Raw genomic sequence first — 1,104,435 nt, 5'->3', positions numbered from 1 at the left:
GGTTTCACTGTGTTGGCCAGGCTGGTCTTGAACTCCTGACCTCGTGATCTGCCCGCCTTGGCCTCCTGTAGTGCTGGAATTACGGGTGTGAGCCACTGCACCCAGCCCTCAATGGCCTCTTCTTTAAAATGGGTATGATAAAGGCAGGCACAGTGGCCCATGCCTGTAATCCTGGTGTTTTGGGAGGCCGAGGCAGGAGTATCGCTTGAGCCCAGGAGTTCAAGACCAGCCTGGGCAACATAGTGAGACTCCATCTCTACAAAAAAATTTAAAAATTAGCCTGGCATGGTGGCTCGTGCCTGTAGTCCTACCTGCTCAGGAGGCTGGGGTGGGAGGATTGCACTGAGCCTGGGAATTTGAGGCTTCAGTGAGCTAGGATCACGCCACTGCACTCCAGCCTGGGTAACAGAGCAAGACCCTGTCTCTAAGTAAACTCTGAAGCTGTTTAGTTTGAGTTTGCATGCTCTGTTCTCTTGGCATAGCAAATGGCTTTTTGTTAGGCACAAGGACACGTCCAGATAGTGGCTTTCTCCCTTGTGGGACAGCCTCTTCTGGCCCCAAGGACACTGTTCTCTCCTCAGGACTTCCCTGAAAGCACCCCTATCCTGAGCCTCTGGGCCTTTCCTGCAGAGTTTTCTTATCATCCATCCCTCCCTAGGGAGGAATGCAGCAGGGCATGGGCATGGGCATGGGGTTTAGACACACATAACACTCTGTAATCCCCCACTCAGTGTCTGTTCCAACTAGATCTAAACTCTGCAAGGTCACAGACCTGTTTGTCTTGTTCCCCTATGTCTCTCATATAGTGAGCTCAGAGTAAGTGCTCAACCAGGTCTGGTGGAATGAGGAACCAGATGTGTGCATGGCCTGGAGGGCAGATAGGTCACCGAGAGCGATGCCTGTGTATGGGGGAGGAAGTGATAAGGCATTCACAGCCCGGCTATAGCAAAGGTGTGTGTGTCCTGTGGGAGAAGGCACAGTTCGGGCAAAGGCTTGTCAGGGGAGGTGATGCCTGAGCTGGTCCTAAGGACAAGGACCAGGTAGGCAAAGGACAAGGAGGCTTCAAAGTTCTGTTTGAGGAGCAGCCAGGTTGGGAGATGACGCTGGTGTGGGCAGTAGGAAGTGGGATCAGAGGTGAGGCAGGGCCTTGTAGGCCTGTACAAAGTTTGGGTTTTATTCTAAATGCAAGGAAAAGCTGCTCAAAGGTTCTAGACCTGCACTGTCCGATAGAACTTTCCAGTACCATGGGCATGTTCTGTAATCTGTGCTGCACAATGTGGCAGCCACGAGCTGCCCCATGTGATTACTGAGCATCTGAAACGTGGCTGGGGCAGCTGAAGAACTGAATGTTTGGTTTCGTGTTAGTGAGTTTCAATGGCCACCGTGGCTGCTGTATTCAACCGCACAGGAAGCGGGGTGACTTGCTGGGGTCTGTTGCATGGAAGGTTGGGCGTGGGAGGTGGGAGCAGGGGGAGTGGTTGGGGACTGTGGCAATTGTTCATGAGGAAGGCATTGGTGACCCAGAATAGGGCAGAAGCAAGGTACCCCAGAGAAGGGGTTAGATTTCAGGAGCATTCTGGAAGTAAAACTCATGGGACTTGTAGATGGAGTGGGTGTGGGGAATGAGGGATGTTGGGGTGATCAGACCCAACACCAGGCCATGGGGGCGACAAAGTCTGGCGGAGTCAAAGGAGTGAGAAAAGGCAAGAGAGAAAGTGGGACCAGGGGGCCAACGCTAGTATAGAGGCTGCAAAGGCCTCCAGCCCTAGGAGCCTATGCTATTTATTGGTGATCAAACAAAGAAACAGGTGGTGAGGATGTGGGGGTTGAAAGGAAGCGGTGTATCAAGCAAATGAGCTACAGCTGTGACAGTTTAGCATTTTCTTTGAAACATATGGCTACTTGAGATAATGAGAGTGCTAGAAGGAAGGAGCCAGCAAGTCTAGCAGACATGCAAGCCCTGCCTCAGCTTCTCTCCCAACACCCAGCTTTTCCCCAACAGAGGGAGGCCAGCTCATGGGGATGACTTTGGGATGGTGACTGCAACAGGCAAGCAGAGGTGCCTGCACAGGGCTTCAGGTCCGCATAGCCCATCCATGAGCAGGCATCAGGCAGAGGGTGACCCTGTTGCACCAAGGAGCAATGAAGACCTCAGAGAGAAAGTGGAGTGTTGCCAGTGAATTGCTGTTGTTTGTTGCCACGGGGCTGGAGACTCTCCCCCTGCCTGCGTGAGGCTGGGTGGAGAAGGGACAGTTACTGGACTAGGGGGGAAGTAGAGGCAGAGGGACTGAGAAGGGACTGGCCAGGGAGATGATGGGGACCCTGGAGTCTGAGCGGAGAAGACTCAGTGAAGAAGGCAGAGCCTCATGCTGATAGCTGCTGTTCCCTCAGTGGGAAGGATGCTAGCTGAGTCTGGCATCATGAGGCCGGCAGGGCAGAGGTGGGCCCTGGAGCTTGGCTGCAGAAGCTGGAGGCTGGATGGGCCCTGAGCGCTACCCCAGGAGCCTTCTGAGGCGTTCAGCAGGAGGACGGGGCTTCACCAAGGGCTCCACAGCTGTCTATGAGCAGTGGGTGACATTTATTTTCTAAATCATCATGCTTTTCTAAATTCTTCATAATAAAACGCCTATCTATGGCTCACGCCTGTAATCCCAGCACTTTGGGAGACTAGGCGGGCGGGTCACTTGAGGTCCCAGGAGTTTAAGATCAGACTGGCCAATATGGTGAAACCCTGTCTCTACCAAAAATATAAAAATTAGCTGGGCATGGTGACTCCAGAGGCGGAGGCTGGAGAATTGCTTGGATCCAGTAGGCGGAGGTTGCAGTGAGGGGAGATTACGCCACTGCACTCCAGCCTGGGTGATGGAGTGAGACTCTGTCTCAAGAAAAAACAAACAAACAAGCCAACCCACCTATCTTTTGTAATTTAAAAAAAAATAGATTTTTTGCCAAGTGCCGTGGCTGATGCCTATAATCCCAGCACTTTGGGAGGCCGAGGCGGGCAGATCATGAGGTCAGGATATCGAGACCATTCTGGCTAACGCGGTGAAACCCCGACTCTACTAAAAATACAAAAAAAAATTAGCCGGGTGTGGTGGTGGGCGTCTGTAGTCCCAGCTACTCGGAGGCTGAGGCAGGAGAATGGCGTGAACCCAGGAGGCGGAGCTTGTAGTGAGCCAAGATTGCGCCACTGCACTCCAGCCTGGGTGACAGAGCGAGACTCTGTCTGAAAAAAAAAAAAATTTTTTTTTTACAATCTTTTTTTTTTTTTTTTGAGACGGAGTTTTGCTCTTGTTGCCCAGGCTGCAGTGCAATGGCGTGATCTCAGCTCACCACAACCTCCGCTTCCCAGTTCAAGCAATTCTCCTGCCTCAGCCTCCCGAGTAGCTGGGATTACAGGCATGCACCACCATTCCTGGCTAATTTTGTATTTTTAGTAGAAACGGGGTTTCTCCATGCTGGTCAGGCTGGTTGCGAACTCCCAACCTCAGGGGATCCACCTGCCTCAGCCTCCCAAAGTACTGGGATTACAGGCGTGAGCCACCACACTCAGCTTTTTTTTTTTTTTACAACTTTATTGAAGTATAATTGAAGTGTCATAAACTGCGCATAAGGAGTGCGATTTCATGAGTTTTGACATCTGTGTATACTTTGAAGCCATCGCCACAATTAGATAACAAGTATTTCCAGCATCCCCAATCCATATTATGTTTTTAAATCTCAAAACTAAAATATAACAGAGAAGTGGGGTTTTTGGTGATGTTCCCCCTCAATTTCCCTTGTTCTCTGAGTGTGGTTACATGATTCTATTATTTATTTATTTACTTATATATTTTTTGAGATGGGGGTCTCGCTCTGTGACCCATGCTGGAGTGCATTATTGCAATCCTAGCTCACTGCAGCCTCAGACACCTGGGCTCAAGTGATCCTCCTAACTCAGCTTCCCGAAGTGCTGGGATTACAGGCGTGAGCCACAGCGCCCAGCCTAGAAGTAATTTTAAAATCAAAACACACACACACACCGTCACACACCCTCAGCAGCAGCCCAAGTGGTTCCTAGGCCCCAAGCAAAAGTTCCAGCACACCCCTCCCGGAGGCCACCCTTTCCCTTTACTGGAAGAACAGGCTGGGACCCAACCGCCCCCTCTGCTGGAGACAATGCAGAACTTCTCATGCCTCAAAGCCCTGGGGATGGAAAGCATGCAGGTGTCAGTCAACAGATGAAAGAATAGAGGCCGGGCACAGTGGCTCACACCTGTAATCCCAGCACTTTGGGAGGCCGAGGAGGGTGGATCATTTTAGGTCAGGAGTTCAAGACCAGCCTGACCAACATGGCGAAACCCTGTCTCTACTAAAAATATGAAAAAATTAGCCTGGTGTGGTGGCATGCCTGTAGTCCCAGCTACTCAGGAGGCTGAGGCAAGAGAATCGCTGGAACCCAGGAGATGGAGGTTTGCAGTGAGCCAAGATCGCGCCGCTGCACTCCAGCCTAGGTGACGGAGCGAGACTCCGTCTCAAAATAAATAAATAATAAAGGAGAAGAAGTTTGAGACCAGCCTGGGCACCATAGTGAGACCCCATCTCTAAAAAAAAAAAAAAAAAAAACCCAAAAATAAAAAAATTACCTGAGCATTGTGGCATGTGTCTGTAGTCCCAGCTACTCTGGAGGCTGAGGTGGAAGGATTGCTTGAGCCAGGGAGGTTGAAGTTTTAGTGAGCTATGATCATACCCCTGCACTCCAGCCTGGGCAACAGAGTGAGACCCTGTCTCAAATTAAATAAATAAATGAAAAGAAGGCCAGGCACAGTGGCTGACGCCTGTAATCTCAGAACTTTGGGAGGCCGAGGCGGGCGGATCACAAGGTCAGGAGATCGAGACCATCCTGGCTAACATGGTGAAACCCCATCTCTGCTAAAAATACAAAAAATTAGCTGGGCATGGTGGCAGGCACCTGTAGTCCCAGCTATTTGGGAGGCTGAGGCAGGAGAATGGCGTGAACCTGGAAGGCGGAGCTTGCAGTGAGCGGAGATCGCACCACTGCACTCCAGCCTGGGTGACAGAGCGAGACTCCGTCTCAAAAAAAAAAGAAAGAAAGAAAGAAAGAAACTGTGGTACATCCAGACAATGGAATATTAATCAGCACTAAAAAGAAAGGAGCTGACAAGCCATGGAAAAACATGGAGGAAACTTAAATGCCTATTACCATATGAAAGACACTATTCTGAAAAGGCTACATACTGTATGATTCCAAATATATGACATTCTTTTTTTTTTTTAGATGCAGTCTCGTTCTGTACCCCAGGCTGGAGTGCAGTGGCGCGATCTCAGCTCACTGCAAGCTCCGCCTCCTGGGTTCATGCCATTCTCCTGCCTCAGCCTCCCGAGTAGCTGGGACTACAGGCACCTGCCACCACACCCAGCTAATTTTTTGTATTTTTAGTAGAGATGGGGTTTCACCGTGTTAGCCAGGATGGTCTCGATCTCCTGACCTCACAATCCACCCTGCCTCGGCCTCCCAAAGTGCTGGGATTAAAGGTGTGAGCCACCATGCCCAGTCTTTTTTTTTTTTTTGAGACGGAGTCTCGCTCTGTCGCCCAGGCTGGAGTGCAGTGGCGCGATCTCGGCTCACTGCAAGCTCCGCCTCCTGGGTTCACACCATTTCCTGCCTCAGCCTCCCAAGTAGCTGGGACTACAGGCACCCACTACCGCGCCTGGCTAATTTTTTGTATTTTTTTAGTAGAGATGGGGTTTCACTGTGGTCTTGATCTCCTGACCTTGTGATCTGCCCGCCTCGGCCTCCCAAAGTGCTGGGATTACAGGCTGAGCCACTGCACCTGGCCTTTTTTTTTTTTTTTGAGACAGAATCTCGCTCTGTCACCCAGGCTGGAGTACAATGGTGCGATCTTGGCTCACAGCAACCTCCACCTCCCGGATTCAAGCAGTTCTCCCACCTCAGCCTCCCAAGTAGCTGGGACTATACACACACCATCACTATAGGCAGAGATTGCAGTGAGCCATGATAGTGCCACTGCACTCCAGAGGGGCAACAGAACCAGACCCTGTCTGAAAAAGACAAAAATGAAATATTGTACTGATAAATGCTACAACATGGATGAGCCTTGAAAACATTATGCTAAGTGAAAGAAGCAGTCACAAAAGGCCACATATTGTATGATTCCATTTGTATGTCTTATTCTTACAGAATCAGTTTATGATGGCAATTGTTTTAACAGATGGATATAAAATGCATTGAGGAAGGGTGCTTTTAACAATTTTTGTTTCTTCTTCCTGGTAACCAGGTGCTTGAGGACTGGCCTGGCAGATAGGAAGCTGACTACAGATATGTGCCACCGATCCTGGCTTCCACTTTTTCACTGTTGTCAATAACATTGCTTGTTTTTTTTTTTTTTTTTGAGACAGAGTTTTGCTCTTGTTGCCCAGGCTGGAGTGCAATGGCAAGATCTCAGCTCACCGCAATCTCTACCTCCCAGTTTCAAGCGATTGTCTTGCCTCAGCCTCCCGAGTAGCTGAGATTACAGGCACGTGCCACCACGCCTGGCTAATTTTGTATTTTTAGTAGAGACGGGGTTTCACCATGTTGATCAGGCTGGTCTCAAACTCCTGACCTCAGGTGATCCACCCCCACTGCCTCTCAAGGTGCTGGGATTACAGGCATGAGCCACCGCGCTCAGCATGAATAATATTACTTGAATGTGTATGTACATGTATACAATGGACTGAATGTTTGTGTCCCCCAAAATTTGTATGTTGAAATTCTAGCTGGGCATTGTGGTACACACTTGTAGTTCCAGCTACTCCAGAGGCTGAGGTGGGAGGGTTGCTTGAATCTAGGAGTTCTGGGCTTTAGTGCACTATGCCTGTCAGGTGTCTGCACTAAGTTCAGCATCAGTATGATGACCTCCTGGGTCATCAATATGATGACCATCAGGTTTCCTAAGGAGAAGTGAACCTGCCCAGGTAGAAAGTGTAGGCCAGGCGCAGTGGCTCACGCCTGTAATCCCAGCACTTTGGGAGGCCTCAGTGGGTGGATCATGAGGTCAGGAGATTGAGACCATCCTGGCCAACATGGTGAAACCTTGTCTCTACTAAAAATACAAAAATTGGCTGGGCGTGGTGGTGCACGCCTGTAGTCCCAGCTACTCAGGAGGCTGAGGCAGGAGGATCGCTTGAACCCGGGAGGCAGAGGCCGCAGTGAGCCAAGATTGCACTACTGCACTCCAGCCTGGGGACAGAGTGAGACTCCACCTTGAAAAAAAAAGAAGAAAAAAGAAAGTGCAACAGGCTAAAACTTCTGTGCCAATCAGTAGTGGGATTGTCCCTATGAATAGCCACAGCACGCCAGCCTGGGGAACATAGTCAGACCCCATCTCTAAGTGGGAAATATGTAGGTATATATATATATATATGAAATTCTAACCCTCAATGTGCCTGGGAGGTAGTTAAGTCCTGGGTGGAGTCCTCGTGAATGGGATTAGTGGCCTTATTTATTTATTTATTTTGAGGTGGAGTCTCGCTCTGTCACCAGGCTGGAGTGCAGTGGCATGATCTCAGCTCACTGCAACCTCCGACTCCTGGGTTCAAGCAATTCTTCTGCCTCAGCTTCCCAAGTAGCTGGGACTACAGGTGCTCACCACCACGCCCGGCTAATTTTTTTTTTTTTCACCATGTTGCCCAAGCTTCTCTCAAACTCCTGAGCTCAGGCAGTCTCTCCGCCTCGGCCTGCCAAAGTGCTAGGATTACAGGTGTGAGCCACTGTGCCTGGCTGAGATTAGTGGCCTTTTAAAGGAACCCTGAAGAGCGCTCTCAAATTCTTTTTGCTATGTGAGGATACAGTGAGAATTCTACAGTTTGTGACCTAGAAAAGGGCCCTTGCCAGAATCCAACTGTGTTGGCACCCTGATCTGGAACTTCCAGCCTCTGGGACTGTCAGAAATAAATTTCTGTTGTTTTAAAAGCCACCTAGACTATGGCAGGCTCCCACTAAGGCAATGTACTTGTTTGAGTCTGCTTTCAGTTCTTTGGAGGATATACCTAGGAACGGTATATTTCTGGGCCATGTCATGTGACAATTCTATGTTTTACTTTTTGGGGAACTGCACAGGTGGCTTTTTCTTTTTTTGCTTTTTTTTTTTTTTTTTTTTTTTTAAAGGGTCTTGTTCAGTTGCTTAGGAGGGAGTGCAGTGGCACAATCTCAGCTCTCTGCAGTCTCAAGCTTCTGGGCCCAAGCGATCCTTCCACCTCAGCCCCACAAGTAGCCGGGACTACAGGCACACACCACCATGCCCAGCTAATTTTTATAGTTTTTGTAGAGACAGTTTTGCCATGTTGCCCTGTTCTTGAATTCCTGAGCTCAAGCGATCCGCCCACCTCCACCTCCCAAAGTGCCAGAATTACAGGTGTGCACCACCGCACCCAGCCAAGGTACCTTTTTCTAATTCACCCAAAGGCCCCTTGTGGGTGGGTGCAATGGCTCTGCTCATGAGGGTCACACAGTCTTCAGGGGTCGTATCCAACCAGCCCTCACCAGGGGGCCAGCCTGGAACTGAGGTCCTTCAGCGTGATTTCTTTCCACCTCCCCAGCCATTACCCCAACAAGAGGCAGGGAAAGGGGCTCAGAGAGTGACCTCCCCAAGTCACATAGCAATAACTGGGGGCCCAGACTTGAGCCCAACCTCCTGAGTCACAATCAGTACCATCAGGCAAGACATTGTAGATGGCTGGGCTTTCTGCCCTCAGATCTGCCTGAGCCCGAATTAAAAGCCTGCGTGAGCTTTTATTCTTTCTTGCTCCTTTTCCGTGCTGTCTCCACCCCTGTCCCCACCCACTTGGGAGGCTGGAGGCCAGAGGAGGGCTCCCTTCAAGTGGGATGTGGCCATGTGACCACCATCCATCATCTGTCATCCATCATCTGTCATCTGTCAACCATAGGGAGCTGGGGGCAAGATCAGAAAACTGGGCCATCAATACAGCTGTCCTTTATCCCTGCCCCCAGCCAGAGTGCGGAGCAAAGATCTGAGGGCCATCTTTGTCCAGTGAGAAACAAGCCCTTGTGGAGCTGCTGGTCCCAGGTTCCGAGTGACTGGGGCTGTGAACCTTCTCTTCCAGACTTGGGCCCCTCCTCAGGAACTCCACTGCCTTCTGCAGAATCAATTATTGATGAGGTCCCTGCAGTCAGGAGAATCCCAGCGGAGTCTCCTGGCCACCATTGGCAGCCTTCACAGGAGGCGAAATTGCTGGGACAAGATGAGCTCGTTCCCGAAGACAGGGCCAGTGAGTTGTTCCAGGTTGTGGCTTCCAGTGAGCAGAGGCCTAGTGTACCCTCAGGCTAGGGGTGCCAACCACCTGTCAGGGAAGAGGGAGCCCAGACCTGGTGTGCCTCCCAGACCACCCACCATGTATCCCAGGAGACAAGGGGTGAGCCTGCTGACAGTGCCCAGGGACAGGAGTCCCATGCCTGCTCCCTCACCTTCCTGGGGCCCAGGCTCAGACACTGGTTGGTGGCCCTGAATACTGAGGGGGTGCCTGGACAAAGGGGCGGAGGCCAGGAAGGGTCTGTGCTGCCTGGAAGGAGCATGTGACAGTCACACCTCCTGGCTGCTCATCAGTTTCCTTCAGGGGAAGGCTGACATATGGGAGATGACATTGGTAGGCCACAGCAGATGGCAGAGGAGCCTGGGAACTGCTGGGAGGGCATCGCATCTCACAGAGTGCCTGAAGCAGCAGGTGTCTGTGTGTGTGTGTGGCGGGGGGCGGTGCCCAGGGTCCACCCAGTCTCCAGGAGCCGCTTCTCCCTCAGGAGAGGAGGGGTCCCTCTCTGTGCTGTGAGTTTCTTCCTCTGAAACCCCCCATATGCCTTCTCTCATCCCTGTCCTGGGCTCCCTTGGTTGCTGTGTCCCTCTGCAGTCCCCTCCAAGCCTGGGATTCCTTGGCTACCTGCCAGCATCCCCAGGGGCCCAGGACTTCAAGAGCTGGAGGGAGCTGCCTCCCAGTCTAGCCCTGCCTGTGTGGACCCAGGGCTTATGCCCCATGCCAAGCCTGGCTCACCTGTGAAAATGGGGTCGGGCTGGCATCTGCCGTGTGGGCTGTGGGAGGAGTGAATGGGAGAATGCAAAGGGCTGGGCCAGAAAGGGGGCTCCAGGAAAGCTGAATGCATGAACAAGTAAGAATTAGTGCAGCCTGGGCAACACAGTAAGACCCTATCTCTGTGAAATTAAAAAAAAATTAAAAATTAGCTGGGCATGCTGGCTCATTCCTGTAGTCCCAACAACTTGAGAGGCTGGGGTGGGGGGATTGCTTGATGATGGAAAGTTGCACTGAGCTATGATCACGCCATTGCACTCCAGCCTGGGTAACAATGCGAGACCCCATCTCAAAAAAAATGAGAATTAGTCAATGAAGCCAGGTGCAGTAGTGCACCTGTAGTCCCAGCTATTCAGAAGGCTGAGACAGGAGGATTGCTTGAGACCGGGAGTTTGAGGCCAGCCCAGGCAACACAGCGAGACCCTGGCTGTGTTGCCTTAAAAAAAAAAAAAAATTAAATTAAAAAAAGAGTTAATGAATGAGTGAACGTGTCAATTTAACCGATCCTCTGTCCATTTCAGTATTCAGTTACCTAGATTGTAGGTGACCTGAGTTCTCCTGGGTTAAGATGCCCTGCATCCCTCCAGAGAGTGAGGTTTGTCTGACAGTGGTCCATCCCATCCCCCAGGCTGAAATGTGAGTCGAATGGATCCTGCTGGCCTCCTCTCCACTCCAGAGGCCTGCAGCAGGGCTGGGAGGAGGGGGAGGCAGGCAGGCACCCAGGGGACAGGGTTGAAAGACGCTGAGAGCAACTGCCTTGCTCCGGTCCCTGTGGAGCCTCTGTCAACCATGGCTGCTGGGCTGGGAAGGACAGAATCATAGACTCACATTGTGAGGGTGCAGGGAGTGGCAGTGAAGGGGAAGGCTCAGCTGGGGGACCCTGAGGAGGGCTGAGCTTGGTTGGGGCCATGCGAATAAACTCCTTTTGGGGTTCGACCCTGGGTGGCAGTGTGCTGGGGCAACTGACTGAGAGACATTGAGCCCCAGGGGTGAGGGCACCTGGAGCAGATTCCCACTGGGATTAGACTCCAAGTGGGGTTGGCAGCAGAGGCAGGGGAGGGACCAGGAGTTCAGAGGAGGAGGAGGTGCTCAGGTGTGTCCCATCTTTTCAGCTGTCTGCACCTCAGTCTCCCCACCTGTCAGGCGGGGACAGGGCGGGGGTGGTAGTGAGCCCACAGCATTGCTGTGGTTAAACGAGCTTCCAGAGCACCTCACTGCATACGGGGCTGGCACAAAGAGCGTGCTCCATAAATGTGGCCTCTTGCTACTCCCCCAGGAGGCACCCCACTCCTGGATGACTTCTGCTTTGGGGAACAGTGGGTCAGAATTTCCACTGCAAGTGGGTTCCAGTGGGTGGTGGGTGGTGGTGCCTGCTGGGGTCAGGGGTGACCTGGGCTCTGGCCTCGCCCTCTTGGGATCCAAGGTGTAGAGCACCAGTTAACAACATCGTGTGAGGCTGCACTGTGAGACTAGCCGTGCACTCATTCCAAGGCTTACTTAGTAGGCTGGTGCTGGGGATGCAGCAGTGAACAAGGCAGACCACCAAGGCCACCAGGACGGTAAGGGAATTGTAAAGAGACCAGGATAGGGATCAAGGGCAACCTGACCCAGCTGGAGAGGCTAAAGCAGGCTTTCTTGAGGAAGCACCTCTATGCTGAGTTCATTGGCAAAGGTCAGGGTAAGGAGCTGTTGCTTAGGGAGAAAGCCCTTGCTTTGCCTCAGGACAAAAAAGGAGCAGACATTGGGACACAGCCCTTCATCTTCTCACTCTCTCCCTTAGTTCCCTATATTGCACCCCACCCCCCCATATTGGCCCCCAATGCATCAGACCTCCAGTTCTTCACACCCTTATGAAATCCCCTCCCACACTGACTCTGGACTTTGGACATTTGGCCAAAATGCCCCATTTTGGCCAAATATAGCAAGTGTGATGTAAACAGAGGCTTGATAAGCACTTACACATTGGGGCTTGTCTCTGGAAACACTCCTTTTTTTTTTTTTTTTTTTAAGACAGAGTCTCACTCCGTCACCCAGGCTGGAATGCAGTGGCAAGATCTCGGCTCACTGCAACTTCCACCTCCCAGGTTCAAGTGATTCTCCTGCCTCAGCCTCCCAAGTAGCTGGGACTACAGGTGCGTGCCACCATGCCTGGCTAATTTTTTGTATTTTTAGTAGAGACAGGGTTTCACCATGTTAGCCAGGATGGTCTCTATCTCCTGACCTCGTGATCTGCCCGCCTTGGCCTCCCAAAGTGCTGGGATTACAGGCATGAGCCACTGTGCCCGGCCTGGAAACAGTCCTTTTTAGAAACCAGCCACCACACTGTGAGGAAGCCCAAGCTGCCATGTGGCAAGGCCCTGCCAAGCATTCAGGTAGAGCCACACCACCTGCCACTCATATGAGGGAGGCCATTTTGGACTCTGGGAGAGTCATCCTAGTGGCCCAGCTATCAAGCAGGGAGCAGAAGAATAGCTGGTCAAATCATAGAATCATGAGAAATAATACATGCTTGTTGCTTTAAGCAATGAAGTTTTGGAGTGATTTGTTACATAGTACTAAATAGCACAAACATTTTTCTGCCCGAAGTCCAATTCTTTCCTGTGCCCAGAGCCTCTCTAGCTGGCATGAAGTGTCCTTCCCGAGACCTGTTCAGTTCTGCCCTGAAACTTTCTGTGGCTGGCTCCTACCAAGCTCTTCCCAAGATCAGAACATATCCTCCAGCCCCAAACCGCCTTCACTGGCTGATGCCCTGTGAGGGTCTCTGGGTCAGACAGGACTGGGGTTTGCAAGTGAGGGATGAGGCACAACTGTCCCTGGCCACCAAGGACAGCCAAGCACAGGATTGTTCCCCAGGCAGGTCTAAGTTTCGTGTGGTGGCATCTGGGTCAGAGTGCAATCTGTCTGCTGGGAACATGGTCTTGTTTGAGCAACCTTCTTGCTTCCCTGCCTTCTTTACACATCTATTGAGCACCTACTGTGGGCTCTTCCTCCCAGAGGTGCTAGGGGAGACAGTAGAGGTGATGAGGTCACTGTCCTGGCTCTTGGGGTTACACAGATGGGTGGGGGAGAAAGCCCAGATGTGACCAATCACACTCAAGGTATCAAGTGCTGCGAGAGCTGTGGGGGTGTCCACAAAGGCCTCTCTGGGAGTGGGGGTGTCCCAGCCGTTGGGCACAGAAGAGGGGTCTGGCATCTGCAGACTGCATTGTGACCAGGGATGAAACTGGAGCACAGGGGCCTGTGGGGGTGGGGTGGGCTGGGTGGTAAGGAGCCTCGAAAGCCAGAGCGAGAGCACCCTGGGACCTAGCCCTGGGGAGCCAGGAAGTGACAGGAGAGGACCTGCTTCAGGTACGTGTCTCCAGCAGAAGAGACAGGTGAACGGAAGGACACACAGATGGACAGAGAGCAGGAAAGGGACCAGGGAAACAGGGAAGAGGAAAAAGGCGTTTCAGCAGCACTTGGATGCGGTCACTGTGGTCATTGCCACACCTTGGCTGCAGGGGGCTGCTTGCCTGGGCCCACAGGACCAGACCAACAGAAAGTGCCTCTGCCCAGGAAACTTACTGCCCGATGCTGGGAATGAAGGAAATGTCTTCATTAAATCATCAAAGTGAGGGTGCGCAAACCACCCTGAAGCAATTCTGACCGAGAAGATGCTGCATCAACTTGGGGTGGGGGGACAACTGAGCCCCTTGTGTTTCCGTGGCGACCTTACTCTTCTGTCCTCCCAGGCCAAATATCAAAGTTCGAGAGGCCACAACTGTGTCAGTCAGGGTGTGTGGGAATCAGCTGGCACATTGCAGGAGGTAATATGAGGACGATTTAATCAAGGACCATTTACAGAGGTGGGGGTGTATGTGAGGCAGTACAGCTGTAGCTCAGAAGCTGGTAACAGCTGGACACCACACCCACCCCCGCAAACATATCCTGGAGGCCCGAAGGGGCAAGGGAAGGGAGCTGTGGAGAACGACAGTCCACCATGGGCAGGTTCTCCTGTCCTGTGAAGCTTATGCCCAGCAAACCTGGTCTTCCTAATGGACCCCAATGCTGTCTGCCCGACCACAGGCTGCACTTAGTGGACCAGGCTGGGGGCCACAGTCGGGAGAAGGGCCTTCCTGAGTACGCAAAGCTATAACTACAAGAATGGCCACTGCAGCACCATTGGCAAGAGCTAAAAGCTGGACAAGCCGGATGGCCCGCGGATGGGGAGGGTCAAATGAACTACAATCCATCCACATGAAGGAAAACTGGGCGCTGCTACAGGAAGGAGGCTCCTTGTGTGCCATCAGGGAGAGGGCTTGGCGCCAGCTCCCTAGGAAGGCAGGCTGCCAGGCAGTATGTCCAGAAGGAGCTCACTCTGGTGAAAACAACAACCAAGCCATCAACACTGGCTGTGCAGGCAAAGGTGCAGAGTCCAGAAGGAACAGTACTGACTGTTAGCAGAGCTAACAGTCTTTCCTGCTCTCTGTCCATCTGTGTGTCCTTCCATTCATCCGTCTCTTCTGCTGGAGACACTTCAGGGGCGCAGCTAATGTGGGGGGGGGGGCTTTCACCTTGTATTTTATATGCTTTGTACTGTCTTTGTTCACACTAAACATACAACCCCTTTAAAAGTCATTTATGGAGGCCGGATGCGGTGGCTCAGGCCTGTAATCCCAGCACTTTGGGAGGCTGAGGCGGGCAGATCACGAGGTCAGATCATCGAGACCATCCTGGCTAACACGGTGAAACCTCTCTCTACTAAAAATATAAAAAATTAGCCCGGCATGGTCACACGTGCCTGTAGTCCCAGCTACTCGGGAGGCTGAGGCAGGAGAATGGTATGAACCCGGAAGGGGAAGCTTGCAGTGAGCCAAGATCGTGCCATTGCACTCCAGCCTGGGTGACAGAGACTCCATCCCGCCGCCCAAAAGAAAACATAAAAATGAATAAAATCATTTACGGCCGGGCATGGTGGCTCACCCTTGTAATCCCAGCACTTTGGGAGGCCGAGATGGGCAGGTCACCTGAGATCAGGAGTCCGAGAGCAGCCTGACCAACATGGAGAAACCCCATCTCTACTAAAAATACAAAATTAGCCAGGCATGGTGGTGCATGCCTGTAATCCCAGCTACTTGGGAGGCTGAGGCAGGAGAATCGCTTCAACCTGGGAGGCAGAGGTTGCAGTGAGCCGAGATTACGCCATTGCACTCCAGCCTGGGCAACAAGGGTGAAACTCCATCTCAAAAAAAAAAAAAAGTCATTTATATAAAAAAGTACAAAAAATATGTTGAAGGGGGAATGAATAGAAAAAGATGCCAGTGTTCTTCCCTAACTGGCATTTGGCAATTGCTGAGCTGAACATTTACAGGGCAGCTGCAGTGTGCCAGGCCCTAGGAGAACAGTACTGATCAGAAGGCTGCCTGCAAGGTGCTCGCCATCTACGGGAAGCAACAGCACGAGATGGGTGGGATGAGTGGGCATAGCCAGGTGACAGGAGCCTGGGGCTGTGGGGCTGGTTCATAGCAGTGAGAAAACCCTGTGGATGAGCATACTGGGCAGAGAGGCTGGGGAATGTGTGGGGTATTTCTGTCTGCTCTGCATGTGCAGGAGGCGGTGTTGGAGACAGGAACATGCTAGACTTGGCAGGGCCTCTGAAGTCCTCTAAAGGTGCATGGACACCATTACAAAGGTCCTAAGAGATGTATAGGCCAATGAGAGAGGGATGAAGAGGCAGCAGTGGGCACAGGCCCAGCATGAGTGCCAGAGGAGGGCAGTGCCATGTTCAAGGGCTGCAGAGTGAGTTACCCTAGGACAGCTGTGCAGTCTGCCTCCCGCAGCACACAGGTAAATGCACTGTCCAGGTGGGCCAGAAAGGCCTGAGTGGTTGTTCTGCACATCCTGGCCCACGGACCAGGAGGGCAGGACCTAGGGATCTCAGAGGTGCCAGAGATAACCCTTCAGCCAGAACAGGTCTAAGAGACATTTTGTCCATTGTTCTCCAGAGGTGCTGGTCTGCCCAGGAACCTTGAGCATCCGTGTCAGAAGGACAGTGAGGCCTGAAGCTCTGAGACCCAGAACCATAAGTCCTGCTGACAACAGAAAACTCCCAGGGGGAATGGCAGGTGGCCTCTCCTTCAGGTGCTGACTTTGACAAGTCCAGGTTGCCTGGAACACTGTGACGGATCCTGGGGACACATCCAAGATCGCTGGGAAAGAGTGCAGGGTTGACTGCTGATGTGGGCCATGGCCGAGTGTTATAGACCGACGCAGGAGTTTGCAGTTCTGAGGCCTCTTGAGGCCAAAGGTGACTGTCTGATGACCCTGCAAATGGACTGGCCTTTTATGGGATCACCACAGTGCCTGCACTGGCCCGGTGGTGTGGGGCTCCCAGGCAGCCAGTGGGGGCCTTTTCTAGCGCCCAACCTGCAACGGAGAAGTGACTGTGCCCTGGAGCTGAGCCCGGTGGGTGGGTGGAGGGACTGGAACATGGGCCTACAGCTTGAGGGCAACATGCTGCAGAGCTTGGGCTCCAGTCTCTGCACCACAGTCACGGAAATTCCTGTCCGTGTGTGTGCAGGGAGCAGAGGCCTTCCACGCAGACCCCAGTTAGCAGCAGCCCAGGCTGGAGGGCCTCTTGCTCTCCTGGGTCTCAGGCGGACTCCCTTCCATTTCTGTAAGGAGGGGAGAAGTAATTTAGCATCAACCAAGAATCCTGTAGCTGACACTGGGCAGGGGATACCAGCCCTGACAGTCAGAGCTGTGAGCTGAAGCTTCTGGGCCTGCTGTTCAAGGCCTGAATGGCCTGACACAAGCCAAGAGAGGGCATTCCAGGCACTGGAACAGAGAGGGCAAAGGTGCAGACTGGGAGAGCCGGGGCCAGGACACATCTGCAGAGCCTGGGACGCCCAGCCTGGGCTATGAGGACCTCATGGATGCCCATGTGTCAGGAGAACAGGGAGGGCTAGGGAGGGTGTCTGACCTGGCAGGTGGAATCAGGGGGGCTACAGGCCTGAGGCTGCAGTGACACCCCGAGAGGAGGGTCAAAGGACAGGAGAGGGCCACAAGTTCAGGAAATGGCAAGGTCTCAGGTGACGAGGATGGCGCATGTGGATTTTAGGCCTCCAGCCTACTCCCCAGCCCAACCCAGTCACACCTATACTCACGGATTAGGTCTCCATCGCCGACCTGGAGCCGGGCACTGCTCTGCCTCTCCAGGTCCTGCAGCACCGACTGCTCGAATGCCAGGGCGGCTACGCGGCTGAAGAATGCCTTCACGTTCTCGCCTGTGGGCCAAGACAGCCGGGACCTCATCAGTGTTTCTCCTTGCCCCTTAATGCATCTGGGTGTGAAAGCCAGGCCAGCCCACCCTCAGGTTGGCACGTAGCCCTTTCTAGAGCACCCTGACAGTAACAATGACCCCAGGAGGGCACAGCCCCACCCACTCACACAGGCAGCACAGTGCCAGGGGCAGGGTCCACTGGCCTGGCCTCCCACCTGGCTCCAGCCTCCCCACTCCCACCCCACTGCCTGCTTGGGCCACTCCCTCAAACTTCTGAGCCTTTGCTTCCCAGCATCTACTCTTCCAATCAGATGCTACTATGGCCCAAGTGTTGGAAGATGTGGAACTCAGGACAGATGTGTGCCTGCCCTCCTGTCACTTTCCATACCTGTCCGGTGGGGCTGTGAGGATTGATTTGCTGTCAGCCCCCACATGGAGCCTTTATGCATCCTCCTCCAGGTAGAGGTGGCTGCCCATCAGAGAGCGGGCCAGTTTCCAGCCCTTAACACGCACACTGCCCTTGTGCAGCCAGCAACCTGCACAACCGCATAGGGCAGTCCTGCTTGGTCCATAGTGAGCTGTCGGTGAACTCACTGTTACTCTGATAAAGGAGGAAGGGTTCTCACAGAGCAGTTCTCACTGTTGGGAAGGAGCAGTGGAAGGCACTGCCAGTTGTTTGCGCTGGGCTGAAAGTGGTGCTTCTACTTGTGACGCCAACCCTTAGTGCTCACCCAGTCTCCGACTAGATATCTGCTGTCCCCTCTTACACAGGGTAAAGACTACTGGGCCCAATTCCTGAGTCCCCAGAGCCTTGGGGGCCTATTGTGTGCCAGGCCCTGCGTATGACTTCATTTCATCCCCCAACAACCTGTGTTTGCCATCTGCTCTTTGTGTCTTTGGATTTTCTGTTTTCCTCAGTAAATACACCTGGCTTTTGTAATTTAAAACGTTTTTTCACAGAAAAGGGAGATGGATGGCATCACCTGCTTCCCAGATGAGATGGAGGCTCAAAGATGCTGGGCATCTTGCCTTGGGCTGGGGGCCCAGTATGGCCAGGGGTAGACCCGGTGGGGAGTGAGTTCAGTGAGAGCTGGGGTCTTTGAGCCACAGTGATACTGGGAAGGGATGGGAGCCCCTGTCACTGGGCCCTTCTCTATGCCAGGTGATGTCACATGCCTGGCATTTCAGGGCCAGAGGCAGGATAGTGCAGTGGTTACAGGTGAGGGTGTGTTTGGATCCTGGCCCTGCCACCCTGTGGCCCTGGAAGTTACTTCACAGGACTAAAATGGAACCTGCCTCATGAGTAGTTATGGGGTTGCCTTGGAGAACAGGCCAGCACGGCATGACACAGGGTGGGGGTCACTATTCCCCCATCCATGGGGCAGGCCTCCCAGCTTCCTTCTAGAGATGACGCAGCTCCTCTTAGGCAATGAAAGTGCTGCCAGGCACCAGCACAGCAGGGCTGTGATGCCACTGTGCACCAGGGCCACAGAGGGAACAGACGACTGGCTACAGAGGGAAACACCGCATGGCAGGCCCCACGGGACTGGCCCAAGAGCAGGGCTCTGCCCCACCATGGTGACAGCCCTGGCCCACTCACCAGTCTTGGCCGACACCGACCAGTACTCGGCCTGCATCTCCCTGGCCAGGTGCACAGCGTCTGCTTCGGCCTGCTCACACGCGGCCCCTGACTGGGAGAAATGGCCCTTGTTGACCCAGCGTCCCGGCTCTCCTGCAGGGAGGCCCAGGGGGATAGGCAGCTGCCTGCTTCCCACTGTGCTGCCTCCCTCCCTCCCCATGGCTCCTCCAATGAGGGCTGTAAGGGGAGGCGTTTTCCCAAGGGCCACCCAGACCACCAGTGCCACTCTGCTCACCAGAAGGTCCTTCTTGGTTCCCACGAGGAAGATGAAGCAGGAGCCTGCCTCGTTCTCCCTCAGAGCATCCTCCAACCACTGCCTGGAGTGTAAGGAGAGAGGCTGAGAGATTCACCCATCCTCCCACCCCAAACAGGGGGCCGAGGGCACACTTGGGACCTCACCAGGGCTGAAGTGCTGGGCTGGGAGGGACAAGGAGGGCTTCCTGGCCCACACTGGCTGAGCAGGATGCTGCACCTCTAGCCGGAAGGGCGTTGGCTGGACCCAAAGGGGTGGGAATACCAGAGCACTGGCTGGAGGTGGTGAAGACCCCTCCTGGCCCCACCTCTGGCCTCTCCCGGTGAGACCTTGCATGAGCCCTGCACGTTTATCAACTAGAACTATCAACCCCGCCTCCCTCACGGGGTTTGGAAGTTGCTGGGTGTGAATGCCCCAGACCAAGGTAAGGTGAGAGGGCTTTGCTCTAGTAGCTGGCCGATTCCCAGCAGAAGTAGGATAGCCTCTTGAATGGGTCACATTGCCAATTCTCTCTTCTCAAGACTGCAAGTGCCAAATTCATGTCACTTCAAAGACTGGCTATACAGTTTTCAGGGCCCACAGTGAACTGAACACGTGGGGCACCTCATTCAAAAAGTATCCGGACTTGCAACATGGCAAAGGCAGTGTATTAAAGCAGGTTGGGGCCCCTCTGAGCACGTGCCTGGGGGTGGCTATGCTGGGCTCACACTCATGTGCTGGCTCCTCCAGAATAAATGGGGACAAATCTCGAGGGATAAAGGCAGTTGGACAGTAAGTAGTCCGTGGGCAGCTGGTTCTGACAAGGGGCCCTGGTCACTCACACCCACCATGGGGTCAGGGTCCACTGGCCAGGGTCTGGGAGCCCTTCCAGGCAGCTTCCTGAGCCCAGGGAGACTGCAGGGGCCAGAGAGCCCAGACTTACCTGGTATGCTCCAGGGTCTGCACGTCAGTGAGGTCAAAGGCCGTGATGATCACTAGACACCCGGAAAAAGCCAACAGCCAATCAGTGCCAGGCGAGGCGAGCAAGGGGGCTCCCCAGGAGGTGCCCAGCTCCCAAGGAACTGCCAGGGCAGCCCCCCAACCAGGCACTCAGCACCGGAACCTCCTACAATGAAGGCTGAGGAGGAAACACCCCATGGCTGTCCCCCACCGGGACCCTCCAGCCTGCACCCAGCAGCCCAGCCTCAGTGTGGGATCCAGGGAGGCAGGACAAGGTAGGCGTGGAGCGAGCGCATGGGCTTTAGCGTCAGACACCCTCTGCCACTTACGGCTAAGGGAGCTCAGGTGAGAGCCTTAACTGCTGAGAGCCTCAGTTTTCCCACCTGTAAAATGGTGAGGACGAGACCTGTAGCTCTCAGGGTTGCTGTGAGGATTAAACAAGAGCAGCTGTTTTAAAAAGCTGTTAGTCGGCCAGGCGCTGTGGCTCATGCCTGTAATTCCAGCACTTTGGGAGGCTGAGGCGGGTGGATCACAAAGTCAGGAGATCAAGACCATCCTGGCTAACACAGTGAAGCCCCGTCTCTACTAAAAATACACAAAAAATAAAAATTAGCCGGGCGTGGTAGCAGGCACCTGCAGTCCCAGCTACTCGGGAGGCTGAGGGAGGAGAATGTTGTGAATGCGGGAGGCGGAGCTTGCAGTGAGCCGAGATTGCGCCACTGCACTCCAGTTTGGGCTACAAAGCGAGACTCCGGCTCAAAAAAAAAAAAAACCTGTTAGTCCAGGGCCAACTTTCATTTCAACCAACAGCAGCTACAGCAGTGATGGTTAGCAACAACCTGCTTTAGCGAAACAACTTCCGGGGAGCCAGGTGGGCAGAAAACCGGGAGATGCAGCCTGGGCCCTCAGCTCCTCTCATCACTGGCCGCACCCTGGTCCTGTTGGGGTCCTGAGGGGAGCCCTATGTGGAGAACATTCCAGGCAAATGCTCTCTACTGCCCCCAGGGGTGTGACCAGGGCCTGACAGGGGCTTCCTCTGCACCTTGGCTGAAGGCTACAGGGAGACCCACGCCCCTCCCAAGGCAGATGGGAAGAGAAAGGAAGGGGGAATCTGAGGAAAGGGATGACGGCAGCCAGGCTGCCATATGGAGAGGTGGGCCAGGCGCCTCGCACCTCTTATTCCCAGGGGAGAAGCATCCTTTCAAGGAGAGGCCCGAAGAGGCGAAGGGTGCAGGAGGCCATGCGACCAGGGCAGAGCTGGAGCTCCAACCCACGGCTGAGGGCTGACTGGTTTGTTTCCTATTTTTGCTTCTTTTAAGTCTAAAAGAAAATGTTGTAACTTTTTCACCACTACCGAGTAGACATAACGGTGCCTTATAATTTGAGTCTGGTTTTGGATACTTTTGAGGTTCTCTCACATCTCCCACTGAAATCCATTTCTGTCTTCTTCCTGGGAAGGTGGGGTAGGCATCCGGAGCTTATGCTGCCGCCCCCTGCTGACGGTGAGCCCTGCCCAGCACCACCTGGCTGCCCTTGGCCATGGAAGTGGTGAGCATCCGGCCCTGCTGGCCCCCACCTGGGACCTCCCAGTCCTCCCGTGGTCCCCCTTTCACTCCTACTCCCTGGCCCAGCCCCCTCTGCTAAGACAGGACAAGCCTCCTCCGACCTCCCCCTGGAGTCCAGTGCTGCCCTTCTCTGAGCCTCTGGAAAAGCACTTTCATCTCTGAGCATCTTTATGAGCTGAAACTGGGGCTGAGACTTAAAGCCAGTACCCACTACCACAGGGTCCTTAAAGGGTGTGATCGCCAAAGTCAGCCAGTGCCTGGGGATGAAGGCAGCTTCCCTGTTCCCAAGCAGTGGCCTGGTGTTTTCTCAGTGGGTCTTGGAGGACAAAAAACTGGTGCCTGTGCAGAGAACTCGGGATTCCCACTGTGGAGCCCGGCAGGGACCCCGCTGCTGCATGCAGTTGAGCCGCGACGTGGCATGTTGCTCACCCTGGGCGCCCCGGTAGTAGGCAGATGCGATGCACTTGAACTTTTCCTGCCCAGCTGTGTCCCAGCTGTGAGGTGGGTGAGAAAGAAAGGGAAATGGTGTCAGGCTACACAATCACAGTGTCTTGAGCCAACAGCCTACGGGACCATGGGTGGGAGACCCTAAGGGCCTGTGCCAGCTGCATGGGCTTCAGGAAGTGCCTGTTGTGAGCCAGATGTCCCTACCCCCAGCTCCTTATGATCTCTTCCTAGGGTGTCCCCAGTGGACTTCTCTCATTCCTAGTGGATGGGGGTGTGTGGCATTAGTTGTTCTGCTGCCTGGATGGATGGAGTTGCAGCTCACTCCCTTCTGACTGAGACATTAAAATGGAACATACGGCCCAAGACATGACTCGCTCTGAAGATGTAGCAGTCCACTTGTAGAGAAGGCTCTGTGAATGGCACTGGGGCTCCAGGCTGGGCCTACAGCAGTGGCTCTGCCACTTGGTTGGGTGATGGGTGTGACTGGGTCATTGCTTCACCTTCCACACTGCAGGTCCCAAAGTAGGGGTTGGGGATACCTAACACTGGAGCAATAGGTGGGTCTCAGCAGTTAGCTCCAGCTCTCTGGAGCACAGTAGTGAGAAGAAATTAGAAGCGAAGCCCTGGCTCCATGGAAAAGAGTACAACAATCGATTAATGATGTCTGCCATGGGCACAGTCTAGAAGAGGGGAAAGAGCACCTACTGAGATCTACCTGCCCTGGCTTAGAACAAGGCAGGTAGTCACTATGCAGGGCTGAGTCGGAAAATTGTTCCCCAATCCATCGCTTTTTGAGGTCAACTGATCAAAATTGAACTTTTCTCAGTAAACTGCAAAGTAGACAAGTCACAAACAAGACATCTATGGTCTGATTTTTTTCTTTTTTTTTTGAGGTGGAGTTTCGCTCTTATTGCCCAGGCTAGAGTGTAATGGCATGATCTTGGCTCACTGTAACCTCTGCCTCCCAGGTTCAAGCGATTCTCCTGCCTCAGCCTCCCAAGTAGCTTGGATTACAGGCATGCACCACTGTGCCTGGCTAATTTTGTATTTTTAGTAGAGATGGGGTTTCTCCATGTTGGTCAGGCTGGTCTCGAACTCCTGACCTCAGATGATCCACCCGCCCTGGCCTCCCAAAGTGCTGGGATTACAGGCGTGAGCCACCATGCCCGGTCATGGTCTGAATTTTTTTCAAGTGATCCAGTATGACACAGAAGTTTGGGCTTCATTCTTTCATTAATTCATTCATATTTTCTTTCATTTCTGAAGACTCTGGGGGAGGAGCTGGTGGTGGTGGCCTAGAGATGAGCCCGTAGGGAGGCTGGCAAAGGCCTCAATGTAAGACAATGAAAGGCTGAGCCAAGACAGTGTCCCTGTTCTGTCCAGGGCCCTCTAATGAGATATGGCCTGTGGTCACACGGGTGAGCCCAGCCCCCAGCCAGTCTTTCCCGGCTCCACCTCAGCTACCCCCACCGGCCCTTTGCTCTTCTCAGCTCTCTGGATCCCTCAGTCCTGCAGCCCTGCATTCTCCCAGCCTCCTTTGCTCTTGACTGGCCTGTACTCTCCCTTTGGCAAGATTTGTTATCCTCCATCTCCAGGGCTTTGCTGGGGCTGTGGAAGTCCTGAGAGAAGGGGGCACTATCTCGACAGAGTTAGGAGCTGACATCCACAGGATCTGAAGGCTCAGTCCAGGCAGGGCATGGAGGATTGAGGAACGAACTCAGGCACCAGGAAGGAGCTTGGTGAATGCCAGCAGGCAAGTGGAGAGGAGGGGGGTGGGGCTAGCCACGTAGGGGAGCATGGAAGGGTCTCACAGGAGAGTAAAGGTGAGGGCCCGAGCCCAGGCAGGCCTGCAGCATTCTCCAGGTGCCGGGGCAGAGGGAAGCTACCCAGCTGGGGTGGGAGAGGGTAAGGGGTGGGAGAGTGGCCCTGGGCCACTCAGATGGAAGGCAGAGGGAAGGGGTAAGGCCAGTGGAGGCCATGGTGAGTCAGACTCCCAGGGCCTAGCAAGGAAGACAAACAGAAGTGGGCCGGGTACGGTGGCTCACACCTGTAATCCCAGCACTTTGGGAGGCTGAAGCGGGTGGAGCACTTGAGGTCAGGAGTTCGAGATCAGCATGGCCAACATAGTAAAACCCCATCTCTACTAAAAATACAAAAATAAATTAGCTGGGTGTGGGGGCACACAGCTGTTGTCCCACTTGGGAGGCTGAGGCAGGTGATTCGCTTGAAGTGGAGGTTGCAGTGAGCTGAGATTGCGCCACTGCACTCCAGCCTGGGCGACAAGAGCAAGACTCTGTCTCAAAAAAAAAAAAAAAAAAAAAGACAGAAGTGGAAGGAAAGTGAGGCAGGGGAGAGGGAGTGAAGGCTGCAGTGTGAGGAGGAAGACGAGTGCCTCAGACCTGAGGAAGGATGTGGGTGCTGTGTACTCCATCTCAGCCCTCCTTGCCCAAGCCTGGCATGCAGGGACTGGATTTGACCCCATTTTACAGGTGGGAACAGAGGCTCAGAGCTCAGCAGCAACCTGCGGGAGGCCACCCTGCTGGCCTGGTGAGTGGGATCACAGGAGGCCTAGGTCAGGGAGGGACTGGAGCCAGGGCCTCGAGAGGAGCGGGGTGGGCATTGGGGAGGTCATGGGCAGGTGGGCAGGTCAGGCTGTGAGCACCTTCCCCAGAGCCAATGACCAAAATGAGACAACTTTAGGACTGACAGAGCATGTGGGGGCTCTGGGAGCCAGGAAGCTAAGTGTCACACAACACCCCCAGGCTCTGCTTGTCTAGACCAGTCCTCCTTGACATGGACACAGTGAAGGAGCTCCCCAAATCCTTTCTCAGGTGCCTGTAGGAAGCCGCCCACGAGCCATGGGGGAACCAGCAACTTACATCTGGAGGCTATAGGGAATCCCAGCAATCTCAAAGCGCTCAATTTCAAAGTCCACCCCAATGGTGGCCTTGTAGTCTCGATCAAAAACATTCTTGCAAAACCTGTGGGGGATGAGGAAGTCGTCACAGGGGTGTACTCACAGAAATGTGCCCGGAAGCTTCACTTGTAACACTGCAAGTCTTTAGGCAAATAAGGTCCACTTCCCATCAGGAAGCAATGGTCCACGCAGGCCACGGGTGGGCAGGGCAGCCAGCAAGGACAATGTGGGGAAAGGGAGGCTGCAGGAGCTCGGAAGGCAAGCTGTGAGTTAGAAACTGAGCGAAACTGAGCAGCCATTTGCAGGGAGGGCAGTGGAGAGGAGAGCCCGTGGCCCCAGGGGGACAGTCTGACAAGCACCAGGCTCCTGGGATGCCACACTTTCTGCCCAGCCCTGCCATCTCCCCGATTTCTTGCACCCCCTCTTATCCGGCTCCCAGCAGGCTGAGGCCCAGCAGTTCCTGGAAGCCACACGGTTTCTGCTATGTTGATATTATCTGGGCCACCCAGGCAAAGGTATGACAACCTGGTGCTGGGGGAGGTGGCCAAAGGGGCAGAGGAAGCCTTGTACCTGTGGATGAGGCTGGTCTTCCCCACGTAGAGATCGCCAACCACCACCACCTTGGAGAGTTTGAGCCTGTGAGAAATATGGCTGTGTTGCCGTCGGGCATGCCTTCCACGGTGTCTTCAGACACTCACAGCCCCTTCCTTCCCTGAGCTCTCTGCTGGTGAGACACCCCTCACTCCTGGACACAGGATGGGCCACCCTGCTGAGACACTGTGTTCCCCCTTCACAGTCCCCAGAGGGGAGACAGGAGAGGCTGGGGACTCTGCTGCCCCTAGAGCTGCACCCCTCACCATATTTGGCCAAAGTCCCCATCCTGAGAATTAGGAATGGGCATAACAAGAGGCCGAGTCACAGGTGGAGGGGCAGAGGCAGGAGGCCAGGGTGTGGCTGTGGTAACCAACCAACAGCCGTGGGCACGTCTATGCTGTCCGGGAGCTGTGCTGAGGGTGCAGACACAGGGTCCACGTGCAGGGAGACCCTGGCAAAAGGGACGGGCAGCCCCTCACCCTCCTATGCACCCCCGGGGCTGTGCGCCGATGTGGGCTCCGGCCTCTTGCAAGCAGGCACTCCCTGACCATGACACCACCGTGCCCTGCTCACTTAGAGATCTGTAAGGGTCCGACAGGCCAAGGGGCACACCCCGAACAGGGCTGAGGCTCTATGCATCCGGGCTGTGGCTTGAGGCAAATCGGCTCTGAGGTTCTTGGGCTCTCTGTGGGTCACTGTTCCCCAAGAGCAGCCGCCACCCTCACCCTCTGTGTGTCCTACACTCTGTGCAGAGGCGTTTCTCGGACTGTTTATTATTTTTTTAGAGACAGGGTCTCGCTGTGTTGCCCAGGCTAGTAGTCTCAAACTCCTCGGCTCGAGTGATCCTCCCACCTCAGCCTCCTGAGTAACTAGGACTACAGGTGCCATTGTCCCAGCTTCCTGGGACTGTTGACAACACTTTAAGAGTTTTTGCAGCTCATCCCCAAGGAGCCAAATGGTCACAGCAACCAACCTGGGTAAATATCTGACAGGCACTTCCTCTGCCTGCAGACAGCAAGAGGGCACCATTGTGTCACCTGGTGACCTGGGCTGCAGGTCACCTTGCCAGGTCCGTGAGAGCAGGGATTGTGTCTACCCTGCTCCCAGAAGGCCCTTTCGTTCTGACTCCATTTCTCCTATGAATGAGTAAAGGTGTTGACAAGGTCTTACAGCAGGTACCCTCTGATCCTCAGTTTCCCCACCTCCAGTGTTGCCATAAGGGATCAGGGAGATCATCTGTGTGAAGCACCTGATATGGCACCAGCATTCCCCAACAGATGCCATTACTCTCATCCCACCACCATGGCCACTTCGGCTATTCTGATCTCAGCTCTGCCTCACCCACTCAGTGCAGTTTGGGAACCTCTAGCTGCGCTCTCTGGCAGCCTCATCGCACCTCTGTGACCCCTGTGAGCTCAGCCAACTCCCTGAGCAGACTATGAGCTCCTTAGGAAGAGGAGCAAAAGCAGGCCCTTGTACCTATTTGTTAAAAGAAGGAATGACTGTTTCACAATCCCTGTGCCGGTGGTGGCAGGAGCTGCCGCGGCAGGAAGAGGACAGACACAGCCCTCGCCCTCTTGGGCTAGGTCTAGTGAGGAATCCAGCCTGCAATTCTGTGAGATAAGTTCTTGGGGGCACAAGAGCACCCAGGAGGGGTACCCTCCCCAGTCCAGGGGCAAGGGTAGGGGGGGGTCAGAGAAGGCTCCCAGAGGACTTGACACGCTGAGACCTGAAGGGGAAGGGGAAGGGGAAGCGAGGGGATTAGGAAAGACATTCCAGACAGAGGAAATGAACTTGTACCAAGACCTGAGGCTGAAAAATCACCTGCGTGACTTAGAAGAGGGAAAGTTGTTCCATATGGCAGGTGTGTTAACTGAAGCCAGATGAAAACCCCAGTCATCTGGCCGGGCACGGTGGCTCACACCTGTAATCCCAGCACTTTGGGAGGCCGAGGCAGGCTGATCACGAGGTCAGGAGATCGAGACCATCCTGGCTAACATGGTGAAACCCCGTCTCTACTAAAAATACAAAAAATTAGCCGGGTGTGGTGGCGGGCGCCTGTAGTCCCCGCTACTCGGGAGGCTGAGGCAGAAGAATGGCATGAACCCGGGAGGCAGAGCTTGCAGTGAGCTGAGATCGCACCACTGCACTCCAGCCTGGGCGACAGAGCGAGACTCTGTCTCAAAAAAAAAAAAAAAAGAAACAAAAAAAGAAAACCCCAGTCATCTTCAGGCCTGTACAGGGCTGCACCAGCCTCATGTGTGTGTTTCATTTGTTCATTCTTTCACATGTGCTTCATGCACTCATTCCTTCTTGCCACCTGCTCCCCCATCCCACACCCTGCAGGCTCACCCGACAGTCCCCGTGTTCCTGCGTTGGCAGGCAGCGCTGACCTGCCTGTGGAAGTGCTCCCTGAGCTGCAAACAGGCTTCCGGCGTGTACCACTGCAAAGAGACAGACAGACGGACACATCATCCTGCAAAGCTGTGGCTCCGCCCTCGTAGCCAAGCAGTGAGGGGAGATGATCTTCCCAGCCTTCCTTCCTAGGCCTCACAGCTGGCAGCCTCATTAGCTTTCCCTGACCCATCTGTCATGTGTATCCTCTATTTCCTCAGCCTTGAGGCTCTGGGGCCTTGTGAGTCCAGAGGGGCGAGCCCAGGCAGGGACTTGGAGATCTGTGTCTCACCTGGGGCCGCAGTCCCCTTGCTGCATGCATGTGACAGGCCTCTGTGTGCTCTGGGCCTCAACCCTCTCAGGGCGAGACGAGTGGAGCTCTTTTGGTGCCAAGATCCTCCAAGATCCAATTAGCCAGGTGCAGTAGTACATGCCTGTGGTCCTAGATACTGAGGAGGCTGAGGTGGAAGGATTGCTTCAGCTCAAGAGACAGAGGCTGCAGTGAGCTATGATCATGCCACTGCACTCCAACTTGGGTGACAGAGTGAGACCCTGTCTCTAATCCATACCTTCTATGAATCTCTGATGACATTTTGTTTTAAAAACATGCATACATGTGCCTGGAAAATGTCCTAGGAGGCGCTTTCTGCTGTCCACGTTTCTTGGAAGGCAGACCTGAGCAGTGGTTTAAGAGCATGGGCCTCAGGGTCAGAAAAAACTGCATGTACCCCACCCACCCTCACCTGGTCTGTAATTAGAAAAAAATGAGATTAAACAAACTAAAGATGACCATTATTTTTTGCCATTGGATTGGCCCAGGCTAAATACAGAATGTGGCAAGGATGTGGGGAGAAGGACACCATTGAGGCTGTTGGTGTGATCTGTGTATGGCAAGGGTCCCGCCCCCCACCCCCCACCCCTGCACAGCCACAGCCACCTGCTCTGTCCCTCTGAACACTGCTTGGATCCACAGCTCCCCTCCCTCAGCCCCAGTGTCTCAACCATGGATTCGGGCTCTGCCTGGCCCATCTGCCCTCTCAGTTCCAGCTGTGATTGAGGCAGCAGGGATGGTGAAAGGAGACTGGCAAAGGGCAAGTTACAGAAACTTATTGAGCTCCAGTTTCCTTAAATGTTAAACAGGGATGCTCATAATAGCACCTTTTCCTGTGGTCGTTGGAGGAGTAACTGAATAATGCAGGTGAGCAGCTTAGCCTGATAGTCTACTTTCCTGCAGAAGAGCAGCAGCTACCATGAACAAGCTGGCTGCTTCTTTCTGTCGGCTTCCATGACAGCTTTAAGCTGGGGACTGGCCCAGACACAATGGTCATAACAGGATGGCTGGAAGACTGTGATAATGAAGGCTGCAGGGTAAGAAGTGTGAGCTGATTTCAGAGACAGGGAAACTGAGGCACATGGCATAAAGGGAAGGACTTGCCTGGCAAGCAGTCTGAAGACCCTGCTCAACCTGACTGAATTTCTCAGGGCCCTGGGGTGCAGGATGAACTTGACCAGCAGTGGCCTTGATCCCTGACTATTATGGGCAGGAGGGGAGAATGCCACCTGTGAAACCAGGATGGATTCCCTAAGCTGCTTCCCTGGGGTAGGGTGCTCTGGAGCCAGACACGGCCAGGTCAAATTCCAGAGGTACCAGGAGCAGCTGTGTGATGTCAGGCAACCCTCCTTAACTCTGATCCTCGCCGTCTGCTCTGCCAATGAGGTTCTTCATCTCATGATACCTGGACTGTTTTGTGCCAATCACACTTTCCTTCCTTTTGACTCAAGAAAGACCAGTCTCTGTCATCCCTAGTTACCACTGTCAAGCTCTGCAGAGAGAATAATTGCCTGAGCCTCTGTTGAGATGGAAAACCCATGGGGAACTGTCCACAGGTCTGAGACACAAGGCTTTCTCTGTAGGTGTGTGAAGAAAGAACTTAGGGAGGAAGGTAAAGAAGGGGGAAGGAGGAATGGCCACATACTCCAAATACCCAGGACCTGTCTAGAGTCACCTCCTCCTCACCAGCCTGGCCACAGAATCCAAGATGCAAAAGGCCATTCCATGGAGAGGATCTCTCCCTCTGCACCTGTCCGAAGCCACAGAGGCAACCACTGAGAGTAGGGGCTTATATATCCTGCCAGAAATTATTTTCTGCATATATAAACAAACAGACATTTCTCCCTCTCCTTGTTTTCACACACCAGAGTGTGCTGCACACACTCTACTGCACTCTGTTCCATGCCCTGCATTTTTACTTAACGGTTTACTTTGGCTCTCATTGCATGTCAGCTCCTGAAGAGGTTGCCTCATTCTTCCTCATGTCTGTGCCAGGAAGCATTACTTGTTTAACCAGTCTCCTCTCCGAGGATGTTTACGCTGTATCTTATCTTCTATTCTTACAAACTGCTCCAACCTCTATCCTTATGCACGTTGTAAACCCATGCCAGAATATCTGCCAAGTAAATTCCTAGAAATGGAATAGCAAGGCCAGTTGTGGTGGCTCACACCTATAATCCCAGTGCTTTGAGAGGCCCGGGTGGGAGGATTGCTTGAGGCCAGGGGTTCAAGACCAGCCTGGGCAACATAGCAAGACTTCGTCTCTATTAAAAAAAATTAAAAATTAGCCAGGCATGGTAGCACATGCCTGTGGTCCTAGCTACTCCGGGAGGCTGAGGCAGAAGGATTGCTTCAGCCCAGGAGTTAGAGGAGTGAATTATGATGGCACCATTGCACTCCAGCCTGGGTGACAGAGCAAGACCCTGTCTCTAAAAAAAAAGAAAAAAGAAACAGAATGGCTGGATCTTAGAGGGCAGGGTCATCTTCCATATTGGTAAATATTGTCCACTGCCCCCTATGGAGGTTGTACTCAATTTGTATTCCCTGCTGCAATTAATATTGGATTTTAATACAGACACAAGAGAGCTGTGAGTTTTCAAGCTCACAGAGGCAGAATGGCAAGAGGAGAGAGCCCTGGATTTGGGGTCATGGAACTGGAATGCTGCTTTGATAACAACAACGATAATGAGAACAACAGCAACTATGACTGCAGGGGAGCTCCTGCATACCATGAGCCAGGCACCCAATATGAGAGGAATTACCTCCATGTAACAGTGGCTCTGAGAGGTTGAGCAATTTGCCCACAGCCACACAGCTTAATGACAGAATCAGAATGAAGGATTCACATCAAGGACTGTCTGGCTGCAAAATCCTAGCCCTTATAACCTCCAGGCCACATTGCTGCCCAGTGTCACCATTAACTTGCAGTCCCACCTTGGGCAGTCAGTGGCCAGTCTCCCAGCTCCTCAAGGTAAATCTGACAATGGACAGACCTCCTTGATTCACCTGCTTTACTTCTAGGCATGAGTGTAGAGTGGGGAGAGCTGATGTGGCTGCAGGGCCAGGAGAGCACTGCAGACGTAATGACTCTCTACCTTAGGGAAGCTGGCGATGACACGGTCGCGGCTCACAGGGGGCCCCAAAGGTGTCAGGGAGGACCTCATTCTTCCACAGTCCTGTGGACCCAACCAGGAGAAAGACAGTTAAGGAGCTGTGCAAATACCTGGGGATTCACCCATGAGTTTCCACCTAACTTTTCATCAGATCCAGGCTGGGTGCAGTGGCTCATGCCTGTAATCCCAGCACTTTGGGAGGCCAAGGTGGGAGGATCACTTGGGCCCAGGAGGTTGAGACCAGCCTGGGCAACAAAGTGAAACCTCAGTCTCTAAGAAAAAAAAAAAAAAAAAAAAAAAATTAGCAGGGCATGGTGGCCTGTGCCTGCAGTCCCAGCTACTTGGGAGGAAGGTGGGAGGAATGCTTGAGCCTGGGAGGTCAAGGCTGCAGTGAACCGTGAAGGTGCCACTGCACTCCAGCCTGGGTGATAGAGTAAGACCTTGTCTCAAGAATTATAAATAAAACCAGATCCAGGCTTCCCTCTCTGTCAGGAATATGGGGCAGAGGCCATTTCTCTCAATCTGCATACAGCAGGCAGCATGGTATGGGGGAACCAGGCCTGCCCCACCCTGCCTGGGAGTCAGAAGACCTGGGTCTCCCCTTGACAGGTGTCTACCAAGGAGGAGCTCCCCTCTGAGCTTACCTTACTGGGCTGTGAGGCATGGCACAGCTCAGGCAGTGGAAGTAGAGTGGGGAGGGGTCTCCTGCTCCTAGTCTGCAAAGGACGAAGGCTCTAGGTGGGCCTGGGGGCCTTAACTTTCAGCCAACTAGGCCTTTTCCCTGAAAACCCTCACTTCACCAGGCCTCTGACTCCTCGAGCCTCCTCAACAGCCCCTCTGTCTCCTTTTTCTGTCCGGACTCCTCTCCAGGCTGGGCTGGGGTGGTCCTGGCGGAGTCCGGTTGTCTTCCCGCATCTGACCTGGCTCTCCTCCACAACCAGCATGGGCCTGGCCCAGAGTTTGCGCTCCGGAAATGAGGACGCCCCGGGGCCGCAGGCCGCTTTCAAGTTATAGGGGCGGGAAGTGGGCGCGGACGCTGTGCCCTCGCGGCCCTGGCCTCGGGATGTGCCAGCACGGGGTTGGGTGACCGGGAGGGTCGGACAGAGTGGGCGAGCTGACTCACCAGCGATGGCTGTGAAAGCTGGGGCTCCGCGCGGCCTGGTCCGCCTGAGCCAGAGGCGGCGATCACCATGGCAACGAGAGCCACGCGGGACCTGCGGGCTACACGAATCGTCGACGTCGTGGGCGGGGTCTGCGTTGGACTGGCAGCGGCGCGTCCAAGCATCCAGCTTGCACCGGCGATCACCATAGCAACGAGAACCTGCCTGGAGTCTGGGCGGGGCTGGCAGCAGAGAGACTCCTGGACACCCTGGAGAGCCGGAGATCACCATGACAACAAGGGCGGTGCTGAATGGGTGGGCGGTGGGCGGGGCTATGGAGGCCCGGGGGCGGAGCCTGAGCTCTGGGTGGGGCTGACCGTGGAGAGATTCGCGCAGGTTCTGGTGATCAGCTCGGCTGGGAGAGGTGGGGCGGTTATGGCATAAGAGCTCCTGATGTAGTATTGATGTTTAATTGGAGTCAAGCACCCTGCAGCTGCAAGAGATAGACCTGCCTACCATCTACTGACCTTAGTCTGCATAGTTCTGAATCCAGTGCTGTCTGAATATCATATGCCTGGCTTCTAGAGCTCACAGTACAAAATTAATTTCCTTAATAAAAAGCTGACCTGAGTCAGTGATTTCCTCTGAACTAGTTTCGGTTTGGAAAGTTAGCTGTTTTGGGCTAGATGGCCTCTTGTGGCCCTTATAAAACCGTGGAACCAGCTTCGAAGTCCGGGGTTCAGTTTGAGAACCTACTTAATTCAGCTCCTTAACTTTTCTGCATCACAATATGGAAGCCTTCGTACACAGATCTAACTCAGTCATCTTCAATTCAAAGCTAAGTGTGCTGGAGGCTGATGTTTGATGTCTTTTTTTTTTTAAAGAGATGGAGTCTTGCTATGTTGCCCAGGCTGGACTCGAACTCCGAGGCTCAAGGAATCCTCCCGCCTCAGCCTCCCCAGTCCTTGGGACTACAGGCAAGGGCCACCACACCTGGCTCTGTTTAATGTCTTTTAGTGAGTTTCACTAAGGTTGAGGCTTAGGGGGTGAACTTAGGTGAGTTGTTCCACCTTCCGCACCTCAGTTTACTCAACTATAAAATAAAGGCAACTATCTATTTCAATGGATCACCTGAGATGGTGAAAGTGCTTTTATACTGTAAAGCTTGATTCAAGTCCATTAACTATTCATTTGTCCTACATGTACTGAAAGCTTCCTGGTATATGCCTAGCACTGGGGAGACAAGGAAAGAGAACGGGACATGGTGTCCACCCTCAGGGAAATTGGAGTCCACTGCGGGAAGCAGAGAAGTAAATAGAGAATTAGGGGAAGGGAGTGTGCCAATGGGATTTAGGAGAAGGGAAGATTAAGCTGTGGGGTCACTTACTAATTTGGATTTGGGGATTTGGCAGGAGCTAGAGATCACCCTGAACTCCTCCTTTAGCTGTTTTTTTTTTTTTTTTTTTTTTTTTGAGATGGAGTCTCACTCTGTCACCCAGGCTGGAGTGCAGTAGCGTGATCTCGGCTCACTGCAATCTCCGCCTCCCGGCTCAAGCGATTCTCCTGCCTCAGCCTCCCGAGTAGCTGGGACCACAGGTGCGCACCAACCATGCTTGGCTAATTTTTAAATTTTTTTAGTAGAGATGGGGTTTTGCCATGTGTGCCAGGCTGGTTTTGAACTCCTGGCCTCATGTGATCCGCCCGCCTTGGCTTCCCAAAGTGTTGGAATTACAGGCGTAAGCCACCACACCTGGCCCCAATCCTCCTTTAGCTCTTAAGTGGGCTCTTTGCCTAGATCTAGAAACCAAACTGACACTGGGCAGATTAGCAAGAGAAAAGCATACAGGTGTTATTAGTTTAACATGCACATGGGGATCTTTACCAGAGTGAAGTCTAGAGAAGTGGCCAAAGCAAGATGCTTTTATACTTTTTAGACAAAGGATGACAAATTTGAGAAGAAATGGCAGGACAAAGGGGATCTGGCTAGGGGCAGTAAATTCTAGGGGATTCACTAGGAGATAATATGAGGGGCATAAACTTAGTGGAAGACAGGGTTAAGTATATTTATTCAGGTCCATTGCAGTCCCCAATTCTTAGTCTCAGGTGACAAGGGCTATTTTCTTGCCCTGGTACAGTGAGGGTACCGCTCCTAGAGGAATCTTTATGGCTTGCTGAATGCAGAAAGAAGCATATCTGTTTGCCTTTTCTTGTATCTTTTTTTAAAAATTATATTTATTTATTTATTTATTTATTTTAGAGTTGAGGTCTCACTCTGTCACCCAGGCTGGCGTGCAGTAGTGTGATCATATCTCACTGTAACCTCAAACTCTTGGGCTCAAGCAACCCTCCCCCTTCAGCCTCCCAAAGTGCCGGGATTACAGGTATGAGCCACTGCACCTGGCCCAGTTAGCCCTTTCTGAGGCCACTATTTTTCCAATGTTGTCCACTCAAAATGGTCAATATACCAATCCAGCATATTTTGGGATGGCCCATACTTCACTCCTGCAGGGAGAAGGAAGGTTTCATGGAAGAAGTGTTCACCAAGTTGCATCCTGAAGGATAAAGAGGTAATAATTAGTGTTACAGAGCGCTCAGGCTTCATGAGCGAGGTGGCATTTGAGGGGTTAAGAGAGAGTCTGGCATGGCTGGAGGAGGCCATCACCCAGGGACTGGAGCACTAGGCTAGGAGTTTGGACTCAGCCCTGAGACTAGTGGGGAGCCATGGAGGGTTTTATGCAGGTGGTGGCTGGGTCTGGCTTGCTTTTGAGAACAGCTACGCTGGCCAGCAGTGTGTTGGGTCCACTGCAGAGGCTAACCTTTGTCATTACCAGGCGGTCAGCCTGAAGAGCAAGGGGCATGGGCAGGGCTAGGCAGTCCTGAGGTCAGGCCTATGTAATTTGGGGGAAACCGGCTGAGCGCAGTGGCTCACGCCTGTAATCCTAGCATTTTGGGAGGCCGAGGCGGGTGGATCATCTGAGGTCAGGAGTTCGAGACCAGCCTGGCCAACATGGCGAAACCCTGTCTCTACTAAAAATACAAAAATTAGCCGGGTGTGATAGCGGCCGCCTATAATCCCAGCTACTTGGGAGTCTTAGGCAGGAGAATCACTTGCACCCAGGTTGGGGGGGGGTGGCGCGGAGTGGAGTGGAGGTTGCAGTGAGTCAAGATCGCGCCACTGCACTCCAGCCTGCGTGAAAGAGCGAAACTCCGTCAAAAAAAAAAAAATTGGGAGAAACGACTGAACTTCTCTGAGGTTCTTGTCTCTAAACTAGATGTTACCACCTTATGAATTTACTCTGAGGATCAGAGGCGTGCAAAGTACCCAGTACAGAGAAGGGCGTAAATAAGTCACTTCCTTTCCCTTCTGTACTTTGAACAAAGCTGAGCTGCCTTTGGTCTCCACAGCAACCCTGTAAATGATTGTTCCCGCTTTGCAGCCGGCCGCAGCCTTGGGCTGTTTGCGCCTGCGCAGTGGGTGCTGAGTATGTCGACCGCGGCGACGCGGACGCTGCTGGAGTCGCCTGGCAACGATGTCGCCTGGCAACTGAATAGGTTGGCCACTGGCGCGGGCTACTGGAAGCAGAAAGGGCTGCGGAGGCAGGTGAGGCGGCGGTGGTGGGCTAGGGGCCCGGGGACAGGGGGGCCCAGTGACCCACCCAGTCCCATTCACACGGGGTCGTGTCCCCACACTCAAAATCACGGTCTTTCGTCTCCGGCCGGACTCTCCCAGCCCACGCCGCTTAGAAGAAGGCAGGCCCCTGTCTCCAGCACCCACCGTTCCTGTGAGGGGAGCTCAACTCAAACATGGCCACGTCCCTCCCAGTCCGGCCCCCACTTCTACCGTTGTCATCTGGTGTCCCGCGTGAGCATCTGGCTTACCTTTTACTGGAGTAGATTCCTACAGGCCTGTGGCCTGTCCATTCTACTAACCATGATAATAACCGTAATAATAACCACAGGCAACATATCTGAAGCCCTGGTATGCCAGGCTTACGTGTATTCGTTAATATGACAACTCTGGGAGGCAGGGAAGGAGGTACTGTTATCATCTCCCCTTTGAAGCTGCAGAAAGACACAGATAGAGGAAGTAACTTGCCAAGGTCACCCAGGCCTGAATCTGGAGCCAGTTCTTAACTACTAACCTACACTGCCCATAGTTGCTGAAAGTGTGTGTGTGTGTCTGCAATAAAAGTTAATCACTTTTTTTTTTTTTTTTTTTTTGAGACGGAGTCTTGCTTTGTCGCCAGGCTGGAGTGCAGTGGCGCGATCTTGGCTTACTGGAACCTCCGCCTCCCTGATTCAAGCGATTCTCCTGCCTCAGCCTCCCGAGTAGCTGGGACTACAGGCATGCGCCATCACGCCCAGCTAATTTTTGTATTTTTAGTAGAGACGGGGTTTCACCATGTTGGCCAGGATGGTCTCGATCTCTTGACCTTGTGATCCGCCTGCCTCGGGCCTCCCAGAGTGCTGGGATTACAGGCGTGAGCCACTGCGCGTGGCCATAAATCACCTTTTAACATTAATTCCTTTTCATGGATGTGTCAGAAGCATCTGAATATGGGTTCCTGGCAGTGAATGAGCTAGACCCAGATTTGAACACTGGCTTCTAATCTTACCAGTTTCATGGCCTCCAGTAAGCTCCTTGGCCAGAACCTCAGTTTCCTCATTTGTAAAATGTGGATAATACCAGCCCCCTCCTTATGAGGTAGCTGAATTGGATACTACTTATTGCTGGCACAAGGTAAGCACTAAACAGAGTGACCAACTTGGAGTTTGCTTGTTTGGTTTGTTTTGTCCTTTAATGCCTTTGACTGAAGATCCAGATGAAAGTATCAGTGGTTTCTTCTGTGAAGCACTATTGTGTGGGAGGGCTCTGGAGTTTGCAGTTTGGGCTGCTACTTACCTTCACTGGGACTTTGAGCAAATCTCTTCATTGCTCTCAGCCTCAGTTTGCTCATCTGTAAAATGAAAGTAAAAATACCCATTTGCCTGCCCTCACAGTTTGGAGGATCAAATGAGAAGTAGCTTTTAAATCATAATAGAAATAATGACAGCTTTTTGGTCTCTTTTAGTGAGTGGTTTCTGCAGAGCTTCATTTGGAAAGGCCTCTGTAGTTGGGGAAAGATGGCCCATTCCCATAACTCCTTGGAGCTTCCCATTAACATCAATGCCACCCAGATTACCACTGCCTATGGCCATCGGGCCCTGCCCAAGCTGAAGGAGGAACTGCAGTCAGAGGACCTCCAGACAAGGCAGAAAGCCCTCATGGCCCTGTGTGACCTCATGCATGACCCCGAGTGTATCTACAAGGCCATGAACATAGGTGAGCGTGACACAGCACAGGTGACCATGACTGGGGTCCTAGCATGGCTTCAGGCACTGGGTAGAACTTCAGTAATAAGGGTTGCTATTGTTTGAGCCTGACTCCAGGGCAGTTCCACTACAGGTGCGGTGCCCGGGTTCTTTTTAAAAAATATTTATTTATTGAGGGAGGGTCTTACCATCTCCCAGACTAGAGTGCAGTGGCAGAATCATAGCTCACTGTAACCTTGAAATCTTGGGCTCAAGAGATCCTCCTGCTTCAGCTTCCTGAGTAACTAGGACTACAAGTACCACCATGGCTGACTAATTTATTATTATTATTTTTTTATAAACAAGATCTTGCTGTGTTGCCCAGGCTGTTCTTGAACTCTTGGCCTCAGTTGATTCTCCCAGGTCAGCCTCCAAAGTTTTGGGATTATATGTGTGAGCCATCACACCCAGCCTGGATTATCTTAATCCTTAGAAAGGCCACCTACAGGGGAGAGTCCATTCTCAACCCACAGATAAGAAAAGCATGGTTCAGAGAAGGATTGTAAGTCTAGGGTTGCCCAATAAATAAATAAAGCTAGATTTTTATTTATTTATTTATTTATTTATTTATTTTTTGAGATGGCATCTCGCTCTCTTGCCCAGGCTGGAGTGCAATGGCACGATCTTGGCTCACTGAAACCTCCACCTCTTGGGTTCAAGTGATTCTCCTGCCTCAGCCTCCTGAGTAGCTGGGACTACAGGCACCTGCCATCATGCCTGGCTAATATTTTGTATTTTTGTAGAGATGGGGTTTCACCATGTTGGCCAGGCTGGTCTTGAACTCCTGACCTCAGGTGATCCACTTGCCTTGGCCTCCCAAAGTGCTGGGATTACAGGCATAAGCCACCATGCCTGGCCAAAGCTGTATTTTTATTTGCTAAATCTGGCATCCCTAGGTGTAACCCACTCAAAGTCATACGACTAGTTTGACACAGGGTTATAATTTGACCCCATATCTCTCCTGAGGTCAAAGAAATGGCAAAGGCCATTTTCTTAACCTCATGACAGACTTTGTGAGAAGTCACTGGTAGGAAGTGTGCAGGGAGAATCACAAGGAGGGTTGGATGAGACATGAGCCTCTTCAGTGACCCTGAAATGCTGCATAACCAACATGATTCCCCAGTGCCCCAAAGCAGCAGAAACTCTGGTACATTCCTGCCCCAACTGGCCCACTTATTGACTTCTGGGTTGGTTGGTTTCTGAGACTGGCAAACATTCAAGGGTTGGTCGGTTTGTTTGTTTTTTGTAGGCTGTATGGAGAACCTGAAAGCTTTGCTGAAGGATAGCAACAGTATGGTGCGCATAAAGACCACCGAGGTGCTCTACATCACGGCGAGCCATAGCGTGGGCAGGTGGGATGCTGTTCTGGAAACCAGTGTGACGCTTGCGAGCCGCACTTCTCCCCTGGGTGGATGCCCTTGAGCTGCTTAGAGTGCTCTGGAGTTTTGTCTGCAGCACCAGTTTTTGGAGGGGCTTCTATTTAGCCAGAGCAGGACTCTTTGTGGGGTGGTTTTGGTTGCCTCTGTGTGGATCTTACGGGGCCCTCTGTTCCAGACTGATTTTTATTTATTTTATGTTAGTTCCAAGCTCTGAGCGTGCTCTCTCTCTCTCTCTCTCTTTCTTTTCTTTCTTTTTTGAGACAGTCTCTCACTCTGTCACCCAGGCTGGAGTACGGTGACACGATCTCAGCTCACTGCAGCCTCTGCCTCTCTGGGTTCAAGCAATTCTTGTGCCTCAGCCTCCTGAATAGCTGGGACTACAGGCATGTGTCATCAGGCTCAGCTAATTTTTGTATTTTTGGTAGAGACTGGTTTCACCACGTTGGCCAGCCTGGTTTCAAATTCCTGGCCTCAAGTGATCTGCCTGCCTCGGCCTCCTAAAATGCTGGGATTACAGGCATGAGCCACTGCACCTAGCTGAGCTTCCGACTTTCAAGGTGGGAAGAAAGTTCAGATCTTACCTCTGCAACAATTTTGCCACTTCTTAGCTTTTTACAGAGAGCCCAGTTCCCCAACCCAGATCCCCACAGGGCCTGTGGCTTTGGCTCCTGTCCCTGTGAGGGTGTTAAAATAACATCCTCAAAGTGTGTATCTGGTCTGGTGGCCTCACTTCCTGTTCATGATGGCTGAGTTCTTGGTTTCTGGCACCTGGAAGTGTCCTTTTCCTGTGTAAGCACAGCTTCACTTTTTACACTTAAAAAAAATTTTATAGAGTATTTTAGTTAGGTGTTGGGGCAACAGGGTGAGGGTGGTTGGAGGTGCTTTCCCACATCAGCTGGGTTCACCCTCTTGACTGGCGATCAGTAGTTTTACTTTGTATTAGAAACAAAACCCCAGTGTTACAGCTGTTTTAGAATTTTTCTAGCAGGTTTTCCAGTTTTCACTGGAACCTCTCCCCACCAGCCCCCGTCACCACCCCCCAAAAAAACAGAACCCCACATCACAAACACCCCCAAGCCCTGGCCCAGGTCTTTCAGATAAAGGGGGCCACTGCCCAGTGTGCACAGGCCCAGAAGGAAGAAAAGACAAGAAAGGCAAGGTGCTGACTGCCTTGGGGGTTGTTTGGTGTAAACAGGCAGCTATTCAGAGAGGCTTCAAATCGGTTCAGGATTTGAAGGGAAAAAAAACAGCAGGAAAGGTGACTTGACTCCTGTGTGCCCCTAACCTTTACTTAGAGCCCATCAAGCTCTAAGTAGCTGCCCTGAACTGCCCAGGTTGAAACTCTTCTGCCTCTTCTACCCACAGAAGTAGTGACAGAAAGGGGGAATGAGGATAGCAGCCCTGGGCTTGGCATCTTGTCACCTTGAGGAGTTAATTTGCATGACATCCCACTGACAAGAGAGCTTCCTGGCAGCCTGTTCCCTGCCCTCTTGCTTGCCTCTGGTGAGGAGGCACACAGGCCAACGTGGTGAAACCAGTCTCTACTAAAAATACAAAAATTAGCTGAGCATGATGACACATGCCTGTAGTCCCAGCTACTCAGGAGGCTGAGGCACAAGAATTGCTTGAGCCCAGAGAGGCAGAGGCTGCAGGGCATCTCATAAAACCCAAAGTCACTCAGCCCTGCCAGTCCCCAAGCTCTCGCTGCCTTGGTGGCTGATCCTGTGTGTAGCCCTGGCCCTGTGTGAACCGTGTATGTGTGTGTGGAGGTGGTGCCATGGCGAGCACCCTAATTCACATGCTTTGTACCAAGAAGGGCAGGCTGGCACTGCAGACAGACCAGTGAAGTAGGGACACAAGCCCCAGCCTTTTGGGGGGCCCACTCTTTCCTGCTCTGTGATCTGGGCAACACTCCTAATCCCAGCCTCACTCTGCAGATCTTAGATGACCCAGGCAAGGTGCTTTAAAAGGTTAGGGGCACACAGGAGTCAAGTCACCTTTCTTGCTGTTTTTTTCCCCCCTACTTTTCTGGACCTGATGTGGACATTAGGTAGTAATCCCCAGTTAGGGGGGACAGATGCTGAGAGGACAGTTCCCTGAAGCCTGAGCAATTATCAGGTTAGCGCAAAAGTAATTGCAGTTTTGCAATTAAAAGTAGTGGTAAAAACCGCAATTACTTTTGCATCAACCTACTTATAATGAATGGTAGTAAGGATTTGTTTAGCAGCACCTAGAGTGCCTAAGCCAGGGGTCCTGGCTGTGCCCACATTAGCAAGGCAGGAAGACATGGTGAAGTGACCATCCCTGACCAAGGATCTGATAACGGCCTGGCCCGTGCACTCCTTCAGCGTTCTCAGAAATGTGGCCAACTTCTAAATTTCCCTTGAGGTCAGTGGTGATCTTATAACCAATGTCAATAGCTTTCAGAGCCCATCAAGCTCTAAGTAGCTGCCCTGAACTGCCCAGGTTAAAACTCTTCTGCCTCTTCTACCCACAGAAGTAGTGACAGGAAGGGGGAATGAGGATAGCAGCCCTGGGCTTGGCATCTTGTCACCTTGAGGAGTTAATTTGCATGACATCTCACTGACAAGAGAGCTTCCTGGCAGCCTGTTCCCTGCCCTCTTGCTTGCCTCTGGTGAGGAAGCACACAGGCAAACGCAACTGACTATCAAAGCATGAGAGACATGGAGTGGGTGACTAGACACTGACCAAGGAGGCCCCCGTGGTCAGGGAAGACCCCTGCAACTTGTGTGTCCCACGGTGACTTTCTTTTTCCAGACGATTCAAAACACACCATAAGTGAAAATAAATAAATAAATAAAATAAATAAAATTTATTTTTATTTATAATAAATGCCACAATGGCACAGCTGGTTGGGCACTTCCTGTGGGCACTTGGCTGAGGGGTTTGCACATGCATTCTCATTCATTCCTGAACCGAGCCCTCAGAGACGTGACCTCAGAAGGCCTCTTTCAGATGCATTCAGGCCCAGCAGTCAGTTAGTTGGTTAATCAAAAGAAATGATTAAGCAAGGAACCGAAGAAATGGTTTCCTTTAAATTGTTCATTTTAACCCAAAACACAAATGATAAGGCATTCATCAATCCCCATGTGGGACCCAGGCTTTTTGTCAGATATGAGACCACTGGTTGGTGTTTCCTATCATATTTTTTTTGCTTAAACCATACTCATAACATCGTCTGATTTGCAGCTTTGGTTTTTTTAAAGTAGAGCAAGAACTCAAAGACATTAATGAAATAACCTGTATGCAAAACCCTTCTAGAATCTTTTTATTTATTAATTTATATTTATTTATTTATTTATTTACTTATTTGAGACAGAGTCTCGCTCTGTCATCCAGGCTGGAGCGCAGTTGTGCGTTCTTGGCTCACTGCAAGCTCCGCCTCCCGGGTTCACACCATTCTCCTGCCTCAGCCTCCAAAGTAGCTGGGACTACAGGCGCCCGCCACCACACCCGGCTAATTTTTTTTTTTTTTGTATTTTTAGTACAGGCGGGGTTTCACTGTGTTAGCCAGGATGGTCTCGATCTCCTGACCTAGTGATCCGCCCACCTTGGCCTTCCAAAGTGCTGGGATTACAGGCGTGAGCCACCGCGCCTGGCCTAGAATCTTTTTATTTTTTAAGAGACAAGGTCTAGCTCTGTCATCCATGCTGGAGTTTAGTGGCATGATCCTAGCTCACTGTAGCCTTAAACTCCTAGGCTCAAACGATCCTCCCACCTTAGCCTACTGAGTAGGTGGGAACACAGGCACACACCACCATGCCTGGCTAACTTTTAACATTTTAGTAGGGACTGGGTCTCACCATGTTGCCCAGGCTGGTCTTGAACTCCTGGCCCAAATGATTCTACCACCTTAGTCTCCCAAAGCACTGGGATTAGGTGTGAGCTATCTAGAATCTTTTACAATCATCTCTTTTTTTGGTCTTTTTAAAGACAGTCTCATTCTGTCACCCAGGCTGGAGGGCAGTGGTGCAGTTGCAGGTCACTGCAACCTCTGCTTCCTGGGCTCAAGTGATCTTGTGCCTCAGCCTTCTGAGTAGCTGGGATTACAGGCATGTGCCACCAAGCCTGGTTGATTTTTTGTATTTTTAGTAGAGACGGGGTTTTGCCATGTTGGCCAGGCTGGTCTCGAACTCCTGACCTCAAGTCATCTATCCGCCTAGGTCTCCTAAGGTGCTGGGATTACAAGTGTGAGCCACTGCGCCCAGCCAATCATCTCCTTTTTTTTTTTTTTTTTTTGTTGGGGTTTGGGGCTCAATTTTGAGTCCTTCCAAAGCATTCAACTTTTTCTTATAAGCAAATTTGAAAAAGAAAATCCTCTTCTCATCTAATTGGCTTGCCTAATATTTACTGAACTTATATAATGATAACAACAAGCATAACTGGTGTACATAGATGTGGAGGCAAGGGAGACCAGAAGAACAAGGGGCCAAGGTGGGCTGGGCCTGCTGAGCTCGCTCCCCTGGAGGTTCAGGTGAGATGGATCATGCACCTGTAGCCTTTGTCTGCTCCCACAAAGCCAGAGGAATGTGGTCTACCCCAGATAGCATGGATCAGACTCCAGCAGGGACCCTGACTCTTCTAATTTGAGCCTCTCAGGGCATGGTCTCACTTATGTCACTGTCCACCCTCCCTTCCCTAGATACGCCTTTCTAGAGCACGACATCGTCCTTGCCCTGTCCTTCCTGCTGAATGACCCCAGCCCAGTCTGCCGGGGGAACCTGTACAAGGCTTACATGCAGCTGGTCCAGGTGCCTAGAGGTAGGCTTGCGTCCTGCACACAGATCTGTCGGGCACTCAAGTTGTCCATGGGTCTCCTCTCCAGGTCACATATGTACCAGGGTGTAGATCGTCCACTTTTTATTAAATTACAACATACATATTAGAAAAGCACATATCCGCTGGGTGTGGTGGCTCACACCTGTAATCCCAGCACTTCGGGAGGCCGAGGCAGGCAGATCACGAGGTCAGGAGTTCGACACCAGCCTGGCCAATATGGTGAAACCCTGTCTCTACTAAAAATACAAAAATTAGCTGGGCATGGTGGTGGGCACCTGTAATCCCAGCTACTTGGGAGGGTGAGGCAGAAGAATCGCTTGAACCTGGGAGGCAGAGGTTGCAGTGAGCCAAGATTGCACCATTGCACTCTAGCCTGGGCGACAGTTCAAGACTCTGTCTTAAGACAAAAAAAAAAAAAAAAAAAAAGAAAAAGAAAGAAAAAAGAAAAGCACATATCCTAAATGAACATTTGGTCAAGTTGTTTTCAGTGAACATGTGGTGTAACTGCCACCCCAATCAAGACATGTAGAGAGTATTTACCACCTCTCCAGAAACTTCCCACATGCCCATACTGGGTATTACCCTTACCAATGATAAATGGTATCTTCAATTTATAAGACCATAGATGATGCCCCTTTTAAAACTTTACATAAATGGAAACATCCAGCTTGTAATATCTTGCTTGTAGCTACTTTTGCTTAACGTTTTATTTCTGAGATTTATGTGTAGGATGTATTACTGATTTTTGCTTGTTTATGCTGGAGTATGGTATTTACACTATGTGAGTATACAACAGTTTACTTACCCATTCGGTTGCTGACGGACATCTGAATTGTTTCTAGCTTATGGCTACCAAGAATAGAGTGGCTATGAACACCCTTATAAATGTCTTTTGATGGACATGTATATGCATTTATTTTGAAACATACCTAAGAAGAGAATGGCTGGCCTGGGTAAGATTATGTTCAGCTTTTAGAAGGTACTACCCAATGGTTTTCTAAAATACTTGCATCTGCACATGCCATGTCTCAGCTACCCAAGAGGCTAAAGCAGGTGTATTGCTTGAGCCTAGGAGTTCTAGGCTGTAGTGCCCTACGCCAGTCGGGTGTCCGCACTGTTTGGCATCAATATGGCGACCTCCCGAGATGGGGGGACCACCAGATTGCCTAAGGAGGGGTGAACCAGCCCAGATCAGAAACAAAGCAGGTCAAAACTCCTGTGCCGATCAGTAATGGGACTGCACCTATGAATAACCACTGCACTCCAGCCTGAGCAACATAGCAAGATCCTGTCTCTAAAAAAAATGAATAAAATACTTGTACCAATTTATACTTCCACTAGCAGTATATGAGAGTTCCAGGTGATTTATATCCTCATTAATCATAGATTTTTTTCTGTCTTTTTATTTTAGCTATTTTGGTGGGTGTGTAGTAGTATCTCATTTTGGTTTTAATTTATATTTCCCTGATGATTAAAAGGGGATGTCCTGTAAATGTTTTCTTTTGTGAAATACCATAGCACACATTTAAGGGATAAAGAAGGCCCGTCCCAGAGGCAATGTTGCGTACAGTTCCTGTCCCACTGGCCCTGCTGACTAGATGGGGAGTCCGGGGTAACAGCTACCTGATACCACGGCTCGAGAGTTAAGATTTATGGCAGATTGATACCTGCCTGGTCGCATGATGCAATGAGTATTTTTAGACGAGGGAATCATTTCAAGGGCCATGATAGGAGGCCTTGAAGGGGATACCTTAGCTCAAGGTGGACAAACAGATATTGTAGCCCAGGAGTCAGATGAACCTGGGTTCCCTCTGCCCTTCCCCTCACTCCCCGTGTGCCCTGGACAGGTTATTTCCCATGTCTAAAGTACCTGCCTCAGAGGCCAGAAATGAGGTTGAAGTGGAAACACTGGCCTGGTGTATAGCTCAGCGTCCTGCCCAAGGATGGAGTGCAAACATTCAAGGCCAGGCGTGAGCATTCCCTGGGTTAAGGCTCAGAGAGAAATGACTACGGGATCAGGTGCAGATAGGCAGGCCCAACAGAGCAGAGCCTGTGAGGGTCTAGGATTGTTGCTTGGCTCCTGAAGCACATCTTCTTCCAGCTGATCTGGCCTGGGAGTTGAGCACACTAGGCCTGTGGTTTTTTAAAAACACCACCATGCCCCTGGTCCTCTCCCAGGCCACCAGGAGCAGTCTCTGGGGGTGGGGCCCTGCACACATATTTCTGAAAATGCACCTTGAATGACAGTCATGCGTGCCCCAGGGTTGAGAGCCCCTGGGGTATTAGGGTGATCCACGGGGGACCAGTGCTGGGTTGAGCTAAAGTAATGCCCTGTGCTCACCATGCAGGAACCTGAGGAATAAGCGAGGGTCTTGTCCCCTCATTCTTGGAGTGTGGAGACAGGGGACTTGCTGCTCTCAACCAGTCCTCTTACAATGATTGTGACCTATTTAAAGCATTCAGAGAAGTACAGAGATGGTGATAAGGAACATTGGATACCACCAGCCAGCTTTGCCAAATCTTTACATTCTATATCCATATTTTATACTTGCTTGAAATTTTTATTTGAAGAAATCATAGGTACAGTCCAAGCACCCTGTGAACCTCCCCCCACCCAGAGCACTCTTCCTCCTGCCTTTCCTTGAGCTACTAATAATCTGGTGACTGTGTCCCCAAAATGCATATCTTTATATTTTACCACAGATATAATTACATATGGACGATATATAATCTTGTTTTGCATGTTTTAAAACTATGTAAGTGGATCTCGCTGTATGTATCCCTCTGTTACTTCCAAAACCTTAAAAAACCTAAATAACATTAGAGATTTATAGAAATTTTGAGATGAATCCATGTTGCGCCACTGGCTGTATTTCATTCATTTCCATCACTGCACACTGTTCCGGTGTTTGAATGTATCACGATACACTCACCCATCCCAGGCTGGCAGGCTTGTTGGTTGTTTGTACTCCTGTACTGCAGAAGGACTGTGCCATGGCTGTTCCTGCCCAGGGCTTCCTGGTACCCTGGAAGGAGAGTCCCCTAGAGCATCTGCCAGGGAGGGCATCGCTGGGCCAGGGAGAATGCATTTGCCTTCAGCTTTGCTGGATATTGCAGCTGCTTCCAGCCCAGCCTCTGGCTTCCAGAGAGCCCGGGGCATATCCCAGCCTGATGGATGTGCTATGGTGTTTCACTGTGATATGGCTTTACTGTCCCTGTCCTGGTGAGAGGAAACATCTTCCCTCTGCCTGACACCTCGTCAGATTCCTCTCCTGCCCAGTGCCTCTGGAGAGAGTGTGTTCATTCTGTTGCCGAGTTGTTTTTCCATTTCTTATTGATTTGAAGGAGTGTGTAATTTATCCTGGATTCCAACCCTTTGTCGGTTACCTACATTGCAAATATCATTTCAAACCAGGCTGTTTTCTTGGCTTCTCACTGTGCCTTTGTTGATTCACTGGTGCAGCAGTCTTTCTTTCTTTCTTTCTTTTTCTTTCTTTCTTTCTTTCTTTTTCTTTCTTTCTTTCTTTCTTTTTCTTTCTTTCTTTCTCTTTTCTTTTTCTTTTTTTTTTTTTGAGACAGAGTCTCACTCTGTCGCCCAGGCTGGAGTGCACTGGCGCAGTCTCAGCTCACTGCAACCTCCATCTCCCGGGTTCAAGTGATTCTCCTGCCTCAGCCTCCCGAGTAGCTGGGACTACAGGCGTGTGCCACCATGCCCAGCTAATTTTTGTATTTTTGGTAGAGACGGGGTTTCACTATGTTGACCAGGCTGGTCTTGAACTCCTGACCTCACGATCCTCCTGCCTCGGCCTCCCAAAGTGCTGGGATTACAGGCGTGAGCCACCACGCCCAGCCTTAGCAGTTTTTCATTTGAATAATGTAGTCAATTTCATGATTTTTTTTCCTCTGGCCTTTTTTTTTTTTTGAGTGCCATGTAAGATAATCTTTCTTTACCCTGACTCATGAAGATATTCTGCCATATTTTCTTCTAAAATGTACGAGTTTGCTTTTCCCCATCTCCTCCCCTTGTCTTTTTCTGCAGTCCACAAACACTGGATGCACCATTAGGAGTAGGGGGCTGTGGTACTGACAAGCTCACGAACAGAAGCCTCAGTGAGGGTCAGGGTGGGGAGCCTCAGCCCTTCATCGCGGGGTTTACTGAGTGCTGCTCATGATCTGTGAAGGGCCCAGAAGGGAGGCCTGGGACACCGGGTATGCAGGGGACAGTTGGACAATGAGCAGAGGGAGGAAGGGAAGGAGGCAATGTGGCAGACGCCCAGGAGATCTGTTCTGAGGGTACACTGAGTGTCGTGGCCTCTGGATTAGCGAGTGTGACTGTGCCCCAGGTGGTGTCCTTCATGGGCCTCCGGGTGGGGGGGCCTGGGGGTGGCGAGGGCATCTATTTCAGTGGCTCTGTTCTTACCAGCGTGTGACCTTGGGCAGTACCATCACCTGTGGGAACGTGGGTGTCACCTGTGTGGCTTAGCTGGGACAGTCTCTGAGCAGGGCTTAGCTGGCTCCCAGTGAATGCTGGTGGCCATTGGTATGGTTTCCTATCAGTGGCCACACTGGAAGGCCGTTTTCACCATGGCACCCTCTGCACCTGGCAGGGCGCCTGGCATGTGGCTAGCGCTCAACAAATATTGGCTGTTTAGTAGGTTTTATGTCATACTTTAAAGGATCAATTGCTGGTTGTCTTCTTGCTACAGTTCACTTACCTGCTTGCTCATTCCTTCATTCATTTGACAGTATGTGTTGGGCCCCTGTTTTGTTCTGGCCAGCGTTCCTCAGTTTCTTCCCCTGTGTCATGGGTGTCTGTGGGAGAGTGGTTTCAGAATCCTTGCTCTGGCCAAGTCTGACTTGCATGATTTCCCAGAGTAACCAGGAGGGGGCACCCCAGGACTGAGGATTGTCCCAAGTGGGCCCTGGCCCTGCAGGGGCCCTGGGCCCAAGCTGCTGCGCTCACCCACACGCATTCCTCTAAGTTCCTTCCAGGCTGGCTACTCATGCGCCGTGGTGGTGCCGTGTCAGGAGAGGAGAAACTAGGATTGTAGAGACAGATGTCACACACAGGCTGCCAGCCCAGGCTCCCTGCCTGCTGGGCCCTGAGTGATGCACAGGGTCTGCTTCTGCTCCCCAGCCCGATGAGAGGGGGAGGCCTGGCAGGCCAGGAACCAAGAGGCCAGAGTGTCCCTATCGGTGACCATCTTTCCTGCTAAGTCCAGGAATGGGGTAGAACCCCATGAGAAAACAGGTTTCATTTTTGTGGGAGAGAGAGTTCTGTGGCTGAAATTGACAATTCTTCTCTAACCAGATTTTGGGGTGCAGTTGAACAGCTCAGGGTCCCCCGGAAGTATCCCTCTACCATCCCACTTGTCCTGACTGGGCACACCTGTGAGTCTGTTCTGGCCCTGCCTCCAGTCTCCCTCTCCTTGTGCCAGGCTCTGAGACCCCAGCCCAGCTTTAGTAGCAGCCTGTTCTGACCCTGACTCCACACGTGTGCAGCCTGGGGGTGGAGATGGATGACCCTCCCAGCCCGGGGGAGAGCACCAGCCCGAGAAGAGGAGGGAGGCAGCAAGGATGCGCCTGGGCCCTGCCTCTGGAAATTGGCTCCGTGACCTTGGAAAGGAGAACTGGGCTTGGGAAGGGGAGGGTGCCGCGGGTGAAATGTCTGGATGCAGTTTGATCCAAGTCATTTGGGGGTTCAGGGGACATCCCTGGAGTCATAGCATCTAAGCTAGGGAGAAATCTGGGGGTCTACAGCTATACCACCCAGAATGCACCCAATGTCATCTGAACCCCAGGTACGTGGGCTGCTGGAGAAGCAAAGTAGGTGCTCCCACTGCAGTGAGCCGTATGTCTCATTCCAGGCTAGTGGCCTTGGGCAGGCCACCACTGCACCCTGTCCCTCTTCAGCAGCCACCCGTGGACACCCAGCTTCCTTCGATGGACCCAGAGCAGCCCCCTCCTCCTCCTCCCCTTGATGCCACAGGGTGAGGGGTGGAGGCCAGCTGCCCTAGAGGAGCAGGCCCTTTTCTGTCTTGCCTGCCCTCAGGGCAGGGTGCACCAGAACCCCAGGCACATCCTCAGCCTGACAGTCTTTGGTGGGTAGTTGTACCCCATTCCTGGACTTTGCAGGAATGATGGTCACTGATAGGGACACTCTGGCCTCTTGGTTCCCGGCCTGACAGGCATCCCCATCTCGTCAGGCTTATCTGGGTGAGGTGAGCTCATCCAGGGCTAGGTCTAGCCTCAGTGTTGCCTCAAGTCCTCATGGTGCAGTGCAGCCCTTCCTGGCACTGTCCCCTGAGCCAGATGGACCATTTGTTCTGGACGGCTGATGTTGGAAGTAGGGTGCCAGGGCCTGTTGCCACTGTGGGGATCTGGGGAATGTGGACAGAGTAAAGCCCCTCAGGTCCTGGCCTGGTGGGGTCACATTGTGTGATGCTGATAAGTCATCGCCTCTCCTGGTCTCTGCTTCCACTTCTGTAGAATGGAATCAAGCATCTTGGCCTCCCATGAGTGTGCCCCCCAGTGAGCAGTCACTGAGGAGAGCTGGGATTATCGTGACCACTGTTGTTGACCCATTGTACCACCAGGGTGACCACATGGGCTATAGGTGAGGATGGCAATATCCCACAGGGAGCCACATGATGGTGGGTCCTGGGAAAGGAGGCTGGGGCTGCGTGAAGTAGGACAAGGTGGGATTAGTCACCTGCAGTGGGCAGGGCTGGCCCAGCCATCCCCAGGTCCTCCCCTTCAGGCACCCTGCCACCTACTCTAGCCTCCTCTCACCAGCAACCTTGGTGAGTCCTGGTGCTTACCTCCCGTTGGCTAAGACTCCTGGACCATCCCAGCTCAGCATGTGCCTTCTCCATGGGGCATTGTTTGGAGGAATGAGGTGGGTCAGAGGCGCTGGCCTTGAGCTGCTCAATGGAGTTTCCAACACCCCTTCCCACTCAACCCTGGAGCCCTGGCAGATGGAATGCAGGGAAGGAGGAGACTTCCAAGAAGCCGCCCAGGTGACTTTGAGCTGTGAGGATGGGGAAGGACATGCTAGGCAAAGGAATCATTGGGGGCAAGAGCGGAACAAGGCAGGCTCAGGAGGAGAACCAGTGCAGGTGAACTGCAGGGGAGGACGGGGCCAGAGAGGTGGACAGTGCCTGAGGTTTCTCTGCAGCCTATGGGGGAACTGGAGACTCCTGACTAGGTTCTGGGAACCGGGAGAAACCTCCCTCCAGGGAAGGCCTCCTCTGATCTTTGCACACATTAGGAAGGGAGGCTCAATCCCTTTCTCCCTTTAGCCATGTATTTTTAGATTAAAGATGCTCACGGCGAAATTACTGCTCTTTTCACAGTTGGCATTAAAAGCACAAAATAAGTCTCAACGATTTTAAGTCACACGTTATTTCTTCAGAAACAAAAGCCCCTCTGGGTTCTGGCTGTTTGGTGACATAGGAAGGTGTGAAGGGAGTCCCTGCGTGGGCTTAGGAGTAGGGATGGGGCGGTGACAGCACCAGGGCTGCGTGTGTATCTGCGCATGTGTGCATGTGCTTGTGTGCATGCATGCGTGTGTGTGCCTGCCGACCCCCCACTTTGCTTGAGGTCCTGCTTTGAGGAGGAGGCTGCAGGGTGGTTCTGTGCTGCTCCCTGTAGGCTTCCATCCTGTGCAGGTGCCAAGCCAGGCAAGGACTCCAGCAGGAGGAAAGATCAGCATCTCTGCTCCTCCAGTGGGAGCAACAGCTCCCTGGCCTGGTGAATCCTGGCTTGACTGCTCCCTGACCTCAGGCACCCTTCCTCATCTGTAAAATGGGCACCTCTGGCAACCTGCCGAGGTGGGGTGTTACATAAAATCATTAGTAAGGAGCCCGGCTCCGTGTCTGGTTCGCAGCAGGCCCTCGGTGAATGCACTCCGTTGACTTCTGATCGGCACCTCGGTGAATGCACTTCGTTGACTTCTGATCGGCACTTTTCCACTATATCCAGATACCTCTAACCACACAAGCCAGTCAGCAAGCACTGCATGCTCAGGGACCCCTCCTCCCCAAAACCCTACAAGGTTTGCCCTACACTACTGGGGGCACAGGAACCCTCCAGGCCCTCAGGGCACCTCTTCCACTCTGCAGGATGACTCTGACCTTGGCTGAGGTGTCCACATGGTGGGAGGGGTCCAGGGTATGGCACAGCCTGCGTCAGTGTTGGGTGGGGTCTTGGGGGCAGCGGGAGGGGCAGGAGTCATCATCACCCCCAAACCTCCACACCAGGACTGCATGGACCTGGCAGGTTTCCCCTCTTTGCAGTTTCTTTCCTCTCGTGATGTTTATTCGTGATGTTCATTGCAAAATGACTCTACCTAAATGTGTGGAGGTATAGGGGTGGGGTTTGGAATATGGGACCTCAGAATGGAGGTGTCCCCGGCTGCCCTCCCAGATGGCACCAAGTCCAGCCACAGGTCAGCTACACACATAGGACACTGGGACAATGCTGGGCTCCATTCAGGGTATTTTATTTTCTTAAAGTAGACAACCTTTGACTTTCATCCAATCACCAGCTTCTCTTTCCCCCGTACATCTCTTCACGTCCTTGGCTGTGATTCTGCACACTGACCTCGGACACACAGCTACTGCACGGAGAGAGGGAGGGAGATCTGGCAAGGGCTCCGGCAGTGCCTCTCCTCTCCATGGTGCAGTTCGTATTTACACACGGCCCTTGGCGAACATCCTTTCAACGCAGTTGCCCATAGGCCCTGGGACAGGAAGGCCCAGATCAGGGTCCCAGCAGGGCCTCCCTCAGGCCACAACGCTGGCTGTGCCTTCACAGGAGTCAGAGCATTTCCAGCCAGTCTCAGGCGCGGGGCATGCTGGGACCAGGGGCGCCACCCCTTGCTCCCCTTCCTTCACTCAGCAAAGCCACAAATAATTTACTCTTTAAATACCAAGACACTTAGCTATTGTTCATTTGCTCCCAGGTGAAAGAACCTTCTTTAAATATGTCGTGTTTATTTTCTTAAATAAAAACAAAGCAGAAAACCCCACCATTAACAAGAGGACACTGCAGAGGCTTATGTACAACATGTGTCCCGCGAGGCTGGCGCAGGACTGCCACTCACTCCAAAATTTCTTTGGAGCAGAGAGACAGAATCGTCCAGATAACAACTTTTACACTCAGCAAGCCAGACACAAAAAAGACCACCTGAAAAAAAATATGTTTTGAAAATCTGCATTTAAAAAAGAATACTCAACTGCATTTGAAATTTTCTGGATTTTTTTTCTGCGAAACACCACGAGATTTGGCCAAAAAAAAAAAAAAACCAAAAAACAAAAAACAAAAAAGAATGTCAGAGAAGGAAAACCAGGTTTTGATTTATAAAACATCAGACTAGTAGAAGAAAAGCTGGAATCCCAGCTGGCCTAGTTTGAAATAAATCGTGCCACTCGTTTTGTTGTATTGGTTTTTGCTGCATATTTTGAAGCTGTTTTTTAAAAAGAGCTGTGAGTGGCTGGAGGTCTGGTTAGTGCTGTCACCCGGCTCCTAAGGTCCCGGGTCCAGAATGAAAGTGGTGCTGAGCAGCTGTGTGCAGGCCAGCAGGGAAGGTGCACAGACCCTGCACTGGTCCTCCCTCTTGGTCAGCGGCAAGGTCCCTAGGCCAGAGCTCGGGCAGCGAGCTGGCCCTCCTCCAGGCAACAGGGGTGCAGTTGGCCTACCTTGCCTCAGCCCTGCTGCCTATCCCTAACAATCCAATGCAGACCCCCAAGTGGAGTGGGGCCAACTCAGGAAGGCAAAGTGAAGGGGCAGGTTGGGCTTGTAGTGACCTTGTGACAGCTTCTCAAGTCTTCAAGAGACCTCGACATTTTAGAGGATTTTGCCATCTCCAGATGTGTGTGTGTGCATGTGTGTGTGTCTATCTACCTAGCAATCTATCCGTAAATATTTATGTTTGCAGAAATGTGGGGCCAAGGAGGCAGAGGCCAAGGGGTGGGGGACATTCTTTAGGCCCCCTGTTTTCTGCCCCTGGATTGGGCCTCTCTAGCACGCGCTGGGGCATGACACCCCGTGGGTTTCACCATAGGCAGGCGGGCCCCGGGCCCGGCTCCTCAGCAAAGGCCAATGTACTTGAGATTGTTCTGTATGATGACGTCTGTCACCGCGTCGAAGACAAACTGGATGTTACTGGTGTCGGTGGCGCAGGTGAAGTGGGAGTAGATCTCCTTGGTCTCCTTGTTGCGGTTCAGGTCTTCGAACTGCCGCTGGATGTAGACAGCGGCCTCCTCGTACGTGTTCTGGCCCTTGTACTCGGGAAAGCAGATGGTGAGCGGGATGCGGCGGATCTTCTCTGCCAGCAGGTCCTTCTTGTTCAGGAAGAGGATGAGTGAGGTGTTGATGAACCAGTTGTTGTTGCAGATGGAGTCAAAGAGGCGCAAGCTCTCTGCCATCCGACTCTGGGGAAAGGAAAGTACTGGCGTTAATCAGGCCCGCAGCAGGCAGAGACAGACCCTAGACCTGCAGCCCTGCCAGAGGAAGCCTTTGCTAGGGTCTCCAGCCCAAGACTGGTCCCTGCAATGGCACCTCCTTCTGCTGGGGAAGCCCAGGTTAAATGTCTTCACCCACCTCCCACAGAAATAGCCGGCAGCACCCTCCTTGCCAGTGGCAAGTGCTTGGAAGATGTTCTCTTGCCCCTTTTGGGTCTCTCCTCTGGGTGCCAGTGATCTCAACGTATAGCTTTGGGGCTACAGATGTGCCAAGCACAGCCTCCTAAACCGCTGGGCACCTCCAGCTCCGAGGACCCCCCCATCTTCCCACTGCCCATCCACAGGCTGCCCCACACCTGTACAAGGAAGGCCATCTTCTGCAGGAGCCCCCGTCACATCACAGCTCCCTCAATGCAGGCGCTGGCAGCCTTGTGCCCTATCTGGGTTCTGGCCCAGTCCTTCAAAATTCTGATCCTTCCATGTGGTACCATCGGACACTAGGAAGTCTGTGAGGGAGCAGCCTTCACTTCTGTAACCAAAGTCTCCAGTTCCTGAGAGCTGGGAAGGAAACACCAGCCAGAGGCCAGGCTCCTCCCCTGCCCTCCAGCTGTGGGCACTCCCACCAGCTGCTGTGGGGCATCTGGCACCGCCTCTCTGCCGAGGCAGGACCCTGGCATCCTGGACAGAGCTCTCAGTACATGCAGAGGACAGGAGTGTGGTGGCCCAGGAAGAGGCAGTGACCACAACGGAGTGTGGCGCCTGTCCGCTCCTCAATTCTCTTCTGAGAACCTTCGATGTGTTATAGCCAGGGGTCTGGGCTTTTAAGAAGCATGATGCTCTTGTCTGACTCCCCAGTTCACCACTTCCCTGCAAAATGAATAAATTCTAACTTCTAAAAGGAGGAACTACCTGGAATTTGCTGCTGGCAAAAGCTACCCCTGCTTCTAAGATAAACTCAATGAGCAAAATATCAAAAATCTGGAACCAATCTGGCTTAGATCTGATGCTTTGGATTTAAGAACTTTTCTGGCCAGGCGCCGTGGCTCACGCCTGTAATCCCAGCACTTTAGGAGGCTGAGGCAGGTGGATCACAAGGTCAGGAGTTCAAGACCAGCCTGGCCAACATAGTGAAACTTCATCTCTACTAAAAATAAAACAACAACAACAAAATTAGCTGGGCATGGTGGCAGACACCTGTAATCCCAGCTCCTTGGGAGGCTGGGGCAGGAGAATCACTTGAACCCGGGAGGTGGAGGTTGCAGTGAGCCGAGATCATGCCACTGCACTCCAGTCTGGGCGACGCAGCGAGACTCTGTCTCAAAAAAAAAAAAAAAAAAAAAAGGAACTTTTCTGACTAGACTACATCACCAGTGACCGTGGTAATGCAAGTGGTAACTGCAGCTGGTGGTGATGACTCAGGCACGAAGCAACAGCATCACCAATGACTGCAGTGACAATGACGCTGGTAACCACAGCTGGACATGAGCTGCCAGTCTGTTCTCACATCTGCCCACTCCTGTTTTACAGATGAAGAAACTGAGGCTCAGAGAGGCAGGATATGTGCTCCAAGCCCCACAACCAGGTGCTCTGGCTTGCTGCTCCTGCAGGGTGGGCCCAAAGGAGGCTGCCTGAGGGCAGGGGTGCCCAGGAGGATGCTGCATAGAAACCCTGCTCTCCAGAGCCCCTGAATTCTCTGAGGAACAGCTCTGGCAGCATCTGTGCAGAGAAAGGAAGGACACCCAGAGGTACCTGTCATTACCCTGGAACCCTGCACTCCACCTGGAAGACTATTTTTACAAACCAATCTTGCTCTTTCTTTAGAATGAGCTTCGGAATAACAGGAGTCCTGAAGAGTGAGCAGCCTCAGGTCTGGGGATGGGGGGTGCTGGCCTTTCTGCAGAGACAAGCAACACACAAGATCTCATCCCCAGCAGAGCAGAGAAGAGCCAGCGCCTCCGCAGTGAACCTGGCTGCACGTTCCCAAATGTGAGATAAGTGGTGGTCTAGGAATGTCACATTCTGCTGAGGGAGTAATTAGCTCTAATGGATTCCTGGAAGCCACATCATAGAGCACTGTGGTAACAGAGCTGTCGTTTCTCATAGAAATGATGCTGTAATTGGGGGCTATGCTTCTGACCCCAAATTTTGCATCAGTTAAATAACAGATATGACCATTAGCACGTATTATTAATTTACTGAGCAAACACTTGCTGAGCACGCCCTGAGTCCACATCAGCTCTCATGCCAGGTGATGGAGCTTGAGGTGGGAGTCCTGGGGCTGCAGGAATAGAGCCAGGCAGGGATGGCAGGGTCCTTTTGGGGTAGGGGGCTTCCTCCGGGGTTGGGAAGGGCGTGATCTGGCCACCAGCAGGGTATGGACCTGGGGGTTCAAGGGTGAGGGGACAAGCACAGAGTGGGTGCTAGGCCTGGGTCTGCCTCTCTGAGCCCTGATGGGTCACTTGGGGATGACAGTTGAGATGGTTTTAATACCCAGCTTAGCCCATCACCTCCTGGGCAGGCAGTGGAATTTAGGTAAGAGGAGGAGCAGGAGGGCCACCTCACTGATGCGGAAACAGTTCACGTGTACTGGTCATCTGAAGCCTCAGATCTAAACCAGACTGGTCCTCTGCAGGGCACCTGTGTGTGGGGAGAGCTCAGCTGGCAGCAGTGGGAGGGGCCGATAGACCACGTGGACCCCCTCTCTCCAAGGCCAAGGCAGCCACTCTTCTTGTCCAACGCCACGAAACACTCCTGACTGTGGCCCCCGTGAGTCCTGGGGTGAGTCAAGCTGTCCCAATGCACTAGGAGCCCCTTCCATGGTGTCTAAACTGCTTCCCTGCTGATGCCTCTCAGTGGACCTTGGGGACCCTGGACACCTCTTTGAGCCTCCTGTTCCTGACTTAGAGGTCATGGAAACTCAGGTACTTATCTCACAAGGCAGCTGGAGGTGGGCACGGTGCCTCACAGTACACTCTTACCAGGATTCCGCCACTGTGGCAGCCTCATCAGGACAGACAAACATCTCCCGAGTGTGGGCCCTTCCCTCAGCTCAGGCCCCTGCTCGTGCCCAGGACTCCCCTTGCTTTGCAGGCATTTCAGGCTCAGGCTTCCTGGTTTCCTCTATTCCTTGAGACAAACCATGGGAACCACACTGACTAATATTTAGTGGGCACCGAGGAGATGATGGGCCTCAAATAATAACAAAATCTCTGTGTAGACGCCTGGTTTCCTGGTCTCGTTTCTTGGCTGGGCCCTGTCTGGCAGGAGTCAGGAAAGCCTGCAGGAGGCACCAACCACATACCTCACTTCCGGGCTCAGACAGGAAGCTTCAGAGCGTGGGAAGCACCTGAGCTTGCCGCCTCACTCCATCCCAGCGTCCCTGACGCAGGCTGAGCCTTCACTGCACATAGGCTCCACCCTAGTAGGAGGTGAAGCTTAGGAGATGGTGGGTGCCCATCCTGTAATCTTTATAGAACAGGAAGGCTATAAAGAAGGTCAGAGGGCCCAGCATGGGACAGTGTGGTGCTGATGGACCAGCAAGTGAGGCAGGAGCTGCATCGTGGGTTTGTTCCTAGACCAGAGGGCTGCAGCTCTCAGAGATGGGGGACAAGACAGAGGGGGAGGCTGAAGAACCACAGACGGTTACAAAGTCAGGACCCTGACCAGCTGAAGTTGATGAGAGGAGGCCAAACCTAGAGAAGAGCCTCATATTTGGGTCTGAAAGATCAACTGCAGAGGAGGCAGTGGGGAAAGGTGTTGCCAGGCCAGAAGCCCAGTCTTGTCCTCTGACCTAGTGCCCAGCCTGGCCCCCGGTGCTTGCCTGGTGACCTCGGAAGCCTGTGTCACAGCGGTGCCTGCACTCTTGCAGCCTGGAGTGCAGACAGGTGGGCAAAGCGGCATCCTGACACTCAAATCACCACCACTGAAAACAGAGCCGTCTATTTGAGGCTGTAGCTCTGGAAACTGTGACTCAAGCATGCATATGGGAAGCAAGAAGCCCCAGCATGCCTTCTCCTGGCCTCCAGGGCCTGGCCTCACAGCCCTCTGACCTGTCCATGCTCTGCTCACCCTGCAAAACATGACTGGCTGTGCCTCCTGCACCCATCTGGCCTTTGTGGGCTCCCCTGGGTCCTCCTGCCCTTGGTGGATGTGGCTCTGTTTTCCTTCCTGGCCTGTCCTGGCCTGCATGGGGTTTTGCCCTCCCTGGCCTGGCAGGGTTAAACATTGTCCTGGTGCAGCCCACCTGTCGGCCACTGGGGTAGAGCTGGATGCAGCTTTGAAGTCATGTGGCCCTGCCCCATGGTAGTGCATCACCCCCTTGTCCTGCAGTGACTTCCTCCATCAGCCTGACAGACCCTGGATTCAGAGGAGCTGCCTCTGCCAACCATGACCCCATGGCAAGGGGGAGGGCTCCTCACTTCACATATGGGGCCCAAGGCCTCAAGAGGGGCTGACTCCCCAGGGTGCAGTTGAGAGCCTGGTATTTTCCAACTGCCACAGTGTCCTCTTCTGGCAAGAAGCCCTCCTTGCCTTCACCTCTATGGCTGCCAAGGCAGCCGCGGGGGGCGGGGCAGGGAAGAGGGAGGCAGAAACACACCACCATTCACTGCTGTGATGCCAGCCCAGGGCTCCAGTGCCCATCCCGCTCTCTCCAGGGCCTGCTTACCAGCAAGATGGCGCCTTCTAGGAGGCTGGGGTTTGTCTGCACATTTATTTATATAAATAACACGGAGCAGACAGTTCCTGTGAGAAGCTTGTGCAATGGTGGGAATCTCACTGCTTGGCGTCGGGGAATGGTGAGGTGATTTGTAACCAGGCCTTCAGCCACCAGGCAGCTGGATGCAGTCCCTGGGGTGGTGTGGAAGTCATTTCCTGGCCATTTGTGAGAAGAGAGCTCCTGCTCAGACAGGTCCAAATAGACTTGCCATTGTGGAAGGGACTCTGCCCCAGGCCGTGGCTTTCTCACTACAGCAGGGGAGCTGACAGCCCATCCCTAAGGGGCTTCCAGCTTGCTGGCCTGCGGGTCTGGGGTATTTCCCCTGAACGTGGCTGCCAGACTGCTGGCCAGACCAGGTCCGGCACCTGGAAGGACATTACCAGGTCAGCGGCCAGGGCAAGGTGGGGAGTGGAGAGGAGCCTGCGCCTGGTTAGTTGTGGGGGTGGTGAGGCCTCTCACTCCTGATTCTCCACCAAGGTTCTCCTGGTGACATAAAGGGGCAGATGTCCCTGGCCATGAACACAGGGTCTGGGGTTTACTCACTGCCGGTGCATGCTGCACTTTGGACAAGTCATTTCCTTTCTCTGGGCCTCAGTTTCCTCATCTGTACAATGCTGGGACTGTTGTGAGAAGGCACAAAGGTGCTGACATGGGAAGAACCCCAAGCTGCTGGGCCTTGCCCTGTGGCTACCACTGGCACCCCAGTGGGCCCTCTCCACGCCACACCCACTGTGATTCGCCTTGGCACTGGGACGTCCTCTCACCTGCGAGGTCTCATCGGAAGACCTGCTTCCCTCTGTCCCAGCATGAGGCAGCTGAGGGAAGGCTACCCAAATGCAGGGCCAGCTCAGCAGGACGGAGTGGGAGAGGTCTCGATGCTGCAGACGGGGATTCAGCCAGCAACACTTCTTTGCTGGCCACAGGGCCCAGGTCAGCCTGGCTCTTTGGGAGGCTCCTGTGGCCCCTTAGCCCGGAGATGCAGTGGCCGATGTGATGAATGGTGGATGTGTTTCCATCCCGCCTGCAGCCACCTGGACCTTACTTAAAACATACCGTGTCAGCACCTCTGGCTCAGCCCCTCTCTCATTCCCCATCAGGCCAGTCTCCTTACAGTCGGTCCCTCTGTTTGTGGGGCACAGAACAGCCCCAAGTACCAGGCTCTTCCAGTTACCAATGTTCCCGGGTAACAGGTCTGGCCCTCAGTGCTGGGTCATGGGAGGGCTGCCTTTGGTTTCCTGCATCCCAGCTGGATGGGACCTGACATGGACACTGGAGTCTGGCTCCTGTACTTTGGAGCTGAGGCGCACAGATCCCCCAGCAGGTGCACGCATATTCCAGCATCAGCCTCCTGCTGGTCTGAGAGCTCATGGGCCTGCGGTGGGAGAGGGAACAGAGGCATCCTCCAGGCTTCCTCATCTCAGCCAGGGGCCTGTCCCCCTCCCAGGTGTGGCATATTTGCATTTTAAGAGGCCTCTGGACTGGGGGCCTGTTTTTGGAGTTAGCATCCCTTTGTCACAGCCTAAACACCTCCCCACACCCCACTCCTTCCCCATCAGGCACTCACGGCTTTCCAGCTAATGACATCCAAGGCAGCTGTGTGGGACAAGCGCCTGGGCTGGGGGTGGGGAGGTGAGAGGCTCATCCAGGGCCTCACACGTTCTGACCCCCAGTCCATTACACCCTGCCTTGACAGACATCCACAGTGCTGAGTACCACAGCCCATCCTGCACTGTAGTTGCAGCTCCCTGAGGAGCCCAGAGTGGGGCATCCTTCCTGTCCCTGCCTCACAGGCCACCACAGGTGTCCTGCTAAGACCATGGTCCTGCATGTGGTAGCTCAGTGACTACCCAGGGACCAGGGACTGGGCCGGGTGGGAGGGACACTGGCCTGCTCTGAAGCGCTCTCCCTCCTGCACTGCAAATGTCCTCAGGTGCCCTGTCACAGGCGCGTAGCCACGTCATCCCCTCACTGCACTTCTGGGCCCCTCAGGCAGACAGGCCAGCCCTTCATGACCCAGGTGTCTTTTTCCCTCTGCACCCGCAGCCCCACCTCCAAGTCACTCCTCGTTCCCACAACTCACTGTGCCTCGAGTAGGCCAGTGGCCCCCAGAAGGCCCCTCAGCCCCTCACCTGGCAGCCTGTTGCCCTGTGCCCCTCAGTGAGGAGACGGAGGTCATGGCAGCTTCACAAAGCAAGGCTTACCCAAGCAAACGCACACACAGACGTGGTCCTGGGCACGTGGTGAGCACATGACAGAGGCTGGCACGTGTTTGACTGTTTTGTTGTTTGCTGTGGGACCCCAGCGGCCTCAGGGCCCATCTGGCACATGCGCGGCACCTTCCTGGTGTGCTTGGCCTGGCCCAGGCCCTCAGCCAACCGCACTGCCTTGTCATCTTCACACAGGGCCCAGGGGGTAGGGGGATCAGGGTGGTGATTATGACCACCACCCTCCCCTTGCACAGATGAAGGAATGAGTAACTCTGCTAGGAAAACTTGAACAGAATTTCCTGAAGTGAGCAATCATGTACTGTGCTTCAAATAAACTGAGGTTTAGAAAATAAACTGAAAAAGACCCAGTCAAAATGGCTCAAACATGAGCCCTGGCCCCCAACTTCAGGTGGGGCCCCTCCATTTGCAGGGGTGGCCAGCAGTGCTCAGGGCCTCATGCCTGCTTCACGCATCTTCTGCCTTAGGGGTCACCGAGGCATCACTGAGGTGTGGGAGGCCACCCTGCAGGGTCACCCCACCTTCCTGTTCTAGGAAGGGGTATGTTCTGGGCCTCCTCCTCGCTCCCCTCTGGGCAACCCGAGACCCCCTCCAGGAGGCCAGATGCACTCCCAGATTCCCATGTCAGCTCCCAGCAGGTAGGCAGTCCTCAGGGACACTGGTCTTGTCCAACCCCTTCCCAAACCCTGACCCTTGCACACACCCCAGAGATGGTGGGACCGTCACCTCCCTACTCTGGATCCACGCAGCCCCAAATCACACTGGTTTGGGGGCAACCACATGCAAACACCTACTCAGGCTGAACATACACCATCAGCTCAGAGCCTTGTCACATACCTCAGCCAGGTGAGGGGCCCCCGGACTGTGTTGTGTTGGGGAATAGGTGGGTGATGCCAGTGTGATATGGCCACATGGCTGGGGAAGGCTCTGTACTGACCCATCTGGTCTCCCTGTCCACTCACTCTCCACTAGGTCCCTTACTCCACAGGACCCCATGCAGTTTGCTGTGGCCACAGCACAGAGCAAGGCCAGCTGGCCCAACTAGGGGCCTCAAACCTCACATAAAATGCACGTGACATTAAGGTTTCAGCTCTTCCTGGAACCAGCATCATCCCTGGGACACAGATGACCTGGAACCCCCAGCCCTGCCAGCTTCTGAGATGCCTTCATGGCAGTCCCCATTGCCCTCTCCCCTTCCTCGCCTCCCTGGGCAGAGGCTCTCCAGGTGCTCTTGTGTGAGGGATGGAGGCAAGCAGACAGCCTTGCTCTCAACATGGTGGGTGAGGACAGGCAGGAGGGAATGCTGGAGCCGGTATGGCAGCTGCGAAGTGGCCAATGCAGGCCCAACCTCCTGCTCTGCCAGCTGTTCTGAACCTGTACCCCCTCCAAAAAAATAACCACACACACACAGAATATGTAAGCATACTTCCCTTGTGAGGGGGCTGAGGGCTGATGTGGGATACACATGGACAGCTTAGTCCCCACACCCAGGCACAAGTGACTGTGAGCAGCTGGCACTGCTGCAGATAGTGCTGGCCAGCTACAACTCTGACAGGTGACACACCACAGGAATGCAGGGGGCGAGGGGTGATACAGGAGCAGGACGTTTTGACTGGACCTCTGGGGGCTGAGGGGAAGGGAAGGCATTGCAGGAGGGGCTGGCAGAGGCACAGAGGCATGGGGATGCAGCCACATTGCTGGGAAGGGTGGGGCCGGGGCCGGTCTGTCCCACCCTGGGCCTCAGTTTCCTCATCTGTAGAGTAAGTCCTCAGTTCTGTTACAGACTGAGAAGCTCAAGTCAGCCCACTGTAGAAAAGCTGGGAGTGTTCATCCGAACCGTGAATTCAGCTTTTTCACGCCGAGAGCAGAGCTGTGGGGCTGGGTTGTGGACATGAATGCGCTCCATTCACCATGGACAGGCCAGCCCTGCGGCCACCCAGCCTGCAGCTGAGCCACCAGGCCTGACCAGGGCCACCGAGTACCAGGCTCTGAGGGCAGCGCCCTGACTAAGGGGCCGAGGCAGAGGTTTCATACAGAGATGAGCTTCATGCTGTCACCTTTCACAAAGTACTGGCCAAGCCTCTCACCCCTCTGGGCCTCCCTTTGTGGTGGAAGCTTGGGGACACCTTGGTGGGGCTGCCTGTCTGCTGGGCAGGGTGTGGCTGGAGGGACATGGGGCACTGCTGACACAGTGACCAACATGCCTCCATCGGTAGCGGGTGCCTGCCCATCTCCATTTCCCAGAGCTCTGTGTGACAGGCCTGGTGGGCAGGAGCCTCTGCAACCTGCCTGGGCCATCCTGAGTGCTGCCGAGGGGGTCTGGGACACAGGCATTCCCAGACTTCTCTAGTGGGGAGAGGGCGAGTGGGCCCCACCATCTGATGATGCGCCGAGGTCCTGGCAGGTGTACCGAGTGGAGGGGCCTGTGATGTTGGCCCCCTGTGTGGAACAGGGAAGGCACCAGAGGAAATCCACTCCAAGGATGGTATCAGTTGCAAAGGAAATAGCTTATTCGCTTGCAACCCCGTTCCTCCCCAGCCAGTCCTGGAATCCTCATCAGGAATTCCTGAGTTCACTTCCCTTTTGGGGAAGCTTGTAGGTGCAAGCTCTTGGCCTACATCTACCCTCAGGCCAAAGGGGTATGGGCAGGAGGCTATCGGAGACAGCTCAAGGTGGTGGCAGCAGCTGGGAGCCAGTGTGTGAGGGGTTGATGGGACTATGAAACAGGGAGGCGGTGCTGGCCAGAGTGCTGGGGTGGGAGCCGGGGTAAGATCTGTGGGAGAGAAGGATGCTGGGACCAGCAGGGCCTTGCCTGGGCACAGGGCCAGGTGGCGCTGGGGCCCCAGCTGTTGTAAAGATGCAGTTTAGCCAACGTCAGACCACTCAGCTGTCTTCCCAGGGGAGTTGCAGCCACAGCAGGCACCAAGTCCAGCCAGCTGTCTAACATGTGTCTTCCTGGCCAGGGTCAGCCGCAGGGGCAGGGTGCTAGCCTGGAGGTGAGCCCTGTGAGGTTCCAGGCAGAGGGGGCTGCTATGCTCAGAGCAGGTCCCCTTCTTCTGGTAAAATGGGCCACGTCAGACCTGAAAGCTGGATGTTCCTATCAGAACGCTCCCTGCTCCTGGTCTCTTGGCTGGTGTTCCATGGCACAGCACAGCATGGGGTAGCTCTGCCCAGCTGGAGCTGTGGGGTCCCCAGACCAGGCCCCTGCCTTCCTGATGGGTCCACACTGGCCACCTTGCTCCCTGCAGCCAGGTCCCTATCCCCACTGAGGGTCTTCTGTGCTTCAGGATCTGACCTTGGTGTCTGTCTCTGGCTTCTCCTGGCCAGGCTCCCCATTGCAGCCAGTCTACAGGTCGCAGCTGCACCGTGCTCACCTTGAGCACTTGCCATTCCCACCCTGCTGGTGTTTGTCCGATGCTCCATTTCTCAGGAAGTGGCCCTGTCCTTGCTGGAGAAGGGGGTCTCCCTGCCACAGTCCCACCCTGACTCCACCAGGAGCTCAGCCCAGCCTCCTGCTAAGTGTCCATCTCGCCCTCCTGCCGTGGCCACAGACCTGCTGTGTCCAGGGCTGTCATACCCCTGGTTGTGGTCATCTGGCCTCCTGGCTGCACCCTGGCATGCTCCCCGCACCTCTTCAACCATGTACCTGGTGGAAGGCATTGCCACTGACCAGGTCCCTGGACCTCCCACGGTCTTGGGAGGCAAAGAGCAAACGGCCTGGTGAGCACTGGGCCCTAGAGCCTGGTGTGCTTGGGGCGGGGCCGAAGGATGCCTCTTCTGCTTCCTCCAGAGAACCCCAGGCAGGGCCTGGGGCTGTGGCAGCTGGGGAAGCAGAAGGGCCCCTCAGAAACCAGAAATGCAGCTAGGAACCTCTTTCTTGGTGCTGGGAGAGAAGTGAGGCCCGGAGGTCAGGCAGCCCTCCTTTGGGCTGCGGGGTGAAGACAGGAGGCTGAGGGTGCCTGTGTTCTGGCCCTCCTGGTCCCTGCATGAATGCCAGGGGCAGTGCCTGTCCTTTCCTGGTTACCCCCAAGGCTCCAGTCTTGCTGTGGATGAGACTAAGGCTGCAAGGGACAGAGGACTGGTCTAAGGATGGGAACCTGGGCACCAGGCTCCCTGGCTTCTCAGCACATGCTCCTAGTGACACGCTCTGTGATCAGACCCCTCTGGTTTGGAAATAAGGAGCACCTTGGTTTCAGACAGCCCACTGCCCACTGCCACCGGGATCTGAGGACTGTCAGGGACCAGGGCTGTCACAAACAGGGTTAAGTCCAAAGGGGCTTGCCCTGTGGAGCCTGGCCGCTTGCCCACGACCCTGCTGGCTCCCTGAGGAAGGGGCCTGGGAGGTACTGGCTGTCTTGTGTTCTGAAACCTAATTCTCCCACCAAACTGCGGTGAGACCCTGGGCATGTCACTTCTGCTCTGGGCCGCAGCTCCTGCCTCAGTAAAATAAGCTGTTTGTCCAAGATGGTCACTGGGTTCTACTAAAGTGACCTTGGGGGACCCTGGAGTGCTTTGGTGTCTCTGGTGCAGCTGGCAATGGCCTGAGCCTCACCTTTCTGGCATCACCACTGACCTCAGAGAAGACTGCCTTGGCATCTCCGTTTCCAGAGGCCCCAACACATCACATGCGGATGGGGCCCTGTCCCAAGCACTTGAGACTTTTCTGGGCCTCTTTGCCGCTAGGCAGAACCGAGTCCAGTGCGCTTGCCTCTCTCCCCTGGCCTGGGCTTGGAGATTTGTGGCCGTACCCCCTGCTCGGTACACAGCCAGCCACGTCACAGGAGAGCCTCTCTGGCTCTGCCACTCTCCACCTTCTCTGTCCTCAGGAGCTTAGGATGCATGACAGGTAATGGGACTGGGAGACAAAGGGGCAGACAGACAAAAACCAGGCAGACAGTGAGGCCACTCCCCGGCAGAGGCTCAGTGTGAGAGCAGGTGGAGGAGGCATGAGTCATTCCTGCTCACGCTCACAGGGAAGGCGCGCAGGCCTCCCAGCAAATGATGATCGCCTGCTGGAATCCCAGTGCTATCCTGCCCCCTCCCTCATTCGAAGTGGCTCTGAGGCAGCGCCCCTGTGCTTGGTTCACCCAGCACCTAGATGGAATCGTCGCTGACCCCAAGTGGACAAGAGGACAGACAACATGGTGCAGCTGCCCAAAGAAAGATGGTGGGCAGGGAGGCCTGAGTTGCCCCGTGTGCTCGCCAGCCTCAGAGTGTGGTGGGCCCTTGGGTCCTTCCCAACACTGAGCTCTCAGGAGTCAATGACAACAGCTGCCTCCCAGGCCAGCTGCTTCCTCCCTCTGCTGAGCTTGGCATGAACTCTCTGCAGACACACTGCTGTTTCCAAGACAACCAGGGTGGACACCCTCACCCTCAGAGTCTCACACCACAGCAGACCAGTGGCAGGTGAAGCTGCTGACCCTTGAGCTGGGGCAGGTGCCCACAGGGGCACACAGCCTGGTTGGCCAAACACTGTCTACTGCCCATCTGCTCAGGTGGTGGGAGAGGGTCTCTGGTAGCGAGGGTACCCTGCTCTCCCTCTGTCTCTTTAAGGACCTGCCTTGCTGTGCCCTGAGAGACAGGGCAGTGGGCAGGGGAGAGGGGAGGACCTCTGGTGACCTGTTTCTGGCTGGAGCACCATGGGTGGGGTGGGCCTCCTGGTGGGAGGGCCCCAGAATGTGGCTCGCTCTTGTCACCCTGTGGCCTCGTCAGTCTGGACTTCCTCTTGTGTGGGGGCTGCCGTGATGCCCTCCAGTTCTGTTCACCTCCGAGAAGTGACTGTGAGAGGCTCCTGGGCTCACGAGGCTCAAAACATTTCCATTCTAGATGTGGAAAGTGGTGCTCAGAGGGGTTACCTGGCTTGCCTAGGCCCCTTTGCCTGGCCCACTACCCTTGCCCCAAGGAAAGCACCAGACAGCCCGAACCACCCCTCAGGCCTGGTCATCCTCCCACTGCTACTAGCCTCAGGAAATGGGGAGGTGTCTGGGGACAGAGCTGGATGACCAGGGTCACTTACAGTCCAATCTGGTTAGTGCTTCCCTCTTCCTCCCGCAAACCTCAATGCTACCTTGACAGATTGGAGAATTGGATTGAGGGTTAATGACTCAGTGAGCTCCTGTCTGTCCCTGGAGCCAGTCTGCGGGGACAGCACAGGTCACATGGTGCTGACGGCCAGTCTCAGGAACTGAGAGGTGGGGGGCTGGTACCTGCTCAACTGCTGGGTCCTGCCTCCCAGCAGAAGGCCTGCCTGTGCTCTGAGCCTTCTCTTGCAGGGCAACCACCACTCCCACAGCTTCCAGGGCTGGGGCAGCTGTTTCCACTCCTCTAGCCTGGCCTTTAACACTGAACCCTGCTGCCCCCGTGGTTCTGTGAGCATCTGAGATGCTGAGGGAGACAGGCTTGGCCCTGCCTGCATGGAGGGCTCTGTTCCAGCTTGAACACCTCAGCTCCTGGCACCCATTCTCTGCCACTCCATGGCTCTCAACTCCACACTGCTTCATCCTCCTGGCCCAGCCACAGGCCTCCCAAGTGTAGGCCCTGGGTACCCATGCTCTGGGGTCCCCTTGGTCTTGAGACCCTCACTTGGCTCAGCACCCACCCCTCTCCTGTCTGACTCCCTTTCTCCCAGGCTCACTTCAGATTCAGGACTCCCAAAAAGACCTGAGAGGAGCAGCAGCTGATCCCTTAACAAGGCAGGGTGCAATCCTAAAGGGTGGGGGCAGAGCTCGGGGTCATGGGAGGGCAGGCCCACCCCGGCCTCTGGATGCCAGCAGGGCTGGCTCCGTGGCTTTGGTGGGGCTGCCCTCGGCTCTGCTGCCAGGCTCACTTGGGCTGCCTTGGTTCTCCTTGAACTCTACCTTACCCCAGAGGCTCGGGTCCTGGTAGCTGTGAGACAGCAGTTATTCTGGGTGACAGTGAAGTGTGTCACAAGAGAAACGTGGTCAATAGGTCTTCCAAGGAGGCTGGAGCTATCTCCCACCCAGGCACTGTCCAGGCCTCATGAAGACACTGCTCTTCCCAAGATGACACATCGGATATGGAGCTGAGCTTCAGGCCTAGCCTCCCCTGGAAGCCTCCATGTCTTCCTAGCACCTTTCCTCTGGACCCCCACTGGTCACCCTCAGACAATTCCTAAGCTCCTGTAGCATGCACAGCATGTCTCCTGCCTCGAAGGACAGAGAAGAGCATGGCAAAACCCTGACTTCAGAGTACTGAGTCCCCAAATAGGGACACCACCTCTCCAGCAGGCAGAGGATGCTAACACTTGGGGTGGCCAGCACCAGGCTGTGCCAGCCAGAGAGCAGGTGGAGCTGACTCCTGCCTGGGAAGAAAGGTCCTAGGCCATGACACAGCCTATGAGGCAGGAAGCTGGGGCCCTGGGACATTGCATGCAGGGTCCAGTTTTGGGCTATGGCTCTGAGTTCTGCCCCATGAGGGCACCTCCTGGACAATCTCCTTCCCATTCTACCATGGTCATGTCTCCTCAGGATCCATCTACCTGCTTCTGCTCTGGGGTTGCCCCCTGTGCAAACCCTCCAGTGCCTTCCATGGCAGGCTGTGTAATCCAGGCCTCTCCCGGCTGTCTCCTGACTCCTGCTTCTGTCTCTGTCACCTCGAGGCCTTTGCTGTGCTACCCTGCATGGGCTGCTCTTTTGGGTTTGTGTAGCTGGTCAGCTATCAGACTCCTTCACTTGAAGTAAGACCTAGTCACAACCCCAACCCTTTTAATTTGCTGCACAGCTTTTAGCACCATTGGCCCCTGTTCTCATTGCCCATGGCCTGCCTATGAGCAGTGCTGTCTGCTTGGGGACCGCTCTCCCCTGCTCTGCCCAGCACGGGGTGGATGGCAGGCAAGGCCAGATGGCACATGCTGCAGGCGTTTGGTGTGGCAGCTGTGTACAGGGGCAGGGGTTGGGATTGCCTGGCTGCTCCCCACCTGTGTGCCCCTGGCCCCACCCTTCTGCACAGATGCACCTGCTCCTGGCCCACAGATGGGCTGGATCAGGGCGGGGGGCACAGGCCTAACACCCAGACCCACCACTTCTGTGGAGGCCTAGGGTGTGGCTGGGGTGGGTGATGGGCACCTATAGGAGGCTTTGAAGGGACTCGGGCTGGGCCTTCCTCCCCCGCAGCAGGCCTTGCCCTGGGCTGGCCCTCCAGTGACAGCTGGCCTGTGTCCTTCCTCACTGTGGCTTCGTCGGTCAATGGGTCAATCTGGCAGAACAGACTGAAGAGGCATTTGATAAGCAGGTGCTCTTCCGGCTTTAAAACGATCAGGAACTATCTGATCCTGTATTCTGGCGAATGAAAATGTGGGTTTTATTTTCACACCCTGTGGCCAAGCCCCTGGGGTTCTGTGTGCAGAGGCCCAGGACCCGACTCCACTGTTGCGCTCCCTTGGTGGGTTCCGGTGCTTCTTGCTGGAACACTGTGCTTGGGACCCCTGCTCCTGCCCCAGCTTCTGCTCCCTACACCCCAGCTGCTGCCACCTGCAGACAGAGGCCCCCAGTTCACAGGACTTGCCTGGCTGAAGTGGAGACTCTCGAGTGGCACAGGAGGATTGACAACCTGGGGTGGCCACAACTCCTGTCCACAGACACTCTCAGGCCCTGGGTTTTCATGAGGCCCTCGACTTTTCCCTGGGGATAAGAAAGGCCACCGCTCCTGCCCACCCGCACAGGGCTGCTCAGCTGCCCATGTAGGCAGCTCAGGAGGGCACGGGCAGCTTGGGAGGGGCCCATTTTACAGAGTACTCAGGCCTGTAGGTCCCAGGCCAGCGACAGATGGGGCTCCTCTGGGATGGGGGCCAGGGCAGGGGTGTGTTCCAGCCGAGTCCAGAAGTCAGAGCCTCTGCTTGCCGGTGGCCCCCTCCCCCCTGCAACTATGCCTGGTGACAACTGTAGTGCTCATAGTAACAGCACCAGCCAAGCCTGGCACTTCAAACAGCAAGGGCTGTTTAAACAAGATAACAGGCTGCCGCTAAAGCCCTAGCTCAGGCCCTAATGGCCTGAAAAGCCCTTGCTCTGAACCTGCCAGAAACAGCTGAGCGTGCTGCTCCCTGCCTTCCGCAGCAGTTCGGCTTTGCCACCTTGCCTGGGCAGTCCTGTCTGCCCTCCCTGGTTTCTCTGTGTGTGCAGTGTGGAGGGGGTGGGGTGACCCTAGTAATGGCAAGGGTGGCTGCTTCCCAGCCCTGCCCATTCCCCTGGGCAGCAGCGGGATGTCCAGGTCAGAAGGTCCCCACTTTGCCACAGGGACAACTTTTCCTGAAACCCGAGTTTCCTCATCTGTGTGGTGGGGAGCCCCTTCGGGCTGGGAGGCTTAGAGGTTGTGCATGCAGTGCACCAGCATGCCCTGCGCCAGGCTCTGCCAACCGCTCACGTCTCTGGGCCTTCCATTTCCACTATTCTGTTGTCAGCCAGCACATACATGTTATCCTACAGCCTGAGCCTTCAGAGTACTTCCAGAACTGCCCTACCTCCTCACTAGCCAGGGGAGGGGCAGGAGCTCAGGAGCTGTGCTGCTGGGCCAGTCTTCACCTGGGCAGTCCAGATGGACACAGGTCCACATGACTACCCTGGGCCACAGCCAGGCCAGGGCCCCACCCACAGTGCCAGGGCCCAGTGTGAGATGGAGACGGTGCTGTACACAGAGCACTTTCTCATGCCTCAGCTGGGCTTCACCCACTGGGCAGAGCTCTCCCAGAAGTCTGTGTGCAGCCTCCAGGATGTTGGCACCCCTGTCCAGCCCTGCAGGTGGGTGGCTGCTGTTCTCCAGCACAGGCCCAAGGCGCCACCCCCCTTACCCTCATGTCACTCTGTTTTGCCTTTTGCTCTCACCAGATCTCAACCATCACTGACTTGCAGGGTCTTAGGTCCAAATGGGACCCTCTGTATTCCCACAGGTGTTGGTCAAAGTTGCTGAGGAGGCAGAGCCCCAGGGTAAGTGTGATATGTGGCGGGAGTCACGTGACTGGAGGTGGTGCCTTAACAATGCTCAAAGACTCCCAGTCCTAGGACAGAAAATTCCAAGATGGTGGGAGCATTTGCTCCGAAAGGGCCTGGAGCTCCTGTGTCCTGCTCCCTGGTTTCACACCCAGACCCAGAAAGGGAGGCCGTGGGCACCCTCAGCATCTGGGTCCCACCTGCTCTCACCTTGACCCCATATGCTCTCCTGCCCAACTGGGAGGACTGGCCTCTTCCAAAGCCCCAGTCCACTTCTGTTTCAGCTGAGAACTGTCTCCTATTTGTTTTTGTGTTAAATCTTGCTGCTTTTAAGTAACCTGCACCCCTGCTCCCCACCAGCCAGTGTCAGTCGCTGAAGGGAAATTAACAAACAGCATGACACAGGTGTGTTGTAGATTGGAAGCTGTCAACACAGACACAGGCCTGGCCAGGAGCTTGCACGCCATCACCATGCGAAGAAAGCACAGTGTGAGAAACCCCTCCTAGTTTCAGCTCCAGAGGATCCCCAGGAACCCAAGGTCGACACCCTTGCCTGGTTTGCCTTTGCTTTGTTCAGCAAGGTGGGTGCACTCTGCACTCCTAGCCGCTGGCACTGCAGCCTCAGACCCACACCTGTAGGCTCAAGGGCTTGTGAACCCCTCTGTAGCAGGCTCAGGCTCTTTCCTGGGAGGGACATGAGAAACTGGGGGTAGTGGGGAGAGATCCCAGTGGGGAACCTCTGCCTATGGCCAAAAAGATGGTTTTCAAAAATATTCATCCTTTAAAAAAACATATTTGGGTTGTTACTGCTTGAGCTGGGTGGCCCTGTGGGGCAGGACCTTGCCCATAGTCACTCCTCCAGCTGAGCCAAGTTGCCTTCGAGGCTCTGGGCCCCCTTGGTCAGGATGCTGCTGTGCTTCTCCCGTGGTCACCACAGGCCAGGAAAAGGTGTGTGGGGCTGTGGCCCTGGCCGGCCTGGGCTGGGAACCTTAGGATACAAGGCCCAGGGCCCCCAGTCGACTCTGGTTTCATTATTAATGAAATTAGAGAAAGTACCTGAGCTGAGGACATGTCCACCACGAGGTATGATGAAGCAGGGATTAGGGTGAGCTGCAGCCAGGCTCCTGGGCTGGCTTAAGCTTGTCCACTATCCAGACGGGAGCCACATGCAGAGAGAAGAAACACCTTTCACTCTGCCCTGGCCAACACTGGGTGTCCCCCCTGAGATGCCCAGGGCCATGCACCCTAGCTGACTGTCATTCCAATCCCTCCAGAAACTAGACTGAGCCAGTGGGGCCTCAGGTGAAGAGGGCTATGCATCCGGTCAGCACACAGCCTTGCTGCTGCATCCTGTCCTCACTGCTTGTCTTGTTCATGGCCAGTCACAGGACTCCCCTGAGTGGCAGATCCCCCCATCTACACTGGTTACTAGGGATCCCCAAGTCAGCAAGGCCCCCAGCACTCTTAGCCTCCACCTTGGAGTCTGTTCTAGATAGTGGAAAATTGTTTTTCAGTTACTGGATTATACAAATCCCTTAAAACAATAGTAATCTGTGTCTTAAAACCCAGAGCTGTTCTCATGTGTGTGTACTGAGCAGAGCTAATGCGCTCAGGAAATTAATTACCCACTGGCCTGGGCAAGCCTAGCGGATGCAGGTTGAGGGGATGTGGGGTGGGAAGCAGCTCTGCCCTGAAGCTCTTGGAACAGTTCAGACAGGGTATCATTGTGAGCATCCAGCCTGATCACAAGGCAGAGCAGGAGGTGTATAAACTGGGAGGGACACAGTCCTGGGGCTGAACCCTGGCTCCGTCATCACAGGGCGCTCAGGCAGCGACACCCACCCTGGGCCACACTGGGGACTGGACACTGTGCCTGCGACCTTGCCCTGCCTGCTTAGACCTTACACCGCCTGGTCCTCCGTCATCCTGCTGCAGGGCACTGTGCATAGCTCTGTGCTCTCCATGGCCCCCGACAGCCCCCTCAGTCCTGCCTTTGTTGACTGTCCCCACTGCTCCCCCACAGCCTTGACTGGATTCTGCAAGGTCCAGATCAGATCACCACCCCCACGTTCATCCCAATCTGTGCAGGCCTGCTCCCAACGTCTAGGCCCCCTTCTGTCCTGCAAATGTTGGTATTTGGGACAGAGGAGGCACCCGTTCCTGGCTTCTCTGCACCTAGAAAACTGTTTCCTAGGGCAGGCTCAGGGCCAGTCACAGAGAGCATGCGGCCAGCATTTGTAGGCACTGGGGAAGCCAGCCTGAGGCCAGCCCTGGCTACACGGGTCCTCCAGGGCCTGCTTGATGCCATCCCCAGCTGACCTGAGGGAGGAAGGGATAGGACTGCCTCTGTCCCTAGACTGTGAGTTTGTCAGGCCCAGGGCCCACACATACTGGGTGAACAAGGACTGCTTCCTGCAAGGATGCCACAGGGCTTGTTCTCAGATGGAGAACATCAGATGGCCCCCAGCTTGTGGTCTCATGTTAGCCAATGCAAGGTTGCTCTCTGTGGAGTAGGATTCTCTTAAATCTGCTGAGGAAGAGCGGGAGGGAGGCAGGCAAGTGAAGAGCCGCTCTGGCAAATTCCCTTTCTCCAGCGGGGTAAACACGAACAGATGCAACCCATGCGGCCACAGGGTCAGAGCTGGGAGTCACTGGGGAAGCACAGTGGGAGACTGACAGGCAAGGACACTGTCAGGTTCTTCAGTAAGATGGCAGCAGCGGATCAATCCTGCCATACACCAGTGACTGAGCCTGGCTGGCAGACTCTCCCCGCCATGCTTGGGAGTCACTGGCTGTGGTGCACTGGTAAAGGTCTAACAACTGGCATGGAGGCAGGGGCTGGGGAGGAGAAGAACTGTTTTGTAGCATTTGCCAATTCCTGGGGTGTGATTACTCCCACCTGGCTGCTTTGAAGCCACAAATATAATGTCAAACAGCTCACAAACATCCTGAAAATTGAAAAATTAGCTCTTGTGAGCCAGTATGAGCCAGCTCTAGCCCCTCACTGCCCTGGCATGCAGAGAGGGAGGCTCTGCCACCACTAGCCCTGGGTCTCAGCACTCTCCTCTGCAGGAAGCAGCCCTGCCTGGCATGGTGCTGAAGAGAACTCTCTTGTTCTCTCCTCCCTCCTCCCTCAAGGCTTACCAGCACTAGGGCAAGAGACTGACTCCTGCCTTCCCATAAAGGAGGCCCCAGCAGAGCCCACGCTGGCTGACCTGTTGTGGCAGGAGCACTTGTCTGAGAGATCTGAGGAACACCATGGGCATCCCCATGGAGGTTCTGCCAAGGCACCTGACAACGTCATCATGGTGGAAGAGACAGAGTGATGGGGTTGGTGTCCTGGCTGCTGCACTGCTGTGTTCAGTGACAGCCTGTGCCCTGGGAATGGCCTCTAGTGACACAGCAGGAGGTGACCATCATGGAGGGGTGGCTGATGCACTGAACGACAGAGCCACCAGGTTCACGATGATGAGGAGTTGGGGGCCAAAGGAAAAGGCCCTGCAGGCAGAGCAGGTGTGGGGGCAGCCCAAGCAGCAGGGCTTGAGCCCAGGGCCCTGCCGCCTCTTGCCTTGTGGCTGACCTCTGACCAAGGACCTACCCAGGGCAAGGAGCCACTGCACAAGGCGGGCTAAGAAATGGCCCCACCCTTGGAAGCTCCCAGTGTGACAGGAAAGGAGAAGCTGCTTTTGACAGGGGCCTTGTGGCTGCATCCTCCCTGGGAGCAGAGGAAGGAAGGAGCTAACCCAAGGACTGAAGTGCTAGCAAGGGCCTCAAATAGGTGCCAGGACATGCTGCCTTCTCCACCCCTCCCTGCTCATCCCCCTCCCATCTTGGGCTTGAGCCAGCACCCCATGGGGTCACGCATAAAGCCTGGGACCCTAGGCGAGCAGATACCCATCATTCACTGAGCACTGGCCACAGGCTCAGAGCGGTGAAGGCCCACTGAGGTGGCCGCAGCCCCAGTTAAGGCTGAGTGCTGGGCAATGAGGCAAGGGAACTTGGATGCGGGGAGCCGGTGCTGAAGGGATGGCAGGGGCTGTTCACAAGTGTTGGTGGGGCCTCTAGGCCACGGGTGGCCCAGCTATAGGTGTGTGCCCAGCCCTCTTGAGGCTGGCCCCATCGCTCCAGTGCTCGGGAAGGATAACAGGCCATAGAGAGGAAGCCAGGCCAAGCTTAGAGAGGGATGCGGGCTGGGGATATCATGTGGCCAGCTGAGCCCTGCTCCCAATTCCATGCTTGCCATGCGAGGTGCCATCAGGGTGCTGCTGTGGGCTTGGTCCTCTGTGTCTCCCACCCCTGTGGAGCCTCTCAAGCTGCACTGCCATGGGGGCTGTCCAGTCCTTGGGAGCCCAGTGTGCCAGCCTGGCCCTGCCTCTGGATCTGGTCAGGAGGCTCTGCTGTTCCAGGGTCATGATAACTTGTGGATGCTGCAGACAAACTGCATGTGGCCCTGGCACATTGCAAGATCAGAAGAACTGCTTGGGAGACCTGTGTGTGTCGGGAAAAGGGCGGCAGGCCTTCTGGCTTGGAGCTATGCCCTTGACCAGGTCAGGAACAGGAGGCAGAGTGAGGCCATGTTCTGCTAGGGCTCCCTGTGGTCCTGCCACTGACTAGGCCAGGAGACAAGGGGACGAGAGGAGTGTCAACCTTCACAGCCACTCACCTCTCCCAAGCCCAGGTGTCACTGTCCTCCACTCTCCTGAGGGGAGGCTGGCTACACAGCAGCTCCAAGGGTGGAACCCAGTCTATACCCCCAAGGCCCTTGCTGGAGAACCCCAGCACCCACAGGATGTGGGACCAGTATGGTGAAGAGGGGGGCCACTGGAATTCCCAGGGGCCAGTGCCAGGACCCTCCCTGAGAGCCAGAGTCTCAGCCCTGCGGTATGTGAAGGAACCTCTCTGAGGCTCAGTTTCCTCATCTGCAAAGCCGGCTGGTTAAGAACACTAAAGGATATATAAGGTCCCTTCTCAATCTAAGCCCTGGTATGCTGGGGAGAGGGTATCATCTGTGTCTGGCTATTGCCCATTTGTAATTCCCTCCTTGGGCAAATATAACCAGCTCTGTCATCAATAGGTATAAGCCTGTCTTACTGGAAACACCTTGTTTCACCCACAACACGCCATTTTATGGCACAAATGTTTAAACTCCATTTTTAAAGCACTAAAACAAGCACCCTTTTTGGGCTAAATGATAAACCACAGTGCTAGGGTGGCAGGAACACGCTGTGTTCACAGGACGGCCTTGGGCAGCCCCTCCTCAGGGTACTGCACACACTCCTGTTATGGACCAGCACCCATAGGGTCTCCTTGGGAAGGGCTGAGTGTCCCAGCTGCTCTGCACCCAGAAGCCAGGGCTCTGGAGCTCCAGCTCTTCCCAAGCCTACCGCCTCCCGCCCGCTCCACAAAGTCTGCAGAGCACCCACTGTGTGCCAGGCCCTCTGCTCAGAGCACAGGCTGTGCCAGGTGGGTGTGGACCTGCCCTCATGGTGTGCTGAGGCTGCTGACCTGCCCTGGAGTGGGGAGGGGTTCCTCAGGAAGCCAATGGCCCCAGGACAAGGGACCACTATCCAGGGCCAGGCAGAGACCACCTGCCTGGAGGCTGGCTGCTCAAGCACTTGCCACCTGCAGAACTTGCCCCACAAAAGGCATGTTCTTATGTCCCCTGTCCCCTGGATACCCTCACTGATAACATGTTGACCAGCTGTCTCTCAGATAAGTGGCAGAGACACCAGGCCTCCCATGGTGAACCCTGCTGTGACCCAGCCTGCCTGTGGGGCCCAAGTGACTACTGTGGGTCCTAGATGAAAGCACAATGGGGACACTGCTGGGAACTGCTGCCTGCCAGCTCTAGAAAGACAGGGCAGGTGTCCCTGGTAGCAGAGGCTTTGTGGAAATGAAGCTGTGGCTGGGCTGGTGTGACTGCCTCCTCCTTGTCCCCCAGTTCCCTGTGCTGCTGGGAGAGTTGTGCTCACCCTCATACTTGGCCCCAGCCTGAGCCTTGCGCCTGCACAGCAGGTCCATCACAGGTGCAAAACAGACCCGCCGCAGGGCTGGGAATGCTGACAGCTCCGTCGGGAAATGGGCAGTGAGCTCCCTGTGGGTTTCCACATGAGAACATTTGATGCTTTACAACTAGACCTTTTAATCTTGCCTTCTGAAGGATCCCACACCATTTGGTGGCCGGCAGAGTCCATTAGCTGATCCGCAAGGGCAGAGGTTGGGCAACAAGTGCCCACCTACCCCCTCAGGTGCCTCCAGTGGGGCCGAGTGAAGACCCAGGCTCTGCTGGTCACAGCCACCTGTGTCTGTCCCTCAGTGTGGGCTGGTAGGTGCCAGCTTCTCCACTTTGCCTTTCCCTCCTAGGGCAGCAGAGTGACTGTCTTTGCTGACTGACCCTTGTGTGAATGTACTAAAGACGAGGGGCAGAGCCTCTGCCATGGCTCTGGCTAAGTGGGAGGCCCGTGGTGGGTCCTGTGACACATGGCCTCTCAGGAGCTGTCCTTGTGGACTTGAGGGCTGGGGGCCCGCCAGTGCCAGCTGTGTGCCTGAGCCTCAGTGCCTCGATCTGTGACAAAAATAACAGGCGCTGCTGCCCCACAGGATCATTCAGGGGACAGGTGCGCCAGAAAAACCCCCTTGTGTTGCTGGGCTGTGTTCAGGCCTCCTGTGCTGCCTGAGGAAGCCCCAGCTGGGTATTGGGCTTGGGGGCACCGGGGTGCCTGACACACCTGCAGGACTTGGCCCTAGTCAGGGCAAGGTTCTGCCAATTCCTTCGGACGAGGGTGGGAACCGTGGCCATGGAGGGGCGTGGCTCCCCATGTGGCTCGCTGCCATGCTCCACAGACACCCGGAAATCTGCCTTCCCTGCTCTGAGGTGCTGCCCTGCACTCACTGCAGCCCTCACACCCGGGAGCCCAGAGACACTGACGTTCTCCTTGGCAACGTGCTGACGCAGAAGCCAGCGGGTGGGCCGGGGGGCTGTGGCTCCTTCGCCAGGCGTGGGGGTGGGGAGGCACTGCCAGCATCAGGGAAGATGAGGCCTTGGAAGCTGAGCACGGAAGGAGAGCTATGGAGGAGCCGTGTCCAGAGCCCTGGCACTGGGCCCCAAGGTTCATTTGGCTTTTGTGAAAACGAGCATGGCCTGTTCTTGGCTGCCTTGCCTTTGACAGGGCCCAGGGAGGCCAGTTCAGCACGTTCCAAAAGGAGAGAGCAGAGAGTGGCAGCCCTGTGCCAGCCCGTGCCAGCACTGGCTCTGGCCCTGGCCCGGCTGGAGACGGGCTGTCCTCACTGCCGGCACCACTCTGGGGGCCAGCTCACCTCTGGGGCCAGCCCAGCCTGCGGGAGGAATCGCGGGAGGGGATTGTCTTTCCTCTGCAGCCTGTTTGTTTTCCATCTCCAGATATTACTGGTAGAGCATGAAAGGTCAGAATCATTTGGAATCCAGTGAATTTCCAGCCTCGCTTGGGTTTCTCATCAAGAATTTCCTTTTCTGGTGAACAACCACTTCCCCAGGCCTGCAGAAACCAGGGTGATGGTGGTGGGTGTGCCAGCCTGGCTGCCAGCCCCTCCCTTTAGAAAGTGCCCTGAATGCCTGGAACCTCACAGGGATCCCTGAGGCCAGGCCAGTGGCTGCTGTCCCTGCCCATGGCTGCCCACCATGCCTCTCCCCAGGGACAGGCCTGGGAGAGGGAAAGCTAGAGATGTGAGGCCCCACAGGGGCCACCCAGCCCATCTAGGGCCTGCCCCGAGGAGCTCACTCACACATCACTAGATGGAGGAGTAAGCAGGTGCCGGGCTAGGTCAGAAAAGGCCTCCCAGGAGGCGCCACTTGGGATGAGACCTGGAGGATAAGGGCAGGGGTACGAGAGGCAGGGATCAGGATCATTACAAGCTTAAGGCTGGACAGAGCAGTACTGCTGGAGCAAAACAAGCTGACCACGGCTGGAGCAGAAGGAGAGGAGAGAGAGGCAGCAAGGTGGCAGGCACAGGCCAGGCAGAGCCAAGAGGGCTGCAGGCAGGCAAAGGCCTAGGCTTGGGCCCATCTGTGAAGACACCTGGGTCATCTCCTCACTGACAAGTTCAGAAAGCAAACATGACAGCCAAAGCCCTCCATGAAAAACTGGACTAACTCAAGACCCAGGTATCCTGCCTCCTGTGTCCAGCACACCTGTGGGCACGGCCTGTCAAAGGATGCAACTGGGAGCCAGGCCTGGCGCCTGGGGAATTTGCCATGCCTGCCACTGAGTTGATGGATGAGGCCAGTGGCGCAAGCCCGTGTGACTGGCAGACCCACCATGGCACTGTCCCAAGGGTCTGGCCTGAGCACCTCACTTTGCCTTGTAGCTTCTCAGCCCCAAGCCCTCTGCCCACAGCCATGCCTCATCAAGGGAGCCTGACCTCACTCATCTGCTGAGATGTCCCCTCTGCCCAGAACCACACATGGGGCTGAACTTGTGGCAACCACAGGGTAAGGGGCCAGAACCCTGGAGAGCACACAGATACACACTGGGAACAGGGTGGACGCAGCTGCCTGCGTACACACCTGCCTGCCCGTCTGTCATTCGTTTCCCCCAGGCACACCATCAACACCTAGGCACAGTTCCAGGGAGACCCCTGATGCGAGGAGGGGAGGGAGGCAAGCCCGCCTCCCCAGCTGCCTGATGAAAGCCAAAGATCCTCTCTCTCAGAACACTCAGGCTCCTAGCACCATGGCCACTGCCTGGAGCTGTCCAGGTTCCCTGGCTGGGGCACAGGTCCAAAGCTAGAACCATTGTTGCTCTCGGCTGAACCTAAAGAATAAAGCTTGCCTTAGGACTGGGTGAAGCAAGGAGTGACCTCGGAGGCCAGTGTTCCCAAGTGGGGAGGCTGAGCCCTTGTCTCCCAGCATCACCCTCCCCTAGCCCCAGGGTACCCACAACTTCGTGACTCCTTATTTGCCCCCACTCCCCCATCCCCAGGGTCAAAGGCCTCTCTCTTAAGGGCAGACTTGAAATCTGTGCTCAGGGAATCCTGCTGGGCAAGACAGCCCCTCCCTTGCCTGCCACGGCCTCCATCGCTGCCACTCCTGGCTGTGGCCCCCTTCGTGTGCTAGACCTTCTGTCTTGGCTGGGCCTCAGCACACTGCCCTGCTGCTTCGCCCGGCTCCCCACCCTCTCCAGCAACTCCACTCTCAAGCCCCCACTGCTTCGCACTGGGTCCAGGTCTCCCTCGGGCTGCGCCCATACCACTGTGAAAGAATCCCAACACCTGCTTTTACGTCGTCCCCTTTCCACCAGGACCTGGGATTATCCCTTCTAAACAGCTCTTAACCCCATCTCTGCCAGATTTGCAGACTCAAGATGGGGTTGCAGGGGTGGCTGCTGTTCCTGGACCTATATGCTGGTAGGAGACTGGTGCTGGCAGGAGCTTCATGGATTTGCCAAACTATCACATGGATTGATCATGGATGCCCGGCGGAGCCTCACACTCTCTTGCCCTGTGGCCTCCACACCCTGAGTACTTCAGGCATGGGACATGACACCTGCACTCCACACCCTGTTCCCTCTGCCCCCACCTTGCTGGAGCTGCCTCAGTTATCGTGCAGCAGGGCCAGGCCTGCGCCTGGTTCCCTTTCTGGCTGCAGACTGTCCTGGACCTCGCGAGTCCTCTTGCTTCCAGGAACCCACGACAGCAGGAACAAGCAGAGGAAAACCCCCGGCCCCACTTACTGTCTGGTTATCCTCGTAGAGTTTCAGGTCGTAGCCGCTGAGCTCCACACAGAAGATGATGGCTGTGACGCCCTCGAAGCAGTGGATCCACTTTTTGCGCTCTGACCTCTGCCCCCCCACGTCCACCATCTTGAAGGTGAGCTCCTTGAAGGTGAACTTGTTCTCCACAATGCCCGTGGTCATGTCCCGGGAGCGCAGGATGTCCTCGACAGTGGGGATATAGTCAGCTGCGGCGATGCGCTCCAGGTCGTTCAGGTAGTAGGCCGCGTTGTCCTCCAGGTGGTACTCGCTGGAGCGGCTGAAGCAGGCCTGTGCCCCTGGGTCGGCCCAGAGCCGTCGCATGACACCCAGCAGCTCGGGTGTGATCTCGCCCTTGCTCTCAGCGGGGCCCGTCAGCGCAAAGAGCTGCACAGCGTCGTAGGCGCGGTCGGGGTTGTGGAAGTCGATCCTGAGGGCGGCCAGGGCCCGGATGATGCGGGTCAGCGAGTCGATGGCGTTGTAGATGATGAGGGGCTTGTACTCCTTGCAGGCCTCCAGGTTGAAGCCGCCGCTGTGGATGATCTTCATCTGTTTGACGATGGTGCTCTTGCCCGAGTTGCTGGTGCCCAGCAGGAGCAGCTTGATTTCGCGGCGTTGCCGCTGGCTCTCTGAGCGCAGGTGGCGGTCAATTCTCCGGGACCGCCGGGCTGCTTCTTTTTCCTCTGAGCTTTGCCGACATCCCATGGTCTGGCAGCAGCGGGCCCAGACAAGGAGCACGGGATGGGGCACCTCTCCCTCTTGCCACAGGGGACACTGAGACCAGGCAGACAAGAGCCCAGCTGCCCTGGAGGCACTCAGTGCCAGCAGGGGGGTGAGGCCGAGCCACACTGCAGCCCCTGCCCCAGCGCCTCTTCTCCAGCCGGCATGGCGCTCTGTGCAGCGGGCGGTGGCCGCCCCTCCCCACTAGTGACACTCCACCTCCCTAGTTGGCAAAGTGGCCTGATTTGCCGTAGTCATTCCCTGTCCTCGGCGACGGTGGGAAGCCGTCCGCTTGTGTTTGCCTCGGCTGCTGCCGTCTGGTTGCTGGTTGCTGTGGCGATGTTGCTGAGTGGCTGGAGGGTTGGAGGGCCGGTCGCTGGTGTGCTCCCTGCAGCCCCCCGCCTCCGGCTCCCACTGTGCATCCAGCCCTTCACCTGCCAAACACAGAGAAAAGCGTGAGCCTCCTCCCCGCAGCCCCACCTCAGGCTGGACAGTGAAAGGGAGCTCTTCTGAAAGCAAAGCAGCAGAGACTGGCCTTGGAAAATGAGCCGGCAACAATCCATCCAACCCCTCTCCTCCATGGGGCGCTGTAGGGTCCACACCATGGTGTAACACATATGTCTGCTGTTGCCTGGACAGTCCACCTGAAGCCAGGTGCATGAGGGAGAGAAGGGTGTGTGCGAGGCCTCTGCCCACCCAGCCCCCATGCTGGACTCACTTCTACCGCATCCAGTTAGGATTCAATAAGGTCACCCTGTTGTGATGCCCCCTGGGGCCCTTCTCCCAGACAGCACTGATAGAGCTCAGCCTTGCCCTGTTTTACACGGGTGGCCAGGCCTCGGCCCAGCCCTGGGATAACTGAGCGCCTCCCTGACTCTCATTACCCCCGCAGGAGCTGGGTCACTTCTGATCACAGGGAGGAAAAGCACCAGGAGGGAGACCTGGCCCCTGCTTTCCCTTGAGGGCACTCTGATGGGCCAGCCCAGGAGCCAGCAGAGAGGCAGGGACCAGAGCAAGGTGGAGGCTTCAGGCTGTGGGAGCACCGTGAGGTGCCTAAGCACAGTGGGCAGGGGCTGCCTCACTCCTGCAGAAGGAGGTAGAGGGGGGCTTGGGCTGAGACCAAGGAGCTGGGGGCTGCACGTGGTGCTGCGGGGAAATCCACCTGGGAGACCAGATGTCACAGTGGCTCCCAAGGGTAGTAGTAATCACCGAGGCCAGGGCAAGGCAGGGTGGCCTAGAGGCCTCAGGCAGAATCTTTCACCAACCCCGCGAGTCAGGGCCTCCCCATCCACCTTTCCTGCCAGCAGGGAGGGGCACACCCTAGGATGCCCCTGTGACTTTGCCGGGTGCTTAGGCCAGGCCTCCCCACACGAGGGGCAGCTCAAAGCTCAGGCTTCTTCCCCGGCTGTGAGCCCAGGGTGGCACCAGGCCCCACCCAACTCGCACGCACCTCTCTTGCTCCTTCCCTGACCTCTGTCCCTGTCCGGAGACCCACGCAGCCTCCCCATCCTGCCACAGGCAGCATTTGCCCCTTTAATACCACCCATCAACTCTGTGACAGGCCCTGGGGTGGGAAGGCCCGAGGCAGAGAGACCCCAACAGCCAAGGCCCCACCCTCAACTCCTGGGTGTGACCAGCATCTGAAACTCAACCTGCTAAACCCTCAGCAAATGGCACTTCATCCTCCCAGCAGCCATCCGTGCCCCTCACTGTCCCTTGCCCCTCACAGACCTTGACCACTAGTCCTGGCGATCCTGCTTTGAAGCAGGCCCCTGGTGGGCTGTCCTCTCCCTGGGCAGAGGTTCTGGTCTCTCCTGGCAGTGGTGGTGGCCTCTCACACCTGCTCCCTAGCCCTGCCAGCTTCTGACAGCCAGAGGCTCTAATGCCGCCTCTTTCCCTTGGTCAAATCCTGATGTTACCCCCACCACTCTCAGGGTGGTCTCATCCTTCATGCCTTGCTTGCCTCTCCCAGGTTGTGTGGCCTCTGGCGACTTACTCCCATCTCAGAGCCTGTCCCTCACTGGCCACAGGTATCTGTGAAGAGTAAAGCATCCAGCACAAGCCTGGTCCTCAGAGAGTGACAGCCAGTAGCAGTCACTGCCCTGCTGTGCTTGTCGCTGTGAGTGTCACCTTGCCCTCTGTCCTCCTCCTCCATAGCAGCCCTCAGCTAATGTGTGACCTACATGACCTTGGGTGCTGCCGTCGCCCCTACCCCCAGCCAGAGTGCTGGTGAGGAGGGCCCGTCCTGGCCTCGTTCCCCACTGGGAACAGAGCAGTGCCCAGTGCACAGTGGGTGTTCAGTAAGCACTGGTTGGTGGAAGGAGGGAGGGAGGGAAGGAATCAATGGAGAGGCTGAGGAACTTTCCCGCTTCACCAGGCAGCCACCGATGAGAAGTGCACCAGGGAACGCCCTAGAAACATCTCTGCCAAGAGGGCAGTGATTAAACAGTCACTCAGCCCAATCCCAGTGAGGCTGAAAATTACATCTGAGAATGGAAGCCTCGAGATGACCCTCCCACTCCAGCACACAGTGGGCAAAACATCTGCTTAAAGATGACATGTACATGATATGTGTAATATGCACACGAACCATGAGCACATGGAGGATGGAGACCCTGTGGCTGCTCCCTTGTCCCTGCTGACGACCTGACAGCCCCTTAGGTGTGGAAAGGTGTCCAAAGCCCTCAGCCCACTGCCTGGGGACCCAGGGTTCTCCCTACCAGCACCATCATTCCAGCAGGAAGCCAACATGCTCCTTTCAGAAGGCAGTGTCCAACCCAGTGGGAGGTGTCCTCTGTTGTCATGACTGTTCTTCTCAATTCCGCGTTTGAAAATCTGAGGTACAGCCAGGCACCCCTTCTGTCCCCAGTGGTGGGCAGAGAAGCTGCTCTGTCCAAGGATGTGTGATTTGTGCTTTGGGATGTATGTGCTCCCTGGCTCCAAGGCTGGGGAATCAGGAGAGCAGGTTGGGGACACCGGGCTGGCAGCCTGGGCCCTGAACTGCTGTTGTCTGGAAGCCTGGAGCTAAGGGCTGCCCATGCAGTCTTTGATCAGTGTGCGCCGGCAACGACAGGGCAATGTGCAAGGAAAGGGGAAACTGAGGCCAGGTAGCAATCACATGCATCAGGGCCAAGTCTGTCACCTGCATGGGGCAGTGACGAACAGTCACAACCAAGGGGAGGTCCCCTGCTTGAGGACCCTCATCTTTCAGATCACCTGAAGCAGAAGGCCCCACCCAGAATTCTCCCTGCGGCTCTGTGGGGCTCTGTTGTGTTTGGGGGTATGAGCGCCCTGTGCAGGGGCACCACGCATGGGACAGGGCTGTGCATGGATGTAAGGAAGCCTTGCGTTGGGAGCCTGGCTGTGGTCCAAATGGGACCTTATGACAGTCCCACCTATTCTGAGGCTTGACTTCCTGGCTCTTACACAAGGCTCTAGCCAGCCCTCTCTCTGAGTCTAACCCGGGCTTTACTGGACATGCTAGGACTCCCCAAGTCCCAGGATGGAACCTGATGATGGTTGGCCAAGAGACAAAGGCCAAGAGTTGGATGACCACATTGTTCCCTGGCCCAGAAACCACTGATGGGTCACTGGAGCTCAACACCCAGGACCCCCCACCACAGTGCCTCTGGGCATGGCTAGAAATACCAGAGGAATGGGCCAGGAAAAGAGTGTGCCAGGCAGAGGAGGAACATGCTGTAAGGCCCTGCGGTGTGTGGGGATGTGTGTTAGGGATGAAGCGGACAAACCATCCCTAACACACAGGGGAACTGAAGGAAGGTCAGAGTGGCTGGACTGAGGGAGAGGAGGAGACAGGTACCAGGCAAGAGGAAGGGGCAGGGCTCACCAGAAGTCCAACTGAGCCCTTGGTCTTCACTGAAGAGAAACAGGACGCCACTGAAAGGTTTTAAGCCATGTGTGTACCTGCATGTTTGTGGCGGTATGTGGTGCCTGTGTGCAGGTCCATTGCGGTGCGTGTGTGTGTATGCAGGTCCATTGTGGTGTGTGTGCGTGTAAGCATAGGTGCCAGTGTGTATGCAGGTCCATTGCGGTGTGTATGCGTGTATGCATAGGTGCCTGTGTGTGTGCAAATCCACTGCGGTGCGTGTGCATGTATGCATAGGTGCCTGTATGTATGCAGGTCCATTGTGGTATGTATGCGTGTATGCATAGGTGCCTGTGTGTGTGCAAATCCACTGCGGTGCGTGTGCGTGTATGTGTAGCTCCCTGTGTGTGTGTAGGTCTATTGCGGTGTGTGTGCATGTATGCATAGGTCCCTGTGTGTGTGCAGGTCCATTGCGGTGTGTGTGTGTGTATGCATAGGTCCCTGTGTGTGTGCAGATCCATTGTGGTATGTGTGCATGTATGCATAGGTGCCTATGTGTATGCAGGTCCATTGCGGTATGTGTGCGTGTATGCATAGGTCCCTGTTTGTGTCCGTGAGAGTGCAGGTGCATGGATGTGTCTGTGTCTGGTTGCTTGTATGCCAGTGTGTGCATATGTCTGTTCACGTGCATGCGCAGATCCATGTACATGTCTGTGAGCAGGTCCATGTACACATCTTTGGGTGTGCATGCACAGGTCCATGCCTCTGTCTGCATGTGGTTGTGCGTGTGTGCAGCTGCATGTGTACTGGTGCATGTGGGCATCTGCATGTGGTTGCATGTGGCATCCTGGGAGCAGAGATGCCCTGGAGAGGAGGAACCAGCTGTGGTGTGGAGCTAGGCTGAGGCGACTGGGGCAGAAGGGAGATGGGTCAGGGGCTCTCCAGCATCCCACACTTACTTGCTAAACCATGGCTTTGATTCTGGCACTTGGGCTGGGGCTGCTGAATGAGGCAGATGAAGATCTATTCCCTATTTTTGCTCAGGTGGGAGGGCAGGAGTCAGACTACAGGCAGTAAATAAGCAGCAAGTGGCAGAAGGTGCCCAGTGCTACAGTGGAAATGGAGCTCCAGGTGGGCAGGGTTGGGGGTGGCGCATGCGGGCTGCAAGTCAGCAAAGGTGGGTGGGGCTGGCCTCCTGATAGGTAAGAGATGAGTATGAACAGGTGGTGAAGGAGGGAGGCAAGCAGGCATCAGGGATGAGGGAACCATCGGCACAAAGGCCCTGAAGTGGGAGCATGCCTGACCAGTCTGAGGGGCAGGAAGGAGGCCATGTGGCTGGTGCCAAGAGGGTAGGAGGTCACTTAAGGGCGAGTCAGGAGCCAGCCAGGGTTTGGGTGAGAAGTGCCATGACCTGCCCTGTGTGACCAGCATCCCTCTGGCTGCTGCGCTGAAGCCAGACCAGAGGAGGCTCCTGGATGCAAACGTCCAGGTGATAAAAGGGGAGCAACACGGGTGAGGGCTGGGGGAAGTGGATGCAGTGAGGCTCTGCAAGATGTGTGAGCTGTATGCTGCACAGTGCCTGGTGATGGGAGTGGCGGCTGGGTGGGAACAGGGAGACGATCAGGGAACTCCAGGGACCAGCCAGTAGGCTGAAGCAGGGGCTGCTCTTGGAGAGGGGACATATTAGGAGAAAGTGGCAGGTACTGGGAAAGGGGGACTGTCAGCTGTCCCTGTGGTACAGGACCCTGCTGTGCTTATGGCCAGGGCTCAGTACAGATGAGTGGACTGTATCAGTGAACACCAGCTAGTATCCAGTCCCTGGCCCCCGCCCCCAGCAGATGTGTAGTGTTTGCAGCATGAAGGGTGTGGCAAATTCACCAGGAGGTCGCTTAGGACTTAGTGCGACATAGGGCCAGGCACCAGGCTCGACACGCTGGCAGCCAGAGGCCAAGAAGCCCTAGTGGGCTGTGCTCAGGCCAGAGTCTGCACCTGCCTGCCTCCTCCCCAGCAGCCTCAGGAAACTAGCATCTCTTGGCTGTAGGCTCTTAAGGAGCTCCATCCTGGTCCTTGACTCACCTACCCAAAGATTCCTAAGGCACGATCTCCAAGCCCTGAGCCCACTCAGGAACCCTCTGCTGAGAGCCGCTTGCTTCCTGTGGTTTCGGGACAGATCCTTCAGCCCACACATGGATATCCCCCTCAAGACCCTCCCTTCTCACCCACCGTCCAGCAGGCCCGGCCTGCCCTCATCACCCTCCTTCCAGACGTGGCCCTCTCAAGTCTGTTCCTGTAACAGATGTTGAGTGATAGCCCTGAGTCAGGATGGGGACATGGTCATGGAGGGAAAGTGCTGCCACCTCTCTTGGGACCTTTGCATCCTGGATGCCCTCCACTCTAGGAACCACTTCCCTCCCCAGGCACAATCCCTGGAGGCTCAGCCTGCTGCTAGGCATAGAGCTGGGGCAACATAATACCCATGGCCACACCCACCATAGCCTGAGCTCGCCAGGACCACACCAGGCCATGGGAGCCAGCCTGCCCTGCCCGTAACCTCCAGGCTGTCCCCAAAGCTTTGCTCAAGGCCTCCTCCACAACAGCCAGCACAGCACAGAGTCAGTGCCCCCGGCTGAGGCAGAAGAAGACAGCCCACAGCCAAGGTCACCGAAGGTCTCACTGCCCAAGCCGGCTAAGCCAGGGGTGGGAAGACTTATCAGCTTATAGACCAGCTCCCTCATCACTGTGCCTGACTTCCTCAGAGACGGCAGTCCAGCCCCTCACTCTCCAGGTCCCTAGCTACCTGCCTCCCTCCCTCCTCACCTCCCAGGAAAGCCTGCCCCATGCTGAGCTTGGGCGACGGAAAGAGTGAGCCAAGACGAAGTGATGGTTCAACACACAGACCCTGCCCCCAGGGAGATAGTTTAGGCTTGTTGAGGAGACGGAACTGTACCCAGACTGTGACTGGGGGAGAGGCACAGGCAGTCATGCCTGAGGCCCAATAGAGGCCACTCAGATGGCCACCTTTGCTGGTAACAGAAGCTAGGACCCCAAGAGGTGGCAGGCAGCCCAGGCCACAGGGCCAGCAAGGGAGAGCAAGGCCACACCCCTAATGCCCGATGGGCTCCCAGCCCTCCCCAGATACCTACCACACACCCTGAACCTGCAGGACTCTCTAGCCTCAATGTGGGGACCAGTGGTGTCCACTGTCCCAGGCTTGGGGTGGCAACAGGAGTCATGGAACCCATTTCAGACCAACAAGTCCTTTCCACCCTACCGGAGCTGACCCCAGGGCTGCCTGCGCCTACCTGCCACTCACCCTGTCCTGGAGTCTCCTGTGGAGGCTGAGCTGCCTGGCATGCCCCAAGCGGGGCTATGACTCAGCACTGCCCCACCCCCATCCCGACCCCAGTTTGCTGAGACGCCTTTTATCCAGGCAGCCGCGGCTCCTGTACCTGCCAGCTCCACCTTGGCACCCAGCAGCTGGTCTGGGGAGGGAGGAGGCCCGCGCACTGACAGATCTCCAGGCTCACTGATGCCTGTGACCACAGGCCCTTCCTCACACAAGGATGTGGGGCAGAGTGGGTAAGGCTCCAACCCCAAGCCAGCCCACAGCTCAGAGCATGCAGGGACCAGCAGGAGGAAATGCACTGGGGTACCCTGAACCCACATTTTGGGCATGTAGACGGTTCATATAACTCAGATCACTTGACTTGCTGCGTGAGTATGGGAACCTGCAGGCCAAGCTTGAAACCGCCTTTACAAAATTATGACTGAGACAGTGAAAGAGATTTAACTGACTCCATCTTGCTTCTAACTTCCAAGTTGTCCTTGTTCATTCCTGGGTGTAGGCTGAACTAACCTGGAGAGAAACTTAGTTTATAGTTTAAACAAAGACGGTAACAGCCCTTTCCCAAAGCAGACCTCCTTCTTGCCTGGGCACCAGACTGCCTTTGTAGGACTCACATTAGCCACAAGATTAGAAATTATGGTTTAGGAGTCATGTAGCTGAAGGCTAAAGATTCTGACCCTCCCTAAACTACTCCTAAGATTAGTGCTGGAGATATTTTGCAGCCCCTGCACTTGATGGATCAGCTGGCCCCACCCAGATCAATAAACTGGCTCATCTGATCTTGTGGCCCCCACCCAGAAACTGACTGAGCAGGAACAGACTGAACAAGAAGACAGTTTCAATTCCCTATGATTTCATCTCTGACCAATCAGCACTCCTGGCTCACTGGCTACCCCCCATCCACCAAGTTATCCTTAAAAACTTTGCTTCCTGAATGCTCCAGGAGACTGATTTGAGTAATAATAACACTCCGGTCTCCTGCACAGCCGGCTCTTCATAAATTACTCTTTCTCTATTGCAATTCTCGTCTTGAAGAATCGGCTCTGTCTAGGCAGCGGGCAAGGTGAACCCCTTGGGCGGTTATAAGCTCAATTGAGGCATTTTTGTCTTATTTTAACTGTCACCCAGCTGCAGTGCACCATCACAGTTCACTGCAGCCTCAACCCCCCGGGTTCCAGTGATCCTCCCACCTCAGCCTCGAGTAGCTGGGACTGCAGGCACGCGCCACCACGCCCAGCTAATCTTTTTAATTTTGGAGAAATGGGGGTCTCACTATGTTGCTCAGACTGGTCTCGAACTCCTGGGCTCAAGCAATCCTCCTGCCTCAGCCTCCCAAAGTGCTGGGGTTATAGGTGTGAGCCACCATGCTCATTCTATCATCTCTTAAAGAGTGGGTGCTGCCCCCAACTCTGGAGCCGCCGTCCCTACATCAGCTCCCACCATGATACTATTTTAGAAACCGAAGGTCTGGAAAAGCCTGTGCCTGTGGCCATTGCAGATTACCAGGTTTCCTCCTCGCAGAATGAGGAAGCACTTTCCACTGCCCTTTTATGCCTGACTTATCGGAGCCACGTTTGCTTCCAGCTGACAAGCTGCACACTCCCTGTCCTGCCCCAGCCATGTGTCCCATCATGGGTTTCCCAGGGCCTGGCCTGGACCTGTAGGGGCCTCCTCGGTGGCAGCTCTCTGTTGCTGAGGAGCCAGGTGTCCTTTGTGTTGCCCAGTTCTTCTGTCCCACTGCCTTCAATCCTGTCATGCTGGCCCCACCCAGTGGGAAGTGGGCTCCACAGATGCTGCAGCCCCATGACTGCATTTCCCCTCTCTCCAGTGGTCTGGTCATGGTCCAGTGTCCTCACAGGCTCTTCATGGAGCCATTTCCACACCTCTTCATGGGAGGTCAGGGGCAACTGTGGGCTGGGCCCCGGGGAGGGTCTGTCTCAGGGAAGCTGGGCATGGTGGGGTCAGGGAGGGGACTCTGGGTCCCAGCTGTGGCTCTGCTGTGCTTTCCTCAACTATAGTGTGCCTGCTCGGGTGGCTGAGGCCACTGGGAGGAGAGGAAGGTGCCCAGGGAACCTAGGTCCAGAGGCCCGTGGCTGGAGACATGCAGGGGACAGCTGCACCTCTGTGCCACCCTGTCTGCTGCCACTGCTGGGCCGAGTGCTTTGCTCACACACGTCATCTCATGCTAAAAGCAGGCCTGGGAGGTGGCCTCGGCTTTACGGCTGTAGAAATCAAAGCGCAAAGATGGAGGTGATTTCCCGGGGTGGCCTGGCTGGGAGTCTGCAGGCCTCTGCTCCCACCAAGCCCTCCGACTGGGCCCCACGGGACTGCAGCCTGCCTAACCTGGCCACATCTGGGTATCACTTGCTGTTTTTACTCAGCATTTTTCTTTAAATTGACTGCCTTTTTTACTTAAAAAATGTACTTCATAATGACTTCATAGTCCTACTTTCAGTGGAAAGCCAGGGTCACCCGCCGTAGACAGAAGTAATCTAAATACAAAACAGTGTAGAGGAACCGCTTCTGCCACTAGCCAGGGGCGGGACCCTGCCGAGGGGCCCGGCAAGGCCACTGGCTGTTGCTTAAACAGCGGGGATTAACGCCTGCTGGAGGGTGTGAGAGCCACGTTGGCACCAAACTGGGATTTTCTCCTTGAAGGAGAAGGATTGAGAGAGAAACAAAAAGGATTACCTTCCTCTGGGGAAGGGTTAGTGCCACTCACAGCTGTGGCCTTAGGCCACCTCCTAGGGTTCGATGGTGTTGCAGCCCCCTGCTCTGTCCCCACTGCCCGTGCCTCCTGAGGACACAAGTGGGGTACATGGGGAACCAGGGCCAGAGGCCCTCTCTGCTGGGACAAGCTGGGACAACCAGGGCAGAGGCACTGGTACTGGTGTTGAAGGGATGGAGGCTGTTGGGCTGTGGTATAAACACTGCACCCCTTGTCCTCAGGCTGGAGCCCATCTCTTATCTCAGCAAAGTGGGTCACCCTCTCCCTGGCTCAGTTCCATTTGTCTGCTCAGCAGAGCATCCTCCACTGCTTCTCCCGTTGCTCCTAAATCACCCAGCACGTGCGCCCAGGCCTGAGGCCTTCCACCCTCAGATCTGTATGGGCAACTGATCAGTCACTCAACCTGCTATGATCAATACTTTGCTCTCCCAGAATCCAGCCCCACTGTGTGTGGCCCTGCTTGGGGACAGGGGGACATGGTGGGGAACAAGCTGAGTCTGTGTGTCAAGGAGCTTGTATTCTCGCTGGGGAGATGGTGAGCACATAAGGCAGCCAGGCCATTTCAAATAAAGCTCAGCACCATGGAGAAGAGGACACAGAGAAAAATGTAGAATGGCAGCAGTGAGGAATCGCTGAGGACATCAAGGGGTGGGGTGATTCCCAGAGCTGACCCCACAGATGCAGCAGACGGGCTTAGCCTGGGGAGAAGCTGCCTGGAAACCATGTCCACCTATCTGAGGTGGGGGTTCCAGCCTGAGAGCTACCTCCAGAAAACTCAGGGGCTCCAGATGAGGCTCCCCACCTAGTGGCAGGTGGCCCCAGGGGACCCAGGACAGGATGGGGGTTGGTATGGCCTCCTGGAGCAGCACTTCTGCATCATAACCTCCAGTGTGCAATGGCACCTGGACGTGCGATGTCACCTGGACATGCGATGGTAGGGTGACCACAAAACCGCAGACAGTGCGTCCTCTGGCAAGTGAGCCAGGGTTGGTGTCCACGCCCACACTCATCTGGGAAAGCAGGGACCTGACTTCCCTGCCTTCCCAGCACGACACTGTCTGTGGCATCCCCACTGAATGGCTCCCTGTCCAGCTCCCCACTGGGCCTTGGGGTAGTGAAGGGCGGGGCTGCAGCTCTCAAGGCTGCATTACATCATGGGCCACAAAGCGCAGGTGCTTAGGACCAGGTGGGGATGAAGGCAAAAATGAGCAAGGATATGTTCACATCCAGTGCTCAGGGCTTCCCCATGCTGCTTCATCCTGGCCAGTGTGGCTGTCTGCAAGAAGGCCTGATGGTTTAAGGCTTTTGATACAACACCTACAGATGCTCCTTGACTTAGGATGGGGTTATGTCCTGATAAACCCATCCTAAGTTGAAAATGTGTTGACTTCCCCCAACCTGCTGAACCTCACAGCTTAGCCTAGCCTACCTTAAATGTGCTCAGAACACTTACATTAGCCTGCAGGTAGACAAAAGAATCTAACCCGTATCTTGTGGAATTTACTGAATACTGTACTGACAGGGAAAATCAGAATGAATGGTTGTATGAGTACTCAAAGTAGGGCTTCTACTCAATGTTTATTGCTTTTGCACCATAACTTGAAAAACTGCAAGTCAAACCATCCTAAGTTGGGGACTGCTTGTATTTTTGGACTAAAAAGCCACATCTTCCGGGGAAGATAAAAACCCCACTTGCCTTAATGCCAGTGACACTGGACATGGGTAGGGACAAGCTACCCTCCCAGGAACTGCCCTCTGGGGAAAGATCGCCTGCATAGCTCACCCCTCCCTCCTTGTTAACTCCACAAGAAGCAAGGTTCCTGCCTCTCCGGCTGCACCTCCCACCCACCACACCCACAGTGCCCTGTTCCACCCCACCTGGCTGAAAACACAGCCCTGTGAAGCCCAGGGAGAACCTCCTTCCCTGATGAGGACCCCTGACTACTGCAGCATCAGGATCCCTGGAACCCCAGTGGACTCAGTCTGGGCCTGTCACCTGGCCCGCGTGACCCTGAACAGGTGTGGTGTGCCGCTGGTTCGGCAGTGGGACTGGACCTCCCCTGGGGAAGAAATGGAAGGGATGCCCCACAAACCGGTCCTTTTTCAGCCTCAGGGCTGCCGGCTCCTCCTGCAGGCACCTTCCCTGACCACATCTGGCCCATATCCCCTCCTCCCACCTTCGCCTCCAATGGCTTGTGTGTGGTTTCCCCAGGGTACCCACCGCAGGTTGGTCTGGGCTCCTGCTCTGCCCTCCCTCCCCCAGGCACCAGCTCTGCTTCCCTCGAAGCAGGTGCTCTGTGAAAGATTCGCAGAACAGATGGATGGATAGATGGAGGAACACCAAAAAATATTTGTACAGAGCTCGGAAGCTTCCCCAGCACTCCCTTTTGAGAGCATTACCTAAAATGACCTTTCCCAGCAGCCTGCAAAGGGGTCACCCTGCAGTCCACAGGCCTCAGGACCTGAGGTCGCTGCTGACCCATGGCCTGCTCCTGGAGCCCGTGATATCCCTGGGACTCTGTGGGCCAGCTCTACTGGATTCCCCTGGGACCCCTCTGCCTGGGTCTACCCTCCCCTACTACCCCCAATACCCCAGGCCTCCCACAGCCCTCTTGCTTCTGCTTTCCACAAATATTTCTCAAATGTGCATCACACCTGCCCCTCTCCGAGCTGCAGGCTAGCCCCTAAGGACCCCTCCTTTGGTATGGTTTCCAGTTCCTTCTGTCTGTGTGGAGAGTCCTCTTCCTGAAACTTCTCCTGCCCACCCTCCTCCTTCACTCTCCCAACTCCCCTGGAGCCTCCTGCCTGGTCTCCCAGTCTCCCACGTGCCCTTTCCCATCCCAGCCAGCTCACGCCCCATCTTAATATGATCTTGACCACTTCACACCTTATTGAATTAAAATGGGAGTTTCTGGGGGCAAGGTTTGGGGGGAAGACACTGTGGACTCTGCACACCCCAGGCTGAGAGCCCAGCTAGCCTCAGCTCTGTGAAACCAGCATCTCCTGGTCCTCAGGCCCATCCTCCATGTCCTCTTATGCTAGAAAACCTCACACTTCCCTGCAGGTTGTCCCTGGACTCTTCCGCTTGGGTGGGCTGGGGCCCCAAGGGCCTTGTGAATCCTAGTCCTGGGGAAAGAGGGGCTTCCAGGCTGGCCTGCCATGGGAGTTCTGCAGTGTCATCAAGCAGCCTCCTCCTCATACTTGGCCCCTGTGGCCTTGGCTCTGTTGTAGACTCCTGGTTTACAACCTTTCCAAGTATTATGGAATGATCCTCCACATGCAAAACAAAAATAAACAAAAAAACACAACGAGGCCGGGTGCGGTGGCTCATGCCTGTAATCCCAGCACTTTGGGAGGCTGAGGCAGGTGGATCACGAAGTCAGTTCAAGACCAGCCTGGCCAACATGGTGAAACCCTGTCTCTACTAAAGATACAAAAAAAAAAAAAAGAAAAGAAAAAAAGCCAGGTGTGGTGGTGTGCGCCTGTAATCCCAGCTACTTTCGAGGCTGAGACAGGAGCTTGAACCTGGGAGGCGGAGGTTGCAGTGAGCCGAGATCGCGCCATTACACTCCAGCCTGGTCAACAGGGCGAGACTCAAAACAAATAAACAAACAAACAAAAACAAAAAAACACAACGAAAAAGACCAACCTGCAGATTCCGACATTATTACACATATATTTCTGGGGTGTTTTTTTTTTTTTTTTTTTTTTGAGGTGGAGTGTTGCTCTGTCGCCCAGGCTGGAGTGCAGCGGCACGATCTCGGCTCACTGCAAGCTCCGCGTCCTGGGTTCATGCCATTCTCCTGCCTCAGCCTCCTAAGTAGCTAGGCCTACAGGTGCCCGCCACCACACCCGGCTAATTTTTTGTATTTTTAGTAGAGACGAGGTTTCACTGTGTTAGCCAGGATGGTCTCGATCTCCTGACCTCGTGATCCGCCCGCCTCGGCCCCCCAAAGTGCTGGGATTACAGGCGTGAGCCACCGCGCCTGGCCTTTTTTTTTTTTTTTTTTTTTGAGATGGAATCTCACTCTGTTGCCCAGGCTGGAATGCAGTGGCACGATCTCGGCTCACTGCAACTTCCGTCTGCTGGGTTCAAGTGATTCTCCTGCCTCAGCCTCCCAAGTAGCTGGGATTACAGGTGTCCGCCACCATGGCTGGCTAATTTTTGTATTTTTAGTAGAGACGGGGTTTTGCCATGTTGGCCACATTGGTCCCAAACTCCTGACCTCAAATGATCCACCTGCGTCTCCTTCCCAAAGTGCTGGGATTACAGGCATGAACCTGATTGGCCTATAACATATTGGCCTATAACCTGATTGGCCTATAACATATATTTCTAATAACTGTTGATGGCAAAAATTGCAATCACACCTGAGACTGCTGGCTGGCTGATCTACTGAAAAGTGAATTAAAGCAGGAAGACCTAAGAAATGACACACGTGTACTTTATTTTCACTTAACTCAGATAAACATACATTCATATATCTGTCAATTTTCAGAGACACAAACTCTTCCTAAATCAGAGTTTCCGGTTCTGGGGTTATGCCACTTCTTGCTTAAACCACAGCACACCTTGCGTGACATCTCGTTTACTTTTTCCAACACAAGTGAGGTGGCAAAGGACCCGGAATCTGAACTTTAGGCTGTTATACTCCTTGTCCCCAAACTCGTGGTTGGCTTGCCCACACCAAACCTAACCACGGCTTTTACTGAGGCTTTCCAAAGCAACCACTTTCATTTCCACAGAAGCCCTCTATACAGTCACAGCCCATCAGTTTACACAGTATTCCAGGCTGTGATTACAATGAGTACAACTGGCACAAATAGGTTTGGGACAATCACAACGGACTCAAAGGGATACATGTGGAAGGGCAAGGGGGTTCTAGAGAGTGCCCGCTGCCCTGGAGGGCCCACCCTGTACTGACACAAGCCAGCATGCTTTACAGTGAGAAGGGAGAGCACCCATTAATCCAGTGAGTGCTGATGACAGAGGTAAAAAGGGTTTTTGCGCGCCAAGATTTCCTCAAGGCTTGTAAATGACTCTGCATTTCATTTATCACAATAGCTTTTGCAGTGTTTGAAAAATGAGAGCATACGCACATGCAAGACATCACTGATTCATGGCTTGGGGACATGTGACTCCGTGTTTGTGGGCTCTTTGCAGCCACTCCACAGTAACCAGGGCCCAGGCCACTGGGTTGGCTTCTCTACACTCTCCCCACAACCTGCCTGATGGGCCTTGCACCTGCAGATCCGCAACGGGTCTCACCTTAGAAACAGGTCCTCCTTTCTTTGCCTCCTCAAAGCTCTCTGCCTATCCTGAAGCCATAGTCCGAGCAGACGGGAGGAAGGACTACGGTTAGTGAACACAGTGTCCCCATCCTACAGACAACCCCAGGCTCTGCCCCGGCTGGGCCTCCCAGTGTCCTTCTGCTAAAGGAAGGGGAGATGAGATGACCGGGGAGATGAGATGAACAGGGAGGCCCTTCCCTGTAACCCTGTGCTGTCCTGGCTCTGGACACCCTCAGCCACCTGTCCTGTCTTTTGGCCCACAGCCACCACGGCTGACCAGACAAAGGGTGATAGTGTCGCCTGAGGAACACTGACTCAGGAGGAAATCAAGCCAGATATTTCTCTGGGCCAGGAGTAAATAAATAAATCAATATGCAAAGGTTCCGCCTATGGAGGAGAGGGTGGCCATGACAGCAGAGAAGAAGTGGGGCCTTCATTAAGAGCCAAATCAAAGAGGTTGCTGCCTTGGAGAGAGCCGTAGCCCCAGGCTCCTGGCTCCCCAGTTTCCCCAGGGAAGGAAACTGCTGACTCCATCAAATCCCTCACTTGAGTGGGGAATCTGATTTCACCTTCTGGGTCTTTGAGGCCCTGCAACCTCCTGCCCTCTGCCTCCATGTGTGGCATCCCACAATCCCATCCCCTACCTTGGGGACCTAGGGGCATGAGTGGTGTCCACTACATGCCCAACACGCCTTCCCTGCGTCCCTTTCCTTGAGAACTGAGGCTGGCACCACAGGTTGTGGCTGGACCCAGCCAGCCTCAGGGGAACCCTTAATTGCCCTGACTGTCCAGAATTCTACCACTCGCTCCCGCTAGCCAGCCCCAGCCTCTCATCTGTTTTGCAGCAGTATGACTTCTCTGGTCTTGCTGTCTCCAGCCCCCTGTGCCCTGTGCTCCACCAGCAGCCAGGGGCATCCTTGTAAAAATGAGGCAGAGTATGTCTCACTTGTGCTTGAAACCTTCTCATGCTTGCTCCCGACGCTTGCTTGACATGGGCAGACCCCGAGTCAAAGTCCAGCCAGGGCACCAGGGCTGTGCAATGCCTGGCCTCTCTGACTCCCACGCCCATGCTCCCCCTCCCCCACTCCTGCCACGCTACCTCTAGCTGCCTCTCTAGCACCATCCCTCACTCTTAACTCAGGGCCTGTGCACTGGCTGTTCCTTCCTCCTGGAAAACTCTTTGTCCAGAAAGCCAAGTGGACTTGGCTTCCGCGCCCTCTCCCCATCCAATGGCTCAGATGTCCCTTCCTTAGGAGGCCTCCCTGCCCATCCTATTTACGATGGAAAATGACCCCCATATTCGCACACAGCCACACCACGTGTGCTGCCTTGCCCCAAGCATGGTCCCTTTCTAGCACACTATATAATTTACTTAGAGTGTTTATCGCCCACCTCTTTCCCACTGTGCCATAGGGCAGGGACTGTTGGTCTATTTGTTCATTGATATATCCCATGTGCCCACAAGGACCTAGCACCAAGCAGGTGCCAATAAATCAATCCCAGGCCCTTGTAGTGACTGAGTGAGGAATCGGTCAACGTGGCTCATGGAGGGGATAGTTGGGGACTTCTGGGAGGTCTTCTGGAAAGGCCCGTGGCCTTCCCTGGGTGGACATGGGGAGACGCAGAGCCCCCTCCCACCTGGACTTGGCTGATCCTGATGCTGCCCCACTACTAAGCCCCCAGGCCCGGGAGCCAGGATGTCCCTTCATCTTGTAAGCCCTTTGGGGCTGGGCTTCTGTTGCTACCCCTGCAAGTGTGCTCCCACCCCACATACGTTGCATGGCCCCTCAGCCCCCTTAGAAGCCCTGGCCCTCACCCTTGGCCTTCTTCCTGTGCCAGTGATGGGGATAATCCCCCAAACCCTGGCCCACCCAGAGCCTGGGGCTGCAGCCCATTCCCTGTGGTCCCTGGGGACCGCAGTGGCCACACCCTCCACACCTCCTCTATCCATTCCACACCATCCTGGGAGGAGGGAGAGCCCCAGAACAGCCAGCGTGGCAAGACAAACACACTGGAGACTGAGGCCAAGCACTCCAGGAGCCGCGACAGAGATGGGGGTGTCAGTGTGGCCAGGAGACTCCTTGGAGGAGGTGGGCAGTGTTGGGGGGACAAGGGCAGCCCCACCAGTGCCTCTGTGTCCCAGCCATGGGGTGGGGCAAGGCTGGGCATGGCTGTGCTTGCGTGCGTGGTGTTATCATAGAGGAAATCAATGCCTGGCACTGGCCCAGTGTTTAAGGGAAATGAATAGATTTTGGCCGAGGACAAAGAGAGTTTGATTAATCAGAAATTGGATAATGGAGGCAACACTCTAATTATTTTTCTTCCCAGCATTTCATCGAGAAATATGTTTGCACAGCATATCAGAGGTAACTGAGCGGGTGAGGGGGTGACCATGCTGGAGGAAAGCCCAGCTCGGAGACAGGCCACCCGCACCCGCCCTCACCAGCAGGGGTCCTGGTAGCCACTCTACAGGGCCACAGGAAGCAAGAGGGCTGGGTGGGGCTGGCCTGAGGCCACATGCAGCTGGGGCAGCTAAGGCCAGAGAGGACAGGCCATGCAGAGCTGGGCAGGAGGAGGCATGAGGGCCAAGCCCTCATGGTGGAGTTGCTCCTCCCCTGGCCTGGCCACAGTTAGGGGTAGGGCCACTAGTGTGGGGGTACAAGAGGAGTAGGGGTGAGGTACCACCAGTTCATAGGGGGTCAGGGCCTGCTGGGGTCAGGGTGAAGGCTGTAGGTGCCAAGTTCTCCCACCCATAGTCCGAAGGGTCTTCAGAAGGCCCCTCTTGGCAGCTTGGAAGGTTTTCCCAGCTTTGCCTCTGGGGAAGCCTGATTAGCGGCTCCATAGCCAAGGTCAGACAGGACCACCGGGCCCCACAAACACAGAGCCTGGTACTTTACATGCCTCAGCCCTCCTTAGTCACCTTGCCCCCTCCTCCCTTGCTGACCCCACTCCTGCAATACCTGGAGCTGAAACCACACGGTTTAGCACCTTGTTTCCGTGGCCATCCAGCCTCCCAATTCCAAGAAGGCTTCTAGGGGCTCCTTGCTGGAACAGAGATCAACATCAGGCGTACATCCAAGAGGAGACTCCCGGCCTTGTAGAGTGGTTGAGTCTCTACCACTCATTCACTTATTCATTCTTCAGTGTACAGAAAGAGGCTGCCATGAACGAAGCATGGGGTTGGACCCTGAGATCACTACAGGGAGTGAGGCATCAAATGAGAGAAGAGACAGTCAGCAAGCAATGACCTGAGCTGCTCATGGGACTCAGGAAGACGGAGGCCAGTCCTTCCCAATAAGGGGTTAGCATCAGTGTCACTAAGGAAGGGGCATGTAAGGAGAGATAGGGTGGGTTAAAGCTGCTAGATAGGAGGGGGTACAGTGGTGAGGTTCACCAGTCACTGGCAAGCTCATCTAAATCCTGCCTCCCGTGCCCGCTGCAGACATCACTAATCGACCATGACTCTTTCCCTCTGGGCTGTAGCACAGCCTTAGAATCCTCTTCAGCACAGCATGCTTTGGACGGCCACTCCAGAGTTGAGATAAGGAAGGAAACTATCTGTACACTTGACCCAGCCCAGAGCTTCCAACTCAAAGGCAAGGAAACCAAGGCCCAGAGAGTGGAAAGCATTCGCAGGGTCACCATCACAGGCAGAGCTGGACTTCTACCCAGGCCTGGTGCCTTCCCCTGCCCTGAGCTCCTCTGCTGGCCTGAGAGGCCACTCCTTGATCTTGGGGCACAGGGGCCACCTGGAAAGGCCACTCTACCATCATCATGTTCCTTTGCTACCTTCAGGGTCTTGGCTCATCCCCTTAGGACAGTTTTCCATAGACATGCCTCTGAAGGTCATCACTCTGTGAATCCCCGTGTCTGACAAAGGCCCCACTGAGTCACATTGCATCACTGAGTGGCCCGGCATCAGCCCGAGGCATCTGTCCACCTGCCTCTGGCTTGAGAGTAACCCACAGTTGGGCCTGACGGGGCCCAGCTGGTAGCATCCACCTGAGGGTGGTTTGTGTTTGGTGGCCAAACCTGAGGCCCAGAGACACATCTCTGGGGACCCAAAGGTACAACCTCTTAGGAGCAGAGGGTTGAGCTGGAGCAGGGGTTCTGCAGCGCACGAGCACACAGCCCAGCCCTAGGGCGAAAGGGGCTGGACAGGGCCACTGAGGCATGACTGTCTGTGAATATTCAGTCCCTCCACAGCGACTCCCTGGGTGGCGATTCTCAATGGTGACTCCGCAACGTCCCTGCCCTCATGGAGCTTACACAAACACATACGATGAATGAATCAAATAGGGAGCAGGTCACGCTGTGGCGAGTGCTAAGGGGAAAAAAATAGCAGCAGGAAAGGACATAGGAAACATGGTCAGGAACATGGCGCTGTTCTACACAGAGGCCCCACCAGCCCTGTCTGGAGCAGGGCCACAGCCTAAGAGCCAGCCCTCACTGCCATGCCAGCCTCCAGCACAGCCTCCTCCTCAGCCACCCTTCCTATGACCAACCAGGGTGAGAGGGACCATGCTGCCCAGATGCGGGGCTGCCCAGACCTACTAAGGCACTGGGCACATGAGGTCCACTCTCCACACCTCAGAGGACCTTGGCCTCCATGACTCACAGGGGCAGACCTCACAAAGGAGCAGACCTCACAGGGGCAGACCTCACAAAGGGACCTCTGTCCTGGCAGCTCTCCATCCCAGGGGCCAAGGGTCTCCTGAAAGGTTTGCTCTAACCACGGCCCCCCATGGCCATGAGAGGCCTGGCTGAGCCCTCAGGGACGGGGTGTGTTTCTGGTTGGAGGCTGCTAGAAGGAACACCCCCGGGCTTGACACTATGTGTAAGGCCCCTCCCTGCACTGTGGCTTTTAACAGTCTCGCTTCTTAGCACTTTTTGATGGATTCTCCAGGGACGTCTCTAAAAGAGAGTTATACCTTAATTTAGAAGCAAATAACTCAAAACTCTGTGATGTGGCAGGTTCCTTTGGAAAAGAGATGAACGCAAAGAAGCCATTGCTGTGTGAAGCTGTGGCCATGTAGGTCCAGGGCCTGCTGATGGGACCATCTAAACCTCAACCTCGAGATGTGCCTCCTGCTGCCTCTTGCCCAAGGGTCCACAGACCAAGGGGCAAGAAGCAAGACATTTAGTGAAGAATTGCAGCAGGCAATTTCCTGCTGCAGTTTTCACTTTGGGTTCCCTGGGCCATGAAGCCAAGGTGAGGCTCACAGGCTGGGTGTGACTGACTCCAGCGGCCCTGAAAGTCCAACGCAACCCACCCGCCCACTCAGGGAAGGGAGGAGAAATGCTGTGGGGAGTGGGCAGCAGGCAGGTTGCCGGCCCACCCTCCAGGCCTTCCTTCTCCACAGGGGCCACTACATCCCCAATATTATCCTTGAGGTCCCTGTGACCAGCCAGCTTCCTGGGCACTCACTTGGGCATCCATACAGTTTTAATGCTCTGCTGTTGCTGTTTTGGAATGCATAATTTTAGTTTTACTTTTGTAGAGACAGGCTCTTACATGTTGCTCAGGCTGGTCTCAAACTCCTGACTTCAAGTGATCCTCCTACCTCAGTCTCCCATAGTATAGGATTACAGGTGTGGGCCATCATGTCAGGCCCTTAATAATTTTCAAATAGGGGGCCCCCAAAATCATGTGGCCAGCTGTGCCTGCATTGCTCAGTCCCTGGGCATGCCCTGCCTGCTTGACACAGGGGACCTGCTCTCTGGGACCCGCTCTTCTCCAGCCTCCCGAGGCGCCACTGTGACTGTGCTTCCACCTCACTTGCCCGTCAATCCTCAATCTCTCTTTCTCGATGCTTCTCAACTCATCCTCCCCACAGTGGAGGCCCAGGGGCCCAGCTCAGCCTCTTCTGATCCTACCTACCCTTGATCCCTAAGTGACCTCACGTGGTCCCCGGCCTCCCACACACCTCAGTGCCAGGGGCTCCAGGTTGCCACCTCCAGCCTTGCTCTCCCTCTGGCCACATGTGCCCATCAATGGCTCTCCAGGTCTCAGACCCACCTCCTAATTCCCCACCTCTCCAGAATGGGTTTTTCTGTATCTTGCTTCTCAGCCAATACCAGCTCCATCTTTCTACTGGTTCAGACCAAAACTGCAGCTGTCCTTTAAAAGCTGCAGCTTTAAAAAACAAATCTCCCACCTGCATTTCTCAGGGCCTCCAGAGCTCCCACCCCTGGGTCAGCAGCCTCTCTGCCTGGAATGTTGCAATAGCCCCTCATGGCCCCCAGCCTTACCCCACCCTAGCCTATTTTCCCACCTCAGCAGAGAGATCTTTTCAAAGTGTAGATTAGCTCCTCCTGAGAGGGCAGCTCCAGTCTCTTCTCTGCTCCAACCCTGCCAAGGTCTTCCTGCCTCATTGGGGCCCACTGAGTCCTGCAGGACCTGGCCCTGACACCCCACCCACACTCCTGCACCAGGTTCCAGCCACTCTGGTGGGGCCTCCAGGGGCCAGGGAGTGTCTGCTCAGCGCCTTTGCACCTGCTGTCTCTCCCCTGCTCAGCCACACCACTCACCCAGCACTTCTCCATGGCACTGTGTCAGCCCCCCACCCTCATCTCGTGTCCCCCACCTTCTGCTTTAGTGTTCTCCACAGTGCAGCACTTAGTTACACGTGTTACTGTCAACCCCTGCCCGTCTGGTGTGAGCACTGTGAGTGGATGCTATGTCCCTGCTGTACCCCTGCACCTGGCACAGTGCCTGGCATGCAGCAGGCGCTGGTAAATGTTAGCTGAACAAATGAATGGATGAATCGCGTGAGGTTCTGCTCCTCCAGCTCAGTCCAGAGGGCTGATGTCTCCTCCTATGTGCTCTAGGATCTGTCAAGCGGTCCCTGTTGGTTCAATCCTGAGAAGCGCCTCCCCTGGCGGTGTTCGCACGAAAGGGCCAAAATGTGTGGCAGGGGCTGGTGTGGGGACAGGGCGGGGCACTCTTGGCTTTGGGTATGGATGAGGATAATGAGGTTCAGAGAAAAAGGGGCTGGACCTAGGATGGTGGGGCCAGGGCCTGACTCCAGGTCTTCTGCCACCTAGACTGGAATTCTCACCTCACCACCCCGGGGCCACAACAGTCTGGGTGCTCCCACGTCCCTCTTCATTCTGCCCAGGCCGCAGCATAGCCTCTGCTCTGGGATTCTGCCTGGGGCTGACCCTTGGCATCTGCACTGACGCCTCTGTTCATTTCGCTTTGTGCTCCTTCCAGCCAAGCACAGTGCTCACAGGTGCTCAGAGGCTTGGGTACCCCAGGTTTCCTTGCTGGAGGGTTCGGGAGAGCAGTGTGCTGACCTGCCTCCTCCAGTGTGCCCGTGCACCTGCCATGGTCAGCAGCAGTGAGAGTGCCTTTGCCGCCACACACCGTCTTAAGTATTCTGAGGCTAGCGTGGGACAGACAGCACAGGGCTGCCTTCCTTGCCTCCAGGGGAGGAAGCCGCACACATGTGTTCGCACACAAGATGACTAAATTCAGCATTCCTGAATTGCTATATTCAGCATTCCTGTCCCACTGGCCTCTCTGCGGGGGCCCTGGGCAGCCCTTCTGAAGTCAATCCAGTTACCTGCAAATTCCTGGAATTGTTCTAGAAGCTCCTGAGGGCCAGACTGAGACCCCACCCATACTCCTGCACCAGGTTCCGGCCACTCTGGTGGGGCCTCCAGGTCTCTGAGGTTCCTCCTGAGACTCTAGAAAACAAAAGGACTGAGAGGCTGGGGACAGAGGGAAGAATCCATTCCCTGTGTCCCAAACCCACAGTCACATGCCAGGTCCCTCCAACAGTCCAGGCGACAGGCACAGAGCGCAGCAGCTCACCCTGCTCAGCACAGACTGCACACCCCACGAGGGCAGGCCCTGTTCTCGCTGCATCAACCTGGGCCTTGGCCAAAGCCAAGTGTGTGTTGGGTGGGGAGGGTAGGCACACTACAAAGATGAGTAACAAACAGCCCCTTCAGAGGGAGAGCAAAAACATCCCCAGAAATGAGGGAGCTGACTTAGGGGGGAAAGTGACACCAATTTCCGAGGGGGAGAAATTATGTCTTATTCACCTCCTGTCTCAGAAAATCAACGTCAGTTAGAGGAACACACAGGAAGACTTTTAAACCAGATGCCAGCATCTCCTCATTCCTAGAGAATGAGGCTTGCTCAAGGCGCATATTTTATCCAAGCACCGCAGGCCATCCACACCCCCACTGCACCCCGTAGATGGATGCTCCCAGGCTGCCACGATTACTGCTCTCAAACATCCACATCCCAGAGGCAGAGTCACTAGCTAAGCATCATCCCCGAAACAGGCAACTCAATCCTAACAAGGGGGTTGCCTGGGTGGTTACCCAGTGCCCTGGCTGTGCCCGAGGGAGAAGTGCCTGGAAGCACAGTCTCAGACTGCAAGGAGCCTTCCCCAGTCTTTAAAGCTAGCTCTTCTCCAGGCCCACCCCAGCTCATGGGGTCATGGAACTGCTTCACTTTTACAGATGAGGAAGCCGTGGTCTCCACCATAGCCACAGTTAACCAGCAGTGGGGTCATTCCACTTCCCAGCTCCCTCAGCCCCGTGCAGCCCCCACCGGCCTTTCCCGCCATACCTCCTCCTACTCCCCAGGCATGCTGAGTGCTCCCATCAGATCTAACTGCCCAAGTGCCTCGGTCTATTCTCTCCTCTCTGCCCACAATGCCCAGCTTAGCTGTGCCCATGTCCTTCAAGCTCCAGTTCAAATGTCATGTTGCCCACGAGCTCACCTGACCCCCCAGCCCAGGACACCACTCTGAGGTCCCTCCCGAGGCCCTTGCACCTGCACTCAAGCTGGGTTGGTCGAGTAGAGACGTTTTCTCCTATGCGGTGGTCAATCAGTCCTGGGAGGGCAGGCCCAGTCCACTCCCACCCGGTGCACCCCAGCGCCAAGGCTCTGGGGGAGTGACCACTCAATAAATATTTGCTTAATTGAATTTGGCCAAGGAGCCTTCTCCAGAGAGCTCAATCCCCAGGGCAGGGAAATCACTTGGGCAGAAAGGAGCCGGTCAGGGGCTCAGCTGTCTCCCCAAGCAAGACAGACCTCTCTACCAGGCGGGTCCCTCCACCCCAACACGGACTACGCGGAACGCTGGTCTCGCTTGGCATCATCCTCTTGTCTCAGTTAACAGGAGCCCCCATTCTCGGCCTAGGCCGAATCCTGCCATCATCACCCAGGAAGGCTCAGCACCGCCCTAAAGGCAGAGCCCCCTCGGATCGCCCGCAGGATACGGAGCGCCAGCCCTGAGGCCCTCACTCCCCTCCCCCAAACACCCCCACCGCCTTTTAAGGGAAAAAATATTGAGCCGGGAACGTATTACAATCGCAGCAGGTCGATACTCATCTCTTCCTCTAAATGCCTGTGAGGAACCTGCTCGCTGCGAGAGCAGTGACCGAGAACTGCTAGCTGTCCGTCTGCGGGCCCAGGTCCTCGGGCCCAGGCCTCTGGGGCCCTCTCCTCGGTTTCAGGCAAGGCCCTGCATCGGCTCCGGCCGCCCCTCCCTGATCCTCCCCCTAGGGAGACCCGCCTCAGCGCCGCTCCCGCAGCTCGCCTGGCCCGCCCGGGCTCCGCATCAGCCGCTGCTTGGGGGCGCCCGGCGGCCCCGCGCGGCATCCCCGGCGCCCTCTGTCCACCCTCCCGGGTCCTCAGCCGCCCCCTCCCGCGGGGTCATCGGCTTGGCGGCGCATCCCTCCCCCAGCACCTGCCCGACCAGAGGCCGCCCCCTGCCCACCTCGCAGGCGTCCCCGCCCTTGGTGTCCCCCACCCCTGAGGGGCATCCCTGACGCTGCGTCCTGGCGGATCCGGGGCACAAAGGCCTGGGAAGAGTCCCAAGTGGGGGCAAGGTGGATGCCCCGGCCGTGCCCCCGACCCCTGAGGCTCAGCGGCGCGCGGCCGGCCGCGGGTCGGCTCACTCACCTCCGGGCCGCAGCACAGAGCATCTGCCGAGCTGCTCCGGGCAGGGCGGGGCGGGGCGGGGCGGCGAGCGCGGGGCCGCGGCGCCCTCGTTCCGTACGACGCGGGCGGCGGCGCCCACGCGGGGACGTGACCGGACCGCGGGCGGCGCACACGCTCCGGCCGGCCTGGTTCCCTCCGCCCGCCCTCCCGCGCCGCCCGCCGCCAGTCCGCGGGTCCGCCCGCCCCGCGCCGCGCCGCCGCCGGCAGGGGGCGGAGCCGCGAGCGCAGCCCGTTGCCAGGCCAACCGCGGGCGGGGGGGCGCCGCGCGCCCGCCGGGCACCACGCGCCGGGCACCTCCGCCCCGCCACGAGCGCCGGCCCTCTGTCCATTGGGCACAGGCAGCTGACGGACGGGCCAGTAGCCCAATGGGGACGGACAGGGGCGGGGTCGCAGCTCCGCGCGCGCCGCAGTCCCGCAAGCGCTCCCCGTGCCGGCGTTCCACCGACTCCGCTGCGCTGAGGCCTGGTAGCCGAGCCCCGGGGGCCACCTCTGGCAGCTCGGGAAACCAAGCCTGAGCCCAGCCATGGTCCTGGCCCTCTTTACTGCAGCCAGTCCCGGCTCGCCTTCTCTCCACTCGGGTTCAAACCCATTTCGGCCTCTTGTGAGCTCTACGTCCTTGGGCAACCGACTGACCTCTCCCAGCCTTTCTGTTTGCAAAGTGGGGCTAGTGGCACCTGCTTTCCTGGATTGTCTCACCAATCCTTCAGAACGTGTGAAAGGCCTATGCAAACCCTAACGATTTACACCGGTGAGGTTTGTGCAGCGATGGGAGGGGGCATTAGTCATCTCTGCCGCCGCCCCCCCCCCCACCCCGCCACCGCCCAGTGTCTAGGGGCTCTTTGGCGTCCCTGGCAATCCTGGCACACGGAAGGGTGGCCTTGGGAGGGAAGGAAGGGAGAAGGACCGAGGAGCTGGCCCCCAGCCCAGACAAGCGTGAGAGAGCCAGTTCAGTTAAGGCCACTGATTGGCGCTTTTGGGAAGCTGGTGGAAAGCATCAGACCCTCAGCAAAACGCAGCTGAACCCAGGCTGCAAAATTCTGTTTTCAATTTCAAAGCCTATCTGTGGACCTCAGGGCCAGGAGTCCCTCAGTTCCATGCTTAAAAGACTCTCAAACCAGAGGGCCAAGACATGAATGCTCCTGTCTCTCTTCTCCATCTTTGTAAATCTGAAGCTTTGTGTATCCTAGAGCATCCCTGACAAAGTGCAAATGCCTTCCCAGCTAACGCGTTCCTTATCACCTTACACCTTTGTAAGGTGTGGATCATGCCATTCTTTGAGCAGCAGCCCTGAACCTGACCATGGCAGAGGTCCGTGGAGCGGTCTCTCCATCATAGCTCTGTGGTGGAGAGGCAGGGGCATGTGCCTGGCTTTGCCAGCTGGACACTGTGGCGTCTCAGCATCATCCCATAACCTCCCTAGGAATGTTTCCTCTTCTGTGAGATGGAGACCATTGCGTTACGTACCTGCAGGGTCATGGGCCACCTGTGAGGGTGCTGCCTCAACTGTCAGGAACAGGACATATATTTGTTATGGGCATCATGGAGGCGAACTTAGTGCTCACTGGAATGTGTCCAGTGAGGACCAAGGGAATTCAGCCAATGGCTGAGGGGCTACCCTTTGTGCTTGCCTTCCACACCACCAGGCTGTGTCAGGCTGGACCTCTTGCCAGGAGGACCACACAGAGACCAGCAGCTGTGCTACCTGGCTGAGCCTCTGTTTCCTCTTCTGTCAAAAGGGAATGTAACAGACTGTGGTCAGAGGGTGGCTCTGAGGGTTAATGTATATAGGAAATGCATATTAGCATGTCCTGGGATAGCCAGAGGCTGTTTCCACTGCAGAGTCTGGGGGTCAGAGTTGAATTGTTTGCAGAGGTAAGCCCACATGCAACAGTGAGATGGCCCTTTCCAGTGGTCCAGAGCAGAGGCTAGCCTGCGGAGGGGTCCACTGGGGCTGGCTGACACCTCCCTGACTTGACCTCAAAGTAAGAGAGGGACATCTCACCTGGCATCAAACCAATATTGTATTCATGCAGCAGTCACTTACAGATAGCCTCCTCCACCAGGGTATAGTTGTAGGCACAGTTCTAGGATTCAGACCGGCCCTTTTCTGGCAGACCCTCTGCCTGTAGGGCAGGGGCAGAAAGCAAACAACGATTGGGCCTTACAGTCATGTGAGGCTATCTGAGGAGACCCACTGGGGCTCTGGGGGCATGTGGAGTGGGGGAGCATTGGGCATTGGGCCAGCTTCCCAAAGGAAGAGATGCTTGGAATGAGGCCATAGCGGGCGTGGAGGTGGCCAGTGACATAGGGTGGGAGGGAAGTGAGTTCCAAGGCGGGGACGGTGCAGGACATAAAGGAGCACGAGGCCAGGAAGAACCCAGAGAAGACCAGTGTGGCTGGGGCCAGGGTCATTGCCCATGCACAGATGCCAGCTCGGGGCAGTAGGATCAGGGACGTTGGCCTAAGAACTGCTAGAGAGTTTTAACGTTAGTCTTTTAAATTTGAGAAGGAGGAGGAGAAGTTTTTAATTGCCTGTTTACAGTAGGTGTGGTCCCACAGACAATGTGAGTTGTCCTACTGGAGATAATAAAATAACAAAAACATCAGTTAGTCCAGAGGAAGTGAGAGTGAGCACAGAAGTCAGTCTGTGAGGCTGAGTTCAGTGCACGGTCTGCTGTGGCTGTGAGATGGCAGGGAGACCAACAGCATGTTAGGAGACAGTGGCGGGGCATTATCAGGACCCAGGGAGATGAGAGAAGGGGAGAGGGTGGGGACCACTGGAGGAAGAGATGGTGCTTACCAAAAAGATGGAGGAGCAGTTGGGGAGGTGGTCAGGAACCAGAGAATGGAGGGTACCAGAGGCACGGGAAGAGAGCATGTGGTGAAGGAAGAAGCTGTTAACCATGCTCCCAGCTACCGGGGAGCCGAGAAAGCTGAGGACAGAGAAGCACCCCTTGGAGCAAAGGCAGGCCCCGTGGGCCAGGAGTTCAGGGCACAGGGCCACGCAAGGCTAAAGCTGGACAGGTGGGTCACCTGCGGCAAGGTGGGCCCCAGATGCCATGTGTGGATGTGCAGTCCCCTAACAGGAAAGGGTGTGGCTGCGACCAGAACCTGGGTGCTGGTGCTCTGTCCTGAGCCCTCATTGGCTGGGAGACAACAGCTGGGGCTTTGCAGTAGCCAGAGGAAGGGGGCCATGGTGGTGACTGAGCCCACTCAGCACCTCCCCAACCCAGCAGGCACAGCTGGCTGAGGAGTGGCCCCTCAACATGGTGTCAGCACCCGCCCTGCCCCACCACAAAGAAAATGACCCAGCCTCCACCACTGGGGCTCCACACCATGGACATCCGTGACCCCTCAATCCCATTGGATCTCTTTGGCTCATCAACCACTGAACCCATCCTAGCCCCTACATATCAGCCAGGCCAGATCGGGGACTCCCCACAAACACATACATTTGAGCCCTGCTGTTCTGGGCTCTCCTCCACATCCATGAGAACCAGCTTCCCTGGGGCCTCCCTTTGTGCACCTCCAGAGCCCCTAGGACCCTGGAATTCCTGGTCTACACACATGTCAACCTGTTCTGTAGTGACCTGTCCCCAGCTGACTATTCCACTAGTTTTCCCACTTCCCGGGGGTGGGGTGGGCATATGTTGCTTGTCTCTAAACCATGGATGGCCCAGAGCCTGGCCTGCTCTGGTGCCACCCCATCTGGCTGATTCTCTGTGCCCCACCTGTCCTACCTCTTCTGCAACCACCCCCCACCCCCAGCGGACGCTCAGGCTGCCGCCCAGTTGGGTGGATTTCCCCGATTGTTTCCCTGGGGTCTGTGTGCCCCACCCCCACTTGAGCAAGCCATCGCAGATCTGGGTTAGTTATAAATAGCCAGGCCCGAGACTCTTCTTTTAGCTGAAAAGAAGCAAAGTGAACGAGCAGAAAGGCACACCCGGCACGCGTTTTATTTTTAATCTTCTCCCTCTGTCTCAAAATGAACCCCGGTCCCCGTGCTAAGCATTTCTAGGAGCAGAAGTACAAGACAAATGCCTGAGAAACAAAACCCAAGGAGCTGAGGGCCCCGCCTGGCTTTGCCACCATCTGCTGTGTGACCTTGGGTATTCAATTTGCCTCTCTGGGCCTCAGTTTCCTCACCAAGGAGAGGTGGGTAATGGAGGCGATCACCTTGAATGTTGACTTTTCTGACCTCAACTCCTTCTATATTCCTCCCCTAACTTGTGCCCATCCTGACTCAGCAATGACACCTGTCCCAGGGATTTCCTGGGAAGCTCAGATAGGTGAGACGAGGCTACAATCTAGCCCTGATTTGAAAATTAACAACTTCCTTACCCCCAGGTCTTTGCTCGTGTCCCCATCCCAGAACTTTGTCCTTCCATCTGCCAGCAAAATTAACAGTAGGTCAAATTGTCACCTCCCTGCTGTGAGCTGGAAGAGGGCCGTCCAGGTCACCACTGAGTTGAATCTATAGCCAGGAGTGGGTAGGGAGACCGTGGGCAGAACCTGAGGGGAAGCAGAGCGGGAGCAGGAGGCCAGGTGTGTGGTATGGGCAAAGCAGGGAGCTGCGCGCGAGAGAGGATCAGGCCTCGGGAGGGGTGGTGGGGCGGGGGGGTTTCTGCACTGATGGGATCTGCAGGGCTTGGGCTGTGCAGCGTTTGTCTTGTATCCTATTCCTCAGCCTCCAGCAGGCCCTTGCTTGTAGCTGGGACTCAGTGTTGGTGGAATTCAGGAGAGTCTTGCCACCCTAGGCCCAGATGTTCTGGGCACACAGGGACAGACCCTTACATGGATGAAGAAATCCACAGCACGTGGAACACGTTTTCATCCACAACCCAGGTAGGCCCGTTTCAGTGATAAGGAAACTAGACTCAGAGAGGTTAAGTAACTTGTCCAAGGTCACACAGATTGGAAAGGATATGTTTTAAATGAGACCTAGGCTTTTTTTTTTTTTTTTTTTTTTTTGCAATCTGTGCATATTAAATAAAAAAGGCCAACACAGTAGAAGCAACAGGAACCCACTTTTCCTGGGTGGTCAGAGCCCTGAGAACAAACAGGGCAGATCTAGCTGCTCCATCTGATACCACAGTGAGAAGCTGGCCAGGGGCACTGGGAGCCACCTGACACCAGAGGACCTGGGGGATGGGGCATGGAGAGCTGCTGGACATTATGAGACATGGGGAGGGGGGGGGCGGTAAGAGCCACTCAGCACCCTGCTCCGCCTTTCTACCCCATCACCCTGGGCACCTGCTGTTTGATGTCCTCAGGGAGTTGGGGAAGAAGGCTGGGGTGATGTCTTCAAAGAGGAAATCCCTGGTACTAATTGGCACTTGGAGACCTTTAGGCTAATCAACCTGTTTATTTCTCTCTCTAGAGTAAATTAGAGGGTTTAGCTGGGGAGGGCAGAAGAAAGAGGTGTCTGCTGGTGGCCACCTCCCTGGGGGCTGTAGATGGCTTTGCAGTAGGCAGTGGGCTGCAGGGCAGTGGCGAGGGCAGCCGCTTGCCGTAGGGAAGGGCACTGTGCACATTCCCTGTGCTTCTCATCTCAGTGACTCAGGAGGGCTGTTCTGCCCACCGTCCTGGGCTCAGGATGCCACTCGTGCTGGGTTCTCTAGGCAACCACATGCTGACATTCCTCAGGAGGGAAGGGAGCTGGGAGGAGCCAGGTGGGGCCTGTTTATGGGGGAGCCTTGCCTCATTGTGCTTCTCCCAGTACCTGCACCCCAGCTGTGCCATGTGGAGCCCCCTTCCCACAGAGCCCCAGGTCCCATGAAGACCAGAGCCTATGGCTTCCTGTCACCTTTAGTTGGGGCACAGCTCTTTTTGGTGTGTGTGACACTGGCCTACACTCTAGGTCTTCTGTCTCAGAGTCAAACCCAAGCTCTTCTCAAGGGCTGGTCAGACCAGTGTGGGGTCTCCAGCAGCTTTGAAATATTTTGGTGGATGGGAAGCGGGGGCTTGGCTGGCTCCCCAACTCTGGGGCAGGGGGAGGGAAGAGTGGAGGTCTCCTGGTGTGCCTGGGCCCTGCAGGAGTGAGCTGTCAGCTCTCCGAGGGGTGGCTACTGCCTCTCCGGCTGCTGTGCGCTTGCTATGGTAGATGCCCCCTGAGACACAGGCAACAAAAGACTGGTCCTTCCTGGGTTCTCTGAGCCTCCGCCCTTAGCCCCTGACATGGCTGTCACTGCAGCTGCCTGCTGGTCGCTCAGGCCCCTGGCCAGGCGGGACGTGTGTGTGGGGGTGGCACTTGCAAGTCCTTTTGTCAAACCCACCCACTGGCTCTGCAAGACCCTCCTTGAGCCCTGCAGGCCAACTGGCATGGGTGGGTGGGTGTGTGGCCAGCCCGCCCTCAGTGCCCTTTCCTGCCTTGTAGGGGCCCAAGAGATCATCAGCAAAGGTCTGATTTCCTCACTGGTATGGAAGCTGCAGGTGGAGGTGGAGGAGGAGGAGTTCCAGGAGTTCATCCTGGACACACTGGTCCTCTGCCTGCAGGAGGATGCCACCGAGGCCCTGGGCAGCAATGTGGTGCTTGTCCTGAAGCAGAAGCTCCTCAGCGCCAACCAGAACATCCGCAGCAAGGCCGCCCGTGCGCTCCTTAATGTCAGGTGAGGCCTGGCCTAGGCTGGGTTTCTACCAAGGCTGGGAGAAGGCACCTGAGCTGGACTGGTCCAGAGCTCAAGGGCGGCCACCCTGGGCCTGCTTCCCCTTGCCTGCTTGTGCCCAGGGGCAGGAGGGAGCTGGGACGGAGGATGACCTTCTCCCCTAGGGTGACCACCATCCCGTTGGCCTGGGAGTGTACTGTATCCCAGGAAACCCCTCAGCCTGGACAAAGCCAGATGATTGTGCACCCCCTCCCCATGAGGAAGGCCAGCACAGGAGATGCACTGGTGATGATCATGACACCCAGCGGTCACTGAGTGCCTCCTGTGTGCCAGGCGTTGTCTACAAACCTCACATTTAGGCAACCCTCCAGGGAGGTGATGTCTGCCTTCACAGGTGAGAAAAGGAAGTAGTGTCTTGTGTCTCACACCAGGTCACACAGGATCACAGTCTACATCCTGGCCTGGAAACTGAGGGAGCCCAAAGCCTCAAAGCTGCAGGGGGCAGGGTGCGGTGTGTGTTCTCACACTGGGCCCCTTTTCACGAGGACAGGCTGGTCACCGAACCCCAGAGTCTCTGCCTTAGCTGTGGCTATGTCTCTTTAGTGGAGGCCCTCTTGCCTTCCCTAAGTCCTGGCTTCTCTTCTGAGAGTCTCACTAGAGGCTCAGGCCAGTATTTCTGCAAGTGGGGCCCCTGACCCAAGCCCCCAGGAGGTTTGTGAAAATGCAGATTCCTGGGCCCTGTCCCAGCCCCATCATTCTTAGGTCTGCTCAGAGGTCCCCTTTCTGTGGGACCATGAGAGTGGCTTTCCAGGAGAGAGCTCTCTCTCTGAAACTGTAACCTCCCTGCTGTCCCCTGTCCTCCCATGTCCACTGTGACCACCATCCCTGCCGTTACTTTGTGTGTCATCCCCGAGGGGAGCTCCTGAGGACAGGGCTTTCCTCTGTTTGCTGCCCTAAACCCAGGGTTTGCAGCGGGGGAGCTTTGGCTCCCAGTTGAGAATTATCTGGCCCTAAAGAACACTGAGCTGGAGAAACCCTGCTCTTGTCCCCACTCTTGTAAACAAATCGGGGAATCCCTGCATCGCTCTTGTCTCAGTGTCTTGCTGTGTGAACGAATCGGGGAATCCCTGCATGTGGGGCCCAGGACTCTGCATCTTTGATCATGGGCTTCGGGGTCGAGGCCCACTGCCCTGAAAGGCTCCCAGTGTCACAGCTACTGGCTGGCCAACCTCATTTCCCAATCTGTGTTCCCAGGGAACACCTGTATCTTTGAGGTCATTAAGAGCTCTACAAAAACGAGGGTTCTTTGGTGGCTACATTTGGGAAAGGTTGATTAAACTAAGTGACACAGGGGTCTTTGCACTGTGGCATTCCTGTGGGGCTTGTGAACAGTGTTTCCTGGCCCAGGGAGCCCTTTCTTTTTAGGGGACAGAATTGACCCTCTCTCAGGAAACTTTTGGGGAGTCCATCATCCTCATTTCCACAACTTCATTCAGTGCCAGAGTAAATGGCCTAAAAGTCACCTGGTCTGAGTCCTTAGCTGCAGTTGCCCAGTGCCCGGCAGCTGCTGCTGTTGGGGGCAGCTTGGCCCATCACTGTCAGCTCTGGCTCGTAGGCAAAGTCAAAACAGGTCTCCCTGTGGTTGACACCCCTGGGTCCTGCTGTTCCCCATTTTGGGGCCACGGAGAACATGACCTATTTCTTTTCTGTGTGCTGGCTCAGAATGAGGCCCTGTCACCCCGTGGTCTTCACTGGCAGTGGGCCGCGTTGACACCAATGCTCCTCTGCAGCCCAGCATCCCTGCCATGACCAGTCCTGGATCATGGGGACCAGTCCTGGGACTACCTGGGGTAGCCCCCACACAATTATTTCTTTTGTGTCTCCCTGGGGCACTCCTGGGCCTTGCGCCTCTTCTCCCTTCCAAGCAGAGCCCCTCTCTGTTCCCTCTCTGCCCCAGCATATCTCGAGAGGGCAAGAAACAGGTGTGTCATTTTGACGTCATCCCCATCCTGGTCCATCTGCTGAAAGACCCAGTGGAGCATGTGAAGTCTAACGCTGCCGGTGCCCTGATGTTCGCCACAGTGATCACTGAAGGTGAGGCGGTGGGGGGTGCCGCAGGGAGGGAGACCCCAGCAGGCTAGCATCCGTGATGAGCTTTCTGTACTCAGGGGCTGGGTATCGTCCCCCAAACTCCACACTTTGCAACAACAACAACAAAAACCCTCCCCTTGGCCTATCACTGATGTCCTTTCAAGGTTGGGTCCAAGGCCCAGCCCTCCCTCTTCTCCCCAGCACAGTGGCCCCTCACCAGTCACTCACATTAGGACCTCTGTGCCTTCGCACCAGTCTGTTCCCTGGGCCTGGAATTCCCGCCTCCCACCCAGGCCCCTCGTGAGCTGTGACTCAAGGGTTGATTAGTTTGCCATCCATGATTCTGTTACCCTGAGGTCTAAGCAAACCCTGGAGCCCTTGACTCTATGGTGTTTATTCATCCTAATTATTTTTCTTAAACTGGAGGAGGGGGCAAATTCAGAATTATCTCCCCCGAGCCCCCCACCTTGGGACTCCCAGCCAGTCAGGCTTCCCCTCTAAGTCACCCAACCCTGGGCTCATGGAAGAACCCTGGGCTGTTTCCACACCTGGCAGACTGGGGCGTGGCACTCCCAGGACCCCTGAAAGCATTTGACTTTCCCTCTGGCCCCTACACACCCACCAGCCTGGGGCCCTGTGCTTCCTTTGAGTTCCACGGAGGACCATCTGGGCTTGGATTTGCAATCAGCCTCCCAAAGACAGGTCCTCCCAGGCCCTGCACACCTGACCCTAATGCTGCTTGAGGTATGCAGATGGGAGAGGTTGGGGCTTTCTTGGAGTCCACAGCCCCTCCTTTTACTGGTGTAGTCAGGATGCTGACTGCACGGTGGCAGGGGCTCCCCCTGCGTGTTTATCTTGGGGCAGCCTCAGCCCAGTGTCCTTCTCGGTCCAGGCTTTCTGTAGGAGTGCTTGGAGGGCCACAGGGCTCGAGACACAAGAGGCTGAGACCCAGGGAGATGAGGCCACTTATTCCCAAGCTGGCACTCCAGCTGAGGGTCCTGAAGCCCCTGCCACGTGCCAGGCCCTGGGAGGCAGTGATGAGGGATGTGGAGGAGAAGCCCAGCATGGGTGGGGCAAACACAGGGGACAAGTCGCCTCTGGGAAGGGCTTGGGATCAATCCCAAGGACAATGGGAGTTGGCAGGGCCCAGGCTGAGAGGTTCTACCAGCAAAGGGGAGAGTCCGCTGGGCACTGCAGGAGCATAGGGCCGGCAAGGACAGCAGGAAGGGGCAGCGAAGGGTTGAGGAGGGCATCTCTCAGGAACCATGTGTGTTTTGTGCAGAGTAGGTGCTCAAGAAATATTGGCAACATATATGAACTATTGGGTTTACTTTTTTTTTTTTTTTTTTGAGATGGAGTCTCGCTCTGTCGCCCAGGCTGGAGTGCAGTGGCACCATCTTGGCTCACTGCAAGCTCCGCCTCCCAGGTTCACGCATTCTCCTGCCTCAGCCTCCTGAGTAGCTGGGACTACAGGCGCCCGCCACCATGCCCGGCTAATTTTTTGTATTTTTAGGAGAGACGGGGTTTCACTGTGTTAGCCAGGATGGTCACAATCTCCTGACCTCGTGATCCACCCGCCTCGGCCTCCCAAAGTGCTGGGATTACAGGCGTGAGCCACCGCGCCCAGCTGGGCTTACTTTTTTTAAAGAGCCAGTGTCTCAGTGTGTCACCCAGGCTAGAGTACGATGTCACGATCACTGCAGCCTCAAACTCCCAGGCTCTAGTGATCCTCCCCGCTCAGTCTCCTGAGTAGCTGGGACTGTAGGCACCTGTCACTACATCTGGATAATTTTTAAATTTTTGTAGAGATGGAATCTCATTATGTTGCCCAGGCTGGTCTTGAACTCCTGGGCAGGATACGAGGGTGGATGGAGAGGAGCCAGTTGAGGCCGGAAAGGCAGGAGATGAAGAGGCCAGGCCCAGGCCGGACTCAGCGAAGGTGCAAGAGCCCTGAGGGTGAGGGCATGTTGGTGGGGCATAAACCAGGCATAAACCCCTTGAGACTGCACAAGGAGGAGGGTCAGGAGAGGGCTAGGGTGAGTGGGGGTGAGAAGAGGGCCCCTTGGGCTGTTTGGAACACCTTGTGTTGGTGGCCTGCAGGGAAGTATGCGGCCCTGGAGGCACAAGCCATCAGCCCGCTCCTGGAGCTGCTGCACTCCCCCATGACCATAGCGCGCCTGAATGCCACCAAGGCCCTTACCATGCTGGCAGAGGCCCCCGAGGGCCGCAAGGCCCTGCAGACGCACGTGCCCACTTTCCGTGCCATGGAGGTGGAGACTTACGAAAAGCCTCAAGTGGCCGAAGCCTTACAGCGGGCAGCCCGGATTGCCATCAGTGTCATCGAGTTCAAACCCTGAGCCCTTCATTCACCTCTGTGAGTGAATAAATGTGCTAAGTCTCTTTATCTCGGGTCCGAATGGCACTTTCTGTTCCTGGAGCACAGTCACATCTTCTCTTGCTCTCCTGCCAAAGGGGAAATGCGAGGCCCAGAAGCACCGGGTCTGGGTGGCACAGGCTGAACCCAGTGCGGGGGATGGGTGGGAGGTGGCCTTGGAGTTGTGCTCTCTCTCCTGGGGCCAAGAGTTCCCCTCAGGAGGTAGAGAGTAGGGCTGAGCCCTCCAGAGACAAAGGCTGGGGGCAGGGACTTGGGCTGGGGAAGGAAGGAACCCAGATGCGCCAGGCACCACCCAGGTTTCAGAAGATCCAGTGATTGACCCCTGGGGTGTGGCTGGGTGTAGCTCTGCTCAGCCAGGTCTGTCCCTTCCCCACCCTGGGTGATGGGAAGGAAGGTGATAGGTGAAACCCCATGCAGGTTCTTCGTGGAGAAGGTGACTCAGTCATAGAGCCTCCCCCAGGGATGAGTGCTCAGGACAGGGGTAGATTCTGGTTTCCTCGTTAACGTCTTACCCCAAACAGCCGCATTCTTCTCCAAAGCAAGGAAGTCACTCAAGCACGCCCCCAGGTTGGCCTGAAGCCCATCCCACCCTCCATTCTCTCCCTTTGGGTGTATGTGGCCCCGAGGGCAGCCCTCTTCTGCCTGTGCCTTCATCTGGGCTCCTTCCCTGCAGTGAAGGTGACAAGCAGGCTGGGAGCTTAGACAAGGAGAGAGAGGTGGGCTGAGAGGTGGAGGAGGGGAGAAGCCCAGCTGCAGGGGGCTATGGGGCATGGGGCTGAGGTTGGGGAGTGACTGGGAGAGCTCCTTAATCTCCTCCTACTCTTCTCTGCATGGTCTGGTGAGGCAATGGTTCTCCTCGTTTCGGGGGAGAAGCAGCCTGTCCTGGCCTCTGTTGGAGGAGCTGCTGGAGCAGAACTCAGCTTCCGGGCTGGGCCCTTTCATCTGGGTCTGAGCTGGAGCCTTACTCTTTCTCCAGGAGCTTTCTGAGGCTCTCTCTCTCTCTCGAAGGTTTCCCTCATTCACATCACCCCTTGGCAGTCATATTTCCTGTGAGGTGCCCACTCCTCCCAGAATAAACCTTTCAGCAAAGCCAGAATCTCAAAGGGAGCCCCTTCTTGCAGTCCTTTCAGTGAGCCCCAGGGGCCCTCACTTTCCCAGAAGAAACACAGGGAAGTTATTGTCCTTGGAATCACAGGATGAATCCAAGTAGGGCCTCTTGTTGTGGAAGGGACGGGCAGCTGGGCCCAGCTGGGGTTTCAGGTTCATCCCCATTTTCAAAAAAGCTGCCCCTAAGAGGGCCGGGTGCAGTGGCTCATTCCTGTAATTCCAGCACTTTGGGAGGCTGAGGCGGGCAGATCACTCAAGGCCAGGAGTTCAAGACCAGCCTGGCCAACATGACAAAACCCCCTCTCTACTAAAAATACAAAAATTAGCTGGACATGATGGTGCACGCCTGTATTCCCAGCTACTTGGGAGACTGAAGCACGAGAATCACTTAAGCCTAGGAGGTGGAGGTTGCAGTGAGCTGAGATCATGCCACTGCACTCCAGCCTGGGTGACAGAGTGAGACTCTGTCTCAAAATAAAACTTTAAAAAAGGCCCCCTAAGAGGAAACCTTTTCTCCTTCAGGAAACATTTCCTCATGTCCATTTCCTCATGTCCCAGTCCTGCCTTAACACAGCAGGCTGACTCTACCCCTTCCACAGGCTCTGGCCAAGATAATCAAACTCCCTGCTGCAAGACCCTGTGCTCTTGGTCTCCTCTGTAGAACCCTCTTTCTTTACATGGCTAGTGGTGCTGATGCTTCTCATGCCTCTGTTCTAGGCTCTCTCTTCTCCCACTTTCCCTGTGCAATCTCATCCGCCTGGCTTTGGGCTTTCTCTACCAGGTTCCCTTCTGAGCTGGGCCTGATCTCTCTCCCCTGTCTCCCCCAGATCTGGGGACTCCAGCCCCAGCCTCTCTCCTGAGTTCTGGATTCTTATGTTCAACTTAACATCTACCCTTAAATGTCTCCAGGCAAGAATTAATACCAATCTTTCACAAACTGTTCCAAAAAATAGAAGAGGAAGAAATATCTCCCAACTCATTCTATGAGTGTAATACTACCCTGATACCAAAACCAAAGATATCAGCTGGGCACAATGGCTCATGCCTGTCATTCCAATGTCTCTACAAAAAACACAAAAATTAGCCTGGTGTGGTGGTGCGTGCCTGTAGTCCCAGCTACTTGGGAGGCTGAAGCAGGAGAATCACCTGAGCATGGGAGGTCAAGGCTGCAGTGACCTGAGATCACACTACTGCACACCAGCCAAACAAACAAAAACCACTCAAAGATATCAAAAGAAAACTGCAGACCAATATTTGTTATGATTATAGAAACAGAAACACAACCAAATATTAGCAAACCAAATTCAGCAGCATATAAAAAGCATTATACAGCACGACCAGCTGGGATTTACCCCAGGAATGCAAGGTTGGTTTAGCATATGAAAATCAATTAATGTAATATAACATATAGGTAGAATAAAGGACAAAAGTCACATAATCATCTTAATAGATGCAGAAAAAGCATTCCACAAAGTTCAACACCCATTCATGATGAAAAACAAACTCTCAGAAAACTAGGAAAAGAGGGTAGTTTCCTCAACATAATAAAGAACATCTGCAAAAACTCAGCTGACATTATATTTAATAGCAAAACCTGATTGCTTTCCCCTGCTATCAGAAACAAGACCTCTCTATACAGCATTGTACTGGAGGTTCTAGTTAGGCAGTTAGGCAAGAAAAAGAAAGAGCATACAGATTGCAAATAAAGGTAAATTCTGTATTCACAGATTACATGATTTTGTATAAGAAAACTCCCAAGGAAGTACACTTAAAAATGATTGGAACTAATGAATAAGTTCAACATGGTTGCAGGATACAAAATCAATATACAAAAATTAATTGTATTCCCAAATACTAGCAATGAACCATCCAAAAACAAAATTGAGAAAACAGTTTCATTTACAATAACATCAAAAAGAATAAAATACTCAGAAATAAATTTAGCAAAAGGAGTGCGAGATTTGTACACTGAAAACAGAATAGTGTTGAAAGATGTTAAAGACTTAAATATATGGAAAGACATCCCATGTTCATGGATTAGAAGACTTAATATTATCAAGATGGCAATAAACATCTTCATGCAGCTCAAATTCTACATATCAGAAATGAGTTCATCTTTTCCCCATACCTGCACTTACTCTTCATTCACCTTCATTGAATGAAGCAGGTGCCCCCTTCATTCACCTGCTCCAGCCAGAGAGTCATCCCTGGCCCCTCCTTCCAAAGGTCTCCACCTCTTTACCTCTCTGCCACCAACTTGCCTGCTTTGCTCTAGCAGTGTCCTGGTGGGTGTTCCTGTCTCACTTTTATCTTCCCAGCAGCAGGAAGCAAATCTGATCCTATCACTTCCTTGCCTACACTTCCAGGGATGTAGGCCCCCAAAGCATACAAGGCCTGCTGGTCAGGCTTCCGACTCTCTCCCTCCCACTGTTCTCCATGCACATGCCATATCTCAGCATCCTCAAACATACCTTGTACTCTTGCTGCATGTCTTCTCACACATGTCCCTTCTGTTATCCATCCAACTGATTCCCCCTTTCCCTGACTCTGAGGCTAGATGGAGGTTTCTGCTGGATTCTCTTGCAGTGCACACACTGCATCCTGTGAAATGTGGCTAATTCTTGTCCCTCCACAAGGGTGGTTCTGTGGCTTGAATATGATAATGCACTTACCCTGGGCTTGCCTGAAGACAGCAGGACACATGAAATGCTGGCTATTGCTGTGATTGCTTATTTTCCACCATACACCATATACTCCAGAGAGAAGTTCCCATGTGCTTTGTTCACGGTTATTTTCTTCGAGCTCGACATGGTGGCTGGCACATATTAGGCACTCAAAAGTGTCAGCTGAAGGATTAGAGAAAGGATGAGGGCTGATCATGTGAATATACCTTCAGAGCGTGATTCTCATGATGAAATAACTTCAAGGCACCTGGAACTTTTCCTAAAGACACAAATCATTTATTTTGGACTGGGAAGAAGAAAAGGGAAGGAGAGGTTTAGGGAACCCCTATGGAAACACGGCTGAGGAGTGTCCTCTATCTGATAGCTCAAGTGGATCTAACCTATGGGGCCAACTCCCAAGAATGTCATGATGCCAGGCAGGCTGTGAGTGTGACTGGGGAGAGCTGGCCTGGAGGGAGTTTCTTCTTAATCTGCCCTCAAGGGATGCAGCACAGCAGAAGCTAAACAGAGTTGAGTGGTGGGGAGGCCTGTTCTATAAAAGCAGAGCCTGCCTCAGTCCCACTGAGGTTCAGGCAGGGGCCAAAGCTTCCATCCCTGGCACCTGTTTCCCCATGGCCTGTGTGGTCATCAGTGCTGGAGAGCACCTATAGGTGAGATTCCCTTGCAGGGGTGGGGTGGGGCTTCCACAACTCGGCATCTTGGCCAGCAGGGACATACCTTGGAAAATAATGAGAGAACCAAGCAATGGAAGTTGGGTACATGAAAGAATTGGTGACAGTGAAGTAAACACAAGCAAAAATTCCAAATATATATAGAGATGAAAAGCCAAAATTAAATTTAAAGTGAAAGTGTTTATGCAGTGCAGCCATTTGGAGAAAATGACTCATTTTGTAAAGGAACAGATGTTCTCATTTGCATACTTTCTGTAATGGCGAATGGACTTTGCTCTGTCCTGCCACACGGCATGTGTGTGCTGCTGCTGGTAGCCCTTGATGCATGACACCAAGGGAACATTTTTATTAATGTAATCCTTGGCCCCAGGCCCATGGGTCTCCCAGTAGGAAACGCTTTGTCCCTGTTCATGATGATCCTGGAGAAGCAGCAGCTCTGCCTCCTCCTGGACGGCCCCAGCCCAGCTGCTTCAGGCAAAGTAGATGACGCCAAGGACCTTGAGTGTGATCAGGATGATCCCACTGATGCCCACAACTCTCCTCCAGTAGGGATTGTCTGACATGTTGCCCCACTCTGTACCTTCTGTCTTCTCAGCAACCTCTACTTTCTCAGTTGCGTCTCCCAGGGCCAGCACCTTTGCACTTTGCAACATGTCACCATGCTCTACCTCCTCTGTTGCCTTTGCTGGGGCCACTTTGGGGCCCTCCTGACTCCAGCCCACAGAACATGTCCCAGATCATCCAGGTGCAGCTCTTGGTCTCCTTGCCTACATCTAGAACAGAGGGAATAGGCAAAGGTCAGGAGGCAGGCAGGCCATGGCACAGGAGGGAAGCCTGTGTAGGGACTCACAACATCTCAGCCTCCACGAGTCCAGTGTGAAGACCCATGGGCTTACTCTTAATAAGAAAGAACTGACCTTAGCATGCCCAGATCCCTGTAACTGGCCGGCGGAGGTGGTGTTACAAGAACTTGACCCTCCCTGGGGTGCTGCAGTAATTGCTCACCCTTCTCTGTCCCTATGGGTCTAGGGCAGATGGTCCCTGATCCTCTGAACATTTCACCTCTACGCTCCAAACACTGCTCTTTGGAGGACAGAGGAAGCCCTTTGAGTCATGGAAATAGGCACCATTCTCTTTGGCAATCTCTTGGGGAGTGTCTTCTCGAGGCAACTCCCAGTTTCACTGCACTTGGCCCACAGTAAGGCTGTCCTGGGGCCCTTGAAGGCACATTTTTGGTGCTGTCCAGGAGGAGAGCCTAGAAATCACAGGAAGGTTGCCATTCACTTCTCTAGGCCAAACTAGGGGAAACACCTAACTGAGGGGCTTGAACATCACCCAGATGTCCATGCAGCGCTGGCCTGTCCCCTGGGGCCTGCTTACCTGGCTTAGCACCATGGTCAGCTCCTGGGAATCATTCCCTCCTGGAAGATGAGACGACCCTGTGTTCATTCAGATCAGGCTCCCAGCAGTGTGCATTGTGACGTCTTCTGGGTGTCATCCTGCTGGGCAGCCTCCATGCCAGTGTCTCCTGTGTTCCCACCCCTGCAGCAGAGGCTGAGGAGGAAGCAGAAATGAAGGAACTCATCAGACAGGGACAGAGGAGCCTCTGTTACAAGGGGAGGGGCAGGAACACAGATAGCCTATGCTGGGACTGAGAAGTCCTGAGGACCACATCCTTGCCTCTATTCTCAAATGCCCATTAATTATACCATTATCAGCCTCTGGGACCTAAGAGGTGTGGGAGCCAGTCTGGAAAAAGCAGCTGGTCATTCAACCCCACAGCCCAAAGGCACAAATGCCATCCCACACAGCAGTTAAATGAAGTTTAACCTACAGTTGCCTCCTTACATATTTTAACGTTGTCTTAAAAGTTTCTCTACATAATGAACTATAACCTAAATGGAGGTGTAAACAGACTGTAACTTACTCTTGTGCCAACCACTGAGTTTTGTCCAGTTAAAGGGGGCCAATTGTTCAAACCATGTTCAAATAAGGCAAATGCTAGGCTGTACCCAACCTGGCCATTTCTTTACCTCACTTTTGTTTTCTGTATGCCACTTTCTTTTTTCTGTCCATAAATCTTCTTCCACCATGTGGTTGTACTGGAGTCTCCCTGAGCCTATTCTGGCTCAGGAGGCTGCCTGATTCATGAATTGTTCTTTGCTCAATTAAACTCTGTTAAATTTAATTTGTTTTTAATTTATTTTTAATTTTTTTATTTCCATAGGTTATTGGGGAACAGGTGGTGTTTGGTTATATGAGTAAGTTCTTTAGCGGTGATTTGTGAGATTTTAGTGCACCCATCACCTGAGCAGTATACACTGCACTCAATTTGTAGTCTTTTTTCCCTCATCCCCTTCCCACCCTTTCCCGCAGAATCCCCAAAGTCCATTGTGTCATTCTTATGCATTTGCATCCTCATAGTTTAGCTCCACTTATGAGTGAGAACATACAATTTTGGTTTTCCATTCCTGAGTTACTTCACTTAGAATAACAGTCTCCATTCTCATCCATGTTGCTGCGAATGCCATTAATTCATTCCTTTTTTATGGCTGAGTAGTATTGCATTGTATGTATATACCACAGTTTCTTTATCCACTCATTGATGGGCATTTGGGTTGGTTCCACATTTTTGCAGTTGCGAATTGTGCTGCTATAAACATGCATGTACAAATATCTTCTTTGTATAATGGCTGATTTTTCTCTGGGTACATACCCAGTAGTGGGATTGCTGGATCAAATGGTAGTTCTACTTTTAGTTCTTTAAGGAATCTCCACACTGTTTTCCATAGTGGCTGTACTAGTTTACATTCCCACCAGCAGTGTAGAAGTGTTCCCTGTTCACTGCATCCACACCAACATATATTATTTTTTGATTTTTTTTATTACAGCCATTCTTGCAGGAGTAAGGTGGTATCACATTGTGGTTTTGATTTTCATTTCCCTGATCATAGTGATGTTGAGCATTTTTTCATGTGTTTGTTGGCCATTTGTGTATCTTCTTTTGAGAATTTTCTATTCATGTCCTTAGCCCACTTTTTGATGGGATTGTGTTTTCTTGTTAATTTGTTTGAGTTTGCTGTAGATTCTGGATACTTGTTCTTTGTCAGATGTATAGATTGTGAAGATTTTCTCCCACTCTGTGAGTTGTCTCTTTACTCTGCTGACTGTTGCTTTTGCTGTGCAAAAGCTCTTTAGTTTAATTAAGTCCCAGCTATTTATCTTTGTTTTTATTGAATTTGCTTTTGGGTTCTTGGTCATGAAATCCTTGCCTAAGCCAAGGTGTAGAAGGGGTTTTCTGATTTTATCTTCTAGAATTTTTACAGTTTCAGGTCTTAGATTTAAGTCCTTGATCCATCTTGAGTTGATTTTTGTGTAAGGTGAGAGATGAGAATCCAGTTTCATCTTCCTACATGTGGCTTGCCAATTATCCCAGCACCATTAGTTGAATAGGGTGTCCTTTTCCCACTTTATGTATTTGTTTGCTTTGTCAAAGATAAGTATTTGGGTTTATTTCTGGGTTTTCTATTCTTTTCCATTGTTCTGTGTGCCTATTTTTATACCAGTGCCATGCTGTTTTGGTGACTGTGACCTTATAGTATAGTTTGAAATCAGGTAATGTGATGCCTCCAGACTTGTCCTTTTTGCTTAGTCTTGCTTTGGCTATGTGGGCTCTTTTTTTGTTTCATATGAGTCTTAGGATTGTTTTTTCTAGTTCTGTGAAGAATGATGCTAGTATTTTGATGGGAATTTCATTGAATTTGTAGATTGCTTTTGGCAGTATGGTCATTTTCACAATATTGATTCTACCCATCCATGAGCATGGAATGTGTTTCCATTTGTGTCATCTATGATTTCTTTCAGCACTGTTTTGTAGTTTTCCTTGTAGAGGTCTTTTACATTCTTGGTTAGGTATATTCCTAAGTATTTCATTTGTTTGCAGCTATTGTAAAATGGGTTGAGTTCTTGATCTGATTTTCAGCTTGGTTGCTGTTGGTATAGAGGAGAGCTACTGATTTGTGTGCATTAATTTTGTATCCAGAAACTTTGTTAAATTCTTTTTTCAGTTCTAGGAGCTTTTTGGAGGAGTCTTTAGGGTTTTCTAGGTATACAGTCATATCATCAGCAAACAGTGACAGTTTGACTTCCTCTTTACTGATGTGGATGCCCTTTATTTCTTTCTCTCATCTGATTGCTGTGGCTAGGACTCCCAGTACTATGTTAAAGGGAAGTGGTGAGAGTGGCATCCTTGTCTTGTTCCAGTTCTCAGAGGGAATGTTTTCAACTTTTCCCCATTCAGTATTATGCTGGCTGTGGGTTTGTCAGAGATGGCTTTTATTACATTGAGGCATGTCCCTTGCATGCCGATTTTGCTGAGAGTTTTAATCATAAAGGGATACTAGATTTTGTTGAATGCTTTTTCTGCATCTATTGAGATAATCATGTGATTTTTGTTTTTAACTCTGTTTATGTGGTGTATCACATTTATTCACTTGCGTATGTTAAATCATCCCTGCATCCCTGGTATGAAGCCCACTTGATCATGGTGAATTATCTTTTTGAAATGTCATTGGATTCAGTTAGCTAGTATTTTGTTAAGGATTTTTGCATCTATGTTCATCAGGGATGTTGGTCTGTAGTTTTCTTTTTTGGTTACATTCTTTCTTGGTTTTGGTATTAGGGTGATACTGGATTCATAGAATGATTTAGGGAGGATTCTCTCTTTATCTATCTTGTGGAATAGTGTCAATAGGATGGTACCAACTCTTCTTTGAATGTCTGATAGAATTCAGCTGTGAATCCATCTGGCCCTGGACTTTTTTTGGTTGGTAATTTTTAAATTACCATTTCAGTCTCGCTGTTGTTATTGGTCTGCTCATGCTATCTAATTCTTCCTGATTTAAGCTAAGAGGGTTGTATCATTCCAGGAATTTATCCATCTCCTCTAGGTTTTCTAGTTTATGCATGTAAAGGTGTTCATAGTAGCCTTGAATGATCTTTTGTATTTCTGTGGTGTCAGTTGTAATTTCTCCCATTTCGTTTCTAATTGAGCTTATTTGGATTTTCTCTCTTCTTTTCTTGGTTAATCTTGCTAATGGTCTATCAATTTTATTTATCTTTTCAAAGAACCAGCTTTTTTATTTATCTTTTGAATATTTTTGTTTCAATTTTATTTAGTTCTGCTCTGATCTTGGTTATTTCCTTTCTTCTGCTGGGTTTGGGTTTGGTTTTTTCTTGTTTCTGTAGTTCCTGTGGTGTGACCTTAGATTGTCTGTGCTCTTTCAGATTTTTCAATATAGACATTTAGGGCTATGAATTTTCCTCTTAGCAGTGCCTTTGCTGTATCCCGGAGGTTTTGATAGGTTGTTCACTGTTGTCATTCAGTTCAAAGAATTTTTAAATTTCCACCTTGATTTCATTGTTGACCCAATGATCATTCAAGGGCAGGTTATTTAATTTCCATGTATTTGCATGGTTTTGAAGGTTCCGTTGGGAGTTGATTTCCAGTTTTATTCCACTGTGGTCCGAGAGAGTGCTTGATATAATTTCAGTTTTCTTAAAGTTATTGAGGCTTGTTTTGTGGCCTATCATATGGTCTATCTTGAAGAAAATTTCATGTGCTGATGAATAGAATGTATATTCTGTGGTTGTTGGGTAGAATGTTCTGTAAATATCTGTTGAGTCCATTTGTTCCAGGGTATAGTTTAAATCTATTGTTTCTTTATTGGCTTTCTGTCTTGATGACCTGTCTAGTGCTGTTAGTGGAATATGGAAGCCCCCCACTATTATTATGTTGCTGTCTGTCTCATTTCTTAGGTCTGGTAGTAATTGTTTTATAAATTTGGGACCTCCAGTATTAGGTGCACATGTATTTAGGATTGTAATATTTTCCTGTTGAATAAGGCCTTTTATCATTATATAATGTCTCTCTTTGTGTTTTTAAACTGCTGTTGCTTTAAAGTTTGTTTTGTCTGATACGAGAATAGCTGCTCCTGCTTGCTTTTGGTGTCCATTTGCATGGAATGTCTTTTTCCACCCCTTTATCTTAAGTTTATGTGAATCCTTATGTGTTAGGTGAGTCTCTTGAAAGCCACAGATAGTTTGTTGGTGAATTCTTACCCATTCTGTGATTCTGTATCTTTTAAATGGAGCATTTAGGCCATTTAAATTCAACATTAGTTTTGAGATGTGAGGTACTATTCCATTCATTGTGCTATTTGTTGCCTGCATACCTTGGTTTTTTGCTTTTTATTTGTATTTTTGTTTTATAGGTCCTATGAGATTTATACTTTAAAGAGGTTTTATTTTGATGTGTTTCCAGGATTTGTTTCAAGATATAGAGCTCCTTTTAGCAGTTCTTGTAGGGCTGGCTTGGTAGTGGCAAATTCTCTCAGCATTTGTTTGTCTGAAAAAGACGGTCTTTCCTTCATTTATGAAGCTTAGTTTCGCTGACACCTTTTTCAGGCAGATTGGGGATTTCTTGGTTTGGATCCACTGCTGATGAGCTAGTGTGATTTTTTGGGGGGTGTTAAAGAACTTGTTTTGTCATATTACCAGAGTTGCTTTTCTGGTTCCTTCTCATTTGGGTAGGCTCTGTCAGAGGGAAGGTCTAGTGGTCAAGGCTGTTGTTCAGATTCTTTTATCCCACGAAGTGTTACCTTGATGTAGTACTCTCCCCCTTTTCCTAGGGATGTGATTTCCTGAGAGCCATACTGTAGTGATTCTTGTCTCCCTTCAGGATCTAGCCACCCAGCAGGTCTACCAGGTTCCTGTCTAGTACTGGAGGTTGTCTGCACAGAGTTCTGTGATGTGAACCATCTGTGGGTCTCTTATTGTGGATACCAGCACCTGCTCCGGTGGAGGTGCCAGTGGGGCGATATGGACTCTGTGAGGGTCCTTAGTTTTGGTTGTTTAATGCACTATTTTTGTGCTGATTGGCCTCCTGCTGGGAGGTGACACTTTCAAGACAGCATCAGCTGTGGTAGTATGGGGAGGATCAGGTGGTAGGTGGGGCCGTGGGGCCTTAGAACTCCAAAGCGTATATGCCCTTTGTCTTCAGCTACCAGGGTGGGTAGGGAAGGACCATCAGGCGAGGGCAGGGCTAGGCATGTCTGAGCTCAGACTCTCTTTGGGCAGATCTTGCTACGGCTGCTGTGGGGGATGGGAGTGAGGTTCCCAGGTCAATGGAGTTATGCTCCTAGGAGAATTGTAGCTGCCTTTGCTGTATCATGCAGGTTGTCAGAGAAGTGGGGGAAAGCTGGAAGTCACAGGCCTCACCCAGCTCCCATGAAACCCAGAAGGCTGGTCTCACTCTCACCGTGCCCCACCCCACAACAGCACTGAGTCTGTTTCCAGGCAGTCTGTGAGCAGGGCCAAGAACTTTCCCCAGGCTACCAGCCCCCAGCTGCGAAAGCAAGTAGGGCTTTTAGGCTTCCCTGTCTGTGGAGTCTGCACACTGGATTGACGCCCTCCCCTGAGTTCTGGCCAGGAGACTTCCTGTTTGGTTGGAATTGTTGCAAAGTTCAGCTGGAGGTTTCCTTCTCTCTGTGGCCTTTTCCCAGTTCCTCTGGCAGCCCTCTCCAGGTAACCCTGTGAGACAAGTCAGAAATGGCTTCGCTGGGAACCCAGAGAGCCCACAGAGCTTTTCCCACTGCTTCCCCTACCCCTGTATTTCCCTCGGCTCTCTAAATTGACTCAGCTCCAGGTATTGTCAGAATCTTCTCCTGTGATCTAGACTTCAGGTTCCCCAGTGAGGGTGTGTATTCAGGGCCAGATAATCTCCCTTTCTCACTCCCACAGTTTGGGCACTCACGGTAATTGGGGTGTCTCCCAGGTCCTGCAGGAGCAATCCACTTCCTTAAGAGGGTCTGTGGGTTCTCTTGGCTTTCCTGAATTATTCTTGCAGTAGTTCTAGAGACTCCACATGCTGCTCTGGTCCGTTTGAGTGAAAGCTGCTATCTAGTTCTGCCTCCTGTCTGCCTTGATCCTCAGGGAAAAAAAACCATAAACTCTGTTAAATTTAATTTGGCTAAGGTTTTTCTTTTAACAGATGGTGTCAGAAGTGGGATCCGAGCTAGAACTTCTAGTAACCCCCAAAGTGCCAAGTGAGCAAGCAAGTTACCCACTGTGCCTGTTGTTTCCATTGCTCTCTCACAGCAACTGGGGATCTTGGTAAGTTCTCCCTCAGATTCTGAGGCTCCACAGATTTGCTCAGAGATTTGAGCTCTCTGAGTTTGTTTGAGCAAATTTTTGATCAACACTGGGTTTGGAAGTTCTGACAGAAACTGAACTGAGTCTACAATTGGATTGTATCTGATAATTAACTGGCTTGGATACAGTTAGGGGCCTCTTTTGTCTGACTGGGTCAGAAAGAAACCAGTAGCAGATGGCAATATTGCAGGGGGTGTAAACTTTGGCTTTTGGAAGTCCACAGGGATTTTTGTGTTTTCTACTTCCTTTGTTTCTTTTTTCCTGTACACTTAGGTATGGAAAAAAATCACTGACATAGTTGCTTGAGGGGACCTGAGAGCCAAAGTCAATATTTGAGGTAAAAATGGGATCCTTTATTTCTTTCTTTTTCTTTTTTTTTTTTTTTTGAGACGGAGTCTCGCTGTGTCTCCCAGGTTGGAGTGCAGTGGCGCGATCTCGGCTCACTGCAAGCTCCGCCTCCCGGGTTCACGCCATTCTCCTGCCTCAGCCTCCCAAGTAGCTGGGACTACAGGCGCCCGCCAACACGCCCGGCTAATTTTTTGTATTTTTAGTAGAAACGGGGTTTCACCGTGTTAGCCAAGATGGTCTCGATCTCCTGACCTCGTGATCCGCCCGTCTCGGCCTCCCAAAGTGCTAGGATTACAGGCATGAGCCACCGCGCCAGGCCGGGATCCTTTATTTCTAAAGAGCTGAGTACCTTCTGGCTAATATGTGTATCAGTATTAGGCCCTAGAGGGTGCTAGTAGTAGCAAAGGCTTACAGAAATGGCATTTTTTTTTTTTTTTTTTTGCTAGACAGAGTCTCGCTTTGTCGCCCAGGCTGGAGTGCAGTAGTGCAATCTCGGCTCACTGCAAGCTCCGCCTCCCAGGTTCACGTCATTCTTCTGCCTCAGCCTCCCAAGTAGCTGGGACTACAGAAATGGCAAAATCTTACTAAAGATAATTTAAAGTTACAGTGAAATGTTCCAAATGAACAACCCTGCACTTGAAGAAGTGCATTTGAAAATGAGGTCTCCCAATATAGTCTCATCTAGGGATGTCTATTGATATGCAGAAGCTTCTAAAAAGATTGCAATATTTTTATTTAAAGACTTTAAAAAAGGCAAATAAAAAGCTTAAGTTACTAATAGATAAGAAAAATTAAATCTGCTAACCTTTTGGCTTAGTTGCTATGCTGCCCCAAAGGTGAAATGAAAGATATCCTAGATAAAGTATTTATAAAAGGTAGACCCTCAGTTAAAATAGCCTTGCTTCTTTTTCAGATCTATTCATGCTAAGTCCAGGCATACAGAATGCTCTCTTTGCCCTATTCCTTAAGAGGCTCCACCCTGAATTTAGTAATTTTAGCTAAGAAACAGTAGATAAGTTAAAAAGAACACCAACTGAACTAAAATACACCTTTCTGGAATTGAAGTGGCAATCTTAAAAGCCTTTTGTAAAAGAAATTTACATCTATAAAGGAAACCTCCATTTGTAAGGGAGTCTGCCTATGTACATTGGAAACTCTTGCCGTTGTTTTAAATTTACATAATAAGTCATGCCTTTGCTTAAGGTGCTTTTCTGGCCACTTTATCTTGATCAACTTTCACTTATGTACCATTTTTTCCCTTGATTTGAGCAAATGATGATACAATATTTATGCCTAAAATCTTAGCTCTGTGCTTATGAAATATAATTTTTTTTGTTTCATGTAAGAGCTGTCCCTTTAGAAATGCAAATTTGTTGCCTAGTTAACAATTGCTTAGGGCAGTGAAACAGATAACTGGAAGATTTATAGTCTGTATGGGGGAAAGAAAAACTATTTGAAATCTGGCAAATAAAAATCCTTTATGGAAGCTGTAAGATCTGCCTTGTGTGTTTGTATGTCTATATGTGTTATGTGTATGTGATAATATTTGATAAATAAAGCTGGTTTATTTTTGGCGAAATAGGAATGAGTTCACAATTATCAGTTAAATATAATTAGATACCTGCTTGACTTGACTGTGAACTTCTGTTTTTTTGGTTTAGAGCCTCTGGATTCAGGGATGTGAATAAGTGTCCATGATGAGGTCTGGAGACATGTTCTCAGTTCCTAGACCAGCAGCTACAAGTCAGAATCAAGCCAGATATGACCCTTCTTCCCTGCTTTCCCTACTTGCCTACTGGCTATTTTGGAAAGGGGTTGGATCCTCTAGGCACAGTCTTTACAGCTGTCTTCTGTCCTGGCCTCTACACCTGGTATGTAAATTCAGGACTCAGACAGGCCCTGACCTTCATAGTCCTCCTTGGTACTACATGGTTACTTGAGACCCCAGATGACCTGGGGAAGATGTTATGAGAGCCACAGAAGTTCGTGCCATTTGCAGTGGGGAGGAGCCTGGCCCCTCCTCTTCCTGGGTGGTACCTGGGATTCAGTTTGTGAGGTGGGAAGCACACTAGCAGAACTCTGGCTTTGTGGAGAATCCCTGTTTATCTTTTTTCCTTTTCACTCAATAAACCCTGCCATCCTCATCCTTCAAATTGTCTATGAGCCTAATTTTTTTGTGGCCGTGTGACAAGGACCCCCATCTTTAGCTGAACTAAGAGTTCTACAACATTAGGGATGGTACTTGGGTTATAGTTTCAAAATTCTTTTTAGTAATTAAAAATCTTAATGTCATGTTATGCCAAAGTAACAGATAATCACAAAATGTCTGAGTCATTTATAACTTAAAATACTGAAATATTAATTATTATTATTATTTTTTGAGAGAGTCTCACTCTGTCACCCAGGCCGGAGTGCAATGGTGTGGTCTTGGCTCACTGCAACCTCTGCCTACTGGGTTCAAGCAATTCTCCCTCCTCAGCCTCCTGAGTAGCTGGGATTTCAGGCACTCACCACCATGCCTGGCTAATTTTTGTATTTTTAGTAGAGACAGGATTTCACTATGTTGGCCAGGCTGGTCTTAAACTCCTGACCTTGTAATCTGCCTGCCTCGGCCTCCCAAAGTGTTGGGATTACAGGCGTGAGCCACCTTGCCCGACCTGAAATATTAATTATTAAACAAGAGTTTAAGCCTATATACCTTGACATTTTTATTAACATGGTATAGAAAAGCCAAACATATTTAGATCTGTTAATAAACAGTAATTTGAAGAAACATCTTTCTAAAAAATTATAATTTTTTCTACAAATACTAATATAAAACAGTTCAAAATTACTTTTTGGTTGGAGTGGTTTTCACTAGAAATTAGGGTTATTAAGAGTTAAAATTATAGTTAATATATGTAATTAAAAATACTAGATATGAGAGAAACAATTCTGTATAAAGAGTATCTAAACAAAAGTAAGTTATGCCTTGATTAGGAAGTTTTAAAGGCATAAAAATGTGTTTGTTAAAAATTTTTAGTTTGAAGTTACTAAAGATTTCAAATTGAGGAGTAAAAAACAGATAAAACCAGATAAACATAGAAAGTTGGGGAGAAAACGTAAAGCAAAAGGCTTATGAAAATCTTGTGTAGTTAAAAATGACAGATTTGATAAATTTTTATAAGATTTTATAAAAATTAGCTTTAGTGTTGATAATACACTAATACAAAAGTAAAATTTGGTTTTCTCTTTTGAACAAAAATATTGTGTAGTATCAATAAGGCATAGTAAAATATTTATGTTCATCTTTTAAGTAAACAGCAAAAAGGAAAAAAAGAGAGAAGAGAAGAGACAGATTCTATCTCATGGGGTCTTTCTCAGGTCTCTTGACTGTTTGGAAAACTGAGTATCCTCTATCAAAGAGTGTAGGTTTTGGGTTTAAAAAAATCTTTTAATTATCACTTTGGCTAAATAAATGACTATTATTTTATGGTAGCCTGTGATCTTATTTGGTTACATGTTTTAAACCTTTGACATATTTTACAGGCTTCCCAAAATCAAATTTCACCTTCAAAATTAAGTATTTTTTATCTTTAACTTTTGGATGATTAAAAAAGGCTCCTGAAGCATCCAAAAGAAAGATAAATAGAATTATTTGACATGTTAAACTACATGGGAGGCATTGTCAAATAAGAAATAATGTTTAACCTTCTTCAAGTTATATTTTAGTGACTATGTTATTAATATATATTCCAAGATTATATGGCATTTATAGAATTCTAATGTTTGGGTATATGCTATCAGTCACAATTATGGTTATTACGTTAAATTATTATAAGCCACAGAAATAACCAAATTTCCTTGTAAATTGTCTCTTTAACTATGACCATTTAAAGTTATTTCCACAGTTAATTGCTTAATTCTGATGCAGTTTCTGAAAACTTCACAAGCACACAAAGTCTTAGAATATGGTGTCTTTAAGGAGTTTCATGAAGGGATGAAAAGGACCCTGACAAACACTCTCGAATACAGGTTTCTGATAACTTTCAGATCAAATCATTTGGACTGGGTAAGAATTCCTGAACTCTAATAAAGAGACTGACTGGTTTATAAAACTGCTACCCAAGCAGGAAAAAAATTGAATACCAAGAAGGTACTTTGCCAGATTTTTATGCTAAATCAATGAATTGTTTAGATACGCAGTTCAAATGAATTCCATGGTCCAGGTCAAATTACCTATGATAACCTATCAGTTATCAGTGCTATGCACCTACATTGGAGAAACAGCTGGTATGTAAGAGGACGTAAGTTCAGTGTTAAGTGTGGACTCATGGAGAACCTGGATGCCCACCTCATCCTTCCTGAGTCCTTAAAGCTTTTGTTATTAAAAGCTTTGCATTCCATGACTAATCGTGAAAGAGATAAAATGATTCAAATTAAATATATATATGTGTATGTGGTGACTGTTCTAAATTGCTAAAATAGTTTATGACCAATATTTAGTTTGTCAAACCCACATTCCTGGAAAGATAATCAAAACTTCAGGTACATTTTTGCTACATAGAGAGTCATTTAAATTTTTATAGAGGGATTTCATTCCATTGTCATTTCCAGTGCATGTTTTCTGGTCGTATAAAAACTTTTTGTGCATGCAAGAGGGCTGATATAACAGTAGGTCATTATGCCAAAGTGTATTTTCAGGTAAAGAAAGCTTTTCATGGTCCACTGACAGGACAATCAACACCTTCACAATCTAGAACCTGAAGATTGAATTTTCTGAGAAAATTGGAGAAAGACTGCACTTGCCATCCACACTACAGCAAAACTTCCAGATCTTGAATCTTGGGTTTTTAATCTCACAACTCATAAGGGCCCCTCCACACTCTTGGAACTGTACATCCATTGGAAACCTTAGGTAAAGCTAACCAGGGAAGTTTCTCCCCAGAAGTAGACAGCATCCTTGATGTGGACAGCTTTTTTCCAAGATCATGAATCAAGACTTCTCTGCTAACATGAGACTCTTATCTTTCAATTTTTTCCTTGCTTATGCCTCTGCAAACAATAGGAGTGAAAAGGGGGTCTTTTGTGTGCACGCATGGGGTATACTTTTAAATGAAGAATTTTACAGCTAGCCTTATACATGGACAAACTTATGTCTTGATAGATGGAAGATAAAAGGCCAATGTAGGTAAGAAATTTTAGTGGCACGTGTGTTGCTTCATAAGCAGTCAGAAACAGAATATTCATTCACTCCTCTTAACCTATTGATGCATCACATGCTAAAGAGAACATTTCCATGATCCTTCATTCTTCTAGATGGGCATCATTTCTTAGGACTCTTTTTCCAAGGTTTGGAGTAAATGAGGCAATGATTAGAAATGTATCCCTGGTGATAGGCTCTACAGCAGATTCTATTGTAAAGGCCATGGTTACACAGCAGGCTTGAAATTATCTTTTGAAGGCCAGGTGCAGTGGCTCATGCCTGTAATCCCAACACTTTGGGAGGCCAAGGCAGGCAGATCACCTGATATCAGGTTGAGACCAGCCTGGCCAACGTGGTGAAACCCTGCCTCAACTAAAAATACAAAAAATTAGCTGGGCATGGTGGTGGGCGCCTATAATCCCAGCTACTCAGGAGGCTGAGGCAGGAGAATCGCTTGAAACCGGGAGGTGGAGGTTGCAGTGAGCTGAGATCACACCACTGCACTCCAGCCTGGGTGACAGAGCAAGACTCCATCTCAGTCAATCAGTCAATCAATCAATCAATCAGTAAATAAATTCTCTTGTGAAAGTTATGCTAAATAACAGAATTTCTCTAGATTATTTACTGGCTAAACAGAGAAGTATCTCTGCAGTTGGTGGCACTTCTTGTTTCCTGTGGAGAAATAAATCAGGTATTATAGAGATTTGGTTGTAAGAAATGAATGAACGGGCTGCTTGGTTAAAGCGAGTAGACTCTTCATCTAGCTCATTCTTTGATCTATTTGGTTTTAGGTGGTTTGGTTTATGGGGACCCTGGCTAAGGAGCATACTCCAAACTCGTGTATTATCCTCTTGATAGTCATAATAGTAGCCTCACTGGTGCACTGTATTCTCTCAAAAGTTTTAAATATTTGCTTGCAGCCATCTCTAGAATTTCAGATGGTGTCTCTTCAACTGGAATGACAAGAGCTCAAATAAATGTATGACCATGAGGGCACTGTAACCTATGAATGATGTGTTGAGACTGGAAACCCAAAATGATGGTAACTGAGAGTGGTGCTAAGGCTGTAAGTTTTGGTCAGACTCTCACCTATGTGAGAATGTGACCAAAAGGGAGGAATTCTTAAACGAGATTATGAAAGACCATTGTTTTGGACTGAGCTCCTGTACTAACCCCAACAGATCAGATCAAACCAAAATGGAGTCACTTATGGTAAACTTGATATAATCAAATTAAGACTTTAAGGATACAAAGATATCCTAGAACAGACCAGGTTTTGCTTTTCTTCTGTAAACTGGACATTCCAGCATGAGGAGGTACTCTCTACTCTAACCCTTACACAAAAATAACCTGATGTCCTTGTTCTCGCCTTACAAAATCCACTCTTCTGCTATTTCCGTAGGTTTTGAGACCAAATAAGTATGTTTACAATGGCGATAGTGACATCAATGACTACAGTTTTGGTCAGTCTATCAAAATTGAGAGCATGACCGAAAGAGGGGAATCATTACATCAAATTTAGTCTAAAGCTTCCTCCTAACATATTTTTAAGTTTGCCCTCATAGTTTCCCTGTACATAGTGAACTATAACTTAAATGGAGGTATAAACAGACTGTAACCTACTCTGGTGCGGATCAGTGAGTTTTGGCCAATCAAAGAGGGCCAACTGTTCAAACCATGTTCAAATAAGGCAAATGCTGGGCTGTAACCAATCCGGCTATTTCTATGCCTCACTTTTGTTTTCTGTGTCACTTTCCTTTCTCTGTCCATAAATCTTCTTCCATCAAGTGGCTGCACTGGAGTTTCTCTAAATCTACTCTGGCTCAGAAGGCTGCCTGATTCACAAATCATTCTTTGCTCAATTAAAGTCTGTTAAATTTAATTTGGCTGAGGGTTTTTTTGTTTTTTTTTTAACAGAGTCTTGCTCTGTTGTCCAGGCTGGAGTGCGGTGGCATGATCTCAGCTCACTGCAACCTCTGCCTGCTGGGTTCAAGTGATTCTCCTGCCTCAGCCTCCCGAATAGCTGGGACTACAGGCGCATGCCACCACGCCCGGCTAATATTTTGTGTTTTTAGTAGAGACGGGGTTTCACTGTGTTAGCCAGGATGGTCTCCATCTTCTGACCTCGTGATCCACCCACCTCAGCCTCCCAAAGTGCTGGGATTACAGGCATGAGCCACCGCGCCTGACATTGTTTTTCTTTTTAAACATAGCCAAGGCTGGATGATGGCAGCAGGACAGCCAGTGTGGCTTGGAGCCCACACTGTGGAGGGAGCCTGCTGTGTTGAGACCCCAGCTCTACACTGATTGTTTATCTATTGGACCTGGGGCAAATTGATTAACTGCTCAGTGCCTCAGTTTCCCTAGCTCTAAAATCGGGGTAGTAATCATGCCTGTCACATATAGGTATACTTCTGACAGTTCCTGGTGCATCCTACTGAGAACAAGTGCCTTGTACATTGTGGGTACCCAGGAAGCCAGTTTACCCCCTCTCAGAAGAGAGCCATCAGCAGGCACTGAGGGAGCCTGGAGCCCTGCATCCTGCAGGTGCCTTGAGTCCTATGCCCAGGAGAAGCTGCTCCCTCACCCCACAGCAGTCTACAGAGCACCCACCCTGGCCAGGTGTACACTTCCCTGTGCAGGTGTCAGGAGGGAGCCATTGACTCTCTGGGCTCTGACTTTCTCTGGCAGGACTATAGGGAACCTAGAACCCAGCCTTCTCCCAGCCAGGCCCTCCCCTCCCTCCCGCAAACTCACAGCCTCCTCATCACTGTCTGCCTCAGATTCAGGACTAATCTCATTATGTCCTTTATCCCTGTTTGCGTCAGGGGCTGCAAGAAGCTCAGGTCACCCTCCCCCTATGGCCCTGAACACTCCTTTTCTGACCCCATCTGCTGAAACCTTTCTTTCAAGCCTTCTGGAGGCCCCAGGGTCTCAGCCTGTTCCTGGAACATCCTCTCCCTTCTCGCTCGGACTGAAACCTAGCTCTCCCCAAGACCTGCTTCCCCACTCTGGGCGTCCTCCTATGTGGGACTGCTTTCCTCCCTCACTGTCCCTCATACCCTCACTGGAGTCGAACAGGTCCTTACAGACCATCTCCTTCACCCGTTCTGAGGAGCCCTCTGGTTCCAAATCCCTGCACAGGCTCTGTAACCCAATTCCTCCACCCTCCCCAACACCACACCACCAGATTGCTCCTGTGGGGCACAACGTGGTCTCCATGTATAGGAACCCAACTACCAGTCATCAGGCCTCATCTTTCTTCAGCCATCAGCATTTCCCTCAGTGGATCCTCACCACCTCCCCCTCCCTAAAACATTTCCAGGAAACAAAGTACTTCTGCTTTTCTGCCCCTGCACTGTCTCTTCCACTTCCCATGGGGTGGCCCTCGCACCCCTTGTGTTTCCCTTATATGCACCTCTGGGAGCCTACCAGTGCATTTTCTGTCCTCTCCCATGCCCGTCCCACCAGCCCAGATGGTTCCACCTGGCTGTCTCATAGGTGCCTCCACTTGCCCTGAACACCCCCATGAGGTGTCTCAGGACAAGTGAATGCCTGGGCCCCTGCCTGGAGGGACATTTCTGAGGGTGCAGAGTGTGGGGCCAAGGGGTGCTGAGTACTGCACACAGGACTTTGGAACCTCCTCTCATCTGGCTGTGCTGCGGGGATGCGGATTCTGCTCCCCTGTGTCTCTGCATCCTGATCTACCGTTTCCTCTTGGCTGATGCATAAACTCCAACACAGCTGGTGGAGCCATGGAGGGAGGAGAGGGGTGTGTCACCACCTGGGACCCTGCCACGAAGACCACAGCTGGACACCAGGATCTCAAAGGACAGAAAAGAGATCTGGTTGTTAGACTCCAACACAAGATGGAATGTGGATGGGAAAGTGTAGGAATCAGGACCCTGGAGTTTGTTCTGGCTCTGGCACCCTGTGGTGTGTGACCTTGGCAAAGGGTGACACACTGCTCTGGGGCTCAGTGTCCCTCAGCTGTGAGGCAGGAGTTGGAGGCAATAAGCTCAGAGCTCTTTCCCCGTCTGAGGGTGCAGGAATGTGAACCTCTTCATATGGGGAGCAGCTGCCCATCACGCTGGGGTCTACTTCTGATGGTGGTGCTGGGAGAAGCTCTGTCATGTGGATGCACAGGACAGGGCAGCCCCAGAGCTGCTTTCATTCCAGGGCCCTCTATGGGCATCAGAGACGGTGCTAGCTCAGTCCAGAAGAGCCAGCACCTGGGCCTAGGGCCTAGTTCAGCTGCACCTTTGCGGACCCTAAGGGGGGCACTCCCTTTCCCTCCTGGTCTGTCATTTTTTCCTCTTCCTAAAAACATATCTGGGAACTTGGGGAAGTAACAAAACCCAGCTGATTGTTGTGGTTTTGTTTTGTTTTAAGGGCTGGGATCAGGAGAGTAGATACATTGGAACCTGTTACCCCAGCCTCAGTGGAGGGTATTTGAAGCTCTGGCCCACACTCTCTCCTGCTAAACCATGGCAGGGATGTTTAGGAGCTCTGCTGGGCTGTGCTGCCTCCCCAGCCTGAGCCCCACCTCTCAGACTAGAATTCTGGGACTCAGATTCTGCTGTGTTGATGACAGAGACTCAGCTTAGCCTTTAATTGCTTCCTGGTGATGCCATATGTGCACATTTTGCCTTCTCAAGGACACAATCAGCTTCCTGTGGATGAGGTCACTGGAAGAGCCAGGGCCAAGGGCTGCACAGTGCCTGTGGGCTTCTGAGCTTGCGTTGAGTTGGGGACAGAGTCATCCTTCCCTGACAGTGGTGAGCAGAGGTGCCATGCACAGTGGACCAGGGCCTGGCACGTTGTCACTGACCCATAAACACTCATTTTTATCTTCCTCTCCCCTTCCTCTTTCAGCAGCTACTTTCTTTTTTCTTTTCTTTTCTTTTCTTTTTTTTTTTTTGAGACAGAATCTCAGTCTGTCACCCAGTCTGGAGTGCCGTGGCGCAATCTCAGCTCACTGCAACCTCCGCCTCCCGGGTTCAAGCGATTCTCCTGCCTCAGCCTCCCGAGTAGCTGGGACTACAGGCACGTGCCACCATGCACAGCTAATTTTTTTTGTATTTTTAGTAGACACAGGGTTTCACCATGTTAGCTAGGATGGTCTCGATCTCCTGACCTCGTGATCTGCCCACCTTGGCCTCCCAAAGTGCTGGGATTACAGGCGTGAGCCACCGCGCCTGGCTTCAGCAGCTACTTTCTTTGTGTTCTCTAGAGCCAGGCAGGTAGGAAACACTCAAAAAATGTGTGGCTGACTAAACAAGAAGTGAGCAACATCAAGAAGTTGAGAGTAAGAGAACAGCAGAAAAGAATGCAGAAAACGGATAAGACCCTGAGCAACAGGAAATAGAAAGTCACCCACCCCCAGCTTCTCAAAGTGCCAGGAGCAGGGAAGTCTCCCATGTGTGTCACTGATGCAGGTGGCAATCACGTGGGGTGTGAGCAGCCAGCTCCTTTCCCCATGTGCTTTGCCCCTCTTCCAGCAGGGCTGTGTGTGCAAGAGAGGAATGAACCAAATGGAAAATGCTGAGCAGAAAAATGGGGTGGCCAGAGGGAAAATCCCCACGATGGAGCTGGGGGACCCTGGGGCTTGCAGTCTTCCAAGTGCCAGTTTTTATCCAGACCCTGGGTGAAGTTGGTAGAAAGGTACAGGTCTTCTGTCCCCAGTCCCTTCTGCGGTCCTCCCTGAACTTCAGACCCTGTTGGTTGCTGGCTGAACCCTCAGGACCCTCTCTCCTGCTGCTTTCTGTTGGGGCCAAGTCCCTGTCCTGCTAAGTTGGCAAAGTGGGTGACTTTGTTACCGATGGAAGGGATCCGAGTTACCCCAAGTTACTGGTGGCCTATCCATATGGGTCTGTAGCAACTTCAGTCTTTGCCTTCTCAGAAGAAAGGATTTAACTAAGAGACATAAAGCAGAAAGAGAGACTGAGGCAAGTTCCAGAACAGGAGTGGAAGTTTATTTTAAAAGGCCTTAGAACAGGAAAGAAAGGAAGGGGTGCTTGGAAGAGACCCAGGAGGACATGTGAAGGTTAAAGAGAGAAGGTCAAGTGCCCCATTTAACCATGATCCTAGGACTTTTATGAGCTCGCCTCTTTCCCATGGTTCTGCCCTTCAGGCGGGCTTTCCGCATGCCCAGTGCTTTCCTTAGCCTTTGGAATTGAGCATGCGCACTGTGTTTAGGGAGTTATATGCATGCCCGTCTGAGGCTTTCTTTCTTTTTCCAGTGGCGTGTGCCCCCGGAACATCATACTTCACCATTTTTGTCTCCTAACTTGCATGCCCAGGAAGTTGCTTCTCCCTGGGGCCTGCATTCAATTAACATTTTGCTGTTAACAGGTGTGGAACATCAGGAAATGGCCTCTCTCTGGTGCTGTTGCGTTATCATTTTTAGAGAGGCAATGTGATAACTGCTGAACCATCACCTGACATTTCTAGTGGGTAGGGGAGAGCCCTCTCCTGCCCTGTTCACACTTATCTAAACTTATAACAACCTGGTGGAGCCAGCATGAGTTCTGGAGCCAGGTTGGGGCCCAGGCCTGACACTTAGTAGTTTTGTTACCTTGGAGAAATTACTTAATTTCTCTGAACCCAGACTTTGTAATAAATATTCAAAACAGGGGTGACTGACACCTGCCTCCTGGGAGGTAAGAAATGGCTCATGAGGAGAAGGCTGTAGGCAGCTGCTCACAACACCACCCCTCCCCCTTGCCATTGGCTTAATTCCCCCTGGGTGGGTAGCAGCTGGGATTGCCCTGATTGCATTAATGCATACTGAGGTTGGTGAACTTAATACTTCCAAAGAAAATTTGCATTTTAAAAGCCAAACTTCTCTATCTAAATGAACACCTAATTGACAGATCACTGCAGAGCATTAGGTGAGTTCAGCTTTGTTTCATTAAGCCGGGCCCTTCCAGGTTTACCCTCCTATTTCTAATTCACTCCAGGGCCACCCCCAGCCCTCCTCTTTCCAAAGAGAATGCAGGAATTCCCCTATTTTTTTTTTTTGAGATGGAGTTTCGCTCCTGTTGCCCAGGCTGGAGTGCAATGGCGTGATCTCGGCCCACCGCAATCTCTGCCTCCCAGGTTCAAGTGATTCTCCTGCCTCAGCCTCCCGAGTAGCTGGGATTACAGGCAGGCACCACCACACCTGGCTACTTTTGTATTTTTAGTAGAGATGGGGTTTCTCCATGTTAGCCAGGCTGATCTCGAACTCCTGACCTCAGGTGATCCGCCTGCCTCGGCCTTCCAAAGTGCTATTAGGGTCCACCCCAGAGCACCCTACCTAGTAGCAATTACTTGTTTATCAGGAGTTGGGTCTGTGAGTAAGGAGATCCCTAGCATGCTGAGACTGACCAGGAGCAGCATCAAGATGAAGTGGAGACAGTGCTGTAAGCTGCAGATGAGCAAAGGGCCGTTGCTGTTCTCCATGCAGCTCGAGGGGCTATAGGCCCGATGGACCCCCAATTGAAAGAAGCCAATCACCATCCCATAAGTCAGCCCCCAGAAGGCACCCTACCAAAGAGGAGCCCACCGGAGTCACCTGGCAGGAAGGTGGGTGATGAGACAAACCATTTTCATCCTTGCTCCCCTGACTAGCTGAGTTCCAAATGTGTCCTAAATAACAGTTTTCCATCTGTCTATGTGGCACCTTCATCTCTCTGGTTGCTTAAGGTAAAACATCCTCTGGGAGCCATCCCTGGTTCCTTTCTATTCTGCCCTGCCACTGATCCATTGGTAAATCCTGTTGCTAGGCAGAGGATCCACAGGAACCATTGCTGGAGATGGGCAGAAGCCAAATTGGCATGCTCTCTGAAGCAGGGCAGGAGGGAGGGCTTGGAGAGTTCTCTAATCCAGGAAAGTATGTGCAATGTGCCCGCAACTTCAGACCATGGGTAGCAGGAGAGCCACTGACTGGATCCTCCAGTTTTCTGTGGTGATAGGTTCCAATACCCTGAGGCTGGCATCCCAGGTGGGAGGCAGAGTCCCATTACTGCCTGCCCTCTTGCTCATGCCCTTCCAAGGGAGAGCAAAGAGAGGCAGCTCTGGCATCCCTGAAGCCTAGTGCTCTCCTTCCACATGCATGGTGCTAAGCTAAGTCCTGTTAAGTTGGGTGGTGCAGGGAGCACTGGCAGGTTGGTTTAGAGGACTGAACTCAAGGGAGGAAGCGCTGGCCAGGTGGAGGAGTAAAAAGATATTTCTGGCAAAGAAAACAGTCTCTGCCAATGAAGAAAGGCCAGAGAAGGTACACAACAATTCAGTAATCAGCACTGTGAGCGTTTGGAGTGGCTGGGACCTAGGGCTGTGCATGCAGAGAGTGAGGCCAGAGAGGCAGGCAGGACCAGATCACAGAGCCTCCGGTGCTGTGCTTTTGCGATGCCCAGCTATGCAGTGCTGTTAGGGGAAACAAGATTTAATACAAGACTCAAAAATAAAAAGAAAGAAAATATCTGACAAGCTACACTTTCAGTCTTATTGATAAAATATCGAGCCATTAGTTGGGATCTTTGGTGTTAAGTGTGGCTGAAAGAGATGGTCAAATAATTACCTCCTCATTGCAGGGAAGGTGGAAGGAGCCCACTGCTATGCATCCCCTGTGGGCATGAAATCTCTAAGCATGACACGTCCGTGTACAGAGGCCACAGAATAATATTTTCCTACAGCCAAATTGTGTGAGAGAGAACCATTTACAATTTTGCATAATCTATGGCATGGCTAAAAGCAGATTACACTACAAAGGGAGGAAAACAAATAAGAGCTCTCTGCCTCCATGAGCAAGAAGGAGCTTGGATCAACCCTGGCCTGGAGACAATCATGTCTCAGAAAGCAAATGATGCCAGGGTGTAAACCCATGAGGTGAAATAGACCCTTCTAGGGCAACACTTGCAAAGACAACTACAATGTGAAGGCAACCCATCACCCTGGTCCATGCGGTGGCCATGCCAACACCCACCTGCTCAATGACTCTCTTGCAAAACATGGTGTTGATGAAAAGGGTCAAACTCTGCAAAATATTTGAAAAGATTTATTCTGAACCAAATATGCGTGACCAATGGCTCATGACACAGCCCCAGGAGATCCTGAGAACATGTGCCCAAGGTGGTGGGGCTACAGCTTGGTCTTATATATTTTAGGGGGACATAAGATATCAATCCATATATGTAAGATGTACATTGGTTCAGTTCAAAAAAGTGGGACAACTCAAAGCAGGGAAGGTGGAGGGGCTCCAGGTCATAGGTGGATTAAAGATTTCCTGATTGGCAATTGGTTAAAGAGTTATTACCTAAAGACCTAGAATCAATAGAAAGGAATGTCTGGGTTAAAATAAGGGATTGTGGTGACCAAGGTTTTGTCATGTAGATGAAGACTTCAGAGCTCTTATCAGACCGAAAAGGTGCCAGACTCTTAGTTAATTCTCTTGGGTCACAGAAAAGACCTGGCAAGGGAAGGGGACTTTCTACAGAATGTAGATTTCCCTCAGAAGAGACAGCTTTGCAGGGCCATTTCAAAATATGTCAAAGAAGCATGTTTGGGGCTAAAATACTTTATTTCAGGGCCTGCCATCTGTCATGTGATGCTATACTAGAGTCAGCCAGGAATTTGATGTCTTATTGCTACAAGAAGTCTGTATTGTCAGTCTTAAGATCTCTGTTTTAATGTTAATGCTGGTTAGTTATGCTTGAATTCCAAAAAGAGGAGGGTATAATGAAGCATGTCTGACCTCTACTTCCCACCATGGCCTGAACTAGCTTTTCAGGTTTACTTTGGAATGCCCTTGGTTAAGAGGGGTGTCCATCAGTAAGTTGTAGGGCTTAGAATTTTATTTTTGGTTTACATTCTCCTGCTTCTGGCCAAGATTTCCCAGAGAAAACAGCAAGCCACCAAACTTTTCTTTCGTCCCACAGCATTGCTGGGGTGGTGTGGCTGCCTGCCATGGGTCCCTTCTGTCTCTAAGTGGGACTCCTACAGCCAAGAGACTCAGAGCTAAAAGACATAATTTAAATGTTCTGAGCCAGACAGGAATAAAGGTGGACAGGCATTCATCAACCCTTAACATTCTTTTTCTTTTTCTTTTTTTGTTTTTTTGAGACAGAGTCTTGCTGTGTCGCTCAGGCTGGAGTGCAGTGGCACAATCTCGGCTCACTGCAAGCTCCGCCTCCCAGGTTCACGCCATTCTCCTGCCTCAGCCTCCTGAGTAGCTGGGACTACAGGCGCCCGCCACCACGCCCGGCTAATTTTTTGTATTTTTAGTAGAGGCGGGGTTTCACCGTGCTAGCCAGGATGATCTCGATCTCCTGACCTCGTGATCTGCCCACCTCGGCCTCCCAAAGTGCTGGGATTACAGGCATGAGCCACCGTGCCCGGCATAGGCTGTTGATCCATTTTAAATGACTTTTTGTGCATAGTGTGAAGTAGGGTTTCAGAGTCTTTCTTTCCCATGTGGAAATCGGTGCACCATTCTCCTGCCTCGGCTTCCCAAGTACCTGGGACTACAGGCACCCACCACCACGCCCTGCTAATTTTTTTTTGTATTTTTAGTAGAGACAGGGTTTCACGGTGTTAGCCAGGCTGGTCTTGATCTCCTGACCTTGTGATCTGCCTGCCTCGGCCTCCCAAAGTGCTGGGATTACAGGCGTGAGCCACTGCGCCCAGCCAGGTGCTTGTATAGTTTTAGCAGCAGGGCATTGGCAGTGAAAAACACATCGGGCCCAGCAGGATCTCAAATGAGGGAGATTCACAGGCTTTGTCAAATTGTCTCTAGCCTTCAGAATACCATAATTCTGGTTTTCTCAGAAGAAGTAAAGCTATGTGAGCTAAATAACAATAATTTGACCATCAAAAAAGAATTTGTGTGTCAGAACAGAAAAATAACCCTCTTCCATTAGAATGCCAACTAAAAACATCATAAAGAAAATCATAACCTTGTTTGTCTTTAGAGGACTGTTATAGCCAAGAAATAATTCATGATTTAATCTGTGCTCAGAAACAAAGGTCAGGGCTGCAATCTAGTAACAGGTGTGTGAATAGTTTTCCTTTTGAAACATAATTTTTCTCTCTCTAGCCCTGTTTTTCCACTAAAGAGAAATCATGGCAAGGCCAATTTGTGTGTAAGTTAAGCTTTAGGCTTATACTTGGCCTAATTATGTGCATAAAGTTCAACAAGAATTGATTGGCCACATAGGCTCTTTTCAAGTTGGCTTTGCTGGGACTCCTAAAAATATATTATTTAGTCAAAGCCTTGGTAAAATAACCAGTGTCTCCAATTGTGTCCTCTTAACCGAACTTATGCAAACAAGTATATTGCCATAAAATAAGGATACTCATGAATAGTTACCGAATTTAGGGGAACTCAGGTAGCAAGAAAGGTAAATTCTGTTCATAAAAGTATACTTCACAATCAGAGTAGCAGCCTTCCAAATAGGATGTCAGTTGTTCACCTAGGAACGGCCATCCGCAAACTAAGCAGCTCTTTGTCAGTCAGGGAAGAGCTATTTATCAAGCACTGTAGAATCTAGCAGCTCCTCATGCAGTGTTAATCCTAAGGGGGAAAAGAAGCTCCCTGCTTGCAAGTATCTTCTCCTTGCATTTTCCAGGAAGCAAGATCTTACATAAACCATTTGTTTTCTCATGGAACTCTTTTGGGCATCATTATTTCCATTACTGCAGGGATAGCTTCAGGTCCTTTATATTTTTACGTTCTTGTTCTAGGAACATTTCTTCTCTATTCGAGACCATTTTATCTTCCCTGGTGAGAGTGAATCTGGGTTTCCAGCAGGGGGCTGGGTGAAGGGCCTCAGGCCCTTTTGTCAATCATTATCGTAATTTGCCTCAACATTGCCCCAGGCAATGTCAGCTCTCTCATTTTAACTCTGTGTCTTTTGATTTTTCTTCAATTTCTCCAATCTGGAGCAAATGCAGAAAGCAGAAAACTAAAAACTGGTGTCGGGCTTTATAATGTTGGGGACCAGCAGGGGCTCCCTTTAGTCAATAATTTGACAATCAGAAGAGAACTTGTGTGTCAGAACAGAAAAAGAAACCTATTCCATTAGGGCATCAACTAAAAACATCAGGAAGGGAATTGTAACCTGGTTTGTCTTTAGAGGACTATTATAGCCAAGCTATATATAATAGCCACTATCAAAGCTATTATAACCTTTGAGAGTGTTGTAAAGACCTTTGTTTTAACCCCATCAATTTTCATTTTATTTCATTTCTTAATAACCACTCATCTTAGAAGAGTCTTTTGACTCCCATTTGCCTTTCCTATTTTTCTTTTAAGCCTAATGTTTTATTAGCATATGCAAGACCCATGAAGAACAGCAAATTTGTTCTGCAGAAGTAATGTCACTTAGTCAGAGGCATTTGAAGTGGAGTGACTCCATCTTGCAGAGGGGCTGGGTAAAATAAGGCTGAGACCAGCCAGGTGCGGTGGCTCACGCCTGTAATCCCAGCACTTTGGGAGGTCGAGGTGGGCAGATTACCTGAGGTCAGGAGTTCAAGACCAGCCTGGCCAACATGGTGAAACCCTGTCTCTACTAAAAAATACAAAAATTAGCCGGGCTTGGTGGTGGGTGCCTGTAATCCCTGCTACTCAGGAGGCTGAGGCAGAGAAAATCGCTTGAACCCGGGAGGTGGAGTTTGCAGACAGCCAAGATTGTGCCACTGCCCTGCAGCCTGGGCAACAGAGGAAGATTCCATCTCAAAAAAAAGAAAAGAAAAGAAAAAGGACTGAGACCTACTGGGCTGCATTCCCAGGAGGTTAAGGAATTCTAAGTCACAGGATGAGATGGGAGGTTGGCATAAAATACAGGTCACAAAGACCTTGCTAATAAAAAACAGGTTGTGGCTGGGTGTGGTGGCTCACACCTGTAATCCTAGCACTTTGGGAGGCCGAGGTGGGCAGATCACGAGGTCAGGAGATCAAGACCATCCTGGCTAACACGGTGAAACCCCGTCTCTACTGAAAAATAGAAAAAATTAGCCGGGTATGGTGGCAGGCACCTGTAGTCCCAGCTACTCGGGAGGCTGAGGCAGCAGAATGGCGTGAACCGAGGAGGCAGAGCTTGCAGTGAGCCGAGATGGTGCCACTGCACTCTAACCTGGGTGACAGAACAAGACTCCATCTAAAAAAAAAAAAATAAAAAAAATAAAAAAAAATAAATAAAAAACAGGTTGTGGTTAAAAAAAAAAAAAAAAAAAAAGCCAACCAAACCCCACTGAAACCAATATGGCAACAGAAGTGACCTCTGGTCATCCTCACTGCTCATTATATGCTAATTATAATGCATTAGAATGCTAAAAGACACTCCCATCAGTGCCATGACAGTTTACAAATGCCATGGCAACATCAGGAAGATACCCTATATGGTCTAAAAGTGGGAGGAACCCTCAGTTCCAGGAATTGCCCACCCCTTTCCCAGAAAACTCATGAATAATCCATCTCTTATTAATCATATAAGTGAGAAATAAGTTTGCTTATGGAGTAGCCATTTTTTTGTTTCTTTACTTTCTTAATAAACTTGCTTTCACTTTATGTACTTGCCCCAAATTCTTTCTTGCATGAGGTCTAAGAACCCTCTCTTGGAGTCTAGATTGGGACCCCTTTCTGGTTACAACCTGGGGTGTCCATGTGGAAGGGACCCCCTTAACTACAGCATTTACCATAACTTGGGTAATAGCCATATTCAGTGGGTGAATATCCTGGTCATGATAAAGCCAGTCCTAGATGGCTTGTATAGAAAGCATATCAGCTATTTCATCTGGGGTGCTCCACTTGGCATTTTATAGGGAAAGTTAGGAAATGCCCTTCTCAGGGTAAACAGATCTTACATGGGCATTTATCCAGTTCACTAGGCTGGCCATTTGCTCAGGAATAACCTCCTGGGCATTTGGATCACATATACTCAGCCGCAATTGTTTAATAGTGAACTATGGGTCCTGCATCAACCCAGAGATGCTCTTTCATTCTGTAGCATTTAAAATTAAAGATACTGTCCTTAAAGTAGTTATTCTTACAGTCCATTTTAGCAAAGGTTTCCCAGGAAGCTGATGATATCAATCTACCAAATGGTACAATTTCTTTATATTATACCCTCTTATTTTAATAGTTACTTGGTTTTGCCCTTCCCCTACATTGACTACCTTCTTGGTAATTACATACCTCAGAGGTACCTTTTGTCACCCTGGCTTAATGTTTCCATTTGTGGGTAGCTTTTGATATGGGAGTGCTGGGAAGGGAAGAGCGTGGTCCCTTTAAATGAAAAGGGAAAGGGAAGTGCTGGGTGGAGGAGGGTGTGGTCCCTGGCTGGGGCTCAACACACATGGACCTAGGTGAGGACAGGCACTCCTGCCTTTGCACCCAAATGTTGCATTTCCCAAGACCACCCTGGCCTGCCATGTCCCCATCGTGGGCCTATAAAAACCCAAGACCCTAGCAGGCAAACACACAGGCAGCCAGACATTGAGAGGAGCACATCACCGGAAGAAGACACAAGCAGCTGGATGGCAAGAGGACGTCGAGGGAGCACGCTGGTGGAAGAGCACGCTGGTGGAAGAGCACGCTGGCAGATGCCAGCTTGCTGGCAGGCCATGACCAGCAGAACAATGCGGAGTTTGGCTGGAGCAGTTGGAGGAGAGCTGGGGCTGCTGAGTGGCCCAACTACAGGGGAAAACCATCTCCCTTCTGGATCCTCCATCAGTGGAGAGCTACCTCCACTCGGTAAAACCTTGCACCCATTATCCAAGCCCACGTGTGATCTGATTCTTCCGGTATACTAAGGCAAGAACCCAGGATACAGAAAGCCCTCTGTCCTTGTGACAAGGTAGAGGGTCTAATTGAGAGGGTTTACACAAGCCGCCTATAGGCCGCAAACTTGTAACAGAGCACCCTGTAACACACGCCCACTGGGGCTTCAGCTGTAAACATTCACCCCTAGACACTGCTGTGGGGTGGGAGCCCCACAGGCTGCCCGTCTGTATGCTCCCCTAGAGGTTTGAGCAGTGGGGCACTGAAGAAATGAGCCACGCCCTCATTGCATGCCCTGAGAAGGGGACAAGGGAACCTTTCGCCTTTCACTTTGAGGCTAGTGGCCTGAGCTGAGAGAGACCCACATCTGAGCTTGGGCCAGTCTTAAGGCCCAACCCAGCACTCTCTTTTGTTTTCATCTCAGCTATTACAGATAACAATAACCAAGGGATTAAATATTTTCCTTCTTCCTTATTAATTTGCATTTTCTTTATTTTTAAAAATTCTATCACTTATTTTGTGGTTATAGCTTGTATTTCCTTATGCATCCAGTGAACCAACTTCCTGGGAGCATGATCCGTCTTTAAATTCTACTGCTAACTTTTAGTAACTGAATGCAGCCCAGCTGCAGCTCCTTAAGATGGGTGACCACATCCATTCTCCACCCTTTCTTTTATTTTTCTCTTTATCCATTTAGTCTGTATAATTTTTTCTTTATTTTAGGCCATGCATAGTGGCTCATGCCTGTAATCCCAGCACTTTGGGAGGCCGAGGCGGGTGGATCACTTGAGGTCAGGAGTTTGAGACCAGCTTGGCAAACATGGTGAAACCACACCTCTACTAAGAATACAAAAATTAGTCAGATGTGGTGATGTGTACCTGTAGTCCCAGATACTTGGGAGGTTGAGGCAGGGGAATCGCTTGAACCCGGGAGGTGGAGGTTGCAGTGAGCCGAGATGGCACCACTGCACTCCAGCCTGGGCAACAGAGTGAAACAATTTTTTAAAAATTTTATTTTAAAGTGACCCTTAAATGGTCTCTAAACTAGAAAAAAATACATTTTCTTTAGCAAAACCATATCCTCATGTTTTTACATCCTCACCAAAAACATATCTTATTCTCCAACTATTCTAATTTTTAGTAATCCAAATTCCCAGTGGAAAATCCAGGATTACTTAATTTAACATAACATGACTTTAAATTTCTTAAGAACTGGAGACAATTTTGAGCTTCAATTTGCCAAGTTAATCTTACCAAAGATTACTAAAATCATGTGAAGTAAAAGGCATCTGAGCTACCGTCTGTTAGTCGACAAGCACTTACTTTTCTTTAAGCCAATTCTTTTTTTTTCTTTTCTTTTTTTTTTTTTGAGATGGAGTCTCACTCTGTTGCTCAGGCTGGAGTGCAGTGGCCTGACCTTGGCTCACTGCAACCTTTGCTTCTCAGATTCAAGTGATTCTCCTGCCTCAGCCTCCTGAATAGCTGGGACTACAGGCATGCGCCCCACACCAGACTGATTTTTGTATTTTTAGTAGAGATGGGGTTTCACCATGTTGGCCAGACTGGTCTTGAACTCCTGACCTCAAGTGATCCACCCGCCTCGGCCTCCCAAAGTGCTGGGATTACAGACCTAAGCCACTGTGCCTGGCCTCTTTAAGCCAACTGATTAGAGCTCTTTTATATAGTTTGGTAGTAAAACATCACTTCCACATGGCACATATAAACATGTAGACATAACAGACATACAGACAGTGGCAGATCCTGTAAGATTTGCCTGTTTTCAAAAATCCTCTCCCTTACTTTAGACTATTAATAAAAAAAGTTATAGGAGCACACACACAGGAGCTGACAAAAGTTACCATCCCAGGCTTTCTCAAAGAAAGAAAGAGCTGAAGCAGCAGGGGTACAGCAGAAGTTGAACTTCTGAGATACCAACTTGAAAAATTTCAAAAAGAAAGAGATTATGGAATTTAAAAATTAAAACCTTTTTGCAATTTCATTAAGTCAATATTTCAGTGGGTTCCTGCTGGTGCCTTAGCTTCAGATTTGGGCAACTCTTTTGGGGGCTCTGAGGCCCGATGTTGGGTGCCAATTATTGTTGATAAAAAGAGTCAGACTCTGTAAAATATTTGAAGATATTTATTCTGAGCCAAGTATGAGTGACCAATGGCCTGTGACACTGCCCCAGGATATCTTGAGAACATGTGCCCAAGGTGGTCAAGCCACAGCTTGGTCTTATACATTTTAGGGAGACATAAGACATTAATTAATATGTGTAAGATGTACATTGGTTTAGTCCAGCAAGGTGGGACAACTCAAAGCAGGAAAGGTGGAGGGGCTTCCAGGTCATAGGCAGATTCAAAGATTTCCTGATTGGCAATTGGTTAAAAGAGTTATTATCTAAAGACCTGGAATCAATAGAAAAGAATGTCTGGGTTCAGATAAAGGGTTGTGGAGACCAAGGTTTTATCACGCAGGTGAAGCCTCCAGGTAGCAGGCTTCAGAGCTCTTATCAGACCAAAAAACATGCCAGGCTCTTATATAATTTTCTCCTGGATCAAAGGAAAGACCTGTGAAGAAAAGGGAATTCTCTACAGAATTCAGATTTCCCCCATGAGAGACAGCTTTGCAGGGTCATTTCAAAATATGTCAAATAAATATATTTTGGGGATAAAATACTTTGGTTTGTCTCAGGGCCTGCTATCCATCATGTGATGCTATACTAGTGTCAGGCTGGAATCTAGTGTCTTATTGCTACAAAAAATCTACACTGTTAATCTTTTTTTTTTTTTTTTTGAGATGGAGTCTCACTCTGTTGCCCAGGCTGGAGTGCAGTGGCGTGATCTCAGCTCACTGCAACCTCTGCCTCCCAGGTTCAAACGATTCTCCTGCTTCAGCCTCCCAAGTAGCTGGGATTACAGGCACACACCACCATGCCTGGCTAATTTTTGTATTTTTAGTAGAGACGGGGTTTCACCATGTTGGCCAGGCTGATCTTGAACTCCTGACCTCAGGTGATCCACCCACTTCGGCCTCCCAAAGTGCTGGGATTACAGGCATGAGCCACCATGCCCTGCCAATCTTAAAAATCTCTTTTAATGATAATGCTGGTCAGTTGTGCATGAATTCCAAAGACAGGATGATATAATGAGGTATGTCCCACCTTTCCCCCACCCCCACCACTTCCCATAATAGCCTGAACTAGTTTTTCAGCTTTACTTTGGAATGCCCTTGGCTGGCTGGGGGGTCCATCAGTCAGTTGGAGGGCTTAACATTTTAGTTTGGTTTATAACAGCAAGCAGGGAGACTACCATAGTGGGTGGCATCAGGTAACTCCTAAATGCCTGCACGTGTGCAAACAATTGTTCTCTTTAACTCATCTCCATAATAGGGATGCAACGGGGAAACAAGTAAGACTGTAAGAAAAAAACAGTAAATTGAACCAACAGTCAATGACAATTTGGTGAGTTTTTTCTTCTTGACAATAAAATATCTACAAACCATAAGCTATTAATTTAGTTATTCCGTAGTTTAAATTCAGATGCCCATTTTAAGTGTGGGAGCAGAGGAGACAGCCATATGCTTAAACACAAACGAGTCTTACTGAGCTACATAGAAAAACACTTCAACTTCTGAACAAATAAAACCAAGTGTCTGTTTGCCTGTTACTGGATAATGGATGAATTTTCAGCAAATTTGGAGGGTACGTTTGGGGCAGTCAGGCTTAAAACACATAATACATGGCAAATATTAATTTCTTGAGGGGTAATATATTTAAAAATTTCAGAGAGATAAGTATAGCACATGATATAAAAGATTTCAACAAATTAAGTTCATATATGTATTTTATTAAATTTTGCTGAAAATTTTAAAGAACTGACTAGAGGCTACAAATGCTCAGTACTTTTTAAAATTTTTTTAAATTTTTATTTAATTTTATTTTTTTAGAGACGAGTCTTGCTCTGTCGCCCAGGCTGGAATGTGGTGGTGCGATCTTGGCTCACTGCAAGCTCTGCCTCTGGGGTTCACGCCATTCTCCTGCCTCAGCCTCCCGAGTAGGTGGGATTACAGGTGCCCACCACCACGCCTGGCTAATTTTTGTATTTTTAGTGGAGACGGGGTTTCACTGTGTTAGCCAGGATGGTCTCAATCTCCTAACCTCATGATCCACCCGCCTCGGCCTCCCAAAGTGCTGGGATTACAGGTGTGAGCCACTGTGCCCAGCCAATGCTCAGTATTTTTTCTAAGTAAATAATGTTCTAATGTGTATCCATGTATAAAATTACACTAGATCAAATGTCACTCCAAAGATGAATAAAACTTAGTTCTATGTCAACAAGGGCTGAAAAATTATAATTTGGAGAGAGTGAATGAAGCTAGAAAGGACTAATTCATTGACAGTCAAAGAAGAGGCAAGGATGTGAGTTCCTACTCCAAGAATGATGGAGTATCTGGCAGTGGACTGACCTTGCCACAGATGACAATGATGAACTCTGAGCCAAATGCAAAAGCAACTTGAAGACACTGAAGAGCCACCCAAAGCAGGAAGAAATGGGATAGGACTCAATCCTTGAAAGAAAGGAACCACACTAGGTGATAGCTGCATTTACACAGATTTTCTCCTGGGTGCCTTCCCTAGTCTTCATGGTGTGGGGTGGCCAGAAGTTGGACAAAAAGCCCCACTCTTGCTGAGTTGAGGAGATGGAGGAGAGGTTGGGGATTTAGAGTGGTTGAAAATTTAAGGGGAAAATTTCAGAAGGGAGGGAGCCACAGAGTGCAGGGGTCCAAATCTGCATGGATACTCCCCTTCAACCCTTGGCTGATGCCTGAACTGTGCATGTGTGTGAGAATCTCCAAAGATTCCACCAACAAGCCACCACTGGAAGGCAGGAAAAGCGAAGCAAAGATTTCAGCCACTGCTTACAGCAAAGGAGACAGAAATCGGAGTTGGAGTCTCATCAAGTTAGAGGGACTGTGTAACCACCACAGGCCTGTCATTGAAACTTCAGAAAGATCATGCTTTTGGAGTAGAGACTGTACCCCAGGACTAAGAACTTGCCTAAGGACTAAGAGCAAAACGGAAAGGACCCACCCCAACAAAGCCTAAAACCAGACTTCCACAAGTTTAAGGTGATCAGCTAGTAATTTACCTGAATGCTAGAACAAAAGCCAGAGGAACATGATGCAGAGTCTCTACAACATGTTAGCCACTATGTCCAGCATACATAAAACTTACTAGGCATGTGAAGAAATAAGAAAATGTGACCCATAGTTTAGACAAAAAGCAATCAATAGAAACTGACCCCAAGTTTACCTAGATAGCAAGTAGCCTTTTTTGAGCCTCTGGCTCCTCATCTGCAAAGGTATCAGTAAAATTCAAAAGACTGAAATCGCCTAGAGTATGTTATTGAATCACAGTGGAAGTAAATTAGAAATTGAGATTTATAACTTTAAGGAGTTATAGTAAAAAATAAGAATGGTTTTAAACCAATTATCTTAATTTCCACTTAAAAAGCCAGAAAAAAGAACAGTGCAGTAAATCCAAAGCAAATAGAAAAAGGAAATCATAAAGAACAGCAACCAGTAGGAAAAAGACAGATGAAAATGGTTATTTTGAAGTCCTTGTCTGCTAATATCACCTGTGGGTCTACCTCTCCCTTTCTCTTGTCCCTCCTTTCCTCCCTCTCTTTCTCTCTGTTTCTCTGTCTGTCTAAATATAGTGGTGAGAGGGGGACACTGTTACTATTCCTCTCTAGTTTCTTCATTAAGAATAATGTAGGCTTTTAGGGTGATATAGATGTTCTTCCAATTCACTGCGTGACCCAAAGCAAGTCATGTAACCTCAACAAGCCTTTCAGTGATGCCAGCCAGGTTTCAGAAAAGCAAACAGATTACTTGTTTATGCACTAATGTATGAGCAATTCACAACCTCACTCCTTTAGCCATGATGGGGGTGTTATTTCAGAGTATTTGGGGCTCTAACATCTTGGAGACCCAGGGAGCTATTTTTTTTTTTCTTTTGAGACAGAGTCTCGCTCTGTCACCCAGGCTGGAGTGCAGTGGCATGATCTCGGCTCACTGCAATCTCCACCTCCTGCCATTCTCCTGCCTCAGCCTCCCGAGTAGCTGGGACCATAGGCGCCCGCCACCACGCCCAGCTAATTTTTTGTATTTTTAGTAGAGACGGGGTTTCACCGTGTTAGCCAGGATGGTCTTGATCTCCTGACCTTGTGATCCACCTGCCTCGGCCTCCTGAAGTGCTGGGATTACAGGTGTAAGCCACTGCACCCGGCCCTGCCAGGGAGCTATTTCTTAACCAGTGAGGAAGCACCACCTAGAGACCTAACAAAGGGCTGCCTGACAGCTGAAGACCAAACCCGGGAACATGGAAACAGAGCGCTCCTCTCTGTTAAAACTGGAAAGGAATTTGTATTTAAAAATAGGCATATCTCAGGGGCAGATTAAAAGATGAGTTAGGGTTAGAGATGTCTCCTGCACATTACTTAGCAATAGAAAGTGTTCTACACTTTGACCTTGTCGAAAGCACGGCAGCAAATTCCTCCCATGGAAGTTGCCTGCTCTGCCCCTGTGGCTTCACCCATCAGAGTATGTCAAAAAATAACAGATGCTTGTAAGGCTGTGGAGAAAAAGGAATGGTTATACACTGTTGGTGAGAGTGTAAATTAGTTCAACCATTGTGGAAAGCAGTGTGGCAACTTTCTCAAAGACCTAAAACCCAAACTACCATTTGACCCAACAATCCCATTACTGGGTATATACCCAAAGGAATATGAATCATTCTGCCATAAAGACACATGCATTTGTATGTTCACTGCAGCAGTATTCACAATAGCAAAGACTTGGAATCGACCTAAATGCCCATCAATGGTAGACTGAATAAAGAAAATGCAACATATATACATCATGGAATACTATTCAGCCATAAAAAAGAATGAGATCATGTCCTTTGCAGGAACAGGGATGGAGCTGGAGGCCATTATCCTCAGCAAACTATTACAGTAACAGAAAACCAAATACTCATGTTCTCACTAATAAGTGGGAGATAAATGATGAGAACACATGGACGCATAGAAGAAACAACAGGCACTGGGGCCTACTTGAGGGTGGAGGGTGGGAGGAGAGAGAGGATTGGGAAAAATAACTAATGGGTACTAGGCTTAATGTCTGGGTGTTAATAATCTGTACCACAAACCCATGTGACATGAGTTTACCTGTATAACAAACCCGCACATGTACCCCTAAATTTAAAATAAAAGTTAATAAATAAATAAAATTATTTATGCCTGAGATTCACTGTGATTTCTTTTTAAAAATTAAAAAAGTTTTCTATTTTTAATTTTTGTGGGTACATAATAGGTATATATATTTATGGGGTACAAGAGATGTTTTGATACAGGCATGCAGTGTGAGATGAACACATCATGGAGAAAGGGGTATTCATCCCTTCAGACATATATCCTTTGTGTTACAAACAATCCAAATACATGCTTGTAGTTATTTTAAAATGTACTATCAAGTTGCTCTGTGATTTCTGATGATTTTTGCTCTTTCAAAAATTATGAACATTTTCAGCCACTTTCTCTTCAAATATTGCTTCTCTTTCCTTTTCTTCTGGAACTCCACTGACATGTATTTTGATACTCATTTAGTCTTCCATGTCACTTTGTTTCTCTTTTACACTTACACTTTTTGTGTGTGTTCTGGGGAGTTTGTTCAGTTATATCTTCCAGGTTGCTAATTTTTTTCCTTCAGCTGTGTGTAATCTGCTATTTAATCAGTTACTGAATTTGACATTTCAATAAATCTATTTTCCACTTTTAGAGGTTTGAGTTTTCAAGTCTGACTGATCTTGTCTGACAAAATTTTGTTAATATTTTCAGTTCCACTTTTATTTCTTGTGTTTAGTATCTAACACTTCAATTTTCTGACATTTGAAGGTAACTGATTGTACTGATTCTTCCTCATGGTAGTTTCATTCTTCCATGTCTTCTAATTTTGGGTTGAGGGCTTAACTTGAGCAGCAATTTATTTATGGGAATCATGCAAGATTTTGGTTGAGGGCTGTCTTCATCTGTTCCTGCTACTATAACAAAATACCTTATAATAAGTAATTTATAAACAATAGAAATTATTTCTCACAGTTCTGGAGGCTGGAAGGTCCAAGATTAAAATGTCAGTAGATTCAGTGTCTGGTGAGGGCCCAATCTCTGCTTCCATGATGGTGCCTTGAAGACAGTTTCCTCACATGGTGGAAGGGACAGGAGGGAAAAAAGGGCCTTGCTAGTTCCATCCAGCATTTTTATAAGACAGTAGTACCATCCATGAGGATAGAGCCCTCACGGCCTAAATACCTCCTAAAGGCCCTGCCTCCTACTCCTGATGCATTGAAGATTAAGTTTCAATGTAAATTTTGGAAGGGACGTAAGCATTCCAATTACAGCAAGCTTGCATCCCTGCAGACAGAATTTGCCATTATCCCTGCCAGGCCAGAGTATAACAAATTTTAGATTATTATTATTATTATTATTATTATTATTAATTTGAAATGGAGTCTTGCTCCGTTGCCTAGGCTGAAGTGCAATGGCGTGATCTCGGATCACTGCAACCTTCGCCTCCCGAGTTCAAGTGATTCTCCTGCCTCAGCCTCCCGAGTAGCTGGGACTACAGGCGTGTGCCGCCACACCCAGATAATTTTTCTATTTTTAGTAGAGACGGGCTTTCACCATGTTGGCCAGGATGGTCTCGATCTCTTGACCTTGTGATCCGCCCGCATCGGTCTCCCAAAGTACTTGGATTACAGGCGTGAGCCATCACACCCGGCCAAATTTTAGATGATTTTATGTTTACTTGTTCACATGGGGTTTACCATAAGGTTAAATTTAAAAAAACCCAAATATATAGGACAGCAGGCTCACCATTATGAATTCTCAGAGAAGACTTTTTTCCATCTCCTGGAGCCCAGGTTAAGGCACTTTTTTTTCTATTGTTATTTCTCTTTGCTAGTGGCCAGATTTTCTCCTAGCCCGCTGAGACCTTTCAAAAATTCAAGTTCTTCACGCTTGTAATCCCAGAAATTTGGGAGATGGAAGTGTCAGGATCACTTGAGCCCAGGAGTTTGAGACCAGCCTGAGCAACATATGAGACCCCAATGTCTGCAAAAAAAAAAAAAAAAAAAAGTTTACCCAGGTGTAATGGTGTGCAGTTGTAGTTCCAGCTACTTGGGAGGCTGAGGTGGGAGGATTGCTTGAACCTGGGGGTTCGAGGCTGCAGTGAGCCCTTTAGGCCAAGGCACTCCAGCCCTGGGTGACAGAGTGAGACTCTCCCAAAAAAACAAAACAAAACAAAAAAGGCCAGGCGTGGTGGCTCTCGCCAGTAGTCCCAGCACTTTGGGAGGCTGAGGTGGGCGGATCACTAGCTCAGGAGATCGAGACCATCCTGGCTAACACGGTGAAACCCCATCTCTACTAAAACTACAAAAAATTAGCCGGGTGTAGTGGCGGACGCCTGTAGTCCCAGTTACTCGGGAGGCTGAGGCAGGAGAATGGCATGAACCTGGGAGGTGGAGAATGGCATGAACCTGGGAGGTGGAGCTTGCAGTGAGCAGAGATCGAGCCACTGCACTCCAGCCTGGGCAACAGAGCGAGACTCCGTCTCAAAAAATAAAATAAAAAAATAAATATAAAAAAAAGAATCCAAGTTCTACTGGAGGGCTTACTCTTCACCACTCACTCATGAATGTTTGGCCCTTCTCCTTTCTCACTTGGCCACTCAAATCTAAGACTTTGGAAACCAAGCTTGGTAAATGCCACCAGTGCACCCTTAGCATCACTGTCAGCCTAGCTCTCTTGATTTCAGTTATTTCTTTGTTTTCAGCCTTTGGAGATTTTCTTCCTTTCTGATGAGCTCCTCTGTGACTATTAAAAGATGTTTCTCTATTTCGCCCAGCATTCCTAGGTGTTTTATTGGGAGGTAGTTCAGGAAGTTCACTTATTGTCAGACATGAAGTCTCAGAGGCAACTTTTCCAGTTATGGTTATAGAAGAAATGAAAAAGAAAAACATAGAAAGTTTTTAAAAATTTTCTAGGTAAAGTAGCACAATAAAAACACAACAAATAGATGGGAAAGAATACAAACAAATAAAAAAGACAACGACATTATAGAGAATACCCACGTATTGTGCTCCAGATCTCATCTTGTTTCTCGCTCTTCTACTCAGTACATTTTCACAATCCATAGGGTGCATTTAGCCTATTGTTTGTACCGCTGCATAACACTCCAAAATGTTTCCGCCTCATGTCATCTACCCACTTTACAGTAATGGACACAATCAACATTTGATGAATGTCTCACACATATTCTCTTATGAACGTCTGTGAGGATGTTTTAGGTAGATTCTGGGGAACATCATTGCTAGGTAATGGAGTACAATATATATAATTTTATTAAATCCTCCCAGATTGCCCCCTAGAATAGACAGCTGCAGTCTAGACCTTCTCCAGAACTGCACGAGGGTCCCTAAACATCCGCATCCTCAATGCTTGGTGTTACAGACCTTTCTCATTTTTGCCAGGTGCATTGTGGCTTCAAATCGCATTTCCCTGATACCTCTGAGTTATGTGCTTGTTAGAAGTTACGCTTGTTTGAAATTCCTTTTTCTTTTTTTTGAAACGGAGTCTCGCTCTGTTGCCCAGGCTGCAGTGCAATGGCGTGATCTCGGCTCACTGCATCCTCCGCCTCCCAGGTTCAAGTGATTCTCCTACCTCAGCCTCCCGAGTAGTTGGGATTACAGACACCCGCCACCACACCCGGCTAATTTTTTGTGTTTTTAGTAGAGATAGGGTTTCACCATGCTGGTCAGGCTGGTCTCAAACTCCTGACCTTGTGCTCCACACGCCTCGTCCTTTTTCTGTAAATTGTCATCATCTTTTGTTCACATTTCTATTGGAGCTCATTTTTCTTGTTGATTTTACTATTAGTGTATTGTCCATTATAAACATTTCTGAGAATCTTCCCTAATCTGTCATCTGACAACTTTGTTTATAGTGTTCTTTGTTAAAAAGTTCTCACTGACTGAGCATGGTGGCTCCTGCCAGTAATTCCAGCACTTTGGGAGGCTGAGATTTGCTGCACGCCAGGAGTTTGAGACTAGCCTGGGCAACATAGCAAGATGCCATCTCTACAAAAAAAAATGTTTAAAATAGCCGGGCCTGGTTGTGAGCACCTGCGGTTTCAGTGAGAGGTGACAGTGTGCTGGCAGCCCTCCCACCCCTTGGTCGCTCTGGGCGCCTCCTCGGCCTTGGCGCCCACTCTGGCCGCGCTTGAGGAGCCCTTCAGCCCGCCGCTGCACTGTGGGAGCCCCTTTCTGGGCTGGCCAAGGCCGAAGCCGGCTCCCTCAGCTTGCGGGGAGGTGTGGAGGGAGAGGCGCGGGCGGGAACCGGGGCTGCGCGCGTGCTTGCGGGCCAGTACGGCTTCCGGGTGGGCGTGGGCTGGGCGGGCACCGCACTCCCAGCGGCCCGCCGGCAGGCCCCCCCGGCCCTGGGCAGTGAGGGGCTTAGCACTTGGGCCAGCAGCGGCTGTGCTCGATTTCTCGCTTGGCCTTAGCTGCCTCCCCGCGGGGCAGGGCTCGGGACCTGCAGCCCGCCATGCCTGAGCCTCCCCCGCCCCCCGCCGCCGTGGGCTCCTGCGCTGCCCAAGCCTCCCGGACGAGCACCGCCCCCTGCTCCACCGCGCCCAGTCCCATGGACCTCCCAAGGGCTGAGGAGTGCGGGCCCCCAGCGCAGGACTGGCAGGCAGCTCCACCTGCAGCCCCGGCGCGGGATCCACTGGGTGAAGACAGCTGGGCTCCTGAGCCTGGTGGGGACTTGGGGAATCTTCATGTCTAGCTAAGGGATTGCGAATACCCCAATCAGCACCCTGTGTCTAGCTCAGGGTTTGTGAATGCACCAATGGGCACTCTGTATCTAGTTAATTTGGTGGGGACTTGGAGAACCTTTATGTCTAGCTAAGGGATTGTGAATGCACCAATTGGCACTCTGTATCTAACTCAAGGTTTGTAAATGCACCAATCAGCACTCTGTGTCTAGCTCAGGGTTTGTAAATACACCAATGGACACTCTGTATCTAGCTAAGCTAGTGGGGATGTGGAGAATTTTGTGTCTAGCTCAGGGGTTGTAAACGCACCAGTCAGCAACCTGTCAAAACGGACCAATCAGCTCTCTGTAAAATAGACCAATCGGCTCTCTGTAAAATGGACTAATCAGCAGGATGTGGGTGGGGCCAGATAAGAGAATAAAAGCAGGCTGCCCCAGCCAGTAGCAGCAACCCGCTGCGGTCCCCTTCCACTCTGTGGGAGCTTTGCTCTTTAGCTCTTTGCAATAAATCTCGTTACTGCTTACTCTTTGGGTCCACATTGCCTTTATGAGCTGTGACACTCACCGCGAAGGTCTGCAGCTTCACTCCTGAAGCCAGCGAGACCACGAACCCAGCCGGAGGAACAACAACTCCAGACGTGCCACCTTAAGAGCTGTAACGCTCACCGCCAAGGTCTGCAGCTTCACTCCTGAGCCAGCGAGACCACGAACCCACCAGAAGAAAGAAACTCCTAACGCATCTGAACATCAGAAGGAACAAACTGCGGACACGCCACTTTTAAGAACTGTAACACTCGCTGCGAGGGTCCACAGCTTCATTCTTGAAGTCAGTGAGACCAAGAACCCACCAATTCCGGACACATCAGGTACTTGGGAGACTGAGGTGGGAGGATTGCTAGCCGGGGAGTTTGAGGCTGCAGTGAGCTGTGATTACACCACTGTACTCCAGCCTGGGTGACAGAGTGAGAGCTTGTCTCAGGAAAAAAAGGCCTTATATGTAACGTGATAAACTGATATGATTACTTCCCTCGCTGTCTCAAAAATATTCTCCAACATTCCTTTCTTTTGTAGTTTTCCTTGTCACACTAAGTCGTTAATTCATCTGAAGGCCACGTTTGTTTAAGTGTTAGGGAGACATGAGATTTTGTTACTCCAAAAGTAAGCTGGTTTTTCCAGCATCATCAAAGAGTTAGCCTCTCCCTCATTGACTTGTTGAGCCCGCTTGAATATATATTAAATTTCGGTTTGGCTAACATGGTGAAACCCCATCTCTACTAAAAATACAAAATTAGCCTGGTGTGTAGTGGTGCACGCCTGTAGTTCCAGCTAATTGGGAAGCTGAGGCAGGAGAATCGCTTCAACCCAGGAGGCACAGGTTGCAGTGAGCTGAGATTGCGTTATTGCACTTCAGCCTGGGCAACAAGAGCAAAACTCCGTCTTGGAAAAAAAAAAATTTCAGTAAACGCAGGAGTCTCTCTCTCAGCTCTTTATTCTGGTCCATGAGTCTACGTGTCAGTTCATGGTAATTTTTTTTTTTTTTTTTTTTTTTTTTTTGAGAGAGAGTCTTGCTCTGTCGCCCAGGCTGGAGTGCAGTGGCGCGATCTTGGCTCACTGCAACCTCCACCTCCCGGGTTCATGCCATTCTCCTGCCTCAGCCTCCTGAGTAGCTGGGACTACAGGCGCCTGCGACCACGCCCTGTTAATTTTTTATATTTTTAGTAGAGACGGGGTTTCACCGTGTTAGCCAGGATGGTCTCGATCTCCTGACCTCATGATCTGCCCGCCTCGGCCTCCCAAAGTGCTGGGATTACAGGGGTGAGCCACTGTGCCCAGCCCACATTTTATCTTTTATATCATACTTTTACTGTACCTTTTTTAGGTTTAGCTACACAAATACTTACCATTGTGTTAGAATTGCCTATAATATTCAGTACAATAACATGTCGTACAGGTTTGCAGCCTAGGACGAATAGGCTACACCCTCTAGGTTTGTGTAAGCATACTCTATGATGGTGGCACATCAAAGAAATTGCCTAATGACACATTTCTCAGAATGTGTCCTGGCTGTTTAGTGATGCATGAATCTACTTAATGCATCAGACAGTGATTTGCATAGGGAGTACCATGGTTCCGGTTCTTCAGAAGTTTTGGATGTAGGGAGTATGATTATTTATGTGAAACACTCAATAAACAATTAGGTTATGTGTTTAAATATGTTGACTTGTGTGGTAGTGATGTGAGCTCCAGAGAAGAGAGCTGTGTTGATGGATTAATGGTGGAATTATATCTTTAGGGGTGGATCTTCTGTTGACCTTGGTGGATAGATTTAATTGAGTGGTGAAAAAGGTGGCCTTCTAACTAGAGAAGAAGAACACTGATGACGGCCCAGAAGTGAGGAGGAGTGTGGTGTACCAAAGCACTAGAGTTTGTCATTTCCACTCCCATGCTTTGACTCGTCTTTCTCCTGAAGTGAGCAGAAACATCTTCCCCAACTTTCAGCATGACTTTCAACAATGCTGTTGCGTTGTGTTTGGGCTTCAGTCTCCTTGATACAGAAGGGCTGGGCTCCCAGCTAAACCCCACCCTGAATCCTGGAACTGTGGCCCTAAGTGAAACAGCTTACTTACCCCGTTTTTCCACCCAAATGTTGCCTTTTTGGCCTGCCCCGCCCCTATCTTGTGCCCCAAAAAGACTTCAGCCGGCAGAGCAACAGAAGCAGCTGAGCGGCAATCAGAGAAGCAACTGAGCATCAGAGGCTGTGGACAGATGCAGCTAACTTCAGATGGTGCAGCTTTGTGGAGAGGGGCCTGGCTGGAGATGGCTGGGCTTCAGGGAAAGATCCCCTTCCCATCATCCCCTTCCCTTTCCAGCCTCCGTTTCTGCTGAGAGCCACCCACCACCCAATAAGTTCCTCCACATGCATCACCTTTCAAATGGTTCATGTGACCTGATTCTTCCTGGACATTGGACAAGAACCCAGGTGCTGAGAGGGCAGGGGCTGCCACCCTGACCCTCCACCAAGCCAGTTGGCACTTGGCTGTTTCCAGACATAAGAGCTGAAAGAGCATTGGTTGTAACATGCTTGGACGACGCTGCTGGGCCCGCACAGAACCTGCTCCTAGCCGAGAGGAGTGATTGGCGGTTCCAGCATTTGTTCATTCTGGTTCCTGCACGCTCCCGCTTGCATGCTGTCTCCTGTGAGGAGTGGCCAACGCCGGGCTGAGTGAAATGAGCCACTCCAGTTTCTGCCCATGAAGGGGATCAAGAGAACTATCCCATCTCATCTGAAGGCTTGTCCTGGATACGTCAGACAAGTGAGTACATGACGAAATGTCTCTTTTGGGTGAAAAGAATGTTGGCTCTGTGGCTGTTTTCCTTCACGGTGGTCAAACTGTCATATGGGATGGGAATAAGGTCCTGGGGAACCAAAGGCATCTGACTGAGGCCACTCCTCAGTGTTGCTGGAAGGCCCCAAGACTAAACTCCATCCATGACTGCCCTAACAGGCGTCGGCCCAAATCTGCAGACTTTGCTGTGATATCTTTGTATCTTTTCTTCTTTAATGGCTGCAAATGGTTTCTATCTCTTTCTTTCTTTCCTTTTTTTTTTTTTTGAGACGGAGTCTTGCTCTTGTCCCCCAGGCTGGAGTGCGTGGTGCAATCTTGGCTCACTGCAACCTCCGCCTCCCAGGTTCAAGTGATTCTCCTGCCTCAGCCTTCTGAGTAGCTGGGACTACAGGCACCCACCACCATACCTGGCTAATATTTGTATTTTTACTAGAGATGGGGTTTCACCATGTTGGCCAGGCTGGTCTCGAACTCCTGACCTCAGGTGATCTGCCCACCTCGGCCTCCCAAAGTGCTGGGATTGCAGGCGTGAGCCACCGTGCCTGACTGGCTTCTATCTATCTCATAAAGAGTTTTGCTACAAACTGCAGAGATGTTAGGTAGAATGAGTGTTTGGCCTAGCCATTAGATATGGAATTCAGAACAATGTGATTCCCGTTTTTTCTTAGAGGTGCCATCCCCACACTCACCCCAACAGCCACAGGCAGGCATGGTGTGTGGTGGTTCCTCTGCTCACCCCCTCCCCTCCCTGCTTAGGGGCCTGGGCGTGTCTGCTGCATGCATGTGCCATGTTCAAGGGCTAAGCGAGGCAGCAATGAGCTGCGCACACCTCCCAGTCCCCAGGGAAGCCTCGGGTTAGGGGTCCCATGTAGCCAGATGGCTGGCACCTCCCACTTGGCTGGAAAAAGGATGGGAAAGTGATCTTTTCCTAAAGCCTAACCGTTTCTGGTCAGACCCTTCTCCAAAACTGCACTGTCTGAAATTAGCTGTGTTTTTCTATAGTCTCTGACGCTCAGTTGCTTGTCTGCCACTCAGCCGCTTATACCTTGACACTCAGCTGTTTGTGTTGCTCTGCCTCTGAAGTTTTTTATGGGCACAGGATAGGGGTGGAGCAGGCCAAAAAGGCAACATTTGGGTGGAAAAACAGGGTCAGCTGTTTTCACTTAGAGCTGTGGTTCCAGGGTTAAGGTTGGGGTTTAGCCGAGAGCCCAGTCCTTCTGTATCATCCTCATCTGTGAGACAAAGATGCTGATGGCCCAGGCAGCTCTAGAGCCAAAGGTTCCACCATGGTACCCAGTCGTCTTGTTTTACTTCCCAAAGCCTATTAACATGACTGATCCCCAAAGCATAATGCCAGCATTCAAGATGCTGGTATAAACCACAGCTATCAAACCACCTGAACAGGCAGAGAGAAAGCAAGCCACATTTGACTCACTCTTCTGAAAGTTACTCCCACATCAAGTACTCTGTATACTCCCCACCACACCCCCAGTTCTCCACATTCAGGCGCTTGATCTCTTTAATTCAGTGAGTGACTTATGCTTAGTTTTAGTCCATCCTGTTTTCTCTCTTTAATGTCCTTCATGATCTCTTGTTGGATTCTTATCTTGCCCTTCTGTGTCACAATTTCCTAATTTCCCTTTAATTCCCTTTCTGAAAAATTTTTATCATTATTTTTTAAGACAGGGTGGAGTGCAATGGCATGATCATAGCTCACTGCAGCCTGGATCTCCCAGGCTCAAGCAATCTTCCCACAGCCTCCTGAGTAGCTGGGACTACAGGTGTGTGTCACCACACCCGGCTAATTTTAAAAATGTTTGTAGAGACAGAGTTTGCCATGGTGCCCACACTGGTCTCAAACTCCTGAGCTCAAAGGATCCTCCTGCCTCAGCCTCCTGAAGTGCTGGGATTATAGGCATGAGCCACTGCACCTGACCTGGAAGCAACAGTTAACAGCCAGCAGAGCTCCCCCGGCCCAGCTGTGACAACCCAGAATGCCTCCAAACATTACCAAGTGCCCTCTGGGAAGAAAAATCCAATTCCCACTCCTCTGCACTGTGAACCACTGATTTGAGGGCATTCTGTGCCTCACTTTGATTCTTTCCCCTTGGTCTCTGGTGAACTGCCAGGGACACACCCAGCATCTGAGATTTGCACTGTTGCTGGAAAGAAGGAGTGGTGAGAGCTTCCACTCTCAAAACCTAGGCAGTAGCTGCCTAGGACAGAACTGCCCCTACAAAAGATTCCATCTGATCAGGCCTGACCAGGTGGCCCATGGCTGCTGCCTCCCCATCATTTGTCTTCTGTGCTCCCAGTCTTTTACCTGGTGGCCTGCAGTGTCCCTCCCCACCGCAGACATAATCGCTGTTGTCCCTGTCAGACCCCTGGGAGGGACCCAGCCAGCCCAAGCTGATTTCTAGTGGGAGGACACTACTTAGGCCCCCCGTCTCTGTTCTTTTCATTGTTCAGTCTCCTCAGGCCTTAGCAATGTCATTTACAGACTTAGGGTAAGTGCAAAAGCTGGAGACTGCTGCTTCAATGTCTACAAACTCTATAAAGAGTTTTTCTACAAACTGCAGAGATGTTAGGTAGAATGACATCTCTGTCATTCACAGAGATAGACTTCTCTATCATTAGGTAGAATGACTTCTCTGTCATCCACTAAGTAGAGTGTGCCAACGTAAGTACTTGTGTGGTTAGAGTAGCCTCACCTGAGATGGTATGAATGCCAGCAATTTTCAGCGAGATTGTGATCAGTTAAACACCCATTTCCTAAACTATCTTCATGAACACGGCAGAAGAGCAAACCTCCAACTGAAATGAATACGGAGTCAGCAGGCTGCACTTTTCACTTCCAACTGAATCCACAGTGATTCCACAAAGACACTGACCTTAGAAGCCATCTACCAGAGGTGGTATCTGAATAGCACTACATCACCAGTGGACACTGGGTAAGGTTCATCCAAGTTTTGTTGAGCATAGGCTTGTGCCCCATGAGTTCAGCCAAGGTTAGTACTTTTAGGGCTTGAGTTAACCCCATTCCTCCAGTGGCACAACTTAGCCTCTTCCGCTCTGGAGCTTCAGAGAGGGAATTAGTTCAGAGAGTTAGTTGTTTTTACAGTTCCACCACTGGAAAAAGGGAACGGGAATGACTTCTCAGGGATCAGCAAACTTTTCCTGTAAAGGCAAGTTTGCTGGTCACATACCATCTCTGTTTTTTTTTTTTTTTTTTTTTTTACAACCTTTTAAAACTATAAAAATCATTCTTAGCTCCAGAGCTGCACAAAGCCCATCATTAGCCAGATTGGCCTGCTGACCGGATTTGTTGACCCCTGGCTTAGTTGACATTGATTTTGAAACATCTGCACATCATTTAACTGGATAACCCCTTGCTTTGTTATTCTGATCTCCAAAGCCAGGGATAAAATGGACAGATTCATCTATCCATTTATTCACTAACTGCTTACTGAGTGCCAACCATGTCATAGACACTCAGCAGTGTTCAGAAGACACAAGTTACCAAAACTCAGTTGCCATCCTCAAGAGTTTAATGGAGACAAACCACAAAATAGGCATTTTCTGTGCAGTGTGATAAGTGCCACTATTCCAGTTATTCAAAAAACATTTATGAAGCACCTTATGTGCTAAACATGTTCTCAGTACAGGGGGAAGGTAATGCAGTGAACAAGGCAGGAGGCCCTTGGTCTCAGGAAGCTTGCACTGAAGTGGAGAAGCCAGATAAGCAAGCAAATAAATTGCTTTCACATGGTGGCAGGCATTTCCCAGAAAATAAAAACAGCAGTGAAGCTGGGTGCAGTGGTGCACACCTATAATCACAGCTTCTTGGGAGGCTCAGGAGGGGGATTGCTTGAGCCCAGGAGTTCAAGTTCAAGTGTTCCTGGACCAAAACGAGGGTCAGGCTGCTCACTCTCGTGGCCCAATAATGAGATGCAGATGAACTGGGAAAGAAGAGTTTTTTATTTATGTAACTGGTTACAGGGAGAAGGCCTGGAAATTATCAAAATTTGGACTAACTCAAAATTACAGTTTTCTAGAACTTATGTGCCTTCTAAGCTATATGTCTACGTGTAAGTGTGCATTTATCTAAAGGCATAAGTGACTAACTTCTATTCTGTAACTGAGATCTGAGTCCTGAAGACCTTCCTCTGGAGCCTTAGTAAATTTTCTTAATCTAAATGAGCCCAGGTGCTGGGGCGATTACCCTTATCTTGTCTCCTGCTAAATCATGGAGGTTTGATGAGTTCTTGCAGACCTCCAATAAACTTGTTTGTGGAGACCTGGGGAGTTTCTTCAGACCCCCAGTGAAACTTGCTTAATTCTAAATGGGTCCTTTTAAGAAGTCCTTTTTTATCTCATCATGCTTCAAGGCCCAGGAAAGGCCTGGACAAAACTCTTGGTGAGCCTTTGTTACATTCCAGCATTTGTATTAGAGCACTGGCTCTATCAGCTTTTAATATTTAACTTAACCACTCAGTCAGTGCTGAAACAGTTGTTACAGAGGCCTGCGTTAGTGAGACCTGGCCTGCCACAGCAGTGAATGATGATCACATTTATGAATAGCCACTGCACTCCAGCCTGGGCAACATAGCAAGACCCTGTCTCTAATTAAAGACAAAAACCAAGACCTGAGTAATGGAGTAGAGATGGATTGGGTGCATCCTTGGAAGGCCCCTTCAAGGAAGTGCTATTTTTCTTTCAAGGAATGATACAAGGAGTCAGCCATGCAAGATCTGAGGGAAGAACAATCCAGACACAGTACAGAGCAAGTCTAAAGGGTTTTGATTTGGAATAAGCTTGCTGGACTTGAGAATCAATGAAGCAAGCAGTGTGACTAGAGCACAGTGTGTAACCAGTAGGAAATAAGGAGATCCATTTAGAAAGGTAGACTGGGGCTTCAGCAGGACAGCCTTTAAAAGCCAGAACAAGTTAAAGTTTTGTACAGGTGGTGAAAATTCCTGGATTCTTTTAAGCACATGACCTACTGGTATGAGATGGGTAAGCCCAAGGTTCCTGGGAATACAGAGGAGGGACCTGTAACCTAGGCTTGGGAGGTAAAGAAGATGCTTCTTTTATTTTTTGTGAATGTTGAGTCATTTTTTTCTACTCTGGCTTCACAACAAAGGCCAACAAGTAATTTAGAGGACTCAGAGTAAATCGCTGGGACAAATCCAGCATAATCTTGAGTCCTGCCTCTTGCTTTTTTTTCTTGGTTCTGTTTCTTGGGCTAGATTTTACACAACTCACTGGTATCTTATTGAAGATATAGAGGAATAAATACAGAATGGAGAGAAGGATCTCACTCTGATAGCTACCAAACCTATTCTTGAAATATTCTGGCACTGTCACCACCTGTACAAGCAATGAGACAAGTCACCATCAACAGTGAGTGCTGAAGAGGCAGACCCAGGGGGATGAGTCTTGCTCACAAGTTCTGGTTGTTAGAGACATGGCTGATTCTGGGAGTAGCCCAAGAATTCAAGATGGGGAGTCACTGCCTCTGGCATCTGTTAAGATGGGAGAAATAAGAAAGGAGAATAAACACCACTGTCTCCCCGGAGTTTGGAATCCAGCTTCTTGTGCAATATTTGATGCAGAAGAAAATCCAGCTGAGAATGGTAATGATGACAAATCCCTTTTATGGAATAATCATACAGCAAAATCAAGTGCTTAATCACATAGTACAAAGATAGCCAGTGTTCAAGAGAGACAGGTCCTGACTACACAGCTCTGTGACTTGTCCTGTGCCAACACTGCCGGTGTGCACGCTGGTGTCCCATACAATCCTGCTCTATCTCAGGCTGTGCACACCAAGAGGACAAGAGCCATGCCCTTTTTGTTCACTATATTCCTGGACCATAGCTCAGTGCCTGGCTCATGGTAGGTGAATAGATACTAATGAATATTGTTCCACTTTCTATCCTGACTATTCTCATATGTTCTTGTCCACTGACCTCAAACATGTCTATTTTAAGTTCTATCTCAAATTCTACCTGCTTTATCAAGACTTACCTGGGGATTTCACAAGAACCATATGCCCTCTTCTTCTAAATACCTGTAGCTTTTATTATTTTCGCCTTTGATTTGGCTCTAAATCGTAGATGGCTCACTTTTTTAGCAAGGTCCCAAGCTTCCCAAGCTGTTTCACACTTACTACTTATATCTTTGCTAGGGCTGCCATAACAAAGTAAACTGTTCATTCTGCACTGCCTTGCCTTTTCTGCAGAAACCTCAATAAAGGCAGTATCCCAACCCTTCCCTTTGTCTTTTTCCTCCTGACCACCTGATGTCTTTCCCATGTGGCCCTGCATGGCATGCCATACCTCCTGTCTCTAGAACCTGTGAGTATAATAAACTTTTTTTTTTTTTTTTTTTTCTGAGCTTATATGTCTCCTCCTTTGGCTGCACCCAACCCATCTGACCAGCTCATAAAGAATACAAAATAGAGTGTGTAGTGGTATCTTATTTATTTACTTAGTTTAGAAATGGTGTCTTGTTCTGTTGCTGCAACTGGCCTTGAGCTCTTGGGCTCAATCAGTCCTCCCACCTTGGCCTCCCAAGTAGCTGGGACTATAGGCGCGTGACACCATGCCCAGCTTGGTATCTTATTTGAATTAGCATTTCCCTAATGATTAATAACCTTTTAATTATTTGCCATCTGTATATATCTTTTGGTTAAACATCTGTTCAAACCTTCTTGTTAACTGAGTTACAAGTTTTAAATATGTACAGATTCTGGATATAAGTGTTTTATTGTAAATATGTTTTACAAATATTTTATTTTTTTTATTATATTTTAAGTTCTAGGGTGCATGTGCACAACGTGCAGGTTTGTTACATATGTATACATGTGCCATGTTGGTGTGCTGCACCCATTAATTTGTCATTTATATTAGGTTTATCTCCTAATGCTATCCCTCCCCCCTCCCCCCACCCCATGACAGGCCGCGGTGTGTGATGATCCCCTTTCTGTGTCCAAGTGTTCTCATCGTTCAATTCCCACCTATGAGTGAGAACATGCAGTGTTTGGTTTTCTGTCCTTGAGATAGTTTGCTCAGAATGATGGTTTCCAGCTTCATCCATGTCCCTACAAAGGACATGAACTCATCTTTTTAATGACTGCATAGTATTCCATGGTGTATATGTGCCATATTTTCTTAATCCAGTCTACCCTTGATGGGCATTTGGGTTCGTTCCAAGTCTTTGCTATTGTGAATACTGCCACAATAAACATACATGTGCATGTGTCTTCATAGCAGCATGATTTATAATCCTTTGGGTATATACCCAGTAATGGGATGGCTGAGTCAAATGGTATTTCTAGTTCTAGATCCTTGAGGAATAGCCACACTGTCTTCCACAATGGTTGAACTGGTTTACAGTCCCACCAACAGTGTAAAAGTGTTCCTATTTCTCCACATCCTCTCCAGCACCTGTTGTTTCCTGACTTTTTTTTTTTTAATACTTTAAGTTTTAGGGTACATGTGCACAATGTGCAGGTTAGTTACATATGTATACATGTGACATGCTGGTGCGCTGTACCCACTAACTCGTCATCTAGCATTAGGTATATCTCTCAATGCTATCCCTCCCCCTCCCCCCACCCCACAACAGTCCCCAGAGGTTTAATGATTGCCATTCTAACTGGTGTGAGATGGTATCTCATCGTGGTTTTGATTTTCATTTCTCCGATGGCCAGTGATGATGAGCATTTTTTCATGTGTCTTTTGGCTGCATAAATGTCTTCTTTTGAGAAGTGTCTGTTCATATCCTTCGCCCACTTTTTGATGGGGGTTGTTTGATTTTTTCTTGTAAATTTGTTTAAGTTCTTTGTAGATTCTGGACATTAGCCCTTTGTCAGATGGGTAGATTGCAAAAATCTTCTCCCGTTCTGTAGGTTGTCTATGCACTCTGAGGATAGTTTCTTTTGCTGTGCAGAAGCTCTTTAGTTTAACTAGATCCCATTTGTCAATTTTGGCTTTCGTTGCCATTGCTTTTGGTGTTTTAAACATGAAGTCTTTGCCCATGCCTATGTCCTGAATGGTATTGCCTAGGTTTTCTTCTAGGGTTTTTATGGTTTTAGGTCTGACATTTAAGTCTTTAATCCATCTTGAATTAATTTTTGTTTTACAAATATTTTCTCCCAGTCTCTAGCTAGACTAGTTTTACTTTTTTCTTTTATTTTTAATTGACACATAATAATTGTATATATTTATGGGATACAGAATAATATTTTAATACATGTATACAATATGGAATGATAAAATAGAGGCAATTAGCATATTGATCACCTTGAACATATAATATTTCTTTGTGTTGTGAACATTCAAAATTCTCTTCTCTAGCTTCTCAAACATATACACTAATTACTTTTAACTATCTTTACCTTATAGTGCTACAGAACACTAGAACTTATTCCTCCCATCAGCTGTGTAACTTCAGATTGTTAACCAACCTCTATCTTCTCCAGACCGCCCACTCTTCCCATTTATATCAGCTCAATTTTTAAAATTCCCGTATAGAAATGAGAACATGTGATATGTATTTTTCTGTTTCTGACTTATTTCTCTTAGTATAATTTCCTCCAGGATCATCCATGTTGCTGGGAATGAAAAGACTTTATTCTTTTTTTTTTTTTTTGGCTGGATAGTATTCCAGTGTGTAAATATACCACATTTAAAAAATCCATTCATTTTTTGATAGACATTTAGGCTGATTCATTATCTTGGCTATTGTGAACAGCCCTGCAGTAAAATGGGTGTGCAGATGTACGTATGTCTTCAACATACTGCTTTCCTTCTGTTTGGGTAAATACCCAGTAGCAAAACTGCTGGATTATGTGATATTTCTATTTTTAGTTTTTTGAGAAACTTTCATACTGTTTTCTGTAATGGCTGTACTGATTTACATTCCTACCAATAGTGTATAAGAGTTCCCTCTTCTCCATTTCTTCACTAGCATTTGCTAGTGTCTTTTTGATAATTGCCATTCTAACTGGGGTGAGATGTGGTTTCGATTTGCATTTCCCTGAGTATTAGTGATGTTGAAGATTTTTAGTATACTTTTGACCATTTAAATGTCTTCTTTTGAGAAATGTGTACTCAGATACTTTGCTAATCTTAAAATTGGATTATTTGGGGTTTTTGCTGTTGAGTTGTTTGAGTTCCTTGTGTATTCTGGATATTAGTCCTTTGTTGGATGAATAGTTGGCAAATATTTTCACCCATTTAACTGGCTGTCTCTTTACTCTGCTGATTGTTTACTTTTCTGTGCAGAAGCTTATAAGTTTGATATAGTCCCATTTGTCCATTTTTGTTTTTGTTGCCTGTGCTTTACCCATAAAATAAAGTTTTACCTATTAAATCTTACCTATAAAATTGCTTATTTGTATAAATTTATGAGGTACAAGTGTAACTTTGTTACATGAATAGATTGCATAGTGGCGAAGTTACTCATAAAATCTTGGTCTAGACCAATGTCCTGAAGCAGTTCTCCTATATTTTCTTCTAGTTTTATAGTTTCAGGTCTTACATTTAAATCTTTAATACATTTTGAGTTGCTTTTCATATATGGTGAGAGATAAGGATCTAGTTTTATTCTTCTGCATATGGATATCCAGTTTTTCCAGCACCACTAATTGAAGAGGGTGTTGTCTCTCTAATGTATGTTGTTGATGCCTTTGTTAAAGATCAGTAGGCTGTAAATATGTGAATGTATTTCTGGGTTCTCTATTCTGTTCCATTGGTGTATGTGTCTATTTTTATACTAATATGATGCTGTTTGGGTTACTATAGCTTTTTAGTATATTTTAAAGTCATAGCTTTTTAGTATATTTTAAAGTCAGGTAGAGTGATGCCTTCAGTTTTGTCCTTTGTTCTCAGTATTTCTTTAGTTACACAAAGTCTTTGGTTCGATGCAAATTTTATCATTTTTTTTCTATTTCTGTAAAGAATGTTGGTATTCTGATAGGACTTACTTTTAATCTGTAGATTGCTTTGAGTAGTATGGTCATTTTAACAATATTCTTTAAAATCCATGATCATGGGATATCTTTACATTTTTTGGTGTCCTCTTCAATTTCTTTCATTAGCATTTTGTAGTTTTCATTGTAGATATAGTTTATCTCCTTGATTAAATGTCGTCTTTGGTATTTTATGTTTTTGGTAGCTATTCTATGTGGAATTAATTTCTTGATTTCTTTTTCAGCTAGTTCATTGTTGGTGTATAGAAATGCTACTGATTTTTGTATGTTAATTTTATATCCTGAACATCACTGAATTTATCAGTTCCAATGTTACCAGTGGCAGAGGTCCGAGTTACCCTGAGTTACCAGCAGCCTATCCATAAGGGTCCATAGCAACTTCAATTCTTGCCACCTCAGAAGAAAGAATTCCACTGAGGGGCATAAAGCAGAAAAAGAGACCAAGGCAAATGCCAGTGCGTAAATGGAGGTTTATTCAAAAAGGCCTTAGAACGGGAAATAAAGGAAAGTGCGCTTGGAAGAGGGCCCTTAAAGGTTAAAGGGAGAAGGTCAAGTGCTCTGTTTAACTGTGATCCTAGGACTTTTATAAGTTCACGTCTTTCCCATGATTCTTCCCTTAAAGTGGGCTTTCCGTGTACCCAGTGCTTTCCTTACCCTTTGGAATTGAGCTTGCACAGTATGTTTAGGGGGTTATACACATGCCCATCTGAGGCTTTCTTCCCTCTTCTGTTGTAGTGTGCCCCTGGAAGATCATACTTCACCATTTTTACTCTTAACATGCATGCCCAGAAAGTTGCTTACCCTGGGGTCTGCATTCAATTAACATTTTGATGTTAACAGGTGTGGATCATCAGCAAATGGCCTCTCCCTGGCGCTGCTGAATTATCATTTTTAGAGAAGCAATGTGACAATTGCTGAACCATCACCCAGCATTCCCAGCATTTCTAGTGGGTGTGGGGGGAGAGCCCTCTCCTCTCCCACTCATGCCTAACTACCTGTACCCTAAGAGATTTTTGGTGGAATCTTTAGGTATATATATATGTGTATATATGTACATATACATATGAACATGATCATGTTGTCTGCAAAAAGGGACAATTTGCCTTCCTCTTTTCCAAATTGGATGTCCTATATTCCTTTCTCTTGCCTAATTACTCTGGCTAGGACTTCTAGTACTATGTTGAATAAGATCAGTGAAAGTAGGCTTCCTTTTCTTCCAGATCTTAGAGGAAAGGCTTTTAGCTTTTCCTCATACAGTATAAACTTTTGTGGGTTTGTCATGTAAGTTTTTATTATGGAGGGATGTTGAAATTTATCAAATACTTTTTCTGCATCTATTGAGATGATCATATAGATTTTGTCCTTCATTCTGTTGATGGGATGTATCACATTTATTGATTTGTGCATGTTGAACAACCCTTGCATTCCTGAGATAAATCCTGCTCTATTATGGTGTATTTTTTGATGTGTTGTTGGATTCAGCTTGCTATTATTTTATTGAGGATTCTTGTATCTCATGAGGGATATTGGCCTGCAGTTGTTTTTGTTTTTTTTTTTTTTTAAATTGTGTCTCTGTCTGGTTTTGGTACCAGACAGAGTACTGACACTCTGGCCAGAGTATGCTGGCCTCACATAATGAGTTGGGAAGAATTCCTTCCTCTTCAATGTTTTGGAATAGTTTGAGGAGAACTGGTGTTAGTCCTTCTTGGGAATTTTGGTAGAATTCAGCAGTGAAGACACCCAGTCCTCAGATTTGATGGTAGAGTTTTTATTACTGATTGATATGGTTTGGGTTTGTGTCCCTGCTCAAATCTCATATCAAATTGTAATCCCCAGTGTTGGAGGAGGGACCTGGTGAGAGGTGATTGGATCATGGGGGTGGATTTCCCCCTTGTTGTTCTCATGATAGTGAGTGAATTTTCACAAGATCTGGTTGTTTAAAAGTGTGTAGTGCCTCCCCCTTCAGTCTCTCTTCCTCCTTCTCTGGCCATGTAAGACATACTTGCTTCCTCTTCACCTTCTGCCTAAGTTTCCAGTGGCTTTCCCAGTCATGCTTTTTGTACAGTCTGTGGAACTGTGAGTCAAGTAAACCTCTTTTATTTATAAATCACCCATTATTGGGTAGTTTTTTATAGCAGTGCAAGAATGGACTAATAGAGAAAACTAGTACCAGAGAAGTGGGGGATTCCTATAAAAATACCTGAAAATGTGGAAGTGACTTTGGAATTGGGTAATGGGCAGAGTGTGGGGGGCTCAAAGGAAGACAGGTGAGGGCAAGTTTAGAACTTCCTAGAGACTTGTTAAATTGTTGTGACCGAAATGCTGATGGTGATATGGATAATAAAGTCTGGGTTGAGGAGGTCTCAGGTGGAGATGAGGAACTTATTGAGAAATGGAGCCAAGGCCACTTTTGTTATGTGTGAGTAAAGAGATAATCTGAAACTGGAACTTATATTCAAAAGGGAAGCAGAGTGTAATAGTTTGGAAAATTTGCATCCTGGCCATGTGGTAGAAAAGAAAAACCCATTTTCTGGGAGGAATTCAAACCGGCTGCAGAAATTTGCATATGTAAAGAGGAACCAAATGTTGATAACCAAGATAATTGGGAAAATACCTGGAAGGCATTTTAGAGACCTTTGTGGCAGCTGTCCCATCACATGCCTGGAGGCCTAGAAGGGAAGAATGGGTTTGTGGGCCAGGCCCAGGAACCTGTTGTTTTGTGCAGCCTTGAGGCACTGCTCCCTGCCTCCCAGATGCTCCACCTCCAGCCATGGCTAAAAGAGCACCAGACACATCTTGGGTCACTACTCCTGAGGGTGCAAACCATAATCCTTGGTGGCTTCCACATGGTGTTAAACCTGTAAGTGCACAGAGGGCAAGAGTTGAGGCTTGGGAGCCTCCACCTAGATCTTAGAGGATGTATGGAAATGCCTGGATGTCCAGGCAGAAGTCTGCTGCAGGAGTAGAACCCTCATGGAGAAACTCTATTAGGACAACGCTGAAGGGAAATCTGGGGTTGGACCCCCCCACACAGAGTCCCCACTGGGGCACTGCCTAGTGGAGCTGTGAAAATTGGGTCATAGTCCATCAGACCCCAGAATGGTAGATCTACCAACAGCTTGTACCGTGCACCTGGAAAAGCCACAGGCACTTAATGCCAGCCTGGAAAGCAGCTGTGGGGCTGTACCCCACAGAGACACAGGGGTGGAGCTGCTCAAGGCCTTGGGATCCCACCCCTTGTGTGAGCATGGCCTGTATGTTAGAGTCATAAGAGATTATTTTGGAGCTTTAGGATTTAATGACTGCCCTGCTGGGTTTTGGACTGGCATGGGGCTTGTAGCCTTTGTTTTGCCTAATTTCTCTCTTTTGGAATGGGAGTATTTAGCCACTGCCTGTACCCTCATTGTATCTTGGAAGTAACGAACTAATTTTGATTTTACAAGCTCATAGGAAGAAGGGAATTGCCTTGTCTCAGATGAGACTTAGGACTGTGGACTTTTGAGTTAATGCTGGAATGACTTAAGACTTTGGGAGACTGTTGCAAAGGCATGATTGTATTTTGCAATGTGAGAAGGACATGAGGTTTGGGAGGGGAGGGGGCAAAATGATATGGTTTGGCTTTGCGTCCTCAATCAAATGTCATGTTGAATTGTAATCCCCAATGTTGGAGGAGGGACCAGTGGGAGTTGATTGGATCATGGAGGTGGACTTACCCTTGTTGTTCTTGTAATAGTGAGTTTTTGTGAGGTCTGGTTGTTTAAAAGTATGTAGCACGTCCTCCTTTACTCTCTCTTCCTTCTCTGGCCATGTAAGACATGCCTGCTTCCCCGTTGCCTTCTTCCATAATTTTAAGTTTCCTGAAGCCTCCCCAGCTATGCTTCCTGTACATCCTTGAAACTGTGAGTCAAATAAATTTCTTTATAAAGTACCCAGTCTCCAGTAGTTTTTTATAGCAATGTGAGAACAGACTAATGCACTGATCCAATCTCATTACTCACTGTTGCTCTGTTCAGGTTTTCTTTCTTCCTGGTTCAATCTTGGTAGGTTATATGTGTCCAGGAATTTATCCATTTCCTCTAGGTTTTCTAATTTGTTGGCATATAGTTGTTCATAATAACCTCTAAAGACCCTTTGTATTTTTGTGGTATCAGAAAATTACCATAGAATGGTAATGTCTCCTTTTTGTTTCTGATTTTATCTATTTGAGTCTTCTGTATTTTCAGTCTAGCTAATGGTTTGTAAATTTTGTCTTTTCAGAAAACCAACTTTTCCTTTTGTTGATCTTTTTTTTTTTTTGAGACTAGGTCTCACTCCAATGCCCAGGCTGGTGTGCAGTGGTGTAATGTCTGCTCACTGCAAACTCCACCTGCTGGGTTCAAGTGATTCTCCTGCCTCAGCCTCCTGAGTAGTTGGGATTACAGGTGCCCACCACCACATCCAGCTAATTTTTATATTTTTAGTAGAGACAGTGTTCACCATTTTGGACAGGCTGGTCTTGAACTCCTGACCTCAAGTGATCTGCCTGCCTCGGCTTCCCAAAGTGCTGAGATTACAGGCAGGAGCCACTGTGCCTGGCCCTTTCGTATTTTTGTGTTTTGATTTCAGTTAGTTCTACTGTGATCTTTATTCTTTCTTTCCTTCTTCTAATTCTGGGTTTGGTTTGGTCTTGCTTTCTAGTTCCTTGAGGTGGATCTTTAGGTTGTTTATTTAAAATATTTCTATGTTTTTGATATAGGTGCAGAAAGATTGCTATAAGCTTCCCTTGTAACACTGCTTTTGCTCTGTCTCATAGATTTTGGTATGTTGTGTTTTATTTTCACTTGTTTCAAGAATTTTTTTGATTTGCTTCTAATTTCTTCCGTGACCTAATGGTTGTTCTGGAGCATGTTATTTAATTTTCATGTATTTGTACAGTCTCCACAGTTCCTCTCATTATTGATTGCTAGTTTAATTCCATTTTGGTCTGAGAAGATAGGTAATATAATTTCAATTTTAAAATCCTTGGTGAGATTTGTTTTGTGGCTTAACATATGATACATCCTGGAGAATGTTCCATGTCCTGATGAGACAAATGATATTCTTTAGCTGTTGGATAAAATTTTCTGTAAATGTCTGTGAGGCCCATTTGGTCTGTAGACCAGATTAAGTGCAATTTTTCTGTTGATTTTCTTTCTAGATGACCTGTCCAGCACCAAAATTGGGGCGTGAAAGTCCACAGCAATTATTGTATGGGCTCTATCTCTCCTCTTCAGCTCTAGTAATATTTGCTTTTTATATCTGGGTTCACTAGTATTGAGTACATGTGTATTTATAATCATTATATCCTTTTGCTGAGTTAATCTCTTTGTCATTATATAGTGACTTTTTTGTATCTATGCTCTTTTACTTGAAGTCTACTTTGTCTTACATCAGCATAGCTATTCAACCAGTCTATATCTTTTAATGGGGGTATTTAAACTATTTACATTCAAGTTTATTACTGTTAGGTGAGAACTTACTCCTGTCATTTTATTAATTAATTTCTGATTGTTTTGTATATCCTTTGTTTCTTTCTTCCTCTCTTATTGTTTATCTTTGAGATCTAGTGGTTTTATATAGTGGTAAAATTTGATTCCTTTTTCTCATTTGTCTATCTGCTCTGAGTCAGTTTTTTAGTTTTGAGTGTTTTCATGATGGTAAATATTGTCCTTTTGCTTCCAGAGGTAGAAACTTCTTACTTCTTGTAGAACTAGTCTACTGGTGATGAATTTCCTTAGTTTTTGCTTGTCTGGGGAAGACTTTATTTCTCCTTCATTTCTGAAGGATAGCTTTGCTGGGTGTTGTGTTCTTGGCTAGCAATTTTGTTCCTTTCCACAGTTTGAATATATCATTCCATTCTTTCCTGGCCTGGAAGATTTCTTCTGAGAAATCTGCTTTTAGTCTGATGAGTAGTCCCTTATATGTGACTTGACACTTTTGTTGTTTTTAGAATTCTCTCTTTGTCTTTGACTTTTGACAGTTTGATTATAATGTACCTTGGAGAGTACCTTTCTGAGTTGAATCTATTTGGGAATTTTTTGAGCTGTCTCTATCTGGCTGTTTATATCTCTTCTAAAACTTAGGAAGTTTTCAGGCATTATTTTATTAAATAGGTTTTCTATGACTTTCCCATTTCTTCTCTTTCTGGAACTCCCAAAATTTGAGTATTCTTTCACTTAGTGGTGTTCCATGTGTCATGTAGGCTTTTATAAATCTTTTTTCTTTGGTTTATTTCAAATGACTTCTCCTCAAGTTTAGAAATTCTTCTGCTTGGTCTAGTTTATTGTTAAAGGTCTCAGTTACATTTTTTATTTCATTCATTGAATTCTTCAGTTTCAGAATTTCTGCTTAGTTCTTTTAAAAATATCTATCTCTTTATTGAATTTATCATTCAGATTATAAATTGTTTTCCTGATTTCTTCAAATTGCTTGTGTTCTCTTATATCTCACTCAGTTTCCTTAAGAACATTAGCTTGAATCCATTTTCAGGCACTTCATAGATTTCTTTTTCTTGGGGTATGTTACCGAAGAGTTACTGTGTTCCTTTGGAGGTGTCATGATTCCTTGGTTTTTTGTTTCTTGGGTCCTATGTTGAAATGTGTGCATCTGGTGCAATGGTTGCTTCTTCCAGTTTTGTGAAGTAGCTTTCATAGGGAAAGACTTTTCCTATACCTGTATCTATAGTGTTGGTTGGGTAGGATCCTTTGGCTTTGGTTTTGGGTGGGTGCCATAGTGTAAACTCCTTATGATTTATTCAGCTATAAGCAACATCAGTGGTGTCTTCAAGTCCCTCAAGTGGCTTATGTTGTTTTTGAAGGCTGTGGTGAGGCTTTGCTGAAAATGAGGATGCTTGTCCTCAGGCTCCTAAGTGACAGGCTTCCTGATGGCTCACCTGGGTGGTGGCAGTGATGGACTGGCACTTGGGCCCCTGTGCAGTCTGTGTTGGTGCTGATGATGGTGGCAGGGGAGCCCTGGGCAAGTTGGTCCTTAGTTCTCAGGTCCCACAGTGGAGTGGAGTGTGCAGGCACTGGTGGTAGTGGTGGCAGGCCCCAGGTGACTTTTTATTTTCTTAATAATATCACGTAGTAAAAGTTTAAGTTTTGATGAAGTCCAAAATATCAATTTCTTTTTCTATGGTTTGTGCCTATCTAAAAAACCATTACTTATTCAATCGCCTTGATTTTAAAAAACATTTTTACTGAATGTAGAATTATTGATTTACAGTGTTTTCTTTCCTTTTGCATTTGCATATGTCATTCTAATGTTTTTTGACCTCCAGTTTCTGATGAGGTGTCAACCATTAAGTGTGTCATTATTCCCTTGTATGTACATTATTTTTCTTTTACTGCTTTCAAAACTTTTTTTTTTTTTTGCTTTCAGCAGCTTCACTATTATGTACCTAAGTGTGGTTTTCTTTGTGTTTATTCTACTTGGTGTTTTGTAAGCTTCTCAGATCTGTAAAGTAACATATTCTGCCATACTTGGTAAGTTTTCAGTCATTTTCTCAAGAAAATTTTTTCTTATCCTTCTATTCTTTTTCTGTGACTCCAATGACATGTATGTTGGACTGCTTGATATTCTATCACAGATCTCTGAGGCTTTGCTTCTTTTTCTTCAATTTTTTCCTTGTTCTTGGGTAATTCTTATGATATTTAAATTCACTAGTTTTCTGTCACCTTAAATCTGCTGTTGAAATTCTGTAAATTTTCCATTTTAGTTACTAGCTTTTCAACTCTAAATTTTCCATTTGGTTCTTGTCTATAGTTTTAACTTATCTGTTAACAGGACCTATTTGTTCATTCATTAATATCACATTTTCCTTTACTTTTGGGACATATTTATAATAGCAGTTTTGAAGTCTTTGTTCATTAAATTAACATCTGAGCCTAGAGTCAGTTTCTGTTTATTGCCTTTTCTCTCCCGGAGTGTGGGTTACATTTATTTCCCCATGTCTTTGTATGTCTAGTACTTTTTGGCAGAAAACTGGCTATCATATGTAATACAATGTAGCAGTCTGTTTTGCTTTTCTGGGGCTTGCTGTTTCTTGTTTTAGTAGGCAATTAACTTTACTGGACTCAAAACTGCAAAATGTTTTATGCCATCCCGCATACCCACTCTGTAATGTGCAGCCGCTGATGTTTTTGCTTGTTTTTTTTTTTTTGTTTTTTTTTTTCTTAATCAGCTTCCAGCTGCTGCTAATTTAGTCTGGCTTTCTGGAGGTTTCTCATGTACCTGTGTAATTTGGCAGTCAGCCAAAAATCTGAACAAAATGTATACTCTGATTTGGGGGCTCACTCTCTCTTTGGTTCCTTTGTTTTTGGAGCTCCCACATACATTTCCAGTTGCTTTACTAGTCCTTAGTTTTGTCCTTTGACCCCTGAAACCAGTAAAACTTCCGATTTCTACTGCCTACATTGTGTGAGTTGAAGAATGTACTCAGTTGAAAGCACAATTAACTCACAAATCTTACCAGGTGCAGTTGTGTCTTTCCAGAATAGATCTCATTCTAGTTTCTGCTTTTTTCTAACTGGTATCCCTGGGGTCTCATGCATGCATATGTGCTTAGTTGTCAGCCAGGGGTTTGAGATTTTTATGTCTTATTTTAAATCCTTCTCTATCTCGAGGACATAAAGATACTCTATACTTTCTTATAAAAGTTAAAAATGTTTGCCTTTTATGTTCAGGTTTTAAATCAATCTAAAAGTATTTTTGTATACAGTAGGAATCTAATTTTTTTTATCCATATGATAGTCAATTGGCCCTCCTTTCTTCAGTTACCTGCAGTGCATCAATGTCATCAGTAAAGTGTCCATATATGTGGTGTTTCTGGGCTTTTCCCCTCTTCCACTTATCAGTGTTTATCCCTGTGTCAAAGTCACACAGTATTAATTATTACAACTTTATAGTGTCTTAATATTTAGTAGGGCAAGTCTTTTTATTTGATAAGAGTATCTTTGCTATTCTTTTACTTTTACTCTTCTGCATATATTTTAGAATCAGCCTGTCAAATTCCTCAAAAGACTGTTTGGATAAATTTGGAATTACATTCAATATAGATCAATTTGGGAATAACCAACAGTTTTGGGATATTGAGTCTTCATTCATTAACATAGCTTTTCTCTTCATTTATTTAGGTCTTATTTTTTCATAGAGCTTTAAAAGGTTTACTATAAAATCTTTAAGAGGTAAACTCTTGAATAAGGTCCAGAGTTAAATAGTGGAGAGTTACAGGTGTCTGTTTGCCCCAAACAGACTGATGGTATTTCAGCCATCTCAGGATTTGGGGAAGTCAGCACAAGGATCAAAAGACTGAGAAAGTTTAACTTCTCCTCTAGGATGTTTTTAGTACACACATTATATTTATAAGGAAACATATTGTAAATAATAGAGTGATAATGGCCACTTACCTGAGCCTTATTATAAACAGAAACAAATATCCAACCAATGCCATAGAGTAGAAGTACAGCCTGAAACCAAGAAGAAAAAGAGCAATTAAATCAGGATCTCATCTAGGCCAAGCTTGAAAAGGAAGCTTATTTCCTGTTTGTCTTCTGCCTAATGAATGTGTCATTACTGGGGACCTTACCAATAAAGGTGCTTGGATACATTTTCCAGCACAGAAACTTAATTTGCAGGAACATGATCTTTACTTGTAAAAGGATACATTCTTAATTCGGGGTGGTTATTTGAGCTGATTTTCAAGGCATTTATTTTTAATTTATTTGTCAGATGGGAATAAAGGTGGTTTATAATTAAATTTAAGATAGTTTAAAAAAAGAAAGAAAAATAACCATTCAGGGAAGAGGGAAATAAACTATACTAACATTCCATACCATTGAAATTAAATAAGTTTGGCTCTGATTTTCTTTACAAAGAAGGAATAAGATGAGTTAAATATGTGAAGAAAGAAGATACTTGAAAATTCTGAGACCAGGCAGCTGGTTCTCACAGAACCCTGTGATGATCACCAAAGCCCCAGGTTCCTCCAGCCCCTGGAGTTCAGAAATTTTCTCTGTAAAGCTTGCCTCCCACTGGGTCAAGAGGAACCAGAGTACCTTTGGACTCATCAGGACACTTGTGCTTAAGTGGTTATTTCCTGATGTACCCAATGAGGTCTTGTGCCCTCCATCTATTAACTTCCTTCTTACCTTCTCCTGGGAATCCTCATTCCTAGCTTAGCTTCTAGCTGTAGGAAGATCTCGAAGTGCCCAGAGTGCTCTTCGCAGAGACGCCTCTTCAAGCTCCAGGCCTACCATGTAGGTGATCTGACTCCCTGTGCTGGAGTTTGTCACCTGGAGATTTATAGCCAGCAAGGTGCCCCTCCCAACGTTGGAGTGTGGTGTCCAAGTCTAAGGTTGCTTCCTAGTCACATGAGGACGTGACCCAGGAAATCCAATTTAGAGGCTTGATGTGGGGTTTTACCTGGCCCCAGGCTTGGGGCTGTTTTTCCTTGCTGCCCACATGTAGACTTCTAGCAGATCTTCAGCCCACAGGCTTTCTTGGAAGGAGCGGCATCCTGCAGATGTTCCACCCACCTTCAGAGCCTGCCACCCAGGCCCTCAGAACTGAGCCACATTTGTCATTCCAGTGCCATCAGAGCAGACTGGTCTGGTTATGAGAGAAAATGGCCCTGTTGCTCTGTATTGAGGGAGGTACATTCTTACATCTTCTCACCCCCTCACCAGGAACTGAGGATTTGGGATGAGATATGGTAAAATGTGTAGATAACTCCAAAGATGTAAAGACGGCTTGTGAAACCATTTTGAATGAACCGACTGGTTTTCTGTGGCTCCCACCAAACCTGGCCAAGCTCAGCTTCTAAAGCAGGAACTAGTACTGTCTCTGTGCCTGATCCACAGCATACAAGTTAGGAAAGAATGAAGATGGCATTCTTGGACCTCACTGTGACTGCTGAATTGGGTGGGAACCTTTCTGGAAGAGGCAGATGGGGGTCAAACCACTGCCCAATTCCAGGAAGGGGCCACAGGTAGATCTCAACAACTGCAGCAAGACCACTAAATGACTTGGGAAACTTAAAACCAAGTGGCTCATGGAGAAAACAAATTTGACTTACAAAAGGGATTACATAGGAATAATGTTTGGACTTGATTTCCCCACCTCATAATCAAGAAGGAAAATTTGCACCTGCTTCTAGTCAGGCCTTCATATCTAAAGCTTGGGAGGCTGTCTTCCAGCAGCCTCCACAGCCTTGGGCTCCCACCAGCTTCTCTGCATTTGGTCTGTTGATTATGTTGAAACAATGTGTATGGAAACTATGGAAAGTATAACACAATCTTACTAAGATGACTACCAGGTACCAAAACAAACAAACCCCAGAAAATTCTGAGGGGTAAATGGCGGTGAAGGCCAGGGCTTCTTACTAGGTTTTGACTGCAGAAGTATTCTTTATTTTTTTATAGTCTGAGAAAAAAGGTGAGACTCAGAAAGGATGGAGCTTTCTGATTTATTTCTAAAATGTCAAACGGTTTATACAGAGATAGGTTAATTACCAAAGAATTATAAAATCATTTATAATTTAGGAGAATAAATTCTATTTCCTATAACAAAGATATGCCACAATTTTTTTAAAATTACATTTTAAGTTCGAGGGTACATGTGCACAACGTGCAGGTTTGTTACATATGTATACATGTGCCGTGTTGGTTTGCTGCACCTATTAACTCATCATTTACATTAGGCATTTCTCCTAATGCTATCCCTCCCCCAGCCTCCCACCCCATGACAGGCCCCGGTGTGTGATGTTCCCCAACCTGTGTCCAAGTGTTCTCATTCTTCAGTTCCCACCTATGAGTGAGAACATGTGGTGTTTGTTTTTCTGTCCTTGTGATAGTTTGCTCAGAATGATGGTTTCCAGCTTCATCCATGTCCCTGCAAAGAACATGAACTCATCCTTTTTTATGAAGATATGCCACAAATTAAATAAATAATCAAATATTTATATGGTTAAAACCTGGTACTCCTGGGAGATTAATCAGAAGATTTGTAGTTACTAGTTGAATATCTCAAGGAGACTGGCTGAGCCCATTCTCAGTATGTACTGCAAAGGGCAGAATATATACATACAGATATATATGTGTGTATATATATATGTGTGTGTGTGTGTCTCTATATACACACACACACATATATATATACACACATATACATATATATCTTCATATGTATTTAATGTTAATATGGTTCCTTCCTTCCCCTCTCCCTCTTTCCCTCTCTTCCTCTCTCCCTTTCTTTCTTTGTTTCTCTTTCTCTCTCTCTTTCTCTTTCTCCTCCTTCTCCTTCTCCTCTCTTTCTCCTTCTCTTTCTCTTCTTACAGAGTTTCGCTCTTGTTGCCCAGGCTGGAGTGCAATGGTGCAATCTCAGCTCACTGCAACCTCTGCCTCCCGGGTTCAAGCGATTCTCCTGCCTCAGCCTCCCAAGTAGCTGGGATTACAGGCAGGCGCCACCATGCCTGGCTAAATATGATCTTTTCTTAACCTATCTACTAACAGTTCTTTCTTCACTGCATTCCTATTTCCTTGGAATGTAAACATTCTCTCTCCATTAATTTACTAAGTAGAATGAAAATCAGCAGAATCCTTTTGACAAGTCAAAGACTTGGCTTCTTTCCTCTATGACTTCACAAGAATTCTTTTATATTTACTCAAAGTTGAAAGCAAGTTTTTATGTTTATATAGTTTTATTTGGATAATGATAAAGATGGAGGTTTGTTGCTGCAAATAATATTACTTACATTCCACTTACCAGCCCCAATAGCAATTCCTGAAGATGCGTCTATCCCAGCTATGTCCATAATATGGCTACTGCCAATATTCAAGGCCAAAAGAGATATACCTATCTGAAAATCAAAAGAGGACTACATATCAGAACTTTTAGTCTAACTCAAAGAATTAATGCTCACAAATGCACATTCTCACTGAATTTCACATTTTCTCAAAAGGAATTATTCCCTGGGCAGAATTCCCATTAATGTTTCTTCCATATAATCTCTGACCATGAATTAGAAGCCAGGCAACAAGGAAGGAAGTGAAAAAAGTAGAATAACTGTGCTGCTGCTGCTCTTCACGTGCTCCACTGATATACAGGTTGGGCGTCCTATATCTGAAAATCTGAAATCTGAAATGCTCCAAAATCTGAAACTTTTTGAGCACTAACATGAGGAAATACTCATTAGAACGTTTTTGGATTTTGGGTTTTTTAATTTGGGATGCTCAACTGAGGTAGGAGGTGGGACTGGACTCCAGAGGCTGGGCTCAGACACTGGACCAGATTGAGGACTAGCTAAAACAGGGCCAGGGTGGAAGCAGCTTTCCAATCAGACACACCCACCAGTGTGCCATGTCAATTTACCACCGCCATGGCAACACCGGGGAGTTACCGCCCCTTTCTATGGCAATGACCTGAAAACCCAAGAGTTACTAACCCTTCTCTAGAACTTTTTACATAAACTGTCCTTTAATCTGCATGTTATTAAAAGTGGGTATAAATGTGACTGCAAAACTGCCCTCAACTGCTCCTCTCTGCCTATGGGGTATCCCTGCTTTGCAAGAGCAGTACGGAGCTGTAACACTGCCTCTTCAATAAAACTGTTTTCTTCTACCTCTGGCTTGCCCTTGGATTCTTTCCTGGGCAAAGCCAAGAGCCTTCATGGGCCAGGCCCCTGTTTGGGGCTTGCCTGTCCTATATCACAACTAGTATTATAATGCAAATATCCCAAAATCTGAGAACATCTAAAATGTGAAGCACTTCTGGTCTCAAGCACTTTGGAGAATGGATACTAAACTTGTACTTGCAATTCCCTAATGCAGAAATATTTGTAGGAGTGTAATTTGTTTGAAATACTGTAATTTAAAAATTTAACAATCTAACAGACATCTAGGATTAAGAGACTGGTTAGAATACTGTTGTACATGAATATGATGAAATATAACATAGCATACAAAAATAATAGGGTAGCTTAAGTCATAAAAATAAGGTAAACAATAAATATAATCTCATTAAAATTTTATCTATGTCTATTACACTTGTGCACATATGTTTATATTTGCCTGGGAGTAATTCTACCAGTGGATATAACAATATTTCTGGGGGCTGGAATTATTGGTTATAGAGATGGAGTAGGGAGGAAATTTCAAATTCTATGCTTGGGCTGTAACTTTTTTTTTTTTTTTAACGAATCAACACCTGTTACTTTCAAAATAAAAACTCCTAGAAGCATTTACAATGAATAAAATACCTCCTAAACCAGTAATAACTTTTGAATGGAGTGGAGGTAACCACTGCAATAGAAACCAAAACCTCACTATTATGCTGCTGACATGAGACACATTTAAACCCAAATTATCAAGAGAGGCTGAAAACAACAAAGTCCTTTAGGTAAATGAAAACAAAAATAAAACAGCATCGATGATATTAATATGAAATAAAGTAGCATTCACAATCAAAGCAGGCAAGGTGTGGTGGCTCACGCCTATAGTCCCGGCACTTTGGGAGGCTGAGGTGTGTGGGTTGCTTGAGCCCAGAAGTTTGTGACCAGCCAGGGCAACATAGTGAGACCCTGTCTCTTAAAAAAAAAATACAAAAATTAGCTGAGCATGGTGGCATGCACCTGTGGTCTCAGCTACTTGGAAGGCTGAGGTGGGAGGATCAATTGAAGCCGTTGTCAAGGCTGTGGTGAGCCATGGTTGTGCCACTGCATGCTAGCCTGGGCAGCAGAGAGATCTTGGGAAAAAAAAAAAAACCCAAAAGCATTAAAGAAAACAGTTTTTCAAAATAAATATAAAAGGTAAAATGTACTAATAAGACAGTTGGGAACATACATGCTTTAAACATCTTTTTTTTTTTGACAGTTATGAAATGTATGTTTATTCTGAAACTTCTAACTAGTTGTACAATTGACCCATGATAAATTACCAGATTAATTTCACTTTATTTCTTCAGACCTGGGATTTTTCGATCACTTCAGATTTGGGATCTTCAAATTTGAAGTTGGGAAATGTATTCATGTCTGTTTTACCAAACATTTGCTTGAACTTAAAAAGCTCCCTCTCCAGCTCTTGCTGATACTCTGGACCAGTATCAACAGGTCCTCCAGATGTCTGTCACTTCGATTTGTATTCTCTAATCTTGTCCACAAGAGTTTCTGTATAGGATCAAGTTCCTTATTAAATGCCACTGCTGTAACACTGATGTTCCTCCACAAATGGACTGAGACTGCTGACAGAATGACAGAGGAGAAGCTGAAGAGCCTCTGAAGAGTCATGCTGATTCTATGTTACTTGCACTTGGTCCTGAGCTGCCAAAGCCACCACCGCCACCAGTCTACTTCCTAAACATCTTAGCAGTGACAAATATAAAGCAAAAAAATCTAGAAGAGGCAAATAAGTGCTTGAGTAATGGTTATTTTTACTGTTAATGTTGACTGTATCAGAATAGTGAAAACTTACTTATAGTCTAAATTGCCCAGTAATGCAGTGAATAAATAATGAAATATCTATATGATATAGTACCACGCAACTGCATATAAAGTATCTCTATCTGTGTTTATATAGACTTAGAAATATATTCTTATTACATTATTAAATGAAAAGGTAGAGTAAAAAGTCATTCATGGTTGGGTGCGGTGGCTCATGCCTGTAATCCCAGTACTTTGGGAGGCTGAGGCGAGTGGATCATTTGAGGTCAGGAGTTTGAGACCAGCCTGGCCAACATGGTAAAACCCCATCTCTACTAAAAATACAAAAATTAGCTGGGCATGGTAGAGGGCACATGTAATCCCGGGAGATGGGAGTTATAGTGAGCTGTGATTGCGCCATTGCACTCCAGCCTGTGTGACACAGCAAGACTCCATTTTTAAAAAAAGTCATTATTAATTTCATATGCATTAGGGTCCATTGCCAACTATAGGTGAGGTACCGTTGTAGGTGTTTTTTGTTTTTTGTTTTTTTTTGAGATGGAGTTTTGCTCTTGTTGCACAGGCTGGAGTGCAATGGTGCGATCTCGGCTCACTGCAACCTCCGCCTCCTGGGTTCAAGTGATTCTCCTGCCTCAGCCTCCTGAGTAGCTGGGATTACAGGCATGCACCACCACGCCCAGCTAATTTTGTATTTTTAGTAGAGACGGGGTTTCTCCATGTTGATCAGGCTCGTCTCAAACTCCCGACCTCTGGTGATCCACCTGCCTCGGCCTTCCAAAGTGCTGGGATTACAGGCGTGAGCCACTGCCCCTGGCCCATTGTAGGTGTTAAGGACACATTAGTGAGTGAAATAGACAAAAATCCCATCCCTGCCCTCATGAGGCCAACATGCTTTTGGAAAGAAGACAAACAACACAATAAATTAGAGGATGATTTTATAGCATAACAGACATCAATAAGCACTATATAGCAAAGAAAGGTGGGGAAGTGGCCAGGAACCCTGAGTAACAGGGCGGTCGGGGCTGACTGCATAGGAGAGAGCCAAGGGAGACCAGAAGAGGTGAGGGGAGGGACCTGTGGGGATATCCAGAGAGAGCATCCAGGCACAGGCCCTGAAGTGGAAGCATGGCAGAAACATTGAAGGATGCTGACTAGAGCTGGGGACAGGCATCCTGAGAGGGAAGGAGGTGCAGATCCCCTGCAGCGTGATGTAGGCCATTGTAAGCAACTGGGCTTTCACTCTTGGTGATGGAGAGGCGCTGGAGGGCTCTGAGCCGGAAAGTGCCATTGTGTGCCTTGAGTTAGAATAGGCTCCTTTAGCTGCTTTGTGGAGTCTTCATGCAGAGAAGCTAGGGTGGGAGCAGGGAACCCAAAGAGGCTGTTTTAACTGAGATGAGAGATGACGGCAGCATGGCCCTGGGGGTAGAGTTGGTGAGAATTGGTCAGGTTCCAAGTATCTTCTAGATCGAGCACAGGATTTTCTGATGGATTGCATGTTGGGTATGAGAGAAAAAGAAGAGCCTATGCTGACGCAAAGTTTGCCAACCTGAGCAAGCAGGAGGAGGCTGCTGTGAATGAGATGGGGAGACTACGGGAGAAGAGGATTTACAGAGGAAAACCCAGAGTTCCCTTTGTAGCATGTTCAGGGAGAGAGCCCTGAGAGGCCTTTCCAGGGCAGGTGTCAAGCAAGCAGCCAGACAACATAAGTCTGGAGTTCAAGGAGAGATCTGGCCTACGGATGTAAATTTGGGGGTTGTTAGCCTCCAATTAGCATTTAAAGCTAGGAGGTGGGATGAGATTGCCAAGTGAGGAGTGCAATTGGAGAAGAGAGGTCAGGGTCAAATCCCTGGGGACCTCCAGTATGAAGAAGCTGGGGAGATGGGAAAGAACAAGGCAGGGAGTTGAGCAGGGGCTGGTGAAGCAGGGGAAGGAGAGGGCGATGGCCTGGGAGCCAGGTGACCATGTAGGGAGGGTGGAGTCTGAGGGTTGCAGACATCACAGCTAAGCCAGGCAAGATGGGGGCTCAGAATTGAATGCAAAAATAAGCAGTGTGCTGGTCGCTGGGGTCCCTGACCAGAGCTATTGACACTCATCAGATGTGTGCTGATTGAAGAAAAATACAAGTGCAGAAAGAGTAGTAAAATTATTCTTTGGTTTTAATTTCCTTTAATAACACCATAATATGTTTTGTTCGTAAAGCAATTAATGTAATAATGAAAAAAATAAGTCATAGTACAGAAATTAATAAATCATAATGTATATAAACATTGGGAGGTTAAAGCATGTTCAGGACTTCTGAAAATCCTTACAGCTGTCGCAGTTATACAAGGTCACACAGGTAGCAGATTTCCTCTTTTCTGGATACAGAAAATACAACTTTAAGGCCAAAGAGTGGCTCAGACAAAAGACTGGGAGCCTCACAGCCTAGGAATAGAAATGAATCGCTAGACTCCTCTGCCAAAAAAGAAATGAAGGTAGGAGGCCCATTACAAACATCTTTTTGCCGTGTCAATCTCTCTAAGTTGGGTTTACAAAGGAAGAAAACCAAAACATCATTCAGAGAGTTAACACCAGGAAAAAAGATTCCCCCCAGTCTCCAAGATAACCAAGGCAAGGCTATTTCTTTTAGGTTGTTTGATTCAGCAGAGTTAATGATTGCACTTATTTCTTCCCTTGGAATAAGGTACTTTTCTCCTCCTGAGGCAAGACTTCTCTCTATCAAGTGTTACCCCAATGTGAGAAACTGAGGACATTCAATAAATTATTCAACAAAGGCCTGGTTCTCACACAATTCTCTAAATATTCCTTACACTCCTAGGTGGGAAATGCATACATATTTTTACATAGTAAGTTATAAAGCAGTCCTGGCTCAAACTTGGCATGGGTCCCCACATCCTCCTCCTCCCCAGGGCACCCCCACCACCACCCACATCATAGATACAGTGCGGGCAGCTGCCTCCACTGCCATGGGGTTTTTGAGTCATTCTTGGACAGAATAACTTTGCATAATCAATAAGTTAAACACACAACAAAAAATGTTTCTAGCCCTCTCAGCCTGCCTCATGCTGTTCCACACCTCCGTTCTTTGGCATATGCTGTTCTCTCTGCCCTGAATGCCCTCTCACTTAATCTACCTGGCAAACACTGATTTCATCTCCACATCCTGCTCAAATAACCCCACTTCAGTAAGATCCTGCCTATCTTGCAATACGTACTCCCTCCACCCAGCAAGCCCTTGGTTCCTTTTCACCCATCCCTGGCCCACGCACCTCCTATTAGACATATTGTCCAGCGATGTAATTACTGTAATTAGTTGAATATGTGTCTAATTCTCATTCTGGATTGTGTGCTTACAGAAGACAGGGCTATTTCCTATCTATGTTGTGGAACCTACAACACAGCCTTGTCCACACTGGGCACTTATTATATAATTACTGAACTAAACTGGAGTTGAATGCACACATTTAGGTAAACTACTTGAAAGTTAAGGAAACTACTAATTAAATAACATTCTTGATTTAGCAACTTCACATTATTTTGGGGATTAGACATCTAAATCGAAGTAACAGACAAGCTTACACATACCTTCCAAAGTGGATGCAAGGCCTGCTCACTGGCAACCATGATAGATTTTGGCCAGCCAGGAAGAAGTTTCCTATGGTTCCATGATTGCTCATCATTACAGCCTAAAAACAAAACCAAAAAGTCACAATGGAATACAAGATACCAGACTGCTCCAAAGACACAGATCTCTCAAATCGATGACCTTCAGTTGTTCCCAAGTCCATTCCTCCCTTCTTTTTAGGAATGGAACCTGCTACCCTCTAAGTTAGAGGAGGGCCCGTGGAGACTACAGTCCCTTTCAGCTATGAAACTGCAAGACTAAATCATTTCTCCTCGTGTGAAAATAAGATTGCCTCTCCCCCCCGCACCCAAATAGTTAAGCAGTACCATGGTTTCCAGCAGGGTCAGGGAGAGAAGTGGTTTAGTGAATGTATGCATCAATCAGGACTAGCAAAGCTTAATAGATGCCTTGCTTCTTCCAAAAGGACAGTCACATTGCTGTTGCTATAGTGTCCTTCTAATTAACCCAAGTGCTCTCTACTCAGGGTCCCCAGCCCTGATCCCCAGACCAGGTAGGCCAAAAGGCAATATTAGAGATTTCCCTAATTCCCTGGGCCTAGCATGACCTAAGGATGACAACTTGTTGGTAGAAATACTTTCCATGCAACAAGTGAACTTATTACTGCCACCAGCAGTATCTGCATTTTACAGCCAGTTTCTTCACATCAGAGAGGCTTAAACCAGAACACCTGAATCACATTAAGTTAATCTTACTTCATCCATTCAGTAAGTATTTGAGGGCCTACTATGTGTATAGTTGACCTTTCTTATAGAAGGTATCAATGGTAGGTAGGTAGAAGGGCATTAGAACTTTGAAAGAAATTTATAAAATGTTCTCAGATGAAGAAAGTCACCCTCTTTTCATTAAAAAACAAAACAACAAAAAACAAGCCAGACGAAGAGATTCCAGAAAGAAGATGGCTTTAACCACGTCTCTGACTCTTTCTTTCTCCCTGTTCCCTTTCTGGAATAATACAACAGTCACAATAGCCAGACTTGGGTAGGGGAGCGGAAGATATATTTAATACTTTCTCAAAGATCTCTGGGCCAAAATTGATAAAGAGAAACAAAAAGTGTATGTTTCCCCTACCTTAATCTCCTGTAAGAACCAGGGCATCAGCAACAAAGATCAAGGCTTCTCGGTTTCCTGTGGGAGCCCAGCAGGCAGAAGCTTACACATGCTTTCAGAAAGGAGTTTTCATCTGTGCAAATGTGGACATTTCAATTCAGTGGGAAAAGACTGATTTGCTCAATAACTGGAATAAAATAAAGCTAGACTTTTCCTATCTCATCATACAAAAAGGTGAATTCTAGATATTCTAGAAATGTAAACATTAAAAAACATAAAAATGTTAGAACATTTAGAATAATATTTGTATAGTCTTGAAGTGGGAAAAACATTCTAAGCAAGCTAGGAAATCTAGAAGGTAGAAAGGAAAAGAGAATGCTGACATTTAAAAGTGAACAAAAATTCAAATGAGAAAAAGCCACCAACAGCAGAGTCTAGACCATTGGTGATTTTCCACCATCCCCTGAGGGGGACATATGGCAACCTCCGGAACATGTTTGGTTGTCACAACTGAGTAGGGGCCAGGGATACTTCTAAGCATGCTTGTGAGGACAGATGCCTCACAACAAGGAATTATTTGGCCCCAAATGTCAGTAGTGCTGAGATTGAGGAACACTGGTCTAGACAACTGGTACTTTGGAAAAATCATTAGTGAAATGACAGGTTGACAAAAGTAAAGTCAAACAACCCAATTCAAAAATGGCCAAATAAACTGGCTATTCACAGAAGACGAAAAACAACAGAGAAACTCATGAGAAGATGCTCAACCTCATAGTGAAATGGCTACATTGTTTGGGCTATATACCCTGGGGTTTGTTGTCTCTCACTGAGAAAGAATTCAGGATATGAACATGTCTGAGTGGGTTAAGGAGTGGAAAGTTTAATGAAAGAGAGAGGAGAGCAGCTCCTTGCAAGAGAGACATCCAAAAAGGGGGAGGTGGCCAACCACAGCAGATTTTATAGGCAGGCTGGAGAAGGTGGTGTCTGATTTACATAGGGATCACAGAATGGTTCAGTCAGGTATGACATTCACATAGCATGCAGGGAAGCCTGGTTGTCTCACCCTGATCTTATTATGCAAATAGGTTTCCTGGTTGATCAGTGTCATATTGTCTGCTCTATCTGCCTAAGTGATTTCTTCTTACCTCCTATATCACTCCCCCCTCTGGAGTGTTAACCCTAATTGCTGTTGGAGAAATTGGATGATGACTCTTTCTGGCTACTTCCTGCTGAAAGGGGCCATTATGTGGGGAGCAGCAGCTAGGACTCCTCCTGGGTTGATCTAAGGGTCCTTGGAAGAAAGATGTGTCCATGTGTGGTTTGATCTGCAGCATCATTTGGAGTTTGATTGCTGTCAGTCATTCCAGTGGGTTGTGATACTGGTTTCCTTCCACCAGATGCTGCTGAAACATTAATATAAAAGTAACATTCTTTTTAGAATAAGTGGCATTGAATTTGGGTGGCTACAGTAACTTCAATGTTAACCTTGGCTAAATCTTTCCTGCAATTATTAATCCCCTCATGACTTCCACAGACCATCTAAGACATGCTTAAACTTTCTGACTTGTCCTAAAGACCCTTCTTTTTAAACAACCAACTCTTCATTTAAGGACAAGTATTTACCATCCTTTTAATCCTTTCATTACTTCCATGATCCATCTACAACATGCTTGAAGCTAGTGACTTGTCCTTAACATCCATGTTTTAAACAACCAAGTATTCTCTTTGAGACAAGTATTTACCATACAAGATCATTTCTTCTTCTTCTTTTTTTTTTTTTTGAGACAGGGTCTCACTCTGTCACCCAGGCTGGAGTGCAGTGGCGCGATCTTGTCTCACTGCAAGCTCTGCCTCCTGGGTTCACGCTATTCTCCTGCCTCAGCTTCCTGAGTACCTGGGACTACAGGCGCCCGCCGCCATGCCCGGCTGTAAGACTAGGATTTAATGACAAATGTTGGTAAGCTTTGGAGCATAATCTTTTTCTCTCCAGTTCTCACTTCACAAATGATTATAGGACTGTGTTGTTTGTAGAATAAACTTCAGTCTTATACTTGGCCTGATCATTTGCATAAAGTGCAGCAACAATGGTTATCTCTACATAGGCCTTTTGGATTGACTTTGATGGAACTCTATTTCACAAGGAATCTTAAATAGGATCCCTTAGAGCTGAGCCCAGCCATGGGTTCATCTCCTCAAATACCTGTGAGCTCCTGAACCTGTTAGAAAGTGACATTCTTTACTGACCACAGGTCAGAAACCCTGTACATGGACTGTGTAGACAAGGTATGAGGCCAGTCTTCCCCAAGGGGCTTTTATTGGCTCTGCAGGTCAAGATTGACTCCTTAAAGGGAAGCATACCTGTCCAGTCAAAGCCTTGATAAAATAGCCAGTTTTTCCAATTGTGTCCTGTTGCAAAAAAAAAAATGGATTTATATTGCATTGATCTAAACAACTATATTGCCATATGTTAAGAATACTCACAGATAGTTTCCACATTCTAGAGGAACTAGACAGAAACAAACATCTTCCAAATTTTGTTCACAGCAGCATACCTTACTCAATTAATAAAGGCCACAAATAGTTCAAAACAAGCTTCCTTGACTCTGAAAAACAAAACAAGGATCAGGAATATTCCAAGCAAAAGTCAAAAACATTGCTTTAACTTTCTGAGGGCAGGCCATTTAGTTAACTCTTGTTTTGCTTGACATTTGTAAACATTTCAGTTTTTCATGAGCCTTGTATGTTCTTTCTCTATTCCAATGTTACAATCTTCAAAGCTATTAAAAACCTGCATTTGAGAACATGTGTTAAAGTCTTTAATATAGCTTGATTATAAACCATCTTTTGAGAAGGAACAAAGCAAGACAACAATTGTCCGTGAATGACAAAATTTCCAGGGTAGTTACAGTTAAAAACATGACTGATGAAGTTCAGTTATCTCCATGGTTTACAATAACTTTACCATTAATTATGATTGATAGCATATACTCAGAAGGTAGAATTTTAGAAATCCCATACAATTTTGGAACATATATTAGTATTCACCAAAATATAACTTAAAGAGAATTGGACATCATTTGGCAATTTCGTGTGACTAAACAGGTCAAACAATCCTGTTCATCTCTTTTCTGAATGTTTCAGGGGCCCTCTGAACCATCCAGAATGCCAGGCATCAGGAAAGACAATTTTGAAACTTGAAGTTTGATTTTGGAATGCCTGTTAAGTGTTAGAGGTTTAAAACACTTGATGTTACAAAATAGAATTCCACATTACCGTAAATTACTTATTTTGCCAAAATGATGACTCAAAAAGCAAAAACCTTTCATTAGCCTTTACTACTGCATGGAAATCCTGTTCAAAGCCAAAATCTTCCCTTGCATTAGTTTATTAATGTTAAACCCCAATTTCTAATGAAACCTCATAGACAATTCCATCTAATCTTAACCAATTTAACCATGAGGTGAAATCTATAGAAACCTTTTATAACCCCTTTTGCTAAAGGGAAGATGATTGTCTTAAGACAGCTTTGCTGTGCTTTTATTTCAATGTTCAATCTGTGAAAAGACTATAAAATACCATTTTGAATTTAGTTAATGTTTACACATTTTTTTGCAAGATTAATTTTTACAATCTTCCACAACTTACTTAAACCTTTACCTTTATCATCAAATTTAAGATAATCCCTTATCCCTAGGCAAAATTTACATTTCTATGCTTTCTTGTAATCTTTTACTAAAAGACATACTTTACTGTTTTTATACACTTTGCAGATAAAACTGTTTAGTCATCTCAAATACATGTTGCGCTGTTAACTCTTAGCAATTTTTACATTGGTGAAAAACCTGGTTAGTAAGTGATTGTAATTATTTACCAGGTGTGGAACCTAGGACCCAGATAGAAGTGCAGATAAGGTTTGACTCTTTCTAGTATCTAACTCTACGTGTCCAAGGCCTTACCTATCTGTAAAGCAACCAGTAATACAACCTTGGAAGATTTAGCAAACCTAGTGTCTAAGTTGTATGATTTAGACCACCTATTTGAATTTTGATGACACTTGCATTTTACCAATAATCCTTAAGACTATTTTTATTTCTTAAAGATTAAAGTCATATGAACTAAAAAATATTTGACTTAAGTGCCTATTTTTCTTTAAGCCAATCAATTAGAGCTCTTTTTATAGACATTACACACAACACATTTATAGCGACCACAAACAGAAGATTCAACACTTGTACGATTTTTGTATTTGCCAATTTCCTAATTGGATTACTTGCTTCAGGGTGGAGCCCTTGGAGGAACAGTGCCAGGAAGGCATGCATTTCTAGGGCAAAATAAGCAAGCACAGCTGAAGGCAAAGGCAGATCCTCAAAATTAAGGGTGCCATTTTATTCTGGATCTTGGATCCCCAAAAGGAGGGAGATTCTATGGGAGAAGACAGTGTGCAGTGCCTCTACTATGCATTTCATTGCAAGGCAACCCAAAGACAATTGGCTTATTTTGTAATCAGCCCATTTCCCACAGGAGCCTCATCTCTCAGTGGGGGGTGGGGATATTTCCATATCTTTCAGGTGGCCAATAACATGCTTCTCTGATTTATAACTACTATTAGCCATCCCTTAAAGTGTTTTCCTTACCTGGTTATTAGACACCAAAGGTCTCTGTAATGTGCAGTAATTTGATGCCCCTCAAACTTAAAACTGTCGGATAACACAATGCAAAATAGTACAGAGCCTTTGATTTTGAGAGGGAACTATCTGCTTTTAATTCCTGGGGTTTTATGAGGAAAACAGAGGGTTTTTTCCCCCCAAAATGGAGTCTGTGGTCTCTGTTTTTCCCAAGGAATCCCATGTTACCAAAAGTTATCTTAGGGCCTCTTGTGCATGTATTAAAAGTGTCAAGACAAAGAATGGAGAAAAATAATTCAGTTGATGGAGAAAAAAACCCTTTCCCCAGAAAAATTTAAGAAGAGAAAAATATAAAGGTCTTTTAAATATACCTATAACTTGAATATCCACTTTTAATTAAACTGAGTGTTCTTTAAGAAAATTCTTTTAATTCTTTTGTTACTCAACTTTAGCCATGCCAAGGAGTTAAAATTTTTGGTTTTTGAACTTTACAAAAATTAACCTCACAGTTGAAGCCAACAAGCCTTAATTAGGTTATGACTTAACTGCGAGTGTACGAAGTATTTTTAAGGGGGTGATAAGCGCTTTTGAAACTGTCTTTAAAAAATTGTTACTGAGACAGTAGAAGAGATCTGACCCAACCAACTTCATTTTGTTTCCAGCCCCCAAGCTGTCCTTGCCCATCCCTGGGTGTAGGCTGAACCAACTTTGGGAGGGGCCTGGTTCACAGTTTGTAGTCCAAAACAAAGATGATAACAGTCCTTTCCTAAGATATACTTCCCTCTTGTTTGGGGACCAGACCAAAAAACTAGCCACAAGACTGGAAACCGTGGCTCAGGAGTCATACAGCTGGAAGCTACAAGATTTTTGACCCTTCCTTAACTGCTCTCAAGATCAGTGCTTAAGATATTTTATAAACATTACCCTTGATGGATCAGCTGGCACCACCCAGATTGACAAACTGGCTTACCTGATTTTGTGGCCCTCACCCAGGAATTGACTTAGCATAAGAAGACAGCCACCATTGTAAAATGGCAGAGACTAAAACAAAGTACTGCCACGTGGTTACAGGTCATGTTCCCAAGGACATGAAACAAGATGGTGGCCTGTAACCAAGTTTGTTACTGATTATTTTGTTTGGCTTGCTTGAACAGCAGGCTTTTGGTTTCCTATGTCTGTAACCTAACCTAAAGTACCCTTTCTTTTGACAGAACCATACAGAAAAACACACAAAGCACACCAGATTGGCTACAGCTTAAGACCAAACTCACAAATCCTTTTTCATTAGTTAAAACTTTACAGAGAATATAAACAATGATCCTTATTGTCCCTTTTACTGGTTTGCACAGGGAGAGAGGAGCCAAAAGTCTGACTGGTAAGAAATTTTTACTCTGCTAGCATGTCAGGCTTCTGGGTTCTCTTCCCCTTAGCTCAACTCTAAGCCAATCATTTTAAGGTTTGGAAAATTGACTTTTCCCAGGTTGGAAGAACATTATAAAAGAAGATAGAAGCCATTTTAAACTGTGAAAGAAGGTCAAATACCACAGAAAATTCTGGGGTTCCAATTAGACTTGTCAAGAAGTATTGCTTTCCTTCTTATTGACAATGGTGTTTTCCCTATTTCTTCACTTTCCCTATTTTCTCTTTTTCATTTTTGCCTGTTATAGGAGACATATTGCTCATCTCCAAAATTCTCTGCCACCTGCAGAGTTACCTGTTTTTCAGCCACAGTTAGGGTTTGCCTTAGCAGCAGCATAACATCCCTCTGTGAGAAGTCAAGTACCTGAGTTAAATTTTGGAAAGCTTCTATATACCTATCAGGGTCATTAGAAAATTGGCCTAAGTCTCCCTTTACCTGTCTAAGGTCCTGCAATGAGAAGGGAACTTGAACCCTAGTGGCATCACCTCCATTGGGCATTTCCTGTAGGGGTAAGAGTGAAGGTGGGGGAGTGGGAAATTTTGGAGATGGTGGAGGTGGAAGAGCTGGTGGCATGGTTGGAGGTGGCCCCAGATAAGTGAGACTGGAAGCCATACTAATTGGAGACAGAATAGGTGCCTTAAGAGAACATAAGGACCAAATGGCCATTTTTGCTGCTGATGGGACAGTACCGAGACTGAAATTCGGTTTTGGAGGATATTTTACTCCTAATTGTTGACAGCAGATTTTTCCCATTTACAGAAGTAGCATGAAGCCTGGTTTCTAGTAGAGAGGCATAAAAAGGGGAGAGAATTGGAAAGTGAGGCTGTTTCGGTGAAGGACCGACAAAGTGCCTCGTGGAGAGGATCCCTATTCCACTAGGTGGCACAGTGGACCTTGAAAGGCCATATACTCTCCAGACCAAGGGCAGAGTGACTTTGACATGCCATGTGCTCTCCAGACCAAGGGCAGAGAGAGACCTGGAAATGCCATGTGCTCTCCAGACCAAGGGCAGAGAGAGATGCTCACTGTGTGTGGGGGGACCCTCTGTTCATAGAAAATCACAGAGTTGCCTTCCCTTGAGCTATATCCCTGGTTAGTACGACATTCCCTGATCTTGTCAAACATGATTACTTCCCTGAACTGTAAAACTTTCCACACACTGAGCACACAGAGAGGATAGAGACATAGCGACTATAGATAGGAAAAGGAGGAAAATTTTGCAACAAGATAGCTGCGGATCCTTTACTAACACCCAGATGGGCTGTCAGAAGCTGGGTTAGTCCAGAAACCTTTGAATAACACCAGGGTGTGCCCTGGTCAGAAACTTTTAGTTGCTCCAGGACTTCTGGCCTCACACGATAGTTAGGTTCTCCATGAAAGGAAACTTGTTCAAAGCATGGCCAATGAACCCAATGACCTGTGAGTATTGGGGGATTTTCCATATTCTCCCCAGTAAGCCTGACATCTGAGTCTTTAAGAAGGGTAGCCATGATAATCATATTTTTAAATGGCTGATGTATACGTGTTATTGATTTAATTTGATTTTAAAATGGAGGCTGAGAGCCTCAGAATGAAAGGACAGATTTTGAGGTTCACTCCATACTTACCACTCCAATGATTGTACCTTCTGTTCTGATCCCAATCCCAGATGAGAACCCCCAACTGAAATGGCTACATTTTCTGGGGTATATACCCTCGGTTTTGTTGTTTCACACCAAGAAAGAATCGAGTACATGGACACATGTGGGTAGGTTAAGGAGTGGAAAGTTTAATAGGAGAAAGGAGAGAGAAGAGAAGCTCCTTGTGAGAGAGAGATGTCTGAAAAGCGGGAGATAGTGGACCGCAGCAGATTTTATAAGTAGGCTGGAGAAGGTGGTGTCTGGTTTACATAAGGCTCACAGATTGGTTCAATCAGGTATGATGTGTACATAGCATTGCATAATAAGTAATCTTATGCAACTGAGCTTACCAGTTGCCCGGTGCCATCTTGTCTGCTCTTTACTGTTCACATGGCTGACAAAGTGAAGGGAATATGGAGCTGTCGTCTTGAACATGTCTAGTCCCTAGTTCCTGCCAGTATTCACCTGTGCAAGCTCCCATCTTGCTTATCTATGGCTGCAGCTTGAATTTACAGGCTGTTCTTTGTAAGAAAATAATTTGGGGCTGCTTTTTATTAATGAGAAAAGCCTTACCAAGGAGTTCCATACCCTTACTATCTGCCTAAGTGATTTCTTCTTAACTCCTGTATCAATAGCATTTGGGAAGAGCAAATGAAAGCTACGAGACATCACTGCTTTCCCATCAGATTGGCACATGCACAAATTAAACAAGCAGCTGTCAAGGCTGGGGAGAGCTTGGGGAAAAGGGCATGCTCATATGCTGCCAGTGTGAAATGCAGATGTCAACAACCTTTGGGGATTGCCATTTAGCGATAGCTATTAAAATGTAAAGTAAACATGTCCTTCTGACTCTGCAATTTCAATTTTGGGAATCCACACCACACAAATGAAAAGCACCAACACAGTAAACAAACAAACCTGGCAACAATCTAAGTGTCAATTAATAGGGAAGAGCTGAATAGTACACGTTTGTATGACGACCATGTAGCTGATTAAAACATGAGCTAGGTCTGTATCTATTGTATTGTATCTATTGTACCTTAGGACTCTAATATATTAAGTTAAAAATCAAGCTGCAGAGTAATGTGTTTGATATAATCCTACTTTTTGTGAAGACAATGCAAAAATTCTACATATGCGTTCGTATGTTTACATAAGCACTGAGAAAGGGGAGGAAGCTCATGCCTGTAATCCAGAATTTTAGGGGAGCTAAGGCAGGAAAATCACTTGAGTCCAGGAGTTTGAGACTAAACTGGGTAACGTGGTAATACCCGTTTCTACAAAAAATTAAACAAGTATTAGCCAGACGTTATGACATGCACCAGTAGTCCCAACTACTTGGGGGAGCTGACATGGGAGGATCACCTGAGCCCAGGAATTCAAGGCTGCAGTGAGCCGAAATCATGTTATTGCACACTACACTCCAGCCTGGGCAAGAGAGAAAAGACTCTGTAAAAAAAAAAAAAAAAAAAAAAAGAGAGAGAGAGAAAGACAAGACAAAAGGAAGGGGAGGAAAGATACACAGCTTCTGTGTATCTTCAGAAAGATAGGAATGGATGGGGGAAGAACAGTAACTTATTCTTTAAGGTTTTATGCATTTTTCAGTTCTTACAATGAGCATGCAAAACTTTTATAGTTAACAATATATGATTCTTTTTTTTTTTTTTTTAAACAATGTATGATTCTTAAAAAGAACCAGGGGAAAGATAATCTAAAGAAGGAAAGGAATCAGAGCTTTCTGGATCTGCATGCATGTTTTATGACTTCCAGAAAGGAAGGAGCAACAAGTGTCCTCTGGAAGTGACCAGATGTCTCACTCATCCTTTGCCTTTGGCCAGACATAGACCCAACGTGTGACCAAGACAAAGCTTTGTGTGGGCTTCCTAATTCAATAACAGCACTAAGGGAAAGATCCCCAAACAGGTGCTCAATCTTCAGAGCCCCTGCCCAGGCCACCCAGAAGGATGCTTCTAATAACTGAGGACAATTTAAAAAATTATTTGAATGATCTGGATAAAAATCTCAGATATAAAGGAGTCCCTTTACATTTGGAATAAAGGGCCTGTATATTCTCTTCTGATACAAATGTCTCTTAAAAGAAAGGAGTCCACAGCTCCATTGCTGCAGCTGCCCACTAGAAGCGCAGTGACGCATAAGCCCTCAAGATTGCCCAAAGATTATACTTCAAAGGGCCACATGTCCCACTGTAAGAAGCTGTGACCCAATAAACACCCCAAAGTAAGGTCACACGGGCATGCAGTCTTCAGCTGAGTAGGGGCCACCCAAAATAAAAACTCCACCATTGGTTAGCAATTAGTGGCATTGTTTTGGTGGCATTGTCACCAGCCACTCCTGCTTGGTGAGGCAGGCCAGGCAGAGGCCTCTAATGGTTAATAGCTCAGCTTAGGGGACATAAGTGACACCAACCTAAACTTTCATACTCCCTTGACCTTCCAGTGGAACATAGGCTGTATCTGGCCCTGGATAGTGTGGTTAAGGGACATCTTTTTTTTTTTTTTTTTTTTCCAGATTTCAATAGCTTTAGGGGTATAAGTGGTTTTTGGTTATATGGATGATCTTTTTAATTTTTTTATTATACTTTAAGTTCTAGGGTACATGTGCACAGCGTGCAGGTTTGTTACATAGGTATACATGTGTCATGTTGGTTTGCTGCACCCATTAACTTGTCATTTACCATAGGTATTTCTCCTAATGCTATCCCTCCCCCAGCCCCCCGTCCCCAACAGGCCCTGGTGTGTGATGTTTCCCACCCTGTGTCCATGTGTTCTCATTGTTCAACTCCCACCTATGAGTGAGAATATGTGGTGTTTGGTTTTGGTTTTCTGTCATTGTGATAGTTTTCTTGGAATGATGGTTTCCAGCTTCATCCATGTCCCTGCAAAAGACATGAACTTATCCTTTTTTATGCTGCATAGTATTCCATGATGTATATGTGCCACATTTTCTTAATCCAGTCTATCATTGATGGGTTGGTTCCAAGTCTTTGCTATTGTCAATAGTGCCGCAATAAACATACGTGTGCGTGTGTCTTTATTGTAGCATGATTTATAATCCTTTGGGTATATACCCAGTAATGGGATCACTGGGTCAAATGGTATTTCTAGTTCTAGATCCTTGAGAAATAGCCACACTTTCTTAAGACCCACAATGGTTGAACTAATTTACACTCCCACCAATAGTGTAAAAGTGTTCCTATTTCTCCACATCTTCTCCAGCATCTGTTGTTTCCTGACTTTTTAATGATTGCCATTCTAACTGGTGTGAGATAGTATCTCATTGTGGTTTTGATTTGCACTTCTCTGATGACCAGTGATGATGAGCATTTTTGCATATGTCTATTGGCTGCATAAATGTCTTCTTTTGAAAAGTGTCTGTTCATATCCTTTGCCCACTGTTTGATGGGTTGTTTGTTTTTTTCATGTAAATTTGTTTAAGTTCTTTGTAGATTCTGGATATTAGCCCTTTGTTAGATGGGTAGATTGCAAAAATTTTCTCCCATTCTGTAGGTTGCCTGTTCACTCTGATGATAGTTTCTTCTGCTGTGCAGAAGCTCTTTAGTTTAATTAGATCCCATTTGTCTATTTTGGCTTTTGTTGCAATTGCTTTTGGTGTTTTAGTCATGAAGTCCTTGCCCGTGCCTATGTCCTGAATGGCATTGCCTAGGTTTCCTTCTAGGGTTTTTATGGTGTTAGGTCTTACATTTAAGTCTTTAATCCATCTTGAGTTAATTTTTGTATACGGTAGAAGGAAGGGATCCAGTTTCAGCTTTCTACGTATGGCTAGCCAGTTTTCCCAGCACCATTTTAAAAAATAGGGAATCCTTTCCCCCTTTCTTGTTTTTGTCAGGTTTATCAAAATCAGATGGTTGTAGATGTGTGGTATTATTTCTGAGGCCTCTGTTCTGTTCTATAGGTCTATGTATCTGTTTTGGTACCAGTACCATGCTGTTTTGGTTACCGTAGCCTTATATAGTTTGAAGTCAGGTAGCACGATGCCTCCAGCTTTGTTCTTTTTGCTTAGGATTGTCTTGGATATGCAGGCTCTGTTTTGGTTCCATATGAACTTTAAAATAGTTTTTTCTAATTCTGTGAAGAAAGTCAGTGGTAGCTTGATGGGGATAGCACTGAATCTATAAATTACCTTGGGCAGTATGGCCATTTTCACGATATTGATTCTTCCTATCCATGAGCATGGAATGTTTTTCCATTTTTTTGTGTCCTCTTTTATTTCATTGAGCAGTGGTTTGTAGTTCTCCTTGAAGAGGTCCTGCATATCCCTTGTGGGTTGGATTCCTAGGTATTTTATTCTCTTTGTAGTAATTGTGAATGGGCGTTCACTCATGATTTGGCTATTATTGGTGTATAGGAATGCTTGTGATTTTTGCACATTGATTTTGTATCCTGAAACTTTGCTGAAGTTGCTTATCAGCTTAAGGAGATTTTAGGCTGAGATGATGGGGTTTTCTAAATATACAATCATGTCATCTGCAGAGACAATTTGACTTCCTCTTCTCCTAATTGAATACCCTTTATTTCTTTCTCTTGCCTGATTGCCCTGGCCAGAACTTCCAACACTAAGTTGAATATGAGTCTGAGAGAGGGCATCCTTGTTTTGTGCCAGTTTTCAAAGGGAATGCTTCCAGTTTTTGGCCATTCAGTATGGTATTGGCTGTGGGTTTGTCATAAATAGCTCTTATTATTTTGAGATACGTCTCATCAGTACCTAGTTTGTTGAGAGTTTTTAGCATGAAGTGCTGTTGAGTTTTGTCGAAGGCCTTTTCTGCATCTATTGAGATAATCATGTGATTTTTGTCGTTGGCTCTGTTTATGTGATGGATTATGTTTATTGATTTGCATACATTGAACCAGCCTTGCATCCCAGTGATGAAGCCAATTTGATCATGGTGGATAAGATTTTGATGTGCTGCTGGATTCAGTTTGCCAGTATTTTATTGAGGATTTTTGCATCGATGTTCATCAGGGATATTAGCCTAAAATTCTGTTTTTTTGTTGTGTCTCTGCTAGGCTTTGGTATCAGGATGATGCTGGCCTCATAAAATGAGTTAGGGAGGATTCCCTCTTTTTCTATTGATTGAAATAGTTTCAGAAGGAATGGTACCAGCTCTTCTTTGTACCTCTGGTAGAATTTGGCTGTGAATCCATCTGGTCCTGGACTTTTTTTGGTTGGTAGGCTATTAATTACTGCTTCAATTTCAGACCCTGTTATTGGTCTATTCAGAGATTCAACTTCTTCCTGGTTTACTCTTGGGAGGGTGTATATGTCTAGGAATTTATCCACTTCGTCTAGATTTTCTAGTTTATTTGCCTACAGGTGTTTATGTATTCTCTGATGGTAGTTTGTATTACTGTGGGATCGGTGGTCATATCCCCTTTATCTTTTTTATTACATCTATCTGATCCTTCTCTCTTTTCTTCTTTATCAGTCTTGCTAGTTGTCTATTTTGTTGATCTTTTCAAAAAGCCAGCTCCTGGACTCATTGATTTTTTGAAGGGTTTTTGTGTCTCTATCTCCTTCAGTTCTGCTCTTAGTTATTTCTTGCCTTCTGCTAGCTTTTGAATTTGTTCGCTCTTGCTTCTCTAGTTCTTTTAATTGTAATGTTAGGGTGTTGATTGATTTTAGATCTTTCCTGCTTTCTCTTGTGGGCATTTAGTGCTATAAATTTCCCTCTACACACTGCTTTAAATGTGTCCCAGAGATTCTGGTACATTGTGTCTTTGTTCTCATTGGTTTCCAAGAACATCTTTATTTCTGCCTTCATTTTGTTATTTACCTGGCAGTCATTCAGGAGCAGATTGTTCAGTTTCCATGTATTTGTGCAGTTTTGGGTGAGTTTATTAATCTTGAGTTCTAATTTGATTGCACTGTGGTCTGACAGACAGTTTTTTGTGATTTCTGTTCTTTTACATTTGCTGAGGAGTGTTTTACTTCCCAATTATGTGGTCAATTTTAGAGTAAGTGAGATGTGGTGCTGAGAAGAATGTATATGCTGTTGATTTGGGGTGTAGAGTTCTGTAGATGTCTATTAGGTCTGCTTGGTCCAGAGCTGAGTTCAAGTCCTGGATACCCTTGTTAACTTTCTGTCTCATTGATCTGTCTAATACTAAGAGTTGGGTGTTAAAGTCTCCCATTATTATTGTGTGGGAGTCTAAATCTCTTTGTAGGTCTCTAAGGACTTGCTTTATGAATCTGGGTGATCGTGTATTGGGTGCATATATATTTAGGATAGTTAGCTCTTCTGTTGAATTGATCCCTTTACCATTATGTAGTGGCTTTCTTTGTCTCTTTTGATCTTTGTTGGTTTAAAGTCTGTTTTATCAGAGACTAGTATTGCAACCCTTGCTTTTTTAATTTTTTAAATTTTTCCTTTGCTTGGTAGATCTTCCTCTATCCCTTTATTTTGAACCTATGTGCATCTTTGCACATGAGTTGGGCCTCCTGAATACAGCACACCAATGGGTCTTGACTCTTTATCCAGTTTGCCAGTCTGTGTCTTTTAATTGGGGCATTTGGCCCATTTACATTTAAGGTTAATATTGTTATGTTTGAATTTGATCTTGTCATTATGTTGCTAGCTGGTTATTTTGCCTGTTAATTGATGCAGTTTCTTCATACCATTGATGGTCTTTACCAGTTGGCATGTTTTTGCAGTGGCTGGTACTGGTTGTTCCTTTCCATGTTTAATGCTTCTTCCAGGACTCTTGTAAGGCAGGCCTGGTGGTGACAAAATCTCTCAGCATTTGCTTGTCTGTAAAGGATTTTATTTCTTCTTCACTTATGAAGCTTAGTTTGACTGGATATGAGAGTCTGGGTTGAAAATTCTTTTGTTTAAGCATGTTGAATATTGGCCCCCACTCTCTTCTGGCTCATAGGGTTTCTGCTGAGAGATCCACTGTTAGTCTGATGAGCTTCCCTGTGGGTAACCCGACCTTTCTCTCTGGCTTCCCTTACCATTTTTCCTTCATTTTAACCTTGGTGAATCTGACAATTATGTGTCTTGGGGTTGCTCTTCCCGAGGATATCTTTGTGGCATTCTCTGCCAACAGCTTGAACCATGCACCTGGAGAAGCCACAGACACTCAATGCCAGCCCAGGAAAGCAGCCAGGAGGGAGGATCAAAGCCACAGGGGTGGAGCCTCCCATGACTGTGGGAACCCACCTCTTGCATCAGCATGACCTGGATGTGAGACATGGAGTCAAAGATCATTTTGGAGCTTTAAGATTTGACTGGCCCACTGGATTTTGGACTTGCTTGGGGCCTGCAGCTCCTTTGTGTTGGTCAATTTCTCCCGTTTGGAATGGCTGTATTTTCCCAATACCTATACTCCCATTGTATCTAAGAATTAACTAAGTTGATTTTGATTTTACATGCTCATAAGCAGAAGGGTTTGCCTTGTCTCAGATGAGGCTTTGGACTGTGGACTTTTGAGTTAATGCTGAAATGAGTTAAGACTTTGGGAGGCTGTTGGGAAGGCATGATTGGTTTTGAAAAGTGAGGACATGAGATTTGGGAGGTGCTAGGGGCAGAATGATATGATTTGGCTGTGTCCCCATCCAAATCTCATCTTGAATTGTAGTTCCCACAATTCCCATGCATCATGTGAGGGACCTGGTGGGAGGTAATTGAATCATGGGGACGGATATTTCCCATGCTGTTCTCATTATAGTGAATAAGCCTCATAAGATCTGATGGTTTTTAAAGAAGTTTCCCCTTTCACTTGACTCTCATTCTCTCTTGGCCTGCCACCATGTGAGAAAGATGTGGCTTTGCTCTTCTTTGCCTTCTGCCATGATTTTGAGGCCTCCCCAGCCATGTGGAACAGTGAGTCAATTAAACCTCTTTTCTTTATAAATTACTCCATCTTGGGTATGTCTTTATTAGCAGTGCAAGAACAGTCTAGTACACCAGAACTGTTCTATGATAAATGCTAAAGGGAGTACTTTAATCAGAAAGAAAATGACATCAATGAACAATAAGAAATCATTTGAAGGTACAAAACTCACTATTACAGAAAGTACACAGAAAATTAAGCATATTACAACACTCTAACTGTGGTGTACAACTCTTTAGAAAGACTAAACAATGAACAAACAAAAAATAACTGCAACTTTTCAAGGCATAGACAGTACAATAAGATATATACAGAAACAACAAAAGTAAAAAAGCAGGAGGACAAAGTTAAGGTGTACAGTCTTCATTAGTTTTCTTTTTGTTTGTTTGTTTATGCAGTGTTAACTTGTTATCAGCCTAAAAAAATGGGTAAGAAGATAGTATTTTCAAGCCTCATAGTAACCTTAAACCAAAGAACCACAATGGATACACAAAAAATAGAAAGCAAGAACCTAAATTGTGTCACCAGAGAAAATCACCTTCACTAAAAGGAAGACAAGAAGGAAAGAAGGAAGAGATCATGAAACAACCAGAAAACAAATAACAAAATGGCAGGAGTAAGTTCTTATCAATAATAACATCAAATGTAAATGGACTAAACTCTCCAAACAAAATAGAGTGGCTGAATGGATTAAAAAGGATGCAATAATCTGTTGCCTACAAGAAACATACTTAACCTATAAGTAGACTGAAAATAAAGGGATGGAAAAAATATTCCATGCCAATGGAAACAAACCAAAAATCAGGAATAGCTACACTTATATCAGACAAAATGGATTTTAAAACAATAACTCTAAGAGACACAAAGGTCACTATATAATGATAAAGGGGCAATTCAGCAAGAGGATATAACATACATATATACCCAACACTGGAGCACCTAGATATATATAGCAAATATTATTAGAGCTAAAGAGAGAAATAGGTTCCAATAAAATAATAGCTGGAGACTTCAACACCCCACTTTCAGCACTGGACAGATATTCCAGACAAAAAGCAACAAACATTGGACTTAATCTGCACTATAGTCCAAATGGACCTAATAGACATTTACTGAACATTTCATCCAATAGCTGCAGAATATACATTCTTTTCCTAAGCACATGGATCATTATCAAAATAGACCATATGTTAGGTCAGAAAACAAGTCTTAAATCATTAAAAAAATTGGAATAATATCAAGATATAATATTTTCTCTTATCACAATGGAATGAAACTAGAAATCAATAATAGCAATTTTGGAAACAATATAAATATGTGTAAATTACCAATATGCTCCTGAATGACCAATGGGTCAATAAAGACATTAAGAAGGAAATTAAAAAATTTCTTGAGACAAATGATAAACACAACATACCAAATTCTATGAGATATGGCAAAAGTAGTACTAAGAGGGAAGTTTATAGCTGTAAGTGCCTATGTCAAAAAAAGAAAAAATATTCAAATAAATATTCAAATAAATCTTTAAGATGCAGCTTAAAGAATTGGAAAAGCAAGAGAAAATGAAACCCCATATTAGTAGAGGGAATGAAATGATAAAGATTAAAGGAGAGATAAATGTAATTGAAATGAAGAAAACAATACAAAAGATCAATGAAACAAAAAGTTGTTTTTAAAAAAAATTAAGCAAAATTGACAAAACTTTAGTCACATTAAGAAAAAATAAAATTAGAGATAAAAAAGGAGACATTACTACTGATACTGCAGAAATTAAAAGGATCACTAGTGGCTACTATGAACAATCATATGCCAATAAATTGGAAAAATCTAGAAGAAATGGACAAATTCCTAGACACATGCAACCTACCAAGATTGAACCATGAGGAAATTTAAAACTTGAACAGACCAATAACAAGTAATGAGATTGAAGCCATAATAAAAATTCTCCCAGTAAAGAAAAGCCCAAGACCCGATGACTTCATTGATGAATTCTACCAGATGTTTAAAGAAGAACTAATATCAATTCTACTCAAACTACTCTAAAATATAGAGGAGGGAATACTTTCAAATTCATTCTACGAGGCTGGCATTACCCTGATGAAGTCAGACAAAGATACATTGAAAAAAACAAAACAAAACTACAGACCAATATCTTTGATGAAATTGATGCAAAAATTCTCAACAAAATAGTAGCAACCAAAATTCAACAAAAGATCATTCATCATGACCAAGAGGGATTTATTCCTGGCATGCAAAGATAGTTCAACATGTACAAATTAGTCAATGTGATAGATCTTGTCAACAGAATGAAGGAAAAAAAAATACAATCATTTTAACTGATACTGAGAAAGCATTTGATAAAGTTCAGCATGCCTTCATGATAAAAACCCTTGAAAAACTAGGTATAGAAGAAACACATTTCAACATAATGAAAGCCATATGTGACAGACCCATGGTCAGCGTCAAACTGAATAGGGAAAAACTGAAAACCTTTCCTCTAAGATTTGGAATATGACAAAGATGCCTACTTTCACCACTGTTATTTGATACATTACTGGAAGTCCTAGCTAGAGTAATTAGGCAAGAGAAAGAAATAACAGGCATTCAAATAGGAAAGGAAGGAGTCCAATTATCCTTGTTTATAGATGATCTTATATTCAGAAGAACCTAAAGACTCCACAAAAAACTATTAGAACTGACAAATTCAGTAAAGTTGCAGAATGCAAAATCAATGTACAAAAATCAGTAGCATTTCTGTATGTCAACAGTGAACAATCTGAAAAGAAATAAAAAAGTAATCCTATTTACAATAGCCACAAATATAATACCTAGGAATTAACCAAAGAAGTCAATGATCTCTGCAGTGAAAACTATAAAACACTGATGAAAGAAATTGAAGAGAACACCAAAAAATGGAAAAATATTCAATTTTCATAGGTTGGAAGAATCAATATTGTTAAGATATTCATATTGCCTAAAGCAATCTACAGAGTCAATGCAATTCCTATCAAAATACCAATGACATTCTTCATAGAAATAGAAATAACAATTTAAAAATGTATATGGAACCACAAAAGGCTCTAAATAGTCAAAACTATCCTAAGCAAAAAGAACAAAATTTAGGAATCTCATTACCTGGCTTTAAATTATACTGTAGAGCTATATAAAACAAAACAGCATGGTTCTGGCATAAAAACAGACAGATAGACCAATGAAACAGAATGGGCAACCCAGAAGCAAATCCACACACCTACAGTGAAATTATTTTCAGCAAAGGTGCCGAGAACATACACTGGGGAAAAGATAATCTCTTCAATAAATGGTGTTGGGAAAATTGGATATCCATATGCAGAAGAATAAAACTAGACCCATATCTATCACTATATACAAAATCAAAATGGATTAAAGACTTAAATCTAAGATCTCAAACTATGAAACTACTACAAGAAAACATTGAAGAAACTCTCCAGAACACTGGTCTGGGCAAGAATTTATTGAGTAATACCCTGCAAGCACAGACAACCAAAGCAAAAATGGACAAATGGAACCAGAGTAAGTTAAAAATCTGTACAGCAAAGGAAACAATGAGCAAAGTGAAGGATAACCCACAGAATGGGAGAAAATGTTTGCAAACTACCCATCTGACAAGAGATTCATAACCAGAATGTACAAGGAGCTCAAACGACTCTATAGGAAAATATCTAATAATGCAATCCAAAAATGGGCAAAATATTTGAATTGACATTTCTCAAAAGAAGACATACAAATAGCAAACAGGCATATGAAAAGGTGCTCAACATCATTGATCATCAGAGAAATGCAGATCAAAACTCCAATGAGATATCATCTCATCCCAGTTAAAATGGCTTATATCCAAAAGACAGGCAATAACAAATGCTGGAGAGGATATGGAGAAAAGGGGACCCTTGTACACTGTTGGTGGGAATGTAAATTAGTACAACCACCATGGAGAACAGTTTGGAGTTTCCTCAAAAAACTAAAAATAGAGCTACCATATGATCCAGCAATCCCACTGCTGGATATATACCCAAAAGTAAGGAAATCAGTATATTGAAGAGATATCTGCACTCCCATGTTTGCTGCAGCACTGCTCACAATAGCCAAAATCTGGAAGCAACCTAAATGTTCATCAGCAGATGAACGGATAAAGAAAATGTGGTACATATACACAATGGAGTACTATTCAGCCATAAGAATTAATGAGATCCTGTCATTTGCAACAACATGGATGGAACTCGAGGTCATTGTGCTAAGTGAAATAAGCCAGGCACAGAAAGGCAAACACATGTTCTCACTTATTTATGGGATCTAAAAATCGAAGCAATTGAACACATGAAGATAGAGAGTAGAAGGATGGTTACCAGAGGATGAGATGGGGGTGGGAAGGGGAGAGGGAGGTGGGGATGGTTAATGGGTACAAAAAAGTAGTTAAAAAGAATGAATATGAATAAATTTGACAGCACAACAGAGCGACTATAGTCAATAATAATTTAATTATACATTTAAAAATAACTAAAAGAGTGTAATTGAATTGTTTGTGACAGAAAGAATAAATTCTTCAGGGGGATGGATACCCAATTTTACAAGATGTGATTATTACACATTGCAAGCCTGTGTGAAAACATCTCATGTATCCCATAAGTATATACACCTGCCTAGGTACCCACCCAAATTAAAATTAAAAATTAAAAAATATTTTATTGCTAAAAATAATACAATAATAAAAGCAATGCAGTATAACAACTATTTACAGATAATTTACATGTATTAGGTATTATAAGTAATCTAGAGATGATTTAAAGTATATGGGAGAATGTGCTTAAGTTATATGCAAATACTACATTATTTTATATAAGGCACTAGAGCATCCTTAGATTTTGGTATCCTTGGGTGGTCCTGGAACTGATCTCCCAGTATCTGTACTTAATTTCTCCTCTCTAGCCTCTGTGATATTGTTGTATGTTTTACTTTACATTTGTTATAAATGTTAAATTTTAATTTATGAATGTCATTATTTCTCCTTTAAATAGTTTAATATTCTTTAAAGAGGTTTAAATAATTAGGAACAAGTCTGTATATTTATCCATATAGTTTCCATTTTTGGCACCCTTCATTATTCCTTTGTGTAGACCCAGATTTCCATGCGACGTCATTTTCTTTTTGCTTGAAGACTTTCTTTAAAAATTCTTATAGTGAAAATTCAATGATACATTCAGCTTTTGTACGTCTAAAAAATCTCAGCCTTCTTTTTCAAAAGATATTTGTGCTAGGTAAATAATTCTAGGATGAACTTTTTTCCTTTAAATTCTTTAAAGATATTGTTCCACTCTCTTCTAACTTGCATTGTGTCTTTCATTTTTTATTTTGTTGAGACAGGGTCTCACTCTGTTGCTAAGGCTGGAGTGCAGTGATGTGATTATAGCTCAGTGCAGCCTCTAACTCCTGGGCTCAAGTGATCCTCCTGCCTTAGCTTCCTGAGTGGCTAGGATTACAGTGATGCACCATCACACCAGCTAATTAAAAAAAAATTTTTTTTTGTAGAGACAGGGTCTCGCTATGTTGCCCAGGTTGGTCTTGAACTCCTGGCCTCAAGTGATCCTCTCATCTCGGCCTCCCAAAGTGGTGGGATTACTGGCATGAGCCACTGTGCCTGGCCACTTGCATTGTTTTTCTGAGAAATCTGCTGTCATCCTTTTCTTTGTTCTTCTGCATATAATGTATTTTTTTTCTTCTGGCCACTTAAAATTTTCTCTTAGATGAGTTGGTTTAAGAAATTTGATGATCATAGTGTGACTTGGTATGGTTTTCTTCATGTTTTTGTGATTATGGTTGGTTGAACTTTTTTAATCCATAGGTATACAGTTTTCATCACATTAAGAAAATTTTCTGTCATTATTTTTTCAAATCCCCCCTTCTTTTTCAGAGACTTTAACCACATATATATTTTACCACTGGCATTTATCTCACAGGTCACTGATGTTCTCTTTATTTTTTTAGTCCTTTAACCCTCTGATAATTTTGTATAATTTCTACTGCTCTGCCTTCAAGTTCACTAATCTTTTCTTCTGCAGTTTCTAATCTGTCATTAATTCCATCTAGAGTATTTTTCATCACATTGTTTTCTATAAGTTTAATTTGGTTTTAGAAAAAACCTTCTGTGCATTTGCCAAAAATGTTTAATCCTTCCTCTAGTTCCTTATATATATGGAATAGTATTATAATAACTGCTTTAATGACCTTATCTATTTATTACCTATGTCAATTTTGGATCAGCTTTGACTGGCTGATATTTTCCTAACTATGGATCATATTCTTCCACTTCTTTGCCTGCATGTTAATTTGTAGTTGAATGCTAGACATTGTGAATTTTATCTTTGCAGGTGCTTGATATTTTTGTATTCTTAAGTTGTGTTCTGGTACACAGTTAAATTATTTTGAAACAGTTTAATCTATCCCCAGCTTTCTTTTAACATTTTTACATGAGACCACAACAGCATTAAGTCTATGGTTAATTTTGTCCACAGATCAGGAAGACTCCTCTGAGTACTCTACCTGATGCTTAATGAATTATGAGATTTTCTGTACTTGTTGATGAGGTCAGGCATTATTTTCAGCCCTGAATTTTCTCTCGGGATTGTTCTGTTCAATGCTTTTGGGTAGTCTTTTTCTTGGCCTCAGGTACATTCCTCATATGCATACACTGATCACTACTCAGTATAATACTTACACTCTCGTATTTGCAGAGTTCTCTTTCTGTTAAGCTCCCTCCTCTTTGGTACTCTGCCCTATGAACTCCAGCGGCCTGGGATCCCAAGCAGCTCTGTTTCTTCAACTCGGGGAGGCCAGTGGGCTGTGGTTACGTTCTCTCCTCCTTGAGCCTCAGACTGGAAACTCTCCATGCAGTAATCTGGGGCAATCGTGGGGCTCATCTTATTCATTTCTCATCTCTTATAAACCACTATCTTTCATTGCCTGATGTCCAGTGACTTAAATATTTTGTGTTGTTTTTAAAATTATTCCAGGCCTAAAAATAAATCCAGCTCCTGTTACTCCATGTTGACCAGAATGTATAATTGTTATTGCTGTTTTTTTTCTTTAAAAAACACCTTTATTGAGATGACTGATCCAATTAAACTGAGGCTCATTTGCAGGGATAGTTTTTGAGGTCAGTGTTTGAGGTTTGCTTTGACCTCAAGAGGTCTGTTTTTAGCCGTGTCTTTTCCTGGTTCTCTCTGATAAACTAGCTGGCCTATGGTCTAGTTTATGTCACTAATGAACTTACCAGTTTCCTCTCAATTGCTTTTTGCCCAAGCTTCATTGTTTTGAAAGTCCCCTTAATGTTGAACTTCGTACTCATTTGCAAATAAAGTCAGTTCATTCGGGAAGGGCTTTAGAGCTCTCTATGTCCTGCCTTTCCTCTTGGGGAAATGTTTCAGGAGTTTTTGGCTATGGCTCTGGGGCTGGGTGGGGACAGTGGTAGGTAGCTACTTTCTGAGTGACACCCCAGCTTTAGGAGGTGGGTGCTTATTGGAGGGTCTGTTGTATTCCCAGCTTGCTTCTCATAGCGTGGAACCTCTACTTTACAAATGAGCTGGTTGATGGTGCCGGTATTCTCAGTGTGTTGCACCCAAGGCAGGGCTTTTGTCCCACAAGTAGGGGCTGAGCAAAAGAAGAGAGCCTCAATCGATTACTACGATCACCTGGAATTTAGTCTCTGCAACAGGTAGCTGGGGTGGGAAGAAAAATGCTGATGGATTTTCCTTCTTGGGAAAATACCATAGCCCTTGACTGGGAGCTGGGTGGAGACAGTGCTGTGTCTTTGGCTGCACCCACCTGGAGTGGAGTTTCTGTCACATTTTGCTGGCAGTGGGAGGAATGGAGCAGGTTGTGGTTGAAATGCCACAGACCCTCCCATTTCTTGCCAGGTTTTAATAGATGTTCTTGAATTACATGTTTTTTAATTTGCTGTATGCCCTAAGGCCATTTCTAGAGACTTTAAATAAATACATATATCTTAAACATTTTATACACACACACAATTGCCCGTTCTGGAAGTGGAAGTCCCCCGTCTCCACCACCCAGGAGGTTTTCAACACTCTAGATGTGGATGCCCAGCTGACCGCTCACTCTGCCTCCCACTGCAGGAAGACTCAAGGATAGATGCCCCAGTGAGTCAACCCTCCTAGCTTCTTTTCAAATTCAAACAATTTTTTCTCTAGCCACACCTTGGTTCATAGGCTAAAACCCTTGTTACTTGGATTTGACTTTTTTGAGAATTTTTGGAGCGTGCACAGTCTTGTTGAACCCTAATGCAACCAAGTAGTTGTGTAGTTCTCTTCTAGGGTCAGATTCACTCTCATCAGATAATGTGTGGACCCGGGAAACAAATTATCTGTACATGCTGGCCCTCTCCCTGCATTTCCGCCACCTGGTGGGCAATTTTTACATGGACTACCTTGAATCTGGATTATATTTGGTGGTCTCTGGCACCCTCCGGTGATAAGATATTTTAGCCCTGTGTTTTGTGGTAGTTTGACCGTATTTCATTTTTGATGAGGTGATTTTTGACCTGTATAACTGCTTTACAAGGAAACACACTTGGAGCTTGTTCACTGAGGGGCTGGAATAGTCAACCTGCATCCATGTCCACAGGCTGTTGGCTGGCATTTCTCCGGTGGTGAGTCTGGTTTAGCCTCATTGTGAGAACATGCAAGGTGTGTGCATCCCTGGGTCTCTAGTTTAGTGTTCCTTCCAGGTCTCGGGCACCTATCTCAGCAGATCTTGGTGGCAATCATGAAGGATATCCTGGGGACATCACAACATAGTCCTCTCCCAGTTTTGCTGGCCAGCAGTGAAAAGACTGAGAGGCTGCTTTCGGGTCTTGTTTTTACAACTAGACCTTCAAAAGACATAAAGCATCTGTGTCCCTGCTTTGTAAGGTTCCAATCACCTCAGATCTTTTTCTTCATCCCCATGAGCAGTGGGGGGTCACGTTAACAATTTGGATCCAGTTATTCTCAGCAGCTAATGTCCTTCCAGCAGAGAGGGCGGACACTGGGACTGTCCCATCGTCGATGTTCCTCCAGCTCAGCCGTCTTCTGGCTGCCGGACCAGATTGTCTGACTTTGTTACCCAAGGGCTGAAAGGCTTATTGTCCCTGTGGCCACTCGGAAGCTTATGATCTTTGACTCCTGAGCTGTATTCTGTCATCCATTTAGCATAATATAGCGATCAGTCCAAGGACTCCAGTTCCTTATTTTACTTGTGAAGGATCATTTAGAAAAAAAATTCAACCTCCTTAGCAGTAGTTTGTCCTGGAATGTTGGTTTTATTAATAATTACTGTGGGTTACACCTCCTCTGCCTTCTCACCTTCTTTGAGGTTTCCCACATGAAAACCCCTAACACTGATTGAGGGATGGTCAGATTTTTAAAAATGTGACATTGGGGTTTTGAGGACCAGCATTCACGTCCATCCTGTATGAGGCCATCCTTGAAGTCAGAAGTTTTCCACTCTGAACCATCATTAGAGGAGTCATCGCTATGGTGACATGATGGTTTTCTCTCTTTCCATGAACTTGGAGATGGGGAAGTATTTGAACAGATAGAGAGCTGAGTGTCCAACCTCACTCTGGTCATATGACGTCTCTAGGGGAGCAAAGGCTAAAGGAAAATTGGTTTCCTCCTTGCTGTGCAATGCACTAGCTTTTGGACACATGGCTGTCCTGTCACTTTTTACTGGAGCTAGGCCCGAGGCATTTGCAGGAGTGTATTTATTTGGCCCCAAGCTGTGACACGTTCTGGGTCCACCGGAAATTCTTGATTTCTTTTATACGCTGCTGGGCGGGCTTCTCTAGGGTACTTATTCTAGGAATAAATCTCACGAATCTTTGTGGGCTTTGTAGTCCACATTGCTCCTTGGAGAGGAGAGAGCCTCTGCATCCATTCTTTGCTCACCCACCACCCCCGAAGTGGCCATTCCAAAGAAAGCTGCCTGTGTTCTCACTGGCTGATATCTATCCCCATTTTAACCTGATTTAGATGGGGCTGACCAGCATTTATGGTCTGGTCACAACGCTTGCCTTCTGCAGTTCCCTGTGGCAGCTGACTGTCTGCATTCTGCAAGATGAATGCCTGAAGGCTTCATTTGACTTCATTTGATTGAAGGTCTATCATAGTAGCAGTTCGGAGATGACCTTCCTTTCCATGCCATCTTTTGATGCTGAGATATTGTGTCAATCAGGGTAGACTCAGGAGGCAAACCACACCAGTAATTTGAACAGGGATTTTTTCAGAGCTGTTAAACTATAAAGAGTGGTGAGCTCATGAAAAGGATAAAGCAGGACTGTACAACGTTCATGAGTAGCAGATTCAGAAAGCAGCTACCGACTCACGCGGAGTGAGTGAAGGAACTAAGAGCTTGAGAATGGGACCCCAGGCAAGGCTGAGATTCAGACTTTTCCAGGAGAGCATGGTTTTGCTGTGAGCTGTAGCCTGCCAGAGGCCAAGACGCTTGCCAGAGAGTGTGAGCAGAAGCTGGTCCATGGAAGGGCCTATCATTGCCCAGGGGCATGTGGGTGGGCTGGTGCAGGTCTGGAGGATCAGCCCCAGGGTGGAAAGGTGATTGCCTGAGGATGCAGTAGGAGCTTGTCTGTAGAAGCAGCAGCCAGGGACTTTATATTTGCACAGATAATCTTTTCACACATTGCCCTTTTAGGGATCTGGAAAGTGGAGTCCTGGGCTAAACAGATGCCTTCTTTAACAGTTCACTATGGAAGCTGGATGTGGTGGCTCATGCCTGTAATCCCAGCACTTTGGGAGGCCAAGGTGGGAGGATTCCTTGAGGCCAGGAGTTCGAGACCAGCTTAGGCAAATAATGAGATTCCCCATCTCTACAAAAAATACAAAAATTAGCTAAGTGTGGTGGTGTGTGCATGTAGTCCCGGCTACTCAGGAGGCTGAGGCAGGAGGATCACTTGAGCCCAGGAGTCTGAGATTGCAGGGAGCTATGGATGCACTGCTGCGCTCTAGCCTGGGTGATACAGGGAGACCCTGTCTCAAGAAAAGGAATACACTATGGAAAAGGAGGTGAACGTTCAGTGGTCAGCAGCCTGTTGCTGCCATAGGGGGTTTTAGTGGCCAAAGGCTAAGTGTAATGGCTTTGCTATTGCAGGGGCCACCCTCACTTCCCCACCTATCCTACCATAGGCTGAGATATTTAGGCCACTGAGATTCTGCACACAAGTCTTACACACAGAATCAGAAGGAAATTGACCAAAGAAAGGCCCTGAGATGGTTGTCCAAATTCCAGGAGGAAGCACTCATGGTGAACCAGTGCTCTGGTCACACTAGCTGAGTAACTCTTGTTCTAGGAGTGCTGTGGTGACTGCTTTGGGTTGAGGGACCCTTCTGATAATTCTCAACCAGGGGGAAGGCAAGGGGTCTGCAGGCAGGCAGTGGGAATGACTGCTGTACGAGGTCACTGCTGATTCCGACACCAGGAGCCATGCCACTCTACCCCAGCTGCCACAGGAAGGGAGACCTGCAGGCTGCCCATATAGGAACTCCCCAGGCATTAAGTTTTTGCTGGAGTTGATGGGTCCCAGGGTTGGTTGAGGAAGAGGACAGAAACCTTTCGTGGGGGTGCTGGTGGGAGAAGAGGGGTGTTTCTTGTTTTCCCATACTCTAGGCCCTTCTCTGCATGGTCTGGGATTTGCTTGACTTTGCCACCAGATGTCGCTGTCTACTTGTACAGAAGCACGGGGAGGCGACTACAGCCTGCCCAGAACTGAGAATTAAGAAACAGGGTTGCAAAAAGCCCAGTGGTGTCCCGCAACCGGCTTGCACCAGCTCAGGAGAGCTGATGATTAAGAGCATCTCTTCCCAACTCTGTGTTCAGTGGGGCACCTTGGTAGCTTGAAATCAGCCATGGTGGGATTATTTATACCATGGAAATGGGCAAATGCTGCAAATTAGGACTCCCACCGCCCTTGCTACTCTGTTAGTTGTTAAACTTTTCCCAGCACACCAGTGGGCACAGTGACCATTTAATGACAAGGATTGGGAAACTAAGGCTCAGGCAGTTTATTGAATTAGTCACATAACTGGAAAAGAACTCTGTGTGTGAAGCACTGTGTTAGAGAAAACAAGAGTGAACAAGTCCTTTTCGTCTGCCCAGTCACAGGAGGGAGACTCAATATCTAACTGCAGTGGAGAACCGCCCTGGTATCTGGCCCACGCATGCTGCCTGCCTGGGTTAGTTGAGAGCTGTAAAGGAGGGTTGTAGTAAGAGCTGCGTGGTGCAAATGGAAAAGCCTGCTGATATCAAGTGTGGTAAAGAGTTAGAGAAACAGAACCCACACATTGCTGGTGGGGTGTAAATTCATCAGCCACATTAGAGGGCAGTAAAACTGAAAATGTGCATTCCTCCTGATCCAGCAGTCCTGCCTCTGGGTATTATCTGGAAGATCTTATTTGCTAATTCCTGCATTACTTGTGGTAGCAAAAAGCTGGAAACAGCCTAAATGCTGTTTAGTCGTTATATATATATATATATATATATATATATATATATATATATATATATAAATGTATCACTATATATGTAGTGGTACATATCTATAAAGAGCCTAAATGTGTAATATATAGATGTGCCACACTATCTATTTATAGTGTGTAGAAAGTATATATAGTATATATATACTATATATATTTTATATATAGTATATATATACTATATATATTTTATATATAGTATATATATACTATATAAAATATATATAGTATATATATACTATATATATTTTATATATAGTATATATATACTATATATATTTTATATATAGTATATATATACTATATATATTTTATATATAGTATATATATACTATATATATTTTATATATAGTATATATATACTATATATATTTTATATATAGTATATATATACTATATATATTTTATATATAGTATATATACTATATATATTTTATATATAGTATATATATACTATATATATTTTATATATAGTATATATATGTAGTGATACATATACATATATACACACACATATATATATATGGCCTAAAAGCCTAATATATAAATGTACACTATATATATATGGCTCCTGTGCGGAATAAAAAGAAAGGACAGCAGGGAAACAGGAAAGCACCTTCTCGCCGCGGTGGCCTCGCAGCTTCCCCCAGGTGCTCTCTTGGCAAAGCCTAACATTGCAGCGGCGGGCGAAGGAGGGCGCTGTTTACCAGCCGGCTTCCTAGAGCCTGCGAGAAAGGGGCAATTTGCAGCTAGAACATTCCGCTGATAACTGGCAGAGTTCGCCCGCTTTCCTACTTAGCTTCCGTATTTATCTTTCTACACACATTTGAACTTCTGAGGAACCAAAAAACAACTCTGTTTCCGTCTAATAAGAAGCAGTTATCCTTTATATGAACGAAATTCTCACCCTCTCCTCCAAGCGAGATGCAGGCTCCCAAGAGCCATTGCATCCACAGCTAACTATATTAGTTTATCTTCATCTTTAGTCACAATTTCACTGAATACTCTGCTAACAACTCATAATAAGAAATGGTTAATAACTCCAAATACATACATATACCACACATGACAAGCAAAGTAAAAAAATGTGCTTTTTTACTTGGTCATGAATAGAATTACCAGATAAAATATAGGATGTCCAAACAGTGAATGCATTTTTAAGCATAAATATGTCCCCAATATTGCATAGGACATACAAATAGTACTTTTAGTAATACTATTTGTTGTTTATCTGAAGTTACTATCTCACTGGACGTCTGTATTTTCGTTTACTAAACCTGGTAAACCCTACTTATGAGCCACAGATGCAATCTGTGACTTCTTTTGTCCACTACCCATTTGATATTTCCCTGTTCCACAGCTAGAACCTCACCTGGTTACAGATCTTTACCTGGTGGGAAGATCTAAACCTTCATTCTTGAAGGGTCTGAGTAGGCAGAAGTACTAAGATGATGAGTACTCGGGGTTCTAGGTGAAGTCCTTCTTGCCCCCACTATGTGACACAGCAGCCCAATTTCCCCTCGTTAGCACCAATCAGTCCTTCCAGTAAAGTTGCCCCCGTTTCTGATTGTTAGTTCCAACTCAATGGAGCCATTGTGGTGTCCCCTGGGAGAGGCATTATATTCTTGGGAACTAAGATCTTCAAAGCAGCAGAGCTCAAATGTTCGGATAGCAAGCAAACCTTATTTGAGCGTATTAGGAGGATTATTTGTGGAAGAAGCCACTCTCACTTCTATCCATCTATTCTCAGACCCATGTACTGTGGCTCCTGGGGAGACTGTGTGTATTAACCATGCTCTTTTATTTTCTGTTTTCTGATGATCTGACATCTGGGGCCTTGCTGACCCTGGGGCACTGCCCCTTGCAGGGTTAGCTAATTCTTAGAGATGGCAAACAGCGAGCCTTTCTTGTGCAAACCAACCAATCCAGAACCCATACCCTGAAGCACTTTTTTTTTTTTTTTTTTTTTGAGACAGAGTCTCGCTCTGTCGCCCAGGCTGGAGTGCAGTGGCACGATCTTGGCTCACTGCAAGCTCCGCCTCCTGGGTTCACGCCATTCTCCTGTCTCAGCCTCCTGAGTAGCTGGGACTACAGGCGCCCGCCACCATGCCCAGCTAATTTTTTGTATTTTTAGTAGAGACGGGGTTTCACCATGTTAGCCAGGATGGTCTCGATCTCCTGACCTTGTGATCCACCCGCCTCGGCCTCCCAGAGTGCTGGGATTACAGGTGTGAGCCACCGCGCCCGGCCCTGAAGCACTTTCTTTACTGGGCTCTCACAGGCTGGGCTGCTATCCACCTGCCCTCATCACTCCAAGACCAGGTACCAGACAAGTAGGTATCTAGTTGTTCCTGTGCTCCAGAGCCCACCAAAATTATTCAAACTAGCCAATCCTAAACTTGCTTACCTTGCCTCCCCTGTTTCTTCCCAGTGGAAACCCCAATAGAGGTTCTTGCCTGTTTTCTCCCCCTCCCCTCTGCCTCCTGACCAATGCTGGTGCTTCTCTGTGTGGCCCTGTGTGGCGTGGTTTGTTCCCTTTTCTTGAGATCTGTGAGTATAACAAATCTTTTCTTTATACCAGTCATTTCCTTGTCTGCATGTCTTACCATACCTGATTTAAAAATATCCCAGGCACCGTTAAAACACCGTCACTTGATGGTCTTGAGTCAAAGCATAGACTGTACCCTTAAGATAGGACCTCCATATTTCAGGGTGCCATCTCTCATGTCGTGCCACAACTGAGTCTTCATTAAGTCACTCCACTTTTAATCTGACCATGCCTGGGCATGGGTAGGTAGTAAGAGCAGTTAATTCCATGCTGCATTTCCTTTGCAGTGGAATCAGTTCCCTGATTAGACACAGCACTGTGGGGGATGACACGATGGTGGCCAGGGATCGCAGGAGTCCAAGGTTGGTGATGCTGGAAGAAGCATTACAAGCAGGGATGGCAAATCCATATCCAGAATTTGTGCCCCTTCCATGGTAGAAGAGATCAATGGAATTAATCTGCCAGCAGGAGGCTGGCTGGTCCCCGACATTAATGATATATGAGGGTCTTGGTGTTGGTCTCTGCCCTTGACAGATTGGCCACTTTTGTCAGTGGTAGCCAGGTCAACCTTAGGAAGAGGGAGATTTTCTGCCTTAGGTCATTTAGTGTTATTATAACAAAATAACCAAGGCTGGGTAATTTATAATAAAAGCCATTTATTTGGCTTATGATTCTGGTGGCTGGAAGGTCCAAGGTTGGGCAGCTACATCTGGTCAGGACCTCAAGCTTTTTCAGCTGATGGCAGAAGATGGAAGGGGAGCAGGCAAAGTGACCATATGGAGAGAGAGGAAGCAAGAGAGAGAAACTAAGGAAGCCAGACTCTCTTATTTAACAACTTGCTCTCGAGGGAAGTAAGCCATTCCTGTGAGACCAATAACTCACTCCCAGGAAAGGCATTAATCTATTCACAATGGATCTGCTCCCATGACCCAAATATCTCCCATGAAGTCCCACCTCCCAACATTGCCACAACGGGGACTGAATTTCAACATGCATTTTGGAGGGGAAAAACCACATCCAAGCCATAGCAGCCATGCGCATGAGGTAATGCACAGCCTCTACGCGTGCCACCATGACTGTCCCCTCTGTCCACGAGCCCACTGGGCAAATACTGGGATGGCTGGGGAATGAGGTTGACTGACATCTATGGAATGTGTCATTTTGTCCACCTGATTATCGAGGCCTCTTCTGCAGAGAGTGTTCATGTGCCATGTGGTCAGCATTCATATGCAATGCTGGTGTCTGCTCATAGTGTCCATAATGAGGGGCCCATCCCTATGCCTCTTCCCACCCTTCCTTGTCATTAATTTTCAAATCTGATCATTGATCCTTCTGAGTCCCTGACCAACCAGCCAAACCTCTAGCAACTCCTCATGAGTCACCATCATCTGTGTTATTTGCCATCTCTCAATCCAGACCAAGTTGCCAGCGAAATACCCCCATCAATCTCCAGCCCCTGGGCAAGCCAACCTTCCCTGTGTCATTCAGGGCAGCTCGAGTGGTGCAGTAGTGCTGCAGCTGGTCACCTTCAGGGATCAGCAGCACATTGTGCATACCCAGCTGTAATCAAGCTCATGTGTTTTCTTCCTCAGTCAGTTGGTCCCGAGGAACAGCCCAGGAAGCCTTAGGCTGGATGGAGTCTGAGGAGCAGGTGTTGAGGGATCTGAGCCACCTGCTCATGACACTTGCTTGTCCCTTCTGGGCCTGACTGAGCCTGGGCTCTTATAGGCAGTTTCCTCTGGTGATTGATTGCTGCTTTGGCTGCGTGGGTCAGGGCACCCAGGTCACGGTGGGAAGCTCAGGCTGGGTGCTTGCCTGGTGTCCTACGGGTAGGCATTCAGTTTCCACCAAGGCCCAGTGGTGAGCGGAAGCTGTTTCTCAGAGGAAGCAGAGTCACCTGCAGAAGAGGGTGCAGACTTGCTCCCACGTCCTAGAGGTCTGCATGGTGATTCTTCTGCTGCTTGCCAGATGCTCCATGTGGCACCCCCAGTCTCTCCACAGACACTGGATTTCACTGAATGTGCCAGATTATAAGGTCCAAGTGGAAGAGACACCTGCACTGGAGCTTAGGCTTGCTGCAGAGACTTCTCATTGTCTGTTCCCATTCAGCACTGGCCACCTTGTGTGTGACTTGGGAGATGCGTCCACGTGGCCCACTCCACTGAGGCACATCTTGCCTCCAGCCATAAAGGCCCACCAGGCTTTGTGTTCATGGCTGGTGGTGTGACTTGCAGCCACTCATCTTTCACAGGCTGCACATCTGTGGCCATAGTGATTGTCCCGTGAGTTCTGGTTGTTAAAAAGGCTCAATCATGTGACTTTGGTGGAGGAACTCTGATTGGGTCCTGTAATGGGTGTCTTGCCTTCTTCAGGCCCCAAAGCCAACTCTCTGTCTCTCTCAATCTATCTTGCTCTCTCTCTCTCTTTCTCTCCCTCTATCTTTCTATCTTTACCTTCCTCTCTCCCTCCCTCCTTTCCTCTCTCGCTCTCTTTCTTCTTTTCTTTTTTCTCTCTTTTCTGTTGCCCAGGCTGGAGTGCATTGGGTGTGATCATAGCTCACTGCAGCTTTGAACTCTTGGGTTCAGCTGATCCTCCTGCCTCAGCCTCCCAAGCAGCTGAGACTACAAGTGCATGGCTAATTTAAAGAAAAAATTGTTTTAATAGAGAAGTGGGTCTCACTTTGTTGCCAGGGCTGGTCTGAAACTCCTGGCCTCAAGTAATTCTCGCTCCTCATCCTCCCAAAGTGGTGGGATTACAGGTGTGAGCCACCCGACCCACATCTGGCCCAACCCTCCCTTTTCTTCAACCTTTTCCCCTGTGTGATTGTGACTCCATCCCTCTGGGCTCAGCCTAATGTGGATGCTGGCCTGTGTATCTCTGGGTGATCTGCAGTGTATGTGAGGTCAGCCCCCAGTGCTTAAGGACTAGGGGAGGGGACAGGCTCTGTCTCTGATCCAAAAGGAAGGGAAGGGGTGACCAGTGCTGAGCCCATATCCTGTGCCCAGTAACATGACAGGCCATTCACCTACATGTTCATTTAATCCTCAAATCAACAAAACATGGTACATATGAACTTGAAGTAGCCATTACCCTGAAAGCTGTTACATATCTTTCCAAATATCCCTGGTGGAAATGATTGGACCTGAAATTGGACCAAGGTATGACCCAAATCCCATGGTCTCCTCCCTCTGTAACAGCTGCAGCAGGGCCAGGGCAGGGGCAGAGGGGATGCCCATGCTTGGCAAGGAGGTGGGAAAATCAGGCTGAGAGTGGACACAAGGGAAGTCCTCAGGACTCCAGGCAGGAGACAGAGCAGGGACCTGGCTGCTGAGGGCCAGGACAGGTCTGCCCACAGCCCCAACTTCCTGATGCTGTGCTGTCCCCAGCATGGACTCCTCACCCCATACTCAGGTGGGGAGACCCTTACACCAGAGGCCTTGGACCTGGTTCCTGCTGCATCTCCCCAGAGTTCTGCCAAGTGTGTTCTTCTTGCTGGAATTTTTGGTTGGTTCTTGAGCTGTGCTTGCTCAGGAATCTCCATTGTCCCTGGCCTGGCAGGATAGGGGTGGGGGTGATCATCTGCCTGTCCTAGGCCCGAGGCCTGCACCACCCCACCCCTGGTTGCCCTGAGGAAGGCCAGTAGGCCTCAGCCCTGGTCTTGGTCATCAGGAATAGGCCTCTCTGCATCTCCTGGGATTCTGGTCTCGACCTCCTCCTTCTTTGGATGGCTTCATGTACGGGGTGAGGCCCTGCTCTGCCAGAGCTGTTTGCCTCCATGAGGGAAGCCAGCCAATGCGGAGATGAAGACAGGGTGGAGAGAATCCCAGAGAAACAGGGCTGGGCCTCCGGGTTCAGGCGGCTCTGAGTGCCCGTCTGGATTTCCAGTTATGCAAGGCAATAACTCCCTCTTTGTCTGAGGCCATTTGAGTCATGTTTCTGGGACCTGCAGGATGGCTCTCTGACATGGTCTATAACAGATGTTACATGTGTGCTCTGGAAGCATGGGGGAGGGGCGCCCGGCAGTGCTGCCCCTGCCTCAGATACTGTGCAGAAAAGGCCAAGAAATCCCATCACAGAGATGTGACTAAACTGTTGGAAATGCAAGGAGAACAGACACAACTCTTGCATAATATAAGGGCACGTTTCAGAAATGATGCATGAAGAAAGCCTTTTAGAGAAGAGCTCCTATTTCCAGAATGGTGGGCTAAGATAGAGAATGGCTAAAAAGATACCATGAAATTTCAACTCCAAGGAAGATTGGTATAGTTATGTTGACATCAAATTTTAAAACTTTATGGCCAAGAAGCATTACCTGAAATAACTTGAAGAAGATATCAGAAGATTAGAAGACTTAATCGACTTGAGCTAATGGACTTATCTATGGAACATGGCATCCAGAGTTATGGGATGTATATTCTCTTCAAGCAGAAAAGGACTGGCCAGGCGCGGTGACTCATGCCTGCAATCTCAGCACTTTTGGAGGCCGAGGCAGATGGATCACCTGAGGTTGGGAGTTCAAGACCAGCCTGACCAACATGGAGAAACCCTGTCTCTACTAAAAATACAAAAAAAATTAGCCGGGCATGGTGGCACATGCCTGTAATCTTAGCTACTCAGGAGGCTGAGGCAGGAGAATCGCTTGAACCTGGGAGGCGGAGCTTGCAGTGAGCTGAGATAGTGCCACTGCATTCTAGCCTGGGCAACAGAGTGAGACTCCGTCTCAAAAAAACAAGAAAAGAAAAAAAAAGAAAAGGACCATGGGCAGAAATTGACTACTGTGGTCTGAATTCTTGTGTTCCCAGAATTCATATGTTGAAACCTAATGTGATGGTGTTAGGGAAGTGGGGCCATTGGGAGGCAACTAGGTCATGAGGCCAGGGGCCTTATGAATGGGATTAGTGCCCTTATAAAAGAAGCCTCAGAGAGCTGCCTGGTCCCTTCCATCTTATAAGGACACAGCAAGAAGGCACCCTCTGTGAACCAAGAAACAGGTCCTCACCAGACACTGAACCTGCTGGTGCCTTGATCTGGGACTTCTCAGCCTCCAGAACTATGAAAAATAAATTTCTGTTGTTTATGAGCCACCCATTTTATGGGATTTTGTTATAACAGCCCAAATGGACTAAGACATGGACCGTACGTGGGGCTGTAAAACAAGCCTAAACAAATTTCAAAGGACCAAAACATTCCACATATGTTCTGTAAGCAAAATACTAGAAATCAGTCACAAAAATATAACTAGAACATCCTCATATGCTTGGAAATGAGGAAATATGTTCCCAGTGATTTAGAGAGATTCTCAAATTGGAAATTAGGTCACATTTTGAACTAAGCAATAATGAAATCATTACATGAAAACCTTGTGAGATACAGCTAATGTACATAGAGGGAAATTGATTACTTTAAAATATGTATAGAAATTTTATAGAAAATAAGCTGAAAAAGAATGAGCTATGCATAGATCTCAGAAAAATGCAGTAAAATAATCTTGAAAAGTTGAAGGAAATAAGAAAGGGAAGAACAAGTATTAAAGAAGTAGATCATATATTCAGTGGGATGATGCAGCAAGAAAGTGGCAGTTAGTTCCTTTACAATATTACAGAAATTGAAACTGATTCGGTGAATTTATCAAGAACAGAAGAAAGGACTGGGTGCGGCGGCTCATGTCTGTAATTCCAGCACTTTGGGAGGCTGAGGTGGGCGGATCACTTGAGATCAGGAGTTCAAGACCAGCGTGACCAACATGGCGAAACCCTGTCTCTACTAAAAATACAAAAAATAAGCCAGGTGTGGTGGCACTCGCCTGTAATCCCAGCTACTCAGGAGGCTGAGGCAGGAGACTCACTTGAACCAGGGAGGCAGAGGTTGCAGTGAGCCAAGATTGCACCACTGCACTTCAGCCTACGTGACAGAGCGAGACTCTATATAAAAACAAAACAAAACAAAAACAGAAGAAAGAAGGCACAAATCACCCATATCGAGTGTAAACAGGGCTGGGGGCGGGGTTTGTTTTATAGATGTGGAATACCTAAAATGGGTAATAGAGTCAATTTTAACAACATTATGCCAGTACTTTGAGATGAAATGAGAGTATTCTTAGAAAAATCTAATCAAACACATATATTTGACTCAAGAAGAAGTAGAAAATCTCAGTTCTTCTAAGGGTATTGAATACATAGTGACAAATATTCCCACAAACAAAACTGGGTTAGGCAGGGTGCGGTGGCTCATGCCTGTAATTCCAGCACTTTGGGAGGCCGAGGTGGGTGGATTACTTGAGGTCAGGGGTTTGTGACCAGCCTGGCCAACACAATGAAACCTCTTCTCTACTAAAAATACAAAAATTAGCTGAGTGTGGTTGCACGAGCCTGTAATCCCAGCTACTCCAGAGGCTGAGGCAGGAGAATCACTTGAGCCCAGGAGGTGGAGGTTGCAGTGAGCTGAGATGGCGCTACTGCACTCCAGCCTGGGCCAAAGAGCGAGACTCTGTCTCAAAACAAACAAAAACAACCCCAAAACTGGCTCAGAGAGATTCACTGGTAGGAAATTCCAACCTTACACAAGATCCTCCAGAGAATAAAACAATTCTGAAGAATAAACGATGCCTTAATCACAGTAGTGCCACATATAGTGCTGGCTAGTACATAATGGACAAGTCTGGTCCATGCATTCCAAGGATGCAAAATCGGCTTGACATTAGAAGAATGACAAATTGCAATATTAAAAGAGAAAAAAATCACAATAAAAGATGCAGAAAAAACATTGAATAAAATCTGAAGAATGATTTTCAGAAACCACTTACCATATGAGAAATGTAAAATAACTTCCTTAATCTGGTGAGAGACTCCTGCAAGGAACCTACAGCAGGCATCGTGTTTAATAGTGAACTGTATATAAACATGCTTTGTGACAAGACAAGGATGCCCATCATCTTCCCTTCTGTGGCACATTGTACTGAATACCAGCAGGGAGAGTAAGGTGAAAGAAAAAAATGAAAGGTATAGGAATTGAGAAGATGGCAACAAAATTGTCACCATTCACAGATGACATGTTTAAGTGTGCAGCAAATCCTACAGACTGCACAGATACACTTTTAGAACTATGAGAAAGTGTAGCAAATTTACCAGATCTGATTTCAAATATATAAGCCTATTATTTAATATATTTTTGTACATCAGCAGATGAATGGAAAATAATATTAAAGAGGGATACAATTTACAATCACATTAAAAATATCAGTTGGACTGGGCACAGTGGCTCACACCTGTAATCCCAGCACTTTGGCAGGCTGAGGCGGGTGGATTGTTTGAGCCCAGGAGTTTGAGACCAGCCTGGAAAACATAGCAAGACTCTGTCTCTACCAAAAAAATTTCAAATTAAAAATTAGCCAGGCATGGTGGTGCATGCCTGTAGTCCCAGCTACTCAGGAGGCTGAGGTGGGAGGATCACTTGAGCTCAGGAATTTGAGGCAGCAGTGAGCCAAAACTGTGCCACTGCACTCCAGCCTGGGTGACAGAGCCAGACCCTGTCTCTAAACAAAACCGAAACAAACACCTCCCCCGACCCGCTCCCTGCAAACACTCACAACAAGTGTATATCAGTAAACTAGGGGTTCATCTACAGAGATGTCCAAGCTGTTTATGGGGAAAATTGTACAACTTTCTTGAGAATTATTAAAGTATACTAATGGGAAAGACAGAGGATATTCATGGATTGAAAGGTGTCAATTCTTCCCAAACTGGTTAGTAAACTATCCATTCATTCAACATGCAAAATTCCTGTACATTTTTAGGGGTATAGAAGAGTAGCTGATTCTAGGGAAGAGAAGCTCAGATCTTCTTGACAGAGAGGAGCACCCTCCTCCTTCCTGGTCACCTGGGCAACTTCAAGGTCATGACCAGAGGGAACCTGGGCCCCTCTATCGCCCGCCCAGAATTCTCCCTCTCCTTCCCCAAGCCCAGAAGCCGGCCACGCTGTTCCCAATGGAGGGAGCATTTCCTCTACCATGGACACAGCCCAGGCTCAGCTTCTGCTCTGGGGCACAGAGGGGAGGGGCTCTGAGGGCGGGAATCCTGTGGAGGGGCACAGCTCCCTGTGCTTTCCGGGGGTCGCACTACCCAACCTGGTGGCCCCCTCTTGCCCTGCAATCCCATCCCGGCTCCGGTGGCCCACTTCACCCTCCTCGGCCACCAAGGGTCTCTGTCCCCATGCTAGCAGTGCTGGGAAGGGCCCCAGTCTGTGCAGACTCAAAAGAGTAGGGACCAGGACTGCAACCTCTGAATAAAACCATGGGGAAACTGAGGCTCAGGGAGGCCAAGGTCAACGAGGCAGGAGCAGAATGGGCATCAGGGTGGCAGGGTCTGGTGACCTTCGAGTGACGCCCGGCGGGCTGGGCCTCGCCCTTGGGCTTTACCTGGTTCTCATTTGGTGCCAGATGTCTGTGCTCTCTGGGGATAGGAACATCCCAATCGTCCACAGTTCCAAGGCAGGGTGTGGTTGTGGGGCATGAGATGGTGGCCCTGCTGGGCTGTGCATTAGTCCGGCTGCTCTGGGGAGAGCTCAGTTCATAGTAAACCCAAATATAGACGTGTGTCCCTCCAGTTACAGGGTGAGTGTGTGTCCTTGGGAGGCATGATGTATGCATGGGGACATGCAGGGGCTCACTGGCCTGTGTTTGTGAATGAAGAACCCAGACAGCCCAGATGTCCATCCACTGGGGATGGGCTGGGACCAGCGTCTATTTGTACGTTGAATCATGGAGCTCTGTCTTGTTTATCTAGTTGCATCTCCTAGTACTAGAGATATACACGCAGCAAGTTAGAAGGAGCGTGACAGGTTCCACATGATGTTGTTCAGGTGCATTTGAAAACTGAGAACAAATGCAAACTGCTCAGCATGGTCTGTAAGGCCCCAAGGAACCCCCACCCCCGCCTGCAACCCAGCTCCCTCTACCCCTCCTCTCTTCTTGGATCTGGCCACATGGCCTCCTTGCCGTTTCTGCAGTTTGTCAGCAGAGTCCCACCCCAAGGCCTTCGCACTTGCTGTTTCTGCCGCCAGGAGCGCTCCTCCCCAGGCACCTCCACAACTGGCTGGTCCCCTCATTCACTCAGGGGTGTCCCTTCCTGACCATCCAGCTAAACCAGCAGTTGTCACAGTCTCCCGTTTGACCCTGTCTTTTTCGTAAAGAACTCATCACATCACAAATGACAGCATCACGTGGTGTTTGTTCCAGGCCTATGTCACCCAATGGCACTTGGTTCCAGGGCTTGGCCCCCGAGGCCACCACTGGGTCCCCTGGGCATAAAGCCACATCCAGAGCTGTTGAATGGCTGCATGTGGAGTGAGCAGCACTGGGTTTCTCTCAGGGAAAAGGGGGAGGGAAACGGAGGGGAATCTAACCTGATCAGTTGTATTTTCCTTTCAGTAAAAGCCTGTGATAGTTGACAGCAGGCCAGCATTTGTTACTGCTGTGTGTCAATGTTCTTGGCATTTCTGTGTTTTCCTAAAGCCCAGGCAGGCCCTCCCCTCCTATACCCCGTCCCACCTGGCACAGAGGAGAGCCGTTTCTGGGACTCTCTGGCCTGGAAATTCCTCTCCCCCAAGATGTCTTCTTCCCTCCCGGGGGACCGTGCACCCTGTGTATGTGACAGGTGGGTGTACAAGGGCCCCCAAATCCTCTGCTCCAGCCCCTCCCTTGGGAGAGGGCCCAGCCTCTGGGCTCTGACAGGGCCTCAGGAGCTGGAGTTATTCGGAATCTGGGTACCCGGACCATTGGTGGCGGGTGGAGGGGAGGGCTGTTCCACTTTCCTGATGAGGGACCTTGGCCAGGTCACATCCCTCTCTGTGAAAGGAGATAATGATCTTGCCAGACTCGTGCATCCTGGGATTTCCAGATGAAGACTCCTGGGGGTTGTGACTGATAAGACAGAGACCTTCTAGAGAAGGGACAACAGTGGCCACTAGAGGGCCCTATCAACTCTGGCTCTGGCCAGTGCATGTGAGTGTGTGTGAATGAGTATGAATGTGTGTGGATAAATGTGTGAGCATGAATGGGTGTGTAAGTGTGACTGTGTGTGTGTGTGTGTGTGGATGTGTGTATGTGTGGAGCCCCTTGTACAGGCACAGTTAGGATATGTCAGCCAAGGATGCAGCTGGGACGCCTTCACGTGGTGACATCCCTGTTCAGGTGACACTGTGCAGTGCACGGTTACCACATGGCTGGACTCCTGAACACTCAGCCATCCTGCTCTGGGGCAATCTTCCTATAGCCCCGAGCTCCCTGCCCCAAGAGTGGTCCTGAGGCTCCTTGGTCTGGGGGTGGGCACAGGACAGTGGAGTCACTCTGGCTCTAGCGCTGGAAGGAGGGGAGGCAGGAGGGGATGGCTGCTCTGCTCAGACCCTGCGTATCCCTCACATTTGATAAACTGGGCTGGGATGTTTAGTGTTGAGCAAGCTTCTGCCACGCATGCCCTGAGGAAGGAACATGGGCAGGGCCTGTGTGAACTGCACTGGGGCCCCCTATCCAGAGAGGAACCCCGGGGCCGGGTAGACTGGGGTGGGGGTGCCAGCTCTCTAACCTCCCCAAAGACCCAAGGGCTCCTCTGCTCAGAGTGGTCAATGTGGAGTCTTGGGGTGCTGGAGCCCAGCACCCTTTGCAGCCTCTGGGTGCTGGTCATGGGGCTGGATCCCAGCTAAGAGGGGACCTCATCAGGGCCAAGTGTGTGTGACAGCACCCTGTGGGGGAGCACTGGGCCTTAAGACTGGCAGCCAGGCTCACAGCTGGACCCATGACAAGTCCTTTGTCCCCTCTGGGCCTCAGTTTTTCTGTGTGGCTGAGTGGTGAGGTCCATTCTCTAAGACTCTTTTGGTGTCCCTCAGACCCCCCTGCCTCCTGGGGCAGCTGGGCTGGGCACCTGGGACCCATGAGGGGCTGACAGCCCAGGATCTGAGACCTGGGCCAGTGCAGAGCTGGGGGCACCAGGCCCTGCTGCTGGAGGTGCTGGGCTGAAGATCCCCCCAGCCTCCCACAGCAAGGGCAGCCACCCCAGGAGGGCCAGGCTGGGGACTGAAGCCTTGGGAACTAAGGAGCTAGGGATTATCTGATGCAGGAGGGACCAAATCTCCTTCCTGGGCTCTGAAGGTGGAGACAGTGGCCACCAACAGGGCTTCTCCAGCCATCCCTCAGCCCCACATGTGCACACCTCACAGACTCCAGCCCACAGACCCCTGACCTGGAGTAGCTCTCCCAGCCCCCACTTGCAGCCCTCCTGCCTCCCTAGATCCCCAGAGCAGCCAGAGGCTGAACTCATAGCCCTGAGCCTTCTCCTCCAATGGTGGTGTCAGTAGCAGTGGGGGTGGTTGGTGCTGCCAGAGAGAGACACAGAGCAGCCACGGTGGAGGCTGCGGAGGTGGAGGAGTCTGAGGCCTCCCTGAGGAGGGAGCTTAGGGCCTGGTTCAGGTCACCTCACAGTGGATGCTCTGGGGAGTTTGGAGGAGGCCCTGGGGGCCCCTCTATCTCCCCTATTCTCAGTGTAGAGCTGGGGTCAGGTGGGGCAGGTGGGAGCCCAGTTCCTGTGGATGCCTCTCCTTCCACACCCTCATGAGTCCCTTTCGTGGATGCAGGGGGGCCTCTTTGGGCACTCAGCAGGGCAGTTCAGGCTCTCTTTTCTGGAAGTCAGTCTGGGACATGCGTCCAAGGCCTTAGGCATGACCTTTGATCTTTGCAGAGAGGGTCAACCCCAAGTCAGTCACTGGATCCTTGCACAGAGGTGGGGGCGAGGTGCTTTGGCTGTGTCCTGCTCAGAACAGTGAACGACCTGAGCAAAGCAGCCTAATTGTCCAGCTGACTTGGGAAGAGGCTGCCTCAGTGTTGTTGGAGCTGCTTGTTCCCAGTGTGATGCGCACCCAGGTTTATCCACACCTGCATGGATATGTTGTTAAGTGACAACAGTAGAGAATCTTTGTCAGTCTGTCTATTCCTCCTCCTCCTCCTCCTTCTTCCCTTCGTCTTCTTCTTCCTCCTCCTCCTCTTCTTCTTCTTCCTTCTTTCCTCCTCCTCCTTCTTCTCCTTCTCCATCATCATCATCTATCTGCTATGTGAAATGCAAGGCTGAGTCTGGAATTCCAGATACAACCAGTACAGATCTCCAGGCTGCACTGGAAACTTTCTCTTTATACTCTTTTCTTCTTTAATTAGGAAAGAATTCACTATGTTTGAAAAACAAAGTGAAATGATGTGTTGTACAATGACAGGCCCTGGACAAACTGTCACACTGGACTCCAATTGGGTGTTTCTGATGCCCTGCTCCTGGGCAAAACTGCCCATGTGTCAGTGGCAGCAGAGTGGACAGCTGAGTGATGGGACCTCCACACAGTGGGCTTCTAGTCAGCAGTGAAATGAGTAATTCATCAACATCAATATCAAAGAGACAGTGTTGAGAAAGAAGCAAACCATGGAAAATACACACGGTCTTCTTCAATCCGTATGAAGTTCAAAAGCAGTACAAGCTGAAAAACCGTTTGTTGAAGGGCACACACAGGAGGTCAAACTTTAAGGAAAAGGAAAGAGATGATGAATTCCGTGGTTCCTGATGTCTTGGCAGTATTCCTAGCCCAGGAGGCTAATAGATGTGAAACTCACATCATGTGGAATTCACCATTTTAAAGTGTACAGTTCAGTGGCATTTAGTACATTCACGATGTTGTGCAATCATCACTCCTATTATTACTTTGTAAACTTTACAAATTCATCGTATTTATTTATTTAATGGTTGTTACAGTTTGCAACTAAAATAGAAGGAAATACATCAAAATATTAGCAGTGGCTCTTCTGGGTGAAGTACAAGGGGCAAATTGTTTTCTCCTGTTTGTTTTTCTGTACACGTTGTTTACTGTGTCACATTGTTTACTGTGAATAGTTACTATTTGAAACTAAAGATCAAGGGCGATAAACTGTATTTTAAGAGGAAGTCAGAAAACAAACAAGGTGGCCCTCTCGTATGCTGTGCTGACACCTGTGTCCCTGTAGCCTCAACTACGCCTGTTGCCCCCACCTGCGCCTGAAGTTTGAGGTCGCTGGTGGCACCTCTGTGCCAGGGGGCCCTGGAACCTCTCCTAGGATGGTCCCAGAGAAAGGAGAGAGATCTGCTTCCTGGAATCTCGGCTCTAGATGCTTTGGTCAACTCCATGTCATCTGTGTTTGATAAGCTTGATTTCCATTTGTTTTGGCCCCTCTTTTAGTGTGCTTTTTATTAGCAGAAACTCACGAACTAGAGAACTGCAGGTCCCCCAGGGGAGTGGGTTGAGATGTTTTTGACGTGAGCCACCTCTTTCTCCCACAGTTTTGTTATTAAAACCCCATTTTAACAACCTTGAAAGACAGGTTTTAAAAGAAAGTTGCAATTTTCTTACAATTCTACTGCTTGATTCAAACAGTAGGCCCTGTGGTTCCCTTTCCCCATCCTGGTGGTGTTTGATTCAAACAGTAGGCCCTGTGGTTCCCTTTCCCCATCCTGGTGGTGTTCTCCCTGCCCCTGCCTCTCACCAGTGTATGCTATTCCCAGGTTGCAGTAATCCTATCTCAGGTCTGGCATTCCAAGGCAGGCTCCTGCTCCTGGGTGGGGAGGGGCCTCCATGCTGGGTTGAATGTCTGTGCTTTGCTGTCCCCTGACCCACAGAGTGCCCTTGGACAGGACATAGGTCTCAGTTTCCTAAGTGAGAGTCCTGGATTAGATGGACTGTGGTTAACCCTTTATGTGTCATGGCCTCTTTCTGTATAAAGCCACAGATCTTTCCCTGCAATGAGCATTTATACAGACACTTTTCAGGGTTTTGTGAACCCATGAGCTGGACATCCTAGAGCCCTCCTTCAATCCCATGGCCTCTAGGGTACCCTGCTCTGGAAAGGCAAGACTGGGCCTCTTTTTTGGGACCCCGGAGGGCAGACCTTGGGTTTCATCGTGGCACCCCTGCTGGGTGATGTGCCCAGGGCTTTCCACGATGATCCCACTGAATCCTCACATAGCCCTGAGGGGAAGCTGCCACCATCATCACCTCCACATCACAGAGGAGTACACAGGCAGGACAGTCACACTTGGACAAGTGGTGGAGCCAGGACACAAACCCAGGTCTGTCTGGACTCTAAGCTTAGGCTGTTACCGTGAACTGTGATCCAACCATCGGGAGAGTCAGCCCAATGACCTTCAAGTTCCCTCCAATGCTAAGGTCACACCTGAGAAGCTTGCTAGGGTTTCTAAAGCATCTTCGTGCACATATGTCCTTCCAGGGTTCTTCCCAGCAGTTTGTGAGATGGGCAGGGCAGATGAAGGGAAAAGGCTTCAAGACATTAAGGAAAGGGCACAAGATCACACCCGAGTCAGGATCAGAGCAGGAATTGGAATCCAATCTCTACACAGAGTTGCCAGATACCAATCTGTGCTTCTCATGGTTAGAATTTACCTACTTATCCAACTATTCACCCATCCATTTACCCATCCAACTACCCACCCACACATGTACCCACCAGTCCACGCATTCATCTATCCACCCATCCACTCACCCACCCAACTATCCCCTCATCCATTCACCTGCCAATCCACCCATCAATCACTCACCCATCTATACATCCATCCACCTACCCCTTTCTCCCTCCCTCCTTCTTTCCCTCCCTCCCTTTCTTTCCTCATTCAGACTGTTTATTGAGAGCCTTGAAGGTCAGGCACTTGGATGGCTGCTGGGGAGATGAAGCTTGAAGATGTGTGAACGGGCTGCTCCTCTTGGAGACATCATCTTTTCCCTCATCAGTGAGGGTTCTGGAAGGGGAATGTGGGTTGGGAGGCAGGCAGGATGGAGAGGTGGCTGTTGAGTTCCTGCCCTTTGGGTTTTGGGTCACAGTACTAGACTCTTAGAATTGGGTTAAAAACTTGTATTATTTTTTCTAAGGAGAAGCTGGAAAGTGAACAAGTAAGATAGGGCGTCTGGCTCCTTGCTGTGTATAGAACAGATACCTAGCAATGACCATAGGTGCAGAGTTTATTTATGTAGAGACTTTTTGAATATAAGAAAAGAAATGACAAATATATATGAGTTACTATATAATGAATATAAGTATAATTAAAATAAACCAACTATAGGTAGTGCAGGGTGAGTTTCCAATAATAAATTCTAACCAACTTCCATCATTCATGGAACCAGATATTCTATTCAGGAATTAATATGCATTCTCCCATACATTTCCTATTATACACATGGGAGGTAGCTACTCATATTAAATCAATATCAAATAGATGGGAACATGAGGAGAGAGATTAGTTACCAAGGTAAATTGTCATCTCTCAGTGGCAGAGAAACTTGTCAACCGAGGTCTTCCTAGAAATATGCTCTGATCTACCATACAATTCTTCCTGCCTGAGGAACTGGTAAAAACTCTCCAAGTCCATCCTGGCTTCCTTCTTTCCTTCCCAACTTCTGCTCATTCTGACCTGACCTTGTCCCAAGCTGCTGTATGGCTTTTATTGCTCTTTGCAGAAATCGCTTAAACTTTTTGTTTGCAGTTGCTCCCTCCTCTGTGTTTAACTGTATTTTAAGGGGGGGTTCATTTTCCAATCCTCTTTGCTAAATGTCGGCTGCTAGGTACTCATCCCCCCTGGAATGCCCTCTCTTTCCATTTTTATGACTCAGCAACTTTCCCTGGGCTTCCTGCCTCTGAGCTGGCTGGAGCTGTGAGACAATTTCGGGCTTTGGGCAGCACCTAAGACATACAGGATGCGAATCCATGTTAGGATCGTAGTGACCTCTTCCATATAATCCCCCATTGTACTACTCCTCAAGAGAGAACGCTCTGTCTTCTCATCAGTGTAATCTCAAACCCTGCACCCTGACTGTTGTGGGTGTAGCAGACACACAAGAAATATTTGCTGAATGTTAAGTGAATTGGAATAAACATGTTGATTTAAGTGACAAAACCTTCTATTTTTCATAATAATAAATGTATAATTATTGTCAAAAAATGAAAAGAGTTAGATGTACAAAATGAAAACCAATATTACCTAGTTTACCCCCGCAGCCGGTAGCCCCGGGGAATAGATGTGGATATGGATGTGTGTCTAGGTACGGATAAAAATGCAGGGATTCATGCACACACAGGTCACGTCTTGTCTGGTGGCCTCTTTGGGATAATATGTTCAAGGATTTTCAGATGCCATTCGCATCATCGAATACAGCATTTTTATAGGATCTTACATCTTAAATTGGTTTAATGTTTTGTTCTCCGATTATAAAATCTGGAAACAGGAAAAATTAAATAAGAATACAAAGCAAGTCTGTGATCCTGCACTGCCCAAGAGGCCCTGTTAGCGCGTTGGTATGGCGCCTTCCAGATCTTTCTCTGCATGAAATCATGTGCTTATCACAAAGATGGGAACTTCTTTCCTCACTTCTTCTTGCCCTGTTGTGAACATCTGTCTATGGCCCTTCTCCAAGGCCATCTGGGGATGTGGATGTGAGGCTGGCATCTGCTCTCGGGCTCTTTTCTGTCACGTTTTGCTGTTAGCTCCCTGGCTAACATCCACATGCACTGGCCCTCTGGCATCTCCATGATAAATTCTTATGAGCAGGATTTCTGGGTCAAAAGAGAGTGCATTCCCAGGCTGTGGAGACAGGGGACACGTTCAGGAGGGCCTAAAAGGCTGTACCGTGTCTCAGCCTTGAGGCCTCTCAGAATCGCCAGCTTGGGAAGTTAGGAGGCCTGTGGTTGCTCATCACTCCCTCACCAACTCGTTCTGCCCAGGGAAGGTCCTGGGGTGGGGGCATCAGAGCCCTGTCCTGGCCACCCCCCTCCCTGGGGTCCTGCTGACAATCAGGGCCACTGCTGGCTGGTTCTGAGATGCCTTCTGGTGGACCCTGGGACCCAGGATGGAGCTCAGGGTGTGGGGAGGCAGCCAGGGGGCAGCATCAGGCCCAGGGGCTGGACTAGGAGGGGGTGGGGTGGGGCACGGGCTCTACTGCCCCCACCTGTGAGCTGCACAAACATCCAGCAGCAGCCCTGAAACTGCCCCATGCTCCTCCTGGGCCACACCTGGGCCTGTTTGTCACTCATCCCATGCCCGGGTGGCCATGGGCTCAGTTTCTCTTCCTCTTATTTTTCTCCTTTTGTCACTCTGAGTTCTGGTTTCAGCCAACTTGGGGTTAAATTTAGCCTGGGGATTTCCAGGGGTGGCCAGCTGCAGGCAGGGCCACCAGAGCTGGGAAAGCGAATCCCCTACCCCCATCCCTTGGCCTGGCCCCCACCCTACTCCCATCTCAGGCCTCCCTGGCCAACCCCTTCACCCAGGAATCTGCTGGTTTCCTGAATGGCTGGCACTCGGGGTCCCTGACCCAGTTCCTCCTTGACCAGAGGGAAGGCTGGGCCCAGGAAGGCAAAGGCATTTGCCCAGGTTCACACAGTGTCACCCGCAGGCCCAGGCAAGAGCAATGACTGAGGGTAGGTGAGGGTCCCCATAGGCCAGGCACAGCTTAGGCATCATCTCAATCCGCAAACCTACCTTGTGGGGAGGGACTCTTATCACCCCCTTGGGCAGATGAGGAAACTGAGGGCTACAGAAGAGAAGCAAATTGCTCAAGGTCAAGGGTTGATGAGGGCTGAGCATGGTGGGGGGGACCCCTTCTCTGTCTGACACTGAGGTCTGGGCTCCCAGGGCAGATGCCCCTTTGGGAAGAACAGTGCTCTGGGCTCCCACAGGCCTTTGCAGCCACCCTCCTTCCTTGTATCTCCCAAGGCACAGGGAAGGAATGGCCATCAGGGCCTGTAGCCCTAACTCTCATCCATGCTGCTTTCAGGCCTCTTTTCTGCACCCCTGAAATGGGGCTGGAGCTGTGGAATGGTGGAGGAAGTGAACAATCTGGTCTCTGGCAGAGGGCAGTGGTCCACACAGCCACCCTCCATACAGGTCTTCTCCACGCAGGCTCCTCCACATGGGTCCCACCACACAGCGCCCTCCACATGGGCCCCTCCACACAGGTCCCCTCCACACAGGCCCCCTCCACACAGACACCCTCCAACAGGTCCCCTCCACATGGGCCCCTCCACACAGGGGCGCCTATGTGAGCTCGGGCAGGTCCCTTTCTCTCCTGGTCTGTTTCTCCATTTGTCAGATGGGAGGCCCTGGGCTGGAAGTCAGGACACCACAGAGCTGGCTCTGGCTTTTTGGGATCTAACTGCTCTGAGCCTCAGTTTTCCTACCTGTGAAATGGGACCATGATTCTGGCTGTGGCCTCACAGAATCCCTGAGTGGCTCAGGTGGATAACATCTGTCCACGTGTTTTATAAATGGTACGGGACAATAAGGCCACTCAATAGCGTCTCAACACAGGATGCAGCTACCTGTAGAGTTGCAGATCTGGTCAGACCTGAGGTTTAGGGCCTCTACTCTCAGCCTTGCTCTCTCTGGGCCCTGCCCCTGCCCCTCTGCAGAGCTCTGGGGCTTGGGACACTCTGGTCCACTGGCCTGGACCAGCATGAATGTTCATGGCCTTGGTCCACCATCCAAACCAGAGAACTGTGCACCCTGCAGGGCCCTGCCTTGGGCCTGGCTCCCAGCATCCTCTGCTCATTCCCTCTCCTCCACCAGGTGGTCACTACCTGTGTCCTATTCAGGGCCCAGACCTCTTTTCTCCCTTGTTCCCTGCCCCCATGGAAGCCTGGTCCATCTTGGAGCCCATCCATGTGGCACAGACTCCAAGGACTTCCTGGGTATTAAGTAGGGTGGCAGGCCAGGTGACATGGGGGACAGAGTATGGGGCCTTTGAGGTGAGCTTTCAGGGTGCTTCCATGAGGGCCCTTGTGCACTACTGTGGCCCTGTGGGAAGAAGGGATGCTGTGGTCACTCCTATACCTTTGCTCACACTCACCCCTAACACACCCATCCTCTCTCTGCCCTTCAGTCCTTGATCCAGCTCCTAGGCCTGTTTGAGGTTGCTGCTGCCACCAGGCCACCTTTGCTGACCACATGGAATCCCCAGTATCTCCTGCCCCTTGTCTTCTTCAAGGAGGTCTCATCTGCAATCTGAGCTCTGGGCTGGGTGGGGACGAGTACTCCCCCTTGCTTGCTTCACTTCAGGAACTGGCCTGGGTGGCTGGCATCCTGTGCATGTTGAGGGGACGATGGTGGGGGATGCCAGCGGATGAGCTGATTGAAGATGGTGCTGGGTCTAGGGCCACCCTGCTCAGCCTCATGGGTGGGCCTGTGGGGAGGAAGTCAGAGGTGGGGGCACTCATCCCTGGCCTGCCCACCCTACACTTCGCATCTCATGTGTCAGGTGACATGTGCAATGGCTGTGTGTGGCGGGCCTGGCTCCTGGCTTTCCTGGGCCAAGGGAGCTCCAGGCTGGTGTCCTCTAAGAATGAGCTGGTGAAGTCCCACAGGTGGATGGGATTTGCCGTCTGCAGGGGTGAACCCAGGCCCTGAGGCTGGGTACTTGGTCTCCTCCCATACTCTCATCAGAACCTGGAGCCCTGGAATATCCTGGGAGCCTTTCCTCCACATGGAGAAAGACAGGGAGGTCTGTAACGGGGGCAGTGGGTAGGATCTGGTCATCGGACAGGGGGCATTAAGCCTCACCACAGTGGCCTGTTCCTCACACCTGTCAACCTCTCTTTGACCTCAGCATCTAGACCCAGCATGGGGAAGACTGGACAGGGAATGGGGCACCCCAGGGCCACAGCCCCCTCCTCCCATGAGAAGGCACACTCCAGGTCTCACCTGGGGGTGGGCTGGGGCAGTCCTGCCTTGCCTGGGACACCATGTGTCAAGAGCCCTGCACAGGCCAGGCCTCGGGGCTTGTGGAAGGATGAGTGTGTGTGTGTGTGTGTGTGTGTGTGTGTGCATGTTCAGATATATGGATGGACAGACACACAAACAAGTGACTGACCAGTCTGAGGTCCTGTCCACTGGGTAGGGACCCCGGAAGTCCTCTTGGCAGCTATGCTTCCAGGAGCTTCATTACTGCCTCAGGCTCTGGGCTCCCAGGGAAGCTCTTGGAAGGGTTCTTGTTTCCCTTCCCATCCCCTTACTTGGCCCAGCTCCCTTGAAGGGTCCAAGACCTGGGGGCAGCAGGTGGAGTGTGATCAGCAGGGTCCCATGTCCAGCCCTGGCCAGCCCTGCCCACCCCAGGCCCCTCTGAGCTCCAAGTGTCTGGCTGTGCCCCCCAATTGGGCACAGCTCTGAATCTGGCATTTAGAACGGTTCCTGGGGAGCTGTGAGGAGGGGGTAGGGCCTGCATGAATAGAAGCTTCTGGAGCAGAAGGTGCTACTTCTGATCATTGATTGACCATGATCTCCAGACCCTGTCTAACTCAAGCCTGGGCACGGGGCTTGGGTGTCTTGGTGCTGGGACACAGGACCATTCTCCAGCTGGGCTGGTGGAAGCTTTGGAAACTGAATCGCCCCCCTGCCTCCCACCCTGGGGAGAAGGAGGCACCTGCTGCCAGGGCTGAGGCTTGGTGGGGTTTCCCAGCTATTTCGGGCCTCAGGCACTCTTGGTTTCACCAGGCCAGCTGCACTGGGGTGAAGGTTCCAGGGCCGGTGGGGAGCCCAGCATGGGCAGGGGGCTGGCCTGAGGCTGTCTGGGGCTGGAACAGCCCAAGGATGAAAACAACCAACGGCAGAGACAAACAAAACATCTATTTTCCATCTGATTGTCCCTCCCCCCACCCAGAGAGTCAGTTTCCATTATTATCAACCCAGCTGCACAGAGGGGAAACTGAGGCTGAGCTTGAGCCACTAACTCCAGCCACAGGGGCCTGGCGCTAGTCAGGGCTCCTCAGTCGCTGGCTGCCTCCAGCCCCTGGGACGTCACCCCCCGTGAGACCCCAGCCAGGTGCTCCCTACTCCCCATCCTCTGCCCTATTTCTCCCCAGCACAAATCCCGCCTCCTACATGACATTGTTCCTTGTCTGTTGAGTTGATTTCCCTCTCACCCAAACATGAGCTCTCTGAACCTGGCTGTGCCTGCCTTAACCCTGCTGGGTTTCCAGGAGCAGCAGGTCCTCAGAAGAGAGCTGAACGTGTGACTTCGCTCTGGGCAGCCCCTGAGAAGGGGGCTTACTTACCTGGCCGGTCTGGGGTCTCACCTTCTTCAGCTACTCTGCCCAGCAGCCCCTGGGGACCAGCACCCCTTCCTTCTGGGAGCTGCTCTCTGCTGCCCAGACCTTTGCAAACTTTCTGTCCCCTGTGGGAGCCCAGGCCAAGTCTGACCACCACTTCCCATCCTCCTCCCCAGACAGGTCAGGAGAGGATGTGTCTAGGGGTCTGAGTGGGAGGCTCCCCTTTGGCCTGAAACTATGAAGATGAGGCCCCTTTCTCCTCTATCATCTCCATAGTCAGAAAGCCCCAACATGTCCCTGCACAGGCTGGGAACTGGGTGGGCAGGGAGGGCCCATCCTAGTGACACTTGTGAGGGGTCCAGGCTTTGGTGCCTGGCACGGCAACTGGCACATTGGATGCTCAGTGGACATCAGACCTGATGTGAGAAGCAGGAGGGACCCGTGGCCAGATCAAGGGTGTTGGTGTTGCTATAGGAAGAGAGGGTCACCATGAAGCATGGCCTGTATGGAAAGGGGCACACTGCGGGTGCCCTGGTGGGTCGTCCTGGCTGTGGGCTACTCTTTCCTGGAGCTGACACGGGGGCTCTGTGTTGCCAGCCACAGAAGTCACCCAGCCCCTCCCTGGCTCCTGTCCCAAAGCCAGGAGGCATTCTCCCTGCTGCCTGTGGTCTCCCCAGGAACTAGGGCTGCCCAGAGGAGCTGTCCCTTGCTGGTCTCTGGACGTGGTGTGCTGTTGCTGAGTGGGAGATGGTATTAAGGCCACCCCCAGTTCTGTTGTGAGCTGGGCCTGAGTGAGCTGATTCCTAGGGGCTCCAGGCAGGGGACCAGGAATGTCATGGTGACTGCCTGGATGTGGCCCCTAGTGAGGCTCTCCTGGCCCCTGGCCCACATTGTAATGTCCAGCACTGCTTACCACAGTGCTAGGTGGCTGGGCTTGGCTCCCTCCCCCTCATTATTAGCCATTATGAAGAACGTCATTCAGTCATTTAGCAAACAGTTACTCTGAGCTTGGGCAACCAAAATTTGTTGTTTAAACTGGGATGTTCCTGGGAGTGGAAGGGGCACTATTAATAACTTCACGAGTCTCTCTGATAGATGTGAGTGGGGGTCCTGGAGGCAGCCCTGGCCTGGGTCTCTGGGCAGAGCCCACCATTACTGCTACAATGGGCCAGGCATGGCCAGGCCTGGGTCCCGAGCTGAGGCTGGGTACACACTGGCACCTGGGAAACTGCAGCTGATTGGTGGCCAGTGGTCTGGGGACCTGGATGGGGCTAGGGTCACCAGGGGCTGGACACTGCTCTAGCATCCACCTCAGCTTCCAGAGTCAGTGACACAAACTGGGAATGTCCTGGAAAATGCAGGATGCAGGTCATCCCCCTCCCCTCAGACCTTCCCCAGCCCACGTGTTTCCTGGGGAGACCACCCTTGTGAAATTACTGGCCAAACAGGGTCAGGTTTGATGTGGTCCCAAGTGACCAAGTGACAAAGACTGACCCTGATCCTGATCCTACTGCCCCTGCTGATGTCACTGTGTTGACATTTCCGTGGCCCATCTGCAATCTTCAAGATGACCATGTAGGAGAGCAGTTTCCCCAGATCACCCCAGAAAGAGGGAGTCCTCATGCTTGGGTCGTTACAAGAGGTACGGGTGCCTTTTGAGGTGTTTGCATAACTAAGCATTTTGGGAAAAGACCTAGTCTTCCCGGCCTCTGTTGCTGCCAGCTGGGGATGCTTCTGAATCCCCGAGGGAACTGGAACATCTCACGTGTGGCGCAGGGGATCCTGGGCAGATTTGGGGTCATTTTTCCTTCACGTCTCATTCAGCACAGGGAAGAGGACCAGTGTCAAGTCATGACACACGACTCTTTCAGAGCCGTAGAAGCTGGTCCTTAGGTCAGGGATGGAGCCCAGGGTGTGGGGTCAACATCAAGGACTTGTGTCCTGCAGGCGGGGTGCGTGGGGAATCCAGAACCTGGCCCCGGTGTGACAGAGACTCTGGAGAAGAGGATGACATGTCGGGAGGGAGGGGCAACATCCTCAGCATTGTGCTGTGTCATTAGCAGTGGGCATTGCGAGTGGATGGTGATTATTTCCTCTATGTCCCCAAAATTCGCATGTTCTAGTTGGCTGGAAACTTGATTTTGGACCTTTGTGTTGAGGAATGGGGGCTTGCCTGGGATCTGGTGGCCTCGTTATGGGGCATCTGAGCTGGTTTGCTTGTTCCCAGGTGAGTGTCGATGTCCCCCTTCCTGCCCCTGGATTCAGTGAATATGGGGGTTGAAGGGTAATGGTGCCTTTGTCCAGGCCTGGCTGGGGACACTCTCTTGGTGGCTTTGCAGGCCCCACAGGAGGCTGGGCCTGATGGGAGAGTCACCCACTCAGTTCATAGTAGCTCCCAGTCCTTTCCTCCCGCAGGGCCCTGAGCAGCCACCTCCCCTCTCCTCCAGCAGGGCCCCTGCACCCCCTCCCGGGCTATTCTGGGCTCTGGCTTTGCTGTAGAGGAAGCCACAGGGCCCCTCCCTGATCTGACTCAGAACACCTCCCTCAGCCCAGGCTGCAGCTAAGCAGGGCCAGGGCCAGGACGAGTTCCTCTCACCCCATCCCCCACTGTGACACTCTTCCCTGTACCTTGAGGGGTTCCCCCAGCACAGACCAACCCTCCTTCCGTGTCATGAGGCCATCACTCGTGAGGGGCTGGCCCCGGTCTGAGCTAGACACAGTGGCATGTGAAGACAGGCGTGGGCTAAGGCCCAACTCGGCTACTCCTGAACTGGGTGGAGCCTGGGCAGCGCTGGTGCATCCATCATGGTTCACGTCCCCTCTGTGAGGTGGGCAATGGCAGCTTTAGGCCTCAGGGTCACTGTGAGGGTCAGTGAGGGACTGTGATGTTCCCTCTGTGGCCCAAGGATCACAGCTGGGGCTCTCTCAGATGGTTCTTTCAGTTAAATCTTTTCCTGAGTGTGGGGAGATGCTCCTGCTGCCCCAGACACTCCCTGGGCAGAGTGCCAACCTTGGAGACTTGACAGGGTGGGGGCAGTGGTGTCTCCATGTCGTTCTCCAAGCTTGTGAGCTCCTCTAGGGCAGGTGGTCCTGGGCTGCATTCACCAGCCCCTGGCCCACAGCTGAGAGTTTGTTGAATGAATGAATGAGTGAGTCTGAACAAATGAATGGATGAATGAATGAATGAATGAAAAGCCCTTAGGGCTGAGGAGTCATGAAAAGAGGCTGGGCATGGGTCAGCCAGTAACCTACTGTGTGACCCTAGGTGGGTCATCACCCCTCCCATCGGAGCCTCAGTCCTCTCATCTGTGAAATGGGCACATGAACACCTGTCCTGGCTCTGCTTTGTAGACTCAGAGGGCACCCCCATGGCTCCCCTCCTGCCTGCCTCTTTCACCCACTGAGTCAACAGAGAATGAGGAGCCCAGGTCTCCCCATCCCACAGAGCCACAAGGGGGTTCATGCACTCAGCACCATCTCTTGGCCTTGCCCAGGCACGGCCTCAGGAGGGAAGGGTGGCCTAGGTCAGGGGCCTGGACACCCACTGTGCTGCCCTGAACACCTGCAGGACCTGGGCAGGCTCAGCCTCCTCTGCACGCCTTAGGGAAGGGGCTGGCTCTGGGTTGACCTTGGATCAGAGTCCCAGTGCCCACCATCTGTGCAGCCCCAGGCAGCTGTGGGACTCGGGCAGGCTGCTGGTCTCCGAATCTCTGTCTCCTCATCTGTAAGGTGTGCAGGACTTGGACACGTGCCTCCTGGGGTGGTTTGGGATCCCATGACATAGAGAGGACGGACGCCAGTGCAGGGTTTCCCTGGAAGTGGCCCTGGGCCAGGTGTCAGGTGAGGTAGCATCTTCAGCAGAGCCGGGAGCAGTTCCACTGTCGAGCAGTGGCCATCGAGGGGCTCAGTGATACCCAGCCCAGCACCTGGCTGAACATCGGAGGATGTGAGGGGCGCAGCCCCTGCTTTTGGGCTCCCTTGGTGCCCCAGATCCATGCTGGGCAGGGCGGCACCAGGAGAGCGTGGTCAGCAGCCCTGGGCGGCCATCAAGCCTGAGGTACCACCGGGCTGAGGGCTGGGGCCGGGGAAGGAGCAAGGAACCCTTTTACATTCCGGTAGTTCATGAGTCACACAGTGAAAGAAAGAGTCACCAAGGGTGCCAGCTGCCGGTGGCCCTGATGGGGCAGCAGCAGAACAAAGTGGGAGGGGACCATAGAGGAGAGGACCTTGGCCGGGGGGCGGGGGTGGGTGGGTGGGTGAGGGGCTTCAAGATGATGAGAATGATGTGAGTTGCCAAGCCCATCCTGAGGTCAACAGAAGGAGGACAGTGAGGGGACCATTGGATTGAGCCACGTGCAGGCCACTGGGGCTGTGATGGGGTGGTGGTGAGACTGCTGGGCTTGAGGCAGGAAGGGAGGGGACCGTGGAGGCCAGGAGCCCTTGATTACCACTTGTAAAAGGCAGGAGAGAGGGAGGTGGCAGCCAGAGGAAGGCAACATCCACATTTTATTACTTCTTCCTGGCAGGATCACATTTGTGCTCCTAAGGTGACCATCAGGAGGGTCTCTGGCCCTTCATACTGAGATGTTGAGGCAGAGAGACTGTGGTCCAGGTTCTCTCCAGGAAGAGCCCACTATTACTGCTGCAGTGGGCCGGGCAGGACTAGGCCTGGGTCCCAAGCCCAGGCTGGGCACATATGGGTGCTTGGGAAACCATAGTTGATTGGTGGCCAGTGGCCTAGTACCTGGATGGGGCCGGGGTCACCATGGGCTGGTCACTGCTCCAGCCCCAGCATCAACCCCAGCTCCCAGAGTCAGTGGGGAAGGGGACTGGACTGGGGTCCGATTACAGTGACCACAGGGAAATGGGTGCGGGGAGCAGGGGAGGTTCGGGTGGTGGGTGGAAGAGGACCACGTGCTCCCATCCTGACAGCCCGGAGCCTGCCTGTGCCTGGGGCGGCCGCTCTCTCGAAGGGCATGCGTCTGTCTTGGGGACTGAGGGTCTCTGAAGTCAGGTCGCCTCTTGCTCGAAAGCCCTCTGCCACCTTGCTCTTGACTTTAGCAACTCCTCACAGGGCAGCACGTATTATCCGGGAGGAAATGGAAACCCTGGGAGGTTCTCTGGTGGGGGAAGGGAGGAGCGGAGGTAGACTAAGAGGGGGTCAGCAGGGGGAGAAGGGGGAACCAGCCCAGAGTTCTCCAGGGACGGGTGTGTGTTGTCCTAGCCTGTGCCCTGGGAGTGACACCAGGTGAGTTGAGATTTCAGTACCCAGCATTTTTGTGACTGAAGTAAAGAAAATTCTGATTTGGCCCTTGCCTGCTTGTACAAGTTAACTGCTTGCTTTTTGCCCAGCATCCCTTGTTCACACAATGTGATCATAAGCTGCAGATGTCCTGTTTCTTTGTCAAGAAGGAGGAGGAGATAACTTCAGAGTCACAAAAGTATTTTGCAGGAGTGAATGCCTTTAGGGACGTAGAGACCAGCTGCTGTCGCCCGCAAGTCTAGTTGCTTAAGATGTTACCTGAGACGGAATAAACACAGACTTTTCCCCTGAAATGCCACCTCCCTCACTCCTTAGCCACATAAAAACTCCCTGCTTCATCCTTTTGTTAACATGGAGTGGAGGAATTTGCTTTCTTGTCTTCTTACTTTAGCCAAATGAAGTAAATCTTTTTCTATCTCCAAGCACTTGTGTCAGTTTTTGACCTCCGCTGCATATCAGGTACACGAACCTGAATCTGGGGTTCTACAAAGAGTTTCACATGTCACCACTCAGCCCCCCTCGAACACCTACTGTGCTTGGTGCTGGGCCCCGAGAGGACCGGGGTTCCTCTTTCCCACAGCCCCAGACCCAGAGCCCCATGTGCTCTTCCCTTGGGAGAGCAGTCCCTGACTGAAGATGTCAGGAATTTTTGGATGTTGAGGGAGCAACTGGGACCAGGAATGGAGGGGATTGGGCTTGGGGAGCCACCTGCCAGGGACTGACTCTCCTGGAGGTGGGGGACACCGTAAGCCCTGGATCCAGAACCAGGACTGAGATGGGGTCTCTAGGAAAAGGGGACTCTCATGGTCCCTCCCTCCGAGTGCCCTGACCCTGATATTTGACCCGGAGGAAGGAGAAGGGGCATGAGGAATCTGGCTACTCCAACCTGAGGCCCTTGTCCCCTTCCATCCCTTGTTGGTCCAATAATTCTGTCACTTGAATCCCGGGTCCCGGGATCTGAGCTCTCCAGGGAGGAAGCTGGATGAAGTGGGTGGGCGTGGCTAGGTGGGCTGAGGGCAGCCAGGCACCTGGGGTCCAGAGCTGAGATCTGCAGTTGGGTGGACCAGGTTTGAATCCCTACTGTGGCCTGTGGCAGGTCACTCAGGCTCTCTGGGCTGTGATGTCACCATCCTAGGGTGAGGATCACAATAGGATCTTCCTCCAAGGGTGATTTGGCCTGGAGGGCATTTAGTCTCAGGGGGCCTGCTGGAAGACAGTGCCCTAGAGCTGTGGCTAAACTCCCAGTGCCTTCCTGGAACCCCAGGAGGAGAAGGGGCCACAAGAGACCAGGGATACGGAGGGCTGGGGCTGGGCTGGGACGGCCCCCCAGGAGTGGCTCAGCCTGGACTGGGCAGGGCATGGAGAAAGGGAGAGGAACTCGGGAAAGGGGCTGTGGTCGGCTAAATTAGGCCCCGTGGGGACAGTCATGTCCCAATCCTGGACCTGTGTATGTGTCATGTGTGGTCACAGGGACTTTGCAGATGTCATGTCAATTAGGAGCCTGAGGTGGGAAATGCTCCTGGGTTATCCAGGTGGGTCCAAGCTGGGGTCTTTATCAAAGAAAGAGGGAGGCAGGAGGGTCAGAGTGAGAGGACGAGATGTGGGGATGGAGGGAGACAGAGGGAGAGAGAGAGAAGGAAGAGAGGGAGAGAAGAAGGTAGGGAGGGAGAGAAGAGCAAGAGAGAGATTTTAAGATGCTGAGCTCAGGCTCTGAAGTTGGAGGAAGGGGCCAGGAGCTGAGGTTGTCCTCTAGAAGCTGGAAAAGCCCTGGAAACGAATTCTCACCAGAGTCCCCAGAAGGAGCCGGCCCTGCTGGGACCCTGATTTTAGCCCCCAAGGACTCATTTTGGACTTCTGACCTCCAGACCTGGGAGAGAATCAGTGTGTGATGTTTTAAGGCACTAAATTAGGGGTCATTTGTGATAACAGCCAGCAGCCACAGGAAAGTCAAACAGGAGCCGTGGGAGAGACTCCCCAGGATGCCACAAGGGCCCCTCCCAGGCCCCACCCACAGTGACCCAGGCCTGACCCCTGCAGGTGCCCCCACTCTACAGAGGAGGGGCCATGCAGGAGGGGCTGGGTGGGGCTGGGTCGTGTTCTCTTCCCCCACCCCTTCCTCTCAGAGAGCAGTTGGAGCCCCAGACTCAGGGAACCTCACAGAGAAAGTCCTGATGAGGGACCTGGTTTTCCAGTGAAGGCCCGGGATCCAATGGAGAAGTGTTCCCAAAAATGATGTTCCCAAAGATGGCCAGTGACTTTCTGTTCACACACTTGAGAGAATCACCATGTCTAAGGGCTGCCAGATAGTTACCTGTGCGTGTGTCAAGGTTCACATCGCATTACTACCGAGGCCTTGGATAGAACATGTTCCCACTTTTAGTTGTGACGAGATGACTGGCCCCAGCATTGAAAACACCACCTTCCCTTCAGCAAAGGGTTTGTTTAAATTTACAGAAATGGTGAAGTGCCTATTACCCTCCTTGCACTGGTTCCTAGGGAGTTCAGAGCCTATCTTTTGCAAGTGTCCGAGCCTCCTGTAAGCCTTTCGTGTGAGTTTCCTTCCTGGCTTCCTCTCATTCCTCTTAAGTGTCTGAACCTGCTGTCAGGTGAGGAATCGAGGTGGGTCCCTCATTGAACAGCTTGAGAAGTCAGTGGTGCTGGAGTGTCCTGGACAGTCTGGCTCTCAGGGATGACAGGGAGGGGGTGAGGGTGGGTGGGAGCTGAGCTGGGCACAGAGGGAGGAGGGCATTCTGGGGGCAAGGGCCAGGGGCAAAGAGGCTCCAGGCTTGGAGCAGGGTTTTCAGGCTGGGAAAAGAGATGGTGGGTGAAGGGTCTCTGTTAGGGCAGAGATAGAGGGTGTAACTGGAGTCCCAGCCAGAGACAACTCCATCCAGGCAGGAGGCAGGGAGGTGGGGGGCTATGCTTTGAGGAGAAGGGGGAGGAATGAAAGGGCAGAGGGACTGGTGTTCAGTGATCAGACTTCTCCTATCCGGGCCTATTTCACCAGGAGACACCCCGGGAGGCTATGAGCCTCTCCCTCAGGGCCACTTTCTCACTGGGTGCCAGGATTCCCCCACCCAACACTGAGAACCCAGGGGAGGCCTCAAATTATGTGTGAGATAAGAAAAGAAGAGAGGGAGCAGGATTTCTCGTTGACGATGAGGATATTTATTGAGAAGGGCTGGATGACTTGGGATGGGGAGAGAGACCCCTCCCCTGGGAACCTGCAGCTCCAGGCCCCTGTGGGTGGGGTGAGGGTCGGGGGCCTAAGAGCATTCTGCAGGGGCCACTGTCTTCTCCACGGTGCTCCCTTCATGCGTGACCTGGCAGCTGTAGCTTCTGTGGGACTTCCACTGCTCGGGCGTCAGGCTCAGGTAGCTGCTGGCCGCGTACTTGTTGTTGCTTTGTTTGGAGGGTTTGGTGGTCTCCACTCCCGCCTTGACGGGGCTGCCATCTGCCTTCCAGGCCACTGTCACGGCTCCCGGGTAGAAGTCACTTACGAGACACACCAGTGTGGCCTTGTTGGCTTGAAGCTCCTCAGAGGAGGGTGGGAACAGAGTGACCGAGGGGGCAGCCTTGGGCTGACCTGCGGGGTGGATGAGGGGCAGGGGGTCAGAGTCCTGGTGTCCACCTGGGGAGCCCCTGACCTCAGTCTTGAAGTGGGTATGGGACTAAGGCCCCGGGCAGGGACCTCAGGCCGGACCCTTGCTGGACTGAGGTCAGGTCAGCGGTGAGTGGAGACACTCGCTGTCAGATGGGAGTTCCCCCCACTCTTGGGGGTCACAGACCCCCTCTTGGATCTGTCTCTTTTTCATATGTTCCATCACCTATAGACCCCCACCGGTGCTGGCTCCACACTGGATGGGATGGAGTCCAGGACCACATCTCACCCTGGGTATTTGTCTATCTTGGGGGTGTCTGTCTGAACACCTCCTACCAGTTCCCCTTGTTCTCATCTCTTCATGCAGGGCAGCTGTTGGTCCTGGGTTCAGGCTCTTCTCTCTCACAGGGAGTGGGTTTCTTACCCACACATCTCCCTGGCGCCATCATTGCAGCCCCCACCCCACCTCCCTGCAGAGACCCCTCTGAGCTGCCTGGTGAGACAGGGTGTCAGTCCTGGGGGCTGGATTCCAGTAGATCAAAGGCCTCCATTTGAGGCATTTTTTTTTACTCCCTGAGCTGAACGTGGAGCTTTGTCTGTTCAAAAGAGTCTCCATGTCGTGAGAAGTTATATGGGGGAGCTGACTCTCCAGTGGGTTTTCCCTGACAAACAGGCACCCATCCCAGTCACCGTCCCTACCAGAAGTCCTTGTCCTGGGCATCTGCTCTGGGGTCTTCCTCCAGTGGAGGAATTGGTAAGCATCCACGTTTAGGGCCTGAGTTTTCTGAGACCCACCACGCTGTCTGTGGTGTCCTGCCTGTCTTGGGGGATGGCGTGTGACCCAGCGCTGTGGGGCCACCTTCTCACGGAATATTCTTCCTCTATCTTTGTCCTCCTGCCATTTCCTCCCCCATCTCTCCAAGTCCTCAGTCAGAGGCCTCCTGTCACTGTGTTTAATGCAGCCTCATAACTGGGACCCACAGAGGACAGAATCACAGAAGAGGACAGGACCCCAGGAGAGGATGGGTTACAACACTGACCCAGGAGCCCAGGCAAGGAGGGGCAAAGATTCCAGACATCCAGACAGGCTTAGACCTTAGCCTTCGACAGACAGGAAAGGGAAAAACTCCCCGTGTTTAACTTGGGATCTCAAAGAGGAGAGAAGCGGGGAAACTTACCGAGGACGGTCAGCTGGGTGCCTCCTCCGAACACAGCACACAGTGACACAGCCCCACACGCAAACCCCTCCTGACACACCCGACCCGTTCCCCGCTGCAGCTGCTCGGGCGCCCAGGTCCAGTGGCCCTGTCATGAAGCAGGTCTGGCCGATAGGAGGGTGAGGGGGATGGCCCCTCCATGCATGGATGCACACTTTACTGGAAGTTAGGGATCCCTTCACCCCCAGAGGGAGAGGGGAGAGGGAGGAGGCATGTCTGCACATCACATCTGGGTCCCCTGCTACTCTCTGTCCTGGAGGAAGCCATGTGTCCCGGCTCAGCTCCTTTGGAGACTGTCACCATGGAAGAAGTGAGAAGCCTGTTTATGCCACAGGGAAGGTGGAGCTGGTCCCCTATGGAGATCCGAGTTCCCTGGGAGGGTCCTGGATGCCCAGCACAGCCCCTAGTGGGATGCCCATGTGGTAATGATTCTAAATAGCACAGGAGAGTGTGTGTGTATGTATTTGCATGCAGGCATGTTTGTTTGTGAATACCTGTGTGCCTATGAGGTGTTCATGTGTGTTTATGTTTGTGAACATGTATGTATGTGTGTTTGTCTCATAGCCCAGGCCCCCCATCCTGTGCTACCTCCTGGGACAATCATCAACCCGGTTCTTGGATCCCACATACAGCTCTTAAAAAGACCAATTGGTTTACAGGCACGTCTATGGCACCACTCTGGAATCTCATGATTGACTTTGACCTCCCCAGCCCCACTGACCATCCGTGGATAACTGGACATTAGGTACTTGAGGTGTGGTCAGTTTTGGGCTGGTTACTTAGGGGTGAGAGAGAGTAGAGTTGACCCTTATCCCCCAGGGGACTTGGACACTGGTGACACATGTGGGACCAGGGGTACCCAGCTGGCCTGTGGGGTGAGTGACCTGGGTCCGGAGGGTCAGGGTCCAGTCTGTGCCTGCTTCAGAGATAGATGTGGGGGTAGACAGCAGGGTCCTGGGAGTCAGGAACAGGGTGGGCCCTTAAGGAGTAGGGGAGACCAAGGGCCCATGGACTGGAGAGGCTCCTTCCGCCTGAGAAGGAGGGACCCCTTGAGAGAAGGAGGCTGTCCAGGGGTGAGGCCTGATGATCCATGGAGGGTACTCGTTCTTCTGGGCCATGGGGAACCAAGGAGCGGTCGCCCCAGGCCGCTGGAGGTGGACATGTCCACACAAACACAGCACGTATGGGAAAGGGGCAATCCTGGGGCCTGCTGCCCAAGGCTCTGTTCTGGAATATTCTCTGGGCCTTTCTAGGTGATGGTGGAACTACCCCTCCAAAACAATCCAGACTTCATTCCCACAAGGCTAAAAGAATTTTGTTTATCTTGCAAGTTGGACCAATTTAGGGTAGAAAATGTATAAACAGAAACAAAACACAAAACCCAGGGTTTTTGGTTGACTGAGGATATTTATTGAGGGTTTATTGAGTATAGGAAGAAGGGCTGGATGACTTGGGTTGGGGAGAGAGACCCCCTCCCCTGGGATCCTGCAGCTCCAGGCCCCTGTGGGTGGGGTGAGGGTCGGGGGCCTAAGAGCATTCTGCAGGGGCCACTGTCTTCTCCACGGTGCTCCCTTCATGCGTGACCTGGCAACTGTAGCTTCTGTGGGACTTCCACTGCTCAGGTGTCAGGCTCAGGTAGCTGCTGGCCGCGTACTTGTTGTTGCTCTGTTTGGAGGGTGTGGTGGTCTCCACTCCCGCCTTGACGGGGCTGCCATCTGCCTTCCAGGCCACTGTCACAGCTCCCGGGTAGAAGTCACTGATCAGGCACACCAGTGTGGCCTTGTTGGCTTGGAGCTCCTCAGAGGAGGGTGGGAACAGAGTGACCGAGGGGGCAGCCTTGGGCTGACCTGCGGGGTGGATGAGGGGCAGGGGGTCAGAGTCCTGGTGTCCACCTGGGGAGCCCCTGGCCTCAGTTTTCAGGTGGGTGAAGGACTAAGGCCCAGGATAGGGACCTCAGGCCGGGCCCTTGCTGTACTGAGGTCAACTTGGCAGTGGCAGGGACGCTTACCTCCTGATGGGAAACTCCTCAGCATCTGAGGACTGAGGAGAATCAGGCCTCTTCTTCTCCAGCCTCCTCTCCAGATTCTCCCCTCCTTATCAGCCAGCTCTCACCTCACGTATGCTCCCCGATGCTGGCTGGGTTCAGCCCTGGGCCCTCGTCTTTCCTTGGGGGACATCTCTGTCTGAACATCCCCTGCCAGGTCCCTTCTCTGGGTCTGTTCACGAGGGCATCTGTGTCCTGTTTTTAGGTTCTCCTCCCTTTTGACAAGTGAATTTCTTCCCCACATATCCCCCGGCACCATCATTGCAGTCTCTGTCCCACTTTCCCACAGAGGCCCCTTGGTGGGGAGGGGATGTCAGTCCTGGGAGCCGGGTCCTGGGAGTCCAGGAGATGGAGGGCTTGCATGTGAGGTATATTTTCTGTTCTGAGCCTGGCGCTGTGTCTGCTCTATGGGGTCTCCCTGTCATTGGGAGATCTGGCTGTCCTAGGACAAATGTTTGTCCTGACAGGTCCCTGTCACCTGCGCCCACCAGGAGTGCCTCCCTCAGCATCTGCTTTGGGGGTCTCTCTTTTTGAGTGGGATGGGGAGGCTCTAACCTTGGACTGAGTGTCCTGAGAACCACCCTGTCCATGGCAGCCTGCCTGTCCTGGGGGAGGAGGAGGGACCCAGCACCCTGGGGCCACCTCACAGGACATTCTTCCTCCATCCTTGTCCCCCTTCATTTCCCCAAGTCCCCAGTCAAAGGCCTCCCTTCTTGGTGTTTAAAGCAGCCCCATAGTTGGGACCCAGAACCCAACTGTGTTTTTCCAGCATCCTTCCCCTGTCCCAGTGGCCCTGGTGCCCCAGCCTGAGCCCCTGCTCTGCTGGTCTTTGGGGACTGGAGACTCTGTGCGAGGGAGCAGAACATCCCAGAGCCCAGGGGAGAATGCCCCCTGAGTGACAGCGGCAGGTTCAGGCCTGAGCAGGAAGCATTATGAGGTCACTGGGATCTTCCCATCATGCCTCACCAGGTGCCTAAGAAGGGACAGGCTGGAGGAATTTGGGGCCAGGAAAAAAGGCAATGGTGGCAGACCCCAGAGAGATTGAGACCTCTGCCCTAGAGAGAACAGAAAGGACAGAAATGTCTCCCCAGATCTCACCCTAGACCCAAAAGAATAGAAAAGGGGACTCACCGAGGACGGTCACCTTGGTGCCACTGCCGAACACATTACACTGTGATATAACCCTGCACACAAACCCTCCTGATACACCCGACCCAGGCCACCCCCCCCACCCCCTGCAGCTGCTCACAAGGCCCAGGGTCCAGCCCCCTTTTCTCATGGGTGGGTGAGCCATGGGTGGGGTGAAGGGGGTCACCTTCTACTGACCTGAATATCACTTTCATGGGGGCTTAGGGTTTCATCCACCTCAGTCATGGGAAGGGTTGACAGGTCTGTGTGTGGAATTGTCTCCCAGGTAATTGCATTTCTGAGGAGTTGGGTGGCCTGGATCAGCTGGTGTCAGGAATGCCAGGGAGGAAGGGGAGGTGAGCGGCTGGGTGACGCCACTGACATGGTGCAGCTGGGACCTCTTTGAGAAGTTGGGAATGGTGGGGAGGGTCCTTGATGCCCCCCACATCCTCAGCACTGAAGGTTATGGTGGGATGGGCTTGGAATGGGAATTGGGGGTTGTGGGAAGAATGACGTTGACCACAGGGACACAGACCCCACTGCAAGGCCTGAGCTCCAGCATCCTTGGCCCAGCTGTCCTGAAGGAGCAGCTCACAGATCACTGCCCAAGTCCGCCTCCTGAGCCCATGGGGACAGCTTCCTACCTATAGGCCGTGTGTGCTGGATTAGAGCTGCAATGGCCCAGAGGAGAGCTTCTCAAGGGAGGTCATAGGCCTCACTGGCAGTGTGGTTTCCTCCAGGAGCTCTACGTGTGGGGGATCTCTGCTGTCCACTTCAGCTCCCCCGGCTTACACACACACCCACATGTGTGTGCTCTGCAGTCCCCTACATGCACGGGTGACCCACACAGCCTGTGCTCTGGAGTGTCACAAGCACGGGGGGCACCCACAGTGGATGGGCACGTGCAGTATGGGGCCTGGACACACACAGCCTGGACCTGCATCCTGGTCTGGGCCCATCACCTGAAGAGCTCACACCTGGGACACACCCCTGGCACCATGCAGTCCCCAACAGTATTCCCCACAGCAAGCGCCTCCCCTGACTGCTGAGATGTGGCCTGCTGCTCCCTGATCAGAATCCCGTCCACATCTTCTCCTGTCTCCCTCTTGGCCTGGAGAGAAAACCCTGCCCCACCCTCCCATATCCAGGGGCGACCCCCTAGTCCCAAAGCCTGGAGACAGCAGGTCTCAGCTTTGCTTTGCTCATGTCCTGACCTGGGCCTGACTGCAGCCCCTTCTACCTTCCTGATCCTCCCAGAAGGATGCCCAACATGGACATGTGTGTTTATGTGCATTGTGTGTGTGTACACATGTGTGTGTATTATAGCTCAGATCCCATGCTGAGTTCTTCAGAAGAAGAATCAGCGTCACCCAAGCTCCTGGCATAACCCCAGAATCTGACTTTGAACTCACCAGTCAATTGACAACTTGTGCACAGCAGGACATTAGGCATTCATAATGGCGTCAGTGAGGAGCAGAGCCGACCCTTGTCCCCTAGGAATGTTGAATACAGCTGGGGCATCCGGTGACACGTGGGATGAGAGGCACCCAGAGGGGGATGTGGGGTGAGTGACCAGGGTCCAGGGGGTAAGCATCCCATCAGTGATTATTATAGGGAGGGCCTGTGGGGGCGGAGGGCAGGGTCCCTGGGATGACGGGAACAGAGTGTGCCCATGGAGAAGGGGAGATGCTCTAGGCTTTGATGAGGGGAAATACAGGTGGGGTGACCACATGGCCTTGGAGGGGGATGGACAAACACCTTGAGAGAGGGATGGCATCTGGACAGTGAGGGCCGAGGACAACAAGGAAGGGAGCTGAGATGTTCTCCCGGGGCCATAGGGATGTAAGGAGGGTGTGTCCCCGGGCAGCCAGAGGTGGACGTGCTCACAGGGCAGCAGGAAGCACATCAGAGACGTAGGTAAGAATGAAGATGCCTGGGTCCTTCTGAAGACTATTTCCTTGTTCTGGAACATTCTATGGGGATAAGGTGATGGAAAAAGTATGGCTCAGAGAAACATGAGGATGGTCCCAGGCTGCATTGTCACAAGTCCAAAGGATTCTGTTGATCTTTGGAGATAAAAAAATTTAGGATGGAAAGTGGATAAACAAAAATGAGCAGACAGTATGTTTTCTGATTGACAAGGAGGATATTTATTGAGGGTTTATTGGGTGTCGGCAGAAGGACTGGATGACTTGGGGTGGGAGGGAACACCTCTGCCCTGGGATCCTGCAGCTCCAGGCCCCTGTGGGTGGGGTGAGGGTCGGGGGCCTAAGAACATTCTGCATGGGCCATTGTCTTCTCCATGGTACTTTCTTTGTGCGTGACCTGGCAGCTGTAGCTTCTGTGGGACTTCCACTGCTCGGGCGTCAGGCTCAGGTAGCTGCTGGCCGCATAGTTGTTGTTGCTCTGTGTGGAGGGTGTGGTTGTCTCTATGCCCTTGGTGACTGGGGTGCCATTTTCCTTCTATGGCTCCTGGGTAGAAGTCATTTATGAGACACACCAGCATGGCCTTGTTGGCTTGGAGCTCCTCAGAGGAGGGCGGGAACAGAGTGACCAAGGGGGTGGCCTTGAGCGGACCTGCAGAATGGATGAGGGGCAGGAGGTCAGAGTCCTGGTGTCCACCTGGGGAGCCCCTGACCTCAGTGCATGAGGAGTGTTCAGGCCCCCCAGTACCAGTGCAGGACCTCTCAGATGTGGTCCACACTGTCTCAGAAGGGTGTGACATCATGTTCCTAAAAGAACTCTGTCAGTCAGAAAACCTCTGAGCTTGGCCCCTGCCCATCGCCTGTTTGGAAATCTTCCAAGGACTTGGGCTTTTGTATAGACAGTGGACCTTCAATTGCCTGGCACTGCCTCACCCTGTCATCCTGACGTGGTCCGGCTCTGGCTGTGTTCTCTGAGCTCTGTGAGCCTCTTGTTAGATTCACTCTGGAAACTTTTCTCACCTGACACAGCTGCTCTGGGTTGGGGGAGAGTGGGTCTCTCATGTAAGAGCTCTGTTTGTACCCACATCCGTCTCTCCTGGATCTTCTGCAGTGGAGTCTGGGCCTTTGCTCACCCAAGTCCCACTGTCTGTCTGTCCTGGGCTCTTTGTCTGTGGAGTCTGTGTTAGAGTCTCTCTGTGTTTAGGGCCAATCTACAGTTTTTCTGCCTTGGGATATGCCTGTCGGTGAACTCAGGGGTTCCTGCTTCTAGGGGTGCCTCCCACAGAGACCCATCAGCCACCTCCCTGAATGCCATGGCCTTTCGTGACACTTCACCTGGCTCCTTCATGTCCAGAGCCTTCCCGTCCCTCCTGACAGGGCTTCATGGGTCCCAGGCCAGCTCAGGGCTCTCTCCCTGGGAGCCCACAGAAACCTGGAGAGGCCCCTGCACCTCCTACCTTGTTCCTAGCCTGGATCCAGAGTCCCACAGTCCAGGGGACTGGGCCCTGAGACTCTGAGTTTTCATTCCCCTGTCTTGGCTCTGAGGGTTTCAGGTCCTTCTAAAGTCCACCAGGTGGTCACTCCTTTGAGCCCCTTGTTCCCTCTCCCTCATGAGATGGGGCCTCAGTTTCCCTTGCACAAAGTTCATTAGACAGAAGCCCAGGTGGGGGAGGACAGAACTGAGCAAGTTTTAGGGAAGCAGCCTGGCTCTGGCAGACAGACAGACAGATGAGTCTCAGTAGGTCATCCAGTCTAGTGCCCTACATCTGAGGTCAGAGGTGAAGGGGTCTTGGTGACCCACTGAGGTAAGAGTCTAAACAGGGAGGGGAGAGGTCCTTGACCAGGGCCTAGGCTCCAGAGAGAAAGCATCACCACAGGTCAACACAAGATACAGAAAAGAACAAAAGCAGCAGAAAATTTCCCAGTACCTTAGGGAGACCAGGGAAGGAGGGGGAAAAGACTCACCTAGGACGGTCAGCTCGGTCCCCTCACCAAACACCCAATGCTGTGACACAGGCTCATACAAAAACCCTCTCTGGATGCCTCTACCCCCAACCCCCGCTGCAGCTGTGATGGAGGAAGCTGAGGCCACAGCCCCTGGTGGCATCTGCTCATGAGGGAGTTCACACGGCTGCCACACTCACCCCCACAGAGAGAAGGGGACAGGTGACATCCTGTGACCAGCAGGATCCCTAGAAATCCTGGTTCCTGGAGGACAGTGGATTTGGTTTTCCCACCAACCATCATGCAGCCATGGGGATGAGTTTATTGGAGGGCATTGTGTCACTCGGAGTGAACTCCCATGGTCAGGGATAAGTGGTCTCCCTGGTGGAGCTGACTCGACACTGACTGCTTGGTGACGCCCTGGGGTGATGCAGAGAGTGCCCTCTCCCTCCAGGAAGAAGCTGGTTACCCTGGAGTGCAGTGTCTTGGGAAGCTTCCCATGAACCTATCTGTGACTCCAGGAGCCTCAGCCCAGCCTTCCCTGGGCTTGTCCTAGTTGGGATGGGCCTGGCCAGTGAGGCCTGGCTGGTCCCCACTGGAAATGCCAGCCCCATCCTCCAGGGTAAAATGGAAGGATCTCCTGCACCCCTCAACCTGGTCTCATTTTGGTGGGTGAGGTGGGGTAGTGGCTGCCACTGCCTTATTCAAATGTGAGGGACATAAAGGAGCTCCCGAGTGTGGTCTCCAAATATCACCTTCTGCTAAGGGAGATGAGGTCAGTGCGGGATCCCAGGCCTGGGGCAGGAAAGGGACATCATGAGACAGAACCTCTCATCCTCCGAGAAATCAGGAGCCACGGAAGCTCCTGAGGCAATGGGAGAAAATCAGATGCCACCTGAGGAGGCGCCCAGTGGGTAAATGTTTATGTTTTGTAGCCGCATTGTCATTGCAATTCAGTATAACTGCAGTGGAGCCCGCATGTCAGATGTCCTCACACGCTAGAGCTCACTCTGATACTACATTGTGCTGTGCGCCCTGGAGGATGGCTGGGCACCAGATCATCAGTTATCAAAGTGGTGAACAAAAGGGAAGAATGTACATTTTTTCTTCTTCCCAAAGCACGAAGCACACTCCTGAGCGCACAGTGCAGCTGCTGTGCCCTCCCTTCTGGAAGCCCTCATGAGAAGGAGGTGGACCGAAGTCTTGACCATCTGCCTTCCTTCTCATCTGAGGCGCGAAGTTATTGATCATCAAATGCAGCTAATGTCACTGAAAGAATGACAACACAACATGGGTGGCTTTGCTGGAAGTAGCCACGTGTCCTGGGAAGCGATTTTGCCAATGTCCAGCCTGAACCCCCTTGAGCCTCTTGATGCTAGAAACATTTTTCAGGAAAAGAGAGGTTGAGGGAAGCACTGGGTTCCTGCTCAGGGAGGTGGCGCCTGCATCCCGACTGTGGGAGGTCCCGGGACCAGCTCTCTGCTCCTGCAGCTCCTGCCTTGCCAGGGAAAGCTAGAGCAATTTGGGAGACACCTGCAGATGGAATGGGTCTAAAAACACATTCACCAATGATAACATCAAGTATTTAATCCACATAGAAATGAAATTAAACCACAAATACGCAACAGCACCACAAAGTCGACAAAAATAGACACAATGATATTCACAAGACATTTGATAAGACTCTCATTAACTATTTTTGATGTCAAGAAATCCTTGATATTCTCTCCAGTTAAGTGTGTGATGACTAGCATTTGCTTCACACCCTTGCTTGAAGGAGTAGTTTAGTTATTCTGCTGTGGGTGGGTCCGCATTATCTGAAAATGGATGATGCTGCGGACAGGCTGATGGGAACCTTGGAGTCATTACTATTCTTCTGTCTCCCTATTTTTGTGTTCAGAGATCTTCATCATAAAAATGTACAACTTATAGAGAGGGTGAAGCTTGGGGCAGTGTCTCCCATGGGCTTGAATTTTCATAGCTGTGAAATGGGTCAAACAGAGGCTGAGGGACTCTGGGCACCTGAAATTCAATTCAGCTCACGGCTGTGATTTGGGGCAGGGGTGGCTGGGACTGAGCTCCAGAGGGGCCCCTCTCTTTCTGTATCATTGTGGAAAAAGCCCCCAGGCCTTGCAGCTCTGTCCCTGTCCTGGCTGGCCACCCAGCAGCTGCTGCCATGTCCCTGATGAACCAGAAACAGTGAGGGTCCCAGCCCGGGCACTATGGATTAACCGAGCCTGCCAAGGCCTTCAAGGGACCAAATTGCCCACTGTCAGGGACCCTGGGATGAGGGTGTCTCTGAGTGAGGCTGCCGGTGCACCATGGTGCAGGGGGTGAGGGGACGGAACAACGTGAGTGACAGAGGGAGTGGGGCCTGGTGGGATGGGGGTGTTTGGGGCAGTTGAGATCCCGTGAAAGCCTGACTTTGCCTATAGATAGCCCCTAGGTCATGTTCACCCTGTGCTGACCTTGCGTGACCCAGCCTTGACTCTAGTCCAGAATGAGACTCTGACACAGACTCTCCCCGACAACCATGGGATGCCCGTTCTGTGCCTGGGATGGTGTCTTTGCTCATTTGTCTCAGTCCACAGGAGTCCTCCCCTCACACGAGCTGACCATCACAGGCTCAGCCACACACCAAGCACATACTCACTCCACCCCAGAGCCTGACTTTAGAATTGGGAACTTCATGGTTGAGATCTCAGCCACATGCTGGTTAACTTTGAACCTCACCCTAAGCCCATCTGATCATAACTGATCACCCGTGTGCCCCAGCCTCACCCCACTTTCCAGAGCTAGTGACGTGAACACCAGTATCTTGCAGAGCATCCTAGGGCTCACTAAGTTGGCTGGGATGGTGAGCAGGATTCTGGACTTCCTGTTTCCCTATTGCAGGACTTGTAAGTGTCTTTACTTAGCCACCCTGTATTGTGAAAATCTGTGAAATTCACCTGTGAGTTTCCGTTCCCAGACCTTTCCACAAGTTCCTGGTGATGGCACCACCATGGACTTCTCACCCGATAAACTGGGCACCTGGATTTTCCTCATCCTCGCTTAGAATTCAAGGAGGTTGCAAATTAAATATGAGATAAGAAATGAAGACGGACAGCAGGATTTCTGGTTGACAATGAGGATATTTATTGAGGGTTTACTGGGTGCGGGGAGAAGGGCTGGATGACTTGGAGTGGGAGGGGAGACACATGCCCTGATCCTGCAGCTCTAGGCCCCCATGGGTAGGTGAGGGTCGGGGACCTAAGAACATTCTGCAGGGGCCACTGTCTTCTCCACAGTGTTCCTTTCATGCGTGACCTGGCAGCTGTAGAGGTTGTGGGACTTCCACTGTCGAGTGCCAGTCTTAGGTAGCTGCTGGCCGCATACTTGTTGCTCTGTTTGGAGGGTGTGGTGGTCTCCACACCCTGGGTGATGGTGATGCCATCTATCTTCCAGGCCACTGTCATGGCTCTCGGGTAGAAGTCACTCATGAGACACACCAGTGTGGCCTTGTCTTGGAGCTCCCTGCCTCTGGGGTCAGAGGAGATGAAGGTGTCTCAGTGACCAGCTGAGGCATACAGGGGTCTGAATAGGGAGGAGAGAGATCAGCCTCCCAGGACCGAGGTCCCAAAGGAAACCCTGACCACAGGCTGTGGCAAGTCACAGACAAAGATCGAAATCAGAATAAAATTGTCACCAACTTGGCAGGGAAAGAAAGGGAAGAAGAGACTCATCTAAAATGATCAGCTGGGTTCCTCCACCAAATACAAAATGCGGCGACACAGGTTCATACAAAAACTCTTCCCTGGGGCCCCTAACTCCCCCTCCCCATCCCCCACCTGAAGCTATGGTGCAGGAAGCCAGACCACTGCCCCTGGAAGGCATTTGCTCAGCAGAGTCCACACACCTGCCTGCCCTTCTCAAGCTGAGATGGGACAGTCGACCAAGCGTATGCAGTAATGGGACGTCTGGAAATGGAGAGGCCTGAGGAGGTTGGTGTCTGGATCAGGTTTTCCAGGTGACTGTGACCCAGGAATGGGAATGAGCTCCTTGGAGGGCATTTGCTTCACGAAGGAGTGAAGTGACATGGAAGGGGACAGGGATTCTCTATAGGGTTGTTGTAACCCTGATCTCTTGGTGTGACTACAGGGTAAGAGCAGGAGGCGTCCTCAGGTGTCCCCAGTGAGTGCCTTAGAGGAGGGGCAGCTTGCCCCAGAGTCAGCAGTCATGGGAAGCTCCAACGTGACCACAACCACAACTCCAGGGGGTCTCATTTCCGTCCTCCTTGTGTTGTCTTAGTTTGGGATGGGTCTCACTAAGTTCTAGTATGAAATGCCAGCCTCAACCTCCAGGGAGAAGTTGGAAGCAAGCCCCTGTTACCCTTTCAGAGTCTTGTCTCATTTCTGGGTATGTCTGGAGTGTCTGACTCAAAAGGGCTGTGTGAGAAGCACCCCAAGTGTGGTCACTAAATCCCACCTCCCAGTTACGGGGACTAGTCCACTTGGGGTTAATGGGCAATTCCAGGCACAAGGCAGGAGAAAGATGTGCCCAGGACAGATTGTGAACAGAGAGCGGAAAGCCATCGAGGTCTCCTGGGTTCCTTCAGGAGGATCCTTGGGCCACCAGAGGAGGCACCGAGTGGGCCACGGTGGGTCATTGTCATCATCAATAAAATAGAACCATGGTGGACTCAAGTGAGTCACATACAGTAACATAACTTTGAGCTCACCATGAAATAATTGTTCATCTTCACGAGATGGCAGGCAACATGGTCATCATTATTAAGATGCTAAATGAAAGGAAAGACTCAACATGTCTATGCTATTTCTTACTGAAATAAGAATCACACTCCCAGAGGAGCAAAGAACATATGAGGGCACACCTTTTACAGACAGTCAGTAGAAGGAAAAGGTGGTCGAACTGAAATGCAGTCACCTTGCATCCATATACCATCTAATGGCACTGGATACAAAGTGTGAAGCCCAGCTAACGTCACAAATAGATGACCCCACATGGGAGCCCAGTAGCCAAGCGGTCTTGCTGAAAAGTCACACTGAGCCTTGTTAAACCTTTCTGGCCAAGAACCAATTTTCAGGAAACGCAGAAGCAGAGAGGAGCGCTTGTTTCCAGCTTGGGGAGGCCACAGGCTGTATCCTGACCATGGGAAGGTCCTGGGACCAACCCCCAGCTCCTGTAGCTCCTGCCTTGCAAGGAAATTAAAAATCAATGAGGAAGATACCTGCAGACAGAACAGGTCTAAAAACACAGTCACCAGTCACAATTTCAAACCATATTGAATCCTCATAGAAATGAAATGGAAAACCACAGAATAACAACAACACAAACACAGGTCTAGTGAAAGAAGCATAGGATATTTGTGAAGTATTTGATGGGAAACATTCTTTTTTTGATATGAAAGAATTAGATATTTATATTTAGGTTTGTAAGAATGTAGTTTTTTTGGGGGGTCCATATTTTTAGAGACACAAATGGAATATTTAGACTAATGGACATGATGTCTACAATTTGCTTCAAACAACTGTGTAAAAGAGGTTACTTGATTGTGGGTGGGTCAACATGAGCTGTATTATCCTCCTGTTTTTTTATTTTCTTGCTGTCAGTTTCCGTAATATCTTACAAGGCAGTAATTAGAGAGATTAGTCTTGGGACAGCACCGGGGGACATCCAGAGGGGATCCTACCCAGCAGGGCCATTGAGAAGGTGGAGATCAAAGCGGTCCTCTTTGCTATAGGGGTCTCAGCGTTCACATCTATGAAATGGGGCCAGACAGGGTAGTGGGAATCAGGACCCTTAAGTTTCCTTCTAACTTGTAGGTTGTGACTTGAGGCAGGGGTTCTATGATTAGGCTCCAAGAGGAACCCCTTCTCTGCCCCACTATGGCCCTAGAGTTCTCTGCCCTTGCAGGCTCTGTCTCAGGCCTGGCCTGGCCACCCAGCAGCTCTGGTGAAGGCACCTGCCACACCGCTGATGTGCTGGAGGCACCAAGAAGGGGCCTGACAGTGCCCAAGACTGATGAGGAGGGCTGGGAAGTGCATCTCCCAAGGCCACCTCACTCGCTGTCAGGGACCCTGGGATGATTGTGTCTCTGACATCAGGGTGTAGGTGCACATGGAGGGGCTGAACCACATGATTGAGGGAGGGAGTAGGCCCTGGTGGGGAGGGGTCTAAGGTAGCTGAGTCCCATGAAAGCTTGACCTGCCTGTAGCCCTTAAGTCACACTTACCCTGCCCTGACCTAGTGTGACCTGGCCCTGATTCTTGGGCGAGTATGATTTTGACACAGCCTCCATCAGACAACCAATGGATGCCGATTCTATGCTTGGGATGGTGCCTTTCTCATTTGACCCAGTCCACGTGAGTCCTACCCTCACACAGGCTGGCCATCATGGCTCCAGCCATAACCATAATCTAACTCTACTGCGTCCCCTGACTTTAGAATTCGAGACTCTTCATTGTTGAGATCTCAGCCCTATGCTGTCTTTCTGACCTGGCCAGTGTTAACCCTGAGCCTGACCCATTTGATCACAATGAATCATCTGTGTGCCTCAGCCTCAGCCCATGTCCCAGCAGTAGTGACATGAACACCAGTGTCTTGAAGAGCACTCTAGGGCTAAGTGGGTTGGGACACTGAATAGAATTCTTGACTTGTAAGGTTATGTAACATGAACTGTTTTCCAACTGCAGGACTTGTCAGCATCTTTCATAGCTAACGTACATTGTGAAAGTGTAAACTACACTGAAGGGTTCCATTTTCCAGCCTTTTTCATGTCTCCCTGGTGATGGCACAATCACGTAATGTTGTAATGTAATGTAAGGTGATGGCACCTAGTAAATGGTCTCCTAACTGGGTATCATGGATGGGACAGGGAAGTTCAACCCTGTTCCTGCTCTGATCTTGGCCCGGGCTCAAGGGTTTTCTGTCTCTAGCCCAAAGCAGGGGGTCCTGGGACACTCCTCGTTTCTCCCCGATGCCCTGCTCAGGGCCACCACTCTGTCCTCACTAGGCTCCACATCCTTCCCAGGTGGGCAAGAACTGCATTTCAGGGACAACTCTGCAGGGACAACTTTCTGCTCTGGAACATGGTTCCCACTGGCACAGGGAGCTCACCCGGTTTCCTGGCAGGTTGGGTGGGGTGTGGGATGACAGGGACATGGGATCTCACCTGAAACTGCCTCCTGTCCCAGAGCAGTGACCCGTCAGCACAGGCACATGACCAGACACAGACGGCACATTGGAAACTGGGTTTTAAATGATCAGGTCTTTATTGAGAAGTAAAATTGAGGAGGGTGTGGGACTGGTCTGAGCTGAGGCCAGGCTGGAGGCTCAGGGGTATGGTGGAGAGTTGGGGAAAGGGTGACTGGAAGAGGAAGGACCTTCCAGAGAGATGACTCGGGGAGGCTGTAAGCCTCCTCCCTTGGGTGACTTTCCCACTGGTTGCAGAATTCCCTCCACTGTAAACTGAGAACCCAGGGAAGGTTAGGAATTATATGTGAGAAAAGAAAAAATGAGATAAAACAAGATTTCTGATTGACAATGAGAATATTTATTGAGGGTTTATTGAGTGCAGGGAGAAGGGCTTGATGCCTTGGGGTGGGAGGAGAGACCCCTCCCCTGGGATCCTGCAGCTCTAGTCTCCCGTGGGGGGTGTGAGGGTTGAGAACCTATGAACATTCTGTAGGGGCCACTGTCTTCTCCACGGTGCTCCCTTCATGCGTGACCTGGCAGCTGTAGCTTTTGTGGGACTTCCACTGCTCGGGCGTCAGGCTCAGGTAGCTGCTGGCCGCGTACTTGTTGTTGCTTTGTTTGGAGGGTGTGGTGGTCTCCACTCCCGCCTTGACGGGGCTGCCATCTGCCTTCCAGGCCACTGTCACGGCTCCCGGGTAGAAGTCACTTATGAGACACACCAGTGTGGCCTTGTTGGCTTGAAGCTCCTCAGAGGAGGGCGGGAACAGAGTGACCGAGGGGGCAGCCTTGGGCTGACCTGCGGGGTGGATGAGGGGCAGGGGGTCAGAGTCCTGGTGTCCACCTGGGGAGCCCCTGACCTCAGTATATGATGAGGTGTTGGGGTGCCCTTGTTCAGGGGCTCTGCGTCCGAGAGTCTATGCCATGCGGAAGGATCAGGGTGTTTTCCACCGTGTCCTGATCTGCACTGGAGCTGTTTTGTCTTAGACACCTGACCACCTGTCCTGAGATCTCTCAGGGCCTTGGCCCCCCACACCGACATCTGACCCTCAGCGCCCTGACGCTGTCCCCTCCTGCCATCCTGACAGATAAAGAGAGCTCTGTGTCTCTCCTGCACAGTGAACTCTGGGGTTACTTTTCTGGCCTGGCTCCTCAGCTCTGTGGGATGCTGGGGCCTTTTGGTCCCTCAGGCTGTTCCAGCCAAATGTGTGTTCTGGAGCCCGTGTATGGGTCAAGGGCCTGGGGGGATTGGAGAGCCTGTTTGCTGTCCTGGGCTTTCTCTTATTCCATGGAGTCTTTTCTGGCATCCACCCCACGTCTCGGCTACCTGGTCATAGCAGTGGGGCTTTCACGCAGTGGACTCTGCCCCTCTGATCACCCTGGGCACAGGGGATATGTTCGAAGAGACCCAGGAGCCCACCCTTCCCTCACATCCACTCCTTTTGTGACCCTTCCCCTGGCTTTCTGGTGTCCAGAGTCTGCTTCTCCCTTCTCCCTCCTGATGGGGTTTCCTGAGTCTCAGGCTGACTCAGGGCTCAGTCCCTGGCAGCCCCCAGACACCCAGGGCAGCCCCTCCACCTCCTACCTCATTCTGGGTCTGGATTCTGGTTCTGGGTCCCAGCTCTGTGATTCCTGAGCATCAGCCCCGAGGGCACTGGGTCCTTCTAAAGTCTCCCAGGAGGTGCCTCCCTCAGACCCCTTGTTCCCAATTCCCCAGGAGATGGAACCCAAGTAACCCAAGGGCAAAGCTGTTCCGACAAGAACCCAGACTGAGGAGGCCAGAACAGAACAAGGCTTAGAGACCCAGCCTGCGCCTGTCAGACAGACAGAGAGACAGAGAGAGAGAGAGAGAGAGACAGACAGACAGACAGACAGACAGACAGACAGACGAGGCTCAGTAGGTCATTCTATCTAGTCCCCTGCCCCTGCGGTCAGAGGTGAAGTGGTTGTAGTGACCTGCTGAGGCAGGCAAGGGTCTGAACAGGGAGGGCAGAGGTCCTTGCTCAGGCCTGGGATGCAGGGAGAAAGGCTGACCACAAGTTGAGACAAGATACAGAAACAAACAAAAACAGCAGAAATTGTCCCAAGAGTGGGGAAGGAGAGGGGAGAAGAGACTCACCTAGGACGGTCAGCTTGGTCCCTCCGCCGAACACCCAACACTGTGACACAGGCTCATACAAAAACCCTCCCTGGGACGCCCCTAGCCCCAGCCCCCACTGCAGCTGTGAAGGAGGAAGCTGGGGCCAGTGGCCCTGGTGGCATCTGCTCATGAGGGAGTCCACATGGCCCCCACACTCAACCCACAGAGAGAGGGGACCGGTGACATCCTGTGACCCACAGCAGGATCCCTGGAAATCCAGGCTTCTGGAGGACACTGGGATCTTGAATTTGTTTTTTGCACCAACCATCACTCAGGCCCAGGATTGAATTTATTAGAGGGCACTAGTGTTGCTAAGGAGTGAATTTCCACAGATGGGATAGGTGGTCTCTTCTCTGCAAAGTTGAACCAACCCGTGGTTCAACTTTGGTAACACCATGGGGTGGTGCAGGAGGTGCTCCTCTCCTCCCATGGAGAGGCTGATTGCCCTAGAGTGCAGTGTTCTGGGAACCTTGGTGGGTTTCAGCCCCACCTTCTGGAGTAGTTCTAGTTGGATAGGCCTGGTCAGTGAGGCCTGGCTGGTCCCAATATGAAATGCCAGTCACATCTGTTAGGGTAACCTTGGGAGCATCCCTGCACCCCTGAATCTGGCCTCATGTTGGGCGGGACAGCTAGGGTGGAGGCTGCTGTTGTCTTTTTCAAATGGTGGACATGAGGGAGCCTCCAGAATGTGGTCTCCAAATACCACCTCTCACTAAGAGAAGGGAGATCAGTGGGGGATCCCAGGCCTGGGGCAGGAAAGACACATAAGACAAATAAGAAAGGAACATGATAAGACAGAACCTCTTATCCTCTGAGTAATCAGGAGCCATTTAATCCCCTGGGGCCATGTGAGGAAGTCTAAAGCCACTTGGGGAGACTCCCCCTGGGAAAATATTCATCATTGGTGGCCACCTGTCATCATCAATTAAATATAATGACAGTGGCTTCAAAAGCATTAGATGGCTTGAATCCTAGAGTTCACCATGAGAGAAGACATGAATTGTTCACCCTGGAAGGATGGCTGGGCCCTGGATCATCTGTGTGCAAAGGGGCTCCTTCCTAGAGCATGAAGCACACTCCTGGGTGAACAGAGCCCAGCTGCAGACCTCTGACATCACAGACACTCTGCAGCACTCATGAGAAGGAGGTGAACTGAAGCCTCAACCCTCTGCCTTCCTTCCCTTCTGAGAGATGTAGCTATTGACCATCCTATGCAGCTAACATTACTACAAGAGTGGCAATCTGACATGGGTGACTCTGCTGGTAGCAGCCCCCTGTCCTTGCAAGCTATTTTGAAATGTCCAATCTGAATCAAGTTAATCCCCTTCATGCTAGAATCATTTTCCAGGAAAATAAAAGCTGAGGGAAGCCCTAGGTTCCTGCTCCAGGAGGCGTGGCTATATAGCAGCCAGGGGAAGGTCTCCAGACAGCTCTCAGCTCCTGCAGCTCCTGCCTTGCCGGGAGGCTCTAGAGCAATTGAGGAAATATTCACCAGTGACAACCAGCCTGATGGCACATGCACCTATCACCATTTGATGTCATATTGCTCCTCATATAAACTTCAACCCCCAAATACCAACAGCACCAACATGTAACTAAGCCAAAGCACTTCTGGTGTTTCTGATGCATTTGAGGAGACCCTGCTTATTTCTCGATATTAGGGAATTAGTGATAATTTCTATTTAGGTTTGGTAGTGATATTATAGTTATTTTAAGGTCCATGTCATTCCAGGACAGTAATGGAGTACTTACAGCTGAACAGATCTGATGTCTTGTATTTCTTTCTAAATGTTGTGTAAGGGAGAATTTATTTTGCTGTGGGTGGGTCGGCATCATCTGTGAATTGCTTATTTTGAGTGCTGGGTGATGAGAACATGGGACACTGTTATTTTTCTGTTTCCTTATTTATATGTTCAGAGTTCTTCATAATATAAACTTATGACACAGGTCAGTCTTTGGACAGCTGCTGGGTGTGAAGTAGACCTTGGCCTTGTACCCTGCAGGCCTACGGAACTGGCCCTTCTTGGGTGGTCTTAGTTTTCTCATTTGTGAAATGGGCTTAGACAGGGACTGTGGCCACTAGAACCTTTTAGCCTTCTTCTAATTCAGAGTCTGGGATTTGGATCAGGGGTGGCTGTGATCAAGCACCAAGGGGCCATTTCTCTGCCTCATTGTGACTGCAGAGCTTCCTGTCTTTGCGGGCTCTGTCCCTGGCCTGTCGGGACCACCCAGCAGCTCTGGTGAACTCAGCTGCCACATTCCTGATGTGCTGGAGGCAGAGACAGGGAGTCTAAGTTTGCGTGGGCAGTAAGAACACACAGTCATCCAGGGCCTCCATAGAGGTTTGGGTAGGAAGGCTCCACCACTGTGACCAAGGGAGGGAGAAGGTCCCAGTGGGCAGGAGGGTTTGGGGGAGCTGAGTGTTCATGGATGCCTGACCTTGCCTGTAGCCCTCTGTCTGCATTCACACAGCCCTGACCCAGCCTGGCCCAGCTCCAACTCTTGTCATGAATTTGACACGGCCTCCTTCACTCCTCGAGCCTGACCCTGAGCCTGTAGCCATCTTATCATACACCCATAACATCTTTGTTCTTAAATCTCACTTTATGTTTCATAAACTACTTCCATGACATACTAGTATCTTGCAGAATATTATGGGGCTTTTAGAGGTGCCAGATGGATAAATGTGACTTTACATAAGCTAAGCTTTACCATAGGAAATTATTTCCCTAGTAGAGAACTTTTCATTGCCTTTACTTGGCTAACGTGCATTGTCAAGTCTAGGAAATGCACCTGTATGTTTCATTCTCCAAGGCTTCTCAGGACATCCTGGTGGCAGCACAAGTATGGACTCCTTTCCTGCTAAACGGTCTCGTGTGGAATGGGGATTTTCAACTGTGTTCCTGCTGAGACCATGACATTGACTCATAGGTGCTCTTCACCCTTACTTCTGCCTCTAGCCCACATCTGGGCTCCCCAGAGACCCCTTCACTTCTCCTGATTTCCCTCTCCGGACTGTCATGCATCCTGATGCTGGGCCATGGTATTTCCCAGTTTGGCAAGAGCTACAGCCCACCAGATGCTTGCAGGACAATATGAAGCTCTGGATCATGGATTCCCCTGACACAGAGAGCTCACCAGAGTCACTGGCTTGTTGCATAGGGTCAGGGATGCCATGGCAGGGACCTGGCATCTGACCAAGAGCGGACCTATCCCCTGTCCCGGACCAGCAACTCTTTAGCCCAGAGACCGGAGCAGACACAGAAGGCATGCGAGAAGTGCCGTGTGATGCGTGGTTAGGTTTCTATTGAAAGGCAGAATCTAGGAGAGTGTGACACCCCCCTGGTCCCAGCCAGGCCAGGCTGGTGGCTCAGGGGTACAGTGGAGAGCTGAGGAAGGGGTGTCTGGGTGAGGAAGGCCTTACCTGCAGAGATGCCCAGGGAACTGAGAACCCCTTCACATAGGCAACTTTCCCACTGGGTTCAGGGTTCTTTCCACCCCAAATTGAGAACCCAGGAAAGGCTAGGAATTATATGTGAGAAAAGAAAAAATGAGATAAAACAAGATTTCTGATTGACAATGAGAATATTTATTGAGGGTTTATTGAGTGCAGGGAGAAGGGCTTGATGCCTTGGGGTGGGAGGAGAGACCCCTCCCCTGGGATCCTGCAGCTCTAGTCTCCCGTGGAGGGGGTGTGAGGGTTGAGAACCTATGAACATTCTGTAGGGGCCACTGTCTTCTCCACGGTGCTCCCTTCATGCGTGACCTGGCAGCTGTAGCTTTTGTGGGACTTCCACTGCTCGGGCGTCAGGCTCAGGTAGCTGCTGGCCGCGTACTTGTTGTTGCTTTGTTTGGAGGGTGTGGTTGTCTCCACTCCCGCCTTGACGGGGCTGCTATCTGCCTTCCAGGCCACTGTCACGGCTCCCGGGTAGAAGTCACTTATGAGACACACCAGTGTGGCCTTGTTGGCTTGAAGCTCCTCAGAGGAGGGCGGGAACAGAGTGACCGAGGGGGCAGCCTTGGGCTGACCTGCGGGGTGGATGAGGGGCAGGGGGTCAGAGTCCTGGTGTCCACCTGGGGAGCCCCTGACCTCAGTATATGATGAGGTGTTGGGGTGCCCTTGTTCAGGGGCTCTGTGTCCGAAGGTCTATGCCAGGCAGAGGGGTCAGGGTGTTTTCCACTATGTCCTGATCTGCACCGGGAGCTGTTTTACCTTAGACACCTGACCACCTGTCCTGAGATCTCTCAGGGCCTTGGCCCCCCACACCGACATCTGACCCTCAGCGCCCTGACCCTGTCCCCTCCTGCCATCCTGACAGATAAAGAGAGCTCTGTGTCTCTCCTGCACAGCGAACTCTGGGGTTACTTTTCTGGCCTGGCTCCTCAGCTCTGTGGGATACTGGGGCCTTTTGGTCCCTCAGGCTTTTCCAGCCAAATGTGTGTTCTGGAGCCTGCGTATGGGTCAAGGGCCTGGGGGGATCGGAGAGCCTGTCTGCTGTCCTGGGCTTTCTCTTATTCCATGGAGTCTTTTCTGGCATCCACCCCACATCCCGGCTACCTGGTCATAGCAATGGGGCTTTCACGCAGTGGACTCTGCCCCTCTGATCACCCTGGGCACAGGGGATATGTTCTGAAGAGACCCAGGAGCCCGCCCTTCCCTCACATCTACTCGTTTGGTGACCCTTTCCATGGCTTTCTGGTGTCCAGAGTCTGCTTCTCCCTTCTCCCTCCTGACGGGGTTTCCTGAGTCTCAGGCTGACTCAGGGCTCAGTCCCTGGCAGCCCCCAGACACCCAGGGCAGCCCCTCCACCTCCTACCTCATTCTGGGTCTGGATTCTGGTTCTGGGTCCCAGCTCTGTGATTCCTGAGCATCAGCCCCGAGGGCACTGGGTCCTTCTAAAGTCTCCCAGGAGGTGCCTCCCTCAGACCCCTTGTTCCCAATTCCCCAGGAGATGGAACCCAAGTAACCCAAGGGCAAAGCTGTTCCGACAAGAACCCAGACTGAGGAGGCCAGAACAGAACAAGGCTTAGAGACCCAGCCTGCGCCTGTCAGACAGACAGAGAGACAGAGAGAGAGAGAGAGAGAGACAGACAGACAGACAGACAGACAGACAGACAGACGAGGCTCAGTAGGTCATTCTATCTAGTCCCCTGCCCCTGCGGTCAGAGGTGAAGTGGTTGTAGTGACCTGCTGAGGCAGGCAAGGGTCTGAACAGGGAGGGCAGAGGTCCTTGCTCAGGCCTGGGATGCAGGGAGAAAGGCTGACCACAAGTTGAGACAAGATACAGAAACAAACAAAAACAGCAGAAATTGTCCCAAGAGTGGGGAAGGAGAGGGGAGAAGAGACTCACCTAGGACGGTCAGCTTGGTCCCTCCGCCGAATACCACACACCGTGACACAGGCTCATACAAAAACCCTCCCTGGGACGCCCCTAGCCCCAGCCCCCACTGCAGCTGTGAAGGAGGAAGCTGGGGCCAGTGGCCCTGGTGGCATCTGCTCATGAGGGAGTCCACATGGCCCCCACACTCAACCCACAAAGAGAAGGGGACCGGTGACATCCTGTGACTCACAGCAGGATCCCTGGAAATCCAGGCTTCTGGAGGACACTGGGATCTTGAATTTGTTTTTTGCACCAACCATCACTCAGGCCCAGGATTGAATTTATTAGGGAGCATCAGTATCGCTAAGGAGTGAATTTCCACAGATGGGATAGGTGGTCTCTTCTCTGCAAAGTTGAACCAACCCATGGTTCAACTTTTGGTAACACCATGGGGTGGTGCAGAGGGTGCCCCTCTCCTCCCATGGAGAGGCTGATTGCCCTAGAGTGCAGTGTTCTGGGAACCTTGGTGGGTTTCAGCCCCACCTTCTGGAGTAGTTCTAGTTGGATAGGCCTGGTCAGTGAGGCCTGGCTGGTCCCAATATGAAATGCCAGTCACATCTGTTAGGGTAACCTTGGGAGCATCCCTGCACCCCTGAATCTGGCCTCATGTTGGGTGGTTCAGCTGGGGTGGTGGCTGCCGTTGTCTTTTTCAAATGGGGGACATGAGGGAGCCTCCAGAATGTGGTCTCCAAATACCACCTCTCACTAAGGGAAGGGAGATCAGTGGGGGATCCCAGGCCTGGGGCAGGAAAGACACATAAGACAAATAAGAAAAGAACATGATAAGACAGAACCTCTTATCCTCTGAGTAATCAGGAGCCATTTAATCCCCTGGGGCCATGTGAGGAAGTCTAAAGCCACTTGGGGAGACTCCCCCTGGGAAAATATTCATCATTGGTGGCCACCTGTCATCATCAATTAAATATAATGACAGTGGCTTCAAAAGCATTAGATGGCTTGAATCCTAGAGTTCACCGTGAGAGAAGACATTAATTATTCACCCTGGAAGGATGGCTGGGCCCTGGATCATCTGTGTGCAAAGGGGCTCCTTCCTAGAGCATGAAGCACACTCCTGGGTGAACAGAGCCCAGCTGCAGACCTCTGAATTCACAGATGCTCTGCAGCACTCATGAGAAGGAGGTGAACTGAAGCCTCAACCCTCTGCCTTCCTTCCCTTCTGAGGGATGTAGCTATTGACCATCCTATGCAGCTAACATTACTACAAGAGTGAGAATCTGACATGGGTGACCTCGCTGTTAGCAGCTCCCTGTCCTTGGAAGCTATTTTGCAATGTCTAGTCTGAATCCAGTTAAGTCCCTCCATGCTAGAACCATTTTGCAGGGAAAAAAAAAGAAGTAGATGATAGCCCTGGGTTCTTGTTTTGGGAGGTGTGGCTGTATTCCAACTGTGGGAAGGTCCCCGGACAGCTCTCAACTCCTGCAGCTCCTGCCTTGCCAGGCAGCACTAGAGCAACTTAGGAGATATTCACCAGTGACAACCAGCCTGACAGCACATGCGCCCATCACCATTTGATGCCTTATTGAATTCTGAAATAAACCACCAAAAACCCCAAAATAACCACAGCACCAACACTTAACTAAGTCAATACGCTTCTGGCATTTGTGAGGGATTTGAGGAGCCCGTGATTATTTCTTGATATTAGGGAATTAGTGATAATTTCTATTTAGGTTTGGTAATAATATTGCAGTTATTTTTAAGCCCATATCTTTCCAGTATAGAAATGGGATATTTACAGCTGAAAAGATGTGATGTCTGGTATTGTGTAATGGAGGGGTTATTCTGCTATGGGTGGGTCAGTAATGTCTGTGAATTGCTTATTTGGGGGGCTGGGTGATGGGAACTTGGGGGCATTATTATTTCTCTGTCTCCTTATGTATGTGTTCAAAGTTTTCCTTAATGGAAACTTATAACACAGTGAAAGGAGGTTAGGCAGCTGCTGGGGTTGGCCTTGTACCCAGCAGGACTATGGATCTGGCCCTTGGTCATCTCAGTTTTCCCCTCCATGAAATGGGCTCAGACAGGTGCTGTGGCAACTAGAACCCTCAAGCCTCCTTCTAATGAGAGGCTGGGATTTGAATCAGGGGTGGCTGTGATCAAGCTCTAAGGGGCTCTTTCTTTGCCTCATTGTGACTGCAGAGATTCCTGTCTTTGCAGGCTCTGTCCCTGGCCTGTTGGGATCACCCAGAAGCTCTGGTGAAGGCAGCTGCTACGTCTCTGATGTGCTGGAGGCAGAGACAGGGGGTCTGAGAGTACCCAGGCACTGAGGACTCTCCAAGACAGCTGGGGTCTCCACACCCAGGAGGCTGACATCATCTGCTGTCAGAGACACTGGAATGAGTGTCTCTGAGATGAGGCAGCAGGTGTACATGGGATGGGGTGGGGAGGCTGCGCCACCATGAGCTATGGAGGGAGAGGGTGCTCTGCGGGCAGGAGGGTTTGTGGGATCTGACTCCTAGTGGAGGCCAGGCCTTGCCTGGAGCCGTCAGCCCACATTCACTCAGCTCTTATCCAGTCTGACCCAGCCCTGAATCTCATCCTGAATTCAACTCTGATTAGCCTCCCCCAGGCAATCAATAGATGCAGAGTTTGAGCTTGGATTGGTGACTTCTCATTTTCCCAATTTCCCCACATCCTCCTGCTCCGGCAGACTGACCATCATCAAGCTCCAGCCACAAACCAATCAGAAATTAACTCTACCTGGGCCTGACTTAGTGGTCCACACCCTTCATGCTTGACATCCAGCCCCACGCTAGTGTTAACTTTGAGCCTGATCCCCAACCCACAGCCATGTGATCATATACCCGTAACATCATGTGCATCAACCTCACCCCATATTCCACAAACTAGTTCCAGGAAACGCTGGTATCTTTCAGAGTGTTTTGGGTCTTCTGAAGGTGAAGAAGGAGATCAACATGCTTTTGGATATGCTGTGGCTCATCATATTAAACTGGTTCCCTAGTGCAGGACTTGTCAGTATGTTTACTTAGCCAATGTGCATTGTACAAGTCTTAGAAAGACACTTGCATGTTTCCTTTCCCAATGTTTTTACAAGTTCCCAGTGGCAGCACAGTTATTTATCCCTCACCCAGTAAACACTCTCCTGACTGGTTCCTCGTATGCAATGGGGAATTTCACCTTCTGTTCCTGCTGAGACCATGGCCTTGAGTCAAGGGTGTCCTTTTTCCATTATTGCTGCCTCTAGCCCTCATCTGGTCTCCGGGGACCCCCTTCATTTCTCCTGAATCTCCCCACAGGGTGCCAGCAAACCTCTCACTGGGCCCCTGTCCCTTCCCAGGTGGGCAAGGACTGCAGGACAATTTTGTGCCTTGGATTGCAGTTCCCACTGGCACAGGGAGCTCACCCGGTTCCCTGGCAGGTTGGGTGGGGTGTGGGATGACGGAGACATGGGATCTCACCTGGAACTGCCCCCTGTCCCTGAGCAGCGACCCTTCAGCCCAGACACATGACCAGACAGAGACTGCACATTAGAAATGCTGGGTTTTACATGATCAGGTATTTATTGAGAAGTAAAATTTAGGAGGGTGTGGGACTGGTCTGAACTGATGCCAGACTGGTGGCTCAGGGGTACAGTGGAGAGTTGGAGAAGGGGTGACTGGGAGAGGAAGGACCCTCTGGGGAGATGACTCAGGGAGGCTGTGAGCCTCCTCCCTTGGGTGATTTTCACACTGGGTGCAGAATTCCCTGTACCCCACACTGAGAACCCCGGGGAGGCTAGCAATTTATGTGAGAAAAGAAAAAAGGAGATAAAACAAGATTTCTGGTTGTCAATGAGGATATTTATTAGGGTTTCCTGAGTGCAGGGAGAAGGGCTGGATGACTTGGGATGGGGAGAGAGACCCCTCCCCTGGGATCCTGCAGCTCCAGGCTCCCGTGGGTGGGGTGAGAGTTGGGAACCTATGAACATTCTGTAGGGGCCACTGTCTTCTCCACGGTGCTCCCTTCATGCGTGACCTGGCAGCTGTAGCTTCTGTGGGACTTCCACTGCTCAGGCGTCAGGCTCAGGTAGCTGCTGGCCGCGTACTTGTTGTTGCTCTGTTTGGAGGGTGTGGTGGTCTCCACTCCCGCCTTGACGGGGCTGCCATCTGCCTTCCAGGCCACTGTCACAGCTCCCGGGTAGAAGTCACTGATCAGACACACTAGTGTGGCCTTGTTGGCTTGAAGCTCCTCAGAGGAGGGCGGGAACAGAGTGACTGTGGGGTTGGCCTTGGGCTGACCTGTGTGGACAGGGAAGGGGGTGAGAGAGGGCAGACAGAACACCGGGGTGTTGTGGAGCCCCTCTCTCTGTCTAAAGTCTCTGGGAAGGTTCACAGTGTGGCCATCCGGTCCACCCAGGGTTCTCTCCTCTTCTTTCCCCATCCTTTCCACTCATGCCCTGTGGAGAGCAGACAGCTCTGTGCCTTCCTAGGAGCCCTCCCAAGTCACCTTTCGCAGGTGTCCTGGCCCAGCCCCTCTCCTCTACAGCCTCAATTTCTCCATATACCCAGGGCAGGCTGTGTTCCTTCTTCTCTGATCTCTGGAGTCTGAGTTTAGAATCTGGCCTTGACCCCTGGATCCCTCATTTCCATCCCTATACCCCCCTCCATCACCCACTTTATTCTTCCAGGACCTAGAGCCTCCTCCGTGAACTGTGGGTCCCCTGCTCATCCTGTAGGACTGTCCTGGCAGGCAGTGTGTGGGGAGACCCAAGCCTGCTTTGAACTGGAGCTTCCTATCCCTCACAGGCACCGGGCTCTGCCCCAGCCCAGCCCACTCGGCTCTCCTGGCAAGGAGTGGGCTCCACCTAGACAAGCCTCAGGGCTCCTCTGAGGCTCTGAGATGCTTCCTGTCTCCACAAGCCCGACCACAGAACCCTTCACCTCAGCTGTTCCTGGGGCTGCTCCCACAGACTATGAGACTCAGCAGCCCCCAGGCCCACCCCAGCAGCCTCTGATGACCCCAAACTTCACCTGGTAGCCATGGAGTTCTCTGCACCCCTCATTCACTCCTCTCTGGTCATTTCCTAAGTCTAACATGCCCTTTGAGGAAGGCAGGAGGCCGATCCGTGAACAGAGAGACACTGGGCCCCAGAGGTGACAGGGCTCCAGGGACAGACACATCTCTGCCCTAAGAGACTGTCTCCTTTCTGGTGACTGTCCTGGGAGGGTTGGATTCTGGCACCTCACCCAGTCTCACCTGTCCCTCTGTGTCCCCATGTCCTCATGACCCAGCACAGGCCACAGAGCTGCAGCCTAGACCCACAGCCCTCTCTGTGCCCTCCATTGGTCTCCCCTTGGGGTGACCTCTGTGTCACCAGGCCGTGTGGCCCTCCCAGGCTGGATTGGCATCCAGTCCTCAGCCTAGACCCTCAGCTGTTCTTGGGGCTGCTCCCCTAGACTATGAGACTCAGCAGCTCCCAGGCCCACCCCAGCAGCCTCTGTCCTTGACCCCAGGAGTCACTGGGCAATGTCCCTAAGGACACTGCAGGGCCCCTCATCAGAACCAGCCTCTGTCCCTCACTCAGACATCTGCCCTGGAAGAGAGGAGGAGCCCTGACCCTGCCCAATCCCAGCTCAGGCCCCGGGACCAGGCTGCATCCAGCTGTTGGAGCCTGAAGGCGGCTGCTCCCACTGTGGAGGCCCTTCCTGCCGGTTACCCGGAGACTAATGCACCTCCTCCAGGCCCCATGGAGAAAGGTAAGGGTCAGTGCTTAAGGCTGGGAGGACAGAGGGGAGGAAGCCCCAGAGAGAGAAAACAGATTTTCCAGGGACAGCAGAGGGTGAGACAGGCTGGGAAAGGTTGAGAGCCACTTACCTAGGACGGTGACCTTGGTCCCAGTTCCGAAGACATAACACAGTGACTGAGGCTCAGACCAAAACCCCCGGGGCCAGCACCTGGGGTCTGCTCTCTGGGGGCTGGGCTGGAGCAGGAGCCTGCTGGGCATGACGGGCACAGGGTTGCAGTGGGCGGGGCTGGGACCTAGACATGAGGCAGGGGGGTGGCCAGCCCCCTAGAGGTGTCCCTGTGCCTGTCTCCTGTCCAAGGCAAGTGCCACCACACACAGCCTTGGAGTCACCCCAGTGTGTGTCTTTCCTCTCTGAGGCTGTCGGTGCTGATGACAACACTGGGACCCATAGGTCCCAGTAGCTCCCTGAGTGACACATCCCCTCCTGTGCAGTGTGGCAGAGGAGTGCTGAGTTGGCTTGGACCTGTCCAACCTCGTCTGGCCTCATTTAAAGGGCCTCTGAGTCCCCCACACAAGTGTCCCCAGTGAAGCCAGGCTGGCTTTCTCCCTGGATTGAGAGCACTGGGTCATTCCTGACTCAAGTGGAGATTCCTCTGCTTTCTACCTATGGAGACGCGGTTCAGTCCCACTTAGTGCATGAAGCTTTTTCTGATCTCTGAGATCATTCTGTCTACCCATCCATCCAATTGTCCATCCAGCTATTCATCTGTTCATCTGTTTGTCCATCAATCTATCATCCATCCATCCATCCGTCCATCCATGCATCTGTCCACTCATTCATCCGACAACAGCTCCCAAGCACCCATCTGTGTCAGGTACTGTATTTATGCTGGGACATGGCAGGATCCCCTGGCTCTCAGCCTCATCTCTCCCTCAGATCTCTCTGGTTAAGGCCAACAGTCCTTTGCCCCAGTTCAGTCTGCAGTTCTTCCCCATCCCCTTATGTCTCTGCAAGAAGGTTTTCTTTCTAGTCACTCTCCCCTCCTTGGTGTCTGAGACTGCCCCCTCTCCTCCTCCTTGGCTTCCCTTTCTACCAGGCCCATGCCCAACTGCTGACTCCCAGATCCCCACCCTGGGTTCTGCTCTCTGTATTCTCCTAATTTTCTCTGCATCTGACCCTCATTGTGCACACTCACAACTGTCCAGGGGTCTTAGATCCCTATTTCCAGCCCTTACCTCTCTTCTTGGCTCCAGATTCACATATATTCTGCCTCCTCAACCTATGTCTGCTTGGATGCCCTGTAGACACCTCCAACTCAACAGATCACAACTAAACTTATTTCTGTATAACTTGCTCCTCCACAGAGTCCTCACTTCAGCAAGTTACTCTTCAAGCCAGAGGCCTGGGGACATCGCAGAATGCCTTCCCCTCATTGTATTGCCCTCTGTCCTAGACATGCTAGCATGACACAAGATACTATTAACATCCTACAGAGAAAAAGAAAAACACCCAGGTCACACTCTAAGAGTTTATGATGGCAACAATCCTCAGGTTTTTCCAAATCTGATTTTATTCCCCAAGGCAATTTATTCACATTGGAAGATACCCATTGTGACGGGGCCAGCAACTTTCATCTTAGCAGCAGCTTGTATTTAATACATTTGTATTTAAGACATGTGCAGAAGATTTTTGAAACAGAATTTAATATAATAGTAATATAAATTCAACACTTGTTTCTCATATGAAGAAAGCAAACATTTAGCCTTTTATTAAGTTACTGAAGAAAATTTTCTTAACTCAGTGAAGAATATCTCCCCAAATTTACAGCAACCTTCATATTTAAAGGCAAAACATTTAAAGAATCAGAAACAAGGCAAGGTTGTCTAGTCTCACTTTTATTATTCAGCATATTGTATAGATTCCAGCCAATGAAATGACATAAAAGGGGGAGAGAAGGAGGTATATATATTACAGAAAAAGAGAGAAAATTGTTCTTGGCAAATGGTGTGATAGTTAACTAAACACACACACACACACACACACACACACACACACACACAGAGAATCAGCTGAAGAACTGCTGGAATTAATACAAGAGTTAAAGTGTCTGGATACAAGAGCAACATACAAAAGTTAATAGGGTTCCTTGCTATAGAAACAGTAATCATTTACGATATAAAATTGTGAAAAAATTTATAACTTCAATAAAATTATATTTACAAACCCTTTATAAATAAAAAACAAAGTGTGCAAGATTTGCATGAATAAAATATTAAACCACTTCTCTGAGTGAATGGAGAGTACATCATGTCTCTGAACAAAAACACTGAGCATTATAAAGATAGCAGTTCTCAAATTAATCCCATATTCTGTGATATTACCACATAACACAAGAATGATTTTTGAAAATTAGAGAACCAATTCTGCAGTCCAACTCTAAGAATGACAGATAATAGATATGACTATTTTGAGAAAAAGTAACAATGACAGGTTCTTTCCCTACCAGTTACTGAACATACCATAAAGCTAAAATAATCAAAACAGGGTGGGCGCAGGAATAGCTCAATAAACCAAGAGAACCACAGAAAGAATGTAATAAATCAGTAATGTAGTAGTTGAGAAAAGTTGCATTTATATTCAACAAATGTGTGATGATTGGCTTTCCTATTTGGAAAAGAAGGTCTTATTCCTACATCCACAAAAATAAACTCCAGGGGAAGTAAAGAAAAAAAAATAAAACACCAATACACCAAAAGTACCAGAATAAAACAGAAAAATGACTTTATAATATTGAAATAAAGACAACTTCCTACACATGGTGGAGGTCACAGAAACCATAAAGAAAAGATTAAACCAGTTCGACACATAAAAATTTACCACAGTTTTATGGTGGGAGACCCCATAAACAAAAGACCCGTAAAACAGACCAGGGAAAAATATTTACAATACATACACTAAACAAGTGGTTAAAATCCCAAATATATCCCAATATGTTATTGATATATAAAAAGATGAAAGCAACTGAATGGAAAGGCGGGCAACATGATGACCAGTTAATTCACAGATGAAATAAAACCAATAAATAAAAATATAAAGAATAATTTCACCACTAATAAAATACACAATAAAACCATAAACACATTCAATTTTTTGCTCATCAGATGGGCAGAATATAAAAAGATCAACAATTTTGCATTATTGGTAAGAATGTAGGAGCAAAGGCACTACCATTCACCGGAGTGAGTGGACACAGACTTTTGGAAACACTACCTATAAGATTTCAAAAGTACATTCTTTCTGATCCAGCAATTCCACTTTTAGGCATCTATCCTGGGGAGATATATAAGTGCACTTTGTATACATACACACACACACACACACACACACACACACAAATTTCCACTGCAGCATCATTTGTCATTTAGATTTTTTAGTGGAAATAAATTCTGGCTCATCTAAACTTTGCTTATAACACAAAGTTTATAAGCAGTGAATGTGGTTAATCCATATGGACTGATACAGAAAGTGTCAATAATAGATTAAAAGTTGGTAATATGCAGAATATGGCTCTTACTTTTGCAAAATAAAATCCCAACACCAACTGTGTGTGTGTGTGTGTGTTTTCAGGGACACACACACACACAGGAAAAGTTCTGGAAGTATATTGACCAACCTGACAGTGGCTATCTCTGGGAAGAAGTGGGAGATGGTAAGCAGAAGCACTTGCTTTTACTTTATATACTTCTCTGCTTAATCTTTTTTTTTTGGCAAGAAAAAAGAGTAATGTACAAAAGTCATTACATTTTGTAATATACTCATTACAAAAAGAGTAATGCACATGAGTACATTACTGTTGTATTAAAAATTATATTAGAAGAAATGTCTCTTTTTGTGAACAACTTCACAAAACCAGAAAATTATAAAGCCACATTAAAATTAGGTGAAATCCCATCAGCCAGCCAGACACACCATTGACATTTTTCTATATTTTCTGACAGGTTTTTGAAAATGCATATATACTTTAAAAACACAGTTGGGTCAGGTGCAGTGGCTCATGCCTGTAATTCCAGCACATGGGAAACTGAGGCAGAAAGATTGCTTGAGCTTAGGAATTTGAGACAGGCCCGAGCAATATAGCGAGGCTCTGTCTCTAAAATAATAATAATCCTAATCAAAATTAGCCAGGCGTAGTGGCCTGCAACTGTAGTCCTAGCTACTCAGGAGGCTGAGGCTGGAGGATCTTTTGAGCCCTGGAGGTTGAGGCTGCAGTGAGCTGTGGCCCCACCACTGTACTCCAGCCTGAGCAACAGATCAAGACTGTTTCAAAACGAAAACAACAACAATCCCCCAAATACAATTGTGTTTTTTCACACCCTTTCTGGTAGATATTTGGATTATTTCCAGTTTTCTCCCATCACTAATAATGCTGAGCTAACCACCCTTGTTATAAAGATTTGGTTACAGCTTTGATTATTCCCCCTACCAACCCTTAGGATAAATTCCTAGAAGTGGAATTGCCCAGTTTAGATAAACACACTTTGTTTTTTGACTCACCGCCTGTTGCTAAAATGGTTACACATTTTCAATGCCCATAGACAGTCCCCGAGCGTGTCTGCTCCCCTCTGCTCAGCCCTCACTTCAACTTCATGCTCCCATTTCATAGGATACTGGGCCCCTGGGTGCTCTGAATCTGAGTGTCCTCCCCATCCCCAAGGCACGGCTTCCTCCAGGATCCCCACCTACCCTGGACCTGGCCGTCATCCCCTCTCCTCCCTCCTCTAATCGGGCGTCGCATCAGCCTCCAATCCGGTGCTGATTTTTCCAAAAACACAAATCTGACTCTGATAATCAATCTACCTAAATCCATCCAAGGACTCGTCCTGGACTGGGAATGGTGCACGGACCCTATGGTCTTCCTGCCTCCCCTTCCCAGTCACCCAGGAGCTCCCAGCCTCATCCTGTGCTCTCCTCTCCTCTGATGCTGCTCTGTCTTTTGGGGCACCCATCACCAGCCAGTGCCCCTCGATCTGTGAGACCAGCCTGGGCATCATCCCAGAGGGAGATCCCCTCTCCCTTTATTGCTCCAAACATGGGCCGTGGGCCTGTTCCAATGACTGGACAGCTCCCCTCGGTTCATCCCACCCTCCCTGTGTCCTTGAGCCTGGCCCCAGTAAGCATTTATGTGCAAGTCGGTGAACAGACAGCCTTGGGGGAGACCAAACCAAGCCCTTGCTGCCTTCTCCAGGGAGTGGCCCCTGCCCTCACTGGGCAGGAGGCACATGGGCAGAGAGGAGGAGGGGGAGGAACAGGCCTGGGCACCCTGTGGGGACAGTGGCCACCACCCCCTGTGGATGTCCTGTCCCTGCCTCTGTTCCTTCCCTACCCAGAGGACTAGGACTAGGTGATTGAGGCACTGACCCTGGTGAAAATTTAAGTGGCGCCAGAAAACTCAGAAATCAAGAAAAATAATATCGTAATATGATATTAAAAACAATAATTCAAACAAATCTGTGATGGACAAAATATCAACCCATTACTTAAAGCCAGTGTCAGCCCAGGCCCCTCTTAGGGGTTAACCTTCCTCCTCACTCCTCTGGCTTGTCTCCCCTTGGTCACCCTTTCTCAGCTCTGCTGCAGGACCCCCACATCCCCTGGAATCTCTTGCCCCTTACCTGCCCCACAGGCTCCGCAGGCTGGATTGGCTGCTTCCAACTGAGGCTCCAGGGTCTGGGTCCCCGCTTTGCAGTGCAACCATTGGGCGCAGCAGGCCATGGGCGACCATGGCCAGATCCAGCAGCAGCAGGGGCCAGCGCTGCCTGGGACCAGGGCCCAGCTCCTCAGGGGTCTCACAACCCACTTGGCCTGTCTTGGGTCTCATTGGCCTTCAGGGTCAGGGGCACCTCTGGCCCGACTTGCAGCATGGGCTCCCTGGAGGACGGTGCCCTGGTCCCTCTCGCCAGCAGGGCTGTTACAGTACACCCCAGTCCATTGGCTCTGTCCTCTCCCTGGACTGGCTCTGGTCCCTGTCCCTAGCCCAGGCCCTTCCAGGGTCCATGGCTGTCACCCCTGGGGATCTCTCCCAGAGGGGCATCTACCAACTGCCCTGAAGCGGTCACAATCCAGGGCTCAACTGCCTCCCACCACAGCCGCCTGCCTGGCCCCGCCCCTGGGTGGTGCACACCTGACCCACTTCCCTTCCCCATTTCCCAAAGGGCAGCCTGGGTCTGTGGAGCATCTCCCTAGGGCCTAGAGAGCTGCCCAGCAGGAGTCCCCAAGGGCTTGAGCTCAGGGGGTTGGGGCTGGGGCTGGAGCTGTGGCTTCTTTTCTGATCAGTCTTCCAGGCTGGGTGCCTGTACACTGCACTCCAGCCAGTTGGGACCAGCCCTTTCTTGGCTGGGTTGGTTAAGCCTGGCTGGCTATCCTGTGGCCCTTTCCTGAGTCAGGCAAGAGCCCTGCAGGGAGTGATTCTATATCCTTCAGGCAAGGAAGAGTGGTGAAGTCATAAATGTGGAGTCTATCTAGACCTAGGTTACCTCTGGGCCTCAGTTTCCTTATCTGTAAAATGGGGAGAGTTCCTCTGCAGCATGAAGCTTATGAGAGTTAAAGAAACCATGTGTTTGCTAAGCACTCAGTGGGTGTTGAATAAATTCTGGTTCTTTTTTTGTTCTTCTCTTACTTTGGGATTCACAACTACTTGTGGGGTGTCCTTGGGGCAAGTGTCCCTGTTTTACAGGTGAGAAAATTACCATCCAGAGAAGATGAATGCAGGGTCCAATATCATTCCTTAAGTAGGGAGCAAGCTGCGCTAGGATCTAGGAAGGGGCTCGTCCCCTGTATTTCTATTTGTCTGTCCACCTGGAATACTCGTGCCTGGCTCCATTTGGCAGTGGTGGAGGAGGAGAGGGCTGGCAGGTGCCTTAAGTTTGGGTCCTTTTTGACTATGATATGGGAATATGATGCATAATACAATAATAATGCATTACATTATTATTGCTTTACAAGCACTAATCCTGGGAGCTAAGATTATCTACTGTCCTCCACATTTGAAGATGAGGAAATGCTGCTCAGGCTGATTCCCTACTTTTTTAATATCACAGGGCCAAGAGGCAGTAGGTCTGGAGTCGGAATCTGAGGCCTGGTCCTTGCATGACACTAGGGCATGCTTTGCTGATGATGACATGGCTCTCTGGGTCTAGGTGGTAACACACTGCTTGGTGCATGGGAAAACCCAGAGCTTGGCACAAAGGAGTGGCTCAATTAAACATGGACTAAATCTGGTTGAATAAACCTCTCTTGCTTCATGTGGCCCCTTGTGTCATTTGCACTCCTTTACGCCCCATTCACCGCTCCCATCTTTTCTGTTGCCCTGAGAGCCTAGTATAAAAATGTTTGAGGAGATCTTCAGGACCCCATACTCTGGTGAGAAAGGCCCCTGCTCTGCCACCTTACATTACAGAACTGCAATGAGGGTCTGTCCTCTTGCTTTCCAGTTTCTTTTTCTGCCACAAAATCTAAAAATATCTGCTCAAGTTCAGATCTGCAGCCCTCTAGGACTCTCAATGTTTTGTTTTAGCAACTCTCAGAGGAGCCTCCTAGGACTTCCTAAAGTGAATTTCCTGGGAGGCTCCTTTGAGAATTGCTTGGTTCACATTTTGTGTCAGATACTCCTTAATTTCCTTGATACATTTGGTGACAATCAAGCCAGACATTTTTGTGAGCTATGGTAACAGACAAATAGCCTGAGACTTCATTTCATTGATAAAGTTGATGGTTGTTGGGAGACAGTGGTCTACTATGGATCTCTGCATTTCTGCATGTCTCTCGGGCAAAGGCACTGATTGTGGATTATCTTTTCAAGAGTGTTTGTAGAGTGAACAACCTCGGAAGGTACAGAGAATGCCTCTCTTTGGAGCAAAACACAGATATATGCTTACTGTCAAGTATGAAATATTTGGGATCCCTGAGCTCTGGCATGCAGATGTCACCTGGCCCTCTTTGCATCACCTTGTGGAACTGGTGCAAGACAATGCTGATACCTTGGCAACTACTATTGCTGTGAAAAACAGATTATTCGTTGTCTCTGACCCAGGAGTCTTGTATCTTCTGCCAGCATCCATGGCACTGTGGCAGGCTTACTTTTTAGTCTGCAAATAGGATGAAGTCTCAGACTCTTAACAGTTCTTGAAGGTGATGATAATGAGGAGGAGGAGGAAGAAAGAGATGAAGTTGAGGATGGTGATCATGACTTAATGGTTCGACTCATTGAATCGGTTTTCAAAGATCTCCAGGCTGGATCTTTATACACATTGCTTGGGTAACTTTTGAGGACCAGGTGCTGGGGGCTGGATTATACAAATAATCACCACACATCCCTGTCCTTCAAGATAGGCAAGGCACTGAGCAGTAATGGGGTGTAGGTGCCCTAACAGACATCATTCAGGGCACAAGGGAGGGCCTTGGGAAACCCTGGTCCAGCACAGCTTCTCCACTGGGGAGCTTGGCCTATTCCTGCCTCTGATCTTGGGCTCCTTGGATGTTCGGGGCTGGGGCAGGGTCTGCCCTGGGAGTCTAGGCTGAAGCTGCTCCCTTCCAGCCCCTCTGTGGGTATGACACTCACCCACTGCTCAGGACCCAGAAGCTGTGGTTCCTTTCAGGGACAGTCCCAGGTCTTGGGGATAAAAAGGGGCTGTCCCTAAATGTAGCATCCCCAGCTGCTGCCCCTACCCCCACCCTTGCACCTGCCGTGGCCTCTGGATAGACATCGTCACCACAGACCACATCCTCCCATGGTGGCTGCAGTCGGAAATCCGAGTCTGTCTGGGGACCCTGGAGGACTGGACTAGGCCTCCCCAGCAGGTGCAGCTGCAGCTCTGGCCACCAGGCCTACCCCCTGCCCTGAGATGTGCAAGGGCTGGATCCAGGCCTGGGCAGAAGCAGCCAAGTCCAGCTGTCCTGTTTGGCAGACCCCCTGCTGAGGGTCTGTGGTGCCTCTGCAGAGCTCTCTGGGTCCCGCCCTGGCCCTTCTCTCCCAAAGCAGAGGGGTGTACCCCATCCAGTTGCTTCTGCCCTGCTCCATGTCTGAGGGTATCCCCCACCTTGGCCTTCTGCTGGTCAGTCCCCTGCCCAGTCTCCATCCCCCAGGTCCCAGAAACTCCACCTGCAGGCACTGCAGACTCCTCTCCCCCAGGTCCAGGGGTCCCCAGCTCCCCACTCCCCACTATCCCTAAATTCAAGCTGGCTGGTCTTTCTTGTCTCATCTTGAGCTTCTCACTCTTGGGATCTGGGGGAGTCTGAGGCACAGGATGACAAAGTATTGGCTGGGGATATGACAAAGGTTCTGGATCTCTGAGTCCCCAGAGTTAGAAGCTGGCTCTGCAGCTCCTGATCCCCCTCTGAGGAGTCCTCAGGAACCCCAAAGACCCCAGCTCCTCTGGTGATCCTGGGTTGCAGCCTCCACCCCAGCTCTCCTCCAGGAAATGGAAGAGATCCCTGCTCCCTTTGTAGATGTCACAGAGTGGACTTGCCAACCTGGCAGGGAGGTCTTCTAGCTCCTTCTACCAATGTGGAAACACAGTCTCAGAGAGGGAGAGTTTCTTGCCCGAGGCACACAGCGACTTGGTGTGAAGACTGTGTCTTGGGACTTACTAATAGCAATCAAAGACCTGGAGGACCAGCCTTTTTGGACATAAGGTGGAGCCAGCCTGGAACTGGAGGGTGGAGTTTTGGGAAGTTTCTGTTCTTTAACCTCCACCAGCTGCCTGGAGTGCAGCTGTAAGGGGAGAGTCCAGTAGGGGGCAGAAGAGACCAGCAGTAGAGGAAGCCTGAGGCGGAACTGGCTGGAGCTCTTCAGAAGAGAAAGGCCAAGACCCAGGGGAGGGCTCTGGTGGCCGGGCAGAAGGCGGTGCAGGGGCCTGACTCTGGTTTTGCATCCCTGTGGGTACTCACTCACCTGTGGGACTGTGGGTAGGACCAAGAACGAAACCACTGAGGTGAGTGAGTCAGATCCTGAAATTTTGTTCATTGTGGGTTGGGCATTAATTTTGATTTTTGAAAATATTGCATTAAGTATTATTTATCTGGGTCACCAGGTTTTTGGATGCTCCTTTAACTTTTGCATTCAAGGTGAGTGATGGCTGTCACTTGGAACTCCAGGAAACCAGTCTCTGGAGACATGCACATAGAGGCTATATATCTGACATACAATCGTAGAGCCGAGTCTCGGCTTGAGAATATCATACCTCTAGCAGTGAAGGAGCCAACTGTCCCACTCAACACTGTGTCCCCAGTCACCTGGCTTGGCACCTGGCACATAGTGGGTCCTCCGTGAATATTTCTTGACCAAATGAATAAATGGACCAGGATTCAACACCAGGCCTCTTTGACCAGAACCTCTTCCATCTACACCCAGGGACCTCCAGCTTGGGAAGACCCTCAGGGTTGGACTCACTCACACCTCAGAGGACCACCAGCTCTTCCCTCTGCCACCTCCTAGGGAAGGGGCTACAGAGCATCAACTCACTGTGACATCACCTACCCCTGATACAGGCCCCGAGGCCCGAAATCTAGGTGACACTTAGAACCTCCTCTGTCTAGGACTCTCTCCCCTGCCTGGTACAAGTACTCCTCCAGGCACATCAACCACTGGTGTCTGGAGAGGTGAATCTCTGTTTTTGTTGTCCCTGAAGTCATTTTTCACAACTGGAAACATCTTCTGTCTGGACCGAGCAATAAGACCCCTGAAGCCACTCTGACCCCCGCTTAAGGGGTCCCTAGGAACCTTGAAGACCCCAGCTCCTCTGATGATCCTGGGTTGCAGCCTCCACCCCAGCTCTCCTCCAGGAAATAGGAGAGGTTCCTGCTCCCTCTGTAGATGTCACGGACTGGCCCACCTGGCAGGGGGTCTTCCCACTACTGATGAGGAAACAGAGGCTCAGAGAGAGAGAGAGAGAGAGAGAGTTCCAGGGCCCTTACCGCAGCCCTGGAAAATGCCTGTCGCTGCTTCCAGTGGGCAGACTAGGAAGCTGAGGCCCAGGGAGTTTAGAAGCAACCCTAGTGGGAGTGAATGGGCCAGGGGAACTAGGATTCCAGACTCCCAGCCTGGATGTTGGAGTTGGCCAAGGAGATACAGCCAAGTGGGCTTGAAGGCCAGCTTGAAGGCCATATGCCCAACAGCTTAGGTCACTGTGGGCTGGTTTCCCACCCGTCATCTCTGAGGGTGATTGGGATCTCTACAAATATGAGACACAGGGACTGGCCTGGTTCTGTAGGGAAGGTTCTGCAGCTGGTGGGACGGAAGCTTCTGCCCAAGTCTCTGGGCCTGGGCTGCTCTGCAGAGGCTGGGCATGGAGCAGGGGGAGGAGCCAGGGTGAGCACAGAGGGGGCCTTGGGGCAGGGAGGAGACAGGAGATGAGGAAGCAATGATGGTTCTGGGGAGTGGAGGGGAAGCCCCAGTAGAGGGAGGAGGAGCCTGGAGATGCTGCTGGGAAGGACTGGATCAGACTTCCATCCCACTAACCTCTGCCCAGCCCAAGCAGCAGGTAGCCCTGGGAGGCCAGTTCCCCATGACTGCCCCCTAACACCGCTTGGGGGACCCTCATGTGGTCATTTCCATCACAAGAGGAATGACCCCTGTGGGACTGGGCCAACTGAGCCCGCATCTCTCATCTCTGCTTATGGATTTGTTTGTGTCTAGGGATTTAATAAACTCCTTTCTCTTCCGTTATCACTTTTCAGCCTGCAATGAATGTTTGTGCTGAGGACGGAGACCAGCTGTGTCAATGTTAACTGCTGGTTCCAGGATACTCTTTCCCAGGTGGATGAGGGTGAAAACAATAAAGAATGTCACTCATTGCTTCAGGGAATTCCTGAAAACCAATTATCCAGGTAAGTGTTCTGCTCAAGAGAGCACACAGTTCTCACCTATGTAAATTGCTCACTTATCCAATAAATATTTACTGATCAAGACTTGATTCAAGACCTTCCCTTCTCTGTGTCCACCAGGCTGTGCTATGATGTCACAGATGGGCCCCAATTCTAGTAGGTTCCTTCCTTGTAAGACCTGCCTTTAACTGCTCACGTGCATATACTGAAACCTCATAAACACTTTCCATTGCCCTGTGCCTTCCGAGACACTAAAATGATTCCACCCTAGGACTAGTCTCCCTTGATACTAATAGAGTTGGTGCTACTTAGATATCAGGGTTTCTGGGGTCTTTTGGGAGCTGGCATTTGATCATCAAAATGACCAGCTCAGTTTATTCTGGGATAAGCTGAACCTAGAGGTGGGCAGGAACTTGCTCCCGTCTCTCAGGAATGTAAGGGCAGGGATAGGACTGGAAACTTCCATTCCACATGGAAGGCTCCCTCCTGCTCAGTGTGACAGGGCAGGAGAGAGGGAAGGGTCTTATGAGCCAGGCCGAGGTGGCTGGTTTCTGTCTCACTTCCGCATCTGCCTGTGTCACTGTGTGCAGTGCTGCTGTCCCACGCCTGACAGTAGTAGTCAGCCTCATCCATAGCCTGGGTCCCGCTGATGGTCAGAGTGGCTGTGTTCCCAGAGCTGGAGCCAGAGAATCGCTCAGGGATCCCTGAGGGCCGCTTGCTATCTTGATAGATGACCAGCACAGGGGACTGGCCTGACTTCTGCTGATACCAGTAAGCATATTTATCCCCCAATTTATCTCCAGAGCAGGTGATGCTGGCTGTCTGTCCTGGGGACACTGACACTGAGGGTGGCTGAGTCAGCTCATAGGAGGCCACGGAACCTACAGGAGAGAAAAAGGGAGAGAAAAGGCTTGAAACTGAGGAGCCGAACTCCAAGTAAATCTTCCTAGGTGCCTGGCCTGGACACAGATCCAGGGATGAAAGAGCCCTAAGGCAGTGTGAGCACATGAGCACTGTGTGGGGGGATTTCAGCCCCCCCCAGCCCATCCACCTGCAGCAGGGTCATGAGCATCCTGCCCACCACAGGCAGGGCCCTGCTGAGCTCAGAGTCAGGGCCAGGCTGGACCCAGAGCCCTGGGACTGGACGAGTGGCTAGGACCCTAGGGGCAGCACCTGCGCAGTAAGCAAGGACGCCGAGGAAGAGAGGGATCCATGCCATGGCTGAGGCACCTCCAATGCTGCTTCCTGAGGCCCAGGCTGGGCAGGTTCTTCCAGGGCTCTCTTATCCCCTTGCTGGAAAGAGCGGCCCGTGATGCAAATCAGCAGTCAGGGGCTGCTGCAGGAGGAGCTGTGTGGTTTCCAGAGAAGGGCTCAGCCCCAAGGGACAGAGAGAGAGGGGGCCCCTAAAGACCCACCCTCAGCACACAGAATTCTCATTCTCCTTCTGGTCCCATCATCTGGGTTGACGTCGTCACTGTAGGTTGTGTTATGGCCTCACTCCTGAGCTGATCTGGCCATGCAGAACTCTGAGAGGAATTCTATGTGCGTTTTGCAGGTAGTATGATGTCCTGCCCATGTGGCCATTCCTTGTCCTGCGTGGAGATGGCCAGGGACTGACTTACAATGGCGACTGAGGGATTATTCTGAGATTTAAGGTACTTCCTCTGTTGGATACTGGCTCAGAATAACTTGGGTAATTGAGGACTCCAGGGGTGTCCTGTCCTTAAATATTTTGTGGCAAAGTCCAGAAGTTAGGTGTGGTTCTAGCTCCCCCTCTGGAGGGCACCTTTCAACCCAATGCAGTGACCCTCATGACCCCACTCTACAGGTGACACCGTAAGGCTGGCACACGTGCAGGCACCTGCCATTGCTTCTGAGTGGTGCTTTCCACAATCAAACTTCACCCTTGTCGTGTGCACACGGAGTGTTGAAAGACTCAGGAGATGCTGTAAGTTCCTGGCCTTGGCTGTGAGCTCCTAGGGTAGGGCACAGGTGCTGTGCCTATGTACCCCCAGTATGTGGTCATGGTCAGGTACAGCTTAGATGCTGAAAGAAAACTTTGCTGTGTAGCAGAATGAGGGGGCTCTCAGAGCAAACAGGAGGGTGATGAAACACATGTGCCCACAGGGGAGGATGGCATTTGTGACAATGACAGCGTTTCAGCACAGAAGAGTGGGCCAGTGTGTAGGGGGAAGCAAAGTGTCTGCACCTGTGTCAAATATGCAACATTGGCCAGAGACAAAGCTGAGAAACACAAAGCCTGGAGAATTTGTACTCAATGTTAAGGATGATGCTGTAGAAAAACGACACCTTTCTAGATCTCAGGTTGTGGTCACTGACCCTCCCTGCATGTCAGCATCTCCTTGTCACCCAGGTCTACCCTATCTCCAAGTGACTTTGCCAGGTGACTCTGTTCTGTCCCCTGGTGGCTGCTCCATACTGGCTGCTGGAGGCTCAAGGGCCTCCTGGGTCCGGGTGTATAATTAAAATCTTCTGTTCAGGTCCCTGATTCCCTGGTCTGCAGACTGCTGGTGCCAATGGAGGAAATTTTTCTCTTCTCTTTGTGACTCATGCCTGCCTCAATACCAGGTGCGAGGGGTGCAGATTACTCATGACAATATGAACATGAATATTTGGAAGAGGAGGAGGAAGGTCCATCTGAGGCTGCCTGCACATGTGTCTGGGCGGTGGCTGGTCATGGGAGTAATACCAGGGCTTGGCATGCAGGGCGGGGATCACAGGACTCAGGGACTGGCTCTTACTGGTCCCCGCTGTGGATGCAGGGCCAGCGTACAGTGGTGACTCCTGCACCAAAGTCAGAGACAGAAGAACATCCACCCAACAAATGTTAATCCAGACCCACTGTGGTCTGGGACACGTTCCATGAGGGGAATTCGGCAGGAACAAGACACAGCCTTCTTGAAGTGAGTTGTTCATCGTGCTGGTTTGGCTGTGCAGGAAAACTGGGTTTGCAGACCCAGCAGACAGTCCCTGTCACCTTCCACCTGAGCACTGTCTTCTATATTCACTGAAAAGACTGGTGCCTGTGATTCCCAGGTCCTGCTCAGCTGGGATTGACCATGTGGCTGAGGCCTGATCAGTGGGATGTGAGATCAGTGGGTGAAATTCTTCTTAGGAAAGCTTTGCTCTTGTGAAAGAGCACTAGATTCATGAGGCCCTTTTCTCCTTGAATATGGGAGTGATAGCTGGAGCCGCAGCAGCCACCCTGAGGTCACACATCAGCGGGGATGAAGATAAAGCCAATATCATAGGGATGGTGGGACAAAAAGTGAGAAAGACCCTGGTGTCTTCTTGAAAGTGGTGGGTACTATTGCAGGGAGAAATACGCCCTTAGCTGTTTGTGTCTGTTTTTTATGTGTGATTCTGTGGTAAAAAAGCATCCATTACCAATTAAGTAAATAGTTAACACCAATCAATTAATAAAATTAATAATAGGCAAAGATTCCTATAGTTGTAAATGCTATGGGGATAATTAAAAAGATTTAGGCAGAAAATAACAGACAGGTTGTATTATAAGAGCCTGGGGACATCTTAATGGGGAAGTGTCTCTGGAACTGCTGTCAGGACTGATAGAGAAAAATGAGTCCTGGGATCTGTGTTGGAAACAGTGGAGTCAGGCCCCTGTGGAAAGAGTCTGGCATGTGTGAGGACCTGAGAGGTCAGCGGCAAACCTGAAAGGGGTCCTGGATTCAGGCCATTTTGGCTAATTGTGCCATTTTAATAAATTAGTAATTTGGGAGCAGGAGTCATGTGTGGTCAGGTGTGGTGAAGGGAAATTTACAGGTAATTAATCAAGTTCTTTGGCAGCTGCTTAGCACATATAGGGGCTTCCAGGATGGTGCTGCTGGGGCAGTGACAGGAGAGTCCCCGGTGGGTTGAGCCCAGCCCACTGATCCCTCCCTAGTTCACCTGGGGCTGAAGACACTCAGGGGAGTGGTTCCTGGTTTCTTACCTCCACCTGGTGCCCACCATGCTGCTCTGTGGGGACCCCCACTGCTGTCTGTGTCTCTTGTCCTGGGCTCGCTGTCTTGAATTCCATGTGGGTGACCAGCACTGCTTTCCCTAAAATTCTACAGATATAGGACCTAGGAACACAAAATCTGCAAACTGCACTTAACACAAAAGGGAAGGGGCTGAGATGGGGAGGAACAATTCCAAGGTCACTTGGCAAGGAGAGAGAAAAGGAAGACGAGAAATGCCCTGGACCTGTAACAGTAAGTCTTCTTAGTGTCCTGGGACCAGCCTGCCAGGGAGGGCATGGGAAAATCCTCAGACCAAATTCTCAGCCCAAATCCCTCCCTATGGAGACGGCATCTCAGTCAGCTCTTTTAGCTGCCTGTAGGGGGCGCGCCTGCCACACTCTGGGTTGAAAGGGAGAGAAAAGACGGTTGATTCCCAGCGCAGGAACCAAGCTGTCTAGAGACATTTTCTTTTTTTTTTTAAATTTTTTATTATTATACTTTAAGTTTTAGGGTACATGTGCACAATGTGCAGGTTAGTTACATATGTATACATGTGCCATGCTGGTGCGCTGCACCCACTAACTCGTCATCTAGCATTAGATATATCTCCCAATGCTATCCCTCGCCCCTCCCCCCACCCCACAACAGTCCCCAGAGTGTGATGTTCCCCTTCCTGTGTCCATGTGTTCTCATTGTTCAATTCCCACCTATGAGTGAGAATATGCGGTGTTTGGTTTTTTGTTCTTGCGATAGTTTACTGAGAATGATGATTTCCAATTTCATCCATGTCCCTACAAAGGACATGAACTCATCATTTTTTATGGCTGCATAGTATTCCATGGTGTATATGTGCCACATTTTCTTAATCCAGTCTATCATTGTTGGACATTTGGGTTGGTTCCAAGTCTTTGCTATTGTGAATAATGCCACAATAAACATACATGTGCATGTGTCTTTACAGCAGCATGATTTATAGTCCTTTGGGTATATACCCAGTAATGGGATGGCTGGGTCAAATGGTATTTCCAGTTCTAGATCCCTGAGGAATCGCCACACTGACTTCCACAATGGTTGAACTAGTTTACAGTCCCTCCAACAGTGTAAAAGTGTTCCTATTTCTCCACATCCTGTCCAGCACCTGTTGTTTCCTGACTTTTTAATGATTGCCATTCTAACTGGTGTGAGATGGTATCTCATTGTGGTTTTGATTTGCATTTCTCTGATGGCCAGTGCTGGTGAGCATTTTTTTCATGTGTTTTTTGGCTGCATAAATGTCTTCTTTTGAGAAGTGGCCAGCATATAAACAGAACCAAAGACAAAAACCACATGATTATCGCAATAGATGCAGAAAAGGCCTTTGACAAAATTCAACAACGCTTCATGCTAAAAACTCTCAATAAATTAGGTATTGATGGGACGTATCTCAAAATAATAAGAGCTATCTACAACAAACCCACAGCCAATATCATACTGAATGGGCAAAAACTGGAAGCATTCCCTTTGAAAACTGGCACAAGACAGGGATGCCCTCTCTCACCACTCCTATTCAATATAGTGTTGGAAGTTCTGGCCAGGGCAATCAGGCAGGAGAAAGAAATAAAGGGTATTCAATTAGGAAAAGAGGAAGTCAAATTGTCCCTGTTTGCAGACGACATGATTGTATATCTAGCAAACCCCATTGTCTCAGCCCAAAATCTCCTTAAGCTGATAAGCAACTTCAGCAAAGTCTCAGGATACATCAATGTACAAAAATCACAAGCATTCTTATACACCAACAACAGACAAAGAGCCAAATCATGAGTGAACTCCCATTCACAACTGCTTCAAAGAGAATAAAATACCTAGGAATCTAACTTACAAGGGATGTGAAGGACCTCTTCAAGGAGAACTACAAACCTTCCTGTAGTCCCAGAAACTCAGTAGGCTGAGCTGGAAGGATCTTCTTGCTCTTTATTTTATATTTGTCCCATATGTTCGTTAGTTTTCTTTCCCTTTTGCTGTCTCCTTTTTTGATTGATTTTTTAAATTATCTTTTTATTTCCTTGCTGGGTTAAGTGATAGTTAATTTTAAGTGTTAGATTGGGTAGGCTATGCGCCAGATTGATTTTATCAAATACCAGTATAGGAGTTGACGTGAAGATAACTTTCAGATGTGATGAACATTTTAATTAGTAAACTTTGTATAACCACATTTCTCTTCACAATGTGGGTGGCACTCTTTAGTGAGCTGAGTGTTTTTAGAACAAATGTGGAGGTTTCCTGAAGTGCTGCCTTGCTACATTTGGATTCAGGACTGCAACATCAACTCTTACTTGAATTTCCAGCCTTCAGCCTGACCAACATATTTCATCCTTGTCAGCTACCACAAATATATGATCCAATTCCTCAAAATTAGTTTCTCTCATGTTCGTTTTCTCTCACCATATACACACATATATATATACTCTACACATATGTATATATATACACACATATATATACTCTACACATATGTATATATATACACACACATATATACTATACACATATGTATATATATACACACATATATATACTATACACATATGTATATACACATATATACTATACACATATGTATATATATACACACACGTATAACATACATGCATATCTGATTTATGTTGTTTCTGTGGAGAATCCTAATACAGCTTACTAGTCATAATTCTTTTTTAAAAAAGTTTAATGTTTACTTTAGGCTTTGTGATACATATATCACTTATCAAAATCTGTCTTCAAATGTGATTATGTATTCAAATGGAGTTGCATTATCTGATATTTGTGTGAATTCATATTTCAATTTGGTATGATTTTCCCCCTGTCTAGGGGTGTCTTTTGTCATTTCTAATGACAAGAGTGATAGTAATCAATTCTGTAAGTTTTTATATGTCTGAAAACATTATATTTATCCTCCACTTTTGAAAGTTATTATTGTTGGATAAAGAATTTAAGGTTGACAGCTGTTTTCTTTCAGTATTTTAAAATTATTGCTCCACTGTCTTCTTGCTTACATTGCTTCTAATGAGAAATGTACTCTTAGAATCATACTTTTAAGTGGCTCTTCATCACCAGATTTTACTAATTTGACTATTATGTCATTTGGAATCATTTGCTTCATGATTCCTGTGCTTCAGTTTTGTTGAACTTCTTGGTTATACCAGTTTTTGGTTTTTACCAAATGTGGAGCACATTTGACTATTATTTATTCAAATATTCTTTTCTACCCACCCATACCTTTTACATTCCATGGATGTGAATTATACATACTTAGGTTGTTGTATTAAAATTTTTTTTTTCTTTTTGAGGCCAGGTGCAGCGGCTCACCCCTGTAATCTCAACACTTTGGGAGGCTGAGGCTGGAGGATTGCTTGAGTCCAGGAGTTCGAGACAAGCCTAGGTAACATAAGGAGACCCAGTCTCTCCAAAAAAACCAAAAATTAGCTGGGCATGGTGGTGCACACCAGTATTCGCAGCTACTTGGGAGGCTGAGCTGGGAGGATCACTTGGGCCTGGGAAGTCAAGGCTGCAGTGATCCATGATTGCTCCACTGCACTCCAGCCTGAATGACAGATTGAGACCCTATATTAGAGACAGGAACTTGCTCTGTTGCCCAGGCTGCAGTCCAGTGGCATGATCATAGCTCACTCACTGCAGTCTTGAATTTCTGGGCTCTACCAATCTTACTGCCTCAGGTTTATAAGTAGGTACGACTACAGGTGCAAGCCACGAAGCCCAGTTAATTTTTAAGTTTTTTTTTTTTTTTAATTGTAGAGCTATGTTGCCTAGTCTGGTCTTGAATTCCTAGTCTTAAAAGATCCTTCGTCCTAGACCTCCCAAAGTGCTGGGATTATAGGTGTGAACCATTACTCCTAGTCAACCTCAGGCTGTTTGAAGTTGTCCTATAACTCACCTTCATTTTCTTTATGAATATCCGATAATGCTTTCTTCATTTTTGTCATTGTTTTTTCTTTATGTGCTGCATTTTGAATATTTTCTAGTGCTACATTATCAAGTTTGCTAATCTTTTGTTTTACATCATCTAATCTGTTGTTAATCACATCCAGTATGTTTTTAAAGTGACAGACATTGCAATTATTAGCTGTACACAAGCTCAATTAGTCCTTTTTTGGTTATTCTGTGCTTCTACTTAACATGTTCAATCATTCCTCTACTTCATGAAAAATTGGAACATGATGATAATAATAGTTGTGTATCCACCCCTGATTTACCATCTAATGAACCTGCCTGGAGGACTGGAGGGAAGGGCAGCCTGGGGGTCTCAAATCTGAATGAACTGGGCCAGACCTGCTGATGGCTGTGACCACAGTCCTCTTGGGGTTGAAGGGAGAGAAGGACATAGATGGGAAGGGGTTTGCATCTCACTTCACTGTATGCTGTGTCACTGTGAGATGAGAAGCAGTGCTGTTCCGAGCGACAGTAATAGCCTTGTTTCCATCCTGTGCCCCATTAATAATCAAGGTGGCCATGTCCTCTGATATGCAGTCAGAGAATTGCTCAGGAATCACTGAGGGCCAGTTGCTGTCACCATAGATTACCAGCACAGGGACCTGACCTGGCTTCTGCTGGTACGAGTTTGTATCAGAGTCACCTATGCTATCTCCCTGGCAGATGATCCTGGCCGTACGTCCCAAAGCCACAGACACTGCAGGCAGCTGAGTCAGCTCAGAGGAGGCCACACAGCCTGCAAGAGGAGACAGGAGACGTGAGACTGAGAATTAGGGTCTCATTCCCATAGCCCCACACCCTGCGTCACTCCCTGCACTGAGCTCAAGGTCAGGGCCAGGCTGACCCCTGGTTCCATGGGGCTTATTCCCTGGGAGGAAGCACCTATGCAGAGAGTCAGGAGGGTGAGCAGGGGAGGGTCCAGGCCATGGTGGAGATGCCCCAGAGCTCTGCCTCTGATTCCACAACTAGACAGTGGGTTTCCAGGACTCTTATCACAGAAAGGGAAGGCTCTTCATGGAAATCAACTTCTCTTCCTGCTGTGGCCTTGTTGGGTGGCTCCTTGGTGAGCAGAGAAGGACAAGGGCTTAATTGAGTGTATAAAAATATGCCCTGTCTCCATGTCTGTACCCAGTGTCCTCAGACACTCTCTGGTGTTGAGTGAGGAAGTGCTGCCCACACCATATGCACACACACACTTCATGTCTTAGGTATTCATAGGTGTAGGCAAGAACTCAGACATCTTCTCTGTTGATGTGAATATCCATGGGGAAGGAAGTTCCAACATAAATCCTTCTTGACGTGTTCTCATCATGGACCTTAAAGATTCTTAGGCTCTCACAGCCCTGTCTTGATCATCCAGCAGCTGGTCTGGGTAATGGAGTTGAGTTGATCTTGAACAGGAGATTGTAGGAACAGGGGACATGCTGGGGGAGGTCAGAATTCCATGATGAGTCTCAGTGAAATTGCTCCTAGCATCTTGGAGATTGTAGTTTTTATATTTTAAAAAATGTAAAAATTGAACTCTCATAAATGATGGATGACAGGTCAAGATCCATGTCCTTTCCTGGGGCAGAGCCTGGTAATGGAGCACAGGGCACAATGAGACACTGGGACACGGTCATCTCATCCTAGCCACTCTCTCAAGGTCCTTTTCCTGCCTGGGCTGCTCTGGTCTCTCCCAGCATGGTCCCCACAGGCTGTTGTGGAGGAAACAGAAAGATGAGTTTTCAAAATGGCCTCAGTCATGGCCTGCATCTGCTTCTGCCTAGGGGTGTCTTGGAGGGAGGGAGTCAGAGGTCTCAGAGTACTGGAGAGGAACCCAGGGCTGTTGACTCTGAGTCCCTGAGGAGAAAGGGGAGGTGGGAGGTTTTGGCCTCACTTCCCCTTCGTCTGTGTCACTGTGGCTCAACCGACCTGGCCATCAATCGTGTGGCTCTCTCCACAGTGATACTCAGCCTCATCGTCAGACTGGAGGTTGGAGATGGTGAGGTAGCGGTCAGCCCCAGAACTGGAGCCCATGAAGCGATCGGGGATCCCGTCCCCCTTGCTGTGGCTGCCATCACTCTTAACCTCCATTATATACTGGGGGGACCTCCCTGGTCTCTGTTGATACCATTCGATGGTGTAGGTGCTGTGCTCACTGCTTAGGGTGCAAGTGAGCTTGACCGAGGCTCCCAGGGAGGCAGATGCAGACGGGGGCTGAGTCAGCACAGGCAGAGCACAGAGACCTGTAAACAGAATGTCATGAATGATGCTGAATGCACAGAAGAACTGGAAGGAATGCCCCTGAGGACTGGTGCTCATGGGAAAATAGCAGTGAAAACATTTCCCTGAATTCCCTGGGATGTTCTGACCTGTGGAGAAAATGAAGGGCAGTAGGTAGAAGGAGACCCAGGCCATGGTTGGAGGGACTTCCAAGAGCTCTATTCAAGACTGCCCAGTGGAACCTGGACACTATGAGCTCCTGTCTTATCCTCTTCTTGAAGCTCAAGAAGGGAGGAGCTTTGAATGCAAATCTGCTCTCCACTTTCCAGCATGTCTGTCTGAGCTACTGTCTGAGCTCTGAGTCTGAGGGCTTCATATTGGCAATTTCTCAAGGTCAGAAGAAGGGCCAGGTGGGTGTCATGAGTGGAGCATGAATTTTACCCAATAGAAGGGGCCTCAGAGGAAGCATCAGTCATGCCCTTTGTGCTTGAGCCCTACCAGGGAAGTCATTAGGGTCCTCAAAACAAGGCCCTCTAGTGCACACAGGAGGAACGTCATCCTCCACGAGCTCAAGCAGAATGACTCCTTTGAGACATTAATACGTGCCAGGCCCTTTGGAGAGTGTTTTACAGGCACCACCTCAACCACACATTCACAGTAGCCCCACAGCAAGCATACGCTTAAGACACGACCTCTCCTTTAGTTTATTGATGGGAGAACCAACATCAGGAGGTTACAAGATTTATCAAATCCTCCCAGAGAGTAGTGAGTGGAGTCAGGATTTCACCCATACTCAGAGCCTGACCTTACAGCTCCTCCCTGCCCTGCCTCCTACCCCATGCCTCCTCATCTTCTCTTCCCTCATCCAGGACCCTGAACCCACTTATCACAGCCCTGCATTTTTTAATCAGGTGCACTGTCCTCCAAGTCCTTGGGACAAAGGTGTGGATGCTCCCTCTGCTGCCTTCACGGCAAGTAACAAAAGAGCGTGTGTTAGCAGTGACACTGGGGACATCCAGATGTGTGGTCATGCTCCTCATGCCAGGCTCCTCTCCAGACAAGTTAGGATCAGGATTCCATTTCTAACAAGGTGAAGGGTATTGAATTTGGACAACTGTCACGTTAGATACTGAAGCATTTTATCTTTAATAAATACGAGTGGCAGGAGAATATTTCCTACCTAATATCTTAGAGACATGTATTGCTTTTCCAACCTAGAACTACTAAGGATGTGATGAAATGAATTCATTAACAAGACACTGGTTCATTAGAAATAGAAATAATGTGTGAAGCCCAAGGTGTCCATGGGTACAGACAGATGCCTCCACACATTGCACCTTGGAGTTTGGTGTAAAGAGATAACTGAGATAAGATGAGGTCACATGACACCAATATGCCTGCTCCTGTACTTGGCTGAGCATGTCACTGCAGCTCCTCCAAGCCCTTCTCAACCAATGCTTCCACTCCTCCTGTCACTTGACTGGAGGTTGGACATGGTTGGTGGTGTGGAGACCTCAGAGTCTCCACATTGGTTCCTGCTGGCCACTCAGGCAGGTCAGTTCTGACACCCTTGCTTGTGGGTCCAGATACAGCATTGGATGTAACTTGCTAAGACCACTCTGGGAAAATACACCTTCATAAAAATGATTGATGCTTGTGAGTTAGGCAAAAATAGCCCTTTGTGAAGAATAGCAACACACTCACCTTCAATACTATATTCCTCATGATCAGCCCCCTTTCATCTAGATCTACATATAAACAATAACTTCCTACTTTGAGTTGGTTTTATTTTAAGAATCTTCCCACAGAAAGGGATCCTTGGAGCACAATTCACAGGGACCATTGCCATTCATTCCACTGACCAATAGAAAAAAATGCCTTTGATGGCTCAGATTTATCTTCGAACTGGAAGTTATAGTCAATGTCTTTGAGAAGGGAAGAAGTGTGAAACACATTGTAAAAATTCCCTGGTTTCTGAGAGCCCGCCATATTTCTACTTTGGTTGGAAAATGGAACAGCCATTCTTCCCTAAGGAGGCCTTCTGGGTCATAGGACTCTCCATTGCCCCAAGATGGTTCTAAGTAAGTACTGCAGGGGCTGTGATCCAAATGGACCATCATTCATGTGGATCTGCTCTGTCCAATATAGCAACCATGAGTCCCAGGGAGCTTCTGAGTCCTTAAAATGTGGGTAGTTCAAGTTAAGATGTGATGTGGGGGTAAAACACACCAGATTTCAAAAAGGTTGTGGGAAAATAACATAAAATATCTCAATATTTTTATGTTGATTACATATTGAAATAATATTTGGGTAAGCTCAGTTAAAGAAAATATAGTATGAAAGTTGCTTCCACCCGTTCTTTATTACTTTTAAAATGTGGCTACTGAAAAATTTTAAAGGCATTGAAATTATATTCCTAGTAGACTCCTCAGCACCAGAGAATTCCTACTGCATTGGAAATCACTGCAAGTATGAGTTACTTGATTCAAAAAGTACAGAGAACTTTCTGGAGTCTTAGGGAGATGCCAGTGCTTTACCTTAAATTAGCACAGTGACAGGCCCACAGGCTGTTGTTAAAGAACAGGGTCTCTGGGACTGGAAGACTCAGGTTCTGCTCCTGGGTCAGGCACTTTCTAGTTCTGACATCGGGCAAAGTCCTTTTCCTTTCTTTGCCTTAGCTTTCCCATGTGTCAAAATCTGTATCACAGATTCTCCAACTGGAAATGGAGAGATAATGACAATATTTGGCTCATGGAGTAGTTCGTATTGAGTGATTTAATAAATATGAGTTGTTTTGAAGAGTGCTTGATATGTATTAAACACATAAGAATGAATAATTAAACATTATTCCTTCTCCTATTTCTACCCTAATCATTATCCTTATTCTTATGATAGTACAAAGGTAGTAAAGATAGAAGCAGATAATTTAGGAGAACAGAAAAGTTTTGAGTTGGGACATTTGACACAACCCTTCCTTGCAACACTAAATGCACATGTACACATATGTACACACATACACACATGCACAGTCTACATGGCTCACACACGGCACAAATTGTGCCCAACCTTGCAGCCTACTGTCCTGTTTAGTAGGCTTTCTGTTGCAGGGACCAAGACTGGTTCTCAGAGACATCACTAGGATGTGTCCTAGTAGGACTACAGCAAAATCCCTTTGTTGTGTCCAGGCGCTGTGATGCATGTTACTCCCCCAGTTGCTTCTCTAGAGCTGGCCTGGCTTGTGACTTCCTGGTTCTATGAGAAGGCACCCAGTTCCACAGAAACTGTCAAGATGATCTGCACAAATTTGGCAATCAGTTTGTGATCTGTGACTGTTCACAGTAGGCAGTGTAGAGGCCTGAATGGGCAGGTGAGGATTGCTGGTCAATAGGGCAGTGCTGGTGCCACCGAGGAGAAGAGGCCCTGGGAGCAGAAAGCAGGGGCACCTCACACTATTTACTCCAGGTTATTCCATTGAGGCACAAGGGGGTGTTTAATGGGCTCTTATGATGCAAAGTTCATAGCAGAGCTGAGCTAGGCTTAGGACAACCAAAAACTGTCCCTGGGGGAGAGAAACTGATAAGCTTAGTGTCCCAGGAAGACTTGGTCAGGGAGGCAGCTGCACTGAGCCCCGTGCACTGAAGAAGGGGTCTTGCCTCACTTACAGCCCGGCTGGGAGCCCATGGGAGAAACTCTTACCCACATATCAGAGATTTGCTCACTCTGGTGATGGTCAGAGAGCATGGGTGAATCCTGGACATTCAGGGAATATTGTCAGCTGGTGGCTAATATAACTCGTAACCCACCGTGGTTTGATTCTCTGGAACCAGCATGGGCGTCTACTTGGGATGATTGGGAAGGTGAAGGAGTCCTTCTTTAAAAAGCAGAAGATGATGTCTCCCATGTCAGCATGCAAAGGATGAGAAGGACAGCCAGAAAACATGTCCCTCAAGGTGGATGAGAGAGACGTCATTTTTCAGAGGGCCTGGGGTCCTTCTGGGCTGTCAGGTAATGCCCCACCTGAGAGGTTGGTGGTGCACATCCCACCTGCAGAGCCCCAAGGAGAGGCCTGAGTCATGGCAGACACACTGTTAGGAATTTGAATTTCAGGCCCCTCAAATTTGTATAATGAAGTCCTCACTGCCAGGACCTCAGAGTGGGATTTTATATTTAAATAGGGTGATTACAGTTGAAATTAGTTAAGAAGAGGTCATACTGCAGCAGAGTACGTACCCAATCCAACACGACTCATGTCCTTATAAAAAGGGGAAACTGTGACACAGACACGCACATGAGGAATACTCCATTTGAATGTGAGGCAGAGATTGGGGTGATTTACCTCCATGGCAGGGAACAGCAAACACCTCCGCAGCCAGAAGAAGCTGGGAGAGGCATGGAACAGATTCTCCAGTGCTCAGAAGGAGCCAACCCTGTAGATACCTTCATCTTAGATTCTAACATCATCTGCAGAATAGTGAGAAAATACATTTGTGTTCTTTGAGCCATAGGGCTGTGCTACTTTGCTATGGCAGCCCTGGCAAAATAATACAGACACCCCTAGGATCTCTGTGTTCAGGGCACCTCCAGTAGGGCTGGGCTCCTTGTAGATGCTTTGGTCTCTGTTATCCACAATCCCCTGGTGAGGAGCCTTCCCATCCTGTGTTTTTTTTCCTCTAAAGTGTCTGAATTTTTTTTTCAAGGAGCCTGTTGCAGCCCTCTAGGCAGCAAACAGTGTCTCCAGTGACCTTAGACCCATCTCTCCAATATCTTCCCCCTCTGGGTGCTGCTGGAATCTCTAACCAGACTCAGAAGCCACTCTCCAGCTCCTGCCGGTCAGTGGAAGAATGAGGCCCTGGGCAGGGAGAGATGGCCAAAGATCCCTGGGCCAGAAAACCTTAAACACCCTTCAGATGAGCTCAGCTGTCCCTTCCCACCCGCTTACTACATCACTCTCCCGTGGATGAAGTTGTAGTCCCTGGTTCTGCAAACCCTTCTGCTTTCCTCTCTGGTTGACGTCACATTGAAACAGTTTCTGAGACATTGGAAAAGATGGCAGTAAAATGCCCAGGGATGCTCTCCTCAGTTCCTAGAACTCGATTTTAAGTCACTAAGTCTTTCTTGTCCCTAAACTTCTCAAACTCTCTGCACTGCAGTTTCTCCATCTGAGGTCCAATTTTCATGAATGACATCAGCAATAATTGCTGCCAACTCATGAGCAGCTAGGGTGTGTCAGGCTCTGTGTTAAACACTTTGTAAATATGATCATTAAACTCCTGCAGTATTTTTAGGAAAGAACTTGCTTTCTGTTTCCAATTGATTTCTGCACACACCGGCTCATCTTCACCTTCTGTCAGGAGTGGAAGCAGTTTGAGGTCTTCACTGGATGCAGATGCCCACTGTTGAACTTTACAGACATCAGAAGCACGACCCAAATAAACCTTTGCTTCTTTACAAATTACCCAACTTCAGATATTCCTTTTTAGCAAAAGGGACTGAGACACATTAGTGGAGGAGAAATAGGTCACTTATGCTTCTCAGAAGGTGCGTTATGTAGGTGAGTTTCAGCCGTGCATGAGTGAGGAGGGTGCATAGGAGCTAAGCCACCCAAAGTGTGTTCCTTGGAGGACCAGCATCAATCAACCTCAACTGGAGGCTATTTGCCATGGAGAATCTGGGGCCCCATTCAAACCTGCAAAGACTGCATCTGCAGCTTAACCAAACCCTATATGGTTTTTGTGTACCCATTGAAATTTCATATGCTCTGGGCTTAGCCACAATGGAAAATCTCACTTCCTCTGCTTTTGACAGCAAGGTCTTGTCTCCCTGATGTGCTTCCTAGGCCACCTGGGTTTTGTGGTTGACTGTCCTGCCCTCATTTAACTGAGCTTGATTCAGGTGCTACATGCTGTCATGATGCACAAGAAAGTTTTAAGAACAGATGTTTTTACAGTCCACGTGGGTGGTATGTTGGGAGGAGACAATGCCCCAGTGAGTTGTCGAGAGAGAAACAGATGGTTCATGTCATTTGCCTTGTTTCCATTCAGCTCCAGTTATTCTGGACTTTGTTTATTTCTCAGACCTATTGAGCCATCTTCTGTGTTCAAGCGTCTATGAGTTTTTAAGTGAAACTTTTTCTGTGTGTAACTCACCTCCTTATCCAACACCTACCTAAATCCTAGTTATCCTTTCAGATGTCTGTACTTATCACTTGCCGAGGAAGTGGTCTCTGACCACCAAGTCTCTGACACCAAATTACAATCTTTTAGCATTTATGGCTAAGTATATTCATGGTTGGACATGACATGTCCAGTTTGCATGAAGTAGCACCCCATCCAATAGCACCACAAATTGTGCCTTTTATGATGCTTTAACAGGAATGGGAAAACAACAGGAAGTCATGTCTGCTTACATGAAAACATTTGATGTGACTGTTGAAATAATCATGTGGTTTTATTCTTTATTTTAATATGGAGCATTAAAATAATTAGTTTCCATAGGTTAAGAATCCCTTGAATTTTGGGGATGAATACAAGTTAGTTATGGTGTTTAATCCTTTTTATATTTTGCTAGTATTTTGTTGAAGGGTGGTTGTTTTGCATCTGTTTTCATAGAGGCTGTTGTGCTCCAGTTCACTTTTCATGTCTTTTGTTTTTGTTATCAGCATACTTCTGGCCTCATAGAATGAGCTGCTCATGTTCCCCTTTCTTATATTTTTGGAAGGGTTTATGAATAATTATTATTAATTCCTTAAACAGTTCATAGTATTCATCAATGAAACCCTTCATGCCTGGGCCGTTCTTTGTGGGAGGTTTCAATGACTAATTTAAACTTTTGTTATAGTGTTAATCAGACTTTCTATACCTCCTTGAACCAGTTTAGTAGTTTTTATGTTTTTAGGGATTTTTTTCTTTTCATCTAATTTTTGGTATGCAGCTTTTCACAGTGTTCTTATATAATACCTTTTATATTTCAATATCAGTGTTCAGAGGATGATATCATTGTTTATTCCTTCCATATCTCATGCTGGAAGATGAACTCCACTGTAGGAGGTGAGCCTAGTAGGAGGTGTTTGGGTCATGAGGGCTGACCCTTCATGATTGGCTTGCTGCTGTCCTCATAATAACGAATGAATTCTAACCATTAGTTTAAACAAGATCTGGTTGTTTAAAAGAGTGTGGCACTTCCCCACTCTTCTCTCTCTTTCTCTTTCTTTCTTTTTTTCTTTCTCCTTTTCTTTCTTTCTCTCTCTTTCTTTCTTCTTTCACTCTCTCTCTCTCCCTCCTTCCTTCCTCCCTCCCTCTCTCCTTCCCTGCCTCTCTCCCCCCCTCCCTCTCTCCCTCCCTGTCTCGTCTCGTCTCTTCTCTTCTCTCTCTCTTTCTTTCTTTCTCTCTCTCTCTTCCTTCCTTCCTCTTCCTTTTGTTTTGCTTCTTTCCTTTCCTTTTTTGCTTCTTTCCTTCTTTCTTTCTTCCCTCCTTCCCTCTCTTCCTTTCCTTTCTCTCTTTCTTCTTTTTGTTTCTCTTGCCATGTGACATGCCTGGTTTCACTTTACCTTCCACCATTTTTGTAAGCTTCCTAAGGGCCTGACCAGAAGTAGATGCTGGCACCATACTTCCTATACAGCCTGCAGAACAGTGATCCAATTAAACCTCTTTTCCTTATACATTACCCAGCCTCAGGTACATCTTTATAGCAGTGCTATAAAGGTGCTATAAAAATGCAAGAATGAAAGAACACAGAAAATTGGTACCAAAAGTAGATTGTTGATGTAAGGATAATGCAAATGTGAAAGCAGCTTTGGAACTGGGTAAAAAGTACAGGTTTGAAGAGCTTAGAGGGCTCAGAAGAAGACAGACAGATGAGGGAAAGTTTGGAGCTTCCTGGGGACTGGTCAGCTGGTTGTGACCAAGATGCTGATAGAGATACGGACAGTGAAGTCCAGGCTGATGAGGTCTCAGATGGAATGAGGTAGTTATTGGGAACTGGAGCAAAGTTCACCCTTGTGATGCCTTAGTAAAAAGCTTGGCTGAATTCTTTTCATGCCCTAGAGATCTGTGGAAGTTTGAAATTTAATTACTGCACCATTGGGTTTAGGACTTGTCTGGGGCCTGTTCTTTTGGTTGTTTTCTCCCTTTTGGAATGGTAATGTTTACCCAAGGCCTGTACCACCATTGCATCTTAGGTGTAAATAACTTGTTTAGATTCTACAGGCTCATAGGTGACAGGAGGTTAGTCTCAGATGAGACTTAGGATGTTAAACTTGATGCTGGAACAACTTAGAACTTTGGGGGATTATTGAGAAGGGATTATTGCATTTTGCAATGTGAGAAAGGCATGAGATTTGGTGGGCCAGGGGTGGAATTATATACTTTTAATATTTGTCCCATCCAAATCTTATGTTGAAATGTAGCTGCCAGTGTTGAGGTGGGCCTAGTGGGAGGTGTTTGGGTCATGGGGCCACGTGGATCCTTCGTGAATAAATTGGTGCTGCCCTCATGACAATGAGTTGTTGCTCCCAGTTCATGTGAGACTGGTTGTTTAAAAGAGTGTGGCACTTTCCACCTCTCTCTCTCCTACTCTCACCATGTGACATGCCTGCTCCTCATTCACATTCCACCATAATTGTAAGCTTCTTGAGTCCCTCACCAGCAGCAGATACTGGCACCAGATTTCCTGTAGAGCCTGCATAACCATGAGCCAATTAAACCTCTTTTCTTTATGAATTACCCAAGCTCAGGTACTTCTTTATAGCAATACAAGAGTGAAGTAACACAAAGAATATACTTTATAGATTTTCTATTTTTTTAAGGTACTCATTTTTTTTTGCAGGTTCTACCCTGGAGAGTGTTCCATATGCACTTGAGATTATTATATATTCTGCTGTGTTGGATGGACTGTTCTATAGTTGTCTATTAAGTCTAGTTGTTTTGTAATGTAATTTAAGTCTTTTATATCTATGTTTATTTACCATTTCTATATGTTTTTATGTAGTTACTATATTTGATGTTTTTGTTTTCTTTATTCAGAGTCACATCTTTAGTATGATTTTCTATCTGAGAAGTGTTCTTTATTATTTTCTATAGTGTGTGTCTGCAGGTCATGAATAGTGCAAGTATATTTATGGTTAAAACCATTTTATTTTGCCTTCCCTTCTGAAAGATATTTTCACTGAGTAAAGAATTCAGAATTGACAGTTTTTTTTAATTTAAAGAACATGTTTTACTGGTACATTATAATTGTATATGTTTATGGGGTACACGTGCTATTTTGATGCATGAATACAGTATGTAAGGATCGAATCAGTGTTTAGGATATCCATCACCTTGAGCGTTTGTCATTTCTATATGTTGGGAATATTTTAAATCTTCTATATATTTTGAAATGTACAATAAATTATGTTAACTATGTTCACTCTGCTGTGTGATATACAACAATAGACCTTATTGCTTTTATGTAACCATATGTTTGTGCCCATTGACCAACTACCCCTCATCCCCACAACCCCTAACCCTTCCCAGCCTCTCTGGTAACTATTAATCTACACTATACCTCCATGAGATCAACTTTTTTTAGCTCCCACATGAGAGAGAACACGTGACATTTGTTTTTCTGTGCCTGGCTAATTTCACTTAACATAATGACCTCCAGTTCCGTCATGTTGCTGCAAAGGATAAGATTTCATTCTTTTGTTTATGACTGGAAAGTATTTCATCGTGTATACATGCCACATTTTCCTTATGCATTCATCTGTTGATGAAAACAGGTTGATTCTGTAGCTTTGCTATTATGAATAGTGCTGCAATAAATGTGGGAGTGCAGGAATTCCTTAGATATACTGACATTTTTTCCTGTGATTAAATACCCAGTAGTGGGATTATTGCATTGTATGATGATGGTCTATTTTTAGTGTTTCTGAAACACTATCATGTTTTTCATAATGGCCGTATTAATTTACAATTTACCTTCTCACCAACAGTATATAACAGTGTATAAGAGTTCCTTTACACTGCGTTCTTGCCAGAATGTGTTATGTTTTGTCTTTTTGATAATAGTCACTCTAGCTGGGGTGAGATGATGTCTCATTGTGATTTTGATTCGCATTGCCCTGATGATTAGTGATGTTGAGCATTTTAAAAAATACACCCTTTGGCCATTTGTATGTTTCTTTTGAGGGATGTCTATTCAAATTCTTTGACCTCTTTTTAATGGTATTATTTGGCATTTTTTTTTTTTTTTGCTGTTGAATTGTTTTGCTTTCTTGTCTTATTGTCTTATTCTATATGTGAATCCATTGCCAGATGAACAGTTTGTAAATATTTTCTCCTGTTCTACAAGTTGTCTCTTTACTTTGCTTATTGTTTTCTTTGCTGTGCAGAAACTTTTAGTTTAATGTAGCTCCACTGGTCTATGTTTGTTTTTGTCGCCTGTGCTTTTGAAAGCTTAGGTATAAAATCTTTGTCTACACATAAGTCCAGAAGCATTTTCCCTATTTTCCCTGTGTTTTCTTCTAGTAGTTTAATAGTGTCAAGTTTTACATATAAGTCTTTAATCCAGTTTGAATTCACTTTTGTATGTGGTGAGAGATCGAGGTCTATTTTAATTCTTGTGCCTGTAAATGTCCAATTTTCTCAGCAGCACCAAGAAGGCTGTCTTTTAACCAATGTACGTTATTGGTGCCTTTGGCAAAAACCAGTTGTCTGTGAATACATGGATTATTTCTGTGTTTCCTATTCTGTTACACTGGTCTGTGTCTGTTTTATACTATAAAACAGTATAGTATAATTTGGGTTACTATATCCTCGTAGCATATTTTGAAAACAAGTAGTGTGACACCTGCAGCTTTATTCTTTTTGCTCACTATTGCTTTGGCTATTCAGTGTCTTTTGTAATTCCATACAAATTTCAAGATTGATTTTTTTTTCTATTTTTGTGAAGAATGACATTGGTGTTTTGATAGGGATTACACTGAATATGTACAATGCTGTGCGCAGTAAGTTTTAAAAAGTTTTACGAATGTACCTCCACTGCCTTCTTGCTTGTATTGTTTCTAATGGAAAAGCTGCTCTCATCATTATGGTGTTCACCTGCATCAAACATGTCTTTTCTCTCTGGCTGCTTTTAAGAGCATTTCTCCATCACAGTTTTTTTTGTTTTTGTTTTTGTTTTTGTTTTTTTTGCAATTTGATTATGGCAGGTGTTGATGTTTTCTTTATGTGTGTGTTTTTTTGTGTATATGATGTCTGTGTGTTTGTGTTTGTGTGTGGGTGTCTGGGTTTTGTTAAACTATGTGAAATCATAAGTTTATAGTTTTCACCAAATTTTGCACGTTTTTCATTATTTCTTTAAGTGGTTTTTGTACCGTCCCTCTCCCTCCACCAATCTTGTCTCCTTTAGTTCATTTAATTATACCATTAAGGCTCCTTGAAGATATCGTAAAACTCATTGATGCTCAGTATAATATTTTATCTTCTCTTTTTTGGTGTTTCATTTTGAAGAGCTTCATTGTTATATCTTCAGGTTCAGTAATCTATTATTTTGCGGGAGCTAATCTACAATTATTCTCAGACATTTTTTTTTTTTGAGACAGGGTGTTATTCTATCACCCAAGCCAAAGTTCAGCGGCATGATCACAGGTCACTGCCATCCTGACCTACAGAGCTCAAGCAATTCTTCCACCACTTCCTAAGTAGCTAGGACCATGGGTGTGCACCACGCATCTATCTGATTTTGTTATTTTTTTTGTAGAGACAGGGTCTCCCTGTGTCACCCAGGCTGCTCAAACTCCTGGGCTCAAATAATCCTTCTACCATGATCTCCCAAAATGCTGAGATTACAGGCATTAGCCACCATGCCTGGCCCTTATTTATTTATTTATTTATTTATTTTTATCGCAGACATTTTAGAGGTAATTTCTGTAAGTTCAACTTTGATCTTTTTATGTCTACCGTGTCTCCACTTAACATGTTCAATCAATCCCGTACCCTCTTGAGCAAGTGGAAGATAGTTATAAGTATTGCTTTTGTATTCTTCCTACAAAGTCTATCATCTGTGCAACTTCAGGGAGACTTTGGACTGATGAACTTTTCTGCTTTTTATAGCATGTATTTTCTTGCTTCTTGCAAGGAAATCTGATAGGTGCTAGACATTTTGAGTTTTTCCTTGTTGGATTTAGAATATACTTGCACTTCTCTGTCTATTTGGTCTTTTATTCTTGGATTTAGTATAATTACTCGGAAACTTGGTACTTTTTAAAACTTGCTTTTTAACTTACTTAGTTGAGACCAGACCAGCCTATTGTCTAGGCTGACATTTTCCCCAGGACTGAGGCAAAGCTGTTCCGAGGATTCGACCTCATGCCCCTTAACTCAGGCCTTTCCTCTGTGACTGTAGGAACAAGCAGGATTCATATTTTGTGTTTGTGTGTGTGTGTGTGTGTGTGTGTGTGTGTGTGTGTGTGTGTGTATGAGAGAGAGAGAGAGAAAGAATGCTCTGTGGAGTGTTCCCGCAAGTGTCTTTGGACGGTTGTTTGTCTGAAAATGGAGTTTCCGTCCACACATGTGCTGCTTGATGCTTATTAATATTTGAAGACTCCAGAGTTCTCTCTTTGTACAACTTGCTTTTCTTTGATACTCTTCTCTCTATATTGTTTTCTTGTTGTTTAGTTTTTAATTTTTGGGTTTCTTGGAAAGTTACTCTGAGAGGTTGAATTCCATGCAGTAGGGTTCGGGTATATAGTCCCAGAAAATAAGTGTGGGAGGCTCTTCTGGGAATGTGTTACAATTGAGCACTCAGCAGGAGGCACTTCAAGGTCATCCTGAATTAAAGCATGGCTTTGGAATCTAGGCATCAGGCAATCATTGCTCCCAAACCACATTATGGAGGGGGCACATCCTTGGAAGACACAGTACTCTGCACTCAATGGCATTTTCTGGTGAGAAAAAGCTGTGAGAAGCCAAGGATTCCCTGTGGCCTTGGGTAGATAGTGGGTAAATGACCCCTGATGTCACAGTTGCCATTACGATGGACTTCTCTGTTCACGACATCATGATGCCATGACAGCTGTGATCAAAGGTCTCAGTTAAAGAATGAGGAGTACAGGGGACTAATCCAGGGCATTTTGGACCAGAGAGCTACCTTAGGTTTGGTCATTAAACAAAAGGAAATCCAGGCAACATGATTACTCAATGGTTATCTTGCTGTGACTGTCCTACCAGTCAGGTCATCTTAAGCCAATTCATACCCAGCTAAACAACACCAGGACAGCTTCGTTTTCAGCCCCAAATTTTCTCCTGACCCACCCTCTGTAGAGCCTGCCTGGATGACTAGAGTGAAAGGTGCCTGGGGGTCACACATCCAGCTGAGCTGGGCTAACCCTGCTCACGACTTTGTCCACAGTACTCCTGGGGCTTAAGAAAGAGAGTGATACAGATGGTGATGGGGTTTGTGCCTCACTTCCCTATCTGTCTGTGTCACTATGAATGTGTTTTTATCTCCAGAAAAACAAAAATAGCCTCGTCTTCAACGTGAGCCCCAGTAACGGTCAGTGTGGCTGTTCCCCCTGAGCAGGAGCCAGAGAATCGCTCAGTGATCTCTGAGCACAGCTTTCTATCATTGTATACAATGAGATTAGGGGTTTGGACTGACTTTTGTTGGTACCAGTGTGCATAATAGCTTTCTAAGTCCTCTCCATGGCAGGTGATCCTGGCCATCTGTCCCAAAGCCACAGACACTTCAGACAGCTGAGTCAGCTTAGAAAAGGCCACAAAACCTGCAAGCGAGGACAGGAGAGGTGAGTCTGAAGATGAGGGTCTCATTCTCAGAGTGCCATACCCTGCATCACTGCCGTGATGAGCTGAAAGTCAGGGACAGGCTGTTCCCTGGTGCTGTGGGGGTTGAGCCCTGGGAAGCATCACCTGTGCAGAGAGTGAGCAGGGTGAGCAGGAAAGGAGTCCAGGCCATGGTGGAGTTGCTTCAGAGTTCTGCCTCTGAGCGCACACCTGAGAAGGGGGTCTCTAGGTCTCTCTTATCGTAAGAAGGGGAGACTCACCATGCAAACCTACTTCCTTATCTTGTTATCTAGTTAGGTGTCTCTCCACTGAGGGGTGGATGCAGATCTCTTCTCCATTTCCCAGTGCGTCTTTCTGAGCTCCTATGTGGGCCCTGAGCCTGAGGGTTTGGTGTGGCAATTTCCCAAGTTCAGAAGATGGGACACATGGCTGTCATGAGTAGAGAGTGGACTTTACCCAATAGGATGGGCACCATAAAAGCATCTTCACCAGAGTGTGGTGGATACAGAGTTGAGTGAGATGTGGTTTCTGGAAACTCCCCCTAATAACATCTGTCCAGATTGGTCTGCACACAGTGGGAGATTCAGATGCATTTAGGATGAGGATGTTCCTGAAAACAGCAGGGACTGCACCAGTCAGGGAGCTCATTGTCACTCTCCCATAATTTAAAAAGCTAGGAAGAGTTGCACCCACTCAGGGACCACAACACACAAGCAAAAGGAAGCTGTCCCTGTCCTGGATGAGAAACCACAGAGCAGGTTTCCTTTGGATTTCACGGTGGGAAAAGAGAGTTGCTGAGGAAGAAGAATTCTCAAGGCTGTGTTTCAGGAAGCCCGTTGCACTGGGTGAGGAAACATCTTCAGAGCAAAAAGGGAGCCTGAGAGCCCAGGGCAGGTTTTCGTCTCAGTTTCCCAAGAACTTGGACCACTGTAGTTAAGTGGCACTGCTTGTATATGAGCAGCACTAATAATCAGCCTCGTCCTCAGCCTGGAGTCCAGAGATGGTCATGGAGGCCGTATTGCTAGACTTGGAGCCAGAGAAACGATCAGGGACCCCTGAGGGCCGAGTATTGACATTGTAGATCGTGGGTTTGGGGACTGTGCCTGGGTGCCATTGGTACCAGGAGACATAGTCATAACTCCCAACATCACTGCTGGTTCCAGTGCAGGAGATGGTGACTGACTGTCCAGGAGACCCGGACACGGAGGGAGGCTGAATCAGGGCAGACTGGGCCCAAGAGCCTGGAAAGAGGGAGAAACACACGCTAGTGAGTCAGTGCTGGTCCCAGGTGAGCCTGAGGAGCAGGAGACCAAGGATCAGCCCAAGGGTCCCCGAGGCCCCTTCCCTGGAGGTGTCACCTGTGCCCTGAGTGAGGAGGGTGAGGGGGAGCAGAGCCCAGGCCATGGTGGAGACGTCTCCAGAGCGCTGCCTCCTGAGACCCCAGCACTGGGCCTGCCCCCAGCCTTGTCTTACCCTGATGCCTCAGAGGAGGGCGGGGCCTCCATGCAAATCTGCATCTTAAGCTCCTCTTCTTAGCCCACCCTCACCTGGGCCTGGGCTCATAGACTTCTGTTTCCTTGGACAGTGGGGCTCAGCCGGGGGGATTGAAACTCCTTGACTTGGATTTCCTGAGACTCAGCCCATGACAGTGCCTGGGAAATGGAGCCAGCCTTGGGGGTCCCTGTCCTTCCTGTCCTGTGGTTCACGGTTGGTCCTGGCTGTGGGGTCCCAGGATTTCCCTTCCCTTCTTTGTGGGAGAAGTGTCAGAACAGGGCCCAGAGTGGCTGGGAGACACCCCAGCTCTCCCCTCCCCAGGACCACAGGCCCCACAGGGACCCTTCAGTCCCCTTCAGCCCCCTTCAGCCCTTCTAGGGTGCCTCAGGTCGGCTAATTCCTCCCCCTCTGTGTCTGCAGAGGCCTGAAGCTGCTGCTTGGATAAACCTGGGGTTCATTTATTGGCCCTTGTAGAAATGCATTTATGGGGGCATGACAGATTTAGGACACCAGAATGCCTCTGTCTCTTTTGGGGGACTTAGGAGGAAGGAGCTCCTAGGACCCACCCAGGGTGAAGCCCAGCAGGGACCTCCCAGGTCCAGGCATGCACCACCCCCGCCCCCTGGTGGCCTCAGAGGGAGGGTCCTGAGGCCCAGGAGCCTCCCCTGAGTCATAGCTGACAGCCCCTGCCCTGTCCCTCCTGCCTTTTGGTTCCCTTCGCAGCTCAATCCCAGGCCCCTGGTCCCTTCTTATCCCCTCCAGACTCCCCCGACCCAGGGTGGAGGGCATCTCCCACACCAGAGCTCCAGATGCTCCTCTTGGCACCTGTTTGCTTTTCCCAGAGGAGTGTCCCACAGGGTTGGTGTCCTTGAGGCAGCTCTGGCTCAGGCTGAGGAAACCGCACACATGAAATAAATCCACCCCCAGCAGGCAGGTGGGACAGGAACATGGAATGAGGAGAAAACCAACTGGCTCCTCAAAATGTTGACAGAAAAAGTGTGACATGGAGGAGGCGGTGCTCACAAGAGCTGTGACCAGCCTCATGGGAAGCAGGGTAGGGAGGTGTCCCAGGGCCAGAGGAGCTGAGGAAAGGTGCCTGGGGTTAGAATTGGGTCAGGCCTAGCACCAGGGACCCCTCCTCAGGGCGCATGCATCCCTCACACTGTGACCCGGGACTTGCCTTAGTCCTGCCCTTTAGTGCACATTGAGTCCCCCTCAGCCCAGAGCCGGGCGCCTCCCTGAGGTGAAGCCTCCCCACACAGACAGCGGCTGACCCCATGTGTTCCTCAGAAACTCCTGGGTTTGGGGTAAAGACTCCAATCACGGCGACTTCTCTCTGTCAGAATAGAAACGTAAACGTTCCCTCAGGAGATGGACTGGGGGTTCTGCGGTGTGAGTGCTGGGCGGGAGGGGGGACTGTTTTGTGTCACTGTCCCTGTTAGAAGACAGAGATTTCTAACAGCACAGGAGAGGGGGGCCCGAGTGAAGGGTGGGCTCAGGGGCTCGGGTGAGAAAGTGTGTGGTGTGGGGAGGTGACAGCTTTGCATTTGAGACTACTGTTTCTGTGTGTGTTATTTAGATATTTATGTGCTATGTTGCTATATGAATAGTTATAAGAAAATAATGTTTCCATTTGAGATAGCACTAAAATGGAATTAGGTCAATGACCTGCTGAAATATCAGTGATGTTGATTGTGGAGCCGGTGGCCTGGATCAAAGCCCTGAGAACACTCCAGGAGCCCAGGCACTTCCTGCAAAAAGGAAATATGTGATCTTCAGGACACGCTACCTTGTCCTCTCTTCCATGTTCCGTTAGCACCAGAAGCAAACCAGAGCCTGGCCAATGCTGCCGAAGTCTCCTACCTCATTGAAACTCGCCTGGATATGTGCGTCCACACAGGGGAACAGACACAGACATCAGAAGCACTTGTTGCATCTATCCTCACTGCAGCCCAAGCAGGAATGGAAAGTGGCAAGATTCTCTTTTGAATCATGTTTTTTTCAAAGGTTTAGTTTTCCTTGAAATTCAAAAATCTTGTCTTTTAAAACATGAGGGCTTTCAGAGATGGGTTCACTGGTTCATGTTATGGGAAATGTCTCCAGAGGGACTGGTTGCTGTACCTATCTGCACTTTCGAAAGTCACTAATTTAGTGTCAGGTATGTTTGTAGAGCACAGGCTCTAATACAGTATATGTGGAAGGGTGCGTTCTGTAACCAAGAGAGAAAATGGGAGAAAATGGGAAAGTCCTTCAATTCCCTTCACCTCTAATTCACATGGTCCGGATTGACAAGGTGCACACAGATGAGGCCATGGGCAGCTGAGACTGAGGGCTGGAGACCCCACCTTTAGAGCCACAGGTTCCTTCATCTTCCTGTTCTACCAGCAGACCTTGTCCTCTTATGTACATCAGGGGCCGGGCATCCTCAATACCATCTGTCCCTCTATGAGACTCAGTGCCCAGCAGCTAGGAACCACCTTCCCATTCAGGGTCGAGTCTGCAGTGGACTCAGCAGTGCACAAGGTCCTACCAAGCACAGGATCAGAGTCAGCAGTGCAGAGCCTGGCCTGTGGGCACAGTGTGCACAGCCCCACTGCACACCCAGCATGGCCCTACTGTGTGGAAATGGTCCTGCTGTCAACAATGAGCATTGTTTTTTCTTGGGGAACTTTTTGCAAAACCTTCCACAAGTCTCTCATGACAAGTGATCTTGGCTCACTTGTCATGCTGGCTCCAGACAGCTGAGAACAGAATATGAGCAGAGGAATCTTGAGGACTCTGCCTGGAAATAAATTAACAGCTACAATAGGCATTCCTGCACAACTGGGGAAGTGTGAGCTTGGACTGGAGAGAAGAGCATTGCTTATTATTGAGAGAGAGAGAGCAGGGGAGAGAGGCCAAAAGAGCACAAGGGGATCAGTTGCTGCTATAGCGAGAGGGGAAATGGTGCTTGCTACACTATTCTTTGATTGGTATCCATTGAACAATTTCAAAATTAAACTAGGTTTACTTTCCTCCAGAGTGTGCAGTATTTTTATTATGGCAAAATGAACAGTTTTTAAACCATTTCAATCATTTGTAAGTGTGCATTCAGCAACAGTAAGTACATTCAGAATGCTTTGCAACCACCACCACTTTCCATCCCCAGAGCTTTTCCACCACTCCACACAAACACTGTGGGCCCTTTAGACAGTGACTTTAGAAACTTTGGAGCTTGGGAACAAATTGAGGAGTGTGTGGTCTGAAGGAAGTTTCCTGTAAGGATCCAAGGAGTGTCTGCACCAATCTCCCCAGTTTCTTCAGAATCTCAGGACAGTGAGGAGGAGACACCTCATCTAGGAAACCAGATGACACACAGCCCCTGTGCCTCCTCTGGGCTGGTTTGTCCCAAAGAGAAGAGAAATTCCAGTAGGACTGCACCCTCTGAGACAGCGTTCTCCTCTCCTGGAGGACTTGTAGTTATAGTTGAGGCCCTTGTGTTCGGTTTACTGAAATGATTCCTACAATTGTTGAATGGATCCTGGAAGATGGAAGTGGATTTCTACAGACGCAGTCAGATGGTAGTTCCATCCGCGATTGCTGTGCCAGATGAAGACCCTGATAGAACACACCACCATGCATGGCTACAGGTGCACAGCAGGCACCATCAATGCAGAAACTCATTCTATTCCTCTCAGAACAGGATCAGAAACGGTGTGAATACAAGGAGTAGACAGCAGTATAGGTTTATACTTTTATTTTTTCAACTTCATTAACTCTCCCTTCTTTTTCATGATATTGTCATAGGGGCTTTGACCATCTGAACACCCAGGAGAACCTCCTAGGGCTCTATTCTGTATTTGGATCAGATGTGCATGAGGGGGCCCTGTCTATTGGAAGCTTTGGTGAGAGCCATGCATTCCTGAGAGTGGGAAACAAACCCTAAGACCATTCATCCTGTGTAGTAGCTGAAATGTTTAGGATTGAGTTCTCTGGAGCAGCTTAGTATCTCTCACAAAATAAAGAGCACGTTATTAGATCTTACAATTCCCACCAGAAAGAAACACAAAGCTTTAAGGTCATTCTGGTGTCTAGAGGCAGCATATTTAACCCTTGGGGATGTGGCTCCAACTCATATATCAGGAGCCATGAACATCACCCACTGTTTTGGAGCCCAGAGCAGGGAGGTTCTGCACCAGGTTCAGGCAGGGGTATGAGTGTCCTGCTGTTGGGACCACAGAATCCAGCAGACTCTACCATAGTCATGGAATTGGTGATAGGAATGGAAGAATTTATGATAAGAACTGAAAACTCATGTTTACGCAATCTCTCATGGGAAAATCCCATGAGATTTTCCCAATGGGATTCCAATCCCATGGGATTTGGAACAATTCCATGCCATCCACAAGACAGAATTATTTTCATTTGGAAAACAACTCTCCCCATGTGCTCTTGTTCCCTGGTAGATACAGGACAGCATCGGACATTCAGTGACCAAGCAGCCAGAACTGCCAGATTCCCCCGTCGTGTGCTCAGACAGACCCCAGCAGCGATCCCTGGTGAGACAGATGTGACACAGCTAGGATGGAGCAGGAGCAGGGCCCCAGAGCTGAGTAACCTGTGGGTGGTCCACAGCCAAGTTTGCATCTCTCTTGCTCTAGCACCGCTCCCTGGGTTTACACTTACGTTGTGTGGGTAGCAGTCCCTCTGCTCAGCTGATGGAGCAAAAATTTCCAGAGTAGCCTAGGAATGAACTGGATCACCATGAAGTAGAGCACAGCTGCGCTATATGGGTCTACTAAGGGGTGGCATTAAGAGACAATGGAGAGGGGACATCTTTCCTGCACCAGGGCATGGCACCTGGTCATTCATTTTGTGAGGAAAGGTGAGTGGCCGGATGCCAGGGCAGATATGGGCTTAGGGCAGTGGGAAATGACTTGGGCAGGTGTTCCAGGGACTGCAAGAGAAAAATTTGGAAATGGGGGAAGTGGAGTATCGGCAGAAGCCTGTGGGTGGTCTTTGGGCATGGGCACCACACAGAAGAAACTTTGAATCATAGGTTAATAGCCCATAGAGTGTCCATGATGGACACAGTGCCAAACACCCAAGTGGTCAGAAAGAAGAGATCAGGGGTGGTCAGCCACTCTGTCAGGTGACATGTGCCCCGCAGCATGGGTGTCCACTCGTAGGCTCTGAGAGTGTGTGGGTCGACCTTAACGTGGAGTCTAGGTGGACCCCACAGCGTCCGCTCCAGCTTACACTGTTTTGAATATAAGGCTGCCAGGAGATTCAGGAACTTAAGTGCTAGGGAAGTTCTGAGGACTAACCTAGGACGTCTGGGCCAAGGGGTGACCCAGGCTTCACCATATGGAACTCACATCCTTTACCACTAGATGAAAGATACGCTTTGTGTGTCCTTTCATCCAGGCCCTCTTTCACCAGCTTTATCCTGGGTTAGAAAACCCCAAAACAGCCTGTCCACACAGCCTCAAATCTGCTCCTAACCCACTGTCTGCAGAACCTGCCTGAAGGGCTGGCATGTGGAAACCCAGGTCTTTTGCCACTACGTGCATGGGCCACTCTGTCTGCCCGTCCATTCAGGCTCTCTTTTACCAGCTTTATCCTTGGCCAGAAAAACCCCAGGATAGCCTGTCACACAGCCTCAAATCTCTTCTTAACTCACCCTCTTCACAACCTGCCTGGAGGGCTGGAGGGAAGAGCAGCCTGGGGGTCACAGAACTGGGTGAACTGGACCAGCCCTGCTCATGGCTTTGTCCACAGCCATCCTGGGGCTGGAGAAAGAGGGTGACACAGATTGGGAAGGGGTTTGTGTCTCACTTCCTAATCTGCCTGTGTCACTGTGGGCTCATCACTGTTTCTTTTGTACCTGTGACAGTAATAGTCAGCCTCGTCCTCAGTCTGAGCCCTGCTGATGGTCAGGGTGGCCATGTTCCTTGAGCTGGACTCAGAAAATCAGAAATTCCTGAGGGCCGCTTGCTGCCTTCATATATCACCAGTATGGGCCTGGTCTGGCTTCTGCCAGAACCAGTAAACATACTCATCTTTGAGGTTATCTGAAGAGCAGGTGATCATGGCTGACTGTCCTGGTGACACTGACACTGAGGGTGGCTGTGTAAGCTCATAGGAGCTTGCAAGAGAGGACAGGAGAGGAGGCTTGTAAATGATGAATCTGTTCCCAGGGGGTCCCACCCTGAGGTTGTGCCTGGGATGAACTCATGTTTGGGCAGGCCCAGCTCAGGATCCTATGGGTTCTGAGCCTGAAGGAAGGGCTTGGGGGCAGCACCTGGGCAGAGAGTGAGGAGGGGGAGCAGGAGAGGGATCCAGGCCATGGTGAGACACCCAGAGCTCTGCCTCCTGAACCCACAGCACAGCTGGGCTCACCAGCTCTCTCTTATTGCCTCTCAGGCCATTTGAGGCAGTGAGTGTTTGATGCAAATCGGCATCCTCTGGGACTCCTCACTGAAGGATGTCACTCAAACCAGCTGTGTGGGAAGCACAGCAGACTGAGGAAGAAGAGGGTCCCAGCTCACTTTATCTGCTTCTCTGTTCAGAAGATCAGACTCCATCCTTGAAGGCCTGTGATCACAGTCACCTCCTGGAGTTTGGCCACATGACCACTGTTTTATACCATCCTGGCCTGTGCTGTGTCCTAGGCCAGGCTCAGCAGGGCTGTGGACCTTCCAGGTGCCTGGCCATGGGGCTGAGCTGGGCCGTGCTGAGAGATCATCAATGACACCTGACTCAGAAGCAGGTGGGCCAGGAACCCATCATCTTCCTCCTCCAAGTCAGCTCTGGGTTCCCCAGACTCACTTGGTCCTGTCCTGGTAGTTTAATTAGAGTGTGGTTCTGTGTCTTTAGGATACTTATATCCTAAACTTGATTTCCATTACCATGGTTTGGTCCTTTGAGCAGCCACAACTCATGTGGATTCATTACACAGTCTAGTCTCATTTCTCACCTGAGTTGCTCCTTGTTTGACACCCCCCATCTCTCTAATAGACTAGAAATTGCCATCCTCTGCTCTTTGATTCTTTATTTTTTCCCATCAATGTTTCATATAAATGTGTAAAAACCACCAGAAACCCAGACCTGACTGACAAACTAACTTTAGGTTATTTGGTCTCTGTGAAGTTTCCAGCGTCATGGTCTCTGAACACCCATGAGCTGTGGAGGGTGGGGGATCCCTGGTCCCTCCAGCCAGACAGATCTTGTCACTGAGCCCAGGATGGTCCCATGGTCAGAGCTGTGGCCTGAGGCAGGTGAACATTCCCTTCCCTCTGGAGAGCATCTCCGCAAGGAGGCTGGGAATGCCCCATCCAGGGACCAGGATCCCAAATATCCCACGCCACCCACCTGAGAATCCCCTGAGCATAGGAGCTGCCTCTGAGTCAGAGTCGGCCTGGAGCTGGAAGGAGAGGGAGAGGGAGGGGGTGGTAGGGTGTCTCTGGAAGTGCCAAGTATAGAGGGCTCAGCTCCCCAGGACGCTGCTGGACACGGAGGAATGAGACCCTTAGAATGGCAGGAGGCTCAGGCAACCATCCTGGGTGAAGGGCTTGAGCCCCGGGAGCCCTGTCCCCTCACACTGTTCCCCCTCCTAGAGCACCTTGACCTCGGAGCATCTCTTAGGGAATCCTAGCCCTATGGGAGCTGCCCAGGCTGACACCAGGGCCCAGGTGCCTCCAGTTGTGTTTCCCAGCTGAGGCCGTCACTGTGCCTGGGCTCCTGTCAGTATCCTGGGTGATGCTGTGTGTCTGACCCTCAGAATATGAACAGTGCAGCCCCAGGTGACAGGAGGGACTATACCAAACTTCCAAAGTGAGGACTGATCCCTTGAACACCTGTTGACCACCCCCCACAAAGGCTGGCCTCCCTCATAGGTTCCTCCTGGGCAGCCCCAGCCTCTCTTCTGGCTGCAGCTCTGCTGTCCTCTGCTGGTGGAAAAGACAGAGCCCAGGCACTTGCCTTCTCCAGGTGATCCCAGAGCACCTGTCACCTGGGAGGATGCGGACCAGGGAGTCCAGCCTCCGTCTGTGCCACATGTGAACCCCTCTGCCTTCATGGTTCAGCACAGAGAGGTGGCATATATACTTGCAGGAAGGTGGGGCAGGTGCAGTTCTTGTAACTGAGTCTCAGGTTGAAGTGCTTTTCTCTGTTTCATGGTTTTTGATCACAGAATGGAGAGTGCAGGATAAACTGTAGCTCTTCTGTGAAAAACAGTTCCAGAGAAATGCAGTCATACCCTACGTGCACTCCTGCTTCCCATGTATACTGAAAACAAGACTGATTCCGTAACCCCAATTAAGTACAGCTGCACTGTCATTGGAAATACCGGATTTCTGCCACTAAACCTCAGTTGTGTACTTAAACCATCACCAACATCACTGTCATTATAATTTTTCTATTACCATTATTTTCATTTCCTAATGCTGATCCATGCTTGTGGTGGGAGGTAGCACTAGCCTTTTTTGTTTTAATGAAATTTAAGACTTCTTGGACAATATTGAATAGCAGCTGTGAAAGCAGGAGTCCTTGTTTTGCTTCTGATCTTAGTGGGGAGGCTTTCACTCTTTCACCATTTACTGTGAGATTCACTGTGGATTTTGATAAAGGCCCTTCTTTAATCAATTTGTGCAGGTTTCCTTCTGTTCCTAGTTTGCTAAGTGTTTTTGTCTTGAAAGTGGATGAATTTTGTCAAATGCTTTTTCTGCATCTTCTGAGATCATATGCTTTTTCTTGTCACTCTATTGATATTGTTTATTACATTCATTCATTCGCTTATGTAGAACCATCTTTGCAATTGGGGGATAAATCCCGCTTTTTCATTCCACATATTCTCTTTAATGTGTAGTTAGACTTGGTTTTCTCTTATTTAATTTAGGAATTTTAGATGCTTATTCTTCAGGAGTATTAGCCAATAGTTCTCTGTATTATAGTATCCTTGTTTGTCTTTGCTGTCAGGCTAATGTTGGCCTCTAGAATGTGCTAGGCAGTGTTCCCTCCTCATCTATTTTTGGAAGAGATTGAGCATGATTGGTATTCCTCCTTAAATCTCTAGTAGAATTACCAGTGAGGACATCTGGCTCTGGGCTTTTCTTTTTAGAGAAATTGTCAATTGCCGACTTAATCTATTTCTTATGTTGATTTTTTATTTCTTCTTCAGTTAGATTGGTAATTTGTATTTTTCTATGAATTTGTCAATTTCTTCTAGATTTGACATACAGTTGCTTATGGTGTTCTTATAATCATTTTAATTCCCATAACGTTGGTTGTATTATCCCAAATTTCTTATTTTTGTTATTCGTGTCTTCTCTCTTATGGTTTTAGTTGGTTTGCCTAACAGCTTGTTAATTTTCTTCTTCTTATCCAAGTAGGAACTTTTTATGCCATTTATATTCTTTATAGTTTTTTTCTCATCTATTTCTTTAATCGCTGGTCTAATGATTCTTATTTCTTTCCTTCTGTGGACTTCGGTTTAAGTTTGCTTTTCTCTTCCTTGTTCCATGAGCTGTAAAGTTGAGTTGTTGATTAGAAAGAGGAGGAAAAGAGAGCATTGTTTCGTCTAAAATGAAGGTGTGCTGAGAAGAATGAACACAGGCCTTGCTCTTTCCCCCATTTACTGCATTTACTTCATTCTTAGTCGTATTTCTCCACACCTATATTATCCTCATCAAACCTAACTGTAAAGTCCTCAGGTTCAGCCATTTCTCTGAGTTTTCATTTCCTTGTTAAAGCTCCCATGCCAAGTAAAAATTATATTTAATAAATGTGCATGAGTTTATTTCTTAATCTGTCTTGTGTGATAGGGACTGCTGGCCAATAAATCTAAGTTGAGTAGAAGGAAATATTGTTCCTCCCCTACCCAAACTTCATTTCATGGTGGTTTTAGATGACTCCCGTATGACTTCAAGTTTTAAAAAACTGTTGAGAATTGTTTTATGGCCTAAAATAGCGTCCATTCTGGAGAGTGTTCCATGTGCTCTTGAGTAGATGTGTATTCTGCTTTTGTTTTGTGCAGTATTTTGTACGTATCTGTTAGGTCTAGCTGGATTATAGTGTTCAATAGCTGCATTTTCTATTAATCTTTTGTTCATATGTTCTATTCTTTTTTAAAGTGGGGTACTGAAGTCTCCAATTTATATTATAGATCTCTCTAGCTTTTATTTTAAATGTGTCTTCCTTCACGTATTTTGAAGTGCTATTGCTTGGTGCATACGTGTGTATAACTATTATATTTTCTTGATTAATTGACCATTTTATCAATAAGGAATACCCTTTTTTCTCACTTACAACTATAATTCACTTAACGTCAATATTGCATCATGTCACGACAGCCACACCAGTTCTTTTGTTACTATTTACTCAACCTATTTGTGTCTTTGGGTCTAAATTGATTCTCCATAAACACCATGTAGATAGATCATGGATTCTACTTTTTTTTTTACTTTTAAAAATTTCATTTTGTTATTTTGCTTCAAGTGGTGAATCTAATCCATTTATATTTAAAGTAATCACTGATAACGAAGAAATTCTGTCATTTTGCTGTTTGTTTTCTACATATCTTTTATCTTTTTGTTGTTGTTGTTCCTAAATTACCCCAATAATTGTTTCCCATGTGTTCTATTAATTTTTTTCTGGGTCCATTTTGATTCCTTCTTCATTTTCCTTCCCTTATACACTCAATTTAGTTTTTACTAGTTATCATTGGAGTAACGATTGATGTTTTAAAATTGTTAGGATTGCTACGAACTTAGTCTCAATAATATCCATTAATTCTGTTCCTATCCAGTTCCATTTCCTCTCCTTCTAGACCTTGTTAATGTCACAAATAACATCTTTAAACATTTTGTGCCTATGTACATGACTTTATAATTATTGATTTTTTTCCATATATCTCATAAATAACATGGAAAACACAGCAGCTCCATACCAACAATACAACAGCACTAGCTTTATATTTACAAGAGATCTTTAATTCTTCACATGTATTCAAATTATGTAGTGTCTTTTCTCAGACTTAAGGACTTCCTGTAGTGTTTCTGGTAGGGCAGATCTACCAGGTCTACTAAATTTTGCTTATCTGTGATTATCTTATTTTATTTTTTATTTTAGAAGATTTGTTTGACTAAATGCAGAATTGGTAGATAATATATTTTTATAAATCACTTTATAGATTATTGTGCTGCATTTTGGACTGTTTTGTTTCTGATCAAAGACCAAATGTTAATTTCATGAGAATCTACTGTTTGTGATGAGTCTCTTTCTCTTGTTGCTTTCAATATTTTTCTTTTGTATTTGGTTTTTGGTGGTTTGAGCATATTGTGCCTCACTGTGAGTCTGTGTCAGGTTAACCTGATGAAGGCCACTGAGCTCCTTGAAAGTATAGATTCATATCTTTCATCAATTTTGGAAGTTTCTAGCCATTATTTTTACATGTATTTTATACTTTCTTTTTTCTCTTCCTTCTGAGTCTCCCACAATGCGTATATTGATATGCTTGACGATGTCCCATGTATCTCTTAGGCTCTGCTCATTTTATTTATTCTTTTAAAATTTATGCTCATTCTGTGTAATTACAACAATGTATCTTTAAGTTTACTGATTATTTTTCTGCCTGCCTCAAACTGCTGCTGAACTTATCTGGTGAAATTTTGATTTTAGCTATTGAACTTCTCAGTTCTAGAAAATCTGCTTGGGTTCTTTTATTATAACTTCTTTTTCTTTATTGATAGTTCTCACTTGTTCTAACATTATTCTTCCAGTTTTGTTTGGTTGTTACATGGTTTTCTTGAATTTTTGAACATATGTAAATGGTTATTTGAAGTATTTGTGTCATTTGTCCAATGCCTCTGCTTCCTTGTGAATACATTCAGTTCATTAAAGCTTTTCCTGTAAATGGGTCATGCTTCCTTTTAACTTTGTCTGCTTTTTAAGTTTTTGTTGAAATCTGTGTATTTTGAATGTGTGATGTTGTAACTCTCAAAATCAGATTGTCTCCCTACTCCTTCTTGGCTGATGTTGCTGCTCAAGGGTGCAGTTATTCGTTTGTGTAGTTGACTTTTCCAAAATAATTTTGCAAGGACTTTGTTATCAGAGTGATCCATAAAGTTTCTGTTCAGTTACTTCTATGGGCAAAAATTAACCTGACAGAGATTTTCTTATGCCTGTTTCTTTCTTCATCAGTACTTGCCTGGATGCTGCGAATGTGGGACTAGATTTCCTCATTTTATTATGGTTAATTCTGATGGTTCTTACCCTTCAGTAGTTATTTCACAGAAAGGACAATTTCCTGGAATTTCCTACTCCATCATCTTTCATAATGCCACTGTGAGATCAGGTACTTTTGTCTCTTTTGTTCACCAATACATCTCAAGTACCCAAACAGTATCTGGGACAGTTCATTGAATTGGTTTCAATTCATGTTTGTTCAGTGTGTAAGTAAACATAATGAACTGCTAACAGTTTTTGTTTCTTTCCCATGAGGTTGGCCTTGTGGTAGCAATGTTATACATATGCAATCACCTTGCTTTTCATTTTCATGCTTTATTCAACATACATTTTCTCAAAATTTCTGGACATATTAGCCCAGATTTGTTTTTTATTTTTTAATTTTTTTAAATTTTTAAATTTTTTTTTGAGACAGAGTCTCACTGTGTCGCCCAGGCTGGAGTGCAGTGGCACGATCTCAGCTCACTGCAAGCTCTGCCTCCTGGGTTCATGCCATTCTCCTGCCTCAGCCTCCCGAGTAGCTGGGACTACAGGTGCCTGCCACCACGCCCGGCTAATTTTTTTTTTTTTTTTTTTGTATTTTTAGTAGAGACGGGATTTCACTGTGTTAGCCAGGATGGTCTCGATCTCCTGACCTCATGATCCACCCGCCTCAGCCTCCCAAAGTGCTGGGATTACAGGCGTGAGCCACTGTGCCCGGCCTCCAAATTCGTTTTTTAAAACTTCATTTACATACACCTAACCAGTGGAGGCACCTCACGTGATCATTCAGTGCTCTCATGGTATCACCAACTGTGGCTTGAACTCTGCCTTTTCTTCCTAGATTAGTCTTGGGAAATCATAAAAGGCCTTTTGTCAGAAGAATAAAGTATTTAGACCCATGAAAATTTCCTCTCTCAAAAAATCAATTGGAAATTCTAAAATTAGTGTTAAATCATTCCAGTAGCTCCCTGACATTGATCCACACAACAACTACACAGAAATTCAATCGAGATACAGACTTGAATGGTCAGCCAATTTATCTTTTTTTTTTTTTTTTTTGAGAGAAGTCCTGCTCTTATCCACCAGGTTTGAGTGCAATGGCTTTATCTAGGCTCACCGCAACCTCTGCCTCCTGGGTTCAAACGATTCTCCTGCCTCTGCCTCCCAAGTAGCTGGGATTAAGGCACCTGCCACCATGCCTGGCTAATTTTTGTATTTTTTTTTTAGTAGAGACGGGGTTTCACCATGTTGGCCAGGCTGGTCTCGAACTCCTGACCTCAGATGACCTGCTTGCCTCGGCCTCCCAAATAGCCAATTTATCCTAATTAAATTTGTAGAAAACTACACCCGCAATGGCAGAATACCCATTACACTTTCAAACATTAGAGCAGAATACCCATTATGCTTTTAAATACATTTAGCACATTTTTAAATGATTTTAAAATAATCTGTGTTCTAGGTTACAAATCAAATCTTAGTGAATTTCAATGGGTGAATATCATAGAAGGTATTATTTAGTGCCGAAATAACTAATTAAATTGGATTAATACCTGATGAACTATGGGAAATCTTCAATTATTTGAGCAGGAAAGACCGCAACTAAGTCATCCATGAGCTAAAGAAAAAAGACAACATAAATTAGAAGATACTGAACCTTTAAAAAACAAAAAGACAACATATCAAAACTTAAGAAATACAGCTTAAATCAGTGCTTTGAAAAATCTATTGCATTTAAATGCTTAATGTTGGAAAGAAGAAAGATCTAAAATGAATTCTCTAAGCTTGTAACTCATAAATTTAAGCAAAAGGTGAGCATTTAAATTCAAAGCAAAAAAGAAAAGTTAATAAAAAGATCAGAGCCAAATATTAATGAAATAGCAAACAAAAACAATAGACAACCTCTAAAAAACAAAACTTGGCTCTTCAAAAAGATAAATACAATCTATTGATTTTACTTCTAGGTAGACTAACTAGGAAAACATGAAAGAGGACACAAAGTACTCAAACTATCATGAAAGAGTGTCATGACTACCAACCTTATAAAAGTTAAAATGGTTAGGGAAATTATTACAAGCAATTAATGCCAAAAGTATAAATGACTTAAGTGGAAAAATTCCTTAAAAGACATAAATGATCAAAACTGACTCAGGAAGAAATGGAAAATCCAAATAGATCTATGGTACTTGAAGGTATTTAACTGGCAATTAAAAGTCTTCCTGCTAAGAAAAGCTCACCCAGTTTTAAATGGTAAATTTCTATCAAATATTTAATTAAGAAATGATACCAATCCTACAAGAACTTCTTCAGATTATACAGCAGGGGAAACATTTTTCTACTTACTCTTTAAGGCCTGCATTACTCCAATACCAAAGCCAAAGTCATGACAAGAAAAGAAAGTTATAGACCTATGCCCACCATGAACATGGACAAAAACTCATCAATAATGTATCAATCAACATTCTGATGCAGGAGCTGCCCCATGCAAGTGGGGCCCTTGTGGCTTCAATTCCCTCATTCTCTTTTCACCTACCTCTTGAGGGTGACCCTTAGTAACCTTGATTTAACATTTGTGTGCCCTGTTTTCTTGCAACTCTGGTACTGGGATCTAGGCATTAGAGGCTGAAGAGAGGTAAGAGTGTTGGTGGAGGTGAGGCATATTTCTTAACTATGTGTTAATCCCTGTGAATTCACTTTGTACTGCTTTGTGGAGCAAACCAGGGGTTGGGAAGATTGTCCTTGATTTGTATTTGGCTTTTTGTGGTTTTAAAATTTCAAGTAGGTTTATTCTAGGTAGCATATATAGTTGAGTCTTGCTGCAAATTTCAATTTGACAATATTTTAGTTGTGGTATTTAGACCATTTACAATTAATGTGATTAGTAATATAATCCTACTGAAATATACCTTCTTGCTCCTCATTTTTTATTCATCTCATATGTTTGTTATTTTTTCCCTTCTATTGTTTCCTTTTCTGATTTATTTTTAGAAATATTTTAAAAATTTTCTTTCTGGCTTAAATGATGGTTAATTTTAAGTGTCAGATAGGCTAGGATATGGGCCAGGTTGATTTTGTCAAACACCGGTATAGGAGTTAACATGAAGATACTTTTCAGATGTGATGAACATTTTAATTAGTTGACCTTGTATAAGCAGATTGCTCTGCACAATGTAGGTGGGACTCATTAGTGAGTTGAAGGTATTTAGAACACATATGGAGATTTCCTGATGTGTGCTTGCTAAATTTGCATGCATGACCGCAACATTAACTCTTACTTGAATTTCCAGACTTCAGCATGCCCAACAGATTTAATCCTTGTCAGCCACTACAATCATATGATCCACTTCCTCAAAATACATTTATTTCACTCTTTTTTCTCTCAATACACACACACATACACACACACACACACACACACACACACACACACACATGCACGCATATCTTATTGATATTGTTTCTGTGGAGAATCCTAATACAGGTTACTACTAGTCATAATTCTTTTTTGTTAAAAGGGTTTATTTTAATAATTACTTCAGGGTTAATGGTACATATATAACTTACCAAAATCTGTCTTCCAGTGTGATTAGATATTCATACAGGGTATAAGACCATTATAACATGTTCTTCACTCCTCTCTGCTTTTGTGCTGTTTGTCACATAATTTAATTTTGTTTTCACGATAAATCACAGTGATTTTTTTTACTAATTTTCCTTTGAACAGTTATCTTTCATAGATGTTAACATAATACAGGGGTTTCTATAGGTATCCATGTCATTGCCCTATCTGAAGTTTTCATTTCTTCGTGTGAATTTACTTTTCAACTGGGTATGATTTTCCTTCTGTCTATGGATGTCCGTTACCATTTCTAATGCCAAAAGTGATAGTGATCAATTCTGTAAGTTTTTATGTGTCTGAAAACATTTTATTTACCCTCCGCTCTTGAATGTTATTTCTGTTAGATAAATAACAGAAGGTTCACAAGTTTTTCCTTTCAGCATTTTCGAAATATTGTTCCACTGTGCCTTGCATTACTTCTAATGAGAGATGTGCTCTTGGAATTAAACTTTAAAGTGGGTATTCATTACTAGATTTTATAATTTGATTATGATGTGTTTTGGAGTTGTTTTCTTCATGTTTCCTGTGCTTGAGTTTTGTTGACCTTCTTGGATATACCAATTTTTGGTTTTCACCAAATGTGGAACATATTTGGCCATTATTTATTCAAATATATTTTCTACTGACCCTCCACCTCATCTTTTCTATTCCATGGATGTCAATTATACATACTTTAGGTTGTTGTATTTAAATATTTCTTCACATCAGGTGGTGTGGCTTATGCTTATAATCCCAAACTTTGGGGGGCTGAGTCGGGAGGATTGCTCGAGCCCAGGAGTTTGTGACCAGCCTGGGCAACATAGGGAGAACCCCATCTCTACAAAAAATACAAAGAATTAACCAGGCATGTGATGCATGCCTCTAGTCCCAGAAACTTTGGGAGGCTTAGCTGGGAGGCTCTCTTGGGCCTGGGAAGTCAAGGCTGCAGTGAGCTGTAATTGCACCATGGCACTCCAGCCTGAACCACAGAGTGAGACCCAGGAACTTGCTCTGTGGCCCAGGTGAGAGTGCAGTGGCATGATCGTACCTCACTCACTGCCATCTTGAATTCTCTCAAGCAATCTTCCTGTCTCAGGCTCCTAAGTAGGTAGGACTACAGCTGCAGGCTATGATGCCTAGTTAATTTGCTTTAAACAAAAATCTGTAGAGATGAAGTCTCGTTATGTTGTCTAGTCTGGTCTTGAGCTTCTAGTCTCAAAAGGATTCTCCCTCCGAGACCTCCCAAAGTGCTAGGATTACAGGTGTGAGCCACCACTCCCAGCCAACCTCAGGTTGTTTGAAGTTGTCCTATAACTCACTCTTCATTTTTTCTATAAATATACTATAACACTCTCTTCATTTTCATCATTATTTTTTCTTTATGTGCTGCATTTTGAATATTTTCTAGTGCTACATTATTGAGTTTGCTAATCTTTTGTGTTGCATCATCTGTCGTTAATCACATCCAGTATGTTTTTAATGTCTCAGATGCTGTAATTATTAGCAGTACAAGCTCAATTAGTCCTTTTTTTGGTATTCTATACTTCCACTTAATATGTCAATCATTCCTCTACTTCTTGAAAAACTGGAATATAATTCTAATGATCCATTGTGTATCCACTCTTAATTTACACTCTGCTGAGCCTGCCTGGGAGGCTGGAGGGAAGGGCAGCCTGGGGGTGTCAAATCTGAGTGAACTGGGCCAGACCTGTTTATAGCTCTGACCACCGTCCTCCTGAGGTTGGAGGGAGAGGGTGACATAGGTGGGAAAGGGTTTGCGTCTCACTTTCCTGTCTGCCTGTGTCACTGTGAGATGAGTATCAGTGCTGTCTCATGATTGACAGTAATAGTCAGCCTTGTTTCCAGCCTGGGCCCCATTGATTATCAGGGTGGCCACGTTCTCTGATATGGAGTCAGAGAGTTGTTCAGAAATCACTGAGTGTCAGTTGCTGTCACCATAGATTACCAGCAAAGGGACCTGTCCTAGCTTCTGCTGATACAAAAGTTTGCATAAGAGTCTTCTATGCTGTCTCCCTGGTGGGTGATCCTGGCCCTCTGTCCCAAAGCCACAGACACTGCAGGCAACTGAGTCCTCTCAGAGGAAGCCACTGAGCCTACAAGAGAGGACAGGAGAGGTGAGTCTGAAGATGAGGGTCTCATTCTCAGAGCCCCACACACTGTGTCACTCCCTGTGCTGAGCTGAAGGTCAGGGCCAGGCTGATCCCCAGTCTTATGGGGCTGAGCCCTGGGAGGCAGAACCTGTGCCGACAGTGGGAAGGGTGAGTAGAGGAGAGGGATTCAGGTCATGGTTGAGATGCATCAGAGTTCTGCCTCTGAGTTCACAGCTAGACAGTGGACTTCCTGGGCCCTCATCACAAAAAGAGAAGTCTCTTCATAGAAACCTGCTTCTCTTCCTGTTGTGGCCTTGTTGGGTGACTCCTTGGTGAGCATAGAAGGACAGGGCTTAATAGAGAGTGTAAAAATGTGCCCTATCTCCAGGTCTGTATCCAGTTTCCTCACACTCTCCCTAGTATTGAGTGAGGAAGTGCTGCCCGCACCATATGCACACACACACCTCAGTTCATGTCTCAGGTATTCACAGAGGTAGGCAAGAACTGTCATCTTCTCTATTGATGTGACTATCCACGGAAAAGGAAGCTCCAATGTAAATCCATCGAGGACCCTGAAGATTCTTTAGCTCTCAAAGACCTGTCTTGACCATCTAGCATCTGGTCTGGGTAGCAGGGTTGGGTTGATTTCGAAGCAGGAGATTGTAGGAACAGGGGCCATGCTGGTGTTTGAGAGGCCAGAATTCCATGATGAAACTCAGTGAAATTGCTCAGCCATCTCTCAGATTTATTTTTTATTTATCTGTGTATTTTTTTTGAGATGGAGTCTCACTCTGTCGCCCAGGCTGGAGTGCAGTGATGCGATCTCGGCTCACTGCAATCTCTGCCTCCCGGGTTCACGCCATTCTCTTGCCTCAGCCTCCCGAGTAGCTGGGACTAAAGGCACCTGCCATCACGCCCGGCTAATTTTTTGTATTTTTAGTAGAGACGGGGTTTCACGGTGTCAGGATGGTCTCAATCTCCTGACCTTGTGATCTGCCCACCTCGGCCTCCCAACGTGTTGGGATTACAGGCGTGAGCCATCGTGCCCAGCGATAATATTATTTTTATATTAAAAATGGGAGAAAATCGGCCAGGTGCGGTGGCTCACACCTGTAATACCAACATTTTGAGAGGCCGAGGGGAGCAGATCACAAAGTCAGGAGATCGAGACCATCCTGGCTAACACAGTGAAACCCTGTCTCTACTAAAAATACAAAAAAATTAGCCGGGTGTGGTAGTGGGCACCTGTGGTCCCAGCTACTCAGGAGGCTGAGGCAGGAGAATGGTGTGAACTCGGGAGGTGGAGCTTGCAGTGAGCAGAGATCATGCCACTGCACTCCAGCCTGGGCGACAGCAAGACTCTGTCAAAAAAAAGAAAAAAAAAAAAAAGGAGAAAATCTTCAAGATCTATGTCTATGCAAAGAATTCTTAGACTTCACCAAGTACACAAGTCATGAAATAAAAGATGATAAATTGAACCTTAACAAAACCATCAATTTTTGCTCTGCAAAAATCTCTCTTGAGAGGATGTGAATAGAAGCTACAGACTGGCATTAAGTATTTGCCAATCACATATCCAGTAAAGGAATAGTATAAAAAATGCATAAAGAACAATGAAAACCGGCCGAGTGCATTGGCTCATGCTTATAATTCTAACAACTTGGGAGGCTGAGCAGGGAGGATTGCTTGAGCCTAAGGAGTTCATGGCCAGCCTGGGCAAATAGGGAGATCTTGTCTCTACACAGAAAATTCTGTAAACGATTAGTGAGGCAGTGTGTGCGCGTGTTGTCCCAGCTACTTGGGAGGCTGAGGCAAGAGGATTGCTTGAGTCAGGAAAGTCCAAGCTACAGTGAGCTGTGATTGCATCACTCCACTCCAGGCTGAATGACAAAGTAAAATCCTGTCTCAAAAAAACAAAACACACAACACTGAATACCAGTTAAGAGCAAAACAGAAGACAATCTAATTAGAAAATGTGCAAAGGGCACAAATGTGATCAAAGAGGACATACACATGGTAAACAAGCACAGGACAAGGTGATCATCATTAACAATCAGAGAAATGAAATTTAAAAAAATGGAATATCACTACACACCTATCACAATGGTTACCTAAAAAAATGAGTAAAAACACACAATTCCCAAAGAAGCAGAGAAATTTGATCATTCCTTCATTACTGGCCAGAAAAAAATGGTACATTCACTTTAGGAAACAGTTTGTCAGCTTCTCAGAAAACTAAAGACCTAATGAGTGTATGACACAGCAATTATAATATTGGACCTTCATTTCAAAGAAATGAATACTTTTGTTCACAAGAAACATACAAACCAATGTTCGTAGCACCCTCAGGTGTAGTAGCTCCAAACTGAAAACAATCCAGATACCCTTCGGTGGGTGAGTAATTCATCAGGTTTTGTTAAACTAATACCAAGAGATACTGCTCAGCAATTGAAAGGAACTGACTATTGATACACACACCTTTCCAATGACTTTATAGGGAATGATGCTAAGTAAAAAATTCCAACCCCAAAGTCTGTCTACTACAATAGGGTTGTATTTGTATCACATTTTTGCAAGACAAAATTTTAGGAATAGGGCACCAATCAGTGGTTGCCAGGGTTGGGCAAGGGAGGGACCTGGGTGGGAGGAGGTAGATATTATCAAAGGGAAACACCAGGAAATGTTGTGATGGACCTGGTTTGTGTCTTGATTGTAGTGGTGGATACCTGTGCTGATACATGTTGGGAAATCACACCGAATGGAATGCATAGACACACATGCATGCATATAAACTCATACAAATACATGAGTAAATGTGAACCTGAGAAACCTGAATTTTAAAAATGCAAAGATTTGATTAAATATTTCACCAAAGAAGACATACAAAGGACAGATAAGTACCTGAAAAGATACTTAGCATAATAAGTCATTAAAGAAATAAAAGTTAAAAACATAATTAGACATCGCTACAGCTCTATCTGAAAGACTTTAAACAAAAACTGACAATATCAAGTGCTAACGAGGATGCACACACATTGAACTCTCATAAATGGGGGATGACAGGTCAAGATCCATGTCCTTTCCTGGGGCAGAGCCCGGTAAGGGAGCACAGGGCACAGTGAGACACTGGGACACGGTCATCTCAGCCTGGCCACTCTCTCAGGGTCCTTCTGCCTGGGCTGCTCTGGTCTCTCCCAGTATGGTCCGCACAGACTGGTGTGGAGGAAACAGAATGATGAGTTGTCAAACTGGCCTAAATCATGGCCTGCATCTGCCTCTGCCTAGGGGTGTCTTTGCAGGAGGAGAGTCAGAAGTCTCAGGGACCTGGAAGGGGACATGGGACTGCTGACTCTGAGTCCCTGAGGAGAATGGGGAGGTGGGAGGTTTTGGCCTCACTTTCCCTTTGTCTGTGTCACTGTGTGTGGCTCACTCACCCATCCTGGCCATCAATCTTGTGGCTCTCTCCATAGTGATACTCAGCCTCGTCCTCAGACTGGAGGTTGGACATGGTGAGGGAGCAGTCAGCCCCACAGCTGGAGCCCGAGAAGCAATTGGGGATCCTGTCCTCCTTTCTGTGGCTGCCATCGCTGTGAACCTTCATTACATACTAGGGGGACCTCCCTGGTCTCTGTTGATACCATTTGATGGTGTGGGTACTGTGCTCACTGCTCAGGGTGCAGGTGAGCTTGACTGAGGCTCCCAGTGAGGCAGATGCAGACGGGGGCTGAGTTAGCACAGCCAGAGCACAGAGATGTGGAAACATAGAATTTCATGAATGATGCCGAATGCTCGGGAGAACTGGAAAGAATGCCCCTGAGGACTGGAGCTTGTGGAGAAATAGCGGTGAAGGGGTTTCCCTGAATTCCCTGGATGTTCTGACCTGTGGAGAAAATGAAGGGCAGGAGGTAGAAGGAGACCCAGACCGTGGTGGTAGGGACTTCCAAGAGCTCTGCTTGAGGCTGCCCTGTGGAACCTGGTTACAAGCACCTCTTGTGTTACCCTCTTCTTGAAGCTTGTTGGGAGGAGCTTCGAATGTCAATTTGCTCTCCACTTCCCAGCATGTTTATCTGAGCTCCTGTCTGAGCCGTTAGCCTGGAGACTTCATCTTGGCAATTTCTCATGTTCAGAAGAAGGACCAGGTGGGTGTCACAAGTACAGAATAAATTTTACACAATAGAAGGGGCCTCAAAAAAGCATCAGTCATTCCCTTTGCACTTGAGCACTACCAGGGGACTTAGAGTCCCAAACCAAGGCCCACAGTCCCTTCTAGGGCTCAGAGGTAGAAAGCCATCCTCCATGTACCACTAGTTCTTTAGATATCTATGCTGTATATTGTTTTAGACATTAGTTGAGATGATACCATGTATAATTTGAGATAACGCTAAAGGCATGATAGGTTAATGACCTACTCAGAAATCCGTGAGGTTGATTGTGTGGATCCAGTACCCTGGATTCTTTCCCTTGAGATCCTGTTAAGAGGTCCCCTGAGAACACTCCAGGAGCCCAGGGACTTCCAGCAAGAAGTAAAACTCTCATCTTCAGGAGGGGCCACCTTGTCCTCTGTTCCATGTTCTGTTCACAACCGTAGCAAACTCAAAGTCCCACCAATGCTGGGTGGGGGTTCCCCAATCTTCTTTAAAACTTTTCTAGATGTGTGCACCCACACTAGAGGACAAAACACAGCAACCAGCACTTAGTAAATCTGTCCTCACTGCAGCCCAAGCAGCAGAGACAAGGTTCCCTTTTGAAGTGCAGTTTTCTGAAGGACTTAAGTTTTCTTTTAAACAGAAAAATCTTGTTTATTAGAATGCAGGGCCTTGCAGAGATGTGTTCACTGGTTCATGTGATGTGAAATGTATCCAGAGGGACTGTTTCCTGCCCCCACCTCCCTCTCAAAAGTCACTAATGTACATGCCAGGCATGTTTGTGGGGCACAAGCTCTAATCAAGTATATGTGGAAGGGCGTGTTACATAACCAAGGGAGAAGATGGGAACAAATGAATGCTTCTTAAGGAAGGTTTTCAGTCGATTATTTTCCTGGGAATGAGTCGTGCTTTCTTGTGACTTTGTATGCTGTGCAAATTTTTGTTGAGATCTGAGTATTTTGAATATTGTGATGTTGTTAACTCCCAGGATCAGATTATCAGATTATGCCCCTTGGCTGATATTGTGCAGTTGTTCATCTGAGGGGTGCAGTTGTTTATTTGTGTTGTGACTTTTCCTGAATATTTTCGCAAGGACTACCTTTCTTGTCAGAGTGATCCACGAAATTTCTGTTCAGTTATCTCTGTGGTCAGAGATCTATCTGACAGAGACTTCCTTAAGCCTGTCTCTTTCTTCTTCAGCTCTTCCCTGGATGCTGCAAATATGGGATGAGATACCATAGTTTTATTAGAGTGAATGCTGATGGTTCTTGCCACTTCAATAGTTATTTCACAGGAGGGACCATTTCTTGGAGCTTCTTACTTCACCATCTTCCATGAGGCCACCCGGAGAACAGGTATTTTTTTTTTTTTTGTCTTGTTTGCCAGCACATCTCAAGGACCTATTCAGTATCTGGGACCTTTCAGTGAATTTGTTTCAATACATATTCATTGAATGTGTAAGAAAATAGAATTGAATTAATAACACTTGTTGTTCATTTCCCATGCGGCAGGCCCATCATGGTAGCAATGTTGTACATGTGCAATTAACTTTTTTGATTTTCATATTTTATTCAAGGTACATGCTTCAAATTTTTTCATGGATATTTTAGCCCAACTGTGTGATTTTAAAAAATAAAAAAACCAGCCAGGTGCGGTGGCTCACGCCTGTAATCCCAGCACTTTGGGAGGCCCAGGTGGGCGGATCACGAGATCAGGAGATCGAGACCATCCTGGCTAACACGGCGAAACCCCGTCTCTACTAAAAAATACAAAAAATTAGCCGGGCGTGGTGGCGGGCGCCTGTAGTCCCAGCTACTCAGGAGGCTGAGGCAGGAGAATGGCGTGAACCCGGGAGGCAGAGCTTGCAGTGAGCCGAGATAGCGCCACTGCACTCCAGCCTGGGTGACAGAGCGAGACTCTGTCTAAAAAAAAAAAAAATAAAAAATAAATAAATAAATATAAACCACTCTAACTACATTAGCCTAACCTCTGGAGGCACATCACATGATCACTCACTGTTCCCGTGGTATCTACAAGTGTGAGTTTAACTCTGCCTTCTTCCCTTGATTAGTATTTGGAAATCATAGAAGACATTTTGTGAGGAGAATAAATTATTTAGATCCATGATTTTAAAAATGATCTCTCTCAAAATAATCATTGGGAAATTCTACAGTTTGTGTTGTTCATTTCAATAGCTCTGTCTCAGAGATCTACAAAATAACTACACAGAAATCTAGTAAGAATATAGATTTGAACCATTTGCCAAGTTATCTTAATTATAATAAATTTGTAGAAAACTGCACCCACAACAGCAGAATACATGTTATCTTTTCAAATACATATGGAACATTTTTCATGATAGTTCATAGTTTAGGCTATAAATCAAATATTGATAAATTTGAAAGGATGAAAATCATAGAAGATATAATTTAATACAGAATTAACTAATTAACTTGAATTAATACCGGAAGAACCATGGGAAATCTTCAATTATTTGAAAGTGAAAGAACAGACTGTTAAGTAATCCATGAATCAAAGAAAAATCACAACATAAATTAGAAGATACTGAACTTTTTTAAACATAAAAACACAACATATTAAAATTTAAGGAATGCGGCTAAGTCTGCTTTGAAGAAAAACTATGGCATTAAATGCTTAGTATTGGAAAGAAGAAAGAATTAAAGAAAATAATCTAAGCTTCTACCTCATAAACCTAAAAAAGGTGAACATTCAAATTCTAAGCGAATAGAGGGTAATAATAGGGATCACAGCCAAACATTCATGAAATAGAAAATAGGAAAACAATAGAAAACCTCAAAAAAAAAAAACACTTGGCTCTTCAAAAAGATTAATAAAATCAATAGATTTTTGTCTTTAGGTAAAGTGACCATGATAAAAAAAGAAAAAAAAAACACAAGTTGCCAAAACCATGGCTAAAATAATGACGTCACTATTGACACTAAAAGGGTGAGAATGGTTATAGGGAATATTATGAACAGTAAATGCCAAAATTATAGATAAATGAAGTAAAATTTCTGGAAAGACATAAATTATGAAAATTGACTCATGAATACATAGAAAATCTGAATAAGTCTATGACACTTAAAGATATTAAAGAAGCAATTTAAAATCTCCGTGCTAAGAAAAGCCCACCTATACCCAAATAGCTTCGCTGGTATCACATTTTTATGGAAGAAAGCATACCAACCCTACCTGAACTCCTTTAGAATATAGATGATAATACCTGCCTTTTAATTGTGGTATTTAGACCATTTATAGTTAATGTGATTAGGAATATACTTTGTTAAAATATATCATCTTGCTTTTTTTTTCTATTTGTCTTATATGTTCATTGTTCCTCTTTCCTTTTTCTCTCTTTTGAAATTTATTTTTAAAAATTGGTTTTCTTTAGCTCCTGGCTTAAGTGGTGGTTAATTTTAAGTGTCAGATTGGCTAAGACATGGTACCAGGTTGATTTCGTTAAGCACCAGTGTAGACATTGTCATGAAGATATTTTTGAAATGTGATAAATATTCAAACCAGTAGACTTTGTATAAGCATATTGAAATAGCCTCATTGTCTGGGGTGAATACTCAAAGTTCATTGTCTCAGGGCCATGGAAAACTAGGACATGGTCTTACAACAAATGAGGTTGACAGCAGAAGTTTAATAGGTGAAAGAAAGATAATAGCTCTCTGCTGCAGAGAGGGGACCCAGAAAAATGGGTTGCCGGATCTGCAGTGAAATGTAGGGAATTTTATAGACAAGCTGGTGAGGAGGCAGTACCTGATCTACATAAGGTGGGTGTCAAAGACTGGTTAGACCAGGTGTGCTGCTTGCACAGGGCATGAAAAACTGATTAGGACTAGGTGTACCATTTGCATAGGGTGCACATTTCTGGCCAACCCTGCCCTAATCTTTTATTACGCAGGTGGGTTATCTGCCTGAGCTGCTCCATGTTGCCCATTTCTCTATTGCTATACACATGGTAACAAAAAAAGGGAAGATGGAGCCTCCATGTTGGACATGGCTGACCCCCAAGTAGTACTTTTCTATTGGCATAGCCGCTGGCATTGCCCCATGCAAGCTTCCAGCTTGCTTATCTATGTTTGCAGCACGATTTTTTCAGGCTGCTCTTTGTTATAAAAGAAATGATTTTTAGGGCTGCTTTTTGTTAGATGAGAAGCTCTGCTGAGGACCCTGTCACCCTCACTATCTGCCTAAATAATTTCTATCTCCTGTATCAATACTACTTTCCACAATGTGTGTGAGTCTCATTAATGAGTTCAAGGTTTTTAGAATAAATGCTGAAGTTTCCCAGTGATTGACATTAATGATCAGCCTTGTTCTTGGCATGAGCTCTGCTAGTGGTCAGGGTGGACACTTTCCTTGATTTGGAGCCAGTGTGCATAATAACAACTTATGCTGTCTTGGGGAAACATTAGCTTCTTGCAGAATTTGAACTCAGGATGGCAATATCAACTCTTACCTAAATTTCCAGCCTATAGCCTGCCCAACAGATTTTGTCCATCAGCCACCACTATTGTATGAACCAGCTTCTTAAAATAAGTTTCTGTCTGTCTCTCTCACCATATAGATACATTATACATATATATTCATATCCATACATATCCTATTAATTTTTGGTGGACAAGTCTAATATAGCTTACTAGCCATAATTCTTTTTTGTTGAGGGTTTTATTTTAATGGTTGTTTTAGGGTATACAGTAAATACATAACTTACCAAAATCTACCTTCAGGTGCTATTATATATTCACATATAGTACAAAACCATTATTACATGTTCTTCACCCACCTTCGCTTTTCTGCTTTGTCATATAGTTTGCTTTTATTTTTATTACAAATCATAATGTATTCTTATTAATTTTTCTCTGAACAGTTCTCTTTATAGACGTTACTGTTCTTTTTATAGACATTACCTAATACAGAGGTTTCTAATTGATCCAGGTAGCTACCATATCTGATTTTTCATTACTTTGTGTCAAGCCACATTTCAATGTAGGATTATTTTCTTTCTGTTTAGGGGTGTCCTTTATCATTTCTAATAGCGAGAGTCTAATGGTGATCAATTCCGTAGGATTTCACATGTCTGAAAAAGTCTTATTTTGCCTCCAGTTTTGAAAGATGTTTCTGGTGGATAAAGAATTCAAGGTTGTTGGATTTTGCATGTTATTATTTTTAAGACATTGCTTCACTATCTTCTTGCTTGCATTGCTCCTAATGAGAAATCTGCTCTTTGTAGTTTTGTCCCTAAATGACTACTTTTCATCACTAGATTTTATTAATTTGATTATGATGTGTTTTGGAGTTGTTTTCTTTGTGTTTCCTATGCTTAAGTTTTATTGAGCTTCTGGGTTATATCAGTTTATGGTTTTCACCAAATGTGGAACATATTTTGTCATTATTCATTCAAATATTTTTTCTTTTCATTCTTACCCCATCTTCTATTCTGAGGACTTCAATTACACATATATTAGCCTGTCTGAAGTTCTCTTACATCTCATTGATGCTGTTTATTTTTATCGTTATTTTTTGCTATGTGTTTCATTTTGAATAGTTTCTAGTGTTACACTATACAGTTTGCTAATCTTTTATTTTGCAACATCTAACTTGTCTATCTCACCCAGTGTATTTTTAACCATACTTACAGTTAAAATTTTCTTTTGTGTTGGTATTGTTTTCACTTAATATATTCAATCATTCCTCTACTTCTTAAACAAAAGGAACGTAATCATATTTGTTTGTGTATTTACTGGTGATTCACTCTCTGCAGAGCCTGCCTGTAGGGCTGGAGGGAAGGGCAGCATGGGAGTCTCAGATCCAGGTTAAACTCTGCTATTTTGCCTTTTTTTTTTTTTTTTTAGACGAACCCTTGCTCTGTTGCCCAGGCTGGGGTGCAGTGGTGCGATCTCGGCTCACTGCAACCTCCATCTCCCAGATTCAAGTGATTCTCCTGGCTCAGCCTTCTGAGTAGCTGGGATTACAGGCATGCACCACCACACCTGGCTAATTTTTGCATTTTTAGTAGAGACAGGGTTTCACCATGTTGGTCAGGCTGGTCTAGAGCTCCTGACCTCAAGTGATTGGCCCACCTCGGCCTCCCAAAGTGCTGGGATTACAGGGGTGAGCCACCATGCCTGGCCTCTGTTTTGCCTTTTAGTTTGCCTGCTTGAGCCCACTCACCCAAGGCCTGAGATCTTATCAGAAAGCTGCTGATCACCAGCTTCAGGTATTTTCTATCTACTGGGAGTCCGCCTTTCCTTGGTGCCGGCTGTGACTAATTATTAATTCACAGAGACAGTTTAACAACTACCTGACCATCATCTGATGCTTGCGTGACATTCCTGGGGCAGGGGGTCTCCTGCCCTGTCACGTCTGCCTAGTTATCTACTGTAACATCTCCTTGGCTTGCAAATCACTCCCTTCTTCTGTGTCCTCACGTGATCTTTCCTCTGCACGCTCATCTATGGTGTCTCATTTCTGTGTGCTCAAATTTCTTCATCTTCAGAGGACACCTGTCAGATGGAAAAGAACCCATCCTACTGGCTTCATTTTCACTTAATCACCCCATTAAAGACCCTATGTTCCAATTCATTCATGCACTGTGATTAGAGCTTCATTGTATGAATTCTCGGGGCACACTTCAGCCAATAACCCTCCACACTATGGACTCTAAAACTCATGTCTTTCTCAACTGTGAAACACATTCACCTCAGCCCAACATCCCAAATCATTGACTAGATCAGCACCAACTCTAAGATCCATCTCATTTATTTATCATCCAAATGAAGTGCAGGTGACTCCTTGTGTGATTCATCCTGAGGGTGGAAACGATAACAGCTTTTGGGAGTTTCACCTCCTTTCTCCTGTTATCTTCTGGTATCAAGAAAAGTAAACTCCCTCTTTATTTGCTAAGACTGAAAGAAAAGAGCAAGTCAGCATCAGCAACATTTGTGAGTTAGATGTGGGGGAAATCACATCCATGCATTCTTTGAAATAATTTAAAGTAATAATTTAAATGCTAATAAAATTGAATTTTGTAATCATTAGCAGCGGGTTATGTCTGGGTGTCAAATGGTGTTTTGAAAAGAGCCATATGTTGACAAAGAGTCAAACTGTGTAAAATATTTTAAGATATTTATCCTGAGCCAAATATCAGTGACCATGACTGGTGACACAACCCTCAGGAGACCCTGAGAGCTTGTGCTCAAGGAGGTTGGGGCACAGCTTGGTTTTATATATTTTAGGGAGACAAGATATATCAATTATATACATTCAAGATATACATTGGTTCAGTCCAGAAAGGCAGGATAAGTCAAAACAAGAGGGTGATGGGAGGCAGGGTTGTGGGGCCTTCTGGATTATAGATAGGTTTTAAATTTTTCTGATAGCAGTTGGTTGAAAGTATTAATAAAAGAATGTCTGGGTTATAATAAGTTGTGGAGACCAAAGTTTTATCATGCAGAGGAAGCCTCCAGGTAGCAGGCTTCAGAGAGAATAGATTGTAAATGTTTCTTATCAGACTTAAGATTTGTATTGATGTTAAGTGCAGGTTGGCTTTTCCTGAATTCCAAAAAGGAAAAGGGCTTAATGAGACATGTCTGACACCCCTTTTCTGCCATGGCCTGAACCAGTCTTTCAGATTAACTTTGGAGTGCCCCGACCAAGAGAAGAGAGTCCACTCAGATGGTGGGGTTGTTGGGGGAGCATTGGAATTTTATTTTTGGTTTACATGTAGTTGGCAAAGAAAATAAAACAAAAAATACCAAAAGCAGAATATGTCTGAGTTAACTAAGATAAATAATAGACAGAAATGGGATAATCCAAACAAAATTAATCTCTTGTGTGCATATTAAACTACTAATTCCAATTTTAGCATTGACAATCAACATTTTGATGTGCAAATAAAGAAATCTCTCAATAGTTATGAAAAAAGCAGTTGTTTCCTACTTAATGTTACAGTTCCTTTCTGGGTAAGGGTGTTTGACAGTGGAAAAGAAGGGTGTTCAATGAGATGTTTCCTTATGTCTAAGAAAAAAGGGAAAAAAATTTCATTTAGAGAAAATGATAATTTCCAGCATAAGACATTATGACTATCAAGTTCCTGTTCTGTTCCTGGCAATTTGTTGTAGGGCCTTAACAGCTTAAAATCTCAAGCTTCCATATTTCATTGCTACATTCTGAGTTTTAAAATCTACATGCTTTATGTAAATTTGCAACACATTTAAACCTTAAACTTCATTTATTTATTTATAATCCCCAGAACTTCAAAGATCATGCATGTTTTTGGTTTCAGCTACAATGCTGATTTTATGATGTTTTTCTCTGAGCCTGTACTGGTTTATTTCTGAGTTGGTGCAAGCTTCCCTGACCATTTGCTGCTCCCGGTACCTCTGATTTTCCACCGAGGGTCAGTCTATTTCTGATATACTAAAGCTTTCTGAAAACTCAGAGCAAATGGATGAGATGAAAAACATGAGACTGTGACACAGGGCTGTCCTGGGAAGACCCAAGATCCAATTAAATAGATGATACAAGTATGTTCTTATCCAAAAGCCTCAGGCCACTATAGGAGGTAAAATACAGTGTCCTTCAAATAGAGATCTCCACCTAGAACATATGCTGGTGGAATTCTCAAACTTCAAATTACCCTACAAATCAGGGACCGTTAAACCACATCCTGTGGGCCATCCCTGTCCTGCCACCTGTTTTTCCATGGCCCCAGAGCTGAGAGTGGTTTTTATAGGTCTAAATGGTTACACTATAAATGGTGCTAAAAATACCTACATAATATCCTCAAAGTTGACTCTTGGGAACCACAGACCAAAATCCTTCTTATCTGGACATTTAAGAAAATGTTTACCAAATTATAAAAATAAATAGCACTGAAGTATTAGAGAAAATGCTCAACTTCAAGCAGAACAGGAGAAATCAAAACTAAAGAAAGATAACATTTTTAAATCTGCTAGGTTGAAAAACATTTAAACTTTCCCCAGTGTACTCTGTTTGAATATTTATGGCTGACATTGGGAATTTGTAGATAACCCCTCTAGAGGAGAATCTGAGGACAGTGAGTGAAAATTACAAGCACACACATCCTTTTGACTCAGCAATTTGACTTCTAGAAATTTATTCTATGGTCATGTCTACATATAAACTCAAAGGAGTCTACATAAGAATGTTCGCTGCAGTGTTATTTATAAGATCAAAATAGTGATAATAACCATTAAAAGTGAGTTGGCTAAAATTCTACCATAGAATACTCTACAACCTTTGAATGAATGGGGCAGTGCTCTATGCCTAGGATGTCTCAGCAAAGAATAAAAAATAGTGCATGCATGGGATGGTCTTTTACATGGAGGACAAGGACAGGGACCTTCACTCCACTCTCTCCTTTATCCTTGAGATGATCTACATCTGCCAAAGAGGTTAGGAACTGCGGAAGTCTCCTAGCCAGAGGGAGGCTTCCACAGCTCCTAACCTCTTTGGCAGATGTAGCCTGAATGCACCTGGCCTGACAGCTTGGCTGCAACCTCGTGATTAACCAGGAGCGAGAATGACCAAACTAAGCTACTCCCAATTCTAGGTGCATCCAAGTCACAAGGTCATAGACATGTGTTCTCTTAATGTGCTAAGTTTTGTGAGTGTTTTTTATGCATCAATAGACAATACACTTTGGTTTTTGAAATAAATTTTAGTGTTTATATTTCAGGTACGCAACATGATGTTATATAGTAGTTACTTTGTAAATATATATAGTAAACTAGTTACTTTGTTTTAAATATAATCTGTATAATCGAAGTTTAAGGAGCCTAAACTATATATGATAATAGCTGTATTTAACAACTGGCTCAGAAAATTTAAATATTGGACCCAGCTAATGTCTGAATGTGTTCTAAATCAATTCTCACCATTAGATTATTAGGGATTCCAGGTACAAAAGTATTGACAGCCATGAAAATTAGAAATGCTCGATGTCCATGAGGAAGGGAGGCGGACTCAGGTTAACTCTTTCCTGTGGAGCCATTTTGGAATCCCCCATCCTATGGGGAGACCGTCCACTTGTGAGGAGTTTCCAGGACAGGGCCTCAGCGATGTGAGGGGAGGAGAATTCTGCGAGAGCACTGAGCCTGTCACTCAAAATCTCCCCAGCTCAGCAACCTGAGGAATTTCGGCAAAGAGCAGGAGCAATAAAAAGAAAAACAGCAGCATCCTCTTTGTTCTTAATCCCTCAAAAACATCTTCAAGTCTTCTCAAAGTGGTCACTGCTTCAGGACCCAGGTGCAGGGGAATAGACCAGCTAGGAAGGCCATCTTCATTAGAGCGTGGTGGACACAGAGTGGAACAAGATGCAATTCCTGGAAACTGGAAGCCACCCCCCTGATGGCTTCTGTCCAGATTGATCTGCACAGTGTGACAGATGGGGGATGCATTTAGAATGAGGATGTTCCTGAAAACAGGAGGGACTGCACCAAGCAGTAAACTCCTTGTCCCTACGTCCGTGCATTGAAGAGCTAGGAATAGTTGCACGTTAAGGGACCAGAGCACACAAGCAAAAGGAAGCTGCCACAGTCCTGAACGAGAAACCACAGAGCAGGTTTCCTTTTAGACCTCATGGTGGGAAAGGAGAGGAGCTGAGAGAGGAGAATTGTCAAGGCCATCCTGCAGGAAACCCTTGTACAGCGTGAGGAAGCATCTGCAGAGCAAGAAGGGGGCCTGAGAGCCCAGGGCAGGTTTTGATCTTACTTCCTCATTGACTTAAAACACTGTGGAAATTGTTGCTGCCTGCATATGAGCTGCAGTAATAATCAGCCTCATCCTCAGCCTGGAGCCCAGAGACGGTCAGGGAGGCCGTGTTGCCAGACTTGGAGCCAGAGAAGCGATCAGGGACCCCTGAGGGCCGCTTACTGACCTCATAAATCATGAGTTTGGGGGCTTTGCCTGGGTGCTGTTGGTACCAGGAGACATAGTTATAACCCCCAATGTCACTGCTGGTTCCAGTGCAGGAGATGGTGACTGACTGTCCAGGAGACCTGGACGCGGAGGGAGGCTGAGTCAGGGCAGACTGAGCCCAGGACCCTGGAAAGGGAGAAACACAGTCTAGTGAGTCAGTGCTGGGCCCAGGTGAGCCTGAGGAGCAGAAGACCAAGGATCAGCCCAGAGGTCCCTTTGGCCCCTTCCCTGGAGGCATCACCTGTGCCCTGAGTGAGGAGGGTGAGGAGGAGCAGAGCCCAGGCCATGGTGGTGACGTCCTGAGAGAGCTGCCTCCTGAGACCCCAGCACTGGGCCTGCCCCCAGCCCTGTCTTATCCCCTCTGCCTCAGAGAAGGGCGGGACCTCCATGCAAATCTGCATCCTGAGCTCCTCTTCTCACCCCACCCTCACTTGGGCCTGGGCTTAGAGACTTCTGCTTCCCTTGACAGCGGGGCTCAGCCAAGGAGACTAAAGTCCCTGATTGTCTATTCTGATGACAGGAAGTTGATTTTTTTTGCGTGTGATTTGCTCAGGAGAGAAAAATCTGCTGAAGCCCCTCACGTGAGTGAGCTCCTGGCCCTCAGTGTCTCTGCTGTGTGGTGCCTGTGTCTCTGTGACCCTCCAGGCCTGGGCACACCTCGAAGTAACCTCTTTCTGGCCCTCATTGCCAGGTTCTCTCTATTCTCAGGAAATGGGGCTGCCCAACCCCACTGGAAGCCTCTGCTGGGTGGCGTTGGTCCCTGGTCTGCCCAGCGGCAGCCTCGTCCCATCCCCACTCCCATGCTTTGTCCTGAAGCATCTGCACCATCAAATCCCTGGAGCACATCAGCCACCCCAGGCAGTGCACCCACATCCACACGGGCACATGTGGGTGGGACCCTGTGAAGGGAACAAGGAGCACCAACCAGGGCCACAGTCCTGAGCCTGAGTCCGCTGCTCCCAATCCTGCCCCTCCCACTCATGAGCAGGTGACTTGTCCTTCCCAGCCTCTGGTTCTCAGCCTGATAAATGGAGACCACAGAGTCCGTTCTGCATACAGGTGATCCATGGGGATATGAGCCAGCAGGGAAAAGGGAAAGTTTGCTAACAGGCCTTTCTGTGTGCACCAGAGTGACGTTTATTGTGAATGTTTCATTTATTGAAAGATTTATTTCCATTTTACTGTGATTTATGTGTCAGGTCACAGAGACGCATGTTTCCTGCTTTCTTACTTTCCCCCATCTGAGCACATCCTCAGGACAACCTAAAGCTGACCTCTCTCAACCCTTCGACACTGAAGACACACAGACATTCAATAAATACATTTTTATTTTTTCCTCCAAATGCTTTTAATCTTTCTTCATCTTTCCCCATTGCCTATGATGCAACTCTTTTAATGTTCCATATTAAAATAACTATTAAGGGATTCAGGTTCTATTTAAATATTGTAACATACACTATCCTGTCTTCCCATCTAGATTGAGCTATAAAACCATGACAAGTGCATGGAACAGCTATTTGAGCACCAGGAAAGGAAATGGTACACAGCAGTTTGGGATGGCCCCAGCAGATGAAATACAACAGAGTCAGTGTGAGACTGCTGGATTTCCTCACTGTGCCCTGGCTGGGACTCCACACAGCCCCAAACCTGAAGGGGCACAAGCCTGAAAACAAAAAGAAGTCCAGAAAGCCCTCTTGTTCAGGATCGAACCTGGGAAAGAAAACTTATTTGGCTCAAAGTGAAGGCTCAGTCACCTGCACAAGCAGGTGGTTCACACCTGTGTTCTCATCTCTCTTATACCAGCGCCTCTCCCTGGGTTCACACTGATGTCCTATGGATGAAGACAGGGCTTCCTGCACCAGGTCACTCCACAGCCCCTGTAACCTGAAGCCCTGCAGACCAGCCTTGTTCAATCACAATGTGATGTGAGCCTCATGGGAATCCCACTGTCTAGTCATCGCATTATAAATACAAAGAGAAGAAGTCAATGAGTTTAAATAATATATTTTATTTACCTAGCATATCAAAAAGAGTATCATTTTCATATATAATCTAAGTACAATTATTTATGATATATATCATATACTTTGCATGGCTATTTTTATTATTTTTTGAAGAATCTTTATGTGGAGATTGTGTGGCTGATGGAGATGTGAATGGGTTTCCTGTTGACAAGGGTGGGTTGTGGTGGCTTTTTAAGTGTCAACTTTGATAGGCTGGAGGAGGGGTGGAAAGAATTTTTTACACAGGATGTGGAGGGTGGAGGTAGGCAGTGTCCATACTTAAGCTCACCCTGTGGGTGCATCTGTGGTCCCTGCATGGGGTGAGGCTGCTCCTCCTGCCCCAGGTTTCCCTGCAGGGAGATCTGACTCCAACTCTCTCTCAGAACCCAGAGCACCTGGCGAGTCAGGCTCCCTTCTCATTCCATACAAATGCAAGAAACACTCAGATCTCATTGGGCGTGTGGATACTCACAGTGCTAATTTAGGAATAAACAGGTGCTTTCCAGCATACAGTGGCCTCCTGAAGTCCCACATGGCCCATGTTGGGGATGGCTGGTGATCTTAATTGGGTTCCCTGGAAGCAGACTCTGAGATGAGGAATTGCATGCACAGAGGATGTGAAAGGAGGTGAGGGAGGCAACCCTGGGCAGGAGACCCTGACCCTCATTGAGGTCTCAAGTCTTTCCTACAGAGAGCTGTGGAGCTGGGAGGATTTTCAGGTCTTCCTATATTGAGGCAGAGTCGAGAACTCGGCCTCAGGCAGTCATGAAATCTAACCTCACTGAGAAAGGGCATAGACCTGGAGGAGTCTGTTTTCTGCACCGAACAGCACTTTCCAGTGAGGACACAGCTCTGACCTGCCAGAAGCTCCCAGTAGTGCTTAGTGGGTAAGCTCAGAACAGGGGATCTGGGCAGATCCCACAGTGTCTACTCCATTGGTGTTTCTCTAAAGAGTGACAGGCTACCACAGGAGCCTGAGCTGGGCAGTTCTGGGGACTGATCTAGGACATTTGGGGCAAGGACTGGCCTGTCACCACCTATGGAAATCCAGAGACAACTGTGGATGTCTACCTCAGTCTGATCTTCCATGCAGGCCCTATTTTCCCAAGTCACAGCTGAGTCACCAAAACACCAGTCCATCCTGATCACATCACCCTAAATGAACTACTGATGCACTTTCTGCAGACCCCGCCTGAAGGACTGGAGGGAGGGACAGGCTGGGGGCAGAGATTAAAGAGAATTTAACCAGATCTGCGTAAGGCTTTGTTCATAGTCCTCCTTGAATTAGAGAAAGAGGGTGACATAGATGGCGAAAGGGTTTGTGTCTCACTTCCTCATCTGCCTGTGTTACTGTGTGCAGTGCTGCTGTCCCACACCTGACAGTAATAGTCAGCCTCATCCCCGGCTTGGGCTCTGCTGATGGTCAGGGTGGCCGTGTTCCCCGAGTTGGAGCCAGAGAATCACTCAGGGATCCCAGAGGGCCGGTTGCTATCCCTATAGATGACCAGCACAGGGGCCTGGCCTGGCTTCTGCTGGTACCAGTGCACATTTTTACTTCCAATGTTGTTTCCCCCACAGGTAATCCTGGCCGTCTGTCCCAGGGCCACTGACACTGAGAGTGGCTGAGTCAGCTCATAGGAGGCCACAGAACCTGCAAGAAAAGGGGAGAGAACAGAATAGACTTGAAACTGAGAGGCTCAACCCAACAATGCCTTCCCACCTGCCTGGCCTGAGTTTCAGGAATAGAAGTGTCCTCAGGGGACCATGAGCACAGAAGAACAGTGTGGGGGGATTTCACCTCCAGCAGCCCCTCCCCCTGCAGCAGGATCATGAGCATCCTGCACACCACAGGCAGGGCCCTGCTGAGATCACTGTCAGGCCAGGCTGGACCCAGAGCCTTGGAGCTGGGTAGGTGGCTGGGACACTGGGGGCAGCACCTGTAAAGTGAGCAAGGAGGCTCAGAAGGAGAGCGGTCCAGGCCATGGCTGCGGCACCCCCGATGCTGCTTCCTGAGGCCCAGGCTGGGCAGGTTCCTTCCAGCCCTCTCTTATCCCCTTGCTGAAGAGAGCAGCCTGTGATGCAAATCAGCAGAGTCAAGGGCTGCTACTGGAGGAGCTTTGTGGTTTCCAGAGAAGGGCTTAGCCCCAAAGGATGCAGAGAGGGGGAGGAGTGGCCTTGCACTCTCACCCTCAGCCTACAGGATCTCCTTTACAAACTGGTTCCACAGTCTCTGCAGATATCTCCACACCACGCTGTGCTCAACCCGACTCCTGGGCTCACTTGGTCATGGTAGAGCTCATAAGTGACTTTGGGTGTTTTTCCTAGGATACATGAAGCCCTTCCTATGTGATTGTCCCTAACTGTTGCAGGAGGTGGCCATAGAGTCACAGTGGTGATGGGGAAATTATCTGGGGTCCCCAGTCCCCTCCTCCATTCCATTCTGGCTCAGGAGGGAGGTGGTGAATTTTGGTCTAGGCCCCTAGATGTATCCTGATCATGAATAATTTGTGCCAGAGAGGAGATTTTGGGTGTAGGCCTAAATCCGTTTTTGAAGACACTTTCCAGAACCTAATGCAAGGACCCTCTATCCACACTCTACAGGTGACAGCACGTGCCTTGGATAGGTACAGACCCCACCCCAGGGCACAGCTCCTCAGTGCTAGAGAAGAATAAAATTTCTTGGTTGCCAAGTGCACATGGAGTGTTGGAAGATCCATGGGATGCGGTAAGTTTCTTCGTTGGCTGTGAGCTCCAGGGCAGGTCGTAGATGCTGTGCCTCAGTGTCCCCAGGGTGCTGTGAGGACCAAGGACAGATAAGGAGGTCAAGAAAATGTTTGCTCCATGAGAGAATGAGAGGGGTCAGCAAACTGCAAGACCCCTGGAAGTGAATGTTTATTATGACTAAGTTGTCTTCAGTTGCTGGGGAAAACAAATCAAGGAATTAAAAACTTAATTAAGTCAACAGAAGGTTAATGAGCAACTATTTTGTGCCTCACAAGGAAATCGAGACCTGTGATTTGGCAGCATTCCCAGGAGACAGATGGGAAAGCCCAGGGACAGTGGAGATGGGGAGCAGCCAGGGAAGGAGAAGCTGCTGTGTCTACAGGACAGGGGCTCCCAGAGCAAAGGGCAGGGAGGGGGACACGTGTCACCTCAGGAAGGACACTGTGCGTGACAGGAACAGCATTTTAGCACAACTGGGTGTGTGAGGAGAGGGTGTGTGGGGAAGTCAAGTGCTTGGACCTTTTTCAGGGAAATAGGAGCATCTACAAGAGCTGAAGATAAAACTTGATGCTAGAATTTTTACATCAGTGTCAAGGACAACACTCTAGAAAAAGAAGGACCTGTTTTCCCTCCAGGTGTCAGGTCATGGTCACTGACCCTCCCTGCATGTCAGCATCTCCCTGATGCCCAGGTCCACCCCATCCCGAGGTGGCTTTCCCAGGCGACTCTTTGCTGCCCCCCTGGTGGCTGCTCCATACTGACTGCTGGAGGCTCATGGGCCTCCTGGGTCCGGGCATAGGAACAGAACCTACTGCTCAGGTCCCTGATGCCTTGATCCGTGGACTGCTGGCCCCTGGGGAGGAATTCCTCTTCTCTGTGTGGCCCCTGCCTGACTCAAGACCAGGTAAAAGGGGCTCAGCTTACCCATAAAAATACAAAAAATACAGAAACAATGAAAGTAAACCCCATCATATTGGAGAAGAGTAACCTGGAACAGGAGTGCGAGGGGAAGAGTCTGCTGTGTGTGGGGATCTGAGAGGACAGCGGCAACTTGAGGAGATCTGGGACCCAGACCAGTCCCTGTCTGATTTGATATTGTCTTGTAAGTGAGGAGCTGGGGGCAGGTGTGTGGTGCGTCAGGTGTGCGGAGGGAAATTTCTTGCTTATGCTCAGCAATCTGGGAGGGGCTGAGCGCACACACTCCCTGTTGGTCTCCAGGATGCAGTCGCTGAGGCTGGGACTGATTCGACACAAGTGGGCTCAGCCCCCTCACTTGTTCCTGCTTACCTGGGGCTGAAGCCACTTAGAGTGGTGGTTAATCCGCCTCCACACTTCTCTCCCGGTGTCCATCATGCAGCCATGGGGAAATTAAGCTACTGTTACTTCCACTGATCCTGGGTCACCACCAATGCACCAGCACAAGCAGGTTGACTGTTTTCTGGAAAGTTCTCTGGCAATTTTCCTTTTGTTTCAGTCATGCAGAGCTGACTGATGGGGCACCTGCCTTTCAGAGGATACCTGTTCGCTACCAGGCTCTTACTCTAGAGGAAGACAGAGCCCTTGGCATAGCTGGGGTGTCTGCTGTGCCTGTGGGTAGGTAGGTGTTTGTAGAGAACAGGTTTTCTTGAATGTCACCATGCTTCACAGCACCTCCACACCATGGTATCACTAGGTCCTCAGTGATCCTGTGATTCCTCCTGCTCTGGGCAAAACCTTCTGCTACTAATTAACTTGCTTCCTCAGGCTGTTCCCGCAAAGTCACTTTGTGAACCTGAGTTTATTCCTCAGTTTGTTTTGAGTTAATAGCTATTAAGTCTCACTCACCTTCACCTGTGTAATGGCTGATTGGCAGTGAAGGGCTTCCTCTTACAGAGCACCTGCTGAGTGCTAGTGGCTGGGTGGTGGAGATGCGGCACTGGAAATTCCATCTGCAGAATGAACAGCTCCTTCAAGTTCCAAATCCATCTATAGACATTGGCCACATACACGTCAGTGCATAAGGTCATCATCAGCTGCTATCTTTCCTCCATCAACTCAGTCCCCAAAAGTCATAATGCCCTTCCCTTTGATGGTCAAAACATAAAATGGACTCAACACTGAAACGAGGTTCTACTGCACACAATGAACATGATCCAACTGTGCACCAGGAACTTGAGTTCTTGAGTTTTCTTGTGGAACTTTTTGCAAAATGTTTCATAAGCCTCGGCTTCCAAGGAATACTGTTGGATCAGAGAGACATGGCAACCAAATGTGAGCATGGGAAACTTCAGGGTCCTGAAAGGCAAGGAAATTAAGCAACTATAAGAATCATTCTTGTGCAGCTGGAGAATATGATTATGGTCTGCATAGAAGAGTGCTATTAATATTCTCACTTGTGGTAGAGAGAGAGAAACAAAAAGACGACTATGGCAGAGTGTCCACAGTTACCCCATCTAGGAAGAGGATGTGTATATATATACGCTTGTGACAGTAATCTGTTAACTTTGATGTATACGCATGATTTCACCAAAAAGCAGTTGTACTCTTAAAGAAGGAAACAAAAAGACTAAGAGATTCTAAGTGAGAAAAGAAAGCCCAGTGAACCTGGCCTAGGGCCTGGGATGAGAGATCCCTCCTGGAAGAGGGTGCCAGCCTCACCTAGCAGGACCTGCCCCCTGTGCCTGCAGACCCGGGATATGGAGCAGAGGGGCAAGTCCTGCACTTGGCACCAAGGACTTCTTAGTGAGCTCCTCAGAAAGCAGCCCAGAGCCCAGAGATAAAATCCAAGCTCTCAGGGAGCTGGAGGCACACCTAGTCAGGTCAGACAGGTCCTGGGAATTTGGGGACTGGGAAAGGTCAGTGTTCCCTGAAGACAGTCCCCAGGTGGAACCAAAGGTTGGGTCTGCACTTCCTCTGCAGTTTCTGTGAAATGTCAGGACAGGAAGGCTCCTGGGGCCCACAGGGGTTGGGTCTCCTGTCCTCCTCAGGCCTCAGGTGCCCCATTACAATGTGGGGTCAACTCATCTAGGAAATCAGAGGAGACACGGCTTCCACTAAGCTGTTTCTACGCAAGGAAAAGACGAATTCCAGTAGGATTGCACCCTGTGAAACAGCTCTCTCCTTCCCTGTGTGACATGTAATTACACATGGAGCCATGTGACACTATATGGATTCCTGAAGTTCTCATGTATTCTACAAACCTGTAAAAGGTCCTTGCAGCTTCAACGAGCTTCCCCCTGTACAGGTTTTATTGAACGCATGTAGGCCCTGAGAGTATGGAAAAGCTGTTACGAATCTCCGGCCCTGCAGGGGCCAGGTTAGGACCAGAGAGGACACCTGATTCTGAGGCCTGACCTACAGCTGCTCAGAGGGCAGGTAAGAATGAGAGGCAGGCCGAGGTGGGACAGTTTGTTGCAAGTCCCCATCTGTCTTTGTCACTGTGAGTCCCTGCCAGCTGCCCCCACTGTCACAATCTGAGGCACAGTAATAGTCAGCTTTGTCCCTGGCCTGGGCACTGCTGATGGTCAGGGTGGCCATGTTCGCTAGTTTGTGGCCTAAAAATTAAGCAGAGGTCTCTGAGGGCTGGTCGATGTTATACTAGAGGACCGACATTGAGGCCTGGCTTGGCTTCTGCTTGTTCCAAAATGCGTGTTTATTCCGAGGTTATCTCCAGAGCATATGATCATGGTCATCTGTCCCAGGGCTACCGACACTGAGGGGAGCTGTCCCTGCATGTAGGAGGCCCAGGGCTGTGCAGACAGGAGGGTAGAGAGGGGTTGATGACAGAGACCCATTCCCAGAAGGTCCCAACACCCAGGCTGTGCCTGGTCTGAACTCAGGGTTTGGGCTGGCCATTTACGGAGCAATTTATTGAGTGGTTTAATGGAAGGTCTTTCACTCTAAGTAAAATGTCTCTTAAAACATTTCCACACTATTGTCTTATAAAATTTCCACAATAGAAATAACTAATGTTTCCTGTTCTCAATATAAAAATAGATTTCTCTTAGTGGTGCTAAAACTGAATTGGATACCAAGATGTGGTTGACAGGACCCCAGGGTAGGCAGGGGCCAAGTAGTGGCATTTTAGTGCCTAAGACACTGTGGCTTGGTTACACTAATGCATAGCTGAGCCAACAAGGCATCAGAATAATCAGACAAGATCATGGATGTGGTCTAGGTGGTCCCAGTGACCCTAGACCTGAGGTAGGCGAGCAACCTCCCCATTGTTATTTTTCTAAATGAGCAGAAAGCTCCATTAGAGGAAGACCGGGGGGGCTCCTGGGCCTCAACAGGGGCTCTTTGTGACTGTGGCCACAGAGCTCACCATGGGACACAAGCTGCCAATGAGCTGGGTGTTATCTGACCCCCAGTCCGAGGTGGCCATTTACAGCGGCCTCCCCATCACATGGCTGGGCTGTACCTGAGACCTGATGGATCAGGTCACAAGGACAAATAAGTTGCATGAAGAGGTGGCCAGATAGACACGGGCTGACTCCTGCCCCATGGCCGTCCTCTCACCTTACAGCCTGGGCCTCCTGAGGGGCTCCCTGGGACCAGCTGCCTAGGAGGAGGCACTTAGACTGGGGTTACAGAAGTTTCTGCAGGACATGCAGCCATCCCTGCTGTGGACAGTGCTATTATCCCATCTGGCCTCTGGGCTTCCCTGAACAGCAGTGGTGGAGGAACACTCTCCTTCAGGCAGAACTTAGAGCAGTGTACCTGGTTCATGTCATCTGCAAAGGGAGACGGGCAGAGGTTCCTAGTTCATGGGCTGTGACTCAGGGACTTGGAAGATGATCAAGGATGTTCAGGGACACAGGAAATACAATCAGAATATTGATCACAACTATGTCTGAGGGAGAGATGTGTGAGCAAGCAGAAAGCATGAGAATATTTATCTCCTATGTGAATATTTTGTAAAGTCTGACATGAGAAGGAACTGATTTTGCTAAACAGGTTGGTAGGATGGGTGGCTCTCTGGACACCTGGCAGTCTGCCCCAACCACTGCCATCATTGCCCAACTGGCTCAATAACAAATGCCCTATGGTTGCAGAAAAGGAGGCTGTCCATGGACTCATCAAAGTGGACTACCACTCACTAGAGCTGACCTGGCTGTAGCTACTGCTGAGTGACCGTCTGCCAACAGTGAAGACCAACAGGAAGATCCCTATAGGATGCCTGGTTGATATTAATTTCATTAAAGCTGTTCCTTCATGGCAGGGACAGCTCTTTGCTCTTGCCAGAATACACACTTAGTATAGACAGGGATTTGCTTTCTTTGACTGCAGTGCTTCTGCCAAACCTTTTATCTCTGGATTACAGAATGCTTCACCCACCATGATGGTATTCCACAGGGGGCTTTGACCAAGGAACTCATATCACAGCAAATAAACAGCAACCATGGGCCCATCCTCATGGCATTCAAGTGTCTTACCATCTTCACCAATGTGGCATCTGGCTTATATGAATGGCTTAGTGTCTGCTTGAAGACTCAGTTACTATGGCAGCAGGATGGCAAAAACATGTAGGGTTGGGCAATGTCTTTGAGGATGGGGCATGCGCTGTACAGCAGTGCCCAATATGCAGTACTATTTCTCCCACAGTCAGGATCCATGAGTCCAGGAATCAATGAATAAATTGTAGTGGCTCCACTCAAAAACGTCCTTAGTGATCCATGAGCAAAATTTAATGTCCTCCCCCACGACCTTGGGCTCTGTGAGTCTAGAGTCTTAGTTGCACTGGAGAAATGCTTCTTCCAAGAGATAAAACAACGACTGCATTGAACTGAGAGCTGAAAGTTTCTCCTGTCGCTCTGGGCTTTTCATGCCTGCATGGATGTCCCACTGTGTCTGTCTTTCCACTCATACTCTGCATTCACAACTCAAACCGTGGGCAAGGAAACACAGGGCAGTCTGGCCCTGCCAGGCCCAAATCCACTCCTGACTCATTCCTGCAAAGTCTGCCTAGAGGAGTGGAGGGAAAAGCAGCTTAAGGATCTCCTAACCAGGTGAACTCTGCCAGACCTGCTTATGGGTTGGTCCACAGCGGTCCTGGGGCTGGAGGGAGAGGGTAAAATAGATGAAGAAGGGGTTTGTGTCTCACTTCCCCATCTGCCAGTGTCACTGTGCTATGATTACCGCTGCTGTCTGTTGAGTAACAGTAGTAATCAGCTTCATCCTCCACCTGGGCCCCACTGATAGTCAAGGTGGCCATTGTCCCTGAGCTGGAGCCAGAGAATCTCTCAGGGATCCCAGAGGGTCGTTTGCTGTCCTCATAGATGATCAGCACAGGTGCCTGGCCTGACTTCTGCTGGTACCAATAAGCATATTGTTTTGGCAATGCATCTCCAGAGCAGGTGATCCTGGCCGTTTGTCCTGGGGACACTGACACCGAGGGTGGCTGTGTCAGCTCATAGGAGGCCTCAGAGACTGCAAGGAAAACAGGAGAGGGGGCTTGAAGATCAAGAGCCCATTCCCAGGGGTCCTACCCTAAGACTGTGTCTGGGCTTTGCACTGGGTTCAGGGCAGGGCCAACTTGGGGTCTATGGGGACTGAGCCTGGGGCAGGGCCTGGGAGCAGCACCTGTGCAGAAAGTGAGGAGGGGGAGCAGGAGAGGGGTCCAGGCCATGGTGAGACACCCAGAGCTCTGCCTCCTGAGCCCACAGCACAGCTGGGCTCCCCAGGCCTCTCTTATTCCTTCCCAGGCCCTATGGGGCAGTAAGTGCTTGGTGTTCATGCAAATTTCTATCCTCTGGGACTCCTCATTGAAAGATGTCACTCAAACTAGCTGTGGGGGCAGCACAGGTGACTGAAGAAGGAGTTGGGTCTTTGGTCAGAAAATTAGCCTCGACCTCTGAGGCCTGTGATCACAGTCACCTTCCTGGGGACTGGCCATATGACCACTGTCCCAAACCTCTCTGACCTGTGGTCTGTCCTGGGCCAGGCTCAGCAGGGCTGTGGGCCTTCTAGAAACCTGGCTTGGGGCTGAGTTTGGCCCTGCTGAGAGATCATTGATGAAACCTGACTCAGCAGCAGGTGGACCAAGAACCCACCATATTCCCCCTCCTTCATCTCCTTTCTGGGTCCCCCAGCATTACTTAGTCCCATCCTGGTCATTTCATCTAAATAATGTACTGTGTCGTCAGGATACTTGTTAATTATTTCAGTAGAAGTAGGTGGTTCATTTACGCAACCACACACCCTTGTGGCATCATCTGGACGTCTGCTCTCATTTCAGCCATGATGCCGCTCCTTTTAGGCCATCCCCCATCCCCGCATAGATCAGCCATTGCCATCCTCAGCTCTTCCATTATTTATTTATTTTTTCCTATGAGTATTTTGTGTAAACTTGTAAAAGGCCACAGAAAAGCATCGGGGTTCTCAGTCCAGTGTGTTTTTCTGGTGCTTTTTACAAGTTTACATGAAATATTGATGGGAAATTCAACTTTAGGCCCCGTGGTCTCTGCAAATATCCCAGGGACACAGCCTTTGCATAGAGTGTGAGCTCTGGATGGTGGGTGGTCCCTGGTCTCTGCAATGCAGCAGACTCTGTCACTGAGCCAAGGACAGCCTCGTGGTCAGAGCTCTGGCCTGAATCAGGTGAGAATCCCCTTCCCTCTGGAGAGCATCTCCTCTAGGAGGCCGGGGATGCCCCACCCAGGAACCGGGGCCCTGAATGTGCCGCCCCACCCACCTGAGACTCCCCTGCGCACAGGAGCTGCCCCCTGAGTCAGAGTCAGCCTCGAGCTGGAAGGAGAGGCAGAGGGAGGAGGGGTCAGGCGTCCCTGGAAGTGCCCGGGACAGGGTTCAGCTCCCCAGGACACTGCTGGAGAGGGAGGGGCGAGGCCCTGAGTGGCAGGACGCTCAGACGGCCATCCTGGGTGAAGGACTTGAGCCCTGGGAGCCCCATCCTCTCATACTGGGCCCCCTCCTAGAGCAACTCAACCTTGGGGCATCTTCCAGGGAATTCCAGCACTGTGGGAGCTGCCCAGGCTGACATCTGGGCCCAGGTGCCTCCAGCTGCATTTCCCAGGTGAGGCTCTCATTGTGCCCCGGCTCCTTTCAGTGTCCTGGGTGATGCTGTTTGAGTCTGACCCTCAGAACATGGTCGCTGTAACCAGAAGCCATAGGATGGACTGTCCTGACTTCCATTCCTAGGACTGAACCTTGGACACCTGTAGACCTCCCAGGGCTGCCTACCCCTTAGGCTCCACCTGGGCAGCCCCAGCCTCTGGCTGCTCCTGGCTGCCCCTCTGCTGCCCCCTGCTGGTGGACAAGACTGAGCTTAGGAGAGCTTTTCTCCTCCGGGTGACCCCACAGCACCTGTCATCTGGGAGGGTGGGGACAAAGGAGTCCAGCCTCACTTTGAGCCAGTGTGATCCACTGTGGTTTTCTCATGTCAGCACAGAAAGGTCGTGTATATGGTTTCAGGAAGGTGGGCAGGTGCAATTCCCATAATGGAGTCTTGTGCTGAAATGTTGTTCTTTGGTCCATGATTTTTGATTGCGGGCTGGAGAGTGCAGGGTAAGCTGTAGCTCTTCTGTGATAAACATAAAAGTCCAGAGAAATGCAGCGACACCTCATGGGGACCCTCAATTCCTAAATATATGGGAACTAAGACTGGTGCCCCCATTTTATAAGAAAAGCTGCATTGAATTTGGGAACACCTGATGTTTCTATCACTAAACCTTAGTTGTGTACTTAAGTCATTATCATCATCATCGCCATCTTCTTCTATGACTGTTATTTTTATTTCATCACACACTGTTCACAATTTGTGGTGGGAGGATTTCTACACTATCCTTGTCTGTTGTTTTGAGAAAATTGCGAGTATCTTGCTAATACATCTGGGAACATGCTTTCCCATACTCCAGAAAAATGCCCCCAGAGATGGACAGGACCCGACCAACCTGTGTCCACCCTCTGAGATTCACTTATTCCATCTTTAACTAACAGGTTCTTTTTGTGTCTTTTTGGATTTTTTTTCTTTTTTTAGAAAAGAATTTCTTAACTGCAGTATAAGCCTCCCAGTTTTAAAGATAAAATTGAGGCCAAGAGAACTAATGCCCAGGATAACAAAGAAAAGTTGTGGCAAGTCCAGTTGTTCCTGTACCTTGAAACTTGGTTCAATGTGTTTATTCACTTTGTTAGTTTTTCTGTGCATGTATTCTTTGGGATATTGTACATTTAGAATCGGGTTCTGTGCAAATAGGGATGATTTTACTCCTTCATTTCCATTCTAGATACCTATTATTTCTTTCTTTGCCTAACAGCTTTGACTAAAACTTCTGTACAAAGTCAAATAGTAATTGTGGAGGCAGGAGTCCTTGTTTCGTCCCTGATCTTAGTAGGGAAGCTTTAACTCTTCCACCATTTAATGTGATGTACACTGTAGCTTTGGGTAAAGGTCCTTTATTAGTTTGTAGAAGTTTCCTTCTATTCCGAGTTTGCTGAGTGTTTTTTCTTTATTTTAAATCAGGAAAATGTGGTGAATTTTGTGAAACACTTTTTCCGCATCTACTCAGATGATCATACACTTTTTCTGTCACTCTGTTAATATATATTACTTTGATTCATGTTCTTATGTAGAACCATCTTTGAAATCCTTTATTCCCCTTAACTTAACGTTGGATTTGGTTTGCTTTTATTTTGTTGAGGATTTTTGCATGCTCATTCTTAAGGAATATTAGCCTTTAGTTTAGGTTTTTTTTAAATACTATCCTTGTTTGCCTTTGGTGTCAGGCTAATGCTAGGGTCTTCGAATGTGCCGGGAAGTACTTCCTCCTAATCTGTTGTGGGAAGAGATTGATTATGGTTGATATCAATTCCTTTTTAAATTTAGCAGAATTACCAGTGAGGCCATCTGGTTTTGAGTTTTTATTTTTTGGGAAGTTTCCATTGCTGATTTACATCCCTTATTTTCTATATTTCTGTTGATTTTTTTTCTCTTTTTTCTTGAGTCAGATTGGCAATCTGTGTTTACTATGAATTTGTCCATATCTTCTAAGATTTGGCATACAATTGCTTGTGTGTTCTTCTATTATAATTTAAATTTCCATAAGCTTTGTACTATTGTCCCAAATTTCTGATTTTACTTATTTGTGTCTCTTCTCTTATTATCTTTTTTTTTTTTTTTTTTTTTTGGAGATGGAGTCTTGCTCTGTTGCCCAGGCTGGAGTGCAGTGGTGTGATCTCTGCTCACTGCAAGCTCCGCCTCCTAGGTCCATGCCATTCTCCTGCCTCAGCCTCCCGAGTAGCTGGGACTACAGGCACCCACCACCATGCCCAGCTAATTTTTTTTTTTTTTTGTATTTTTAGTAGAGACGGGGTTTCACCGTGTTAGCCAGGATGGTCTCGATCTCTTAACCTCATGATCCACCCGCCTCAGCCTCCCAAAGTGCTGGGATTACAGGCGTGAGCCACCATGCCCGGCCTAGGTGGTCAGTAAAAGTGGAGAAGTGAGTCTCCAAGTTATATTATAGATCTACATTTTTTTTTTTCAAATTGGTCTTCCTTTATGTACTTTGAAGTGCTATCCCTTGGTGCATAATTATTCTGTCTTCTTGACTAGTTGGTTATTTCATCAGTTATAACGCCTTTCTTTGTCTCTTGTAAGCATTTTTAACTTGAAACCTATATTGTCTGAAATTGCTTTAGCTACCCCAACTCTCCTTTTGTTACTATTTACACTTTTCCTTTTGTATTTGGCTTTTGATGCTTTGATCAGAATGTGTCTCACTGCAGACTTCAGTTTAACTTGCTTGGAGTTTATTGAGCTCCTCAAAAGTATAGATTCTAATCTTTCATCAAACTTAGAAGTTTTGAGCTATTTTTCTTTATGTATTTTATTTTTCCTTTCCTATTTTTCTTCTCTTTCTGAAACTCCCATAAAGCAATATTGATATGCTTGATGTTGTCTCATATGTCTCTTAGGCTTTGTTCATTTCTTTTTTTTTTTTCTTTTTTATTGATCATTCTTGGGTGTTTCTCGCAGAGGGGGATTTGGCAGGGTCACAGGAAAATAGTGGAGGGAAGGTCAGCAGATAAACAAGTGAACAAAGTTCTCTGGTTTTCCTAGGCAGAGGACCCTGCGGCCTTCCGCAGTGTTTGTGTCCCTGGGTACTTGAGATTAGGGAGTGGTGATGACTCTTAACGAACATGCTGCCTTCAAGCATCTGTTTAACAAAGCACATCTTGCACCGCCCTTAATCCATTCAACCCTGAGTGGATACAGCACATGTTTCAGAGAGCACAGGGTTGGGGGTAAGGTCACAGATCAACAGGATCCCAAGGCAGAAGAATTTTTCTTAGTACAGAACAAAATGAAAAGTCTCCCATGTCTACCTCTTTCTACACAGACACAGCAACCATCCGACTTCTCAATCTTTTCCCCACCTTTCCCCCCTTTCTATTCCACAAAACCGCCATTGTCTTCATGGCCCGTTCTCAATGAGCTGTTGAGTACACCTCCCAGATGGGGTGGTGGCCGGGCAGAGGAGCTCCTCACTTCCCAGTAGGGGCGGCCGGGCAGAAGCGCCCCTCACCTCCCGGACGGGGAGGCTGGCCGGGCGGGGGGCTGACCCCCTACCTCCCTCCCGGACAGGGCGGCTGGCCGGGCGGGGGGCTGACCCCCCACCTCCCTCCCAGACAGGGCGGCTGGCCGGGCAGAGGGGCTCCTCACTTCCCGGTAGGGGCGGCCGGGCAGAGGCGCCCCTCACCTCCCGGACAGGGCGGCTGGCCGGGCGGGGGGCTGACCCCCCCACCTCCCTCCCGGACGGGGCGGCTGGCCGGGCGGGGGGCTGACCCCCCCACCTCCCTCCCGGACAGGGCGGCTGGCCGGGCGGGGGGCTGACCCCCCCACCTCCCTCCCGGACGGGGCGGCTGGCCGGGCGGGGGGCTGACCCCCCCACCTCCCTCCCGGACGGGGCGGCTGGCCGGGCAGAGGGGCTCCTCACTTCCCAGAAGGGGCGGCCGGGCAGAGGCGCCCCTCACCTCCCGGACGGGGCGGCTGGCCAGGCGGGGGGCTAACCCCCCCACCTCCCTCCCGGACGGGGCGGCTGGCCGGGCCGGGGGCTGACCCCCCCACCTCCCTCCCAGACAGAGCGGCTGGCCGGGCAGAGGGGCTCCTCACTTCCCAGTAGGGGCGGCCGGGCAGAGGCGCCCCCCCACCTCCTGGACAGGGCGGCTGGCCGGGCAGGGGGCTGATCCCCCCACCTCCCTCCCGGACGGGGCGGCTGGCCAGGCGGGGGGCTGATCCCCCCACCTCCCTCCCGGACGGGGCGGCTGGCCGGGCGGGGGGCTGACCCCCCCACCTCCCTCCCGGACGGGGCGGCTGGCCGGGCAGAGGGGCTCCTCACTTCCCAGTAGGGGCGGCCGGGCAGAGGCACCCCTCGCCTCCCGGACGGGGTGGCTGGCCAGGCGGGGGGCTGACCCCCCCACCTCCCTCCCGGACGAGGCGGCTGGCCGGGCAGAGGGGCTCCTCACTTCCCGGTAGGGGCGGCCGGGCAGAGGCGCCCCTCACCTCCCGGACGGGGCGGCTGGCCGGGCGGGGGGCTGACCCCCCCACCTCCCTCCCGGATGAGGAGGGAGGACGCTCCTCACTTCTCAGACGGGGTGGCTGCCGGGCGGAGGGGCTCCTCACTTCTCAGACGGGGCGGTTGCCAGGCAGAGGGTCTCCTCACTTCTCAGACAGGGCGGCCGGGCAGAGACACTCCTCACATCCCGGACGGGGCAGCAGGGCAGAGGTGCTCCCCACATCTCAGACGATGGGCGGCCGGGCAGAGACGCTCCTCACATCCCGGACGGGGCGGCAGGGCAGAGGTGCTCCCCACATCTCAGACGATGGGCGGCCGGGCAGAGACGCTCCTCACTTCCCAGATGTGATGGCGGCCGGGAAGAGGCGCTCCTCACTTCCTACATGGGATGGCGGCCGAGCAGAGATGCTCCTCACTTTCCAGACTGGGCAGCCAGGCAGAGGGGCTCCTCACATCCCAGACGATGGGCGGTCAGGCGGAGACGCTCCTCACTTCCCAGACGGGGTGGCTGCCAGGCAGAGGCTGCAATCTCGGCACTTAGGGAGGCCAAGGCAGGCGGCTGGGAGGTGGTTGTAGCGAGCCGAGATCACGCCACTGCACTCCAGCCTGGGCGCCATTGAGCACTGAGTTAACGAGACTCTGTCTGCAATCCCGGCACCTCGGGAGGCCGAGGCTGGCAGATCACTCGCGGTTAGGAGCTGGAGACCAGCCCAGCCGACACATCGAAACCCCGTCTCCACCAAAAAAATACGAAAACCAGTCAGGCGTGGCGGCGCACGCCTGCATTCGCAGGCACTCGGCAGGCTGAGGCAGGAGAATCGGGCAGGGAGGTTGCAGTGAGCTGAGATGGCAGCAGTACCGTCCAGCTTCGGCTCGGCATCAGAGGGAGACCGTGGAAAGAGGGGAGAGGGGAGAGGGGAGAGGGGGGAGAGGGGAGAGGGGAGAGGGGGGAGGGGGGAGGGGAGAGGGGGGAGGGGGGAGGGGAGAGGGGAGAGGGGAGAGGGAGCTCTATCTACCACACAGTCCGGCTTTGTTCATTTCATTTATTCTTTTCTAAAAAAATTTATGCTCATCCTGTGGAATTTCAATGATGTATCTTCAAGTTCACCAATTATTCTTCTGTCTGCTCACACCACTACTTAACTCCTCCGGTGAGATTTTGATTTCAGCTATTGAACTTTGCAGTTTCAGTATTTCTGCTTGGTTCCTTTATAAAACTTGTCATTATTGATATTTCATGCTTGTTCAAACATCATTTCCCTGCTTTCCTTTAGTTCTGTTTCCATGGAGTCCTTTTGCTTTTTGAGCATATACGGGCAGTTCATTTGAAGTGTTTGTGTAGCACGTGCAATGCCTGTGCTTCCTGAGGAATGCATTCAGTTGATTTATTTCTTTCCTTTTAGTGGGTCTTGCTTTCTTTTACGTTTGTCTGCTTTGTAAACTTTTCTTGAGATCTGGGTATTTTGGATGTTATGATATTGTCACTCTCGAAATCAGATTGTCTCTCTTCTCTGCCTTGGCCGATGTTGCTTGCTGAAAGGTGCTGTTATTCAATTGCGTAGTGACATTTCCAAAATATTTTGGTAAGGACCAGCTTCCTTGTCAGAGTGATCCATGCAGTTTCTGTTCAATTATTTCCATGGCCAGAAATTGACCTGACAGGGATTATTTTATGTCTCTCTCTTCATCGGCACATCCCTGAATACTGCAAATGTGGGACAAGATTCTGTTGTTTTATGAGAGTTAATTTCATGACTCTTGCCACTTCAAGTAATTTCACAGGAGGGACCGTTTGCTGGAGCTTCGTACTCCACCATCTTCCATGATGCCACTCTGAGAGCAGATATTCTTGTCTTTTTTGTGCACCAATAAATCTCCGTCACCTAAACAGTATATGAGACAGTTCAGTGAATTGGTTTAAATTCATATTTGTTTAATGTGTAAGTAAATGTAATTGAATTTATAATACTTTTTATCCATTTCCCATGAGTCAGGTGCTGTGATAGCAATGTTTTACATATGCAGTTACCTTTCTTTTAATTTTCATATTTTATTCAATGTGTATGTCTTCAAATTTGTTCATGGATGTCTTAGTCAGATTTATGATTTTTAAAAGCCAAAATATAATGTCTCGCTAAATCCACTGAACCAGTGGAGAGACATCATGTGGTCACCCACTGCTCCCGTGGCATCCATGAGTGTGGCTTTAACTCTGCCTTTTTTTTTCTTCCTTGATTAGTATTGGAAAATCATGGGTGACCTTTTGTCAGGAGAATAAAGTATTAAGAACCATGACTGGAAATTTGCCTCTCTCAAAAGAAGCAATAGGAAATTTTACAGTTAGTGTTGTTCATTTCAGTAGCTCTCTCTCACAGACCTACAAAATAAATACACAAAAAAAACCGTAAGAATATATATTTGAACTATTAGCCAACTTAGGCTAATTGAATTTGTAGAAAACTACACCCACAACAGCAGAATAAACGTTGCTATTTCAAATACACAGGGAACATTTTTCATGATACTTCCTATTCTAGGCCACAAAACAAATATTAACAAATTTGAAAAGATGAAGCTCATGCAAGGTATGATTTAATGCAGAATTAACTAATTAAATGGAATTGATACATGATGAACTGTGGTAAATCTTCAATTTTTTGGAAATGAAAGAAGATAAAACTACATATTTCATAAGTCAAAGAAAAAAATCACAACAAGATTAGAAAATACTGAACTTTTAAAACACAAAAACAAATGTATTAAAATTTAAAAAATAGATGTAAGTAAGTAGTTTTAAATAAATCTATTGGATTGAATGTTTGGCAGTGGCAAATGAGATTACTCATCACAATGTGGTGGGCCTCATTCATGAGTAGAAAGTGTATAGAGCAGGCCAGGCCTGGTGGCTCACACCTGTAATCCCAGCACTTTGGGAGGCCAAGGAGGCAGGAGGATCACTTGAGGCCAGGAGTTGGAGACCAGCCTGGTCATCATGGAGAAACCCGGTCTCTACTAAAAATACAAAAATTAGGTGGATGTGATGGTGCACACCTGTAATCCCAGCTACCTGGGAGGATGAGGCACAAGAATCACTTGAAGCTGGGAGGTGGCGATTGCAGTGAGCTGAGATCACACCACTGTAACCCAGCCTGGGTGACAGAGTGAGACTCTGTCTCACAAAAAAAAGAAAAAAAAAAGAAAGTGTCTAGGTGTTTAGAGCAAACAGTGAGGATTTCTTAAGTCCTGTATTGCTGAATTCAGGCTCAGGACTGCAACATCAACTCTTACCTGAATTTCCAGCCTTCAGCCTGCCCAAGAGATTTTTATCCTTGTCAGACATGACAATCCTATGAACCAATTTCTTCTTTTAAGTTTCTCTCTCTCTCTCGATATACTCACATACGTGCAAGTGTATATACACATATGTATGTTATACACACATATATATCTTATCAATTTTGTTTCTGTGGATAACCCTAATATAGCTTATTAGCTCTAATTCTTTTTTGATCAAAAGGTTTGATTTAGTGACTACTTTAGGGTTTATGTACATAGAGATCTTATGAAAATCTACCTGCAGTTGTTACACATTCCCATATGAGACCTTGATAACACGTTCTTCACCCACCACAGCTTTTGTGCTCTCTTTGTCATATAATTTGCTTTTATTTTCATTATAAATCACAATGTATTTTATTAATGTATCTTTGATCAGTGAACTGTATTTTATTGGCATTAACATAATACAGAGGTTTTCACAAGTATCTATGTAGTTACTGTATCTGATATTTAATTTTTTTATTTCCTTTTTTTTTAAATAGAGACATTCTTAATATGTTGCCCAGGCTGGACTGCAGTGGTATGATCATACCTCACATCAGCCTCAAACTCCTGTGCTCAAGCAATACTCCTGCCTCAGTCTCCCAAAGTGCTGAAATGACAGACATGAGCCACTGGGCCCAGCCTGATGTTTTCACTTTTTTGTGTAAATTCACATTTCAATGTGACATCACTCTCCTTCTGTCTAGAAATATCCTTTACCCTTCTAATAGCAACAGTCTGGTGGTGAACAATTCTGTGAGTTTTTAAATGTCAGCAAAACTTTCATTTATTCACCATTTTTGAAAAATATTGCATGAAGGGGAATGTGGGGAAAGGTGAATTTTAAAAATAGACCAAGATTTGATTAAGCTTTTCACCAAAGAAATATACAGATAACAAGCACCTGAAAAGATGCTCAGCCTGATGTTTCTAAGAAAATACAAGTTAAAAAATTGGTAAGAATCGCTACAGATCTATTAGAGTGACTTTAAACAAAAACTGACAATAATATTGAGTGTTAATGAGGATGCACGCAACTATAGTTCTCATAAATGGCTGGGGACATGTCAAGATCCATGTTGCCTCCTCAGGCAGAGCCCCATGACAGTCCCCTGAGGCAGGGCGCAGGGTGCAATGGCACTCACTGGATGCAGTCATCTCAGCCCGACCCCTCTCTCAGGGCCCTTTTCCTGCCTGGGCTGTTCTGGTCTCTCCCAGTGTAGTCCCCACAGGCTGGTGTGGTGGAAACAGAATGATGAGTTATCAAAATGGCCTCAATCATGGCCTGCATCTGCCTCTGCCTAAGGGTGTCTTGAGGGAGGACATCTGGGATGATGAAATTTGAAAGGGGGAGAGTCAACATTCTCAGGGTCAATGGAGATGACATAGGGCTTCTCACTCTCAGTCCTTGAAGAGGAAGGGGAGGGGGTATGTTTTGGCCTCACTTCTTTGTCTGTGTCACTGTGGCTCACCCATCCTCACCATCAAACATGTGGCTCTCTCCACAGTGATACTCGGCCTCATCCTCAGATTGGAGGTTGAAGATAATTAAGTAGCATTCACCCCAGGGCTGGAGCCCAATAAGTGACTGGGGATCCTGTTCCCCTTGCTGTCACTGCCATCACTCTTAACCTCCATTAGACACTGGGGGGACCTCCTTGGTCTCTGTTGATACCATTCAAATGGTGTAGGTGCTGTGCTCACTGCTCAGGGTGCAGGTGACCTTGGCTGAGGCTCACAGCCAGGCAGATGCAGATGGGGGCTGGGTCAGCACAGACAGAGCACAGAGACCTGGAAACATAGAATTTCATGAATGATACTGAATGCACAGGAGAACTGGAAAGAATGCCACTGAGGACCAGTGCTAGGGGGGAAATAGCAGTGAAAGGGTTTCCCTGAATTCCCTGGATGCTCCAACCTGTGGAGAAAATGAAGGGCAGGAGGTAGAAGGAGACACGGGCCGTGGTGGGAGGCACTTCCGAGAGCTCTAATCGAGGCTGCCCAGTGGAGCCTGGACACAACCAGCTCCTATCTTATCCTCTTCTTGAAGCTCAAGAAGGAAGGAGCATTGAATCCAAATCTGTTCTCTATTCCCAAGCGTGTCTGTCTGAGCTCATAGCTGAGCCCTGGAGCTGATGGCCTCAGGGTAGTCATTTCTCAAAGGCAGGAGAAGGGCCAAGTGGGTGTCAGGAGTGGAGAGTGGATTGTACTAAAAAAGACTGGACCTGAAAGGAAACATCAGTCACACCCTTTGCACGTGAGCTCTACTGGGGGACTTGGAGTTATTAGCATCCCCAAACCATACACCCACAGTGCCTCCTGCTGTCCACAGGAGGAATGCCATCCTCCATGTATCACTAGATTATGCAAAACAACTACTTATGAGACCTTAATATATTCAGAGTCTTTGGTGAGTGTTTTATAGGCACAACCGTGACTGGATATTTATAATAACCCTTCCTCAGCCCTATGCTTACGGCATAACCTCTCCTCAAGTTTGCTGATGACAGAACCAACATTGAAAGATTACACAATGACAGAAGTGAGTGGAGTCAAGATTCTATGCAGGAGATGCACCTCAGAGCCTGAACTTCAGCTTCTTCCTGCCCTGCTTCCTTTCTTCCCATGAGTCTCCTTCTCCCACCTCATCCCAGGACCCCGGACCCCTCTGATCACAACCCTCTCTTCTTTAATCAGGTGCACTGTCTTTGATGGGTTCTGTGGACAGAGGTAGGGACACTTCGTCTGTTCATCCCATGACAGATAACAAAAAAGCACATGTCAGCAGTGACACTGGGACATCCAGACGTCTGCTTGGCTCCTTGTGCCAGTCATATCCCCAGAAAAATTTGGGATCAGGATTTTATTTCTAAGAAGACCAAGGCTGTTGAATTAGGACAGCTGTAACACTAGATACTGAAGTCTTTTAATTTAATAAACATAATTGACAAGAAAGTATTCCTTAATTAATATTCTAAGTATATGTATTAGTTTTCAGACCTAGGACTGCTGAGGCTGTGATGAAAGTAATTCAATCACAACATGATGGTGCATTATAAATAGAAAGGATGTGTGAAGTCCTGCGATGATCTCGGAGACAGACAGAAGTCTCTATGTGCTGATTTCCTGGAGTTTGGTCTAAAGAGACAACTGAGATAAGATGAGGCCACAGGTCACCAATACGCCCGCTCCTGTACCTGGCTGAGCACATCACTCGCAGTTCCTCCACACGCTTACCAACCTAAGAATCCACTCCTCCTGTCACTGGGCATCTCAGGGTCTCCTCCCAGGACCCTGCCGGCCACTCATGCAGGCCAGTTCCGACGCCTTTTCTTGTGGGTCCTGATGCAGCATTGGATGTAACTTGCTAAGACTATCCTGGGAGATGGACACATCACCAGAATGTGTTCCAGGAGAACTACAGCAAAACCACTTTGTCTTGTCCAGATTCGCTGTGATGCACATGACTCTCCCAGTTGCATCTCTAGAACTGGCCTTGTTTGTAAATTCCTGATTCTGGGAAGAAGCACCCAGTTCTGCAGAAACTGTCAAGGTGATCTGCCCAAAGTGAACAATCAGTTTGTGACCTGTGACCGTGCACAGTGGGCAGTGTGGAGGTTGAGATGGGCATGGGGGGACTGCCAGTCAATAGGGCAGGTCTTGTGCCACTGAGGGGAAGAGACCCTGGGGAGAGAGAGCAGGGGCATCTCCCACTGTTTTCCTGTGAGTCAGTCCACTGAGGCACAAAAGCGAGTTGAATAAGATCTTAAGATGCAAAGACCACAGCAGAGCTGGGGCTCAGGACAGTCAGGACCTGCAGCTTTAGGAGAGAAGCTGATAAGCCTAGTGTCCCAGGGAGACTGTCAGGGAGGCAGCTGCATTTAGCCCCACCCACTGGAGAAAGATTCTTGATTCCATGAATCAAGAATTTCCAGCCTGGCTGGGAGCCCATGGAAGCAACTCTTATCCATGTGTCAGAGATTTGCTCACTCTGGTGATGGCCAGAGAGCATGGGTGGATCCTGGATATTCAGGGAATACTGACAGCTGGCCCATGACAGAGACAATGTTACAAATTTACATTGTAGCCCCCCCCCGCCGAATTGATATTGAAGTCCTCAGCCCCAGAACCTCAAAATGGGATCTTATGTGGGAATAGGGTGGTTACAGATGTAATGGGTTAACATGACATCATACTGAAGTAGAGTGGGCTCCCAATCCAACAGGAGTGGTGTTGTTATAAAAGGGGGAAATGGCTGAATGCAGTGGCTCATGCCTGTGATCCCAGCACTTTGGGAGGCTGAGGCAGGTGGATCACCTGAAGTCAGGAGTTCGAGACCAACCTGGCCAACCTGATGAAACCCCATCTCTACTAAAAATATGAAAATTAGCTGAAGGTGGTGGCGGGCGTCTGTAATCCCAGCTACTTGGGAGGCTGAGGCAGGAGAACCACTTGAACCTGGGAGGCAGAGGTTGCAGTGAGCCAAGATCATGCCACTGCACTCCAGCCTGGATGACAGAGCGAGACTCCATCTCAAAACAAAACAAAACAACACACAAAAAAACAAAAACAACAACAACAAAAACAATGAGGAAACATGGTCAGAGACACACATAGGGAAAATGCCATATGAACATGGAGGCAGAGATTGGGGTATTCACCTATAATTCAGGGAACAGCCCATCCTTCCAGAAGCACCTGAAGCCAGGGAGATGCACAGAACAGGCCCTCGCTCAGCCTCAGAAGAAACCAACCCTGCCAACACCTTGATCTGAGATTCTAACATCACCTACAGATTAGTGGAGAAGACATTTCTTTTCTCTGAGCATCCAGTCTGTGCTACTTTATTATGGTAACCCTGGCAAAATAACACAGACGCCCCTAGGAACGCTGTGTTCAGGGAGCCTCCTGTAGGGCTGGGCTCTTTGCAGATGCTTTGGCTTCCATCATCACAATCCTTTGGGGAGGGGCCTCCCTGTCCCATGTTTTCCTCCCATACAGTGCCCAAATTTCCTCTCAAGGAGCCTGTCCCAACCCCACAGGCAGCAAATAGTGTCTCCTGTGACCCTAGACACCTCCCTCCCATGTCTGCCCCCTTGTTGTCCTGGCGGGATTTCTGATCAGACTCACAGGCGTCTCTCAAGGTTGTGGCTGTCAGCTGAGGAATGCGGCCCTGGGCAGGGAGGGATGGCCCAGGACCATGGGGCCAGAAAGCCCTGAACACCCTTCAGATGAGCTCAGCAGCCTCTCCCCACCTGGCTGGCTACACCTCCTCCTCATGGATGAAGTTGCAATCCTTGGTTCTATGAACTCCCCCACTTTCCTCCCTGGCTGACTTGGCCTGAAAACAGCTTCTGAGACATGGGGGGAGTTGGCAGGAGAACACCTGGGGATGCTTGCCTCAGCTCCTGGGCCTCTATTTTAAATCATTTTAATCTCTCTTATTTCGAACAATCTAAAACCCTCGGCACTGCCTTTCCTCCATCTGCGGTCTAATTTTCATGAGCAAGGTCAGTAATAATTGCTGTCAACTAAGGAGCACTTGAATATGTTACGCCCTGTATTAAGCACTTTATGAATATGACTCAATTACATCCCTGCAGCTTTGTTAGGAAAAAAAGCTTGCTTTCTCTCTCCCAGTGATCTCTGCACAGACCGACTTCCCTTCGCCTTCTATCATGAGTGGAGACAGCCTGAGGCCCTCACTAAATGCAGATACCCAATCTTGATCTTTCCAGCCATCAGAAGCAAGACCCCAATAAACCCTTTTTTTTCTTTACAAACTATCCAGCTTCAGGTATTCCTTTATAGCAACACGAAAGGTACTAAGACACCAGGAGGGGAGGGAGAGATCACCTGTGCTTCTCAGGTTTCTTCGTTAGGTGAGTCTTACCGGTGCCTGTGTGAGGAGGGTGAATAGGAGCTAAGTCACTCAAAATGTCCTTGGAGGACCAGCAGCATCAGCCTCACCTGGAAGCTGCTAGACATGGAGAATCTGGGGCCATACCCAGACATGCTGAGGGTACAGCTGTATGTTAACCAGAACCCTCAGGGGATTTGTGTGCCCAATGAAATTCCAGAAGCTGTGGTTTAAACCACAATGGAAAGTCTCACTTTCTCTGCTTTTGACAACACACCCTTGTCTTCTACAAGCCCTTCTAAGAACACCTGGGTTTGGTGCTTAACTGTCCTGGTCTCATCAAACTGAGCTTGATTCCAGTGCTGGACTCTCTAGTGATGTGCAAGAAATGTTTTAAGAGCAGACAATTTTAAAATCCACATGAATGGTATGCTGGGAAAGGGACAAGATCCCAGTGAGATGTTCGGAGAGAAATAGATGGTTCATATCTTGTTCTCACTCAGCTCCCATTAGTATGGAATTTCCTTATTTCTCAGACATATGATCTCTGTGTTTCAGCCTCCATCTGTTTTTCTCTTTGACTGGAACGTTTCCTGTGTGTGACCTCACTGCTCACACAATACCTGCCTAAATTCTAATCATCTGGAGTCAGATACCTGTACTCCAGACTTGTCAAGGAAGAGGTTTCTGGCCACCAGAATATTTGAAAATACAAAATTGTAACCTTTTAGCATTTATCAGTAAGTAACCGAAGAGTTGGGTATGGGATATTCAGATATTTTGCATGGAACAACATCCCCTCTAACTTCTGTACCACAAATCTTATCATGCGTGATGCTCTAACAAGACTAGAAAAAACAACCAACGAAAATGTTTCCTTGAAAGAAAACATTTGAGCTGACTGTTGAGACAGTCATGTGATTTTTTCTTCTATTTTCTCCTCATCGTCACTGGTGTTTGTTAGGTTTTTTCTTGAGACGGAGTCTCGCTCTGTCGCCCAGGCTGGAGTGCAGTGGTGCAATCTTGGCTCACTGCAAGCTCCGCCTCCCGGGTTCATGCCATTCTTCTGCCTCAGCCTCCCGAGTAGCTGGGACCACAGGTGCCCGCCACCATGCCCAGCTAATTTTTTGTATTTTTAGTAGAGATGGGGTTTCACCATGTTAGCCAGGATGGTCTCGATCTCCTGACCTCTTGATCCGCCCACCTTGGCCTCCCAAACTGCTGGGATTACAGGCGTGAGCCACCACGCCTAGCCTTGTTATGTTTTGATGATAGCCATTCCAGCAGCGGTGAGATGATATCTCATTTGGGTTTTAATTAGCATTTCCCTGATTATTAGTCAGCTTAAGCATTTTTTCACATACCTGTTTGCCATTTGTATGTCTTCTTTAGAGAAAACTCTATTCAGGTCCTTTGCCCACTTTTTTTTTTTTAAATGCTAATCGGTTATTTTAGAGCCTTGTCCTCTTTTCTTACACTGGATATTATGCCTTTTCAGATGAACAGGACATTAGGACCTATTCATGTGAATACTTTCTCCCATTCTAAGAGTGTCTTCAATCTGTTGTTTGCTTTGCAGAAACATTTTAGTTGAATAAACTCCCATTTGTCTATTTTTATTTTTGTTGTCTGTTCTTTTGAAGTCTTAGTCATAAAAATTTTTGTGTATCCCAAGGTCATGAAGAATTTTATCTATGTTCCCTTCTAGTTGTTTTATAGCTTCAGATCTTATACTTAGGTTTGTAATCCTTGTTGGGCTGATTTTTTATTTGGAGAGAGATGGGGTCTAGTTTCATTGTTCTGCATGTGGATGTCCACTTTTCTCAGCACTGCCTGGAAGGAGAAATGTCCAGATATGCGATTTTATACTGATTCATAGGCTGTAGCCAATGGTTTGGTTGGATGATCAGGGACTTGGAAGAAGCATGATTGGAAAATTGATGACAAAGAAATTTGGGGAAGAGCTATGTGGATGGATCCCTCTGAGTGATCAAAAACTGTGAAGATATTTGTATCCCATGTGAGTGCTCACCAATGGGTGACCTCAGCAGAGAAGGAGTTTAATAATCAAGTAAATAGGATAATCAAGTAAATCAGTGATAGAATCTGCCAGGCTGATATAAAAATTATTAACCCAGGCTAATAAAAATTTGCATTCACAGAAGTGAGACACCAGAAATGAGTGTGCAGAGGAAAGACCATGTGAGGACACAGCAAGGAGTCAGCAACCTGCAAGCCAAGGAGAGAGGCCTTAGGGGAAACCAAACCTATAAACACCTTTATCTTGGCTCTCCAGCTTCAGAACTGTGAGAAAATAAGTGTCTACTCTTAGGCCAGCAGGTCTTTGGCATCTGCAGGATTCCTCAAAGATCTGTTTGGGGAAAACATGTAACCTCCCAATACTAGTTTTCTAGTAAAGATCGGGCCTTGAGCATAGGGCTTTGCATCATCCTATTCCGTATTATGAAAGTCTTCTTGAGGTCCCGCTTGTAAAACAATAACCAATGCATCTGGCGTATATTAAGGGCTTATGCGTAGTCATTCTGAGTGATTTGGTGATTTATGGGAAATGGCATTCCTTCCATTGCAGGGATGCAGGGATGTTTGCTGCACTGTTATTTAAGATCAAAGTTGTGGCAATAACCTTTAGAATGTAGTTGGCTAAAATCCTTCCATGCAAAGTGCACACCCAGTGGCACGGCTCAAAGTTCTGTCCACGGAGAAGATTTCCCTTCCCCGCTGTTCTTCAGGGATGTTCTAGAAAGGGGCTTTAGTGCTACAGCTGTCCACTTTCAGGTGGTGCCTGCATATCTTGCAGAACCATCTGTGATCCAGGCCCTAGTCTTCTCTTCCTCTGTCAACTGATCATAGGGAACTCCCCATGAGGCCATCGGTGCAGGCTGGGGGAGAGAAAGCAGGGGGGAGGAGTGGAGACCATGGGCATTTGAGGCACTTCTTCATGTAATTTTCTTGTGCCTTCAGGGCCTACTCGAGCCTGATGATGTATATACCACTTCCATTTGATGATGGAATGCTGCTGTGCATGACCCATTTTATGGCTAGATTGATCAGAAAGAACCCAGTTCATGACAGGCAGTTCAGGTTCCATGGTGACTTTATGACTCATAGTCAAATGTTCAGTTACCACCAAAGCCCAGTAACAGGCCAACAGCTGTCTCCCAAAAGCAGAGTAGTTATCTGTAGAGGATGGCAGGGCCTTGCTCCAAAATCCTGGAGGACCGCACTGTGATTCACCTATGGGAGCTTGCCAAAGGCTCCAAACAGCATTGCTATCTGCCACTGACACCTCAAGCACCATTGGATCTGCTGGGTTATATGGCCCAAGTGGCAGAGCAGTTTGCACAGCAGCCTGGACCTGTTGTAGAGCTTTCTCTTCTGGAACCCACTCAAAACTGGCAGCCTTTTGGGTCATTCAATAAATGGGCCAGAGTAACACAACCAAATGAGGAATGTGTTGCTTCCAAAATCCAAATAGGCCCACTAGGCGTTGCGCCTCTTTCTGGGTTGTAGGAGGAGCCAAATGCAGGAACTTACCCTTTACCTTAGAAGGAATATCTCAACAGGCCCCACACCACTGGGCCCGTAGAAATTTTACTGAGGTAGAAGGTCCCTGAATTTTAGTCAGATTTATTTCAAATTCTCTGGCATGCAAATGTCTCACCGATAAGTCCATTGTGTTTGTGAATTCTTGCTCACTGAATCCAATCCAATAATGTCATCAATGTAATGGACCAGTGTGCTATCTTGCAGAAGTGAAAAGTGATCAAGATGTCTTTGAATAAGATTATGACACAAAGGGCTGGGCATGGTGGCTCAGGTCTGTAATCCCAGCACTTTGGGAGGCAGAAGCGTTCAGATCATGAGGTCAAGAGATTGGGACCATCCTGGCCAACATGGTGAAACCCCGTCTCTACTAAAAATACAAAAATTAGCTGGGCGTGGTGGTGCGCGCGTGTAGCCCCAGCTACTGAGGAGGTTGAGGCAGGAGAATTGCTTGAATCCAGGAGGCGGAGGTTGCAGTGAGCTGAGATTGCACCACTGCACTCCAGCCTGGTGACAGAGCGAGACTCTGTCTCAAAAGAAAAAAAAAAAAACAAGATTATGACACAAAGCTGGAGAGTTGATAAATCTCTGAGGTAGGACAGTAAAGGTATATTGCTGGCTTTGCCAGTTGAAGGCAAATTGCTTCTGGTGGGCCTAATGGACCGGAATGGAGATAAAGGCATTTGCCAAGTCAATGGCTGCATACCAGCTACCAGGAGATGTGTTAATTTGATCGAGCAATGAAACCACATCTGGTACAGCAGCTGCAATTGAAGTCACCATTTGGTTAAGCTTATGGTAATCCACTGTCACTCTCCAAGATCCATCTGTCTTCCGCACAGGCCAACTGGGAGAGTTGAACAGGGATGTGGTGCTGATCACCACCTCTGTGTCTTTCAAGTCCTTGATGGTGGCACTAATCTCTGCAATCCCTCCAGGGATATGACACTGTTTTTGATTTACTATTTTTCTAGGTAGGAGAAGCTCTACTGGCTTCCATTTCCCTTTCCCACCATAGTAGCCCTCACCCTGCCAGAACTGGCCTGACACCTGTTTTTGTGTGGCCCAGAGCTGACAGTGGTTTTATCATTTTAAATGGTTACTTTATAAATGGTGCTGTAAGTACCTATGTAATATCCCCAAAGTTGATTCTTGGGCCACAAAGACTAAAATACTTCATTTTAAAATTTATGTTTATTTTCTTTAATGTAATAGAGATGAGGATTCACTATGTTGCCCAGGCTAATCTCGAACTCCTGGGCTCGAGCAATTTACGTGTCTAAGCCTTCCAAACTGCTGGGATTACAGGCATGAGCCACTGTGCCTTGCCACAAAGACTAAAATTCTTCTTACCTGGATATTCAAGAAAAAGTTTACCAAATACTAAAAAAATAAAGAGTACTGAACTATTTGTGAAAAGGCCCAACCTTAAGCAGAATGGGAGACTCAAAAATAAAACTGTAACAAGATAACATTTTTCAGTCTGGTAGGTTGGCAAAAATTTACACTTCCAACAATGTACTCTGAACAAATACTTATGGTTGGCATTGTAAGTTGGTAGAACCTCTCTGGAGGGGAATCTGACAACAATGGGTGAAAATTACACACACACATCTTTCTGACCCACAATTTCACTTTTAGAAATGTATCCTATGGTCATATTCACACAGGAACTCAAAGGAGGCTGCATAGGGATGTTCACTGCACTGTTATTTAAGATCGAAGTTGTGGCGATAACTATTAGAATGTAGTTGCTAAAATTCTTTTTTTTTTTTTTTTTTTTTTGAGATGGAGTCTTGCTCTGTCGCCCAGGCTGGAGTGCAGTGACGAATCTTGGCTCCCTGCAAGCTCCGCCTCCCGGGTTCATGCCATTCTCCTGCCTCAGCCTTCCAAGTAGCTGGGACTACAGGTGCCCGCCACCGTGCCCGGTTAATTTTTTGTATTTTTAATAGAGATGGGGTTTCACTGTATTAGTCAGGATGGTCTCGATCTCCTGACCTCATGATCTGCCAGCCTTGGCCTCCCAAAGTGCTGGGATTACAGGTGTGAGCCACTGCGCCCAGCCATATTGGGCTAAAATTCTACCCACAGTGTGGGAGATGGTGATACATGTAGGGTGAAGACATCTCTGAAAAAAAAGCAGTGACTGCACCAATCAGGCAGCTGCTTGTCACTGTCCCTGCATTTGAAGAGCTGGGAAGAGCTGCACATTCAGGGACCACAGCACACAAGCACCAGGAAGCTGTCCCTGTCCTGGATGAGAAACCACAGGGCAGGTTTCCTGTTGGATTTCATGGTGGGAAAGGAGAGGAGCTGAGAGAGAAGAATTCTCAAGGCCGTGCTGCAGGAAACCCCTTGCACAGGGTGAGGAAGCATCTTCAGAGCAAAAGGGAGCCTGAGAGCCCAGGGTGGGTTTTGGTCTCAGTTCCCCAGGAACTTGGACCACTGTGGAAACTGTAGCTGCCTGCATATGAGCAGCAGTAATAATCAGCCTCATCCTCAGCCTGGAGCCCAGAGATGGTCAGGGAGGCCGTGTTGCCAGACTTGGAGCCAGAGAAGCGATCAGGGACCCCTGAGGGCCGCTTACTGACATCATAAATCATGAGTTTGGGGGCTGTGCCTGGGTGCTGTTGGTACCAGGAGACATAGTTATAACCACCAACATCACTGCTGGTTCCAGTGCAGGAGATGGTGACTGACTGTCCAGGAGACCCGGACACGGAGGGAGGCTGAGTCAGGGCAGACTGAGCCCAGGATCCTGGAAAGAGGGAGAAACACAGTCTAGTGAGTCAGTGCTGGGCCCAGGTGAGCCTGAGGAGCAGAAGACCAAGGATCAGCCCAGAGACCCCTGTGACCCTTTCCCTGGAGGCGTCACCTGTGCCCTGAGTGAGGAGGCTGAGGAGGAGCAGAGCCCAGGCCATGGTGGAGACGTCCCGAGAGTGCTGCCTCCTGAGACCCCAGCACTGGGCCTGCCCCCAGCCCTGTCTTATCCCCTCTGCCTCAGAGGAGGGTGGGGCCTCCATGCAAATCTCCACCCTGAGCTCCTCTCCTCACCCCACCCTCACCTGGGCTGGGCTCAGAGACTTCTGCTTCCCTGGACAGTGGGGCTCAGCTGAGGAGATAAAAAGTTCTTGTCTTTTCTGATGGCATGATCTTAATTTTTTTGTACCTGATTTGCTCAGGAGAGAAAGTTCTGCTGACATCCTTACCTGAGTGAGCTCCTGGCCCTCAGTGTCTCTGCTGTGTGGTGCCTGTGTCTTTGTGACCCTCCAGGCCTGGGCACACCCTGCAGTGCCCTCTGCTTGGCACCCACCTCCAGGCTGTCTCTACTGCCAGGAAATGGGGCTGCCCACCCCGTGGAAACCTCTGCTGGGTGGCGTTGGTCCCTGGTCTCCCCAGCTGCAGCCTCATCCCATCCCCACCCCCAAGCTTTGTGCTGAAGCATCTGCAGCATCGAATCCCTGGAGCACATCAGCCACCCCAGGCAGTGCACCCACATCCACACAGGCACATGTGGGAGGGATCCTGTGGAGGGAACACAGAGCACCGACCAGGGCCGCAGTCCTGAGCCCGAGTCCACTGCTCCCAATCCTGCCCTTCCCACTCACAAGCAGGTGACTTGTCCTTCCCAGCCTCTAGTTCTCAGCCTGAGAAATGGGGACCACAGAGTCCGCTCTGCACACAGGTGATCCATGGGGATATGAGCCAGCAGGACAAAGGGAAAGTTTGCTAACAGGCCTTTCTGTGTGCACCAGAGTGACGTTTATTGTGAATGTTTCATTTATTGAAAGATTTATTTCCATTTTACTGTGATTTATGTGTCAGGTCACAGAGCCGCGTGTTTCCTGCTTTCTTGCTTTCCCTCATCTGAGCACATCCAACCTAAAGCTGACCTCTCTCAACCCTGCAACACTGAAGACACACAGACATTCGATAAATACATTTTTTTCAAAATACTTTTAATCTCTTTTCATCTTTCCCTATAGCCTGTAAAAAATTCTTTTAATGTTTCATATTAAAATAAATGTTAATGGAATCAGCTTCCATTTAAATATTATAACATACACTGTCCTGTCTTCCCACCTAGATTCATCTCTGAAACCATGACAAGTGAATGGAGCAGTTATTTGAGCACCAGGAAAGGAAATGGTACACAGCAGTTTGGGATGGCCCCAGCAGATGAAATATAACAGAGTCAGTGTGAGACTCCTGGATTTCCTCACTGTCCTCTGGCTGGGACTCCAGACAGCCCCAAACCTGAAGGGGCACAAATCTGAAAACAAAAAGAAGTCCAGAAAGCCCTCTTGTTCAGGATTGAAGATAGGAAAAGAAACTTCTTTGGCTCAAAGTGAAGGCTCAGTCCCCTGCACAAGCAGGTGGTTCGCACCTGTGTTCTCATCTCTCATACCAGCGCCTCTCCCTGGGTTCACACTGATGTCCTATTGATGGAGACGGGGTTTCCTGCACCAGGTCACTCCACAGCCCCTGTAACCTGAAGCCGTGCAGACCAGCCTTGTTCAATCACAATATGATGTGAGCCTCATGGGAATCCCACTGTCTAGTCATCGCATTATAAATACAAAGAGAAGAAGTCAATGAGTTTAAATAATATATTTTATTTACCTAGCATATCAAAAAGTATCATTTTCATATATAATCTAGGTACAATTATTTATGATATATATCATATACTTTGCATGGCTAGTGTTATTATTTTTTGAAGAATCTTGGAGATTGTGTGGCTGATGGAGATGTGAATGGGTTTCCTGTTGACAAGGGTGGGGTGTGGTGGCTTTTTAAGTGTCAACTTTGATAGGCTGAAGGAGGGGTGGAAAGAATGATTTTTTCTACAGGGCACGGAGGGTGGAGGTGGGCAGTGTCCATCCTGCAGCTCACCCTGTGGGCAGTGTCCATCCTGCAGCTCACCCTGTGGGTGCATCTGTGGTCCCTGCATGGGGTGAGGCTGCTCCTCCTGCCCCGGGTTTCCCTGCAGGGAGATCTGACTCCAACTCTCCCTCAGAACCCAGAGCACCTGGCGAGTCAGGCTCCCTTTCCATTCCATACAAATGCAAGAAACACTCAGATCTCATTGGGCATTTGGATACTCACAGTGCTAATTTAGGAATAAATGGGCGCTTTCCAGTGTGCAGTGGCCTCCTGAGGTCCCGCATGGCCCATGTTGGGGATGGCTGGTGATCTTAATTTGGGTTCCCTGGAAGCAGACTCTGAGATGAGGAATTCATGCACAGAGGATGTGAGGGAGGCAACACTGGGCAGAAAGAGACCCTGACGCACATTGAGGTCTCAGTCTTTCCTACAGGGAGCTGTGGAGCTGGGAGGATTTTCAGTTCCTCCTATATTGAGGCAGAGTCTTGAGAACTTGGCCTCAGGCAGTCATGAAACCTAATCTTGCTGAGGAAGGGCATAAACCTGGAGGAGGCGGTTTTCTGCGCTGAGCCACACTTCCCAGGGAAGGCGCAGCTCTCAGCTGCCACAAGCTCCCAGCAGTGCTGGGTGGGTGAGCTCAGAAGAAAGAATCTGGGCAGATCCTACAGTGTCCACTCCACTGGTTTTTCTGTAGAGAATGACTTGAGCCTGAGCTGGGCAGTTCTGGGGACTGATCCAGGATATTCAGGCCAAGGACTGGCTTGTCATGACCAATGGAAATCCAGAGCCCAGCTGATGGATGTCTACCTCAGTCTGATGATTCAATCAGGCCCTATTTCCCTAAGTCACAGCTGAGTCCTCAAACCCCAAAACATCCTGGTCACCTAAGTCCTAAATCCACTCTTGACGCCCCCTCTTCAGAGTCTGCCTGGAGGGCTGGAGGGACTCAGATCCAGGGGGTCTCAGACCCAGGTGAACTGGGCCAGCCCAGTTCATGAATTTGTCCACAGTCTTCCTGGCTGGAGGAAATGTCCCATCCTGGTCATTTCATCTAAATGATGGATTGTGTCATTAGGACACTTGTTAAGTATTTCAGTGAGAATAGTTGAGTCATTTAAGGAACCACTCACCCATGTGGAGTCATCAGGACGTCTGGTCTCATTTCACCCATGGGGCTGATACTTCTAGGCCATCCCCATCCCCACAGTAGACCAGCCATTGCCATCCTCAGCTCTGCCATTGTTTATTTTTCCAATCAATATTTTATGTAAACTTGTAAAAAGCAGCAAAATAGCACCAGAGTTCTCAGCCCAGTGTGGTTTTCTTGTGCTTTTTGCAAGTTGACATGAAATATTGATGGGAAACTCAACTTTAAGCCCCATGGTCACTGTAAGCATCCCAGGGACACAGCCTTTGGACAGGGTGTGGGGTCTGCAGGGTGGGTGGTCCTTGGTTCCTGCAATGAGGTGTATCCTGTCCCTGAGCCAAGGACAGCCTCGTGGCCAGAGCTCTGGCCTGAGGCAGGTGAGAATCCCCTTCCCTGTGGAGAGCATCTCCTCAAGGAGGCTGGAAATGCCACATCCTGGAGCCAGGGTCCTGAGTGCACCACCCCACCCACCTGAGACTCCCCTGAGCACAGGAGCTGCCCCCTGAGTCAGAGTCCGCCTGGAGCTGGAAGGAAAGGCAGAGGGAGAAGGGGTGGGGGGGAGAGGTCTCTGGAAGTGCCCAGGACTGAGGGCTCAGCTCCCCAGAATGCTGCTGATCAGAGAGGGACAAGACCATGAGAGCGGCAGGAGGCTCAGGCAGCAATACTAGGTGAAGGGCTCGGGCCCTGGAAACCCTGTCCTCTCACACTGTGGCCCCCTCCTAGAGCACCTCGACCTCGGGGAGTCTCCCAGGGAATCCCAGCCCTGTGGAAGCTCCCCAGGCTGACACCGGGGCCCAGGCGCCTCCAGCTGCATTTCCCAGGTGAGGCTCTCACTGTCCCTGGGCTCCTGTCAGTGTCCTGAGTGACGCTGCATGAGTCTCACAGTCAGGACGGAGTTACTGCAGCCCGAGGGGATAGGATGCACTTTACTGGACTTCCAAATTGAGGACTGATCCTTGGACACCTTTTGAGCCTTCATGGCTGGACTCCCTCTTAGGCTCCTTCTGGGTAGCCTCAGCCTCTCTTCTGTCTGCAGCTGTGCTGCCCCCTGCTGGTGGGGAAGACAGAGCCCAGGAGCTTCCCTCCTCCAAGTGACCCCAGAACGCCTGTCACCTGTGAGGGTAAGGACTATTGAGTCCAGCCTCAGTCTGTGCCATATGTGAACCCCTCAGGCTCAGCACAGAGAGGTGGCATATATGGTTGCAGGGAGGTGGGGCAGACGCAATTCTTATAATTGAGTCTCAGGTTGAAATGCTCTTCTCTGTTCCGTGGTTTTTGATCACAGAATGGAGAGTGCAGGATAAACTGTAGCTCTTCTGTGAAAAACGTAAGTTCAGAGAAATGCGGTCATATCCGCATGCACTCCTGCTTCCCGTGTGTTTTGAAAACAAGATTTTTTTTCTCACCCCAGTAAGAACAGCTGCACTGTAATTGGGAGCACTTGATGTTTCTGCCACTAAACTTCAGTTGTGTATTTGAACCATCATCACATTCATTGTCATTGTGTTTTTTCTATTACTCATAAGAACAAGAAGATTAAGGTAGGAAATTATGACCATAACTAGGTGGGACCTTTCAGTGTTCAAACCACAAACAAGAAACTCAATAGCATTTCCTGCAACTGTTGTTTTATTAGTATTGTTTTATTTTTCATTATAACCTTAAATATTTATCAAAAAGTTAACATTTCAGTGATTAAAAATAAGATACTTTTCTTTTACAAGGTTTTGATCATTTTTACATATTTGATTTGGAACTCTGCTTCTTATTGCTAGAAGGCCTTTCCTTCTCCATAGGAATAATCAAAATTAGTTTTAATCAACATTAGGCCCCTGTTGGATCACAGGCCCTAAGTGGATTCCCAGGCTCCAGGTGCACATCAGGCACAGGTGTACAAGCAGACACTAGGTGGACTTACCTGTGTACAGGTAAGGAGCTGACCTGGGGGGAGGGTGAGCAGCCAGCAGCCCAGGGGGTTCTGAGTAGGTTTTGAAGGAAGGAGCCGAGGGTACGGAACCTTAAAGAAGTGACTTCACTTCCTCGGTGATGGACTCTAACAGAACTTAGAACTCTGGTAATCAGGCACCCACATCCTAGGGACAGACCCGCAGCCAGCTCCCTTGGTGGGAGATGCTCAGGAGAGCAAGATGTTCTCATGCTGCATTCCCACATCTCGAGTCTCCTGCTTCAGGAGGGCCCAGAGCGAGAGCCTTTTCCCACAATGCTGACGCAGGCTCATCTATTGGGATTCACTCAGGATGGTGGCAGAAATATTAAAGGGAAATATTAGGGAAAGTTACAGGGAATAGTCACAAACCTTTTGGAAGGCGGAAAGGTTACATAGCTTGTAATAATTGAACAGGCTGAAGGCAGCTGCTTCTTATCTTAGAGCATTAGCTCATAGGGTAAATGCTAGGGACAATAGAGGCTTCCCCAGTTAAGTCTGTTTACCCTACTTCCATTAACTAGCCTTTGAGCCAGATAGTCCTCTTGGGGAGGAGGGGGGAGGTAGACCCGGGAAATTGCCCCCAGTGGTATTTACTTTAAACCATGGTACCTGAGCTTTAATCATTGGTAGAACTACTCTCTTAACCATGTTAATTATCCACAAGAGTATTTACTCAAAGCTTCCGTTGTAAATTCTATACTAAATAAATGCCTGCAGTGCGAGCTATTCACGGCCAGCTGCAGTGACAAACCTCTCTTGGTGTGCAGGCAGTGGGACACTCAGCAGGACTGGCAAAGCAGAATAACTCTGTGTCAGTGTACGTTTTATTCATCCGTCATTTGGGTCAGGGTCTGTGGGCGGATCCCCGCAGCTAATGCCCTCTTGTGAGGGGCAATACCTCACTCATCTCTCACTCCAGGCGCCTCTGGCCATTTGGGCAAAGGCGCCCCCAAGTACCACAGGGCAGCCCAGGGCAGGCCCTACCAGGCCAGGCCCCACCGGTGATCCCATCGGGGCCACATCTGCACATTGTTCTTGTCCAGCTGGAGCCTCTGGAGTTCATTGAGGCACAGGCACACGGTGAGGTGGCCTATAGTCTATGAGCCTTTGCAGGGGCAGTGTTTTCGGGCTGGAATACCTTACATTCAGCGAGGTTGATTCTGTGTGTGAAAATTCCAGTGGAAAGTGACTGACGTTGGTGAGTCTTTCTTCTTTTTCATCTCCTGTTCCATGTGCGGCAACACAGGAACTTCCAGCGCCAGCTGATGAGCCAGTGCCAGCACCAGGGGAAGACCCCCCTTCAGGGACAGAACTGGAGCTATCAGCAGCTCCAGATCCCTCCTGCCCCTGTCCTGGTCCTGCCAAAGACCAGCCCATTGAGGAGCTACCTGACATCATGAGATCTGCTCTAGCCACTGGCCTCAGCCCTGGAGCTGAAAGCATGGCTGGAGCAAGAGGTGGAAGAGAGGGGGTGGCCAGCATGGCCCCAGCCCGCATCTCCCACGCTGGGCTCAGTCCTGGGCACAGTGGGAGACATGGAGGTAGAGACCCGGGTATATGGCCTGCGCTCCTCTGACTCACCAGAGAGAGGCTTCTCTCATTCGGCAGAGCTGCAGCCCTGCGGCCGAAGGGCCTGCTGCTGCTCCTGCTGGGGTTGTTTGCCTGCCTGCAAGAGGCGCTGGGGGGCAGGAAAAGAAACCTGGGAGGAGGGGATCCAGCAGCTCCTCCTGCTCCCAGAGGCGGCTTCTTCCTCCAGCCTTGGAGGTCTGCCCTCAACTGGGCTTCTGGGCTGTTTGTCCCTGAGATGCTGCCCAGGACAGGCTCTTCTTGACAGGTGAGCAGGGGTGTGGAGGCCAGGGGGCATCTCCAAAGGGTATCAAAACCGAAGCTTCAAAACTCAGCACTTGTGCCCCCAAATCGCCATGCCATGCCACCACCTGCCCTAGAATTCATCCATAGTGTTAAAATTATAAGTTTCTACAATAACATTTAAATAAAGTTTGACTTTTTGAAAGTTCGTGCCTTCTTTAACTCCCTAATGTTGTCAGATGTTGTTTTAGAGGCTATTCTGAAAATGTCTGATAGTTGTGTATCTTTGCCGTGGTTGTTTGTGTGATTGAATTACCATCTAATCAACTGTTACTGGAAACCTTTCAGGTACGGCTTTTAGAAGACCTTGACCTACTGTTGCTTGTTTTTACTCTCTGGTTTATTGTGGAAAGAGGGATCATGTCAGTCCATTCCTCCAGCAGATCAATCACCTGTTGCCATCAAAGATTTGGCATCAGAGTTTCAAAAATTACGTGTACAAGTTGATATGTTGGTACTGTAGCCAATCTGGGTGCCAAAAGATGCACTGCACTAGGTAGCAGAGAAACAAATTCATTTCTCATGCTTCTGGAGATGGTAAAATCCAAGGTCAACTCGTCAGCAGGTTTCGTGTCTGATGAGGGCTTCCTTCCTTGTTCATAGACTGCCATCTTTTTACTGTGTCCTCACATGACAGAAGAGATGAGGGAGCTCTCAGCAGTCCCTTTGATAGGGACACTGATCCCATTCATACAGTCCCTGCTTTCATGATCTAATCACCTTCCAAGGCCTCACCTCCAAATCCCATCATATAGGGAATTAGATTTTAACACATGAATTTGAGGGGACCATAAGATTTGGTCTATAGCATCAGGTCACTCTGAGCCCTTTGCACTCACAAGAAATCTCTAATCTTCTATAAGTATTTGTTGGTCCCTGCTGGGTTTAGGGAAATCTTTAATTGCAGCTCTGATTCAGCTCTGCCCAAGCTTAAATTCTACATTTGCCCACAAATCTTGTTCATGGGACAGAGGGACTTTAGTGGCAACTGACCATTTGGAGTTTTAGGAGAATCGATGGAGAAGGGCTTGGGATCTGGATGAGCAGAAGTGGAGGGAGGAGAGGAGGAAGGTACAGAAGGAGAGAGAGCAGAATGTGAAAAGGGAAGAGGACCTCTAGATAACAAGAGAGCAACTCTGGTCAACTAGGTAATTCTGGTCAACTAGAGGGCAAGGAGGGTAATTTTCCTTGGATTCTAAACTCAGATCCCATATCACATCAGCACCACGTGAGGAATACATTTTTTCAATGCATATTCCTGGGTTCCAGAAATTTTCATTTCATAAATCTGGAGTTATGCTAATTCATCTGTATTTATCATAAGAATTTTGGATAATTCTGATAAAATTAGACAACAAAGCAGAGCTTGACAACCACTCGTTTGGGATGTGTATCTGGAAGACATTTGATTATATGAAATAATCACAGAAAACTGAGGAGGAATCGTTTATTTAAAAATGCTTGCATATAATTCAGTTCTTCCTATGTGTGTAGTTTGACCACATAGTTGGTCTCTACAATACCAAGATAGTAAATATGTAGAAAGTCTTTTAAAAATCAAGTAGACAGAAGAAAGGAGTTGGATAGAAAAGCAAACTGACAATAATCTGGTAAGAAGAGAAGAGAAGGGGGAGGAAGTAGCGTGTTTTTGTACATTATTTGATGACATCTAAATTATAAGCTCAAAGGGTGTTTGTAAGAAAGTCAATAATACAAGTTTTCAGAGCGTAGAGAGTGTAGTGGCAACACTGATTTGCTGGGAAAGAGAAGTGTACTCTGTCTTGCTGGGTTTTGTTGAACAGGGTAAGAAAAAGGGTCATTGTTTAAAGAGTGTTTGTTTTATTGGTGCTGAATTATTTTACCTCATACCTAGTTGAAAATAAAAGGGCTATAAAGTGCTTAGGTTGAACACAAAGTCCTCTGCTATCAGTAACATCTTAAGGAGCTGCATTGGAGGAGGGACAAGGGGCAATGGTGGAGTGGATGGCTCTTTGCTTATGTATTAAACCAAATAAGGTGGCATATATTTTATTAAGAAATCTGTTAAAATGAAATAAAACTCAGGTTCATGTTCTTAATAGGCACACTGTTTGCTATGGCAGCAAGAGCAAAAGCCTTAGGTACCAAAAATGTACATTAACTGCAAACATTTTCATATAAACAAAACAATGTGAGAATCTTTATATGACAGTAACTCCTATGCCCAAAATATTTTTAACTGAGATTGAAATCATTTTCTACATAACAAATGTTATCACTGTATTCGGAGATGATATATTATTTATATATAGATACTATAACTTATTTAAGTTATTCATTATTTATTCAACAAATAATTCTGTGGAATGTACAAAACACTGGTTTTGGCACTGAACGTAGAATTGATATAAAATATAATATTTTTTCTAAGTGGCTGATTAAAAATACAAAACATTTGTTAAATAGAGGATGTACTAATGAAAACAGGCGGAGACTGACTTGCTAATAAAAAAGTCAGGAAACCCAGTGGGATTATTTTTAATAATAATCAATATTTTAATACAGAGCTCTTGTTTTTTCTCATGGAAATATATTACAATATGGATTTTCTGGTGTTTGGTATCTGAATATTTAAGTATAACAGGTATGGTGAGTTTTCCAAAGATATTTTACCAGCTTACTTGCCCATCAGTGACTCGTAAGCTATCACGTGGAATCACATCCTCTCCAACAACCTCTAGTACACACTTTACAAGTGTGTCCATTAAATGTGTGTGGGTTTTGCAGGTGATTATTTTGTTATCGAAAGATAATAGGATACCTAGCTTTAAAAAGCGAGGCATGCAGAGGCACATGTTTAGAGTGTGTCCGGACCCCAGAATTAAAACTAATCCAATTTGTGCCTCCCCTGTTCAATAAAAAGTTTCCTTAAGAACCCAGAGATCAGGCATTCCTTTGAGAAACCACTCCAATATGGTTTCTCACCTACTCATTCCAAGAAAATTGCTCTTATCAAAGCACAAATGGTATCCATATTGTTAAATGATGAATTGAAGTGTAATTCCTCAGCCTTTGCTTAATTTATGTATTAGCAGCATTTAATGCAGTTGATCTCTCCCTCTTTTTTTCAAAACTTTCTTTGATAGAATTCTAGAACACTTAACCTACTTTCCTCTTGACATTTTTGATAATTATACCTAGTACTTTTTGCTGGTTTCTTCTCATCTTTGCTAATTTTCTTTTTCTTTTCTTTTCTTTTTTTGTTTGAGACCAAGTTTTGCTCTGGTTGCCCAGGCTGGAGAGCAATGATTCGATCTCGACTCACTGCAACCTCCACCTCCTGGGTTCAAGCAATTCTCTTGCCTCAGCCTCCTGAGTATTACAGGCATGCGCCACCATGCCTGGCTAATTTTGTATTTTTAGTAGAGATGAGGTGTCTCCATGTTGGTCAGGCTGGCCTTGAACTCCCAACCCCAGGTGATCTGCCCAACTTGGCCTCCCAAAGTGCTGGAATTACAGGCCTGAGCCACCATGCCCAGCCTACTACTTTTTAGGTAGTAGATAACCACTAGGCTCGGGACTTTTATCTTTCTTATCTTTGCTTTCTTACTAATTTTTGTGTCATTCATTTCCTGATATTTTATATGATACCATAACACTAGACTACACACAATACTGTCTGACTTCTCCACTTGGATGTGGTTTAGGAATCTCAAAATTAATAAGTCTACGTGGAGCCACTGACACTCCCCAAAACTGCTCTTCCCCATTCTGTTTAATGGCACCTCCCATTTTATAGTTTCTCAGCTCTATATTCTTGGTGTCCCCACTTAATTCTCTCTGTCTCTGCAGCTCTGTCATTGTCTGTCTGTATCTGTCTTGTTCTAATTCTCTCTCTTTCTCTCTCTCTATCACACACACACACACGCACACACAGATTTTCAGATCTGACATGTATGAAAATCCTGCCAGCTTTACCTTTAAAGTGAACTCATTCCAAATGGTATTTGCAAATTCACCTTCCCACCCTCACAACTTGGTGACTATAGTACTTCCCTCCCAAGGCCAAAGCTCTACTGCAGAGATTTCTTGAGGAAATAATGAGAACTACTGTACATTCTTATTTCAGGGGCCCTCAAAATACAGGCTAGCCATATTCTGTATGAATATAAGCTCCTATCATCGCCCTATTTTTCAATCCAGTCTCCACACAGCAAGCACAGGAAGCAATTAGAATTCCAAGCCATATCACAACACTCCTGTTTTAAAGTCCCTGATTAATTACTTCTTTTTTCCTCATTAGAATTTAAGTTTAACGAAGCTGGGCAACTTTGTATACTTTACCACTGACCTATCTTCAGAGCTGGAGGTCAGTTGGTGCAAGGTAAATGATCAGTAAATATTTTCAAACAGCAGAATCAATTATAAATAGTTTTATTTCTTTGAGTATACATTTAGACTTAAAAATGAAGAAAATAGATTGGTCAAAGAATTCTGTTTTGATATTATTATCCATTGATTAGATTATCTAAGTATAAATTTCACTGTGGGGAGCTGTAAGCATTTTCTAAATTTTAAAATAAAAGGCAAAGAATTTAAGTGTCTGCTCCTTTTATTTAAGGAATAAAAAGAGACAAGCTTATTTTTTTATTTTTTATTTTTTGATAGAGTCTCACTCTATTGCCAGGCTGGAGTGCAGTGGTGCGATCTCGGCTCACTGCAGCCTCCACCTCCTGGGTTCAAGCGATTCTCCTGCTTCACCCTCCCCAGTAGCTGGGATTACAGGTGCCCGCCACCATGCCCAGCTAATTTTTGTATTTTTAGTGGAGACGGGGTTTCACCATGTTGGCCAGGATGGTCTCGATCTCCTGACCTCATGATCCGCGCCCCCCTCGGCCTCCCAAAGTGCTGGGATTACAGGCGTGAGCCACCACGCCCAGCCAAGCTGATCTTTTAAAATACATTTTATATATGTAAACAATCTAAATTTAATTTTCTCTCTTTATCCCTGAATATTTTTTAAAGGTATTCATGTCCTCACTTTTAAAATCCACTTCAATGATAACATCTTAAAAGATATTTGCAGCCGGGCACGGTGGCTCACGCCTGTAATCCCAGCACTTTGGGAGGCCGAGGCGGGTGGATCACGAGGTCAGGAGTTCGAGACCATCCTGGCTAACACGGTGAAACCCTGTTTCTACTAAAAATACAAAAAATTAGCCGGGCGTGGTGGTGGGCTCCAGCCGGGGCGACAGAGCGAGACTCCGTCTCAAAAAAAAAAAAAAAAAAAAAGATATTTGCAACTTCCTTAAGAATGTCTTGGTGTTCCACTGAACAGCTTGCCAAATAATACATTAGCAGTACAACTTCCTCATAATGCTTTAATTTGTTTGATTAAATTTATAAATTTCCTACTCTCAACTCGTAATTTCTTTCAAATATAATACATTCTACTTGACCTTTGTGAGGTTTTCATACCATATATTTATTATTGAAATGGTTTTGATATCTGAATCAGAAGTTTATAATTGTATTGTTGGTTAGACTGTTCTGTAAATTTTTTTTTTGGTTCTGTTGCTTATTGATTACAAAGTGTCTCTGCTACTGAAAAGCTTGAAATATTTTTTCTTTTTTTCTTTCTTTCCCCTTGCTTCTTTCCTTCATTTCTCCTTCCCTTTCTTTTCTCCTTCTTTTTTTCCTTCCTTCCTTCCTTCTTTCTTTTTCTTTCTTTCTCTCTCTCTCCCCCCTCCCTCTCCCTCCTCCACCCCTCCCCCTCCCCCTCTGTCTTCCTCTTCCCCTTCCCCTTTCCCTTCCCTCTTCCCTTCCCTTCTCTCCTTCTTTTTCTTTCTTTCATCAGATTTTGCTCTGTTGTCCAGGCTGGAATGCAGTAGTGCTAACAGCTCACTTAAATTATTTTTTAAGCAGATATTTATCTAACTTACATTAACCAAATTTCTTTTCAATGTAACCAACATTTCTTTTAAGTGAACAATTAAATATTTACCACGTTTTAGCTTCAACAGTTTACCTTCTGTAGCCTCAACTTCTCCGGCTCCAGCAATCCTCCCATCTTAGCCTCTCGAGTAGCTGGGATTGTGGGTGGTGCCACCATGCCTGGCCAATTTTTGAAATTTTTTGTAGAGATGGGGTTTCGCCATATTGCACAGGCTGGTCTTGAGCTCAGGTGATCTTCCCACCTCGGCCTCCCAAAGTGCAGGGATTCTAGGCATGAGCCACCATGCCCAGGCAAAAGGTTGAAACATTTTCTAAATTTAAAAACAAAGTGCATGACATTTAAATACCTATTCCTTAAAATTTGGAAGACATGTTAACACCATATAAACCCAGAGCATGTATTTTTAGATTAGTAATGTGTAGATAGTTTCCATTTCTTCTAAAAGTAAAACAATACATATTTTGTATTAAGATAATTTTTGATAAAAGAAGGTAAATATTTAATTTTTCACATAAAAGAAATGTGATTACTTTGAAAAGAAATTTGATTAAGGTAAGTTATATGAATTTCTGTTTAAAAAATAATTTGAGAAAAATAATCCCAAAAAGCAGCGGTCATGGCATTTTTTTGAGAGAGAGGAAATTTATCTTGTTCTTTCTGTGATAACAAATGTGTATGGATCATGATTATTCTATAGGGACATAGATTACAAGATAGCATAAAATTTTATTTTAAAAACAAAGACAACTTTTTGGTACATGTATTAAATGTAAGAGAACAAACAAGCAGCATAAAAAATGAAATCATGCTCATTTTGGGGGGATATTGTGGGATACAAACAAGTGGAGAGAGCAGTTTGACAAATAAAATTCTCATCCTGGCTTGGTGTGGGCAGAACCTCACAGTCTGAGAACAACCCCAGTATGTGGTATTGTTAGGGCATGGCCCCTCCTCATAAAAACTGCTCTCATTTAGTGAGAATTGAAGTAAAAAAATACTGTTAACCTCAACACAGAATGATTGGTTCACCAATTGTGTTATCATTCTATAATGTTTAAAACCAGAATAATTTCAAATTAGATGTGAAATAAGTCCCTTAGAGAAACAAATTCCAAGATACAACCCCCTATCTATCTATATCTATATCTATATCATCTATATCTATATCATCTATATCTATATCATCTATATCTATATCTATATCATCTATATCTGTTAGGCCATTTTTGTATTGCAAAAAGCAAGGGCATTCTTCTAAGCCTTCTAAACTTTATAGGATCACACAAACATTGACACAATGGTGATAGACACAGATAGAAGTTAATATTATTTGGAAAACAGTTTCATTTCTAGTGTGATGAACAAACAATTAAGGTGTTGGTGGTCTTAGGCATTATTTCCCAGTAGGGCCCATATTTTTGCATGTGAAAAATAGTTACTAAAGGGAGAGCAAAGAGAGCACTCTCATTGTTCCCAGAGAATTGGACTAGATAAATATGAAGTCGCATATCTTCATCAGCGTTTGTATTTTTTGTCTTTTTGATCATAGCCATTCCAGCTAGGGTGAGATTGTATCTCACTGGGGTTTTGATTTTAATTCCCTCACTGATTAGTGATGTTGAACATTTTTCTCATATGCCTGTTGGCCATTTGTATGTCTTCTATTGAGAAAAGTCTATTCAAATTCTTGGCCCACTATTTAATGGTATTATTAATTTTTTTTGTTGTTGATGAGTTATTTCAGTTTTTAACTTTTCTTATACTGAATATTAGGTCCTTGTCAGGTGAGTAGTTTGCAAATATTTTCTCTCATTCTACACATTGTCTTTACTCTGTTGATTGTTTCCTTTGCTTTTCAGGAGCTTTGTAGTTTAATGATGTCCCATATCTCTATTATTTGTTGTTGCCTCTTGGCCATACAACTTTTATCTAGACCAATGTCCTAAAGAATTGTTCTTCCCCAATGTTCTCTAAGTTCCCTTCTAGTAGTTTTATAGTCTGGGTCTTATATTTGAGTCTTTAATCCATTTTTAGTTGATTTTTTATATGGAGGGGGATAAGTGTCTAGTTTCATTGTTCTGTACATGGGTATCCAGTTTTCTCAGAACCATTTATTGAAAATTGTGCCATTTTCTCAGTGTATGTTCTTGGCATCTTTGTTGAAAATCGATTGGCTCTATATGATAGATGGGTTTATTTCTGGGTTGTCTATTCTGTGATATTGGTCTCAGTGTCTGATTGCCAATACCTTCCTGTTTTGGTTACTATAGTTTGTAGTATATTTTAATTCTAGTAGTGTGATATCTTTAGCTGTGTTCATTTTGCTCAGTATTGCTTTGGCTATTCAGGATCTTTCTTGGTTTTATACCAATTTTAGAGGTTTTTTAAAATTTCTGTGAATAATGTCATTGGTATTTTGAAAGGAATTGCATTGAGTTTGTAGATTGCTTTGGGTAGTAAGTTTTTTCATTTAATATTTTCTAAATATAACTCCACTGACTCTGGCTTGCATTACTTCTAATAAGAAATCAGCTATTATCTGGGGATGGTTAATGGGTTAAAATGGTTTTTATATATTTTAATGATTACATTGCAGATGGTGCTGTCAGTACCTACATAGTATCCCCAAAGTTGACTCCTGTGTGGCAAAGACTAAAATACTTCTTATTTATACATTTAAGAAAAAGTTTACCGAATTTTAAAAAGTAATGAGCACTGAAACATTTGAGCAAATGCTCAACTTCAAGCACAATAGGAGAAATCAAAAATAAAAGTGTAACAAGGTAACTTTTTTATATCTGATAGGTTGGCAAAAATTTGCACTTTCACCAATGAATTCCAATCAATATTTAGGGCTGGCATTGTAAACTGGTGAAACATGTGAAAACAATGGGTAAACATTACAAATGCGCATCCTTTTGACCCAGTAATTCCACTTCTGAAAATTTATCCTATGATCATATGCCCACAATAACTCAAAGGAGTCGGCATAAGGATGCTTGCTGCAGTGTTATTTGTAAGATCAAAATCATGGTGTTAACCATTAGAGGTTGCATGGCTAAAATTCTACTGCGGAATACTCTACAGCCTTAGAATGAATGGGCAGTGCTCTATGCCTAGGATGTTGCAGGAAAGAATAAGAAATGGTGCATGTATGGAATGGTCTTTGACATGGGGGACCAGGACAGGCACCTTACACTTCACTCTCTCCTTTTCCGCTGAGTTTTCCAATCAGCCAAACAGGTTAGGGACAGTGGAAGCCCCTCAGGCTGGGCCTGGCCACCTGCTCTGGCCTCTGAATGCAGCCTGGCCTGACAGCTTGGCTGCGACTTCATGACCAACCCAGGGCCAGAACCACAAAACTAAGCCACTCTCAATTCCAGATGCACCGAAGTGACAAGATCACAAACACGTGTTCTCTTAATATGCTAACTATTAGGGAGCAATTTTTATGCAACAATAGACAATAAATACAATTTGGTTTTTGAAATATAGTTTCTTGTGGATATTTCAAGTAACAACATGTTGATATAGGTAGGATACACATATAGTAAAATGATTACATTGTTTTAAATAAAATCCATTTAATCAAAGTTTATGAAGCCTAAACTACATGTAATCATGGCTATGTTTACCAATTGACTCATAAAATTTAAATGTTGGATGAAACTAATGTTTGAATATGTATGAAATTCACTCTCACCTTTAGTAGATTAATGAAGATTTCAGCTATGGTAGTATTGATGCCCATGGAAATTACAAATGCTGGATGTCAATGAGGAGGAAGGAATGAACTCAGGTTAACTCTTCCCTGTGGAGCCATTTTGGAAGCTCCCATCCTATAGGGAGACCATCCACTTTTGGAGAGTTTCCAGGACAGGACCTCAGCGATGTGAGAGAGGGGGATTTTGAGAGAATACTGAGTCTGTCACTCAAAATCTCCCCAGCTCAGCAACCTGAGGTATTGAGGCAAAGAAGAGGAACAAAAATAAGAAAAACGCAGCCAGGTGTGGTGGCGCACGTGTGTATTCCCACCACTTCGGAGGCCAAGGCGGGTGGATCACCTGAGGTCAGGAGTTCAAGACCAGCCTGGCCAACATGACGAAACCCCGTTTCTACCAAATATACAAAAATTAGCCAGGCATGGCGGTGGGCACCTGTAATCCCAGCTACTGAGGAGTCTAAGGCAGGGAGAATTGCTTGAACCTGGGAAGCTGAAGTTACGGTGAGCCAAGATTGTGCCACTGCACTCCAGCCTGGTGACAGAGCGAGACTCTGTCTCAAAATAATAATAATAATAATAATAATAATAATAATGAAAAACAACAGCTTCCTCTGGTTCTTAATCCCTCAAAAACATGCTCAGCTCTCACAGTGGTCACTGCTTCAGGACAGAGGTACAGAGGAATAGCCCAGCCAGGAGGGCCATCTTCACGAGAGCGTAGTGGACACAGAGTTGACTAAGGTGCAATTTCTTGAAACTCCCTGTAATGACTTCTGTGCAGATTGGTCTGCACAGTGTGGGAGATGAGGATGCATTTAGGGTGAGGGCGCCCCTAAAAACAGCAATGACTTCATGAGTCAGGCAGCTTTTCTCACTATGTGCCTGCATTTGAAGAGCTAGGAAGAGTTGCACATTCATGGACCACAACACACAAGCAACAGGAAGCTGTCACTGTCCTGGATGAGAAACCACAGAGCAGGTTTCCTTTTGGACTTCCTGGTGAGAAAGGAGAGGAGCTGAGAGAGGGGAAATTCTCAAGGTGGTGCTGCAAGAAGCCCCTTGCACAGGGTGAGGAAGCATCTTCAGAACAAGAGAGAGGCTGAGAGCCCAGGGCAGGTTTGGGTCTCAATTCCCCATGAACCTGGACCACTGTGGAAAGTGCCACCTCTCCTATGTGAGCTGCAGTAATAATCAGCCTCATCCTCAGCCTGGAACCCAGAGATGGTCATGGAGGCTGTGTTTCCAGACTTGGAGCCAGAGAAGCCATCAGGGACCCCTGAGGCCTGAATACTGACACCATAAATCATGGGTCTGAGAACTGTGTCACCCATTGTTTTGGGGCCAAGAGCAGAAAGGCTCTGCAGCAGGTGCAGGCGGGGGTGTGAGTGTCCTGCTATTGGGCCAGAGAAACTGCAGACCCTATCATAATAGAGGAACTGGACGAAGGAACTGAAACCTTCTGCTTAAGGCAAACCTCAACAGGAGAATCCTACTGTAGACCCATGGGATTTAGCAACAAGTCTATGTCATGTGCAGTAGATTATTATTTACCTTTTGAAAACAGCCTCTTCTATGTTCCTGGGCTTTGTTACAACCAGAACCACATGAGACAGCAGTGGCCACGCAGCCAGACCTGCCAGATCCCCTCAGTCATGACCTCAGGCAGGGCAAGAAATGATCCACATTGAGATGGAGGTGGCACACGTAGGATGGAGCAGGAGCAGGGCTCAAGGGCACTGTATTCCACAGAAGCAGGCTGTCCTCTCCATTGTTCCAGCGCCTCTTCCTGGGTTCACACTTCCATCGTCTGGTGGAGATGGGGCTGCCTGCACCAGGTTACTCAACAGCACCTGTCACCTGAAAGAGTCCTGACCAGCTCTGTCCCATAGCAGTATGACATGATCCTCCTGTGACCCCTAGTGTCTGGTCACCACATTAAATATAAAAATATAAGACAAATAAAATTGGATAAATAGTATATTTTATTTATGTCAGTAAAGCAAAATACTATCATTTTCACATGTTAACATGAAATTATTTATGAGATGAATTACATAGATTTTCATGGCTATTGTTACTGTTATTTTTCTGGAGATCAATGATTTGGGTTGGGGTTGTAGAAAGGGGTGACATTTGGAGAAGATGTGGAAGGCGGAGATGGGCAGTGTCCATCCTGCAGCTCACCCTGTGGGTGCATCTGTGGTCCCTGCGTGGGGCGAGGATGCTCTGCCTGCCCCAGGTTTCCCTGCAGGGAGATCTGACTCCAACTATCCCTCTACCTAGAGCATGTCAGGCTCCCTTTTCATTCCATAAAAAGTCAAGGAACCATCAGATTGGGCATTTGAACATGTACTCTGAAAATTTAGGACAGAAACCAGAATTTTCAGTGGATAGTGGACCCCTTGGGTCGCTGATAGCCCATGTTGGGGACAGCTGGCCATCTTAGATGGGGTTCACTGGAAGGTGACTGCAATGATTTCCATGCACAGAAGATTTGGAAGAGAGTGAGGGAGGCAACACTGGGCAGAAGGAGGCCCTGACTCATAATGGGGTTGCCACTGAGGCCTCAGGTGTCCGTCCACACAGGGAGCTCTGGAGCTGGGAGGCCCTTCATTCAGTGGCATCTTAAATTGAGTCAGGGACTTGAGATCTTGGTTGATTAAACCGAAACCCTCTGAGAAAGGACATAAACTTGAGGAAGCTTTCTGCAACCAACAGCGCTTCCCACTGTGGGCACAGCTCTGAGCTGCTGGGCTTCTCAGCAGTGCTAGGTGGGTCACATTGAAGAGGGGATCTGGGCAGACTTCACAGTGTCCCCTCCTCTGGTTTGGTCTGTTGGGAATCACAGACTGCCACACAGCCTGGGGGCCAGGACCTCAGCAGGGTTGGTTCTGGGGACTGAGCCAGATAGCTGGTCTAAGGACTGGCCTCATCCCCACCCCATTACCATCCAGGGGTAAGACAGAGGACAGAGGTTGCTTCTGTCTGTCTTTCCACCCAGGCCCTCATTCTCTAACTCACACAACAGCCCCAAGTCATTAGATGATTCTGGTCCTTCCAGGCCATGTGTATGCCTGATGTGTGCTCTATAGAGACTCCTGGAGGGGGATGGAGGGAAGGGCGGCCTGGGAGGCTCAGATCCAGGTGAACCGGACCAGATTCACTCATGGCTCTATCCATAGGCCTCCCGGGGCTGGAGCAAGAGGGTGACCGAGGCTGGGAGGGTGTTTTTGTCTCACTTCCCCATCTGCCTGTGTCACCGTGGGATGATCACTACTACTGTCCCACACCTGACAGTAATAGTCGGCCTCATCCCCGGCTTCGACCCTGCTGATGGTCAGGGTGGCGGTGTTCCCTGAGTTGGAGCCAGAGAATCGCTCAGGGATCCCTGAGGGCCGGTTGCTATCGCTATAGATGACCAGCACAGGGTCCTGGCCTGGCTTTTGCTGGTACCAGTGCACAGCTTTACTTCCAATGTTGTTTCCCCTACAGGTGATCCTGGCCGTCTGTGCTGTGGCCACTGACACTGAGTGTGGCTGAGTCAGTTCATAGGAGGTTGCAGAGCCTGCAAAGATTAAAAAAAAAAAAAAAAGGAGAGGTTGGCTTTTAGGTAAAAGATCCGTATGAAATCCCCTGCCCTGCTGTCCTGGACAAGCTTCAGAGAGTCTGTGAACCCTCAGGGTATCCCCTGCAATCAGCCCCAGGCCCAGTGGCCCATGGACTTTCCCTCTGCATGGAGCCTTTGAACTGAAAACCCAGTACTCTCTCCTGGCAGGTGCAGCCCCTCAGGCTCTCACAAGCCTCTGAGCAGAGTTTGAGGGGACTTCAGCCCTGCCAGCCCCTCGCCCTACAGCAGGGTCATGAGCATCCTGCCCACCACAGGCAGGGCCCTCCTGAGCTCACAGTCATGGCCACACTGGACCCAGAGCAGGCCCCACCCCAGGGCACAGCCCCTCAGTGCTAGAGGAGAATGCAATTCTTGGTTGCCAAGTGCACACAGAGTTTTGGAAGATCCATGGGATGTGATAAGTTTCTACTTGGCTGTGAGTTCTAATGCCAGGTCATAGGTGCTGTGCCTCAGTATCCCCAGGGTGCTGTCAGGGCCAGGGACACATCAGGAGGTGAAGGAAATGTTGGCTTTGTGAGAGAATGAGAGGGGGCTGCAAACTCCAAGACCCTGGAGGTGAATGTTTATTATAACTAAGTTGTCTTCACTTGCTGGGAAAATATATCAATGGATAAAAACTTAAGTCAACAAAAGATTAAGGAGCAAGTATTTTGTGCCTCATAAGGAAATCAAGAGCTGTGATTTGGCAGGTTCCCCAGGACAGTGTTGGGAAAGACTGGGGACAGTGGATGTGGAGGAGTGGCCAGGGAAGGAGAAGCCCCTGTGTCTGCAGGACGAGCTACCAGAGAAAAGGGCAGGGAGGTGGGACATGTGTGACTACAGAATGGAATGGCGTGTGTGACAGTGAGATGGGGGCCAGGGCAATGAGAAGAGGCAAATTGTCTGAATCTGTATCAGAAAAATAAGCACCATTTCCAAGAGTCAAATCTGAGAGACAGGAGGTCAGAATAATTTAAACATCAGTGTCAATGACAAATATTCTAAGAAAAGAGGAACCTCTTTCCCTCCAGGTCTCAGGTCATGGTCACTGACCCTCCCTGCATGTCAGCATCTCCCTGATGCCCAGCTCCACCCCTTTCCAGGGATTTTTGCCAGGTTACTCTCTGCTGCCCCCAGGTGGCCACTCTACACTGTCAGCTGGAGGCTCAGGGGCCTCCTGGGTTCAGGTGTAGCTTCAGAATCTGCTGCTCAGGTCCCTGATTCCTTGATTCATGGACTGTTGACTTCAGAGAAGAAATTTCTCTTCTGTTTGTGGCCCCTTCCTGCCTCAAACCTGGGCACGGGTGCTCAGATTCCTGATGGAAATACAAACACTCACGTGGAGAAGGAGGTGACAGTGCCCTCCTGAGGCTCCCTGCACGTCTCTCTGTGTTGGGTGGTCCTGAAGGGGGACTGGAGCTTGGTACTGAGAGATGCAGGACTCGGGGTGGCTTTGACTGGTTCTGGATACAAATACGGGGCCAATGTGCATTGGTGGTGACTCCTGCAATACAACAGAGACAGAAGCTCATTCACCCAACAAATATTCACCCTGACCCACTCTGTCCTGGCAAGAATGCATTTTAGGAATTCAGCATGAGGAAGACACAGTCCTTGCTCTGAGGAGTTTCCTGTCCTGTTGCTGGATCAGTGCAGTAGGCAGATTGGGTTTACAGACCCAGCAGATACTCCCTACCACCTTCTACCTGTGTGTCATCCCCTCTATTTACTTGAAAGTCAGGCAAATTTCCAGTTTCTTCCAGCCAGCAGTGACCATGTAGCCCAGCGTTGGTCCATAGGATGTAAGAGTCAGATGGCTGAGATTCTTCTCAGGAAACTTTTCCTCTTATGAAGGAAGGACTAGATTGGGTTTGTGCTTTGCTTTTTCTCTTGAACTTGGGTGTGATAGCTGGAGCTGCAGCAGCCATGCTGAGGTCTTACATCAACAACAATGAAAACAAAGTCAACATCGCATTGAAAGGGAATGGAGAGGTAGAAATATTTGAGCTTCCTATGGAACTGGAGAGCATCTGGAAAACAACCACCAAGCACGTGCAGACTTATTTTTGTGGAAGAAAATTGGAAGCTCCCTGGTTCCTGCCACATGTGTTCTTGTAGTGAAAAAGCATTTCTGACTGATAATGCAATGATTAATAGAAATAAATCAGTCAAAAGATAACGATAGAAAAAATAAACGTGTAATTGTAAGCTCTATGCAGCTAATCATTGAAAGTTCTGACAGAAGCTGACTGGCTGGCTGCTGTAGCTTCAGTGATTGGAGAAGGCCTCCCTGAAGAAGAGTCTGTGGAGTTCCTTTGAGGAAGGAGTGAAGAGACAAGTGATGGAAGCGTGTGCAGGGAGCTGTGTCTGTGCCCTGCGGAGAAGGGTCTTGGGTGTGTGAGGATCTGAAAGGACAGTGGGAAGCCTGAAGGGGATCTGGGATGTAAACCAGTTCAGGTCAGATGTGACATTTGCCCATAAGTGAAGAATTTGGGGACAGGCAGGATGTGTAGTGTGTGAAATTCACAGGTAATAAATTAGGTGATCTGGGGCAGCATAGCAAACAAAATCACTCTTGACCTCCAGGAAGATGCTACTGTGTGGGGACAGGTGTGGCTTGCAGTAGCCCTACTGCGTGGAAACAGTCCTGCTGCCAACAGTGAACACTGACATCCTGGGGGCTACTTTTTACAAAATTCTTCACAAGTCTTGTCAAAGGATCCTGGTTTAGAAATGCTGGCTGGAGACAGTTGACAATCAAATATGAGCATGAGAAATTTGAGTATTCTTCCCGGCAACAAATTAGCAGATCCAACAGACATTCCTGCAGCACTGGAAATGTGTGACCTTGGACCAGACAGGATATCATTGTTAATTAGAGAAAGAGAGAGAGAGAGAAAGTTGAGTTGTGGCATATAGAACAGAGAAAACGGTGCTTAGTACACAATTCTTTGACCAGGTTCCAGCCCTTCCCTAGTTCACCTGGCCCTACGGACACTCAGCGAGTGGTTCCTGGTCCCTCCCCTCTACCCGATGCCCACCATGCAGCCCTGTGGGGACCTAGCCTGCTGCCTGTGCGTCTGGTCCTTAGCCAGCTTTCTGGGGCCCCATGTGGGTGACCCAGCACTGCTTTCCCTGAAGTTCTAGAGATTTGCTGACCCAGGAGCAGAGAATTCAGGGAGTGCACTTGACAAGGAAAGGAAGGGCCTGTGAGAGGGACTGACAATTCCAAGGTCACTGGGGAAGGAAGAAAGAAGAGCGAGATCAGAGAAGTTTTAGACCCGTAATGATGAGCTCTTCTGAGTGTCCTGCGACCAGCTTGGGCTTGGGGAGGGGACATGGGAAAATCCTGAGACAAATTTTTGAGGCCCTGATGCAAACAGCTTCCCCTCGTCAGTTCCTCCAGCTGCCTGTGGGGAGCGCTGCTCTACCTCGACGTGGAGCCAGTCAGGGTCTGGGAGGGCAGCCAACTCCATGCACTCATTGGCTGATTGCAGCCCAAAGTAAAAGACTCCAGATTTTAATCAAACATTGGCCTTTAATGATCTTTTAACCTGACAAAATTTTTAATACAATGTTTTAGGTTTAGGAATCCCCCCATAAAAATGATCTAAGTTAATGTTCAATTAGCTCAACTTACAAGTTGAAGATATATTACTACAATGGTATTTCTCAGTGCTTTTTTGAGCAGAGTATCATTTTCTTTTCTGTTTTTTTTTCCATTTCCACGAGTTATGGCCATGAATACAAGCCATGAGCATTGATACAGGAAGCCTGTGCTTTTCCTATTCAATACATCCCACACCTGACATGCTTACCTTATGTAAGTGTCCTACAGTGAATTTTGAAAAACATCGGCTGAAGCAATAGCCAGAGAAATGTCACCTACGGTGTGATTTTACCCAAGAGTCACACAAAGTATTTTCTCATGGAGCAAATAGATGATGCTCACATGCAGGTGACCCTGCACAGGTGTGACTGAGTCATTCCGGGTCAGATGTGAGCTGAGCACGTTTCCTTCCCACTGACCAAGGTGGCTTCTGCCCTGCTCACCCCTGGGAGAAGCTCCCTCTCTACTCCTGGCTCTTCATGCCGGGAAGATGCTCTTCCTTTTGGGAATGCAGAGCTCAGGCTGTCACGGGAGAATGAGAAGACCTTGTCTGTGGGCTTTGAACTTCCCGGAATCACAGGTCTTTGTTCTTCTCTGAAAGCAAAATTATCAGGGAGCAGAATATCAGAGTAAGGGCCCCTTACCTGCCCCAGGTTGTACTGAAAAGACTTTCCTAGTGCACATCTCCCAGGAGGTCTCCAGGAGCCTGAGACTGGCTGAGTCAGTCCTCACTGAGGCCCAAGCAGCAGGGAAATGTGTGATGCTTCCCTCTTGTATTGTGGTTTATCCAAAGATTGAGTTTTCTTTTAAATCCCAAAATCCTGTCACTTGAAATTTGGAGCCTTGCAGAGATGTGTTCACTGCTTCAAGTGGTGGAAAGTCTCCAGATGGACGAGTTCCTGCATCCGTCTGCACTTTCAAAAGTCTCTAATTTAGAGCTCAGGCATGTTTGTAGAGCAGAAGCTCTAATAAAGTAGGTGTGTAAGAGTGTGTTAGATAAACAAGGGAGATGGTGAGAGAGAACATGAAAGCTTCCCAATCCCCTTCACCTCTAACCCCCGTGGTCCACATCTCCCAGGAACATACAGATGAGAAGGGCATGGACAGCAGAGACAGAGGGCTGGAAATTCCATGTTTAGAGCCACAGGTTTCTTCAGCTTCCTGTTCCACCAGCAGATCTAATCCCCTTATGCTCATCAGAGATAAGGTGTCCTCAGCCACCTTCTGTCTCTCTGTGTGACTCAGTGTCCAGCAGCTATGAATGACCTTTTTCTTGAGAATCAAATTCAGATGTAGACCCAGCAGTGGACACGGCCCTCCCAAGCACAGGGATCAGAGTCAGCAGCACAGAATCTGCCCCGTGAGCACAGTGTGCACGGCTCCACTGCACACCCAGCATAGCCCTACTGCGTGGAAACAGTCCTGCTGCCAACAGTGAACACTGTCATCTTGGGGGGTACTTTTTACAAAATTCTTCACAAGTCTTGTCAAAGGATCCTGGTTTAGAAATGTTGGCTGGAGACAGTTGACAATCAAATATGAGCATGAGAAGTTTGAGTATTCTTCCTGGCAACAAATTAGCAGATTCAACAGACATTCCTGCAACACTGGAAATGTGTGACCTTGGACCAGACGGGATATCATTGTTAATTAGAGAAAGAAAGAGAGAGAGAAAGTTGAGTTGTAGCATGTAGAACAGAGAAAATGGTGCATAGTACACAATTCTTTCCATTTTTAACAGTTGTATGATTTCAAAATTAAACTAGTATTACTTTGCTTCCTGAGCATGCAATATTTTTATTATGGTAAAATAAACATAACAAAATGTTTCATCCTTTTAATCATTTTAAGTGTGTAATTAAGCGGCAGTAAGTACAGTAAAAATGTTGTGCAAACATCACCACTATCCAACCCCAGAGCTTTTTCATCAGCCCACACAGAACCTCTCTGTCTATTAGACAGCTATTTAGAAACTTTGGGCATTGTAGACAAAATGACGAGTGTGTGATAAAAAGAAAATCCCAAGGATGAACCAAAGAGGGTGTTTGCACTTCACCCCCAGCTTCTGTGGAATCTCAGTGCAGTAGGGGGTGTGCCTCATCCAGGAACCCAGATGAGACGCAGCCCTTGGGGCCTTTTCTGGACTGTTTTTTCCCAAGGAGCAGAGGAATTTCAACAGGATTGTGGCCTCTGAAACAGCTCTCTCCTCTCCTGCAGTACGTGTGATTACTTCTGGGATCCTCACTTTCAGTTTACGGGACTGATCTCTACAATAGTTGAATGATCCTGGAAGATGAATTTGGATTTGTACAGACCCAGATGGGCAATAGTGGCATTAGCAATATCTGTCCCAGATGGGGATCTCTGGGAACAGAATGCTATGGCTGCAGGTGCACAGTTACATCACTGAAGCAGATACTGAGGTCTTGTCTATTGTCCTCAGAGAATAGGATCAGAATCAGTGTGCATTCATGTGGAATGGACGACAGTATACATTCACACTTTTTCTGCCCAGCTTCATTAGCTCTCCCTTCCCTATCATGATATCATCACGGGGGGCTCAGACCATCTGGATATCATAGTTCAATCACATGTACATGATGGGCACGGCCTATTGGAAGCTTTTGTGAGATCCATATACTTTTGAGAGTGGGAAATAAACTAAGATGTTTCCTCCTCCATATTAACTGAAATTGGAACTTTAGTTGTCTGGAGCAGCTGAGAGTCTCCTACAAAATAAACAACATGTTATGGCCGAGCGCGGTGGCTCACACCTGTAATCCCAGCACTTTGGGAGGCCGAAGCGGGCAGATCACGAGGTCAGGAGATCAAGACCATCCTGGCTAACACAGTGAAAACTCGTCTCTACTAAAATAAAAAAATACAAAAAAATTAGCCGGGCACGGTGGCGCGTGCCTGTAGTCCCAGCCACTAGGGAGGCTGAGGCAGGAGAACGGTGTGAATCTGGGGGTGGAGCTTGCAGTGAGCCAAGATCGGGCCACTGCACTCCAGCCTGGGCTACAGAGTGAGACTCCATCTGAAAAAAAAAAAAAAAAAAAAAAGATGTTATTATATCCTTCAATTCTCCCCAGGAAGAAAGAGACACAAGGCCTATAAGGTCTAGGAGTAGCATATTTTACTACTGGGGATGTGACTCCAATCCATGTATCAGGAGCCATAAATGTCACCCATTGTTTTCCAGGCCCAGAGCAGGGAGGATCTGCAGCAGGTGCAGGCAGGGTTGTGTGTCCTGCTGTTGGGGCCAGAGAATCCAGCAGACTCCACCACGGGAAATAAAACCTCCTGCACATGGCAAACCCCACTGGAGAATCCCAATGTAGACTCCCTGGGTTTTTGGAAGAAGACCATGTCATGTGCAGTAGAGTGTTACTCCCCTTTCTAAAAGCAGCTCCTTTTGTCTTCCTGGGCCCTGGGAGAGACAGGATAACACTGGACATCAAGCGACCATGTTGCCAGAAATGCGAGTTCCCCCCAGTTGTGAGCTCAGGCAGGCCAGCAGTGGTCTCTGGTGAGATGGATGTGACACATCTAGGTTAGAGCAGGGTCAGGGCTCCAGGACTCAGTCACCTGCATAAACAGCTGGTCCACACCCATATTCTTATTTCTCTTCCACCAGTGCCTCTCCCTGGCTTCACACGTATGTCCTATGGGTGGAGATGAGGCTTGCTGAAGCAGGTTACTCCAAAGCACCTGTCATGTGAAGGGGTAAGACCAGACCAACATTGTACAATCACAACATGATGTGAGTCTTATGTGAATCCTACTGTCTAGTCACCATACTAGACATAAAAAATAAAAAGGCAAACTAGGTTCAATAATATACTTTATTTAACACAAAGTGTGAAAAATAATATTTACACATGCACACAATCTAAAATTATTTATGAGATCTTTTATAGACGTTTTCATAGCTACTATTATTACTATTTATGTGCATGAAAATCTATTACTACTACTATTACCATTAATATTTTGTTACTATTATTTTATTATTATTATTATTATTTTGTTACTATTATTATTTTGGGGAGATTCTTTATGTTGAGATTGTGTGGTTGATGGAGGTTTGAAGGAGTCTGATTGACAAGGATGAGCTGTACTGGCTTCGTAAGTGTCAACTTTGATAAGCTGAAGGAGGGGTGAAAGAGTGATTGTTTGTGCAGGATGTGCAGGGTGGAGGTGGGCAGCATCCATCCTACAGCTGCCCCCGTGGGAGCATCTCTGGTCCCTGCATGGAGTGAGGCTGCTCCCTTTTCCGTGGAATCCTTGCAGGAAGATCTGACTCCACCTCTCCTTCAGGACTCAGAGCACCTGCCATTTCAGGCTCCCTTTTCATTTTATAAGAATATAAGGATCTCTCAGAAATAGTTGGGCATTTGGATGCTCACAATGGAAATTTAGGAAATTCGCGGGTGCATTCCAGTGTATAGTGCCCACCTCAGGTCTATGGTGGCTCATTTTGGTGACAGCTGGCCATCTTAGTTTGGGTTCCCTGGAAGTAGACTCTGAGATAAAGATTTTCATGCACGGAGAACCTGAAAGGAGTGAGAGAGGCATCACCCACCAGAAGGAGACCCTGATGCATCATAGGATGGCAACTGAGGCCTCAGGCATCCACGAAGGGAGGTCTGGAGCTGGAAGACCTTTCAGTGTCATCCGCTATTAGGGCAGGGCCTTGGGTTCTTGGCTCAGGCAGTCATCAAACCAAAACTCTCAAAACTGGGCCTAAATATGAGAAAGGAAGTTTTCTGGAAACAATAGCACTTTCCTGTGAGGGCATAGCTCTAAGCTTCTAGAAGCTCCCAGCATTTGAGGGTGGGTGAGCTCGGAAAAGCACATCTAGGCAGATGCCACAGTGTCCCCTCCTCTGCTTTTCCTGTTCAAAATCCCAGGCTGCCATGGAAGCCTGGAAGCTCAGGTGTTGAGCTGAGCTGGGCATTTTTGGGGACTGATGTAAGATATTTGGAAGGCGTGACCCAATCACCATCGTATGGAAATCTAAGGCCAAGTGATTGTTCTCTACATCTCTCTCATCTTCCATCCCATTCTTATTTCCCCAAGTCACTCCAGGGGCCTGAAAACACAAGTAAATTCTGATTATAGCAGCCCTAAATCCACTCCTGCTCTACCCTCTGCAGCGCCAACCTGTAGGGCTGAACAAAAGGATGGTCTGGAGGTCTCATATCCAGTAGAACTTGGCCAGACCTGCTCATGGCTTGGCCCACAGTCATCCTGGTGCTGGAGGAAAAGATGAGACAGATGAAAAATGGATTTGTGTCTCACTTCCCCATCTGCCTGTGTCACTGTGAGATTGTTCTAATCACCAGAAAAACAGTAATAGTCAGCCCCGCCTTTGGTCAGGACCCTGCTAATGGTCAGGGCGGTTGTGTTCCCTGAGGTGGACCCAGAGAATCGCTCAGGGATTCCAGAGGGCCGCTCACCATCTTTATATATCACCAGCACAGGGGCCTGGCCTGGCTTTTGCGGGTACCAGTCAGCATAATTATCCCTCAGTACATCTCCAGAGCAGCTGATCCTGGCTGTCTGTCCTGGGGACACTGACACCGCGGGTGGCTGTGTCAGCTCATAGGAGGCCACAGAGCCTGCAGGAGAGGAAAGGAGAGGGGGCTTGAAGATAACAAACACATTTCCAGTGGTGTCACCCTGAGGCTATGCCTAGGCTGAGCTCAGGGTTCAGGGCAGGACCAGCTCAGGATCCTGTAAGAGCTGAGCCTAAGGCAGGGTTGGGGGCATCACCTTTGTAGAGGGTGAGGAAGGAGAGGCAGAGAGGGGGTCCAGGCCATGGTAAGACACCCAGAGCTCTGCCTCCTGAGCCCAAAGCACAGGTGGGCTCCCCAGGCCTCGCTTCTTTCCTCTCAGGCCTAGTGGGGCAGTGCATGTTTGGTGTTTACACAAATTTACTTCTCCTGGACTCCTCTTGGTGGGATGTCACTCAACCCAGATCTGGGGGATACAATTCAGCCAAGAACTCTCTACCCTGCAGACCCCAAAACTCATGTATTTTTCACTTGTAAAACACATTCACCCCATCCCAATAACCCAAATCCTGAACTAACTCAGCACCACTCTAAGACCAAACTCTCATTTGCGTATCATCCAACTGAAGTATGGGTGATTCTCCAGGGTGATTCATCCTGAGGATTTAAAGAATAACAGCTTTGGGGCTTCACCTCCTCTCTCCTGTTGTCATCTGGGTGTTTAGGAATGTCAAATTTCCCACTTTATTTGCTAAGATTAGAAGAGAAGAGCGAGTAAGCACCAGCAACATCTGTGAGGTATATGTGGGGAAATCACATCTGTCCACTCTTGAACTAACTTACCTAAGTTAAATACCCATTAATTGAATTTATTAATCAGTAGCCATAGGATATGTGGGGAAATCACATCTGTCCACTCTTGAACTAACTTACCTAAGTTAAATACCCATTAATTGAATTTATTAATCAGTAGCCATAGGATATCTTTGCCAGTGTTTAGAAAAAACAGAACTGATACAGAAAACAGAAAAAATATCACAAGTTAAATTGTTCTAAGAGAAGAGTATGTTCTTATTAAGAAAGAAAATTCACAAAAATAGTCTAAAGAAAATTCATCTCATATGCATATTAAAATACTATTTCCAATGTTAACGTTAAGCATCCACATTTTGATGTGCAAATAGAGACTCTCCAATGGTTATACAAAGTGCATTATTTTTTCTATTTGATATTGACATTTTGTTTAGGTTCCCTTGTAGGGTGAGGGTGATCTTGACTGTAGGGAAGAAGGATGTTCCATGGGAGGTTTCCTTACACACACACACACACACACACACACACACACACACATAAAATGATAATTTGCAGCAGAAACATATTTCCACCAAAAAGATCCTGTTCTTTTCCTGGCAGCTTGGCTTGGGGTCTTTATAGTTTTAACATCTCAAGCTCTCTTCCTTATCCCATTGTTAAATTCTGTTCTAGAATTTTCATGGATTATAAAAACATTCAATACATTTAAAACTTAAACTATTTGCTTATTTGTCATTCTCAGAACCTCCATGTTCTCTTCTGTTTTTGGCTTCAGTCAAATGCTGATATTAGGAACCTTCTCTCTGAGCCTGCCCTGGATATTCCAGCTTTGGTACAAGCTATCTTGCCCACATGCCCATCCCTCTCCCTCAGACTTTTGCCTTAGGAGGAGTCTATTCCTGATAAATTAAAGCTCTCCCAAAACTCGGAGCAAGCAATGCAGATAAATGTTATGTGATTGTGACACAGGGTTGTCTTAAACCCATGATCCAATCAAATAGATGATGTGAGCATGTTCTTATCCAAGGAAAGACCTCAGCCGAATACAGGAGGTGAAATACAGTGACCCTCACAGAGAGATCCCCACCTAGATCATATGCTGGTGGAATTTTCAACATTCAGATAACCCTACAAACCAGGGACTGTTCAACCACATCCTGTGGCCATCCCTGGCCTGACACCTGTTTTTGTATGGCCTAGAGCTGACAGTGGCTTTTATCATTCTAAATGGTTACATTGTAAATGATGCTATACATACCTATGGAATATCCCCAAAGTTGATTCTTGAGCCACAAAGACTAAAATACTTCCTTTTAAAATTTATTTTTATGTTCTTTAATTTAATAGAGATGAGAGTTCATTGTGTGGCCCGGACTAATCTCAACTCCTGGGAGCAAGCAATTGACCCATCCTACTCTTCCAAAGTGCTTGGGATTACAGGCGTGAGCCACTGTGCCTGCCCACAAAGACTAAAATTCTTCTTATCTGGATATTTAAGAAAAAGTTTCCCAAATCCTAAAAAAGAAAAAGTACTGAACTATTTCTGAAAAGGCCCAAACTTAATCAGAATAGGAGACTCAAAAATAAAACCGTAACAAGGTAACATTTTTGAGTCTGGTAGGTTGGCAAAAATTTCCACTTTCAACAATGTACTCTGAACAAGTACTTCCGGCTGGCATTGAAAATTGGTAGAATCCCTCTGGAGGGGAATCTGACAACAATGGGTGAAAATTACACACACACAATCTTTCTGACCCACAATTTCACTTTTAGAAATGAATCCTGTGGTCATATTCACACAGGAACTCAAAGGAGGCTGCGTAGGGATGTTCGCTGCACTGTTATTTAAGATCAAAGTTGTGGCGATAACCATTAGAATGTAGTTGCTAAAATTCTACCCACAGTGTAGGGGATGGTGATGCATGTAGGGTGAAGACATCCCTGAAAAAAGCAGTGACTGCACCAATCAGGCAGCTCCTTGTCACTGTGCCTGCATTTGAAGAGCTGGGAAGAGTTGCACATTCAGGGACCACGGCACACAAGCACCAGGAAGCTGTCCCTGTCCTGGATGGGAAACCACAGGGCGGGTTTCCTTTTGGAATTCATGGTGGAAAGGGAAGGAGCTGAGAGAGAAGAATTCTCAAGGCTGCACTGCAGGAAGCCGCTTGCACTGGGTGAGGAAGCATCTTCAGAGCAAGGAGGGGGCCTGAGAGCCCAGGGCAGGTTTTGGTCTCAGTTCCCCAGGAACTTGGACCACTGTGGAAAGTGCTGCTGCTTGTATATGAGCTGCAGTAATAATCAGCCTAGTCCTCAGCCTGGAGCCCAGAGATGGTCAGGGAGGCCGTGTTGCCAGACTTGGAGCCAGAGAAGCGATTAGAAACCCCTGAGGGCCGCTTATTGACCTCATAAATCATGAGTTTGGGGGCTTTGCCTGGGTGCTGTTGGTACCAGGAGACAGCGTTATAACCACCAACATCACTGCTGGTTCCAGTGCAGGAGATGGTGATCGACTGTCCAGGAGACCCAGACACGGAGGCAGGCTGAGTTAGGGCAGACTGGGCCCAGGACCCTGGAAAGAGGGAGAAACACATGCCAGTAAGTCAGTGCTGGGCCCAGGTGAGCCTGAGGAGCAGGAGTTAAGGATCAGCCCAGAGGTCCCCAAGACCCCTTCCCTGGAGGTGTCACCTGTGCCCTGAGTGAGGAGGGTGAGGAGGAGCAGAGCCCAGGCCATGGTGGAGACGTCCCGAGAGCGCTGCCTCCTGAGACCCCAGCACTGGGCCTGCCCCCAGCCCTATCTTATCCCCTCTGCCACAGAGGAGGGTGGGGCCTCCATGCAAATCTCCACCTTGAGCTCCTCTCTTCACCCCACCCTCACCTGGGCCTGGACTCAGAGGCTTCTGCTTCCCTGGATAGTGGAGCTCAGCTGAGATTAAAGTCCTTGTTTATCTATTCTGATGGCAGGATCTTAATTTTTTTGTACCTGATTTGCTCAGGAGAAAGATCTGCTGAATCCCTTACCCAAGTGATCTTCTGGCCCTCAGTGTCTCTGCTGTGTGGTACCTGTGTCTCTGTGACCCTCCAGGCCTGGGCACACCCTGCAGTGCCCTCTGCTTGGCACACACCTCCAGGCTGTCCCTACTGTCAGGAAATGGGGCAGCCCGCCCCGTGGAAACCTCTGCTGGGTGGCATTGGTCCCTGGTCTCCCCAGCTGCAGCCTTGTCCCATCCCCACCCCCAAGCTTTGTGCTGAAGCATCTGCAGCATCGAATCCCTGGAGCACATCAGCCACCCCAGGCAGTGCACCCACATCCACACGGGGCACATGTGGGAGGGACCCTGTGGGGGGAACAAGGAGCACCGACCAGGGCCGCAGTCCTGAGCCCGAGTCCACTGCTCCCAATCCTGCCCTTCCCACTTACAAGCAGGTGACTTGTCCTTCCCAGCCTCTGGTTCTCAGCCTGAGAAATGGGGACCACAGAGTCCACTCTGCACACAGGTGATCCATGGGGATATGAGCCAACAGGGGAAAGGGAAAGTTTGTTAACAGGCATTTCTGTGTGCACCAGAGTGATATTTATTGTGAGTGTTTGATTTATTGAATGATTTACTTCCATTTTACTATGATTTATGTGTCAGGTCACAGAGATGTGTGTTTCATGCTTTCTTGCTTTCCCCCAATGGAGTACATCCTCAGGACAACCTAAAGCTGACCGCTGTCAACCCTGCGACACTGAAGACACACAGACATTCGAGAAATACAATTTTGGTTTTTTCCTCAAAATTATTTTAATATCTTTTCCTCCTTCCCCATTGCCTATGACAAATTTTTTTAATGATTCATATTAAAAAAATATTAATGGATTTAAGTTCCTTTTAAATATAATAACATACATTATCCTGTCTTCCCACCTAGAGTCATCTCTGAAACCATGACAAGTGCATAGAGCAGCTATTTGAGCACCAGGAAAGGAAATGGTAAGCAGCAGTTTGGGATGGCCCCAGCAGATGAAATACAACAGAGTCGGTGTGAGACTTCTGGATTTCCTCAGTGTCCCCTGGCTGGGATCCAGACAGCCTCAGGCCTGGAGGGGCACAAACCTGAAAACACAAAGAAGTCCGGAAAGTCCTCTTGTTCAGGATTGAAGATAGGAAAAGAAGCTTGTTTGGCTCAAAGTGAAGGCTCAGTCCCCTGCACAAGCAGGTGGTTCACACCTGTGTTCTCATCTGTCTTATACCAGCGCCTCTCCCTGGGTTCACACCGATGTCCTATGGATGGAGACGGGGCTTCCTGCACCAGGTCACTCCACAGCCCCTGTAACCTGAAGCTGTGCAGACCAGCCCTGTTCGTTCACAATATTATGTGAGCCTCATGGGAATCTGAATGTCTGGTCATCGCATTAAAAATACAAAGGGAAGAAGTAAACGAGTTAAATAATTTACTTTATTTACCTAGCATATCAAAAATAGTATCACTTTCATATGTAATCTAAGTACAATTATTTGAGACATCTTATATATACTTTGCATGGCTAGTGTTATTATTTTTTGAAGAATCTTTATGTGGAGATTGTGTGGCTGATGGAGATGTGAATGGGTTTCCTGTTGACAAGGGTGGGCTGTGGTGGCTTTTTAAGTGTCAACTTTGATAGGCTGAAGGAGGGGTGGAAAGAATGATTTTTTGCACAGAATGTGGAGGGTGGAGGTGGGCAGTGTCCATCCTGCAGCTCACCCTGTGGGTGCATCTGTGGTCCCTGCATGGGGTGAGGCTGCTCCTCCTGCCCCAGGTTTCCCTGCAGGGAGATCTGACTCCAACTCTCCCTCAGACCCCAGAGCGCCTGGCATGCCAGGGCCCTTTTCATTCCATACAAATGCAAGAAACACTCAGATCTCATTGGGCATTTGCAAACTCACAATGATCATTAGGAATAAACTGGTGCTTTCCAGTATACTGTGGCCTCCTGAGATTCCTGATGGCTCACGTTGGGGATGACTGGTTATGTTATTTTGGGATGCCTGGAAGCAGACTCTGAGTTGGAGCTTTGCTTTCACAGCAGGTATGAAACTAAGTGAGGGAGGCAACACCGGGCACAAGGACACTCTGACCCACATTGAGTCTTCTGCCATCCCAATAAGGAGCTGTGAAGCTGGGAGGATTTTCTGTTTCTCCCATATTGAAAGGGAGTCTTGAGAGCTTCACCTCAGGCAGTTATGAAACCAAACCTTGCTAAGAAGGGGCATAAACCTGGAGGAGACAGTTTTCTCTGCTGACAGCCCTTCTCAGTGAGGGCACAGCTCTGAGCTACCAGAGCTACCAGCAGTGCTGGGTGGGTGAGCTCAGAAGAGGGAATATGGGTGGATCCCACAGTGTCCACTCCACTGGTTTTCCTGAAGAGAATGGCAGGATGCCACGGGAACCTGAGCTGGGCAGTTCTGGAAACTGACTCAGGATATTCAGCCCAAGGACTAGCCTTCACCCCCTATGGAAATCCAGAGCCCAACTAAGCATGTCGACCTTGGCCTGATCTTCCAACCAGGCCCTACTTCCCCAAATCACAACTGAGTCCCCCACACCTCAATATATCCCGGTCATCTCAGCCCTAAATTCACTCCTGATGCCCCCTCTGCAGAGCCTGCCTGGAGGGCCTGTGGAAAGGGCAGCCTGGGAGTCTCAGATCCAGGTTAACTGGGCAACACACACTCATGGCTTTGTCCACTGTCTTCCTGGGCTGGAGGACAAGAGTGACACCAATGGAAGAGGGTTTTGTGTTTTGCTCCTTCATCTCCCTGTGTCACTGTGGGATGAGGAGTGCTAATGTCTCACATCTTACAGTAATAGCCTTGTCCCCACCCTGGGTCCTGTTGATGGTCAGGGTGGCCACGTTCCCCAAGTTGGAGCCAGAGAATCTCTCAGAGATCCCTGAAGGTGGCCTGCCATCCCCATAGATGACCCACACACGGGCCTGGCTGGCTTCTGCTGGTACCATTGAGCACTTTTACTTCCAATACGGCTTTCCCCACAGGTGATCCTGGTCATCTGTCCTGGGGCCACTGACACTGAGGGTGACTGTGTCAGCTCATAGGTGACAGAGCCTGCAAGGAAAGAAAAGGGGACAGAAAAAACTTGAAACTGAGGGTCTCAACCCAAGGATATCTTGCTACTTGCCAGGGCTGGAGTGAGCCCCAGGAATAAAGGTGCCCTCAGAGCACCCATGAGCACAGGAGCACAGAGTGGGAGCTTTTCAGCCCAACCAGCCCCTCCCCCTGCAGCAGGGTCGTGAGCATCCTGCCCACCACACACAGGGCTCTGCTGAGCTCAGACTGATGGCCAGGCTGAACCTGGAGGCCTGGGGCTGGGCAGGTGGGTGAGACCCTGGGGGCAGCACCTGTACAGTGAGTCAGGAGACCAAGGAAAAGAGGGTGAAGTGCCTCCAATACTGCTTCTCAAGTCTGAGGCTGGGCAGGCTCCTCCCAGGTCTCTCTTAACCCCTTGTTGGAGAGAACGGCCCGTGATGCCAATCAGCAGAGTCAGGGGCTGCTTCTGGAGAAGCCTTGTGGTTTCCAGAAGGACTCAGCCCCAAGGGACCCAAAGAGGTTAGGGATGGCCTTGCCCTCCCACCCTTTGCCCACAGGATCTCCTTTATGAATTGATTCCGTATTCTCTGCACACATCCCCACATCACACTGTGCTCAGCCTCACTCCTGGGCTCACTTGGTCACAGCAGAGCTCAGAGGTGACTTTGTCTGTATTTCCAAAGGAATATGAAGTCCCTCCTATGGGATGGGTTTTGACCTAGTCTGGGAGGTGACCATAGAGTCATGCTGGTAACTGTGGAATTATCTGGGGTCCCCAGTCCCCTCCTCCATTCTATCTTGGCTCTGGAGGGAGGTATTTCATTTTGGTCTAGGCCTCTAATGTGTCCTGATCATAAATATTTTATGTTAGAGAGGAGATTTCTGGTGTAGTCTAAATCTATTTTTAGACGGTACTTTCCAGAACCCAGTGAAGGTTCCCTCTTCGTCTCCACTGTACAGGTGATAATGCACACCTTGGACAGGTGCGGGTCCCACCACAGCCCACAGCCTCTGAGTGATAGAGGTCAATGAAATTCCTTATTTGCCAAGTGCGCACAGAGTGTTGGAAGATCCAGGAGATGCTGGAAGTTTCTGCCTTGGCTGTGAGCTTCTAGGTAGGTCATTGCTGCTGCGCCTCAGTATCTCCAGGATGCTGTCAGGACCAGGGACAGATGAGGAGGTGAAGGAAATGTTTGCTCCATGAGAGAATGAGAGGGGGCTGCAAACTCCAAGATCCCCAGAAGTGAATGTTTATTATAAATATGATGTCTCCAGTTGCTGGGGAAAATGTATCAATGAATAAGAACTTAAGTCAACTAAAGGTTAATGAGCAACTATTTTGTGACTCACCAGGAAATCAAGAGCTGTGATTTGGCAGCTTCCCCAGGAGAGAGTCGGGAAAGACCAGGGACAGTGGATGTGGAGGGGCAGCTAGGAAGTTAGAAGCCACTATGTCTGCAGGACAGGGGCTCCCAGATCAAATGGGAGTAGGGGGATACCTGTGACCTCAGAGAGGACACTGCACATGAGGGGGATGCAGTTTTAGCACAACTGGGTGTGGAGGAAGGGGCGTCATGAGAAGTCAAGTGCCTGGATCTGTGGCAGACAAAGAGTCAGCATGCAAAAGAGCTGAAGACAAAATGTGATTCTAGAATTTTTACATCAGTGTCAAGGACAATACTCTAGGACAATAAAGAACCTTTCCCTCTAAATCTGAGGTGGTGGTCACTGGCTCTTACTGCATGTCAGCATCTCCCTATCACCCAGGCCTGCCCCATCCCCAGGTGGCTTTGCCAGTTGATTCTCTGCTTCCCCCTGGTGGCTGCTCCACACTGTCGGCTGGGGGCTCAGGGACTTCCGGGGTCTAGGTGTGGATTCAGAACCTGCTGCTCAGGTCCTTGATGCCCTGATCTGTGGACTGCTGGTGCCAGGGGAGGAACACCTCTTCTCTGTGTGGCCCCTGCCTGACTCAAGACCAGGTACAAGGGGCTCAGCTTACCCAAGAAAATGCAAATATATATATATAGAGAGAGAAACAGTGAAACAAACCCCAATCATATTGGAGAACAGTAACTTGTAAACCTGTAACAGGCATTGTGAGGGGAAGAGCTGGCTCAACACCCTGCAGTGAAGAGTCTGCTCTGTGTGGGGACTGGAAAGGATAGCGGAAACCTGAGGGATCTGGGACCCAGATCAGTCCATGTCTGATGTGATATCACCTTGTAAATGAAGAGCTGGAGGCAGATGTGTTGTGCAGTCGGGTGTAAGGTGGAGAATTTCCTGTTTATGCTCAGGCGATCTGTGAGGGGCTGGGCACACACACCCCCTCGTGGTCCACAGGATGCAGTTGCTGATGCTGGGACTGGTTAGATACAGGTGGGCTCAGATAGGCCCTTCAACTGTCCCTGTTTGCCTGGGGCTGAAGCCACTCAGGGGTGGTGGCTAACCTGTCTCAGCCGTCCTCCCAGTGCTCACCTTGCAGCCGTAAGGAAATTAAGCTTCTGTCTCTTCCATTGATACTGGGTGATGCTCAATGCACCCAGCACAAACAGGTTGACTGTTTTCTGGAATGTTCTCTGGGAGCTCCCCATTTAACTCAGCCATGCAGAGCAGATGACACGGCATCCCTTTCAGGGGCCACCTGATTGTTCCCAGGCTCTTACTCCAGAGGAAGACAAAGCCCTTGGCATAGCTGGGGTGTCTCCTGTGCCGGTGGGTAGGTGTTTGCAGAGAACAGGTTTCCTTGAATGTCACCACGCTTCCCAGCATTTTAACATGTGACAGCAATGCATCAGTAACATATTTTGGCTCATGAATCTGGATAGAGAAGCAGCTGTTTGCCAGGTTATTACACAAAAACCTTTGTGCAACATTTGCTGTGCCTTCCATGTGCTGACTCATCACATGTGGCAGCGTGGTCTTTCCCATGCTTCTTCCTGCTCCTGGTTCAGGCCTTGTTCCTTCCACACCAGGGCATCCCTACGTCCTCAGCAACCCTGTATTGTTCCTGCTCTGGGCAAAGCCTTCAGCGAATAACTAACCTGCTTCCTCAGTCTGTTCCCTCAAAGTCACTTTGTGAAGCTGAATTTCTACCTCGGTTTACTGTGAGTCAGTGGCTGTTAAAAGTCATCCTCTCCTTCACCTGTGTAATGGCTGTGATTGGCAGTGAAGGTCTTCTTACAGAGCACCTGCTGAATGCTAGTGGCTGGGTGCTGGAGATTCAGTACTGGAAATTCCATCTGCAGAATAAACAGTTCCCTCAACTTCTAAATCCATCAATAGGTACTGCCCACACACACATTGGTGGGTAGGGCCATCATCAGCTGCTATCTTCCCTCTATCAACTCAGTGCCCAAAAGTCGTAACACCCTTCCCCTTGATAGTGAAAACATCAAATGGACCCATCACTTGAGCAAGGTCCTACTGCACACAATGAACCTGGTCCAACTGTGCACCAGAGACTTGAGCTTTTCTTGTGGAACTTTTGTTGGGTTCCAAGGAATACTGTTTGAAAAATGTTGGATCAGAGAGAAATAACATCCAATTGTCTGCATGAAAACTTAAGGGTCCTGGCTGGTAAGGAAACTAAACAACCATAAGAGACATTCGTGTGCAACTGGGAAACATGACCACGGTCTGCATAAAAGAGAGCTGTTAGTATCCTCACTTGTGATAATGAGAGAGACAGAGACCCCAGTATGGCCTTGTCCACAGTTGTCCCAACCAGAAACAGTATATATATATATATATATATATATATATATATATATATATATATATATATATATATATATATATATATGCTGATGGTAATAATCTGTAAACTTCAGTGTGTACACATGATTTCATGATTAAACCAGTTGTACTTTTTTTTTAAGGTGGCATGGACCCAAAGAGTGAGCAGCAGCGAGATTTTTTGTGAAGAGTGAAATAACAAAGCTTCTACAATGTGGAAGGGGACCCGAGCAGGTCACCCTAAACCAGTTGTACTTTTAAAGAAGGAAATAAAAAGACTGAGACATCCTAGTGAGAAAAGAAAGCCCAATAAATGTGGCCCTAGAGACTGGAATCAGACATCTCTCCTGGAAAAGGGCATCACCCTCACCCAGCAGGACCCTCCCTTCACACCTGCATCCCTGGGACATGCAGCAGAGGGGCAGGTCCTGGGCCTGGCATCAAGGGTTTCTTAGTGAGCTCCTCAGAAAGCAGCCCAGAGCCCAAAGATAAACTCCAAACTATCAGGGCGCTGGGGGCACATCCAATCAGGCCTGACCTACCTGGGGAAGGTGATGGGACTTTGGGGGCCATGGGAGGTCAGTGTGCCCCAAACACAGTGCCCAGGTGGGACCAAAGGTAGTGTCTGTGCTTCGTCTTCAGTTTCTGAGAAATATCAGCACAGAAAGGGCCCTGAGGCCAAAAGGGGCTGGGTCTCCAGTCCTTGTCAGGCCTCAGGCAACCTATTAGAATGTGGGGGTCAACTCATCTGGAAACCAGAGGAGACACAGCCCCTGGGGCTTCCACCGAGCTGGTTTTACCCAAGGAAAGGAGAAATTCTGCAGGACTGTGCCCTCTGCGACAGCTCTGTCCTCCCCCTGCATGACGTATGATTACATCTGGGGCCATGTGCTATCGTGTGGATTCCTAAACTATTCATGTGCACCACAAACCTGACAAAGGTCCCGGCAGCTCTGACCACCTTCACCCTGTCCACTTCTCATTGGACACATGCAGGCCCTGAGAGGATGGAGAAGCTGCTCAGAACCTCCAGCCCCGCAGGGGCCAGGTTAAGACCAGAGAGGACACCTGACCCTGAGGCCTGACCTACAGCTGCTCAGAGGGCAGGTGAGAATGAGAGTCAGGCCGAGGTGGGACAGTACTGTGACTAGTCCCCATCTCTCTGTGTTACTATGAGTCCCTGCCAGCTGTTCCCACTGTTATTATCTGCAGCTCAGCAATAGTCAGCCTTGTCGTGGGCCTGGGCCCCACTAATGGTCATGATGGCCATGTTCCTTGATTTGGAGCCTAAGAATTGGGCAGAGGTCCCTGAGGGTCACTTGCTGTTATACCAGATTATAAGCACCGAGGCCTGGCCTGGCATCTGCTGGTTCCTAAGTGTATGTTTATCCTGAGTTTATCTCCAGAGCATGTGATCATGGTTGTCAGTCTCAGGGCCACCAAGACTGAGAGCAGCTGTCTCTGTATGTAGGAGGCACAGGCTGAGAAGAGAGGAGAGCAGAGGAGAGGAGAGGAGAGGAGAGCAGAGGAGAGGAGAGGAGAGGAGAGGAGAGGAGAGGAGAGGAGAGGAGAGGAGAGGAGAGAGGGCTTGAGCATGAAAGGCCCCTTTACAGAAGGTCCCAACCAAGAGCTGAAGTCAAGGTTTGGGAGGCCAATTACAGTGTCATATATTGAGTGGTTTAATGGAGGGTCTTTCACCCTTTGTAAAATGTCTTTTAAAATATTTTCACATTACTGCCTTATAAATTTTTCACAGTTGAAATAATGTTTCCTCTCTCAATATAAAAATACATTTTTCTCAGTGTTGCTGAAACCTTAACTGGGTAGCAAGATGTGGTTGAGGGGATCCCAGGGTAGGTGGGGACCAAGGATTGGCATTTTATGGCCAATGACACTGTGGTTTGGTTGCCATAATGCGTAGCTGAGCCAACAAGGAATCAAAATAATCAGACAAGATCGCGGGTGTGGTCTAGGTGGTCCTAGTGTCCCAGACCGGAAGCACTTGAGCAGCCCCCGCCCTACTTATTTTGTTTTGAATGAGCAGAAAGCACCATTTGAGAAAGACTGCGAGGGCTCCTGAGCCTTGGCAGAGGCTCTGTGTGATTGTGGCCACAGAGCTCACCACGAGACTCAAGTTGCTGATATGCTGGATTTGGTCTGAACCACAGTCCTGGGTGGCCATTTCCAGCAGCTCCCCAATCACGTGGCAGGGATGTATTTGTGACTTGAGGGATTAGGTTACAAGGGCCAAGTGAGTTGCGTGAAGAGTTGGCCAAATAGACATGACCCAAGCCCTGCACCATGCCTTCCTCTCACCCTACAGCCTTGGCCTCCTGAGGGGCTCCCTGACATCAGCTGCCTAGTAGGAGGCACTTAGGCTGGGGTTACAGAGTTTTCTGCAGGACATGCATCCACCACTGGTGTGGATGGTGCTAGTACTCCACCTGGCCTCTGAGAATCCCCGAACAGCAGTGTTGGAAGAACATTCTCCTTAAAGCAGAATTTTAAGCAGTGTAATTGGCTCATGTCACCTGCAAAGAGATGGGCAGAGGTTCCTAATTCATGGGCTGTGACTCAGGGTCCTGGAATATGGTCAAGGATGTTCAGGGACTTGGGAGAGATACGACAGGAATACTGATCACAAATATGTCAGGGGGAGAGATGTGTAAGTAGACCTCCTCCAGTGGGCAAAAAGCATGAGAATTTTTTTCCATGTATAAATACTCACCAAGTCTGATGTGAAAATGAAGTGATTTTGCTAATCAGGTGAGTAGGGTGACCTGTTCTATGGACACCAGGCAGCCTCCCTCAACCACTCCTGTCATTGTCTAACAGACTCCAAAAAAATGTGGCCATGGTGGCAGGGATAGAGGCTGATAATGGGCTCATCAATGTGAATTTCCACTAACTGGAGCTGGCCTGGCTGAAGCCACTGCTGGGTGACCATCTGTCAACATCAGAGACCAACACAGGCATCCCTATAGGATGACCTTCTCTGTGGAAAACAGCCAGGGGCCTGCTTGATATTAATTTCATTAGAGTTCTTCCATCATGGGAGAGACAGTTCTTTTTCCTTACTAGAATTCACATTTACTCTACAGAGGATTGGCTTTTGTTGACAGCAGTGCTTCTGCCAAAACTGTTGTCTCTGGATTACAGAATGACGCACCCATCATGATGGTATTCCACAGGAGGTTCTGACCAAGGAATTCATTTCACCGCAAATAAAGGTATATGGGCCTTTTCTCCTGGCATTCAAGATTCTTACTCTTGTCCCCAACATTCTGAGACATGTGGCTTATATGAATGGTTTAATGACTGCATGGAGACACCATTACTGCACCAGGCAAGTGGCAAGTATGTGTAGGGTTGGGCAATGTCTTTCAGGATGGGGCATGTGCTGTGCATCAGTGCCCAATAGATGGTGCTGTTTCTCCCATGCTCAGGATCCATGAATCCAGAATCAAGGAGTAAATTGTAGTGGCTCCACTCAAAAATGCCTTTAGTGATCCATCAGCAAAAATTTGACATTCTCTCCTCCCGACCTCAGGCTCTGTGGGTCTAGAGGTCTTAGACGCACTGGAGGAATGTTTTCTCAGAGGATACAACAATGACTGCACTGAACTGAGACCTGAGAGTTCCCCACGTCCCTCTGGACATGCCTGCATGGATGTCTCCATGTGTCTGTCTTTCCAGTCAGACCCTCCATCAACAACTCAAACCCCAGGCAAAGAAACACAGGACTGCCGGGCCTGCCAGGCACAAATCCACTCCAGACTGACTCTTTTGCAGCGCCTGCCTGGAGGGCTGGAGGGAAGGGCAGCCTGGGGGTTCAGATTTGGGTGAATTGGGCCAAGCCTGCTCATGGCTTTGTCCACAGTCCTCCTGGGGCAGGGGGAAGAGGATGAAATAGAGGGGGAGGGGTTGATGTCTCACTTCCCTGTCTGCTTGTGTCACTGTGGGATAAGTACCACTGCTGTCTGCTGATTGACAGTAATAGTCAGCCTCGTCTTCTGCCTGGACTCCACTGATGGTCAACGTGACTATTGTCCCTGAGCTGGAGCCAGAGAATCGCTCAGGGATCCCTGAGGGCCTCTCGCTGTCTTTATATATCACCAGCACAGGGGCCTGGCCTGGCTTCTGCTGGTACCAATAAGCATATTTTTTTGGCAATGCTTCTCCAGAGCAGGTGATCCTGGCCGTCTGTCCTAGGGACACTGACACTGAGGGTGGCTGTGTAAGCTCATAGGAGGCCTCAGAGCCTGCAAGGAAGAACAAGAGAGGGGGCTTGAAGACAAAGGACCCATTTCCAGGAGTCCCACCCAGAGGCTGTGTCTGGGCTTTGCTCAGGATTCAGGGCAGGCTCAACTTGGGATCTGTGGGGACTGAGCCTGGGGAAGGGCCTGGGGTCAGCAACTGTGCAGAGAGTGAGGAGGGGGAGCAGGAGAGGGATCCAGGCCATGGTGAGATTCCCAGAGCTGTGCCTCCTGGACCCACAGAACAGCTAGGCTCCCCAGGCCTCTCTTATTCCCTCTCAGGCTTTTGGGGGCAGTCAGCGTTAAGCGTTTATGCAAATTTACATCCTCTGTGACTCTTCCTGGAGAGATGTCACCCAAACCAGCTGTGAGGGCAGCACAGGCAACAGGAAGAACAAGCAGGGTCTCTGGTTAGAAAATCAGCTGCAGCCTTCAAGCCCTGTGATCACAGACCTTTGTGGGAATTAACCTCATGACCACCGTCCCAAACCTCGCTGACCTGGGGTCTGTCCTGGGCCAGGCTCAGCAGAGCTGTGAACCTTCCAGGAGGTTGGCCATGGGGCTGAGCTGGGCCCTGCTGAGAGTTCATCGATGACACCTGACTCAGCAGCAGGTGGCCCAGGGACCCATGATCTTCCTCCTCCTGGTCCCTCAGACTCAGTCCCCTCTTGTTCATTTCATCTCAATGCTGTGCTGTGTCATTGGGACACTTGCTAATTATTCAGTGGGAATAGTTGGGTCATTTAAGCAACCACACACCCCTGTGGAGTCAACAGGGCCTCTGGTCTCATTTCAGCCATGGTGCTGCTCCTGCTACATCACCCCTCATTGCCACAAGAGATTAGCAATCAGCACCGTCAACTTGTCTGTTATTTATTCATGTTTTTCTCACCAATATTTTATGTAAACTTGCAAAAAGCAGCAGAAAACCACACTGGACTGAGAATCTAACTTTAGGTCCATGGTCTCTGTAAGGGTCCCAGGGTCATGGTCTCTGCACAGCATGTGAGCTCCAGAGGGTGGGTGGTCCCTGGTTACTCCAGCCAGGTCCCTGCTCAGTGTCCTGTCACTGAGCGTGGACAGCACCATGGTCAGAGCTGTGGCCTGAGGCAGGTGAGAAGCCCTGTCCCTCTGAAGAGTGTCTCCTGAAGGAGGCTGGGGATGCCCATCCAGGGCCAGGGTCCCAAATGCCCCGCCACATCCACCCGAGACTCACCTGAGCACAGGAGCTGCCCCCTGAGTCAGAGTCCGCCTGGAGCTGGAAGGAAAGGCAGAGGGAGGAGGGGTCGGGTGTATCTGGAAGTGCCCAGGACAGAGGGCTCAGCTCCCCAGGACACTGCTGGACCAGGAGGGATGACACCCTGAGAGTGGCAGGAGGCTCAGGCCACCATCCTGGGTGAAGAACCCGGGCCCTGGGAGCCCCATCACCTCACACTGTACCCCCTCCTAGAGCACCTCGACCTTGGGACGCCTCCCAGGGATTCCCCTTCCTGAGGAAGCTGCCCAAGCTCACATCTGGGCCCAGCCTTGTCCAGCTGCATTTCCCAGGTGAGGCCTTCACTGTGCCAGGCTTCTGTCAGTGTCCTGGGGTGACACCGTGTGTCTGACCCTCAGAGCGTGGTCACTGAAGCCTGAGGGGATAGGATGAACTGCACTCACTTTCAGTCTGAAGACAGATTCTTGGACACCTGTTGAACCCCAGGCTGGCCTTCTCTTTGCCCCCGCTGGGCAGCCCCAGCCTCTCTCCTGAAAGCTCCTGGCTGCAGCTCTGCTGCCCCCAGCTGGTGGAGGAGACTCAGCCCATCACCGCATGTTTCTGGTTCTGCAGCTTAGCTGTGAGCTAACATCACCACCGTCGGCACCATTAATTTCTTGTTTGTCTTTATTTCATTCCATACTTCTCAGAGTTTGTGCTGAGAGGATTTCTACACTACCCTAGTCTGTCTTCCTGATTAAACTGGGACTCTCCTGCTTATTCTCAGCTGGGGACTGCTGTTCCCACCATACAGAAAGCAAGCTCTTTTTGAGTCCCTTTCTTGGAATCCCTGCAGAGGAAAGACAAGAAGTTTTGTCTGAAGCCCATTAAGTGACATCCCCTCATCAGGCTTTAATTCACATGACTTTCATTGTTTTTCTATCTTTTAATTTTGAATGAGGAAAGAGCTTCTTCAGTTCAGTATAAGGCTCCTCACTTCACAGCAGGTAACACTGAGGCCAAAAGAGACTAAGTGGCTCAGGAGAACAGAGAGCAGCGGGGGCAAGTCCAGGAGCTGACCCAGGTGTCCTGAGTTCTGAAACTGGGCCCGTTGGGGTGGTGCTTAACCAGGATGGGGAGGGAGGGGGCATGAGGGCCAGGCAGGCAGTAGGGCTGTGTCCCATGGACACACTGCCAATCCCCATCATGGCCTGCCCATCCTGAGAAGCCCACTTCAGCCCGCAGAAGGTGGGGGCTGTACTCCAGGCTAGAGCTGGAGAATCTATGGGGATTGGGGGCTGCTTTGAATGCAGCGCCTGGCCTGGCTCCTGCTGGTTCTCTCTGCACTGTTGCCTGCTGCACTCTCTCCTGAGCAGGTGGGGGACAGGTGTCTCATGGCCAACTCTACTGGGGGTAGCTGAGTCTAAGAGACCACAGAGGCTGCAGGATAAGGAGACTTTAGGGCTCATTCTCAGGGTCCCATCTCCTGAAATATCACCTGGGCTGAGCTCAGGGTCAGGACTAGGATTAGGGTCCTGTGGGGGCTTAGCCTGGGACAGCATCTGTGCAAAGAGTAAGGAGAGGTAGCAAGTGAGGGGTCGAGGCCATGGGGAGACATCCCAGAGCTTTGTTTCTGGAACCCATAGCTGAGCCTCGTTTCCTCAGGCCTTCTCCATACTCTCAAAAGTCCCCACCAAAATGCTCCCTCCATCGCGCTGGACTGCAGAGAACTTGGCAGACTTCAGTGTGGGCTTCAGGGTTTGGTTCATGTGGAATTCTTCTTTTCATATCTCATATGAGAGTGATTGTCGCTGCTTATTTGAACAATCTTGAAGGAATGACAGGAATCCCAACGGACTTCATGTCGGGACACAAGTCAGGAATCTCAGGAGGGTTTTGATATTACTTCCGTATCACATAGGATGTTTGGGACAGCAATAATGATCAGTCTCACTGCTGGGATCCCAGGGAGTCTCAAAGAAGCTCACTTGCCAGACTTGGAGCCTGAGAATCAATCTTATGTCTCTTAGTTTTAATCTATGACCCCATACCTCAGCTGTGTGGGTCTCTACTCTGTTTCTGGTGGAACCAGGAGACACAATTGTTAATCTTCTGACCAAGCAGAAAGTCCCTGTTAGCAACAAAATTTCATAAAAAGAGAATGAAATGTAACCATTAAATAGTAAATGTCTTAGTCTGTTTGTGTAGCGATAACAAAACACCTAAGATTGGGCAATTTTCAAACAATACAAATGTGGAATGTTGAATACCCCCAATACTGCTGTTGATTCAGCAAAACAGATGATGACTGCCAGGTGTCCATGAAGTGGAGGGAGACTGAGTCAGAGCAGTCAGGACCCCAGTCATGAGGGGAGGGACAAATGTGGAGATGAGAAAGTGCGTGGCCAAACCTCAGGGTGCTATGGCTTTGATCTTTGTCACCTCCAAATCTCATGTTGAAATTGGATCCCCAGTGTTGGAGGTGGGAACTAATGGGAGCTTTTAGGGTGATGGGAGTGGATCTCTCATGAATAGATTAATGTCCTCACTTGGGGTGAGTGAATTCCCACTGTTTACGAAAGAGCTGGTTATTTAAAAGAGCCTGGCATCTTTGTCTTCTCTCTTGCTTCCTCTCCCCCATTGACCTCTGCCTACACTGGCTCCCCTTCACCTTTCACCATGACTAGAAGCAGCCTGAGGTCTTCAACAAGAGCAGATGCCATATCTTGAACTCTGTGGCCATTGGAATTGTGAGCCAAATAAACCTTTTATTTTCTCTATAAATTACCCAGCCTTGGGTACTTCTTTGTTGTAACAGAAAAGGATCTAAGACACAAGGGGAGGAGTGAGAAGTGACCTGTGCTTCTAGAATATGCTCTCCTTGTGTGAGTCTTACCTGTGGCTTGAGTGAGGTGGGTGAATAAGAGTTCAGCCATTCAAAGTGTGGTCCTGGGAGGACCAGCAGCAGCAGCCTCACCTGGGAGTTGCTGGATACAGAGAATTTGGGGCCACATCCAGAACTGCTGAGGCTGCATCTGCATTTTACTGAGACCCCTCAGGGGACTTGTGTGTCCACTGAAATTTAAGAATCTCTGGTCTAAGCCACAGTGGAAAATCTCACTTCCTCTACTTTTGACAACAAGCCCTTGTTCCACCAAGTCCTTCTGAGGCCACCTGGGTCTGGAGCTTAACAGCCCTGGACTCATCAAACTCAGCTTGATTCACATGCTTGACCCTGTCATGATGTGCAAAAAATAATTTAAGAACGGGCATTTTTACAATTCACATGGGTGGTGTGTTGGGGAGGAGACAATATTTTAGTGAGATGTCCAGAGTGAAATACATGGTTCATGCCGTTTTTCTTGTTCTCACTCAGCTCCAGTGAGTCTGGACTTTCTTTATTTCTCAGACATATTATGTTCTCTTCTGTGTTCCAACCTCCATGTGTTTTTCTCTTTGAAAGCTTTCCTGTGTATATCCCTATTCTTCACCCAATACCTGCGTAAATGCTAACTATCCTTTCACATCCCCATACTCATCACTTGTCAAGGAAGTTGTCTCTGACCACCAGAACATTTGGAAATGCAGAGTTGTAATCTTTTAGCATTTAACAGTAAGAATCCATGTAGTTTGGTATGGGATAGTGAGATTCTCTGCATGTAATAACATTTTCTACAGTATTGGCACCACTAGTCTTATCTTTTATGATGCTCTAGCAAGACTAGAAAAACAGCAAATGGTAATGTTTCCTTACATGAAAACATTTGATGTGACTGCTGAGATGACCATGTGGTTTTGTCTTCTATTTTTGCTATATCATCACCAGCATTTGTTATTTTTTTGTCTTCTTAATGATAGCCGTCCTAGCTGGGATGAGATGATATCTCATGGAGGTTTTGATTTGCATACCCCGGTGATTAGGGATATTGGGCATTTTTTTATTAACCTATTGGCCTTTTGTATGTCTTTGACTGTGAAAAGTCTATTCATATCATTTTTACACTTTTTAATGCTATTATTTGTTTTCTATTCTGATGAGTTATTTCAGCTCCTTGTCTTATTTTCTTATACTGGATCTTAGGTCCTTTAGAGTTGAATTGTTTGCAAATATTTTCTCTCATTCTACAAGTTGTCTTCACTCTGTTGATTTTTTCCTTTGTTTTCAGAAGATTTTTAGTTTAATGAAGTCCCATATGTCTAGTTTTTGTTGTTGCCTGTGTTTTTGAAGTCTTAGCTATGACATTTTTGTCTAGACCAATGTTCTGAAGAACTTTCCCTATGTCCTCTATGTTCCCTCCTAGTTGTTTTATAGTTTTGGGTCTTATACTTGGGGTTTTTAATAGATTTTGAGTTGATTGTTGTATACGGAGAGAGACAAGGGTCTAGTTTCATTCTTCTGTATATGGGTATCCACTTTCTCAGCACCATTTATTGAAAAGTGCACCCTTTTCTCAATGTATGTTCTTGGAATTTATGCTGAAAATCAGTTGGCTGTAAATACATGAATTTATTTTGGTGTGTTCTATACAATTTTATTAGTCTCAATGTCTGATTTTATGCCAATACCATTGATCCTGTTTTGGTTACCATAATTTGTAGTATATTTTGATTCAGATAATGTGATATATTCAGCTTGGGGTTTTTTGTTTGGTATTGCTTGGCTATTCAGGGGCTTTTGTGGTTCCATGCCAGTTACAGAATTTTTTTTCTACTTCTGTGAATGTCATTGGTATTTTGATAGAGATTTGATAGGAGACTATATTTTAATGAGATATCCAGAGAGAAATTCATGGTTTGGAGATGGGTTTGGGTAGTACGTTTTTTCTTTTAATATTTTATAAATATAGCTCCACATGCGAGCTTCCTGCTCGCATGACTTCTAAGAAGAAATCTGCTCTTATTTGTGGACACTTAATGGGTAAATAAAATAGAAAGAATGAATAAGACCTACTATTTGATAGCACATCAGAGTTACGTCAATACTATTTGATAGCACACCGATAACAACTTAATTGTACAATTTAAAATACCTAAAATAGTGTAATTGAGTAGTTTGTAACACAAAGGATAAATGCTTGAGGGGATGGATACCCAATTCTCCATGATGTTACTGTTTCACATTGCATGCCTGTATCAAAATATCTCATGTATTCCACAAATACATATATCTACTATGTTCCCCCAGATGTTGAAGAAAATTTTACAAAGAAAAAGAAATCTGTTCTGCTTATGTTGTTCGCCTGTACCTACCATGTCTTTACTCTCTGGCTACTTTTAAAAGTATGTCTTTATCATAGTTTTTTTAGCAATATCATTATGATGAGTGTTGGTGTTGTATTATTTGCGTGTGTGTGTGTGTGTGTGTGTGTAACTTGTTAAGATTTTTGGAGTAGTAGGTTTCTAGCTTTCAACAAATTTGGGAAATTTTGGCCATGATTCCTTTAAACGGCTTTTCTACCTTTCCTCTCCCCTCACCAATGTTATCTCCTTTCATGCCTTTAATTATACCAAGTAAGTCAGCTTGAAGATGTCCTGAAATTCACTGGTGCTCTCTTCACTTTTTTTGTGCTTCATCTTGAATAGCTTCCATTGCCATGTCTTCAAGTTCACTCATCTATTCTTTCACAGCACCTAACCTGCAATCAGTCTCATTCAGTGCATTTTCTCAATGCAGGTATTTAGGGACCATTTCTAAAAGTTAAACTTGGATTTTTCTTCATGCCTTCCATTTCTTCGCTTAACACCTTCAATCAATCCTCCATCCTCAGGAGCAAGGAGAAGAGTTATAAGAATTGCTCCAAAATTTTTGCATACAAGGTCTATCATGTGTGCAATTTTATTGCTACTTTGGATTGATTCATTTTTCTCTGTGTTAGAGCATATATTTTCTTTTTTCCTTGCAGGAAATGTTGATTGAATGCCAATCATTGTGAATTTTTCTTTGTTGAATTTATAATTCTTTTACATTTTCTTCTCTATTTTCGTCTTTTATTTTTGGATTCAGTAAAGTTACTTGGAAACTGTCTTAACTTTTCTCAGTTTGCTTCTACACTTTCTTAGTTGAGAGCAGAGTAGCCCTATGTCTAGGGCGACATTTTCCCCAATACTGAGCCGAAGCTCTTCTGATGAGTCCACCTCATGCCCCATAACTCAGGCCTTTCCTCTGTGACTGGAATGTATGTGTGTGTGTGTGTGTGCACGCACACACTCTTTGGAGTGTTCCCTCAAGTGTCTTTCTCTTTCAGAGGGAGTTTCTTTACACACAAGTGCTCTTCAGTGCATGAATATTTGCAGACTTCAGAGTTCTCTCCTTGCGCAACTCTCTCTCTCCTCTTCAATACTCTTCCCTCTAGACTGTTTTTTGTTTGTTTGTTTGTTTTTAATTTTTGAGTTCCCTGCAATCCTACTCTGAGAGGGAGGATTCCATGCAGTAGGGTTTCAGGATACATTCTCAGGAAAGAAGTGTGGCGTGTGTGACTGGGAATGTTTTACAATTGAGTGTTCAGCTAGAAGGCACTTCAATTTGATATTCAGGGTCTTAAATTAAAGCATGACTTTCAGATTAAGGCATCAGGGAGTCACTGCCCATGAAACACATTTTGAAATGGGCAATTCTTTGAGCAAAGCTATTCTCTGTACTGCATGGCATTTTCTGGTGGGGAAGAGCTGTGAGAAGCCAGGGCCTCCCTGAAGCCCTGGGTGGATGGTGGGTACATAAGTCCTGAAATGGGAATCTGAAGGATGTCACAGTGCACACTATGAAAGGCTTCCATGTTCAGAACATCAGGATGCACAAAGCTGGGGCTTGAGGGTCTCAGTTAAACATGGGCAGTTCAGAGAAATAATCCAGGGTATTTGGGCCACAGAGTAGAGTCACTGTCTTGGGTTCGGTCAACACACAGGAGGAAATTCAGGGACCATGAGCACTCAGTAGCTGTCTCCCTCTTACTGTCCTTCCACTCAGGTCATCTTGAGCCAAGGTACATCCATTCCAAATAACAGCAGGACAGTCTGGTTCTGCCAGCCCCAAATCCTATCCTAACCTACTCTCTGCAGTCTGCCGGGAGGGCTGGAGGGAAGGGCAGCCTGGAGGGCTTCGATCCAGGTGACCCGGGCCAGCCCTGCTCAGTCCTGCTATGTCTGTGATACAGACAGTGAAGGTCTTTAGATCTCACTTTCCAATCTGTCTGTGTCACTGTGAGATGAGTACCACTGTTGTCCCATGAGTGACGGTAATAGCTTCATGTTCAACCTGAGCCCCAGTGATGGTCAGGGTGGCTGTGTTCCTGACTTGGAGCCAGAGAATTGGTCTGGGATCCCTGAGGGCTGGTTGTTGTTACCATGTATGACCTGCACAGGCATCTGGCAGGGTTCTGCTGGTACCAGTTTGTACCATGGCTTCTTAGGTTTTCTCCCTGGCAGGTTACCCTTGCTGACTGTCCACAGACACTGCTGGCTCTGGAGTCAGCTTACGGGAGGCCACAGAGCCTACAAGAGAGGACAGGAGAGGTAATTATGAGGATGAGGGTCATTCCCAGACCCCACACTCTCCATCATTCCCTGTGCTGAGCTGAAGTTCAGGTCCAGGCTGATCTCTGGTCCTTTGGGGGCTGAGCCCTGGGAGGCAGTTCAGAGAGTGAGGAGGGTGAGCAGGGGAGGGGTCCAGGCCACGGTGGAGATGCTCCAGAGCTCTATCTCTGAGCCCACAACGGGGAGGGACCTTCAGCCCTCTCTTATCATAGGAAGGAGAGGCTCTTCATGCAAATCTACTTTTTTATTCTTGTATCCTTGTTGGGTGGGCTCCCTGATGAGCAGTGAATGCAAATCTACTCCGCATTCCCCAGTGTTCCTGTCCCAGCTCCCATCTGAGCCCTGAGCCTTCGCCCTTCATACTGACAATTTGCCAAGGTCAGAAGAAGGACCAGATGGGTGTCAGGAGTGGAGAGTAAATTTTACCCAATAGAAGGGGCCTGGGAGGAAGCATCTGTGATGCTCTTCGCACTTGAGCACTACCAGGGGACTTGGTGTCTTTCTGAGTCCTCAAACCAAGGTCCACAGTGCCTCCTCTGCCCACAGGAACAATGCCATTCTCTATGTATCACTAGAAAATTCAGAATAACCACTTCTGAGGCCACAGTGTATGCCAGATACATTGCTGAGTGTTTTACAAGCATGACCTCAAGAAGATTTGCATCATATGGAATAGGAGGATGAGCAGCCCTATGCTCAAGACCCAATCTTTATTATGGAATTAATATTGGGAGGTTAATGATTCTTCCCCAAGTCCCCAGACAGCAGTGAGTGGAGTCAGGATGGCACCCAAGAGATGCACCTCAGAGCCTGAACTTCCAGCCCCTCCCTGCCCCGCCTCCTGCACCATCCTCCGTCTCCTCCTTCTCTGGCACCCAAGGTCTTTGGGGTCCCTTTTATTTTCATTTGCTAGTGCTACCTTAATGAGATACCAAAGACCTGCTGGCCTAAAGAGCAGACACTTATTTTCTCACAGTTCTGAAGCTGGGGAGTCAAGATAAAGGTGTTGGTGGGTTTGGTTTTCCCTGAGGCCTCTCTCCTCGGCTTGCAGGTGGCTACCTCCTTGCTGTGTCATCACATGGTTTTTCCTCCGCATGCTCATCTCTAGTGTCTCATTTCTATGTGTGCAAATTTTCTCTTCTCAGAACACCAGTCAGATTGGAGAAGAACCCACCTTCATGACCTCATTTTCACTTAATCACCTCTGTAAAGGCTGTCTCCAAATTCAGTCACACGCTGTGCATTAGAACTTCATTGTATAATTCTGGGGGACACAATTCAGCCAAGAGCTCTCCAACCTACGGACACAAAAACTCATAGTTTTTGACTTGTAAAGCACATTCACTCCATCCCAACAACCCAAATCCTGAACTAACTCAGCACCAACTCTAAGACCAAACTCTCATTTACATATAATCCAACTCAAGTGTGGATGGGAGATTCACCATGAGGGTTTAAGGATAACAGCTTTAGGGGGGTTTCACCTCCTCTCCCGTTGTCATCTGGGTGTTCAGAAAAATCCGATTTCCCACTTTGTTTGCAGAGGTTGGAAGAGATGAACAAGTCAGCATCAGCAACATCTGTGAGGTATATGTGGGGAAATCACATCTGTCCACTCTTGAAATAATTTAAATAATCTAAATATCCATAAATTGAATTTAATAATCATTAACCGTGGAATAACTTTGCCACTGTTTGAAAAAAAAACAGAGCTGATACAGATAATAGAGCAAAAGATAACACAAGTTAAATTGTTTTAAGAACAGAGTATGTCCCTATTAAGAAAGATAAATCACAGACAGAAATGGTATAGTCAAAAGAAATTCATCACTTATGCATATTAAACTACTATTTCCAATGTTACCATTAAGCATCCTCATTTTGATGTGCAAATAAAGACTCTCCTAATGGTTATACAAAGTGCATTATTTTTTCTATTTGATATTGAGGTTCCCTTGTGGGGTGAGGGTGATCTTGACTGTAGGAAAGAAGAATGTTCCATGGGATGTTTCCTTATACCTAAAAACCAATTTCATACGAAAGGTAATTTGCAGCAGAAATCTATTTCCACTAAAAAGGTCCTGTTCTTTTCCTGGCAACTTGCCTTGTGGTCTTTATAGTTTAACATCTCAAGCTGTCTTCCTTATCCCATTGTTAAATTCCGTTCTAGAATTTTCATGGAGTATAAGAATATTCAATACATTTAAAATTTAAACTGTTTATTTACTTATTATTCTCAGAACGTCCATGTTCTCTTCTGGTTTTGGCTTCAGTCAAATGCTGATATTAGGACCCTTCTCTCTGAGCCTGCCCTGGATATTCCAGCTTTGGTAGAAGCTTTCTTGACCCCTTGCGCATCCATATCCCTCAGACTTTTCCCTTAGGAGGAGTCTATTCCTGATATATTAAAGCTCTCCCAAAACTCAGAACAAGCAATGCAGATAAAAGTTATGTGATTGTGACACAGGGTTGTCTTGGGCAAACCCATGAGCCCATCAAATAGATGATGTGAGCATGTTCTTATCCAAGGAAAGACCTCAGCCGAATACAGGAGGTGAAATACAGTGACCCTCACAGAGAGATCCCCACCTAGATCATATGCTGGTGGAATTTTCAACATTCAGATAACTCTGCAAACCAGGGACCGTTCAACCACATCCTGTGGCCACTCCTGGCCTGACTACTGTTTTTGCATGGCCCAGAGATAACAGTGATTTTTATCACTTTAAATGGTTACATTGTAAATGATGCTATAAGTACCTATGGAATATCCCTAAAGTTGATTCTTGGGCCACAAAGACTAAAATAATTCTTTTTAAAATTTATTTTTATTTGCATTAATTTAATAGAGATGAGGGTTTGCTGTGTGGCCCAGACTAATCTCAAACTCCTGGGAACAAGCAATTCACCTGTCTTACTCTTTCAAAGTGCTTGGGATTACAGGTGTGAGCCACCGTGCCTGCCCACAAACACTAAAATTCTCCTTATCTGGATATTTTTTATAAAGTTTACCAAATCCTAAAAAAAGTACTGAACTATTTCTGAAAAGGCCAAAATGTAAGCAGAACAGGAGACTCAAAAACAAAACTGTAACAAGGTAACATTTTTCTGTCTGATAAGTTGGCAAAAATTTCCACTTTCAACAATGTACTCTGGACAAGTACTTCCGGCTGGCATTGAAAATTGGTAGAATCCCTCTGGAGGGGAATCTGACAACAATGGGTGAAAATTACACACACACAGTCTTTCTGACCCGCAATTTCACTTTTAGAAATGAATCCTGTGGTCATATTCACACAGGAACTCAAAGGAGGCTGCGTAGGGATGTTCGCTGCACTGTTATTTAAGATCAAAGTTGTGGCGATAACCATTAGACTGTAGTTGCTAAGATTCTACCCACAGTGTAGGGGATGGTGATGCATGTAGGGTGAAGACATCCCTGAAAAAAGCAGTGACTGCACCAATCAGGCAGCTCCTTGTCACTGTCCCTGCATTTGAAGAGCTAAGAAGAGTTGCACATTCAGGGACCACGGCACACAAGCATCAGGAAGCTGTCCCTGTCCTGGATGAGAAACCACAGAGCGGGTTTCCTTTTGGAATTCATGGTGGAAAGGGAAGGAGCTGAGAGAGAAGAATTCTCAAGGCCGCACTGCAGGAAGCCGCTTGCACTGGGTGAGGAAGCATCTTCAGAGCAAGGAGGGGGCCTGAGAGCCCAGGGCAGGTTTTGGTCTCAGTTCCCCAGGAACTTGGACCACTGTGGAAAGTGCTGCTGCTTGTATATGAGCTGCAGTAATAATCAGCCTCGTCCTCAGCCTGGAGCCCAGAGATGGTCAGGGAGGCCGTGTTGCCAGACTTGGAGCCAGAGAAGCGATTAGAAACCCCTGAAGGCCGCTTACTGACCTCATAAATCATGAGTTTGGGGGCTTTGCCTGGGTGCTGTTGGTACCAGGAGACATAGTTATAACCACCAACGTCACTGCTGGTTCCAGTGCAGGAGATGGTGATCGACTGTCCAGGAGACCCAGACACGGAGGCAGGCTGAGTCAGGGCAGACTGGGCCCAGGACCCTGGAAAGAGGGAGACACACATGCCAGTGAGTCAGTGCTGGGCCCCGGTGAGCCTGAGGAGCAGGAGTTAAGGATCAGCCCAGAGGTCCCCGAAGCCCCTTCCCTGGAGGCCTCACCTGTGCCCTGAGTGAGGAGGGTGAGGAGCAGCAGAGCCCAGGCCATGGTGGAGACGTCCCGAGAGCGCTGCCTCCTGAGACCCCAGCACTGGGCCTGACCCCAGCCCTGTCTTATCCCCTCTGCCAAAGAAGAGGGTGGGGCCTGCATGCAAATCTCCACCTTGAGCTCCTCTCTTCACCCCACCCTCACCTGGGCCTGGGCTCAGAGGCTTCTGCTTCCCTGGATAGTGGAGCTCAGCTGAGATTAAAGTCCTTGTTTGTCTATTCTGATGGCAGGATCTTAATTTTTTTGTACCTGATTTGCTCAGGAGAAAGATCTGCTGAAGTCCCTTACCTGAGTGATCTTCTGGCCCTCAGTGTCTCTGCTGTGTGGTGCCTGTGTCTCTGTGACCCTCCAGGCCTGGGCACACCCTGCAGTGCCCTCTGCTTGGCACACACCTCCAGGCTGTCCCTACTGTCAGGAAATGGGGCAGCCCGCCCCGTGGAAACCTCTGCTAGGTGGTGTTGGTCCTGAGGACCGCAGTCCTGAGACCGAGTCCACTGCTCCCAATCCTGCCCCTCCCACTCACAAGCAGGTGACTTGTCCTTCCCAGCCTCTGGTTCTCAGCCTGAGAAATGGGGACCACAGAGTCCACTCTGCACACAGGTGATCCATGGGGATATGAGCCAACAGGGGAAAGGGAAAGTTTGTTAACAGGCATTTCTGTGTGCACCAGAGTGATATTTATTGTGAGTGTTTGATTTATTGAATGATTTACTTCCATTTTACTATGATTTATGTGTCAGGTCACAGAGATGTGTGTTTCATGCTTTCTTGCTTTCCCCCAATGGAGTACATCCTCAGGACAACCTAAAGCTGACCGCTGTCAACCCTGCGACACTGAAGACACACAGACATTCGAGAAATACAATTTTGGTTTTTTCCTCAAAATTATTTTAATATCTTTTCCTCCTTCCCCATTGCCTATGACAAATTTTTTTAATGATTCATATTAAAATAAATATTAATGGATTTAAGTTCCTTTTAAATATAATAACATACATTATCCTGTCTTCCCACCTAGAGTCATCTCTGAAACCATGACAAGTGCATAGAGCAGCTATTTGAGCACCAGGAAAGGAAATGGTACGCAGCAGTTTTGGATGGCCCCAGCAGATGAATACAACAGAGTCGTTGTGAGACTTCTGGATTTCCTCAGTGTCCCCTGGCTGGGATCCAGACAGCCTCAGGCCTGGAGGGGCACAAACCTGAAAACAAAAAGAAGTCCGGAAAGTCCTCTTGTTCAGGATTGAAGATAGGAAAAGAAGCTTGTTTGGCTCAAAGTGAAGGCTCAGTCCCCTGCACAAGCAGGTGGTTCACACCTGTGTTCTCATCTGTCTTATACCAGCTCCTCTCCCTGGGTTCACACCGATGTCCTATGGATGGAGACGGGACTTCCTGCACCAGGTCACTCCACAGCCCCTGTAACCTGAAGCTGTGCAGACCAGCCCTGTTCGTTCACAATATTATGTGAGCCTCATGGGAATCTGAATGTCTAGTCATCGCATTAAAAATACAAAGGGAAGAAGTAAACGAGTTAAATAATTTACTTTATTTACCTAGCATATCAAAAATAGTATCACTTTCATATGTAGTCTAAGTACAATTATTTGAGACATCTTATATATACTTTGCATGGCTAGTGTTATTATTTTTTGAAGAATCTTTATGTGGAGATTGTGTGGCTGATGGAGATGTGAATGGGTTTCCTGTTGACAAGAGTGGGCTGTGGTGGCTTTTTAAGTGTCAACTTTGATAGGCTGGAGGAGGGGTGGAAAGAATGATTTTTTGCACAGAATGTGGAGGGTGGAGGTGGGCAGTGTCCATCCTGCAGCTCACCCTGCGGGTGCATCTGTGGTCCCTGCATGGGGTGAGGCTGCTCCTCCTGCCCCGGGTTTCCCTGCAGGGAGGTCTGACTCCAACTCTCCCTCAGACCCCAGAGCGCCTGGCATGCCAGGGCCCTTTTCATTCCATACAAATGCAAGAAACACTCAGATCTCATTGGGCATTTGCAAACTCACAATGATCATTAGGAATAAACTGGTGCTTTCCGGTATACTGTGGCCTCCTGAGATTCCTGATGGCTCACGTTGGGGATGACTGGTTATGTTATTTTGGGATGCCTGGAAGCAGACTCTGAGTTGGAGCTTTGCTTTCACAGCAGGTGTGAAACTAAGTGAGGGAGGCAACACCGGGCACAAGGACACTCTGACCCACATTGAGTCTTCTACCATCCCAATAAGGAGCTGTGAAGCTGGGAGGATTTTCTGTTTCTCCCATATTGAAAGGGAGTCTTGAGAGCTTCACCTCAGGCAGTTATGAAACCAAACCTTGCTAAGAAGGGGCATAAACCTGGAGGAGACAGTTTTCTCTGCTGACAGCCCTTCTCAGTGAGGGCACAGCTCTGAGCTGCCAGAGCTACCAGCAGTGCTGGGTGGGTGAGCTCAGAAGAGGGAATATGGGTGGATCCCACAGTGTCCACTCCACTGGTTTTCCTGAAGAGAATGGCAGGATGCCATGGGAGCCTGAGCTGGGCAGTTCTGGAAACTGACTCTGGATATTCAGCCCAAGGACTGGCCTTCATCCCCTATGGAAATCTAGAGCCCAACTAAGCATGTCGACCTTGGCCTGATCTTCCAACCAGGCCCCACTTCCCCAAATCACAACTGAATCCTCCACACCTCAATATATCCCGGTCATCTCAGCCCTAAATTCACTCCTGATGCCCCCTCTGCAGAGCCTGCCTGGAGGGCCTGTGGAAAGGGCAGCCTGGGGGTCTCAGATCCAGGTTAACTGGGCAACACACACTCATGGCTTTGTCCACTGTCTTCCTGGGCTGGAGGACAAGAGTGACACCAATGGAAGAGGGTTTTGTGTTTTGCTCCTTCATCTCCCTGTGTCACTGTGGGATGAGGAGTGCTAATGTCCCACATCTTACAGTAATAGCCTTGTCCCCACCCTGGGTCCTGTTGATGGTCAGGGTGGCCACGTTCCCCAAGTTGGAGCCAGAGAATCTCTCAGAGATCCCTGAAGGTGGCCTGCCACCCCCATAGATGACCCACACACGGGCCTGGCTGGCTTCTGCTGGTACCATTGAGCACTTTTACTTCCAATACGGCTTTCCCCACAGGTGATCCTGGTCATCTGTCCTGGGGCCACTGACACTGAGGGTGACTGTGTCAGCTCATAGGTGACAGAGCCTGCAAGGAAAGAAAAGGGGACAGAAAAAACTTGAAACTGAGGGTCTCAACCCAAGGATATCTTGCTACTTGCCAGGGCTGGAGTGAGCCCCAGGAATAAAGGTGCCTTCAGAGCACCCATGAACACAGGAGCACAGAGTGGGGGCTTTTCAGCCCAACCAGCCCCTCCCCCTGCAGCAGGGTCGTGAGCATCCTGCCCACCACACACAGGGCCCTGCTGAGCTCAGACTGAGGGCCAGGCTGAACCTAAAGGCCTGGGGCTGGGCAGGTGGGTGAGACCCTGGGGGCAGCACCTGTACAGTGAGTCAGGAGACCAAGGAAAAGAGGGTGAAGTGCCTCCAATGCTGCTTCTCAAGTCTGAGGCTGGGCAGGCTCCTCCCAGGTCTCTCAACCCCTTGTTGGAGAGAACGGTCCATGATGCCAGTCAGCAGAGTCAGGGGCTGCTGCTGGAGGAGCCTTGTGATTTCGAGAAGGGCACAGCCCCAAGGGACCCAAAGAGGTTAGGGGTGACCTTGCCCTCCCACCCTTTGCCCACAAGATCTCCTTTATGATTCCGTATTCTCTGCACACATCCCCACATCACACTGTGCTCAGCCTCACTCCTGGGCTCCCTTGGTCACGGCAGAGCTCAGAGGTGACTTTGTCTGTATTTCCAAAGGAATATGAAGTCCCTCCTATGGGATGGGTTTTGACCTAGTCTGGGAGGTGACCATAGAGTCATGCTGGTAACTGTGGAATTATCTGGGGTCCCCGGTCCCCTCCTCCATTCTATCTTGGCTCTGGAGGGAGGTATTTCATTTTGGTCTAGGCCTCTAATGTGTCCTGATCATAAATATTTTATGTTAGAGAGGAGATTTCTGGTGTAGGTCTAAATCTATTTTTAGACGGTACTTTCCAGAACCCAGTGAAGGTTCCCTCTTCGTCTCCACTGTACAGGTGATAACGCACACCTTGGACAGGTGCGGGTCCCACCACAGCCCACAGCCTCTGAGTGATAGAGGTCAATGAAATTCCTTATTTGCCAAGTGCGCACAGAGAGTTGGAAGATCCAGGAGATGCTGGAAGTTTCTGCCTTGGCTGTGAGCTTCTAGGTAGGTCATTGCTGCTGCGCCTCAGTATCTCCAGGATGCTGTCAGGACCAGGGACAGATGAGGAGGTGAAGGAAATGTTTGCTCCATGAGAGAATGAGAGGGGGCTGCAAACTCCAAGATCCCCAGAAGTGAATGTTTATTATAAATATGATGTCTCCAGTTGCTGGGGAAAATGTATCAATGAATAAGAACTTAAGTCAACTAAAGGTTAATGAGCAACTATTTTGTGACTCACCAGGAAATCAAGAGCTGTGATTTGGCAGCTTCCCCAGGAGAGAGTCGGGAAAGACCAGGGACAATGAAAGTGGAGGAGCAGCTAGGAAGTTAGAAGCCACTATGTCTGCAGGACAGGGGCTCCCTGATCAAATGGGAGTAGGGGGATACCTGTGACCTCAGAGAGGACACTGCACATGAGGGGGATGCAGTTTTAGTACAACTGGGTGTGGAGGAGGGGGCGTCGTGAGAAGTCAAGTGCCTGGATCTGTGGCAGACAAAGAGTCAGCATGCAAAAGAGCTGAAGACAAAATGTGATTCTAGAATTTTTACATCAGTGTCAAGGACAATACTCTAGGACAATAAAGAACCTTTCCCTCTAAATCTGAGGTGGTGGTCACTGGCTCTTACTGCATGTCAGCATCTCCCTATCACCCAAGCCTGCCCCATCCCCAGGTGGCTTTGCCAGTTGATTCTCTGCTTCCCCCTGGTGGCTGCTCCACACTGTCGGCTGGGAGCTCAGGGACTTCCGGGGTCTAGGTGTGGATTCAGAACCTGCTGCTCAGGTCCTTGATGCCCTGATCTGTGGACTGCTGGTGCCAGGGGAGGAAGTCCTCTCCTCTGTGTGGCCCCTGCCTGACTCAAGACCAGGTACAAGGGGCTCCGCTTACCCAAGAAAATGCAAATATATATATATAGAGAGAGAAACAGTGAAACAAACCCCAATCATATTGGAGAACAGTAACTTGTAAACCTGTAACAGGCATTGTGAGGGGAAGAGCTGGCTCAACACCCTGCAGTGAAGAGTCTGCTCTGTGTAGGGACTGGAAAGGATAGCGGAAACCTGAGGGATCTGGGACCCAGATCAGTCCCTGTCTGATGTGATATCACCTTGTAAATGAAGAGCTGGAGGCAGATGTGTTGTGCAGTCGGGTGTAAGGTGGAGAATTTTCTGTTTATGCTCAGGCGATCTGTGAGGGGCTGGGCACACACACCCCCTCGTGGTCCACAGGATGCAGTTGCTGATGCTGGGACTGGTTAGATACAGGTGGGCTCAGATAGGCCCTTCACCTGTCCCTGTTTGCCTGGGGCTAAAGCCACTCAGGGGTGGTGGCTAACCTGCCTCAGCCGTCCTCCCAGTGCTCACCTTGCAGCCGTAAGGAAATTAAGCTTCTGTCTCTTCCATTGATCCTGGGTCATGCTCAATGCACCCAGCACAAACAGGTTGACTGTTTTCTGGAATGTTCTCTGGGAGCTCCCCATTTAACTCAGCCATGCAGAGCAGATGACGCGGCACCCCTTTCAGGGGCCACCTGATTGTTCCCAGGCTCTTACTCCAGAGGAAGACAAAGCCCTTGGCATAGCTGGGGTGTCTCCTGTGCCGGTGGGTAGGTGTTTGCAGAGAACAGGTTTCCTTGAATGTCACCACGCTTCCCAGCATTTTAACATGTGACAGCAATGCATCAGTAACATTTTTTGGCTCATGAATCTGGATAGAGAAGCAGCTGTTTGCCAGGTTATTACACAAAAACCTTTGCGCAACATTTGCTGTGCCTTCCATGTGCTGACTCATCACATGTGGCAGTGTGGTCTTTCCCATGCTTCTTCCTGCTCCTGGTTCAGGCCTTGTTCCTTCCACACCAGGGCATCCCTACGTCCTCAGCAAACCTGTATTGTTCCTGCTCTGGGCAAAGCCTTCAGCAAATAATTAACCTGCTTCCTCAGTCTGTTCCCTCAAAGTTACTTTGTGAAGCTGAGTTTCTACCTCAGTTTACTGTGAGTCAGTGGCTGTTAAAAGTCATCCTCTCCTTCACCTGTGTAATGGCTGTGATTGGCAGTGAAGGTCTTCTTACAGAGCACCTGCTGAATGCTAGTGGCTGGGTGCTGGAGATTCAGTACTGGAAATTCCATCTGCAGAATAAATAGTTCCCTCAACTTCTAAATCCATCAATAGGTACTGCCCACACACACATTGGTGGGCAGGGCCGTCATCAGCTGCCATCTTCCCTCTATCAACTCAGTGCCCAAAAGTCGTAACACCCTTCCCCTTGATAGTGAAAACATCAAATGGACCCATCACTTGAGCAAGGTCCTACTGCACACAATGAACCTGGTCCAACTGTGCACCAGAGACTTGAGCTTTTCTTGTGGAACTTTTGTTGGGTTCCAAGGAATACTGTTTGAAAAATGTTGGATCAGAGAGAAATAACATCCAATTGTCTGCATGAAAACTTAAGGGTCTTGGCTGGTAAGGAAACTAAACAACCGTAAGAGACATTCATGTGCAACTGGGAAACATGACCACGGTCTGCATAAAAGAGAGCTGTTAGTATCCTCACTTGTGATAACGAGAGAGACAGAGACCCCAGTATGGCCTTGTCCACAGTTGTCCCATCCAGAAACAGTATATATATATATGCTGATGGCAATAATCTGTAAACTTCAGTGTGTACACATGATTTCATGATTAAACCAGTTGTACTTTTTTTTAAAGGTGGCATGGACCCAAAGAGTGAGCAGCAGCGAGATTTTTTGTGAAGAGTGAAATAACAAAGCTTCTACAATGTGGAAGGGGACCCGAGCAGGTCACCCTAAACCAGTTGTACTTTTAAAGAAGGAAATAAAAAGACTGAGACATCCTAGTGAGAAAAGAAAGCCCAATAAATGTGGCCCTAGAGACTGGAATCAGACATCTCTCCTGGAAAAGGGCATCACCCTCACCCAGCAGGACCCTCCCTTCACACCTGCAGCCCTGGCACATGCAGCAGAGGGGCAGGTCCTGGGCCTGGCATCAAGGGTTTCTTAGTGAGCTCCTCAGAAAGCAGCCCAGAGCCCAAAGATAAACTCCAAACTATCAGGGTGCTGGGGGCACATCCAGTCAGGCCTGACCTACCTGGGGAAGGTGATGGGACTTTGGGGGCCATGGGAGGTCAGTGTGCTCCAAACACAGTCCCCAGGTGGGACCAAAGGTAGTGTCTGTGCTTCCTCTTCAGTTTCTGAGAAATATCAGCACAGAAAGGGCCCTGAGGCCAAAAGGGGCTGGGTCTCCAGTCCTTGTCAGGCATCAGGCAACCTATTAGAATGTGGGGGTCAACTCATCTGGAAACCAGAGGAGACACAGCCCCTGGGGCTTCCACTGAGCTGGTTTTACCCAAGGAAAGGAGAAATTCTGCAGGACTGTGCCCTCTGCGACAGCTCTCTCCTCCCCTGCAAGACGTATGATTACAACTGGGACCATGTGCTTTTGTGTGGATTCCTAAACTGTTCATGTGCACCACAAACCTGACAAAGGTCCCGGCAGCTCTGACCACCTTCACCCTGTCCACTTCTCATTGGACACATGCAGGCCCTGAGAGGATGGAGAAGCTGTTCAAAACCTCCAGCCCCGCAGGGGCTAGGTTAAGACCAGAGAGGACACCTGACCCTAAGGCCTGACCTACAGCTGCTCAGAGGGCAGGTGAGAATGAGAGGCAGGCCGAGGTGGGACAGTACTGTGGCTAGTCCCTATCTCTCTGTGTTACTATGGGTCCCTGCCAGCTGCTCCCACTGTTATTATCTGCAGTACAGTAATAGTCAGCCTTGTCACGGGCCTGGGCCCCACTAATGGTCATGGTGGCCATGTTTCTTGATTTGGAGCCTAAGAATTGGGCAGAGGTCCCTGAGGGTCACTTGCTGTTATACCAAATTACAAGCACCGAGGCCTGGCCTGGCATCTGCTGGTTCCTAAGTGTATGTTCATCCTGAGTTTATCTCCAGAGCATGTGATCATGGTTGTCAGTCTCAGGGCCACCAAGACTGAGAGCAGCTGTCTCTGTATGTAGGAGGCACAGGCTGAGAGGAGAGGAGAGCACAGGAGAGGAGAGGAGAGGAGACGAGAGGAGAGGAGAGGAGAGGAGAGGAGAGGAGAGAGGGCTTGAGCATGAAAGGCCCCTTTACAGAAGGTCCCAACCAAGAGCTGAAGTCAAGGTTTGGGAGGCCAATTACAGTGTCATATATTGAGTGGTTTAATGGAGGGTCTTTCACCCTTTGTAAAATGTCTTTTAAAATATTTTCACATTACTGCCTTATAAATTTTTCACAGTTGAAATAATGTTTCCTCTCTCAATATAAAAATACATTTTTCTCAGTGTTGCTGAAACCTTAACTGGGTAGCAAGATGTGGTTGAGGGGATCCCAGGGTAGGTGGGGACCAAGGATTGGCATTTTATGGCCAATGACACTGTGGTTTGGTTGCCATAATGCGTAGCTGAGCCAACAAGGAATCAAAATAATCAGACAAGATCGCGGGTGTGGTCTAGGTGGTCCTAGTGTCCCAGACCGGAAGCACTTGAGCAGCCCCCGCCCTACTTATTTTGTTTTGAATGAGCAGAAAGCACCATTTGAGAAAGACTGCGAGGGCTCCTGAGCCTTGGCAGAGGCTCTGTGTGATTGTGGCCACAGAGCTCACCACGAGACTCAAGTTGCTGATATGCTGGATTTGGTCTGAACCACAGTCCTGGGTGGCCATTTCCAGCAGCTCCCCAATCACGTGGCAGGGATGTATTTGTGACTTGAGGGATTAGGTTACAAGGGCCAAGTAAGTTGCGTGAAGAGTTGGCTAAATAGACATGACCCAAGCCCTGCACCATGCCTTCCTCTCACCCTACAGCCTTGGCCTCCTGAGGGGCTCCCTGACATCAGCCGCCTAGTAGGAGGCACTTAGGCTGGGGTTACAGAGTTTTCTGCAGGACATGCATCCACCACTGGTGTGGACGGTGCTAGTACTCCACCTGGCCTCTGAGAATCCCTGAACAGCAGTGTTGGAGGAACATTCTCATTAAAGTAGAATTTTAAGCAGTAAAATTGGCTCATGTCACCTGCAAAGAGATGCGCAGAGGTTCCTAATTCATGGGCTGTGACTCAGGGTCCTGGAATATGGTCAAGGATGTTCAGGGACTTGGGAGAGATACGACAGGAATACTGATCACAAATATGTCAGGGGGAGAGATGTGTAAGTAGACCTCCTCCAGTGGGCAAAAAGCATGAGAATTTTTTTCCATGTATAAATACTCACCAAGTCTGATGTGAAAATGAAGTGATTTTGCTAATCAGGTGAGTAGGGTGACCTGTTCTATGGACACCAGGCAGCCTCCCTCAACCGCTCCGGTCATTGTCCAACAGACTCCAAAAAAATGTGGCCATGGTGGCAGGGATAGAGGCTGATAATGGGCCCATCAATGTGAATTTCCACTAACTGGAGCTGGCCTGGCTGAAGCCACTGCTGGGTGACCATCTGTCAACATCAGAGACCAACACAGGCATCCCTATAGGATGACCTTCTCTGTGGAAAACAGCCAGGGGCCTGCTTGATATTAATTTCATTAGAGTTCTTCCATCATGGGAGAGACAGTTCTTTTTCCTTACTAGAATTCACATTTACTCTACAGAGGATTGGCTTTTGTTGACAGCAGTGCTTCTGCCAAAACTGTTGTCTCTGGATTACAGAATGATGCACCCATCATGATGGTATTCCACAGGAGGTTCTGACCAAGGAATTCATTTCACCGCAAATAAAGGGCTATGGGCCTTTGCTCCTGGCATTCAAGATTCTTACTCTTGTCCCCAACATTCTGAGACATGTGGCTTATATGAATGGTTTAATGACTGCTTGGAGACACCATTACTGCACCAGGCAAGTGGCAAGTATGTGTAGGGTTGGGCAATGTCTTCCAGGATGGGGCATGTGCTGTGCATCAGTGCCCAATAGATGGTGCTGTTTCTCCCACAGTCAGGATCCATGAGTCCAGAATCAAGGAGTAAATTGTAGTGGCTCCACTCAAAAATGCCTTTAGTGATCCATCAGCAAAAATTTGACATTCTCTCCTCCCGACCTCAGGCTCTGTGGGTCTAGAGGTCTTAGACGCACTGGAGGAATGCTTCCCCAGAGGATACAAGAATGACTGCACTGAACTGAGACCTGAGAGTTCCCCACGTCCCTCTGGACATGCCTGCATGGATGTCTCCCTGTGTCTGTCTTTCCAGTCAGACCCTCCATCAACAACTCAAACCCCAGGCAAAGAAACACAGGACAGCCTGGCCTGCCAGGCACAAATCCACTCCAGACTGACTCTTTTGCAGCGCCTGCCTGGAGGGCTGGAGGGAAGGGCAGCCTGGGGGTTCAGATTTGGGTGAATTGGGCCAAGCCTGCTCATGGCTTTGTCCACAGTCCTCCTGGGGCAGGAGGAAGAGGATGAAATAGAGGGGGAGGGGTTTATGTCTCACTTCCCTGTCTGCTTGTGTCACTGTGGGATAAGTGCCACTGCTGTCTGCTGATAGACAGTAATAGTCAGCCTCGTCTTCTGCCTGGACTCCACTGATGGTCAACGTGACTATTGTCCCTGAGCTGGAGCCAGAGAATCGCTCAGGGATCCCTGAGGGCCTCTCGCTGTCTTTATATATCACCAGCACAGGGGCCTGGCCTGGCTTCTGCTGGTACCAATAAGCATAATTTTTTGGCAATTCTTCTCCAGAGCAGGTGATCCTGGCCGTCTGTCCTGGGGACACTGACACCGAGGGTGGCTGTGTCAGCTCATAGGAGGCCTCAGAGCCTGCAAGAAAGAACAAGAGAGGGCGCTTGAAGACAAAGGACCCATTTCCAGGAGTCCCACCCAGAGGCTGTGTCTGGGCTTTGCTCAGGATTCAGGGCAGGCTCAACTTGGGATCTGTGGGGACTGAGCCTGGGGAAGGGCCTGGGGTCAGCACCTGTGCAGAGAGTGAGTAAGGGGAGCAGGAGAGGGATCCAGGCCATGGTGAGATTCCCAGAGCTGTGCCTCCTGGACCCACAGAACAGCTGGGCTCCCCAGGCCTCTCTTATTCCCTCTCAGGCTTTTGGGGGCAGTCAGTGTTAAGCGTTTACGCAAATTTACATCCTCTGCGACTCCTCCTGGAGAGATGTCACTCAAACCAGCCGTGAGGGCAGCACAGGCAACAAGAGGAACAAGCAGGGTCTCTGGTTAGAAAATCAGCTGCAGCCTTCAAGCCCTGTGATCACAGACCTTTGTGGGAATTAACCTCATGACCACTGTCCCAAACCTCGCTGACCTGGGGTCTGTCCTGGGCCAGGCTCAGCAGAGCTGTGAACCTTCCAGGAGGTTGGCCATGGGGCTGAGCTGGGCCCTGCTCATAGTTCATCGATGACACCTGACTCAGCAGCAGGTGGCCCAGGGACCCACGATCTTCCTCCTCCTGGTCCCTCAGACTCAGTCCCCTCTTGTTCATTTCATCTCAATGCTGTGCTGTGTCATTGGGACACTTGCTAATTGTTCAGTGGGAATATTTGGGTCATTTAAGCAACCACACACCCCTGTGGAGTCAACAGGGCCTCTGGTCTCATTTCAGCCATGGTGCTGCTCCTGCTACATCACCCCTCATTGCCACAAGAGATTAGCAATCAGCACCGTCAACTTGTCTGTTATTTATTCATGTTTTTCTCATCAATATTTTATGTAAACTTGCAAAAAGCAGCAGAAAACCACACTGGACTGAGAATCTAACGTTAGGTCCATGGTCTCTGTAAGGGTCCCAGGGTCATGGTCTCTGCACAGCATGTGAGCTCCAGAGGGTGGGTGGTCCCTGGTTACTCCAGCCAAGTCCCTGCTCAGTGTCCTGTCACTGAGCGTGGACAGCACCATGGTCAGAGCTGTGGCCTGAGGCAGGTGAGAAGCCCTGTCCCTCTGAAGAGTGTCTCCTGAAGGAGGCTGGGGATGCCCATCCAGGGCCAGGGTCCCAAATGCCCCGCCACATCCACCCGAGACTCACCTGAGCACAGGAGCTGCCCCCTGAGTCAGAGTCCGCCTGGAGCTGGAAGGAAAGGCAGAGGGAGGAGGGGTCGGGTGTATCTGGAAGTGCCCAGGACAGAGGGCTCAGCTCCCCAGGACACTGCTGGACCAGGAGGGATGACACCCTGAGAGTGGCAGGAGGCTCAGGCCACCATCCTGGGTGAAGAACCCGGGCCCTGGGAGCCCCATCACCTCACACTGTACCCCCTCCTAGAGCACCTCGACCTTGGGACGCCTCCCAGGGATTCCCCTTCCTGAGGAAGCTGCCCAAGCTCACATCTGGGCCCAGCCTTGTCCAGCTGCATTTCCCAGGTGAGGCCTTCACTGTGCCAGGCTTCTGTCAGTGTCCTGGGGTGACACCGTGTGTCTGACCCTCAGAGCGTGGTCACTGAAGCCTGAGGGGATAGGATGAACTGCACTCACTTTCAGTCTGAAGACAGATTCTTGGACACCTGTTGAACCCCAGGCTGGCCTTCTCTTTGCCCCCGCTGGGCAGCCCCAGCCTCTCTCCTGAAAGCTCCTGGCTGCAGCTCTGCTGCCCCAGCTGGTGGAGGAGACTCAGCCCATCACCGCATGTTTCTGGTTCTGCAGCTTAGCTGTGAGCTAACATCACCACCGTCGGCACCATTAATTTCTTGTTTGTCTTTATTTCATTCCATACTTCTCAGAGTTCGTGCTGAGAGGATTTCTACACTACCCTAGTCTGTCTTCCTGATTAAACTGGGACTCTCCTGCTTATTCTCAGCTGGGGACTGCTGTTCCCACCATACAGAAAGCAAGCTCTTTTTGAGTCCCTTTCTTGGAATCCCTGCAGAGGAAAGACAAGAAGTTTTGTCTGAAGCCCATTAAGTGACATCCCCTCATCAGGCTTTAATTCACATGACTTTCATTGTTTTTCTATCTTTTAATTTTGAATGAGGAAAGAGCTTCTTCAGTTCAGTATAAGGCTCCTCACTTCACAGCAGGTAACACTGAGGCCAAAAGAGACTAAGTGGCTCAGGAGAACAGAGAGCAGCGGGGGCAAGTCCAGGAGCTGACCCAGGTGTCCTGAGTTCTGAAACTGGGCCCGTTGGGGTGGTGCTTAACCAGGATGGGGAGGGAGGGGGCATGAGGGCCAGGCAGGCAGTAGGGCTGTGTCCCATGGACACACTGCCAATCCCCATCATGGCCTGCCCATCCTGAGAAGCCCACTTCAGCCCGCAGAAGGTGGGGGCTGTACTCCAGGCTAGAGCTGGAGAATCTATGGGGATTGGGGGCTGCTTTGAATGCAGCGCCTGGCCTGGCTCCTGCTGGTTCTCTCTGCACTGTTGCCTGCTGCACTCTCTCCTGAGCAGGTGGGGGACAGGTGTCTCCTGGCCAACTCTACTGGGGGTAGCTGAGTCTAAGAGACCACAGAGGCTGCAGGATAAGGAGACTTTAGGGCTCATTCTCAGGGTCCCATCTCCTGAAATATCACCTGGGCTGAGCTCAGGGTCAGGACTAGGATTAGGGTCCTGTGGGGGCTTAGCCTGGGACAGCATCTGTGCAAAGAGTAAGGAGAGGTAGCAAGTGAGGGGTCGAGGCCATGGGGAGACATCCCAGAGCTTTGTTTCTGGAACCCATAGCTGAGCCTCGTTTCCTCAGGCCTTCTCCATACTCTCAAAAGTCCCAACCAAAATGCTCCCTCCATCGCACTGGACTGCAGAGAACTTGGCAGACTTCAGTGTGGGCTTCAGGGTTTGGTTCATGTGGAATTTTTCTTTTCATATCTCATATGAGAGTGATTGTCGCTGCTTATTCGAACAATCTTGAAGGAATGACAGGAATCCCAACAGACTTCATGTCACGACACAAGTCAGGAATCTCAGGAGGGTTTTGATATTACTTCCCTATCACATAGGATGTTTGGGACAGCAATAATGATCAGTCTCACTGCTGAGATACCAGGGAGTCTCAAAGAAGCTCACTTGCCAGACTTGGAGCCTGAGAATCAATCTTATGTCTCTTAGTTTTAATCAATGACCCCATACCTCAGCTGTGTGGGTCTCTACTCTGTTTCTGGTGGAACCAGGAGACACAATTGTTAATCTTCTGACCAAGCAGAAAGTCCCTGTTAGCAACAAAATTTCATAAAAAGAGAATGAAATGTAACCATTAAATAGTAAATGTCTTAGTCTGTTTGTGTAGCGATAACAAAACACCTAAGATTGGGCAATTTTCAAACAATACAAATGTGGAATGTTGAATACCCCCAATACTGCTGTTGATTCAGCAAAACAGATGATGACCGACTGCCAGGTGTCCATGAAGTGGAGGGAGACTGAGTCAGAGCAGTCAGGACCCCAGTCATAAGGGGAGGGACAAATGTGGAGATGAGCAAGTGCGTGGCCAAACCTCAGGGTGCTATGGCTTTGATCTTTGTCGCCTCCAAATCTCATGTTGAAATTGGATCCCCAGTGTTGGAGGTGGGAACTAATGGGAGCTTTTACGGTGATGGGAGTGGATCTCTCATGAATAGATTAATGTCCTCACTTGGGGTGAGTGAATTCCCACTGTTTCCGAAAGAGCTGGTTATTTAAAAGAGCCTAGCATCTTCCTCTTCTCTCTTGCTTCCTCTCCCCCATTGACCTCTGCCTACACTGGCTCCCCTTCACCTTTCACCATGACTAGAAGCAGCCTGAGGTCTTCAACAAGAGCAGATGCCATATCTTGAACTCTGTGGCCATTGGAATTGTGAGCCAAATAAACCTTTTTTCTCTATAAATTACCCAGCCTTGGGTACTTCTTTGTTGTAACAGAAAAGGATCTAAGACACAAGGGGAGGAGTGAGAAGTGACCTGTGCTTCTAGAATATGCTCTCCTTGTGTGAGTCTTACCTGTGGCTTGAGTGAGGTGGGTGAATAAGAGTTCAGCCACTCAAAGTGTGGTCCTGGGAGGACCAGCAGCAGCAGCCTCACCTGGGAGTTGCTGGATACAGAGAATTTGGGGCCACATCCAGAACTGCTGAGGCTGCATCTACAGCTTACCGAGACCCCTCAGGGGACTTGTGTGTCCACTGAAATTTAAGAATCTCTTGTCTAAGCCACAATGGAAAAATCTCACTTCCTCTACTTTTGACAACAAGCCCTTGTTCCACCAAGTCCTTCTGAGGCCACCTGGGTGTGGACTCATCAAACAGCCCTGGACTCATCAAACTCAGCTTGATTCACATGCTTGACCCTGTCATGATGTGCAAAAAATAATTTAAGAACGGGCATTTTTACAATTCCCATCGGTGGTGTGTTGGGGGGGAGACAATATTTTAATGAGATATCCAGAGTGAAATACATGGTTCATGCCGTTTTTCTTGTTCTCACTCGGCTCCAGTGAGTCTGGACTTTCTTTATTTCTCAGACATATTATGTTCTCTTCTGTGTTCCAACCTCCATGTGTTTCTCTCTTTGAAAGCTTTCCTGTGTATATCCCTATTCTTCACCCAATACCTGCGTAAATGCTAACTATCCTTTCACATCCCCATACTCATCACTTGTCAAGGAAGTTGTCTCTGACCACCAGAACATTTGGAAATGCAGAGTTGTAATCTTTTAGCATTTAACAGTAAGAATCCATGTAGTTTGGTATGGGATAGTGAGATTCTCTGCATGTAATAACATTTTCTACAGTATTGGCACCACTAGTCTTATCTTTTATGATGCTCTAGCAAGACTAGAAAAACAGCAAATGGTAATGTTTCCTTACATGAAAACATTTGATGTGACTGCTGAGATGACCATGTGGTTTTGTCTTCTATTTTTGCTATATCATCACCAGCATTTGTTATTTTTTTGTCTTCTTAATGATAGCCGTCCTAGCTGGGATGAGATGATATCTCATGGAGGTTTTGATTTGCATACCCCGGTGATTAGGGATATTGGGCATTTTTTTATTAACCTATTGGCCTTTTGTATGTCTTTGACTGTGAAAAGTCTATTCATATCATTTGTACACTTTTTAATGCTATTATTTCTTTTTCTATTCTGATGAGTTATTTCAGCTCCTTGTCTTATTTTCTTATACTGGATCTTAGGTCCTTTAGAGTTGAATTGTTTGCAAATATTTTCTCTCATTCTACAAGTTGTCTTCACTCTGTTGATTTTTTCCTTTGCTTTTCAGAAGATTTTTAGTTTAATGAAGTCCCATATGTCTAGTTTTTGTTGTTGCCTGTGTTTTTGAAGTCTTAGCTATGAAATTTTTGTCTAGACAAATGTTCTGAAGAACTTTCCCTATGTCCTCTATGTTCCCTCCTAGTTGTTTTATAGTTTTGGGTCTTATACTTGGGGTTTTTAATAGATTTTGAGTTGATTGTTGTATACGGAGAGAGACAAGGGTCTAGTTTCATTCTTCTGTATATGGGTATCCACTTTCTCAGCACCATTTATTGAAAAGTGTGCCCTTTTCTCAATGTATGTTCTTGGAATTTATGCTGAAAATCAGTTGGCTGTAAATACATGAATTTATTTTGGTGTGTTCTACACAATTTTATTAGTCTCAATGTCTGATTTTATGCCAATACCATTGATCCTGTTTTGGTTACCATAATTTGTAGTATATTTTGATTCAGATAATGTGATATATTCAGCTTGGGGTTTTTTGTTTGGTATTGCTTGGCTATTCAGGGGCTTTTGTGGTTCCATGCCAGTTACAGAATTTTTTTTCTACTTCTGTGAATGTCATTGGTATTTTGATAGAGATTTGATAGGAGACTATATTTTAATGAGATATCCAGAGAGAAATTCATGGTCTGGAGATGGGTTTGGGTAGTACGTTTTTTCTTTTAATATTTTATAAATATAGCTCCACATGCGAGCTTCCTGCTCGCATGACTTCTAAGAAGAAATCTGCTCTTATTTGAGGATACTTAATGGGTAAATAAAATAGAAAGAATGAATAAGACCTACTATTTGATAGCGCATCAGAGTTACGTCAATACTATTTGATAGCACATCGATAACAACTTAATTGTACAATTTAAAATACCTAAAATAGTGTAATTGAGTAGTTTGTAACACAAAGGATAAATGCTTGAGGGGATGGATACCCAATTCTCCATGATGTTACTGTTTCACATTGCATGCCTGTATCAAAATATCTCATGTATTCCACAAATACATATATCTACTATGTTCCCCCAGATGTTGAAGAAAATTTTACAAAGAAAAAGAAATCTGTTCTGCTTATGTTGTTCGCCTGTACCTACCATGTCTTTACTCTCTGGCTACTTTTAAAAGTATGTCTTTATCATAGTTTTTTTAGCAATATCATTATGATGAGTGTTGGTGTTGTATTATTTGCGTGTGTGTGTGTGTGTGTGTGTGTAACTTGTTAAGATTTTTGGAGTAGTAGGTTTCTAGCTTTCAACAAATTTGGGAAATTTTGGCCATGATTCCTTTAAACGGCTTTTCTACCTTTCCTCTCCCCTCACCAATGTTATCTCCTTTCATGCCTTTAATTATACCAAGTAAGTCAGCTTGAAGATGTCCTGAAATTCACTGGTGCTCTCTTCACTTTTTTTGTGCTTCATCTTGAATAGCTTCCATTGCCATGTCTTCAAGTTCACTCATCTATTCTTTCACAGCACCTAACCTGCAATCAGTCTCATTCAGTGCATTTTCTCAATGCAGGTATTTAGGGACCATTTCTAAAAGTTAAACTTGGATTTTTCTTCATGCCTTCCATTTCTTCGCTTAACACCTTCAATCAATCCTCCATCCTCAGGAGCAAGGAGAAGAGTTATAAGAATTGCTCCAAAATTTTTGCATACAAGGTCTATCATGTGTGCAATTTTATTGCTACTTTGGATTGATTCATTTTTCTCTGTGTTAGAGCATATATTTTCTTTTTTCCTTGCAGGAAATGTTGATTGAATGCCAATCATTGTGAATTTTTCTTTGTTGAATTTATAATTCTTTTACATTTTCTTCTCTATTTTCGTCTTTTATTTTTGGATTCAGTAAAGTTACTTGGAAACTGTCTTAACTTTTCTCAGTTTGCTTCTACACTTTCTTAGTTGAGAGCAGAGTAGCCCTATGTCTAGGGCGACATTTTCCCCAATACTGAGCCGAAGCTCTTCTGATGAGTCCACCTCATGCCCCATAACTCAGGCCTTTCCTCTGTGACTGGAATGTATGTGTGTGTGTGTGTGTGCACGCACACACTCTTTGGAGTGTTCCCTCAAGTGTCTTTCTCTTTCAGAGGGAGTTTCTTTACACACAAGTGCTCTTCAGTGCATGAATATTTGCAGACTTCAGAGTTCTCTCCTTGCGCAACTCTCTCTCTCCTCTTCAATACTCTTCCCTCTAGACTGTTTTTTGTTTGTTTGTTTGTTTTTAATTTTTGAGTTCCCTGCAATCCTACTCTGAGAGGGAGGATTCCATGCAGTAGGGTTTCAGGATACATTCTCAGGAAAGAAGTGTGGCGTGTGTGACTGGGAATGTTTTACAATTGAGTGTTCAGCTAGAAGGCACTTCAATTTGATATTCAGGGTCTTAAATTACAGCATGACTTTCAGATTAAGGCATCAGGGAGTCACTGCCCATGAAACACATTTTGAAATGGGCAATTCTTTGAGCAAAGCTATTCTCTGTACTGCATGGCATTTTCTGGTGGGGAAGAGCTGTGAGAAGCCAGGGCCTCCCTGAAGCCCTGGGTGGATGGTGGGTACATAAGTCCTGAAATGGGAATCTGAAGGATGTCACAGTGCACACTATGAAAGGCTTCCATGTTCAGAACATCAGGATGCACAAAGCTGGGGCTTGAGGGTCTCAGTTAAACATGGGCAGTTCAGAGAAATAATCCAGGGTATTTGGGCCACAGAGTAGAGTCACTGTCTTGGGTTCGGTCAACACACAGGAGGAAATTCAGGGACCATGAGCACTCAGTAGCTGTCTCCCTCTTACTGTCCTTCCACTCAGGTCATCTTGAGCCAAGGTACATCCATTCCAAATAACAGCAGGACAGTCTGGTTCTGCCAGCCCCAAATCCTATCCTAACCTACTCTCTGCAGTCTGCCGGGAGGGCTGGAGGGAAGGGCAGCCTGGAGGGCTTCGATCCAGGTGACCCGGGCCAGCCCTGCTCAGTCCTGCTATGTCTGTGATACAGACAGTGAAGGTCTTTAGATCTCACTTTCCAATCTGTCTGTGTCACTGTGAGATGAGTACCACTGTTGTCCCATGAGTGACGGTAATAGCTTCATGTTCAACCTGAGCCCCAGTGATGGTCAGGGTGGCTGTGTTCCTGACTTGGAGCCAGAGAATTGGTCTGGGATCCCTGAGGGCTGGTTGTTGTTACCATGTATGACCTGCACAGGCATCTGGCAGGGTTCTGCTGGTACCAGTTTGTACCATGGCTTCTTAGGTTTTCTCCCTGGCAGGTTACCCTTGCTGACTGTCCACAGACACTGCTGGCTCTGGAGTCAGCTTACGGGAGGCCACAGAGCCTACAAGAGAGGACAGGAGAGGTAATTATGAGGATGAGGGTCATTCCCAGACCCCACACTCTCCATCATTCCCTGTGCTGAGCTGAAGTTCAGGTCCAGGCTGATCTCTGGTCCTTTGGGGGCTGAGCCCTGGGAGGCAGTTCAGAGAGTGAGGAGGGTGAGCAGGGGAGGGGTCCAGGCCACGGTGGAGATGCTCCAGAGCTCTATCTCTGAGCCCACAACGGGGAGGGACCTTCAGCCCTCTCTTATCATAGGAAGGAGAGGCTCTTCATGCAAATCTACTTTTTTATTCTTGTATCCTTGTTGGGTGGGCTCCCTGATGAGCAGTGAATGCAAATCTACTCCGCATTCCCCAGTGTTCCTGTCCCAGCTCCCATCTGAGCCCTGAGCCTTCGCCCTTCATACTGACAATTTGCCAAGGTCAGAAGAAGGACCAGATGGGTGTCAGGAGTGGAGAGTAAATTTTACCCAATAGAAGGGGCCTGGGAGGAAGCATCTGTGATGCTCTTCGCACTTGAGCACTACCAGGGGACTTGGTGTCTTTCTGAGTCCTCAAACCAAGGTCCACAGTGCCTCCTCTGCCCACAGGAACAATGCCATTCTCTATGTATCACTAGAAAATTCAGAATAACCACTTCTGAGGCCACAGTGTATGCCAGATACATTGCTGAGTGTTTTACAAGCATGACCTCAAGAAGATTTGCATCATATGGAATAGGAGGATGAGCAGCCCTATGCTCAAGACCCAATCTTTATTATGGAATTAATATTGGGAGGTTAATGATTCTTCCCCAAGTCCCCAGACAGCAGTGAGTGGAGTCAGGATGGCACCCAAGAGATGCACCTCAGAGCCTGAACTTCCAGCCCCTCCCTGCCCCGCCTCCTGCACCATCCTCCGTCTCCTCCTTCTCTGGCACCCAAGGTCTTTGGGGTCCCTTTTATTTTCATTTGCTAGTGCTACCTTAATGAGATACCAAAGACCTGCTGGCCTAAAGAGCAGACACTTATTTTCTCACAGTTCTGAAGCTGGGGAGTCAAGATAAAGGTGTTGGTGGGTTTGGTTTTCCCTGAGGCCTCTCTCCTCGGCTTGCAGGTGGCTACCTCCTTGCTGTGTCATCACATGGTTTTTCCTCCGCATGCTCATCTCTAGTGTCTCATTTCTATGTGTGCAAATTTTCTCTTCTCAGAACACCAGTCAGATTGGAGAAGAACCCACCTTCATGACCTCATTTTCACTTAATCACCTCTGTAAAGGCTGTCTCCAAATTCAGTCACACGCTGTGCATTAGAACTTCATTGTATAATTCTGGGGGACACAATTCAGCCAAGAGCTCTCCAACCTACGGACACAAAAACTCATAGTTTTTGACTTGTAAAGCACATTCACTCCATCCCAACAACCCAAATCCTGAACTAACTCAGCACCAACTCTAAGACCAAACTCTCATTTACATATAATCCAACTCAAGTGTGGATGGGAGATTCACCATGAGGGTTTAAGGATAACAGCTTTAGGGGGGTTTCACCTCCTCTCCCGTTGTCATCTGGGTGTTCAGAAAAATCCGATTTCCCACTTTGTTTGCAGAGGTTGGAAGAGATGAACAAGTCAGCATCAGCAACATCTGTGAGGTATATGTGGGGAAATCACATCTGTCCACTCTTGAAATAATTTAAATAATCTAAATATCCATAAATTGAATTTAATAATCATTAACCGTGGAATAACTTTGCCACTGTTTGAAAAAAAAACAGAGCTGATACAGATAATAGAGCAAAAGATAACACAAGTTAAATTGTTTTAAGAACAGAGTATGTCCCTATTAAGAAAGATAAATCACAGACAGAAATGGTATAGTCAAAAGAAATTCATCACTTATGCATATTAAACTACTATTTCCAATGTTACCATTAAGCATCCTCATTTTGATGTGCAAATAAAGACTCTCCTAATGGTTATACAAAGTGCATTATTTTTTCTATTTGATATTGAGGTTCCCTTGTGGGGTGAGGGTGATCTTGACTGTAGGAAAGAAGAATGTTCCATGGGATGTTTCCTTATACCTAAAAACCAATTTCATACGAAAGGTAATTTGCAGCAGAAATCTATTTCCACTAAAAAGGTCCTGTTCTTTTCCTGGCAACTTGCCTTGTGGTCTTTATAGTTTAACATCTCAAGCTGTCTTCCTTATCCCATTGTTAAATTCCGTTCTAGAATTTTCATGGAGTATAAGAATATTCAATACATTTAAAATTTAAACTGTTTATTTACTTATTATTCTCAGAACGTCCATGTTCTCTTCTGGTTTTGGCTTCAGTCAAATGCTGATATTAGGACCCTTCTCTCTGAGCCTGCCCTGGATATTCCAGCTTTGGTAGAAGCTTTCTTGACCCCTTGCGCATCCATATCCCTCAGACTTTTCCCTTAGGAGGAGTCTATTCCTGATATATTAAAGCTCTCCCAAAACTCAGAACAAGCAATGCAGATAAAAGTTATGTGATTGTGACACAGGGTTGTCTTGGGCAAACCCATGAGCCCATCAAATAGATGATGTGAGCATGTTCTTATCCAAGGAAAGACCTCAGCCGAATACAGGAGGTGAAATACAGTGACCCTCACAGAGAGATCCCCACCTAGATCATATGCTGGTGGAATTTTCAACATTCAGATAACTCTGCAAACCAGGGACCGTTCAACCACATCCTGTGGCCACTCCTGGCCTGACTACTGTTTTTGCATGGCCCAGAGATAACAGTGATTTTTATCACTTTAAATGGTTACATTGTAAATGATGCTATAAGTACCTATGGAATATCCCTAAAGTTGATTCTTGGGCCACAAAGACTAAAATAATTCTTTTTAAAATTTATTTTTATTTGCATTAATTTAATAGAGATGAGGGTTTGCTGTGTGGCCCAGACTAATCTCAAACTCCTGGGAACAAGCAATTCACCTGTCTTACTCTTTCAAAGTGCTTGGGATTACAGGTGTGAGCCACTGTGCCTGCCCACAAACACTAAAATTCTCCTTATCTGGATATTTTTTATAAAGTTTACCAAATCCTAAAAAAAGTACTGAACTATTTCTGAAAAGGCCAAAATGTAAGCAGAACAGGAGACTCAAAAACAAAACTGTAACAAGGTAACATTTTTCTGTCTGATAAGTTGGCAAAAATTTCCACTTTCAACAATGTACTCTGAACAAGTACTTCCGGCTGGCATTGAAAATTGGTAGAATCCCTCTGGAGGGGAATCTGACAACAATGGGTGAAAATTACACACACACAGTCTTTCTGACCCGCAATTTCACTTTTAGAAATGAATCCTGTGGTCATATTCACACAGGAACTCAAAGGAGGCTGCGTAGGGATGTTCGCTGCACTGTTATTTAAGATCAAAGTTGTGGCGATAACCATTAGACTGTAGTTGCTAAGATTCTACCCACAGTGTAGGGGATGGTGATGCATGTAGGGTGAAGACATCCCTGAAAAAAGCAGTGACTGCAGCAATCAGGCAGCTCCTTGTCACTGTCCCTGCATTTGAAGAGCTAAGAAGAGTTGCACATTCAGGGACCACGGCACACAAGCATCAGGAAGCTGTCCCTGTCCTGGATGAGAAACCACAGAGCGGGTTTCCTTTTGGAATTCATGGTGGAAAGGGAAGGAGCTGAGAGAGAAGAATTCTCAAGGCCGCACTGCAGGAAGCCGCTTGCACTGGGTGAGGAAGCATCTTCAGAGCAAGGAGGGGGCCTGAGAGCCCAGGGCAGGTTTTGGTCTCAGTTCCCCAGGAACTTGGACCACTGTGGAAAGTGCTGCTGCTTGTATATGAGCTGCAGTAATAATCAGCCTCGTCCTCAGCCTGGAGCCCAGAGATGGTCAGGGAGGCCGTGTTGCCAGACTTGGAGCCAGAGAAGCGATTAGAAACCCCTGAAGGCCGCTTACTGACCTCATAAATCATGAGTTTGGGGGCTTTGCCTGGGTGCTGTTGGTACCAGGAGACATAGTTATAACCACCAACGTCACTGCTGGTTCCAGTGCAGGAGATGGTGATCGACTGTCCAGGAGACCCAGACACGGAGGCAGGCTGAGTCAGGGCAGACTGGGCCCAGGACCCTGGAAAGAGGGAGACACACATGCCAGTGAGTCAGTGCTGGGCCCCGGTGAGCCTGAGGAGCAGGAGTTAAGGATCAGCCCAGAGGTCCCCGAAGCCCCTTCCCTGGAGGCCTCACCTGTGCCCTGAGTGAGGAGGGTGAGGAGCAGCAGAGCCCAGGCCATGGTGGAGACGTCCCGAGAGCGCTGCCTCCTGAGACCCCAGCACTGGGCCTGACCCCAGCCCTGTCTTATCCCCTCTGCCAAAGAAGAGGGTGGGGCCTGCATGCAAATCTCCACCTTGAGCTCCTCTCTTCACCCCACCCTCACCTGGGCCTGGGCTCAGAGGCTTCTGCTTCCCTGGATAGTGGAGCTCAGCTGAGATTAAAGTCCTTGTTTGTCTATTCTGATGGCAGGATCTTAATTTTTTTGTACCTGATTTGCTCAGGAGAAAGATCTGCTGAAGTCCCTTACCTGAGTGATCTTCTGGCCCTCAGTGTCTCTGCTGTGTGGTGCCTGTGTCTCTGTGACCCTCCAGGCCTGGGCACACCCTGCAGTGCCCTCTGCTTGGCACCCACCTCCAGGCTGTCCCTACTGTCAGGAAATGGGGCAGCCCGCCCCGTGGAAACCTCTGCTAGGTGGTGTTGGTCCTGAGGACCGCAGTCCTGAGACCGAGTCCACTGCTCCCAATCCTGCCCCTCCCACTCACAAGCAGGTGACTTGTCCTTCCCAGCCTCTGGTTCTCAGCCTGAGAAATGGGGACCACAGAGTCCACTCTGCACACAGGTGATCCATGGGGATATGAGCCAACAGGGGAAAGGGAAAGTTTGTTAACAGGCATTTCTGTGTGCACCAGAGTGATATTTATTGAGTGTTTGATTTATTGAATGATTTACTTCCATTTTACTATGATTTATGTGTCAGGTCACAGAGATGTGTGTTTCATGCTTTCTTGCTTTCCCCCAATGGAGTACATCCTCAGGACAACCTAAAGCTGACCGCTGTCAACCCTGCGACACTGAAGACACACAGACATTCGAGAAATACAATTTTGGTTTTTTCCTCAAAATTATTTTAATATCTTTTCCTCCTTCCCCATTGCCTATGACAAATTTTTTTAATGATTCATATTAAAATAAATATTAATGGATTTAAGTTCCTTTTAAATATAATAACATACATTATCCTGTCTTCCCACCTAGAGTCATCTCTGAAACCATGACAAGTGCATAGAGCAGCTATTTGAGCACCAGGAAAGGAAATGGTACGCAGCAGTTTTGGATGGCCCCAGCAGATGAATACAACAGAGTCGTTGTGAGACTTCTGGATTTCCTCAGTGTCCCCTGGCTGGGATCCAGACAGCCTCAGGCCTGGAGGGGCACAAACCTGAAAACAAAAAGAAGTCCGGAAAGTCCTCTTGTTCAGGATTGAAGATAGGAAAAGAAGCTTGTTTGGCTCAAAGTGAAGGCTCAGTCCCCTGCACAAGCAGGTGGTTCACACCTGTGTTCTCATCTGTCTTATACCAGCTCCTCTCCCTGGGTTCACACCGATGTCCTATGGATGGAGACGGGACTTCCTGCACCAGGTCACTCCACAGCCCCTGTAACCTGAAGCTGTGCAGACCAGCCCTGTTCGTTCACAATATTATGTGAGCCTCATGGGAATCTGAATGTCTAGTCATCGCATTAAAAATACAAAGGGAAGAAGTAAACGAGTTAAATAATTTACTTTATTTACCTAGCATATCAAAAATAGTATCACTTTCATATGTAATCTAAGTACAATTATTTGAGACATCTTATATATACTTTGCATGGCTAGTGTTATTATTTTTTGAAGAATCTTTATGTGGAGATTGTGTGGCTGATGGAGATGTGAATGGGTTTCCTGTTGACAAGGGTGGGCTGTGGTGGCTTTTTAAGTGTCAACTTTGATAGGCTGGAGGAGGGGTGGAAAGAATGATTTTTTGCACAGAATGTGGAGGGTGGAGGTGGGCAGTGTCCATCCTGCAGCTCACCCTGCGGGTGCATCTGTGGTCCCTGCATGGGGTGATGCTGCTCCTCCTGCCCTGGGTTTCCCTGCAGGGAGGTCTGACTCCAACTCTCCCTCAGACCCCAGAGCGCCTGGCATGCCAGGGCCCTTTTCATTCCATACAAATGCAAGAAACACTCAGATCTCATTGGGCATTTGCAAACTCACAATGATCATTAGGAATAAACTGGTGCTTTCCGGTATACTGTGGCCTCCTGAGATTCCTGATGGCTCACGTTGGGGATGACTGGTTATGTTATTTTGGGATGCCTGGAAGCAGACTCTGAGTTGGAGCTTTGCTTTCACAGCAGGTGTGAAACTAAGTGAGGGAGGCAACACCGGGCACAAGGACACTCTGACCCACATTGAGTCTTCTACCATCCCAATAAGGAGCTGTGAAGCTGGGAGGATTTTCTGTTTCTCCCATATTGAAAGGGAGTCTTGAGAGCTTCACCTCAGGCAGTTATGAAACCAAACCTTGCTAAGAAGGGGCATAAACCTGGAGGAGACAGTTTTCTCTGCTGACAGCCCTTCTCAGTGAGGGCACAGCTCTGAGCTGCCAGAGCTACCAGCAGTGCTGGGTGGGTGAGCTCAGAAGAGGGAATATGGGTGGATCCCACAGTGTCCACTCCACTGGTTTTCCTGAAGAGAATGGCAGGATGCCATGGGAGCCTGAGCTGGGCAGTTCTGGAAACTGACTCAGGATATTCAGCCCAAGGACTGGCCTTCATCCCCTATGGAAATCTAGAGCCCAACTAAGCATGTCGACCTTGGCCTGATCTTCCAACCAGGCCCCACTTCCCCAAATCACAACTGAATCCTCCACACCTCAATATATCCTGGTCATCTCAGCCCTAAATTCACTCCTGATGCCCCCTCTGCAGAGCCTGCCTGGAGGGCCTGTGGAAAGGGCAGCCTGGGGGTCTCAGATCCAGGTTAACTGGGCAACACACACTCATGGCTTTGTCCACTGTCTTCCTGGGCTGGAGGACAAGAGTGACACCAATGGAAGAGGGTTTTGTGTTTTGCTCCTTCATCTCCCTGTGTCACTGTGGGATGAGGAGTGCTAATGTCCCACATCTTACAGTAATAGCCTTGTCCCCACCCTGGGTCCTGTTGATGGTCAGGGTGGCCACGTTCCCCAAGTTGGAGCCAGAGAATCTCTCAGAGATCCCTGAAGGTGGCCTGCCACCCCCATAGATGACCCACACACGGGCCTGGCTGGCTTCTGCTGGTACCATTGAGCACTTTTACTTCCAATACTGCTTTCCCCACAGGTGATCCTGGTCATCTGTCCTGGGGCCACTGACACTGAGGGTGACTGTGTCAGCTCATAGGTGACAGAGCCTGCAAGGAAAGAAAAGGGGACAGAAAAAACTTGAAACTGAGGGTCTCAACCCAAGGATATCTTGCTACTTGCCAGGGCTGGAGTGAGCCCCAGGAATAAAGGTGCCTTCAGAGCACCCATGAACACAGGAGCACAGAGTGGGGGCTTTTCAGCCCAACCAGCCCCTCCCCCTGCAGCAGGGTCGTGAGCATCCTGCCCACCACACACAGGGCCCTGCTGAGCTCAGACTGAGGGCCAGGCTGAACCTAAAGGCCTGGGGCTGGGCAGGTGGGTGAGACCCTGGGGGCAGCACCTGTACAGTGAGTCAGGAGACCAAGGAAAAGAGGGTGAAGTGCCTCCAATGCTGCTTCTCAAGTCTGAGGGTGGGCAGGCTCCTCCCAGGTCTCTCAACCCCTTGTTGGAGAGAACGGTCCATGATGCCAGTCAGCAGAGTCAGGGGCTGCTGCTGGAGGAGCCTTGTGATTTCGAGAAGGGCACAGCCCCAAGGGACCCAAAGAGGTTAGGGGTGACCTTGCCTTCCCACCCTTTGCCCACAAGATCTCCTTTATGATTCCGTATTCTCTGCACACATCCCCACATCACACTGTGCTCAGCCTCACTCCTGGGCTCCCTTGGTCACGGCAGAGCTCAGAGGTGACTTTGTCTGTATTTCCAAAGGAATATGAAGTCCCTCCTATGGGATGGGTTTTGACCTAGTCTGGGAGGTGACCATAGAGTCATGCTGGTAACTGTGGAATTATCTGGGGTCCCCGGTCCCCTCCTCCATTCTATCTTGGCTCTGGAGGGAGGTATTTCATTTTGGTCTAGGCCTCTAATGTGTCCTGATCATAAATATTTTATGTTAGAGAGGAGATTTCTGGTGTAGGTCTAAATCTATTTTTAGACGGTACTTTCCAGAACCCAGTGCAGGTTCCCTCTTCGTCTCCACTGTACAGGTGATAACGCACACCTTGAACAGGTGCGGGTCCCACCACAGCCCACAGCCTCTGAGTGATAGAGGTCAATGAAATTCCTTATTTGCCAAGTGCGCACAGAGAGTTGGAAGATCCAGGAGATGCTGGAAGTTTCTGCCTTGGCTGTGAGCTTCTAGGTAGGTCATTGCTGCTGCGCCTCAGTATCTCCAGGATGCTGTCAGGACCAGGGACAGATGAGGAGGTGAAGGAAATGTTTGCTCCATGAGAGAATGAGAGGGGGCTGCAAACTCCAAGATCCCCAGAAGTGAATGTTTATTATAAATATGATGTCTCCAGTTGCTGGGGAAAATGTATCAATGAATAAGAACTTAAGTCAACTAAAGGTTAATGAGCAACTATTTTGTGACTCAGCAGGAAATCAAGAGCTGTGATTTGGCAGCTTCCCCAGGAGAGAGTCGGGAAAGACCAGGGACAATGAAAGTGGAGGAGCAGCTAGGAAGTTAGAAGCCACTATGTCTGCAGGACAGGGGCTCCCTGATCAAATGGGAGTAGGGGGATACCTGTGACCTCAGAGAGGACACTGCACATGAGGGGGATGCAGTTTTAGTACAACTGGGTGTGGAGGAGGGGGCGTCGTGAGAAGTCAAGTGCCTGGATCTGTGGCAGACAAAGAGTCAGCATGCAAAAGAGCTGAAGACAAAATGTGATTCTAGAATTTTTACATCAGTGTCAAGGACAATACTCTAGGACAATAAAGACCCTTTCCCTCTAAATCTGAGGTGGTGGTCACTGGCTCTTACTGCATGTCAGCATCTCCCTATCACCCAAGCCTGCCCCATCCCCAGGTGGCTTTGCCAGTTGATTCTCTGCTTCCCCCTGGTGGCTGCTCCACACTGTCGGCTGGGAGCTCAGGGACTTCCGGGGTCTAGGTGTGGATTCAGAACCTGCTGCTCAGGTCCTTGATGCCCTGATCTGTGGACTGCTGGTGCCAGGGGAGGAAGTCCTCTCCTCTGTGTGGCCCCTGCCTGACTCAAGACCAGGTACAAGGGGCTCCGCTTACCCAAGAAAATGCAAATATATATATATAGAGAGAGAAACAGTGAAACAAACCCCAATCATATTGGAGAACAGTAACTTGTAAACCTGTAACAGGCATTGTGAGGGGAAGAGCTGGCTCAACACCCTGCAGTGAAGAGTCTGCTCTGTGTGGGGACTGGAAAGGATAGCGGAAACCTGAGGGATCTGGGACCCAGATCAGTCCCTGTCTGATGTGATATCACCTTGTAAATGAAGAGCTGGAGGCAGATGTGTTGTGCAGTCGGGTGTAAGGTGGAGAATTTTCTGTTTATGCTCAGGCGATCTGTGAGGGGCTGGGCACACACACCCCCTCGTGGTCCACAGGATGCAGTTGCTGATGCTGGGACTGGTTAGATACAGGTGGGCTCAGATAGGCCCTTCACCTGTCCCTGTTTGCCTGGGGCTGAAGCCACTCAGGGGTGGTGGCTAACCTGCCTCAGCCGTCCTCCCAGTGCTCACCTTGCAGCCGTAAGGAAATTAAGCTTCTGTCTCTTCCATTGATCCTGGGTCATGCTCAATGCACCCAGCACAAACAGGTTGACTGTTTTCTGGAATGTTCTCTGGGAGCTCCCCATTTAACTCAGCCATGCAGAGCAGATGACGCGGCACCCCTTTCAGGGGCCACCTGATTGTTCCCAGGCTCTTACTCCAGAGGAAGACAAAGCCCTTGGCATAGCTGGGGTGTCTCCTGTGCCGGTGGGTAGGTGTTTGCAGAGAACAGGTTTCCTTGAATGTCACCACGCTTCCCAGCATTTTAACATGTGACAGCAATGCATCAGTAACATTTTTTGGCTCATGAATCTGGATAGAGAAGCAGCTGTTTGCCAGGTTATTACACAAAAACCTTTGCGCAACATTTGCTGTGCCTTCCATGTGCTGACTCATCACATGTGGCAGTGTGGTCTTTCCCATGCTTCTTCCTGCTCCTGGTTCAGGCCTTGTTCCTTCCACACCAGGGCATCCCTACGTCCTCAGCAAACCTGTATTGTTCCTGCTCTGGGCAAAGCCTTCAGCAAATAATTAACCTGCTTCCTCAGTCTGTTCCCTCAAAGTTACTTTGTGAAGCTGAGTTTCTACCTCAGTTTACTGTGAGTCAGTGGCTGTTAAAAGTCATCCTCTCCTTCACCTGTGTAATGGCTGTGATTGGCAGTGAAGGTCTTCTTACAGAGCACCTGCTGAATGCTAGTGGCTGGGTGCTGGAGATTCAGTACTGGAAATTCCATCTGCAGAATAAATAGTTCCCTCAACTTCTAAATCCATCAATAGGTACTGCCCACACACACATTGGTGGGCAGGGCCGTCATCAGCTGCCATCTTCCCTCTATCAACTCAGTGCCCAAAAGTCGTAACACCCTTCCCCTTGATAGTGAAAACATCAAATGGACCCATCACTTGAGCAAGGTCCTACTGCACACAATGAACCTGGTCCAACTGTGCACCAGAGACTTGAGCTTTTCTTGTGGAACTTTTGTTGGGTTCCAAGGAATACTGTTTGAAAAATGTTGGATCAGAGAGAAATAACATCCAATTGTCTGCATGAAAACTTAAGGGTCTTGGCTGGTAAGGAAACTAAACAACCGTAAGAGACATTCATGTGCAACTGGGAAACATGACCACGGTCTGCATAAAAGAGAGCTGTTAGTATCCTCACTTGTGATAACGAGAGAGACAGAGACCCCAGTATGGCCTTGTCCACAGTTGTCCCATCCAGAAACAGTATATATATATATGCTGATGGCAATAATCTGTAAACTTCAGTGTGTACACATGATTTCATGATTAAACCAGTTGTACTTTTTTTTAAAGGTGGCATGGACCCAAAGAGTGAGCAGCAGCGAGATTTTTTGTGAAGAGTGAAATAACAAAGCTTCTACAATGTGGAAGGGGACCCGAGCAGGTCACCCTAAACCAGTTGTACTTTTAAAGAAGGAAATAAAAAGACTGAGACATCCTAGTGAGAAAAGAAAGCCCAATAAATGTGGCCCTAGAGACTGGAATCAGACATCTCTCCTGGAAAAGGGCATCACCCTCACCCAGCAGGACCCTCCCTTCACACCTGCAGCCCTGGGACATGCAGCAGAGGGGCAGGTCCTGGGCCTGGCATCAAGGGTTTCTTAGTGAGCTCCTCAGAAAGCAGCCCAGAGCCCAAAGATAAACTCCAAACTATCAGGGTGCTGGGGGCACATCCAGTCAGGCCTGACCTACCTGGGGAAGGTGATGGGACTTTGGGGGCCATGGGAGGTCAGTGTGCTCCAAACACAGTCCCCAGGTGGGACCAAAGGTAGTGTCTGTGCTTCCTCTTCAGTTTCTGAGAAATATCAGCACAGAAAGGGCCCTGAGGCCAAAAGGGGCTGGGTCTCCAGTCCTTGTCAGGCCTCAGGCAACCTATTAGAATGTGGGGGTCAACTCATCTGGAAACCAGAGGAGACACAGCCCCTGGGGCTTCCACTGAGCTGGTTTTACCCAAGGAAAGGAGAAATTCTGCAGGACTGTGCCCTCTGCGACAGCTCTCTCCTCCCCTGCAAGACGTATGATTACAACTGGGACCATGTGCTTTTGTGTGGATTCCTAAACTGTTCATGTGCACCACAAACCTGACAAAGGTCCCGGCAGCTCTGACCACCTTCACCCTGTCCACTTCTCATTGGACACATGCAGGCCCTGAGAGGATGGAGAAGCTGTTCAAAACCTCCAGCCCCGCAGGGGCTAGGTTAAGACCAGAGAGGACACCTGACCCTGAGGCCTGACCTACAGCTGCTCAGAGGGCAGGTGAGAATGAGAGGCAGGCCGAGGTGGGACAGTACTGTGGCTAGTCCCTATCTCTCTGTGTTACTATGGGTCCCTGCCAGCTGCTCCCACTGTTATTATCTGCAGTACAGTAATAGTCAGCCTTGTCACGGGCCTGGGCCCCACTAATGGTCATGGTGGCCATGTTTCTTGATTTGGAGCCTAAGAATTGGGCAGAGGTCCCTGAGGGTCACTTGCTGTTATACCAAATTACAAGCACCGAGGCCTGGCCTGGCATCTGCTGGTTCCTAAGTGTATGTCCATCCTGAGTTTATCTCCAGAGCATGTGATCATGGTTGTCAGTCTCAGGGCCACCAAGACTGAGAGCAGCTGTCTCTGTATGTAGGAGGCACAGGCTGAGAGTAGAGGAGAGCACAGGAGAGGAGAGGAGAGGAGACGAGAGGAGAGGAGAGGAGAGGAGAGGAGAGGAGAGGAGAGGAGAGGAGAGGAGAGAGGGCTTGAGCATGAAAGGCCCCTTTACAGAAGGTCCCAACCAAGAGCTGAAGTCAAGGTTTGGGAGGCCAATTACAGTGTCATATATTGAGTGGTTTAATGGAGGGTCTTTCACCCTTTGTAAAATGTCTTTTAAAATATTTTCACATTACTGCCTTATAAATTTTTCACAGTTGAAATAATGTTTCCTCTCTCAATATAAAAATACATTTTTCTCAGTGTTGCTGAAACCTTAACTGGGTAGCAAGATGTGGTTGAGGGGATCCCAGGGTAGGTGGGGACCAAGGATTGGCATTTTATGGCCAATGACACTGTGGTTTGGTTGCCATAATGCGTAGCTGAGCCAACAAGGAATCAAAATAATCAGACAAGATCGCGGGTGTGGTCTAGGTGGTCCTAGTGTCCCAGACCGGAAGCACTTGAGCAGCCCCCGCCCTACTTATTTTGTTTTGAATGAGCAGAAAGCACCATTTGAGAAAGACTGCGAGGGCTCCTGAGCCTTGGCAGAGGCTCTGTGTGATTGTGGCCACAGAGCTCACCGCGAGACTCAAGTTGCTGATATGCTGGATTTGGTCTGAACCACAGTCCTGGGTGGCCATTTCCAGCAGCTCCCCAATCACGTGGCAGGGATGTATTTGTGACTTGAGGGATTAGGTTACAAGGGCCAAGTAAGTTGCGTGAAGAGTTGGCTAAATAGACATGACCCAAGCCCTGCACCATGCCTTCCTCTCACCCTACAGCCTTGGCCTCCTGAGGGGCTCCCTGACATCAGCCGCCTAGTAGGAGGCACTTAGGCTGGGGTTACAGAGTTTTTGGCAGGACATGCATCCACCACTGGTGTGGACGGTGCTAGTACTCCACCTGGCCTCTGAGAATCCCTGAACAGCAGTGTTGGAGGAACATTCTCATTAAAGTAGAATTTTAAGCAGTAAAATTGGCTCATGTCACCTGCAAAGAGATGCGCAGAGGTTCCTAATTCATGGGCTGTGACTCAGGGTCCTGGAATATGGTCAAGGATGTTCAGGGACTTGGGAGAGATACGACAGGAATACTGATCACAAATATGTCAGGGGGAGAGATGTGTAAGTAGACCTCCTCCAGTGGGCAAAAAGCATGAGAATTTTTTTCCATGTATAAATACTCACCAAGTCTGATGTGAAAATGAAGTGATTTTGCTAATCAGGTGAGTAGGGTGACCTGTTCTATGGACACCAGGCAGCCTCCCTCAACCGCTCCGGTCATTGTCCAACAGACTCCAAAAAAATGTGGCCATGGTGGCAGGGATAGAGGCTGATAATGGGCCCATCAATGTGAATTTCCACTAACTGGAGCTGGCCTGGCTGAAGCCACTGCTGGGTGACCATCTGTCAACATCAGAGACCAACACAGGCATCCCTATAGGATGACCTTCTCTGTGGAAAACAGCCAGGGGCCTGCTTGATATTAATTTCATTAGAGTTCTTCCATCATGGGAGAGACAGTTCTTTTTCCTTACTAGAATTCACATTTACTCTACAGAGGATTGGCTTTTGTTGACAGCAGTGCTTCTGCCAAAACTGTTGTCTCTGGATTACAGAATGATGCACCCATCATGATGGTATTCCACAGGAGGTTCTGACCAAGGAATTCATTTCACCGCAAATAAAGGGCTATGGGCCTTTTCTCCTGGCATTCAAGATTCTTACTCTTGTCCCCAACATTCTGAGACATGTGGCTTATATGAATGGTTTAATGACTGCTTGGAGACACCATTACTGCACCAGGCAAGTGGCAAGTATGTGTAGGGTTGGGCAATGTCTTCCAGGATGGGGCATGTGCTGTGCATCAGTGCCCAATAGATGGTGCTGTTTCTCCCACAGTCAGGATCCATGAGTCCAGAATCAAGGAGTAAATTGTAGTGGCTCCACTCAAAAATGCCTTTAGTGATCCATCAGCAAAAATTTGACATTCTCTCCTCCCGACCTCAGGCTCTGTGGGTCTAGAGGTCTTAGACGCACTGGAGGAATGCTTCCCCAGAGGATACAAGAATGACTGCACTGAACTGAGACCTGAGAGTTCCCCACGTCCCTCTGGACATGCCTGCATGGATGTCTCCCTGTGTCTGTCTTTCCAGTCAGACCCTCCATCAACAACTCAAACCCCAGGCAAAGAAACACAGGACAGCCTGGCCTGCCAGGCACAAATCCACTCCAGACTGACTCTTTTGCAGCGCCTGCCTGGAGGGCTGGAGGGAAGGGCAGCCTGGGGGTTCAGATTTGGGTGAATTGGGCCAAGCCTGCTCATGGCTTTGTCCACAGTCCTCCTGGGGCAGGAGGAAGAGGATGAAATAGAGGGGGAGGGGTTTATGTCTCACTTCCCTGTCTGCTTGTGTCACTGTGGGATAAGTGCCACTGCTGTCTGCTGATAGACAGTAATAGTCAGCCTCGTCTTCTGCCTGGACTCCACTGATGGTCAACGTGACTATTGTCCCTGAGCTGGAGCCAGAGAATCGCTCAGGGATCCCTGAGGGCCTCTCGCTGTCTTTATATATCACCAGCACAGGGGCCTGGCCTGGCTTCTGCTGGTACCAATAAGCATAATTTTTTGGCAATTCTTCTCCAGAGCAGGTGATCCTGGCCGTCTGTCCTGGGGACACTGACACCGAGGGTGGCTGTGTCAGCTCATAGGAGGCCTCAGAGCCTGCAAGAAAGAACAAGAGAGGGCGCTTGAAGACAAAGGACCCATTTCCAGGAGTCCCACCCAGAGGCTGTGTCTGGGCTTTGCTCAGGATTCAGGGCAGGCTCAACTTGGGATCTGTGGGGACTGAGCCTGGGGAAGGGCCTGGGGTCAGCACCTGTGCAGAGAGTGAGTAAGGGGAGCAGGAGAGGGATCCAGGCCATGGTGAGATTCCCAGAGCTGTGCCTCCTGGACCCACAGAACAGCTGGGCTCCCCAGGCCTCTCTTATTCCCTCTCAGGCTTTTGGGGGCAGTCAGTGTTAAGCGTTTACGCAAATTTACATCCTCTGCGACTCCTCCTGGAGAGATGTCACTCAAACCAGCCATGAGGGCAGCACAGGCAACAAGAGGAACAAGCAGGGTCTCTGGTTAGAAAATCAGCTGCAGCCTTCAAGCCCTGTGATCACAGACCTTTGTGGGAATTAACCTCATGACCACTGTCCCAAACCTCGCTGACCTGGGGTCTGTCCTGGGCCAGGCTCAGCAGAGCTGTGAACCTTCCAGGAGGTTGGCCATGGGGCTGAGCTGGGCCCTGCTCAGAGTTCATCGATGACACCTGACTCAGCAGCAGGTGGCCCAGGGACCCACGATCTTCCTCCTCCTGGTCCCTCAGACTCAGTCCCCTCTTGTTCATTTCATCTCAATGCTGTGCTGTGTCATTGGGACACTTGCTAATTGTTCAGTGGGAATATTTGGGTCATTTAAGCAACCACACACCCCTGTGGAGTCAACAGGGCCTCTGGTCTCATTTCAGCCATGGTGCTGCTCCTGCTACATCACCCCTCATTGCCACAAGAGATTAGCAATCAGCACCGTCAACTTGTCTGTTATTTATTCATGTTTTTCTCATCAATATTTTATGTAAACTTGCAAAAAGCAGCAGAAAACCACACTGGACTGAGAATCTAACGTTAGGTCCATGGTCTCTGTAAGGGTCCCAGGGTCATGGTCTCTGCACAGCATGTGAGCTCCAGAGGGTGGGTGGTCCCTGGTTACTCCAGCCAGGTCCCTGCTCAGTGTCCTGTCACTGAGCGTGGACAGCACCATGGTCAGAGCTGTGGCCTGAGGCAGGTGAGAAGCCCTGTCCCTCTGAAGAGTGTCTCCTGAAGGAGGCTGGGGATGCCCATCCAGGGCCAGGGTCCCAAATGCCCCGCCACATCCACCCGAGACTCACCTGAGCACAGGAGCTGCCCCCTGAGTCAGAGTCCGCCTGGAGCTGGAAGGAAAGGCAGAGGGAGGAGGGGTCGGGTGTATCTGGAAGTGCCCAGGACAGAGGGCTCAGCTCCCCAGGACACTGCTGGACCAGGAGGGATGACACCCTGAGAGTGGCAGGAGGCTCAGGCCACCATCCTGGGTGAAGAACCCGGGCCCTGGGAGCCCCATCACCTCACACTGTACCCCCTCCTAGAGCACCTCGACCTTGGGACGCCTCCCAGGGATTCCCCTTCCTGAGGAAGCTGCCCAAGCTCACATCTGGGCCCAGCCTTGTCCAGCTGCATTTCCCAGGTGAGGCCTTCACTGTGCCAGGCTTCTGTCAGTGTCCTGGGGTGACACCGTGTGTCTGACCCTCAGAGCGTGGTCACTGAAGCCTGAGGGGATAGGATGAACTGCACTCACTTTCAGTCTGAAGACAGATTCTTGGACACCTGTTGAACCCCAGGCTGGCCTTCTCTTTGCCCCCGCTGGGCAGCCCCAGCCTCTCTCCTGAGAGCTCCTGGCTGCAGCTCTGCTGCCCCAGCTGGTGGAGGAGACTCAGCCCATCACCGCATGTTTCTGGTTCTGCAGCTTAGCTGTGAGCTAACATCACCACCGTCGGCACCATTAATTTCTTGTTTGTCTTTATTTCATTCCATACTTCTCAGAGTTCGTGCTGAGAGGATTTCTACACTACCCTAGTCTGTCTTCCTGATTAAACTGGGACTCTCCTGCTTATTCTCAGCTGGGGACTGCTGTTCCCACCATACAGAAAGCAAGCTCTTTTTGAGTCCCTTTCTTGGAATCCCTGCAGAGGAAAGACAAGAAGTTTTGTCTGAAGCCCATTAAGTGACATCCCCTCATCAGGCTTTAATTCACATGACTTTCATTGTTTTTCTATCTTTTAATTTTGAATGAGGAAAGAGCTTCTTCAGTTCAGTATAAGGCTCCTCACTTCACAGCAGGTAACACTGAGGCCAAAAGAGACTAAGTGGCTCAGGAGAACAGAGAGCAGTGGGGGCAAGTCCAGGAGCTGACCCAGGTGTCCTGAGTTCTGAAACTGGGCCCGTTGGGGTGGTGCTTAACCAGGATGGGGAGGGAGGGGGCATGAGGGCCAGGCAGGCAGTAGGGCTGTGTCCCATGGACACACTGCCAATCCCCATCATGGCCTGCCCATCCTGAGAAGCCCACTTCAGCCCGCAGAAGGTGGGGGCTGTACTCCAGGCTAGAGCTGGAGAATCTATGGGGATTGGGGGCTGCTTTGAATGCAGCGCCTGGCCTGGCTCCTGCTGGTTCTCTCTGCACTGTTGCCTGCTGCACTCTCTCCTGAGCAGGTGGGGGACAGGTGTCTCATGGCCAACTCTACTGGGGGTAGCTGAGTCTAAGAGACCACAGAGGCTGCAGGATAAGGAGACTTTAGGGCTCATTCTCAGGGTCCCATCTCCTGAAATATCACCTGGGCTGAGCTCAGGGTCAGGACTAGGATTAGGGTCCTGTGGGGGCTTAGCCTGGGACAGCATCTGTGCAAAGAGTAAGGAGAGGTAGCAAGTGAGGGGTCGAGGCCATGGGGAGACATCCCAGAGCTTTGTTTCTGGAACCCATAGCTGAGCCTCGTTTCCTCAGGCCTTCTCCATACTCTCAAAAGTCCCCACCAAAATGCTCCCTCCATCGCGCTGGACTGCAGAGAACTTGGCAGACTTCAGTGTGGGCTTCAGGGTTTGGTTCATGTGGAATTCTTCTTTTCATATCTCATATGAGAGTGATTGTCGCTGCTTATTTGAACAATCTTGAAGGAATGACAGGAATCCCAACGGACTTCATGTCGGGACACAAGTCAGGAATCTCAGGAGGGTTTTGATATTACTTCCGTATCACATAGGATGTTTGGGACAGCAATAATGATCAGTCTCACTGCTGGGATCCCAGGGAGTCTCAAAGAAGCTCACTTGCCAGACTTGGAGCCTGAGAATCAATCTTATGTCTCTTAGTTTTAATCTATGACCCCATACCTCAGCTGTGTGGGTCTCTACTCTGTTTCTGGTGGAACCAGGAGACACAATTGTTAATCTTCTGACCAAGCAGAAAGTCCCTGTTAGCAACAAAATTTCATAAAAAGAGAATGAAATGTAACCATTAAATAGTAAATGTCTTAGTCTGTTTGTGTAGCGATAACAAAACACCTAAGATTGGGCAATTTTCAAACAATACAAATGTGGAATGTTGAATACCCCCAATACTGCTGTTGATTCAGCAAAACAGATGATGACTGCCAGGTGTCCATGAAGTGGAGGGAGACTGAGTCAGAGCAGTCAGGACCCCAGTCATGAGGGGAGGGACAAATGTGGAGATGAGAAAGTGCGTGGCCAAACCTCAGGGTGCTATGGCTTTGATCTTTGTCACCTCCAAATCTCATGTTGAAATTGGATCCCCAGTGTTGGAGGTGGGAACTAATGGGAGCTTTTAGGGTGATGGGAGTGGATCTCTCATGAATAGATTAATGTCCTCACTTGGGGTGAGTGAATTCCCACTGTTTACGAAAGAGCTGGTTATTTAAAAGAGCCTGGCATCTTTGTCTTCTCTCTTGCTTCCTCTCCCCCATTGACCTCTGCCTACACTGGCTCCCCTTCACCTTTCACCATGACTAGAAGCAGCCTGAGGTCTTCAACAAGAGCAGATGCCATATCTTGAACTCTGTGGCCATTGGAATTGTGAGCCAAATAAACCTTTTATTTTCTCTATAAATTACCCAGCCTTGGGTACTTCTTTGTTGTAACAGAAAAGGATCTAAGACACAAGGGGAGGAGTGAGAAGTGACCTGTGCTTCTAGAATATGCTCTCCTTGTGTGAGTCTTACCTGTGGCTTGAGTGAGGTGGGTGAATAAGAGCTAAGCCATTCAAAGTGTGGTCCTGGGAGGACCAGCAGCAGCAGCCTCACCTGGGAGTTGCTGGATACAGAGAATTTGGGGCCACATCCAGAACTGCTGAGGCTGCATCTGCATTTTACCGAGACCCCTCAGGGGACTTGTGTGTCCACTGAAATTTAAGAATCTCTGGTCTAAGCCACAGTGGAAAATCTCACTTCCTCTACTTTTGACAACAAGCCCTTGTTCCACCAAGTCCTTCTGAGGCCACCTGGGTCTGGAGCTTAACAGCCCTGGACTCATCAAACTCAGCTTGATTCACATGCTTGACCCTGTCATGATGTGCAAAAAATAATTTAAGAACGGGCATTTTTACAATTCCCATCGGTGGTGTGTTGGGGGGGAGACAATATTTTAATGAGATATCCAGAGTGAAATACATGGTTCATGCCGTTTTTCTTGTTCTCACTCGGCTCCAGTGAGTCTGGACTTTCTTTATTTCTCAGACATATTATGTTCTCTTCTGTGTTCCAACCTCCATGTGTTTCTCTCTTTGAAAGCTTTCCTGTGTATATCACTATTCTTCACCCAATACCTGCGTAAATGCTAACTATCCTTTCACGTCACCGTACTCATCACTTGTCAAGGAAGTGGTCTCTGACCACCAGAACATTTGGAAATGCAGAGTTGTAATCTTTTAGCATTTAACAGTAAGAATCCATGTAGTTTGGTATGGGATAGTGAGATTCTCTGCATGTAATAACATTTTCTACAGTATTGGCACCACTAGTCTTATCTTTTATGGTGCTCTAGCAAGACTAGAAAAACAGCAAATGGTAATGTTTCCTTACATGAAAACATTTGATGTGACTGCTGAGATGACCATGTGGTTTTGTCTTCTATTTTTGCTACATCGTCACCAGCATTTGTTATTTTTTTCTCTTCTTAATGATAGCTGTCCTAGCTGGGATGAGATGATATCTCATGGAGGTTTTGATTTGCATACCCCGGTGATTAGGGATATTGGGCATTTTTTTATTAACCTATTGGCCTTTTGTATGTCTTTGACTGTGAAAAGTCTATTCATATCATTTGTACACTTTTTAATGCTATTATTTCTTTTTCTATTCTGATGAGTTATTTCAGCTCCTTGTCTTATTTTCTTATACTGGATCTTAGGTCCTTTAGAGTTGAATTGTTTGCAAATATTTTCTCTCATTCTACAAGTTGTCTTCACTCTGTTGATTTTTTCCTTTGCTTTTCAGAAGATTTTTAGTTTAATGAAGTCCCATATGTCTAGTTTTTGTTGTTGCCTGTGTTTTTGAAGTCTTAGCTATGAAATTTTTGTCTAGACAAATGTTCTGAAGAACTTTCCCTATGTCCTCTATGTTCCCTCCTAGTTGTTTTATAGTTTTGGGTCTTATACTTGGGGTTTTTAATAGATTTTGAGTTGATTGTTGTATATGGAGAGAGACAAGGGTCTAGTTTCATTCTTCTGTATATGGGTATCCACTTTCTCAGCACCATTTATTGAAAAGTGTGCCCTTTTCTCAATGTATGTTCTTGGAATTTATGCTGAAAATCAGTTGGCTGTAAATACATGAATTTATTTTGGTGTGTTCTACACAATTTTATTAGTCTCAATGTCTGATTTTATGCCAATACCATTGATCCTGTTTTGGTTACCATAATTTGTAGTATATTTTGATTCAGATAATGTGATATATTCAGCTTGGGGTTTTTTGTTTGGTATTGCTTGGCTATTCAGGGGCTTTTGTGGTTCCATGCCAGTTACAGAATTTTTTTTCTACTTCTGTGAATGTCATTGGTATTTTGATAGAGATTTGATAGGAGACTATATTTTAATGAGATATCCAGAGAGAAATTCATGGTCTGGAGATGGGTTTGGGTAGTACGTTTTTTCTTTTAATATTTTATAAATATAGCTCCACATGCGAGCTTCCTGCTCGCATGACTTCTAAGAAGAAATCTGCTCTTATTTGAGGATACTTAATGGGTAAATAAAATAGAAAGAATGAATAAGACCTACTATTTGATAGCGCATCAGAGTTACGTCAATACTATTTGATAGCACATCGATAACAACTTAATTGTACAATTTAAAATACCTAAAATAGTGTAATTGAGTAGTTTGTAACACAAAGGATAAATGCTTGAGGGGATGGATACCCAATTCTCCATGATGTTACTGTTTCACATTGCATGCCTGTATCAAAATATCTCATGTATTCCACAAATACATATATCTACTATGTTCCCCCAGATGTTGAAGAAAATTTTACAAAGAAAAAGAAATCTGTTCTGCTTATGTTGTTCGCCTGTACCTACCATGTCTTTACTCTCTGGCTACTTTTAAAAGTATGTCTTTATCATAGTTTTTTTAGCAATATCATTATGATGAGTGTTGGTGTTGTATTATTTGCGTGTGTGTGTGTGTGTGTGTGTGTAACTTGTTAAGATTTTTGGAGTAGTAGGTTTCTAGCTTTCAACAAATTTGGGAAATTTTGGCCATGATTCCTTTAAACGGCTTTTCTACCTTTCCTCTCCCCTCACCAATGTTATCTCCTTTCATGCCTTTAATTATACCAAGTAAGTCAGCTTGAAGATGTCCTGAAATTCACTGGTGCTCTCTTCACTTTTTTTGTGCTTCATCTTGAATAGCTTCCATTGCCATGTCTTCAAGTTCACTCATCTATTCTTTCACAGCACCTAACCTGCAATCAGTCTCATTCAGTGCATTTTCTCAATGCAGGTATTTAGGGACCATTTCTAAAAGTTAAACTTGGATTTTTCTTCATGCCTTCCATTTCTTCGCTTAACACCTTCAATCAATCCTCCATCCTCAGGAGCAAGGAGAAGAGTTATAAGAATTGCTCCAAAATTTTTGCATACAAGGTCTATCATGTGTGCAATTTTATTGCTACTTTGGATTGATTCATTTTTCTCTGTGTTAGAGCATATATTTTCTTTTTTCCTTGCAGGAAATGTTGATTGAATGCCAATCATTGTGAATTTTTCTTTGTTGAATTTATAATTCTTTTACATTTTCTTCTCTATTTTCGTCTTTTATTTTTGGATTCAGTAAAGTTACTTGGAAACTGTCTTAACTTTTCTCAGTTTGCTTCTACACTTTCTTAGTTGAGAGCAGAGTAGCCCTATGTCTAGGGCGACATTTTCCCCAATACTGAGCCGAAGCTCTTCTGATGAGTCCACCTCATGCCCCATAACTCAGGCCTTTCCTCTGTGACTGGAATGTATGTGTGTGTGTGTGTGTGCGTGCGCTCTTTGGAGTGTTCCCTCAAGTGTCTTTCTCTTTCAGACGGAGTTTCTTTACACACAAGTGCTCTTCAGTGCATGAATATTTGCAGACTTCAGAGTTCTCTCCTTGCGCAACTCTCTCTCTCCTCTTCAATACTCTTCCCTCTAGACTGTTTTTTGTTTGTTTGTTTGTTTTTAATTTTTGAGTTCCCTGCAATCCTACTCTGAGAGGGAGGATTCCATGCAGTAGGGTTTCAGGATACATTCTCAGGAAAGAAGTGTGGCGTGTGTGACTGGGAATGTTTTACAATTGAGTGTTCAGCTAGAAGGCACTTCAATTTGATATTCAGGGTCTTAAATTAAAGCATGACTTTCAGATTAAGGCATCAGGGAGTCACTGCCCATGAAACACATTTTGAAATGGGCAATTCTTTGAGCAAAGCTATTCTCTGTACTGCATGGCATTTTCTGGTGGGGAAGAGCTGTGAGAAGCCAGGGCCTCCCTGAAGCCCTGGGTGGATGGTGGGTGCATAAGTCCTGAAATGGGAATCTGAAGGATGTCACAGTGCACACTATGAAAGGCTTCCATGTTCAGAACATCAGGATGCACAAAGCTGGGGCTTGAGGGTCTCAGTTAAACATGGGCAGTTCAGAGAAATAATCCAGGGTATTTGGGCCACAGAGTAGAGTCACTGTCTTGGGTTCGGTCAACACACAGGAGGAAATTCAGGGACCATGAGCACTCAGTAGCTGTCTCCCTCTTACTGTCCTTCCACTCAGGTCATCTTGAGCCAAGGTACATCCATTCCAAATAACAGCAGGACAGTCTGGTTCTGCCAGCCCCAAATCCTATCCTAACCTACTCTCTGCAGTCTGCCGGGAGGGCTGGAGGGAAGGGCAGCCTGGAGGGCTTCGATCCAGGTGACCCGGGCCAGCCCTGCTCAGTCCTGCTATGTCTGTGATACAGACAGTGAAGGTCTTTAGATCTCACTTTCCAATCTGTCTGTGTCACTGTGAGATGAGTACCACTGTTGTCCCATGAGTGACGGTAATAGCTTCATGTTCAACCTGAGCCCCAGTGATGGTCAGGGTGGCTGTGTTCCTGACTTGGAGCCAGAGAATTGGTCTGGGATCCCTGAGGGCTGGTTGTTGTTACCATGTATGACCTGCACAGGCATCTGGCAGGGTTCTGCTGGTACCAGTTTGTACCATGGCTTCTTAGGTTTTCTCCCTGGCAGGTTACCCTTGCTGACTGTCCACAGACACTGCTGGCTCTGGAGTCAGCTTACGGGAGGCCACAGAGCCTACAAGAGAGGACAGGAGAGGTAATTATGAGGATGAGGGTCATTCCCAGACCCCACACTCTCCATCATTCCCTGTGCTGAGCTGAAGTTCAGGTCCAGGCTGATCTCTGGTCCTTTGGGGGCTGAGCCCTGGGAGGCAGTTCAGAGAGTGAGGAGGGTGAGCAGGGGAGGGGTCCAGGCCACGGTGGAGATGCTCCAGAGCTCTATCTCTGAGCCCACAACGGGGAGGGACCTTCAGCCCTCTCTTATCATAGGAAGGAGAGGCTCTTCATGCAAATCTACTTTTTTATTCTTGTATCCTTGTTGGGTGGGCTCCCTGATGAGCAGTGAATGCAAATCTACTCCGCATTCCCCAGTGTTCCTGTCCCAGCTCCCATCTGAGCCCTGAGCCTTCGCCCTTCATACTGACAATTTGCCAAGGTCAGAAGAAGGACCAGATGGGTGTCAGGAGTGGAGAGTAAATTTTACCCAATAGAAGGGGCCTGGGAGGAAGCATCTGTGATGCTCTTCGCACTTGAGCACTACCAGGGGACTTGGTGTCTTTCTGAGTCCTCAAACCAAGGTCCACAGTGCCTCCTCTGCCCACAGGAACAATGCCATTCTCTATGTATCACTAGAAAATTCAGAATAACCACTTCTGAGGCCACAGTGTATGCCAGATACATTGCTGAGTGTTTTACAAGCATGACCTCAAGAAGATTTGCATCATATGGAATAGGAGGATGAGCAGCCCTATGCTCAAGACCCAATCTTTATTATGGAATTAATATTGGGAGGTTAATGATTCTTCCCCAAGTCCCCAGACAGCAGTGAGTGGAGTCAGGATGGCACCCAAGAGATGCACCTCAGAGCCTGAACTTCCAGCCCCTCCCTGCCCCGCCTCCTGCACCATCCTCCGTCTCCTCCTTCTCTGGCACCCAAGGTCTTTGGGGTCCCTTTTATTTTCATTTGCTAGTGCTACCTTAATGAGATACCAAAGACCTGCTGGCCTAAAGAGCAGACACTTATTTTCTCACAGTTCTGAAGCTGGGGAGTCAAGATAAAGGTGTTGGTGGGTTTGGTTTTCCCTGAGGCCTCTCTCCTCGGCTTGCAGGTGGCTACCTCCTTGCTGTGTCATCACATGGTTTTTCCTCCGCATGCTCATCTCTAGTGTCTCATTTCTATGTGTGCAAATTTTCTCTTCTCAGAACACCAGTCAGATTGGAGAAGAACCCACCTTCATGACCTCATTTTCACTTAATCACCTCTGTAAAGGCTGTCTCCAAATTCAGTCACACGCTGTGCATTAGAACTTCATTGTATAATTCTGGGGGACACAATTCAGCCAAGAGCTCTCCAACCTACGGACACAAAAACTCATAGTTTTTGACTTGTAAAGCACATTCACTCCATCCCAACAACCCAAATCCTGAACTAACTCAGCACCAACTCTAAGACCAAACTCTCATTTACATATAATCCAACTCAAGTGTGGATGGGAGATTCACCATGAGGGTTTAAGGATAACAGCTTTAGGGGGGTTTCACCTCCTCTCCCGTTGTCATCTGGGTGTTCAGAAAAATCCGATTTCCCACTTTGTTTGCAGAGGTTGGAAGAGATGAACAAGTCAGCATCAGCAACATCTGTGAGGTATATGTGGGGAAATCACATCTGTCCACTCTTGAAATAATTTAAATAATCTAAATATCCATAAATTGAATTTAATAATCATTAACCGTGGAATAACTTTGCCACTGTTTGAAAAAAAAACAGAGCTGATACAGATAATAGAGCAAAAGATAACACAAGTTAAATTGTTTTAAGAACAGAGTATGTCCCTATTAAGAAAGATAAATCACAGACAGAAATGGTATAGTCAAAAGAAATTCATCACTTATGCATATTAAACTACTATTTCCAATGTTACCATTAAGCATCCTCATTTTGATGTGCAAATAAAGACTCTCCTAATGGTTATACAAAGTGCATTATTTTTTCTATTTGATATTGAGGTTCCCTTGTGGGGTGAGGGTGATCTTGACTGTAGGAAAGAAGAATGTTCCATGGGATGTTTCCTTATACCTAAAAACCAATTTCATACGAAAGGTAATTTGCAGCAGAAATCTATTTCCACTAAAAAGGTCCTGTTCTTTTCCTGGCAACTTGCCTTGTGGTCTTTATAGTTTAACATCTCAAGCTGTCTTCCTTATCCCATTGTTAAATTCCGTTCTAGAATTTTCATGGAGTATAAGAATATTCAATACATTTAAAATTTAAACTGTTTATTTACTTATTATTCTCAGAACGTCCATGTTCTCTTCTGGTTTTGGCTTCAGTCAAATGCTGATATTAGGACCCTTCTCTCTGAGCCTGCCCTGGATATTCCAGCTTTGGTAGAAGCTTTCTTGACCCCTTGCGCATCCATATCCCTCAGACTTTTCCCTTAGGAGGAGTCTATTCCTGATATATTAAAGCTCTCCCAAAACTCAGAACAAGCAATGCAGATAAAAGTTATGTGATTGTGACACAGGGTTGTCTTGGGCAAACCCATGAGCCCATCAAATAGATGATGTGAGCATGTTCTTATCCAAGGAAAGACCTCAGCCGAATACAGGAGGTGAAATACAGTGACCCTCACAGAGAGATCCCCACCTAGATCATATGCTGGTGGAATTTTCAACATTCAGATAACTCTGCAAACCAGGGACCGTTCAACCACATCCTGTGGCCACTCCTGGCCTGACTACTGTTTTTGCATGGCCCAGAGATAACAGTGATTTTTATCACTTTAAATGGTTACATTGTAAATGATGCTATAAGTACCTATGGAATATCCCTAAAGTTGATTCTTGGGCCACAAAGACTAAAATAATTCTTTTTAAAATTTATTTTTATTTGCATTAATTTAATAGAGATGAGGGTTTGCTGTGTGGCCCAGACTAATCTCAAACTCCTGGGAACAAGCAATTCACCTGTCTTACTCTTTCAAAGTGCTTGGGATTACAGGTGTGAGCCACCGTGCCTGCCCACAAACACTAAAATTCTCCTTATCTGGATATTTTTTATAAAGTTTACCAAATCCTAAAAAAAGTACTGAACTATTTCTGAAAAGGCCAAAATGTAAGCAGAACAGGAGACTCAAAAACAAAACTGTAACAAGGTAACATTTTTCTGTCTGATAAGTTGGCAAAAATTTCCACTTTCAACAATGTACTCTGGACAAGTACTTCCGGCTGGCATTGAAAATTGGTAGAATCCCTCTGGAGGGGAATCTGACAACAATGGGTGAAAATTACACACACACAGTCTTTCTGACCCGCAATTTCACTTTTAGAAATGAATCCTGTGGTCATATTCACACAGGAACTCAAAGGAGGCTGCGTAGGGATGTTCGCTGCACTGTTATTTAAGATCAAAGTTGTGGCGATAACCATTAGACTGTAGTTGCTAAGATTCTACCCACAGTGTAGGGGATGGTGATGCATGTAGGGTGAAGACATCCCTGAAAAAAGCAGTGACTGCACCAATCAGGCAGCTCCTTGTCACTGTCCCTGCATTTGAAGAGCTAAGAAGAGTTGCACATTCAGGGACCATGGCACACAAGCATCAGGAAGCTGTCCCTGTCCTGGATGAGAAACCACAGAGGGGGTTTCCTTTTGGAATTTATGGTGGAAAGGGAAGGAGCTGAGAGAGAAGAATTCTCAAGGCCGCACTGCAGGAAGCCGCTTGCACTGGGTGAGGAAGCATCTTCAGAGCAAGGAGGGGGCCTGAGAGCCCAGGGCAGGTTTTGGTCTCAGTTCCCCAGGAACTTGGACCTCTGTGGAAAGTGCTGCTGCTTGTATATGAGCTGCAGTAATAATCAGCCTCGTCCTCAGCCTGGAGCCCAGAGATGGTCAGGGAGGCCGTGTTGCCAGACTTGGACCCAGAGAAGCGATCAGGGACCCCTGAGGGCCGCTTACTGACCTCATAAATCATGAGTTTGGGGGCTTTGCCTGGGGGCTGTTGGTCCCAGGAGACACGGTTATAGCTACCAACGTCACTGCTGGTTCCAGTGCAGGAGATGGTGACTGACTGTCCAGGAGACCCGGACACGGAGGGAGGCTGAGTCAGGGCAGATTGAGCCCAGGATCCTGGAAAAAGGAAGAAACACACTTTAGTAAGTCAGTGCTGGGCCCAGGTGAGCCTGAGGAGCAGGAGTTAAGGATCAGCCCAGAGGTCCCAGAAGCCCCTTCCCTGGAGGCCTCACCTGTGCCCTGAGTGAGGAGGGTGAGGAGGAGCAGAGCCCAGGCCATGGTGGAGATATTCCGAGAGAGCTGCCTCCTGAGACCCCAGCACTGGGCCTGACCCCAGCCCTGTCTTATCCCCTCTGCCAAAGAGGAGGGCGGGGCCTTTATGCAAATCTGCACCCTGAGCTCCTCTCCTCACTCCACCCTCACCTGGGCCTGGGCTCAGAGACTTCTTCTTCCCTGGACAGCGGGGCTCAGCCGAGGAGATTAAAGTCCCTGTTTGTCTATTCTGATGGCAGGATCTTAATTTTTTTGTACCTGATTTGCTCAGGAGAGAAAGATCTGCTGACATCCCTTACCTGAGTGAGCTCCTGGCCCTCAGTGTCTCTGCTGTGTGGTGCCTGTGTCTCTGTGGCCCTCCAGGCCTGGGCACATGGCACAGTGCCCTCTGCTTGGCACCCACCTCTAGGCTGTCTCTACTGTCAGGAAATGGGGCTACCCACCCCGTGGAAACCTCTGCTGGGCATCATTGGTCCCTGGTCTCCACAGCTGCAGCCTCGTCCCATCCCTACTCCCTACCTTTGGTGCTGAAGCATCTGCCGCATCGAATCCCTGGAGCACATCAGCCACCCCAGGCAGTGCACCCACATCCACACGGGCACATGTGGGAGGGACCCTGTGGAGGGAACAAGGAGCACTGACCAGGGCCAGAGTCCTGAGCCCGAGTCTGCTGCTCCCAATCCCGCCCTTCCCACTCATGAGCAGGCCACTTGTCCTTCCCAGCCTCTAGTTCTCAGCCTGAGAAATGGGGACCAGAGAGTCCACTCTGCACACAGGTGATCCATGGGGATATGAGCCAGCAGGTCAAAGGGAAAGTTTGTTACCAGGCCTTTCTGTGTGCATCAGAGTGATATTTATTGTGAATGTTTGAATTATTGAAAGATTTATTTCCATTACTGTGATTTATCTGTCAGGTCACAGAGACACGTTTCCTGCTTTCTCGCTTTTTCCCATCTGAGCACATCCTCAGGGCAACCTAAAGCTGGCTGCTCTCAACCCTGCGACACTGAAGACACACAGACATTTGATAAATACATTTTTATTTTTTCCTCAAAATAACTTGAATATCTTTTCCTCTTTCCTCGTTGCTTATGACAAAATTCTTTTAATGTTTCATATTAAAATAAATATTAATGGATTCAGCTTCCATTTAAATATTATAACATACAACTGTCCTGTCTTCCCACCTAGATTCATCTCTGAAACCATGACAAGGGCATGGAGCAGCTATTTGAGCACCAGGAAAGGAAATGGTACACAGCAGTTTGGGATGGCCCCAGCAGATGAAATAGAACAGTCAGTGTGAGACTCCTGGATTTCCTCAGTGTCCCCTGGCTGGGATCCAGACAGCCCCAAACCTGAAGGGGCACAAGCCTGAAAACAAAAAGAAGTCCAGAAGGCCCTCTTGTTCAGGATTGAACCTGGGAAAGAAAACTTTGGCTCCAAGTGAAGGCTCAGTCCCCTGCACAAGCAGGTGGTTCACACCTGTGTTCTCATCTCTCTCATACCAGCGCCTCTCCCTGGGTTCACACTGATGTCCTATGGAAGGAGATGGGGCTTCCTGCACCAGGTCACTCCACAGCCCCTGTAACCTGAAGCCCTGCAGACCAGCCTTGTTCAATCACAATATGATGTGAGCCTCATGGGAATCCCACTGTCTAGTTGTCATGTTATAAATACAAAGAGAAGAAGTCAATGAGTTTAAATGATGTATTTTATTTACCTAGCATATCAAAAAGAGTATCATTTTCATATATAATGTAAGTACAATTATTTATGATATATATATACTTTGCATGGCTATTGTTATTACTTTTTGAAGAATCTTGGAGATTGTGTGGCTGATGGAGATGTGAATGGGTTTCCTGTTGACAAGGGTGGGGTGTGGTGGCTTTTTAAGTGTCAACTTTGATAGGCTGGAGGAGGGGTGGAAAGAATGATTTTTTACTCAGGATGTGGAGGGTGGAGGTGGGCAGTGTCCATCCTGCAGCTCACCCTGTGGGTGCATCTGTGGTCCCTGCATGGGGTGAGGCTTCTCCTCCTGCCCCGGATTTCCCTGCAGGGAGCTCTGACCCCAACTCTCCCTCAGACCCCAGAGCACCTGGCGAGTCAGGCTCCCTTTCCATTCCGTACAAATGCAAGAAACACTCAGGTCTTATTGGGCATTTGGATACTCACAGTGCTAATTTAGGAATAAACGGGTGGTTTCCAGTGTGCAGTGGTCTCCTGAGGTCCCTCATGGCCCGTGTTGGGGATGGCTGGTGATCTTAATTTGGGTTCCCCGGAAACAGACTCTGAGATGGAGAATTGCATGCACAGAGAATGTGAAAGGAGCTGAGGGAGGCAACACCGGGCAGGAGACCCCGACCCTCATTGAGGCCTCAGTCTTTGCTACAGGGAGCTGTGGAGCAGGAAGGATTTTCAGTTCCTCCTATATTGAGGCAGAGTCTTGAGAACTTGGCCTCAGGCAGTCATGAAACCTAATCTTGCTGAGGAAGGGCATAAACCTGGAGGAGGCAGTTTTCTGCGCTGAGCCACACTTCCCAGTGAAGGCACAGCTCTCAGCTGCCACAAGCTCCCATGAGTGCTGGGTGGGTGAGTTCAGAAGAAGAATCTGGGCAGATCCCACAGTGTCCACTCCACTGGTTTTTCTGTAGAGAATGGCACGTCCTGAGCTGGGCAGTTCTGGGGACTGATCCAGGATATTCAGGCCAAGGACTGGCTCGTCATGACCTATGGAAATCCAGAGACCAACTCTGTCTGATGATTCAATCAGGCCCCATTTCCCTAAGTCACAACTGAGTCCCCAAACCCCAGTACATCCTGGTCACCTAATTCGTAATCCACTCTTGACACCCCCTCTTCAGAGTCTGCCTGGAGGGCTGGAGGGACTCAGATCCGAGGGTCTCAGATCCAGGTGAACTGGGCCAGCCCTGCTCATGAATTTGTCCACAGTCTTCCTGGCTGGAGGAAATGTCCAATCTTGGCAATTTCCTCTAAATGATGGATTGTGTCATTAGGACACTAGTTAACTATTTCAGTGAGAATAGTTGAGTCAATTATGAAACCCCTCACCCATGTGGAGTCATCAGGATGTCTGGTCTCATTTCACCCATGGTGCTGATCCTTCTAGGCCATTACCATCCCCACAGTAGACCAACCATTGCCATCCTCAGCTCTGCCACTGTTTATTTATTTTTCCCATCAATAATTTATGTATACTGGTAAAAAGCACCATGATTCTCTATCCAATGTGATTGTCTGGTGCTTTTTACAAGTTTACATGAAATATTTATAGGAAATTCAACTTTAAGCCCCATGGTCTCTGTGAGCATCCCAGGGACACAGCCTTTGCATAAGGTCTGGGCTCCATAGGATGGGTGGTCCCTGGTCCCTGCAATGAGGTGTATCCTGTCAATGAGCCAAAGACCACCTGGTGGCCAGAGCTGTGGCCTGAGGCAGTTGAGAATCCCCTTCCCTGTGGAGAGCATCTCCTCAAGGAGGCTGGGGATGCCCCATCCAGGAACCAGGGCCCTGAATGCACCACCCCACCCACCTGAGACTCCCCTGAGCACAGAAGCTGCCCCCAGAGCCAGAGCATACCTGGAACTGGAAGGAAAGCCAGAGGAAGAAGGGGGTGGGGTGTCTCTTGAAGTGCCCAGGATTGAGGGCTCAGCTCCTCAGAATGTTGCTGAACAGAGAGGGACAAGACCCTGAGAGTGGCAGGAGGCTCAGGTAGCCATCCTGGGTGAAGGACTCAGGCCCTGGGAGCCCCATCTCCTCACACTGTGTTCCCCTCCTAGAGCACCTCGACCTCGGGGCATCTCCCAGGGAATCCCAGCACTGTGGGAGCTGCCCAGGCTGACAGCAGGCCCAGGTGCCTCCAGCTGCATTTCCCAGGTGAGGCCTTCATGTTCCCCATCTCCTGTCAGTGTCCTGGGTGAACGCTGTGTAAATCTAGCACTCAGGATGGGGTAACTGCAGCCCGAGGGGATAGGATGCACTTAATCGGGCTTCCAGACCCAGGACTGATCCTCAAACACCTCTTAAGCCTTCAGGGCTGGCCTCCCTCTTAGGCTCCTCCTGGGCAGCCCTAGATCTTCTGGCTGCAGCTCTGCTGCCCCTGCTGGTCAAGAAGAGGGAACCCAGGAGCTTCCTTCCTCCAGGTGACCCCAGGACACCTGACACCTGGGAGGTTGAAAACTATGGAGTCCAGCCTCAGTCTGTGCCATATGTGAACCCCTCTGGCTCAGCACAGAGAGGTGACATATATGGTTGCAGGGAGGTGGGGCAAGTGCAATTCTAGTAACTGAGTCTCAGGTTGAAATGCTCTTCTCTTCCATGGGTTTTGATCACAGAATGGAGAGTGCAGGATAAACTGTAGATCTTCTGTTTAAAATATAAGTCCAGTGAAATGTGGTCATATCCACATGTACTCCTGCTTCCCGTGTATACTGAACACAAGATTGATTTTCCCACCCCAATAAGAACAGCTGCACTGTAACTGGGAGCACCTGATGTTTCTGTCACTAAACCTCAGTGTGTACTTGAACCATCATCACCATCATTGTCATGGTATTTTTTCCATTAATCATAAGAACAAGAAGATTAAGGTAGAAAATTATGAGCCTAACTAGGTGGGACCTTTCTGTGTTCAAACCACAAAGGAGAAACTCTATAGCATTCCCTACAACTGTGGTTTTATCAGCATGGTTTTATTTTTCCTTATAAACTTAAATATTTATCAAAAGTTAACATTTCAGTGATTAAAATTGATACATTTCTTCCCCAAGATTTTGATCATTTTTATGTTTTTGATGTGAAACTGTGCTTCTTATTGCTAGAAGGCCTTTTCTTTCCTGTAGGAATAATAAAAATTACTTTTAAACAACATTACTCCCCTGTTGGATCACAGGCCCTAAGTGGATTCCTAGGTCCCAGGTGCACATCAGGAGCACGTGTACAAGCAGGCCCTGGGTGGACTTACCTGTGTACAGGTAAGGAGCTGACCTGGGGGGAGGGTGAGCAGCCAGCAGCCCAGGGGGTTCTGAGTAGGTCTTATGGAAGGAAGGAGCTGAGGATACGGAACCTTAAAGAAGTGACTTCACTTCCTTGGTGATATACCCTCACAGAACTTAGAATTCTGGTAACCAGGCACCCACATCCTAGAGACAGTCCCGCAGCCAGTTCCCTTGGTGGGAGATGCTCAGGAGAGCAAGATGTTCTCATGCTGCATCCGCACATCTTGAGGCTCCTGCTTCAGGAGGGCCCAGAGTGACAGCCTTTTCCCATGATGCCGATGCAGGCTCATTCCTCACCCCAGGCACCTCTGGCCGAAGGCGCACCCAGGTACCACAGGACAGCCTTGGGCAGGCCCTACGAGGCCAGGCCTCACTGGTGATCCCATCCGGGCCACATCCGTGCATTGTCCTTGGCCTGCTGGAGCCTCTGGAGTTCCTCCAGGCACAGGCACATGGTGAGGGGGGGCCTGTAGTTTTGGAGACTTTGCGGGGGCAGTGTTTTTGGACTGGAATTCCTTTAATTCAGTGAGGCTGATTCTGTGTGTGGAAATTCCAGTGGAAAGTGACTGACATTGGTGACTCTTTCTTCTTTTTCATCTCCTGCTCAATGTGCAGCAATCCAGGACCTTCCAGCACCAGCTGATGAGCCAGTGCCAGCACTAGGGGAAGAGCCCCCTTCAGGGACAGAACTGGAGCTAGAGGCAGCTGCAGAGCCCTCCTGCCCCTGCCCTGGTCCTGCCAAGGACCAGCCCATTAAGGAGCTGCCTGACATCATGGCACCTGCTCTAGCCACTGGCCTCAGCCCTGGGGCTGAAAGCATGGCTTGAGCAAGAGGTAGAAGAGAGCAGGTGGCCAGCACAGCCCCAGTCAGCAGCTGCCACTCTGCTCTCAGCCCTGGGCACTGTGGGAGGCATGGAGGCAGAGACCCAGGTATGTGGCCTGAGCTCCTCTGACTCACTGGAGTCAGCAGTGAGTGGTCAGCAATTTTGTGTCTGGTGAGGGCTTCCTTCCTGGTTCATAGACAGCCATCTTTGTACTGTGTCCTCACATGACAGAAGGGATGAGGAGTTCTCAGCCTTCCCTTTGATAGGGACACTGATCCCATTCACGGGTTCTCTGCTTTCATCATTTAATCACCTTCCAAGGCCTCACCTCCAAATCCCATTACATAGGGAATTAGATTTTAACACATCAATTGGAGGGGACAGTAAGATTTGGTCTACAGCGTCAGGGCACTCTGAGCCCTTTGCACTCACAGGAAATCTCTAATCTTCTACAAGTGTTTGCTGGTCCCCTCTGGGTTTAGGGAAATTTGTAATTGCCGCTCTTGAGTCAGCTTGGTCCAAGCTTAAATTTTACATTTGCCCACATAACTTGTTCATGAGACAGAGGGAACTTTAGTGGCAACTGACCATTTGGAGGTTTAGGGAATCCATGGGGGAGGGCTTGGGATCTGGATGAGCAGAATTGGAGGGAGGAAAGGAGGAAGGTGCAGAAGGAGAGAGGGCAGAATACGAAAGGGGAAGAGGACCTCTGGATACAAGGGTCAGCTGAAGGGCAAGGAAGGTAATTTTCCTTGCATTGTAAACTCGGATCCCGTATCATGTCAGCAACATCTGAGGAATACATTTTTTCAATGCATATTCCTGGGTTCTGGAAATGTTGATTTCAGAAATCTGGAGTTATGTCAATTTATCCGTATTTATCATAAGAATTTTGGATAATTCTGATGAAATTAGACCACAAAGCAGAGCTTGACAACCACTCATTTGGGATGTGTATCTGGAAGACATTTGATTATATGAAATAATCACAGAAAACTGAGGAGGAATTGTTTATTTAAAAATGCTTGCATATAATTCAGCTCTTCCTATATATGCAGTTTGACCACACATTTTGTCTCTCCAATATTAAGATTGGAAATGTGCAGAAAGTCTTTTAAAAATCAAGTAGACAGAGGAAAGGAGTTGGAGAGAAAAGAAAACTGACAATTATCTGATAAGAAGAGAAGAGAAGCGAAGGGGAAGGAAGTAGCATATTTTTGTACATTATTTGATGACGTCTAAATTATAAGCTCAAATTGTGTTTCTAAGAAAGCCAATAATACAAGTTTTCAGAGTGTAGAGGGTGTAGTGCCAACACTGATTTGCTGGGAAAGAGAAGTGTACTCTGTCTTGCTGCGTAATGTGAAACAGGCCCAAAAAAAGGGTCAGTATTTAAGAAGTGTTTGTTTTATTGGTGCTGAATTATTTTATCTCATACTTAGTTGAAAATGAAAGGGCTATAAAGTGCTTAGGTTGAACACAAAGTCCTCTGCTATCGGTAACATCTTCAGGAGCCGTATTAGAGGAGGGACACGTAGCAATGGTGGACTGAATGGCTCTTTGCTTATGCATTAAACCAAACAGTATGGCATGTATTTTATTAAGAAATCTGTTAAGATGAAGTAAACCTCTGGTTCTTGTTCTTAATAGGCACACTATTTGCTATGGCAGCAAGAGCAAAAGGCTTAAGTCCAAAAACGTACGTTAACTACGAACATTTTCGTATAAACAAAACAATGTGAGCATCCATATATGACAGTAACTCCTAAGCCCAAAATATTTTTAACTGAGATTGAAATCATTTCCTGCATAACAAATGTTATTATTGTATTCTGAGATGATGTATTATTTGTATATGGATACTATAAATATTAACTTATTTAAGTTATTCATTATTTATTCAACAAATCTCTGGAATCTACAAAATGCTGGTTTCAGCACTGAATGTAGAATTGATATAAAATATAATACTTTTTCTTAGTGGTTGATTAAAAACACTATATATATATATTAGATAGAGGTTGTACTATTGAAATCAGGGAGAGACTGACTTGCTAATAAAAAAATCAGGAAACCCAGTGTGATTATTTTTAATAATAATCTATATTTTAATACAGGGCTCTTGTTTTTTCTCATGGAAATATATTACAATATGGAATTTCTGGTGTTTGGTATCTGAATGTTTTAGTATAGCAGGTATAGTGAGTTTTCCAAAGACATTTTACCAGCTTACTTGCCCATCAGTGACTCATAAGATATTACGCGGAACCACATCCTCTCCAACAACTTCTAGTATCAGTCTTTGTAAAGCGTGTCCATTAAATGGGTGTGGGTTTTGCAGGTGATTATTCTGTTATTGAAAGATACTAGGATACCTAGCTGTAATAAGCGAGGCATGCAGAGGCACATGTTTAGAGTGTGTCCCGACCCCGGAATTAAAACAAATCCAATTTGTGCCTCCCCTGTTCAATAAAAAGTTTCCTTAAGAACCCAGAGATCAGGCATTCCTTTGAGAAACCACTCCAATATGGTTTCTCACCTACTCACTCCAAGAAAATTGCTCTTATCAAAGCACAAACAATATCCATATCGTTAAATGATGAATTGAAGCATAATTCCTCAGACTTTGTCTTAATTTATGTATCAGCAGCATTGAAAGCAGTTAATCTCTTCCTCCCTCCTTTTTTCAAAACTTTCTTTGAGAGAATTCCAGAACACTTAACCTACTTTCCCTTTGACATTTTTGATAATCACCCCTAGTACTTTTTTGCTGGTTTCTTCTCGTCTTTATCACTTTTTTTTCTTTCTGAGATTGAAGTTTTGCTCTTGTTTCCCAGGCTGGAGTTCAATGATGCAATCTCGGCTCACCACACCCTCCACCTCCCTGCTTCAAGCGATTCTCCTGCCTCAGCCTCCTGAGTAGCTGGTATTACAGGCATGAGCCACCACACCCGGCTAATTTTGTATTTTTAGTAGAGATAGGGTTTCTCCATATTGGTCAGGCTGGCCTTGAACTCCCGACCTCAGGAGATCTGCCCGCCTTGGCCTTCCAAAGTGCTGGGATTCCAGGCATGAGCCACGGCACCCGGCCTACTACTTTTTGGGTGTTAGATAACCACTGGACTCAGGACTTTGACTAATGTTTCTTATCTTTGCTTTCTTACTAATTTTCGTGTCATTCATTTCCTGATATTTTCTTTGATACCTTAACACTAGACTACGCACAACACTGTCTGACTTCTCCATTTGGACATCTGTTAGGAATGTCAAAATCAATAAGTCCACATGGAGCCACTGATACTCCTCAAACTTGCTCTTCCCCATTCTGTTTAATGGCACCTCCCATTTTATAGTTTCTGAGCTCAATATTCGTGGTGTCCGCTTTTAATTCTCTCTGTCACTGCAGATCTGTCGTTCTCTCTCGGTATCTGTCTGGTTTTCACTCTCTCTTTCTCTCTCTCTCTCTCTCTATAACACACACACACACACGCACACACATTTTTTCAGATCTGACATGTATGAAAATCCTGCCAGCTTTACCTTTAAAGTGAACTCATTCCAAATGGTATTTGCAAATTCACCTTCCCACCCTCACCACTTGGTGACTACAGTACTTCCCTCCCAAGGCCAAAGCTCTACTGCAGAGATTTCTTGAGGAAATAATGAGAACTACTATACATTCTTATTTCAGGGGCCCTCAAAATACAGGCTAGCTGTATTCTATATGAATTTAAGCTCCTATCATCGCCCTATTTTTCAATCCAGTCTCCACACAGCAAGCACAGGAAGCAGTTAGAATTCCAAGTCATATCACAACACTCCTGTTTTAAAGTCCCTGATTAATTACTTCTTTTTTCCTCATTAGAATTTAAGTTTAACGAAGCTGGGCAACTTTGTATGTTTTCCCACTGACCTATCTTCAGAGCTGGAGATCACTCGGTGCAAGATAAATGATCAGTAAATATTTTCAAACAGCAGAATCAATTATAAATAGTTTTACTATAGAGTACACACTGAGACTTAAAAATCAAGAAAATAGATTCATCAAGAGAATTCTGTTTTGATTTTGTTATCCCTTGATTAGATTATCTGTCTTAGTATAAATTTCAGTGTGGGAAGCTGTAAGCGTTTTCTAAATTTTAAAATAAAAGACAAGGAATTTAAATATCTGCTCCTTTTATTTAAGGGATAAAAAAGACAAGCTTGTCTTTTAAAATAAATTTTATATATGTATACACAATCTAAATTTATTTTTCTCTCTTTATCCCTGAATACTTTGTAAAGGTATTCATGTCCTCATTTTTTAAAAATCCACTTCAATGATAACATTTTAAAAGATATTTGCAACTTCCTTAAGAATATCTTGGTGTTCCACTGAACAGCTTGCCAAGTAATACATTAGCAATACAACTTCCTCATAATGCTTTAATTTGTTTGATTAAATTTATAAATTTCCCACTCTCAACTCATAATTTCATTCACACATAATACATCCTACTTGATCTCTGTGGGGAGTTCATTCCATATATTTACTATTGAAAATGGTTTTGATATCTGAACAGAAATGTATAATTGTATCGCTGGTTAGACTGTTCTATAGAATCTCTTTCTGTTTTGGTCTTGTTGCTTATTGATTACAGAGTGGCTCTGGTACTGTAAAGCTTGAAATATCTTCTTTCTTTTTTTCTTTTTCCTTCCTTCCTTCCTTCCTTCCTTCCTTCCTTCCTTCCTTCCTTCCTTCCTTCCTTCCTCATCCTTCCTTCTCTTTCTTTCTTTCTTTCAACAGGTTTTGCTCTGTTGCCCAGGCTGGAATGCAGTAGTGCTAACAGGGCTTACTTCAATTATTTTTTAAACAGAAATAATCAAATTTCTTTTCAATGTAACCAACATTTCTTTTAAGTGATGAATTAAATATTTACCATGTTTTAGCCTCGACAGTTTACCTTCTGCAGCCTCAACTTCTCTGGCTCCCGCAATCCTCCCGTCTCAGTGTCTCGAGTAGATGGGACTACAGACGGTGCCACCATGCCTGGCAAAGTTTTGTAACTTTTGGTAGAGATGGAGTTTCATCATGTTGCCCAGGCTGGTCTTGAGCTCCTGGGATCAGGCAAAACTCGCAGCTCGTCCTTCCAAATTGCTGGGATTATAGACTTGAGCCACCATGCCCAGCCAAAAGGTTGAAACATTTTCTAAGTTTGAAAACAAAGTTCATGTTATTTAAATACCTGTTACTTAAAATTTGGAAGACATGTTAACACCATAGAAACCCAGAGCCTGCATTTTTAGATTAGTAACCTGTAGATGTTTTTCATTCCTTCTAAAGTTAAAACAATAAATATTTTGTATTCAGATAATTCTTGATAACAGAAGGTAACTATTTAATTTTTCACTTAAAAGAAATGCGGTTACTTTGAAAAGACATTTGGTTAAGGTAAGTTAGATAAATTTCTGTTTAAAAAATAACTTAAGAAAAATAATGCTCAAAGAGCAGCAGTCATGGCATTTATCCCAGAGAGAGGAAGTGGATCTTGTTCTGCCTGTGATAGCAAAAGTGTATGGATCAAGATTATTCTATAGGGTCATAGATTACAAGATAGCATAACATTTTATTTTAAAAATGAAGACAATTTTTGGTACATGTATTAAATGTAAGAGAATGAACAAGCAGCTTAAAAAATGAACTTTTCATGCTCACTTTTGGGGGATATTATGGGATACAAACAAGTGCAGAGAGCAGTGTGAGGAATAAAATTCTCATCCTGGCTTAGGAATAAAATTCTCATTCTGGCTTAGTGTGGGCAGAACCTCACAGTCTCTGAGCAACCCCATGATGTGGTATGGTTAGGGCACGGCCCCTCAATATAAAACGTGTTCTTATTTAGTGAGAATCGAAATTAAAAAAATACTACTAACCTCAACACCGAATGATTGGTTCATCATTTGATAGACCTTGTGACTTTATAACACATACAATTGTGTTATCATTCTATAAGGTTTATCATTTGTGACATTTAAAACCAGAATAATTTCAAATTTGAAGTGAAAGAAGTCCTTTAGAGAAATACATTTTAAGATACAACCCCCTATCTATCTATATCTTTATCATCTATGATATCGGCCATTTTCATATTGCAAAAAGCAAGGGCATTCTTCTAGGCCTTCTAAATGTTATAGGATCACACAGACATTGACACAATGGCGACAGGCACAGATAGATGTTAATATTATTTGGAAAACAGTTTCATTTCTAGTGTGATGAACAAATGATTAAGGTGTTGGTGGTCTTGGGCATTATTTCCCACTAGGGTCCATATTTTTGCGTGTGAAAAATAGTTACTAGAGGGAGAGCAAAGACAGAGCGCTCTCATTGTTCCCAGAGAATTGGACTAGAGAAATGTGAAGTCACCTACCTTCACCAGCTTTGCATTTTTTGTCTTTTTGATCATAGCCATTCCAGCTAGGGTGAGATTGTATCTTACTGGGGTTTTGATTCTCATTCCCTCACTAATTAGTGATGTTCAACATTTTTCTCGTATGCCTGTTGGCCATTTGTATATCTTCTATTGAGAAAAGTCTCTTCAAATTCTTGTCCCATTTTTAATGATATTATTCGTTTTTTATGCTAATGAGTTATTTCAGTTTTTTAAAAATTTTCATATACTGAATGTTAGGCCCTTGTCAGGTGAACAGTTTGCAAATATTTTCTCTCATTCTACATGTTGTCTTTACTCTGTTGATTGTTTCCTTTGCTTTTCAGGAACTTTGTAGTTTAATGATGTCCCCTATCTCTATTATTTGTTGTTGCCTGTGCTTTTGAAGTCTTGGCCATATAATTTTTTATCTAGAACAATGTCCTAAATAATTTGTTCTTCCCCTATGTTAAGTTCCCTTCTAGTAGTTTTATAGTTTGGGGTGTTATATTTGGGTCTTTAATCCATTTTTAGTTGATATTTTTTTGTGGAGAGGATAAGTGTCTAGTTTCATTGTTCTGTAGATGAGTATCCAGTTTTCTCAGCACCATTTATTGAAAATTGTGACATTTTCTCAGTGTACATTCTTGACATCTTTGTTGAAAATCAGTCAGCTATATATAGATATATGGATTTATTTACGGTTTTTCTATTTTGTTATATTGGTCTCAGTGTCTGATTGCATGCCAATAACTTCCTGTTTTGGTTACTATAGTTTGTAGCATATTTTAATTCTAGTAGTGTGATATCTTCAGCTGTGTTCTTTTTGCTCAGTATTGCTTTGGCTATTCAGCGTCTTTTCTGGTTTTATACCAATTTTAGAGGTTTTTTTATTTCTGTGAATAATGTCATTGGTATTTTGATAGGAATTGCATTGAGTTTGTAGATTGCTTTGGGTAGTAAGTTTCTTCATTTAATATTTTCTAAATGTAACTCCACTGATTTAGGCTTGCATTACTTCTAATAAGAAATCAACTATTATCTGGGGATGGTTACTGGGTAAGAAAAAACTAGTTAGAAGTAATCAATAAGGCCTACTATTTGACAGCACAACAGGATGACTATAGTCAATAACAACTTAACTGTACATTTTATAAAGCTAAAAGAGTGTAATTGAATAGTTTATAATACAAAAGATAAATGCTTGAGTGAATGAATACCGAATTTTCCATAATGTGGCTATTTCACATTGCATGCCTGTTTTGAAACATCTCGTGTACCCAATAAAAATATATGCCTACTATGAAGCCACTAAAATTAAAAAAATTTTTAAAAACCAAATTTGTTCTTGTCATTATGTTGTTCACCTGTATCTCTGTCTCCCTTTCTCTCTCTCTCTCTCTCTCTGTGTGTGTGTGTGTGTGTGTGTGTGTCTTTGGGACATGTTAAACTTTTTGGAATAGTAGGTTTCTAGTTTTCACAAAATTTGGGAAATTTTGGTCATTGTTCCTTTAAATTGTTTTTCTGCCTTTTCTCTTCCCTGTCCAATCTTACCTCCTTTAATGACTTTCATTATACCAATTTAGGCGGTTGAAGATGTCCTAAAGCTCACTGATACTCTGTTTACGCTTTTGTGCTTCGTCTTGAATAGCTGCCATTGCCATATCTTCAAGTTCACTCATCTATTCTTTCACAGAATCCAATCTGCAATCAGTCTCATTCAGTGTATTTTTTATTGCAGACATATTATGGATCATTTATAAGAGTATAACTTGCGTCTGTCTTTATATGTTTTATGTATCCACTTAATATGATTTTTCAATCTTATATCCTCATGAACAAGTAGAATAGAATAGAGTTATAAGAATTTCTTTCATATCCTTGCCTACAAGGTCTATCATGTGTGCAATTTTATTGCCATTTGGGATTGATTCACTTCTCTGTTTGATATAGCATATATTTTCTGGTTACCTTGCAGGAAATATTGACAGGATGAAGGCATTGTGCATTTTTCCTGCTGGGTTGAGAATTCTTTTGCAGTTCATTCTCTATTTCTGTCTTTTATTGTTGAATTCAGTAAAGTTACGTTACTGTTCAGAAAAACAGTTTGAGTTTTCTGTTTGCTTTTACACTTTCATAGTTGAGACCTGAGCAGCATTTTGTCTAGGGTGACTTTTTCCCCAGTACTGAGGCAAAGCTCTTCTGATGAGTCAACCTCATGCCCTGTAAGTCAGGCCTTTCCTCTGTGACTGTAGTGTGTGAGTGTCTGTGAGTGCGTGGGTGGGTGTGTGTGGGAGTGAGCTCTGTGAGGTGTTCCCTCAAGAGTGGGAGTGAGCTCTGTGAGGTGTTCCCTCAAGAGTCTTTGCGTGGTTCTTTTCTCTTTCAGAGGTGTTTCTTTACACACAAGTGCTCATCAGTTCATGTATATTTGCAGACCTCAGAGTTCTCTGCATGTGCAACTGCCTCCTCTTTGATACTCTTCCAACTAGACTGTTTTTGTTCATTTCTAAACAATTTTTGAGATCCCTGGAATCCTACTCTAAGAGGCAGGATTCCATGCAGCAGGGTTTCATGACATACTGTCAGGAAAGAAGTATGGGAGGTGTGACTGGGAATGTGTTACAACTGACTGCTCAGCTAGAAGGCATTTCAAGGTCATTCTAAATTAAAGTATGGCTTTGGGATTAAGGCATCAGGTAGTTATTGCTCCTGAACTACATTCTGAAGGAGGCACATCTTTGCATGAAGCTGTCCTTTGCACTCAAAGGCATTTTTTGGTGGGGAATTGCTGTGTGAAGCTGGGGTGCCAAGGGATGCCACAGTGCTCACTAGAAAAGACTTTCCTGTTCAGAACATCAGGATGCATGGAGCTGGGGCTTGAGGGTCTCAGTTAAACATGGGGAGTTCAGACCAATAATCCAGGGCATTTGGGCCACAAAGTACAGGCATTGTGTTAGATCCAGTCACCACACAAGAGGAACTCCAGGGATCATGACCACTCAACAGCTGTCCATCTCCTTCTTGTGGTCCTTCCACTCAGGTCATCTTGAGGCAAGGCACACTCAGTCCAAACAACAGCAGAACAGCCTGGTCCTTCAAGCCTCACATCATCCTGACCCACCTTCTGCAGAGCCTACCTGGAGTAATGGAGGGAAAGGCAGCCTGGAGGTCTCAGATGCAGGAGAACTGGGCCAGCCCTGCTTATGGCTTTGTTCACAGTCCTGCTGGGGCTGGAGAGAGAGGATGACACAGATAGTGAAGGGGTTTCTGTCTCACTTCCCCATCTGTCTGTGTCACTGTGGGATGGTTACCACTGCTGTCTAAGGAGCTACAGTAATAGTCAGCCTCATCTTCCGCCTGAGCCCCAGTGATGGTCAAGGAAGCTGTGTTTCCTGAGCTGGAGCCAGAGAATCGGTCTGGGATCCCTGAGGGCCGGTTGTTATTACCATAGATGACAAGCACAGGGGCCTGTCCTGGCTTCTGCTGGTACCAGCTTGCATAATAGCTTCTGAGGCTGTCTCCTTGGCAGGTGATCCTGACTGTCTGTCCCAAGGCCACAGACACAGCAGGGTCCTGAGTCAGCTCAGAAGAAACCACAGAACCTGCAAGAGAGGACAGAAGAGGTGAGGATAAGGGTTTCACGCCTAGAGTCCCACACCCTACACTACCCCCTGTGTTGAGCCGAAGCTCAGGGCCAGGTTGGCACAGCTAGCATGATAATATGGGGTTGAGCCCTGGGAGGCAGCACCTATGCAAAGAGTGAAGAGAGTGAGCCAGAGAGGGGTCCAGGCCATGGTGGAGACACCCCAGAACTCTGCCTCTAGTCCACAGCTAAGGAGGAACCTCCAGGCCTCTCTTATCATAGGAAGGGAAGTCTCTTCATGCAAATCTACTTCCTTTATTCTTGTGTCGTCGTTAGGTGGCTGTGGTGAGCCGTGGATGCAAATCTGTTCTCCATTCCCTAAAACATTTGTCCTGGTTCTTGTCTGAGCCCTGAGCCTGATGGCCTTCTCTGAGTAATTTCTCAAGATCAGAAGAAGGGCCAAGTGTGTTTTCAGATTTACCCACTAGAAGGGGCCTCATAGGAAGCAACAGTCAGGCCCTTTGCACTTGAGGGGCTTGGACTCATTAGGGGCCTCAGACTAAACCTCACAGTGCCCCCTGGTGCACACAGCATGAATGCCATTTTCTGCACATCACTAGATCACTCAGAAGGGCTACTTATGAGTCCATAATACATGCCACATGCATTAGCGAGAGTTTTACAAGTGTTACCTCAAGAAGACTTTTGTAATATAGAATAGGATGATGGGGAGCCTTATGCTTCAAGCCCATCTTTATTAGTGAGTGAATATTAGGAGGTTAAATGTTTTTCCCAAGTCCTCCAGACAATAGGGAGTGGAGTCAAGATTCCACCCAGGAGATGCACCTCAGAGTCTGACCTTCCTGCCCCGCCTCCTGCACCCTGCTCCATCTCCTCCTTCTCCCTCATCCAAGGTCTTCGGGGTCCCTCTTGTTTTTGCTAGAGCTCCCACAGGAAGATAGGAAAGAATTAGTGACCGAAATGGCAGAAACATGTTTTCTCACAGTTCTGAAGCTGGAAAACCCAAGATAAAAGTGGTAGTGAGTTTGGTTTCCCCTGAGGACTCTCTCCTTGGCTTGCAGGTTGCTACCTCCTTGCTGTATCCTCACCTGGTCTTTTCTCTGCACGCTCACCTCTGGTGTCTTATGTCTGTGTGTGCAAATTTCTTCTTCCTAGGAGGACATCAGTCCGATTTGAGAAGAATCTACCCTAATTTTTTCATTTTCACTTAGTCACCTCTTTAAAGACCCTATGCACAATTTCAGTCACATATTGTGTGTTACAGCTTCAATGCATACATTCTGGAGGACTTAATTCAGCCAATAACCCCCCACCCTCTGGACTCCAAAAAACTCATGTCTTTCTCACTTGTAAAAACATTCAACTCATTCCAACAGCGCAAGTCCTAAACTAACTCAGCACCTACTCTAAGACCCAATTCTCGTTTAGATATCACCCAAATCAAGTGTGGGTGATTCTCCAGGATGATTCATCCTGAGGGTTTAAAGGAAAACAGTTTGGGGGGTTTCCTCTCCAGTCTCCTGTTATCATCCAGGTTCCAGAAAAGTAAACTCCTACTTCAATAAGATTGAAATAAAAAAGTGAGTCAACATCAGCAACATTTTTGAGTCAGATGTGAAAAATTCACATCTGTGCACTTTTAAAATAATTTAGAGTATAGAATAATTTAAATGCCATAAAATTGAATTTTATAATCAGTAGCCATGGGCTATCTCTGACAGCATTTGGAAAAGAGCTATAGTTGATACAGAAAATATAACCCAAAAAACAAGAGTTGTTTTTAGAGCAGAATATTTCCGAGTTAACTAAGATAAATCGTACACAGAAATAATATAATCCAAAGAAAATTAATTTCTTGTAGGCATATTAAATTACTAAATCCAATTTTAGCATTGAGCATCAACATTTTGGTGTGCATATAAAGCCACCTCTCAATGGTTATATAAAAGGGCAGTTGTTTCCTACTTCACGTTACAGTTTATTTGTAGCTTAATGGTGCTTTCATAGTCAGAGAGAAGGTGCTCCAGAGGATGCTTCCTTTACCTAAGAAAGGGAAAATATTCTTTTACATAAAATGATAATTTGCAGGATAACATATTTCCACTCTCATCATCCCTGTTCTTGTCCAACTTAGTTGGAGGACTTACAGTTAAAATCTCAAACTCGGCCGGGCACGGTAGTTCATGCCTGTAATCCCAGCACTTTGGGAGGCCGAGGCGGGTGGATCATGAGGTCAGGAGATTGACACCATCTTGGTCAACATTGTGAAACCATGTCTCTACAAAAAATACAAAAATTAGCCTGGCATGATGGCGAGAGCTTGTAATCCCAGCTACTTGGGAGGCTGAGGCAGGAGAATTTCTTGAACCCGGGAGGTGGATGTTGCAGTGAGCCGCGATTGTGCCACTGCACTCCAGCCTGGTGACAGAGTGAGACTCCATCTCAAAAATAAATAAATAAACAAATAAATTTTAAAAACATCTCAAACTCTCTTCTTTATTCCATTGGTGCATTCTGAGTTTAACGATCTACTTGCTTTATAAAAATTTGCAATACATTTAAAAGTTCAACTTCATTTATCATTTGTTAATGATGCTCAGAACACCAACCATCTTGTGTGTTTTTGGTTTCAGCTACAAGGCTGATTTTAAGACCTTTTTTCTCTCAGCCTACACTGGATCACTCCCGACTTGGTGCAAGCTTCCTTGCCCATTTGCCCCTCCCTCTGCCTCTAATTTTTCACCTCGGAGGAATCTCTATTCCTGATATACTGAAGCTCTCACAAAACAGAGCAAATGGATGCAGATGAAAGTCCTGAGCGTGTGACACAGGGCTGTCTTGAGCAGACACAAGATCCAATCAAACACATGGTACAGGTAGGTTCTTATCCAAAGAAACACCTCAGGCCCCTAGAGGAGGTGAATTACAGTGTCCCTCACAAAGAGATCTCCACCTAGAACATATGCGGGTGCAATGTTCGAACTTCAAATAACCCTAGAAACCAGGGACCGTTAAACCACATCCTGTGGGACATCCCTGGCCTGCCACCTATTTTTTTCATGGCCCCAGAACTGATAGTGGTTTTTATATGTTTTAATGATTATGTTGTAGATGGTGTATCAGAACATACATATTATCCCAACGTTGTCTTGTGCATGGCAAAGACTAAAATACCTCTTACCGAGGCATTGAAGAAAAGGTTTACCAAATCCTAAAACATAATGAGCACTGAAATATTTGAGGTAATGCTCAACCTCAAGCAAAATAGGAGAAATCAAAAATAAATGTGTAACAAGATAACTTTTTATATCTGATAGGTTGGCACAAACTTGCACTTTCACCAATGAATTCCAATCAATATTTAGGGCTGGCATTGTAAACTGGTAGAACTGGAGGGGAATATGAAAACAATGGATAAGAGTTAAAAATGCACATCCTTTTGACCCAGTAATTCCACTTCTGGAAATTTATCCTACGGTGATACTCAAAGGAGTCTGCACAGGGATGCTTGCTGCAGTGTGATTTGTAAGATCAAAATCATGGTGATAACCATTAGAGGCTGCATGGCTAAAATCCTACTGCAGAATACTCTACAGCGTTAGAATGAATGGGCAGTGCTCTATGCCTGTGACGCCCCAGGAAAGAATAAGAAATGGTGCAGGTATGGGATGGCCTTTGACAAGGGGGACCGGGACAGGTGCCTTACACTTCACTCTCTCCATTTCCTCTGAGATTTTCCACATCAGACAAACAGGTTAGGGACAGTGGAAGCCCCTCAGGCTGGGCCTGGCCACCTGCTCTGGCCTCTGAATGCAGCCTGGCCTGACAGCTTGGCTGCAACTTCATGACCAACCCAGAAGCAGAACCACAAAACTAAGCCACTCTCAATTCCAGATGCACCGAAGTGACAAGATTACAAACACATGTTCTCTTACCATGCTAACTATTAGGGAGTAATTTTTATGCAACAATAGACAATAAATACAATTTGGTTTTTGAAATATATTTTCTTGTGGATATTTCAGGTACACAACATGTTGATATAGTCTAAACACATAATAAAATGGTTACTTTGTTTTTAATAAAACCTATTTAATCAAAGTTTATGAAGCCTAAATTATATATAATAATGGCTATGTCTACCAATTGACTCATAAAATTTAAATATTGGATGCAACTAATGTCTGAATATTTATTAAATTCATTCTCACCTTTAGTAGATTAAGAAAGATTTCAGCTACAAAAGTATTGACACCCATGGAAATTACAAATGCTGGATGTCAATGAGGAAGAAGGAATGGACTCACGTTAACTCTTCCCTGTGGGGCCATTTTGGAAACTCCCAACCTATAGGGACACCATCCACTTTTGGGGAGTTTCCAGGACAGGGCCCCAGTGAATTGAGACGGGAGGATTTTGAGGGAGCACTGAGCCTGTCACGCAAAATCTCCCCAGCTCAGCAACCTGAGGTATTGAGGCAAAGAGGAGGAGCAAAAATAAAAATAACACAGCCAGGTGCAGTGGCTCCTGTGTGTATTCCCATCCCTTTGAGAGGCCGAGGTGGGTGCATCACCTGAGATCAGGAGTTCAAGACCAGCCTGGCCAACATGGTGAAACCCCGTCTCTACTAAATATACAAAAATTAGCCAGGCATGGTGGTGGGCACCTGTTATCCCAGCTACTCGGGAGGCTGAGGCAGGGAGCATTGGTAGAGCCTGGGAGGCTGAGATTTCAGTAAGCCAAGATTCTGCCACTGCACTCCAGCCTGGCGACGAAGCAAAAGTTTGTTTCAAAAACAAAAACAAAAGAATAATAAAAACAACAGCTTCCTCTCATCCTTAATACCTCACAAACATGTTCAGATCTTCTCACAGTGGTCACTGCTTCAGGACAGACATGCAGAGGAATAGCCCATCCAGGAGGGCCATCTTTACCAGACCGTGGTGGACACAATTGAATAAGATGCAGTTTCTTGAAACTCCCCGTAATGACCTCTGTCCAGATTGTTCTTCACAATGTGGGAGGAGGATGCATTTTGGGTGAGCACATCCTTAAAAACAGCAGTGAATGCACCAGTCAGGCAGCTTTTCTCACTATGTGCCTGCATTTGAAGAGCTAGGAAGAGTTGCACATTCAGGGACCACAGCACACAAGCATCAGGAAGCTGTCACTGTCCTGGATGAGAAACCACAGAGCAGGTTTCCTTTTGGACTTCCTGGTGAGAAAGGAGAGGAGCTGAGAGAGAGGAATTCTCAAGGCCACGCTGCAAGAAGCCCCTTGCACAGGGTGAAGAAGCATCTTGAGAGCAAGAGAGAGCCTGAGAGCCCAGGGCATATTTGGGTCTCAATTCCCCATGAACTTGGACCACTGTGGAAAGTGCCACCTCTCCTATGTGAGCTGCAGTAATAATCAGCCTCATCCTCAGCCTGGAACCCAGAGATGGTCATGGAGGCTGTGTTTCCAGACTTGGAGCCAGAGATGCCATCAGGGACCCCTGAGGCCTGAATACTGACACTATAAATCATGGGTCTGAGAACTGTGTCACCCAGGGTTTTGGGGCCAAGAGCAGAAAGGCTCTGCAGCAGGTGCAGGTGGGGGAGTGAGTGTCCTGCTATTGGGCCAGAGAAAGTAGCAGATTTTACCATAATAGAGGAACTGGACATAGGAACTGAAACCTTGTGCTTAAGGCAAACCTCAACAGGAGAATCCTACTGTAGACCCATGGGATTTAGCCACAAGTCTATGTCATGTGCAGTAGAGAATTATTTCCTTTTGAAAACAATCTCTTCTATATTTGAGGGCTTTGTTACATCCAGAACCACATGAGACACCAGTAACCACACAGTCAGACCTGCCATATCCCCTCAGTCATGAGCTCAGGCAGGGCACGAAATATTACACCATGAGATGAATGTGGCACCCGTAGGATGGAGCAGGAGCAGGGCTCAAGGACACTGTCTTCTGCACAAGCAGTTTCTTCTCTGTATTGTTGCAGTGCCTCTTCCAGGTTTCACACTTACATGGTCTGGTGGAGATGGGGCTGCTTGCGGCAGGTTACTCGACAGCACCTGTCACCTGAAAGAGTTGTGAGGAGCTCTGTCCCATAGTGGTATGACACGATCCTCCTGTGACCCCCTAGTGTCTAGTCACCACATTAAATATGAAAAGATAAGACAAATAAATTCAGATATATATATAATATATTTCATTTATTTCAGTAGAGCAAAATACTATCATTTGCATGTTATCAACATGAAATTATGTATGAGATAAATTACATCGATTTTCATGTATATTGTTATTGTTATTTTTCTGGAGATGGAAAATTTGGAAACTATGTAGTTGATGGGGATGTGATTGGGTTCTTTGTTGACCAGGGTGTCCTGCAGTGGGTTTTGATGTGATGAGTGATCCGTATTTTACGTAGTTCGCCACATCTACATATCTGGTTGGAGTTGTAGAAAGGAGCAACATTTACAGAGGATGTGGAGGGTGGAGGTGGGCAGCATCCATCCTGCAGCTCACCCTGCGGGTGTATCTGTGGTTCCTGTGAGGGGTGAGGCTGCTCCCCCTGCCCCGGGCTTCCCTGCAGGGAGATCTGACTTCAACTCTCCCTCAACCCAGAGCACCTGGCATGTCAGGCTCCCTTTTCATTCCATAAAAATTCAAGGAACCATCAGATTGGGCATTTCAACATTTACTCTGCAAATTTGGACAGAAACCAGAGTTTTCAGTTTATAGTGGCCTCCTCAGGTCCCTGATGACCCATACTGGGGACAGCTGGCCATCTTAGATGGGGTTCTCTGGAAGCAACTCTGCAATAGAGATGTCCATGCACAGAAGATTCAGAAGGGAGTACGGGAGGCAACACGGGGCAGAAGGAGACCCTGACTCGTGATGGAGTTGACATTGAGGCCTCAGGTATCCACACAGGGAGCTCTGGAGCTGGGGGGCCCTTCATTCAGTGGCATCTTAAATTCAGGCAAGGACTTGAGATCTTGGTTGATTAAACCAAACCCCTCTGAAAAGGGACACAAACTTGAGGAAGCTTTCTGCAACCAACAGCACTTCCCAGTGAGGGCACAGCTCTGAGCTGCTGGGCTTCTCAGCAGTGCCAGGTGGGTCACATTGAGGAGGGGATCTGGGCAGACTTCACAGTGTCCATTCCTCTGGTTTGCTCTATTGGGAATCACAGGCTGCCACCCAGCCTCAGGCCCAGGACCTCAGCAGAACTGGGCAGTAGTTCTGGGGACAGATCCAGACAGTTGGTGTAAGGACTGGCCCCGTCCCCACCATATGACCATCCAGAGGCAGGACAGTGGACAGCAGTTGCTTCTGTCTGTCTTTCCACCCAGGCCCTCATTCTCTAACTCACACAACAGCCCCAAGTCACCAGATGATTCTGGTCTTTCCAGGCCGTGTGTTTGACTGATGTATGCTCTGTAGAGACTCCTGGAGGGGGCTGGAGGGAAGGGCAGCCTGAAAGGCTCAGATCCAGGTGAACCGGGCCAGATTCACTCATGGCTTTATCAACAGGCTTCCCGGGGCTGGAGGAAGAGGATGACAGAGGCTGGGAGGGTGTTTTTGTCTCACTTCCTCATCTCCCTGTGTCACTGTGTCATGTTTACTACTACTGTCCCACACCTGACAGTAATAGTCGGCCTCATCCCCAGCTTCGACCCTGCTGATGGTCAGGGTGGCCGTGTTCCCAGACTTGGAGCCAGAGAATCGCTCAGGGATCCCTGAGGGCCGGTCGCTATCATCATAGATGACCAGCACAGGGGCCTGGCCTGGCTTCTGCTGGTACCAGTGCACACTTTTACTTCCAATGTTGTTTCCCCCACAGGTAATCCTGGCCGTCTGTTCCGGGGCCACTGACACCGAGGGTGGCTGAGTCAGCACATAGGAGGTCACAGAGCCTACAAAGATAAAAATAAATAAATAAATAAATGAGAGAGAGGTTGGCTTGCAGGTGAAAGATGCTTCTTATGAAATCCCTTGCCCTGCTGTCCCAGACAAGCTCCAGAGAGTCTGTGAACCCTCAGGGTATCCCCTGCAATCAGCCCCAGCCCCAGCGGCCCATGACTTTCCTGTTGTATGGAGACTTTGAACTGAAAACTCACTACTCTCTCCTGGCAGGTGCAGTCCCTCAGGCTCTCACAAGCCTTTGAGCAGAGTTTGGGGGGAGTTCAGCCCCACCAGCCTCCCACCCTGCAGCAGGGTCATGAGCATCCTGCCCACCACAGGAAGGGCCCTCCTGAGCTCAGAATCAAGGACACGCTGGACCCAGAACCCTTGGGCTGGGCAGGTTGGTGAGACCCAGGGGGAGCACCTGTGCAGTGAGCGAGGAGGCCGAGGAGGAGAAGGGTCCAGGCCATGGCTGAGGCACCGCCAGTGCTGCTTCCTTAGGCCCAGACTGAGCAGGTTCCTCCCAGGCCTCTCTTATCCCCTTGCTGGAGAGAGCGGCCCATGATGCAAATCAGCAGAGTCAGAGGCTGCTGGTGGAGGAGATCTGTGGTTTCCAGAGAAGGACTCAGGGCCAAAGGAAACAGAGAGAGGAGGGCTGGCCCCTGCTTACCCACCCCCTCAACCCATGCGATTTTCCTTCACCCACTGGTCCCATGGTCTGGGCTCACATCTTTACCCAGGTTGTGCCCAGCCTTGCTCCTTGGCTGGGTTGGTCGTGGAAAAGCTCAGAGCTGACTTCCTCTGTATTTTCTAGGGGATATAAAGACCTTCCTATGGGATAGATGTTGGCCGTGATTTAAGAGGTTGTTAGAGTCACAGTGGTGACAGGGGAATTATCTGGGGTCCACAGTCCCCTCCTCCATTCCATCCTGGCTCAGGAGGGAGGTGGTTAGCTTTTTTCTGCTTCTCTAGTAATGTCCTGATTGTAAATATTTTATGTCAGACATGAGATGTCTGGTACAGGCCTAAATCCATTTTAAGTCACATGCCAGAGCCCAATGCAGGGACCCTCTTCATTCTCACTCATGTCCAAGACGGGTCCCCAAGAGCCCAATGCAGGGACCCTTCTCATCTCCCACAGGGGACAGCACAAGCCTTGGACAAGTACAGGCCCCACTCCAGGGCACAGCTCCTCTGTGCTAGAGGAGAATGCAATTCTTGGTTGCCAAGGGCACATAGAATTTTGAAAGATCCATGGGATGCGGTAATTTTCTACCTTGGCTGTGAGTTCTAGTGTCAGGTCATGGGTGCTGTGCCTCAGTATCACCAGGGTGCTGTCAGGACCAGGGACAGATCAGGAGGTGGAGGAAATGTTTGCTTCATGAGAAAATGAGAGGGGGCTGCAAACTCCAAGACCCAGGAAGTAAGTGTTTATTATAACTAAGTTGTCTTCAGTTGCTGGGAAAATGTATCAATGGATAAAAACTTAAGTCAACAAAAGATTAATGAGTAAGTATTGTGTGCCTCATAAGGAAACCAAGAACTACGAATTGGCAGGTTCCCCAGGACAGAGTCAGGATAGACCGGGGACAGTGGACGTTGAGGGGTGGCCAGGGAAGGAGAAGTCGCTGTGTCTGCAGCACAGGGGCTCCCAGAGCAAAGGCAGGGAGGTGGGACACGTCTGACTACAGGATGGGATGGCATGTGTGACAGTGAGCTGAGGGCCAGGTCGATGGGAAGAGGCAAAGTGCCTGAATGTGTGTCAGGAAAATAAGGATCATCTCCAAGAGTCAGATCTGAGAACCAGGAAGTCAGAAGAATGTAAACATCGGTGTCAAGGACAAATACTCTAAGAAAACAAGAACCTCTTTCCCTCTGGATCTCAGGTCATGGTCACCGACCCTCCCTGCTTGTGGGCATCTCCCTGATGCCCAGGCCCACCCCATCTCCAGGTGTTTCTGCCAGGTTACTCTCTGCTGCCCCCTGGTGGCCACTCTACGCCGGCTGCTGGAGGCTCAGGGGCCTCCTGGGTCCAGGTGTTGCTTCAGACTCTGCTGCTCAAGTCCCTCATGCCTTCATTCATGGACTGCTGACCTCAGGGAAGAAATTCCTCTTCTCTGTGTGGCCCCTTCCTGCCTCAAGACCCGGCACAAGGCGCTCAAGATTCCTGATGGAAATACAAACACTCCATGTAGTAGAGGAGGTTTCAGGTTCTTCCTCAGGCCCCCTGCACGTCTGTCTCTCTGGGTGATGGGTGGTCCTGAAGGGGGACTGGGGCTTGGTACTGAGGGATGCAGAACTCACAGGTGGCTTTGACTGGTTCTGGATAGAAATACAGGGCCAGCGTACCTTCGTAGTGACTCCTGCAATAAAACAGAGACAGAAGCTCATTCACCCAACATATACTCACCCTGGCCCACTCTATCCTGGCAAGACTGCTTTTTAGGAATTCAGCATGAGGAAAACACAGTCCTTGCTCTGAGGAGTTTCCTGTCCTATTCCTGGGTCAGTCCAGTAACCAGTGCGTGGGTTCAGACCAGGTCTCAGCCCCTCCCTAGTTCACCTGGCCCTGAAGACACTCAGGGGAGTTGGTCCTGGTCACTCCCCTCTACCCGATGCCCACCAGGCAGCACTGTGGGGACCCACCCTGCTGCCTGTATATCTGGCCCTGGGCCAGCTTTCTGGGTCCCCATTGGGTCACCCAGCACTGCTTTCCCTGAAGTTCCAGAGCTTTCCTGACCCAGTAGCAGAGAATTCAGGGAGTGCACTTGACAAGGAAAGGAAGGGCCTGTGAGAGGGAGTGACAATCTCAAGGCCACTGGGGAAGGAAGAAAGAAGAGCATGACCAGGGAAGACCTAGACCCATAATGATGAGCTCTTCTGAGTGTCCTGGAACCCGCCTGGGCTTGGGGAGGGGACATAGGTAAAAACTGAGTCAAATTTTTGAGGCCCTGTTGCAAACAGCTTCCCCCTGTCAGTTCCTCCAGCTGCCTGTGGGGAACGCTGCTCTACCTGGACATGGAGCCAGTCAGGGCCTGGGAGGGCAGCCAGCTCCCTGCACTCATTGGCTGATTAGAAGACTCAAAGTACAGTACTCCAGGTTTCAATCAAACATAGGCCTTTTAATGATCATTTTACCTGACAAATTTTGAATATAATGTTTAAGGATTAGGGATCCCCCTATCAAAATGATCTATCTATGTTAATATTTCATTAGCTTAATAAATGAGTTGTCGATATATTAATACTATAGTATTTCTCAGTGCTTTTTTGAGCAGAGTATCATTTTCTTTTCTGTTTTTCCCATTTCCATGAGGTATGGGCCCAAATACAAGCCATGGGCATTGATATGGGAAGCCTCTGCTTTTTCTGTTCCATACGTCCCACACCTGACATGCTTACCTTATGCCAGTGTCCTAAAATGAATCATGAAAAACATCGGCTGAAGAAATAGGCACAGAAATGTCACCTATGGTGTGATTTTACCCAAGAGCCACACAAGGTATTTTCTCATGGAGCAAATAGATGATGCTCACAGGCAGGTGACCCTGCACAGATGTGACTGAGTCATTCCGGATCAGATGTAAGCTAACCACATTTTCTTCCCACTGACCAAGATGGCTTCTGCCCTGCTCACCCCTGGGAGAAGTTCCCTCTTTGCTCCTGGTTCTTCATGCCAGGAAGATGCTCTTTTTTTGGGAAAGCAGAGCTGAGGCTGTCATGGGAGAATGAGGGGACCTCTTCTGTGGGCTTTGAACCCCCTGGACTCACAGGTCCTAATTCTTCTCTGGAAGCAAAATTATCAGGCAGCAGAATAACAGAGTAAGGGCCCCTTACCAGCCCAGGTTGTGCTAAAAATGGTTTCCTAGTGCAGATCTCCCAGGCGGTCTCTAGCAGCCTGAGACTGGCTGAGTCAGTCCTCACTGAGGTCCAAGCAGCAGGGAAATGTGTGAACCTTCCCTCTTCTGTTGTGGTTCCTCCAAAGATTTAGTTTTCTTTGAAATCCCAACATCCTGTCACTTGAAATTCTGAGCCTTACACTGACATGTTCACTGCTTCAAGTGGTGGAAAGTCTCCAGATGGACGAGTTCCTGCATCCATCTGCACTTTCAAAAGTCTCTAATTTAGAGCTCAGGCATGTTTGTAGAGCAGAAGCTCTAATAAAGTAGGTGTAGAAGAGTGTGTTAGATAAGCAAGGGAGATGGTGAGAGAGAACATGAAAGCTTCCCAATCCCCTTCACCTCTAATCCCCGTGGTCCACATCTCCCAGGAACATACAGATGAGAGGGGCATGGACAGCAGAGACTGAGGGCTGGAAATTCCATGTTTAGAGCCACAGGTTTCTTCAGCTTCCTGTTCCACCAGCAGATCTAATCCCCTTATGCTCATGAGTGATAAGGTGTCCTCAGCCACCTTCTGTCCCTCTATGTGACTCAGTGTCCAATAGCTATGAATGACCTTTTTCTTGAGAATCAAATTCAGATGTAGACTCAGCAGTGGACACGGTCCTCCCAAGCACAGGGATCAGAGTCAGCGGCACAGAATCTGCCCCGTGGGCACACTGTGCACGGCTCCACTGCACACCCAGCGTAGCCCTACTGTGTGGAAACAGTCCTGCTGCCAAGAGTGAACACTGTCATCTTGGGGGGTACTTTTTACAAAATTATTCAAAATCCTTGACAAAGGATCCGGCTTAGAAATGCTGGTTGGAGACAGCTGACACTCAAATATGAGCATGAGAAGTTTGAGTATTCTTCCTGGCAACAAATTAACAGATTCAATAGACATTCCTGGAAGACTGGAAATGTGTGACCTTGGACCAGACAGAAGATCATTGCTAATTAGCGAAAGAGTGAGAGAGAGAGAAAGTTGAATTGTAGCATAAACAACAGAGAAAATGGTGCTCAGCACATAATTCTCCCATTTTAACAGTTGTATAATTGCAAAATTAAACTAGTATTACTTTGCTTCCTGAGCATGCAATATTTTTATTATGGTAAAATAAACATAACATAACGTTTCATCCTTTTAGTCATTTTTAAGTGTGTAAGTAAGCGGCAGTAAGCACAGTAAAAATGTTGTGCAAACATCACCATTATCCAACCCAAGAGCTTTTCGTTCAGTGCACAAAGAACCTCTATCTATTAGACAGCACTTTAGAAACTTTGGACATTGTGGACAAAATGACGAGTGTGTGATAAAAAGAAAATCCCAAGGATGAACCAAAGACGGTGTTTGCACTTCACCCGCAGCTTCTGTGGAATCTCAGTGCAGTAGGGGGTGTGCCTCATCCAGGAACCCAGATGAGACGCAGCCCCTGGGGCCTTTTCTGGGCTGTTTCTTCCCAAGGAGCAGAGGAATTTCAACAAGACTGTGGCCTCTGAAACAGCTCTCTCCTCTCCTGCAGTACGTGTGATTACTTCTGGGATCCTCCTTTTCAGTTTACTGGACTGATCTCTACAATAGTTGAATGATTTGGAAACATGAATTTGGATTTGCACAGGCAATAGTGGCATTAGCAATATCTGTGCTGGATGGGGATCTCCTGGAACAGAATGCTGTGGCTGCAGGTGCACAGATACACCATTGAAGCAGATACTGAGGTCTTGTCTATTTCCCTCAGAGAATAGGATCAGAATCAGTGCGCATTCTTGTGGGATGGACAACGGTATACATTCACACCTTTTCTTCCGAGCATCATTAGCTCTCTCTTCCCTGTCATGATATCACCCATTGTTTTCTGTGCCCAGAGCAGGGAGGCTCTGCAGCAGGCGTAGGCAGTCTTGTGAGTGTCCTGCTGTTGGGGCTACAGAATCCAGCAGACTCTACCATGGGAAGTAAAACCTCTTGTACATGCTCAGTCAGGGCAAGAAATGATCCACATTGAGATTGAGGTGGCCCGTGTAGGATGGAGCAGGAGCGGGGCCCAAGGGCGCTGTCTTCCACATAAGCAAGTTCTCCTCTCTGTTGTTCTAGTGCCATTTCCTGGGTTCTCACTTCCATCGTGTGGTGGAGATGGGGCTTCCTGCACCAGGTTACTCGACAGCACCTGTCACCTGAAAGAGTCCCGATTATCTCTGTTCCATAACGGTATGACACAATTCTCCTGAGACCCCTAGTGTCTAGTAACCACATTAAATATAAAAAGATAAGAAAAATAAACATGGCTAAATAGTATATTTTATTCCTGTCTATAAAGCAAAATACTAGCATTTTCACATGTTATCAACATGAAATAATTTATGAGATAAATTACATAGATTTTCATGGCTATTGTTATTGTTATTTTTCTGGAGATCAATGATTTGGGGACTGTGTAGTTGATGGGAATGTGAATGGGTTTTCTGTTGACCAGGGTGACCTGCAGTGGCTTTTGATGTGACAAGTGACCTGTGTTTTATCTAGTTAATCACATCTACATATCTGGTTGGGATTGTAGAAAGGAGCGATATTTGCAGAAGAAGTGGGCAGTGTCCATCCTGCAGCTCACCCCCTGGGTGCATCTGTGGTCCCTGCGTGGGGTGTGGCTGCTCCGCCTGCCCCGGTGTTCCCTGAAGGGAGATCTGACTCCAACTCTCCCTCAACCCAGAGCACCTGGCAAGTCAGGTTCCCTTCATTCCATAAAAGTTTCAGGAACCATCAGATTGGGCATTTCAGCATTTACTCTGAAAATTTAGGACAGAAACCAGAGTTTTCAGTGCGTAGTGGCCTCCTCAGGTCCCTGATGGCCCATGTAGGGGCAGTTGGCCATCTTCGATGGGGTTCGCTGGAAGCCAGCTCTGAGATGGAGATTACAATGCACAGAAGATTTAGAAGGGAGTGGGGGAGGCAAAACTGGCAGAAGGAGACCCTGACTCATGATGGGGTTGCCAATGAGGCTCAGGCTCCACAGAGGGAGCTCAGGAGCTGGGAGGCCCTTCATTCAGTGGCATCTTACATTGAGTCAGGGACTTGAGATCTTGGTTGATTAAACTGAACCCCTCTGAGAAGGGACACAAACTTGAGGAAGCTTTCTGCAACCAACAGCACTTCCCAGTGAGGGCACAGCTCTGAGCTGCTGGGCTTCTCAGCAGTGCCAGGTGGGTCACATTGAGGAGGGGATCTGGGCAGACTTCACAGTGTCCATTCCTCTGGTTTGCTCTGTTGGGAATCACAGGCTGCCACCCAGCCTCAGGCCCAGGACCTCAGCAGGGCTGGGCAGCAGTTCTGGGGACAGATCCAGACAGTTGGTGTGAGGACTGGCCCCTTCCCCACCATATGACCATCCAGGGACAGGACACAGGACAGAGGTTGTTTCTGTCTGTCTTTCCACCCAGGCCCTCATTCTCTAACTCACACAACAGCCCCAAGTCACCAGATGATTCTGGTCTTTGCAGGCCATGTGTATGCCTGATGTATCCTCTGTAGAGACTCCTGGAGGGGGCTGGAGGGAAGGGCAACCTGAAAGGCTCAGATCCAGGTGAACTGGGCCAGATTCACTCATGGCTTTATCAACAGGCTTCCCGGGGCTGAAGCAAGAGGGTGACCGAAGCTGGGAGGGTGTTTTTGTCTCACTTCCTCATCTGCCTGTGTCACCGTGGGATGATCACTACTACTATCCCACACCTGACAGTAATAGTCGGCCTCATCCCCGGCTTCGACCCTGCTGATGGTCAGGGTGGCGGTGTTCCCAGACTTGGAGCCAGAGAATCGCTCAGGGATCCCAGAGGGCTGGTCGCTATCATCATAGACGACCAGCACAGGGGCCTGGCCTGGCTTCTGCTGGTACCAGTGCACACTTTTACTTCCAATGTTGTTTCCCCCACAGGTAATCCTGGCGGTCTGTCCTGGGGCCACTGACACCGAGGGTGGCTGAGTCAGCACATAGGAGGTCACAGAGCCTGCAAAGATAAAAATAAATAAATAAATAAATGAGAGAGAGGTTGGCTTGCAGGTGAAAGATGCTTCTTATGAAATCCCTTGCCCTGCTGTCCCAGACAAGCTCCAGAGAGTCTGTGAACCCTCAGGGTGTCCCCTGCAATCAGCCCCAGCCCCAGTGGCCCATGACTTTCCTGTTGTATGGAGACTTTGAACTGAAAACTCACTACTCTCTCCTGGCAGGTGCAGTCCCTCAGGCTCTCACAAGCCTTTGAGCAGAGTTTGGGGGGAGTTCAGCCCCACCAGCCTCCCACCCTGCAGCAGGGTCATGAGCATCCTGCCCACCACAGGAAGGGCCCTCCTGAGCTCAGAATCAAGGACACGCTGGACCCAGAACCCTTGGGCTGGGCAGGTTGATGAGACCCAGGGGGGAGCACCTGTGCAGTGAGCGAGGAGGCCGAGGAGGAGAAGGGTCCAGGCCATGGCTGAGGCACCGCCAATGCTGCTTCCTTAGGCCCAGACTGAGCAGGTTCCTCCCAGGCCTCTCTTATCCCCTTGCTGGAGAGAGCGGCCCATGATGCAAATCAGCAGAGTCAGAGGCTGCTGGTGGAGGAGATCTGTGGTTTCCAGAGAAGGGCTCAGCCCCAAAGGAAACAGAGAGAGGAGGGATGGCCCCTGCTTACCCACCCCCTCAGCCCATGCGATTTTCCTTCACCCACTGGTCCCATGGTCTGGGCTCACATCTTTACCCAGGTTGTGCCCAGCCTTGCTCCTTGGCTGGGCTGGTCACAGAAAAGTTCAGAACTGAGTTCCTCTGTATTTTCTAGGGGATATAAAGTCCTTCCTATGGGATAGATGTTGGCCGTGATTCAAGAGGTTGTTAGAGTCACAGTGGTGACGGGGGAATTATCTGGGATCCACAGTCCCCTCCTCCATTCCATCCAGGCTCAGGAGGGAGGTGGTTAGCTTTTTTCTGCTTCTCTAGTAATGTCCTGAGTGTAAATATTTTATGTCAGATATGAGATGTCTGGTACAGGCCTGAATCCATTTTAAGTCACATGCCAGAGCCCAATGCAGGGACCCTCTTCATTCTCACTCATGTCCAAGACGGGTCCCCAAGAGCCCAATGCAGGGACCCTTCTCATCTCCCACAGGGGACAGCACAAGCCTTGGACAGTTACAGGCCCCACTCCAGGGCACAGCTCCTCTGTGCTAGAGGAGAATGCAATCCTTGGTTGCCAAGGACACATAGAATTTTGGAAGATCCATGGGATTCGGTAAGTTTCTACCTTGGCTGTGAGTTCTAGTGTCAGGTCATGGGTGCTGTGCCTCAGTATCACCAGGGTGCTGTCAGGACCAGGGACAGATCAGGAGGTGGAGGAAATGTTTGCTTCATGAGAAAATGAGAGGGGGCTGCAAACTCCAAGACCCGAAGTGAATGTTTATTATAACTAAGTTGTCTTCAGTTGCTGGGAAAATGTATCAATGGATAAAAACTTAAGTCAACAAAAGATTAATGAGTAAGTATTGTGTGCCTCATAAGGAAACCAAGAACTACGAATTGGCGGGTTCCCCAGGACAGAGTCAGGAAAGACCGGGGACAGTGGACGTTGAGGGGTGGCCAGGGAAGGATAAGCCACTGTGTCTGCAGCACAGGGGCTCCCAGAGCAAAGGCAGGGAGGTGGGACACGTGTGACTACAGGATGGGATGGCATGTGTGACAGTAAGATGGGGGCCCGGGCGATGGGAAGGGGCAAAGTGGCAAAGTGCCCGAATGTGTGTCAGAAAAATAAGGATCATCTCCAAGAGTCAGATCTGAGTACCAGGAAGTCAGAAGAATGTAAACATCGGTGTCAAGGAAAGATACTCTAAGAAAAGCAGAACTTCTTTCCCTCTGGATCTCAGGTCATGGTTACTGACCCTCCCTGCATGTCAGCCTCTCCCTGATGCCCAGGCCCACCCCATCCCCCGGCATCCCCATCTGCCAGGTTACTCTCTGCTGCCCCCTGGTGGCCACTCTACACTGGCTGCTGGAGGCTCAGGGGCCTCCTGGGTCCAGGTGTTGCTTCAGACTCTGCTGCTCAAGTCCCTGATCCCTTCGTTCATGGACTGCTGACCCCAGGAAAGAAACTCCTCTTCTCTGTGTGGCCCCTTCCTGCCTCAAGACCCGGCACAAGGCGCTCAAGATTCCTGATGGAAATACAAACACTCCATGTAGTAGAGGAGGTTTCAGGTTCTTCCTCAGGCTCCCTGCACATCTGTCTCTCTGGGTGATGGGTGGTCCTGAAGGGGGACTGGGACTTGGTACTGAGGGATGCAGGACTCACAGGTGGCTTTGACTGGTTCTGGATAGAAATACAGGGCCAGCGTACCTTCGTAGTGACTCCTGCAATAAAACAGAGACAGAAGCTCATTCACCCAACATATATTCACCCTGGCCCACTCTATCCTGGCAAGACTGCTTTTCAGGAGTTCAGCATGAGGAATACACAGTCCTTGCTCTGAGGAGTTTCCTGTCCTATTCCTGGGTCAGTGCAGTAACCAGTGCGTGGATCCACACCAGGTCCCAGACCCTCCCTAGTTCACCTGGCCCTGAAGACACTCAGGGGAGTTGGTTCTGGTCACTCCCCTCTACCTGATGCCCACCAGGCAGTCCTGTGGGGACCCACCCTGCAGCCTGTGTGTCTGATCCTGGGCCAGCTTTCTGGGTCCCCACTGGGTCACCCAGCACTGCTTTCCCTAAAGCTCCAGAGCTTTCCTGACCCAGTAGCATAGAATTCAGGGAGTGCACTTGACAAGGAAAGGAAGGGCCTGTGAGAGGGAGTGACAATCTTAAGGCCACTGGGGAAGGAAGAAAGAAGAGCAGGACCAGGGAAGTCCTAGACCCATAATGATGAGCTCTTCTGAGTGTCCTGGAACCTGCCTGGACTTGGGGAGGGGACATGGGAAAATCCTGAGTCAAATTTTTGAGGCCCTGATGCCAACAGCTTCCCCTCGTCAGTTCCTCCAGCTGCCTGTGGGGAACGCTGCTCTACCTGGACATGGAGCCAGTCAGGACCTGGGAGGGCAGCCAGCTCCCTGCACTCATTGGCTGATTAGAAGACTCAAAGTGCAGTACTCCAGGTTTCAATCAAACATAGGCCTTTTAATGATCCTTTAACCTGACAAATTTTGAATATAATGTTTAAGGATTAGGGATCCCCCTATCAAAATGATCTATCTATGTTAATATTTCATTAGCTTAATAAATGAGTTGTCGATATATTAATACTATAGTATTTCTCAGTGTTTTTTTGAACAGAGTATCATTTTCTTTTCTGTTTTTCCCATTTCCATGAGGTATGGGCCCAAATACAAGCCATGGGCATTGATATGGGAAGCCTCTGCTTTTTCTGTTCAATACGTCCCACACCTGACATGCTTACCTTATGCCAGTGTCCTAAAATGAATCATGAAAAACATCGGCTGAAGAAATAGGCACAGAAATGTCACCTATGGTGTGATTTTACCCAAGAGCCACACAAGGTATTTTCTCATGGAGCAAATAGATGATGCTCACACACAGGTGACCCTGCACAGGTGTGACTGAGTCATTCTGGGTCAGATGTGAGCTGATCATGTTTCCTTCCCACTGACCAAGGTGGCTTCTGCCCTGCTCACCCCTGGGAGAAGTTCCCTCTTTGCTCCTGGCTCTTCATGCCGGGAAGATGCTCTTTTTTTGGGAAAGCAGAGCTGAGGCTGTCACGGGAGAATGAGGGGACCTTGTCTATGGGCTTTGAAATTCCTGGACTCAAAGATCCTAATTCTTCTCTGGAAGCAAAATTATCAGGCAGCAGAATAACAGAGTAAGGACCCCTTATCAGCCCCAGGTTGTGCTAAAAATGGTTTCCTAGTGCAGATCTCCCAGGCGGTCTCTAGGAGCCTGAGACTGGCTGAGTCAGTCCTCACTGAGGCCCAAGCAGCAGGGAAATGTGTGAACCTTCCCTCTTCTGTCGTGGTTCATCCAAAGATTGAGTTTTCTTTGAAATCCCAACATCCTGTCACTTGAAATTCTGAGCCTTACACTGACGTGTTCACTGCTTCAAGTGGTGGAAAGTCTCCAGATGGACGAGTTCCTGCATCCGTCTGCACTTTCAAAAGTCTCTAATTTAGAGCTCAGGCATGTTTGTAGAGCAGAAGCTCTAATAAAGTAGGTGTAGAAGAGTGTGTTAGATAAGCAAGGGAGATGGTGAGAGAGAACATGAAAGCTTCTCAATCCCCTTCACCTCTAACCCCCGTGGTCCACATCTCCCAGGAACATACAGATGAGAGGGGCATGGACAGCAGAGACTGAGGGCTGGAAATTCCATGTTTAGAGCCACAGGTTTCTTCAGCTTCCTGTTCCACCAGCAGATCTAATCCCCTTATGCTCATCAGAGATAAGCTGTCCTCAGCCACCTTCTGTCCCTCTATGTGACTCAGTGTCCAATAGCTATGAATGACCTTTTTCTTGAGAATCAAATTCAGATGTAGACTCAGCAGTGGACATGGTCCTCCCAAGCACAGGGATCAGAGTCAGCAGCACAGAATCTGCCCCGTGAGCACACTGTGCACAGCTCCACTGCAAACCCAGCATAGCCCTACTGTGTGGAAACAGTCCTGCTGCCAACAGTGAACACTGCCATCTTGGGGGGTACTTTTCACAAAATTATTCAAAAGCCTTGACAAAGGGTCTGGCTTAGAAATGCTGGTTGGAGACAGCTAACACTCAAATATGAGCATGAGAAGTTTGAGTATTCTTCCTGGCAACAAATTAACAGATTCAACAGACATTTCTGGAAGACTGGAAATGTGTGACCTTGGACCAGACAGAAGATCATTGCTAATTAGCGAAAGAGTGAGAGAGAGAGAAAGTTGAATTGTACATAAACAACAGAGAAAATGGTGCTCAGTACATAATTCTTCCATTTTTAACAGTTGTATAATTGCAAAATTACTTTGCTTCCTGAGCATGCAATATTTTTATTATGGTAAAATAAACATAACATAACGTTTCATCCTTTAATCATTTTTAAGTGTGTAATTAAGCGGCAGTAAGTACAGTAAAAATGTTGTGCAAACATCACCATTATCCAACCCAAGAGCTTTTCGTTCAGTGCACAAAGAACCTCTATCTATTAGACAGCACTTTAGAAACTTTGGGCATTGTAGACAAAATGACGAGTGTGTGATAAAAAGAAAATCCCAAGGATGAACCAAAGACGGTGTTTGCACTTCACCCCCAGCTTCTGTGGAATCTCAGTGCAGTAGGGGGTGTGCCTCATCCAGGAACCCAGATGAGACGCAGCCCCTGGAGCCTCTTCTGGGCTGTTCTTCCCAAGAAGCAGAGGAATTTCAACAAGACTGTGGCCTCTGAGGCAGCTCTCTCCTCTCCCGCAGTACGTGTGATTACTTCTGGGGTTTTGTTTTCAGTTTACTGGACTGATCTCTACAATAGTTGAATGATCCTGGAAGATGAATTTGGATTTGTACAGACCCAGATGGGCAATAGTGGCATTAGCAATATCTGTGCCAGATGGGGATCTCCGGGAACAGAATGCTATGGCTGCAGGTGCACGGTTACATCACTGAAGCAGATACTGAGGTCTTGTCTATTTCCCTCAGAGAATAGGATCAGAATCAGTGTGCATTCAGGTGGAATGGACGACAGTATACATTCACACTTTTTCTGCCCAGCATCATTAGAATCTCTATCATGATATCATCATGAGGGTTCAGACCATCTGGATATCATAGTTGAATCATATATACATGATGGGCATGGCCTACTGGAAGCTTTTGTGAGATCTATGCACTTTTGAGAGTGGGAAATAAACTGTTTCCTCTTCCGTGTTAGCTGAAATTGGGAATTTAGTTGTCTGGAGAAGCTGAGACTCTCCTACAAATTAAAGAACATGTTATTATACCCTTCAATTCCCCCCAGGAAGAAAGAGACACAAGGTCTATAAAGGTCTAGGAGTAGCATATTTTACACTTGGGGATGTGGCTCCAACCCATATATCAGGAGCCATAAATATCACCCATTGTTTTCCAGGCCCAGAGCATTGAGGCTCTGCAGCAGGTGCAGGGAGGGTTTGTAAGTGTCCTGCTATTGGGTCCAGAGAATCCAGCTGACTCTACTGTCAGTACTGAAACCTCCTGCACATGGCAAACCCCACTGGAGAATCCCAGTGTAGACTCCTGGGGTTTTGGAAGAAGACCATGTCATGTGCAGTAGAGTATTACTCCCCTTTCTAAAAACAGCTCCTTTTGTGTTACTGGGCCCTGAGAGAGACAGGATAACACTGGACATCAAGTGACCATGTTTCATGAACTGCCAGATCCCCCCAGTTGTGAGCTAAGGCAGGCCAGCAATGGTCTCTGGTGAGATGGATGTGACACATGTAGGTTAGAACAGGATCAGGGCTCCAGGACTCAGTCACCTGCGTAAACAGCTGGTCCACATCTGTGTTCTCATTTCTCTTCCACCAGTGCCTCTCCCTGGCTTCACACATATGTCCTACGGGTGGAGATGGGGCTTGCTGAAGCAGGTTACTCCAAAGCACCTGTCACCTCAAGGGGTAAGACAAGACCAGCATTGTACAATCACATGATGTGAGTCTCATGTGAATCCTACTGTCTAGTCACCATACTAGACATAAAAAATAAAAAGGTAAACTAGTTTCAATAATTTATTTTATTTAACCCAAAGTGTGAAAAATAATATTTACACATGCACACAATCTAAAATTATTTATGAGATATTTTATAGACATTTTCATAGCTACTGTTCCTATTATTATGTTGGGGAGATTCTTTATGTTGAGATTGTGTGGTTGATGGAGGTTTGAAGGAGTCTGATTGACAAGGGTGAGCTGTGCTGGCTTCGTAAGTGCCAACTTTGATAAGCTGAAGGAGGGGTGAAAGAGTGATTGTTTGTGCAGGATGTGCAGGGTGGAGGTTGGTAGCGTCCATGCTACAGCTGCCCCTGTGGGAGCATCTCCGGCCCCTGCATGGGGTGAGGCTGCTCCCCTTTCGGTGGATTCCTTGCAGAAGGATCTGTCTCCACATCTCCTTCAGGACTCCAAAAACCTGGTATGTCAGGCTCCATTTTCATTTTATAAGAATACAAGGAACACTCAGATATAAATGGGCATTTGGATGTTCACAATGGAAATTTGGGGAATTCGCTGGTGTTTCCACCTCAGGCCTATGGTAGTTTATTTTGGTGATAGCCGGCCATCTTAATTTGGGTTCCCTGGAAGTAGACTCTGAGATAAAGATGTGTATGCACAGAGGATCTAGAAGGAGTGAGGGAGGCATCGCCCACCAGAAGGAGACCCTGACCCACAATAGGGTTGCAACTGAGGCCTCAGGCATCCATACTGGGATGTCTGGATCTGGAAGGCCTTTCAGTGTCATCCTCTATTAGGGCAGGGCCTTGGGTTCTTGGCTCAGGCAGTCATCAAACCAAAACTCTCAAAACTGGGCCTAAATATGAGGAAGGAAGTTTTCTCTGGAGCTAATAGCACTTCCCAGTGAGGGCACAGCTCTCAGCTCCTAGAAGCTCCCAGCAGTTGAGGGTGGGTGAGCTCAGAAAAGGGTATTTAGGCAGATGCCACAGTGTCCCCTCCTTGGCTTTTCCTGTTCAAAATCCCAGGCTGCCATGGAAGCCTGGAAGCTCAGGTGTTGAGCTGAGGTGGGTATTTTTCGGGACTGATGTAGGATATTTTGAAGAAGGAGTGACCCAATCACCATCGTATGGAAATCTAAGGTCAAGTGATGGTTCTCTACATCTCTTTCATCTTCCATCCAGTTCTTATTTCCCCAAGTCACTCATGAGGCCCCAAAACACCATAAATTCTGATTATAGCAGCCTTAAATCCACTCCTGCTCCACCCTCTGCAGAGCCAACCTAGACAGCTGGACAAAAGGATGGCCTGGAGGTCTCAGATCCAGTAGAACTTGGCCAGACTTGCTCATTGCTTGGTCCACAGTCTTCCTGGTGCTGGAGGAAGAACACAACACAGATGAAAGAGGAGTTTGTGTCTCACTTCCCCATCTGCCTGTGTCACTGTGGGATTGTCCTCATCCCCAGACAAACAGTAATAGTCAGCCTCGTCTTCGGTCAGGACCCTGCTGATGGTCAGGGTGGTCGTGTTCCCTGAGGTGGACCCAGAGAATCGTTCAGGGATTCCAGGGGGCCGCTCACTATCTTCGTATATCACCAACTCAGGGGCCTGGCCTGGCTTCTGCTGGTACGAGTCAGCATAATTTTCCCCCAGTACATCTCCAGAGCAGGTGATCCTGGCTGTCTGTCCTGGGGACACTGACACCGAGGGTAGCTGTGTCAGCTCACAGGAGGCAACAGAGCCTGCAAGAGAGGACAAGAGAGGGGGCTTGAAGATAACAAACCCATTCCAGTGGTGTCACCCTGAGGCTACGCCTGGGCTGAGCTCAGGGTTTCAGGGTAAGACCAGGGGCTTAGGAGGGCTGAGCCTGGGGCAGGGCCTGGGGGCAGCACCTGTGTAGAGGGTGAGGAGCGGGAGCAGGAGTGTGGCCCAGGCCATGGTGAGACACCCACAGCTCTGCCTCCTGAGCCCACAGCACAGCTGGGCTTCCCAGGCCTCTCTTATTTCCTCTCAGGCCCACTGGGTCAGTGCATCCTTGGTGTTTATGCAAATTTACTTCTCTGGGACTCCTCATGGTGGGATATCCCTCAAGCCAGCTCTGGGGGCAGCACGAGAAACTTAAAATGAAGGGGTGAGTCCCCAGCTTCCTTCGTCTGCTTTTCCAGTCAGAAAATCAGCCTTGGCCTCCAAGGCCTGTGATCACAGTCACCATCCTGGGGATTGACAACATGGTCCCTGTCTCAAACCTCTGTGTCATGTGGCCTGTCCTGGGCTGCATTGAGCAGGACTATGGACCTTCCAGGAGCCTGGCCTGGGGCTGAGCTGGGCCCTGCTGAGAAATCATTGATGACGCCTGACTCAGCAGCAAGTACACCAAAGATGCATCATCTTTCTCCTCTTTCATCTCTGCTCCGGATACCCCAGAATCACTTGGCCCCATCCTGGTAATTTTATGTATGTGATGTACTGTGTCTGTAGGACACTTATTAATCATTGCAGTTGGAAGAGTTTTGTCATTTGAGCAACCACACATATTTCGGATACATCACAATCTCTAGTCTCATTTGACATGTGGTGCTGCTCTTTCCATGGTATCCCCCAACCCCACAGTAGACCAGCAATTGCCATCCTCAGCTCTTCCTTTATTTATTCACATTTTCTCATCAACGTTTTATGTAAACTTGCGAAAAGAACCAGAGAATCACACTGGACTGAAAATCTAACTTTAGGCCCCATGGTCTCTCTGAGGGTCCCCAGGTCATGGTGTCCACACAAGACATGAGCTCCAGAGAGCATGTGGTCAGTAGTCCCTCCAGCCATGCAGATCCTGCCAATGATCAAAGGACAGCCCCGTGGTGAGAGCTGTGGTCTGAGGCAGGTGAGAAGCCCTGTTCCTCTGGACAGCATCTCCTGAAGGAGGCTGAGGACACCTCATGCAGGGACCAGGGCCCCAGAATGCTTCACGCCACCCACTTGAGACTCCCCTAAGCACAGGAGCTGCGCCCTGAGTCAGAGTCCACCTGGAGCTGGAAGGAAAGGCAGAGGCAGGAGGGGTCAGGTGTATCTGGAAGTGCCCACGACAGAGGGCTCAGCTCCCCAGGACACTGCTGGACAGGGAGGGACAAGGCCCTGAGAGTGGCAGGAGGCTCAGGCCGCCATCCTGGGTGAAGAACCCGGGCCCTGGGAGCCCCGTCACCTCACACTGTGCCCCTCCTAGAGCACGTCGACCTCAGGACTTCTCCCAGGGAATCCCCTTCCTAAGGAAGCTGCCCAAGCTGACACCTGGGCTCAGCCTCTTCTAGTTGCATTTCCCAGGTGAGGCCTTCACTGTGCCAGGCTTCTGTCGGTGTCCTTGGGTGACACTGTATGAATCTGACCCTCAGAACGTGGTCACTGCAGCCCGAGGGGATAGGATGAACTGTCTTCATTTTCAGTCTGAAGACTGATTCTTGGATACCTGTTGAACCTCAGGCAGGCCTTCCTCTTTGCCCCAGCTGGGCAGCCCCAGCCTCTCTCCTCACTGCTCCTGGCTTCAGCTCTACTGCCCCCAACTGGTGGAGGAGACTCAGCCCAGGAGCTTTCTTCTTCCAGGTGACCCCACAGCACCTGTCACCTCAGAAGTTGAGGACCGGAGAGTCCAGCCCCATTCTGTGCCAGTGTGACCCTATCTGCCCTGCCCAGCCCAGCACAGAGAGGTAACACACGCAGTGCAGTGGGGTGGGGCAGGTGCAATTGCTATAGAAGTGTCTCGGGGTTGAAATGCCCTCCTCTAATGGTTTTGTTCAGTCAGGTCTAATTAGAGTGAGTCAACTGAAGCTCTTCTGCAACACTTTCAAAGTCCAGAGAGATGTGCGTGCCATCCTACAGGGACCCAGGCTTCCTATGCACTTAGGAAGCAAACTGGTGCACCTCCCACCCAGTAAGAGCAGCTATGATTCACTGCAATCACCACGTTTCTGGTTCTGCAGCTTAGTTGTGAGCTAACATCACCATCATCGGCACATTAATTTCATGTTTATCTTTATTTCATTCCACACCTCTCAGAGCTTGTGCCAGGAGGATTTCTACCCTAGCCTTGTCTGTCTTGCTGATGAAACTGGGACTCTCCTGCTTATACTCAGCTGGAGATCGCTGTTCCCATCATACAGAAAGCAAGCCCTTTTGAGTCCCTTTCTTGGAATCTCTGCAGAGGAAAGACAAGAAGTTCCATGTCTGAAGCCCACTGGAGCCCATTAAATGACATCCTCTTAGAAAGCTTTAATTCACATGACTTTATTGTTTCTGTCTTTTAATTTTGAATGAAGAAAAGAGCTTCCTCAGTTCAGTATAAGCCTCCTCACTTCACAGCAGGTAACACTGAGGCCAAAAGAGACTAAGTGGCTCAGGAGAACAGAAAGCAGTGGGGGCAAGTCCAGGGGCTGATCCAGGTGTCCTGAGTTCTGATCCTGGGCCCTTTTGGGTGGAGATTAACCAGGGTGGGGAAGGAGTGGGCATGAGGGCCAGGCAGGCAGCAGGGCTGTGTCCTGTGGACACACTGCCATCCCCCATCATGGCCTGTCCATCCTGAGAAGCCCATTTCAGCCTGCAGAAAGTGGGGGCTGTACCCCAGGCTAGAGCTGGAGAATCTGTGGGGATTGGGGCCTGCTTTGGATGCAGGGCCTGGCCTGGCTCCTGCTGGTTCTCTCTGCACTGTTGCCTGCTCCACTGTCTCCTGAGCAGGTGGGGGACAGGTGTCTTATGGCCAACAGGTGTCTCATGACCCCACACCTCAGGTTAAAGAGATGTTGGCGCTCATTCTCAGGATCCCATCTCCTGAAGCATCACCTGGGCTGAGCTCAGGGTCAGGAATAGGCTTAGGGTCCTGTGGGGGCTTAGCCTGGGGCAGTGTCTGTGGAAAGAGCGAGGAGAGGTAGCAGGTGATGGATCAAGGCCGGGGAGAAACATCAGGAGCTTTGTCTCTGGAACCCATAGCTGAGCCTGGCTCCCCTCATATTCCCAAAAGTTCCCATGAAAATGCTCCCTTCATCGTGCTGGACTGGAGAGAACTTGGCAGGCTTCAGTGTAGGCTTCGTGGATTTGGTTCATATGGAATTATTCTCTCCTCATATCTCATATGGAAGTGATTGTCACTGCTTATTTGAACAATCTTGAGGGAAAGACAGGAATCCCAACAGCCCCGGTGTCAGGACACAAGCCAGGAATCTCAGGAGGGTTTTGGTCTTACTTCCTCATCACTTGGGATGTGTGGGACAGCAATAGTGATCAGTGTCACTGCTGGGATCCCAGGGAGTCTCAAAGAAGCTCACTGGCCAGACTTGGAGCCTGAGAATGAGTCTTATGTCTCTTAGTTTTAATTTTTGACCCCACACCTCAGCTGTGTGGGGCTCTACTCTATTTCTGGTGGAACCAGGAGACACAATTGTTACCCTCAATGTTGCTGCTGATTCAGCAAAACCGATGATGACCGACTGCCAGGTGCCCATAAGGTGGAGGGAGACTACGTCAGAGCAGTCAGGACCCTAGTCCTGAGGGGAGGGACAAATGTGGAGATGAGCAAGTGTGTGGCCAAACGTCAGGGTGCTATGGCTTTGATCTTTGTCGCCTCCAAATCTTATGTTGAAATTGGATTCCCAGTATTGGAGGTGGGAACTAATGGGAGCTTTTAGGGTGATGGGAGTGGATCTCTCATGAATAGATTAATGCCCTCACTTGGGGTGAGTGAATTCCCCTGTTTCTGAAAGAGCTGGTTATTAAAAAGAGCCTGGCATCTTTGTCTTCTCTCTTGCTTCCTCTCCCCCATTGACATCTGCACACACTGGCGCCCCTTCACCTTTCACCATGACTAGAAGCAGCCTGAGGTCTTCAACAAGAGCAGATGCCACATCCTGAACTTTGCAGCCATTGGAACTGTCCGCCAAATAAACTTTTTATTTTCTCTATAAATTACCCAGCCTTGGGTACTTCTTTATAGTAACAGAAAAGGATCTAAGACACAAGGGGAGGAGTGAGAAGTGACCTGTGCTTCTAGAAGGTGCCCTCCTTGTGTGAGTCTCACCCGTGGCTTGAGTGAGGTGGGTGAATAAGAGTTCAGCCACTCAAAGTGTGGTCCTGGGAGGACCAGCAGCAGCAGCCTCACCTGGGAGTTGCCGGACACAGAGAATTTGGGGCCACATCCAGAACTGCTGAGGCTGCATCTGCATCTTAACCAGATCCTTAAGGGGCCTTGTGTGTCCACGGAAATTTAAGAAACTGGTCTAAGCCACAGTGGAAAATCTCACTTCCTCTGCTTTTGACAACAAGCCCTTGTTCCACCAAGTCCTTCTGAGGCCACCTGGGTCTGGAGCTTAACAGCCCTGGACTCATCAAACTCAGCTTGATTCACATGCTTGACTCTGTCATGATATGCCAAAAAAAAAAAAAAAATTAAAAACGGGCATTTTTACAATTCATACGGGTGGTGTGTTGGGGAGGAGACAATATTTTAGTGAGATATCCAGAGAGAAATACATGGCTTATGCCATTTTTCTTGTTCTCACTCAGCTCCAGTGAGTCTGGACTTTCCTTATTTCTCAGACATATTATGTTCACTTCTGTGTTCCAATCTCTGTGTGTTTTTCTCTTTGAAAGTTTTCTGTGTATATCCCTATTCTTCACCCAATACCTGCCTAAATGCTAACTACCCTTCAGATCCCCGTACTCACTGCTTGTCAAGGAAGTGGTCTCTGACCACCAGAACATGTGGAAATGCAGAATTATAATCTTTTAGCTTTTTCTTTTGATGGAGTCAAATTAGTTCTGCAGCTGACAATGGTTGTTATCATTTTAAATGCTTGCATTGTAAATGGTGCTATAAGTCCATAGGTAATATCCCCAAAGTTGATCCTTGGACCACAAAGACTTTTTTAAAAAATTATTTTTATTTTCTTTAATTTAATTGAGATGAGGGTTCACTGTGTGGCCCAGGCTAATCCCAAACTCCTGGGATCAAGCGATTCACCCATCTTAGTCTTCCAAAATGCTGGGATTACAGTCATGAGCCACCGTGTCTGGCCACAAAGACTAAAATTCTTCTTATCTGGATATTTTTTTAAAAGTTTACCAAATCCTGAAAAATGAAGAGTACTGAACTATTTGTGAAAAGGCCCAACCTTAAGCAGAATGGGAGACTGAAAAATAAAACTGTAACAAGTTACCATTTTTCACTCTGATAAGTTGGCAAAAATTTCCACATTCAACAATATACTCTGAACAAGTACTTCCAGCTGGCATTGAAAATTGGTACAATCCCTCTGGAGGGGAATCTGACAACAATGGGTGAAAATCACAAACACACATCTTTCTGACCCGCAATTTCACTTTTAGAAATGAATCCTGTGGTCGTATTCACATAGGAACTCAAAGGAGGCTGCATAGGGATGTTCACTGCACCGTTATTTCTAAGATCAAAGTTGTGGCGATAACCATTAGACTGTAGTTGCTAAAATTCTACCCACAGTGTAGGGGATGGTGATGCATGTAGGGTGAAGACATCCCTGAAAAAAGCAGTGACTGCACCAATCAGGCAGCTCCTCATCACTGTCCCTGCATTTGAAGAGCTGGGAAGAGTTGCACATTCAGGGACCACAGCACACAAGCATCAGGAAGCTGTCCCTGTCCTGGATGAGAAACCACAGGGCAGGTTTCCTGTTGGAATTCATGGTGGAAAGGGAAGGAGCTGAGAGAGAAGAATTCTCAAGGCCGTGCTGCAGCAAGCCCCTTGCACCGGGTGAGGAAGCATCTTCAGAGCAAGGAGGAAGTCTGAAGGCCCTGGGCAGGTTTTGGTCTCAGTTCCCCATGAACTTGGACCACTGTGGAAAGTGCTACTACCTGCATATGAGCAGCAGGAATAATCAGCCTCGTCCTCAGCCTGGAGCCCAGAGATGGTCAGGGAGGCCGTGTTGCCAGACTTGGACCCAGAGAAGCGATCAGGAACCCCTGAGGGCCGCCAACGGACATCATAAATCATGAGTTTGGGGGCTTTGCCTGGGTGCTGCTGGTACCAGGAGACAGTGTTATAACTACCAATGTCAGTGCTGGTTCCAGTGCAGGAGATGGTGACTGACTGTCCAGGAGACCCAGACACGGAGGGAGGCTGAGTCAGGGCAGACTGAGCCCAGGATCCTGGAAAAAGGAAGAAACACACTTTAGAAGTCAGTGCTGGGCCGAGGTGATCCTGAGGAGCAGGAGCCAAGGATCAGCCCAGAGGTCCCAGAAGCCCTTTCCCTGGAGGTGTCACCTGTGTCCTGAGTGAGGAGGGCGAGGAGGAGCACAGCCCAGGCCATGGTGGAGACGTCCCGAGAGTGCTGCCTCCTGAGACCCCAGCACTGGGCCTGCCCCAGCCCTGTCTTATCCCCTCTGCCTCAGAGGAGGGCGGGGCCTCCATGAAAATCTGCATCCTGAGCTCCTCTCCTCACCCCACCCTCACGTGGGCCTGGGCTCAGAGACTTTTGCTTCCCTGGACAGCGGGGCTCAGCTGAAGAGATGATTGTTCTTGTTTGTGCATGCTGATGGCAGGAACTTAATTTTTTTTGTGCCTGATTTGCTCAGGAGAGAAAGATCTGCTGAAGTCTCTCACCTGAGTGAGCTCCTGGCCCTTAGTGCTTCTGCTGTGTAGTGCCTGTGTCTCTGTGACTCTCTAGGCCTGGGCATACCCCACTGTGCCCTCTGCTTGGCACCCACCTCCAGCCTGTCTCTACTGTCAGGAAATGGGGCTGCCCACCCCGTGGGCAAGGTCCTACTGCACGCAATGAACCTGGTCCAATGGTGCATGAGAAACTTGAGCTTTTCTTGTGGAACTTTTGGTAAAGTGTTTCATAAGCCTTGGGTTCCAAGCAATACTGTTGGAAAAATGTTGAATCAGAGAGAAATAGCAACCAAGTATCAGCATGGGAAACTTAAGGGTCCTGGCCAGGAAGGAAATTAAACAACTGTAAGAGACATTCTTGTGCAATTGGGAAACATGACTACGGTCTGCATAGGAGAGAGCTGTTGGTATCCTCCTTTGTGATAATGAGAGAGACAGAGACCCCAGTATGGCCGTGTCCACAGTTGTCCCATCCAGAAAGAGTATACATATGTGCTGATGACCATAGTCTGTAAACTTTAGTGTATGCACATGATTTCACGATTAAACCAATTGTACTTTTAAAGAAGGTAATAAAGAGACTGAGACCTTCCAAGTGAGAAAAAAAGCCCAACAAACCTGGCCCTAGAGACTGGAATCAGACATCTCTTCTGGAAAAGGGCACCATCCTCACCCAGCAGGACCTTCCTGTCATACTTGCAGCCCCCGGGACATGGAGCAGAGGGGCAGGTCCTGGGCTTGGCATCAAGGGTTCTTAGTGAGCTCCTCAGAAAGCAGCCCAGAGCCCAAAGATAAAATCCACACTATCAGGGCACTAGAGGGACATCCAGTCAGGTCTGACCTACTTGGGGAAGGTGATGGGACTTTGGGGGCCATGGGAGATCAGTGTACCCTGAAGACAGTCCCCAGGTGGGGACAAAGGTAGTGTCTTTTCTTCCTCTTCAGTTTCTGTGAAATGTCAGCACAGAAAGGGCCCTGGGGCCAAAAGGGGCTGGGTCTCCAGTCCTCCTCAGGCCTCAGGCACCCCATTAGAATGCGAAGGTCAACTGAACTCATCTGGAAACCAGAGGAGACACAGCCTCTGGAGCTTCCACTAAGCTGGTTATACCCAAGGAAAAGAGAAATTCCACAGGACTGTACCCTCTGCGACAGCCCTTTCCTCCCCTGTGTGATGCGTGATTACATCTGGGGCCATGTGCTATTGTGTGGATTCCTAAACCTTTCATGTACACCACAAACCTGACAGAGGTCCCTGCAGCTCCAACCAGCTTCCCCCTGTCCACTCACTCCTCACTGGACACATGCAGGCCCTGAGAGGATGGAAAAGCTGCTCAGAATCACCAGCCCTGCAGGGGCCAGGTTAAGACCAGAGAGGACACCTGACCCTGAGGCCTGACCTTCAGCTGCTCACAGGGCAGATGAGATTGAGAGCCAGGCCGAGATGGGACAGTTCTGTGGCTAGTCCCTGTCTCTCTGTGTTACTATGAGTCCATGCCAGCTGCTCCCACTGTTATCATCTGCAGCTCAGCAATAGTCAGTCTCTTCCTGGGCTTGGGCTCCATTAATGGCCATAGTGGCCATGTTCCCTGAGTTGGAGCCTAAGAATTGGGCAGATGTCCCTGAGGGTCAGTTGCTGTTATACTAGATGACCAGCACCATGGCCTGGCCTGGCGTCTGCTGGTTCCTTAATGCATGTTTATCTCAAGGTTATCTCCAGAGTATGTGCTCATGGTTGTCAGTCCCAGGGCCACCAACACTGAGACCAGCTGTCTCTGCACATAGGAGGCACAGGGCTGACAGAAGAGGAGAGGAGAGGAGAGGAGGGCATGAGGATGAAGGGTCCATTCCCAGAAGGTCCCAACCCGGAGCTGAACTTAGGGTTTGGGCAGGCCAATTACAGTGTCATATATTGAGTGGTTTAATGGAAGGTCTTTCACTCTTTGTAAAGTGTCTTTTAAAATATTTTCACATTACTGTCCTATAAAATTTTCACAATTGAAATAATTAATCTTTCCTCTTCTCAATATAAAAATAAATTTCTCTCAGTGGAGGTGAAACCTGTTTTGGGTAGCAAGATGTGGTTGAGGGGATCCCAGGGTAGGTGGGGGCCAAGTAGTGGCATTTTATTGCCAAAGACACTGTGGCTTGGTTACCATAATGCATAGCTGAGCGTGCAAGGATTCAGAATAATCAGACAAGATCATGTGCATGGTCTAAGTGGTCCTGGGGTCCCAGCCTTCCTCTACTTATTTTTTTGAATGAGCAGAAAGCTCCATTTGAGAAAGACTGCGAAGGCTCCTGGGCCTCAGCAGAGGCTCTGTGTGATTGTGGCCACACAGCTCACCATGGGACCCAAGTTGCCAGTATGCTAGGTTTGGTCTGAACCACAGTCCCGGTTGGCCATTTCCAGCAGCTCCTCAATCACATGGCAGGGATGTATTTGTGACTTGAGGGCCTAGGTCACGAGGCCCAAGTAAGTTTCATGAAGAGTTGGCCAAATAGACATGACCGGAGCCCTGCACCATGTCTTCCTCTCACCCTACAGCCTTGACGTCCTGAGGGGCTCCCTGAGATCAGCTGCCTAGGAGGAGGCACTTAGGCTGGGGTTACAGAGTTTTCTGCAGGACATGCAGCCACTACTGGTGTGGACAGTGCTAGTACTCCACCTGGCCTCTGAGAATCCCTGAACAGCAGTGTTGGAGGAACATTCTCATTAAAGTAGAATTTTAAGCAGTGCAATTGGCTCATGTCACCTGCCAAGAGTTGGGCAGAGGTTCCTAATTCACGGGTTGTGACTCAGGGTCTTGAAAGATGCTCAAGGATGTTCAGGGACTTGAGAGAGACACAATGAGAATATTGATCACAAATACGTCAGGGGGAGAGATGTGTGAATAGACCTCCTCCGGTGGGCAGAAAGTATGAGAATTTTTTCCATATGTCAATACTCACCAAGTCTTCTGTGAAAATGAAGTGATTTTGCTAATCGGGTGAGTAGGGTGACTTGTTCTGTGGACATCAGGCAGCCTCCCTCAACCACTCTTGTCAATGCCCAATGGGCTCCATAAAAAAAAGCGCCCATGGTGGCAGGGATGGAGGCTGTCTATGGGCTCATCAATGTGGATTTCCACTAACTGGAGCTGGCCTGGCTGTAGCCACTGCTGAGTGACCATCTGCCAACAGCAGAGACTAACACAGAGATCCCTATAGGATGACTTTCTCTGTGGAAAACAGCCAGGGGCCTGCTTAATATTAATTTCGTTTGCACTCTTCCATCATGGCAGGAATAGCTCTTTTTTCTTACTAGAATTGACATTTATTCTACAGAGGATTTGCTTTCATTGGCAGCAATGCTTCTGCCAAAACTGTTATCTCTGGATTACAGAATGATGCACCCATCATGATGGTATTCCACAGGAGGTTCTGACCAAGGAATTCATTTCACTGCAAATAAAGGGCTATGGGCCTTTTCTTCTGGCAATCAAGATTCTTACTCTTGTCCCAAACATTCTGAGACATGTGGCTTATATGAATGGTTTAATGACTGCTTAGAGACACCATTACTGTACCAGACAAGTGGCAAGTATGTGTAGGGTTGGGCAATGTCTTTCAGGATGGGGCATGTGCTGTGCATCAGTGCCCAATAGATGGTGCTGTTTCTCCCATGCTCAGGATCCATGAGTCCAGAATCAAGGAGTAAATTGTAGTGGCTCCACTCAAAAATGTCTTCAGTGATCCATTAGCAAAAATTTAACATTCTCTCCTCCTGATCTCAGGCTCTGTGGGTCTGGAGGTCTTAGATGCACTAGAGGAATGCTTTCCCAGAGGATTCAACAATGACTGCACTGAACTGAGACCTGGGAGTTCCCCATGTCCCTCTGGACATGCCTGCATGGATGTCTCCCTGTGTCTGTCTTTCCAGTCAGACCCTCCATCGACAACTCAAACCCCAGGCAAAGAAACACAGGACAGCCTGGCCTGCCAGGCACAAATCCACTCCAGACTGACTCTTTTGCAGCGCCTGCCTGGAGAGCTGGAGGGAAGGGCAGCCTGGGGGTTCAGATTTGGGTGAATTGGGCCAAGCCTGCTCATGGCTTTGTCCACAGTCCTCCTGGGGCAGGAGGAAGAGGATGAAATAGAGGGGGAGGGGTTTATGTCTCACTTCCCTGTCTGCTTGTGTCACTGTGGGATAAGTACCACTGCTGTCTGCTGATAGACAGTAATAGTCAGCCTCGTCTTCTGCCTGGACTCCACTGATGGTCAACGTGACTGTTGTCCCTGAGCTGGAGCCAGAGAATCGCTCAGGGATCCCTGAGGGCCTCTCACTGTCTTTATATATCACCAGCACAGGGGCCTGGCCTGGCTTCTGCTGGTACCAATAAGCATATTGCTTTGGCAATGCATCTCCAGAGCAGGTGATCCTGGCCGTCTGTCCTGGGGACACTGACACCGAGGGTGGCTGTGTCAGCTAATAGGAGGCCTCAGAGCCTGCAAGGAAGAACAAGAGAGGGGGCTTGAAGACAAAGGACCCATTCCCAGGAGTCGCACCCAGAGGCTGTGTCTGGGCTTTGCTCAGGATTCAGGGCTGGCTCAACTTGGGATCTGTGGGGAATAAGACTGGAGCAGGGCCTGGAGCAGGGCCTGGGGACAGCACCTGTGCAGAGAGTGAGGAGAGGGAGAAGTAGAGGGATCCAGGCCATGGTGAGACACCCAGAGTTCTGCCTCCTGGACCCACAGCACAGCTAGGCTCCCCAGGCCTCTCTTATTCTCTCTCAGGCTTTTTGGGGTAGTCAGTGTTTGGTGTTTATGCAAATTTACTTCCTCTGGGACTCCTCCTGGAGAGATGTCACCCAAACCAGCTGTGGGGGCAGCACAGGCGACAAGAGGAAGAAGAAGAAACAGGATCTCTGGTTAGAAAATCAGCTGCAGCCTTGAAGCCCTGTGATCGCAGTCACCTTCTTGGGAATTGACTTCATGACCACTGTCCCAAACCTCGTTGACCTGGGGTCTGTCCTGGGCCAGGCTCAGCAGAGCTGTGAACCTTCCAGGAGGTTGGCCATGGGGCTGAGCTGGGCCCTGCCGAGAGATCATGCTGACACCTGACTCAGCAGCAGGTGGCCCAGGGACCCATGATCTTCCTCCTCCTGGTCCCTCAGACTCAGTCCCCTCTTGTTCATTTCATCTAAATGCTGTGCTGGGTCATTGGGACACTTGCTAATTATTCAGTAGGAATATTTGGGTCATTTAAGCAACCACACACCCTTGTGGAGTCAACAGGGCCTCTGGTCTCTTTTCAGCCATGGTGCTGCTCCTTCTATACCATTCCCTCATTGCCACAAGAGATAAGCAATTGGCACCCTCAGCTCGTCTGTTATTTATGTATGTTTTTCTCATCAATGTTTTATGTAAACTTGCAAAAAGCAGCAGAAAACCATAGTGGACTGAGAATCTAACTTTAGGCCCCATGGATTCTGTCACGGTTCCAAGGTCCCAGGGTCCCAGGGTCATGGTCTCTGCACAGCATGTGAGCTCCAGAGGATGGGTAGTCCCTGGTTACTCCAGTCAGGTTCCTGGTTATTGTCCTGTCACTGAGCATGGACAGGTCCAGGGTCAGAGCTGTGGCCTGAGGCAGGTGAGAATCCCCGTCCCTCTGGAGAGTGTCTCCTCAATGAGGCTGGTGATGCCCCATGCAGGGACCAGGGCCCCAAATACTTCACGCCACCCACCTGAGACTCCCCTAAGCACAGGAGCTGCCCTTGAGTCAGAGTCTGCCTGGAGCTGGAAGGAAAGGCAGAGGGAGGGTAGGCAGGGTGTATCTGGAAGTGCCCACGACAGAGGGCTCAGCTCCCCAGGACACTGCTGGACAGGGCAGGACAAGGCCCTGAGAGTGGCAGGAGGCTCAGGCAGCCATCCTGGGTGAAGAACCCAGGCCCTGGGAGCCCCGTCACCTCACACTGTGCCCCTCCTAGAGCACCTCGACCTCAGGACTTCTCCCAGGGAGTCCCCTTCCTAAGGAAGCTGCCCAAGCTGACACCTGGGCCCAGACTCCTCCAGCAGCATTTCCCAGGTGAGGCCTTCACTGTGCCAGGCTTCTGTCAGTGTCCTGGGGTAACGCTATATGAGTCTGACCCTCAGAGCGTGGTCACTGCAGCCTGAGGGGATAGGATGAACTGTCTTCACTTTCAGTCTGAAGACTGATTCTTGGACACCTGTTGAACCTCAGGCTGGCCTTCCTCTTTTCCCCAGCTGGGCAGCCCCAGCCTCTCTCCTCACTGCTCCTGGCTGCAGCCCTGCTGCCCCCAACTGGTGGAGGAGACTCAGCCCAGGAGCTTTTTCCTTCCAGGTGACCCCACAGCACCTGTCACCTCAGAAGTTGAGGACCGGAGAGTCCAGCCCCATTCTGTGCCAGTGTGGCCCAATCTGCCCTGCCCAGCCCACCACAGAGAGGTCACACATGCAGTGCAGGGATGTGGGGCAGGAGCAATTGCTATAGAAGTGTCTCAGGGTTGAAATGCCCTACTCTAGTGGTTTTGTTCCGTCAGGACTAATTAGAGTAAGTCTACTGAAGCTCTTCTGCCAAGCTTTCAAAGTCCAGAGAGACGTGCATGCCATCCTACACGGACCCAGGCTTTCTATGCACTTAGGAAGCAAACTGGTGCACCTCCCACCCAGTAAGAGCAGCTATGATTCACTGCAATCACCGCATGTTTCTGGCACTGCAGCTTAGTTGTGAGCTAACATCACCATCGTTGGCAGATTAATTTCATGTTTATGTTTATTTCATTCCACACTTCTCAGAGTTTCTGCAGGGAGGATTTCCGTACTAGCCTAGTCTATTTTCCTGATGAAACTGGGACTCTCCTGCTTATTCTTAGCTGGCAGCTGCTGTTCCCACCATATAGAAAGCAAGCTCTTTTTGAGTCCCTTTCTTGGAATCTCTGCAGAGGAAAGACAAGAAATTCCATGTCTGAAGCCCACTGAAGCCCATTAAATGACATCCCCCCATTCGTATGACTTCCATTGTTTTTCTATCTTTTAATTTTGAATGAAGAAAAGAGCTTCTTCAGTTCAGTATAAGCCTCCTCACTTCGCAGCAGGTAACACTGTGGCCAAAAGAAACTAAGTGGCTCAGGAGAACAGAGAGCAGTGGGGGCAAGTCCAAGAGCCCATCCAGGTGTCCTGAGTTATGAACCTGGGCCCTTTGGGGCAGAGCTTAACCAGGGTGGGGAGGGACGGGGCATGAGGGCCAGGCAGGCAGCAGGGCTGTGTCCCATGGACACACTGCCATCCCCCATCATGGCCTAGCAATGCTGAGGAGCCCACCTCAACCTGCAGAGGTGGGGCCTGTACCCCAGGTTAGAGCTGGAGGATCTGTGGGGATTGGGGGCTGCTTTGAGTGTAGGGCCTGGCCTGGGCTGTTGTTTCTCTCTGCACTGTTGCCTGCACCTGAGCAGTTAGAGGGACAGATGTCTCATGGCCAACTCTACTGGAGGTACCTGAGTCTTTAAGAGACTACAGAGCCTGCAGGTTGAGGAGACTTTAGGGCTTATTCTCAGGGTCCCATCTCCTGAAGCATCACCTGGGCTGAGCTCAGGGTCAGGACTAGGATTAGGGTCCTGTGGGGGCTTAGCCTGGGGGAAGCATCTGTGCAAAGAGTGAGAAGAGGTGGCAGGCGAAGGGTCTAGGCCATGGGGAGACATCCCAGAGCTTTGCCTCTGGAGCCCACAGCTGAGCCTGGTTTCCTCAGGTCTTCTCCATACTCTCAAAAGTCCCCATGAAAATGCTCCCTCCATTGGGCTCGACTGGAGAGAACTTGGCAGGCTTCAGTGTGGGCGTCATGGGTTTGGTTCATATGGAATTCTTCTTCTTCTCATATATCATATGAGAGTGATTGTCACTGTTTATTTGAACAATCTTAAAGGAATGACAGGAATCCCATACCCAGGGTTGTCTGTGAAGCTCACAGGGGTGGGAAGGTGTCTCCGTGTTGCCAGGGCCCTGGCCATTGTTTTGTCTCAGTCTCCCTTTCTGCTGCTCTGTCAGGACAAGACAGGGGCATACATTTGGCCCACCCTGGACAAGGTTCTATATAAGCATAACAATATTTGATGACACTGACTCAGCACTGACTATGGTCCATGCCTTGCCTGTTTGTAGGCCTTGCGCATATGAACTCATTTAACTGAGAAGCATGTGTCAGGGAGGAGGTAAGTGAGGAAAATAGAAAAGTTGTGAATTTGGGACATTCGATACTTGAAGCACTCCCTGGCAACCCTAACATGCACATGTGCACACATGCACACGCACTCACACACAGGCATATGCATTACACACATGCACACACAGTCACACAGCATATGCATTTACACACATGCACACACACATGCACGTGCACACACTCACACACACATGCACACACACATAGCATATGCATTTAAACACATGCACACACACAGGCATATGCATTACACACATGCACACACACACACAGCATATGCATTTACATACATGCACACACTCACACAAAGGCATATGCATTTACACACATGTGCACACACCAGCACACAAGCATATGCATTTACACACATGCACACACTCACACACAGCACATGCATTTACACACTCTCACACACAGGCATATGCATTTACACACGTGCACACACACGAGGTATATGCATTTACACAATGCACACACAGGCATATGCATTTACACACATGCATACTCACCAGCACACAGGCATATGTATTTGCACACATGCACACACACTCACACGCAGTCATATGCATTTACACGCATGCATACTCACTCACACACAGGCATATGGATTTACACACATGCACACACACCAGCACACAGGCATATGCATTTACACACATGCACACACACTCACACACAGGCATATGGATTTACACACATGCACACATACACACACAGGCATATGCATTTACACACATGCACACACACACAGCATATGCATTTACACACATGCACATGCACACACAGGCATATGCGTTTACACACATGCACACACACTCACACACAGCATATGCATTTACACACATGCACACACAGGCATATGCATTTACACACATGCACACACACACAGCATATGCATTTACACACACTCTCACATACAGGCATATGCATTTACACAGGTGCACACACACAAGCACACAGGCATATGCATTTACTCACATGCACACATGGCACTGTTTTGTGTACAGGAGAAAGGGAGCACATCTTCCAGCCTGCAGTCCTGTTCTCTGGGCCTGCAATTGCAGGGACCTGAACCATCCTGAGAAACATCACCAGGATGTGTCCCAGCAGAACTACTTTGTCTTGTCCAGACTCTGTGATGCACGTTACTCCCCTACTTGCCTTCCTACAGCTGGCCTTGCTTGTGACGTCCTGGTGCTGGGTGAGAGGCTCAGTTTTGCAGAAAGAGTCAGGACAATCTGCTCAAGACTGACAATCAGTTTTTGACCTGTGGCCATTACAGGGGGCAGCATGGAGGCCTGACTGGGCAGGCACAGATGGATGGACATCAGGGCTGGGCTGGTGCCACTGAAAGGAAAGGACCCTGGGGACAGAGAGCAGGGGAATCTCCTACTGTTTCCTCCAGGTCAGTCCATTGAGCACAAAGAGGAGAGAAATGGGCTTGTAGAATGCAAAGGCCACAGCTGCACTGACCTGGGCTCAGGATAACCAGGAACTATCGTTGGAGGAGAGAAGCAGATAAGTTCTCTGCTTATCTGAGGCCCTGGTCATAGAGAGATGGCCAAGGACTCTAGGGCCAGAAAACCATAAATACCCTTCAGATGAGCTCAGCTGTCTTCCCTCCCGCTGACTCTCTGCCCCCTCATGCATGACATTGCAAACCTTGATTCTGCAAACTCCTCCCTTAGCTCTCTAGTAGACTTCACCTTGGAACAGTCTCTGAGACATTGTGAGAGTTGGCAGGAGAATGTCCCAGGACGCTTGTCTCCACTCCTAGGCCTTCATTTTAAATCATTAAAGTCTCTCTTTTCCTAACCCTCTGAAACCCTCTGCACTGCCTTCCCTCCATCCCCATTCCAGGTCCAATTCTCATGAGTGATGTCAGGAATAATTGCTGCCAACTCAGGAGCAGCTGGGGCATGTCAGGGTCTGTGTTATGCACTTTACAAACATGATTAAGTTACATCCCTGCAGCCTCAATAGCGAAGAATTACTGTCAATTCTTGTCTAAGTTTTTTTCTCAGAGGTTCTTAACCTCTCATTAGGATGGTTTTCTGAGAGATGAAATGCCTTGCTTACAGCCACACAGCTGCAGGTAACAGAAGTGGGCTTCGAGGATAAACCTGGCTGCCCCTCGAACCCATGCCCCTGAGGACTGTATTATTCATATGACCCCTTACAGTAAGGAGGTGCCAATATCTGTGACACATAAACTGTGGGGTGGGGGATTGCACGGAAAGAGAAGCCTTAAGTCTTAGATGTTTCTCTGTCTCCAATGTCACTTCCGGCAGGTGCCAGGCCTCTCCTGGGGCCATTGCTGCTCAGGTACCCTTGGTTGCTGCTCTGCCCATTCCTGTGCTGAATCTGCCCATTGCTGCTCTCTCAGACGCAGACCCTCTGCTTTCTTCCACCCAATTAGAGGCCATCCGCAGGGACTACTCTTCCATTATAGTCAACATAATTTAGGTCTCCAGCGTTGTGCAAAGCAATAGCCCATTTCAAGAGGCAGCTCCGTCCTCGATGCTGTTACCTTTATACCACTTCTGTGGACAATATCTTTCATCCTTCCAGGGTAGGGGCTGGACTCTGACCCTGGAGGAAGCATCAGGTGATGCTCACACATGAGCCCTGAGCTCTCTGCCACCAACCAAACCCCAGATTTGTTCATCCAAGAAATGCAAGTCTCTAGGAATCCAGGGTCTCTGTGTTCCTCCCTTGTGCATGGTGAGACTTGGAGACAGCATTGAGGAATTGACAGTAAGTGGTCACTAGGTGTGCAGCTCTGTGTTGGGGGTGGTCTCTTTCTAAGGAACCCTAAGAAACTGCAATATAGAAATGCCCCATCATTTTGCATAGAGTAGAATGGTACCTTCCGGATGCATGGGCAGCTCTGGGGGGTCCTGTGAAAAGGACATGCTCATCAGGCCCCAAAAGTATGACATTGTCCTGTTCCATGAGCACATTCTGCATTTTCAAAAGTGAATTATCACGCTGTCCTGTAAATACGCAGTCACTACTGTGCTCAGACACAATCCCTCCCACACGTAACTGAGGCTAATGGTGGTGAGAGGCATTACAGGAGATGCCATGTGTGGTTAGAACATTGCAGAAGGGGCAATGTAAGGTCCCAAATGAAAATGCAGCAAAGCCTTCTCATTTTGTCTTCAGGCCACGGATGACCTTTCTGAGGAAGGGACTTTTAAACTGAACAAGTAAGAATAATTTGGTGTTAAACAACAAAGGATTGCTTCCTGAGAGAGATGAGGGTAGGCAGCCAAGATAAGCTGTGGGTTGGAAGAAGAGGATTTATTAGCAAATGCAAGGCCTCTTTGATGGCTGGGATGCCTGGCTCCTCCAGAGCTCAAAAGACCCTGGTTATAGACTGAGCTTGACCCCACATGGGCTTGACCTCAAAGTCATTTGCATCCTGGGGTAACTCATAAGCCAGCCCTCATCAACTGTCCTCCACCTCCTTACCTGGTGAGGAAAGGAGAAAAAGGATATGAAAAGTTGGAAATAATGGCCCTGGCCCATTATAAAGTAGATGAAAATAGCCAGAGGCAGGGGTCCCAAGAAGACACCGCTGAATTGTCCCTACTTGGACTCTGTGACAACTAAACATCATCTATACTTGCCTTTCCTGGGCAGGTCCGGAATGTGTCTCAGTACACAGATCACAGGCAGGAGCCCAGCCTTTGTTCCCAAGAGGCCTCAGTGAGCCGATTCTCTCAGGTATCCACTTTGACCAGCTGTGGGAGAAAGGAGGAGGCCACATTTCTTCAGCCTTGTGCTTAAGAGATGTTTTATTCTAGGGGAGGGAAGAACAGACCTGGTGTCAGGACACAAGTCAGGAATCTCAGGAGGATTTTGGTCTTACTTCCTCATCACGTGGGATGTGTGGAACAGCAACAGTGATCAGTGTCACTGATGGGATCCCAGGGAGTCTCAAAGAAGCTCACTTGTCAGACTTGGAGCCTGAGAATCAATCTTATGTCTCTTAGTTTTAATATTTGACCTCACAGTTCAGCTGTGTGGGTCTCTACTCTGTCTCTGGTGGAACCAGGAGACACAATTGTTGCCCCCAGTGTTGCTGCTGATTCAGCAAAACAGATGATGACCGACTGCCAGGTGTTCATGAGGTAGACGGAGACTGAGTCAGAGCAGTCAGGATCCCGGTCCTGAAGGAAGGGACAAATGTGGAGATGAGCAAGTGTGTGACCAAGCCTCAGGGTGCTATGGCTTTGATCTTCATCCCTTGCAAATCTTATGCTGAAATTGGATCCCCAGTGTTGGGGGTGGGAATTAATGGGAGCTTTTAGGGTGATGGGAGTGGATCTCTCATGAATAGATTAATGCCCTCACTTGGGGTGAGTGAATGTCCACTGTTTCCAAAAGAGCTGCTTATTTAAATGAGACTGGTATCTTCCCTTTCTCTCTTGCTTCCTTCCCCTCATTGACCTCAGCACACACTGGCTCGCCTTCACCTTTCACCATGACAGGAAGCAGCCTGAGGTCTTCAACAAGAGCAGATGCCACATTTTGAACTCTGCAGCCATTGGAACTGTCTGCCAAATAAAACTTTTATTTTCTCTATAAATTACCCAGCCTTGGGTACTTCTTTATAGTAACAGAAAAGGATCTAAGACACAAGAGGAGGAGTGAGAAGTGACCTGTGCTTCTAGAAGGTGCCCTCCTTGTGTGAGTCTCACCCGTGGCTTGAGTGAGGTGGGTGAATAAGAGTTCAGCCACTCAAAGTGTGGTCCTGGGAGGACCAGGAGCAGCAGCCTCACCTGGGAGTTGCCGGACACAGAGAATTTGAGGCCACATCCAGAACTGCTGAGGCTGCATCTGCATCTTAACCAGATCCTTAAGGGGCCTTGTATGTCCACTGGAATTTAAGAAACTCTGGTCTCAGCCACAATGGAAAATCTCACTTCCTCTAATTTTGACAACAAGCCCTTGTTCCACCAAGTCCTTCTGAGGCCACCTGGGTCCGGAGCTTAACAGCCCTGGACTCATCAAACTCAGCTTGATTCACGTGCTTGACTCTGTCACGACATGCAAACAAAAATTTAAAACGGGCATTTTTATAATTCACATGGGTGGTGTGTTGGGGAGGAGACAATATTTTAGTGAGATATCCAGAGAGAAATACATGGCTTATGCCATTTTTCTTGTTCTCACTCAGCTCCAGTGAGTCTGGACTTTCCTTATTTCTCAGACATATTATGTTCTCTTCTGTGTTCCAACTTCCGTGTGTTTTTCTCTTTGAAAGTTTCTTGTGTATATCACTATTCTTCACCCAATACCTGCCTAAATGCCACCTATCCCATCAGATCCCCGTACTCACCACTTGTCAAGGAAGTGGTCTCTGACCACCAGAACATTTGGAAATGCAGAATTGTAATCTTTTAGGTTTTTTTTTTTTTTTTTTTTGCCTGAGTCTCACTCTGTCGCCAGGCTGGAGTACAGTGGCGTGATCTTGGCTCACTGCAACCTCCACCTCCCGGGTTCAAGCAATTCTCCTGCCTCAGCCTCCCGAGTAGCTGGGACTACAGGCGTGTGCCACCATGCAAAAATACAAGTAATTTTTGTATTTTTGTAGAGATGGGGTTTCATCAGGATGGTCTGGATCTCTTGACCTTGTGATCCGCCTGCCTCGGCCTCCCAAAGTGCTGGGATTACGAGTGTGAGCTACCGTGCCTGGCCTCTTTTAGCATTTAACAGTAAGTGTTCATGTAGTTTGGTGTGGGATAGCCAGAGTCTTTGCATGTAATAACATTTTCTCCAATAGTGGCACCACGAATCTTATCTTTTTATGATGCCCTAGCAAGACTAGAAAAACAACAAATGGTAATGTTTCCTCGCATGAAAACATTTGATGTGACTGTTGAGATGACCATGTGGTTTTGTCTTCTATTTTCTCTACATCCTCACCAGTGTTTGTTATTTTTTTGTCTTCTTGATGATAGCCATCCAACTGGGATGAGATGATATCTCATGGAGGTTTGGATTTGCATACCCCTGATGATTAGTGATATTGAGCATTTTGTCATGTACCTGTTGACCATTTGTATGTCTTTGACTGTGAAAAGTCTATTCATATCATTTGTCCACTTTTTAATTGTATTATTTGTTTTTTATGCTGATGAGTTATTTCAGCTCCTTGTCTTATTTTCTTATGCTGGATCTTAGGCCCTTTTGACTTGAATAGTTTGCAAATATTTTCTCTCATTCTAGAAGTTGTCTTCACTCTGTTGATTGTTTCCTTTGCTTTTCAGAAGATTTTCAGCTTAATGAAGTCCCATATGTCTAGTTCGTGTTGTTCCCTGTGCTTTTGAAGTCTTAGCTATGGAATTTTTGTCTAGACCAATGTCCTGAAGAACTTCCCCTGTGTTCTCTATGTTCCCTTCTAGTAGTTTTATAGTTTTGGGTCTTATATTTCGGAGTTTTAATAAATTTTGAGTTGATTATTGTTATATGGAGAGAGATAAAAGTCTAGTTTCAAGGTTCTGCCTATGAATATCCAGTTTTTCTCAGCGCCATTTATTGAAAAGTATGTCATTTTCTCAACGTATATTTTTGGCATTTTTGCTGCAAATCAGTTGGCTGTAAATATATGAATTTATTTTGGGGTATTCTATTCCATTGTATTAGTCTCAGTGTCTGATTTTAAGCCAATACCATCGATCTTGTTTTGGTTACTGTAGTTTGTAGCATATTTTGATTCAGATAATGTGACATATTCAGCCTGGGCTTTTTGCTTGGTATTGCTTTGGCTATTCAGGGGATTTTGTGGTTCCATACCAACTATAGAGTTTTTTTCTACTACTGTGAATGTTGTTTGTATTTTGATAGGGATTGCATTGAGTCTGTGGATGGGTTTTGGTAGTAAGTTTTTTCTTTTAATATTTTATAAATATAGCTCCACTGCCTCCTGCTTGCATGACTTCTAAGAAGAAATCTGCTCTTATTAGGGGACGCTTAATGGGTAAATAAAATAGAAAGAATGAATAAGACCTACTATTTGATAGCATGTCAGAGTTACATCAATACTATTTGATAACATGTCAGCAACTTAATTGTACAATTTAAAATACCTGAAATAGTGTAATTGAGTAGTTTGTAACACAAAGGATAAATGCTTGAGGGGATGGAAACCCAACTCTCCATGATGTGACTATTTCACATGGCAATGCCTGTATCAAAATATCTCATGTATCCCACAAACATATACACCTACTCTGTACCCACAGATGTTTAAGAAAATTTTAAAAAGAAAAAGAAATCTGTTCTTTTTATGATGTTGTTCATCTGTACATACCATGTCTTTATGGCTACTTTTAAAAGTATGTCTTTATAATAGGTTTTTAGCAATTTCATTATGGTGAGTGTTGGTGGTGTGTTATTTGTGTGTGTGTGTTTGCGTCTGTGTGTGTGTGTGTATGTGACTTGTTAAGCTTTTTGGAGTAGTGGGTTTCTAGCTTTCACCAAATTTGGGAAATTGTGGACATGATTCCTTTAAATGGCTTTTCTACCTTTCCTCTCCCCCTACAAATGTTATCTCCTTTCATGTCTTTAATTATAACTAGTAAGTCAGCTTGAAGATGTCCTGAAACTCACTGATGCTCTCCTCACTTTTTTTGTGCTTCATCTTGCATAACTTCCATTGCCATATCTTCAAGTTCACTCATCTATTCCTTCACAGCATCTAATCTGCAATCAGTCTCATCCAGTGTATTTTTTCAATGCAGATATTTACGGGCCATTTCTAAAAGTTTAACTTGCATCTTGCTTTATGCCTTCCATTTCTCCACTTAACACATTCAATAGATCCTCTATTCTCATGAGGAAGGAGAAAAGAGTTATAAGAATTGCTCCAAGGTCGGCGCGGTGGCTCACCCCCGTAATCTCATCACTTTGAGAGGCCGAGGCGGGTGGATCACGAGGTCAAGAGATCGAGACCATCCTGGCCAACACGGTGAAACCCCGTCTCTACTAAAAATTAAAAAAAAAAACACAACAGCTGGGTGTGGTGGCACATGCATGTAGTTCCAGCTACTCAGGAGGCTGAGGCAGGAGAATCGCTTGAACCCGGGAGGCGGAGGTTGCAGTGAGCTGAGATCGTGCCACTGTACTCCAGCCTGGCAACAGAGTGAGACTCCATCAAAAAAAAAAAAAAGAAAAAAAAAAGAATTGCTCCAAAATTCGTGCCTACAAGGTCTATCATGTGTGCAATTTTTGGCCACTTTGGATTGATTCATTTTTCTCTGTGTTAAAGCGTATATTTTCTTTTTTCCTTGCAGGAAATATTGACAGAATGCCAATCATTGTGAATTTTTCTTTGTTGAGTTTATAATCCTTTTGCATTTTCTTCTCTATTTTGGTCTTTTATTTTTGGATTCAGTAAAGTTACTTGGAAACTGTCTTAACTTTTCCCAGTTTGCTTCTACACTTTCTTAGTTGACAGTGGAGTAGCCCTATGTCTGTCCGACATTTTCCCCAATACTGAGCCGAAGCTCTTCTGATGAGTCCACCTCATGCTCTGTAACTCAGGCCTTTCCTCTGTGACTGGAATGTGTGTGTGTGTGTGTGTGTGCGCACGCATGCACACTCTTTGGAGTGTTCCCTCAAGTGTCTTTCTCTTTCAGAGGGAGTGCTCTTCAGTGCATGAATATTTGCAGACTTCAAAGTTCTTTCCTTGTGCAACCCCCTAACTCTCTCCTCTTCAATATTCTTCCCTCTAGACTGGTGTTTTTTTTTTTTTTTTTTAATTTTTAAGTTCCCTGGAATCCTACTCTGAGAGGGAGGATTCCATGCAGTAGGGTTTCAGGATATATTCTCAGGAAAGAAGTGTGGGGCGTGTGACTGGGAATGTTTTACAATTGAGTGTTCAGCTAGAAGGCACTTCAATTTGATATTCAGGGTCTTAAATTAAAGCATGACTTTCAGATTAAGGCATCAGGCAGTCATTGCCCCCGAAACATATTCTTAAATGGGCAATTCTTTGAGCAAAGCTATTCTCTGCACTGCATGGCAGTTTCTGGTGGGGAAGAGCTGTGAGAAGCCAGGGCCTCCCTGCAGCCCTGGGAGGATGGTAGGTGCATAAGTCCTGAAACGGGAATCTGAAGGATGTCACAGTGCACACTATGAAAGGCTTCCATGTTCAGAACATCAGGATGCACAAAGCTGGGGCTTGAGGGTCTCAGTTAAACACGGGCAGTTCAGAGAAATAATCCAGGGTATTTGGGCCACAGAGTAGAGGCACTGCATTGGGTTCAGTCAACACACAGGAGGAAATTCAGGGACCATGAGCACTCAGTAGCTGTCTCCCTCTTACTGTCCTTCCACTCAGGTCATCTTGAGCCAAGGTACATCCATTCCAAATAACAGCAGGACAGCCTGGTTCTGCCAGCCCCAAATCCTATCCTGACTCATTCTCTGCAGAGCCTACCTGGAGAGCTGGGGGGAAGGGCAGCTTGGAGGACATCGATGCAGGTGACCCAGGCCAGCCCTGCTCATGGCTGTCTCCACAGTCCTGCTATGGCTGGAGAAAGAGGGTGACACAGACAGTGAAGGTCTTTAGATCTCACTTCCCAATCTGTCTGTGTCATTGTGAGATGAGTAGCACTGCTGTCCCATGAGTGATGGTAATAGTCAGCTTCATGTTCAACCTGAGCCCCAGTGATGGTCAGGGTGGCTGTGTTCCTGACTTGGAGCCAGAGAATTGGTCTGGGAGCCCTGAGGGCTGGTTATTTTGTCCATGTATGACCTGCACAGGAGCCTGGCCTGGCTTCTGCTGGTGCCAGTTTGTACCATGGCTTCTTAGGTTGTCTCCCTGGCAGGTTACCCTGGCTGACTGTCCCAGGGCCACAGACCCTACTGGCTCCTGAGTCAGCATGGAGGAGGCCACAGAGCCTACAAGAGAGGACAGGAGAGGTAATCATGAGGATGAGGGTCATTCCCAGAGCCCCACACTCTGCATCACTCCCTGTGCTGAGCTGAAGCTCAGGGCCAGGCTGATCTCTGGTCCTTTGGGGGCTGAGCCCTGGGAGGCAGCACAGAGACGGAGGAGGGTGAGCAGGGGAGGGGTCCAGGCCACGGTGGAGTTGCCACAGAGCTCTGTCTCTGAGCCCATGGCTGGGGAGGGACCTTCAGGCCTCTCTTATCATGGGAAGGAGAGGCTCTTCATGCAAATCTACTTCTTTTATTCTTGTATCCTTGTTGGGTGGGCTCTCTGATGAGCAGTGAATGCAAATCTACTCCTCATTCCCCAGTGTGCCTGTCCTAGCTCCCATCTGTGCCCTGAGCCTTAAGGCTTCAAACTGATAATTTACTAAGGTCAGAAGAAGGACCAGATGGGTGTCAGGAGTGGAGAGTAAATTTTACCCAATAGAAGGGGCCTGGGAGGAAGCATCTGTGATGCTCTTCACTCTTGAGCACTACCAGCGGACTTGGTGTCTTTCAGAGTCCTCAAACCAAGGACCACAGTGTCCCCTCTGCCCACAGGACCAATATCATCCTCTACATATCACTAGAAAATTCATAATAACCACTTCTGAGACCATAGTGTATGCCAGATACATTGCTGAGTGTTTTACAAGCATGACCTCAAGAAGACTTTCATCATATAAAAAAGGAAGATGAGGAATCCTATGCTCAAGGCCCAATCTTTACTATGGAATTAATATTGGGCGGTTAATTGTTTTTCCCCAAGTCCCCAGACAGCAGTGAGTGGAGTCAGGATTCCACCCAGGAGATGACCTCAGAGCCTGAACTTCCAGCCCCTCCCTGCCCCACCTCCTGCACCCTGCTCCATCTCCTCCTCCTCCCGTATCCAAGGTCTTTGGGGTCCCTTTTGTTTTCATTTGCTAGTGCTACCTTAATGAGATACCAAAGACCTGCTGGCCTAAAGAGCAGACACTTATTTTCTCACAGTTCTGAAGCTGGGGAGTCAAGATGAAAGTGTTTATAGGTTTGGTTTTCACTGAGGCCTCTCTCCTTGGCTTGCGGGTCGCTACCTCCTTGCTGAGTCCTCACACGGTCTTTCCTCTGCACGCTCATCTCGAGTGTCTCATTTTTGTGTGTGCAAATTTTCTCTTCTCATGAGAACACCAGTCAGATTCGATAAGAACCCACCTTCATGACTTCATTTTCACTTAATCACCTCTTTAAAGATTCTCTCCAAATTCAGTCACACATCGTGCATTAGAGCTTCATTGTATGAACTCTGGGGGACACAATTCAGCCAAGAACTCTCCAACTTATGGACCCAAAAACTCATGTATTTTTCACTTGTAAAGCACATTCACTCCATCCCAACAACCCAAATCCTGGACTAACTCAGCACCAACTCTAAGACCAAACTCTCATTTAGGTATAATCCAACTCAAGTGTGGGTGTTTCTCCAGGATGATTCCTCCTGAGGGTTTAAAGGATAACAGCTTTAGGGGGTTTCACCTCCTCTCTCCTGTTGTCATCTGGGTCTTCAGAAAAGTCAAAGCTCCCACGTTATTTGCTATGATTGGAAGAGAAGAGTGAGTCAGCATCAGCGACATCTGTGAGTTAGATGTGGGGAAGTCACAACTGTCCACTCTTGAAATAATTTAAATACCCATTAATTGAATTTATTAATCATTAGTCATGGGATATCTTTGCCACTGTTTGAAAAAAAAAACAGAGCTGATACAGATAATAGAACAAAAAATATCACAAGTTAAGTTGTTCTAAGGGCAGAAATGTCCCTATTAAGAAAGATAAATCACAGACAGAAATAGTCAAAAGAAAACTCATCTCACATGCATATTAACCTACTATTTCCAATGTTAACATTAAGCATCCACATTTGATATGCAAATAGAGACTCTCCTAATGGTTATACAAAAGTGCATTATGTTTTGTGTTTCATATTGACAGTCCCTTTAGGTTCCCTCCTTGGGTGAGGGTGATCTTTGACTGTGGTGAAGAAGGGTGTTCCATGAGATGTTCTCTTATACCTGAATATATATATAGACATATAGAAGAGGGTAATTTACAGCATAAACATAGTTCCACCAAAAAGGTCCTGTTCTTTTCCTGGCAACTTTCATTGGGGTCTTTATCGTTTAACATCTCAAGCTCTTTTCCTTATCCCATTGTTAAATTCTGAGTTTTAGAATTTTTGTGGATTATAAAAATAATGAATGCATTAAAACTTAAACTATGTTTTTATTTGTCATCCTCAGAACCTCTATGGTCTCTTGTGGTTTTGGCTTCAGTCAAATGCTGATATTAGGACCCTTTTCTCTGAGCCTGCTGCAGTGGTTATTCCAGCTTTGGTACAAGCTTCCTTGCCCACTTGCTCCTCCCCCTCTCTCTGATTTTCCACCTTGGGGAGTGTATTCCTGATATACTGTCACACTCCCAAAAATCACAGTAAAAGGACGGACACAAAAGTTATGAGTTTATGACACAGGGCTATCACAGATAGACCCAAAATCCATCCAAAAAATAAGAAAAGTGTGTTCTTATCTAGAGAGAAATCTCAGGCCACTATAGGCGGTGAAATACAGTGTTACCCACAAAAAGATCTCCACCTAAAATATATGCTGGTGAAATTTTTAAACTTCAAATGACCCTACAAAACATGGACCATTAAACCACATCCTGTGGCCACCCCTGGCCTGCCACCTGTTTTGTGTGGTCCCAGAGCTGAGAGTGGTTTTTATAGCTTTAAACGGTTACGTTGTAACTGGAGTTATAAGTTCCCTCATAATATGGTCAAAGTTGACTCTTGGCCCACAGGGGCTAAAACCCTCCTTACCTGGCCATTTTAGAAAAAAGCTTACTAAATCCTAAAATATAAGAGCCCTGAAATGTTTGAGAAAATGTTCAACCTCAAGCAGAATAGGAGAAATCCAAAATAACACTGTTACAAGACAACAAAATTTTAATCTACCATGTTGGCAAAAACCCAAACTTTCAACAGCATACTCACGTCAAAGATTTATGGCTGGCACTGTAAATTAGTACAACCCCCCCGTGAATAGGAATCTGAGAATAATCAGTGAAAATTACAAACGTACTTCTTTTTGACCCAACAATTCAACTTCTAGAGATTTATTCTAAGGTAATCTTCATAGGTGAACCCCAAGGAATCTGAATAGGGACGTTCATTGCAGAATTATTGTAAGATCAAACTCTTGGTGACAACTCTGGGCTAGTTGGTTAAAATACGTGTGATGGTCTTTGACATGGGCATCAGCACAGGGGCCTTACACTTTCTTAGTTGACACCAGAGATGCCTTTTGTCTAGGGCAATGTTTTCCCCAGTACTGAGGCAAAGCTCTTCTCACTGGTAAATCTCACCCACTTTAACTCGGGCCTTTCTTCATGGAGTGGAGGAACAGGCACTATTCTGATTGTGTATGTGTGTGCACATGGATGTGTGTGTGAGCTCTATGGAGTGTTTCCTCAAATGTCTTTGAATGGTTATTTTCTCTATCACAGAAGGTTTCCTCCCATGCACATGCTCATCGGTGCTCAAGAATATCTGCAGACTCCAGAGTGCGCTCCCTGTGCAGCTCTCTCCTCTTTGATCCTCTTTCTTCTAGACAGTATTTGGTTTGTTTGTTAATTTGTGAACTCCCTGCAATCCTACTCTGAGAGGGAGAATTCATTGCAATAGGGTTTCAGGAAATTTTGTCAGAAAGAAAATTGTGAGAGGCATGACTGGGAATGTGTTACACCGGAGCGCTCAGCAAGAGACACTTCGTGGTTATTTTAAATGAAAACATGGCATTAAAATCTAGGGACCAGGCAGGCATTGCACCTGAACCACACTGTGAAGGGGGAACATCACTGGGAGAGCAGTTCTCTGCAGCTCAGTGGCATTTTCCAGTGGGGAACAGCTGTGACAAGTCACGGTCTCCCACACAGCCTTGTTTGGATGCTGGATGCATGAGTCCTGAAAATAGCACCTAGATGGAGACACACTGCAATGGGCACTGGCCATGATTCTTCAGATCAGGATACCATGAGAGTGGGGGCTGGAGCATCTCAATAAAACACGGGGAACTCAGAGGAATAACCCAGGGCATTTGGGCCACAGAGTAGCGGCACTGCCCTAGGTTCAGTCACCACACGAGGAAATACTGGGACCATCACCACTCAATAGATGTCTCCCACTGACTGTACTTCCATTCAAGTCATTTTTCCCCAAGTCACACTCCAGCCCAGAAAACACCAGGACCTACTGGACCTGCCAATCCTGAATTTATTATTGACCCACCTTCTGTAGGGCCTCCGTAGAGATCTGGATGGAAGGAGGCCTCAGAGTCTCTGATCTGGGTGTACTGGGCCAGACCTGTTCGTGGCTTTGTCCACAGTCCTCCTAGGGCTGGAGGAAGAAGGTGACACAGATGGCAAGGGGTTTGTGTCTCATTTCTCCATCTGCCTGTGTCACTGTGGGATTGTTGTCAGCCGCAGAGTAACAGTAATAGTCAGCCTCATCCTCAACCTGGGCCCCGCTGATGGTCAAGGTGACTGTGGTCCCTGAGCTGGAGCCGGAGAATCGCTCAGGGATCCCTGAGGGCCGCTCACTGTCTTTATAAATCACCAGCACAGGGGCCTGGCCTGGCTTCTGCTGGAACCACCGAGCATAATTTTTTGCCAGTACATCTCCAGAGCAGGTGATCCTGGCTGTCTGTCCCGGAGACACTGACACTGAGGATGGCTGTGTCAGCTCATAGGAGGCCACAGAGACTGCAAGAAGACAGGAGAGGGGGCTTGAGAACAAAGGACGCATTGCCAGGAATCCCCCCCAGAGGCAGTGGCAGGGCTTTGCTCAGGATTCAGGTCAGACTCAACTTGGGGTCTGTGGAGACTGAGCCTAGGGGCAGCACCTGTGCAGAGAGCGAGGAGGGGGAGCAGGAGAGGGATCCAGGCCATGGTGAGACATTCAGAGTTCTGCCTCCTGAGCCTACAGCACAGCTGGGCTCCCCAGGCCTCTCTTATTCCCTCTTCAGCTTTTGGGGGCAGTCAGTGTTTGGTGTTTATGCAAATTTACATCCTCTGCGACTCCTCCTGGAGAGATGTCACTCAAACCAGTTGTGAGGGCAGCACAGGCAACAGGAGGAAGAAGCAGAGTCTCAGATTAGAAAATCAGCTGCAGCCTTCAAGCCCTGTGATCACAGTCACCTTTCTGGGAATTAATCTCATGACCACTGTCCCAAACCTCGCTGAGCTGGGGTCTGTCCTGGGCCAGGCTCAGCAGAGCTGTGGACCTTCCAGGAGGTTGGCCATGGGCTGAGCTGGGCTCTGTGGAGAGATCATGATGACACCTGACTCAGGAGCAGGTGGACCAGGGACCCATGATCTTCCTCCTCCTGGTCCCTCAGACTCAGTCCCCTCTTGTTCATTTCATCTAAATGCTGTGCTGTGTCATTAGGACACTTGCTAATTATTTCAGTAGGAACAGTTGGGTCATTTAAGCAACCACACACCCCTGTGGAGTCAACAGGGCCTCTGGTCTCATTTCAGCCATGGTGCTGCTCCTGCTACATCACCCCTCATTGCCACAAGAGATTAGCAATTGGCACCCTCAGCTCGTCTGTTATTTATGTATGTTTTTCTCATCAATGTTTAATGTAAACTTGCAAAAAGCAGCAGAAAACCACACTGGACTGAAAATCTAACTTCAGGCCCCATGGTCTCTGAAGGGGTCCCAGGGTCATGGTCTCTGCACAGCATGTGAGCTCCAGAGGGTGGGTGGTCCCTGGTTACTCTAGCCAGGTTCCTGGTCACTCCAGTCAGATCCCTGGTTAGTGTCCTGTCACTGAGTGTGGACAGCCCCATGGTCAGAGCTGAGGCAGGTGAGAAGCCCTGTCCCTCTGAAGAGTGTCTCCTTAAGGAGGCTGGGGATGCCCCATGAAGGGATCAGGATCCCAAATGCTTCACCCCACCCACCCGAGACTCCCCTGAGCACAGGAGCTGCCCCGAGTCAGAGTCCGCCTGGAGCTGCAAGGTGAGGCAGAAGGAAGTGAGGTATGGTGTATCTGGAAGTGCCCAGGACAGAGGGCTCAGCTCCCCAGGTTGCTGCTGGACTGAGAGGGACAAGGCCCTGAGAGTGGCAGGAGGCTCAGACAGCCATCCTGGGTGAAAAACCCGGGCCCTGGGAGCCACGTCACCTCACGCTGTGCCCCCTCCTAGAGCACCTCAACCTTGGGACGTCTCCAAAGAAATCCCCTTCCTGAGTAAGCTGCCCCAGTTGACACCTGGTCCCAGCCTCCTCCAGCTGCATTTCCCAGGTGAGGCCTTCACTGTGCCGGGCTTCTCTCAGTGTCCTGGGGTAACACTGTATGAGTCTGACCCTCAGAGAATGGTCACTGCAGCCTGAGGGAATAGGATGAACTGCACTCACTTTCAGTCTGAAGACCGATTCTTGGACACCTGTTGAACCCCACGCTGGCCTTCCTCTTTTCCCCAGCTGGGCAGCCCCAGCCTTAATCCTGACTGCTCCTGGCTGCAGCTCTGCTGCCCCCAGCTGGTGGAGGAGACTCAGCCCAGGAGCTTTTTTCTTCCACGTGCCTCCACAGCACCTGTCACCTCACAAGTTGAGGACCAGACAGTCCAGCCCCATTCTGTGCAGGGTGATCCAATCTGCCCTGCCCAGCCCAGCACAGAGAGTTCACACACGCAGTGTAGGAAGTTGGGGCTATAGAAGTGTCTCAGGGTTGAAATGCCCTCCTCTAGTGGTTTTGTTCAGTCCAGACTAATTAGAGTGAGTCAACTGAAGCTCTTCTGCAAAGCTTTCAAAGTCCAGAGAGATGTGTGTGCCATACTACAGGGACCCAGGCTTTCTATGTACTTAGGCATCAAACTGGTGCACCTCCCACCCAATAAGAGCAGCTGTGATTCACTGTGATTTCCTGATGTTCCAGGCACTGCAGCTTAGTTGTGAGCTAACATCACCATCATCGGCACCATGAAAACATGAAATTATGTTTATCTTTATTTTAGTCAACACCTCTCAGAGTTTGTACCGAGAGGATTTCTACACTAGCCTAGTCTGCCTTCCTGATGAAGCTGGGACTCTCCTGCTTATTCTCAGCTGGGGACTGCGGTTCCCACCATACAGAAAACAAGCTCTTTTGAGCCCCTGTCTTGGAATCCCTGCAGAGAAAAGACAAGAAGTTCCACGTCTGAAACCCACTGAAGCCCATTAAATGACATCCCCTCAGCAGGCTTTAATTCACATGACTTTCATTGTTTTTCTGTCTTTTAATTGTGAATGAAGAAAAGAGCTTCCTCAGTTCAGTATAAGCCTCCTCACTTCACAGCAGGTAACACTGAGGCCAAAAGAGACTAAGTGGCTCAGGAGAACAGAAAGCAGTGTGGGCAAGTCCAGGAGCTGATCCAAGTGTCCTGAGTTCTGAACCTGGGCCCTTTCGGGTGGAGATTAACCAGGGTGGGGAAGGAGGGGGCATGAGGGTCAGGCAGGCAGCAGGGCTGTGTCCCGTGGACACACTGCCGTCCCCCATCATGGCCTGCCCATCCTGAGAAGCCCATTTCAGCCTGCAGAAAGTGGGGGCTGTACCCCAGGCTAGAGCTGGAGAATCTGTGGGGATTGGGGCCTGCTTTGGATGCAGGGCCTGGCCTGGCTCCTGCTGGTTCTCTCTGTACTGTTGCCTGTTCCACTGTCTCCTGAGCAGGTGGGGGACAGGTGTCTTATGGCTAACAGGTGTCTCATGACCCCACACCTCAGGTTAAAGAGATGTTGGGGCTCATTCTCAGGATCCCATCTCCTGAAGCATCACCTGGGCTGAGCTCAGGGTCAGGAATAGGCTTAGGGTCCTGTGGGGGCTTGGCCTGGGGCAGCGTCTGTGGAAAGAGTGAGGAGAGGTAGCAGGTGATGGACCAAGGCCGGGGAGAAACATCCAGGAGCTTTGTCTCTGGAACCCATAGCTGAGCCTGGTTCCCCTCATATTCCCAAAAGTTCCCATGAAAATGCTCCCTTCATCGCGCTGGACCGCAGAGAACTTGGCAGGCTTCAGTGTAGGCTTCGTGGATTTGGTTCATATGGAATTATTATTCTTCTCATATCTCACATGGAAGTGACTGTCACTGCTTATTTGAACAATCTTGAAGGAAAGACAGGAATCCCAACAGCCCTGGTGTCAGGACACAAGTCAGGAATCTCAGGAGGGTTTTGGTCTTACTTCCTCATCACTTGGGATGTGTGGGACAGCAATAGTGATCAGTGTCACTGCTGGGATCCCAGGGAGTCTCAAAGAAGCTCACTGGCCAGACTTGGAGACTGAGAATCAATCTTATGTCCACTGTGGAAAATGTTGCTGCTTGTATATGAACTGCAGTAATAATCAGCCTCGTCCTCAGCCTGGAGCCCAGAGATGGTCATGGAGGCCGTGTTGCCAGAGCTGGGAGCCAGAGAAGTGGTCAGAGACTCCAGAGAGCCAATAACTGACATCATAAATCATGTGCCTGGGTGCTGCTGGCACCAGGAGACATAGTTATAATGCCCAACATCACTGCTGGTTCCAGTGCAGGAGATGGTGACCGACTGTCCAGGAGACCCGGGTACTGAGTGAGGCTGAGTCAGGGCAGACTGAGCCCAAGAGCCCGGAAAAAGGAAAAAACACACTCTAGTGAGTCAGTGCTGGGCCCAGGTGAGCCTGAGGAGCAGGAGACTAAGAATCAGCCCAGAGGTCCCTGAGGCCCCTTTCCTGGAGGCATCACCTGTGCCCTGAGTGAGGAGGGTGAGGAGGAGCACAGCCCAGGCCATGGTGGAGACATCCCGAGAGCACTGCCTCCTGAGAGACCCAAGCACTGGGTATGCCCCCAGCCCTGTCTTATCCATTCTGCCTCAGAGGAGGGCGGGGCCTCCATGAAAATCTGTGTCCTGGCTCCTCTCCTCATCCCACTCTCACCTGGGCCTGGGCTCAGAGACTTCTTCCCTGGACAGTGGGGCTCAGCTGAGGAGATTAAAGTCCTTGTTTGTCTATTCTGATGGTAGGAACTTGATCTCTTTGTACCAGGAGAGAAAGATCTGCTGAAGTCCCTCACCTGAGTGAGCTCCTGGCCCTCAGTGTCTCTGCTGTGTGGTGCCTGTGTCTCTGTGACCCTCCAGGCCTGGGCCACCCCACAGATACCACTGCCTGGCACCTACCTTTAGGCTCGCTCTACTGTCAGGAAATGAGGCTGCTCACCCCGTGGAAACCCCTGCTGTGTGTGGTTGATCCTTGGTCTCCCCAGCTGCAGCCTTGTCCCATTCCCACCCCCGCCCTTGGTGCTGAGGCATCTGCAGCATCGAATCCCTGGAGCACATCAGCCACCGCAGGCGATGCACCCACATCCACGCAGGGCACATGTTTTGGGGAGCCCTGTGGAGGGAACACAGAGCACTGACCGGAGCCACTCTGCACACAGGTGATCCATGGAGACATGACCAGGGGGAACGGAAAGTTTGCTAACAGGCATTTCTGTGTGCACCAGAGTGATATTTATTGTGAATGACTTACTGAAAGATTTAAGTCCATTTTACTTTGATTTATTTGTTGAGTCACAGTGGTACATACTTCCTTCTTTCTTGATTTTCCCCATCTTAGCACATCCATGGGGCACCATAAAGCTGATCTCTCTCAACCCTGCAACACTGAGGACACATAGACATTCTATAAGTTCGTTTTTGTTTTTTTTTCTCAAAAAGCTTTTATCTTTTTTACCTTTTCCCATTGCCTATTACAAAACTCTTTTAATGTTCCATATTAAAATAAATATTAACGGATTTGGGTTCCATTTAAATATTATAACATACACTATCCTGTCTTCCCACCTAGATTCATCTCTGAAACCACAACAAGTGCGTGGAGCAGCTATTTGAGCACCAGGAAAGGAAATTGTACGCAGTGGTTTGGGATGGCCCCAGCAGATGAAATACAACAGTCAGTGTGAGACTCCTATTTTTTCTCGGTGTCCCCTGGCAGGATTCCAGACAGCCCCAAATCTGAAGGGGCACAAACTTGAAAACAAAAAGAAGTCCAGAAATCCCTCTTGTTCAGGATTGAGGATAGGAAAGGAAACTTCTTTGGCTCAAAGTGAAGGCTCAGTCCCCTACTCCACACCCCTGTTCTCATCTCTCTTGCACCAGTGCCTCTCCCTGGGTTCACACTGATATCCTGTGGATGGAGATGATATTTCCTGCACCAGGTCACTCCACAGCCCCTGTTAACCTGAAGAGGTGCAGACCAGCACTGTTCAATCACAACATGATGTCAGCCTCATGGGAATCCCACTGTCTAGTCACCACATTAGACATATAAAGAGCAGAAGGTAAATGACTTCAAATAATATATTTTATTTACCTAGCATATCAAAAATAGTGCCATTTTCATATGCAATCTAAGTATAATTGTCATGCAATATTTTAGATACTTTTTCACAGCTATTATTACTATTTTTTGAAGAATCTTTATGTGGAGATTATGTGGCTGATGGAGATGTGGATGGGTTTCCTGTTCACAGGATGAGATGTAGTGGCTTTTTAAGTGACAACTTTGATAGGCTGAAGAAGGGGTGAAAACAATGATTTTTTTGCACAGGATATAGAGATTGGAGGTGGGCAGTGTCCATCCTGCAGCTCACTCTCTGGGTGCATCTGTGGTCCCTGCATGGGGCGAGGCTGCTCCTGCTGCCCCTGGATTCCTGCAGGAGGATCTGACTCCAACTCTCCCTCAGAACCCAGAGCACCTGGCATGTCAGTCTCCCTTTTCATTTCACACAAATGAAAAAAAAACACTCAGGTCTCGCTGGGCATTTGCAGACTCGCAGTGGTAAATTAAGAGTAAACTGATGCTTTCTAGTGTACAGTGGCCTCTTCAGCTCCCTCATGGCCCGTGTTGGGGATGGCTGGTGATCTTAGTTTGGGTTCCCTGGAAGCAGACTCTGAGATGGAGAATATCATACACAGATGATTAAGAAAGTGATGGAGGCAACACCAGGCAGAAGGAGGCCCTGACACATATTGAGGCTTCAGTCAGCCCTACAAGGAGCTATGGATCTTGGAGGATTTTCAGGTCCTGTTACACTGAGGAAGAGTCTTGAGACCTTGGCCACAGGCAGTCATGAAACCAAACCTCCCTGAGAAGAGACATAAACCTGGGGGAGGCAGATTTCTGCACCGAACAGCTCTGAGCTGCCAGAAGCTCCCAGGAATGCTGCGTGGGTGAGCTCCTAAGAGGGGATCTGGGAGGATCCTACAGTGTCCACTCCACTAGTTTTTCTGTAGAGAATGACAGGAGCCTCAGCTGGGCAGTTCTGGGGACTGATTCAGGACATTTCGGCCAAGGACTGGCCTATCACCACCTATGGAAATCCAGAGATAACTGAGGATATTGACCTTGGTCTGCTTGGAAGATCTAATTTCCCTGAATCACAGTGGAGTCCACAAAACCCCAATACATCCTGGTCACCTCAGCCCTAAATCCATTCTGGATGCCCCCTCTGCACAGCCTGCCTGGAGGGCTGAAGGAAGTAAAGACTGGGGGTCTCAGATCCAGGTGAACTGGGTCATGCATGCTTATGGCTTTGTCCACAGTGTTCCCGGGCTGGAGGACGACAGCAGCACAGATGGGGAAGGGGTCTGTGTCTTACTTCCTTGTCTGCCTCTGTCACTGTGTGCAGTGCCACTGCCCCACACCTGAGAGGAAAGCCTCGTCCCCAGCCTGGGCTCCACTGATGGTCAGGGTGACCATGTTCCCCGAGTTGGAGCTGGAGAATCACTTAGAGATCCCTGAAGGCCATCTGCTATCCCCATAGATGACCTGCACAAGGGCCTGGCCTGGTTTCTGCTGGTACCATTAAGCAGGTTTACTTCCAATATTATTTCCCCTGCAGGTGATCCTGGGTGTCTGTCCTGGGGCCACTGACACTGAGGGTGGCTGTGTCAGCACATATGAGGCCACAGAGCCTGCAAGGGGAGAAAAGAGGAGCGAAAAGGTTTGAAACTCTGGGGATTAACCAAAGAATATCTTGCCACTTGCCTGAACTGACCTGAGCCCCAGGAATAAAAGTGCCCTTAGGGCACCAAGAGAACAGGTGCACAGTGTGGGGGGATTTCTGCCCCACCAGCCCCCTGCCCTGCGGCAGGGTCATGAACATCCTGCCCACCACAGGTAGGGCACTACTGAGCTCAGTGTTAGGGCCAGGCTGGACCCAGAGGCCTGGGGCTGGGCAAGTGAGTGAGATCCTGGGGGCAGCACCTGTGCAGTGAGGGAGGAGGCCGAGGAGGAAAGGGGTCCAGGCCATGGCTGAGGCACCCCCGATGCTGCTTCCCAAGACTCAGGCTGAGCAGGTTCCTCCCAGGCCTCTCTTATCCCCTTGCTGGATAAAGCCGCCATGATGCAAATCAGCAGAGTCAGGGGCTGCTGCTGGAGTAGCTCTGTGGTTTTTAGAGAAGGGCTCAGCCCCAAAGGGCCCAGGAAGGAGAGGAGTGGTCCCAGCAGACCCACTCTCAGCACACGGGATTCTTCTTCCTCTCCTGGTTCTATTCTGGGCCGACATCTTCACCCCAAATTGTGTCTCAAACTGGCTTTACTCCTGGGCTGTCCTGGCCCTATAGAGCTCCGAGGTAAGTCTGTCTGCGTTTTTGGGCTCCATTCTACAGGCGCCAAAACCAGGCTTTGAGAAGTTCTGGGTCTTGCTCTCGAGCACAGCTCCTGAGCTGCAGAACTTGAATAAAATTTCTCCCTTGCTAAGTGAACATGGAGGTTTTTAATATCCATGAAGCTTATATAAGTTTTTACCCTTGGTGGAGCTTCAGGGGAAGGCCCTAGGAGCTGTGCCTCAGTATCCCCACTATGCGTTTAGGGCCAGGTACAAATCTGCTGCTCTGAAAGTGTTTGACAGATCCAGAGTTTTAGCATAATTGGGTGGGCTGGGATGCAATGTAGTATAAGACTTGAACTTGTTGCCGTGAAATAAGCAAATTCTAAAAGAGCCAGATGTAAGAGACATGGGGCAAAAGAATTTGTACATCAATGTCAACGATGATACTCTAGAAAAAGAAGAACATTTTTCCCCCCAGTGTTAGGTCATGGTCACTGACCCTCCCTGCATGTCAGCATCTCCCTGACACGCAGGTCCAGCCCAGCTCCAGGTGGCTTTGCCATGTGACTCTCTGTTGACCACTGCTGGTTGCTCTTCACTGACTGCTGGAGGCTCAGACACCACCTTGGTCTAGGTGTAGATTCAGAAATTACTTCTCAGGTCTAGGATTTCTTGATCCCTGAACTGCTGGCCCAAAGGGAGGAATTATTCTTCTCTGTGTGGCCTGTCTGCCTTACGACCAAGCAGGAGGTGCTCAGTTCCCAAGAAAATGCAAACATGCTTCACCAGGGGCGGAATATGCAGGAGCCACCTGAGGCATCTCTGCACATTTCATTCAGAAATGTCTTGACATTTTCAGTGTACAAGAAGTTCATCTTCTTGGATAAATTTATTTTTATTCTTTTTGGTGGTCTTGTAAATAGAGTTACTTTTAAAATTTCCTTTTCAGATGTTCATTGCTGGTGTATATAAAATATGAATGAGTTGCTGGGCACGGTGGCTCTGCCTGTAATCCCAGCACTTTGGGAGGCCGAGGCAGGTGGATCATGACGTCAGGAGATTGAGACCATCCTGGCTAACATGGTGAAACCCCGTCTCTACTAAAAAATACAAAAAATTAGCTGGGCTTGGTGGCAGGCGCCTGTAGTTCCAGCTATTCGGGAGGCTGAGGCAGGAGAATGGTGTGAACCCGGGAGGCGGAGCTTGAGGTGAGCCGAAATTGAGCCGCTGCACTCCAGCCTGGGCGACAGAGCAAGACTCCATCCCAAAAAAAAAAAAAAAAATATGAATGAGTTTTGCATGGTGATCTTGCATCTTGCAACTTTGCTGAACTCACTTAAATAAGGTTAGGCATCCGGAGATGTCAGAGGGATAGCTTTCGGTCTTCCATTATTGAGTATGAAGTTTGTTGTGGGATTTTTACAAACGCCTTTTATCACACAGAGGTTGTTTCCTTCTACTTCTGGTTTTCTGGGTGCTTTTTTTTTTTTCATTTAGAGAAGGTGTTGGATTTTGTTGTTCTATGTTATTTGGAATATGTATTTTCCCTCTTGAGCTATTAATGTTGTATATTCCATTGATTCATTTTCTTATATTGAACCCTCCTTACATTCCTGATATTAATCTCACTTAGTTATATGACATAATCTTTTGAATATGCTGTTGGATTCATGTTGCTGGCACACATTATGAGGATGTTTGCACCTATATTCACGAGGTATATTGGTCTTTAGTTGTCACATCTTGTAGGGCCTTTAACTGACTTTGGTCAGGGTCATGTTGGGCTCATTAGGAATAGTTTCTTCCTCTTCTAGTTTTTCAGAGTTTGATAAGAATTGATGCTAATTCTTTAAATGGCTGATATAAAAACCATGGAGGCCATCTGGTCCTGGACTTTCTTTGGCTGGAAGGTTTTAATTATGGATTCAGTGTCTCTGCTTGTGATAGGTTTCCAAAGAGAAGTTACTAACCAAAAATACCATAATGCTGCCTTTTATACTAACCTATGTTGTTGCCTTTAACAGAGTTCATTATTTCACAGTGTGACCTCTAATTTCCATCTACTGTCCTTTCATTTTAAAATGCAGGACTCACTTTACCATTGCTTGCCACACATAAACATGTTTCCACTCTGCATGATGAACATTTTTCTGCTGCACACAATGAACACTTTCCTATCTGTGGAATTTTTGCAAAATTTTTCATAAGCCCAGGGTTTGATGGAATCTTCATCGATAAATGCCAGATCGATCAGAGAGAAGTAAAAATCAAATATAAGGATTGGAATCTTGAGGATTCTGTTAGTAAACATAATTAAATAACTACTGTAGGTGAAATGGGATTATGGAGTGGACAGAAAATTATTGTTAATTTTTTAAGATGGAGTAGAGAGAGGAAGCGAGAATGCTCCCTGGATAGGACTCAATGTACCCCATTGTTGCATCCAGGGAGGGGAAATACAGGGTCTCATTACTCAATTCTAATGCTTTTTTGAGTAGAATTATTTCCAAATTAAACTTGCTACTATAGTTTGAATGTGTCCTCTCCAAAATTCAGATGTTGCCAGTGTGGTAGTGTTAAAAGGGATGGCCTTTAAGAGGCAATTAGGGCATGACAGCTCCTCACTCTTGATAGGATTAAGGCCCTTAGGAAAGAGGCTTCATGCAGCCTTTAGCTTTCTCCAGCCCTTCTGCCTTTGCCACATGAGAATGCAATATAAAAGCCCTCACCAGGATCTTGGACTGCCCAGCCTCCACAACTGTGAGAAATAACTGTCTGTTCTTTGTAAATCACTCAACCTCAAGTATTCTGTTGTAGCAGCACAAATGGGCTAAGACACTGTACTTTATTTTCAGAATGTAAATTTTTTATGGTAACAAAATATACATAACATATGCCATTTTAATGATAGTAATGGGAAGTTTTATGGGTCAAATGGACTAGGCCATGAGGTGCCCAGATTGAACACTATTTCTGAGTGTGTCTATGAGGGTGTTTCCAGATGAGATTCATGTTTGAATGCCTGGACTAAGTTAGTACTTTGCCCTCCTCTGAAGGCGTGGATACAACAAAAGGCACCAGCAGGGAGAATTCCTCCTTTGTGTGTGACTGCATGAGTGGGACCTTGATCCTCTCCTTCCCTTGGACTGAGTCTTAGACCAGTGGCTCCCCTGGTTCTCAAGCCTTGGGGCTTGGACTAATCCATAAAACCGGCCCTACTGGGTCTTCAGCTTACAATGGACAGATCAGGGGACTTCCCAGTCTCCATAAAAATGACAGCTGATTTTTTGGTAACAAATGGCACATAAGAGAGGCTAACAACTTATTGGTAGAATAAAGGAATAAAAGCCAAGATAATCTGTAAGAATGCTTTTGTTTGTTTGTTTTGAGACGGAGTCTTGCTCTGTTACCCAGGCAGGAGTGCAGTGGCATGATCTCGGTTCACGGCAACCTTCGCCTCCCAGGTTCAAGTGATTCTCCTGTTTCAGCCTCCCGAGTAGCTGGGATTACAAGCACACGCCACCATGCCCTGCTAATTTTTGTATTTTTAGTAGAGATGGGGTTTCACGATATTGATCAGGCTGGTCTCAAACTCCTGACTTCAGGTAATTCACCCTCCTCAGCCTCCCAAAGTGCTGGTATTACGGGTATGAGCCACTGCTCCCAGCTTTTAACATGAGAGTTATATTTACAATCAGGATGCTTTCTTTACCTCACACAGAGACATGCATTGATAGGTTATTACATGAATTTTGAATTGACTCAATGAATATTTATTAATACCCATGGGAAATAAGGCTGAATGAGACATCATCTCTCTGCTCATGTGAGACAATTGAACAGACAGGGACAGGTGATAGGGATAATAGCAGAGCAAACAGGACCTGTAGCCAAGCATATAAGATGAGTGTCTTCTGTGGAGAATGGAGGTGGAGGAGCCTTGTTGGTGGAGCTAATTTTGGTGTGTCCCCATAGGAATAGGCAGGCTCTCACTAGACATGCAGGCGGTGGGTGTGGAATTAGGCAGCATCTTCCCCAGAGTGAATGGCAGCTGTCCACATCACCGGTTATCAGCCTTCAGGACAGAAGGTGTCGTGCCCCTGCTGCTGTGGGGCTGAATCACCTGAGACTTTTTGAGGAGAGGTCCTGGGCAAGAGAGAGTCAATGTAGGGCCACCTGTGTCCAATGGCCAGTCAATGCTGACTTTCAAAAAATTGGCCCCTCCCCATCATATATAGAAACTCTGATGGGAGTTCCCAGCCTCGACATCATCAAAGTCCTAAATCACCCTTTCCCAGGCTTATTTTTGTTTTTCCTTTTGCAGTCACACAAGGGAAAACAAAATGTTTCCCTGTGTTCTATGGGAGGGCCTGAAGGACATTCTGTTTAGCAAATCCCTGAAGCATATTCAGGTGACAGGGCACTAGCACCCCGGAGAAGCTCCATAGGCTAGTGCAGATGGTAGGAGCCTCTTCTAGAAGGTACTGCCTGGCATTAATGAGATAACACTATCTGGAATTAACCAGCCAGTGAATGTGCCCAACCATCTTAGGCAAGGTGGACACAGTGAGAACGAGCAATTCAGGGTAGCTGTCCTGTGGTCTGCCTTGCAGAGGGCAATGCAGAGGGTTCATCATTCTTGGCACCAGGAGCTAGGCAGCCACAAAGGGCCCTGCTCATCACAACGTCAGAAGTCACCCAGGATGGACGAGGGCAGTAGCCAAATGACAGCACCAGTCTCAACTTCAGCATCCAGATCCGAGCCAATTTTTCTCACCTAGAACCCACTGCAAAAAGGCATCCCAAAGAAAGTTCCATGGGGCAATGGAAAAGCTGGGGTCAGCAAATCATAGTGACTACCTACGTTTGTACATAAAGTTTCATTAAACAAACCCATATCCCTTCATTTATGTTCAGTCAATGGCTGCTTTCATGCCACAAGTGCAGATCTGAGTCGCTGCAAGACAGACCTTGTGACTCACAAACACTAAAATTTATACGACCTGCCTTTTATGTATGTGATGAATTCTGACTCTCTCCCCATTTCACCCCATCAAAAAAGGTAAATAATAATCATGCTTCACCCTTCATTGGGAGTTGCATGTAATAGTGTTACCTTTAAAGGCCTAAAGATTCTCAGGTTGTAGCAGGACTTTATTTCCATCTAATTTCTTGGACTAGCTCCTATAAACATTAAATGGATTCTGGAAGGTGAAAGTAGATTTCTACAACTCCAGTAAGGTCATGGTCCCATCTGCAATGTCGGTGCCAAGTGTAGCATCTGCTACAGCAGAATAACATGGCTGCAGGTGCATAGAATGCAACTCTGATGTGGAAACTGAGATCTCTATTCCTCCCAGAGAGTAGGCTCAGACACATGTGCCTTCATGTGGGATGGAAACAGTATATGTTCACATTTTATGCCCTCAGATTTATTAACTCTCTCTTTCCTGTCATGATATAGTCATGGGGTCTTGGACCACCTGGACACCCAGGAGAACGTGGTTTCACCATGTTGCCCAGGCTGGTCTCCAACTCCTGACCTCAAGTGAGCCACCCCCCTCAGCCTCCCAAAGTGCTGAGATTACAGGTGTGAGCCACCACACCCAGCCAAAAATCACCTTTTTTACAAGGATCAAAACAGTCATTATGCTGGAGATAACAGACCTCACTGTCACCATGCTACTTTTGTATGTCTACTAGGCACGGTGCTGGGTCCACACTCACAGAAACCTTAGGAACTCGCACCCAGGGGCTCCGGCTGTAGCAGAATCCCAAGAGTAAAACCCGGTGCTGAAAGAGTAGGAGATGGGGCTGGGCGCCACGACTCACTCTAATTCCAGCACTTTGGGAGGCCAAGGCAGGCGAATCAAGAGATAGAGACCATCCTGGCCAACATGGTGAAACCCCGTCTCTACTAAAAATACAAAAATTAGCTGGGCGTGGTGGCTAGCACCTGTAGTCCCAGCTACTCAGGAGGCTGAGGCAGGAGAATCATTTGAACCAACGAAGCAGAGGTTGCAGTGAGCTGAGGTCGCGCCACTGCACTCCAGCCTGGTGACAGAGCGAGACACCATCTCAAAAAAAAAAAAAAAAGAAAAGCAGGAGACTGAACTCTGGGAGGGCCTCCTGGTGAGAGGTGAGCACAGAGGGGAGAGATGGAGGCAGGAACATGGGCTTCTGGTGGCCCCAGCAGACCCTGTGGCAGCGTGGCCAGGGTCCTCTGCAGGGAGGAATCTTGGCCAGGATGACGCTGTAGCAGGCCTCTTCCTGAGGCCCCCCAGCCAGCCCGGCCAGGGTCCCAGCGTCCAGTGACCCCTGTTCCGCAGCAGCAGCTGGGGCCAGCCCCAGGCTCTCTTCCACTCCCAGCTTCTTAAAACAGGAAGTGGAGAGAGTTGTTTGATAAAACACTGGGGCAAACCACATCCTCTCTTCACCAAGGGAGAGTTCGAGGGGATGCCGGCAGAAGGAGCTTTAGAGTAGAGGCCCCTACCCAACCAGTGACCGTCACGCACACAGCAGGGCATGCTATGGAGACCCCCAGACAGTCACTCAGGGAGACCCAGCAGGTCTAGACTCTTCAGAGATCTGTGGCAGCAGGTCCCCACTCCCAAAAGCCACGTGCCCACGGGTGGTCTCTGGTGCCTGAGACCCCAGTCTCATTTGCATCTTTGCAACTTTGAGTTTAAGTGGGTGTCGCATCTCTGTATGTCCTCCTGAGCAGAGGAGGGGCACAGCCTGGGGTGGCAGCTGGTGTCAAACCCTCAAATCCCCTGAGAGCCACTGGGGAGACTAAGCAGTCCCCAGCCCCCACTTGTCCCTGAGCTGCCATTCTCAGCCCTGTGGGAGGAGACAGAAAGCCCTGAAGAGAAACCAAAGGACCAGGTCAGGAGGGGCTGGGGGGTGGGTGGCATGAGCAATCAGGGCAGGGAAGGATGGACAGATGGGGGAATGGAGGGAAGAAGGAATGAATGAAAAGGTGAATGAATGAACAGAGAGAGAGAACGGCCACTCCTCCCTTGCTTTAGTTTACAAAGTACTGGGATCCTCCCAACAGCCTGCAAGACAGAATTTCTGGGAAGCAGACCAGGTGGCTGGCAAGGAGGGGAGGCTTGCCCTGGCTTTTGTGGGCCCAGTGGGAGGCAGGGGGCAGGAAGGGGCATCCTGTATGTGTCCTCCCTGCAGCGGCAGCAGCACCTTCCTGGAAGAGGGTCAGGAAACACCCACTGTGGCCCCTCTCCATCACGCCCTCATCCAGGGCACCAAGTATCAGTCACTCAGCTCACGAGACCCAGGCCCTGACTCAGGGAGAGAGGATGTGAGGGGTGGGGCACCGGGCTCCTCAGGACTGAGAGACCTGAGATGTGGCCCCGGGCTAGGTGTTGGGGCAGACTGGTTATGGCAGCATTGTGTGTACCCCAGCAGGCCAGTACCCACGCAGGGAGCCTCCAAACCCCTTCGCCCATGACCCTGGGAGAAGACCGCAGCCTTGGAGAATTGGCCTCACTGAAGGGGCCTGCACCGGCCAGCAGGGTCAGGCGGGGCCAGACAGGTTCCCACCTGGGATATGCAAATGGGCCTCCTGAATCCTGGAGCCAGGTATGGACTCACACACCACCATTGTCCCCAAGTCCCCATCTGCCCCACGGGCACACCCTGCCACCTGTTCTGTGCAAGGGCCCTGAGGCTGTCTCCTTGCGCTCAAGCCCTGCAGGTGCTGAAGCCCACACACACGGTCCTGCTTCCTGGGCCAGTGCACGTGCACACACACACACGCACACACACACACTCACACACACACCCACACACAATCACACACATTCACACACCCACACCCCCCCATACTCACACTCACACACACCCACAAACACCCACACATACACTCACACACATTTACACACACCCACACACTCACACTCACACACTCATAGTCACACACACCCTCACACAGCAAAACACAATCACACACATTCACACCCACCCACACCCCCCACACACTCACACTCACATACCCCCACACACCCACACACTCACACATACTCACACACACAAACACAATCACACGCATTCACACACACCCACACTCACACATACACACACCCAAACACGATCACACACATTCACACACACCCACACCCCACACTCACACTCACACATATACCCACACACACTCACACATAATCTCTCACACACACACATGCTCACACACACACACTCTCACATACACGCCTTCTCCAGGAGGGGCTGGCTGCCAAGGGCCACCCAGCTTCCTCCCACGTCTCACTCACCGTACAATATTTGAGAAGACCTTGGAGTCAGCAGCAACAGCGGCGTGGGCAAAGGCCTGGGGGTCAAATGGGGCCTGGTGTCGAGAGAGGACCACAGCCAGCACAATGACAGCCAGCGCCAGCCCCAGCCCCAGCAGGACGAGGCCAACCATGGCTCTGCAGTCCTGGGCCATGGCTCTGTGACCCAGAAGGAGAGGGGAGGCCGGTGGGCAGACGGAGGGACAGATGGGTGGGCAGATGAATGGACAAGAAGATGCATAGATAGACTCACAGGTAATTGGACAGATGGACAAACAGGTGGGGGCTGAAGACAGACACGAAGATGGATCGACAGATAGGCCAGATAGCTAGACAAAGAGGACAGTAAGAGAAAGATGGTCAGATAGACAATGGGACAGAGATGGGCTTACAGATGGGCGGACAGACAGACAGGTCTGAACAGCGGGCTGCCAGATGGACAGATGGGTGAATGGACAGATGGCTGGCAGCTGTGGCGAGCTGCTGCCCTCACCAAGTGCACACTACGGAGTGGCCAAACTCACGCCTCAACTTCTAGTTTTCAGCTCCTGCTTGTTCCTGGCAGGAGGCCAGGCAGCAAAGCGTCTGAGGGGAGTTTTCCTTGCCTAGAGAAGTCAGCTGCTGTGTTAACTCCCTCACTGCTGGTAGGTCCAAAGGCCCCACCTACCGCCCGCCAGAGCCCATGGTCACACTGTCGCAATGTGCAGGAGAACTTGGTGCCTGCTGCACTGCGATTGCCAGGTAGGGGCAGGGCTCCCCGGAACCTCCACACCATTTCCCGGGTTCTCAGCAGCTCTAGGAAAGCAGAGCTGGGGCCGCTTAACTCTGCCCTGGATCCGGCAAGGCTGCCCCCCTCCCAGAGTGGAGCCCTGCTCCCCAGCTCTCATCTCTATCCCCTAACCCTCTCCGCATGGCCCAGCCTAGTCAGCATCAAGGTGCAGCTGAACAGAGGCAGAGGGAGGAGGACCCAAGGTGGTGTCACTCAGGACCCGGGTTCAAGTCCTTACGCTTCTGCAGCCTGGCCTGGGTCCCCCCACCCCCCAGGGTGACCAAGGGCTTCCCAGTCTGCACAGAGGACAGGGGGACTTGACAGCATCAAATGCTGGTGACTACAAGATGCCCCTGTAGGGAATGCAGACAGACCATGCCTCTAGCCCTTGGCACCAGGCACCCTCCATCCCTGGGACTTGCTGTCCTGGAAATGCAGCATGGACCTCCAGGGAGGGGGGCTGTGCCATGTGGGGGCTCCACCCCGCCTGCAGCTGTTTCCCACCCTGGCTGCAGGTCTGCTTCCCTGAATCCAAATCCGCTACTACTGTGCTGGCAGCGCAGCCTCTCTGGGGACACTGGCCTGGCTCTGTTCTCCCCAGGCCTCAGGGTGCCTAAATGGGAGGCAGCCAGGAGAGTGAGGACCCACTGAGGGGCTCTGTTGACCAGGCTCAGCAGGGGTGCAGGTGATGTGGGCTGGACTTCTTCCCACGTGGCCCCCATAGTCCTCCCTGCTTCCTCCCCAGCTGAACACTGCCTGCTCCAGATGTCTACACCTGGAGTCTGGGCCCCTCCATCTGGGCAGCAGAGAAACTGAGGCACAGAGACAGACTGTGTCCTTACAGGCCACACAGCCTGCCAGGCTCCTATGTCCGGCCAGAGCCCCTGGTCAGCCTGGGCTGCAGTGATTGTTTAGAGGTAGGCTGTTCCCACGGCTGCCTCTCACGGTAGGGGGGCCTGCGGATGCCTCCTCCCGTCCCCACCTGACTCCCAAGCCTCAGTGACATTGCTCAACCTCCTGGTGGTTGCACGTTTGTCTTTGCTAACCGGGGGAGGTCTGCAGAAGGCGAACTCCTGGACGCCCATCAGGCCCTGCGGGTGCACCACCTTTGTAGCCGGCTCTTGGTGGGATTTCGAGAGTGACTTGGCCGAATTTTCATGTGTGTCTGGTTTCTTCTCCACTGACCCATCACATTTTTGGGTCTCATGCTGTCTTTTCTCATTCAGAAACTGTTCTATTTCTGCCCTGATGCTCTGCTCAAAGGAGTCATCTCTGCTCATGCTGACTGGGGAGGCAGAGCCCTGGTCCTTGCTGGATCCCACCTGGCTGCCAGGGCCACACCATCTGAGCCAGGTACAAGTTTTGGGGAACACAGGGCAGTTGGGCACTGCTGTGAGCCAGTTCCGGCTTACATCTACTGCCTCCGCCTGCAGCCCTGGAAGGCTGCTCATGGCTGGGCCCCGCTGACCCCGGGCTGTGCGGCTCCACTCTTTACCTTCAGGTACTCCTGGATGGCCTCCTCAATGTCCCGGTCCACGGAATCGTCACTGTCTGAATCTAGCACCAATGGGCCAAAGTCTGCAGTTTCCTCCTCCCCCATGGGGTCAAAGTCAGCAACAAGACCACAGGCAGCCAACGCAGGCAGCTCCTTGTGCATGGTGGGCTTGGCAGCAGGCCTGGCGTCGTGGCATCCCTCTGCCCCCTCTGCGCAGCGCGCTCATCGCTGGTGCCCCTAGCAGCCCTGTCGCTCTGCAGCGTGCTGATGAGCATCTGCACCCAGGTGCTCACCGACATGCTCTCCACGCCCTTGTCAGCCTCCGAGAAGCACCGGGGGAACCTAAAGCTCCCTGGCGGGACAGAGGCCTCCCATTTGGGCTGGAGAGCAACCACTGGAGGAGCATTCATGAGAAACATTCTAGCAGATGGGGAGCGACGCGCAGAGGGGCGACACTTTATTTCTCTGCAGGCTTCACATCCTCCAAAGATTGGCAAGCAGTACCCGTGAAATAACTTTAAACCTGCAAATGCTTCTTTGCAGGTTTAAAAGGATGACTATAAACTATGACGTCATGCCTAGATTCATTCTTGACCCAACCAACAAGCTCTTGACATTCTCTGAGTCCTGGTTGACTGTGATGAAAGGCAGCTAGTGTTCCCAAATGGCCCAGGGATCAGGTCTTCATCACTCCACTCAGACGGAAGCATCCTCTCTCTGCTTTTGAAATAGACTTTTGACTGGGGCTCCAGCAGCGCGGGGCGCGCAGACCTGGAGTTGCATGGAGGCCAGAGCCACGACACCCGCCTGGGGAACGGAGCAGCCCCAGGCGCTGATCCCCGTCCACCTGCCCCACGGAGCCCTCGCCGCCCACTTGCCACTGCCTGCATGGCCCTCCTGTCCCCGGCCCCCCAGCCCTCCTTTCCCCGGCCCCCCCACCCTCCTGTCCCCGGCCCCCCAGCTTCCCAGCCCCCGAAACCGCCCCCCCCCGACCTCGACCCGGCCCACGCTGCAAGTCGCCCGCTGCGCGGACCCGGCCTCCGCCCGCCTCCTGCGTCCTGGGGGAGGCGGCTGCCGGGGGTGGCGGGGGAGGGGGAGGGGGAAGAGGCCGCCCTCCGCCCGGGTGCGGGGAGGGGGCGCAGGGGTGTCCGGCCAGGCCCCCCGCCTCCCCGCCTCCCCGCCTCCCCACAGCCGCTGCCCCGCGCCCGGGCCGCCTAATACTTTTACATTTTAACTTTTATACTACAGTGAAAAGTGATTTATACACCACCACTGCAATATTACAGTGTTATGAATGTGACTATATACTTACCTTTCCCTGTGAACTTTTTTTTTTTGAGACAGAGTCTCGCTCTGTCGCCCAGGCTGGAGGGCAGTGTCCATGATCTCGGCTCACTGCAAGCTCTGCCTCCCGGGTTCAAGTCATTCTCCTGCCTCGGCCTCCCGAGTAACTGGGACTACAGGCGCCCGCCACCACGCCTGGCTAATTTTTTGTATTTTTAGTAGAGACGGGGTTTCACCGTGTTAGCCAGCATGATCTCCCTCTCCTGACCTTGTGATCCACCCGCCTTGGCCTCCCAAAGTGCTGGGATTACAGGCGTGAGCCACTGCGCCCGGCCTACCTGTGAACTTAATATCTTAATGTTTTAATGTTGCTAATCAGAATCCTTTTATTTCAACTTGAAAAACTGCCTTATAAGGCAGGTGCAGTGGTGATGAACTCCCTTAGAATTTTTTTGGTGGGAGTCTGGGAAAGACCTTATCATCTCTTTTTCATTTCTGAAGGACAGCTTTACAAGTTGTGGTCTTCCTGATTGGCAGTTTTTTTCTTCCAATACATTGAATACAGCATCCTATTCTCTCCTGGCTTATAAGGTTTCTGCTGAGAAATCCACTGATAGTCTTATTGAAGTTTCCTTGTATGTGATGAATTCCTTTCTTCTTGCTGCTTTTGAAAGTCTCTGTCTTTGACTTTTGATATTTTAATTATAATACATGTTGGTATTATGGTCTTTGGGCTGGCCTTTTTTGGGGCCTCTGAACTTCATGTGTCTGGAAGCCCACTTGGCTCTAAGAATTTGGAAAGTTTTTACCCATTATTTCTTCAAATATACTTTCAGGCCTTTTCTATCTTTTTTACTTCTAGGAAATCCATAATATGTTTGACCCACTTCATGGTGGTGTCCTATGAATCCCCAAGGTTTTTACTTTATAAACTTCTTTTTCTTTCTGGTCTTCTGACAGGATATTTCAAATGTCCTGTCTTTAATTTCACAGATTCTTTCTTCTGTTTGATCAAGTCTGCAATTGAAATTCTCTATTGCATTTTCATTTCATTCATTTATTTATTTTTATATATTTTTGAGACAGAGTCTGTGTCACCCAGGCTTGAATGCAGTGGTGCCATCTTGGCTCACTCCAACTTCCACCTCCCAGTTCAAGCAATTCTCCTGCCTCAGCCTCCCTAGTAGCTAGGATTACAGGCATATGCCACCATGCCTGGCTAATTTTTGTATTTTTAATACAGATGGGGTTTTGGCATGTTGGCCAGGCTGGTCTTGAACTCTTGACCTCAAGTGATCCGCCTGCCTCGGCCTCCCAAAGTGCTGGGATTACACGCGTCCGCCATGGCACCCAGCTTGCATTTTCATTTTATTCATTGTATTCTTCAGTTCTAGAATTTCTGTTTGATTCTTATTATTTCTGTATCTTTATTGAACTTTTAGTTTTGTTCATCTACTATTTTCTTGATATTATTGAGTTGATATATACATTCTAGTAAATTTCACTGAGCTATCTTAAATCAATTATTTTGAATTGTCAGGCAATTTGTAGATCTCTATTTTTGGGGGGTTGATTACTGGCGATTTATGAGTTTATTTTGGTAGTGTCATATTTGCTGATTCTTCATGATCTACAGACTTTCATTAATGTCTATGAAGAAGCAAATACCTCTTCTTTTTTTTTTTTGAGACAGAGTCTTGCTCTGTCGCCCAGCTGGAGTGCAGTGGCGTGATCTCAGCTCACTGTAACCTCCACCTCCCAGGTTCAAATGATTCTCCTGCCTCAGCCTCCCAAGCAGCTGGGATCACAGGCATGTGCCACCATGCCTGGCTAATTTTTTTGTATTTTTTGTAGAGACAGAGTTTGACCGTGTTGTCCAGGCTGGTCTCAAACTCCTGGCCTCAAGTGGTCTGCCCGCCTTGGCCTCCCAAAGTGCTGGGATTACAGGTGTGAGCCACCATGCCCAATCTCTTTCTGTCTTTATAGATTGGTTTCAGCAGGTGCAAACCTTTTCCTGCTGGATTCCTTAACTGGATCACAGTCAAGTGGGCCTGGAGCCATATCACATGGCTGCTGCCTGGTCTGCAGCTGAATCTCTGATTGGCAGGCCTGCTATCAAGGCATAGGTTGGTGATGCAGTTTCTGCTGGATCCTCAGGAGAACTGGACTGCCTCTGATACCCTGATCGAACAGAACTGGAGCCAGGTCATGGGGCCTCTTCTAGTTCTACAGTCAAGTCTTCAGATATCAGGCCTATTACCAAGGGCATGGACTGGTATAGCTCCCTGTGGGTCCCAGATTGAGCTCCTGCTGGTTTGCTAGGTAGGTCCATGGGAAGACAGGACTGCCTCCAGACCACAGTAGAGCAGGGCTAGAGCCAAGTCACAGGACAGCTTTGGTGACCACATTTGGGTTCAAGATTGGTCGTCCTCTTATTAGGAGAATGGATGGTATGTCTTTCACCAGGTCCCAGGATGGGCTGGACTGTGCCCAGACTGTGGCAAAGCAAGACTGGAATGGAGTCACAGGGCTACTTTAGTGTCCATAGCTGAGACTGAGATCAGCAGGCCTGTTACCAAGGGCATGTAAAGGCATCACTGAATTCCTGGGCAGGCAAGACTGACTGTGGTAGAGTGCGGCTGAAGCCAGGTCAGGGCTGCTTTAGTTTCTGCAGTCAGGACCATGGTTAGAAGGCCTGTTACTGGGGGCATAAATGGTCATGGTTCCTCCTAGGTGCTTAGTGGATGGGGCTAGTTGCAAGACCATGATCTAGTGGAGCTGGACCCAAGTCCATAGGAGGACAAAGCTGCTTTCAGTCTGCAACTGGGAACCTGTCACTGGTGTGTGGACCTGCCTTCTCAAAGCAGCTCTCCTTGGTTTTGGGCTTTGCTAGAGTTTTGCCACCTCCTGCCTGGATATTAAAACTCTTGCAAAGGCAGTTTTGTCCATGAATGGCTGCCAGATCATTGTGTGGGGAGAGGTGAGTGGAGGGCCTCCTGTTCTTCCATCTTGCTGATGTCATCCTAAGATGATTATTTGAATTCTTTGTCAGGCAATTTGTAGATCTTCATGTCTTTGGAGTCAGCCACTGGAGTTTCATTTTGTTTCTTTGGTGGTGTCATATTTTCTCATGCTTCCTGTTCTTTGAAGACTTAGATTGTTTTCTTCATGTTTGAAGAAGGAGTCATCTTTTCCACTCTTTACTAACTTCAGGAGAGAAAGACCATCAATTAGCTAAGCTATAGATTCTGGGGGTCTCTCAGTCCTTTTCTGTGGGTGGTCCTTCCCTTTTAAGGGGGATGTCTTAGGATTTTGTCCCTTGTCTTCATTTCACAAATGAATAAAACAACCAGACCAGACATAAGTAAGGAAATACAGCACTTGAACAACACCTGAAAAAACAACTAGACCTAACAGACATACACAGGATATTCTACCCAACAACATAATACACATACTTCTCAAGTATGCATGGGACATTTTCAGGATAGACCATATAACACATCACAAATTAATTCTCAATAGGGGCTGGGTGCAGTGGCTCACATCTGTAATCCCAGAGTAATTTGGGAGGCTGAGGCGGGTGGATTGCTTGAAGCCAGGAGCTTGACATCAGCCTGGCCAACATGGTGAAACCCCATCTCTACTAAAAATACAAAAATTAGCTGGGCGTGGTGGTGCGTGCCTGTGATCCCAGCTTCTTGGGAGGCTGAAGCGTGAGAATTGCTTAGGAGCCCAGGAGGTTGAAGCTGCAGTGAGCAGAGATTGTACCACTGTACTCCAGCCTGTACTTCATGACAAAGAAAATGTACCATTGTACCACTGACAGAATGAGATCCTGTCCCAAAAAAGGAAAAAAGCTCAGTAGATTTAAAACGATAGACATCATACAAAGTGTCTTCTCTGACCACAACAGGATAAAGTTAGAAATCAATAACAGAAGATTTTAAAAAGTTCACAAATTAGTAGAATTTAAACAACACACTCTCAAACAACCAATGGATCAAAGAAATCACAAAGAAATTATAAAATTCTTAAAGACAAATGAAAATGAAAGCACACTATATCCAAACTTATGGGTTGTGGCCAGTTGTGGTGGCTCACACCTGTAATCCCAGCACTTTGGGAGACTGAGGGAGGTGGATAGCTAGAGGTCAGGAGTTCAAGATCAGCCAGGCCAACATGGTGAAACCCCGTCTCTACTAAAAACACAAAAATTAGCTGGGAGTGGTGGTACGTGCCTGTAGTCCCAGCTATCCAGGAGGCTGAGGCATGAGAATTTCTTGAACCCAGGAGGCAGAGGATGCACCACTGAGCTAACACAACTGCACTCCAGCCTGGGTGACAGAATGAGACTCTGTCTCAAAAAACAAAGAAACAACAAAAAAACACAACTTATGAGTTGTGGTGAAAGGAGTACTAAGGAGGAAATTTATAGCTATAAACACATTAAAAAAAGAAACACCTCAATTCAACAACATAAGTTTACACATTAAGAAACTAGAAAAAGAAGAATAAAACTAAACCCAAAGTTAGCAGAAGGAAGGAAACAATAGAGATCAGGGCAGAGATAAATGGAAAAGAGAATAGAAAAACAATAAAAAACAAAACCAAAAGTTGGTTCTTCAAAAAGATTAATAAAACTGACAAGACTAAGGAAAAGGGAAACAATCTAAATTACTTAAAACAGAAATGTATTTGAGAATATCTTTATATATTTCTGTCTGTCTGTCTGTCTGTCTGTCTATCTGCCTGTCTATGTTTTAGAGACAAGTGTCTGTCTATGTTTTAGAGACAAGGTCTAGCTCCATTGCCCTGGCAACAATCAGATGCAACCACAATCAGTGGCACAATCGGCTCACTGCAGCCTTGAATTCCTGGGCTCGCCACTATGCCAGCTCTTTTTTTTTTTTTAAGAGACAGGATCTTGCCATGTTATCCAGGCTGATCTTGAACTCCTGGCCTCAAGGAATTTTCCCACCTCGGCCTCCCAAATTATTGGAATTACAGGCATGACCCACCATTCCCAGCCTAGAAAGGATTATAAAAGATTACTATAAATAATTGTGTGCTCATAAATTGGATAACCCAGATGAAATAGATGAATTCCTAGACACACAAAACCTACCAAGACTCAATTATAAAGAAACAGAAAGTCAGAATAGACCTAACCTAGTAAGGGAATTGAGTCAGCAATAAGACAATCTCATGACAAAGAAAAGTCCTGGACCTGATAGCTTTACTGGTGAGTTCTGCCAAACGTTTAAAGAAGAACTAACACTGATTCTTTCCAAGCATTTCCAAAGAGTGGAAGAGGAGTGAATACCTCTTAACTCTTTCTATGAGGCCAGCATTACCCTGATACCAAAGCCAAAAACACTATAAGAAAATAAAACAACAGATCAATATGCCTCTGATCATTGATGCAAAAACTCTAAAAATACTAGCATACTGAGTGGGGCATGGTGGCTCATGCCTGTAATTCCAGCACTTTGGGAGGCTGAGGTGGTTGGATCACCTGAGGTCAGGAGTTCAAGACCAGCCTGACCAACGTGGAGAAACTCTGTCTCTACTAAAAATACAAAATTAGCCATGTGTGGTGGTGCATGCCTGTAACCTCAGCTACTCGGGAGGCTGAGACAAGAGAATCGCTTGAACCCGGGTGGTGGAGGTTGTGGTGAGCCGAGATCATGCCATTGCACTTCAGCCTAGGCAACAAGAGCAAAACTTTGTCTAAAAAAAAACTATCGTACTGAATTCAGCATCATATTAAAAGGATTATACACCATGACCAAGTGGGATTTATTCCTGGAATGCAACGATGTTTCAATATATAAAAACTGATCCATATAAATTCAGACAATTAATTTTAACTGATGTATAGTTTTACATTATATGCACATACCACGATTCACTTTTCCGTTTTCCTAGTAATGAGCTTTAAGATTATTTCCAATTTTTAGCTATTACCAATAATGTTTCAACAAACACCTTTGGACATCTCTTCTGCAAATGTGTGTGTATTCTCTTGGAGAAGGTTTACCTTGTGGAATTTCTAGTGTGTATGTGTATGTGTGTGGGTATATATATATACACATATGTATATATTTTCAACTTTACTGTATATTTCCAAAAACCTCTTCAAAGTGGCAGATTTAAACTCCCCTTCGCCGTATATAAATTCACGGTTCCTAAAGCCCTTGGCATAGTTTTGTGTTTTTATAGACAAGGGCATAAAGTCTTATTGCTGTTGAATTGTACCTTGCTCTTTTCAATTGTCTTTTCACAATAATTCACTATTTATCATCTGTTGTGAATATTGTGGAGTAGTTCTTAATCATTTTTTCTACTAAACTATTTATTTTATATCATTAATTTGTAGAAATCCTCTTTATATAATGGATATTATACTTTTCAATTATATATTTTGTAAATATTTTACCCAATTTTCTGGCTTGCATTTAACCTTTATTTAGGATGCCTAGGATTTTTCATTTTAATACAGTCTAATTTATTTTTCTTTTCTTTTCTTCTTCATGCATTCTGGCATTTGATTAATAAGCCATTTGTTGCCCAATGTCATTAGTTCTCTGTATATACTTTTAAATATCTTAAACATGTAATATTCGTAAGTAATTTCGCAAGTAGTTTAAGATTTGAGTCTTTAACCTAAATAGATACAGGATTTTGTGATATGCTGTAATATACAGATTTTTATTTATATATGGATAAAAATTTATATTTTTTTCTGACATCATTTATTGAATAGTATAATTTTTCTACTGACTTTTAGTATCGTATCTTTTATTACAAGTCCAATGTATTCAGCATACCTATGGATCTATTTCTTGGTGCTTCCATTTTTTCCCATTGTTTAACGGTGTATCACTGAGCCAAAGCAAACCATTTTAATTATTATAATTAAAACACATTCAAATATTGATAGGCTATTATTGTTCAAAATAACTTTGGTTCTTCCTTTCCATTGATTACTTTAATATGACTTTTCCAATCAAGTTCTAAAAAAATACTGGTGGTATATTTATTGAAATAACTTTAATAAAATTAAATGAAAGATCATGTATTTGTTTTCTGAATTAATTCTTAGATACATTAATGTTTTATGTTACCATGAATGTGCTATAATATTTTTAATTGGTTGCTACTGTTTATAAGAATTTCATTTTCTGTTTACTTTGCCTTCATATCTGAAAACCTTGCTGATTTGATTAGTGCATCCACAAATTTTCTTGGATTTTCTATGGGTAATTACAAATCTCCACACAATGAGGTTGCAGTGAGCCAAGATCACACCACTGTACTCCAGCCTGGGCGACAGAGTGAGACACCATCTCACAAAAACACATAAACAAACAGAAACTCCACACAATGACAACGTATGTGTTTTCTTTTTTTCTTCCTCTTTCTATAATATTTCTTTGTCCTATCTTAACTGAACTGGCCAGAAACCCCAGGACAATGATAAATATGAGCAGTGTCAACAGACATCTCATTCCCTTTCCTAGCTTTTATAAAAAATAACGATTATGCTTCAACATTACATATGGTGGTGTCGATGGTTTTGTTATAGATAAGCTTATCAGGTTAAGAAATTTGTCTGCTTTTCCTAGTTTGGTATAAAGATTTTAATATAAATGAATGTCGTATTTTACCATCTTATTTTTTTCCTACATCTGCTAAGGTAATCCTGTGTTTTCCCTTTTTCAATCTCCTAATGTGGTGAATGACATTAAAATACCTTCTATTGTTAAAATATACTTGCAACGCTGTATAGAACCAATGCCTTTATTCTGTATTGCTGATGCATTTTTGAAAAATATGTAGGTGGACTTAGTTTTCTAAGGGGAATAGAATTTCTAATATATTTAAAATATTTTGCATGTATGTTCTGAAGGACATTGGTGTGTCATTTCTATACCATCTGGCTACGAGAGGAGCCGACTGAAAGTCACACTGCCGGAGGAGGGGAGAGGTGCTCTTCTGTTTCTGGTGTCTGTAGCCATCTCCAGTGGTAGCTGCAGTGATAATAATGCTGCAGTGCCGACAGTTCTGGAAGGAGCAACAACAGTGATTTCAGCAGCAGCAGTATTGCGGGATCCCCACGATGGAGCAAGGGAAATAATTCTGGAAGCAATGACAATATCAGCTGTGGCTATAGCAGCTGAGATGTGAGTTCTCACGGTGGCAGCTTCAAGGACAGTAGTGATGGTCCAATGGCGCCCAGACCTAGAAATGCACATTTCCTCAGCACCGGCTCCAGATGCTGAGCTTGGACAGCTGACACCTTGGATCATCTGTCACTGATCTCTGGTCAACATTTTTATCACCCAACACAAAAGAAGCAGAGATTTATCAAGTTACTTAAACAACCTGACCCTTTCATCTTTTGCTACACATACTCTTGTAATTGATCTCTCCATGAATTGTTTTCTGTTTAAAATATCTAGAATGTTTTCTGCTTCCTGACTTGATTCTAATATTGTATAGGTACTAGAAATGGTTCTAGAAATAGATCTTTATAGATGAGAATCTGGAAGTGGTTTGCTGACCTGTTTCAGTCTGAATGAATTCCTGACCTTCTTGTCGGGAGGAGACAGAAACCTGATCATCTGTAGTGTACGGTGGTATCATGATTACTTAAATAATCAAATGTGGTTATTGGGAATGATGTGTTTTTTAAAGTGGTACATGAGAGGTAAAATTGCTATTGTAGTTGACTGTTGCAGTTATAATTTTGTCAACATGGTCTGTAAGAGTGCAATGGAGTCGGCCCGGTGCGGTGGCTCACGCCTGTAATCCCAATACTTTGGGAGGCCAAGGTGGGCCGATCACGAGGTCAGGAGATCGAGACCATCCTGGCTAACACAGTGAGACCCCATCTCTACTAAAAATACAAAAAATTAGCCGTGTGTGGTGGCACACGCCTGTAGTCCCAGCTACTCGGGAGGCTGAGGCAGGAGAATGGCGTGAACCCGGGAGGCAGAGCTTGCAGTGAGCCGAGATCGCGCCACTGCACTCCAGCCTGGGCGACAGAGCAAGACTCCATCTCAAAAAAAAAAAAAAAAAAAAAAGAGTGCAATGGAAAGCTGGTAGAAAATGGACATTGTTTAAAGACCAAAACAACCACACTACTTTGCTAATCCCTATCAGCTAAAGCCTAGAGAATATATGAGGCATAGATTTACATGGTGTTTGACTAAGGCATGCAGAATATAATCTTGACATAGGCTAAGTTTATCAACATAGATACATAGAGATTCTGAAGTTAAAGTCTTAGCCCAAGAAGTTGGAAGGGGTGCTCAAGTTTGTTTGTCTGACAGAAACTGTGAATCCACACTAGCCTGCTTATTTTGAGGTTGTGTTGCCAGAGCTTTCCTAGCATAATAAAGAGAGGTGCATACAAAGGAATAGGAATAGTAGGAGGTGGGGGTAAAAATATCAGGTGTGATCCACATGCCAAGCCGACCCCCACTGTGTCCCACAGGAAGCCCCAGAAGATGTTTCTCCAAGAAATTAAGGATTCGTTTGTTGGGGAGGGCTGCTGGCATGCTTGAAAAGTACTGTGACGGCTGAATTTTGTGGGCTTGGGGAGATTGCAGGTTCTCTGATTTCAAGGGGAATGATGTGATCCTAGAGTTGCAAAGAACAAGTGACAGTGGAGGCGCTTATGCTTTGTGACTGCACTAGAGACAAGGAAGACACAACTAGAATAATGGGGAGCAGGAATGGAGCGGCCAACAGAATATCTGACTGTTAGGGATCTTTGATGAAGGCTGATTCTCAGGGAGTGAACTAGATCAGTGACCAACTATTTGTCTTTATATAACTGGGTAATGTGGATGGATTCTAATAAAGGGACTAGTTACAGCACAGCAGGAAAGACACAAAGAAACCAGACAGAAGAGTGTAAGTAGTAAGGGGCCAAGCAGTCACCTGACTAGAGACAGTGCCAGCTTGCCAAGAAGGCACCAGACAGAAGCTGTGATCTTCAGCAAAGGGACACAGTCTGCCTGTGCTGACCCTGCAGGGGCAGAGGTGGGGGATAAACACACTCTTCTCTCACCTATCTTCTGCCACCCCCTCCATTAGCTGAACCCCAATAAAAGCATGAGGGTAAGGGAGATCTCTGAAGTATCCAATTCAGGTGAGCCCCCTAAGGAACAAAGCAGAATGCAGAAAAATTAAGAGTGGGTCTAGGGAATAAAATAGAGATATGCACCAGAGTATGATAATGTGTCTGGGAAAGAACATACAAATACTTTTAAAATTACTAGACAATAAACCTGAGATGACACTAATACAGGTAAATCTCATTTAATGGTAATATATTCCAAGAAATGCATCATTAGGTGATTTTGTGGCTGTGCAGACACCAAAGAGTGTACTTTATACAAACCTAGACAGTGTAGCCTACTACATACCTAGGCTATATCGTACAGCCTATTGCTCCTGGGCTACACACCTGTGCAGCATGTCACTGTGCTGAATACAGTAGGCCAGTGGTCCCCAACACCCAAGCCATGGACCAGCACCGGTTCGTGTCCTTTTAGGAACTGGGCACAAAGCAGGAGATGAGTGGCTGGCCAGCTGAGCATTACTGCCTGAGCTCCGCCTCCTGTCAGATCAGCAGCAGCATTAGATCTTCACAGGAGCGCAAACCCTATTGTGAACTGCACATACAAGGGATCTAGGTTATGTGCTCCTTATGAGAATCTAACCAGGCTGGGTGCTGTGGCTCACGCCTATAATCCCAACATTCTGGGAGGCCGAGGCAGGTGGATCACAAGGTCAAGACAATCCTGGCCAACATGGAAACCCCGTCTCTACTAAAAATACAAAAATTAGCTGGGTGTGGTGGCGCATGCCTGTAGTCCCAGCTACTCGGGGGACTGAGACAGGAGAATCACTTGAACCCGGGAGGCAGAGGTTGCAGTGAGCTGAGATTGTGTCACTGCACTCCAGCCTGGCAACAGTGGGAGACTCAGTCTAAAAAAAAAAGAAAAAAAAGAATCTAACTAATGCCTGATGATCTGAGGTGGAACAGTTTCAGCCCAAAGCCATCACCAATCAGTGGAAAAATTATCTTTCACAAAACCAGTCCCTGGTGTCAAAACTTTGGGGACCGCTACTGTAGGCAGTTATATCACAATAGTAATATCTAAACATGGAAAAGATACAGTAAAAACATAGTACATTGGGAGACCGAGGCGGGCGGATCACCTGAGGTCAGAAGCTCGAGACCAGCCTGACCAACATGGAGAAACTCCGTCTGTACTAAAAATACAAAATTAGCTGGGAGTGCTGGCGTGGGCCTGTAATCCCAGCTACTCGTGAGGCTGAGGCAGGAGAATCACTTGAACCCCGGAGGCAGAGGTTGCAGTGAGCCAAGATCGTGCCATTGCACTCCAGCCTGGGCAACAAAATAAAACTCCTTCTCCAAAAAAAGAAAGAAAAAAATATATATATATTACAAAAGTTAAGAGAGTGGTACACCAGTATAGGACACTTAGCATGAACAGAGGTTGCAGGACTGGCAGTTGCTCTGATGAGTCAGTGAGTACTTGGTGAGTGAATGAAAAGGCCTAGGATATTACTGTACATAACTATAGACTTTATATGCACTGTACACTTAGGCTACACTAAATGTATTTAAATTTTTTCTTTCTTTAACAAGTTCATCTTAGCTTATCATAACTTTATAAATTTTTAATTTTTTTAATTTTTTGATTCTTTCATAATAACACATCTTAAAACAAAAACACATTGAACAGCTGTACAGAAATACTTTATATCCTTATTTGATAAGCTTTATTTATTTTTATTTTTTATGTTTTAAACTTTTTTGTTAGAAACTAAGATACAAACACACACACTACCTTAGCCCTGTAAGGGTCAGGATAATCAATATCACTGTCTTCCATCTCCAAATCTTGTCCCAGTGAAAGGTCTTCAGGGTCTTCAGAGGCAATAACATACATGCAGCCGTCATTTTCTATGATAACAAGGCTTTCTTCTGGAAGAACTCCTGAAAGACCTTCCTGAGGCTGTTTTATAGTTAATTTTTTTTAATGAGTAGAAGTACTACACTCTAAAATATGAATAAAATGTATAGTATTGTAAATACTGTTGATCCTTGAACAGTGCAAGGGTTAGGGGACCAGCTCCTGTGCAGTTGAAAATCCATATATAATTCTGGGCTATCCCCAAACTTAATATACGATATATAGTATATATATTATATATGATATACGATTATATATATGATATATATGATATATACTATATATCATACATAATATATAATATATTATATATTATGTATGATATATAATATATGATATATATTATATAATAAATGATATATATTATATAATATATGATATATATTATGTATATTTCATTATATATAATTATGTTATATTATATATAATATATCATAACATATCATATATTATATCATATATTCTATAATTTTATATATTATATGTATTATATTATAATATGTAATATATTATGATATATTATATATTATATATTATATAATATATATTATATTATATATTATATATTATATAATATATATTATATTATATATTATATATTATAAAATATATATTATATAATATATTATATATAACAATATAAATATATTATATATTATATATTATTATATTACATATATAATTATATATTATTATATTGCACATATAATAATATACATAATTATAATTATATATATAATTATATATATTATATTATATATAATCATTATATATAATTATATATTATATTATATAATATATATAATATAAGGATGCAGGATGTAAAAGGAAATTATATATATGTTATATATATTATATATTATATTATATATCATATATTATATATTATATTATATTATATATATTATATATATTATATTATATATAATATAAATATATATTTGGGGGTGCCCTATTTCCCATCTCATAACTTATTTTAAGAAGCACAGCATAATAATGTGTGGGCTTGGGATTCAGTTTTTGAAACAAAACACTGAGCTTTCAATGACCTTCCTGTACATGTAAAAGCACACCTGTCTGGATGGCAGCAGTTGGACCTCACAGTGTGGATTGTGCCTTCACCCTGGAATGTTTATGCCCTATCGCCATGGTGATGGGATTAGGGATCTCCTGCCCTTGGTCCTAAGTGCCACTGTCTGTGCTGAGTTTTTCAAAGGTCAGAGCAGATTGAACCTCTGTGGTTTCATTTTCCCTGATTTTGATTTTTCTTATGGGGAACCTGTGTGGCTGCATTCAAGGTATGTTCATACTGGCCTGTCAAATGCGATCTTTTAAAATTACTAGTTAATGCTTTCAAAATATGTTATTTAAAAAACTATCCTCTGTATTTTCCATATGCAGTTATAAATATGTTTCATGGTTATGTTTTATTCCTCAATTTATAGATTTGATTATTGTACCAAGTAGAGTACCTTTGAAATTTTTCTTCATTTAAAAAATATGTATCTTGGCTCAGGCCTGTAATCCCAGCACTTTGGGAGGCCAAGGCAAGAGGATCACAAGGTGAGGAGATCAAGACCATCCTGCCCAATACAGTAAAACCCTGTCTCTATCAAAAATACAAAAAATTAGCCTGGCATGGTGGCAGCTGCTGTAGTCACAGTGTGGTGTAGTCCCAGCTACCTGGGAGGCTGAGGCAGGACAATCGCTTGAACCCGTGAGGCAGAGGTTGCAGTGAGCCAAGATGTCGCCATTGCACTCCAGCCTGTGCAACAGAACAAGACTCTGTTAAAAAAAAATATATATATATAATGTATATTATATATATTATATATTATAGAATATATGATATACAATATATAATATATAATATATGATACATAATATATAATATATGATATACAATTATATATCATATATATTACATGTCACATTATATATTATATATTATCTATAATATACATAATGTATAACATATATAATATATAATATATAACAAATATATTAGGTATATAATATATCTTATATGACATATAATATATATTATGTTATATGTCATATATAATATATCTTACATATTATATATTATATATATTATATAATATATTATATATAATATATAATATATATGATATATTATATATATGTTATATATATAATATATACATTATATATCATATATTATATGTAATATATATCATATATTACATATAATATATATCATATATTATATATGTATTATATATTATATATCACATATATTATATTATATATATCATATATAATATATATAATATGTATTATATATAATTATTATACATAAGTATATATAATAATTATATATAATATAAGGATGCAGGATGTAAAAGGAAATTATATATATGTTATATATATTATATATATTATATTATATATATATGTATATATTTGGGGGTGCCCTATTTCCCATCTCATGACTTATTTTAAGAAGCACAGCATAATAATGTGTGGGCTTGGGATTCAGTTTTTGAAACAAAACACTGAGCCTTCAATGACCTTCCTGTACATGTAAAAGCACACCTGTCTGCATGGCAGCAGTTGGACCTCACAGTGTGGATTGTGCCTTCACCCTGGAATGTTTATGCCCTATCGCCATGGTGATGGGATTAGGGATCTCCTGCCTTTGGTCCTAAGTGCCACTATCTGTGCTGAGTTTTTCAAAGGTCAGAGCAGATTGAATCTTTGTGGTTTCATTTTCCCTGATTTTGATTTTTCTCATGGGGAACCTGTGTGGCTGCATTCAAGGTATGTTCATACTGGCCTGTCAAGTGTGATCTTTTCAAATTACTAGTTAATGCTTTCAAAATATGTTATTTAAAAAATTATCCTCTGTATTTTCCATATGCAGTTATAAATATGTTTCATGGTTATGTTTTATTCCTCAATTTATATATTTGATTATTGTACCAAGCAGAGTACCTTTGAAATTTTTCTTCATTTAAAAAATATGTATCTTAACTCAGGCCTGTAATCCCAGCACATTGGGAGTCCAAGGCAAGAGGATCACAAGGTGAGGAGATCAAGACCATCCTGCCCAATACAGTGAAACCCTGTCTCTACGAAAAATACAAAAAATTAGCCAGGCGTGGTGGCAGCTGGTGTAGTCCCAGTGTGCTGTACTCCCAGCTACCTGGGAGGCTGAGGCAGGACAATCGCTTGAACCCGTGAGGCAGAGGTTGCAGTGAGCCAAGATGGCACCATTGCACCCCAGCCTGTGCAACAGAACAAGACTCTGTGTAAAAATAAATTATATATATTTATAGTATGTACATAATATATAATATGACTTATAATATATATTATGTATAATATATAATATGACTTATAATATATATTATATATAATATATAATATGACTTATAATATATGTTATATATAATATATAATATGACTTACAATATATATTATATGACATATAATGTATTATATAATATATAATATATATTCTATAATAATATATAATATGTTATATAATAATATGTAATATATAACATATAATATAATATATATGATATAATATATAAAATATTATATTATATATGATCTAATATATATCATAGATTATATATTATATATCATAGATTATATATAATATATATCAATTATAATATATGTAACCTATGACATATATTATATATAATCTATGATATATATTATATGTAATCTATTATATATGATATATAATCTATGATGTATAATATATTACCTATGATACATAATATATAATATATGATATATTATATATCAGATAAGATATATATTATATATCATATAAGATATATATTACATATTATATTATATGTAATTATATTATATTATATTATATATCATAATATATTTTATATTATATTATGTTATAATATAATATTATATATGATATTATATAAATATAACATATTATATATTATATATGATATTATAGACATATAATATACTTTATATTATATCATATTATAATATATATAATGTTATGATATATTATATATAATATGTATGATATATGATACCTAATATTATATGTAATATATATTATATGTATTATGTATTATATAATATATTATATTATATATAATATACACTGTATATCATTATATTATATATAATATTATACATATAATTATATATAATATATATAATAATCATATATATTATATATTGTTATATTGTATATAATAATTATATATTGTTATATTGTATATAATAATTATATATTGTTATATTGTATATAATAATTATATATTGTTATATTGTATATAATAATTATATATTATTATATTGTATATAATAATTATATATTATTATACTGTATATAATAATTATATATTATTATACTGTATATAATAATTATATATTATTATACTGTATATAATAATTATATATTATTATACTGTATATAATAATTATATATTATTATATTGTACATAATAATTATATATTATTATATTGTACATAATAATTATATATTATTATATTGTACATAATAATTATATATGATTATATTGTACATAATAATTATATATGATTATATTGTATATAATTATATATTATTATATTGTACATAATAATTATATATGATTATATTGTACATAATAATCATATATTATTATATTGTATATAATAATTATATATTATTATATTGTACATAATAATTATATATTATTATATTGTACATAATAATTATATATTATTATATTGTACATAATAATTATATATTATTATATTATATACGATATATTATATGTGATATAAGGATGCAGGATGTAAGAAGAAATTATATATATTATATATATAATTATATATATTATATTATGCATAATTATATATATATATATATATTAGGGGGTGCCCTATTTCCCATCTCATAACTTGTTTTAAGAAGCACAGCATAATAATGTGTGGGCTTGGGATTCAGTTTTTGAAACAAAACACTGAGCCTTCAATGCCCTTCCTGTACATGTAAAAGCACACCTGTCTGCATGGCAGCAGTTGGACCTCACATTGTGGATTGTGCCTTCACCCTGGAATGTTTATGCCCTATCGCCATGGTGATGGGATTAGGGATCTCCTGCCTTTGGTCCTAAGTGCCACTATCTGTGCTGAGTTTTTCAAAGGTCAGAGCAGATTGAATCTTTGTGGTTTCATTTTCCCTGATTTTGATTTTTCTCATGGGGAACCTGTGTGGCTGCATTCAAGGTATGTTCATACTGGCCTGTCAAGTGTGATCTTTTCAAATTACTAGTTAATGCTTTCAAAATATGTTATTTAAAAAATTATCCTCTGTATTTTCCATATGCAGTTATAAATATGTTTCATGGTTATGTTTTATTCCTCAATTTATATATTTGATTATTGTACCAAGCAGAGTACCTTTGAAATTTTTCTTCATTTAAAAAATATGTATCTTAACTCAGGCCTGTAATCCCAGCACATTGGGAGTCCAAGGCAAGAGGATCACAAGGTGAGGAGATCAAGACCATCCTGCCCAATACAGTGAAACCCTGTCTCTACGAAAAATACAAAAAATTAGCCAGGCATGGTGGCAGCTGGTGTAGTCCCAGTGTGAATTGGGATTCAGTTTATTCCCAAATTCCCAAATTATATATATAATATATATAATATATATTATATATACAGTGTATATAATATATATTATATATATTATATATATAATATATAATATATATTATATATACAGTGTATATAATATATATTATATATACAATATAGATACAATATAGATAATATATATTATATATACAGTAGGTAAAATATATATTACATATACTGTATATATAATATATATTATACATAATATTACATATTATATATATTATATATTATATTATATATTATATATATTATATATTATATATATTATATATATTATATATATTAATATATACATAATATTATATATAATATATTATAATATATATATAATATATATATAATATATTATATATAATTATATATATAATATATATATATATTATATATATTATATATTATATTATATCATAATATAATATATAATATATTATATATATGATATATGATATATAATATGTATTATATATACAGTATATAATATGTATTATATATACAGTATATATAATACGTATTATATATACAGTATATATAATATGTATTATATATACAGTATATATAATACGTATTATATATATTATTTATAATATATAGTATATATAGTATATATATATAATATAATATATAGTATATATATAATATAATATATAGTATATATATTATTTATAATATATAGTATATATATTATTTATAATATATAGTATATATATTATTTATAATATATAGTATATATATTATTTATATTACATTATATATTATATTTTATAATATATATTATTTACATACTATATATAATGTGTATATTATATATTATATATTTAATATATGATGTATATATTATATGTAATATATAATATGTAATATGTAATATGTAATATATAATATATTATATACAATATGTTATATATTATATATAATATATATTACATAATATATAATATATTATATATAATATATTACATAATATATAATATATTATATATAATATATATTACATAAGATATAATATATTATATATAATATATATTACATAAGATATAATATATAATATATATAATATATTATATATAATATATATATTATTATATATATATAATATATATTATTATATATTATATATAATATATTATATATTATATCTTATATATATATAATTTCCTTTTACATCCTGCATCCTTCAACGTTCCATCCCCCACCCCACAGATTAAGTTATTCCCCAAGGGAGAATATGGCAAAGTCTATTTTAATGCAGTAGTTACCCTAATTAAGAACTTATGAGGCCGGGCGCGGTGGCTCACGCCTGTAATCCCAGCACTTTGGGAGGCCGAGGTGGGGGGATCACGAGGTCAGGAGATCGAGACCATCCTGGCTAACAGGGTGAAACCCCGTCTCTACTAAAAATACAAAAAATTAGCCGGGCGTGGTAGCGGGCGCCTGTAGTCCCAGCTACTCGGGAGGCTGAGGCAGGAGAATGGCGTGAACCCGGGAGGCGGAGCTTGCAGTGAGCCAAGATCGCGCCACTGCACTCCAGCCTGGGCGACAGAGCGAGACTCCGTCTCAAAAAAAAAAAAAAAAAAAAAACAAACTTATGAAATCATTACTTTCCAAATCTTTGGAACAAAGCCACAGTAGTAGGGATGGGTTGGAGGCTTTTCACACAATAAAATGTACCTCTCTTTGTTTTTAACATGTTTTTCCATTCCTCTCTTCTTTCTTTGTGAAATGTGTATTTACTTTAATAAGTTTGTAGTAAGTCACTTCTATTCACATATTAATTTTTTAAAGTAATAAGTATGTGTATTGTCTACGTGTGAAATAAAACACACATTTATTTTTATGCTTTGGAAGTTATCCAGAATCATGGAATTGTCAATCACAGTCAATCACCCAACCTACTCACCTTTCCATTGTAATCTTAGTCAAATTTTTTTTTGTTATCCAATGAGATGCAGTATTTCAACTCAGAAAGATAAATAGAATGAATTGATAGAGACTATTAACTAAGAATATACAGTTTTATTTATACTCAGAAGCAAGTAGATTATGTATATATGTATGAAGATAAAAATTAAAAAGATAATTGTGTAAATTTGCATGTGGAGAGCTTTGAAAACCTGTTTACTTGTTAATGCTGTTTTGATGTATTGTGTGTCTTTGTTCTCCCGACCCAGCATCCAGAGCTCTCTGCTGGAGCTAAGTGCTCATCAGTTCCATGACTTGGAAACTGTCTAAGTTTAGAGGCACTTGTATTTGTTAGTAAATAAGGCAAGATGATATTGTTTCACAGGCTTTAGTGCAGAAGACTGAATAGAGAAGCTGCTCCACCCAGTACACTGGTGTTCATTTCATGGTCATCTCATCTGTTAACCATGGATATAAAACACTTATCTTCAATGATCTTCCTGTACATATAAAAACACACCTGTCTACATGGCAGCAGTTGGACCTCACAATGTGGATTGTGCCTTCACCCTGGAATGTCTATGATGCCCTATCGACCATGGTGATGGGATTAGGGATCTCTTGCCCTTTGCTCTGCCACTGTCTGTGCCAGCCAGGCCACTGGGCCATTGTGGCAGATGGTGATGCCCTTTGTGTGGAGCGCACTGAGTGTGCGCTGAGGCAGACACAGTACTTTTGACAACTTTATCTGCTTCTTTCAAAACTGGGTCTGCATTATGATAAAGTGGTCGGTTTTAGGCCAAGCAGGTGTATGTCATAGAACAATGACTTGGGAGTTCAGAATCCTGGGCGTGAATAAGCCTCTGAGCCTTATTAAGCTGTGAAATCTAAAGCAAGACATTTCACTGATAATTAAGCCTCATGAGCACTTATACTGTACACTTTACCTACATGAAATCATTCGGCCATCGCCACAGACAAATGGCATGATTGATTTACTATCACCTTTCGCTGGGCAGAAAAAGACAGAGATGAATGTGCCCAAGCTTATGAGCCCCTCAGCAAAAGAGCCAAGATGGGAACCCAAGCATACAGCCCCAGTGCGGAGGCTCTGAACTACTGACCTGCCCTCAGCACTCAGCCTTGGGATCATGAGTCACTGTGCAAGGGAGTTCCAACATCTGCATGTATGTCTGGAATGATCTGAGCCTGTAGAGTTCCTACACACTGGCCACATTATAGGGTGGTGTCTGTGGTCACACAGCTCAGGGCAGGTATTAGTACATGAATAGCTTAGCTGTGTCATAGTCTTTATGTGAAAGGCACATAAAAGCCCAAATGCTTTTGAACTGGTTGCGGATTTTGAGTTGGAGGACAACACTTGGGACAACCGGTCACATTCCTTCAGTGCGCGGCCACTCCTCAGCACATATCCCAAAGCCGGTAAATAATGGGAAGACCCTGTACTGATGTTTGATGGTATTATGAACTTCAAATGACCCCTATAGAAATGTTAAAAAAAAAAAAGTCTGTGAGCTACACAACCTGGGGACAAGACAAGTAAGAACACAAAATACCACTAAATAATGAGCCTCATGTGTCACCCTGCTTGCAACTCCCTCGGCAGCTGGTTTGAAGAGCCTCAGTGCTCACCAGGGGCCATCTCCCCGCTCTGCCCTCTCTCGCTGTGGGTTGCCTGGGCTGAACATAGGCAGCCCCTCCCATGATGACTGCAAACACAGGGCAAAGGAAGACTGAACGGAAAATGTATGGTTATAGTGGTTATTTTAAAATATAAGTATTTCAGTATTTTCTAATCTTTAATAATTGATTATTTTTAGGGGAGGTTTTTTTTTTTTTTTTTGAGACAGAGTCTTGCACTGTTGCCCAGGCTGGAGTGCAGTGGCATGATCTCAGCTCACTGCAACCTCTGCCTCCTGTGTTCAAGCGATTCTCCTGCCTCAGCCTCCCGAGTAGCTGGGACTACAGGCACGTGCCACCACGCCTGGCAAAGTTTTTGTGTTTTTAGTAGAGACGGGGTTTCACTCTGTTAGCCAGGATGGTCTCAATCTTCTGACCTCATGATCCACCCGCCTCGGCCTCCCAAAGTGCTGGGATTACAGGTGTGAGCCACCACACCTGGCCTGATTTTTTACTTTTTTATTTTTTGAGATGAAGTCTCTGTCACCCAGGCTGGAGTGCAGTGGTGCAATCTCAGCTCACTGCAATCTCTGCCTCCAGGTTCAAGGGATTCTCCTGCCTCAGCCTCCTGAGTAGCTGGTTTTTTTTTTTTTTTTTTTAGTTGAGATGGGGTTTTACCATGTTGGTCAGGCTGGTCTCGAACTCCTGACCTCAAATGATCCGCCCACCTCCACCTTCCAAACTGCTGGGATTACAGGTGTGAGCCACTATGCCTGGCTGATTATTTTCATAACCAAGAAAAGAAATAAATATAATTAATGCTGGTGCATGGTATTAAATCTAGTTTTTAAAAAAATCACACATAAACCAGGCAGAACCCTATACCCTCCATGATAAATGCAGTAGCAGTGTATGTGGGTCTGTGGAGGTTGAAAGGGACTTGGTAGATGTCAAGAAGGTAGTGGCAGTCCTGCTGGGCTTTTAAAGGGTCTGAAGAAGTGACAGGATGCTGTGGTTGAATCCTAGCATGTATTTTAGCATTTGTTCATTTGGAGTTTGATTATTTCACGTTGCTTTCATTTGCCATTACCTGGAAAGCCAAGGGCTCTACTCTCATTTCCTTGCTGCTCTTTCTTTGCCTTCCTTGGTCCATGAAGAAGATGGTCCAGGAGAAACTCATTCCATGCTTGTTAACCAGGCACACCCCTAAGTTCCAGTCCCTGAGTCATTCATGAGTAGCACTGCCAATGAACTGACAGCCGTGCTGTGTCCCTCCACATCCCCTAGGTGACTCGAAGAAGCCTTCCAAAAAGCATGTGAAAAGGGAGCCCTCCTCTACTACCAAGGTAAAGTAGCCTGTCTTTGCCTAAGATGTAAATGTTGTTTTCTTGGATCCTTTATTTTTCAGTTGATATCAGCTATGGGAAAATTATCCACTACATTATAGATGTTAGATAATATTTCCTTGGGAATGGAGGAGGTGTATTTTACCAACTGACACCTGATTCCAGAGGACGTGCAAAATTGGCAGTGTCAGATAGTACACTGCGTGTTAAGGGATGTTTTCTTCAGGAACAAGCTTTCCACTTTAGATAAGAATTCTGCAATTGCTACTCAAAAATTACCTAGACAGAAACATTCTTCAAGAAAAGCTCCTGTGCTTTCCTAAGGGAACTCTACTCTAGAGTTGGGGCTTTTGACTTGAACCTTATTTCCAATCTTGGTTACCCAGAGTTTCCAAGTGAACAAAAGACCTGTGTGAGCCATCCATAGCATAGCCTGATTCTCAGAGTGTTTTCCTTCTCTAATTACAGGTGACTTCAGGGAGCACATTCAATGGTACGTATTCTGGAATCACTCACTGGTTGTTAGAAAAGGATTCTATAGGAAATCTGGAGCTTAACTGCTGGCTTTTGTCTGGAGAGCCTCCATGATCCAAGACATCTGGTGGGAATGAGGATGTGGGGTATAGTAAAGGAAACTGGTTTTCCAGGTGACATACTCTTTTTATCTACGTATAGTTTCTGGGAATGTGTTCACATTAGGTTGTGTGTGGGTATGTGTGTATTAGGGCGGGGGTGGGGTGAGGTGGTCTGTGTGCACGTCTGCATGATTTGCTTGTGAATGTGTGTCTATGTGTGTTTCCCCCAGGAAAAAAATGTTGTGTTTACCCAGCACAACTCTCAGTGCCATTTTTCTTAATTTAACAAATCAGACCACATACTTTACTTACATTAGTTCACACCTCATCATCATCATGCCCATATGTCGTGAGCTTGTTTATTGAGCCCACATGCCAGATGGAGAAACTAAGCCACATAAATAAATGTGCTCTGGTTCACTTGCTGCATAGTGAAGAGTCAAAATGTTTACTCATACGGTGCTAATGTTGAAGGCCTGAACTACAACCTCTATTTATCAGCCAGTGAAGAGATCACTATTCACCATGCAAGGGAGTTCCAGCACCCTCTATGCCTGGAATTACCCACGCCTGCGGAGATCCCAAACGCCATCCCTCACATAAGAGAGCCTCATGATCTCATAATCCAGGTAGCTATGTAGACATCTTCCTGCAGGTGTCACATAGTCCTTAGTGTGAAACCAACATAGAAAGCCCATGTTTCTGATCAAATCACAGGTTCTGAAACACTAAGGGAGGCACTAAGTAGGACAATGTGGTGCCTGCATGTCATAGCTGGGTCTCCTCAAGACATGGATCAAGTCCAATAAGAATTGGAGAGATGCTTTAGAGTCTTGATGGAGTTATCACCACAAGCCCTCTGAGCTACACACTTTAGGGATCATGACCATTAAGTACTCAAATTACCATTTGGTTGTTATCTGGGTATCCGTCGTCCTTGTGGCAACTCTCTTGTGAAGCTGGTGTGGACAGTCTCAGTGCTGGAGCTGTGCCTGCCTTCTGAATGGACCCTTTCTGTGTTAGCAGGTGGGTACAAGCATGGGGGTCAGCACACTCAGTGGATTTACACACACAGCATTGAAGAGTAAGGCTGGGCTTCATTATTTATACATTTTCAATAAATGATGATCTTCATAACATAAAATCAATGATGTAGTACACTAGAATACTGTCCCTAGTATTGAATCTTGTCTCTCAACAAAGGGTTGCTTAAAGTCACATGACAGATTCCATTCAACTGACGACACATGCTGTAGCAGCAGTTAAAGCAGTCATTTGAAAAGGCTTTTACTATAAACTTATGTGTGAGCCTGAAGTGGGGGATAAAAGAGGTGATTAGCTCCCCTGTGCCATGTTTCTATTATGTGCGTGGTGGAGGAAAATTACACAGGAAGGTGATGGAGAGAACAGAGCAAAGGTTTGGACGGGTCCATTGAACCCATAAGACTATGGTGAGGTTAGTGAATGAGATTGGTCATTTTAGGTCAAATTTTACCCAGAGCTGGTGCAGCCACTGCCCATTCTTAGCCAGACCTTATTGCAGGCAGCTCTGATCAATAGTCAAGGAGGCAGTGGGGGTTGCAGACTTAATTCATTAAATCACCAAAGCACCAGCCCACACGGCCACTTTTCCAGTTAATTCACAGTAGCTTGCATATTCAGGTTTGATCAGTGGAAGGGAAGTTACTCTTTGCAGACCCATCTTTTGACAATCATTTTGCAGTGTCAGAAGGTCTGAGCAGCCTCGGGAGGCAAGCAGTCCCTGGTCCCTCAGTGTAGTCACTGGAGGAGACAGTCACTGAGAGGCAGCTGGCAGGGTGAAGGGAAAGGGGAGGCAGGCCACAGAGATGACAGACTTTAAGCTGTCATACTGGGAGGTCAAGGATCTGAAAGAGGAAGGAGAATTCTTTATCATTAAGGACCTGTCCTTATCTCAGGCATTTCCTCCAGAGCATCACCTTTGTCCACCCACACACCTTGGGCTAGGAGGACTGGAGAAAGACAGTGAGGGGTCTCTTGGGTCTCTGGCACAGGGCGTGATGAAGAGGTGGCAGTTTTTCAGGAATCTCTCTCTCTAGGGAACCAAATACATTTCCCATCTCAGGTCCTTCACTTAGCGGGGTTGAGGTTCTGCTCGTCACTTATCTTCTCTGAATGTCAGCACCCTCAAGTGTAAAATCTCAGCCACAGCCCCTCCTCTGCACCCCCTGCAGGGCTGATGTTCTCCATAAACCATAAGGCATCATGCCCACGGAAAAGCCGAACAGGAAAGCATGCTCCACTGCCCCGGAGCCATCCAAGTTCCCCCTCCATATTCCGCCACTGCTAAGTGTCCAGCCTATTCCTCCTGGCATGTAGTAAACACTTAGAGAACATTACTGAAGTACCAGTCCTCTGTAAGGTTTTCCTGTATTTAGTGATTTTTTAGCCCTGTACTGTGATACTAAGAAGTAGGGCCTAAATAGGGCCTAAAAAGTATTGCTAAAATTACATTATGACAGTGCAGAGAACTGAGGGCAGAGGGAGGACATGAGCTTGCCAGGTCTACATGGCTTAGTGGAATTTGAATCCGGGCCCCCACTCTGCACCAGCCCCGCACTCACAGTCATCCTGCTGTATTCTCCTCTCCAGGAAGGCACTGCCCATGCAGTCTGTCTGATAGAGGTGTTGAGTGCTCACTGAACTCCGTGATCTTCCTGAAACCCAACTTTGATTCAGTGGGCTCTGCTTGGAAGCCTGTAAAGAAAAGGATCATAAGTTTAAACTTAGAACAGATTATCACTATTTTCCCTCTGGTCTTCTGTCAGCAAGATGTCAACAGCCCTATCTATTGTAAATGCATTAACCAGCATCTTCTCTGATAGAGAATATAAGAAGATATGCTGTGCACACCAACCAGTGTCGGAGACCTCATGGCTCCCGGGTAAAGAAGAAGAGGTACCCACAAGAAGGTACTGTGGAAGTTCATTAATTAAGTTGATTCAAGAATTGCAATTGCGGGGAGTATTCAGTGTCCCATATATAAGAGGAAACTATGAAGAGACTAAGCCATATTTTTTAATGTGTCAGGATTCGAATTTGCCTGGTCAGTAAATATTGCTACCACCACAAAAGTAAATATCTACTTAAAAGTCAATTTTGGTTCATGTTTAATGATAGACAATGTTTCAAGCTAATGTCTAGAACTTACCTGGTTGTTAAACATAAGCATAGATCTCCCTGAAAGAGTGGTGCTATATTATTATTTTTCAATTAATATATTTCTTTAGAGAGTTTTAAATTGACATAAAAACTGAGCATATGGCCGGGCGTGGTGGCTCACACTTATAATCCCAGCACTTTAGGAGGCCAAGGCAGGCGGATCATCTGAGGTCAGGAGTTGGAGACCAGCCTGGCCAACATGGTGAAACCCCATCTCTACTAAAAATACAAAAAAATTAGCCGGGTGTGGTGGCAGGTGCCTGTAATCCCAGCTACTCAGGAGGCTGAGGCAGGAGAATCGCTTGAACCCAGGAGGCAGAGGTTGCAGTGAGCCAAGATCATGCCATTGCACTCCAGCCTGGGTGACAAGAGTGAAACTCCATCTCAAAATAAATAAATAAATAAAAATTGAGTATATAATACACGAAGTTCCCATAGTATTCTGTCTCCTCACCCTCACTTCCTAATTTCACCTATTAGTAACATCTTACATTACTGTGGTACATTTGCTAGAATAATGAGAAAATATTGACACATTATTATCTGAAGTCTACATTTGCATAATGTTCATTCTTTCTGTTATACATATATATGAATTTTGAAATATTTAAAACATTATGTTCACCCTTATGGTCTCATAAAGAAAATGTTCACTTCCCTAAAAATCCTCTCTTCTCATTAATCTCTGTCCTCTTTCTCCAGAAACCTTGGCAACTATTAATATTTTTACTACCGCTTCAGCTTTGCCTTTTCCAGAATGTCATATAGTTGGAATCATATATTATGTAGTTTTTTCAGATGAATTTATTGCACTAAATTGATGTACGCTTTAGCTGCTTTCATGTCTTTTTTATGCCTTAATGGCAAAAAATGGCACATTAAATCACCAAATAATATTGCATTAAAAGAATTTTTGTCTTTTTATTTACCTGTTGAAGAATTCGGTAGATTTCATGAGAGAAATCATCTGGGCCTGGTGCTTTCTTTTTCGGAATGCTCTTAATGTGAATTCAACTTATTTAATAGACATAAGTTTATTCAAATTAGGATCCTAGCATGACCTTGGGAAGATTGCCTTTCAAGGAATTGATACATTTCACTGAGGTTATCAAACTGCGGTCATAGAACTGTTCATGATATTCCTTTTAATGCCTAACAGTTCAGTAGAGATGGCTCCTCTTTTATTTCTGAAATTGGTCATTTGTGTTATCTTCTTTTTCTTGGTTAGCCTGCATATCAATTCATTCATTGTAATGAGCATATCAAAGAACCAGCTTTTGGTTTTATTGATTTTCTGATGATTTCAGTGTTTTAATTTTATTGATTTCTGTGATGTTGTTTATTACTTTTACTTGCTTTCCATTGCATTCCTCTATTTTCTATAGTTCCCTAATTGAAACATGATATTACTGATTTTAGGTCTTGTGATTTTTAGTATATTGCATCCAATGCTATAGATTTCCCTCTAAGGACTGCTTTTGCTACATCCAGAAATCTTGCCAAGTCACATTTTCTTTTAATGTAGTTAAAAGTATTTTTAATTTTCTATTGAGACTTCTTCTTTAACCCATGAGTTATTTAAAAGTGCATTGCTAATTTGCAAATATTTGGGGATTTTCTGGCTCTTTTACAGTTGTTGATTTTTTGTTGTTAGGTATGTGTTGCAAAAGCAGTCGTCTACCTCATCTTGCCACCACCCAAGATGGCCCAGGATGTGGGCTCTCCCTGAGTGAATCTTTGGCAATCTGCCAACCTGATGTGTTCGGCCTCCTTCTTTAGTCTGAGTTTGCCTTCTGCTTAGAAAGGGCCATTCTCAGTTCTGGCAGGGAGTTTTCCCAACATTGAGAAGGTGGCATTCTTACTCCCCACTACAGCCTGCACCTCTGACCGGTGGTCAGCAGACAGGACAGAGGTCCTCATTAGACAGAGTTCAGCGGGGTCTCTGACCAAAGTGCATCTTCAGAGTCTGCACCTACCCACTGTGACCACGGGCAGGCTCTGAGTCCTAAAGCAGGAGGAACTGTGCGACCATCCTGATTGGAAATTTGTGAGGATCACCGTGTTACTCAAGTAAGGTCTTTGGAAAGTGTCGTATTACTACTGTTTGTGAACTGCTTGTTGGTGGCCTGGCTGAGCCACACACTTTATGAAAACCAGGACCCCTCAGCTGGTGTGGGTGTCTATGCAGCCTGAGACCCTCATGTGAACAGCCTCGTGGCAGCTGTCTTTGCCCCTTGCCACCATCAGTGCCTCCTTGTTCCTGGGCACTGCTTTCTCTGATGGTGCTCCATTGTTTTCCTGCACCTCAGTGTCTACAGCTGGATGTCTCTTCCGCAATCTAGGCGAGGGGGCATCAATGGCAGTTCTGCTGTGGCACTGCCCTCCTTCTTAGCTTGTCTTGCTCTGTCTTAGGCTCCCTGAAAGATCCCACCCTTCGGGTTCTTCCACAAGTTTCTTATTGGAATCCGAGCAGAAAACTATGACCAATATGACCAATCCTATACCCACTGAAGACATGAATGAAGAATTAAAACAATTCTCCATGGACTCTACCATATAGATCCCTAGAAGTAATTTCTAAAAAAAAAAAAAAATCAAGGAAGATGTAATAGTTTTCCATAAATTAGAATACCCTACATGTACAATTAAATGAAATGGCTAGTATAGTCTTGAAACCAAAACCAGATAAGGTAAATTAAATTCTGTGATATTTTAAAATACTGTAAATTCTGACTAATGTGAGTTAATATATGAAATAGTAGATTAACATTGAAAATGCAATAAATAAAATTAGCTACCTCAAGAGTTTAATGGAAAAAAATGTGATTATTGCAATAGATTCAGGAAATTCATGAATAACATTCACCCTATATTTGTAGGACAACTATCTGATTAACTTTAAGTGACCTGTGACAACCATTTGAATTAATGCTGCTTTCACAGCATATCTCTTGGCTTGTTAAAAATCCGACAAGAATTTCCGTAACATTAATTTATTTTTAACACCTATATTGGGTGTGAACCCACCATAAAGTTTGCCCACTGAAAAGGTCTACAATTTGATGCTTTATTAAATTGATACTGTGTGCACCCATCACCACGATCTAATTTAAATATGTTTCCCTCACCCAAATTCTCTCTTGCGCACTGGCAGTTAATCCCCACCCCCATCTCCAGCCCTAAGCAATACTGCTGTGACATTCCATCTCCATAAATTTCCCACTTGCTTAATAGAATTGGACATACATATATATTTGGAATCTGACTTCCTTCATTTAGCATACTATGTTTGAAGTTAATTGACGTGTTAGCACGTGCTGGTCATGTGTTTTCCTTCATAGTCTGCTGTGTTTACTCATACAGATAGTATTTATTCATTTATCAGTTAATGGACATTTAATTGTTTTGTTATTTTCTTTGATGAGTAATGTAGCTTTGAGCATTCATATACAGTCACGTAATGCATAATGACGTTTTCGTCAAAAAAATTTTTTTTTTCTGAGACCCAGGCTGGAGTGCAGTGGCACAATCTCGGCTCACTGGAACCTCCACCTCCCAGGTTTAAGCAATTCTCCTGCCTCAACTTCCCGAGTAGCTGGGACAACTGGCACACGCCACCATGCCTGGATAATTTTTGTATTTTCAGTAGAGACAGGATTTTGCTGTGTTGGTCAGGCTAGTCTCAAACTCCTAGCCTCAGGTGATCCACCCATCTCTGCCTCCCAAAGTGCTGGGATTATAGGCATGAGCCACCACACCCAGCCTAATTTTTTTAAGAAACAAGGGAACTATTTTCTAAATTACTTTTGCCAATTGATATTTCTACCATGATGCATAGCACTAATTTCACCGTACAATGTATGGTAGGCCCCAGTATGTAAGAAATGATGAAAGTAACACATAAAGATTAGTATAAAACAAATAAGATTATCATTGTTGCTATCATCTTTGTCAAATTCTGAAAACAATCTGAGTCTATTTTTATATAAATATGCTTGGCAACATAGCTGAAAAACGCATTATCAGTTACATTTATCAGTAACAAAGACATAAATTTGAAGGGGGAAAAACACTTGTACTAACAACGCAATGTCAGAATTAACATAAAAATTCTGCTGGTCACTTTGGAATATTTAATTGCCTGGGGCAGTGTTTAGTAGACAAATGAGCATCTATGGAGCACCCAAAGTAGGGGAATCAACAGAACTTGGATTTGAAAAGTTATCTGGGTTTAGAGCGTGAAACTTTGTTAGAGGACACACACCTTGCATGAGCGAGGTGCCTTGGTGTGTGTGGACGTACCATTATGCTTGGAGGTACAGCATAATGGTGGCTTCCTCCAGAAAGGGACATTTGGGGTGGATTCATTCCATCTAGACAACACAGCCTGATGTGGCATGGACATGAACGGAGGTGAAATGGTCAGTAGTTGAGAGGATCAGTCCTGACAAGGGCCGAGGTGAAAAACCTGGGAACCCCTTCAGGTACAAAGTCTTCAGTTGAAAAAGGAGGTGGTCACAGGAAATACTGAGACAGGACAGCAATGCATGGGAGACAGAGTTCTTGGCCCTGCAGGGTGAGTAGTGTGGATTCTCAAGTTTTCTCCTCTCTCCATTAATTTCTTTCCCAATGCAGATGACTTCCATCATACAGTCTTCAGCAACCTTGAAAGATTGGACAAGCTTCAGCCCACTCTTGAAGGTAAAGGAAGGCAGCTAACAAGACTGGCATCTGGGCTTGGCTGTGCGTGTTTTCTATCGTGGGGAAATATATATAACACATTATTTATCATTTGAACCTTTTAACCAAAGTGTGCACTCCATGGCATTCAATATATTCACAGGGTTGCATAACCAACACCACTATCTACACCCACAATTTTGATGATTTCTTACAAAACCTTGTCCACAATAAGCAATATAGCACCTTCCCCCTATTTCCAGCCCATGGTGATTCCTATCCCACTTTCTCTTGTATGAATTTGACTATTCTAGGCACTTCATGTAATTACAGTTATACAATATATTCCTTTTGTGTCTGGCTTATTTCACTAAGCATAATGTTCTCAATGTCCACCCATGTTGTATCATCTATCAAAATTATGTTCGTTTTTTACAGATGGATGATGTAGCATTGCATGCAGACCACCTTGCTTTTATTACATTCATTTGTTCACTGATGGTTGGATTATTTCCACCTTTTGGCTCCTGTGAAAAGTGATGCTACAAACATTAGTATACAAACATCTGTTTGATTTCTGTTCTCTATTCTTTGGGGTGCCTAAGAGTAGAGTTCCTGGGTCCAACAGGGGTTCTATATTGAACCTTCTGAGCCACTGCAGACTGTTTTTCACAGTGGCTGCAACTTTATCCATTTCTACCATCAATGTATCAGGGTTACAATTTCTTTACATCCTTGTTCACACTTATTTTCCTTTAAATCATCCTAGTAGGTGTATATTGGTGGCTGCTTGTGTTTTTCATTTGCATTTCCCTAATGACTAATGATCCTGAGCAGCTTTTCCTGTGCTACTATCTGTGGCTGTATCTTCTTTAGGGAAATATATGTTGAAGTCTTTTGCCCATTTTTAAAGAGTTGTCTGATTTTTATTTAGTTAGTTTGTTGTTGTAGATTTTTGAATATATATTAAATATATTTAAAATAGATTCTAAATTTTAGTCTCTTACAAGATAAATGATTTGCAAATATTTCCACCTTTGTGTAGAACTTTAGATTCACAAACTTCATTAATTTGTATGAAATCCTCAGCAGTTGACCCCAAAAGGATAAGACTGAAGCAGTATTTTAGGAATAGTTGAAAGTATGATCACCACAAAACATAAGCGTAATCAAATCCTGCAAGCTACATGTAAGGCACAATGACAAATAAGGCAGCAAAGGGCCATCTGGTGATTAGTTCACCACACTTGTTGCAACTGTTTGTGCTGCAGAGTTAAAACACACCAGCATTCAACCCATGTCTCCTCTCTTGAAGTAAACTGTCGTATGTTGGCTGGCCTGAACAAGCGTAGATATTCTCCATCCTCAATTAATATGCATGCATGACAAAGAAAAGGAGGCCTGGATGAAAAAATATTGTGTGATTAATAATTATGCTTTAATTAATTTTAAAGGATATAATTTCAGTACTTCTAATTCTCCCATCAGCAGTTATAACAAAGGATTAGTGAATAAATACCATAGACTGTTTTGCCTAGAATTGAATCCAATCTATCTATTAAACTTTGCTTTTATTCAAGTGCAAAATGCTAAAACACATAACTGCAGTGACAGCCACTGTGGATCCTCAGAGGTAAAAGTAGTCTTGGGACATAAATCCTGCAAGCTAATATTGTTTTTACAGGTTTAGAAAACCATTTAGCTGGGTTTCAAACCTCACAGTGTGAGCAGTGGGACTCTCATCAAACTATAGCATGTGCTTCAGTACCATTTGTAGACTGACTCATTCCCATTTTCTTAAGTTGCCATCAGCAAAATGCCAGGGACTCTATTTCTTGCTCCTTAGCTCCTCGTTCTTGCCTGTCTTTCCACGAGGGAAGATTTTCCAGCAGGAGCTCAAGCTGTGCTTTTAATGAAACACATCCACACACGCTGTCCTGTTGTCCACATTAAGCAGAGCTCCCTGAATAACTCATGAACAAAAGCATCTATGACTAACTGTTGCTCTGTGTCCTCCTAGCCTCTGAGGAGTCTCTAGTTCACAAGGACAGAGGAGATGGAGAGAGGCCAGTCAACGCGAGGGTAAGGTTGCCTTGCTTTCTCTGAAATAGAAATGTTCCTTTCTTGGTGTCTTTCTTTTTCAACTGACTTTACATGTGAAAAAATGACAATGTCCATGACAGGTATTAAATGCAGTTTTCTGAGGGGGAGGAAGAAGTGACTCTTAGCAACTGATATGTAATCCAAAATGGCATTTAGCTATGACGGCTTCAGGTTGTAGACTGTATCCTTGGGGTCCTTGTCCTTGGAAGCAATGTCTTCTCCTTGGATTCAGTATTTTGCACTTGCCAACCTACGTGGACCTGAGAGATCCACCATCCAGAAGCTGATGTCTTTTCCAGTGTGTAGCCTACCCTTGTTTTGGAGGCCTTGAAGTTGACTACACTTTCTGATCAAGTTTTCAGTATTCATTGAGAGAAACAGAGCCTTGTGCAAACAATCCACAACATGACATACCCCTCAAAAAGCTTTGTTTCTGTATTGCAGGTGGTGCAGATGGCCCCTCTGAGGTGTGACTCTAGTAAGTATTCTGGAATCACTTGCCAAGAAAACAATCTGGATGCCAAGAAAGGTGTGGCATCCTTGCCTGGTTTCAATGTGAAGAGCCTCCCTGATCCTGGGATTGTGATAGGAATAAGTATAGGGGAAGTGTTTTTTTAAAACCTGAATTCCCCAGGGAAAAATTATGGCCAAATTTTGAGGAAGCAGTTGTGCTCCCTTTTGGGTGGTGCTGAGTTGGGTGCTTGAGGATTGGTGGTGTCTTGTGTGAGGCTGCATCGTGTGGTGTGAATGTGTGTGTTTCTGTACAGGTGAGGCTGTGTGTTTTCTCAGGAGAGATTTCCCACTTATACAACCCAATCACCAGTGTCCACTTCTAACAATAAAATCCACCCTCGCTCTACTCTCTCTGTACAGTGACTCCTCCACCCTCACCAGAGACATCCCCAGATCTGCCTTATTATCCCCACTGCTCAGGTGGAGAACCTGAAGGGCCAAGGGAGTGGCCCCAGCTCCCGAGTTCCTGAATGAAAAAGTGAAAACACGAACCCAGGAGTGTGGGCCAGTGCTGACGCTGACATGCACTTAGTCATGGGGTGTTCACCACCACACAGGGAGTCCAGCATTCATGTATAAGCCCTAAAGCAACGAGCCCAAAAGGCCCCAGACACTGCCCATCATCATAAAGTGGCCTCCGTGGTCACACAACCCAGGGCAGTTATAGGCTCATCTCCCCACGGACCGGCATAGTCATCAGTGTCTCAAAAGCACAAAGATCCCCAGGTGTTTGGCTCAGCTCACAGATCCCCTTTTTTTTTTTTAACTTTTAAGTTCAGGGGTACATGTGCAGGATGTGCAGGTTTGCTACATATATAAATGTGTGTTATGAGAGTTTGCTGTACAGATTATTGCATCACCCATATATTGAGCCTAATATCAGTTATTTTTCCTGATCCTCCCCCTCCTCCCACCTCCCACCCTCCTCCAGTAGGCCCCACGCTCACAAATTCTAAGAGGAGTGGGGGACCACAAAGGCCAGTGTGGCCCACTTCAGTTGTGAAGTTAATTTGCTCAGCAACTGGCCAAAGTCTATAAGGATGGGTGATGTATTTTAGTAGATTTAGTAATACTATCTTCCCAAGCCCTAAAATGCTCAAATCCTGCCAGCCAAAAATGGTGAGGAGGGACAGATAGGAACTCTGTGTGGCACTTGGTTATTAGCCTGGCTTCCATCCCTTAGTGGCAACTCTCTTGTATATGTGGGTTAAAGACCCTCAGCCTCAAGCCAAGCCTCCTCCATGAGGAGCCATCTCACTATTGACTGGCTAGTGCCGGGTATGGCCACCAGCCCAACTGAAACAAAATGTTGCTTTAAAACAAGTGTAAATCTCATACATACAACAGGCAAATGCAGAAGCAGTGTGGTCTCGCAAGTTGTAAAGAGGACAGTCGCAATTTTGCTGGACTTCAACCTGGGTAGAAGACATGAGGGAACTCTGTCACTGAATCACGGCAGAGTTCAAGGCCACTTGCAGACTATTTCATGTTACAGAAGGTGGCCTTTAGCTACTAAGCAAAGGCCTCTGTTTCTCATTTCTTTCCTGTTCATCTTCTTGGTCATCCTTCTTCCGCAAGGGAAACGAGCCCAAGCAAAAGGCAGTTTCAATATTAATTTGACCGAGGTTTTGTGCAGTTTATTATCATCCGGGTAATCAAGTGCAACCCAGTCTGCCTAGCAGCCCCCCTATCTCTGCTCTGTGTTTTCATTTAATAAACATTTTGGTCTACTTACTATGTGCTAGATTTTCTCGAGACCAAGTAAATGAGATAGAATCTTTATGTTGGCAGCTAAGTTAGATTTAACATAACTGACAAAAATTAAAATTTCTGATTTCTTGTAAAAATATTTTGTATGTGTGAATGCATACTGAATGTAAAGTGGATAAAAAACTCACACTTGCACTCATGGAAGGCTTTTCATGAATTTGTCAATTTTTATTTTTTATATTTCCCCACTTCACCGGATAATGCATACCTGAACCTGGAAACTGATTCCCACAGCAGAAAGTGTTCTGAGCCACATCCCTTAGCTTCACTAGTGCAGGTTCACCTGGGAGGATGTCCCAGCATCAGCTTGGCCCATGCTGTGATCAGCCACCTCCATGCATCACACCAAGCAAGCCCCTGGGTGATTCAGTCTCCACCACCAGGGCACTGACCTTAACTCTGTGTTCTTCTAGCTCCCCATGAGGACACCGTACACGACATCACTAACGAGGACGCCACACAGGACATCGCTAACAAGGACACTGTATACGACATCGCTAACGAGGCCGCCGACAAGGGCATCGCCAACGAGGACGCCGCCCAGGGCATCGCCAACGAGGACGCCTCCCACGGCATCGCCAGCGAGGACGCCGCCCACGGCATCGCCAGCGAGGACGCCGCCCAGGGCATCGCCAACGTGGTCGCCGTCCACGGCATCGCCAACGTGGTCGCCGTCCAGGGCATCGCCAACGAGGACGCCGCCCAGGGCATCGCCAAGGAGGACGCCGTCCACGGCATCGCCAACGAGGACGCCGTCCACGGCATCGCCAACGAGGACACCGCCCAGGGCATCGCCAACGAGGACACCGCCCAGGGCATCGCCAACGTGGACGCCGCCCAGGGCATCGCCAACGAGGACGCCGCCCAGGGCATCGCCATCGCTAATGAGGATGCCATATATGACATCGCTAATGACACCGTACAAGGCATGCTAACGAGGACATCGTACAAGCCGTCGCTAACAAGTACACTGTACACAACATCGCTAATGAGGGCACTGTACAAGACATCACCAATGAGGACGCTTTATACGACATTGCTAATGGCACCGACAAGGCACGCTAACGTGGACGCTGTACACGACATTGCTAATGAGGACACCGTATAAGACATCGCTAGTAACTATCGCAAGAACAAAAAACCAAACACCGCATATTCTCACTCATAGGTGGGAATTGAACAATGAGATCACATGGACACAGGAAGGGGAATATCACACTCTGGGGACTGTTGTGGTGGGGGGGGGGAAGGGATAGCATTGGGAGATATACCTAATGCTAGATGATGAGTTAGTGCGTGCAGCACACCAGCATGGCACATGTATACATATGTAACTAACCTGCACAATGTGCACATGTACCCTAAAACTTAAAGTATATATAAAAAAAAAGACATCGCTAGTGAGCACGCTGTATACGACATCGCTAATGAGGACGCTATATATGACATCGCTGATGAGGACATTGTATACGACATCACTAATGAGGACACCATACAAGGCATCGCTAACGATGACGCTGTACACAACATCGCTAATGATGACACCGTATAAGACATCGCTAATTATGACGCTGTATACGACATCGCTAATGACACCGTACAAGGCACGCTAACGAGGATGCTGTACACGACATTACTAATGAGGACAGTGTACAAGCCATCGCTAATGAGGACACTGTATATGACATCGCTAACGAGGACACTGTACAAGGCATTGCTAACGAGGACGCTGTACACAACATCGCTAATGAGGGCACCATATAAGACATCACCAATGAGGATGCTGTATATGACATCGCTAATGACACCCACAAGGCATGCTAACGAGGACGCTGTAGACGACATTGCTTATGAGGACACCGTACAAGACATCGCTAACCAGGACGCTGTATACGACATCGCTAATGAGGACATTGTATATGACATCGCTAATGAGGACGCTCTATACGACATCACTAACGAGGACGCTGTATACAACATTGCTAATGAGGACGCTGTATATGGCATCGCTAATGAGGATGCTGTATACAAATTCGCTAATAAGGACGCTGTATATGACATTGCTAATGAGGACACTGTACAAGACATCTGTAAAAAAGAAGATGCTGCCAATGTAAGACACTTTTCTTTGTCTTGAACAGAAATGTTACTTTCCTGGCTTCTTTCCAATCAGACGTAGACATGAACATCTGCCAGTGTGCATTATCGATGTCATCTGCAGTTTAATCAAATGTAGACATGAACATCTGCCAATGTGGACTATTTATGACATCTGCAATTCCCTTGGTGTGGTGCTATTGATTGGCAGCCTCTCACCAACCCATGCCAGGCACACTGGGGTGTGGTAGATGGCAGCATCCACGATCCACTGCAATGCAGAGGTGTTTCCCTCCACAGCAGTTTTCCCCCATGGATTAAGAGTTGTGAAACTGCCAATCTAGATACACTTTAAAGATAAATTCTGTGGGAAAAGGTCTTGTCTTTTCCACAGGTGTCTTCCGTGCCAGTTTTGGGGGACTTTGACCTTTGACTCAATCACTATACCCCTTCTTATTTTCTCTCTCAAGTTATCGAGAGACTATCAGATCTGTGTGACATGTATGGCATAATTTCACCCTCCTAATGTTTTCTTTTCTATAATTGCAGGAGCCATTGACACTGGAGAATGATACGTACCCTGAAATAACTCACTTCCTGAGGAAAAAGTGCCATCTCTAGGGTACAGAAACCTGATTCTGGGCTTCTTTTGGGAAGGAGGATTTGGGGTCTGGTGAGAGCAAATGATTTTGCAAGTATAAAACAATGTCCAGAGAGGCTGTAGGGATATCTGTGAGCCCAGAGGAAACACCAGGGGATCCTGTGCGAAGCACCATGGCTTCAGCTAGGGTGGGAGGAGTGGGTGGGCCTCTCTCTAATGACTTATCCTGGTGTTTGTGTTTCTAAAGATTTGATTGTGGAGAGCATATCTGATGATGGGGATTTGTAGGTAGGTAACTACTTTCCACGTAAGATCCAATTGGAGAGAGTTCCCAGGGGCCTTCGGGGTATCCATGCTGCTTGGGAGGTTAAGGGAGGGGGCATGAAATCAAAACGAAACAGGAAATATGTGTCATATTGGATTTGGTCTTTTCCGGGTTTATTGGCATAATAGTTAGAACTGTCTCTCTGGGCTATGAGGGTGCTGTGTTATTTAAAGGTGGTCTTTCCCAGAGCACCTGGCCTTTTCTTTTCTGCCTCTGCCAAACATCACAGCCTTTGGGTTGGATTAGTCAGCACCCCTTGGGATTGTGCAGAAGAGGTTTGGGGTTGCACCGAGTGTCACCTGTGGTGAACAGAATCTGAGGGACACAACTCTCTCACAGGCACTTCCTTCAACCTGGAGACAGAGTTCTCCTGGTGTGTGCCCAGGGGTGGAGGAGAAATTGACAGTCTGCCTCTGAACTTTCAGGACTTTAAAAAGCACTCATGTTTCCATCCTCACTGTTGACTCCTGGCTTAAAGGGATCTCCCGGGGTGAGTGAGGAGGCCGGATCGGACCCTGGCAGTCTGACGGCAGCACCTGTGTTCCTCTGCACTGGGCCGTGGATGACATTACACACCTTGGTGAGAATCAGGAATTGAGGCTAACCACATCTGAAATTGAGATGGGCCTTGAGTCATATAAATAGTTTGGAAAAGATGCATTTTACTACGCTATTGAAAGAAACCATTTATTTCTCACTCCAGCAGGATAAATGGTTTTCAGTATCCATTTAACTGCTCATTGACTCTTACTGTAGATGAGGAGGTAGCCAGCAGCCCCTGCCCTCCCCCAGTTGTAGGCCCAAGGTAACCAGCAATGGACTGGATATAATGGAAGGGTGGTGCATTCGGAGGTATCTGTATTAATGGGACCCACATGATATGGATGAGAGCTATTAGGGTGAGAAAAAGCCTGGGAGCACAATGAAATATTTAAATATTAAACAAAACATTGTTGAAATCTCCATTGTACTTTAGTAGTTGAAGTCATTCTTGTGGTCATCACTGCCTTTCCCAAGCATAACAAGCTACTTAATATCACATAGACCCATGCCATGAGGCATGATGATCAGTTTGTAAAATGCCAATAAAACAATTGCCTATATAAGCCACAATGTTTCATCCATATATTTCAATTTCCATGTGTAAGTATAGTTCAAATTTCAGAAAGTTATTATTATCTAATAGAATATGCATGGTATATCAATGAGAAATTATCATACTGTTTCTATTAACAATTATTTGTATGATGAAAAAAGCAGACTCCCATTCTTGGATTTTTCTCAGTTTGCACACATTAGCATGACAGCCCCATTTCCACCTGACATGTGCCAGCAAGAGGCCAGGAACAGAGGCTTTTCTTATTAACTAAGATTTCTAAATGTATTATGTATTCACATTTAGAAACTCTAAATATCATAAAAGGTTAGCAAGGAAGTTTCCCTTCCACTCTGAACTTCCAAACACCAAGTCAACATTTTTGTTTGCATATCATCCCTGCAATCTATGTGCAAATAGAAGCATGCACCTGGAATGCAGGCTGATGTGTGATCGTGTTTACACAAAGTCCTCTGCACCTCTGCATGTATCACTGGGCAATGCACCTTAGTTATCATTCCACATTTCAAGTGTAAATCCATTGTATTGTTTCAGAGCTATAAAGTACTGCACCCCGCTATGGGTATCCATTTGTTCTGTTTCCAGTCTTGCTCTTATAACCAATGCTGTAGTGAACAGCACTGTGTTGAGAAGTGGTGAACGTGGGCATCTTTGTCTTGTTCCCTTCCTCAGGGGGAATGCTTTCAACTCTCCCCCATTCAGGAAAATGTTGGCTGTGGGTTTGTCATAGATAGCTTTTATTACCTTAAGGTATGTCCGTTCTATGCTGATTTTGATGAACGGTTTTAATCGTAAAGAAATGCTGGATTTTGTCAAAGGCTTTTTCTGCATCTATTCAGATTATCATGTGATTTTTGTTTTTAGTTTTATTTATGTGATGTATCACATTTATTGACTTGCGTATGTTAAACCGTCCCTGCATCCCTAGTATGAAACCCACTTGAATCATGGTGGATTATCTTTTTGATATGCTGTTGGATTCAGTTAGCTTGGTTGTAGCATTTCTTTTTATTCCATCTGTGGAATGTATTGGTTTAAATAATGAAAACATGTTCTATCCTCACTGCTTAGCACTTTGTGTTTCTTTAATAGCCTTCCCAACAGGGCAACATAAAAGCAGGAGCCCTGCTAGTCACCCCTTAACCCGGAATCCCCCCTTCTCCACAGCTCGCTCATTGGACAGGATAGACTGGGCGCCCAGGCTTCAAGGTAAGGACGTGCTCTGTCACCTAGAGGTGCAGTGCTTGGGAAGGCCAACCTTGGAGGGTTGCCTGCCAGCTTTACAGTGACAGAGGTGTTGGGAGGGACTGACCACCAGTGCATAAGGCTGTGCTTTGTTGGTGACATAAAGGATTGTTTCACAGATTGTTGGGGAGGGACAATCCTAAGGCCTCCCCTGGCCCTGGTGCTGGCTCTGCACAAAGGCAATAAGAGAGGGATGCTGGTAAGGGCTGACCTGTTGCTGTGCTGGGGAGGAAGGTGCTGGGCTGAAATTCAGGAGGCTGAGGATGCAGCAATCCCATAGGAGGTACGTGACCTTCAGGATACATTTTCTTCATTGATGATCAATGGAAATGAGAAATCACTGACTATTTTTTCTATCATTGGAATCTACTCTCCACTGCTCATGCTGTTCCTGTCTTTTGGGGAAGATGGAGGATCAATCAGTGTGCGCTGCACTGAGTGGAAGGAAGGAGAACTGTGACAAAAATTAAGGAAGGATGAGAGACGGACGGGAGGGCCCTTCATCCAGCTGCTTGCAGAGTCCTCCTGAGGAGGAAAGCCCCGTGGCTCCCTGGCGAAGGAGCAGTGAGGGCTGCGTGACTCCCACAGTGAAGTGTGTGGTATGTCTGAGGACACCCAGGCTGGTGGTCCATGAGGAGCCAGTGGCAGAGTGAGAAGCAGAAAGGCCAGGAGGGTGGCTGGAGGCCAGGCTCTGAGTCATTCTCCATGTGATGGAAACAGCCGGAGCCCAGTGGGCTTGGAGGTACAGGATGCGGTGGCTGATGACAGAACAATGTGGAGAGAGGCGTCATTTGTCAAATCCTTACTTTGTTCTGGGCATTGTGCTAAACGTGGCTCATCCCATTTAGGGGCTGAAAGTTGCAGAGGTTTAGGAAGCTCACCCACGATACTGGAGCCCCCATCTCCTGCCCTAGTGCCATCCACCTTCTCACCCAGCCACCACCTATTTCAGGGGAACACACAGAAGTGGTAACCTCTTATGGAGAGGCAAGTAAATTCTGCTGTTTTTGTTATTCACAGAAAAACACTGGCTCGTGTGGGTTGGGAAGGTGAAATACCAGAAGTATTTCATCTAGTTATTTCTACCCATGCAACTCCTATAGTATTGAAATGCATAGGTTAGCATTTTTGGCCAATTTACTCAACATTCTGGGTTAAAGGCTTTTATTTATTTATTTATTTATTTATTTATTTATTTATTTTTGAGATGGAGTTTCGCTCTTGTTGCCCAAGCTGGAGTGCAATGGTGCGATCCTGGTTCACTGCAACCTCCGCCTCCCAGGTTCAAACTATTCTCCTGTCTCAGCCTCCCAAGTAGCTGAGATTATAGGCATGTGCCACCACCCTGGGCTAATTTTTTTGTATTTTTAGTAGAAATGAGATTTCACCATGTTGGTCAGGCTGGTTTCAAACTCCTGACCTCAGGTGATCTGCCCTCCTCGGCCTCTTAAAGTGCTGGAATTACAGGCGTGAGCCACCATGCCCGCCCTAAAGTCTTTTAAAATTCACTTGTATAAGTTGACTTAGTTTTCTTTAACCTTGTAGAAAAATACAAAAATGGCAATCTCTTTTATCACACAAATAATGTCTTTTTAATGGAGTGATTTTTTTCTAATTGAGGTATTATGTACTTTTCATTTACTAATTATTGTTTACATTTGAAGTGTTTTATGAATTAATATTTAATTGCATAGATGAAGATTACTAGTTATAGGCATTTTACTAACCAATACTCATTAAGCATAGCGTGGATTCATATGACATCAAGGAGCTATTTTATTTGGTAGAACGAAAAAGCACAAGAATGAACGAACGCAAGAACTGAAACAGTGGAGACACCTAGAATGACTTATCTAAGATCTAAATCATTTTGTTGTCTTCCCAGCGTACTTATTATCCTGATCATTGTCATCAGCATTGTTTGGGTCCTTTTAGCACAGATTTCTCAAAATGGGTAACTCCATAACAGTTGGAAGCTTATGAATTCATATAATTTGTAAGAGGTCAATTTGGAAGTACCTATGTATTTTAAAATTCCAATAACCTGGGAATTTCATCCCATGTCTAGAGTCTTCTATGTAAAATATTTCCACAATTAGGAGAAATATGTGCATGGGGATTTTCTATGTAGCGGTGTTTTGATAGAATAGAAAAATGGGATAAACCAAATTTCCATCACGAAGGAAATAGTAATATGCTGAATAATAATACAGCGAATATTATGCAGGCTTTAAACATCAAAAAAGAGTTCAACTTCTGATGATGGTGTTGAAGCAGGTCACTGCTGGTTTACATTTGATTTTCATGTGGGAACTCTGGAAGTCTGCCTTAGTGATTTTACATGTGGCTAAATTGAGCTAATGACAAGCTGTTCGAAGTATGGCAAAATGGAACTTTAAAACAGTATCTTGTCAGCAACCAAGTGGACCTGTTTCACGTAAAGCCCATGCATTCATCTGCCTGCCCATCATTCTGTCTGTCCATCATTCTGTCTGTCCACATGGGCATCATTTGTTAGTGGAACTGAGTGCCCACTGTCGAGCTGACAAGCCCATAACCTCCCTGTTCCTAGTCACACATTAATTCTTCAACAAGTCCCTTTTGATAGATTGTGATTAAGCTTAGCTGCTATTTCCAATTGCTTCCCCACACGTACTTCTCACTGTTCTCCCATCACACCCTTCAGCCCATCCATGCAGGTTTCCTTTGCTTTTCCCACCTTACACCAAACTCCCTATTTTTACTCCCACTTTTACCTCCTCTCCAAGACAAAACAAACAAAACTAGCATTTTAAAACTTAGTTGTAATCTTTCTTCCTTCATGAAAATTTCTCCAACAGCCACTCCCACGGTCCTGTGTGTTCCGGATATTTTAAAATAATGGCTATAAGGTTGAGCACTTCAGGATATGCTGTTTTGCTGTGTGCAGATGGAGGCAGTGGCTGGAGTGAATGAACAGCAACACTTGCTGGCAACCGGCAGAAGCTGAGAGACAGGGAACAGGCTCTCCTCCAGAGCCTCCAGGAGCCAGGCCTTTGGACACCTTGAATGTGGGCTTCTGGGAGACCATGCGTTTCTGTTATAAGCAGCCCAGTCTCTGGCAGTTTTTACGGCTGCCCCCGAACACTCATCTATACCTGTCTGACCAGGTCAAGCTCCAAGGAAGGGATTCTCTACATATCTACATTGTTTGCAGATTTTACAATAATCATTTATTCTTGCATGGCTGATCATTGTTAACCAATACAAATAAAATAATAAAGAAATGACCCACATTTTATGTTGGGAGTTTGATCTGCCATTTATCAAGTATGGAATCTTGAACAAGGGGTTAAACATCTGAATGTCTCCATCACTTCATCTCTAAAGTGGGGGTGCTCACACCCACTGGGCTCCCCCCCCAGGTTGGTGCCGGACTCTCCCTGGGCCCCCCTGTTCTCTCACCAGCCACATCCATTCTCCCCCCAGAGGCGCTAGTGACTGTGCGTGGCTTTCCATTCCCACCACGTTTGTCTCTAACCCCAGTGGCAGATCAGTGTAAGAACACAGCTGAGTGCTCCTCGCCTCCTTGCCCCTTCAAGGGCTCCTCACCACCCACCAGATCAGGTGCAAACTTCCAAGCCTTACTGGATCCCCTTCCACATTCTGAGCTCCGCCTGCCTTCCCATCGCTATCCTTCCCCACCTGCCTCCCTGGTAGAGAAAAGCAGAGTGTGTGATGCTGTCTGAATGCTGAGCACGGCCTTTTGCAGCCAGTCCACTGTGGACGCTGCCCCTATCGGAGACCTCCACCTTAACCCTTTCCAGCCTGGAGGCTCCTCCCAGGGCCCCACAACAGAAGTGACTTCCCTTGCCTTTGAATTTCTATAGCACAATCCCTACTGCCCCCCGTTAAAACTGCAAAGTCCTTTTGTGGAAAATAACTTTATTCATGACTGTGTTTATCACACTATCTTATGGAGAAGAGATGATCAATAAATATTTGCTGAATAAATGAATAGAAGTTACAAAACACTTGATTCATATGGAATTAATGTTGGTTCTCAAAGTGAAAAATTACAAACAGCACTGATATTCAGCCAGTATACAAGTCTGGTCACAGCAGTTGTATAATACTGAAATACCCCCTGCCACTGACCTTTGGCCCCCAGATGCCTCCCACTGCCACTGCTCTCCCCACTGGGAACCCCTGAAGTTCCCACAGGCTCATAACTAAAGGGCTAATGTCTTGCACAGCAGCGAGCACCCAGGACCGAGCAGCCACATGGCCGGGTCTGCTGGTGAAAGCATCCATTCTGACTGATCAGGACCTGAGGGGCCTCATGGTTACATATTTTGATAATATCCCTAATTATAAATAAGGCTCAGTTATATAGTTTGAAAACAATGCTTCTCCTCATTGCAAAATCTCTTAGAAGACTCCGTAGATCCAGGAACGGAAATGGAAAATGACAGCGTGTCAATCTCTGAAGGTTTTGAGCATTTCCATTAGCACTCCATCTTCATGTAAACCAGAAGATACGCAGTTTCCTGCCTAGAGAGAAGAGAAGACACATCAGCACAGTGGCATGAAATCTTCATCAGAAAACAATGCTTCATTAATCTGTGACAGGACAAGTGTCAGCAAACTTCCAGGCCGCTGGATTAAGCCTTCATCTATCCATCACCTTGGAGAGGAACAAAATAGGTGGCCTGGGAAGATAAGCACTATGTTTCTATTAGTTAATATCTAAAGCGGAGGTTAACAAGCTATGGACACACAAGCCAAACCCAGCCCTCTTGGGGTTTTTTAAATCTACTTTCAACTTTTATTTTAGATTCAGCGGGCACATGTGCAGGTTTGTCACGTGGATATGAGCAAACTCCCCAACAGTTGGCCTTTTGCCCCTCCCCTCCCTCCCCATCCAGCAGTTCCCAGTTGTTGCCATCTTTAAGTCAATGAGTCCCCATGTTTAGCTCCCATTTATAAGAGAGAACATGCATTATGTTTTGTTTGGTTTTTGCTGGGTTTTTTTTTTTTAATGGAGTCTTGCCCTGTAGCCCAGGCTAGAGTGCAGTGGCACAATCTTGGCTCACTGCAACCTCCGCCTCCCAGGTTCAAACAATTCTCCCTCCTCAGCCTCCCGAGTAGCTGGGACTACAGGTGCCCGCCACCACGCCCAGCTAACTTTTTGTATTTTTAGTAGAGACAGGGTTTCACCGTGTTAGCCAGGATGGTCTCAATCTCCTGACCTCATGATCTGCCCACCTCAGTCTCCCAAAGTGCAGGGATTACAGGCGTGAGCCACCGTGCCCAGCCTTTTGTTTATTTTTTGACGAGACCGTTCTTGCTCTGTCACCAGGCTGGAGTGCACTGGCACAGTAATAGCTCACCACAGCCTCGTGCTCCTGGGCTCCACTGACCCTCCTGCCTCAGTTTTAGCTTCCTGAGTAGCTAGGACTATGGGTGTGTACCACCATGCCTAGCTATAATAATTTTTATTTTTTTGTAGAGATGGAGACTTGCTTTGTTGCCCAGGCTGGTCTTGAACTCCTGGCTTAAAGTGATCCTCCTGCCTCGGCCTCCCAAAGTGCTGGGATTAAAGGTATGAGATCACACCCAGTCTCCAACCCTCTTTTTGCAAGTAAATGTAACTGGACCCCAGCCATGCTCATCTGCCCATGTACTGTCTACGGCTGCTTTTGCTCTATAGGGCAGAGTTAAGTGGTTGCAACAGACACTGCACAGACCACAAAGTCTGAAGTACTTTCTCTCCAGCCCTTTACAGAGAAAGTCTGCCAACCTCTAATCTCAATAACAGGGAAATCAATGACAACCACAAAGTGACAAAGATTGGGTGTCTAAGATGGATGGTCAGAATAAACAAGAGAGAAAGATGAAAAGTAGAAGGAGGATTTCAAACGCAAGCTTCACCTAATCCGTTATTTTTCAAATGACCAGGCCTATCTCTGTAGCTGAAAATCACCTCAAATAGGATCTCTGATATACAGTCTCCAAAAGCTCAGCTAGGAAACTTACAGTCTCTCTGCCTTAACTTCATCCACCTTTTTTCTCTCCAGCTTCTCCTCGGTAGTTAATGATTATAAAAATATTTATTGGCTCATGCCTGTAATCCCAGCACTTTGAGAGGCCGAGGCGGGCAGATCACGAGGTCAGGAGATCGAGACCATCCTGGCTAACACGGTGAAATCCCGTCTGTACTAAAAATACAAAAAATTAGCCAGGCGTGGTGGCGGGTGCCTGTAATCCCAGCTACTCGGGAGGCTGAGGCAGGAGAATGGCGTGAACCCACAAGGCGGAGCTTGCAATGAGGTGAGATCCCACTACTGCACTCCAGCCTGGGTGACAGAGCAAGACTCCATCTCAAAACAAACAAACAAACAAACAAACAAAAAAACAGTGTGATGGCCAGGCGCGGTGCTTATGCCTATAATCCAAGCACTTTGGGAGGCTGAAATGGATGGATGGCTTGAGCCCAGTAGTTTGAGACAAGCCTGGCAACATAGCGAGACCTCATCTCTACAAACATTTTTAAAATATGCCAGGCATGGTGGTGCATGCCTATAGTCCCAGCTATTCAGGAGGCTGAGGTGGGAGGATCACCTGTGCCTGGGAGTTCAAGGCTGCAGTGAGCTATGATCACACCACAGTGCTCCAGCCTGGGCAACAAAGCAAGACTCCATCTCTAAAAATAAAATAAAATTAAAAAAAAAGATCTTCGCTGTAAAAGAGGTACGCTCAAATGCAATAAAAGCATATAAGAAGGCCGGGTGTGGTGGCTCATGCCTGTAATCTCAGCACTTTGGGAGGCCGAGACGGGCGGATCACGAGGTCAGGAGATCGAGACTATCCTGGCTAACACGGTGAAACCCCATCTCCTCTAAAAGTACAAAAAAATTAGTTGGGCTAGGTGGCAGGCGCCTGTAGTCCCAGCTACTCAGGAGGCTGAGGCAGGAGAATGGCATAAACCCGGGAGGCAGAGCTTGCAGTGAGCCAAGATCGCACCACTGCACTCCAGCCTGGGTGACAGAGCGAGACTCCGTCTCAAAAAAAAAAAAAAAAGAAAAAAGAAAAGTTCTTGTGACATTTGTGTATGAAATCAGCCTTCACTACATGGATAGGACCAGCACGCTTCCACGGCACGACTCTGCAATCTTACTACATTTTTTTTTACTTTGTATTTTATTTATTCCTTTTGAGACAGAGTCTCACTCTGTCACCCAGGCTGAAGTGCAGCCAAGATCTCGGCTCACTGCAACCTCCACCTCCTGGGTTCAAGCAATTCTCTGGTCTCAGCCTCCCAAGTAGCTGGGACTACAGGCACACGTCAAAACGCCCAGCTAATTTTTGTATTTTTAGTAGAGATGGAGTTTTGCCATATTGGTCAGGCTGGTCTCGAATTCCTGACCTCAGGTGATCGACCTGTCTTAGCCTCCCAAAGTGCTAGGATTACAGGTGTACATTTATTTATTTATTTGAGATGGAATCTTGCTCTGTATTTATTAATTTATTTATTTGAGATGGAGTCTTGCTCCATTGCCCAGGCTAGAGTGCAGTGGTGCAATCTCAGCTCATTGCAACCTCTGCCTTCCAGGTTCAAGCGATTCTCCTGCCTCAGTGTCCCAAGTAGCTGGGATTACAGGTGCCTGCCACCACAGCTGGCTAATTTTTGTATTTTCAGTAGAGACAGTGTTTCACCATCTTGGCCAGGCTGGTCTCGGGCTCCTGACCTCATGAACCACCTGCCTCAGCCTCCCAAAGTGTTGGGATTACAGGCCTAAGGCACCATGCTCGGCCATATTTATTTATTTAATTATTTAGAGACAAAGTCTTGCTCTGTCACCCAGGCTGGAGTGCAGTGGCGCCATCTCAGCTCACTGCAGCCTCCGCCTCTGAGGTTTAAGCGATTCTCATGCCTCAGCCTCCTGAGTAACTAGGACTACAGATACTCGCCACCACACAGGGATTTTTTTTTTCTATTTTTTTGTAGAGACACAGTTTCACCATGTTGGCCAGGCTGGTCTCGAACTCCTGACCTTAGGTGATCTGACAGCCTCGTCCTCTCTAAGTACTGGGATTACAGGCATGAGCCCCTTGCCCGGCCTCTCACTACATTTAAGTGACGCCATGGCTCATGCCTGTAATCCTAGCACTTTGGGAGGCCAAGGCAGGTGGATCACCTGAGGTCAGGAGTTCGACACAAGCCTGGCCAACATGGGGAAACCCCGTCTCTAGTAAAAATACAAAAATTAGTCACGCGTGGTGGTACAAGCCTGTAGGCCCAGCTACTTGGAAGACTGAGGCAGGAGAATCACTTTAACCGGGAGGCAGAGGTTGCAGTGAGCCAATATCATGCCACTGCACTCCAGCTTGGGTGACAGAGTGAGACACTGTCTCAAAAAAAAAAAAGAAAAAAAAAGAGAAAAAAATATGATGCCAGGGCATCACGGCCTCAATACCTGCGTGAGCACAGTCATGTCCAGGCCAGGGCTGCTGGTCGAGGTCCGGCCCCATCTCTTCCAGCAGAAAGGGAGTAAGCTTGCGGGGCGGCTGGGGGACAAGATCCCAGGATCTCGGCCTGTGCTCATGGATCAGCTCTGAGACCCCGAGTGAGCTGGGGGTGCTCTGTGCGCATTGGTTTCCCCAGCTGTCAAGTAAAGGGATTGGATGAGAAAGTCTTGTCAAGGTGGAATGATCTCAGATTTGGGGCAGCAGTGAATGATCCCGCTCCCTGGGCCATGCCAGTGGCCCGGCCTCGGCTCAACACAGCCCCAACACTCTGGAATGGGGATGAGGGGGCAGTCAGCTCTTGCTCCTAGTAAGAGAGATGCAACAGGGCTCTGTGGCTGAGCTGGGTGCCTTGCCTCACACCTGTAATCCCAACCTTTGAGAGGCCGAGGCAGGAGGATTGCTCGAGGCCGGGAATTTTGAGAATAGCCTGGACAACATAGCCAGACCCCATGTCTACAAAATAATAATAAAACATACAGCTATAGTCCAAGCTACTTGGCAGGCTGAGGCAGGAGGGTCCCTTGAGTCCAGGAATTGGAGGCTGCATTGAGCTATAATTGTACCACTGCACTCCAGCTTGGGTGACAAAGTGAGACCCTGTCTCTAAAAGAAAAAAAAATTGGCCTGTGAGCATGGGTTTGATTTTTAAACAGGACCCAGAGGGTAGGGTAAACGTGTGGGTAAATCTAAATGAATGTTATTGGTATAAAATTACAGTAGTATAGAAAATGATATCTTGTGGGGTTTAAAATAAATGAAACATACTGAAATATGTATGGGTACAGTTATATATCTGGGATTTGCACTGAAATAATGTGGGGTAGAGGGAAGCAGGAAAGAGGATACATGAAATTAGCTTGGCCATAAGATTGTTGTTGAAATTGAATGGATACTCGGGGCTTCATTACACAATTCTCTTTACTCTTACATAGCTCTACACTCTCAACATAAATAAGAATAAAAACACAAAAAACACACAGATACATCTATGCACACACATATATTTAAAATACACAAAAATATTAGCATATAAGTCACTGGGGGTAAATTTAGTTCCTGTTCCAAGGTTCTTGTACTGACTAGGAAGAGGATAGAAGTATAACTCATAGGCTGGGCGTGGTGGCTCACGCCTGTAATCCCAACACTTTAGGACGCCGAGGTAAGCAGATCTCTTAAGGTCAGGAGTTCAAGATCAGCCTGGCCAACATGGTGAAACCCTGTCTCTACTAAAAAAGAATACAAAAATTGGCCGGGCATAGTGGTGCACACCTGTGGTCCCAGCTACTCAGGTGACTGAGGCAGGAGAATTGCTTGAACCCAAGAAGTGGAGGTTGCAGTGAACCAAGATTGCTCCACTGCACTCCAGCCTGGGCAGCAGAGGAAGACTCTCTCTATCTCAACAACAACAAAAAGTACTAGCTCATGTTAGACTTTGATAAGTGAAGGATGCATGTTGTAAGCTCTAAAATAATCCAGTCATCTTTTAAAATAACTCTAAGACTGCACAGTTATGAAACTAATAGAGAAGGAGGAAATTAAATCATAAAAATAATAAATCCAAAACAAGATGTGAGAGAAGATAAGAAGAAATAGAATAGGCATGGAAAACAAATTGGTGGTGGGTTTCAACGTAAATAAATCATTAGTTACATTTAAAAGGACAATAAAAATTAAAATAATTGAAAATAAAGTAAAACCCAACTAATGCCTTTTATATAAGAATACAGAGAGGTGGAAGATAATGAAAAATATGTCATGCATGCACTAACCAAGAAAGCTGTATCGCTTTTTTTTTTTTTTTTTTGGAGATAGAGCCTCACTCTGTCTCCCAGGCTGGAGTGCAGTGATGTGATCTTGGGTTACAGCAATCTCTCCCTTCTAGGCTCAAGCGATTCTCCCACCTCAGCATCCCAAGTAGCTGGGACTACAAGTGTGCCAACTTAGAATTATATTAGCCACACCCAGCTAATTTTTGTATTTTTTGTAGAGGCAGGGTCTCGCCATGTTGCCCAGGTTGGTCTTGAACTCCTGGGCTTCAGTGATCCACCCACCTCGACCTCCAACAAAGTGCCGAGATTACAGCCATGAGCCACCATGCCCAGCATAACTATTTTTAATGAAGTAGACTTTAAGAAGAAAAGTATTATTAGAGGTAAGAGACACATCACGGAAAAGAAGAATTTACTAGGAGCCAGGCGCAGTGGCTCGTGCCTGTAATTCCAGCACTTTGTGAGGCCAAGGTGGCGGATCACCTGAGGTTGGGAGTTCAAGACCAGCCTGACCAACATGGAGAAGCCCTGTCTCTACTAAAAATACAAAAATTAGCCAAGCATGGTGGCACATGCCTGTAATCCCAGCTACTCAGGAGGCTGAGGGAGGAGAATTGCTTGGACCCAGGAAGTGGAGGTTGTGGTGAGCTGAGATTGTGCCATTGCATTCCAGCCTGGGCAACAAGAGCAAAACTCTGTCTCAAAAAAAAAAAAAAAAAAAAAAAGAAGTTACTAGCTAGTTTTGGTAATTCTTAACATCCAGGAAACTGGATGTGAAAGTTTTTCAGAGAAACTAAACCAATAGATTATACATAGAGAGAGATTTATTGAGGAATTGGCTCACATGATTGTGGGGACTAGCAAGTTTAAAATCTGTAGGGCAAGCCAGCAGGCTATAAATTCAGGTAAGAGTTGATCTCGAAGTCTTGAACCTAAAATCTGTAGAGCAGTCAGCAGGCCAGAAACTCAGGCAGGGTTTGTGTGTTATAGTCTTGAAGCAGAATTCCTGCTTCTCTGGGAAACCTCAGTTTTTGTTCTTAAGGCCTTCAACTGATTGGAGGTGGCCCACCCATATTATGGTGGGTAATCTGTTTTACTTAAAGTCAACTGACTGTCAGTGTTAACCACATCTATGAAATAACCTCCCAGCAAGATATTGACAAGTATTTGACCAAACAACGGGGCACCATAGCTTAGCCAAGTTGACACATAAATTAACCATCAGGAGCGAGTAGAATATCCAAAAAACAACATACTAGGGGTATTATATCTTATATAGCTAATTATATAAAACATATAATTATAGAATGAAGATATTAAGATAACCATTAGAACAAAAATATAAACTTTTCTTTTTTTTTTTTTTTTGAGACCAAGTCTTGCTCTGTCACCCAGGCTGGAGTGCAGTGGTGCAATCTTGGCTTACTGCAACCTTTGCCTCCTGGGTTCAAGTGATTCTCCTGTCTCAGCCTCCCAAGTATCTGGGATTACAGGCATCCGCTACCATGCCCAGCTAATTTTTGTATTTTTAGTAGAGACATGGTTTCACCATGTTGCCCAGGCTGGTCTCCAACTCCTGACCTCAAGTGAGCCACCCCCCTCGGCCTCCCAAAGTGCTGGAATTACAGGTGTGAGCCACCACACCCAGCCAAAAATCACCTTTTTCACAAGGATCAAAACAGTCATTACGCTGGAGATGACAGACCTCACTGTCACCATGCTCCTTTTGTATGTCTACTAGGCACGGTGCTGGGTCCACACTCACAGAAAGCTTAGGAGCTCGCACCCAGGGGCTCCGGCTGTAGCAGAATCCCAAGAATAAAACCTGGTGCTGAAAGAGTAGGAGATGAGGCCGGATGCCATGACTCACTCCTGTAATGCCAGCACTTTGGGTGGCCAAGGCGGGTGAATCAAGAGATAGAGACCATCCTGGCCAACATGGTGAAACCCCGTCTCTACTAAAAATACAAAAATTAGCTGGGCGTGGTGGCTGGCACCTGTAGTCCCAGCTACTCAGGAGGCTGAGGCAGGAGAATCATTTGAACCGAGGAAGCAGAGGTTGCAGTAAGCTGAGATCACCCCACTGCACTCCAGCCTGGTGACAGAGTGAGACACCGTCTCAAAAAGAAAAAAAAAAAAAAAAGCAGGACACTGAACTCTGGGAGGGCCTCCTGGTGAGAGGTGAGCACAGAGGGGAGAGATGGAGGCAGGAGCATGGGCTTCTGGTGGCCCCAGCAGACCCTGTGGCAGTGTGGCCAGGGGCCTCTGCAGGGAGGAATCTTGGCCAGGATGACGCTGTAGCAGGCCTCTTCCTGAGGCCTCCAGCCAGCCCGGCCAGGGTCCCAGCGTCCAGTGACCCCTGTTTCGCAGCAGCAGCTGGCGCCAGCCCCAGGCTCTCTTCCACTCCCAGCTTCTTAAAACTGGAAGTGGAGAGAGTTGTTTGATAAAACACTGGGGCAAACCACATCCTCTCTTCACCAAGGGAGAGTTCGAGGGGATGCCGGCAGAGGGCGCTTTAGAGTAGAGGCCCCTACCCAACCAGTGACCGTCACGCACACAGCAGGGCATGCTATGGAGACCCCCAGACAGTCACTCGGGGAGACCCAGCAGGTCCAGACTCTTCAGAGATCTGTGGCAGCAGGTCCCCACTCCCAAAAGCCACGTGCTCACGGGTGGTCTCTGGTGCCTGAGACCCCAGTCTCATTTGCATCTTTGCAACTTTGAGTTTAAGTGGGTGTCGCATCTCTGTATGTCCCCCTGAGCAGAGGAGGGGCACAGCCTGGGGTGGCAGCTGGCGTCAAACCCTCAAATCCCCTGAGAGCCACTGGGGAGACTAAGCAGTCCCCAGCCCCCACTTGTCCCTGAGCTGCCATTCTCAGCCCTGTGGGAGGAGACAGAAAGCCCTGAAGAGAAACCAAAGGACCAGGTCAGGAGGGGCTGGGGGGGTGGCATGAGCAATCAGGGCAGGGAAGGATGGACAGATGGGGGAATGGAGGGAAGAAGGAATGAATGAAAAGGTGAATGAATGAACAAAGAGAGAGAACGGCCATTCCTCCCTTGCTTTAGTTTACAAAGTACTGGGATCCTCCCAACAGCCTGCAAGACAGAATTTCTGGGAAGCAGACCAGGTGGCTGGCAGGGAGGGGAGGCTTGCCCTGGCTTTTGTGGGCCCAATGGGAGGCAGGGGGCAAGAAGGGGCATCCTGTGTGTGTCCTCCCTGCAGCGGCAGCAGCACCTTCCTGGAAGAGGGTCAGGAAACAACCACTGTGGCCCCTCTCCATCACGCCCTCATCCAGGACACCAAGTATCAGTCACTCAGCTCACGAGACCCAGGCCCTGACTCAGGGAGAGAGGATGTGAGGGGTGGGGCACCGGGCTCCTCAGGACTGAGAGACCTGAGATGTGGCCCCGGGCTGGGTGTTGGGGCAGACTGGCTATGGCAGCATTGTGTGTACCCCAGCAGGCCAGTACCCACGCAGGGAGCCTCCAAACCCCTTCACCCATGACCCTGGGAGAAGACCCCAGCCTTGGAGAATTGCCTCACTGAAGGGACCTGCACTGGCCAGCAGGGTCAGGCGGGGCCAGACAGGTTCCCACCTGGGATATGCAAATGGGCCTCCTGAATCCTGGAGCCAGGTATGGACTCACACACCACCATTGTCCCCAAGTCCCCATCTGCCACCTGTTCTGTGCAAAGGCCCTGAGGCTGTCTCCTTGCGCTCAAGCCCTGCAGGTGCTGAAGCCCACACACACGGCTCCTGCTTCCTGGGCCAGTGCACGTGCACACACACACACATGCACACACACACCCACACATACACATACCCACACACAATCACACACATTCACACATACCCACACCCCCCCATACTCACACACTCACACACACCCACAAACACCCACACATACACACACAATCACACACATTTACACACACCCACACTCACACACTCACAGTCACACAACCCTCACACAGCGAAACGCAATCACACACATTCACACCCACCCACACCCCCACACACTCACACTCACATATACTCACACACCCACACACACCCACACACACATACACAAACACAATCACACACATTCACACACACCCACACTCACACATACACACAAACGATCACACACATTCACACACACCCACACCCCACAAACACACTCACACATATACCCACACACACTCACACTCATACATAATCTCACACACACACACATATGCTCACACACACACACATATGCTCACACACACACGCCTTCTCCAGGAGGGGCTGGCTGCCAAAGGCCCCCCAGCTTCCTCCCACGTCTGACTCACCGTACAATATTTGAGCAGACCTTGGAGTCAGCAGCAACAGCAGCGTGGGCAAAGGCCTGGGAGCCACATGGGGCCTGGTGTCGAGAGAGGACCACAGCCAGCACAATGACAGCCAGCGCCAGCCCCAGCCCCAGCCCCAGCCGGACCAGGTCACCCATGGCTCCGCAGTCCTGGGCCATGGCTCTGTGACCCAGAAGGAGAGGGGAGGCCGGTGGGCAGACGGAGGGACAGATGGGTGGGCAGATGAATGGACAAGAAGATGCATAGATAGACTCACAGGTAATTGGACAGATGGACAAACAGGTGGGGGCTGAAGACAGACACGAAGATGGATCGACAGATAGGCCAGATAGCTAGACAAAGAGGACAGTAAGAGAAAGATGGTCAGATAGACAATGGGACAGAGATGGGCTTACAGATGGGCGGACAGACAGACAGGTCTGAACAGCGGGCTGCCAGATGGACAGATGGGTGAATGGACAGATGGCTGGCAGCTGTGGCGAGCTGCTGCCCTCACCAAGTGCACACTACGGAGTGGCCAAACTCACGCCTCAACTTCTAGTTTTCAGCTCCTGCTTGTTCCTGGCAGGAGGCCAGGCAGCAAAGCATCTGAGGGGAGTTTTCTTTGCCTAGAGTCAGCTGCTGTGTTAACTCCCTCACTGCTGGTAGGTCCAAAGGCCCCACCTACCGCCTGCCAGAGCCCATGGTCACACTGTCGCAATGTGCAGGAGAACTTGGTGCCTGCTGCACTGCGGTTGCCAGGTAGGGGCAGGGCTCCCTGGAACCTCCACACCATTCCCCAGGTTCTCAGCAGCTCTGGGAAAGCAGAGCTGGGGCCGCTTAACTCTGTCCTGGATCCGGCAAGGCTGCCCCCCTCCCAGAGTGGAGCCCTGCTCCCCAGCTCCCATCTCTATCCCCTAACCCTCTCCGCATGGCCCAGCCTAGTCAGCATCAAGGTGGAGCTGAACAGAGGCAGAAGGAGGAGGACCCAAGGTGGTGTCACTCAGGACCTGGGTTCAAGTCCTTATGCTTCTGCAGCCTGGCCTGGGTCCCCCAACCCCCCCAGGGTGACCAAGGGCTTCCCAGTCTGCACAGAGGACAGGGGGACTTGACAGCATCAAATGCTGGTGACTATGAGACACTTACGTGGGAAATGCAGACAGACCATGCCTCTAGCCCTTGGTACCCGGCACCATCCATCCCTGGGACTTGCTGTCCTGGAAATGCAGCATGGACCTCCAGGGAGGGGGGCTGTGCCATGTGGGGGCCCCACCCCACCTGCAGCTCTTTCCCACCCTGGCTGCAGGTCTGCTTCCCTGAATCCAAATCCGCTACTACTGTGCTGGCAGCGCAGCCTCTCTGGGGACACTGGCCTGGCTCTGTTCTCCCCAGGCCTCAGGGTGCCTAAATGGGAGGCAGCCAGGGGAGTGAGGACCCACTGAGGGGCTCCGTTGACCAGGCTCAGCAGGGGTGCAGGTGATGTGGGGTGGAATCCTTCCCACATGGCCCCCACAGTCCTCCCCGCTTCCTCCCCAGCTGAACACTGCCTGCTCCAGATGTCTACACCTGGAGTCTGGGCCCCTCCATCTGGGCAGCAGAGAAACTGAGGCACAGAGACAGACTGTGTCCTTACAGGCCACACAGCCTGCCAGGCCCCTATGTCCGGCCAGAGCCCCTGGTCAGCCTGGGCTGCAGTGATTGTTTAGAGGTAGGCTGTTCCCACGGCTGCCTCTCACGGTAGGGGGGCCTGTGGACGCCTCCTCCCGCCCCCACCCGACTCCCAAGCCTCAGTGACATTGCTCAACCAGGAGCTGAAGTGCATTCCTGGGCTCAGGCCAGCCCACCCACCCACCCGCTGCAGTCCTGGAAGCTCAGAGGCCTGGGCAGCAGGAACAGTGGAGACAGCAGTGTGGGGGACATCCCCCCTCCTCTCCCCACCATCCTCGTCAGGCAGAGGCCAGGGTGCAGGGACCACCCGAGCAAAGGCCCAGGGAAATGAATGGGTGTCATTCTGGTCCTGACCCGAGGCACAGCCAGGAAGGTCCCTGTGGGGAAAAGAAAGAGATATCAGACTGTTACTGTGTCTATGTAGAAAGAAGTAGACGTAAGAGGCTCCATTTTGTTCTGTACTAAGAAAAATTCTTTTGCCTTGAGATGCTGTTAATCTGTAACCCTAGCCCCAACCCTGTGCTCACAGAAACATGTACTGTGTCGACTCAAGGTTTAATGGATTTAGGGCTGTGCAGGATGTGCTTTGTTAAACAAATGCTTGAAGGCAGCATGCTTGTTAAAAGTCATCACCACTCCCTAATCTCAAGTAAGCAGGGACACAAAACACTGCAGAAGGCCGCAGGGACCTCTGCTAGGAAAGCCAGGTATTGTCCAAGGTTTCTCCCCATGTGACAGTCTGAAATATGGCCTCGTGGGAAGGGAAAGACCTGACCGTCCCCCAGCCCGACACCCGTAAAGGGTCTGTGCTGAGGAGGATTAGTATAAGAGGAAGGAAGGCCTCTTTGCAGTTGAGATAAGAGGAAGGCATCTGTCTCCTGCCCGTCCCTGGGCAAAGGAATGTGTAAAACCCAATTGTATATTCCATCTACTGAGATAGGAGAAAACTGCCTTAGGGCTGGAGGTGGGACATGCTGGTGACAATACTGCTCTTTAATGCATTGAGATGTTTATGTATATGCACATCAAAGCACAGCACCTTTTTCTTAACCTTGTTTATGACACAGAGACATTTGTTCACGTGTTTTCCTGCTGACCCTCACCCCACTATTACCATATCGTCCTGCCACATCCCCCTCTCTGAGATGGTAGAGATAATGATCAATAAATACTAGGGAACTCAGAGACTGGTGCCAGCGTGGGTCCTCCATATGCTGAGTGCAGGTCCCCTGGGCCCACTTTTCTTTCTCTATACTTTGTCTCTGTGTCTCTTTCTTTTCTCAGTCTCTTGTCCCACCTGATGAGAAACACCCACAGATGTGGAGGGGCAGGCCGCTCCTTCAGGTCCCTGAATGTTCTTCCTCAGGAAATGATGGGGGAAGGGGTGATGAGAATGAAGGAGAGGATTTAAGTACCTCACCCCCCGAGGTAGTCCTGGGCTGAGCCCCATGGGACCTGGAGAACCAGGGTGTACCCCACCAGTGTGTCGAGTCGAGGAAGCCTCGTGGCGAGCTCCCACTTCTCTTGCTGCTGTGCAACCCAGAGCAAGGCCTGCCCCTCCAGCTTCAGTCTTCTCCCCTGCAAATGGGGCCACGGCCTTTCCTCTCAGGCCAAAATAAGGATTGAGGCCGGGTGCAGTGGCTCACCCCTGTAATTTTAGCACTTTGGGAGACTGAGATGGGGGGACTGCTTGAAGTCAGGAGTTAAGACCAGCCTGGTCAACATAGTGAGACCCCATCTCTATTGGTTTAAATTTTTTTTTTAATTAAATAAATAAAATAAGGATTGAAGAGTGACTTGTACACCATTTGAGCCCACCTCCATCTCACCCTTGCAGAGCCCCAGAGACACAGCCCTCCAGAGCTCAGACCCAGTGGGACTTGACTCCACAGGCATAAAACCCTGTTTGTCTATGGGCCCTTTGGAATCACCAGGTTTTCGGGGCTCCTGAAGGATAGCCCCGACCTGGCCTCACCTGGTCCCTGGCCCCAGTGCCCCTGGTGATATCCAGGTGCTGGGCTGTGATCACCGCCTCCCACCAGCCCACCTCCACCAGCCCTTCCCAGAACCCTGCTCCAGGTGTTGGAACTGTGCACAGAGGAGGGAGCAGGCCCCGAGGGAGGCCTGGAGGGACTGCGGATGGTGAAGGCTGCTGTGTCTAGCTGTTTCCTTCTGGACCCACTCCCTCTGGGCTGCGTCCCCGGCTGGTCCAAGCCCTGATCCCTGGGATCTGGGGACATCTTCCCGTTTGTTGTTCCCTGAGAACCAGGCCTCACTCTGGAGAGGATCACAAGCTTGGGTTTCACTCTGGGCTTGCTCTTGGGAACCCCCCAGGGGCGTGGCTCTGACCGAGATGTTTTCCTCCAGCCTGTTGCCCAGTCCCCATTCCTCGGACCTCAGCTTCACCTCCAGTGTCATCGGCAGGGTGAGCTGGACGCCTACGGGTCTGAGAAGGCGCCCGGGTTCCTAGCATCAGCTGGCCACCCTCTGCCTAAGAAAGTGCCAGGGTCGTGGCACCCCCTGGTGGCTGATCCTAGGTAGTGTCACTGCCCAGCCCCAGTAAGGGAGGGCCTGGCCCCAAAGTCCGAGGGATCAGGGTGGAAAGGGGCAGGGCTTGGTGTGAATCTTCCCCTGGCCCCCAGCCATGTGCCTGGCTCTCCCCATGCTGAAGATGCTGAGGCTAGTTCCAGTGTCTGCATTGTGAAGGTCTCCGAATCCCACCTCTCTGTTCCTCCCCAGCCAGATGGCTCCATTTCACACACAATACACTGAGGCCCAGAGAGTGGGGAGACAGGCCAGGGAGGCCACCTGGAGCCTGGCACAGTGGCCTCATTTATTGTGCTGCTCTGCTGCTCACAGGGGAAGCCGGTCCCCCGGAGTCCCCTTCCTGGTCCTGGTGAGTATCTTGTCCCTGGATTGCTTGTCAGCCTTGTCCGCCTGGAGCACTCAGTAGCTGGCAGGTTCCCCGCCTTTCCTGGAGTCCGAGGCAGCTGCCCAGCCACCAGCCATGCGGACGATGGCTTGCACCACAGCGATGAAGGTGGACGTGATCTGGGTGTGATGGTGCCGGGTCTCCAGGGCTCCAGTCACTGCCTGGGGGTGGGAGGAGAGGGGAAACCTGAGCAAGGCTCCAGATGCCACCTGAACCACACCTGTGTGGTCACAGGCCTCAGGCCAGGTGGTGCCATTTCGGGCCAGGTCATCAGGAAGAGCAGGTTGGGGCCTGCTGGGTCTCACTGGAGCAGGGGGCTTGGCCCTCATGGCACAGGGGCTCCAGATGGCCCAGGCACTAGAGAGAGGACACCAACAATTGTCCACTCTGTGATGATCCAGGCCTCCAGCCCAGGATGCCCTGGGGCCCCACACCGTGACTTAGTTTCTCCAACCCCCGGCCCACCTGGTCAATGTTTCTCTCCACTGTCGTGACGTTGGGCAGAAGCTGGTTGTGCAGCCGGGGCTCCTCCACGGCCCGCTTCACGTCATAGCCGAACCAGAGGTTGTAGATGATGGCCTGGGGCATGGGAGTGTGATCAGCGTGGCTTGGGGGCTGTGGAGGGTGGGCACGGCCAGGGAGAAAAGGTGTGACACATACCAGTGCAGTGGCTGTGGTGATCTGTGTGCCCCCAGCAGCTCCCACAACCATCTGGACCTGGCCGTCCTGGCCCACCATGATCGTCGGGCACATGGACGAGAGCGGCTGCTTCCCTGTGGCCGATGGGAGAAGACAGGGATGCCCGTCAGCTGCCTGCCCAGGACACCCGCCCCTCTCCACCCCAGTCCCCCATCCCCGGACCCCCACCCCATACCTGGCTGGATGAAATTGGCAGGTGAGGGGGGCACCCCAAACTCGTTGGTGATGTTGGGAGAGCTGAAGTCGTCCATTTCATCATTGAACAGGATCCCGCTGACCGGGCAGCGGACCTTGGAGCCAAAGCTACCGCCCAGCCAGGTTAGACAGTGCCCGACCTTGCCTGGCCCAGCCTGGTCCCTATCCACCCACTGAGGCTCAAACATACTCACTGAGAGGCCCAGGATAAGCTACCAAGTTTGGGCCTCAGTTTCCCACCAGGAAAAGAGGTGATGGAGCCACCTTACTGGATAAGTGGGCAGTCCCTGAGCCACCCGCCCCTGGCCCTTTCCCACCCAGGCAGCCCAGCAGCCCCTACTAGAGGTTCATGGTGCTGGTGGCAGACACAGCACTGCTGTCCTCTGCGACGACAGACAGGTGAGCAGTGCCCCCATCAACCGGCGTGTAGAACTCGGGCTTGTAGTAGGAGATCGGGTGAGTGGTGTCGTCAGAGATCTGGGCCCGGAGCTGGGCAGCGAAGAACTCAGAGGTCATGTTGCGGACCACCTGCCGAGACCCCAGAGCTGGCCTGAGGAGGTGGGGAGGGAGGGTGGGGAGGGGGCACAGGTCTCAGAAGGCCCCTGACTGTGGCTCTGACCACAACCCTCTGGCACCCACAACCTTCCGTGGCTCCCCAGGACCCAAGGGCAGGCCCAGGATCTTGCATGACCAGTCTGACTCTCTGTCTCTGTCGCGTTCCAGCAACTCTGAATGTCTGTCTGCCTGGTCCTCAGCCTCCAGACCCTTGCTGCATTCAATCACTCATTCCTTCATGCAAAAAATATTTCTAGAGTTTGCACTGCATGCCTGGAACTGGGGAATCAACAGGGAACAGACACTTAGGTCCTGCCCTCACGCCAAGAAAAACAAACACACACAGGGAAAGTGCTGAAACCACAAGCCAGGTAAGGGGAATCAAGAGGCATGAGGTATGGGCAGAGTGGTCAGGGAGGGCTTCTCAGAGGAGGCAACATGTGAAAAGAGCCTGGAATGTGGCCTAAATGGTCAGTGCAAAGGCCCTGAGGCAGGTGGTATAGGCTGGTGAGCGATAGGCAGAGAGTGAATGGAGTGGGGTGGGGAGAAGAGGATGAAGATGCAGGCTGGGGCCCATCCCACAGGACCTCCTAGGTCCCATAACAACTGGCTTTTGCTCTGTGCCATGCAGGCTTAGGGCAGAGGAAAGAGCAGGCTGGGGAGTGTTTTCACAGGGTCCCTCTGGCAGCTATGACGGGGATAAGGATAAAGCCCAAAGGGGAGGCTGTGGGTATCAACCAGTCAAGAGATGATGGCCTGGGTGGGAGAAAGAGAAGAATCAAGGATGGTGCCGACTAGCGAGGTAAACCCTGCAGAAGGGGCAGGTTTGGGGATGGTCAGGAGCTTGATTTTGGATACTTCATCAGACCCGAAGAGCATGGGTGCACGTATAAAAAAAATAAATAAATAAGCATGGGTTCACGGGCAAGGGCGGGCTGAGAGATGAACACGGAGGTATTGACATTGAGTGGCTGCTGGATGCCATGAGCCTGGCCAAGGTCCCCAAGGCAGTGGCGAGGAGGAGATGAGGAGGTCAAGGAGGAGACAGAGGATGGACCCGAAGGCCGAAGAAAATGCCTCAAGAGAGTTTCAACACAGGGCGCGGTGGCTCACGCCTGTAATCCCAGCACTTTGGGAGGCCGAGGCCTGTAATCCCAGCACTTTGGGAGGGGGATCACGACGTCAGGAGATGGAGATCATCCTGGCTAACAGGGTGAAACTCCGTCTCTACTAAAAATACAAAAAATTAGCCGGGTGTGGTGGCGGGCGCCTGTAGTCCCAACTACTCCAGAGGCTGAGGCAGGAGAATGGCGTGAACCCGGTAGGCGGAGCTTGCGGTGAGCCGAGATCAGGCCACTGGAATCCAGCCTGGGCGATAGAGGGAGACTCCATCTCAAAAAAAAAAAAAAAAAAAAGAGAGAGTCTGACTCTGTTGCCCAGGCTGGAGTGCAGTGGCGCGATCTCCGCGCATCACAATCCCTTCCCCGCCCCCGGGTTTAAGTGATTCTCCTGTCTCAGCCGCCGGAGTAGCTGGGACTACAGGCGCGTGCCACCATGTCTGACTAAATTTGTATTTTTACTAGAGACGGGGTTTCACTCTGTTGGCCAGGCTGGTCTCCAGCTCCTGATCTCGTGATCCGCCCGCCCCGACCTCCCAAAGTGCTGGGATGCGTGAGCCTCCACGCCTGGCCACTATTTTTTCTTTCTTTCGTGTGTGTGTGTGTGTGTGTGTGTGTGTGTGTGTGTGTGTGTGTGTGTGAGACGAAGTTTCACTCTTGTTGCCCAGGTTGGAGTGCAATGGTGTGATCTCAGCTCACTGCAATCCCCGCCGCAGCAGGAGAGCAGGAATCTTCAGTGATCCACTGGCGGATCTGCAGCCATTGTGCGCGCCAGGTCTTCCCAAGTCTTTTGTGGGCGCGCCTCTCCTTCCAGTACCTATGCCGCCAGCGTCCCCCAGCCTCCCGCCATTGCCAGCAGGTGCTGAGATCGCGCCATTGCACTCCAGCCTGGGGGACAAGAGCAAAACTCCATCTCAAAAAAAAAAAAAAATAAGGATGAAAACTTCGGAAAAATATGGAAGAAACCAAATGGATTTCTAGCTCAACTAAATCGTAATTATTCAATGTCTATTTTATGCAAGAAACCATATATTTCATGTCCACAATCAGGGCCACAGTCCCAGCTCTCAAGTGTGGTTGTTTCCTAAGCAAATTGAAGAACACAGGCATAAAAGTACATTAAATCAATAAACCTTTTTCTCTCTGTCTCTCTCTCTCTTTTTTTTTTTTGAGACGGAGGTTCGCACTGTCACCCATGCTGGAGTGCTGTGGTGAGATCTCGGGTCACTGCAAGCTCCGCCTTCCGAGTTCACGCCATCCTCCTGCCTCAGCCTCCAGAGTAGCTGGGACTACAGGCGCCCGCCACCACGCCTGGCTAATTTTTTGTAGTTTTACTAGAGACGGGGTTTCGCTATGTTGGCCAGGCTGGTCTCCAACTCCTGACCTCGTGATCCACCCGCCTCCGCCTCCCAAAGTGCTACCGCGCCGGCCTTTTTTTTTAAGACAGAGTCTCGGCCGGGCACGGTGGCTCACGCCTTTAATCCCGGCACTTTGGTAGGCCGAGGCGGGCTGATCACGAGGTCAGGAGATCGAGACCATCCTGGCTAACACGGTGAAACCCCGTCTCTACTAAAAATACAAAAAATTAGCCGGGTGTGGTGGCGGGCGCCTGTAGTCCCAGCTATTCCAGAGGCTGAGGCAGGAGAATGGCGTGAACCCGGTAGGCGGAGCTTGCGGTGAGCCGAGATCAGGCCACTGGAATCCAGCCTGGGCGACAGAGGGAGACTGCGTCTCAAAAAAAAAAAAAAAAAAAAAAAAAAAAAGAGTCTGGCTCTGTTGCCCAGGCTGGAGTGCAGTGGCGCGATCTCGGCGCATCACAATCCCTTCCCCGCCCGCCCCGGGGTTCAAGTGATTCTCCTGTCTCAGCCGCCGGAGTAGCTGGGACTACAGGCGCGTGCCACCATGTCTGACTAAATTTGTATTTTTACTAGAGACGGGGTTTCACTATGTTGGCCAGGCTGGTCTCCAACTCCTGATCTCGTGATCCGTCTGCCCCGACCTCCCAAAGTGCTAGGATTATAGGCATAAGCCGCCACGCCCGGCCTCTTTTTTTTCTTTTTCTTTTTTTTATCTGGAGACTGAGTTTTGCACTTGTGGCCCAGGCTGGAGTGCAATGGTGCGATCTCAGCTCACTGCAATCTCCACCTCAGCAGGAGAGCAGGAATCTTCAGTGATCCACGGGCAGATCTGCCGCCATTGTGGGCACCTGTTCCTCCCGCGACCTTTGTGCCCGCCTCTCTCCTTCCAGTACCTATTGCATGACCCCCCACGTCCGCCTCCCGCCGTTGCCAGCAAGTGCCTCGCGCGGGTACCTGGCTGCGCTTATTAATCCGTTAAGCTCGCTCTGTCACGGGCGCCATGATGTGCTCACGCGCCCGCTCCCTCAGGTTTAAAAGGCGCGTTGCCCGGCAACAGAAGAAACTGCTGGCTTAGCCTTTGGCCGAGTTGGCGGCTGGACGAGGACGCTCAGAGCCCAGCTCTCGAGAGTTCAAGCAACCGACGGTTCCCCACTGCTCCCAGGAGCGGTTACCTGGGCACTCTGTGCCCCTCCTTCCTGTTCGGGCCCAGGCCGAGGACCTGCCAGTAGGGCTCAGTTGCCTGGAGCCCGTTCAGCCCATCCCCCAGTTCACTTTGCTTGTGGGATCTCCCCGTTGCTCCTGCCCGTGGACTGAGTGGCAGGCCATCCTACAAGCACCCGGACACTTGACATCAGTGGTGTCAAGACAACGCTAAGAAGGTTTTCCGTGATCCTGCAAGCCCTGCGTTCCTTCCTGGGATCCTGCCTTCAATTTGATTGCACAGGTACCACAGCAAGCCAGTGCTGTGTGCTCCGAGTTCCAGGGCGTCCTCCAGCTCAGCCACTGCACTGAGAACATGGACTCTCTGTGGGGCCCAGGAGCCGGGAGTCACCCCTTTGGGGTCCACAACACCCGGCTGTCCCCAGACTTGTGTCCAGGGAAGATAGTGTTGAGGGCCCTCAAGGAGAGCGGGGCAGGGATGCCTGAGCAGGACAAGGACCCTAGAGTCCAAGAGAATCCTGGTGATCAGAGAAGGGTCCCCGAGGTCACCGGGGATGCATGGTCTGCATTTCGGCCCCTGCGGGACAATGGAGGCCTCTCTCCCTTTGTGCCCAGGCCCGGGCCTCTGCAGACAGACCTCCATGCCCAGAGGTCAGAAATCAGATATAAGCAGACATCCCAGACCTCCTGGACGAGCTCCTGCACCAACCGAAATGCCATCTCCAGCTCCTACAGCTCCACGGGAGGCTTGCCGGGGCTAAAGCGGAGGAGGGGGCCAGCCTCATCCCGCTGCCAGCTGACCCTCAGTTCCTCAAAGACAGTGAGTGAGGACAGGCCTCAGGCTGTCTCTTCAGGTCACACCCAGTGTGAAAAGGTGGCAGATATAGCACCAGGGCAGACACTCGCCCTCAGGAATGACTCCTCCAGATCCGAGGCCTCTAGGCCCAGTACACGCAAGTTTCCCCTGCTGCCACGCAGGCGAGGGGAGCCTTTGATGCTGCCACCTCCCTTAGAGCTGGGGTACCGGGTCACTGCTGAAGACCTGGACCGGGAGAAGGAGGCGGCCTTCCAGCGCATCAACAGTGCACTGCAGGTTGAGGACAAGGCCATCTCGGACTGCAGACCCTCACGGCCTTCCCACACTTTGTCCTCACTTGCAACAGGGGCTTCTGGTCTGCCTGCCGTTTCTAAAGCACCCAGTATGGATGCACAGCAGGAGACACACAAGTCCCAAGACTGCCTGGGCCTACTGGCCCCCTTAGCATCTGCTGCAGAGGTCCCCTCTACAGCTCCCATGTCTGGGAAGAAGCACAGACCACCAGGCCCCCTGTTCGCCTCCTCAGATCCCCTTCCTGCCACCTCTTCCCATTCCCAGGACTCAGCCCAGGTCACCTCGCTGATTCCTGCCCCCTTCCCAGCTGCAAGCATGGATGCGAGCATGAGAAGAACAAGGCGTGGCACTTCTGCTCCTGCAGCTGCCGCAGCAGCCCCTCCCCCCTCCACATTGAACCCCACGTTGGGGTCACTACTGGAGTGGATGGAGGCCCTTCACATTTCTGGGCCTCAGCCACAGCTGCAGCAGGTGCCCAGAGGTCAGAACCAGAGATCCCAGACCTCCCGGACCAGCTCGTGCCCCAAACGAAAGGCCATCTCGAGCCCCTACAGCTCTACGGGAGGCCTCCCGGGACGAAAGCGGAAGAGGGGCCAGCCTCATCCCACTGCCAGCTGACCCTCAGTTCCTGAAACACACTGAGTGAGGACGGACCTCAGGCTGTCTCTTCGGGTCACACCCAGTGTGAAAAGACGGCAGATACAGCACCAGGGCAGACACTCACCCCCATAGGTGGCTCCCCCAGATCCCAGGCCTCTAGGCCCCGTAGATGCAAGTTTCCCCTGCTGCCACGCAGGCGAGGGGAGCCTTTGATGCTGCCACCTCCCTTAGAGATGGGGTACCGGGTCACTGTTGAAGACCTGGACCGGGAGAAGGAGGCGGCCTTCCAGCGCATCAACAGTGCACTGCAGGTTGAGGACAAGGCCATCTCGGACTGCAGACCCTCACGGCCTTCCCACACTTTGTCCTCACTTGCAACAGGGGCTTCTGGTCTGCCTGCCGTTTCTAAAGCACCCAGTATGGATGCACAGCAGGAGACACACAAGTCCTAAGACTGCCTGGGCCTAGTGGCCCCCCTGCATCTGCTGCACAGGCCTGTAGTCCCAGCTACTTGGGAGGCTGAGGCAGGAGAACGGCATAAACCCGGGAGGCAGAGCTTGCAGTGAGCTGAGATCGCGCCACTGCACTCCAGCCTGGGTGACAGAGCGAGACTCCGTCTCAAAAAAAAAGAAAAAGAAAAAAAGTTCTTGTGACATTTGTGTATGAAATCAGCCTTCACTACATGGATAGGACCAGCACGCTTCCGCGGCACGACTCTGCCATCTTACTACATTTTTTTTATTTTTTATTTTTTTATTCCTTTTGAGACAGTCTCACTCTGTCACCCAGGCTGAAGTGCAGCCGAGATCTCGGCTCACTGCAACCTCCACCTCTTGGGTTCAAGCAATTCTCCTGTCTCAGCCTCCCAAGTAGCTGGGACTACAGGCACACATCAAAACGCCTGGCTAATTTTTGTATTTTTAGTAGAGATGGAGTTTTGCCATATTGGTCAGGCTGGTCTCGAACTCCTGACCTCAGGTGATCGACCTGTCTTAGCCTCCCGAACTGCTAGGATTACAGGTGTACATTTATTTATTTATTTGAGATGGAATCTTGCTCTGTATTTATTAATTTATTTATCTGAGATGGAGTCTTTCTCCATCGCCCAGGCTAGAGTGCAGTGGTGCAATCTCGGCTCCCTGCAACCTCTGACTTCCAGTTTCAAGTGATTCTCCTGCCTCAGTGTCCCAAGTAGCTGGGATTACAGGTGCCTGCCACCACAGCTGGCTAATTTTTGTATTTTTAGTAGAGACAGTGTTTCACCATCTTGGCCAGGCTGGTCTCGGGCTCCTGACCTCATGAACCACCTGCCTCAGCCTCCCAAAGTGTTGGGATTACAGGCCTAAGGCACCATGCTCGGCCATATTTATTTATTTAATTATTTAGAGACAAAGTCTTGCTCTGTCACCCAGGCTGGAGTGCAGTGGCGCCATCTCAGCTCACTGCAGCCTCCGCCTCCAAGGTTTAAGCGATTCTCATGCCTCAGCCTCCTGAGTAACTGGGACTACAGGTACTCACCACCATGCAGGGATATTTTTTTCTATTTTTTTAGAGACACGGTTTCACCATGTTGGCCAGGCTGGTCTCGAACTCCTGACCTTAGGTGATCTGAGAGCCTCGTCCTCTCAAAGTACTGGGATTACAGGCATGAGCCACTGTGCCCGGCCTCTCACTACATTTAAGTGACGCCATGGCTCATGCCTGTAATCCTGGCACTTTGGGAGGCCAAGGCAGGTGGATCACTTGAGGTCAGAAGTTCGACACGAGCCTGGCCAACATGGGGAAACCCCGTCTCTAGTAAAAATGCACAAATTAGTCAGGCGTGGTGGTACAAGCCTGTAGGCCCAGCTACTTGGAAGGCTGAGGCAGGAGAATCACTTTAACCGGGAGGCAGAGGTTGCAGTGAGCCAATATCATGCCACTGCACTCCAGCTTGGGTGACAGAGTGAGACACCGTCTCAAAAAAAAAAAAAAAGAAAATAGAAAAACATATGATGCCAGGGCGTCTTGGCCTCAATACCTGCATGAGCACAGTCATGTCCAGGCCAGGGCTGCTGGTCGAGGTCCGGCCCCATCTCTTTCAGCAGAAAGGGAGTAAGGTTGCAGGGAGGCTGGGGGACAAGATCCCAGGATCTCAGCCTCCGCTCATGGATCAGCTCTGAGACCCCGAGTGAGCTGGGGGTGCTCTGTGCGCATTGGTTTCCCCAGCTGTCAAGTAAAGGGATTGGATGAGGAAGTCTTGTCAAGGTGGAATGATCTCAGATTTGGGGCAGCAGTGAATGATCCCGCTCCCTGGGCCATGCCAGTGGCCCGGCCTCGGCTCAACACAGCCCCAACACTCTGGAATGGGGATGAGGGGGCAGTCAGCTCTTGCTCCTAGTAAGAGAGATGCAATAGGGCTCTGTGGCTGAGCTAGGTGCCTTGCCTCACACCTGTAATCCCAACCTTTGAGAGGCCGAGGCGGGAGGATTGCTTGAGGCCGGGAATTTTGAGAATAGCCTGGACAACATAGCCAGACCCCATGTCTACAAAATAATAAGAAAACACACAGCTATAGTCCAAGCTACTTGGCAGGCTGAGGCAGGAAGTTCCCTTGAGTCCGGGAATTGGAGGCTGCATTGAGCTATAATCACACCACTGCACTCCAGCTTGGGTGACAAAGTGAGACCCTGTCTCTAAAAGAAAAAAAAATTGGCCTGTGAGCATGGGTTTGATTTTCAAACAGGACCCGGAGGGTAGGGACAGACAGTGCTGTCACCCTTAGGTGCTGAACACTCAGAAACGGGCCAGCGGCAGCCCTTTCCTCACCTGCAGACACCAGATTGGGCAGAACAGCACGTGGCACTTGCAGCTCTTGAAGTGAGGACAGAACCCAGTGTCAACCCTTCTGCCTGTGGGAGGGGCTGCTGAGGCCTGCAGAGAGGCCAGGGTGGAGGCTCATCCCCTTGTCCAGCCCTTGGCGTGGTCTCCACCAGGTCCCCAGCCCACCAGTGTAGGGAGCCCCTGAGCCTGCTGCTGCCACAGGCCCTGTCTCTACCCAGGACGTCCCCCCACCCTCGCAGTGTCAGGGAAATGATCATGGTGGTGGTGACACTCCGCAGGCAGGGCTGCTGAGAGAAGCTGAGAAGGGTCACACTGCAGGCAGGGGCCCGTGTGACAAGCCCTTCTCACCCCGAGAGAGCTGACCAGGCAGCTCACGAGCAGAGCCACATCCCGGGAGTCCGAGAAAGGTCCTGGCTGGGCTCAGCCACCTCATTGGCCACGGGCAGCCTTTGTCGTGTGAGCCTTGCTCTCCTGGGGAGGCTCAAGCTGACGGCTGATGTGGGCATTGCCGAGGGTAACCTGTGGCCCAGTGTATATGGCCGGCTCTCCTCAAGCTGCATTCATTCAAGTAGGACCCAGGGTGCATGCCCATCTCCAGCCCAGGGCAGCTCCCCTGTAAGCTGGGTGAGCTACTGAAGCCAAGGTGGGAGGCAGCTGACAACACCACCCACGGCCCATGCGGAGGTGGCAGAAAGGCTGGACTCAGCAGGAACACCAAATCCCGGACCAGGCAGAAACCACCCAAGACTGAGGAGCTCGTGCCAGAGCGGTGGCCACAGGTAAGAACCCGGGCCCAGGCTGTGTGTGGCGGGAATCCTCCATGTCCCAGGGCTTAGCGTAGCAAAGGAAGACCAGCCGGGTCACCCTGGTGGCCATCTGTCCCTGTCCCACCTGCAGAGTCAGAACAGCCTCTCCCCAGTGGGGATCATCTCTCTCTGCCAAAGCAATAGCGGTCCCTGCCCCAACCAGACTACCCCACTCAGTGGAGTTACGGATGCTGCTCCAGCATCCTAACACTGCCCAGCTGGTGCCTGCCTGTGCTCACCCACACCCCCCAGGCCAGCCTTCCCTGCAGCCTGGGCTTGGCCACCTTGGCCTGATTGAGCACTGAGGACTCCTGGGCACCCAGCCCCATCACTGCACCTGCTGCTTCCAGCCCCACCCCACCGGCTCTGGGGTTCTTCCCAGCGGCGCTGATCATGAAATCAACATGCACACAAGTCGTCTCAGGAAACTTTTTAATGAAAGTGTCGGCCATGGTGGTGTGTAGGTGGCTGAGCTCAGATTGCAGCTGCTAAGACACCAGCCACTTACCAAGAGAAAGCCAGGCTGCTTCAAACCCAGGGCCCGAGACAAAAAAGCATCACTTCTGGTCGGGGAGTCTGGAAGCCATGCCTTGTGGGAGGTCACACTGGCATCTAGGCCTTCGCCTGCATTGCAGAAGGAGAGCCGGGTCCCCCTCCTGGAGAACGCTGCGTTCCCCAGCCCCACACCGGCTTTGCCACCACACAGGCTTTTGAGGCAGGAGGTGGGTAAGACGTAGCTGTAGACCCAAAGCAACCACCAGCCCTGGGACCCTGCGGGAGAGGAGCACTTTTAGAACATGGAAAAGTGTGGTCATCCCATCACTAGACAGCACACATCCTACATAAATAAAAAGTCGTATGGGGAAGGAGGTTGGGGAGGGAATAAAAAATTGGCACAGACATTGATAGACTGGTTTCCAGTTTCAAGGTAACAGATGCACATCATGAGACCAGAGGAGGCAGAGACAAGGCTGGATTTGGCTTTTCTAAGCAACATGTGTTCCTGTGCAGGGCTGAATGGTCGCTGAGACAGAGATGGAAGCCAGGACAAGGGAGCCCACCGGGCCCAGATAGGTCCAGAGAGCAGAGGCTCCTGTTCTGTCCTCGCCACCCACGAGGGTGACACTGCTTGTAAATGGTGGCTGTGCTCTCCCAGCAAGAAAAAAGCACAACTAAATCCACACTGCACAAAGACGCAGACAGAAAGCCTTCAAGTGGCTCTGTTTTCTGCTCCCTGCCTTGCCAGGTCCACAAGCAGAGAGGAGTGTCAGGCGCATGGCCCCACTGTCAGGCTCACCAGTGAGCTGCGGGCTCAGCAGGAGCTGCCCACTGACACACAGGGGACACCCACTCCTCCCACCTTGGGAGCGGTTGCCAGACAGAGCCGCACTGGGTGCTGGTGTCATCCAGGTACCCCACACACTTCATTAAATGTGATCCTGCTTCCCTCTGGGCAGCTGCATCCTCTCCTCCTGCAGGACTGTCTGGAAACTTGGCTCTCAGTTTGCTCTCCCTTCTCTCCTCTGCCTGCCCCAAGCCCCTCTTTCTAAAAAAGTGATGCCATGTTCATGGGGTTATTTCTTGAAAATACTTGGCGGCCTCCATGCTTCTGTTTTCTTTGAGCCAGGTGGTCAGGAGGGCTTACAAAGAATGCCTGGGCTCCCCTGCAGGTGTCGGCAGATGGGGTAGCGAATGGTCCTGTGCCTCCACCTGCTCCGGGAGGGAGTCTCCCGTCTCTAGGCCTGGCCCCTTCCTAACCCTCCACGTATCCTGTTCTCCAGAGACTTCAGAACCCACTCCTGAGAACAGCGGAGCCAGGCGCTTAGAGGAAGACCAAATGCTGCCAGGACACGGACTGTCCAGGGATTACATTCCAGCATCTTATTAGGTATCTGGATCTGTTGGGGAAAAAATTAGAAACTATGTATAAAACTTAAAAATATTGAAGCATCAAAAGGTTATTTAGGATGAAAGTTTTAAAACAAGTCATCAGCAAACTGCTGCCACCAAGTGGAGACTTATACAAAAGTTGAGTGAGTCCACTGAGCTGAGAGGACAGAAATGAAGTCACCTGTGCTGGGGCAGGGGCAGGGACACTGGGGGCAGGGAGTGTGTGGGCAGAGAAGCCAGAGAAGTCCAGGCCTGTGGAAGCCAAACAGGAGAGCGTGGGCCAGAAGGGCGGTCAGAATCGGGGGATGAGGTCGCTCTCCCTGGAGAACGAACCCTAAAGTGCGTAGCCTGGGATTCCCTCCCTGGGGGTCCCATCCCCCGACATTTCACGGGCCTTCTGAGCTGCTTTCCAAGGAGGACTAACACAGCAACAAAACATCCATTTCTGCACAAAAATCCTTCTGGAAAGAAAAAGAAGCAAGCCAAGAATGGAGTGAAAACGCTACCCAGTGCTGACTAAGCCTCTCAAACCCTGTTCTAAGTGGAGTGTGGTTTCTAAGTCAGGGAAATGGAAGAGGCCCCACCCACACAGGGACAGGGCCACGGCCCCCACAGGATGAAGCAGCAGCGTTTATTCAAGATACAAGTGACGGAATCCGGTCACGTTCCCTTCTCCCCAGAGAGGGCACTTCTTGACAAGTGATTCAGTAGAAATCTTTTAGACTCTATAAGTTAAGTTCATAAAAACCACTGCTTTCACCCTGTCTCCCAGGGCTAGGCCTGGACTCCAAGATGAACTGGCTTGGGGTGCCCTCGGGTGGCCACATAAAAAACTCACAGTCTGAGGCCAGCCTGGGGCTTTCAGACCTGGGCGGGATCTGCCCAGGCCACCTGTCCTTCTGCTTTGGGCCGCTGTCTCTTGGCAGATGGCCTGACACCTGGGGGTGGCCCAAGGATACCTCAGAAAATCTTGATTCCCACTCTACAGATGGCCTGATTAGCCAGAGGTTTCCAGGCCGTCTGTCCGCCTCCAGGAGATGGACTGGGACCTTTAGACATCGGTGGAGAACAGGATGCTCTGTCCCTTGCTGTCCAGGGCAGGGATGGCCTCCAGCCGCAAGAAGTACAGCAGCACCTCGACCTGCCCTCGCAGAGTGGGGAAGAGGAGAGTGGCTCGGAGGGGGGCTCACAGCTGCTGGTGGGGAGGTCTTTGGGGCCCAAGCCCCCAAGTCCACCTCAGGTGCTAGAAACCCCTGCTGGTGTCATCAACCCCTTACAGTGAGACGGGGGTGGGGTGGGGTCCTGACAAGGCATGACTTGTTGGGTGGGGAGTGGTTATTTATTTTAGAGATGCACAGGGCCTTGCTCTGTCCCCAGGCTGGAGTACAGTGGCTCCATCATGGATCACTGCAGCCTCTAACTCCTGGGCTCAAGCAATCCTCCTGTGTCAGCCTCCCAGATACCTAGGATTACAGATGTGTGCCACAATGCCTGCCTAATTTTTCTTTGTATTTTTTCTGGAGATGGGGTTTGCTGCATTGCCCAGACTGATCTCAAACACTTGGGTTCGGTTGTCCTGCCTCGGCCTCCCAAAGTGCTGGGATTACAGGCATGAGCCACCACACCCGAACACTTGGGGTGGTTTTAAGCCCCCAGCAAGGTGCACCAGCAGGACCAGGAGGTGGCCTGGGCACCCCCTATCACTCCCATCCATGCAAACCTAGGCAAGTCCCTGTCTCTGAATCTCAGCCACCACCACATACAATGCAAGTCGGAAGATGGGCAGGACTGGGGGTGGGGCAGGCAGAGGCCACCTCTGTCAGGCTGGGGTTGCATGGGCTGGAGACTGTCTTCCCATACCTGGGACATGACCTCCAAGGACCTGCTGTCAGTCATGGTGATGGGCTGGTTGGGGTTGGCAGGGAGCTTGCTCTCCTTCTCGGAGGGCCAGAGCAGCGTGGGGCCAAAGACAGTGGCGAGGTTGTGCAGGGACATCTTATTGACTGCCTCCTTCTCTGCCACCCTGTAGAGGACCGAAGCAGAGGGTGCTGTTTCAACGCCACCACCAGGAGAGAGGCAGAGGGGCTGTGCCGTGCTAGAGTCCTCAGGGAGGGAGTGACCTCGACCCTGGCTGTGCTGCAAGCTGACTCCAGCCTTGGTACTTCTGGGTCTCAGTGGCCCGGGACAAGGGGCCAGCTCTGGGCTGATGGGGAGGTCTTCATGATGTGCTTGGGAGGGAAGGGGGGGCGGTCCAAATGCACTGCTGGCCACGGCCAAAGCTCTGAGCTCTTTGTTAAGGCCACAGTGCAGAGGGAGGAGGGTGGCAAAGAGGAGAGGCAGTGGTGGGGGTGGCAGTGGTGCTAGTCCTTAGAAGCAGTGAGTTACTGCAGACAGGGGTCGGGGGAAAAGGTCCTTGGTGCTGGGGGTCTGGGGGGAGCAGAGGGGCACCCCAAAGGCCTGGAGACCTGGAGTCCTGGGCAGCCACAAGAGAGCTGGGCTACCTTTCCAGGTGGTCTAGAAGGAAAAGGAAGGTGAGCAGGTTGGCCTCCGGCAGGGACAACAACAGGTTGAACATGCAGCTCTTCTTTGCAACTGGGTCTGAAAGAGCTGCAGGAGGCAGTGGGTTACTCCTCTGGGTTACAACAAGCCAGAGACCTCTCCCGAGGTGGTCACATGGAGCACCCGGGACACGAGTCCTTGCGCAGTTTAGGCTTGTCATCATCGTCACACCCACAGCGCTGGCCACCAGTGAGGACCCTGTGAGGGGCACCTGTGTGGGGTGTGAACCACCTGAATGCCTTTTCTCTACCTCACAGGGGCCAGCAGCACCCGGTGAACAGCAGCAGGAGGAGCCACTAGAGCAGCTGCTGATGGGCAGAGCTGCCCTTGGACAACTCCTGCCACCACCCCCTCCCCAGGGAGCCCAAGGCAGGGGAGGCTCAGCATGGAATGAAACAGGGGAGTGAGGGACACAAGGAGGTGGGAAGTGGGAGGGTCCCAGCCCCACCAAGTATGCAGAGACCCCCTCGTCGTCCTGGACACCACAGGGGCACCTGCAGGCTGGGAGACCAGGTCCTCTGTGCATGGGCCCGGGAGGCAGACCTGCCCTAAGGGTGATGCAGAGGCCACAGGTGCTGCATGCATCAGCACCCACTCTAGACATCAGCCTCCAGGTTGACTAAGGGTCAGGTCATGTTTGAAACCATGCTTGGCTGGACCAGGACCCATGGCAAGAGCACCTGGGCACCAGTGTTTAGCCCTGGTCTGCAGGAAGGAGGACAGCAGACTTTAGGACCCCACAGCACGGCAGTGCTGACCATTTCACCCACTTGGCCTCCTTGAGGAATAGGGATGGGGAGCCCTCTGGGGATGGGCAAGGCCTTCCAGGACAGGCTCGGTTCTGGTCCCCTGCTTTTTGAGGTTGGGTTAAAATGCCGACCATGGCAGAGGGGTTACAGCTCAGGTTCCCACACCTCGCTTTTCACAGCCTCCGAGGGCAGCAGTGCACATGGAGGAGACGTCTCCCACGAGGCCAAGGCCTCCAGTGCTCACCGATGCCCTCTGCGAAGTTGGGGTAGAACTCGTCAGTGAAGAGGGGCTCGGGCAGCTCACGGAAGTACAGCTTCAGCGTGCCTGCGATGGCATTCACGTCCATCTCACTCATCATCACCGACATGTCCTTGTTATCTGGAAAGAGCATGGAAATGCAGCGGCCTCCTTGAAGATCCTGAGTGAGTCACCCGCCATCCCTGCCTCGGCTAAAGCACCGTCCCTGCCATGCTGACCACTGTGTGGGTCCCTCCTGGGCTTTGAGCAGCTCATCTGACTCCTCCCAAGAGCTGTGCATGGTTCTGTGTCTGCAGAGTTGGTAGGGGTGCGTGGGCATTCCCATTCCTCTCCCCTGCTTGGCCTGATGTGATGGCCAGGAGGAGGCCAGCGTCCAGGACACAGTGCCTGCGTGGGGATTGGGTGGCTCTGCCCTGTACATAGCAACCACCCCTGCACCAGTGTTGTCTGATAGCAGGAAGGCCGTGGGAGAATCTGATTGGTTTCAGTGTTTAAACCGGTGTCTTCCTTTGGACCCAATTGGCCATTGGTGCTTACATCCTCACCACAGGCCAGGTTCATTCTGGGCCCCCAGAGGGAGCTGAAACTACCACAGGGCCCTCCCAGGGATGCTGGGCATTCTAAGGGTCCTAGTCAGGGTGGGTGGTGTGTGCTGCAAAGAAGGGTCTGCAGGCACAAAATCCTGTTGCTTTGAAGATGCTGGGAAGGACCCTCTGGGGTCTCAGTGCCCTCCCCTCGCATTTGAGGCAGGTCTGGGTCCTTCAAAGCCTGTGAGGGTTGGTGAGATGGAGGCGGAGTTGCTGCAGCCCCGGCCTGCGCTGAATTTCATCAGTGCTCTCTGCCCACCACATCCTCATACAGGGCAGTGGACAGACCGCACCGAGTCCTGGGCTTCCACCTCCTGTCCACCCCCAAGGCAGGAAGGCCAAGTCCCCACAGAAGCCCCTGGTCCACTCCACCAAGTGGCATGAGTGGGTACGATGGTGTAAAAACTGGCTTCTATAGAAGCTGTTTGTACAACTCTTGTTTTCTCTTTTTTAAAAATAATAAAACAGTAAATGAAGAAAAGACACAGAGAAGGATGTGACATGCCTGGGCCATGGAGCACTCTGAGATCTCATCGCGGACACCACTGCCCACACCTCCATCCCGTCCTGCGCAGGCCGACACTCACTGGCGTCGAAGGCTGCCTTCAGTGCCTGGATGTCTGCGGCCACACCGGCCGGACACACGGTAGATGCCCACCTCCTCCATGCCTCGGCGCTCGATCTCCTCCACGCACTGGCGCACGATGTAGGGCACCTTGGACCTCTCTCTCCTGCGGGAGGAGGGAATGCTCTCAGTGTCCTAACAGCCCTGCTTGGGCCATAACACAGGAGACCTGCTCCCTATCTGCACACCCGGAGGTGGGGTGAGGACGGTGACGAAGGTACCCAGGTCTGGGGCTGCACACAGAGCCTGCTGCATGCCTGTCCTCCCTCTGCAAGCTCTGTCCTCATTGCATGTACTTTCTCAGGAACCTTTCAAGCGGCCAGAACCCCTGCGAATCACACATGACCTTTGCGGGAAGGTCAGGAGGCCTTTCTAAGTCAAGTCAGCACAGGAAGGGCATCTCACAGATTCCAGGCCTGGGGTTAGCAGCCTGTGCCCCCGGCTGGGAGATCAGACCCAGTGTTGGTCCTGCCACCCACGTGCTGTGTAAGAGGAGAATCCCTGACCCCTGCCCTGGGCCTTAACACACATCCGACGAATGAATGAAGGGTTGCCTCAGCACCGGTGCTCCAAGTCCTGCGATGCTAAGTGCTTTTCTCCTCCGAGTCTTAGCAATGGACAATTCCAATACCTCCACACAGGACGCTAGAGTAAGAATCCTTCACAGTTAGAACGCAGTGCTGTGCGGAGGCCTTAACTTGAGTTCTGTTTTGCACCTGGATTTACCAGCACATCAAAGCTGCTTCGCAAGCCCCCTCATCAGCAGGGCTTATCTGGGGGAGCTGCTGATGGAGTCCTCGCTGCTCATGCCCACAGCCCTCCCAGAGTGCTATGCGAGTGGCTGCCGTGCAGTTGGGGGTGGGGCGTGGTGTTTAGACACAGATAGGAGTCCAGGGTATGACTGATGGAGGCCCCGGCCCACGTGACCAGCAAGGTCAGAGGCCCAGCCAGATTCAATCCTGGGGAAGCAAATGAATTCTCAGAGGAAGTGGTCTGTGTCTGCATGAACTGCTCTCAAACCAACAAACAGGCTTCTCTTGGCAACTGACTCATGACAAAGGGGCAGGGGTTACAACCATTCAACAGGAATCTGGGACCATGACTAATTCCAAGCAAGGGCAGAAAACCCTGCACTTGGGCAGTTCCTGGAGCCAGCCTACTGCTTCCAAGCAAGGTGGCAAGGACATTCCTGAGCTGGTTTGAAGGAAACACATGAGGTAGCTGAACACGCCGTGTTCCCTGGGGCCTGACCTCACCGTGCAGTGGCCACACACAGAGAGGAGAGATCCACACATGCTCTTTTCTGCAGAAACAGCTGAAGGGATAGGCACCCTCAGTGCGTGAGCCCAAGCCCCTCCCCACTCACTTGGTGACCACAGCAATCTTGACTCTGAAGACCCCTGTCTGTTTCTGGGATGGCATCCTCTTCAAGCTGAACTCCCTGCTGTTGAACTTGACCGAGAGCTTTACTTCAATCTACAGTGGGGAGAAGGGGCACAGTCCTCTAATCCTTCTGGTCCTCATAGCCCAAGGTCCCAAGGACCCCTGGGAGTCTCATCAAATATTTCCACCCCCAAGGCATGCAGAGGTCTCAGCATGAGGTGGAGCCGCCCCTCGGGGAAGCCCCTAGTCTACTTCAGCAAGAGCCAGGATTGTTGAAGATGATGTAAACGACTGGTTTCTGCAGAACCATCTCCTAAAATCCCCGCTGCTTCTCTTGCTTGCTTACTTTTTTTTAAGATATGGGATCTTGCAATGTTGCCCAGGCTGTAATCAAACTCTTGGGCTCCAGTCATTCTCCTGGCTCAGCCTCCAGAGTAGCTGAGATTATAGGTGTACTGTGACCAGCTTTCTCTTTCTTAGTAACAATTAAAAATTAAGTAGGAAAGACAGAATAATATAAGAAAAAGCCAAGAATCTCAAATATTAACATTTTACCATTTATACCCGGGCCTTTTTGGGTGTGTTATTGCTTTTAAGGTCTAAACCTTTCTGGGGTACCTAAAGACAAATCAGGGGTCTCCATTTCTATGGGCAGCCCCCAGGTCCCTGAGTGGAGGCCCCACCTGTCCTGGTGGTGCCATGAGACCTTTGTTTGAGGAGGGATGCTCAGGGCCTGGCTGGCAACTGCATTCCAGCCAATGAATGACGATTCCGGTGCATGGTGATTCTGCTCTTGGGGGCCCTCCCTTCTCCAACCAGGCTCCCTCTCAGATGCTGCCTCAGGCTCAGCCACCTCTGACTGATTTGAAATGAACAGAGGCCACCCTATCCTTCTGGGGGAAGTGGGCACCAGGAGAGTCCCACGGACACGTACCCCATTCATGGCGATGACGGTGCGCTGCCAGTCTCCGTCCTGCAGGGCCTGCGGGTCCAGCTGAAAGTAAGGAGTCATGATTGGCAGAGGCCCTGGGGTCTGTTCAGAGGCCCCACGGGGCAGCAGCCCACATCCGACACTTCCCCAACCCTTAGTCAGAGGCAGAGCCCGACTGCGGCCAGCACCTCCATCCAGAGGCCGAGAGAGGTAGAGTAAGGAGGGGCCTGCCAGACACCCCTGGAACCCAGGGCCCCACTGCTCCCAGAGCCCTGCTGCCTGGGGTCCCCACCCCCTCCTCCCTCTGCCCTCCCAGTTGGGAGCTGATGTGCAGGCTGGCAGGCTGTCTCCATCCGGCTCCCATCACCACGGGTGCTATGTGGAGCTCAGTGAAAGGTGAGCTGTCCAGCAGCAACTTCAGTAACAACTCCTGGAGGCCTGGCATCCACAGCTGCTGTCTGGGGAACTGTGGACACTGTTCTCCCCCTGCACCATGAACAGCTTGTGGCGGGAGGAGCCTGCAGGCCACACCAGTCCCATGGTTCAGAATCAGGCCCAGAAGGACCCAGAAACAAGCCCTAAATCAAGCAGCTGATGAGGGGGCTGGGAGGAAGCCCCTCTGTGACCCCTCTAACTTCTACCCCCAGCCAGCACTATCCAGGCAGCTAGCCTGCAGGAGCTTGTCCTTAATGTCACCCCAACACAGTCTGTCCTGGTATGTAACACCCTGACTGTCATGACCAATCCACATGTCCCCCACCCAGGAACGCTCTGTTTCCCACTTTATGGGGAGCACAAGCTCTATGTCAGCGGTTCCTGGGTATGCCAAGACCACTGGCTGGGCTGGGTGAATGAGCAGTACCATCTTGTTAAAAATACAACTTCCTGGGTTCCACCTGCAGAGAACTGGACTCATAATCTGAGTGGGACCTGGGATTTACACAGCTAGAAACCCCAGGTAGTTCTGGAGTGAAGCCAGGTCACGGAGCCACCATCTGACTCCATAGAAGGCCACTGCATCTGGCCTTGTGTTTCCATCCCTTGATTCAGGTGATGGTTCACTTCAGCCACAAGGCAAGCTGCCTAACAGCAGGGACCACACCTCATGATGTCTGCACACATTCACATGCGTGCACATATACATACACACACACGACGGTGCTGAGCACAGCACCAGGCCTAGAGAGGGGCTGAGGACAGGCATCATTTCCACTGCAAGGGACCCTAGCGGCCACAGCCACCTGGGCCTTCTGCAGGTGAAGTGGCCAGAAAATAAGAAGCTCTGGAGCAGGTCAAGGAGCCCAGCCAGCTGCCCCTACTTCACAGGTGTGTGCACCTGGGCCTCCCTCCCTGCACCTGCTCAGCATGAAGGCTCACCACAGGCACACGTGGGGGGTGACCCCTTCTCACCTCCCCTTCTAGGTCCTACTGATTAACATTTCCCAAGGCTCTGAACTGTGCAGCCAGAGTGGCACAGAGAAGCAAAGGGCGGCGGGACGTCTCCCACCAGGGGCCATGTGGCCACAGGCTCTCATTCCGCACCTGGCCCTGAAGGTCGTCAGAGGCCACACTCCAGGCCTCAGGGACCCCACCCTGAGAAGCAGCATCTGTGAGCAGGGAGCGGTCAGTCAGAACCACACACAAAAAGGAAACTCTCAAGTGGCACTTTCCCCCGGAGTGAACCCTAAGCAGAGGCAGGAGAGGACAACATGAGGGATGCGGACAGAGTGCGCTTTCTCTGGAAAGGAGGAGTTTCATACCACTGCTGGGAGCTTTAAAAAATGGAAACCCTGCCTGTGATATCAGCACTTTGAAAGGCCGAGGCAGGAGGATCACTTGAGCCCATGAGTTTAAGACCAGCCTGGGCAATATAGTGAGACCTTGTCTGTATTAAAAAAAAAAAAAAATTTAAAAAGGCAGCCAAGCATGGTGGCACATACCTGCAGTCCCAGCTGCTTGAGAGGCTGAGGTGGGAGCATTGCTCGAGCCTGGAAGGTGGAGGCTGCTGTGAGCCACGATCATGCCATTGTACTCCAGCCTGCGCAACAGAGCGAGAGACCCTGGCTCTAACTAACTAACCAAGTAACTGGAAACATAGAAACATGTTAAGCAGGAGACATTCTTCCCTTTCCTTCAAAGAACAGCCATCACTGGGCCCCTCTCCCCTTGAAAACTCAGAACTGGCAGGAGCAGCTAACAAGCAACCCAGAGTCCAGGTAAGAAAAGACAGAAAGAGAAGCTGTCCAGACATCAGGCAGCTGCCCCTCTGAGCCCGCCTGGAACCACGGCCCACATGCCAGCCCATTAATAAAATAATAATGAAAACTACTCACATCTAACAAGAGATTAGACATCCAGATAGAGGAGGCTCAAATATCCCCAAACAATGCAATGCAAAGGGTCTTTGCCGTGGCAAACTATAATCAGACTATTTAAGGTCAATGTGAAAATGTGAATTCTAAAACCACCAAGAGAAAAGAATCTAGTCACCTATAAAGCAAACCCCATCAGATGAAGAGCAGATTTCACAGCCCAGCAAATAGAAAACATGTACTTAAAGGCCTAGGAGGCAGAGAGGTACAGGGCTGGAGACAGGCAAGGCCAGCATTCCCCTCAAGGCGACGGCCAATCCTGGAAGAGGAGGCTGAGAGACAGAGCAATGATTCTTTTTTTTTTTTTTTTGAGATGGAGTTTTGCTCTGTCACCCAGGCTGGAGTGCAGTGGCATGATCTCGGCTCACTGCAAGCTCCACCTCCTGGGTTCATGCCATTCTCCTGCCTCAGCCTCCTGAGTAGCTGGGACTACAGGCGCCTGCCACCACGCCCGGCTAATTTTTTGTATTTTTAGTAGAAATGGGGTTTCACCGTGTTAGCCAGGATGGTCTCGATCTCCTGATCTCATGATCTGCCCGCCTTGGCCTCCCAAAGTGCCAGGATTAGAGGCGTGAACCACCAAGCCCAGCTGATTCTTTTTTTAATTCTTCCTTCCTTTTTTTTTTTTGCTTTTTATTTTGCTCAAACAGGGTTGCCATTACTTTTAAAGGCAAAAACCGCAATTACTTTTGTACCAACCTAATAATATATTGCTCTGGCTGGTTTCAAATTCCTGGCCTGAAGCAATCCTCCTGCCTCAGTCTCCCGAGTAGCTGGGACTATAGGCGTGAGCCACCACACCTGGTCTAGAGCAGTGCTGTTGACTTACTCATGTGGCTGAGGGAGAGGATGCCATAATGCCCCACACGTGGGGTGCAGGTTTCTTACTCTAGGAGTCACAGTCAACCAGAAATAAAGCAGCCCTCAGGAGCACTGGATCCAGCTTCAGATCATCTCAGTCACTCAAATGCATAAAGGAGATCTCAGAATTTTAGACCCCTAGGCCTCAAATTATTTTATTTATTTTTATTTATTTATTTGAGACAGCATCTCACTCTGTTGCCCAGGCTGGAGTACAGTCTCAGGATCATGGCTCACTGCAGCCTCGATCACCCAGGCTCAAGTGAGCCTCCCACCTCAGCGTCCCAAACAGCTGGGACTACAGGCACACACCACCACCACACCCAGCTAATTTTTTATTTTTTGTAGAGATGGGGTTTCACCATGTTGCGCAGGCTGATCTTGAACTCCTAGGCTCAAGCAATCTGCCTGCCTCAGCCTCCCAAAGTGATGGGATTACAAGCGTGAGCCATCATGCTTGGGCTCGAAATTATTTTTAAAAATTATTTCTGGCTGGGCGCAGTGGCTCACGCCTGTAATCCCAGCACTTTGGGAGGCTGAGGTGGGCAGATCACGAGGTCAGGAGTCTGAGACCAGCCTGACCAACATGGTGAAAACCCATCTCTACTAAAAATACAAAAATTAGCCAGGCGTGCTAGCACCTGCCTGCAATCCCAGCTACTTGGGAGGCTGAGGTAGGAGAATTGAACCCTGGGATGCAGAGGTTGCAGTGAGCCGAGATCACATCATTGCACTCCAGCTTGGGCAACAAAGCGAGACTCCATCTCAAAAAAAAAATTATTTGTAACAATTTTTATACACAACTTCCATTGCCAAATTAAAAACAAGCAAACAAGGAAATAAGACAGCAGGAACAAAACTCAAGAGAAAGCACACACAACTTTGAAAAAGGTCCATAGGATCTCCAGAATAAAAAATCATCAGACCATGTACTTTAAAATAAATTCTTTACATGTGTATCAAGGATATAAAGAAATAATTAAGAATTTCATCAGAAAACTGGCAGCTACAAAAAATGGACGCACTAGGTGTGGTGACTCACGCCTGTAATCCCAGCACTATGGGAGGCTGAGGTGGGTGGATCACCTGAGGTCAGAAGTTCAAGACCAGCCTGACCAATATGGTGAAACCCCATCTCTACTAAAATTACAAAAATTAGCCAGGCATGGTGGCATGCTCCTGTAGTCCCAGCTACTCGGGAGGCTGAGGCAGGAGAATCACTTGAACTGGGAAGGGGAGGTTGCAGTGAGCCGAGATCGCACCACTCTACTCCAGCCTGGGTGACAGAGTGAGACTCCGTCTCAAAAAAAAAAAAAAAAAAAAAAAAAAATGGAGGCTTGGAGTGGTGGCTTAGGCCTATAATCCCAGCACTTTGGGAGACAGAGGTAGGCCAATCACATGAGGCCAGGAGTTCAAGACCAGCCTGGCCAACATGGCAGAACCCCATCTCTACTAAAAATACAAAAATGAGTTAGGCGTAGTGGTAATCCCAGTTACTCGAGAGGCTGAGGCATGAGAATCGCTTGAACCTGGGAGGTGGAGGCTACATACAGGGAGTTGAGATTGCACCACTGAACTCCAGCCTGGGCAACAGATAGAGACTCAAAAAAAAAAAGTCTAAAAAAAAAATGGAATTAGGAACTCAATTTGAACAGCACACTAGACACAAACATAAAAAAATAGTGAACTGGTATTTATTTATTTATTTATTTATTTATTTATTTATTTATTTATTGAGACAGGGTCTCACTCTGTTGCCCAGGCTGGAGTGCAGTGGCATGATATCGGCTCACTACAACTTCCACCTCCCGGGTTCAAGCAATTCTCCTGCCTCAGCCTCCCAAGTAGCTGGGATTACAGGCACCCACCACCACGCCCAGCTAATTGGGAGATAGTTTGATACAAACTATACAAATTGAAGTACAAAGAGAAAAATAGATAGAACATACAGGAAATGGATTAAGAGACATGGGGGATACTTTAACAAGGCATAAGTCATGTGAAATTGGAGTCTCATAAGGAGAGTAGAGAGAGGATGGGGAAGACGTAATACTTGAAGAGATAAAGCTGACAGTTTTCTAAAATGGACAAAAAAGAATCAAGTCATGGAATGAAGAGCCCCCTAAATGCATCAGTGTAAACTGCTCAAAACAAAGACAAAACTTTTCAAAGCAGCCAGAGGAAAAAAGATACTGCCTTCAGGCCAGGGTTGGGGGCTGGCTCATGCCTGTAATCCCAGCATTTGGGAGGCTGAGGCGGGCGGATCACCTGAAATGAGGAGTTTGGGATCAGCCTGACCAACATGGCAAAAGTTCATCTCTATTAAAAATACAACAATTAGCCAGGTGTGATGGTGGACACCTGTAATCCCAGCTACTTGGGAGGCTGAGGCAGAAGAATCACTTGAACCCGGGAGGCAGAGGTTGCAGTGAGCTGAGATTGCACTACTGCACTCCAGCCTGGGCGACAGAGTAAGACTCCATCTCAGAAAACACAACAGCATAAAAAGCCATTGCCTTCAAAGGAGCAAAATTAGATTGAGAATTGGCTTCCCAATAAAAGCAGGAGAAATCAGATACAAGGGAATCATGTTTTCAAACTGAGGAAAGAAAATATCTGCCAACCTAGAATTCTATGCTCACTAACAATATCCTTCAAAACTGAAAATGGCTGGGCATGGTGGCTCATGCCTGTAATCCCAGCACTTTGGAAGGCCAAGGCAGGTGGATCACCTGAGGTCAGAAGTTCGAGACCAGCCTGGCCAACATGGTGAAACCCCATCTCTACCAAAAATACACAAATTAGCCAGATGTGGTGGTGGATGCCTGTAATCCCAGCTACTCAGGAGGCTGAGGCACAAGAATTGCTTGAACCCAAGAGGTGGAGGTTGCAGTGAGCCAAGATCTTGCCACTGCACTCCAGCCTGGGTGACAGAGCAAAACTCCATCTCAAAAAAAAAAAAAGGCCAGTCACGGTGGCTCATGCCTATAATCCCAGCACTTTGAGAGGCCGAGGTGGGTGGATTGCCTGAAGTCAGAAGTTCAAGACTAGTCTGACCATCATAGGGAAACCCGGTCTCTACTACAAATACAAAAAAATTATCCGGGCATGGTGGCGTGCACCTGTAATCCCAGCTCCTTGGAAGGCTGCGGCAGGGGAATTGCTTGAACCAGGGAGATGGAGGTTGCAGTGAGCTGAGATCACGCCACTGCACTCCAGCCTGGGCAACAGAGTGATACTCCGTCTCAAAAACAAACAAACAAACAAACAAACAAAAATTAGCCAGACGTGATGGCTAACACCTGTGATCCCAGCTACTCAGGAGGCTGAGACGGGAGAATCACCTGAACCCAGGAGGTAGAAGTTGCAGTGAGCTGAGATCCCACCACCGCACTCCAGCCTGGGCCACAGAGCAAGACTCGGTCTCAAAAAACAAACAAACAAAAAAGTGAAAGTGGAATATATATATGTGTGTGTGTGTATATGTGTATATATGTGTGTGTGTATATGTGTGTATATATATGGAATATATATGTATATTTTGCCCATGACATAGCCCTCAGGAGATCCTTGACCATGTGCTGAAGGATATTTTTTCCCAAAGATATTTTCATAAATAAAAATAAAGGGTAACAGAAGAGGTAGATGTGTGGGTAAATCTAAATGAATGTTATTGGTATGAAATTACAGTAGTATAGAAAATGATATCTTGTGGGGTTTAAAATAAATGAAACATACTGAAATATGTATGGGTACAGTTATATATCTGGGATTTGCACTGAAATAATGTGGGGTAGAGGGAAGCAGGAAAGAGGATACATGAAATTAGCTTGGCCATAAGATTGTTGTTGAAATTGAATGGATACTCGGGGCTTCATTACACAATTCTCTTTACTCTTACATAGCTCTACACTCTCAACATAAATAAGAATAAAAACACAAAAAACACACAGATACATCTATGCACACACATATATTTAAAATACACAAAAATATTAGCATATAAGTCACTGGGGGTAAATTTAGTTCCTGTTCCAAGGTTCTTGTACTGACTAGGAAGAGGATAGAAGTACTAACTCATAGGCTGGGCGTGGTGGCTCACGCCTGTAATCCCAACACTTTAGGACGCCGAGGTAAGCAGATCTCTTAAGGTCAGGAGTTCAAGACCAGCCTGGCCAACATGGTGAAACCCTGTCTCTACTAAAAAAGAATACAAAAATTGGCCGGGCATAGTGGTGCACACCTGTGGTCCCAGCTACTCAGGTGACTGAAGCAGGAGAATTGCTTGAACCCAAGAAGTGGAGGTTGCAGTGAACCAAGATTGCTCCACTGCACTCCAGCCTGGGCAGCAGAGGAAGACTCTCTCTATCTCAACAACAACAAAAAGTACTAGCTCATGTTAGACTTTGATAAGTGAAGGATGCATGTTGTAAGCTCTAAAATAATCCAGTCATCTTTTAAAATAACTCTAAGACTGCACAGTTATGAAACTAATAGAGAAGGAGGAAATTAAATCATAAAAATAATAAATCCAAAACAAGATGTGAGAGAAGATAAGAAGAAATAGAATAGGCATGGAAAACAAATTGGTGGTGGGTTTCAACGTAAATAAATCATTAGTTACATTTAAAAGGACAATAAAAATTAAAATAATTGAAAATAAAGTAAAACCCAACTAATGCCTTTTATATAAGAATACAGAGAGGTGGAAGATAATGAAAAATATGTCATGCATGCACTAACCAAGAAAGCTGTATCGCTTTTTTTTTTTTTTTTTTGGAGATAGAGCCTCACTCTGTCTCCCAGGCTGGAGTGCAGTGATGTGATCTTGGGTTACAGCAATCTCTCCCTTCTAGGCTCGAGCGATTCTCCCACCTCAGCATCCCAAGTAGCTGGGACTACAAGTGTGCCAACTTAGAATTATATTAGCCACACCCAGCTAATTTTTGTATTTTTTGTAGAGGCAGGGTCTCGCCATGTTGCCCAGGTTGGTCTTGAACTCCTGGGCTTCAGTGATCCACCCACCTCGACCTCCAACAAAGTGCCGAGATTACAGCCATGAGCCACCATGCCCAGCATAACTATTTTTAATGAAGTAGACTTTAAGAAGAAAAGTATTATTAGAGGTAAGAGACACATCACGGAAAAGAAGAATTTACTAGGAGCCAGGCGCAGTGGCTCGTGCCTGTAATTCCAGCACTTTGTGAGGCCAAGGTGGCGGATCACCTGAGGTTGGGAGTTCAAGACCAGCCTGACCAACATGGAGAAGCCCTGTCTCTACTAAAAATACAAAAATTAGCCAAGCATGGTGGCACATGCCTGTAATCCCAGCTACTCAGGAGGCTGAGGGAGGAGAATTGCTTGGACCCAGGAAGTGGAGGTTGCGGTGAGCTGAGATTGTGCCATTGCATTCCAGCCTGGGCAACAAGAGCAAAACTCTGTCTCAAAAAAAAAAAAAAAAAAAAAAAGAAGTTACTAGCTAGTTTTGGTAATTCTTAACATCCAGGAAACTGGATGTGAAAGTTTTTCAGAGAAACTAAACCAATAGATTATACATAGAGAGAGATTTATTGAGGAATTGGCTCACATGATTGTGGGGACTAGCAAGTTTAAAATCTGTAGGGCAAGCCAGCAGGCTATAAATTCAGGTAAGAGTTGATCTCGAAGTCTTGAACCTAAAATCTGTAGAGCAGTCAGCAGGCCAGAAACTCAGGCAGGGTTTGTGTGTTATAGTCTTGAAGCAGAATTCCTGCTTCTCTGGGAAACCTCAGTTTTTGTTCTTAAGGCCTTCAACTGATTGGAGGTGGCCCACCCATATTATGGTGGGTAATCTGTTTTACTTAAAGTCAACTGACTGTCAGTGTTAACCACATCTATGAAATAACCTCCCAGCAAGATATTGACAAGTATTTGACCAAACAACGGGGCACCATAGCTTAGCCAAGTTGACACATAAATTAACCATCAGGAGCGAGTAGAATATCCAAAAAACAACATACTAGGGGTATTATATCTTATATAGCTAATTATATAAAACATATAATTATAGAATGAAGATATTAAGATAACCATTAGAACAAAAATATAAACTTTTCTTTTTTTTTTTTTTTTGAGACCAAGTCTTGCTCTGTCACCCAGGCTGGAGTGCAGTGGTGCAATCTTGGCTTACTGCAACCTTTGCCTCCTGGGTTCAAGTGATTCTCCTGTCTCAGCCTCCCAAGTATCTGGGATTACAGGCATCCGCTACCATGCCCAGCTAATTTTTGTATTTTTAGTAGAGACATGGTTTCACCATGTTGCCCAGGCTGGTCTCCAACTCCTGACCTCAAGTGAGCCACCCCCCTCGGCCTCCCAAAGTGCTGGAATTACAGGTGTGAGCCACCACACCCAGCCAAAAATCACCTTTTTCACAAGGATCAAAACAGTCATTACGCTGGAGATGACAGACATCACTGTCACCATGCTCCTTTTGTATGTCTACTAGGCACGGTGCTGGGTCCACACTCACAGAAAGCTTAGGAGCTCGCACCCAGGGGCTCCGGCTGTAGCAGAATCCCAAGAATAAAACCTGGTGCTGAAAGAGTAGGAGATGAGGCCGGATGCCATGACTCACTCCTGTAATGCCAGCACTTTGGGTGGCCAAGGCGGGTGAATCAAGAGATAGAGACCATCCTGGCCAACATGGTGAAACCCCGTCTCTACTAAAAATACAAAAATTAGCTGGGCGTGGTGGCTGGCACCTGTAGTCCCAGCTACTCAGGAGGCTGAGGCAGGAGAATCATTTGAACCGAGGAAGCAGAGGTTGCAGTAAGCTGAGATCACCCCACTGCACTCCAGCCTGGTGACAGAGTGAGACACCGTCTCAAAAAGAAAAAAAAAAAAAAAAGCAGGACACTGAACTCTGGGAGGGCCTCCTGGTGAGAGGTGAGCACAGAGGGGAGAGATGGAGGCAGGAGCATGGGCTTCTGGTGGCCCCAGCAGACCCTGTGGCAGTGTGGCCAGGGGCCTCTGCAGGGAGGAATCTTGGCCAGGATGACGCTGTAGCAGGCCTCTTCCTGAGGCCCCCCAGCCAGCCCGGCCAGGGTCCCAGCGTCCAGTGACCCCTGTTTCGCAGCAGCAGCTGGCGCCAGCCCCAGGCTCTCTTCCACTCCCAGCTTCTTAAAACTGGAAGTGGAGAGAGTTGTTTGATAAAACACTGGGGTAAACCACATCCTCTCTTCACCAAGGGAGAGTTCGAGGGGATGCCGGCAGAGGGAGCTTTAGAGTAGAGGCCCCTACCCAACCAGTGACCGTCACGCACACAGCAGGGCATGCTATGGAGACCCCCAGACAGTCACTCGGGGAGACCCAGCAGGTCCAGACTCTTCAGAGATCTGTGGCAGCAGGTCCCCACTCCCAAAAGCCACGTGCTCACGGGTGGTCTCTGGTGCCTGAGACCCCAGTCTCATTTGCATCTTTGCAACTTTGAGTTTAAGTGGGTGTCGCATCTCTGTATGTCCCCCTGAGCAGAGGAGGGGCACAGCCTGGGGTAGCGGCTGGCGTCAAACCCTCAAATCCCCTGAGAGCCACTGGGGAGACTAAGCAGTCCCCAGCCCCCACTTGTCCCTGAGCTGCCATTCTCAGCCCTGTGGGAGGAGACAGAAAGCCCTGAAGAGAAACCAAAGGACCAGGTCAGGAGGGGCTGGGGGGGTGGCATGAGCAATCAGGGCAGGGAAGGATGGACAGATGGGGGAATGGAGGGAAGAAGGAATGAATGAAAAGGTGAATGAATGAACAAAGAGAGAGAACGGCCATTCCTCCCTTGCTTTAGTTTACAAAGTACTGGGATCCTCCCCAACAGCCTGCAAGACAGAATTTCTGGGAAGCAGACCAGGTGGCTGGCAGGGAGGGGAGGCTTGCCCTGGCTTTTGTGGGCCCAATGGGAGGCAGGGGGCAAGAAGGGGCATCCTGTGTGTGTCCTCCCTGCAGCGGCAGCAGCACCTTCCTGGAAGAGGGTCAGGAAACACCCACTGTGGCCCCTCTCCATCACGCCCTCATCCAGGACACCAAGTATCAGTCACTCAGCTCACGAGACCCAGGCCCTGACTCAGGGAGAGAGGATGTGAGGGGTGGGGCACCGGGCTCCTCAGGACTGAGAGACCTGAGATGTGGCCCCGGGCTGGGTGTTGGGGCAGACTGGCTATGGCAGCATTGTGTGTACCCCAGCAGGCCAGTACCCACGCAGGGAGCCTCCAAACCCCTTCACCCATGACCCTGGGAGAAGACCCCAGCCTTGGAGAATTGCCTCACTGAAGGGACCTGCACTGGCCAGCAGGGTCAGGCGGGGCCAGACAGGTTCCCACCTGGGATATGCAAATGGGCCTCCTGAATCCTGGAGCCAGGTATGGACTCACACACCACCATTGTCCCCAAGTCCCCATCTGCCCCACGGGCACACCCTGCCACCTGTTCTGTGCAAAGGCCCTGAGGCTGTCTCCTTGCGCTCAAGCCCTGCAGGTGCTGAAGCCCACACACACGGCTCCTGCTTCCTGGGCCAGTGCACGTGCACACACACACACATGCACACACACACCCACACATACACATACCCACACACAATCACACACATTCACACATACCCACACCCCCCCATACTCACACTCACACACTCACACACACCCACAAACACCCACACATACACACACAATCACACACATTTACACACACCCACACTCACACACTCACAGTCACACAACCCTCACACAGCGAAACGCAATCACACACATTCACACCCACCCACACCCCCACACACTCACACTCACATATACTCACACACCCACACACACCCACACACATACACAAACACAATCACACACATTCACACACACCCACACTCACACATACACACAAACGATCACACACATTCACACACACCCACACCCCACAAACACACTCACACATATACCCACACACACTCACACTCATACATAATCTCACACACACACACACATATGCTCACACACACACGCCTTCTCCAGGAGGGGCTGGCTGCCAAAGGCCCCCCAGCTTCCTCCCACGTCTGACTCACCGTACAATATTTGAGCAGACCTTGGAGTCAGCAGCAACAGCAGCGTGGGCAAAGGCCTGGGAGCCACATGGGGCCTGGTGTCGAGAGAGGACCACAGCCAGCACAATGACAGCCAGCGCCAGCCCCAGCCCCAGCCCCAGCCGGACCAGGTCACCCATGGCTCCGCAGTCCTGGGCCATGGCTCTGCGGACCAGAAGGAGAGGGGAGGCCGGTGGGCAGACGGAGGGACAGATGGGTGGGCAGATGAATGGACAAGAAGATGCATAGATAGACTCACAGGTAATTGGACAGATGGACAAACAGGTGGGGGCTGAAGACAGACACGAAGATGGATCGACAGATAGGCCAGATAGCTAGACAAAGAGGACAGTAAGAGAAAGATGGTCAGATAGACAATGGGACAGAGATGGGCTTACAGATGGGCGGACAGACAGACAGGTCTGAACAGCGGGCTGCCAGATGGACAGATGGGTGAATGGACAGATGGCTGGCAGCTGTGGCGAGCTGCTGCCCTCACCAAGTGCACACTACGGAGTGGCCAAACTCACGCCTCAACTTCTAGTTTTCAGCTCCTGCTTGTTCCTGGCAGGAGGCCAGGCAGCAAAGCATCTGAGGGGAGTTTTCTTTGCCTAGAGTCAGCTGCTGTGTTAACTCCCTCACTGCCGGTAGGTCCAAAGGCCCCACCTACCGCCTGCCAGAGCCCATGGTCACACTGTCGCAATGTGCAGGAGAACTTGGTGCCTGCTGCACTGCGGTTGCCAGGTAGGGGCAGGGCTCCCTGGAACCTCCACACCATTCCCCAGGTTCTCAGCAGCTCTGGGAAAGCAGAGCTGGGGCCGCTTAACTCTGTCCTGGATCCGGCAAGGCTGCCCCCCTCCCAGAGTGGAGCCCTGCTCCCCAGCTCCCATCTCTATCCCCTAACCCTCTCCGCATGGCCCAGCCTAGTCAGCATCAAGGTGGAGCTGAACAGAGGCAGAAGGAGGAGGACCCAAGGTGGTGTCACTCAGGACCTGGGTTCAAGTCCTTATGCTTCTGCAGCCTGGCCTGGGTCCCCCCACCCCCCAGGGTGACCAAGGGCTTCCCAGTCTGCACAGAGGACAGGGGGACTTGACAGCATCAAATGCTGGTGACTATGAGACACTTACGTGGGAAATGCGGACAGACCATGCCTCTAGCCCTTGGTACCCGGCACCATCCATCCCTGGGACTTGCTGTCCTGGAAATGCAGCATGGACCTCCAGGGAGGGGGGCTGTGCCATGTGGGGGCCCCACCCCACCTGCAGCTCTTTCCCACCCTGGCTGCAGGTCTGCTTCCCTGAATCCAAATCCGCTACTACTGTGCTGGCAGCGCAGCCTCTCTGGGGACACTGGCCTGGCTCTGTTCTCCCCAGGCCTCAGGGTGCCTAAATGGGAGGCAGCCAGGGGAGTGAGGACCCACTGAGGGGCTCCGTTGACCAGGCTCAGCAGGGGTGCAGGTGATGTGGGGTGGAATCCTTCCCACATGGCCCCCACAGTCCTCCCCGCTTCCTCCCCAGCTGAACACTGCCTGCTCCAGATGTCTACACCTGGAGTCTGGGCCCCTCCATCTGGGCAGCAGAGAAACTGAGGCACAGAGACAGACTGTGTCCTTACAGGCCACACAGCCTGCCAGGCCCCTATGTCCGGCCAGAGCCCCTGGTCAGCCTGGGCTGCAGTGATTGTTTAGAGGTAGGCTGTTCCCATGGCTGCCTCTCACGGTAGGGGGGCCTGTGGACGCCTCCTCCCGCCCCCACCCGACTCCCAAGCCTCAGTGACATTGCTCAACCAGGAGCTGAAGTGCATTCCTGGGCTCAGGCCAGCCCACCCACCCACCCGCTGCAGTCCTGGAAGCTCAGAGGCCTGGGCAGCAGGAACAGTGGAGACAGCAGTGTGGGGGACATCCCCCCTCCTCTCCCCACCATCCTCGTCAGGCAGAGGCCAGGGTGCAGGGACCACCCGAGCAAAGGCCCAGGGAAATGAATGGGTGTCATTCTGGTCCTGACCCGAGGCACAGCCAGGAAGGTCCCTGTGGGGAAAAGAAAGAGATATCAGACTGTTACTGTGTCTATGTAGAAAGAAGTAGACGTAAGAGGCTCCATTTTGTTCTGTACTAAGAAAAATTCTTTTGCCTTGAGATGCTGTTAATCTGTAACCCTAGCCCCAACCCTGTGCTCACAGAAACATGTACTGTGTCGACTCAAGGTTTAATGGATTTAGGGCTGTGCAGGATGTGCTTTGTTAAACAAATGCTTGAAGGCAGCATGCTTGTTAAAAGTCATCACCACTCCCTAATCTCAAGTAAGCAGGGACACAAAACACTGCAGAAGGCCGCAGGGACCTCTGCTAGGAAAGCCAGGTATTGTCCAAGGTTTCTCCCCATGTGACAGTCTGAAATATGGCCTCGTGGGAAGGGAAAGACCTGACCGTCCCCCAGCCCGACACCCGTAAAGGGTCTGTGCTGAGGAGGATTAGTATAAGAGGAAGGAAGGCCTCTTTGCAGTTGAGATAAGAGGAAGGCATCTGTCTCCTGCCCGTCCCTGGGCAAAGGAATGTGTAAAACCCAATTGTATATTCCATCTACTGAGATAGGAGAAAACTGCCTTAGGGCTGGAGGTGGGACATGCTGGTGACAATACTGCTCTTTAATGCATTGAGATGTTTATGTATATGCACATCAAAGCACAGCACCTTTTTCTTAACCTTGTTTATGACACAGAGACATTTGTTCACGTGTTTTCCTGCTGACCCTCACCCCACTATTACCATATCGTCCTGCCACATCCCCCTCTCTGAGATGGTAGAGATAATGATCAATAAATACTAGGGAACTCAGAGACTGGTGCCAGCGTGGGTCCTCCATATGCTGAGTGCAGGTCCCCTGGGCCCACTTTTCTTTCTCTATACTTTGTCTCTGTGTCTCTTTCTTTTCTCAGTCTCTTGTCCCACCTGATGAGAAACACCCACAGATGTGGAGGGGCAGGCCGCTCCTTCAGGTCCCTGAATGTTCTTCCTCAGGAAATGATGGGGGAAGGGGTGATGAGAATGAAGGAGAGGATTTAAGTACCTCACCCCCCGAGGTAGTCCTGGGCTGAGCCCCATGGGACCTGGAGAACCAGGGTGTACCCCACCAGTGTGTCGAGTCGAGGAAGCCTCGTGGCGAGCTCCCACTTCTCTTGCTGCTGTGCAACCCAGAGCAAGGCCTGCCCCTCCAGCTTCAGTCTTCTCCCCTGCAAATGGGGCCACGGCCTTTCCTCTCAGGCCAAAATAAGGATTGAGGCCGGGTGCAGTGGCTCACCCCTGTAATTTTAGCACTTTGGGAGACTGAGATGGGGGGACTGCTTGAAGTCAGGAGTTAAGACCAGCCTGGTCAACATAGTGAGACCCCATCTCTATTGGTTTAAATTTTTTTTTTAATTAAATAAATAAAATAAGGATTGAAGAGTGACTTGTACACCATTTGAGCCCACCTCCATCTCACCCTTGCAGAGCCCCAGAGACACAGCCCTCCAGAGCTCAGACCCAGTGGGACTTGACTCCACAGGCATAAAACCCTGTTTGTCTATGGGCCCTTTGGAATCACCAGGTTTTTGGGGCTCCTGAAGGATAGCCCCGACCTGGCCTCACCTGGCCCCTGGCCCCAGTGCCCCTGGTGATATCCAGGTGCTGGGCTGTGATCACCGCCTCCCACCAGCCCACCTCCACCAGCCCTTCCCAGAACCCTGCTCCAGGTGTTGGAACTGTGCACAGAGGAGGGAGCAGGCCCCGAGGGAGGCCTGGAGGGGCTGTGGATGGTGAAGGCTGCTGTGTCTAGCTGTTTCCTTCTGGACCCACTCCCTCTGGGCTGCGTCCCCGGCTGGTCCAAGCCCTGATCCCTGGGATCTGGGGACATCTTCCCGTTTGTTGTTCCCTGAGAACCAGGCCTCCCTCTGGAGAGGATCACAAGCTTGGGTTTCACTCTGGGCTTGCTCTTGGGAACCCCCCAGGGGCGTGGCTCTGACCGAGATATTTTCCTCCAGCCTGTTGCCCAGTCCCCATTCCTCGGACCTCAGCTTCACCTCCAGTGTCATCGGCAGGGTGAGCTGGACGCCTACGGGTCTGAGAAGGCGCCCGGGTTCCCAGCATCAGCTGGCCACCCTCTGCCTAAGAAAGTGCCAGGGTCGTGGCACCCCCTGGTGGCTGATCCTAGGTAGTGTCACTGCCCAGCCCCAGTAAGGGAGGGCCTGGCCCCAAAGTCCGAGGGATCAGGGTGGAAAGGGGCAGGGCTTGGTGTGAATCTTCCCCTGGCCCCCAGCCATGTGCCTGGCTCTCCCCATGCTGAAGATGCTGAGGCTAGTTCCAGTGTCTGCATTGTGAAGATCTCCGAATCCCACCTCTCTGTTCCTCCCCAGCCAGATGGCTCCATTTCACACACAATACACTGAGGCCCAGAGAGTGGGGAGACAGGCCAGGGAGGCCACCTGGAGCCTGGCACAGTGGCCTCATTTATTGTGCTGCTCTGCTGCTCACAGGGGAAGCCGGTCCCCCGGAGTCCCCTTCCTGGTCCTGGTGAGTATCTTGTCCCTGGATTGCTTGTCAGCCTTGTCCGCCTGGAGCACTCAGTAGCCGGCAGGTTCCCCGCCTTTCCTGGAGTCCGAGGCAGCTGCCCAGCCACCAGCCATGCGGACGATGGCTTGCACCACAGCGATGAAGGTGGACGCGATCTGGGTGTGATGGTGCCGGGTCTCCAGGGCTCCAGTCACTGCCTGGGGGTGGGAGGAGAGGGGAAACCTGAGCAAGGCTCCAGATGCCACCTGAACCACACCTGTGTGGTCACAGGCCTCAGCCCAGGTGGTGCCATTTCGGGCCAGGTCATCAGGAAGAGCAGGTTGGGGCCTGCTGGGTCTCACTGGAGCAGGGGGCTTGGCCCTCATGGCACAGGGGCTCCAGATGGCCCAGGCACTAGAGAGAGGACACCAACAATTGTCCACTCTGTGATGATCCAGGCCTCCAGCCCAGGATGCCCTGGGGCCCCACACCGTGACTCAGTTTCTCCAACCCCCGGCCCACCTGGTCAATGTTTCTCTCCACTGTCGTGACGTTGGGCAGAAGCTGGTTGTGCAGCCGGGGCTCCTCCACGGCCCGCTTCACGTCATAGCCGAACCAGAGGTTGTAGATGATGGCCTGGGGCATGGGAGTGTGATCAGCGTGGCTTGGGGGCTGTGGAGGGTGGGCACGGCCAGGGAGAAAAGGTGTGACACATACCAGTGCAGTGGCTGTGGTGATCTGTGTGCCCCCAGCAGCTCCCACAACCATCTGGACCTGGCCGTCCTGGCCCACCATGATCGTCGGGCACATGGACGAGAGCGGCTGCTTCCCTGTGGCCGATGGGAGAAGACAGGGATGCCCGTCAGCTGCCTGCCCAGGACACCCGCCCCTCTCCACCCCAGTCCCCCATCCCCGGACCCCCACCCCATACCTGGCTGGATGAAATTGGCAGGTGAGGGGGGCACCCCAAACTCGTTGGTGATGTTGGGAGAGCTGAAGTCGTCCATTTCATCATTGAACAGGATCCCGCTGACCGGGCAGCGGACCTTGGAGCCAAAGCTACCGCCCAGCCAGGTTAGACAGTGCCCGACCTTGCCTGGCCCAGCCTGGTCCCTATCCACCCACTGAGGCTCAAACATACTCACTGAGAGGCCCAGGATAAGCTACCAAGTTTGGGCCTCAGTTTCCCACCAGGAAAAGAGGTGATGGAGCCACCTTACTGGATAAGTGGGCAGTCCCTGGGCCACCCGCCCCTGGCCCTTTCCCACCCAGGCGGCCCAGCAGCCCCTACTAGAGGTTCATCGTGCTGGTGGCAGACACAGCACTGCTGTCCTCTGCGACGACAGACAGGTGAGCAGTGCCCCCATCAACCGGCGTGTAGAACTCGGGCTTGTAGTAGGAGATCGGGTGAGTGGTGTCGTCAGAGATCTGGGCCCGGAGCTGGGCAGCGAAGAACTCAGAGGTCATGTTGCGGACCACCTGCCGAGACCCCAGAGCTGGCCTGAGGAGGTGGGGAGGGAGGGTGGGGAGGGGGCACAGGTCTCAGAAGGCCCCTGACTGTGGCTCTGACCACAACCCTCTGGCACCCACAACCTTCCGTGGCTCCCCAGGACCCAAGGGCAGGCCCAGGATCTTGCATGACCAGTCTGACTCTCTGTCTCTGTCGCGTTCCAGCAACTCTGAATGTCTGTCTGCCTGGTCCTCAGCCTCCAGACCCTTGCTGCATTCAATCACTCATTCCTTCATGCAAAAAATATTTCTAGAGTTTGCACTGCATGCCTGGAACTGGGGAATCAACAGGGAACAGACACTTAGGTCCTGCCCTCATGCCAAGAAAAACAAACACACACAGGGAAAGTGCTGAAACCACAAGCCAGGTAAGGGGAATCAAGAGGCATGAGGTATGGGCAGAGTGGTCAGGGAGGGCTTCTCAGAGGAGGCAACATGTGAAAAGAGCCTGGAATGTGGCCTAAATGGTCAGTGCAAAGGCCCTGAGGCAGGTGGTATAGGCTGGTGAGCGATAGGCAGAGAGTGAATGGAGTGGGGTGGGGAGAAGAGGATGAAGATGCAGGCTGGGGCCCATCCCACAGGACCTCCTAGGTCCCATAACAACTGGCTTTTGCTCTGTGCCATGCAGGCTTAGGGCAGAGGAATGAGCAGGCTGGGGAGTGTTTTCACAGGGTCCCTCTGGCAGCTATGACGGGGATAAGGATAAAGCCCAAAGGGGAGGCTGTGGGTATCAACCAGTCAAGAGATGATGGCCTGGGTGGGAGAAAGAGAAGAATCAAGGATGGTGCCGACTAGCGAGGTAAACCCTGCAGAAGGGGCAGGTTTGGGGATGGTCAGGAGCTTGATTTTGGATACTTCATCAGACCCGAAGAGCATGGGTGCACGTATAAAAAAAATAAATAAATAAGCATGGGTTCACGGGCAAGGGCGGGCTGAGAGATGAACACGGAGGTATTGACATTGAGTGGCTGCTGGATGCCATGAGCCTGGCCAAGGTCCCCAAGGCAGTGGCGAGGAGGAGATGAGGAGGTCAAGGAGGAGACAGAGGATGGACCCGAAGGCCGAAGAAAATGCCTCAAGAGAGTTTCAACACCGGGCGCGGTGGCTCACGCCTGTAATCCCAGCACTTTGGGAGGCCGAGGCCTGTAATCCCAGCACTTTGGGAGGGGGATCACGACGTCAGGAGATGGAGATCATCCTGGCTAACAGGGTGAAACTCCGTCTCTACTAAAAATACAAAAAATTAGCCGGGTGTGGTGGCGGGCGCCTGTAGTCCCAACTACTCCAGAGGCTGAGGCAGGAGAATGGCGTGAACCCGGTAGGCGGAGCTTGCGGTGAGCCGAGATCAGGCCACTGGAATCCAGCCTGGGCGATAGAGGGAGACTCCATCTCAAAAAAAAAAAAAAAAAAAGAGAGAGTCTGACTCTGTTGCCCAGGCTGGAGTGCAGTGGCGCGATCTCCGCGCATCACAATCCCTTCCCCGCCCCCGGGTTTAAGTGATTCTCCTGTCTCAGCCGCCGGAGTAGCTGGGACTACAGGCGCGTGCCACCATGTCTGACTAAATTTGTATTTTTACTAGAGGCGGGGTTTCACTCTGTTGGCCAGGCTGGTCTCCAACTCCTGATCTCGTGATCCGCCCGCCCCGACCTCCCAAAGTGCTGGGATGCGTGAGCCTCCACGCCTGGCCACTATTTTTTCTTTCTTTCGTGTGTGTGTGTGTGTGTGTGTGTGTGTGTGTGTGTGTGTGTGTGTGTGACGAAGTTTCACTCTTGTTGCCCAGGTTGGAGTGCAATGGTGTGATCTCAGCTCACTGCAATCCCCGCCGCAGCAGGAGAGCAGGAATCTTCAGTGATCCACTGGCGGATCTGCAGCCATTGTGCGCGCCAGGTCTTCCCAAGTCTTTTGTGGGCGCGCCTCTCCTTCCAGTACCTATGCCGCCAGCGTCCCCCAGCCTCCCGCCATTGCCAGCAGGTGCTGAGATCGCGCCATTGCACTCCAGCCTGGGGGACAAGAGCAAAACTCCATCTCAAAAAAAAAAAAAAAAATAAGGATGAAAACTTCGGAAAAATATGGAAGAAACCAAATGGATTTCTAGCTCAACTAAATCGTAATTATTCAATGTCTATTTTATGCAAGAAACCATATATTTCATGTCCACAATCAGGGCCACAGTCCCAGCTCTCAAGTGTGGTTGTTTCCTAAGCAAATTGAAGAACACAGGCATAAAAGTACATTAAATCAATAAACCTTTTTCTCTCTGTCTCTCTCTCTCTCTCTTTTTTTTTTTTTTTTTTTGAGACGGAGGTTCGCACTGTCACCCAGGCTGGAGTGCAGTGGTGAGATCTCGGGTCACTGCAAGCTCCGCCTTCCGAGTTCACGCCATCCTCCTGCCTCAGCCTCCAGAGTAGCTGGGACTACAGGCGCCCGCCACCACGCCTGGCTAATTTTTTGTAGTTTTAGTAGAGACGGGGTTTCGCTATGTTGGCCAGGCTGGTCTCCAACTCCTGACCTCGTGATCCACCCGCCTCCGCCTCCCAAAGTGCTACCGCGCCGGCCTTTTTTTTTAAGACAGAGTCTCGGCCGGGCACGGTGGCTCACGCCTTTAATCCCGGCACTTTGGTAGGCCGAGGCGGGCTGATCACGAGGTCAGGAGATCGAGACCATCCTGGCTAACACGGTGAAACCCCGTCTCTACTAAAAATACAAAAAATTAGCCGGGTGTGGTGGCGGGCGCCTGTAGTCCGAGCTACTCCAGAGGCTGAGGCAGGAGAATGGCGTGAACCCGGTAGGCGGAGCTTGCGGTGAGCCGAGATCAGGCCACTGGAATCCAGCCTGGGCGACAGAGGGAGACTGTGTCTCAAAAAAAAAAAAAAAAAAAAAAAAAGAGTCTGGCTCTGTTGCCCAGGCTGGAGTGCAGTGGCGCGATCTCGGCGCATCACAATCCCTTCCCCGCCCGCCCCCGGGTTCAAGTGATTCTCCTGTCTCAGCCGCCGGAGTAGCTGGGACTACAGGCGCGTGCCACCATGTCTGACTAAATTTGTATTTTTACTAGAGACGGGGTTTCACTATGTTGGCCAGGCTGGTCTCCAACTCCTGATCTCGTGATCCGTCTGCCCCGACCTCCCAAAGTGCTAGGATTATAGGCATAAGCCGCCACGCCCGGCCTCTTTTTTTCTTTTTCTTTTTTTTATCTGGAGACTGAGTTTTGCACTTGTGGCCCAGGCTGGAGTGCAATGGTGCGATCTCAGCTCACTGCAATCTCCACCTCAGCAGGAGAGCAGGAATCTTCAGTGATCCACGGGCAGATCTGCCGCCATTGTGGGCGCCTGTTCCTCCCGCGACCTTTGTGCCCGCGTCTCTCCTTCCAGTACCTATTGCATGACCCCCCACGTCCGCCTCCCGCCATTGCCAGCAAGTGCCTCGCGCGGGTACCTGGCTGCGCTTATTAATCCGTTAAGCTCGCTCTGTCACGGGCGCCATGATGTGCTCACGCGCCCGCTCCCTCAGGTTTAAAAGGCGCGTTGCCCGGCAACAGAAGAAACTGCTGGCTTAGCCTTTGGCGGAGTTGGCGGCTGGACGAGGACGCTCAGAGCCCAGCTCTCGAGAGTTCAAGCAACCGACGGTTCCCCACTGCTCCCAGGAGCGGTTACCTGGGCACTCTGTGCCCCTCCTTCCTGTTCGGGCCCAGGCCGAGGACCTGCCAGTAGGGCTCAGTTGCCTGGAGCCCGTTCAGCCCATCCCCCAGTTCACTTTGCTTGTGGGATCTCCCCGTTGCTCCTGCCCGTGGACTGAGTGGCAGGCCATCCTACAAGCACCCGGACACTTGACATCAGTGGTGTCAAGACAACGCTAAGAAGGTTTTCCGTGATCCTGCAAGCCCTGCGTTCCTTCCTGGGATCCTGCCTTCAATTTGATTGCACAGGCACCACAGCAAGCCAGTGCTGTGTGCTCCGAGTTCCAGGGCGTCCTCCAGCTCAGCCACTGCACTGAGAACATGGACTCTCTGTGGGGCCCAGGAGCCGGGAGTCACCCCTTTGGGGTCCACAACACCCGGCTGTCCCCAGACTTGTGTCCAGGGAAGATAGTGTTGAGGGCCCTCAAGGAGAGCGGGGCAGGGATGCCTGAGCAGGACAAGGACCCTAGAGTCCAAGAGAATCCTGGTGATCAGAGAAGGGTCCCCGAGGTCACCGGGGATGCATGGTCTGCATTTCGGCCCCTGCGGGACAATGGAGGCCTCTCTCCCTTTGTGCCCAGGCCCGGGCCTCTGCAGACAGACCTCCATGCCCAGAGGTCAGAAATCAGATATAAGCAGACATCCCAGACCTCCTGGACGAGCTCCTGCACCAACCGAAATGCCATCTCCAGCTCCTACAGCTCCACGGGAGGCTTGCCGGGGCTAAAGCGGAGGAGGGGGCCAGCCTCATCCCGCTGCCAGCTGACCCTCAGTTCCTCAAAGACAGTGAGTGAGGACAGGCCTCAGGCTGTCTCTTCAGGTCACACCCAGTGTGAAAAGGCAGCAGATATAGCACCAGGGCAGACACTCACCCTCAGGAATGACTCCTCCACATCCGAGGCCTCTAGGCCCAGTACACGCAAGTTTCCCCTGCTGCCACGCAGGCGAGGGGAGCCTTTGATGCTGCCACCTCCCTTAGAGCTGGGGTACCGGGTCACTGCTGAAGACCTGGACCGGGAGAAGGAGGCGGCCTTCCAGCACATCAACAGTGCACTGCAGGTTGAGGACAAGGCCATCTCGGACTGCAGACCCTCACGGCCTTCCCACACTTTGTCCTCACTTGCAACAGGGGCTTCTGGTCTGCCTGCCGTTTCTAAAGCACCCAGTATGGATGCACAGCAGGAGACACACAAGTCCCAAGACTGCCTGGGCCTACTGGCCCCCTTAGCATCTGCTGCAGAGGTCCCCTCTACAGCTCCCATGTCTGGGAAGAAGCACAGACCACCAGGCCCCCTGTTCGCCTCCTCAGATCCCCTTCCTGCCACCTCTTCCCATTCCCAGGACTCAGCCCAGGTCACCTCGCTGATTCCTGCCCCCTTCCCAGCTGCAAGCATGGATGCGAGCATGAGAAGAACAAGGCGTGGCACTTCTGCTCCTGCAGCTGCCGCAGCAGCCCCTCCCCCCTCCACATTGAACCCCACGTTGGGGTCACTACTGGAGTGGATGGAGGCCCTTCACATTTCTGGGCCTCAGCCACAGCTGCAGCAGGTGCCCAGAGGTCAGAACCAGAGATCCCAGACCTCCCGGACCAGCTCGTGCCCCAAACGAAAGGCCATCTCGAGCCCCTACAGCTCTACGGGAGGCCTCCCGGGACGAAAGCGGAAGAGGGGCCAGCCTCATCCCACTGCCAGCTGACCCTCAGTTCCTGAAACACACTGAGTGAGGACGGACCTCAGGCTGTCTCTTCGGGTCACACCCAGTGTGAAAAGACGGCAGATACAGCACCAGGGCAGACACTCACCCCCATAGGTGGCTCCCCCAGATCCCAGGCCTCTAGGCCCCGTAGATGCAAGTTTCCCCTGCTGCCACGCAGGCGAGGGGAGCCTTTGATGCTGCCACCTCCCTTAGAGATGGGGTACCGGGTCACTGTTGAAGACCTGGACCGGGAGAAGGAGGCGGCCTTCCAGCGCATCAACAGTGCACTGCAGGTTGAGGACAAGGCCATCTCGGACTGCAGACCCTCACGGCCTTCCCACACTTTGTCCTCACTTGCAACAGGGGCTTCTGGTCTGCCTGCCGTTTCTAAAGCACCCAGTATGGATGCACAGCAGGAGACACACAAGTCCTAAGACTGCCTGGGCCTAGTGGCCCCCCTGCATCTGCTGCACAGGCCTGTAGTCCCAGCTACTTGGGAGGCTGAGGCAGGAGAACGGCATAAACCCGGGAGGCAGAGCTTGCAGTGAGCTGAGATCGCGCCACTGCACTCCAGCCTGGGTGACAGAGCGAGACTCCGTCTCAAAAAAAAAGAAAAAGAAAAAAAGTTCTTGTGACATTTGTGTATGAAATCAGCCTTCACTACATGGATAGGACCAGCACGCTTCCGCGGCACGACTCTGCCATCTTACTACATTTTTTTTATTTTTTATTTTTTTATTCCTTTTGAGACAGTCTCACTCTGTCACCCAGGCTGAAGTGCAGCCGAGATCTCGGCTCACTGCAACCTCCACCTCTTGGGTTCAAGCAATTCTCCTGTCTCAGCCTCCCAAGTAGCTGGGACTACAGGCACACATCAAAACGCCTGGCTAATTTTTGTATTTTTAGTAGAGATGGAGTTTTGCCATATTGGTCAGGCTGGTCTCGAACTCCTGACCTCAGGTGATCGACCTGTCTTAGCCTCCCGAACTGCTAGGATTACAGGTGTACATTTATTTATTTATTTGAGATGGAATCTTGCTCTGTATTTATTAATTTATTTATCTGAGATGGAGTCTTTCTCCATCGCCCAGGCTAGAGTGCAGTGGTGCAATCTCGGCTCCCTGCAACCTCTGACTTCCAGTTTCAAGTGATTCTCCTGCCTCAGTGTCCCAAGTAGCTGGGATTACAGGTGCCTGCCACCACAGCTGGCTAATTTTTGTATTTTTAGTAGAGACAGTGTTTCACCATCTTGGCCAGGCTGGTCTCGGGCTCCTGACCTCATGAACCACCTGCCTCAGCCTCCCAAAGTGTTGGGATTACAGGCCTAAGGCACCATGCTCGGCCATATTTATTTATTTAATTATTTAGAGACAAAGTCTTGCTCTGTCACCCAGGCTGGAGTGCAGTGGCGCCATCTCAGCTCACTGCAGCCTCCGCCTCCAAGGTTTAAGCGATTCTCATGCCTCAGCCTCCTGAGTAACTGGGACTACAGGTACTCACCACCATGCAGGGATATTTTTTTCTATTTTTTTAGAGACACGGTTTCACCATGTTGGCCAGGCTGGTCTCGAACTCCTGACCTTAGGTGATCTGAGAGCCTCGTCCTCTCAAAGTACTGGGATTACAGGCATGAGCCACTGTGCCCGGCCTCTCACTACATTTAAGTGACGCCATGGCTCATGCCTGTAATCCTGGCACTTTGGGAGGCCAAGGCAGGTGGATCACTTGAGGTCAGAAGTTCGACACGAGCCTGGCCAACATGGGGAAACCCCGTCTCTAGTAAAAATGCACAAATTAGTCAGGCGTGGTGGTACAAGCCTGTAGGCCCAGCTACTTGGAAGGCTGAGGCAGGAGAATCACTTTAACCGGGAGGCAGAGGTTGCAGTGAGCCAATATCATGCCACTGCACTCCAGCTTGGGTGACAGAGTGAGACACCGTCTCAAAAAAAAAAAAAAAGAAAATAGAAAAACATATGATGCCAGGGCGTCTTGGCCTCAATACCTGCATGAGCACAGTCATGTCCAGGCCAGGGCTGCTGGTCGAGGTCCGGCCCCATCTCTTTCAGCAGAAAGGGAGTAAGGTTGCAGGGAGGCTGGGGGACAAGATCCCAGGATCTCAGCCTCCGCTCATGGATCAGCTCTGAGACCCCGAGTGAGCTGGGGGTGCTCTGTGCGCATTGGTTTCCCCAGCTGTCAAGTAAAGGGATTGGATGAGGAAGTCTTGTCAAGGTGGAATGATCTCAGATTTGGGGCAGCAGTGAATGATCCCGCTCCCTGGGCCATGCCAGTGGCCCGGCCTCGGCTCAACACAGCCCCAACACTCTGGAATGGGGATGAGGGGGCAGTCAGCTCTTGCTCCTAGTAAGAGAGATGCAATAGGGCTCTGTGGCTGAGCTAGGTGCCTTGCCTCACACCTGTAATCCCAACCTTTGAGAGGCCGAGGCGGGAGGATTGCTTGAGGCCGGGAATTTTGAGAATAGCCTGGACAACATAGCCAGACCCCATGTCTACAAAATAATAAGAAAACACACAGCTATAGTCCAAGCTACTTGGCAGGCTGAGGCAGGAAGTTCCCTTGAGTCCGGGAATTGGAGGCTGCATTGAGCTATAATCACACCACTGCACTCCAGCTTGGGTGACAAAGTGAGACCCTGTCTCTAAAAGAAAAAAAAATTGGCCTGTGAGCATGGGTTTGATTTTCAAACAGGACCCGGAGGGTAGGGACAGACAGTGCTGTCACCCTTAGGTGCTGAACACTCAGAAACGGGCCAGCGGCAGCCCTTTCCTCACCTGCAGACACCAGATTGGGCAGAACAGCACGTGGCACTTGCAGCTCTTGAAGTGAGGACAGAACCCAGTGTCAACCCTTCTGCCTGTGGGAGGGGCTGCTGAGGCCTGCAGAGAGGCCAGGGTGGAGGCTCATCCCCTTGTCCAGCCCTTGGCGTGGTCTCCACCAGGTCCCCAGCCCACCAGTGTAGGGAGCCCCTGAGCCTGCTGCTGCCACAGGCCCTGTCTCTACCCAGGACGTCCCCCCACCCTCGCAGTGTCAGGGAAATGATCATGGTGGTGGTGACACTCCGCAGGCAGGGCTGCTGAGAGAAGCTGAGAAGGGTCACACTGCAGGCAGGGGCCCGTGTGACAAGCCCTTCTCACCCCGAGAGAGCTGACCAGGCAGCTCACGAGCAGAGCCACATCCCGGGAGTCCGAGAAAGGTCCTGGCTGGGCTCAGCCACCTCATTGGCCACGGGCAGCCTTTGTCGTGTGAGCCTTGCTCTCCTGGGGAGGCTCAAGCTGACGGCTGATGTGGGCATTGCCGAGGGTAACCTGTGGCCCAGTGTATATGGCCGGCTCTCCTCAAGCTGCATTCATTCAAGTAGGACCCAGGGTGCATGCCCATCTCCAGCCCAGGGCAGCTCCCCTGTAAGCTGGGTGAGCTACTGAAGCCAAGGTGGGAGGCAGCTGACAACACCACCCACGGCCCATGCGGAGGTGGCAGAAAGGCTGGACTCAGCAGGAACACCAAATCCCGGACCAGGCAGAAACCACCCAAGACTGAGGAGCTCGTGCCAGAGCGGTGGCCACAGGTAAGAACCCGGGCCCAGGCTGTGTGTGGCGGGAATCCTCCATGTCCCAGGGCTTAGCGTAGCAAAGGAAGACCAGCCGGGTCACCCTGGTGGCCATCTGTCCCTGTCCCACCTGCAGAGTCAGAACAGCCTCTCCCCAGTGGGGATCATCTCTCTCTGCCAAAGCAATAGCGGTCCCTGCCCCAACCAGACTACCCCACTCAGTGGAGTTACGGATGCTGCTCCAGCATCCTAACACTGCCCAGCTGGTGCCTGCCTGTGCTCACCCACACCCCCCAGGCCAGCCTTCCCTGCAGCCTGGGCTTGGCCACCTTGGCCTGATTGAGCACTGAGGACTCCTGGGCACCCAGCCCCATCACTGCACCTGCTGCTTCCAGCCCCACCCCACCGGCTCTGGGGTTCTTCCCAGCGGCGCTGATCATGAAATCAACATGCACACAAGTCGTCTCAGGAAACTTTTTAATGAAAGTGTCGGCCATGGTGGTGTGTAGGTGGCTGAGCTCAGATTGCAGCTGCTAAGACACCAGCCACTTACCAAGAGAAAGCCAGGCTGCTTCAAACCCAGGGCCCGAGACAAAAAAGCATCACTTCTGGTCGGGGAGTCTGGAAGCCATGCCTTGTGGGAGGTCACACTGGCATCTAGGCCTTCGCCTGCATTGCAGAAGGAGAGCCGGGTCCCCCTCCTGGAGAACGCTGCGTTCCCCAGCCCCACACCGGCTTTGCCACCACACAGGCTTTTGAGGCAGGAGGTGGGTAAGACGTAGCTGTAGACCCAAAGCAACCACCAGCCCTGGGACCCTGCGGGAGAGGAGCACTTTTAGAACATGGAAAAGTGTGGTCATCCCATCACTAGACAGCACACATCCTACATAAATAAAAAGTCGTATGGGGAAGGAGGTTGGGGAGGGAATAAAAAATTGGCACAGACATTGATAGACTGGTTTCCAGTTTCAAGGTAACAGATGCACATCATGAGACCAGAGGAGGCAGAGACAAGGCTGGATTTGGCTTTTCTAAGCAACATGTGTTCCTGTGCAGGGCTGAATGGTCGCTGAGACAGAGATGGAAGCCAGGACAAGGGAGCCCACCGGGCCCAGATAGGTCCAGAGAGCAGAGGCTCCTGTTCTGTCCTCGCCACCCACGAGGGTGACACTGCTTGTAAATGGTGGCTGTGCTCTCCCAGCAAGAAAAAAGCACAACTAAATCCACACTGCACAAAGACGCAGACAGAAAGCCTTCAAGTGGCTCTGTTTTCTGCTCCCTGCCTTGCCAGGTCCACAAGCAGAGAGGAGTGTCAGGCGCATGGCCCCACTGTCAGGCTCACCAGTGAGCTGCGGGCTCAGCAGGAGCTGCCCACTGACACACAGGGGACACCCACTCCTCCCACCTTGGGAGCGGTTGCCAGACAGAGCCGCACTGGGTGCTGGTGTCATCCAGGTACCCCACACACTTCATTAAATGTGATCCTGCTTCCCTCTGGGCAGCTGCATCCTCTCCTCCTGCAGGACTGTCTGGAAACTTGGCTCTCAGTTTGCTCTCCCTTCTCTCCTCTGCCTGCCCCAAGCCCCTCTTTCTAAAAAAGTGATGCCATGTTCATGGGGTTATTTCTTGAAAATACTTGGCGGCCTCCATGCTTCTGTTTTCTTTGAGCCAGGTGGTCAGGAGGGCTTACAAAGAATGCCTGGGCTCCCCTGCAGGTGTCGGCAGATGGGGTAGCGAATGGTCCTGTGCCTCCACCTGCTCCGGGAGGGAGTCTCCCGTCTCTAGGCCTGGCCCCTTCCTAACCCTCCACGTATCCTGTTCTCCAGAGACTTCAGAACCCACTCCTGAGAACAGCGGAGCCAGGCGCTTAGAGGAAGACCAAATGCTGCCAGGACACGGACTGTCCAGGGATTACATTCCAGCATCTTATTAGGTATCTGGATCTGTTGGGGAAAAAATTAGAAACTATGTATAAAACTTAAAAATATTGAAGCATCAAAAGGTTATTTAGGATGAAAGTTTTAAAACAAGTCATCAGCAAACTGCTGCCACCAAGTGGAGACTTATACAAAAGGTGAGTGAGTCCACTGAGCTGAGAGGACAGAAATGAAGTCACCTGTGCTGGGGCAGGGGCAGGGACACTGGGGGCAGGGAGTGTGTGGGCAGAGAAGCCAGAGAAGTCCAGGCCTGTGGAAGCCAAACAGGAGAGCGTGGGCCAGAAGGGCGGTCAGAATCGGGGGATGAGGTCGCTCTCCCTGGAGAACGAACCCTAAAGTGCGTAGCCTGGGATTCCCTCCCTGGGGGTCCCATCCCCCGACATTTCACGGGCCTTCTGAGCTGCTTTCCAAGGAGGACTAACACAGCAACAAAACATCCATTTCTGCGCAAAAATCCTTCTGGAAAGAAAAAGAAGCAAGCCAAGAATGGAGTGAAAACGCTACCCAGTGCTGACTAAGCCTCTCAAACCCTGTTCTAAGTGGAGTGTGGTTTCTAAGTCAGGGAAATGGAAGAGGCCCCACCCACACAGGGACAGGGCCACGGCCCCCACAGGATGAAGCAGCAGCGTTTATTCAAGATACAAGTGACGGAATCCGGTCACGTTCCCTTCTCCCCAGAGAGGGCACTTCTTGACAAGTGATTCAGTAGAAATCTTTTAGACTCTATAAGTTAAGTTCATAAAAACCACTGCTTTCACCCTGTCTCCCAGGGCTAGGCCTGGACTCCAAGATGAACTGGCTTGGGGTGCCCTCGGGTGGCCACATAAAAAACTCACAGTCTGAGGCCAGCCTGGGGCTTTCAGACCTGGGCGGGATCTGCCCAGGCCACCTGTCCTTCTGCTTTGGGCCGCTGTCTCTTGGCAGATGGCCTGACACCTGGGGGTGGCCCAAGGATACCTCAGAAAATCTTGATTCCCACTCTACAGATGGCCTGATTAGCCAGAGGTTTCCAGGCCGTCTGTCCGCCTCCAGGAGATGGACTGGGACCTTTAGACATCGGTGGAGAACAGGATGCTCTGTCCCTTGCTGTCCAGGGCAGGGATGGCCTCCAGCCGCAAGAAGTACAGCAGCACCTCGACCTGCCCTCGCAGAGTGGGGAAGAGGAGAGTGGCTCGGAGGGGGGCTCACAGCTGCTGGTGGGGAGGTCTTTGGGGCCCAAGCCCCCAAGTCCACCTCAGGTGCTAGAAACCCCTGCTGGTGTCATCAACCCCTTACAGTGAGACGGGGGTGGGGTGGGGTCCTGACAAGGCATGACTTGTTGGGTGGGGAGTGGTTATTTATTTTAGAGATGCACAGGGCCTTGCTCTGTCCCCAGGCTGGAGTACAGTGGCTCCATCATGGATCACTGCAGCCTCTAACTCCTGGGCTCAAGCAATCCTCCTGTGTCAGCCTCCCAGATACCTAGGATTACAGATGTGTGCCACAATGCCTGCCTAATTTTTCTTTGTATTTTTTCTGGAGATGGGGTTTGCTGCATTGCCCAGACTGATCTCAAACACTTGGGTTCGGTTGTCCTGCCTCGGCCTCCCAAAGTGCTGGGATTACAGGCATGAGCCACCACACCCGAACACTTGGGGTGGTTTTAAGCCCCCAGCAAGGTGCACCAGCAGGACCAGGAGGTGGCCTGGGCACCCCCTATCACTCCCATCCATGCAAACCTAGGCAAGTCCCTGTCTCTGAATCTCAGCCACCACCACATACAATGCAAGTCGGAAGATGGGCAGGACTGGGGGTGGGGCAGGCAGAGGCCACCTCTGTCAGGCTGGGGTTGCATGGGCTGGAGACTGTCTTCCCATACCTGGGACATGACCTCCAAGGACCTGCTGTCAGTCATGGTGATGGGCTGGTTGGGGTTGGCAGGGAGCTTGCTCTCCTTCTCGGAGGGCCAGAGCAGCGTGGGGCCAAAGACAGTGGCGAGGTTGTGCAGGGACATCTTATTGACTGCCTCCTTCTCTGCCACCCTGTAGAGGACCGAAGCAGAGGGTGCTGTTTCAACGCCACCACCAGGAGAGAGGCAGAGGGGCTGTGCCGTGCTAGAGTCCTCAGGGAGGGAGTGACCTCGACCCTGGCTGTGCTGCAAGCTGACTCCAGCCTTGGTACTTCTGGGTCTCAGTGGCCCGGGACAAGGGGCCAGCTCTGGGCTGATGGGGAGGTCTTCATGATGTGCTTGGGAGGGAAGGGGGGGCGGTCCAAATGCACTGCTGGCCACGGCCAAAGCTCTGAGCTCTTTGTTAAGGCCACAGTGCAGAGGGAGGAGGGTGGCAAAGAGGAGAGGCAGTGGTGGGGGTGGCAGTGGTGCTAGTCCTTAGAAGCAGTGAGTTACTGCAGACAGGGGTCGGGGGAAAAGGTCCTTGGTGCTGGGGGTCTGGGGGGAGCAGAGGGGCACCCCAAAGGCCTGGAGACCTGGAGTCCTGGGCAGCCACAAGAGAGCTGGGCTACCTTTCCAGGTGGTCTAGAAGGAAAAGGAAGGTGAGCAGGTTGGCCTCCGGCAGGGACAACAACAGGTTGAACATGCAGCTCTTCTTTGCAACTGGGTCTGAAAGAGCTGCAGGAGGCAGTGGGTTACTCCTCTGGGTTACAACAAGCCAGAGACCTCTCCCGAGGTGGTCACATGGAGCACCCGGGACACGAGTCCTTGCGCAGTTTAGGCTTGTCATCATCGTCACACCCACAGCGCTGGCCACCAGTGAGGACCCTGTGAGGGGCACCTGTGTGGGGTGTGAACCACCTGAATGCCTTTTCTCTACCTCACAGGGGCCAGCAGCACCCGGTGAACAGCAGCAGGAGGAGCCACTAGAGCAGCTGCTGATGGGCAGAGCTGCCCTTGGACAACTCCTGCCACCACCCCCTCCCCAGGGAGCCCAAGGCAGGGGAGGCTCAGCATGGAATGAAACAGGGGAGTGAGGGACACAAGGAGGTGGGAAGTGGGAGGGTCCCAGCCCCACCAAGTATGCAGAGACCCCCTCGTCGTCCTGGACACCACAGGGGCACCTGCAGGCTGGGAGACCAGGTCCTCTGTGCATGGGCCCGGGAGGCAGACCTGCCCTAAGGGTGATGCAGAGGCCACAGGTGCTGCATGCATCAGCACCCACTCTAGACATCAGCCTCCAGGTTGACTAAGGGTCAGGTCATGTTTGAAACCATGCTTGGCTGGACCAGGACCCATGGCAAGAGCACCTGGGCACCAGTGTTTAGCCCTGGTCTGCAGGAAGGAGGACAGCAGACTTTAGGACCCCACAGCACGGCAGTGCTGACCATTTCACCCACTTGGCCTCCTTGAGGAATAGGGATGGGGAGCCCTCTGGGGATGGGCAAGGCCTTCCAGGACAGGCTCGGTTCTGGTCCCCTGCTTTTTGAGGTTGGGTTAAAATGCCGACCATGGCAGAGGGGTTACAGCTCAGGTTCCCACACCTCGCTTTTCACAGCCTCCGAGGGCAGCAGTGCACATGGAGGAGACGTCTCCCACGAGGCCAAGGCCTCCAGTGCTCACCGATGCCCTCTGCGAAGTTGGGGTAGAACTCGTCAGTGAAGAGGGGCTCGGGCAGCTCACGGAAGTACAGCTTCAGCGTGCCTGCGATGGCATTCACGTCCATCTCACTCATCATCACCGACATGTCCTTGTTATCTGGAAAGAGCATGGAAATGCAGCGGCCTCCTTGAAGATCCTGAGTGAGTCACCCGCCATCCCTGCCTCGGCTAAAGCACCGTCCCTGCCATGCTGACCACTGTGTGGGTCCCTCCTGGGCTTTGAGCAGCTCATCTGACTCCTCCCAAGAGCTGTGCATGGTTCTGTGTCTGCAGAGTTGGTAGGGGTGCGTGGGCATTCCCATTCCTCTCCCCTGCTTGGCCTGATGTGATGGCCAGGAGGAGGCCAGCGTCCAGGACACAGTGCCTGCGTGGGGATTGGGTGGCTCTGCCCTGTACATAGCAACCACCCCTGCACCAGTGTTGTCTGATAGCAGGAAGGCCGTGGGAGAATCTGATTGGTTTCAGTGTTTAAACCGGTGTCTTCCTTTGGACCCAATTGGCCATTGGTGCTTACATCCTCACCACAGGCCAGGTTCATTCTGGGCCCCCAGAGGGAGCTGAAACTACCACAGGGCCCTCCCAGGGATGCTGGGCATTCTAAGGGTCCTAGTCAGGGTGGGTGGTGTGTGCTGCAAAGAAGGGTCTGCAGGCACAAAATCCTGTTGCTTTGAAGATGCTGGGAAGGACCCTCTGGGGTCTCAGTGCCCTCCCCTCGCATTTGAGGCAGGTCTGGGTCCTTCAAAGCCTGTGAGGGTTGGTGAGATGGAGGCGGAGTTGCTGCAGCCCCGGCCTGCGCTGAATTTCATCAGTGCTCTCTGCCCACCACATCCTCATACAGGGCAGTGGACAGACCGCACTGAGTCCTGGGCTTCCACCTCCTGTCCACCCCCAAGGCAGGAAGGCCAAGTCCCCACAGAAGCCCCTGGTCCACTCCACCAAGTGGCATGAGTGGGTACGATGGTGTAAAAACTGGCTTCTATAGAAGCTGTTTGTACAACTCTTGTTTTCTCTTTTTTAAAAATAATAAAACAGTAAATGAAGAAAAGACACAGAGAAGGATGTGACATGCCTGGGCCATGGGGCACTCTGAGATCTCATCGCGGACACCACTGCCCACACCTCCATCCCGTCCTGCGCAGGCCGACACTCACTGGCGTCGAAGGCTGCCTTCAGTGCCTGGATGTCTGCGGCCACACCGGCCGGACACACGGTAGATGCCCACCTCCTCCATGCCTCGGCGCTCGATCTCCTCCACGCACTGGCGCACGATGTAGGGCACCTTGGACCTCTCTCTCCTGCGGGAGGAGGGAATGCTCTCAGTGTCCTAACAGCCCTGCTTGGGCCATAACACAGGAGACCTGCTCCCTATCTGCACACCCGGAGGTGGGGTGAGGACGGTGACGAAGGTACCCAGGTCTGGGGCTGCACACAGAGCCTGCTGCATGCCTGTCCTCCCTCTGCAAGCTCTGTCCTCATTGCATGTACTTTCTCAGGAACCTTTCAAGCGGCCAGAACCCCTGCGAATCACACATGACCTTTGCGGGAAGGTCAGGAGGCCTTTCTAAGTCAAGTCAGCACAGGAAGGGCATCTCACAGATTCCAGGCCTGGGGTTAGCAGCCTGTGCCCCCGGCTGGGAGATCAGACCCAGTGTTGGTCCTGCCACCCACGTGCTGTGTAAGAGGAGAATCCCTGACCCCTGCCCTGGGCCTTAACACACATCCGACGAATGAATGAAGGGTTGCCTCAGCACCGGTGCTCCAAGTCCTGCGATGCTAAGTGCTTTTCTCCTCCGAGTCTTAGCAATGGACAATTCCAATACCTCCACACAGGACGCTAGAGTAAGAATCCTTCACAGTTAGAACGCAGTGCTGTGCGGAGGCCTTAACTTGAGTTCTGTTTTGCACCTGGATTTACCAGCACATCAAAGCTGCTTCGCAAGCCCCCTCATCAGCAGGGCTTATCTGGGGGAGCTGCTGATGGAGTCCTCGCTGCTCATGCCCACAGCCCTCCCAGAGTGCTATGCGAGTGGCTGCCGTGCAGTTGGGGGTGGGGCGTGGTGTTTAGACACAGATAGGAGTCCAGGGTATGACTGATGGAGGCCCCGGCCCACGTGACCAGCAAGGTCAGAGGCCCAGCCAGATTCAATCCTGGGGAAGCAAATGAATTCTCAGAGGAAGTGGTCTGTGTCTGCATGAACTGCTCTCAAACCAACAAACAGGCTTCTCTTGGCAACTGACTCATGACAAAGGGGCAGGGGTTACAACCATTCAACAGGAATCTGGGACCATGACTAATTCCAAGCAAGGGCAGAAAACCCTGCACTTGGGCAGTTCCTGGAGCCAGCCTACTGCTTCCAAGCAAGGTGGCAAGGACATTCCTGAGCTGGTTTGAAGGAAACACATGAGGTAGCTGAACACGCCGTGTTCCCTGGGGCCTGACCTCACCGTGCAGTGGCCACACACAGAGAGGAGAGATCCACACATGCTCTTTTCTGCAGAAACAGCTGAAGGGATAGGCACCCTCAGTGCGTGAGCCCAAGCCCCTCCCCACTCACTTGGTGACCACAGCAATCTTGACTCTGAAGACCCCTGTCTGTTTCTGGGATGGCATCCTCTTCAAGCTGAACTCCCTGCTGTTGAACTTGACCGAGAGCTTTACTTCAATCTACAGTGGGGAGAAGGGGCACAGTCCTCTAATCCTTCTGGTCCTCATAGCCCAAGGTCCCAAGGACCCCTGGGAGTCTCATCAAATATTTCCACCCCCAAGGCATGCAGAGGTCTCAGCATGAGGTGGAGCCGCCCCTCGGGGAAGCCCCTAGTCTACTTCAGCAAGAGCCAGGATTGTTGAAGATGATGTAAACGACTGGTTTCTGCAGAACCATCTCCTAAAATCCCCGCTGCTTCTCTTGCTTGCTTACTTTTTTTTAAGATATGGGATCTTGCAATGTTGCCCAGGCTGTAATCAAACTCTTGGGCTCCAGTCATTCTCCTGGCTCAGCCTCCAGAGTAGCTGAGATTATAGGTGTACTGTGACCAGCTTTCTCTTTCTTAGTAACAATTAAAAATTAAGTAGGAAAGACAGAATAATATAAGAAAAAGCCAAGAATCTCAAATATTAACATTTTACCATTTATACCCGGGCCTTTTTGGGTGTGTTATTGCTTTTAAGGTCTAAACCTTTCTGGGGTACCTAAAGACAAATCAGGGGTCTCCATTTCTATGGGCAGCCCCCAGGTCCCTGAGTGGAGGCCCCACCTGTCCTGGTGGTGCCATGAGACCTTTGTTTGAGGAGGGATGCTCAGGGCCTGGCTGGCAACTGCATTCCAGCCAATGAATGACGATTCCGGTGCATGGTGATTCTGCTCTTGGGGGCCCTCCCTTCTCCAACCAGGCTCCCTCTCAGATGCTGCCTCAGGCTCAGCCACCTCTGACTGATTTGAAATGAACAGAGGCCACCCTATCCTTCTGGGGGAAGTGGGCACCAGGAGAGTCCCACGGACACGTACCCCATTCATGGCGATGACGGTGCGCTGCCAGTCTCCGTCCTGCAGGGCCTGCGGGTCCAGCTGAAAGTAAGGAGTCATGATTGGCAGAGGCCCTGGGGTCTGTTCAGAGGCCCCACGGGGCAGCAGCCCACATCCGACACTTCCCCAACCCTTAGTCAGAGGCAGAGCCCGACTGCGGCCAGCACCTCCATCCAGAGGCCGAGAGAGGTAGAGTAAGGAGGGGCCTGCCAGACACCCCTGGAACCCAGGGCCCCACTGCTCCCAGAGCCCTGCTGCCTGGGGTCCCCACCCCCTCCTCCCTCTGCCCTCCCAGTTGGGAGCTGATGTGCAGGCTGGCAGGCTGTCTCCATCCGGCTCCCATCACCACGGGTGCTATGTGGAGCTCAGTGAAAGGTGAGCTGTCCAGCAGCAACTTCAGTAACAACTCCTGGAGGCCTGGCATCCACAGCTGCTGTCTGGGGAACTGTGGACACTGTTCTCCCCCTGCACCATGAACAGCTTGTGGCGGGAGGAGCCTGCAGGCCACACCAGTCCCATGGTTCAGAATCAGGCCCAGAAGGACCCAGAAACAAGCCCTAAATCAAGCAGCTGATGAGGGGGCTGGGAGGAAGCCCCTCTGTGACCCCTCTAACTTCTACCCCCAGCCAGCACTATCCAGGCAGCTAGCCTGCAGGAGCTTGTCCTTAATGTCACCCCAACACAGTCTGTCCTGGTATGTAACACCCTGACTGTCATGACCAATCCACATGTCCCCCACCCAGGAACGCTCTGTTTCCCACTTTATGGGGAGCACAAGCTCTATGTCAGCGGTTCCTGGGTATGCCAAGACCACTGGCTGGGCTGGGTGAATGAGCAGTACCATCTTGTTAAAAATACAACTTCCTGGGTTCCACCTGCAGAGAACTGGACTCATAATCTGAGTGGGACCTGGGATTTACACAGCTAGAAACCCCAGGTAGTTCTGGAGTGAAGCCAGGTCACGGAGCCACCATCTGACTCCATAGAAGGCCACTGCATCTGGCCTTGTGTTTCCATCCCTTGATTCAGGTGATGGTTCACTTCAGCCACAAGGCAAGCTGCCTAACAGCAGGGACCACACCTCATGATGTCTGCACACATTCACATGCGTGCACATATACATACACACACACGACGGTGCTGAGCACAGCACCAGGCCTAGAGAGGGGCTGAGGACAGGCATCATTTCCACTGCAAGGGACCCTAGCGGCCACAGCCACCTGGGCCTTCTGCAGGTGAAGTGGCCAGAAAATAAGAAGCTCTGGAGCAGGTCAAGGAGCCCAGCCAGCTGCCCCTACTTCACAGGTGTGTGCACCTGGGCCTCCCTCCCTGCACCTGCTCAGCATGAAGGCTCACCACAGGCACACGTGGGGGGTGACCCCTTCTCACCTCCCCTTCTAGGTCCTACTGATTAACATTTCCCAAGGCTCTGAACTGTGCAGCCAGAGTGGCACAGAGAAGCAAAGGGCGGCGGGACGTCTCCCACCAGGGGCCATGTGGCCACAGGCTCTCATTCCGCACCTGGCCCTGAAGGTCGTCAGAGGCCACACTCCAGGCCTCAGGGACCCCACCCTGAGAAGCAGCATCTGTGAGCAGGGAGCGGTCAGTCAGAACCACACACAAAAAGGAAACTCTCAAGTGGCACTTTCCCCCGGAGTGAACCCTAAGCAGAGGCAGGAGAGGACAACATGAGGGATGCGGACAGAGTGCGCTTTCTCTGGAAAGGAGGAGTTTCATACCACTGCTGGGAGCTTTAAAAAATGGAAACCCTGCCTGTGATATCAGCACTTTGAAAGGCCGAGGCAGGAGGATCACTTGAGCCCATGAGTTTAAGACCAGCCTGGGCAATATAGTGAGACCTTGTCTGTATTAAAAAAAAAAAAAAATTTAAAAAGGCAGCCAAGCATGGTGGCACATACCTGCAGTCCCAGCTGCTTGAGAGGCTGAGGTGGGAGCATTGCTCGAGCCTGGAAGGTGGAGGCTGCTGTGAGCCACGATCATGCCATTGTACTCCAGCCTGCGCAACAGAGCGAGAGACCCTGGCTCTAACTAACTAACCAAGTAACTGGAAACATAGAAACATGTTAAGCAGGAGACATTCTTCCCTTTCCTTCAAAGAACAGCCATCACTGGGCCCCTCTCCCCTTGAAAACTCAGAACTGGCAGGAGCAGCTAACAAGCAACCCAGAGTCCAGGTAAGAAAAGACAGAAAGAGAAGCTGTCCAGACATCAGGCAGCTGCCCCTCTGAGCCCGCCTGGAACCACGGCCCACATGCCAGCCCATTAATAAAATAATAATGAAAACTACTCACATCTAACAAGAGATTAGACATCCAGATAGAGGAGGCTCAAATATCCCCAAACAATGCAATGCAAAGGGTCTTTGCCGTGGCAAACTATAATCAGACTATTTAAGGTCAATGTGAAAATGTGAATTCTAAAACCACCAAGAGAAAAGAATCTAGTCACCTATAAAGCAAACCCCATCAGATGAAGAGCAGATTTCACAGCCCAGCAAATAGAAAACATGTACTTAAAGGCCTAGGAGGCAGAGAGGTACAGGGCTGGAGACAGGCAAGGCCAGCATTCCCCTCAAGGCGACGGCCAATCCTGGAAGAGGAGGCTGAGAGACAGAGCAATGATTCTTTTTTTTTTTTTTTTGAGATGGAGTTTTGCTCTGTCACCCAGGCTGGAGTGCAGTGGCATGATCTCGGCTCACTGCAAGCTCCACCTCCTGGGTTCATGCCATTCTCCTGCCTCAGCCTCCTGAGTAGCTGGGACTACAGGCGCCTGCCACCACGCCCGGCTAATTTTTTGTATTTTTAGTAGAAATGGGGTTTCACCGTGTTAGCCAGGATGGTCTCGATCTCCTGATCTCATGATCTGCCCGCCTTGGCCTCCCAAAGTGCCAGGATTAGAGGCGTGAACCACCAAGCCCAGCTGATTCTTTTTTTAATTCTTCCTTCCTTTTTTTTTTTTGCTTTTTATTTTGCTCAAACAGGGTTGCCATTACTTTTAAAGGCAAAAACCGCAATTACTTTTGTACCAACCTAATAATATATTGCTCTGGCTGGTTTCAAATTCCTGGCCTGAAGCAATCCTCCTGCCTCAGTCTCCCGAGTAGCTGGGACTATAGGCGTGAGCCACCACACCTGGTCTAGAGCAGTGCTGTTGACTTACTCATGTGGCTGAGGGAGAGGATGCCATAATGCCCCACACGTGGGGTGCAGGTTTCTTACTCTAGGAGTCACAGTCAACCAGAAATAAAGCAGCCCTCAGGAGCACTGGATCCAGCTTCAGATCATCTCAGTCACTCAAATGCATAAAGGAGATCTCAGAATTTTAGACCCCTAGGCCTCAAATTATTTTATTTATTTTTATTTATTTATTTGAGACAGCATCTCACTCTGTTGCCCAGGCTGGAGTACAGTCTCAGGATCATGGCTCACTGCAGCCTCGATCACCCAGGCTCAAGTGAGCCTCCCACCTCAGCGTCCCAAACAGCTGGGACTACAGGCACACACCACCACCACACCCAGCTAACTTTTTATTTTTTGTAGAGATGGGGTTTCACCATGTTGCGCAGGCTGATCTTGAACTCCTAGGCTCAAGCAATCTGCCTGCCTCAGCCTCCCAAAGTGATGGGATTACAAGCGTGAGCCATCATGCTTGGGCTCGAAATTATTTTTAAAAATTATTTCTGGCTGGGCGCAGTGGCTCACGCCTGTAATCCCAGCACTTTGGGAGGCTGAGGTGGGCAGATCACGAGGTCAGGAGTCTGAGACCAGCCTGACCAACATGGTGAAAACCCATCTCTACTAAAAATACAAAAATTAGCCAGGCGTGCTAGCACCTGCCTGCAATCCCAGCTACTTGGGAGGCTGAGGTAGGAGAATTGAACCCTGGGATGCAGAGGTTGCAGTGAGCCGAGATCACATCATTGCACTCCAGCTTGGGCAACAAAGCGAGACTCCATCTCAAAAAAAAAATTATTTGTAACAATTTTTATACACAACTTCCATTGCCAAATTAAAAACAAGCAAACAAGGAAATAAGACAGCAGGAACAAAACTCAAGAGAAAGCACACACAACTTTGAAAAAGGTCCATAGGATCTCCAGAATAAAAAATCATCAGACCATGTACTTTAAAATAAATTCTTTACATGTGTATCAAGGATATAAAGAAATAATTAAGAATTTCATCAGAAAACTGGCAGCTACAAAAAATGGACGCACTAGGTGTGGTGACTCACGCCTGTAATCCCAGCACTATGGGAGGCTGAGGTGGGTGGATCACCTGAGGTCAGAAGTTCAAGACCAGCCTGACCAATATGGTGAAACCCCATCTCTACTAAAATTACAAAAATTAGCCAGGCATGGTGGCATGCTCCTGTAGTCCCAGCTACTCGGGAGGCTGAGGCAGGAGAATCACTTGAACTGGGAAGGGGAGGTTGCAGTGAGCCGAGATCGCACCACTCTACTCCAGCCTGGGTGACAGAGTGAGACTCCGTCTCAAAAAAAAAAAAAAAAAAAAAAAAAAATGGAGGCTTGGAGTGGTGGCTTAGGCCTATAATCCCAGCACTTTGGGAGACAGAGGTAGGCCAATCACATGAGGCCAGGAGTTCAAGACCAGCCTGGCCAACATGGCAGAACCCCATCTCTACTAAAAATACAAAAATGAGTTAGGCGTAGTGGTAATCCCAGTTACTCGAGAGGCTGAGGCATGAGAATCGCTTGAACCTGGGAGGTGGAGGCTACATACAGGGAGTTGAGATTGCACCACTGAACTCCAGCCTGGGCAACAGATAGAGACTCAAAAAAAAAAAGTCTAAAAAAAAAATGGAATTAGGAACTCAATTTGAACAGCACACTAGACACAAACATAAAAAAAATAGTGAACTGGTATTTATTTATTTATTTATTTATTTATTTATTTATTGAGACAGGGTCTCACTCTGTTGCCCAGGCTGGAGTGCAGTGGCATGATATCGGCTCACTACAACTTCCACCTCCCGGGTTCAAGCAATTCTCCTGCCTCAGCCTCCCAAGTAGCTGGGATTACAGGCACCCACCACCACGCCCAGCTAATTGGGAGATAGTTTGATACAAACTATACAAATTGAAGTACAAAGAGAAAAATAGATAGAACATACAGGAAATGGATTAAGAGACATGGGGGATACTTTAACAAGGCATAAGTCATGTGAAATTGGAGTCTCATAAGGAGAGTAGAGAGAGGATGGGGAAGACGTAATACTTGAAGAGATAAAGCTGACAGTTTTCTAAAATGGACAAAAAAGAATCAAGTCATGGAATGAAGAGCCCCCTAAATGCATCAGTGTAAACTGCTCAAAACAAAGACAAAACTTTTCAAAGCAGCCAGAGGAAAAAAGATACTGCCTTCAGGCCAGGGTTGGGGGCTGGCTCATGCCTGTAATCCCAGCATTTGGGAGGCTGAGGTGGGCGGATCACCTGAAATGAGGAGTTTGGGATCAGCCTGACCAACATGGCAAAAGTTCATCTCTATTAAAAATACAACAATTAGCCAGGTGTGATGGTGGACACCTGTAATCCCAGCTACTTGGGAGGCTGAGGCAGAAGAATCACTTGAACCCGGGAGGCAGAGGTTGCAGTGAGCTGAGATTGCACTACTGCACTCCAGCCTGGGCGACAGAGTAAGACTCCATCTCAGAAAACACAACAGCATAAAAAGCCATTGCCTTCAAAGGAGCAAAATTAGATTGAGAATTGGCTTCCCAATAAAAGCAGGAGAAATCAGATACAAGGGAATCATGTTTTCAAACTGAGGAAAGAAAATATCTGCCAACCTAGAATTCTATGCTCACTAACAATATCCTTCAAAACTGAAAATGGCTGGGCATGGTGGCTCATGCCTGTAATCCCAGCACTTTGGAAGGCCAAGGCAGGTGGATCACCTGAGGTCAGAAGTTCGAGACCAGCCTGGCCAACATGGTGAAACCCCATCTCTACCAAAAATACACAAATTAGCCAGATGTGGTGGTGGATGCCTGTAATCCCAGCTACTCAGGAGGCTGAGGCACAAGAATTGCTTGAACCCAAGAGGTGGAGGTTGCAGTGAGCCAAGATCTTGCCACTGCACTCCAGCCTGGGTGACAGAGCAAAACTCCATCTCAAAAAAAAAAAAAGGCCAGTCACGGTGGCTCATGCCTATAATCCCAGCACTTTGAGAGGCCGAGGTGGGCGGATTGCCTGAAGTCAGAAGTTCAAGACTAGTCTGACCATCATAGGGAAACCCGGTCTCTACTACAAATACAAAAAAATTATCCGGGCATGGTGGCGTGCACCTGTAATCCCAGCTCCTTGGAAGGCTGCGGCAGGGGAATTGCTTGAACCAGGGAGATGGAGGTTGCAGTGAGCTGAGATCACGCCACTGCACTCCAGCCTGGGCAACAGAGTGATACTCCGTCTCAAAAACAAACAAACAAACAAACAAACAAAAATTAGCCAGACGTGATGGCTAACACCTGTAATCCCAGCTACTCAGGAGGCTGAGACGGGAGAATCACCTGAACCCAGGAGGTAGAAGTTGCAGTGAGCTGAGATCCCACCACCGCACTCCAGCCTGGGCCACAGAGCAAGACTCGGTCTCAAAAAACAAACAAACAAAAAAGTGAAAGTGGAATATATATATGTGTGTGTGTGTATATGTGTATATATGTGTGTGTGTATATGTGTGTATATATATGGAATATATATGTATATTTTGCCCATGACATAGCCCTCAGGAGATCCTTGACCATGTGCTGAAGGATATTTTTTCCCAAAGATATTTTCATAAATAAAAATAAAGGGTAACAGAAGAGGTAGATGTGTGGGTAAATCTAAATGAATGTTATTGGTATGAAATTACAGTAGTATAGAAAATGATATCTTGTGGGGTTTAAAATAAATGAAACATACTGAAATATGTATGGGTACAGTTATATATCTGGGATTTGCACTGAAATAATGTGGGGTAGAGGGAAGCAGGAAAGAGGATACATGAAATTAGCTTGGCCATAAGATTGTTGTTGAAATTGAATGGATACTCGGGGCTTCATTACACAATTCTCTTTACTCTTACATAGCTCTACACTCTCAACATAAATAAGAATAAAAACACAAAAAACACACAGATACATCTATGCACACACATATATTTAAAATACACAAAAATATTAGCATATAAGTCACTGGGGGTAAATTTAGTTCCTGTTCCAAGGTTCTTGTACTGACTAGGAAGAGGATAGAAGTACTAACTCATAGGCTGGGCGTGGTGGCTCACGCCTGTAATCCCAACACTTTAGGACGCCGAGGTAAGCAGATCTCTTAAGGTCAGGAGTTCAAGACCAGCCTGGCCAACATGGTGAAACCCTGTCTCTACTAAAAAAGAATACAAAAATTGGCCGGGCATAGTGGTGCACACCTGTGGTCCCAGCTACTCAGGTGACTGAAGCAGGAGAATTGCTTGAACCCAAGAAGTGGAGGTTGCAGTGAACCAAGATTGCTCCACTGCACTCCAGCCTGGGCAGGAGAGGAAGACTCTCTCTGTCTCAACAACAACAAAAAGTACTAGCTCATGTTAGACTTTGATAAGTGAAGGATGCATGTTGCAAGCTCTAAAATAATCCAGTCATCTTTTAAAATAACTCTAAGACTGCACAGTTATGAAACTAATAGAGAAGGAGGAAATTAAATCATAAAAATAATAAATCCAAAACAAGATGTGAGAGGAGATAAGAAGAAATAGAACAGGCATGGAAAACAAATTGGTGGTGGGTTTCAACCCAAATAAATCATTAGTTACATTTAAAAGGACAATAAAAATTAAAATAATTGAAAATAAAGTAAAACCCAACTAATGCCTTTTATATAAGAATACAGAGAGGTGGAAAATAATGAAAAATATGTCATGAATGCACTAACCAAGAAAGCTGTATCACTTTTTTTTTTTTTTGGAGATAGAGCCTCACTGTCTCCCAGGCTGGAGTGCAATGATGTGATCTTGGCTTACAGCAATCTCTCCCTTCTAGGCTCAAGCGATTCTCCCACCTCAGCATCCCAAGTAGCTGGGACTACAAGTGTGCCAACTTAGAATTATATTAGCCACACCCAGCTAATTTTTGTATTTTTTGTAGAGGCAGGGTCTCGCCATGTTGCCCAGGCTGGTCTTGAACTCCTGGGCTTCAGTGATCCACCCACCTCAACCTGCAACAAAGTGCCGAGATTACAGGCATGAGCCACCATGCCCAGCATAACTATTTTTAATGAAGTAGACTTTAAGAAGAAAAGTATTATTAGAGGTAAGAGACACATCATGGAAAAGAAGAATTTACTAGGAGCCAGGCGCGGTGGCTCATGCCTGTAATTCCAGCACTTTGTGAGGCCAAGGCGGCGGATCACCTGAGGTTGGGAGTTCAACACCAGCCTGACCAACATGGAGAAGCCCTGTCTCTACTAAAAATACAAAAACTAGCCAAGCATGGTGGCATATGCCTGTAATCCCAGCTACTCAGGAGGCTGAGGGAAGAGAATTGCTTGGACCCAGGAAGTGGAGGTTGAGGTGAGCTGAGATTGTGCCATTGCATTCCAGCCTGGGCAACAAGAGCAAAACTCTGTCTCAAAAAAAAAAAAAAAAAAAAAAGGAAGTTACTAGCTAGTTTCAGTAATTCTTAACATCCAGGAAACTGGATGTGAAAGCTTTTCAGAGAAGCTAATCCAATAGGTTATACATAGAGAGAGATTTATTTAGGAATTGGCTCACATGATTGTGGGGACTAGCAAGTTTAAAATCTGTAGGGCAAGCCAGCAGGCTATAAATTCAGGTAAGAGTTGATCTCCAAGTCTTGAACCTAAAATCTGTAGAGCAGTCAGCAGGCCAGAAACTCAGGCAGGGTTTGTGTGTTACAGTCTTGAAGCAGAATTCCTGCTTCTCTGGGAAACCTCAGTTTTTGTTCTTAAGGCCTTCACCTGATTGGAGGTGGCCCACCCATATTATGGTGGGTAATCTGTTTTACTTAAAGTCAACTGACTGTCAGTGTTAATCACATCTATGAAATAACCTCCCAGCAAGATATTGACAAGTATTTGACCAAACAACGGGACACCATAGCTTAGCCAAGTTGACACATAAATTAACCATCAGGAGCAAGTAGAATATCCAAAAAACAACATACTAGGGGTATTATGTCTTATATAGCTATTATAATTATATAAAACATATAATTATAGAATGAAGATATTAAGATAACCATTAGAACAAAAATATAAACTTTTCTTTCTTTTTTTTTTTTTTTTTTGAGACCAAGTCTTGCTCTGTCACCCAGGCTGGAGTGCAGTGGTGCAATCTTGGCTTACTGCAACCTTTGCCTCCTGGGTTCAAGTGATTCTCCTGTCTCAGCCTCCCAAGTAGCTGGGATTACAGGCACCCGCTACCATGCCCAAGCATCCACCATGTGGTGGTATTTGGATAAGATGTGCAAGCAGTGAAAGGTCATTGGAAGATTTGGGGAGACCCATGCATTCAGAGAATAGGAAAGCAAACCTAGGGAGTCATCCTTCATATGAGCAGAAATGTTTAGGGCCTTCTTGTTTGGAACAGCAGAGCACCTCCCATAGAAAAAAAGGACACATTATTACATCCTAACTTCGCATCAAGAAGAAGTATATATGGTCATGATGGATTCTGGAAGAAGCATTATTCACTCTTGGGATGTTGCTCCAACCCAAATAGCAAAAACAAAGAAAAGTTGCATGTCTGTGGGTCCTAGAGCAGGAAGGCTCTGCAGCAGGTCCACACAGTGGTGGGAGTGCCCTGGTGGTTGAGCCCTAGAACCCAGCTGGGTCTACTGCAATGCAGGAATTTATGATGGGAGAAGAAACCTTGCATTTATGGCAAGACCCAATAGGAGATCCCAGTGCAGACATGTGGGGTTGTGTAACAAGGCCCTGTCATCTTAATGAAATTTGCCCCTTCTGGAAAGGTTTGTTCTGTCTTTGCTGCTCACACCTGAGAGTCGTGTGTGCACTTCTTTCTCATGTGCACGTGCAAGACAACTCCTGTTCTCAGACACCCAGAGAAGAAAAGGCTTGAAACTGAGGAGCTGATCCCTAGGATTCCATTGCACCTGCCTGGCCCAGACAGAGCTCCTGAAATGAAAGGAGCTGGGCTGGGCCAGAGTAGCACATCTCATTCTGCGGGCACAATCCTACTGGTTCAAAATGCTTTCTTTTTCTCAAGCCCAAGTTCTCAGGGTTAGCTCAGAGAACTGGTTCCTTTCCTGCCACACTCTGTGTTGAAAGGGAGGGAAACGATTGTCTCTAGTGCAGAAACCAAGCTCTCTGGAGACATTTCTTATCCCATGAACCTGTGCACTGGTCTCTGTAGCGCCCAGGTAATAAAGGGACAAGATGTTTGGATTTACAATGAATGTAATTGTAAAATTCATGGTTAAATAGAAATCCGACAATTTCTCCTGCTGCTTTGGCTACCATGAGAAACCACCTGAGTGAACTGAGACCAAAGTCATGGTCACTGCTTAGAGCAAGCTTGTCCAGCCTGCAGCCTGCAGGCCACATGCAGCCTAGGATGGCTTTGAACGTGGCCCCACATAAATTTGTAAACTTTCTTAAAACGTTATGAGAAATTTTTGCAATTTTTTAAGCTCATCAGCTATTGTTAGTGTTAATGTATTTATGTGTGGCCCAAGACAATTTTTCTTCTTCCAATGTGGCCCAGGGAAGCCAAAATGTTGGACACCCTGGCTTAGAGGGGATGTGAGATATTGAGCCTAGTTATATTAGAGGTTCCTGTCCCACATCCCCATCTGTCTGTTTCACTGTGAGCCACTGCCTGCTGCTCCCTCTGCCATCATAGGTGCTACAGTAATAGCCTTGTCCCTGGCCTGGGCCCCACTGATGGTCAGAGTGGCTGTGTTCCACAAGTTGGAGCCAGAGAATCACTCAGGGGTCCTTGAGGGCCACTTGCTGTCTTTATAGATGACCGGCACAGGGGTCTGGCCTGACTTCTGCTGGTACCAATAAACATATCCACCTCCAACAGTATTTCCACAGCAGGTGATCCTGGCCATCTGTAATGGGGCCACTGACACTGAGGGTGGCTGAGACAGCTCATATGTGGCCATGAAACCTGCAGGAGATGAGGGAGAAAAGGCTTGAAGCTGAGGAGCTGATCCTCAGGATTCCTTTGCACCTGCCTGACTGGGACAGAGCTTCTGGGATGAAAGGGAGCCTGACTGTGCCCCTCAGAGTGCCCATGAGCACAGGAGTACAGGAAGATTTCAACCTTACCAGCCCCTCACCCTGCAGCAAGGTCATGAGCATCCTTTCCACCACAGGCAGAGCCCTGCTGAGCTCACAATCAAGGCCAGGCTGGTCCCACAGCCCGGGGCTGGGCGGGTGGCTGGGACTCTGGAGGCAGCACCTGTGCAGTGAGCGAGGAGGCTGAGAAAGGTCCAGTCCATGACTGAGACATCCCTGATGCTGCTTCCTGTGGCCCAGGGCGGGTAGGTTTCTCCCAGGCCTCTCTTATCCCCTTGGTGGAGAAAGCGGCCCGTGATGCAAGTCAGCAGAATCAGGGGCTGCTACTGGAGTAGCTTTGTAGTTTCCAGAGAAGGGCTCAGCCCCAAGGGACACAGAGAGGGGAGGGGAGGACCCTACAGACCCACCTCAGCCCACAGAATTCTTCTTCACTTGCTGGTCCCAAAGTCTGGGCCAACATCTTTACCTTAAACTATGTCTTGGCCTCGGTTCTCAGCTAGCCAGGCCAGGTGGAGTTCACAGATCATTCTGTCTGCATTCTGTGAGCCCATTCTATAGTTAACAGCAGAAGACTTTGATAGGTTCTGGGTCCTGCCCCAGAGCAGGTGTGGATTCAGAACCTGCTGCTCAGGTCCCTGATTCCCTTGTCCATGGACTGCTGGTTCCAAGAGAGGAATTCCTCTTCTTTATTTGGCCTTATATGCCTCAATACCAGGCATAAGGGGCTCGGTTACCCATGAAATTATGAGCACGTCCTATTGGAGGAAAATGGGTAGGGCCCACCTAAGACATCCCTCTACTGTCACTGGGTTGGTAAGTGGTCCAATGCATCTTACCAAGGCTCTGCATATACTGCCGCAGACCTCAGACACCAAGTTTCATGGCTCCAGGTGTAGAAAAACATGAGGCAGTGGTGGCTCCTGCCCCAGAAACAAAGGCAGGAGCATATCCACCCAGCCAATATTTATTGAGACCCACTCTGATCCGGCAATATTCCATCCTGGGAATTCAGCATGAGAAAGACTGTCTCTGACCCCAGGAGTTTCCTACATGGGGGTTGGGGCTGTGTCATAGAAACAGTTTGTAGTAGAAGCACCATCTTCTACCTGTGTATTTTCTCCTCTATTTATTTACAAAAAGATCCTTGTTTTCCCTGGTCACTCTTGGCTTGGACTGACCACATGGTCCCATGCTGGCCCCAGGGCTGTAAGGGTCAGGTGGTTGGAGATCTTCTCAGGGAACATTTTCTCTTGTGATGGAAATAAACAGACTGTTTTCGTGCAGCACCTTTGCTCTTGAATATGGGTATAATAGCTGGAGCTGCAGCAGCCATCCTGAGGTCTTAAGTCCACACAAATGAAAGAAAAGCCAACTGTGTCATGATGGTGGAGCAGAAAGTTGGGTAATTGCTGGGTTTCTCATTATTTGGTGAGTATGTGGGGAACAGCAGTGAACTCCACACTTACTTTTTGAGGATAAAATAGCAAATGGTTCATGACTGTTTCTCATGAGTGTCCAAGCAGAGGAGAAGCATATTTGATTGATTGTAGGAGTATTTAGCACTAGAAAATCAATTAATAAACATGTTAGGAAAAGAGGCATGAAGTTTAGGTGCTCTGCAGATCATTAATAGAATGCATACACAGAAAATGACAGGCAGACTGCTGTGTAATCAGAGGTTGGGGCGCCTCCCTGAAGAGGAGTCTCTGGAGCTGCTCTCAGGAAGGAAGAAACAGTGAAAGGAAGTGTGAGGAAGAAGAGTCTGTCACTGACCTGCAGGGAGGGGTAGGTGTTTTCCAGGATCTGAAAGAGCAGTGACAAACATCAAGGGGGTCTGGGATCCAAACTCATTGCAATGCAGTGTGTGATACTTTTAGCTGAGGCAGGAGTGCAGCGTATTAAGGTGTGGTTAGGGGAATTTCCAGGTGATGATGAATGACGTGACCTTGGCATCTGCTTAGCACATGGTATGGTCTCCAGGACGCTGCTGCTGGGGCGGGGGCAGGAGAGACACAAGTGGGATCAGACCTGCCCCAGGCTGTTTCCTATTTTAGCAGGGTCTGAAGCTGCCCAGGAGGGGGCTTACCCACCCCTTTGTTCCTCCATTACTTGTGCAACAAGCAGCCTTGTGGGGACATACACTGCTCCATCCTGGGACCCCGTTGAGGGCCTCACATGGGTGACTGATCCCTAATGTCCCACAGACTCGCTGATCTGAGCTGATCACAGTGGGTGGGGAAAACACTGGACAGAGGAGGGAAGGGCCAGAGGGTGAGTAAAGTTCCCAAGGTCGCCTGGGGAGGAAGAGGGGAGAGCAAGACCAGGGAGGTCCTGGGCAGAAATAATGATCATTTCTAAGTGTGCAGGAGCAAGCAGGCTGGATGGGAGTGTTGGGAACAATCCTGCACCACAATTGTGGGGGCTCAGAAGGATATAGCTCTTCCCTTTCAGTTCTGCCAGCTGCCTGTTGGGGGAGCTGCTGCACCCAGACATGAGTGAGCCAGGCACCTGGGGGGTAGCTTCCAGCTCCCTGCACCCTTTGGTGCTCATAAAAACTCCTAGGGTTGGCTGGGCACGGTGGCTCAAGCCTGTAATCCCAGCACTTTGGGAGGCCGAGGCGGGCGGATCACGAGGTCAGGAGATCGAGACCATCCTGGCTAACACGGTGAAACCCCGTCTCTACTAAAAATACAAAGAATTAGCCGGGCGCGGTGGCGGGCGCCTGTAGTCCCAGCTACTCAGGAGGCTGAGGCAGGAGAATGGCGTGAACCCGGGAGGCAGAGCTTGCAGTGAGCCGAGATCGCGCCACTGCACTCCAACCTGGGCGACAGAGCGAGACTCTGTAACAACAACAACAACAACAACAACAACACAAAAAAACAAAAAACTCCGAGGGTAAAATACGCCAGGCAAGAGAGAACCAGAACTGCCTTTTCATGTCTTGTTACTCTGGAAGAGCCCTTGAAATATTGTCTGGATCCTTTGCATTGACTGCTCATGGTCCTTTAGTGCCATCATAAAGTTGTAGATATAATAACTCAATTATAACAGTCAATTTCTGAAAATCATAGTTTTGTATTGTGTGGAATTCATATAACCTAGAATTAATCACTTCAAAATGTACAACGCAGTGGCACTTAGCACCTTCACTTTGTTGGGCAGCCACCAGCTGTGTGTGTAGTTCTCCTACATTTTCATCACCCAAAAGAAAATTCTGCACCCAGTGAGCAGCCTCTCCTCTTTCATCACCTTCTCCAATTCTGGGCAACCACTCATCTTCTTTCTGCCTGCATGGATTTGTCTATTGTAGATAATTCATGTAGATGACATGATACAGTATGGGACTTTTAGTATAGTATTTCAGGTTTTCAGACCATAGGATCTCTGTCACCACAACCAAGCCTTGTATTGCAGCATGAAAACAGCCACATGTCACTCATAAAGACATGAGCAAGACTGTGTTCCAACGCAGGATGCAAGACAGATGTGTCCATCAACCACAGTTTGCCCACCATGTCCTCAATCAGCAGCCACTATGAGGAACTGTGTTCCTCATTAGTAACATATCTGAGTCCAGGACCAGGGGTGGAAGTAGTGGCTTACATGGGGAATTTATGATTCTGTTTTCTAACTCTGAGTCTTATAGTTTAGAAGTCCAGGTTCCCAAAGGATGACACCCAGTGATGCAGCAAGAGCCCCATGGAATTTGAATGAATGACTGTACCCGGTCACTCTGGGATTCTTCCACCTTCACTGCTGTCCTGTATGGGGGATTGGCTGTGTCTCAGGTGGCACTTGCAGCTGTGCTCCAGGATTGAGAAAAAACAAGCAGACCATGTGATCAGTGGGATCTCCCGTCAGCAGGGAGAAAAACCCTCAGGAACCTCAGGATGAAGTGTCCACAGGTCTCAAAGAAATGGGGCCTAAATTTAGGCATGGGCAGGATCTGAGGGGAGCCCCTGTGTAAGGGAAGAGCAGGATGGAGGAGCCTGTGATGTAGACCCTTGAGGACACCTGGAGACAGGGCTCAGATCTTTACTCCACTCCTGTGATCCTTGAGGAAACTCACCATGTCAGGGTTCCATGTCCATTTCATAGCTGAGAATGGGGGTGAATAAGGGCTTCAGTATCACAGAGAAAGAGAAAGAAAGACAGAGGAAGAGAGAAGGAGAAAAGAGAGTAAAAGAGAAAATGAGAGAGAGGTCAATGTTAAAATTGAATCCTGACCTCTTCAGCCTAATTCTAAGCAACTTTCCTAAATGCAGGGGGAGCATGTGATCCAGGCTGGGGACAGCAGATTGTGCATCTCAATTCTCCCTGTGGCTGTGTCATTGGGAGTCTTGTTGTCATCCCCCCTGAAACTCATCCTCAACCTGTCCCCTGGTCAGGGGAATTACATTCCTAGACACTGTCAGAGAATCAATCAGCACTGCATGAGGAGTTTTGTCACCACATTAAAGTCCCAGCATGGGCACCAGCCTGGGTTCTGCGGGTACCAAGACAGAGCAGAGCTTCCCTACCTGGTCCTGAGCAGCTGAGAGGGGCTGTCTGCACCATGGGCACTGAGCTCCCATGGGAGGACAGAGAGCCCGCCGAGGAGAGAGAGATGGTCAGAGACTGAGGGACTTATTTCCAGAGTAATCTGCCTAAAATGTCTCCCAGGATCAGGGTCAGAGCCAGGCCTAGCTTAGACAGTCAATTAACACAGATTGTGTATGTTATGTATATTATATACAGTATTTTTTACAATGAAGTAAGCCAGAGAACAGAAAATGTTATTTTAAAAATCATAAGGAAGAGAAAATATATTTACTAGTCATTAAATGGAACTGGATCATCATAAAGGATTTTATCTTTTTTATATTCAGGTTGAGTAGCTGAAGAGGAAGAGCAAGAAGAGGGGTTGATCTTGCTGTCTCAGGGGTGACAGGGGCAGAAGAAAATCAATGGACCCATGCAGTTCAAACCAATGTTATTCAAGGGTCAACTGTATATAATTTTCTATATATTTTGATATTTTGACATCTTAAAAAACATTTCTGTCTGGGAAAAGACCACCCCTCCTGGGTCTCCCCAGTTCTCTATTCCTTGAAAGAGCAATGGGCTCAGCCAGGAGCCTACCTTTCATATGGAAACTAACGTGTTCAGAGCCTCACCACCCCTGTCTGGTTTGTGCATCCCAGGATACAATATTCCTCTGCCTTTATCGTCCCAGGGCCAGGTACCAAGCAGCTAGAGACCACCTTAGTAGCCCAAAGCCTGCTGACATTATTCAGGCTAGCCAATCATAAATTTTTTACCTTGTCCTGCTTTTCCTGAGGAAATTCTGATAAAAGTCATGGTCTAAGGGATCCCCTGCCCTCCTGTCTTCTGTCTCCTAATGAATCTGATGCCTTTCCCTGTGGCCCTGTGTAGCACATTGGGCCTGCTGTCTCTAGAGCTCTGGGTCTATGGTCTCTAGGGCTGTTTTCTGAACCTCTCTTCCATTTCTTCTTGTGGCCACAGCTGACTGACCAGCTGACTAACTAGCTCATAAAAGAATACAAAGAACGGCCTGAGATTAGAACTGGAATCTCTGAGGCTTTTTCCTGATCTCACCCCTCAGTCATATGGGGCTCTTCCCTGTTGCTTTTGTTACCAAGAGACAGAATTATAACCCCCAATGTCACTGCTGTGTCAGCACAGGAGATGGTGACCACCTCTCCAGTGGTTCCAGATGCTGAGAAGATGTAACAGGACTGATAAGGCCCCAAACTCTGAGGGAAAGGATAAATGTGCAGAGGCATGAGTCCTGGGTCATCACTCCAGGGAGCCTGAGGAGGGAGAGAAAGTTGCCTGGGCTTCACAGATGTAGCTGAGGTGCATCTCACCTGTGCTGGGAGCAGGAGGTCAGGAGCTGAGCTACTTTGCTTGTGGTCCTCAGAGGGCAGCAACGTTAGCATCACCTGGGGGCAGTTAGACATGCAGATCCTTTAACTGTCCTGATGTCATCAAAGGGAACTTGATTCTAGCACTAGACCTGTAATTATGTGGACAAAATGTTTCAAGTATGGACATTTTTACAAGCCACATGGGTGATGTGTTAGGAAGGGGATGGTATCCCAGTAGGATGGCCAGGTAGAAATACATGGTTCCTAACATCTTTCTTGTTCTCTGACTGACACTTGCAGTGACTCCACTCCTCACTCAATGCCTGCCAAAATCCTAATTGTCCTTTCGGTTCTGTACACATATCTTGTCTAGGAAGTGTTCTCTGAACATACAGAAACGTAATATTACAATCTTTTACATTTATCAGAAAGTATCCTCACAGTTGAGTATGGAATATCCAGATTCTTTGCATGAAATATTACCCCATGCCATCTCCACTTCTCATGATGGCCTAAAAACAGCAAGAAAGAAAGTCTGCTTGCATGAAAACATTTTAAGTGATTTTGAGGTGACAATATGGTTTGTCCTTTCTTCTATTAATATGATGCCTTCTATTAATTAATTCAATTACAGATGTTAAACCATCATTGCATTCCTCAGATAAATACCACTTGGTTATTGTATGTACTTCTTTTTATATCTTGTTAGATTACATTTTCTGGTATTTTGTTAAGGACTTTAGTATCTATATCCAGTAAGGTCATTGCTCTGTATTTATCTTTTCTTGTAATGGCTCTGTCTGGTTTTGGTATCAGGGTAATATTGGCCTCAGAGAAAGAGTTGGCAAGTGATTTTATCTCTTTTATATTTTGGAAAAGTTTAATGATAAATTATATTAATTCTTCTTTAAACATTTGGTAATAGTCACCAGTGAGGCCCTCTGTGTCTGGGCCTTTCCTTATGGGAAGGCTTTTCTTATTATTATTAACTTAATCTCTTTCTATAGTTTTAATCAGGTTTTCTATTTCTTCTTGAGTCACTTCTAATAGAATTTGTATTTCTAGTGATTTGTCCATTCATCTCAATTTTTTTCATGCAGTTTTCATGGTCTTCCCTCAATTTTTTGGATTTCTCTAATGACATTGTTTTGGGAACATACTTTGTGTGATTTCTATCTTTTTAAAAATTATCAATCTGTTTTATACGGTTTTTCTGGAGAATGTTCCATGTGCATGCAAGAAGAATGTGCATTCTGCTTTTGTTGCTTGAAGAGTTCTACAGGCATCGGTTAAGTCTAGTTGTTCTATAGTGCTGTTCAAGCCCTTTTATTTCTACATTATGCACTATTAAAATATTTATCCATGTAGTCACCATTTCTGATGCTTTTCATTCTTTGTGCAGATTCACACCTCTATCTGGTATAATTTTTGTTCTGTATGAGGGATGTCTCTCATCATTTCTTTTAGTGACGGCTTGTGATTTATCAATTCTGTAAGTTTTATTTATTTGAAAAAGGTTTTATTTGGCCTTCATTTTTGAGAGATATTTCACTGGGTAAAGACTACAGGGTTGACAGTTGTTCCTTTTAGTATTATAAAGATGTAGCTACCTGTCTTCTTGCATGCATTGCTTCTAATGAGAACTCTGCTCTTAGTATTATATCTAACATGTCTTTTCTTTCTGGCTGCTTTTAAGAGTGTCTCTTCATCACTGTTCTTTAGCAATTTGATTATGATATGTGTTGGTATTGTTATCTTAACGTATTTATATTTTAAAATATATTTTGTCAGGGGCTGGTTGAGCTTCGTGAAAATGGATGGCTTATGATGTTCACAAAATTTGGATCATTTTTGGTCATTATTTTGTTTTGTGGTTTTTCTATATACTCCCCTACCCCCACCAACTTCTTTTTTTCAGTAACACAAATTACGTTATTTTAGGTTGCATCGGCATGCAGTTGTCCCATAACTCAACGATGCTCTTTTCTTGTCATTTTCAGTAGTTTTGCATATTTCATTTTGAATAGTTCTCATTACTATATCATCAGATTCACTAATCTCTTCTTTTTCAGCATGTAATATACCAGCAATCTCATTCAAAGTACTTTGATTTCATATATTTCTGTGGTCATTTCTAGGACTTAAATGTAGGTGTTTTTTAAATGTCTTTCATGTCTTCATTTAACTTGTTCAATCAATACTCTACCCTCCAGGACAAATGGATTACAGTTACAACAACTGCTTTTTGTTCTGGTCTAGAAAGTGTATTACCTGTGCAATTTCAGGGCCATGATGCGCTGACCAACTTTTTTACTTCTGACTCACGTTGTCCTGCTATTGTAATAAGATGCCAGACATCGTGAAGTTTTGCTTTTTAGGTGCATGATATTTTTATATTTCTCCACATATTTTTGTCTTCTTTGATTCAGAAGGGTTTCTTGAAGAGAGTATGATCCTTTCTGAACTTGCTCTTACAGTGTCCTAGGAGGGATAGGAGCAGATTTTAGTCTATAGTTAGTTCCCCCTATACTAAGGCAGAGTTTTTCTTATTCATTTTTTTTTCTCTTTTCTTTTCTTTTTTTTGAAACTGTGTGGCGAGATCATGGCTCAATACAGCCTTGAACTCCTGGGCTCAAGAAGCAGTCCTCATGCTTAAAACCTCCTGATTAGCTAGGACTACAGGTGCATGTCCCCATGCTTAGCTATATTTTTTAAGTTTTCTGTAGAGATGGGGTTTCACAATGTTGCCCAGGCTGGTCTCGAACTCCTGGCCTCAAGTGATCCTCCTGCCTCAGCCTCCCAAATTGCTGGGATTACAAGTGTAAGCCACTTTGCTCAGCCAGGGCAGAGAAATTCTGATTAGTTAACCTGATGCCTCTGATTAGGCACATTTCCACACTGGTTGTAGGAACAAACTCTATTCTGATGGTGTGTGTGTGTGTGTGTGTGTGAGTGTGTGTGCACGCACAGGCGCGCATGCACATGCCCTGCAAGTGTTCCCTCAAATGTCTTTGGGTGGTTCTTTTCTTGGCCTTAAGTATTTTCCTTCCACTCATGGGATCATCAGTGCTCAGGAATATTTGCAGATTCCAGAGTCCTGTCTCTGTGCTGCTCTCTCTTCTTCCGTACTCTTCCTTGTAGACTGTTTTCTATTTTGTGTTCCCTGGAATCAGACTCTGAGAGGGAAAATTGCATACAGTAGTGTTTGGAGATATTCGCTCTGGAAGGAAGTATGGGGGGGCACAACTGGGCAGCCTGAAATCTGACTCCAGTTGAGGACTCATCTGGGAGGCCCTGCAAGGTCATCCTAACCTGAGACAGGGCCTTGGTATTTCAGTCTCATGCAGTTATTAGGCCTGAGCCATACTGTGAAAGGGGCATGCCCTTGGTGGAGGCAGTTCTCTGCAGCCAGCAGCAATTTGAGGGAGAAAAGAGTTGTGAGGCCCCTGGGATTCCCAGCTGCCACGGTTAGTGAGAGCTGTGAGGCCCCTGGGATTCCCAGCTGCCACGGTTAGTGAGAGCTGTGAGGCCCCTGGGATTCCCAGCTGCCACGGTTAGTGAGAGCTGTGAGGCCCCTGGGATTCCCAGCTGCCACGGTTAGTGAGAGCTGTGAGGCCCTGGGATTCCCCGCTGCCATGGTTAGTGAGTCCACCCTGAGGAGCAGATCACCAGTGCCCATGACACTGGTCTTCTCTGTTTAAAATATCAGGATGCCATGGTGTAGCTGGAGCTTCACCTGAGTATTTCAGGGGAATAATCCAGGACATCTGGGCATGAGTAGAGCACTGGGCTGGGCTCCGTCACCACACATGCGGAAATCCAGGCACCAGAACCACTTGACAGATATCTCCCTCTGACTGTATTTTCATTCAAGTCATTTTTCTCCAAGTCACACTCCAGCCAAGACAACATCAAGACAACCTTGTTCTCTCCTCCTCCAAATCTTCTCCTGACCCAAATTGTCAAAACCATGACTTAAAGAGTGACATCACCACTGACCTTACAAAAGGTACAATGGTTATAGGGAATAATGCAAACAATAAATGCCAAAATTATGGATGACTTAAATGAAGTGGATAAGTATCTGGAAATACATAAATTATCAAAATCGATTCATAAAGGAGAAAATCTGAATAGATCTATGACACATAAATATATTGAATTAGCAATTTAAAATCTTCCTGCTAAGAAAAGCCCACCTAGTACAAATGACTTCACTGGTAAATTCTATCAAGTTTTTATGGAAGAAATGACACCAATCATACACAATCTCCTTCAGAATATAGAGGAGAAGCAAACATTTCCCTACTACCTATTTGAGGCCTGAATTACTCTGATACCAGAGCCAGACAAAGGCATGACAAAAATATCCTATAGACCTATGTCCTGCATGAACATGGACACCAATTCCTCGGTAATGTTTCAAACAACATTCTCATGCAGGAGCTGTCCTTATGCATGCAAGGGCATTGCGGCTTCCATTCCCTCATTTGCCTTTTACTTACATCTTGAGAATCTCCCTTTTTCACCTTGATTTAATATTTCTGTGGAATGTTTTCCCTCAGCTCTGGTACCAGAACCAAGGTTTTGGAAGCCAGAGAGAGGAAACGGTGATGGGAGAGGTGATGCATATTTCTATAACTGTGTGTTAAGAGTTCACTGTGGGCTGGGCATGGTGGCTCACACCTGTAATCCCAGCACTTTGAGAGGCTAAGGCCAGCGGATCACTTGAGGTCAGAAGGTCGAGACCAGCCTGGCCAACACGGTGAAACCCTGTCTCTACTAAAACTACAAAAATTCATCAGACATGGTGGCGGGCAATCCCAGCTACTCCAGAGGCTGAGGCAGGAGAATCACTTGAACCTGGAAGGTGGAGGTTGCAGTGAGCCAAGATGGTGCCACTGTACTCTAGCCTGGGTGACACAGTAAGACTTCAAAAAAAAAAAATTTACTGTGAATCCTTCTTTGTACTGCTTTGTGAAACAGACTTGGGAGTGGGGGGAATTGTCCTTAATTTGTACTTGGATTTTTGTGGTTTTATAATTTGAAGTGGTTTTTTTCTAGGCAGCATGTATAGTTGAGTCTTGTTCATTTCAAAATGACAATCTCTGCCTTTTAATTGTGATATTTAGACTATTTACAATTAATGTGATTAGTAACATAATTTGGTTGAAATATGCCAACTTGCCCTTCATTTTCTATTTGTGCCATATGTTCATTGCTTCTCCTTCCCTATTTCTGTTTCCTTTTTTTGACTGATTTTTAAAAATTATTTCTTTTTATCTCCTTGCTGGCTTAAGTGATGTTTAATTTTAAGTGTTAGATTGACTAGGTATAGTGCCTAGTTGATTTTGTCAAATACGAGTATAGAAGTTGACACAAAGATAATTTTCAGATGTGATTAACATTTATATCTGTAGACTTTATATAAGCACACTGCTCTCCACAATGCATGTGGGCATCATTAATGAGCTGAAAGTTTTCAGAGCAAATACTGAGGATTCCTGAAATCCCACCTTGCAGAATTCAGACTCAAAACTGCGAGATCAACTCTTATCTAAATGTCCAGCCTTCAGCCTGCCCAGTAGATTTCATCCTAGTCAGCCACAATTGTATGAACCAATTTCTTCTCCATATATATGTACCTAGATATGTATATACACACATATACATTATATGTACACATACATATACACATATATACATTATACATATATACACACATACATATCCTATTGATTTTGTTTCTGTGGAGAACTCTAATATGGCTTACTAGCCATAATTATTTCTGTTAAAAGGGTTTATCTTTGGGAGGCCGAGGCGGGCAGATCACGAGGTCAGGAGATCGAGACCATCCTGGCTAACACAGTGAAACCCTGTCTCTACTAAAAGTACAAAAAAGTTAGCCGGGCGTAGTGGTGGGTGCCTGTAGTCCCAGCTACTTGGGAGGCTGAGGCAGGAGAATGGCGTGAACCCGGGAGGCGGAGCTTGCAGTGAACCAAGATCGTGCCACTGCACTCCAGCCTGGGCGACTGAGCCAGACTCCAAAAAAAAAACAAAAAAAGGGTTGATCTTAATGATTGCTTGAGTTTACAGTACGTATATAACTTATCAAGGTTTACCTTCAAGTGTTATTATATATTCACATATAGTATAAGACCATTATAACATGTTGTTCATCCCTTCAGCTTTTGTGCTTTGTCACATAATTTACTTTCATTTTCATTACAAATCACAATGTATTTACGTTAGCTTTTCTTTGAAGTGTTAATTATCTTTATTAGACATTAACACAATTCAGAGGTTTCTATGTTTATCCTTGTGGTTACCGTATCTGATGTTTTCATTTTTCGGTATAAATTCACATTTCATTGTGGTATCATTTTCCTTCTGTCTAGGGATGTCCTTGACCATTTCTAATTGTAAGAGTCTGATAGCAACCAATTCTTTAATTTGGCATATGTCTGGAAAGGGTTTATTTTGTCTCCTTTTTTGAAAGTTTTTGTTTGTTTGTTTTTAATAAAAAATTCAAGGTTGGCAGGCCCAGTGGTTCACACCTGGAGTCCCAGCACTTTGGGAAGCTGATGCGGGCAGATTGCTTAAGTGCACAAGTTTGAGATCAGCCCGGGCAACACGGTAGAACCTCATCTCTACAAAAAATACAAAATTACCTGGGCATAGTGTTGCACGCCTGTGGTCCCAGCTACTTGGGAGGCTGAAGTGGGAGGATCATGTAAGCCCTGGATGTTGTGAACTGAGATTGTGCCACTGCACTCCAGCCTGGGTGACAGAGTAAGACCCTGTCTCAAAAAAAAAAGAAAGAAAAAAAGAAAAGAAAAGAAAAAGAAAGAAAGAAAGAAAATGAAAAGAAAAGAAAAAGAATTCAAGGTTGACAGGTTTCTTCTTTTCGTGTTTTCAAGACATTGCTCCGCCATCTTCTTTCTTGCATTGCTTTTAATGAGAACCGCTCTTAGCATTATTATTTAGGTGACTCTTCATCACTGGATTTTATTAATTTGATTATGATTTATGTTGGAGTTGTTTCCTTCATGTCTCCTATACTTGAATTTTGTTGAGCTTCTTGGATATTTCAGTTTATGGTTTTCACCAAAGGTGAAAAATATTTGGCCATTATTTATGCAAATACTTTTTTCTATTTCTCCTCCACCCATTTCTATTTCAAACACTAATTACACATACTTTAGGCTGTTTGAAGTTGTCCTACAACTCACTGATACTCTGTTCCTTTCTATCATTAATTTCCATAATTATTTTTCCCATATGTGTTTCATCTTGGACAATTTCTACTGCTGTATTATACAATTTGCTAATCTTTTTTTTTGCAGCTAATCTTTTTTCTGTTGTCAATCTCACCCAGTGCATTTTCTAAATTTCAGACATTGTAGTTTTCATCTTTACAAGTTCAATAATTCCTCTTTTTCGGTTTTCCATGTGTTCACTTTACATGTTCAATTATTCCTCTACTTCTTCTTCAAACAAGAATAAAATTATAATAATTGTTTGTGTATTGACTCCTGATTCACCCTTTTCATAGCCTACCTGGCGACCTGGAGGGAAGGGCAGCCTCAAGGTCTCATATCTGGGTGAACAGGGCAAGACCTGCTCATGAATTTGTCCACAGTTTTTTCCTGGAGCTGAAGAAAGTGTGACAGATGGAGAAAAGGTTTTTGTCTCACTTCCCCTTCTGCCTGTGTCACCGCGGAATGAGTACGACTGCTGTCCCATGACTGACAGTAATAGTCAGCCTTGTCTTCAACCTGAATCCCAGTGATGGTCAGGGTGGCCATGTTCCCTGAGCTGGAGCCAGAGAATTTCTTAGGAATCCCTGAAGACTGGACACTGTTAAGTTAGATGACCAGCCCAGGGGCCTGGCCTGGCTTCTGCTTGTACCAGTTTACAACGGAATCTTCTATGCTGTCTCCCTGGCAGGTGATCCTGGCTGTCTATCCCAAGGCCACAGACACTGCAGGCTCCTGACTCAGCTCAGAGGAAACCACGGAGCCTGCAAGAGAAGAGAGAAGAGGTGAGTCTGAAGATAAGGGTCTCATTTCCAGAGCCCCACACCCTGCATTACTCCCTGTGCTGAGCTGAATGTCAGGGCCAGGCTGATTCTTGGTCCTGTGGGGGCTGAGCCCTAGGAGGCAGCACCTGTGCAGAGAGTGAGGAGGGTGAGGAGGGGAGGGGTCCAGGCCATGGTGGAGATGCCCCAGAGCTCTGCCTCTGAGTCCACAGCTGGGAAGGGGCCTCCAGGCCTCTCTTAACATAGGAAGGGGATGCTCTTCATGCAAATCTACTTCCTTCCCTCCAGTGGCCTTGGTGAATGGCTCCCTAGTAAGCAGACAAGGGCTGGGCTTATAGAAGGGTATAAAAATGGGCCCTGTCCCCAGTTCTGTACAGATTCCTCACACTTTCTGGATGAGTGAGAAAGTGCTGCCCCCAACACATGCATACACTCCTCAGTTCCTGTTCTGGGGTGTTCACTGAGCTCGGCCAAGCACCTCAGCCATCCTCTCTATTGATGTGTCTGAGTTCTTATCTGAGCCCTGAGGCTGAGACCTTCATGTTAGCAATTTTCCAAGTTTAGAATAAAGGCCAGGTGGGTGCGATGAGTGGAGAGTGAATTTTACCAAATAGAAGAGGCCTCACAGGAAGCACCAGTCATGCCCTTTGCCTTTTACACTTGGGTGCTACCAGGGGACTTGAAGTTATTAGGGTCCCCAAACCAAAATCCACAGCATCCTACTGTGCCCACACGGGGAATGTCATCTTCCATGTATGACTAGTTCACACAGAATGCCTGCTTATGAGTACTTAATATATGCCTGATGCTTTGGAGGGTGTATTAGACATGTCACCTCAACCAGGCATTCATTATAATTCTACAGTAACCCTATACATCAGGAAAGCACTGATGTCTACTGACAAGAGACCCAACATCAGGAGGTTACACGGTTTTCTCAAAGTTCTCAGATGGTAGTGAGTGGAATCCAAGACTCCATCCAGGAGACACACCTCAGAGCCTAACCATTCAGCCCCCTCCTTTCTCTACCTCCCACCCAGTGCTCCCTCTCCTCCTGCTTATCCAGTGCCCCAGGTCCCTCTTTTCACAACCCTCTACTCTTTAGTCAGGTGTACTGCCCTTCCTGAGTTCTGGGGACAGAGGTGAGGACATCCTAATGCTCCCTCTGGCAGATGAAAAAGGAGCAGGTGTCTGCAGTGACACTGGGGACATCCAGATGCCTGGTCATGCTCCTTGTGCCAGGCTAATCTCTAGACAAGTTAGGATCAGGATTCCATTTTTGACGTGGTCAAGGCCACTAAGCCTGAACAACTGTCACACTAGATACTGAACCACTTTAACGTTAATACGCATGATTGGCAAGAAAGTATTTCTCACCTGATATCCTATACATATATATTGGTTTTTAGACCTAGTTCTGCTGAGGATGTGATGAAACTAGTTCCTTTGTAAGTGCCGCTGCATTGTCATTAGCAATGTCATGTGAAGCCCTGTAGGTGCCATGTGCACGGACCGAAACCTCCATGTGCTGACTCCTTGGGATTTGGTCTAAAGAGGTAACTGACCTAAGATTAGGCCACAGGCCACAAATACGCCCGCTCCTGTCCTTGGTGAGTGTGTGGCACACAGCTTCTCCACGCCCTTCCCACCTGATGTGCATCCACTCCTCATCTCACTGGGCTCCTCCAGGTGTCCTGCTGGCCACTCGTGCAGGTCACTTGTAACACCTTTGCTTGTGGGTCCTGACATGCTAAGACGACCCTTGGAGAATGTACCTTCATAAAAGTGATCAGTGCTTGTGGGATAGGCAAAAACAGCAATTTATGAAAAATAGCAATACACTAAGCTTCAATAAAATATTCTTCATCATGAGCCCTTTTTGTTCTAGATCTATGTATAAAAAATTGCTTTCTTACTTGTTATTGGGTTTATCACAAGAATCTTCCCACTGAAAGGGATCCTTGGAGCACAATTTACAGGGACCATTGCCATTCATTCCACCGGAAAGAGACCAATAGAAAACATGCCTTTGATGGCCGAGGTTCATCTTTAAAATTGAAGTTATATTTAATGTCTTTGAGAAGGGAAGAAGTGTGAAACACACTGTAAAAATTCCCTTGTTTCTTAGTGCCCTCAATATTCCTGCTTTGGCTGGAAAGTAGAGCTGCCATTCCTCCCTCAGGAGGCCCTTTGGGTCATGGAACTCTCCATTCTTCCCAGGTAGCTGTCAGTATGTACTGCAGGGGCTGTGACCCAAATGGACCTTTATCCATCTGGACTTGCTGTGTCCAATATGGCGGCCATGAGTCCCAGGGAGCTACTGAGCCCTGGAAACATGGGTAGTCTGAGGTAAGATGTGATGTAGGAGTAAAACACACCAGATTTCAAAGAATTAGTACAAAAATAAAATAAATATCTCAATATTTTAATACTGAATGCATGCTGAAATAATATTTTGGATAAATCATTTAAACACAATATATTATGAACATAAATTCCACCTGTTTCTTTTACCTTTTAAATGTGGCCACTAAAAAATTGTATATTATATATATATATTCTTAAAATTAAATTTCTAATAGACCAGCACTAGAGCACTGCCGGTGCACTCAAAGTCACAATATGATACTTTTAAAAAGTAAAGGTTGGGCACAGTGGCTCATGCCTATAATTGCAGAACTTTGGGAGGCTCAGGCAGGAAGACTGGTTGAGCCCAGGAGTTTGAGAACAGCCTACGCAACATAGTGAGACCCCATCTGTACAAAAAAACTTTAAAATTATCTGGGCATGGTAGTATTCACCTGCAGTCCCAGCTACTCAGGAGGCTGAGATGAGAGGATCTCTTCAGCCCAGAAGGTTGAGACTTCAGTGACCTGTGATGGTGCCACTGCACTCCAGCCTGGGTGACAGAGTGAGACTCTGTCTCAAAAACAAAACAAAATAAATACAAAGTAGAAAGAACTTTCTGGAGCCTTAAAGACACACCAATGCCTTACCACATTGATGCAATGACAGGCGACAGGATGGTGCCTAAGAACAGGTTTTCTGGGGCCAGAAGACCTGAGATTCTACCCCTGGGTCAGCCACTTTCTAGTTCTGACATCAGGCATGTTATTCTTCTTTTCTCTGCATTAGTTTTCCCATTTCTCAAAATCTATGTATCATAGATTTCCCAACTATAAAATGGAGGGATAATGAACAACTCATAGAGTTGTTGAGATGAAGGGAATTAATAAATATGAAGTACTTGGAAGACTGCTTGATATGTATTAAACACATATGAATCTTTACTCCTCCTGCTAGTATTACTACCCTAATCTTCATCCTTATTCTTAGTGCAGAACAAAGGCACTAGAGATAGAAGAAGCAGGTAAGTTAGGAAAACAGAAAAGATTTGAGTTTGAAACATGTGACAGTAGGAACACTTCCTTGCAACACCAACTTGGACACATACACATACGTACACACATGTACACAAATATACACACATGCACAGATATTCACACACAGTCGGCACATGGCACTGATTTGTGTACATGTCAAAAGGCAGCACATCCTCCTGGCTGCTTTCCTATTCAATGGGCCTTAAGCTGCAGGGACCTGAGGCAGTTCTTACTGATATCACCATCATGTGTCCCAGCAAAAATACAGCAAAGCCACTTTGTCGTGTCCAGACTCTGTGATACATGTTATCTCCCTGGAGCTGGCCTAGCTTGTGAACTCCTAGATCTGGGATGAGGCACCCAGATCTGCAGAAACTATTAGCATGATCTGCTTAAGGCTGATTAGCATTTTGGGTTCTGTGACCATCCACAGTCGGCAGTGTGGAGGCCTAGATTGGCAGGTATAGATGAACCGTCATGAGGACCGTACTGGTACCACTGAGGGAGAGAGACGCTGGGGGTGGAAAGAGCCAGGACACCTCATATTGTTTCCTCCAGGCCAGTCCACTGAGGCACAAGGCAGAGTTGATAATGTTTTTAGGATGCAAAGTCCTGAGCTGGGCTTAGGACAACCAGACCTGCATTTGGAAGAGAGAAGTTGACAAGCTTAATGTCCCAGGGAGACTGTCAGGGAGGCAGCTGCACTGAGCCCCATGCACTGAAGGAAGGGTATTCTGGTCTCACTTACAGCCTGGCTGGGAGCCCATGGAAGAAACTCTTATCCACATGTCAGAGATTTGCTCACTCTGGTGATGGTCAGAGAGCATGGATGGATGCTGGGCATTCAGAGAATATTGACAGCTGGTGGCTAATATAACTCATAATCCACCCTGGTTTGATTTCTCTGAAACCAGCATAGGCATCTACTCAGGATGATGAGGAGGGTAAGGAAGCTTCTACTTAAAAAGCAGAGGATAAAATCTCCTACGTCAGCATGAAAAGAACACGAACAGCATGAAAAGCTACCTTTTAAGGTGCGCAAGAGATCAGGCACTTTGCAGAGGGCCCGGAGTCCTTCTGGGCTGTCAGGTAATGCCCCACCTGAGAGCTTGGTGGTGCACATCCCACCTGCAGAGCCCCAATGGGCAGCTTAAGCCATGTCTGAGACATTGTTGGGAATTAGTTTTTTGTTTTGAGATGAAGTCTCACTCTATCGCTCAGGCTGGAGTGCAGTGGAACGATCTTGGCTCACTGCAACCTCTACCTCCCAGGTTCAAGCGATTCTCCTGCCTCAGCCTCCTGAGTAGCTGGGACTACAGGCACACACCACCACGCCCAGCTAATTTTTGTATTTTTACTAGAGACAGGGTTTCACCAGTTGGCCAGGCTGATCTTGAACTCTTGACCTCATGTGATCCGCCCACCTTGGCCTCCCAAAGTGCTGGGATTTGGGATCCTCCCAAAGAGCCACCGTGCCTGGCCCATTGTTGGGAATTTGAATTTTGTGCCCCCTGGAATTCATATGGTGAAGTGCTATCCATCAGGACCTCAGAATGGGAACTTACATAGGAAAAGGGTGGTTGCAGATGTGATTAGTTAACATCGGGTCATACTGGAATAGAGTGAGCCCCAAATCCAATAGGACTGGTCTTTTTATAAAAAGAAAAAACTTGGACACCGACATGAACATAGAGAAAACGTCATATGAACATGGAGGCAGAGATTGGGGTGATTCACCTATAAGCCAGGGAACAGCTAATACTGCTACACCACCAAAAGCCAGGGGAGAGGCATGAAACAGACCCTCCCTCAGCCTCAGAAGGAGCCAACCCTGCCAACACCTTGATCTCAGATTCTACCATCACCATCAGATTAGTGAGATAATAAATTTCTGTTCTTTGAGTCATGTAGTCTGTGTTACTTTTTATGGCACCCCAGGCAAAATAATACAGACAGCTCTAGGAACTCTGGGCTCAGGGAACCTCCTGCAGGGCTGGGCTTCTTGAAGATGCTTTGGTCTCTAACACCACAATCCCCTGGGGAGGGGCCTTCCTCTCCTGTGTTTTCTTCTCCCCTACAGTGTCTGAATTTCCTTTCCAGGAACCTGCCCCAACACCACAGGCAGAAAACTGTCTTCTGTGACGCCTCCCACCCATGTCTTCCCCTCTGGGCTTTGGTGGGGTCTCTAATCAGAATCATAGGCCACTCTCCGGCTCTGGGCTGTCAGGTGAGGGGTGAGACCCTGGGCAGGGAGGGATGGGCCAGGACATGGGGGCCAGAAAACCTTAGACACCCTTCAGATGAGCTCAGCCACCTCTTCCCAATCCCCTGACTACACCTCCTCCTCATGGATGAAGTTTCAACCCTTGGTTCTACAAACTCCTCCACTTCCCTCTCTGGTTGACTTCATCACCTTGAAACAGTTTCCGAGATGCTGAGAGAATTGGCAGGAGAACACCCAGGGATACTCTCCTTATCTCCTATGCCTCAATTTTAAATTATTTAAGTCTCTCTTGTCCCAAACAGAGGGTTTGTGCTGCCTTTCCTCCATCCCAGGTCCAATTTTCATGTGCGACGACAGTAATAATTGCTTCCAACTAGGAGTACCTGGGTGTGTCAGACTCTATGTCAAACACTTTATAAATATGATTAAATTACATCCCTGCATTCTTGTTAGGAAAAGACTTGCTTCCTCTCTCCCATTGTTCTCTGTACGCACTGGCTCCCTTTCATCTTCTGCCATGAGTGGAAGCAACCTGAGGCCCTCACCAGATGCAGATGCCTACTCTTGAACTTCCGGCCATCAGAAGCTTCAGCCAAAGAAATCTTTCTTAAAATTTATAAATTTCTCTGCCTCAGATATTCCTTTATGGCAATATAACATGGACTAAAACACCCGGGGAGGAAGGACAGAAGGTCACCTTTGCTTCTCAGACAGTGCCTTCCTTGGCAGAGTCTCACCTGTGCTTGAGTGAGGAGGGCGAATAGGAGTTAAGCCACTCAAAGTGTGGTTCTTGGAGGACAAGCAGCATCAGCCTCACCCGGGAGCTGCTGGACATAGAGACTCTGGGGCCCCACGCAGACCTGCTGAGGCTGCATCTGCATCTTAAACAGACTCCACAGGGGATTTGTTTGCTCACTGGAATTTCAGAAGCTCTGGTCTAAGCCACAGTGGAAAATCTCACTTCCTCTGCTTTAGACAACAAACCCCTGTCTCCCCCAAGTATTTCACAGGCCACCAGGGTCGGGTGCTTAACTGCCCTGCCCTCATCAACCTGAGCTTGATTCCAGTGTTAGGCCCTGTCATATATGCAAGAAACGTTTCAGGAACAGACAATTTTATAATCCAGCTGGGCATAGCCCTGGAGAGAGCACAATATATCAATGAGATTTCCAGAGAGGAATAGATGGTTCATGCCATTGTTCTTTTGTTATCACTCAGCTCCAATTAGTTTGGACTCCTTATTCCCAGACATATTATATTTTCCTCTATGTTCTAGCCTCTCTATTTTTCTCTTTGACTGAATCCTTTCCCGTGTGAGACCCCACTCCTGACCCCCAGAACATTTGGACACACAATATTGCAATTTTTTAGCATTTATCAGTAAGTATCTTCACAGTTGGATATGGGATATCCAGGTTTTTTGCATAGAATAACACCCTCTCCAATATCGGCACCACAAATCTTACTTTTTATGATGCTCTAGCAAGTCTGGAAAATCACAAACAGTAATGTTTCCCTACATGAAAACATTTGATGTGACTGTTGAGATGATCACGTGGTTTTTGTCTTCTGTTTTGTCTGCATCTTCACCAGCATTTGTTATTTTTTTGTCTTTTTAATGATAGCCTTTCCAGCTGGGGTAAGATGATGTCTCGTTGTGGCTTTGATTTGCATTCACCTGATGATTAGTGACGTTGAGCATTTTTTCATATGCTTGTTGGCCACCTGTTTATCTTCTTTTGAGAAAAGTCTATTCTGATCCTTTGCCCCCTTTTCAGTGATATTACTTGATTTTTTGGTTGTTTGCTTGCTTTTGAGGCAGTGTCTTTCTCTGTTGCCCAGGCTAGAGTGCAGTGGTAAGATCATGACTCACTGCAACCTCCACCTCCTGGGCTCAAGTGATCCTCCCACTTCAGCCTCCCAAGTAACTGGGACCACAGGCTCACTCCACCAAGGCTGGCTAATTAAAAAAAAAAAAGTTTGTGGAGATGAGGGTCTCATTATATTGCCCAGGGTGGTCTCAAACTCCTGTGCTCAAGCAATCCTCCCACCTTGGCCTCCCTAACTGCTGGGATTACAAGTGTGAGCCATCACATATGGCCTATTATTTTATTTATTTATTTTTTCTTCGAGACGGAGTCTTGCTCTCTCATCCAGGCTGGAGTGCAGTGGCGCGATCTTGACTCGCTGCAAGCTCCGCCTCCCGGGTTCACGCCGTTCTTCTGCCTCAGCCTCCAGAGTAACTGGGACCACAGGCGCCCGCCACCACGCCCAACTAATTTTTTGTATTTTTAGTAGAGATGAGGTTTCTCCGTGTTAGCCAAGATGGTCTCGATCTCCTGACCTCGTGATCCGCCCGCCTCAGCCTCCCAAAGTGCTGGGAGCCACCGCGCCCGGCCGTTTGTAGCATATTTTGAATCAGGTAATGTGATGCCTCCAGTTTTGTTTTTTGCTCAGTGTCATTTTGGCTATACTGGGTCTTTTGTGGCTCCATACCAATTGTAGAATTGTGGGGTTTTTTTTCTATTTCTGTGAGGTATGTCATTGGTATTTTGGTAGGGATTTCAGTGAGGCTGTAGATTGCTCTGGGTTATAAGTTTTTTCTTTTCATATTTTATAAATATAGCTCCACTACTTCCTGCTTGCATTGCTTCTAATAAAAATTCTGCTCTTATCATTGTGTTCACCTGTATCTAACATGTCTTTTGCCTCTGACTTTTTTTTTTTTTTTTGAGATTGAGTCTTGCCCTGTTGCCCAGGCTGGAATGCAGTGGTGCGATCTCAGCTCACTGCAACCTCTCAGGTTCAAGCAATTCTCCCTGCCTCAGCCTCCCGAGTAGCTGGGATTATAGACGCTTGCCACCACATCCGGCTAACTTTTTTGTATTTTTAGTACAGACGGGGTTTCACCATGTTGGCCAGGCTGGTCTCAAACTCCTGACCTCAGGTGATCCACCTGCCTCGACCTCCCAAAGTGCTTGGATTACAGGCGTGAGCCACCTCGTCTCTCTGGCTACTTTTAAGGCTACATTTCTTCACCACATTTCTTCATCATCATTTTAGCATAAAATTGCTAAAATGTTTTTCAGCAATTTGATGATGATGAGTGTTGTTGTTCTCTTTATGTGGCATGTGAGTGTGTGTGTGTGTGTGTGCGCACACGCTCTGGAGTGTTCTCTCAAGTGTCTTTGGATGGTTCTTTTCTCTACCAGAGGTTGTTTCCTCCCACATATGTGCTCATCGGTGCTCATGAACATTTGCAGACTCCAGAGTCCTCTCTCTGTGCAACTCTCTCCTCTTTGTTACTCTTCCCTTTGGACTGTTTTGGTTTGTTTTTAAATCTTTTAATTCCCCGGACTCCTACTCTGAGAGGGGGAATTCCATGCAGTGAGGTTTAGGGATACATTCTCAGGAAAGAAGTGTGGGAGGCATGAGTGGGAATGTGTTACAATTGAGTGCTCAGCTGCAACACACTTCAAGGCCATCCTAAATTAAGGCCTGACTTTGGGATTGAGGCATCAAGCAGTCATCGCACCTGAGCCACGCTCTGACATGGGCAAACTTTTGGGGGAGGCCATTCTTTGCAATCAATGGCATTTTCCTGTGGGGAACAGCTGTGAGAAGCCAGGGCCTCCCAGCAGCCTTGGGTGTATGGTGGATGGGTGAGCCCTGAAAGGGGAATCTTGATGGACACCACACTGCCCATTGTGGTGGCCCTCCCTGTTCAGAATATGAGGATGTCATGGAGCTGGGGCTTGAGGGTCTCAGTTAAACATGAGAAGTTCAGAATGATCTGGGGCATTTGGGCCACAGAAAAGCAGCACTGCCTTAGGTCCAGTCACCATACAGAAGGAAATCCAGGGACCATTACCACTCAATGGCTGTCTCCCTCTGACTATCCTTACACTCAGGTCATCTTAAGCCCAGACACAGCCACTCTGGACAATACCAGGACAGTCTGGTCCTGCCAGCCCCAAGTCCTCTCCTGACCTAACCCACTCTCTTCAGAGTCTCCCTGGAGGGCTTGGAGGCCAGGGCACCCTGGGGTCTCAGATCCAGGAAAACTGAGCCAGACCTGCCCATGGCTGTGTCCACAGTCCTGCTGGGGCCGGAGGAAGTGAGTGACACAGACAGAAAAAGGGTTTGTGTCTCACTTTTCCATCTGCCTGTGTCACTGTGAGTTGAGTAGCATGGTTGTCTATCAACTGATAGTAATAATCAGCCTCATCCTCAGCCTGGGCCCCAGCGATGGTCAGGGTGGTTGTGTTGCCTGATTTGGAGCCAGAGAATCGCTCAGGGATCCTTGAGGGCTGGTCACTGCTATCATAGATGACCAGCACGGGGGCCTGGCCTGGCTTCTGCTGGTATCAGTGTTCATAAGAGCCTTCCATGCTGTCTCCCTGGCAGGTGATCCTGGCCATTTGTCCCAAGGCCACAGACACTGCAGGCACCTGAGTCGGCCCAGAGGAAATAACGGAGCCCACAAGAGAGGACAGGAGAGGTGAGTCTGAGGATGAGGGCCTCATTCCCAGAACCCCACACCCTGCATCACTCCCTATGTTGAGTTGAAGGTCAGGGCCAGGCTGATCTTGATCCCACTGGGGGCTGAGCCTGGGAGGCAGCACCTGTGCAGAGAGTGAGGACGAGCAGGGGAGGGGTCCAGGCCATAATGGAAATGCCCCAGAGCTCTGCCTCTGAGTCCACAGCTGGGAAGGGACCTTCAGGCCTTTCTTATCATAGAAAGGGGAGTCTCTTCATGCAACTCTACTTCCTTTATTCTTAATTCTTTGTTAGTTGGTTCCCTGTTAAGCAGCGGATGTAAATCTGCTCTCCATTCTTTAAAATGTATGTCGAAGTTCTTGTCTGACCCTATGTCTGAGGACATTCTCTGCATAATTTTTCAAGATTAGAAGAAGAGTCAGGTGGGTTTCAGGATTCTACTCAATAGAAGGGGCCAGAAAGGAAATGACTCAAGTACTACCAGGGACTTGGAGCCATTAGTGTCCCAAACCAGGGGTCACAGTGCCCCCTGGTGCCCACAGGACAAATGTCATCCTGTATGTATCAATAGATCATACAGCAGAATGACTACCTTGGATTTTTGCGGGGCGGGGGTTAGTTTTTGTGTGTGTGTGCGTTTGTGTGTGTGTGTGGTGGAGTCTCACTCTATTGTCCAGGCTGGAGTGCAATGGCACGATCTGGGCTGCAGAATGACAACCTTTTTTTTTTTCTTTTTGTGATGGAGTCTCACTCTATCATCTAGGCTGGAGTGCAATGGCACCATCTGGGCTCACCGCAACCTCCGCCTCTCAGGCTCAAGCTATTCTCCTGCCTCAGCCTCCTGAATAGCTGAGATTACAGAAGGGCACCACCATGCCTAGCTATTTTTTTTTTTTTTTGTATTTTTAGTAGAGATGGAGTTTCACCATGTTGGCCTGGCTGGTCTGGAACTCCCGGACTCCAGTGATCCCCCACCTCGGCCTCCCAAAGTATTGGGATTACAGGCATAAGCCACCATGCCTGGCCTACTTTTGAGCCCTTAATATATGCCAGATGCATTGGTGAGTGTTTTGCAAGTATAACTTCATGAAAACTTGCATCATATGGAGTAGGAAGATGAGGAGCCCTATGCTCAGGGCCCAGATTTTATTACGGAATCAATATTGGGAGGTGAAGTTTTTTCCCCAAGTTCCCCAGACAGTAGTGAGTGGAGTCCCAGTTCCATCCAGGAAACGAACCTCAGAGCATGACCTTCCAGCCCCTCCCTGCCCTGCCTCCTGCACCCTGCTCCATCTGTTCCCCCTACCCAAGGTCTTTGGGGTCCCTCTTGTTTTCATTTGCCAGTGCTGCCATCACAAGATACCAAAGAACTAGTGGCCTCAACAGCAAAACTTATTTTCTCAGTGCTGAAGCTGGAAAGTCCAGGGTGAAAGTGTTGGTAGGACTGATTTTCCCTGAGGCCTCTCTCCTTGGCTTGCAGGTCGTTACCTCCTTGCTGTGTCCTCACATGGTCTTTCCTCCGCCTGCTCATCTCTGGTGTCTGATTTCTGTGTGTGCAAATTTTCTCTTCTAAGGAGAACACCAGTCAGACTGGATAAGAACCCACCCTCATGACCTCATTTTCACTTAATCACCTCCATAAAGACCCTATCTCCAAATTTAGTCACACACTGTGATTAGGGCTTCATTGCATGAATCTCGAGGGACACAATTTAGCCAATAAGCCTCCACCCTGTGGACTCCAAAGCTTATTTCTTTCTCACTTGTAAAACACATTCACCCCATCCCAGTAGCCCAAATCATTAACTAACTCAGCACAAACTCTGAGACCCAAATACCTCCAAATAAAGTGTGGATGAGACTCCGGGTGTGATTCTTCCTGAGGCATTAAAAAATAACAGCTTTAGGAAAATTGTCCTCCTCTTTCCTGTCATCTGGGTGTTCAAAAAAGTCAAAGCTCCCACTTTATTTGCTAAGATTGAAAGAGGCTTTGTTCCTGTTTCCTTCTTTTTCCCTTCCTGAGACTGAGGGGCAGTCACAGCTGCTGGCTGGTGAGCACTTACGGAAAACGCAAATGGGTCAGTTGAAAAGATTGGCAGTTGGGCCAAGGTCCCCACAGAGAAGGGATCCCATACCACTTGCTGCTGCGTGCACGTCCAAGAGTCTCCTTTCCCCAAAGAGACTTTGGGCCTGATAGATTTAACTTTGAGTCTCTGGCTGATTTCCTCTTAAACAAACCTCAGTTCTTTCTCAAAAACTTTCAAGTAATGGAAATTGTCCATTTCAAGTCCATATTGCCCTCTCTGTTGGCTGGGCATGGTGGCACACACCTGTTGTCCCAGCAACTCAGGAGGCTGAGGTAGGAGGATGAAGCCACTGCACTCCAGCCTGGGCTACAGATTGAGAACCTATTTTTTTTTTTTTTAGATTGCCCACTCTGATTCTACTTAAGCTTAGAAGTCCTAGATCCAGTTAGCACCTGTGTGTCAAGTGCCATGTTTATCTCCTGGTGCATTATGACCAGGGGAGAATGCACCATTGGCAGGTGCTTCAGAAGAAAATAGGCCAGGGCTGCTGCAAGCCCTCCTGGTGAGTCAGCGAGAATATGCAGTGGGTGTGTGCTACATAGGGACCAACAGGCACAGAACACACGCTGCTGTTCCCAGCTCCAGGACAGCTCAGACAACTAAAGAACCTGCCTTCAGCTGGTGGCTGCCTACCCTGTAAGCAGTGTCCACATGATGCTTGGGCAACACAGTTGATGGGGAATGAAAAGCAAAAGACACTTGGGATTTGAGTCTATTTCTTTATAATCTGAGATTTTCATTTCATGGCGATTTAGAGAACCAAAAATAGCATCTCTCCCAGAACGGAATCATTTGTCACAAGCTATTATCAAATATGCCCTTCAAATTCTGTCCAAATTGGTCCAGATGTTTTCAAATTATGGTTAACAAGCAAATTAAGATACCATTAATATTGTGTGTATCACCAACGTGCTCTTAAACCATCACTCATGTAATGCTCCAGGGCCATGCACTTCAGTCTGAATTTGAGGACAGGGGCAGGGAGGGATCTGTGCATGAGCACAGGAGTGACCGTTGCTCATCTTCTCATCCACAGACATACGAATCTGTCCACAAGTGACAGGGACTGAATTGCTTAAACTGCAAGCTCCAGGTTACTGTAATCAGAGGCCACATTTGGTATTGCACTCCAGTAAGTATGTAGTTGTGACTTCTGATGATCTTTAGAGCTTTTTTAGGTCATTCTTTATGAAAAAAATCCTCATCTTCTCAGAATGCAAGATGGATTGCAAACACTGCATATTTAATAGGAAAAACAGGGAAACAGCAGGAGAGACAAGTGGAGAGAAAGCACAGCTATTTTTATAGTGGCAGAAAGGATAGGCATGTTACAGATGCTATGTCAAGAGAGCAAAAACTCTCCTATTCCTGCATGGCCCAGGTGAAACAGCTGCTATAAGTCCAATGAAAACAGAGTCTAGAAGAGCATTTGGTAAAGATCCTCTACCCCATACCTAAGCTTTGACTAATTACACATAGAAAGACCAAGGAGCCTGTTCAAATTTAAAACGCTCTGATAAAAGTAACTAATTGCTCAGTTTCACAGTAGCATGACATTTGGAAGCTATGTAGCTAAACTAGGCTGGGGTTAAAAAAAATTAAATCGCGGTTATTAAGAAGTCAATATGGAAAGAAAAAGTCTGAAAACACTCCTAGTTCAAATTGTACCCATTTTCAGTGGTAAAACTCAGGATAGGGTTTACCTCCGATTTGCCTGAGAACCAATGTGACTGAGCTGCCAAGACAGCTCTGGACATGGGGCAGAGGCCCTTTATCCTGTCCCTGCTGTGAATGCCCCTTCTTGCCATCCCTCCAGGTAGGTCTGAGTGCACCCCCAGGGTCCTGTGCTGGTCCCACTGCTCCATGGTGCCTTCCCTCTGACACTGGGATGCTACCCACTGTGGGGAGCTCCCCTTTTCCCTGACTTCATATACATCTGCCAAAGAGGTTAGGGACAGTAGAAGCCCCCTCAGGCTGGGCCTGGCCACCTGCTCTGGCCTCTGAATGCAGCCCCGCCTGACAGCTTGGCTGCAATTTCATGAGGAGCCCAGAGTCAGAACCACCAAACTAAGCAGCTGTCAGATTCTTGATGCAAGAAAACTACAAGATCACAAATACATTAATATGGTTTGGCTCTGTGTCTCCACCCAAATCTCTTCTCAAATTGTAATCCCCATGTGTTGAAGGAGGGACTTGTAATCCCCATATGTTGAGGGATGGAAGGGATTGGATCATGGGGGCAGTTTGCCCCTTGCTGTTCTTGTGATGGGTAGGGAGTTACCATGAGAGCTGATGGTTTTAAAAGTGTCTGGGGCCAGGCACAATGGCTTGCGCCTGTAATCCCAGCACCTTGGGAGGCCTAGGTGTGCAAATCACTTGAGGTCAGGAGTTCGAGACCGGCCTGGTCAACATGGTAAAACCCCATCTATACTAAAAATATAAAAATTAGTCGGTCTTGGTGACGCATGCCTGTAATAACAGCTACTCGGAGACTGAGGTAGGAGGATCACTTGAACCTGGGAGGCAGAAGCTGCAGTGAGCCGAGAGCACGCCACTGCACTCTAGCCTGGGCAACAGAGTGAGACTCCATCTCAAAAAAAAAAGTATTTGGAAGTTCACCCTCCCCAGCTCTTCTCACCTGCCACCTTGTGAACAAAGTTCTTGCTTCCCCTTTGCCTTCTACCATGATTGTAAGTTTCCTGAGGCCTCCCCAGCCATGTGGAACTGTGAGCCAGTTAAACCTCTTTCTTTTATAAATAAGGTATTTCTTTATAGCAGTGCGAAAACAGATTAATGCATATGTGTTCTCATTAAGAATATGTTAATTTTAGGAGTAATTTTTATGCAACAATAGACAACTAAGGCACTTTATGTTTAATAGAATCTATTTAATTCAGGTTCATGAACTCTAAACTATAATAATAACTATGTTTAAAGATTGGCTCACAAAATTCCAGAGAATTTAAATACTGGACTCTGGATATGTCTGAATATTTTTTAAATTTTTAATTCTCACAGTCTGTCGATTAATCAGGATTCCAGCTAGAAATTGATGATTTCCCCAGAAAAATTAGATATATTTGATGCCCATGAGAAAGAGTGGCTGTGCTTAGCTCAACTTTTCCCTGTGGAGCCATTTTGGAAACTTCCATACTATGGGGAGATCGTCCACCTGTAGGGTGTTTCCAGGACAGGGACTCAGTGATGTGAGAGGAGGAGGATCCTGAGAGGGCACCAAGTCTGTCACTCAAATACTCCCGAGCTCGGCAACCTGAGATATTAGGGCAAACAGGATGGACCCTACACACACACACACACACACACACATTTCTTCCTCTTTGTTTTCATTGCTTTAAAACATCTTTGGAGCTTTACACAGTGGTTGCTGCTTCCACAAAAGATGTACATGAATAACCCAGCAAGGTGGGCTATCTTCACTAGAGTGGGGTGTTCACAGAGCAGTGGTCCTTTATCATTGAAGAGGACGTCATTTCTGAAGAACTGAATCCAGGCTGTGCTGCACAATGTGGGAAGTGGAGGCATTCGACGTAAGGATTTACAGTGACAGACTTTAGTGCATACAAAAATAAAAATAAATAATAAAGTGAGGATCATCCGGAGAAGTATGGGGACTGCACTAGGCAGGCATTTCCCTGCCGGTATGTACTTCCTGTTAAAGAGCTAGAAGTAGTTTGCAATTCAGAGAGGACATCCGTCATACGAGTAAAGAAGAAGCTGTCATATCCCGGAGAGTAAACAAGAGAGGAGGTTTCCTTTGGGAATTAATGATGGAAAAGGAGAGGAGCTGACAGAGAAGTGAATTCTCAAGGCCCTGTTGCAGGAAGCCCCTGGCACAGGGTGAGGAAGCATCTTCAGAGCAAAGACAGAGCCTGAGAGCCCAGGGCAGGTTTTGGTCTCAGTTCCCCAGGAACTTGGACCACTATGGAAAGTGTAACTACTTGAATATAAGCTGCAGTGATAATTAGCCTCAACCTCGGACTTGAGCCCAGAGATGGTCAGGGAAGCCATGTTGCCAGACTTGGAGCCTGAGAAGAGGTCAGAGATCCCTGAAGGCCGAATATTGACATTGTAAATCAGGAGTCTGGAGGTAGTGCTGAGAAGCTTTTGGTACCAGAAGACATGATCATAATCCCCAACGTCACTGCTGGTTCCAGTGCAGGAGATGGTGACCGACTGTCCAGGAGCCCCGGACACAAAAGGAGGCTGAGTCAGGGCAGATTGGGCCCAGGACCCTGGAAAGAGGGAGAAACACACTCTACTGGGTCAGTACTGGGTCCAGTGACCCTGAGGAGCAGGAGCAGAAGACCAAGCATCAGCTCAGAGGTCCCCAAGGCCATTTCCCTGGAGGTGTCACCTGTGCCCTGAGTGAGGAGGGTGAGGAGGAGCAGAGCCCAGGCCATGGTGGAGATGTCCCGAGAGCGCTGCCTCGAGACCCCAGCACCGGGCCTGCCTCTAGCCCTGTCTTATCCCCCCGCCTCAGAGGAGGGCAGGGCCTCCATGCAAATCTGTGTCCTGAGCTCCTCTTCTCACCCCACCCTCACCTGGGCCTGGGCTCAGAGACTTCTGCTTCCCTGTGAGGCTCAGCCGAGGGTATTAATCCAGCCTAGGCATGGATTTCCTGAGACTGAACCCATGAGAGTGCCCAGGACACCAGGCCAGTCCAGAGATATCCTAACCCTCACTATTGCAGGAGCTCCAGGCTGAGGAAATCAGGACTTCCCCTTTGTGCTGTGAGGGATGAATGTGAGGACAGGCTGCTCCCAGGCCGGGTGGGAAAATTCAATCACTCCTCCTCCCAGAGACTTCAGACAGTGCTGGAACTTCTCATTTCCCGCATCCCCTGCCCAACCATCTTGGTCCTCTCAGCTAAGGTGGGTTCTAAGCACTGCTACATCCCCTGCCCCTGCAGTGGTTTAAAGCTGGGGCCTGACATGTTGAACTAGGACCATTAATGGTGTTTCTAAAAAGGAATTCACTGGGCCACAACAGATTTGGAGCACTGCTTCCCAGTACCTTTAGAGATATTCAAGGGTAAGTAGCTCTTGGGATTTCTTTTTTTTTTTTTTTTTATGGCTTTTTATTAATGAGCAGCTGTTCGTAGTTAATCATAAAGTCACATTCTTTTTTTTTGAGATTCAGGGACTTTTTTTTTTTTTTTTTTTTTTTGAGATGGAGTCTCGCGCTGTCACCAGGCTGGAACACAGTGGCGCCATCTCGGCTCACTGCAACCTCCAACTCCCTGGTTCAAGCAGTTCTCCTGCCTCAGGTTCACGACTAGCTGAGATTACCGGCACGAGCCACCACGCCCAGCTAATTTTTGTATTTTTAGTAGAGACGGGGTTTCACCACGTTGGCCAGGATGGTCTCGATCTTCTAACCTTATGATCCACCCTCCTCAGTCTCCCAAAGTGCTGGGATTACAGGTGTGAGCCACCGCGCCCGGCCGACTCAGGGACTTCTTAAAGGTCAGGATAAACTTTATCAATCATCTTCTCCAACCTAGTCCCCTGCTGCCCCCTGGTGGCCTCAGATGGTTCATCTCAAGTACCAAGACACAATTCTAAGTCAGAGATAGAAATACCTGGTTTGGTCCCACTCCAACCTGCCTTTTTCTCCTCCCAGCTCAGGACCAGGCCCTCGATCCATGCTAATCTTGACCCTTTTCCTCAGACTTTTTCCATGATGAATGTGTCCTCTGCCATACCAGGTGGCTAAGATCCTCGTTCTCAGGACCGTTTTGCTTGTGCTAGAATGGCTTTGTCAAAGGTACATGAGGTGTCTTAGCTCCAGGCTGAGAAAATGTTAGATGTAAAATGAACTAACCTCAGTATAAGCACTGGGTGAGAAAAATGGTATGAGAAAAGACCACCTGGGTTCTCAAAATGTCTTCTTACATGCACAGGGTATATTCTCCAGGAGAGAGCTCATGTTTGGTCACAAAACAAGTCTTAAAAAACTTAAGGAGAATTAAATCATTCCAAAAATCTTTTTTTACAACAAGAAATGAATCTGGAAATTAATAACAGTAAAAAAAATGGAAAAAATCACAAATAGGCAGAAATCAAACATCACATGTTGAACAAGCATTGGGTCAAAGAGGAAAACCAAAGGGAATTTTAAAAATATCTTCAGACAAATGAAAATTAAAACACAGCACACCAAACCTATAGGATGCAGTAAAAGCAGTGCTAAGTGGGAAGTTTATGGAGATAAGCAAACATTAAAAAAGAAGAAAGATCTCAAATAAGCAACCTAAAATTATAACTCAACGAACTAGAAAAAGAGGAACAAACTAAGCCCAAACTTAGCAGAAAAAAATGAAATAATAAAGATTACAGCAGAAATAAATCAAACAGATAATAGAAAAAAACAAAACTAAGAGATGGTTTTTTGAAAAATTAAACAAAGTTGACAAATCCTTAGCTACACTGTGAAAAAAGAGAGAAGACTCAAATAAAATCCAAAATGAAAAAAGGAGCTATTACAACAGATGTCTCAGAAATAAAAAGGCTCACACCTGTAATCCCAACACTTGGGAGGCCGAGGCAGGTGGATCTCTGGAGCCCAGGAATTCAAGACCAGCCTGGGCAACACAGTGAGGTCACATCTATACAAAAAGAAAGAAAGAAAGAAAGAGAGAGAGAGAGAGAAAGAAAGAAAGAAAGAAAGAAAGAAAGAAAGAAAGAAAGAAAGAAAGAAAGAAAGAGAAATTATCCAGGCATGGTGGTGCATGCCTGTAGTCCCAGCTACTCAGAAAGCTGAGGTGGGAGGATTACTTGAGCCTGGGAGGTTGAGGCTGCAGTGAGCTGTTCTTCAAGCCTCTGCACTCTAGCCTGGGTGACAGAGAAAGACCCTGTCTCAAATAAATAAATAGGATCATAAGGGACTATTTTGAAAAATTATACACCAAGCTAGATAAATTAAAAGACATAAATAAATTCCTGGAAACAGTCAACTTAAAAAAAAAAGCAAATCAATAAAAAATACAAAGCCTGAACATACCAATAACAAAGAAGGAGATTGACTCAATAATCAAAAATATCTCAACAAAGAAAAGCCCAGGACCAGATGGCTTCATAGCTGAATGTTCTACCAAACATTCAAAGATGAGTTAATATTAATTCTTCTTTAAGTCTTCCAAAAAATAGAAAAGGGAACACTTCCAAAATTGTTTTATGAGGTCAGGATCACCCTGATACCAAAACAAAGCAAAGACAACACCAGAAAAGAAAAAAAACTGCAAGCCAGTCTACCTCTGATAAACATTAACAGATATTAAATGCAAAAATTCTCAGTAAAATACTAGCAAACCAAATTCAACAGTATGTTAAGAAGATCATACATCAGGAACAGGTGGGGTTTATCCCTGGATAAAAGGATGATTCCGCATGTGCAAGGATGGTATAGCACATCCACAGGCTGAAAGATTCACACACACACACACACATATGATTACGTCCACAGATGTACAAAAGGCATGTGGCCAAATTCAACATCCATTCATGATTTTAAATGAAGATGAAGAAGGAGGAGGAGGAGGAAAGAAAAAAGAAGAGGAAGAGGAGGAGGAGGAGACAAGAAAGGAAAAGAAAAGGAAGGAAAGGAAAAAAGGAAAGGAAAAGAAAAGAACTCTCAACAAAATAGTGATAGGCCGGGCACAGTGGCTCATGCCTGTAGTCCCAGTATTTTGAGAGGCTAAGGCAGGAGGATGGCTTGAGCCCAAGAGTTCAAGACCAGCCTGGGCAACATAGCAAAATTAATCTCTATTATAAAATAAATATTTAAAAAAACAAAAATAAAATAAAATAGGTACAGAAGAAACTTACCACAACACAATAAAAACCATATGTGAAAAGCCCACAACTAACATCATAATCAATGGGAAAAAAACAGAAGCTTTTCCCCTAAGATCCCACACAAGGCAAGATGCCCCCTCTCCACTTTTTTTAATTCAACATTGCACTGGAATCCCTAACCAGAGAAATTAGACAAGAAAAAGAAATGAAACGCATCCAAATTGGAAAAGAAGGATTAAAATCCTAATCTTTGTGTGCAGATGACATAAACATAAGTGTAGAAAAACCTAAAGACTCCACAATAACAAAAAGTCTGTTACAACTAAATTAAGTAAATTTGAAGGATAAAAAAATCAACATACAAAAATTGATGACGTTTCTACACACAGACAGTAAATATATGAAAATAAAATTAAGAAAGCAATCACATTTACAAAAGGAATTAGTACTTAGGAATAAACTTAACGAAGGAGGTGAAAGTTTTACACTGGAAATTATAAAACACTGATGAAGAACGTTAAAGAAGATACAGATAAATATCAAGACATCTCGTGTTTATAAATTGGAAGAACTAATATTCTTAAATGTTCATACTACCTAAAGTGATCTCCAGATTCAATGCTAGACCTATCAATACACAAATGTCATTCTTTATAGAAATAGAAAAAATAGGCCAGGCATGGTGGCTCACACCCGTAATCCCGGCACTTTGAGAGGCCGAGGCAGTGGATCACTTGAGGTCAGGAGTTCGAAACCAGCCTGGCCAACATGGTGAAACCCCGTCTCTACCAAAAATATAAAAAATTAGCCAGGTGTGTTGGCACGTGCCTGTAATTTATCAAAAAGATAAAAGATAACAAATGTTGGAAAGGATGTGGACAAAAGAAACTCTTGTACACTGTTGAAAGGAATGTAAACTAAACAGCCATTGTAGAAAATCTATGGGGATTCCTTAAAAAATTAAAAATAGAACTACCATATAATCCAGCAATACCAATTCTGGGCATATCTCAAAAGAAAATGAAATCAGAATCTTGAATAGATATCTGTTCTCCCATGTCTTTTGCAACATTATTCACAATAGCCAACACATGGAAACAACTTAAATTTCTGATGACAAATGAATGGATAAAGAAAATGTGGTGCATGCACACACATACATACATACATACACACACATACACACACACAAATATTGCCAAGTTTTAAAAAATAAAGGAAATCCCATCATTTGCAACAACATGGATAAAGCTGGAGGACATTATGTTAACTGATATAAGCCAGAAACAGAAAGGCAAATACTGCATGATCTTATTTGCATGTAGTATCTAAAATATTCAAACTCATAGAACCAGAGAGTAAAATGGTGGGTGTCAGGACTGGGGAGGGAAAAGGGAAATGGGGAGATGTTTATCAAAGGGTATAAAAGAGTACAGTTATACAAGATGAATAAGTTCTAGATAGCTAATGTACCGCAATGTGACTATGGTTAACAATATTGCATTATTTACTTTAAATTTGCTAATTTGGTAGATTGTAAGTGTTCTCACCAAAAAAAAAAAAAGAAAGAAAGAAGATGATAATTATGTAAGGTTATTTTATGTGAATTAGATTGATTGTGATTTCACACAATTATTGTAGTAATTTCACAACAAATATATCAATGTACAACAAATGTATTAATATATCAAGTTGTATACCATAAATATATAGAATTTTTATTTGTCAACTATATATCAATAAAGCTGAAAATAATAGTGAAAGAAAAACATTGCATGAAGGAGATACAGCTCACTAGATTTAAGAATGACCTAATGGAATGCAGAACAGGAATTCTAGTGTTTAAGGGTCTGAAAGACGAGGACTAGAGTCAGGATTAGACTAAGGGCGCCAGCTCTGGAGACCTCTCATCAGTGCCTGTCTGTCTATCACACAGAACATGGGACTTTTCTTTGTCTTGCTCCATTGTACACATTGAGGCCACCTCAGCTCAGAGCTGTGTGCCTTCATGAGGGTCCCCCATCCACAGAGAGATGCTTAACCTAGTGTGTTTTTCTAGAAAGAGACGGATATGTGTTTAAAACACTAATCAGGGCTGACTGATCTTTGCCAGATTAAAAATGGAAATGTCCACTCAGGAAACAGGATAGGGATTCTATGGAGGTAAACGTTCTTGGAGGACTATTTGTTGTTGTTTGTAACACATGACAGACACTTGCAAGAGCACCAGAAAGTGAAGCCAAAGGAGCAATGAGCTAAGTGGTGGCACTGGGGCTTGGTGGACAAGGAAATGGGTGATTGGGGAAATGACAGTTTTGAATGTAAGACCCTTGTTTCGCTATGTATGCTTTAAACATTTATGTGCTATATTATATTAAACAATAGTTGAGATAATGTTTATAATTTGAGATAATATTAAAATGGTAATGGTCAATGACCGGCTCAGAAATCCATCTGGGTGTGTGTGTTGGAGCCAGTAGCCCAGATCACTGTAAAGAGAAATTTTCCTGCAAGAAACAGACATCTGAACTTTACCAGGAGCTGCTTTGTTCTCAGTTCCAAGGACACAGTAAGAAAATGGCCTCTATGAGGAAGCAGACAGTCATTAGACACCAAATCTGCCAGCACATTGATCTTAAGACTTCCCAGCCTCCACGAGTGTAAGAAATACATTTCTGTTTTTATCAGCCACCAGTTTAAGGTATTGTGTTATAGCAGTCCAAAGGTATGTGGATAATAACCAATGTACTTTTTAAAAATATGTGGCTGGTCTTGATGGCTCATGCCTGTAATCCCAGCACTTTGGGAGACCGAGGCGGGTGGATCACGAGGTCAGAAGTTCGAGACCAGCCTGGCCAACATGGTGAAACCCCGTCTCTACTACAAATGCAAAAATTAGCTAGGCGTGATGGCACATGCCTGTAATTCCAGCTACTCGGGAGGCTGAGGCACGAAAATCACTTGAACCCGGGAGTCAGAGTTTGCAGCGAGCCAAGATTGTGCCACTGCACTCCAGCCTGGGCAACAGACCGAGACTCTGTCTCAAAAAATAAAATGAAATATATAATCTGCTTAATTGAAGTTTATATGTTTTAAGGTTTAATGATGATTATAATTTAAAAGTGGCTCACAAAATCAAAGAAAATAAAAAAATGGCTAGAGAACACCCTGCAGATTTAAAAAATTAATTCTCATGGTTATGAGATTAAATGAGATTCCAGCTAGAAACGGTATTGGCTCACCTTGAAAATAAACTACCCATAGAGTCCTTGAGGAACAGGAGACCCATCCACCAAATAAGCTTTCCTATGGATCATTTAGGAAAGAGCCCATGCTAACAGGGAGACAGTCTAAGTACAGGACTGTTTCCAGGACAGGGGTTTAATGATCTGCTAGAAGGGGCTGTTCTCGCAAAGAACAATCACTCAAATGTACCCTGGATAAGCCCCCATAGATAGACATCGGGTCAAAGACAAAGGAACTCTAAAAAATAAAAACAAGGCCGGGCACGGTAGCTCATGTCTGTAATCCCAGCACTTTGGGAGGCTGAGGTGGGCAGATCACCTGAGGTCAGGAGTTCAAGACCAGCCAGGCCAACATGGTGAAACCCCATCTCTACATTAGCTGGGCATGGTGGCGCGTGCCTGTAGTCCCAGCTACTCAGGAGGCTGAGGCAGGAGAATCGCTTGAACCCGGGAGGCAGAGGGTGCAGTGAGCTGAGATTGCACCATTACACTCCAGCCTGGGCAACAAGAGCAAAACTCTGTATCAAAAAAATAAATAAAAACAAAGTTAAAAAAAAAGAAACCAAATAAATAAAACCCTTTACTTTTATGCTCACTCTCTCAACATCTTCAGATCTTCTCTCAGTTGCTGTTGCTTTGGGAAGAGACCTGCAGAGGAACAAATAACCCAGCAAAGACAGCCATCCTTACTACAGCGTGGTGGATATGGAGTTGAGTAAGACGTTATTTCTGGAGCACAGACCCAGGCCAGTCAGCACAGTGTGGGAGATGGAGGCATTTAATGTGAGGGTTTCATAGAAAACTGCAGAAATGGTACTGAGCAGATGGATCCTATTGCTCTGTCCCTGCCATTGAAAAGTTGGAAAGAGTCACCATGCAGGACCATATCACACAGGAAAAGAAGAAGCTGCCGTTGTCCCTAGACAATTAACCAGAGAGCATGTTTCTTTTGCATTTCATTGTTGGAGGGGAGAGGGGCTGAGAGTGGATGAAATTCTCAAGGCCATGTTGCATGAAGCCCTCTTCTGCACAGGGTAAGGAAGCACCTTCATAGCGAGAGAGAGCCTGAGAGACCAGGGCAGGTTTTGGTCTCATTACGCATGAACTTGGACCACTGTGGAAATTGTAGCTGCCTGCATATGAGCTGCAGTAATAATCAGCCTCGTCCTCAGCCTGGAGCCCAGAGATGGTCAGGGAGGCCGTGTTGCCAGACTTGGAGCCAGAGAAGCAACCAGGGGCCCCTGAGGGCCAATTACCGACATCATAAATCATGAGTTTGGGGGCTTTGCCTGGGTGCTACTGGCACCAGGAGACAAGGTCATAACCCCCAATGTCACTGCTGGTTCCAGTGCAGAAGATAGTAACCTACTGTCCAGGAGACCTGGACACTGAGCGAGGCTGAGTCAGAACAGACTGGGCCCAGGACCCTGCAAAGAGGGAGAAATACACTCTGGTGAGTCAGTGCTGGGCCCAGGTGAGTCTGAGGAGCAGGAGACCAAACATAAGCCCAGAGGTCCCCAAGGCCCCTTCCCTGGAGGCGTCACCTGTGCCCTGAGTGAGGAGGGTGAGGAGGAGCAGAGCCCAGGCCATGGTGGAGACGTCCCGAGAGAGCGCTGCCTCCTGAGACCCCAGCGCTGGGCCTACCCCCAGACTTGTCTTATCCCCTCTGCCTCAGAGGAGGGTGGGGCCTTCATGCAAATCTGCACCCTGAGCTCCTCTCCTCACCCCACTCTCACCTGGGCCGGGCTCAGAGACTTCTGCTTCCCTGGACAGCGGGGCTCAGCTGAGGAGATTAAAACTTGTCGTCTATTCTGATGGTAGGAACTTGATTCCTTTGTACCTAAGTTCCTCAAGAGAGAAAGATCTGCTGAAGTCCCTCATCTGAGTGAGCTCCTGGCCCTCAGTGTCTCTGCTGTGTTGTGCCTGTGTCTCTGTGAACCTCCAGGCCTGGGCCACGCCATGGTGCCCTCTGCTTGGCACCCATCTCCAGGCTCTCTAAACTGTGAGGAAATGGGGGTGCCCACCCCATGGAAACCCCTGCTGTGTGTTGTTGGTCTCCCATCTCTTCAGCTGCAGCCTTGTCCCATCCCCACCCCCACCCTTCATGCCGAAGCATCTGCAGCATCAAATCCCTTGAGCACATTAGTCATTCTAGGTCATTCAGGGGCACACGTGGGAGGGGCCTGTGGAGGAAACAAGGAGCAATGGAGCCACAGTCCGCTGCTCCCAATCCTGCCCTTCCCACTCATGAGCAGGTGACTTGTCCTTTTCAGCCTCTGGTTCTCAGCCTGAGAACTGAGGACCACAGGGTCCACCCACTGCCGATGCAGAGGATCTATAGAGAGATGAGTGTGAGGTGGAAAATGAAAGCTTCTAAAATGGGTCATTTCTAGCCTAGTAAGAGCCTTTTTTTTTATATAGACTTCATACTTATCTAAAGATTTCAGACCGAGCGTGATAGCTCACGCCTGTTATCCCAGCAGTTTGGGAGACTGAGGCAGGAGGATCGCTTGAGGACAGGAGTTTAAGACCAGACTGGCCAACATGGCAAAACTCCACTTTTACTAAAAATACAAAAATTAGCCAGGCATGGTGGTGCGTTCCTGTAATCCCAGCTACTCGGGAGACTGAGGCAGGAGAATCACTTGAACCCGGGAGGCAGAGGTTGCAGTGAGCCAAGATTAGGCCACTGCACTCCAGCCTGGGTGACAGAGCAAGAGAGCAAGACTCTGTAAAAAACTATATATATATGAAACATATGTATGAAACATATATGAAACATATATGCAATATATATGAAACATATATATGGCTATATATATGAATATTGCATATACATGTTGCAATATATATGAAACATATATATGAAATGTATATGAAACATATATATGAAATGTATATGAAACATATATATGAAATGTATATGAAACATATATATGAAACGTATATGAAACATATATAAGAAACATGTATATGAAACATATATATATGAAATATATATATTTCATTCAACTTTATCTTTTATTTTTTTCCTCATATTACAAAGAAGTGTTATTTCTGCTTTCTGGGTTTTCTTCCATCTCACTATATCCACAAGCTACAATAAACCAACTTTTTGGCCGGGCATGGTGGCTCACCCCTGTAATCACAGCACTTTGGGAGGCCGAGGTAGGTGGATCACCTGAAGTCAAGAGTTTCAGACCAGCCTGACCAAGATGGTGAAACCCCATCTCTACTGAATACAAAAAATTACCTGGTGTAGTGGTGCACGCCTGTAATCTAGCTACTTGGGAGGCTGAGGCAGGAGAATCGCTTGAACCTGGGAGGCGGAGGTTGTAGTGAGCCGAGATTGCACCATTGCACTCCAGCCTGGGCAACAAAAGCGAAACTCCATCTCAAGAAAACAAAAAACAAAAACAAAAACAAAAAACAACTTTTCTTAATCAAGGAGCACATAAGAAACACAGGGGCCGGGTGTGGTGGCTCATGCCTGTAATCCATCACCTTGGGAGGCTGAGGCGGGTGAATTGCTTGAGCCCAGGAGTTCGAGACCAGCCTGGCTGGGCAACATAGTGAGACCTCATCTCTATTTTTAAAATTAAATTAAAAAAGATAAATAGAGTAAACATAGAACCAATGTGAAAATATTTCTCCCTGTTTCTTTCCTCAAATCACTTTTAAAACTCTTTCATCTTTTGATGTTTTCCACTGCCTGTGATTCAGATTGATTTAATTTTCACGTTTAGAATATTATTACTGTTTTCAGGTTCCATTTCGGATGCAGTGGCATATACCACCTTTTCTCCAAGCCCAGCTGTAAAACCTGGGACAGAATCCATGGAGCATCAATTTGATTACTTGGAAAAGCAAATCACTGGAGGCAGACTAGGGGAGATACCAGCACTTTTAGTAAAATCAAACCAGCAGAGAGCTTCCCATTTTCCCCCAGTGTCCTGTGGCCTGCACTCAGGGCAGACCAATACCTGGAAGGGGTACCAGTGTGCAGCCACAAAAGTTCCAGAAGAAGCTCCACTGTTCTGGCTTGAAGATGAGAAAGGAAACCCCTAGTGCTCAGGGCAAATTTGAAATGTCCACGTTTTCCTTTTCTTATGTTTGTTCTTCTCTCCATTCTACATGATCCAGCCTCCAGGAAATTCTTCGTGGTGACAGCAGGGACAGTAGAGACTGTGCGGACTTTCTTTTCTCATCTTTGGAGCTGATTTCCAAGACAGTGGCACTTAATCCCCTTACCTTTGTTACTCTTTGTCCTCTTGGTGTTTGGTGTGGACACGGACTCAGTTGCAGGAAGTGCACAGCACCGCAGGCTAATTAAAGTCACAGTTTTTTCACCAGAAGACCAAAAGGGAAAGTCTGGGGAACCATAAATAATGGGCAGACTGTGGAGAGAAATAAGTTTGAGGGGAAAAAAACCCTGTAAATTCCTTATGAAATCTTGGGCACAACTCTGAGCTACGTGTGCATGGATCTGATCCAAAATAGAATAAAAAAGACTCAGGGAACAGAATCAAGGAAGAGACCTCGGACCAGATCCCAGATGACCACTGTGGAGTGATCCAGGCACTCTGTTTCCCAGGGACCAAAGGCAGAGCTGGGGACTGTTTATTCCCACTCAATACCTTCTAGGTTCTCTCAGTTAGAATGACCCTCAAATACCTCTGTCCTCTTTCTATGCAGTGCTCTGAGGCTGGGGGCTGAGGCTATTTATTAGCCTTTCTAGAAACGAACATATTGGGACACAACATATTTTGGACACTCCACTCCCCACTTCTCCCTTAGAAGGGTCTCAGGAGGAAGCAGCCCATGGAACTTCATACACTCCCTGGTTAAACCACAGCAATTCCCTTCCCCAAATCCAAGCCCTTGCCGCCCCCTGGTGGCCTCAGATGGAGGAGCCCAAGCCCCAGGGAGGCGGCTGAGTGGATCTGGAAATCCCTGTCCTGCTCCTGCCCCTTCCCGTTCCTTCCCATCCCAGCTCAGGACCAGGCCTCCTGGTCCCTTCTAATCCCACCCAGGCTCCTGGCCCTTGGTCCTCTGGCTTCCTCCAGGATGGGATGCACCTTCTGCCACACCAGGGGCCCAGACCCTCCCCCGCAGAACCTCTTAGCTTGTCCCAGGGCAGCCTAGTCACAGCGTTAGTGCACCTGAGGCAGCTCTAGAGGCTCAGGGTTACAGAAATATTGTTAGATGGTAAATAAAACCAACCCCAGGAAGAAGGCTGAATGAGAAAAATGGTATGAGGAGACATTGATCAGCTCATCAAAATGGTTTGAAAGAAAGACTAGTTCTAGTTCATGAAGGACAAAGAGCACAGTCAGACTTGAGAACAACTGAATGGACAGCCAGAGGTGAGTTTTTGAATTTGAGGACATGGGAGAAGGGTCAGGGGTCAGGCTGGGGCTAAGGGTTCCAGCTCCAGGGGCCTCTCATTAGACATTAAAGTGATAAGCGGCCCAGCACAGTGGTTCACGCCTGTAATCCCAGCACTTTGGGAGGCCAAGGTGGGCGGATCTCTTGAGTCCAGGAGTCTGAGACCAGCCTGGGCAACATGGCAAAACTCTGTCTCTACCAAAAAAATTTTAAAAATTAGCCGGACATGGTGGTGCATGCCTGTGGTGGTCCCAGCTACTAGGGAGGCAGAGGTTGCAGTGAGCCAAGATCATACCACTGCACTTCAGCCTGAGTGAGAGAGGGAGACCCTGTCTCAAAAAAAAAAGAAAGAAAGAAAAGAAAAGACAAAAAGATAGGTGTAACCCCCACCCAATAACTCAGTTTTCTTTCTCTCTATGAAGTTCTAGAACTCTCAGCATCCCTCCAGTTCAATTCAGATTGACTCTTGCTTTTCCAAAATAAATATCTTGCTAATCTGCCTCCAAAAAATTTTGTTGGTTATAGGAAAAATTTTTAGTGTACATGAAAGTTAAGTAGAAATATCACCTAAATTCTCACAAACCTATGAAACTATTGTTTCATTTTAGGAACCATCCCACCAGATTTCTTGCCATACTTAAATGTGATGTTTACAAATATGAATTATGTATCTTCCATAAGGATGAACATATAGTAAGTTTTGTTCATTTTTCTATCTCTAGCCATAAAAGGTTATTTGGCATATAGTAGACCTTTGGTTAATATTACTAGAAACAATTAGTGATGTGTAAATTGAATCAAGGTAACTAAATATATATGATTTTACATAAATAGGATCATATTATACAATCAGGTTTATGAATTGCATTTTGTACCCAAATATTACAGACATCATCATCTTGTTACTTGTATCTTGTCTGTCTTCTCCAAAAAATCCCCATGAGTCCAAACAAAGCACTTTATGTGTTTCCCTCAAACCTGTTGCTCTCCCATCTGTCTCTGTCTTAATAAAAGAAAGTAGTAGCCACGCCATTGACAAAGTCAAACTTCCAGGAGTCAACGACTCTTTGCTTCATGCCCCATATTCAATCCAAGAGCCAATCTGCCAACTCTAATGGTGAATCTCCCAGTCACTCTCCATGACTCTACATGGGACAAGCTTCACTCTCTTGTGCCCAAAGGCCATAAAATGCTCTGCCTACTTCAATTTTTCTTCCATAAATTTCATACACCATGAATGTTAAATTTCATTCATTTAACACATCAATCACTTCATGTAAAAATGATGGAAGATCTTCAAATAAATTCTCTTTTCATTAACAAAAACATCCAGCCATTTGCCTCTGCTTTCAAGTGATCTGTCTGCACATGATCTGTTGGCTGCCTATAACTCCCCTCTCATCTCCTTCCTCTCTTTCCCCAGTCCCACTGGATTTCTTTCTGTTCTTTCAATTATCAAGGTTCTCTCTACCTCAGGGCCTTTGCACAGGCCATTCCTCTGACTGGAATTATCATATCTTCATGTGTTGCATGCCTGCATCCTACTGAGGACACACAAATGCACCCAACAATCCACTCAATAATACCTGCTTGTTGAATGAATGAAGGAGACAACTTAAGTAGGAAGGCTAAGCTATTGGCTTCACCCCAACAGTCTCCAAGCCACATTTAGGCATGTTAGAAAAAAAACTTCCCAGAAAGGTCTGATAGTGGATACCAATTAGACAATTAGAAATAAGTGTGGTTTTTTGTTTTGTTTTTTAGAGATGAGCTCTCACTATGCTACCCATGCTGGTCTTGAACTCCCGGCCTCACAATCCTCCAGCCTCAGCCTCCTTAGTAGCTGGGATTATAGGCAAGCACCACAACTCTGCTAGAAATAGGTTTTGATGCAATTATCTGTTCCTTTAGCAAACGTCACACTCAGTGCACTGTTTTTACCCTCTTGCTTACTCTCTGCAGTCATCCCATGACTTAGAGGAGGAAGAGGCATGGGATCTGATCTTTCCCACTTTATCCTTTCCTGAAAAACACAACTGTGGTTGCGGAGAAAGCGGAGGACTTGCTCATCCCTGCTCTGAATGGGGAGGGTGAGGAACGGATTCCAGCCAAGCTGGGAAATATCCAACATCTTCCTTCACAAGGACCAAAGGGAAGGCTGGGGACCTCTCATTCCTACTCAACCTCTCCAAAGGGTGGATGCTCACACATCTTTCTCACTGTCCTCAGCCCCTACAGTGGCCTGAGACTGAGGCCTGGGGATGTTTATTGGCCTAATCAGAGAAGGCACTGAGTGGAGACAAAAGACTTGCAAGTTCATCCCCTTTGGAGTCCCTGGATAGAACAAAGCTCTTGGGACCGCCTACAAGTAGGATAAACCCCAGTAGTACCTTGGGGCCATTAGAGTCCTCAAACTCATACCCTTCCTGTCCCCTGGTGGCTTAGATGGGAGGGTCTAGTCACAAGAACAACTGAAGGAGGCCCAGTCATCCGTGTTCTGCTTCCTCTGCACCCTTCCCCCTTTCCATCCCAAATCTAAGTTTGCTCCTTCTCCCTCCCCTTGTTTACCCTTCTGATCTATGCAGTGCTCCCTCCCTGGTTCCTCACCCCAGAATGGAATGTGTCACCTGCCATGCCTGCTGGCCCAGGTTCTCCAGGCAAAGGGCCATTCGCTTGCCCCAGGGACCCCAGTCCACGGGTCGCTGCTTGGGAGGTAGGTCTCAATTCCAGGCCAGAGAAACATTGGATATAAATTGAAGACAACCCTGGTAGTAGGACTGGAGGAGAGAAATGAGACAAAGAAACCCTTTTAGAGTCTCAAAATGTTTGAAATAAAACTTCAGGAGGGAAGAGAGAGAGATCAGCCTGGACTGAGGCTATTCCAGGGCCCACATAAAGAATCTTCCTTCTCAGCAAGTGGGAAGATGTTGGACAATGCTCAGAGGAAGCTTGACCCAAGGGTCTAGATCCAAGGACCTCTCATGAGAGTGGAGTTCTGTTTGAATACACGAGATTCTGGGTCCTCCTTTTGCTGTCACCAGTGTCCATCTTTGGAGTCACAAATCAGAGCAGTTCACTAACCTGGAGCGAGGTCTTCCACCCATGGGATGATGCATGATTTCCGTATGTTTTTCTACAAAGACTTGGAAGCAGCGTATAGTAGATTGAATGGCTCCTCCAAAGATACCAGGTGTAATCATTTAGAGGTCTTTGTTTTTAGCCACTCAGTTTATGGTTTGGTCATTTATCACAGCAACTACAGTGAATTAATCCTTGGGGTAAATATCCTACTCTGGAATGACTAGACATTGCAAGTTGGGCTCTTTCAGAAACTTGTTAATGGGGTTTGACCCTTCTTCCTTACTTCCCTCTGAAAATATAGATTAAAAGCTAGGCCGGAAGCTATGGCTCATATCTGTAATCCCAGCAATTTGGGAGGCTGAGGCAGGAGGATCACTTGAGGCCAGGAGTTCGAGACTACTCTGGATAACCTAGTGAGACCCCCACCCCATCTCAACAAAAAAAATAAAAAATAAGCTAAAAAGATTAGAAGCTGTCCCTTTCTTGGTGGCTTATGCATCTTGCCCCGAGAGGTGCCATGCTATACTGACTGACTCCATCATTCAATGTCAGGTGCCTTGCTGCCACTTCATCTTTTGCCACACACCTGGCTCCTATGCTTAAGCCCTGACAATGTGACACTATCGCTGCATGGTCCTTCCATCCCTATTGCTATCAACTTCCTTACCAGCTTCCCCTGCTGGCCTGGTCTAGAGAACTACCCACTGAGTTTCTCAAGGATGATGGATTTCTCTCACCAGTGCACCGCTTATCAATCAATTACAGACTGCAGTCCCCAGGCCCTCCTGAGAATTCTCTCACTTGGGGAGATGTCCATGAGTACCTGGTATTGCCTTTCCAGCTAAGCACTCTCAGAACCCTTCTCTCTCTCTCTCTCTCTTTCTTTCTTTTCTTTTCTTTCCTTCTTTCCCTCTCTCTCTCCCTTCTTTCCTTTCTCTCTTTCTCCCTCTCTCTTTCCTTCTTTTCTTTTTTCTTTCTCTCCTTCCTTCCCTTCCTCCCTTCCCTTCCCCTTCCTTCCCTCCTTTCTTTCTCTCCCTCTCTTTCTTTCTCTCTCTCTCTCTTTCTTTCTTTTTTTCAGGGTCTCACTCTGTCGCCCAGGCTGGAACAGCTGGCTACAGTCTTAAACTCCCCAGGCTGAAGCAATCCTCCTACCTCAGACTCCCTAGTAGCTGGGACTACAGGAGTGTGCCACCATGCCTGACTAATTTTTTTTAATCTTTTGTACAGACAGGGTCTCACTATATTGCCCAGGCTGGTCTTGATCTCCTAGCCTCAAGCCATTCTCCCACAGTGGCCTCCCAAGGTGCCGGGATTACAGGCATAAGCCACCACACCTGGCCTCCCAGGACCTTTTGATTCCTCTCCCACCATCTGCCACAGCACATCCGGCATTATGACCTTGCTTGGTACGGACCATTGCTTTCTCTGTCCTCCTAAGGGCAATCCTTGCGGCGGGCTTGCAGAATACCTCAATGTCTTTGCTAGGGGGTTAAAGCCTGCGTCCCAGGAGAGTGCTTCCAGCAGATAAACCCTCCCCAATCCAATCTTAGGTTTTGCACTTTGATCTTGCACCCTCAGAATCCAGCCCCATACACACTCGCCTGGGGCCCACTGCACGTGTTGGCTGGTTCTGGAGCTCCTTAGTTCTGCAGCAGGTCTATCACATTCCTTGCCAGGTTTCTTTGTGACTCAATTCTAGTTATTGGTCCATTGGTCTTAATAGGAGGTGGTGGCAGATTTCTGGGGACACTTGTGGTGGTGAATACAATCTCACAGGTCAGAGGTCTCTGCATCATCTTCAGGCAAGAGGAAAGGAGACATGGGCTTCAATGAGTAAGGGAGGGCCACTTCTGCAGGTTTGGAAAATTCAAGGACATCAAGATTTTCAGGTGCGTGAATCCAGATGGCCTCATCCCGTGACTCAGTACCCCACTGTTACCCTGTCAGGGTCCTGATTGTCTGCTACACTTAGGATTAAGCTCTGGGCTTCAGTCTTCCCTGCCCTCTGTCCAAGCAGATGAGAGGGCAGGGAAGGCTCAGGCCCAGAGGAAGAGTGCAAGCCAAAAAGCTTTTCCAGCCCAAGATGAAGCTTTTTTTCAGCCCAGGGGGAAGCTTTTTTTTTCAGCCCAGGAGGAAGCTTTTTGGCTTGCGCTCTGATGGAGTTAAAAATGTACCAGTCTATGGATTAACAAAATGTGGCACATATACACCATGGAACACTATGCAGCCATAAAAATTGATGAGTTCATGTCCTTTGTAGGGACATGGATGAAGCTGGAAACCATCATTCTCAGCAAACTGTCACAAGGACGAAAAACCAAACACCGCATGTTCTCACTCATAGGTGGGAATTGAACAATGAGAACACATGGACACAGTGGGGGAACATCACACACCAGGGCCTGTTGTGGGGGGAGGGGGGAGGGATAGCATTAGGAGATATACCTGGTGTTAAATGACGAGTTGATGGGTGCAGCACACCAACATGGCACATGTATACATATGTAACTAACCTGCACGTTGTGCACATGTACCCTAAAACTTAAAGTATAATAAAAAAAGAAAAGAAATAAAAAAGTACCAGTCTAGCAAACTGACTAAGTAAAAGGCACTTGAAAACACCAGTTGCAAAAAGATCATTCTGCTGTTTTCTGTTTCTTAAAAGCAGAAGACAAAAGTCCCATGTGAAAAACCCTGTCCCTCCCTATGCTAGAAGGAAAAGCAACATTCTTATCCTCAGGGATGAGAAGTCAAAACTGAGATACTGCTGAACAGACCTTATTATAGTAACTTTTATCTTTTAAGCAAAATCAGTGTGGACTGGGAAAATTCCAGGAAGCCTCAAAAAGATTTTCTCTTCTCAGCAGCTGGGAAGAAGTTGGATGGGGCTCAAAGGAATCTCAGCCCAAGAAACCTGTCATCAGAGTGGAGTCCTATTTGGATACACCAGATTCTGGGGCTTTTTTCCCCACATATTTTAGTTGTTTCTTCACAACTGACTATTCTTTGACCAATTCCTTATATAAGTAACTGACTCTAACTGCTTCTTTGGGTCTTCATTTCCTTGTGAGGGCTCCTGTGCCATGTGAAACTTGTATTAAGGAAATTTGTATGTTTTGTCTCCTGCGAATCTGTTTTATGTCAATTCTTGAGCCCAGCTGGTACCCTAAGAGGATGGAGCTGGAGCCTTGTTGCCCCACAACTTCTAGTTTTTCATTGCTAATTAATCATTCCAGCATTTTATCTGTTGCAAATCATCAATCACACTTAGTATCAGTGCTACCACACTGTTCCAACAGAGAAAGCTGTGGAATTGGTTCCTTTAATGTTCTGTTTTCTTCAAGTCTCTCAAATGTCTGACTCATGGTCCTGCTTTTTCATTTCCTCCTATAGGTAAATCATCCCTATTCACCACTGGTAAAAAGTTTACACACTGCATTGCTCCACCATGGTAGGGGCTATATGCGCATCTACCCCCCGCGCCCCTACCTCCAACTCCCCCATATTGGGGTCTCCATTGCTCCAGAATCCCATCTCTCAGTGTCTCCTTTCATAGAGATTCCTGGTCCTAAGATAACTCAGGACTGTCCTGTTTTAGCACTGAAAGATCTATGTCCTGGGAAAACCTTCGGTCCAGGGCAAACAGAGACAATTGGTAATCTTCCTGGAAACAATGGTCACAAGCTGGGTCTCCTGGAAACAGAAGTTAAGGCGGAGATGAGCACACAGAGTTTTATTAGGGAGTGCTTTGGGCATCGCCTGGAATCTGCCTGGTGAGCAGATCCCTCCAGGGTAGGCAAGTTCAGGAGAGCATTTGCAGGTGAGGGCTGACTTCTGGCTGCATCACACTTTTGTCCTGACAGGGGATCTGGGACATTGGCCTTGACATTGGCCCATCAGCAAATGGCAGATTTCACTTTCCTCAATCAATGAGCTGGGAATAAGAAGTCCCGTGGAGTGTGAAGCATATAAAGCATTTCCAGTAAAATGCCTAACACATTTAAAACTTACAAGCATGTGAACTGCTGCTCAATTGGGGAAAAGCCTCAGATATTTGAGGGAAGGGACTTCAAAGATCCTGTGTCTTTGGTTTTAGGCATGTTTTGAAATCAGCGTGTCATCAGCGGAAGAATAACATCAATAAAATACCTGTAGGTAAATAACTGGACCAGAAGCCCGCTAGACTGGAGGTGTGTGCTGGATTAGGGCCCAGCCTCCATCACCTGTGGTCCACAAGGGAAAGCACTAGAAGGTGCCAGGTAGTTCCTGAAGGAAGTAAACAGATGGTTTCTCCTATGTAATCAGTTATTACCAGAAGATTTTTAGGCATTCCAAGATGCAGGAATCACCATCCTATTTGATTTTTTCTTGAAGAATTTTCCTACACAATCAGTCATAAATAGACACAAGCAGCATGGTTGATGCAAATTAGGAGACAAAATGATAATTTGCAATAGATATAATGTATCACCTATAACCAAAGTTAATATACTGGAGAATGTACAAAAATAATTTCCTGCATACCAAGGTTTACCAGTGAGGGGCAAGGAAGCCTTGCACAGTACAAATCAGAATGGTACCATATATAGAGAAGATGTCAAAATGTATGGTACCTTAGCTATATCAGATTCCCATTGTTGCTATAACAAGTTGTCAAAAACTTAGGGGCTTAGAATAACAGCAATTTATTTTCTTACAGTTCTGAGAATCTAAAATCCAAAAGAAGGCTTACAGAACTGAAATAAAATTATCAGCAGGACTGGTTCCTTCTGGAGGTCCCAGGGGAGAATCTGTTTCCTTGACTCTTCCAGCTGCTAGATACTGCTGGCATTGCTTGGCTTGTAGCCGCATCATCCAACCACTGTTCATGTCTCCTTTTCTGTCCTCAAATCTCCCCCTGCCTCCCTCTCGAAAGGACATCTGTGACTACATTTAGGGCCCATTGCATAATCCAGTATAATGTCTCCCTCAAGATCCTTAATTACATCTGCAAAACCCCTTTTCTCATATAAAGTAATGATATAGCTTGGATATTTGTCCCCTCCAAATCCTATGTTGCGTTCTGTGCTCCCAGAGGTTAAGAAAAAGAAAAAGAACCATCCTGGCTAACACGGTGAAACCCCGTCTCTACTAAAAATACAAAAACAAAATTAGCCGGGTGTGGTGGCGGGTGCCTGTAGCCCCAGCTACTAGGGAGGTAGGAGAATGGCGTGAACCGGGAAGGCGGAGCTTGCAGTGAGCTGAGATCATGCCACTGCACTCCAGCCTGGGCGACAGAGCGAGACTCCAAAAAAAAAAAAAAAAAAGAAAAAGAAAAAGAAGGTGGGAAGTTTTGGGGTCATGGGGGCAAATCCCTCGTGAATAGCTTGGTGCCCTCCCTGCGGAGATCAGTGAGTTCATTCATGAGAGAGCTGGTTGTTTAAAAGAATGTGGCACCTCTCCTCTCCCTCTTGTTCTGCCTTTTGCCATGTGATGCCTCCTCCCCCTTCCACCAAGATTGAAAGCTTTCTGAGGTCCTTAAACAGAAACAGATGTGGGCACCATGCTTCTTGTACAGTCTGCAGAACCCTGAGCCAAAAAAAACTCTTTTCTTTATAAATAACCCAGACTCGGTTATTCCTTTACAGCAATGCAAAATGGACAAAGACAGGCAGTATTCACAAGTCCCAGGAATTAGGACCTGAATATCATTGAAAGCCACGACTCAGGCTACCCTACCAGCCTTCAAATCTTACTGAGGCACAGACAGGAAACATTCTGAGGTGTTGTTCCCAGGATGCTTTGCACAACAGCACACTGACATATTCCAGAAACAAAAGCTGTCCATATCTAATTTTTAAAAGCCACTGTAGTATGACCTTTCTGTCCTCCTTTTCTTGAAAAAGCATTCTAGACTAAATATTCGTGTCTCCCCAAAATTCATATGTTGAAACCTAACCCTAATGTGATGGTATTTGGAGGTAGGGCCTCTGGGAGGTGATTAGGTCATGAGACCGAAAGTTTTGAGAACCGCTGATCTAGGAAAGATATTTACCAAAAAAGAAAGAAGAGGAGAGGCAAGAGAAGGAAGAGGAGGAAGAGGAGGCCATCTTAGCTCCCCCAGTATCTCACACTAGTAATGGTCAGTATGCAGCAACGACCGCTTTCTCTACTCATTCGCAGTTGGTTCTCTTAGATTTAACAGCTAAATCAACCATAAGTGCAAATATTCATTTCTGTCTCTTTCATTGTAAAACTGTCTTTTATTTCTTTTTACTGTCTTATTTTTGAATTTGCTGGAATAATTTTTGATATCAGCATGCAGTATGCTGTCCACTGCAAATAGACAAAGAGTGTAGAGAAACACAAGACATAAGTATCATCACTGAAGTATATTTTTAATAGGATAGGCCAGACGAAGCAGAGACCATGGGTCCAGGCAGGGAGTGAGGAGAAATGGGGGTGGTGGGTTTTCCCAAGGGGCCTCTCCACAGTGGAGACCAAGAGACACTACTCCATCCCTTGGCTCTAAACCTAGATCTGCACACCCATCTAATAGCATCTGAACTGTCATCAGCTCTGCCATTTCATTATTGTGGTTGATGCTTGGAAAATCTGCTTTCTAGAACACCACTAAAAATCAATGAATAAAATGACAGAGTGTCTTAAAAAGTAAAGGATGTCTTCTTAACTTCTGAATAGAAAGCACAAGTCTTCTCTGTATAATTAGAATCTCCTCCCCTAGTCCTGACTGCACACAATTACTGAGGATGTACCCTATGGTGACCCCAAATGAGTCATACCCTTGCACAATCTCTTCACTTCAATTCAAGAAGAACCTGTGATTTGCTTCTAACCAATAAATATGGCAAAGGTGATGGAATATCTCTCTTTTCATTAGGTTACATTAAATGGCAAAAGAGCTATGGGTGACCTTTAGGAACTCTAGGAGCTTCGGGCACTGACGGCAAATAGCCCCCCAAAACCTTGGCTTCAGTCATACAGCAGCAAGGAAGTGAGTTCTGCCAGTAAGTTTGGAAACATATTCTTCCTCAGTTGAGCCTCAAGATGAAAACACAGCCAAGCCAATGCCCTGATTTCAGGTTGGAAAGACCCTGAACAGATGACTCAGCTAAGCTGATCCCAGACTCCTGATCCAGGAAAACTGGGAGATCATAAATGGGTGTTATTTTAAGGTGCTAGGTTTGCAGAAATTTGTTACACAGCAAGAGAAAACTAAAACCTGGATCATCTTGGTCACTTTGGTCAGATCCAGGTGGAGACAAGGTAAGGAGAGAGACCTCGATCATTGAGTACAGGAATACCTGGGCTCACACTGATGCACATCTTCAAATGAGGTGGCCCCTGAGTTGTCTCAGTGCAATAAGAAGCTGTTGTTCTTCGTCCAACCTTGCCACTGAAGAGGGAGACCAAGTCTCCATTCAGAGGCCATTCACTGCACAGAGGGAGGAGGGAGCTTTTATTTTCATTTTCGCAAAGCCAAGTCCCCTGGGAGATGGTTTCTCTTTCCCACATCATTATAAAGAGCAATGAGAGTTGCATAGGGTCCCATTCCTGAAGCGTCCACCCCCTTGGGATGATGAGCAGAAATGAAAGCAAACACCACCATCTGACTGCCTGACTGGTGTGAAGCCCCGTGACACTGGTCACTCATGGCAGATTTGGTCTCTGTTCCCCGTGGACTTGGAGCACATGTGGGTAAAAATGCTATGGTTGTCCCAGAACAAACAGTGACTGTCAGGCCCATCTTCAGGCTAGAGGCCAAAGATGGCCAGGAAGGCTGTGTTGCCACACCTAGAGACTGAAAATCAAGCTGGGTCCCCCTAAGGGTTGAGAATGGACATAATAAATGAGGAGTGTGGGGCCAGTTCCTGGGCACTGTAGGTACCAAGAGATATGGTTAGAGCCCTCAATGTCACTGCTGCTTCCAGTGCAGAAGATGGTGACTGTTTACCCCAAGTCCCAGACACTGAGGAAGGCTGAGTCAAGGCTGAGCCCAGGCCCCTGAGAAGAGAAAGAAATGCAGAGGGGGATTAACTCAGAGCATGACCCCAGGTAAACTGTACTGGTTCTCTCCACCTGGAGAGAGGAAGAGTCAACCCAGGTGCCCAGGTGCTCTTCCTTTTTTTTAAGACAGAGTCTCACTCTGTTGCCCAGACTGGAGTGCACGAAAACAGCAGTAAAGTTCACAAACTCCTTGCATTCGCCTGCTTAGAAAATCGAAAGGCAAATTGTTTCCATTAATCAGCAAGGTCTCTATGATTTTTATTCCCAGAATGGTTAGGTTGAGAGTGCTGGTCCCTTCAACTCCAGGTTTATTTTAGGTGGTCATAGAAAAACACATATTTTTCTCTCTCAGTTCTCTATCTCACCCGTGCAAAGGTTAGTCCCGACTCAGCCTCTCTCACTTCCAGGAGCAGAGCAGAACAGACTGTCAAATGTGTCCCCGTCCCTTGCTTCCCTCATTGCAGTCTTAAAGTATCTCTTGTCATCACTCTAATTCAGCGCAGGTTGACCTTCACTTTCCAAAATGAAGATACCTCTATTTTCATTGCCGATCAAGGAAAAAAAATCGTATGTTTATGAACTGAGTGTTTGCGTCCCCCCACCACAAATTCATATGTTGAAGCCCTAATCCCCATTGTGGCTGTATGTGGAGATGTGGCCTCTAAGGAAGTAATTAAGATTAAGTGAAGTCACAAGGGTCGGGTTCTCATAACTTTCAGCATCCTTATAAGAAGAAGCACCCATGCTCTCTCTCCACACATGCGTACAAAGGGGTCACGTGAGCACAACGCAAAATGGCCTCAGCCTATAAGCTAAGAGAAGATGCCTCAGAATGACACCCACCTTGCTGACACCTTGATCTTGGACTTCCCAGCCTCCAGAACTGTGAGAAATAAATTTTTGTTGTTTAATCCATCCAGTCTGTGATATTTTGTTATGGCAGCTGAAGCAGTCTAATAAATGATAAAAAAAAAAAGTTCAAGAGAATACAAAAAAGTATTTTATAACAAACAGTGTTATCATTTTAGTGACCATTTTCTGTACATGTTAGCCCACTTATCTAAGACATTCACAAATATGAATTACTGATATCCCAGGAACCTTGTAACTCCTACTCCCCATTTCAGGCCTAGCAGAGCCCCAGGAATATGGCATCCAATTGTAAAGAACTTGAAGCAATGAATGAGTGAATGTTATGGTCATACACAATTTTACATGAATAGAATTACATTAGACAATCATTCACGTGATCTGCATTTTTTTTCAAATATTGCAGACAGACATCATAGTCATAAAAAAGAAGGGAATCTTGCCATTTGCAACAATACGAATGAACCTGGAGGAAATTATGTTAAGTGAAATAAGCCAGATGCAGAAAGACAAATACTGTACGAGCTAATAATATGTGGAATCTAAAAAGTGGAACTCTTTTGACATGGTTTGGTAATATAACACATACAAAAAAAATTAAAGGAAAGGGAAAAAAGAAACACAAAAAGTGGAACTCATAGAGGCAGAGTAGAATGGTAGTTCCCAGGGGCTGTGGGTGGGAGGAATGAGAGATGTTGGTCAAAGGCTACAAAATTTTAGTTATAAGATGGTAAATCCTGAGACTCTAATATACAGCATAGTAACTATAGTTAATAATGCTATATTATTAATTGAAATTTGCTAACAGAGCACACACACATTGACTGCTGGGGTGAAAGATGTGTTAACTAATTTGATTAATCATCAAACAAGGTATATGTGGATCAATGTATATGAATTGTACACCTTGAATCCATACAATTTTTATTTGTCAATTATACCTCAAGAAACCTGGAAAAAAATCAAACATTACAGACATCTTATTGTATTTTCTGTGTCTTATCCAAAAAAAAGCACCCAGAACTCAGCAAAGCACTTGATGTTTGCCCTCACACTGTTCCTCTCCCATTCCAGTTGTCGACCAAAAGGAACCATCAGACAAAAAACACCTCCAAATTTGTTGAATTTATTCAGGAATTAGAATACAAAATTATACGCTGGGCATGGTGGCTCATGCCTGTAATCCCAGCACTTTGGGAGGTCGAGGTAGGAGCAACACTTGAGGCCTGGAGTTCAAGCCCAGCCTGGGAAACACAGTGAGACTCTCTCTACCAAAAAAAAATTTTTTTAATAAAGTAAATACATAAATTAGCTGGGCGTGGTGGTGCATGCCTGTTGTCTTAGCTACTCAGGAGGCTGAGGTGGGAGGACTGCTTGAGCCCGAGAGTTGGAGGCAGTAGTGAACTACGATTATGCACTACACTCCAGCCTGGGTGACAAAGCAAGACCCTGTCTCAAAAAATAAATAAATATAAAAATAAATATAAATTTACAAAAAAAAATTAAAAAAGAGAAAAAGCATTATAACCTAAGATGCTCAGCTATGGCAAGCCACATATGCATCTCAAGAGGGGAAGGCAAAGGGAAGGTTGTATTGGCAAAAAAAGAGATTTAAATAAGCTGCTTGCAAACAGTTCACTGGTTATGAAGACTCAAAACCACAGTTGGCATCAGTTCATTGGTGGAGACGCTGTGCCTAGGCAGGTGTTCTTTCAAAAGCATCTTATCTAAATTATTGTGATCCCAAAACAGGAATGTCTTGCAGGGCTATTTCGAAAAGTCCCGAGACAGCCAACCCTTTTTAAAAATATAGATGGGGTCTTGCTATATCGCTCAGGCTAGTCTTGAATTCCTGGCCTCAGGGGATCCTCCAACCTTGGCCTCCCAAAGTGCTGGGATTACAGGGGTGAGCCACCACACCCAGCTTCCTGAGACAGCTTTTATCTCAGCCATGTAAGCATGAGCCCTTCCCTTTCATATCCTCAGGGTTTTACTTTGGGTCAACAAAAAGTGAGTTTATTTTGGTATGTGCAACTTTCAAACACCCATCGCCATAAAAGAAAGGACCAGCCTTGGCCAGGCACAGTGGCTGATGCCTGTAATCCCAGCACTTTGGGAGGCCGAGGTGGGCGGATCATGAGGTCAGGAGATCAAGACCATCCTGGCTAACACGGTGAAACCCTGTCTCTATTAAAAACAAAAAAATTAGCCAGGCATGGTAGCGGGCACCTGTAGTCCCAGCTACTTGGGAGGCTGAGGCGAGAGAATGGCATGAACCCGGGAGGCGGAGCTTGCAGTGAGCCGAGATCGCGCCACTGCACTCCAGCCTGGGCAAGAGCGAGACTCCGTCTCAAAAAAATAAATAAATAAATAAAGGACCAGCCTCGACTGACAGTCAGCACTCTGCAGGCATCCTCCACAATCCTCTCTCCTCTCTGCCTCTTGCCCTGCAACCTGGCCATGCCATGATTCCTCCCTACCTGTCCTCCTCTGTGGACTTCATGACCACGCTCTGTCCTATGAGGCTGGACCAGGGTCATGTTCACTCACTTCTCTCCCCTCCCTGACATTTGTTCCACTCCCCAACTTGTTCTCCACGCATCGATCTCAATGGAGCAACAGCAATCAGATGATGAAAATAAATAATGGTGGCCAGTCTTCAAATGGATCCCCTTTTCAATCCCGCACTATCCATCTGCTGCCTTCTCATCAGCCCTCTGCCCCAGTTTCTTTCCCTTCTCAAACTGGACAAGCACCGTACTCCGTGAAGATGTGTGCAGCCTGTTCCCATGCCCTGAACACCATCCCTTCAAGCTCCTCTGGCTGCTCCCTGCTCAGGTCTCAGAAAAGGAGAGCTGGGCAACCCTCCCAGGGAGCCGCCCGCCTGTGTAACTTTCAGTACCAGCCTGTTTGCTTTCTTGAGATAATTAGCTACAACGGCCACTTTAAAACAATGGTCTTCTTATTTTGTTTTTTGTTTTCACCCTAAACTTTATAAAGTCAGAAATCGTAAGTCCTTGAGCATCCACAGCCACTCAAGGACGAACCTTTGCTGAATGCCTCAAGCAGAGAGGGGGAGGCTGAGTCTCTGTTTCCCAGGTGAAAACACGACGGTTTTTATCAGCCCTGTTTTATGCGACAATCCCAGGTCGAATCTGGATCAATGCAATGACTTCCTTTGTATGGACCTATGTTTTGTTCGTGCATTCATCTGTGCAGCTGGGAACCCGCAGCTCTGTTCACTGGCATGGGGATGCCTCGGGGAATGGCAGGGCAGAGCCACAAAAAGACAGCCAGCCTCACCACGCGGCCTGTTGCTCTTAGCCACCATGCCCATCATAGCCTGTGGCAGGAGATGTTGGGGTCCCCCCCCGACCCCTTTCAGGAAAACAGTTTGTGGAGGCTGAGTACTTCCCAGGCCTGACTGATAAAACAATTCAAAAGACTCAAAAGAGATTCCTCGCCTGTCCCGTCCCTTGAAGGGCCTTGAACACGGGGTCCTTCCGCTTGGCTCCTAGCCCGTCCCTCTCCCCTTACCAGGAAAGGATCCTCCCCATCTCTGCAGAAGCCTGACCATCCCCCTAGAGGGCCTGGGAGGAAGTGGGTTTTGCATACAGTCCCTGTTGACTCTAGTGCCCCCTGCTGGCCCCAGACGCGAGTTCCGGCGAGGCTTCAGGGTGCAGCTCCCCCGCAGCCAGAAGCCGGGCCTGCAGCGCCTCAGCACCGCTCCGGGACACCCCACCCGCTTCCCAGGCGTGACCTGTCAACCGGTCTGTATTGGCGACAAAAGGAGCAGCCCTGAATGTAGGGAAAGCAGGGCGGAGTCCTCTGCAGGCTCGGGGGAGGGGAGGGGCGTGAATGCGTGGATTTCTGTGGCGAGTGGAAACACGGGGAGTGGAGGGGAGCATGCGCGGGCCTCAGAAAGTTCTGGGAAACCGACTCCCGGGAGCAGGGAGGAACGCGCGCTCCAGAGAGTAAGTTAATTGAATCCCGGGGGGTGGTCTCTTCAGCCCGGGGGGGTTACAGAAGTAGGTAAATCCAGAGATTACCCAGCCAAGGGCAGGGGCATCTTTTCTAGACATGCGGGGCGGGGTGGGGCGAGAACTTGAGCTCAGGGGATCCTGGAACCGGCCCCTGCACCCCGCATCCCACTGAAGAAAAGGGAGGTCGCCAGAAGCACAGACCCACGACAGAGTCCAGACTTGGACGTCTCCGTGATCCCAGAACACCCCATCCCACACTCCCAGTCAGCCCCCCGCCTCCCCACTGCCTCTCCATTCGCCCACCGCACCCCCTTTTTCCACCCTGCCCCCACCCTACTGTCTGGTGGGAAAGGCCGCAGCCATCACGTATTCACGCATCCCCACCTCTCCTCCACCCCTCACCCCCACCTCTCCTCCACCCCTCACCCCCCCACCTTCTGACTTTCTTTCCACATCCCCACCCCCTCCCCCACTCTCTGCCTCTTTTCCCTCCCCCTCCCCAACCCTTTGTTTTTCTTACACATCCCCACACCTCCCCCAACCTCTGTCTTCTCTCATCCCCACCCCCACCCTGTTTCCCTTCCCCCATTCCCGCCCTGGCCCGCTTTCTGTCTCCCTTCCCCCATCCCCACCCCTCCCCCACCTTCTGTCTCCCTTCCCCCATCCCCATCCCTCCCCCACCTTCTGTCTCCCTTCCCCCATCCCCACCCCTCCCCCGCCTTCTACCTTCCGCCATCCTCACCCCTCCCCCACCCTGTCTCCCTTCCCCCACCCCTCCCCCACCCTCTGTCTCCGTTCCTAATCCCCACGCCTCCACCACTGTTTGTTTCCCTTCCCCCATCCCGACCCCCCACCCCACCCTGTGTTCCTTCCTCCATCCCCCCCCACTGTCTTTCTTCTCGGTTCCCCACCCTGTCTCCCTTCCCGCGTGCCCACCCCTCCCTCACCCTGTCTCCCTTCCCCCATGCCCGCCCCTCCCCCACCCTGTCTTCCTTCCCCCATGCCCACCCCTCCCCTACCCTGTCTTCCTTCCCCCATGCCCACCCCTCCCCCACCCTGTCTTCCTTCCCCCATTCCTAACTCTCCTCCCGCCCCGCCTTCCCCACCCCCATCTCTCCTCCTTCCCCACCCCCATCTCCTCCCCACCCCCAGCCTCCTCTGCTCTCCAACTTCCTCTCCCCTTTTCCCCTCCTCCTGCTCCCTTCTCCTCTGCTTCTCCCCCCACTGCCCCTCCCCCACTGCCCCTCCTCCTCCCAGTCTTTGAAAACAAGCCCCTCTCGACACTCTGGGCGACCTCACTGGATCTCGTGAGATTTTGCCCTGGAAGGACTGAGAAACGGGGATTGGTCAGACCAGGCTGCTCAGCCCCCCGGCCCCCACCGCCCCCCCCGCCCCCGCCCCACGCAGCGGCTAGGGCGCTTAGCTGAGCCATTGTCTCGTTTTTTCCTTCCAGCAACTTCGCGGTGTGGTGAACTCTCTGAGGAAAAACGTAAGTTCGAGCCCTGATTCCTCCGCTTCCCCGCAGGGTGACCTTGGGCTTGTGCCCCCGGCACCACCCCTGTCCCGGGTCCCTGTTTTCTCTCTGGAAATGGGTTGAAGACCAAAGAAAATAATGTGCGCCACTTGGGTCACCCCGGGCCGCCTGCCCCGGAAAATTGGCCCCAGTTGAGGAGTTGTGGCTGTAAGGATGCCTTGAACCGAGGCGGCGGTGCTCGTGGTTGGAGCTCTCCAGGGTGGGTGCGCATTTGTAATGCGGTGGATGCTCTGGGACTCGGCCCCTCTGAAGGTGCTGGGGGTTGGGGACGGCCCAGGCAGTGGCGTAGGCGTCCTAGGAAGGCGGGAGCAGAGGCAGAAATGTCGCTGCAAGACCGTAGTCAGGGTCCTTGACCACAGGGGTCACTTGTGACCAACCACATGGTCTGTTGTTCCTCCTGCCCCCTGGTTCAGCCCAGGAAACACTGGTGCTCAGGTTTGGAGCCAGAGATTTGCACTGAAAGGGCGGGATTGAGTCGCCAGTTGTCAGTTTCCTCAGCAGTATTTGCGGAGGTTTTCACAGGAGGCCGTTGCTTCGTAAATATTATACATGTATTCTTCTTTTTGGAGCATTTTGATTATTACTCTCAGACGTGCGTGGAAACAAGTGACTGAGACCTAGAAATCCAAGCGTTGGAGGTCCTGAGGCCAGCCTAAGTCGCTTCAAAATGGAACGAAGGCGTTTGCGGGTAAGAAGGTCCCCTGAGCTGTCTGAGGTGCTCAGAGAAGCCCTGTTCCCCTCTGTCCTTGTCACTTGAGCCAGATGGGAGCTGCATCCTGAGGTCCCTCACAGTAGACGAAGAGGCAGGAGCCGCTTTTATTGTTTCTGGTCATTTCCACAAAAGAGCATTTCACTTCCCCTGCTGTCTTTGTATGAGAGTCAACCTTAGGGCCGGGCGCGGTGGCTCATGCCTGTAATCCCAGCACTTTGGGAGGCTGAGGCGGGCGGATCACCAGGTCAGGAGATTGAGACCATTCCTGGCTAACACTGTGAAACCCCGCGTCTACTAAAAGTACAAAAAATTAGCCGGGCGTGGTGGCATGCACCTGTAGTCCCAGCTACTCAAGTGGCTGAGGCAGGAGAATCGCTTGAACCCAGGAGGCGAAGGTTGCAGTAAGCCAAGATCATGCCACTGCACTCCAGCCTGGCGACAGAGCGAGACTCCATCTCCAAAAATAAAAATTAACCCTAGGCCAGGCATGGTGGCTCATGCATGTAATCCCAATCCCAGTACTATGGGAGGGCAGATCACCTGAGGTCAGGAGTTCGAGACTAGCCTGGCCAAAATGGTGAAATCCTGTCTTTACTAAAAATAGAAAAAAAATTAGCTGGGCGTGGTGGCCCACATCTGTAGTCCCAGCTACTCCGGAGGCTGAGACAGGAGCAGGAGAATCGCTTGAACCCAGGAGGTGGAGGTTGCAGTGAGCCAAGATGGTGCCAGTGCACTCTAGCCTGGGCAACAAGAGTGAAACAACTCCTCCAAAAAGAAAAAAAAAAATCTTAATGCATTGTGGACCTTATTGCCAAAGCCACGATTACATTCAGAACCTTTCCCCGGGGTAATCAGATGCAAAAGCCCACACTTCCAGTGGTGTCAGAGAGTATGAGCTCAAGGAGGCTTTGATCTCACTGCCCCATGGGCTTGGGCCATTAGGGGTAAGTGTCGGTCCTGGGAAGTGAGCAACAAGATTGCACTGCCTCATCCTTGGGTGCCACCTGGGGAGATCAGGGAGAACATGCAACCTGGGTTGAAGCCGGGAGACTTGTGCTGGAACCAAAGGCTCAAGGACGGCACAGTGCGTTGGACTGTGGGACCGTGCTCGGGTGCTGTTGGTATCCACAAGCATGTAATCCCAGCACTTTGGGAGGCTGAAATGGGTGGATCACTTGAGCCCAGGAGTTCAAGACCAGCCTGGGAAACATAGTAAGACCCTGTCTCTAAAAAGAAAAAGAGGCTGGGCATGGTGGCTCACTCCTGTAATCTCAACACTTTGGGAGGCCTAGACAGGCAGATCACTTGAGGTCAGGAGTTTGAGACCAGCCTGGCCAACATGGTGAAACCCCGTCTCTACTAAAAATACAAAAATATAGCCGTGGGCCAAGGGGCTGGCCATTGGAGATTATGTTTGTGGTAAAGGCCTGACCTGCTGCTTGTGAACAGCCCCAGTGTGGAAGAGGACACCTAACCATAAAGAGAAGGTCTTCTGACAGCTTCCTTAATTGCAGGGATGTGTGCTTTCAGCCCTTGTTTATTTCTTTCCTGGCTCCAAGATTCCTAAGAAACCACAAGGTCTTTCAGACTTGAAAATGTTGCTGTCCTAGGTTTGGTCACCAATATTACTCTCTATCCCACCTCTCCAGCCCACATTCCTAGATTTAATCTTGTCAAGGCTGTTTGCCAAGAGGATCCTGACTTTCTGGGAGAAAACACCCTTTCCCTCTAGGGAGGGAGGAAGATTGAACTCCCTCCCTGCCTCAGTGATTACCTTGGCTTTACTGGAACTATCTTTCATCTTCCTTAGCCATTCCCCTTTTTAATTTCTCTACTCCATCCAGGCCAAAGTCTTTCAATTCCGCCCCCAAAAAAACCTATCTGTCTTTGTGGTAATCCACTCAGTCCCATTACAAATGCCCAGCCTTACTTCTGACTAACTCCTAATTGTAGTGTAATTTTGACCCACCTTCCTTCAGGACAGCCTTGACTTTCAAAGTCTGGAAGACCAGCCACCCCTCTGTTGTTCCTCCCTTTCTCCCTGGATAGGCATGTGATTTGCTGTGTTAGGGAACATGGGGTATAAGTGACAATTTGATACTTGGGGATTGTTTGGGAGTGGGGAGGGGTGATGTCATGATGCTCTTCATAAAGCTATCTTAACTGGAATATTTGGGTAATTTTGATGTGGCCAAAAATTCCCCTAACAGTTATACTCTCTGGGTGATTTTGTTCACTTTTTCTTTCCTTTTTGTAAATGGACGTCCCATTCAATCAGTTGAACCTGAAGTAAGTAAAAAACCCCATCAGGATTCACTGGCTGGAGATCCAGGAATGTAATTAGATTTGGCTCTTCCATTGGCAGCGTGGAGTTGAAAGGGGAGGTATGCCCAGAAAGGCCTGTAATAGCTTCAGAGGGGCCAGAGGAGGGACCCAGAGGCCATGGAGTCAATGTTGTGGTCTTCCCAGAGGTCTGGGCAGATGGCTTCTGCACCACAGCTGGGTCTGGTGAGTCGGGAGCCTCAGGCTATGGCCACTGCCTCCTTCTACTGTCACCTCAGGGTCTCCACGGGCCATGAGGGCCAATGCTGCTTAGATGGTTTTCCTTTTTCTTTCCTTACAAAGGAACAGGCTTTGTTCTTGTCTCTAAATGTAGTTTTGCCTTAATCCCAAACATTTTTCTTTGGCTATTGGATTGATTTCTTAATTGATACACAATAATTGTACATATTTATAGGGTACATGTGAAATTTCAGTTTATGCATATATAGTGTGTAATGATCAAATTATGGTAATTAGTATAACCATTACCTGGAACATTTATTATTTATATTGAATCCCAAACATTTTGATTTCTGCCATTTTGTATATGTTAAAAATAATTTCTTAAACGGCTTTTTTTTTTTTTTTGGAAAATAAAAGACATCTACTTTGAATTTTACTTTATTACAATTTAAATAGTATGTGGCAAGCAATTATAATTTGCATCATTTATGATTTTTTAAATCAGTGATTTACTAGTTAGGCTTTTTTTTAACTACAAGGTTAAAAAATATTCCATTTTAACTAAAAGGTTAAAAAATATTCCATAGATTTTTTTCTTTTTCTTTTCAGATGCTTTGGAATTAAAGACATTTTCTTTCTTTTTTTTTTTTTTTTTTTTAATAGAGATGAGGTCTCCTTGTGTTGCCCAGGCTGGTCTTGAACTCCTGGGCTCAAGCCATTCTCCCACCTTGGCCTCCCAAAATGCTGGGATTACAGACATGAGCCACTGTGCTGGAGGGTGGAGGCTTTTTCAAGATATCTAGTATACAAGATGGTAACTGTAGTTAATAATGTATTGTATACATGAAAATTGCTAAGAGTATATTTCAAGTGTTCTCACCACACATATGTGAGATCATACGTATGTTAATTAGCTTAAGGTACCTATTCTACAATGTATACATATTTCAGAGCATCATATTGTACACCATAAATATACACAATTTTTATTTCTCCATTTTAAAACTAATGTTTTGGGAGAAAAGAACCAGGCTTTGTTTTACTGTGAAGTGTTTGCTCCGCTGATTTCCATGTCAAAGTAGTAACTCTTAATATACGTAAAAGAGACGCACTTAAAATACATGTCTCAGAATGTTTTTTTTTTTATTTTACTTCCAATTGCTGTGTAATACTGTTGTGCTGCTTCTGTAGTTTCTCATTTAAAATTTTTTAATGAAACATAATGGCATCCATTATGCATTGTGTGTGTGTTCCTCATCTTTCCCATCTGGCTTATTTGTTGGAGCAGAGAAGGATGCTGTCCTGGGCTATGTGACACTCCCATTTGAATTGCCTTTGAGTGATCATCAGAAACTTTTTCCCAAAATGAGCAGGGTCAGCCCTCAGGCTCCTTAGTTCTCACTTCCCAGGGGGACTAGAATTAAATAGAGTAGTGGGTAGATACAGGATGGTGCCAGTGGCCGTCCTGTCCCCTCCTCTACACTTGATGAGATGTTCATCCTGGTGCCAGCAGAGCTGTGGCTTTGTGGCCACCGAGTGCAGAGTGGAATCGGGGTAAACTGAGAACTCCCCTGCTGTTGCTAGCACAGTGACTTTGGCCCTAAGTTGGTCCTTCAGAAGGGTGAGGAAAAGATAGAGTTGCTTATGCTTGGGCTGAAAGGGATGCCTCGTTCCCTGTATGTTTCCTCAGGGTTCCATTCAGAGCCGATACATGAGCATGAGTGTGTGGACAAGCCCACGGAGACTTGTGGAGCTGGCAGGGCAGAGCCTGCTGGAGGATGAGGCCCTGGCCATTGCCGCCCTGGAGTTGCTGCCGAGGGAGCTCTTCCCGCCACTCTTCATGGCAGCCTTTGACGGGAGACACAGCCAGACCCTGAAGGCAATGGTGCAGGCCTGGCCCTTCACCTGCCTCCCTCTGGGAGTGCTGATGAAGGGACAACATCTTGACCCGGAGACCTTCAAAGCTGTGCTTGATGGACTTGATGTGCTCCTTGCCCAGGAGGTTCGCCCCAGGTAAGGGTGACCTAGCAGCTTGGTGTGGGGCCCTGGGAACCTGAGCAGGATGCAGCTGGGGTCAGGGAGCATGGAGCGCCTAAGGCTGGGCCAGAGGCTCTGATGGTTGCCAGCAAGGAAGTTCAGGGAGGCCTTGGGGCTACTGCAGGGGTCACTCTTGGAATGGGCTTCTGGACATGGGGCACTGATTAAAATGCAGAGGTGTCTGAAGGAACATGCACCTGCTTCCTCCTGGTGGGGTGGGAATTGGGGACCAGGAAGGATCCCAGGATCCTAGTGGGAAAGGGAGCAGCTGATGCCTGAAGTACGAAGTAAAAGTGCAGATCTAAGGTGGATGTCTGTTTGGTTCTTACCTACATTATGAGACTCACGGTCTTATTTTGAGTTGATCTTAAAGCATCATCTCAGCTAATTACCTGTTTTTCCCCACAGGAGGTGGAAACTTCAAGTGCTGGATTTACGGAAGAACTCTCATCAGGACTTCTGGACTGTATGGTCTGGAAACAGGGCCAGTCTGTACTCATTTCCAGAGCCAGAAGCAGCTCAGCCCATGACAAAGAAGCGAAAAGTAGATGGTTTGAGCACAGAGGCAGAGCAGCCCTTCATTCCAGTAGAGGTGCTCGTAGACCTGTTCCTCAAGGAAGGTGCCTGTGATGAATTGTTCTCCTACCTCGTTGAGAAAGTGAAGCAAAAGAAAGATGTACTACGCCTGTGCTGTAAGAAGCTGAAGATTTTTGCAATGCCCATGCAGGATATCAAGATGATCCTGAAAATGGTGCAGCTGGACTCTATTGAAGATTTGGAAGTGACTTGTACCTGGAAGCTACCCACCTTGGCGAAATTTTCTCCTTACCTGGGCCAGATGATTAATCTGCGTAGACTCCTCGTCTCCCACATCCATGCGTCTTCCTACATTTCCCCGGAGAAGGAAGAGCAGTATATCGCCCAGTTCACCTCTCAATTCCTCAGTCTGCAGTGCCTGCAGGCTCTCTATATGGACTCTTTATTTTTCCTTAGAGGCCGCCTGGATCAGTTGCTCAGGTGAGGGATGGTGAGATTTCTCTGCAGACCAGAGCAAGCCCTTCCTTATTGCAGTACACAATAAAGGATATCTTGTATGTGCCAGCCACCAATAATGCAAGAGTGAGCAAGTCACTACCAGTTAACACGTCTTGTTCACCACTGTCCCCAAGCATGGTATCACATAACTACTACTCATAAGGGTTAGAGATATACATTAGGATAGATGCTATTAACAGTGACTCCTTGTTAGAAAACTCTGTAATGGGAGGTTGGGGCCTGGCAAGGGTGGCTTTAGGCATTCTTCCTTAGGACGTGATGCCTAAGATGATCAAAAATAAGCAAGGAGGGCATTGAAGAAGGGAAAGCCCATCAAAGGTGAGATTTGAAATTGTAAGCTGTGCGCTCACCAGCTTCTCAACATGAGCTGCTCCCTCTAAACCTGCCTCAAATTTCCTGTCTGTAAAGGGTGATTTAGAATTCCAGTTAAGGTAATAGGTGGGAAATGCAGGATTCTGGAGATGTGGGAGAAGGAACAACAGAGAAATTGCAAAAATTGATAGGTGGTTTGCTGATGATACAGTGACCTAAGGTAGCCCTGCAGCCTGGGAACCCCCTTTGGACGTTGCTGACCTTGCCCCAGTTTGTCCACTGTGAATACTCCCTAGTAGCTTCATCAGGCACAGAGATAGAGGTGACTGGGGCCCAGGCAGTGGCAGAAGGAAGCCCGAGTTGAAAGAAAGTATTTTCAGTTGTATCTTCAAATACTAAAATTCACTGATGCCTTTCCTTGCTTGAGACATCAAATCAGGCTCTCAATTCAATTCATGCTCACACCACCTAAGAGGTCTGTGTTGGACCCTGCCTCACAGATCAGCCAAGGGAGTGTTTGAGATCTTTGTTTACTTGACCCACGTAGCAAATGATGGAGAAAGGACTAAACCTGAACTTGTACTCCTTGAATGCTCCTTTACAGCACGGCATCCTGGCGGTTAACCATCATCAGGAAGACTTTGGGTTTTGGTGAAACGGGCCTCTCTCCAGTCTCCCCACCCCACTACCACCATTCCCCAGCACTAACTGCTTTGTCTATTTGCAGGCACATGGTGAACCCCTTGGAAACCCTCTCAATAACTAACTGCCGGCTTTCGGAAGGGGATGTGATGCATCTGTCCCAGAGTCCCAGCGTCAGTCAGCTAAGTGTCCTGAGTCTAAGTGGGGTCATGCTGACCGATGTAAGTCCCGAGCCCCTCCAAGCTCTGCTGGAGAGAGCCTCTGCCACCCTCCAGGACCTGGTCTTTGATGAGTGTAGGATCACGGATGATCAGCTCCTTGCCCTCCTGCCTTCCCTGAGCCACTGTTCCCAGCTTAAGACCTTAAGCTTCTACGGGAATTCCATCTCCATATCTGCCCTGCAGAGTCTCCTGCAGCACCTCATCGGGCTGAGAAATCTGACCCACGTGCTGTATCCTGTCCCCCTGGAGAGTTATGAGTACGTCCATGGTACCTTCCACCTGGAAAGGCTTGCCTATCTGCATGCCAGGCTCAGGGAGTTGCTGTGTGAGTTGGGGCGGCCCAGCATGGTCTGGCTTAGTGCCAACCCCTGTCCTCACTGTGGGGACAGAAGCTTCTATGACCCAGAGCCCATCCTGTGCCCCTGTTTCATGCGTAACTAGCTGGGTGCACATATCAAATGCTTCATTCTGCATACTTGGACACTAAAGCCAGGATGTGCATGCATCTTGAAGCAACAAAGCAGCCACAGTTTCAGACAGATGTTCAGTGTGAGTGAGGAAAAAATGTTCAGTGAGGAAAAAACATTCAGACAAATGTTCAGTGAGGAAAAAAAGGGGAAGTTGGGGGTAGGCAGATGTTGACTTGAGGAGTTAATGTGATCTTTGGGGAGATACATCTTATAGAGTTAGAAATAGAATCTGAATTTCTAAAGGGAGATTCTGGCTTGGGAAGTACATGTAGGAGTTAATCCCTGTGTAGACTGTTGTAAAGAAACTGTTAAAAATAAAGAGAAGCAATGTGAAGCACCTGGTGTCTTGTAGTATATGAACCTGCTTTCCCAGTTAAACCTCAGGAAATCTCTAGTTGCTGATTAAATAAAACACTGCTCATCCATGGTACTTATACCTTTAGGCTGGACAAGGTCCCAGCCCCCAGATCTCATGACACCATTCATCTCTTTGGGGCATCTGTTATCTCCTTGCTTATTTCTTTGGTGTTCAAAGGGTCAGAGCATGCAAGGTACATCCTCAGGGCCTGGAACATACTAAGGAAGGGGCCGGTAATGAACACCACTGAGTGAAGGGTTCTTCACAGGAGCCCTCACTACTAAACCCTTGAGACCCTGGACTCAGTCCTCCCTGTTTTCCAGTGGACTCATAAGCCTCCATCCCTGGCCTGTGGCTGTGCCAGTATTGGGCTTGACTGTGCACAAGTCAGACCTCCCGTACTGGAAGGGGATGTCCAGTACTGCACTTGAAGTGGAGCCTCTGGGCCTCACCAACCCATCCCACCAGGTCCAACCCCTTTCTGAATTTGTGACCCATTAAAAACATGTTAATTCCTTTTGGCAAAACACTAAGATCATATTTATTTAGTATTTGTACCCGCATTAAAAATAGGACGACATCTTGGGTCCTATCAGTGAGAAAATTACTTCTGCGACATAAGAGTCCCCCCATCAATGAGGTGGTAAACTGAATCTAAGCCAGTGAGATGCCTTGGATTTGGGGTCCCAAGAGTGAACAAACTCATGGCAAGTGCTAGGGAGCACTTCAGGGGAAGTAGATGAATGAATGTCAGATTTGGGAGTTGGGGGTAGGTGGAGGCCACCTTATAGAACAATCTATCCAAAAGGATGAGAGATGTCATACTGTGCAGGTGAACTCTGCAATCCCTGGGCAGTCAGCCTACTTAGCTGCCACCGCTCCTATGCTAGTGTGTCCTGCCCTTAGGCTGCCTCATCCCCCTCACTGTACAGCTTCCCAAAGAAGCACCTGGGAAGAAGGTCACACACCAAGGCCCAGGGGCGGGCTCTATCTGCACGTAGCTGTGAGTGCCAGCACACCCAGTCCTGCCTGTTCTGAGGCCTCTGTCCTGGTGATAACCACCCATGAGGCTGCTGGCATTGCAGACTGTCAGCAATTTCCTGTCTTGCAACACACAGCAGCTGGGCCCTTCAACCTTTTTTCTTCTGTTACCATCTTCAAGCCTCCTACCGTAAGCTCTTTAAGAAATAGAAATTGGCTGGGTGCAGTGGCTCACGCCTGTAATCCCAGCACTTTGGGACGCCAAGGCAGGCGGATCACCTGAGGTCAGGAGTTCGAGACTAGCCTGGCCAACGTGGTGAAACCCTGTCTCTACTAAAATACAAAAATTAGCCAGGCATGGTGGCGGGTGCCTGTATTTCCAGCTACTCAGGAGACTGAGGCAGGGGAATCGCTTAAGCCCGGGAAGCAGAGGTTGCAGTGAGCCGAGATCACGCCACTGTACTCCAGCCTGGGTGACAGAGCAAGACTCCGTCTCAATAAAAAAAAAAAAGAAAAAGAAATAGGCCCATCAGCTTGTGGGCACATTTTGCCATTTTTTAAAAGCTCTCCCTCTTTCTCTCTCTCTCTCTTTTTAGAGATAGGGTCCCACTCTGTCACCCAGGCTGGAGTGTAGTGGCATGATCATGGCTCACTGCAGCCTCAACCTCCCAGGCTCAAGTGATCCTCCTTTCTCAGCCTCCCAAGTAGCTGGGACCACAGGCACATGCCACCATGCATGGCTATGTTTTTATTTTTTCTAGAGATGGGGGTCTTCCTATGTTGCCCAGGCTAGTCTCGAAGTCCTGGGTTCAAGGGATCTTCCCAACTCAACCTCCCAAAGTGCTGGGATTACAGGCATGAGCCATTGTACTCCAGCCTTGGCGACAAAGTGAGACCCCACCTCAAAAAAAAAAAAAAAAAAAAAGATTAATAATACGTACCGTGTAATGTCACAGTGAGGGTCACTTGGGCTAATTTTTTATGTAAAGCACATGTTAGAATGCGTAGAACATGGATGGTCCAGCACAGGATAACAGTTATTAGCTGCCTGCTGCAAGTAAAGGAAGAAAAATGCTACATCTTGCTTCTAAAGCAGGATGCCTGACAGCAGGGACATTATTTGACCTGGAGATGAATCTGGAAAACTTTTTTCTGACTTTGGAATCAAAACGTTCATAAAGTAGCTGGGCGTGGTGGCACACACCTGTAGTCCTAGCAACTTGGGAGACTGAAGCAGGAGGATCACTTAAACTCAGGAATTCAAGGCTGCAGTGAGCTATGATCACACCAATGCACTCCAGCCTCGGCGACAGAGCAAGACCCTGTCTAAAAATCAAAAGCCAGGCACAGTAGCTCACACCTGTAATCCTAGCATTCTGGGAAGCCAAGGCAAGAGGATCGCTTGAGTCCAGGAGTTCAAGACCAGGCTGGGCAGCATAGCAAGACCACCCCCCCCCCATCTCTTATGAAAAAATTTTTGAATGAGCTGAGCATGTCAGTGTGCACCTATAGTCCCAGCTACTCAGGAGGCTGAGGCATGAGGATCACCTGAATCCAAGAGTTCAAGGTTGCAGTGAGTTGTGATCATGCTACTACACTCCAGCCTGGGTAACAGAGTGAGCTCCCGTCTCAAAAAAAGAAAAATAAATGGCTCATGCTTGTAATCCCAGCATTTTGGGAGGCTGAGGCAGCCGGAACACTTGAGGCCAGGAGTAAAAGGTTTATTAACTTTTTTTTTTTTTTTGAGACGGAGTCTCACTCTGTCACCCAGGCTGGAGTGCAGTGCTGTGATCTCGGCTCACTGCAACCTCCGCCTCCCAGGTTCAAGCGATTCTCCTGCCTCAGCCTCCCAAGTAGCTCGGATTACACGCATGGGCCACCACGCCTGGCTAATTTTTGTATTTTCTGTAGAGATGGGGGTTTCACCACATTGGCCAGGCTGGTCTCAAACTCCTGACCTCAGGTGATCTCCCTGCCTCAGCCTCCCAAAGTACTGGGATTACAGGCATGAGCCACCACACCTGGCCAGTTTAGTAACATTTTGTACAGTCAGATGCAGTGGCTCATACCTGAAATTCCCAAATTTTGGGAGGCTGAGGCTGGAGGACCACTTGAGGCTAGGAGTTTGAGACCAGCCTATACTATATAGCAAGACTCTGTCTCTACAAAAAAAAATTAAAAATTTAACCAGTACTCACCTATAGTCCTGGCTACTCAGAAGGCTGTGGTGGGAGGATTTCTTGGGCCCAGGAGTTCAAGGCTGCAGTGAGCTGATTGTGCCACTGCACTCCAGCCTAGCTGACAGAGCAAGACCCTATCTCTTAAAAAACAAACAAAACAGAAAACAAGGCCGGGCGCAGTGGCTCGTGCCTGTAATCCCAGCACTTTGGTAGGCTAAGGTGGGCGGATCACCTGAAGTCAAGAGTTTGAGACCAGCTTGGCCAACATGGCAAAACCACGTCTTCACTAAAAATACAAAAATTAGCTGGGTGTGGCGGCGGGCGCCTGTAATCCTAGCTACTGTGGAGGCTGAGACAGGAGAATCACTTGAACCCGGGAGGCAGATGTTGCAGTGAGCCGAGATTGTACCATTGCACTCCAGCCTGGGCAACAGAGCGAGACCCTGTCTCAAAAAAAAAAGTCAGAAAACAGAAAACAGCTGGGTGCAGTGGCTCACGACTGTAATCCCAACACTTTGGGAGGCCAAGGTAGGTAAATTGCCTGAGCTCAGGAGTTCAAGACCAGCCTGGGCAACATGGCGAAACCCGGTCTCTACCAAAAATCCAAAAAACTAGCCAGGTGTGGTGGTGTATGCCTGTGGTCCCAGCTACTCAGGAGGCTGAGACAGGAGAATCTCTTGAACCTTGGAGGCAGAGGTTGCAGTGAGCGTAGGTCACGCCATTGAATTCCAGCGTGGGTGACAGAGCAACTCTGTCTCAAAAAAAAAAAAAAAAAAAGAATAGATTATAGCAAGGGTGGCCCATGTTGTTGTATGATTGTATGATTATGATCCTCCATAGACTGACTCCCCGACATGAGGTTACCTCATATCCATTTCATTTCCTGAGAACTTCCTATAGGAACTTCCGGAAATACAATTCGTGCAGCAGAGCCTAGGGAATCAGAAGAGAGCCTGATATTATACCTTCTTTAATTTGCTTTTGCTGCTATAACAAAATACTTGAGACTGGGTAATTTACAAAGAACAGAAACATCTCAGCTGGGAGCGGTGGCTCGTGCCTGCAATTCCAGCGCTTTGGGAGGCCGAGGTGGGCAGATCGCCTGAGGTCAGGAGTTTGAGACCAGCCTGGCCAACATGGTGAGGCCCCATCTCTGCTAAAAGTACAAAAATTGGCCAGGCGTGGTGGCACGTGCCTGTAATCCCAGCTACTCAGGAGGCTGAGGCAGGAGAGTCCCTTGAACCTGGGAGGCGGAGGTTGCAGTGAGCCAAGATCACACCATTGCACTCCAGCCTGGGCAACAAGAGCGAGACTTCGTCTCGGAAAAAACAACAACAAAACAGAAACATTTCTCACAGTTCTAGAGGCTAGGAAGTTCAATATCAAGGCACCAACAGATTCAGATTTGGTGAGGGCTGCTCTCTGCTTCCAAAATGGAGACTTGCTGCTTTGTCCTCACATGGCAGAAGGGTGGAAGGGCAAAAAGGATGAGTGCTGTGTGGAACCTCATTTGTGTTTGTTTGTTTGTTTGTTTGTTTTCCGCTCTCAGCATAGTGGAAATGGAATCTTTTTGATAAGGACATTAATTCATTCATCATAAGGGTGGGCCTCTAATAGCCTAGTCATCTCGTAAAAGCCCCACCTCTTAACACTATCACATTGGGTCATAAGTTCCAACATGAACTTTGGAGGGATACGTTCAGACCATAGCACTCCCCTATTCCAGAACTTTTAATGTAAAATAACAGATACCATTTCTACTCTCTCTCTCTCCCTCTCTCTCTTTGCAGTGGGGTCTTGCCCAGTCACCCAGGCTGGAGTGCAGTGGCACCATCGCAGCTCACCGCAGCCTCAAGCTCCCAGTCTCAAGCAATGCTCCTCCTGCCCTAGCCTCCAGGGTAGCTAGGACAACGGCATGCACCCCTATGCCTGGCTAATATCATTTCTTGAGCATAAACTCATTTAATCCCAAGAGTACATCTGTTAAGTACAAGTATATGAAGGCTCTATCAGATAATTTTGGCCATTCAGATTGAATATACCCTTGTGATGGTTAATTTTAGGTGTCATCTTGACTGGATTAAAGAATACCTAAAAACCTGGTAAAGTACTATCTTTGGGTGTGTCTGTGTTTCCAGAAGAGATTAACGCATGAGTGTGAGTGGACTAGGTGGGGAAGATCTGCCCTCCATGTAGGTGGGTGCCATCCAAAGGCCAGGACTGAAAATAACAAAAACAGAGGAAAGGTGAATGTGTTGATCTACCTTTTGGAGCTGAGATACACTCTTCCTCTCCTGTACTTAGATGTCACAACTCAAGGCTCTCTGGTCTTTGGACTCCACAACTTGCACTAGCAGTGCACCCCACTCCCTAGCTTCTCAGGCCTTCAGCACTGGACTGAGAATTACACCACTAGTTCTGAGGCTTTTGGACTCAGAGTGAGCCATGCTGTCAGCATCCCAGGATCTCCAGCTTGCAGATGGCCTGCTGTGGAACTTCTTAGCCTTCATAATTGCATGAGACAGTTCCCCTAACAAAACCCCTCACATACTCACATATCTATCTATCAATCTATCTTTCTTTTTTTTTTTTTGAGACAGAGTCTCGCTCTGTCGCCCAGGCTGGAGTGCAGTGGCGCGATCTCGGCTCACTGCAAGCTCTGCCTCCCGGGTTCACGCCATTCTCCTGCCTCAGCCTCCCGAGTAGCTGGGACTACAGGTGCCTGCCACCACGTCTGGTTAGTTTTTTGTATTTTTAGTAGAGACGGGGTTTCACCACATTAGCCAGGATGGTCTGGATCTCCTAACCTCGTGAGCTGCCTGCCTTGGCCTCCCAAAGTGGTGGGATTACACGTGTGAGCCACCGCGCCCGGCCCTATCAATCTATCTTTCTATCTATCTATCCATCTATCTATTCATCCATTCTATTGGTTCTGTCTTTCTGGAGAACCCTAATATACTCCTCCAGAAAATTATTATACTTAGACTAAGTGCTCACTCAGATACCAAGGCAACAAGTATTATAGCACCACCCAGAATCTCAAATATTGAGTGTCCCACTTGGATGACAGTGATCCTGACTGGACAATAATGGTTTACCATCCATTCTTTAGCTGTATTCAGTATTAGAAAATATTTTCTTGACTGGGTGCAGTGGCTGGTGCCTATAATCCCAACACTTTGGGAGGCTGAGGCAGGAGGATTGCTTAAGCCCAGGAGTTTGATTCCAGCCTGGGCAACATAGCAAGACCCCATCTCTACTAAAAATACAATAAAATAATTAGCCTGGAGTGGCTGGATGCGGTGGCTCACGCCTGTAATCCCAGCACTTTGGGAGGCCGAGGCGGGTGGATCACGAGGTCAGGAGACTGAGACCATCCTGGCTAACATGGTGAAACCCCGTCTCTATTAAAAAAATACAAAAAAATACTAAAAAAATACGAAAAATTAGCCAGGTGTGGTGGTGGGTGCCTATAGTCCCAGCTACTTGGGAGGCTGAGGCAGGAGAATGGCGTGAACACTGGAGACGGAGCTTGCAGTGAGCAGAGATGGCACCACTGCACTCCAGCCTGGGCAACAGAGCGAGACTCCGTCTCAAAAATAATAATAATAATAATTAACCTGGAGTGGTAGCACATGCCTATAGTCCCAGCTACTCAGGAGGCTGAGGTGGGAGGATTACTTGAACCCAAGAAATGGAAGCTACAGCGAGTTATGTCATGCCAGTGCACTCCAAAAACTGCAGCCTGAGCTACAGAGCAAGATCCTGTCTCAAAAAAAACTACTTTTCTTATTCATTGTGACATGAAGATTTTGTATAGAATATACTCAATATTTCAACATTGATTTCATTCTCTGAGAATGAAAAAAATCAAGCATTTGAAGCAGCCAGACGCCTGTTGATCGAGCCAGATGCACATTCAGCCTTCTTAATAGAACCTGGCTTATTTTGATAAAAGAGATGTTTAGACCTTCAAATGAGAAATTAGGGCAGTTTCTCCAGTTGAATGCTCCACATGTGATGCTGGCAATGATGTGTTATGGGCTGATTTGTGTCCTCCCAAAATTCATTTGTTGTAATTCTATCCCCCAGTAACCTCAGAATGTGACTTTATTTCCAGATAGGGCTTTTAAAGAAGCAGTTAAGATTAAAATGAAGTCATATGAAAGAGCCCTAATCCAAAATGACTGGTGTCCTTATAAGAAGAAAAAATTAGGACACGAACACGCACAGAGGAATGATCATGTAAAGATATAGCAAGAAGGTGGCCATCTTGCAAGCCAAGGCCTCAGAAGAAACCAACCCTGCCAACACCTTGATCTTGGACTTCCAGCCTCCAGAATTGTGGGAAAATAAATTTCTGTTGGTTAAGCCACCCAATCTACGGTATTTTATTATGGTAGCTGGCAAACAAATACATGATGTTTACTGCAATCATTCAGATAATTTTGTGTATGTTCATTGCAGCACTAGTCACAGTAGCAAAGACATGGAATCAACCCAAACTTCCATCAATGATAGGCTGGTTAAAGAAAATGTGGTACTGACCAGGCGCAGTGGCTCACGCCTGTAATCCCAACACTTTGGGAGGCCGAGGCAGGCAGATCACCTGAGGTAAGGAGATTGAGACCATCCTGGCTAATACGGTGAAACCCCGTCTCTACTAAAAATACAAAAAACTAGCCAGGCGTGGTGGTATGCGCCTGTAATCCCAGCTACTTGGGAGGCTGAGGCAGGAGAATCGCTTGAACCCGGGAGGAGGAGGTTGCAGTGAGCAGAGATCATGCCACTGTACTCCAGCTGGGCGACAGAGTGAGACTCCGTCTCAAAAAAAAAAAAGAAAGAAAAAAGAAAATCTAGTACATACACACCATGGAATACTATACATCCATAAGCTGGAAGCCATTATCCTCAGCAAACTAATGCAGGAACAGAAAACCAGACACCAGATGTTCTCACTTATAAGTGGAGAGCTTAACAATGAGAACACATGGATACAGGGAGGGGAACAACACACACTGGGGCCTTTTGGGGGAGGGTAGGAGGGAGGTAGAGCGTTAGGAAAAAGAGCTAATGCATATTGGGCTTAATACTTAGGTGATGAGTTGATAGTTGCAGCAAACCATCATGGCACACGTTTACTTACATAACAAACCTGCACATCCTGAACATGTACCCTGGAACTTAAAAAAATAAAGTAGAATAGAATAAAATTTTAAAAACTTGATTACATAAAAAAGAAAAAAACTCTGGTGGGCACCTTTCCCCTTGTGAGCCCAGCTTAATCCAGAGGGGAAACAAAACAGTTTAATACATAGAATTTGTTTTCTACAATGCACTGATGTGGTGGTGATAGTAATGAGTACCAAACGTAATAAGCACAACTGTATTAGCTATCTATTACTACATAACAAATTATCCCAAAACTTAGTGGCTTAACAACAATAAATCATTATTACTTCAAAGTTACTGCAGCTTAGCTGTGTGGTTCTGGCTCAGAGACTCTCATGAGGTTATACTCAAAATGTTGGCTTGGCCAACTTGGGAGGCGGATCCTCTTCCAAGATGGCTCTTTCACTTGGCTGTTGGCAGGATGCCTCAGTTCCTTACCACATGGACCTCTCCATAGGGCCGCTTGAATGCTATGACATAACAGTTGTCTGGTTTCCACCAGAGCAGGTGATTCAAGAGGGCAAGGCAAAATGTTTTGTGTGACCTAGTCTTGGAAATCACACGTCATTATTTCCCAGTATCCTGGTGGTGCCCTGCTCATTGTGACAGCACAAAATAAAAGTGTGGGGACACCATGAGGAAGGGATCATTGGGGGCACAAAATGTTTTGCATGCTTTATTTTTACAGCAATCCAGGGAGGTAGTTACCATTTGCCTTTGTGCCCTAAAAATTGGCATTATATCTGGCAAATACTAAGTGCATAAGAATTTTTGTTGTTGTTGTACAGATGGGGTCTCGTTATGTTGCACAGGCTGGTCTTGAACTCCTGGCCTCAAGGGATCCTCCTGCCTTGCCCTCCCAAAGTGCTGGGATTACTGGGACACAGTCACTGCACTGCTGTAGCTTTGGCCCCCGGGCTCAAGCAATCCTCCCATCTCAGCCTATCAAGTAGCTGAGTCCACAGGTGTGCACCGCTATTCCCCCCTCATTTTTTATGTATTTTTTGTACAGATGGGGTCTCAGTATGTTGCCCAGGCTGGCCTCAAACTCCTGGCACTGTTCTAGGAATTCTATATATTTTATTCCATTTAATCAAATCCTGAGAGGGTGTGCATTTATTATTATATTCCTAGTACAGATTTTTTAAAAATGGAGGTGTTAATAAACTTGCCCAAAGTCATACAGTTAATAACATCCAGGATTTGGACCCAGGCAGAGTGAATATAGATCCTAAACTCTTTTTTTCTTTTTTTTTTTGAGACAGAGTTTTACTCTTGTTGCCTGTTGCCCAGGCTGGAGTGCAATGGCATGATCTCGGCTCACCGCAACCTCTCCCTTGCGGGTTCAAGCGATTCTCCTGCCTCAGACTTCCCAAGTAGCTGGGATTACAGGCATGTGCCACCACACCTGGCAAATTTTGTATTTTTAGTAGAGATGGGGTTTCTCCATGTTGTTCAGGCTGGTCTTGAACTCCTGACCTCAGGATCTGCCTGCCTTGGCCTCCCAAACTGCTGGGATTATAGGCGTGAGCCACCGTGCCCAGCCAATCCTAAACTCTTAATCACTCAGGTACATGTCTGAAAAAACTTTTGGTGGGCTGGGTGTGGTGGCTCACACCTACAATGCCAGCACTTTGGGAGGCTGAGGCAAGAGGATCTTTTGAGGCCAGGAGTTTGAGACCAGCCTGGGCAACATTAAAAAAAAAAAAGTAGTAGCCAGTCATGGTGGCGCACACCTGTAGTAGTCCCAGCTACTTGAAAAACTAAGGTGGGAGGATCGTTTGAGCCAGGGAGTTCGAGGCAGCAGTGAGCCATGAGAGCCGCACTGCACTCCAGTCTGGGTGACAGAATAAGACTTTATCTCAAAAAAAAAATTTTTCTGACAAGAGGCTAAATAAATAAATAGTAAAACAAGAATCACATAATTAGATAACACAGTGTCTTAGTCCGTTGTCTGTTGCTTACAACAAAATATCCGAAACTGGGTAGTTTATAAAGAAAATGAATTTCTCACAGTTATGGAGGCTGGGAAGCCCAAAGTGGAGGGGGCATGTCTGGTAAAAGCCTTCTTACCTAGTTGGGGGGCTCTGCAGCATCCTGATGCCACAGAGGGCATCTCATGAAGGAGGCTGAGCATGTTGGCTCAGGTCTCTCTTCTCTTCTTATAAAGCCACCAGCTCCCCTTCCATGATAAGCCATTAACCCATCAACCCATTAATCCACGAATGGATTAATTCATTCATGAAGGCAGAGCCCTCATGATTCAATCACCTCTTAAAGGCCCCACCTTTCAATAGTCCCACATTGGAAATTAAGTTTCCCACACATGAGATTTGGAGTCTGCATTCAAACCATAGCACACAGATATGTCAGAATAGCATCCTTTGGCATTTATTGATAAGTTGCTTTGACTTTTGGGTTTGGAGCACTCAAGGCTTTGTGTTAATGAAACATCTCATGCTTGCCTTTGCAGTTTCAACCCACATCCTAGTCAGAAGATAAGATGCATTACTGTTTGCTTCCGAATATTTAAACATAAAATCTTAATCATCAATCCCCTTTATAAATTTATCTCCATTCAAATTAAGTCAGTAAAATTATGTTAATAAATCACAATTTTAATACAGAGTATGTGAATAATAAACACCCATTTACATAAAAAGGTAGGGGAAGGTAAGTGTATGTAGATGCAGAGAATATATATTGAAGGACACATCAGAAATTCTACACAGCCATTTATTTTGGGAATAGAGACAGGTAACCGTGATCTGGGGCAGAAGGGAAATTTACTTTACAATTAATGGATGAATTTTGGCCTGGTGCAGTGTCTCACGCCTGTAATCACAGCACCTCGGGAGGCTGAGGCAGGGGATCACTTGAAGTCAGGAGTTCAAGACCAACCTGGCCAACATTGTGAAACCCTGTCTCTACTAAAAATACAAAAATGAGCTGGGTGTGCTGGCACGTGACTGTAGTCCCAGCTACTTGGGAGGCAGAGGTGAGAGAATTGCCTGAACCCGGGGGGTGAAGGTTGCAGTGAGCCGAGATGGCACCATTGCACTCCAGCCTGGGTGGGCAACAGAGCAAGACTTCATATAAAAAAATTTTTTTAATGGATAATTTTTTTGTGTGTTTGATTTTATTGTTAGCTCTATTTAAGTATTACTTTTCATTAAAAGGTAGTTTTTTGTTTGCTTGTTTATTGCAACCCAGAAAAAACACTTCCAAACTAAGTTTGGGGAGATGCTCCCAAAGGTAGTTTTTAAGAAACAATGGAATAACCCTGAATACATTGTAAAAATATGCTTTTAGACCACTAATCTCTCCTGAGTGTTTTAGTTTGTTTTGTTTTTATTTTTATTATTATTATTATTATTATTATTATTATTATTTTGAGGCTGGGTCTCACTCTGTCACCCAGGTTGGAGTGCTATGGTGCGACCTTGGCTCACTGCAACCTCTGCCTCCCAGGCTGAAGCAATCCTCCTACCTCAGCCTCCTGAGTAGTTGGGACCACAGACACATGCCACCACATCTTGCTAGTTTTTCTATTTTTTGTAGACATGGGATTTTTATCATGTCGCCCAGGCTGGTCTGGAACTCCTGAGCTCAGGCAATCCACCCGCCTCAGCCTCCCAAAGTGCTTGGATTGCAGGTGTGAGCCACCATGCCTGGCCTTGTTTATTATTATTATTATTATTATTATTATTATTATTATTATACTTTAGGTTCTGGGATACATGTGCAGAACGTGCAGGTTTGTTACATAGGTATACACGTGCCATGGTGGTTTGCTGCAGCCTTGTTTTTAAATTAATAAAAACTTGTACAAAATAAGGTATTTATTCAATAGCTGATAGTAATGCATTCCTAATCACTGAAGAGACACATGCAATTTCAGGATTTCAGTGTTAGATATAACTTGGAGTTTTTCTCTTCTACTCTGATGATTCATTACTGTTACTTGGAGTTTTTTCCTTAATCCACCTGGTAGTGACTGAGCATTTACCCAAAGCCTCAGTCTCCTCCAGCCTTGCAGTGGTAAAACTCAGCTAAATCACTTGACCCAGCAGAGTACATTTCTGTCACCGGTTCTCCAGTCTTCTTCCTTGCAGTACCCATTAAAGTTGGAGGCTGCCTCTGACCACCCCTTTTTTTTCTTGACAGAAGGAGCTAGGGATAACATGGGTCACCATAATTTGTCATCTAAGAATGTCCTAGGCAGCCACAAAAAAGAATGAAGTCATGTCCTTCGCAGCAACATGGATAGAGCTTGAGGCCGCTATCCTAAGTGAACCAACTCAGCAACAGAAAACCAAATACTGCATGTTCTCACCTACAAGTTGGAGGTAAACAACGGGTACACATGGGACTCCCGGAGGAAGAAGGAAGAGAGCACGTAGTTTCCTGAGCCCAGCCTGCTGCCTGGGAGTATCCCCATATTGACTGGTAAGAGGTGGCTCCAAGACCCCAATCCCAATTTTGGCTTTCCTAAAGTCAGAACTAGACATTCCTCTCCCTGGCTTCAGGGAGCCCACATGTCCAAGGCTCATAGTGTAGACCTTCTAGAAGTGGAGAAAACTGAATAATAATAGGCTCCCCTTTTAAAATTCTCCCTCTACTCACATTACTGGCTACAGGCCCAAAGCCTACCTGAAAAGTTTGTCTTCTCTCCACTCAGTCTGCAGAAAGCATCTTGTCTTTCTCCATGGAAACCACCCTGGGTAAGTAGCAATCTCGCCCCAGCAGACCTGCCCAGCATCTGTAGACCATGTTGAACTTACGCCCTCTGCTTCTTCATAACTTCACATTGTACGGTCTTTTTTTATATTAGGCCATTAGCTTTCAGACCATTCTAATATACAGTTATCATTTGTTTTTATTATTTTCTTACCTATACCAGACAGAACACAGATATTTCCCTAGCTTTTGAAACAGTGTGAAAATTGATCTCTCTCCGTCCTCAAGGTTTTGTCCCTCACAGTTTAGGAGAGAAATCAAGGGAGTTGGGGCCAGAAAGAAAATTGAGAGGGAGTCTCTACCAGCACTGGTCTCTAGGAAATACCCCAAAGTGGGAGAAGGCTGTTTCTTGGAAAATCAGGGTAGATTGGTACAATAAAAAAAAAAAAAAAACCTTGGACAAGTATGGGGGCCTCACACCTATAATCCCAGTACTTTCAGAGGCAGAGACAGGAGAATCAATTGACGCCAGGAGTTTGGGAACAGCCAAGGCAAAAGAGTGAGACTCCCATCTCTGAAAAAAGAAAAAAAAGAAAAAAAAGAAAAAAAATTTTGCCAGGCATAGTGGCACGTTCCTATAGTCCGGCTACTTGGGAGGCTGAGGTGGGAGGATTGTTTGAGCTCAGAGATTGAGGCTGCAGTGAACTGTGATCACACCATGGCACTACAGCCTAGGCAACAGAGCAATACCCCAACTCCGAAAAAAAACAAAAGAAAGAAAGAAAAAGAAACCCACACTAAGGGCATTTGTTTGTGTCCCGGAGTCACCTGGGAGCTGAGCTATCCCTGCACACCCCCTACCTATGCATGAGGTGGCTCTCATTTTGCAGAATGTATTAGTTTGATATTGCTGCCATAACATACAGAATGGGCAGCTTAAACAACAGATGTCTATTTTCTCACCACTCTGGAGGCTGGAAGTCAGAGATCAAGGCGTTGGCAGGTTTGGTTTCTTGCAAGGCCTTCTCTCTGCTGCTTGCAACTGACCTTTCCTTTATGTGTTTGCATCCCTGGTGTCTGCCTGTGTCTCCATGTTTCCTCCTCTTATAAGGGTATTGTCAGATAGAATCAGAGCCAACCATAATGGCCTCATGACCTCTTTAAAGGCCTTATCTCCAAATATGGTTGCATTCTGAGGTACCAGGGGTTAGCATTTCAACATAGGAATTGAGGGGAGCACAATTCAGCCCATCATAGAGATTGATGGTGAGGGCTTCATTCACACCGGATGCTTTACTTGGTGACAGCTGAGCAGGGGCCAGGGCCATCAAGAGCAGTGGTTTTCCAGCCAGGCTGCTCATTAGACATCTGGGAGCTTTCATAATACATACTCCTGGGTCCCACCTCTGGAAATACCGATTTAATTTGTCTGGGTTAAGAATCAAATGAATAGCCAGGTGTGGTGGTCCACTTTTGTGGTTCCCACTACTTGGGACCCTGAGGTGGGAGGATTGCTTGAGCCCGGGAGGTTGAGGCTACAGTGAGCTGTCATTGCACCCTAGAGCCTGGCAGTAGAGCAAGAGCCTGTCTTAAAAAAACAAAACACGGCTGGGTGTGGTGGCTCACACCTGTAATCCCAGCACTTTGGGAGGCCGAGGCAGGCTGATCACGAGGTCAGGAGATTGAGACCATCCTGGCTAACACCGTGAAACCCCGTCTCTACTAAAAATACCAAAAAAAAAAAAAAAAATTAGCTGGGCATGGTGGCAGGTGCCTGTAGTCCCAGCTACTAGGGAGGCTGAGGCAGGAGAATACGGTGAACCCGGGAGGCGGAGCTTGCAGTCAGCCGAGATCTTGCCACTGCACTCCAGTCTGGGGGACAGAGCAAGACTCCGTCTCAAAACACACACACACACACACACACACACACACACACAGACACACACACACACACACACAGTTTGGGAGGCCAAAGCAGGAAGATTGCTTGAGCCCAGGAGTTGGAGATCAGCCCAGGTAACATGGTGAAATCCCATCTCTACGAAAGATACAAAAATTAGCCGGGCGTGGTGGCATATGCCTGCAGGTCCCAGCTACTGGGGAGCCCTGGAAGATTGAGGCTGCAGTGAGCTGTGATCACACCACTGCATGGTGATAGAGTGAGACCCTGTCTCAAAAAATAAAATATAAATAAATAAAAATAATCTGAAAACAGTGAAAGAAAAGCCTTCTCCTGTGAAGAGGGAGGTGGAAAAAGGTACTTCCCCTCAACCCTCACCACTAGCCTTTTGTCAGGTGGAGGGCACATGGATCCATTCAGGATCTGAAAAGGGACTACTCTAAGTTTTAATCTAACTGACCTGGGGTAGGGTTGGGCAATTTGAATCTGTAGCACGATGAGAACCACAAGCTTAAAAGTCTTAGATTAGTTGACTTGCTAAGCAATATACAGCCGGCCCTCCACACCTCATAGTTCCTCATCTGAGGATTCAACCAACTGTGGATTGAAAATATTTCAAAAAATAATAATAACAATTCAACAATTAAAAATAATACAAATTTAAAAACAATACAATATGACAACTATTTACATAGCATTTACATTGTTGTAGGTATTGCCGGGCTCAGTGGCTAGCACCTGTAATCCCAGCACTTTGGGAGGCTGAGGCCAGAGGATTGCTTGAGCCTAGGAGTTCAAGACCAGCCTGGACAATACAGTGAGAACTCGTCTCTTCCAAAAAAGAGAGAAAAAAAAAAAAAAAAAAAAAGGCTAGCCGGGCATGGTGGTTTATGCCTGTAGTCCTAGATACTCAGGAGGCTGAGGTGGGAGGATCACTTGAGCTCAAGAGGTCAAGGCTGGAATGAGCCATGATCGTGCCACTGCACTCCTGCCTAGGGGACAGAGTGAGTCTCTGTCTCAAAACAACAACTATAATACATTGTCCTAAGTATTATAAGTAATCTAGGGATGATCTAAAGTATATGGGAGGGTGGCAGGGCATGGTGGCTCATGATTGTAGTCCCAGCTACTTGGGAGGTTGAGGTAGGAGAATTGCTTGAACTCGGGAGGTGGAGGTTGCAATGAGCTGAAATTATGCCATTGCACTCCAGCCTGGGTGACAGAGAGAGACTCCATCTCCAAAAATAAATAAATAAGTAAAAATAAAGTATATGGGAGGATGTGTGTCAGTTATATGCAAATCCTAGGCCAATTTATTTATTTATTTATTTATTTATTTATTTATTTTGAGATGGAGTCTCACTCTGTCGCCCAGGCTGGAGTGCAGTGGCACGATCTCAGCTCACTGCAAGCTCCGCCTCCTGGGTTCACCGTATTCTCCTGCCTTAGCCTCCCGAGTAGCTAGGACTACAGGTGCCCGCCACCACGTCCAGCTAATTTTTTCTATTTTTTAGTAGAGATGGGGTTTCACTGTGTTAGCCGGGATGGTCTCGATCTCCTGACCTCTAGATCTGCCCGCCTCAGCCTCCCAAAGTGCTGGGATTACAGGCGTGAGCCACGGCACCCGGCCATCCTAGGCCATTTTATATAAGAGGTTCGAGTATCCGAGGATGCTGGTATTCAATCCCCTTCAGATAGTGAGGGATGTCTATACTAAAATACTATACTAAAATATTTGGGATGAAGATGACAGTTGGGATAACTCTTAGATTAAGCTGCGGCAATCACTAGAGACACTTCCGTGGGCAGTTAGGGACCACATCATTCTGCATGTGCCCCTTGCCTTAAGTTCTGCATGTGCCACTCACCTTAAGTTCAGAAACTAGTGAAGTGTAAAATACACATCTCATTAAGCCAGATTGGGGTACAGGCAATTCACGGTTCAAATCAACACACAGATGTGCTTTATTTGGCTTCATTATGCTTTAAAACTTAAAAAAATATAATTTTTGGCACTTTAAAATTGAGAGACAACATAAAAATTTAAATTTCCAGTGTTGCTTGGAAAATAGATCAGGAACACCAGCATTGCCATCAGGCAGAAATCAGATAAAATTGAGTAGTACCATTAACATCCTTGAAAGACTGTTGCATGCTTCTATTTTCCAAGGGCTCATTTCTCTTTTACCCTATGCTGCAAATGTGTTTGATGCTCGGCCCTTATAAACATTTGACTTTAAGAATTCTGTTCCTAGTTTTTTAAAATCCATTATAAAAAGAAAAAAAAAAAAGCTGGGCCTGGTGGCTCACCCCTATAATTGCAGCACTTTGGGGGCCCGAGGCGAGTGGATCACCTGAGGTCAGGAGTTCCAGACCAGCCTGGACAACACGGCAAACCCTGTCTTTACTAAAAATACAAAAATTAGCCAGGCATGGGGGCGGGCGCCTGTAATCCCAGCTACTCGGGAGGCTGAGGCAGGAGAATCACTTGAACCCGGGAGGTGGAGTTTGCAGTGAGCTGAGATCTCACCACTGCACTCTGGCCTGCGCCACAGAGTGAGACTTCATCTCATAAAAAAAAAAAAAAAAAAAGAAAGAAAGAAAGAAAGAAAAAAGAGAAATTAAAATACATTTTTAGGAAAAAAAAGTAAGAGTATTTTCTTTTTTTTTTCTTTTCTTTTTTTTTTTTGAGACAGAGTCTCACTCTGTTGCCCAGGCTAGAGTGCAGTGGTGCGATCTGAGCTCACTGCAAGCTCCGCCTCCCGGGTTCACGCCATTCTCCTGCCTCACCCTCCCAAGTAGCTGGGACTGCAGGTGCCCACCATCATGCCCGGCTAATTTTTTTTTTGTATTTGTAGTAGAGACAGGGTTTCACCATGTTAGCCAGGATGGTCTTGATCTCCTGACCTTGTGATCCGCCCGCCTTGGCCTTTCAAAGTGCTGGGATTACAGGCGTGAGCCACCACGCCCGGCCAGTAACAGAATATTTTCTAAACTCTAACTTAGAAGTGTGAAAGTTGTCAGAATCAAAATGGAGCCACTAATGTTAAAACAACAACAACAACAAAGCAAAACTTGACAAACAGAGCCTGGGAAGGCCATGAAGAGAGGGTTTTCACGCTTGCATACCTGATAACAAAAACAATGACAAAAGACTCTACAGAAACAACCTTGTACAAAGGACATCGCAACCTTAAGCAAAAAATACTTCCATAAGGGCATCTGCCCAGAAACTGCCTATCCAACCTTGGACTAGCGTCACCCTTGCTATTGACCTTTGTAGTCAAGGATAATTATCTCAAAACAATGATGTTATCCTTCTTATCCTTCCTTTAAAAACCTTTGTCTTCCTTTACCTCCCCAAATGCACACATAGGGGCATACATATTTTCATTGCAATGCTCTATTGCCAAACACACATCATTTTCTTTTAAAGAGCTTCTCTCTGTTATTAGGTTGACGTAAGAATGTGCACGCATTTTGGCTGGGCGTAGTGGCTCACGCCTGTAAACCCAGCACTGTGGAAGGTGGGAGTCCAGAAGTTCAAGGCTGCAGTGAGCCATGATTATGCCACTGCACTCCAGGGTGGAAGACAGAGGAAGACCCTCTCTCAAAAAACAAACAAACAAAATGTTAGCCTCACAAAGAACCTCTACTGGGGCAGTGTGGAGGGGAAATGTGGGGTTGGAGCTGCCACACAGAGTCCCCACTGGGGCGCTACCTAGTGGAGCTGTAGTGGATCCACCCATAGCTTGCACCCTGTGCCTGGAAAAGCCTCAGGCACTCAATGCCAGCCCATGAGAGTAGTGGCAGGGGCTGAACCCCGCATAGCCACAGGGGTGGGGCTGAACCCCGCAAAGCCACAGGGGTGGAGCTGCCTAGGGCCTTGGGAGCCCACCCTTTGCATCAGTGTGTCCTGGATGTGGGACATGGAGTCAAAGGAGATTATTATGGAGCTTTAAGATTTAACAACTGCCCTGCTGGGTTTCAGAATTGCATGGGGCCTGTAGCCCCTTTCTTTTAGCTGATTTCTCCCTTGGGAATGGGAATGTTTACCTAATGGTTGTATCCCCGTTGTATCTTGGAAGTAGCTAACTTATTTTTTATTTTATAGGCTCATATGCAGAAGATTCTTGCCTGGTCTCAGATAAGACTTTGAACTTTTGAGTTAATGCTGGAATAAGTTAAGACTTCGGGGGATTATTGGGAAGGCATGATTGTATTTTGAAATATGAGAAGGACATGAGATTTGGGCGGGGCCAGGGGCAGAATAATATAGTTTGGATGTGTTTGCCCACGGATATCTCATATTGAAATGTAATTCCCACTGTTGGAGGTGGGGCCTGGCGAGAGGCCATTGGATCATGGGTGTGATTTCTCATGAATGGTTTAGCACCATCCCCCTGGGTACTATCCTCCCGATAGTGAGTGAGTTCTCAGTGATCTGGTTGTTTAAAAGTGTGTAGCACCTCCCCTCTTGCTCTGTTGTTCCTGTTTTCACCATATGACATGACTGCTCCCCTTCACCCTCTGTCATGATTGTAAGCCGCCTGCGGCCTCCCCACAAGTAGATGCCACTATGCTTCCTGTACAGCCCACAGAACCGTAAGCCAATTAAACATCTTGATAAATTACCCAGTCTCAGGTATTTCTTTATAACAATGCAAGAATGACCTAATACAGTTAGACTTAGGAGAGATTCTTGTACTTGTCTTACAATAAGAATGATGGGATTTAAAAATATAAATAGGCCAGGCACAGTGGCTCACGCCTGTAATCCAAGCACTTGGGAGGTCAAGGCAGGAGGATCACTTGAATCCAGGAATTGGTGACCAGCTTGGGCAATACAGTGAGACCCCATCTGTACAAAAAATTTAATTTAAAAAAATTAAAATAAGTGAGACACTGTGTATTTGTCTCTCTATGTCTGGCTTATTTCACTTAACATAATGCCAACTGGGTTTACCTACATTGTTGCAAATAACAGCATTTCCTTTGATTCTAAGGCTGAATAGTCACCAGGTATGCTGGCTCTTGCCTGTAAGCCTAGCAGTTTGGGAGGCTGTATTAGTCTATTTTCACACTGCTGATAAAGACATACCTGAGCCTGGGTAATTTATAAAGAAAAATAAATTTGATGGACTTGGAGTTCCACGTAGCTGGGGAGGCCTCACAATCATGGTGGAAGGCAAAAGACACATCTTATATGGCAGCAGGCAAGAGAGAATGAGAGCCAAGTGAAAGGGGGAAACCCCTTAGAAAACCATCAGATCTCAAGAGACTTACTCACTATCATGAGAACAGTATGGGGGAAACCTCCCTCATGACTCAGCTATCTCCCACTGGGTCCCTCCTACAACACGTGGGAATTACGGGAGCTACAATTCAAAATGAGCTTTGGGTGGGGACACAGCCAAACCATATCAGAGGCCAAGGCAGGAGGATCACTTGAGTATAGTATATATAAAAATATAAAATGAAGGAAGGGGCCGGGCACAAGGGCTCACACCTGTAATCCTAGCACTTTGGGTGGCCGAGATGGGCAGATCACCTGAGGTCAGGAGTTCAAGATCAGCCTGGCCAACATGGTGAAACCCCATCTCTACTAAAAATACAAAAAATTAGCCGAGCGTGGTGGTATGCGCCTATAATTCCAGCTACTGGGGAGGTTGAGGCAGGAGAATCACTTGAACCTGGGAGGCAGAGGTTGCAGTGAGCCGAGATTGTGCCACTGCACTCCAGCCTAGAAGACAGAGTGAGACCCTGTCTCGAAAAATAAAAATAAAAATAAAAATAAATAAAATTAAATGAAAGAAGAATCCCTGGCATGGCACTAAATTTAAATGGAAATATGAGTACACTGTATTTTCTAGGTCTGTCTACTGAAGCAATAACAATTGAGCATACTTAGTGCCCAGATCTTGAATGTTTTTTTAAAATTTTGATTGACAGATGACAATTTGTATATATTTTATGATGTACATGATAAATATATGTGCACACATTGTGTAATGATTAAATCAAGCCAATCAACATATCAATCAAGCCAATTAATATAGCAATCACCTCATATTTATAATTTTGTGATGAGAACATTCAAAATCTACTCACTCAGCAATTTTAAAATATACTATACAATATTAATTATAGTCACCATGCTGTAATACTATACATTAGGTCTCCAAAACTAATAATTCCTCCTGTTTAACCAAAACTTTGTACCTTTTAGCCTATTCTCCCCATCCTCTACCCGTCCTGACCCTAATAACTACCATTTTACTCTCTGCTTCTGTGAGTTTAACTTTTTTAGATTCCACCTATAAGTGAGACACTGTGTATTGGTCTCTCTATGTCTGACTTATTTCACTTAACATGATGTCATCCAGGTTTATCCATGTTGTTGTAAATAACAGAACTTCCTTTGATTTTAAGGCTGAATTTTAAGGCTGAATAGTGGTAAGGCATGGTGGCTTTTGCCTGTCATCCTAGCACTTTGGGAGGCCAAGGCAGGAGGATCACTTGAGTACAGGCATTTGTGACCAGCCTGGGCAACAAAGTGAGACCTTGTTTTTTAATTAGCCAGGTGTTGGTGGCAAGCACTTGTGGTCCCAGTTACTTGGGAGGCTGAGGTGGGAGGATTGCTTGAATTCAGGAGTTCAAGGCGGCAGTGAGTTATGATCATCGTGCCACTGCACTCCAGCCTGGGTGACAGAGGAAGATACTGTTTCAAAAAAAAAAAAGAAAGAAAGAAAGAAAGGCTGAATAGCATTTTATTGTGTATACATACCACACTATCTTTATCCATTCATCATGAACACTTAGGTTGATTCCACACCTTGACTGTGGTGAATAGTCCTGCAATGTACATGAGAGTCAAGATACCTCTTTAACATATTGATTTCATTTCCTTCGGATATATACCCAGAAATGGAATTGCTGAATCATACGGTAGCTCTATTTTTAATATTTTGAGGAACCACCATACTGCTTTCCATAATAGCTATATCATGGCCAGAGCAGGAGAGAGGCGGGAGGTGCCACACACTTTAAAACAATTAGGTCTCAGGAGAACCCATTCACTATCATGAGGACAGTACCAAGAGGATGGTACTAAACCAATCATGAGAAATCCACCTCCATGATCCAATCACCTCTCACCAGACTTCATGTCCAACATCAGGGGTTACATTTTGACATGAGATTTGGTTGATTACAACATCCAAACTATATCAGGGGGCATGTCAAAAAAGACATGGAGAGCAAGACTGCCAAAAGCAGAGAGCAGAAACACATATCCACCTTCGGGCACCTTCTGATGCTCTTGGATTCCATTTGGGCAGAGTAAGTACTAGCTCCCTGCAGACCCTGGACTAGGGCCTGTGGCTGCAATGAAAAGAACCTTAGGAGGAAACTCAGGAATAAAAACAGAGAAAGTGAGACTTGAGACTGAAATTATGAAACCAAGGAACTAGAAAACCCTGAGAACAGTTGATTAAAAAAGACGGAATGACCGGGAGATCCAGAGTTTCATCAAAGAACGGGAATTACTTTCCTTTTTTTTTTGAGACAGTCTTACTCTGCTGCCAAGGCTGGAGTGCAGTGGTGTGATCTCGGCAAACTGCAACCTCTGCCTCCCAGGTTCCAGGTGATCCTCCTACCTCAGCCTCCCAAGTAGCTGGGACTATAGGCACCCACCACCACGCTCAGCTAATTTTTCTATTTTTTTGTAGAGACAGGGTTTCGCCATGTTGCCCAGGCTGGTCTCCAACTTCTGGCCTCCCAAAGTGCTGGGATTACAGGCATGAGCCACCATACCTGGCTAGGAATTTCTTTAATGTGAAGAGTTGAGGAAGAAGAATTCATGAATAGTCTAAAGCAATCGACTAGCATCTCAAGCAGTGGGGCATAAAGAAGAGTTGGAAGCACTGTCTCCAGATGGTGATAAGTTTGCAGGACTCCTACTGGACTACTTATGAGGACAAACAGAGGCCAAGGAACCAACCCTGGCCCTGTCCTCATGGTTCTACATAGGATTCTGGGATACAGATGGAAGGACAGCGGTTTTTCAGTTTCTCCTTGTGCAAATATGGTTGTTTTTCCAGCTCCCAAGTACCAGCCCCAGGTTTGCCATCCCCATTTGCTTTGAGGAACTGCTGTCACACCCCTGTCCATGATCTCTGTGAAAGATCCTCAGGTACCAAGATCGGAGTTCTGGAGCATGAACCCTCCAGGGTCAGCTCCATGCCTGTTTTCTGCTGTTCTCCCAGCAGCCCCCAGTCCCCAGCAGCAGCAGTCAACCTCTTGGGCTCTGATTCAGATCCCTGAATTTAAAAATAACTAGAACCTAGATCCCAATACTGTCTGAAGGATAATAGAACAGCACAGTTGTACGTGCTGGTGCGTGACTCCTTCCTCTCTCAGACTGATGTAATGAGAATCAGGTGTGAAATAAATGAATGATCATGACTCTCTCTCTCAAAAAAGGAAAAATAAAGATATGGGGAGCATGGTAAAGGGACTCTCACTTGACATTTGAAGCATCAAAAAAATAATGACAGTATCTGCTTATAACATTTTTAAATAACATAAATCTTCCTGGTGCCACACTGAGAGACAAATCAACATTCTTCTTTACAAAAGACTTAATAAATATTGAAGGAATGATAGAATTTGAAAATGGCCATTCATAAAGTAGGAGATTAGACATACTGTCACTCATACGCATCTTTGCATCCTTCACGTCTATTTTTTTTTTTTTTTTGAGACACAGTCTTGCTCTGTCGCCCAGGCTGGAGTGCAGTGGCGTGATCTCGGCTCACTGCAAGCTCCGCCTCCTGGGTTTGCGCCATTCTCCTGCCTCAGCCTCCCAAGTAGCTAGGACTACAGGTGCCCGCCACCACACCTGGCTAATTTTTTTGTATTTTTAGTAGAGACGGAGTTTCACTGTGTTAGCCAGGATGCTCTTGATCTCCTAACCTCGTGATTCACCCGCCTTGGCCTCCCAAGGTGCTGGGATTAACAGGCGTGAGCCACCACACCCAGCCTTGATCAACAATATCTTAACTGCTATGTCCCCTACCCAAATCAGTGACCTCATCTTTCATCTCCGCTGGTCCTTTAACTGGAGCCACACTTGTCTCTGTGCTCTTCCTTCTTCAGGCCATGAAATGCCTGTGCCTCTGTGTCTTTCTTCTGGCTGGAAAATTCTCCTGATAGTCACCTTTCTTCTCTCCTTCTTTTCTTCCTTTGATGTAACTGTCTCACAAACAGCAATTCCAACTCTGAGTTCATCTGATTAGGCATCTCTTTGTGCATCCCCCAAATTTAACTTCTAGCACTCTGTTTCATAAACACAGCAAGGTGGCATGAGTGATGGTCTGTCCCTGACCTGCATCCATTCCCGACGCGCCATCCATTTCCTATGCTGTGCCTTAAAGCAATAAAGGATTCAAGATTTCAGCCATTTTTTCTTCTTCTTTTTTAATCTTAAGGTCTGCTTCTACCAGTCATTTGAAAAACATATTGTGACAAGCTTTAATCTCATCACTGGAATTCTGTTTGGAAAGTGGGGCTGGTCCGAAAGAGTCCTGGAGAGTGTTTCCCAGTGGAAACTTCCCAAAGGCAGACTGATAAAGAATCAGCTATGGCTTGGCGTGGTGGCTCACGCCTTTAATCCTAGCACTTTGGGAGGCCCAGGTGGGCAGATTACCTGAGATCAGGAGTTCAAGACCAGCCTGGCCAACATGGTGAAACCCTGACTCTACTAAAAATACAAACATTAGCCGGGCGTGTTGGCTCATGCCTGTAATCCCAGCTACTTAGGAGGCTGAGGCACGAGAATTGCTTGAGCCTGGGAGACGGAGGTTGCAGTGAGCAGAGATCACGCCACTGTACTCCAGCCTGGCCAACAGAGTGAAGTCTGAAAAAAAAGAATCAGTTATGGAGGGCAGGGTGCGGGTAGTTCACACCTGTAATCCCAGAACTTTGGGAGGCCGAGGTGGGAAGATTGCTTGAGCTCAGGAGCTTGAGACCAGTTCAGGCAACATAGTGAGACCTCATCTCTACTCAAAAATAAAAATAAATCAGTTAGACATGGTGGCATCTGCCTATTGTCCTGGCTACTTGGGAGGCTGAGGTGGGAGGATCGCTTGGGTCCAGGACATCAAGACTGCATGATCGTTCCACTGCACTCCAGCCTGGGCAACAGAGTGTAAGACCATGTCTCAAAAAAAAAAATAAATAAATAAATAAAAATTTTTTTAAAAATCAATGATGAGGATGTTTCACCACATTCTGTGACCTTTGGATGCATTACAGTTAGTTTTCTGCAGAAAAAGAGGATATATTTTATAAGGAAACATAAATGTTTCATAGGAAAGGCGTGTATCCTGATGCAAATTTATATTCAGACCATGTGATTTTATTTTTACTAGATTAGTGGGTTAGAATAGCTTGGTTAGAACAGCTAGATGTGGTCTTATTTGGGACTTTTAAAACTGAGCAAAAGAAAATAAGATGCAACTCCGAGCTATTTCTAGACACTCCTCTCAATTTTCTCACCTCCACAAGCATTGTTACCACAACCTTCTGTCTCAGGGGAAGGGCCTGCTTTATACGTGAGCCAGCCCCTGACCACTGCCTAGGCTTCCTGGAATCTTCCTAGCAGGATTCTGCTTCTGGAAAAGAGGAAGGAGTGAATATCAGTTCTGCAGAATACACATTTCCTTTCCTTTCTTTCCTTCCTTTTTTTCTCTTTCTTTCCTTCTTTCTTTCTCTGTCTTCCTTTCTTTTTTCTTTTTTTATTTTTTTGAGACAGGGTTTCACTCTGTCACCCAGGCTAATTTTTTGTATTTTCCTGTGGAGACACGGTTTTGCCAGGTTGCCCAGGCTAGTCTCAAACTCCTGGGCTCAAGCCATCTGCCTGCCTCTGCCTAAGCGCTGGGATTACAGGCGTGAGCCACCATGCCCGGCCCCTGTTAGAACTTTACTAAGTCTTGCACTTCATTTCACTTTGCTTGCTTATTTATTTATGAATGAATGAATGAGACAAGGTCTCTCTCTTCCATCCAGGCTAAAGTATGTGATGCAATCATAGTTCACTGCAACCTCGATCTCCCTGGTTCAAGCAATCCTCCCACCTGAGCCTCCCGGGTAGCTGGGACTACAGGCACGTGCTACAATGCCTGGCTAATTAAAAAAAATTTTTTTTCTTTTGTAGAAACAGAGGTCTTGATATTTTGCTGAGGTTTGTCTGGATTTCCTGGGCTCAAAGATCTTTCACCTCAGCCTTTGATAGCTGGGACTACAGGTGTACCTCAGCAGCGGGCCTCATTTCACCTTCCTTTCCAGGGGCATGCTCTTGGCTGCTTGCAATGCCCTCAAGCAGCCTTTCCCCAGTCCCTAGACAAGAATAAAGACCATGGGTCACACACTTTTATACCACCTTGGGCTCTGCCTACTGGGTTCAAGTGATTATTCTGCCTCAGCCTCCCGAGTACCTGGGATTACAGGCACGCACGGCCACGCCCAGGAAATTTTTGTATTTTACTTTATAAAGAATAGAGACAGGTTTTCACCATGTTGGCCAGGCTGGTCTCAAACTACTGGGCTCATGTGATCTGCTGCCTCGGCCTTCAAAAGTGCTGGGATTACAGATGTGAGTCACCACACCCGGCCCAGAAAGGTATTTTTAAAGTTTTATCAGGAGATGGTACTTTAGAACATTTTAATTTGCAAATGATTTTCGTTTTAATTTTGAGACTTGATTGCATTGCGTTGGAATGGGGGTGGAAATATAGATATTTCTTACCTGTCAAGGGACTCTCGAGGCTCCCCCTCCCCCGCTTTCTAATCTGTGTTGCAAAGCCTGTAAAGAGAGTGAAAGGGTGGGCCTGAAATTCAGCTGAGAAGGTTCCAGGGAGGGGGTAGTGAAGGAGGAGGGAGGAGGGAGAGACAGAGGGAAAGAAGTGAGAGGGGATGGGAGGGAACCAGGATAGACCTTTGACCCCTGGAAATGGATTAAGAAGGGAGTGGGCTGCTGCTTGGAGAAAGCTGTTGAAGACTCACAGTGAGGACCCTGTTTGGACACCCGGAAACTCGTACGGGAGCTCAGTCTTCAAGGGCCGTCAGAGTGAGACCCACCCTGTCCCCTGGGGCTCCTACTGGAAAGACATCTGCTTTTTAACTCGCTCACCTCTGAGCTCTGTTGGAACAGACATGTGGACTGCCTCCCACTCCGCATCCCTTCTCATCCCCAATAGCTGAGGGCCCAGGCACACTGAAGAGAAAGTGGCAGACTCTGAACAAGAGAGAGAGGAGGGAGGATGCCCATCACCAGCTGAATCAACCTGGAAGGCAGCCCTGAAGCCCCACCCTCATTCTTTCCTTTGAGTAGCAATTGGAGGAAAGCTTTTGGCAATCAAGCTGGACAACGACTGAAAATCCAATCAGGATAAACTGCTTCAGACACGTGACTGGAAAAATGATTGGGCTATATGGGGCTTAAAAGGAGTGGGACCTTCTGATCTGGCCTCAGAAAGGACTTTGAAGAGCAAGCGGCGTTGTTCGCCTGCGGAAGCAGTGCTGCCGGTCTCTGGACAAATTTCTCCGGGAAGTGGAGACAAGGAAGCTCCAGCTTCGCTTTCCCTTGTGGCCCAGAGTGGAACACACTGAGCTGCACTGAATCATCTGGATGCACTCGCAACTTTAGGAACTGGTGAGCTGAGAAATTTGCTATCTTTCATTTTGCTCCTCTAAAACTAGAGCTGGCAAACTTGTTCTGTGAAAGACTAGATGGCAAATATTTTAGGCATTGCGATTCTCTGCTTCAACTACAGTAGTCTTCCCTTATCCAGGGTTTTCCTTTCTGTGCTTTCAGTTACCTGAGGTTCCAAAATATTAATTGGAAAATTCCAGAAATAGGCAATACATAAATTTTAAGTCGCCAGCCCTTCTGAGTAGTGTGATAAGCTCTTGAGTCAGCCCTGCCCTGGGATGGTAATCCTCCCTTTGTCCTGAGTCCCCATGCTGTTGGCTGGCTGCGCTCTCTGTACCTTAGTCACTTAGGAGTGGTCGCAGTTATCAGAGTGACTGTCCTGGTGGTATCTCAGTGCTTGTGTTCAATTAACCCTTATGGTACTTAATAATGGCCCCAAAGTACAAGGGTAGCAATGCTGGCGATTCAAATATGCCAAAAAGAAGCTGTAAAGTGCTTGCTTCCTTTAAGTGAAAATGGGAAAGTTTTTAACATAATAAGGAAAGAAAACAAAATCGTATGCTAAGGTTGCCAAGATCTACAGTACATAAAGATATTTTGTCAGCGAGAGATTGCATTCACATACCTTTAATTTAATTTATTAATTTATTTTTTTGAAACGGAGTTTCACTCTGGCCGCCCAGGCTGGAGTGCCACGGCGCGATCTCGGCTCACTGCAACCCACGCCTCCCGGGTTCAAGTGATTCTCCTGCCTCAGCCTCCCAAGTAGCTGAGATTACAGGTGCTCGCCACTATGCCCAGATAATTTTTGTATTTTTAGTAGAGATGGGTTTCACCATGTTGGCCAGGCTGGTCTCAAACTCCTGACCTCAGGTGATCCACCCACCTCAGCCTCCCAAAGTGCTGAGGTTACAGGCATGAGCCACCACGCCCTATCTCACATATCTTTTATTACAGTATATTGTTATAATTATTTTGTTATGCTTAACCTCTTACTGTGCCTATTTATAAATTAAGCTTGATCATAGATATGTACATATATGAAAAAATATAGTATATATTGAATTTGGTTCCATCTGCAGTTTCAAGCATCCACTTCGGGGGTCTTGGAACATATGCCCCAAAGATAAGGGGGTACTACTATACTCAACTGTGTCATAGAAGTGTGAAAGCAGCCATGGACAACAGCACTAAAAAAATGATTATGGCTGTGTTCCACAACACTTTATGGTGAACACTGACATTTTGAATGTTATATAATTTTCACGTCACAAAATATTCCTTTTTTCTTTTTTTTTGTTTTTGAGACAGTCTCACTCTGTCACCCAGGCTGGAGCACAGTGGTGCGATCTTTGCTCACTGCAACCTCCACCTCCCAGGTTCAAGAGATTCTCCTGCCTCAGCCTCCCGAGTAGCTGGGACTACAGGCATCTGCTACCATGCCTGGCTAATTTTTGTATTTTTAGTAGAGAAGGGGTTTCACCATGTTGGCCAGGCTGGTCTCGAACTCCTGAGCTCAAGTGATCCGCCCACCTCGGCCTCCCAAAAGTGCTGGGATTACAGGCGTGAGCCACCGCGCCCCGCTTCCTTTTGCGTGTTTATTCCCCCCAATTTAAAAATGTACAAGTTTAAAAAAATCTTAATTAAAAAAAGTAAGAAAACAATACCTTAAAAATGTAAGAAACATTCTTGGCTTCCTGACTGTACAAAAACAGGGGAAGGGCCAATTTTCCAATTTCTGTCTTAAACCATTGTTTGCCAAAATGTAGCTGATATCCATTAGAGAACTACAAAACAAGTTTAGTGGGCTGTCAGCTTACAAAAAGAAATAGGATTTTTCACTGACTATAAGATGCCATCAATTGGCCGGGCACAGTGGCTCATGCCTGTAATCCCAGCACTTTGGGAGGCCGAGGCGGGCGGATCACGAGGTCAGGAGATCGAGACCATCCTGGCTAACACGGTGAAACCCCGTCTCTACTAAAAATACAAAAAATTAGCCGGGCGAGGTGGCGGGCGCCCGTAGTCCCAGCTCCGCAGGAGACTGAGGCAGGAGAATGGTGTGAACCCCGCGGGGCGGAGCCTGCAGTGAGCCGAGATCGCGCCACTGCACTCCAGCCTGGGCGACAGAGCGAGACTCCATCTCAAAAAAAAAAAAAAAAGATGCCATCAATTATAAAAGATACATTACTCTCCTTTTTTTTTTTTTTTTTTTTTTTTACATCAGATGTTAAACATGCTGATATAACAAGGTTTGAGGGAGGCACATCTCACATGAGTGAAAACCCAAGCTTATCCTCACAAAAGGATCCGAGATATGTCATTTTTGATTCCACTATGAAATAAAAATATATACTGCAAAAACAAATTATGAAATGTATTTTATATTGATGAGATGCTATGATGAGATGCAATCTGATTTAGAGATGTTAAAATGGAAATCTAAGCCTATACCTTAGAATCAATAAAATATGGCATAGAAGGTATCAGAGCCTATCCCTTGCGGTAAGGTGAAGGTATTAGAGTATTTGACAAAACTTTTGTTTCAATTTACACACACATACACACAGGTTTACCTTCTCCCTTGTACAACAGTTATTAAATCATTTGGATTTGGATTTCATTAAATGCTTAGAGAATCTGGAATAACGAATTAGAGCCTCTGGTACACCTAAATGATCATATTAATAACAGCTACTATTTATTTAACAAAGATTTAGCATGCACAGTATGACAGATATTGCTCTATAAGCTGAGGAGTAAATGAAACACAACACCCTGCCCTCATGTGGCATACAGTTTCGTGGGTAAACACAGAAAAGAAGCAAGTTATATTTTTAAATTTTCTGTAGAGATGGGTCTTGCTATGTTGCCCAGGCTGGTCTCGAGCTCCTGACCTCAAGCAATCCTCCCGCCTTGGCCTTACAAAGTGTTGGGATTACAGGTACGAGCCACTGCACCTGTCCCATTTTTTGTTGTTGTTTTAAGACACAGAGTCTTCCTTTCCTCTGTCACCCAGGCTGGATGCAGTGACATGATATAGCTCACTGTAATCTCAAACTCCTGGGCTTGCAAGATATATTTTACATATTGTGTGGTAGGCAGTGATAAATGCTAAGTTGAAAAATAACATTGAGGGTTTGAACATATGAGTTAAGGAGGTTGTGATTTTTGATATTGTGGTCAGGTAAGCCTTGCTGAAGAGGAACCATGGGACTGAGGCAGACCAGGAGCCCAGATGGGGTTAATCTGGGGAAAGAGGCACGCAACGTCCGGGAACAACAAAAGTTCTGAAAAAGAAAAAGGCCTGGTGTGTTCCAGATTCACGGAGCTCAGGATGGCTGCATCAGAGCAACAGAGGAGTTAGCAAGGGCGATGATGACCTAAGGTTCTATGGGGGAAATTTAAAGTTTGCTGGTGTTTCCTATGAATGAAATGGAAAGTCATTGAAGACTTAAGAGCAAAATATACTTGCTCCCCTGTATATTTTAACAGGGGCATTGGGGCCACCATGGGGAGATCTGACAAAACTTTTAAGACTGGCAACTTCTGCAGTGATCCAGGGAGAGAACATGGTACCTTCCATCAGGGAGGTGGCAGTAGATGTGGAAGAGAGTAGTCAGATTCTGGACATCTTTAAAAAATAGAGCAGACTAGCTTTGCTAATTGATTGGCTGTAGTGTATGAGAGAAAGTCTGGCAAAGGATGACTCTGAAGTTTGTAGACTGAGCAACTGAGTTTACTGAGAAAAGGAACATTACAGGAACAGCAAAGGGTGTGTGTGTGTGTGTGTTGTGATTTGTGTGTGTGTGTTGTGATTTGTGTGTGTGTGTGTGTGTGTGTGTGTGATGGGGTCTCATTTGGTTGCCCAGGCTGGAGTGCAGTGGCATGAACGTAGCTTTGAAGTCCTGGGCTCAAGTGTTCCTCTTGGCTCAGCCTCCCAAGTAGCTGGGACCACAGGTGTGTACCACCATGCCAAGCTAATTTTTTTTAATTGTTAAATTTTTTTGTAGAGATGGGGTCTTGCTATGTTGCCCAGGCTAGGAGCAGAATGTTTTTGAGAGAAGTTTTATTCAAGTTGGTTAGAAACCTTAGACATCTGAGAGAGTACCTGTGGGATGAGGAGGAGGTGAGTGAGGCATCTAGAGTGCAAAATTTAGAGGCAAGCACTCTGAGATGTTCCATCTGCACCTCCTGAAATCTTGCTTCCTTTGCCTCACAACTGCAGAAGACCAGGGGAGGAGAGACAGGTAAATTTGAAATTATTATGCCATTTAAAATGTTTCAAGCCTTATTTCTGACGTGTAAAATAGAGATGTGGATGGTTATCTCAGTGTTTTAAGGGAGGATACAATAAAGTAATGATTTTGTCTTTCGAAATAAATATTGACTATTGTCACATGGTTGCACTTAGGTGGCAATTTGTAAAAAGACAGCTCTGGAAGTTGAAGAGACCAGTGGCTTCAAGCAAAAAGTAAATTGAAAATGGGAGATATCTTTTTGTGTAAGAAAGTGGAATCACCAAAGAAGAATTTGAGAGAATCCAAACAAAGGGAGGAGGATGATGAAGATCCAGATCTGATCTATGTTGGGGTGGAGCATGTACATAGAGATGCTGAAATTCTCTTTGTCGGGATGATTTCAAATTCAAAACCAGTCGTTTCAAACATTTTGAACAGAGTCACCCCAGGCTCAAATTCAAGAAGAAAGAAAGGCCACTTCCGTCAATATCCTGCTCACGTGTCACAGCCTGCAAATCATGTGACCTCTATGGCAAAAGCCATCATGCCAGTTTCTCTGTCTGAGGGGCGATCAACAGATAGTCCTGTCACTATGAAGTCTTCATCTGAACCTGGTTATAAAATGAGCTCGCCACAAGTTGTTTCTCCCGATTCCTCAGATTCGCTCCCCGCAGGGACTCAGCGTCTAGTTGGAGCTATGGTCTCTGGAGGAGGCAGAAATGAGAGTTCTCCTGATTCAAAGCGACTTTCCACTTCAGATATAAACAGCAGAGATTCCAAAAGGGTTAAACTCAGGGATGGAATCCCAGGGGTACCTTCTTTAGCTGTGGTCCCTTCAGATATCTCTTCTACAATAAGCACAAATACACCCTCACAGGGGGTCTGCAACTCATCAAACCATGTTCAGAATGGAGTAACGTTTCCTTGGGCTGATGCTAATGGAAAGGCACATTTCAATCTTACAAATCCAGAGAGAGCAAATGAGTCTGGCCTGGCAATGACAGACATTTCAAGTCTAGCAAGTCAAAACAAGACCTTTGATCCCAAGAAAGAAAATCCCATCGTGTTACTTAGCAACTTTTACTATGGACAGCATAAAGGAGATGGGCAGCCGGAACAGAAGACTCACACCACCTTTAAATGCCTCAGCTGCGTGAAAGTTCTAAAAAATATTAAGTTTATGAATCACATGAAGCATCATTTGGAATTTGAGAAGCAGAGGAACGACAGCTGGGAAGACCACACCACCTGCCAGCACTGCCACCGGCAGTTTCCCACTCCCTTCCAGCTACAGTGTCACATTGATAGTGTACACATCGCCATGGAGCCCTCTGCTGTCTGTAAAATCTGTGAATTGTCATTTGAAACAGATCAGGTCCTCTTACAACACATGAAGGACCATCATAAGCCTGGCGAAATGCCCTATGTGTGCCAGGTTTGCCATTACAGATCGTCGGTCTTTGCTGATGTGGAAACACATTTTAGAACGTGCCATGAAAACACGAAGAATTTGCTTTGTCTGTTTTGTCTCAAACTTTTCAAAACCGCAATACCATACATGAATCATTGTTGGAGGCACAGCAGAAGGAGGGTCCTTCAGTGTTCCAAGTGCCGGTTACAGTTTTTGACGTTGAAGGAGGAAATAGAGCACAAAACCAAGGACCATCAAACATTTAAAAAGCCGGAGCAACTGCAAGGGTTGCCTCGTGAAACAAAAGTTATTATTCAAACTTCAGTTCAGCCAGGATCAAGTGGTATGGCTTCCGTTATTGTTAGCAACACTGACCCTCAATCTTCTCCTGTAAAAACTAAAAAGAAGACGGCTATGAACACTAGAGATTCCAGACTCCTTTGCAGCAAGGATTCTAGCTGAAAATATGTTCGACTGACTTCCAGGAGTTCCGAAAGGCAGAAGTGAGGCTAGGCCATATGTGCATTGTGGCTGTAGATGCTAGCAAGCAATGTCATCAACTGTCAGGTTGTTTTTTACAGTGACATCTCATCAGCTCCCTATTGTCAAGAAGTAGCTCCGAAGTCTTTGAGCCCTTTCCCAGTCAAATGCTCCCAACAGGGCATCCCTTATTCTGACCTCAGAGGTTTTTCTTGTTTATGAACTTTAAATAAATGGAATCACACAAAGATTCTTGTCTTTGGCTTTTTAAAATAAGTGAGATGGCTGGGCGTGATGGCTCATGCCTGTAATCCCAGCACTTTGGGAGACTGAGGTGGGTGGATCACTTGGGGTCAGAAGTTTGAGACAAGGCTGGCCAACATAGTGAAACCCCTTCTCTGCATAAAATAGAAAAATTAGCCAAGCGTGGTGGTGGGCGCCTGTAGTCCCAGCTACTCAGGAGGCTGAGGCAGGAAAATAGCTTGAACCTGGGAGGGGGAGTTTGCACTGAGCTGAGATCGCGCCACTGCCCTCCAGCCTGGGTGACAGAGCATGACTGTCTCAAAATAAAGTAAAATGAAATAAAATAAGTGAGATGCATTTTTGCTGTGTGTAGCAGTAGCACATTCTTTTTCATTGCTGGGTAGAATTTTGTTGAGTGACTGTGGCAGTTTTGTATAAATTTATTTCACTGTTGATGGACTTTGAGGCTGATTCTTTGGCAATTTTGAATAAAGCTGCTATGAGCTTGTGCGTGTCTTTTGGTAAGCATGTAATCATTTCTCGTGGGTATATATAGCTATGAGAAGTGCTGGAACTGCATATATTTAGCTGTCTAGTGTAGATACTGCCAAATACATTTCCAGAGTGATTGAAACGATTTACATTCCCACCACCGATACTGCGAATTCCATTGCTACTGATCCAGCACTTGGTACTGTCAGTCCTTTTAGTAAGTGCCCTTCTCTTGAAATTGTAGTGGTACCTTATTGTGGCTTTAATTTGCATTTCCCTGATGATTAATGGACCTTGAGATTATATAGTTATCGGCCACGTGAGTATTTCTTTTTATTAAATGTCTATTCAAGTTTTGCCCCCTCCTACCTTTTTAAAAACTGGGCTGTCGACTGGGAAGGGTGCTGGGGCACTGGAAATGTCCCATATTTGGATCTAAATCGTGGTTTTATGGTTTATCTTTCATGAGTCTTATTTAAGAAATTGTCTACAAACAACATAAAGATATTCCTTCTATGTTCTAGAAGCTTTACTGTTTTGATGAGACATCTCAAACTGATTTTTTGTTAATGGTGTGATAAGGCACGAAGACTAATTTTTTCATATACATACCCAAAATCAATCAGCACCACTTACTAAAAAGACCACTCCTTCCCTACTGTATTGCCGTAGAAACTGTGTGAATCAGGTATGATTGTATATATGTGTTTCTGGAATCTATTTCATTTCATTTGTCCTGTTCTCTATCCTTGTGCTAATGCTGCAGTATCTTAATTATTGTAGCTTTGCATAATCCTCCATGTGGTAGTTTCATTTCTCCAACTTTGGTGTTCAAAATTGCCTTGGCTATTCCAAATGCTTTGCGAATTGAAGTGGCTTTCATGGGTGTGCTTTTCTTGGTCTCAGACTCAGGTAGAATAGTTTACTTTAATTGTGATGTTAGCTGTGGGGCTCTTTGTAGTTACCCACTGAGTACACGGGAATCAACTTACAAATCAGTAACAGAAAGATCACTGAAAAAAAACCCAAAGTTCCTAAATTAGGCAATACATTTCTAAACAGGGCTGGGACTAGGGTGAGGCAAGCAGGGAACCTAAGGTGACAACATGCCATACCTGAAGCTGGGCGTGGGTCTCTCCTTAATGTGCCCCAGCCTCCTTGCTTATCTCACCCCAGTCCTGGTCCTCATTCTGAATAACCCATAGCTCCTCTAAGAAATTGCAGTGAAAAAAGGAAAATGTTGAACTGAAAGATATTGAAAACAACCACAAAATTTATGGGATGGAACTAAAGCAGTTCATGGGAATTTATATTTCTAAATGCATATATTTGGGAAGAAGAAAGGTTGACTAATGATCTAAGTCAGTGCTGTCCGTAGATCTTTCTGCAATAATGAAAATGCTCTACTTCTGCTCTGTCCAATATGCTACAGATGACTATTGATCTGTTGAAATGTGGCAAGTGTGACTGAGGTACTAAATTTTTTATTTTATTTTTGATTAATTTAAAACTAAAAGGCTATTTTTGATTAATTTAAAACTAAAGGAAGAAGAGACAAATCTTCCTTAAAGAAGAATTGCAAAGTAATTTGTGTAGATAATTTTCCTTCAATGAGACCTCACGGCCTTCCTGCATGTAGGCAAGATTTAGAATAAGGTATGAAAGGGGGGGAAAGTAATTTACAGCGGAGAAGCCAGTAGGAAGTCTTATTGATAGCATGGATCGCTGATGAGAAATTATGAGAAAGACACATCATGTCTGTGATAGTCTTCTAAAAACTATAACCCCAGTGTAACCATAAGAAAAACATCAAACCCAAATTGAGAGACACTCTGAAAAATACCTGACCTTTACTTCTTAAAATTGTCAAGGTCATGAAAAGCAAGAAAAGTTTAAGAAACTGTCACAGACCACAGAAGTCACACAAAATGACTAAGTACAATTCAGTATCCTGGGTGGGAATCTGGAACAAAAAGGATGATGGGAAAAACTAGTGACATTTGAATAAAGCCTGGAGCTTAGTTGATACTAATTTACTGATGGACATTGGAATTATTATGAAGCCAAAAGAAGATCATTTCTCATATATTTATTTTTCATTTTATTATTTTTTGAGACGGAGTCTCGCTCTGTTGCCCAGGCTGGAGTACAGTGGTGCACTCTCAGCTCACTGCAACCTCTGCCTCCCAGCTTCAAACAGTTCTCATGCCTCAGCCTCCCGAGTAGCTAGGACTACAGGCGCGTGCCACCACACCCAGGTAATTTTTGTATTTTTTGTACAAAAATGGGGTTTCACCATGTTGGCCAGGCTGGTCTTGAACTCCTGACCTCAACTGATCTGCCTGCCTTGGTCTCTGAAAATGCTGGGATTACAGGTGTGAGCCACCATGCCAGTCCTCTTACGTACATTTTAGATATTGCAAATATCTTCTTTACATATCAGCCTCATATATACATTTTAGATACTGCAAATATCTTCTTTACATCTATGATCTCTTCATTTTGACTATGGTACACTTCACTGAACAGAAATCTTCAAATGCAAGGGTGAGTAATATTTAGGCCATGTGATTTGATTATAACACAATTTAAAAATCTTTTAAAAATCTCATAGATTTCAAAAATAAATAACATATACTATATAACCCTTGTGTTAGAAAGAATCACTATGTAAAAAAGAAAGTAGAGGTTCCTCTTCAAAGACTTTCCTCCCTGTCTAATTACGAATAAATAGTAACTTCTCTTAGAAGTAAAATTTATTCAAAGACCTGTGCTAACATTCTTAGATATCTGCTAGCCGTAATAAAGAAATTAATGTACTTTGTGTTCTTAGCTCCCACAATTTAGCCTAAATATTTGCCCTCGCATGCTTATACTGGTCCAAGCAAGCATTAGGTCATAGCCTGTTCCTCTTCCTATTTGGAGGTGTTTTTACCTTTCTCAGCATTCCACAAGTTACATCCTCCTTCCTTTCTTCTCCTCTGCCTTTGCCTCTTTTAGAAAGTTCTAAGTTGTTAGCCAATCGGGACAAACACAGAATGTGAGGTCCTGTTCCAGCCAATGGAAACCGGACACAGCAGCAGGGTGGATGCGTCAGGTTATAAATAACCCTGTATCCTTTGTTTGGGGTACTCTCGTGGCAAAACTGCTGGCGAGTGTACCCTTTCTGCAGAAAGTAAAAATGGCCTTGCTGAGAAAATTAAATTTATGTTCAAGTGCTATTTCTTTGCGGCACCAGGGAACAAGCATTTCTAACAACTAGGAAAATTAGGACATATCTAATTGAAGGATAATGAACATATTACCAAGCGGACTGGTGGGACACAGTTAAACTGGTACTTAAAGGTAAATTTATAGCATTAAATACAAAAGAAACAAAAAAGTTTACAAGCAAACGAGGTAGGCATTTTTCTCCAAAAATTGTAATGAGAAGTAACAGAGCAAGCCTATGAAGTCACGAAGGAAGAAAATAACAGAATGGAAGAAATAGATAAAATAGATAAGAAAATAACATTATAGATTAATTAAACCAAAAGCGATTTACCCGCCCCCCAAAAAGATTGCTAAAATAGGCTTTTGGCAGAATTGGTCAATTAAAAAAAAAAATCAAAGCTGCAAGTAAACTGAATGGGCAAACTTTCTGTAAAGGGCCAGACAGTAAATATTTTAAGCTTTTCATACATGGTCTCTGGCAATTAATCAACTTTGCTGTTGAAGCAGGAAAACAGGCATAAATAATACCTAAAGGAATGGGCATGTTTGTTGTTCCAATAAAACTTTATTTATGGACACTGAATTTTGAATTTCATATAATTTTCACATGCCACAAAATATTCTCTTTTTAGCCATTAAAAAAACGTGAAATCGGTTCTTAGCTTGCTGCCAGCTGTACAAAAACAGGTGGCAGGCTGGACTCAACTGGCCCCAGATGTAACTAGAAGAGGACAGATGTTAGGTTCAGTTGTTTCCTCACAATCCCTTCAGTATGGATAGTCAACAAAGGGACCACACCTGAGAATTATAACAGCTGGCCTTCTGGTGGGCAAACCATCCCCTGATGGACTGGAAGCCTACCCCCCACCCCAAGCCCTGGCTGCGACAGCTCTGGAACCCTGACTGCCTGGGTGCCCCTCAGCTCTGGAACCCTGACTGCCTGGATGCTCCTCAGCTCTGGAACCCTGACTGCTTGGATGCCCCCTCAGCTCTGGAACCCTGACTGCCTGGAACCGTGATCCGGAACCCAAGATCCTTTCAAGGCCTCAGGGGCATTGCCGCTGCCCTCCTCCTTCTCAATCTAACCCCGCGTCCAGCCGTCGCCACCAGGGGCGTCAGAGCGCGCGCATGCTCCTAGCTCGGAGCCGCGCCGATCTCGCGCCGGCACCTGGCAGCCAATCGCAGGTCTCCACTGGACGCGCGCGTGTGGAGGCGTGCGCGTCGGCGGCGCCGGGGGCCTGAGGAGGCGTAGTCGCCGCCGGCTTTGCCCCGGGAGCGCCTCCGGGGCTGGTGCGTGGCCGGCAGCTCGCGAACAGCAGCTGATCCGGACTGGTAAGGACGGGGGCGTGGCGCGGCTTCAGCGTTCCCTGAGGGGAGACTTGAGGGATTTCATGGCGAGCCGCAGCCCTGCGGGTCGCGACACCGCGCTTGGCTGTGCGCTGCCGGAGCGGCCTTTGCAATACAGCCGCTTTCTGTGGGGGAGTGCAGGGCAGAAGCAGGTCCCACGATCCCCTCACGCACACCCCCTTCCCTCAGCTCAGCGGGCGCCACTTTTACATCAGCCTCCGCTCCCTCACGCAGACGCCCCCACCCCCGGGCTGGGCCCGGGCCTCCTGGAGAAGGGGCCTTTCCTGGCTCCCAGTGCGCTCCCCTCCCCCATCGCCCCCGCGGGGTCTCTTTTGGCGCTCAATGTATTTAAAAATCTGAAAACTGCTTTGTAACCCCAGGCCCTCCCCAGTTCTGGAGACCTGTAGGCCCAGACCCCTTAAGGCATTTGAATGTATCGGTCTCTCTCCCCTACCGCAGCGTCTTGTCTCATTTACTGCGTCGCTGTCGGGACTCTTAATGCAGCCCCTGGGACCCTAATGGAGTCCCTCCCGTGAGAGCCAGGACCTCGGGTGATTTGGAGGCTTCTGATTTGGGCAGTTGGCGCTAAGGTAGGGTAGATTGGAGGAACTGATCTGGGGGAAAGGAGTTCAGTTCACTTATCTGGTTAAGTGTGAGATGACTGATAAACACCTAAGTGGCAATGTCAGGCAGTGGGATCGAAAATATTCTTGTGACATGTAAGTAACTAACGCTTCTCTCTGGTTACCTCAAGGATGTGACCTTCTGCCTGGAACAGCTCAAGTTCTTAAAAGTTGCGTTGTAATAAACCTGAGGTAAGAAAAGAGAAGTCTCCCTGATAAGGACCAAAGTTGTATTTTCGTCCTTCAGTTTCGCTCCCTTGCCCTTTCCTTTGCTGAAACATAGCTGTTTGGTATTTAATATTTTACTGAGGGAATCTGAATGATGCGTTTGATTAGTTCAGGCCAATTGTTGATGTAGGTCATTCGGGAACCCTCTAAATTGCTTTCTTGAGAAAGGAGAGGGTGGTAGTGGCATTCTTTTACCACCTCTCTTGAAAAAACAAAAAGAGCATCAGGGATGTTAAGTTATATAAAGCTGACTCCTTTTATCCTACCCTCTTTCTCAGCGACTGTATTTCATGAGGTAATTGCATGCAGCAGGACAGGGGAGGTCATCTGAAGTCATTGCATGCCAGTAGGTGAGATTATAGTGAATTGTGTGCCCAGCAATTTGTGATTACAGCTCAGTGCGACCCATTTTATTAGTTATCTATTGCCGTGTAACAAATTGTCTCAAAACTTAGTAGTTAAATAAAAAAAAATTTATTACCTCATAGTTTTTGAAGGTCTGGAATCCAAGAGTAGCTTAGCTGGCTGTTTCTGGCTCAAGGTCACTCATGAGGTTTCAGTGAAACCTTTGGCTGGATTGTCAGTCTCTGCGGAATTGACTTGGTTTGGATCATCTGCCTCTAAGCTCACTCACTGGGCTGTTGGCAAGAGGCCTCAGTTCCTTGCTCTGTGGGCCTCTCCATGGGGCTGTTCATGTCACAGCAGCTGGCTTACTTCAGAGCAAATGATTCAAGAGACCTTGTACCCAAGATGAAGGGCAGAGTCTTTATGACCTAATTTCTGAAGTGGCATACCATCACTTCCTGCTGTATGTGCTTGATCCCACAGGCCAACCCTGTTAGTGGGAGAGGGCTACAACTATGTGAATTCCAGGAAGTGGGATTCATTTAGGGCCATCTTGGAGGATGGCCCCCGCAGCCATTTATCCACCATTTAACCCTTTTCCATAGGATCTCAAAGCATTGTCCTGTTACTCTGGGTGAATAATTTGACTTCTTGCTAAGGCCAGAACCTCTACATGTGCACTTGTTTATTTAAGGATATTATTCTAGCAAGACTTCTCTTTGTCTAGGGATACGTTTTCTATCTCTCCAGATCATTAATATAGCAAACATACTGACTGTACCATCACCTCACCTTAAAGATCTCGTTTTTGATGCCACATCTCCCATCTGCTTGTTTTAATTTGTATTTGCTTGTCCTTACATGAAAATTTCTCCAGAGTTGTCCATATTTGCTATCTCCTGTTCTCGTTCTTCCTTAAACCCACTGCTCTCAAGGTCACCAATGAATTCCACTTTGCTTAATCCATTGGTCAGTTTTAGTTGATTTTCGTGATTTTATTTGATCTATTGGCAGCATATATTACAGTTCCTTTTCTCCTCCCCATTGGATTCTGGGATGCTTCTCTTTCTCGATTCTCCTCCCGCCTGAATGGCTGTGAATAATTGTTTTTTTTTTTAATTTCCTTTACCAGCTCCTTCTCATCTCCATGACCTCTAATCAATGGAATGCCCCAGAGCTTAGATCTCAGACCTCTTTTCCCTGAGTGATCTCATCCAGTCTTGTGTTTTAAATAATGCTACATACTGAAGACTTCAAAATTTAAGTACCTACCTCAGAACTTTCCTTGGGCTCTGATCTCATAGATTTACCTGCTCAGCATTACCTCTTGTGTGTCCTCCTCCTCTCCTTCACATCCCAAACCCAATCCATCAATGAACCTTGTGGGCCTTCTAGATTTTTATCTAGAGTCCGACTTCTTAGTATCTCTATTTCTCCATCCTGTCTGATACTACCATCATCTTTTGTTTATAATATTTCAGTAGCTTCTTGTCTTCTGCTTCCACTATTACTCTCTAAAGTCTATTCTCCACACAGTAGCCACAGCAATCCTAATGAAATGAGTGAGATCATATTACTTCTCACTCAGAGCCTTCCAGTAATCTCTCATCACACTCAGGGTAAAAGCTGAAGAATTTGTTTTTATTTTTTGTCTATTTATGTACTTATTTTTTGAGATGGAGTTTCGCTCTGTCACCCAGGCTGGAGTGCAATGGCGCAGTCTCGGCTCACTGCAACCTCTGCTTCCTGGGTTCAAGTGATTCTCCTCCTCAGCCTCCCAAGTAGCTGGGATTACAGGTGCCCGCCACCATACCCAGCTAATTTTTGGATTATTATTATTATTTTATTTTTATTTTTATTTTTATTTATTTTTTTGAGATGGAGTCTTGCTCTGCCACCCAGGCTGGAGTGCAGTGGCATGATCTCAGCACACTGCAGCCTCTGTCTTTTGGGTTCAAGCAATTCTCCTGCCTCAGCCTCCTGAGTAGCTGGGACTGCAGGCACGCGCCAGCACACCTGGCTACGTTTTGTATTTTTAGTAGAGACGGGGTTTCACCATGTTGGCCAGGCTGGTCTCGAACTTCTGACCTCAGGTGATCCACCCGCCTCGGCCTCCCAAAGTGTTGGGATTACAGATGTGAGCCACCACACCCGGCCAAAGCTGAAGAATTTAGAATGGCCTACATGATCTTGGCTTTCCTTTGCCACAAACAGCTCATTTTTTATCTCATTTCTAACTTGTCACTCTTTTCATTGGTCCACCTGTGTTAGCCTATTGATCAGTCCTTGCATGTGTTAAGTGCTCCAGTCTCAGAGGCTTTGTGTTTGCTGTTCCCTTTGTTGGAGTATTCTTCCCCAGATAGCCATATTCATGTTATGTGAGTATCAACCTGCCTCCATTTCCTACTTTATTTTTCTCCCTAGTGTTTATATAACCATGTTACTTTTGTTTAAAAAATTATTTTCTGACTACCCCTTCTGGAATGTCAGCTCCCTGAAGTGAAAGACTTTGGATCACTGATATATCACCAGACCAATACATGGCACCTTGTTGGCCCACCAAACTTTTATTGAATGAGTGGTCTTCTTAAATTCGTCTCAAATACTACCTTGATGCTTCCCTTTCTCCTTTTCTCTGTAGTAATGAGATTATGAGAACTGTGCAGATTCTTGATCATTCCTGTATAATTTCTCTCTTAGTTTTTTGTGGACTGGGATATGTTTTAATTCTACTGATTGAATACATTTTATAGCTATAGTTCCACTAAAGTAGCAAACATCAGAACATCAAATGTGTATGTTTGGCTACACACAGAACCTTATATGATGGTCTTTCTGTAGATTAACAATTTCTCCCTAATTTCTTAACATCCCTCCCACCAGCTCAGTTCTAATGCAGCAATATTACCTTAGGGTCAATTTGATATGTGAAAAGAGAATAGTGACTTTCACCTTTTGGCTTTTAACACTTAGTTAATGTGGGCACAAGTTGTTTTTTTTTTTTTTTTTTTTTTCAGACGGAGTCTTGCTGTGTTGTCCAGGCTGGAGTGCAGTGGCACAATCTCAGCTCACTGCAACCTCCGCCTCCTGGGTTCAAGCAATTCTCCTGCCTCCTGAGTAGCTGGGATTACAGGCGTGTGCCACCACGCTCAGCTAAGTTTTTGTATTTTTAGTAGAGATGGGGTTTCACCATGTTGTTCAGGCTGGTCTGAAACTCCTGGCCTCGTGAGCCACCTGCCTCGGCCTCCCAAAGTGCTGGGATTACAGGCGTGAGCCACCACGCCCGGCCTGGCACAAGTTATTTTAATCTTATTCTTTGTTAGCTTCTTATACTTGTAAACTACAAGTGTGTATAGGTCCATTCCTTGTTCTTTCCCTTCAGTGTGTAAATTAATCAGTTATTTGGATAATACTGAATAATACAATTCTGAGAGTTGAGCTTAAGCATTAGTGTTGTATAAGTTTGAAACAAAATGTGAATGCTCTGCAGAAGTCTTAACTGGGTTTTTTTCCCTGGGAGCTTCCCAGTCGCAGAGACCCAAGTTACATAGGGAGTCATGATAGGACCTATGTGGTCTGCATAGAATATGCTCTCACAGCTTTTCACAACCTCTAGATTCCTTATAACTAGGTTGACTATGTAATTTATCATCTAAACTGAAGGACTTATTAAAGATTGAAGAGTGGCACTATCCATAATTCCACAGAGATAGAAGTTTAAACTACAACTGTCTTGGTCATACCAGCATATTTGGTAATCCTACGTATAATTTATTTGGTCTTCCAAGTCCTTGGTATCGGAGAAGAGTTCACTCTGCAAGGAGATATAACTGTTCCATCCTTGGGAATGTATGACTCCCACTACAGTTTGTAAATTGACCACCTGATACTAGCTTAATTCTTTTTGTTGGCTAGATGAGCTTGCATTGTTCCATTATCCTTGCTACGAATTGAGTCTGCTTAATGGTGCTTTGAAAATTTAGCAGCAGTTGTTGGGAGATGGGGGGTTATACCAGCCTGTTACTAGGCATTTGTTTTTCTTTGAAATATAGTTCATATGCCATAAAATTCACCCTTTGCAGTGTGAAATTGAATGGTTTTTAGTATTATATACTTACAAAATTGTACAACCATCAGCAATATCTAATTCCAAGACATTTCATCAACTCTAAAGAAACCTTGTATCCATTAGCAGTCACTCCCTGTATTACTTTTCCATAGCTGCTATAACAAATTATCACAAACTTGGTGGCATAAAACAACAAAAATTTATTCTCCCTTAGTTCGGGAGGTCAGAAGTCTAAAATAAGTTTCACAAGACCTAAATCAAGATGTTGGCAGGGCTGTCCTCCCCTGGGAAACTCTAGCGGAGAATCCATTCTTTGCATCTTCTAGTTTGTGGATGTGACGTTCTTTGGCTTGTGACCATGTCACTCTAATCTTTGCTTCTGTCTTCACATCACCTTTTCCTAGAGTATGTGTGAAATCTCCCTCTGCTTCTCTTACAAGGACATTTGTGGTGGCATTTAGGGCCCACCTGTATAGTCCAGGATAATTTTCCCATCTGCAAAGATCCTTTTTCCAAATAAGGTATCATTTACAGGCTTAAGGGATTAGGACCTGATATTTTGGGGGCCGTTTTTCAAACCTGCTATATTCCTTTCATTCCTCTTCATCGAGCCCATGGCAGCTGCTACTTTATTTCTGTCTGTATGAATTTGCCTTATTCTGGACATTTTGTATAAGTAAAATAATAAAATATGCGGCCTTTTGTGTCTGGTGTTATTCACTTAGTGTATTTTCAAGGTACACCGTATTGTATGCTTGTTTGTACTTCAGTTTTTTTGTGGCTGAATAGTATTTCATTGTACGGATATACCACAGTTCGTTTATTCATTTATCAATTTATTTACATTCGGTTGTTTGCACTTTGTAGCAGCATTATGGCTGTATTCCAGCTAGCTTATATATGTGTTATATTTTCAATTCTCTTGGGTATATACCTAGGAGTGATATTGTTGGGTCATATGGTAACTCCATATTTAAATTTTGAGCAATTGCCAAACTTTTCCAAAGTACAAGTTTATATTATCACCAGCAGTATTTGAGGGTTCAGATAGCTGCACATCCTCTGCAACGCTTGAGATTGTTTTTGCTTATAACTAACCTAATGGATGTGAAGTAATAGCTCATTGTGATTTTGATTTGCATTTCCTTAATGACTAATTATATTGAGCAGCATTTCATGTGCTGCTTGGCCATTTGTGTATCTTTGGAGAAGTGTTCAAATCCTTCGCCCATTTTTTATTGTTTGTTTTTGAGACAGGGTCTCGCTCTGTTGCCCAGGCTGCAGTACAGTGACACAATTATGGCCCACTGCAACATTGACCTCCCAGGCTCCAGTGATCCTCCCATCTCAGCTGCCACCCTGCCTCATTCCACCCCTGAGTAGCTGGGACTACAGGCGTGTGCCACGATGCCCAGCTAAATTTAAATTTTTTTTTTTTCTTGAAACAGTCTTGCTCTGGCACCAAGGTTGTAGTGCAGTGATGTGATCACGGGCACACTCTACCACGCCCGGTTAATTTTTTAATTTTTTGTAGAGGTAGGGTCTCACTATGCTGTACAAGCTGGTCTGGAATTCCTGAGCTGACTAAGTCCTCCTGCCTCAGCCTCCCAAAATACTGGGATTACAGGTATGAGCCACTGTGCCTGTGTTTTTAAATTTTTTGTAGAGAAGGGGTCTCACTACATTGCTTGGACTGATCTTCAACTCTTGGGCTCAAGCGATCCTCCCATCTCAGCCTTCCAAAGTGTTGGGATTACAGGCGTGAGCCACTGTGTCTGGCTTATTTTTTATTTTTTATTTTATTTTATTTTTTTAACAGAGTCTCACTCTGTCGCCCAGGCTGGAGTGTGGTGGCATGATCTCGGCTCACTGTAACCTCTGCCTCCTGGATTCAAGTGATTCTTCCTGCCTCAGCCTCTCGAGTAGCTGCGATTACAGGCGCGTGCCACCATGCCGGCTAATTTTTGTATTTTTAGCAGAGACAGGGTTTTGCTACGTTGGCCAGGCTGGTCTCAAACTCCTGACTGTAAGTGATTCTCCCACCTTGGCCTCCCAGAGTGCTGGGATTATAGACGTGAGCCGCCATGCCGATTGGGGCCTGTTTTTAAAATGAATTGTTTTATTGTGGTAAAAACGCATATAATTTACCACCTTAACCATTTTTAAATTAATAGTTCAGTAGTTTCAAGCATTGATGTGAAACAGATCTCTAGAACTTTTTCATCTTGCAGAGCTGAAACAATGCCCATTAAACAACAGACTCACCCTTTTCCTCTGCCACTAGCCCTTGGTAACCATTACTCTACCTTCTGTTTTTTGTTTTTTTGGGTTTTTTTTGTTGTTGTTGTTGTTGTTTTTTTTTTGAGACGGAGTCTTGGTGTGTTGCCCAGGCTGGAGTGCAGTGGTGCGATCTCCACTCACTGCAACTTCTGCCTCCCAGATTCAGGGGATTCTTCTGCCTCAGCTTCCCGAGTAGCTGGGACTACAGGTGTGTGCCACCACCACGCCCAGCTAATTTTTTTTGAAACAGAGTTTCTCTCTTGTCGCCTAGGCTGGAGTGCAGTGGCGTGATCTTAGCTCACTGCAACCTCCGCCTCCTGGGTTCAAGCAATTCTCCTGCCTCAGCCTCCCAAGTAGCTGGGTTTACAGGTGCCTGCCACCACATCCGGCTAATTTTTGTATTTTTTTTTAGTAGAGACAGGGTTTTGCCATGTTGGCCAAGCTGATCTCGAACTCCTGACCTCAGGTGATCTGCCCACCTCAGCCTCCCAAAGTCCTGGGATTACAGGTGTGAGCCACTGCTTCCGGCCTCTACTTTCTGTTTCTATGAATTTGACTATTTTAGTTACCTCATATAGGTGGAATTATACAAATACAAAAGTATTTGTCTTTTTGTGACTGCTTTATTTTATTTGGCATAATATCCTCAAGGTTCAAACATGTAGCATGTGACAGATTTTCTTCCTTTTTGAGGTTGAATAATATTCTATTGTGTGTGTGTGTGTGTGTATATATATATATATATATATATATAATCTTTTGTTTATTCATTTTTGGGTAGACATTTGGGTTGCTTCTACCCCTTGGCTGTTTTAATAGTCCTTCTGTGAACATGGGTGTGCCAGTATCTCTTCGAGACCCTGCTTTCAATTATTTTAGATATATACCCAGAAGTAAGATTGCTAGAACATATAGTAGTTCTGTTTTTAATTTTATGAGGCATTTCTGTACTGTTTTCCATAGTAGTTATACCATTTTACACTCCAGTGACTGTGCATGAGGATTCTAATTTCTTTCCAACATTGTTTTTTAATAGTAGTCATCCTACTAGGTGTGAGGTGGTATCTCAAGGTGGTTTTAATGTGCATTGTTTTATGATTAATGACACTGAATATATTTACTTGGTCTTTTGTGTATCATCTTTGGAGAAATGTCTATTCAAGTTCTTTGGCCTTTTAAAAAATTGAGTTATTTGTATTTGTCATCTCCATTATGGTTTTACTTCTTGCTTTCCAATCTGAATGCTTTTTGCTTCCTTTTCTTGCCTAATTACCTTGGCTGTAGAACCTCTAGTACGGTGTTGAGTTGAAGTGGTTAAAGTGGACATCTGTCTTGTTCCTGATCTTAGGGGCAGGGGTACTTTCAGTGTCACCATTAAGTATGATACTATAATAGCTGTGAGTCTCATACAGATGCCTTTGTCTGGTGGAGAAAGTTTCCTTCTATTCCTAATCGTTTTGTTGTTTCAAATCATAAAAGGATGTTAGCTTTTGTCAAGTGTTTTTTCTGCAGGCAGGTGTAGTTTTTGTCCTTTATTAAAATGGTATAGGCTGGGCACGGTGGCTCACGCCTGTAATCCCAGCACTTTGGGAGGCCAAGGCAGGTGGATCACCTGAGGTTGGGAGTTCGAGACCAGCCTGACCAACGTGGAGAAACCGTGTCTCTACTAAAAATACAAACGAATTAGCTGGGCGTGGTGACGCATGCCTGTAATCCCAGCTACTCGGGAGGCAGAGGCAGGAGAATTGCTTGAACCCGGGAGGCGGAGGTTGTGGTCAGCCAAGATCGTGCCATTTCACTCCAGCCTGGGCAACAAGAATGAAACTCCGACTCAAAAAAAAAAAATTAAAATTAAAAATAATAAAAATAAAATTATTGTTGGTTGATTTTCATAGAATGAACCATCCTTGTATTTTTTAAATAAATCCCACTTGGTCATGGTATGTAATCGTTATATATGTTGTTAGATTTTGTTTGCTAACATTTTGTTGAGGATTTTTGCCTCTGTAAGGGATATTGGCTGGGCACAGTGGCTCACGCCTGTAATCCCAGCACTTTGGGAGGCCAAGGCGAGCGGATCACGAGGTCAGGAGATTGAGACCATCCTGGCTAAAACAGTGAAACCCCGTCTCCACTAAAAAATACAAAAAAATTAGCTGGGCGTGATGGCGGGCTCCTGTAGTCCCAGCTACTCGGGAGGCTGAGGCAGGAGAATGGCCTGAACCTGGGAAGCGGAGCTTGTAGTGAGCCGAGATCACGCCACTGCACTCCAGCCTGGGCGACAGAGTGAGACCCCGTCTCCAAAAAAAAAAAAAAAAAAAAAGGATATTGGCCTGTAGTTTTCTTTTTTTATATGATTTCTTGGTTTGATTTTGGTGTAAGAGTAATAACTAGCCTCATAGAAAGATGTGCAAAGTTTTCTCTCCTTTTCTAATTTTTGGAAGAGTTAATGAAGGATTGGTGTTAATTCTTTTAAAAACGTTAAGAATTTACTAGCATAGCTATCTGATTTTGGGCTTTTATTTGGGGAAGTTTTTTGATTACTAATTCTATTGCTTGTTTTGGATCCATTCATATTTTCTGTTTGTTCTTGAGTCAGTTCATTAGTTCCTGTCTTTCTAGGAATTTGTTTCATCTAGGTTATCTAATTTGTTGACAGATAATTTTTCATAGTATTCCTTTATAATTCTCTTTATTTCTGTGTGGTTGGTAGTAATATACCCTCTTTATTTTTAAAAAATAATTCATTGAGGTGAAAGTCACATAACATCAGTCATTTTAAAATAAACAGTTTAGTGATATTTAGTGCATTTGTAATATTGTACGTGTGCTGCCTCTATCTAGTTCTGATACATTTCCATCATTCCAGAGTAAAACCCCTTTACCCATTAAGCAGTTTCTCACCATTTTCCCTTTCCTATCTTCTGGCAACCACAAATCTTTGTTTAATATCTATGGATTTATCTATTTCTGATATTTCCTGTAAATGAAATCATACAATATATGAGCTTTTGTCCCTGACTTCTTTTACATGGTATATTTTCAGGGTTTACCCTGTTGTAGCATGTATCAGTATGTCGTTTCTTTTATGGCTGAATAAACATTCTGTTGTATGTATATACCATGATTTGTTTATCCATTCATCCGTTGATGGACATTTAGGTTGTTTCCACCTTTTGATTATTACGAGTTGTTGCTATAAACATGTATACATGTACTTGAGTACCTTTATTTCTTTGAGTGTATACTTAGATTTGTGGGATCATAAGTCTATGTTTAACATTTTGAGGAACTGCCAAGCCATTTTGTAATAAAATCTTTTGAGTTTTACAAGCTTTCGTTAATTTCCAGGATCTGAAAAACGTGATTTTTGTAGTTTTTGCTAGTGTTCTCTTTGCTTTTATGAAGCAGCAGCTATTTGTAGGTCTTTATTCCACCATTCCCCTTAACTTCACCCTGTTGCTGGGCATTTAATAAGTTGACTTTGTTATGCCTTTTTTTAGTTGTCTTTTTTTGTGGTCCTCCACAACCCCTCTTTACATCATTCTTCAAGCCCTTTAAAAACTCAGCTTTAGTGAAGAAACTTGACTCTGAACTACCAGACCACTTTTAGTTTGAACTGCCACCCTGTCAAATCTCCTTTGTAACCTCCGCCTCCTGGGTTCAATTGATTCTCTTGCCTCAGCCTACCAAGTAGCTGGGATTACAGGCGCCCACCACCACTCCCGGTGAATTTTTGTGTTTTTAGTAGAGATGGAGTTTCACCATGTTGGTCAGGCTGGTCTCGAACTCCTGACCTCAGGTTCTCTGCCTACCTCGGCCTCCCAAAGTGCTGGGATTACAGGTGTGAGCCACTGCACCTGGCCTTTTTTGTTTTGTTTTGTTTTGTTTTGTTTTGTTTTTTTAAAGATGGAGACCAAGATTCTGCTCATAGGAGGAAGGGAAGGAAAAGGGGAAAAATGACCGATTTTCTCTGTTGCTTAAGAGTAGATCCCAGGCTGGGCACGGTGCCTCACGCCGTAATTCCAGTACTTTGGGAGCCTAAGGCGGGTCTATCACCTGAGGTTAGGAGTTTGAGAGCAGCCTGACCAATATGATCAAACCCCGTCGCTACTAAAAATACAGAAATTAGATGGGCGTGGTAGCATGTGCCTGTAGTCCCAGCTACTTGGGAGGCCAAGACAGGAGAATTGCTTGAACCCAGGAGGTGGAGGTTGCAGTGAGCCGAGATCACGGCACTGCACTCCAGCCTGGGTGACAGAGCGAGACTCCCATCTCAAAAAAAAAAAAGAGCAGATCCCACTCACTGTTATAGCCACACACAAATTTTTTTCAGGCATCAGTCCCACTTGAGTAACTTCTGTGATTAGATTTTAGGCCACCAGGACTCCTATGGTACCTATCCCCACCATCTTCCCTTGCCTATCACTTTCTTCACCCCACTGCTTCTTTCTCAAACTTGTCCCCCACCCCCACAAATAACTCTACACGTTTGCTATCTTAGAATTGAATGCCCATTAAACAGAGATCCTTGCAGTAAATGGGAGTTTTATAGGATCCTTAAAACTACAGCAAACATTTGTATTCCATCCCAGGGCAACTAAATAAAACAAAAATAACTCTTTCATAAACATTTTTTAATAAATACTTTTTCAAAAGTAAGCTGAGGATGGTAGAGGAGTGTAAAATAGGGTTGAAACTAGCCTGAGAGGCCAGGTGCAGTGGCTCACGCCTGTAATCCCGGCACTTTTGGAGGCCAAGGTGGGTGGATCACTTGAGGTCAGGAGTTCGAGACCAGTGTGGACAACACGGGGAAACCCCATCTCTAATAAAAATACAAAAAATTAACCAGGCATGGTGGCGCACACCTATAGTCCCAGCTGCTCAGGAGGCTGAGGCACAAGCATCTCAGGAGAAGTTGCAGTGAGTTGAGATTGTGCCACTGCACTCCATCCTGGGTGACACAGCGAGACTCCATCTTAAAAAAAAAAAAAAAAAAAGGCCAGGCACAGTGGCTCACGCCTGTAATCTCAGCATTTTGGGAGGCCGAGGTGGGTGGATAACCTGAGGTCAGGGGTTCGAGACCAGCCTGGCCAACATGGTGAAACTCCATCTCTACTAAAAATACAAAAATTAGCCAGGCGTGGTGGCACACACCTGTAATCCCAGCTCCTCAGGCAGGAAAACTGCTTGAACCCGGGAGGCAGAGATTGCAGTGGGCCGAGATTGCGCCACTGCATTCCAGCCTGGGTGACAGAGCAAGACTCCATCTCAAAAAAAAACAAAGAAAAAACAATGATCTAGTAGAAGGGCCATTGTTTGAATGCATAGAAATAATCTGGAAGGTGGGTTATCATCCACTGATCTCTCAGCTTTCTTTGGAATTGAAGCCCTCCTATTGGCTTCTCCCATCATGGGAGGTGAGAATTGATTTTTGAGGACAAACCTGTTAGATCTGATATATCTTTGCATGTCTAACCTCCCTACCCCAGTATCTCAAGATTCTGGCAAATTGGAAAATAAGCATTCATTCATCCATTGGTGGACATTTGTAGAGAAGGGTCTCTGGACATCTAGAGGAGAAGAAAACTCTCATGGTCTAATGCTACTCTTGTTCTTAATGAACTTGTTCATTAACTTATTAGCTTTGTTCCTGATCCTTGCTCTATTCCTCTTTTTCACCTTGATTGATGGTTGGATGGAGGGTTAATCAGTATGGACAACAGCCAAAAATCTAACCAAGAGCAACTGGTTAGGAAGTCCAGCAGTGTCATTAGAACCCAGTTTAAGTTTTTCTTCTTTACTTGTTTGATGGTTTATTAACAACAGGAATTCATTTCTCACATTTTTAGGCTGGGAAGTTCAAGATCAAGATGCTGGATGCTTTGGTTCCTTAGTGAAGGCTCTCTTCCTGGCTGGTGGATGACAGCCTTCTTGCTGTGTTCTCACATGACAGAAAGAGGAAGCAAGGTCTGTGGTATCTCCTCTTATAAGGGCGCCAATCACATCATGAGGGCCCTATCCTCATGAATACATCTTAACCTGATTATTACCCAAAGCCACCATCTCTATATACCATCACATTGGGGGTTATAGCTTCAGTATACAAATTTGGGGGTGGGGGGAACACAGTTCAGCCCATAGCATAACACAAATTATGTATACCTAAAATATTCTCTAGAATTGGAGGAATCATTTAATGCTTAGGGATAGAAGAGTGATATAATTACAGTTGTGTTTTAAGATCCATCTTGTGGTGTTGTGTTATATAATTTGAAGGACAGAGAAAAGAGACAGAACAATTTAGGGTCTAGTACAAGTGTACAAAAATGAAGTAACCAGTGGACCTAAACCTAGAAGTTGCGGCCTGGGCTGGGGGCCATTAATAGGAATGGACATGAAAGGTAGAATGAGCGATGCTCTAAAAGTTATTTAAAATGGCTTATAAGGTACTTTGACATTTTCTGGGAGGTAGAGGAGGTTTGAACAGGTTTACAAAATAGAGAGTGAAAAAATGAATCCAATGAGACACTTTAATTCTTAAAGACTAAGCAGTTAACAGCAATATCATCAGAAATAAGTGTGCACTAAGTCAGTTTTAGCAGAAAGAGCACAAAACCAGAATTCAGGAATTAGGCATCTTAGTGCTAACTCTGTCTACAAACCCTCCATGTAACTTTAGTAAATCATAAACTTCTGGGGGCTTTAAAAATTAATCTTCAGATTGGCCGGGCATGGTGGCTTACGCCTGTAATCCCAGCACTTTGGGAGGCCAAGGCAGGCAGATCATGAGGTCAGGAGATGAAGACCATCCTGGCCATCATGGTGAAACCCCGTCTCTACTAAAAATACAAAAATTAGCTGGGCGTGGTGGTGCACCTGTAATCCCAGCTACACGGGAGGCTGAGGCAGGAGAATAACTTGAACCTGGGAAGCAGAGGTTGCAGTGAGCCGAGATTGTGCCACTGCACTTCAGCCTGGGTGACAGAGCAAGACTCCGTCTTGAAAAAGAAAAAATAATAACAATAATAAACTAATTAATCTTCAGATAAATCTAATGGCCATGTTGTCAGATTATAGTCTGATTTTTTAGGATATTGGAGAATATTAATGATTGTGAATTAGAATATTTTCTTTTTTTTTTTGAGATGCAGTCTCGCACTGTCACCCGGGCTGGAGTGCAGTGACGTGGTCTCGGCTTACTGCAACCTCCGCCTCCTGGGTTCAAGCGATTCTCCTGCCTCAGACTCCCAAGTAGCTGGGATTACAGGTGTCCACCACCAGGCCCAGCTAATTTTTTGTATTTTTAGTAGAGACAGGGTTTCACTATGTTGGCCAGGCTGGTCTCCAACTCCTAACCTTGTGATCCACCTGCCTTGGCCTCCCAAAGTGCTGGGATTACAGGCATGAGCCACCGTGCCCGGCCAGATATTTTCTTTAGAGAGGATGTTAGAAAATACATTTAGAATTACGTAGAAGGTAGTTACTGGAAATGTGGAAGTGATCCTGAGAAGATTGGATTTGGGCAGGAGTTTTCCCACAGGACATTTGGTAATTCCTGGAGCCATTTTTAGTTGCCACCCTGGGGGACTACTGCTGGTTTCTAGTGGGTAGAGATCACAGATGCTGCTAAACATCCTACAGTACTCTCGACAGCCCCCAGCAAAGAATTATCTAGTCCCAAATGTCAGTAATGCTTAGGAAACACTGGGCTAGGTGACATCATCCTGGAGTTAGGCGATTGAAGTTGTATATAGACAGACTAAACCAATTTTAGTTGACTCCAGAGAGCAGTGTATTCATATCTGCCTTATATTTTTTCTGGCATTATATATCTACTAATTAAGTTGTAAATCACTATTCATGATACACCAGTTTGTATATAGTTGACAATGCTTAATATTGTATTCCTTTTTAAATTCACTTCCAAGGTGATACACATATTTGTAGGAATAAATATTGTCTATATGTTCCAAAATTAGATACTGATATCCTAATTAAAATTAAAACAAATGTGCATGGCATTTATTAGATGTCAATTTAATTTTTATGCTTTGGATTATGCTGATTTGAAGGGTCCACATGGGGATACAGTGAATCTTGATATGTTTTTAGAAATTGGTGAGTTATGAACCTTGGTTTCTAGTGCCTACATTTTGCTAGCATTAGACCAGTTTTTGAAACAACTAGTAGTGACCTAGTGATGAGGCTTAACTGATTTTGTGGGTCTGTGGTTAGTTTAAGAAAAATGAGGCTGGGCGCAGCTCAGGCTCGTAATCCATGGCTCATGCTTGTAATCCCAGCACTTTGGGAGGCCGAGGCTGGTGAATCACAAGGTCAGGAGTTCAAGACCAGCCTGGCCAACACAGTGAAACCCCGTCTCTACTAAAAAATACAAAAATTAGCTGGGTGTGGTGGCATGTGCCTGTAATCCCAGCTACCCTGGAGGCTGAGTCAGGAGACTTGCTTGAACCCGGGAGGCAGAGGTTGCCGTGAGCTGAGATTGCGCCACTGTACTCCAGCCTGGGCGACAGAGCTAGACTCTGTCTCAAAAAAAAAAAAAAAAAGAAAAAGACAAGAAAAATGAAATAGAAAATTTTAGAATGCAGCCTGTGTAGTAAAGGTAGTTATTATTTACGTGTATGTGCTTGTGTAATTGGACTCCATATAACTTTTTTTTTTTAAACTATTGGTTGTGGTCAAATATTTTTAAAAAGCTAGCTTTAAGTCCTTTATTGGCCTACGGAATTTCCAATGGATAAAGTTCTCAGAGTAAATTCATAGAAAATGTGGAATTAATGGAGCATAATCTTCTTTAAAAATAAAGGATCTTATGAAGGAGAGTCGATATTTATTGATTCATTTAACAAATTCTGTATTTGTTGAGCACCTGTCCTGTGCCAGACACTGTTCTTTGTGCTGGGCATACAACAGGCAACAAAAGATAGAATACCTGCCCTTTTGAGTTTTATGTTCCACTGGATGGACAATAGAAAATAATCAAGATAAATAGGATCGTAATATGTTAAATGGTGATAGGGCTTTGGGGATGAAAGAAAAGGGAAAAGAGATTAGGAATGTGGGTTAGAGGTTGGTTGGAATATTTGAGAACCTCACCGAGAGGGATACTTGGAATAGAGCCCTAAGGGCAGTGAGGAGCTAGCCATGCAGATACCCAAATGATCATTCATATTGGAAGGAACAAGGGCTTTGAGCAAGGAAAAGAGCTTAGTATGTTCAAGAAATAGCAGGGAGGGCCAGGTGCAGTTCCTCACGCCTGTAATCCTAGCACTTTGGGAGGCCAAGGCATGTGGATCACCTGAGATAAGGAATTCAAGACCAGCCTGGTCAACATGGTGAAACCCGATCTCTACTGAAAATACAAAAATTAGCTGGGTGTGGTGGTGCATGCCTGTAGTCCCAGCTACTCAGGAGGCTGAGGCACAAGAATCACTTGAACCTGGAAGGTGGAGGTTGCAGTGAGCTGAAATATATACCTGGGTGATAGAGCGGGACTCCATCTCAAAAAAATAAAATTTAATTTAAAAAATTAAAATAAATAGCAAGGAGGTTAGTGTGGCTACAGTGAAGTGGATAGTGGAGAGTAGTATGAGATAACTGCAGGAGCAGTATGTGGGGTTGGTAGTGTAGTCTTCTAGGCATTGGTAATACTTGGTCTTTTACTCTCAGTTAATCAGAAAGCCATTGGAGGGTTTTGAGCTGAACAATGATACAGTCTGACTTTGTTTAACACAATCAATCTGCTTGCTATGTGGAGAAGAGATTGAGGAGGAAGCACTGTTGTGTTTAAGTTCAGTGGGTAAGTCAGAACTGGAGGGGAAAATTTAGGAGGCATTACTGAATGGATTATAATTAAGGCCATGAGTTGGGATGAGATTATCTGCCTGGCAATTGACATTGTGCTATGCTGTTTGTTGGTTATGTGTAGGTACTCTAACTCTATAAATTTAATACCTCTTTTCTATATTAATGTTTATGAGATTACTATATATGAATCAATTGAGATATTTTCATTTATTGTAATTTTCTTCCAATTCCACTACAAATCAAGCTGCCATTGAATAGGTGGTGCTTTTAAAAAACCAGCTATTACTGTAAGTCTAAGAAATAAGAATTTTTGCCTTTAAAATAGCAAAATACATTTAAAAGTAAAAAACTTGCTAAAGAGGAAGCATCTGGTGTGTGGCAGACTAAGGATTCCAGCTTACTCTTCAACTCCAAAGCCCATGTTTCTAAACACTGCACAATGATGCCCTCATAAAAATGTGTGTCTTTTCCATATAATTTTGCCTAGTGATTAGCTGCTGGTAGGTTTTTTTTTTTTTTAAATGGAATAGAGCACAATCAGTACAGCTAAGTTATGATTCTAGATTCTTAGGAACCTGATCTTTTATCACAGGTTTTAAGCTGTTATTTATCCTCTTTCAGTCTCAGTGTCCTTGTGGGTAAAATAGTGGTTTATAAAAACAATGTTTTGGAGGAAAATTAAATAAGGTAATGCATTTTCCTGTACTTACTGATGTATGTTTGTACTTAGGTGGCAGTTTATATAAAGGAAGCATTGGGACTTGTGGCCCCACCATTCAGGAATAAAAAAATTAGAAAATGGAACAATCATGTGAGGAAGAGAAAGAGCCTGAACCACAGAAGAACATACAAGAAACCAAACAAGTAGATGACGAAGATGCTGAGCTCATCTTTGTTGGTGTGGAACATGTAAATGAAGATGCTGAGCTAATCTTTGTTGGGGTGACTTCAAATTCAAAACCAGTCGTTTCAAACATTTTGAACAGAGTCACCCCGGGTTCATGGTCAAGGAGAAAAAAGTATGATCACCTTAGAAAAGATACTGCTCGCAAATTGCAGCCTAAAAGTCATGAGACCGTTACATCAGAAGCAGTGACCGTCCTGCCAGCTTCCCAACTTGAATCGAGATCAACAGATAGTCCTATTATTATTGAGCCTTTGTCTAAACCTGATTATAGAAATAGTTCACCACAAGTTGTGCCTAATAACTCTTCAGAATTACCTTCTCCTTTGATTACATTCACAGGTTCATTGCATCATCCAGTAAGTACAGCACTTTCAGTAGGAGGTATAAATGAAAGTCCTCGTGTATCAAAGCAACTTTCCACTTTCGAAGTAAACAGCATAAATCCCAAAAGGGCTAAACTCAGGGATGGAATTATAGAAGGAAATTCTTCAGCTTCGTTCCCTTCAGATACCTTTCATACAATGAATACTCAGCAAAGTACACCCTCAAATAATGTTCATACCTCATTAAGCCATGTTCAGAATGGAGCACCTTTTCCAGCAGCTTTTCCAAAGGACAATATCCATTTCAAGCCTATAAATACAAATCTTGATAGGGAAAATGAATTGGCAAAAACAGACATTTTGAGTCTAACAAGTCAAAACAAGACCTTTGATCCCAAGAAAGAAAATCCCATTGTGTTACTTAGTGACTTTTACTATGGACAGCATAAAGGAGATGGGCAGCCGGAACAGAAGACTCACACCACCTTTAAATGCCTCAGCTGCGTGAAAGTTCTAAAAAATGTTAAGTTTATGAATCACGTGAAGCATCATTTGGAATTTGAGAAGCAGAGGAACGACAGCTGGGAAAACCACACCACCTGCCAGCACTGCCACCGGCAGTTTCCCACTCCCTTCCAGCTACAGTGTCACATCGAAAATGTCCACACTGCCCAGGAGCCCTCTGCTGTCTGTAAAATCTGTGAATTGTCATTTGAAACAGATCAGGTCCTCTTACAACACATGAAGGACCATCATAAGCCTGGCGAAATGCCCTATGTGTGCCAGGTTTGCCATTATAGATCGTCGGTCTTTGCTGATGTAGAAACACATTTTAGAACGTGCCATGAAAACACAAAGAATTTGCTTTGTCCCTTTTGTCTCAAAATTTTCAAAACAGCAACACCATACATGTGTCATTATAGGGGCCACTGGGGAAAGAGTGCACACCAGTGTTCCAAGTGCCGGCTACAGTTTTTAACTTTCAAGGAGAAAATGGAGCACAAGACCCAGTATCATCAAATGTTTAAGAAGCCTAAGCAACTAGAAGGATTACCTCCTGAAACAAAAGTTACTATTCAAGTGTCGCTGGAACCTCTTCAGCCAGGATCAGTGGATGTAGCATCCATAACTGTGAGCACATCTGACTCTGAACCATCACTCCCCAGGTCTAAAAGCAAAATTTCAAAAAAGTCCCATTAATTCTAGTTTCAGTAAATCTAAAGCAAGTATTTCAAACCAAATTAAAAAACCTCATAAAACAAAAAATACAAACCATACATTATTCAGTAGCACCAAAAATAGTGAAACTAGTGGATTATATATGACTTTTTAAACAAGATTCAGGATATATATTATTTGATCTGAATTTTGAGGTATTATTTTAAAACATCTGGTTTTCATGTTAACTGTATCTGGCTTAACACATAAAAGGTGTTTGTGTGTGTATGTGTGAGAGAGAAAAAGGTATTAATTTATTTTTTTAATTTTAATTTTTTTTTCTTTTTCTTTTTTTTTTTTTTTTTTACTTTAGAGACAGGGTCTCACTGTTACCCAGGCTGGAGTGCAGTGGCGTGATCCTAGCTCACTGCAACCTTGAACTTCCAGGCTCAAGCATTCCTCCGCCTCAGCCTTTGGAGAGTAGCTAGGACTACAGGCGCAGCCACCACACCCAGCTAATTTTTTATTTTAATTTTTTGTAGCGATGGAATGTTGTTATGTCGCCCAGGGTGGTCTCGAACTCCTGACCTTAGGGGAGCCTCCTGCCTCAGCCTCCCCAAGTGCTGGGTTGTGTGAGCCACTGCCCCTGGCACCTATTTATTGTTTTGGTATTTCATGTTACTCCTAAGCTTGAAAGCTCTTTTTTCTATATACAGAATTCATAGAATTTTTGAAATACTTAGTTTTCTTTACAGCTTTTTCCATGCATTCAGCATTTCATGATTAACTCTAGTCAGACTGGAATGGCTTTGTTATGCCCTGGCCCACTTGCTGCCGAATTCCCAGAAGTGCCTCTGCTGTGCTGGCATAAAATAACCTGAAAAGATTCTGAAAAGCCAGGATGTGGAATTGAAAGAGAAGCTGCTGCGTGAGCAGAGACCAAGAAGGCGGAGGTTAGTTGAGGGAGAGCAGTGGTTCTTTGTTCTAGTTGAAGGATAGGCACACATTCATTCTAGTCTTGGGGCCAGGTCAAAAGGAACACTGCTTCAGAGTGTCTTTACCTACCTGAAAACATCCAAGGAAGCCAAACTATTCAAAGTAAAATGCTTTTGTTTGGTGAAGGGCCCCTGCAGACATCAAACAGCCGTCATGTATCATTGGTTTGAGGTGAAATAGCAATAAAATTAATAGAATGGTGCCTGGTACTAGCTGACTTCCTGTTCTGTGATCTAAAGGTGAATTTGATTCATTCCCTCTCCTCTCCCTTCTGGCTAGCCGTTAGTGGAGAATGAACTGGCGATATTCTCAGCCACAGCTGTAAAGCAAGTTTCCCAAGGGGAAGAAGCCCTAGTATCTATAATTTGAACTGTACTGGACCCATAGTTTTAACTGAAAAGGGCCAAACAAGTGGTGTCTGTCCAGTTCCTGGACTGGGCTAAATTTAGTTTTCCCACTGTTAAGCTGGAATGAGGACTGTCCCAAGAACAGTAGGTACAGTGGACAAAAATAGCCCAGGGTGACTGACTGAATTTAAACCCATAATGGCTTTATATTTTTCTGTGCATATATATCTTACCCTAATTGAACATGTGAAGCTTGCAACTTTATGTCTTGCTTTGGACATGAATGTATTACAGCTTGCAGCTATTCTGTTAAATGTATAGTTTCCCAGTTTTTTGACACTAATGCTGTTTGGGTCTTACCTGACACACACCAGTGTGCAAGAAATGTCTCTCTAATTCAATAAGTTTTAAGACTTAGAGTTAATGTCCTTCATCTGATCTATCCTATCTAATCTGTACTATGGGTGAATCTTTTTCCCTTGCTCTCCCCAGGGACTGTTTCACAGTATTCTGGAGTACCTTTTGAGTATTGGTTCCTGAACATCAGCAGCCTTGGCTGCCTCTGTGGACTCCCGGAGTTGTCTCCCTGCTTGTGTTCTGGTGCCATCCTTTGTTCCTCCACCCCTGACCAAGGTGCCCAGCAGCCTGTCTTCACCAGTCAAGGAATCTGCCATCTTGGCTGTAGACATAGGTCTGGAGAAATCTCTCCCTTTTTCCTTGATTTCTTTTTAAAGGTACCTTATCTCTCCCCACTCCTTTCTTCCCTCCTCAATCTAGTTAAATTTCCTAAGCTTTCACAAAAATCCGGGAAGAGATAATTAAGAGCTTAGCATCCCTCTTAGAGTAGAAGGCAGTACAGATAACAAAGAAGTTGTGAGTATATTATCTACATTTTAGAAAATTTTCTGACTCTAGATCCGTAGATTCTGTTGTATTTATTTGCCGGACACTCATTTGATTGATTTGCACCTTGAACACTATACTAGGTCTTTTCAGTTACGTTGCTTGGGTTAAGACACTTTGCTAAAATTACAGCCTGAATCCTTTCTTTAGTTGAAGAAAGGGTATGTGTGTGCAAGTGGGTGTGTGTGTGCCAGTTTTTCTTGTCTCAGGTAGATACTCCCACTGTGTATAAATAGATCTACAGACTTTTCATACTTACCTCCCGTATTCTGTTTCTGTGGTAAAAATATGAAGTGTTTTAGTTGTATGTTGAGTGATTGGTTGGTATTATCAACACTGTTGTTTGCAGTTTCATTAAAGCATGCTCTTAAGGAGTACATATGGTCATTAATTGCCAACTGTAGATTCCAGTGATCTGGCCCCTGCCTACCTCCTTCCTCTCTTTTTCATTCTCTGTCATGCTTCTCCACTGTTTTCCCCAATGATGCACTATTTTGACACACTGGCCTTGCTATTCCTTAAGCAAATCACATTCTTCCCAATCCAAAGACTTTGCACATGCTGTTGTCTTTCTTAGAATGCCCTTCCCCTAGGCCTGCATGGCTTGCTACCTCACTTAATTGTTTGACACTTCCTTTGGTTCATTGAGCTTCAAGGCTCTTAAAATGCCACTGACAATGAGATCTCCCTTTAAAAAAAAAAAAAAAAAACTTTTACTTTTCCTCTTAAAGGCACTTTACTCTCTCCCCACTCTTTTCTTCCTCTTCAGAGTATTTAAATTTCCTAGGTTTTCATGAAAAAGCTGGAAAGTGATCATCATCAAGGGCTTTGCTTCTGTCTTAGAATTGAGCTAGCTTCAGTCAATTTCTGTGCCTGCAACCAAATGAAAATTAATATAGTGAGTTCTTTCAGGAGCTTTCTCTGTTTTTCTATTGATACCTCTATATATTTTTAAGGCAATGTCACTTTGTTTTGTTTACAAATATATTGAATATGTCAAGATTACTATTTTGTTATTGCCCTTTGTGAATTTCCTTGTCTATTTTGCTCGCTTGTTCTTTCAGGTGAAATTTATTATTTTATTAATGTTGCCAAAAATTATAAGTAAAATATCAATTATAGTAATAAAATGTTTTGTGAAAAAAATGCTGTTGCTGTATTGTTGCTGTATTGTCTTTCCACCATAAGTAAAATGGGACGTTTGTTTTGTTTTTTGAGACAGAGTCTCGCTCTGTGACCCAGGCTGGAGTATAGTGGCGCGATCCCAGGTCACTGCAATGTCCACCCCCCTGAGTTCAAGTGATTCTTCCTAGCAGCTGGTACTATGGGCGTGTGCCACCATGCCCAGCTAATTTTTGTACTTTTCATAGAGACGAGGTTTCATCGTGTTGGCCAGGCTGGTCTTGAACTCCTAGCCTCAAGTGATCCGCCCACGTTGGTCTCCCAAAGTGCCAGGATTACAGGAGTGAGCCACCATGCCTGGCCTATTTTTAGTTTGCAATTTTTATTTAGTACCACTGTATAATCTTTGCCTTTTTGCCACTTGTGTTCATTTTTAGCCTTATTGCTACCACCAGAACTTCTTTTTTTTTTTTTGAGACAGAGTCTCGCTCTGTCGGCTAGGCTGGAGTGCAGTGGCCCCTGATCTCGGCTCACTGCAAACTCTGCCTCCCGGGTTCACGCCATTCTCCTGCCTCAGCCTCCCAAGTAGCCGGGACTACAGGCGCCCGCCACCATGCCCGGCTAATTTTTTGTATTTTTTTAGAAGAGACGGGGTTTCACCATGTTAGCCAGGATGGTCTCGATCTCCTGACCTCATGATTCACCCGCCTCGGCCTCCCAAAGTGCTGGGATTACAGGCGTGAGCCACCGTGCCCGGCACTACAGCCAGAACTTCTAAACAATATTTAAGATGGAGTTAATGGGCTTCTTTGTTCTTGGCTTTAATAAGAAATGATTTGCCCTTAAAGGTAATAAGTATATTGCTTAAATAATTTCTATTTCCATTTTTGGGGCCAGGTGTGGTGTTGCATGCTTGTAATCTCAGCACTTTGGGAGGCCAAAGCGGGTGGATCACCTGAGGTCAGGAGTTTGCGACCAGCCTAACACGGTGAAACCCCCTCTCTACTAAATACAAAAAAATTAGCCAGGCGTGGTGGCGCATGCCTGTTATCCGAGCTACTTGGGAGGCTGAGACAGAAGAATCGCTTGTACCTGGGAGGCGGAGGTTGCATCCAGCCTGGGAAACAAGCGGAGCTCTATCTCAAAAAAAAAAAAAGTTTCTATTTCTATTTTTTAGAATCTTTAAAGAGAATTATTTAGTTTTATAATTTACAACATCTATTAAGACTATCATTTTCTTTACTAACCCAAGTTTTTACTTGGTTGCACTTACAGCTTTCTTGTTAGAAACCTTCCTTTCCTGAAGCAAAAGTAGTTCTATTTAGGATAGGATATGGTTTTAACTACTCGGAATCCCACTTCCTTTCTCATTTCTAATATTAAAGTGTATTTCCTCTTCCTGTGATTAATTCGTCCTGGTTTTTCAATGTTTCTGATTTACTTTTTCCAAGAAGCAACCCCCCATTTGCTTTAGTTTTGTTTTCTCTATTTTTGTTTTTATTCATTATATCTCGTTCGCTTTCTTTAGCATTTTTTTTGTGAGGTGTTTTTTTTTTTTTTTTTTGGTAGAGACAGGGTTCTGCTATGTTGCCCGGGCTGGTCTCGAACTCCTGGGCTTAAACAGTCCTCCTGCCCTGGCCTCCCAAAGTGTTGGGATTGCAAGTGTGTGCCACTATGCCTAACCTATTTTTTAATTTTCTTTAACAAAGGATTCAAACCAGCTGGGCGTGGTGGCTCATGTCTGTAATCCCAGCACTTTGGGAGGCAGAGGTGGGTGGATCATATGTGGTCAAGAGTTCGAGCCTGGCCAAGATGGTGAAAACCCGTCTCTACTAAAAATACGAAAATTAGCTGGGCGTAGTGGCGGGCGCCTGTAATCCCAGCTACTGGGGAGGCTGAGGCAGGAGAATCACTTGAACCTGGGAGGTGGAGGTTGCAGTGAGCTGAGATTGCACCATTGCACTCCATCCAGTCTGGGAAACGAGTGAAACTGCTTCTCAAAAAAAAAAAAAAAAAAATTAAGACGTGGTGGTGCACACCTGTAGTCTGACCAGCTACTTGAGAGGATGGGGCAGGAGGGCTTGAGCCCAGGAGGTCTGCAGTGAGTTATGATTGTACCAGTAGGTGACAAGAGATGCTGCCTCAAAAACAAACAAAAAAACCCAAACTTGGAAACCAAACTGAAAGTCAAATTATTAAATATATACCTACTACAAACAGTATTCAGTTATCAAAAGTAGTGATTATAGGAGCTATTGCAGTACACAATTTTATTTGGCTATAATGCAAAATAAGAAAGGAACATATACAAAGTTATATGTACTTTGCAATTGTAATTATTCATGATAACATCTATGGAAAAGAATGATAAATTCTAAATACAATTGAGTTTACTTAATCCCATAGTGATTTTTATTCTTTCAAATGCTGGCCAGGTATGGTGGCTCACAACTGTAATCTCAACACTTTGGGAGGCCAAAGCAGGCGGATCACTTGAGGCCAGGAGTTCCAGACCAGCCTGGCCAACATGGTGAAACCCCGTCTCTACTAAAAATAGAAAAACTGGCTGGGCATGGTGGTGTGTGCCTGTAATCCCAGCTACTCGGGAGGCTGAGGCAGGAGAATCGCTTGAACCCAGGAGGCGGAAGGTGGAGGCTTAGCCGAGATCAACCTGCTGCGCTCCAACCTGGGCAATGGAGCGAGACTCTGTCAAAAAAACAGACAAATGTTATATAAGTGAGTTATTTTGTCTTTTAAAAGCATTCATCATATAAATAAAGTAAATTCCATTTCAGTGGTTAGCCCTTTTAGACTCTTTCCTTCCCGGTTATGAGATTGAAATTAGAACAATTATCAATGTGTGGCAAGACTGCCACTAAGACACAAGTCTTTCTTAGCTTTAGGGCAAGCATTGGCAAACTGTGGCTTTTAGGCTAAGTTTAAATTTTCAAAACATTGTTAGAGCCAGAGACCCATATACACCCAGCAAAGCCTAAAATATTTGCTACCTGACACTTTATAGAAAAAAGTTTGCTGACCCCTGCTCTAGTTATAACTTAGACTCATTTGTATCTTCCCCTGTATTCATGTATGTGGGCTAATGGCTTAGAACTTTGGATGTGAATGGGATGGGGTTATTCCTTGATCCTATCCAGGGATTGATAGAATCCAAAACAGTAGAAAGAGGCACAATGTCAGAAATGACAGAACAGCTGTCTGAGGGATGTGTGCATGGGTGTGTATAAACATACACATCGAAACCTTAGTACCATTTTTCCATGTTTTTTGATGGGTGGGATTGTGTGCTTTGCAAACAGAGAAGGGAATGTGTTATCTGTTGCTGCATAACAGGTTACCACAAAACTAACAGCTTAAACATTAACTCACATAGTCTCTGAGTGTCAGGAATCCTGGAACAGTTTAGTGTCAGATCCTACAGGTTAGGGTCTCGGTCCTCCAGACTTTCCCCCATACCCCCAGACACCACTCCCAAGTCTGGGTATCCTGAACTTCTGACTGACTGACTTCAAGTTGGGGTTCTCACAACCCCCTCTTTGGGTTTCATTAATTTGCCACAATAGCTCACAGAACTTGAGGAAACACGTTTACAGGTTTATTATAAAGGATATTACAAAAGATACAGATGAAGAGACACACAGGGCAAGGTGTGTGGAAAGAGGTATGGAGCTTCCATGGCTTCCCTGAGTGCGCCAACCTCCAAGAACCTCCAAGTGGTGTTCAGCTAACTGGAAGCTCCCTGAACCCAGTCTTCTTGGGTTTTTATGGAAGCTTCATGACTTAAGCATTCTCTCCCGCTAGAGTATAGGGCAGGATTCTCTCTTGGGAGGGTCTTAGAACCCACAATCAGAAAGATTAGAGTCCTGCCTTGGGGCAGGTAAAAGGATGGCAGAAGGTCAGAAGCCTACCTCTGAGGCCTAACACCGAACATTATAACAAAAGACTGTAACAAGGGCTGTGGGAGTTATGAACTGTGGACAAAACCAATGTATATTATAACACCACAAGAGCATAGCATACACAGCATAGAGATGCTGGTCAATGGGATGATTTATGTCCTGAATGGAACTCAGAGCCACTGCACTAGATTTCATCACACTAACCAGAATGGTATGCAATTTAAAACCTAAGAATTGTTGGCTGAGTGTGGTGGCTCACGCCTCTAATCCCAGCACTTTGGGAGGCTGAGGCAGATAGATCATTTGAGGTCAGGAGTTTGAGAACAGCCTGGCCAACATGGTGAAACCCCATCTCTACTTAAATACAAAAGTTAGTTGGGTGTGGTGGTGGGCACTTGTAATCCCAGCTACTCAATACACTGAGGTAGGAGGATTGCTTGAGGCCGAGGAGCAGAGGTTGCAGTGAACCGAGATCATGCCACTGCACTCCAGCCTGAAGGACAGAGCAAGACCCTGTCATTAAATAAATAAATAAATAAATAAATAAACTAAAACCTATGAATTGTTTATTTCTGGAATTTTCCGTTTAATATTTTTGGACCACAATTGACTGTGGGTAACTGAAACCATGGAAAGTAAAACCACAGATAAAGGGGACTACTATACTCTGAAGCATCATTTTTGATCTTTCAGAGCCTTAAAGGATTTTACCCTCTGACTGGGTGCAGTGGCTCACACTTGTAATCCAAGGCTGGTGGATCACCTGAGGTCAGGAGTTCAAGACCAGCCTGGCCAACATGGTGAAACCCCGTCTCTACTAAAAAAAAAAAAAAAAAAAAAAAAAATTTGCTGGGCGTGGTGGCCTGCACCTGTAACTCCAGCTACTCGGGAGGCCGAGGCAGGAGAATCACTTGAACCTGGGAGGCAGAGGTTGCCATGAGCTGAGATCAAGCCGTTACACTCCAGCCTGGGTGAAACTCTGTCTCAAAGAAAAAGTAAAAAGGATTTTTACCCTCATCTTTCATATTTCTGCACCTTTCTTTAGTGCCCTGGATATAACCTTTGCTTGGGAGCAGTTAATTTTAGCATCTTTTGCCATCTGGAAAGACTGGGAATTTTCAAAACCAGCAGGTAGTGGCTCTTGGCTCTTTTTTGTTAAACACTTCTTCCCTTAGCTTGTTTCTGTCCCCTCAGATTTTACTATAAGCAGCAAGAAGAAACCAATCAGCACTTTTCAGCATTCTGGCTGGAAATCTCAATTAGATGACTCAGGTACATTTTCTACTTTCACCTGACTAGGTAATAGTCACTAAACTTTCTGCCACTACGTAACTACGTAACCCCTTGCTCAATTTTCTGATAACATGTTCCTCACTTCATTTTAAGCTACACCAGAGCCTTCTCAGAGTCCAGTTTTCTACTAAGGCTTGCACTGACAATCTCCTTGAAGATTTTTTAGCTTCTGCCCACTGCCCAGTTTCAAAGCCACTCCTACATTTTAGGTATTACACCAGCACCTCCCTTCCAGGTACTAAAATCTGTATTAGTTACCTATTGCTGTATAATATATTACTGCAAACTTATCAACTAAAACCACCACTATTTGTTATCTCATGGTTTCCGAGGGTCAGGAATTTGGGGTCACTTAACTGAGTGGTGCTGTCTCAGCTCCTTTCATGAGGTTGCAGTTAAGATGTTGACTGGGGCTATATCACGTGAAAGGCTTGACTAGGGCTTTCAAACTCACTTGGGTATTGGCAGGAGGCCTCCCTCTGTTCCTTGTCATATGGTCCTCATGACATGTCAGCTGGCTTCCTACAGAATGAGTGATCCAAAAGAGAACAAGGAAGGCATTGCAATGTTTTTTATAATAGCCTTGGAGGTAAAATAACTTCACTCTGTTGTATGCTCTTGGTCACCCAGAGCAACCCTGATGCTATGTGGGAATGGACCATATACAGATAGGAATACCAGAGGGTGGGGAATCACTGGAGGCCATCTTGGAAGTTACCACAGGGAAAATGGAACATTAGAAGTTTTTATGATACAAGGAAGGCAGCTAAAACTGAGTTAATGGTCATTGTGTTGCCTTCCCACTCTCTGGTGTGCCATTGTGGCTGACACCATTTTGAGAGGATTCTTTTTAAAGTTCATTTATTTTAAAATGTTGAGTATATAATATATTCACATTCTTCAAACATCGAAAAAGTAACAACTCAGATTCTTTTTTTAGCCTTTCAGATAGTTTCTTATTTTTTCTTTTCTTTTTTTTAAATAATTGATTTATATTATGCACAGTCTTCTGCACCTTGCTTTTTTTATTTGACGGTGTAACATGTTCACATTTTATGGCATATAAACAGGAAAATTATAGCCTGAGATTATGAAAGGGCTAATTAAAAATATTTCTGAAGTGTTTCCAAAGAGTACTAAGAAAAATCGGGGGCCGGGTGTGTTGGCTCACGCCTGTAATTCCAACACTTTGGGAGGCCAAGGTGGGCAGATCACAAGTTCAGGAGTTCGAGACCAGCCTGGCCAACGTGGTGAAACCCCATCTCTACTAAAAATACAAAAATTAGCTGGGCATGATGGTGGTGGGCGCCTGTAATCCCAGCTACTTGGGAGGCTGAGGCAGGAGAATTATTTTAACCCAGCAGGTGGAGGTTGCAGTGAGCTGAGATCGCGCCATTGCACTCCAGCCTGGGTGACAGGGCCAGACTCCATCTCAAAAAAAAAAAAGATTACTAAGAAAAATCTCTAATGCACTATTATAAAATTGTTGTAAAGAAAAAAATCCCTGTCCATTTCACAAAGAATAAATATAGCTGATTAGTAAATAAATGCAAAATATTTAGTCTCCATAGCAAAAACAAAAATGGGAATTAAAGCAGTGGTAGCGTACTGATGAATATTATATAAATTGTAATGTTTACTGTCAGTGAGGATGTATTAAAAGGAGTTTCAATTGGCATAAGCCTTTTTGGAAGTTATTTCAATATATGAATAAAAAGGTAATAATTTCATTTTTTTCATAGGATGCTTTTTTTTTTTTTTTTTTTTGAGACAAAGTCTCACTCTGCTGCCCAGGCTGGAGTTCAATGGCGCAATCTCGGCTCACTGCAAGCTCTGCCTCCAGGGGTCAAGCAGTTCTCCTGCCTCAGCCTCCCAAGTAGCTGGGACTACAGGCACCTGCCACCATGCCCGGCTAATTTTTTGTATTTTTAGTAGAGACAGGGTTTCACCATGTGGGCCGGGCTGGTCTCAAACTCCTGACTTCAGGTGATCCACCTGCCTTGGCCTCCCAAAGTGCTGGGATTACAGGCGTGAGCCACTGCTGGCCTCATGGGATGCTTTTAACATATCCGATAAAAATTTACAGAATGAATGTTTATGTATATATCCAAAATTGAGTATGTAAGATAATTCATCAATACTTTGGTTGTACTAATGTAAATGTAAAGTAGAAATAATTTTTTTTTTTTTTAAATTAGAGACAGGGTATCTCCATGTTGGTCAGGCTAGTCTCAAACTCCTGATCTCAGGTGATGTGCCCACCTCGGCCTCCCAAAGTGCTGGGATTACAGGCGTGAGCCACCAGGCCCGGCCAGAAATAATTTTAAATGCCTGGAAACTGAACAGTTTTGTACTTTTCATTTAATAGCTGCACAATCTACTTTTTTTTGTTGTTTTTCGTTATTGTTGTTTTGGTTTGGTTTTTTTTGAGGCGGAGCCTCACTCACTCTGTCGCCCAGGCTGGAGTGCAGTGGCACTATCTCGGCTCACGGCAACCTCCGCCTCCTGCGGTCAAGAGATTCTCCTGCTTCAGCCTCCTGAGGAGCTGGGATTACAGCCGCGGGCCCCCACGCCCGGCTAATTATTTTTTTGTAATTTTAGTAGAGATGGGGTTTCACCACATTGCCCAGGCTGGTCTCAAACTCATTGGCCCCAAGTGGTCAGCCGCCTCTGCCTCCCAAAGTGCTGGGATTACAGGCATGAACCACCGTGCCTGGCTGAAATAGCTGCACAATATACTTTTTTAAAAAGAGATAGATTGCAGTAATGTGAAAGAAAACTAGCAGGAAAAAAATTTGTATACATTGTGATCTGAACTATGGAGAAAATATGTGAAAGAACAGCCAGGTGCGGCGGTTCACACCTGTAATCCCCGCACTTTGGGAGGCCGAGGCGGGGCAAATCACTTGAGCTCAGGAGTTCCAGACCAGCCTGGCCAACGTGGAGAAACACCGTCTCTACTAAAAATACAAAAATTAGCAGGCGTGGTGGCAGATGCCCGTACTCCCAGCTGCTCGGGAGGCTGAGGCAGGAGAATTGCTTGACCCCGCCCAGGAGGCAGAGATTGCAGTGAGCCAAGATTGCACCACTGCACTCCAGCCTGGGTGACAGAGTGAGACTCTGTCTCAAAAAAAAAAAAAAAAAAAAAAAGAAGAAGAAGAAGGAAAAGAGACTAAAATTGTAACATCTAACTTCTGAACTATTTGGTCTTTACGGCGTAGTTAAATATGCTCCTTGAAACAAATACTTCTAGGTCAGGCATGGTGGCTCACGCCTGTAATTCCGGAATTTTGGGAGGCTGAGGAGGAAGGATAGCTTGAGCCCAGAAGTTCAAGACCAGCCTGGGCAACACAGGGGGATCCAGGCTGTACAGAAAATAAATAAATTAGCCAAGTGTGGTGGTACACACCTATGTTCCCAGCCACTTGGGAGATTGAGGTAGGGAAGGATAGCTTGAACCTGGGAGGTCAAGCCTGCAATGAGCAGTGATTGTGCCACTGCACTCCAGCCTGAATGACAGAGCAGGACCACATCATAAAAATAAATAAATAAATAAATAAATGAAATGCCAGATTTTATGTAGTAAACTTGCATTGTTTTGAAAAATTTTTTAGGCCAGGCGCGGTGGCTCATGCCTGTAATCCCAGCACTTTGGGAGGCCGAGGCGGGCGGATCACGAGGTCAGGAGTTTGAGACCAGCCTGACCAACATGGTGAAACCCTGTCTCTACTAAAAATACAAAAATTAGCCGGGCATTGTGGCGGCCGCCTGTAATCCCAGCTACTAGGAGGTTGTAATCCCTAGGAGGTTGAGGCAGGAGAATCACTTGAACCCAGGAGGTGGAGGTTGCAGTGAGCCAAGATCGTGCCATTGCACTCCAGCCTAGGTGACAGAGCGAGACTCCATCTCAAAAAAAAAAAAAAAAAGAAAAAAATTTTATATAAAATAAGGAGCTTGTTTTCTTTGCTATTATCAGTCAGAATTACATCATAGAGAGATTTTTTTTTTTTGAAAAAATATTTGACCATAAACTCTTCATCTAGTATACCTCTTATTGTTCCCTATGGATTGGAAAAATATTTGCATTCTATTTTTCCTAGACCCACTTTCTCCCAAAAGAAGGCAGAAGAATCATTCTAAAGGCTGATCTGAAATCTCTGTGAACCTGGGCAGTGACTGAGTGAGGAGGAGGAGAGGAGTCTAGACCACGGTGCTGAAGTTCCAAGGGCTCACTGGCCTCACAGCTAGTGTTGGACTCTCTAATGGCTCTTTTATGCCCTCCTCACCTCTTGCATAAAGGTTAGGTATTTGTGGGACACATTATGCAAATCTGAGCCTTTTATCTCTCCCTCCTCCTCCTATTCTGGTCTTTGTCCCAGGGAGCAACTCCATTGTCATGGGGAGGCCTAGGTGGCTGTGAGATCTGGCTTTGCCCTGTGGGAGGGAACAGCTGCTGTAACCTCTTGCAGGGCCTATGAGCAAGTGTCCAGGGTACCTAAAATATGAACAACCTGAACGTCAGGCTTCAGAGAGGATCCACGGCACCTTGCTGTGGTTTCCTGGGGTGGAGGATTGTAGTACCCCTCTCATTCATTTAACTTTTTTTGACATTTCTACTGTATTTCCTAGGCAAGCCCACATTCATTGTTTGTCTCTTTGTTCAGTCCTTTTTGTAGTTATTGTTGAAAATCCACTGCATTGTCTGTATTTCATTTCAGTGTTATCCGTCTTGTTTATCTGAGTGTTTTGAATGACTAAAGAAGTTATATTCATGACCATCTGATTTGAAGTTATTTACTTTGAACCTCATGCTGAATAAACTGCTTGCTTAAGATGAGAATTATTTAAATAATTTACTTTAGAGTATCTTATTTTATTTTAGTTTTTTAGACGGAGTCTCCCTCTGTTGCCCAGGTTGGAGTGCAGTGGTGCAATCTCAGCTCACTGCAACCTCTGCCTCCTGGGTTCAGTGATTCTCCAGCCTCAGCCTTCTGAGTAGCTGGGATTACAGGCGCCCGCCGCCACCCCGGCTAATATTTTTTTTTTTTTTTTTGAGATGGAGTCTCGCCCTGTTTCCCAGGCTGGAGTGCAATGGTGTGATCTCAGCTCACTGCAACCTCTACCTCCCGGGTTCAAGCAATTCTCCTGCCTCGGCCTCCTGAGTAGCTGGGGTTACAGGCATTCGCCACCACGCCCAGCTAATTTTTTGTATCTTTAGTAGAGATGGGGTTTCACCATGTTGGTCAGGGTGGTCTGTAACTCCTGACTTCGTGATCCACCCACTTCGGCCTCCCAAAGTGCTGGGATTACAGGTGTGAGCCACTGCACCCAGCCTAGACTACTTTAAATAGAAAATACAGACACATAACCAAAGACTGACTATGCTAGTCCAGCACAGACATTAGGCTCTGAGAGACCAAGACAGGGAAGGGAAATCTGGAGCATTTCAAAATGGAGAGGCACAAACTATCTCTGTTCTGACTTAAGACAATAGCAGCCCCTCCTAAAGGTGCTCATCGACAGGAGCCATCAGAGCTTTTGATGACGTTTCCTGTAGGCTCTGCACATCAGGAGCTTTTGCTCTGTGTGTATGTGTGTAAGGTCCTAGTTTGTGGATTACTCTATTATCTATTATTTTAATAAAAGACATCTAGAGTGTACTACTGTCGGTAGATCAGTTGGCCACGTCAGGGTTCATCTACAGGGTGAAAAGGGTACCCTAGAAAGGATGTATCCGCCTTTATGCACTTTGGGGGGATTTCAACTTAAGTACAAAGCAGGAAAAGCCTTACTTTGTGACTGGAAACATCTGTGAGGTGACTCCTATATTATTATAATTTATTACTATTATTTTCATTTAATTTGTAGCCATAGTTCTATGGTAAATAAAATCTGTACAAAATTTTGCATACTTGTGTTGAACCAGATATTTAAGTTTAGGAATTTTTACAAAGTAAATGACTTGCTGTATGAATAGATGTAGTTTGAAAGAAGTTCAACAACATGTAGTTTATAATAGAGAAAACATAGAATCCCTGTAATACTATGAATAAGTAATGATCTAAGGAGCTTTATATACTTGAAAACATGCAGAGATGTTGATTATGTATTACTAAATGGGAAAACACCTCGTAAGATAAATTGCATTCTGACCCTTCTTTCCTTGCCTCCTCCCTTAACCCCTTTCCCTGTCCCACCTCAACTGACATCTGACAGAGCAAATGCAGAAATCCAGAAGGGTATTTGTTGTCAAAATATATATAATGGTTATCTCTAAGTAGTGAGATATGGATAATTTTTGTTTTAAACTTTTTTTTTACATTGGCTATTACTTTTGTTCTACACACTCTTCCTTTTTACATTGTTTAACCTCAAAAGAAAGTTTGGGAGAGGGGCCAGGTGAGGCGGCTCATGCCTGCAATCTCAGCACTTTGGGAGGCCAAGGCAGGAGGATGATTTGAGGCCAGGAGTTCAGGACCAGCCTGGGTAACATAGCGAGACCCTATCTATACGAAACATAAAAAAAAAAATAGCCAAGCATAGTGGCACATGCCTGTGGTCCCAGCTACTTGGGAGCCTGAGGTGGGAGATTTGAGCCCAGGAGGTTCAGGCTGCAATGAGCCATGTCTGCACTCTCGCCTGGGCAACAGCAGTGTTAAAAAAAAAAAAAAATGTCTGGGAGAGGACAGAATAGCTATCAAGAAAAAGAAGTGTGTCATCCCTGATCCTGGACAAGTCACTGGTGCCTACATCTTTCCTCTATGGCTCAACACAATTGGTCACTCAACACACAGTCATTGGTGCCTTTTATTTTTGGAGACGGAGTCTCAATCTGTCGCCCAGGCTGGTGTGCAGTGGAGCAATCTCGGCTCACTGCAACCTCCACCTCCTGGGCTAAAGTGATTCTTCTGCCTCAGCCTCCTGAGTAGCTGGGATTATAGGCTCCCACCACCACACCTGGCTAATTTTTGTATTTTCTGTAGAGATGGAGTTTCACCATGTTGGCCAGGCTGGTTTCGAACTCCTTGGCCTCAAGTGATCTACCTGCCTCGGCCTCCTAAAGTGCTGAGATTACATTCGTGAGCCACTGCACCCAGCCCATTGTGCCCTTTTATAGCTTCCTTTCCTGTGTTTGCCAGGCTGTCTTAGTTCAGGCTGCCACAAAAAAAATAGCAAAGACTGGATGGCTTAAACAACAAACCTTTATTTCTCATAGCTCTGGAGGCTGGGAAGTCTAAGATCAAGGTGCCTGCAGATTTGGTTCTTGGCGAGGGTCCACTTTCTGGTTTGTAGATGGCACCTTTCTCTGTAGCCTGGCATGGCAGAAAGCTCTAGTCTCTTTTTCTTCTTATAAGGACACTAATCCTATCATGAGGGCTCCACTCTCATGTCCTCTTCTAAACCTAATTATTTCACAAAGGCTCTACCTCCAAATACTATCACATGGGGGGTTAGGGTTTCAATCTAAGAATTTTGGGGGAGACAGAAATATGCAGTCCATACTATCCCACAGTCCTTCTGTTGGAGTTGACCTCATTTCCTCCATACTTACTCTTCTTTTTCTAAGATCCCACATCCAAGGCAGACACTTTCTTGATATATCCAAAAAAGGGTGGTTGCTTTATTAGTTGAGCTTTCAAAAATCTGGTAATTCTCTGTAATAGTAATTAGCATAGAAGTTTCTATTTTATTTCTAGTATCTTCGAGTGTGTTCTCCTCGACAGAAGGAACCCTTCTCATTTGTCCTGTATTTATACCCTCACAGTCCAACCTAACATAATATGTCACCCAGAATGGGCCCTTAATAAATGTTTCATGGGCTGGGTGTGGTGGCTCATGCCTGTAATCCCAGCGCTTTGGGAGGCAGAGGTGGGCAGATCACGAGGTCAGGAGATCGACACCATCCTGGCTAACATGGTGAAACCCCATCTCTACTAAAAATACAAAAAATTAGCCAAGCATGGTAGCTTGCACCTGTAGTCCCAGTTACTTGGGAGGCTGAGGCAGGAGAATCACTTGAACCTGGGAGGCAGAGGCTACAGTGAGTGGAGATCGAGCCAATGCACTCCAGCCTGGGCAATGGAGGGAGACTCTGTCTCAAAAAAATAAATAAATAAATGTTTGATGGTTGAGTGAATGAATTGATGAATGTATGGATGGATGGATGAAAATTTGGGCCTGAGATATATTTGTGAAAAGGAGGTTTTAGATTATATTATTATTTTAATATTATTATTTTTAAAAAAATTTTCCCATACCTACTCATCTGAGAGAATTTTAGATTAAATGATCATTGCTCCCACCTATAATCCCAGCACATTAGGAGGCTGAGGTGGGAGGATTGCTTGAGCCTAGGAGTTTGAGACTGGCCTCAGCAACACAGTAAGACCCCATCTCTATACAAATTTTAAAAACTCAGCCAGGTGTGGTGGCGCACACCTATAGTCCCAGCTACCTGGAAGGCTGAGGTGGGAGGATCACTTGAGCTCCAGAGGCAGAGGCTGCAGTGAGCCATGATTGTGCCATTGCACTCCAGCCTGGATGACAGAGAAAGACCTCATCTCAAAAATAAATAAATAAAAATAAATGGATTAAATGATGATTAATTTTCTCCTAATATTTTGTTGTTAAAAAAATAAAGATGGGACTTCATGGGTGATAATGAGATAGAATTGGAAAGCGAAAGAAAATTTTTTTAAAAAAAGCAAATTTTAGGGCACCTTAAAATGTAGCCAAATGGTAGAATTAGAGAAAATATACATGCAATGCTTGGAGATTATAAATATTCATTTCTTTCCTTTGCTCTGAAAGTTCTTCTTTTATCTGACAATTTAATACCCACCTGTAATTTTCTTTGACTGATAGGATGTTGGAGAATATATAAATTTTTAATTCTTAATTTTAGTTTTATTCAATGCTTTAATTATAGCAGTTATTTCCAATTTTAAATAAACATATCCATCTTAGACAATAGAAGAATATAAATAAATCACCCACGTAGCCCGATCTGTCATCACTCTCCCAGCTGCCTCCAGGGAGGCACTTCCAAGTTTCTTGGCCTGTTAGGATACATCAGGGCCAGCATAAAAGGAAGAGTTGTTTCAGATGGTCGTGCTCACTGCCCTGGTATTAGACTTCTCCACTGCTCTTGGAATTAGAGAAACTGCACCAAATAAGAATCATCCTCTTAGTTGAGTTGGTAATATTGATGACTGCCCTCTGCGGGAGAGGAATCTACATACATACAAGCCTGAGTGTTTTCACTCACCACACCAATATCCAGTGTCTGCTTTATGTTAGATGTATCATTCATATATTGCTATGTAACAGTCACAAATATCAGCATTTATTACTCACACGTGTTTATTTGGAAACCCAGCCTGAAGGGCCAAAAACTATCCAGGACAAGATCTTAGTAATGAGAGTTGCAAAAGAGGGCAAACCAAGTGGTGCAAGGACATTTAAACTTAAGCTTGCATAAGGTCCACAAATGTTCCATTACTCAAAGTGAGTACAGGGCCAAGCACAAAGTCAAGGGGGATAAGTCACATGACAAAGATACACAGACACAGGTAGGAGTAATGTTGATAGGAGTAATATCAACAGGTGATATTTGGTTACATGAGTATGTTCTTTAGTGGTGATTTGTGAGCTTTTGCTGAACCCATCACCCGAGCAGTATACATTGTACCCAATTTATAGTTTTTACCACTTTCCCTCCTTCCCACCCTTTCCTCCGGGGCCCCCAAGTCCATTGTGTCATTCTTCTTATCAGGGGAACCTGCCCCCGATAATTCAATGTGGGTTCTTTTCTATTTTCCCTAAGTGTTGGCCGGTCTGAGAAATAAAGGGAAGGAGAGAAATTTTAAAGTTGGGTGTCTGGGGGAGACATCACATGTCGGCAGGTTCCATGATGCCCCCCAAGCCGCAAAACCAGCATGTTTTTATTAGTGATTTTCAAAGGGGAGGGAGTGTATGAATAGGGTGTGGGTCACAGAGGTCACATGCTTCACAAGGTAATAAAATATTACAAGGCAAATGGAGGCAGGGCGAGATCACAGGAGTGAAATTAAAATTGCTAATGAAGTTTCGGGCATGCATTGTCATTGATAACATCTTATCAGGAGACAGGGTTTGAGAAAAGACAACTAGTCTGACCAAAATTTATTAGGCGGGAATTTCCTCATCCTAATAAGCCTGGGAGCGCTGCGGGAGACCAGGGCTTATTTCATCCCTTATCTACAACCGTAAAAGACAGACATTCCTAGAGTGGCCATTTCAGAGACCTACCCCTAGGAACACATTCTCTTTCTCAGGGCTGTTCCTTGCTGAGAAAAATAATTCAGCGATATTTCTCCTATTTGCTTTTGAAAGAAGAGAAGTATGGCTCTGTTCCACATGGCTCTCAGGCAGCCAGACCTAATGGTTATCTCCCTTGTCCCTGAACATCGCTGTTATCCTGTTCTTTTTTCAAGGTGCCCAGATTTCGTGTTGTTTAAACAATTTTTGCAGTTAACACAATCATCACAGGGTCCTGAGGCAACACACATCCTCAGCTTACAAAGATGATGGGATTAAGAGATTAAAGTAAAGACAGGCATAGGAAATCACAAGAGTATTGATTGGGGAAGTGATAAATGTCCATGAAATCTTCACAATTTATGTTCAGAGACTGCAGTAAAGACAGGTGCAAGAAATTATAAAAGTATTAATTTGGGGAACTAATGAATGTCCATGAAATCTTCACAATTTATGTTCTTCTGCCATGGCTTCAGCCGGTCCCTCCCTTCGGGGTCCCTGACTTCCTGTAACACTTCTGCCTTTGCCTTCTCATAGCTTAGCTCCTACTTCTTTTTTTTTTTTTAGATGGAGTCTCACTCTGTCACCCAGGCTGGAGTGCAATGGCATGATATCAGCCCACTGAAAGCTCCACCTCCCAGGTTCACACCATTCTCCTGCCTCAGCCTCCTGAGTAGCTGGGACTACAGGCACCCACCACCATGGCCAGCTAATTTTTTTGTATTTTTAGTAGAGACAGGGTTTCACTACACTAGCCAGGATGGTCTTGATCTCCTGACCTTGTGATCCACCCGCCTCGGCCTCCCAAAGTGCTGGGATTACAGGCATGAGCCACCACGCCTGGCCAACTCCCACTTCTGAGTGAGAACATGCAATGTTTTCCCATTCTTGAGTTACTTCATTTAGAATAAGTCTCCAATCCCATCCAGGTTGCTGCTAATGCCATTAATTCATTCCTTTTAATGGCTGAGTAGTATATCATCATATATATATTGTTTCTTTATTCACTCATTGAGTTGTGGGCATTTTGGTTGCTTCCACATTTTTGCAGTTGTGAATTGTGCTGCTATAAACGTGTGTGCAAATATCTTTTTTGTATAATGACTTCTTTTCCTCTGGGTAGATACCCAGTAGTGGGATTGCTGGATCAAATGGTAGTTCTATGTTTAGAACTTAAAAAAATCTCCACACTGCTTTCCACAGTGGTTATACTAGTTTACATTCCCACCAGCAGTGTAGAAGTGTTCCTTTTTCACTGCATCTATGCCATCATCTATTATATGTTAATTATGGCCATTCTTGCAGGTGGTAAGGTGGTATCTCATTGTGGTTTTGATTTGAATTTCCCTGATCATTAGTGATGTTGAGCATTTTTTCATATGTTTCTTGGCCATTTGTATATCATCTTTTGAGAATTATCTACTCATGTCTTTAGCCCACTTTTTGATGAGTTTTTTTTTTTCTTTCTAGTTTGTTTGAGTTCTTTGTGGATTCTGGATATATCAGTCCTTTGTCAGATGTATAGAATGTGAAGAATTTTCCCCACTCTGTAGGTTGTCTGTTTACTCTGCTGATGTTCCTTTTGCCATGCAGCTCACCAGTCACTGTCTGTATTCACACATCCATGTTCTGATTCCCAGACGCCGATTTCATCATTCTATAAGTGATTATTTTGATTTCTTTAGTTCTTTAGCTCTTTAGTTTAATTAAGCTCTTTTTTTTCTTTAGCTCTTTAGTTTAATTAAGTTCCACCTATTGAACTTTGTTTTTGTTGCATATGCTTTTGGGTTCTTGGTCATGAAATCCTTGCCTAAGCCAATGTCTAGAAGAGTTTTTCTGATGTTATTTTCTATAAGTTTTATAGTTTCAGATTTTATATTTAAGTCCTTGATCCATCTTGAGTTGATTTTTGTATAAGGTGAGAGATGAGGATCCAGTTTCATTCTCCTACATCTAGCTTGCCAATTATCCCAGTGCCATTTGTTGAATAGGGTGTCATTTTCCCACTCTATATTTTTGTTTGCTTTGTTGGATATCACTTGGCTGTAAGTATTTGGGTTTATTTCTGGATTCTCTGTTCTCTTCCATTGGTCTATGTGCCTATTTTTATACCAGTGTCATGCTGTTTTAGTGACTATGACCTTATAGTATAGTTTGAAATCAGGTAGTGTGATGCCTCCAGATTTGTTCTTTTTGCTTAGTCTTGCTTTGGCTATGTGGGCTCTTTTTTGGTTCCATATGAATTTTAGGTTTGTTTTTTCTAGTTCTGTGAAGAATGACAAGAGACCATCACTTCTTCAATGTAGCCCACATCTACACTTGTGCTAATTGTAAATGGCCCCTGGATTTCTAGACTTACAAGGTGCTTTAGTAAATAATCTAGAATCAGGTCACTCACTTCCTTCAGACACTGTCTCCTCAAGGCATTCAGAGAGATGCTTCTCATTCAGATGTGGCATGTCACTCCCTGGCTTAAACACCTTCAGTGGCTCCTTGTTTATATAAAACCTGAATCCTGTGGCCCCAGCAGCATGACCTGCACGTTGTGGCCCCTGCACACTCCCATAGCCCATCTCACAGCCCCTCCTCCTTCTGCTGGGACTCCGGCCTCACTCACTTCTTTGTCCTGGGAAACGCTGAGCTCCGGTCCCTTCCATAGCCTCCACACCAGCTCCTCCTTTGCCTGTTGGGAGAAGATGGGCTTCAACTTGAAGTCAGAATGTAAGCTTACATTTTGTCCACGTTGTTAAAAGCAGATTATATACCACATTGTTAAAATCAGGTTACATACCAATTAAAAGCAGGACATATACCTCTCATCACAGACATGGATTTTTTTAGACAGTGATTATCATGGAAATTTTTGAGTTATATAAATATACTGCGAATTGTCTAATGAATCCTTGGCACCCATCAGCTAGCTTTGACATCATCAGTGTGACTCATCTTGTTTAATCTTTCAACCCTTTTTACCCATCATCTTACTCCATCGCTGGATGATTTTATAGCAAATCACAAACATGATCACTAATGCCAACATTAGTGATCAGCCTTGTTCTCATCCTGGAGCCCAGAGATGCTCAGGAAGGCCTTTTTGGAAAACTGATAGCTTGAGAATCAGTCCTACATCCCTGAAGGTGTATATTGGCTTCTATGGATCAGAGGTTTGGGGACACTTCCTGTTCATTGTTGGTACCAGGACACAATCCCAAGACCCTTATTGCTGCTGCTTCCAGTGCAGGAGATGGTGACTGGTTTAGCCACAGACAGACTGTGCAGGTTACCAAGTGAGTTCTGACTGCCCAGGACCCTGAGAGTCAGGAGAGAGACACAGGGTGAGGGAGGTGGCTCAGTAAGCCAGGGTAGCAAGGAAGAGCCCTGGTCCTCCCAGTGCCATCCCTGCCTCCCTGTCTCCAGCTACTACAGGAGTTATTAATAAATAATTTTTAGGCCGCAAGAAAGGGTGAAAGTTCTTGGTGGAATTTTCTTTTAATAAAAAGCGACCCCCAAACCATTTCTTTGCTAACAGAAAGCGGCTTGAAAAACCAGACTGGCAAGCATTGATACGCAAATGCTGGCGGCTAGAAGCCAGGTCCACCCAATATGGTGGCTTTCGCCCTCTTCTCCTTGTCACCACATGTGCCAGGTGTCACGACAGCTTCCACATAAAAGCCACATGTGCAGGACATCATGGCAACCTGAATTTGCATATTAAAAGGCTAGGGTGGGAGGGCCAGTTTTTTTACAGGCTGCGTGAATGACACACCTGGTCAAACTCATTCCCTGGGCCCTGTGCAAATCAGACACTGCCTCCTCCAGCCTCCCAATATAACCAGCTGCTGTCCACCGCATGTGGGGTTTTCCGTTCGGAGCCCTTCCCCCTCTCTATGGGGGAGCTGTTTTTCTTCTCTCTTGCCTATTAAACTTTCCACTCCTTAAAACCACTCCACATATGTCCATTCATGTTGCTAATTTTCTCAGAATGAGACAAAAGACCCTGGTGTTTCTCCAGTCATCAGAGCCGTATCCTTTCTGGTGCCTTCACTGGGAATCCAAGGTACAAATTCATCGACGTAGTGATTAGAGGAGTGAACTCAAAGTCTGTTCTGTCATTCAGAGGTTCTTGGTCTCTATTTTAAAATCAAAATCAAATCAATTATGGGCATCCATTGGCCGTCTAGATACGCTTATCATGGCTGTTGTTCTAAAGACTTGAGTGTTAGGCTTGCTGGTGAGAACACGGAGAACCCGCAATACTCACGGGTCTTTGGGAATGTCGGTCATGCTTCAAATCAGTTTCTTTTCATGGGGAAACTTAGCCATCGCGTGTGGCGGGGAAACTTAGCCATCGCGTGTGGCTGGGAAAAGTTCTGAAGCAACTGAGAATTTCTGGCCAGGGCACACTCTGGTGTTATTCAAAGATTTCTGGACTGGACCCAGCCTCCAACAGCCTGCTCTGGATGTTGGTAAAGGATCCCTAGCTATCCTGTCGCAGAACCTTCTTCCTTTTTTGTCCGTGGTCGTTATGTCTCTTACTCTCTCTGTGTGTCAAATGTGCGGGAATTTTTACAGCGTAGGGAAGTAATCCTGGTAGGCAAGATCAGAAAATGCTGTAGTAACTGGGGAGATAGCTCAGGAAAATGCCATTGCAATCTTCTAGGAACAGAAGTCTTCCTTTGCCCCTCAGTGAGGTTACTCCCTAAAATTCCTCTGGTGAGCACATGGTATTTCTAGGCCAACAGCGCCCCCTAGTGGAAATAAAATCCTCTTTATGCGACACATTGCTGATCTCCGCGGTACACCGCAGCTTCTCAATTTTTTCTTTTTGCACCTTTCTACTGGAAACCAGGATTTATGCTGCTCCTGTGAACGGGAAAATTCTGCTTTTAACTATTAGGAGTAAAATTCCTCTGCAGCCGAATTTGTGCCCCGATACTGTCCCATCAGCAGGAAAGTCGCCATTAGGTCCCCGCGTTCCTTTAAGACACCCGTTCTCTCTCCGATTAAAACAGTACTTAATTAGTAAGGAGATTTTAAGTCTGGAAGTTAACTGGAACCATTTTTCTAAGGGTAAATGCTTTAGCACAGGCCATAATAGCAGGCAATCTAGCACATTCCCTCCATTAAAGGAGCCTTTCCTTCCATATAGTTTCTGCCAAGATCTATTTTTTTGGGGGTGGGGGTGGGGTGAGACACACAGATCACACAAGTCTAGGAAGTCAAAGGGAAATCGTAGGCAGAGGACTAGAGCTGCTTGGGGTAGCGCGACTAGGCCCACAAGCTTAGTTCCTCTGGTGCCATGGCTTGGAGGGTCACGCTTGCAAACATGGGTGGCACATTTAACAGGGTGCCAGGACCTGGGTGATTCTGGAAATTGAAGGAAAGTAGACGTCCTTCTAAATACTAAAGCCAATCTCTCTATTTTCTTCCCTCTAATCCAGGCCTCCCCTCTTCTCATAGCATCACCATAAGGAGCATCTCAGGAAAAACTCTAGTACAATATTTTTCTCAACCTTAGTTGCAGTTAGGAGGACCTATTTATACATGCTTCCAAGCCATTGTCATGATAGCTTTACAGTTAGAAAAGCCTCCAAATTAATCCTGGGAAAGAACTTAACTGTTTACACCCCACTTAATGTGGCAGGATTACTGTCCTTTAGGGGGCGCTTTTAACTAACAGCCGGTAAAGCAAGAAATACATAAGGCAGGATAAGCAGTAGTCACTCTAAACAACATCTCTCCCCAGACACAAGCACTTAATTAGCTGAACTAATAGCTCTTACGAGAACACTTCAATTAAGCAAGGGAAAGGTAGCCAACATTTACACGGACTCCAAGTATGCTTTCTTAGCTCTCCATACTCATGCTGCCATTTAAAAGGAAAGACATCCTCTTACCACTAATGGATTTCCTGTAAAATATCACCAGAAAATTAGCAGGCTATTATCTTCACTTTTTATGCCGTGAGAAATAGCAGGGATACATTATAGGAACACCAAAAGGCAGCAAATAAAGTAGCCAAAGGAAATAGATTAATCAGGCAGCTAAGTCAAAGGCAAGGAAGCCTCAAGGCATTAACACACTTCAAGCCCCCTTCTAATCTAGGAATGCTCCATAACAGAAATTAGACCTCAGTATTTTCCTGCAGAAACAGAATAGGCCACTTCTCAAGGGTATGCTTTTTATCTCTCAGGATGGCTACAGCCAGAGGATGGCAAACTCCATTTGCCAGCCTCCAGCCAATGGAAAGTTCTTAAAATCCTTCACCAAGCTTTTCACTTAGGAAAGGATAAAATTTGTCAATGTGCTCAGAGACTGTTTTCAGGCAGAAAACCTATAAATTGGTTAAGCATGTAACCTCTCTACCTCACTTCCAACAGAAATTGACACAACTGGCAGAAGCCCAACCCCAGGAAATAGAACCACCTTTATTTAACCCAGGAAATTTGGTACTAGTGAAAACTCTCACCTCTCTCTCCTTCCCTAAGCCAAGCTGCGAAGGGCCCTACACTGTTCTCTTTCAACCCCCTTGGCAGCAAAAGTTACAGGTGTCAACTTCTGAATACATCACACTCAAGTCAAAGCCTGAATGCCTGAGGGAGCAACCCCTGACAGCCCAGAGGAACGTCCTGAATATCAAAGTGGAGAAATAGAATATCTTAAGTTGAAAATCATAAAAGATAAGTAACTGAGTGAGGGCTACTCATCCTACTCAGTCCCACTCCTACCTCACCAGATGCTTTTTATTTATTTATTATTTTTGAGACAGAGTCTTGCTCTGTCACCAGGCTGGAGTACAATGGCATGATCTCAGCTCACTGCAACTTCTGCCTCCCGGGTTCAAGTGGTTCTTCTGCCTCATCCTCCCTAGTAGCTGGGATTACAGGCGTGCACCACCACACCCAGCTATTTATTTTATTTTATTTTTTTTGAGACGGAGGCTTGCTCCGTCGCCCAGGCTGGAGTGCAGTGGCGCGATCTCAGCTCACTGCAAGCTCTGCCTCCCGGGTTCATGCCATTTTCCTGCCTCATCCTCCCGAGCAGCTGGGACTACAGGTGGTCTCGATCTCCTGACCTCGTAATCCACCTGTCTCGGCCTCCCAAAATTTTTTTGTATTTTTAGTAGGGATGGGGTTTCACCATGTTGGCCAGGATGGTCTCAGTCTCTTGACCTCGTGATCTGCCCACCTCAGCCTCCCAAGGCGCTGCGATTGCAGGTGTGAGCCACCACGCCCGGTCACTTTTTATTATTTCTACCCCTTCCTCTAAAAATTTGCCACCAAATATTAGAACTTCTTTTTAATGCATATTCGCAGGGAGATTTTGATTATTCATAGAATTGCATTTGTAACCTTGTAGATTCCCAAAGGGAAATGTTATATCTTGGCAAGTAAAGTTTTCAATGGAAATTATTTACTATGCCAGTCTTGTGGGAATTGTTACAGTCACACTACTATTTGCAATAGAACTATACACTATGGCACTCACAATGTGGAATTCTGGTTGTAAAATTCTAATTGCTGTAACATCTTGTCTAATTGTCATCCTTATAACAGGATTAACAATTGCAGGAAAGATTTAGTCAAGGCTGTTTTGCTTATAGCAGGAGTAATAGTTATGGATATAGCATGAAAGTTTTACTATCATTAAGTTTGATAGGACTTTTTATTGAAGACTGGTTGTATGGTGCACTCTAAGCTATAGAAAGAAGGTTATAAAAGAAGGAACTTTATATAAGAAAAGATCTTGTGTGGGAAATTCTTGTCCTAAAAGCAAATGACTGGTTATTTAAAGGAAGGATGTTTAGGACAAGTCGGAAAGTTTGAGTATGTTGTAAGAGGGTCTGTGAAAGTCATGAAATAATTTAATAATTAAAGAAAAGGAATTGTCAAGATTAACACTAAAGTTAATTTAGCCACCCAATAATGTATTTCTCCCAATTATATTGCAAGTTATAAAAATGGTCTAAGCCTAAAACTATTCACTAATGGCAAGTAAAGGGGGAAATGTATGGTTTTCTCAAGGAAAAATGTCACTTTCATATTAATCTTTCTGGTAATATTCAGTGACATCTAGTGGAGACAACCCAGTATTACAATCCACTGGTGTAACTAACAAGTATCAAACTCTGCTGTCATAGTTGTGGTCTATAGTACCCCCACTAACAGTGGTAATCTTAATACTCATATTCTAGCCCTATATTTTAAACCTTCTTGTAAGATTTATCTCTTTTCACCTAGAAGCAATCAAACTCCAAATAATGCTGCAGACAGAGCCACACATGGACATGCCATTCTTCAGAGAACCCTTAGATCAACCTCAGGAGGAGGCCCAACTGCTGTCCCCTTACATGACGCCCCTTTCCAGAAGGAAGTAGCCAGAAAGAATTGTTGTCCAACATCCCCTAACGACAGTTAGGTTTACTTCTCCTGAGGGGGGAAATAATACAGGAGTCATTAAGAAATAATTTTTAGGCAGCTAGAAATGGTGTAAGTTCTCGGTGGAATTTTCCTTTAATAAAAAGCGACCCCCAAACCATTTCTTTGCTAACAGAAAGCAGCTTGAAAAACCAGACTGGCAAGCACTGATATGCAAATGCTGGTGGCTAGAAGCCAGGTCCACCCAATATGGTGGCTTTCGCCCTCCTCTTTTTGTCACCACGTGTGCCAGGTGTCATGGCAGCCTCCAGATAAAAGCCACATGTGCAGGACATCATGGTGACCTGCATTTGCATATTAAAAGGCTAAGGTGGGAGGGCCAGTTTTTTTTACAGGCTGCATGAATGTCACACCTGGTCAAACCAATCCCCTGGGCCCTTTGCAAATCAGACACTGCCTCCTCCAGCCTCCCAATATAATCAGCTGCTTTCCATTGCATGTGGGATTTTCCATTAGGATCCCTCCTCCCTCTGTATGGAGGAGCTGTTTTCTTCTTTCTTGCCTATTAAACTTTCTGTTCCTTAAAACCACTCAATGTGTGTCCATGTCATTAATTTTCTCAGTGTGAGACAAAGGACCCTGGTATTTCTCCAGTCATCAGAGTCATGTCACAGCCACCTTTGCAGAGACTCAGGAGGGTGAGGAAGAGAGGGTCCAGGCCATGGTAGAGATGTCTGTAGTGCTCTGCTTCCTGAGCCACATAGATTAGGCGGAACAACTCCTCTTCCCTGGTGTCTCTTAGGGGAGGGGACTCAGTGGAAATCTATCCTGACCCCTGGCTGTGCCCCTCACATAAGATGCTGAGTCTGATTTTTCTTTTTGAGGAGTAGGTGGGTGGGAGGTAGGAGGGTGTGGTCAGTGATGCTCCAGGCACCCTGGGAGGACACAGCTGCTGGGCCCTGTGAATGCTAAACAGCAAACGGCAGACAGGTGTCTGGTGTTCCAACTGAGTGCATCCATGAACTCACTTCCCAGGCTGCATAGAAATCCATAGGTCTCTCTTCCTATTTGATTCCTCACTAGATCAGCACATAAGGCAGAATGGTGGGGATTGGAGAAAATTGGCTAGTATATTTGTATGGTTCACTGGATTTGTTAGAAACAAGAGCTCAGAGTCACAAGGAAAATGAGCACTCAAACAGGATTTCTCGGCAAGGCAAATTTACTTCTGCAGAAGGGTGCCACTCACATCTCTGGCTGCTGTGAGAGCACACCAAATGAAGGATGGAAGGGGTTTTCATCCCTAACGTGGTTAGTCCCTGCTTCTGTGTCCTGTCCCCATTGGCTGGAGTTGTACTGCACAATCTACACTGACCTGATTGGCTACTATTTAAAATTGAATATGGCTAATTAGGTGGGAAGGGAGAGGCTGTCTGTTATGGTACAAGGTATGTTTGGGCAAGTCAGGGTGTGGCAAAGGTGGGAAGGGTAGTTTCGCGGGAGGGTTAGTTTACAGAATGGGTAGCCAGGAGTAAAAGAGGACTCTTTCCAAATAAGGAAGAGATGTGAGTTACAGATTGGGACTGGTGGGAGAAGTTGTTTACAGAGCAGGTAGCTTAGGAGAAGGGACAAGGAAGTTGATCTCAGGAAGAAAGAACAAGGAAGTCAGAAATTAAGCCTTTTAAGAGGAACTTACTGTATCTGACAGTTTCCCCCTTTTGATTTTTATAATTCTTCCTCTTCAAACCTTTTTAACATGCCTTGACTATGTTGTTCTGCTTGGTTTTCTAAAAGTAGGAGCTTATCTGAATAAGGCGGGGGGGCAATGGATTTGAAAAAGGTTTTAGTGAGAGTTGTTTCAATAAGCCTTTGTAGTAGGCCTCAGGTGCAGGGTATGATACAACATTCTACAAGAATAAGCAAACCTATTACAATGTCAAGAGAAGTAAAGATTGAGGACATAAGTCTTTTCCATTTGCTGAACCATTTCTCCATTAAATTAGTGAAGGGATCATTTATTCCTGAATTTTTAGCTAGTTCATTGGATAAAGCAGTAAGACCTTGTAATGCTTTTGTTATGGTTCCATCAGGAGCAGTATTACTAGGTATAAAAGTACAACATTGAGTTCCTGTCATAACACAGACTCCACCTTTCTCTGCTAGTATCATGTCTAATGCTATTCTATTTTCCCAAACCATTTGGCTGGTGGGTCCTAACTGTTTAGCTATCCTTTTAATAGCATCTCTAGTATAGTTAACAAATCCTTGCTGGTTGTAATAGATGTAATTTATCCAATCTACATTTTTATTTACAGTCAACCACCAGAATAGTATGGACTCAAACCCTGCAAGTATCTGATTTTGGGGCTTAGATTCATCTGGCACTCCTCTTTGGACTCCAATGACATCTATATAAGCATGAGAGTCAAAGGACCCATGAGGAGCATCTTTTGTTTTATGATGCTTTGTCTTTATCCTTTTTGGTTGACAAAATGCCAGAGTGAAAGGGATGGCCAATTAGATCAGAGTGCAAGTGCCGCTCCAGTTACTTGGAAGTGTCTAGTAATGGTCTGCAGCAATACCACCATACATCTGCTCAGGGATGGATCAGGGCAGACTGATTGATCAGCTCTTGGAATGGCTTAAGCTCACTGCATCCCTTTAGGTCTCCAAGAAATGCTAAGTTTTCCCCTTGTCGTGAGAGACATGGGGTGAAACTTGCATCGGGAGACAGAAGCTGGATGGCCCTCAGGTGCTGACCCACAGGGTGCTGGACTTCAGGAAATAGCAGAGAGAGAGCTCAGCATAATTCATTACCCCAGGCTGTGGGGTGTTGGAAGACAGCTACCATACAGTTCATGCCTGGTTGGCTGGAGGACCTTCCAAGTGGAAAGGGGACAATCAGGGCCTCTGGCCTGCCATGTGCACAAGTGTAACAATTGCTTTTGTTTAGAGTGTGGACAGGATATTTAATCCATTCCAGCCAGGCATTTGCATCTTTGTACCCTGTCTCTAGAGCTATAGTCTGCTTTAAATCTTTTACCTCCACAACCATTACCTTAGTTGGGTCATTCTGGAGATGGGAAGAGAATGCTGAGCCTGATATGTTTGGGGAGAGCATTGGCTCCCATAGGTTCCCTGGACTCTGGGTCTGGATTTCTTTATTGTTTTTAACTGATGGTCTAGCCAACCTCAGAAAGAAGATTCCTATGGGGCCCTGTCCTGTAACATCTGCTCCTAACCCATATCATTCGAATATGGAGGGTTCTTGGGTCATTGTTTGGGGATTATCTATAATTAGCAATAACGGGTTACACTGCAATGACTAACAATTTGGTGGGGTGGTACCACGAATAAGTTGGAGTTTCTGTTTCAGTCCTCAGAATTGTTTGAAAAAGGGGGCCTGGCTGTCCACCCTCCATATTGGGTGGTCCACCAAACATCTGTCCAGTCACCACAGGGACTTTTTAAGGCTTGGTTGACTCACTACGGTATGGACACAGATACTTATCTACATTTGATAGCTGCCTTTGAGCTCGTTCGTCTCTGCATGAGGTGACTGAACAAGCATCGAACTGGAGGGTTAAGGGATGATTAGTTTGAGTCACACTGATGATGAGGTGACTTTCTGTTGGAAAGAAAAGGGAAAATAAACAAATGATTATTCAGCCCTTTTTAGAGTTAATTTGGTGCGGGTGGGCCCTGGGGTGACGGCCCATTTTTCTCTCGCTGTGAAAATCACTCCTTTCACTTGTGTGTGGGGTGTCCATCCCCTTTCAGCTGTGCGGACAGCGATTTCTGTAGTTAGAAGCACTAGATAGGGTCCTTCCCAAGCCGGTTCGAGTTTTCCTTCTTTCCAGCTTTTGATGAGAATGTGATCCCAGGCTGATGCTGATGTGCTGGGAGCTCCAAGGGTGGTGTCAGTGCTAAAAGGTCTTTAGTTCTGAGGGAAGAGAAAGTGGAAGACAGATCAATTATATAGTTCTTGAGAAATTGATCTTTAGTTTCAAATGTAGGAATGTCAGCAGTGGAGTGTAAATAAGGCAACCCGTATAGCATTTCATAAGGAGATAAGCCAATATCTTTCCGAGGGGCAGTTCGGACCCTCAATTAGGCAATAGGAAGGTAGTCGAGTCTCTAAAACTAGTTTGATTAGGTGGCTTTTTAGGATTTGGTTCATTCTTTCTACTCTTTCTCATAAAGGTGGGTGCCAGGGATATGGTATTGCCATCTTATCTCTAATACTTGGGCTAGCTTTTTAATGACATGTGCAGTGAAATAGGTTCCATTATCTGAATCAATATTTTCTATTAATCCAAACCTAGGTAAAATATTTTCAATTAATGTCTAAACTACATTACTGGTGACTACACTTGAAAAGGGAATAGCTTCTACCCAGCGAGTAAGGTGATCCACTATTACTAGTAGATACTTTAGGTGACCTATTGAGGCCATTTTGGTGTAATCTATCTGGATGCTTTGGAATGGCCTTAATTTCCTGGGTTTCTTCCTCCAAAGGATGGTTTTCTTAGGGTTTGCTTATTAGTTTTTTTGCATATTAAACAACTATCTGTAGCTTGTTTTGCTAGAGTATAAATTCCTATACATCCATAGTCTCTAAGAACTGCATCACACATAGCTTGAGGTCTCCAGTGGGTTCCTTGATGCAGCTGAGATAAAACCTCCCTCATGAGAGGTTTGGATAGCATTTCTCTTTGATCTGGTAACACCCATTTCCCTTCTGAGTTTTCCTTGGTTCCTATTCTTATTAGTTTCTCCTTTTCAGCAGGGGAGAAGATGGCAATGGTGGTTGGGGGAGAAAGGCAAGGGGTGAGGTGAAACATGGGCGTTTCAGAGGAAATGGCGGCTTGTTTGGCTATTTGGTCTGTGAAGTTATTCCCTCAGCTTTCAAAACAAAGATTTAGGTTTTTTACTACCTCCCCAGGAGTTTTTAATTTGGGCTTGATTGGAGGAACTGTAATTTCCCCCAATTTTCTTCTTTTGACCATGTGTCAGGATGGATACGCTCTTCATCTGTGGTAGTGAGTAGGTTTAAGGAGATGAGAAATTTTCCCTGATTAATATAAAGGCCTAAGCCAAATTTTAGCATTAAATCTCTCCCTAATAGATATGTTCCTGCCTCTGGAATTAACAGAAATTTAATATTAGCTGATCTGCTTTTATATATGACTTTTGTTTCTTTTTCCCATTCAGGACATTCTCTTTTGAAGTGACCTATTTTTTCACATTTGAAACATTTGTTTTGTCCTCTTTCTCTCCCGCTGCCTCTCTTTCTCTCCCTCTCTGTCTGGGTCTCTGACTTTTCCTCACTGTCTCTCTGCCTCTCCATCTATCTGCCTCTCTGTCTCTCCCTCCCTCTCTCTCTTTCTGCCTCTGTATCTCCCCCCCTCTCTCCCTGGCTCCCTCTGTTCCCTCTGTCAGTCTTTCTCTCTCCTCTCCCTGCCCTCTTGTTCCCTCTATAGGCCGATATTTCCAGGTCTCTATTTTCTGTAATTTCTTCATGATATCTGGCCAATTATTAGTAACAAAATGGAGTCTTAACATCCCTGCCTAAGGGGATCCTTTATGTTTAAGCCTGCCTATTTTCTCATCTGTTCCTTGAGTCTGTTTAAAAACTCCATGGCTCCCTGGTCTTTTCCCTGCTGTATATTAAATGCTCAGGAAATATTTTGGGTTTGAGGCACTGATTCCTGAATCCCTTTAACTACCATTTCCCTAAGGTCTTTCATGTTTTCTCAGTTGGCTGCATTGTTATTATCCCATTGGGGGTTTTGGGCCAGAAATTTTTGCTCTGCTGCAGGGGTATTTTGACCGGGAGGATATTTGCACTCCCAGGCTATCATAGTAGCCTTCTGTATCATGGTTCTTTCCTCCCCCGGAAAGAGAACACTTAAGATGGACATTAGCTCAGCCTAAGTGTATACTTGTGGTCCTACAAATTGGTCAATTTGATCCACGACCCCAGAAGGATAATCTAATAGTGGTTTAAGTTCTTCCCTCAGGTTTCTGACCTCTGAACTAGTTAAGGGGGCATTTACAAAGCCAACTCCCTCTCCTCCTAGAAACACTTCCCTTAAGGGAAAAACGGTTGGGGCAGACTCTTTTGAGGAGAAGGGGAAAGGGAAGTTTTGAATATCCTTTTTACATTGCTCTATCTCACGTTGAAGCCTTCTTGGGGGAGGGCGTTCAGGTTGGGGACAGCCCTAACAGTCAGGATTATAAGGAGGGAGGGCATAATGTGAGCAGGGGAAGGGTCTGGGTGGCTGCTTGAGAGAAGCTAGGGGTATCTGGTGGAGGCAGATGGTCTAAGGGATCCCACATGGATTGCTCAGGGGTGGGGCCTTAGTTCCTATAGGAGAATTAGTTTCTGGCTTATCCTTACTAGTTTTAAGGGGGTAGAGGAGGACTGGCCCCTGCCACCAAGACACAGCAGAGTCTATTTCCTCTTGGGAAGCAGGACTTTTGTCATTTACATACTCTATTAAAAGTTGACAAATCCAACTCTCATTTGATCCAAACCTTGGCCAGAAAACTGAAGGTTTGAGAATAGGTTCTTTGGTCCAAATAAAACAATTCCCATATTTGATCATTTGTTGCTTTTTCTTGTGTTTAGTCCTTTCATTATCCCTCCAATATTTTAACATGAGACCTAGAAGGCTATCAGAGGGAATTGTGTTATCTCCTTTGCCCTTTGTAGTTCTTGTTTTACTAGGGTATTTCATATCCTGGAAGTTAATGGGGTCTCATATCTCTCATATTAGAGATTTCTTGCACTCCCGTCTTGGAGGTTAATGGGCACTCAATCTCTTGTATTAAAGATTTCTTGCACCCTTTTCCCTGGAGGCTCAATCCCCGCTACTGGAAGTTTCTCTCTCTCCTTTCCCTGCTGAGTGTGTGTGGGGCTCAACCTCTCCTACTAGAGATTTCTTGCACCGTTTCCCTGGGGCTCAACCTCTCTTACTAGAGATTTCTTGCACCCTTTACTTTACTCCACACTCACTTTGCACTTAATTGTGCATCTCATTCACACATTTTCAACCTGCAGAATGTCCTGACCACTAAGGAAGTACTTCACTGCCCTAGTGGTTTTTCTTACCTTTGTCTGTGCACAGTTACCTGGTCGCCACGGTAACTGTAGGCCTTTTCTTCCTGTGTTGCTGAGAGTCTGGGTTTATTTATCATGCTGGGTGGGTCCTGATTCCTTACCCCTGAGGCCACTGCAATGAAGCAGTGGGATGCATCTCCTCCTAAGAGGTGATCAGAGGCCCTTCCTCAGAGGAGAATGGGAATCCCAGATGACCCCCTATTTTGTTAGAAACAAGAGCTCAGAGTCGCAAGGAAAATGAGCACTCAGACAAAATATTTCTCAGCAAGGCAAACTTATTTCTACAGAAGAGTGCTGCTTGCACTTCTGACCACTGCAAGAGCACACCGAACAAAGGAGGGAAGGGGTTTTCATCCCTAACGTGGTTAGTCCCTGCTTCTGTGTCCTGTCCCCATTGGCTGGAGTTGGACCACACAATCTAAACTGACCTGACTGGCTACTGTTTAAAATTGAGTATGGCTAATTAGGTGGGAAGGGAGAGGCAGTCCATTATGGTACAAGGTATGTTTGGGCATGTCAGGGCGTGGCAAAGGTGGGAAGGGTAGTTTTGTGGGAGGGGCAGTTTACAGAATGGGTAGCAAGGAGTAAAAGAGGACTCTTTCTAAATAAGGAGGAGATGTGAGTTACAGATTGGGACTGGTGGGAGAAGTTGTTTACAGAGCAGGTAGCTTAGGAGAAGGGACAAGGAAGTTCATCTCGAGAACAAAGAACAATGAAGTCAGAAATTAAACCTTTGAAGAGGTACTTACTGTGTCTGACAGATTCACTGGAAATACAGAGAACCCTGGAAAGGAGAAGAAGAAGGTGCTGGCTGAGGTGAAAAAACAGAATCAATCAACTTCGGGCTTCTTCAGTTCTAAGCGTATCTGAGAGGTTCAAGAAAGAGATAAAAGTATGAGTGTCAACTTCAAGGACAGATGCAGAAAAAATGCCAGTGAGTTTCCTGTTATAAAGCCCTTGATAATTAACTCAAGAGATTAGAGGGGAGAAGTGGGTGGTAGCAAAGGGAGAGAGAACAAAGAAGGGAATTCAGGAATCAGAGATGTGGAAGGGGAGAGGGTAAGGATGGGCCACATTATAGGAAAGGCTGAAGGAGGAGCCAGTAAGAGTGTTGGACAGGAGCCAGAGGGAAGGTCAGGTTTGTTGTTTGTTTGCTTTTGTTTTTTCTCTCAAAGAAAGGGGAGCCTTTCCTAGCTTTGCAGCTGTCCTCCCTGGTCATCTCCCTCCATGGAGTGTGGGGTTCTTCTATCATGCAAGCTGGTAAATTCCCTATGTCAGAGATTTCTCCTAGGTTCTTGCCTGTCAAGGATTCTCCTTATTTGATACTAGTCTTATGGATATGTTGTCGTTTTTCTTATTATTATTAGAGACAAGGTCTCACTCTGTTACCCAGGCTCGAGTGCAGTGGCATGATCATAGCTCACTGCAGGTTTGAACTCCTGGGCTGAAGCTCTCCTCCTGCCTCAGCCTCCTTAGTACTTAGGGCTACAAGCATACAGCACTATGCCTGGCTAATTCATTTTTTATTATTTAAAAAAAAACTATAGAGAAAATATCTTGCTATGTTGCTCTTGGCTGGTTTCAAACTCCTGGCTTCGAGTAATCTTTTTGCCTCAGCTTCCCAAAGTGCTAGGATTACACATATGAGCCTCCACTGTTGGCTGGACTTGTTATTATTCAAATATATATGTGGATTTTGTGTGGCAGGCACATGTGAGAAATGCAGAGATTGTGTCCTCACTCCAGACCCACTGAATAAGAATCTGCATTTTATAAAATCCCCAGATAATTTGTATGCACAATAGAGTTTGGGAAGTACTGTTCTAACACATGCATGGAGACATTGACGTAGTTTTCAATATAAGTTGTTCCTTGTACCTGAATCTATTATGCTCCAGCAAACATGAGCGGGAAATTCTTGTTTCTCTATTTTCTGCATTGTGAAGTCAGGCATAATGTACTCAAGGCTTTCCATAGAAAATTGCAGGCATTTTGTTTGACTTCACTAAATCCACAGAGAAGACCAGGAGCATTTTAATAATAGCCCAATGTCACATCTTTGTCTGACAAGCAAACAATTTGAATTACCCCAAATTATAATTTGTCATTGGTATTCAAATAAAAATAAAATTAGCAACTACTCAAATATTTTACCCTTTCAAATAAATGGAAAACTACTTACATTAACATTAAATGACAGAGCAAAAAGCTGTATAAAACCAGAGGAATGAGCACAAGGTTTGATAACCATTGTGAAAATATTGACAACAAAAATGAGAGAATGCATCCAAATGAAGAAATGTACTTCTATTGATTATCTGGGATAAGGTAGCTTTGCAGAGAACTTGATGATTTTTAATACTTTCTGATTTCACATAATAGGCATGTATTGCTTTGAAAGTAACTCAATAAAACAAACTTTAGAAATATACAAAAGTAGAGTTTCTTCTCTTTACTCTTAGATCAGAAACCCCATACTTTGAAGATGCTTCTTTCTGGAGGAAATGCATTTAGCCTCAGCCTTTAGATCTGATCCAGCTGTTAGTGCTCCTTTTAGAATACAAAGCAATAAACTTCTGATTTTTTTTTTTGATCCAGTTCTTCCCAGATCATTCTCACATTTCCTTCACTTCAGGGCTTAAGCAGGGATAGGAATCAATTCAGATCCTTTCCTTCCCCTTTCTATGGCTGGTCCACATGTAGGCTGCCTTGAGAGCTGGTGTGCGTGATCATATGATCTTCATATCACAAGGGCCTAGGGAGGTTTATGTCTCGGTTCCTCTTCTGAGTCTGTCACTGTGCCAAGCACCACTATGGTGCAGTAAGCAGTAGTACTGAGCTTCACCTCTCGGGCTGCACACCCAAGAGTGTCTGGGCAGCTTTGCTCCCAAGGACTGAGCCTGAGAACCGGGCAGGAGTCCAGGAGTGTTTGTTGCTTGCATGATAAATCAGTGTCCTGGGGGCTTGGCCAAGCTTCTGCTGGAACCAGTAAGGATAATGACCCTCATTGACTGCTCCAGTGCTGGAGCCATAGGTGAGAGTGACTGTCCCTCCTGGGGACACAGTCAGTGAGGGTTCCTGAGTCATCACAGCCTGAGAATTCGACCCTGAAACAAAAAACAGACACATGTTAGGAATTAGAAAGGGAGACACAGGAATCCCTCCAAAGGCTGGTATTTGAAATCTCTATTAACCTGGGCAGCAAGTGAGGAGGTACACGGGGAGAAGGAGAAGGAGAGGAGTCCAGGCCATGATGCTGATATTAGAAGGGACTCCTGGCTCCAGAGTCGGGGCTGGATTCTGATGGCTCTTTACGTCCTACTGAGCTCCCTATGTGGAGAGGGTGTGTTGTGTGGTACTTTATGCAAATCTTTACTACTTTTAGAACCACTCAGGTTCTTAGCCCTGAGGGCACCTACACTGTGAAGGGCCAGACCAGGGTGACTGTGTGCTGTGGATTTGCCGAGTGGGAGGAAGCAACTGCTCTAGCATTTTACATGAGCCAGTGAGCAACTGTGCAGGGTTTATTAAGTTTGAACCTCTTGAGCTTCTTAAGATGCAGAAGACTCAGACTGCCCTGTGATGGCTTTCCTGGACTGAGAATGCCTGGTCTTTCACTTATTTAACAAATAACAATTGATTTATCTTTTTGACATTACCATGGTATTTCCGAGGTCAATTCACACCCATTACTTGTCTATTCTTTGCTCATTCCTATTTGCACTACTTTTTCTTGCCATTGCTGAAATCCTGTCCCTGTGACTATAATTCAATTTTTGTATTACATGGTGTTAATTTTTATCTGAATGGTTTGAATGACTGAAGAAATTGTTTTAATGACCTACTGACTTTTTGAAACTGTTTATATTGAGCCTCATATTGGATAAACAGCTGTCTTAAGTGATAATTTTAATAATAATTTACTTCAGAGAATTTTTAAAAAGAAAATAACCAAAGATTGAAGGTTTAAGTTTTATTGTTAATTCAATGGAAACTCAAGTGAGCCTTGAGGATGATCCACAAGGTCTACATAATAACCCCACTCTCACCCAGACCACCCCTTAAAAGCCCTCTGGACACCAAGCTTGGGTGAGCTTTCCTGGTTGGCTCACCCAGGAAATAGGTGTTTCATACATAGAATCACACATTGCTGTGAGCAAAATGAAGCACTGTCTATTTCTCCACTGGGAGAGGACAACTGGGTGCTTGTGCTTGGAATTCTCCTGAACTCTGCCCATGTGCCTCTTCCCTTGAATTATCTTAATCTGTATTATTTTGCTGTAAAAATTTGTATCAATAAATGTCACAGGTTTCAGGGAGTTATGTGAGTTTTTCTAGGGAATCATAAGAAGTGAAGGGCTGTTGGGGAGCCCTTAGGTTACAATTAGCGTCAGAATTGAGAGTACTCTTGGGAATCCTCAGACCTCACAGGTTCCAATCTCACATTATTCTTTTTTTTTTAACTTCAAAGAAAGCTTTAATTTGGGAAGAGTTTCTCATTTTGTTAAAGCTGCAAACAGACTTCTTATACAATTACACTTCTAGAAGTCTAGTAGTTTCAGAGATCTCAGTGTTCAAAGGTATATTTCCAAATCAGTAATAGAACCAAACCCACAGCAAAAGGAAATCACTTTTAGATTGGTTTGGAATGTACAACCGTTGATTTTAGGTGTTCTCAGAAACAGCTTCACCACTTCTTTGGAAAACAGGTGGCATGGAGTCAGTGCACACAGAAGAAAATGTCTTTAAATATGTCAGTTACCTGGACAAGATTATTCACTCCTTAGAAAATACAGTAAGATTACAAGTCCCAGCTGGCAAGGTATGTAGTACAGCATCAGTTTTACAGAGGGATTATGAGATCTTGGGATGAGCGGTTGTTGGCTTATGGCAAAGAATATAAGAGCAGTCACTGGAAGTGGAAGAAGAATGATGATGAGCAGGGCATCTCTCACAGTCCTACTCAGCCTTTTAACTTGGTAAATGGATAGGCTATGTTCTGTAGCATCTTTGGGAGAACATTTAAGACAGTTCAAAAACAATAACAACAACAAAAGCCACCCAATATTATTCCCCAGAAAGTCCATATCTGAAAAGAAAGAAGGACCTGTTCAGGGTTCCCATGGAGGACTGTGCCCCCCATCCTCTTTTGTCTCCAGAAAATACAAGACATCAGCCAGAGTGTGCTCTACCACAGCATCCCAGCCCATGTCACTCAGAGGGCAGTAAGTGAGATTCTTTGGAGGATACTTGGAGCACAGTCCAAAGTTAATGGAAACTATGAAACTCTTGTCCAGTGAGATGGCTGAAAGTAACCCCCTAAAAATATCTTTTTAAGCCACATCTTGATTGACACCATGTTTATAAAATATTATTTTACTATATGGAGTCTGTTTTAGACTCTTCCCTGCTTTAGCCACAAAGTCTTTTTCCACAAAATAAAAATAATTGTTGAACTTTATCAAAGTCTTATCTTGGTAAGTGTCAGGCAATAACTTGGCTGTCTCTTGGGTTTTCAGGAAGATTAATATAAAATACTAGGATGTATCCCTGCCCATAGCTAAAACAGTAGTGTTCGCCAGTGGACTGGTGGAACTTGATTCCCTTTTGCTCTGCCAAGAATAACTAAATTTATCATAACCTAAGGGAGCTTCATAGTTACCTTAGGGCTGAGATCAACCCAGTCTGGCAGTGGCATCTCATTCATGGTGATTTCAAAGTACCAGGACTCTTTCCGTATCCCATGAGAGGTCTGCACCGTAAAGTAGACCTTCTTTCCAACCACAGTCAGCCAGCCAGTCACTGGAGATCTCTAACTGGGGAGCTTAATCATGTTGGTCTAACAAAACCTGTTCATAGAAGCAGTCACTGTAGAGGTCTCCAGGAATAGGTTTTCCTGCCCAGCAGTTAATTTCAAGCTTCTGAGGACCAACCGTGTGAGGATCAGGCTAAGTTAGACTATACCAGTAGCCGTCTTCATTAAATGTGTGATCCAAGGGGTGTGAGGAGGACAGCCCTGAGCGGAAAACAAAAAGTCACTCTGGGCCTTCTTGGTGGTCCCTGTGGTCTCCCCATCCTTCTGTTTGCACTGAGCTGCTCTTCCTTTTTTCTGCTGCTTCCTGCTGCAGTTTCCTGACTCAGATTCCCACTGTAGACACAGCACTGCTTTGTTTTTGGTTGTCATAAACAGGGTCAATGTTACCAAGTCCTGATCCAAAAGTCCAAATCTGCGGTAGTGTTCTTTCTGGTCTTTACACCCTGGATCCAGGTGTTCCTTTACCAAGGGCACATCTCTTTTTTTACTCATTGTTTAACAATGTTATTCAGCCAAGTCATTTTCCCAGGTGTCTGAATGGTCATCGTGCACTCCTAGTATTTATCAATAAATAGTATAATATCTTTATCTTTGGAGAACCTTGTCTTTGGATATTCATTCAGTGTTCAGGACTGCCATGCCAGGTTGACCAAAGCACCAAGGGAAATTTCCTTCATGTTCGCTTGCTGCTGGATAAAATATGCCATTCTGATGGCATACTTTGCAATAAAAATTGTAGTTGATCACGACAGGTAGACAGGATGAGATTCTGTGCTAAATGTATCAACTGTGAACCATTTTGTACAACAGCAGATGCCCCACTCCAGCTGGAGGGGCTGTTACTGCTACCATCAGTTTCATCTCCCCCTTTTTGGCAGCTGCTGCATTTGCGGCTGCTCCTGGGCTGGGTCAGACACCCACCACTTACATCATGGTCACTCCCAGACTTTCTCACATTACTTTGAGTCACCAGTAATGAGGCGCTTCCAACTCTATTGGCCTCTTAGGAAGCTGCAGGCTGGCATAAAAGGAAGGGTGTCCTAAATACTCAGGCACACTCTCCCAATCCTGTATGTTTTGATTGTTCTTGGTAGAGAAACTACACTGAATATAAATCTTCCTCTTTTGTACAGTGGTAAATTATTCAAATGCAAAATTCATTATTTTAACCATTTTCAAGTGTATACTTCAGTGTCATTAAGTAAATTGACACTGTTGTACAACCACAGTACCACCATTTATCTCCAGAAATTTTTCATCTTCCCAAACCAAAACTTAACACCTGGAAAACATCATTCTACTTCTTGTCTGTATGGATTTGACTACTCTAGATACCTCATATAAGGGCAAGCAAACAACATTTGTCCTTTTGAAGCCAGCTTATTTCTGCTGGCGTGATGTCTTTAAGGTTCATCAATGCCATCGCATGAGTCAGAACTTTCTCTTTTTTTTTGATTTATTATTATTATACTTTAAGTTTTAGGGTACATGTGCACAATGTGCAGGTTAGTTACATATGTATACATGTGCCATGCTGGCGCACTGCACCCACTAACTCGTCATCTAGCATTAGGTATATCTCCCAGTGCTATCCCTACCCCCTACTCCCACCCCACAACAGTCCCCAGAGTGTGATGTTCCCCTTCCTGTGTCCATGTGTTCTCATTGTTCAGTTCCCACCTATGAGTGACAATATGTGGCGTTTGGTTTTTTGTTCTTGCGATAGTTTACTGAGACTGTAAACTAGTTCAACCATTGTGGAAGTCAGTGTGGCAATTCCTCAGGGATCTAGAACTAGAAATACCATTTGACCCAGCCATCCCATTACTGGGTATATACCTAAAGGACTATAAATCATGCTGCTATAAAGACACATGCACACGTACGTTTATTGCGGCATTATTCAGAATAGCAGAACTTTCTTTTTAAGGTTGAATACTATTCCCTTGTGTGTGTATACTGTATCCCGTTTATCCGTTAGATGACACTTGAGCTGCCTCCACCTTTTAGCTATTGTGAATGATGCTGCTATGAACAAGGGTGTACAATTTTCTCTTTGAGATCCTGCTTTCAATTATTTGAGGCACATACCCAGAACTGAAAATTCTGATAAAATGGCAATTCTATGTTTAACTTTTTTGGGGAAATGCCATAAGACCTCCACAATGGGTGCATCATTTTATAGTCCCTCCAGCAATGCATAACAGTGATAATTTCTATACGTCTTTGCTAGATCTTGTTATTTTTTATTATTTTGGTAATGCCATCCTAATGGGTGTGGAGTTGTATATTATTGTGGTTTGATTTTCACTGGCCTAATGATTAGTGATGCTGAACATCTTTCTATGTGCTTATTGCCCATTTGTAGATCTTCTTTGGAGTCTACTCAATATGAACTCAAGTTTTTTGCCCATATAATTCAGATTGTTTTCATTTTTGTAGTTACTCTTGACTGGTAGGAGTTCTTTCTACAGTCTGCATCTCTTATCAGATGCAAAATTTGCGACAATCTTTCCTATTCTATGATTCAAATGTTTGCTCGGTTGATAGTGTCCTTCGATGCCCATAAGTTTTACAATTTGATAAAATCCAATTTATCTATATTCTTCTTTTTCTATTTTTTTCTGTGCTTTTGGTATCATATTTAGGAAGTCATTTCCAAACCCTATATTATGAACCTTCTCCCTAATGTTTTCTCTTAAGATTTTGACAGTTTTGGCTCTTCCATTTGGGTCTTTCATCCATTTCCAGATTGCTGGTGAATATCCAGTTTTCTCAACAGTATTTGTGAAAAAGACTGTCCTTTTCCACTAAATGGTCTTGACAACTGTGTTTAAAATTATTTGACTATATAACTAAGAGTTTTTTTTTAGGCACTCAGTTCTGTTTTATTTGTCAGTATGTCTGTCTATATGTACCACTCTGCTTTGATTAGTGTAGCTTTGTAGTATGTTTTGAAATCGGTAAGTGTGAGATCTCCAACACTGTTCTTCTTTTACAAGATGATTTTGACTATTTAGATTCTCTCAATATTATATATAAATTTTAGGATTAATTTTTTTCTATTCTTTTTGTTTGTTTGTTTGGCTTGCACTTTTTAAAAACTATATACTTTAAATTCTGGGATATATGTGCAGACCGTGCAGGTTTGTTACCTAGGTATACACGTGCCATGGTGGTTTGCTGTACCCGTCAACCCATCGTCTACATTAGGTATTTCTCCTAACGCTATCCCTCCCCTAGCTCCCATCCCCAAGAGGCCCCGGTGTGTGATATTCCCCTCCCTGTGTCCATGTGTTCTCATTGTTCAACTCCCACTTATAAGTGAGAACATGCAGTGTTTGGTTTTCTGTTCCTGTGTTAGTTTGCTGAGAATGATGGTTTCCAGCTTCAGCCATGTCCCTGCAAAGGATATGAACTCATCCCTTTTTATGGCTGCATAGTATTCCATGGTGTACATGTGCCTCATTTTCTTTATCCAGTCTATCGTGGATGGGCATTTGGGTTGGTTCCAAGTCTTTTCTATTGTGACTAGTGCTGCAACAAACATAAATGTGCATGTGTCTTTATAGTAGAATGATTTATAATCCTCTGGGTATATACCCAGTAATGGGATTGCTGGGTCAAATGGTATATCTGGTTCTAGATCCTTGAGGAATCATCACACTGTCTTCCACAATGGTTGAACTAATTTACACTCCCACCAACAGTGTAAAAGCGTTCCTATTTCTCCACATCTTCTCCAGCATCTTTTGTTTCCTGACTTTTTAATGATCTCCGTACTAACTTGGAATTTTGATAGAGAATGCAATGAATCTGTAGATTCCTTTTGGTTTGTTTACCTAGCTTAACAATATTGAGTTTTCCAGTAAATGAACAAAGGATTTCTTTCCATTTATTTGTGTATTAATTTCTTTTTGCAGTGTTTTATAGTTTTCAATGTACAAGTCTTTCACCATTTTGATTAATATTATTCTTAAGTATTTTACTCATTTATCTTTATTTATTTGTTTATTTGAGACATTGTCTCACTCTGTTACCCAGGCTGGAGTACAGTGCAGGATCTTGGCTCATTGCAATGTCTGCCTACCATACTCGAGTGATTCTTGTGCCTCACCCCCGAGCAGGTGGGATTACAGACATGTGCCACCACACCTAGCTAATTTTAAATTTTATTTATTTATTTATTTATTTATTTTAGTAGAGACAGGGTTTCACCATATTGGCCAGGCTACTCTTGAACTTCTAATCTCAGGTGATACCCCCAAATCAACCTCCCAAAATGCTGGGATTACAGGCATGAGCCACCATGCCCAGCCGTATTTTACTCTTTCGAATGATGTTGTAATTTGATTTGTTTTCTTAATTTCATTTTGAGTTGTTTCCTGTTTGCTTATTTAAGTATAGAATTATAAGAGATTTTCTTTCTTTCTTTCTTTTTCTTTTCCTTTCTTTCTCTCTCTCTTTCTTTTTCTTTCTTTCTTTTCTCTCTCTTCCTCTCTTCCCCCCACCCCCCACCGCTTTCTTAGAGACAGAGCCTTGCTTTCTTTCCCAGGCTGTTCTTGAACTCTTGAACCCAAGAAATCCTCCCACCTCAACCTCTCAAAGTGCTGGGATTACAGGCCTGAGTCACCATGCCTAGCCACGAGATGTTTTTACAAGGTGATTATGTATTATAAAACATTACTGAATACATTTAATCATTCTAATAATTTTTTGTGGGACTTTTAAGGGCATTTTACATATGACATTATGTCATCTGAAAACAGAGATTTTATTTTTTATTTCTAATTTTTATTCTGTTTATTTCTTTTTCTTGCCTAATTACTCTTGCCAGGTCTTCCAATACTGCTTTTAATAGAACTGGTGAAAGTGTGCATTATTACTTTGTTCCTGATATTACAAAAACCTCTTTGGTCTTTCAGATTGCATATGATGTTAGCTGTGGGATTTTCTTTTTTTTTTTCTTTTTTTTTTCTTTTTTTTGTTTTTTATTTATTTTTTTATTTTTTATTGATCATTCTTGGGTGTTTCTCGCAGAGGGGGATTTGGCAGGGTCATAGGACAATAGTGGAGGGAAGGACAGCAGATAAACAAGTGAACAAAGGTCTCTGGCTTTCCTAGGCAGAGGACCCTGCGGCCTTCCGCAGTGTTTGTGTCCCTGGGTACTTGAGATTAGAGAGTGGTGATGACTCTTAACGAGCATGCTGCCTTCAAGCATCTGTTTAACAAAGCACATCTTGCACCGCCCTTAATCCATTTAACCCTGAGTGGACACAGCACATGTTTCAGAGAGCAAAGGGTTGGGGGTAAGGTCATAGATCAACAGCATCCCAAGGCAGAAGAATTTTTCTTAGTACAGAACAAAATGAAGTCTCCCATGTCTACTTCTTTCTACACAGACACAGCAACAATCTGATTTCTCTATCTTTTCTCCACCTTTCCCCCTTTTCTATTCCACAAAACCGCCATCGTCATCATGGCCCGTTCTCAATGAGCTGTTGGGTACACCTCCCAGACGGGGTGGTGGCCAGGCAGAGGGGCTCCTCACTTCCCAGAAGGGGTGGCCAGGCAGAGGCACCCCCTACCTCCCTCCCGGATGCGGTGGCTGGCCGGGCGGGGTCTGGCCCCCCATCTCCCTCCCGGCCGGGGAGGCTGGCTGGGCGGGGGCTGTCCCCCACCTCCCTCCCGGACGGGGTGGCTGCCGGGCGGAGGGGCTCCTCACTTCTCAGACGGGGCGGCCGGGCAGAGACGCTCCTCACCTCCCAGATGGGGTCACGGCCAGGCAGAGGCGCTCCTCACATCCCAGATGGGGCGTTGGGGCAGAGGCACTCCCCACATCTCAGATGATGGGCGGGCGGGCAGAGACGCTCCTCACTTTCCAGACTGGGCAGCCAGGCAGAGGGGCTCCTCACATCCCAGATGATGGGCGGCCAGGCAGAGACGCTCCTCACTTCCCAGACGGGGTGGCGGCCGGGCAGAGGCTGCAATCTCGGCACTTTGGGAGGCCAAGGCAGGCGGCTGGGAGGTGGAGGTTGTAGCGAGCCGAGATCACGCCACTGCACTCCAGCCTGGGTACCATTGAGCACTGAGTGAACGAGACTCTGTCTGCAATCCCGGCACCTCGGGAGGCCGAGGCTGGCGGATCACTCACGGTTAGGAGCTGGAGACCAGCCCGGCCAACACTAGCTGTGGGATTTTCATAGATGGTCTTTACTGTGTTGAGGTAGTTTCATTCTATTCATAGTTCATTGGGTGTTTTTACCATGAAAGGGCGTGGAGTTTGTGAAATGATTTTCTGTAGCCAGGGTCTTACTGCATTACATTTGGAAGAGCCACTCTGCTCTATACCCACCCAGACCTGCTCCACTATATACCTGGTGTTAGAGAGGAATAAATACCTTGTGTTCACCAGGGTCTAGGGGCCACTCAACCAGACCTACAGTAGAGGTCACCTGTGTGAAGGGGTGGGGGAGCTGAAGAGGCCCTCATGGGTACAACTGTGGACTCTGCTTCAAGTCATAGTAGCTGTAGATGTAGACTTCTTTGTAGATGTTGACTGGGATGGAACTATCCCTGCCACTCTGGACTCAGACATGGGCAAGGGGTCCAGGGAAAACAGAGGCATGGACCAGAACCAGAAGCAATAAGGTGAGGGGACTAGGCTCAGGTTCCTGTGAGTAGTTTGGGATGACTGTTACAGCAAGTCACCCCATTTGCCCCAGAGTTGGTGGTTGTGTTGAAGAGTCTCTCAAGGAAGCCAGTTTCTCCCTCACTCTGACCACCTCCTGCTGATGGCCCTTCCTGTAGATTGATCAGGAATGAATCCTTCATAATTCCCAAATTTAGGAGACCAGCTAGACTTCTATGGATGGCCCCGGAGTTTCCATTAATGAGTTTTAGATGAAAGGAAAGGGTGTGCAATGCTTTCTTTATGCAAACCAGCCTGTCTCCCTCTTCTTGTCTCCTAGCCCCTTCATAGAACCTCAGTCCAGACAGTCACCGGAATACATTTCCCAGGTGGGGTGGAGAAAGCCAGGTTGGCTGAATCTGGTTCCCTGTGAAGACACAGCTGCTGAGCCCAGTGAGCAGTGAACAGATGATGGCTTCCCAGCTGTCATTATCTGCAGCCCCTCAAAGACAAGCCTATAGCACCCAGTGCTGCCCCAGTCTCAGACCTATTGAGCCCTTCAGTTTCTCCCTGCCTTTGTCTATTTTCTTCTTCACCAAAGTTATGACTATGAGGGCCCCTCTTAAGCTGCAGTTGTATTTATTGCTCTGCAAAGAATTCCGTACCATGACATACCTGTCTGGTCCATGCTGCTGTTTTTAGCAAAGTCCTGGGATCTTGGTCTCACTGAGGGAGATTCTCTGATAGACATCAGAGTAGGGAGTCCAGTTTGGTAAAGGGGAAGCCACCAGAAATGCACGCCTGTGAGCAGAGTTGCCTCCTTCTTCCCCACTCAAGAGTGTGGCCCCTTTTCAGGCTGCCAAGTCTTGTCCTGGAATCTCTGGGCTGTCAGGGTGGGTCTCCTCCTACTCTCAGCCCACCCACCTTCAGCATCAAAAGGACCCTGGAGTTTTCTCACTGGACAGAAGGAGAGCCATAAGAGCCATACTGAGCTCTTCTGTCTCTTACATGTTGCTTATGCACCCCTGGCTTAAACCTCACTGTGTGGGGACCGAGTAGTCCCCTTGCATCTGGTTTTGAAAGACTTATGAGGTCCCTCATCCAGAGCTCTGGCTGCAGCAACCCCTGGGGAGGTCCTGAGTCTGCAGACTTGGAGAATAATAGAAAGAAGAATTAGGGAAGTGAGTAGGCGTTATTCATTGGAAATCGTATATGGTGTATTTAGTGCTAATTAACATGCTCACTGGAGGGTAGCTGTGTTAGAGAGACTCTGCCTTTGAGGTTCAGCTCATAGACCTGGCATCAGTAAGAGGAGACCAGCCCCAACACTGCCTCTTCCAAGCCTCGAATCCTGTGAGGAGTTGGTAGATAAACTACAGCGCACCCAGGTAAGTTTGTATTTCAATTTAACAATATCATGTGGGAGATACACATACTAATTCTTTGTCATTGTTTTACCGAATTCAAATTTAACTGCACTCCAATGTTTTTATTTGATAAATTGGAGAACCCTACCTCCAGGCCACTAGCACTCCCTCTCTAATCATGGCCTACTGCATGAAAAGCAATCATAAAGTTGTTTTCGGGCATAAATGAGGTCACACTCTCAGGAATTAAAAAGCTATTGGTCAATAGTAAGGTTGCAGTTGTAGTAAATCTTAATACAACTTATCAAAACCTCTGGGATACAGCAAAAGCAATGCTATGAGGAATGTTTAGCATTAAATACATACATCACAAAGTCTGAAAGAGCACAAATAGACAATCTAAGGTTACACCTCATGGAAATGGAGACTCAAGAACAATGCAAACCCAAACCCAGCAGAAGAAAAGAAATAACGAAGATTAGACCAGAACTAAATAAAATTGAAACAAAAAGCAATGCAAAAAACAAATGAAACAAAAAACTGGTTCTTTGAAAAGATAAATAAAATTAATAGACCATTAGCAAGATTAACCAAGAAGAGGGAGAAGATCCACATAAGCTCAAATAGAAATGAAACAGAAGATATTAATACTGATACCACAGAAATATAAAAGATTATTCAAGGCTACTCTGATTACCTCTATGCACATAAACTAGAAAACCCAGAGGAGATGGATCAATTTCTGAATGTATACAACCCTCCTAAATTAAATGAGGAAGATACAGAAACTCTGAACAGGCCAGTAACAAGCAGCAAGATTGAAATGGTTATTTAAAAAAAATCAACAAAATAAAGCCAGGACCAGACAGATTCACAGTTAAATTCTATCAGACATTCAAAGAAGAATTAGTACTAATCCTATGACATTAATTGTGATGGTTAATACCGAGTGTCAACTTGATTGGATTAAAGGATACAAAGTATTGATCCTGGGTGTGTCTTTCAGGGTGTTGCTGAAAGAGATTAACATTTGAGTAAGTGGGCTGGGAAAGGCAGACCCACCCTTAATCTGTGTGGGCACAATCGAATCAGCTGCCAGCATGGCTAGAGTATAAGCAGACAGAAAAATGTGAAAAGAGAGACTGGCCTACCCTCCCAACCTATATCTTTATCCTGTGCTGGATGCTTCCTGCCCTTGAACATCATACTCCAAGTTCTTCAGTTTTGGAACTCGAACTGGCTCTCCACTCACCAAGGGTGACCTAGCTATGGCTAATGCTGAGTGCCCAATTTGCCAGCAGCAAAGACCAACACTGAGCCCTTGATATGGCACCAATCCTTGGGGTGATCAGCCAGCTATCTGGTAGAAGGTTGATTATATTGGAAATCTTCCATTATGAGAAGGGCATAGGTTTGTCCTCACTGATATAGACACTTATTCCAGATATGGGTTTGCCTGTAAGACTACCATCCTCCGTGGACTCATGGAATGCCTTATTCACCATCCTGGTAGTCCACATAGCATTGTTCTCGCCAGGGCACTCACTTTATTCATAAAGAAGTGCAGCAGTGGGCTCATGCTCATAAAATTCACTGGTCTTACCATGTTTCCCATCATCCTGAAGCAGCTGGATTGATAGAACAATGGAATGGCCTTTTGAAGTCACAATTACAACGTCAACTAGGTGACAATACTTTGCAGCGCTGGGGCTAAGTTCCCCAGAAGGCGTGTATGCTCTGAGTCAGCATCCAATATATGGCACTGTTTCTCCCATAGCCAGGATTCATGAGTCTAGGAATCAAGGGGTGGAAGTGGAAGTGGCAGCACTCACCATCACCCCTAGTGATCCACTAGCAAAATTTTTGCTTCCTGTTCCCACGACATTATGTTCTGCTGGCTTAGAGGATTTAGTTCCAGAGGAAGGAACACTGCCACTTGGAGACACATCAATGATTCCATTAAACTGGGGAAGTTAAGATTGCCACCTGGACACTTTGGGCTCCTCCTACCTTTAAGTCAACAGGCTAAGAAGGGAGTTACAGTGTTGGCTCGGGTGTTTGGGACAGACTATCAAGATGAAATCAGTTTACTACTCCATAACGGAGGTAAGGAAGAGTATGCATGGAATACAGGAGATCCATTAGGGCATTTCTTAGTATTATCATGCCCTGTGATTAAGGTCCATGGAAAACTACAACAGCCCTATCCAGGCAGGACTACAAATGAACCAGATGCTTCAGGAATGAAGATTTGGATCACACCATCTGGAAAAATATCCACGACCTGCTGAGGTGCTTGCTGAAGGCAAAGGGAATACAGAATACAGAATGGATAGTAGAAGAAAGTAATCATCAATACCAGCTATGGCCAGCTGCAGAAACAAGGAGTGTAATTGTCATGAGTATTTCCTCCTTCTTTTGTTAAAAACATGTTTGTGCGCGTATACCTTTGTCCTAAGAAAATATCTTCATGTTATTTCCTTTCTCCTTTATCATATGACGTAAGATTTATTGACTTCACATCAGCGTTTAAGTATTGTTAACTTTATGTAACAGTATTTGGGTTGGGGATTGATGTGTTTCTGTTTGTATGAATGATAGTTGTATTATGTTAGGTGTAATTATGACCTTATTATTGTCTTTATTTGAAGATTATGTATGATCTCAGAAGATATATATGGGTTGAAGTTGACAAGGGGTGGACTTGTGATGAGTAATACTGACTGTCAACTTGATTGGATTGAAGGATAAAAAGGATTGATCCTGGGTGTGTCTGTTAGGGTGCTGCCAAAGGAGATTAGCGTTTGAGTCAGTGGGTGGGAAAGCCATGCCCACCCTTAATCTGGGTGGGAACAATCTAATCAGCTGACAGCATGGCTAGAAAATAAGCAGGCAGAAAAATATGAAAAGAGAGATGGGCCTAGGCTCCCAGCCTACAACTTTCTCCCATGCTTGATGCTTCCTGCCCTCAAACATGGAACTCCAACTTCTTCAGTTTTGGAACTCGGACTGGCTCTCCTTGCTCCTTAGCCTGCAGACAGCCTATTGTGGGATGTTGTGATCATGCTATATATATACAGATTCCATTAGTTCTGTCCATCTAGAAAACCCTGACTAATGCACTAATTCACAGGAAGGAGAAAGAGGAAATTCTTCCTAAATTATTCTTTGTAGCCAGTGTCACCCTCATACCAAAATGAGGGAAGGACATAACAAAACAAGAAAACTACAGAACAATATCCCTGATGAACATAGATGCAAAAATAATAAACGAAATACTAGCTAACCAAATCCAACAGCTATCAAAAACATAGTCCACCATGTTCAAGTGGGTTTCATACCAGGGATGCAGGGATGGTTTAACATATGCAAGTCAATAAATGTGATATACCACATAAAAAGCATTAAAAACAAAAATCACATGATTATCTCAATGCATGCAGAAAAAGCACTTGGCAAAATCCAGCATCACTTCATGGTTAAAAGCCTTTGCAAAATTGACATAGAAGAGACATACCTTATGGTAAGAAAAGCCCACTATTTCAAACCCATAGTCAACATTATACTGAAAGGAAAAAAAGTTGGAAACAATTCCCCTGAGAACTGGAACAAGACAAGAATGCCCACTTTCACCACTTCTATTCAAGATAGTACTGGAAGTCTAAGCCAGAGCAATCAGACAAGAGAAACAAATCGAGGACATCCAAATTGGTAAAGAGGAAGTGAAACTGTTGCTGTTGGCAGATAATGTGATCATATACCTAGAAAACCTTAAGGACTCATCCAAAAATCTCCTAGAACTGGTAAATAAATGGCCAGGCATGGTGGCTCACGCCTGTAATCCCAGCACTTTGGGAGGCCGAGGCAGGCGGATCACAAAGTCAGGAGATCGAGACCATCCTGGCTAACACGGTGAAACCCCGTCTCTACTAAAAATATAAAAAATTAGCCAGGCATGGTGGCAGGCACCTGTAGTCCCAGCTACTCGGGAGGCTAAGGTGGGAGAATGGTGTGAACCCAGGAGGCAGAGCTTGCAGTGAGCTGAGATTGCGCCACTGCACTCTAGCCTGGGCGACAGAGCGAGACTCCGTCTCAAAAAAAAAAAAAAAAAAAAGAACTGGTAAATAAATACAGCAAAGTTTCAGGATACAGAAGTAAGGCACACAAATCAGTAGCTGTGTTATACAATAACAGTGAACAAGCTGAGAATCAAATCAACAACTCAAACCCTTTTACAAATAGCTGCAAAAAATATATACCTAGGAATATACCCAACCAAGGAGGTGAAAGACCTCTACAAGGAAAACTACAAAACACTGCTGAAAAAATCATATGTCACACATCCCCCGCTCATGAATGGGTAGAATCAATATGTTGAAAATGATTATGGTGCCAAAAGCAATCCACAAATTCAATGCAGTTCCCATGAAAATATCACCATCATTCATTACAGAACTGGAAAAAACAATCCTAAAATTCATATGAAACCAAAAAAGACCTGCATAGCCAAAGCAAGACTAAGCAAAAGGAACAAATCTGGAGGCATCACATCACCCAACTTCAAACTATACTCTAGCATAATTTGACTCTACAGTCACTAAAACTGCAAGGTACTGGTGCAAAAGTGGGCACATAGACCAAAGGAACAGAATAGAGAATCCAGAAATGGAGCCAAATAACTGATCTTTAACAAGGCAAACAAAAACATAAAGTGGAAAAAGGACATCCTGTTGAACAGATGGTGCTGGGATAATTGGCAAGCCAGACGTAGAGGAATAAAACCGGATCTTCATCTCTCACCTTATGCAAAAATCAAGCCAAGATGAATCAAACACTTAAATTTAAGGCCTGAAACTGTAAAAATTCTAGAAGATAACATTAAAAAAAACCTTCTAGACATTACTTTAGACAAATACTTCATGACCAAGAACCCAAAAGCAAACGCAACAAGAACAAAGATAAATAGATGGGACTTAATTAAACTAAAAACCTTCTGCACAGCAAAAGAATCAGCAGAGCTAACAGACAGCACACCGAGTGGAAGCAAATCTTCACAATCTATACATCCAACAAATGACTAATGTCTATAGTCTACAAAGAACTCAAACAAATTATGAAAAAAAATAAGCAGTCCCATCAAAAGATGGACTAAAGACATGAATAAACAATTTTCAAAAGAAGATATACAAATGGACAAAAGACATACAGAAAAATGTTTGACATCACTAATGATCAGGGAAATGCATATCAAAACCACGATGTGATACCACCTTACTACCACAAAAATGGCCATAATCAAAAAATAAAAATAATAATAGATGTTGGCATGGATGTGGTGAAAACAAAACACTTTTACACTGGTGGTGGGAAGGTAAACTAGTACAGTCACTATAGAAAACAGTGTGGAGATTCCTCAAGGAAATAAAAATAGATGTACCCTTTGATCCAGCAATCTCACGACTAGGTATCTACCCAGAGAAAAAGAAGTCGTTATACAAAAAAGATTCTTGCACATGCATGTTTATAGCAGCACAATTTTAAAAGCATGGAACCAGCCCAACTGCCCATAAATCAACAGGTGGATAAAGCAAATGTGATGTATACATACACATACCATGGAATATTACCCAGACATAAAAGGAACAAAATAATGGCATTCACAGCGACCTGGATGGAACTGGATGCTGTTATTCTAAGTGCAGTAACTCAGGAATGGAAAACAAAACATTGTATGTTCTCACTCATCAGTGGGAGATAAGCTATGAGAACACAAAGGCATAACAATGATACAATGGACTTTGGGGACTCAGGAGAAAGGGTAGGAGGGGGGTGAAGAATAAAAGACTACTCATTGGGTACAGTGTACACTGCTTGGGTGATGAGTGCAACAAATTCTCAGAAATCACCACTAAAGAACTTATTTATGTGACAAAGCAACACTTGTCCCCCAAAAACCTATTAAAATAAAAAAATTGAAAAATAACCAAAAAGAGAAAAATCACTAAAACCCTTAAAAACCCAAATAAATCAGTAAATAAATAAATATATAAATAAATGAAAGACGAGAACCTCTTCCACTATAGAGAGAATCAGAAGCAAGAGATGAAGAAGCAAGAATCCCGACAAGCCATCACAGACTGTCCTGTCACCTTAGATGAACATTGCCCCTAAAGTTTGATTTGGATGCACAATAAATTCAAACTTTAAAATAAATACATAAATAAAATCAGAAAAAAATGGCCTAAGGACCTTCAAAGATAGTAAGGAGCCCTCTACGAGATGGGTACAATGCAGCAACAACAGCGAGAATCTCCAAAGAAGTGTGCAGAGTGAAAGAAGACTGAACAAATGGGAAGATAATGTTTGATAACACTGATACATTCCAGAAAAGAGAAACCAAACAGTAGTGACAGAGGCAGATCTGCAACTTCCAAGGAGGGTGTTGGGGGAGGGAGTGAGGTGACAAGGGTCATGAGGAGCTATTGGGGTTGGTCACAGGTTGTATGTTGTATAGCTCCCGGTGGTGGTGATGTTTTCAAGGATCCAGAGAAATGCCAAAATTTGTCTCATTCCCTATTGTAAATCTGGGTGGTTTATTAGATGTGCATTATTCCTACATGAAAGGAGTTTTATTAAAAAAGAATAGGCTGGAGAGAAAGGAAGCACAGGGATTCACACTGAGGAGCAGGGGGAGGAAGACACCACTCTGGAGACTCCTGGAAATGGGAAAAGTAGGATGACGGAGACACAGGTTCCCCATCAGAGGTGGGTCTGTGATGACACAGCTGGACCTGCCACCTCAGCCCAGGACTTCAGTGCAGAGACCCTGTGTCCCAAGCTACAGGGAGCAGGACACCCTGCTTTTGTTTTCTGGATACCATGTTCCTGACTCTGAGGACTCAGGGGAGGAGGAGCCTCCACTCTCAGGCAGGGCCCTGGATATCCCTGGACCCATGGGGGAAGCTGCAGCAGCAGAAGCCACAGGCCAGGCCTGAGCAGCAGCAGCTGGGGCTCACCCTCCTGGCAGAAAAGGAAGGGGGTTCTTGTCTCAGTTCCCCCTGGGCCTGGAGCACTGTGGGACCATTCAGGCTGTCATCCCATGCTGCACAGTAATAATCAGCCTCATCCTCGGTCTGGAGATCAGCGATGGCCAGGGAGGCTGGTGCCAGACTTGGAGCCAGAGAATCGGTCAGGGACCCCTGAGGGCATCAGATCATCATAATAGATGAGGAGTTTGGGAGCCTTTCCTGGGAGCTGCTGGTACCAGTTTACAGCATTACTTCCGATGTTGGAGCTGCTTCCAGAACAGGAGATGGTGACCCTCTGCCTGGGGGCTTCAGACACCGAGGGTGGTTGAGTCAGCACAGACTGGGCCCAGGACCCTGGAAGTGAGAGAGACACAGACATGGTGATTGACAAGATACAAAAGGAGACAAGAGGAGAAAGCAGGGCCCCATGGGCTTCCCAGGGCCCCTCTCTTGGTCCCCATCCTGTCACCTGCACAGTGAGTGAGGAGGGTGAGGAGGAGAGGGGACCAGGCCATGCTGGAGATTGTCCTGAGTCCTGTCTTCTCTACCTGCAGCTGAAGCTGAGCTTCCCCCAAATCTCTCCCTTTCTTCATACTCTGAGACGGGGAGAGTCCATCCATGCAAATCAGAACTCCCCCCAGGTTTGTGACCCCACCCTGAGCCCTGGGTCAGGCTCCTTGGCTTGAGGATGTCAGGGGGTGGCAGGGGTGGAGCTTTGTGGTCCCAGGGGGTGGGGAGGACACAGCTATGAGCCCTGAGCAGAGGACACCAGGCAGGGCAGGCGGCTGGTTCTGCTCTGATTACCCCTGTCTTCTCAGGAATGATCCCCATGCGCCCTCTGGTGTCCAGATCAAGGTAAACCATTCTATGATAAGGTGACCAGAGCCTCTCAGATACATGGCTTCCTCCCCCCATTCTGTCCACTGCCCCCTCTCTCAGGTCCAAGGCAGGCCAAGTGGTGTCTGTGTCTCCTCCCTGTGACTTCAGGGCTATCTTCATGCTCTACTGAGGAGTCTTCAGACTCCTCAGGAGTGAATCTTTCCATGGCTCTTTGGCTGTACATTGTAGAGGACTCAGGTGGTGTCTACATAAAGTCCTATGTCAGGATCAAGCCCATAGCAGGGACCAGCCCCATGGACTCACCTCCCCACCTGTGTTGGACACCAGGTCCTCTCCTCTCATGTAGCTCCTTCCTGGTGGCTAGAGCTCTCCTTCCTCTGTGGATCCTGTGGCGCTGAGGAGAAAGGGAGCTCTTTCCTCTAGAATTCCCTGGGGAGGAATTCCCAGAGGGTTTTCCTGGTAAATCTTTGTTCTCCCTCTACTTCCCCAGATTTGCAGTCATAGTCATCTGGATACTGTGACCAGGGATCTTGCCTAGGAGTCTGTACACTAAATGCTTATCTGCAGGGGATCCTGGCAAACGACTTTGGAGTGTTTCACTCATGAGCAAAAAGAGCAAAGATGCTCAGTCTTTGAAGATGGGAAGAATTAAAATTTTAACTTGGTTTAACCAGAGTCTGTCCTCAGGTGAGCCTGATACATGGTAGCTTTTAGCATCGAGCACCCCAACTAGGATTTTTAGGGAAAAATTATGGTTCAAATTCAGTAGTGAGTGTTATGGGGGTGGCTTAAGGATTATAGAAAATTATTTATCTTTGATCTGTAATGACATCTAGAATCTAATAAGCTAAAAACAAGCTTAAGAAAAATTGTAATTCTGTTGATCAGAATGAAAAATGAAACAGGTTATGTCTATGACTGCATGAATTCTGGCATGATACATCCTGGGCTCTTAATAATTACTAGTTTGGGGAATTCTATGGGGATGGAGGAAAACAGCTGGATGGTTTTGCTGATATTTCCACTGGTGAATGTATCACCAGGCAGTTGCCGTAGAATGAGATTTTAAGTGCTCCATTTAAAAATGGAATAGTGAGATTTAATATAGACATTTAAATAAAACCAGTCCGTATATGGAACTGAAATAAAATGTATGCTGTGTTTTGGGATTGCATTTCAAGGGTGTCATTATTTTAAGTGTTCCTTTTAGTGTAAGCCATGTTCCTTTACATAATTTTTATAGTTTTCAAAAAATGTTTATTGCATTTACATAACACATCAGGCATATTAAGTTTTATTTATTTCCAAGTAGAAACAAACTATTAGAGCTGGGCTTCACTTCCTGTTTGGCTCATTGCTTTTTCTTTGATGATGCATAGATGTTCACAGTGAATTTTGTTTTCCTTTCCTCCCACGTTAATGAACAGGGATCACCGAGGCTGAGCAGAGCCTCACATACAGGACAAGGCTGCCCATGGCCCCCTCCCTGCCCACAGATGTGCTTCCTGGTAGATGCCCATCAGCTCTTAGGCTGAGGACAGGGAGGAGAACAGGTCCACAGCTAAGGAATCTGGACACCCAGAGGATCCAGGAGGGACAACAGCTGGGACAGTGAGCCCTGGACAGAGGACACTGACCATGGATTTTTATCCTCATGGGACCCTCACAGACAGACCAAAACTCCAGTCCCTGTGTGTCTTCAGGGCCCAGGTCCTTCCAGGTCCTCCTTTTATCACTACTGTAGGCCCCGGCCCGACTCCTCCTGTGAGTCACAATGGACAGTCTCTTCTTCAGGCTGCATTCTCCTTACCACACCTGACCCCACACCTGTCTCCCCATTCCCCCATAAACAATCCCCTGCTCATTTCCATTAGCATTTTTGTGTCATTCTGGGATCACAGCCTCCCCAAGTATGTCTCTGCAGGATATCCATGTTGCAGAGAGCTCAGCCCCTTGACAGGACCGCTGTGCCTGGGCCACCTAAGGCTGAGCATCTCTCCTGCTTCTCTTCTACACCAGCTCTAGGCCAAGCCATATCTAGACCTCTCAGAATGCTGAACCCACGTTTTCTTAAGCATCAGACTTCCTGTCTCACGTTTGGGTCTCTGGGTCACACAGGCTGGATTCTTCATTCTTGTCATCTCTCGCACAGTTTCTGAGCTCAGGAAATGGTCAGCATAACTGCACCAAGAGGAGGAGACACCTTTGGAACCAGACTAAAGGCTTCTGGGCCTCTGGGTCACACAGGGTGGATTCTTTCTTGTCCCTACCTCATCCCCACCCACCATGTGTGGGCAGCTCCTTTTGCTTCTAGAAACAAATTGATTCTGTTTGCATTGGGAGACCAGTAAGAAAAGGGATTATTTTTACTGAACTTGTGCTCTGCTTCAGTAACACAAGTGACAGCAGAAGTCTTGGCATGAACTGGTGTTGGTCACAGGCAGGGATAAAGGAGGGATGGGGAGACAGGATGAGTGGGGCAGATCTTTCTCTCATTTCCACATGGAACAGGAACCCTTGGTAACATAGAGTCAGGATGCAGCTGTGTGACACTGATAACCAGCCTGGTCCTCAGGCTTGAGCCCAGAGGTGCTCCAGGAGGCTGTGTGGATAAACCCAGAGCAGGAGAATCAGGTTGGGACCCCTGAGGGACCATCACTGCTGTCCTAGGTCATAAACTTGGGGGCTCTTTCTGGGAGGCCTCCGTAGCCATTTCCATGGGAATGCCCAATGTTTCTGCTGCTCCCCATGCAGAAAAAGGTGACATTGAGATGTGGGCCTCCTCAAGAGTTTCACAAGGAGGAGTCACTTGAAGCAAATATTGGGCAGTTTCTGTACCCAGATGTTCCACATACTCACCACTAGACCCTGATTCAGCAAGAAGCTCCAATGGTGTAAGAGAGGAGAAGAGAACACAGTCAGGTGCTGAGGGATCAAGAAACCCACGCTCAGCAGTCCCCATGGTCCTGAGTGGGATGAGCTGCAGGAAAGTCACATCCATGGGACCTACTTCCCCCGTGGCCAAGGAGCAGCCTCTGGCTTGTCTCAGCCACAGTGGAGCCTCCCCTTGACTCTCCTGTCTTGTCCTACATAGAGGTTTACTGGTCTCAGGTCCCCAGTTACCCTAATACCTAACCCCATCTCCTGACATTGCCACTGAAATGCAGGTACCCAGGACTGAACCAGGTCAGCACTATATCTAGAATTCCCTGACCTGAGTCCTCAGGCAGCATTTCATATTTGAGTGCCTTGTTCCTGGGACACAGTGAGCCTCAGACAGCCCTGAGAACAGACTACTGGGGATGGAAGGGGAGGTCTCTGCCCGTACGCTGGAAGAGCAGAGTCCATGATGCAGGGCACTGTTCACCTGCTAGGATGTCCCCAGGCTCTGACCATGATGTGAGCTAGGAAAGCCTCATTTTGCTTCTTTCAAGAACAAAAGTCCAGCTCCGCAGGCAGTGGTGTTAGCATATATGGACAACCAGCCAAGACTTCAGTGTCATCAGGTGCTTTGGTTTTGTTTTGTTTTACTGAGACTTCAGAAGAATGGATGGGAAATTGAGAGAAGAGCCTTTTACAACTAGAAAGTACTTCCAAATGTAGTTTGTGCCTAGGCCAGTTATTTTAAAATTTAAAATTTTTTACAGAACAAGACCTAAAGCAGGGTGAGGTTTTTGTCCCACTTCCCCATCTGTGTGTGTCACTGTGAGAAGCACTGCTGTGCCAAATCATACAGTAATAGTCAGCCGCATCCTCAGACTGGAGCCCGGAGATGACTAAAATCCCTGTATTGGCCGAAGCATCTTTGGATCCAGAGAAGCGGCTGGGGACTCCAGAGCCCTGGCCCTTATCTGAGTCAGAGTAGTAGTACAGGAGATACCTGGGAGGGCTCCCTGGCTTCTGCTGGTACCAGTATATGTTGTAGCTACCAACATTGATGTCACTGGGCAAGGTGCAGGTGAGTCTGGCGGATTCTCCAGGAGATGCGGAGAAGGAAGGTGGCTGAGTCAGCACAGGCTGGGAGAGGGAACCTGCAAACACAGACACTCATGGTTGATGGGCAGGGTTCAGGGTGAAGTTTTTCAGGGATCTTTACCAGAAGAGCCAGAATCAGGTTGGGTGGCTGGCCCTGATCTCTGAGGCCTGTCCCTACCTGTGCAGTGAGAGAGGAGCAAGAGAAGAAGAGGAGTCCAGGCCATGGTGGACACAGCCTGACATGCACAGTGGGACTGGGCTGCCCCAGGCCTCCTTTTCTTCCCATACTCTGCAGAGGAGGGGCTGCTCATGCAAATGTGTTTTCATCCAGGGACTGCCCAGCCCCTCTCTAAGCTCCGGGGCTGAAGCTCAGCTCACACTGCAGACTGAGGAGGAAGAAGTTTTGCTTTTCCCCTTGAGAGGGCTCCGGAAGAAAGCACCTACTGAAACCATAGACACCTTCCTGCTCAGGAGACTCTGCCATGCCATGGGAGGACATAGATGCTAAGTACCCCTCAGTAAGCACAGGGTCTTAGCCCCTAGTCTTGGATTTCTTTGAGTGAATGGTCCTTACTGAGCAGCTGTGTAGGGACCATAGGGCAGTCCCCCAGCATCCCATGCTGGTTAGAGGACACTTACCTCCTGATGGCCCAGCTGATCTCTGCAGCTCATTAGTCACTGTCTCTATTCACACCTCTATGGTCTGATTGCTAGACACTAATTCCATAAGGCTATGCATGATTATTGTGATTTCTCACTCCCAGAGTGAGTCTTGGTCCATGGGATGTAGACATGTACATATATAACTTTTAAAATCTAGAAAAATCTAACTGCCCACATGTGCCATCAGGGTGGGCATCATGGAGAAGGGGTCAGCTGAGGAGCTAGGTTGAAGGGCAGCTAGGGGCTGCTCAAAAGGACGGTGAATAATGAGAATTTTGCAAGAAAAATAAATGATCCATGACATGTTAAAGTAGCAATTCAGCAAAAGTTATCTCTACAGTGGTTTCATACATTTTACAGAGTTTTTACTCAATGTAGTGATATAGGGAAATGAATAGCATTGGTAAACTTACTTTTACAAGTGAGTAGTGTGACATATGTCTCATTTTATACAGTCAACCGTTATCTCCCTAAGTTAAACTTGTTGTTTGCTGCACAGTTGTATCCCTGCTTGCTCTGACCGATTTGGGCTCTGTTCCTAGGGCAGCCTGTTCCAGGAACCAAGGACTTTCTGATTTTTTTTGAGGCAATTTGACAATGCTGCTGCTATGGGCTTTCTCTGAGGGCTGACTCTGAGGAAACAAAGCTGCATTCTCTAAATCACTGTCCCTGACCTGAGACCTGGGCCCTGGTTAGCACCAGCCCAAGCAAACATGAACACAAATGGTAAACAGCCCAGTTTTCCCAGTTGTAGGTGGTGCTGTCGGGTCGTGCTCCTAGGAGACCTGAAATGTTCCCATCTCCCTTCCCCACAGACTGCAGCACCGTAGGGGCCTCCAGAGAACTGTCCAAATCCAATGTTAGTGATCAGCCTTGTCCTCAGCCTGGAGCCCAGATATGCTCAGGAAGGCCTCCTTGCCAGACTGATCACTCAAGAATCAGTTCTGGATCTGCAGGTGGATATTTACATCCACAGATCAGAGGTTTAAGGACACTTCCTGTTCAATGTTGGTACCAGGACACAATTCCAAGGACCTTATTGCTGCTGTTTCCAGAGCAGGAGATGGTGGCTGGTTTAGTCACAGACAAACTGTGCAGGCCACCAAGTGAGCCCTGACTGCCCAGGACCCTAAGAGTCAGGACAGAGACACAGGGTGTGGGAGGTGGCTCAGTGAGCCAGGGGAGCAAGGCAGAGCCCTGGTCCTCCCAGTGCCAGTCCCTGCCTTTCTATCTCCAGCCTCCTGTGCAGAGACTGAGGAGGGTGAGCAGCAGAGGGATACAAGCCACGGTAGAGAAGTCTCTGGAGCTCTACTTCCTGAGCCACACAGATTAGGGGGAACAGCCCCTTTTCCCTGGCCTCTCTTAGAGGAGGGGACTCAATGCAAGTCTAACCTGTCCCCATGGTTGTTCCCTTCACATAAGATGCTGAGTCTGATTATACTTCTCGAGGACTGGGTGGCTTCTTGAGGCTGGTTAGGAGAGCATGGTCAGTGACTCTTCAGGCACCCTGGGAGGACACAGCTGCTGGACCCTATGAATACTAAATAGAGACAGGGAGACAGGTGTCTGGTGTCCCAACCAAGTCCAGCCATGAACTGACTTTCCAGGCTGCACAGAAATCCATGGGTCTCTCTTCCTTCTTGATTCTCACTGGATCAGCACATAAGGCAGAGGGGTGGAGTTTGGGGAGAATAAATGAGCATGCTTGTGTGGTTCACTGTATTCAGTGGAAATGCAGAGGACTCCAGGGATCAGAAGGAGAAAAAAAAGGGGGAAGGAGGAAGTGCTAGCTGAGGCAAAATAGGAGAATCAGCCAACTCTGGGCTACTTCAGAACTAGGGAATCAGAGAGGCTCGTAAAAGAGAAAAAATAGGCTGGGCACAGCGGCTCATGCCTGTAATTCCAGGACTTTGGGAGGCTGAGGCGGGTGGATCACTTGAGCTCAGAAATTCAAGACCAGCCTGGGTAACATGGGGAAACCCCATCTCTACCAAAAATACAAGATATTAGCAGGGTGTGGTGGTGCGTGCCCATAGTCACAGCTACTTGGGACGCTGAGCTGAGAAGATTGCTTGAGTCAGGAGGTGAAGGTTGCAGTGAGTTGAGACCACAGCCTGGGCAACCAGGGTGAGACCCTGTCCCTACCCCCACCCCCACCACCCCCCCCCAAAAAAAAGAGAGAAAATGTATGAATGTCCAATTCCAAGAAAAAAATCTGGAAAAATACCAATAGGCTTCCTGCTATAAAGTTCTTGATAATTAACTCAGGATGATAGAGGGGAGAAGTGGTTGACAGGAAAAGGAGAGAGACCCAAGAAGGGAATTCAGGAATCAGAGATGTGGGAGGGGAGAGGGTAAGGATGGGCTACATTACAGAAAAGACTAGATGAGAAGCTAGTAAGAATGTTGGATGGGAGCCAGAGGGGAGGTCAGGTTAGTTGTTTGTTTGCTTTTGTTTTGTTTCTTAAAGAAAGGGGAGCCTCTCCCTGCTTTGCAGCTGTCCTCCCTGGTCGTCTTCCTGCATGGAGTGTGGCTTCTTCCATCTCAGCTTACCGCAAACTCCGCCTCCCGGATTCCAGTGATTCTCCTGGCTCAACCTCCCGAGTAGCTGGGATTACAGGCTGCGCCACCACGCCCGGCTAATTTTGCATTTTTAGTAGAGACGGGGCTTTTCCATGTTGGCCGGGCTGGTCTGGAACTCCCGACCTCAGGTGATCTGCCCGCCTTGGCCTCCTAAAGTGCTGGGATTACAGGCCTGAGTCACCACAGCCAGCCAAGTGTGGGGTTCTTCTGTCATCCAAACACATTAGTTCACTATGTCTGAGATATCTCTTAGGTTATTGTCTGCCAAGGTTTCTCCTTATTTTACACTATTCTTATGAATTTGTTATGGCTGTTTTTGTTATTAGAGGTAAGGTCTCACTTTGTCACCCAGGCTGGAGTGCAGTGGCATAATCATAGCTCATCACAGCTTTGAACTCCTGGGGTGAAGCGACCCTCCTGCCTCAGCCTCCTAGGTATCTACGATGACAAGCATGCCACACTACGCCTGGCTAATTCATTTTTTATTATTTAAAAACATGTTTTGTAGAGAAAAGATCTTGTGACGTTACCCTGGCTGGTCTCAAACTCCTGGCCTCAAGTAATTCTTTTGCCTCAAACTCCCAAAGTGCTAGGATTACACACCTGAGCCTCTTCTCCTGGCTGGCCTTGTTATTGTTCAAACATATATGTGGATTTTGTGTGGTAGGAACTTTCTAGAAATGCAGAGACTGTGTCCTCACTCCAGAGCCACTGAATCAGAATCTGCATCTTGTAAAATCCCCAGAAGATTCATATGCACAATAGAATTTGGGAGGTACTGTTCTAACACATGCCTGGAGACACTGGTGTAGTTTTGGATATAAATTATTCCTCATACCTTAATCTGTTATGCTCCTTCTTACACGAATCGGAAACTCTTGTTTCTCTATTTACTGCATTGTGAAGTCAGGTATAATGTACTCAAGGCTTTCCATTGAAAACTTCAGGCATTTTTTTTCTGATCTCACAAAATCCACAGAAGTTACCAGGAGTGTTTTAATAATAAGATAATATCATATCTTTGTTTGAGTAGCAAACAATAAGAATTATCTAAAAATGATAATATTTCATTGGTATTTGAATAAAAATAAAATTAGCAACTATTTAAATATTTTATCCCTTTTAAGAAATGGAACACTACTTACATTAACCTGAAATGACAAGATCATAAAGGGGTATAAAAGCAGATGAAAAAGCACAAGGCTTGATCACCATTGTGGAAATACTGAGAACAAAAATGAAAGAATGCATCCAAATAAAAAAAAATAGTCATATTGATTGCTTGGAATAAAGAACCTTTGCAGAGAACTCGGTGATTTAAAATACTTTCTGATTTTATGTAATAGGCATGTATTGCTTGGAACATAACTCAATAAATAAATTTTAGTAAGTTTAGAAAGTTTCTTCTTATTGCTCTTAGCTCAGAAAGCCCGTCCTTTGAAGATGCTACTGAGATCCCTGTATGGAGGAGGTGTGTTGTGTGGTGCTTTATGCAAATCTTTACCACATTCACCACCTTTAGCACCACCCAGGTTCTCAGCCCTGAGAGCAGCTACACTGTGAGGGGACTGCTACACTGTGAGGGGCTGTGTGTTGGGGGAGGAAGCAGCTGCTCTAACATTTTACACGACCCAGTGAGCAACTATGCAGGGTTCATTCAGTTTGAACTCCTTGAGCTTCTTATGATGCAGACGACCCAGACCGCCCCCTGGTGGCTTTCCTGGGCTGAGCATGTATTGTCAAATAACTATTGATTTACCTTTTTGACATTGCCACTGTAAATTTCCTAGGCCAATTCACATCCATTACTTGTCTATTTTTTGCTCATCCCTATTTGTACTACTTTCTCTTCCTGTTGTTGAAATCCAGCCCCAGTGACTATAATTCGATTTTAGTGTTACATGGTGTTAATTTTTATCTGAATGTTTTGGATGACTAAAGGAATTGTTTTAATGACCCACTGGCTTTTTGAAACTATTTATGTTGAGTCTCATATTGGATAAACAGCTAGCTAAAGCGAGCATTTTCAAAATAATTTATTTTAGAGAATTTATTAAAAAGAAAATAACCAAATATTTAAGGTTGAAGTTTTATTGTCAATTCAGTGGAAATTCAAGTCGGAGTCAGCGATAAGGATAATCAACAAGGTCTACATAAGCAACCCCATCCCCAACTCACACCCCCCAAAAAACCTGCCTGGACACCAAGCTTCGATGAGCTTTCCTGGTTGGCAATAATTCATGCACAGAATCACACATTGCTGCCAGGAGAATGCAGCATTGTCTATTACTTTACTGGGAGAGGACAACTGAATGCTTGTGCTTGGAATTCTCCTGAACTCTGCCCATGTACCTCCTTCCTTGAATTATTTTAATCTGCATTCTTTTGTTGTAAAAAATCATATCAACAAACGTCACAAGTTTCAGTGAGTGATGTGAGTCCTTCTTGGGAATCATAAGAAGTGAAGCGTTGTTGGGGGAGTCCCTAGCTTACAATTAGCATCAGAATTGAGACTGCTGTTGGAAACTCTTAGATTTTGCAGGTTCTAATGTCACATTTTTTTTTAACTTCAAAACAGGTTTTATTTGGGAAGAGTTTCTCATTTTGTTAAAGCTGCAAGCAACCTTCTTTCACAATTACACTTCTAGAGATCTAGTAGTTTCAGAGATCTCAGTATTCAAAGATATATTTCAAAATTAATAACAAAACCAAACCCACACCGAAAAGAAATCACTTTTAGAATGATTTGGAATGTACATTGATTTCTGGTATTCTCAGAAACAAGCTCACCAACTCCTTGGAAAACGGGTGCCATGGAGTCAGTGCCCACCGAAGAAAATGTCTTTAAATAAGTTAGTTACATGGACAAGATTATTCACTCCTTAGAAAATACATCAATGTAACAAGTCCCAGCAGGCAGGGTATGCAGTACAGCACCAATTTCCCAGAGGGCTTAGTGGATCTTGGGATGAGCAGTTGTTGGTTTACGGCCCTCAGAAGAAGAGCAGTCACTGAAAGTGGAGAAAGAATGTTGGCAGGCAGGAGCCTCTCGCAGTCGTACCCAGACTTTTAACTTGCTCAAAGGAGAGGCTGTGTTCAGTAGCATCTTTGGGAGAACATTTGAGACAGTTAAAGGCAACAACAAGAAAAGCCCTACAGTATTACTCCCCAGAAAGTCCATATCTGAAAAGAAAGAGGGACCCATTTGAGATTTCCTGTGGAGGACTGTGTCTCCCATCCTTTTCTGTCTCCAGCAGATACAAGACATCAGCCAGAGTGTGCTCTACCACAGCATCCCATCCCATGTCACTCAGGGCAGTAAGTGACATCATTTTTAGGATATTGAAGCACAGTCCAAAGTTAATGAAAACCACCCAGTTCTTGTCCAGTGAGATGGCTGGAAAGTAAACATCCTTGAAAGTATTTTTGTAAGCCACACCTTGATTGACACCTTTTTATAAAATATTAGCTCACTATGAGGAGTCCGTTTTAGGTTCTTCTCTGCTTTAGCGACAAAGTCTTTTTCCTCAAAATACAAATAATTCTTGAATTTTATCAAAGCTTTATGCTCATAAGTATTAGGTATGACTTGACTGTTTCTGTGTCTTCAGAAAGAGTAGCACAAAATTTCAGGATGTCTCCCTTCCATAGTTTGAAATGTAGTGTTTGCCAAGGGACTGGTGAAACTTGGATCTTTTTTGCTCTGCAAAGAATAACTAAATTTACTCATTGTTTAAACAATGTTATTTAGCCAAGTAATTATTCCAAGTGTCTGAATGGTCATCATGCACTCCCCGTATTTATCAATAAATGGTATAATATCCTTATCTTTAGAGAACGTTACCTTTAAACATTCAGCCCGTGTTTGGGACTAACATGTCCTGTTGGACAAAGCAGTAAAGCACATTTCGTTCATGTTTGCTTGCTACTGGAGGAAATAGACATTACTGCTATGATAACATACATTGCAATGAAAACTGTAGTTGGTCATGAGGTAAACGATGAGGCATCTATGCAAGACTTATCAACTGTGAACCATTTTGTACAGAAGCAGATGCCCCTCTCCAGCTGGAGGGGCTGCTACCTCTGCCACCAGCTTCATCTCCCCTTCTTTGGCCACTGTTGCATTTGCGGCTGCTCCTGGGCTGGGTTGGGCACCCACCGCCAACATCATGGCCACCTCTAGACTTTCTCATATTATTCTGAGTCACCTGTAATGAGGTACGTCTGACTCTCTTAACTTGTTAGGATGCTGCAGGGCTGGAATAAAAGGAAGGGTGTCCTGGATGCTGTGGGGCTGGCATAAAAGGAAGAGTGTCCTGGATACTCATGCACACTCTCCTAGTCCTGTAGGTTTCCACTGTTCTTGGAGGTAGAGAAACTGCACCAAACATAAATCTTCCTCTTCTTGGCTGTAGTAAAATATTCATACACAAAATACATTATTTCAACAATTTTCAAATGTATACTTCAGTGACATTAAGTAAATTAACACTGTTGTACAACCACAGTACTGCCACTCATCTCCACAAATTTTTTATTTTCCCAAACCAAAACTTCATACCTGGGAAACATCGTTTTACTTCTTGTCACTGTGGAGTTAACTATTCTAGGTACCTCATATAAGGGCTGGCAAACAATTTTTGTCCTTTTGAAGTCAGCTTATTTCTGACGGCATGATGTCTTAAAGGTTCATCCATGCCATCGCATGGGTCAGACTTTCTTTTTAAGGCTGAATAATATTCCCTTGTGTGTGTATAATATATCTTGTTGATTCATGAGTTGACACTTGGGCTGCCTCCACCTTTTAGCTATTGTGAACAATGCTGCTATGAACGAGGATGTACAATTTTCTCTTTGAGATCTTGCTTTCAATTTTTTCAGGCACATTCCCAGAAGTGAAAATTCTGATAAAATGGCAATTCTATGTTTGATTTTATGAGGAACAGCCATAAGGCATCCACAGTGGAAGCATCATTCTGCAGTCTCTCCAGCAAATCGTAACAGTTGCAATTTCTAAACATCTTTGCTAGAACTTTTAATTTTCTGTTATTTGGTTAATGCCATCCTAATGGGTATAGAGTTGTATATTATTGTGATTTGATTTGCAGTGTACTAATAATTGGTGATGCTGAACATCTTTTCATGTACTTATTGGACATTCGTAGATCTTTTTTTGTAGTAATATCTACTCAAGTCCTTTGTCCTTGTTTTTTTCGGGTTATTCCTATTTTTGTTGTTACTGTTGAGTTGTAGAAGTTCTTTCTATGGCTTGGATGCCTTATCAGATATAAAGTTTGTAACAATCTTTCCCATTCTATTATCTGCATTTTCACTCTGTTGGTAGTGTCCTTTGCTGCACATAAGTTTTACAGTTTGATGAAATGCAATTTATCTATATTCTTCTTTTTCTATGTTTTCCCTGTCTTTTTTGTGCCATATCCAAGAAATCATTTCCAAACCCTACGTTGTGGACCTACTTCCCAATGTTTTCTTTTAAGATTCAGTTGTGGCTCTCCCATTTGTGTCTTTGATTCACTTCCAGATTGCATGTGGATATCCAGTTTTCTCAACAGCATTTGTTAAAAAGACCGTTCTTTCCCTCACTGAATGGTCTTGGCAAGCTTGTTGAAAATCATTTGACCATATAACTGAGAGTTTTCTCCAAGGCACTCAATTCTATTCTATTTGTCTGTATGTCTGTCTATATGTACCACTCTGTTTTGATTAGTGTATCTTTTTAGTATGCTTTGAAATCAGGAGGTGTCAGGATTCCAACAACGTTCTTCTTTTACAAGATTATTTTGGCTATTTTGGGTATCTTGATTTTAGAATTATATCCATTCTTGTACCAGGTAGTATTGGAATTTTGATAAAGATTGCGATGACTCTATAGTATATTTTATTTTGGTTTCTACTGGTATCTTAACAATATTGAGTTTTCCAATACATAACCAAAAACGTCTTTCCATTTATTTGTGTATTCTTCAATTTCTTTTAGCAATGTTTTATTGTTTTCAATGTGCAAGTGTTTTACCTTCTTAAGTTTATTCTTAAGTATTTTACATTTATTTATTTATTTGGGACAGAGTCTCACTGTGTCACCTAGGTTAGAGTGCAGTGGCACCATCTCCTCTCACTGCAAACTCTGTCTCCTAGGTTCAAGTGATTATTGTGCCTCAGCCTCATGAGTAGCTGCAATCACTGAGTGTGCCACCCACCCAGCTAATTTTTTTAATCTTTTTTTTAGTAGAGACAGGGTTTCACCATATTGGCCAGGCTGGTCTCTAACAACTCCTGACCTCAGATGATCCCCCGTCTCAGCCTCCCAAAGTGCTGGGATTATGGGCACCAGATACCGTGCCAGCCGCATTTTACTCATTCTAATGACGAAATTTGAATTGTTTTCTTTTTTTTTAATGTATAAGAATGTTCATAGTACTTTTATTCCTAATAGCCAAAAAAAAACTGGAAATAATCCACATGTTCCTCAACTGGTGAATGGTTAAACAAGCTTGATACAACCGTACCATGAAACATTACTCAGCAATAAAAAGAAACAAACTATATAATTGATACAACGCAACTCAGATATATCTCAAGGAAATTGTGCTCCGTGAAAAAAGCCAATGCTGAAAGGCTGCATAATATATGATTCCATTGTTATAATATTCTTTTTTTTTTCTGTAAGTTATTGGGAAGATGGTGTTTGGTTACATGAGTAAGTTCTTTAGGGGTGATTTGTGAGATCCCGGTGCAGCCATCACCCGAGCAGTATACACTGTACCATGTTTGTTGTCTTTTACTCCTCGCCCCTCTCCCACTCTTCCCCCCAAGTTATTTCTCATTTTGGTAGGCTCTGTCAGAGGAAAGGTCTAGGGCTAAAGGCTGGTAAGATTTTTTTTGTTCCATGGGGTGTTCCCTTGATGTAGCACTCTCCCCCTTTTCCTGTGGATGTCTTCCTGCGAGCTGAACTGCAGTGATTTTTGTTTCTCTTCTGGGTCTAGCCACCCAGCAAGTCTACCCGGCTCTGGGCTGGTACTGGGGGTTTCTGCACAGAGTCCTGTAATGTGAACCATCCATGGGCCTCTCAGCCATGGATACTAGTGCCATGGATACTAGAGCCAGGAGGCCTCTCACCCGATTCGAATTGTTGCAAAGTTCAGCTAGGGAAGTCCTTCTCCCCGTGGAGTTTTACCCGCTGCTTGTCTGTCCTCCCTCCTGATGTATTCCTGTGGTGCCAGAAAGGAATAGGTTGCTTGGGGATTCAGCAAGTTCCCAGGGCCTCCCCGCTACCTCCTACACCTGTGTATTTCACTGAGCTTGGCTGTCTAACTTAACTCCGTTCCAGGTAAAGTTGAGAACTTCTCCTGCTAACAGACCTTCACATTCTTCAGTAGGGGTGTGTGTTTGGGAGAGGAGGATCTCCCTTTCCCACTTCCGCAGTTGAGGCACTCGCAGTATTTGCGGTGTCTCCCGGGTCCTGCGGGTGCAGTCCCCTTCCTTCAGAGGGTCTGTGGGTCCTCTTGAATTGTTTTCTTAATTTCATTTTGGGTGGTGTCCTGTTTGGTTAAGTATAGAAATATAAGTGACTTTCCTTCCTTTTTATTTTTTTATTTTTGGTAGAGACAGGTTCTTGCTTTGTTGCTCATGCTGTTCTTGAACTGTTGACCCCAAGCAATTCTCCCACCTCAGCCTCCCTAGTGTTGGGATTATAGGCGTCAGCCACCATGCCTAGCCATGAGAGGTTCTTAAGTGGTGATTTTGTATCCTGAAACATTACCAAATTCACTTAATCATTCTTTCAGAATTATTTTCTGGGTCTTTTAATGGCATTCTACATATGACATTATGTCATCTGAAAACAGAGATAATTTTATACTTTTATTTCTAGTTTTTATTCTGTTTATTTCTTTTTCTAGGCTAAATGCTCTGCCTAGGTCTTCCAATAATATTTGGAATTGAAGATGTGAAAGTATGCATCCTTGGTTTGTTCCTGATATTACAGAAAATGTCTTTGGTTGTTCAGATTTTATATGATGTAAACTATGGGAGTTTCATAGATGGTCTTTACTGTGTTGAGGTAGTTTCCTTCTATTTATAGTTCATCGAGTGTTTTTGTCATGAAAGGGTGTGGAATTTTGTGAAATAATTTTCTGTAGCCAAGGTCTTACTGCTTTGCATCTGGATGAGCCACTCTGCTCTACATCAACCCATACCATGTCTATTACATGCCTGGCTTTTGAGAGGAAGGGATACCTTGTGTTCTCCAGGGGCCACTCCACCAGACCCACAACAGTAGTAACCTGCATGAGGTGAGAGGGGAGCAGAAGAGGCCCTCTGTAGATGTTGACTGGGATGGAGGTATCCCTGCCACCCTGGACTCAGACATGGGCAACGTGTTTAGGGACAATAGGGGAATGGACTAGAATCAGAAGCAATAGAATGAGGGGACTGGCTCAGTGTCCTGTGGGTAATTTGGGGTGACAGTTACAGAGAGTCACCCCATTTGTCCCAGAGTTGGTGGCTGTGTTGATGAATCTCTCAAAAAAGTCAGTTCCTTTCTCACTCTGACCACTACCTACTGATAGCCCCTCTTCCTTTAGATTGATCAGGCATCAATCAGGCATTGATCCTTTATGCCCCACAAATGTAGGAGACCAGCTGGACTTCTATGAATGGCCCTGAAGTTTCTATTAATGGGTTTTAGATGAAGGAAAGGGGGTGAAATGGTTCTTTCATGCAAATCAGCCCCCTCCTCATAACTCCCAAGCCCTTAGTAGAACATCACCCCAGAGAGTCATCTGAATACATTTCCCAGGTGGGATGGAGAAGGCCAGTCTGGCTACAGCCAGCTTTCCTGTGAGGACACAGCCACTGATCCAGTGGGCAGATGAAACAAGGTCACAGCAGGGGTGGACTTCCCAGCTGTCATCATCTGCAGACTGCTCCAGGACAAGCCCAAAGCACTCAGCCCTATCTCAGTCCCAGACCCATTGAGTCCTTCAGTTTCTCCATGCCTTTGTCTATTTCCTTTTTCACCAAAGATAGAACGTGAAGGCCCTTGTTAAGATGCATCTGCACTTATTGTTCTGAACACAATTCCTATACCATGACATGCCTGACTGGTCCACTCTGCTAATTTTAGTAAAGTCCTGGGATCTTGGCCTCACTGAAGGAGATTCCCTGACAAGCATCAGAGCCCTGAAGTTTCATCTGTCATGGGACAGAAGGAGAGCCCCTCTGAGCTCTTCTAATCTTACATGTTATTTATGCTTTCCTGGCTGAAGCCATTCTGTGTAGGGACTAAAGAGCCTTTTTGCATCTGGTTGTGACAGGACATGCGGTCCCAGGTCCAGAACTTAGGCTGCAGCAATTTCTGGGGAGGCCCTGAGTCTGCAAACTTAAAGGATAATAGAAAGAATTAGGGAAGTGAGTAGGGATCATTGACTGGGGATCATATCACATGTATTTAGTGCCAACTGACATGCTCACTTGAGGGTAGCTCTCTTAGAGAAGCTTTGTCTTTGACGTTAAGCACCTAGACCTGGCATCAGGAAGGGCAGGCCTGCCCCAGCTCTGCCTCTTTCAAGCTGCAAACTCTGTGTGGAGTTTCCCGATAAAATGCAGGGCACCCAGTTGTTTGTATTACAATTGAACAATACTGTGTGGGTGATACACATACAGATTCTTTATCATTGTTTTTACTGAATTCAAATTTAACTGACCTCCAGTGTTTATATCACATTGGTGCACAAGTCCTTGTGGGTTTTGCCATTACTTTTATTTGTAAAACCTGCAATTACTTGTGCACCAATTTAATATTTGATAAATTTTAGAACCTTACCTCCAGGCCACAAAGCATTACCTCTTCAATCACGGTCTACTGCCTGAAAAGCAATAATAAAGCTATTGTCAGGATTAAATGAGGTCACATCCTCAGGAATTAAAAAGCTGTTGATTGATAGTAAGATTGCAGTTGTTCTAAATCTTAATGCAACCTATCAAAAGCTCTGGGATACAGCAAAAATGGTGCTAAAAGGACAGTTTATAGCATTAAATACCTGCATCAAAAAGTCTGAAAGAGCACAAGTAGAAAATCTAAGGTCACCCCTAACAGAACTGGAGAAACCACAACAATCCAAACCCAAACCCAGGAAAAGAAAAGAAATAACGAAGATCAGAGCAGAACTAAATGAAGTCAAAACAAAAAAAAAAAAAATACAAAAGCTAAATGAAACAAAAAGCTGGTTCTTTGAAAAGATAAATAAAATTGGCAGACCATTAGCGAGATTAACCAAGAAAAGAAGAGAGAAGACCCACATAAGCTCAATTAGAAATGAAATAGGAGATATTACTATTGATACCACAGAAATACAAAAGATCATTAAAGGCTACTATGAACTCTTTTATGTACATAAACTAGAAATCTTAAAGGAGATGGATGAACTCCTGGAAATATACAACACTACTAGGTTAAACCAGGAAGATGTAGAAACTCTGAACAGACCAATAACAAGCAGCTAGATTGAAATGGTAATAAAAAAATTGCAAACAACAAAAAATCCAGGACCAGATGGATTCACAGCTGAATTCTATTAGATATTCAAAGAAGAACTGGTACCAATCCTACTGACTCTATTCAACAGCATAGAGAAAATGGGAATCCTTTCTAAATCATTCTGTGAAGACAGTATCATTCTGATACCAAAACCAGGGAGGACATAACAGAAAAATAAACTACAGACCAATATTTCTGATGAATCTAGATGCAAAAATCCTCAACAAAATACTAGCTACCCAAATCCAACAGCTGTCTTAAAGATAATCTACCATGATCAAATTGCTTTTATACCAGAAATGCAGAGATGGTTTAACATCCACAAGTTGATAAATGTGATACACCATATAAACAGAATTAAAACACAAAATCATATGATTATCTTAATAGATGCAGAAAAGGCATCTAATGAAATCCAGCATCCTTTATGATTCAAACTTGGCAAAATCAGCATAGAAGGGACCATACATTATGGCAACAAAAGCCATCTATGGCAAGCCCACAGCCAACATTATACTCAATGGGGAAAAGTTAAAAGCATTTCCCCTGAGAAATGGAACAACAAAAGGATGCCCACTTTCACCACTTCTATTCAACGTAGTACTGGAAGTCTTAGCCAGAGCAATCAGACAAGAGAAAGAAATCAGGGATATCCAAACTGATAAGGAGGAAGTCAAACTGTCACTGTTTGCTGATAATATGATTGTATACCTAGAAAACCCTGAAGACTCACCCCAAATGCTTCTAGAACTAGTGAAAGAATTCAGCAAGTTTTAGGATACAAAATTAAGGGACACAAATCAGTAGCAGTGCTATACAATGACAGCAACCAAGCTGAGAATCAAAGCAAGAACTCAACCCCTTTTACAATAGCTGCCAAAAAACTAAAATACTTAGAAATATACCTAACCAAGAAAGTGAAAGACCTCTACCAGGAAAGCTGCAAAACACTGCTGAAAGAAGTCACAGATGACACAAATGGAAATACATTTTATGCTCATGGATGTATAGAATGAATATTGTGAAAATGACCATACTGCCAAAACAATCTACAAGTTTAATGCAATTTCCATCAAAATACCACCATCATTCTTCACAGAACTTCATAGAACTAAAATTCATATGAAACCAAGAAAGAGCCCAGGTAGCCAAAACAAGTCTACACAAAAATAACAAATCTGGAAGCATCACATTACCTGACTTCAAAGTATGCTATAAAGCCATAATGACCAAAACAGCATGGTACTGGTATAAAAATAGGCACATAGACCGATGTAACACAATAGAGAATGCAGAAATGAAGCAAAATACTTAGAGTTAACTGATCTTTGACAAAGCAAACAAAAACATAAAGTGGGAAAAGGAGACGCTATTCAACAAATGGTGCTGAGATAATAGGCAAGTCACACGTAGAAGAATGAAAATGGATCCTCATCTCTCATCTTATACAAAACTAACACAAGACTGGTCAAAGACTTAAATCTAAGACATGAAACCTTAGAAATTCTAGAAGAAATTGGCTTAAGCAAAGACTTTATAACCAAGAATCCAAAATCAAATGCATTAAAAACGAAGATAAATAGATGGGACTGAATTAAATGAAATAGCCTCTGCACAGCAAAATAAACAATCAGCAGAGTTAACTGACAACCCACAGAGTGAAAGAAAATCTTCCCAATCTATACATCTAATAAAGTATTAATATCCAGAATCTACAAAGAACTCAAACTAATCAGCAAGAAAAAAAAAACAATCTCATCAAAAAGTGGGCTAAAGACATGAATAGACAATTCTCAAAAGAAGATATACAAATGGCTAACAAGCATATGGCAAAATGCTCAAGATCACTAACGATTAGGGAAATGAAAATCAAAGCCACAATGCAATACCACCTTACTCCCTCAAGAATGGGCATAATAAAAAAATTAAAATAATTGATGCTGGCATGGATGTGGTGAAAAGGGAACCCTTTTACACTGTTGGTGGGAATGTAAACTAGTACAACCACTATGGAAAAGAGTGTGGAGATTCATTAAAGAACTGGATCTACCATTTGATCCAGCAATCTCACTACTAGGTATCTACCAAGAGGAAAAGAAGTCATTATATGAAAAAAATACTTGAACACTCATGTTTATAGCAGCACAATTTGCAATTGAAAAAACATAGAACCAACCCAAATGCCCATCAATCAATGAGTGGATGAAGCAAATGTGGTATATATATAAATATATATATATGTAGACTGCTACTCAGCCTTAAAAAGGAATGAAATAATGGCATTAACAGAAACCCGGATGGAATGGAGACTATCATTATAAGTGAATTCACTCAGGAATAAAAGGGCAAACATCATATGTTTTCACTCGTAAATGGGAGCTAAGCTATGAGTATGCAAAGGCATAAGAATGATACAACGGACTTTGGGGACTCAGGAGAAAGGGTGGGATGGGGTGAGGGATAAAAGACTACACATTGGGTACAGTGTTCCCTGCTTGGGTGATGAGTGCACCAAAATCCCAGAAATCACCACTAACAAACTTATTTATGTAACAAAACAACATCTGTTCCCCAAAAACCTATTGAAATAAAAAAATTTAAAAAAACACTAAAAGCCTTAAAAGCCAACATAAAATAATAAATAGAAAAACTTTAAAAAGATAAGAAATTCTCCCATTATAGAAAGAATTAGAGGCAAGAGGTGAAGAAGCAAGAATCCTGACAAGCCCTCACTGACTCCTGTCACCTTAGATGAACATCACCCGTAGACTTCGATTTGATGGACAATGAATTCAAACTTTAAAATAAATAAGTAAATAAATAGAATCAGAAAAGAATGTCCTAGACCCTCAAAAGTTGTAATGAGCCCTCTGTAGAATGGGATGCAATTCAGCAACAGCAGGGAGAATCTGAAAAGAAGTGTGCAGAGTGAAAAGAAGCTCGAACAAATGGGAAGATAGTGTTTGATAACACTAGTAAGTTTCAGAAAATGGAAACCATACAGTAGTGGCAAAGGCAGGTTCCTGGCTGCTCAGGAGGGCATTCGGGGAGTGAAGGAGATGACAAAGCATCATGAAGGGCTGCTGGGGTTAGTCAGAGGTTGCATAGCTCAGTGGTGGTGATATTTTCAAAGATCCAGAAAAATGCCAAAATGGGCCTAATTTAATGCTGTAAATTCAGCTGGTTTATTAGGTGTGCATTTTTCCTTCATGAAAGGAGTTTTGTTAAAAAAAAAAAAGAATAGGCTCGAGAGAAAAGAAACACAGGGACTCACACTGAGGAGCAGGGAGAGGAAGACACCACTCCGGAAACTCCTGGAATTGGGGAAAGGAGAATAATGAATACGTGGGTTCCCCATCAGAGGTGGGTCTGAGATGACACAACTGGATCTGCCACCTGAGCCCAGGATTTCAGTGTAGAGACTCTGTGTCCCAAGTTAAGGGAGAGGGATATTCTGCTTCCTGGATTCCCTGTTCCTGCTTCTGAGGACAGAAGGGGAGGAGGAGCCTCCACTCCCAGGCAGGGCCCTGGATGCCCCTGGGACCATGAGGGAAGCAGCAGCCACAGAAGCCACAGGCCAGGCCTGAGCAGCAGCTGCCGGGGCTCACCCTCCTGGCAGAGGAGGAAGTGGGTTCTTGTCTCAGTTCCCCCCGGGCCTGGAGCCCTGTGGGACCACTCAGGCTGCTGTCATAGGACTGGCAGTAATAATCAGCCTCATCCTCAGCCTGGAGCCCAGTGATGGCCAGGGAGGCTGAGGTGCCAGACTTGGAGCCAGAGAATCGGTCAGGGACCCCTGAGGGCCGCTTATTATTTTCATAGATGAGGAGTTTGGGGGCCGTTCCTGGGAGCTGCTGGTACCAGTGTACATCATAACCTGCCCCGATGTTGGAGCTGCTCCCAGTGCAGGAGATGGTGACCCTCTGCCCTGGGGCCCCAGACACTGAGGGCGGCTGCGTCAGCACAGACTGGGCCCAGGACCCTGGAAGTGGGAGAGACACAGGCATCATTATTCTAGAGACAACAGGAGAAAGCAAGAATCCATAGGCTTCCCAGGGCCCCTCCCCTGGACCTGTATCCAGTCACCTGTGCAGTGAGCGAGGAGAGTGAGGAGGAGAGGAGACCAGGCCATGCTGGAGATTGTCCTGAGTGCTGCCTCCTGTGCCCACAGCTGAAGCAGAGCTTCCCCAAATCTCTCCCTGCCCCTCTTCATACTCGGAGAGTGGGAGGGTCCATCCATGCAAATCAGACCCCCAGCTTTCTAATCCCACCCTGGGCCCTGGGTCAGGTCCCTATGCCTGAGGATGTCGGGGGTGGCAGGGGTGGGGCTGTGTGGTCCCAGGGGGTGTAAAGGACGCAGCTGTGAGCCCTGAACAGAGGACACTAGGCAGGACAGGTGGCTGGTTCTGCTCTGATCAACCTCAGTCTTCTCAGGAAAGGTCCCCAAGCGCCCTCTGGTGTCCAGACCGAGACAAACGATGGTATGACAAGATGACCAGAGCCTCTAGAGACCCCACTGCCTCCGCACTGTTCTGTCCACTGCCCCCTCTCAGGGCCAGGCCAGGTGGTGCCTGTGTCTTCTCCCTGTGACCTCAGTCCTCCCACTTTACTGGGCTCCTCGGGAGTGAATCTGTCCGTGGCGCTCTGTTTATTGTAGAGGACTCAGGTGGTGACTACACAATGTCCTCATAGGTCACAATCAAACCCAGAGCAGGGACCGACTTTCATGGACTCACGTTCCCATTTGTGGGGACACCGGGTCCTCTCATGTGGCTCCTCCCTGGTGGCCAGGGCTCTCCTTCCTCTGTGGATCCTGCAGCGCTGAATAGAAGGGAAGCTCTTCCTCTAGGATGCCCAGGGCACATTCCCAGAGGGTTATTCTGGTCAATCTTCATTCTCTACTTCCCCTGAATTGCAGTCATAGTTATCTGGATCTTGTGACCGGGATGAGCCGTGTCTCACATACAGGACAAGGCTGCCCATGGCCCTCTCCCTGCCCAGGAATGCTCTTCCTGGTGGATGCCCCATCAGCTCTTAGGGTGAGGGCAGAGCGAGGAGCAGGTTCACAGCTACCTCTCCCAGTTCAGCCCCATCCTGGGTCCAGTATAATGTGTCCCATGTGATAAGAGGTAGGTCTCTGTCAAGTAGCTGCTGAGCACGTATCTTTTGCTGGGCATAGAGCTCAGCGCTGGAAATGCCATAATCCCTACCTAATGCCATAATCCCTACCTAGACAGCCTAATCCCTACCTTGTGCAGCTGACCCTGATGAAAACACAGGCATAGGAAGGGCACAGGAGTCCACTCTTCCACCTCCTTAATCCCTGGGGCAGAGACCAGAGAAGTCTCTGCTGCACTCCAGGGTCTGAGAAGAGACTTCGACTTGGTGGCATCACAGGGGAAGAAGGAAGAAGGGACTACAGGAGAACCAAGGGCATATGACCTGAGGATTCCTGGTGTTCAGGTGAAGATGTAGGGAAGTCCATGAAGTAGATACAGATGAATAAGATTAGATAAATTACAGGATCTAGGAGAAGTGGACTGCCGGGAAGGAGAGATTGGATTGAGAAAGACACCCTGGCAGGGCAAGTCCTCAGAAATCCAAGAAGATGTACTTTTGTTCCCCAAGTCCAAGAGCTTGTTAACTGGTTGGGCCTGATCTGCTGGGGCTACTGGAGAGGAAGGCAGGGAGGAGCCACGTGTCAGCAGGAGAGGCATGGGGAGGGGGACAACATGGGTAGAAAAAGAGGAGATGCCACTTTAGGACAGCCTGGATGGGAGGTGTGCGATGGGAATGTCCACATGTACAGATATATTTCTAGATATTTCATATAAATGGGATCATGTTAATTTTTAGATTGTTGTGAGAGAAGAAGACAAATTCAAACTATCTTGCTATTATTCTAAAAGGCGGTGTATCTTCAGCAAAGAAAATTTGCTTCACAGGTGCTATCCTGGTGGACTATAAGCACTGGGTTTTACAAAGGCTTTTTTACATTTCTTTTACCATCATACTGCTTTTTTTCCCAGAAATATATATACCAATTAAAATTGATGACATAAGATTACATTTTTGTGAAAGTTATGCACTTATCTTTTTGAAATGTATACTCTGAACCTTTCAGACGTTATTCATTGAGAAGACCAAGAACATTCACTACCTAATGTATTCATGCTGTTGTTTCTGAGGCGTAAACTCTTGAAGCTCTGGAATTAATTTTCTTAGATCTTGGAGTAATTCCTAAGGGGTAATGAAACTTTTCTTTGCTAACCCTGTATTTATCTAAGGAACCCTCTCATTTCTCTTTTTTTGTGACAATGGGCTGTAGATACATGGTTGGCATCATTAGCTCCTGAGTGGAAAATGGACCATGACAAGGAATGAGAGCAGAAGAGTGAGTATAGAATTTTGGAAATCAAATAGCTCTAGACCTGAGGAAATAACATGAAATTATTTGGTAGAGGTGGCACTTTCTAGAGGGACATGGAAAAGGAGAATCTAAGGTTTGATTGATCTAGGAGAGTTCAGTTAGGCTTTAATCATCGGCTTTGTGTCCTGAAGGGGCAGGGTCACAGCTGAATCAAAGCCAGGTTGCTGCTGATCCCAGACCCTGTGACCAGGACTGAGGGAAGACTCTCAGCAGTGACACGGCTGACGTGGCGGAGCAGTCGCCTTGAGATGAGAGCAGAAGGAGGCTCCCTATGGAGTGTGTGGACAGAGGGGGAGGTGCAGGTGCTGTCCCCTGAGTCTGGTCCTCACTTGAAAGAGGGGCAGATGGAGGACAGGTGCCAAGGTGATGGTGATTAGTGGCTTCTAGTGTGGCTTCTTGAACTTCTTTCCCTTTTTTTTCTCCTCTGAGCTTAGGAGGCCAACATGAGGGTGTTTATCTGCTTTTTGTCTCTCCTGAGGCTACCTGATTCTCCTATCAATGCCTTCTTGATGAGCATGGATGTGTCTTGGCCCAGAATTGATGTGTGAAAAGAATATCAGAAAGGCCAGAGAGCCCACGATGGAGATTTGTGAGTCAGAGACTCTCTTGCCTGTGTCCCAGCCCAGCTTTCAGTGTTCGCAAGACAACACCCATCACGAACTGAAGTTGAGGGTGGAGGGTAGAGTGATTCACACAGGGGGGCTACTTAGGCAGAGCTCCTGGTCTTTTTCCTCTTCCTGTCATGTCTAGACCCCAGATCTCCCAGCCATGAGTTCAGCATGTAAGTGTCCCCAGCTGCAATGCTAGGGACAGGCAGTGTGTGGCCCAAACCCATAAGATATGCTCCCTGGTCCCCATAATGCTGTCATGGGAGATGGCATGAATGATTTAGTCTGGTTGTCCTGAAGGCTGAGATTCCTCACCAGTGGGTCAGGGAGGGCAGATCTTTCTCATTCTGGAACTTTTTTTTTGTGAGGATGTCATATATAAAACTGGAGAGTCATTTTGTTTCCAAATAGGAATTCAGCCAGGGGACAGGAGAGGTTATGGAGAACTAACATCTTATATATCTCAGAGATAAGTTTTCCTCTCCACGTTGCCATGTGGAGAGGAAAAAGTCCTGTGACACCTTTGAACAAGGCTGGGGAGCTGTTGTCTAAGTTTTCATTGCGACAATGAGCTCAAGCCTTCCTGCAGCCCCCTTGCACTTGAAGGACCCCCCAGCAGTGTGATCACTGTGCCCCACTCAGGTCCTAAGGCCAGCCTTGAGCCTCTCCCCTCACCCAGGCTTCAGTCCCTCCTCCCCAGACACTGGCGCTGAATCTCACCACTCTCTCCTGGTGACCAGAGCTGGTCCCACGGCCTTCACACTGCCTACCTCCTTGTCCATCTTCTCTGAAGCATCTGGAGTTTTCCTCACAAACTTACCTCAGATTCTGTGTCCTCCTTGTCCAACCCTCTAATGGCTCCTCTACCCTCCCCCACGCAAGCTCTCCTCCCCTCACTGTGAGATGCCACCTTATCACATCAATATTCTAACTTGATTCTCTTTTCCACAAGTCGGTGTCAGCTAGGATATTCCAGGCTTATCTATCAGCCTTCATCCATTTTGGTATCAGTGCTGGGCTCTGCTACGAGAGCATAAGTCTTAGATGTCAGAGTCTGGAAGCTTCAGTACAATCAAATTCCCTTGAAAGCCCCCAGTTCTATTGGCCTGAGAGTGAGGCTCAGCCTCCCCTCAATGCCTGAGTGGGCAATAATCCTCTACGAATTCTTATCTGAGGAAAGGAACCTCTTCAGACTTTTTTTTAATCCTATTCTTACTGAAACTGGAACTCAAGAAGAAATGAGTAGATGGCTCAGGAGATCTGGTCCACCATCTGGGCCTCAGTTTATGCCACCCGTCCTCACTTTAGTAAGAGGGTCCTCACTATTTTCTGGTCCCAGACACCTCCACCACCTCCCTCCACCATCTGGGGGGACTGGCTGGCTCCACTGCCTGGTATAATGCCTGGACCTTCCCTTGCCTTCTGTGGCTGCCTCCTCTTTATTTCTGTGGAAGGAGGAAGCCAAGGGGAGGCTGGTTGAGAGGAGAGAAGGGAGCCTTGGGGAGGCTTCTGATTTCTAACTCTTTCTTCTCCTCATTGTTTCACTGAGAGGTGATGAGCAGTTTGCAAGGGGTGGGGTTGGTGCCCTCTAACCCAGTCCTGGGCACATAGAAATAAATGTTTCTACAGATTCAGAGACAGCCCTTACAGAGTTTGGAAACAATGCCTGGGATGGAGGCCCTGGGCTGAGCAAGGTCCTCAAGTAGCCCTGAGCCCTCACCTGGCCACAGCTACAGTGAGGAGAGTGATGGGAGGAGGGTGAGGGAAGGAGTCCAGGTCTTGGGGAGCACCTCTGCTCCCTCAGGCCTCTAGTGAAGCTCAATGGCCCACACTTCCTCACTCCGTCCCCACACCATGGGCAGGCACAGGAAGGACTGTGAAGACACAGTTGGACCTGCCACCTCAGCCCACGATTTCAGTGCAGAGACCCTGTGTCCCAAGCTGAGGAGCAGGATATTCTGTCTCCTGGGGTCCCTGTTCCTGACTCTGAGGACAAAAGTGATGGAGCCTCCACTCCTAGGCAAGGCCCTGGCTGCCCCGAGGCCCATGGGGGAAGCTACAGCAGCAGAAGCTACAGGTCAGGCGTGAGCAGCAGCTGCAGGCACTCACCCTCCTGGCGGAGGAAGAAGGGGGTTCTTGTCTCAGTTCCCCATTGGCCTGGAGCACTGTGCAAGCTCTCAGGCTGCTATCCCATGCTAAGCAGTAATAATTGGCCTCTTCCTCAGACCAGAGGCCAGTGATGCCCAGGGTAGCTGAGGTGCCAGACTTGGAGCCAGAGAATCGGTCAGAAATCCCTGAGGGTCGCTTATTATTTTCATAGATGAGGAGTTTGGGGGCTGTTCCTGGGAGCTGCTGGTACCAGGATACCGCATAATTCCCGATGTCGGAGCTGCTTCCAGAGCAGGAGATAGTGACCTTCTGTCCTGGGGCCGCAGACACTGAGGGCGGCTGCGTCAACACAGACTGGGCCCAGGACCCTGGAAGCGGGAGAGACACAGACACGGTGATTCTTGGTCTAGAGAGAGAAGGAGAAAGCAGGGCCTCATGGGCTTCCTGGACCCCTCCCCTGACCCTGTGTCTGGGCACCTGTGCAGTGAATGAGAAGGGTGAGGAGGAGAGGGGAGCAGATCATGATGAAGATTGTCCCGAGTCCTGCCTTCTGTGCTCACAGCTGAAGCAGAGCTTCCCCAAGTCTCTCCCTGCCCCTCTTTATACTCTGAGAGAAGGAGGGTCCATCCATGCAAATCAGACCCTCCAGCTTTCTGATCCCACCCTGGGCCCTGGGTCAGGCTCCTCTGCTGAGGATGTCAGGGAGTGGCAGGGGTGGGGCTGTGTGGTCCCAGGGGGTGGAGAGTTGACATCTGTGAGCCCTAAGCATAGGGCACCAAGCAGGACAGGTGGCGCTGGTCCTGCTCTCATCACACCCAGTCGTCTCATAAATGGTACCCAGGCGCCCCCTGGTGTCCATTTTGGTCACGTACACCACCATTGTATGACAAGGTGACCAGAGCCTCTCGGAGACACCCCTGCCTCCCCGTTGTTCTGTCCACTGCCTTCTCCATCAGGGCCAGGCCAGACAGCTCCCTGTGTCTTTTTTTTTGTGACCTCAGGGCAGACTTCACATTCTACTGGGTTCCTCAGAGGTGAATCTGTCCATGTCTCCTTGGCTGTTCACTATATAGGACTCAGGTGGTGACTACACAAAGTCCTCTTATGTCAGAATGAAATCGAGAGCAGTGACCAGCCCCATGGACTCATTTCCTCACCTGTGGGGACACCGGGTCCTCTCTTGTTGTGTGGCTGCTCCCTGGTGGCCAGAGCTGTCCTTCCTCTGTGGATTCTGCAGTGCTGGGTCGATAGGGAGCTCTTCCCTCCAGGATGGCCGGGGCACATTCTCAGAGGGTTATGCTGGTAAATCTTTGTTCTCTCTCTTCTTTTCCAGACTTGCAGTCATAGTCATCTGGATCCTGTGACCAGGGATCTCACCTAGGAGTCTGTTCTCCATCACTGAATGCCAGTCTGCAGGAGATCCTGGCGAATGACTTTGCAGTGTTTTGCTAAAGAGCAAAACAAGCAAATATGCTCAGTATTTGAAGACGGAAGAATTAAAACTTTAGCTTGTTTAGACCACAGTCTGCACTCAGGTGAGCCTGACACATGGTAGCTTTTAGGATCAACCATTCCAACTAGGATGTTTAGGAAATAATACTGTTCAAAATCACTAATGAGTGTTTTTGGCATGTCTTAAAGATGAGAGAAATTATTCATCTTTGATGTGTAATGAAACCTAGAAGATGATACATTAAAAACAATAAACTGAAGAAAAAAGATAACCGTATTTATTAAAATGAAACAAATTCTGTGTATGACTGCAAGAGTTCTGGCATGATGCATCTTGGACTCAGCAAATCTTTGTTTGGGGAATCCCATGTGGTTGGAGAATAGCAGGATAGTTATTTACTCTGGTGAGTCTGTCACCAGGCAATTGTAGTACCACGAGGTTCTAATACACCATTTAAACAATGTACTAGGCTGGTCACTGGGGCTCACGCCTGTCATCCCAGCACTTTGGGAGGCTAAGGTGAGTGGATCACTTGAGGTTGGGAGTTTGAGACCAGCCAGGTTAACATGATGAAACCCCATCTTGGGCCGGGCGCAGTGGCTCACGCCTGTAATCCCAGCACTTTGGGAGGCCAAGGCGGGCGGATCACGAGGTCAAGAGATCAAGACCATCCTGGGCAACATGGTGAAATCCCATCTCTATTAAAAATGTGAAAATTAGCTGGGCATGGTGGCGGGTGACTGTAGTCCCAGCTACTCAGGAGGCTGAGGCAGGACAATTGCTTAAACCTGGGAGGCAGAGGTTGCAGTGTACCGAGATTGCGCCACTGAACTTCAGCCTGGCAACAGAGGAAGACTCGGTCTCAAAAAAAAAAAAAAAAAAAAAAAAAAGAAACCCCATCTCTACTAAAAACACAAAAATTAGCCAGGCATACTGGTGCGCACCTGTGGTCCCAGGTGCGTGGGAGGCTGAGGCAGGAGAAGCGCTTGAACCTGGGAGCTGGAGGCTGCAATAAGTCGAGATTGTGCTACTGCACTCCAGCCTGGGTGACAGAGCAAGACTCTATCTCAAAAACAACAAACAAGCAAACAAACAAATATCCACAATGAAATAGTGATATCTAATATAGACATTTAAATAAAACCAGTCAAGATAAATAACTGAAATAAAATGTATGCTGTATTTTAGGATTACATTTCCAGGGTGTCATTATTTCAAATGTTCTTATTTATTGTAAACCATGTTACTTTAAATATTTTTATAGTTTTCGAAAAATGTTTGTTGTGTTTACATAACACACCAGGCATATTAAATTTTATTTCTTTTAAAGTAGAAACGAATTGTAACTGGGCTTGCACTTCCTATTTTCTTGTCATTGCCTCCTCTGTGATGATGCATAGACATTCACAGGGAATTTTGTTTATCTTTTTCTCCCACCTTCATGAACAGAGGTTCCCCCAGGCTGAGCAGTGTCTCCCATACAGGACAAGGATGCCCATGGCCCCCTTTCTGCCAAGGGATGCTCTCCCTGGTGAACGTCCCATCAGTTCTTAGCCTGAAAGCAGAGAGAGGAATATTTCCACCACTGCTTCTCCCAGTTCATCCCCATCCTGGACTCAGTGTAATGTGGCCAGTGTGATGAAATGTAGGTTTTCTTAAATAGTTACTGAGCACCTACCTTGTGCTGGGCACAGAGCTCAATGTTGGGAAAGCCATGTTGATCTAGACAGCCTCATCCCTGCCTCATGAAGCTGACCCTGATGGCAACTCAGGGGTAGGAGCGGCAAAGAGGACCTCCCATTCTCCTCATTCATAATTGAAGCAAAGAGACCAGAGAGGGCCCTGCTACACTCAGGCGTCTCAGAAGGGATGACTTGGTGGGATCTCAGGAGAAGAGAAAACAAGACATTTCAGGAGAACTGAGGGAATATTGGCATGACTTGAAGATTCCTGGGGTTCAGGTGAAGATGTAGGGAAGTCCACAGAGTAGACCTAGATGGAGTAACACAGAGATAAATAACAGGATCCAGCAAAAGGGGATGCCCAGGAACAGAGGGATTGTGATCCATAAAGAGACCCTTGCAGGGCAAGTCCTCAGAAGTCCAACAAGATGCACTTTTGATCCCCAGGTCCAAGAGCTTGTTCCCCTGGTGGGCCCAATCTGCTAGGGATCTGGAAAGGAAGGCAGGGAGGAGTCACGTGTTAGCAGGTAGATGTGTGGAGAGGAGCAGAATGGGGGCAGAGGGATTCCACTTTAGGAGAAGATGGATGGGTGGTGGCAGATGGGAATGTCCAAATGTACTGGTATTTTTCTAGATATTTCACATAAATGGGGTGATTTTAATTTGTAGATTGTGAGATGAGAAGACAAAATTCATAGCTATGTTGCTATTATTCTAAAAGACAGTGTATCTTCAACACAGAAAATTTCCTTCACAAGTGCTATCCTGGTGGAGTATAAGCACTGAGTTTTTAAAAATGCTTTTTAACATTTATTTATCATCATACTGTTTTTCTCCAAAATACATAAACCAATTAAAATTGTTGACATATGTGAATACTATATGTTTGTGAAAGTCATACTCTTACCTTTTTGAAACGTATTCTCTGACCATTTCTGAGGTTATTCATTGAGAAGGCCAAGAAGATTCACCACCTCATGTATTATGCTGTTGTTTTTGAGTTGTAAACTCTCGAAGCTCTGGAATGAATTTTCTTGGATCCTGAAGTGATTCCTAAGAAACTTTCCTTTGCTAACCCTGTATTTATCTAAGGAACTCTCTCCTCCCCATTTTTCATGTCAATGGGCTGTAGATACATGGTTGGCCTCATTAGCTGCTGGGTAGTAAATGAACCATGACAGAGAATGAGAGCATAAGTGTGAGTATAGAAGTCTGGAAATCAAATGGCTCTAGGCCTGAGGAAATGACCTGACATTATTGGGTAGAGACAGAACTTCCTAGAAGGATATTGAGAAGGAGAATATAAGATTTAAGTAAATCAGGAGAGTTCAGTTAGAGCCCTAATAGTTCACTTTTTGTCCTGAAGGGGCAGGGTCACAGCTGAGTTAAAGCCAGGCTGATCCTGATCCCATACCCTGTGACCAGGTCCCTGTGAAGACTCTCAGCAGTTACACAGGTAAGCTGGGGGAGCAGCAGTCTTGGGATGAGTGCAGAAGGAGGCACCCCACGGTGTGAACAGATGAAGACGTGTTTCTCTAGGCCTCTGAGTCTGGTCCTCACTGAGAGAGGAGCAGGTGGAGAACAGGTGCCCAGGTGATGGTGGGCAGTGACCACTTACGTTTCTTCTTGAATTCCTTTCATTTCCTTATGTCCTCTGGGCTTAGGAGGCCAACAAGAGGGTGTTTATTTGCTTTCTGTCTCTTCTAAGACTACCTGATTCTCAGATCACTGCCTCCTGTATGGGCATGGCTGTGTCCTAGCCTGAAATTGATCCATTATAGGAATATCAGAAAGGTCAGGGAGCCCAAGATGAAGCATTGTGAGATGAGGACACACAGGCCCATGTCACTGCCCAGGTTCCAGCCTCAAGGAGACATCAACCATCATGAACTTAGGATAAAGGTGGAGGGCAGAGTGATGCATACAGGGGGCCATGTAGGCAAAGCTTCTGTTCTATTCCTCTCCTTTCTAGACCCTAGGTCTCCCAGCCATAAACTTAGCCTGTAAGCGTCCCCAACTGCAATGCCAGGGACAGGCACTGTGTGGCCCAAATTAATCAGAGAGTCCCCCCGGTAACCATGAAGATGTCAGGGGAGATGGCATGAGTGATCTAGTCCAGCCATCCTGATGTCCGAGATTCCTGGCCAGTGGGTCAGGGAGGGAAGATCTTGCTCATTCTGGCAGGTTTTCTGTGAGGATGTAATGCCTGGCACTGGGGAGTCATTTGGTTTCCAAATACGAATTCATCCAGGGGACAGGACAGGTCATGGGAAGGAAATTCTCAGGTATCTCAGAGGGAGATTCTCCCCCTTGCCATCTGGAGAGGAAAAGGTCCTGAGATACTTTTGAACAAGGCTGGGGAGCTGGTGTCTGTTTCCATTGTGAAAATCAACTCAGGACCTCCCCCAGCCTTCTTGCCCATGACGGCCCCCTCAGCAGGGGGTCACTGTGCCCATCCAGGTCCTAAGGCCAGCCTTGACCCTTTTTCTCACCTGGGCTTCAGACCCTCCTCCCCAAAAACTTGTGCTGAAGGGGTGGAGGCTGAAGAGGGAAGACACATTACTGGGGAGACAGAAGGTTTTCCTCCCAGCTACCCACTGGCCTGCAGCACTGCATAATCGTGGATCCTTGGATCTCAAGATGAGCAAAAGAATCAGCCTCATTCTCTGCCTGGAGCCCAGAGATGCTCAGGGATGCCATGATCCCTAACCTGGGACCCGAGAACTTGGCTGGGACCTGTGCAGACCAATGACTGCTGTCATAGATGAGGAGTTTGGGGGCACTGCTGGTACCAGGACACAGGCCCACACCCAGCCTTGCTTCTGCTTCCAGTGTGATAGATGGCGGCAGTTTACCCCACCCACAGGAACACTTCACACCACTGAGTCAGCACAGACTGGGCCCAGAACCTTGACACCTGGACTAACACAGGGTGAGAGAGGTGGGTCAGTTGAGAGGGCAGCATGCAGGGTCCTCGTTCCATTCACCCACAGCCCTGATCCCTAGCCCTAGTCACCTGTGCAGTGAATGAGAAGGGGGAGAAAGGGAGGAGCTCAGGCCGTGGTGGGGACCCCCACACAGCTCTGCATCCCGATGACGCTCAGCTGGGCTTGAGCTCCCCCAGTCCCTATTACTTTCTCCAGCAGCCCAGGATGAAGGAGGGTCTCTTCATGCACACCAGCCTCCTCCCCTGGGCTGGCCAAGTCCCACCCTAGGACCTGACTCTGACCCTTGCCTAGAAAGCTGAGCCTGGGATGGGGTGGACCAGGGTGGGGCTGTTCTGTGGCTCCCTGAGGACCTGTAAGGACACAGCTGCTGGTCCCCGTGAGCAGAGGCAGAGGGCTCCAGCCTAGGCCTAGTGGGTGGCTCCCGTCTGGGATCCACAGCACAGGCCTCAGAGTCAGCCCACAGCACCCTCTGCTGTCTGAAGCCCACACAGGCCTGAGTATCTGGCTTTCTTCACTATCCACTTTATCCTCTCCATATAGGATGGAGCTGGGCAGTGTCCATATCACTAAGCATCTGAGTCTCAGGTCTCTACACAGCCCCCATGCCCCGGACTCACCTGCCCAGCTCACTGTGTGGTTTACAAGACAGTCCTGGAACTCAGCCTCTCTGAGGAGCCTCCCCTAGGGACTGCAGAGCAGGAAGACCAGCAGGGACAGGGCAGTGCTTGCCTCCAAGATACCAGGAGCTACTCCCTCTTTTCCCTCCCTGGCTGACCAGAGCCTGCTCCCGGATGACTGGGACCTGCCCTCTGGCCCATCCTCTGCCTCTGTGCCTTCCCCTTCCTCTGAGGCCCTCACTGACAGACTGCAGACAGACAGGTAGGTAGGTAGGAAGGTAGGTGAAAATATTTGCCCATCTGAGGAATAAATTCTAGAACAATATAAACACCAAGTTAATTAATTAATTGTTTTGTAGCCCCTGCCCCTCCCCAGCAGCCCTGGTGCATCGTGGCCCTGGCGCTCCCCCAGAATCAGGCCCTTTATGGCTTCAGGCTGTCCCAAGCATCTCTCTACCAGTCTGGCCTCCAGATTGGGTGTTCTCAGTTCCTCAAGCCCCTCAAGCACTCTGGCCTCCAGTATCTAAGCTTCCATCTCCTAACAGCAATGGAGTGACTTTGTGTTAATCCCATTTCATCTTCCCAACACCTTTACTAAGTGGGTATTTCCATCATTATCTCCATTTTTCAAGGGAGGAAAGAAAGAAAACTTGGGTTGCCCAAGGCCACACGGCCAGTAAATGCCAGGACACAAGCCCAAATGATTGCTTGTTTATTTGTTTAGAGATAAAGTGTCACTCTGTCACCCAGGCTGGTGTGCAGTGGCGTGATCACAGCTCACTGTAACTTCAAACTCCTGGGTGTAAGTGATCCTTCTGTCTGAGCCTCCCAAAAACGTGGGACTACAGGTGTGCACCACCATGTCTGACTTCAAGCCCAAGTCTTAAGACTCCAGATCTAATCCTCATTGTGCTTTATACCATAAAACCCACTTCTCTTTCTAGATTTAGGATTAAGCCCCAGGATTATTTCATCTAGGCTTTTCTAGACTTATCTATCAGCCGTCTTCCATTTTGGTATCAGTGCTGGGCTTGCTAAGAGGGTTACGTCTTAGATGCCAGAGTCTGGGAACTTCAGTTCTATCCAATTCCCTTGAAAGCCCCAAACCCTTTTGGCCTGAGAGCGAGGCTCAGTCTCCCCTCAACTCCTGAGTCAATCCTCTGAGGATTCTTAGCTGAGGAATAAAAACCTCCTCAAAGACTTTTTTGTCCTATTCTTACCCAGGCTGCAACAGAAGAAAAAATGAGTAGATGGCTCAGGAGATCTGCTTCACCATCTAGGCCTCAGTTTATGCCACCCCTCCTCACTTTAGAAAGAGGGTCCTCACTATTCCCTGGTCCCAGACACCTCCAGCACCTCCCCACACCACCCCGGGGGACTGCTTGGCTCTGCTGCCTCGGATATTGCCTGGCCCTCCCCTTGCCCTCTGTGGCCACCTCCTCTTTATTTCCTTGGATAGAAGAAGCCAGGTGGTAGCTGGGAGAGAGGAGAGAGGAGATAGGGGAGCCCTGGGTAGATTCCTGATTTCTAACTCTTTCTTCTCCTCACTAGGGCCCTGACAGCTGATGAGCAGCTTGCAAGGGATTGGGTCAGTGCCCTCTAACTCTTTCCTGGGCACATAGAAATAAATGTTTCTACAGTTTCAGAGACAGCCCTTACGGAGTTTGGAGATAATGCCTGGGATGGAGGCCCTGGGCTGTGCAAGGTCCTCAAGTAGCCCTGAGCTGTCACCTGGCCATAGCTGCAGTGAGGAGAGTGATGGGAGGGGATGAAGTAAGGAGTCCAGGTCTTGGGGAGGACCTATGCTCTTTCAGGTCCCTAGAGGAGCTCAAATGCCCGCACTTGCTCACCCACCCCTTACAACATGGGCAGACACAGGACATTCTTGTAAATCTGGCCTTCTCCACTCAGCTGTGCAAGCCCCACTCTGGGCACAGAAGGTGAACCTGCTCCTGGGGGCTGGTGCTGAGAAAGCAACTTCAGGGGAGAAACCTGGACACACAGAGGCTCTGGAAGGGACAGTAGCTGGGACCGGGAGCACTGGACAGAGGACACTGACCATAGTAGTTTTGTTATGTCATCCTCTTCAGGGACCCTCCAGAACAGACCCAAGACCCTGTGCCTCTGTGTCTCCAGGGCCCAGGTCCTTCCAGGTTTTCTATTTGTCACTGCTCTGGGCCCTGGGACTCCTCCTCATAAGGCTCCCAAAGACAGTCTCTTCTTCAGGCTGCACCCTCCTTACCACATCTGACCCCACACCCGTCTCCTCATTCCCCCATAAACCATCCCCTGCTCACTGTAGATAGCTTTTTTGCATCATCCTTAAACTGCAGCCTCCTTAAGCATATCTCTACAGAAAACCCACATTGCAGAGAGCTCTGCCCCTTGACAGGACAGCTGTGCCTGGGCCACCCAAGGCTGAGCATCTCTCTTGCTTCTCTTCTACACCAGCTCTAGGCCAAGCCAGATCCAGGCCTTTCAGAATGCTGATCCCACCTTTTCTTAAATATCAGACTACCTCTCTGACATCTGTGGGTCACACAAGCTGGATTCGCCTTTCTTATTATCACTCCCACAGTTTGAGAGCTCAGCAAATGGCCAGCATACCTGTGCAAAAAGGAGGGGACACCTGTGGGACCAGGCCGAAGGCTCCTGGACTTCTGGGTCACACTGACTAGATTCTTTCTTTTCCTTTTTTCTTTTCTTTCTTTTTTTTTTTTTTGAGATGGAGTCTCTGCCTGTTGCCCAGGCTGGAGTGCAGTGTCATGATCTTGGCTCAACGCAACCTCCACCTCCCTGGTTCAAGCGATTCTCCTGCCTCAGTCTCTCAAGTAGCTGGGATTGCAGGCACCAGCCACCATGCCCAACTAATTTTTGTATTTTTAGTAGAGACGATGTTTCACCATGTTGCTCAGGCTGGTCTCAAACTCCTGACCTCAGGTGATCCACCCACCTCGGCCTCCCAAACTGCTAGGATTACAGGTGTGAGCTGCCATGCCCAGCCAGGCTGGATTCTTTCCACCTCATCCTCACCCACCATGTGTGGGCAGCTTATTTTACTTCTTGAAACAATCTGATTCTCTTTCCATTGGGGAGACCAGTAAGAAAAGGAGTTATCGTCCCTGAACCCTTGCTCTGCTTTCAGTAACACAACTGACAGCAGAAGTCTAGGCATGAACTGGTGTTGGTAGCAGGCAGGCATAAAGGAGGGATGTAGAGACAGAGAAGTGGGGCAGATCTTCTATCATTTCCCCATGGAACAGGAACCCTTGATAACATGGAGTCAGGATGCAGCTGTGTGACACTGATAACCAGCCAGGTCCTCAGGCTGGAGCCCAGAGGTGCTCCAGGAGGCTGTGTGGATAAACCCAGAGCAGGAGAAGCAAGCTGGGACCCCTGAGGGACCATCACTATTGTCCTAGGTCATAAACTTAGGGGTTCTCTCTGGGAGGCCTCATAGCCATTTCCATGGGAATGGCCAAGACAGAGCCAAAGCTTTCAGAATGTTGATTCCATGTTTTCTTAAGTATCAGACTTCCACTCTCACATATGGGTCTCTGGGTCACACAGGCTGGGTTCTCCTTTCTTGTCATCTCTCCAACAGTCTCAGAGCTCAGGAAACGGCCACCATACCTCCACCAAAGGAGAGGACACCTATGGGGCCAAGCAGAGGGCACCTGGGTCTCTGGGTCTCACAGCCTGGATTCTTCTTTCTTGTCGTGCCCACCTCATCCACACCATGTGTAGCCTGCTCCTTTTGCTTCTAGAAACAAATTGATTCTGTTTCCACTGGGACAAACAAGTTCTTTTCACTGAACCCATGCTCCACTTTCAGTAACACAAGTGACAGTAGAAGCCTTGGCATGAAGTGGTGTTGGTCACAGGCAGGGATAAAGGAGGGATGGGGAAGACAGGAGGAGTTGGGAACAAATCTTTCTCTCACTTCTCCATGGATCAGGAGCTTCTGGTGATATGGAGTCCGGATGTAGCTGGGTGACACTTATAATCAGCTGTGTCCTCAGCCTAGAACCCAGAGCTGGTCATGGAGGCAATGTGGACAAAGCCAGAGCAGGAGAATCAGGCTGGGACCCCTGAAGGTCCATCACTGTTGTCCTGGGTCACAAATAGAGGGGTTCTCCCTGGGAGCCCTCAGTAGCCATTTCCATGGGACTGCCCAATGCTTCTGCTGCTCCCTATGCAGGAAAAGGTGACATCAAGTTGTAGGCCTCCTCAAGAGTTTCATGGGGAGGAGTCACTTGAAGCAAATATTGGGCAGTTTCTATACCCAGATATTGCACTGACTAGACTCTGACTCAGTGAAAAGCTCTAATGGTGTAAGAGAAGAGAAAATAACACAGTCAGACCCCAAGAGTTCAGGAAAACCACCCTCGGAAGTTCCCGTGATTCTGAGTGGGATGAGCTGGAGGAAAGTCTCATCCATGGAACCGACTTCTACCAGTGGCCCAGGAGCAGCCTCAGCTTTGTCTAAGCCATGATGGAGACCCCCACCCCCCACCCGTTTATTCTCCCATGTCCTACAGAGTGATTTGCTGGCCTCAGATCCAGTTACCCCCACACCTCATCGGCTCTCCTGACATTGAAACTGAAATGCAGGTACCCGGGACTGGGCCAGGCCAGGTTTATGTCTGGAGTTCCTCCCTGAACTGTGTCCGCATGAAGCATTTTACATTTTAGTGCTTTGATCCTGGGACACAGTGAGCCGTGGACAGCCCTGAGCACAGACTACTGGAAATGGAAGAGCGGGTCTCTGGACTATTTACCTGCTAGGATGTTCCCAGGCTCTGACTACAATGTGAGCTAGAAAAGGCTCATTTTGCTTCTCTCAAGAGAAAAAGGCCCAGCTCCACAGGCACTGGTTTTAGCACATACGGACAACCAGCCAACAGTTTAGCGTCATCAGGTGGTTTTGTTTTGTTTTTGTTTTACTCAGACTTCAAAAGCAGTGAAAGGGAAATGGAGAGAAAAGCCTGTTACCACAAGAAAGTACTTCCAAATATACTTTGTAAATAGGCAAGTTAAGTTTACAATTTGAAAATTGTCACAGAACAAGAGTGAGAGCAGGGTGAGGTTTTTGTCCCACTTCCCCATGTGTGTGTGTCACTGTGAGAAGTGCTGCTGTACCAAATGGCACAGTAATAGTCAGCCTCATCTTCAGACTGGAGCCCAGAGATGAGTAAAAGGCCTGCATTGGTTGAAGCATCTTTGGATCCAGAGAAGCGGCTGGGGACTCCAGAGCCCTGGCCCTTATCTGAGTCTGAGTAGTAGTTCAGAAGATACCGGGGAGGACTCCCTGGCTTCTGCTGGTACCAGGATATGTAGTAGCTACCAACATTGATGCCACTGCGCAAGGTGCAGGTGAGTCTGGCTGATGCTCCAGGAGATGCTGAGAGGGAGGTTGGCTGAGTCAGCACAGGCTGCGAGAGGGAACCTAGAAACACAGGCATTTATGAGTGATAAGGCAGAATGGAGGGTAAAGTTTTTTAGGGATCTTTGCCAGAAGAGTCAGAATCAGGCTGAGGTGCTGGCCCTGGTCTGTTAGGCCTTTTCCTACCTGTGCAGTGAGAGAGGAGCAGGAGGAGGAGAGGAGTCCAGGCCATGGTGGACACAGCCTCTTACCCCACAGTGGGACTGGGCTGCCCCAGGCCTCCTTTTCTTCCCACCCTCTGCAGAGGAGGGGCTGCTCATGCAAATGTGTTTCCACCCAGGGATTGCTGGGCCCCTCCTTGAGACCTGGGGATGCAGCTCAGCTCACTCTGCAGACTGAGCAGGAGGAAGGTTTGTTTTTCTTCTTGCAAGGTCCTGGGAGGAAGCACCTGTTGAGACCATACACAGGTCCCTGCTCAGGGAACTCTGCCAGGCCAGAGGGGACACAGCTGCTGAGTGTCCATCAGTGAGCACAGGGCCCAGACTCAAGGTCTGGATTTCTTGGAGTGTATGTTCCTTATTGAGCAGCTGTGTCGGAACCACAGGGCAGCCCAAAAGATCTGATGCTGGTCCCAGGACACACACTTTCCCAAAGCTCAGAGACTTCAAAACCCACCTGGTCTCTGCCACTCACCAGTCACTCTCTGGATTCACATATCCTTGATCTGATTCCTAGACACTTCTATTATGCTATGAATTACTAGTGTGATTTCTCACTCCCAGTAGTAGTCCTGGTCTGTGGGATGTGCAGACATGTACATGTATAACTTTTACAGGTGTCAGCATCACCTCAGGGCATTCTAGAAAAATCTAATTGCCCACATGTGCCATTAGGGTGGGCATTATGGAAAAGGGATCAGCTAAGGAGCTGGGTTGAAGGGCAGCTGGGGGCTGTTCAAAAGGACGGTGAATAATGAGACTTTTCCAGGAAAAAAAAAAAAATTCTTGACATGTTAAAGGCAGCAATTTAGCAAAAGTTATATATGCAATGGTTTCATATGTTTTATAGGGATTTGACTCAATTTAGTAATATAGGAAAACTAATAGATTTGGTAGACTTACCTTTATCAGTGAACAATGATGTATTTCTCTATTTTATGAAGTTAGCCATTATCTCCCTAAGTAAAACTTGTCATTGTCTGCACAGTTGTGTCATATTTTTTGGTCAAGAATTTGTCCTAGATGTTATACTATTTCTTTGTAATGTGATGTTGCCACATGTATTTTCTGACTGGATGTTTTCAGTTTATTAGAAAGATCAGTATGTATTTTGCCCTCAAAGTTCTCTTGCAAGTGAGTTGGATGTCTCAGGAGACAAAGGCAGAGACCATCCCTTCTCAAAGTACCACGTCTACTCTTGTACTAACTGTGCAAATGGCCCCTGAATTTCTAGACTCACGAGGTGCTTTAGCAAATAATCTAGAATCAGGATCACTCACTTCCCTCAGGCACTCTCCTCAGGGCATTCGCAGAGAGCTCTCTCATTCAGATGAGGCAGGGAAGGCACTCCCTGGCTTAAACCCCTTCAGTAACTCCTCATTTTTATAAAACCTGAGCCCTGAGGCCTCCGCAGCATGCCCTTCACACTGTGGTCCCTGCACACCCCCACAGCCCAACTCACAGCCCCTCCTCTTCATTTGAGGGCTCCAGAATCACTCGCCTGTCTGTCCTGGGAAACCCTGAGCTCCTGTCTTTTCCATGACCTCCACCCCAGCTTCTCCTCTGCCTGTTGGGAGAAGATGGTCTTCTACTTGAAATCAAAGTGTAAGCTTGCATTTTGTCCACATTGTACACCTGTTAAAAGCAAAACACAACCATCTCATCATAAACAAGGATACTTTAACACTGGTTATCATGGAAACTTTTGAGCCACACAAACAGACTGACAATTTTCTAATGAATTGTTTGTACCCCTCAGCCAAATTTGACCATCATCAATGTGGTTCATGTTGTTTAACTTTTCAACACCTTTTACCCATCAACTTAGCCCCTGGCTAGGTGATTTTTACAGTAGACCAATGAAGAGGTAGCATATCATTGGTATATAAATTAACCAATATATACATGTGAAGTATTCCCTAATTTTTGCACATTAAAGCAACAGATTTCAAGGATTCTCTCATTAACTGATTTTTTTGATCATCCATGTCTAAAGTTAATTTATTGTAATAATTGGGAAATTGAAGGAAGTACAATGAATGCTAAGATTTGCAGATACAGGACTCACAGCATTGCATGTTGGATTAGAATATAGTCCAGATGGGCACCTACATTCCTAATTATTTATCAGCTTTACCAAGTCCTCCTAGTGCAGAAATATCTCTTCTGTGGACACAGAGCTCACAAACCCATCCTTCTTCCTTCAAGAATTTCCTCAACAAAGCCTATTATGGGACTTCGGGTGGATGAGTTTAATGTTTGAATTGCATTGATCATATGGCTGATTTAAAGCTCTGTAATGAATATTGTGTTGAAGGATATCTAATGTAAAGTTTCTTAGTTGTATAAATATTACCAGAAAATTTCCCAGTTCACCCATATTCTGCAGTTTATTTGCTCTCGAGGGAATTCTGTCCCCAGAATTTGCTTTATGATCTACTTGCTTCCTGTGGTTTCTTTAAGCAGGACTGGGAAAGCCCATCACATCCTCTCCACTTTCTCCACATGAACCCATGGGATCCAGCATATATGGATCCATGGGAATCAGACCATAAGTGAATGAACAGAGGCCGTGATTTGCAGCTGCAGAGATCAGTTGGGTTCTAAAGTCTCTGGGCCATGGGGCGGTGTGTGTGATATATATGTATTTTTATATCCATATCCTTCTCCTGCTAACCAAATCCAAAGGCAAAAGTTCTTGCTTAATATCTTCTATTGAATGAACTTGGAATCTCAAACACAAAATATCCAGAATTTAAAAACAATTATTATCTTGACCTCAGATCTGTATCTCTTTTTGGAATTCCAATGTAGGTGAACTCACATATTTAACAAACATGTATTGAGCCTGTCCTTAGTGCCAGACAGTGTTTTCATCTCTGTAGGTACAGCAATGACAAGATAGAAAACAGCAACAACTACAGTGAAGAATCTCATGGAGGTTGGATCTCAGCAGGGGAAACACAGTGAACAGAGTCACTAACTGTAAAGAAACCTCTTCATGTGGCTGATCCCACCCTGACCCATTAGTCACCCTGGGGATTTGAAGCCCATTGCTGACAGCTGAGAGACATGCATTTCTATAATTCTGAAGAATGGATTGACGTGCTTAGAACTTGATGGTGTTATTTGACTATGTGTGTTATAAATAATCCTGTGTAAGCAGAATGTGGTCATTCTTCTTGGCTTCATTAATGGCTGAGATCTTACTGTAGGTCAGAGGTAAAACAGAACATTCCCATCTTCCAGAGGAATTCCTCAGGGTAACTAGACAACTGAGTGTGAGGAGATAGCTTTGCCATCAGATAACCTCCCTACTGCTGTCTTTGTGGCAGAGGAAGAGCAGCAGAGACACCACAGCCCTGGAAGCCTTCCCTGGGAAGGTGGCAGGGAAGAAGGAAGGTAAAGAGAAGGGTGAACAAGGATGCCTGGGCGGGGGCTGGACCTCCTTTCCTTGCCCAGACACAGAATCCTGCCTTTCCACTGCTCTCCAGCTTTTTAATTGACCTTTACCCCCACCTATCACTGAGGAGGCTACAAGCGCCCTGCCCCATAGTGACACCTTGGGAGCCATTTGCCTGTGCCGGGCCTCAGTCCTCAGTCTCCTGCACCTGCACATACCACAAATCAGTGTGCTCCCAAATCAGCTACTTCAGCACTGACACCTCCCGTCTCATGGTTTCTGACAGAGCTCTGGGAGGTTTGATTGTGAGCTTTAACAGAAGCCCCTTGAATGTGTAGGACATCATCCCATGAGCTCTACAATGCTCTGTCCTGACCCTTGGGGCTTTTGCTCAATAGAAAGTAACCAGAGAGGTGGTTTGATCACATGTGAAGTAACCGCTGAGCTAAATGCAGCACACCCAGCATGGCGCATGTATACATATGTAACCAACCTGCATGTGGTGCACATGTACCCTAGAACTTAAAGTATAATAAAAAAAATTCAGAATAATATAAATAAAGACAGCATATATATAATATATATATAAGATATATAAATATATGCAAATATATCAATATCAATATAAAATATATATTTGCATATATATATATATATATATATATAAAAATAAAAGAAAGTAACCAGGTCTCTTTTCAGGTGTGCAAAGTGATGGTTCACATTAATCTTATTGAATAGGAGGGAAGGGCAGCAATGAGTCCTGAGTCCTGTGAGCTTTCCAGAGAGAAGAGGAGAGTGACACACTCGATCACAGTTGCAGGCTGTTGTCAGGTTTCCATCACAAGGACAAGCTCAGGGCCTCAACCATTGGCCTCCTTCCTCTAGTCCTTCTCTCCATGGTGTGAGTCACACACAGTCTTCCCAGCTCAGCTGCCACATTACTTGCCAGAAACCTCATCTCTCATGTGTACAAAGCCACCATGTCCTAACTGGACCATCTTTCTTCACTCTGTCCCCTCCTTTTTCATCTTCCTTAGAGAAGCTGGACTTTGCCTCCTGAATCTTAAACCAGAGTCTGTATCTCCTTGCTTACAACTTCCTAATAGCTTCTTGTTGCTCACTGTCTTCTGGCCCATGTCAACCATTTTATACCTCACAATATGCCTTATTCTCATTGATTTGTTGGTGCTCACTCTTCTGTGAGGCATTATTCCTGTAAAGACAGGAACCCTGTCTGTCTTGTAAACTCTGTATCCTGAGCACTCTCCTGAGACTGGCACATAATAGGTGTTTAGTAGACAATAAGGATGAACAGACCTTTGCGTTAGTGCACGTGCCTGAGGCAGACCCAGCTGGATTCTGTCCCTGCTTACCCTGACTCATCTTGAGTCTGTCCCCAGGGCAGCCTGTTCCTGGAATCAAAGACTTTCTGATTTTTTTGAGGCAGTCTGACAATGCTGTTGCTAAGGGCTTCCTCTGAGGGCTGGCTGTGAGAGAACAAAGCTGTATTCTCTAGATCACTGTCCCCGAACTAAGTCTTGGGCCCTGGTTAGCGGCAGCATCAAGAAACATCCACACAAATGGTAAACAGACCAGCTGTCCTGGTTGTGGGTGGTGCCATTGGAAGGTCATGCTCCTAGGAGACCTGGCATGTTCCCATCTCACTTTCCCAGACTGCAGCACTGTTTGGACCTCCAGGGGGCTGTCTGAAGCCAACAGGAGTGATCAGCCTTGTCCTCAGCCTAAAGCCCAGAGATGCTTAGGAAGGCCTCCTTGCAAGACTGGTAGCCTGAGCGTCTGTCCTGAATCCCTGCGGGCAGATATTTACTTCTATGAGTCAGAAGCTTGGAGGCACTTCCTGGTCATTGTTGGCACCAGGTCGCAATTCCAAGAACCTTATTGCTGCTGCTTCCAGTTCAGGAGATGGTGGCTGGTTTAGCCACAGACAGACGGTACAGCCTACCTGATGAGCCCTGATTGCCCAGGACCCTGAGAGTCGGGAGAGAGACACAGGGTGAGGGAGGCAGCTCAGTGAGCCAGGGGAGCAAAGCAGAGCCCTGGTCCTGCCAGTGCCAGTCCCTGACTCCCTGTCTCCAGCCACCTGTGCCGCGACTGAGGAGGGTGAGGAGGAGGGGGTGCAGGCCATGGTAGAGATGTCTCTAGAGCTCTGCTTCCTGAGCCACACGGATTAGGGGGAACAGCCCCTCTTCCCTGGCCTCTCTTAATCGAGGGGACTTAATGCCAATCTATCCTGACCCCTGGCTGTGCCCCTCACATAAGATGCTGAGTCTGGTTATTCTTTATGAGGAGCAGGTGGCTGGGAGTTGGGAGAGTGTGGTCCATCACTGTCCAGGAAACCTGGAAGGACACAGCTGCTGAACCCAATGAATAGTAAAGGGAAACAAGGAGACAAGTGTCTGGTTTGCAAGCTGAGGCCAGCCATGAACTCACTTCCCAGGCTGCCAGAAATCCATGGGTCTCTCTTCCCATGTGATTCCTCACTAGATCAGCACATAAGGGAGAGTGCTGGAGCTTGGGAAGAATCAGTTATCCTATTTGTGTGATTCACTGGATTCACTGGAAATGCAGAAAACCCCAAGAATCAGGAGAAAGTGCTGGTTGAGGTAAAAAAAAAAAAAAGATAAATATAAAAGTATTAGCCAACTTTGAGCTTCTTCAGAACTAAGGGTATCAGAGAGTTTGAGAAGTACACTTCTAATACATGCCTGAAGACACTGTATGTAGTTTGGGGTATAAATTGTTCCTCGTACCTGAATCTCTTATGCTCTAACTAACATGAGCAGGAAATTTGTGTTTCTCTATTTTGTGCATTGGGAAGTCAGGAATAATGTACCCAAGGCTTTCCATTGAAAAGCACAGACATTTTCTCTGACCTCACAAAATCCACAGAAATGACCAGGAATGTTTTAATGACAACAACGTATAACATCATTGACTAGCAAACAATTGAAATTACCTAAAAGCTAGAATACTTCACTGGTACTCAGTTCAAAATGCAATGATCAACTATTAAAATATTTTATCCTTTTAAATAAATGGAACACTACTTACATTAACTTTAAATGACAAGAGCATAAAGGTGGATCAAACCAGAGGAATGAGCACCAGGTTTAATCACCATTGTGGAAATATTAAAAACAGAAATAAAAAATGCATCCAAATGAAGAAAAGTACTTATTTTGATTGCATGGGATAGGGTAGCTTAGCAGAGGACTTGGTGATTTTTAATACTTTCTGACTTTATATAATAGTCATGGATTGCTTTGAAAGTAACTCAATAAAATAAACTTTAATAATATACCCATGGAGAGTTTATTCTCTTTGCTCTTAGCTCAGAAAGCCCATAGTTTGAAGAAGCTTCTCTCTGGAGGAAATGCATTTAGACTCAGCCTTTAGATCTGATCCTGCTGTTTCTGGTTTTTTTTTTCATATAAAACAAATAACTTTTGTTTGTCTGATTCAATTACTGCAAATCACTCTCACATTTCCTCCACTTCAGGGCACAAGGAGGGATAGAAATCAATTCAGACCCTTTCCTTCCCCTTTCTATGGCTGGTCCACATGTAGGCTGTCTTGAGAGCTGGTGTGTATGATCACACAATCTCCACATCACAAGGGCCGAGGGAGGTTTATGTCTTGGTTCCTCTTATGAGTCTGTCACTGTGCTGAGCACCACCATAGTAGAGCAAGCAGTAATACTCCGCCTCGTCCTCAGGCTGCGCACCTGACAGTGTCAGGGCAGCTTTGCCCCCAAGGAGGGAGCCTGAGAACCGGGCAGGGGTCCAGGAGTGTTTGTTGCTTGTACTATAAATCAGTGCCCTGGGGGCTTGTCCAGGTTTCTGCTGGAACCAGTTTGGATAGTAACCACTGGTGACTGCTCCAATGCTGGAAGCACAGGTGAGAGTGACTGTCCCTCCTGGGGACACAGTCAGTGAGGGCTCCTGAGTCACCACAGTCTGAGAATTGGACCCTGAAACAAAAAACAGACACATGTTAGAAATTAGAAGGGGAGACAGAAGGATCCCTCCAAAGGCTGGTATTTGAAATCTCTCTTAACCTGGGCAGCAAGTGAGGAGGAACAGAAAGAGAGGAGTCCAGGCCATGGTGCTGATATTGGAAGGGACCCCTGGCTCCAGAGCTGGGGCTGGATTCTGATGGCTCTTTATCTCCTATTGAGCTCTCTCCATGGAGGGGGTGTGCTGTGTGCTGCTTTATGCAAATCTTTACTGCCTTTATCACCACCTGGGTCCACAGCCCTGAGAGCAGCTCCACTGTGAGGGGCCAGCCCAGGGAGGCTGTGTGCTGTGGATTTGTCCTGTGGGAGGAAGCAGCTGCTCTAACATTTCCATGAGTCAGTGAGCATCTGTGCAGGGTTCATTAAGTTTGGACCTCTTGAGCTTCTTACAATCCAAGAGACCCAGACCACCCCCTGGTGGCTTTCCTGGACTGAGAATGCGTGGTCTTTCACTTGTTTCACAAATAACTGTGGATTTATCTTTGGACATTGCCACAATATTTTCCAGGCCAATTCACACTCATTAATTGTCTATTCTTTGCTCATTCCTATTTGTGCTACTTTCTCTTGCTGTTGCTGAAATCCTGCCCCTGTGACTATAATTTGATATTAGTGTTACATGGTGTTCATTTTTATTTGAATGACTAAATTAATTGTTTTAATGACCTACTGGCTTTCTGTAACTATTGGTGTTGAGCCTTATATTGGATAAACAGCTGGTCTAAGTGAGAATTTTTTTAAAAATTTACTTTAGACAATTTTTTTTTAATGACAGTTTTACAGAAGGATTAAAAGATCCTGGGGTCAGTAGCTGTTGGCTTACGGCACAGAATATAAGAGTAGTCACTGGAAGTGGAAGAAGAATGATGATGAGCAGGGAGTCTCTCACAGTCTTACTCAGCCTTTTAACTTACAAAATCAATAAGCTATGTTCTGTAGCATCTTTGAGAGAACATTTGAGACCATTCAAAAACAACAACAGCAAAAGCCATTCAGTATTATTTCCCAGAACGTCTATATTTGTGAAAGACTGTACTGTTTCCACTGAAAAGTCTTGACAACCTTGTTTAAAATTATTTGACTGTACAACTAAGAGTTTTTTTTCTAGGCACTCAGTTCTATTTTATTTGTCAGTATGTATGTTACATATATACCACTCTGTTTTGATTAGTGTAGCTTTGTAGTATGTTTTGAAATCAGAAAGTGTGAGACCTCCAACACTGGTCTTCTTTTACAAGATGACTTTGACTGTTTAGGTTCCCTTCATACTCTATATAAATTTTAGGTTTAATTTTTTTCTATTCTTGCATAAAATATTACTGGAATGTTTTCAGAGATTGAAATGAATCTGTCAATTCCTCCTGGTTTGTTTTGCTAGCATAACAATATTGAGTTTTCCAGTATATGAACAAAGGATTTCTTTCCATTTATTTGTGTATTCTTTAATTTCTTTTAGTAATGTTTTACACTTTTCAATCTACAAGTCTTTCACCTCTTTGAATAACTTTATTCTTAAGTATTTTACTGTTTCATTTTTATTTATTTGTTTCTTTGAGACAATGTCTCACTGTCACCCAGGCTGGAGTACAGTGGCAAGATCTTGGCTCACTGCAACCTCTCCCTCCTAGGCTGAAGCAATTCTTGTGACTCGGACCCCTGAGTAGCTGGGATTACAGGCATGTGCCACCACAGCTAGCAATTTTATTTTATTTTATCTTGTAGGAACGAGGCTTTACCATATTTTTGAGGCTGGTCTTGAACTTCTAACCTCAGATGATCCATCCAAATCAGCCTCCCAAAATGCTGAGATTGCAGGCATGAGCTACTGTGCCCAGCCATATTTTACTCTCTCTAATGATGTTGCAATTTGATTTGTTTTATTAATTTTGTTTTGGTTTTTTTCCTGTGTCCTTGTTTAAATATTGAAATATAAGAGATTTTCTAAGTATTGAAATATAAGAGATTTTCTTTCTTCTTTCTTTCTTTCTTTCTATCTCTTTCTTTGTTTCTCTCTTTCTTTCTTTTTTCTTCTTGAGACAGGGTCTTGCTTTGTAGCCCAGGCTGTCCTTGAACTCTTGATCCCAAGTAATCCTCCCACCTCAGCCTCTCAAAGTGCCAGGATTATAGGTGTGAGTCACCATGCCCAGCCATGAGATGTTTTTACATGGTGATTTTGTATTCTGAACATTACAGAATACATTTAATCATTCTGACAAAAGCTGTTTTGTGGAACTTTTAAGGGTATTCTACATATGACATTAAATCCATTGAAAACAGAGATAGTTTTACTTTTTATTTCTAATTGTTATCCTGTTTATTTATTTCTCTTGCCTTATTGCTGTGGCTAGGACTTTCAATACTGTTTTGAATAGAAGCAGTGAAAGTGTACATTGTTGCTATGTTCCTGATATTACAAAAACATATCTTTGGTCTTTAAGATTATGTATGATGTTGACTGTGGGATTTTCATAGATAGCCTTTACTATGTTAGGGTAGTTTCTTTGTATTCATAGTTCACTGAGTGTTTTTATCATGAAAGGGTGTGGAGGTTTGTGAAATGATTTTCTGTAGACAGGGTCTTACTGCTTTGCATCTGGAAGAACCACTCTGTTCTACACCCAGCAAACCCCCTCCAATATATGCCTGGTGTTAGAGAGGAATAAATCTTTGTGTTCTCCTGGGACCAGTGGCCAGTGGCCACTCCACCAGACCCACAGCACTGGTCACCTGTGTGAGGGGATTGGGGAGAAAAAGAGGCCCTCATGGGTAGAACTGTAGACTCGGCTTCAAGCCATAGCAGCTGTTACTTCTGTATAGATGTTGACTGGGATGGAACTACCCCTGCTACCCTGGACTCAGACATGGGCAAGGGGTCCAGGGAAAACAGAGGCATGGACCAGAATCAGAAACAATAAGGTGAGGGGACGAGGCTCAGGCTCCTGTGAGTAGTTTGGGGTGACTGTTATAGCAAGTGCCCCATTTTCCCCAGAGTTGGTGGCTGTGCTGATGAGTCTCTCAAGGAAGCCAATTTCTCCCTCACTCTGACCACCAGCTGCTGATGGCCCCTCATCCTGCAGATTGATCAGGAATGACTCCTTCGTAACTCCCGAATTTAGGAGACCAGCTAGACTTCTATGGGTGGCCTCAGAGTTTCCATTAATAGGTTTTAGATGAAAGGAAAGGGTGTGCAATGGTTTCTTCAAGCAAATCAGTCCCCTCTTCTTATCCCCCAACCCCTTCATAGAACCTCAGTTGAAACAGTCACTGGAATACATTCCCCAGGTTGGGTGGAGAAGGCCAGGTTGATTGAATCTGGTTATTTGTGAGGACATAGCTGCTGAGCCCAGTGAGCAGTGAGCAGATGATGCAGGATGACTTCCCAGGTGTCAGCATCTGTAGACCCCTCAAGGACAAGCTTATAGCACCCAGTGCTGCCCCAGTTCCAGACCTACTGAGTCCTTCAGTTTCTCCCTGCCATTGTCTATTTTCTCCTTCACCAAAGATACAACTGTGAAGGCCCCTGTTAAGCTGCATTTGTACTTATTGCTCTGCACAGAATTCAAGTACCATGACATACCTTTCTGGTCTGTGCTGCTATTTTTAGTTAAATCCTGGACTCTTGGTCTTACTGAAGGAGATTCTCTGATAGACATCACAGCAGGGAGCCCAGTTTGGTGAAGGAGAAGCCACCAGAAGAGCAGCCTGTGCCCAGAGATGCCTGCTTCTTCCACACTCAAGAGTATAGCCCCTATTCAGGCTGCCAAGTCTTGTCCTGAATACTCGGAGCTCTCAGGGTGGGGCTCCTCTTTCTCTCAGCCCACCCACCTTCAGAATCAAAGAACCCTGGAATTAGGTGTTTCACTGCACAGAGGGAGAGCCAGGTTGAGTTCTTCTGTCTCTTACATGTTACTTATGCACTCCTGGCTTAAGCCCCTCTGTGTGGGGACCAAGGAGCACCCTTGCATCTTGTTTGGAAAGACATATGAGGACCCTCATTCAAAATCCTGGCTGCCGCAATGTTTCGGGAGGTCTTGAGTCTGCAGATTTGAAGAATAATAGAAAGAAGAATTAGAAAAGTGAGTAGGCATTATTGATTGGGCATCGTATGCCGTGTATTTAGTGCTAACCGATGTGCTTACTTGAGGGTAGCTGTGTTAGAGAAGCCCTGTCTTTGAGGTTCAGCTCATAGACCTGGCATCAGGAAGAGAAGACCAGCTCTAACTCTGCCTCTTCCAGGCTTTGAACCCTGTGTGCAGTTGGCAGATGAACTACAAGGTAAGTTTGTATCTCAAATGAACAATATTGTGTGGGAGTTACACATACTAATTCTTTGTCATTGTTTTACTGAATTCAAATTTAACTGACCTTTGGTGTTTTTATTTGATAAACTGGAGAACCTTCCATCCAGGCCACAAGCACTCCCTCTCTAATCACGACCTACTGAATGAAAAGCAATCATAAAGCTGTTGTCAGGATTAAATGAGGTCACACTCTTAGGAATTCAAAAGCCGTTGGCCAATAGTAAGGTTGCAGTTGTACTAAATCTTGATAAAAGCTATCAAAACCTCTGGGATACAGCAAAAGCAATGCTATGAGGAATGTTTAGAATTAAATACGTACATTACAAAGTCTGAAAGAGCACAAATAGACAATCTAAGGTTACACCTCATGGAAATGGAGAATCAAGAACAATGCAAACCCAAACCCAGCAGAAGAAAGGAAATAGCAATATCAGACCAGAACTAAATAAAATTGAAACAAAAAATGATAGAAAAGATAAATGAAACAAAAACCAATTCTTAGACAAGATAAATAAAATTATACATACCACTAGTGAGATTAACCAAGAAAAGAAGAGAACAGATCCACATAAGCTGGATCTTAGTGTGGATCACCTCACCTGAGGTCAGGAGTTCGAGACCAGCCTGACCAACATGGTGAAACCTCATCTACACTAAATAAAAAAAATTAGTGGGGTGTGATGGTACATACCTGTAATCCCAGCTACTTGGGAGGCTGAGGCAGGAGAATTGCTTGAAACCAGAGATGGAGGTTTCAGTGAGCCATGATTCTGCCATTGTACTTTAGCCTGGGCAACAAGAGTGAAACTTTATAAAAAACAAAACAAAACCCACAATATTGCATCTGTGGAGGGATTGCAGAGATTAGTGATACCATCAAGGACTTGAAAAATGCAGGGGTGGTGATTCTCACAACATCCCCTTTCAACTCTCCCATTTGGCCTGTGCAGAAGATAGATGGATCTTGGAGAATTATAGTGGATTATCGGAAGTTTAACCAAGTGGTGACTCCAATCGCAGCTGCTGTACCAGATGTGGTTTCCTTGCTTGAGCAAATTAATGCATCTCCTGGCACCTCATATGCAGCCATTGACTTGGAAAATGCCTTTTTCTCCATTCCGGTCCATAAGGCCCACCAGAAGCAATTTGCGTTCAGCAGGCAAGGCCAGCAATATACTTTTACGGTCCTACCTCAGGGGTATATGAGCTCTCCAGCTGTGTGTCATAATCTTATTCAAAGAAATTTTGATTGCTTGTCTCTTTTGCAAGATATAACACTGACCCATTAAATTGATGACATTGTGCTTGTTGCATCCAGTGAGCAAGAAGTAGCAAACACAGTGGACTTACTGGTGAGACATTTGCATGCAAGAGGATGGGCAGTAAATCCAACTAAAATTCAAGGGCATTCTACCTCAATAAAATTTCTAGGTGTCCAGTGGTGTGGGGCCTGTCGAGGCATTCCTTCTAAGGTGAAGGATAAGTTGCTGCATTTAGCCGCTCCTACAACCAAGAAAGGCACAATGGCTAGTGGGCCTATTTGGATTTTGGAGGCAACATATCTCTAATTTGGGTGTGTTACTCCAGTCCATTTATCAAGTAACCCAAAAGGCTGCCAGGTTTGAGTGGGATTCAGAACAGTAGAAGGCTCTGCAACAGGTCCAGGCTGCTGTGCAAGCTGCTCTGTCACTTGGGCCGTATGACCCAACAGACCCAATGGTATTTGGGTGTCAGCGGCAGATAGCAAAGCTACTTGGAGTCTTTGTCAGGCCACTGTAAGTGAATCACAGTGGAGGCCTCTAGGATTTTGGTGCAAGGCCCTGCCATCTTCTGCAGATAGCTACTCTCTTTTTGAGAGACAGCTCTTGGCCTATTACTGGGCTTTGGTGGAAACTGAACATTTGACTATGCATCTTAAAGTCCCCATGCAACCTGAACTGCCTGTCATGAAGTGGGTGCTTTCTAACCCATTTAGCCATAAAGTGGATCATGCACAGCAGCATTCCATCATTCAGTGGAAGTGGTATATATGCATTTGGGCTGAAGGCACAAGTAAGTTACATGGGGAAGTGGCTCAAATGTCCATGACCTCCACTCCTGCCACCAGCCTGCACTATCCCCCAGCCTGCACTGGTGGTCTCAGGGGCAGTTCACTATGATCAGCTGACAGAAAGAAGACTAGGGCCTGGTTCACAAATGTATCTGCATGATATGCAGGCACCACCGGAAAGTGGACAGCTGCAGCACTACAGCCCCTTTCCAGGACATCCCTGAAGTACAGCGGTGAAGGGAAATCTTCCCATTGGGCAGAACTTTGAGGAGCACACCTGGTTGTGCTCTTTGCATGGAAGGAGAAATCTCCAGATGTGTGATTATATATGAATTCATTTGCTGTAGCCAACGGTTTGGCTGGACGATCAGGGACTTCTTGGAAGCCGAAAGAATGAGGGTCATGACCAACTCAGTATACCACTGGAGCAAACAGCAAGCTGTTCTCATGAATGCAGGTTGTTGGCAAACGACAAACTGCATCTACCACCAGAACGAATGCTGAGAGCTGTCACACCCCAAGCACAGTGTTTCTTTTGATTATCTGCAGCACATCTGAAGTATGTTGTATAAAGAAAGCAATCCTGTGAACCTGTGATAAATCAAGCAGCTGACCAACTGTTACCTCCTCCTCCCTGTTCTTTCTACCTAATAAATATGAAGGATTGCAGTAGCTCAGGGCCCTTGCTCACTAGAAGCAAGGAGCCCCCTGACCCCTTCTTTAAAACAGATCCCTTTGTCTTTGTCTTCATTTCTGTGTTAGTCCCCCTTCATTCTGTCCTGTAGTAACTGTCACAGGGACTAGGAAGAAGTATGATTGGAAAATTGATGTCAAAGAAATTTGGGGAAAAGATATGTGGATGGACCTCTCTGAGTGGTCAAAAACTGTGAAAGTATTTGTATCCCATGTGAGCGCTCACCAACGGGTGACCTCAGCAGAGGAGGATTTTAATAATCAAGAGGAGAGTATGACCAGTTCTGTGAACACCACACATCCTCTTTCCCCAGCCACCCCTGTCACCGCCCAATGGACCCATGAGGGAAGTGGCCATGCTGGCAGGAATGGAGGTTACACATGGGCTCATCAACGTGGACTTCCACTCACCAAGGCTGACCTAGCTACAGCCACCGCTGAGTGCCCAATTTGCCAGCAGCAGAGACCAACACTGAGCCCTCAATGTGGCACCATTCCTTGGGGTTATCAGCCAGCTACCTGGTGGCAGGTTGATTATATTGGACCTCTGTTGGGATTCACTCAGGATGGTGGCAGAAATATCAAAGGGAAATACTAGGGGAAGTTATAGGGAATAATCACAAACATTTTGGAAGGCTAAAATGTTACATAGCTTGTAATAATTGTACAGGCTGAAGGCAGCTGGTTCTTACCTTAGAGCATTAGGTCATAGGGTAAATGCTAGGGACAATGGAGGCTTTCCCAGTTAAGCCTGTTTACCCTATCTCCATTAACTAACCTTTGAGCCAGATGGCCCTCTCGGTGGGAGGTCAACCAGGGATATTGCCCCGTAATGGTATTGACTTTAGACCAGGGTACCTGAGCTTTAATCATTCGTAGAACTACTCTCTTAACCATGTTAATTATCCACAAGTGTGTTTACTCAAAGCTTCTGTTGTTAATTGTATTCTAAATAAATGCCTGGAGTACCAGCTGCTCAGGGCCCACCACAGTGACAAACCTCTCCTGGTGTGTATATTTTCGGACACTCAGAATCAAAGAACACAGCCAGACTGGCCAAACAGAATATCTGTGTGTCAGTGTCCGTTTTTACTCATCCGTCGTTTGAGTCAGGGTCTGCAGGCAGACCCCCGCAGCTAATGCTGTCTTCTGAGGAGCAATATCTCAACTGGTGCCCCGTGTGAGGAGAAATACAACAGACCTCTTCCACCACAGGAAGGGCAGAGGTTTGTCTTAACTGAAATAGACACTTATCCTAGATATTGGTTTGCCTATGAGACTACCATCCGTGTACTCTTGGAATGCCTCATTCACTGTCATCATATTCTACACAGCAATGCTCTGACAAAGGCTCTCACTTTATGACTAAAGAAGTGCAGCAGTGGGCTCAAGCTCACAAAATTCGCTGGTCTTACCATGTTCCCCATCATCCTGAAACAGCTGGATTGATAGAACAGTGGAATGGCTTTTGAAGTCACAATTACATTGCCAACTAGGTGACAATACTTTGCAGGGCCAGGGCAAAGTTCTCCAGATGGCTGTGTATGCTTTAAATCAGCATCCAATATATGGTACTGTCCCTCCCGTAGCCAGGATTCATGGATCCAGGAATCAAGGGGTGGAAGTGGAAGTGGCACCACTCACCATCAACCCTAGTGATCCACTAGCAAATGTTTTGCTTCCTGTTCCTGAGACATTATGTTCTGCTGGCTCAAAGGATTTAGTTCCAGAGGAAGGAACACTACCACCTGGAGACACAACAATGATTCCATTAAACTGGAAGTTAAGATTGCCACCTGGACATTTTGGGCTACTCCTACCTTTAAGTCAATGGCTAAGAAGGGAGTTACAGTGTCGGCTGGGGTGATTGACCCAGACTATCAAAATGAAATCAGTTTACTACCCCACAACGGAGTTACTGAAGAACATGCATGGAATACAGGAGATGCATTAGGGCATTTCTTGCTATTACCATGCCCTGTGATTAAGGTCAATGGGACCCTTCAGGAATGAAGATTTGGGTCACTCCACCAGGAAAAAAAAACACGACCTACTGAGGTGCTTGCTGAAGGCAAAGGGAATACAGAATGGGTAGTAGAAGAAGGTAGTCATCAATACCAGCTATGGCCACGTGACCAGCTGCAGAAACGAGGAGTGTAATTGTCATGAGTATTTCCTCCTTCTTTTGTTAAAAACATGTTTGCGCATCTATAAACTCGTACTAAGAAAATATCTTCATTTTATTTCCTTTCTCCTTTATCATATAACATAAGATTTATTGACGTCACATTAGCATTTAAGTATCGTTAACTTGATGTAATAGTATTTGTGTTAGGGATTCGTGCGTTCTGGTTGTATGAAGGATAATTGTATTACGTTAGGTGTAATTATGACTTTATTATTGTCTTTATTTGAAGATTATGTACGATATCACAAGTTGTATATGGGTTCATGCTGACAAGGAGTGGACTTGTGATGAGTAATACTGAGCGTCAACTTGATTGGATTGAAGGACAAAAAGTATTGGCCGGGCGCAGTGGCTCATGCCTGTAATCCCAGCACTTTGGGAGGCTAAGGCGGGCAGATCACAAAGTGAGGAGATCGAGACCATCCTGGCTAACACGGTGAAACCCCGTCTCTACTAAAAATTCAAAAAAATTAGCCGGCCATGGTGGCGGGCACCTGTAGTCCCAGCTACTCGGGAGGCTGAGGCAAAGAATTGCTTGAACCCTGGAGGCGGAGCTTGCAGTGAGCAGAGATCGCACCACTGCACTCCAGCTTGGGCGACAGAGCAAGACTCCATCTCCAAAAAAAAAAAAAAAGTATTGATCCTGGGTGTGTCTGTGTCTGTTGAGGGTGCTGCCAAAGGAGATTCACATTTGTGTCAGTGGGTGGGAAAGCCACACTCACCCTTAATCTGGGTGGGAACAATCTAATCAGCTGACAGCAGGGCTAGAAAATAAGCAGGTAGAAAAATATGAAAAGAGAGATGGGCCTAGCCTCCCAGCCTACAACTTTCTCCCATACTGGATGCTTCCTGCCTTCAAATATGGAACTCCAACTTCTTCAGTTTTGGAACTCAGACTGGCTCTCCTTGCTCCTCAGCCTGCAGACAGCCTATTGTTGGACCTTGTGTTCGTGTGAGTTAATACTTAATAAACATATATATATATATATTCCATTATTTGTGTCCCTCTAGAGAACCCTGACTAATGCATTAATCCACAGGAAGGAAAAAGGGGGACTCCTTCCTAAATTATTCTATGTATCCAACAGCTATCAAAAACATAGTCCACAATGATCAAGTGGTTTTCAAACCAGGGAATGCAGAGATGGTTTAACATATGTGAGTCAACAAATGTGATATACCACATAAAAAGCATTAAAAACAAAAATGACATGATTATCTCAATACATGCAGAAAAAATACTTGACAAAATCCAGCATCACTTCATGATTAAAACTCTTTGCAAAATTGACATAGAAAAGACATAACTTATGTCCTCTATTAAGCCCTCTATTACAAACACACAGTCAACATTATATTAAACGGAAAAAAGTGGAAAACATTTCTCCTGAGATCTGGAACAAGGCAAGAATGCCCACTTTCACCACTTCTATTCAACATAGTACTGGAAGGCTTAGCCAGAGCAATCAGACAAGAGAAACAAATCAAAGATATCCAAATTGACAAAGAGGAATTCAAACTGTCACTATTTGCTGATAATATGATCATATACCTAGAAAACCTTAAAGACTCATTGAAAAAGCTCCTAGAACTGTAAATAAGTTCAGCAAAGTTTCAAGATACAAAATTAAGGCACACGAATCAGTAGCTCTGTTATACAATGACAGCAAACGAGCTGAAAATCAAATCAAGAACTCAACCCCTTTCGCAAATAGCTGCAAAATACATACTTAGGATATACCTAGCCAAGGAGGTGAAAGACCTCCACAAGGAAAACTACAAAACACTGCTGAAAGAAATCATAGATGACACACACAAACAAATAGAAACACATCCCATGCTCATGAATGGGTAGAAACAATACATTGAAAATGATCATACTGCCAAAAGCAAGTTACAAAATCTATGCAATTCCCATCAAAATATAACCATCATTCATTAGAGAATTGGAAAAAATAATCCTAAAATTCATATGGAACTAAAAAGAGCCTGCATAGACAAAGCAAGACTAAGCAAAAGGAACAAATCTGGAGGCATCGCATTACCCAACTTCAAACTCTAGTAAAGTTTGACTCCATAGTCACTAAATCTGCTTGGAACTGATATAAAAATGGGCACACAGACCAATGGAACAGAATAAAGAATCCAGAAATGAAACCAAATACTTCCAACCCACTGATGTTTGACAAAGCAAACAAAAACATAAAGTAGAAAAATGACACCATATTCAACAAATGGTGCTGGGATAATTGGCAAGCCAAATGTAGAGGAATGAAACTGCATCCTCATCTCTCACCTTATACAAAAATCAACTCAAGATGAATCAAATAATTAAATCTAAGGCCTGAAACCGTAAGAATTCTAGAAGATAACGTCAGAACAACCCTGCTAGACATTGGTTTAGGCAAATATTTCATGACCAAGAACACAAAAGCAAATGCAACAAGAACAAAGATAAATAGATGGGACTTAATTAAACGAAAAAAACTTCTGCACAGCAAAAGAAAGAATCAGCAGAGTTAACAGACAACCAACAAAGTGGAAGAAAATCTTCACAATCTATACATTCAACAAATGACTAATATCTAGAATTTACGAAGAACTCAAATTATCAAGAAAAAAATAAACACTTCCATCAAAAGTTGGACTAAGGACACGAATAAACAATTTTCAAAAGAAGTTGTACAAATGGCCAACAAACATATAGAAAAATGTTCAACGTCACTAATAATCAGGGAAATGCAAATCAGTACCACAGTCTGTGATACCACCTTCCTATCACAAGAATAGCTATAATAAAAAAATAACAGATGTTGGCATGGATGTGGTGAAAACAAAACACTTTTACACTGGCGGTGGGAAGGTAAACTAGTACAATCACTATGGAAAACAGTGTGGAGATTCCTTAAGGAAACAAAAATAGATGTACCCTTTGATCCAGCAATCTCACGACTAGGTATCTACCCAGAGAAAAAGAAGTCATTATACAAAAAAAGATACTTGCACACGCATGTTTATAGCAGCACAATCTGTAATTGCAAAAACATGGAACCAGCTCAAATGTCCATAAATCAACAAGTAGGTAAAGCAAATGTGATGTATACATACACATACCAGGGAATACTACACAGCCATAAAAATAAACAAAATAATGGCATTCACAGCAACCTGGATGAAACTGGAGACTATCATTCTAAGTGGAGTAACTCAGGAATGGAAAACAAAACACTGTATGTTCTCACTCATAAGTGGGAGATAAGCTATGAGAACCCAAGGGCATAACGATGATACAATGGACTTTGGGGACTCGGGGGAAAGCATAGGAGGGAGGTGAGGGATGAGAGACTACTCATTGGATACAGTGTACACTGCTTGGGTGATGAGTGCACCACAATCTCAGGAATCACCACTAACGAACTTATATATGCAACCAAGTAACACTTGTTCTCCAAAAACCTATTAAAATAAAATAACAAATTTTAAAAATAATTAAAAAGGGAAAATCACTAAAACCCTTTAAAAAACCCCAAAATAAATAAACAAATAAATAAATAAAAGATGAGAACCTCTTCCACTATAGAGAGAGCCAAGAAAAGAACTGAAGAAGCAAGAATCCTGACAAACCATCACGGACTGTCCTGTCACCTTAGATGAACATCACCCATAGAGTTTGTTTGATGAACAATAAATTCAAACTTTAAAAGAAATACATGAATAAAATCAGAAAAAAATGGCCTAAGGACCCTTAAAGATAGTAATGAGCCCTCTAAGGGATGGGTGCAATTCAGCGACAACAGGGATAATCTCAAAGCAAGTGTGCAGAGTGAAAGAAGCCTGAACAAATGGGAAGATAACGTTTGATAACACTGATACATTCCAGAAAAAAGAAACCAAACAGTAGTGAGAGAGGCAGATCTGTGGCTTCCTGAGAGGCCATTAGGGGAGGGAGGGAGGTGACAAGTGTCACGAGGAGATGCTGGGATTGGTCACAATAGCTCCCGGGGGTGGTGATGTTTTCAAGGAACAAGAAAAATGCCAAAATTTGTCTAATTTCCTGTTATAAATCTGGGTAGTTTATTAGATGTGCATAGTTCCTACATGAAAGGAGTTTTATTTAAAAAGAATAGGCTGGAGAGAAAGGAAGCACAGGGATTCACACTGAGGAGCAGGGGGAGGAAGACACCACTCTGGAGACTCCTGGAAATGGGAAAAGGAGGATGACAGAGACACAGGTTCCCCATCAGAGGTGGGTCTGTGACGACACAGCTGTACCTGCCACCTCAGTCCAGGACTTCAGTGCAGAGACCCTGTGTCCTAAGCTGCAGGGAGGAGGATGTTCTGTTTTCTGGACACCCTGTTCCTGACTCTGAGGACTCAGGGGAGGAGGAGCCTCCACTCTCAGGCAGGGCCCTGGATGCCCCTGGACCCATGAGGGAAGCTGCAGCAGCAGAAGCCACAGGCCAGGCCTGAGCAGCAGCTGCCAGGGCTCACCCTCCTGACAGAGGAGGAAGGGGGTTCTTGTCTCAGTTCCCCCTAGGCCTGGAGCACTGTGGGACCATTCAGGCTGTCATCCCATGCTGCACAGTAATAATCAGCCTCATCCTCAGACCGGAGCCCACTGACGGCCAGGGAGGCTGAGGTGCCAGACTTGGAGCCAGAGAATCGGTCAGGGACCCCTGAGGGCCGCTGATTATTACTATAGATGAGGAGTTTGGGGGCCGTTCCTGGGAGCTGCTGGTACCAGTTTACAGTATTACTTCCGATGTTGGAGCTGCTTCCAGAACAAGAGATGGTGACCCTCTGCCCGGGGGTCCCAGACACTGAGGGTGGCTGAGTCAGCACAGACTGGGCCCAGGACCCTGGAAGTGAGAGAGACACAGACATGGTGATTGACAAGAGACAAAAGGAGACAAGAGGAGAAAGCAGGGCCCCATGGGCTTCCCAGGGCCCCTCTCTTGGTCCCCATCCTGTCACCTGCACAGTGAGTGAGGAGGGTGAGGAGGAGAGGGAAGCTGGCCATGCTGGAGATTGTCCTGAGTCCTGTCTTCTCTACCCACAGCTGAAGCTGAGCTTCCCCCAGATCTCTCCCTCACTTCATACTCTGAGAGGGGGAGAGTCCATCCATGCAAATCAGACCCCCCCAGCTTTGTGACCCCACCCTGAGCCCTGGGTCAGGCTCCTTGCCTTGAGGATGTCAGGGTGTGGCAGGGGTGGAGCTCTGTGGTCCCAGAGGGTGGGGAGGACACAGTTGTGAGCCCTGAGCAGAGGACAACAGGCACAACAGGTGGCCGGTTCTGCTCCCATCACTGCCCACCCCCGCCCCCCACGCGTCTTCTCAGAAATGGTCCCCCAGCGTCCCCTGGTGTCCAGCCAAGGTAAACCATTCTATGATAAGGTGACCAGAGCCTCTCATTCACACCGCTGCCTCCCCTCTGTTCTGTCCACTGCCCCCTCTCTCAGGTCCAGGCCAGCTCAAGTGACACCTGTGTCTTCCCGCTGTGACCTCAAGGCAATCTTCGCGCTCTACTGGACTCCTCAGGAGTGAATCTGTCCATGGCTCTGTGGCTGTACATTGCAGAGGACTCAGGTGGTGTCTACACAGAGTCCTCTTATGTCAGGGTCAAGCCCAGAGCGGGGACCAGCCCCATGGACTCACTTCCCCACCTGTGTGGGACACCTGGTCCTCTCCTCTCATGTGGCTCCTTCCTGGTGGCCAGAGCTCTCCTTCCTCTGTGGATCCTGTGGAGCTGAGGAGAAAGGGAGCTCTTCCCTCTAGGGTGCCTTGGGAAGACATTCCCAGAGGGTTTTTCTGGTAAATCTTTGTTCTTTCTCTACTTCCCCAGATTTGCTGTCGAAGTCATTTGGATACTGTGACCAGGGATCTTGCCTAGGAGTCTGTACACTGAATGCCCATCTACAGGGGATCCTGGCAAATGACTTTGGAGTGTTTCACTTATGAGCAAAAAGAGCAAAGATGCTCAGTCTTTGAAGATGGGAAGAATTAAAACTTCAACTTGGTTTAACCAGCGTCTGTACTCAGGTGAGCCTGATACGTGGCAGCTCTTACTATCGAGCCGCCAACAAGGATTTCTAGGAGAAAATTATGGTTCAAATTCAGTAGTGAGTGTTGTGGGGGTGGCTTAAAGATGATAGAAATTTTTCATCTTTGATCTGTAATGACGTCTAGAATCTAATAAACTAAAAACAACAAGCTTAACAGAAAACATAATTCTGTTGATCAAAATGAAAAATGAAACAGGTTATGTCTGTGACAGCATGAGTTCTGGCATGATACATCCTGGGCTCTTAATAAATATTTGTTTAGGGAATTTTAAGGGGATATAGAAAAACAGCAAGATGATTATGTTGATATAAGTTGTAATACAATAAGATTTTAAATGCTCCATTTAAACAACCAAATAGTGAAACCTAATACAGACATTTAAATAAAACCAGTCCATACATGGAACTGAAATAAAATGTATGCTGTGTTTTGGGACTGCATTTCAAGGGTGTTATTTTAAATGTACCTTTTAGTGTAAGCCATGTGCCTTTACATAATTTTGATAGTTTTTAAAATATGTTTGTTGTATTTACATAACACATCAGGCATATTAAGTTTTATTTATTTCCAAGTAGAAATAAACTATTAGAGCTGGGCTTCACTTCCTGTTTTTTCTCATTGCTTTTTCTTTGATGATGCATAGATGTTCACAGTGAATTTTGTTTTCCTTTCCTCCCACTTTAATGAACAGGGGGTCACCGAGTCTGAGCAGTGTCTCACATACAGGACAAGGCTGCCCACGGCCTCCTCCCTGCCCATGGATGCACTTCCTGGTGGATGCCCCATCAGCTGTTAGGTTGAGGGCAGAGAGAAGAACAGGTCCAAAACTACAGGATGTGGACACCCAGAGGATCCGGGAGGGACAACAGCTGGGACAGTGAGCCTTGGACAGAGGACACTGACTATGGATTTTTTATGTGATCCTCCTGAGGGACCCTCAGGGACAGACCAAAACCCCAGTCTCTGTGTGTCTTGAGGGCCCAGGTCCTTCCAGGTCCTCCTTTTGTCACTGCTCTGGGCCCCGGGCCTCCTCCTCCTGTGAGTCACAATGGACAGTCTCCTCTTCAGGCTGCACCCTCCTTACCACACCTGACCCCACACCCGTCTCCTCATTCCCCCATAAACCATCCCCTGCTCACTTCCATTAGCATTTTTGCATCCTACTGAGATCACAGCCTCCCAAGGATGTCTCTGCAGGATATCCATGTTGCAGAGAGCTCAGCCCCTTGACAGGACAGCTGGGCCTGGGCCACCCAAGGCTGAGCATCTCTCTTGCTTCTCTTCTACACCAGCTCTAGGCCAAGCCAGATCCAGACCTTTCAGAATGCTGATCCCACCTTTTCTTAAGCATCAGACTACCTCTCTGACATCTGTGGGTCACACAAGCTGGATTCGCCTTTCTTATTATCACTCCCACAGTTTGAGAGCTCAGCAAATGGCCAGCATACCTGTGCAAAAAGGAGGGGACACCTGTGGGACCAGACCGAAGGCTCCTGGGCTTCTGGGTCACACTGACTAGATTCTTTCTTTTCCTTTTTTCTTTTCTTTCTTTTTTTTTTTTTTTTTTTGAGATGGAGTCTCTGCCTGTTGCCCAGGCTGGAGTGCAGTGTCATGATCTTGGCTCAACGCAACCTCCACCTCCCTGGTTCAAGCGATCCTCCTGCCTCAGTCTCTCAAGTAGCTGGGATTGCAGGCACCAGCCACCATGCCCAACTAATTTTTGTATTTTTAGTAGAGACGATGTTTCACCATGTTGCTCAGGCTGGTCTCAAACTCCTGACCTCAGGTGATCCACCCACCTCGGCCTCCCAAACTGCTAGGATTACAGGTGTGAGCTGCCATGCCCAGCCAGGCTGGATTCTTTCTTGTCATTTCCACCTCATCCTCACCCACCATGTGTGGGCAGCTTATTTTACTTCTTGAAACAATCTGATTCTCTTTCCATTGGGGAGACCAGTAAGAAAAGGAGTTATCGTCCCTGAACCCTTGCTCTGCTTTCAGTAACACAACTGACAGCAGAAGTCTAGGCATGAACTGGTGTTGGTCACAGGCAGGGATAAAGGAGGGATGTGGAGACAGAGAAGTGGGGCAGATCTTCTATCATTTCCCCATGGAACAGGAACCCTTGATAACATGGAGTCAGGATGCAGCTGTGTGACACTGATAACCAGCCAGGTCCTCAGGCTGGAGCCCAGAGGTGCTCCAGGAGGCTGTGTGGATAAACCCAGAGCAGGAGAAGCAGGCTGGGACCCCTGAGGGACCATCACTATTGTCCTAGGTCATAAACTTAGGGGTTCTCTCTGGGAGGCCTCATAGCCATTTCCATGGGAATGGCCAATGTTTCTGCTGCTCCCCATGCAGAAAAAGATGACCTTGAGGTGGGGGCCTCCTCAAGAGTTTCCCAGGGAGGAGTCACTTGAAGCAAATATTGGGCAGTTTCTGTATCCAGATATTCCACAGACTCACCACTAGACATGATTCAGTGAGAAGCTCCAATGGTGTAAGAGAGGAGAAGAGAAAAGTCAGGCCCTGAGGGATCAGGAAACCCACCCTCAGCAGTCCCCGTGGTCCTGAGTGGGATGAGCTACAGGAGTCACATCCATGGGATCTAATTCCCCCTTGGCCAAGGAGCAGCCTCTGGCTTGTCTCAGCCATGGTAGAGCCTCCCCTTGACTCTCTCATGTCCTACATAGAGGTTTATTGGCATCGGGCCCGCAGTTACCCTAATATCTCACGCCATCTCCTGACATTGCCACTGAAATGCAGGTACCCAGGACTGAGCCAGGTCAGCACTATATCCGGAATTCCTCCCTGACCTGTGTCCCCATGCAGCATTTCATATTTGAGTGCCTTGTTTCTGGGACATAGTGAGCCACAGACAGCCCTGAGAACAGACTACTGGGGACGGAATGGGAGGTCTCTGCTTGTATGCTGGAAGAGCAGAGTCCATGCTGCAGGGCACTGTTCACCTGCTATGTTGTCCCCAGGCTCTGACCATGATGTGAGCTAGGAAAGCCTCATTTTGCTTCTTTCAAGAAAAAAATGTCCAGCTCCACAGGCACTGGTGTTAGCACATATGGACAACCAGCCAACACTTCAGGGTCATCAGGTGGTTTTGTTTTGTTTTGTTTTGTTTTGTTTTACTGAGACTTCAGAAAAATGGATAGAAAATTGAGAGAAGAGCCTTTTACAACTAGAAAGTACTTCCAAATATAGTTTGTGCCTAGGCCAGTTATTTTAAAATTTAAAAATTGTTACAGAGCAAGACCCAGAGCAGGGTGAGGTTTTTGTCCCACTTCCCCATCTGTGTGTGTCACTGTGAGAAGCGCTGCTGTGCCAAATCATACAGTAATAGTCAGCCTCATCCTCAGACTGGAGCCCAGAGATGACTAAAATCCCTGCATTGGCCGAAGCATCTTTGGATCCAGAGAAGCGGCTGGGGACTCCAGAGCCCTGCTGCTTATCTGAGTCTGATTTGTACCTCAGGAGATACCGGGGAGGACTCCCTGGCTTCTGCTGGTACCAGGATATCCTGTAGGTACCAACATTGATGCCACTGCGCAAGGTGCAGGTGAGACTGGCTGATGCTCCAGGAGATGCAGAGAGGGAAGCCGGCTGAGTCACCACAGACTGGGAGAGGGAACCTGGAAACACAGGCATTAATGGGTGCTAAGGCAGAAACCAGGGTAAAGTTTTTCAGGGATCTTTGCCAGAAGAGTCAGAATCAGGCTGGGTGGCTGACCCTGGTCTCTGAAGTCTATTCCTACCTGTGCAGTGAGAGAGGAGCAGGAGGAGGAGAGGAGTCCAGGCCATGGTGGACACAACCTCTTACCCCCGCAGTGGGACTGGGCTGCCCCAGGCCTCCTTTTCTTCCCACCCTTGCAGAGGAGGGGCTGCTCATGCAAATGTGTTTCCACCCAGGGACTGCCGGGCCCCTCCTTGAGACCTGGGAATGCAGCTCAGCTCACTCTGCAGACTAAGCAGGAGGAAGGTTTGTTTTTCTTCTTGCAAGGTCCTGGGAGGAAGCACCTGTTGAGACCATACACAGGTCCCTGCTCAGGGAACTCTGCCAGGCCAGAGGAGACACAGCTGCTGAGTCCCCATCAGTGAGCACAGGGCCCAGACTCAAGGTCTGGATTTCTTGGAGTGTATGTTCCTTATTGAGCAGCTGTGTCGGAACCACAGGGCAGCCCCAAAAGATCTGATGCTGGTCCCAGGAAACACACTTTCCCAAAGCTCAGAGACTTCAGAACCCAGCTGGTCTCTGCAGCTCTCCAGTCACTGTCTGTATTCACATATCCATGGTCTGATTCCCAGACACTGCTTCTATCATGCTATGCATTATTACTGTGATTTCTCACTCCCAGAAGTAGTCTTGGTCTGTGGGATGTGCAGACCTGTACATACGTAACTTTTATAGGTGTCAGCACCCCAACAGGGCATTTTAGAAAAATCTATTTGCCCACATATGTCATCAGAGTGGGCATCATGGAAAAGGGGTCAGCTGAGGAGCTGGGTTGAAGGGCAGCTAGGGGCTGTTCAAAAAGATGGTGAATAATGAAAAATTTCCAGGAAAAATAAAGGATCAATGACATGTTAAAGGCAGCAATTCCTTTGGGAGGCCAAGGCGGGCGGATCACGAGGTCAGTAGATCAAGACCATCCTGGCTAACGCGGTGAAACCCCGTCTCTACTAAAAATACAACATATTAGCTGGGCGTGGTGGCAGGCGCCTGTAGTCCCAGCTACTCGGGAGGCTGATGCAGGAGAATGGCATGAACCCAGGAACCCGGGAGGTGGAGCTTGCAGTGAGCCGAGATTGGGCCACTGCACTCCAGCCTGGGCGACAAAGCGAGACTCCGTCTAAAAAAAAAAAAGGCAGCAATGCAACACAAGTTATATTTACAATGGTTTCATACGTTTTAAAGAGATTTGACTCGATTTTGTGATACAGGAAAACTAATAGATTTGCTAGACTTACCTTTACCAGTGAACAGTGTGACATATTTCACTATTTTATGAAACTAGCCATTATCTCCCTAAGTAAAATGTCATTTTCTGCACAGTTGCATCATATTTTTTGGTCAAGAATTTGTTCTAGCTGTTATACAAATTGCATTGTGATATTACCACGTGTATTTTTTTACTAGGTGTTTTCAGTTTATTAGAAAAATCAGTATGTATTTTACCTGCAAAGTTCTCTTGCAAATGAGTTGGATGTCTCAGGAGACAAAGGCAGAGACCACCACTTCTCAATGTAGCCACATCTACTCTTGTACTAACTGTGCAAATGGCCCCTGAATTTCTAGACTCACGAGGTGCTTTAGCGAATAATCTAGAATCAGGATCACTCACTTTTCTCAGACACTCTCTTCTCAAGGCATTCAGAGAGATCCCTCTCATTCAGATAGGGCAGGCAGGGCACTCCCTGGTTTAAGCCCCTTGAGTAACTCCTCATCGTTATTATGAAACCTGAACCCTGAGACCTCAGCAGCATGCCCTTCACATTGTGGCCCCAGAACGCCCCCACAGCCCAACTCACAGCCCCTGCCCTTGCTTTTAGGGCTCCAGGCTCACTCACTTCTCTGTCCTGGGAAACACTGAGCTCCTGTGTTTTCCATGTTCTCCACACCAGCTTCTCCTCTGCCTGTTGGGAGAAGATGGGCTTCCACTTGAAGTCAAAGTGTAAGCTTACATTTTGTCCACATTGTACACCTGTTAAAAGCAGAACATAAACATCTCATGGCAAAAAAGGATATTTTCACTGGTTAGCATGGAAACGTTTGAGTCATACAAATATACAGAGAATTTTCTGATGAATTGTTTGCACCAATCAGCCAACTTTGACCATCATCAATATGGTTCATCTTGTTTAATTTTTCAACCCATTTTACGCATCAACTTACTCCCTTGCTAGGTGATTTTTAGAACAGATCAATGAAGCAGTATTTTATCATTGGTACATAAATTAACAAATATATACATTTGAAGTGTTCCATAATTCTTGTGCATTAAAGCAACAGATTCCAAGGACTCTAACATTAATAGATTTGTCTTTTAATCATTCATGTTTAAAATTAGTTTACTGTAATAATTGGGAGACTGGAGGAAGTACAATGAATGCTACGATCTGCAGATGCAGAGCCCACAGCATTGCATATTGGATTAGAAAAAAGTCCAGATGGGCACTTACATTCATAATTGTTTAATGGCTTTACCCAGTCCTCCTAGTGCAGAAATATCTCTTCTGTGGACACAGAGCTCACAAACCCATCATTCTTCCTTCAAGAATTTCTCCATCAAAGTCTATTGTGGGACTTGGGACTGATGAGTTTAATGTTTGAATTGCATTGATCATATGACTTATTGGAAGCTTTAGAATTAATATTTTGTTGAAGGATATGTAATGTAAACCTTCTTAGTTATATAAATATTGCCAGAAATTTTCCCAACTCACCCATATTCTGCAGTTTATTTGCTCTTGAGAGATTTTGTGCCCAGAATTTGCTTCATCATCAACTTGCTTCCTGTGGTTTTTTTAGCAGGGCTAGGAAAGCCCATCACCTTCTCTCCACTTTCTCCACATGAGCCCATGGGATCCAGCATGTATGGATCCATGGGAATCAGACCACAAATGAGTGAACAGAGGCTGTGATTAGGAGCTGCAGAGAGCAGCTAGGCACTCAAGACTCTGGGCCATGGGGAGGTATGTGTGATCCATTTGTATTTTCATATCCGTATCCTTCTCCTGCTAACCAAATCCAAAGGCACAACTTCATACTTAATATCTTATATTGAATGAACTTGGAATCTCAAACACAAAATATCCAGAATTTTTAAAAAAATTATTAACTTGACCTCAGATCTGTACCTCTTTTTGGGATTCCAATGTAGGTGAACTCACATATTTAATAAACATGTATTAAGTCTGTCCTTAGTGCCACGCAGCATTGTGGGCAATGACAAGACAGAAAACAACAACAACAATAAACAGTCTCATGGAGGTTGGATCTCAGCAGGGGAAACCCAGTGAATAGAGTCACTAACTATAAAGAAACATCTTCATGTGGCTGACCCCACACTGACAAGTTCGTCACTCTAGGGATCTGAAGCCAATTGCTGACAGCTGAGAGACATGCATTTCTATAATTCTGAAGAATGGATTGACTTGTTCATAAGTTGATGATGTTATTTGAATACATGTGTTAAATATAATCCTGCTTCAACAGAAAGAGGTCAATCTCCTTGGCCTCACAAATGGCTGGGTTCCTACTGTAGGGCAGAAATAAAACAGAACATTCCCATGATGCAGAAGAATTCCTAAGGGGAACCAGATAACTGAGTATGAGGAGGGAACTTCATTATCAGATAATCTACCTACTGCTCTGTTTGTGATGGAGACAGAGCAACAGAGACACCACAGGCCTGGAGGCCTGCCCTGAGAAGGAGGCAGGGATGAAAGGAGGTAAAGAGAAGGGTGGATAAAAATGCCTGGGAGGGAGCTGGACAAACTGCAAATTAGTGTACCCTGAAATCAGGCACCTCAGCACTGACACCTCCCCTCTCATGGTTTCTGATGTAGCTCCGGGGAGGTTGGATCACGAGCTTAACAGCAGCCCCTTTCGTGTGTAAGGCATCATCCCATATTCTGTAGAATGTTCTGTCCTGACCCTCAGTGCTTTTGCTCCATACAAAGGAGCCAGGTCTCTCTCTGGGTGTGAAAAGTGATGTTCGAAATGAATCTCACTGAATACGAGGGAAGGGCAGCAATGAGTCCTGAGTCCCAGTAGATATCCAAAGAAAAAAGGTGTGTGAGACACTCAATAACAGCAAGAGGATGTTGTCAGGTTTATATCACAGGAACAAGCTTTGGGCCTCAACCTAGTGACCTCTTTCCTTTGGTCTTACTCACCATGGTGTGGCTCACGCATATTTCACCACCTCAGCTGCTTCATCACTTGCTGGAGACCTCATCTCTCATGTGGAGAAAGCTACCATCTCCTAATTAGACCCTCCACTTTCACTCTCTCCCCTCCTTTTTCATCTTCTTTGGAGAAGCTGGACTTTTCTCCTAAGTCTCCCATCAGACTCCGTGTCTTCCTTGCTTACAACTCCCTAAGGGCTTCCTATTGCTCTCCCCCTTCTGGCCAGTGTCACCTCTTGGATACACCACAATATGCCTTATTCCTATTGACTTGTTGGCCCTCACTTTTCTGCATGGTGTCAGTCCTGTGAAGACAGAATCCCTGTCTGTCTTGTCACCTCTGTATCCTTAGCATGACACCTGAGCCTGGCACATAGTAGGTATTCAGTAAACAATAAGGACAAACAGAGATCTTTATTAGTGCACATGCCTGAGACAGACCCAGCTGGATTCTGTCCCTGCTTGCCCTGGCCTATCATGGCTGTATTCCCAGGGCAGCCTGTTCCAGAAATCAAGGACTTTCTGATTCTTCTGAGGCAGTCTGACAATGCTGTGGCCAAGGGCTCTCTCTGAAGGCTGGCCCTGAGAAAACAAAGCAGCATTCTCTAGATCACTGTCCCTAATCTGAGCCCTCGGTCCTGGTTAGCAGGAGCACCAGCAAACATGCACACAAATGGTAAACAGCCCTGCTGTCCTGGTTGTATGGTGCTGTAGTTAGGTCATGCTCCTAGGAGACCTGACATGTTCCTGTCTCGCTCCCCCAGACTGCAGCACTGTTTGGGCCTCCAGGGGGCTGACTGAAGCCAACAGTTGAGATCAGCGTTGTCCTCAGCCTGGAGCCCAGAGATGCTTGGGAAGGCCTCCTTGCCAAACTGGTAGCCCGAGCATCCATCCTGGGTCCCTGCAGGCAGATATTTGCTTCTATACATCAGAAGTTTGGAGGCGCTTCCTTGTCATTGTTGGTACCAGGACACAATTCCAAGAACCTTACTGCTGCTGATTCCAGTGCAGGAGATGGTGACTGGTTTAGTCACAGACAGACTGTGCAGGCTACCAAGTGAGCCCTGACTGCCCAGGACCTTGAGAGTCAGGAGAGAGGCACAGGGTGTGGGAGGAGGCATAAAGATGTGTAAAACCAGAGAAAAAAAGCACAAGGTTTGACCCCCATTGTGGAAATATTGAGAACAAAAATGAAAGAATGCATCCAAATGAAGAAATTAGATTGTTTCTGATGAGACAGCTTTGCAGTGAACTTGGTGGTTTTTAATATTTTTATTTTATATAATACGCATGTATTGGTTTGAAAGTAAATCAATAAAGCAAACTTTAGTCATATACAAAAAAAGAGTTTCTTCTCTTTGCTCTTAGCTCAGAAAGCCTATACACTGAAGATGCTTCTTTCTGGAGGTATTGGTTTGAAAATAACTCAATAAAACAAACTTCAGTAATAGGCAAAAAAAGTTTCTTTGCTCTTAGCTCAGAAAGCCTATACACTGAAGATGCTTCTTTCTGGAGGTACTGGTTTGAAAATAACTCAATAAAACAAACTTCAGTAATAGGCAAAAAAAGTTTCTTTGCTCTTAGCTCAGAAAGCCTATACACTGAAGATGCTTCTTTCTGGAGGAAATGCATTTTGACTCAGCCTTTATATCTGATCCTGCTGTTAGTGTTCCTTTTAGAATATAAAACAATTAACTTGTCCTTTTTTTTTTTTGATCCAGTTACTCCCAAATCATTCTTACATTTCCTACACATCAGGACTTAAGTAGAAATAGGAATCAATTCAAACCCTTTCCTTCCCCTTTCTATGGCTGGTCCACACGTAGGCTATCTTGGGATCTGGCGTGTCTGATCATGTGATCTCCACATCACAAGGGCCAAGGGAGGTTTACGTCTTGGTTCCTCTTATGGGTCTGTCACTGTGCCAAGCACCACTATAGGAGAGCCAGCAGTAATACTCAGCCTCGTCCTCAGGCTGCGCACCCGAAAGGGTCAGGGCAGCTTTGCCCCCAAGGAGGGAGCCTGAGAACCGGGCAGGGGTCCAGGAGTGTTTGTTGCTTGTATCATAAATCAGTGTCCTGGGGGCTTGGCCAGGCTTCTGCTGGAACCAGTGGGGATAATGACCACTGGTGACCGCTCCAGTGCTGGAGCTACAGGTGAGAGTGACTGTCCCTCCTGGGGACACAGTCAGTGAGGGCTCCTGAGTCACCACAGCCTGGGAATTGGACCCTGAAACAAAAAAACAGACATATATTAGGAATTAGAAAGGGAGAAAAAGGGATCCCTCCAAAGGCTGGTATTTGAAATCTCTCTTAACCTGGGCAGCAAGTGAGGAGGAACAGAAAGAGAGGAGTCCAGGCCATAGTGCTGATATTGGAAGGGACCCCCGGTGCCAGAGCTGGGGCTGGATTCTGATGGCTCTTTATCTCCTATTGAGCTCTCCGCATGGAGGGGGTGTGCTGTGTGCTGCTTTATGCAAATCTTTACTGCCTTTATCACCACCTGGGTCCACAGCCCTGAGAGCAGCTACACTGTGAGGGGCCAGGCCAGGGTGGCTGTGTGCTGTGGATTTGTCCTGTGGGAGGAAGCAGCTGCTCTAACATTTCCATGAGTCAGTGAGCATCTGTGCAGGGTTCATTAAGTTTGAACCTCTTGAGCTTCTTACAATCCAAGAGACCCAGACCACCCCCTGGTGGCTTTCCTGGACTGATAATGTGTTGTCTTTCACTTCTTTAACAAATAACTATTGATTTATCTTTGGACATTGCCACAATATTTCCCAGGCCAATTCATACCCATTACTTGTCTATTCTTTGCTCATTCCTGTTTGTACTACTTTCTCTTGCTGTTGCTGAAATCCTGCCCCTGTGACTGTAGTGCGATTTTAGTGCTACATGGTGTTCGTTGTTATCTGAACACCAGATAACAACGTTTGAATGACTAAATATTTAGTTTGAATGACTAAATAATTGTTTTAATGACCTACTGACTTTTTGAAACTATTTGCGTTGAGCCTCATATTGGATAAACAGCTCGTTTATGTGAGACTTTTTAAAATAATTTTCTTTAGAAAATTTTTTAAAAGAAAATGACCAAAGGTTGAAGATTGAAGTTTTATTGTCAATTCAGTGGAAACTCAAGTGAGCCATGAGGATGGTCATCAAGGTCTACATAACAACGCCACTCTCACCCACTCCACCACTCAAAATTTTTCTGGACACCAAGCCTGGGTGAGCTTTGCTGGTTGGCAATGCTTCCTACATAGAATCACACATTGTTGCCGGCAGAATGCAGCGTTGTCTATTACTCCACTGGGAGAGGACAAATGGATGCTTGTGCTTGGAATTCTCCTGAACTCTGCCCATGTGTCTCTTTCCTTGAATTATTTTAATCTGTATTATTTCACTGTAGAAAAATCACATTAATGAATGTCACAGTTTTCAGTGAGTTATGTGAGTCCTTCTAGGGACTCATAAGAAGTGAAGGGCTGTTAAGGGGTCCCTGAGCTGAAAATTAGCTTCAGAATTGAGAGTGCTCTTGGGAATCTTCAGACCTCCCAGTTTCCAATCTTGCATTATTCTTTTTTTTAACTTCAAAACAAATTTTATTTAGAAAGAGTTTTTCATTTTGTTGATGATGCATGCAAGCTTCTTTCACAATTACACTTCTAGAGATCTAGTATTTTCAGAGATCTAAGTCTTCAAAGGTATGTTTTAAAATTAATAACAAAACCAAACTCCAAACCGACAAGAAATCACTTTTTGCTTGGTTTGGAAGGGACAGCCATTGATACCAGGTGTTCTCAGAAACGGGCTCACCACTTCCTTGGAAAACAGATAGCATGGAATCAGTGTCCACAGAAGGAAATGTCTTTAAATATGTTTGTTATTGGGACAAGATTATTTATTCCTGGAAAATGCAGTAAGATAAAAAGTCCCAGCTGGCAAGGTATGCAGTACAGCACAAGTTTTACAGAGGGATTACAAGATCTTGGGATCAGTAGCTGTTGGCTTATGGCACAGAATATGAGCAGTCACTGGAAGTGGAAGAAGAATGATGATGAGCAGGGAGTCTCTCCCAGTCTTATTCAGCCTTTTCACTTGCTAAATGGATAGGCTATGTTCTGTAGCATCTTTGGGAAAACATTTGAGACAGTTCAAAAAACAACAACAACTACAGAAGCCGTCCAGTTTCATTCCCCAGAAAGTCCATATTTGAAAAGAAAGAGGGACCTGTTCAGGGTTCCCATGGAGGACTGTGCCTCCATCCACTTCTGTCTCCAGGAGATACAAGACATCAGCCAGAGTGTGCTCTACCACAGCATCCCAGCCCATGGAACTCATAAGGGAGTAAGTGAGATCCTTTGGAGTACACTTGCAGCACAGTCCAAAGTTAATGCAAACCACGCAGTTGTTTTCCTGTGAGATGGCTGGAAATCAACCCCCTCAAAAATACCTTTTATTCAACATATTAATTGACACTATTTTTATAAAATATTATTTTCCTGTGCAGAATCTGTTTTAGGCTCTTCTGTGCTTTATCCAAAATGTCTTTTTCCTCAAAATACAAATAATTCTTGTATTTTATCAAAGCCTTATCTTTGTAAGTATCAGGCAATAACTTGGCTGTCTCTGTGTTTTCAGGAAGATTAATATAAAATCCCAAGACCTGTCCTCATCCGTAGCTAGAAGAGTATTATTTGCCAGTGGACAGGTGGAACTTGGTTCCCTTTTGCTCTGCCAAGAATAGCTAAGTTTATCATAACCTAAGGGAGATTGATGGTTACCTTAGGACTGAGACCAACACCATCGGCAGTGGTGTCTGGTGACAACTCATCCTTGATGATTTCAAAGTCCCAGGTCCCTTTCCATACCCCATGAGAGGCCTGCATCATAGAGTAACCCTTCTTTCCAACCACAGTCAGCCAGCTGGTCATTGGAGATCTTTACCTGGAGAGCTTAATCATGTTAGACTAACAAAACCTGTTCACAGAAACAGGCTCCGTAGAGGTCTTCAGGAATCACTTCTCCTGCCTAGGAGTCTTCAACCTTCTGAGGACCAAGGGTGTGTGGCTCAGGCTTGGTTGGAATATACCAGTAGCCATCCTTGTTAAATGGGTGTTTTAAAAGGTGTAAGGGGCAAGGCACTGAGCAGAAAACAAAGGGTCACTCTGGGCCTTCTTGGTGGTCTCTGAGATCTCATCTTGCTGTCTGCACTGAACTCCTCTTCCTCTTTTCTGCTGCTTCCTGTTCAGTTGCCCCATTCAGATTCCCACTCACAGACAGGGCACTGCTTGGCTTTTGGTTGTCATAAACAGGATCAGTTTTACCAAAGTCCTGATCCAAAAGTCCAAATCTTGGGCAATCTTCTTTCAGGTCTTTACTCCCTGGATCCAGGTGGTCCTTTACCAAGAATAAATCTCTCTCTTTACTCATTATTTTAACGATGTTATTCAGCCTAGTCATTTTCCCAGGTGTCTGAATGGTCATCATGCACTCCCAGTATTTATCAATAAATGCTATAGCATTCATCCTGTATTCGGGACTGCCATGCCAGGTTAACCAAAGCACTATGAAAACTGTAGTTGGCCATGAAAGGTAGACAGGATGACATGTCTTTGCCAGATATATCAACTATGATCCATTTTCATAGGACAGCAGATGTCCCTCTCCAGCTGGAGAGGCTGCTACCATTGCCACCAGCTTCATCTCCCCTTCTTTGGCCATTGTTGCACTAGCGGCTGCTCCTGGACTGGGTCAGGCACCCACCGCTACCATCATGGCCATTCTCAGACTTTCTCATGTTATTTTGTGTCACCTGTAATGAGGCACCTCCAACTCCATTGGTCTGTTAGGATGCTGTGGGGCTGGCACAGAAGGAAGGGTGTCCTGGCTACTCAGGCACACTCTCCTAGTCCTGTATATTTTTATTGTTCTTGTAAGTAGAGAAACTGCACCAAATATAGATCTTTTTGTTTTTGACAGTGGTAAATTATTCAAACACAAAATACATATTTTAACCATTTTCAACCATACGCTTCAGTGTCATTAAGTAAAGTAATATTGTTGTACAGTCACATACCACCATTCGTCTCCAGGAATTTTTCATCCTCCCAAACCAAAATTTCATGCCTGGAAAACATCATTCTACTTCTTGTCTCTATGGATTTCACTACTCTAGGTACCTCATATAAGAGCAAACAGACAACATTTGTCCTTTTGAAACCAGCTTATTTCTGCTGGCATGATGTCTTTAGGGTTCATCCATGCCATCGCATGGGTCAGAACTTTCTTTTTAAGGTTGAACACTATTCTCTTGTGTGTGTATACTATATCCCGTTTATCCATTAGATGACACTTGGGCTGCCTCCACCTTTTAGCTATTGTGAATGATGCTGCTACAAACAAGGGTGGACAATTTTGAGATCCTGCTTTCAATTCTTTGAGGCACATGCCCAGAAGTGAAAATTCTGATAAAATGGTAATTCTACGTTTAGTTTTCTGAGGAACTGTCATCAAGGCCACCACAGTGGATGCATCATTTTTTAGTCCCTCCAGCAATGCATAACAGTTATAATTTCTATACATCTTTGCTACAACTTATTATTTTCCATTATTTGGGTAAAGCCATCCTAATGGGTGTGGGTCCTGATTTTGTTTTGGGTTGTTTCCTATTTGCTCAAGTATTGAAATGTAAGAGATTTTCTTTCTTTCTTTCTTTCTTTCTTTCTTTCTTTCTTTCTTTCTTTCTTTCTTTCTTTTTCTGTCTTTCTGTCTTTCTGTCTTTCTTTTCCTTCCTCCTTTCTTTCTGTCTTTCTTTCTTTCCTTTCTTCTTTCATCTCTCTCTCTCTCTCTCTTTTTGTAGAGACAGGGCCTTGCTTTGTTGCCCAGGCTGTCCTTGAACTCTTGACCGCAAGCAGTCCTCCCACCTCAGCCTCTCAAACTGTTAGGATTATATGCATGAGTCACCATGCCCAGCCGTGAGATAATTTTACATGGTGATTTTTGTATTCGGAAATATTACCGAATACATTTAATCATTCTGACAAAGTTTTCTTTTGTGGGACTTTTAAGGGTATTCTACATATGACATTAAATCAAATGAAAACAGAGATAATTTTACTTTTTATTTCTAATTTTTATTCTGTTTATTTCTTCCTCTTGCCTAATTACTCTGGCTAGGTCTTCCAATACTGTCTTAATAGAAGCGGTGAAAATGTGCATTGTTGCTTTGATCCTGATAGATATTACAAAAACATATCTTTGGTCTTTCAGATTGCATGCGATGTTAGTTGCAGGATTTTCATAGATGGCCTTTACTATGTTGAGGAAGTTTCCTTCTATTCATAGTTTGTTGAGTGTTTTTACCACGAAAGGGCGTGGAGTTTTGTGAAATGATTTTCTCTAACCAGGGCCTTACTGCATTATATCTGGAAAAGCCACTCTGCTTCACACCCACCCCTACCCCCTCCACTATACGCCTTGTGTTAGAAAGGAATAAATACCTTGTGTCTTCCAGGGGAAAAGGGTCAGTCCATCAGAAACATAGCAGTTGTCACTTGTGTAAGGGGATGGGGGAGCGGGATAGGCCCTCATAGGTACAACAGTGGACTCTGCTCCAAGCCATAGTAGCTGTTACATATATATAGATTTTGACTGAGATGGAGCTACCCCTGACTCCCTGGACTCAGACATGGGCAAAGAGTCCAGGGAAAACAGAGGCATGGGCCAGAATCAGAAGCAATAAGGTGAGGGGACTAGGCTCAGGCTCCTGTGAGTAGCTTGGGGTGACTGTTATAGCAAGTGCCCCATTTGTCCAAGAGTTGGTGGCTGTGTTGATGAGTCTCTCGAAGCCAGTTTCTCCCTCACTCTGACCCTCTGCTGCTGATGGCCCCTCTACCTGTAGATTGATAAGAAATGACTCCTTCATAACTCAAATTTAGGAGACAAGCTAGACTTCTGTGGGTGGCCCCAGAGTATCCATTAATGGGTTTTAGATGAAAGGAAAGGGTGTGCAATGGTTTCTTCATGCAAATCAGCCCCCTCTTCTTGTCTGCCAATCCCTTCATAGAACCTCAGTCCAGACAGTCACCGGAATACATGTCCTAGGTGGGGTGGAGAAGGCCAGCTTGGCTGAACCTGGTTCCCTGTGAGGACACAGCTGCTGAGCCCAGTGAGCAGTGAGCAGATGATACAGGGTCACAGCAGGATGGCTTCCCAGTTGTTCTTACCTGTAGATGCCTCAAGGACAAGCCTACAGCACCCAGTGCTGCCCCAGACCCAGACCTACTGAGCCTTTCAGTTATGAGTGTGAGGGCCTTTGTTAAGCTGCATTTGTACTCATTGCTCTGCAGAGAATTCTGGTACCATTACAAATCTATCTGGTTCATGCTGTTATTTTTAGTAAAGTCCTGGGATCTTAGTCTCACTGAAGGAGATTCTCTGATAGACATCAGAGCAGAGAGCACAGTTTGGTGAAGGGGAAGCCACCAGAAATGCAGGCCTGTGGCCAGAGATGCCTCCTTCTTCCCCACTCAAGAGTGTGGCCCCTTTTCAGACTGACAGGTCCTGTCCTGGAAGTTCTGGGCTCTCAGGGTTGGTCTCCCCCTACTCTCAGCCCACCCACCTTCAGCATCAAAAGGACCCTGGAGTTTGCTGTCTCACTGGACAAAGGGAGAGCCATGCTGAGCTCTTCCATTTCTTACTTATTTACCCCTGGCTTAAGCCCCACTGCGTGGGGACTGAGTAGTCCCCTTGCGTCTGGTTTTGAAAGGCTTATGAGGTCCCTCCTCCAGAACTCTGGCTGCAGCAACCCCAGCAGAGGTCCTGAGGCTGCAGACTTGAAGAATAATACAAAGAAGAATTAGGGAAGTGAGTAGGCATTATTGATTGAGGAACTTATACCATGTATTTAGTGCTAACTGATGTGCTTTCTTGAGGGTAGCTGTGTTAGAGAAGCTCTGCCTTTGAGGTTCATCTCATAGAACTGGCATCAGTAAGACGAGGCCAGCCCCAACACTCCCTCTTCCAAGCCTTGAATCCTGTGAGGAGTTGGCAGATAAACGACAGGGCACCCAGATAAGTTGTATTTCAACCGAAAAATATTGTGTGGGAGATACTAACACATACTAATTCTTTGTCATTGTTTTACTGAATTCAAATTTAACTGACCTCCAGTGTTTTTATTTGATAAATTGCAGAATTCTACCTCCAGGCCACAAGCACTCCCCTCTCTAACCAGGGCCTCCTGCATGAAAAGCAATCATAAAGCTATTATCAGGATTCAGTGAGGTCACACTTTTAGGAATTAAAAACCTGTTGGTCAATAGTAAGGTTGCAGTAGTTCTAAATCTTGATACAACCTAACAAAACCTCCAGGATACAGCAAAGGCAGTGCTAAGGGAAAAGTTTAGCATTAAATACATACATCAAAAAGCCTGAAAGAGCACAAACAGACAATCTAAGGTCACACCTCATGAAACTGGAGGATCAAGAACAATGCAAACCCAAACTCAGTAGAAGAAAAGAAATAACAAAGATTAGACCAGAACTAAATAAAATTAAAACAAAAAAACTATATAAAAGATAATATGCACATAATCTGAAAAACCTAGAGAAGACTGATAAATATCTGAATATATACAACCCTCCTAGATTAAACCAGGAAGATGTAGAAACTCTGAACAGACCAATAATAAGCAGTGAGATTGAAATAATAATTTTAAAAAGTCAACCCACCAAAAAAGTCCAGGACCAGACAGATTCACATTTGAATTCTATCAGACATTGAAAGAAGAATTGGTACCAAGTCTATGACAGTAATTGCGATGGTTAATATTGAGTGTCAACTTTATTGGATTGAAGGATACAAAGTATTGATCCTCAGTGTGTCTGTGAGGGTTTTGCCAAAGAGACTAACATTTGAGTAAGTGGGCTGGGATAGGCAGACCCGCCCTTAACCTGGGCGTGCACAATCTAATCAGATGCCAGCATGGCTAGAATATAAGCAGACAGAAAAATGTGAAAGAGAGATTGGCTTAGTCTCCCACCCTACATCATTCTCCAGTGCTGGATGCTTCCTGCCCTTGAACATCGGACTCCAAGCTCTTCAGTTTTGGAACATGGACTGGCTCTCCTTGCTCCTCACACTGCAGATGGCCTATTGTGTGACTTGTGATTGTGTGAGTTAATACCATATATATATATATATTCCATTAGTTCTTTCCCTCTGGAGAATACTAATACATTAATCCACAGGATGGAGAAAGAGGGAATAAATTATTCTATGAAGCCAGTGTCACCCTAAAACCAAAATGAGGGAAGGACATAACAAAACAAGAAAACTACAGACCAATATCCCTGATGAACATAGATGCAAAAATCCTAAACTAAATACTTGCTAACCCAATCCAACAGCTATCAAATCATAGTCCACCATGATGAAGTGGGTTTCTTACCAAGGATGCAGGGATGGTTTAACATACAAAGTCAATAAATGTAATATACCACATAAACAGAATTAAGAACAAAAATCACAGATTATCTCAATCGATGCAGAAAAAGTACTTGATAAAATCCATCATCACTTCATGATTAAAACCCTCTGCAAAACTGGCATAGAAGAGACATACCTTATGGTAATGAAAGCCCTCTATTACAAACCCACAGCCAACACTATACTGAACAGAAAAAACTTAAAAGCATTTCTTCCGAGAACCGGAACAAGACAAGAATGCCCACTTTCACCACTTCTGTTCAACATAGTTCTGGAAGTCTTAGCCAGAGCAATCAGACAAGAGAAAGAAATTAAGGGCATCCAAATTGGTAAAGAGGAAGTCAAACTGTCATTGTTTGCTTATAATAAGATCGTATACCTAGAAAACTTTAAAGACTCACTCAAAAAGCTCTGAGAACTGGTGAATGAATTCAGCAAAGTTTCGGGATACAAAATTAAGGCACACAAATACAACAACAGGGACCAAGCTGAATATCAAATCAAGAACTCAACCCCTTTAACAAATAGCTGCAAAAAAAAAAAAATACTTAAGAATATACCTAACGAAGAAGATTAAAGAACTCTACAAAGAAAACTACAAAACACTGCTGAAAGAAATCATAGATGACACAAACAAATAAAAAACACATCCCATGCTCATGAATGGGTAGAATCAATATTGTGAAAATGATCATACTACCAAAAGCAATCTACAAATTCAATGCAATTCCCATCAAAATACCAACATCATTTATCACAGAACTAGAAAAAACAATCCTAAAATTCATATGGAACCAAAAAAGAGCCTGCATAGCCAAAGCAAGACTAAGAAAAAACAAACAAACAACAACAACAACAAAAAGCATATCCAGAGGCATCAGGTTACCTAACTTCAAACTATACTGTAGGACACCCTGTTCAAGAAATGGTGCTGGGATAATTGGCAAGCCAAATGTGAAAGAATAAACCTGGATCCTCATCTCTCAGCTTATACAAAAATCAACTCAAGATGAATCAAAGACTTAAATCTAAGGCCTGAAACAATAAAAATTCTAGAAGATAACATCAGAAAAACCCTTCTAGACATTGGTTTAGACAAAGACTTCATGACCAAGAACTCAAAAGCAAATGCAACAAGAACAAAGATAAATAGATGGGACCTAATTAAACTAAAAAGCTTCTTCACAGCAAAAGAAATAATCAGCAGAGTTAACAGACAGCCCACCGAGTGGAAGAAAATCTTCACAATCTACATACCCACCTAATGACTAAGGTCTAGCATCTACAAAGAATTCAAACAAATTATCAAGAAAAAAACTAAACAATCTCATCAAAAAGTAGGCTAAAGGCATAAATAAAAATTCTCAAAAGAAGATATACGAATGGCCAACAGACGTAAAGAAAAATGAACAGCATCACTAATGATCAGGGAAATGCCAATCAAAACTACAATACAATACCACCTTAATACCACAAGAATGGCCAATAATAGATGTTGGCATGGATGTGGTGAAAACAAAACACTTTTACACTGGTGGTGGGAAGGTAAACTAGTACAACCACTATGGAAAACAGATTCCTTAAGGAACTAAAAATAGATGTACCCTTTGATCCAGCAAAGTCCCAAAATCTGGGACTAGGCATGTACCCAGAGAAAAAGAAATCATTATTCAAAAAAGATACTTGCACATGCATGTTTATAGCAGCATAATTTGCAATTGCAAGAACATGGAACCAGCCCAAATGCCCATAAATCAACAAATGGATAAAGGAAATGTTAAATATATGCATACCATGGAATACTATGCAGCCATAAAAAGGAACAAAATAATGGCATTCCCAGCAACCTGGATAGAATTGGGGACTGTTATTCTAAGTGCAGTAACTCAGGAATTGAAAACAAAGCATGGCATATTCTCACTCATAAGTGGGAGATAAGCTATGAGAACACAAAGGCATAACAATGATACAATGGACTTTGAGGACTGGGAGGAAATGGTAGAAGCAGGGTGAGGGATAAAAGACTACTCACTGGGTACACTGTACGCTGCTTGGGTGATGAGTGCACCAATATCTTAGAAATCACAACTAAAGAACTTATTTATGTAACCAAATACCACCAATTCCCTAAAAACCTATTAAAATAAAAAAATTAATAATTAAAGAGAAAAAAACACTGAAATCCTTAAAAACCCAAATAAATAAATAAGTAAATAAATAGAATATGAGAACCTCTTCCAATATAGACAGAACCAGAGGCAAGAGATGAAGAAGCAAGAATCCCGACAAGACATCACAGACTCTCCTGTCACCTTAGATGAACATAACTCCTAGAGTTTGATTTTGATGGATGATAAATTCAAACTTTAAAATAAATAAACAAAATCAGGAATAATCAACCTAAAGGCCCTCAAAGGTAGTAATGAGCCCTCTATGGGATGGGTGCAATTCAGTGAGAACAGGAAGAATCCCAAAAGGAGTTTGCAGTGTGAAAAAAGCCAGAACAAATGGGAAGATAATGTCTGATAACACTGATACATTCCAAAAAATGGAAAGCAAACAATAGTGACAGAGGCAGATCTGTGGCTGCACAGGATAGCACTGGGGAAGGGAGGGAGGGAGATGACAAGGGGTCATGAGGGGTTGCTGGGGTTGGTCACAGGTTGCATAGCTGCGTGTTGGTGGTGATGTATTCAAGGATCAAAAAATGTCAACATTTGTCTAATTTCCTATTATAAATCTGGGTAGTTTATTAGATGTGCATTATTCCTACATGAAAGGAGTTTTATTTAAAAAGAATAGGCTGGAGAGAAAGGAAGCACAGGGATTCACACTGAGGAGCAGGGGGAGGAAGACACCACTCTGGAGACTCCTGGAAATGGGAAAAGGAGGATGACGGAGACACAGGTTTCCCATCAGAGGTGGGTCTGAGATGACACAGCTGTACCTGCCACCTCAGTCCAGGACTTCAGTGCAGAGACCCTGTGTCCCAAGTTGCAGGAAGCAGGATGTTCTGTTCCCTGGACACCCTGTTCCTGACTCTGAGGATGAAGAGGAGGAGGAGCCTCCACTCTCAGGCAGGGCCCTGGATGCCCCTGAACCCGTGGGGGAAGCTACAGCAGCAGAAGCCACAGGCCGGGCCTGAGCAGCAGCTGCCGGGGCTCACCCTCCTGGCAGAGGAGGAAGGGGGTTCTTGTCTCAGTTCCCCCTGGGCCTGGAGCACTGTGGGACCACTCAGGCTGTTATCCCATGCTGCACAGTAATAATCAGCCTCATCCTCGGACCGGAGCCCACTGATGGCCAGGGAGGCTGAGGTGCCAGACTTGGAGCCAGAGAATCAGTCAGAGACCCCTGAGGGCCGCTGATTATTATCATAGATGAGGAGTTTGGGGGCCGTTCCTGGGAGCTGCTGGTACCAGTTTACAGTATTACTTCCGATGTTGGAGCTGCTTCCAGAACAAGAGATGGTGACCCTCTGCCCGGGGGTCCCAGACGCTGAGGGTGGCTGAGTCAGCACAGACTGGGCCCAGGACCCTGGAAGTGAGAGAGACACAGACATGGTGATTGACAAGAGACAAAAGGAGACAAGAGGAGAAAGCAGGGCCCCATGGGCTTCCCAGGGCCCCTCTCTTGGTCCCCATCCTGTCACCTGCACAGTGAGTGAGGAGGGTGAGGAGGAGAGGGATGCCGACCATGCTGGAGATTGTCCTGAGTCCTGTCTTCTCTACCCACAGCTGAAGCTGAGCTTCCCCCAGATCTCTCCCTCTCTTCATACTCTGAGAGGGGGAGAGTCCATCCATGCAAATCAGACCCCCCCAGCTTTGTGACCCCACCCTGAGCCCTGGGTCAGGCTCCTGGGCTTGAGGATGTCAGGGTGTGGCAGGGGTGGAGCTCTGTGGTCCCAGGGGGTGGGGAGGACACAGGACACAGCTGTCAGCCCCCAGCAGAGGACATCAGGCAGGGCAGGTGCCTGGTTCTGCTCTGATTACCCCCAGTCTTCTCAGAAATGGTCCCCATGCGCCCCCTAGTGTCCAGACTAAGGCAAACCGTTCTATGATCAGGTGACCAGAGCCTCTGAGATTCACCGCTGCCTCCGCCCCGCCCTGGTTTCTGGCCACTGCCCCCCGCTCCCAAGTCCCGGCCCAGTAAGGTGGCACCTGTGTCTCCCTCCTGTGACCTCAGGGCAGTCTTCACGCTCTACTGGACTCCTCAGGAGTGAATCTGTCTATGGCTCTTTGGCTGTACATTGTAGAGGACTCAGGTGATGTCTACACAAAGTCCTTTTATTTCAGGATCAAGCCCAGAGCGGGGACCGGCCCCATGGACTCACTTCCCCACCAGTGTTGGACACCGGGTCCTCTCCTCTCATGTGACTCCTCCCTGGTGGCCAGGGCTCCACTTCCTCTGTGGATCCTGCTGCGCTGAGGAGAAAGGGAGCTCTTCCCTCTGGGATGCCCTGGGGAGGAATTCCCAGAGGGTTTTCCTGGTAAATCTTTGTTCTCCCTCTACTTCCCCAGATTTGCAGTCATAGTCATCTGGATACTGTGACCAGGGATCTTGCCTAGGAGTCTGTCCTCCAAGCACTGAATGCCAGTCTGTGGGGGATCCTGGCAAATGTCTTTGGAGTGTTTCACTTATGAGCAAAAAGAGCAAAGATGTTCAGTCTTTGAACATGGGAAGAATTAAAATTTTAACTTGGGTTGACGACCAGAGTCTGTCCTCAGGTGAGCCTGATATGTGATAGCTCTTAGCATCGAGCACCCCAACTAGGATTTCCAGGGAAAAATTATGGTTCAAATTCAGTAGTGAGTCTTGTGGGGGTGGCTTGAAGATGATGAAAATTATTCATCTTTGGTCTGTAATGACATCTAGAATCTAATAAACTAAAATCAATAATCTTAAGAAAAAAGATAATTCTGTTAATCAAAATGAAAAATGAAATAGATTGTGTTTATGATTGCATGAGTTCTGGCATGATACACCCTGGACTCTTAACAAATATTTGTTTGGGGAATTTTACGTGGATGGAGGGAAACAGCTGGATGGTTATCTTGATATTTATACTTGTGAATGTATCATCAGGCAGTTGCAGTACAATGAGATTTTTTATTTATTTATTTGTTTATTTATTTATTTATTTTGAGCCGGAGTCTTGGTCTGTTGCCCAGGCTGGAGTGCAGTGGCACCATCTCGGCTAAATGCAACCTCCATCTCCCAGGTTCAAGCAATTCTCCTGCCTCAGCCTTCCAAGTAGCTGGAATTACCAGCGTGTGCCACCATGCCCGGCTAATTTTTGTATTTTTTTAGTAGAGACTGGGTTTCACCATGTTGGCCAGGCTGGTCTCCAACTCCTGACCTTGTGATCGGCCCACCTCGGACTCCCAAAGTGCTGGGATTACAGGCGTGAGCCACCGCGCCTGGCCACAATGAGATTTTAAATGCTCCATTTAAACAACCAAATAGTGAGATTTATTGCAGGCATTTAAATAAAACCAGTCCGTATATGTAACTGAAATAAAATGGATGCTGTGTTTTGGGATTGCATTTCAAGGGTGTCATTATTTTAAATGTTCCTTTTAGTGTAAGCCATGTTCCTTTACATAATTTTCATAGTTTTTATAAAAAGTTTATTGTGTTTATATAACACATCAGGCATATTGTTTTATTTATTTCCAAGTAGAAATAAACTATTAGAGCTGGGCTTCACTTCCTGTTTCTTCTCATTGCTTTTTCTTTGATGATGCATAGATGTTCACAGTGAATTTTGTTTTCCTTTCCTCCCACCTTAATGAACAGGGGGTCACCGAGGCTGAGCAGTGTCTCACATACAGGAGAAGGCTGCCCACGGCCCCCTCCCTGCCCACGGATGCGCTTCCTGGTGGATGCCCCATCAGCTCTTAGGCTGAGGGCAGAGAGAGGAGCAGATCCACAGCTAAGGAACCTGGACACCCAGAGGATCCGGAAGGAAGGGGCAACAGTTGCGACAGTGAGCCCTGGACAGAAGACACTGACTGTGGATTTTTTATGTGATTCTCCTCAGGAACCCTCACAGACAAACCAAACCCCAGTCTCTACGTGTCTTCAGGGTGCCGGTCCTTCCAGGTCCTCTTTTTGTCACTGCCCTAGGCCCCAGGCATCCTTCTTCTATGAGTCACAATGGACAGTCTCCTCTGCAGGGTGCACCCTCCTTACCACATCTGACCCCACACCCATCTTCTCATTCCTCCATAAACCATCCCCTGCTCACTTCCATTAGCATTTTTACATCATTCTAGGATCACAGCCTCCCAAGGATGTCTCTGCAGGATATCCATGTTGCAGAGAGCTCAGACCTTTGACAGGACCACTGTGCCTGGGCCACCTAAGGCTGAGCATTTCTCTTGCTTCTCTTCTACAGCAGCTCTAGGCCAAGCCAGATCCAGACCTCTCAGAATGCTGAGCCCACGTTTTCTTAAGTGTCAGACTTCCGCTCTCACATATGGGTCTTGGGTCACACAGGCTGGATTCTCCTTTCTTGTCATCTTTCCCACAGTTTCAGAGCTCAGGAAATGATCAGCACACCTGCACCAAAAGGAGAGGACACCTGTAGGACCAGGCTGAAGGCTCCTGGACTTCTGGGTCACACTGGCTGGATTCTTTCTTGTCATCCCCACCTCATCCACACCCACCATGTGTGGGCAGCTCCTTTTGCTTCTAGAAACAAGTTGATTCTGTTTCCTTTGGGGAGACCAGTAAGAAAAGGAGTTATCGTCCCTGAACCCTTGCTCTGCTTTCAGTAACACAAGTGACAGTAAAAGTCTTGGCATGAACTGGTGTTGGTCACAGGCAGGGATAAAGGAGGGATGGGGCAGAGAGGATGAGTGGGGCAGATCTTTCTCTCATTTCCCCATGGGACAGGAACCCTTGGTAACATGGAGTCAGGATGCAGCTGTGTGACACTGATAACCAGCCAGTCCTCAGGCTGGAGCGCAGAAGTTGTCCAGGAGGCTGTGGGAATAAACCCAGAGCAGGAGAATCAGGCTTGGACCCCTGAGGGAAAATCACTGATGTCCTAAGTCACAAAATTAGGGGCTCTTTCTGGGAGGGAATGCCCAATGTTTCTGCTGCTCCCCATGCAGAAAAAGGTGACATTGAGATGGGGGCCTTCTCAAGAGTTTCCTGGGGAGGAGTCACTTGAAGCAAACAGTATCTGTACCCAGATGTTCCACAGACTCACTACTAGAACCTGACTCAGTGAGAACCTCCAATGGTGTAATAGAGGAGAAGAGAACACAGGCCCTGAGGGATCAGCAAACCCACCCTCAGCAGTCCCCGTGGTCCTGAGTGGAATGAGCTGCAGGAAAGTCACATCCCTGGGACCTACTTCCCCCATGGCCAAGGAGCAGCCTCAGCCTTGCCTCAGCCATGGTGGAGCCTCCCCTTGACTCTCTCATGTCCTACATAGAGGTTTTCCGGCCTCAGGTCCACAGTTACCCTCAGACGTAATCCCATCTCCTGACATTTCCACTGAAATGCAGGTACCCAGGACTGAGCCAGGTCAGCACTATATCTGGAATTCCCTGACCTGTGTCCTCATGCAGCATTTCATATTTGAGTGCCTTGTTCCTGGGACACAGTGAGCCTCAGACAGCCCTGAGAACAGACTAGTGGGGATGGAAGGGGAGGTCTCTGCTTGTACGCTGGAAGAGCAGAGTCCATGATGCAGGGCACTGTTCACCTGCTAGGATGTCCCCAGGCTCTGACCATGATGTGAGCTAGGAAAGCCTCATTTTGCTTCTTTCAAGAACAAAAGTCCAGCTCCGCAGGCAGTGGTGTTAGCACATATGGACAACCAGCCAACACTTCAGGGTCATGAGGTGCTTTGGTTTGGTTTTGTTTTACTGAGACTTCAGAAGAATGGATGGGAAATTGAGAGAAGAGCCTTTTACAACTAGAAAGTTATTTCCAAATTTAGTTTGTCCCTTGGCTGGTTATTTTAAAATTTAAAAACTGTTACAGAACAAGACCCAGATCAGGGTGAAGTTTTTGTCCCGCTTCCCCATCTGTGTGTGTCACTGTGAGAAGCGCTGCTGTGCCAAATCATACAGTAATAGTCAGCCTCATCCTCAGACTGGAGCCCAGAGATGACTAAAATCCCTGCATTGGTCGAAGCATCTTTGGATCCAGAGAAGCGGCTGGGGACTCCAGAGCCCTGCTGCTTATCTGAGTCTGATTTGTACCTCAGGAGATACCGGGGAGGACTCCCTGGCTTCTGCTGGTACCAGTATATCCTGTAGCTACCAAGATTGATGCCACTGCGCAAGGTGCAGGTGAGTCTGGCTGATGCTCCAGGAGATGCTGAGAGGGAAGTTGGCTGAGTCAGCACAGGCTGCGAGAGGGAACCTGGAACACAGGCATTTATAGGCTTTAAGACAGAAACCAAGGTAATATTTTTTTTAGTGATCTTTGACACAAGAGTCAGAATCAGGCTGGGTGGCTGACCCTGGTCTCTGAAGTCTATTCCTACCTGTGCAGTGAGAGAGGAACAGGAGGAGGAGAGGAGTCCAGGCCATGGTGGACACAGCCTCTTACCCCACAGTGGGACTGGGCTGCCCCAGGCCTCCTTTTCTTCCCACCCTTGCAGAGGAGGGGCTGCTCATGCAAATGTGTTTCCACCCAGGGACTGCCGGGCCCCTCCTTGAGACCTGGGAATGCAGCTCAGCTCACTCTGCAGACTGAGCAGGAGGAAGGTTTGTTTTTCTTCTTGCAAGGCCCTGGGAGGAAGCACCTGTTGAGACCATACACAGGTCCCTGCTCAGGGAACTCTGCCAGGCCAGAGGAGACACAGCTGCTGAGTCCCCATCAGTGAGCACAGGGCCCAGCCTCAAGGCCTGGATTTCTTGGAGTGAATGCTCCTTACTGAGCAGCTGTGTCAGAACCACAGGTCAGCCCCAAAAGATCTGATGCTGGTCCCAGGAAACACACTTTCCCAAAGCTCAGAGACTTCAGAACCCAGCTGGTCTCTGCAGCTCTCCAGTCACTGTCTGTATTCACATATCCATGGTCTGATTCCCAGACACTGCTTCTATCATGCTATGCATTATTACTGTGATTTCTCACTCCCAGAAGTAGTCTTGGTCTGTGGGATGTGCAGCCATGTACATATATAACTTTTAAAGTTGTCAGCACCCCTGCATGGCATTCTAGAAAAATCGAATTTCCCACAAGTGCCATCAGGGTGGGCATCATGAAAAATGGGTCAGCTGAGGAGCTGGGTTGAAGGGCAGCTAGGGGTTGTTCAAAAGGACAGTGAAGAATGAGAATTTTCCAGGAAAAATAAATGATCCAATACATGTTAAAGACAGCAATTTAGCAAAAGTTATACATCTAATGGTTTCATATGTTTTATAGAGATTTGACTCAATTTTGTGATGTAGGAACATCAAGAGATTTTGTAGACTTTCCTGTCACAGTGTGACATATATCTCTGTTTTAAGAGGTTAGCCATTATCTCCCTAAGTAAAACGTCACTTTCTTCACAGTCGTTTCATATTTTTTGGTAAACGATTTGTCCTAAATGTTATACAATTTGTTTGTATCTTGATATTGCCACCTTTATTTTTTTGCTGGATGCTTTCAGGTTATTTGAAATATCAGTATTTATTTTACCTGCAAAGTGTTTTTGCAAGTATTGAATGCCAGAGGAGACAAAGGCAGAGACCATCACTTCTCAATGTAGCCACGTCCACTCTTGCGCTAACTGTGCAAATGGCCCTTGGATTTCTAGACTCACGAGGTGCTTTAGTGAATAATCTAGAATCAGGATCACTCACTTTTCTCAGGCACGCTCTCCTCAAGGCATTTGGAGACAGATCCCTCTCATATAGATGAGGCAGGGAAGGTACTACCTGGCTTAAACCCCTTCAGTAACTCATCATTCTTATTATAAAATCCAAATCCTGTGGCCTCTGAAGCATGCCCTTCACACTGTGGCCCCTGCACACACCCACAGCCCAACTCACAGCCCCGCCCTTGCTTTTAGGGCTCCAGGCTCACTCGCTTCTCTGTCCTGGGAAACCCTGAGCTCCTGTGTTTTCCATGTTCTCCACACCAGCTTCTCCTCTGCCTGTTGGGAGAAGACAGGCTTCTACTCAAAGTCAGAGTGTAAGCTTACATTTTGTCAACATTGTACACCGGTTAAAAGCAGAACAGTTACAAACAAGGATATTTTAAACACTGGTTAGCATGGAAACTTTTGAACCATACAAATATACAGATACTTTTCTAATGAATTGTTTGCACCGATCAGCCAAATTTGACCATCATCAATGTGGTTCATCTTGTTTAATTTTTCAACCCATTTTACCCATCAGCTTACTCCCTCACCGGGTGATTTTTACAACAGATCAACGAAGCAGTAAAATATAATTGGTACATAAATTAACAAATATATACATTTGAAGTGTTCCGTAATTTTTGTGGATTAAAGCAACACATTCCAAGGACCCTCACATTAATTGATCTGTAATCATCCATGTCTAAAGTTAATTTATTGTAGTAATTGGGAAACTGAAGGAAGCACAATGAATGTTAACAATTTGCAGATGCAGGACTCACAGCATTGCATATTGGGTTAGAATAAAGTCCAGTTGGGCATCTACTTTCCTAATTATTTATCGGCTTTACCCAGTTCTCCTAGTGGAGAAATATCTCTTCTGTGGACACAGAGCTCACAAACCCATCCTTCTTCCTTCAAGAATTTCCTTATCAAAGTCTGCTATGGGACTTCGGGTTGATGAGTTTAATGTTTGAATTGCATTGATCATATGGATGATTTAAAGCTCCGTAATGAATATTGTGAAGGAAGGATATCTAATGTAAAGTTTCTTAGTTATATAAATATTGCCAGACATTTTCCCAACTCACCCATATTAGCAGTTTATTTGCTCTCGAGGGTTTTCTGTCCCCAGAATTTGCTTTATGATCTACTCGCTTCCTGTGGTTTCTTTAATCAGGACTGGGAAAGCCCATCGCATCCTCTCCACTTTCTCCACATGAACCCATGGGATCCAGTATATATGGATCCATGACAATCAGACCATAAATGAGTGAACAGAGGCTGCGATTGGCAGCTGCAGAGACCAGCTGGGCTTTCAGGTCTCTGGGCCATGGGGAGGTATGTGTGATATATATTTGCATTTTTATATCCATATCCTTCTCCTGCTAACCAAATCCAAAGGCAAAAGTTCTTACTTAGTATCTTCCATTGAATGAGCTTGGAATCTCAAACACAAAATATTCAAATTTTTAAAAAAAATTATTATCTTGACCTCAGGTTTGCACCTCTTCCTGGGATTCCAATGTAGGTGAACTCACATATTTAATAAACATGTACTGAGTCTGTCCTTAGTGCCAGGAAGTGTTTTCAGCAATGACAAGACAGAAAACAGCCAATAAACAGTCTCATGGAGGTTGGATCTCAGCAGGGGAAACACAGTGAATAGAGTCACTAACTGTAAAGAAACATCTTCATGTGGATGATCCCATCCTGACAAGTTAGTCACCCTGGGGATTTGAAGCCCATTGCTGACAGCTGAGAGACATGCATTTCTATAACCCTGAAGAATGGATTGACTTGTGCAGAAGTTGATGGTGTTTTTTTTTGACCATGTATCTTATAAATAATCCTGCATCGACAGGATGGGGTCAATCTCCTTGGCCTCACAAATGGCTAGGATCTCACTGTAAGGGAGAAATAAAACAGAACATTCCCATCCTCAGGAAGAATTCCTAAGGACAATCAGACAACTGAGTGTGAAGAGGGAATTAGTCATCACATAACCTCTCTCTCTTGCTCTCTTTGTGATGGAGAAAGAGCAGCAGAGATACAACAGCCCTGGAACCCTGCCCTGGGAAGGAGACAAGGAAGAAGAGAGGTAAACAGAAATGTAAATAAGGATGCCTGGGCAGGAGCTGAACATCCGTCCCTCATCCAGACACAGAATCCTGCCTGTCCACTGCTCTCCAGCTTTTCAATTGACCTTTACCCCCACACATCACGGAGGACCCTGGCACATAAAGACACCTCAGGAACCTCTTGCCGATGCTGGGCTTCAGCCCTCACTGTCCCACACCTCCAAATCAGGACTGCACAGACCGCAAATCAGTGTGCCCCCAAATCAGCTACTTCAGCACTGACACCTCCCGTCTCATGGTTTCTGACAGAGCTCTGGGAGGTTTGATCATGAGCCTTAAAAGCAGCCCCTTGAGTGTGTAGGGCATCATCCCATGAGCTCTACAGTGCTCTGTCCCGACCCTTAGTGCTTTTGCTCAAGAGAAAGTAACCAGGTCTCTGTCCAGGTGTGAAAAGTGATGGTTCAAATAAATCTCACTGAATAAGAGGGAAGGGCAGCAATGAGTCCTGAGTCCTATGAGCTTTCCAGAGAGAAGAGGAGAGTGACATGCTTGATCGCAGCTGCAGGCTGTTGTCAGGTTTCCATCACAAGGACAAGCTCAGGGCCTCAACCTAGTGACCTCTTTCCTCTAGTCCTTCTCACCATGGTGTGGGTCGTGCACATTCCTCCCAGCTCAGCTGCTACATCAGATGCTAGATACCTCATCTCTCATGCACAATGCCACTGCTTTCTAACTGGACCTTTTGCCTTCACACTGTCCCCTCATTTTTTGTCTTCCTTGGAGAAGCTGGACTTTCCTCCTAAATCTCAAACAAAAGGCTGTGTCTTCCTTGCTTACAACCCACTAAAGGCGTCCTATCATTCTCCCCCATCTGGCCAGTGTCACCTCTTTGATACACCACAATATGCCTTATTCCCATTGACTTCTTGACCGTCTCTCTTTAGTTTGGTGTCAGCCCTATGAAGACAGGAACCTTGTCTGTCTTGGTAACTCTGTATCCTGAGCCCTCCCCATAGCCTGGCACATAGTAGGTCTTCAGTAGACAATAAGGATGATTAGACCTCTGCATTAGTGCATGTGCCTGAGAGAGAGCCACCTGGAATCTGTCCCTGCCTCCCCTGACCCATCTTGGGTCTGTCCCCAGAGCAGCCTGTTCCTGGAATCAAAGGCTTTCTGATTCTTTTGAAGCAGTCTGACAATGTGCCGTTGCTAAGGACTCCCTCTGTGGGCTGGCTCTGAGAGAACAAAGCTGTATTCTCTAGATCACTGTCCCTGACTTGAGTCCTGGGCACTGGTTAGTGGCAGCACCAGGAAACATACACACAAACAGTAAAGAGCCCAGTTGTCCTGACAGTGGGTGGTGCTGCAGGTAGCTCATACTCATTGGAAACCTGGTGTGCCTTTGTCTCACTTCCCCAGACTGCAGCACTGTGGGGACCTCGATGGAGCTGCCTAAAGCCAACAGTTGAGATCAGCCCAGAGATGCTCAGCAATGCCTCCTTGCCAGACCGGTAGCCTGAGATTCAGTCCTGGATCCCTGCAGGTGGATATTCGCCGCAGGATATGGATATAAATATATGGATCCGTACATATGGATCAGAGGTTTGGGGGCACTTCCTGGTCATTGTTGGTACCAGGACACAAGCCCAAGACCCTTATTGCTGCTGCTTCCAGTGCAGGAGATGGTGACTGGTTTAGCCACAGACAGACTGGTTAAACTGTTATACTAACTATTATCTATATAAACTATTATATTGAACTCCACTTAAACTTTTGTGTCTGAAGAGTGAGCTCTATTTAAATACAGGGATATTGTTTGTGGTATCCTTGTAGTGATTCGTAAGATGCAGTACACACTTACATTTATTGGCACTTTTTTTTCTAGATATCGCTGGCCTTTATATGACAATGTGCTGTAAATGAATAGTTAGGATCATCAGCCTAGAGTTGATAACTGAGCTTGGAAAGGTGAGGAGAAACTAACAAGAGTATATTATGTGAAAAACGCCTAGCACTGAGGACATAAGATATTATTGAGTAGTGACACAGTACCCCAGGAAGGACACTGAAAGGAAGAGTCCAATGTGGGGGAAAAGCAGGAGAGGCCACTCAGGGCTCTTAATTGTAGGCTTTGGGTCAGATCAGCCTGACTCTGATTCCAGCTCCCAGGACACAGAGGAAGAGGGGGACTGGGATAACACCGCTGTGCCCAGGACCCTATGAGTGGAGAATCTCAGCAGCAGCCCCCAGATGCCTGCGGAGCAATTGTGTTGGGATGAGAGTAGATGGGGTCTCACAGGGAATGTATGGCCAGAGGGAGAGCTCATTGTGCTGAGCCCCTGGGTTTGGTTGTCACTTCAGGAGGGGCAGCTGAAGAAGAGGCACCTGTGTGCTGGTGGTCAGTTGTGCCACTGGTTTCATTTCTTTTTTAAAATTTAAAAAATTTTTAAGGGTACATAAGAGTTGCTTAAACTTTCACTTTTTGAACTTTCTCCATTCTCATTATTAACTGTGGGAAGAGGAGACTATGATGAACCTTTTTTTTTTTTTTAATGCTGCTTTTAAAAAATAAAAATGGGATCTCAGGCTTGTCTTGAACTCTTGACCTCAAGTGATCCTCTTGCCTTGGCCTCTCAACATGCTGGGATTACAGGCGTGAGCCACCACGCTTGGCCTAAAATGTTTCGATAGAAGATGTCATAATTACTTTTTCTTCCAATATTCTTTGTTATCTTAGCCTTGTATAATTTCACATATTTCTTTGCAGCTATCTTTGTGACTTTTTTTTTTTTGTAGAGAAGAATAAAGATAAATCATGTAAGATAGGCTTGTTTCAGAGAGGAATGAAGCTTGTCTCTCTAACACTCTTACCCTGCAGACATTCTTGCCCTGTGCCACCCATGCCCCCTTCTCATCACAGAACCTCCACTTCCGGGCCCTCAGGAGACCATGCAGAGTCCTGCGGAGTCTCTGGAGGGAAGATGCACTGTGGGCAGAGAGGTTGGCGCTTTTCTACTGTTGTGGTGCTGAGGTTTTCCTCCAGCAAACAGGAAGTCTCGGTTTTGGTACACTGGATTAAATTGTGGAGAAAGAACCTGCATTTACTGAGTATGAAGAGTGTTAAAGTTATGTAAACTTTATGTTTTGTATTATATTTTATAAATTAACTCAGTTTTGAGGGGTTTTAAAAATTTTTAATTTTTTTTAGAATTTTCTAAAATTTGGTGAGAGGGAGATTTTTTCTGTGTTTCCATTATGTTTCTTCAAAGCTTTATATGGTCCATTGCTATGTTTATCATTATACATAGGATCATTGTTGTGTTGTGTCACTAATATCAAACTTTGCTCCTGTAATTAAATTCTGGCCTGCCTGAATCTGCGTGTGTGTGTGTGTGTGTAACTTTTTATTTTGCCACTCCTATAAATAACTCATAACTGTGCAATTGATGATAGATCTTAGTATTGTGCTTTATGAACACATTGTTATAATAACATGTTGTGTTAAAAATAAAAATTTTGCAGCTTAGAAGAATATATGTGACCACTTTTTCTTGGGCCCTGGAGAACCAGCGTCAGGAGCCCGTGTTAGCCAGAAGCAGCAGCAGCCTCTGTGTGAAGAAGATGGAGATGTTAGGAGCACGAGGTGAGGCTGAGCCAGGGTGTGTGTGTCTGACGTCCCCATCTGTGCATGGGGTCCCCGCTTGATTCTCACGCTCTGTGCTTGAAGACAAGGCTGCCCTCACCATCACAGGGGCCTAGGCTGAAGATGAGCCTCAGTATTATTGTGCTCTGTGGTAGAGCAAGCAACCATCTCCACAGTGACAGATGCAGATACTCTGATATATTTAAAAATATTTTCAGTATAGGTCTAGTTTTGTACTTTTTGAAGTAGGAGGGTTTATATGAAAATAACAGTATTATAAGCTGAACTTGTCTCTCTCTCTTTTTTTTTTTCAGATTCTCCTCTGCTCCTGCAGAAGAAAAAAAAAAAGCGTCAAGACTTCTTACCTACATTGGTACATTGGCACCCAAACAAGTTTATTTATTAAGAGCTTAATGGGGGAAGAGTTTATAATGTTTATATCTACAAGAATATATTTACCCAATGTAATCAACCAATGTAATTACCCAATGTAATCAACCAATGTAATTACCCAATGTAATATCAACCTAAAGAAACAAAGGGAAATATCAACCAAAATATCAACCAAAGAAACATAGGGAAACTGTTTAGAACTCACAGACCTAAACCTGGGGAAGTAAACCAGGGATAAGTCTGAGAGCCATGTCCTTAATGAGGAGGGGTCACCCTATACCTGGAAATTCAGGAGCTCCTCAAGAGTACAATCTCAAGAGAAAGAGAAACTCAACTTCCCTGAAGTTTCAGAGTTCAGGGAGTAACCAGCAAAGACTGGGCCAAGAGCAGGGACATGTATGGGCCAGGAATGGGGCTGCACATGCTAGACTTCTGCTCTAGTTGTCATCCCACCCAGCAACCCGAAAGGCTGTTTGTGCTTAGGGGACAAAATGATTCTGTTAGCATTAAGAGGCCAGTAGAAAGGGAGGTATTTTCATTGAGTCTATAAACATAGACCAAGGATTGGGTATGAGAGGAGTTCAGGCAACAAGCCATGGGGGACACAGCCTCTGGACCTCACAGTTGGGCTGGGCTTCCCCAGGCTTGACTATTTTTCCTTCTGCCCTCAGGGAAAAGAAGAAGCTGTTCATGCAAATCCACTCCCTCCCTTCTGGCTAAATGAGACCCTACCTGATCACTGATTCAGGAACCCAAAAGGGGACATGAGGACAGAGGAGGTTGAGGAAGGAGCTGCTCTGAGTGTGGGCCCAGGAGGGTCCTCGAAGGAGCAGCTGTTGGGAACAGGCACAGGACCCTGCCCAAGAGGCTTTGCTGGACCCTGAGAGCACTAGGCTGCTGAGTCTCATCAGCGAGCACAGGGAGCAGCTCAGCCTCTGCCAGCCTGTGGCCAGTGGGGCTCACCCAGCTGTGAGCAGCCCCAAGGCAGGGCCTGGGACAGTTACCCATTGCTCCTGCTGGTCACAGCCCCATGTTGGTTGTCTACAAGGGTCCTCAGGCTTAATGCCTGGGAACTGGAGTCTGTAGTGGAGGTAGTCTTGAAAAGGGTTATTAACCTGTGAAATTTGACCTCAATCCAGGTATTTGTCATCAGAAAGCATTGCAGAGTGATTCCACCAGAGCTCTCTCCCTGCATGTGAAGGAATTCATTCTGTGAAGGCAGTGGGGGCCTCTTTCAGAATCTCAGATATAGAGCAGGCTCACATTCTCCTATCTTTGGTGTGTGTCCATTCTCTCTTTCTAGGGCAGCCAAGCACATGCACCATGAGAGCTCTGTGCACATGGAGGTGATTGGAGATGGCTGAAGTCCACGTCGATTATGTGACACTGTGAGTCAGGGTGAAGGCCTTGTGTCTCCAGGGAAATTGTCAGTTCCCATCATTGAATAGGCAGCTCACAAATGTTGAATATGGACAAAGGTCGTGGGAGCTGGTAACGGTGATTTCCTGATAAATGCACCTGTGAGCAGCTCCACAACCTGGAAACTTCAATCCCATCAGGGGACAGGTGAGTGGCAAAAACCACAAATGTTGGTGTGCAAACTTCAATGTTTCAAAAGCTCTTGAGAAAATATTTACACACAGGGAACATATGCTGTGAATTAGAACTCCAAAATGTCTGGGAAGGTGAAAACTTTAAATACAGAGTTAAGAGACAGCCCTCTGAAATGTGAGTCAGGCCAGTGGGAAGGAAGTGTGGACAGAGCAGATCAGCCGGGAGGTTTTTGTCTCACTTCCCCTCTGCCTGTGTCACTGTGGGTTACACGAAGTTGCTCCCACTGCCATGGTCTGCCCCACAGTGGTAGTCACTCTCATCCTCTTCCTGGATGTTCTTGATGGTCAGGTACCGATTCAGGCCCGAGCCCAAGACTGAGAAGCGATCAGGGATGCCATCCCCCTTGGATCCCACAATCCCACCAGTGCCCACTCGCATCACAAACCGGGGGCCCTTCCCTGGTCTCTGCTGGTACCAGTCCACTTTATAATTACTGTAGCCGCTGCTCAGGGTGCAGGTGAGTGTGACCGAGGCTCCCAGGGAGGCTGATGCAGAAGGTGGCTGAGTCAGCACAGGCTGGGAGAGGGACCCTGGAAACACAGACACCCATGAGGGCTCCTGTTGGTGGGTGGCTGATGAGCTGTTGGAGGGGAAGAGCAGGGATGGGGAGATGGAGGCTGGGAGGTGGGGGTCCCTTTGGGGGCCCAGCCCACTGCCCACCCTGACCTGTGAGGAGACTGAGGAGGGTGAGGAGCAGAGGAGCCCAGGCCATGGTGGAGCTGCTGCAATGCTGGGTTCTTCAGTCTCTCAGCTGAGCCTGAGGCCCTAAAGCCTCTTATCCCCTCAGTGAAGAAGTGGGCAGGGACATCACATTCCATGCAAATCGGCTCCCTCCCAGGGCTGGTGATTAACAAGGGCAGGGCTCAGAACAAGAGCTCAGGTCCCTTAGGGTTCAGAGTTTGCCTCCCCCTAGTGGCCAGGTGCTGCGTCACACTCAGGGCTCAGACAAGGCCTTCCTGGGCCCCTGCTTCACCTGGAGCCCAGGTGGGTGTCCTGGAAACTTCTCAGGCTCCATTTCTAATGTCTCAGGAATCTCCACAGTGCTTCTTTCCCTCTGGGGTCCCACAGTGGGATGCAGTGACTAGATCAGTTAATCCTGGAGCCCGCCCAAGGCACCTGTTCCAACTTTCATTATAGGATGGGCGAGCCCTTCAACTGTTACTCCACACAAACTGAAGATGTGTCCACACTTGTAGATGACCACCTTCTCACTCTGTCCTCATCTCATTTTATGTTGTCCATTTTCTAATCTCCTCTTATAAGGATGCCGGTCCTTATGATCTCATTTCATCTTAATTACCCTCTGTCATGCTCTGTCTCCAAATACAGTAACATTGGGGGTTAAGGCTTCAATGTGAATTACGGAAAATTTAGTACATAATGACCAGTAATTACAGTACTTTTTTAATTGATGAGAATGAGTTAGAATAGGATAAATATATAAGTGTGAAAAGGAAAATTTTATGAATATAACATTGTATATATTTTGACATTTGAACAAGTGTATTTTTAATTGTCATAAAATACACACAATGTAAAATTTGCCATTTAAATCACTTTTAACTGTAAAATTCAGCGGTGTTAAGTACATTCACAATGTGATAGAATTGCCTGGCATGGTGGCTTGCACCTGTAGTCCCAGCTACTCAGGAGTCTGAGGCAGGAGGCTTGCCTAGACCCAAGAGTTCAAGGATGCAGTGAGCTATCATTGTACCACTGCACTCCAGCCTGGGCAACAGAGCAAGTTACCACCTCTGAAAAAAAAGTGATACAGTCATCACCACTATGAATTTCCATAACTTTCTCATCATCCCAAGTGAAGTCTGTACGCTTTAAACGTTTATTTCCCCTCCCCACTCCCCTAACCTCTGGTAACCAGTGGAGAAGAGGGTGATTGGGAAACTGGGTGAGGGAGAACTCAGGGCTCTGAGACACAGTCCAGGAAGAAGCAGAGCAGAGACAGCACCCATGCTGGCTCTTGGGAGATGCTGCTTGGGCAGGTGAAAGCTTTCTGTGGCTGTGTTTCTATCCCTGCATGACCACGTTGATGCAGGCTGCCCGCTGTGGGATGCAGGATCAAGTCTCGTGGGTCCCATGGCAGTGTGTCCTGTGACTCCGCCTTTCTCCCCAACAATGTGTCAGAGACAAACACTGACAGCCTTTTGTTGGGGCACTTGACACATAATTCACTACCTCTTCCTATGTGCATTCCCTCCAACAGTCATGTTACGTATCCTCCAGAGACTTCAGAAATGTCCTGCTTTCAGTCCAATTCTTTCATGATGGTCAAGGGGAATTGCATCAGTAGAACATGGATTCTGCTTGCCAATATGCTAAAGAGAGTTTGAATCTATGGTAAAAACAAATGAGATTGTACTATAATTTTGATATCTAATACTATTCATATTGATCGTGTGCCATTCTTTTCTGGGATCAGAAATAACTTTGGATCATGCGATCTCTATTTGGTGTCCTTTGAACATTTTCTTCATGTGTGGTAGCACTGTCTCATGATGCTGCAGGGCTTGGACTTTTGAATGAAGATGTTTGATCATTTGATACACACATGCACACACACACACATACACACACACACACGAGAGAGAGAGAGAAAGAGAGAGAGAGATCTGTGGACAGTTGCGCTGGCATAGGCTGGCCTAGGATACAAGTAAGGAGAGAAGGCAGGTAGAATAAGATGACCCTCAGTGTCCTTATGTTTGCCCCTGAAGGACTTTCTTGTCCAGTGATTGAATCCATTTCTAGCACCAAGACAGCAGCCAGAGTGTGCTCTACCAGAGCATCCCAGCCCACGTCACTCATAGGGCAGTAAGCGAGATCCTTTGGAGGATACTTCAAGCACAGTCCAATGTTCTTGGAAATTATGCAGTTGTTTTCTGGTAAGATTGCTGGAAAGTAAAGCCCCTTGAAAATATCTTTGTAAGCCACGCCTTGACTAACACCATTTTTATAAAATCTTATCTCACTGTGGGAAGTCTCTTTTAGGCTCTTCTCTGCTTTAGTCACAAAGTCTTTTTCCTCAAAAAGATACTTATCTTTGTAAGTATCAGGCAATGACTTGACTGTCTTTGTTTCTTCAGGAAGATTCATATAAAATCCCAGGATGTCTCCTTGTCTATAGCTAGAAGAGTAGTGTTTGCCAGTGGACTGGTGGAACTTCATTCCCTTTAATTCTCCCAAGAATAGTTAAACTTATCATAAACTAAGGAAGCTTGACAGTTATCTAAAGACTGGGACCAACCCAGTCTGGCAGCAGTGTCTGGTGGCATCTCATCCATGGTGATATCAAGGTAACCCATGAGAATCCCGTACCATAGAGTAGACCTTCTTGTTCAACCACAGTCAGCCAGCAGGTCACCGGAGACTTTTAACTGGGGAGCTCAATTATGTCAGGCTAACAAAACCTGTTCATACAAGCAGCCTCTGTAGAGGTCTCCAGGAATAAGGAATTTTGCCCAGCAGTCAAGTTCAAGCTTCTGAGGACCAAAGGCGTGGGGATCAGTCTCAGCTAGAATATACTGGTAGTTATCTTTGTTCAGTGGGTGCTCTAAGGTGTATGAGAGGGAAGGCACTGAGCAGAAAACCCTGGGCCTTCTTGGTGGTCCCTGTGATCTCCCCATTCAGCTGTTTGCACTGAGCTTCTTTTCCTTTTCTCTGCTGCTTCCTGTTGCTGTTCCCTCATTCAGATTCTCACTAGTAGACAAGGTATTGCTTTGTTTTTGTTGCATAAACAGGACCAATGTTACCAAGGTCCTGGTCCAAAAGTTCCAATCTAGGGTCATCTCCTTTTGGTTCTTTACTCACTAGATCCAGTGGTTCCTTTACCAAGAATATATCACTTTCTTTACTCATTGTTTTCACAATTGTATTTGGTCAAGTCATTTTCCCAGGTGTCTGAATGATTGTTGTGCACTTCCAGTATTTACGATAAATGGTATAATAAGCTTATCTTTGGAAAAGGTTGTCTTTGGATATTCATCCTCTTTTTGTGACTGCCATGTCAAGTTGGCCAAAGCACTAAAGCACATTTCCTTCACGTTTGCTTGTATCTGGAGGAAATAGGTATTCTCACTATGACTGCATATATTGCAATGAAAATATAGTTAGTCATGAAAGGTAGGCAGGATGAAGTATCTATGCCAGATATTTCAACTGTGAACCATTTTGGAAAGCAACAGATGCCCCTTTCCAGCTGAAGCAGCTGCTACCACTGCCACCAGCTTCATCTCCCCCTCTTCTGCAGCCCTTGCATTTGTGGCCACTCCTGGGCTGGGTCCGGCACCTGCGTGCTATCATTATGCCCCCACCCCGCCCCAGATTTCTTCACATTATTCTGAGTCCCCTGTAATGAGGCACCTCCTGCTCTCTTGGATTGTTAGGATGCTGCAGGGCTGGCAAAAAATGAAAGATGTCCTGGATACTTGTGCACGCTCTCCTACTACTGTATCTTTCTACTGTTCTTGGAAGTAGAGCAATGGTGCCAAATATAAATCTTCCTCTTTTTGACTGTGGTAAAATATTCAAACATAAAATTTGTTATCTTCACCATTCCATGTGTACACTTCAGTGTCATTAAGTAAATCAACTTGCTGTACAATCACACTGCTACCATCCATCTTCAGAAATTTTTCATCTTCCCAAACTAAAACTTCGCAACCATTAAACAAGAACTGCCCGGCTCGGTGTGGTGCTCACTTCCTTGATTTCAGCACTTTGAGAGGCCGAGGTCGGTGGATCACTGGAGCCCAGGAGTTCAATATTAGCCTGAGCAAAATGGTAAAACCCCATCTCTACTGAAAAATACCAAAAGTTAGCTGAACATGGTGGTGCATGCCTGTAATCCCAGCTACTTGGGAGGCTGAGGCATGAGAATCGCTTGAACCCAGGAGGCAGAGGTTGCAGTGAGCCAAGATTGTGCCACTGCACTCCAGACTGGGTGACAGAGGGAGACTCAGTCTCAAAAACAAAACAAAGCAAAACTAAACTAAACAAAAAACAAATAACTGTCCATTCTCCCCCTACTCTCCACCCCAAGGACCTGGGAAACTTCATTATACTTCTTGTCACGGTAGCTTTTACTACTCTAGGTACCTCATATAAGGGTAATCAAACAATTTTTGTTCTTTTGAAGCCAGCTTATTTCTGCTGGCATGATGTCTTTCAGGTTTATCTGTGCCATAGCATGGGCCAGAACACTCTCTTTAAGGCTGAATACTATTCCCTTGTGTGTGTATACTATATCCCATTTATCCATTAGATGGACACTTGGGCTGCCTCTACCTTTTAGCTATTGTGAACAACGCTGCTATGAACAAGGGTGTACAAATTTCTCTTTGAGACCCTGCTCTGAATTCTTTTAGGCACATACCCAGAAGTGAAAATTCTGTTAAAATGGTAATTCTATGTTTAATTTTTTGAGGAACTGCCATAAGGCTTCCACAGTGGATGCATCATTTTATAGTTTCTCCACCACTGCATTAACAGTGACAATTTCTACTCATCTTTGCCAGAACTTGTTATTTTCTATTATTTTGGTAACGCCATCCTACTGGGTGTGAAGTTGTGTATTATTGTGGTTTGATTTGCATTTCTCTAATGATTAGTGATGCTAAACATCTTTTCATGTGCTTACTGGGCATTTATTGATCTTCTTCAGAGAAATATCTATTCAAGTCTTGGGCCCATGTTTTATTCAGATTGTTTCTATTTTTTTATTCCTGTTGAGTTGTAGGAGTTCTTTCTATATCCTGGACACCTTACCAGATACAATGTTTGCAAAATATTTTCTGACTCCATGATTTGCATTTTCACTCTGTTGATAGAGTCCTTTGTTGCACATAAATTTTACAATTTGATGAAATCCAATTTATCTATATTCTTCTTTTTCTTTTTTTTTTCTTGGGCTTTTGGCGTCAAATACAAGAAATCATTTCCAAACCCAATGTTGTTAAACTTCTTCCTAGTGTTTTCTATTAAGATTTTTACAGTTATGGCTCTTCCATTTGGGTCTTTTATCCATTTCCACATTGCATGTGGATATCCAGTTTTCTCAAAAACATTTTTTATGGAGTCTGTCCTTTCCCCACTCAATGGTCTTGCTACCCTTATTTAAAATCATTTGACCATATAAGTAAGAGATTCTTTCTAGGTGCTCAATTCTATTCTATTTGTCTCTGTGTCTGTCTATCTGTACCACTCTGCTTTGATTGGTGTAGCTCTGTAGTATGTTTTGAAATCAGGAAGTGTGAAATCTCCAACACTGTTCTTCTTTTAGAAGATTATTTTGGCTATTTGGAGTCCTGTGATAGTCTATGTAAATTTTAGAATTAATTTTTTCTACTTTTGCAAAAAAAAATTATTGGAATTTTAATAGAGATTGAAATGAATCTGTAGATTTCTTTTGGTTTGTATTGATTTCTTAACAATATCAAGTTTTTCAATTCATGAACAAATGTTTTCTTTCCATTTATTTGTGTATTCTTTAATTTCTTTTAGCAATGTTTCTTTCCATTTATTTGTGTATTCTTTAATTTCTTTTAGCAATGTTTTATAATTTTCAGTATAGAAGAGTCCCCTTCTTGATTCTTAAGTATTTTATTCTTTCTGATGCTATTGTAAATTGAATTGTTTTCTTAATTTCATTTTGGGTTGTGTCCTGTCTTCTTGTTTCCTGTTTGGTTGATTAAGTATAGAAATATAAGAACCCTGTTTGTTTGCTTGTTCGTTTGTTTGTTTGTTTTTGAGACAGGGTCTCACTTCATTTCCCACGCTGGTATTGAACTCTCTTGATCCTAACCAATCCTTTCACCTCAGCTTCCCCAAGAGCTGGGATTACAGGTATGAGCCATCATGGCTGTCCATTAGATGGTTTTATGTGTTGATTTTGTATTCTGAAATATTACCAAATGTATTTAATAGTTCTAACAGTTTTTGTTTTGGTGGGACTTATTTTATTTATTATTTATTTATTTGTTTGTTTATTTTACTTTAAGTTCTGGGATACATGTGTGCAGAACCCGCAGGTTTGTTACAGAGGTATATATGTGACATGGTGGTTTACTACACCTATCAACCTGTCATCTAGGTTTTAATCCCTGTATGCATTAGGTATTCATCCTAATGCTCTCCCTCCCCTTGACCCCCAGCCCCCCGGACAGGCCCTGGTATACGATGTTTCCCTCCCTGTGTCCACGTGTTCTCATTCTTCAACTCCCACTTATGAGTATGAACATGCAGTGTTTGATTTTCTGTTCCAGTGTTACTTTGCTGAGAATGATGGCTTCCAGCTTCATCTATGTCCCTGCAAAGAACATGAACTCATTCTTTTTTATGGCTGCATAGTATTCCATAGTGTATATATCCCACATTTTCTATATTCAGTCTGTCATTGATGGCCATTTGGATTGGTTCCAGGTCGTTGCTACTGCATAGAGTGCTGCAATAAACATATGTGTCCATGTGTCTTTACGGTAGAATGATTTATAATCCTTTGGGTATATACCCAGGAATGGGATTACTGGTCTCAAATGGTATTTCTGGTTCTAGATCCTTGAGGAATCGCCACACTGTCTTCCACAATGGTTGAACTAATTTACATTCCCATTGACAGTGTAAAAGCATTCCAATTTCTCCACAGCCTCACCAACATCTGTTGTTTCCCGACTGTTTAGTAATGGCCATTCTAACTGGTGTGAGATGGTATCTCACTGTGGTTTTGATTTGCATTTCTCTAATGACCAGTGATGATGCGCTGTTTTTCATATGTTTGTTGGTCACATACATGTCTTCTTTTGAGAAGTGTTTGTTCATATCCTTAGTCCATTTTTTGATGGGGTTGTTTGTTTATTTCTTGTAAATTTGTTTAAGTTCCTTGTAGATTCTAAATATTAGACCTTTGTCAAATGGGTAGCTTGCAAAAATTTTCTCCCATTCTGTAGGTTGCCTGTTTACTCTGATGATTGTTTCTTTTACTCTGCCGAAGTTCTTTAGTTTGATTAGATCCCATTTTCAATTTAGCTTTTGTTGCCATCGCTTTTGGTATTTTCATCATAAAGTATTTGCCCACACCTGTGTCCTGAATGGAATTGCCTAGGTTTTCTTCCAGGGTTTTTATGGTTTTGGGTTTTACATTTAAGTCTTTAATCCATCTTGAGTTAATTTTTGTATACGGTGTAAGGAAGCGGTCCAGTTTCTGTTTTCTGTCTATGGCTACCAGTTTTCCCAGCACCACTTATCAAATAGGGAATCCTTTCCCCATTGCTTGTTTTTGTCAAGTTTGTCAAAGATCAGATGGTTGTAGATGTGTGGTGTTATTTCTCAGGTCTCTGCTCTGTACCATTGATCTATTTATCTGCTTTGGTACCAGTACCATGCTGTTTTGGTTACTGTTGCCTGGTAGTGTAATTTGAAGTCAGGTGGTGGGATGCCTCCAGCTTTGTTCTTTTTGTTTAGAATTGTCTTGGTTATCCAGGTTCTTTCTTGGTTCCATATGAAATTTAAAGTAGCTTTTTTCTATTCTGCAGAAAAAGTCAGTGGTGTCTTGATGGGAATAGCATTGAATCTACAGATTACTTTGGGCAATATGGCCATTTTCACGATATTGATTCTTCCTATCCATGAGAATGGAATGTTTTTTCATTCCTTTGTGTCTTTTCTTATTTCCTTCAGCAGTAGTTTGTAGTTCTCCTTGAAGAAGTCCTTCAAGTCCCTGTAAGTTGTACTCCTAGGCATTTTATTTTCTTTGTAGCAATTGTGAATGAGGGTTCACTCATGATTTGGCTCTCTGCTTGTCTATTTCTGGTGTGTAGGAATGCTTGCGATTTTTGCACATTGATTTTGTATCCTGGGACTTTGCTGGAGTTGCTTATCAGCTTAAGGAGTTTTTGGGCTGAGATGATTGGGTTTTCTAACTATACAATCATATCGTCTGCAAACAGAGACAATTTGACTTCCTCTCTTCCTATTCAAATACGCTTTATTTCTCTTGCCTGATTGCCCTGGCTAGAACTTCCAATGCTATGTTGAACAGAAGTGTTCAGAGAGGGCATCCTTGTCTTGTGGTGGTTTTCAAAGTGAATGCTTCCAGCTTTTGCCCATTCAGTATGATGTTGGCTATGGGTTTTTCATAAATTCCTCTTATTATTTTGAGATATGTTCCATCAACACTTAGTTTATTGAGAGGTTTTAGCATGAAGGGATGTTGAATTTTATCAAAGGGCTTTTCTGCATCTATTGAGATAATCATGTGGTTTTTGTCTTTAGTTCTGTTTATGCGATGGATTACATTTATTGATTTGTGTATGTTGAACCAGACTTGCATCCCAGCGATGAAGCCGACTTGATTGTGGTGGGTAAGTTTTTTGATGTGCTGCTGGATTCAGTTTGCCAGTATTTTATTGAGGATTTTCGCATCAACGTTCATCAAAGATATTGGCCTGGAATTTTCTTTTTTTGTTGTGTCTCTGCCAGATTTTGATATCAGGATGATGCTAGCTTCACAAAATGAGTTAGAGAGGAGTCTCTCTTTTTCTATTCTTTGGAATCGTTTCAGAAGGAATGGTATCAGCTCCTCTTTGTACCTCTGCTAGAATTCAGCTGTGAATCTGTCTGGTCCTGGGCTTTTTTTGGTTGGTAGGCTATTAATTACTGCCTCAATACCAGAACTTGTTATTGGTCTATTCAAGGATTCAGCTTCTTCCTGATTTAGTCTTGGGAGGGTGTATGTGTCCAGGAATCTATCCTTTTTTCTAGATTTTCTAGTTTATTTGCATAGAGGTGTTTGTAGTATTCTCTGATGGTAGTTTGCATTTCTGGGAGATCAGTAGTGATATCCCCTTTATCTTTTTTATTGTATCTATTTGATTCTTCTCTTTTTTCTTATTTATTAGTCTAGCTAGTGGTCTATCTAGATTGTTAATCTTTTCAAAAAACCAGCTCCTGGATTCATTGATTTTTTTGAAGGGTTATTCACGTCTCTATCTCTTTCAGCTCTGCTCCGATCTTAGTTATTTCTTGTCTTCTGCTAGCTTTTGAATTTATTTGCTCTTGCTTCTATACTTCCTTTAATTGTGATGTTAGGGTGTCAATTTTAGATCTTTCCCACTTTCTGCTGTGGCATTTAGTGCTATAAATTTCCCTCTACACACTGTTCTAGTTGTGTCCCAGAGATTCTGGTACATGGTCTCTTTGTTCTCATTGGCTTCAAATAACTTCTTTATTTCTGCCTTAATTTCATTATTTACCCAGTAGTCATTCAGGAGCAGGTTGTTCAATTTCCGTGTAGTTGTGTGGTTTTGAGTGAGTTTCTTCATCCTGAGTTCTAATTTGATTGCTCGGTAGTCTGAAAGACTGTTTGTTATGATTTCCATTCTTTCGCATTTGCTAAGGATGTTTTACTTCCAATTATGTGGTCAATTTTAGAATATATGTTATGTGGCACTGAGAAGAATGTATATTCTATTGATTTGGGGTAAAGTTTTCTGTAGATATCTATAGGTCCACTTGGTCCAGAGCTGAGTTCATGTTCTCTCTTATTTCCTTGAGCAATGGTTTGTAGTTCTCCTTGAAGAGGTCCTTCACATCCCTTGTAAGTTGTATTCCTAGGTATTTTATTTTCCTCGTAGCAATTGGGAATGGGAGTTCACTCATGATTTGGCTTTCTGCTTGTCTATTGCTGGTGCATAGAAATACTTGTGAATTTTTCACATTGATTTTGTATCCTGAGACTTTACTGAAGTTGCTCATCAGCTTAAGGAGTTTTGGGGCTGAGACGATGGGGTTTTCTAAGGATGGGATATCCTTGTTCATTTTCTGTCTCATTGATTTAATATTGACAGTGGAGTGTCAAAGTCTCCCAGTATTATCATCTGGGAGTTTAAGTCTCTTTGTAGGTCTCTAAGAACTTGTTTTATGAAACTGGGTGCTCCTGTATTGGGTGCATATATATTTAGCACAGTTAGTTCTTCTTGTTGCATTGATCCCTTTACCATTATGTAATGCCTTTCTTTGTCTTTTTTGATCCTTGTTTGTTTAAAGTCTGTTTTATCAGAGACTAGGATTGCGACCCCAGCTTTTTTTTGCTTTCCATTTGCTTGGTAAATATTCCTCCATTCCTTTATTTTGAGCCTATGTGTGTCTTTTGATGTGAGATGGGTCTCCTGAATATACCACACCAATGGGTCTTGACCCTTTACCCAATTTGCCAGTCTGTGTCTTTTAATTGGGGCATTTGGCCCATTTACATTTAAAATTAATATTATTATGTGGGAATTTTATCCTGTCATCATGATGCTAACTCGTTATTTTGCACATTACTTGATGCAGTTTCTTCATAGCATCATTGGTCTTTATATTTTGGTGTGTTTTTGCAGTGGCTGGTAGCAGTTTTTCCTTTCCATATTTAGTGCTTCCTTCAGGAGGTCTTGTAAGGTAGGCCTGGTGGTGATAAAATACCTCAGCATTTGCTTATCTGTAAAGAATTTTATTTCTCCTTCACTTATGTAGCTAAGTTTGGCTGGATATAAAATTCTGGACTGAAAATTCTTTTCTTTAAGAAGTTGAATATTGGCTCCCACTCTCTTCTGGCTTGTAGGGTTTCCTCAGAGAGATCTGCTGTTAGTCTGATGGGCTTCCCTTTGTAGGTAACCTGACCTTTCTCTCTGGATCCACTTAACATTGTCTCCTTCATTTCAACCTTGGTGAATCTGACGGTTATGTGTCTTTGGCTTGCTCTTCTCGAGGAGTATCTTAGTGATCTTCCTTGTATTTCCTGAATTTGAATGTTGGCCTGTCTTGCCAGGTTGGGGAATTTCTCCTGGATAATATCCTGAAGTGTGTTTTCCAATGTGGTTCCATTCTCCCCGTCACTTTCAGGTACACCAATCAATTGTAAGTTTGGTCTTTTCACATAGTCCCATATTTCTTGGAGGCTTTGTTCATTTCTTTTCCTGCTTTTTTGTCTTATCTTGTCTTCACACCCATTTCAGTAAGTTGATCTTCAGTCTCTGACATACTTTCTTCCACTGGTTTGGTTCAGCTATTGATACTTGTGTATGCTTCATGAAGTTCTTCTGCTGTGTTTTTCAGCTCCATCAGGTTATTTATGTTTCTTTCTAAACTGATTATTCCATTTAGCTGTTCCTGTAACCTTTTATCAAGGTTCTTAGCTTCCCTTCATTGGGTTAGAACATGGTCCCTTAGCTGAGAAGAGTTTGCTATTTTGGTGGAAGTTTTATGGATTTTCTACATATAAGATGAGGTCATCTGAAAACAGAGATTATTTTACTTTTTCATTTCTAATTTCTTTTCTGTTTATTTCTTTTTCTTGGCTCATTGCTCTGGCTAGGTCTTCCAATACTATTTGGAATAGAAGTGGTGAAAGTGCGCATCCTTGCTTTGTTCCTGAAGTTACAGGAAATATCTTCAGTCTTTCAGATTGCACATGATGTTAGCTGTGGGAGTTTCATACATAGGGTTTACTATGTTGAGGTAATTTCCTTCTATTCATAATTCACTGAGTGTTTTTGTCACGAAAGGGTGTGGGGTTTTGTGAAATAATTTTTCTGTAGCCAGGGTCTTACCGATTTGCATCTGGAAAAGCCAATCTGTTCTATACCCACCCATACCTTCTCCACTATATGCCTGGTGTTAGAGAGGAAGGAATACCTTGTGTCCTTCAGGGGCCAGGGGCCACTCCACCAGACCCACAGCAGTAGTCACCTGTGTGACAGGGTGGGGGAGCAAAAGAGGCCCTCATGGGTAAAACTGTGGACTCTGCTTGAAGCCGTAGTAGCTCTTACCTCTCTATAGATGTTGACTGAGATGGGGCTACCCCTGCCACCCTGGACTCAGACATAGGCAAGGGTCCAGGGACAACAGGGGACTGGACCAGAATCAGAAGTAATAAGGTGAGGGGACTAGGCTCAGGCTCCTGTGGCTAATATTGGGTGACAGTTATAGGGAGTCACCCCATTTGTCCCAGAGTTGGTGGCTGTGTTGATGAGTCTTTCAAGGAAGCCAGTTTCTTCCTCACTCTGACCACCTCCAGCTGATAACCCCTCTTAGATTGATCAGGTTTGGATGGCCCCAGAGCTTCCATTAATGGGATATAGTTTAAAGATAAGGGTATGGAATGATTGCTTCATGCAAATCAGCCCTCTTCCCTTGTCTCCCAGCCCCTTCATAGGATCTCAATGCTGACAGTCACCTGCCCACATTTTCCAGGCGGGGTGGAGAAGGCCAAGCTGGCTGCACCCAGTTTCCTGTGAGGACACAGCTGCTGAGCTCAGTGAGCAGTGAGCAGATGACACAGGGTCACAGCAGGGGCTGGCTTCCTGGCTGTGGTCACCTGCAGACCCTTCAGGGATAAGTCCACAGCATCCAGTGCTGCCCCAGGCCCAGACCGACTGAGTCTTTCAATTTCTCCCTGCCTTTCTTCATCTCTTCCACTCCAAAAGAGACAACTGTGAGGGCCCTTGTGAATATGCATCTGTATTTATTTCTGTGCACAGAACTCTTGAACCATGACATACCTGCCTGGTCTACTGCTATTTTTAGTAAAGCCCTGGGATCTTCACCTTGCTGAAGTAGATTCCCTGACAGACATCAAAGCAGGGAGTCAAGCTTGATGAAGGGGAAACCACTAGGAATGCAGGGCTGTGCCTAGAGCTGCCTGCTTCTTCCTCACTGAAGAGTGTGGCCCATTTCCAGGTTCCCAATTTCTCTCCTGAAAGCCCTGCACTCTAAAGCTTGGTCTCTCCTCTGCTCTCAGCTCACCAGCCTCCAGCATCAAATGAACCCGAAGTTGGTCTCTCACTAGATATAAGCAGAGCCAGGCTGAGCTCTTCTCTCTCTCACATGTTACTTATGCACCCCAGGCTGAAGCCCCTCTGTGTGGGGACAGAGTAGCCCCATGCATCTGGGTGTGACAGGACATGAGATCACTTGTCTAGAGCTCAGGCTGAAGCAACCCCTGGGGAGGCCCTGAATCTGCAGACTTGAAGGATAATAGAAAAAATAATTAGAGAAGTGAGGAGGCATCATTCATTGGGAATTATATCACATGCATTTCATGCTCACTGATGTGCTCACTTGAGTGTACCTTTGCTAGCAAAGCTCTGTCTTTGTAGTTAAGCCCCTAGACCCAGCATCAGTAAGGGGATGACTGCCCCAGCTATGCCTCTTCCAGGTTGTGACACTGTGTGGAGTTGCCAGATAAATTAAAGGGCACCCAGTTATGTTTATATTTAAATACACAATATTGTCTGGGGGATACATATACTGACTCTTTTTTTTTTTTTTTTGTATTTTTTTTGAGTCAGAGTGTCACTCTGTTACTCCACCTGGAGTTAGTGGCCCGGTCTCAGCTCACTGCAACTTCTGCCTCTTGGGTTCAAGTGATTCTCATGCCTCAACCTCCTGAGTCACTGGGATTACAGGTATATGTCATGAGGCCCAGCTAATTTTTGTATTTTTAGGAGATACGGGGTTTCACCACATGGGTCAGACTTATCTCCAACTCCTGGCCTGAAGCAATCCATCAACCTTGGCTTCCAAAAGTGCCAGGGTTAAGGTGTGAGCCACGGCGCCCAGCCTACATATTGATTCTTCATCATTGTTTTACCGAATTCAAATTTAACTGACCTCCAGTGTTTACATTTGTTAAATTAGAGAACGCCATCCCCAGGTCACAAACAGTTCCTCTCCAATCAGGACCACTGCCTCAAAAGCAATAATCGGGCTATTGTCAGGATTACATGAAGTCACAGTCTCAGGAATTAAAAAGTTGTTTGTCCATAGTAAGGTTGTAGTGATACTAAAGAAAACATAATGTGGTTGCCCACACAGACACAGACAGACCCCCTTGTTTCTACACACAGATCCTGGCTGGGAGGGAACATAAATGTAAGCATTCCTGGTCACTTCAGCTGAGAGAAACCAACAGGTCAGGAGACAGGATGTAGGAGGGGGAAGTGCTTTCCATAGTTCTCATGTGGCATCTTGTTTGTGTATTGCCTATTTAAAACCAAGAGAATAAAACAAAATTGTTGAATAATGGCAAGAAGTGAGTATAATCGCATGAGATGCAAGTAGGGCTGAGCATCACTGGAGAGAGAAGATCAAATGCCTACGGGACTCGACACTGTTAGGGGCCCCAGAAAATGTATTGATTTTTTAAAATTCAGATTAAAAGGAATATAGGCTACCCTGGATTCTATATGTGTATATACAAATGCAGGAATGGGCATGAAAGGCAAAATGGCTAGGGGCCCTCAAAGGTACTGATGAGCCCTTTATGGGATGAGATGTCATTCAGCAACAACAGGGAGAATCTCAAAAAGTGTGCGGAGTGAAAGAAGCCTCAACAAATGGCAAGAGAATGTTTGTGAACACTAATACCTTCCAGAAAATGGAAACCAAACAGTAATGACAGAGGAGGATCTGTGGCTTCCCGGGAGGGCATTGGGGTAGAAAGGGAGATGACAAAGGGTCATGAGGAGCTGCTGGGGTTGGTCACAGCTTTCATAGCTCGGTGGTGGTGATGCTTTCAAGGATCCAAAAACATGCCAAAATGGGTGTCATGGTATATTATAAATATAGGTGTTTTCTCGTATGGACATTATTCCTCCTTGGAAAGGGTTTTATTAAAAAGAGTAGGCTGGGGAGGAAAGAAGCCAAGCGATTCACCCTGAGGAGCAGGGACAGAAGGCCAACAGTCGGAACTTCCAGAAATCAGGAAATGAGGTTGATGGAGACACAGGTTCTGCATCAGGTTTGTGATGACACAGTTGGACCTGACACCTCAGCCCAGGACTTCGCTGCAGAGACCCTGTGTCCCAAGGTACAAAGAGATGGATGTTCTGGTGCCTGGAGGCCCTGTTCCTAGGAAGGAGCTGCTGTGCATGATTCTCAGAACAGAAAAAAAGAGAAGCCTCTACTCTGAGGCAGGGCCCTGGATGCCCCTGGACCATGGGGGAAGCTGCAGCAGCAGAAGCCACAGGCCATGCCTGAGCAGTAGCAGCTGAGCGCTCACCCTCCTGGTAGAGGAGGAAGGGGGTTCTTCTCTCACCTCCCCCTGGGCCTGGAGCACTGTGTGAGCATTCAGGCTGTTATCCCATGCTTTGCAGTAATAATCAGCCTCATCCTCAGACTGGAGTCCAGTGATGGCCAGGGAGGCTGAGGTGCCAGACTTGGAGCCAGAGAATCAGTCAGAAACCCCTGAGGGCCGCTTATTATTTTCATAGATGAGGAGTTTGGGGGCTGTTCCTGGAAGCTGCTGGTACCAGTGTACATCATAACCTGCCCCGATGTTGGAGCTGCTCCCAGTGCAGGAGATGGTGACCCTCTGCCCTGGGGCCCCAGACACTGAGGGCAGCTGCATCAGCACAGACTAGGCCCAGGACCCTGGAAGTGGGAGAGACACAGGCATCATGATTCTGCTTCTAGAGACAAGAGGAGAAAGCAAGAATCCATAGGCTTCCCAGGGACCCTCCCCTCGATCTGTATCCAGTCACCTGTGCAGTGAGCGAGGAGAGTGAGGAGGAGAGGAGACCAGGCCATGCTGGAGATTGTCCTGAGTGCTGCCTCCTGTGCCCACAGCTGAAGCAGAGCTTCCCCAAATCTCTCCCTGCCCCTCTTCATACTCTGAGAGTGGGAATCCCTACCTTGTGCAGCTGACCCTGATGAAAACACAGGCATAGGAAGAGCACAGGAGTCCTCAATTCCACCCCCTTAATCCCTGGGGCAGAGACCAGAGAAGTCCCTGCTGCACTCCAGGGTCTGAGAAGAGATCTCCACTTGGTGGGATCACAGGGGAAGAAGGAAGAAGGGACTCCAGGAGAACTAAGGTCATATGGGCATGACCTGAAGATTCCTGGGGTTCAGGTGAAGATGTAGGGAAGTCCACCACGTAGATACAGATGTATAACATTAGATAAATAACAGGATCTAGGAGAAGTGGACTCCCGGGAAGGAGAGATTGTGATTGGGAAAGACACCCTGGCAGGGCAAGTCCTCAGAAATCCAAGAAGTCCAGGAGCTTGTTCACTGGTTGGGCCTGATCTGCTGGGGCTACTGGAGAGGAAGGCAGGGAGGAGCCACGTGTCAGCAGGAGAGGTGAGGAGAGGGGGAGAACATGAGCAGAAGAAGAGGAGATGCCACTTTAGGACAGCCTGGATGGGAGGTGTGCGATGGGAATGTCCACATGTACAGGAATATTTCTAGATATGTCATATAAATGGGATCATGTTAATTTTTAGATTGCTGTGAGAGAAGACAAATTCAAACTATCTTGCTATTATTCTAAAAGGCGGTGTATCTTCAGCAAAGGAAATTTGCTTCACAGGTGCTATCCTGGTGGACTGTAAGCACTGTGTTTTACAAAGGCTTTTTTACATTTCTTTTACCATCATACTCCTTTTTTTCCAGAAATATATATACCAATTAAAATTGTTGACATGTTAATACTACTTTTTTTGAAAGTTATGCACTTACCTTTTTGAAAATATACTCTGAACCTTTCAGACGTTATTCACTGAGAAGACCAAGAACATTCACTACCTAATGTATTCATGCTGTTGTTTCTGAGGAGTAAACTCTTGAAGAACTGGAATTAATTTTCTTAGATCTCGGGGTAATTCTTTTTTTTTTTTCTGAGACAGAGTCTCGCTCTGTTGCCCAGGCTGGAGTGCAGAGGCATGATCTCGGCTCCCTGCAAGCTCCACCTCCCGGGTTCACGCTGTTCTCCTGCCTCAGCCTCCTGAGTAGCTGGGACTACAAGTGCCCACCACCATGCCCAGCTAATTTTTTGTATTTTTAGTAGAGATGGGTTTTCACCATGTTAGCCATGATGGTCTCGATCTCCTGATCTCGTGACCTGTCTACCTTGGACTCCCAAAGTGCTAGGATTACAGGCATGAGCCACCATGCCCGGCCAGATCTTGGAGTAATTCTTAAGAGGTAATGAAACTTTTCTTTGCTAACCCTGTATTTATCTAAGGAACTCTTCCATCTCTCTTTTTTGTGACAGTGGGGGGTAGATACATGATTAGCATCATTAGCTGCTGAGGGAAAATGAGCCATGACCGGGAATGAGAACAGAAGAGTGAGTATAGAATTTTGGAAATCAAATAGCTCTAGACCTGAGGAAATAACATGAAATCATTTAGTAGAGGCGGCACTTTCTAGAAGGACACTGAGAAGGAAAATCTAAGGTTGAGTGAACTAGGAGAGTTCAGTTATCCCTTTAATAGTGGGCTTTGTGTCCTGAAGGGGCAGGGTCAGAGCTGAATCAAAGCCAGGTTGCTGCTGATCCCAGACCCTGTGACCAGGACCCAGGGAAGACTCTCAGCAGTGATATGGCTGACCTGGCGGAGCAGCCACCTTGAGATGAGAGCAGAAGGAGGCTCCCTACACAGTGCATGGACAGAGGGGGAGGTGCAGGTGCTGTGCCCTGAGTCTGGTCCTCACTTGAAAGAGGGGCAGATGGAGGACAGGTGCCGAGGTGATGGTAATCAGTGGCTTCTAGTGTGGCTTCTTGAACTTCTTCCCCTCCAACTTTTTTTTTTCTCCTCTGGGCTTAGGAGGCCAACATGAGGGTGTTTATCTGCTTCCTGTCTCTCTGGAGGCTACCCGATTCTCCTATCCATGCCTTCTTGATGAGCATGGATGTGTCTTGGCCCAGAATTGATGTGTGAAAAGAATATCAGAAAGGCCAGAGAGCCCACGATGGAGATTTGTGAGTCAGAGACTCTCTTGCCTGTGTCCCAGCCCAGCTTTCAGTTTTCACAAGACAATAGCCATCACGAACTGAAGATGAGGGTGGAGGGTAGAGTGATTCACACAGGGGGGCTACTTAGGCAGAGCTCCTGGTCTTTTTCCTTTTCCTGTCATGTCTAGACCCCAGATCTCCCAGCCATGAGTTCAGCATGTAAGTGTCCTCAGCTGCAATGCTAGGGACAGGCAGTGTGTGGCCCAAACCCATAAGGTAGGCTCCCTGGTCCTCATGATGCTGTCATGGGAGATGGCATGAATGATTTAGTCTGGTTGTCCTGAAGGCTGAGATTCCTCACCAGTGGGTCAGGGAGGGCAGATCTTTCTCATTCTGGAACTTTTTTTTTGTGAGGATGTCATATATAAAACTGGAGAGTCATTTTGTTTCCAAATAGGAATTCAGCCAGGGGACAGGAGAGGTTATGGAGAACTAACATCTTATATATCTCAGAGATAAGTTTTCTTCTCCCTGTTGCCATGTGGAGAGGAAAAAGTCCTGTGACACCTTTGAACAAGGCTGGGGAGCTGTTGTCTAAGTTTTCATTGCGACAATGAGCTCAAGCCTTCCTGCAGCCCCCTTGCACTTGAAGGACCCCCCAGCAGTGTGATCACTGTGCCCCACTCAGGTCCTAAGGCCAGCCTTGAGCCTCTCCCCTCACCCAGGCTTCAGTCCCTCCTCCCCAGACACTGGTGCTGAATCTCACCACTCACTCCCGGTGACCAGAGCTGGTCCCATGGCCTTCACACTGCCTACCTCCTTGTCCATCTTCTCTGAAGCATCTGGAGTTTTCCTCACAAACTTACCTCAGACTCTGTGTCCTCCTTGTCCAACCCTCTAATGGCTCCTCTACCCTCCCCCACGCAAGCTCTCCTCCCCTCACTGTGCGATGCCACCTTATCACACCAATATTCTAACTTGATTCTCTTTTCCACGAGATGGTGCCAGCTAGAATATTCTAGGCTTATCTATCAGCCTTCATCCATTTTGGTATCAGTGCTGGGTTCGGCTACGAGGGCATAAGTCTTAGATGTCAGAGTCTCGGAGCTCAGTACAATCAAATTCCCTTGAAAGCCCCCAGTTCTATTGGCCTGAGAGTGAGGCTCAGCCTCCCCTCAATGCCTGAGTGGCCAATAATCCTTTACGAATTCTTATCTGAGGAAAGGAACCTCTTCAAAGCCTTTTTTTTTTTTTAGCCTATTCTTACCCAAACTGGAACACACGAAGAAATGAGTAGATGGCTCAGGAGATCTGGTCCACCATCTGGGCCTCAGTTTATGCCACCCGTCCTCACTTCAGTAAGAGGGTCCTCACTATTTTCTGGTCCCAGACACCTCCTCCACCTCCCTCTACCATCTGGGGGGACTGGCTGGCTCCGCTGCCTGGTATAATGCCTGGGCCTCCCCTCGTCCTTGGTGGCTGCCTCCTTGGTGTTTCTGTAGAAAGAGAAAGCCAGGGGAGGCTGGGAAAGAGGAGAGAGGGGAGCCCTGAGTAGATTCCTGATTTCTAACTCTTTCTTCTCCTCATTGGGGCACTAAGAGGTGAGGAGCAGTTTGCAAGGGGTGGGGTTGGTGCCCTCTAACCCAGTCCTGGGCACATAGAAATAACTGTTTCTACAGATTCAGAGACAGCCCTTACAGAGTTTGGAAACAATGCCTGGGATGGAGGCCCTGGGCTGAGCAAGGTCCTCAAGTAGCCCTGAGCCCTCACCTGGCCATAGCTACAGTGAGGAGAGTGATGGGAGGAGGGTGAGGGAAGGAGTCCAGGTCTTGGGGAGCACCTCTGCTCCCTCAGGTCTCTAGTGAAGCTCAAAGGCCCACACCCCCTCCCCCACTCCCTCCCTCCCCACACCATGGGCAGGCACAGGAAGGACTGTGAAGACACAGCTGGACCTGCCACCTCAGCCCAGGATGTCAGTGCAGAGACCCTGTGTCCCAAGCTGCAGGAGCAGGATATTCTCATTCCTGGAGTCCCTGTTCCTGACTCTGAGGACAAAAGTGGTGGAGCCTCCACTCCTAGGCAGGGCCCTGGCTGCCCCGTGGCCCATGGGAGAACCTGCAGCAGCAGAAGCTACAGGTCAGGCGTGAGCAGCAGCTGGCGGCACTCACCCTCCTGGGGGAGGAGGAAGGGGGTTCTTGTCTCAGTTCCCCATTGGCCTGGAGCACTGTGCCAGCACTCAGGCTGCTATCCCATGTTCCGCAGTAATAATCGGCCTCGTCCCCAGTCTGGAGTCCGGTGATGCCCAGGGTGGCTGACGTGCCAGACTTGGAGCCAGAGAATCGGTCGGAAATCCCTGAGGGTCGCTTATTATTGTCATAAATGAGGATTTTGGGGGCTGTTCCTGGGAGCTGCTGGTACCAGGATACATAATTATTCCCAATGTTGGAGCTGCTTCCAGAGCAGGAGATAGTGACCTTCTGTCCTGGGGCCGCAGACACTGAGGGCGGCTGCGTCAACACAGACTGGGCCCAGGACCCTGGAAGTGGGAGAAACACAGACACGGTGATTCTTGGTCTAGAGAGAGAAGGAGAAAGCAGGGCCTCATGGGCTTCCTGGACCCCTCCCCTGACCCTGTGTCTGGGCACCTGTGCAGTGAATGAGAAGGGTGAGGAGGAGAGGGGAGCAGGTCATGATGAAGATTGTCCCGAGTCCTGCCTTCTGTGCTCACAGCTGAAGCAGAGCTTCCCCAAGTCTCTCCCTGCCCCTCTTTATACTCTGAGAGAAGGAGGGTCCATCCATGCAAATCAGACCCTCCAGCTTTCTGATCCCACCCTGGGCCCTGGGTCAAGCTCCTCTGCCTGAGGATGTCAGAGAGTGCCAGGGGTGGGGCTGTGTGGTCCCAGGGGGTGGAGAGTTGACATCTGTGAGCCCTAAGCATAGGGCACCAAGCAGGACAGGTGGCGCTGGTCCTGCTCTCATCACACCCAGTCTTCTCAGGAATGGTGCGCAGGCGCCCCCTAGTGTCCATGGTGCGACATTGTACACCACCATTGTATGACAAGGTGACCAGAGCCTCTCAGAGACACCCCTGCCTCTCCGTTGTTCTGTCCATGGCCCCCTCCATCAGGGCCAGGCCAGGCAGCCCCGAGTCTTTTCTTCATGACCTCAGGGCAGACTTCACATTCTACTGGGTTCCTCAGGGGTGAATCTGTCCATGTCTCCTTGGCTGTTCACTGTATAGGACTCAGGTGGTGACTACACAAAGTCCTCTTATATCAGAATGAAATCGAGAGCACTGACCAGCCCCATGGACTCACTTCCTCACCTGTGGGGACACCGGGTCCTCTCTTGTCGTGTGGCTGCTCCCTGGTGGCCAGAGCTGTCCTTCCTCTGTGGATTCTGCAGTGCTGGGTCGATAGGGAGCTCTTCCCTCCAGGATGGCCGGGGCACATTCTCAGAGGGTTATGCTGGTAAATCTTTGTTCTGTCTCTTCTTTTCCAGACTTGCAGTCATAGTCATCTGGATCCTGTGACCAGGGATCTCACCTAGGAGTCTGTTCTCCATCACTGAATGCCAGTCTGCAGGAGATCCTGGCGAATGACTTTGCAGTGTTTTGCTAAAGAGCAAAACAAGCAAATATGCTCAGTATTTGAAGACGGAAGAATTAAAACTTTAGCTTGTTTAGACCACAGTCTGCACTCAGGTGAGCCTGACACATGGTAGCTTTTAGGATCAACCATTCCAACTAGGATGTTTAGGAAATAATACTGTTCAAAATCACTAATGAGTGTTTTCAGCATGTCCTAAAGATGAGAGAAATTATTCATCTTTGATGTGTAATGAAACCTAGAAGATGATACATTAAAAACAATAAACTGAAGAAAAAAGATAACCGTATTTATTAAAATGAAACAAATTATGTGTATGACTGCAAGAGTTCTGGCATGATGCATCTTGGACTCAACAAATCTTTGTTTGGGGAATCCCATGTGGTTGGAGAACAGCAGGAGAGTTATTTACTCTGGTGAGTCTGTCACCAGGCAGTTGTAGTACCATGAGGTTTTACATGCACCATTTAAACAATGTACTAGGCCGAGCACTGTGGCTCACGCCTGTCATCCCAGCACTTTGGGAGGCTGAGGTGAGTGGATCACTTGAGGTTGGGAGTTTGAGACCAGCCAGGTCAACATGATGAAACCCCATCTTGGGCCGGGTGCAGTGGCTCACGCCTGTAATCCCAGCATTTTGGGAGGCCAAGGCGTGCGGATCATGAGGTCAAGAGATCAAGACCATTCTGGCCAACATGTTGAAACCCCATCTCCACTAAAAAATACAAAAAATTAGCCGGGCATGGCGGCTGGTGCCTGTAGTCCCAGCTACTTGGGAGGCTGAGGCAGGAGAAGGGCATGAACCCAGAAGGCAGAGCTTGCAGTGAGCCGAGATCATGCCACTGCACTCCAGCTTGGGCAACAGAGCGAGACTCCATCTCAAAAAAAAAAAAAAAAAAAAAAGAATGGTCTCTTTACGCAAGAATGATGGATGTGGATTTTGTGTTTAAGTCTTGAAAAAAGAGTCAGTGACCTCGAAATCTCTTGAAAGAATATGCAGAAAGCTTCCTGTGCACTCTCCTAGAGTCACCTAGTTCCTGAATTTTGAGAAGCAAGTGATAGGTCACTCGGGCCTTCAATGGGGAAAGTGATGTTCAGAACCATGTCACCTCAGGTGTACACTGCAGGTGACAACACAGTCTCAACCCAGCCATCCCCCATCCCACGCCAGCTGCAGCAACATTCTCTACACTCTCACATAAAAAGGGTTATCTGGGGCCAGGCATGGTGGCTCATGCCTGTAATCCCAGCAGTTTGAGAGGCCAAGGCGGGCGGATCATAAGGTCAAGAGATCAAGACCAAACACGGTGAAACCCCGTTGCCACAAGGAAAAAAAAAAAATTAGCCGGGCATGGTGGCACATGCCTGTAGTCCCAGCTACTAGGGAGGCTGAGGCAGGAGAATCACTTCAACCAGGAGGCGGAGGTTGCAGTGAGCCGAGATCGCGCCACTGCACTGCAGCCTGGGCGACAGAGCGAGACTCCTGCTCAAAAAAAAAAAAAAAAGGGTTATCTGGGCTGGGCGCATTGGCTCACGCCAGTAATCCCAGCACTTCAGGAGGCCGAGGCGGGCAGATCACCAGAGATCAGGTGTTCGAGACCAGCCTGACCAACATGGAGAAACCCCATCTCTACTAAAAATACAAAAATTAGCCAGGCATGGTGGCACATGCCTGTAATCCCAGCTACTCGGGAGGCTGAGGCAGGAGAATCGCTTGAACCCAGGAGGTGGAGGTTGTGATGAGCCGAGATCCGAGATCATGCCATTGCACTCCAGCCTGGGCAACAAGAGTGAAACTCTGCCTCAAAAAAAAAAAAAAAAAAAAAAAAAAAAAAAAAAAAAAAAGATTATCTGTGCATTTACTCAGGTCTTCTTTAAGACCTGCATCTAAACAATGTTTTAGGACTTCTAATGTGTAAAACAATTTTTGTCATACGTATCCTAAAGTATTTCATGCTTTATGCTATTTTCAATGTATTGATTTTTCAATTACTGATGGTTCGTTACTGACATAGAGAATACAATTCCCATCTGCATCCCTGTATTGTATCCCAAGGCTCATATTAAAACTCTCAGACCAGCAGCATCTCTGAGTCACTTCTAAACTCTGAGCTGAGATGAACCCCAACCCAGCCCTCTTGCCTTCTTCAATGTCAACACTGAGAGATTTTACCCCTGAGCAAGGGATGTCTGCCTGTGAAATGCGAGCAAGGTAGGACTTTGTTAGACCTACTTCTCCGTGGGAGCTCCAGTGCTGTTGATGAGACAACAGATGTCACCCCCTGAGCTAGATTTGGTCAGAGCCACCAGCAGGGGTGATTTCACTAGGCCAGGAGAGTAGAGGGGAGGGTTTTGTCTTACTTCCTCATGGGTCTGGAGCACTGTGTGAGTCTTAGAGTTGCTGTGCCATGTACCACAGTAATAGTCAGCCTCATCCTCAGGCTGGAGCCCAGAGACACGCAGAATCCCTGCATTGGCTGATGCATCATTGGATCCAGAGAAGCGGCTGGGAACTCCAGAGCCTTGGCCCTTATTGGAGTCTGAGTGGTAGTACAGGAGATACCGGGGAGGGTTCCCTGGCTTTTGTTAGTACCACCTTATCCAGAAGTCCCCAACACTGAAGCCACTGCTCAGCGTGCAGGTGAGTCTGACTGATGCTCCAGAAGATGCAGAATGGGAAGATGGCTGAGTCAGCACAGGCTGGGAGAGGGAACCTGAAAACACAGACATCATGGGTGATAAGGCAGTTCCCAGGGTAAAGCTTCTTGTAGGTCTGAGCCACAGGGGATGGTGTAGGTTGGACACTGAGACTCAGTTTATAAGGACTTTCCCTACCTGTGCAGTGAGAGAGGAGCACGAGAAGGAGAAGAGTCCAGGCCATGGTGGACACAGCCCCTGAGCCCTAACAGTGGGCCTGAGCTGCCCCAGGTCTCCTCTTCTTCTCCATCCTCTGCCAGAGGAGGGGCTGCTCATGCAAATATGTTCCCATCCAAGGACTGCCCAGCCCCTCGCTGAACCCTGGGGCTGAAGCTCAGCTCACACTGCAGACTGAGGAGGAGGAAAGTTTGGTTCCCCCTTGGGAGGGCCCTGGGAGGAAGCACCTGCCGAGACCATACACAGGTCTCTGCTTAGGGGACTCTGCCAGGCCAGAGAGGACACAGCTCCTGAGTCCCCATCATTGAGCACAGGGCACAGGTTCCTTGGAGTGAATGGTTCTTACTAAGCAGCTGTGTAGGGACCATAGGGCAGTCCTGCAGCATCCCCTGATGGTTGCAAGGCACACACCTCCTGATATAGTGTGGATGTGTGTCCTCTCTCAATCTCCTGTTGAAACGTAATCCCCAATGTTGCATGTGGCACCTGGTGGGAGGTGGTTGGGTCATTGGAGAGGATTCTGCAAGGCTTGGTGCTGTCCTCATGACAGTGAGTGAGTTCTTGCAAGATCTGATTGTTTAGATGTGTGGAACCTCCCTGCTTACTCTCTTTCTTGCTCCCACTCTTCCATGAGAGATGTCTGCTCTCACTTCATGTTCCACCAAGTAAAATCCCCTTGAGGTGTCCTCAGAAGCCAAGCAAATGCAGGCACCATGACTCTTGTACAGCCTGCAGAACCATAAGTCAATTCAACCTCTTCTGTTTGTAAATTTCCCAACAAATTTCTTTGTAGCAATGCAACAATGTCCTAACACAGATAATTGGTAAATAAAGTATTGCTAAAAGATACCTGATAGTACAAAAGCAGCTGTGGAACTCAGTCATGGGCAGAGGTCAGAAGGGTTTGGGGGGCATAGGAGAAGACAGTGTGAAAGGAAAATAAATCTTGGGACCCCACTCAACCTGGGAACTGCTTAGAGCAAACCTGCCTCCCAGTCTATTGAAAGTCTCCCCTCTGCCCACTGAGAGAAACACATATCTGATGGCCTCCTTTTGGAGAGGCTCATCAGAAGCTCAAAAGAATGTAACCATGTGTCTCTTATCTATCTAAGACTGGAAGCCCATTCCCCGCTTCAAGTTGTCCTGCCTTCACCTGGAGCTGTTCCACCTTTCCAGACTGAACTGATGTACATCTTACACATGTTGATTGATGTCTCACGTCTCCCTAAAATGTATAAAACCAAGCTGTACCCCTACCACCTTGGACACATGTCATCAGGATCTCCTGAGGCTGTGTCACAGATGTGCCTCCTCAACCTTGGCAAAATAAGCTTTCTGAGTTAATTGAGACCTGTGTCCAATTTTGGGGGTTCACAACAGGAAGATTAGAAAATGCTTCAGACTTTATAGAGACTGGTTAAATGGTTGTGATCAAAATGCTGATGGTGTTAGGAACAATGAAGCATAGGCTGTCGACATCTCAGATGGAAAGTGAGTAACTTATTGGGAACTGGGGCAAGTATCTCCCATGTTATGCCTTAGGAAAGAGTTTGGCTGAATTTTCTTCATGTTCTAGGAATCTGTGGAAGTTGGAACTTCAGAACAATCATTTAGAGTATCTGGCAGAAGAAATGTCTAGGCAGAAAGAGTTCAAGAGGTGGCCTGGCTGCCTCTAACAGCCTAAACTCAGATGTGAGATCAAAGAAATGACTTTAATTTGGAATTTATATTTAAAAGGAAAGCAGAGCATAGAAGATTGAAAAATTTTCAGCTTGACTATGTGGCAGAAAATAACATCCCCTTTTCCTGAAAAGAATCCAAGTGGGCTGCGAAACAATCACTTGCTAGAGGTATTTGCGTAACTAAAGAGGAGCCAAGTGTTGATAGCCAAGACAATGGGAAAAAGACCTCAAAGGCATTTCAGATATCTCTGAGGCAGCCTCTCACATTACAGGTCCTGAGGCCTAGGTGAACTGAATGGCTTGCTGGGTCTGGCCTAGGGTCCCACAGTCCTGTGCAGCCTCATGGATGATTCAGCTCCAGCCTTGGCTCAAGAGGCTCTGGATACTGCTGTGCCACTGTTTTGGGGAGCAAATGCCATGATAAGCCTTGGCAGCTTCCATGTGGGTTAAACCTGCAGGTGTACAGAATGCAAGAATGATGGAGCCTTGATAACCCCCACCCAGATTTCTGAGGATGTATGGAAAAGCCTGGGTGCTCAGGCAGAAGCCTGTTGCAGGGGCAGAACCCTCCCACAGAAACTCTACTAGGTCAGTGTGGAGCGGAAATGTGGGGTTGGAGGCCCCAGACAGAGTCCCCACTGGGGCACTGCCTAGTGGAGGTGTGGGAAGGAGGTCACTGTCCTCCGTATTCCAGAATGTTAGATCCACTGGCAGATTGTATCCTACACCTGGAAAAGCTGCAGGCACTTAACAGCCTATGAGAGTAGCCACAAGGGCTGAACCCCACATAGCCAAATGGGTAGAACTGCCCTCAGCCTTGGTAGCCCGCCCTTTACATCAGTGTGCCCTGGACGTGGGAGATGGAGTCAAAAAAGATTACTTTGGAGCTTTAACATTTAATGAATGCCCTGCAGGGTTTCAAACCTCCATGACATCTGCAGCCCCTTTTTTATGGCAGATTTTTCTCTTTTGGAATGGGCATATTTACCCAATGCCTGTACCACCAGTGTATCTGTTGCAGGCACGTCTGAGGCGCACAGCCCTGATGGGAGCAGCTTGGCTGTGAGCACCAGGCCAAGACTCCTGAGAACAGGCAGCCCAGTCCTGTGATTCCCACAGCCCCAGGACCAGACACCTGGGACCTGGACACTTGATACCTGGGCCTTTAACCCCTTACTCTGTCATCTCAGACCCCAGGCAGGAGGCCCAGTGTTCCAACACCCAAGCTCCGTGCTAGCAGTGCTCCGTGCTGTTCCCCAAATACTCATGGCTCTAATTCCCCAAACCTGAAACTTCATACCCTGGGATTCTAATACCTATGTCCTGAGCCCCGACACTCCCAAACCTGAGCCTCAGATTCCAATACCTCACTCCCCAGAGCCTGACGCCGGGGCCCCTGACCCCTGATCTACGGAGGCCTGCTCCCTGACCGTGCGGGCACCAGTGCAGTGCTGCCTTGGTTCCTGGACCCCTGGGCCCACCCTGGGACCCCAGATGGGGTGAGGAGAGGCCCCAGAACCCCAGAGCAGACAGCGAGACCCCCAGCGGCAGAGACCTCCCTCGGGACTCCAGGCTTGTAATTTCGAACTCTTCTGGAAGGTCACTCAGGAACACCCTCCCTGCCTGTGCAAGGAGAAAACAAGTGCCTCGTTTCCTTCCCTGGTCTCCTGGTGTTCATGCTGCACCCTGGTTCTGGAGAGTTCCATGACCGCCTCCCGGGGTCACCACCAACCATATCCAGAGTGAGGCAGGTCTGAGCCCTGCCTGCTTCCTCCACACCCAGGTTGCCAGGGATGCTCCCTCCCCAGGCTCTCTCTCCATGTGTGCAGTGGGATGGAGAACTGTGGCCGCCTCGTGGGGTCGGGGAAGCCCCCAACACAGCACAGGGCTCACTTGGGTCGCTCAGGAGATGGAGAGGGACAGCCTGGCCCACCCTCCGCCAGCACAGGTGCCACCCCCTCACCACATCCTGGCGCGCTCTGGCAAGCACTGCCCTGCAGCCTCCGCTCCTTGGCTGGGCGCAGTCACTGGCAGGATCAGCTCCAAGTCCTCAGGAGACCAGCGCCCAGGCTCCTTAGCCCAGGAATGTCCAGAATCTGGGCACAGAGCCCAGGCCTCAGGCCACCATGGCCCACCTGAGTAGCTCCTCCTCAGCACTTCCTGTGGGGCCTGGCATGGAGGCACAGACCCAGAGGCAGCTGGAGAATGACCAGGGCCCATCAACCTTTGTGGAGAGGGTCCCGAATGGGGGCTCAGGCAGGGTAGCATTGGTCAGATTTGCCCCTTAGGTCTCAGACAGACAAAGTGCTGGAGAGGGTGAGGCTGGAGGTTGGAGGCCGAGTGGAGAACACTGGGTGGGGAGTTGAGTGGCCTCGGTGTGGCCTGCAGCACTGGAAGTGGCCACATGGGGACAGCAGAGGGTAGGAACATCGAGCCTGGGTGGCGGGAGGTTGGGAGGGCAGTCAGCCCTGCCCTGTAGCTGGGTCAGCAGGCTTGGTCACAACCGCAGCCAAGGTGTGAGCACAGCCCACCCCTCTGCCTCCCTTCACCTGGTTCATCCCCCTATCTCACGAGTGTTGAAGAGGTTGCACAGGTCGCCCCAGGTCATTCAGCAGGCACTGACCATGGGATGGGAGTCCAGGCCTCCCACTTGCTCAGCCTTGCCCTTGGCGAATGGGAGAGCTGGGGAGGCAGAGACAGGTCTCATCTGAGGCCTTCCTGGAGGAGGTGAATGTGCATGATGGGGCACATGTGTGGGAACCGAGCTGAGAGGGTTGCAGGGCAGGGGTGGCGGGAGGCTAGCGGAGGGGAATGGGGTCTAGCCTCCTGTCTTTCTAGAGCTCACTCCGTTGCTTCCCCATTCCCCTGGGTTTGCACCTCCAGGCATGGTGGGGCTGAGGGCCAGCCCCTTGCCTGGCTGGGCAGGTACTTTCCTCCCTACAGATGAGGTAAGGCAGGGCTCCCCTCCCACTATCTGAATCCCCAGCGCACCCCTGTGCCACGCCAGGCCTGGGCCGGCCACGTGTCAGTGGGTGAGAGGCCAGTTTCCGGGTCAAGGCCTGGACATGAGGGAGCGGGCACAGGTTTCCAGGGGGCCCAAGAGGGCAGGGGCAGCTTGGCAGCTCATCAGGTCCACTAGAGGGTGTCCCAGACAAGAGCAGCCCCTGAACTGAGGTCAAGAAACAGATTGGATTCTCAGAGCTCTGATTGGTTGGACAGGGGTTCCGGATGGACAGGGGTTCCGGGTAGAGGAACAGTCTATGCAAAGGCTCAGAGAAAGAGAAGTGCAGTCGTGTCTGCGGAATGGCAGGGGTGGGGGCCAGCCAAGGCCTCCCCTGCCAGGCCAAGGCATTTAGATTTCATCCTAAGAGCAAAGTGTGGCCTGCCTCGGGCTCCCCCACCCCCACCAGTCTCCCTCCAGGATGGGCCCTTGGTCTGCCCCCCGACCTCCCCTTTCCAGCAGGAGAAAGGGTGCCCTGACTGGGCCCCAGGCCCAGACATCAGACATTCCCAGTGCCAGGGGCAGGCCAGGCTGGGAAGCCCCACCACCTGCCAGGGGCTTTTCCTGGGGCCCGAAAGAGACAGAGACAGGGCCTGTGCAAAAGCGGAAGGCCTGGAGCCGGTGCAGACTCTCTAGAGACATCAAAGGAAGGGACCGCTGCCTCAGGGAGATGGTCTCCCAAACAGCAGCCCAGGGCTTGCAGGACAGGCAGCCATGGGAGCTTGTGGGTGGTCCACGGTGGGGTTGAAATGATAGAGTATCAGAGTCACCCAATGGCCGGTATCATCGTGGTGGTACCAGTCAGAGTGGGGCAGATGGTAATCCAGGGCTTTGGAAACACAGGTGATGAGAGAGCTGGGGGGTCAAACAGGAGCCCATGAAGTCCCTGAAGGATCCGAAGACCCACCTTGGACAGAAGGGCAAAGGGAGGAAGGAGTGTGCTATGGGAGCCAGGCCCAGGTCCCCGTGGAAGGGGGCGTCACACAAGCCTGTGGGCCGAGGGGAGTCACAGAGGTGACAGCCCAGCTGCAGGTCCCCCACTGGCTAGAGCAGGGAAGCCCCACTTCTCTGTGCCCCCTGCCCTCCAGCCTCCCACTAGATCTCCTGTTGGCTGAGCACAGTGGGTGCGGCTGACCTGGGGGCCAGGATCTGACTCAGTACAGTACAGTACAGGCACAGCTGGGGAGCGAGGGACCCCCTCCTCTGCCAAGCTGCTTCCTTCTGCAAGCCCCAGGGTGGCCGAGTGCCTGCTGTGGGCCAGACCTCTGCTAGGCCCATCAGGACACCCCTGTCCTCAGGGTCCAATGATGCCAAGGAGGAGGGGGGGTTGGTGCAGTACATTGTAGGAGTGGGAAGTCAGGGAGGCATCGTGGAGGAGTGCGGCTTCCCACAGGCACCCCTCCAGGCTTTCACCAGCTCCCTTTGTTGCAAGGATGTGAGGATGACTGACTTTGGAAGCCATGCCAACCAAGTCCCTGCTGACCTGATCACCCACCTACTACTGTTCCAGGACCAGGAAATAAACTTCTTTTGTGATTAAGCCTTAATATGTCCAATTAAGCCTTAATATGGACTATTTGCTGAAGCAGTTGGTTGGTCCTGAGAAAGGAAAGAAACTTTTCTTCTGTGAGACAGGGTCTTACTCTGTCACCCAGGCTGGAGTGCAGTGGTGCGATCATAGCTCATGCAGCCTCAACCTCCCAGGCTCAGGTGATCCTCCTGCCTCAGCCTCCCAAGTAGCTGGGACCACAGGCACACCCAGGCTGGTCTTGAACTCCTGGGGCCAAGCAATCCTCCTGCTTCGGCCTCCCAGAATGCTGGGATTACAGGCATGATCCACTGCGCCTGACCAAAAAGCAACTTTTTATCTGAGGAATGAGAGCCCCCTTTAATTATCAGGCCCAGAGAGGCATTGAAATGCGACGGGGTGTCATAGCAGTCACGCCTCACTCCCACCTTGACGCCACTTGCTAGGAGGGTTCTAGACTAACCGATGTCAAGTAGCCATAAAATGCCATATGCTGGACACCATAATGTAGGGGCCAAGGGAAAACTTCCCCTTCACCCTCTGAAGGTTCAAGGAAAAATCAACTCACAAAAAGCAGATTAATTGGAAAACAAGGTATACAAAGTTATTAGCATGCATTGGGGAGAATCATAGAGTCATTGCCGAATATCCCAGTGGGATAAAGATGCTGATACACCCTGCTTCTTAGGGGAAAGGGAGATGGGAATCTTTCCTTTGATACTCAGCCGGAGCCAGACTCCTCCAGGAAGCCCCCCCCCGACTTCCCACTCCTACAAGGCACTACACTGGCCACTCCCTCCTCCTCGGCAGCACTGGACCCTGAGGAGAGGGGTCTCCTGATGGGCCTAGCAGAGGTCTGGCCCACAGCAGGCACTTGATCACCCAGGGCTGGCAGGAGATAGGGAGTGTGGATGATTTTAAGAGGACAGTACATGATTTGGCGTGGGGAGGATTTTTTTGTTTGTTTGTTGTATTTTAAGACGGAGTCTCCCTCTGTTGCCCAGGCTGAAGTGTAGTGGTGTAATCTCGGCTCACTGCGACCACTGTCTACTGGGTTCAAGCGATTCTCCTGCCTAAGCCTCCCGAGTAGCTGGGACCACAGGTGCCTGCCACCACGCCCAGCTAATTTTTGTATTTTTAGCAGAGATGACGTTTCACCATGTTGGTCAGGCTGGTCTTGAACTCTTGACCTTAGATGATCCATGTGCCTCAGCCTCCCAAAGTGCTGGGATTACAGGCGTGAGCCACTGCCCCTGGACTGGGTGGGGATAATTTAATGGATTTAAAGAACATACAATGGGTCTGGCTTGGTGGCTCATGCCTCTAATCCCAGCACTCCAGAGGGCGAGGCAGGTGGATTACGAGATCAGGAGATGGAGACCAGCCTGGCCAACATGGTGAAACCCCATCTTTACTAAAAATACAAAAATTAGCTGGGCGTGGTGGCGCATGCCTGTAATCCCAGCTACTTGGAAGGCTGAGGCAGGAGAATCGCTTGAACCTGGGAGGCGGAGGTTGCAGTGAGCCTAGATTGCACCACTGCACTTCAGCCTGGGCGACAGAGTAAGACTCCATCTCAAAACAAACAAACAAACAAATGAACAAACAAAAAACCATACAGTGGCCTGGGACAAAGTCTGTTGGGCCTCAAGAGCAAACAATAGATTGTGACAAGTCTGTCCAGGTGTGCTGACGGATTTCAGTCTTTCTTCCTGGGATAGGAGTTCAGTTAAGGAAGACTCACAGGAGGGACCAGAGCTCATTGTTTTCTTCTTTGGCAGGTCCAGACTTCAGGCAGATAAGGAACTTCAGAGAACAACTTCATCCTGAGCTCCGGCTGACAGATTGACACAGAGGCGGGGAGAAGTCAGAGAGACCTTGTGGCTTCTTCTTCAGTTCAGTGCCATATTTTGGGGTATTAGTTTCTGAGCCCCAGCAATAACTCATACTCTATAGTTCAACAGTAACCAGCCAGACAAGGAGCAGTGGCTCACACCTGTAATCCCAGTGCTCTGGGAGACGGAGGTAAGGGGATCGCTTGAGGCCAGGAGTTCGAGACCAGTCTGGGCAACATAGTGGACCCTGCCTACACACACACACACACACACACACACACACTCACACACACAGACACACACACATTTAGCCATGGCAGCATGCACCTGTAATCGCAGCTACTTGGGAGACTGAGGCAAGAGGATCATTTGAGCCCTGGAAGTTGAGGCTGCAATGAGCCGTGATGGCACCATGCACTCCAGGCCAGGCAACAGAGCGAGATCTCTAAAAAAAAAAAAGTATAGCCAATCACTAATCCATGTCATTGAAACTGCCTTTGCAAAAGTATAACTGAGGAAATTATGACAGTGAAAGAAATCAGAGGTAACCGACTCCATCTTGCTTCTAACCTTTAAGCTGTCCTTCTTCATTCCTGGGTGTAGGCTGAACTAACCTTGGGAAGGAACTCAGTTCATGCTTTGACTCTGAAACAAAACTGGTAACAGCCCTTCCCCGAAAAGACCCCCTTCTTGCCTGGGGACCAGTCTGCATTTGCAGGACTAACAAGTTAGCTACAAGGTTAAAAATTACCATTTAGGCCAGGTGCGGTGGCTCACGCCTGTAATCCCAGCACTTCAGGAGGCCGAGGCAAGCTGATCACAAGCTCAAGAGTTCGAGACCAGCCTGGCCAACATGGTGAAACCCCATCACTACTAAGAATACAAAAATTAGCTGGGCATGGTGACACGTGCCCATAATCCCAGCTACTTGGGAGGTTGAAGCAAAAGAATCATTTGAACCCGGGAGGCGGAGGTTGTAGCGAGCTGAGATTGCGCCACTGCACTCCAGCCTGGGTGACAGAGCAAGACTCCGACTGGGTGGGTGGGTGGGGGAATAAATTACAGTTTAGGGGTCATGCCGCCTCTGGCTCCAAGAGTCTGAACCTCCCCAAATTGCTCCTGGGGATAACATCACTATTGTAAAACTTAAGATCAGTGCTTGAGATATTTTGCAGACCCTGCACTCCATGGATCAGCTGACACCACCCAGACTGCTAATCTGGTTCAACCAAGTTCTGCCATCGCACCCAGGAACAGAAGACAGCAAGAAAAACTCACTTCTACCCGCTGTGATTCCGTCTTCAACCTGACCAATCAGCACTCCCCACTTCCCAAGCCCCTTACCGCCAAATTACCTTTAAAAACTGATCCCCTTGGTCGGCACCGAGGCTCACGTCAGTAATCCCTGCAGTTTGGGAGACTGAAGCAGGTGGATCACTTGAGGTCAGGAGTTCAAGACCAGCCTGGCCAATACGGCGAAACCTCATCTCTACTAAAATCGCAATAATTAGCTAGGTGTGGTGGCACACGCCTGTAGTCCCAGCTGCTCGGGAGGCTGAGGCATGAAAATCACTTGAACCCAGGAGGTGGAGGTTGCAGTGAGCGTCTCAAAAAAACAAAAAGCAAAAAACAAAAAACTGTGATCCCTGAATCCTTGGGGAGACTGACTTGAGTGATAATAAAACTCCAGTCGACTCTGCATGAATTTCTCTTTGTCCACTGCAATTCCCCTGTCTTGATAAATAGGCTCTCTCCAGGCAGCTGGCAAGGTGAACTCATGGTGCGGTTACATTACCTCTATAAACCAGTGACAATTCCTGCTAAGCAACTTTGTATCAGCCCACTCCTTATGCTCTTTTTTATTTTTTATTTATTTTTTTGAGACAGAATCTCGCTTTGTCGCCCAGACTGGAATGCAGTGGCATGATCTTGGCTCATTGTAGCCTCCACCTCCTGGGTTCAAGGGATTCTTCTGCCTCAGCCTCCCAAGTAGCTGGGAACATAGGTGCGTGCCACCACTCCCAGCTAATTTTTTTGTTTTTTTTTTTGAGATGTTAATTTTGCTCTTGTTGCCCAGGCTAGAGTGCAACGGTGCAATCTTGGCTCACCGAAACCTCTGCCTCCCAGGTTCAAGCGATTCTGCCTCAGCCTCCCAAGTAGCTGGGATTACGGGCATGGGCCACCACACTCAACTGATTTTGTATGTTAGTAGAGTGGGGTTTCACTATGTTGGCCAGGCTGGTCTTGAACTCCCAACCTCAGGTGATCCGCCTGCCTCGGCCTCCCAAAGTGCTGGGATTACAGGTGTGTGCCACCATGCCTGGCCTCCTTAACCTCTTTTGCCTTTAAAAAAAACTGCTTTTGGGGCCAGGCACAGTGGCTCATGTCTGTAATCCCAGCACTTTGGGAGGCCAAGGTGGGTGGATCACGAGGTCAGGAGTTCAAGATCAGTCTGGCCAAGATGGTGAAACCCCATCTCTACTAAAAAATACAAAAAATTAGCTGGGCGTGGTGGTGGGCGCCTGTAAGCTACTCGGGAGGCTGAGGCAGAGCCCAGGCGGCAGAGGTTGCAGTAAGCGGAGATTGCGCCACTGCACTCCAGCCTGGGAGACAGAGCGAAACTCCATCTCAAAAAAAAAAAAACAAAAAACAAAAAACCTGCTTTTGGGCCAGGCATGGTGGCTCACGCCTGTAATCCCAGGAATTTAGGAGGCTGAGTTGGGAGGAAAACTTGAGTTCAGAAACTGGAGGCCAGACTGGGCAACATACAGATGGGGCAACACCATCTCTCTAAAAAAAAAAAACTGCTTGTAACAAAGGTCAAATGAAGCACTCCCCAAGCAACTTGGAAGTGTGTCTGGGGCAACTGTTCTCAACCTTGGCTCAAATAAGCTATATTAATTTTGCCTCAGTTTCTTTCTTTAGGTCGACAGTCCCTGTAACAATACACCAGAGGCATAGGTATAAAAAGATGGCCTTACCTTTTTCATTTTCCATTAGTGTGGAAAATAAATACTGTGTGTGCAAGATGAAAAAAAAATCTAAACAATTCAGGGAACTAGCCTCTGGCTAGGGGACACTGAAGCTGTGCTCAGCCTTTTGCTTCTTTAAACACTGTTGTACCGTGTAAATAAGTTCAGGTTAACCTGGAGGAGAAATTCACACAAGTAGATCGGCTGGTTAAATGGCACAAGCATTTTCTGTCTAGAGTTGTACTGGTGCAATCTCAGCTCACTGAAACCTCTGCTGGGTTCAAGCCATTCTGCAAATATTCACCCATTCTGAGTTGCCTTTTCACTGTTTCAGTGATGTCTTTTGTTGAATAGAATTTCTTAATTTTCATATAGTCCAATTTATTGTTTTTTTTCTTCTGTAGTAGTTTTTGTGTACTGTTTAAGAAAAATTTTTGGTATGCAACAAAATAAAAAAACAGAATTAAAAAAAGAGAAACATTTGCCTACTCTGAAGTCACAAAGATATTCTCTTTCTGTAAACACTACTTCATATTTTATTTGATTATTGATTTATTTATTTTTGGAGATGGGGTCTTACTATGTTGCCCAGGCTGGTTTTGAACTCCTTGGCTCAAGTGATCACTCGGTTGCTGTATTTTTAGTAGAGACAGGATTTAACCATGCTGGCCAGGCTGATCTCGAACTCCCGACCTCGTGATCTGCCTGCCTCGGCCTCCCAAAGTGCTAGGATTACAGGTGTGAGCCACCACGCCCCGCCTGTTTGTTTTTGAGACGGAGTCTTGCTCTGTCACCCAGGCTGGAGTGCAGTGGTGCGATCTCAGCTCAATACAACCTCTGCCTTCCAGGTTCAAGCAATTCTCCTGCCTCAGCCTCCCAATCAGCTGAGATCACAGATGCCCGCCACCATACCTGGCTAATTTTTTTGTATTTTTAGTAGAGACAAGGTTTCACCATGTTGGCCAGGCTGTTCTTGAACTCCTGACCTCAAGTAATCCACCTACCTTGGCCTCCCAAAGTGCTGGGATTGCAGGTGTGAGCCACCGTACCCGGCCTATATATTTTGGTACTTATTTTCTTTTTTTTTCTTTTCTTTTTTTTTCTTGAGACAGAGTTTCTTTTTTTTTTTTTTTTTTTTTTTGAGACGGAGTCTTGCTTGTCACCCAGGCTGGAGCGCAGTGACACAATCTCAGCTCACTGCAACCTCTGCCTCCTGGGTTCAATGAAGCCATTCTCCTGCTTCAGCCTCCCCAGTAGCTGGGATTACAGGTGCGCACCACCACGCCCAGCTAATTTTTGTATTTTTAGTGGAGATGGGGTTTCACCAGGTTGGCCAGGCTGGTTTCGAACTCCTGACCTCGTGCTCCGCCCACCTCGGCCTCCCAAAGTGCTGGGATTACAGGCGTGAGCCACCACACCCAGCCGAGATGGAGTTTCACTCTTGTTGCCCAGGCTGGAGTGCAATGGCACGATCTCAGCTCACCACAACCTCCGCCTCCCAGGTTCAAGCAATTCTCCTGCCTCAGCCTCCCAAGCAGCTGGGATTACAGGCATGCGCCACCACGTCCGGCTAATTTTGTATTTTTAGTAGAGATAGGGTTTCTCCATGTTGGTCAGGCTCGTCTCAAACTCCCGACCTCATGTGATCTGCCCGCCTCCGCCTCCCAAAGTGTTGGGATTACGGGCGTGAGCCACCACGCCGGGCCTTGATTCTTATTTTCTATGTAACTATTTAAGCGATGAATTTTCCTCTGAGCCCTTCATTAGCTGTACCCTGTAGGGTCTGACCTGTGCTGATTACAGTGTTACTTGAAGATGCCACCCTTTTGGTGTTGATTTCCTCTGTGTAACAAGATGTTTCAAGAGCCAGCTGTAAGAGTCTCTGGCTGGGCTGGGAATGCATATTGGCTGGCACGGCTGGTGGTGCAGAATGGATGTGGGGGCAGGACCTGGGCAAGTCCCCCAGGGTGGGATAAGCAGGGAGGGAGAGGAATGGGCTTCCTCCAGGGCCCTCAGGAACCAAGGAAGTCTCCGCACTACCTCCAGGCAGGGTCAGATGTGCATTTTCCAAAGCTTATTGCATTAGGAGTGGGGAGTAGACTGTGGTGGTGCCAGCAGCAAAAAGACAGAAAAGAGATAAGGAGGTGGAGTCAGGGCTGAACCACACAGCTGGAGGGGAGAGGCGGGGTTCTACCAGTAGCATACGAGGGACACGAGGCAGGCACCGCAGAGCTTCCAGCTGCCTCAGGGTCGACTTCCACTTGGCATATTGAGTCCAAGGTGCCTGTGCACTTTGTCCAGATGCTCTGGAGGTGGTTGCTCGTGTATGTGGGTCTGAGACTCCAGACAGCTCGGCCAAAGCCGACATGGAGATCCATCAGTTCACAAGTGGTGAACGAGCTTTCACTGGGTGGGTGGCAGTCCCAGGGTGGCCAAGGGTCCAGGGAGTGCACCCTCACTCTGCAGGTGAGTCAGAATCGGGCACCATGGAGCCAGGGTTGCACCCCTGCTGGGGGGAACAGGAACCCCTTTTCCTCTCCCCAATACACAGGGACAAAGTTATCATGCTCTGTGGGTGCCACTGGGAGCACTGATGGGAGAGACTGGCCAGGCCTTCCCAAGCAAGCTCCAGGCAGCCTCCCAGCACCCCGGCCCAGGCACAGGTGTGGTCTGGGAACACAGAGCCAGGTTCCCACCGTGGGGCACCTGAGGTTTATGCCTAGCAGCCTCCCCCTCCTTTGGTTCCCTTTTCCTTTTTGGCCCACAGGGTTTGGGACAGGTGGCTGCTACCAACAGCTCTCAAGGTGGCCCCACAGACCTGAGCCAACCACTTCTCCTCAGCCCTCCCCTGCCCATGAAGACTGCTCAGAGGGGCCTCATTGAGAGCTGGATCTGGGACTTTGGTTAAACTGCAGGGGGAGAAGCTTTGTCACCCTGCAGGGTGTGAAGTTCAGCTGAAGCCATTGGGATCATGGCCTGGGAGCCTATCTAGCGGGAGGCTACCACACGGAGGGCCCTGACGGTGTGAGTTCAGCCTCTGGATCCCACCACACTGAAGCACTCCAGAGACTCCCTTCTCTCTAAACCCACCAGTTCTGCTCCCTGGACCCCTGACCCAGCCGTGCTGCTTTCAAAGATCTGTCTTCCACTGCCTCCCAAAGCCAGATCCCAGGAGAAGCTGGTGGTCTCGCGTCTGCCTGAATTCTGGCAGTGGCCCACGAGAGTCGGTGATGACGGCAGGTCTGCCCAAGTGGTGGGCCGGCTTTGCCCCCTCATTTCAAAGTGAGCCACGTTTTGCTCCCAGACCTTCCTCCTAGTCTGCCAGACCACCTCTTCCAGACACGCAGTCAAGCCCAGATTAGGAATTAGCCCCATCCAGCCCCTTTCCCACATACAACCTCCAAATACGTCCATGTCCCAATCCCTAGAACCCAAGATTAGACCTTATGTGGCAAAAGTGAAGATGTGATTCAATTAAGGAATTTGAGATGGGGAGATTATCCTGGACTATCCAGGTGGACCCACTATGCCCCCAAAATTTACATGTTGAAAGCTAATCACCAATGTGATAGTATTAGCAGGTGTGGCCTTTGGGATGTGGTTAGGTCATGAGGGTAGAGCCCTCATGAATGGGATTAGCACCCTATAAAAGAGACCCGAGAAGCCAGGCATAGTGGGCTGCACCTGTAGTCCCAGCTACTGAGGAGGCTGAGGCAGGAAGATCTCTTGGGTACAGGAGTGAGCTATGATCATGCCATTGTACTCCATCCTTGGTGACAGAGTGAGACCCTGTCTCTAAAGTAATTAAATAAAAGAGACCCCAGAGAGCTAGCTAGCTTCTTCCACTATGTCAGTTAGAAGGTGCCATATATGAGGACATGGGCCCTCACAGGACATCAAATCTGCCAGCACCTTGAACTTGGACTTCCCAGCCTCCAGAGCTGTGAGCAATAAATTTCTGGAAAATGCTATAAGCCCCCAACTTTCCAGTATTTTTATGGCAGCCCAGGCAGACTAAAACAACCTCTGTGGCACATTTGGGGTGATGGAGGAACAGCCGATGTTCCCAGGAACCAGTTGAGGGGCAGGAGTCCCAGATCCCTCTAGTGAGATCCCCAGAGAGTGCCATGTACCCGCCCTGCAGCTGGCAAAGCTGTTTATGGAAGTTAGGGGCCTGTTGGTTTAGAGCGGCCATTCTCTACCAGGGGGGATGTGGCACTGTCTTGAGACAGGTTTGGTTGTCATGAGTGGGTGTGTGTGGTGGGGAGTGCAACTGCATCACACAGGCTGAGGCACGGGATGCTGCTCAACATCCTACAGTGTGGGGACATCCCCCTAAAACAAAGAATCATTTCATTCAAAACATGGATGAGGGCCAAGCGCAGTGACTCATGCCTGTAATCCCAGCACTTTGGGACGCCAAAGCAGGAGGATTGCTTGAAGCCAGGAGTTTGAGACCAGCCTGGACAACATGGTGAAACACCGTCTTTACAAAAAAAGCAAAAAATCAGCCAGGCGTCATGATGCACACCTGTACTCCAGCTACTTGGGGGCCTGAGGTGGGAGGATTGCTTGAGCCCAGGAGGTCGAGGCTGCAGTGGACTGAGACTGCACCATTTCACACCAGCCTGGGTGAAAAAGTGAGACCCTGTCTCAAAAAAAAAAAAAAAATTAGCTGTGCATGGCAGCGTGCATGGTGGTTTGTGCCTGTAGTCCCAGCTACCTGAGAAGCTGAGTTGAGAAGATAGCTTAAGGCAGGGAGGCAAAGGCTGCAGTGAGCCAAGATCGTGCCACTGCATTCCAGCCTGGGTGACAGAGCCAGACCCTGTCTCAAAAAAATGACAGAACAGACTCTGTAGCAATAAGATACCAAATTATAAAGAGGACCCAAGGCCAAGCCAGGCAGGGGTTAATTCATGGACCCTGCACTTAAAGAATAAACTATGTTCTAACAGCAATGAGGCTTTCCTTTTTCTCCAGCAGCTAACCAAGCACCGGCCTGAAGCAACATTAATACACTTTGCAGCTCATCCAGCTCACAGATGCCGACTTACTGACCCCCTGTTCTTCCAGCCATAACTGCAGCTCTGACTGGACAAGAGATCAATTTAACTAACTTTCTCCTGATAAGAGACCATTGACCATGAACTGGCTCTGGTTGGTTTTCAGAGGCTGCTCACTTGCAGGCCTTCAGGCCCTGAAAAGATGTTTTGACAGATGGGGCCTAATTGTAATACATTTTATTTTGTTTTTTTTTTAGATGGAGTCTCGCTCTGTCACCCAGGCTAGAGTGCAGTGGCACCATCTCGGCTCACTGCAACATCCACCTCCTGAGTTCAAGCAATTCTCCTGCCTTGGTTTTCTGAGTAGCTGGGATTACAGGTGCCCACCACCGCACCTGGCTAATTTTTACATTTTTAGTAGGGTTGGGGTTTCTCCATGTTGGCCAGGCTGGTCTTGAACTCCTGACAGGTGATCCACCCGCCTCGGCCTCCCAAAGTGCTGGGATTACAGGCATGAGCCACTGGGCCAGCCTTGTAATACATTTTAATGTTAAGTCTCCACTGTCTCCAACCAGCGGCGAACATGGGTCCTATGTTATATGCATGTTTGTTCAATACGTGTCAGTTCCACCTTCATGAATATTCACAGCTCTTTCTGTAATCTGTTGAATATTTATGTTTAGCCAACCCCTTCAGCATACAGCTCCTGCCCCAACCTCTCTCCTCCTTAGATGAACCTATCTCTGGTTTCTGCCAGAGGCTATGCTTTTGAAAGTGGCGGATGGCCACCCTGCAGGCTGTAACCCTTTATAAAAGTGCCACTGTGGCTCACACCTGTAATCCCAGCACTTTGGGAGGCCAAGGAGGGAGGATGGCTTGAGACCAGGAGTTCAAGACCAGCCTGAGCAACACAGCGAGGCCCTGTCTCTACAAGAAATTTTAAAAATTGGCCAGGTGTGATGTTGCACATCTGTAGTCCCAACTACTTGGGAGGCTGAGGCAGGAGGATGGCTTGAGCCCAGGAGGTTAAGGGTGCAGTGAGCCGTGATTGCACCACTGCACTCCAGCTGAATGACAGAGCAAACCCTGTCTCAAAAAAAAAAAAAAAAAGCAAAGAAAGAAAGAAAGAAAAGAATTAAAAAAAGACTCCTTTCGCAATTTATAAATTGTGTGATTTTTTTTTTTTTTTTTGAGATGGAGTCTCGTTCTGTTGCCCAGGCTAGAGTCAGTGACACAATCTCGGCTCATTGCCCCCTCTGCCTCCTGGGTTCCAGTGATTCTCCTGCCTCAACCTCCTGAGTATCTGGGACTACAGGCATGCGCCACCATGCCCAGCTAATTTTTTTGTATTTTTAGTAGAGACGAAGTTTCACCATATTGGCCAGGCTGGTCTCAAACTCCTGACCTCGTGATCCACCCACCTCTGCCTCCCAAAGTGCTGGGATTACAGGCATGAGCCACCACGCCCGGCCGCTATCAATCTTTTAAATAGATCCTAACAAAGGGCATCCATCAACCCAAAGATGCTCTGAGGAAGCTGAGTCTCTGTCTAAGGATGGAGAGGGAGTCAGCCAGGAAAATTCAGCCCCTGGAGCTGCACCATGGGCTTCTGTGGGGAATCAAAAAAATGTTTGTAGGCTGGGCATGGTGGCTCACGCCTATAATCCTAGCATTTTGGGAGGCCAAGGTGGGAAGATTGTTTGAGCTCAGGAGTTCAAGACCAGCCTACGCAACATGGTGAGAGACCCTGTCTCTATGAAAAACACAAAAAGAAAAACTATCCAGGTGCGGTGGCACACACCTGTAGTCCTAGCTCCTTGGGAGCCTGAGGAGGAAGGATCACTTCAGCCCAGGAAGTCAAGGCTGTAGTGAGCTGTGATCACAACACTGCACTCCAGCCTGGGCAACAGATTGAGATGCTGTCTCAAAAAAAAAAATTATATATATATATATATATATATATATATATATATAGAGAGAGAGAGAGAGAGAGAGAGAGAGAGAGAGAGAGAGAGACAGAGACAGAGTAAAAATTAGCACCAATGCCCTAGTACCCCAGAAGAAAATCACTTTACAGACTGCCACAGGAAAAACAACCTCTTTTACAAATAAAGTTGCAAATATAAGTTACAAATCACACAAGGAAAAAGACACCATGAGGGAGAGTCTGAGAGGCCTCAGCCAGGAAAACTCACTTCTGAAAAATGGCATCAACCACAGACCAGAGACCAAGGTGCTGAGATCCTCAGCCTGGGAGCAGCGTAGACAACACCCTGCTCTCTGTCTTAGAGGCCACAGAACTGGCCTGGAGGCCACTGACAGCCTCACCCATCAAGGTCCCCAAATCCTATGGCCCCCAAAGTTGAAGTGTACCTGGCCTAAGAATCTCAGTGACTGAGTTCCTCCCAGGTGGCTTTGAGCAGCATGGATTTGGGGAGTGGGCTCTGCCCTAGGCATCCAGCTTGGACCTCAGCCTCACCTGGCTGAAGTTGGGCTTGTACTCCACACAGCCCTTGCTGTTGACATGCAGGATGGGGGCTGCAATGGCTGCTCTCAGGTCAAAGCCAAGCCACAGCTTGTTCATGATGGCCTGGGGGAGAGAGGAGGGTTGCAGGGAGAAAGGGAGTACCCTGCTACCCTACATCAGCCCTCACATCCCCACTCCAGAGAGAGTCAGACAGTATGCTGCCCAGAGAGGAGACACTCGAGCCAGGAGCCCCAGACTCACCTGGGCCACGGCAGAGACAATGAGCTCCCCGCCAGCCCCGCCAATCACTAGCTTCAACCCCTGGGCTTTGTTGATCAAGACAGAGGGCACCATGGATGGGGTACGCTCACCTGGAACTGGGGGCCAGCACCTTCCGGGAGCTCCACCCACCCTGTCTCCACTCACTGCTGAGCAAACAGCGTCTTGGCGAGTGCAGTGACCCATCCAGGGGTTAGCATGCAACCCCAGCCCAGCCCCCTCCCTCCTCTCCCCTGGTGGGGGGCCCTTGTGCACCCCGGGTGGGAAGCCTTGTTCTCATCAGGTGAGGGGGTGGTGCCGGAACCCCGGAGGCATCACTCACATAAGTCCAGGAGCTCGTTGTTGAGGATGATGCCTGTCCGTGGTGAATACATCGCTCCAAAGCTGCAGCCATGGAGGCAGAGCCTGGGCTAGGACCCGGGGCTCCCACCACACACCACTTGCCCTGCATGCTCTGCAGGACCCCCTCGTTTTACAGCTGCCCCAAAGCATGCTGAAGCCGCTATTCTCTCCCTGGCACCACCCAGGAGGGGTCCCCAAAGACCCACCTGTGCCCCCATATCAGGGCACCCTTCTGAGTGAGGCCTCCCATTCCCAGGTAAATCTTGGCTCAGGGCCACCCCAGCAGCAGCCTTTCCAGCCAGCGATGTGAGGGGTGGGAGCCTCTTTTGAAATAGAGGAGGAGAAAAAGGGCAAAAGCAAGGTGCTGCCTTATGGGGACAAGTGAGGGGACATGGGGCTGGGGGAGTGCAGGTCTAGGAGAGGAGGAATGAAGCCATCCACCTTCCCCCCCACACCCGCACACGGTGTGTTGATGATGCTGGTGGCAGCCACGGCGCTGACATCCTCCTTCAGCACAGACACATGGGACATGCCTGTCCCGTGGCCCCAAGCCCCGGCCAAGCTGTAGTGGCTGAGCTGGTGGTTCCCCCGGCCATCGATCAACAGATGAGCTGGGCCAGGGTCTCCCCCAGCAGGTCCCAGGAGGCATTCTGGGGTGGGTGGGCAGGCGGCAGGGTCAGTCAGTGAGGGGCCAGGCGGGATCCGCAGAACCAAGGGCAGGATGAGCTCAGCTCCCATGGGGGCCACCTCCAGTCTGTCCTCTACCTTGTGGCCAGGCCTCCCTCAAGCCCAGGCTAGGTCTAGACTCTGCTCACCCTCCAGGTCCTTTGAGATATGGTGCCCCTCCTGCACCTGACCCCTGTACCTGCCACCCCAGGATCCCTTTCAGTCCTGCCCTGGCCTAGAACCACATACATATCCCTCCAACTTCCCCCTACCAGGCCTGACCCTCGTTTCATGCCAAGTCCTGAGCCAGGGAGGAGGACGGCCCACCAGCCCAGCAACCTCAGCAACCTCACCTGGAGCTTCAGGTGGCTTTGAGGGTCCCCCAGCCTCCACCTCTGCCCCTGACAAACTTGAGCGTCTCCACAAGGTGGTGGTACATGTTCACCCTCCCTTCAGGCCTGGCCACAGACTCTGCTGAGAAGTTGAACCCTGGAGAGGGGTTGGGACACAGGTTGGGGTCACCCTATGTAATGGGTTGAAAGTTGCCCCCCGCCCCAGAAAGATCCACCCGCATCCTAATTCCCAAAACCTGTGGCTATTACCTTATACAGCACAAGAGTGACTAATACCTTAAGTGGAAAAGTATGTTAAAGATTTTTTTTTTTTTTTTTTTGAGACAGAGCCTCACTCTGTTGCCCAGGCTGGAGTGCAATGGCGTGTCTCAGCTCACTGCAACCTCCGCCTCCCAGGTTCCAGTGATTCTTGTGCCACAGTCCCCTGAGACTACAGGCGTTCGCCACCATGCCCAGCTAATTTTTTTGTATTTTTAGTAGGGACGAGGTTTCACCATGTTGTTCAGGCTGACCTCAAACTCCTGGCCTCAAGTGATCTGCCTGCCTTTGCCTCTCAAAGTGCTGGGATCACAGGCATGAGCCACCATGCCCGGCCTTTTGCGTCTGTGTGTGTTTTGTTGTTGTTGTTGTTGTTGTTGTTGTTTTTTGAGAGGGAGTCTTGCTCTATCATCCAGGCTGGAGTGTGTGGCACGATCCCGGCTCACTGCAAACTCCACCTCCCAGGTTGAAGCGATTCTCCTGCCTCAGCCTCCTGAGTAGCTAGGACTACAAGCATGCACCACTATGCCTGGCTAATTTTTGTATTTTTAGTAGAGATGGTGTTTTACTGTGTTGGCCAGGCTGTTCTCCAACTCCTGACCTCAAGTGATCCACCCTCCTTAGCCTCCCAAAGTGCTGGGATTACAGGCATGAGCCACCGCACCTGGCCTAAAGTATGTTAAAGATTTTGAGAGGAGGAGATGATCCTGGATTATCTAGATGTGCCCTGAATGTGACCACAGTGTCCTTGTAAGACAGACACACAGAGGAGAGGATACACAGCAGAGGAGAAACCAGTATGACCATGGAGACAGAGACTGGAGTGAGGCAGCCACAAGCCAAGGAATGCTGGCAGCCACCGGAAGTGGGAAGAGGCTGTGAAAATTGTCAAAATAGAGCTGCGGCCAGGCACGGTGGCTCACACCTGTAGTCCCAGCACTTTGGGAGGCTGAGGCGGGTGGATCACCTGATGTCAGGAGTTCAAGACCAGCCTGACCAACATGGTGAAACCCCATCTCTACAAAAATACAAAAGTTATCCAGGCTATCCAGGCATGATGGTGGGTGCCTGTAATCCCAGCTACTGGGGAGGCTGAGGTGGGAGAATCGCTTGAACCCAGGAGGCAGAGGTTGCAGTGAGCCGAGATTCTGCCACTGCACTCCAGCCTGTGCAACAGAGCGAGACTCCATCTCAAAACAAAACAAAACAAAAAAACAAAAACCAACTCTGAAAAATAGAGCCAGGGAAAGGCCATGAAGAGAGGACTCTCCTGCACAAGTGCCCCATTCTCGGCTGGGTATAGTGGCTCATGCCTGTAATCCCAGCACTTTGGGAGGCTGAGGTGAGAGGATTGAGGTGAGAGGATTGCTTCAGTCCAGCAGGTTGGGGCTACAGTGAGCCTTGACAGTGCCACTGCACTCCAGCCCAGGTGATAGAGCAAGACCCTGCCTCAAAAACACAACTCACAACATTACACAAAGGCCATCACAACCTTACACAAAAAATACTTCTGCAAAGACATCTGCCCAGGAGTGGCCTGTCCAGCCTCAGACTAGTGTCACCCTTATCACTGATCCTAGTAGCCAAGGATGATAATTCCAAAACAGTTTTATACCAAAGCTAAGCTATGAGGATGCAAAGACATAAGAATGATATGATGGGCTGGGCGCGGTGGCTCATGCCTGTAATCCCAGCACTTTGGGAGGCTGAGGCGGGTGGATCACCTAAGGTCAGGAGTTTGAGACCAGTCTGAAGAACATGGTGAAATCCCGTCTCTACTAATAACAGAAAAATTAGCTGGGCATGCTGGCACACGTGGGTAGTCCCAGCTACTCGGGAGGCTGAGGCAGGAGAACCTCTTGAACCGGGAGGTGGAGGTTGCAGTGAGCCAAGACTGCACCATTGCACCCCACTCCAGCCTAAATGACAAGAGCAAAACTCCATCTCAAAAAAAAAAAAAAAAAAGAATGATATAATGGGGTCCAGCATGCTGGCTCATGCCTGTAATCCCAGCACTTTGGGAGGCCAAGGCAGGCAGATCACCTGAGGTCAGAAGTACAAGACCAGCCTGGCCAACAAGGTGAAACCCTGGCTTTATGAATAATATCAAAAAAATTTAGCCAAGCATGGTGGTGGGTGCCTGTAATGCCAGCTAGTGGAAGGCTGAGGTAGGAGAATCACTTGAACTCAGGAGGTGGAGAAGGTTGCAGTGAGCTGAGACCACACCATTGCACTCCAGCCTAGGCAACAGAGTGAGACTCCATCTCAAAAAAAAAAAAAAAAAAAAAGGATGATATAATGGACTCTGGGTACTCAAGGGGAAGAGTGGGAGGGGAGGGTGATGAAGGATAAAAGACTACACACTAGGTACAGTGTACACTGCTTGGGTGATGAGCGCACCAAGATCTCAGAAATCATCACTAAAGGCCAGGTGCGGTAGCTCATGCCTGTAATCCCAGCACTTTGGGAGGCTGAGGCAAGTGGATCAATTAAGGTTAGGAGTTCAAGACCAGCCTGGCCAACAGGATGAAACCCCGTCTCTACTAAAAAGATAAAAGTCGGCTGGGTGTGGCGGCTCATGCCTGTAATCCCAGCACTTTGGGACGCCAAGGCGGGTGAATCACCTGAGGTCAGGAGTTCAAGACCAGCCTGATCAATATAGTGAAACCCCATCTCTACTAAAAATACAAAAATTAGCCGGGTGTGGTGATGCATGCCTGTAATCCCAGCTACTCAGGAGGCTGAGGCAGGAGAATCACTTGAACCTGGAAGGTGGAGGCTGCAGTGAGGTGAGATCACGCCACTGCACTCCAGCCTGGGTGACACAGCGAGACTCTGTCTCGGGAAAAAAAAAATACCTGTGCATGGTGCTACATGCCTGTAATCCCAGCTACTTGGGAGGCTGAGGCATAAGAATCACTTGAACCCGGGAGATGGAGGTTGCAGTGAGCTGAGATCTCGCCACTGCACTCCAGCCTGGGCGAAAGAGCGAGACTCCATCTCACAATAAATAAATAACTAAAAATAAAAAGAGAAACAAGTAAAAATAACAACCAAACAACAAAACAGTGCAGTTTATCCACTGAAAAGTGCATAAACTGAAAGTGCAGTTTAGAACTGAAAAAAAGGGCCCTGTTGGGCTCTAGGAGACCCACACCCTGCTCTCGGGGTCACCGTCCCCTACCCAGAGGCTACTGAGACAGTCCAAGCAAAGAACAGGTGGCTCTATGCACCTCGGACACCCCATGCCCAGGCAGCCTGCTTACATGTGGGGAAACTGAGTCTCAGAGAGGCTAAGGTATTGCCAAGGTCCACTTGCCCAGTTTCCAGGGCCCATGCCCCCATGACCTGCCCTGCTTACCTCCCAATCTCTGAACAGTGCTTGGCATCCGCAGCTGCACAGCCCTTGCGTACACATGGTTGTCAGGTTCCTTGGAGGCCAAGGGCAGCCAGAGACAGAGGCCAACAATGACCAGCACCAGGACCACGGCCAGCAGACCCAGCACCACTAACTTCATCTTCATGGCTCTGCTGCATCCACGGGGCAATGAGCAGGGTCAGGCCCAGCCTCAGACACTCCCTGGCACCTCCCCAACAGAGCACAGTCTAAAGTCGGGCCTCAGAAACACAAGCCCAGTGTCTCCTTCCCTCCTCCCAGAACGTGTGCATGCTGTCCAGTCCTGGGAGTGGGCGCCTCCAAGGAGGAGCAGAGGCAGGGAAGGAGCAGGAGCTGCCAGAGAACCCATAAGCTTACCTAGTCCCAGAGGGGACAAGAGGCCAGCCAGGGGGTGCCCAGCAGCCCTGGGGGACAGTGGAAGGCATCTACACAGGGTGCAGGACAGGCAGGCCTCTCACAGAGGCCCAGCCTAGCCAGGAGGATGGGGAGGCTGACGTCACAGCAGCAAGGAGGCACACAGTGACTCTGCACGGTAACTCAGCCTGTCACCAGGTGACTAAACTTCATGCAGCCCTGGGAGGGCCCCGGGTGGGAGGTGTTGTGAGCCGGGGAATAGGGTTCCCACGTCCCAGGCTCGGTTCCCTCCAAAGGGCGCTGTCTGCCCACGAACCCCTCCAGTGAGCCCCAGGCTGGTTCCCTCTCTGGCTCTCCCTGTCCCTGTTCAGAACATCTGAACGCACAGCCAGTGTCGCAGAGATGGCTCTGGAGGCGGTGGATAGTGGCGCCCCTGGCACTAGACCAGAACCCAGCCTAAGGGGCCTCACCACACGCTGCTGTCAATGCCAAAGGTGTGTTCCGGGAACATGGCCTGGGGCCCTGAGTGCAGACTGGTTCTGCTGCCCATCCAGAAACATTAGCACCCCAGGCCCAAGGAACCACCTGAACAGCCCAGAAAGGCAGGGCCCAGAGAGGGCCTGAGCTGGCCCAAGCTCACACAGCCCAGCAGTGCACGCTTGGCCACTTGGTAACTGCCCCAAGTTACTACATGTTTCTGACCAGCCCACCAAGAAGTCTGAGCCAGGAACAGCCGCGGGCCCAGCCCAGGGGACCTTGGACACTTCTGCCCATTCCCCTGCGGCCCTTATCTGCCAAGGATATGGGCCAGAGGCTCCCTGAGTCATGGCTTCCTCCCCTGCTCCTGGGGCTGCTGTGCCTACAGTGCCGGAGAGCCCCTGCAGCCTCCACCTGAGGTTTATTCCGTGCCCATAACACCTACCCCACAATCATGCTTCCAGGCTGCCCCAGCTGACAGAAGGGGACATGAAGGCTGACCCAATATTGCTGCCTGCCTGGGTCACATAGGCCTGTCCTGTCATCCACTGCTCTCAAATGGGCTCTGGACAGAACCCACCAGACACACAACTGTGAGATCCTCAATAGCCCTAGGGTGGAGGTGCTATGACCAAGCCCTTACCCTGGCTATTCCTCCCCCTGAAGATCAGGGTGACTGGGAAGATGACAGGGCAGGAACCAAGGCCCCATGACCTGTCCCTGAAGGCTAGACAGCCAACAGGAACATCAGGGGATTTGGCCCTGCTAAGTGGCTGCATTCCATGGCAGTCAGCCAGGAGGGGTCTAAAGTGGAGAGCCACAGGGCTCTGTCCCCTGCCCCGGCCTGCTCAGCAGTGTCCTCTCTGCCTGAGAGCATATAAGACAGGCGGGATTCACAGCAGCAGGTGGGCAGGAAGAAAGTCTGAGTGCGCAAAGGATGGCTCAGACCCCCGCAGCTGACCCCAAAAGGAAAACCCTGGGCTGGGGAAAGTAGGGAGACAGAGCTGCCTTTGATGGGGCACAGCTGAAGCCTGGCAGCAGCTGAGGATTCCAGAGAGGGGAGACAGGATGGGAGGCACTTTATCAAAGGCCATGTCAACAGAGGTAGGGCCTACAGAACGAAGGAGGCTTCTCCTCGCATGCTGAGTGTGTCACATTTTGTCCCAGTCAGCCCTCTACCCCCTGAATGCAGAGAGGACACCTAGGGGGAAGCGGGTCTGGGGAAGCCATGTCACCCAAGGAAAGACTGCAGGGGCTGGCCTAGAAGTCTTCTGCAGACCTCACAGCTCTTGTCCTGGGCACATAAGGTAGTGAGTTCCCTGTCCCCAGAAATGTGCAAGCCTCACTCACCCAGAGACACTGACTCTGGTGTCAGTACCACCCACTTCCAACACACGTGCAAGCACGTGCGCACACACACAACTGAGCCTAATCTAGGCTGAGCAGAGCAGCTTCCCAGGATGCAGCAGAGAGAGGAGTATGAGGAAGAGATAGACATGGCAGCCAGTCTGAAGTTTCCTGGTTAATCCTTCAACCCAGCTTGATGGCTTTGTCACCACAACCCCAGAGCCACAAGGGTGAAACCAGAGCACAGCCCCAACCCCATTCACAGGCAGGAAACTGAAGCTTAGACAAAAGGGATTTACCGAGGTCAGCTGGCCCCAGGAGGTCTGCAGACCTGCGGGTAAGCCCAGGACCCACCCACCCCTTACCCTGCCAGCCCCCAGAATGGAGTCACTATCCCTGGGTATGAGAACGCACAGATCTCTGTGGCTTCTCCAGGCCTGTCTACATCCCTGGACTGGACGCTTACTACCCAGACCTGGAGTTGGAATCCATCTTCCACGCTGTCTACCCGTGCGGTGCAGTGTTGAGAATTAGAAAAAACACCCCTTCAGTAAGATTTAATAACCACTACCTGCTGGAAACCTGTTGAAAGAACTATGTATATATCCCCATATATATAGCTGAGAGGTGGCAGGCGCCCCCTGGAGTTGGGCAATGACCCCTCGCACACCCGGCCCTGCCCCACCCCAATCCACAGCCACAAACAGAACCCAGGAGTGAGGCAAGCATGGCCCAAGGACACAGGGTCCCCCAACCCCATCACAGCTCTGGCTCTACTCCAGAGCTGACCCCCCACCCCCATTCAGGGCTGCCAGATCCTCCTGGGTCTGTTTCTTCATGCTGCACTCTCCCCTCCTTTTTTTTTTTTTGAGACAGAGTCTCACTCTGTTGCCCAGGCTGGAGTGTAGTGACGCGATCTCGGCTCACTGCAACCTCTACCTCCCGGGTTCAGGTGATTCTCCCACCTCAGCCTCCCGAGTAGCGCAGATTACAGGCACGCACCACCAAGTCCAGCTAATTTTTCTATTTTTAGTAGAGAGGAGGTTTCACCATGTTGGCCAGGATGGTCTCGATCTCTTGACCTCGTGATCCGCCCGCCTTGGCCTCTCAAAGTGCTGGGATTACACGTATGACCACTGCGTCTGGCCCACTCTTCCCTCTCAATTCCAAGAAGCCACGGCTCTCTCAAGGGCTTCTTCGAATAAGTCAGGTGACTCTGCCCCAGCCCTCCCTCACCCACCGGCATACCTCTCTCAAACCCACTTAGCCAAGAAACAGAGGCCCCCCCTAGCCCAGACGCAGTTGGATAGAGAACCCAGGGCTCTCCCCTTCTGTGGGATCCCTCTGCAGGATGTGCCCATGTGAGTTTCCCCCTTCACCCCAAAGTGCAACTCACTCCCACTGCACAGGTGCATAAACCGAGGCTCGGAGAGGAAGAGGAACTCCTCTAGAGCACAGCAAGCACACGGCAGAGCTGAGAATGGGACTCAGGCCTCCAGACACTCCTGGGAGTCCCCTGGCCTGAGCTTCCCCACCTATGATGTCCAGCATCTCAGAGAGGGTGAGTGGCTCTTCCGGGTCACACAGCGCTGGGCCACAGCCAGCTGCCCTCACTCACTGGCTCACCGGACTCTGGATCTGGTCGTCCAGCAGCACACTAAAACCAAGCTAAGATTCCCCGCTGTGACCCAGCTCCTCTCCTCCCCACCTCCCCAGGCAGCATGGGGGCGGGCAGTGCGGTGCCGGAGAGGCATTAAAGGCACAAGAACTGCTGCAGGTGGGACAATGGCTGGCTGCTGGTCCCATCCCTGGGGCTGTGTGATCTAGGACCGCTGCAGGTCTGAGTCCGGTGGGGTCTCAAACCCTGAATGAGAGACCTGAGCTCTGACGGCCTTGGTGGGGCTGAATGAGGCCAGGTTTCAGTGGAAGGCAGATTAGACCAAAGGTTCCCTGGGAGATGGGGCCACAGAGCTGGGCTGCAGCCAGATGCCCACGCCAGGAGGGGCTGGAGATGTAAGCATCTGAGGCCCCACAAGGTCTAAGGAGCCTAGTTCACCTCTACAACCCCAGGGCAGGGGATGCCTCTCCTAACAGGCCCTCTCCCCAGCTTGCAGAGCTACAGGTGGGGCTCTAAGAGATGTCACTCCAAGGACCCTGGTCACCTGGACTGAAGGGAGTCACATGATCCAGGAGGGTCCTTCCTCAACCCCCAATTTCAGGGGTCTGACAAGACAGGCTGACAGAGGACCCCAGACAGTGGGAGCAGGGGGACGAGGCCCATCCATCCATCACACCCTCACCTGCTCTGCCCCATTCAATGAGATGGGGTGGGTGCCCCCACAGGGCTGACAGGCCCAAGCCTCTCAGCCCTCAGATCGAGGTCCACACATGGTCTGCAGCCTGCCAGTATTGTCACTCTCAGCAAGGTGCACGCTTACATTCCTTCTTTCATTCCATCATTCATTCTCTCATCAAATCCTGGCCCCTCCAGATTCTTCTCTCAAGGAGCCCTGACCTGGCTGGGCATGAGACAGTATGGTCACCCCAGGGGGAAGAGCCCTACGGGAGGGGCAGACACCAGAATAGGGGCCTTGGGAATCCAGCCGGAGGTGGGATTGGATTTGGGGAGGACCTGACAGGCAGAAGGAACCACCTGAGCCTGAAGGCCAGGAAATGGAGCCTTTTCCAGGAAGTGAGGGCTGCAGGGGACCTCTTGACCACCCTAGGCCCGTCCTGAGCCCCGAGGTGTCAAAGCTGGAAAAGGAGGTGGCCGAGCTAAGACCTTCAAGGCCAGGCCAGTCTGGACTTTGAGAGCCCTGGGAGGCTGGTCAATGTGTCACCGGGCCCAGTAACCCATTAACCCTGGCTCACTCATTAAGACCCTGGTGGGTGTCCATTAGCTCCTTGGCCAGTTTCAGGAGCCGGGCAGAGGGTAGGGGTCATGGGAAGAAGGGAGTGCTGATTGGGGTGCTAGGTGGAGGCTGGCTGAGTTGGCTCTCTGTGTCCTTGTTCCTTGAGGAGCGTTCCAGGGCCAAGCTGGCCTCCAGCCAGGGGCAGCTGCAAACACAGCCCGGCGGGGGTGCCGCCCCACCATCCTAGTGACTTTCATCTCCTTATCACTCCTGTGTACTGGCACCAGCAGCCCACAGTGCCTCGGGGGCCTCAGCCTGACAGGAGGCTCAAGGGGCCAGTCCAGTGCCTGGCTCAGCACCCAGCCACACTGCCCCTCTGAGAAATGGGCCCAATGTGGCCTCCAAAACCTTGTCTGTTTCAACGGGCTGGGATCTGCCCCACCTCTGTATCTGGGAAAACAAGGCCCTGGTGGGGCAAGAAGAGAGCTCCTGGCATAGGAACCTGCAGGCTGAGAGGGGAAGGAACCTGCCCAAAGCCACTCGGCCAGACAGTGACCCATGACACCAGGAAGGCTGTGCAAACCACTTCCTGCAACTGGCGTCTCATTGCAGCCCCACCCCACTGTCAGGTCCAGGAAGCTGACCACAGGAATCACCCGGAAATCCTCGTGCCCTGAGTGGGCCATGGTGAAGGCCATGGCAGGGTGGGGTTGGGGGGCGCATGGGGGCATGACATCCTCAACTGCAGTCATGAGGCTCACAATGAGCGAGCAATGCGGATGGGTCCAGATGCAAGCTGTGCGTGGCCCATACTCCAGAACCACTGGAACAACATCTCAGGGACCCCTGGGAGCCAGAAACCCAATATTATCCAGGACATTTTGTGTCTCCTGGTGTCCTGCACCAAGGAGACACTTGGTAAACTGGCTAAATAGAACTGACTTCAAATCCAAGCATCATAGCATTGGAGTCAATATTAGGATCACGGAATCTCAAGTGTTTGCCCTCTGATCTTCCAGCATCCCAGAAAGGTCAGCTTACATACCTTCCCCAATGGGGAGCTCACTACCTCCAAAGATAGTGGGACTGTGTTTGGTTGGCGAGTTCTTCCCAACATTAAGCACCAATTTGCCTCTTTGTTACACCTGCTGCAGGTGGGCCTGGCCTCAGATCCTGCCCACTGTCAAAGGCCACAGAGCAGAGAAACAGGGGCCACCCCAGATCCTGTGCCTGGCCACAAATTCTCTGAGCCACAAAGACCACACTGAAGGAATGGGAGGAAGACTTCAGCTCAATGGAAGGGCTGGTGCCACTCAGCTGTGATGGAGGGACATCAGCACAGGCCAACTGTGGGCATGGGCAGAGCTCCTGTGCCCCCAGAGCCTGGCCAACACCCCCAGTGCCATTTGCAGCATTTGTTATTCCAGCACCCACCTGTGATGTGAGGACACAGACTGAAGCATGGCCAAGTGCGTGGGCCCTTCAGAATTGTCAGCTTGTGAATGCCTGGGAGCACTCAGCAGCAAGGCTGGCCTGGCACTTGATGGAACAAGTCCAACTCCCAAACTCAGAGGCAGGATGGCAGAGGCATGGGTCCTAGAGTCCCTGGGTTCAAACTCAACCCCAGCCACTGATAGTGTGGGTATCACAGCAGCCTTTCCCTTCCTGGCCTCAGTCTCCTACCTAGAGAGCAGGGATAACTACAACAGTTACTGGGTGGATTCCCTGAGACGGCCACACACAGACTGCAGGGAGCATCTGCTACTTTCAAGACCTCACAGGGTCTCACCAGGCTCTGACACCAGGCCTGTAGGAGCTTCTCACCTTTCCTGATGAGCAGCTCAGAGCAGGGGCCCAAAGGGTACCCCTCCTGGCCGCCCTGTCCTCCCTGCCCAAGGCACCCTCCACAGGTAGTATTTATCACATCACCTGGTAATTATCTGCAGTGTCTGAAAGCTCCAAGGAGGGGTTGGGGGTGCAGGAAGACTGTCCATGCCTCAGCCCCGACACTATCCCACGTCCTGGTCTCCAGGAAAGCCAACCCGAACCCGCTCATGTCTCAAGGCCTCCCTGGTGACATGCCCAAGCACACCTGTTCACACACAGCCCCCTGTGACTTCACTGATGCCAAAACTGGGCAGCACTTTCCACGCACGCCATGCTCTCATCTGGACTTCTGGGGACCTCCCCCTGCCTCATAGCAGCACCTTCCCGACCTCCCTTGCTTCTTGGATACTGGGCTCAGGAATGCTCTCACTGACGAGTCTGCGCCCTGCTGGCTTATGTTTCAGACACACCAGATGGACGTGCCCAAGCCTGAGCTAAGCAGCTGCCTCCCCAGACCTCCTACCACCAGGGCAGCCAGAGTCTAGCCCTGGGCAGCTGCCCCTGCATCCTCACTGGGCCTGTCCAGCTGCTCCCACCTCTATACCCCACTCCCAGCCTCACCTGATCCCCAGTCCCCACAGGCCACCCCTCTCACCTGGAGACTCCCAATCACAGGTCCCAGCCCCTCTGCTGTTTCCCTACTGCAGCCCAGGCGCTTGGCATGCACATCTGAGCACATCCCTCCCCCACTGGAAAAAAAACACTCCAGAGGTCCCCCTTGTCCTACCTTGCTGGCACCCGTCCTTTCCTCCTTTTTTTTTTTCTGGAGTGGGGCAGCTGGATATGAACCGTCCTTTCCCCTTGCTCCTTCCCGGTCTTTGGGACTTTGCACTGACTCCATTATCATGGAGACACTCTTCAGACACCAATCACAATGCCACCTCCTCCTGAAGCCCTCCGGCACTGCATCTCACTCTGCAGGCTGGCTGCGACTGCTGCCTCCTCCACAGTATCCACAGTGCACAACAATCTTCACTGAATGGATGGATGCCAGCTGTCAGGTGGCTAGCTGTTTTTACTAAAATGCGTCTTCTAGGACTTTACACTGAATCTACCTAGCCACCTGACAGCTGGCATCTCTAATCTTGTAATCCCAGCACTAAGGGAGGACGAGGTGGGTGGATCACTTGAGACCAGGAGTTTAAGACCAGCCTGGGCAACATAGTAAGACCCTGTCTTTAATTTTTTAATTATATATATTTTTTACAAGGCCAAAGAGGACAAGGTTTGGGGAACTTCATGTGGAGGCCGACAGGAAGGTGAATAAGAACTCATCCACGGCCAGGCGCAGTGGCTCATGCCTCTAATCCCAGCACTTCCGGAGGGCGAGGTGGGTGAATGGCTCGAACCCAGGAGTTCACCACCGGCCTGGGCAATATAGAGAGACCCCATCTCTACAAAAATAAACAAAAAAATTAGCTGGGTATGGTGGCACATGCCTGTGGTCCCTGCTACTTGGGAGGCTGAGGGGTACGATCACTTGAGCACGGGAGGCAGAGGCTGCAGTGAGCTGAGATAGTGCCACTGTACTCCAGCCTGGGCAACAACAAAAAAAACCAACTCATCCATGTGTCCAACTCCATTAGGACAGAAACTTCTGTACTTGGGAGTCTTCCAGTCTTTGCCTTATATTATCTCTTCATCTGACTGTTTATTTGTAGCCTTTATTCATTTTATCTTTTTTTTTTTTGTGATCCACCCGCCTCGGCTTCCCAAAGTGCTGGGATTACAGGCGTGAGCCACCATATACCACGTTCTCACTTCAAGTGGGAGCTAAGCACTGGGTACACATGGACATCAAGATGGAACAATAGACACTGGGGACAACCGCAGGGGGCTGAGAGGGAGAGGGGCAAGCGCTGAAAACCTACATATTGGGTCCTGTCTGGGTGCTGGGGATCATTCATACCCCAAACCTTAGCACTGCACAATATACCCACATAACAAACCTGCACATGTACCCCTTGAATCTAAAGTGAAAGTTTTTTTAAAATCTCATGGGATTCTTTGGAGGAATTAAAAGAGGTTGAGTCCATCCATGCCCCATTCAAAATCCAGGAGTGGCTTACAAATGCTCTGGTTTTAGAGCTTCAATATGAGTTTTGTGATACAACACAAACGGGCAGAAGGGAACTGTATTCAATATACTTGAAACGAACCATCGCATATAAAATAAAACGATACCATTTGTGGCCAGGCATGGTGGCTCACATCTGTAATCTCAGCAGCACTTTGGGAGGCTGAGAAGTCCGGCGGATCATTTGAGGTCGGGAGTTTACATTCCCACCAACAGTGTTTGAGGGCTCCCCTTTCCCCACGACCTCACCAGCGTTCATTATTGCCTGTCTTTTTGACAAAGGCCTGTTTTAACTGGGGTGAGATCTCATTGTGGTTTTGATTTGTGTTTCTCTGATGATTAGTGACACTGACACACCACTGTGCCCTCGGTTGGCCTTAGCTCACTTATACATCTAACATTCACACGACTAAAATAGTCCCCATGAAGCCAATAGTGCCATTGGTATCACGTAGAAGGATACAAGACACGAAACACCGTGTGCCAGCAGATGTATCCTGCCTGTGTCTTTAGCAGGAATCCTCACGGCTGTCCACACTTCAGGCCGGGAGCTATTCTCTGGATCCTGCTCCCCAAGTGACACCTCATGTGCAAAGCAACAAGGTCACATGGGTGGGCACAGGGCTACCAAGCTTAGAAGCCTGTGTCCCAAAAAGAAACTGAGATTTCTTTTAACAGTCCCATGGTCAAAGTTTTCAAGGGTCCCAGCAACGGACATGCCTGGTTACAAACACCACTGCGCTCAGGGAAACCCAAAGTATGGTTTACCTCTTGATTTTTTCTCCAAAGCCAGCCACGAAAAAGTTGACCACAGACTTCAAAACATTTCTAACAATAGCAAAGTCCAATTGATGGCAGACTTCAAAAATTGCAAATACTCTTCTCTAACTCGAGATGCCCCCATTGTTTTACAATTCATTCATAGCTCTCCCAATTCAGATAATGATGACCAACTCTGGGCCATTTTTATTTGTAGTCTGGTAACCCAACACAGATGACATTCCACCTTTTCCAGGTTTCCAAGGGAACTGACTCAGAAAGTTAACCCAAGTTCATATTCATTTCTAGAGAAAGATAAAAGAAGTTTTCTAACTTTATTCATGCATACGCAATACAAGGATCCGTGGAATTTCTGAGAGACCTTCAACCTCACTGCCAAATTTTCAAGAGCTGTGACAAACCTTAATGTCAAAGAAAGACTGCTTTCATAGCAGCAGAACTGCCATCACATCTGTCAGCTGGATCTGCCACGCGCTTTTTTTTATGTCGTATCAACTGCTTCCCCATGTCTCTGAGTTGTTGAAAGTATCACAGCGGCAAACACATTTTTCTTTCTCACTTTTTTTTTTGCTGTTGAGATGGAGTCTCAATCTATCCCCCAGGCTGAAGAGCAGTGGTGCAAGCTTGGCCCACTGCAACCTCCGCCTCCTGAGTTCAAGCGATTCTCCTGCATCAGCCTCCAGAGTAGCTGGGACTACAGGCATATGCCAGCACGCCTGGCTAATTTTTGTATTTTTAGTAGAGACAGGGTTTCACCATGTTGGCCAGGCTGGTCTCAAACTCCTGACCTCAGGTGATCCACCCGCCTTGGCCTCCCAAAGTGCTGTGATCACAGGCGTGAGCCACCATGCCCAGCAGGCAAACACATTTCTAGTTCATGCATACATATGCCAGGTGGGATGAACCTGCCCCGGGGCCCCTGATGGTGCTCATGGGTAGAGCAGGGTGATCCCCAGGTCCCACGATGGCATGGGACCTGATGCTGGCATCAGGTGGTCTGGCCTGTTGTTAGGCCCCCTGCTGGTGCAAGCACATGCCAGAAGTGGAGGGCAGGGCAGGTCTATACCCAGGTCCCTGGGTGAAGTACTTGGGTACTTGGGTGGGGGTTCTCTGGGAGGGGTCAGCCTGTCCTTAGGCCCTGTGGGAGCCTGCATGGACACAGGTTGTGGTTGGTGGGCTGGGGTGATCCCCAGACCCCTGAATGTCATCCTTGGGGACCAGGGGCAGGTGGGCTGGGTCTGTTGGCAGTCCTCCCTATGGTATGTGTCTGTGCCCATGGCAAGAGGTGGGCAGAGCAATTTCCAGGCTCCCAGGTGGCTTGCTTGGGTGGCAGTGGTGGTGACTGGTTTTGAGTGGGCTGAGTCTGCATTCAACAGTCAACTCAGAAACCCCAGACGCCATTTTCCATGCCAACTGGCCTGTCCACCACTCAGAAAGGCCCTGGACACTGTGCCATGTGGCTGGCCCCGCATTGGGCCAGGCTTCCATGGGAGGCAGGAGGTCTGGGCCCTGCCCTGGGGAGGGAGAAGAATGGAACACAGGCAGTGGTCATTGAGCGGAAGAGACAGAATGAGCACAGGATGCTGTGAGGCGGTAAGTATAAGGAATCATGGAGCTGAAGGTGTTCATCTGACATATACCAGAAACTAACATAAAGTAGGAAAATACACAAAACCAACTAATCCAACAAAACTTGGGCAAAGAACTGATAGACATTTCTGAAAAGAAGGCAGGAAATGAACAGGTAAAAAAAAAAAAAGCTTGCCCACATCACTAATCATCACAAAAATTTAAATCAAATCACACTAAGACAGTGTCCCCATCCACATAAAATGAATGTTGCCAAAAGCAAAAACAGAATTTTAAAAAGGCAATCACAAGTGTAAATTTACAGAGAGGGAAACTCTTAGACACTACTGGTGGGAATGTAAATGGGTGTACACACTATGAGCAATAGTTGGCAGTTCCTCCTCAAACTAAAAATACAATTACTATGTCATCTAGCAATCTCACCACTGGGAAATACAAAGTACATGGATGTATTATGCTCCCTGATTACAAATGACATAGAAGAGCTATAGTGGTCCAAACAATACGGTATTGACATTAACACAAAAATACAGAACAAGACACAATGAGGGAACCAAATACCAAACCCAGATTCATATATGGTGGACACATTTTTAACAAATATACCCAGGGGATGGGAGACCCCGGGCTGCCTTCGGTCGGGGCTGCAGAAGTGTCCTGGGGTGACCTGCAGCCACCTCTCACCTGGGCTCTGGATGGTTTCTACTCCATGAGGATTTCCAGAGTTTCTCCTCAGCCACCCTCAGAGTCAGGGGGGCTTCCACGGGGCTGCAACCATCTGTCCCAGTCCTTCCTGTCTCTATGACACACCGTGTGACCTGCGTACACTGGGAGATGTAGGTGCGTGCATTGAAACCGTACAGTTAAGATGACCTATAACCGATGCTACTCTAAGTCTTCCAGAGATTTTTCAGATATCCCCAGAGTAAAACAAACTAGTGATATCCCATGGTTTTGCAAACCAGAACCAACAACTGCACAGAAACAGCTCCTTATGCGCCATCAGACACTCTCCAGACCTGCCCCTCACTCACAAATGTTAACAAAGCAGCATGAACCCAGGCAGTCTTCACTCCTCAGGGCCACATAACAACCTCTATCGGTCAGGAAGCCTTTGTTCTGGGCCAGACTGCCGACCCACAGGGGTTAATTGTGCCTCTCATGCTGAGTGTTGTTTCCCCTCACTGGACTAACCCCCACCCTTCCACCAAGAAGGGCCCCCAGGGAAACTGCTGTTTGACATCCAGGAGCCCATGTGGAATGTTCCAGCAACCTGGATGGCCTTGGCCACCTCTAATACCAGCCTTTCCCTCTGTGGGGCTCCCTTCCTGGCTCTTGCTCATGCAAGTCAATCTAAAGTGGCTGAGATGTCCTGCTCCCTCACCCTCCTGGGTCACCCTGATGGCATAGGCAGGTGTCTGCATTCAAGAATGAGTTACCCACAGGCCAACTTCCCTGGTGTGGGGGACAATGCCTGGGGCCTCCAGACAGCCAGCCACAGGTAAACAATCCAGCTCTGACACAGCTCAAAGACTGTGTGGCCTACCTGGAGAGACTCTCTGGTCCTGTGCCCTCTTCTGGCTCACTGGATTCTTAGGATTATTGAGAGACTGGGCTTAAAGCTCTCAGCCTAGGGCCCACAATGCCACAGGGAATCAAATCAGCATGACCAGGGATCGAAGACCTCTCCTTGGCTGGGAATGGGGAATCAGGGTTGCAGAGACAAAGGGCACAGAGAGATGCCTGTGCCATCAGAGAAGGGACTGGGGATCTGGTCCACTCTGGGCTCCTCAACCTGAGCGTGAGGCCTTGCTGCGCCATGAGCTCACCTGCCCCTTGGGAGTCCACTGTGACTGCAGTCCAGCGGGGTCAATGTCCACACTGATGCCAGAAAGAAGTCCTGGGAGATGCGGAGGGCATCCTGTAGCGGCAGGCAGTCTGGGTGGTCCACGGGTGTGAGCTTCAGCAGGTCCTGGGAAGGGATGAGGTGGTGAATTGGGGGCCGTGTTTTTGGGGTTCGATGAGAAGCTCCTGGGGGAATGCTCAGTCCTCACCAAAAGAATTCAAAGGGCAGGTACTCAGGGACCCACACTCAGGCCTGCAAAATCTGAACTGAAAATTAGAATCGGAGCAGCAGGGTTGATTCTAAAAGGGGCTGGGCTCGCTTTTCTCCCTGCTGCAGTCATTACTCTTTTCCCCTGGCAGAGGCAGCCGGGTGGAGGCTCATCTCTTCAAGCAGCTGGGAGAGACACCCCACTACCCACCCTGCAGCTGCTCCAAGGATACTGGAGACAAAAAGACAGGGGTTGGGGAAGCAAGACGTTCCTGCCTCCACCAAGACAGCAATTGGCCAAATGCCCTGACCCTGCTGGCATGGTTACCGCAGGCCAGGCAGGCATATCCAGGGCTCAGTATCCCTCTGCCTGACTTTTCAAATGGGCTGTTCTCAGTGACTCTGGCCCCCTCCCACCCTGGGCTCACTCTTGAGAAACTCCTAAGCCTTCTCTGGCCCTTCAGGGGCCTTAACGCTTATGTGTAGGACCAGGATGCTCTGAGTGACCTACTTGGTCAATGGGCTGCTACAGCAGAGCTGTTGGGGAAGGCAGAGAGAAAAAGGACAATGACATACAAAGAACCACTCAACACCTCAGAAACCAGCTTTGTCCCCCACCCACCCGCCTTGCTCCCCACATGAACACCTGCTTGCAGGAAGCCAAAGTGGGTCCACAGCAGCCCACCTCTGTTCTCACTCCCAGGGCAGACAAAGCAGCAAGAACAGGTGACACGCAGCCCTGGTGACCCTGTCCCCTCCCTACCCATGACTACTCTCCCATCAGACCTGGCTTCGAGGGCTGCTCCCCAGTCCTGTCCAGGCCTTATCTGGCTCAGAGCAGATGATCCCCTGCACCTCCCACCCTGAATCACACAGCTACACCCAGCACATGCTACAGAGGCCCAGCACACTCTGGATCACATCCAGAAACTCCACAATAGGGGAGGAGACATGCTGTTTCCCAGGAAGGGCAGTTCCCCAGGCTTGGTCATTCTCAGACTCCTCCAGTCAAAGGCCGGGCACAGCCAGCTGGGATCGCCATGCTTCACTCTGACCCACACGACTGGCCTTGCCTCCTCTATGGGAAGAGACCCCTCCGCACAACCTCAAACCGAGACATAACAGGACAGGACAGGCTGGATGCTAGAGAGGCCAGCCAGATCTCCACACAAAGGCTCTGCTCTTAAGCAGGAGGTAGCCTGAGGGTCAAAGGTTTCCTGAAGCAACTCAGGTGAGACCTCACATACAAGAGCCCCAAAGAGGCTGCAAAAGCACCAGCTCAGCCAGCCAAGAACCCAGGTGCCACACGCTTCTCAGACCACTGAGGATCGCTGCGATTCAGCAGGAAAAGGTGGACATGACAGCTGATGGACCAATACTTCCCAACACCCTTCCAGCAAGCAGCTGTGCCCCGCCCCTCCCCACATGAGTCACTCAACTTCGGTCCCGTACATGGATGCCTTTGACCATGGGGTCATGGCTTGGGTCTCCTGCCATAGGGGCAGTGAGAGGCAGGATGGTGGTCTGGGAAGGAGGATCCTAGACTGGGTGTTCCACAGGACCAGGCTGTGACAGATCCCAGAGCCAATACTCATGTGCCAGCCAGTCCCCAAACCCAACAGCTCCCCAAAGCCCAGGATATAAACAGCCTGTGCACTGCCAAGCAGACACTTCAGGGAATGATCTGCTGGCTGTGAAGAAGATGCGGCCTCAGTAGGGTTCCACGAGCCTTCTGCCAGCAAAATCTTCTTTGCTTGGATGCCCATTAGAAACACTAAGGGAGCTCTTCAAAGAAACAGGCCAGACATGGTGGCTCACATCTGTCAACTCAGCATTGTGGGAGGCTGAGGCAGGAGGACAGCTTGAGGCTAGGACTTTTAAGACCAGCCTGGGTGGAACAGTGAGACCCCACCTCTACAAAAAACACAAAAATTAGCATGGCATGGTGGTGCATGCCCATAGTCCCAGCTACTTGAGAGGCAGAGAAGGGAGGATTCCTTGAGCCTGGGAGATCAAGGGTGCAGTGCCCATGATGGTGCCACTGCGCTATAGCCTGGGCAACACTGCAAAGTCCCGCTTTCAAAAAAGAAACAAACGAAACAAAACAAAACCAAAGATGCCTGTCTCCTGCCCCATCAAATAAATCCAAATCTCTGCAGGGTGACACAGGGTATTAACATTCTTAAATTTCGCCTTTGCTGAAGTAAACATATAGTAATGGCTGAAAACCACTGCCTTATGTAAATACACTTCCTATGACTTATTTGTAGTCCTTTCGTATCTAGCAATTTCTACAGACCCTCTCTGTGGGCTTCGGAAGCCAGAATGGGCAGGGCCAGGTGTGAGGTGTCCTAGGACACTGAGGGTAGAGCACAGCTCCCAGCTCAGGGGGACCCATTTCTGAGGCTAAGGCACCCACCTGGGGCTCAGCCTATCTTCAGAGGGAAAATCACACCTCAGAACACCAGACACCCAAAAGAAAGCTCCAGTTTGGCAGATACCTGCCAATAGACCCTGGAGTGGCTGCCCCAGGGAAAACTGCCATTGCACTGTCAGCTCCCTCCAGCCCTCTCTCAGGTCTCAGGTCCCAGCAGGAGCAGATTTCTGACTAAGCTCAGAGGTCTCAACAAATGGCAGGTTGAACATCAGAGGAGTTATTAATAGGCCTATAGTTACCTCAAGACTCCACCTTACCAGGGCCAAAAATGAGTCCTGGAAGGGCAGCCAGAAAGAAAGTAGGGCAGAGAGGAAACACAGGGAGAGGGGCCCTGGGACCACGTCAGATATGGAGGGAACCAGGGGAACGAGAGCAGCCCTGATGATTGTACTCCCCACAGCCCCTGCATGCCTGTGAACCCTGAGAATTCAGGGTGAGGAGCTCACTCTTGCCCTTCACCTGTTCCTGGGCTCTGGCAGGCTGGCCTGCTTCCTGCCCCAGCCTCACCCACTCTCCGCACTCCTCGCCACTGATGTGGGCAAGCTGATCTCTCCGGTTTGCTGGCCTCTCACCCTCTGCCCAATGGCACCGAGTTAACTTCTTCGCGTGCTTTATTTTCTGTGATTAAAAAGGGAAACAATTCTCACTAACGCCATTTCTCAGAGGAGAAAACAGGCACAGGGATGTTCTATGACTTCCTCACGATCACCAAGCTACAAGGGGGAGCTGGGCTTTGAATGGAGGTCTACCCATACTCCTAAACTTGAGGTGTCCTCCAAGGAAAGGACAGCACCTGTAAAAGCTCAATGAATGGGGCAGCAGTGTCACCACTAAGCCCGACCACGCTGCTACTCTGATATCCAACTTCCAGCCTCCAGAACAGGGAGAAATACAGTTCTGTTTTTGATGAGCTCCCCAGGCCGTTACGGCTCTTTCTTTGCTGTAACAGCCTGAACTAGCCCAGAAGTGCTATTCCATCATCTGTGTCATATTCCACCATTCAGAAGGGAGTCACTAACGCCTCAGTGCTGTCTCTGTGGACGCTGCCCACCCTAGGCTGAGATGAGGCACAGGGTCTGGGTCTAAATAAAATGGGAAGGCACTGGAAGGTGCAATGTCATAGGGGGAGGATGTCTGAACTTCATTTAATCTCAGCTTCTACTGGCGCAGCATGAAAGACGAGGCCCAGAGCAAAAGTGTCTTTTCCCGAGATCACACTGTGGACCCCAGGCCCACTGGAGTTGCATTCCACGTTACCTCTCACCCCTTCTTGTATTTGTTCCATTTCTAAGTGTGTGCAATATCCACAGGGAACACCACACCATGAGTTTTTAAATATTTATCTCAAACATACCTCATGAGTTCCCTAGGAAAGAGATGCTAGCATAACCCCCATTGTGCATGCTGGGGAGACCCCAAAACACCAAAGGAGTTCTCTAGGGTCTCACAACTGCTAAGATAAAGGCTGTTTGACCCAGCACTGTCTCCTCAAACCTGGGACCCTGGTTATATCCAGGTCTTCCCAAGGTGCTGAAGGGGCACACTTTTTCATAATGGTGAATACGTAAGGAGTTGACGGGGGAGGGTGAGCGGTCAGAAGCCCAGAGGGGCCTTTGAGTAGGACTTATGGAAAGGAGGAGCTTACAGGATGGAACCTACAAGATGTGACCTCACTTCCTTGCCGACAGACCCCCAACAGAACTTACAATTCTGGTAACTAGGCACCCACATTCTAGAGACAGCCCCATTTCCAGCTCACTTCGTAGGCGACGCTCGAGAGAACAACATGTTCTCCTGCTGTGTCCCGATATGCTGCCGACCTCCTCGTCGCAGAAGAGGCCAAAATGAGAGTCTTTCCCGAGAATATAAACCTTGGTTCAACCCTCGCCCTCGACGCCTCTGGCCCTTTGCCAGAAGGCACCCACAGGTAACACAGGGCCCAGGGCAGGCCCGTCCAGGCTAGGCCTCAGCTGTGCCCATCAGGGCAGCCCCAAGCCCCTCCCCATTTGTTTGGGGGAAACAGGAGATGAGGGGCCCTCCCTGGATAGGAGCAGGTAGGTTGTCAGGTGTTTGGAGCCTGGTAGGTATGTCAGGTTCACAGCCCAGGCCGTGCCTGGCAGGATGGGAAGGTGAGTGTCAAGGACACAGTTTGTCTGCTCAGATCTGAATCCCAAGTCCTCAAGCTGTCATCTGCCGGAGACCTCAGGCTTCTCTGGCTGGAGGTCTATGCAGACGCTCCTATGTGCCAAATCCTGTTGGGGAAGGGGGTGCCAGGGATGAGTTCTAATGGGGGTGTCCCACTGTGGGGTCAGCCAGACAGGCCACTGACACCTCTTGGCCTGGATCTCGGCACTCTCTTTGCAGAGCTCCGCACAACAGACCAAACAAGAGCTGTTGGATGGATTCAATTTCTCCATATTCTTCAAAGAAGGGCACGTGCACCACACCACCAACCACGTCCAGTGCCGGTCTGCGGTGAGATTGGGCACAGAAGGGTCTCCACAGACAGGACTTGTGAAAACCAAGGTGGGCCCAGGACTCAGACATGAATATGGGGACTCCCTAAGCTCCATCCTAGGGCGTTCCCACTTGAGTGACCCACTGTCCTCTCCCAAAGGAATCTGGCTGCCATTAGTCCCCAGTGGCAACTTGGTTACAGGCAAAGTCCCTTTCACCTATCAGAGGAAGACCAGAGAAAATCCTTCTGTTTTCACTTCAGGCTATGCCAGGAGTATCTCGGCATGTTGCTTTAAGAATTGAGTACAATGGTAACATTGCAGAAAAATACTCACACTGTTATCATTTTAACTCCCCACCCTAAGTGGAGCTCCAGCAACAGGCAGCTCCACTGCCCTGCCAGACCTCCTCCAGGACTTAAAATCCAACACTTTTGCACAAACAAGGGGTGGGGGTGGGGGGGGTGCATTGATGACAACAAAAGAAGGTGAAGCGACTCTATGCATTAGTCTTTAAAGTGTCATCTCACAGAACTCATCCCTGCAGCCCCATCAGGCAGGAGTTGTACCCTCGCATGTCATTGTAACATTCCTTAAGGGAGGCCATTTTCCACAGCGGGTCAGCCTCTCAGTGCTGGTGGAGCCTGTCATGATAAAATTCCCTTTTGAGGCAGCCTTTCTACAAGGAGCATAATCCTATGCGTGTCCTAACAGGCTGGAGCAGTTTGCCAGGGCTGCCATAACACGGCACCCTGACTGAAGGGCTTAACCACGGAAATCTGGTTCCTCACAATTCTGGAGACTGGAAGTCCAACGTCAAACTGTCAGCCTCGGGTGGTTTCTCTGGGCCTCTCTCCTTGCCTTGGAGATGGCGGACTTCTATCTCAGTCAGCACAGGGTCTTCTCTTGAACTTCTCTGTGCGCTGACCCCCTCTCCTTGTAAGAACCCCAGGCATATTAAATTAGGGGCCACCCTAATGAACTCACTTCACCTGAATTACCTCTTGGAGGACTCTGTGTCCAGACACAGTCACATTCTGAGTCTCTGGGGTGGAGAATAGAAACAGTTACATTTGGGGAAGGGGACACAATTCAACCCATAAAATAAACAAATCCCCTGCAGCAGACAGACACCCAGGAAAGGGATATCTGGGTGAAAGGATATGCAGATATCAACTTTCAACAGCTCTAGCTAGTGGACTTTCCAAAAGGGCTCCAGCTGGTCACACGGTCACCAGCAGCCTCTGAAGGTAGCTGCTTCTCTGAACGCAGCCTCCCCTGAATACTAACATGCTTTTAACTTTTTGCCAACCTGCTGTCTGTGTGGCAGAGAAAATCCTTGTTTCATTTCCACTTTCAAACATACATTTGCATAACCTTTCACGGGTTCAATACCTGCCTGCGTTTTCCCCGAGTCGCCTCGCAGATCCTGGGCCTTGGGACGCGCTTCCTCCCACCCTGGAGTCTTCCGGCATTTTCCCCTTGGCCAGGGCTGGGATGGCCGTAGCTGTTTCTCCAGACTCACGTTCATGTTAAAGGAACAAAAACAATCATATACCTTTAAGTCAAAGAGTTCTTCTAGAGCGTATTGTCCTGTGTGCTGTTGCTGAAATGAGGACGGGATGAGGCCTCCCCAGGCCTTGAGGACTTGGAGGGATGATGCTCTTCATGCAGGTTGCTGACACAGAGGGTGCTGTTGCCCCACAGCTGACAAACACCGGGACAATGCCTTGAAGGCAGGAATCGTTTTATCATTCTCCATCCTCACATGCAATGTTACTCTGAAAGCCTAGAACGCTTTTCACCATGGGCACCCAGGTTCTCCACATGCACAAGTCCCTGAAGGGTTGGTGCTTCTTGGTGTGAGTTCCAGATCCCGATCCTCTGGTGGTCCATGGTGTTACCACTGACTCCCATGTCCCTCCTTGTCCCCCTAGTATGAAAATGAGATCTGCAGGATGCTAACTTTCCAGCCCGGCACTGGGGAGAAGCTGTTGGAGTCCCTGGTTCCAGCCTTTCTAACTAAACCCATCTCCTCCTATGCCACCTGCTTGGGCCCCTCCTGGGACTTTATCACTGTGCCACACTTTTTGGAACTACTGGTTAGAAGGTGAGTGTCCATCCCCCTCCAAGACACAGAGGTGCCTCTGTCCCCTACTGGCTCTGTCTTGAAGATGCACCTCTCGGGGCCTCGGTTGGCTCCTCTGGAACAGGGAGTAGTGAGAAGACGAACCTCACAGCGTTCTTGTAGGGACTCAATGATCTAAGACACAGCAAACAAAGGGGTCCCTAGAGCCTAAAACTCTGGAAAATCTGCTGGGGGTGCTGTGATTCATGTTTGTTACTTTTCTCTTCCCCCTCACTTGAAGCAGCTCTCAGCATTCTGCCTCAATGGCCTATATCACTCACTGTTTGGAAAAACACATAGAAACCAAGTCTGCGATGGCACTGGTAAAGGATGTCTGAGATTCCTTCTGGCTGGTCTTTCTCCTTGACACAGACAGAAGAGGGGTCCCTTGGTGCTGAAAAAGGAGCCACAGGCCCACTCAGACATCTGGAGAGGCTCACTGGGGTTCTCCAAAGGTTGGGGTTCACTCATTCAACACATACATTCAAAACACCTCATTTGTGCATCGCTCTTCTTGGGGCTTGGCATCATTTCATAAACAAAGCAGATGACATCCCCCGGCCTTGATTCTACTCAGAGTCAGGCACTCACAGTAGACAGAATAAACAAGTCACATCTACAGAATGTTACAGGTGAGACCCTCATGGCCTCCTCTACGTATGGTGGCATCCTCCCAGACTCTGACTAGAATGACGCAGCCCAGCAACAAATATAAACCGGGTGGATTTAGGGTTCTGAAGGGCCTTTTCACCCACAAAACATGGGGGAAAATATGTGGACTCTGGCTGGGGAGAGACTAAAGGAGCCCTGGGGCTCATACTTCTTATAATTCCCACGAGAAGGCTGACATCTGGGGACTTCCCCCACAAGAGGCAAATAGTGAGTTCTGTAAATGGAGACTTAGGTCCCCTGCAAAGCAGAGGGGAGGCTGGGGTCACAGCTGGCCACTGAGTAGACCCATCCCCCTCAGCACCGTGGCTTCCCAGCTCTCCCTGTCCTCCTCCCCCGCCGACATCTGCCCCTTCCCTCCTAACCCCAGGACCAGGGGACCCAGATCTGGAGCTTTGATGAGGAAGCTGCTCACAAATCTGCCTGCAGCTGCAGTCTTGAGTGCCCAGGTGTACAGTGCTGTGCTCCAGGGCCTTTGGGAAGAGAACGTCAGTGGGACGCCAGGGCTTATGGGGGTCTGTACAGCCCTGCTGCATGGGCAGGTCTGCCCCTTCCAGGACAGTACTGATGGCTTGGAGTAGGGTGGAGCTGTCCTCTGCACAGGCAGCAAGAGGCCAGGGACCCAGAACCATGCAAGGGTGCCCTGTAGGGTTGTGTGGGAGAAGACCAGGCCTCTGACTCAGCTGTCCACTCCATCACCAGCACCACCACCTCCATTTTGTTCACCTGGCCAGCTGAAAACTCTTCAGGTTGCTATCAGTCCCTGCAACAGTCATCTTTCTGGATAAAGCTGGCCTTCAAGAACTTTGCCTGGCCTGGACTGGGCTTGGAGGACCATCAGGAAATTGTCCTAGGCCAGTTGGTGCTTCCGGAGCCCAACGAGGCCAAGCCAGATGGTGAGGGGGCTTGCAGTCTGCAAGACTTTCCGGGGGTGGTGTTTTCGGGCTACAATTCCCTTAAATTCCACCCGGTCATTTCTGTGCTTGGAAAACCCAGTGAAAAATGACTGGTGTGGTGACCTTTTCTCCTTTTCCAGATCCTGCTCCACGTCCTGGGCAACACGCATTAACAATGCCGGCCCTGGAGCCAGCACCACCACTGCTGGCGGACCTGGGGCCTGCTCTGGAGCCAGAGTCACGTGCAGCCCTGGGTGCGCCCGGGTATCTACATTCAGCACCAGGGCCAGCACCAGCACCAGCACCAGGGGAAGGGCCCCCTCCAGGGACAGTGCTGGAGCCACAGTCAGCCCCAGAGTCCTCCTGTCCCTGTCGCGGGTCTGTAAAGAACCAACCTAGTGAGGAGCTGCCTGACATGACGACCTTCCCTCCCAGGCTGCTGGCAGAGCAGCTGACCCTCATGGATGCGGTGAGCAGCTGAGCTTTGCAGGCTGTGTCTCTGGCACCAGCTGTCTCAGACCAGCCTCTCCCTGAGGAGCAGCCAATGCCCTGGGTCCAATTTCAGCCCCACTTCTTACCAACCGTGGGATCTGGATGAGTTTCCTCACCCACAAGCCTTCCCTGTCTGCATGTGGACAGCAGAGATGGGACATCACCAGCGCCAGCTGCACAGAGTGACTGTGCAGACTGAGTGACAGGGGATGGACAGAAAGCAGGGCAGGGCAGGTGCTCACTGTGGCGCAGGCAGGGCCATGGGTCACTCACCCAGCTGCTCAGGAGCCTCACTACCCTCAGCACTTATTAGGTACCTGATGCATACTGGATTCTATGGCAGACACCCAAACAGAGCCCATAGTTGCAGCTGCCACAAGGAAAGTGCACCGGTACGGAGAGGAGTAGTAGAGGGCTGATTGGGATGGGAGGAAGACCAGGCCTCAGGATGGGCAGGCCTGAGCCACCTTCTAGTTCTTGGAGTGTGGATGGCCTGGGAGAAAATGTCACTCTCTCTTCCCACCCTTGTTGGGTTCTGGGCCATGATGCATTCAGGTCCCTCGGGGGCAGAAAACCAAACCCAGGGACTCCCACAAGTCTGGAGCCCATTTTAAAGCTTTCTGAGCTCCAGCTTGGTTCCTGCCAGAGACCGTGGATGACTGTGAGCTCAGTCCCTGCCTGGGACTGTGGGTGACTCTGAGCTGCAGTGTGCTGTGTCCGTGACACTCTCCTCCTCCCCCAAAGGAGCTGTTCAAGAAGGTGGTGCTCTACGAATGCTTGGGCTGCATCTGGGGCCAACGACATCCGAAGGGGAATGAGCACATGGCACCCACAGTTCGTGCCACCATCGCACACTTCAACAGGCTCACCAACTGCATCACCACCTCCTGCCTCGGGGACCACAGCATGAGTGCCCGGGACAGGGCCAGGGTGGTGGAGCACTGGATCAAGGTGGCCAGGGTAAGCTATGGTTGGGCCTGGGGATTCCCTCTTTAAAAATGGGGAACTTCCTCTTCTCCTCCATCGGCTTTCAGGATCGGCATCTGTATCTCTGGCCTGGACCCTGCACATCCCCTAGGCTCTTCTTGCCAGAGCTTCACTCACCTTGACTCCCACGGCCCAGTGGTGGCTGCTCACTTCCGACCTGGGGTCTTCCTTGGGTTGAACTAAAATCCTCCTAGAGGAGTGACATCCACTCGGCCCCAGGTCTGCCCTCCTGAGGCTCCCCAGGCCTCTGCTTCATCCAGGAGGGGAGATCTCAGCAGAGGGGGCTGAGGCTGAAGTGGCCCGGGCTCTACTCTGAACCGCACAGCTCACTCTTCCCTCTCCAGGAGTGCCTAAGCCTCAACAACTTCTCCTCGGTGCACGTCATCGTCTCTGCTCTGCGCAGCAACCCAATAGGTCAGCTACACAAGACGTGGGCAGGAGTGTCCAGGTGAGGAGGGCTCTCTCCATGGCAGCATCAGGGTTGACCTAGGGACTCACAGGTCTCCCCCCATGTGCCCTCAATGACTCTGAAAGGTTCTTGGAGTCCAGGGACACTGGAGGCAGGGATGGGCCGGTGGCTGTGGTCACTAAGCTGCCCTGGACTCCTAGGCAAGGATTTCCAACTCAGGACTAAGGTTTTTTCACCATCAGGAACAGACTGGAGCCAACTGGAGGCTTTCAGGTGTTTGTACCCAGCAGTGGAACTCTGTGTCCAACTGAAAGCTAACTGTAAACACGCAGTGGCTCATGTGAAGTGGAGATGGGGCCCAGGGGAGGAGCATGAGAGGTCCCACCCTGGTCCTCTGGAGCCCCTGTGATCAGAGGACTCCACTGAAAACTCTCACCCAGTAAGCTGGGATTCACGGGGTTTTCAAACAAAAGGGACTGGAACTCACAAATCTCCCCCGATTCCCAAATTTCCCCTTCTTTCTTTCCTCTGCCCATAGCAAAAGCATGAAAGAGCTAAAAGAACTCTGCAAAAAAGACACTGCAGTGAAGAGGGACCTGCTGATCAAGGTACAGTGGAGTCTGGGAGATGCAGGACAAGTGTTTCAGGGTCAGAGAAAAGAGTGAGTTGGGAAGGGCATTGGACCAGGTGTGGAGTGGTTATTTTGTTTGGTTTTGACTTACCTACTAAAAGTGGACTTGAAAAATTCCCTCCATGCCTACCTTGGGCCAACAGGAAGAGTGGTGTGTCGGTCCATGGGCACGTGGGGGCATGGGGGCAGGAGGCCCTGGAAATGGGATGTGGCAATGGCTGCTGGGCTGCTGGGCTGCTGGGCTGCTGAGCAGGGGTGATGAGCTGCAGCATTAGCAGGGCTCTGGCTCCCATGCTGGTCCATGCTGCTGGCATGGAGCTTCCTCCAGGCTGGAGGGTGATCATGGTAGGTGGGACTTCCTTCCCTCCTCAAACCGGCCAGCAATTCCTCAGGAAGCCAGGCCTCTGCTGCTGCTGCTGCTGCTGCTGCTGCTGCTGCTGCTGCTGCTGTCTGCAGCACACCTCCATGGGCAGGGGGCCTTGGCCTGCACTGGGGGAGAGGGGGAACAACAACAGAGGAAGCTCATGTGGCAGGGAGTCCAGTAACTGCCCAGCTTTGGGTACCAATGGGCATACTGGGGACAGACGTAGCTGTTTGCTGGGACTCCCCACTCTGCCCTTTGCAGACACCCAGAAACGGTCATGTCAGAGGATTCTCACCGGTTAGCAGCGACGCATGCTCATGACAAGTATCTGGGGGATTCATACATTGCTAGGGGATCCTCCCTGACCAGATCTCAGAATCGTCCATGCAAATGAGAAGGCAACATGTCACCCCACCCAGGACTCTGGAAAACCCTGCCATCGCAGTCAGAGATGGCGCATCAGGAGGCTACTTCCTCAGTGGAGAAAGAGAGAGTTCCGTGCACGGAACTCCCCTGGGGGATCATTGGCGAGGCGAAGCCTTTGGCATGGCTCAAACCCAGTTTGCGTGGCAGAGATTCCAGTGGGGCTGGGATAGGCAGGTGCCACTTAACCAGGTCTCCTAAAATGCCCTGTCCCTTTCCCATCACGACTGTATGTGGCTGGAGACCTAGACACTCAAAGACTCCAGAGAACACGACCCTGATGGGTGGTGGTGCTGGGATGTGGGCTGAAGGCAGCCGAGACGGAGCCTCCAGGAGCAGAAGGAGGCGTCCTCTCTTTTGGGGCCCTGGGGAGCCACTGCCCGCTCTGGGCCTCTGTTTCCTCATCTGGAAAATGAAGGGATGCTGAGCCTGTAGTGCAGGCCTCACAGGGTAGAAATGAAGTTCAAGAAAAGAAAGCAATTTGAGGGTGCTCGTGCCTGGTTCTTCCTCAGAGGGATGACGGTGAGAACAATGGCAACAGCTACAGGAAACTGAGCCCTCAGAGGCCCTGTGAGGTAGCTGTGGTTTGCATCACTCTTTACAGAAGGGGAAACAGTCTCAGGGAGGCCCGGCTGCAAGACTGGGTGACACACACAGGGAGTGTGGATCTGGGCCAGTGGTATGAGCACGGTGCCAGGTGGCTCCCACCACTCCCTGGGGATCCAAGTGCGGGGTGGCTGGGGTGTAACTGGGGGAGAGGAGGAGAGCCTCACTGTCTTTGTCACTGACACCTGGCAGGCGGGGAGCTTTAAGGTGGCCACCCAGGAGAGGAACCCCCAGAGAGCCCAGATGAGGCTGCGGAGGCAGAAGAAGGTGAGTGAGCCTGTGGCATGGACGGGCCGCAGGGGATCAGAGGACAGGGCTCCCTTCCCCGCCAGCTGGAGGCCTCCATATCAAGACAGCGGGGGCTTCCTCCCCAGCCCTGTCCTCCTGTGGCCACTGGGCCTGGAAAACCTCCATCTGAGCGACCAGAGGAAGGGTCTGGGAAAGCTGGACTCAGACTAGATGTGGGGAAGGGTAAAGCTGGGACCACAGGCCTTTGTGACTTGTTAAAATCCCACCATAGAGGTTAACAAGGAGTGCTTGCTAGACTTGGAGGTCAGCTGGGATAGAGGAGGCAGAGAACTGGGAAAGGCAGCTGAGGGTCTTTGGCTGCTCCAACCGGGAGACCTGAGGAGGGGGCTCTGGGAGACAGGGGCTGATGGGATTTCATGGGACAGGACCTTGGGCAGGCACCTGAGGGCCAATACTCATCACCACTACCCCTCCCACCTCCCCACCCCTCCTTGGCACAGGGTGTGGTCCCCTTCCTGGGGGATTTTCTGACTGAGTTACAGAGGCTGGATTCGGCCATCCCGGACGACCTGGATGTGAGTGAGCCTGGGGCAGGGTGCTTGGGAACTGAGATCCTGAAGCTTGGGAGGAGAGGGTCCTGGACCGAGCCTTTAGATCTCAGCCCTTGGCAAACCTCCTCTCCTAAGAGCCTCACAGCTGCTCCTGTGGGTGGGGGTGTCAGGCCCATCTCATCACCTCTGAGTGATGGAGGCTCCATGGCAGCCACCAGGCCCTATTCCTGAGTGGTGAAGCTGCAGAGCTGCCTGACTGCAAAGCTGCTGAGGTGTGGGCTGAACTGGGCTCAGCTTCTCCCTAGGGTAGTCCCGTAATAGGAGGGTGAAATTGAGCCTCTCCAAGGGCAGGCAGTTCCAAGGTCACTGAGCGCTTTCTTTCTATGAGAGACCTCAGTTTCCCTGTCTGTCATCACAGAGGGTTGGGGCAGAAGGTCCCTGGGCCTCAGCTCCCATTCCCCCTGCTCTAGAGCCCGGAGCCTGAGGCAGGTCCAAGTCCTGTCATGTGCACATCCCCTGACCCTGGTGGCCCTGGCAGTAGTGCAGCATGGGAAGGGGTGGGGTGGGGCTGGTTGTGGGCCAGGGGCCTTTCTGATGGACTCTGTCTGCCTTCCAGGGCAACACCAACAAGAGGAGCAAGGTGAGCAGCTGGGGCACTCACGTTGGATGAGGGTGGGGATGTGGACGTCACAGTCCACCCTGGGCAGGACACTCCCCGGCTCCATCCTCTACATCTTAGGCTTACTGGAAGTGTTTGACACACACAGGAGGAGGGGACCTATCCCAGTGGAGAAAATAGGAAAAGCACTGGAATCAAAGACCAATTCCTGCAGGAGGGGCTGTTTATATCCAACTCTGAGAACAGGCTGGGGGCGCTGCATGGGACCCCTTCAGAAAACTGCCCCAGGGACCAGCCCCTTCTCCCTGCCTGCCAAAGGCCCCCGCAGCAACTTCCACCCAGGCCCTGTCAGCCTCCTGTCCTCTGTCTCTAGGAGGTCCGAGTTCTGCAGGAAATGCAGCTGCTCCAAGTGGCTGCCATGAATTACAGGCTTCGGCCTCTTGAGAAATTTGTCACCTATTTCACAAGAATGGAGCAGCTCAGTGACAAAGAGAGGTGAGGGCCTAGCCCATGGGCTGAGGGTGGGAGAAGGCTCTCCATTTTTTTTTTTAACACGGTCTGGCTCTGTCGCCCAGGCTGCACTGCAGTGTCACCATCTCTGTTCACTGCAATGTCTGCCTTCTGGGCTCAAGCCCTTCCTCAGCCTCCCAAGCAGCTGGGACTACTGCTGTACACCACCATGTCCGGTTGTTCTGCTGTTGTTGTTCTGGTACAGATGGGGTTTCACGATGATGTCCAGGATGGTCTCAAACTCCTGGCCTCAAGCAATCCACCCACCTCAGCCTCCCAAAGTACTGATGTTACAGGTGTGAGCCATCCCACCTGGCCTAGAGGAGGCTCTCCCGTGGCCAGCTGCAGAGAGCCTATGGCCATGACTCCACGGCCAGCATCAAGCCCTGTTGCATGGGGACCACTGGGGACCCAGGATTCCAGCTGGGCAGGCACTGACAGGGGACCTGATGTGTGGCTCATGGTGGCCTCACAGCTCCTTCTCTGTCCTGCAGCTACAAGCTGTCCTGCCAGCTGGAGCCCGAAAACCCGTAGGCCGGCAACATCCTGCAGTGGCTGGGAACCCACCGGGATGCTGGCCAGAACACCGGCTCTGCACCATCCCTCACCCAGACCGTAGACACCAGGGAACCACATCTAGGAGGCTGGCAGCTCAGCTGCATCTTGCCCTGGATCCTCATCACCAACTGTTCCTGCTGGCCAGGATCAGGCCATGGGACTTTTGCGAGTCACGCGGGAGACCATTTTATGTTTATTTTCTTTAGTGGATAAGTAAGGGTTTTTTCTTAACTTTCGTTAAAATAAAATTTTAAAAAGCTATTCAAAATGTTCTGTAGTTGTTGGAATGAGAAAAGTAACTCCTGTGCGGTAACCATATACCAGTCTTTAGGATTCATAGCCTAGCATGTCAAATTGAGGCTATGGCTGAACAAGTCATGGAATAGCGTTCACATTACACATGCCAAGCATTTAATGTTTTCCTTCTTTATTCAAATTATTGTTAACTCTGTTTAAGAAAACAAACAGAACAAAACAAAACCCCTTAAAAGCCATAGTATGTCACCCAATCTATGTCACCCATAGTATGTCACATTTGGTCTACTGACCAGCTACTCTCAAACTTAAATTCTAGTTAAATTCAAGTTCCACTGGGTTACTCAACTTTCTTAAGGTTTAAATATTTAACAAATCACTTAAATATTTACTGAAGGGCTGGAGATGGGAGGTATTTAAGCAAGTGGTAGGGCTGGCCTTCTCCAGAAGTCCTGGGCAGAAGGGAGCTGGCCATCAGTCTCCACGAAATACAGATAAACTTTTTCCACTGTGGATCTTCCCAGACCTTCTGACACCGCTCCCCTAAATGAACATCAAGGAAGGTCAGAACTGTTTGAACCCAGTATCTAAAGGATGTCCCACAGCTTAATTTGAACACAACCCCCATTGTGGGATATCAGACAAAAACAAGCCAAAGAAATCAACATTTCAGGGTCTGAAACATGTAATACCCCCAAATCAACACAAAATAGACACCTAAATCCAATCCTGGAGCCGCAAAGCTCCTATAAGAAAAGCGGGAGTTTCTATTTCGGCAAAACTTGTATCTATGCACGCAGTTTGCAAAAAAGAAAGAAAAGAAAACCAAAAATTATCTATGGCAAGAAACCCTTTGACCATGCAATTGATTTGGCAATACTTTTTCTTATTTTTTGTTCTTTTTGGATGGAAAACAAAAACGTGAATACAAACACATAGGACTAAACATCATTTTAGAGCTTCCGCATGGGGAAGAGAAACAATGAACCATTAAAGAAGGCATCCTACAGATTGAAAGAAAGTTCAGCAGAATCATCTGTGAAAGGGGTTGTTATCTAACATGTACAAGAAACTAACACTACTCTTAACTGGAAAAATGAACAAAACCTAATACCCAAGCTAAAACTGGGCAAAGAACCTGAACAGGCACATCTGAAGAGAAAACACGAAATTGACTGACAGGTCAAAGAGAAGCTGCTCAACTTCACTAATCCTCACACAAATGCCTAAGTGCAAACCAGACTCAGATACCTCTCACTCTAATTACAATGAAACTTACCAAAAACAACAAAAAACCCATACGTTCACAGGCAATGGCCAACATAGAAACGCAGAAAAAGACACTTTTATAAATTATTGGTGGGAAGGTACATTACTAGACACATGAAGCGAAGCAGTTGAAGGTGCCTTAAACATTTTACATTACAACTACCCGTTCACCTATCAATCCCACCACTGGTTATACACAGAAAGCGCATGGAATCTGTTATGTTGAAGAGATATCGGCCTTCCTATGGTGACTGAAGCACTACTCACAATAGCAAAGGTATCCAATCCACCTACCTGTTCATGCACAGATAAAGGGATAAAGAAACTGCAGCACACGGTGGAATCCTCTTCGGCTGTAGAAATTCATGAAATCATGTCATCTGCAGCAACGTGCAGAAACCTGGAGGACATGACCTTCAACAAAATGAGTCAGGCAGAGAAAGACAAACAGCATGATTTCATGCATGTGAGAATGAGATCAACTTTCTCTCTAAACGATTTTATCTCCTAGAACTAGAAAGTTCCCCAGTGGTGAAGAGAGGCGGGGGGTTGGGGAGTCCGGGCAGGAACTGGAAATGGATACAATGGTACACTCAGATGACAGGAATAAATTCAGCTGTTCCACTCCACAGTAGGGTGTCTAGAGTTAACAGTATCCTACCATATTTTCCAAAAAAGGCTGAAAAGAAGGATTCTGCATATTGCAACCACAGAGAACTAATAAATAATAACTACACAAGGTAACAGAGACAGTCAATGCCTTGCTTTCATCATTACACAAGGTATATATGCATGATCAAAATGTCCCACTCTACTCTTTAACTGTATACCTTTACCACAGAGCAAATTGGTTTTAAGGACACAGAAATAAACAATGCTGGAGTTCATGTGACACCAGGAAATGCCCTGCATTTCCAAAGCAATTCTGAGAAATCCAAACTACATTGGATGCATCACATTCTCTGATTTGAAATTTCACTCAAACTCTAGGGACCTGCTTCCACATGGATGAGTGGAAGAGAACCTGAAGTAAACCCACACACCTCATACCACCTGATTTTGGATGAAATACACACTGATAAGTAATGGGGAAAGAACTCCCTTTTCAATAGTCTTGGGGTAAGTGGCGAGCCATATGCAGAACAGTAAGTAACACTAGGCCTCTACTTCTCACCATGTACAAAAGTTCACTCCGATGAATGAAAGATGTAAATGGAAGACCTCAAACTACAAAAATCCTACAAGAGACCGTATATCAGCTTTGACAAAGCATTTATATGCCTAAGACCCCACATGACACTGCAACAACAGCAATAACCGACATGGGGGACCTAATACACTAAAGAGCCACCGCACAACACAAGAAATTACCAACACAGTAGACAGACAACATACAGGATGAGAGAAACTCTTCCCAAACTATGCACCTGACCAAGGTCTAATATCCAGAATCTACCTTAAAGACCTTGCACAAATCAATTAGCAAACCCCCCCAAATAATTAATAGGCAATGGATATAAACACACACTTCTCGAAGGATGATGTACAAGCAACCAACACATGTGAAAATATGCTGAACCTAATTGTCAGAGAAATATAAATCAAAAGCACAATGAGATATCATCTCATACTGGTCAGAATGGCAATTACACAGTTAAAAAAAAAAGGACACTGGCAAGGCAGCAGAGAAAGGGGACACTGGTCCACTTTTGGTGAAAATGCAAAGTAGTTCAGACACCATGGAAAGCACTTCAGAGATTGCTCAAAGAACTTAAACCACAACTACCATCTGATCCAGCAATCCCACCACTAGGATATACACAAAGGAAAATGAATCCTTCTGTCCAAAACACACATGCACACACACGGCCATGGTGGCAGTATTTACAATGGCAAACACGTGAAATCAACCTACCTACCCAACAACAGTGGATCAGAAAAGGAAAATGGGGTACATATACATCGCAAAAAACTAGGCAGCCATAAAAAAAAAAAAAACAAGGAAATCACGTCCTTGGCAGCAACATGAAAAGAGCTGGAGGCCATTATCTAAAGAGAAATAAGGAAAAAACAGAACACCAAATGACACATGTTCTCACTTATAAGGTGGAGCTTATAACATTGAATACACCCTACCATAAAAGTGAAAACAACAGACACTGGTGACTATCGGATGAAAAAGGAAGAAGGGATGAGGTATGGGCTAAAGACCTATCTGGTGGGTACACCCACTGCCTGCATGATAAGGTTGCTTGGACCCCAAGTCTCAGTGTCATACAATATACCAAAAGCAGTAAGTAATCTGCCTTTGTACAATTTAGTCTATAATAAACATAGAAATTATGTTAAAAAATACAAACTTAGAAACTAAAAAAAGAATGAAAAACACAAACTTTTATAATTATCCAAACAATCTTTTATTGGCATAAACTAAGAAAGTGGACAGAATGAGTAAACCAAATACTCGACTCCAATTTACATACAGTGAACACATTTTTCAAAACAACACCAAAAAGACACAATGGGAAAAAGAGAGCCTGTTCGATAGATGATTTTGAGCAAACTGAATATTCACATACAAAACACTGAAATAGGACCATTAAATCATGCAACACAAAAATCAATGCAAAATACATTAAAGACCTAAAACTCAATCCTGAAACCATAAAACTCCTACAGGAAAACACAGGGTGCGCGTGTATTTTAGAAAAGAAATCTATGCACGCAGGCTGCTAAAGTTATTTTAAAAACGTTAAAACAAAGGAAACACTCTTAAGAAAACACCCATAGACAATGTAATGGCTTGGCAGATTCACTGAAAAGCTGGGGACCCGGTTCCACAGAGCAGTGGAACAGATTAGAAGACCCAGATATAAACCCGCACACCTGAAACCATCTGACGCTTGAAAAAAATCAACAAAAATAAGCGATGGAGAAAGGACTCCCTATCAGTAAGTGGTGTTGGGATAAATGGCTAGCCAGATGCAGAAGAAATAACACTGGGCACCTGTGTTTCACCACGTAAGAAAGCAACTCAAAATGAATCAAAGATTGAAACGCAAAACCCGGGGCCAGGGGCAGTGGTTCATGCCTGGAATCCAAGCACTTTGGGAGCCAAAGCGGGCAGATGACTTGAAGTCGGGAGTTCGAGACCAGCCTGGCCGACATGGTGAAACCCTGTCTCTAAATAAAAAAACAAAACTTAGACAGGCACGTGCCTGTATTCCCAGCTACTCAGGAGACAGAGGCAGGAGAATCACTTGAACCCGGAAGGTAGAGGGTGCAGTGAGCCGAGATCGCTCCACTGCATTCCAGCCTGTATGACAGAGCGAGACAAATCCAAGACCTGAAATGAAAAAATCCTGCACGAGAATCTAGCAAATACCCTTCTTGACACAGGCTTTGGCAAAGCATTTACATATCAAGTCCCCAAAAGCAATGGCGACAAAAAAAATTACGATAAGTGGGACCTAATACACAAGAGCTGCTGCACAGTGCAAGAAACTACCAACAGAGCAAACAGACAGCCTATAGAATGAGGGAAAATATTCCCCAACTATGCATCTGAAAAACATCTACTATCCAGGATTTATCATAAAGAGCTTAAACAAATAAAATCAGAAAAAAAAAAACAACTTATAAATAGGCAAGGGACATGAACACACACTTAAAAGGAGGTGTACCAGTAACCAATGAGCATGAAAACATGCTCAATTTCACTGATCATCAGAGAAATGCAAATCAAAAACATACTGAGATACCATCTCACACTGGTCAGAATGGCAATTATGACACACGGTCCACAACAACAGAGGCTGGTGGGGCAGATGAGCAAAGAAATGCAGGTCCACTGTTGGGGGAAATGCAAACTAGTTCAGACCCCCTGGAGAGCAGTGTGGACATTTCTCAAAGAACTTAAAACAGAACTACCACCCCACGCTGCAACCCCACTCCTAAGGATCTACTCAAAGGAAAATCCTTCCATCCAAAACACACATGCACTCGTATGTTCATGGTAGTACTACTCACAATGGTAAAAACATGGAATCAGCCTTGGTGCCCATCAGCAGTGGATCAGATAAAGGAAATGTGGTATATACACACCAGGGAACACTACACAGCCATAAAAAACAAGTCCATGCCCTTACCAGAAACGTGGGCAGAGCCGTTACGAACAAAAGGCAAGAACAGAAAACCATAATTTTCAAAATAGCTGCAAAGGTCAGTTGTGAATATTCTCTCCACAGACAAATCATAACTCTGGAGCTCACAGAGATGCTAGACACTGCAACTTCATTATGGTGATACGTTTACATAGATCAAATTGTCCCCTACAGCCGCTGGTTATACACACATACTCTACGGCAATGAAACTGCTATCCCATTTTGGTAACAGTCATTCTCACCGGAGTGAGATGATATCTGAGTGTGGTTTTGATTGACTTCTCGTGAGGATCAGTAATGTCGATTCAGAATCTTTTACCTGTGCATCCATCTCAGGTCTTCAGGTCCTTCACCCAGGCATACACATCAAATTGAAACAAGTTCACAATAAGTTGGCAAACATCGCTAACCACAAGCAAAATCTAAATTAAAACCACACTTAGATACCATCTCATTTTTTGCAACAAGAAAAAGACAAAAAAACACTCAAAGAAAGGTAAATGCTGGTGTGTGTTTCCAGAGAGAGAGACACTCTTCTCCACAGTTTGTGAGAAGGTAAACTAGTACACACGCTACAGAAACCGCTTGGAGGTTCCTCCAAACCTTAAAAGACTCCAACTACCATTTCAATCAGCAATTCTACTAGGAATACGCTCAAAGCCATTGAAATCAGGACACCAAAGATAGATCTACCCACCCGTGTGGATTCCAGCACTGTTCCCAAGAGCCACTATAAGCAGTCAACCTACCTGCTTATCCCCAGATGAAGGGATAAAGAAGCTGCTCCACATGTACACACTGGGATACTCTTCAGACAGAAAACCACAATGAAATCATATCGTGGGGAACCACACGGTTGCACCTGCAGGACATGATGGTAAATTAAATGAGCGAGGCGGGGAGAGAAACAAACCTTGAGTCATCTCACTCATGCAGAATCTGAGAAACTCTATCTCAAAGACCTGGCGACCACAATGTTGGTTTCCAGAGATTGGGGGAAAAGAGGGGTAATGGGCAGGGTTTGTAAATGGGTACAAAGTTACACATAAATGAGAGGAAGAAAATTCTGTTGTGCTATTCCACAGCAGGGTGACAATGGTTAAGAGTATCAGCACATCACTTTCAAAGCAGCTTGATAGGAGAATACTGAAGGTTCTCACCATAAAGGAATAAACAATGGGAAAAGGTAACAGAGACAGTAAGTACTCTGATTTCCTCATTCCACAATGTATGCATAGACCAAAATGCCCCACTCTACCCTCTCATTGTATTGTTCCTTTACTATGCAACACATTTGTTGAAAGAAATAGAAATGTGCACTGCTAATACTCACATGGGACCATGAAGTGCCCTGAGCTTTGTCCTTAGCAATCCTGAGACATCCAGACTACATCGGATACATCACTCCCTGATTTCAAATTTCAGGGAAAAGCTAGGGACCCGCTTCCACACAGAGCAGTGGAACACAAGAGAGGACCAAGAAGTAAACCCAAACACTGAAAACTATCTGATCTAACACAGAATCCACAAAAGTAAGCAAAGGGAAAAGGACACCCTATTCAATCAACGGTGCTGAAACAAGCGGCTAGCCATGTGCAGAAGAATAACACTGGGCCCCTCCCTCTCACCAGACACAAAGAGGAACTCAAGATGAATGAAAGATTTAAATGTAAACACTCAAACTATTAAAATCTTACAAGAAAACTTGTAAAATATCCTTCTCCACATAGGCTTTGGCAAAGCACTTAGATGGCTAAGTCCTGAAGAGCAATGGTGACAAAAACAAAAATGGACAAGTCAGACCTAATATCTCAAAGAGGTGCTGCACAGCAAAAGAAACTACCAGCACAGTAAACAGACAGAGTACAGAATGGGAGAACATGTTCCCAAACTGTTCATCTGAACAACGTCTAATAGGCAGAATCTACAAGGCCCTTCAACAAGTCAATCAGGGGAATAAACAGAAAAAGAATATCCCATTAATAAATGGGCAAGGGACGTGAACACACACTTCTCAAAAGTTGACAAGCAACCAATAAATAGGAAAACGTGCTCAAACTCACTCATTATCAGAGCGCTGCCAATCAAAAGCATGACGAGATGCCATCCCACACAGGTCACAATAGTGAGGACCATGCAGGCAAAGAACACATGCTGGCGAGGCAGCCGAGGAAAGGAAACGCTGGTATGCTTTTTGTGGGGATGAAAACTATTACAGACACCGTTGAAAGCAGATCAGGGATTTCTCAAATTGCTGAAAACAGAACTACCATCTCATCCAGTAAGCCCATTCCTATGCATCTACCCAAAGGAAAGTTAATCCTTCTATCCAAGAGACACAGGCACTCATATGTTCATGGCAGTGTTATTCACAATGTCAAAGACATGGAATCAACCTAGCCATCAACAGTGGATGAGAGGCCGGCAAATGGCTCACACCTGTAATTTTAGCACTTTGGGAGGCCAAGGCAGGTAGATGGCTTGAGTTCAGAATTCGAGACCAGCCTGAGCAAAAGGATGAAACCCCATCTCTACAATAATACAAAAATTGGCCGGATGTGATGGCGGGCACATGTAGTCCTATCTAATCTGGAGGCTGAGGTGGGAAGATCACCTGAGCCCAGAAGATGGAAACCACAGGCCACTGTCATAAGTGAACTAAGGCCCAAATAGAAAACCAAATGCCACATGTTCTCACTTGTAAGCGGGAGCTAAACTTTGAATGGACTCAAACATAAAGAAGAGAACAACAGACACCTGGAATGACCACTAGACCAATAAAAAAAATAAGGAAGGGGAGCATGTGCTGAACACCCATCCTGTTGGGCCTCTGCTCACTTCCTGTGTTATGGGGTTGCTGGCACCCCAAGACTCAGTGTCATGCAATCAACAGATGTAACTAACTTGATTATGTACCCTTTAAACTATAATAATGAGAGTAGAAAGCATTAAAAGAAAAATCCAAGGTTAGGGTGCTGTGCTTCATGCCTCTAATCCCAGCACTTTGGGAGGCCAAGATGGGCAGATCACAAGGTCAGGAGTTCACGAGCACCCTGGCCAATATGGTGAAATCTCGTCTCTACTAAAAATACAAAAACTAGCCTGGCGTGGTGGCGGGTGCCTGTAATCCCAGCTACTTGGGAGGCTGAGGCAAAAGAATCACTTGAACCCAGGAGGCGCAGGTTGCAGTGAGCCGAGATCGCTCCACTGCACTCCAGCCTGGGCAACAGAGCGAGACTCTGTCTCAAAAAAAAAAAAAAAAAAAAAAAGAAAAGAAAAGAAAAGAAAAATCCAAGGTTAGAAGCAAAGAAAATAATAAGTGAAAAAGCAGTCTGTAGTTATCCAAACAATCCATGACTGTCACAAACACAGAATGAGGACCCAAGTGACAGAATGAGGTAGCCAGATACTCAACCCAATATGTTATGTAGGGAACCCATTTTTCAAAACCCCAAACAGACACAGTGGGAAAGGGAGAGTCTGGTTCAATCAATGATTTTATCTACAGGCAAAACACTGAAATGGGACCCTTACATTTCACAATACACAAAATCAACACAAAATGAATTAAAGACCTAAACTCAATCTTGAAACTGTAAAGGTCCTATAAGAAAACACAGAGTGGGTGTATATTTTAGGAAACCTGTATCTATGCACACAGGCTGCAAAAGGTAAAAAAGCATCGTAACATTAAAAAAAAAAAAAAAAGTGGACGGGTGAGGTGGTTCATGCCTGTAATCCCAGTACTTTGGGAGGCTGAGGCAGGCAGATGACCTGAGGTCAGGAATACGAGACCAGCCTGGCCAACATGGTGAAACCCCATCTCTATTAAAAGTACAAAAATTAGCCAGGCATGGTAGCAGCCGCCTGTAATCCCAGCTACTTGGGAGGCTGAGGCAGGAGAGTCGCTTGAACGTGGGAGGCAGAGGTTGCAGTGAGCTGAGATCGTGCCATTGCACTCCAGCCTAGGGGACAAGAGCGCGACTTCATCTCAAAAAAAAAAAAAAGGCTGGGCACAGTGGGTCATGCCTGCAATCCCAGCACTTTGGGAGGCCGAGGCGGGCAGATCATGAGCACAGGAGATTGAGACTATCCTGGCTAACACAGGGAAACCCTGTCTCTACTAAAAATACAAAAAAAAAAAAAAAAAAAAAAAGAAAAGAAAGTAGGGAAACTACACCCACAGACAATGCAAGTCTTTGCTGTGTGCGTGCGTGTTTGTGTGTGTTTTGTACAAGTGGGGTGTTGAACACAAAAATCACTGCTAACATGTGAAACTATAACCATACGAGACTAGGGACACTTTACAACTTCTACAAGGAAAAGAAAACGATGAAACAAAAAAAAAGGCATCTTAAAGACTGGGAGAAAATTATAAAAAATCCTACCCCTGAAAAAGGTTCTTATCTAACACATAAAATAAACTGACATGACTAAGTGAAAAACAACAACAAATATCCAAGGTCAGAGGATCTAAATAAATCTGAGTGAAAAGAAGGCAGGAAACTGACTCACAGGTGACAGTTTCTCAATATCACTAATCCTCACAAAAATGTGAATGAAAACCATACTCGGTTACCATCTAATTCCACCTAGAATGAGTATTATAAAAAACAAAAGTCAAAACTGTTGAAGGCAATGGTCAGTGTAGACTTGCAGAAAAAAAAATCTTCTACACCCTTTGTGGAAATGAAAATTTCTATACACACTACAAGAAACTTTTGGAAGCTTCTTAAAAAATAAAAGGTAGGCCAGGTGAGGTGGCTTACACCTGTAATCCCAGCACTTTGGGGGGCCACCACGGGCGGATCACCAGGTCAGGAGTTCGAGACCATCCTGGCTCACACAATGAAACCCCGTCTCTACTAAAAATACAAAAAATTAGCCAGGCATGGTGGCGGGCACCTGTAGTCCCAGCTACTTGGGAGGCTGAGGCAGGAAAATGGTGTGAACGTGAGAGGTGGAGCTTGCAGTGAGCCAAGATCATGCCACTGCACTCCAGCCTGGGTGACAGAGCAAGACTCCATCTCAAAAAAGAAAAAAAGTAAAAGGTAAACGTACAACTGCCACTCCAACTAACAATCCCACCACTGGGTACACGTTTAAAGAAAGCGATATCCCTGTGTTGAAGAGGTATCTGCCTTCCCACGTGTCCTGAAGCATGAAGCACTAGTCACAATAGCCAAGATGTGGAATCAAGCTGTCTATCCACAGATGAAGGGATAAAGGTTGAACCGCAGTATATATACACGATGGAACACACTTCAGCTGTAACACTTGGGGAAATCATGTCATCTGCAACCACATGGAGAAACCTAGAACACAATTAGGCAAAATGAAATGAGTCTGCTAGGGAGACCCACGCTGCATGACATCAGGCATATGGAATCCAAAAAACATTGTCTCCTAGAAGCAGAACTTCCAGTAGGGGTTACTAGAGGCTGGGGAGAGCAGGGAGCCTGGGCAGGGATGGGTAACGGGTACAGAGTAACGCTCAGATACGAGGAATCCATTCTGGTGTTGTATTGCACAGCAGGGTGACTAGGTGGCTAGGGTCCATAGAATCTAGGAGCTCCACTCATCCAAAGACTACAGTAGTGGCATAAAAATGAATCCATTAACCTAGGGACATAAGACAACCTAAACACACACCTCTATGCAGTCAACATATTTTTTTCAAAGGAACGCCTAGAAGATGCAATGAGGCCGGGTGCTGTGGCTCATACCTGTACTCCCAGCATTTTCAGAGGCCGAGTCGGGTGGATCACTTCAAGTCAGGAGTTTCAGACCAGCTTGGCCAAAATGCTGAAATCCCATCTCTAGTAAAAATAAAAAAAAAAATTAGTCAAATATGGTGGCATACACCCAGCTACTTGGGAAGATGAGGCAGGAGAATCGCTCGAAGCAAGGAGGCAGATATTGCAGAGAGCTGAGATCCCACCACTGAACTCCAGTCTGGGAGATGGCATGAGTGAGACTCTGTCCCGAAGGAAAAAAAAAAAAAAAAGATGAGATGAGGGGTCAAGAGTCTGTTCAATTGAGAAGTCTGAAATGACTGGATAGCCACATAAACAAGAATGAAATAAGACCTTTATGTTATACAATACACAAATATAAACTCAAAATACATTAAACCCTACACACAAGACCCAAAAGCATAAAATTGCTACAGGAAAACACAGAGTGAGCTTAAGTTTTGGAAAACCTGAATCTAAGCTGGCAGCTTATAAAAGAAAACAATAGAAAAAAATAAAAACAGAAAAAAAACCATTTCCAATAATAGAAGTCAAAAATTCTAGTTTTTGTTATTGACCTTACCTTACAAAAATAATCACTGCTGACTGGGGACGGTGGCTTATGCCTGTAATTCCAGTACCTAGGGAGGCCGAGGTGGGCAGATCACTTGAGGTCAGGAACATGGTGAAACTGTGTCTCTACTAAAAATACAAAAATTCGCCAGGAGTGGTGGTGCACACCTGTAGTCCCAGCTACTCAGGAGGCTGAGACAAAAGAATTGCTCGAACCCAGTAGGTGGAGGTTGCAGTGAGCCAAGGTTGTGCCACTCCACTCCAGACTGGGCAACAGAGCAAGACTCCCAAAAGAAAAGGAAAAATAAAAAAAAAATTAACACCAACTAAAATAATAATCAAGAAATAAAGACACAAAAAACCTGAAAAAATTCTGCCAGTAAACAATGTACCAACCAACACTCAGAAGGCATTCTTCAAACAGAAAGGATATTATGATAAACCCTGTATCTAAAACAGGTTATCTGACATTTGGAAGAAACTAACACCCCACTGAGGAGCAAAACACCCAAAACCAAGTAACCCAGCCAAAACTGGGCAACAAACCTGAACAGACATTACTGAAGAGACAATATGCAATTCACTAACAGGTTAAAAAAAAAAAAAAAGGTGGTTCTCAACATTGCTAATCATCTCTAAACTGTAAATGAAAATCACACTCAGATACAAACTCACTCTAATTCAAACAAAAAAAAGAAACCAATTATTTCAAACAAATACCCTGGGGGGAGCTATATACATAGATACTCTTATATACTGTTGGGAGAAATCACTGTTGTCATAGGCACTATGAAAATCTCTTGGAGCTTTCCAATCCCAAAGTTAACTACCATTTCATCTGGCAATTCCAACAGTGGGTATATACTTACGGACACTGAAATCACTATATGGAAGCCATAGCCGCCTTCCCAGGTTGAGCGAAGCACTACTCACAATAGCCAAGGTATGCAATTAACCTACCTGTCCATCAATTAACGAAGAGATGAAGTAATATCGGCATACAGACACAATGAAATATGCCCCATGAACAAAAACTGATGACATAACGTCCTTTGCGGCAACATGGATGGACCTGGAAGACATTATGTCCAATGGAATCAGCCAGGCAGAGAAAGACAAACACTGCATCATCTCACCCAAGTGGAAGCTAAAAAAGAATTATCTAAGTGAAACAAAGGTACAGTGGTGGTTATCAGAGGCTGGGGGGAGGAGAGGGCACGGGCAGGCACTGGTGATGGGTACAAAGTGGCACTTCCAGGGCAGGAACTAATGCTGGTGATCTACTCCACAGGAGGGTGACTACAAGTAACAATATGGTAGCCTCTTTTTCAATAGACCTATAAAGGAGGAGAACACTGAAGGTTCACACCACAAACGAAAACTAGACATGGGAATAGACAAGCAAAACATGCAGATCTCATCATTCCTCAAGGATATACATGTAGGAAAACATCGCACTGTACTCCCTAATTTTGGACATGTATTACAAACTTAATTTTAAAACTATAAATGAACAATGCTAAAATTCATAGAACCATGGAAGACCCTGAAAATCCAAAGCGATTCCCAGAAATAGAAACTCACTTGAAGGCTTCACCCTCCTCGATGTCAAATTACACTGAAAAGCTATATTTATTCAAGCTCAAGAAACTGCCATAAAAAGAGAAACATACACCATTGGACAGTATTAGGCAGCCAAGAGACAAAAATGCATGTACTTATAGTCAACAGATTTCTAAAAAGAACCCCAAACAAAATGGGAAACGACTGCTTCATTCTGTAAATGGCTTTGAGGAAATGGGAACCCCACACACAAAACAATGAAATAAAACCTTGTTTTCCATGACACACAAAAATCCATTCAAATCACTTCCACCTACAAACACAAGACTTTCAAGCTTAAAACTTCTATGAGAAAACCGAGGGTGAGCATTCGCTTAGTGAAACCTGAATCTATGATCACAGGTGGCTAAGAGAAAAGAAGATCAAGAAAACCAGACAAATATACTCACTGCCAAGGGAATGAAACAGAAATTAGTATTTCTCTTGAGTAAACATAAACCCACTGCCAACAAAAGAAACACGTATGGGAACACATACAAAAATGAAGAGCTTCTTCACTGGAATAAAAAGAAAAAAAAAAGTGAAACAGCAGGCATCGTACACACTGGAAGAAACTGGTAAGTAATCACGTATCAAAGGGAGGTTTCTATTGAACATTTACCAGAAATTAACACTACTATCAATGAAAACACACCCAACCAATGAAAACTGGGCAAGGAACCTGAGTAACACAACAAAAACTAGGCAGGAAACCTGGGTAGTCATGTGGCATAAGTACACATGAAATGGGTTACCAGGTACAAGAGCCGGGCGCAGGGGCTCACGCCTGGATTCCAAGCACATTGAGAGGCTGAATAAGGCAGATCACCTGAGGTCAGGGATTCGAGACCAGCCTGGCCAACATGGTGAAACCCCGTCTCTACTAAAAATACAAAAATTACACGGGTATGGGGCGCACACCTCTACTCCCAGCTACTCAGGAGGCTGAGCAGGGAGAATCGCTTGAACACAGGAGACGGAGGTTGCAGTGAGCTGAGATGGCACCATTGCACTCCAGCCTGAGCAACAAGAGAGAAACTCCATCTCCACAAAACAAAAACAAAAAAACAGGTAAAAGAAGGGGTTTCTCAACATCACTGTTTGGGATCAACTCATTTCAAACCTATAAATGAAAACCACACTCAGGCACCATCTCAATCTAACTGATATGAATATTGCCAAAAAGAAAGACTGTGTTTGAAATAAGGCAAAGGCTGGTGAGAAGGCAAAGAAAGGGATAATCTTACACACTACTAGGTGGAATTTTAATTAGGAGGCGCTCTAGGAAAAACAGTGGAAGGTCCCTGAACAAATTAAACATGCGCCTAACATGTAATGTCATCATCCCACCCATGGCTATCCATGGAGAGCAAATGAAATTAGTATGCTGGAGACAAAGCTTCCTTCCCCTCTTTCTTGACACACTACTGACAATAGCCAAAAGATGAAATCAACCTACCTGTCCCTCCACAGATGAAGGGATGAAGAATCTCCAGGACACAGGCACAATGGAATACTTTTCAGCCATCAAAATTCAGGGCATTTTATCATTTCCCGCAACATGCCCGCACCTGCAAGATATTATGTTCAGTCAAATCAGAAAGGCAGAGAAAAGAGAAAGATCAACCCTGCATGCTCTCACTCATGTGGGAGCTGAAAAGTTTTACTCACTGAAGGTGAAAATACAGTAGTGGTCACCACAGGCTGGGTAGAAAACAGGACATGGGCAAGGATTGGCAATAAGTATGCAGAGAGTTAAAGGAGAGTTATTCTGGTATTCTACTCCACAGCAGGAAGAATGTGCGTAACTATATGGTTGTGTCTTTCTCAAAATAGCTACCAAGGAGGATACTGATGTTCACATCTCCAAGATATAAGACCTATACATGGTCGCCAGGCGCGGTGCCTCAAGCCTGTAATCCCAGCACTTTGGGAGGCTGAGGCAGGTGGATCACCTGAGGTCAGGAGTTCGAGACCAGCCTGGCCAACATGGTGAAACACTGTCTCTGCTAAAAATACAAAAAAATTAGCCAGGCATGGTGGCAGGCACCTGTAATCCCAGCTACTCGGGAGGCTGAAGCAGGAGAATCACTTAAACCCGGGAGGTAGAGGATGCAGTGAGCCGAGATCACACCATTGCACTCTACCTTGGGCAACAAGCGCAAAACTACATCTAAAAAAAAAAAAAAAAAAAAGACCTGTACATGGTCACAGGCACAAGAAACTCCTTGATTCTATCCTTATGCAAGGTATACAAGTTTCACAATGTCCCACTTCACTGCTATTTCTGGACATGTGGTATGAACCACACATTTTACAAAATGTTAACTATACACAGCTAAAAATTCACATGGAACCACCAAAGACCCTGAATATGCAAAGCAATAATATGAAATACAAACTAGATTGGAGGCCTCATGCTCTTCATCTTCAAATTACAGGTAAAAGCTCTACTTATCCAAAGACTACGACGGTGGCATAAAAAGAATCCATGCACCTGTGGACATTAACAGCACCTAAACGCACGCCTGTATGCAGCCAACACATTTTTCTCAAAAGAACGTCTAGAAGATGCCATGAGGCCGGGTGCTGTGGCTCACAAATTAAAACCTAAACACATGACCCAAAAGCATAAAATGGCCACAGGAAAACACAGAATGAGCTTAGGTTTCAAAAAACTGGAATCAATGTTAAATTGTGAGAAAAACAAAAGAAGGACAACACTTCCAACAATAGAAGTCAAAAATTCTTGTTTTTATTATTGACTGTATCTTACAAGAATAATCACTGTGAACTAAAATAATAACCAACCAGTAAAAAAAAAAACCTGAAGAAATACTGCACAGTAAAGAAAACAATACACCAACCAACACTCAGAAGGCATTCTTCAGATAGAAAGGACAGTATAAGGAATCATCTATCTGAAAGGGGTCATCTGACATTCGGAAGAAACTAACATGCCACTGAGGAGCAACACAAACAAAACCAAGTAACCCAGCCAAAACTGGGCAACAAACCTGGACATTACTGAAAAGACAATGCACAATTCACTAACATATAAAAAAGGCGGTTCTCAACATTACTAGTCATCTCTAAACTGTAGCTGAAAATCACGCTCAGGTACGGACTCACTCTAATTTGAAAAAAAGAAGCGAATTATTTCAAACAGATTCCCCGGAGGAAGTTGCATACACTGATACTCTCGTTGGGAGATACTCTGTTGGGAGAAATCACACTGTTACTACAGGCACTACGAAAACCTCTTGGAGCTTCCCAAACAAACAAAAAGAAAACTACCATTTCATCTGGCAATTCCAGCAGTGGGTATATACTTACGGACGATGAAATCACTGCATGGAAGACATAGCTGCCTTTCCAGGTTGACCGAAGCACTATACACAATTCCCAAGGTATGCAATCAACCTACCTGTCCATCAACTGATGAAAGGATGAAGGAACTTTGGCATACAGATGCAACAAAATACATCCCATCAACAAACATCGATGACATAATGTCCTTTGTGGCAACATGGATAAACCTGGAAGACATTATATTCAGTGGAGTCAGCCAGGCAGAGAAACACAAACACTGCATCATCTCACCCATGAGGAGACTAAAAAAGAATTATCTAATTGAAAGTGAAAGTACAGTAGTGGTTATCAGATGCTGGGGGGAGGAGAGGACATGGGCTGGCACTGGTAATGGGTACCAAGTTGCACTTCCAAGGGAGGAATTAATGCTGGTGATCTACTCCACAGGAGGGTGACTACAAGTAACGATATCATAGGCTGTCTTTCAATAGAGCTAGAAAGGAGCGGAACACCACAAACAAATAAAAACTAGACATGGGAATAGATACGCAAAACACCCTGACTTCATCATTCCTCAAAGAATGCAAGTAAAAAAAATCCCACTGGACCCCCTAATTTTGGACATGTATGACAAACCCAATTTTAAAACTATAAATGAACAATGGCAAAATTCACAGAGAACCATGGAAGACCCTGAAAATCCAAAGCACTTCCCAGAAATAGAAACTCACTTGAATGCCTCACGCTCCCCGATGTCAAACGACATCAAAAAGCTATACTTACTGAGGCAGCAAGGAACTGGCATAAAAATAAGAAACATATGCCATTGGACAATATCAGGCAGCCAACAGACAAACCTGAATATACTTACAGTCAACAAATTGCTCAAAAGGCTGGGCACGGTGGCTCACATCTGTAATCCCAACATTTTGGGAGGCCACAGCAAGTGGACCACTTCAGGTCAGGAGTTTGAGACCCGTCTGGCCAACATGGTGAAACCCCGCCTCTAATAAAATGAAAATACAAAAATTAGCCAGCATGGTGGCGTGTGCCTGTAATCCCAGCTACTCAGGGGCTGAGGTGGGAGAATCGCTTGGATCCTGGGGGTGGAGGTTGCAGTGAGCCGAGATCACACCACTTCACTCTAGCCTGGGCGAAAGAGCAAAACTCCATCTCAAAGAAAAAGAACCCCAAACAAATAAACTGGGAAACGGCTAGTCCGTTCTGTAAATGACTTTGAGAAAACTGGAAACCCACACACAAAACATGGAAACCTCCTTGACTTTATCCTTTATCCTTATGCAAGGTACCCAAGTACTGCAATGTCCCCATTGCACCCCTAATTCTGGACATGTAGCATGAACCAAACTTGTCATGAAATGTAACTACACACAACTAAAAATTCACATGGAACTACCACAGACTCTGAATATGCAAAGCAATCCTAGGAAATACAACCTCGTTTGGAGGCCTCACACTGCTCAATTTCAAATTACATGGAAAAGATCTACTCATCTAAAGACTATGGTAGAGGCGTAACAGTGAAACCCTGCGGACATAACTGAACCTAAATATACATCTGTATGGAGTGAACACATTTTTTTCAAAAGAATGCCTGGAAGACGCAATGAGGAGTGGGATGTCTGTTCAATTAATGAATCTGAAAATACTGGATATCCACATGAAAAAGAACGAAATAGGACCTTTATGTTACACAATACACAAATATCAACTCAAAATAAATGAAAACCTAAACACAAGACCCGAAAGTGTAAAACTCCTACAGAAAAACACAGAGTGAGTGGAAGTTCAGGGCAACTTAATCTATGCTCATAGGTTGCCAAAAAACAAAAAACAGGAAATATATGGAAAATACACTCAAAATCAATGAAATGCATCCAAATTGTGATTTTTCTTTCTGGCCTGACCCAAAATCGCTGCTAACAAAAGGAAAACTCAACATGTGAAAAAGAAAACTCAAGAACTACAGCATGGTAAAGGAGGCAATGAACCAATCAACAATGAGAAGGTATTCTTCATACAGGGAGGGCATCATGAGGAATCATTTATCTGGAAGAGGTTGTTACATGGCATGCACAAGAAACTAATGCTACTAAGAAGCAAAACATGCAAAACCAAGTAACCCAGCCAAAGTTGGGCAATGAACCTGAAGAGACATTTCTCAAAAGTCCCAGCCACTCGGGAAGCTGAGGTGGGAGAATCACCTGAGCCCCGAGAGGTCAAGGATGCAGTGAGCCGAGATTGCACCACTGCACTCCAGCTTGAGCAACTAGAGCCAGACACTATCTCAAAAGAAAGAAAGAAAGAAAGAAAAATAATAAAAGAGAAGAAATAAACTATGCAGAGAAAGACAAACCACATCGACTCACTCAGGAGGAATCTAAAAAACTTTCTCTCATAGAACCAGTAAGCATAACTGTTCTTCATGCATAAGGGTTCTTCATGCATAAGCATAAGGGTTCAAAGGTGGGGCATGGTCAGGGATTGGAAATGGGTACAAAGTTACATATTCCATGAGAGGAATGAAACCTGTAGTTCTATTCCACAGCAGCAGAGTGACTAGGTCTAACATTATTCGTGTGTAGTTTTCAAGAAAGCTAGAAAAGAGGATTCTGAATGTCTTCACCTCAAAGGAATAATAACTCTATGAGGCAAGAGAGGTGCATACCCTGACTTCATCATTACACAATGTACACATGGACCAAAGTGTCACACTCTACCCTCTGGTAGTACACCTTTACCATAGGGTAAATTTTTGCAAAGAAATTTAAGGGAACAGGCTGAGCATGGTGCCTCATGCCTGCAATCCCAGCACTTTCAGAGACTGAGGCAGGCTCATAGCTTGATGCCAAGAGTTCAAGACCAGTCTGGCCAACATGGTGAAACCCCGTCTCTGCTAAAAATACAAAAATTAGCTGGGCATCATGGCACACACCTGTAATCCCAGGTACTCGGGAGGCTGAGGCAGGAGAATTGCTTGAACCCAGGAGGTGGAGGTTGCAGTGAGCCAAGATTGCACCACTGCACTCTAGTCTGGGCAACAAAGAGAAACACTGTCTCATAAAATAAAAAAATTAAAAAAAAAGAAGACGTTCAAGTAATCAACGGACATGAAAAAATGCACAACCTCACTAATCATCAGTGAAATGCAACTCACAAACACAATGGGATACCATCTCATGCTGGTAAGAATGGCCATTTTTCCAAAGTCAAAACAACATGCTGGCGAGGAAGCAAAGGAAAGGGAATGCTGCCACATTCTTGGTCAACGTGAAAACGTTCACACTGTGCAAAGCAGTTTAGAGACTCTCAAAGAACTTAAAACAGAACTACCATCAGGCCCAGCAATTCCACTACTTGGTACCTACCCAAAAGTCAATAAATCCTTCTATCAAAAAGACACATGCTCTCGTGCATTCATGGCTGTGCCATTCATGAGAACAAAGACGTGGATGCATCCTAGGTGACCAGCAACAGAGGATTCGACTTTTTTTTTTAATGTGGGGCATACACACCACAAAATACTACGCAGCCATAAGAAAAACACACAATCATGTCCTAAGCAGCATGGATAGACCTGGGGACTATTATGTTTAGCAAACCAAGGCAAGAACAGAAAACCAAATACTGCATGTTCTCACTTATGAGTGGGAGCTAAACAGTGAATACACTCGAACATAAAGATGGAAACAATAGACACTGGGGACTATCAGATGAAAGAAGGAGGCAGAAAGGGGGTGTGGGCGGAAGAACCACCTGACGGGCACTTTGCTCACTGCCTGGGTGACGGGATCAGTGGCCACAAGCCTCAGTGTCATCAAAGGTTCACATGTAACTAACCTGCAATTTAATCAAAATAAGTCGATTATATAAATTTTTTAAAACAGGGTTTCCCCGGGCACAGTGGCTCCCACAAGTACTCACAGCACTTTGGGAGGCTGAGGCAGGCAGATCACTTGAGCCTGGCGGTTCGAGAGAAGTCTGGGCAACATGGCAAAACCTACCTCTACAAAAAGTACAAAAAAATTAGTGGGGCATGGGGGTGCCCACCTGTAGTCCCAGCTACTTGGGAGGTTGAGGAGGGAGGACTTGAGCCTGGAAGGTCAAGGCTGCAATAAGCCAAGATCGCAGCGCTAAACTCCAGCCTGGGTGACAGAGCGATAACCTGTCTCAAAAAAAGCAAACAACAAAAAAAAGGATTAGAATATATTATAGATAGATAGACACATACATACATGGATGATAGATAAAACCTACAGTCATCCAAGCAATCACGACTGGCATAAATATAGAAAGACAACCGAATGGACAAAATGAGGGAGCCGAGTAATCAACCCAGAATTATATTTAGGGCACACATTTTGCAAAAGTACACCAAGGCGCAACAGTTGAGAAAACTGGGTAGTCATGTGCACAAGATTGAAATAGCACCCCTATGTTGCCCAATACACAAAAATCTATGAAAAATAAATCAAACAGTTAAATTCAACCCTGAAAGCAAAACACTCCAAGGAGAAAACATGGGATTAGTGTATATTTGGGGGAAACGTGGCTCTGTGCACATAGGTTGCAAAAAGAAAAAAGATAAAGAGAAGGAAAAATGAGGGGATAAATACTTGTAGACAATAAAATGGCTTAACAATCTCTTTTTTTGTATGGGACACTGAAATCACTGACAACAAATGCAAATAGAAACCTGAGAGACTAAGTACAACATTAGAGCCTCTGCACAGGACAGAATAAACGAACCCAAAGAGAAGGCATCCTACACATCCTAGACCAGACATGCTGGCTCACAAGGTCAGGAGTTCGAGACCAGCCTGGCCAACATGGTGAAACCCAGTCTCTAGTAAAAATACAAAAATTAGCCAGGCATGGTTGTGCATGCCTGTAATCCCAGCTACTCAACAGGCTGACGCCAGAGAATTGCTTGAACCCAGGAGGCAGAGGTGGCAGTGAGCTGATATCATGCCACTGCACTCTAGCCTAGCGACAGAGGGAAACTCTGTCTAAAAAAAAAAAGAAAAACAAAAGTGGGCAGGCGTGGTGGCTCATGCCTGTAATCCCAGCACTTTTGGAGCCCAAGATGGGTGGATCACGAGGTCAGGAGATCGAGACCATCCTGCCCAACATGATGAAACCCCGTCTCTGCTAAAATACAAAAAAAAATTAGCCAGGCATGGTGGTACGCGTCTGTAGTCCCAGCTACTCAGAAGGCTGAGTCAGGAGAATCGCTTGAATCCCGGAGGTGGAGGTTGCAGTGAGCCGAGATCACGCCACTGCACTCCAGCCTGGCGACAGAGCAACACTCTGTCCAAAAACAAACAAACAAAAAAAATGTAAATACACAATGCTAATATTAATGTGGAATCACAAACAGCCCTGAACATCTAAGGAATCCTGAGAAATACAAACTAAGTTGGAAGACTCACAATTCCTGATACCAAATTGTGTTGCAAGCTGTAGGTAGCCAATATTCCAATCTACATGGTCATGTGATATGCCACTGTGCTCCAGCTTGGGTGAGAGTGACCTGTCTCAAAAAAGAAAAAGACTGTGAGAAAATATGAGGGAATCATAGAAGTGATAACTGGTTGTTATCAAACATGTACACAGAAAAAATATATCAAATAGCATAAAAAAACACGTATCCAAACTAAAACTGGGCAAAAAACCTGAATAGACATCACTGCAAAAACAACATAAAATGCACAAACACGTAAGAGAAAACGTCCTCAACATTATTATTCATCAGAAAAGAATGCACTCCAAAACCACATTCAGATACCATCCCACACCTACTGGAATACATGTTACTGAAAATATCTTAAAAATTAAAACGAATGCTGGTGTGGATTTGGATAACAGGGAAATCTTATACACTATTGCTGTAAAGATAAATTAGAATATACACTATGGAAAAAAGGTGTAGGCCGGGCACGGTGACTCACGTCTGTAATCCTAGCACTTTGGGAGGCCAAGGCAGGCGGATCACCATGTCAGGAGATCCAGACCATCCTTGTTAACACAGTGAAACCGCATCTCTACTAAAAATACAAAAGATTAGCCAAGCATGGTGGCATGCACCTGTGGTCCCAGCTCCTCGGGAGGCTGAGGCAGGAAAATCGCTTAAACCCGGGAGGCGGACTTTGTAGTGAGCCAAGATCGTGCCACTGCACTCCAGCCTGTATGACAGAGCGAAACTCTGTCTCAAAAAAAAAAAAAAAAAATTGTAGATTCCTCAAAACATTGAAAATGCAACTACCATACGATCTAGCAATCCCACTACTGGGTATACCTCCAAAGCAAATGAAAACAGTATCAGAGATCACAAAGCCTCAATGGGGATAGGAGATTTTCTTCATTAAATGGTTTTGAGAAAACTGATGTTTGTATGAAAAAGAATGAAATAGGACCCTTCTGGTATACAATACACAAAAATCAACTCGAAATGGACTGAAGACCCAAATACAAGACCTGAAATTATATATCATCATCACGTGTAAGGAAAAAGGTCGGGGGAGATGATGCAGCACTTAGTTTTGGGGCAACTTGCATGTAAGCTCACAGGTTGGAAACGGGAAAAGAAAAAGTAGAAAAAAACAGAAAGCAGAAAGGTAAAATCTCGTGGAGAATGGAATGGCTTGTGAATATATTTATTTTTTACATTGGGAAAGCGAATCACAAGTAACAAAAGCAAAAACAACCACGTGGGGCTACATCCAACTGGAAAGCTTCTGTACAGAAAGGAAACAATGAACCAAATGAAAAGGAATCCTACAAATGCGGAGACAGTTTGGGGTAAGCATATATCTCCTAAGGGGTTTTTATAAAAAGTATGCAATACGTTTACAGTGCTAAGCAGCAACAACAACAAGATAATCAACCCCAAATTGGGCAGGGACCCTGCACAGACATTTCTGCACAGGAGACATAACACTGAGCAGCATGGAGAGAACCAGGTCCTCAGCATCCCCGTCACCAGGGACAAGTCCCCGTCAGGCTCGCACCTGGGTGTCCCTCCTCCCTGGTTAGGTGGTCGCGACCCGATGGACAGGAGGGGACACAGGCTTCTCTGGGGGCAGGGGGTTGGTGGGGGAGTCAAAGAGTCCGGATGTGTCTCGATGGCGAGAGGGCAAATTTAAAAATTCGTCAAATCCTGGAGGCCGCTGGGATCGTTTTTCCTCCATCTGAGGCTTGGACAGGAGGCGGCCAAAAACCCAGGCCTGGCCCCCACTCCCACCTGGGCCCGGCTTCCCCTTCCTCCTGGGGCTTTCCTCTCTCCCCATCTATATAGGACAAGTTCCCTCACAAAAAGTCCTCAAACCCTAAAAATACCACAGTCTGCTACACTTGCCACCCTCAAAAGCAAAATTAATGGTAAAATAAATACTAAAATACTATAAGAGAAAGAGGAAAACTAGTGAGAAGTTGAGCATACAGGGAAAGTTCCAGGAAACAAGCTTCTGTAGTCACCGTGTAGAAAAAAGTGCCCTGGAGAATCTGAACTGCAGGCAGCTCCCACCTAAACAGGCAGGGCCACAGACAGGAGCTGTTTCCTCCCCGGAAGGAGTCTCCAAGTCATCCCCAAGCCGCCGCGGTGCACCCTCAAGCGGGTCCCGAAGGAACCAGAGCAGTTTACACCACGCACTCCACGAAGCCTCTGCGTTGAGAACACGCATGCGCGCCATGTGGGGCAGAAAAGGCGGTTTCGGCGCCCCCTGCCAGTCACAGTGCACAGTGCAGGATGATCCACTTCATGGTCCGCATCAGCCCAGGTCAGTCTAGGAAGGGTAGAAGGGTGTGTTGTGCGACACCAGGGAGCAGGAACTCCCCAATCTATGCATGTGGACCTCCCCCTGTGAAGCTCTTATTTTCTTTTTGTTTGGACAGGGTCTCACTCTGTCGCCCAGGATGAAGTGCAGTGGTGCAATCACAGTTCACTGCAGTCTCAAACTCCTGGGTGGGAGGCTGTACGGTGGAAGGGCAGGCAGGGCTGGGGCTGCTGAGAGGCTGGGAGGAGGGGGCTGTCAGGGAGGGAAAGGGGAGATGGGGCCGGCAAGGAGGACACTTACTACCAGCACAGTCGCCCTAACAGGGCCGGTCACAGAATAGCTGTGCGGCTCAGTGCAAGACGCAAATATGGAGCCTCTTGTTCAAAAATGATTAAGGATTTTTTTTTTCTTTTAGACGGAGTCTCACTCTGTCTCCCAGGCAGGAGTGCAATGGCACGATTTCGGCTCACTGCAACCTCCACCTCCTGGGTTCAAGAGATTCTCCTGCCTCAGCCTCCTGAGTAGCTGAGACTATAGGCACACGCCATCACACCCGGCTAATTTTTGTATTTTTAGTAGAGACGGAGTTTCACCATGTTGGCCAGGCTGGTCTCCAACTCCTGACCTCAAGTGATCCACCCACCTTGGCCTCCCAAAGTGCTGGGATTACAGGCCTGAGCCACCGCGCCTGACCAAAAATGGTTAAGGATTTTAAGGCAGCCCTCACAGAGCATTAAACAAGACCCTAGAACTGGCCCCGACCCCGAAGGCTCCAGGCCCATCTGTCTTGGGGATGCACAGGTTCCAGGGGCCCAAACCCACCCTTCACAACTCTCTTCCCCTCCCAGCACCACAGGGGCCCTCCTGGCCCTGGGACCTCCCATGGGGCAGGCTCTCTGTCCACGATGGAAATGGGGGTCCTTCTCACTGCCCTGTGTCCCTCATGGGCTGGACACACCCACCACCCACGAAGAAAGGCCTAAAGGGCTGGGCACCGCCCTTTTGGAACCAGAGGCTTGGCGGCCCTAGATGGGTCTGGCTGAACTCACCTTCGGAGGGCTGAGATGAGCCGGCTGCAGTTACTCAGCTGACACCCCCTCCCTGCCGGGCCTGTGGTATGGAGCTTCCCAGACTGCACACCTAGCCCCTACCGCACTTCCATCATCTCCAGACACGCGCAGCAAGAGTGCCTAGGCCAGAAACAAGAAGCAGCAGCTCTCCCTCCTCCAGTTCCTGGGAACTGTCTCAGCCGAACCCCCAGCACCCTTCCCCGGAGCCTCACCTACAGGAGGATGGACACCTGCACCCAGTGTTGTAGGGAGCAACCTCAGCCCTGGGCCTGGGATGAATGCCCTCACCAGCCTGGGGCCAGGAGACAGGCTCTCCCTGGCTCAGCACCTGAGCGTCCACTCACAGGACACTCACCTGCAGAGGTGCCCTGAGCGCCATTGTGGGTTAAGGGACTTTCTCCCCTCTGGAAACAGTCCCTGAGAAGCTGAAGGTCTTGGGGGCCTCTCACCAAATGTCTATGGGAGGTGGGAAGACATCAAATGCGGGTGTGGCTTCCCTGGAACAGCTCTGTGTGGGGACAGGAGCCAAGTCCCCCAGTGCATGCCTCTAACACCTTCAGTAGGGGCCACCTCTCTGGAGCCACGGGTGGCTGCCAACACCCTGTGGTTCCCAGCAGGCACCACCCAGGCAAGAGAGAGAACAGGCCGGGGAACAATGGGCTGGCCTGGCCGCAAGCGCTGGGGCAGATCATAGACCAGATGGCCTAAGCTCATGCCCTGGGGCCAGCTCTGACTCCCCGCAAGTGTGGCAAGAGTCCCTTTTGGACACCTTGAGAAGCTGCAGCTGGGAGAGGACCACCCACCTGTCTGGATGTCCAGCCCAGGTGGCAGGGCCCAAGTGACCAGTCCCAGGCCGCGGCCTTTACCACCCGCCCTGGCTGCAGGGGCTTCCAGAAGCCACCAAGGGCCTGGCTTGGCCTTGCCTGTCCACATCTGAGCTTCAGTTTCCTCATCTGCTCAAGAAGGGAGGTGAACACTGATTAAATTATGCAAACTCTGAGCGGCAGGATTAGGTGTGGCTGGGACAGCCAAGGCTCCCCAGGGTGGTGGCATCTCTGGAGCCGGGGGATGGGACCTGTCTCCATTCTGGGCCCCCAGCTGGGCACGCACCCGCCCCAGTCCCTCCCTGCAAATCTTCCTCCATGCCAGTCCCTGGAAATAGGGCCCTGCCATGGGTCTCATGGCCCATAGGAGATACTTTGGGCCCGGCGCCCACAGCCCCTCGCAGTGTGCACCCCCACTTCCCTTTCCCCACTGCTGGGACCCCTGCTGGAAATGTCCCTCCTTTCCCAGAAAGGAGGGGAGCAGCCCTGGCCTTCTGCCCTGAGGGCGGAGCTCTCTTTGGGGTCTCAATTGCAGCCCCTGGGAGAGTGAGAAGGGTCAAGTTCAGACCCTGCACCATTCCCTACCAGACCTTGAATGGGACTCTTGGCAGCCGTATCCCCCATCCCAGTCCAGGCAAGCAAGAGGGGTTCTTCTGCAGGCTTCAGGGCCCCCAGAAGGCGCACTGTTCACAGACACCCTGGGGAGCCAAGAGAGGTCGAGGGCTCCGGCTACCGTGGCCCTCTGAGGACCCCCGCCTGTGGGATAGAGGACTTGGTGGCTGAAGGGCAGTCGTGCCCAGGGGTTTCTCCTGACCCTGCAGGGCTGAGCGGGTGCAGCCTTTTGCGTCTTCTCGCTGCATTCTAGCCCGTCAGTCAGGGCAACAGACAGATTGTCTGTGCTAAGATTCATCCCATCCCCACGGGCCCGTGGCTTTCTACCGTGTCCACATGGTGGCCTGTGCAGTTCCCGGCCAGCGTTCTCCTGGGGATGCTGCTGTCTACTGGGCTGCGGGAGAAACAGAGACAGGCCCTGCACATGGGGCAGCCAGTCCAGCACCCACCGGGCCAGGCCCTCAGCATCCTCTCCTCCAGATGCCCAAGAGAGCTGCTCCATGCGCTGTGGCGCCCTGGACGGGCCGTGTTCGTGCCACCTGACGTGCTCCAGCCTTGGTACCTGCTGCTGCTTGGATTTCCAGGACTTCTGCCTGGAGATATTGCCCTACTCAGGCTCCATGATGGGCGGCAAGGACTTTGTGGTGCGGCACTTCAAGATGTCCAGCCCCACAGACACCAGTGTGATCTGCAGGTTGGGAGGCCCAGGAGGCCGGGCGCTGGGGCCCCACGCCCCCATCCCTGTGCATGCTGAGGGCTCAGACCCACTGGCAGGCTGAATGGAGCCCCTCAGACCCAGGACAGGCAGGAGGGCACAGAGACAGCTGGCTGGATGGGTTCCCCGGTGAGGTTGGGGGCCCAGACTGTCGAGAGGCTCAGCCTGCAATGGCCCAGCCCCTCCTACCACCACCACGCCCACAGGTTTGCATGCCACAGGAGAGCATCCAGATCCTCAGCCATGTGGACTCCTCTGGGCAAGTGCACTTCGTGTCGCCCCTGCTCTATGAGAGCGGCCGCGTCCCCTTCACCATCTCACTGGACGATGGCCACTCCTTCCCTCGTGCGGGCACCTTGTTGGCTGGTGAGCCCTCCTCCCTGCCCACAGCCTGCCCCCACGGGGACTTTCCCCAGCGCTAATCTATGCACACCGAGACTTGGCCCATCCGTGCCCTGCCGCTCTGGCTGAACCAGTCCCTTGGGAGGCCTGCCCGCCTGCAAGAGTTCCTTCCGCTCCTTTCCACTCCCTGGCATCCAGACTGCAGTCCCAGCCCAGAGCGAGTGGGAGCTGCAGGGGTCCCTAGAGAGGTGGGCCAGTGCCTATCCACTGAGCTCCGCCACGCCAGGGCAGGGGAGAAGCCAGGTGGAGGCTAGAGGCGTGGGCAGTGGAGGGAGGGCAGGCCCCTGCCTCTCCAGCCTCAGCGTCCTTTTCTGCTGTGAGAGCCAGAGAGACCATCACCCAGCTGCTGCCATGCATTGGCCCTGGAGGCCCCCACAGCCCTTGAAGACTTAGGGCCTCCTCCCTGCATCCCTGAGCCCAGGCCCTCACTCACCCTTCACCTCCCCTGCCCAGTGCACCCCAACAAACTGTCAATGATGGAGAAGAGCGAGTTGGTGAACGAGATGCGTTGGCAATACTACGGCACCGCAGACACCTCAGCCAACCTCAGACTGACCTGGCATGTCAAGTCACTGCTCACGCAGACCGTCACCATCGAGCTGTGGGGTTACAAGGAGGCAGGTGAGGCTAGCTGAGGGCTGGGGTGGCATCCAGAGCTTTGGGCCCCCAGAGGTGGGAGAAAGGGAGTCCCAGCTGTGTGGGAGGAGGAGGGGAGCTTCCAGGTGGGGCTGAGGAGGGAAGGGAATTCCAGATGGAGATTGGGGATTCGGATGGAGGGAAGTGCAGGCCAGGGCGGTCAGGCAGGTGGGAGGGGGCAGCTGCGTGGGGCCTGGCTCCCGGGGAGGAGGCTCATGAGGAACTCCTGCACGGCTGGCATGGCCCTGGGCCCGGCTTCCAGCAGGGACAGGGATTCTGGAGTGTGGCAGGAGGTGGTGGTCTCCCAAGCCAGGGTCCCTGCTAGCACAGCCCCTCCTAAGGGGACCGCCTGGTGGTCCATCCACACATCCTAGGTCAGGCTGCTCTAGGTGTCAAGGCTTGGGGCCAGGCCTTGAAGGAGCCCCAGGGCTAACCAGGCCTCCTCTCCCTCAGGAATGCCCTACTCACAGGAGTGGACTGCAAAGTGGTCGCACCTGTTCCCCCTAGCCACACACATCCCCAACTCCGGCTCTTTCACCTTCACCCCAAAACCTGCTCCTCCCAGCTACCAGAGATGGTGAGTGGATGCACTTCGGATCATCGACAGCAAAAATTACGGGGGCAGGCTGGTTACAGTGGCTCACGCCTGTAATCCCAGCACTTTGGGAGGCCGAGGTGGGTGGATTACCTGAGGTCAGGAGTTCAAGACCAGCCTGGCCAACATGGTGAAACCCCATCTCTACTAAAAATACAAAAATTAGCCGGACCTGGTGGCACACCCCTGTAATCCCAGCTACTCGGGAGGCTAAGGCAAGAGAATTACTTGAGCCCAAGAGGCAGAAGTTGCAGTGAGTTGAGATCGTGCCTCTACACTCCAGCCTGGCTGACAGAGCAAGACTCTGTCTCAAAAAAAAAAAAAAAAAATTACGCGGGACAGAAGTAAGAAGGCGTGGAGGTGCAGGTGATGGATAGAGGGCCCGGCCGCCTGTGGCCCATCATGCTTGCCTGGACAGCCTAGGCCAGGGGTGGGAAGAGTGAGGCGACCATGGGGTGGTGCGGCCTGGCCCCAGCTCCAGCATCATTGCCTCCACAGAGACATGCAGGCACACTGGGCAAATGACCATGCACTGGCTTGGCACCTGAGCGATGACTTCTGAGAGGACCTTGTGGCCTGGGCACACACTCAGTGCCAGGCCTGGGAGGAGCTGGAGGAGCAGCTGCCCAACTTCCTGGAGGAGCTGCCGCCCAACTTTCTGGAGGAGCTGCCGCCCAACTTCCTGGAGGAACTGCCGGACTGCCCCTGTACCCCGACCCAGGCCCGGGCTGACTCCGGCCGCTTCTTCGTGAGCCTCCCATCAGGGCCCAGGAGAGGGGATGAGGAGGTAGCCTCCCCACTGAGGACAGCACCAGGGGAGGCAGACAGAGGTGTCCTGGAGGGTGGGGCTGGGGTCTCAGGGCCCTTGCAGGGTTGGCCTCAGGGAGGGGATGACAGAACCCGAGGCCACTGGGTGACGGACACCTGCTGCTCTGCAGACGGACTACAGCTGTGACATGGAGCAGGGCAGCGTGTGCACCTACCACTCCGGGGGCCATGCACTGTGTGTGCTCTGTGCCGGCCAGGTGAGCCCCCAGGCCGGGGCAGGGTGGGTATTGGGGGCGGGGTTGGGCTCCCAACAGTGGCCTGGCCCTGACCCACTGGCTCCCGCAGCCCCCTTTACAGCTGGGGTCAGCAGTGCTGCTGCACAGCGGATGGGACACAGCTCCTGATGGCTGACTCCAGTGGCGGCAGCATTCCCAACCACGGCCATGACTGGGACGCACCCCCGTTCCGCACACCACCCCGAGTGCCCGGCCTCTCCCACTGGTTCTACGATGTCCTCAACTTCTATTACTGCTGCCTCTGGGCACCCGACTGCCCCCGCTACATGCAACGGTGGCCCTCCAATGACTGCCGCAACTACCGGCCCTCAAGACTGGGTGGGTGCCATCCTGTGCCCCAGACCCTGGGATAGATCGGGCTGGGCTGGGGTGCACCCCACGTGACCCTCCACTCTCACCCCAGCCTCCGCCTTTGGAGACCCACACTTTGTGACCTTCGATGGCACCAACTTCACATTCAATGGGTGCGGAGAGTACATGCTGCTGGAGGCAGTGCTGACCGACCTGAGTGTGCAAGCGCGGGCCCAGCCCGGGACGATGTCCAATGGTGAGGCCAGGGCTACAGGCTGCTCTGGGTGGCATGGGGTAGATCCAAGGTGAGAGGCTGGAGCAAGTGGCTCCCGTTCCGCTCCCACCACCACAGGGCCGGAAACCCGCGGCACTGGGCTGACCGCAGTGGCCGTTCAGGAGGGCAACTCAGATGTGGTGGAAGTCAGGCTGGCCAACAGGACCAGAGGTCTGGAGGTGCTGCTGAACCAGGAGGTGCTGAGCTTCGCTAAGCAAAGCTGGATGGACCTGAAGGGTGAGTAGTCCAGCCACGCGAGGCTGCGGGCTGCCCTCACCTCCTACCCATTCCTGCAGGGAGGCTGAGGGGAAGCCCTGAGCCTTCATGCCTCTCCCAGCCCTGGCTAGAGGCCTGGGTGGCGTCCGGGACTCAGATGCAAAGACAGAGGCCACTCTGCACTCAGAGGGCTCCGGCATGGCACAGCACAGCTGGGTGGGTGAATCCATCCCCTGCAAACAGCTGTCCTAGGCCAGAAATTGCTGAGGCCCAGCCAGAGGTCTGACCTCAGGCCTTCACACCCACCAAGGTGCCCACATCTTACCCACCTGGTCAAAAGCCGAGAGGCCGGGACGGTGGGACATGTCCTCCCTACCGAGGATGCCGGGAGCTGTCTGGAGGGAACTCACCCTGGTAACGTTCACAGCTGGCCTGCACAGAGCCACTCCTGTGCTCCTGTCACTCCCTCAGTCCTCAAAAGCCACTGCAAGGTCGCCAGCCCTGCACGGTTAAGGATGCCCCTGGCAAGCAGTAGCTCCTGCATCTGAAACCCTTGCCTCAGGGAACCGAGTGAATGAAATGATTCCTGGTTGGGATGGATGAGGACCTGGGAGGGGCCTGTCAGCACCGAGGGTTCAAGGACCCTCGGGACATGCCCACGCAGGTGTGGCTGCTGCAGGCAAGGCCAGAGGGACCCACACGCGCATCTCAACATGGGGGGTTCACCACAGGGGCTGCACCTCAGGTGCCGCTGGGGGTTCCACCGCAAGCATGGTAGGGGTGGCGGAGGGTCATGGTCAGCAGAATTGGCCCTGGGAACGCCCTCCCTTCCCCTGCAGGTGTCCTCACCCACAGGCCCTGGGTGCTGTACACCCTGTCCTGGGGCTGTGGGAGGTGACACGATGCCCACAGCGGGTGACCCTGACCCGCCAACTTGTGCCCAGGAATGTTCCTGTCGGTGGCTGCCGGGGACAGGGTCTCCATCATGCTGGCATCAGGGGCCGGCCTGGAGGTCAGCGTGCAGGGCCCATTCCCGAGTGTGTCCGTCCTGCTGCCTGAGAAGTTCCTCACCCACACCCACGGCCTCCTCGGGACACTCAACAACGACCCCACCGACGACTTCACCCTGCGCAGCGGGCGCGTCCTGCCCCCGGGCACCAGTCCCCAGGAGCTGTTCCTGTTTGGGGCTGACTGTGAGTGACCATGGAGTATATGGGGCAGATGAGGTCGGGGACTGGGGGAAACATGGCATGGGCGGGGCTTGGGGACCAAAGGGAGCCATGCCCAGCCGGGCCCCGGTCATGTATCTTCCAGGGACCGTGCACAATGCGTCCTCCCTGCTCACCTACGACTCCCGGTTCCTGGTCCACAACTTCCTGTACCAACCCAAGCACGACCCCACCTTCGAGCCCCTCTTCCCCAGTGAGACCACCCTCAACCCCAGCCTGGCACAAGAGGCAGCCAAACTATGTGGGGACGATCATTTCTGCAACTTTGATGTGGCAGCCACTGGGAGCCTGAGCACGGGCACTGCCACTCGGGTGGCCCACCAGCTGCACCAGCGTCGCATGCAGAGCCTGCAGCCAGGTGAGGGCGGGCAGGTGGGGGCGGGCGGGGAGGTGGGCACCTTGTCCTGGGACACGACCCCCCGGGGTGGCCAGATGTGTGCATGCATGGCAGCTCAGGCCTGTTGTCTGCACTCTGTCCCCATCCCAGTGGTGTCCTGTGGCTGGCTGGCCCCACCTCCCAACGGACAAAAGGAGGGCAACAGGTACCTGGCGGGTTCCACCATCTACTTCCACTGTGACAACGGCTACAGCCTGGCCGGGGCAGAGACCAGCACCTGCCAGGCTGACGGCACCTCGTCCTCACCCACCCCGAAGTGCCAGCCAGGTGAGGACACTCTGCTCATACACCTGCCTGCACCTGTCCCCACTCACCACCCCAGAGAGCCCCCTCACTGACACTCGCTCCCTCACCAGGACGCAGCTACGCGGTGCTGTTGGGCATCATCTTTGGGGCCCTCGCGGTGGTGGCGGCGCTTGCGCTCCTCTATGTGCTGTTGCGCCGCAGGAAGGGCAACACGTGAGACCCCCCAGCCCCTCTCCCGAGACGCCGGGGCAGCCGGTGGGACCGCCGAGCCTACTTCTAACTGCCCAGCCTGGAAACAGGAACCTAAAAGTATTAATGACGGAGATAGGAGAGGGCTGGGGCCCTGCTCATTTTGTCTGGAGCTTAACTCACTTGAGGGAAAAGTTTGTGGCTGGCAGAGAGGTTGGTAAATGAGGGAGAAACTGCAAAAAGGAGAGTCACTGATTGTAGGAACCCCAAATTCTAAATATAACTGAGGACAAAGCCCTGGCTGCCCCTGCACTCTGTGTGTGGGGGAAGACTGTATGGAGCCCAGCTTCCAACTCACTTGGGCAAATGAGGAAACTCTGGGAAAAACACAAGCCTCTACAGTCAGCACTGCTTGGGGAGGAGAGTGGCTGTAGGTGCTCAAGGAGGCAGAACTTCATTCCCCAGGCCTGGGCACCGGAGGAGGGCGGCCTGTGTGCTGTGCTGGACAGTGATGTTCAGCTTCTCCCCAAGTGGGAGCCAGGAGCTGCTGAGGAAGGATGATATGGAACAAAAGAGGGAACCTGGGTCTGAGGCGTGTGGTGGTTTTAACGGATCTGGGTTTCTAATGAGACACCCCCGGTGCTGATGTGACAAAATCACACTGTTGTGTCCGGTGTTGTGTCTTCCAGGGCAGGAGATGGTGGTTTCTGTCCTGGGGGCTGAGCCCTGCAGGAGGCTGGACTAGCACGGAGAGATGCAGAGATCCGTGAGCACAGGGCAGGGTCCACCCTGGGGTGGCAGAGCTGGGAGGGAGGCCTGCAGGGGCCTCAGGGGCCTGTGCTTGGGTCATATGCGAGGACAGTGAGGAAGAGGGGACCCAGGCAGGATGGGGACACCCATAAACCTCCTCCTGAGGACCCAAAGAGAAGGCAGAGCTGCCTCAAATCTTTCCATATGATAATTCATTTTGTGTGTCAAATTAGGTAGGCCCCAGAACCCAGTCATGTGCTCAAACAGAATTCCAGATGTGTCTGTGAACGTATTTTTTAAGATGGGATTCACATTTAAAGCAGTAGACTTTGATTAGCCTTCATCTGTTTTTTGCTTTTGATTTTGTTTTTTGTTTTTGTTTTAAGACAGGGTCTTGCTGTGTTACTCAGGCTGGAGTGTGGTGGTACAATCATGGCTCACTGCAGCCTCAGCCTCCTAGGCTCAAACAATCCACCCACCTCCGCCTCCTGACTAGCTGGGACTACAGGTGTACAGCACCACATGTGGCTAATTATTTTATTTTATTTTTTGTAGAGACTGGGTTTTGCCATGTTGCCCAAGCTGGTCTCAAATTCCTGAGCTCAAGTGACCCACCCACCTCAGCCTCCCAAATTGCTGGGATTACAGGTGTGAGCCACCACACCTGGCCAAGTTCATCATTTATAATGTGAGTCATGTCCTTTACC

The 1,104,435-nt window shown here is 47.4% G+C and overlaps 22 protein-coding genes, 1 non-coding gene, 9 pseudogenes and 15 gene segments (V, D, J or C); 12 read left to right on the top strand and 35 right to left on the bottom strand.

The window, feature by feature from the left end:
* Positions 1 to 6,393: 6,393 nt before the first annotated feature.
* RAB36 (RAB36, member RAS oncogene family) lies at positions 6,394 to 32,964 on the bottom strand. Of its 5 annotated transcripts, XM_024927127.4 has the most exons (12): positions 32,678 to 32,964; positions 32,199 to 32,270; positions 31,537 to 31,617; positions 28,069 to 28,160; positions 25,693 to 25,758; positions 25,085 to 25,186; positions 22,188 to 22,252; positions 20,177 to 20,228; positions 19,237 to 19,318; positions 18,963 to 19,053; positions 17,247 to 17,366; positions 12,591 to 16,754 (listed from the first exon to the last, which is right to left on the bottom strand). In XM_024927127.4, exons 1-12 carry the CDS (start codon positions 32,861 to 32,863, stop codon positions 16,690 to 16,692), a joined length of 1,074 nt encoding a protein of 357 aa, XP_024782895.1. In that variant the 5' UTR covers positions 32,864 to 32,964; the 3' UTR covers positions 12,591 to 16,689. The 5 variants fall into 5 exon arrangements, with proteins under 5 accessions (XP_063459162.1, XP_024782895.1, XP_003806436.1 ...); XM_063603092.1 differs by lacking the exons at positions 12,591 to 16,754; positions 32,199 to 32,270 and adding an exon at positions 6,394 to 9,363; XM_003806388.6 differs by lacking the exon at positions 32,199 to 32,270.
* Positions 32,965 to 33,110: 146 nt separating this feature from the next.
* On the top strand, positions 33,111 to 118,238 carry RSPH14 (radial spoke head 14 homolog). 2 transcript variants are annotated; one of them, XM_003806390.4, is made up of 7 exons: positions 33,111 to 36,255; positions 37,727 to 37,977; positions 39,256 to 39,358; positions 44,049 to 44,167; positions 113,515 to 113,746; positions 115,701 to 115,837; positions 117,935 to 118,238. In XM_003806390.4, exons 2-7 carry the CDS (start codon positions 37,779 to 37,781, stop codon positions 118,189 to 118,191), a joined length of 1,047 nt encoding a protein of 348 aa, XP_003806438.1. In that variant the 5' UTR covers positions 33,111 to 36,255; positions 37,727 to 37,778; the 3' UTR covers positions 118,192 to 118,238. The 2 variants fall into 2 exon arrangements, with proteins under 2 accessions (XP_003806438.1, XP_008951397.1); XM_008953149.4 differs by lacking the exon at positions 37,727 to 37,977 and having other exon boundaries at positions 117,935 to 118,228.
* On the top strand, positions 40,340 to 40,399 carry LOC112438188 (U7 small nuclear RNA). Its single transcript, XR_003026665.1, has one exon. It is a non-coding gene; the product is annotated as a U7 small nuclear RNA (small nuclear RNA).
* On the bottom strand, positions 52,673 to 107,304 carry GNAZ (G protein subunit alpha z). The gene is made up of 3 exons (XM_003806391.5): positions 107,100 to 107,304; positions 81,242 to 82,413; positions 52,673 to 54,621 (listed from the first exon to the last, which is right to left on the bottom strand). The coding sequence occupies exons 2-3, from the start codon at positions 81,962 to 81,964 to the stop codon at positions 54,277 to 54,279; spliced, it is 1,068 nt and encodes a 355-aa protein (XP_003806439.2). The 5' UTR covers positions 81,965 to 82,413; positions 107,100 to 107,304; the 3' UTR covers positions 52,673 to 54,276.
* Positions 118,239 to 182,743: 64,505 nt separating the features above from the next.
* Positions 182,744 to 191,781, bottom strand: LOC103783203 (ATP synthase-coupling factor 6, mitochondrial-like; annotated as a pseudogene).
* A 64,963-nt stretch (positions 191,782 to 256,744) lies between these two features.
* Positions 256,745 to 519,355, bottom strand: LOC100977273 (immunoglobulin lambda-1 light chain). Its single transcript, XM_063603091.1, has 4 exons — positions 518,569 to 519,355; positions 517,858 to 518,155; positions 258,379 to 258,416; positions 256,745 to 257,185 (listed from the first exon to the last, which is right to left on the bottom strand). Exons 1-4 carry the CDS (start codon positions 518,612 to 518,614, stop codon positions 256,866 to 256,868), a joined length of 702 nt encoding a protein of 233 aa, XP_063459161.1. The 5' UTR covers positions 518,615 to 519,355; the 3' UTR covers positions 256,745 to 256,865.
* Positions 259,815 to 526,557, bottom strand: LOC134730083 (immunoglobulin lambda-1 light chain-like). Its single transcript, XM_063603090.1, has 4 exons — positions 526,439 to 526,557; positions 525,727 to 526,024; positions 261,593 to 261,630; positions 259,815 to 260,264 (listed from the first exon to the last, which is right to left on the bottom strand). The coding sequence occupies exons 1-4, from the start codon at positions 526,482 to 526,484 to the stop codon at positions 259,945 to 259,947; spliced, it is 702 nt and encodes a 233-aa protein (XP_063459160.1). The 5' UTR covers positions 526,485 to 526,557; the 3' UTR covers positions 259,815 to 259,944.
* LOC129395163 (immunoglobulin lambda-1 light chain-like) lies at positions 278,359 to 1,013,590 on the bottom strand. 5 transcript variants are annotated; one of them, XM_063603083.1, is made up of 4 exons: positions 1,013,491 to 1,013,590; positions 1,013,078 to 1,013,381; positions 280,144 to 280,181; positions 278,359 to 278,821 (listed from the first exon to the last, which is right to left on the bottom strand). In XM_063603083.1, exons 1-4 carry the CDS (start codon positions 1,013,534 to 1,013,536, stop codon positions 278,502 to 278,504), a joined length of 708 nt encoding a protein of 235 aa, XP_063459153.1. In that variant the 5' UTR covers positions 1,013,537 to 1,013,590; the 3' UTR covers positions 278,359 to 278,501. The 5 variants fall into 5 exon arrangements, with proteins under 5 accessions (XP_063459153.1, XP_063459155.1, XP_063459154.1 ...); XM_063603085.1 differs by lacking the exons at positions 1,013,078 to 1,013,381; positions 1,013,491 to 1,013,590 and adding exons at positions 509,934 to 510,234; positions 510,381 to 510,486 and having other exon boundaries at positions 280,144 to 280,178; XM_063603084.1 differs by lacking the exons at positions 1,013,078 to 1,013,381; positions 1,013,491 to 1,013,590 and adding exons at positions 356,060 to 356,363; positions 356,479 to 356,563.
* IGLL5 (immunoglobulin lambda like polypeptide 5) lies at positions 283,970 to 446,335 on the bottom strand. 3 transcript variants are annotated; one of them, XM_063603089.1, is made up of 4 exons: positions 446,251 to 446,335; positions 445,828 to 446,134; positions 286,006 to 286,040; positions 283,970 to 284,429 (listed from the first exon to the last, which is right to left on the bottom strand). In XM_063603089.1, the coding sequence occupies exons 1-4, from the start codon at positions 446,294 to 446,296 to the stop codon at positions 284,110 to 284,112; spliced, it is 708 nt and encodes a 235-aa protein (XP_063459159.1). In that variant the 5' UTR covers positions 446,297 to 446,335; the 3' UTR covers positions 283,970 to 284,109. The 3 variants fall into 3 exon arrangements, with proteins under 3 accessions (XP_063459159.1, XP_063459158.1, XP_034807588.1); XM_063603088.1 differs by having other exon boundaries at positions 286,006 to 286,043; positions 445,831 to 446,134; XM_034951697.4 differs by lacking the exons at positions 445,828 to 446,134; positions 446,251 to 446,335 and adding an exon at positions 291,551 to 291,994 and having other exon boundaries at positions 286,006 to 286,124.
* LOC129395165 (immunoglobulin lambda variable 4-3-like) lies at positions 307,631 to 308,175 on the bottom strand. The segment is given in 2 exon segments: positions 307,631 to 307,953; positions 308,080 to 308,175. Coding segments are annotated over 2 exon segments (369 nt in total).
* Positions 322,675 to 323,115, bottom strand: LOC112438140 (immunoglobulin lambda variable 2-8-like). The segment is given in 2 exon segments: positions 322,675 to 322,952; positions 323,070 to 323,115. Coding segments are annotated over 2 exon segments (324 nt in total).
* Positions 392,570 to 396,006, top strand: LOC134730165 (uncharacterized protein C2orf27A-like; annotated as a pseudogene).
* Positions 533,999 to 534,589, bottom strand: LOC129395180 (immunoglobulin lambda variable 3-22-like). The segment is given in 2 exon segments: positions 533,999 to 534,393; positions 534,544 to 534,589. Coding segments are annotated over 2 exon segments (441 nt in total).
* Positions 537,420 to 541,004, bottom strand: LOC129395181 (immunoglobulin lambda variable 2-11-like). The segment is given in 4 exon segments: positions 537,420 to 537,539; positions 538,707 to 538,787; positions 540,414 to 540,811; positions 540,927 to 541,004. Coding segments are annotated over 4 exon segments (645 nt in total).
* LOC129395182 (immunoglobulin lambda variable 3-25-like) lies at positions 544,304 to 545,971 on the bottom strand. The segment is given in 3 exon segments: positions 544,304 to 544,444; positions 545,434 to 545,759; positions 545,926 to 545,971. Coding segments are annotated over 3 exon segments (513 nt in total).
* On the bottom strand, positions 563,861 to 564,449 carry LOC134730164 (immunoglobulin lambda variable 3-27-like). The segment is given in 2 exon segments: positions 563,861 to 564,231; positions 564,372 to 564,449. Coding segments are annotated over 2 exon segments (417 nt in total).
* Positions 601,173 to 628,599, top strand: LOC117978705 (uncharacterized). Its single transcript, XM_063603470.1, is given in 15 exon segments — positions 601,173 to 601,200; positions 606,445 to 606,503; positions 606,972 to 606,996; positions 609,943 to 610,029; positions 614,915 to 614,980; positions 616,980 to 617,041; positions 617,507 to 617,540; positions 619,759 to 620,160; positions 620,845 to 621,263; positions 621,265 to 621,458; positions 622,794 to 622,858; positions 623,125 to 623,173; positions 624,653 to 624,694; positions 628,199 to 628,267; positions 628,482 to 628,599. Coding segments are annotated over 15 exon segments (1,719 nt in total).
* On the bottom strand, positions 642,760 to 649,232 carry LOC117978698 (glutathione hydrolase light chain 1-like). 2 transcript variants are annotated; one of them, XM_055106011.2, is made up of 6 exons: positions 648,808 to 649,232; positions 645,163 to 645,372; positions 644,803 to 644,930; positions 644,589 to 644,701; positions 644,394 to 644,507; positions 642,760 to 644,089 (listed from the first exon to the last, which is right to left on the bottom strand). In XM_055106011.2, the coding sequence occupies exons 2-6, from the start codon at positions 645,336 to 645,338 to the stop codon at positions 643,943 to 643,945; spliced, it is 678 nt and encodes a 225-aa protein (XP_054961986.2). In that variant the 5' UTR covers positions 645,339 to 645,372; positions 648,808 to 649,232; the 3' UTR covers positions 642,760 to 643,942. The 2 variants fall into 2 exon arrangements, with proteins under 2 accessions (XP_054961986.2, XP_054961987.2); XM_055106012.2 differs by having other exon boundaries at positions 643,777 to 644,089; positions 645,163 to 645,350; positions 648,808 to 649,077.
* LOC117978695 (putative POM121-like protein 1) lies at positions 648,998 to 658,313 on the top strand. Of its 2 annotated transcripts, XR_010111806.1 has the most exons (3): positions 648,998 to 654,327; positions 656,136 to 656,242; positions 658,274 to 658,313. XR_010111806.1 is itself a non-coding variant. In XM_034951670.3 (1 exon), exon 1 carries the CDS (start codon positions 649,370 to 649,372, stop codon positions 650,741 to 650,743), a length of 1,374 nt encoding a protein of 457 aa, XP_034807561.2. In that variant the 5' UTR covers positions 648,998 to 649,369; the 3' UTR covers positions 650,744 to 654,579. The 2 variants fall into 2 exon arrangements, 1 of the variants encoding a protein (XP_034807561.2); XM_034951670.3 differs by lacking the exons at positions 656,136 to 656,242; positions 658,274 to 658,313 and having other exon boundaries at positions 648,998 to 654,579.
* LOC117978701 (breakpoint cluster region protein-like) lies at positions 654,774 to 663,623 on the bottom strand (annotated as a pseudogene).
* On the bottom strand, positions 679,850 to 685,243 carry LOC117978697 (glutathione hydrolase light chain 1-like). Of its 3 annotated transcripts, XM_063603439.1 has the most exons (7): positions 685,121 to 685,199; positions 681,773 to 681,964; positions 681,471 to 681,658; positions 681,111 to 681,238; positions 680,897 to 681,009; positions 680,702 to 680,815; positions 679,850 to 680,397 (listed from the first exon to the last, which is right to left on the bottom strand). In XM_063603439.1, the coding sequence occupies exons 3-7, from the start codon at positions 681,644 to 681,646 to the stop codon at positions 680,251 to 680,253; spliced, it is 678 nt and encodes a 225-aa protein (XP_063459509.1). In that variant the 5' UTR covers positions 681,647 to 681,658; positions 681,773 to 681,964; positions 685,121 to 685,199; the 3' UTR covers positions 679,850 to 680,250. The 3 variants fall into 3 exon arrangements, with proteins under 3 accessions (XP_063459509.1, XP_054961989.2, XP_054961990.2); XM_055106014.2 differs by lacking the exon at positions 681,773 to 681,964 and having other exon boundaries at positions 681,471 to 681,680; positions 685,121 to 685,243; XM_055106015.2 differs by lacking the exon at positions 681,773 to 681,964 and having other exon boundaries at positions 685,121 to 685,239.
* LOC117978696 (putative POM121-like protein 1) lies at positions 684,562 to 690,892 on the top strand. The gene has a single exon (XM_034951671.3). It carries the CDS (start codon positions 685,683 to 685,685, stop codon positions 687,054 to 687,056), a length of 1,374 nt encoding a protein of 457 aa, XP_034807562.2. The 5' UTR covers positions 684,562 to 685,682; the 3' UTR covers positions 687,057 to 690,892.
* LOC129393021 (breakpoint cluster region protein-like) lies at positions 691,442 to 695,279 on the bottom strand. The gene is made up of 3 exons (XM_055106021.3): positions 695,059 to 695,279; positions 694,418 to 694,580; positions 691,442 to 692,565 (listed from the first exon to the last, which is right to left on the bottom strand). The coding sequence occupies exons 1-3, from the start codon at positions 695,277 to 695,279 to the stop codon at positions 692,404 to 692,406; spliced, it is 546 nt and encodes a 181-aa protein (XP_054961996.1). The 3' UTR covers positions 691,442 to 692,403.
* Positions 696,886 to 700,417, bottom strand: LOC117978700 (breakpoint cluster region protein-like; annotated as a pseudogene).
* LOC100976375 (melanoma antigen preferentially expressed in tumors) lies at positions 769,015 to 779,295 on the top strand. Of its 6 annotated transcripts, none has more exons than XM_034951692.3 (6): positions 769,015 to 769,256; positions 770,923 to 770,958; positions 771,573 to 771,691; positions 775,911 to 776,233; positions 776,666 to 777,274; positions 778,353 to 779,295. In XM_034951692.3, exons 3-6 carry the CDS (start codon positions 771,671 to 771,673, stop codon positions 778,927 to 778,929), a joined length of 1,530 nt encoding a protein of 509 aa, XP_034807583.1. In that variant the 5' UTR covers positions 769,015 to 769,256; positions 770,923 to 770,958; positions 771,573 to 771,670; the 3' UTR covers positions 778,930 to 779,295. The 6 variants fall into 6 exon arrangements, with proteins under 6 accessions (XP_034807583.1, XP_034807584.1, XP_003805957.1 ...); XM_034951693.3 differs by having other exon boundaries at positions 769,050 to 769,256; positions 771,594 to 771,691; XM_003805909.5 differs by having other exon boundaries at positions 769,135 to 769,460; positions 771,594 to 771,691.
* ZNF280A (zinc finger protein 280A) lies at positions 806,736 to 813,772 on the top strand. Its single transcript, XM_034951689.2, has 2 exons — positions 806,736 to 806,944; positions 811,359 to 813,772. The coding sequence occupies exon 2, from the start codon at positions 811,430 to 811,432 to the stop codon at positions 813,056 to 813,058; it is 1,629 nt and encodes a 542-aa protein (XP_034807580.1). The 5' UTR covers positions 806,736 to 806,944; positions 811,359 to 811,429; the 3' UTR covers positions 813,059 to 813,772.
* LOC112438842 (small nucleolar RNA U13) lies at positions 809,166 to 809,254 on the bottom strand (annotated as a pseudogene).
* ZNF280B (zinc finger protein 280B) lies at positions 815,779 to 838,240 on the top strand. 3 transcript variants are annotated; one of them, XM_003805905.4, is made up of 4 exons: positions 815,779 to 818,356; positions 819,126 to 819,186; positions 831,769 to 831,886; positions 836,475 to 838,240. In XM_003805905.4, the coding sequence occupies exon 4, from the start codon at positions 836,543 to 836,545 to the stop codon at positions 838,172 to 838,174; it is 1,632 nt and encodes a 543-aa protein (XP_003805953.1). In that variant the 5' UTR covers positions 815,779 to 818,356; positions 819,126 to 819,186; positions 831,769 to 831,886; positions 836,475 to 836,542; the 3' UTR covers positions 838,175 to 838,240. The 3 variants fall into 3 exon arrangements, with proteins under 3 accessions (XP_003805953.1, XP_034807576.1, XP_034807578.1); XM_034951685.3 differs by lacking the exon at positions 819,126 to 819,186 and having other exon boundaries at positions 818,221 to 818,356; XM_034951687.3 differs by lacking the exons at positions 819,126 to 819,186; positions 831,769 to 831,886 and having other exon boundaries at positions 818,221 to 818,356.
* Positions 877,625 to 885,162, bottom strand: LOC100978292 (set1/Ash2 histone methyltransferase complex subunit ASH2-like; annotated as a pseudogene).
* LOC134730132 (immunoglobulin lambda variable 1-36-like) lies at positions 893,356 to 894,039 on the bottom strand. The segment is given in 2 exon segments: positions 893,356 to 893,708; positions 893,824 to 894,039. Coding segments are annotated over 2 exon segments (393 nt in total).
* LOC100983918 (set1/Ash2 histone methyltransferase complex subunit ASH2-like) lies at positions 904,577 to 905,145 on the bottom strand (annotated as a pseudogene).
* On the bottom strand, positions 911,052 to 916,242 carry LOC100984259 (immunoglobulin lambda-1 light chain-like). Its single transcript, XM_034951691.3, has 2 exons — positions 916,060 to 916,242; positions 911,052 to 915,955 (listed from the first exon to the last, which is right to left on the bottom strand). The coding sequence occupies exons 1-2, from the start codon at positions 916,211 to 916,213 to the stop codon at positions 915,387 to 915,389; spliced, it is 723 nt and encodes a 240-aa protein (XP_034807582.2). The 5' UTR covers positions 916,214 to 916,242; the 3' UTR covers positions 911,052 to 915,386.
* LOC100984598 (immunoglobulin lambda variable 1-51-like) lies at positions 916,660 to 921,688 on the bottom strand. The segment is given in 3 exon segments: positions 916,660 to 916,818; positions 921,121 to 921,488; positions 921,598 to 921,688. Coding segments are annotated over 3 exon segments (573 nt in total).
* LOC100984935 (immunoglobulin lambda variable 5-39-like) lies at positions 932,863 to 933,465 on the bottom strand. The segment is given in 2 exon segments: positions 932,863 to 933,269; positions 933,393 to 933,465. Coding segments are annotated over 2 exon segments (453 nt in total).
* LOC100985262 (immunoglobulin lambda variable 7-43-like) lies at positions 940,478 to 940,973 on the bottom strand. The segment is given in 2 exon segments: positions 940,478 to 940,818; positions 940,906 to 940,973. Coding segments are annotated over 2 exon segments (387 nt in total).
* Positions 952,602 to 955,774, bottom strand: LOC103784184 (immunoglobulin lambda variable 1-44-like). The segment is given in 2 exon segments: positions 952,602 to 954,954; positions 955,070 to 955,774. Coding segments are annotated over 2 exon segments (372 nt in total).
* On the bottom strand, positions 965,971 to 966,475 carry LOC134730163 (immunoglobulin lambda variable 7-46-like). The segment is given in 2 exon segments: positions 965,971 to 966,311; positions 966,400 to 966,475. Coding segments are annotated over 2 exon segments (387 nt in total).
* LOC103784186 (set1/Ash2 histone methyltransferase complex subunit ASH2-like) lies at positions 968,319 to 969,613 on the bottom strand (annotated as a pseudogene).
* On the bottom strand, positions 982,588 to 983,424 carry LOC117978704 (immunoglobulin lambda variable 5-45-like). The segment is given in 2 exon segments: positions 982,588 to 982,958; positions 983,083 to 983,424. Coding segments are annotated over 2 exon segments (417 nt in total).
* LOC100985939 (immunoglobulin lambda variable 9-49-like) lies at positions 992,326 to 992,870 on the bottom strand. The segment is given in 2 exon segments: positions 992,326 to 992,651; positions 992,788 to 992,870. Coding segments are annotated over 2 exon segments (372 nt in total).
* Positions 994,040 to 996,331, bottom strand: LOC100986261 (set1/Ash2 histone methyltransferase complex subunit ASH2-like; annotated as a pseudogene).
* Positions 1,013,591 to 1,014,167: 577 nt separating the features above from the next.
* On the bottom strand, positions 1,014,168 to 1,017,571 carry LOC100982901 (immunoglobulin lambda variable 5-52-like). The segment is given in 1 exon segment: positions 1,014,168 to 1,017,571. A coding segment is annotated over 1 exon segment (504 nt).
* Positions 1,017,572 to 1,035,797: 18,226 nt separating this feature from the next.
* LOC134730081 (glutathione hydrolase 5 proenzyme-like) lies at positions 1,035,798 to 1,036,545 on the bottom strand. Its single transcript, XM_063603082.1, has 2 exons — positions 1,036,417 to 1,036,545; positions 1,035,798 to 1,035,938 (listed from the first exon to the last, which is right to left on the bottom strand). Exons 1-2 carry the CDS (start codon positions 1,036,543 to 1,036,545, stop codon positions 1,035,798 to 1,035,800), a joined length of 270 nt encoding a protein of 89 aa, XP_063459152.1.
* LOC117978458 (uncharacterized) lies at positions 1,035,932 to 1,093,494 on the bottom strand. Of its 2 annotated transcripts, XM_063603080.1 has the most exons (15): positions 1,090,494 to 1,093,494; positions 1,087,294 to 1,087,428; positions 1,086,538 to 1,086,649; positions 1,084,570 to 1,084,681; positions 1,082,469 to 1,082,580; positions 1,080,927 to 1,081,019; positions 1,075,950 to 1,076,062; positions 1,068,487 to 1,068,603; positions 1,065,763 to 1,066,121; positions 1,060,816 to 1,060,940; positions 1,054,304 to 1,054,446; positions 1,053,159 to 1,053,301; positions 1,041,075 to 1,041,244; positions 1,037,456 to 1,037,591; positions 1,035,932 to 1,036,478 (listed from the first exon to the last, which is right to left on the bottom strand). In XM_063603080.1, the coding sequence occupies exons 7-14, from the start codon at positions 1,075,989 to 1,075,991 to the stop codon at positions 1,037,464 to 1,037,466; spliced, it is 1,227 nt and encodes a 408-aa protein (XP_063459150.1). In that variant the 5' UTR covers positions 1,075,992 to 1,076,062; positions 1,080,927 to 1,081,019; positions 1,082,469 to 1,082,580; positions 1,084,570 to 1,084,681; positions 1,086,538 to 1,086,649; positions 1,087,294 to 1,087,428; positions 1,090,494 to 1,093,494; the 3' UTR covers positions 1,035,932 to 1,036,478; positions 1,037,456 to 1,037,463. The 2 variants fall into 2 exon arrangements, with proteins under 2 accessions (XP_063459150.1, XP_063459151.1); XM_063603081.1 differs by lacking the exons at positions 1,035,932 to 1,036,478; positions 1,068,487 to 1,068,603 and having other exon boundaries at positions 1,036,810 to 1,037,591; positions 1,090,494 to 1,093,489.
* On the top strand, positions 1,057,727 to 1,070,309 carry LOC117978709 (ral-GDS-related protein). 3 transcript variants are annotated; one of them, XM_055105615.2, is made up of 13 exons: positions 1,057,727 to 1,058,891; positions 1,059,329 to 1,059,490; positions 1,061,358 to 1,061,530; positions 1,062,920 to 1,063,113; positions 1,063,254 to 1,063,582; positions 1,064,350 to 1,064,565; positions 1,064,937 to 1,065,040; positions 1,065,540 to 1,065,609; positions 1,067,218 to 1,067,292; positions 1,067,775 to 1,067,849; positions 1,068,442 to 1,068,465; positions 1,068,818 to 1,068,939; positions 1,069,449 to 1,070,309. In XM_055105615.2, exons 1-13 carry the CDS (start codon positions 1,058,751 to 1,058,753, stop codon positions 1,069,486 to 1,069,488), a joined length of 1,725 nt encoding a protein of 574 aa, XP_054961590.2. In that variant the 5' UTR covers positions 1,057,727 to 1,058,750; the 3' UTR covers positions 1,069,489 to 1,070,309. The 3 variants fall into 3 exon arrangements, with proteins under 3 accessions (XP_054961590.2, XP_054961591.2, XP_054961592.2); XM_055105616.2 differs by lacking the exons at positions 1,057,727 to 1,058,891; positions 1,059,329 to 1,059,490; positions 1,061,358 to 1,061,530 and adding exons at positions 1,062,616 to 1,062,794; positions 1,069,160 to 1,069,250; XM_055105617.2 differs by lacking the exons at positions 1,057,727 to 1,058,891; positions 1,059,329 to 1,059,490; positions 1,061,358 to 1,061,530 and adding an exon at positions 1,062,616 to 1,062,794.
* An 8,316-nt stretch (positions 1,093,495 to 1,101,810) lies between the features above and the next one.
* Positions 1,101,811 to 1,102,118, top strand: LOC134730154 (sushi domain-containing protein 2-like). The gene has a single exon (XM_063603454.1). The coding sequence runs from the start codon at positions 1,101,864 to 1,101,866 to the stop codon at positions 1,102,116 to 1,102,118; it is 255 nt and encodes an 84-aa protein (XP_063459524.1). The 5' UTR covers positions 1,101,811 to 1,101,863.
* On the top strand, positions 1,101,825 to 1,103,064 carry LOC117978545 (sushi domain-containing protein 2-like). The gene is made up of 2 exons (XM_055106036.2): positions 1,101,825 to 1,102,504; positions 1,102,634 to 1,103,064. Exons 1-2 carry the CDS (start codon positions 1,102,168 to 1,102,170, stop codon positions 1,102,879 to 1,102,881), a joined length of 585 nt encoding a protein of 194 aa, XP_054962011.2. The 5' UTR covers positions 1,101,825 to 1,102,167; the 3' UTR covers positions 1,102,882 to 1,103,064.
* The last annotated feature ends 1,371 nt before the right edge of the window (positions 1,103,065 to 1,104,435 follow it).

The sequence above is a fragment of the Pan paniscus genome, chromosome 23 (assembly GCF_029289425.2).
Source record: "Pan paniscus chromosome 23, NHGRI_mPanPan1-v2.0_pri, whole genome shotgun sequence".
Classification (NCBI taxonomy): domain Eukaryota; kingdom Metazoa; phylum Chordata; class Mammalia; order Primates; family Hominidae; genus Pan; species Pan paniscus.
Note: the sequence above shows the minus strand (reverse complement) of the source record. Positions and strands in the feature narration are given on the sequence as shown.

Bases quoted from the DNA above. Each gene is read 5' to 3' on its own strand.
- RAB36 (XM_024927127.4), bottom strand. From the start codon at position 32,863: ATGGTGATCGCCGGTGCAAGCTGGATGCTTGGACGCGCCGCTGCCAGT. The intron at 32,271-32,677 runs GTGAGTCAGCTC...CGTCCTTTGCAG, and splicing joins AGCTTTCACAGCCATCGCTG to ACTAGGAGCAGGAGACCCCT. The intron at 31,618-32,198 runs GTAAGCTCAGAG...TTGGGTCCACAG, and splicing joins ATGCCTCACAGCCCAGTAAG to GACTGTGGAAGAATGAGGTC.
- RSPH14 (XM_003806390.4), top strand. From the start codon at position 37,779: ATGGCCCATTCCCATAACTCCTTGGAGCTTCCCATTAACATCAATGCC. The intron at 39,359-44,048 runs GTGGGATGCTGT...TCCCTTCCCTAG, and splicing joins GCGAGCCATAGCGTGGGCAG to ATACGCCTTTCTAGAGCACG. The intron at 113,747-115,700 runs GTGAGGCCTGGC...TCTCTGCCCCAG, and splicing joins CGTGCGCTCCTTAATGTCAG to CATATCTCGAGAGGGCAAGA.
- GNAZ (XM_003806391.5), bottom strand. From the start codon at position 81,964: ATGGGATGTCGGCAAAGCTCAGAGGAAAAAGAAGCAGCCCGGCGGTCC. The intron at 54,622-81,241 runs GTAAGTGGGGCC...TCCTTTCCCCAG, and splicing joins TCTACGAGGATAACCAGACA to AGTCGGATGGCAGAGAGCTT.
- IGLL5 (XM_063603089.1), bottom strand. From the start codon at position 446,296: ATGGCCTGGGCTCTGCTGCTCCTCACCCTCCTCACTCAGGGCACAG. The intron at 446,135-446,250 runs GTGAGGCCTCCA...CCCTCTTTCCAG, and splicing joins CCTCCTCACTCAGGGCACAG to GGTCCTGGGCCCAGTCTGCC. The intron at 286,041-445,827 runs CCACAGTGGTCC...GTCACTGTGTTA, and splicing joins TATACAAGCAGCAGCACTTT to TGTCTTCGGAACTGGGACCA.
- LOC100977273 (XM_063603091.1), bottom strand. From the start codon at position 518,614: ATGGCCTGGACCCTTCTCCTCCTCGGCCTCCTCGCTCACTGCACAG. The intron at 518,156-518,568 runs GTGCTCCCCCTG...TTATCTTTGTAG, and splicing joins CCTCCTCGCTCACTGCACAG to GCTCTGTGACCTCCTATGTG. The intron at 258,417-517,857 runs TGACACAGTGAC...TGTGTCACTGTG, and splicing joins TGGGACAGTAGTAGTAAACA to TGCTGTGTTCGGAGGAGGCA.
- LOC134730083 (XM_063603090.1), bottom strand. From the start codon at position 526,484: ATGGCCTGGACCCTTCTCCTCCTCGGCCTCCTCGCTCACTGCACAG. The intron at 526,025-526,438 runs GTGCTCCCCCCT...TTATCTTTGCAG, and splicing joins CCTCCTCGCTCACTGCACAG to GCTCTGTGACCTCCTATGTG. The intron at 260,265-261,592 runs GTGAGTCCCCTT...TCCACCCCGCAG, and splicing joins CACCAAGGTGACCGTCCTCG to GTCAGCCCAAGGCTGCCCCC.
- LOC117978698 (XM_055106011.2), bottom strand. From the start codon at position 645,338: ATGACCTCTGAGTTCTTCGCTGCCCAGCTCCGGGCCCAGATCTCTGAC. The intron at 644,702-644,802 runs GTATGGGGTGGG...CATCGGCCACAG, and splicing joins TGCCAATTTCATCCAGCCAG to GGAAGCAGCCGCTCTCGTCC. The intron at 644,090-644,393 runs GTGGGCCGGGGG...TCCCACCCCCAG, and splicing joins TGGAGAGAAACATTGACCAG to GCAGTGACTGGAGCCCTGGA.
- LOC117978695 (XM_034951670.3), top strand. From the start codon at position 649,370: ATGGACTCTCTGTGGGGCCCAGGAGCCGGGAGTCACCCCTTTGGGGTC.
- LOC117978697 (XM_055106014.2), bottom strand. From the start codon at position 681,646: ATGACCTCTGAGTTCTTCGCTGCCCAGCTCCGGGCCCAGATCTCTGAC. The intron at 681,010-681,110 runs GTATGGGGTGGG...CATCGGCCACAG, and splicing joins TGCCAATTTCATCCAGCCAG to GGAAGCAGCCGCTCTCGTCC. The intron at 680,816-680,896 runs GTATGTGTCACA...CCCATGCCCCAG, and splicing joins TCACCACAGCCACTGCACTG to GCCATCATCTACAACCTCTG.
- LOC117978696 (XM_034951671.3), top strand. From the start codon at position 685,683: ATGGACTCTCTGTGGGGCCCAGGAGCCGGGAGTCACCCCTTTGGGGTC.
- LOC129393021 (XM_055106021.3), bottom strand. From the start codon at position 695,279: ATGATGACAAGCCTAAACTGCGCAAGGACTCGTGTCCCGGGTGCTCCA. The intron at 694,581-695,058 runs GTAGCCCAGCTC...GGTCCTCTACAG, and splicing joins CTTCTAGACCACCTGGAAAG to GGTGGCAGAGAAGGAGGCAG. The intron at 692,566-694,417 runs GTATGGGAAGAC...TTTCCCCAACAG, and splicing joins CCTTGGAGGTCATGTCCCAG to ATCCAGATACCTAATAAGAT.
- LOC100976375 (XM_034951692.3), top strand. From the start codon at position 771,671: ATGGAACGAAGGCGTTTGCGG. The intron at 771,692-775,910 runs GTAAGAAGGTCC...ATGTTTCCTCAG, and splicing joins TGGAACGAAGGCGTTTGCGG to GGTTCCATTCAGAGCCGATA. The intron at 776,234-776,665 runs GTAAGGGTGACC...TTTTCCCCACAG, and splicing joins GCCCAGGAGGTTCGCCCCAG to GAGGTGGAAACTTCAAGTGC.
- ZNF280A (XM_034951689.2), top strand. From the start codon at position 811,430: ATGGGAGATATCTTTTTGTGTAAGAAAGTGGAATCACCAAAGAAGAAT.
- ZNF280B (XM_003805905.4), top strand. From the start codon at position 836,543: ATGGAACAATCATGTGAGGAAGAGAAAGAGCCTGAACCACAGAAGAAC.
- LOC100984259 (XM_034951691.3), bottom strand. From the start codon at position 916,213: ATGGATGGACCCTCCCACTCTCCGAGTATGAAGAGGGGCAGGGAGAGA. The intron at 915,956-916,059 runs GTGACTGGATAC...TCCCACTTCCAG, and splicing joins TCTCCTCGCTCACTGCACAG to GGTCCTGGGCCCAGTCTGTG.
- LOC129395163 (XM_063603083.1), bottom strand. From the start codon at position 1,013,536: ATGACCTGCTCCCCTCTCCTCCTCACCCTTCTCATTCACTGCACAG. The intron at 1,013,382-1,013,490 runs GTGCCCAGACAC...TCCCACTTCCAG, and splicing joins CCTTCTCATTCACTGCACAG to GGTCCTGGGCCCAGTCTGTG. The intron at 278,822-280,143 runs GTGAGTCTCTTC...TCCACCCCGCAG, and splicing joins GACCAAGCTGACCGTCCTAG to GTCAGCCCAAGGCTGCCCCC.
- LOC134730081 (XM_063603082.1), bottom strand. From the start codon at position 1,036,545: ATGCAGGGCAAGTGGTGTGTGGTGGGAGCCCCGGGTCCTAGCCCAGGC. The intron at 1,035,939-1,036,416 runs GTGAGTGATGCC...TCTCTCCCCCAG, and splicing joins CAACGAGCTCCTGGACTTAT to GCCATCATGAACAAGCTGTG.
- LOC117978709 (XM_055105616.2), top strand. From the start codon at position 1,062,616: ATGAGGAAGCTGCTCACAAATCTGCCTGCAGCTGCAGTCTTGAGTGCC. The intron at 1,062,795-1,062,919 runs GTAGGGTGGAGC...CTCCATCACCAG, and splicing joins GACAGTACTGATGGCTTGGA to CACCACCACCTCCATTTTGT. The intron at 1,065,041-1,065,539 runs GTGAGGAGGGCT...CTCTGCCCATAG, and splicing joins ACGTGGGCAGGAGTGTCCAG to CAAAAGCATGAAAGAGCTAA.
- LOC117978458 (XM_063603080.1), bottom strand. From the start codon at position 1,075,991: ATGTGGAGCAGCTTCTTTATCCCTTCATCTGGGGATAAGCAG. The intron at 1,054,447-1,060,815 runs GTATTGAACCCG...ATCCCTTCCCAG, and splicing joins CTCGGGGAAAACGCAGGCAG to GACCTGCTGAAGCTCACACC. The intron at 1,041,245-1,053,158 runs GTGAGAGGTGGC...CCGTGGATGCAG, and splicing joins AGAAACCATCCAGAGCCCAG to CAGAGCCATGAAGATGAAGT.
- LOC134730154 (XM_063603454.1), top strand. From the start codon at position 1,101,864: ATGTTCCTGTCGGTGGCTGCCGGGGACAGGGTCTCCATCATGCTGGCA.
- LOC117978545 (XM_055106036.2), top strand. From the start codon at position 1,102,168: ATGGGCGGGGCTTGGGGACCAAAGGGAGCCATGCCCAGCCGGGCCCCG. The intron at 1,102,505-1,102,633 runs GTGAGGGCGGGC...TCCCCATCCCAG, and splicing joins CATGCAGAGCCTGCAGCCAG to TGGTGTCCTGTGGCTGGCTG.